At 44.1% G+C, this 1,153,433-nt stretch overlaps 9 protein-coding genes and 3 long non-coding RNA genes across 53 annotated transcripts in view; 8 read left to right on the top strand and 4 right to left on the bottom strand.

The window, feature by feature from the left end:
* The window catches only part of SLC12A8 (solute carrier family 12 member 8), a 143,634-nt gene extending 134,120 nt beyond the window's left edge, over positions 1-9,514 (top strand). For all 7 annotated transcript variants that reach the window (XM_055568471.1, XM_055568474.1, XM_055568468.1 and 4 more), the window contains 2 exons: positions 5,258-5,318; positions 8,430-9,514. In XM_055568471.1, the coding sequence (XP_055424446.1) occupies positions 5,258-5,318; positions 8,430-8,592 (224 nt within the window). In that variant the 3' untranslated portion in view covers positions 8,593-9,514. The remainder of the gene's footprint in view (positions 1-5,257; positions 5,319-8,429) is intronic.
* Positions 9,515-28,697: 19,183 nt separating this feature from the next.
* On the top strand, positions 28,698-112,446 carry HEG1 (heart development protein with EGF like domains 1). 7 transcript variants are annotated; one of them, XM_055568449.1, is made up of 18 exons: positions 28,698-29,119; positions 50,444-50,731; positions 52,428-52,727; positions 58,347-58,700; positions 59,641-59,988; positions 63,858-64,154; positions 65,033-66,394; positions 68,361-68,480; positions 69,106-69,225; positions 74,283-74,386; positions 77,560-77,618; positions 77,940-78,100; positions 82,757-82,891; positions 89,187-89,229; positions 89,364-89,401; positions 99,905-99,992; positions 103,921-104,095; positions 107,504-112,446. In XM_055568449.1, exons 1-18 carry the CDS (start codon positions 28,849-28,851, stop codon positions 107,651-107,653), a joined length of 4,413 nt encoding a protein of 1,470 aa, XP_055424424.1. In that variant the 5' UTR covers positions 28,698-28,848; the 3' UTR covers positions 107,654-112,446. The 7 variants fall into 7 exon arrangements, with proteins under 7 accessions (XP_055424424.1, XP_055424426.1, XP_055424430.1 ...); XM_055568453.1 differs by lacking the exon at positions 28,698-29,119 and adding an exon at positions 44,444-44,569; XM_055568450.1 differs by lacking the exon at positions 28,698-29,119 and adding an exon at positions 44,589-45,301.
* Positions 112,447-123,530: 11,084 nt separating this feature from the next.
* On the top strand, positions 123,531-124,569 carry LOC129643641 (60S ribosomal protein L13a-like). The gene has a single exon (XM_055568466.1). The coding sequence runs from the start codon at positions 123,569-123,571 to the stop codon at positions 124,085-124,087; it is 519 nt and encodes a 172-aa protein (XP_055424441.1). The 5' UTR covers positions 123,531-123,568; the 3' UTR covers positions 124,088-124,569.
* Positions 124,570-180,080: 55,511 nt separating this feature from the next.
* Positions 180,081-199,641, top strand: MUC13 (mucin 13, cell surface associated). The gene is made up of 9 exons (XM_055570089.1): positions 180,081-180,167; positions 185,395-185,450; positions 189,008-189,171; positions 191,742-191,867; positions 192,183-192,312; positions 192,957-192,994; positions 194,621-194,705; positions 197,285-197,486; positions 199,515-199,641. The coding sequence occupies exons 1-8, from the start codon at positions 180,081-180,083 to the stop codon at positions 197,484-197,486; spliced, it is 888 nt and encodes a 295-aa protein (XP_055426064.1). The 3' UTR covers positions 199,515-199,641.
* A 972-nt stretch (positions 199,642-200,613) lies between these two features.
* LOC129643640 (uncharacterized) lies at positions 200,614-219,041 on the bottom strand. 5 transcript variants are annotated; one of them, XM_055568461.1, is made up of 4 exons: positions 217,315-219,041; positions 216,351-216,455; positions 201,206-201,300; positions 200,614-200,748 (listed from the first exon to the last, which is right to left on the bottom strand). In XM_055568461.1, the coding sequence occupies exon 1, from the start codon at positions 218,586-218,588 to the stop codon at positions 217,578-217,580; it is 1,011 nt and encodes a 336-aa protein (XP_055424436.1). In that variant the 5' UTR covers positions 218,589-219,041; the 3' UTR covers positions 200,614-200,748; positions 201,206-201,300; positions 216,351-216,455; positions 217,315-217,577. The 5 variants fall into 5 exon arrangements, with proteins under 5 accessions (XP_055424436.1, XP_055424437.1, XP_055424438.1 ...); XM_055568462.1 differs by lacking the exon at positions 201,206-201,300 and having other exon boundaries at positions 200,625-200,748; XM_055568463.1 differs by lacking the exons at positions 200,614-200,748; positions 201,206-201,300 and adding an exon at positions 212,867-212,954.
* ITGB5 (integrin subunit beta 5) lies at positions 218,506-332,181 on the top strand. The gene is made up of 15 exons (XM_055568456.1): positions 218,506-218,656; positions 228,954-229,039; positions 235,577-235,781; positions 245,634-245,883; positions 257,366-257,534; positions 281,311-281,472; positions 283,243-283,338; positions 285,261-285,350; positions 292,016-292,150; positions 301,368-301,797; positions 322,993-323,215; positions 327,027-327,130; positions 329,432-329,551; positions 330,859-331,025; positions 331,666-332,181. Exons 1-15 carry the CDS (start codon positions 218,587-218,589, stop codon positions 331,759-331,761), a joined length of 2,403 nt encoding a protein of 800 aa, XP_055424431.1. The 5' UTR covers positions 218,506-218,586; the 3' UTR covers positions 331,762-332,181.
* A 19,915-nt stretch (positions 332,182-352,096) lies between these two features.
* On the bottom strand, positions 352,097-404,142 carry UMPS (uridine monophosphate synthetase). 3 transcript variants are annotated; one of them, XM_055568457.1, is made up of 6 exons: positions 403,869-404,141; positions 383,435-383,588; positions 380,929-381,600; positions 379,366-379,541; positions 377,479-377,593; positions 352,097-352,641 (listed from the first exon to the last, which is right to left on the bottom strand). In XM_055568457.1, exons 1-6 carry the CDS (start codon positions 404,022-404,024, stop codon positions 352,472-352,474), a joined length of 1,443 nt encoding a protein of 480 aa, XP_055424432.1. In that variant the 5' UTR covers positions 404,025-404,141; the 3' UTR covers positions 352,097-352,471. The 3 variants fall into 3 exon arrangements, with proteins under 3 accessions (XP_055424432.1, XP_055424434.1, XP_055424435.1); XM_055568459.1 differs by lacking the exon at positions 352,097-352,641 and adding an exon at positions 362,812-365,897 and having other exon boundaries at positions 403,869-404,142; XM_055568460.1 differs by lacking the exon at positions 352,097-352,641 and adding an exon at positions 369,904-370,556 and having other exon boundaries at positions 403,869-404,142.
* Positions 404,143-404,263: 121 nt separating this feature from the next.
* LOC129643642 (uncharacterized) lies at positions 404,264-404,769 on the top strand. The gene is made up of 2 exons (XR_008710415.1): positions 404,264-404,502; positions 404,656-404,769. It is a non-coding gene; the product is annotated as an uncharacterized LOC129643642 (long non-coding RNA).
* A 949-nt stretch (positions 404,770-405,718) lies between these two features.
* On the bottom strand, positions 405,719-1,111,554 carry KALRN (kalirin RhoGEF kinase). Of its 21 annotated transcripts, none has more exons than XM_055568444.1 (60): positions 1,101,470-1,101,913; positions 897,050-897,124; positions 889,692-889,806; positions 860,651-860,843; positions 856,226-856,738; positions 829,701-829,823; positions 801,794-801,985; positions 798,103-798,234; positions 794,713-794,943; positions 776,085-776,207; positions 738,323-738,514; positions 725,510-725,718; positions 722,013-722,187; positions 704,701-704,896; positions 695,490-695,656; positions 687,541-687,660; positions 682,420-682,638; positions 679,020-679,169; positions 676,576-676,690; positions 672,111-672,226; positions 671,526-671,648; positions 657,689-657,871; positions 656,334-656,452; positions 653,489-653,555; positions 652,818-652,927; positions 636,917-636,986; positions 634,232-634,321; positions 629,783-629,875; positions 624,496-624,607; positions 622,511-622,701; positions 621,980-622,081; positions 620,231-620,373; positions 617,158-617,260; positions 547,450-547,696; positions 489,244-489,527; positions 487,717-487,821; positions 484,343-484,438; positions 474,510-474,640; positions 469,746-469,812; positions 467,703-467,806; positions 467,457-467,526; positions 467,050-467,136; positions 466,103-466,195; positions 465,293-465,343; positions 464,346-464,423; positions 460,734-460,919; positions 460,197-460,368; positions 456,360-456,598; positions 454,353-454,606; positions 450,654-450,777; positions 449,515-449,574; positions 434,302-434,329; positions 433,502-433,673; positions 432,038-432,159; positions 431,247-431,378; positions 429,576-429,740; positions 427,425-427,503; positions 418,819-419,019; positions 412,961-413,099; positions 405,719-412,415 (listed from the first exon to the last, which is right to left on the bottom strand). In XM_055568444.1, exons 1-60 carry the CDS (start codon positions 1,101,540-1,101,542, stop codon positions 411,870-411,872), a joined length of 8,967 nt encoding a protein of 2,988 aa, XP_055424419.1. In that variant the 5' UTR covers positions 1,101,543-1,101,913; the 3' UTR covers positions 405,719-411,869. The 21 variants fall into 21 exon arrangements, with proteins under 21 accessions (XP_055424419.1, XP_055424418.1, XP_055424420.1 ...); XM_055568443.1 differs by having other exon boundaries at positions 487,717-487,818; XM_055568424.1 differs by lacking the exons at positions 405,719-412,415; positions 412,961-413,099; positions 418,819-419,019; ... (6 more) ...; positions 449,515-449,574; positions 450,654-450,777 and adding exons at positions 453,505-454,055; positions 1,111,511-1,111,554 and having other exon boundaries at positions 1,101,470-1,101,668.
* Positions 535,721-547,590, top strand: LOC129643634 (uncharacterized). Of its 3 annotated transcripts, none has more exons than XR_008710411.1 (3): positions 535,721-535,941; positions 536,943-537,136; positions 547,460-547,590. It is a non-coding gene; the product is annotated as an uncharacterized LOC129643634 (long non-coding RNA). The 3 variants fall into 3 exon arrangements; XR_008710413.1 differs by lacking the exon at positions 547,460-547,590 and adding an exon at positions 545,823-545,955; XR_008710412.1 differs by lacking the exon at positions 547,460-547,590 and adding an exon at positions 542,513-542,648.
* LOC129643635 (uncharacterized) lies at positions 678,352-692,254 on the top strand. Its single transcript, XR_008710414.1, has 3 exons — positions 678,352-678,455; positions 679,291-679,379; positions 692,100-692,254. It is a non-coding gene; the product is annotated as an uncharacterized LOC129643635 (long non-coding RNA).
* LOC129643633 (melanoma antigen preferentially expressed in tumors-like) lies at positions 741,716-743,966 on the bottom strand. Of its 2 annotated transcripts, none has more exons than XM_055568448.1 (2): positions 743,424-743,966; positions 741,716-742,761 (listed from the first exon to the last, which is right to left on the bottom strand). In XM_055568448.1, exons 1-2 carry the CDS (start codon positions 743,862-743,864, stop codon positions 742,753-742,755), a joined length of 450 nt encoding a protein of 149 aa, XP_055424423.1. In that variant the 5' UTR covers positions 743,865-743,966; the 3' UTR covers positions 741,716-742,752. The 2 variants fall into 2 exon arrangements, with proteins under 2 accessions (XP_055424423.1, XP_055424421.1); XM_055568446.1 differs by having other exon boundaries at positions 741,717-742,819.
* Positions 1,111,555-1,153,433: the final 41,879 nt, after the last annotated feature.

Genomic DNA, 1,153,433 nt, shown 5'->3' with positions numbered 1-1,153,433 from the left:
AATATACAACCTTGATGTATCCTTTTCCTATTTGGAACCAGTCTGTTGTTCCATGTCCAGTTCTAACTGTTGCTTCCTGACCTGCATACAGATTTCTCAAGAGGCAGATCAGGTGGTCTGGTATTCCCATCTCTTTCAGAATTTCCACAGTTTATTGTGATCCACACAGTCAAAGGCTTTGGCATAGTCAATAAAGCAGAAATAGATGTTTTTCTGGAACTCCCTTGCTTTTTCCATGATCCAGCGGATGTTGGCAATTTGATCTCTGGTTCCTCTGTCTTTTCTAAAACCAGTTTGAACATCAGGAAGTTCATGGTTCATGTATTGCTGAAGCCTGGCTTGGAGAATTTTGAGCATTACTTTACTAGTGTGTGAGATGAGTGCAGTTGTGCGGTAGTTTGAGCATTCTTTGGCATTGCCTTTCTTTGGGATTGGAATGAAAACTGACTTTTCCAGTCCTGTGGCCCCTGCTGAGTTTTCCAAATTTGCTGGCATATTGAGTGCAGCACTTTCACAGCATCATCTTTCAGGATTTGAAATAGCTCAACTGGAATGCCATCACCTCCACTAGCTTTGTTCATAGTGATGCTTTCTAAGGCCCACTTGACTTCACATTCCAGGATGTCTGGCTCTAGGTCAGTGATCACACCATTGTGATTATCTGGGTCATGACGATCTTTTTTTGTACAGTTCTTCTGTGTCTTCTTGCCACCTCTTCTTAATATCTTCTGCTTCTGTTAAGTCCATACCATTTCTGTCCTTTATCAAGCCCATCTTTGCATGAAATGTTCCCTTGGTATCTCTAATTTTCTTGAAGAGATCTCTAGTCTTTCCCATTCTGTTGTTTTCCTCTATTTCTTTGCATTGATCACTGAAGAAGTCTTTCTTATCTCTTCTTGCTATTCTTTGGAACTCTGCATTCAGATGCTTATATCTTTCCTTTTCTCCTTTGCTTTTCGCTTCTCTTCTTTTCACAGCTATTTGTAAGGCCTCCCCAGACAGCCATTTTGCTTTTTTGCATTTCTTTTCCATGGGGATGGTCTTGATCCCTGTCTCCTGTACAATGTCACGAACCTCATTCCATAGTTCCTCAGGCACTCTATCTATCAGATCTAGGCCCTGGAAGTAGAATCATAAGGGATTTTATTTAGGTCATACCTGAATGGCCTAGTGGTTTTCCGTACTTTCTTCAGTTTAAGTCTGTTGCAATAAGGAGTTCATATCTGAGCCACAGTCAGTTCCTGGTCATGTTTTTGCTGACTGTATATATATTCTCCATCTCTGGCTACAAAGAATCAATCTTATTCTTAAATACACGTAGTTTATTCTAAAAATGTACCTGAAAGTGAAAGTGAAGTCGCTCAGTCGTGTCCGACTCTTTGTGACCCCATGGACTGTACCCTACCAGGCTCCTCTGTCCATGGGATTTTCCAGGCAATAGTCCTGAAGTGGATTGCCATTTCCTTCTCCAGGGGATCTTCTCAACCCAGGGATCGAACCCGGGTCTCCTGCATTGTAGACAGACGGTTTACCATTTGAGCCACCATGTACCTGGGACTTGTTTTAATCAGATAGAATAAGACACAGACACAGAAATGAAGAAACAAGTTTATACTCACAGACCCCTAGGAACAGAAGGGCCATGTAGGGCCACAGGGGAAGGACCAGAGTTGGTCATGAGGCAAAAGAGGTCAAGGGGAGAGCATGGCCCCTTATGACCACCAGATATCAAAAGTGTGCTCTTAGGGGAAAGAATGGGCAAGGCAGGTAAATAGTTGAGTGAGTTTAGGATTGGATAGTTTGAATAATTGCGGGGGCTCGGGGCTGTAGGGGTCATCTCCAGTTGTCTAGTATTTGGCCCTGGGGCGAGTTAAGGCAGGGGGATATTGGCTTGATGTATAACAGCTTGATAAAATAAGTGGTTGGGAGTGTGGGCTCTGGATTAATTGGTTTGGGTATCAAAGGTGGGGCTTCCCTGGTGGCTCAGTTCAGTTCAGTCACTCAGTCGTGTCTGACTCTTTGTGACCCCATGGACTACAGCACACCAGACCTCGCTGTCCATCACCAACTCCCGGAGTTCACTCAAACTCATGTCCATCGAGTCAGTGATGCCATCCAGCCATCTCATCCTCTGTCGTCCCCTTCTCCTCCTGCCCTCAATCCCTCCCAGCATCAGGGTCTTTTCCAGTGAGTCAACTCTTTGCATGAGGTGGCCAAAGTACTGGAGTTTCAGCTTTAGCATCAGTCCTTCCAATGAACACCCAGAACTGATTTCCTTTAGGATGGACTGGTTGGATGTCCTTGCAGTCCAAGGGACTCTCAAGAGTCTTCTCCAACACCACAGTTCAAAAGCATCAATTCTTCAGTTCTCAGCTGTCTTTACAGACCAACTCTCACATCCAAACATGACTACGGGAAAAACTATAGCCTTGACTAGACAGACCTTTGTTGGCAAAGTAATGTTGGCTCAGTGGTAAAGAAACTTCCTGCCAATGCAGGAGATGTAGGTTCAATCCCTGGGTGGGGAAGATCCCCTGAAGAAGGAAATGGCAGCCCACTCTAGTTCTCTTGCCTGGGAAATCCCATGGACAGAGGAGGCTGGGTGGGCTACAGTACATGGAGTTGCAAGAGTCAGATATGACTTAGCAACTAAACCACCACCATATATCAAAAGTGTGCTCATAGGGGAGTTGTTTGTTCTTTCTAGAAGTCAAGACCCCCAAGTGCCAGAGCACAAAGAATAAAAAAAGGAAGAAAATATTCTCAATACTTTGTGTATTGTGTGTTATTTATTCCTCAATAATAAAGCTGTTTGGAAGATACATTCTAGAGACCTTTTCATCAAAATTCTAGTGTCTCAATTTTTAAAATAAATAATGTAGTTTTAAGTCCTAACTAAATCAGAAGGACCGTAACAATCCAGGCCAACTGAAAAAGAAATTCTTTGAAATTAGAGTAGTTTGATATATATTTTTGAAAGAAATGCACTTCAAACACTTGAATCATGTATACATTAAAAATAATGTTTTAGAAAAAGACATGCTAAATGTCCTTATATCAGCTAATTTAACGGATGCATGCATTGCATGCTAAGTTGCTTCAGTCATGTCCAATTGTCGGTAACCCTATGCACTGTAGCCTACCAGGCTTCCCTGTCCATGGGATTCTCCAGGCAAGAATACTGTAGTGGGTTGACATTTCCTTCTCCAGGGGGGTCTTCCTAACTCAGGGATTAAACCGTGGCCCCTTAAATCTCCTGCAGTGGCAGGTGGGTTCTTTACCACTAGCGCCACTCAGGAAGCCGAATTTAATGGATAGATATATTTTAATTAACATTGTGATTACATCAGTGATTGCTCCTGAATTTCTTAGAAGTTAGTTAAATCCAAGAAATTTAAATATTTCGCAGAAATTTGTTAACAGGAAAGTATGAAATCAAATTTCAGGCAAACCTACATCTAAAATGTAGATAATTTAGAATTAAAATGGTCATATATCAGATCAGATCAGTCGCTCAGTCGTGTCCGACTCTTTGCGACCCCATGAATTGCAGCATGCCAGGTCTCCCTGTTCATCACCAACTCCCGGAGTTTACCCAAACTCATGTCCATTGAGTCAGTGATGCCATCCAACCATCCCATCCTCTGTCGTTTATCTCATTTACTCATGTAATATTTTCGTTTTACTGTTATAGGCACATTTTTTTAGCATTTATAAGCTTTGCCTAAGACTCCTTTTTTTAAAAAAACTTTTTGTTTTGTGTTGGGGTATAGCCATTTAACCGGAGAAGGCAATGGCACCCCACTCCAGTACTCTTGCCTGGAAAATCCCATGGATGGAGGAACCTGGTAGGCTGCAGTCCATGGGGTCGCAAAAAGTCGGACACAACTGAGCAACTTCACTTTCACTTTTCACTTTCCTGCATTGGAGAAGGAAATGGCAACCCACTCCAGTTTTCTTGCCTGGAGAATCCCAGGGACGGGGGAGCCTGGTGGGCTGCCGTCTATGGGGTCGCACAGAGTCGGACACGACTGAAGTGACTTAGTAGTAGTAGTAGTAATAGTAGTATAGCCATTTAACAAACAATGTTGTGATAGTTTCAGGTGAACAGCGGAGGCATTCAGCCACATGTATACATGTATCCATCCCTCTCCCAAACCCCTCCTTTCCAGGCTGCCACAGAGTAGAGTTCCCTATGCCATACAGCAGGTCCTTGGGTATCTGTTTTAAATATAGTAGTATGTATGGGCCCATCCCAGACTCTCTAACTATCCCTTCCTCCCATCCTTCCCACCCGCAACCATAAGCTCATTCTCAAAGTCAGTGAGTCTGTTTCTGTTTTGTAAGTAAGTTCATTTGTATCATTTCTTTTTAGATTCCACACTTAAGGGCTGTCATAGGATATTTCTCCTTCTCTGTCTGACTTACTTCATTGAGTATGACACTCTCTAGATCTATCCATGTTGCTGCAAATGGCATTATTTTGTTCTTTTTTATGTCTGAATAATATATCTGGTGGAGTGAATATGTGTAAATGTGTAATTTGGAAAAGTATTTTATAAAATTACATTTCATTCGGTTTCCTAAAGTTATATATAATTCATTTTGTGTGATCACACAAAAGGAGAAATGGATTAAAAAAAAACTTTTTAAAAAATTTGATAAACCCTATTCTAAATAGTGTATCTGATGGCAGGCTATTTGGTCAGTATCAACAACAATCTCATCTTGAACTTCAGCTCTAACATTTCTACCTGTGGAGCTATTCGAGTCACTTAGCACCTGTAGGAAACTTCCTAAGGGCCAGATGCTGTGACTGTTGTACTGTGAGTCTTACTGGGTGAAAAAGATGTGCTTCTTGTCCTCACGGAGGGTATGGTCTAGTGGCGGATTTTATAGCATGTATTTAACAGATATCAGTTTGAATCTAAAAATAAAATTATCAAAATTTTAAAAAATTAATAATTCCTAAGACTGAAATTAGCAAGTCATCTGCTTCTTTCTCTCTAACACATTCATTTTCTTTCTTGGGATTTTGGAGTTTAGAAATAAACTTTTGGAAACTACTTATAAGTATGAAGTCCTTAGCTGGTTACTGTCAGAGAGTATTATAATGAAAGTAGTTTGATTAGACTGAAAAAGAGGGGAAAATTGTGCTCTTCCTTGTATCAGGGGATGTATTTACCCCGTTAAAACCTGGGATTGTAGATGCTTCCTAGAGTCTTCATAAAGTTTTATGTCTGTGTCTTCCTTGCAGGTTTAGCCTCCAACTTCAGCCTTTTAAGATGGATGAGATCCCTTCTGATCCCCTCCTACAGGTCTGTGCCAACCTGGGGCCAGGATGAGGGCAGATGCATGGTCTGGGAGGTGCTAAAGGTGCTTCATGGGCTTGGGTGAATTGTGGTGTGAATACCTGACATTTGAGAACCTCAAGGAAACTCAGACTGCTCCTCACTGCCCTCCACCACCCAGCCTCTCTGCCTCAGCTCATCAGAAGCTTCCTCTGGCCCCATCTTCTCTTCTTATCCTCAGGAATCAAGAACAGAGGCTTTCTTTACAATCTGGTTGCTGAGAGATCTAAGTCAAGAGAGTTACTTTTAGTGAGTTCACAATCTAAGACACATTAGCATCAGTACTGATTCACACACACACTCAAGGCCCAGAACTTGCATTCTTCCATCTCAAGTCAGGGGTAGTTGACATGACTGCGTTGGTGAAAGTGCAGAGACCACGTACAGAAACAGAGTAGTGACCATGCAGGATTTCTGTGGGACTTCAGTGTTCAAATACCCAAGGAGAGGGAAGAACAAACTTTCCTGAGAAACAGCAGAATGCCTTTCAGGGAAGGTAAGATTTCATGAGTGCCCCAGTTTCTTTCCTCCTCCTCTATGCTTCCAGTGCCAATGCTTGCTCACCTTTGGAAGCCTCAAGACTCTGGGAATTTTTATTTATTTATATTGTTTTCGGCAGTACTGGGTCTTTGTTGCTGCACGTGGCTTTCTCTACTTCTGGCAAGCGGAGGTTGCTCTCTAGCTGCGGTGCGCAGGCTTCTCATTGCGGCAGCTTCTCTTGTTGCTGAGCATGGGCTCCAGATATGCCAGCTTCAGTAGCCGCAGCGTGGGCACTCAGTGGCTACAGTTCCTGAGCTCTAGAGAACAGGCATAGTAGTTGAGGTTCATGGGCTTAGCTGCCCCACAGCGTGTGGAACCTCCCTGGACTGGAAATTAAGCCTGTGTTCCCTGCATCAGCAGGCAGATTCTCAACCACTGGACTACCAGGGAAGTGCCCAAGAATTTAAGACAATATAAGCACTGCCAGTCTATTCCAGTCAGCCCAAGAATGACCTGGATGCTAAACCAGGATGCTAAACCCTGGATGCTAGAGATATGATGATGACAGGAGCAGGGGTCATGGAAACCAACAGGGAGGGGGCTGGCAGGGAGAGTGGTGTGGAGAGGGGCAGTTCCCTGCCATCTGCTTGGAAGCTGAACTGAATGTCCTGTGTGAAGCTGTAGGAGGCGTGGGGCCACTCTCTGCCTCTCTTTCAGGCTGAGGCACCAGCTTGGTGACTCAGGTCACAATACACCTGCACTGATCCTAGTCCTGAGGCAAGTAGAGGTTAAGCAGAAATAGATTCTGTGTGGAAGCTGCCTTCAGATTCTGGAGCTGCAACTGGTGTGTGGCTGAGTGTCTTTGGCCTTATCCAATTTACATGAATATTTTTAGATATTGTAGGTTTGAAAGCCTACAAATGACTATGGGAGGTCAGCATTCCTTTTTGATCTCTGAATTTCTGGGATTTCACCTCAGAGGTCACTGTTGTGCTATGTAGAAAGAAGAATGCGTTAGGAGGAGATTATTCTTAGAAAATGACAGTGCTTTGTTTGGAAGAGAACCTAGTTCACACTATCCATATCTCCGTGGACTTGTCGAGTGGGTGGTAGAGGCCTCAGCTAAGAGTCAGCATCAAGCTTACTGGCCTCCTCATGGCTACTGAGTGATATCTTGGGGTGACTGTTCAGGGGAAAGGACCTAGAAATCGTGACCATTTAAAAGTAGGAATTGGTTGCTGTGTTTTCTTTTTTGTAATTTTGAATTTTTTTCACAACTGTCACCCCAGATGCTCTTCAAAACCAAAGAAGAAGAATACTGTAGGGTGTTTTGGGCAAAGAAGTTTGGGTATATTACTTCCTGTTACACCTACAATTCCCAGAATTATGTAAAATTAAGCCTGACCTTAGAGAAGCTTTCTTTCCTGAAGTCTCAGCAACTGCCCAGGTGAGAACTCTTAGGCCGTTCTAGACTAGAAAGTGAAGTGTATTATTTCCCTGAACTCAGAAAAATATTATGGTTTGACCTTAAACACATGTTGACTGGTATGGCATTTCTGTCACTTCCTAACCTTACTTCTTGCACATTCAACCTTTATAGAAGTTAGTTCATTTCTCAGAAAGCCCAACCCGTCTAATTTAGATATGTTCTCATCAAGTGGCTGCAAAGCCTTAGTCATGTGATCTGAACTCCTATAACAGCATGTTTTTCTAGTCAGTGAAGCTTTCTGCTTAAGTTCCACAGATTTATAACAAGGTTTCTACCATTTTTTAAAAACAACTATCAAATATACTCCCTATTTAGACAATTCAACATAACTACCCACAAAGTAAAGATTTAAGAGGAAATCTATGCCTAAGGTGATTTCAGGACCTGACATACTGCAGCAGCTAGAAGAGGGTTGAGAAGGTGAGGAAATAGAAGCGGAAGGAGGTGAGGAGGTTCGCCTGAGGCCGCCAGGCTAGCTGGTGACAGAGCTGTGACTGTCTTCTTTGGATATCCTGTCTGCCAGGCTCGTCTTTCTGCTGCCAGCACTTTCCTCACGTATTCCTAACATTTTTCTCTACCAGTTTCTCCCAACTCCAACTCTATGTGGACCTTTCTGTGACACTGGAGCTCACTTTTTGCCTGCAGGCCAGCTTGGTGCCAAAGCTTTTACGCTTTACCGCGTAACTGCTTACTCTGTAAACCTTGGCTGTTCCTCATTCATCTTTCTTTCCGGTGAACTAAAGAGAAGGTTTTTCTTTTTATTCGCTTCCACTCTCCAGCCTCTCCATTCCATTATTTCGTTCGACAAAAAGGCAAAGTACAGCTATAGAGCCCCAACACCACAACATTTGGAAGATTATTTTTATAGTTTTATACATTTCTGCTAAGGAAGGTAAATATCATTCTTTATTTGATACTTATTTCTAATACTTTGGATTCAAGAAGCGTTGTACATAGAGCTTTCAACAGTTCTGTTGTTTAATACATATTAAGTAATAGGCACAATGGTGTTTTTGCAAATCCTTTCTCTCTCCTAGCGAAGACTGACTGCCAGCGGTTAGTACTATGGTCTTTCCTTCTGACTGCCCTCCATGTTTCTCTTACCAAAGGAGCTTGCGATCCCCCCAAGAGCAGATCATTTTGGCACCGTCCCTGACTAGGGTTGACATGGAGATGACTCAGCTCACCCAGGAGAACGCAGACTTCGCCACTCGGGATCGCTACCACCACTCCTCCCTAGTGAGCCGGGAAGAGCTGATGCCTCAGTACTAGGCACCAAGTCCTCAGTACTAGGCACCGAGTCCTCAGTACTAGGCAGCCCAGAACCCTCCCTTTTGGAGCTGTCCAGGGTGCAGTGGACCCAAATCCCAGAACCTCTGTGGAGCTGGTTCTCCTCGGTAAGAAACTCAAAGACCTGTCCTCCCCCTGCCGTTTTGGACAATGGAAATGAGCATTCTGGTCTGGAGCACCACGTCGACCAGGTACCCACTGCAGTGGCCGTGGCCCCTGCAACATGCGTCCAGTCTGAAGAGCGCCACATGGACACCAAGACTTGCAGGTGTGGAGAACCAGGCCAGATTGCTTGTTCTAAGGGCCACAATAAATGATTATTTTAAGCTTTATTATTTATTCCTTGAATAAATGATATGTTTACATGGTTCCAAACCCCAAAGTGAAATCATATATACAGTGAAAAGTCTCCCTCCCATTCTTGTTTCTCATCTGCTCAGTTCCCAACTCCTGCATTAGAGATAACCACTGTTCTCAGGTACACGACCTGCGTTTCGTTATGAAGAGAGAAGCAAATAGGAGTGTGGCGTTTTATTGCTCCCTTTTCATCCACAAAAGGTAGCATATTATACATGTGCTCTGCACCTTGCCTTTCCCCTAACAATCTATCTTGGAGACATTTCCATATCAATACACACGCAGTTTCCTCATTATTTTTCATTGTATGAATGTGCTATAATTTGTTTCATCAGTTCTACAGTGATGGCATTTGGATTGTTTCCAGTCTTTTGCTGTTACAGTCAGTTCTGCAGGGAATAATCGTGTTCATATGTACAAGCATAATGAATATCTGTAGGATAAACTCCCAAAAGTGGAATTGCAAGATCAAAGGGGATATGCATTTGTAAGCTATTATTGTTTAGTGAAGGTCTTTTTAATTAAAAAGTTAAATTACCAAGAATTACTTAATGGTGATTCACGTTCTCAAAAGCATGTGTGGCGCCCCACACTCCAGACACCTCTGCAGCTGTTTTGCAGGATGAACACACGAGGGGACAGGACTATTTTGGTTCCTTAGTGTGGCATTCCTGGTGGCTCAGATGATAAAGAATCTGCCTGCAATGCAGGAGACCCGGGTTTGATCCCTGGGTTGGGAAGATCCCCTGGAGAAGGAAATGGCTACCCATTCTGGTATTCTTGCCTGGAGAATTCTATGGCCAGAGGAGCTTGGTGGGCTACAGCCCATGAAGTTGCAAAGAGTCGGACACGACTGAGTGACTAATGCTTTCACAACTCACTTTTTCTAGTGTGGCGTTCATCAGAGGCATCCAGTCTAGGGGCCCTGGCAGGGGCTGTTCCTGCATGAAGTCAGTCCTGGCCCAGAATTGGTGGTGTCACCACTGAGCTATGAAGGGATGTACTGTTGGGTCATTCTGACTTCTTTCTTCTGTAGTGCGTGCATGGGTGCTAAGTCACTTCAATTGTGTCCAACTCTTTGCGACCTCATGGACTGTAGCCCACCAGGCTCCTCTGTCCATGGGATTCTCCAGGCAAGATTACTGGAGTGGGTTGCCATACAATCCTCCAGGGGATCTTCCCAACCCAGGGATTGAACCTGTATCTCTTAGGTCTCCTGCATTGGCTGGTAGGTTCTTTATCATTAGCACCACCTGGGAAGCCCTTCTTCTGTAGTAGAGTTTCTCGAAGTCAGTGCACTAAGAAACCAGGGAGGTTTGTTAAAAGTGCAGATTTCTGCAGCTCAGTCCTAGAGGTGAGCTTTGGGGTCAGTACTGGACTTTATATTTTTAATGAGTGCCTCAGGTGATTCAACGCAGGTGACCCTTGGACCCCATTTTGAGAAACACTGACCAGTTGGATGAAATAGGCTTAAAGCAAGTGAGAGCAGGGATGTCATGATGAGGGGCCGTTAGGTCTCAACATTCTCCCCTAAAAAGTGAGGTCTAGTTTATGGTAACTTCACAGTGACATCTAGTTTATAATTACCGTTTTTGCACCTTTGGGGTTAAATACCAGACTTCCAAACATCATTAGAAACAATGGAAAGAAAATAAATGCTGAGTTGACTGAGTGACTGAACTGAACTGAACTGAACTGTAGGTATATGGGAAAGCATGGAAGACAATGTATTCATAAAGGGCTGAATTGGTGTCTCTGAGGGCCCTTTTAAAGATGAAGCTGCACTAGATTCCTATGGCTGCTGTAACAAATTACACAAACTGAGTTGCTTAAATCAACAGAAATATATTCTGTCCCTGTTCTGGAGACCAGATGTCCCAAATCAGCATTGCTGAGCTGAAAACAGGGCAGCCGCAAGACTGCGCTCCCCCAGAGGCTCTCAGGGAGAGTCTGGTCCCGGCCCATCCAGCTTCTGGAGGCCGCTGGCATTCTTTGACTCATGGTCACATCATTCCCATGTTTAAGACAGTATCTTCTAATCTCTTTCCATGTGACCACTTTGCCTTCCCCTGTGTGCACACAACTTGGGCTTCTGCCTCCCTCTTATAAGGAAACACGTGATTGCATTTAGTGGGTTGATCTCCTCATCTCGAGCCTTAACTTCATCACGCCTGCAAAGGCCTTGGCAAATGAGGACACAGTCACAGTAACAGGGGTGGGGATGGGGGTGCCCACTTTGGGGGCACTGTTTTTCAGCCGGTCACAGAAGGCTTTAGTGATTCTGCCCTTGGCTTTTTTGAATTCTGCATTAACAAGCCAGAAGAGTATCCCCTCTGATAGAGATGGTCCTGGGTTTGGAAACCATACACAGCAGAAGATTCAGGTATCCAAGATGAGAACTTCCCCAGATGATTGATTTTATGGAAAAGAGTGAAAGAAGAATGGGTGTGCTAGAGAATTCCAGCATTCTGCTCAGTGTTGGGGTTACTGAAAGGAGTCGCTCACACAGTCTAGTATGGGAGTCAGACACTCAACACTGGAATCTCTAATTAGATCCAGATATCTTGTATTTAAACAAAACTATATTGTATAAATAGTAATCAGTAAAGCAGTAATGGAGTGATGGATTCTTAGGCTGAACTCCCCAGAAAGCAGAACTCTATGTGTTATTGCTTTATTGGCGGGGGTGGGGGTGGGGGTGAGGGGTACATCCAGGGAAGGAATGAGAGAAAAGAGGGTGGACCAGGTGAGAAGACATGACGTTGGGTCATGTGCTAAAGGGCCACTAATGCAACGTCTTGCCTTCTCACCAGGTCCACCCTCTTCTTTTCTCTCATTCCTTCAGCATCATGTGCCAGAGAAGGCAATGGCACCCCACTCGAGTACTCTTGCTTGGAAAATCCCATGGATGGAGGAGCCTGGTGGGCTTCAGTCCATGGGGTCACTGAGAGTCGGACGCAACTGAGCGACTTCACTTTCACCTTTCACTTTCATGCATTGGAGAAGGAAATGGCAACCCACTCCAGTGTTCTTGCCTGGAGAATCCCAGGGACGGGGGAGCCTGGTGGGCTTCCGTCTATGGGGTCGCACAGAGTCGGACATGACTGAAGCAACTTAGCAGCAGCAGCAGCATCATGTGCAGTGGAGCACTTAGTCTCTGAGGACTCTTCTGAGAGACGGTAGGAACACCTGTCTTGTGACCACCTTGCAGAGGGAGGAAAGGATGAGAATTTCCACTGGTTCCTGTTCCCCACAAAGGGTAGCTGGGAGGGGCATTAACCCCGCCTCCTGCACTTGTGATTTCAACTTGTGTGAGTATCTAGTTTCTGCAGCAAGAGGCTACCCCATGGGCATGAGGCGCTGTTGGGTTTGTGCACACGAACTTGACTGGAGTCCAGCATAACTTCTTGCTGTGGCGGTGGCTAAGATGGACCAGCTGCAGCCCCAGAATCAGGTGGGGCAGAGAGAATCTGAGGTGGCATATAAGAGGTACCATGTACTATCTGTGTATGACAGAGGTCAGCAGTAAGTTCAAGTTGTCAGAGAGGTGAGGCAAATGACATTGGATCCTTTAGAAGAGTTTGCTTGTATAAAGAATGCTAAAAATGGCAGCACAGTCAGGATATATGGCAGTGAGACTAGCAACATTTTCTTAAAAAGGCAAAGGGTCAGATTCCTAGACTCAAGGTCTTAATCAAGGAGTGCCAAGTTGTAGGGGAAAACATCTGAATGAATGAGGATCGTATTAGATCTTCTGGGACCATAAATGCCTCCCTTCAGGCCACACTTTCTTTCAGTTTATTCCTCTAATGATCCATCTATCCACCCATCCATTTAACCATCTACTCATTCATCCACTGATCCCTCCATTCACTCAACCATCCTCCCACCCACTGACCCACCCATTGGTCTACCCATCTACTCACCCCTGCATGACTGAAGCAGTTGTACACATGCCTGAGACCACCTCACCTGAGTTGAGTAACCAATCTTGGAGCTTTATAATGTAAAAATATGATCACAGGCCATTTAGGCAGAAATGAACTAACTCCTCAGTCACCACTGTCAAACTTTCAAGGTGAATACTGCTCAGTTCTAGAAGATTCTTGAACTCAGGACTGGGAACCAGGACAGGGGTCATTTTCTCAGATATCTCTGGGAATCATGCTAATAAGTTCTCTGACTTACATAATCAATAGAGACCATCATGCACGAGTGATTCTAAGTCAGTGCAGAGGTCTGAGGTTCAGGATTTCATCACCCTGCCTTCCCTCCAGGTTTCTGATTGAGGGAGTATATTAAGAATGGAAAACACCGTGCTGGTATGGTGTAGCTGATACCAGAAGGCTGAAGCAAGACCTGTAATGTGTAACTTTCTTCCTCTTGAATCTAAGAATCTGCTTCTCCCAGACCCTTGGATGAGGGGCTGGAATCAAGGCAGAGAATGACCAGCTGGCCCCATTCCCAATAACACATGGACAGAGGTCATAAAGTGATCACCTACTACTTTTCAACTCCAGGGCCTGCCTGCTCATGAACTGTGCCCCAGCTTGGACCAATCAGACTGGTGTTCCCCCTCCCATGGAGAGGAGCTAAGACTGACTGATGGGCTGGTAAGGGGCGAGGGGCAGAGTGTTCCTTCTGCTTCTGCTGGTGGGAGCTTGGCTGGTAGCTTAATCTTCCCCATGGAGAAGGAAAGAGAGGAAAGCTAAAGGGATCCCAGTAGTAGTGAGAGCAGTGATAGAGGCAGAGACAGGATCTGTGAGTAGACCGAGGAGCTCTCAGCCACTCTGACAGTAGTCAGGGAGGTCTCCCTGGAGGAGGAGATATCTGACCTCATTCAAGCACTTCATGGGCAGAGAGGAGGGGCAGGGCATTTTCAAGAGAGAGGTCAGCGTGATCAAAGGCGTATGGGACTGAAGGGTAATTGAGGGCTTCCAGAATGGTGGGGTGAGGCAGTGCACGGCAGGGGGAGTCCTGAAAAGGCAAGCAAAGGCCGGGGCAAGAAGGGGTTTGTACCACTCTTTGCTGAGGAATGAGGAGGGAAGTCTAAGAGTGATGATAAAAATCCACCCTCAGCATTGCTCGGGCTTTTCCAGAAGATCCTTGTGAGAATCCAGTGAGCGTGCTCCAGGCTCTGGAGCCACCTGGCTTCAGACATGGTTTCTGTTTCTGCTCTCCTATGGGGGAGGGAAGAAAGGACCAGTGGGGGGCATCTGCCCTGAGATCAGAGCGTGTGGGAGGAGGGGCTGAGGAACCAGTCCTGAACTTTGCAGGGGCAGGACCGGTCACTGGAGGTTCACGAGCCCCTCACCCCTCCCGCCATGCTGAGGACCCGTTGTCCCAGTGCCTCGTGGGTGTGGGTAGTGGGGGTGGAGGGGCCCAGTGGAGATAGGAGCAAAATGATTAGAGCACTCAGTCCTGATGTGTTACTTTCCTGTTGCCGCTGTAACAAATCACCATGAACAGTGGCTTACTGCAGCACAGAAGGACTCTCCTCAGTTCTAGAGGTCAGAAGTGTGAAATGGGTCCCACGGGCCTCAAATCAAGACATCAGCAGGGCTGGGTTCCTTCTGCAGCATGTAGGGGAGAATTTCTTTCCTCACTTTTTCCAGCCTCTGGAGGCTTCAAAGCCAGCAGTCGGCAAGCCCATTTACCTCCTCCTCTGCTTCTGCCATTACATCTTCTCTAACTCTCCTGCCTGCCTCTTCTGCTTTTAAGGACCCGTTTAATTAGATAGGCCCACCCGGATAATCTAGCATTACCTCCCCATCTCGAGATCATTAATTTAATTGTGTCTATACAGTTCCTTCGGCCATTTGTTGTTGTGATTCAGTTGTTAAGCCATGTCTGACTCTTTGGGACCCTATGGACTGCAGCATGTCAGGCTCCCCAGTCCTTCACTGCCTTCTGGAGTTTGCTCATACCCATGTCCATTGAGTTAGTAATGTTATCTAGGGCTTCCCTGGTGGTTTAGATGGTAAAGAGTCTGCCTGTAGTGCGAAGACCCAGGTTTGAACCCTGGGTTGGGAAGATCCCCTGGAGAAGGAAACAGTAACCCACTCCAGTATTCTTGCCTGGAAAATCCCATGGACAGAGGAGCCTGGCAGGCTACAGTCCATGGGTTCGTAAAGAGTCAGACACAACTGAGCAACTTCACTTTCTTTTCTTTCTAATGCTATCTAACCATCTGCCACGCCTTACTCCTTTTGCTTTCAAGCTTTTGCCTTTGGCCGTATAAGTAACTATTACATAGGATCTGAGGATTAAGACCTGACCCTCTTTGGGAGTCTGGAGAGTGGGGAGATGCTGGAGGGGCGCAGGGAAAGGGCTGGAGTGTAACCTCAACGTGTCCGGCATCCAGTCAAATGACTACTGCAAGTTGAATTCACGAATGCTGAGGAGACACCAAGTGAGGAAGAAACCCAGGTGACTTCTTGAAGGAAGTGGTTGGTCAGAGTATATGGAAAGGCTCATCAGCCAAGGGAATGAGGTGAGTGAAGGCAAATAACACAGAAGGACCAAAACAAGAGAATGTAGATCATCCCTTCTTCCATCCTTTGACCTTTAAGTGGATTCCTTTGAGAGGGAGCTTGGCATAGTTGCCAATTCATGGGATTTGGGGCGAAGATCTCTGCTTATCCTGGCTCCACCATTTACTAGTTCTGTGACCTTGGGTAGGCTCCTTAACCTCTCTGTGCCTTGATTTCCTTCTCTGTAAAGTGGGAATTATAACCCCTGCCTTCCTCCAAGTGCCTTTGTGAGTATCTGGGGAAGAAATCATTGTGGAGGAGGTGTCATAGAAGTGTTCTCCCACCAGTGCTGCTGACTCTGTGTCTGTCACTCACTGTGGGCGATACTGAAAGAAAACAAAGCCACAGGAGCTGCAGTGGTTCTTGGCATCTGCTAGCTCAAAGGCTCAGCTTGAGCTGAGGTGGAGTCCACTTGCTTCAGGAGGCCCTCGCTGTATCTTGTCAGCGGCAGACAAGGTGGGCCCGCTTCTCCAGACACCAGCAGGGGCTCTGTGGCAGGTGCAGTCAGGGTGTGGGGAGGCGGCAGTCACCACTTGCTGATTTCAGTTCTGCCTCCCCTCACCCCCCTCAGCGAATCAGAGTCATCTGGCCATGACCCTATACCACTGCTCTCAGCCTTCCTTCCCTTCCCAGAGCCTTGGGGAATTTTCTTAAACATCAAAATATCTATCCCACTCTCAAGTTAAACAAGGGTTGAGGTAAAGTGGAATTCACTCAGTCGTGTCCAACTCTTTGCAACCTCATGGACTGCAGCCTGCCAGGCTCCTCTGTCCATGGAATTCTCCAGGCAAGAATACTGGAGTGGGTAGCCATTCCCTTCTCCAGGGGATCTTCCCAACCCAAGGATCAAACTCAATTCTCCCGCATTGCAGGCAGATTCTTTACCATCTGAACTACCAGGGAAACCTTCTAGAGCAAATAATCCTTTTCTTGCTATATCTTATCTCCTACATATCCACGTGGATGCCCAGGAAGAGAAGATCAGAAGCAGTGGTTGCATGGGCTTGGTTAGCCCATACTGTATGCACTTCTCTGCAGACAAAAATGCAGAAGTCTGTATTTACCACACACTGTGCAGCATCTCTGCATCTGGGAGGTGTGCCTGGGCTGCTATGAGGAGGCTCACAAGCAGAGATAGAGGTCAGTTTGTCGGTTTGATGGAAGAAGTAGAGGTGTAAGTCCTTGACTCTTGACAAGGCACTCTTCTTAGGTGGTGAGGGGAAGGTCACATTCAAGTAAAGGGGGAAGCAGATGGCAGGAAAGGCCCACCAGCATCATGGGGTCCCCAGTTGGCTCTGCTCCTGGGCATGCAGCCCATCTCACAGCATCAGGGCTGGCGCCCTTACCTGTTCCCTGGGCTGCTGGGCCGGGGTGAATGGAGGGCAGAAGAATAGATGACTGCTCACCACCGTTTATTGACGTGAGGTGGCCACAGCTTCCTACTAAAAGAGGCAGAGCACTTCTCTAATGGGAGTCTCTTAAAACAATGGAGAGCCTGGGGTTTTCTCTTTTTTTAAATTGTTTCTTTTTTTCTCCAAGTTTTATTCCAAGAAAGAAAAAAGTGGGGGGAAAGCGGGTAAATTGTGTTTCTTTGAAAACACACACGTGTGTGTATGTGTGTGTGCACGCCTGTGCACTTTCCTGATTGTTTGTGTCAGTTAGGGATGCCTCTCTGTAAAAAGAAGCTGAACTCACCACATGTGAAGACGGGGTTGAAATATGGGCCATGTGGTCTCTATCAGATTCACTCCGGGCAGCCCTGAGGGTGAGTGGCGTTTCAAAGGATTAGCAATCATCCCCCAGCAGCCAGCAAGAGGGCTCGATGAATGCTGATCTGTGCAATGTGACATACACCATATGTGTTAAGAAGCTAAGGTTCAAATATGAATCCCAAGCTGAAAGTCACAAGGACAGACACAATGGCAGTGTCCATTTTTTTTTGACTAAATTGTTTGGCAAGTGGGCAACTCTGTGTAATTCTGTGTGTCTCTATGGGTCAGGATGGGCTTGCTGCTGCAAGAAACAGCCCTCAAGTCTAAAGATGAGATCCCACTACAACACACTTTGAGGATTGACAGCATCACTGGAATAATTTTATAAGGCCTTTCAAGATGCTGATTTGAAGGAACAGCACGGTTTATTTAGGAAAATTATGTGTGTGTGTGTATGTGTGTAGTGAGCGACTGTAGTTTTGGTTCTGTGCATCTTTTATTCATGATCTGTGTAGCTCTTTTTTTGCTCAACCAGATTGAAAGACCTTCAGTAGTAGAGGTGTGTCTTTAGTTATAAATCATCCCAATTCATGGCTTTAAGTATTTTTTATTTGCCCTGTCAACCCATCCGTCTCATCATGGATTCATTCAGTCACTCACTTAGCAAGTATTTAATGAATGTGTACAAGCCGCTTATTTTGATTCAGAAACTGTGAAGCCAGATGACAGCACTTGCCCCCTCAGTAGCCCGCAGCTTGGTTTGCAGGAGTGCTCTAGGATGAAGAAGCAGGAAAGGGGCGCAGACTTCTGAGCTGGCCAGGAGGAGAGGAAACAGGATTTGGAATAGACTGCTCTTGGATGGTTCAACCAAAAAGTTCTGAGACTCATAATCATTCACCATATTTTCTTGTGGACTGAGGACACAGCATCACCTCTTCTTTCAGTTCAGTTCAGTTCAGTTCAGTCGCTCAGTCATGTCTGACTCTTTATGACGCCATGAATCGCAGCACTCCAGGCCTCCCTGTCCATCACCAACTCCTGGAGTTTACCCAAACTCATGTCCATCAAATTGGTGATGCCATTCAGCCATCTCATCCTCTGTCGTCCCCTTCTCCTCCTGCCAGGAATGTTTTACCATCACCTCTTCTCTTGAGTTGGAGAAGGCAATGGCACCCCACTCCAGTACTCTTGCCTGGAAAATCCCATGGATGGAGGAGCCTGGTAGGCTGCAGTCCATGGGTTCACTAAGAATCGGACACGACTGAGCGACTTCACTTTTACTTTTCACTTTCCTGCATCGGAGAAGGAAATGGCAACCCACTCCAGTGTTCTTGCCTGGAGATTCCCAGGGACGGGGGAGCCTGGTGGGCTGCCGTCTATGGGGTCGCACAGAGTCGGACATGACTGAAGTGACTTAGCAGCTTCTCTTGAGTATTCCTACTGCACTAAGGATAAGGAAGTGGTTATCAACTGTGGCTGTAAATTAGAGTCACCTGGAAAGTGATTCTAAAATTTAAAAATTTTATTTTTTTATTTATTTGGTTGAGCTAGGTCTTAGTTGCAGCATGTGGGATCTAGTTCCCTGACCAGGAGTTGAACCCAGGCCCTCTGCTTTGGGAGCTTGGAGTCTTAGCCATTGGAACACCAGGGAAGTCCCAAAAATCACCTAGAAAACTTAAAAAAAGTATTGATGCCCCACCTAATAGCCAATGGTTCTGATTATGTAGGTGGGTTCCAGGCACCAGCATTTTGTAAAAATTCCCTCAGCAATTCTCATATTCAACCTGGGCTGAGAAACTCTAGGGCAATGCCTGGTTTTTAAGGCTCTCATTCACTTCTCCATCTCCTCAGGAGTTCCTGCTCAGAACCCCTCTTGCACAGTGGCCTCCTTCCCAGACCCCTCTCTTTCATTTGGGCCACAGTTCCCTTCCCCCCCAGACAAGGGCAGGGACCGTGAAGGTTCGCATCCCTGGACAGCAAGCACAGGACAGCCAGCGTTGTGGGAGCTCCCTGCAGGGTGGGGTTCAGCACAGGGTTTGTTTGGGTTGGGCGGGGAGGAAGAACAGGGTGGGATGGCCATGCCTAGCCTGCATTTGCACTAGCGTGTGGACAGCCCCAGTGCCCTCCACTGACAAATGACCCCATGCTGGCCGAGAGCTTGGAGCCTCAGATATGCATGCTCTGCTGGTCAGCAGCCATGCAACCCTGTTTCCAGTCTGGTACTGTTGTCTGAGTCTCTCCTTATGAGGGACCAATACAGGGGATGGGACAGGGCGCTGGTTTGGATCTGAAGATACGTCCAGTCCTGGCCTTCTGTGTGTCCTCTGTGGGCACATTCCTCCTCTTGCGAGTCCTGGGTCCATCCCCCAGGTTCCTACAGCTCAGTCAGTGAGGAGCTTGTCTAGACCTGGGGCCCCATCTACTCAGAGACAAGGCCACTTGAAAGGGATAAGAGACATCACAGGCCACCTGTTCTCAGTCACTCATGTGAAACACTTTTGGAGACAGGATATTTTGAGACATTTATTGTCTTTATTTGTTATCTTTGAGATATGTGTGTATCTTGTATTGCCTACAGTGGGTCACGATTGGGGAGATCTTTTGTCTAAGGCCCCAGGTTCAATTTTGTTTTCTCAAATTTTAAAAACAGGTGAATCAAGATGTAACTATTATTTATTTTTTCCTTAATGTGTTTCATTTTTGTATGACACTTAACCCCTCATATCCATCATCCGTCTTGATTGTGAGGTAGGCATGCCTACCAATGGCAGATATTACTGTCCATCTTTTGCAGATGAGAAAACTGAGATTAATTGATTGGCTCAAAGTTGTAGAAATAGAGAACACAGAGGCCAGAACAAAGGCTCATGTGTTCTTATGTGTTCTACTTCCTACTCCAGAGCCCTTTTCTAAACACATCGCACTGGTCTGCCTCCATCTTTTAAAATGGAAATAGTTTGCTTTTTTCCCCCCTTAGTATAAAAGTAATAGATGCCATCAAAAGACACATGCACAAATGTTAATAACAACATTATTTGTAAGAGCTGCTCATGGAAGCCACTCAAATGCCCATTAACCATAGAAGGGAAAATAAATTGTGGGTTGGCCCCACCTTGGGTGCTGTGAAGCAAGGAGAATGAAAGGTTTATAGCTGCATGTGAGTGAATCGACCATCATATGCTGAGCAATAAAATCCAGGCACAAAAGGGTGCATCCTACAGCACTCCACCGATAGAAAATTTAAAAAACAGGTATTTTGTATTTTATCAAAAGCTACTAATCTGTGCTGAAAGAATTCAGGGTGGTGGTGACGATGTGGGAGGATGGGCAGAGGAGAATGTGACATCTCTGCACGCGGGTGCTCCCTGTGCTTACGCTCTGGTAGTGAGCTCGGAGTGGCACACTCACAGCCACTACATGTGCACTTGTAGAACGCTACACATATTCTGTGTACGTCATATTTTAATAAGAAGTCGTAAATAGTGACTCATGGTCCTGTAAGAAATGCAGATGACACAGAGAAGGACACATATTCAACCAATTTTAAGAATAAAACCCAGAGAATGTAAAGGTTTATTCCACAAATACTTTTTAAATGTATTTAGTTCTGTGTAACAGGAGGCCTGGTGTGCTGCGATTCATAGGGTCACAAAGAGTCGGACACGACTGAGCGACTGAACTGAACTGAACAGTTTGTTAGAGAAAAGAAACAGAAAAAAAGGAGAATTTGATTAGAGGAAAGGTAGGAAAAGAGAGTCTGATGGAGACACAGAGAAATGGACAAACCGGGAGGCACTCAGTGATGCAAAGTGAGACTTGAGGAGTGCCCACGGAGGAGACCCATGGAGGTGAAGCCACAGACTTGCTCCTGATTTCTAACCTGGGCTTTGTGTGGGGAGCAAGTTATTGCTGCTCTTTGAAAGACAGGGATGCTGAGCTGTCACATGAAGATACCACCTTCCCAGTGACAATGGATCAGGGCCTGACACTTGGAGAGTCCTCGTCAACCATGTGTTGACTGGTGAATGAGAGGATGCCTGCAAACGCAGGCCTCTCTGCCCATGGCAGAAATGTCATTCTGGGTTTTCTGCTCCTTCCTTAGGGCCCAGGCCACTCTGCCCTGTGTCCTGGCATCCCAGGAATTTCTCGGCCTGCTCTGGGGAGGATTTTTCATGCTAGAAGGCCTTGCAAAATCAAACCACTTTATCAGAGTCCCATTGCCCTGGAGAATGTTCCTGGCTCCTTGATGTTTCCAGTATGTAACCAATTTTATCGGAGGAATGTTGTTTGGAAAGGAACGGTCCTCTCAGATGGGCAGACAAGAAACGGAAAGTCATTCGAGGACCCGCCCCGAGCTGTCGAAGTTGGAACTCAGGGTTGCTGTACATGATGCTTGGGAGCTGGGCCAAGTCGTGAACAAGCCTTCCTCCCTGGAGGAGGTCCCAGCCCGTTTGCAGTGCGTTTGCCTTGCCGTGTTTACATTCTCACCTTGGCCATCCAAGGCAAATGCCTCTGGAGCCCTGCACCAGCAGGCGGAGAGCAGCCCAGCTTGGCCTGGACAAAACGAAACCATTCCTGACATACCAGAAAAGGACAGTGAGGCATCTCCTGGGGGGTCAAAAATAAGGAGATGTGTTTATTCCTTCAGTTCTTTTGTCAAAATCCCAAGGCATTCTGCTTCCTGGAACTCGAACAAAGTAGTGCAGGTGTAGCAAGTGCTGCCCTGGGGCCTGCATCCTCTCCCTTCTGTTACAGCCCCAGTGCTGTCAGGGCTGGCTCAGCAGCTTCTGTCTGCAGTGGTTCTTGATGCATCACTGGCAGAGGAAAGGATGGGGTGGAAGCAGAGATGAGACGGAGACGGGAGAGGAGGAGGGGTCAAGGGAGGGCAGGAGTATTTGTTCCTGGTGGGAAGGAATCTACCCTGAAATGGGAGAGAGCTGACATGCCCCAGCTCAGGCTAGGGATGCTGGGTGTAGATCAGCAGAGAGGAGCACCCTGGAAAGAGCTGGGAATGCTGGACACTGTCCACTAAGCTCTGGGAGCCCTGAACAGGGTGGGTCTACCGGCAGATTGGTCTCACACTGTACAGCTTTCTAAACTTCTTCATTCTGGTGGGTAGAACTGTGTCTCCAGAAAGATATGTTCAAACCCTAACCACTAGTACTTGTGAATGTGACATTATTTGAAAAGATCTTTGCAGATGTAATCAAGTTAAAATGAGATCAGACTGAATTAGGTTGGGCTGTAAATCCAGTGACTGGTGTCCTTATAAGAAGGCCAGGTGAAGATACAGAAGGAGGAAGGCCATGTGGTGACAGAGGCAGAGACTGGAGTGATATGTCCACAAGCCAAGGAACACCACTGATGGCTGGCAGCCACCAGGAATTAGGAAGTGGCAGGGGAGAATTCTCTTCTGGAACTTTCACAGGGAGCACGGCCCTACTGGCACCTTGACTTTGGACTTGCAGCCTTCGGATCTGTGAGAGGATAAACTGTTGTTTTAAGCCACCGAGTCTGTAGGCACTTTGTTTCACAGCAAGCCTAGGAGATGAATGTATTGATGTTCCCCCAAATTTCAAATTCAGAGGCCCCACCCCTTCAGTCCCCCAACTCTTAACAAATAGCCTTGTATTTGCTATTTTACAAAAAAATTTCAAGTCCTCAGAGAGAAATCCAAACCCCATCAGCCCTCTCCTCTCTCCCTTCTCCCAAGGCTGGTCCTTCCACCTGTGCTGTGGATTCTCTTTTCCTGCTTCTCAGAAGCCCTATTCTGTCAACTCATCTTTTTTCTTTTTTAACCTTCAATTTTTCTGCCTAGCAGACCCTTTCTATGACCACATTCTCCCACTAAAATCAAAAAAACTCACGGCCCCCTCCACTCCCCTGTAGTCACTCTCCTAATACACTTTTCCCTTCAAAGCCAAGCTCCTTTTTTAAAAAAAAAAAGATTTATTTATTTATTTATTTTGGCTGTGCTGGGTCTTCGTTGCTGCATGTGGGCTTTTTCTAGTTGCGGCGAGCAGGGGCTACTTGTTGCCGTGTGTGGGCTTCCTATTGCGGTGCCTTCTCTTGTGGAGCAGGAGTTCTTGAAGAGTGGGCTTCAGAAATTGTGGCACATGGGCTCTAGAGCACTGGTTCAGTAGTTGTGGCCCACAGGCTCAGTTCTTCCCAGGCATGTGGCATCTTTCTGGACAGAGATCGAACCCGTGTCCCCTGCATTGACAGGCGAATTCTTAACTACTCGACCACCAGGGAAGCCCAAAGCCAAACTCTTGAAGTTATATCGACCAGCTTGGTTTCATCACTCCCATCCTTCCCGACTCGCTCCACTGTCCCTTCAGCTCCCTTGATACCTTTCTTACTATGGTCGCTGGTTACTTCCATGTTGGTAGAACCAGTGGATTTTCAGGTCTTTACCTTACTTGACCGTTCAGCGGAGTTACATGCTGTTGACCATGATCTCCTTCCCTTGCTCCAGTGACACAGCTTTTCCTGGGTTTCCTCCCACATCTCCATGGCTCCTTCCCAGTCTCCTTTCTGGCACAGTCCCTCTCCCCAGCCATTTCATGATGTGTCCTCTGGGCTCATTTTTAGGCTTCCTTCACTTACTACAGCCCTCTCCAGATGATCTCATTCCCTGTTACGCAGATCTAGACCTCAAACTTGGACCTCTCCTCTCAGTTCCAGGTCTGCAGAAGCACACTTGGCATGGCCACGTGGGCATCTCAAAAGCTTCCCAAGTCCAAGACAAACTTAATGATCTTGACCGCAGTGATCTGGTTCTCACCCACTGTTCCCCTTCTTTGTGCGATACCACTATCCATCCAATCATGAAAACCAGAAACTCGGGAAATCTTTGACCTCTTTTCCTTACCCTCTGTATCTATCTGTGTATCTCATGGATTTTACCTCCTGCAGTCTCAAGTCTGTTTTCTCCTCTGAACCCATTTCTATCATCCTTGTCCAAGAATTTTCATTTCTCACATGGGCTCCAAGAGTTCAGGCATCAGCGCTTGTCTCTTTCTAAATCATTCCCCTTGTCACAGCTGAAATGATACTTTCCATCTCCACCTCACTAACCTAAAACCTTAAAATGACTTCTCTAAATTATTAAGATAAAGCAAAAAATCTTAAAAATGGGCTGTCAGGATCTGCTCTGAAAGTCTCCAGCCCCACTTCCCTACATGTTCTTCCTCACTCTCTGTGTTCTAACCAGGTTGGCTTGCTTTGGTCCTTTCCATTTATCTCAATCCTTCCTGCCTCAGGGCTTTTGCTCCTCATTCTCCTTTGCCTGATTAGGAGCCTACATGTTAATTGCTTCCAGAGTTCCAGATAGTAGCTCAGTATCACGTTCACAGGGAAACCTCACACCATGTCTCTTCCTCCAGGGCACTTTCCGCAATGACAAGTTTACATTGCACTCTTTTGATTGCTATCTGTCTTCTCCAAACCTTTAAGCTCTGTGAGGTCTGAGAGACTCACCCAACAGATAGTGCCAGGCACAGTGCCAGCACAACACAGCACCCAGCATAGCGCCAGGCACGGAGGAGTTACTTAGTAAATATTTGTTGAATGGCTAAATGAAAGAAAGAAGGCACTATGCTGGGTTCAGGACTTCCCAGAAAGCAATTCACAGATGAGGGGCGGAAGGGACAAGCAGATGAGAGGATGAGTAAACACTCCCAGGGTGTAAAAATGTGATGAACACACAGCAGAGGAGCAGGCCAGAGGAGACAGTGAGGACCAGGCCCAGTATCCCACCCCCAGATGAAGCTCAATCCACGAGTCTGTTGACTGGCTTCTCAGCCCTCAGGGTCTCTCGTGCCCTGATGTTACTGATATGCAGTCACCACTGTGTCTACCGCCACAGACCCTACCGGGGCACTATCCTCAGGAACGGGCACACTCTGGGCCGGTTCTGAAGGCAGTGTTATTAAAGGCTCTGGTTAAAATCAGAGCATCATGTGCAGCACTTTAAGTCCAATGGGCTCCTGATGCCTTCCGGACAGTGATCTCATCATATCCTCAGATCAACCCCAAGAGGCAGCAAAGGGTAATGATTTTTTTCTCCCCACTGTACAGTTGGGGAGACTGAGGTCAGTAGAGATCACTTTTCTTGGCCAAGGAGTGAGAACAGTATCAGGAACAGAACTTGGAGAGAACCCAAGGCCCTCTCTGCAGGGTCCACCCTCCAGATGATTGGCAGAGGAGGAGTCCACAGGCCGCACACAGGCTGCCGCAGGAGCCTGCAGGCTTGTTTACTTTGGTGCAGAAGGACATTTCATCACCTCTTGGAACCACAGAATGTTAAAACAGATGGGCCCTGACAGATCATCTGATTCAACACCCTTGTTTTATGAAGGAGGAAACTGAGGCCAGAGATATGAATCTCCTTTCTCCTCCCTTTCCTTTCCCTGCCCTACTGATAGCAAGTGGTAGGGTAGAGACTGCCAGCTGTTTACCCAAATCCCTTCTCCCCTTCTAGCCTGTATGGCTAGACTATATTTTCCAGACTCCTTTGCAGTTTGGTGAGCCATGTGATTATGTTCTCTCTAGTGGGATATAAGAGGAAGTGAAGCCTGGCGCATCCAAACCTCCCATCCTCACATCTTCATGTTCTTTTTCACCTCTGGCTGATTGGGATGTCAATTCCAAGGGCAACTTTGGAAGCTATGCATTAGAGAATGGCAGAGATGCCATAGTGTGGAGCCCGAAAAACAAGTGGAGGAGAGCCACCCCTCTGACCTGAACATCAGTGCTTCAGTCTGTTAAGTGAACAGGGAAAAGCTGCTGCCTTTGGGGAACCTATCTGTTACTGCAGCCTAGCCAAAAGCTAATCCAACTCCTACAAGTAGAGCAGGAAAACCCCTACAAAAGCTCTGACTATATACAGTACTGGAGATGCCAGGCTCACTGCTGATTTCACAGTCAACCACTCTGGAGTGGCCCCACTCCCACCCTTAGAGAGGTTAGGAATGTCTGACTCTTAACCTACTCAGTCCAGGAGTTTGGTCTGAATGGGTTTCCAACCTGTTTAATTCTAGATCTGGAATGGACCTAGGAATGTCATCTGATTTATTTCCTTGGCTCTGGACAGGCCTCTTCTAAGCCATCTGAGATGACCAAAAATCTTGTCTGGATTTTTATATCCCTAGGAAGGAAACACTCCAAATTCCTTAGACACCTGTTTTATACTTCCTTGCTACTGTGTCAGAGGTTTTTTTGTTTTTGTTTTTTTTTTTACTGAACACTAAAATAGCAGAGCAGGAGTAGTCTTAGCAATCATCTGGACAATCTTTGTTTCACAGATGAGGAAACAGGCCCAGATCATACAAACAGTGGTGAAGTCAGGACGGAAGGCAAGGGCCCTAAAACCAATATGATTACTCTCTCCAGGGTTCTCTTTGCCTCCATCTCTCTCTTGCTTTTTTCTCTTGTTCTGTCCTGGGAGGAGAAGAAATAATGCTGGGATCCATCTTCATTGTGATCAGTCTTTCCAGGTTCTCCTGTGTTTCCCACCCTGCCCCTCACCCACAGTTTAAGCCTTACCCAGCTGACCTGAAATAGGTCCTTCTCCTAGAAAGTGGAGAGAAGATCAGAGATGGTGAATCTGTGCCTAAAGAGGAGGCATGTGTGACAGGAGCATGTTTGGTCCCCAGGCCTTGATGGCGAAGACCTCTCTGAATCCACACCAGAAGCCTGAGAGTCATTAAGTCCTTACATGTCACTGGTGGCCCAGGAGGGCAACTGGGTTATGTGGAATGTTCTCTGAGGAAAGAAGGGAATGGCAGCCCAGAACCTCTGAACCTCACAGTGTCTCGGCTTGTTGGGGTTTGTCTGGCTGCCTCTGGGCAACTGGTTATATCAGAACTCTGGGCAGCCTGTTACTATGAGAGCAGGATCCAAGAAGTTGAACTGGGGCCAGGAGGGCAAACCAAGTTTCCTACAGGGGTGTGATGGTATGACACTTTCTTGGAAAGGCCTGGTAATTCCACACGAGAGCCCTGGAAAGCTGGGTTTGTTTTGTGGTTCTTTAAAAACAAAATAAAACCAAGTCGTTAACTTCTCACTCCACAGTTTAAGGTGAGCTTGTATATACAGAGCATCCTTTATATTTTCTACCAAGTGACTCACTTTGACTGAATCACCAGAGAGTGGGTCTGGGTTCCTCTGTAGCTGTCCTGGACACCATGATCTGCTCATTACCCTCAAGGTGGGTCATGGGGCTCAGAGACGGCCACTGAGAGGAGCAGAGAATCAGGGCGGAGACAGGCCTGAAAGGGAAGTCCACCCTCATAGCTTCCCAAGCATCTGGTGGTCAGACAGGGTCCCCAGTAGAACTGACGAGCCTCCCAAGGAGCGCCAGCATTCATTTCAGTTGAGACATTGTCTGGATTATTGCAAATTCAAAATTGTGGGACCAGAATTAATGATGCCACATGGTCATTCACAGATAAATCACTTCATCTTTGGGTCTAGCTTCAGAATTTTGAGCAAATTATTCTCTTATTTTGAGCCTTTCTTTCTTCACCTAGAAATACAGAGGCTTAGTCTTACAATTTTACAGACATTTTATCCTTTATTTACCAAGAAAGTCTGTTTACATGAAATCTTTGACTCTTTCCCCTGAAGGTATCCATTTAAAATTTAGGGATCCCTGTGCATTATTCTGTTTAATATGCGATCTACATCCCTTTTCCGGATAGAGTTTGCCCTAGGCCTGTCTGAATTCACGGTTTTCTTTTCCCTGCAGCCTGTTTGGGTGTCCTGACCATGACATTTCTGCAGAACTCTGATGTGAGCCAAAGGCAGTGGTGGGGTGGAGATGGAATCCAGGCTTGAGAGGGCGCGGGGAGCTGGGTAGGATGACTCTCCAGTTGGCTGAAGGGTGAGGTGTTAAGGCTTGGCCACCGCCAACTCAGCCCCAGCCCTGGGGGCCTGGAGGAGAAATGGTGGTGGGTGGTGGGGACACTTCAGATTAATAAGGGTGGGAACAGGGCCACAGGTTCCACTGCTTTGCATATCAAAGCACTTTGTAGGATCTAGTTAGTGCTAATCACAGTACCCAGTACCTGCTTCTCACCGATCGTGCATTTAAGGAGTTGGGAAATTCTGGTTCCGGATTTGGAAGACTCGGGTTTTCTAAATTTTCTGCACATGGCAAGGCAATTCTAATTGGGAAGGGAGGGCGTGTGTGCATGTGTGTGTCTGTGTGTGCGTGTCCGTGTCCGTGTGTGTACGCGCGCCCAAGGTTGCCCTCTCCGAGGACCTCCCCCCGTGGTCCCAGGCCGGCGCTCGCGGCCCGGCCCCCGCCCCCTTCCTGCCCTCTCCCCGCCCCGGCCGGCCCGGCCGCGCTCGGTCGGTGATGTCAACCCGAGGAGGAGCCGCCCGCCCCGCGACCCGCCCGGGCTAATCAGCATGGAGCGGCGCCGAGGCCGCCTCCGCCGCGCCCGCCCGGCCCCCGGCCTCCCTCCCCCGGCTCCCCACAACTTTTGAGGCGGGGACCGCGCTCGCAGCCTCACTTCGCTCACTTCCCCGGCCCCGCGCGGCACCCGCCGCCCGCGTCCCTCGCACCCGCGGCCGCCCCGCGCCCGCCCCGCGCGCCGGGCATGTGAGCGCGGGCGGGCGCCGCCACCATGGCCTCGCCGCCGCTCCTGCTACTGCTGCTGCCGCTGCTGCTGCCGCCGCCGGCCGCCCCCGGGACGCGGGGCCAGCCGCCCTCCCCGGCAGGCGCGGGGCCGGCGTGGCCGACCGAGTCCAGCCCGGGTCGCAAGCTGCCGCCGTCGCCCACGCCGCCCCCGGAGCGCCGCGGGCCCGCATCCCCAGGCCACCGCCAGACCGCCCCTGCGCCGGGCGCCGCGAGGCGGCCGGGACCCTGGAGCCGGGACCCCCGAGGCGGGAGCGCGGGTGAGTGAGAGCAGGGGACGGGCGCCGCGCGAGCCTCGGGCTGGGGGCGTGGGCGCGCCCGGGGCCGCATCCCGCCGCCCTAGGCCCGGGCGACGCTCACCCCCGTGGGGGCTCCGCTTGGCCGGGCGCGCCGGGACTCTGCGGGTGGACCCGGAGGGAGGGCAGCGAGCCAGGAAGAGTGGTTTCCTAGACGCTTTCGCGGGAGGCTGGTCTGGGGGGTGTGGCCATCCTGTTGTCCCCCCACCTCCTTGGAGGAAAACTTATCTCCCATGGTGGACCCCGGATCCTGTATACACCCACCTTAAAAATAAAAGGAAAAACCCAAACCTCACAAAAAGCACTTCTCCCACTTCGGAGGTGGTAACATCCGGCCAGCCCATTCCCCAATTCCATTTTTTTTCCTATGGATGCAGAAATAGGCCTCTCTCGGTACAGAGCCTGACTTTCAAAATTAAATAACTGATTTTTTTTAAGGGTTCTAGCCCTAAGGATATTTGTAAAAGACAAAGGATGTAGTTGGAAACCAAACACTCCACTGGCAGAGAGATCCAGGGACTGTGTGGAGGTGGGGAGGTTCCAGGGTGAAGCCCTGTACGGCAGACCCAAACACAGGACTGTCCCCCAGCCTTTCCTCCCTTTTCTTTTCCTGATGAGCTGCGGCTCCATACACAGCCACCGCCGGTCCACTCAGAGAGGGATCTGCCTGCTCTCCTCCAGACCTTTGTATCCAGTTCCTTCTTTGGGTCTGGAAGAAATGCTAAGGACCAAGTGGAATTCCAACCATAATACCATTGTGACCCCGGGAATGTCACCTCTTTTGATCCCGGTCTCTCCATCTGTGAAATGAAAGTTATGACCCTCGCTCTTCCCAGCCTCCTGGTGATGATGGGACAAAATGAAAGTAAAAATAAGTGGAAAGTTCTTTGAACAAAGTCAGCAATGCGGTGGTGTTAAAGCACTGCCTTCCCATGAGTGACACAAGGCATCTGTTCTCCTGGGTTACCCAGAGAAGCCAGGTCACTTGGAGCACTAGGTATTGTCTTAGAGTTTAGGTGAAGGCTGAAGACAGGTTTCATCTTCCTAGTGGATACTTCATTTAAGTCTCTCATATCACACAGACTTCCTGGGATAGGACTTAGCTTATTTCATTGCACCTAGGGATGCTTCCTCTAATTAAATAAGCAAAAAGCTTTAAAAAAAAAATCAGATCCTCAAGTAAAAACTCAATTTCACATTCATTAGTACTCTCATCATTTCAAATGCCTTGCCCTTGTGAACTTCTCCATCACGGGCACAAGATTGGGAAACTGAGAATCTGTAAAGGAAAGAGAGAGGGGAAAGAAGCTTCCAGAGACCCAAGAGACACACTCACCGGGACCCCAACTCTAGGTGACTTACAGCGCACATTGTTTTAAGTTCCACAGAAAGGAATCAAGAACATAAAAGAGAACATTTCCTGCTTTTCTCACACAAGGAAAGTAACCAAGAATACTGTGCAGAAACATATCAGTCTTCTAAATCAAAGTGGAGTACAGGAACTGAAAAGCAGCTTTCTATGGCTGGAAGTCAGGCTTTCTTGGCTATAGGGTCCCGTCTTGTTCATGGATGGGTGGGAGGGATGCTGATTTGCCAGGGAACTGAATGGATGAGACTGGTATAGAAGTCTCCTTCCTTCTCTTGTGGCTGAGAATCCTCACATATCACATAGCGCTCAGTGTTACAGGAGAGGGACAGTGGAGGCAGCTGGCTTAGGGGACTCAGCAGATGAGAGCTGGGGCTGATCTCCCTTGCTGGTCAGGGACCCCTGGCACCATAGATGATCCACGCTTCCTCACAGGCGTGGCGGGTAACTCTGCTAGTCTTGACTTTGCAACCTTTCCAGTTGCAAAGATTCCTTTGGGGAGGTGAGAGCAAAGGAGGTTTCAGGTGTGTGGTGGCTCTAGAGGCACGCACATGAGAGCCACAGAGAGCAGCTAGGCAGGAGCTGGGGGCATCCCAAACTTCTCTGACCTGAGAGGATCTCCCCTGTTCCTCCCACCCCTCCACAGAGACTACCCGAGGAATGTCTGTACTTCAGTTGAGCTCAGGCTGGCTCTCAGGTGGAATGTAAGGAAGGTGAAAGTAGAAGAGAGGAAATTAATTACCTATTGAAAACTAATAGAAGCTACTGATACAGCTGAGGATTCAGGCGGGACTTGTACTTCTTTTCTGGTGGTGGCTCAGACAATGTCACTTAGAGGGGAAAAAGAAACAATGAACAAGAAACTTGCATCAAGTGATGTTCAGTGAGTTTGAGTTTCCTAGTAACCTCTGAGATTTTCTTTGGACCTTTTTTGATCGGCCACTGTGTATCACAAGGTACAATCAGTTATTTCCAAGGCAGGCAAGTCTCAACCCTGGAAGGGCCTCTGGAGGCCCTGTGGTCCACACAGTATCCCATTTGGATGTCTGCCCTCTCTGCACCCCTGACAGATGGACAGCCAGTATCTGCACCAGTGCTCTTGTGTTTGGGGAGATGCTTGCTGCTGCTGGTTATGAGCCCTGAGTCTTACAAATAAGGTGCTTCATTGGATTGTTGGGGAAACTGCCTGCAGCCCCTTGTGTTGTGGGGATGTTGGTGGTCAGTGCCTGGTCCTTGTGGCCTGGGCTTCCAAATACGGTGTCAACAGAGGGACCAGAGATGTCCTTTTCTTCTCCGGGGCCATTTCTAGCCCCTTTCCTCTTGGCAGAGTTCAAGGTTCTCACTGTTGAGTGATTGGGCTTGCATTCTGTGGGTTGTTAGCCTGCCTTAGACCACAAGTCCCTGGCCGGCAGCTCTGCCCTGCTTCCCGTTTGTGTGGCCTTTGTTAAACTTTGCGCCCACCTGTCACCCGCAGGCTGTTCAGCTCAACTTGTTGCTGGTGTTTCATGCCGCGGAGATAGGATGCCAAGTCCTCGAGGTTTCCTTTCTCTTGCTTTTCTTTTCTTTTTTTTTTTTTTTAACAACTTGGGGTTTCCAAGCCACAGTTTTAAGCAGAGTGCTTAAGTTTATACACTGACTTTTGCAGTCCGTATGCCAGACTTTAATTGTGAGATCCGCAAATGAGAGTGGGGGTTGGGAGAGGAGGCTTAAGTCATAATGAAAATCAATGCAGAAGGAAAGAACTTTCCCACCCAAAGGGGAAATGACGCTGAGGAGCTGAGCAGCCAGCCCAAGGAATAATAATCGTAGAAAAATGCAGTTCCCTAGAGTAAAGGAAGCACAGTGAGCCCAGCCCCTTCTGGGCTGTTAACATAGCTGTCCCCTGAGTGGCTGTAACTTTGCAGGCCAGCTGGTCATTCAGCTTTAGCTGGGGGGAACCCTTACACAGTGCAGTGAAGACCCAAGCTGGGCAGGAGGCAGCCCCCAGGGAAGAGAGAGTGGCTTCCCTTCAGAACCGTCCTGGCTGGGATGGGTGGTGGTGGTGGGGATTCCTGAGCAGCCCTACTGCTTTGATGGGGAGTACCCCAAATAGGAGAGGTGTGGGGAAAGGGACTCACCCTGGCCCGCGTGTGTTTAAAAGCCACATCCTTTTAACCTCATGCGTGCAAACGCTAAACTGCTGTTTCCTGCCCCAGTGGTGTGGGCAGGGTGAGAATGAGAGGTGTTTGCTGCCCAGCTGGGCAGTTACTGCACCCCTGGTCCTGGAGCGGGGGCGGGGAGGAGCCTGTGCCCTCCCAGTGATTCCCCTCTGCCTACCAGCAGCCCTGCCCAGCTGGCTGAAAACGGCCTTCTCGGAACTGGCGTGTTGTCTCAGCCGCTCAGAAGGAAAGCAAAGCCCCTATGGCAGTTGCAGTTTCTGAGTCCTTGGTGTCTCCTTCAGCGGCTGCCCTCTGCCCCACCCACTTTTGTGTGAACAGAGGTTTCAGCTGCAGTAAATGTCCCTCCTTTCAAGAATCCTGGGGAAGGAAGCAACAGGAAAGACCGTTTCACTCCCTCTTTGACTTCTAGTCTTTGAGCACCTGTGTGGTGGGAACTTTCGCATTCATCATCCCATTTAATTCTCAAAATAACCCCCACGAGGGATATTATTGCCCTTTTACAGTTGTGGAAACTGAAACCTGGTGATGTTAGATAAGACATATAAAGGGAGGAGGAAGAATTGAAATCGATTTGACCAGATCCATTTGCTCTTTCCACAATTATCATGTAGCCTGAGTTTTCTCATCAGTAAAATGGGGTGAGAGTTGTCGCGATCACTAAGATCCTCTCCAGCGTATCATCCTTCTTCCTTGGTCCTTTGCTCTCACCCTTTTTTAGAGAATAGGGAGTAGGATTGGGATGAGGAGATGGCAGGGGTAATGGGGACAACCTGCAGAGTAGAGATTCTAATGAAAGAAGGTGGGATCATGAGCCTTTCTACACATATAAGATGGTATTTTATATACAGATTGTGAGTTACACCCTGCTTATATGCCAGTCCATAGGTTATTGGTGCTAGAGGTAGCTACATTCGATAGCAACCAAACTGAAATGAATTGGTGATGTTCTTAACGGGCTCTCCAGGAACAAGGCTGCTACTCTGAGGCCGTGTTATGAATACCCATTCAGTAGGAGGAGACATCAAATGGTACCCCATTCAGAGGCTATAGAATTGTTTCTTTTTTCACATCTGTGCCCTCTTCTACCCACTTACCATACATCTTGCTTAGACCAAAACAAAGATGTTTCTGTCCTATCTTCTCCCTCTTCTTTTGTTGGAGTGTGGTATGTGACTGTGTGCGTCACATTGGATTGATCTGTAGATCAGAAAATATGTACAGAGCCCTTTCTCTGTTTGAGGAGCTGCGGCAGGTTATAGGGAGGGTGTGAGCACCTGGGGTACATGCAGTCTTGCTGGAGTGCAAATACCAATGTCTAAAAAGCAAAATGATGGTGCAAGAGTGATTCATCGCTGACGCAGTGTCACGGGGCAGTCATACTGACCCTTAGGTATGCTGTGGATGGAGACAGCCTGCAACGTGCAGAGGTGGAGGGACAGCTGATGCGGGCAGTCCAGGGGGACACGATCGAGAGGAGGAAGGAGTTGCCTGAATATGGATAGACAGACGGGGAGGCTATTGACATCAGCAAAATCCCAAATACTGAAACCCTGAAGATTTTTTTTTTTTTAATGCAGCTTCTTAACAGCCAAGAAGATGGGAGAGAGGACCTGGGGAGACTAGTTAGACTCTAGTATAACTGGAGTCATTGAAGACAGGACTGGAAAGGAGGACTGGGTCATGTTGGGAAGGCTTTTGAGGCCTCTTGAAGGCGTCTGTGTTTGTCTCATCCACAGTGAGGAGCCCCCTGAGGGCTTGCGAGGAAGGAGCAGTATTGTTTTCTTGATGAGTGTTCACACATGCTTGGTGCTGGGGCCCATGAGTGAATCACATACACATCTGCCCATACTACAGCCCGGCAGTCATGTCAGAGATACTGGAATGTTGATGGGCAGTATATCACAGATGCTGGGAGGAAAAGGCTGAGCAGGGCTAGAATGGAGTGAGCGGAAATTGAAAGGGAGCGATGCAAGAACCCACGCAGGAGAAGGTGGTGACCACCTGCCTGCAGGGATGATGGGCGCACAGTGGACAGAGGAGCTGGTTTCCATCAGCTGAAGTGCCTTTGCTGTAAAGACTGTAGCCTGCCCCAGTGGGTGTCTTCCGCGGACAGCTGAGAATGCAGAACTGAGCTCAGATGAGTTCAGGGCTGATTCAGCCTGGCGGGTGAGCCTGAGCAGCAGTGAACACCCCGGAAGAAGAGAAAGCCAGCTCTGACCTGATGGAGAACGTCCAGCGTAGATGGCGAGAAAACAGCAGCGCCTGGCAAGGGGCCAGGCAGGCCTGAGGGCAGCATGAGAGCTGAGCAGCTTGGGGCTGGCTGTGGAAGGGCAGGTGATTTGAGTCAGTGCCCACTGTGGGCATACAAAGCTGTGAAGGAACACGTAAGCTGACATTAGTTGCTGAGTCTTGTCTCATCTGTACACTGTCTCAGTTGGAAGGAAAGGGGGGATGGGGAGAATGAGGCCTGAAGGAAGAAGGCAGATGTTGGCCTCCCTGGGCAAAGTTCAACAGGGACGTCAAAGAGGAAGGTCAGAGACCTGGGGCCTTTGATTCCCACCCCAAATCATCATTGACTGCCCCATCCTCCCGAGGCAGGAGTTGGTGATACCGTCCACCTAGTTACTTAAAGGAGAAGCTGAGAAGCTACCCTCCATCCTCTTTGTCCTGACCCTCTACATTTTGGTGTGCGTGTGCAGTGATGGGGGGCAACTCCAGTTGCTTTTGTTTCAGAACTAAATCCCAAAACCGCCTTCTTCATCTCTGCTGTTCTTTTGTCCTCCCTGTATCTACTCAGGCTCTCCCTCTACTCTGTGCTCCCGGGAGCCAGTGATTTTCTTAAATGTACTTCTGGTAACCTCACTCTTGGGCTGAACCCCTCACTCTCAACCCTCCATGGGCTTTCTGTTGTGCTGAGAATAAATCTACTCCCCCTGGTAGAACCCAAGATCCGCAGGTCTGACCCCACCAGCTCTCCGGCTTCTTCTCACACCACTCCCCATCCTAACCCCCAGATCACTGTTTGTACACACCCAGCCCTGTCCTGTCCTGGAGACGAGGCGCAGGTGTCTCCAGCTGTAATGGCGCTCACCTTGCAGGCAGAGGGAGCAGCCTGTGCGAAGGCCCCAAGGCCAGAAGGAGCTTGCTGCCCGTTTCAGGATGGAGAGACGGGAGGCCACAGCGGCCCGGGTCACATGGGGCCATGGGAGGGTGGTGAGGAGGGCAGACTGTCTTCTAGGCGCCAGGAGGGGTGTTAAGCAGGGGAGTGATGTGGAGAATAGACTGCGGGGAGCCAGTGGCTCTGAATGCGCACTTGTGAGCCCACGTGAGCTACTGCTCTGTGGGAGGAAGTGCAGATTTTATTCATGTTTGTTCCCTAGTGCCCAGCGTGGGCCCTGGCATAGGGAGCATCTGCCTGGCCTCAGGCCACCCTCTGCCCCAGTGCCACCGCGGCAGCACCCGCACCACCGCATGCTCTAGGGCTGCTCTTGTAAGATCTCTTCAGGAGCCGGCAGGTCCCCAGAGGCTGCTCAAGAGGGACATGCGCCTTTGAGCTGTATTTTGGTTTGGGGTACTTGAATGTCATGTTGTTATTGTGTCACATAAGCGTGTCTGAGGAAAGCTTAAGGTCAGATGGTGTAGGCAGCAGGTAAGGCTCTGTGTTCTCAGTTCCTGGGGTTGTTGGGGGTGGGGGCTGGAGAGGAGGCTCTGAATTCATTGGAAACCCTGAATAAGAGCCACCCCCAGTCTCTGGGCAGGGAAGGAGCTGGGCTGCTGGAGGCAAGGAGATGGATTTGTTAAGTTTGACAAGTTTCTGCTTAATGTCTTTGATAAGTTGGGAGATGAAGACCAGGGAGGAAGATGGGTGACGAGAGGAGGGCAGAGGCCGAGGTCAAGCTCTCCAGCTGGCCCTGCGCCATCCTGGGCGTCTGAACAGAGGCTCACACAGGAGGAAGGAGCAGCAAGAATCTGGAGGAGAGACACCCAGTTGTAATCTGGTGGGATGTTGTTCTTTGGGTGAGGTCCTGACTCGTGATTACCGAGTGTCAGGCCAGTATTGACAACCACTGTTTCCCGTCCCCAGCTTCAACGTGGGAATGAGTTTTTACTTCTGGCCTCTGGGGCCACCGTTCCCTCCGGGTGAGACTTTTTCTGGGATCATCTTTTGCCAGGGTGTGGATGAGAGCCTTGCCGGCTTTGCAGTCCTGGACCTGGGGAGGTCCTGGCTTGGAGGTCAGACAGACTCATTCCAAACCCTAACAGCACATCTGGCCAGCTGTGCAGCCTTGCTGTGGTATTCAGCCTCTGTGTGCCTTCAGCTTCTCATCTGTCAGAGGGGCTATTAATAGGCCCTTGCTCAGGGAATAGAGTGTCATGATCCCCTAGAGGGCAGATGCGAGTGCCTGGGCAGGAGAGCTCTATAAATATCGGCCATGATGACACTCCCTAACCCAGGCCTGTTCACACTGGCCGTTGTAACGGTGGCAAGGCCACCTTCACCTCCAGGTTCAAGGTACCTTCCAAGAACCCCTATTACCTGATTCTCTCTCACCCTGGACCCCTGCCACTCTTACCTGTGGTCTTCTAGAACTCTCTCTCTCCATCCTTAGCTTCAGATGCAGAGAGGAAAGAGCAGGATTTGAAGTTGGAAAAACTCAGTGTGACAGTCCTTGCTTACAGTCATCTGAGGAGACCAGGTTAACACACATGAAGCGATTAGGATTCAACAAAAACAGCATGTAAGGTGTACGTGACCCCAAAACATTAGGCCTTTGAAAGTCAGTCGTAGTTGGGCCTCTGTGGCCAATGAGCGTTCTTCTTCAGGTCAGAACCTTTGGACGTTACTGACACACACCTCCAAAGTGTTTGAAGGAGTTGGGAGCCACTTCAGAGCTGGTTTGCGGGGCGCAAGCAACTGGCTGCTGGTTTTATTTTTGCAGTTATACCTTCTCCCAGATCCAAAATGGGTTCAACTTATCTCCATCTCTTATATTAGAATGGGCCTTGAATTTGTGTCTGTTTCCAAAATAATCCAACCCCTTTATCAAGGGATGAAAAATTGCTGTTATCTAGGAAACGCCAGAGAATATTCTGCAGGCTCTGTTGAAAATTAGGGAATTTTAGAAAAGAGCTCGAGCCGTGACAGCACTGTTGAAGCAAGTGTGGTCTCGATGGGACCTCCTTGAAGGGGATCCGCCTCTGGGGAGGTGAATTCTTGTGGTTTGCTAGGAATTATTTATAGTATCGTCACGCCTTGCGGTGATAGAGTGCCGCTGTCTCTAGCCGCTGGGAGGGCTGGAAAGACAGATACCAGGGGTCGCTCAAGTGCTCTGACAGGGTCAGAGAACTTCTGCTCTTAACCCCTTCACTTTCTAGGTCTTTCTAGGTATGGGGCACTGGGCAGACACCTAATGTCTCTGCGTCTTACTGTCCTTAGGTTAAAAATGAAGATCATAATGTCTATTAATGCTTCCCTAACAAGGCTTTTGAGGAGAAGCAAATATAATTATGACTGTGAAAGCATGTTTAAATGTAGACATATCAAGTAATGAGTCATAATATAATGAACTGATGGGAACCTTGGGCAAGGCTTTTTGTCTCTGAGCCGGTGTCCGTATCTGTAAAACAGAGGTGATAACACCAGTTGTGTCTGCCGCACAGTGTGGTTGTAGGGGGTGAAGTGGATCCATGCACATGGATGAGCTTTGTAAATGTGTGTGCTGCGTGTGAGTTAGTCATTGATGCTTCAGGGGAACACATCGGACGTTGTTACTACTCTTAAGTGAGGTGGGGCTCCATGGAGAAGGTAGATGTGGGAGGATAAGGGAAAGGTGGAGAGTAGGTAGAGGAAGGAAGAACATTCTAGAAAATCTTGGTGGCCTTTTTCAAGCCTCTGTCTATCCTCTAAGCTAGCACTGGCTGAATAGCTTCTCCCCGTCTCTGCCTCTCTCACCAAATGGGATATCCCTCACAGCCCCACTCTCGGCCTTTTCCCTCCAACTCAGTGCAGTGAACGTTTATCGAGCATCTCCTGTGAGCCACAGTCTCTCACAGGGGACACAGAAATGGGATCATGTAAGTTATAATTGTGTAAAAGAGTAAAACAGTAGTGTTGAGGGAGAGAGTTGTCTCTGGGAAGGTTGTCTCTGGGAAGGCTTCCTGGAGGTAGCAGTCTCTGGGCTGGGCATGAGAAATGAGTCAGATTTTGCCAGAAAGCCAAGGGCAAGAGAGCAGGGTATTCTAGGTAGGAGGATGGCAGGAAGGAAGGCTTGGAGAGGAGATAGCAGGGCTTCACCTATTTTCACTGAGGGGGTGGTTCCCATACAACCTGTCTTCTCTGCAGAAACCCAGTTCCATGCCTTCAGCCAGCAGTCAGATATTCACACATTCATACACATTTATCCTGCTTCACTTCCAACACCTCAGATAGCAGTCATAAACGCAGACAGGTCGCCCTTTCGCTCCCCTAGACCTGGCCTCCCTTCGCCTGATAATGGTCCTGTTAATCTCTCCAGTGCACGTTGAAAACCCCCGTCATCTTTGTTTCGCTGCCTTTTCTCACTCACGGGTAATCATTGTGGACTCTTCCCTCCCTTCTTTCCTCCCATCCTCCCTTCCTCCCTTTCTTCCTTCCTCCTCCTGAATCCCATCACTTGTTAATCAGATGGAATTAAGTTCACATAACTCCATTCTGATGGTGGGTGACCCGAGCTGTCGTGGTGTGTCATCCCACTTGGGCAGTGAAGCTGCAGTGTGGAGCCCCGGTCCCTTGGAGGGCGTCCTGGAAGCAGGAGGTCTGCCTCAGCCCTTTCCGGCTTTCCCATTCACAGGTGTCTTTGTTTCGCTTCTTCCTTTTCTAACCTTCATTCTTTATTTCCATCGTTTTGATCAGTCTTTCTTTGGAGTTGGACAGACCTGGGTTGATGTCCAGGGCTTCTACTTGCCATGAACCTTAGCCAGTTTACTTATCTCACTGCACCTCAGTGTCTTTATCAGAAAACAGGGATATTAACGGTGCCTACCTCCCAGGGCTGCCGAGAGGATTAACTGGGACGGTCCCTGTGAAGTGCTGGCACGTGCTTGCTGGAAGCCGGCGCTCCCCTCATCTGGGCTGCTGTAATAATAACCAATAATTACCCTACTCCGGTGGGCTTCTTTAAAAAAAATTCTCCCTAGCTTTATCTCTCCCTCCCTCTGTAAGTTTCTCCCCTTTGTCTTATTTCTCTTTTCAGCCCCATTCCTTTCTTCTCCCTCTATTTTCTTTTGTTTTTCACTGGCTATGGCAGATGATTTTTCAAGTGTTGGTTATATTTGAACCGAGTGTCAGGTTTCTCAATCTTAATTTTAAAAGGCTGCTAGTAAACTTTTAATTTATCTCCCAAAATAGATTTTCCTTTGCCCCTGCGGGCTCCCAGCGGGCCCACGGTGAGCCCCCTACCCTGGTCCCATGAGAGGCAGTGACCACGGCGACCACTTCTTCTCTTCTGCAGTCCAGGCCTCAACGTGGGTCTGATGTGTACATTTTCTAACCTGTAAACTTTCCAGACAAATGATGCTTCTCTGGTTTCCTTGGAGGCCTGACCACCTCTCGTAGGCCGGTGGAGTAACGGGACTGTAGACTGTGTAAAGGCACCGGCGTCTGGTTCAGTCCGCCCGCCGCCCCGGTAGCGCCCAGGCTTCCTGCCCCCTCCCCATGCCTCTCCCCCTTCCTCCTCGGAACCAGGATGTTTTCCTTGCCTCTTTATTGTTTCGCTAACCTGGCAGGCCTCCTTTGGTGGAGCTCTGCCACCAGGCTTCCTCTCTGGGTGTGAGCGAATGTCAGAGTGAACACGCGGGAGGCAAGGAGGCCGGCTCCCCACCCCGAACCTTCACCTCCAGGCGCCGCTTGCTTATCCCTCTTTCTCAAAACGGCATCTTTGCTAAGGAGCCTCCATTTCAGCTCCTCTGTGCATGTTTATTTTTCAGAGGGTGAAGCGGGACAAAGAACACCAAGGCACAAGGTATACAGGCTCCCTGCAGAGAGCCTTTTGTTTACTTATATAATCAATGGGAATCTTCTGACCTTTGTCCTTCTAAAGGTCTTGTTCCCCCCTCAAACCTATAGAATTATTTTTAAAGCAAGAGCATGAGGTCACACCAAGGTCCTTCATCTTTCATTCCTGTCTGGATAGGCAGCCTCTTTCCTTAGCACCCCCGAGGCCACCTCAGGGGCGATTCCCTCTCTGGAATCCTGATCCCAGTCCCGGGTGGGCTCCAAGTCAGGCGGACTCCCAGTCAGTCCCACAGGCCTGCCTTTGTCCCCGGAGGATGGTCAGCTGGACAAAAGCCGACTCTTTCACTGGGAGGGGAGGATAATGTGCCTTGTAAAGTTCATGCTTCTCATGACAGGAGGCCTTTCCAGGGGAATCTTTTTAAAAAATCACATCATCGGATCTTGAGTCCAAACACTTCTCAATGTGTATGGTTTTTCTTGGGACTGCTCCTTTCAGGGTAAGAACAAGGAAGGAAACGAAACTCCCCGAGAGCCCTGGACAGTCCAGATTGAGAGCTGAGTCTTTTGTTCACACAAACTCATTTGGCTCCTAAACGTCCTCCACCCAGAATCATTACATCCGCAGCAGCATTTCAAAACACTGCCCAGAGTGGCCCAGCTGAGCAGGCGGCTGCCTTGCTGGTGAGATTGCAGCCACCCTCCCCCCATGCCCCCAAGGTTCCTGCCGGCTCCAGAGTATCCCGCCACTGGCCATCCGGCCTGAAATCCCCCTCATCTGGATGATTCCTGGGGTGCAGGCCATGAGGCCACCAGGGCCCTGCTGTGGAAGGCCTGGGATTGGAGGAGGGGGCAGCAGCCAGGGAGGGAGGGTGGGGTTCTGGCCTTAGCTCCACACCTTCCAAACTCCCCCAGCACCCGCTCTGCCTCACTGGGCCACCATCTCAGCAGCACCAGAGGGATTTATTTCCATGGTTCAGCTTTCTTGAAGCTCCTTGACGCAAGATTCCAGTGTCTTGTGTGTGATTGACGCTCAGTAAACATATGTACTTTTTTATTGTGAAAAAATATGTCATGTGACTTCCCAGTGGCTCAGTGGTAAAGAATTCACCTGCCAGTGCAGGAGACGCAGGAGACGTGGGTTCGATCCCTAGGCCAGGAAGATCCCCTGGAAGAAGAAATGGCTCCTCACTCCAGCATTCTTGCCTGGAGAATCCCATGGACAGAGGAGCCTGGTGGGCTACAGTCCATGGGGTTGCAGAGTTGGACACGACTGAGTGAGCACGCGCACCATATGTAGTATAAAATTTAGCATGTTAAGTGTACCATTCGTTGGCATTCATCACATTCACAGTGGTATACAACCATCACCACCACTCATTCCCAGAACTTTTTCATTTTCTAAACAGAAACTCATCCTATTCCTCCCTCCCTCCAGCCCCTACTAACCTCTATTCTGCTTTCTGTCTGTATGACTTTATCTGTTCTAGGTACCACAAAGAAGCAGAATTATGTAGTATTTGTCATTTTGAGTTTGGCTCATTTCATTTACCATAATGTTTTCAGGTTTCACCACAGTGTACCGTGTGTCAGAGTTTCCGTCCCTTGTGAGGCTGAGTAATATACTATCGTATGCATGCACCACATTCGTTTATCCATCTACCTGATGATGGGCACTTGGTCTGCTTCCACATTCTGGCTACTGTGAATAACGCTGCTGGGAACATGGGTGTACACGTATCTGGCATCTTGATTCCCTGCTTTCCGTTCTTTTGTATAGGTGCCTAGCAGTAGAATTGCTGGATCGTATGATAATTATATGTCTCTGTTTTTGAGGAATCACCAAACCATTTTCCACAGTAGCTACACCCTTTTCTAGTCCCTCCAGCAAAGCACCAAGGGTCCCAGTGTCTCCATATCCTTGCTAACACTTCTTGTTTTTCATTTTGTTTGGATAATCTCTATCCTATTGAGTGTGAAAGTAAACATATTTTTAAAACTCATAAATGCCACTGAGTGAATTGTGGATTTGGAACTGTCAAATCCCGTCATGTGAGGGCCAGAGTAGTTGGTTGCTGGGGTCCCTGAGGACAGAGATCACCTCTGAAGAGGGATGAGGGCACCAAAGACCACACAGCCAAATTTCCAACTTCCCAGAACAACTAACAGCCCTTGGGTGCTAGCTAGGGAAACAGGTCACGCACCATACATTACATAATCTGGGAAGAGCTGGCTGAGCTTCTCTCAGTCCTGACTGGTGTTCATGTAGGTGCGTTCATTAGGAAAGACGCTGGAATGAAAGAGCTGGCCTCTAGTCTCCACTCTGCCACTTATTGTCTGGGTTATTCTGGGCAAGTGACCCCAATACTGAGCCTCAGTCTTTTCTTCTGTAAAATGGGGTAAGAATTCCTATGCTACTGCACTCTGAGTGTCGGGATCTAATAGGATAATTTAGCCCCCTCCCGCAAAGTTATCCCATAAAAAGTACTTTGCAGATTGTGAATGTGTGAGATTTCTTGATAACATCTCTGAGAATAGGAGCCTAGTTTCCTTCCCCCTTAAAGTTCTTGTGAACAATGTCCTCCTCCTCTTGTGGTTTCCAGCCCAAGGAATTAAAAAGAGAAGGGGCTCACAGTCTCTCTCTTTTAAAGTCTCATTTCTTCCCTCCCTGTGTGAGCAATTGAGTTTTAGGAAAGTCTTTGAAAATTACAAAGAAACTGCTGTCAGAGTTTTAAGAAGCCACGTCGGCACATACGACCGTGCAGATCCAGGCACCCAGCTCCGCAGCGCTCTGAAGAGCGTTCCCCAGGTTGAGGATCCCAGAAAAGGGGCAGGAACGGGGAATCCCACAGCTGACTGTGGTCAGGGCTCAGTGTCTTATTGACCTCCCAGAGCCTCTCCCTGGGGAGCTTTAACCCCTAGCCATCTGACCTTCACCTTCCATCTTCCAAGCATCACTCAGCAAAGTCCTGGGAACTTCGGTTTACTCTCGCTGGGCTTTGTGCAGCCCTGCTGACTGTGGCCTCTGTCTGCTGTATCTCTGCACACACTGCCTTCCTGACTCCTGCTTTCAATGTCATCCTGTCCTTCCCTTGTCATCTGTGTCTCTTTCACTGGCTCTTCTCCTCCCACCCAGTTCTAGTTCTCCCCTCAGTTCAGTCCTTGCCCTGCCTTCCCCTTCACCTGCCGCCCCTCTGCCCTTCCTCCTGATCGCCCATCCCACATCTTAACTGCCTGTCATACTTTTCCACCTGGAAGTCATAACATCATCCCAGACTTCATATTTTGAAAAAGGGCTTTTCTTCTCCCATAAATTCATCCTCCATCTCACCACTACTCCTTCTGTGTTACCATCCTTTTCATTACCCATGAAGTTCATCTCTGAGTTAGAAGCTAATTTAGATGTCCTCTTGTTCAGTCTTCCAGCTAATAACACGCAGCTGCTGCCAGGCCAAGTCTGTCGGATGCCAGAGCCCACGTGATAGGCACTGTCTTGCTGCTCTTAGAAGCAGGGAGTGCAGCTGGGCTTAAGGCTACAGGTTGGAGGCCGGTGAGACTTCCTCTGGCCCTGCTCGTTGGTTAGTGCCTCGAAGGCCCAGTGTCACCAAATAGGCTGAGGTGTGATGGAAGGAGACCTGCGTTGACTGTTTTCTCTCTGCTGTTGAGCTGTGACCGTGGACAGTCAATCTTTACCCCTTAGTCTCCCCATGTGCCATGACACCCGCTTGACCAGCTGTCATGTGTGTTGAGTGAGATAACACAGGTGAAAACACTTAGCACCGTGGCATGAGATCTGAATCTAAATGGTGGGAAACGAACATAAAGCACTTGTGCTTCAACTCTGTGCCCCAGAAGCAGAGGGTGTAGCTGGCAACACTTGACTTGGGGCAGCCGCAGCGGTAGGTGGTGCCTCGGGGGCGGGGGTGGCCGGGCTGCCTGGAGGAAATTGCCTCTGTGGATGACACGGCAGGCTCTCCACACACACCCACTCTACTGCTCAGGAACAGTGCGAGCCAAAAACCCTCAAATCAGGGGGCTGGGGGGCGAGGAGTTGACTCTGTAGCAGCTGCTAATTAGGAAATGCTACTCCCAGGCAGTGCTAGCACCCCTGATGATCCTGGTTCACAAACAGATGTTTTGGAACATTAAGACATTACAGAAGTGGAAGTTGTCAACTTGGAAAAAAATAAAACAGGCAAAGCAGTAAAGCTCTCTTGTTAATGTAATCTCCATTCATGGTACAAGGGAAAGTGATGGCCCGACACCAGGAGCTGAGCACAGAGGGAAGGATGCTAATTTCCAGTTCCAGAGACAGCTGGGAAATGGCCATCTAAACTCTTCTATGAGGCTGGTCATGTGGCTCAGTTGCCACAGGATGTGAGTGGGGTTTGAGTAATCACCTCTGACCCCGCCATGGAGAGGGATGGGTAAGGTGAGGAGTGCCAGCCTCCTGCGCCTCGGGACACCCCTTCCCACCCGGAGGCTGCGCCCGTGCATCTGGTGGGGCAAGCCTCTTCTGCTCACTGTCTGGCTGGCCCAGGCTCCGTGGCCTGAGGCATACCTTCTTTCTTTCTCGGATTCCTCTTCTCCACCAAGAAGAGCAGCTTTCCGGATACCTGCCCCTGCCTGTGGTGGGTTCCTGTAGAGTCCTGTTCACTTTACTCTGAATCGCTCTCCCACTGAGGTTTTTACACCTGCGCTAAATAAGGAGCACACCTCAGGCAAAATTTAGCCACAGGAACCCTGAACAACCCAGGGCTTCTGTAAGGAGTTGTCCTTGGACTTCAGTAAATATTTTAGCACTTGACTCATTACTTTTCCTGAGATAGAGCCTGGAATGGTGCAAAGCACTTAACGATCACAATCAAGACCTTGAATAGCAGAGAGGGCAGGCTGGGCTCTGCCTGCCCCCACCACGTGGTTAGTGAATCCCTTTTCTGAGAAATAGTTCATCTGCAATAACAGGAGTAGAGATACCTCCAGAGTTAAGCGGGGGGCAGTGGGATACTGTTCTTTGGGAATCCCAGGCCAGGGACATCAGGGGCTTGTTTTATAAAATTTTATTTTTATTTTTATCAAACTTCTGCGTGGTTTAAAGATTGAGTATGTTTTATATGGCTATTATAAAAAACACTGACCACTCCTACCATTATCATTTTCTGCTTCCCACTTTCAGCCCTTTTAACTGATTTTTTAAGGAATGATGTCCATATCTCTAAGTAGCATGCTTATGTCCCTGTTTATTGATTTTTTTTTTTTTTTTTTGGTTTTGGTTTTAGGCTACAATCATTGATTTCTCTTGGTGGAAATTTTATATCATTCCAAGCTCTACCAGTTTTACTCTTTAGGGTCAGCTTTAAAATGCATTTTGACACAACTTAGTTACCTTTCTCCTGCACAACATGATTCTGATCGTCCCCCCTGACTTACGTTATGTTTACTCTGTCTTGTCTTCTTAATCCGACAAATGAGAAATTGCTGTTTTATAAATTCAGTGCTTCATAGGTTTTACGCACATATTTACCATTTGCTTTGCTCATTATTTCTTCTTGCATCTTATAGCTTTCACCTAAAATTGCTTTTTTTGCTACTTGAAATAAATTCTCCATCATTTCGTTTAGTGGACGTAGTTGATTAACCCAAATCTGACTGAAAATGTTTCTGTTTTGAAAGATAGTTTCAAGACAGTTTTCAAATATAATGCTGTCGAGTATACAATTCTAGTTTTTTCTCTCTCAGCACGTTAAAAATATTTATCCACAATGGCTTCCATTGTTGCTACTGAGAAATCAACTATTATTTGAATTATCATCTTCTGTAGCTGCTTTGTCATTTTTTCCTCCTGGTTGTTTTTAAGACCTAGTGTTTGTGATTTTTCTGCCCTTTCTCTGTGATATGGGCTTATATTTCTTTTTATTTAGCTTCCTAAGGATTCGTTTGACTTCCTTAGTCTGAAGACATATACTTTTTATCAGTTCTGGAAAATTCTTGGCCATTACCTTTTTGAATATTACTATTTTTCTTTTTTCTCATTTCCCCTCCTAGAACTCCAGTTAGATATATGTTGTACTTTCTCACTGTATCTTCTTGTTTCTTCATCTCTTTTTCATATTTTCTGTCTCTTCATGTCATCTCAGCATTCTCTTGTCATCTGTCTTGTAATTCTTAATTCTCTTTTCAGCTGTATCTAATCTGCTGTTGAGTTTCCTAATTTTAATTATTATTTTTTCATTTCTAGAGTTTCCATGCAGATGTCTTTCAATTTTAAGCCATTATTTATAGTCTTTTTCTCTCATTTTCAATTTTTTCTTATTTATCTTCATGGAGTTTTATATACTTACATTCTTTGTCTGATAATTCCAGTAGTTGAAGTCTTTCTTGTCTAGTTTGCTGACTTTTGCCCACAAATGCCTTTTTCTTGTTTATTTTGTGATTTTTTTTTTTACTGTGATTTCTTATTCCTTAGGATTTTATCCAATTTTATATAATAGGATTTTATCCAATTTTATATAATAGGATTTTATCCAATTTTAAATAATAAAAATAAGGGGAAGGTATGTTCACCTAAAGATCATTCACATTTGTTCCTCCCAGGTACTCAGAGACACTGTGTATCAGCACCACTTTTTTCTCCCCATTAACAGTGTGTGTGTGTGTGTGTGGTTTGTGATATAATTTACATACCATAGAATTCAGCATTTTAAAGTACAGGCATACCTCCGAGATATTGTGGGTTTAATTCCAGACCACTGCAATAAAGTGAATATCACAATAAAGCAAGTCACATGGAATTTTTGGTTTCCCAGTGAATTTAAAAGTTGTGTTTAAAATATACTGTAGTCTGTTAAGTGTACATTAGCATTATGTCTAAAAAGCACAATGTACATATTTTAGTTAAAAATAATGCTTTTGGTACCAATAGACTTGATTGACACAGGATTACCACAGACTTTGAATTTGTAAAAAAATGCAGTATCTGTGAGTTACAATAAAATGAGGTATGCCTATATATAATTCAGTGGTTTCTAGTATATTCATAAGGTTCAGGACCACTTTTAAAAACATATTTGTAATAATTTTCTTTGGTGTATAGTTGATTTACAATGTTGTTAGTTTCAGGTATAGAGCAAAGTGATTCAGTTACGCAAATATTCATTCTTTATTGGATTATTTTCTCCTATAGGTTATCACAGAATATTGAGTTCCCTGTACTATACAATGTGTTCTTGTCAGTTGCCTGTCTTATTTGTAGTAGTGTAATTTATCCCTTCCCACTATATTTCCCCTTTGGTAACTGTAAGTTTGCTTCTGATATCTGTAAGGCTGTTTTGTGAATAAGTTCATTTGTATCATTTTTAAAAATTGGAATTCAGAGAGGTGAGCTAACTCCAAAGCTGGCAGCTGCTCTGGGGCACCTGCTCATCATTTGTGACCTTGAACTTCTGTCCTGATGGCCACAGGGATGCAGGAGATAGGAGGGAGCCTGAGAGAAAACTCAGGCTATGAGTGATATCATATGATATTTGTCTTTCTCTGCCTGACTTACTTCACTTAGCATCATAATCTCTGTAGGATCACTTTTAAGTATACCCGTGGCTTGAGGTTTAGAGCACACAGGTGTTGTATGTGCTGCACACCCACATAAGGGCTAGCTTTATGGTTATCAATTCTTGGGTGAGTTGTTGTTTTTCTTTCACCTGAAACCAAGATTGAGGGGCCAGATTTAGTGCTGTCCTCTTCGGCAGGGCAGGTTTGTTTCTACTTGCCTTACACCCAAGGTATAGCCCTGGTCCCGACTTCATATAGGAGTTTTCTCTCAGGCTCCCTCCGATCTCCTGCATCCCTGTGGCCGCCAGGACAGAAGATCAAGGTCACAAATGATGAGCAGGTGCCCCAGAGCAGCTGCCAGCTTTGGAGTTTAGCTCACCTCTCTGAATTTCAGCTCTCGGTTCATTTTTGACCGCACTAGATTTGCTTGCTAACTCAGCAATGCATTTATAAGTATTCTTTAAAAAACATTTTATTCAGCGTTTTTAGTTGTTGTTAGTGGCAGGGTTATTCAGGATACTGCAGGACAACAGTCTACCTTTTAGTTTTGTTTATAGTGTGCATTTTTCCTGCCTTCTGTTTTTAGTCAACCCTCCAGGGAGACAGCATGGTTCAGTGATAGCCATGTCCTGTCTTCATATGGCCATTCTTTTCCATTTGAAGACTGGAATTCCTTGAGCTGATTGGATCTTAGGGCACCCATCTCTTGCTCCCTAAAGGAGACGTTGCTGCTTCCAGAGGCTCAGCCATTCTGACCATTGGCCAAGCCTCACATTCATCTTCAGGCTGTAAATAGAACTAACTTCATTTCCTTCTCTTTGCTCATGGCTTACCAGTTTTGGAGCAGGGGTTTTAAAGTCCCTTCTGTCCTGACAATCACTTTTTTCTGGCTTCTTTTGAGAATAACTTATCTCATTGTGCCAAGTTGACCAAGAGGGTAGGGAAGGCATCTTCAGATCCTTTCCGTCCTCTTGGGAGGTCAGCTGGCCTTTGCAGCTCAGAGAGGAAGAACAAAGGTTACATGCTGTGTGGGTTGCTCACTGCTGTCCATAACCCAAGGGTCCCATGTTGAACTTATGTACTTGGCGGCTGCCCTGGAAACACCACTCCACATCCCATTTCTAGCTGAGTGTGGACCTTGACTGTCTGGGGCTGGGCCCCAGGGGAGCTCAGATGCCTAGGAAACGCCCTCGTCCTTAGGAAGCTTCTGTTAATTATCACTTACAGGAAACAGAATAGGAAGCATGGAAAAAGTAATTCTCAAGGGGGTTGGGGAGGAAATGATTCCCTTGGGAAAGGTCATCAGAATCTCTTTATGGAAGGATTTATAGTCAGCACCCTCCAGCTCCAGTCTGTGCATCATTGCTTCAGGTGGGAGTGGATCAGAGTGGGGACAATGCCGAAAACCTCTGCTCTAGAATTGCACTGTCTATATGGCCTCATGTGGCTATTGTGCCCTAGAAGTGTGTCTGGCAAATTACTCTCTGGACTTTAAAGATTTAATTCCAAAAAAAGAATGCAAAATATCTCAATAGTTTTATATCAGTTACGTATTGAAGTATTATTTTGAATATGTTGGAGTAAATAAAATATTTGTTAAAATTATTTTCACCCATTTCTTTTAAAAATGTGGCTACTATAAGTTTTAAAGTTATTTATGTGGCTTGCATTTGTGGCTTACTTTATATACCTCTTGGACAGGGCTGATCTAGAAGATGACTTGCTCCTTTGGGGGTGTGTGTGTGTGTGATATTTTGAGTTGAACTGTAGGTTCTGCGGTTCTGCCTGCAACATTTGCTGGTCCAGTGGTTGGCCCTTTTTGTCTGACTCATATGGATAGAAGTGACTTCATTCATCCCTGCAAAGCTTTCTCAACACCAACCTCAATCCTAAGCAGAAAGAAAAATATCATTCCCAAATGGGAACATAAAAATGGGTTTTTCAAGGAGCCATGTGGTCAGCAATAACTTCAAATTGGTCTCTTTCTATCGATTTTCATCACTTATTCTGCTTATTGTAAAATTTAATCCTGTATAATATTGTTGCTTTCTAATTTCTTCCCCTGGATTGCAAGAATAATTACTGTTGGAGAAAAAGAAAGGTGAAGTTATTCTCCTTGAACCCACTTCTCCATTGATGTATGTGCTTACGTATGTTTTCTGAAGGTTTAGTGCTCTTTTTAGAAGGCAATAAGCTCTCACTGATTTGTTTTCCTCTTGTTTCAGCTGTTGTAAAAAACCACTGGCTAGAAAGCAGCACTGAACCCCAAATAGAAAACATCACCTTTGATCAGAATCAAGTGGACTTTTCAACAGTGGTCTCCAAAGAGGGCGTCATGGTGCAGACCCCCAGGAAGAGCCATCCTTCTTTGGATGCTCCAGAAAACATCACCTTACAAACTGAAACAGCAGCTGCTAGAGGAATAAATGACTCTTCAGGGAGAACAGATTTCACCATTCCCCACTATGGGCCTGAAAGAACAACGACTCTGACTTCTCAGAGCAGCACCTTAGGTGAGTTTATGCTAATGACACTATTTCGTGCATGAATATCCAGTCCTGGGAAACCAAATCTCTGATGGTCTCTGCCTTCCCCCATCCTGAGTCATGATGCTCAGCCAAGGGTCCTGGGACAGAGAGGACCACACTGTTCCTTAGGCTCCACCTGTGGCTCACTGTGGTTAATTGAGTTGTAAGTATAGACCAGGGGAGGGTGCAGATTTGCTGAGTGGCCTGACCAATCCTGTGGAATCTACATTCCACGGCCATACCAAATCCACACCACGTTGGCGGTCCTGTCACGCTCAGCCGTCTCCTAGGTACCAGGTCTGGTAGACTGCTGGGCTGTGTTGTTTGTGTTGACGTAGCTCAGATGGTTGTTCTTGTGCCAGTCTGCACAGCACAAACTGTTTTGCCATTTTTAGCAAAGGATTTCAATAAGGGGCTCAGGCTGGATGAGCAAGATTTGTTTGAAGAAGCGAAGACAAAGAAAGCTAGCACCGAGTAGATACCCACTCAGCACCAACATATCTCATCTCTCTATTCTCACAGCAAGTGATAAGGTCACATTGCTCTCATTTTAGGAATTTGGAAACTGAAGCTAGAGAAATCCATCAGTCCAATGTGTGCAGGTCAGACAGTTAACGGGTTTCAGAGCTGAGATTTGAGCCTAAGCCTGTGTATCTGAGCAAGGTGGGAGGGGTGGCTGAGGAGTGCAATGCCCGGATCATGTGAGCGAAGATACAGAGGAAGGAAGAGAATGTGGCCTCTTTGTGGATGGGGAGGATGTAAGTCACACACACAGGAGAGGAGCAGCGGGTAGGACAGTCATGTGGGTGGGGTTAGGCACAATTAGCCAACACTTTGAAAACCAAGCAGTTTTGATTTGGCGTGATGGGGAATGTCACTGAAGATTTTTGAACAAGGCAGTCACATGATTAAAGTGAATTTGGGCAGGTGCATCTGGCAGATGGGTAGACGATGTCTGGGGTGGGAGATGGAGCAGAAGTAACCTGGAGTCCCGGAGAGCACCCAAGCAGACACAGAAAGCCAGATACCAGGTGCTAACGTATAGCCTGGTGTTAACGTATGGTCTGGTGGCTTTGGGGATGGAGAGGAAAGAATCAGTAAAGACTCTTCACAAAGGAAAACTGATACACTTTGGTGATGACCTAAAGGAAGAGGCTGAAACCATCAAAGGTGACCCCATTCCACCCCAGTGATGGGAGGTCTGGTTGGGGGACTCAATTCTGTAAAGGGTATGTAGGGCAGAATTCTACATTCCATTTGTGAATGGTGGATATAGAGCTTAGAAACTGTATGTGATGCTGCCTGGGTTTGTTGGTCATTCAGATCGTGGAAATTTTATGTTAAATTTAAGTAAATTCTGGGACCAGCTTTGTGGAATGTGAGTGATGTGTCATGATCCAAAACCGACCCTGGTTCCACGTCGTCTGATATTTAGCTTCTTTGTGCTCCTTTGTTGATAATTTTACCATAAAATGCAGAGTCTTTGTTTGCGAGATCTGAAAACAGCCTTTGTGTGAGTCTGTGGTCTCTGCTTCAGGAGGAAATTTTTCAAAGAATGAACAGTTGCTCCTAATTTCTTCTCATGTCTGTTTTATAGAGGTCAGAGGTGAGCTCATTCAAAGATGGTTCAGACATTTGGAAGTCTGCTGGTGGAATGTTAATTGTCTCTGTCTACTTTCAGCCTTGGGAAAGCGTCACCCGCCATCCAGCAGTTCAGGGTCAGAAGCAAGAACTGCCCCTCTTTACCTGGAGAGTGGAACATCCTGGGGTTCCCCGGCAGGGGCACAGGGGCTCCCCGAAGAAGTGACTGTGCACACCCAAATGGCTGCCACTTCGGTTTTGAGCCAGTCCTCTCTCCCTGCTGTGGAGCGGGGAGAAGAGACCGCACTCCCCGGGCAGAGAAATTCCTCGGGACCAGAGCCCTCCTGGCTGCCTCTCTCCAGGACATCGGCTTACTCCCCTCCTTCTGACCACCCCTCATGTGAGTGCTTCTGTCCCAGCTTCACCCTCTGAAGTAATGCAGAATAGAAATAAATGGCCCTGAATGTCCAGCCAGTTACATACTCATCACAGGGGCTAAGGAAAAAGACTTTAAGCACCAGGGCAAAGTATTGGGGGTTAAAAGTACAACCTGCACAATTTATCTCAGTGCTGAAGTTCATATTTAAAATGTGTTTTCTTTACTTGTATAAGGAAGAAAATAATAGTTGGTCCGGTAGCTGCTCTAGACCTTTCTTTCCACCAGGCCCTGCTTTTTCCCCTTTCCCCCACATACACACATACACACACAACCAAGACTGAGTGTGGCGGTGTGTGTTCTTGCCTAAGAGACCAGTTCCAGGGTGAATAAAATGGTGCACATTGTGCCATTCGATAGAGAGTTATATTTGTATTTCCTCATTATTGCAAAAATGTTTCTTTCAATGGCAAAGATAACAGACAGTTTTCTCTGGGCATCATTTCAAGAAAACCCATACAGGCAGGTGTTTGCAAGGTTGCAGTGGTGGATCCCTGGGCCCTTTGTGTTCCAACCCCTGGCCATCAGTTAAGTCTCCATGTAGGTGTCCCACCTCCACTGAGCCTTTCATGAACCCTCTGAGCCATGCACCAGGTCACACTAGCTTATCCTTATCCATCTTCACCTTCTACCTAGCTGCATTGTAATCCCCTGAGGACACAGATTGTGTCTGTTACTTCTCTTAGGTTCCTCTGCCCCACAGCGAGGCGCAGTTGACGAGGAAGGGGATGAGCATGTGCCAAATGTTACAGGGTTCATCCGGCCACAGGCCAGTGCTGGAAACTTTGCCCAGCGTTTCTCTTCTGCGAGGTTTCATTCGGAGCCTGTGTGCACTACGTGTGTTTCCATCTGTGTGCTGTGGGGAGCAGGGCCGAGAGGGCGGGAAGTATCCTTGGGAGCTTCAGAAGTTGCCATTTCAGAGGATATTAGAAATACTTTACAGGACTAGGGATTCCGGTTTATGTGATCAAAGTGAAAACAGAGATCCTCTCTGGAATACCTATTGAAAGCAGCCCATTCCCATTTCATATACTCTATATAGTTTCCTGCCAACTGGGTATGTGTATAATTTATGATTCATATTTTTAGGGGATTGCTTTTAAAATTATTCTTAAACGTTGGTTAGATTGGATAAAAGCTACGATCCTTTCCAGCTTCAAAGTCCTGTGGTTCGGTGGTTTAAGAACCACTTTACGAAATGATGGAAAGGAAGCATTTTCTAGGAGGCTAAACTTGACTCTGGTCAGGGTCATTTAATATTTATACTTTAAATCCAACCCACTGCTGTGGTATATTTATTGTGGTATATTTGAAAGTCAGTCTATGTTTCCAACAACTGGCTTTGACTGTAATCATCTATACTTTCAGAAAAATATTTAGCCCTCCAATTCCTTCATCCTTTTAGAACCTTATACTTTTGATTTTTGAAGTGGTCTACCATATCGTTCCTTTTCCTTAAATCCTTTGCTGAGCATTGCTCTTCCTTCTTAGTGAACCAGTTGTTCTGTGCCAGGTAGAATCCCACCTCGCTCTTAGATACTGGAGGGAACTTGGGGTGCTGTTCAATGCAGGGAGACCCAGGCGTTCAGGATGTGACTGCCAGCCATCTGGATCTAGCCTGCTAGCCCCATCCTGCTGCAGGGATGTACAGGGGACATGAACAAGGGCCTGAAGCCATGTGGAGATGAAACTCTGCTGTATTATTTTTGTTTATTTTGTGTTTTGGCTGTGCTGGGTCTGCATTGTAGTGTGTGGGCTTCTCTAGTTGTGGCACATGGGCTTAGTTGCCCCTCGGCATGTGGGATCTCTGTGCCCTGACCAGGGACTGAACCTGCGTCCCCTGCGTTGCAAGGCAGACTCCTAACCACTGGACTACCAGGGAAGTCTCAAAGCTCTGCTTTATTCTGAGTGCTGGGCTGGTCCCTGCTAACCTGCTAACCAGAGCTCTAGTGTATCTTCTGCCTCCCCTGAAACCTGAATTTTGAGATGTAGATTTCCTGACTGTGGGATCCAGGAGTTCTAGGCATGCAGGCAAGAGTGCTGAGAAAGCCAGCAGGACTTGGCAGACACAGACTGGGAGTCACCCAACCCAGCTGGCCTCTCCGAGGGGAATCGAAGCCAAGAGGGAGTGTGGCGGGGGCGTGTACTTTGTGACACTTGGCTGCTTTGTCACTAGTGAATGTGACCCTGTGAAAGTCCTGGCACTTGGATCAGTCAGAGGACTGATGCTGCTCACTAGGTGAGCGCTAGGATGGCCAGCCAGTAACAGGGCTTGGGGAGGATGGGGTCCTTATTCGAAACATGAAGGGATTAGACCAGCTGATCCTGAAGATCCTTCTAGTTCCAGCATCTGTTATTCCAGACACATCAGCCTTTGTATTCTGTGACTCCTTCACTTCTCATTCTGCTGCACACAGATGTACACACAACATAGCCTTTCTGAGTCTTGGGTAGCCAGGAGCTGCCTGCTTCCAAAAATAAATTACATGTAATAAATATATGCATTAAATCAAGTATAGGCCTAGACAGCTAACTCAGATTTTAAAAAAAGAGATCGGAAGCCATTTGAAATTTTTTGCTTCCTGCTTTTTTTTTCCTTCTCTACTTTTTATATTTTCTCGAATGACCATGTGCTATTTGATAATTAGGGGGAAGAGTAAGCAAAGCAACTAATAGGGAAAAAAGTTCTCTTTTAAAGGTGAAAAGAGATATGTGTATGTTGAACTATGTGAGAGTGGCTACAGTTGAGCACTAAATTTAGTACTGAGCTTCCTGGAAACCAGGGCACAGAGGGAAACTGGGTTGGGTATGATATATTGTCAGATAAAGTGAGTAATACAATTTCATCCATAGGCTTCAGTGTTTTGGGGGCAGTACCTTCTAAGAGGAATTTTATGTAACGAATATTGAGGATCATAGTAGAAAATGCCTTCAATTGCTGTTTTGTGGAAATTGTGCTAATGTTCTTTAAAAGGTGATGTTTTCTATATATACTCAATAGGAGCGGAGGGTGTAGTAATGGATCTCAACTCATGAAAGGTTTCTGTGGGCAGCTGAGCTGATATGGTCCAGGTAAATTGCTCTGTGGTGATTTCACTTTGTAGAGGAAGAGAATATAAATAACTCAGAAGGTTGTAGATTTAGCAATACCTTTCCCAAATATCAGCTGCTTCAGTAAGATTTTTGGCAAGTTCTGGGTCACAGCCAAGTCGAGGGCAAGCATCGTAACATGTGCCCGAGGCTCCAGCATGCTGTGTTGTAATGGGAGAGGGACCCGTGTTCTTTCCCCAGAAGAGCAGGCGTTCTTTTCACCCCTTATCATAAATATTAGGGAATTTAGCTTGTTTCTGCTCCCAAATGGATGGTCTTCTCATTTTTGAATGGCTGCTTCAAGGGTAGAAAATGAGCAAGGAAGGGCAATTATTAAATAATCAGCAGTGCTGGTCTGCTGATTAGAAACGTGGTACATTTCCCCCTAGATGTATTCAGCAGGTGCTCATCGGTAACATAAGTGGTGATCGTAGGTTAGTTTGACCAAGCCTTTTCTCCTTTTATTAAGAAGCACCAACTCTGCAGAAGTATTCACACTGCTTAGTAGCTTTACTGTGAGGACTGAATGGGATTATACAAATAAAGTCTTAGGTAGCACAATCTGTGGAGGTCTACGTAAAGTAGTGGCACATTGTTATTGGTTGAAAAGGCAGCTTGTAATACTGATGATAATGAAATGGTGGAACAGCGTTCCATGGAGCCTCAGGGTCAGGGAAAACCTAGCCATTTTCCTTTTGTGACTTTCTGTGGTTGTGATGTTTATGGTTGTATTTCTGAGGCCATTTGCCTTGCTGGACAGGTATTCAGGCTGAGTCCAATAAAACCATCACTGTGCACTGAGTCGATGAAATAATGCAATTTACTGGGAGTAAAAGTGTTTTGAAAGAGCACTCAACAGTCCGATGGGGCTGTAATTGGTGGATATGGATGGTGACTCTAATGAAGTTAGGCCCAAGAAGCGAAGTCCGTGAGTGAGGATTTGGGACATGTCTGTGTTGTGCCTTTTTTTTTAAATACTGAAGCTTTTTTGTTAGTTTGTAGCAGAGAAGGGCTTATTTTAGGGTTAAGCAAGGAGACTGGATGGCTTGTGCTCAAAAACCCCAGGTCCATTTGTTTTTGGTCTTAAGTAGGGATGGCTATAGGCTGCAACGGTTTTGTTTCCAGGTCTCTCTATTGCTTTGATTTAGCTACTGGTTTTATGGATTGCCTGCGTCTTCCTTGTCTCCCTGAAGGTCCAGCGGCCAGAGCCACAGCCTGTGTTCTAGGTATACCTGGTTCTGTGTTTTGGTACGCAAGTAGAAGGAGCCTTTTTGTTTCCTGTGCTCGCTCTCTATGTGTATGTTTAACTTTTATCTGGGCTTTTGTTAGGACTGCATATTGGACTGGTCTTCAAAGAAACGTTTATAATGAGGACTTTATTTTTTCCTTTCCTGGGTCATAATTAACAATTTGAAGCCTTTCATTTTATAGGTATAGAGAGTACTTTTTAAAAAATTTGGCTTAAAAAGAGAAAAAACATGCTCTTCCTTCTTGCCTCTGGGTCTTCTTGCCCACTCACCAAGCTTCCCTGCAGTTTATTCCTGTTTGGCATGAGGCTTTCAGTGCACCCTTCTGGAGGTCATTTCTCAGGGTGTCCTTTGGAAAGTTCTTTGTGGAAGGGAACCACCAGCAAGCCACTGTACTTCTGTAGAGCAGACTGTCCACTTTGACCAATGGTGTGTTATTCAGCTCTTGAGGCTCTTGACAACGGATCCAGTGTCTGCCATCCATTTCATCAGAAACACTGTTCCCAACCTGGAGTCCTTGGGACCCGCTGGAGTCCTGTGTGAGCCAGTCTCCAGAGCTTCATGAGGCTAACTCCAGGGATGGAGCCTGTTGCTTTTGGGTGGAATTAAATCAAATCAGTGGGGTAATGATGAGTATCTCCTGCTGATTGGAAGCTCTGCTACTTAATAAATGCAGCTTGGTTAATAGTCTTTTGAAATGTCAGTTTTACAATGGCCCTGAGCTGGCAAGTAATAAAGAACTGTCGCTGGCGGCAAGGCTGGGAATGACTGTTCTAGGCCACCATTGTCCCGACTGTGGATGCAAAGCCCAAGGCCTCCTTGCTGGGGACAGGGTCCCCTGTAATGCACCCACTTTTATGCATTTTTAGGTATAGGCTTTAATCTATAATAGCATTTGAACAAAAGGCTTACGTGGCTAAAACAAAACAAAACACAGACTGTGTGACAGTGGTCTGTCCTATATAGGTTATAAGGTGGACTCAAGAACAGAAGTTTTTAGCTTCTTCTATATAGACTGACCAAATCGGGTCTAGAGGCTTTCTGCTGTCTTCTTCTTAGCTTGATCTGAAGCTTTCTCTGTGCTCAGTGAAGGATCTCATGCTTCTCCACTTAGCTCTGTGAAAAGAGGGAGAATGAGTTAGGTGTGTTTATCTATTAGATCCACATTACATATATTCACCTACCAAAATGTAATTACCATCATTTGTATCCGGCTAGTCTTAAAGCATATTTTCTTCCGTTCTAGCTTCTGGAAGTACAGAGGATTTAAACAACTCTACTGCTGTCCACAGCTCCTCGGTGAGTGGGACAAAAAGTGTCCATGTTGCCACCACGTTCCCCAACAGTGTCCAAAGGACGCCCCAGTCTTCAGCCACCAGTCTGCGACCTCTGAATGAGACAGAACATTTCCCCGAGGACTCTGAAATTGCCATAACTTCATCATCAGTCCATTCTTCCCCCTCGGAAGCAGAGTTGAGAAGAAGCAATGGAGTATTCGGGAGCCCAGGGGATGGGGCATTCACAGAGCTGTCCACAGAAATTGCATTTGGTCCTACATCTTCCAACGTCTCAAGGGAATTTTGGCAAAATGATTCTCCAAGTAAGTCTTCAATCTCTATTTGATCTATTATGGACATTTAAAAATTGTTGAATTTTCTCAAGGGGTCACTTCAAGACCATTTGTAATCTTTAAAAAAAAAAAAGAAAAGAAAACAGCTGTGTTCTTGGATAACACTATCTCCTTTATCTGGTAGACCACATTATCACATTTTGATTTTCAGCCTCATGACAATGTTGTGAAATTAGTCAAACAGGCATCATTCCTCCTGCTTTCTTGTAGGTGAGGAAACTGAGGCTCAGCTGGTTTAAGTAGTGAGTGCGTGATCTTTATCTCACTCACCGCAGAGCTGAGACTCCCACCTCCGAGCTCCCGGTGCTGATGCATCTTGTGGCTCTGCAGCTTCAACTTCAGACTGAGAGCTGGCCGCTCTTTAAAGCCAGCTTCAGTTATCTTATGTACAGATCATCTTCACAAATAAATGTGCAGAGTATGTAAATATACTCCTCAAGTTCATGGTTTTAGTGAGCCCCCATAGTTGATTTTTTTTTTTTTTTTTTTGCTGCTGTATTTCAGAATTAGAATAACCTTTATTAATAATAGAACTGCCTTAGGAAAATACTGACTAAGCATAATATTTGGGCACATTGTATTTGATGGACGTAGCAGCATACTCACTGGCTCATACTACCCCATGTTTTAGGGGAAAGAATAAAACACTCAGGCCTGTAAGTTACTCTGAGACTTTGCACATACTGTTTAAAAGCTACGCTTTTCATCAGTTTTGGTATTGCTCTCTTATTGACACTGAATAGTTTTGAAATAATTGTTTAGAACATGAAAGTGTACGTCAGGTCACATATAGTAAACACTGTACAAGGTCCTTGCAGAGGGCACCCTTCTCTTAGGGAGCTCATGTCTTGGTTGTGGAGGGATCTCTCTTACATCCACTTAATGGCCTTTTGTGTCTGACACCTTTCAGCCTCCGGAGGACCCCAGCTGGCCAGTGGCTCTGGCGCAGGGAATGGCAGCCCTGTGCCTCAGACAGAAACCTCCTCTCGGTCCATCCCGCCAGTCAGAGGTGAAGAGAGCACCGCTCTCTGGTTTTCCACCGGCAGCGAGCCCTTTGCAGGTGCAGCAGGAAGCTCCACTTCCCATCCTGAGGTTGTGAATGCTTCGGTTCTGACCCGCTTCTCAGCCTCCGCCCCACAGTCTCGAGGAAGTGACCCAGCGCTATATGAAATGAGCTACTCTGAGCTGGCCACCGAGTCCTTGTCTTCATCCTCCTCAGAAAGTCTGGGCTTCTTGGCACCTCGCGGGGAACGCTCGAGTGAGTCTCCATCCACGGAACCGCACCCCCGAGGAGGGTGGGGGGCTGCCTGAGCTTGATCTTCAGCGATAATGAAATAGTTCTGCAGGCCTCTCAATATCTCCAGGCCATCCTTCTAGCTGGTTGATACCCATATACCTGTATATCCCCCAATTCTTCTGTAATGTCTCCAAGATGCTGCTGCTATCACTTGCCACACACAGCTCGGGGACTTCTCTGCAGTGTCCTTCCAGCCCTTAGAGCTCACCCCACACCCCCATGCCGCCGCCATCACACAGCTTCTGGAAGGTGAGAGTATCACCTCCTCGTGAGTGGTTGTTCACGCCAGATCTGGGCTTTCATCAAGAGACATTCTCCTTTTCCCCTTTTAAACAGCCTTATTGTACTGTATTTCACATTCTGTGCAGTCCGCCCATTTACAGTGTACAGTTCCGTGGGTTTTAGCCACAGAGTCGGGCCACCATCACCACCGTCTGATTCCAGAACGTTTCCATCATCCCAAAAAGAAACTGTGCTCATTGTGCTCTCTTCTCCATTCTCTGCTCTTCTGGGCCTCTGACAGCCGTGAATTTACTTTCTGCCTCTATAGAGTTGCCTACTCGAGACATTGCTTATAAAGGGAACCATAAAACGTGTGGTCTTTTGTGTTTTTCACCTAGCATCAGGTTTTCAAGGCTCATCCGTGTTGTGGCATGTGTCCGTGCTTCATCCCTTGGTACTGCCAAATACTGTTCCACTGTATGGATGTGCCACATTGTAATGTATACCTGTATCAGTTATTGGATATGTGGGTTGTTCCCACCTTTTGGTTATTATGAATAGTACTCTTGTGAACATTCAAGTACATGTTTTTGTGCGCACATATGTTTTCTTGGAATTGCCTTGGAATTGCCAGGTTAGATGGTAGCTCCGTTTCTGACCTTTAAGGAACTACCAAACTGTTTTCCAGAGTGGCTGCACCATTTTGTATTCCCACCAGCAAAGTAGGAGGCTTTTAGTTTCTTAGCACCTTTAACACCGTTTGTTGTTGTCGAGCTCTTTTGATTAGTGAGCTGACTCATTGGAAAAGACCCTGATGCTGGGAAAGATTGAGGGCAGAAGAAGAAGGGGGCAGCAGACGATGAGGTGGTTAGATGACATCACCGACTCGATGGGTGTGAATTTGAGGAAACTCCAGGAAGCAGTGAAGCACAAGGGTACCTGGTATGCTGCAGTTCGTGGGGTCGCAAAGAGTTGAACATGACTTAGCAGTGGAGCAACAATAACAGCAATCCTAGTGGAGGTTAGGTGGTGTCTTAAATGGTATTGGATTGCAGTTTTCCCAGCTGACTAGTGACGGTGAGCATCTTTTCATGTGCTCATTGACCATTTGTATATATTCTTCAGAAACGTCTGTTTAGATCTTTTGACCCTTTTTAAATCGGTTGTTTATCTTTCTTTAATTGAGTTGTCAGAGTTCTTTATATATTCTGGATACTTGTCCTTCATTGGAAAGATGATTTGCAGTCATTTTCTCTTATTCTGTGGGTTGTCTTTTAACTTTCTTGCTGTTATCCCATGAACAGCACGAATTTTTTAATTTTGATGAATTCTAGTCTGTCGCTTTGAGAAAACTTTTCCTTTGATGTTCCTTTTTAAGAATGTTTTGGGAAAATATTATGAAAACAATTCTTATCAGCCTTATCAATGTAAATTGTATGTTGATAAGCCAAAAATGCAGTAACTTATCATTTAAGCTTATAATAGGTTTGAATTCTTACCTCTCTACCACTAACAGTGGAAGCTCTTTTCCCTGCTATTGAGTTCTCTAATTAATGAGGAAAATTAGCATTTATTATTTACTACTGGTGTGATATGGAAAAGCATATGCTTTCTTGTAAAGAATACCACACGTGTGGGTGGAGACTGTTTGTGCTGTTCTATGTCCAGGCATGGAAAACACACTCTTTCTGTCACTTAAACACAAGGTATCCTTTTCTGCCCTGCCCTGGTGGTCTCAGAAGTTTCGCCTTCGCAGTTCTGGAGTTTACATCCCATAGAATTTCCCTCTTCCATCTCTTCAGTACCCTACACTCTGCAGTCAGGGTGCAACTGGTGTGTGTGGACAATGTGACCTCAGTGTGAGTGGCACGTGGGGTTCTGAGGCACCAGATAAGGAAGAGCCATGATCCTGAAACCACCTGCTCTGGGTTAATGTTAACGCTTTCTCTTTTCTCCTTGGAATCACCCACAGCTCACAGCTTCTGCCATACAGCTTTCAGATTTCTTCATCCCTTCCTCTGAGTTCAGATGCAGCCCCTCTGTTTCAGGGCATGACTTCCCCCTGTGTTAAGTCTATCAGCCTGAGAGGGGTGGTTGGCCTGCATTTTGTGTAACATCATCGCAGGCCTGTCCTCCTTGTCCAGGAAATTGTGGTCAGGTACGCTCAGCTCTCCAGCTTCTCTTGGTGGACTTTGCATGGGTCTCTTTTAAGTCCCCCCGTGAGGGTCAGATCACATCTGCAACCAGGTCCTGGCTTTCCTGGTGCTGCCCCAGCTCCCTGTGTGTGCCTGTGCCGTGTTCATCCCTGCCGATCAGTTCACACAAACCTGTCATGAAGTGAGGGCTTCCCAGGTGGCACTAGTGGTAAAGAACCCACCTACCTTTGCAGGAGGTGTAAGAGATGTGGATTCAATCTCTGGGTTGGAAAGAGCCCCTGGAGGAGGGCACTGCAACCCACTCCAGTATTCTTGCCTAGAGAATCCCATGGACAGAGGAGCCTGGGGGGGCCACAGTCCATGGGGTTGCAAAGAGTTGGATATGACCGAAGCCACTTAACCCTAAGCATCATGAAGTGAACTGACCTTATACTCAGCTTTACATCCATTTTCCACCAAGGTAGGTCTCTCAAGGACTAGACTGACTTAGGAATTGGAATAAGAATCAGAAAAGAGCCGTTTTTCTCATTAGATCCAGATTATGAAGCAGTTAGGCCAAGAAGAATTGGTCCTCATTTCCCTCATTTCTGAAAAGAAGGATTTATTTGATAATAATCTAAGGTTTTTAAAGTTTATAGCATAAAATATATACCCAAGAAAAAAGGAAAAGGATATTTATTCATGTGTCACCTATTCCTATTCAGTCCCACCAAGGAAAAAAAAAAAAAAACCAAGCCCACCTGTAACCTCTAACCATGATGCCATTTCTCACTGAGGTGCTAGGGTGAGGAGCTGCACTGTAGAATGACGACACCATAGCGTCCATCAGCTATCACTGGTCCCACCGGGAGGTAGAAGCCTTGAGGGTAGTACCAGCCTCCCTCCCCAGTCTTGTCAGGTGGGAAGCTCCAGCAGGGTTAGTTTTTTGACCACTTAGGTCTTCACTGGTGGCTCAGCTGGTAAAGAATCTGCCTGCAATATGGGAGACTTGGGTTCTATCCCTGGGTTGGGAAGATCCCCTGGAGAAGGGAAAGGCTACCCACTCCAGTATTTTGGCCTGGAGAAGTCCGTAGACCGTGTCGTCCATGGGGTCGCAAAGGGTCGGACATGGCTGAGCGACTTTCACTGTCACTTCCCCCCCACCACTGCCACCAATTTCCCTGACATAAACACTATTTATTATGTATCACCAAGAAGAAATATTGTATCGACCCTGTTCACTGGAGTAACGAGACTTATCGTAAATCCAAGTCCCCTGAACAGCAGCGCTGATCCCGTACTGCCTCCGGAGGTTTCAGTCACTGCTATGTTAGCAGGAAAAACACACAAGTTGGGTTTTCACCTTGTCAGTTTCAGACAAAGACCCTGAGAAGGCGGAGGACAGCGTTGTGGCTCACACAGCCCCGCTGTACACCACGCTGACCAGCCCTCCCCTTTCCTGTCCTCTTGTAGCCACTGAAGACAGTCCTGAGCTGGGTGTTGGTACCAAAGCTGAGGAGGGGGCTTCCTGGGGAGTGCCTGGAGTCCGCACCCACAGCCCGCACACTTTGGCTACGTTCGCTGGAGTTGGGGAGCGCACACTGCGATCTCTCACCAACCGTAGCACAACTCCCGGGGATGTGGAGCGATTGACGGCAACAACTGGAGAAATGGAGAGTGCCACACAGCAGGGAAACACGACGGTGACTGGGGATGCCCGCCCGGTCTCGGGTTCACTGGCGGCCACAAGGACCTTCGGAGGGCATGGAGGTGATGGGCAGGATCTCTTTGCATGTTACCTCAGCATATCTGTCAATTTGCTTGTGGTGCTAGGATGATTTTGGCTTACCCGGGTGGCTCAGATGGTAAAGAATCTGCCTGCAATGCAGGAGGCCTGGGTTCCATCCCTGGGTTGGGAAGATCCCTGGGAGAAGGAAATGGCAACCCACTCTAGTATTCTTGCCTGGAGAATTCCACGGACAGAGGAGCCCAGTGGGCTATAGTTCATGGAGTGACAAAGTGTCAGACATGACTGAGTGACTTGTCTGACATGACATTTTCACCTTCACTTTCTAGAATGAGTTTGCTGTCAACCCGGAAAGTGTCTTACCAGCTCCCTGTGAAGAGCACTGTCTGGGTTCTCCCACCTCCCCCACCCCTCTCCTCCCCCACGCTTACCCGAGACATTGGCACTGTTTGTCCGCCAGGATGCTTGCAATCAAGGAGCCCGGCCGGGTTGTGGCTGAGGCCAATCTCCTGGGAAAGAAATATCTCATTATACAGAATGGAAAGTTGGGAGGGTTTTCCTTTTTCCATTTAGGCACAACAATTGTTCTATTTGGGGTCTTAAGAGCTTTTCAGATACTAATTTGCTTTTATCAAAAAAAAAGGTCTGTGGAAGGAATTTGGACCTGTTCCCTATTATTTGGGGCCCCACTTCTCTTTTATTACCGTTTCCAATGCTGCCACTATGCTCTTCACAGGAGGGCAGGTCCATTCAGACCCTGGCTGCCTCCCTGTACAGTGTCTCCAGAGAAAGTGTCTCTCCTCCGGGGGGCAGTTCACGGGCCGGACACTGAAAATCTGTCTCAGAGTGCAGGTTCACAGATGCCTGTCTGATTGGCCTAACTGCAGTTTTCCCTTGGCAGTTACTGGGATTAACTACGATGGAGCGAGCAGCACAGATCCTGATTGCGGGACCTCCAGTGAACACACGAACTACACCTGTGCTTCATCTCCTTTCACCAAAGGGGAACGGACACTACTGTCCATTACAGACAACAGTTCATCCTCGGATGGAAGGGAGACTTCCACCTCTTCCGTTAAGATCTCCAGCTCTTTGAGTTCAGACTCTTCTCCCTCTTCTCAGGCTCAGACCGAGAGGAGTAACGTCTCATCCCACCAAGGAGAACATGCTCAGCCTTCCACTGGGGCGCTGGTTCTGTCCACGGCCAGCTCTCCGTCTCACACACCCACCCTTAATACGCTGACCACTCTGGTTCCTCGGGACACCGATGCTAAATCTGTTGGTGGTGCATTATCATCTTCTTCCTCGGAGCCACCCTTGCCCCTGCCCTCAGTGTCGCAGTCCTACCAGTTCTCATCAACCTTGCCATCTGCTGGGGCCTCCACTCACCCCCTGCAGTCCAGCCCTGATGCACCCACTCCTTTGTCCTCCTCGCCTCCACCCTTGTCAGTGTCCCCGACAGCGTCTGCCCCTGCTTCGCTGTCTGACTCACAGACAGCCCTCCCACATGCACCTTTTACCCCAGTCCTGCCCAGGACAAGGGATGCTCCCGTGACTTCAGTTCGCATGTCAGCAGTCGCATCGTCTATTCCTAGCAGTCAAACAGCAGATCCTCCTAAGAACCAGAGTAGCCCATACCTCGAGAACACCGTTACAGAATCGAAGCCACCAAGCCTGCAGACTCTGCCTGCAGAGGCCACGAAAGCTGTAACAGTGATGTCTACTCTGGGGATCCCTTCACCCCGGGCCTTCACAGACTACTCCACTTCTACAGACACTGAGCAAGCCCTTCCAGCCACGAGCACCGACTTAGCCCACACGTCTCCAGCTTTGGCAGCCACCACTCCTGAGACCTCTCATTTTCCCATGGCCAGCCCTGGCCTCCCGTCAAGCACAGCAGCTCTGACGGGTGGCCCCACCACAGGACAGACAGTGGCCGGAGAAACAGAACAAACAGTGGTTCAGCTCTCGCCAACCAGTCCTGAAATTCTCGTGGTCCAAGTCACAACAGGAGGTGCTGTTGCCACAGAAGAGAGCCCAGTGGATAGAGATGCTGCCACCAGATTGTTCCCCCTGACCAAAGAATCAACAACAGGGCCTGGCCCTGCAGAAGACGACAGCCTGGCTTCACCTTTCCTCAAAACATCTCCTTCCCCCAGAACCACGCCTGTCTCTACAGCTAAGGTGTTAACTCCTCCATCGACCACCTCCACTGTGCGGAGCAGCACCCTGTCACCCACAGCACCGTCGTCTCCCGCTGCAGGTAGGGCACGGCTGTGGACATGCCAAGGACTGCACCTGTGCTCTCAGTGCTCTCTGTTGAATCACTCAAAGCAGGAAAGAATGCCCCAGTGACCATTTTCTCACCCTTTTCTCACCCCTGAGTGACAGAGGGCAGACAGGAGAAGATGCCGTTGGCTGTGTTGACACCAGTAGTGAGTAGCTTGTAATGCCCTGTAATTGCATGACCTTTTCAAGCATGCCTTTACCAAGGCCAGAGTGGGCTAGTGAAGTGAGATTGAAGGGTGGGAAACTGGAGTCAAGAAGCTTTATGTGACCTGTCTGAGACACAGAGCGAGCAAGTGCCTGCTTCCAGATCAGAATCCCAAGCTTCTGGGTTAGTCAGCTGGTGCCCCAGTCACCAGGGAAGCATCTCTGGATCCCCTGAGATTTCCCTAAGACTATGGCGCTGGCTGATAAATGCGGGTGAAGGGACATGTTCAATGAGAAGACGATGAACTGACCTTTCCCATAGTGACTGTGTGACACTGTGCTTGAGGTTATGTATCTCTCTATCCATGTTCAAGTTGCTGGGACAAGAGAAGTAAAACCATCCACGTGATTCTTTGTCACTTAAGGACAGGGAGTAGGGAGTAGGAAGGTACCTCCTTTGATATCAGGGCCAAAATTTGCTGGATATTTAGTTTGTCTAGACTCAGGCAAGGAAAACTCTATTGATAAAAATGTGAAATGGAGACTGAAGGAAAGAGGGAAGAAGGGGAGGGCATTGGAGGCAGGTCCAACTAGGCAGCCGTCGTCCAGCTTGTGGTCCAGCCATAGAGCCCACGCAGCCCCGAGAGCCCTGACGCATCAGTGCCCGCTTCATGCCGGTGGTCTGAGTGCCGCTAGGAGATGAAGCGGGCTGCTGCTTCTGGCAAGTTTGCAGTCCTGCTTCAGGACTCACAGGCTTCATTTCCAGATGCCAAGTATATTCCAATATTAGATAGAACATAATTCACAGGTGTCCCTTAAAGCCGATTACAGCCCCTGCAGTGATAACTGTAGACCAGTAGGAGGAGGATTGATACTGGCTGTTGCTATGTCTTTTGTGACAGAGCCCGTGGGCGCAGCGTTTGGATATAGAGGTGCTGTGCACACGTTTAGGTATATCTGACGTAGCCATGAGGAGCAAGGACACCATCCTCAGGTTTGGCCTATTTGTCTTCAGGGAAATTCTGGAGCTAGAACTCTTGATTTTTGTCTTCTTTTTCTCACTCTACCACGGACTTTTCTCCTTGGAGATGACTTTTCTCCTGTTATGAGTTTGGATTTTTCTCAGTGTGTGTCAGAAACCTTTATTAGGCACTTATGGTATAACTGGCGTGTGACAAGGCCAGTTATAGAGACCAAAACAGAGAGTGTGGTCACTGCCCCAGGAGCCGGCAGTCCAAGAGGACAGTGGGGCCTGGGCCTCGCCAGGGCCTATTGGAGTCAGATGGGCTCATGGTCACACCGTGTGAAGAGAGTGCTCATTTGCAGGCTTTTTTCTGAATGACTACACAGTTATTTGGAGACCCATTTACAGTGTGAGATCTTTGGAAAAGAGAAAACTTGGAGCAGGGAGGATAGTTGATCAGGTGTTATTTCCCCCTTCACGTGTGTTTTAACTAGGCATTGTTTCAAGTAGAATTTAAGTATCCCAAGGCAATGTCATCGTTTCCAGGCTCAGGAATCTGTAAGCAGCATTAGGATTTGAACCAGCGCCTGTATTCAGGGATCCAGCTGTTTAATATGCCTGTGTGTACACAGCCAGTGCTGGCAGCCAGTCCCCACGCTTCTCTTCTGCACCTCCGGGAACCCATTCTATTTCGTAGTACGGCCTTTTCAGGGCAAGTACACAGAAATAAGCAAGAATCAAATATTAGCTGGGAGAGTTAAATATTTACCTAGAGCTGCCTTTTTACCTTTGCTGTGTGATTAACTGCTCTATTCTGGAAATGTGTTTTCAGTTAACAGCTGCACCACTCACCCTTGTCTTCATGATGGGAAGTGCGTTGTGGATCCCAGCACACATCCTGGGTACCGATGTGTGTGCTCACCTGCCTGGCAAGGGGACAACTGCAGTGTGGGTAAGAAGAAAAGTCACCCGTGATGGTCTATACTGTCGTGCCACACTGAGCCAGGCAGTAGGCTCCTTTTTCCTCCAAACATAGGGCAGTGAGACTTTTAAATTCATGCCGTGCTTACTTGAGGGTTAGCATGCTTATGCATTGTCTGCAGAGTAATGTCAGACAGTGACACGGACAGGCCGCCACGATCCGGCTGCCTTCTGTGGACTTGGCATTCCTGGACCACCCACGGCTCCCTGAAAACTCCCACGATTTACTGCTCTGACCTTCGCTGTGCTGGTGCTTCAGCCTAGAATCCCCCTACCCACATCTGCTTATTAAAGTCCTTCCAGTCTTTGTCCAGATGTTATCTGAAACAGTCCTTAATTCTCTCTCCCATCAAAATAATTACCTTCTTTACCTTCTCTGTACTTTCAAATCCTGCCTTATATTTATATTTATTTGTACCCCTGGCTGCCCCCACCCTCAGTAGACTGGTAGCCCCTTGAGAACAGTGTGGTGTCCACTTGTTTCTGGTCCTCTCCACACCCGGTGCCGTTTGGCCCTTAGAAGTGCTCCTTATACCAGATTATGAGTGTGCTGCCTGCTGCAGATTCACTGTGGTCCTGTGTTCCCTCCTCCACAGATGTGAACGAATGCCTCTCAAACCCCTGCCCACCCCTAGCCACGTGCAACAATACTCAGGGATCCTTCACCTGCAGATGCCCAGTGGGGTACCAGCTGGAAAAGGGGATATGCAATTTGGGTGAGAGAGCTCGTCTTCGAATTTTCTCTGCACTACAATGTATTTTGCGAAATAACATTTACTGTTTTTCTCCCTAATCAAAATCAATATTTGCCCAAGGTATAAACTGAAGGAATATAGGAGTAGAAGATACTATTATTCCACCACTCAGAGACGTAGCACTCTGTTTGCAGTCTTTTTTTAGTGTACATTATATTTCTATACAGTTGGAAGTCATATGGTATTTGTACAAACTTTATGTCTTAAACATTTTTCATGTTATTAAAAATATTATACAGACTTTGTAGTGACTGCATAAATATGCCATCATTTATGCAAACACTATTTGCTTAATGTTCTTACCCTACAGTTAGGGGGAAAAAAAGATCAAAAGGATAGTTCAACCAAAGAGTAAAAAAAAAAAGAAAAAAATTAGGGAGAGGAAAAAAGAGAATAAAACCCTGATTATCCTACCATATTCGCACATACTTTTCATTTTTAAAAACTATCTTCATGTTCTTGTCCACAGGTAGATAACATTTTTACAAAGCTACTGCCAAAATTGTATCATCCAATTTGCCACATTTTGACCTTGAATTTAATAGAGTCCAGGAAGCTGGTTGGTTTTAGATATAATCTCCATTTTACAGGTTAAAAAGGAAACAACCCAAGTGAAAACTAAGGCCCTGCAAAGTAACCAGTGGCCCAGCTTCTATAACTGCTTTGTGAGAGGTCAGGTTTGCAGCCCACAGTTCTTGCGTCACACAAGGCTGTGTTTGTCCTAAGAACTTTCTTGCACCCAGGGTGTGTAACCTGCGTTAGAATGCCAAGTTCAGTGAAGAACTAGAAGAAATTAGAAGTGAGGAAGGGGTTATCTAAGATGGATAAGGGAACTGTCAGGTACAGTGACACAACTTGGAATCATCTTAAATCTCTTACTGTTGTATTTAACACAGAAAAAGTTCTTAGTAAATGCTTTTTTGAGAGAACAAATATCTGTATCCTTTGAAATTGTTATTTGCGTGATTTCTACTGCCCATGAGCTGAGGAGGATCATCAAGACTTTTTAAGAAGGTGGTGTCAAATGACAAAACTAAAACAATTTGGTAACGAGTTTGATGTCCTTTATTAAAGGGAAAGTAATTCATGGACTAGGGAAGTACAGGGCCTCACAAACCATGTGAGGAACACTCTTTCGGAGCCATTTTGGGCAAGAGTGAGTTTTACTGAGTGTTAAAGTGCTGCACTCAATATGCCAGCAAATTTGGAAAACTCAGCAGTGGCCACAGGACTGGAAAAGGTCAGTTTTCATTCCAGTCCCAAAGAAAGGCAATGCCAAAGAATGCTCAAACTACCGCACAATTGCACTCATCTCACACGCTAGTAAAGTAATGCTCAAAATTCTCCAAGCCAGGCTTCAACAGTACATGAACCATGAACTTCCAGATTTTCAAGCTGGATTTAGAAAAGGCAGCGAAACCAGAGATCAAATTGCCAACATCCGTTGGATCATTGAAAAAGGAAGAGAGTTCCAGAAAAACATCTTCTGCTTTATTGACTACGCTAAAGCCTTTTACTGTGTGGATCACAACAAACTGTGGAAAATTCTGAAAGAGATAGGAATACCAGACCACCTTACCTGCCTCCTAAGAAATCTGTATGCAGGTCAAGAAGTAACAGTTAGAACTGGACATGGAACAACAGACTGGTTTCAAATAGGAAAAGGAGTACATCAAGGCTGTATATTGTCACTCTGCTTATTTAATTTATATGCAGAGTACATCATGGGAAATGCTGGGCTGGATGAAGCACAAGCTGGAATCAAGATTGCTGGGAGAAATATCAATAACCTCACATATGCAGATGGCACCACCCTTATGGCAGAAAGTGAAGAGGAACCAAAAAGCCTCTTGATGAAAGTGAAAGAGGAGAGTGAAAAAGTTGGCTTAAAGTTCAACATTCAGAAAACTAAGATCATGGCATCTGGTCCCATCAGTTCATGGCATAAGTAGATAGGGAAAAAATGGAAACAATGACAGACTTTATTTTTCTGGGCTCCAAAATCACTGTAGATGGTGATTGCAGCCATGAAATTAAAAGATGGCTTGCTCCTTGGAAGGAAAGTTATGACCAACCTAGACAGCATATTAAAAAGCAGAGACATTACTTTGCTAACCAAGGTCCATCTAGTCAAAGCTATGGTTTTTCCAGTAGTCATGTATGGATGTGAGAATTGGACCAAAAGAAAGCTGAGTGCCGAAGAATTGATGTTTTTGAACTGTGGTGTTGGAGAAGACTCTTGAGTGTCCCTTGGACTGCAAGGAGATCCAACCAGTCAATCCTAAAGAAATCAGTCATGAATATTCTTTGGAAGGACTGATGCTGAAGCTGAAGCTCCAGTACTTTGGCCACCTGATGTGAAGAGCTGACTCATTTGAAAAGACCCTGATGCTGAGAAAGATTGAAGGCAGGAGGAGAAGACGATGACGAAGGATGAGATGGCTGGATGGCATTACCTACTCAATGGACATGAGTTTGAGCAAGCTCCGGGAGTTGGTGATGGACAGGGAAGCCTGTGATGCTGCAGTCCATGGGGTTGCAAAGAGTTGGACATGACTGAGCAACTGAACTGAACTGAGTTTTATAGAACATAGAAGCAGCAATGAGGAAACAGGGCATGATTGTCTGGGGTTGCATATCTGACCTTATTTAGAAAGAAGTATAGAGCCCAGAGTTGGCTTCACTATTGATGATGGGCTGACTGATGCGCTGCGTTACTAATCAAGGGGAGCATTTTAGGAACTTGAAAGTTGGACTTGCTGATGTGGCACCCCAGGCAGGTATAGCTCCATCTTGGGGCTAGAAATGTATTTCAATAACTTGTACCCTACTAAAATAAGGGTCGAATTTGAAAATTGTTTAAAATACAGGGATCAAGTCAAAGTGTTATTTTTTAAGGAAGAAAATTCTGAGAATGTAGACATCAGTCAAAGTCAAGACATGCTCGTAACCTATTCCTAGCTGCACCCTGTAAGAAATAAGCGAGGAGTTTTCCGTTTAAGAATGGAGACGGAAATGATTTTATTTTGAAACAGTATGGAAAAGTATACTTGCCCAGAGACTCAAATGCCAGGTTTCCAGTTCCAGGGTCAGCATGTACAGCACAATGACTCCCTGAGCCTCAATTTCCTCATCTGTAAAATCAGATTACCACCTGCTCTGCTTCCCACTCAAGGATATTATGAAGATCAAATAAAATAATGTGTTTGAGCAAGCTTGGAAAGTGGTAGGATTCTTCAGATGGGAGGTATCCTTTGACATTAGGTTTCTAATCTCTTGGACCAGAACTGAAAGCAATGAAAGTGATAAACTACTCTGAATACAGAGCAATAATTGTGGATCTTTTAAGAGTAAATCACCAGTGAAAAAATTGCCCTAGAGCCAGATGATGTAACTGCAGTGTGAAGATGTGACTATGCCTGGGGGACACTGTGGACCCTTATTCACATTCACACAGATGCAGAGGCCATGTTTACTGTGCTGATTCAGAAGAGATCTGTACTTGCCGGCTACCACATGTGTGTTTCTGCACAGAGTCTGGGTGCAGACCTAGACCTGAGGATGGAGTGGGGGGACTGTTCTGGAAGCCTGTGTGTGGAGTGTCCCACAGGCACCGTGGATCAGGAGGAGAGCCGCTTACTGTGTTAACAATCATCTTTCCCTTTTCAAGTCATTTAGCTTCATTGTTCATAAACATCAGAGGAACATGCAAATTAGAGTGTGCTGAAACGCTTTCATTTGGCCAAGAATGTTTTCAAAGAGCTCCCTGCTGCTCAGAAAGAGTCCTAAGCAGCTGGCTTCACTGAACTGTAGAACAAGCAAAAAGATGTTAAATAAGGATTAAGGGCTTTAGACAGTAAGTATACGATGTTAAATGTTTTCCCTGGCTCATTTGTGGGCCTTTTTCTTAATTCAGCAGGCAAGCTTTCTGTGAAAGAGCAGCTTCATGGGTTTCTGTGTTGAGATTTTTTTTTTTCTTGTCCAGAGGGAGAGATAAGAATTTAATCTAAAGGAAGATAAGAACCAGATATAAGGCAGGCTACCCTAATTTTTGATTGCCTATCCATCTGTAAGTTCCATTCCCCTCAGGCCCAATCAGCACAAATTGATGTTAACTAGAATTTTATTTTAGGAGTGAAATGGACCTTGGAAAATGGGGCTACATGCTTTTGTGTCTGAACCCAACGGTATCTTGAATATGGGTTGCTTCCATATACAGCTTATCATCATGGAGTCTGACAGCTCCCTGGAATGGGGTCCTTCTGCAGATGTTTGACACCTTTCTCTGCAGCCACTTAGTTGCCCTTAGACTGTCAGATTCCTCAGGGGTCTGCGGGTTTAGGGGGTAGAAGACCTTGGAACATGGACGCATGAAATGATATGATGTTAAATGTTAATTTTGGCCCTTGGGAGCTGGGTGATCCTGGGAAGTAACCCAGCTTCTGGAAGCCTCTTTTATCAATGATAGAACAGACATTTCCTCTGAGCAAGAGGAATAGGGATTGGATAGAGGTGACTAATGAGAAGAGGAAATCAGAGCACACCCTTGAAGTTAGGGCTTGCTAACTAACTTGATAAAAGACCTAGAAAGTAAGAACTTTCCTTCATCCAAAGCTTTATAGATGTTGACAAGTCTTTCCAGCCCCAGGTCTCCCTCCCCTCCTCCTTGAACTGTGTCCTTAGCTCACCTCTCTTCTCTGTCGCAGCTTCACTGAGCATCCAAGATGTGAGAGCCCATTGGAGAGGTGAGGAAGGCTCATGCTCACATAGGCTAAAGGCTTCTTGGAGCCTCTCACCCAAAGGTCTGCTCAGTCTGAGCCTTCAGCTCAACTGAGTAGGTGCTCACGTTGCTAGAGGAGCCCTGAGGAGGGAGAGGTGGTCTCCACCCTCCAGGAGAAAGAAATGTTTAGAGAGCATCCTGGGAGGTGGAGGAAAGCTGGGTGCCCTGAGATTTATAGATGCTCACACTTGTGCAGGTTGACCTTGTGAGGTCTGACAGGTTATGTTTTCATTTTCAGTTAGAACCTTCGTGACAGAGTTTAAACTAAAGAAAACATTTCTTAATACCACTGTGGAAAAACATTCAGACCTCCATGAAGTTGAAAATGAGATCACCAAAATGGTAAGTTTCCCAAGAGGCATCTCCCTGTTACTCTTTTGTTTTCTAGAACAGATTTTATTCAGAGTAGGAACTTCCTGAGGATCACCTGTATCTTCATTTCTATCATACTTGAAAGGCAAATATCAGGGTAAAATTAAAGGCCTCTCAGAAATAGTAGGGAGGTGTTGAGAACTAGTGATTTTGGTAGAAGCATTTCTTCTAATGTGTCTTCCTGAACTGCTTTTATCAATGCCTTGGCATTTATTTCTTTTCCATGTCACACACTTAGATGACATGCACTAGTAAGAGCTGTTGGTAAAGAGGAAAGACCTAGAGAATCCTGCCATCCCATCTGCTGTTGACCTGCTATGTGACTTTTTTGTGTGTGTCTCAGAACTTGGGGCGGAGAAGGCAATGGCACCCCACTCCAGTACTCATGCCTGGAAAATCCCATGGATGGAGGAGCCTGGTAGGCTGCAGTCCATGGGGTCGCTAAGGGTTGAACACGACCAAGCGACTTCACTTTCACTTTTCACTTTCATGCATTGGAGAAGGAAATGGCGTCCCACTCCAGTGTTCATGACTGGAGAATCCCAGGGACAGGGGAGCCTGGTGGGCTGCCATCTATGGGATCGCACAGAGTCGGACACAACTGAAGCGACTTAGCAGCAGCAGCAGAACTTGGGGAGAATGATGCTTTTTTCTCAAGGGAATGAAAAAGGTGGACGTTAATCCCATTATCCAGGGTTGAGAATTCACTGAATGGATTATCTGGGGGCCTTTGATTCTTCTACTTTCCTTCCTCTCCTCCTTTTTGTCAGGAAAAAAGTAAAAATGGAGAGGAAGGAAGAAGAGTCAGAAATGAAGCTCAGACAGTATTTTGCTTCTCAGCTGCTACCAGAGTCTAAGAGTTAATGCTCAGAAACTTGAAATTTGCCATTAAAATAAGTTTTAGAGATTGATTTCTGATTTTAATTTTACTTGTTCTTTATGGGTAAGAGAATATTAGCCAAAACCTATAAGATTTTAGAAGACCATGGGTTTGATTTGTGTAAAAATTAGATTCCAGTTGCCTTTCTGTATGAGCATCTACTCTGTAGCAGGCACTTTGCCTCCTGTAAGAGGTATTGCCAACACCTTTACAGATGAAAACCTGGAGGGCTCTGGAAGTTAATGACATTGTCTGAGATTACGCAGAGCAGGTACAAAGTTAGGACACAATCCGCTAGACCACTGTCACTTCTGATACCAATTGTGAGTTCAGGAATCTCCAAGAGACAGTTTTGATAATGCACTAGAAGTACTCAGAAATCTCACTGAAAGTTGTTAAATTCAAGATTAGGGTTTATTACAGTGGAAAGAGCCAGGTAACAGCCAAGGGAAGAGATGCATGGGGCAGAGTCCAGAAGGGTTTCAAATTCATTCCAGTCATCCTCTCTCTGTGAGGTCATACACAGGGTTAACTCCTCTCGGCAATGATGTATACAGTATTCATAGAGCATCGCCAACCAGGCAGACTCACCGAGCCTTGGTGTCTGAAGCCAAAACACAGATAGTTGCCTGTAATCCTGACCTGAGTCTCTAGCCCCTCTGGAGGTCCAGCTGGTACCTTGTAACTCAAAACCCCCAGCATAAATCATACTATTAGACTATCTGGAATGGCCAGGGCTTCCAGGTCTACGAAGGCAGGACATTCCAAAGGATTAGAGATTACCTTCCAGGAGTCAAGGGCTGGACCTCTCTTTGGTTAAGGTCAAATTCTTTACTAAATGGCAGGGTTTTATGTCTACTAACCCTATAGTGAGTGTTCTTGGCACCCCACTGCAGCTGCCTCTTTGCTGGGCTGTAGGTCAGTATTTCCTTCTAAGATAGTATAGGGGCTGAGAACCTCCTGCAGAGATATAGTCCTTCCCATTACACAGTCCTCAATGACCCATCTGCTTTGCTCAATTTTACCCAATATCAACCGGCTTCCCTGGTGGCTCAGTGGTGAAGAATCCGCCTGTCAATGCAGGAGATGCAGGAGACACAGATTTGATTCCTGGGCAACCCAGGCATGGCAACCCACTCCAGTATTCTTGCCTGGAAAATCCCACGGGCAGAGGAACCTGATGGGCTGCATGCAGTCCATAGGGTCACAAAGAGTGGGACATGACTGAAGCAACACACTCACACACACCCAGTATCAACATATAATTTATTAGTGATGTGACATCCCTACCCCCAAGAAATAGCAAAGATTTAGGGAATGACTAGAGAGGATTTAGGCTGTGACTCAAATGGCCTTTCCCAAGATGCTGCTCTGTTCTGAAATATGCTATTTCTGTTTTTTCCTGGGGAAAAAGAAAATTTAATAATAATACATCATTGCCTTATGAATATGAAGCAATGTTAATACAAAGACAAAAAGGGTTTGATAGCATCCTGTGTCTGAATCCATCTTGTGAAGGATGAGATATGTCTGACACACGCTTTGAAGACAGGTAGACTGCATTGGTCAAGGTATTGAGACCCTCAGCTGCCTGGAAGGGAGCCCCAAGCCCCAGTTCATGCTATGGGCAGAGTGGGGAGGCAGGCATGGTACATCATGCCCCACAGGGGTTTTCTGCTCTTTCCAAGGGCACAAGGCAAACACAGGGAGTCACTCTTAATTTGCTCTCAACAAAAGGGCTCTTGACCCATGTAATGTAATTTCCCACGGAGAGCCTTTTTGAAGAGGATCTATCTGTGAGTTAGGTCAACTCATTGTAGATTACGAAGGGTCTATGTAAGGCCTGCCAGACCTGAGGGAGCTGAAAGGAACCCAGCCTTTTCAGGAAGTCTTGTTCACTGTGCAAAGTCCAAATAAACAGTTGCCTCTGAGGTTTTTTGAAACCCTGGGTCTTAGATGAGATCTGCTCGTTTGAAGATGTTTTGCATCCAAGGGTGCTATTCTGAACATCATTTCCTGCCAAGATTTTCCCTCACTGATTTACTATCTGCCTCTCTCCCTTTGTGCTCATGGAACAACAGAATAAGAGCAGAAAGGCATTTAAGAAAGGAACAAAAAAAAGGACACCACTCCTGTGTGAGGCTGCCTGCTGATAACTCCATGACTGGAAAATGCCTGTTTGATCTTGAAAATAGGAAATTGGTTCTAGGTTCAAGGCTTTTTTTGTCTGACTCACAGTTGATGATAAACTTCTTCCTTTCAGTTAAATGTGTGTTTCTCAACATTACCTGGTTATACCGGATCCACAGCTCATGTTTCTAGGTAAGTAGCAGGATTATATGTACTTGTTTGTGGACCAGTCCTATAGAAAGGGGAGGGTATTCTAACAAGTGTGATGGCAACAAAACTGGCCCCTGTGTTGACTGTAATGTAATTTCTCATGGAGAACCTTTTGGAAGAGGACCTATCTGTGAGTTAGGTCAGTTCATTGTAGACTACGAGGGGTGATCCCAGGCCAAGGTCACAGAACCTTCATGCTCTGCCAGGCCCTCACTGGAGAATGGGGAGGACACTCATTTTCCAAAAATCCTGGGACCCATATATCAGTTTAGGACGATTAAAACATGCATACTTTGCCTGTAGGGAGTCCAGTGTTGTGGTGATGTCACTGCAAGCCACCTTTTCCCTGGCCTCCAACGTGACGCTGTTCGACCTGGCCGACAGGATGCAGAAATGCGTCAACTCCTGCTGGGCCTCTGCGGAGGTCTGCCAGCTTTTGGGGTCTCAGAGGCGGATCTTTAGAGGTAAGAGAGGGGCCCTCTGGGAGGACCCCCCATCCAGTTAGGCACAGACCTAGGGTAGAAGTGTAAGGCCTTCTGGGTGCAGGTCCAAGAAACTTGTCATAGAGCTGGCCTGTCTTTGAAATGGGCATCAAGCACAAGGGCTTTGTGTGTGTATATCTTTGTGTAATATGTGCCCCCCCCCTCCACACACACACACACACAATCCTGTACACACAGCCTTGAAGTCTCCCAGTCCTTGGCATGCTGTTTCTGTTTCTCCTCTACAGCGTTGGTATTGGAAGGGATATAGGAGCAGATGTAATGAAGCAGAAATCACTCTTCTTTCCCTTGAAAGGCTCCCTCCCTCTGGGGAGGTAGAATTCACACACAGAATGTACAACACTTGTCAATGGCCCGAAACCGTCATCATGACCTGCCGTTAGGTAAATACAGCACGTGCAGTGTCTCCCATCCTCCTGTGTATTTGTTTGCAGATTCTAAATGCACAGACACAAGATGAAGATTAGAGGCCAGACAGCTCATGGTGCTGTCCGAGATTTCTCTTTTCTTGTTCTTTATCTGTTAGCTTCTACAGAGCATCTGGTGTGAAACAGATGAATAAAGGGATTAGGAACAAGTTTGGAAGGCAAATTTGGGTCTTGGAAGGGAGGTTTTGCCTCTGGGATGGGAAAATTCTGCTGGAATCAAAAGTGCTTCCTCATGCAGGGGGGCCTGCCCCCGCTGCGTCTTGTAAGTGGTCTGAGCTGGCTCTGGTTGGCTCATTTTACTACACACAGGACTGGTGAGGGACGCAGAGTCAGAGTCAGCCTCCCCATCTGGTGCCCAGATGCTCAACTGTAGGTAGCAGGTTTGGCGCTCTGTCTGTGAGCAGATCCCAGACCTTCCCGGTGGGCCAGAGCTTTGTAAGAGCTGGTCCTAAAAGCCCTCCTTGTGGACTGCGCTCTGTAGAGCTGGGAGCTCACCTTTTGTTCTGGGATAAATGCTAGAGCTTTGGCCCATTTCAGGGCTAGTTATTCACTTGAAGGAAAAAGGAAAGAGCCCAACATTCTGGAGTTGAAGTTGCTATCATTCAGCTTCATTGGGGAATTAGCTAAAAAGTTCCTGCCCTCTCATACTGTGCTCTACCTTTTGAGGCAGGAACTCTTTGATTGGGCTTTCTTTTTTTTGCCAGTGATGCAAAGGTCCTGCTTTTTCCTTCCCAGAAAGGGGAAAGGGCACCTTTCAGTTCATAAAACACATATGCTGTGTGTTCTGCATGGTCAACATTGTATCAGGTTACTGCTTTGTCCTTAGTGAACACATTTCATGTCTTGCCAATCAAGTGGCCAGATATTTGGGTTTGTAAGGCCTTGCCGGTGGCTGCCCTGCTCATGCTGTGGCCCTCCTTCTTCCAGCTGCTCATGGGAAAGCTCCTGTCTTCCCTTGCTTCCTTGCCAAAGTCCCATGCTTTTTATTTTTTAAAGACTTTAAAAAAATATTTAGAGCAGTGTTAGTTTCATAGAAAAATTGAGAGGAAGATATAGAGATTTCCCATATATTTCTGCCCACACAGGGGCTGGTGCCTGTTCTTTGACTCTGCTTTCCGAGCCCCTGAGATCAAAGACAGCCGTGCCTCCTGGCTGAACCCGGCCTCCCTTCTCTGTTTGCCCTCCCAGGGCTTCTCCAGGTTTTGCCAGCCTGTGTTTGGTGTCTCATTCACCTCTCTGAGTGCTAGAGAGTCGGGCTGGATGAGCAGAAGCAGTCAGGTTTTGACATCTGGTTGTTCCCAGCATATGAGAGGCCGTGGGCTACCCTGGATGCTGCCATTGGACGGGTGGGATTTTCCCTTTCAATTCACAAAACATCTACTTCCTCGCCTTTCAAAGAACTGTAGCTCTCATCTCTCCAGAGGTTTCGAGTCCTTGGAAACCCCCCAGAGGAGTGCCCCAGCCTTAGATTTACATCAGTTCTCATTGTCTGTCTGGCGGATGTTATGCCCAGGAAGGACCATGGGAATTGTGGATGCAGAAAAATCACATCGCCAGGCTTAAAATGAAAACTTCATTATATGTGGTTCTATTTGATGGATTGATGACAAAATATTAAAAATCTGGAGGACAGCAACCCCTCTGTCACAAAGCCAGGGCCAGCTTCCCCTGCCTTCGAGGGAATCTGCTTCGATTGAGGGCAGAGTCGCTTCAGCAAGGCAAGTGGTATTTGCCTGCAGGCGGGCTTTGCGGGCAGGGCAGAGGGAAAACATGACATTGGCTTCCAGAAAATATCTAATCAGCCCAGGCAGCTCAGACTGGCTGCTGCACAAACTAGTACCGGCCTGGACGGCCTTTTGTGCTGGAGGTATTTCTTTATGTTAAGACTTCAAAAAGTTTAGATGAGAGATTGTGGCCTTTTCGTACGCCCTCTGTGCCAGCTTCACAGTTTGCTTGGTGAGATTTTCCATTTTTCATTTTTCTGCCTTAAATACAAACCTTTTACAATAAACAAAGGAAATTCTATCACACACACAAATAGGGTTCTGATTTAGCACACCAGCTTCCACTGATAAAGACAGGAAATTCAGCACCGAGAGCTGAAGCTGTGTCCTAAGCTAACCTCCCTGTGAGCAAGCCACCCATAGGCCCCCAGCTCTCAGGACTCAGACAAGGGGGTGGATGCCGGGGTCCCTGGGGGGTGTCCAGGGTCACACGAGCCTGCCTGAGGTTGGGAGGGGGCGCAGTTTTGCCGCATGAAGAGCAGGCACCTGGTTTGGGTTTTTGCATCAGGTGGTGGTGTCCTTCAGGTGGGAGAAGGGGACCCAAACCTCACTGCCCGGTGTGCACCCGTGGCCCTTGCTCAGCTCTGTCCCCACCCTGAACTTGTTCACACCCACCAAAAATGGCGGTGTACGTCAGTCTGTAAATGGTGTAAATAAGATACTCTCCACTATCCCTTGATTTATGTTTCTGTTCTGTTGTCTGTAAATCCCAATTATGTGTGTTTTTTTGTTCAGACCTATCTTAGATGGTAAAAGCACCCTCACTGTGTCCACTGTGTACAACCTCAGAAAGGGCCTGCTGGTTAGTGCCTCGTGAGGGCCTGCTGTATACAACCCATTCAACCCGAGAGAGGGTTCACTGTGCACAGCCTCACAGAGGGCCTGCTGTGTACAGCCTCTCAGAGGGCCTGCTGTGTACAGCCTCTGAGAGGGCCTGCTGTTTACACCTCTGAGAGGGCCTGCTGTGTACAGCCTCTGAGAGGGCCTGCTGTGTACAGCCTCTGGGAGGGCCTGCTGTATACAGCCTCACAGAGGGCCTGCTGTTTACAGCCTCTGAGAGGGCCTGCTGTTTACAGCCTCACAGAGGGCCTGCTGTTTATAGCCTCTGAGAGGGTCTGATGTTTACAGCCTCTGAGAGGGCCTGCTGTATACAGCCTCTGAGAGGGCCTGCTGTTTACAGCCTCACAGAGGGCCTGCTGTATACAGCCTCACAGAGGGCCTGCTGTTTACACCTCTGAGAGGGCCTGCTGTATACAGCCTCACAGAGGGCCTGCTATTTACAGCCTCTGAGAGGGCCTGCTGTATACAGCCTCTGAGAGGGCCTGCTGTTTACACCTCTGAGAGAGCCTGCTGTTTACAACCTCTGAGAGGGCCTGCTGTATACAGCCTCACAGAGGGCCTGCTGTTTACACCTCTGAGAGGGCCTGCTGTTTACAGCCTCACAGAGAGCTTGCTGTTTACAGCCTCACAGAGGGCCTGCTGTATACAGCCTCTGAGAGGGCCTGCTGTTTACAGCCTCACAGAGGGCCTGCTGTTTACACCTCTGAGAGGGCCTGCTGTTTACAGCCTCACAGAGAGCTTGCTGTTTACAGCCTCATAGAGGGCCTGCCATATACAGCCCAAGCGAGGATTCACTGTGTGCAATCTCAGAGGGCCACACGCGCCTCAGTGAATGCTCTTTGATGATCATGAAAGAGTTCTTTGTCATCCTTGAAATGAGCATGGCCCACATGCCCAGGGCTGGACAAAGCCAGGTGGATATGCACACATGGAAGAACTGAGGCTGAAGTGAGGGAGGCAGAGCAGGGAAGGGTGAGCGCCCTCTCGGCCCGGTAACCGGTTGTCGAGTGCCACCTTCAGCATGTGTGTGTCAAGCCTGAGTGTGGACCAGTCCCACCAGGCGCTGGCCACCCAGAGCCAAGCCAGCCCCAGGCACAGGGGAGGCGGACAGTGACGGAGCACAGATACCCAGATTACATTCCACTCCTCTTCTCGAGTCTGCTCGGCAGCAGTGGGCTGAGACAGGTCTTCTTCCCTGAGAGGACAGGGGCATGCTTTCTGGGTTTGGGTTGGTTCTCCAGTGCAGCCCTTGAGTGAGAAGGTGCAGAGGACCCCACCTTTTGGGGGCTGTGTTTGCAGGGGACGCTGGAGTTGGGGATGCCACCCCCTTTCTTCTGGGTTTGCTTTCTCCCTGTGGCATGCTGTGTAAACTTTTAGTAACAGGCTGGGCCAGCCTCGGGGAAGGAGTGGAAGAAGTGCAGAAGGGCCCCCTGAGAGGAGTGCACTTCACGCAGGCTCTTTTGGAAACTGTTCTCTGAGCCTCTTGAAATAGAAAGTTCATGCATCTAAGTGTTTGACATGGAGGAGGTTTTGTTTTGCTTCACTGTCTTGTTTTTCCATTTCAGCGGGCAGCTTGTGCAAGCGGAAGACTCCAGAGTGTGACAAGGAGACCTCCATCTGCACCGATTTGGACGGGGTCGCACTGTGCCAGTGCAAGTCTGGTTACTTCCAGTTCAACAAGATGGACCACTCCTGTCGAGGTAGCGGCAGGTCTGGGGCCCTGGGGCCCGAGGGATGGTGGGGAGGGGCTTCTCTCTGCTCTGGGGGTGACTGTTCTAATCTGGGGGTAACTGGTCCTGGTTGTTTGGCTCCCAGCAAGGTTGAATTTGTTATCTCCTTGGAATAATAGCATTATCTCTGACTGGTGCGCACTAGTCTGGCCAATCAGATTCAAAGGAAAAGAAAAGAGAATGGAATGCCTGGGGTGGCCAGGCCTTTTCTTTTTTTTCCTACTTAAAGGAAGTTAGAAAAATTACTGTTTTAATTCCTAAAGCTTTATTCTATTGTCTGCTAATCTTTTAAAATGGAAATACCAGCATGAAGGCAGGGGTGTACCCTTTAGCAGTAGCTGGCAGCTTGGGAGACCTGAGTCAGAACCCTCTTCTGCCTGCCCGTCCTCTCTTGGGCAAGTCACTTTGCTTCGCTGAGCCCGAGTTCCCTCTTCTGTGCAGTGGGTGCAGTGAGACTTCATCAGATATTCTAGGAACTGAAAAGGCAGTGGTTATGGAAGTACTTTGTAAGCCATCAGCATTTGCTCTTGTGTTTTACCCAGGTTATTATTGAACCAGTGGGTTCTGGTTTAAAAGATTTTATGTCAGAAACCTGATTCTGCTAACCTTTGGGTGAGGATTAAATTCATCCAGTTTCATACATGGGCTGTTCAGTGAATACAGTGCACGAATACTGCTTTAAAATAAAATGAATTAAAATCCAGAGCACTGGATACTCTGACTTATAAAAGCCTGCTGCAGTTCACAGTCACAGGAAGACTGGCAACATAAAGGTGTCATGTAGCCTTGGGCCTCGCATCACATGAGAACGTGTGTGGCCCAGTTTTCCTGCTCAGTCAACACCTGCCAGTGACAGATGTACTGGAATCTGAGTGAAAACGGTGTCCTAGGGAAAGGTGGCATGCCACTTTTTTCCGTCAGGACCTCCTGTTAGAGGAGAGGATAAAAATGCATCTCAGGGCAGTGCTGCATCCTGAGCTTCGGACCCTCTGACTTAGGCACTTGAAAAGTGCAGCTTCTCGGCTCTGCATGCAGCCCTGAGCGGGGTTCGGAGAGGGGGCCCACGCTGGGGCAGCGGGCCTGATGCTGCCGCTCACGGCACTGCTCAGCACCCCGCCAGTCTACCACTCTGATGTGGAGATGCTGCTTCCTAGTTCCTTCTTACCTGGTTTCATGCAGAGTGCTCCTGGCCTGTCTTAACTGGGGCACTGAGCCCACTTCGGGCGGGCAGGGGACCTCTGCGGACATCCACGTGTGCTGGGGCCGAGGAGTGGTGGCTTCTGTACACAGGGCCTGTGCAATTTCAGGTGGTCTCAAGAGTAGCCCCGCCACCTCTGCTTCTGACTGGCCTAAGTGATTTATCTCTCTTGGCAAGTCCACAATTTCCTAATTGTGTCGCTTACAGACTAGCGTTAGCAATAGCAGAGCTGCCGAAGATTTACCATTCGCAGGGACACAGGCACCAGCAACATTATGTGTATTAAGTAGTGACCCAAGAATCGGAATAAGGAAGCCGTGGTTAACTTTTGGGCTTACGGCCAAGGCCCTACTTAGCCTGGTTTCTGCGGCATCCTGTTGGTTAGATTTTCATTCGTGACAATCAGGGCTCCATGAATGGATCCTGGAGCTCCTTGGGCCGCAGACCTGTGGCTGGGTTCTGAGGGGTTACAGTGACATCTTCTGGCCACTGGTGCTGGAGCACAGGGATGGTTAAAAGGAGTACTCGTTAGGACACCTCAAATGTGGGTAAATCCCTGGTGTAAACTGAGGATAAAGGCATGTGGGTGTGTGTTTTCTAAATCTCTACAATTAACAGTTGCATATTAGCAACTGCATATTGTTTTTTGTTGTACACACACACACACACTTCCTACTATCTCACATAAAATGTCTTTACCAGACTTTCAAAGCCTCATGTAAAATTAAAGTAGGTGTCCTTCCGATAGATGTCTTGTAGCTTCCTTCCATCATGCAGACGTCCTGATGGATCCCAACCACCCATTAGCAAGTCTCTTCCTCTGACTAGACTGCAGATACTTGGACAGAGGAGCCTGGCAGGCTACAGTCCATGGGGTCCCAAAGAGTCGAACACTGCTAAGTGACTGATACTTCACAGTGAGGTCTAGGCTGATGTGTGAAGTTCACAGCGCTGCTCAGCACGCCTCCATGGGATTCTCCAGGCAAGAATACTGGAGTGAGCAGCCTTTCCCTTCTCCAGGGGATCTTCCCAACCCAGGGATCGAACCCAGATCTCTTGCATTGCAGACAGATTCATTCCTGTCTGAGCCACCAAGGAAGTGGGTGGCTGTCTGTAGAATGTGTTTGTACATTGTGGGGTTCCACAAACATCTGTTGAAGAAACAAATGGATGATAGGCAGCAAATACGATAGGACAAGGTTGGCAGGTCTTGATTTGGTTTCCTGCAAGGGAGCAAAAGAGCCTAAAGACTCTACCATGTACTGATTTTATGTTAAAAGGCCAGAAGGCCTGAATGTGCTTATGTTCATATCAATAGGGGGAGCCCACTTCGGGCATATATGAATACTGCCACATTGATTTCATCTTCAGTGCTGTGTGGGTCAGGGTCACTCTAGGGTATGGAGATGAGGAGCTGGGTCCTCAGGCCCATCGGAGTGCCCTGTGACAAGGCTTCCCTCCCAGAGCCTGAGAGCAGCCCATGGTAACCCATGGTACCAGGCCCATGGTAGCAGTCGGTCTTTGATGAATGACTGAATGGGCCCATCTGAACTAAGGAAATATCATTATACCAGGAAGCCAGGCCACTTCTGAAGCTATGTGAAAACAGCCCAGCCCATCAGCTCACAGACAGGACAACACAAGGCCCTTACATCTGGGTGGATGACAGCCACGGTGTGGAAAGCTCCTACCCAGCAAATGAGGGTTGGGTGGGTAGAGCTGATGTAAAAACTTTTCCAGGAAGAAATGTTCAGAACAGAACAAACTAGTGTGACATCAACCTGCCTTGGGGCTGAGATGGGTGGGGATGAGTCACGGGCACCTCCAGTCCCTGTGTGGCTGCCCTGCAGTCAGAGCCAAGGGTCACCCAAGGGCAGCTTTCCCTGCTCCCATGACCCAGCTGTAGTGTGGGGACTGCCAGGCACGGCACTTCCACTCCAGGGAGACAGGAGTGCTCTGCTTGTTCCTTAGAGAAGGTCCACCTGAGTAAGGGCTTCCCTGGTGGCTCAGATGGTAAAGAATCTGCCTGAAATCCAGAAGACATAAGAGACTCGGGTTTGATCCCTGGGTGGGGAAGATGCTCTAGAAAAGAGAATGGCTGCCCACTCCAGTATTCCTGCCTGAAGAATTCCTTGGACTGAGGAGTCTGGTGGGCTGTAGTCTATGGGGTTGCAAAGAGTCAGACACAACTGAGCAACACACCCGCAGCCACACCCACCCACCCCTACGTGAGGCCTACTCAAAGTCATCAAAGATTTGGGAGCGGGGCCTGGTTCCTCCTTCCTGAAATGGGGTATGATCATACCCTGCTGCTGCTGCTGCTAAGTCACTTCAGTCGTGTCTAACTCTGTGTGACCCCACAGACAGCAGCCCACCAGGCTCCCCGTCCCTGGGACCTCCAGGCAAGAACACTGGAGTGGGTTGCCATTTCCTTCTCCAATGTAGGAAAGTGAAAAGTGAAAGGGAAGTCGCTCAGTCATGTCCGACCCTCAGCGACCCCATGGACTGCAGCCTACCAGGCTCCTCCATCCATGGGATTTTCCAGGCAAGAGCATTGGAGTGGGGTGCCATTGCCTTCTCCAATGATCATACTCTACCTTGTTGCAAAAATGATTTGAAGCACCTAATGAAAATTCACTGTAATAAAATGAGATTAATTTAAAAGGTATATAAGGTTGAAGGAGAAATATAATGACTACTTTGTTGAGGCTAGAAGGAACGTGAACATACAAAAAGATATACCCTAAGTTCTCACTTGTTTGGTGAAGATAGGCACTCACTCAAGTTCTGAGCATCCAGGACGCTAAGGCAAAGAGAGAAACATGATTTGGGGGGGGGAGGGCAGGGCGGGAAATAGTAACCATAAAATAAAGAATAGTTCTTTAGGACCATCCCCATTTTTCTAGATCCTGGGACCCAAGAGAAGTTTCTATGGAAGTCCACATCACGAGGTTACTGAGTGGTATTGTGGCAATATGATCCATGATAGCCTGTGATAAATACCCTAGGCCATGCCTGGGGCTGCTGCTACTAATAGATTGCCTTTAATAAAGCAAGTGTAGCTCAGGAGAAGTGAATCCAGGGGAGCTGAAACAGTGCAGTGCAGGCTCACAGCTCTCATGATCTGCTGTGAGAGAATTTAGGTTATTTAGAACAATATTTCCCACACCATTCTGTAAGACTCTAGTGATATGTCAATAGTCTATGACAATAAAATAGATGCTAGAATCATTTAGTGGAGAACACAATGGCACCCCACTCCAGTACACTTGCCTGGAAAATCCCATGGATGGAGGAGCCTGGTAGGCTGCAGTCCATGGGGTCGCTAAGAGTCGGACACGACTGAGCAACTTCACTTTCACTTTTCACTTCATGCATTGGAGAAGGAAATGGCAACCCACTCCAGTGTTCTTGCCTGGAGAATCCCAGGGATGGGGGAGCCTGGTGGGCTGCCGTCTCTGGGGTTGCACAGAGTCGGACATGACTGACGCGACTTAGCAGCAGCAGCAGCAGAATCATTTAGTGTCTAACAGTGAAAAATAGAACAACATCAAGCACGTCTACATGTGTGCGTGCCAAGTCGCTTCAGTCGTGTCCGACTCTTTGGGACCCTGTGGACTGTAGCCCCACCAAGCTCCTCTGTCCATGGGATTCTCCAGGCAAGAATACTGGAGTGGGTTGCCTTGTGCTTCTCCAGGGGATCTTCCCGATCCAGGAGTCGAACCCTAGTCTCTTCTGTCTCCTGCATTGGCAGGCAGGTTCTTTACCACTAGCACCACCTGGGAAGCCCACGTAGTTAAATGTTAGGATGCACCGATTCTTGAAGGGAAGTCTGTGAGCGATCTCGCAATCTGTGGGGCCTGCAGCCTTTGAGCCATGTGCTGCTGGCACTCAGACGTTGCCATCAGTGTGTGCGCTGTCTGTCTAGAGATTACTGCTCTGTGCTATGCACCTTTACTTAACTGTGATTCTTGTGTGCAGCGTATATCATACATCAACCATGAGTCAAATTCTGTCATTCCTTGCAGCAGTGAATTTATCTGAGATGCTATTTTTTATTATCTACTTTCATCCAAGCACACGTTACAGCTCGTGATGTTCTATCAGCTTATTGTAGTGCTGAAAATGTTCCGTGATCAGATCAGTGCAGGAACTGCTGATGCAGGGGAATGGCTAGCCCACAGCCTTCAGTGAAGCAGTGGTCTATAAGCCGCAGTGCCAGAGGGTTCAAAGCTATAGTCTTGTGTGATGTGCTGATTAGGGCTCAGCTAGGTATGTCCAGAATCCACTACACAGACCACAGGGTGAGCATTCTCTTAGGAAACTGACAATGGACCATGGCTTTCTCACTTCCTGATGGAAGGGCGCTAACGGAGCCAACGGCAGGTTAAAGGAGGTTTGACTTAAAGACGGTGAGGCATTTATCTTTGTGTTTATGGAAGGAAGTTACTCAGGGACCACAGAGAACTTCCAAAAATAATTGCAATGTTAGATAATAATTACAATTACAGTTAGTGGTTACTGCATGCTAGGTCCTGTGGTAAGTCATTTGCATGCCTTATTTTCCTTAACCCCTCCAAGACACTATAAAAAAATTATTATTATCCCTTTTTTTTTATAGCTGAGAAGCTAGAATCACTAAGAGGTTAAGTTTTGGGGGTCTTTTTGATGAAATTAAAGATTGAGCTGGCAACAGTATTTAGGCCAGGTTTTAGATAATTCTAAAGTTATTTGTGGGCTTCCCAGGTGGCTGTGTGGTGAAGAATCCACCTGCCAATGCAGGAGACACAGGTTCAGTCCCTGGGTCAGGAAGATCCTCTGGATAAGGAAATGGCAACCCACTCCAGTATTATTGCCTGTGAAAATCTCATGGACAGAGGAGCCTGGCATACAGTCCATAGGGTTGTAGTCAGACATGACTCAGCAACTAAATAACCTACAACAAAGCTATTTTGTAGCCTTTTGGTTCTAGAATATTCTTGTGAACTTTAGGGTGGCTGGTTTTATTAACCATTAGTTGGGCCAAGATAAGCAGACACGATCATGGATTTTCGTTTTCTATTTCAGCCTGTGAAGATGGATATAGGCTTGAAAATGAAACCTGTATGAGGTAGGCAGCATGTTCATTTATTCTGACGAATTTGTTCCAAACCTTATTTAGAAGTTATGTAGGTAAATTGCCTCAGTAATTTCTTCTGATATTTGAAACTAATTCTTGTTCTTTTTTTTCCTGTCAACTCGCAGTTGCCCATTCGGCCTTGGTGGTCTCAACTGTGGAAACCGTAAGTATGCGGGCGTCCCGAGCTCCATGTGGGCAGGGCTGGTGACATATGTCTGTCCCCTGCCCTCACCCTGGAGAGCAGAGTGCTCACCAGGGTGGGGGTTTGTAGGGGAGGTAAACATTTATTTATTTACCTAGATAAATTTCCTAGATAGCCGGACAGAGGAGTATCAGTCAATAAATGAGGCTGGGAGGGAGGGACCACCCCCAGGAGAATAGAAGAGCCTCCTGGGTACTTCTTAGAGGGGCTGGAACTGGAAGAAGCCCGGCAGTGACTGGTATGGAGGGAGAAGGAATCCAGGCAGAGGGGACAACCTGAACAAAGGTCTCAGGCCAGCCTGGGCCTGTGATTCTGGGGCGCAGTGTGTAAGTAGCTGTGGCTGGGACAGAGGAAGGTAGAGAGTGAAGGATTAGGTTGGCAGAGTATGTGAGGATCAGATTCTTGGGGGTTTTGATAGAGCCTGAGAATTTAGACTCTAGTCAGTAGCCTCTGTAGAACTAGCAAGTCTTAGAGCAGGAAGGCATTTTTGATCAAGAAACTCAAGTCGGGAGACAGTGAGGACAGAGAGCGTGGGGCCATTTAGACCAGTGTCGTCAGGACGGGGGTCATGGCTGGACGCAGACTGGGGAGGCCCCTGATCTTAGCTGACGTCTGTGCCCCTGGAGTACAATGGTCGAGGGGCACTGACCATGCATGTGGCATGTTTTACACTCAATTTACTTCTCTAAGAAGAGCAGTCGGGATTCATTTCAGATCGCTTTCACTGACATTTTCTTATCCTGAGACCTAAGAAGTTAAAGTGACCCTCAAAACTACTGAAAGAAATTCTAGGATATAGGATGAAGAAGGAATGATAACAGTCAGCATTTTAGGATAGCTTTGTCCCTCATTCTATAGAATCTTCCAGCAGTCCATAGTCTTAAGTTTACTCTCCCACAAGTAGACATGACTTTATTTAACAAGAGATGCTACTCTTACCCCATCAGTCATAAATTCCGAGTGTTTTTAAAGCTCTCATGCAAGAAACAGGGGAGGAGGGTGAAGACTAGGCAGATCTTTCTTATAGCTCGATATCATAGGCCTACTCAGTTTAATAAGAGTGTGAGTGAGACACGACCATGCATGGGGAGATGTAGCCAGCTGGGGCTGAGCCAGGAGCAGGAACCCCCTGCCTGTCCTCCTGGGGCTCCTCAGCCCCTCGTAGGATAAGCCAGTACTTCTCACTCGCTTGTAGTCAAACAGCTCCCTGACTACGTTTCACTAGAAAATGCTTCCTATTTCTCTGTGACTGGAAGAGCAAAAATGGATCAGTGAAAAACCCTCAAAAGCGTTGAAAGAGAAGGGAGCAGCGTGTTGCTCTTGATGGCAGTTAGTGATTTGCTCTTCAGAGATCATTAAACACCACGTATGTGGAGATGATGTACGCTACATCCACTGACCGTTCTGTGAGTTCCTATGTCTCTGCATGATGTGGGTGGGGTCTTGGAAGTAGCAGGATCTCTCTGTTCCTGAGATTTCCTTTTCCTCCCTTTTATCCGAGTCATCACAGTCATTTCCAGCAGAGGGCAGACTCTGGCCTGGATGGCTAGCTCTCTGCCACGTTTTGTCGGAGACTCTGGTAAACTCTGATGGCGTGAATACCACTTTATGACTTTGACATCTATTTGCATGTCAGTGTCACAAAGCAATTAATAGTCACTGATAATAAATGGCACATGCCATCTCCGATCAGCCCTGGTGTGGGTTAAGGAATCGGAGCACCTGAATTTCATCCCCACCTATGCTGATAGCTAATGCCTTGTGAGGTCTGTGACTTGTCACCTGATGTTTTGTGCCAAATAGCAGAGATAACCACCCACCCCTGTCACTTCTGCTGTCACCACCAAAGACAGTTTAAATGCCTTCTTGGCGGTCTGACTCAGGCTGGACCTTTTGTAGAAAAGAAACGCTGCTCTCTGCAGCCTTCTGGGGACACGTGCTCTGCTGCCCAAGCCCTGTGAGATAGGGCGCCCTGCTCTGTCCAACCACGCAGATGGCCCTGTGGCTCCCTCACACCTCGTTCCTGGGAATCACCCAGCTCTACTGTATTCTGGCTTTAGGCATAGCCTCTGACCTGCCTTTCTGCAGCCTATTAGCTTTCTAGTTGCGCCCAGATTTCACTTGTCGCTCCTCATAGAGAACGTCCTTCAGACCGGAGAGGGCAGAGCAAGCTCTCCTCTCACATCCCTTAGTCCCTGTGTGCACCTGCCCGGTGCAGCAAGGCCTCCCGCGCCAGGCAGGGCAGGGCTGCACCTGTCTAATCACTGCTCACCTTTTAGTTTCCTTTCCATATAAAGTATGTGTTTCTACCACAGATCCCAGCAATTCTGTTTTCTTGAACCGCTGTTCTGTGGCTCTAGAATTCTTACAGAGCTGTTATCAGAGTGTCCTCACTTCCCCTTGTCCCCCTCCCAGCCTTTCTCAGGCACGCACATTTCCTTCTTTGCATGAATTTTATAGAGGCTCCTCTCACAATTTTATTCTCTCTCTCATGACCACATAGTTTGCTTCACCTGTTTTTCTCTTTTTAAAGTAGGTGAATTTTTTATTTTCATAACATAAAAAAAATACTTGTACATTAATTTTCCTTCTGTAATCCAAATTAATTAGCAGACAGATACAAGGGAAGAAGAAAACTAAAGTCTCATCACCGATTAAACCTCACTGCTAATACCCGGCTGTATATCCCTGCTATGACGAGTGGTGGATAGGACCACCAACAGCACCCAGGACCTTGTTAGAAATGCAGGATTTCAAACCTCTTCACTTTGGACCTACTGAATTAGAATCAGAATTTTAACCAGACTCCTGGATTCAGTGAATAGGCAGATTTGCATACATCTCACAGTTTAGGAAGCAGTATACCAGAGGTTTGTATGTGTGTCTTTTTAACAGAGATTGGATCTCACAGAAAATACTGTTTTGTAACCTGCCTTTGAACTTAGTAAACTGTGCAGTGTTTTCCTTGGCATAAATGTATAAGGTGACTTTAGATAGTTCTGTTAAATTCTACTCTGTATATATCATAATTTACTTAACCATCCCCTCTTATTTTCAACTTAAAATCTTTTTTTTTCTCTGTATTGCCATTCTTCTGTTTGTGGTCTCTGTCACTTGGTAAGGATAGAACATCATCAGATAATTTTCCTAGATTACCTTTTTCTGGCTGCAGACATTTTAATCCATCCCTCCTCCTTATCTGCGACACATCCTTTCGTAAGGCACCCTTTCCATTCCAATACCCCTCATCTCTCCAGTGGAGACTCCTTCCCTGCCAGGCTCCCTGAGCAGCCAGGAGGATGTGGAGTCTGTTTCCCACATGTCTTGGCATCTTCTTCCTCTTCCATTGAAACCAAACATTCAGCTTAAAGATCTTTCTGCCTTGTCTTTCCACCTCAACCCACGGTCTGGTGGCAGGTGTATGAAGTCTTCACCTTGTAGTTACATTGGGCTCAGAGCTCAAACCAGTGGAAACACTACGTGTCAGCAGGAGTCACTTGTAACACACTGCTCAGAAGGAGGAAGAGCTCATTAGTTATCCAGCAGGCAGCTGGAAGTCTCATGCGGCTAACAGTAAACCTCTCACTTGGTGTCAGAGCTGCAAGGAAGCAGCCCTGGAAGAGGGGATTGCAACTCTCCCGACTCTTGTGTGTTATGGCCACACTTACAGTCTGCAGATGCGAGAAAGGGAAATTTCAAAAGGAAAAAAAAAAGAACATTGTGAATAGAGTTCTAAAGGAGAGATGGTGTAAGAGGAGTGGAAAGATTTAAATGGCAGAACTCTAACCACACATCACTAATGAACACAGTGGGGGGGCAAGTGGGAGAACTAAATGAATTTTAAGATGAAACGAATGTGGCCGCCTAGAAAGGTCTGTAATGAAGCCTAATTTTAAAGGAAGGCATATAGGTTGGTACAGTTCTGACATCAATTCAGATGTATTTTTTTCCACATCACTAAGCCAGTTATCTCAGTTCTGACACTGTTTCCAGGTACGTCCCACAGCTTAAGGGCTGGGTATGCTGACTTTCCCACCCCACGCCCCTCCCCAGCAGACCCCAGTCCCTCATCCAGGTTGTCACCTGTGCTTCTGACCAACTGGCTGTAGATCAGAGGTTCCAGTGACCTCCTCCCTAGGGCCCATTGATTTTCTGTACTGGCTCACAGAACTCAGGAAACATTTTACTAGATGCCAGCTTATTAAGAGATGCACGAGACTTCAAGCTTTCTGCTGGATAACTAATGATCTCTTCCTCCTCCTGAGCAGTGTGTTATGAGTGACTCCTGCCACACGTAGCATTTCCACTGGTTTGAGTTCTGAGCTGTTGGCTTCCCTGATAGCTCAGTTGGTAAAGAAGCCGGCTGCAATGCAGGAGACCCCAGTTCGATTCCCGGGTTGGGAAGATCTGCTGGAGAAGCGATAGGCTCCCCACTCAAGTATTCTTGGGCTTCCCTTGCGGCTCAGCTGGTAAAAAATCCACCTGCAATGTAGGAGACCTGGGTTCGATCCCTGGGTTGGGAAGATTCCCCTAGAAAAAGGAAAGGCTACCCACTCCAGTATTCTGGCAAATACCGGAGAATTCCATGGACAGTCCATGGGGTCGCAAAGAGTCAGACATGACTGAGTGACTTTCACTTTTCAGCTTATTATAAAAGGAGAGAATTCCTGAACAGCTGGATGGAAGAGATGTACAGGGCCAAGTTAGAGGAAGGGCCGGGAATGTTGTGCCCTCTCCCGGCCCTCCCATCCTCCCCTCATTTCCCAACCTTCACCAACCTGAAGTTCTCTGAACCCTGTCCTTTTGGGATTTTATGGGAGGCTTCATTACACAGACACAGTTGATTAAATCACTGGCCATTAGTGACTGAATTCAGTCTCTAGCCCCTCTTCCTTCCCAGGAGTTTGGGGGTAGGATTGAAAGTTCTAATGGGCTAATCACAAATTGGTTTCCCTGGCAGCAAACATCCATCCAAGGGTTACCTAAGGGCTATCCAGATGTCACTAATGTAAGAAAAGACACCACTGCTCTGCAAGCTTAGGAAATTCCTAGAGTTTTAGGAGCTATGCCTGGAACAAGGATGGGGAACAGATAAAAATTATTTCTTATAAATCAGTATCACAATTGACTAAGATTCTTCTGGGGTAAATAAATGTAGCTAGCTTGAACAATGAAGATGGATTATTGGAAATCATGAAATTCCAGCTTCAGGAGTGGCAAGAATCAGGAAGTTGTGGGGAGTCTCAGCAGAGGAGGTTGGCACCTTCTTTCCAGAGCACATGTTAACATGGAGCCACCTTCATCTCTGTCTTGGCTCTTACTGTGGGTCTGTGCACAAACTTGCTGCCTCACGATGGAAAATAGCTCAGCAGACAGCTTCAAGTGTGTGTCAGTACCTTGGTCATTTTTAAATAAAAGGTTCTGTCTTCCAAAATGAGATTCCTGGGAGGAACTAATTGATCCAGTTGGGATCTTGTGTTTACTCCCAGACCAAACTTTTGTGGCTTGGGATGGTGTTAAAGTACAAGCATGACCACCCCACTGAACCCTGCATGTGGAAGGGAGTAGATAGTTCCCAGTAGGGGGTTGGCTAAGCAGGCAGTCCCATAGATTCCAAATAACCATATAAGCAAGGACAAATATGGCTTATAGGAAAGACTAAGGCCCAGAGTGGGTTGGTTTAATGAAAAATGGCAACAGCAATGACAAAAACAGCAACCTATGATCAAGCCATAAGAAGAATAAAGAAATGTCAACAAATGTGGAAGACAAAGGAAAACAAAGAATTCCAGGGTCATCATTCTGCAGGATCTCTTCAAAGGAGGAAGGATAGAACAGACCACCCTAAGACAATACCCATGACCTTCACTCTGATCTGAACATTCAGGGAACCTACAGGATTAGTGAACATTATAGTAGGCATTGATATAAATCCCATGCACTGTAATCATTGTGTGACCTCATCGTAAATCTAAATCAGTCCTTAAATGTGAAAGATAAGTTGTAGTTCATGAGCTGACTTGACTGCAGGTATGAGAAAAAAGTACTAGAGAAGATTCTTGAGAGTTCCTTGGACAGCAAGGAGATCAAACTAGTCAATCCTAAAGGAAACAAACCCTAAATATTAATTGGAAGGACTGATGCTGAAGCTCCAATACTTTGGCCACCTGATGTGAAGAGCCGACTCATTAGAAAAGACCCTGATGCTGGTGAAAATTGAAGGCAAAAAGAAGAGGGCAGCAAAGGATGAGATGGCTAGATAGCGTCACCAACTCAATAGACATGAGTTTGAGTAAGCTCCGGGAGATAGTGGATGGAGGACAGGGAAGCCTGGCATGCTGCAGTCCATGGGGTCACAAAGAATTGGACATGACTTAGCGACCGAACAACAGCAACATGAGAAAAAAGATCTGTGACTACATTGTCTACAAGCTTATTACAAGCTTCCAGCGAAATAGCTGCCAGAGAACATCAAATGACTTTTTAAAAAATGTATAAAGTAAATTATATATGTACACATATACACATATAATTTCTAGATTTAGAGAAGGTTGTGTGTGTCTACATGTATATATAAAGACATGAATAAAGTTTGGGAAGCAGAAAAACATGAAGGAAGTACCAGTCCATCAGTACCCAAGGTGGCACTGATGTCTGAACATTTTTGTGAGTCCTCCCAGATGCTTTCTCTGAGCTCGCATGCACAGAGGTCTTCTGGCTTTCAGTCCTGTGTTCTTTCCTCTCCTGCATAATTTAAGCCAGTGCCACCCAAGGTCTGGCCTGCAGGTTGATGGCATCTCCATCCCCAAGAAGCTTACCAGAGATACAACTTCTTGGACCTTGCCCAGACCTGCTGAATCCAATCTCTTGGGGTGGGGACCAGGCATCTGAGATTTAACATATCCTCTGGGTGATTCAGATGGACAGGAAGAGTTAGAGAAGCACTGGCCTATAGCATACAGGATAATGTTTCTTAGTCAATAAGGAAATAACAGTCCAAACTAATGACATATTTATTAATTACACTGTTGTTCCAGGAAAGGGGAGATGAAAGGAGTAAAGTCTAAATTTAACTGCGGTTTCCTTTCAACAAGTGGGTTCTCAGGAGAGACGGTTCAGCTATCTCCAGTTGTCAGCACAAAAGCCAGAGTTCTTGTTTCCAGAGCAGATTTCTAGGGAACCAAGACACTTGTGTTGACAAGCAAGATGATCTTCATGGGACTAAACTGCTGCACGACTTCCAGCATTGCTGGTAGAAGAGTCTCCTTTACCTTGGGAGGTGGGAGGAACTGGTGTCCCAGGGTCTTCAGAAAGCTGTTTAGATCAGCAAGGGATAGCCTCCTCCAGACTGGATGCTCTTAGAGAGTCCTCACAAACTCTTGAGTGTGTAGAATTTATGTTCCCTCACTCGTGGTGCTCCTTCATAGGTTCCTATTGATAAGCTCCCAGCTGTGCCATTAAGTGCTGTGGGCAGCCATAGATGTGGGTGATGACATCCTGAAGCATGTTTTCACTTTTATAGCAAAACAATAACTTCATTCTTTTGTTGTTTTGTTTTGGCATGCTGCATGCCTTGCAGGGTCTTAGTTCCCCAACCAGAGATTGAACTTGGGCCCTGGCAGTCAGAGCACAGAGTGCTAACCACTGGACCTCCAGGGAGCTCCCCAATAGCTTCATTCTTAAAAGCAACTTCATTTTTGTCACAATCAAGGGGACCTGAAGTCATATAAAACCACCTCATAACACAGCACCCCTCAACGTGTGGGGGGCTGTGAATGGAGACAAGACAGTAACATGACGGTACAGAAACAGAAAGTAAGCACTTAGAATCCTTTACAGGAGCGTGGCTGTGACACCCAAGCATGGGATCCTTTGTAAAGTGAAGAGCCTCGTTGTATTTTAGTATTGGTCTGCAGGAGAAGGAGATGGCACCCCACTCCAGCACTCTTGCCTGGAAAATCCCATGGACGGAGGAGCCTGGTAGGCTGCAGTCCATGGGGTCACTAAGAGTCAGACACGACTGAGCGACTTCACTTTCACTCTTCACTTTCATGCATTGGAGAAGGAAATGGCAACCCACTCCAGTGTTCTTGCCTGGAGAATCCCAGGGATGGCAGGGCCTGGTGGGCTGCCGTCTATGGGGTCGCACAGAGTCGGACACAACTGAAGTGACTTAGCAGCAGCAGCAGCAGCAGACTCTTTAAAAAAAAAAAAGGAGAGAAAGAAGTTCATGATAGCCGGTGCCCAGGGGAAAAGACAAAGGAACAAATGAGACTTTATTTTCTTCATTTAAAAATAATATCCAAAAGCATGAGCCAAAAAAACTGGCCCTTGACCATGGATGGTTTGGGAAGCACTGGTCTCCACTGTCTTTGTCTCTTTTCAGACACAAAGGGGGCTTTTAGGGTGCTTGTTTCAGAGGGGAACCTGCCACAATCGCAGCCACCTGCAAGGGTCACTGCCAAGACAAATGCGTGTTTGTTTTGCCGGAAGTGAGAAAACATGAACTTGGTGTGGAGGGATAAGCAGAGCAGGAACTAGCCTTGGGTCTCTGCTTGGAAACAAAGAGTGCCACTCTAGGTGTTTTGAGGCGGGGAAATGCCGTGGTTAGGTTTGGTTTTTTACTTGAGTGGGCAACACTGGGCACAGAAACATGAGTTGGGAGGTGTTTACATTTGTCTGGTCAAGGGCCAGGGGGGCCTAGGCTTGTGTTGGTGGGGATAAAGAGAAGTCGACACATGCGTGAGGTTTGTCTTTTGTCCTCACTTTTAAAAAATGAAGCTTGACTACATGTGTCAGGAGGTGAGGGAGAGAATTAACTCATTTCTTGGTTTGACTTTGTTTCCTGGGTATCTTAATACTGATGATTTTTCATAGTAATCAGGTTTCTGTGCTAGTTATTTCAGGAAAAGACAGGTGAATGGTTGGGGGTATTTGTGTTGCTCTTGTATTTGCTCCTCTCTCACAATCTGCCCATTGTCACCTCTATGCATTATCCTTTGACTTTAGGTATTACCTAAATACCTAGAGAGCATGGTTTCATCCTAATTTACTATAGAAAATCTGGTTATTGGCTCTTTTTTTTCATACTGGACCTTACAGCCTGAAAGCACAATTATATTTCCACAGCAAAAAAAACCTGAATATTTAATAGATTATATTGAAAATATTATTTTCCCAGAAATACACAGGTATGAAATTAATTAAAATTTATATTGTTTATTATACATGATAAGTGCTTATTTATATGACTGCTAATTTCTGATAATTAAATTCAGTGTGTGTGTGTGCATATGTGTGTGTTGAGACTATCTAGTTCCTATCCAGGGTTATGCAGTAATGCTTATAAAATTGTGGAATCAAAAAAATTGTCTTCTTTTTATTTTACCAAGTAAGAACCTAAAACCGTATTTAAAATTTTTTATATCACCATCAATTCAAAACTTCAAAAAACTCCAAAGAATGGGAAGTAACCAAGAAAATATTATCTTTTTTCCCCAATTACTTTTTAGAAACCAGCTTTACTGGAGGCATAATTTACACATTAAAAAATGCATCTAAATTAAGTGAGGGAAAAAAGTAAGAAGGACCAAATTTTAGGAAGTATTAAAACTAAGAAAAAAACCCAAACAAGTTTAGGTTTTGAAAAATACATGCATACATCTCTAATTTTTCTCATCTGATTGTGGATTGGTAATAATGTCATCAGGCTGGTCTGCAGGTAGAATCTGGGAGCCCCTGTTCTAGGAGGGGCTAAGAATGGGGAACTCTTCTCAAAATAGTTTAGGGGAGGAAAAGTCATTTTCCCTCTACCCTTCCAGATTCTTGGCTGAGACATCCCTACCCCCATTAAAAGCCAGAGTAACAGGAGAAAAAACTATTTTAATTCTGTGAATACACATGGGGATCCCACAAAGATGTGAAACTCAAAAGGCAACCAGATGATTGAGGCTCACATACCCTCCTGAGCTGAAGAAAAGGCCAGGTGTCTAGGGTTTCAAAGGGGAAAGTGCAGTTTATAGGAAAGTGAGAAGAGGAAATGTTTGGGAAACAAAGGTTGTTTGTCAAGCAGATAAGTCACTCAGGTGAAAAAGTTCTCTCTGATACTAGCTTTCTTCCTGGTACAAGTCTCTTTCTAATGTACATTTCCCTTACAAAAGGGTAACTATTAATAATACTCAGTTTTAGACCTTCTCCAGTGCTGCAGTTTCTCAAAAATATCAGCTCAAAATAATAAATATACCAAAGAGACATATTTTGGGTTGGCTCATTCTGCTCCCTCTTCGATGGAGAAATTGCAGAACTGGCCCAAGTAGGTTTTGCTGGGGGCCCAGAAAATGAAAAATGGTCACCAGCTGAGGCATGGGGTAGCCGTGGGGTGGGGAACGGGACCATTTGGGGGCATTCCTTTGTTCATTCTTTGTCTGCTCCCAATCCACTTTTCTCCTTTTTAAACCTGTTTAGCCTATCAGCTTATCACTGTGGTGATTGCGGCTGCAGGAGGTGGGCTTCTACTCATCCTGGGCATCGCACTGATTGTTACCTGTTGCAGGTGAGTGCCAAGAGTCCACAGTCTAATTCTCTTTGCCTGTGCTAAGCCAGGGTCAATTTTTTACCCTTTTAAAAGAATGTGTGGGGTGGTTTACAGTATTAAATCCTATTGTGTGACTGAACCATTAAAAAAAGGGAAAAGGGAAACTCATGATAGATAGTGCCACTGGGGAAAGAAAAGGACAGCAAATGGGATTTTCGCTTAAAAAAAAAAAAGAATATTCTAAAGCACAAGCAAAAGAAGAAAAGGGATTGGACTTCATCAAAATTAAAACTTCTTCGCTTCAAAGAACACTGTTAAGAAAGTGAAAAAAGACAACATACAGAAGAGGAGAAAATATTTGCAAATCATATGCCTAATAAAAGACTTGTATCTAGAATATATAAGGAATCCTTACAACGGTAATAAAAAGATGGAACCACAGAACACATTTTGGGACTCAGTAGAGTGTAGGTTCTTCTGTCTTGGTGCAGAAAGAATTCAGCAAAGTGATGGATGAAAAGTGATTTATGAGAACAGGATGCTTTTGAGGTTTACAAGCAGGTGGGCAGGAGGGTGCTGCACTAAGAACTTAGTGGGCCATAGTTTTATAATCAAAAGAAGAATGGGGCAGGGGAGACAGCCATTGTTGAGCAGATGTCAAGCTTCCATCATCAGCTCCTTCTCCCTGTCACGCGGGCAGTTTTCTTATTCCTGCTTGATCAAGCCAGGACTATCATGGCACTGTTTAAGTTAGCAGAAGGGTGGTAACCTCTGCTAAAAATGGTAAACCATCTCAGGTTTGAGCATAATGTTTTCTTTTCCCTGTATTTTTGTTTTTAGTGTGCACAGGGGAACACGTCTTGGGAATCATTAACTTACTGACCTTACTGGGCAGGATGTGGGTCTTGTTTTACCATTGTTTTATTGTTTTGGGGCATGTCTTGTGCTTGTGTGGCATGGTTTTGTTTCAAAGCAAGGCAGCTTGGTTTTGTGGTTAAGCAAACCTGCTTTCTGGAGTGATCATTAACTTATAGGGGGTCTCCCATACTTTTTTCTTTACTCATGATCCCTTAGTGGGATTAACTATTTCATCACCTATTTTGTTCCTTTACTCTGTCCCTATCAAAGGCAACCAAGTTAAAAATGGGCAGAGAACTTGAATTGTCATTTCTGTAAAGAAGATATGCAAATACCCAATAAACCTACGGAAGCATGCTCAATGTCTTTAGCAGGGAAATGCAATCAAAACCGACGGCATCAGATACCACTTCACAAACACTGAGATGGTTACTAAAACAAACAGAAACCAGAAAATAACAAGTGTTGGTGAGAACGTGGGGAAAGTAGAACACTCATACACCTCTGGTGAAAACGTACAGTGGTGTAGCCGCTTTGAAAAAGTCGCAGTTCCTCAGAACGTCAAGCAGAGTTGTCGTTCCACCCAGCATGTCCACTCTTGTATCAAAAGAGATAAAAACAGGTATTCACACAGAAACGTGTGCATAAGTTTTCATAGCGGAGTTGTTCATGATAGCCAAAAGGTGAAAGTAACCCAGTGTCTATCTATCTGATGGATAGATAAACGTGATATATCCATACATTGGAGTGTTGTTTGCCATAAAAAGGAATGAAATACTGAATCACACTAGAACACGGATAAACCTTGAGAATAGTGTGCTGTGTGAATTAAGCCAGTCACAAAAGACCACACCTGTATGATTCCATTTATTTGAATGTCCAGAATAGGCAAATCCAAGAGAGGCAAAGTAGAGTGGCAGTTGCCTAGGGCTGGATGGGCAGGGGAAGAATTGGGGAGGAACGGCTTAAGAGTGTGGGGTATATTTCTGGGGTGATGAAATTGTTCTAAACTTGCACAACCGATGGCTGCGTAACCCTGAGGATACCAACAGCTATTGACTTTTACACTTTAAGTGGGAAAATTAAGAAGCGAACAAAGATGAAAGGGGTTGCCTGAATATTTAGCAATGGAGAAGTGGCAGGCATGTAGATAAGCAGACAGTAGTAAGCTTGACTCTAGGCTTCGTGGATAGCAGTGGGACTGGGTTTTGAATGGAAAAGGAAGAAAAAGGAGTCAGTTCCCTTCTCTGTGGTTATTCATTTAAAGGAAAACTCAAATCTTTGGTTTAGATGGTAATAAATGGCAGGAATTACCCTGACATGTCTGATGGAGGGGACCTACAAAAGTAGCAAATTATCTTTTTGACCATTGACCCAAAGGGCATTTTAAGATAATCTCTATCTCCAGGAAGGCTGCAGAGGGCCAACTGCTCCCATCCAGGGACGCAGGCTTCAGGGTTCAGTCTTGACCTATCGTTTACAAAGTTGCCATCAAAGCATCCAAGAGAAACCGCATGAGTAGAAATAAAGTTCTGGGTGTGAGACTAGGAGATAGAGAGACAGACCTTGAGTTCTGCAGGGCATAGAAGCCACCTGTCTACTAAGCACCCTGTCAGGTAATACAGCCATCTGGGGAAAGTTTGTGACTGTTGGTCCCTGGGAGAAGGTCGTTGTGAATCATTGAGGCATTGTTTGAGACCGGATGCTCCACCCCTCAGGGAGCAGCACAAAGGCACATCAGTTCTCAGCTTGTAAAAAGAGACAGCACCTAAGGCCCATGCTGGACATTTTAAGATTCTGAATGATGTGGTGTCTTCCCTAGAAAGTTCGTTTACAGCAAAGTGAGGTGGAGGGAGGAAACTCCAGGTTATCTTACTGTCTGATCTGAGGCCCGTTACAGAAGGTGAATAATACATTCTCCAACAGTTTGCAGTCAGAGGACTGTCAATGGTAGGAACTTGTGCTAGGGTTTCTCTGCCCTGCTGACATGAGGATTTATATGGGTATATATATAGGCGGGCATTTCTGCCAACAAAACATACTATTTTCATGGTTTGTGAAGTAGCTCTATTGTAGGAAGGGAGACCCCTTCCAGGGCTTGAGAGTGGGCTCTTGCTAACATGTGGAAATGAACTGTCTGAGGAGACATACATGCTGATAAAGCAAGAGACTTTTTTGGGAAGGGGTGCCCGGGCAGAGAAGGGCAGGGTAAGGGAACCCAGGAGAACGGCTCTACCACGTGGCTCGAGTCTCAGATTTTATGGTGATGGGTTAGTTTCCGGGTTGTCTCTGGCCAGTCATTCTGACTCAGTGTCCTTCCTGGTGGTGCACACATTACTCAACCAAGATGGACTCCAGCAAGGAGGATTCTGGGAGGTCGGTAGGACATACGGACTGGGGTCTCCTCTCTCCTTTTGACCTCTCCCAAGTTCTTCCGGTTGGGTAGCTCATTAGTTCTGAGTTCCTTACCAGGACCTCCTGTTGTAAGGTAGCTCACGCAAATGGCTACTATTTTGCCTGGCCAGGTGGCGGTTTCTGTCATTGTTTCCCCTAACAGCTTCATAAAGTGGAAGAGCACTGGCCAAGGAGTTGGGAGGCCTGAATTCTAGTCCCAGCTTTGCTAGAGGCAAACTGTTATCCCAAGAGAAGTCATATCCTTCACAAAGCCCCATCCCCAGAGCCCCTGGAGCAGGTTGGGAACCCCTGGACTAAAGAACCATCAAGCCCTTCTAGCTCCAACACCTTGTGAATTTATGACTCTTGTTTCCCTGGCCACCCCAACAGTACAGTGATCTCTGTCCCCCAGTAGCGTCTAAATCTGCTCCACTGCAGCTATCTTTGTCCTCTCTCCCCCCAGTAACCTGACCATTTGGGTTGGAAGCTTTTTGCATATAATATATTTACATCCAGTTGCATTTTTATAGGTAAATACTAAAAATAAGAACAATAACAACATTTCTCAGTGGGCAATTACAAAAAAAATACAGTGGTATCTTTAGGTCTGTTTTTCCTTGTTGAAAAGCTAGATGGTATTTTCACAAATATCATTTCCTCACAGAACTTTCGATTCTTTTTTTTTACCATGCAGAAAGAATAAAAATGACATAAGCAAACTTATCTTCAAAAGTGGGGATTTCCAGATGTCCCCATATGCTGAGTACCCCAAGAACCCTCGCTCACAAGAATGGGGCCGAGAAGCTATTGAAATGCATGAGAATGGAAGTACCAAAAACCTCCTCCAGATGACAGACGTGTATTACTCGGTGTGTATTCCCATGCCCAAGTGACCTCCCAGCTCCAACTTCCTTGGAGAATTAAAGGGATTCTGTTTTTTTGTTTTGGGATTTTTCTCTTTGTTTTGGTTTGGTTTTTTGGTCACTACGCACAACTTGCAGGATCTTAGTTTCCAACCTCCAGAATCTTAGTTTCCTGACCAGGGATTAAATGTGAGCCCTGGAAGTGAAAGCGCTGAGTCCTGACCAGCAGGCTACCAGGGAACTCCCAAGGGATTCTGTTTTGTTGTAGTAAAAACACTCCAGCTTATTAAGGGTAAAAGAGAATGGTGGCCTATACCTTTGTCTCATACAATTTAATATTCAATTTACTTACTATCTCTTTGCATAGTATTTATTAGTTTCGACATTGAGATATGATGAGTACTTCTAAAGAGCACAGTATGTACTTTATGAGGTTGTAGCAATAAACGTCTTGTCACTGAACTTGCTTTTAAGTTATAGAACTGGAAGTTAAAAGATAGAGAAAGAATCTAATGGTATTTGGTCTTTGACCCTTTCATTTTTGTCTCTTGTGTGCCATGCTTTATGTCATGTGGTTCGGTAGTTGAAACTGAGGGACTGGGAAAAAGTGTAAAGAGAATAATTCAATGTCATCCTCAACCAGCACTTGTCAAAAGGTTTAGAAGATTCAATAGGTTTTTAATAATTTGCTATGTCTGGCCCTGGACTGGGTCGTTTGGAAAGATGGGAGACCACCTTGAACCCTTGCTTCTTCTGTCCCACATTGAATAACCCATGTCATATTCCCATGCCTGCTCGGTTCTTTTGTGTTACGCTGCATCAGCCATAAAGCAAACACAGGCAGGGATACCTGAGCTGGAAAATAAACAGTCATCAGGTGATGCAAAGCTGTGCAAAGCTGTTAGAGGTACAGCAATGAAACCTTGCCTGTGAGGACTTAATCACTTTAGGCGATCCTGTTAAAAGCACAGCCCCTCTGGTTGCTATAGAGACTAACCTGTGGGTTTAGACTTTGGATGGGAGAGGCGGTTCAAGCTAAGGAAGCTGTAGTTTCAACAGACTGTGAAAATTTTGAACCTGGCGTAGAAGAAAAACAAAAAGAACTAAGGGGAAAGATAACTGTAGTTACGAAGATGGACCTAGTTCAGATGTTCCTGTTGGAATCTCCCCATAGTGTTAGTCGCTCAGTTGTGTCCGACTCTTTGCGACCCCATGGACTGTGTCCCGGCAGGCTCCTCTGTCTGTGAAATTCTCCAGGCAAGAATATCAGAGTGGGTTGCCATTTCCCTTCTCTAGGGGATCTTCCAGACCCAGGGATTGAACCCTGGGTCTCCTGCATTGTGGGCAAATTCTTTACCATCTGAGCCACCAGGGAAGCCCTATTTCCACATAAGGGCTTTGCTTTCCCTTTGGCTTGTCAGGCAAGTTCTTTTCCTCTGATAACTGCAGCTAAAACTAAGCCTGTATCTCTGCTGGATTGCCCGCATCCTCACACCCTCCTCTAGAGGCTCCTCAGAGCAGCGCCAGGACAGAGCAGCTGACAGGCCTGCAGCGTCACAAGACCCACCTTTGCTGCATGTTCCCAGGCCATTAGCTAAAGAGTTGTCTTACAGAGATGCAGTCATGAACTTAAATGAGCCCCGTCTTCATTTCAGACAGTAGGCTGAGCAGTCTGTAGAGGCAGAGTCTAAGTTTAGGGGCTCCTTTTGCGTTAGGTAGGTAGTCACGACCCACTAAGCTGGGATTTGATCAGAGAGACACCTGAGAATCAGCTCACCTCCTGCTTTGGGGTCCTAACTCCCTCTGATGGGTGGCCAGACAACCTTGCAAAGGCCAGGCCCCTCTCTCAGCTGGGATGGTAATGTACCACTAAATGCCATAGAGGATCTAAAGCCATTGTGTTGGGGCTTCCCTGGTGGCTCAGTGGTAAAGAATCCACCTGCCAATGCAGGAGACTTGGGTTCAATCCCTGACCAGGGAAAATCCCACAAGCTGAGAAACAGCTAAGCTTGCAGGCCGCAACTGTTCAGCCTGTTGTGCTCTAGAGCCTGGGAGTTGCAACTCCTGAAGCCCAAGTGCCCCAGAGCCTGTGCTCTTCAATAAGATAAGCTACGGTAATAAGAAGCCTGCACAGCAACGAAGACCTCAGTACAGCCATAAATAAATAAAGAAAATTACTTTAAAAAAGTAAAGCCTTTGAGCTCCAGAGAGAAACGCCTTTTTGAAAGTCAAAATAGTAATCAGATAATTGTTACTTTTGATAATAATCAAGAGAACAATTAACCCAGGTCTGGGTCACTGGGCTGCTCTTGATTGTATAATGTTTCTAAAACTCTGCCCTTAAAATATGGGCAAAGGGTCCCAGGTTCCATAAAGAGACAATCTGGGAGGTCCTGACTTGTAGGTGAGACCTTGCTCTGCAAAGTATCAGTTCAGTTCAGTTCAGTCCAGTCGCTCAGTCGTGTCCAACTCTTTGTGACCCCATGAATTGCAGCATGCTAGGCCTCCCTGTCCATCACCAACTCCAGGAGTTCCCTCAAACTCATGTCCATCGAGTCAGTGATGCCATCCAGCCATCTTATCCTCTGTCGTCCCCTTCTCCTCCTGCCCCCAATCCCTCCCAGGATCAGGGTCTTTTCCAATGAGTCAACTCTTCGCATGAGGTGGCCAAAGTATTGGAGTTTCAGCTTCAGCATCAGTCCTTCCAAAGAACACCCAGGACTGATCTCCTTTAGGATGGACTGGTTGGATGTCCTTGCAGCCCAAGGGACTCTCAAGAGTCTTCTCCAACACCACACTTCAAAAGCATCAATTCTTTGGCGCTCAGCCTTCTTCACAGTCCAACTCTCACATCCATACATGACCACAGGAAAAACCATAGCCTTGACTAGGCAGACCTTTGTTGGCAAAAGTAATGTCCCTGCCTTTGAATATGCTATCTAGGTTGGTCATAACTTTCCTTCCAAGGAGTAAGTGTCTTTTAATTTCATGGCTGCAGTCACCATCTGCAGTGATTTTGGAGCCCAAAAAAACAAAGGCTGACACTGTTTCCAGTGTTTCCCATCTATTTGCCATGAAGTGATGGGACCAGATGCCATGATCTTAGTTTTCTGAATGTTGAGCTTTAAGCCAACTTTTTCACTCTCCTCTTTCACTTTCATCAAGAGGCTTTTTAGTTCCTCTTCACTTTCTGCCATAAGGGTGGTGTCATCTGCATATCTGAGGTTATTGATATTTCTCCCGGCAATCTTGATTCCAGCTTGTGCTTCTTCCAGCCCAGCGTTTCTATACTAAGTATAGCTGCCTCCATTTTAAATTCATCAAAATGTAGCATTCGTTGTTTCTTTTTTTGTTATCTATTAGATTTAAACCTAAGATTAAATTGATTTTTCTTCTTTTCTCTTTGGCCACCAGCCCTCAAGTGTAAGGAATCCTGAACTTGAACGAAATGGACTCTACCCGGCCTACACTGGATTGCCAGGATCACGGCACTCTTGCATTTTCCCCGGACAGTATAACCCATCTTTCATCAGTGATGAGAGCAGGAGAAGAGACTACTTCTAAATGCAGAAGAGAGAGGGGCCCCTTGCTCTGACTGCACCAGGGGAGCACTGTGCTGGGGCCGCTCCCAGGACTAGTGGAGCCAGCCCTGAGCAGCCAGCAGAAAGGGGATGGGCAGGGGGGACGTGACCACAGTGGGGGGGACAGCTGGAGCCCCTGGATGTGGAACTGCAGGCTGCTCACCCGGCACCTTCATTGCTACTGTGAACGTGAACACGGGCCAATCCAGTCAAGTCCCCGTGTGACCGCAGCATGGCCACAGCTCTGGAGTGGCTCTTAGTTAGGGCTGATCACTAGGCATCCGTGCAGGAACCCAGGTTTTCCTCAGTTTGCACTTTAGTAAATGCAGAAGGAGGGAGGGAGGCCTCCTTTCGGATTCTTTCCAAGACTGCTCTAGAAAGAAGGCCTCTTCTCCTCAGACACTTCCATAGGACTCTAGTCGGTGGTTCATTTACAGTGAAATGCTCTTTCGTTGTCTTCCTGCCCAGTAGCTACATGCTGAACAGTAGATGCTGAAGGACATGCCACTAGTGTTTGGAATTGCTGCAGGTTAACATGCATGCAGCATTTTCACACGCTCCCAAGTCTTCTTGTGCAACGTTCTCCAAACAACCCCTAGAGGGAGGAACTGAAACTTGTGAGGCGTAGCACACAGCTCCAGTTTGTTTTCTTCAGTCAAAGGGACACATTTATCTAGGATTATTCCTTTGCGGTTACTTCTCATGTTACCATTCATGTCTGGATCAGAGCAAAACAAGTTTCGTTTGATTCTAGTTTGAGGCATCCAGCCGCCCCATGGTGAGCCCTTTGGGCACTGGGCAAGGACCCTGGGGGAAGGTGCTGGCCCTAAGGGCACTGCACGGGGTGTGGGCTCAGACCTCCACCCTTGAGGCCAAGGCCGCTGTGTGTGGAGCAGAAGTCTGAATGCAGGTTGGGTCCAAGCTGGTAGGTACTTCACCACTAATGGAAAAGCAGCTGAATGTGCTTCAGGAAATGGGCTGAACAGGTGTGTCCATTTTCTGAGACGCCAGTGCTTTGGGAAGCCAGGTATGCGATTCCCAAGGAAGAAAGGGGAGCTGGGCTGGAACCACATGTGCGTCTGTTTATCCACCAGTGCGGCATCTTTGCTAGGAGCCCTGATCTCGTCCACAAACTCAGTGTTGGTTGGTTGGTTCAGCCAACCACTCAAAGCTATTTATTCATTGAAGAAATAACTTATTTTCTCTCAAACAGTAATTTGTAACTCTCTCTACTACTACAGAGTTCCCTCCTGAAACAGGGGTGTAATTCAAGTTAGCATCTGAGAACTAAAGACTGCTGGCTGTTTAGGGAATGGAGCATCTGCTTGCGGGGAGGCGGCTCCACACATTTGTATGAGGCTGTGGCGTGGGTCCTGCCAGGAGGGCATATCCAATGCTGTGCCTTTTGCTGCTGTGGACCCATGATCTTTGTCATCTGCTTTTGAACATCCTGGTTTGGGATGAAGTGAACACAGAAGTAAAATAACTTCTCACCCTAAAGCTTGGAGTGCAGTGACACCCACACTTCTGGAAATGGTGCAGCCTTTGGAGACCGTTCTAGCCCAGGCATGGTTGTTCCTTCAGGGTTCTCTAATCTCTTCACAATGAATCTAATCCTAGTGTAATCCTCGTCCTAACGGCTTTGAGTGCAAATTCCTGAGTCCCGTGGTCTGCACAAGTCACCGTCGCCCCACCGCAGCCAGGTTACTCTTCAGGTGTGATCACTTAGTGCTTAAATTGCATTCATCTCATGAGACACATGGAAAGAACCCTGCTTTTTGTCAGTGGGTGCGAACTTAACATAGCATCACCTGTTAGAGATCTTGGGTCTTGCCTCTCTCCGTGCAACCAGACATGCCTTTCTGTGCCTCGTGGGTTCTCATCTAACTGGAGAGCTTGAGCTCCTAGCCTCAGCTCACCTGAGCCAGCAAGCCGGGCCGCGAGGAGGCTGCTGCTTCTGGGCTCCTGCTGCAGAGCCTTGCTGGCCCCCGGGACCCAGGGCCGCAGTGGGGGCCGTCCCCAGGCATACAAGCCCACCACCTGCAGCTGACATCACAGCTGGCAGGTCATCTCCTGTGCCCGGGGCCAGAAGCTATACTCTTCACCGAATGAAGCGTTCTGTCCCCAGAGTGTTGTGGAGCAGAATCCCAACATCCAGGACAGAGTGTGCTGTGAGTTTCAAAGAGGCTTTCCTGGGAGTGGTTTTGTGCATGTGAAGTGGATTGAGAGTGTTGTTTTTTCTTTTACTGTGAAAAACGGAGGCCCCCTGCAAGGCTGAGGTCACATCACATATGCAATTCCTAGGCGGCTTGCGGGGCTGGGGGCTTAGGGTGCCAGTGCTGGTGCCTACCTGGGTGAGGAAGGGAGAGGCCGGCTTCATTCCTGATTGGGGTTAAAATACTTTCAGAAGGGTCCTCCCTGAGCTGAGAAACAGCTGGTGGGGCAACAGCCCCGGGACTGAGGGGACAGGCTAGATGCTCCCCTGGTGACCAGAAGCCCAGGCACAGGTTCAGGTTAGTCCACGCACCTGGAGTGATTCCTGCTCACAGAAATGCCATGGTCCTGTGTGGGGCCCCACTTGAGGAAGCTGCCCATAAGATGCTCAGACCTCAGTAGGAAAGTGTGGGGCTACATGGAGCCACCGTGTCATGCAGCATGCCAGAGCGTGGTGACTCTCAGAGCAGGGCAGTGCTCACTGGGGCCTACCATCATCTGTGGAGTCTGCCGAAGCTCCAGAGGGTCTGAAATCTGGTGTCTTTTATTTTTTGCCCCATGACCCAGCCTTGCTAAAGACATTTTAGAAAGCCTAAATAGTCCCAATGAGCATCTCACGTGTTCCCAGCAGAGCCAGGCTCTGTGCAGAGTACTTGGCCTCACCACACCCTTGTGAGGTGGGCATGAGAGGGCCCATTTCTCGGACAAGGGAACGTTCAGAGGGGATCAATACCTTGGCTTAGAGAGCCAGGACCCATACCTTCTGCCTGGCTCCCTCTTCCCACTGTACCTCTTGCCTCACCTCCCTGGCAGATGCCTCACCATCCAGTATCAAAGAGAGCTTGAGAGAGTGGTCGTAAAAGTTGTGTTTAATATTGGTAAGCATTAGCTAAACTAATGCCATAAAGTACAAAAACAAAATGTTGAAAAGTCCTTTCAGGTCCTTACATGTATTGCTTGGATGCTTGTGGTCATTGTTAATAGTGGCTGGCTCATGCTTATTAGCAAGGAGCATATTGGTACGTGGCTTTGGATGAAGGAAGTGTATGGTGATGACCTGGGTTTTTGACAGACGTGGCCAGACTTAGTCATCCTTCTGAGTGCTGCCTTGCCCTGTTCCTGTGGTGAGGCTGTGTTTCCCACATATTGGAAGCATGTTTCTGTGAACATTATCAGAGTCTGGAACCTATTCAGTTGAATGTCTTAGATGCTGACAAATCTTCCTCCTTTGACAAAAATTTGTTTTCAGAAGCAGCTGAGTCATTTAGAGCCTAAATTGCTGAGTGGAGACTGTAATCAAGCTGGGTTATCAGCATTTGAGGTCAAGAACTAAGATGTAACTGTTAAGTTCTTGAAGAGGTCGTTCTTAATGTTGGCCCAAATGAGAGGGCAGCGTCTTTGCAAAGATAAGACGGGACGGCTGCCCATGAAAATGTCTTTGAAGGATGATGTTCATTCAGATATATAAGTTCCCAGAGTAGACACATCAGGGTCAGTCCTCACAGGTGACTTTTTGGAGCCCCCATTAAGCCATCTTGCCCACTGTCGGGGCATCCTGTTGCTGTAACTGTGAGTGCTGCTGGCAGAAGCGAGAGTGGTGTCCAGGCCAACTGTTCCTGGCTTAGTTTAGTTGAAGGAAAAAAAGTGAAGTGAAATACACCCCAAATTAGGGTTTTGACCCATGGTTCTAAGATACACTGATTTCAAAACTAGAGCACTTCTTTAGAGAGAGGAAGAATGCAAAGTTCAGTATCTAAGTATTTTGTATCTTATTGAACACCACCCTTAATATCAGAGAGATTATTTTCTGTCTGAAACTGTGGGGATTAGAAGGGACATTCCATTCCTTCCTTCTTGACAAAGCGTCATTCAGAGGTTCTCCTGTGCATTCTTGGAAACAGATACAGTTTTGTAGAGTTGGCTGTTGAGTATGTATTCTTTTTCTTTTCTTGAATCCCCAGAGAAAGGAACTGCTTAAACTACTAGAAAGATTAAGGTATTAAATGTCAGTTAATTTGTTGTGCTAAAGTATCTTTTCAAGTGTGTTATAATCCATCCTATTTGGTTTAAAGTGCTCACAGAAAACCCTGTGCAACTCAAGGGGACAATTGAGGTCTAAAAAGAGACATATCTTGTACTGGCTGTGTCTTCTGGGCATTGTAAAGAGCACATTTAAAAGGGATCGTATGTTAGATTCTGGCTTTATCCTTTTTCTCTCTCTTGGATACATAATAGTGCACTTCAGGTGCAGAGTTTGTGGGTAGGAAGGATGGGACTAGACAGGGATGGCATGGAACCAGTCTACCTGGGAAACTAACCCAGGTTTCTGTATTATTTTGCCTGTTTCTTAAAAGACCTCTCATCAGGGGTTGCTGTGAGTTTTGTTAACATTTGTGTTGTTGGATTTTTGGTTAAATGAAGCCTGTAGCTGGAAAATTAACTTTTTGAGTTTTCACATTGTCCCAAATTTCTCTTTGCAGACCTTTAAACCTTAGCCCCTGGTTGATTGTGTTAAATCCATTATAAGAATGTTATTTAAAGTTGTATTATAATTGCAACCTTCACTAATTATTCAGTACTGTAGCAGCAAAATATTATTTGTAAGAATTCGATTATTTTTATACTTATACCCACTATTAAGTCTGGCGTTCTAGTCAGTAAAATAATGCAATAAAATCAATATCATTTTCACTGTGTTTTTCTGGTGATAATGAACACACCACCTCAGAGTACAACAGGTTCGTTTTCATGAGGGCATCATTTAAATGCTGGAGCTGCACCATGAACTCTAATGGCAGAGCAGGGGTTGAGCCATTTCATATGCTCAGTGCTATGGGTGAGGAAATATGCTCTTGATGATGGATGGATGGGCAGATGGATTGACCTAAATGATGAAAAGCCTACTTCAGGATAACACCTGCTTTGCTTGCTGTTCTTTCTGTGTGTTGGAGAGAGCCGGTAACCAATCTTCAGACACAGAAAATTTCCTCCTGAATGCCTCCCACCACCGGGTGCCCACTCTTCAGGTTTCAGAGGAGAAGGTAAAGTAAGCGTATCTGTGGTCTGTGGTGGAGAGACGTTGGAGCTTGAAGATGATGCGCTGTGGGCCTCATATTTACATGGCCAATGAGTGTGGCAGCTTGGCTGATCGTTTGTTCATTAATTACTTAGGGCCTTTCATGACAGGGATGGATGAGCCTTTCAGATGCTTTGTGACAGTAACCTTGGCATTAGGAGACACCAGTAATAGCAGCTTGGGACGTGAAGGTGACCTTTTGGCAGATTAGATCAGGGTTGCAGCCCACCAAATATCTCTGAATGGAAATGAGCAGCACACTGCTTTCTGTCCCATCATTTAATCCCCCATGAGACCTTGGCAGAATCTGCTGCCTCTGACCCTGTTTACGTTCCAGACCGGCTCAGCCAGACTGTAAACATCACAGCATGTCCACACCCACTCTCCCCTGGGAGCTGTTTAGGTGCTGTCCACCCTCACGCTAGCCTGAGTGCTTGTCCTACCTATACCTCTGACCTGGCCATGTTGAGCCTTCACCTCAGGACTTGATTTGCCAGTAAGTAACAATCTAGAAAATATTTTTAGACCCTTGGACCTAAATGACTCCAGCAGGGCACACTCATTTCCCAATTGTTTGGGAGGTAATGAAAGGTAAGGGGCATATATAGAGATTATATAGGCCAGAGTCCTCCTGTCTTGATATCAGCCAGGACAACTTTTAAACTCTCATAACTGAATGGTGTTGACCTGAAGCCACCTGACAAAACAAACATGAACTTCAGGTTAGATACAAGAGAGATGCCAGGAAAAAGAAATGCAGGTAGATATTTATAGACCTCATAAAAACTTACAGCATCATCAGAAGGCCCAGGCTCTAACAAGCTGGTGTGAGACACTCCCTAATAGTTTCCTGGATGTTTTTTTCCAGATCGTGATGTCAGGCCTAAGAGTCTGCTCATTTCTCTGAGCCTCAATTACCTGACCTGATCAAGGAAGTGGGGATAATAAGTATTGCCTCTCCCAGAGTTGTTGTGAGGATGAAAAGGGAGAATTCGTATGAAAACACTGTAAACTACAAAGAAATATACACAGATGGGTTCTCTTCAGTAGGGCCATCTTGTCACCAAAAGACAGACAATTACAAGATTAATGTGTCATTTCAAACTGCCTAGTAACTAGACCCAAAGACCTTGGACTTGCCATCAAAGAGTTCTTGTCATTTCCCCTTCCCTCCTCCAGCCTGCTTCACCTATCATGAAGGGATTAATGGGCTAAAAAGTGTAAGTTCTATACAAGTAGGAACCCAGACTGACCTTTCCACATGATACGCTCAATGCCTGGCACCTAGCAGATATTCAGTTAAACAAAGAACAGGTGAGTGGGTGGATGAATCATCCAATAGAAGACGTATATGGAAGTTAAAGTTCCTGGAGACCTACCCCGTCTAGTAGCTGCAGGTTGATGACCAGCTGATGTTAGGTAAATACGCCGCCATTACATGTAACTGAACAGGAACTTGTAACAAAAATCTCTGGTAGCAAACAAGGCCCAAGCAGGCATTTGTGGACTAAACACTAAAGATCTGCTAGAAAGCCCTTCACCTGATGAATTATGGAACAACTGGACAATGAAATGTCACTTGCCAAATAGAAGGAACAAACTACCTCAACAGGCAGCACCACGGATGGGTCTCACAAATATCCTGCTGAGCGAAAAGAGCCAGCTGTAAATGGCTACCCACTGTATGCTTCCATTTATGTTCCATTCTGGAAAAAGACAAGATCAAAGGGGCTGAAAACAGGTGAGTGGTTCCCTAGAGGTCAGAAGGGGCTTTCCGCTGTTCACCAGATACTTCCCCTTTCTTCCTTCCAGGAACATGGTAACTGTACTTTCCCACCCGCTTTGAAATATGGCTGTGTGACTGGTTTTGGCCAAAGAAATGTGAAGGGAAGTGACATGTGTCACTTCTGGGAAAACACTTTAAGAGCTGGTGTGGTGTTCATTTCTCTAGCCTCAGCAGTCATGGAAATAACGTGTTGTGATGCAGCCAGCCACTATTGGCCTGGGACCCTGAGTGACTAAGAGGAACATAGCCTCTTGCTTACTGGGCTTGGACATTAATGAGGATGAAAGGAACACTAGTTTCTACCCTTCGTGTGAATTCCTTGAGTCTTTGTTCAATGCCATGGAACATTTATATCATTACAGTTCTTCAACTAAGTTGTTTTAGGTTTGTTTTATAAAAATTCAAATCAGAAACACTTACTGAGTGGCTCATATTTTCCAAGTCCGTCAATTGAGACTTTGTGATATGAGTGAGATTTTGAACCAGAATAACCTAGATTTGAAACTCATCACTACTGCTTATTAGCTGTGTGCCCTTGATGGATTTCCTAACTAATCTGATTCTGAGTTTACTCCTCTATAAATAGCAATAGAGATCATTCCAAATTCAGAGGTGTGTTGAGAGATTAAATGGTAGGATATCTCCAAAGTGTATCTCCGTGATGGGATACATCATTTAGCTCTGACCGTGGGATTAAGCAGGCATTGATGTGTGTTATGGGCATGATGGGCATGCTTGAAGCATGTGTCTGTGATGGGCATGCTTGAAGCAGGTGTCTTGTTCAGATGTGTTGTGCTGTGCTAAGGCGCTTCAGTCGTGTTCAACTCTTTGCGATACTATGGACTGTAGCCCGCCAGGTTCCTCTGGACATGGGATTCTCCAGGCAAGAATACTGGAGTGGATTGCCATTCCCTTCTCCAGGAAATTTTCCCCACCCAGGGATCGAACCCAAGGTTATGTTTCCTGCATTGGCAGGCCGGTTCTTTACCCCTAGTGCCACCTGGGAAACCCTATTGTTCACATAGAACTAGAATATTTATTCCTCCGCCCTTTCCTCCTGCATACTTCACAGTAGTTGTTAAATTTTATTGTAAGTCATTATCATAGTGATATTAGTACCATCAAGAAGACAAAACTTGTTTGGGGAAATAAGCTACAGTTTTAGAATCTGCGTAGAACCTGATCTATATTTAGCTCAGTGATAACGAGATTAACTGAGGAACAAGGTTCAGCTTTCCTGACTCTCCATACCCGTCACCCTCACTGTGGACGATCTTGTCTCTCACTTCCTCATCAATTGTCCCCGTTTCACAATGAGGTTGATTCCTTTCTAAAGACCAAGGAACTGGGATATAGTCATCCTACCTGGGGAAATAAGGACAGTATTCACTGGTTCTCATAGTATCATAGGGGCTTCCCAGGTGACTCAAGTGGTAAAGAATCCACCTGCCAATGCAGGAGACACAAGTTTGGTCCAGGGTCATCGGGAAGATCCCCTGGAGGAGGAAATGGCAACCCACTCCAGTATTCTTACCTGGAAAATTCCATGGACAGAGGAGCCCAGTGGGCTGCAGTCCATGTGTTGTAAAGAGTCAGACACAACTGAGCAGCTGAGTGCACATACATAGTATCATAGACTGTGAGGCCTGGGAAACTTGTCAGTGGCTTCATCTTGGCAGTGGTTTACAAATCCTGTTCATGGAGGGATGGTGGGGTTTTTTTTTGTTTTTTGTTTTTTTTCCATTTTTAAGACCAGATTAATGTTTGGTATGTAAAGGAAGTCTTCTTCAAAAGGGTTGAATCTGACTGGTTCCACACTTCTTCACAGTAACACAAAACTTGAAGGCATGAAGCAGTATCTACAAGTTTATCCTCTTAATAATGAAAGCAACAGAGATCATCCAAAAGGAAAGATTTCAGGGAACCCAGCGCCCAAGAAAAAGCACTCCATAGTGAAGTGCTGCTAACCAAGTGAGAAACCAAAACACTGAATTTGGAAATGGATCAACTATGAGGGATACATACTGGATCTGGTTAGAGAATAAAGACATGGAATTAAGAAAATGAAAGAATGGGCGGAGGAGCCTGGTAGGCTGCAGTCCATGGGGTCGCTAAGAGTCGGACACGACTGAGCGACTTCCCTTTCACTTTTCACTTTCATGCATTGGAGAAGGAAATGGCAACCCACTCCAGTGTTCTTGCCTGGAGAATCCCAGGAATGGGGGAGCCTGGTAGGCTGCTGTCTATGGGGTCTCACAGAGTCGGACACGACTAAAGCGACTTAGCAGTAGCAGCATAAAGGTTACAGAAAGTAAAAATAATGGAAATAACAAAAACAGGAGGTATAGGAGAATAAGATGCTCTTTTCCTTATTTTTCATAGCAGATAGATCAAAAACTATTTAAAGTTAAATAAGTTTATAAAATAGCATATCTAATTATGAGTTTTCATGATTTTTTTCCCTAATCTTGGAGGAGTATCCTTGGAACTAATATTGCTTATGGTAAAGACACATTTTTTTCTAAGTTGAATAATTATTTCATTTTCACATCCGCTGGTTCTTCTGTTAATTCAAATAAAAAACTAAATGTCTTGTTCCAATTGAAAAAAGAGTTTCTATGTTATAACGTCATGCTTATAAAATTATACCTACTCAACTATCTATCTCCAGCTATTCTCTCTTCCCCACTATCAGTCTCCATGCACAGAGAGAGGTGTCTCACATGTTGTCCTCTAAATATTAATGCTGGTTATGGATCATCTTCTTTATACTTTTCCATGTTGCTTGAATTTATCTTAACAAACATGAGTCATTTTAATAAGAAAATAAAATTATTCATTTAAAAAGGAAAATGAGGGGCTTTCCTGGGAACTCAGTGGTAAGAATCCACCTACCAATGCAGGAGACACAGGTTCGATTCCTAATCTGGGAAGATCCCACGTGCCGTGGAACAACTAAGCCTTGCACCACAACTACTGAGCCTGTGCTCTAGAGCCCAGAGCCTCTACTGTGGGAGCTTCTGCATCATAGCCACAGCAGTGAGAAGCCTGCGCACTGCAGCTAGAGAGTGGCACCTGCTCACCGCATCTAGGGAAAAGCCCATGCAGCAACAAAGGCCCAGCACAGCCAAAAATAAATCAAATTATTATAAAAGGAAAATGAGACAAGAATATGTAACTTTTAGAACTATCAAAAAAATGTATATGTGTGTATGTATAAGTGTGGATCTAAATATAGCTATCCTAACAGTTCCTGGCATATTGTAGACACTCAGTATGTGCCAGGTACTATTATTATTGTTTTCTTGGGAAGAGAAAAACCTTAAATCCTGACTGTAGTAATTTTCAGTGTTAGTTGGGGTTCTTGGTTGCAGAGATGAGCATTCACTCCGTTTGGGTTTATTAAAGAACTTTAGGTGTCTCTCAGAATCTCCAGGAGGCCCTTGGAAGAACAGTAGCAGATCATGCTGCAGGAGTGAGAACTCCAGCAGAGACAACCCCCTGCCGCCACTGCTCCATCCAGAGCCACAGCTTACATCACCGCCCCCTGGTAGAGTGCTGGTGCCTCAGGTTTCTGCCTCCATCTGGTGCTGGTACCTTTTATTTCCTCTTCTAAATATATGTCATGTGAGGAAGCCTCTGATTTGTGGTGCTAAGTCATAGGCCTGCACCCCAAAGACAAGAAAGGCTCTGAAAGTGAGATCTTGGCATCTATCTTGGAGCAGCAAGACTTGATAGAGGAGATCTGCAAATACAGGCAGTGGGGATCAAAGATGCTGAACAGCTTCAGATAGAGTAAATTCTATCAACGATACCTCCCAAGTACCCCTTATGAAGCTTGGCGAGCCAAAGACTAAAAGGATTCCAAGAGCACTTGAAAATTATTGTATATTCCTTACTTGTTCAAAGGTTCTGCTAATGTACTAAAATATATGTATGTACAGTAGCCCCTCCATATCCATAGGTTTCATATCCAGAAATTAAACCAACCATGGACTGAAATTTTATTTTTTATTTCCAGAAAGTTCCAAAGAGCAAAACTTGAATTTGCTGTTCACTGACAAATGTGTGTATGTGTGTATGCATGAAGGAGTATGCTATTCACAGCTATTTTCATAGCATTTACATTGTATTAGGTATTATAAGTAATCTAGACATGATTTGAAGTATATGAGAGGGGGAAATTCACTGACGGTCCAGAGATTTGGACTTGGTGCATTTACTGTTAGGGACCTTGGTTCATTCCCTGGTTGGAGAATTAAGATCTCACAAGCCATGCAGTGCAGCCAAAAGAAAAAAAAAAAATTAAGTATATGGGAGGGTGCTTATAGGTTACATGAAAATTCTGTTATATAAGAAACTTGAGCATTCTCAGATTTTGGTATCTGTAGAGGGTAGGGTCTTTAAAACAATCCCCTACAGATACCAAGAGACCACTCTAAAATTCTAAAACCTCAGAGAAGGCTCCCCTTATGCAATGTAAACAGTGTTATCAGAGACCTCTCAGTTCTTAGCTGAAAAAGGAATAGAGTTTTTTCTTTTTTTTCGTGGGGGGCAAGGGTTGCTTTCTGGAACTCTCTTGCTTTTTTGATGTTCCAGTGGATGTTGGCAATTTGATCTCTGGTTCCTCTACCTTTTCTAAAACCAGCTTGAACATCTGGAAGTTCATGGTTCATGTATTGCTGAAGCCTGGCTTGGAGAATTTTGAGCATTACTTTACTAGTGTGTGAGATGAGTGCAATTGTGCGGTAGTTTGAGCATGATTTGCATTGCCTTTCTTTGGGATTGGAATGAAAACTGCCCTTTTCCAGTCCTGTGGCCACTGCTGAGTTTTCCAAATTTGCTGGCATATTGAGTGCAGCACTTTCACAGCATCAGCTTTCAGGATTTGGAATAGCTCAACTGGAATTCCATCACCTCCACTAGCTTTGTTCATAGTGATGCTTTCTAAGGCCCACTTGACTTCACATTCCAGGATGTCTGGCTCTAGGTGAGTGATCACACCGTTGTGATTATCTGGGTTGTGAAGATTTTTCTTGTATAGTTCTTCTGTGTATTCTTGCCACCTCTTCTTAATAGAAAAACATCTATTTCTGCTTTATTGACTATGCCAAAGCCTTTGACTGTGTGGATCACAATAAACTGTGGAAAATTCTGAAAGAGATGGGAATACCAGACCACCTGACCTGCCTCTTGAGAAACCTGTATGCAGGTCAGGAAGCAATAGTTAGAACTGGACATGGAACAACAGACTGGTTCCAAATAGGAAAAGGAGTATGTCAAGGCTGTATATTGTCACCCTGCTTATTTAACATTTGCAGAGTACATCATCAGAAACGCTGGGCTGGAAGAAGCACAAGCTGGAATCAAAATTGCTGGGAGAAATACCAATCACCTCAGATATGCAGATGACACCACCCTTATGGTAGAAAATGAAGAGGAACTAAAAAAGCCTCTTGATGAAAGTGAAAGAGGAGAGTGAAAAAGTTGGCTTAAAGCTCAACATTCAGAACACTAAGATCATGGCATCTGGTTTCATCACTTCATGGGAAACAGTGGAAACAGTGTCAGACTTTATTTTTCTGGGCTCCAAAATCACTGCAGATGGTGACTGCAGCCATGAAATTCAAAGACGCTTACTCCTTGGAAGGAAAGTTATGACCAACCTGGATAGCATATTCAAAAGCAGAGACATTACTTTGCCAACAAAGGTCCGTCTAGTCAAGGCTATATTTTTTCCAGTGGTCATGTATGGATGTGAGAGTTGGACTGTGAAGAAAGCTGAGCACTGAAGAATTGATGCTTTTGAAGTGTGGTGTTGGAGAAGACTCTTGAGAGTCCCTTGGACTGCAAGGACATCCAACCAGTCCATTCTAAAGGAGATCAGTCCTGGGTGTTCATTGGAAGGACTGATGCTGAAGCTGAAACTCCAGTACTTTGGCCACCTCATGCGAAGAGTTGACTCATTGGAAAAGACCCTGATGCTGGGAGGGATTGGGGGCAGGAGGAGAAGGGGACGACAGAGGATGAGATGGCTGGATGGCATCACTGACTCTATGGACATGAGTTTGGGTAAACTCTGGGAGTTTGGTGATGGACAGGGAGGCCTGGTGTGCTGCGGTTCATGGGGTCGCCAAGAGTCAGACACGACTGAGTGACTGAACTGAACTGAAGGCTTGCTTTGGGTCTTCATTGCAGTGTACAGACCTCTCATTGCAGTGGCTTCTCTTGTTGCGAAGCACCGGCAGACTTTTTATAAAAAATATAAACTGTTGGACTTCCCTAGTGGTCCAGTGATTCAGAATCCACGTGGCAGGGGGCTTTCCTGGTGGTTCAGTGGTAAAGAATCTGCCTGCCAATGCAGGAGACACAGGTTTGATCCCTAGTCTGTGAATATCCCACATGCTGCAAAGAAGCTAAGCCCGAGTGCCACAACTCCTGAAGCCCAGTTACCTAGAGCCTGAGCTCTGCAACAAGAGAAGCCATTACAGTGAAAAGCCCATGCACCACAACTAGAGAATAGCCCCCACTCACCACTACTAGAGAAGTCCTAGCAAAGACCCAATACAGTCAAAAATAAATTAATTAATTAATTTAAAATATACAAACTGCATATAATGAAAAATATTAAAAGCCAAATAATGATTTACAGCACATCTAACAGAAGGGGTTAATACATCTTGATATTCCAACACTCATACAAATTAATTTAAAAAAGAAACCACTAAGAACCCAAGAGATACATGGGCAAGGACATGCACAGATGATTGACAAAAGAGAAAGTACAAGACACATGCTATGAAAAATATTAGCACTCACTTGTAACAGGAGAGGAAGGGAAACTACTCCTGCCTAGGCACCAAGCATTTCACTAGCATTTTTATTTCGTCCTCACAATCATGGTCATGTTAGATGCCATAATTCCCTTTTTATTAATGAAGAAACTTGAGGTTCAGAAGGGTTGGGTAGCTTGTTGACCAATATCAACTGGCAAAGCTGATACTGACCCTGTGACGACTGTCAGGCTCCAAAGACCAGGGTCTTTCCACTAACCAAGCTGCCTCTTTAGTGACTGTTATGAATCTGAGAGACTCTTTTCAATTATTAAGTTATCAAAACCCAATGTTGATGAGAGTAATGAAAGTTGCTTGGTTGCTAAGCTGTGTCCAACTCTTTGGTGAATCCATAGACTCTAGTCTGCCAGGCTCTTCTGTCCATGGGATTCTCCAGGCAAGAACACTGGAGTGGGTTGCCATTTCCTACTCCAGGGGATCTTCCCGACCCAGGAACTGAACCCACATCTCTTATGCCCCCTGCATTGGCAGGTGGATTCTTTAGCACTAGTGCCACCTGGGAAGCCCTATGATAGTCCTTCTCATAAAAGATTATGGGACTGGAAAAGGTCAGTTTTTATTCCAATCCCAAAGGAAGGCAATGTCAAAGAATGCTCAAACTACCGCACAATTGCACTCATCTCACACGCTAGTAAAGTAATGCTCAAAATTCTCCAAGCCAGGCTTCAGCAATACGTGAACCGTGAACTTCCAGTTGTTCAAGCTGGTTTTAGAAAAGGCAGAGGAACCAGAGATCAAATTGCCAACATCTGCTGGATCATGGAAAACGCAAGAGAGTTCCAGAAAAACATCTATTTCTGCTTTATTGACTATGCCAAAGCCTTTGACTGTGTGGATCACAATAAACTGGAAAATTCTGAAAGAGATGGAAATACCAGACCACCTGACCTGCCTCTTGAGAAACCTGTATGCAGGTCAGGAAGCAACAGTTAGAACTGGACATGGAACAACAGACTGGTTCCAAATAGGAAAAGGAATACGTCAAGGCTGTATATTGTTACACTGCTTATTTAACTTCTATGCAGAGTACATCATGAGAAATGCTGGGCTGGAGGAAGCACAAGCTGGAATCAAGATTGCCGGGAGAAATATCAATAACCTCAGATATGCAGATGACACCACCTTATAGCAGAAAGTGAAGAGGAACTAAAAAGCCTCTTGATGAAGGTGAAAGACGAGAGTGAAAAAGTTGGCTTAAAACTGAACATTGAGAAAACAAAGATCATGGCATCTGGTCCCATCACCTCTTGGGAAATAGATGGGGAAACAGTGGAAACAGTGTCAGACTTAATTTTTTGGGGCTCCAAAATCACTGCAGATGGTGACTGCAGCCATGAAATTCAAAGACGCTTACTCCTTGGAAGGAAAGTTATGACCAACCTAGATAACATATTAAAAAGCAGAGACATTACTTTGTCAACAAAGGTCCATCTAGTCAAGGCTATGGTTTTTCCAGTGGTCATGTATGGTTGTGAGAGTTGGACTGTGAAGAAAGCTGAGTGATGAAGAATTGATGCTTTTGAAGTGTGGTGTTGGAGAAGACTCTTGAGAGTCCCTTGGACTGCAAGGAGATCCAACCAGTCCATTCTGAAGATCAGCCCTGGAATTTCTTTGGAAGGAATGATGCTAAAGCTGAAACTCCAGTACTTTGGCCACCTCATGGGAAGAGTTGACTCATTGGAAAAGACTCTGATGCTGGGAGGGATTGGGAGCAGGAGGAGAAGGGGACGACAGAGGATAAGATGGCTGGATGGCATCACTGACTCAATGGACGTGAGTCTGAGTGAACTCCGGGAGTTGGTGATGGACAGGGAGGCCTGGCGTGCTGCGATTCATGGGGTCACAAAGAGTCGGACACGACTGAGCAACTGAACTGAACTGAGCAAATTTAAAACACCTTTTGAAATTTATCAAGACTTACTAAGGCTTTCCCAGGCGGCTGCCGAAGATGGCAGAGGGGCAGGCCGGATGGTTGTGGTCGTGCGCTGTGAGGGCATCAACATTTCTGGCAATTTCTACAGAAATAAGTTGAAATACCTGGATTTTCTCCGCAAGCGGATGAACACCAACCCCTCCCCTGGCCCCTACCACTTCCGAGCCCCCAGCCGCATCTTCTGGCGGACAGTGCGAGGCATGCTGCCCCACAAGACCAAGCGGGGCCAAGCTGCTCTGGAGCGCCTCAAGGTGTTTGATGGGATCCCACCACCCTATGACAAGAAAAAGCGAATGGTGGTTCCTGCTGCCCTCAAGGTTGTGCGTCTGAAGCCTACTCGCAAGTTTGCCTACTTAGGGCGCCTGGCTCATGAGGTTGGCTGGAAGTACCAGGCAGTAACAGCCACCCTGGAGGAGAAGAGAAAGGAGAAGGCCAAGATCCACTACCGGAAAAAGCAGCAGCTCATGAGGCTATGGAAGCAGGCTGAAAAGAACATCGAGAAGAAAATTGGCAAATTCACAGAGGTCCTCAAGACTCACGGATTCCTAGTCTGAGCCAAATAAAATTGACTGTTTATTCTTCATGCTTGGCCTGGCCGCCCATCCTCCATCGCCACCCTAGGATGTGGGGGCCCCCAGGGGCTGCCATGCAGGTGCCACAGGCAGATGGGGTATAGCCGAGGGGCATTAGTCAGTGCAGGCGGGTCCAGGGGCTGTGCAGGCATCGTTGGTCTGCAGCCTGTTTGTTTGTGAGACCTTTAAGACATGAACAGTTGGAACAACCAGTCCAGTTGCAATATTGGCAGAAGTGAGCTGGAAGACTATTGGAAGGGATTCGCATGACTTAAAGGGAGTCTGTTCATGCTTCCCATGTGGTCAGATACTATACTCTGCAGCTGTTAGGATGTGAGAGAATGCCCAAAAAGTGTCTCTGGAAGAGAAGTTTCAGCCAAGGGGTCACAGGCATTGCCCTCGTGTCTTCCCTATATTTTGTGATCCAAAACCAATAAATTATTTAAAAAAAAAAAAAAAAAAAAGACTTACTAAGAGCCATAAAAATGTTGATTTCCATTGACCCAGCCATTCTACTTTGAGGGAATCTTCTCTTAGGAAATAATTCAATATGTGAAAAGAGTTATGGGCAAAAGGATGTTCATTGTGGATCTGTAAGAGTTAACAATTCAAAGCAACCTAAATGTCCAGAATTGTTTAAATAAATTGAAAAACGTTTACTTTCCACTTAATAGAATATTCAGTTCAGTTCAGTCGCTCAGTCATGTCCGACTCTTTGTGACCCCATGAATCGCAGCACGCCAGGCCTCCCTGTCCATCACCAACTCCCGGAGTTCACTCAGACTCACGTCCATTGAGTCTGTGATGTCATCCAGCCATCTCATCCTCTGTTGTCCCCTTCTCCTCCTGCCCCCAATCCCTCCCAGCATCAGAGTCTTTTCTAATGAGTCAACTCTTCGCATGAGGTGGCCAAAATACTGGAGTTTCAGCTTTAGCATTATTTCTTCCAAAGAAATCCCAGGGTTGATGTCCTTTAGAATGGACTGGTTGGATCTCCTTGCAGTCTAATTAGTGTCCTATAATTTTCTGTATACAGTTCTTTTGTCTCCTTAGGTAAGGTTATTCCTAGATATTTAATTATTTTTGTTACAATGGTGAATGGGATTGATTCCTTAATTTCTCTTTCTGATTTTTCATTGTTAGTATATAGAAATGCAAGTGATTTCTGTGTATTGATTTTGTATCCTAAAACTTTGATAAATTCACTGATTAGCTCTAGTAATTTTCTGATAGCATCTTTAGGGTTTTCTAAATACAGTATCATGTCATCTGGAAACAGTGAGAGCTTTACTTCTTCTCTTCTGATCTGGATTCGTTGTATGTTAAGAGCCATGTTAGGCATTACTGACAAAATGGAGGCATGGCCCCAGACCCCTCTCCTCATTCTGTAGGCACAGCCCCGGGATGAAGGAGTTCGGCCTTGTAATTCTGACTTGTCTTTTCCTCTGCTCGGCTGAGTTGACTGAAAAGGAATATTAAGGTGCTTATTGTTCTTGAGAGGAGCATGAGAAGGCACAAAGCCTTCTGCAGCTGTGCTCAGAAAATAATTCATAAAGTTAATCATTGACATTAGTTCAAGGACTTTTACAAAAGAGTGTTCCAGGATGAGCACATAGGCCATAGCTTGAGGCCATGGGAGGGATTGCTATCTGAAGCCTATTTGTGAGGAGAATGTTTATGGCAAAGGAGTTTACTGAATTTAGGGCTTAGAAATAATTTAAACAGAAGTTAAAGATTTAAGGAATGCTGTAAAGTTAGCATATTTTACTATAGCTTATAGAAGTTTGGAATTTTTAGAGACACTATAGCTAGAAGCCTTTTTAAGAGATAGTGAGCTCAGGACGTTAGGGGCAAACAGGATTTAGGAAGATAAGTAGTAAACTGAGGAATGTAGCATGAGTTACAGTGTAATCACAGGTTAACTATCAGTTCAGTTCAGTTCAGTCGCTCAGTCATGTCCGACTCTTTACGACCCCATGAATCGCAGCATGCCAGGCCTCCCTGTCCATCACCAGCTCCCGGAGTTCACTCAGACTCACATCCATCGAGTCTGTGATGCCATCCAGCCATCTCATCCTCTGTCGTCCCCTTCTCCTCCTGCCCCCAATCCCTCCCAGCATCAGAGTCTTTTCCAATGAGTCAACTCTTCCCATGAGGTGGCCAAAGTACTGGAGTTTCAGCTTTAGCATCATTCTTTCCAAAGAAATCCCAGGGCTGATCTCCTTCAGAGAGAGGAGGAGCAACCCCACGCCCAAGACCAGGGGCGGCAGCCGGGAGGACCAACCCCACATCCAAGGAGCGGTGGCTGCGTGGGCACAGGAGGGCCTGGAGGAGCTATCCCATGTTGAAGGTCAAGAAGGGTGGCAGTGAGGAGATACCCCTTGTCCAAGGTAAGGAGCAATAGCTGCACTTTGCTGGAGCAGCTGTGAAGAGATACCCCACGCCTAAGGTAAGAGAAACCCAAGTAAGACGGTAGGTGTTGCAAGAGGGCATCAGAGGGCAGACACACTGAAACCATACTCACAGAAAACTAGTCAATCTAATCACACTAGGACCATAGCCTTGTCTAACTCAATGAAACTAAGCCATGCCTGTGGGGCAACCCAAGACAGGAGGGTCATGGTGGAGAGATCTGACAGAATGTGGTCCACTGGAGAAGGGAATGGCAAACCACTTCAGTATTCTTGCCTTGAGAACCCCATGAACAGTATGAAAAGGCAAAATGATAGGATACTGAAAGAGGAACTCCCCAGGTCAGTAGGTGCCCAATATGCTGCTGGAGATCAGTGGAGAAATAACTCCAGAAAGAATGAAGGGATGGAACCAAAGCAAAAACAATACCCAGCTGTGGATGTGACTGGTGATAGAAGCAAGATCTGATGCTGTAAAGAGCAATATTGCATAGGAACCTGGAAGGTCAGGTCCATGAATCAAGGCAAATTGGAAGTGGTCAAACAAGAGATGGCAAGAGTGAATGTCAACATTCTAGGAATCAGCGAACTAAAATGGACTGGAATGAGTGAATTTAACTCAGATGACCATTATATCTACTACTGCGGGCAGGAATCCCTCAGAAGAAATGGAGTAGCCATCATGGTCAACAAAAGAGTCCAAATTCCAGTACTTGGATGCAATCTCAAAAACGACAGAATGATCTCTGTTCGTTTCCAAGGCAAACCATTCAATATCACAGTAATCCAAGTCTATGCCCCAACCAGTAACGCTGAAGAAGCTGAAGTTGAATGGTTCTATGAAGACCTACAAGACCTTTTAGAACTAACACCCAAAAAAGATGTCCTTTTCATTATAGGGGACTGGAATGCAAAAGTAGGAAGTCAAGAAACACCTGGAGTAACAGGCAAATTTGGCCTTGGAATACGGAATAAAGCAGGGCAAAGACTAATAGAGTTTTGCCAAGAAAATGCACTGGTCATAGCAAACACCCTCTTCCAACAACACAAGAGAAGACTCTATACATGGACATCACCAGATGGTCAACACCGAAATCAGGTTGATTATATTCTTTGCAGCCAAAGATGGAGAAGCTCTATACAGTCAGCAAAAACAAGACCAGGAGTTGACTGTGGCTCAGATCATGAACTCCTTATTGCCAAATTCAGACTTAAATTGAAGAAAGTAGGGAAAACCACTAGACCATTCAGGTATGACCTAAATCAAATCCCTTATGATTATACAGTGGAAGTGAGAAATAGATTTAAGGGCCTAGATCTGATAGATAGAATGCCTAATGAACTATGGAATGAGGTTCGTGACATTGTACAGGAGACAGGGATCAAGACCATCCCCATGGAAAAGAAATGCAAAAAAGCAAAATGGCTGTCTGGGGAGGCCTTACAAATAGCTGTGAAAAGAAGAGAAGTGAAAAGCAAAGGAGAAAAGGAAAGATATAAGCATCTGAATGCAGAGTTCCGAAGAATAGCTAGGAGAGATAAGAAAGCCTTGCTCAGCGATCAATGCAAAGAAATAGAGGAAAACAACAGAATGGGAAAGACTAGAGATCTCTTCAAGAAAATTAGAGATACCAAGGGAACATTTCATGCAAATATGGGCTCAATAAAGGACAGAAATGGTATGGACCTAACAGAAGCAGAAGATATTAAGAAGAGGTGGCAAGAATACATAGAAGAACTGTACAAAAAAGATCTTCATGACCAAGATAATCACGATGGTGTGATCACTGACCTAGAGCCAGACATCCTGGAATGTGAAGTCAAGTGGGCCTTAGAAAGCATCACTATGAACAAAGCTAGTGGAGATGATGGAATTCCAGTTGAGGTATTTCAAATCCTGAAAGCTGATACTGTGAAAGTGCTGCACTCAATATGCCAGCAAATTTGGAAAACTCAGCAGTGGCCACAGGACTGGAAAAGGTCAGTTTTCGTTCCAATCCCAAAGAAAGGCAATGCAAAGGATGCTCAAACTACCACACAATTGCACTCATCTCACACGCTAGAAAAGTAATGCTCAAAATTCTCCAAGCCAGGCTTCAGCAATATGTGAACTGTAAACTTACTGATGTTCAAGCTGGTTTTAGAAAAGGCAGAGGGACCAGAGATCAAATTGCCAACATCCACTGGATCATGGAAAAAGCAAGAGAGTTCCAGAAAAACATCTATTTCTGTTTTATTGACTATGCCAAACCCTTTGACTGTGTGGATCACAATAAACTGTGGAAAATTCTAAAAGAGATGGGAATACCAGACCACCTGACCTGCCTCTTGAGAAATCTGTATGCAGGTCAGGAAGCAACAGTTAGAACTGGACACGGAACAACAGACTGGTTCCAAATAGGAAAAGGAGTACGTCAGGGCTGTATACTGTTTCTCTGCTTATTTAACTTCTATGCAGAGTACATCATGAGAAACTCTGGACTGGAAGAAACACAAGCTGGAATCAAGATTGCTGGGAGAAATATCAATAACCTCAGATATGCAGATGACACCACCCTTATGGCAGAAAGTGAAGTGGAACTAAAAAGCCTCTTGATGAAAGTGAAAGAGGAGAGTGAAAAAGTTGGCTTAAAGCTCAACATTCAGAAAATGAAGATCATGGCATCCGGTCCCACCACTTCATGGCAAATAGATGGGGAAACAGTGTCAGACTTTATTTTTGGGGGCTCCAAAATCACTGCAGATGGTGACTGCAGCCATGAAATTCAAAGATGCTTACTCCTTGGAAGTAAAGTTATGTCCAACCTAGATAGCATATTCAAAAGCAGAGACATTACTTTGCCAACAAAGGTCCATCTAGTCATGGCTATGGTTTTTCCAGTAGTCATATATGGATGTGAGAGTTGGACTGTGAAGAAAGCTGAGCGCGGAAGAATTGATGCTTTTGAACTGTGGTATTGGAGAAGACTTATTGGAAAAGACTCTGCCAAAGATTGATGGCAGGAGTAAAAGGGGATGACAGAGGATGAGATGGTTGGATGGCATCACCAGCTTGATGGACATGAGTTTGAGTAAGCTCCGGGAGTTGGTGATGGACAGGGAAGCCTGGCGTGCTGCAGTCCATGGGGTCGCAAAGAGTCGGACATGACTGAGCGACTGAACTGAAAATTAAGCCTTTACCTGTATGAGTCCTGTCTTTGTGGGCCTTCAATCTGCCCTCAGGACCTATGTCAATTGAAGCCCTGGACCTAAAGGAAGACCTTGAATGATGAAGATCTATGAATTCAGTTTCTTAGAAATCAGTGGCATTCAGTGTCTGAGGCAGAGCTATCAACAGTTGGTATTAACCTGGACATAATAAGAAAAATATGTCCAAAATGAGCCTTAACCTGAAAGGAATTGGGTTCAGGGTTTTTGAAGAGGGTGGTTATGGGAGAAGGTAGATGTAGAGACCCCTCTCCAAGTGAAGTGGATGTGTCTTTGGGATAAGCATCAGTATTAAAAGTAGAAATAATAAAGTTGGAGAAGAGAGATGGTTCAGGACATCAGAGTGGAGACCCTTTGCTTTAGTAAATATTAAAGACAAATTAAAACAGTGCTAGAAAACATAAAATATAGATACCCAGAATCTCAGGTTTGGAAATGATTTTTAGCCATTGTTTATTACAACTACTCTTAAAAAAAAAAATAACAAAACTTCAATTCGTCTCATCTGAGTGAAGTGAAGTTGCTCAGTCATGTCCGACTCTTTGTGACCCCATGGACTGTAGCCTACCAGGTTCCTCCATCCATGGGATTTTCCAGACAAGAATACTGGAGTGGGTTGCCAGTTCCTTCTCCAGGAGATCTTCCCAACCCAGGGATTGAACCCAGGTCTCCCGCATTGTAGGCAGACACTTCACCGTCTGAGCCACCAGGGAAGTCCTACTCATCTGATTACATGTCCCAGAAACAGGGAGCTCATTTGCTTAGAGGAAGCCCCCTGCATATCTCAATAACTCCAGTTGCTAGAAAGTTCCTCCCTATTTTCAACCCAGTTATTTCATTCTTCTTGGATAAGAATCATTTTGGGAGTGGCAAAGAATTTGGAGGGTGGAGAAACTGGATTTAGGTTAGGGCTGTATAGGGATAGATTTGAGCAGAGCTAAGCAGGAGAGATGAGGGGTTGAGGCTAAGGAGGAAGGTCTGCATGAAGGCAGGGTGGACTTCAGGTACAGAGAGACACCAGTGACTGGGGACACAGGGTCCTCTGCTCTGGGTGAGACACAACCAACCTCCCAGGAGTTTTTGGGAAAAATGTGAGGAGAAAGAGGTTCTTGCTCGTCTCTGCAAATTTTTCTCCAGCCATCCTTGCAGATGTGGAGGGGAAGGGAAAAGGTTGACAAGATGGTAAGACAGGGGAGATGACCCTGGCCACTCATGCAGACTTCCTGGGGTCATACCCTCACTTACTTGCTCTATGACCCTGGACATATTATTGTTATTTAAAAAAATTTTTTTTGGAGTATAGTTGATTTACAATGTTAGTTTCAGTTATATAGCAAAGTGAATCTGTTAAACATATACATATATCCATATTTTTTTTTAGAATCTTTTCCCATATAGACCATTACGGAGTATTGAGTAGAGTTTCCTGTGCTGTTTAATAGGTCTTTATTAGTTGTCTATTTTATATATAGTAGTGTGTATATATCAATCCCAGTTTTCCAATTTACCCCTCGCTCTCTTCCCCCTTGGTAACCATAAGTTTATTTTCTACATCTGTAACTCTATTTCTATTTTGTAGATAAGTTCATTTGTACCATTTTTTTAAATTCCACATGCAAGCAATATATGATATTCATCTTCATCTGACTTACTTCACTCACTGTGACAATCTCTAAGCTCATGTTATTGCAAATGGCATTATTTCATTCTTTTTTCTAATTGAGAAATATCCCATGTATATATGTACCATATCTTCTTTATCCATTGATCTATTGATGGACATTTAAGTTGCTTCCATGTCCTAGCTATTATAAACAGTGCTGCAATGAACATTGGGGTGCCTGTATCTTTTCAAATTATGGCTTTCTCTGGATATATGCCCAAGAGTAGGATTGCTGGATCATATGGTAGTTCTATTTTTAGTTTTTTAAGGAACTTCCATACTATTCTCCATAGTAGCTGTACTAATTTACATTCCCACCAACGAACGGTGTAGGAGGATTCCCTTTTCTCTACACCCTCTCCAGCATCTATTGTTTGTAGATTTTTTTGATGGTGGTCATTCTGACCTATAGTAATTTCATTGTAGTTTTGATTTGCATTTCTCTAATAATGAGTGATTATTATTAATAATCTAATAATGGCTGAGCACCAAAGAATTAATGCTTTTGAACTGTGGTGTTGGAGAAGACTCTTGAGAGTCCCTTGGACTGCAAGGAGATCCAGCCAGTCCATCCTAAAGGAGATCAGTCCTGGGTGTTCATTGGAAGGACTGATGCTGAAGCTGAAACTCCAATACTTTGGCCACCTCATGCGGAGAGTTGACTCATTGGAAAAAACCCTGATGCTGGGAGGGATTGAGGGCGGGAGGAGAAGGGGACGACAGAGGATGAGATGGCTGGATGGCATCACTGACTCAATGGACATGAGTTTGAGTAAACTCTGGGAGTTGGTGATGGACAGGGAGGCCTGGCATGCTGCAATTCATGGGGTCGCAAAGAGTCGGACATGACTGAGCGACTGAACTGAATAATGAGTGATGTTGAGCATCCTTTCATATGCTTTTTGGCCACCCATATGTCTTCTTTGGAGAAATGTCTATTTTGATCTTTCACTCATTTTTTGATTGGGTTGTTTGGTGTTTTTTTGCAAATATTTTCTCCCAGACAACCCTCCCTGAGATTGTCGTCATTTTGTTTATGGTTTCCTTTGCTATGAAAAGCTTTAAATTAAGTCCCATTTATTTATTTTTTTATTTTCATTACTCTAGGAGGTGATTGGGAAAAGATCTTGCTGCAATTTATGTTCTTATTATTTTTTAACTGAAGGATAGTTGATTTACAATGTGTTAGTTTCAGGTCCTGGGCAAGTTATTTTTAATCATTCTGTGCCTTAGCTCCTCAGGTAAAATCATAATGGAATCTACCCCTTAGAGTTGTCTTAAGGATGAAATGGGTCATTATCTATAAAACATTTACACCAGTATTTTATGTGTAGTAAGTCTTATATGTTTGTTAAACATAATACATTTCGGAGTTCAAACTGGAGAACAAATTTATGGAACTATGACTTGGATTTCATGATGTATATAGCTGATTTCATACACTGCCAGGTCACTTTTTTATTACTATATTCCTGAAAACCTCCTAAACAGTGAAACTAGTTGAGAATCACATTATAATGAGAGAGGTTTTCTAACAAAAGTTGCTAAGAGAGCAAGTTCAAGTTCTCACTGCAAGAAAAATAATTATTTTGTAATTATGTGTGGTGATGGGTGTTAACTAAATTTATCGTACCAGTCATTTCACAGTCTAAACGTATGTCAAATCATTATATTGTACACCTAAAACAAATACAGTGTTATTTGTCAATTATGTCTTGGTTGGAAAGAAAACCAGGTCTTCTCCTGAAAGAGAACGAAAGTGTGTGATGGGAATTGAAAAACCATCTGAAGTGGCTGCTTGGGAAATGATAGGAAGATGATTCAGGACATGGGGTAACAGAGAGGCAGAACAGGAAGCCTGTGGTAGTAGCAGCCCTGACAATGCTTTTTCTCTAGCAGAACTCAGCAATAGGTATTAGAGCAGAGAAGGGGCCAACGAGTGGACCCAGAATTGAGGTTTGGGCAGGTGGCACCAGATGAGATAATATCGGCTGGAGGACTTTACCGCAAACGATGCCTGTGGGTCTGGACTTAGAAGAAGGAAGGACTGGGTGAAAATGAAGGGCTGATAACAGTTTATATCTTTAATCCACAAAAATATGTAAAAAAACTCATACATTTTCATTAGAACATTATGAATAACCCTCCCCCTGAAACAACAGACAAAAATTATAGACAGGAACTACACATAACCTAACAAACATATGGAGAATGTTCAATGTCATTAGTGGTCAAAGAAATGAGAATTTAAATGCTGAGATAGCATTTCTCACCTACCATGGTAGGACTAAAGCCTACTTTTTACTAGTGAAAATACTTGTGCTCTTGGGTGAAAAGAAAACTACTGGGCAGTAAATTAATATGAATCTTTAAGAACATAATTTGGCCAATGATTTCAAGAAGCCTTAACATTTTTACTCTTAAATTAGTAATTTTATTCTTTGTAATTTATACCAAGAAAACAATACAATACAAAGACAAAACAGGAGAAAGGCACATCCTTCTTGCTCCCTTGTCACACCTTAGTTCTTGTATCCAAAGAACTAAGCTAGTTAACCTTCAGGAAAAGTGGAAGTTTGAGGCCATTAATGTCCTGTCCCCTGAAGCTCTCTGTCCTTTGATTAATAGGTATCACAATAAAGGAAGTTTTCTCAGCCCACTTCTCTATAGAGGCAGGCGGATCAAAGTCCCCCTGACTTCATTGCCATCGATTTCTACATTTCTATTAGCCTAAGTTTCTATTACTTAGCACTTCAATTATCACCTGCTGGACTGTGAACTCCTCAAGGGCAGGAACTTCAGATTTACTTATCTCTGTTTTACATCCTCCTGTATTCCATATGGCGAACACTCACACAGTAGACGCCTCATAGATATTTATAAAATTGGCTGTCATTTCAGCCGCTTCCCACTCCATAATGCCCCATTCTCTACCCTCTTCAGTCTGTGCATTTGGCCGAAGTTGGTGTCTCTGTTCAGTTGATTTATGCATAGATATCCTTGTGTATGTGCCAACCAGTCTGAATTTCAGGAGTGCTATGTTTATTAAAGGACTCTCGTGTCATGTACCTTAAAGCAAGGTTCAGGGTCCATGCCTCTCTGGGCCTGTCAACAGTAATTGCTTTCCGTAACTATTACTAACAGAGGGATGTGGTAGTATGTGGGTAATAAAACATGATGGAAAGCCAGTTGACTCATAGAAAGTTAAAACTGGAAAGGAGCTCAGAAAATGGTGGTATCACTCATGCTCCACTCTGATTTTACATCCAAGGTCTAGGCAGCCAGCTCATTAAGATTTCCAGGGCACTTGTCTTCAAAAGTATGTGTCAGCAGAGCATGTGAACTGCAGAAGTGTATGGGGGACAGAGAGGACAGTGAGCCCAGCCATGGTGACTGACAAGGCAGAGCTCCACAGTGGTGGCAGAGGCAGCAGGGATTCTGTGAGATGGCCTAGATGGCAGCATGGGTGGGTGAGGGGGGAAGGCCTGGATAAATATCTAGATGAAATAAAAACAGTGTGGTAAGGTGAGTTGAGCATGACCTTTAAACCTTGGAATTCAATCTCTGGACTGCCAAATATCCCTTTGTTATGTAACCTCTCTAAGATCCAAGTGTTTGGTCTGTAGAAACTTGCCCACAGATTTGACTTCACAGAATCAAATTAAGAGAGCCAGTGGAGGTAATTTCAGCTCAGCACCAGGAAAGAGCCCCGGAAGATGGTGGTTGGTGCCCTCCTCATCAGGGTCAGGTCTCATGGTCCTTCCAGGAGGTGGAAAGTGAGCTCTTGTCCCTCTGTCTGTCCTCAGAATGCTTTTGGATATGTCATGCTCCTACCTTGTGAGGGAGGACCTGTTCCCAGTGGGCTGACTGCACTCATGAGCATGGGTTGGCCAACTACAGCCCTAGGCTGAAGTCTGTCAGCTGCCTATTTTGTAGGACCTACAAGCTAAAAGGGATTTTTACATTTTTTTTTAAACTGGAAAAAATTAAAAGAAGAATCATATTTTGTGAAATGTAGAGTATGTGGGATCCAAATTTCAGTGTCACAGGGCCTTATTGGAACAGAGCCACCTTCATCTGTTTGTATGTTGTCTATAGCTGCTTACATATAGTTGCAGGGTCATTTACTCATAAGAGGTTATGGTGACATGACGACACCTGATCACTTCACACTGCTACTCAGCACACTAAACACCATAGTGATACAGGTATAACCCAGTAGTATTTCAGATGCCATATGTAGTAATACTATGGCATTTTGTGAAATATAATTGATGTACAACCTTATGTTAGTTTCAGGTGTACCTCATAATGATTTGACATTTGCATTCCCCAGTGGCTCTGCAGTAAAGAATCTGCCTGCAATGCAGGATTCACAGACAATGTGGGTTTGATCCCTGGGTTGGAAAGATCCCCTGGAGGAGGGCATGGCAACCCATTTCAATATTCTTGCCTGGAGAATCCCATGGACAGAGGAGCCTGGCAAGCTACAGTCCATGGGGTTGCAAACAGTCAGACACAGCTGAAATGACTTAGCTGCTGCTGTTGCTAAGTTGCTTCAGTCGTGTCCGACTCTGTGCGACCCCATAGACAGCAGCCCACCAGGCTCCCCCTTCCCTGGGATTCTCCAGGCAAGAACACTGGAGTGGGTTGCCATTTCCTCCTCCAATGCATGAAAGTGAAAAGTCAAAGTGAAGTTGCTTAGTCATGTCCGACTCTTAGCGACCCCATGGACTGCAGCCTACCAGGCTCCTCCATCCATGGGATTTTCCAGGCAAGAGTACTGGAGTGGGGTGACATTGCCTTCTCCAATGACTTAGCTAAGTCATGGTAAAATGATAACCATAAGTCTAGCAATCATTTGTCCTCACACAAAGTTATTAATACAATGTTATTAACCATATTCCTTATGCTGTATGTTATATCCTTGTGACTTACTTATTTTGTTACTTATGTGACTGGAGTTTTGCAACTCTTAATCCCTTTTACTTGTATCCTTCATCTTCCACCCTATTCCTTTCTGTCAACCACCTATTCAGCCTCTGTATCTATGAGTCTCTTTTCATTTTGTTTTATTTGTGTGATTGCTTTTTTGATTCCATATATAAGTGAGATGATGTGATATTTGTCTTTGTATTGCTTATTTCACTTAGCATAATTGCTAAGATCCATCCATGTTGTCACAAATGTCAACATTTCTTTTTTATGGCTGAATAATAATACACTGTATATGTACACCACATCTTTATCTATTCATATATAAATTGGACACTTAAGTTACTTCCATATTTTCTCTATTGTAAATAATGCTGCAAACAGCATAGCATTTCCATACCCACTCACCCCTGGGCACTGTTTAGGACTGAAAGTGGCAGGACTTTCTGCTGTCCACCTACAAGCTGGCCTGAGTGCTTGTCCTACCTGAATGCTGGTCATTGCAACAACCAATGCAAGATTGGTCATCCAAGAATCTTGAACCTCCATATCAGAACTTGATTTGCCATTAGTAAAAATCTAAAAAATAATTTTAGACCCTTAGACTTAAAGAACTCCAACAAGACATGCTCATTTTCCAATTGTTTGAGAAGTAATGAAAGTTAAGGGGCACAATATAGAGATTACATTAGCCAGAGTCCTCCTGTCTTGGCTATTGCTCAGTCAGGACAGTTTTAAACCCTCAAAATCGAATGACATGAAGTCACCTGGTGCAGCACATATGAACTTTAGATCAGAAAGATACAAGAGAGAGATACCAAGAGAAAGAAATGCAGGTGGATATTTACTGACCTCATAAAAACTTACAGCATTATCAGAAGGCTTAGGCTCTAACCAGCTGGTACGAGACACTCCCTCATAGTTTCCTGGCTGTTTTTCCCAGGTTGTGGTGTCAGGCCTAAGAGTCTGCTCATCTCCCTGAGCCTCAGTGTCCTGACGTGATCAGGGAAGTGGGGATTATTATCCCCACTTGTGTTGCCTCCCAGAGTTGTTGTGAGGAGGAAAAGGGTGAATTCATATGAAAACACTCTGTAAACTACAAAGAAACATAACACAGGTTCCCTTCAGCAGGGCCATCCTGTCCCCAGAAGAAAGACAAGCAATTACAGGATTAAGGTATCACTTCAAAGCTGACTCACTAGTAACTTGGACTTGCCATCAGAGCACTGCTGTGATTTCTCCTTCACTCCTTCTCCCACCTGCTCCCCCTATCATAAAGGGATTAATTGGCTAAAAAGTGTAAGCTCTGTAAGGTAGGAATTAGTGCCTGGCATCTAGTAGGCATTCACTAAACAAAGAATTGGTAAGTGGGTGGATGAATCATCCAGTAGAAGAAGTATATGGAAGTTAAAATTCCTGGAGACCTACTCCCTCTGGTAGCAGCAGGCTGATGACTGGCTGATGATAGAAAAATATATAGCTATGACATGTAACTGAATAGGAACTCAGCAAAGATCTCTTGTAGCAAACAAGGCTCAAGCAGGCATTTGTGGACCCCCAAAATTGAAAGATATTCTAGAAATCCCTTCACCTGATGAATTACGGAACAACTATACAGTGAAATATCACTCAACAAATAAAAGGAAGAAAGATAATAGATATCTGTGTATTAATTCTGTATCCTGAAACTTGGTGAATTTTTTAGTTCTAATAGTTTTTTGATAACATCTTTAAGATTTTCTATGTATTATGTCATCTGCAAACAGTGACAGTTTTACTTGTCCCTTCCAAATTGAATTCCTCTTATTTTTCTTGTCTGCTGCTGTGGCTAAAATTTTCACTATTACGTTGAATAAAGATGGCAAAAGTGCATATCTTTGTATTGTTTCTGATTTAGTGGAAAGGCTTTCAGCTTTTCACCGCTGAGTATGATGCTGGCTCTAGGGTGTCATACAGGATTTATTATGTTGAGGTATGTTCCCTCTATACCCACTTGATTGAGAGTTTTTATCATAAAAGGATGTTGAATTTTGTCAAAAAGTTTTTCTGTATCTATTGAGATGATCATATTATTCTTCAGTTTGTTAATATAGTATATCACATTGATTTAAAGATATTGAACCATCCTTGCCTCCCTGGGAAAATCCCACTTAATCACGGTATATGTCTTTTAATGTATTATTGAATTGTTTTTGCTAATATTCCATTGAAGACTTTTGCATTGATGTTCATCAGTGATATTTGCCTGCAATTTTCTTTTTTTGTGTGGTACCTTTGTCTGATTTTATTATCAAGGCAATGCTAGCCTCGTAGAACGTTTGGAAGCATTCCTTCCATTTCAAAACTTTTAGAATAGTTTGAGAGGGATGGGTGTCAGTTCTTCTCTAAATATGTCATAGAATTTACCTGTGAAGTCACCTGATATTGGACATTTGTTTGTTGGGCTTTTTAAAAAAATTACTGATTCTATTTTATGACTGGTAATTGATTGGTTCATATTTTCTATTTCTTCCTTTGAGAGTGTACATTTCCAGGAATTTCTCCATTTCTTCTAGGTTGTCACTTTATTGTCATAGAGTGTTCATAATAAATCTCTGCATTTCTGCAGTGTCAGTTGTAACTTCTTTTTCATATCAAATTTTATTGATTTGGGCCTTTTTTTGCCTCATGAGTCTGTCTAAATGTTTATCAATTTTTGTTTTCAAAGAACCAGCTCTTCATTTCAATGAGCTTTTCTATTGTCTCTTTAGTATCTATTTTATTTATTTCTGTTTGATATTTATTGTTCCTTTCCTTCTATAAAACTTGAGTTTTGTTTCTTCTTTTTCTAGTTACTTTAGATATAAGGTTAGGTTGCTTGAGATTTTTGCTTGTTTCTTGAGGTAGGCTTGTATCACTATTAACTTCCCCCTTAGAACCGGTTTCTCTGCATTCCACAAGTTTTGGATCATTGTGTTTCATTTTAATTTGTCTCCATATGTTTATTGATTTCCTCATTTCTTCAGTGACCCAATCATTGTTTAATAGCATCTTGTTTAAGCACCGTGTGTTTATGTTCTTTTGGAGTTTTTTCCTGTAGTTGATTTCTAATCTCATACTGTTGTGGTTGGAAAAGATGTTTCTTATGATTTCAGTCTTCTTAAATTTATCGGCACTTGTTTTGTAGCCTAGCAAATAACCTATCCTAGAGAATATTCTATATACACTTGAGAAAAATGTGTTATTCTGTTCCTTTCATTTTTGTTTTTGTTGAAGTATAGTTGATTTACAATATTGAGCTAGTTTCTGTTGTACAGCAAAGTGATTCAGTTACATATTTTTTTTCTACCTCTACTATATATATATATATATATATATATATATATATATATATATTCTGTTTCATAGACTTTTCCCTTATGGTTTATTACAGGATATTGAATATAGTTCCTTGTGTTATACAGTATGTTATACTTGTTGTTTATCTATTTTATATATAGTAGTTTGCATATGCTAATCCCAAACTCCCCCACTCCTTTCCCCTTTGGTAACCATAAGTTTGTTTTCTATGTCTGTGGGTCTATTTCTATTTCATAAATAAGTTATTTTGTATTATCTTTTATATTTCACGTATAAGTGATATCACATGATATTTGTATTTCTCTTTCTGACTTAGTTCATGTAATGTGATAATCTCTAGATCCATTTATGTTGTTGCAAATGTCATTATTTCATTCTTTTTTATGACTGAATACTATTCCATTGTGTACATATACCACATCTTCTTTTTCCATTCATCTGTTGACGGACAGTTAAGTTGCATCCATGTCTTGGCAATTGTAAATAGTGCTGCTATGAACATTGGGGTGCACATATCTTTTCAAATTGGGGTTTTATCCATATATATGCCCAGGAATGGGATTCCTGGATCATATGAAACTCTCTTTTTAGTTTTTTGAGGACCCTCCATACTGTTTTCCATAGTGGCTGCACAAATTTATATTCTCATCAACAGTGTAGAAAGGTTCCCTTTTCTCCACACTCTCCCCAACATTTGTTATTTGTACATTTTTTAATGATGACCAGTTTGACTGATGTGAAGTGGTACCTTATTGTAGTTCTCATTTGCATTTCTCTAATAATTGGCAATGTTGAACATCTATTCATGTGCCTATCAGCCTTTTTATTTTCTTGGTGAGCCTGGCCAGAATTTTGTCAATTTTGTTTACCCTTTCAAAGAAACAGCTCTTCATTTTATTGAAATTTTTTCTATTTTTAAAATCTCTATTTTATTTCCTTTCTTATCTTTATTATTTCCTTCCCTCTGCTGACTTTAGGCCTTGTTCTTTTCTTTCTAATTCTTTTTAGCGATAGGTTATGTTGTTTATTTGAGATTTTTCTTGTTTTTTGAGGAAAGCCTGCATTGCTATGAACTTACCTCTAAAAATTGGTTTTGCTGCATCCTACAACTTTTGTGTGGTTATGTTTTTATTGTCATTTGTCTCAAGGTATTTTTATTTCCTCTTTGATTTTATTATTGATCCATTAGCTTTGTAATACCATGTTGTTTAGTCTCTATGTAATAATCTTTTCTTTTTCTGTGACTGATTTATAGTTTCATGCCATCAGGAAAGATGCTTGAAATAATTTCTATCCTCTTAAATGTGTTGATGCTTGTTTTTTGTCCTGGTATGTAGTCAATCCTTGAAAATGCTCTATGTGCACTTGCAAAGGATCACATTCTGGGTTTTTTGGATGTAATACACTGAAAATATCGAGTCTAACTGTTCTGTTGTATTATTAGGATCTCTGTTGCCTGATTGATTTTCCCTCTGAAAGATCTGTCTATTGATGTGAGTGGGCTGTTATAGTCTCTTACTATTATTGTATTCTCATCAATTTCTCCCTTTATGTTTGTCAGTATTTTTTTGTGTATTTAGGTACTCCTATATTGGGTGCATATATGTCAATGAGTTTAATATCCTCTTCTTGTGTTGATCCTCTTATCATTATATAATGTCCTTCTTTACCTTTATAGCTTTTCTTTTAAAGTCTGTTTTATCTAACATGAGTATTACTAATTATTTCTTGTCATTTCCATTTGCACGAAATATCTTTTTCCATCCCTTCACTTTCAATCTATGTGTATCCTTTGCCCTAAAGTGGGTTTCTTGTAGGCAGCTTATTGTAGGCTCTTCTTAAAATATTTAATCTGCCACTCTATTTTTTTGATTGGAACATTTAGTTCGTTGACATTTAAGGTAATTGATAGGTATTGATAGATATGTATTTATTGCCACTTTAAACCTTGTTTTCCAGTTGCTTTTATATTTCTTCTTTGTACTTTCCTTTTTCTTTTTCATTTTGTAGTTTGAGGTTTTTCTATTATGCTATGGTCTGTCTTTTTTGGTTTTGCGAATCTGTTGGCCACCTGATGCAAAAAACTGACTCATTCAAAAAGACCTTGATGCTGGGAAAGATTGAAGGCGGGAGGAGAAGGGGATGACAGAGGATGAGATGGTTGGATGGCATCATCAACCTGATGGACATGAGTTTGAGTAAGCTCAAACAGGAATCCTGGTGTGCTTCCTGTCTATGAGGTCACAAAGAGTTGGACACGACTGAGTGACTGAACTGAACTGTGTGTTTTTTATTTTTTGTTACCCTGTTTTTCAAGTATGTTAAGGCATTGCCGTATCTATTTGCTTTAGACTGGTAATCATATAGGCTCAAACACATTCTTTTAAAAAAAATCTATATTTTCTTACTTTCCCCACAACATTTTATGATTTTTATGTCTTATTTTACATCTTCATGTTTATCCTTTTGCTGTTCATTGTAATTATCATTGCTTTTATAAGTTTTTTAAAAATCTGTGTACTGGCTAATTTAAATTATCTACTTTCCAATTATGATATTCTCTTTCCTATAAATTCTTGCTTCTCTGTTTAGAAAAGAACTTTCAATATTTCTTTTATTTTAAAAGAATAAACTAAAAGGTTTAGTCTTGCTGTATTCTTTAGTTTTTGGTTATCTGAGAAATTCTTTATCACTACTTCTATTTTAAATGATAATCTTGCTGGGTAGATTAAGTTGCAAGCTTTTCCATTTCAGGACTTCAAATACATCTTGTTACTTCCTTCTGGCTTGCAAGGTTTTTAGAGAGCAATCAACTTATGGAGGTTTCCTTGTAATTAACTTTGTTTTTCTCTTGTTGCCTTTAGAATCCTCTCTTCATCCTTAACTTTTGCCATTTTAGTTATTATATGTCTTGGTATAGATCTTCTTGGGTTCACCTTGTTGGGGACCCTCTGTTCCTCCTATACATGGTTATTTGTTTTCTTCTTTAGGTTTGGGAAATTTTCAGCCATAATTTTTAAAAATACATTTTTGACCCCCTTTTCTCTTTCTTCTCCTTTTGGAATCCCTATTGTTCATAGATTGGGATGCTTTATATTCCCATAGGTCTCATATATTGGTTTCATTTTGTGTGTGTGTCTTTGTCCACTCTTTTGATAGAGTGATTTCCATTATTCTACCTTCCAGCTCACTTATTCACTATTCTGCATTACCCAGTTTGCTATTTACTGCCTTTAGCTCAGCATTTGTCTCAGTGGGTGATTTTTCCACTGAGTATAAGAACATTACATGAACCGAGAACTTCCAGATGTTCAAGCTGAATTTAGAAAAGGCAGAGGAACCAGAGATCAAATTGTCAACATCCATTGTGTCATCAAAAAAGCAAGAGAGTTCTACTTCTGCTTTATTGACTACGCTAAAATATTTGACTGTGTGGATCACCACAAACTGTGGAAAATTCTTCAAGAGATGGGAATTCCAAACCACCTTACCTGCCTCCTGAGAAATCTGTATGCATGTCAGGAAGCAACAGGTAGAACTGGACATGGAACAACAGACTGATTCCAAATTGGGAAAGGAGTGCATCAAGGCTATATATTGTCACCATGCTTATTTAACTTTTATGCAGATTACATTATTAGAAATGCTGGGCTGGATGAAGCACAAGCTGGAATCAAGATTGCCAGGAGAAATATCAATAACTTCAGATATGCAGATGACAGCACCCGTATGGCAGAAAGTGAGGAAGAACTAAAGAGCCTCTTGATTAAAGTGAAAGAGGAGAGTGAAAAAGCTGGCTTAAAGCTCAACGTTAAGAAAACTAAGATCATGGCATCTGGTTCCATCACTTCATGGCAAATAGATGGGGAAACAATGGAATCAGTGTCAGACTTTATTTTCTTGGGCTCCAAAATGACTGCAGATGGTGACTGCAGCTATGAAATTAAAAGACGCCTGCTCCTTGGAAGAAAAGCTATGACCAACCTGGAGAGCATATTAAAAAGCAGAGACATTACTTTGCCAACAAAAGTCCATCTAGTCAAAGCTATGGTTTTTCCAGTAGTCATGTATGGATGTGAGAGTTGGACCATAATGAAAGCTGAGCGCCAAAGAATTGATGTTTTTGAACCGCGGTGTTGGAGAAGACTCTTGAGAGTCCCTTGGACTGCAAGGAGATCCAACCAGTCCATCCTAAAGGAAATCAGTTCTGAATATTCATTGGAAGGACTGATGCTGAAGCTGGAACTCCAATACTTTGGCCATCTGATGTGAAGAACTGACTCATTGGAAAAGACCATGATGGTGGGAAAGATTGAAGACAGGAGGAGAAGGGGATGACAGAGGGTGAGATGGCTGGATGGCATTACTGACTCGATGGACATGAGTTTGAGCAAGATCTGGGGATTGGCGATGGACAGGTAAGGCTGGCATGCTACAGTCCATGGGGTCACAATGAGTCAAACACGACAGAGTGAGCGACTAAAGCGAATTGAATTGTGTCCTCTTTATAATGAAGGGATGGAGCCAAAGGAAAAAGAATACCCAGCTGTGGATGTGACTGGTGATAGAAGCAAGGTCCAATGCTGTAAAGAGCAATATTGCATAGGAACCTGGAATGTTAGGTCCATAAATCAAGGCAAATTGGAAGTGGTCAAACAAGAGATGGCAAGAGTGAATGTCGACATTCTAGGAATCAGCGAACTGAAATGGACTGGAATGGGTGAATTTAACTCAGATGACCATTATATCTACTACTGCAGGCAGGAATCCCTCAGAAGAAATGGAGTAGCCATCATGGTCAACAAAAGAGTCCAAAATGCAGTACTTGGATGCAATCTCAAAAACGACAGAATGATCTCTGTTCGTTTCCAAGGCAAACCATTCAATATCACAGTAATCCAAGTCTATGCCCCAACCAGTAACGCTGAAGAAGCTGAAGTTGAATGGTTCTATGAAGACCTACAAGACCTTTTAGAACTAACACCCAAAAAAGATGTCCTTTTCATTATAGGGGACTGGAATGCAAAAGTAGGAAGTCAAGAAACACCTGGAGTAACAGGCAAATTTGGCCTTGGAACACGGAATGAAGCAGGGCAAAGACTAATAGAGTTTTGCCAAGAAAATGCACTGGTCATAGCAAACACCCTCTTCCAACAACACAAGAGAAGACTCTATACATGGACATCACCAGATGGTCAACACTGAAATCAGATTGATTATATTCTTTGCAGCCAAAGATGGAAAAGCTCTATACAGTCAGCAAAAACAAGACCAGGAGCTGACTGTGGCTCAGACCATGAACTCCTTATTGCCAAATTCAGACTGAAATTGAAGAAAGTAGGGAAAACCACTAGACCATTCAGGTATGACCTAAATCAAATCCCTTATGATTATACAGTGGAAGTGAGAAATAGATTTAAGGGCCTAGATCTGATAGATAGAGTGCCTGATGAACTATGGAATGAGGTTCATGACATTGTACAGGAGACAGGGATCAAGACCATCTCCAAGAAAAAGAAATGCAAAAAAGCAAAATGGCTGTCTGGGGAGGCCTTACAAATAGCTGTGAAAAGAAGAGAAGCAAAAAGCAAAGCAGAAAAGGAAAGATATAAGCATCTGAATGCAGAGTTCCAAAGAATAGCAAGAAGAGATAAGAAAGCCTTCTTCAGCGATCAATAGAGGCAAAGAAATAGAGGGAAAACAACAGAATGGGAAAGACTAGGGATCTCTTCAAGAAAATGAGAGATACCAAAGGAACATTTCATGCAAAGATGAGCTCGATAAAGGACAGAAATGGTATGGACCTAACAGAAGCAGAAGATATTAAGAAGAGATGGCAAGAATATACAGAAGAACTGTACAAAAAAGATCTTCACGACCCAGATAATCACAATGGTGTGATCACTGACCTAGAGCCAGACATCCTGGAATGTGAAGTCAAGTGGGCCTTAGAAAGCATCACTACGAACAAAGCTAGTGGAGGTGATGGAATTCCAGTTGAGCTATTCCAAATCCTGAAAGCTGATGCTGTGAAAGTGCTGCACTCAATATGCCAGCAAATTTGGAAAACTCAGCAGTGGCCACAGGACTGGAAAAGGTCAGTTTTCATTCCAATCCCAAAGAAAGGCAATGCCAAAAAATTGCTCAAACTACTGCACAATTGTACTCATCTCACATGCTAGTAAAGTAATGCTCAAAATTCTCCAAGCCAGGCTTCAGCAATATGTGAACCGTGAACTTCCTGATGTTCAAGCTGGTTTTAGAAAAGGCAGAGGAACCAGAGATCAAATTGCCAACATCTGCTGGATCATGGAAAAAGCAAGAGAGTTCCAGAAAAACATCTATTTCTGCTTTATTGACTATGCCAAAGCCTTTGACTGTGTGGATCACAATAAACTGTGGAAAATTCTGAAAGAGATGGAAATACCAGACCACCTGACCTGCCTCTTGAGAAACCTGTATGCAGGTCAGGAAGCAACAGTTAGAACTGGACATGGAACAACAGACTGGTTCCAAATAGGAAAAGGAATACGTCAAGGCTGTATATTGTTACACTGCTTATTTAACTTCTATGCAGAGTACATCATGAGAAATGCTGGGCTGGAGGAAGCACAAGCTGGAATCAAGATTGCCGGGAGAAATATCAATAACCTCAGATATGCAGATAACACCACCCTTATGGCAGAAAGTGAAGAGGAACTAAAAAGCCTCTTGATGAAAGTGAGAGGAGAGTGAAAAAGTTGGCTTAAAGCTCAACATTCAGAACACTAAGATCATGGCATCTGGTCCCATCACTTCATGGCAGATAGATGGGGAAACAGTGTCAGACTTTATTTTTGGGGGCTCCAAAATCACTGCAGATGGTGACTGCAGCCATGAAATTAAAAGACACTTACTCCTTGGAAGAAAAGTTATGACCAACCTAGATAGCATATTGAAAAGCAGAGACATTACTTTGCCAACAAAGGTCCATCTAGTCATGGCTATGGTTTTTCCAATGGTCATGTATGGATGTGAGAGTTGGACTGTGAAGAAAGCTGAGCACCGAAGAATTGATGCTTTTGAACTGTTGTGGTGGAGAAGACTCTTGAGAGTCCCTTGGACTGCAAGGACATCCAACCAGTCCATCCTAAAGGTGATCAGTCCTGGGTGTTCATTGGAAGGACTGATGCTAAAGCTGAAACTCCAATACTTTGGCCACCTCATGCAAAGAGTTGACTCATTGGAAAAGACTCTGATGCTGGGAGGGATTGGGGGCGGGAGGAGAAGGGGACAACAGAGGATGAGATGGCTTGATGGTGTCACTGACTCGAAGGACATGAGTTTGGGTGAACTCCGGGAGTTGGTGATGGACAGGGAGGCCTGGCGTGCTGCAATTCATGGGGTCGCAAAGAGTAGAACACGACTGAGTGACTGGCCTGAACTGATAGTAGACTGGAGAGTTCTGTTTCATTGTTCTTTCAGGGAAGTTCTCCTGATCTTTTAATTGGGAGTGGTTCCTCTGCTTCTTCATTTTACTCATACTTCTCTGGCTTTATGAGTTTTGGAGAAACAGTTATCTACTGTGGTCCTGAAGGTTTTTTAATTTGGGAATGTTCCTGTGTGGCATCCGTGAGTCTTATGTTTTTTTGTGTGAGGGCTGTTTGTAGTATGGATGCCTGCCACATCTTTCCTCGGTGTATGTTGGCCATTATCCCCCTGACAGGAGAGTGTGATTTTGTGGTGACCAGAACCTGCACTGAATGTTGAATGGGACCTCCTCTGTGGTTGTCACAGCCCTATTGGGGCAGGATCTGCTCCCCAGTTGTTGGAGTAGACATCCCCCAGATCTGTTTCTGAACTGCAGTGTGCAGTAGGCAGGACTGGAGCACTCCCACTGAGAGACGAGCCACTGTGGATTCCTCTGTAGAAACTACATTCTGGAAAGTGCTCTCCATGGTGTCTCCTATCACCCCTTGTGCAGGCTCACAAAATACAGTTTGGGGCGCTGCCCTCAGCCCCACTTCAACCATGGAAATTCAGGTGGTTGGCCTGGGTGTCCCTTAGGCACTGAGCTCACAAAGCCATTAGCGCGGACCCACTGGTTCAGAACCACTGAGGTCAGGCACCAGAATTGCTGTAGTCATACATCTGGACTCGCCACGGGAGCTATTGAGTTAGCCCAGACCTCAGCCCTACCTCTACATGTTCCCACAGAGCCTTCAGCCGCTATTGCTGAACCCACCTACCCACCGGAGCTCCAGTAATCTGATTGGATATCCCCCAGGCACTAAGTTTACAAAGCTGCCAGTGGCACATAAATCTGCAGATTGCACAGCTGCTGGGACACAGCTCAGATTTTAGCCCTGCTTTTGAAGTCACGTGGCCCTTGAGGATCAGCTTGGATTTTAGCCCTGGCTACATGTGTGGACAACCTGCCAATGCTTGCATGCTTTCAGAGCTTGTAAAGGTGGAGCTGTACCCACCATAAGAATGAGGCTGCTCTCATGGGCCCTGCCTCTCCCTTCAAGTATGCACATTAACAATGGGGCTTCAATGGCAGACACAAGCTCCTTCCTGTGTACATCCCCAGTTGCTGCTTGGACCGCATTCCAGACTTTTCAGGCTATCTCTGTATAGCCAACCCCAGTGCTCTTCCCAGGTCTGTCCTTTGAAACCCAAGTTTTAGCACCCAGCCCCTACACACAGTAGCAGATTTATTTCTTGGGCTGGGGAGTGCAGGGAGGTGACAAGGATCCCCTATACTGGTCTCTCTCTGTTTGCCTGCCATAAGCTGACTGCTGTGCTCTTCTCTGAGCCTCTGAAGTTCCATTTCTGTCCCAGCTGATCTCGCAGTTGTTGAAGGAGGTTTCTAGGATGAAGGAACCTTTCCTCTTTCACAGCTCCCTTCCAGGGTTGCTGGTCTCATCCCATTTTTTTTTTTCCTTTATTTCATCCTTCTTGGTTACATGGTGATCTTTCTTGTGATTTTGGTTTCATGAGATCGTCTGCCAGCATTCAGCAGTTATTCTGTGAGAATTGTTCCCACATGCAGTTGTATTTTTGATGTATTTGTGGGAGGAGGTGAGCTCCAAATCTTTCTATTTCACCATCTTGATCCAGCCCCCCTCAACTCTTTCCTATTCTGTTTCTTTTGGATGGAAATAACTAAACAACAACAATATATAAAATCCATCTGGTCTAATGTGCCATTTAAGGCCAGTTTCCTTAATGATTTTCTGTCTGGATGATCTGCCCGTTGATGTAAGTGGGATGTTAAAAGTTCACTATTATTACTGTGCTACTGCCAGTTTTTCCCTTTGGGTTTACTAATATTTGTTGTATGTCTTTTAGGTGCTCTTTTGTTGGGTCATATATATTTATAATTATTATACCTTCTTGTTGGATCGGTCCCTTTGTCTTATGTATTGTCCTTTGTCACTTGTTACAGTCTTTGTTTAAAAGCCTATTTTGACTGACAGAAATATAGCTACCAGCTTAATTTTGGTTTCCATTTGCATAGAATACCTTTTTTGTCCCCTCACTCTGTTTGTCTTTAGATCGAAGTAAATCTCTTGCAGACAACAAATAAATGGTTCTTCTTTCCCATCCTTTCAACTACTCTATGTCGTTTGGCGCATTTAGTCTATTTACATTAAAATAATCATTGATGGGTATGTACTTATTGCCATTTTGTTCATTTGTTTTTTTTTTTATTTTTGTAGTTTTTTGTTCCTTTCTTGTTTTGCTCTTTTCCCTTGTGACTTGATGACTATCTTTAGTGTTATGTTTGGATTCCTTTCTCTTGTGTGTGTGTGTATCTATTATATATTTTTGATTAGCAGTTGCCATAAGGTTATATATAACAACATATTTTTTTAAGTTGATGATCTCTTAGGTTCAAATACATTCTAACAACCCTGCATTTTCACTCCTTCCCCACAACATTGAACAGTTTGGTGTCATACTTAACATTTTTTATTTTGTATATCCCTTTACTATGTATTGGTATATAAATGATCTTACTACTTTTGTCTTTTAATCTTCCTACTAGCTTTATGAGTGGTTGGTTTACTACCTTTACTCTATGTTTGTCTTTACCAATGAGATTTCTTCCCTTTGTAATTTTTAAATTTCTGGTTGTGGTCTTTTCTACTTAGAGAAGTCCCTTTAACTTTTCCTGCAAAGCCAGCTTAATGGCAATGAACTCTTTTAGGGTTTGCTTATCTGTAAAACTCTTTGTCAATCCTTCAAATTTGAATAATAACCCTGCCAGCTAGAATATTCTTGGTTATAGGTGTTTTCCTTTCATCACTTTAAATATACTGTGCCACTTCCTTCTGGCCTGCAAAGTTTCTGCTGAAAAGTCAAGCTTATTGTTGTAGGAGAGTTCCCTTATGCATAAGTAGTTGCTTTCCTTTTGCTGCTTTTGTTATTCTATCTACGTCTTTAATTTTTGCCATTTTAATTATAGTATGTGTTGGTGTAGGCCAATTTGGATTCATCTTTTTGAGGACTCGCTGTGCTTGTTAGACCTGAATTTTGTTTTTCCTTTCCCAGGTTAGGGAAGTTTTCAGTTATTATTTCTTCAGATAAGTTCTCTGTCCCCTTCTGTCTCTTTTCTCCTTCTGGGACCTCTACAATACAAATTTTAGTATGCTTTATGTTGTCCCAGAGATTTCTTAAACATCCCTCATTTTTAAAAAATGTTTGTTTTTCTTTTTGGCTGTGCTATGCACGGGCTTTTCTCTAGTTGCAGCAAGTGGGGGCTGCTCTCTAGTTGCGGTGCACAAGCTTCTCATTGATGTGGCTTCTCTCGTTGCAGAGCACAGGCTCTAGGGGCTTTCAGTGGTTTAGGCTCCTGGGCTCTAGAGGGTCAGTTCAGTAGTTGTGGCACTTGGGCTTAGTTGCCCCTTGGTATGTGGGATCTTCCCAGATCAGGGGTCAAACCCATGTTTCCTGCTTTGACAGGCAGATTCTTTACCACAGAGCCACCGGAGAAGTCCACACTCCTCATTTTTTAAGAATTCTTTTTTGATTTCCACTACTGTCTTCCACTGATCTGTTCCTCTGTAGCATCTTATCTACTGTTGATTCCTTCTAGTATGTTTTTTATTTCGGTTATTGTATTCTTCAGCTCTGTTTCTACTTTGTGTCTTCTAACTGTTGAAATCTCACTGTATTCATCCATTATTCTCCTGAGTTCACTGAACATCTTTATGATCATTAGATTGAATTCTTTATCAGGTAGATTGCATATCTCCTCTTAGTTCTTTTACTGAGGTTTTGTCTTGTTTTGTTTTTTTTTTTTTCTCATTTGCAACATATTCCTCTGTCTCCTCATTTTGCCTAATTCTCTGTTTATTTGTGTGTATTAGACTGGTCACTTCTCAGTCTTGGAGAAGTGACCTTATGTAGGAGACATCCTATGGGGCCCAGCAAGACATTTCCCTCTGATCATTAGAGTTATATGTGCTAGCAGTGCCTTATATGTGGGCTCTTCTGTTGTAGAGAGGCCAACTGCTATGGGCACATGGTAGGCAAGCCTGGCCCTTAGCCTGGTTGGCTGCCAGGCCTTGCCTCATGCAGAGGCTGCTGGCCCATTGGTGAGTGAGACTGATTCCTGGGGCTGCTGACTACAGGGTCCAGGGAGTTCCAAGGGTGGTTCTGGCCAGCTGATGGGCAGGGCTGGGTCCTGGGGCTGTGTCTGTCCACTGGTAGGCAGGTAAAGCTGTGATGCTAATAAGCTAGAGAAAGGACACCAATATGGCACTCACCAGCACCAGTGTCCTCCTGGTAGAAGGAGTTCCCCCAAATGGCTTCTGCCTGCATCTGTGTCCCCAGAGCATTTCCCCTTTGCTTTCTGCCTCTCTGGGAGGTACTGTAAGATCAACAAGTGTGTCTGACCCAGGTCCCTTTCAATGTATTGCCTCTGTACTGGGACTTGGAGCATGTGAGATTTTGTGTGAGACCTTTAAAAGTGGAATTTCTGTTTCTTTGAGCCCTCCAGCTCTCCTAAACTTAAGCTCTGCTGGTCTTCAAAGCCAGACATTCTGGGAATTCATCTTCCCAGTGCCAGACCCCTAGGCTGGGGAACCCGGTACAGGGCTTAGACTCCTTGCTCCTTGGGAAGAATCTTGAAGATTGTGTTTATCCTCCTGTTTGTGGGTTGTCTCTCCAGGCAAGTGAATCTTGAGTATACTGCATCCCTGCCCCTCCTACCTATCTCATTTTGGTTTCTTCTTTATATCTTTAATTATAGAAAATCATTTCTGCTGGGTTTCAAATTATTCTAATCAATAGTTGCTTTGCAAATAGTAAGTTTGATGTGTCCATGGGAGGAAATGAGGTCAGGCTTTTCCTACTCCCCCCTGTTGGCTTCACCTAATAGCAGACTTTGTATTAGCAATGGGAAATGAGTTCTGTGTCCCCTCTGGTCCCTAAGGACATGCCAATGCTTCAACATTTTCATTTTAAAATCACCAAAGCATATTCATCATGTCAAAAAAAAAAGGGGGGGGGGGAGAAAAGTTGATGCCAAATGCCATACTTTAAAATCCCAGTATGGATTATTCTGGAGTATGGATTATGGATTATTTTGTTATCAAATTCTATGACAAGGCATTACTTATTATACAGTGACACTATTGGTGGGCTAAAATAACAGATTGTGTTAATTTACCAGACTAAGGGTGTATCCTAGTATTCCCAACTCACAGGAAAGCAACCATCAGGAAAAATAGAAAATTTTAAATGAATTATCTCATTATGGAAAAATTTCTTCATGAAATTAAATAATGAAAATGAGTCTGCAATCAAAGCAAGTTTGCAAGTGGCTCATGTGTTAGCCAGGCAAGGAAAACCATTTAGGGATGAGTTAATTAAGTTGTGTTTGATTGTAGCAGCCAGAGAAATGTGCTCAGATGAAAGAAGCTTATTTAAGACTGTTTTAGCCAGAACAGTTGTTCAGAGAGTTGAGAACATTGGGAACAATGTCATAGTCAATTAATAAGCAAGGCAAATAATTTTGAGTGTTTTCTCTTGAATCTTGATGAGTTGATGGATGTTACCAATACTGCTTAGTTGTGGTTTATTCAAGAAGTCAGTTACAAGGTTGAAATGACTGAATAATTAGCCTCTATGAATAGCTTCTATGGCAAAACCTGCAAGAAATAATATTTTCAAAATTAAATTATACACTTCAAATGGGTGAATTATATGATAGAAAAGTTGAATCTCAATAAAGCTGTTTTGTAAAAAAATTTTCAAGGTAATTGTGAAAAACAGTATGAACCAAATAAGAATCTCCTCAGGTATGTTATTGCTCTTTACAGCACTGGACTTTACTTCTATCACCAGTCACATCCACAACTGGGTGGTGGTTTGCTTTGGCTCTGTCTCTTCAGTTTTTCTGGAGTTATTTCTCCATTGATCTCTAGTAGCATATTGGGCACTTACTGACCTGGGGAGTTCATCTTTCAGTGTCCTATCTTTTTGCCTTTTCATACTGTTCATGGGGTTCTCAAGACAAGAATACTGAAGTGGTTTGCCATTCCCTTCTCCAGTGGACCATGTTTTGTCAGAACTCTCCACCATGACCCATCCATCTTGGGTGGCCCTACACAGCATGGCTCATAGTTTCATTGAGTTAGACAAGGCTGTGGTCCATGTGATCAGATTGGTTAGTTTTCTGTGACTGTGGTTTTCATTTTGTCTGCCCTCTGATGGAGAAGGATAAGAGGCTTATGAAAACTTCCTGATGGGAGAGACTGACTGAGGGGGAAACAGGGTCTTGTTCTGATGGGCAGGGCCATGCTCAGTGAATCTTTAAACCAATTTTATGTTGATGGGTGGAGCAATAATGGATGCTGTAAAGAGCAATATTGTATAGGAACCTGGAATGTTAGGTCCATGAAGTAAGGCAAATTGGAAATGGTCAAACAGGAGATGGCAAGAGTGAATGTTGACATTCTAGGAATCAGCAAACTAAAATGGACTGGAATGGGTGAATTTAACTCAGATGACCATTACTTCTATGACTGTGGGCAAGAATCCTTTAGAAGCAATGGAGTAGCCATCATAGTCAACTAAAGAGTCTGAAGTGCAGTACTTGGATGCAATCTCAAAAACAACAGAATGATCTTTGTTCATTTCCAAGGCAAACCATTTAATATCAAATTAATCCAAGTCTATGCCCCAACCACTAATGCTGAAGAAGCTGAAGTTGAACGGTTCTATGAAGACCTACAAGACCTTTTAGAACTAACACCCAAAAAAGATGTCCTTTTCATTATAGGGGACTGGAATGCAAAAGTAGGAAGTCAAGAAACACCTGGAGTAACAGGCAAATTTGGCCTTGGAATACGGAATGAAGCAGGGCAAAGACTAATAGAGTTTTGCCAAGAAAATGCACTGGTCATAACAAACACCCTCTTCCAACAACACAAGAGAAGACTCTACACATGGACATCACCAGAGGGTCAACACTGAAATCAAGATTGATTATATTCTTTGCAGCCAAAGATGGAGAAGCTCTATACAGTCAGCAAAAACAAGACCAGGAGCTGACTGTGGCTCAGATCATGAACTGTTTAATGCCAAATTCAGACTTAAATTGAGGAAAGTAGGGAAAACCACTAGACCATTCAGATATGGCTTAAATCAAATCCCTTATGATTATACAGTGAAAGTGAGAAATAGATTTAAGGGCCTAGATCTGATAGATAGAGTGCCTGATGTACTATGAACGGAGGTTCGTGACATTGTACAGGAGACAGGGATCAAGACCATCCCCAAGAAGAAGAAATACAAAAAGGCAAAATGGTTGTCTGAGGAGGCCTTACAAATAGCTGTGAAAAGAAGAGAAGCAAAAAGCAAAGGAGAAAAGGAAGGATATATTCATTTGAATGCAGAGTTCCAAAAAATAGCTAGGAGAGATAAGAAAGCCTTCCTCAGTGTTCAGTGCAAAGAAATAGAGGAAAACAACAGAATGGGAAAGACTAGAGATCTCTTCAAGAAAATTAGAGACACCAAGGGAACATTTCATGCAAAGATGGGCACAATAAAGGACAGAAATTGTATGGATCTAACAGAAGCAGAAGATATTAAGAAGAGGTGGCAAGAATACACAGAAGAACTATACAAAAAAGATCTTCATGGCCCAGATAATCATGATGATATGATCACTCACCTAGAGCCAGACATCCTGGAATGTGAAGTCAAGTGGGCCTTAGGAAGCATCACTATGAACAAAGCTAGTGGAGGTGATGGAACTCCAGTTGAGCTATTTCAAATCTTAAAAGATGATGCTGTGAAAGTGCTGCACTCAATATGCCAACAAATTTGGAAAACTCAGCAGTGGCCACAGGACTGGCAAAGGTCAGTTTTCATTCCAATCCCAAAGAAAAGCAATGCCAAAGAATCCTTAAACTCCTGCACAATTGCAGTCATCTCACATGTTAGTAAAGTAATGCTCAAAATTCTTCAAGCCAGGCTTCAGCAATACATGAACTGTGAACTTCCAGATGTTCAAGCTGGATTTAGAAAAGGCAGAGGAACCAGAGATCAAATTGCCAACATCTCTTGGATCATCAGAAAAGCAAGAGATTTCCAGAAAAATATCTGCTTCTGGTTTACTGACTATGCCAAAACTTTTGACTGTGTGGATCACCACAAACTGTGGAAAATTCTTAAAGAGATAGGAATACCAGATGACCTTACCTGCCTTTTGAGAAATCTGTATGCAGGTCAGAAAGCAACAGTTCGAATTGGGCATGGAACAACAGACTGGTTCCAAACAGGGAAAGGACTATGTCAAGACTGTATATTGTCACCCTGCTTATTTAACTTCTATGCAGAGTGCATCATGCAAAATGCCAGGCTGGATGAAGCACAGGCTGGAATCAAGATTGCCAGGAGAAATATCAATAACCTCAGATATACAGATGACACCACCGTTACAGCAGAAATCAAAGAAGAACTAAAGGGCCTCTTGATAAAAGTGGAAGAGGAGAGTGAAAGTTGGCTTAAAACTCAACATTCAGAAAACTAAGATCATGGCATCTTGTCCCATCACTTCATGGCAGATAGATGGGGAAACAGTGGAAACAGTGACAGCCTTTATTTTCTTGGGCTCCAAAATCACTGCAGATGGTGACTGCAGCCATGAAATTAAAAGACACTTGCTCCTTGGAAGAAAAGTTATGACCAACCTAGACAGCATATTAAAAAGCAGAGACGTCACTTTGCCAACAAAGGTCCATCTAGTCAAAGCTATGGTTTTTCCAGTAGTCATTTATGGGTGTGAGAGTTGGACCATAAAGAAAGCTGAGCACTGAAGAATTGATGCTTTTGAACTGTGGTGCTGGAGAAGACTCTTGAGAGTCCCTTGGACAGCAAGGAGGTCCAACCAGTCCATGCTAAAGGAAATCAGTCCTGAATGTTCATTGGAAGGACTGATGCTGAAGCTGAAGCTCCAATACTTTGGCCACCTGATGCGAAGAACTGACTCACTGAAAAAGACCCTGATGCTGGGAAGATTGAAGGCAGGAGGAGAAGGGGATGACAGAGGATGAGATGGTTGAATAGCATCACTGACTCAATGGATGCGAGTTTGAGTAAACTCCAGGAGTTGGTGACAGACAGGGAAGCCTGGTGTGCTGCAGTCCATGGGGTTGTGAAGAGTCAAACACAACTGAACGACTGAACTGAACCAAACTGAACAGGTATGTTATAACTGAAGGTGGTAGAAATATGTGTGGAGCAGAAAAAGCTATAGTTGGATTAATTTGCAAAGCTTATGAAAATGTTGCACATTTAAAGCCTATGTCAAAGATAAGGTGTCCATAGGTGCATGGATTTCTCTCTGGGCTTTCTATTTTGTTCCATTGATCTATATTTCTGTCTTTGTGCCAGTACCATATGTCTTGATGATTATAGCTTTGTAGTATAGTCTGAAGTCAAGCAGGTTGATTCCTCCAGTACCATTCTTCTTTCTTAAGTTTGCTTTGGCTATTCGAGGTTTTTTGTATTTCCATACAAATTGTGAAAGTATTTGCTTGATAGGTATTGCATTGACTCTATAGATTGCTTTGGGTAGTATACTCATTTTCACTATATTGATTCTTCCAATCCAGGAACATGGTATATTTCTCCATCTATTTGTGTCATCTTTGATTTCTTTCATCAGTGTTTTATAGTTTTCTATATATAGATCTTTTGTTTCTTTAGGTTGATTTATTCCTAAGTATCTTATTATTTTTGTTGCAATGATGAATGGAATTGTTTCCTGTTTTCTCATTGTTAGTGTATAGGGATGCAAGGGATTTCTGTGTGTTAACTTTGTATCCTGCAACTTTACTATATTCATTGATTAGCTCTAGTAATTTTCTGGTGGAATCTTTAGGGTTTTCTATGTAGAGGATCAAATCATCTGCAAACAGTGAGAGTTTTACTTCTTCTTTTCCAATCTGGATTCCTTTTATTTCGTTTTCTTCTCTGATTGCTGTGGCTAAAACTTCCAAATTCAAGTACTATGTTGAGTAGTAGTGGTCAACCACTTGTCAAAGAATGAAACTAAAACACTTTCCAACACCATACACAAAAATAAACTCAAAATAGATTAAAGATCTAAATGTAAGACCAGAAACTATAAAACTCCTAGAGGAAAACATAGGCAAAACACTCTCTGACATAAATCACAGAAGGATCCTCTGTGACCCACCTCCTAGAGTAATGAAATAAAAGCAGAAATAAACAAATGGGACCTAATTAAACTTATAAGCTTTTGCACAACAAAGGAAGCTATAAGCTATAAGGTGAAAAGACAGCCTTCAGAATGGGAGAAAATAATAGCAAACGAAGCAACTGACAAAAAATTAATCTCAAAACTATACAAGCAGCTCCTGCAGCTCAATTCCAGAAAAATAAATGGCCCAATCAAAAAATCGGCCAAAGAACTAAACAGACATTTCTTCAAAGAAGACATACAGATGGTTAACAGACACATGCTCAACATCACTCAAAGACTTGGTAATGCTTCTTAATGAATTCAATTTACAATAACAAGGTAAAACAGCAAATTTTATACTACATTTAAGTCATCTTAACAGCAATTTAATAGTGTTGTATAATTTACAAGTGTTGTCAAACTAGTTTCTATATGACCCATGTAGCCAAAATTTAAAATGAGAAGCAAGACCTTCCTATCTGGCCCATTACTGAAAAACTTGGCTGACCCAGATCCAAGTCACAGTCCTAACTGCGCTTCAGAGTCCTAGCTATAATATATGTATTATAATGGTAAATCTTCTTCATGATTTTGAGTAAATTAGTGTGAAGTAAATTGTGTAGAATAGTGGCACATGGTAAGTGCTTTTAAAGTTTAAGTTGTTCTTAATAACTATATTTCTATAGCTCTTCTGAACTATACAGAGTTGTGGTCATTATAAAAGATTATCTGTAGGCAGAGGGAGGTCTTTGGTGAATAGAAATTTCCTTTAAAAGACAATCCTCTTTAAAATTACTGGAGGAATTTCTACCTTGTCCATCCCTTGCTTTTTTATGTTTTAGTAGCAGCTTTATTGAGATATAATTCACATACCAGATAATTCACTGATTTAAATTCAATGCATCATCACAACCAATTTTAGAACATTTACATCATCCCAGAAAGAAACCCATACTTCTTAACCATCATCCCCTAATCCTATTTGCCTATTTTGGACATTTAATATAAATGGAATTATACTGGGCTTCTCTGGTGGCTCAGATGGTAAAGAATCTGCCTGCAATCCAGGAGACCTGGGTTCGATCTCAGGGTTGGGAAGATTCCCTGGAGAAAGGAATGGCTACCCACTCCAGTATTCTTGCCTGGAAAATCCCATGTTTGGCAGGCAACAGTCCACGGGTTTGCAAAGAGTCAGACATGACTGAATGATAACAATTTCGCTTTCATATGAGATGAGGTCTTTTGTGACTGGTTTGTTTCGTTTAGCATATTATTTTCAAGTTTTAAACATATTGTACTTTATTCCTTTTTATGGAGGAATAATGTTCCATTTATGAATATACCACATTCTGTTAAACCATTCATCAGATGATGGAGTTCGGTTGTTTCTGTCTTTTGGCTATTGTGAATAATGAACGAACTATCATGTACAAATTTTTATGTGGACATTTTTTTCATTTCTCCTAGGAATGTATCTGGAAGTAAAATTGCTGCATGAAATGGGAACTCAGCATGAAACAGGACCATATTTTTGTCCAAAGTGGCTATACCATTTTACATCCCTGCCAGCAGTATATGAGGATTCCAGTTCCCCCATATCCTCACCAACTCTTGCAATTACCTGTCTTCTTTATTATAACCATCTTAGTGATGATAAAGTGATATCTGGCTCACTTTTAATTCTCTGGGATGACATATTGGGGAAAACTACTCTTCTCACCACTCCACGCTGGGTTCACGAGGGGACAACACCCTGAGGGCCCAGCCCTGCAAGAGCATGAGGATATTTCCACTAAAACTCAAGTTTTTCTCAGAAGAGAAAAGATTCCCAGAGATTGTGCTCAACTGGTAATTAGTTTTCAATTCACAGACTCACACATTCATACCACCCTCAGAGGGGGCATTATTGAAAAATGAGGAAATATTTTTCAAGGTATGGCCAAAGAGTTACAGGGCATGTATGCTCAGTCACTTCAGTCATGTCCAACTCTTTGTGACCCTATGGACTGTAGCCCGCCAGGCTCCTCTGTCCATGGGATTCTCTAGGTGAGAATACTGGAGTGGTTGCCATGCCCTCCTCCTCCAGGGGATCTTCCTGACCCAGGGATCGAACCCAAGTCTCTTATGTCTCCTACACTGGCAGGCGGGTTCTTTACCACTAGTGCCACCTGAGAAGCCCAAGTTACAGGGCAGATGATCACAAAGCATCTTGACTCAGCAGAAGCCAGGACAAGCTAGCTTCCAGAGAGAAGTTCTATGGACATTGCTGCCCAGCCCCACCTCCTACCATCTGCTCCTCATCTCTGCAATTTCCGGAGACACAAAGGAGCCTTCTGGGGAGAAGGATCAGGGCTACTGGGAGATAGTTACCATAAAGGAAAGAGGAGTCTCCCTAAAGAGGCAGACCCTGCATCACAGCAGGACATCAGAAGGTGCCGGGGTCCAGCCCCAGCAGGATCCAGGGGTACCCTCAGGATGACGGCCTAGGCGAAAGGATAGCAAAGCAGAGAGAGAGGCTTGATCTTCCTTGATTAACACAGAAAGCCAATAAAGCTCCTGTGTTCCAAGGAGTCATCCTGAAAGAAGAACAGAGAGAGAAAAGGAGAGAAAAGGAAAAAAGAATGACACGGAGAGACCAAGCTTCGGTGAGCGAGGCCCATGACTATTTTCAAAAGGAACTTTTATACTTTGACTTGTACATAGAGGGAAATGAAAGATGCAAAGTCATACAGAGTCAGCCCAAACATTACATCTGTTTTGTCTTTATCAAAACCAGGATTTTTTCTGCACATCTTTCCCATAAACAATGTTGTGTACAGTATCTTCTGGCCTTGGAGGCCTGTGGACATTTTATGACCCTTTTTTGATAAAGGCTACTCAACCAGAAAACCTGTTTTCCCTTAAGGTGTTTCTTCTTTATTTCTCCCAGCCTCAGAAAGTACTAAACAGAGTTACATTCTCACGGAGCAAAGGTGCAGTGGGTCACAACAAAGAACCAATTAGCTCAAAGGTCTGATGTGGTTAATTCCAAGGCTGCAACTTGTTTTTCTTACATTCCAACTATGTTAACTAATGCACTCCCAGGTGCACAATGGATAAGGCATATGGGCATCTGGCAGCAAGCATTGGCCCAATAATGAAGCCCTTTACCAGTACTATCTATTCTAATAATTTTTCATCCCTTAAAGGACTCTATGCTCATTAGGACTTTTAGAATGTTTTGGCTTCCCGTGTCTTTCAAGGTTGGGGAGTTGTGAACCATCATGTGTGTTAATTGCAAGGGTATGGATAAACCTGTCAGGCAAGCTAGAATGCCAACAGAGGGGCTTGAATTGAAACAGTCCTATCATGCCCATTAACTAAAGCCCTAAGTTTATTTTTTCCAGAGAAAGGTGGTCAGGGATAGCCCCCTGTTAATGTCAGAAGAGTTGGTGAAAGGCACAAAATAGTAAGACAGATTTTGGTTTTGGGGTGGATGCTCGAGCAGATTCAGGGGGTCCCTTGAGGCCTGATCCAACTTTGCCTGTCAGGTCTCTTCCGCATGATCTTTGTCATGGGTGGAATCTCCTGTGGTGGCTCCCGGCAACAGGGGAGGGTGGTTTCTGGTCCTGCCCTGTATGGCGACTGCTGCCCAGGGTGGAGAGATTTGCCCCCAGAGGAAGTCTGCCAATTGGTGGCTGTTTACTGCATGCCTGCATGCACTGGCCTCTGCTGGGTGTTGTGCTTACTGGGTGCACTTTGCAGAAAGTGTTTCAGGGTAAGGTTTCCTCTTTACGTGCTCCCACCACCCCCCAAGTGTGTCCTGTGTAGCACTTTCACAGTTACCGCAGAAATGTAAATTTCAGTTCATTGCTCTGTTCTCTAGAGTCAGAAATAACACCTGACATTTGTAGATGCTCTAAAGTATTTGCTGAATGAGGATAAAAACTGAAGTCGACACTGGCTCATTGAACCCAAGCATAGTACCTCACTGTATATATTGTTTTGTAGTTTATTTATGCCTAGTAAATATAGTATTGTTGAAAATTTCCTTTGTCCTAGTGACTATGTAGTATTCTTCTCACAAACTCCCCAAATTTGTCTTGACCAGGCTCTAGGTTTTGGACATTTACATAGTTGAAAATTTGTAAGCACAGGCTGTAGGTGAGCAGGCTTCAGTAGTTGCAGCACATGGGCTCGGTAGTTGCTACTTGTGGGCTCTAGAACATTCAGGCTTCAGTAGTTGTGGTGCATGGGATTGGTTGCTCTTTGGCACATGGAATCTTCCTGTACCAAGGATTGAACCCATGTCTCCCTCGTTGGAAGGTGGATCCTTAACCAGGGAAGTCCCAATATTATTATTGAGCACAAGTCTCACTGTTTCTTAGGATAAATTCTTAGAATGGAATGGAACATTGCTGGGTGGAATGATAGGTCTGTTGTTAAAGGTCTGCAATGCATATTGCCAAATTTCCCTTCCCCCAAAGACTCTGTGTGAAACCTATTTCTCACACACATTGTCCTTGGCAAGTGCCGTCATTCTCTTCATCTTTTCAGTGAACTAGGCCCACAGAGTATCTCATTGATTCCTGAAGCTATGCAGCCTCTCAGGAGATTGCTTATGAATGCCTTCCCAAGTTTTATTTAAAATTTGTCATAAAGAAAACTGTTCCCGAGAAAGCCAGATCAAAGATTCCTTCTTGAAAGAGACATTTTATAGGTGACGAAGAAAAACAGCAACCAAAATGAATGTCTGGTGAAAGATCACTGGGAAAGTTGAAGGTCAAGTTTGAGCCTTGAATGTCAGGTTAAATGTCATTACATTCTCCCTAGACTGACAGTCAGCTGGGGGGCAACTTCCCTGGAACAGGTGCTTATCTGAAAATAACTCAGTTATCAGAAAGGAACTCAGAGTCCAGCTCCAATGCAGGCTTGGTGCAGTCTTCTCTTTTACTACTTTCATGTGACATTTGCCATGTTATTGATATTTCCTATTTCTTTTTCAGTTCATTTACCTGTTTGCTTCCCCCACTACCCTACTTTTAAAGACCATTTTCCTCTACATGCATGCAGTGATGTGTCCTAGCGTTGTGTGGGTTCTTGACAAACCATATATCATCTCTACTTTTGTCTTCCATAATCTGTCTTCTTGAAACTGACTTATTTTTTTTCAAGACCTAAATAAATTTAGTTCTAAAATAAACTTTACATCACCTGAAATAAAAAAAAAACTAGTTTCGTTTTCCATGAATAGAAAGTCCCCATAAAATAAATACAATTAAAGTGTGATTGGATTCTGGGTGGGTATCTATGATTGTCAAAGGCTCTTTGAGCAATTCTCTTCCTTGTAATGGGAAACAATGCAAGAAAGAGATATGCTAGCAATAGATGAGATTTCACAATCAGAATGACTGAAATAAATTTGAGAATGCAGTTACCTCTCCCCTCTAAGTAAGCCAATGTTCTCCAGTACTGTGTCCACAGATGACTTAAAATCATCTGTTTACCTTGGGCACAGTGGCTGTCACACCCGAGCATGCATCAGCGTTTCCTGGAGTCTTGTTAAAACACAGATCACTGATTCATTAAGTCTGGGCTAGCACTTGAAATGTGCATTTTTAAAAAGATCCAAGCCATGCTGGTGCTGCAGGTCCAGATCACAGACTCCAAGAAGCACAGGCCTCACTGCATCACCTCTCACTTTAGGAAAAACTGGCTGGAGAGAGCCAGCAGGTGCAAACCTACTCCATTCATTGTGACTATTTTCCTCTCAAAGTGCAACAAGCCCAGGTCCAGCTATAGCATCCAGAGAGCAGTGCTATAGTCTCTCTAGAACCACTCACTTCCTCTAGAAGGAAAACTGAATTACAGTGTGTGACCAGAAGAGAGATTTATGGCCTTCATAAAACCTCCCCACAATCAAGGAGCAGAGGAGGAAGTAGGTGAGAAGCCTTCCTTGGGAAAGCCCCTCTCTATGACTTCTCCCAGAGCTGAATTTCCTGAAGACTGATAATCAAATGGAATTAAGGAGTTCACAAAATTTGACTCTCCATGATGCAAAAAAAATTGTTTTTGAGAACTGACTAAACTCAGTGAGATGAGTAGATAAGTGATTGTGGAATTTTACAAGCCAACCTTCTAAAGTTAATGCCTCCCTCTTTTGAAGGCCAAGGTGTTTGAAACTTAGCTCCAGTGATAGAATGCCCATGTGTCAGCATTGGAATCTTCCTCTGAGCCCTTGACATCAACTGTGTGTGAGAATAGAAAATCTCAAGAGAGCTCAACCATAATACTGCCTCCCAACAATTCAAAGCACGTTAATTGGTCCATGTTTCCCTCTAGGGTTGGCCCTGCTGCTGCTAAGTTGCTTCAGTCGTGTCCGACTCTGTGCGACTCCATAGACGGCAGCCCAAAGTCTCCCCTATCCCTGGGATTCTCCAGGCAAGAACACTGGAGTGGGTTGCCATTGCCTTCTCCAGGGTTGGCCCTAGAGGGGACCATTTAAAGAAGTTTACTGAAGTACATGAAGCAGAGTTGATTTACAATGTTGTGTTAATTTCTGGTGTATCACAGAGTTATTCAGTTTTATGTGTATTTATATATTTTCCATATTCTTTTCTATTACGGTTTATTATAGGATATTGAATATATTTCCCTGTGCTATACAGCAAAACCTTGTTGTTTATCTAATTTATATACAGTAGTTTATTAACCCCAAACTCCTAATATATCCCTCTCCACCCCTTTCTCCTTTGGTAACCATAAGTTTGTTCTCTATGTCTGTGAGTCTGTTTCTATTTTGTAAATAAGTTCATTTGTGTCACATTCTAGATTCCACATGTATGTGATATCATATTTGTCTTTCTCTGACTTATTTCACTTAGTACAATAATATCTAGGTTCATCCATGTCACTGCAAATTACATTATTTCACTTTATGGCTGAGTAATATTCCATTGTCTATGTATACCACATCTTCTTTATCCATTCATCTGTTGATGGACATCTAGGCTGCTTCCATGTCTTAATTATTATAAAGAGTGCTGCTAATGAACATTGGAGGTGCATGAATCTTTTGGAATCTGTTTTCTCCAGACATATGCCCACGAGTGGGATTAGTTGGGTCATATGGAAATTCTATTTCTGTTTTTTAAGGAACCTCCATATTGTTCTCCATAATGGCTTGACCAATTTACATTACCACCAACAGTGTAGGAAGGAGAACCCTGTTTTTTTTCCACACACTGTCACAGTAGAAGAAATGCTCTCCTTTACTGCTGTATCTAGGCTTCCCTTATGCCATGTATCATTCGCTGCATCAAGGATAGTCACCACAGTTATTGCTCTGTTCTTTGATTTATTTGACTGGAATGGGTCTTAGTTGCAGCACTCAGGATCTTTGTTGCATCCCGTGGGCTCTTTCACTGGGGGCACACGGCCTGTCTAGTTACAGCTCACAGACTCTGGAGCAGGCAAACTCAGCAGTTGTGGGGTGTGGGCTTTCGTTGCTCCAAGATACGTATGGGATTCCCTGACCAGGGATTGAACCGGCATCCCTGCATTGCAAAGCAGATTCTTAACCATTGGACCACTGGGAAAGTCCGTATTCCTCTGGTCTTGACTATGAAATGTTCCTTTTAATTTTTTATAATAAACATAATAGTGTAACAAATGTATTTGCACATATAATTTTCCCTTCAGTTGAAAATATTTCCTTAGGATACATGCCTAGAAGTGGATTTCTCAGTCAAAAGCTAAGGATATTTTGAGGGCTCTTAATATTTGAGGCTAAATTGCTTTTGGGTATGGACCTAACAGAAGCAGAAGATATGAAGAAGAGGTGGCAAGATTACACAGAAGAACTATACAAAAAAGATCTTCACAACCCAGATAATCATGATGATATGATCACTCACCTAGAGCCAGACATCCTGGAATGTGAAGTCAAGTGGGCCTTAGGAAGCATCACTATGAACAAAGCTAGTGGAGGTGATGGAATTCCAGTTGAGGTATTTCAAATCCTGAAAGATGATGCTGTGAAAGTGCTGCACTCAATATGCCAGCAAATTTGGAAAACTCAGCAGTGGCCACAGGACTGGCAAAGGTCAGTTTTCATTCCAATCCCAAAGAAAAGCAATGCCAAAGAATCCTTAAACTCCCGCACAATTGCAGTCATCTCACATGTTAGTAAAGTAATGCTCAAAATTCTTCAAGCCAGGCTTCAGCAATACATGAACTGTGAACTTCCAGATGTTCAAGCTGGATTTAGAAAAGGCAGAGGAACCAGAGATCAAATTGCCAACATCTCTTGGATCATCAGAAAAGCAAGAGATTTCCAGAAAAATATCTACTTCTGGTTTACTGACTACGCCAAAACTTTTGACTGTGTGGATCACAACAAACTGTGGAAAATTCTTAAAGAGATAGGAATACCAGATGACCTTACCTGCCTTTTGAGAAATCTGTATGCAGGTCAGAAAGCAACAGTTCGAATTGGGCATGGAACAACAGACTGGTTCCAAACAGGGAAAGGACTACATCAAGACTGTATATTGTCACCCTGCTTATTTAACTTCTATGCAGAGTGCATCATGCGAAATGCCAGGCTGGATGAAGCACAGGCTGGAATCAAGATTGCCAGGAGAAATATCAATAACCTCAGATATGCAGATGACACCACCCTTATGGCAGAAATCGAAGAAGAACTAAAGAGCCTCGTGATGAAAGTGAAACAGTTGGCTTAAAACTCAACATTCCGAAAACTAAGATCATGGCATCTGGTCCCATCACTTCATGGGAAATAGATGGGGAAACAGTGACAGCCTTTATTTTCTTGGCCTCCAAAATCAGTGCAGATGGTGACTGCAGCCATGAAATTAAAAGACACTTGTTCCTTGGAAGAAAAGCTATGACAAACCATATTAGACAGCATATTAAAAAGCAGAGACATCACTTTGCCAATAAAGGTCTGTCCAGTCAAAGCTCTTGTTTTTCCAGTAGTCATGTATGGATGTGAGAGTTGGACCATAAAGAAAGCTGAGCGCTGAAGAATTGATGGTTTTGAACTGTGGTGCTGGAGAAGACTCTTGAGAGTCTCTTGGACTGCAAGGAGATCCAACCAGTCCATCCTAAAGGAGATCAGTCGTGAATATTCATTGGAAGGACTGATGCTGAAGCTGAAGCTCCAATACTTTGGCCACCTGATGCGAAGAACTGACTCACTGAAAAAGACCCTGATGCTGGGAAAGATTGAAGGGGGGAAGAGAAGGGGACAACAGAGGATGAGATGGTTGAATGGCATCACTGACTCTATGGACATGAGTTTGAGTAAACTCTGGGAGTTGGTGATGGACAGGGAAGCTTGGCGTGCTGCAGTCCATGGGGTCACAAAGAGTTGGACACGACTGAGCGACTGAACTGAACTGAATATTGGCTGCTGAATTGCCTTTGGGGGAGGGGGGATGTAGAACTGGCCAGCATGTTAAATTACATATACCCTCACCAGAAATGATTATTATCAATGTGAATATTTTAAACAGATGCATGTCATTTCATTTCTGTTCTGGTTAGCAGCATGTCTTTAAAATGAGTGTAAAGTTGAGTACTTTTCCCACATTTCTTAATGAATTTTATTTTCCCTTTCTGAATAATTTGATTATGTCAGCCAACTTTTGGAAAATAAATTATGATGAGTCTGAAGACCCAGAACAGTGTCTTATTTACTTGCATTCTGTGCTCCCTGAACCTTCAACAAACTGGATGACATTAGTCCATTCTTTCCTTTAATCCATAAATATTTACTGAGCACCGGCTGTGTGCCAGTGTTCTGGCTGCTGGAGACGGAGGAGTGAATGAGGCAGGGAAGCTCTTGTGGGCAACAGACACTCAAACCAACAGAGACAAAGTCATTTCATACATGGTGAGAACATGGAGGAAATGAGCTGCAGATGGATAGTCAGGTGGCTCTCTTAGAGGAGACCACAGAGAACCCCCCTGTCATTCACCTCTTTAAAAAAAAAAAAAAAACCATCTCTACGGCTTCCTGTTTTGCACTCCCTGCAGAATCAGTCCTCAGTCTGCCTCTCTGACATCACCTCCTTCCAATCTCCTCCTAAACAACAGTGCTCCTCAAACACCAGACTCGTTCTCATTGCTCCTTCTGCCTTCAAAGTTCTCCAATGTTTGAATGGCAGCCTCTTTCTTAATATCAAGTCTGAGTTCAGATATCAACTCCCATGAGAAGATTCTGCTTACTGTCCTATATAAAGAAGTACCTTCTAACCCACCAGTCACCATCCTGTTGTGTTTTATTTTCTTCATAGCATTTATTAATTGCTCTGAAATTAATTGTTTGCTGCCCAGCCCTTTGCCTCTATAAACTCCAGGCGCATAGGAACCATTGCCCTCTTGTCCACTGCTTCAGTGATGTGTCTGATAAATACACAGAACTGCCCCAGACATCTGATATCAATCCCTGACTTTATTCCTGTAAAGTATCCATTAGGTGAAAAGTTAATTTCAGTAGATAAGAATGCCAGGATTGGCAATGGTTTTTGTCAAAATATCACCAGTTAAACACTTGAGTTGGGAATATTGCTTTTCCACAAGGCATTTCTCTGGGGATGGTTTACTAAAATAGGAAAATAACTGATAACTTTATTTATTATCCAAATAGGATATTAATAGTATTAGTGAATCTGAGAAGACTATATATCAAGGGACTAGAATTAGTGAGAAGTAGTTAAGGGCAGTTAAAATTTCTTGCAACATTTGATCCTGTAGGCAAAAAATTCTGTGGGCCAGTTATTTAATCCTGATAGAGATTTTTGGTTTCTAATGATTCCCCAAAGCCTTGGAGTGTTGATGCTGTGGAATCAAAGTAGCTGAAGAGGGGCTCTTGACGAATCAGATTCAAATCCTAAATGTCTTTGACTCAGCACTCTTCTGTTTGCCCTATGTCTGAATATTCAGATATAATTTTAAATTAACACATCCTGTCCATCTCTATAGATAATAGATCATTGATAAGGCCTCTGCTGAAGTATAGTTCTGTGGTAACCAAGTAATTACAGGTAAACTTAGCTCTTTTTAGCTGTTTCTGCGACATCACCTACATATCACATTGTTTTTATGGGAAAGTGGCATCTGTGTTTTTGACTTATAGGTAAATACAAAAAATATAGCTGGTGTGGTGCTAATATCACCCCTTTTCCTTGCCCAGGAATCATGTGAAAAATGAGACAGAATATGGCAAATGGAGACAAATATCACTTGCAATAGGAGCTTATTTTGGAGACTTTGATTTGGGGGCCTCCTTATTTAAAATATTTACTTATTTATGACCGTGTTGAGTCTTGGTTGCATCGGGTGGCCTCTTTGTTGCAGTGCTTGGGCTTCTCTCTAGTTGTGGCCTGCAGGCTCCAGAGCACATAAACTATGTAGTTTGCAGCACGTGGGCTCTCTAGTTGAGGCATGTGAACTCAGTAGTTCTGGCCCATGGGCTTAGTTACTCCATAGCATGTGGGATCTCTGTTCCCTGATCAGAGATCAAACCCTGCCCCCTGCATTGCAAGGCAGATTCTTAACCACTGGACCACCAGGTAAGTCCCTGATTTAGGGCTAATACTGAATCCTGACCCTCTCTGTTACAACAGTCCTGAGTGGGGCTCTGGGAGAGTCCAGGTGCTCTCCCAGAAGGGAAAGGCAGGATCAGAGGTTAGTATTCCTGGTTTATTCTTCTGAGATAGGTCAGTACACCTCACTTGGGACAGAGTGAATAAGGGCTCTGAGAGGCCAGGAGCATGGCACTTATTGAGCTGCTCCCCATGGAAGGAAATATCAGCAATGAGCAAGAAGAATTTCCCCTCCTGAGAAGGTCTAATGGATTTGTCTCTGTAGTCCTAGAGTGTTGCCGGCTGGTGTGGCCTGGGTTCAAAAAGGCCTAAGAAAGGATGACTGTGGATTCATGCTTTCAGGACTGCCTGACCTTCTTGTTGCTCACGTTTTGCCAGGGAAGAGTCAGGAAGGCAGATGCCTAGCAGATCTGCATTTCTTCCTGGTCACACTTTCTTGTGTCCTCAGTAGGGAATTGGAGTAGAAAGCCACGGCAGATACTGACACTGTTGTAGTAGAGTTTCATTAGCAGACATTGGCAGTAGGAATCAGTGTACAGTACTCTCTTGATGTCTTGAACCCAGGAAAAGGTAGAGTAGTGGGCTCTTCCTGTTTATGAAACAGGATTTGAGACGCAGCAGCTAATTATGTGACCTCAGGCTACTTTCTTAATTTTCTTAAAATCCTGGTTAGCCTTTTGTAAAGTGAATGTATTATGTAGAAATGCCATGTAAAAATGGTGGAAAGGGAGAACATATTTGTGAGACATATATAAAGAACACTGACAACTCAAAAATAAGGAGACAAACTGGTCCACTAAAAATGGACAAATGATTGATTTGGAGCAAATATTTTTAAGAGACATGAGTAGCTAATAAGCACATGATAAAAGGCTCCATATCATTTGTCATCAGGAAATGCAAATTAAAACCTAAGTGAGATACCACTACATACCCTTTAGAATGGCTAATATTATAAAAACTGGTAATAACCAAGTGTTGGCAAGGCTGGAAGCAACTGGAACTTCTATGTTACTGATGGGAATGTAAAATGGAACAACTCTGGAAAACAATTTAGGATTTATTATAAGTTAAAAACATACCTATCATATGATGTGGCCTTTCCACACCTAAGTATTTACCCAAGAGAAATGAAAGCATATGACCACACAGAAACTTGTGTTTAAATACTCATAACATCTTTATTTGTAATAGTCAAAACCTGGAAACAACATAAACGTCCATCAACAGGTGAAGAGATAAACCATGGTATGTCCAGCATATCTACACAATGGAATATTGTTCAGAAGTAGAAAAAAACCGAACTATGAAATATATACAATAATATGGATGAATCTCAAAATAATCATGCCGCGTCAAAGAAGCCAGATCAAAAAATAAACCCCTCCAAACCCAGTACTTTGGCACCAACATTTTGGCCACCTGGTGCAAAGAGCTGACTCATTGGAAAAGACCCTGATGCTGGGAGGGATTGATGGCAAAAGGAGAAGGGGGCAACAGAGGATGAGATGGTTAGATAGAGTCAGTGACTCAATGGACATGAATTTGAGCAAACTCCAGGAGATAGTGAAGGACAGGGGAGCCTGGTGCGTGCTGCAGTCCAGGGGGTCACAAAGAGCTGGACACAACTTGGCGGCTGAACAACAGCAACAAACCCAGTACATCTGTATGACTCCTTTGTATAAAATTCTAGAAAAGACAAATTCATCTGTAGTGACAGAAAGCAGATCAGTGGTTACGTTAGACTGCAGGTATGGGAAAGGTTGAACACAAGAAAACTTTTGGGAATTATAAGAACATTTGATATCTTGATTGTGCTGATGGTTTCATGGGTGTGTGTACATGTCAAAAGGCTTCCCAGGTGGCTCTAGTGGTAAAGAACCTGGCTGCCAGTGCAGGAGATGTAAGAGACATGAGTTTAGTCCCTGGGTCGGAAAGAGCCCCTGGAGGAGGTCATGGCAACCCACTCCAGTGTTCTTGCCTGGAGAAGCCCATGAATACAGGAGCCTGGCGGGCTACAGTCCACAGTGTCGCCAAGAGTTGGACAGGACTGAAACAAGTTAACATATACACGCACACATGTCTAAGCTTTAAACATGTTCCATTTACATAAAGTATACCTCAATAAAATTGTAAAAGAAAGCAAAAACAAGTAGGGAAGGAAGAAGAACTGATACACAGTAATAAGGAAGAATTTCACAAACAGTGTGCTGAGGGGGAGAAGCCAGACACTAAAATAGCACATATCGTACGACTCCATTTATATACAATTCCAGAAAAACCAAACTAATCTCCAGTGACAGAAAGCAGGTCTGTACTTGCCTGGGTTAGAGGGTGGAGGAAAGAATGGACTGCAAAAGGGCAAGAGGAAACTTTTGGATGTGATAGAAAAGTTCTGTATCTTGATTGTAATAGTGGTTTCACATGAATATACATCTATCAAAGCTCATTGAGTTTTATACTTTAAATGGATTCATGTATTGAAGTAAATTATATCTACCTCAATAAAGTGAGTTTAAAAAGAATTTTAAAATGCCTTTGTTTAACTCTCGCTTCCAGGAATCATTCAAGCTGAGAATAACACAAAACATATGGGCCTGAGAGGTATCTTTGCTTGGGAAAAATACTTAAACAGGCCTCTCTGCTATGTAAGAGTTAATCCCAAATCCTATTCCTGAATGAAGACTTTGGGGACAACAGGGAACTCACCTGCTGTGTAATAACATAAAAATTTTTGCTTTCACTAAGGTTAGAATTAACATTCTGGCTAATATTCACGAGGTGTTACTGGCTTCATTCCTCTGCCTAGGGCCAAATTGCAAAGGGAGTTGGGGTCCTGGATTTTTAAAGAGGGAGGATTGGATTAAAAAGACCCTCATCCAGTACTTCCCTGGTGGTCCAGGGGCTAAGACTCTGTGCTTCCAATGCAGGGGGCACAGGTTCGATCCCTGGTCAGGGAACTAGATCCCACATGCCGCAACTGAGTTTGAAACCCACAACTAAAGATCCCCCATGCCACATCCCAAGTGTCACAACTAAGACCCAGCACAGCCAAGTATATATATATATATATATATATATATATATATATATATGTTTTTTTAAGAGTTAGCAAAGTTTAAAAAAAAAAAAAAAGACTCTCATCCAAGAGATAAACTGGTTCCTGAAACGTGAGAGGTCAGGGGCTAAGGAGCAAGAGGTGAGTAGGGGACCTTCGAGGGGGGACGTGGCTTGTGAACAAGCAGGAGTCACGATACCAAGTAACCTGTTTTGAGTTGTTCTCTTCCTTTCCCTCCTTGACCTGCCACCCACAAGCTCTCAGTAAAGTTAAATGCTACAACCTTATATTAACTGCTTTTGACAACATTAGTGGGGGGCCATGTCCAGTTACAGTGATATGTGGGGAGCCAGGGAAACTTGGAGACATGAATACACAGTTGTTGGAAGTGGTCATCAAAGAGACCCACAGTAGTGATCCACAGCAAAAGGTGATAAAAGCTCAGCAACAAACAGTCAGGGGAAAGACATGAGGACACCTCAGGGATTCTCAGAACTACAGCTGGAGGAAACTGGATTTCCTGCACTCCATCGCAGCACGAGGGGCCCAGACTCTATTACTGGGTGTTTAGACGAATGTGACCTCCTAAAATGTGATAACTTGGGGATGTTTGGGATATAAAGACATTAACATTCCCCCCTCCACCCCATAATCTCCCAAGGACGTTTGGATGGACTGTCCTGAGTTATTTTGGACTATGAGACAGAAAAAAATAATCCGTAAGGTCTGGTTCACCTCTTTGTTCTCAAAAGCTCGAGAGAGACCTATGTTATACGACCAAACCCTAGCTAGTAATTGCCTCTGTTGGGTTTGACGTCAGTTGATGACTGGACTTTGAACCCGAGAGAGAGTTTAAAAGAAAGGTAGCTGGAGGCAAATCATTTCCTTCCTGGATTACCTAGCAAGAACATCCAAAATGAAAGTCTTCGCTCACCTCGCTCTTCTTGCCCTCCTTTTTCCAGCCTTAGGTAAGGAACCCTTAAAATTTTTTCATTCCTTTAATCCTGTTTGTTGTCTCTGAGATAGAATCAGCAGGTTTAAGCTACTAATCCCCACCGCCCCATTAGGTGCACTGTGTTGTGGATGAAGTTTCCTAGGGGCTCAAAGGCACAAGGCATTTCAGTCTGTGACGAAGGCAGATAGAACAGTAGTGAAAAGAAATTTCTGGACTAGGATTTGGGGTTCAGAGAGCCTGGGATTTGCCCTTGAAAGTCCTGAGGCTAAGTAGTTCCAAGAGCTCAGTGCCCTAGAATCTCCTTCTGTTTAACCCCCAAATGTCATTTGGGTCCTAATGCAGAGCATGGACCTGGTTTAATCCCTGAATGTGGCATCAAGAGTTTTCTGCCCCTTATACTTGGGAATTAGCATTTATCTCTAGGCAAATCCCTTAATCCTCTGAGTATTGGTGGCACTTCTGTCAAATGTTGATGCTCATATCTGTTCCACAGACACAGCTGGGCACAGGTAAGCCCTTGATAAGTGGGAGTAGCAGCAGGAGCAGGGTAGCAGCAGTCAAAATGGCCAGCTGGTCAACTGTCCTCTTGTTCCTGGAAGGACACTTGCCTATGACTGACTGGTTAAACCAGGCCTTGTTCAAGGTGAAGAGCCAGATTCTACCATCCAGGGGTGTCCAGACCCAAGGGGAAATCTGGTAGCATCTTCAGCAGTTTTCTATATCCAAAGGTCTAGGAATAGCTTCCTCACTAAAACTTTTCTTTTAATTATTTCTTTTAAACGGACCATCATTCTCAGAGCTCTTGGAGACAATTAAGGGTTCTAGAAAAATGATTATGGGATTACTAAGAGTTTACTACTTCATGTGTCCAGGGGTTCCTAAGAGTGGAAAAAAGATGACTTTGATGATTACCATAGCCTTTAGGGCAAAGATCATCTCTGTTCATCTTACTCTTTAAAAAGTTCCTGTGTTTAGAATTAAGAATTGGGTACACATCACTAGAAAACATCTTGAAAGAAGTTTGATACATTAAATACCTTAATGGGGGTATTTTTCATCATTGTTTAAACATACCCCCTTCTCTACCATCCCTCAACTAGTATGTCCTGTAATGGAAAATTAGGGTAATTGCCATGAACTGTAAGGACAAAAAGGAAGCCACTTACAGGTGGTAAACAGTGTCCCCTGGTGGCATTTTCAATTGTCCTCACTGAGAACTACTCTGAGGAATATTAAACTCAGATTGATAGTTCTGCAACTAACAGACATAAATGCTATTACATCTCATAATAATATATGTTGATATTAACGTATAATTATATTTCAAATTGTAATAAATTATAATTAATAGCAATTAATACAATAAATGATATTAACTTCATATTTTTCTAACCAGCTGAGCTAACAGGCCAACTGCCGTCATCGTACTTTTCAGTAACTTTTTTTTTTTTTTTGCCATGATGCACAGCTTGTAGGATCTCAGTTCCATGATGAGGAATGGAACCCCGGCCACGGCAGTGAAAGCCCGGAATCCTAACCACTAGGCCACCCACCAGAGAACTCCCCAGTAACATTTTTCCAGTTTTATCTGTTCAATATTTAATTTCATTTATGTTGGGTTTTTTTAGAAGTAGTCATGTATTTTTATTTTTAATATAGTCCACTGCATTTATTTTTCAGGAAAAAATGGATTAGGTACTAATTAGTATTAAATAATAGCAACTGCCATTATATGTTCAGTGTTTTGTTTTCTGAAACTTGATATCTTTATTCTTCCAGCCGCGAACCAAGACAATACAACCTCAAATGCCCCTTCAACCACAAATATTACAGCTACTACCGTCACAAGTATACCTATTTCTGACACACCTACCATCACAAGTCCAACTACCACAGAGACTACAACCTCTACTACCACAAACACAACTGCTACCACAGAGACTACAACCTCTACTGCCACAAACACAACTGCTACCACAGAGACTACAGCCTCTACTACCACAAACACAACTGCTACCACAGATACTACAACCTCTACTGCCACAAACACAACTGCTACCACAGAGACTACAACCTCTACTGCCACAAACACAACTGCTACCACAGAGACTACAACCTCTACTGCCACAAACACAACTGCTACCACAGAGACTACAACCTCTACTGCCACAAACACAACTGCTACCACAGAGACTACAGCCTCTACTGCCACAAACACAACTGCTACCACAGAGACTACAGCCTCTACTGCCACAAACACAACTGCTACCACAGATACTACAACCTCTACTGCCACAAACACAACTGCTACCACAGAGACTACAGCCTCTACTACCACAAACACAACTGCTACCACAGAGACTACAGCCTCTACTACCACAAACACAACTGCTACCACAGATACTACAACCTCTACTGCCACAAACACAACTGCTACCACAGAGACTACAACCTCTACTGCCACAAACACAACTGCTACCACAGAGACTACAACCTCTACTGCCACAAACACAACTGCTACCACAGAGACTACAACCTCTACTACCACAAACACAACTGCTACCACAGAGACTACAGCCTCTACTACCACAAACACAACTGCTACCACAGAGACTACAGCCTCTACTGCCACAAACACAACTGCTACCACAGATACTACAACCTCTACTGCCACAAACACAACTGCTACCACAGAGACTACAACCTCTACTGCCACAAACACAACTGCTACCACAGAGACTACAACCTCTACTGCCACAAACACAACTGCTACCACAGATACTACAACCTCTACTGCCACAAACACAACTGCTACCATAGAGAGTACAACTCCTAACACTGCTACAAGTACACCTACTTCTCCTGCTGGTGGTACAATTCCTGCTCCCTCCTTGAATTTGTCTGCTTCTACCATACGTACTCCAGGTAAGAGCAAGTCCCTCAAATCTCCTCACTAAGGAGTCACAGTATTGTGAAGGATGGTAAGTATGTGTGTTCTGCCAGAGAAGGGAAGTGTGTATAAAGAAACCCAAGGTGTCCTTGGATATAAAACCCTGGAATTAAAAAGTCTGGGTCACACAGGCTAATAGTGATGGCAGAGATGCTAAAAGATTACCTGCAGTTCCATTCTATTCTTTCCTCAAGCTACTTGCCAGATGTGGAAAATTTTTTAAACTTGGACTTTGTGAAAGCTACTTTTGCAGCTTCCCTCTCCCTAGGAGATTTTTAGAAATAGTTTCTTTTCTCTGAGGTCAGGTGCTAATAAGCATTGATGAGATCTCTAGCCCCACTACTAGATCCTCGGTCTACTGAAGAAAGGAGCCAATTCTACCCTGATTCTTCATCAAACGTTATTGAAAACATGTGACATTACCAGAGTCATGATCCAAAGGACAGATGTTTAGGGATACTGTCTAAGAGATGAAGATTGACCTCTGGCCTAAGTTATTGAGACAGGAAACACTTGCTTCTTTTCCCAAAGTTTGGTACAGAATAGAGGTCAGTAATGGAGAAGGAAATGGCAACCCACTCCAGCGTTCTTGCCTGGAGAATCCCAGGGACGGGGGAGCCTGGTGGGCTGGCGTCTCTGGGGTCGCACAGAGTCAGACATGACTGAAGCGACTTAGCAGCGGAGGTCAGTAAACTTTATCAGTGAAGGCAAACTAATAAATATTTTAGGTTTTGTGGGCCATAATAAGATCTGTTAAACAACTACCCCACTCAGCCATATTAACATCAAAGTAGCCATGGACAATATATACACGAATGTGCTGATTGTGTACTGATAAAACTTAGTTTACAAAAACAGAGGAGGACTGGCAGGAATTGGCTTATGACATAGTTTTCCAACCCCTGGTCTAAAAGAGTTCTCAAACCTATGTTTAAAGGATCTAGATAAACCCTGTTATTCTCAGTTAGGGAGACTGATGCTCAGTGAGGGCAGCCACTTGCCCAGGGTCAAAGAGCAAGTTGATGTCTTCCTATACATTCTTCTTTTGGCTTCCTCAGTAATCTTTGGTAGATCTAAGAAATAAATGATTAAGGAAATGGAGCCAGAGGGTGCACTGAAACCTGCTTCCCAATCTTCTTTCATGTTTGGAACAGCTATACAATCAGTTCTCCTGTAGTCAGGAAAGGGAGCTTTTCCATGCCATTTCTGCTTCCCTAGACCCTCTGTCAGAGTAAGGCAGCCTTCTTGTGTTCTGGCCCTATACTAACTGTGAGGCATGGGCCAAACCAATTCTCTTTTGGCTTCAACATACTCATCTGTAATAAGAGATGATTGAACTAAATAGCCACAAAATCCTTTTCCCACTGTAACATCCTGTGACTTTATTCCTGGCACACAGAAATGCTACCGAGTCTGTCATTTATTGCCAAGGAGAAAGCACACTGGGAGTTATCTGACCAGTATATCCAAAATGGTGCTGCACTCGACTTCTTCCCTAGGCTTTTCCAAATCATCCTTGCAATGTGGTTAAGTCTTTGTTAAAAAGCCATTTACTTTACTTAGAATATTGGTTAACACCCTGTTAGAGAGCTGGCCCTTATTGTTGTTTGTGAGATACTGCATGCACTATGCCTCCTATGTCCAGGTAGCCTGTTTTGTTTTTTTATTTTACTCTTAAAAATATTCTTTTTAGATAGAATTTATTTTTTAGAGAAGTTTTAGATTCACAGCAAAATTGAGACAGAGGTAGAGAGATTTCCCATAGTTCCCTGCCCCCATACCTGCACGGCCTCCCTTATTATCAACATTCCTCATCAGAGGGTACATTTGTGACAACTGATGAATCTACACTGACACATCATAGTCCAGTTTACTGAGGGTTTACTCTTGGTGTTGTATATTCTATAGGTTTGGACAAATGTGGAATGATATGTATCCATCATGAAGACCATTTTCACCTTCCTAACAATCTGCTGTGCTAGGCCTATTCACCCCTCTTTCCCTGCTAACCCTTGGCAACTGCTGATCTTTTGTTGCCAGAGTTTTGCCTTTTTTAGAATGTCATGTTGTTGGAATCACACAGTATGTAGCCTTTTCAGATAGGCTGCTTTCATTTAGTAATATGCATTTAAGATTCCGCCATGTTGATTGTCAAGGCTTGAACATGAATAATATTCCATTGTCTGGCTGTACAAGTTTGTTTATTCACTTACCTACTGAAGGACATCTTGATTGCCTCCAAGTTTTGGCAATTATGAGTAAAACTGCTCTAAGTATTCATTTGCAGGGTTTTGAGTGGAAAAAGGTTGGTAAATACTAAGTGAATACTTAGCATTTATATTGGGTAAATACTAAAGCTTGCACTTGCTGGGTCATATATTTAGTTTTGTAAGAAACTGCCAACCTGTCTTCTGAAATGGCTATGCTGTATATTTATATTCCCACCAGTATGAGAATTCCTCACTAGCACTATTTTATTTTTTAGTAAAAGTGAATTAGGCCCATAGTTATGGAAAAAATAGCTTAAATGGGGTAAAAGTTTATGCTGCTGCTGCTGCTGCTAAATCACTTCAGTCGTGTCCAACTCTGTGCGACCCCATAGACGGCAGCCCACCAGGCTCCCCCGTCCCTGGGATTCTCCAGGCAAGAACGCTGGAGTGGGTTGCCATTTCCTTCTCCAATGCATGAAAGTGAAAAGTGAAAGTGAAGTCGCTCAGTCACGTCTGACTCTTCGCAACCCCATGGACTGCAGCCCACCAGGCTCCCCCGTCCCTGGGATTCTCCAGGCAAGAACGCTGGAGTGGGTTGCCATTTCCTTCTCCAATGCATGAAAGTGAAAAGTGAAAGTGAAGTCGCTCAGTCACGTCTGACTCTTCGCGACCCCATGGACTGTAGCCTACCAGGCCCCTCCGTCCATGGGAGTTTCCAGGCAAGAGTACTGGAGTGGGGTGCCATCGCCTTCTCCGAACCACCAAAGGGGAGGGGGACAAATTAGGAATATGGGATTAACAGATTCAAACTACTATGTATAAAAGAGATAGGCAACAAGGATATATTATATAGCACAGAGAATTATAGCCATTATTTTGTAATAACTTCTAATGTAGTATAATCTGCAAAAATACTGAATCACTATACTGTACACTTGAAACTAACATTGTAGATCAACTATACTTCAATAAAAAAGAGACCATGTTATATACATTGTACCTTATATGTAGTTTTATTTTTTTTTAAGCAACGATTTCCACCTATGGAACCATAAGAATTTTAAGACAGCTCTGAAGGTTGTCAGTCATTCAACCTATTCTGAAATCAAAGCTCAGAATCATTTCATTTGACAGAGGGAAATGGCTAGCCAAGATCGCCATTTGGCTAACTGGTGATTTCTCTTCTCAGATCCCGTCAGTTTTCCAAAGATAGGAAAGGTGCTGCACACTGTCTGATCTAGGAATCCTCGCCAGTGGTGTAGAAACCATAGTAATATTCTTCTCACCATTTATTCAGTCATCCACTCAGAAAGCCAGAAAGTAGAGTGGCCCTTCATCACTTCCTCTTAGAATTTTCACTGAGTTAATCCACGTTGTTCCCTTCCCCTTCCTCATAGGTCTGTATACCATGTGTGTTAACCAGAGTATAATATCTAGTTTTGGGTGGGGGTTAGTTTTTTGCCTGGTCCTCCCTATAAGTCAGTCATTCATATCTTCTGAAAAAAATATGGTGCTTTTTCTAAAATGATTTTGGAGCACCCCACCTAGTATTAGAGGAGCGGACATCAAAGTTCTGGGGGATCTGTGAAATCCAAACTATTTCCTTACTCCTTGGAATTAGAACACTGGGATCTCTTTCTGAGCAGACTGTTACTCACCAACCTCTGACCTTTACTATTGACAAGTGCTTGGCTCTAGAATTTTAGCAACAATCTTCCTAGAGACATAAGAAAATATGTGTTTGTTTCTAGATGTTCTAAGGGTATACCATGGCGTAACACAGCCAAGTAATAGAAAGTGCCCAGGAGGGAGACATGAAGATTTAAAAGTGTATTTCCAGGTGTTATTTGTTGTCACTTGTGGATTTTTAATCTCTTTCTACTGTATCTCAGGTCCCAGCACACCTTGCAAAGAGGATTCATGTAAGGATGGTTCTTTGTGTGTTAATCTGCTTAATGATTATTTCTGCCTGTGTTCACAAGGATATTACTATAATTCTTCCACATGCAATAGAGGTGAGTTACAAAGGATGAACAATGGAAATGTGCATCTCAGGCCTAAAGGGAATAGAAAACTTAAAATAATGATGAAAAGAGCTTCTGGAATATTAAAAGGAGAAGAAAATGTGGAGGCAACAAAGGCCAGCCAAGCAGAAAAAGAGTTTGTCTTTATCTCAGTGGAACCTAGTGGGAGAGGAAATGGATCAATTCAGATATGTGAACTAGTTCTAGAGGCGCGGGAGGGAATGGGTCCCTTCACTTTATCTGGTTGAAGGATCAGTGCCATGGGGTCAAAATGAAAATGATAGGTGTAGAAAGGTAGGTGTGTAAAATGATAGATGTGGGTGTGTAAAACTACAAAGACTGCATAAATACAAAGCAGTGCTGTTACATGGGGACACTGATGCAAAATAAGGTGATTTCCTAAAACTACAGAGTCAGACAAGCCAGGAACCTGGTCTCTGACTTTGGCTTAGTTTTTTTTGTCATAGAATTTTCTTGTACCATAACACCAAATCTTAGTTTTGGAGACTTAAGAACTCAGCTCTGGAAATGGACTTTAAGAGCAAATTGACACTACACTTTTTTGGTTAGATCAGCTGGGTGCTATAAAAGTCCAAGGCTGTTTCCTGAGCTATATGTTTTTGTCTGTTTTATGAAAAAGAAATATCCCTTCTTGCCAACTGCACTGGAAATGAATGTATCGTGTTGGCACAGGGATTAGAGATATCCCCAAGGCCAAATGGCTGTTCCTGTTGTTAGCATGAGTAATCTCATTTTGGGGATCCACTGCAGCCTACCAGGCTCCTCTGTCCATAGGATTTTCCAGGCAAGAGTACTGGAGTGGGTTGCCATTGCCTTCTCCGCCACTGTAAGTGAATGACCCCAAATATAGAAAAGTTTTGTGCATTGAGATGTTTGTGCAAACTTTTTTTCCTTTTGAATAATTAAAAGCATTGAAAACAAAGAGTGACTCCATCAATGAAGGAAAGATGTGTTTCATAGATTATTATATAGCATTTAAGATGATAATTATGAAGACTGAGTAATGATTTGGAAAAATGTTTACTATTAAGAGTCAGTAAAGAAGACTCATGATATAAACTTGCAATTATAACGATACAAACTAGACACATACACACACACAAAAGAGCTGGGAGAAATATACCAAAATGAGAATAATTGTGATAGGTTAGGTTGGGTTTGGGATAATGTTTTTCATATTTCCAGAATTACTGTAGTATCATCATATGTTTAGAATTTAAAAATAATCTATGCTTTAAGCAAAATGGACCTTGTTTACATTGAATATCACAGAGGATTCTGCTTAAATTTCAGGAAAGATATTCCCTGGTACAATTAAGGTCAAAATATCATACACACCTGAACTTGAAAATAAAACTTCTGAGGCATATCGGAATTTATACTTTCAAGTTACTACATTTGTAAGTATTTTCCAAACATCCTTCCTCTATAAATATTCTTTATTCTAACACTGACTTGTATAGACTGGCATTTGGGTGGTACAGGCTGGTACAGCTATCCCAGTGTTTCAAACAGTGAAATGTACCCTTATTGGTCTGTAAACAGTAGCTGTTCCAAATTCCCAGTGCCACTGCTTCCTTGGTGCCTGGGCTCTTCCTCTAGGACCTGGGGGCCTCCCTGTGATCCCGCAACCAGAGGTAATACAAGGCACGGCCGAGGGCCTTCAAAGCCACTTCTAGCCATGCCATACTCTTTCTTACAGAGGCTGATTAAATGGGCAGATAAATGTAATGCTCTTTTAAAATAAATTATTTCCATAGAATTAAAGAGAAAAAAATTGAAAAATTGTATTTTTTCCTTTTGCATACATTAGCATACATAGTCTGGCTTCTTTAATGTCCGGAAGAGGAAGTCCATCTGAATTAATAAACATTACTTCTTTATCCCATTGTCAAAAAGGTCAAAGTGAACAACAGTTTCATTTCATGTTGATTACTGTGAGTGAGTGTGTCGACATGGAGGAAATGGAGATCTCTATTCTGGAACCACATATGTCAGGAAGGTCTGGAAGGTCTCAGAGAGGGTGTCCAGCCAGTGTTTCTCAAAATTTAGTTTTGAAAGGAAAAATATTAGGTTGGAAATATATCTCAGAACTCTAGGTGGAGAAAGACTTTAAAAAACTAATGTCTTAATGGGGGCCCACGAACCATGGTGGCATGAAAATGGACCACAAAGTACAGAATAACAGCATCTAGCGACAGATTAAAAATTATGTAAAGAGGATAAACACACCTCTTTTAAGTCAAAAATCAAAAGATGTCAAAGATCCTTGGAGTACGGCATGAGGATGAATGTGAGGTTTGTCAGAGTTGTGTGTTTTATTAGTTGTGTGTGCTTTTGGCATGACGCTTTAACTCTTAATCTTGTCTTCTCAGTTTTCAAATGAAATTTGATTAGATTAGAGGCTCTACAGTAGAAGCTACCATGCTTTATGGTTTTTGTGTTTTTAAAGAAACCAATAAAGCATCTTATACAAATTTGAAAAAAAAAAAGTAACGTTTTACTCTATGACAGTGTGTTTATATTTGAAATTACATAATTATAAGAGAGTTTTGTTATTAGAATTGTTAAAACATAAAAAAATATTATCCAAATGATCTTACAGATAGTCCAGGGAGAGCATGTGCTCATGACCAAACAGCTGGTGCCTGGCACTGCTGTGATAAAAGCTGTGTCTGCTGTATCCCAGGCTTGCCTGAGCCCCTTTGCCTTACCTCTTGGGCATGAGTGGCCTGCTGGCCGTGACTTAGCTTCTTACCCTGGATCTATAGTCCAATTTCCTGCTCAGATGATATTTGGCACATTGAGGATAAGCAACACCAGTGTTTCCATTTCTAGGAAATCCTTCAGCTGTCTCATGTGGCTTTACTGAGCACTGGCCACTGTGGCCACTGCATTTCCCAACATGATTTGGGTATATGAGTGTCCAGAAGCCTTTTCCTGCTACAGATCTAGGCCCCTGGTCTTCAGAGACTAGTGACTTGTTCAGTCAGATCTTGATGGTCCCAGAGGTGCCAGGGAGGGGATAGAGCACTTTATAATATCCAAGAAACTTTTAATCTGAAAGGGATACACCAGAACTCCTTTGCAACTCCTGGAGATAGGATAAGAAAGACAGTTTACATTCTTTAATGTCCTCTTAGCAGACCATGTTGCCAGGGCAGTGCCAGCTCAGGCCCTGAGAAGCCTCTCAGGGTCTATTTTGTCCCCAGCTAGATCCAAGTGGACAGGCTGCATAGGGATTTGAAGTTTCCCTGTTATGCTGTACCTGGCATTTTATGTATATTTCTAATTCGCAAAGTAGCCACATGGGGAAGATGGTACTATGATACTGTTTAGCAGATGAGGTAGGTAGTCAAGGATCAGGAAGGCTAAGTAAACTGGCTGAAGGTCACCCAGCTGGTGAGTGAGGACGAGGAATTTGAACCCAGTCCTGCCTGACCCTCAGGGCTGCTGCTTCTCCCCTGCTGGCTCTGTTGTGCAGTGGGGGCCTGGCAGGCCTGTTTGCATAATTCCTGCCCCCATGCCCAGCCTTTTGGCCTTTCAGATCAATAAGTGTATATCCTCAAATCCTCGAAGGATGACCTGGAAGAAGGAAAAAAGAAAAGGAAAGACTTTTTCCTATGCCAGATGCTAATTTTGCAATCTTTTTTTTTTTTTTTTTTTTTTGAGATTTAAGAAATTTGAATGGCCAATGGTCAATAGTGGAGCTGGATAGAACCTTGGAGGTCATCCAATGAACTTGATCCTACGTAGACTCCCAGTGCTCTGATGGTTTACAGAAATACTAGCTCTTTCTGATATTTAAAAGGAATAGAGACATATTCTGGATACAAGGCTGCTCAGCCTTAACTAGAGTATCAAATTTATTTGAATTGGACTAGAATAAGAGAAATGTTTTAATATCTCTTAAAATTACACTGGTTGCCATGATCTTTTAAAGTGTGGGGGAAAATAATCAAATTCTTGAATTACAAAAAGTTGCACCAACCCAGTTCAACTTTCATGTAATAAATATCAAGACTGGGGTCCAAAGAGAGGAAGACATGTCCAAGGTTATGATTTCACATTTAATTTCATCAATCATCAGTCAGCTTGTGTTTGTTGAGTGTTTCCTGGAGATGGCCCTATGCTGAGTGCTATGGGATGGAAGTTGGGGATGGGCAGGAATGGGTGGTATCATAAGAGGAAATGAACCCATTCTTGGCATCAAATAACTTACCTTTCTAGCTGGGACCTCCAGCCTACCTCCACCTCACCCCTGCCAGAGGTCCCAGCTTCATCTCTGGCCGCTTGTTTACAAGTATCTGGAGTTGTCTGCTCTTAGAACACAACTCAGGCCTAATAAGATCTACCAGTGCTGGAGCCCTTCCAGCTCACAAAGCTATGTATCATGTATTCTGTCTCATTTTCTACACATTAGAGCCCTATTCGGTGGGAATTACTGCTGTCTCAAATTTCCCAGTGAGAAAGTGAGGTTCAAAGAAGTTAAAATTTGCAAATGCTGACAAATGGAGAAACTTGACCCTTCAGCTGTCTTCTGAGCCACACTGCTCCCAAGCATTGGTGTGAGCTATTCCTTCCTCTGCCTACTCCCTGGACCCGCGCCACCTACTGAAATGCTTTACGGCCCATTTCCTTTATGAAGCCCTGTCTTGCGCTCTGAGACTGGAAGAGCATTTCTTTGAACTTCCATGGAAGATTGTATTATCTCTGGCACTTACCTCTGTCAGCTTCATGGTGTAATCTGAGGTTACATGGTGTAACTTGATCATAGGCTGGGTCTGCCCATCTTGGTAATCTATGTCTCTGGCATAATGCCTTGGGAAGGTAAGCATTTAAGTCTTCCTTGGGTAAATTGATGAGTGTATGAAGTATGCCTATAGGTAAGTCTAACAAAGATGCAAAACTTCACATGACTTTGAAAAGAGAAAACAAGTCAGTCACGCTATATTTAAGAGTATTGATTTGACTGAGCGCTTCAGGTTTCCATCTTTTTCCTGGGTAGCTCTGACTTATAGCAGAATCATCCTATTTTAGAGCAGAAATTACTGAAAGGTGTTAGAGCACATGTAAAGAATAAATTTGCTGTGTTACACAAATGAGTTTAGAAATGGGTTTATATTAAAAATCTAGATATGCTATTACTTTTCCCCGTTGCTGTAGTTGTTATTAAATCTGTTCTTCTTCTCCACAGTTTAAAGATACATTTAACAATTCTGAATACGGACAGACTGTAATTGTTAAAGTAAGGTAAGTTTGCTGTGGACGGAGTACTTTGGAAGCAGGCTGTGTTCCCTAACTTTTAGTCTCCTCTTGCATTCCCCATATGGCACTGAAGTCCTAGGGTGGCCAGTCACAAGTCAAGAAGAGGTGGTCAGTCTGAGTACCACAAAGGGCCCTGACTCAGATGTGTATTGACCCTGGCCTGGGTGGGCAGAGTGTAGCCTGGGGATAGCAAGATGTTCCCTGTGATTGGCTACTTAGCAACTTGCTCACATGGTCCAGGACATCACCTGAATCTGTTTGATCCCTTGAATACAAACCACACCTGGCCATTCCCTGGAATGTGCATCCCAGGGGGCCTGGAGGAGAATGAATGGTTCATGGCCATCTCTTCCTTCAAAGGGGGAAATGAGGCAGACAGGAAGACCCCAGTCACACGACTGGTCACTGAAGGGCCTGTCATGAGCTCTTTCTACAGTAAGAACAGGCATGCAGTGAGCGTATCAGCATGTGGTGACCAGGGCTGTGTGCTATTTGGAAACCCAAAGAGGTAGAAGAGTCTCAAGAAATTAGTGATTCCATCTTGGCCTTCTCTGAAGCATATCGATACACAAGTGCTGCAGGCTGAGGAAAGAACTCTCTAAGGTAAACAGAATCGTGCAGAACAAGCAGCTCTAATGTATTTATATTTCTGTGGTTTTATTATCACATCTATCTTCATAAATGTTGTCAAATCCTTTGTGGAAAAAGATGAATTAAGAGAAGACCCCCTAAAAGTCGTGAGTTTTGATCTTGGCGATGAGCAAGGGGCACGTGTGACTGGTAGCCAGGAGGCAGTCTGATGGGAGGCATGGCACAGGCAGCAGGCAGAGAGGCTGGGCCCCAACACTGGCTGGAAGCTGGAGACACAGCAGACAATACTGAAGGCTATACATCACTGAAGGGTGTTAGGCTTGCTTTAGGGGACAACAGGGAGTTCATGCATCAGGATGACTGGATAAAAGCAGGAACAGTGAGGCATGACAGTAGTAGGTAGTAGGCAAACCTCTTCTTGAATCCCAGCCTTGGCACCTTATTGCTGTGTGACTGGGTGGGTGTTTTAACCTCTCTGAACTTTTGTTACCTAATCTGTATATCTGGTTTACTCTGATCAACTTTCCCAGAACCCTGTGGGGAGCAAATAAGACACAGTTGGAAAGCTTCCCCGTGCAAAGTACCCGGCATGTAGTCAGTTTCAACATGTGTTAGTTCCCATCTGTTTGCCTTCCAGAATAGGGGACCCTGCAAGTGTGATGGAGAGCTGGTCCCACGGAATCATTAGGTGGGCAGTGGTTCCCTGAAACTGTGGCACTCCTTCCATTTTTAGGGAGTTACTGAAAGGGAGCCAGGGGGAGTTTGGTGACAACACCTTACCTGTGAACTCAGTGTCCTGAGAGGAGCAACTCCCCCAGCTTGGGGGCAGTGGTGGGCAGATGGACCTCAGTCTCACTTCAGAGGGCATTTCTTAGGCTCCAGACCACTGCTCTCTCCCCGGAATCCCCAAGCTCTTTATTTACTGCCCGAATGTTAGAATTGGAAGGATCCTCAGAATTCCTCCTACACTCCAATCTCTCTTTGGACAGAGGAGGACACTCAGGCTGAGGGAAGTTAGGACTGGTCTTGGGCCACAGAAGATGGTGGCTCCCCTGGGTCTAGATCTCTAGGTTCTTAACTTGGAAGCTAGCGCCCTGGTTCTGTATGCTGCTGCTGCTAAGTCGCTTCTGTCATGTCCGACTCTGTGCGACCCCATAGACGGCAGCCCACCAGGCTCCGCCATCCCTGGGATTCTCCAGGCAAAAACACTGGAGTGGGTTGCCATTTCCTTCTCCAATGCATGAAAGTGAAAAGTGAAAGGGAAGTCGCTCAGTCGTATCTGACTCTTAGTGACCCCATGGACTGCAGCCCACCAGGCTCCTCCATCCATGGGAGTTTCCACGCAAGAGTACTGGAGTGGGGTGCCATTGCCTTCTCCCCTGGTTCTGTATACGACAACCTTTTGTCACTTGAGTACATGGCCACTCCATCCTTTCCTTGAACTCGTCCATGAGTAATGTCTTGCCTCCTGAACTGTATGCTAGTAGGTTCTTCAGATGATGAATGAATTATGGATGGCATGTCTTTCCTAGCCCCACAGCAAAATTATACCATAGATCTCTGGTCGTCTTTCAACTGACAAAGACGAGTTTGTACCAGGTACCCCTTTCTCACTGCCTGGTACCTTCCTTTGTTACTTCTGAGTTCTACCATGAACAAATCATAAAACTTTAAGATTCTAAAGCCCACTTTGCTTTTTGGACTCCTTTTTTTGAGGTGATCATTCCTAAAAACAGAATTTGGTTCATGTTTTGGATTTTCTGGATTGTTCCACAGAACCCATATAGCTGCAAACATTATCTAAGTAGGGTTGGCTGTGTTTTCAAACTTCTGTATTTATTCAAAAGTCAGAATGGAGTATAGGAAAACAATAGGACTGCAAAAATATATCCTGAGTCTTAAAAATACATGGCCACAAGTCAGAGAGGGAAGAAGTCTTTTAAAGTCCTTTTTTTCTTTTTTTCTCTCTCAGTGGTTTTATCACTTGATTTTTTCTTGGATAAATGAAAGAATTAGAACTTGGCACAGCCGATCTCAGGACCCCAACTGTAGTGCTAGTTAGAGAGAGGGAAAGACCCTTAGGATGGCTTGCAGCAAGGTGATGTGATTTGGTATTACATTCTGATGCTTCCTGGGCTTCCCAAGTGGTGCTAGTGGTAAAGAACCCACCTGGCCAATGCAGGAGACCTAAAGAGATGCTGTTTCCATCCCTGGGGTGGAAAGATTCCCCTGGAGAAGGGAATGGCAACCCACTCCAAAATTCTTGCCTGGAGAATCCCATGGACAGAGGAGCCTGGTGGGCTATAGTACACAGGATCACAAAGAGTTGTACACAACTGAAGCAACTTAGCATGCGTGCACGTCTGATGCTTCCCACGGCCCCTCCTTTTTTGGGATCAGTTCTCCTCTGGGTCAGGTGTGCCCAGGCCTAGTCACACACACACACTTTGAAGCTGCCTGCTGGCTTTCTGGGCCCTTTCTGGGAATGATCCAGACTCAATATGGTTGATTACTGCTCTCTCTGTGTGCAGAAAAGAATACATATCCCTTTGTCTCTCTCAAGGCACAAATCTGAGATTTTGCAGCTTATCAGGAGATCTACTCTTGATTTTCTACAGAAAATGACAGCTTACTGTTTCACATGTCACTGATTCTACTTCTGGTTCAATCCAGGCACCTAGTAATGATTGTCCACAATTTTTCTAAGTGCCTTCCACTAGGACCTTACTATAGTCCTAGATTTCCTCTGAATGCATATTGATTAGAGATCTCTAAGTCTATAAATGGCCATCTTATAGCAACCCCAGGCCTCCCTCTTTAAGCCTCAACTGTGGATATAAAACAATGGGTTGGGACTAACTCTGGGAGATTTGAGAGTCTGGGAGGTCTGAAGACCAATTTGGTGATGCTTTAGTTCAATTCATCAAGTGATGGATTCATTTCATTTTTAGCGCATCCACTTCAGCAAGATCTGAAATGCGTGCTGGTAACCAGGGTGTTGACGTAGAAGTAGTAAACATTTTTACAGAAAGTACAAAGGAAAATGAGACAACCATATCAAATGCCATTACAAAGGCGATTGATGCACAGTCATGGAACTTTTCAGGATATGACCGTAAGTATTAAATAATTTTTATTCAACATTTACCTAAAGACCTATCTATATTTTCTATTATAAATAAATAGAAGTAAATTTTTTACTTTCCTTGTGAAGGGGGCCAGAAGAACTGGATAATTGAATCCACAGACATCTCTGAGTTTTCTTTGAACTGTCCTTTCTTGCTCCCTCCCTTTCCCCAGTCACTTGACTTCTGCTCATTTATAACCATCCCCTAAGTCATCAAACTGACTAGTTTCTTCCTCTTCTTTGAAGGTAGCCTTGGATAAATAGCCTCTGGACTGGGAAAGATGAAGAAAGGCAGAAACAGGAGTGCTCTATACCAAGTTACAGCTTTCCAAATGCTTAAAGAAAATCTTAGTTCCACGGTTTCCCCTTTAGGCGGATGCACATGCCCACAGCAGAGCCGCAACAGTTCACTTTAGCTGTTTTACAAACACGCCAACCAGGCCTGGCCTTTCCATGAGCCCTTGTGACGTGGAAAACACGCACGCTCTTTATTTGCTCATTTTTTATTTTTAACCCTTTGCTCTTTGTAATTGGATTTTTTGTTGTTGTTGTTTTGGGTTTTGCTTGTAACAAGCCTGAACTCATTTGGGACTCTGGACTGTCATACTTCTAATTTTCCACCTTTGGTTTCAGGACTTTCTTTTTATATTTTGTGTATGTCTCTCCTCTGAGAACTTCCTGTGCAAACCATGCCAGTTTCTTTAAATTACCTGGCCTTCTCCCACTATTTTTTTTTTTTTATAGCTCATTGGGGGTCATTTGCAGCTGCACAGTTAGGATTACATTTTCAAAGCTTCTTACTTTTCTGAACTGTTTTCATCTTCCAGAGTCTCATACCATGGAACTACACCTTAGCGTTTCTGAACATTACAACATTTACTCTCTCAAAGTCATACTCCTGTTTCTGGCTATCACTTGGTCCTTGTCTTCCAAGGAGCCAGTCACTTCCACCTGCCAATAAACTTCTCCTTGGGGGTCAGAATTTGGTCCAGAGTAGCAATTCATGTAGTCAGAATAGCTATACCCGCCTGGAAGATGAAATTGTCAGCAGGGCAAGACAAAACCTTACTATACACCCTGCTTTTGGCTAGATGAGATTTCTAGCAAGTGTGAGGAAGTTGAGAGTCCCGATCAGCTTGGGGATGGACCACTCATAATGGTCATCAAATGAATATATCCAGTGCATTCTTCAAGATAAAGTTAGGGTTCCCTTTGCAGTTCTCCCATTTGGCTCTACTTGAACTGCCTTAGCTCTGAGCCTGGCCGACTTGAAACCATTTGGCCTCAGCTCTAAGAACTGCTCTTTTTGACAACTCCTCTCAGCATCTCTCCACTCTGAGACCAGGCATGTGCTCTTAGATACATTAACAGAATCTCAAATGATCCCAGCTGGAGATGGCCACAGGAGCACGAACTGCCCAGCATGTGGAAGGGAGAGCTCAAAACTTATAGAGAAAAGTTGCTGCTCTCTCATTTCAGCTGCAAAGACAGGGTCTGTCTTCTATGTCAACAGTTGTAAAATCTCTTTCTCTGAGTTTTTATTTAGAGGCATTTTCAAACAGCAGGTGGTAAAGGAAGGTTAGTTACAGGCTTGGGATGTTTGGAAGAGAGTAACCACATCTTTTCTACCTGCTCCTATTCTCTCCCCCCAATCTATTTCAGATTCATCTTTTTGTCCTTAATGCCTTCCAGTCTTTTTCTAGACTAACATTCTTAAAAGGTGGTTTTCTCAGGGCCATGCTTCTGCTTAGAATCTACAATGGATTCTCAGACTTGTAGGATAAAAGTCAGTGGCCTTAACCTAGCCTTCTAACCCTGCTATACCAATGAATGAACAAAGGGATGATTATTTGTTGAGTCTCCTATAGTAGACACTTGCATTTGCCCCATTTCACAGGTGGAAGACACCTTGAACCCACCAAAACTCAAATGATTGAACAAAAAGCCTCCAGACAATCAACTGAAGAGCCAAGAATTCTATTTTCTTCCACCTCACCTCCCTGCCTCTCCCCTGCCCAAGTACAGTCCCATCACTCCCAGACAACAATCCTTTCCTTCTTTTCCTCCCTTGTTTACTGCACTTAGACTTTGCCTCGGACTATTAAAATCTTTCCTCTCTTTCAAGACTTAGCCCAATTTCCACCTTCTCCATGTTATCTTTAGCTATCTGAGCCCCTGAATTCCCATTGTACTTAAAGTCTATGTTACAAGTTGCTGGTTGCAACTTCCTATGGGTACAAACAAGTAACTCTTCGAAGATGGGGTCCAAAACTTATGCAGCTACTGTGTCCTTTGTGGAACCCAGCAAAGAGCTAGGTACAAAAGAGAATTTGAACATAATTCTATTGCACGGGATTGAATTATTTTTAATTATATAAGGAAATATTTACAGAAGAGACCCACTGGGGAGCTGAATTTCAGAATCTTGGATTTTCATTGGTTGAATCCCAAAATGTGTTAAAAGGCAGTGATGAGCACAATGGAATGGGGTGTTTTCACAAGTTAGCTTATCCATATTGACTTGCTAAATATGTCTTTGAATTATTTGTGCCTCTCAGAGCAAGATCGGTGTGATTACTATGGTTGTAAAAAACCGAATGACCAAAATGGCTGTGACGATGGTTTACTATGTGAGTGCAAAGACGGGCTGGTGAGACCAAACCCACAGGCGCCTGTGTGTGTTGGTAAGTGTTCCACCTGCTTCAAATGGTTCACCTCTTTCCCCTTTCCTTCTGCATTCTCACAAAGTACACGCTTTCCTGCTCAAGCCTCCATGTGCATTTCAGAGTCTGAGGGATGTGAATTTTGGCTTTCATCCTACGGGCCTGGAGGGGGCCTTGGGTAAGAGCTGGTGAGGAGGTCCACGTACCACTTCACAGCCACTGAGCACCTAGTTTCACCCAGAAAAAGCAATGTGAAAAATTGTAGTCTGTGATGTGTCGCTTTGGGGTTGAAGAGGTTGTTTCTGAAAATTACCCAGAAATCACTCTCTTTTGAAGCTTTGGGTGCAACGTGTTCCGATACCTGCAATGCACAGAGCAAGAAGCAATGCCTAGTGACGAACAGCATGGATGCTCGCTGCGTATGCCTGCCAGGCTACAAGGAAGATAGTCAAGGAAAGTGTCAAGAGTAAGAGAAATCACCCCTTTTTCATCTTTTCATAGCTAAGGCTAGGTGAAAAGGACAGAGCTTGTAATGTACGTATGAGTTTAGGTTTGGGAAGTTGGTTCACTGGCAGAAGGTTCAGAGCAGCACCACCACCACCAATTTTTGAACGTTTATCTGTGTGCTGGGAACTACAGTAGGTAATGCTTCTCAAATAACAACTTCAGGAATGTATTCATTCCCCCATTTTCAAGTGATAAAACTAAAGCTCAGAGAATATGAATGGCAAGTCCCTGCTCACAGGGCAGCAAATAAGTAATAGAGTGAGCCATGTGGTCTCCCAGCTTGAGGGGTCCCACTAAGTGCTAGGCCTCTGGGACTCATCTTCACCCAAACCGATGAATCCTCCCAGTGCTCTGAAGATGGAGCATTCAGCTGGTAGCCAATGGAACCACACAGCATTGTATGCCTCCTCAATCTTCCCGAGAGCCATGAAAGGTACTTACCTGGAAGATCGGGGTGCATAAGGAAGAAAAGAGAAAGAGGAGACAGAACAGGGAGAAGACAATGAAAGAAGGATGCACAGAAGACATGGAGGTTGGGTAGGAACTCTGACCTGCTTTCATAAGGTTCTTTACCACAGTTTCCTATTCCTTCTTGTATTTTAGGTGTCCATTTGGCTACAGTGGAATCAATTGTAAAGACTGTGAGTAGAAAAGTCTAGCTTTGTTATTAAGCTTCTGAGAAACAGACATTGAGCACATTCAAAATTCTGTCCAGTCCCCCAAAGTCTCTGACATGAAGAGAAAGAAAATCTGCCTGGAGTTTGTCTTCTGGGTCAGGCCAGTCCATGCCCACCCTTAGGTCATAGGTAGAGCCTCTTGGCTATGGGAAACAATAGAACTCAGCCCAAGAGATGGGCTGGAACACCTGGACTTGTCCCAGGCCAAAGAAGGTTGTCCCAACATTGTATTCATTTCCTGCATTAGATTAAATATTCATCGTCTGCTACTAGAAAGGATAAAGACCAGTATATTCCAAAAATGTTTACATTCATAGTGGAGCAAAACTAGAAACCAGACATTTAAATACTCAAATCATCTTTTTGTTTTACTAGTGTTTTTTAACAATTTTTTTCCTTTTTCCAAGTTTGGGATATGTTGTTGTAAATTCAGTTGCCTTGTTCCCTCCCATGCCCTACCCTCACCAGACTGGGACAATACTAACTGTATTATATTTAAAATTTTATATAATGAACTAAAGATCAATGACCCAAGGTGAAGGAAATATTTCTGTTAGTTTCCCAGCCAGCCACAAAGTTAGTGATTAGAAATGCTTTTCTTTTCTACTGTATTTTGTTGTGAACCTGGGTTTGATAAGTCATTTCTTCCTTCTGGGCTTTCAGTGTCTCCACCTATAACATGAGAAGTTTGGCTCAGATGACCTTTGAGGCTTTTTTCCAGACTTAGTGATCAATGGCCCCAGGCATCCTGGTTAGTTAAGAGGTGGCATAAAGGGGAGTCATGGAGCAGGAAGAATCAAAGGGATCTAGAGCAGCACTGACCAATAAAAATACAACATGAACTTCAGACTTAATTTCAGATTTTAAAAATTCTACGTAAAATTTTAAAAGTAAAGAGAAATAGGTGAAATTGATTTTTAATAAAATTTTATTTCACTCACTATCTGGAAAATAGTATCATTTTAGCAGGCAATCAATATAAGAATTATCAGAGATATTTTACTTTTTTTTCACACCATGTGTTAGAAATCCACTGTGTATGTTACACTGACATGCCACATCGGGACGACATTTGAAGTGCTCAGGAACACTAAACAGAGCAGATCTAGAGACTGAGTGGGAATGAACCTCCAGACTCTTCCCTCACCAATCCCATCCAGCCTTTACCTGGCTCCTCTATTAGTGACAAATTTAACTCCAACACAGTTCCCCTAAGTTTATCAGCAAAATCAGTTATGGCGGCAGGCAAAGGCAGCAGAGGTAAGGAGGTAGAGTGGACTTCAGGTGAGATCCCACTCCCTAGAAGCCCAGGAAGGCCTGCCACCATGGCCTCCTTTGGGTTTATGGCCTTCTTTCTTCTGGCAAGTTTGTCTCTTCTGACTGAGTTCTGAAGACACAGTTGGGGGTGACGGTGGACACAGGGTTAAAGGAAGTGAGCCACCCACTCATCCTGGCCCTGGAAGGGGGGTCACAGACCACAGCCCCATTGTGTTCTTGGCCAGAAACCACTGGGAATACCCGTACCTGTGCAGTTGACAGGGGGGGTCTGCTTGGGGGAAGCTGTTCCTACTCTTCTCTTTTCCCTTTCAGCATTTCAGCTGATCCTCACGATCGTGGGCACCATTGCTGGCATCGTCATTCTTGGCATGGTGATTGCACTCATCGTCTCAATGAGGTATGGGACAAAGCGTCCCTTTCTTGGGTCACAACGCCGTCAGCGCTACACTCTGGTTTCCAAACACCCCCAGCCTTTCCCAGGCAATAGAAGGAAAATAAGGCGAGACCTCTCTAATACCATTGACCTTTTATCATCAGAACTTTCTTCTGATTCTATGAGCTACACATGATTCACTGAAGAAAATAGAACATGTGTAAGGGAGCAGAATAAAAAAATCACCCACAAAACCAACTACCCTGAAACAACCAACATTTTGGCATACATCTTTCTAGGTTTTGGGCTACTGTTTAAAATGAATTTTGTATCTTTTGTGCTTTTAAATTTTTTGTTGAGATCTGTTTTTGCTTAATACTATAAAGTGACATCAGTGTTAGTTGCTCAGTAGTGTCTGACTCTTTGTGACCCCATGGATTGTAGCCCACCAGGCTCCTCTGTCCATGGGATTCTCCAGGAAAGAATAATGGAGTGGGTAGCCATTCCCTTCTCCAGCGGATCTTCCCAAGCCTGGGACTGAACCCAGGTCTCCTGCATTGTAGGCAGATTCTTCACCATCTGAGCCACCAGGGAAGCCTATAAAGTGACATAGCAACCATTTTCTGATGTCATTAAAAACGCTTTGGGTAGTTTGGGTTTTTTTGAGCATGAGCCACTCATTCTCCTTATTTGCCCTACAATAAACCTTTATTTGCTCAAAAAAAAAAATCAAACAAAAAACTATTTTGTTAGCAATATTTAACTCCATTGATATTGTCAAATATAATTTTCATCAAGTCACCCCTGCCCAGAATCTCACTGCAAATAGCCTAACATCCCTGGTGGCTCAGATGATGAAGAATATGCCTACAATGCAGGAGACCTGGGCTTGATCCCTGGGTCAGGAAGATCCCCTGGAGAAGGTCATGGCAACCCACTCCAGTATTCTTGTCTGGAGAATCCTATGGACAGAGGAGCCTGGCAGGCTGCAGTCCATGGGGTCACAGAGTTGAACGTGATGGAGTAACTAACACTAGGACAAGGACACCTCAGCTGAGCCTCCTAGGTTTTAAGTAGAAACATTATCTCTGCATGGTGTTTTTTCAGTTTGGTGCCTTAAGTGCCCTTTTTAAAAACTTAAGTAGGATCCATTCATTCACTCTACATTTAGATAAAGTTCCCTCCATTAACAGGGATGGAATGCTATCATCTATTCCATTCTAGATGCGCCAAGTGAGGAGCCACTCTGATTTAAAAAAAAATGAAAAGCTACTTTTTAAAAGCAGCATTTGGCTCATAGCTTATATTTTGGCAAATAGTTTTCTTGCGCTGTAATGTGAGAGGACAAATAGTTTTCATTCCTAAAATATTTTGTTTCTTCTTTTTTTTTTCCCCCTTTTCACTCCATTTTGTTATTAACTCTTCCCCAGAGACTTGATTGCAAGGATGCCAAGCTGGGAACTGGGAACATGGCCTTCCCTTTCCCAGGGGGAGGGGGGCCAGGACATTCAGCTCCGGAGCAAGGCTGCCTCCTCCACGGTGGACCAGCTCACCACCATGGTCTCCAGGGCCCTCAGGGGCTGCAATAGAGCTATGTCCCGGAACAGCCTTGGTTCTCAGTTCCCTCTTCCTGCTGCAGAGCCTGGTTTTGCTCTTAGCTCAGCCTTGGATTCATTTCTCCCGAAGCCCTCCAAGAATTAGAATTTCTTGCCCACTCCCAAGGGAAGGGAGCCTCTTCTCAGCCACCTTAGACAGGAGTGTTGTCACAGGGAAGAACTCTGTGCTGGCTATCAGGGTCAGCAGGTGAAGGGGTCTTCCTTTACAACACCCCAGTGTCTGAGAGTCACCCTTGGACTGCCCTGCCGCCTTTACAGATGCCTCTGGCCCTACCACCCACTCTAACAGAGCAGCACTGTGGGTGACTGTGGGCCAGAAGGAAAGAAGGGTCATGATCAGAGTAACTGGCAGGGAGGCAAGTGCCTCCCTCACCTCAAATCCTTCCACTTGGCACTGAATGCTTACATTTGAGGTCCTTGAGGGCTCGCAGCAGATCCTGGGAAACTTCTATTTCTCCTTAAGACCTTTATGCCTTGAACTCATCCTATTCATTGAGGTGCTTCTATAGAATTGACTTTGCTTGAATGAAAAACTGTATCACAAATCATCCTTTTTCTTTAACGTTTACTATCATTTCCATAAGTAATTCAAAGGCACACTGAAGAAAACTAACATTATTAGCAAAATGTAATATGACAGGCAGAATTATTAATAGATGGTAATGTTGGATCGGGATAATGTTCTGGTTTTGATGGTTACATGGAGCTTATGCGGAGAGTCAGGGAATCTACACTGAATGAAGTACTGAAGTATTACCAGTAATGGACATCAGGTCTGTAGCTTATTCTTAAATGGTTCAGGAATGTTAACAGTTGAGGACTCTGGGTGATAGATGTATGGGAGCTTTGTGTATTTTTCTTTTTTGGTAACTTAGGATGTAAATTTGAAATTATTAAAAAAATTTAAATATTGAAAAAAGAATATTAACATTTGCTTCAAGGAACTTGCCGCCATTGTGAGATCCTAATTTCTGTTACCAATTACAGGTTAAAGAACAAAGGCATGAATGTGGAAGAAGAGACCTTGATTGAGAAGGACTCGAGAAATCTGAGACTCAAGGAGACTGGGTTTAGCAATCTAGGAGCAGAGGGGAGCATCTTCCCTAAGATCAAGGTGAACCTGCCCAGAGACAACCAGCCAGAGAACCCCTACACAAGGCATGGTATTCTACCCCTACCAGACTATTAGGTATTATATGCTTTCTATTTGCCTTTGTTAAGTGAAATGCCCCAGGGCAGACTTGGGACCTGGCTACTATATCAGCAGCAGCCCTGGCTGCCCCGCAGACCTTTTTTATTTTTCATCAGGAAGCTATTATAATTAGCCACCAGTTGGTCCCTAACACTGACCATCTATGTGACTTTAGTTCAGTTCAGTCGCTCAGTCGTGTCCGACTCTTTGCGGCCCCATAGACTGTAGCCTACCAGTCTCCTCTGTCCATGGGATTTTCCAGGCAATAGTACTGGAGTGGATTGCCATTTCCTTCTCCAGGGGATCTTCCCAACCCACGGCTCGAACCTGGGTCTCCCGCATTGTAGACAAATGCTTTACCGTCTGAGCCACCAGGCAAGTCCTATATGTGACTTTAGACACACCACTTAATTTCTCTTACCATCTATTTCCTCAGCTGTAAAAAGGGAAGCTTAATTCAGATGCCCTTAAGGTCTCTTTATACATTTCTTGGGCTATAACTCCAGTGGTTGTGATGATAATTCCTAGACTGCTGAAGGCCCTAGGACCCAATGTAGGTCTGGCCTGGGAAGGACTATTGGTTGTAAGCATGGTTCTGTTTACATGGGTCCTTTCCAGCCAGCCCACATAAAGGCAAATCTCTCTTCTCCTCCCCACCCAGACCACAAGGCAACCTGGTCAATTTCTAAAGTAACAAGTGAGGCTGGAAATATTTTCTTTCCCTTGGGAGGACTTTCAAGCTGAATAGCTTGTTCTCCTGAGATTTGTATTACAGAATTGTAGCTGGCATTGCTCACTGTGACCAAATGAAATACTGAAAGGAGAAAGCCTGTCAGAGGAGACTCCTGCAAGGAGGAGTGACAAGACAGAAGGCAAAGGAGAAGGGGCTGGAGACGAGGAGGGGGAAACCAAAGAGGCAAGGAGAAAAAAGACTTGTTTAAAAGAGGAAGAGTGTGGAGAAAGAGGAAGCAGGAGGGGTGAGGCATCGCAGGAGAGAAGAAAAAGAGGCTGAGGAGAAGGAGGGCCTAGGAGGTTGGGAGAAGGGCTGGGGAAGGGGTCACAGCATCCCCGCTTCCCAGGTTTGAGCTCAGCTTCTGTGGGTGGCCCGGGTGAGTGCGCCATCCTTTGAGAGTCTCAACGCACTTTGAATATTCTGGGAAAATCTGAGTCGTTTTATTTTAAAATCTCATGGTTGATTTTCCTTTAGTCATGGACTCTAAGTGTTTCACGTGTGCATGAAGGGGTGATTTGCACAAAGTGTGCCATGTGGGGTTGGACACAGGGTCTAGTCAGCAGTAGTTGAGAATGGATGTCTCATGGACGCCTGTTGGTCCTACCTGGGGTGAACCTTCCATTGAACTCACTTCAAGCCTCCCTTTCTCCACACTGGTGGAATGCTTACTTCAAGTATTGCCTCTGAAGAAAGGCCTTTAGTGGCTCAGTTTCGGAGAAGGCAATGGCAACCCACTCCAGTACTCTTGCCTGGCAAATCCCATGGATGGAGGGGCCTGGTGGGCTGCAGTCCATGGGGTCGCTAGGAGTCGGACATGACTGAGCGACTTCACTTTATTTTTTCACTTTCATGCATTGGAGAAGGAATGTCAACCCACTCCAGTGTTCTTGCCTGGAGAATCCCAGGGACGGGGGAGGCTGGTGGGCTGCCGTCTATGGGGTCGCACAGAGTCAGACACGACTGAAGCAACTTAGCAGTAGCAGCGCGCATGGGATTTAGAATCTGACAGACCTGGTTCACAGTCTGGCCCTTCCTGCTCTGAGCTGTGTGATCTCTGACAGGTTATTTGACTTCTCTGGGTTAGTTTACTCATCTGTGAAATGAACTAAATGAAGCCTACTTCAGAGGATAAAGATCAAATAAGCCAAAGTGCATAAAGAGCTATTTGAAGAATATTATTCAAATAATATTTTAAAACAATGTTAATCACTTATGAAACTAAATTTTCTTATGCATTTATGTCGGAATACTTCTTTTCTAAGAGTTCCCCTCCCCTTTCTCATTTTGTCTAGAATTTTGTAAGAATTTGGATCCATCTATAGTCCCTCAACCTAATATATGAGCTTTTATTTTGAATGTTCAAAAGACTGATGGAGAAGGGAGCAGCCTTGAAGATCTGGCCTTTGGTACTTCTCTTCCATCCAACATCTAGCCTCTCCGAATGGAAGTTATGACTATTTACAATGAATACAGCTTGTTTGCCAACTAAGTACCTATGAAATTAAATGCATATAGATACTGTGAGCATTTGCAAGATAGTTGATTTGCTCCAGTCAGGACAGTGGTTAGTTTTTCTTCCTGGTGGGGCAACAATAACAATTTCCTATCTAGAAGGAAGCTCCTTGGGATTATTCACTCCTGGAAGAGTCTAGAAGAATGTTGCTTGGAGTTGATACACTGCAGATAAGTGGCCTAATTTTGGAAGACTCTTACACACCAGCTATGGAGGTCCCAGGCAATGGGAGGAGATACCATCCTTCAAGGTGCTCAAGTTCATCCTCTAGCAAGTTAAAACAGAGATGCTATTTCTGTTCCTCAAATATAGGGATTTCATTTCCCTGCTGGGAGTTTGTGACCTGGCCTCACATCCAGGGGACAGAAAAAGAGACATGTCTCTTAGTTTTTGAGGAGCAGTTACTGGCAATGCAGGACCTTCTTAATGTCAACTAGAAGGCCTGGACTGGAAATGTCCCTCGAGCCTTGTGATACAGATTCCAGAGGTACTTCACCAAAGCATCAGCCTTCCCTCAGAGGCTCAGCAGCGGCCACCAACATACACACAGCCAAGAATGGGGGCAGTCACCTCGAGCACAGTCTTTCTTTAATGTTAACAGTATCCTTGCTTATGTCTATTGTCCTGTCTCTGTGCAAGTTATTTTTAATTATTATTATTTTTTCTTGACTGTTAAATATAAAAGATAACAAATACAGTGTCTTTAATAGATGGTGTCCTTCCTTGTGTTTGGGACTTGGGGTGATGCAAATGGTGGTTAAGTTTTACTTTTAATAGCAAACCTGACATGTGGTAAACCAAACTGATTAACATCAGGTCATTAGGCGCAGTTGGATTACCCACGGTAATTTAAAAATAAAACATTTGGCTGCACTGGATCTTCATTGTGGTACGTGGGCTTCTCTTGTGGAACGCAGGCTCTAGAGCATGTGGGCTCAGTAGTTGCGGTGCGCTGGCTTAGTTTCACTGTGGTATGTGGGATTCAATTCCCCGGCCAGTCGAACCTTCATCCCCTGCATTGGAAGGCAGATTCTTAATCACTGAACCACCAGAGAAGTCCCTACCCAAGGTAATTTTTTTTTTTTATCATAGAGTAGACATTTCTGGCTTCTTCCCCTGCATATCCCACTACTCTTCCATTATGAAGCAACCAAGCATTTTGAATGGGACTGATCCAACCACCCGACCCTCAGCTTCAAATGTAGGCCTTGGTTGGCCCAAGCCTTTCAGGGGAATCCCATGCCCCCTTGCCACAGTGATCGACTTAGTGAATGTCGATTGTATGGCCTAAATGCATACAATTAGAATAAAGCTTAAATGTTGGTAGGAGACTTGTGGGAGGAGAGAGTTCTGGAGACGGGGGTTGAAGTATGAGGCCTTGAACTGCTTCGGTTTTGCTGAACTGACACATAGAGGGCAAAACCGAGAGAATCATGGGAAAATGGAGCTGGTGCTCTGATCAGACCATACCTGAAGGCTTTAGATTTTACTTAGAGGCCAGTTTTTGCAGGTGAAAGCAGCCTCACCGATACAGCTTGTGTTTACTCTTGTGTTCTCAAGGCTAACTGGTAAACAGAATAAAAGAAACACACTCATGTGAGCTATTAATGCCCACAGTAAAGACATCTGTTATCAATCAATGAGTTTTGACTGACCACTGTAACTTGTCAAACTACTGTACAATTGCGCTCATTTCACATACTAGCAAGGTAATGCTCAAAATCCTTTAAGCTAGGCTTCAACAGTACATGAAGAGAGAACTTCCAGATGTTCAAGCTGGATTTAGAAAAGGCAGAGGAACCAGAGATCAAATTGCCAACATTCTCTGGATCATAGGAAAAAGCAAGAGAATTCCAGAAAAGCATCTGCTTCATGACTACACTAAAACCTTTGTGTGGATCACAACAAATTGGGGAAAATTCTTAAAGAGATGGGAATACCAGACCATCTTACCTGCCTCCTGAGAAATCTGTATGCAAGTCAAGAAGCAACAGTTAGAACTGGACTTGGAACAGCAGACTGGTTCCAAATTGGGAAAGGAGTACATCAAGGCTGTATATTATCACCCTGTTTATTTCACTTATATGCAGAATGCTGCTGCTGCTAAGTCGCTTCAGTTGTGTCCGACTCTGTGCGACCCCATGGACTGCAGCCTACCAGGCTCCTCCATCCATGGGATTTTCCAGGCAACAGTACTGGAGTGGGGTGCCATTGTCTTCTCCCTATATGCAGAATACATTATGCAAAATGCCAGGCTGGATGAATCAATAGAGGGAATCAAGATTGCCGGGAGAAATATCAACAACCTCAGATATGCAGATAATACCACCCTAATGGCAGAATGCGAAAAGGAACTAAAGAACCTCTTGATGAAGGTGAAAGAGAAGAGTGAAAAAGCTGGCTTAAAACTCAACATTCAACAAACGAAGATCATGGCATCCGTTCCCATCACGTCATGGTAAATAGATGGGGAAGAAATGAAAAAAGTGACAGACTTTATTTTCCTGGGCTCCAAAATTACTACAGATGGTGATTGCAGCCATGAAACTAAAAGACGCTTGCTACTTAGAAGAAAAACTATGACAAACCTAGACAGGATATTAAAAAGCAGAGACGTCACTTTGCCAACAAAGGTGTGTATAGTCAAAACTATGGTTTTTCCAGTAGTACAGATGTGAGAGTTGGACCATAAAGAAGGCTGAGCACCGAAGAGTTGATGTTTTTGAACTGTGGTGCTGGAGAAGACTCTTTAGAGTTCCTTGGATAGCAAGGGGATCAAACCAGTCAATTCTGAAGGAAATCAACCCTGAATATTCATTAGAAGCACTGATGCTGAAGCTGAAGCTCTAATACTTTGGCCACCCGATGTGAAGAACCAACTCATTGGATATGACCCTGATGCTGGGAAAGATTGAGGGCAAGAGGAGAAGAGGGCAACAGAGGATGAGATGGTTGGATATCATCATTGACTCAATGGACATGAGTTTGAGCAATCTCTGGGAGATAGTGAAGGACAGGGAAGCCTACTGTGCTGCAGTCCATTGAGTTGCTGAGAATCAGACACGACTTAGCGACTGAACAACTGTAACTTGTGTTCACAGACTCTAGTTCTGACATGCATGTTACCTCCTTTACATTTGAAGATGATTCTGGATTTAGTGCTAAAAGTAGGCTATTTGAACTTCTTCTCTAAGAGTCTCACCTGTCTCATACTCCTCTTCACTACACTACGTCCGTTTCCATCACTTCTCAAAGGTCCTGGGTCATTCAAAACTCTGGGCTTCATGGAGCAGAGTACATTCATTCTTGGGAGACTTTCACTGCTATTGTGTGAATAAAAATAATGCTCTAAATATATATGTGTGTATAATGTTTATGAAAATGGCTCTTGCCTCCAAAGTTGCTTTTGATTCTTATATAATATGCTGTAATTCATTTGCTTCTGCTCACTGGGACTTCTGCAAAGGTCTTCTAACTGACTGTCCTGCAACACTAGAGGGCTGTCAGAAAGAACTTTCTAAGATGTGAGTCTGATCATGGCACTTCCTTGCTTAGGGCTCTCAGGGGCTCTGCACTGAGAGAATCAAGCTCAGAGAATCCAGTCAGACTCCTTGTGGCTCCTTTCATCACTCCTGCTATGGCACCAAGAGCTCCAGCTTTGCCACTTCTTCCCACCCCATGCCTCTCCCCCTCCCCAGCAGTGTACTAACACTGGTACACCAGCTGCTCCCTAAACATGCCACCTCTTTCTGCCTCTGCTTTTGGCCTATGCTGTGTCCTATGCTTGACACACCCCTTTCCTTCAACTGCCTAACATACACTTCCATCTGTCTAGAACAGCTAAACCACCATCTCCTCTGACCAACTTTCTCTAATCCTCCTCTTCTCTACACAGCCCTCTTAAGCAAAAGTATCACCTCCCTCGTGTCAGCTGAGACCTGGAACTCGCTTCCCCAGGAAAGAGGTCCTGCACTAGGTAAGTCTGTGTTTCTTTCTCACCCAGAACAATGCCTGGCATAGAAGATTAAATAGTTATGAAACAGTATAAAGCAGGAGTCTCTCAGTTCAGCCTTGAGGAGTATGTTCATTATCTTGATGGTGGTGAAGGTTGCACAGATATTTGTTGTTGTTCAGTAGCTCAGTCATGGCCAAAGTATTGGAGCTTCAGCTTCAGTATCAGTCCTTCCAATGAATATTCAGGGTTGATTTCCTTTAGGACTGACTCGTTTGATCTTCCACTCTCAAGAGTCTTCTCCAACACCACAGTTTAAAAGCAGCAATTCTTCGGTCCTCAGCCTTCTTTATGGTCCAACTGTCACACCCATACATGGCTACTGGAAAAACCATAGCTTTGACTGTATGGATACACTGTCTAGGTTTGTCATAGCTATGACAAACAGCAAAGCTATGGCAAACTTATACAGTGTATTAAAAAGTAGTCCCATCCATACATGACTATTCATGGGTATCAGTTCAGTTCAGTCGCTCAGTCGTGTCTGACTCTTTGCAACCCCATGAATTGCAGCACACCAGGCCTCCCTGTCCATCACCAGCTCCTGGAGTTCCCTCAAACTCATGTCCATCGAGTCGGTGATGCCATCCAGCCATCTCATCCTCTGTTGTCCCCTTCTTCTCCTGCCCCCAATCCCTCCCAGCATCAGAGTCTTTTCCAATGAGTCAACTCTTCACATGAGGTGGCCAAAGTATTGGAGTTTCAGCTTTAGCATCAGTCCTTCCAAAGAGCACCCAGGACTGATCTCCTTTAGGATGGACTGGTTGGATCCCCTTGCAGTCCAAGGGACTCTCAAGAGTCTTCTCCAACACCACACTTCAAAAGCATCAATTCTTCAGCACTCAGCTTTCTTCACAGTCCAACTCTCACATCCATACATGACCACTGGAAAAACCATAGCCTTGACTAGACGGACCTTTGTTGGCAAAGTAATGTCTCTGCTTTTGAATATACTATCTAGGTTGGTCATAACTTTCCTTCTAAGGAGTAAGCATCTTTTAATTTCATGGCTGCACTCACCATCTGCAGTGATTTTGGAGCCCAGAAAAATAAAGTCTGACACTGTTTCCACTGTTTCCCCATCTATTTCCCATGAAGTGATGGGACCAGATTATAGCAAACCTTAAATTATAACCTGTGTATATGAAATTTATTAGACCTCAATAGACCTGTTTTTTAAAAATGGGATGTAGATGCTCACGTGGGAGCCTCTCTGAGCCCGAGGAAGGCATCCTCTGGTCGCAGCCCCGGGACAGCACAGGAGTACACACATGTAATTCTGCTGATCTCTGCTTCAGCCTGAAGGCCGAGATGAGCGTTGAGCAAAACTAGCTGGGGATGGGCCGCTGCCCCAACGGGAGCAGGTCTCGGCTGTACATTGGAGTCCTTGAGAAGATCTAAAAGTCACTGATACCTGGGTCCCACCCAAGAGTGCTTCACTGGTCCAGATCAGGCCTGTGCATCCTGCTTGTTGAAGCTTTGCAGGTGATTCAAATGTGTTGGGGAGTTTGAGAACCATTGCTCTAGACCAGCGGCTTGGCTCCTTGCAGTCAAAACCCAGATCATATCATTTTTCCATTCCTTCTCCAGAGATTCTAGAGATCAGGAGTTTTTTATGAATAAGAAATCTTCAGTGGGCTCTGAGCCTCTTTATGGAGAAGGGACTTACCATCCAGGTGGCATCAACACCAAAACAGCTGGAAACTTAAATCTTTGGGGCAGTTTTACCCCTGAATTAATCACCACCCTCTTTCCCCTTCTTAAGTGAAAGTGAAGTTGCTCAGTTGTGTCCGACTCTTTGCGACCCCGTGGACTGTAGCCTACCAGGCTCCTCCATCCATGGGATTCTCCAGGTGAGAGTACTGGAGTGGGTTGCCATTTCCAACCCCCGGGCAAATTACGTGGCCAGTAGGTGGTGCTGTCTCCTGTGGCTTGCAAAAAGCAACTTTGGGTGAGATAGTTCTTTTAAAAGCCTTGTTTGAAATTGCTCACTTTTAATGCAACAATTCTAAATAATTCCCCCTTGACTTTTTCTTGGTCTCTTCATTTCTTCCTCTTGTGCCAGGTAAACATGAATATTATCAGGTCACTCTTGTTACAATATTTGAGTAATTTTGACTGGATCATTAGAGATCATACATTGTTTCTAGTGGGCCTATAATACCTTTAGAATTGAAGTAATGTCAGTGTCATCTTAATGATGCATAAAATTTGCATCATTATCCAGATAATCAATGTTTTATTTAATGGCTTTCCAAAATAAAAAAAAGGAGAAAAATCCATTTCCACTGAAAAATTCATCATTTTGTGTTAAAAAAGAAATGCCACGAGAGGAGGGTTTCTGTCTTTCATCAGCTTTTATGAGGTGAACAAGGTCTGGTTGGATTCCTGGGGCACAGTATGGGAATCTTCTCTTCAACCTCCAGGTTGTAACATGTACATACTTTTATTCAAAAATGAAGCTTGGGGCAAACCATCAAAAGTTTCATTATTCATACAGTCTCAGTTAACATCTTCTGAGCCAACAATCATGACATGTGGTCTAATAAAAGAACTCTCCTGCTTCCAGATGACAGTCAGTTTGAAAAAACAATAAAAATAGTAAATATATTAGGGAGTATTTAATATATACCAGGCACAATTCTTAAATTCTCACAATAACTGTGAAGTCATGCTGTCATTACTCTTGTTCACTAATTGGGGAAATAGAGGCCAGAAACGTGCCCAAAGCTGTACAGGTAGTAATTAGCGCTGTGTTAGCACTGCTGTGCTGTGTGTAGTCACTCAGTTGTGTCTGACTCTTTGCAACCCCATGGACTACATGGAGCCCGCCAGGCTCCTCTGTCCATGGGGATTCTCCAGGAGAGAATACTGGAATGGGTTGCCATGCCCTCCCCCAGGGGACCTTCCCAACCGAGGGATCAAACCCAGGTCTGTGTGACCTCATGGATTGTAGCCTGCCAGGCTCTTCTGTCCAAGAGGATTCTCCAGGCAAGAGTACTGGAGTGGATTGCCATGCCCTCCTGCAGGGGATCTTCTCAACCCAGGGATCAAACCCAGGTATCCCTCATTGCAGGTGGATTCTTTACCACCTGAGCCACCAAGGAAACTCAAGAATACTGGAGTGGGTAGCCTATCCCTTCTCCAGCGGATCTTCCTGACCCAGAAATTGAACCAGGGTCTCCTGCATTGCAAGTGGATTCTTTACCACTTGAGTGGTGGTAAAGAATCCACTTGGTGGTTCTTTACCACTTTACCTGGTGAGCTACCAGGAAAGCCCAGATGGGTTCAAATCCCAGGTAATCTGACTCCAGAGTCTACCTTTCTGTCATTAATGCCAGAATATTAACATAGGAGCTTCCCAGGTGTAGCTGGTGGTAAAGAACCTGTCTGCCACTGCAGGAGACTTACAAGACATGGGTTCAGTTCCTGGGTCAGCAAGATCCCCTGGAGGAGGAAATGGCAACCTATTCCAGTATTCTTGCTGGGAAATTCCATGGACAGAGGAGCCTGGTGGGCTATTGTCCAGGGGGTCGCAGAATTGGACACGACTGAAGCAACTTAGCATGCATGCAATATTAACATATGTAGGCTGTTTCGATGATTCATACACATAGTATTTGAAACTGAGAGTGTCCTATATTTACTAGGCCTGGTGCCAGATACAAACAGGACTTCCTGGAGCATATGGGTTAATGGGCCTTTATTATAAAAAATGAAAATTTTATCCTTATGCAATTGTTCAGATTTCAGAAACTATTCTCTCCATTAATGTAATTCATCTAAAACCACATATAAAATGCCTGCTGTGGATTACTGATGACCCCAGCTGTGGCTGTGGCCTTACACTCTGGGCACAGGGGCTCCAGTTTCTCTCCAATGAAAACTCTGTGCGCTCTCTGCCCACCTGTGGTATCCTGCCCATCTGTGGTGACGCAGGAGTCTTTTGAGGCTTCTTTCCTTATGCTGGAAACAATAACCTCTTGACGGGGTCCCAGCCCCCACTGGGTTGACACTGAACACCACTATCCCCACCCGCCCCTTAGTACCACCTTTATCAGCCAGTCCTTCTTTGCTCCTGAGCTTCTGGGGAAAAACCCTCTGTCTTGTTTCTCTGGTGTGTAGAAGGTCCTCAATAAAACTCACTGAGTGAAAGAATGAAGTCCCTATTTCAGTGAACTAACATCCTAGAGAAAAGAATATACTGGACTATGGAAGCAAAGAATAGAATTAGGGAAAAACATCAGGAGAAGTCTCTGGATTATAATAGGGTTGATTGTCCAAATGTCTGTTTGTAATGACACTTTCGAGGTATTTGATTTTTTTTTTTTAAAAAAAGCTTAGGCCATAACAGAAAGCCTCTCTTAACCAGCCCTAACTAACCAGCTTTAACATTTTCTTGAGAATTAACTTATACAATACCCTCTAAATGGTACATAATTCTCATTCCACAATAGAACATCTATCATTTTAAACTAATGCTTTAAAATTTTCTATTGTTATTAAGTCTCATGTTTTTAAAAAAACACACCTTAAAAGGGTCAACACAAATAGACTCTTGGACAGTGAACTGCCTGATAGCCCAGAGGCATCTATTTTTGCTCCTGGGGCTCCTGTGAGCCCTCTCTACTCTCCTCTAAGTGGTGATCCAGGCTCCTTCCTGCTATGGCTCATTTTGAATGTTTCTCAAGGTCACACCATACTCATCTGCATCAATGTACTGGAAAGGGAAAGAGTGTGAAGGATCATGCAACAGAGATTTTCATGGGTCGGGTCTGGTGTTAATACCTTTCATTTCTTCCCACATCACACTGGCTTAGAACCCAGTCATATAACTACACTCAACACACCAACGGAGACAGAGGAACATAGCAGAGCTACACAGGCAAGAAGACCAGGAAATGGGTGCTTTGTGAACAGCTAGCCTGCCTCTGTTCCTCTCCCTCCCTTTTACCGTACATTTTCTCACCCTTCAGGATTCTTCATAAATATCGCCATTTCATCCTTAACCTAGAACAATATCTGGCACAAAGTATACACTCAATAAATATTTGTTAAATTAATGAGTCATTCCACAAATAATTTTTTACATTTTATTAAATTATAGTGGATTTACAGTGTTGTGTTAGTTTCTGCTGTACGGCAAAGTGATTTTCTTTTACACATTCTTTTCCATTATGGTTTAGTACAGGATATTGAATATAGTTCCCTATGCTCTTCACCTTGTTTTTTATCCCACAAATACATTTTAAGTGCCTACTCTTAATTCTCAGTTAAGGCAGAGAGTCAGTCATGCCGTAAGCAAACATTTCAAATTCAACTCATCTGATGAAGCAAGGACCAAGCCCTTTGAGAATATGGAGGAAAACATTTTTACAAACATCAGTTCTGGGAGGCTTGAACTGGGTATGGAAAGATGAGTCGGGTTTATTAGTTGGGAAGATCAAGGATATAGCCTTCTAGGAGAAGAAGCCTGATGTGCGAAGGTGAGAATGTGCTTATGAGGGCGAGTGTCAGGGCCAGGTTATGACGGGTCTTCTTTGTGCTGTTTAATCATCGATTCCTGGTGTGATGACCTTTCAGTTACACCAACTATGTACCCTGCCTGCTTTTCTTGAAGTGAAGGCTGAACGGCAATACCTACTAAAGCGTTCACTCAAGTCCTTCTTGTGTGGAGATACGTAAGAGCCTTCTTGTGTGGAGTCGCTTACAATGCCCTCCCTGGTCCCTCTGGAAGGAGGGAGCCCAGCCAGCTCAAGTTATAGCTCGTGGGTTTCCTGCTTTGAGTCTCGTTGGCTTTGTCCTTCAGCTACACTTGGGAAACATGGTTTGGGTGGCCTAGTCTGGGAGACACAGATCTCCACAGCTAACTACACTGCAGCCTATTGACCTATGGGCAGAAGACCCTGTGCTCGCTGTTGTTGTTTGGGGATGAATGTTATTAGGGTAGTTATAAAGTATGGAGCTCCATGTAATGAAAAGTTTGCTGTGACCCTGGATAGCCACCCTGTATAACATGACTCAGAAGACTAGTGGGTCAAAACTGTGGGGACTTAATTTAGGAAGCACAAGGCAGATTCAATGAACATTTACTGAAAGCCCGCTGTGTGCCAGGTGTTTTCAGATGTATTTGCTAATTTAACCTGCATGTAAATACTTCCTGAAATGATCACAAATAAGACCAATTATGAGATAACATTGGGCTTCCATGGTGGCTCAGATGGTAAAGAATCCACCTGCAATGCAGGAGACCTGGGTTTGATCCCTGGAAGGAAGAGGGCATGGCAACCCACTCCAGTATTCTTACCTGGAGAGTCCCCATGGACAGAGGAGCCTGGCAGGCTACAGTCGATGGAGTTGCAAAGAGTCAGACATGACTGAGTGACTAAGCACATGAAATTACATTGCACTTCAGAAAACATTAAGATATATTTCTTTTAAGTACACTCAAATTAAGACTAGGCCATCGTCATAGTGAAGATCAGAGTTTCATTCAAATGAGGCAGCTGTGATAGAATAGAAGGAACTATGGCCCTTGGAGTAAGGCGATCTTGGCTCTATCACTTATCATTACTTTTCCAAAGCCCCAGTGTCCAAATGGGGGAGAATGAGGTATGTTTTACAACATTGATTTGTTCTATAAATACCTAACTTAACTATAAATACTTGACTGGGAGCCATTCTTCGGGCCTCTCTGAATGTGGTGACTTTTTGAATTGTGCTTGTCTTTGGGAGGAACCTAGAAACTATTCTCCTGGAATTACTACAAAATATAATGTCTTCTAAGCTGGGGAGGCACCTACATCTGTGCAACCACGCTCTTCTCTCCTGCACCCGAGATGAGTGCTATGTTAGACTGAGGGCTGAGTTCCCATGAGATGAACCCTTGATGCTGTCAGGCTGGCTAGCTCTTCCCTACATCTTCTTGACTAAAGCCACATGTGGCCTCCAGAAGGCTTGTGAGTCTGAATATTGAGTTGACCCTTGGAGGAACCTCTGGTGGGTACTGCAGGCATTGTGTTTTATTGTATGGTCTCTGAAATGTTGGAGCAGATAGTGACCAATCTCTAGCGAGGCTAGGGAAGAAACTACCAAAGAAGGAACTTGGGTTACATGGCACGAAGAATGTGCTGTGATTGATGATTAAATAACCAGAGTATATTAGCCAGGGAGCTGGTAGGGGGCTATCCCTTAAAGAGGTAAAGTGGTCCTTTTCAGAGTGCACTCTCAAGATAGGTCCTCACGATCTTCCCATGTAAAGAATGTGTTCAACCGGGTCCTGCATCCTGTTAAAGGGCAGTGGTTTTTCCGCAGGACAATTTTTAGTTGGTAGAACAGGTTATGTAAACCAGAGCCTGCTGCCAAGTGCCAAACACATGTGAGTTCACAAGCAGTAATTATAGAGCCAGCGCTGGCATGGATCAGATCCTTTGCTTTCCAAGTGAGCAAACTGAAGTCCAGGGAGGGGCAGGTGATCGCACGGTTGCCCAGCTAGTTGATGGCACTGAGGATTGGAACTGAATCCTTATAAGTTCAGATTTATAGTTTTGCTCCACTAGCAATTAAATATGAAGAGCTATAGTCTACCAAAGGGGCAGTAGCCCCGTACATGGTCAAAGCTCGGTCCTGGGCTGGAGGCTTCTTGCAGGGCTGCTGGCTGTTGACTTCTGCAGACCCGGTCGTTGAGTAGCAGTGCAGCCTCCACTCACCATCATACCCTTGAACTTGGTCCCCAGAAAGGGGTAGAGGTCAGAAGTCCTACCTTTTAAAAAGTGGCTGAATTCCTAGCTCCAGCATTGCCTGAAGGACCACTGATAGAGCTAAAACAAGGCAGAAGAGAAAGGCAAGATGGAAGCGGGGGATGGCAAGGATGGGATTGTAGGAGAAAAGGAGGATTAAAAAAAAAGGTGGTCCTCTACTGGCCAAGGCAGAAAGCTGGATGGGCTTCCAAGAGCGTTCCCAAGTTCACTTGGGAACGTATTGGTGTTCACTACCCTCTATCCTATACCCTCATTTTGTCACATTTCTTCCCAGGCCACATCTGTATGAACCATTACCTGTTCTGTGCCCCTTCCCAATTCCTTACTCACTCCTTTTTTCCTGGCATTTATACTAGAAGTCTCTAGATATGACTAATTAAAAAGGAGTTTGTGTGTGTGTGTGTGTGTGTGTGTGTGTTTGTCTTTATTCATTGTAGTTTTAAGTAACTGGAAAAGCATCTGTGCCCTTTAGGTGGTGTGAGATAACGTCTAGGAAAACAGAAATAAATTGTAATGGCTTTGCTAGAATGGAAAAGGGGCATTTATAGAAAGACTCCAGCAGTCTCCTCTGGGTCTAAGCTCTACAACAGACATGTCAAAATTCATTGAAAAATATCACAACTTTTACTGTAACTAAACTAATGGATATTGTTTTCAAATATCTCAGTTCATGAAAGCTGGAAAACATACATTCCCTCTGGAATATATAATCTTAAAAATATTTTCAAAACTAACCTTCAAAAAAATGCTCACAGAAAGATATAATAATTCATGAGCATTTTCAGAATTGATAATTCCATGAACAGAGAGGTTGAAAAAACATGACTTATGTATCAAGGGTGTGCTATATTCTCCTTAAATAAGTTTAAAATAAGTTTCTTAACGGATTCCGAGAATTTGATGTTTCTATGCCTTACAACTATATTTGTACATTAAAAGCAACAAGAAACAGAAACTTAGCTCACTGCTGAAATTTCCATCAAGACTGTTTTGTTTTCTGTCTCTCAATATGAAATTCCACCCATCTGAGCCTTGGCATAACCACAATATGTGTCCTTAACCTCAAAATAAACAAACAAAAATTACCGAGATCAACTACATGCCAATTAACATAATAGGCTATTTTCACCAAAATGGAACTTGCTGTGCGTCTCATGGCCTGTCATTTGCCCATCTCCTTTGTTCATTTATTACCTGGACGGTGCCTTTAGGTCTGTCCTTGGCAGTCCTGTATGCGCTGCCATGGGGAGTGCTTTTGCCTAACCAGGATCATGTCACATAGAAGTAGAAAAATCTATAAAGAACATTTTCTTATATAAAGGCATATAATTTTATATTTTTAAAACAAAAAGTTAGGGAATTCCATGGTAATCTAGCTATTAGGATTCCAGCCTTTCACTGCCATGGCCCAGTTCAATCCCTGGTCAGGAAACCGAGATCCCACAAGCTGTGCAGCATGGACCAGGAAAAAAAAAAAAAACCAGTTAATTATTAGGTTGATGCAAAGTAACTGTGGTTTTGCATTGTTGAATTTTGCTGTTTGATATTGGAATACATTCTTAAATGCAGTCATGTCATACATCATTTTAATGCACATTTCTTGTGCTTTATTTTTTTACTAATGACTTACTACTTGCTGTTTATTTTATATTTATTTTAGACTAGGGAAATAATGTTAGAAGAAAGCAAATTTAAGCAATCTTTTTATTTGAGTTCAAAATGGGTCGTAAGGCTGCGGAGACAACTTGCAATATCAACAACGCGTTTGGCCCAGGAACTACTAATGCACGTACAGTGTAGTAGCGGTTCACGAAGTTTTGCAAAGGAGACAAAAAGAGCCTTGAAGATGAGGAGGACAGTGGCCGACAGAGGCCGGCCATCAGAAGTTGATAACGACCAACTGAGAGCCATCGTCAAAGCTGATCCTCTTACAACTACATGAGAAGTTGGCGAAGAACTCAACACTGACCACTATGAGGTCATTCAGCATTGGAAGCAAATTGGAAAAGTGAAAAAGCTTGATAAGTGGGTGCCTCATGAGCTGACTGCAAATTCAAAAAAATTGTTTTGAAGTTTTGTCTTCTCTTATTCTATAGAACAACAATGAACCATTTCTCGACTGGATTGTGGCATGCAATGAAAAAGTGGATTTTATACAGTAACCTGTGACGACCAGCTCAGGTTGGACCAAGAAGAAGCTCCAAAGCACTTCCTAAAGCCAAACTTGCACCAAAAAAAAGGGTCATGGGTCACTGTTTGTTGGTTTGCTGCTGGTCTGAGCCACTACAGTTTTCTGAATCCTGGCAAAATCATTATACCTGAGAAGTATGTTCAGCAAATTGATGAGATGCATTGAAAACTGCAATGTCTGCAGTGGTCAACAGAACGGACCCAATTCTTCTCTCCCACAATGCCCGACTGCACATCACAATCAATGCTTCAGAAGTTGAATGAATTGGGCTATAAAGTTTTGCCTTATCTGCCATATTCACCTGACCTCTCGCCAACCAACTACTACTTCTTCAAGCATCCTGACAACTTTTTGCAGGGAAAATGCTTCCACAACCAGCAGGAAGCACAAAATACTTTCCAAGAGTTTGTCAAATCCTGAAGCATGGATTTTTATGCTACAGGTATAAACAAACTTATTTCTCATTGGCAAAAATGTGTCGATTGTAATGGTTCCTATTTTGATTAATAAAGATATGTTTGACCCTAGTTACAATGATTTAAAATTCATGGTCTGAAAGCACAATGACCTTTTCACCAACCTAATATTAACATTAAAGAAAATTTTATACATGTTTCATACTCCTATCAATTGCTGCAAAAGAATTTGATAACATTCTGTCATCAAGGTCATTCATTTCTAGCACTGTGACAAGCCCCAGACATGACTATTATAAAAGCAGAGTAAATTAAGCATATTATCTAAAGTAAGGTGAAAACTGTAGGGTTGTTCTTTTCCCCCTTGGACTTCTTTTCCCTGCATATTACAATGTATCTATTTATCAGTGAAATATTTTTGACCTGGATTATAGATTGAATTATACAATAGGACAATTTACCCATGGGAGTGAGTTAGCATGGAAATCTGAATTTCAAAATACAAAATTTTCTTTTTAATGAATTAATTTTATTTTTTACAATGCTGGGTCTTCATTGCTGTGAGGGCTTTTCTCTAGTTATGGCGAGTAGGCTTCTCATTGCAGTGGCTTCTCTTGTTGCAGAGCGTGCGCTCAACAGTTGCAGCTCCTGGGCTCACAGGCTCAATAGTTGTGGTGCACAGGCTTAGTTGCTCCATGGCCATGTGGGATTTTCCTAGACCAGAGATCAACCTTGCATCTCCTGAATTGGCAGGCAGACTCTTTCAGGGAAGCCCCAAAAGTCTTAATTGATTTCAAGTTTTTTAAAAAAATTATTATAAGATATAGATAACACAAAAGTTGTTGTTCCGTTGCTCAGTCATGTCCGACTCTTTGCAGCCGTGTGGACTGCAGCACGCCAGGCTTCCCTGTCCTTCACTATCTCCCGGAGCTTGCTCAAACTTGAGTCTATTGAATTGAATTGGTGATGCCATCCAGCCATCTCCTTCTCTGTCGTCCCGCCCCCTCTCCTCCTGCCTTCAATCTTTCCCAGCATCAGGGTCTTTTCTAATGAGTCAGCTCTTCCAATCAGATGGCCAAAGTATTGGAGGTTCAGCTTCAGCATTAGTCTTTCCAATGAATATTCAGGGTTGATTTCCTTTAGGATTGACTGGTTTAAGTGGACAGCTCAGTAGTAGTAAACATTCTCATGTTGTGCAACCATCACCATGATCCATTTTCAGAACTTTCCCATCGTACAAACTGAAATTCTGTACCATTAATAACTTCCAATTCACCCCTCTCTCCAGCTTCTGGTAACCTCTATTATCCTTTCTGAAGCTATGAATTTACTTATTCTAGGTCTCTTATATAACTAGAATTCTACATTTGTCCTTTTGTGTCTTGTTTATTTCACTTACCACAATGTTTTCAGGGTTCATCTGTGTATAATGTGTCAGTATTTAATTCCTTTTTAAGACTGAATATTTCATTGTATGTAGATATATTTTATTTATCCATTCATCTCTTAACAGATATTCAAATTATCTCCACCTTCCTGCGATTGTGGATATTGCTGCTATGAATGTGGGTGTATAACTATCTGTTTGAGGCCTTGCTTTCAATTCATTTGGGAGTTGGAGTTGCTGGATAATATGGTAATTCTATTTTTAACTTTTTGAGGATTTAATCTTATTTTAAAACTAATAAGAAACATAAAATTCCTCTGGGTTATCTATGTTCAAACTTTGAGACTCAAACTCAATCCACCCAGCAGCCTCCTTTGGATCTGGAAGCTCAGCAATGATTAGAAATGGGATGTTGTGGAGGCAGCCACAACAAGAACTATTAATATTCCAGTGGCTGGGGGAAGCACAGCCTTGTCTCCTGCCTGAGAGGCACCATCAGTGCACGCTGACTTTGTTTGTCAGAGGAAGTCAAAGCATTTGAAGGGCACTTCCACTCTCTCTGATGCCTCAGATGGTAAAGAATCTGCCCAGGTTCAACCCCTGGGTCGGGAAGATTCCCTGGAGAAGGAAATGGCAACCCACTCCAGTATTCTTGCCTGGAAAATCCCATGGACAGAAGAGCCTGGCAGGCTATAGTCCATGGGGGAGCAAAGAGTCAGACATGACTACAACTGAGAGACTAGCTTTACTTCTCCACTCTAGCTAATAAAAAGAATGAAGGGTGACTGGACAAGAAAAAGCCACACAACAGAAAACAAAAGCTTGGGAGGAATTAGAAGAGGCATCTACCTCCAAACTAGTTCTGAGATAATGGAACATGGAAGAATGTTGTCATCACTTGGGATTCAGTGGTTTATGGCAGGTCGGGGCAGGTTGGAAACCACCAGGGTGGAACTGGAGGAGAGCAGATTTGGTTGCAGTTTTTTCCAGGTGCAGTCCAGGTAAACAGGGGTGTGTGTTGGGACTGAACAGTGAAGGGCCATGCTGGGGTGGGGGAGGTGGTGCACATACCAGACACCACAGGGTATAAACTTAGAGGATGCTTGATAAATGCAAGTTTTTAATTGTACTTATCAATGCAATACTTATTCAATTTCTGCAACTTTCCTTCCATCTAATCTATCCATCACATCCTTACCAGACAAATCTTTGAAAATCACCACTTGGCACTGACACCTCTCAGTTCAAATTCTTTTACTGGCTGCCCATTAATTATAATCATTGCCTCTCAAGCTTGGTTAAGAGTAGTCCCAAGGTCATTCAGCTGAGGCAGAAAGACCTAAGATAAACCCGGAGAAGCTCTGGCAGCACCAATTTTACTGGAAGAAGTGTAAGGACAAGCATGACTCTTACATCAGAATAAACACTGGGAATATTTAGAGTACAGTGATGTTTACATGCAACTTATGGATGAAACCCTCTTTCAAGTGGAACTTGGAGCTTGGCCTCTATGCACACTGTACCACAAGAATAAATTGACTTCCTCTGGCATCAGGCCACCACCTTGGTAGAATGTGGGGTGGGAGGGCACAATTAAACTCCAAACTCCCTAATCTGGTTAGTTAGAACTGCTCCCCCTCCCCCTCCCTCCCCAGAGCCATCTGTCCGACTGGTTCCTGACCTGCAAAGGTCAAATCACTTTGCTTTTTGTTTTGCTGCTTCTGCTTCTAGTCAAAGGCACTCTGAACTTTTGGACAAGGCATCCAGCTCTGTCGCTTTTGGCACGTTAATCCCTTTGCCTCAGTTTTCTCACCTGGTTAACAGTAGGGTTGTGGGAGAGGATTTCAAGAGTTAACAGGGTATTTACATTTCAGTGTCGGCCTAGCTACGGGCTCTTTCTGCTCTACGTGTTAGGCTGCTCTACTGTTATCTCCTTCTACGTGAACACCGCCTCTTCTTCTCTGGCCTACAAACCATTCCGGTCTTAACCCCCTCAACGTGGCGCAGCTCAAGCCCACCTGGTCCTTTGCACATGCTGTTAAGAGAAGCTCCCCACCCCATCCCTTACAGTCAATTTTAGAACCAGCTCTCAGATATAAAGAATAAGGTGAAAGGCTGAGCATCTGTTTTTAATTTGTTTCGCTTTACGGAAACCGCCAGTGTATCGAGATAAGAAAAACGCATAATAGCGACATATTGACCAATTTCAAATCCGCGTAAGGGGCAAAACTTTAAAGAGAGGACAGTGTGTTTCAGGTGTGCTTCCACGCCCCCACGTTCCCCATGGAGCGACTCTCCTCCCGTTAACACGCACGGTGCCTTGGTCTCTCGGGCGAGCGCTGCTTTGGGAAGGTAGACCAGACTGCCGCTGCACGATTCCCCCCGCCCTCTTAAATTCAGCAATCCCAAGTAATCTCTGCTCTCGGATGGAGCGTGCCCTGCCGCCTTCCCGCAGGTCCACGCTGCTAGGAAAGCCCGGCAGACCCCACCCCGGGATTTAGACCCCCGCTCCGGCCTCCAGGTGCGCCGGAAGCGACTTCCACCTGGATACCCCCGGCCTCCCGTTTCGGGCCGGTCCCCGCGAGGGGCGGAGCTCGGCCCGCCCCGCCTTGCCGTCAGCGGACCGTGTGGCAGCCGGGCGGGGGCCGGGAAGGGGAGAGAAGGGGAGGAGTGAGGAGAGGAGGAAAGTGGAGCCCGGCGGGCCGGAGCGAGGAAAGGAAGGGAAGGGGTGGAGGCGACTGGCAAGAGTTTGCCGGCGCGCGGGGGAGCCTCCGCCCAGGACGCGTCCCGGAGCCAGAGTCGCGGCCGCAGCGCGGAGCTTGCTGTCCCGCCTCTGACCAGACCGTCCGCCGGGGCCGTCCCGAGCGGCGACACCCCGGGCGTCCCGGCCGGCGAGCCGGCGCAGCGGCGGCCCCGGGACTCGGCGGCGAGCGCTGCGGGAGGGATGGTGGCGGCGGGGCGCGGGCCAGAGCAGCCGCCCCCGCCTCCCGTCCGGCCGAGGCCCCCGGCCCTCCGCCCCCGCTCCCCGGCCGCACGCCCCCGCCGAGTCCGCCGCCCGCGCAGCCGCTGAGCCGGGTGCCCCACCATGCCGCGGGCCCCCGCGCTCCTGTTCTCCTGCCTCCTCGGGCTTTGCGCGCTCGTGCCCCGGCTCCCAGGTAAGCCACGCCGCCCGCTGTGCAGAAAGAAACTTCGTGGAGCCCTGAGCCGCCCGCCGGCGTCTTGGAGGGGCAGGGGCCAGGGCAGTTGTTTGAAGGTGGGAGGCGTCCTCGGGGACACTCCCAGGTGGAGAGCCGCCGGGGACGACCGGGTAGGGGGCTTTCAGACTGCGTGCGCCACCCCGCGCGCGGCCCGCCGCAGCCCCACTGGGCTGTCGTCGGCCCCTGGTCCCCTCCCGGGCGAGGAGGAGCCTTCCTGTGTAAACAGCCCTGCCCGTCTTCTGACCTAGCCCGCGAGCGCCCGCGCCCAGTGCGCGGGGAGGGCCGCCGCCAGCCCCGCGTCGGGATCCGGGCTCTGCAACTCCCGGCACAAAGCGGCCCTTGTGGCCGGCCCGGGGCGGCCGGGCTGCTGGGAGGCACCGGGTGATGCAGCCGGTGCCCCGAGCGCGGGGAGCGAAGGGTAACTGGAGGCGCGTGACCCGAAGCCAAAGCGTGAGGTTCACGGCTACTTTCGAGGGCTAGACTCTTGCAAGCGTGGATGCCCAGGGTCTCCTGGCGAATCCTATAGTTTCACCCCACCTAGGCCAGCCGCCTTTCTTTAAAGATGTAAACACCCCTTCCTCCCCCAAGCTCCCGCATACCCGAGGGGAGACCCGCGTCCGAAACCACAGCCCCACCTGGGAACCAAGCCCCACCTGGGATCTCGCAATCTACTTCCTTCTGCCTGGCTTTATGTCGGAGTTTACAAACACCCCTGCAGCGTACTCCCCCTGATTCTGAAGGATTCTGGAGCAGGGGATGTGCAATTGCACTCGCGCCATCCTGCTCTGGGCTGGCGTCTGTGTGAGGACCCTCAGTTACCTGCTTTAAGTTTTCAGAGTTGGGAGACTGCTGAGGAAGGATGTTCTGTTGCCGCTGGGGTTGCCAGGCAGAAGGATCTACCCCCACCCCGTCCCCTCTAAAAGCAGGAAGCTTCAGACTTTCTCTTTTCCGGTAGGAGATAATTGTGTTGAGGTTCTCCGCTCACTTTCAAGCCTAAAATTCTTGATTGCTGTTCCGAACCCTGTGTCTGGCCAAGAGGGAGGGGAGGACGGTCCCCTGCAGAGTTTCATTTACATGAAGGCAGTGAAGGTTGCTGTCTGAGAGAGAGGAGAGGTCTAGACAGACAAAAACTTTTTTAGGCGATATTTCAGACTTATTAGTGTAACAGGTTTCTTTCATCAGTCCAGAGCTTGGAGTGGATCACTGGTTTCCAAACACCCATCTGGCAACCAGTGCCCATTGCTCATGGGTCCCCAGGGAAGGACAAAGAGAGGGATATAGCCTGTGTCATACACAGGAATATATTATTGCCAACAGCTCCCTGCTTCACAAGGACTGTCCTTTAATTCGAAATTCTTTTATATTTTTAGGAAAACTTTTTTTTAAATAATTTGTAGTGATAAATCCCATGGATGGAGGGGCCTGGAAGGCTGCAGTCCATGGGGTCACTGAGGGTCGGATAGGACTGAGCGTCTTCACTTTCACTTTTCACTTTCATGCATTGGAGAAGGAAATGGCAACCCACTCCAGTGTTCTCGCCTGGAGAATCCCAGGGATGGGGGAGCCTGGTGGGCTGCCGTCTATGGGGTCACACAGAGTCGGACACGACTGAAGTGACTTAGCAGCATCAGCAGCAGCAGTGATAACAGGGTGGTTTTTCGTTTTGAGCAAACAAAAAAATCGGCAATCCTATATAAATTTTACCTTCTCTTTTTGTTTTCTTTTTAAATCATAATCTGTGCAATACAAAAGTTTAGAAACTGCTGAAGGAGATGTTTTTTTAGTTTCCTTACAGGTTGACATCCTGGTTCTGATAAAAACTTAAATACTTCCAGTGGCGAATAATTCTTTCAATCCATTATTTTCCATTTGCATTGTGATTTCTGCTTTTCAAAGTTCATATATTTCTTCTTAATGATCTCCATTTTGGGGGTTGGCCCAGGATAGTGAAGTGATTTGCCCACTATCCTTGTCCATAGGCCTCATAACTTTTTGGTTTAGGGCCCTTTGTCCTGCATGACACGATTTAGGTAGGGAAAAAAGCTTTGAGCCCACAGAGGTTTATTTCCAGTGCTGTCTCTTCTTCTGCAGTTGCCTTAGAGCTCAGCCATCCCTCCATGGATCAGCAGAGCAGTGAGAGAGCAAGCCCATCACTGGCTTCCAGACCTGGCCACCTCCCTCTTAATGCCCTGGAGCTTCTCAAGGTTACCAGGGACTGACACATATCTGTGTGACTTCTCCTAGTTTGCCAGTGTTGCTGAGCCAACTGGAAGCTTTCAAACTGCAAATCTGAAACAGCTTTTCTTTTCTCTTCCTTCCCTTGTCTTCTCTTTTTCTTGAAGCACTACAGGTACTTTATCCAATTTGTGTTTTGCTACTAGGACAGAATTTGACAGAAAAACCTTCATTACCCACTAAGAGAAAAAGGTGATCCGCAGGGTCCTGCCTGCCTGGGTGTCCCTGGATCAATGGTTAAGTTACTAGTCTATTGCTTTGCACTACTTTCATCTGTGTGTTTAATCCAGCAGGAAACAGACTTTTAATTTAAGAGGGCTCACTTCAAACAAGTCCCCAGCAGGCGGACAATCCCCCGTCCCAGAGTTCTCTGCTCTCCTTATTAGCAAAGACCTGCAGACAGGACCTGAGGAAGGGTTTCTCTTCGGGGGGGCTCTTGCTCTCTACTAAGGAGGGAGGGGTATGGCATTGACTGGGCTGCAGAACTGGAGTCATGTTTGCCATCATAGTTTATTAAAAGGAAAAAAAAAAAAAATCAAATGTTCTTTTAGTGAATGCCCTGCACATTAGAATGCTCTAAATCCTAGGCGAGCCCTTTATCCTATTTACTGGACTCCTGTTGGCAGCACTCCCCCACCACCACGATTTCCGATTTCCATGGTCTGTGATGGGGCTGTTGGAATTTGGCCTTGGGTTTGCAGCTCTCAGGTAACCAGGCAAAGGTTTAGAAATGCAAACCAGGGAGCTTGGTGGGTCGGCTGCTGTTTACCCTAGGTATTTACACTTTAGCGCCATCATCCTTGAATTAGGGGGACTTTTAATAAAGGAGATTGAGGCAAAAGAGGGCAGGGTCTAATTAGCTCTAATTAGTATTCCTCTCCTGCTTGTTCTCCATGCTTATTTAGCTACTGAGGCAACAGAGAATGAATATATCTAAGTAGTTGGCGAAAGGCCCTTTGTGCCTGCCTACCCTGGTAACTAGTTTTTCTTCTCCAGCCAGCTCACGGAAATATTCTGAAGTTTTAATGTAATGTGGGGTGATTACCTAGTGCTTAAATGATAATACCCCGCTCACGTGGCAGTGAGCAGCTGGGTTAATGGTGGTGGGGTCGCATCGCAGGTATTTTCAATACACTGGGACTGAGGGCTGTAGTGTGTTTCTTCTTTCAAGCTGAAATGAGATTAATGGCCTTTATGAATGTAAAGGAACACTTTATAGGCACCCATTTGTTTGTGAGGCTGCTGCTTCTATTGATTGCTGGGTTTGATTCCTGGGCCACATGGTGAAAAGTTTGCTTCCAGGGAAGGCCGGGACACCTTCCCTGTGGTTGATGCTAGTTCCCGCCCCCACCAGTTTTTCAAAAACAGTTGCTTGTCTCTTGTAGAGTTAAACTCAACTCTTACTCAGAATGATCCTTTCAAAACTCAACTTAGATTGTGTTACTCTGCCTAAAGTCCTCCACTGGCTTCCAGAAGTCCTGCCAGGGTCCTGCCAGGCTCTGCATGAACACCCCCTGACCGCCCCCTCCCCCGCCCCACCTAATACCTCTCACTGCTCCCCCTCCCCCACTTCAGTCCCATCACTGTTCTTCGGGCTGGATCACAGGCCTTCCCTCTGCCTGGAATGTTCGCCCTGCCGATCTCTGCACAGCAGGCCTCCACAGCCTTTTCTCAGCGTGTCATACTCAGGCAAACTGCAACCTCCTGCCTCACGTTCTTCCCATCTCCTTGCCTTCCTTGATTTTTTTCCTGAGCACTTACCACCATCTAGTGTACTTGCTTATCTGGTTTATTGTTCATCTTCTCCTCTGAGCATTCAACCCCCAATCAGGACATAAGGTCCATGAAAGCAGGGAGTTTTGTTGGTTTTATTTGTCCTTGTATTCATCTGTGCTTAGAACAGTGCCTGACTAATACTTGTTGAATGAATGGATGGATCCAAGTTTTGGTACTCTGTATGTGTGTGTGTGTTGGAGGCAGAGTGACCCATCCTCACTTCCTTGCCACCTTCTACAACTAGCTTTGAGGTCAGAGACTATGCATGTAGCTTGTTAGGAAGAAACAGTTGCATGCGAGAGAACTCATTTGAGTCTGTCAAGATTTTTTTGAACTGGCACCTATGATACAGCTCGTTTTCATCACCCCTGAATTGTTTGCAGGGGGATGCTAAGGCCAGGAAAAGTGACTTGCCCAAGGTCATGTAGCCAATAAGTGACAGAACAAGCTCTTGGGTCTTTCATGCCAGGGTGTCCTCTCCTTATCACACGACTCCAGCCCAAATGTTCTGTCTTCTGTGAAGCCTGGTCTGCATCCCTTGGGTGGAGCAGAGTGGGCCCCTCCTTCCCTCCCTCTCATTGCATATTCTGTCTTTTAGAGGAGGCTGGAAGTTGGAGGGGATCTGCCTCACCTGCTATAAGGTGAATTGCCTGGCTCTCACAAAACAACAGCAAAAACAACACTTACCTTTAGGTCCCTGATATGGACAGAATGATTGGTACTGGGTTGATTCCTACCCCCCTCCCCACTCCCACCATGATTTCAATGATCTTTAAAACAAACCACAAAACCCTCAACTTTTTAAATATGTAAAACAGTTTTAGACTTACGGGAAAACTGAGACGTTAGTTTGGGAGTTCTCATGTGCCCCAGTTCCAGCTTTGCCTGTGGTTTGCATGTTGCATTCATATGGCGTATTTGTTACAATTCATGAACCACATCAGTAAGTTATTATTAACTAAAGCCATACATAGATTTTCTTAGTTTAAGTCTGATGTTCTTTTTCAGTCCTAGGAGCCCTTGCAGGACACCGTATTACATTGAGTTGTCATGTCTCCATAGGCTCCTCTTGGTTGTGACAGTTTTTCTATCTTTTAATGACCTTGACATTTTTGAGGAGGTATTTTGTAGATAGTCCCTCCACTGGGATTTGTCTGTTTTTTTTTTTTTTTTTAATGATTAGACTGGAGTTATGAATTTTTAGAGGAAGATCACATAAGTAGTCAGTTGTCTTTTTAAAAATAAATTTTAAATAGGTAATAGATTCATGTACTTTTTAAAAGCATATCCAGTGTAGGGTGAGAGATTGCTCTTTCATTCTTGTTGCTGGTTAGTCTGGGACATTACCCGGACCTGCTTCCCTGCTTAGACCATCCCTGCCAGTTTCTTATTGGGTCCATCGTGTTTTTTATATGTTTACTACAAATCTCCCTCCCCCAGTTTTATTGAAAGGCAGCACTAAACACACTGTTCTGCACCTTGCCTTTTATGTTAACTTGGTGATAACTATCTCAGAGTGAGCATCATACCAGTATGCAGGCAAGAGAGCATGCACATTCTTTTTTAAAGCTGCATAGTATCCTATATATGAACTGAGGTTTTTCAAACAACAAGTCATGTCTGTAAACGTGATGATGTTGAATGTTCTGCAGATGTCTGGTGTTCAGAAAAGCAGTAAAGATACAAATGAGACAGATCCTTTCTAGGGTGTATTTATACTTTGTGGTAACATCTTTAGACCGATGACTATTTAATTGCTAGATTCAGCACTGGAAAGACTTTGTCTATCATGTGACACATGAGTGGCTGTGGTTCAGGGCATGGGGAGAAGCACTCCAGTGCCTTACCATTTTTTTCCCCCCAAACAACAATGATGAGATGTTTTTATTTTCTGTTGTCTTGAAAACAATGAGTAAAATGTAATTCAGGATTGTGTTTCTCTCGCTGGCTTCTCAGTTGTATCTTGAAGGTGGTTGCACAGACATTAACGGCAGGGTCTGTTCTCGTCTGCGTGCTTTCCAGGGTGAGTGCACACCCTACTTGCTCGCTGTGTGTTTCCCACTATTCCCAGTGAGTGGTGTCGTGTCTCCTCTCTCCCTGCCATTAGGGCTGCTCCGTCTTGGGACTCACCTCTATTATCCCATGGAGTGTTTTAGATCAGGAAATTCCAACTGCTGGAGGTGTGCATCAGTGGGTGCTGTGTGACCTTGGCCACGTCGGGTAGATAGACAGAGGTTTGGAGAAGCTGAGTGGAGGGAGACCAGCCAGGAGGTGACCACAGAAACCTGCGGAGGGCCTGGCTTGGGCTGTGTGGGGCTGGAGGAGGGTGCAGGCAGGAAGGTTGGATTAGGAGAAACATTTCATGCATCTTGAAGGAAAGATCGGCCTGGATAAGACTGATAACAGGGAGGGATGAGTCATTGAGTTTCGGAAGGAGAGCGTATTTTCAGATGATGGTTTGCAGTAAACCCCTGGCTTCAGAGACATTAAGGGCTGCAGGCAATTGACACTGAGCTGGGAGTGGTCACCGTGCAAACAGTAACCAAGAAAAGTTGTGGCACTGTCTGGGCCTCTAGCACCTATTACTATGACCTAGACACAACACTCTGACATTTGTGAACTGCAGCTGTTTAAGGTTTTATTCATTACTTCCTTCCTTTCAGAGTGCTGTTGGTGCCGAATGACTCATCCGGCCAAATCCAAACTCACTGCAATATTAATAGGTGGAGGGAGGGGAGATGCCAGAGGAGTAGCACTGGCACTGGGGCACATGTCGGCACACGGTCTATGCTTTTGGTTCCCAGAGTGCCTGGCGGGACTGGCATGACCTGTCCCTGGCAGTTGTGAGCTCCCAGGGAGCACAGCCTGGGTCATTCATCTCTGTGTCTCTAGCATCCCCTAGTCCAGTACTTGGCATTTAGGACTTGCATAGAGCAGGGTTTCTTGAATTTGAATTTGTCTCAACAGCAACCTAATTTTATTTTTATATTTTAAAATTATTTTTTATATGGTTTTTAAAGGTTACTTTCCATTTCGTTATTACAAAATATAGCAACCTGATTTTAGTGGAATCACTGTCGGTGCAGTGAGACCACTATTGCATGTGAATATGTAAGAAGTAACAGAAACAACTAAGAATGGAGTATGACAGATATTTTACAGTTGTTCAATATGTTTTCGTACTGGGTGCTTGTCACATCTGTGGAGCCTCTTCAGGATTTTGTCCAAGGTCTTTTAGGCTAACAAAGCAGAAGACCAGAGACCAGTGTGATATGGGTCAGAGAGGAGGAGCCCTTAATGCTCTGAACCCGAGATCTCTGATCCAAGGTCCCAGAGCTCACTGATGAGGCCCTGGTAATTAGAAAGTGGTGTTTGTGAATTAATGTGAGCTGGGGTAGAGACGTAAATGAGACATCCAACCTCAAATTCCTTTCTGACTGAGGGCCTGTTGAACATCTCCTTCAGAGGACCCGGGAATTCACTGGTCACATGGCCCGTGTCTGGGGGGCACAGAGACCCCATATGGGTACTTGTGTGCTGGTTCCCCTTCTGACCTCTTACTGGAAGACTGGGCTCCTTGTTATTTTTTTCAAGTTATTGTTGTTTTCTCAGGTTTTCAGCTGTAAAATGAGATGACTTAGTGAGCTGATCCTAAAGCATTTCTAGCGCCAAGGTTCTGCACTTCCATGATTTTATAGAAATGATTTATAGGGATGATTTTATGCATTCTTTATAGAAATTATTTTATATGTCAAAGCAGATGACATGCCACAAGAGCCTGAATGTATTTGATAAGGTGGAAGAGAACAGGAGAAAAGTCACTTTCATTCTATGTTTGATTCTGTCCCCTGTGCAGCTAGAAGTTTCTGTCAGATAAGGAGTTTTTTTTTTTTTTTTTTTTTAATTTTAGTTGTCCACGTCTGTTTATTTTTCTAAGTTTGTTTATTTTTGGCTGCGCTGGGTCTTTGTTGCTGCTTACAGGCTCTCTCTAGTTACAGCGAGTAGGGACCGCTCTCCGATTGCCATGTGAGGGCTTCTCATTGTGGTGGCTTTTCTTGTTGCAGAGCAGGGGCTCTAGGGTGCACGGCATCAGTAGTTGTGGCTCCTGGGCTCAGTCGTCGTTGTGGCTCACGGGCTTAGTTGCTCCACAGCATGTGGGATCCTCTTGGATCCAACTCATGTCCCCTGCATTGGCAGGTGGACTCTTAACCACTGGACTGCCAAGGAAGTTCCCATATCTATTTATTTAATGTCAACTTTCAGCTAAATATTCTGGGAAATATTTTTTTTTAATTGAAGTATAGTTGGTTTACAGTGTTATGTTAATTTCTGCTGTACAGCAAAGTGATTCAGGTAAGGAGATTTAACCAAACAATGAAACTGACAGTTTGAAACTTTTCCTGCAATCATTTCTCTTTTTTTTAATAGGCTCAGATACCTATTTGAAAGTCTCCAAGTGAGTGGATTCATTTTAAAGTGAGAAAGGAGGTTGTTAGTGTAAGCAGGTGGACGGCAAGCCCAACTTCCCTGTGGGCTGAATTCTAATACCTTCTTGGTGAATGTTTGGACCTGCGAAGGACTCTTCCTCCTGAAGTGAGGCATGCAGGGTGATTGGTACTGGCTTTGTTTCGCCTATAAAATGCATTCCGAGTCCAGCGTTGTACCCAGGAGGTCCCACTGCAGGCCTGGCAGTGACATTGGGGTCCCCAGCTCTGGTGGTATGAGGTGGAGTCCCAACAGGGTGGCAGTTGGTGGAGATGAAGTGCCGAGGGTTCCATGTTGGGGTCTCTGGCTGGGGAAAACCATCATTCTCACCCTCTGTGGGCTCCCAGAGTCACCTTTCTTTCTTCCCAGCCCCTCAGCTCCTGCCAGTTTCTCCCACTTTCATTGCCTGAAAATGGGAATAAGCTGCCATTCTCATCCCAAATGGTTTTCCCTCTAGTGCCTCAATGCAGTGACTCAGTGCAGCCTCCTGCGTCACCCGATTTCTGTTGGTTTTTTTCTGCTAGTGACAAAGAAGAATCAAGGAGTTAAAATGACCAAATTAGAGAAATGTTATAGTTTTAAGATGTCTTACAACCAATATTGTTATGTTGTTTGGCGAAGCTGGGGAAGAGACTCAACCTCCCAATTTTCTCCTCCACACTCTCTTGTTAATCTTATTGCCTCTGTTTTTCCCCATTATGATCTGAGCCCTTCTTCCTAGGGCTGGTGGCCCTGGGTTTTTCTTTTTCCCATTTATCCAGTGAGCCTCTAGGCAATGACCAGAAGAGACCAGTGGGTCTGTTAGTGCTGTGAGGACCAAATAAAGTTACATCTGTTTAGAGAGAAGCCAGTAAGTATTGCTCTTGGTCAAAAGAAATCTGTCCCAGAAGGAAAAGACTTGGGTGATGATAAATTTCACCAAGGATGCCTTTGCTGTTGGGGATGGTAGTGGGAGGGGCATACAGTGGAGAAAGGAGATGGGGGAGGAGGGGGACAATGGATTTAACCTGAATACCACACTTGAGTTTGCTTCAGGAGACCCCTCCACAGATTAATGGGATGGGGACAGAGGGTGGAGAGTAAATAATTTTTACAAGGACGTTTCCTTCTAGTCTTCGTTTCTGATCTTTTTTTTGAACATCAGGGATAGACTTTGAATGGGTGGTTTTTTAATGTGATCAAATACCTTTTTATTATCTCCCCAGATGATATGTATTTTCTTGATCTATTAGTAACTATATTGAATTAATAGATACCCTGTATCTTAAGCTGGCATTGTAGTCCTCGGCCACATTCTTCTTTAAGGACTTTGCTGCTGTCTTTCGGTACACTATGTATTTGGTGTGACAGTACCTGATTTAGGATTTTCTTACGTCTGAAGAAGATCAATCAGTTCTTTTTTTAATTTGCTTTTTGTGCTATTTATGATATTTTGTCTGGACTGAGCATAGAGGGGCCTTGTTCTCGACGAGCCAGGACCTGCTGTGTCAGGAAGAAGGCAGCGGGACCCCTGGTAGGCACAGTAGAAACGAAGGGACTTGCTGACCCAAGTGTGCACGCGGTGGGTGCTTCAGAAACCGTCAGTGTTTAGCTTCTGCCAGTGAGCAGAGGCCTGCGATCAGCACAGGGCCTGCACCCTTCAGCTTCAGGGAGGCCCCCTGTTAGAGACGGAAGTGACTCCTCCTCCCGCCCATTCAAAAGCCCATTAATGGAGTTTATGGCTGGAAGCTAATGGCTGCATCTTCATCTTTCTTTGAAGGTCTCAACATATGCACCAGTGGAAGTGCCACCTCATGTGAAGAATGCCTGCTAATCCACCCAAAATGTGCCTGGTGCTTCAAAGAGGTGCGTAGGTGGGGGAGGGGAGGAGTGCTCGGAGGGGCGGGTGGGGGAGGGGTGGGCTTCACCTCGGCATCCAAGTTGACCAAGCAGAAAAAGTGTGTGCAGGTTCTGTGAGCTGCCTCTTCCTTTCTCCCAGGGCGGAGACAAAAGAAAAGCTGCATTTTTAGGTGTTAATCCTGTTGTAGGGAAACAAGATCCTCTTTCCCTTTTGTAGGGGAATCAGTTATGATTCTTGTACAGTTTTCTGCTATTTGATAAAAGACCTGAGCTTGTGAAGTGAGTCTTTTGCCTAACGATATAAAACATGCCTGGGTGGGTGGCCTGTTGGCGGATGCCGGTCATTGTTCAGTGGCTTATCTGAGGATGAATATTATGAATTGGCCTTTATGGAATGGTTTTACTTGAAAAGAATAGCTGCTGTTTCTTTAGACCCTGTAGGAAGGGATGTAAGTTTGGGATGGTGATAGGCATATTGCTCTCGTAAAGCAATACAAATATCAGTGCTTGGTTGGCTAATCAGGAATATTCAGTTTCTAAACCTACACTGCCTCTTCCAAGTGACTGTTCTAGATTTTTTTTTCTCCTAGTAAAGAGTAAGATTACTAAACAAGCTACTTTGAAAGAGGACTCTTCCCAACATATGAACCCCTCATTGTATTTGGGGCTTAATGGTACTGTTTTGTTATCAACTTTAAAACCTTTCACGGATTCCTTACAACCTGCATGACAAATCCAAGTTCCATGGCCCCTGCCTGTTTCCCTACCTTCGTCTCTTGCTTGCCTTCAACACTTTAGCTCCAGGGGATGACCCGAGCGAGGGTCCCCAGAGAGCCCTGACTGGTGAACACCCTCATGGTTTTCTCTTTGCTGCTTCTCCTGAAGAGCTTCCCAGATTTCCCCTCCTTTTCCTGACCAACGCCTTTTCTTCAGTTTTTAAGAGATTAGTTCAAGACTCATCTACTCCATGAAGACTTTGATGGTTTTCCCCAGACACATCTGTCTGTCCACCCAACCATGTTTCCGTCATCTATCCATCTATCTGCAATAAGAACGTCAGCTTCCCCCACCAGAAATTTAGGGCAGGGGTTTTATCTGTTTTCTTCACTGTTGAACCTCCCATACCCAGAGTAGTGCCTGGCTCATAGTATTAATAGCTGCTCAGTAAGATTGATGAAGGATTTCACTGGGTGGCTGTTTATTACATGTCTGCATGTACAGCCCATGACCGACCACCTTTCTGTCTCCCTGTAGTTAGTCCTCCAGCAATAGCACTTGTAACCTCTTACTCGGTGCATTTGTTTTCATGCTTGTTTCCAATTAAATCATTATTTCCTCGAGAATCTGTGTCTTCCTCATCTTCAAAATTGGCCAAGAATCTGTCAGGAATTCATATTTGATAAAAGAGGCCAGCTAAAAAGACACCTTGTTTAGAAAACCAAAGTTGAAATCTCAGTTTCACCATAATTTACTGTTTCTTGGCATGTAAAATGAAGATGACAATTCCCACCCTCCAGTACTTTGGAAGTACAAAACAAGGTCAATTCATGAGAGGGCTTGTGGATGGAACTGCTAATTAACTGAGCCTCCTGTACCTTATAGATATTTTCTAGTGGAATGTGAGCCATGGTTTCTGGAAGTTGGGCTGGATTGTCAACTTTAGGTCTCTTCCTTTCCCCAAGTCTGATGTCCTGATACTGGTAGTATCTGATGACACTTTTTTATGTTTTTGTTTCTGGCTGAGAAGCACAACATATCTTAGTTCCCCAGCCTGTTCAAGTCCATGTCCCCTGCGTTGGAAGCGTAGAGTCAACCACTGGACCACCAGGGAAATCCCGACTGATATCTCCAGGAGTAAATCATTGACCTGCTCCACACCTGGGTCCCCTCTGTAGCTTACTGGGCTCTGTCTGTGCTTATGGCCTCAGTCTTGGCTAATGAACCTCCGGTGATACCTGCGTGGGAATGCAGCTTCCCATCCCCTGTGGGGGTGAACTTTCTCCAGGGCCTGAGTAGTCTCAAAGCTGAGTTTGGGGCTTTCTAGACTGCCCCTTAACAGGGTGAGTGTGGCTGAGTGCCATAATCATGAATCCTGGGACATCATCAAAGAGGTGAGGTTATCTGCAGAGCACATGATGTGGAGGGGCTGGTACCCAGTAGGGGGCTGGGTCCCTAACCAGTGTGTTCTTGTGGACTCCGGGCTGCATACCACCGCAGATTAACCCCCAAACACATTCCACTGAGCGCCTCTGCTTCAGATCCTACAATGGCTTTCTTGTTTACCTGGGGTGGGGGTGGGGACGCCTTACTCTGCATTTAACAAACTTGTAACCTAATTCCATCTCCCAGGTCCCCCTCCCATTACTCTGTTCTCCCACAGGTGTGGCATTTGAGTCACCCAGTGCCCTTGCCACCCTTCCCCGCCCCCACTTCATGCTACTCTGTCTGCCTGGTTCTGCTGCTTGGCTGGCCCTGTTAACCTGGCTCTCCTGGCTCTCCTTCATCTTTCAACTGTGGCTTCATTTTCTCTGGTAGCTACAGATCTTACCCTCTGGCTCTAAGGTCAGAGTCTCCAGACTCTCCCCTACCCTAGTTGAGGATATGGCATGGGGCAGGGAGACTGCCGGTCCTTATCACACAACTCAACCCCTGTCCCTTGCCCTTTGTCAGAGCCCGGGGCTGTGCTCCGCCAGCTTGAACTCTCCCAGTGCTGTTTGTGCTGCACGGCCTAAGACATACAACAGACTCCGGTGGCTTATTACCTATTTTTCTATTTTGTCCTTCACGTTTCTGAAGTAGACATTTGCCTCTGCTCTAAGAGAGTAAGTTTCACAACCCAGCTGTCTGTGAAGGGGTGTGTGCGGGTAAGAATGTGCGCGGGTGCTTTTATGGCAAGGCCTCGGGGCAGCCCACGTGATTTCCACTCACATTTTCTCATCTAAAACCAGTCACAGCACTCAGCCTAAGTACATAGGGAGCTGGGAGACTTCATGTAGCTGTGTGCCCGGGAAAAAGGGAGAAGGGGCTTTGTGGATCAGCAGCCTGTGCCAGAAGCAGGGAGGCCAGCGTACTGGACAGAGGACGGTGTTTGGGGAGAAGTGGGCAGGGCTGAAGCAGCGGTGCTCCCCCAGGACAGAAAGCAGGGTTACGGGAGCTGGAGAGGAGACAGGCAGGCTAGGCGATGGTGCTGAGGGCTGTGGGGAGACGGGAGGCTGTTGGGATGTGAAGGTGAGACATCCTCAGGAGATGTAGCTGGGAGTAGTTCAGACTGACCTGAAACCAGAGGGAGAAGGACCCAGAATGCCAAGGCCGCTGGAAGGAATCCCGCCGGGACAAGAACAGGGAGGCCTGGGGCACATCGATGGTGGCTGTAGGGGCAGAGGTGGGAGAAGGCTGGGGCACCTGGGCTGTGGGGACCAGTCTTTGCCTTGGAGGTGGACATGGAGAGAAGGAATGAAGGGGTCAGTAGGACTGGAGGCGGGAACGTGAGGAAGGAGACAGATTAGAGGCTGGGAAACAAGACCAGCTGACTGGATCTTCTGGGAGATTACCGTGCTGGGGAAAGTAGAGCGGAGGGGTCATGACCTGTATTCTCCTTTGAGCTGGGAAGGAGTGAAAAACATGAGTGTCTGCTCCAGTTCACAATGAAACACAGATCTGTGGAGAACACCGCTGTGTGGTCGCGAAAGGGAAGCGTCTCAGCCCATTGTGCGTGCCCCATGAACAGCCATCCAGCGCGTAGAGTGAGCCCAGCAGCCCTGACGGGACTCACCCGTCTCCCAGCAGCCGGGCCCCGCGGTGGTGTGCTGACGCTCCCAGCAGCCGGGCTGCGCGGTGGTGTGCTGATGGGGCACAGATTCTAGTTTGTCATCACTCACCTTCGGCCTCCCCTCCCCTCCCCCAGATCCATGAGGGCTCCGATGGAGCCAGGGCCGCAGCCACAGAGGGCCCCAGCTTCCTGCCCCTGCCCAAGTCTCTGCCAGGCCCTCTCCCTGTTCGCCAGTTTGCATTTGCTTCCGCCTCTTACCAGGATCAGGGCGTCTGCCCACGGTCTGCACCCTGCCACCCCGCCCTGTTCCTGCTTGGGTTCCTCTTTCCCCAGGTCTGCAGTTTCTCAGCTCCTCACCCTGCTGTTTCAGGAACAAACCAAAACCCATCTTTTCACCCTGAATACCACCCACATCTTTTTTGAGTTTTGGCTTTCCGCAGCAGGCAGTGAGGCGCAGAGGATGTGATGGCCGGAGTGCTGCAGGCGGACGAGCCGAGTGCCCTGGCCGCTGTGCCCCACCGCCGAGAGCCTGCTGAGCGCTGGTCTTGGCTGCAGGAGGGGCTTTTGATTAACAAAATGTATGAGAGTTAAGTACTATTTCGGTGAGCAGTAGACCTCATTATATCCTCCATGTGACAGGTGACAGAGGCAGCGCAGACGGTCAGCTTGTAACAACTCTGCGCACCAGTGTTAGAACAAAGCAAAAGTCATCTAGGTTTGGTATGCCTGCTTCTTATGTTTTTCTCTCTTATGTAATTACTGTTTAGTGACTAAAAGCCATGAAAGATATTTCGAGTTCCAGTGTGCCTTCTGTTGCTTCTCTTAGTGGGTTGCCTGTCATACAGTTACCTTCCCTGAGCCCTTTGGAGGGTTGGAGACAGTGTTTCTGGAGACTGTGTGGACAGATGCTTCCTTCGTGAACTGAAACTTCTTCCACCACAGAGCTGTGGCGCTAGTGATAAAGAACCCGCCTGCCAGTGCAGGAGACTTAAGAGACACTGGTTCGATCCCTAGGTCGGGAAGATCCCCTGGAGGAGAGCATGGCCACCCACTCCAGTATTATTGCCTGGAGAATCCCATGGACAGAAGACCCTGGCAGGCTATATAGTCCATGGGGTCGCAAAGACTTGGACATGAACTCAAGCAGCTGAGCATGAGAGACCATTCTGAAACTAGTTTCCTTTTTTCCATGTTGAGATGAAGTCTCATGCCTGTTTTTCTGCATCAAGTGGATAGTTATCCTCCAAGTTTGATAGGTGGCAGAAGAGTTCTGCACCTGGAGCAGCTAAATTCAGGGGGATGGAGTCTGGGGTCACAGAGTTAGTTTCCTGCTCTGGAATTCAGCAGTGACCTTGACCGAGAAGGGCGGCAGATGATGCAAGGAACACTGAGCTTGTGTTCACAAAGCTGAGGCTGGAGAAACTTAAACTCCTCAGGTGAACATAGGCATGAACTTAGGTATGTGGACCTCAGACTCATCATCTGTAGAAGCAAGGGGCTGGACCAGGTGATGCATCCGAGGTCCCTTCTCCCTGGAAATTGTTTTGTTCTGACACCTGGCAGAGGCTCTTGGCACATCAGACTTCAGGATGTCACTCATGTGAGGAGGATTTTTTAACCATGAGTCTTCCTTTCCTTCACGAGTTTATAATTTGGGGCATCTGCATTCATTGAATTTAAAGCTTAGGAATGGAGATATTGAGACATTGTCTTTATAACATTTGTGCCACCTGGAAAGGTCATAGCTCTCATAATATATGCCCTGGTCTTTGTGATTTTGGTTTCTTCTCTTTTAATGTGCATCTGCCCTTATTCAAAATTAAAATATCGAGTGAGGATCTCAGGGGAAGAGAGCGGAAGCTTGTGGAGGGTTTGTCACTCGCTGCTGGGTCTGCAGTGCTGTCTGTCCCTTTCTTGGGCAGCAGGAGCCTATGCTAGAAATCAGGCATGGCTATCTTCAGATTCCATGCCAGAGAGAACTTCAGCTATTGTGGGCATCCTTGATAGACTGTTTGTTTTTTTAAACTGCTTCATCAGAATCGCTTTATCAGAGCCCAGCTTGACTGTACAGAACCCAGCTTTGGACTCTTGTAATTTCTAGAATAATCATTTTTCTCAGCTTGTTCCACAAGTGTTTTTGGAGACATTTATATGTATATTTATTGTGGCATCCCTGAGGTTGTTGACAGGTAAGATCTCCTGTTATGTCAAGAGTTCAATATACAAAATTTAAAAAAAAAAACAGTTATAAACAAACAAAATCACAGAAGCTCAGAACAACACATCTGGTTTCACTTACTTAAAAATACTTCAAAGTCTCCTTGACTTCCTGGTCTTGACTCTTGCAGAGGCCCTACTGGGCACCTACTGGCCTTGGGATATTGTCTGAGTGACGGCTACTCGGCCACTTGTATCTTTCAAAATTTTTAGTTATGCAACTTTTGACCATATCAGTTGTTTTCTTCTGCTTATCAGGTAGACAGGCACATTTTTTTAAAGAAGCATTTTGACCATTAAAATAACAGTGCAGCCAAATGTTTTACTGTGTGTGTTTACAACTTATAAAATGCCTCCGTGTCCAGCACCTCAGTTCATTATTTAATTCTCATAATACTCTGTGAGGCATTTGGGGTGGGGGTGACCATCTTGTCCACTTTTGGGAAATGGACTGTAGAGGGTCCGAGGTCGAGGGGTGATGATGAATCCACAGCCTGAGATGCTCTGGAGCCATCCTGACTGCCCCCTGCCCTCTTCCCCTGTTTCCGTGCCTCCAGGACTTCGGCAGCCTGCGGTCGGTCACCTCCCGGTGCGACTTGAAGGCGAACCTGATCAGGAATGGCTGTGGTGGCGAGTTCGAGAGCCCGGCCAGCAGCACCCAGGTTCTGCGGAACCTGCCGCTCAGCAGCAAGGGCTCCAGCCCAGCGGGGTCCGATGTCATCCAGCTGACACCGCAGGAGGTCACGGTGACCCTGAGGCCCGGTGAGTGCCCTGGGGTGGGCCAGTTCAGGATGGTGGGAAGAGAAGCCTGGCAGGGGAGGGCGATGGGAGGCAAGGCCCAGACCCCGGGAAGGGAGGGCCAAGGCCTTTGGGATAATAAGAGTATCTTTGCTATTTTAAAAATTGTGAAATATACATACCATAAAATTTGCCATTTTAACCATTTCTAAGTGTGTAGGTCAGTGCCATTAATTGTACTCCCAGTGTTGTCTAACCATCACCACTGTCCATTTCCAGAACTTTTTTCTTATCCCAGACTGAAACTCTGAACCCATTAAATGCTAACCCCTCAGTCCCTCTCCCCCTCCTCACTGCCCCCCAGTCCCTGGTAGCCACCATTCTACTTTCTGTGTTTGTGAATTTGACTACTCCACATACCTCATACAAGTGGACTCCAATACATTTGTCTGTTTGTGACTGGAGCATTTCACTTAGTGTAACACCCTCCAGGTTCATCCATGAGGTAGCATGTGTCTATTTCCTCCATTTTCAAGCTGAATAGTCCTCCATTGGCTGTGTAGACACAGTTGTTTATCCATCCACCCATGGATGGGCTCTTGGGTTGTTTCCACATCTTGATTGTTGTGAATAATGTTCTTATTTTCAATGGGAGGATGCTGGTACGTTTACTCCTTAGTCCATGCAAGTTTCTAAGGGAACGTGCTACCTCCAGGAGAAAGTACTTTTTCCCGTCAGCAAATTTGAATCGGTGGCATTCTGAAGTGGCAAACTTGCAGAGTAGAGATATTTTTTTCTTTATGACCTTGGAACCTCTGCCTTGGAGTTGATTGTGGTATAAGGGGACTAACAGTTTTTGCACACATACTATGTGCTAATTACTTGACCTACCCAAAGGTAGCAGACATAATTTTACACCCGAGGAGCTGTGTGCTCAAGGGCTCGCAGGCAGAGCAGTGAACCTCGTTCAGTGTTGGGTCTTTGTGGTTGCACAGCTCATGGCTTCTTGCTCACCACTTTTCTCGCCTCATATTCCACACATGAGGTTCCTTGTGATGTCAAGGGAGGATGTGAACATGGCCAAATTAGAGAGTATCACTTGTTGAGAGAAGGCAGCCTTTTCCCCCCGAATCCTGTTGACTTTTAGCCTCTTCTCCTTTCTTATTGTCTAGGAAGCCACTCGCAATAACCATTTCCAGATGGTTCGTTGAGACTTCGGCGTGGCTGGGGCTGTGGGAAGATGAGGGATCTGGTTGGCTGTCTGGGCTTGGGTTCTGGCTCTGTTTCTAGCTCGGGACCCTGGGCAAGCGGCCCCACTCCTTAGCATCTCAGGGTCTTTGTCACCTTCATTCCTCACAGCCCTATTCAGAGGCTTAAATGAGACTTTGTTTAAATACACTTTAAGAACTTGAAATTACTGTTTTCAAAGAGTCATGGCCAAAGATGCAGATTTTGGAGACAGCCACATCTCTATTTGGATAGAGATTCTCATATCTCAGAAACAATCTAGCGTGGCCCTGCACATCGTAAGTGTTCAGTCACGCTTCTTCTAGTTGTTGTTAGAAAGGACTCTGAGTCACCGTGCATTTGAGAACTGTCTAATTTCACCTACTGACTTGTCTTGGAAATAAGAAACAAAAGAAGGTATCAGTGGCCCTGCTGGACATAGAGCAGTGCGAACTGCTGTACAGCCCAGGGCTTAGTGCTGGGATTAGCTCAAATACTGTTCTTACAAGTCATCTGACTAGAAGGGACACTCGGAACCTTTAATGAGGTTCCAAGCTGAGAGAGAGAAGGGAGCCCTTCCAGAACTGTGTGAGTGGGTAGAAAAGAGGAAGCCGAGTGGGCAGATGTTTGATGGTGTCCTCTGGGGAAAGACGAATGCCTCTCCTCACGTTAATCTTTGATTCCGACTCAAGGTCAAGGGCTCTGACCTAGAAGGGGACATAGGCATCCTTGTAGATTAGTAAGTTATCAGAGCACAACGTATGATAAAAATGGTTATTGGCTAACATAAGTGGTGTATTTTCCTTTTTATCTTAAAAACTGTGTAACAGGCACTTCAAGAAAAGCCTTGAAAAATCATCCGTTTTAACACTGTTTTCATTTTTGCTAGGTTTTCTGTCTTGATTCATGTATTCGTGTTCATATGTTTATGATGATATATTACTGTGTACCGTTTTCAGTCAGTTTTTGAAAACAAAGACCAAAATTAACACCTCTAAAAGAGTTTGAGGGTCATCACTGAGGGACGTTTTTATTTTGGGAACTCCTCATCTAGAATTGCTCTGAGCCTGTGCCGCTGTCTCCAAGAAATATTCTTCATGGGGGTGAATCCTTATTCTTGAGGGTAGATTTAATTTAGGGAGAAGCTGGAGGTCACACAAAGCCAAAGATTTCACAGTTTCAATTCCAGTTTTTAAAATGAGAATTAAGGTGTGGCTCTAAGGCAGAGAGACTGTTGTTTGGTTTGAGTTATCAATTCTTTTGAAGCAGCCACCAAAGAAATGACTTGAATAAGGGGATCCTCCTTGTGCAAAGTCCTCATAACGTTCAGTTTATGCGCAATGCTTATTTATGCACGAAGCTCAACATACACTCAGTTAAAGAATGAAAGCAGTCTTATTTGGTATAGTTACATCTCTCACTAAGCATTGTGATTCAGTTTCCAATATTGAAAATAAAAATACATGATTCTGTGTTTATACAATATCATGATGTAAGGACTGTGTGCAGCTCTGTTCCTACAGAAGGTGCAATAACGGAGAGCCCATTTCAGCCTATAGAGATGAAGATAGAGAATTGGAGAAGAAAATTAGTGAAAAGTGAGGAGACCTGATGAAAATCTGAATTCCTAGAGGCCTAGAACTTCATGAGCACGTTTCTTTCTCAAATATAGAAACATGTGATGCCAATGATGCCTCTTAAAATTTTGAAAATTTCAGTATTAATAAAGAGAAATACAGGCAAACCCCAGATATTTATTTGTTTGGGGGAAGAGAAGAATAGTGTGTTGTAATTAGCAACATTTTCAGTTTACCAAGTGCATACTTATTTCAAGGTAATGCCCCTCTGATTCTGGGGAAGGCATTCAGGTATGCAGCGATTGGTTTCTCCATTGTGTAATTTCAGAAATGCTTTTGTGTCTCCTTTGCCCAGCTCCCCCAGACCTCATGATAGGTGTTTGTTGAGTGAAATGTGTAGCACTTTATTAGGTTTATGCCAGACTAGTCAAGGACAAGCTTCAGCACTATATATGAGGCACTTCACCCAGGCAAGGTTATTATTCCAGAATAAGCCTGGAAGAAAAAGAATAATTTTCCCTTTTTTTAAGTAGAATTTAAAAATTTTTATTTTGTTTTTTAATTGAGACATAACTCACATACTGTATAACTTACCATTTTAAAGTATACAATTCAGTGGTGTGTAGTGTATTTGCAAAGTGGTACAGCATCACCACTATATGATTCCAGGACATTTTCACCACTACAACAAGAAAGCCCGGTAGCCCATAATACTCCTTATTCTCTCCCTCCCCACCACATGCATTCAGCCCCTGACAACCACTAATCTGTTTTCAGTCTCTGGGGTTTTGCTTACTTTTCATTTCATTTAAATCACATAATATGTGATCTTTTATGTCTGGCTTCTTTCACTTAAGCAAAATATTTTCAAGATTCATGGATGCTGCAGCATGTATCAGGACTTCATTCCTTTTTATGGCCAAATAATGTTCCACTGTATATGTATAGATATACCACATTTTAGTCGATGAATATTTGGGGCTGTTTTCACTTTGGGACAATTATGACTAATGCTGCTGTGAACATTTATGTACACATTTTTGTATGGACATATGTTTTCAATAATCTTGAGTGTATAGCTAGGAGTGGAATTGCTGGGTCATATGGTAATTCTGTGTTTAACTTTTTGAGGGACTGCCAAACTTCAAGCAAGATTTTGTATAAACACAAGATCATGTTTTCCATTCTGTTTCCAATCCTGGAAACTGTATGTCAGGATAACAATCTTAAAAAAACCTTAATGAAGAACATAAAATCCCTAAGAAAGAACATAAACTTGAGAATAAAGCATACTGAAATGGTGAAAAGCTAGGGGTGGAGCAATTAGAAAGGGTTTACTTAAGTCTTGATTTGCCTCAGTCCATTAGTCTCTTAAAAAATGACCTCTGATTGGCAGCTTTAAAGCATTTTTTTTTAATGTTTTATTTTGAAGTAATTTTAGAGTCACGAGAAGTTGCAAAAATAATAGAGAGTCCCTGTGTACCCATCTCAGCTTTCCCCAAGGATAACTTGTTACATAACTGGAGCACATTATCAGAGCCAGGAAACTGCCCTGGGACTGTACTGTTAACTGCAGAGGATGGGTTGCTTTTGAGATGGGCTTCTTTCCATCCCTGTGTATACTGCCTTTCTCCCGTCTCTCACATTCTGATTGGAGATGGCACGTGCCTGACTTGGGTATTGGGTCTGCTCCCCAGACTGACAATGCACACACTTAAAAACACTTGATAATGGGTGGATAGTGCTTCGCTGTGGGCTGAATGTTTGTATCTCCAACATTCATATGTTGAAATCCTAACCCTCTAATGTGATAGTATTAAGAAGTGAAGTGGGGCCTTTAAGAGGTGATTGGGTAATGGGCTGGAACCCTCATGAATGAGATTAGTAGTATAAAAACAAACCCCCCAAACCCCAGAGGGTTCTTCTGCTTGCTTCGGCAGGAAGTCTGTAGTCTGAAACCCAGAAGAGGGCTCTCATCAGAACCCAACCACACTGGCCTAGTCTTGGTCTTACACTGTTGTTAACTGTGAGAAATAAATTTATGTTGTTTATAAGCCACTTGGTCCATGGTACTTGTTATAGCAGCCCAAACTAAGATTATTTTCAAGGAAACTAAAAATGCTGAGCCCTAATTGCTTGGCGTCAGGTACTGTAAAGGTCAGTAACGTCTTCTGATGGTTCCATCTGTCGAGTCAGAATTCTGAGGAGGGGGAGTAGCGTTTGGTGCAGCACCCAGACTTGTTCTGGGCCAGGGAGGCGATTCTTCATTATGGGTCTGGATTTAATTCTGAGTCTTAATTGCCTTCTGCTTCAGTGAGCAGAGAGCTGGGTGATAGTCTTAGAAGTTATGTGCTGGGGCCCTAATTCCCTGTTCAGCTGTGGTCCATTTATAATGTAGCTGATTTTAACGTTTCTTTCAATTTCTAGCACAGAAGTATAATTCTAAGGAATCAAAAACTACTTGCAATGGGGATAGTGAGAGTGTTTATCTGTTAGATGCTACTTTGTCTAAAATATTTGAACACAAATCAGTTTTAGGAAAACCAAAAGTTGTTGTTAGAATTCTCTACGTTCATTTTCTGGGAATGTTTGTCATCTGGTATATGTTCCCAGGAAACATAACTTCTCACTTTTTGTTGGAGGGAAGACAGAAGAAAGCTTTAAAAATACATTTCAGAGGCAGTGCTGGTAGATACTTGATTATGGACGGAGAATCTACACTGAGGAGCCAAGCAGTGGCGTGAGTTCTGTGCAGAAACAGCTGAGGCTGGCTGAACTGGAAACTGGAGGAACCAGAGGGGCTGCAGGAGTAGCCGTGTCCTCACAGGTGTGAGGTGATCAGCTTTACTTTGGTGTTTGTTTTATCCTATTTCTCTGATTCTGCTGCTGGGCCCAAGGCGGGGATTTTGTGGACTGGCCCCAGAGAAGAGGGTGACAGCCACACAGGGAGAAGAACCTGTAGGGGTCTTACGTGGAGAGGGAGGAGGGGGACGTGTGGGCTGGGCTGGTGTCACCAGAGACAGGTACAGACTGAGCGTCCACAGTGGAGGTGAGCCTGGCTCTCATCCTCCTGGACTCACAAGAGGTGGCGACTGGTTTAACGTCTCAGGTGGTGCCAAACTGGGCGGCTGGATGTATTTTTGAGTGTGTCTAAGTGGCTCAGATGGTAAAGTGTCTGCTTGCAATGCGGGAGACCAGAGTTCGATCCCTGGGTTGGGAAGATCCCTTGGAGAAGGAAATGGCAACCCACTCTGGTATTTTTGCCTGAAAAATCCCAGGAACAGAGGAGCCTGGTAGGCTCCATTTCATGGGGTCGCAAAGAGCTGGTCATGACTGAGTGACTTCACTTTCCTTTTCAAGTGTACTTGGTTCCAGAAGTGTACTCAAAGATGGAGAAGGTGCCCCAGACCCTCTCCTGGCAGGAGGTGCCTCTGGCCTGCAGCAGAGCTTCACCTTCAGTCAGCTAACCCTGGGGGCTCCCTCATCAGGGAGTTGGGACACTGTAGCTTAACTCCCACACTTAGCACCCATGCTGAGAACTGGTCCAGAAGTGTCAGTCCCTCCAAAATCTGCTGTTAATTGAGTCCAAGCTTATATTGCTTGCTGTGTAACAGGCCAGTAAATCACGAGACAAGTTGTTGGGACAAGAAATAATGGCTTTACTCAAAAAGCCAGCAGAGCAAGGAGATGGTGGACTAGTGTCCCAGAGAAGCGTCTTCCCTGAGTTAGAATTCAGGCTTCGTCCCTAATGGCTCAGCTGGTAAAGAATCCGCCTGCAATGCAGGAGACCTAGGTTTGATGCCTGGGTTGGGAAGAGCCCCTGGAGAAGGGAAAGGCTATCCACTCCAGCATTCTGGCCTGGATAATTCCATGGACTGTATAGTCCATGGCATCGCAAAGAGTTGGACACTACTGAGCGACCTTTGCTTTCACTTTTATACTAAAAGGAGAGGAGGCAAAGTCTTGGTTCCCAGCAGGCTTCAAAGGAGATGTTTTAATTCCTTCCTTCCTGCAGCCATTCACAGGTAAGCCTGGTTGGGATGTTTCTTTCGAGCAGATAAACAATGGTATCTGGGAGGCAGTGTTCCCTGAGATGGGCCAGTATGTATAATTTAAGTTTATAGACAACATCCCTTTTAATTTGTGACAAAGGTTCTTCCTTGATTACATTTACAGAAATTCCATTATTGTCAAGGACTACTGAGGAGTTTGTAGCATTTAAAATCCAGCATAGATAAGATAGCCGTAAACCCTTATTTTGAACATTAATGATTTAACCCTTTTTCATACATTCCTCCATTTTTGGAAAACTTGGAGAGAAATTTTTTGTTTTTGTTTTTAGCATTTGCAGTCTCCCTTTGGGGAGGGGTGTGTGTGTGTGTGTGTTTTAATGATCAGCTTCTCTTAGAATTTACTGGCAATAGATTTCTTAATTCACAATAGAGAACCTTTTGCATACAGAGCGACCTATGTATCACATCTCGTTTCTCTGTTTGCCTTCATGTCTGGAAAATTTGGAGTTAAGTATAATACCGAAGGCTGTTAGCCATTTACACAAGTTTTTGGCAGAATGTTCTGTCTCTCTTTTTAGCCCCACAGGAAATTGCTTTAATAATTGACTTTCAGGGGACCTGGGGTTGAAGTTTTTCTTGCATAGAAGCATTTGTACAGTGTTTATATATATGTGTATATATATATAGAGAGAGAGAGTGTCCTCCACACCCACAGTAATGAACATCTTCCCCATTTTACTGATCTAGAAACTGGGCAGCAAGTTTAAAGGAGCCTGAGGTCTGGAATCCTTGGTGACAAGGTCTGGATTCCAACCTGGCTCTTGCTCTCCAAGGCTAGTGTCTACTTCCCTCCCGTGGATGCCTCCCAGCCTCCATGAATCCAAGCTGGTTCCCTGTTTCCTGGTCCTAAAGTGCTCATCTGTTAACTGGTCATAATCCCCCCAAAGGTGGAAGCAGCTTCTGGATTAAAGAAGGTGTAGCTGGGACCTTGGGACAAGGGCACAGGTCAGAAAACCACAGAAGACCCTGCAAAGAGGTCATAGGCTTGAATAAAGGGGACATGTTTGCAGGCCGCCGCCCCTCCCCTACTGTGGTGTGGCATCCAGGGATGGGAGGGGCCCTGTGCTGAGAACTGCTCTCTCTGCCTCATGGGAACCAGAGACAGATACTGTAGCAGTCCGGAATTCATTCTGGAAGAAATCTCGAACATTCCTCTGAGTCAGACTCCAGTGGTTTTTAAAAATAGACTCATACCAACAGGCAGCCCAAACTACATCAATCTCCAGGTGGCTTGAGCAGCACATGCAAGGACAAGTCAGGGGAAGCAGGCTGGGCTCCGCCACTCAGGCTACAGTGGTAATTATAGTAATCATTCTGCATTTGGGCAGGCCTTCACTGCTTACAAGACTCCTTCTCACACGAGTGCTTCATAGACTTAATGCTGGGTGCTGTTATTGCCATTTTACAGTTAAGGAAATGGAGATTTGGGTGGCATCCCTAGTTGAGGGGCAAAGCTGGAATTTGGACTAAAATCTTTGGGTCCTTAGATTCTTCACGGTCTAATTAATGAAGTATGCCTCGTCTGGGATGGGAGGAGGGGAGGGAGAACAGACCGCTGGGTCTCCTTTCCTGCAAGTTCAAGAAGGCTTCAACCCACTGGTTGTCAGCTAGAGGTGAAGGATTGGTTCCTCTGAAATGTCTCTGTAGGCATATGAGGTGTGGACCCTCATGTGGGAGCAAAGTCACCTTCGACATTGCACCTCTGAACACAAGAGAGTACATCCACATTTCAAACGTGTGTGGGCAGTTCTACGCAAAGAGTTCAAAGACATCTCTTGGTGTCTCTCGGGGGCTAATAACTGTGATGGCAGATAGAATCACCTGGTAGGATTTACTTCTTGAAATTATGTCTGAACAGTGTGTTTTTAGAGGTTATGAAATGATGAAGAATCATTGTCCTGGCATGCATCCCCCAGTTACTGCGCTGACTTGGGCCTTTCTGCACAGCCCGTGGGGCAAGCTTGCAGAGGCCACGCCTCCCAGACACTGCCTTTTTCTCTTTGTTCTTTTCCTCTGAATCAATTTCTTTTTCCTTTGTTTGTTGACTGTCTTATTATAGAACCAAAAACTGTTTTCTCTCTTGTAGCTGTAGATAAATCTAATAGTGTTTTTTTTTTTTTCCCTTTTCTTTTTGATGGTGCTAAAATTTGTAATACTCTCCTATTTATAGATAATTTATGATAATGATTTGTGTCTGCAATGTCAAATATGCCCTAGAACTAAATACTATTGTTTGATAAATGGCTAGAGAGGTAGAAATAGGTAACACAATATAAGCATAAACATTTTTGCCCTTGTGGGGGTATTTTAAGTAACCACCTTTGTTTTCCCCCTTTCTCTTGCCTTCTCCTCTCCCTTCCCACCTCAGTTCTTATATCTGTACCCTTCTTTTGTTCATTTCTTCCCTGTTTTCTGTTTCACACACACCTTTATAGTCTCCTGGCCATACTCACATCTTGGTCAGTCACCCAGTTTGTGTCCATGGAATTGTCTGGTTCACTATCCACCAATTACCTAAAGTCATTTTTGCTGAGAAAACAGAACACTGCTAAGGAGACTCAGTCTTAAAGAGTTTCCTTAAAAATTGCTGAGCCCTGTGTGTGAAAGGAGTGGCTTCCCTAGTGGTTTAGATGGTAAAGCATCTGCCCACAATGTGGGAGACCTGGGTTCGATGCCTGGGTGGGAAAGATCCCCTGGAGAAGGAAATGGCAATTCATCCCAGTACTCTTGCCTGGAAAATGCCATGGATGGAGGAACCTGGTAGGCTGTGGTCCGTGGGGTCACAAAGACCCCATGTGTGTGAAAGAACCTAGAGATGCATCCTTAGCACCTGTATTCCATCAGTCACTCTGCTTCCAGGAAAAAGATGTCTTCCAAGAGGCACATGGTCACTAAAGAAAAGTCGCAGGTGGACCAGCTTTGAAATCAAAACCCATCCCTTCCGCCCCAGCAAACTGGATGACCTACCTCTAACACGCATGGTCTCTCGGTTGGCACAGGTGACAAGACTACGTTCCAGCTGCAGGTTCGACAGGTGGAGGATTATCCCGTGGACTTGTACTACCTGATGGACCTCTCTCTGTCCATGAAGGATGACCTGGAAAACATCCGGAGCCTGGGCACCAAGCTAGCTGAGGAGATGAGGAAGCTCACCAGCAACTTCCGGTTGGGGTTTGGGTCTTTTGTAGACAAGAACATCTCTCCTTTCTCCTACACGGCGCCGAGGTACCAGACCAACCCATGCATTGGGTGAGTGACAACCGCCTTTCTGTTGGGTATTTAAGGATGGAGGAATGGTTCAGCAGGAAGACTGACCCTAAAGAAAGGCCTAGGGAGGTCATATTTGGGTGGGGGAGGGAACCTGGCTTAGGTGTTAAATTTGCTGAAGGATGTTCTGGCTCTGTTCTCCCTCTGCTTGAGAAGAAAGAAGTTGTTATAAGGTTGTGTAACGCTACAGTGATGATAGCTCTTTTGTTTTCCTGCCTGCCCGACACAGCAGTGTTTTCTACATTTTTCTACAATTTCTACATAGATTTTAGAGAGTGTTCTCAGGAAGTGATGGACACCGATAATCGGGAGCAGGCAGAATAATTTAAACTTTCCCCTTGTTTAGAGTAACTCAGGTGTTTGGAATAAGTGAATTCAAAGTCTATTCCTGTTGTTTATATAAATAACTATAACTTACCTTGACAAAACAAAATGAAAACCCTGCCCTTTATAAGTGTGGTTTTTTTTTCTAACATAAGTACTTGAATAAAAAAGATTCGACACATTATTAGAGAATGGCAGTTTCTAACTACTGCAATGAACAAATCTAAAAAATTATGTAGTGACTCAAGCTTGATGGAAGTTTATTTTCTGAACTCATCTAAGGGCAAATGGGTCTCCTGATCAGTGGGTACCTGTCCTCTAAGCAGTGACTTGGGGCCCAGGCTCCATTGCTTCATGTGTGGCTTGTAAGGTCATCATGCCTCAAGGATTGCTCCTAGGAGGATACTGTGGACCAGAAGAGAGTGGCCTTTGCTCCTACATTCGGTTCTGTAGTACTGGGTTCTACAGGGAGGCTGGGAGCTAGGTTAGCCGTGCACAGTAGAGGAGATAAATGAGTTGATGAATAGGTTTCTGCCCTGGTACATTTGTGTATTGGAGGTGGAGGATCTCTTCCTCCAACTCCCCAAACACAACCTCTGTGAGGTGGGTTTGTTCAGATGGCAAGACTATGTGGTGTGACAACAATGATAACCTTCAACTTTTTCTTATCTCTTCTCCATATTCAGCTTTAGTTAGGCTTTGGCATATGAGGCCCCAAAACAGTTACTAGATGAGGAATAGGTAAGACTTAAGTTCTTACTAAGTGTCAGGCACCCACTGCACTTCATACCTTATATGGATTGTCTCACTTAAATTTCCTAGCAATCTTTTGAGGTTTCTAAAGTAGAAGTGAGCTGTAGTTTTAAGATAAGGAAAATGGGGCTTAAAAATAATAAATAACTTGCCCAAGATTATACAAATAGTAAGGGGCTTCCCTGGTGGCTCAACCAGTAAAGAATCTTCCTGCAGTGTGGGAGACCTGGGTTCAATCCCTAGGTCAGGAAGATCCCCTGGAGAAGCGAATGGCAACCCACTCCAGTATTCTTGCTGGAGAATCCCATGGACAGAGGAGCCTGGTAGGCTACAGTCCATGGGGTTGCACAGTCGGACATGACTGAGGGACTAGCACTATCTATCCACACTTGGAATATGAATCAAGATGAACTACTTCCAGAGTCTGTTTCCATTAATGCTTATTTTTACCCCGTCCAAATCACACTGCCACACAGTTGCTTTACTTGTGTTTCAGTAATAATACGGTGAAGATCGCTCAGTCATGTCCAACTCTGCGACCCCATGGACTGTAGCCTCCCAGGCTCCTCTGTCCATGGGATTTTCCAGGCAATAGTACTGGAGTGGATTGCCATTTCCTTCTCTAGGGAACTTCGGGACCCAGGGATCGAACCCGGGTCTCCCACATTGTTGACAGACACTTAACCGTCTGAGCCACCAGGGAAGTCCAATACCCATTCCCAGACCACCCAGCCTTCAGGGCACTTGCATAAGGGTCATGTTACCTATGCTACAGTAATAAGCAATCAATCCCCAAATCTCAGTGGCTCAACACAATGAAAGTTTATTTCTTGCTTGTACAGAATCTTGGGAGAGCTGCTTTTTGTTGCAGCTCTTCTTCAAGGGGTGACTCAGGGATTCAGGCATCTTGTGATGTCATTTTTGATTCTTTGTTTCCTTGACTTTCCCTGAAGGGAAGGGGCTGTTCTTAAGTCCCTGAGCCTGTCTGTCCTCTTGGCTCCCGTTCGGCAGCCTCAACAGTTTTCAGGTCTGGTTTGGGCTGGGTGGGGGAAGGGGCGAGGTGATAGTTATGCTGGTATTGTGTGTTCTGAAACCTTCTTCATCCCTCTGTACATTCTTCTGGAAGTTAGCTTCCAGATCTTCTTAGATCTCCTCCGGGGATTGCAATAACACAGTGGTGGAGAAAACAAGAACAAATTTTAGATACAGATGAGATTCTGAGCGCCTTAACCATGAAGAGGTATTAGGGGTCCTCATTGCGGGCTTTGGCTTCCTCCTGGCCACTGTTGGCTGTGGTGTTGTTACTTTGGTCCTCTCCCGAGTCCCCTGCACCACATCTTTTTGTTGGAGTTCTGTTACTTGCCAGGAGCAACAGCATCTTAACCAAAAGTTTTTTCAGTTCATCCAGAATGGTGATTCTTTCTGTTGCTTTTCCTCTCTGCCTTCCGGTTGGGCCCTGTCTCCAGACAGGCAGGGTGTGTCTGTACTTCGATTCTTCTGGGGACCATCGGCGAACTGTCAGATGCTAGATTGGAAGCTGGCAGAGGATGAAGGGCTGGCTCAGGGCCCTCAGCATTGAGTGTTCAAGGTTATTACACTCTCATTCAGAGCTGCTTCTCCAAGCCCTAGAAGGCAGAACCAACTGCAGACAGTAGAAGTTTTGACAGTGAGTACAAGGCACACTGACAGGCTGCTTGGGAGACAGGAAATCCGATGAAAGAATGGGGGTTTGAAAGGAAACATCAGGTCTGAGCTATGCAGATCCCTCCTGCCTAAGCTGGGCAGCACTTGAGGGAGTTGCTCCCTGAATCAGTGAGCAGGCTGAGATAGATGTCCTGCGTCCAGGCAGTGGACTCTGCTGTCGCCTGGGTGTCCTCGGAGATCTCCCACCACCTCTGGGGGAGAACAGAGCAAGAAGATGTAGGCAGCTGTTTCTGCCCTTGATCCGGCCTGTACATGGGCTTTGTTTGCTTTCCTAAGTAAGTGTTAATGGCACTGTGAATTAGTTACCAACAGTTAAGATAAAAGATTTAACAAAGAATGGCCAGGATTTCTAGGTTTTCTCCAAAAAGTAGGAGGTCTGGTAAAGCAGGCTGGTTTCACATGTTATTGGCTGCCACAGTCCCTACCACTCCCTCTTGTCTCCCAGCTGGTCTCATTCACTGGTTCTGTTACTGGGCCCTCTCTAGATTCTTGGATAGCAATGCCATAGAAACAAATGTTGCTCCCATAAGACTCTTAGACAAGCAGAGCTTTTTATTGAAAGGATAGCTTATGCATAAGAGAGAAGGTGGAAAAGAATGTCAGTTCCCCAAAGACTGTCTGATAAGGGGTTTTAAAGGCAGTGTGAGGGAAGAGGGGCAGTGGTTTGCCTGATGAGCTTGTACTCAGTTCTTAGATTGGTTGGCATCAGGGTGAAGTTTTGAGCATCATCACCCTCTGTGTGCCTGCAGTCAGCAGTTTTCAGCTTGTGGAGGAGGCGGGGCGGGCCTGCTTCCTGCAAAAACAACTTAGGAATGTGTGTCAAGGTTTTATCTATATCTTTTGGGGAACTGGGAGTTTGGCAGTTCTGCTAGGTGGTGGTTTTATGGTTCCACTTTTGTGTTTTGGAAGCCATGTACAGACAATCTCATGTACAGAGATGGAGCTCATCTTTTATGCCTGTGGGTCTTTAGTTGTTGTCTCAGAAGCCCAAGCTTTTAGGCGCTGTTCTTCTGGCTTGTGAAGCCCACTTGCTCAAGGCCTTTCGCTCAGTTCTGTTCCAGAATGGCTGTATTCTTGTCTCCCTGTCTCATCTTGAGTTCTGTGCTTGGCTCTGTAGATGCTATCCGGGATCCTTGTCTGTTCTTTTCCTTCCACTCACGTGGAAAGAAGATCACAGCATTCTCCCCCAGTGGTACGTTCTGTAAGTTTTTCTCCCTGTGATGCTGGAAGCAGCGGTAGTAGCCCCTGGGAAGTTCTGGGGAGATGGGGGTCAGGAGGAACGATCTGACCACCTGTGCAGGACATCTCAGAAGAGAACCAGTTTCTCATGGGGCTTTCCTAAGATGTATCCCTCCTCCTGCTCCAGATGTTTCTGCCAAAGGATGAAAATCCTAGACTTATCTTCTCCCATCTTAGAATGAACCAGAAATGCCAGAACTGAAGTCAGTAGTACTAGGGCTGCCATAAGAAGAAAAAACAAAAAATAGTTTAATCATCAGATTAAAGAACTGTTTAATTCTTTAATCAGAGTTGCTGAATTTAATCAGCAGCTCTGGGTATTAGCAATACTGTGTTCCTATTCTATTTTGGGTAATAGGAATAGTGTCCTTGGGAAGAGTCACATCATATTCACTGATACAGGATTTGACAGATTAATCCAGCCTGGTATTTCTGGTTCTGAACCTTTTTCTTTTGTTAGAGGTATAGAAGCAGCTCACAGAAACAGACTATAGAGTGGCGGTTGCCAGAGGCTGGGGAGTTGGGGGTGGGGGAAAGGGGGAGAAGTTGGTCAAAGGGTGCAGACTTCCAGTTATAAGGTGAATACGTTCTGGAACTTTAATATACAGTGTGGTGGCGGTAGTCAACAATACTGTATTTGAAATATACAATTGTATACTTGAAAGTTGTGAAAGAGTTGTTAAATGTTCTCACGCCCACGCACAAGAAGTGGAAGTACATATCTAAAAATCTTTGCAAATGAGATAAGACATTTTGTCTTTCATTGTTTATATTTTTTCCTTAACCCTTTGTATTTCGTCCAAGAGTGGTACTCCTTTACCACCTCAAAGGTATTATTTCATTGTCTTCTGGCATGTTCTGTGGCTGGTGAGAAGTCTGCTGTCCATCTGATGGTTTTCCTTCTCTCTGGTAACTTTTAATATTTCCCTGTTTTTTCATGTCCTGTACTGATAGGCACTCCAGTGTGACTAGGTTGGATTTAGTACTTTTATTTGCGTTGTACAGAGCTTGCTCTGCTTGTTTAATTCGAGAATACAGCTCTATTCTTGAAAATTTTCGGACATCTGATTGCCTTCTCTGATTCTCTTCGTTTTCCTTCTGACACTGCTAGGTGTGTGTTGGAGCCTCTCATTCTAAACATCATGTTTCTTAATTTTTCTTCCATAATTTCTCTTTCTTTCCTTTAGCTGCATAATAGAAAATGTCTTCCAGTTTATCATTTTGTTCTTCAATTTAAAAAAAATCTTTATTTTATATTGGAGGATAGTTGAGTAACAGTGCTGTGTTAGTTTCAGGTGTACAGAATAGTGCTTCAGTTATATCTATACACGCATCTCTTCTTTTTCAAATCCTTTCCCATTTAGGTTATTATAGAATATTGAGCAGCTTTCCCTGTGCTATACAGTAGGTCCTTGTTGGTTATCTATTTTAAATATAGCGGTGTGTACATGTCAGCCCCAAACTCCCAATCTATCTTTTGCCCCTCCCCCCTTCCCTGGAACCATGAGCTCCTACTCTTAAGTCTGTGTGAGTCTGTTTCTGTTCTCTAAGTAAGTTCATTCATATGTATTTTTTTTTAGATTCCACATATGTGCCATGCTGCTGCTGCTGCATATGCAATTTGTCTTTCTCTGTCTTACTTCACTTCGTGTGATAATCTCCAGGTTCATCCATATGGCTGCAAATAGCATTATCCCATCTTTTTAATAGCTGAGTAATATTCCATTATATATATATGCACCACATATCTCTTGATGGACGTGTGGGTTGCTTCCATGCCTTGTCTATTGCAAACAGCGCTGCAGTGCACATTGGGGTGCCTTCATCCTTTCAAACCATGTTTTTCTCTGGATTATGCATAGGAGTGGGAATCCTGGGATATAGGGCACAGCAGCCCTCTCCAGTATTCTTGCCTGGAGAATCCCCATAGACAGGGGATCCTGGTGGGCTACAGTTCATGGGGTCGAAAAGAGCGGGATACGACTGAGTGACTAAGCACAGCACAGCACATAGTGTTTCTATTTTTCGTTTCTTAGGGAACCTCCATACCATTCTCCATAGTGGCTGTACCAATTTGTATTCCCATCAATAGTGTAGGGGGGTTCCCTTTTCTCCACATCCTCTCCAGCATTTATTGTTTGTAGATTTTTTGATGATGGCCATTCTGACTGGTGTGAGGTGATATCTCATTGTAGTTTTGATTTGCATTTCTCTAATAATTGGTGATGTTGAGCATCTTTTCATGTGCTATCTCTTGGCCATCTGTATGTCTTCTTTGGAGATACGTCTGTTTAGGTCTTCTCTCTTTTTTTTTTTCCTTAATTTATTGGCTATGCTGGGTCTTCGTTGCTACTTCGGCTTTTCTCTAGTTGCGGTGTCCAGGCTTCTTTTACCGTGGAATGTGGGCTTCAGCAGTAGCGGCACTTGGGCTTGGTAGTTTTGGTTCCCAGGCTGTAAAGCACGGGCTCAGTAGTTGTGGCATAGAGGCTTAGTTTTTCCAAGGCATGTGGGATCTTCCAGCCTTCTGCATTGGCAGGCAGATTCTTTACCACCAAGCCACCAGGGAAGCCCCAAAGTCTTCTCATTTTTTGATTGAACTGTTTGTTGTCTTATATTGAGCCACATGAGCTGTTTGTACATTTTGAGACTAATCCCTTGTTGGTCACATCATTTGCAAATATTTTCTCCCAATCCATGGGCTAACTTTTCATTTTCTTTATGGTTTCCTTTGCTGTGCAAAAAAAGCTTTTGAGTTTAATTAGGTCCCATTTGTTTATTTTTGTTTTTATTTCCATTAATCTGGGAGACAGCTCAAAAAAGATATTGCTGCAGTTTTATGTCAAAGAGTGTTCTGCCTATGTTTTCCTGTAAGAATTTTATGGTGTCTGGTCTTATATTTAGGACTTTAATCCATTTTGAGTTTATTTTTGTGTGTGGAGTTAAAGAATGTTCTAATTTCATTTTTTTACATGTTGCTGTCCGGATTTCCCAGCACCGTTTATTGAAGAGAGTGTCTTTTCTTCATTGTATAGTCTTGCCTCTTATGTTGTAGATTAATTGACCATAGGTGCATGGGCTTATTTCTGCGCTTTTTATGCTGTTCTATTGATTTATATTTCTGTTTTTGTGCCAGTGCCTTGTTCTTTAGTTTTTAAATCCATGCACCGAAGTTTCATTTTTGAATTTGAGTGACAATATTTTTTATTTATTTTTTTCAGACTTTTGCTTTTTTATAATATTTTTTCATAACCTTCTGATTGTTTTTTCTCCCAATACTATCCCATTGTAGTCTTTGGTATTTATTCCTTCTTCTCCTCAGTGTTTTAAATATGTTTGTTTTAAAGTGCTTTAGATCATTGTGCTATCTGTTTCTTGAAGATCCTTCAGTTGGTTGCATTTGCTGACATTCCTCCATGGTGGTTCGTTTCTCATAGGGTCTGTAATGTTTTCCTTAGCTCCTCTTCAGAAGAGGTTGTTTCCATCAGGGGATGCTGTGTCCCAGGTATGCTGACTTCCCTGCAGGGTGGTTTTTTGTTCCCTGCTTCCAGGATCCTCCAAGTCTCACAGTGGGACTAGTTCTCCTGTTTTGTTTCTCAGCAGGGGGGTTCCTTCCTTGTACAAGTAATGAATTCTGACTTGTTTAGGCCTGGGGTTAAAATCTTTGTGGGTGATTCATCCCACCCTGGCCCTGGAGTGCATCTTCCTTGCTTATTTCCCAAGCCAGGGGCTGGAATTTTTCTGGTTTTAATTTTAGTGACAGGGCAACTCTTCGTGGCCCACAACTTTATGCAGAGAACCCTGTTCTGGTGCTTGACCCTGCGTGGCTGAAGTCCATCATCCCTGATAGAACCTGGCCCCAAGCCCCAGATTCTCATATTGAAAACATTGAGGAGAAGAAGGAAGAAATACCAAAGACTAGAATGGGATATTATTAGGGAGAAAAAACAATCAGAAGGTTATGAAAAAATATTATAAAAAAGCAACCCAGTGTAACCAACCAGGGTTCTTGGCCTCCTTAAGCAATAAAAATTAATCAGAGGCCAGACGAGAAATTCAGGCACGGCTTTATTGAGGTCTCTGCTGCAGCAGGGGCGAGTAAGAACGATCAACAGGTTCTCTTGCTTGCTTGCTTCCCGTCCCCCCACACCACCCCCCGCCCCGTTGGAGCCCGGAGTGGTGGTGAGGTTGTTCCTTATATGGGCTGAGGGTAGGGGAGCATCCAGGGGTCGGGCTGGAGGGGAGCTTAGGTGATCTGCCCACCCCTTCAGTGGTATTGCGTGCAAGGGGGCCTGTGCAGCTCCCTGCTTTTGCTCCTGACCCTCTGCTTTTTCACTCCAGGCTCTTCAAAAGTGGCAGATGGGTTTTTTGGACTCTTGTATCTTTTGTCCAGAGTCTGCCCCAGCTGCACATGTGCTCGGTCTTGCACAGTTTCTTTGTGTTTTGTTGCTTGAGGAGAGATGTGTCCAGGTGCAAGCATTGCAGCGCGACAGCAAAGGGGCCCAGGTCCCAGCCTGCCTGACAACATGCCATGGTGGGCGGCAGAGGGCCCCTTTGCCCCGAGATCCCTGCTCACTGCTTTTCCTGCTCACTACTTCCCACCTACTCTTAAGTCCATTCATTTGTGCAGTGCTTTCTTCTCCGTTCCTGGCACCTGGGATTTCCCTGCGAAGCTTCCAGTCTTGGCTACATATTAACATTTTTCAAGATTAGATTTTTACACAGTTCTCTTTGTTTAGAAGAAGAGGGGAGGTCTTTCTCTGTCAGCTCCACGGTCCACAGTATTATTGTTCTGAAGCGTTAGACTGTTTTCTGAATTTGCCTAGATTTAATGTCTTCAAATGGGATTCACTTTTTATACACACATGCACCCCCAGACTCTTTAAGCATATATATTTTATTCATCTTCTTGGTTCATCATCCTTAATTTAGTAACGATTTAGTAGGCCCTAAACTGGGGTCCTACAGCACAGACACAGGTTGGGGGGTGGGCGGGCTTCCTGACACAAGACCATCGAACACCCAGATCTTCAGGTCCCTCAGTCAGCTCTCCCAGGAGGAAAATAACTAGTCACAGGTGACATTATTCTCCAGTGACTGCAGAGACATTCAACAGAGCCTATGTGACAACACTGTTTTCCTCTCTAAGAGGCGCCTCTGATTTGGTTGTAATAAAGTTCTCTGCAGTGAAGACTTCTCTCTGGTAAAGGCATTCTCTAGTTCCTGATTATTAATAGTAATTCTCTGCAGTAAAAATGTATCTATTTAACTGTCCTTTGCAGGAAGGAAGGGAAAGGTGAAAAATGCTGATTTAGCTGAGCTTTTCTGGTTTTCTCATTGAACAGCAGTTGCTGTTCTGTTCTCCTCCCTTCCTCAACCAACCCCATCAGCCATAGCAGTAAATACCCGTAGTCCGCAACCATGGGCCAGCACAGCACAGGGTGAAGTTGCTCCAAGGGCGAAGAGGCGGTGTACATTTCTTCCCTCCTGGGTCCCTCTATTTGCCAGATCACCACAGTGGGACTCACTTCCTATTTCTCAGCTCACTTCCTATTTCCAGCTGGGAATGCAATTTCCGTGACCTTTCTCTTTATGGCCAGCTGAGAATGGGAATAGAAAGTTTGGACGGCCTGGAGTCATGGGTTATAGACAAGCTTGATCTGTGCAAGCACAAGGGGTGGGGAAAGATGTAGGTGGAAGAAAGAGGGAGGAAAACAAAGGAGAGGCAAACAGGGACAGCCTCTGATGGTTCTCCTCGTGCGGGAGGCACCACAGCCATTACGGCAGTGGGGTTGACCAGCCACAGCTGGCTTGCAGCCAGTGACTGATGGAGCAGGTACTGAAGGATCTGAGAGGAATGGGTCCTCTTAGAAAGCCCAGGGTTGCCTCTTGTGGAGGAGGGGAGCCTCTCACACCTGCCCTGGCTGCCCTTCAAGGTGCAATTAGGCAGGAGCTGCTAGGTCCTAAGCCGGCTTCCCTTCCCATGCACATGGCTTGGATTGGGTTATGAAGCCATTCCCTTGTGCCTGTCTGTTAAGTTTGGTTTTCATCTTTGTTCTGAAAGAGAGGCTTCCTTAGCATGGCCACAGACCTGCACAGTCTGTCCAGCTGGCCGCCCAGCTGCCTCACTGCCCATCTTTGCTCTTACTCCCAGCCCTACGGTCTCGCTGGCCGCCCTCCGCCCTTGGGCTCACCTCTGCCGCAGGGCCTTGTATTTACTCTTCCCTCTCCCCCTGTACCTAGTGGACCTTCCTGGAAGAGGTGTCAGGCCTCTCACCCTATTCTGTTGGCTGTATGCCCAACTGACACTCCTGCAGCTATGGTTGGGATCTAACTTCCTCCAGGAAGGGGGCCACTTGGGATCTCTACTGTGGACTGAAGATGAGAACACCCAACAGTCAGGAGAGTTGTTTTTTGTTATTGTTCAGTAACTAAGTTGTGTCTGACTTTTTGCAATCCTGTGGACTGCAGGACGCCAGGCTTCCCTGTCCTTCACCATCTCCTGGAATTGGCTCAAACTCATGTCCATTGAGTCAGTGATGCCATCCAGCCGTCTCATCCTCTGTTGCCCCTTTCTCCTTCTGCTCTCTATCTTTCCCAGCATCAGGGTCCTTTCCCATAAGAGGGCTCTTCCCATCAGGTGGCCAAAGTATTGGAGCTTCAGCATCAGTCCTTCCAATGAATATTCAGGAGAGAGATATGGCATTAGCCTTCTATTGAGATGTGATACTTCCCTCTTTCCAAATTTCCAGATAGAATATTCCATTTGAAGATGATTTGCTCCTAAATGATTTCTCTTTGCATGCATCTGGGAGAGCTGATAGTTTATCATTCCAATATTTATAAATGAATGAGGAGGCAGGAAGGACATTTTCATTCCTATTGCATTTAGTGTTTGCTCATGTGCCAGCATGTCCTGGTTGTCTCTGAGTGGGTTGACAGGAGAGGTTATGTGATCTTTTATCATGTGACAGCAGCAAAGTGGATGTGAGAAGCTGGTTTTGTAAAGTCACTCTGCCATCCCTTGACACTGCCCGCCTTCGCCAGCCCCAAAGCACCCCCACCCCCTTCCTCAGGCACTGCTGAGGCTATGATGCCCGTGCTCCAGGCCCTTGCCTCTTCAAGGCGCATGTCAGGGCTCCTCTATGGCATCTTCCTCAGACTGCAGAAGCCCATCGTTACCTCTGCTTCTTTTGACCTGTTTGTCCATTTCATGCACTTACAGCCTAATGTATGCTGTCTTTCCTGCCGATTAGGACTTGTGTTTGGGAGGTAGGAACTGTTATTGCTCTGTTGTCCCCCGTGTACCTGTCCCAGGGACACATGGTAGGTGGCTGAGTATTCGTTGGTGCCACTCAGGGCACTCAGTAAAGGCACAGAGTATGTTGTTGTTTAAGATTTTTTAAGATAATGAAGGAAACGTGACTCTTGTCCTCTTTCTCTCTAGTTACAAGCTGTTCCCAAACTGTGTCCCCTCCTTTGGGTTCCGCCACTTGCTGCCTCTCACGGACAGAGTGGACAGCTTCAATGAGGAAGTTCGGAAGCAGAGGGTGTCCCGGAACCGTGATGCCCCAGAGGGTGGCTTTGACGCAGTGCTCCAGGCGGCCGTCTGCAAGGTAACCTTCCCTTCTGTCCCGTCCCCACATGGGAGGTCAACAAAGAGGCATCAGTGTGCATGTTGGCATTGCCTGCGTATTTTAAGCCACCCCAGCCCATGGGCTCCTGTCCGCTGTTGCTCAGTGGGCCCCTGGGGAAATCTGCAGCCATCAAACCAGCTGGAGTGCAGGGATAACTGGGGGCTGGTGTGTGTCTGTGTCAGGGTGTGGCTGTGTACAGTGGGAAGCCGTCTTTGCCAGCAGACAGCTGTTCTGTGTTTCTGCATTTGACTCTCTCGTCTCTTTTTTGGGGGTGTGGGGAGGGAAGGGGTGGAGTCAAGCCGTACGCATAGAACCTTTAGTGCTTTATGACCCAATTTTCGTAAATACTAAAGATTGCTCTCTTGAGGAAATACAGTGAAAAAAGAAATTGCTTGTCATCTTTGGTTTTGTTTGTTTGTTTGTTTGTCTTTCTCCTGTTTCTCTATAATATATGAATCCAGAGGGAGGACACAGACTTAGGTCAGAAATGAACTCAGGCTTTGAGAGGTTCCAATCTCAGCAAAATATATAAATGGAATGTTGGTAATAATTTATTCTTAAAATAATTTTCTACTGTCAAAACAACCCAATAACATCAACAAAAGATAAAAATAAATGTCACTCTTGAATTTTGCTATCCCAACACATACTTCAGAATTTTTTCCAGAGTGGTCATCACAGACTATGCATAATTGGTAGCACTTTTTTGAACATTTCAGTGGGCTCAGCAGCAGGGCGGTGGTCAGGACACCCATGTCTGGGGGAGGAGAGCTGGGTAGGGAGGTTAGCATTCAGTTTGGGGAGGCCGCATAACTGATCTCAGAGAGCCTGTGTCTAGTGCTTCAGAGACTCACTTCTCCTCTCAATCCTTTACAAAATGATAAGAGAGCCATGGTTGTCCTTCCTGAAATATTAATAAAACCCCAAATGGTAGACAGGGGGGATAAGGGAAAAGGAAAATGTGAAGGAAGCACAGCCTTCTCAGTCCTCTTCTTGGTCCCACTGGCATTCTGCCCATCCCTGTTCCTTGGGGCCGCCCTGGAGAGGAAGGTCTCACAGTGGCCCCTGCCCAGCTGCTGGCCAGAGGTGAATGGTTTGATTCAGAGGCCCCTGATGCTTCATAGCAGCCCAAGAAAGGCAGACAGGACCCAGCTAGATTAAGCTCTGAATCTTTCAAGTAAGTCACAAAGTAGTTCATGGATTTGCCTCAGGAAGAAAAATTATGACTCTCATTCAGGTTTTGACTCTCATTCAGATACTGACTGTATGGGGTGCTATCTTTAGAGATGTTCTGCCAAATCCACCGCTTGGCTGAAAAAAACAGTGCAGGGAGAACACAGGATCCCTCTCATCGCCCCATCCTGGGAATATTGTGGGTTTTCTTTTTGAGGGGGAAAGTCATCTTTAAAGCTTAGGGGGAAGAACCCAGTAACAGGCCTGTACACTGTCCAGTTATATTAATTGTTTGATTAGATGAATCAGAATGGCGTGATGGAATGCTGGAGGTTTGGTGGTCTGTGGGAAGCTGTTTGATTTGCTCTTTGCCCAACAGTACCTTCCCTTATTGTCCCAGACCCATGACAATATCCTTCCCTTTGAAAACGCAGTATTTTAAGACTTGGGTATTGAGTGGAGATGCTAACAGATTTCTTAAACTCAGTGCCTGCACCTGGTTGTGAATTGTTGGCTAAGAGGCATTTTAGCGTGTGTTTCGGTTTCATATCTTTTGGCGTTTTTTCTTTATTCCCCACCCTGCCCTTTGCTGTGGGGAGTCTCTGGAAAGTTACTTAATTGCTTGGAATTAGGCAGCTTGATGAGACCCCAGCTTTTCTCTTCGCCATTCCTTCTCCGTTGTGCTGTGTCACTCTTTGAGTACCAATCAAGCAGTTTCTTTCTCAGTTGAAATCACCTGTTTATAACATGTCATCTTTCCTGGTTGACCACAGGCTTATTTATAGTAGCTGAATATTGGAAATAGATTATGACCTGTCTATTGATGAAAGGCTGTAACAATCAAACCCTATAAGAATATTTGAGCACTTGAATAATTCTTAAGATAAATTAAGAGAAGAAAGAAAAGCAAATGATAAAACAGTGTAGAGGTATGACTGTATTGTGCAAACAAAAAAGAAAAATAACAGAAAAGATTGGAAATAAGTAGACCAAAGTGTTAACAGCAGTTGACTTCTAGTGATAGGATTATGTGTGGCTTTTTTTCTCTGTGTTTTTTTAATTTCCTATTTTACTTAAATTTTCACAATAACTAACATGTGATTTTTAAACTTTGTAATGGAACATTTCAAACATGTGAGAGTAAAGAGTGAAATAAAACCCCATGTACCCATGGTCCATTCTTAGGCAGTTACCAATCTGTAGCCAGTCTTGTTTCATTTGTATTCCTAACCACTTTATTTTCATTATTTGATGTAAATCCTAGATATCATTTGTTTCAGTGATATTTAGATTTTTAATGTTAATTAGATTTCAGTGATAATGAGATTTTTAAAGTTCTTTTAAAAGCCCTAAGCACGCCTTATCTTGTTGACTGTATTTTCTGCCTCCTCCTGATTTGCCCAGATTAAAGGCCCTTCCTCTTAATCCTACAACCCGAATGTGAGAGCACCAGCAGGCCTGTGATCTCTGCAGTTGGAGAGAGGCTCCTGCAGGCTGGAGCTTACTGGGCAGCCCCAGCACTGTCTTCCTCTGACCCCATGCCCTGGAGATGGAGCTGATAACAGGCCTAGTCCCAGCCCACAGGGGCGGGTGCTTTGTTCTGATTTCATTCTCACTCTGGCTTCCCTAGGACGGACTGTTAGTTACCAACTAGAGAGACTTAGGGGTGTGGAATGCTCACAAGACTGGTCTTAAATCCCACCCTGACCACCGACTTTACATTTCTTGGGAAGCTGCTCTTTGCAAAAAGAAGGAAACAAGTCTGTTTCTACTTAGGATTGTATTTGGGTTAAGTAGAATTCTGCTTTTATGAGTGGACATTCTGAGTTGCCATCTCTCCCCGCTGCAGGTCACATTGTTAGGAGAGGCCATGGACCCGCAGCCACAGCTAAGGAGCCCCTCTGTCACCAATGCAGGTGTTTTTCCCGAGGCTCTACTGGCCTGGGCTGGAACGAGGGAGGGCCACTACCCCCAATTTCTTATCTTTACCTAGAGACCTGTTATTAAACTTGTTATGCTTTTTCTTGGTCTGAATAATGGTTTCACCCTTTACTGCTTCTGTTGCTCTCCTGGGACTTCCTAGAAGTTGACTGTAAGTTGTTTATTCTGAAATTGAGTAGGTGGAAGTGTGATGAGTGGTTCAGATTGGAACCATGGCTGCTTTCGTGCTCTCCCCAAATAGGGAGAGCTGGTGCCCCGGGAAACAAAGGGTGGAGGGGGGTGCCCAGGCCCTCCGAGTTGTCAGTCTCAGCTTTGCTGTTCTCTGTGACTCTCAAGTCAAACCAGTTCCCTGCAAAGTTATGCCTGGCTGGGTGTGTCCCAGCTATGTGGATTCTGTGGGCTGCTTTCTCTCCCGTCAGACAGAAAAATCAGATCTCTGCAACCCAGCCTGTTTCCCTTTGGCCTCACCTTCTAGCCCCCTAACATTTATCCATCTTACCCTTTAGACAGATTTTCTGTTCTAATCTCAATTACCTAATTTTGCATTATTATTTTTTTAAGCATTGTATGCCTTCTCAGAAATAGGTTAATAAGTGTGTCTCAAAGCAAACAAAGTAAGTTTGCATGTAAACAGTCTTGGTGTGGTGTGGATCCTTTATCCCTTGACTAGTGAGAGCATCCTAATGTAAAGTGGGGACCACAGCCGCAGAGAGGCTGGAGGGACAGCTTCCCGCGATAAGACTTCCTGCAGGAATGCAGATTCTGTGGGCCTCTGGAAGCAAAACAACGGCTGCCCTTGCCCCACTCTCATCCTTGCCCCAGGTGTTTAGTACGCATTAGCTCTGATTCTCACAGCAGTCCTGTAGTGTATGGGTGGTGTTGGTGCACACTCTGGGGGCTCAGTGGTAAAGAATCTGCCTGCCAGTGCAGGAGATGCCAGAGGCACGAGTTCAGTCCCCGGGGGCAGAAAGATCCCCTGGAGGAGGAAACGTAACCCACTCCAGGATTCTTGCCTGGAGAATCCCCATGGACAGAGGAGCCTGGCGGGCTACAGTCCTAGGGTTGCAAAGAGTCGGACACAACTGAGCACGCATGCCGTAGTGCCCAGTTTACAAGTGAGGAAACTGAGTATCCCGAGGTTCATTATACTGACTGTTGGTGACAGGTAGAGCCAGGTTTGAACCAGTTCCAGTTCCTCCTAAAGCCCAAGCCCTGTCTATTTCCTGGTACTAGGCACTTTGGGAAGTATCGATAGTGCCATGCAGAGCAGAGAGGACTTGATTTAGAGTCCTCTTGTCCCGATTCAAGCTGTGTCTCTTTTGCTGCTAATGGCTCCATGGTGGTCTGGGTGCTCGGCTGGAGGGGAGGAAGTCCAGGGTGCCCTCCAGCTGTGCTGTCAGCGCCCCTTCTCACAAAGGCCATGTCATAGCCTTGTTTGTGCCCCTTTGCCCAGAGCCCTTGATTTTGCTTTTTGTCTCTCCTGGTTCAGTTTTGAGCCCAGGCCAGGCAGTGGCTGCTGTGGATACAGCAGAGGGTGGAGAATTCCCCAGTCCTGGAGGCAGGCTCGGCTCCGAGAGGTTTTCACTCTGCCCAACCTCCCCTGGAGTTGATTTGGCTTCTTTTGACTGTTGTGTGATTTCTTTTAGACCGGAGACTTGTCATTCTTCCAAGTGCGAACTGAGAAATGAGACAATTGCCTTTCTTTCTGAGTTATCTGTCTCGGCGTGTGTGAGCCATTTCTGCTAGCAGATCACACAGTGGTTTCTGGGGCCTAGCACAACCCGCCCTGCTTGCTCTTCCCCTGGTCTTTGTGAAGCCCGGGAAAGTATTGGATTTCCCTGTGGTCCATGGAGGCTATGGGGCTGTGTGGGCAGGCACATGGGCCCTCTGTCCATGCTCATAGGTGTTTTTGTCAGAGGTGGTAAAGGTTCTCCTTGGCTTTCTGTTTTGTAGATGGTTGTGGTTTAATGTGGGACTTCCCTGGTGGCTCATACGATAAAGAATCCACCTGCAGTATGGGAGACCCAGGTTCGATCCCTGGGTTGAGACGATCTCCTGGAGGAGGGAACACCAACCCACTCCAGTATTCTTGCATGGAGAATCCTATGGACAGAAGAACCTAGCGGGCTGCAGTCCATTGGGTCTCAAAGGCGGGGGGGTGCGGGGCACGACTGAGCGACTAAGCACGCATACGTGGTTTAATGTGAACTTTTGAATCACTCAACTGTCTTGGCCCCTCGAGTGATATGTCCTTGTTCTGCCTCCTGTCTGTGAGCTGTGCTGTAGGCCTCGCTGTCCTGCTCACAGCTGCTAGTTCTACACGAGGGGTAGGAACAGACAGAGTTACAACTCAGAGTTATCAACAGGGCACAAGTGAAGTGTTTGTGTCTCACTTTTAAAAATAATTAATTAGTTAATGGTGGCTCTGGGTCTTCACCGTTGCATGGGCTTTTCTCCAGTTGTGGTGAGCAGGTGCTACTCTGTAGTTGCAGCGTGTGGCACACACACTCATTGCAGAGGCTTCTCTAGTTGTGGAGCACAGGCTGTAGGCGAGTGGGCTTCAGTAGTTGTGGCTCATGGGCTTAGTCGTCCTGTAGCATGTGGGATGCCCCCAGACCCAGGGATCCCCCCAGGGATCAAGCCCGTGTCCCCTGTGTTGGTAGGCAGTTTCTTTACCACTGAGCCACCAGGGAGGCCCATGTCTCAGTTGCCTGCATGGCTGTCCCCACACCTTGGCTCCCTTGGCTGACGAAGGCAGGGAGGACTCAAGCTGGGAAAAGTTAGAAGGCCCCTTCAGTGAATGCCTGGTATTGTTTCAGATGATGGGCTCATTTTTGCTCTATTTGAGGAAAAGGGGGAAAGTGACAAGGGTTTATTCTTGGGCTATCCTGACACTACTCTTCCTAGCCTCCATCCTGGCCTCTGCATTCCAGTCACAGTGACCTTCAGTCCATTACTCTGACTCATGGGAGGCCCTTTGCACCTGCTGTTTCCTCTGCTTGGAATACTCCTCCCCTGTATTCTTGCATTTCTTTCAAAAATTAAAAAAAATTAATAGACTATATTTTCTAAGAGCAGTTCTCTGTTCATAGTGAAATTGAACAGGAAGTACACAGAGTTCCCATATACCCTCCTCCCGTACGCAGCCTTCCCCAGCAGAATGACACATCACTATCTCTCAAGGCCTGTAGTTGATGCAAGGTTTTTCTTGGTGGTTCTATGGGTTTGGACAGATATAACGACATGTGTCCCCCAGTGTCATATCATGCAGAGTATTCCAGTGCCTATGCATCCCTCCCTCCTCCGCCCATGAACCCTCTTTTAGTGTTTGTTCTCTGCCTACTTGGGACCTCTGCTTGCTTGCCTTAGGTCAAGGAAGCCTTCCCTGATCCTCCTGGAGAGGTTGGAGTCGCTGTGCACCAGGCCCTTGGTCATGTCAATGACAGTTATTTTTATTTGAGCTGCTCCTTGAGTGATGTCTGCCTCCCCTGTGAGACTGGAAGCTTCCTAAAGGCAAGGAACCATGTCTGTTTTCACACGCCTGGTTCGGCAGCACCAAGCTCATTGGTTGCACACAGCAGTTTCTTCTTGAGCATTTGGCAAATAAGGAGATGCTTTGTCCTCACTGGTTCCTTTATGCTTCTGAAGTTTAGGATGCCCAAGTCTGCCTGGCTCCCGAGTGCTCCATGTCATTCACACATACTTCACACGTCCTCTAAAGCAGAGCCAGAAGTACTATTACTGGACCATGCTTTCCAACTTAGAAATGTTTATTCTGTGCTCAGTAAGTGCTCAGTGACAGGTATGGTGAAGAAAATTAAAGAAAGATGAGAAAAAGTCCTCATTCTCCGAGATTTGATCTGAGCTTGCAGATCCACTCAAAGGAAATAGAACAACCTATTTGTAAACATTAAATATGCTATGCTAAGTCACTTCAGTCGTGTCCAACTCTGTGCGACCCCATAGACGGCAGCCCATCAGGCTCCCCCGTCCCTGGGATTCTCCAGGCAAGAACACTGGAGTGGATTGCCATTTCCTTCTCCAATGCATGAAAGTGAAAAGTGAAAGTGAAGTTGCTCAGTCGTGTCCAACCCTCAGAGACTCCATGGGCTGCAGCCTTCCAGGCTCCTCTGTCCATGGGATTTTCCAGGCAAGAGTACTGGAGTGGGGGCCATTGCCTTCTCCATAGAACCATGTAAAATCATGGACATTTTACTGTCAATGAAATTTGATATTTGACTATTGATAGTTTCTCCTACAAAAATTGAAAATGCATATAGTGCAGCTTCATATACTACAAATGTTGTCTTTAGTTGAGGTTGGACTCAACATAAGAGTCTACATTATACATGTTCCACTGCAAGTTGTTAGGGCTTGGGCTGCAGATGAATGTCTAAATCCTGAGTCATGGGCTGAGATTTCCTTTCCCTGAGGAATGAAATGAAACATTTTTACCTGTAAGTTGAACCACAGACAGATTTTTTGAAAAGATTTTTCATTGCAAAGCATGGACGGAAACAGGAGGAACAAACATCAGTAGCATCAGTAGGAATGCCACTCATGAGAGCATGTTTACTGTTACAAAGTGATGGAAGTAGGCTTGAATGTCCACATGATTGGGGAAGTGAATCAGGGAGAATCCAGCCTTGATTTTCCTCATGTGCATCGTTGGAATTGAGACTCCTTGGTCCCCAAGCTCAGCCCTGCTATGGGTTCTGCGCCTTGGCTGGTCAGGTCTGCCTTCTTCCCATCCTTATTTCCTCCCTCAAACCTATTCTCTCTCTGTGCTTGCCTGAAAGGTCAACACACAGAGTGTTTCAGTTGTGACTTTGAAAATTTGTTGGGCACTTACTTGTCTGCAGGATGCCCCATTAGCTGCTGTGAGAGATACACAGATGATGAAGCCACAGCTCCCGCCCTGGGGAGCATCTCTCCAGTTGGACGACAGATGCCTATATGACAGTCTAAAGTACTGGCAGAATGCACAGACTCTGTCGAAGGTCTGGCTTGGGGGACCCAGTGGTTAACTAAGTGTTCTTTCCCTTTAAGGGATCACCTTTGTCTCTTTGCCTCCCTGTGTTGGCCCTGAGGCTGTGATGCTGATGATGCTATTGATTACCATTGGCTGAGAGCCAGGCTTCTATGCCAAGTACTTCATTGGGCTTGTTTTACCTAATCCATTGAAAAGAAAGTGAAAGTGAAGTCCCTCAAGTCATGTCCGACCCCATGGGCTATAGCCTACGAGACTCCTCCATCCATGGAATTTTCCAGGCAAGAGAACTGGAGTGGGTTGCCATTTCCTTCTCCAGGGGATCTTCCCGACCCAGGGATTGAACTCATGTCTCCCGCATTGCAAGCAGATGCTTTTATCACCTGAGCCACCAGGGAAGCTATATTATATCGTCCCATTTTGATGATCAAAACAAGCCTGGAAAGGTTGAGTAGCATTAGAAGGTCTTACAACTGGAAATGACAGAGCCAGAGATGGAACTGTACCCACTCTCCCAGCTCCAGAGACAGAGTTCTTAACCTTGACCTTAGAGAGCCTGCCGCTTTTTGTGGCCACACAGGAGCAGAAAGGTGGGAGGGGTATGCTTCCAAAGGGGGCGGGTCCTGGTCTCAGGAAGCATTTTGGTTTCCTGTGTGACTCAGTTCACCAGCAGAAGAGCCAGGACCAAGTCTGTCCCTGGGGAGACAGCTGCACATGCTGCTGCCCTCTGGAGCGCAGAGCTTCCTGTTTACCAGAAACAGTTATAAGGAGGCTCCAGCAGCCTCTGGGTTTGCTAGGGAAACCTCAAGTACCATGCCAAGGTCCGTGCGCTGCCGGAGCCCAGCCCTTGGAGTGATGCACATCTTTGCCCTTGGCTTCCCCATCTGTGAGATGGGAACTCTGAATCCCCTTTTGCATTTATAATTTCCAGCATCTGGGAACCGTGGCTCTGCTGTTTGGCTCTCCCACATAGCACTATGGAGATACTTTCTCAGATGGTACGTCCTTCCCAGCAGTGAGGGAGTGTGTTCCATGACAACTGAGGCCCATGGCTGTGTCGACACCTGGCTGGAGGCCCCAGGTGTTTGAGTGACCATTGCTTTTACTTAGATAGGCTTATGTTGAGAACAGAGAACCCCATGATTAAAGCTGGTGTTTCTGTCCTTGCAGAAACTGCTAGCTACATGGCATCCTGACCTAAGGCCTCCCCTGTATTGAACTGTGTCTACCCAGAGAGAGTACTGTGGGCCTTGTCTCCGAATAGGAACAAGCTGAGTTGAACAAGGCAGCCTGCCTTTGGGTGGCCCAACCCATGTCCTCTAAGGCTGTTGGGTGGGGTGTCAGCTTTTCTCATGTTCCTAGAGATCGATGTGCCAGGCCCTCCCCCACCCTCCCACAGGTCATATCTGAGACTCCCTTTCACACTTGCCATGCTCTGATGTGGTCCCTGCATGTGAGACGGTCATTGGGATGTGAGCATCAGGACCCACAGGCTTCTGTGAGCCTGTCAGAAGACCCAGCCCCTTGCAGTCCCAGCCCCTCCTTCCTCTGCAGCCAGGCTACATCCCAGGACCTGCATGTGCCTCTGGGGCTGTGTTTAAGACCGACATTGATCCTGGAGAACAGAGAGGGTGAGTGGATGGTGCTGGGGTTGGAAACCACACCCATGAGGAGTGGTTAAAGGTTAACTAGGAGGAGAGACACCACCGGAAGAAGTGTGTTTCCCGACCTCAGATGTCACTACGGAGGAGGGCTGTTCCAGGGAACATACCTGGGTGGCCACAGAGAAACAGGTTCGTGTTCAAGGCAGGGGAGAATTGTCTAATAAAGATCTCTGGCGTGGAACAGGCTGCCAGATGTGACAGTGGGTCTGTATGGGGACCCCAGGCCCATATGCTTGGGGTGCCATTCAAAAGGTCCCTGCCCGGGGCAGAGCATGGTTGAGCCAACCTCTAGGGTCCTTCCAGCTCCAGGTGCTGGGTATTTCCTCTGAAGTGGCTTTTCTGCCCAGTAACCCGCCGGTGCTTCTGTTCCGTAGTGACCTCTTCTAGCCTGTTTCCTTTGGGCCTCACTGCTCCCTTTTAAGCCACATTTGTATTCAGTCACTGTGACTATGAACTCTGCCTGCACACTCGTTTTGTGTGCCAGGCACAGCTAGCCTGAAGCTAATGCCCGGAAAAGCTTTCCGCTCCCGATGGCTTCCCCATGGAGCCACCTTGCCCAGTGGGCAAAAGTCCAGGTGACGTGGGCAGCTGATCAAGGGGACCCAGGGACAGTCTGGAAGTGGACAGGGAGGATGGAAGCCTGTTCTTGGTCCTTTGAGTGACCTTTCTCCTTTGTTAGACCTCGTAGCCCCTTGCGTGTGACTTGTTCCAACCCCAGAAACCAAAACCTCACAGGCCAGAGCTTCTTATCATCAAATAGAGAAACTACACCCTTACTCCCTAGCCCTTATTTTTCCCCCAGTCCAACCCTGGAGCCAGATGTTGGAGGTGAACAAGCCTGCAAGTTTGTCTTCACTCCTGGGAGGATCCAGTTTCTATTTATTTTCTCAAAGTCTGTAAGACCGGGTATTCTGTCTCCAGTCTGCTTCCCCTTTAATGAACTGCTGCTCCCTCTTCACCATTTCAAGGTCCCAGGGCCCCCCATTCCAGGCCTGGCTGCCCGGGGCTTCCAATAACGATCCCACTGCCACCCACCCACCCTCCCCTCTCCTGCAGCTTGTACTGGGGGGTCCCCTGGCCCTGCAGCCACTTTTTCTGCAATCCCCATTAGTTTTCTCAGATCCCAGTGTATAACAGGTGATTGGATGCAACATTTTTCAGTTAAATTAGCCCCTTAATGCTTCCCATATTTATATGATTAAAAGAAGATGTTTGTTGGATTCCAAAGCATATTAAATAGTTGGTGGAATAGGGAGTGACGTGAGTGAACACTTCTAGACATTGTGAGGGAGGTTTCTTGTTGCACAGCCCCAAGCTTATTCATGTGTCCCCTTACGACTCATTCCTCACTGGGCACAAAATGTGTGCCAGGCGCAATGCCCTTTGTTGTTTTGGGCCCCACGGCCCTTTCTCTCTTCTCTCAGCTCTAGATTGCTACTGCTTTTTAAGGACAGAGCAGAGTGTTGGTAAGTTCTCTACTGAGCTTCCAACTGGTAAAGTCATCTCCAGCCCCAGCACAGAGTAGACTGTTCAGTACCCAGAAAACCGGAGGGTTTGCCTCCTGCGACCTGGACAGAGTCAGAGATTCTGGGCTTGGTGACAGGTTCCCCCAACTCATGTGTCTGGAGTCTGTGGATTGCTGCTTTTCACATAGCGTGGTCTCCTATGCACATGTGTGCCTCACCTGGAACAGCTGGAGTAAATGTGAGTCACAGAATGCGTCACCCTCTGGTGGCAGGATGCAAGCTGGTGGCCTGGAGAGGGGTGGGCCTGGGACCTTGGCTGCTCACACAGAGTGGGCTTAGGAAAAGGAAGGTGAGACATGCTGCACTACCCAGAGGCTCTGGCTCAACACAGGTCATGGGAATGGATTATAAGACAGAATGGACAGTTCGGGACTGGACAGGTGCTGTTGGGGGACCTGGAAGGTTGGATGAAAGAGACACCTCTAAGTTTTCTAGATAAGACATTTGATGGTCCTTTGTCAGAAATGGGGAAGAAGGTGCCTCAACTTTGGAGAAGTTGAGTTTTAGGTGATGGCAGACACATCTGGCTTTTGATGAAGACCCAGCACTAAAACTCCAGAAGGAGGTCGTTGGGGGAGGGGGGGCGGGGGGAGCAGGGATGTAATTGTGTGCTATTCAAGCAGATGTACGGAACTTGGGTAAATCTCCTCAGAGGACAGTCTTACCTTTGACCTCATCCAGTGCCTGGAGAGGAAGTGGAATCTGCAAGCAGCGGAGCGGAATGGGGCACTGGACAGTGTAATGTCCAGGACACCCAGGGCAGGAGAGCTCGAGGGAGGCCCTGGTTGGCAGCAGAGAGGCGGGAGAACAAGATGAGAGGATCGCTGTGGGGTTGGCGACAGGACCTCAGCATGGGGTTCTCCACCTTGGCTGCACTGGAGTCTCACCTGGGAGCTGGAACCTGGTGGCTGGCCTACAGGTCACAGGAGAGCCACTGGGCAGTAGCATCATTAGAGTACCCTCAAGTGCAGCCAGGGCAGAGAACCACTGTGGGGAGCAGCTAGAACTATCTGTGAAAGAGGGAGTGGGGGCATGTGAGGAGACGGGGGTATACAGAATTGGGGAGAGAAAGTGGAGGCAACCTGTCTGCTAGTCTTAGAGACAGGTGATGAGAGATGCTGGGTCAAAAGCAGGGTATTTATTTTAAGTGGGTCATGAGCATATTTTTAGGCACGAGGAAGGAAGCAAAGGAAATTGACTAATGGAACAGTGCCGAGAGAGGGTGGAATTTGGGAGCTGTGTTTCCTAGGGGAGGGAGAGCACTCCTACCTTTAGGGCAGCCAGACCAGAAAAGAAATCAGGAGGATGCGCCATTTATTTATGATGGAGAGAGATCCTTGAGCTGTGGAAGCAGACTCTGAGCGCCTGGAGTAGACGAGTCCTGTTCCGTCTTCCCTGGATGCTCCTCCTGAGTGCGTGGGAACTGGGAGTTGGGAGGATAGAACAGACCTTATGTGGCTTTGATGCAGACTTGACCAAAGAGAAGGCAAGTGAACTGCAGTCTTGGCCAGATATTGGGTTTCTGACTTCTGAGTCCAGTGCATTTCCGTCCCGCCCACCCCTGACATTTTCATCTGAGGGCAGACCTCTATCATGTTGGAGGAGATTGGCTTTTAAAAATCTTGTTTTTACCCAGAGACTTGGAGAAAAGTTTAGCTAAACAAATAAATCTTTTTTTTTCCCTCTTAAAATAGTTTTGTATAAAAAACAGAATATATTCAATTTAAAAATTTAGAAAATGCAGAGAGCCAAAAGGAGATAAACATCACATCCCTACAATCCAAAACCAAGATTGTGCATTTCTGGATTTCAGTCACAGATTTTCAGCCTCATGGAAATACCAAGGACAGTCACTGTCAGTTCTTCTCTATTTACATCATGCAGGTACTGAACTGATTGCTCCTTGTGTGTGGATTTTGTTTTAATCCTCTCAACAGCCCTATTCTATCAATACTATTATTATCTCCATCTTATAGCTGAGAAGCTGGGACTGGGAAAGATAAAGGAACTTGCCCAAGATCACAAAGAAAAGCTGAGGGAAGGTGTGGGCATGAACCAAGATTTGCCACTCATCCATTCATTGGAGCCCACGCACCTAGCTGCTTCTGTGGACACTGCCACCAGACAAAGGAATACTCAAAACTGGTGTTCCCAGCGCAGTACTGACGTCAAGTCTGGTCATCTAAATTTCTGTATTTGAATGAATTTCTGAGCAAACTAAGCCCTCTTTTTCAAAAAAGAAAAACTTTATTGAGGTATAATGGATGTATGCGCTTCCCAGGTGGCTCATCCACCAATGCAGAAGACACATGAGATGTGAGTTCGATCTCTGGGTCAGGAAGATCCCCTGGAGGAGGAAATGGCAACCCACTCCAGTGTTCTTGCTTGAAAAATCCCATGGACAGAGGAGCCTGGTGGGCTACAGTCCACAGGCTCAAAAGAGTTGGGCACAATTGAGCTTGCACACTTAAGTTTATTATATATCCATCGGGTACATGCTCAGTCGTGTCTGACTCTTTGTAACCTCATGGACTGTAGTCTGCCAGGCTTCTCTGTCCATGGGATTTTTCCAGGCAAGAATAATGGAGTGGGTTGCCAGTCCCTCCTCCAGGGGATCTTCCTGACCCAGGGATTGAACTCATGTCTCCTGTGTCTTCTGCATTGGCAGGCGGATTCTTTACCACTGAGCCACCTGGGAAGCCCCTAGTATAATAAATTACATGTATTGAAAGTGTACAATTTGACAAATTTTGACCTTTATACGTACCCATGAGATATATATGCACTGCAATCAAGACGACGAACACACATCCTTCTCCCCACAACGAGTGCTTTTGCTCTTTTGTCATTTCTCCCTCCTGCATCTCCTGCCCTCTTTTCCCAGGCCCTCACTACTTTGCTTTCTATCACTACATTTGACTTTGCATTTGTTAAAACTTTATGAATCCAGTATATATTCTCTTTTTTTTTGCCCTGGTTTATTTCAGAACCATTGTTTTGAGATTCATCTGTGCTGTTGAGTGTCTCCATCCCTTCCTTTTGTTACAGAGTAGTATTCTATTGTATAGATCCACCACAGTTTGTCCATCCACCATTGGATTGTTTGGATATTTGGTAGTTTTTGCCTATTATAAATGGAGCAGCTATAATGTAAATGTGTTTAAGTCTGTGTGGACCTATAGCCACGCTGGTATGATCACTCACTTAGAGCCAGACATCCTGGAATGCAAAGTCAAGTGGGCCTTAGGAAGCATCACTATGAACAAAGCTGGTGGAGGTGGTGGAATTCCAGTTGAGCTATTTCAAATCCTAAAAGATGATGCTGTGAAAGTACTGCACTCAATATGCCAGCAAATTTGGAAAACTCAGCAGTGGCCACAGGACTGGAAAAGGTCAGTTTTCATTCCAATCCCAAAGAAAGGCAATGCCAAAGAATGCTCAAACTACCGCACAATTGCACTCATCTCACACCCTAACAAAGTAATGCTCAAAATTCTCCAAGCCAGTCTTTAACAGTACGTGAACTGTGAACTTCCAGATGTTCAAACTGGATTTGGAAAAGGCAGAGGAACCAGATATCAAATATCCAACATCTGTTGGATCGTCGAAAAAGCAAGACAGTTCGAGAAAAACATCTACTTCTGCTTTATTGATTATGCCAAAGCCTTTGACTGTGTGGATCACAATTAACTGTGGAAAATTCTGAAAGAGATGGGAATACCAGACCACCTGACCTGCCTCCTGAGCAATCTGTATGCAGGTCAAGAAGCAACAGTTAGAACTGGACATGGAACAACAGACTGGTTCCAGATAAGGAAAGGAGTATGTCAAGGTTGTATATTGTCACCCTGCTTATTTAACTTCTGTGCAGAGTACATCATGGGAAATGCTGGGCTGGATGAAGCATAAGCTGGAATCAAGATTGTGGGGAGAAATATTAATCATCTCAGATATGCAGATGACACCACCTTTATGGCAGAAAGTGAAGAAGAACTAAAGAGCCTCTCGATGAAAGTGAAAAAGTTGGCTTAAAACTCAACGTTCAGAAAACTAAGATCATGGCATCTCGTCCCATCACTTCATGACAAATAGATGGGGAAACAATGGAAACAGTGACAGACTTTATTTTGGGGGGCTCCAAAACCACTGCAGATGGTAACTACAGCCATAAAATTAAAAGACACTTGCTCCTTGGAAGGAAAGTTATGATCAACCTAGACAGCATATTGAAAAGCAGAGACATTACTTTGGCAACAAAGTTCTGTCTAGTCAAAGCTATGGTTTTTCCAGTAGTCATGTATGGATGTGAGAGTTGGACTGTGAAGGCTGAGTGCCAAAGAACTGATGCTTTTGAATTGTGGTGTTGGAGAAGACTCTTGAGAGTCCCTTGGACTGCAAGGAGATCCAGCCAGTCCGTCCTAAAGGAGATCAGTCCTTAATATTCATTGGAAGGACTGATGCTGAAGCTGAAACTCCAATACTTTGGCCACCTGATGCGAAGAGCTGACTCATTTGAAAAGACCCTGATGCTGGGAAAGACTGGGGGCAGGAGGAGAAGGGGACAACAGAGGATGACATGGCTGGATGGCATCACTGACGTGAGTTTGAGTGAACTCCGGGTGTTGGTTTTGGACAGGGAGGCCTGGCGTGCTGCAGTCCATGGGGTCACAAAGAGTCGGACACGACTGAGCAACTGAACTGATGCTTTTATTTCTCATGGGTCAGTCCTTTGGAGTGAAATGGCTGGGTCATATGGAAGATGTTTAACTATTTAAGAAACTATCAAACTGTTTTCCAGTGTACATGTATCACTTGACATCCCTTTCAGCACTGTATGTTGGTTACATTTTCTCCCTCAGCATTTGATATGGCCAGTCTTTTTAATATTTAGCCATTAGGCGTGTGGTAGGATATCAGTGGTTTTAATTAACAGAAGGCTTTTAAACTTCCTGGTTTGCAGTTCTTCACTGTCCCTGTGGCAACTGTGGAGCCTCATACATTAGGCAGTAAAAGGAGAAGATGTAAAAGTTATTGCTAGTCTGAGAGTCTAATAACCATAGATCCTTTTTTAAGTCCATCATATGTACTAAATACTTGTTAACCTAGCAACCGCCCTGCAAAATAGGATTATTTTCATTTTACAGATGGAGAAACTGAGGCTTAGAGAGACGACATGACTGACTTAGTGTCTCAAAAAGCAAAGACTTGAACTCAGCCTTGCCTCTGCCGACACTCGCATACACTGGCCCCCACGCCACACTCCATTTGGTATTATAGTTATTCCCTTAAAAAAATCCACTTTCCCAATACTGCTCTCTGTCCTAAATGTGGATACAAAGCTGAAGCCTTCAAAATAGTCCAGGCAGACAGTGGGAAAATTATTTCTGTTGTAAATTCTCGTTGGAGTCGGTGCTTATATAATCTCCCAGCCCCAAAGCCTGGGTGGATGAATAAGCATGTCCCTCTCCACAGCCCGACCTCTTGGCCAAGTTTGTTAACATCACTTACACAGTAAGAGTCCACTTCAGAGAAGACAGAATTAATATTATTATGCTACACTACTCTTCATTTGTGGAACTATTTCTGTTTCAGATGCAATTTTCCAATTCACCAAACCTTTATCTTGGACCCAGCAGTCATTAATTGAGAGCCTGCCATGCACTTTGAATTATTGCAGTTATCACACACCCTCCCCTCTCCCTATGTGAGTGGATAGTTCAGCTTTCTGTGTAGAGGCAGATCATCTGAATCTGACTTCTGTGGTCCTTACTGGTTCAGTGACCTTGGGTTGGTTTCTTAATGTCTGAACACCAGTGTCCTTATCTGCAAGATGACAGTATGTTACCTCCTTCATAAAGTTTGCAGTGAAGATGGAATGGAACAGTGGAGGTGATCAATAAACTTTTAAGTATTATTATTCCTTCTTACTAACATGAAAAAACATAGAGGGTTAAATAATGTGGTCAGATCTACACAGGTAATTGCTGATGGCATAAACCTCCCATGCCCACCTTCAAGCTCCCAAGTTTCACATTATTCTGACTGCTTGTTGTCACTCTCCTGTAGGTTTCTGCATGCCACTTGAGAAGCTGGTGTGGAAGGAAAGGAGGCCAATGACAGAGCCAACATTCAAGTCTTCTAAAGTTGCACTTGGATATTAAAGATAGTTTGAGGGAAAAAAGGGGAAGATTATTGCCTCTAATCTCAACCCCAGTGATATTCTGGTGTATTTTGTTTCAAACTCTTCTCCTTTTAATAGAAAGTGATGCTTGTTTCTTACTTGGTTTGTTCAGTTCAGCTGCTCAGTCGTGTCCGAGTCTTTGCAACCCGATGAATCACAGCACGCCAGGCCTCCCTGTCCATCACCAACTCCCAGAGTTCACTCAGACTCACGTCCATCGAGTCGGTGATGCCATCCAGCCATCTCATCCTCTGCCGTCCCCTTCTCCTCCTGTCCCCAATCTTTCCCAGCATCAGGGTCTTTTCCAATGAGTCAGCTCTTTGCATCAGGTGGCCAAAGTATTGGAGTTTCAGCTTCAACATCAGTCCTTCCAGTGAGCACCCAGGACTGATCTCCTTTTGGATGACTGGTTGGATCTCCTTGCAGTCCAAGGGACTTTCAAGAGTCTTCTCCAACACCACACTTCAAAAGCATCAATTCTTCGGCACTCACCTTTCTTTATAGTCTAACTCTCACATCCATACATGACCACTAGAAAAACCATAGCCTTGACTAGACGGACCTTTGTTGGCAAAGTAATGTCTCTGCTTTTTAATATGCTGTCTAGGTTGGTCATAACTTTCCTTCCAAGGAGTAAGCGTCTTTTAATTTCATGGCTGCAGTCACCATCTGCAGTGATTTTGGAGCCCAGAAAAATAAAGTCACCCACTGTTTCTACTGTCTCCCCATCTATTTCCCATGAAGTGACGGGACCAGATGCCATGATCTTCGTTTTCTGAATGTTGAGCTTTAAGCTAACTTTTTCACTCTCCATTTTCACTTTTATCAAGAGGCTCTTTAGTTCTTCACTTTCTGCCATAAGGGTGGTGTCATTTGCATATCTGAAGTTATTGATAGTTCTCCTGGCAATCTTGATTCCAGCTTGTGCTTCTTCCAGCCCAGCGTTTCTCATGATGTACTCTGCCTAGAAGTTAAATAAGCAGGGTGACAGAATATAGCCTTGACGTATTCCTTTTCCTATTTATAACCAGTCTTTTGTTCCATGTCCAGTTCTAACTGTTGCTTCCTAACCTGCGTACAGGTTTCTCAAGAGGCAGGTCAGGTGGTCCAGTATTCCCATCTCTTTCAGAATTTTCCACAGTTAATTGTGATCCACACAGTCAAAGGCTTTGGCATAGTCAATAAAGCAGAAATAGATATTTTTCTGGAACTCCTCTTGCTTTTTCAATGATCCAGCGGATGTTGCCAAAGAAAGCAATGGCAACCCACTCCAGTACTCTTGCCTGGAAAATCCCATGGACGGAGGAGCCTGGTAGGCTGCAGTCCATGGGGTCGCGAAGAGTCAGACATGACCGAGCGTCTTCACTTTCACTTTTCACTTTCATGCACTGGAGAAGAAAATGGCAACCCACCCCAGTGTTCTTGCCTGGAGAATCCCAGGGACGGGGGAGCCTGGTGGGCTGCCGTCTATGGGGATGCATAGAGTCTGACACAACTGAAGTGACTTAGCAGCAGCAGCAGCAGCGGATGTTGGCAATTTGATCTCTGCTTCCTCTGCCTTTTCTGTAACCAGCTTGAACATCTGAAAAGTTCACAGTTCACATATTGCTGAAGCCTGGCTTGGAGAATTTTAAGCATCACTTGACTAGCGTGTGAGATGAGTGCGATTGTGCGGTAGTTTGCGCATTCTTTGCATTGCCTTTCTTTGGGATTGGAATGAAAACTGACCTTTTCCAGTCCTGTGGCCACGGCTGAGTTTTCCAAATTTGCTGGCATATTGAGTGCAGCACTTTCATAGCATCATCTTTCAGGATTTGAAGTAGCTCAACTGGAATTCCATCACCTCCACTAGCTTTGTTCGTAGTGATGCTTCCTAAGGCCCACTTGACTTCACATTCCAGGATGTCTGGCTCTAGGTGAGGGATCACACCATCATGATTATCTTGGTCGTGAAGATCTTTTTTGTACAGTTCTTCTGTGTATTCTTGCCACCTCTTCTTAATATCTTCTGCTTCTGTTAGGTCCCTACCATTTCTGTCCTTGAGTGTGCCCATCTTTGCACGAAATGTTCCCTTGGTATCTCTAAATTATTGAAGAGCTCTCTAGTCTTTCCCATTCTGTTGTTTTCCTCTGTTGTTTTGCACTGAACGCTGAGGAAGGCTTTCTTATCTCTTCTTGCTATTCTTTGGAACTCTGCATTCAAATGGGTATATCTTTCCTTTTCTCCTTTGCTTTTCACTTCCCTTTTTTCCACAGCTATTTGTCAGGCCTCCTCAGACAGCCGTTTTGCTTTTTTGCATTTCTTTTTCTTGGAGATGGTCTTGATCCCTGTCTCCTGTACAGCGTCAAAAACCTCCGTCCATAGTTCATCAGGCACTCTGTCTATCAGATCTAGTCCCTTAAATCTATTTCCCACTTCCACTGTATAGTCATAAGGGATTTGATTTAGGTCATACCTGAATGGTCTAGTGGTTTTCTCCACTTTCTTCAATTTCCGTCTGAATTTGGCAATAAGAAGTTCATGATCTGAGCCACAGTCAGCTCCCAGTCTTGTTTTTGCTCACTGTATAGAGCTTCTCCATCTTTGGCTACAAGGAATATAATCAGTCTGATTTCGATGTCGACTATCTGGTGATGTCCACATGTAGAGTCTTCTCCTGTGTTGTTGGAAGAGGGTGTTTGCTCTGACCAGTGCGTTACCTTGGCAGAACGCCATTAGCCTTTGCCCTGCTTCATTCTGTACTCCAAGGCCAAATTTAATCACACTCTAATTACAGTACTGTATTCTTTTCCACTGTTATAAATGTTTACAATAATTTCATACTTTTTATGAACACAATTTCTAATGGCAGTGAGGAGAGATCTCAGTTGACTTAACTGTTCCCGAGTAGTAGGGTATTCATCTGTTCCCTGTTTTGTCACTATTAGTAAGAACACTGCTGTGTGTGTTTCAGAATACTTCTTGCAGATAGTCTCCTGAAGGAGAGAGTCATTGAGTCAAAAGATGTGTACTTCTTCAAGGGCTTTTTTCAAGTCAGGTGTACTGAGGGATAATTTACATAGAGTAAAATTCACTCTTTTATATATGTAAAGTCTTAAAGCCACCCCCAGAATTAAGATATAAATGAAGAAAAAAATTGATGAAAAAAGAGATGTAGATGATTTCTTTCGCCTGAGGAAGTTTTCTGGTGTTGTCTCTTGTTGACTCCTCTCTTTGCCCTCAGCCTTTGGCCATCACCGATCTGTTTTCTATCCCTATATATTTGTCTTTCCATGAATGTCTTCTGAATGAAGTTAGGCTCAAGTTTCCCCTTGAGGGTTTTTTTTAGGCTTTTTCCACTTAAATCTGGAGCTTTGGAGATTCATCTGAGCTGTGTGCATCTGCAGTTTGTTCCTTTTTATTGCTGAATAGTATTCCATCTAGAGATGTATGACAGTATGTCTATGTACTCACCACTTGATGGACATCTGGATTGTTTCTAAATTTTGGTGATCATGAATAGCTGCTATATAAATATTTGCATAGTAGTATTTATGTGAGCAAGTTTTCATTTCTCTTGGATAAATACCAAAGGGTGAGATTGCTGAGTTGATGGTCAGTGTATATTTAACTTTATAGGAATATGCCAAACTATTTTCCAAAGTTGCCAAAACATTTTGTATTCTCGCTAGCAATTTATGAGAGTTCTGGTTGTTCCACATTCTTTCCAGCACTTGGTATTTTCAGGGCTCTTTTTTTTTTGGCATAGCTATCCAGTGGCATCTCCTTGCGAGTTTAATATGCACTTCCTTAATGACTAAGGATGTTGGGGATCTTTTTGTGTGCTTATTTCCATCCATATCTCTTCTTTGGTAAAATGTCTGTTCAAGTTTCTGTTTTTAAAAATTCAGTTGTTTGTGTTGTTACCAACCTACGAGAGTGCTTGCTACATTCTGAGTACAAGTCCTTTATCAGATTTTTATTTTTTGCCAAACATTTTCTCCCAATCATGCCTTGTCATTTAATTTTCTCAATGAGAAACCATTGAGAGAGAGAAGATGGTTTTAATTTTGGTGAAGTCCTGCTTATACCAAGATTACAAACCAAGATTATAAAGCTTTTTCTCCTTTCTTTCCTTTGGACATATTATAGTTTTAGGTCTGTGGTCCTATTTGAGTTCATTTTTGTACATAGTGAGAGGTGTGGGTTAAGCTTCATTTTTTTTCAAATAGATGTCTGATTATTCCATTAAGCTGACCTCGTGTGTGGGTCTATTTCTGGTCTCTGTTGTGTCCCACTGGCCTGAGTGTCTTTCCTTTTGTCAGCAGCACGCTGTCTCAATTACTGTAGCTTTTTAGTAAGTCTTGGCCTTATTGAATGAATTCCACAACTTTGTTGTTGTTTTTCAAAATTGTTTTGAGTTTTCATTGTTGAGTTCTCATATATGCCAGTTATTAGCCCTCCTAACATATTCTCAGTCTTGCCACCAAGGGGACCCACTCCTCTCCACTTCTATCCCTTAAATTAGATTTGTCACAACTTAGGATTTCATGGCTGTAAGGGACTTTCTAGGTTTCTTCCTCAGGGTTTTGAAAATGTGCCCGGCCTCCTCATCGTGCCTTTACTGGGCTTCCTTGTGGCTCAGACGGTTAAGAATCGGCCTGCAAGGCAGGAGACCTGGGTTCAATCCCTGGGTTGGGAAGATTCCCTAGAGAAAGGAATGGCAACCCACTCCATTATTCTTGCCTGACCATTATTCCATGGACAGAGGAGATTCTGTCCTCTGTACCTGGCCTTCTTACTGAGCCTTACTAGTGCCTAGGACACCTCCCATCCCCAGCTTCTGCCTTCCCCCTCGTGTCTTCTTCCAGCTTCCTGGAAGGGTCCTCCTGACCTTTAGCTCAGTTTGTGTTTCCTCTGCCCTGGGAAGACTTTCTCGCTTCCTCCCCCAGTTTCTGTTGAGAGTGTATTTACCTTTTTTAGCACACTTATCCTAATATGTTGAAGTTGTATTTCTGCTTGACTGCAAGCTTTTTGAGGTCCGGAACAGATGATTTCATAGACCCAGTGCCTTCCATGGAGCCTGCGCGAGGTCAGAGGTCAGTAATTGTTTGTTGGCTGAATGTTGAGCATCTGGGAAACGGATTCCCCAGAGGTAGATTCCTTGCTCACAGCTGGTATCCTGGCTTTCAGTCCTTGCTGGCTTCCTTTCAAACCACCTTTTCTTCCTTGTGTTACTCTTTTTGTGACTTATTTCCATGCTGCTTTTCGAGTGAATAAGAAAATGTCATAGCTCTTAAAGGCTATTTTGTCCATCATTTTGGTGATAAGAAAGGATGATACCTTCATCCCCTCATCTGCCATAAGGTGATAGCTTTTAACTTGTGAAGTCTATGAATCCGGTCTCCTATTTCAGTGTCAAGTGTTTGTGTGCAGATAACTCAGCAGTGTTTAAACCCTTCCTATGTTCGTCCTGCTACCCATGTATTTTCTTTCACTACTGGTATGAAAACACCCCAATCCCAGATTTTGTTGCTCTGTATCAGGATCTAGCTGCTCCTAATGGTAATGATTAGGAGTGCTTTGTGTAATATCAGGGCCACAGTGGTTAAAGATTTAAAATAGAGTCCTTCCCTGACACTATAGCCTGTATTGAGCCATGCTGCTGTCTGAAGCGTGGACATATTCCATACAGGGAAGCAGTTAAAGGGAGAAGAGAGGTTATCTGACTGACCTTAATCACTGGAGTAGTTCAATTAATGATTGAAGTGGTTTGCATCTACCAGAAAGATGGTAGATTTTACCAAATTCTCCAAAGACAAATCCATCTGTTGGTCATTTGGGTGCTCTGTTCTGAGTGATTTGTGTCTTAATTGGGGGACTGAAGTGGTCACTTACTGGTCACCTTGGACTGTGGCAGCCAGCCGAGTGTGTTGGAGTGTGGGGAAGTTGGGGTGGGCTAAAGGCTGTTCTGTGGAAGGAATACTAGGGGAGACTCAAAGGGGAGGCCTCCAGGAGGAGTGGCTATCAGGTAGAGAGTGGGAGCAGCAAGGGCAGGGTGGCCTGCAGCGAGGGGTTCCAGGCACAGGTGGGCCCCGCGGTGGAGATTCACCTCTGCCCTTTGGCTTCCCCCGTCAGCTGGCTCTCTGTGATCCCACAGTGCTTGTAGAGTGATCCCCCAGCTGTGCACGCAGAGGATCACCTGTGATCCGCACTACAACCCCTGGTAAGGGCCAGTGCCCCGTCTGATGCCCCAGGGCAGCCAGAAGGCCTTTAAACCCGTCAACCTCTGTCCCTCAGGAGAAGATCGGCTGGCGAAAGGATGCGCTGCACTTGCTGGTGTTCACCACGGACGACGTGCCCCACATCGCGCTGGACGGAAAGCTGGGGGGCCTGGTGCAGCCGCACGATGGCCAGTGCCACCTGAACGAGGCCAACGAGTACACGGCGTCCAACCAGATGGTGAGGGTCAGACCCCCGGCACCGCCCTTGCGACCCTGCCTGTGGTCTGAGGCCTCACCCAGCCTTGACCACCTTCCTGTGGACTTCTGCTCACTGACTTCCCCATCCTTTCTTGGGACTGGGTTTCTATTCCATCTCCTCCAACTGGGCTTCCAGAACTCCTGCTCATCATTACCTTAGAGCATTTCTCAAGGATTTCTGTAGCTGGTTCAGCTTTCTGCTGTTGTGCATCCACATGAGGAATGTTTAGTTGAAGGAAGAGGTGGGTGAGACAGGATAGATGTCAAAGGGAAGAGGCGATTTTACACGAGAGAGAGGACTGTTCCACAGAGGAAAAAAACTGGGACAGAAGTTATGAGGCAAGACCAGCAAAGATGAGACTTCCTGGTTTCTAGAATGGGTTTCCTGAGGCCCTGCGTTCCATCAGTGTTGGGGGCAGGCGGCAGGTGTCCTGTACTGGCTGAGAAGCCCCAAGGACTTGCCACTCTCAGTAGTCTGTCACTGTGGGTGTGCAGTTAAATAGAATTCATGCAGAATTTCAAACATACAATAGGCCAGTAAATGAACTTCTACCTACCTGTCACCCAGACCGAACGATTAAGATTTTTTTCACACTTGCTATACAAAGTTTGTTTTTTTCCCCCAAATATCCTCTTCCTTCCCAAATGTGCTTTCCAGAGTGCATTTGGTAGAGTAGCTGACTAGAGAGAAATTCTTTCTAAATCTTGCTGGACTAACCCATTTTCTCCAGTTTTAAGAGGTGGTCAAGAATAATGGAGTCCAGAGAAAGAACTCCTAACTATACTACCTGATAACTGTAGAACCTCACTGATGAGCAGTCCTAGACCCATTCAGTTCAGTTCAGTTCAGTCTCTCAGTCGTGTCCAACTCTTTGTGACCCCATGAATCGCAGCATGCCAGGCCTCCCTGTCCATCACCAACTCCTGGAGTTCACTCAAACTCACGTCCATCGAGTCAGTGATGCCATCCAGCCATCTCATCCTCTGTCGTCCCCTTCTCCTCCTGCCCCCAATCCCTCCCAGCATCAGAGACTTTTCCAGTGAGTCAACTCTTTGCATGAGGTGGCCAAAGTACTGGAGTTTCAGCTTTAGCATCATTCCTTCCAAACCCATTACCAGCCCTTAAAATCCTTCAGGACTTTGTTAAGCTGCCTTGCAGCATCCTTCAGGGAGCATTCTCCCTCCCTCCCTCCTCTGTACCCCTTCCCACGCCACAGCCCAACTTGTCCAAATGTCAGCAGCCTTTTCTGCCCATTCTGGGCCGTGAGAGGCCTGAGCAGAACCTGTGCAGGACATTGGCAGGCCCAACACTGGGCATGGGAAAAGGAAAATAGGGCAAGGAGATCAGGAAGAAAGTCTTAGGGGAGAGAGGACAGATAAACAGGTGCTGATGGCAGGAAGTGGTCGCTGCTGTCTTGCTGGCTTCCCCACTCTGCCGCATTCCTGCGGAAGGGATGGAAACATGGACCAAGTGTGGGAGACCTCCACTCATCACTTCTCCATTCTGGGTTGAGAGGGGCAGGAGGAGTGAGTCTGGTTTGGTGGGTGCCAGAGGGTCCTTTCCTGGAGAATCTTCCCTACGTAGTTTCTCAGTAAGGAGCTGCCCAAGGGGCTTAGCTGTTAAGGGGCTGCTAGGGGAAGATGCTTATTGTCTGCACAGGTGATGAGTTACTGAGTGCACATTGGAGCCAGGTGCTAGTGTCTCTACTTGCACGAAATGTTACAGCCTTGACTTTTGCCTTGGCCCTAGGACTATCCATCCCTTGCCTTGCTCGGAGAGAAATTGGCAGAGAACAACATCAACCTCATCTTTGCAGTGACGAAAAACCACTATATGCTCTATAAGGTACACCTGGAAGGGAGCAAGGAAGGCTGGTGGCCTGAACCTGGGGGCCCTGCTGACTCTGAGATGATTGGGAGAACGGAATGTGGGGCCAGGCGAAGTGTGGGGCGGCCTCATGAGGAGTGTTAACAGCCCTGCTCTGTGTGGGCAGAGATCCAAAGGAGCGTGGAGTATAGTCCTGTCTTGATCTAGTGGAAAATGATGGTATTGAGGAAGCTCTTTAGCATTCACATAGCAGAGCATACCAAGCGAGTTAAACATATGGTTTCTAATTTGATAATGAGGGAAACAGTATCAATTCCTGTTTTTCAGATGATGAAATGGAAACACCCAGGGAATAGGGAAGGAAGATATAAAAGGAAGATGTGCAGAGAGAACACTAGGCACACATGGAGACAGGCTGCATGCAGAGTCTGTGTGCCTTCCCGCAGGGTGTGGGAGACCAGTGGGTTAGTCTGGGGCAGGAATTTCCAAAGAAAACAGTACGTGTCTTGAGTGCACAGAGCGGTCTGTATGAGTCTGTTACAAGACTTTCCCCAGCCATCCCACGGGCCACCGCTCTACTCTCCCCTCATGAATGTGCTTCTCCCCCACAATCATGGGCAAATCGACTTTCACTAGAACTCTCCTGTGAGCTGCTCCCGGAGTGTTCGTGTCAGTTGGTGTGAAGCCCAGCTCACCTCTGACATCCTTTGAAATGAGAGGTCATGAGAAGTTCATCCCCACCTCTAGAACAGTCAACCCCAGTCCCCTCTCTCTGCTGCTCTTAAATATCCGCAAGAGAACCTTTATCTGAAGGCGTGTTTCTACTGTACCTGCCTGAGATGATCATTGATAAAATGCCACTTATATCTTCTTAAGTTCTTACCTTCTTTTAGTCTGAATCAATTTTAGATGAAAACAAGAGAAAGAGTTTTTTTTTTTTTTTTTGTCTTTGTTTAGTGAAGATAGCAGGATAGGACATGGCCATTTACAGGGATCAGTTTTGGAGAGGTGGTTGCACGGGCTGTACTCCAGATGCTTCAGGAGGGAAGAGACACACCTTGGCTTAAGCCAGCCTTGCTCAGAACCAAGTACACCTCACTCAGGGAGGAAGCATGTCCAGTCCAAGGCAGGCTGAGGGTGGTGGCTATTTCTAGATGTTTCTGTCACTTTAGTAAGTGACATACACAGGCCTTGGTACCAGTGAAAGAAGAAAGGCAGCCACGTCAAGGCCGCCTGCTTTGTCAAGGACTTCACCCAGAGATACCAGACCTCCTTGGAAGCACCATTCCCATTCCGTTCCCTGCTAAGGAAAGAGACTGTCTTGGAGACCACTGGCAGAGTTTCCTCTTTCACTCTTCCTGGACAGATTGAGGGCATCTTTGAACGGAAACTGGGAATACCTACATAGTCTAGAAGAGAGGACAAGAACATTGAGAATATATTGATTCTGGTGGTGGTGGTGGTTTAGTCACTAAGTCGCGTCCAACTCTTGCAGACCCATGGACTGTAGCCTGCCAGGCTCTTCTGGCAGACGAGAATCCTGCCAGAGATCAAACCTGCATCTCTTGCATTGCAGGAGGATTCTTTACCATTGAGCCACCACGGCTCCCTATATTGACACTAGAGGATGGAATTTCAGAGCGTTTTCCAGTACATGCCAGAGAGGAGGGGTCTCCAGGAAGAAGCCTGATGTTGTACTTTAGAAACACATCTTGTCAGACCCTTCTCACTCAGACCTTGCAGAACCGAGATTCCACAGCCTACTGCAACAGCTCCATTCCCTTGTGCTTGGTGTGGCATCTCTGAGTTCTGGTGCCAGTGAGTGGCAGAAGCAATGCGGAGGGCCCTGACCATTCTAGCTCAGTAGGGCATGTTCACTGTTGGACAGGATGGAAAGGCAGAGTGGGCTCATTTATTTTCTTTTGTTTTTTTCTCGCAAGAATTTTACAGCCCTGATACCTGGAACAACAGTGGAGATTTTACATGGAGACTCCAAAAATATTCTTCAACTGATTATCAATGCGTACAATGTAAGTCACCGATTTCTTCTCCCACCTTCACCCCCACCCTCTACCCCTGGGGCTCCAGGAGCTGGTGCAGACTCAGGTTGGAAGGGCGCCATTGTGCTGGGGTGCTTGGTTCCATGTCTTGCCTCCTGCCTCTTGAGTTTGGCACCTTCCTCCTCCATTTGGATTCGGGGTAGAGAAGGCATCCTGCCTGTGCATCGGTCTCCCCTCACCCCTGCCACACCTTGACTCACATTGTAAGCGGATCCCAATGAAGCAGCAAATGGCTCAGTCAGTCTCTGGCTGGTGGCCCTGGGATGTGCTTGGGTTCTGACTTTGTGGTAACCCTGGTCCCCATTAGGGCACCACGCTTGGGTGGTGGGTACTGCTCTTCAGCCATCCAGGTGCCTGGGCCATCCTGCCACTGTGTTCCCTGTGGCAAGAAGTGAGAAGCACGCTCACTGCTCGCCTCCCAGCAGAACTGAAATTCCCCAGGCTCCTGGAGCTCCACATTGAGCCACAGACTAAAATGGGTCAGAAGAATCCAACAAGAGTCAACAATAGTTCTTTTGCCTACTTGTGTAGGCTCTAATTGTGTTCAGGTCCTTTTCAAGGGAGCCTGCGGGGCTGTTAAATACTGCGCTATTGTAGCTCCATTAGCCTGACTCTGTTGTAGTAATAAGTACAGTGCTTAAGGACATGATTTAGGGGGTCACTGCTGCATCCCAAGCCAGTCATCTGCGATTCCCAAATCCCTCTCCATCCCACCCCCTTCCCTCCATTCCTAACACCCAAAAAGTGCTTGACACAGACCTCTTCTCCTCGGGGAAATGACGAGCCCCAATTCTTGTGCTGGCACGTATGTGCCCCTCCCTGTGAAGCCTCCAGTGCCCACCCAGCCCCTCATGAGGCCTGGTGGTTCCCGAGTTGGAATTCAGAGTGCATCTGCCTGTTAAAAACAAAGTTCTACATAGAGTAAATGTAGTTTAGCTGGCTCTATTATGTAGAATAGACCCGTGGGCTAACCTAGGAATATAATCAACTGCACTGGCATCACACGGTATTAGAAAAACCATCTTACTTTCCCATGAATGATTTACAAATGCACATTTGGAGCTCTATCTTTCCAGCTGAATTTGTTTCCTACTGTGGTAGCTTTATTTTGGGTCACAAAATGCTGCTGTGCTAGACCAGGGGCTGTAGGTAATACCCTTCTTATGGAGGACCTGGAGCATAGGGTGCCAGCCCTCTCCTGGTCCTGAAGGCAGTGAGTGGGTGGCAGTAAGGAGTTGGGGCAGGTTTTCCCTCCTGCCCGTACCTGTCCCCCGATTCTGTGCAGCTAAGGCTCCTCTTTCTCTCATACATACTCTGATCCTCATTCTTGAAACTTCCTGTTGAGAGAAACTGGATTTCCTTCTCCTTCCTAACTCACTCCTCTCACACTAACATCCTCTTTTCTGATCTCTGACCTTTAATCTTCATCGTGTCCAGCACAGAGCCCAGTGAGACCAGGTTTCCAGGTTAGCTACGCTTTGTGGTTTTCAGATTCCTGCAGTGCGTGGAGGCGTAATGTAGTGAGGGAGTCTGAGCAGAGTGTGTGTGAGGGAGGGCCCAGGCCTACCCCATGTCACCACTGTCCCAAGGGCCCCCCTCACCATGATACCCAGGGTCTCAAGCTCTGGATACGAACAGGGTGGTCAGAACGAGAGCCAGAGGCCTGCCCTGGACTGATTGCCCCATCCTGCTGGAGTCCTAGGGCTTGAAGACCCCTGGGTTAGCAGGGGGACTGTTGCTGACCGGCTCTCAACTGTGGAGTGACCACTGCTTACCTCTTGCCAGGCCAGAGCCTTTGGGGAAGAAATGGCTGAAGGGTGACTATGTCCTGAACTCCAGCATGGGGTGCAGGTTTCTCCTGGGCTTCTGGGGAGGAGCCGTCTCCCAGCATCTCCATCCTCAGTCAGCTCCTGAGTTCTGACATCCTGGGTAGCTGGCAGCCAGCTGCTCTCCCTCTGAGGCACGGTGCAATGACCTGAGCAGGACTCACGACAGATGAATTCGCTTTCTTAATGGAAACCCAGGGGCCTGGGTTAGGCAGAGTTCTGGAGGGGATCAGGGAGCCCTCTCTGTGGCTGAGGATTCAGGAACAGGCAGAGTAGAGAGAAGATCTATTCCAGGCAGGGGCTACATTTGGAACCAGGAGTGAGCCCCCAAGGACCTCTATGGGTCCAGTACTATAGCTGCTCCCTGAGTTAGATTGGTGTGTCTGAAAGGAAACATGTCAGGAAACCAGACTCTATGACTCCAGAGTGAGTGTATGAAACCTGCCCTTTAAAATGGGCTTTTCTGGAATATGATCCAAAGTAGCTATTCAAATTCAGTGGAAAACGAAAACAGCTTTCTTGAGAAGTAATTAACAAACTGTAATTTGTAATGCACTGTACAGATTTAAAGTGCATGCTTTGATAAGTTTTTGACAGTTGTACACACCTGTAAAATCATCACCGCAGTGAACGTGTCAATTACCCTGATAAGTTGGGACCCTTGGTCGCTCCCTACTTCTGCTCTTTCTTTCAGTGGAAATGTTAAAGAAATACATTAACTATAGAAATGTGAAACAGCAAGGTGTTCAGAGCCAAGTCTAGTTGGTGGAAGCTGTGTTGGGGGGCACGTTGGTGTTCTGTGTTCATTAGCACCTGATTCATTGGCTGCGGTCCTCTCTGGTAAGGACTGGCCTCGGCCGCCCACATGTCTCCTGGATTTGAGCCTGCACGGGTCCATGTGTATGTGTGTCCTTTGGCCTGTGGTGGGGGCTCTGGTTATCCTTTCACCTGCTCCTCTGCCCGGTCAGGGTCAGGGCATGGCTCTAACTGGACTGTTTGCGTTTCTCGGCGTCACCTTCCCGCCTCCGCACTTGGTGGTGGATTTCCTGTGAGTCACACAAGGCATGACTAAGTGTGGTGTGGATGCCTGCCTCCCCCAGCGCTGGCACACCATCTGTGGGGACATCCTGAAGGGACTGCAACACAGCACACGTAGCAGACGAGGTGGTGTGACTGGAGGCTGGGGAGGGAGCGCAGCAGGAAGGGTGTGTCTAATGTATCATCTCGCAGAATCGAGTCTGTTGTTCTCAGCTTTCATGGTGGGACATCTGTACCGCTGGGCTCTGATTGCTACATTTTTTCTCGCTATGCCAGATTCTTCATTGTAAGGGATCCCCGGTGTGGAGCTTTGCGCTACCGTGGGTGCTGGTGGGAGGTTCCCTTCCAGAGCTCGGAGGTGGGGCACTAGGTGCACGCATGTGCGTACACACGACACCAGCATTGTGTCACATAGACAAAGGGAGGGTCGAACTCGGGGAGAAATTCTGGGGGTCCCTTTTCAGGATGAGCAAGAACAGGGTGTGCTGGACGCCCCTAGAGCTGCACGTGGGGGGTGACGTCAGAGGCCTCCTCACCCAGCACATGGTTTTCTTTTCGCTGTTGCCATACAGTCTGCTCTTCCCGCTCCACAGCTGGCCTGCCTTAAAATGATGGCAGATGTCACCTAGCCTGGGTATTTAACAGCCTTTAAACTTCTTGACATTGTCTACTCGTTCTAGGCTGTGAGGAATAAGGAATCATATTCAGAAACAAATTTGGGAGGAGTTCATTGAATTTCAGGAGTGACAAATAATGTTTTCATACATCACAACTGCATTGGCTGTGGCTTTGCTTTTCTACTGTATCCTGTATCCCAGCCACTTCTTCCTTCCTTCCTTCATTCAGCAAACAGAGACAGCTTAACGTGTGGCAGGCATCATGCTACCTCCTGGGGATAAAACTGAACAGAACACAGTGCTACCCTCCAGAAACTCATAATCTTTGAGGGGAGACTGATTCAACCAGGATATGTCCTAAGCATCCACAATCCCCAAGGTCAGAGCCAGTTTCCAGTTAAGAAGTGTATAACTGCAGAGAGCACTGCAGGGGGACCCAGAAGGCCCGGTTCTGATCCTGCCTGCCCCTGCCAGCTAAGTGGCCTCAGTTCCCACTTCCATAAAATGGGAAGTTTGAACTGAATAATCTCCACAGTTCCTACCCTTGCTAACATCTTAAAGCGTTTCTCATTCCAGAGACTGCATGGGGATCAAGAATAATACACACTGTGGATCTGAACACAAAGCTTAGGGGTCTCATGGCCAGAGTAGGACATAAGATTCCATGTCCATCTGCTACAGTTACCCATGCATCGACTAGGAGTTCAGTCCTCAGAGTCCCCTTCCTCCGCCAGATTCCCCGTTAATTCTTCCAGGCGGTAGCTTCAGCAGATCTTGATGGCAAGTAATGATGCTTCTTCCCAATGTCTTGTTTGTGAGCCATGGGGCCTTCGCATTTCATGAGACTGAGCCTAAGAAATTTAAATAGCTCCAGTCTACCTAGCCCTTTAATGATAAACTGCTTTGCCTCATCCTCACACTTACTCACGATTAAAATATACAATTTTAATTTACCTCATCTTCCAAAAATTTTCTTCCGCTAAGCCCGAGCTGCCTAGCATAGCTGTTGTTAAAAATATCCATCTTTCCCTTCATCCATCCATTCAATAAAAGTTTATATTCAGTCCTAGAGAGAAATATGCTATGGTCCTTGGAATTCACAGCTCAGTGGGGAGAACAGATTTGTAAAAAAAACTGACCACATTTAGCAGGGCTTCCCTGGTGGCTCAGCAATAAAGAATCCACGTGCAATGCAGGAGATGCAGGTTCGATCCCTGGGTTGGGGAAGATTCCCTGGAGAAGGAAATGGCAAGCCACTCCAGCATTCTTGCCTGGGAAATCCCATGGACAGAGGAGGCTGACAGGCTACACTCCATGGGGTTGCAGAGGGTAGGACACGGCTGAGCAACTCAACAGCAACAAATCGCGTTCAGCAGAGCTGTGTGTGCTGAGTGGCACTCTCGCAGTCCTCCGCCAGTGAAGGCTGGCACTACCAAGAGAAGAGGAAGTGGATTTAAGAGAGAATATTTTTAGAGTTGTAGAAGCACTTAGATAATTTGTGGCAAAGGGAGAGACTATTTTTTGCAGAGAGTGTTTTCAATAAGCTGTTAATGTGTTGGGAAAACTGCATATTTAACTAATGCAGGTTTAACACTTCATGCTCAGCAGGAAAAAAAAAAAAAAGATAAGCAGCCCTAGGAGAGCAGGAAGCACTTCTGCCTTCCTCTGCCCAAAGCCTTGTTGCTGGAGTGCACCCGAGGAGGGAGGTAGGGGCTGAAGGGCCGTCAACTGATCTGGGGAGGGAGATCCATGTGTCTCTTGGAGTTTGTGTGCAACCTGCTATTCTGAGTGTATTTAGTGTATAAAAAGTCATTTTTGTAAGATGTACCTTAATTACAAGTTAGTTATTTCATTTGGCCTCTGTCTCCAAAGTATATCCTCCTTAGAGATTTTCAGTGGCGATTTTTAAAACTTGGAGATGTACAGATGATTGTGTAGACTTTTTACAAACTAAATACACCCCTAGTATTGAGCCACCCAGGCCAAAATGGAATTTTACTATTATTGACTCCAGAACTCCTATGTCTTCTTCTATTACTGTCCCCCAGGGGATAGTATAAATAAGCAGAATCATAGATTGTATGCTGTGCACATCTGGTTTCTTTTGGACTGTGTGATATTTATGAGATTCATCTGTGTGGCAACAGGCAGTCATGTTTCACTCATTCTTGTACTGTATGGTATTCTACATGAGCACACCATAATTTGGAACAAAAATTCTATTCTATCGATAAGCATTTGGCTAGTTCCAGTTTCTAGCTGTTACAGACAGTGTTGCTGTGAGCATTATTGTATGTGTCTGCTGGTCAGTACACATCTCTGTTGGATATGATTCTGATGTGAATTGCTTGTCTAAGGTTGACCTAAGCATTAGTAGGTACCAGCTGATGTTTTTCTTGAGGGTTGTACCAGTGCACACTCCCACCAGCAGGGTTTGAGAGCCCCAGTTGCCCCAACTCCTTTCCAACATTTGGTGTTTTTAGTCTTTTATCTTTTCTATTCTGATGGATAATTTTAACTTGATTTTGGTTTCATCTATTGTCTTGAGGACATATCCACACATAAGATGTTACGTTCTCTCAGAAAGGAGTTGAGAGCTCGTGAATGTGGACCTCATCTGATGGGAGATGGATGTGATGGTGAGCAGTGGAGGGTGGGTTCCAGGAGAAAGTGCCTGCTGAGCTGATGGGAAAGGATGATAAGGAGCTGGTCAGGGGAGGAGAGAGAGGAGCAGTTGAGCAAAGGACCGTTACCCCAGGCATGTGCAAGGCCCATAGTCTAGGGAGCACATGGCAAGATATGAAGAGCTCCATGTCTAAAGCTGAGGGTGGGGATGAGAGATGGCTCTGCAGAGATGAGCAGGGACAGCTCATCACCCTTGGAAGCAGATGAGGTCATCATGCGGCAGGTGGACCACTAGCCACTTCTCTGAGCTCCCAGAGGGAGACCTCAGGCCCAGCCTAGTAAGATGGTGTGTGGGTGTGGAGAGGAGGAAAGGGATGAGGGAGGAGCAGCGAACCTAGCTCACTGGCTCTCACCTTGGCTTGAGACCCCAGAGTCAGAGGAAGCCATGTGGGCATCAGAGAACCGGTGTGGAGAGCATCTCAGCTGTAGCCTTGACTGAGTGGTTCCGGCTTCTTCTCTCTCTGTTCAGAGCATCCGGTCTAAAGTGGAGCTGTCTGTCTGGGATCAGCCTGAGGATCTTAATCTCTTCTTCACTGCTACCTGCCAGGATGGAGTATCCTACCCTGGTCAGAGGAAGTGCGAGGGCCTGAAGATCGGGGACACGGTAAGTTCTCACCTCCTCATATGCTTAGACTTGTTAACATTGGCCATCGTGCTTTGGCTTCTGATAACTTTTGTGACTTACTAGAGGCCTTTGGGAGTTTGTATTCTGTCTTCCAGCTCAGCCGTCTCTGTGCTGTGCCTTCAAGATGCAGGTGGACTTGTTAAAAACTCCAGTCAGTACACAGCCCTCAGTATATTGGCGCCCTCAAGTTGACATGGTACCTTTGGTGCCTTTAACTTATTATTATTACCTTTGTTTGACAAGGATTAAATTGGGTTGGGGGAGTGTAAGTGGAAACCTAAAAGCCCCTGCCTTCATTCCTCGTCTCCTGGAGCTTGCTCTGTGCCTTGGGTAGTCTGATCTTCACTTTCCCCTTCTATAAAATATGAAGAAAACCTTTCACCTCTTCTGATCTGATCAGATGGAATGGATAACTCTGTCACAATGGAGGGAGCATGGATTGCCTTGTCTGAATTTAAGTGGATATAATCAAACGGTGGGGAAGAAATATCGCATATGAAGATACAGTCCAAGCTAAGGACTTGAGGGAGGGAGGAGTATGTACAAGTGATGAGAACAAAGGTGAAACACTGGCTCAGAGGCAGGCAGAGTGGTGATGGAGAGCCAGCCGCACTTCTAGAGATTTCTGCCACCAGAAGCACCAGACAGACTGTGAGATGCATTCTTTGCTTTATTGTCACTGTCAGTGCTCAGAAAATGGGAAGGCAGTGAGGGTAAGTTCTCCTCTGTAATGAAAGAATCTGATTGGAGCTGGAAAAATTAGAGGGATCTTAAAGATCCATGACTGTATCTTCTGGGCTTTCATAAGCACTAATGAAGGCCAAGGTGGAGGTTAGCAGACATACCCTGGACTCCAGGGAAACGGCTCAGAAAGACATGGGTGGGGTCACACAGTTGCTTACACCGCAGTCTGGTCTTTTGGAGTTTCCTCATGTTCTGTAATTGATTCTGTCCCTCCTTCACCTTCCCAACTGCTCTTCACCCACTTTATGACCCACAAGCATACATCTCACCCATTCTAAATCTTATAGGGGTGCCTTACCCCAGCAAAGGGACAATTCAGAATGTGGTATGAAAGTTCAGAAAGTGAAGGACTCTAATAACCAGATAACAAATCTTTTTCTCACTCAGGTTTTTTTTCCAAGTGTCTTTTTGATCTTAAAAAAAGGAGAGGGGGAGATTGAGCTAATCAAGTTGTCAGATAATGAATTATTAAAATTTAAAAATGCTTATTTATGGCCTTTAGCTCAGAAGATATTCATAGAATAAGGTGATGTTGCTGTAACAGACTCCTATTCCCATCTTCCTATTGACGTGAATAAATTTTGGAGAGAGTGGTTTAGTCTATACAAATAAAATATAGGAGTAGAATTGATGCTAATCCCTGTCTTACTTATTAATAAGTCAAATTTTTAATATACATGGACTATTTGGGTAGAGAAAGCCCCATCTCATTAAAGTTGTACACCCAATAAAATTTTATTTTTTAATACTTGTCATATTTTGTAATATATTTATGTTGTTTTGATCAGTTGCAGTGATTAGTCAAATCCAGATGGTGTTTTTAAAAACATAAAAGCCTTACAGTCACCGAGTTTAAAGAGGCAATTATGAAATGTAGGATGAGTCAGAACTAACCAGAAAAAATACATGTAAGTGGGTTCTGTAGATCTGTGGTGCAAGGGGTGTTTAGTGCAGTGTGTCAGGAAAGCCAACGAAGGATGCGTGAGAAACACCCAAGGAACCCTTTGCTTGGAGAAATAGGTACCGTGAAACTGAGGAGGCAAGGATGTACAGCACACACCAGATGCCTGGGTGTCAAGATGTCTCTTGACAAATTCTAATGACATCCTAATCCAAAGGTAACATGGGTTGGCAATAGCGTAGCTGGGCAGACGCATAGCTGAGTGAATCTGCTTGCTAGGAGTGTTGATGACATCAGCTGGAGGAAGGCTTGACTGAGGTTCCTACTGTCTCCTGTTCGTGTTTACTACTGGCTTGAGGTTAACTCGTGGCAGAACTGCTTATCAAAGGTGGGAAGGTCACAAAGCTGGAGAAAATAGATTACTTACAAAGCAGGAAAGCCAATATTTAAGAACATTTTTCAAAATGAAGTGGAGTTGAAATCATTAGGATTAGTATCTTGCATTTAGTCCAGAATATTAATAAAATACAGGGAACTTGGTTTGATAGTAGCTTTTAAGTAAAGGATCTGGTAGATTCTAATTCTCAAAGACTCCACGTGAATAACTAGTGTTGCTTTAAAAAAAATATAATGCCAACTGAGGCTGCATTAATGGAACCCCGAGATAATGGTTTCACTTTTCTCTGTGCAGGTCAGACCGCATCTGGAGTTCTTTGTTCAGGGAAAGTTCTTTGACAGGGAAAGCAACTGTCACGATGAGGTATCTAGAAACCAGGAAGGTCAAAAGAGCTAGTTTGTTGATAATAAAGTTGAAATAGTGGATGCAAGAAACTGAAGCCAGTTCAAGAAAGGGAAATTTATTGTAAGAATATTGGGTTCCTGATGGCCCATGCAGGAAGGGGACCATGCAGTTAGTCTTGGAAAGGACTGAGAAGTGACTGGACAGAGTTAGCTCCATGTTCCTCACTGGGTTCCCTGTAAGGAAGGTAGTTATTCACGTTGACAGATGAGAAAAGCTGAAGCACAGAGTTCAGTCACTTGCTCAGGTAAGCAGCCAGTAAGTAGCAGGGCAGAAGTTCAAGGCTCAGACCTTCTGGCTCTGGCACCGGTACCAGTGCTCCTCCCTACCCCCCACCACCTTCCCTTGGCACTCGCTGCCCATCACTGTGTTCCATCACACCTGTTGCACCTATCCAGAGGGCTCGCCTCAGAGTATGATCTCAAGGGCCAGCCTCTAGCAAGGGAGTACCTCCCCATGTGCTCTGCACACCCCCTGTGGCTAGGTGCTGCCAGGCACCCTGAGATGTGAGATCACCCACAGACGGGCAGTGGACTTGCAACACTCTCCTAACTGAGTCCCCTCACTGCTCATAGCATCCTGACCGTGGGAATAGTGACGTGAGCTACCGTTTCCTGGGAATTTATAATGCACTCCATGCTGTGCTAGGGGTTTGCTGCCAGGTCTCTGCTGCTTGCAGCACCTGGGTCAGGTAGACATTACTTCTCCATTTTATGTGAGAAAGACAGAGACTCCAGGGTGGGGTTGTGGGGTGGCGCTGAGGGACTTGCTGGAAGTCTGACTGCTGGTGAGCACGCACGCTAGGAGACAGCTGCAGCCACTGATGCCATAGTCCAGGTTTTTCCCCTTAAACCTTGTGCACTTTGGAAAGTTTCAGAGAAGCGAAAGGTGTTATCATCACCACTTTCATGTGGTCACTCTAGTGTGCAGATCTTGTTTTTGCTAGGATATGTCAGCAAGATAGGAACATTGTCCAGAAGACAGGACAGGATTCCAAGCGGCATTTTTCTCACAAACGTGAACAATCTCAGATGTATTTGGATGGTTTCAGGAGCATTTGAAGCAGAAGAAGGAAGGGTGCTTCTCCTATGCTCTCCATAGCATTTCTATCCCAGCAGGTGAGCTGGAGCCTCCCCTGGGCTCCGAGGGGCCTTGACCCTATTGAGACAGCGGCCCAAAGACAGGCCTCCCATACTGGCTCCCTGTTTCCTCTCTCTGTCCAAGAGGCTACAGTCATGTGGCCCCTGGCTCTGCTGCCAGGGCTGTTAAGTTTTGTCTTCTGTGGAAGGAGACAGGCTGGCACAGAGCAGCAGCCACTCACCCATCATAACCGGACCAAGTGGTGCTGGCCAGGCCACCAGAGGTGAGCTCCTTGAGGGCCCTGGAGGCAGCAGAGGACAGAACCCAGGGCAAAATGGAAAGGTGGGGTCCTTGTTCAGAAATAACTTCAGATAGCAGAGTATTACACCTAAGCATGGGTCATTCTGAGTGTGGGGTCCACCATGCTGGTGTGGCATGGAAACTGGGGGCCTCCCCTCAGCCCCCTTTTTGCTGATGGAGCCCCAAGGAAGAAAGGCCCCTCATCACAGGGGCAGCTATTTCAGCTGAGGCTTAGAGTTTTCCAGACATAGAAGATTTAGAGAATTGAAAGAGAAATGTGTACCCCAATGTTCATTGCAGCACTGTTTATAATAGCCGGGACATGGAAGCAACCTAGATGTCCATCAGCAGATGAATGGATAAGAAAGCTGTGATACAGATACACAATGGAGTATTACTCAGCCATTAAGAAGAATACATTTGAGTCAGTTCTAATGAGGTGGATGAAACTGGAGCCTATTATACAGAGTGAAGTAAGCCAGAAAGAAAAACACCAATACAGTATACTAATGCATATATATGGAATTTAGAAAGATGGTAACAATAACCCTGTATACGAGACAGCAAAAGAGACACTGATGTATAGAACAGTCTTTTGGACTCTGTGGGAGAGGGAGAGGGTGGGATGATTTGGGAGAATGGCATTGAAATACGTATAATATCATATATGGAATGAGTCGCCAGTCCAGGTTTGATGCATGATACTGGATGCTTGGGGCTGGTGCACTGGGACGACCCAGAGGGATGGTATGGGGAGGGAGGAGGGAGGAGGGTTCAGGATGGGGAACGCATGTATACCTGTGGCAGATTCATTTCGATATTTGGCAAAACCAATACAATATTGTGAAGTTTAAAAATAAAAAATAAAAAAAAGAAGGTTTAGGAGACCCCATTAGTGGTGAGTCCATGAGGGTATTGCCCTTTTGCAGGTGGGAAGCAGCTGAGGGGAGTGGGCTGGGGACGGAGGGGAGAGTGGCAGGGACAGAGGCAGGATCGGGCTGACTGGTAGGGCCCACGTTCCAGTACGGTGTCTGGCTGTTATTCGGCAGGTGTTTCCTGTTCCTTAGCACCACAAGTTGGGAGGGCTGCGGGCAAGTCAGGAAACGGCGAGGAGGTAGGCAGGGGCACAGGGCACAGCGGAGAGGCGCTGGGTCTCAACCGGAGAAGAGGAATTAGGGAGCGCAGACGGGCTATCACTACCATCAAGTGTGTCTCGGGGCCTGGCCTGTGGATAAGGACATGGCCCATGGGTTGTGGGGAGCCATGAGACAGCTGAGTTCAAGTGGCTTCCGTGTGGGTCTCGCCTCTGTAACCAGAATTTCCTGCAGGGTTCGGGGTGGTCAGGCAGCAGCTCCGTGGTTCCTTCCAACCAGAGGTTGTGGTTCCCTGACTGTCCTGTGTTCTCTGGGTAAGGGGTCTATTCAGAAAAGAAGCAGGTGGTAGGGTTGCTGTTATTCAGTTGCTAAGTTGTGTCCGACTCTTTGCCACCCCATGGACTGCAGCTCACCAGGCTTCCCTGTCCTTCACTGTCTCCCGGAGTTTGCTCAAACTCATGTCCATTGAGTAGATGGTGCTGTCCAACCATCTCATCTTCTGTCGCTGCCTTCTCCTCCTGCCCCCAATCTTTCCTAGCATTGGGGTCTTTTCCAGTGAGACGGCTCTCTGCATCAGGTGGCCAAAGTATTGGAGCTTCAGCATCCGTCTTTCCAATGAATAATCAGGGTTGATTTCCTCTAGGAGGTGTAGGGGGTAAGGGACAAAGGTGGTCCTCAGAGAAATAATTCTTAAATGAAATCTTGAAGTCCTGAATCTAGTGATTTCCATTTTTCTTCCCAACATCAACCAAGGCTTACTGAGTGGGCCTGGCTGCTGGAAGTTGGTTTTCTCGTGAACTGGCTTTGACACATCAGTATGCAAGTGGCCTGCTGAGTGGCCAGCACTAACGCCTGGTACAAAGGACTCTGTGAGCCCGTCATAGGCTTCCCACGGCGTCCCCTCTACTGTCCCCTCCCCTGGGGCTCTCCACCTCGTGTCCGGACCCATTGTCTCAGTGAGCTCCTAGGAGCCTTGGCATCTGCACAGCCTGGATTTGGTGGACCCGAGTGGGGATTGGGCAGCCCCTGGGAAAGGATGAATCAGGCCAGCAGCCCCAAGGCGGGAACCAGGAGCATCTCAATGAGGTTCAGATAACAAGGCTGGGCAGAGGAAGGGCTGCTGTGCCCGTGACCATCCTCTGGAACCTTAGAATGGGAAGCAGAGAATCTCCAGAACTGGGGGCCTTCACCGTCAGTCCACAGTGGTCGCAGAAGAGGAGCCTCATTCCAGCCACCTGACAGGCTCGCTGGATTCTTTCCTGATCCCTCAGGGAAATGGACTCTGAGGGGAGGGGTGGCAGAACAGATTGACTCTCTGTTCCCAGCGTGCTTTTTATAGCATTCCTGTGCCCAGCAGGACCTGAAGCTTGGCTGAAACTGAGCCATTCCCTGGTTATCAGGTGGCCAGGCAGACATTAGGCCGCATGGGGCCCGACATTGAGGGCCTTGATTGGACCAGAGCTTGGCTGGGGAAGGCCAGCGGGACCTGCTGAGAAGACAGGCCTTCCTGCTCCTCCAGCCGGGCAGCCTGGGCAGACAGCAGGTGAGCATTTCTGAATCCTGGGTGGTTGGCTGCCAGCACTCATTGAAGGGCTTCACCTTTCCACTTACTCCTGGTAAGTCCCAGGAGATTAATCCCCCTCTTGCTGCTTAATTCCATGATGCAGGCAAGTTTTCCTGGGGGAAGGTTATGCTCACAGATGGACACTACCCACAGTCTTGCAATAATTAAATGCCTTGGACTCTTGGTCCAGGCTGTTTCTTTGTAACTTTTTTCATTTCTGACCCCCAGCTGCCTTTGCAGGGAGCAGAGCTTTCCATTTACTAAGTCCAGCAAAGTTGTTCCCCTGGGAAGCACTAGGCTTCTCTCTGAGCCTCAGAGGGAGAGATGTTCACCTCCACATTCTTGATGCCCTTGGCGCCTTGGTCAGGTGCGGCCTCCTTGTCCTTCCATTTGCACCCAGTTTACCTCCAGCCCAAGGCTGGAAGATTTAAAGAAACCTCTGGTCACCACTTGGGGGGTCCCCGCCTATGGTCCCTGTGTGAGCTGGGCCTCTCCCTCTGAACCCAGCTCTGGACACTGGACGCCTGCCTCATTCTCTCCTTCTAGGAGGTGATGTGCCAAGGTGAGCACAGGCCTAGCCCCACCCCTCCCCAGCTGTGTGAGCATCACTAAGCCCCCTGAGCCCACCAACCAACCCCGCTTTCTCTCTGGTAAATGAGGATGTGTCCTCCTAGGGCGTGTAAATGAGATGCTCACGGAAATACCAAGCACGGTGCCTGGTGCGTGTAGTACGCAGCAGCTGGTAACTGTTAGGCAGACTGCAGTATCCTGGGTGGGTCCCCATCTTACTTCCTTACCTGGAGAGCCCCGCTGTACCCGAGGGCCTTGGAACTTACTCTTGAATTTGCTTTCGTCAGTCTTTCCCTTTGTCCCTCCCACTGCCCACGTGGAAGTGGGGCTGGGCCAGTCCCAACTATCTGCAGCTGGCTTGGTCCTCCCAGCTTCCTGACCCTGGCTCGTGGCCATTGTCCTCAATTCACTTGTCCGACAGCATGTCCTGTGACACCCCTTTCCTAGTGCTGACTTCTGCTGTTTTGTTGCCAGCAGGACCCTCTCCAGGGCCTGGGGAGCTGGGTTTCCTGCTCAGTCTCACACTCTCCCCCTCCCACCCTGGGGGGGTCCCTGGGTGTCACGGAATCTGAGGGGAGGCCTTTTAGAATTAGTAATGATCCCAAAGTAAAAGGGATCTATAGAACGTTTAGAAAAAGATATTTTGAGAGTTTTCCGAAAATATACCTAAAGAGTACCCAGTAAAGCAGGTTATTGATGACTTTTTAAAGAAATCAGTTCTTTTCCAACCCAGATAGTAGAATTAACAACAACAGTAGCTAAAAGTGGATCCTAACTTGTTTTGAGCTTCCAGAATGTTCTGAGGAGCCTTTTGAAAAAGAAAGACATCTGGGCCAGGCAGTGGGTCAGTTTCTGGAGTGGGTCCAGGCCTCTGTCCATTTGAGGGAGAAGGACTCAGGGTATTGTCTGGCCAGGTGTGCCAGCTACCTGTCTGGAGATTTCTGCAGCGCCACGCAGGGAGGGCAGTGCTAGATGGTTCTCACCACACAGCGTGAGGGGGGAAGTGGTGTCATGCTTGACTTCGTGGGAGAATCACAGCGAGCAGTGTCTTTCCTTTCCTCACATCCCAGCCATGTGGGCAGCTAACAGGCGCCTTTCCTCCATTGTGATCTGCCATCGAGGTCCACCTTCCTACCTGTTTCCATGGCAACTCATAAGCAGCTCAGGAGTTGGCAACATGCTTTGCATGCTTTGTTTAATAAGAAAAAGTCTGTCCACATGTATCCCTGGTGACTCAGATGGTAAAGAATCTGCCTGCAGTGCAGGAGACCTGATTTTGATCCCTGGGTCAGAAAGATCCCCTGGAGAAAGGAATGGCTACCCACTCCAGTATTCTTGCCTGGAGAATCTCTGTGGACAGTGGAGCCTGGTGGGCTACAGTCCATGGGGTCACAAAGAGTTGGATATGACTGAGCGACTAACCCTCTCACTTTTTCTTTCACTTCTAAATACAACCTCATGGCCGTGGGCTGATTGTGAAAGACGGTTGTGGGCACCACGCAGAGAGAAACTGGGACGAAGGGAGGCTCAGGTGTGTCTGTGAGGAGACGGCTAAGCTGGAAGGGACCCAGAGGTCCTCTGTCCCTTCTCCAGCAGGGGAGGAGGCACCTCTGCGGGAGAGTAGGCAGCTGCCAGGGCTGCTGGGCCCCAGGGCCCCACGTGCTCAGGGAGCATGTCTAGCTTGGCCCAGACGAGGTGCCTGGTAAATTGTTGAATATTTTGTTGACTTTCAAGATGGAGATGAGGAGAGGATAGGTTAGAAGTGAAAAAAGAGGGGAGAAAGAGAACCATGTAACCTTGAGTGAATCTTTCTACCTTCCTATGGAAGCCTTTTTCCTCCAGGGTGTGAGGATTCAAAGAGATAATGAACATTAACGAACCAAGCACGATACCTGTCAGATGATGGTGCCTGAACATGCCCTTCCTGGGTAAAGGGAAGGGCTTGCTGACTTGGGGCCTCATCCTCCTCGGGTGGCTGGAGTGGCCTCCCTGCATGTGGGCAGGGGCCAGCTTTGATCCCAGCTCTGCACTGAGGGCCTTGGAGGAACTGTGCTCGGGCCCCTGGGTGATAGGGAAGCCAGTACAGGGAGCGGGAGGCCCAGTCGCGCCACGGCCACAACATCCCCTCTCTTTCTCCTGCCCAGGCGTCCTTTGAGGTATCGGTGGAGGCCCGGAGCTGCCCCAGCAAGCACGTGCAGCACACGTTCACCCTGCGGCCCGTGGGCTTCCGGGACAGCCTGGAGGTGGGGGTCACCTACAACTGCAGGTGCGGCTGCAGCGCGGGGCTGGAACCCGACAGCGCCAGGTGCAGCAGCAACGGGACTTATGTCTGCGGCCTGTGTGAGTGCAACCCCGGCTACCTGGGTACCAGGTGCGAGTGCCAGGAAGGGGAGAGCCAGAGCGGGTACCAGAACCTGTGCCGGGAGGCGGAGGGCAAGCCACTGTGCAGCGGGCGCGGGCAGTGCAGCTGCAACCAGTGCTCCTGCTTTGAGAGCGAGTTTGGCAAGATCTACGGGTCCTTCTGCGAGTGCGACAACTTCTCCTGCGCCAGGAACAAAGGTGTCCTCTGCTCAGGTAGGTGCCCCCGCAAGCACTGTTGCTCTGAGCCAAAGCATGCCTTTTACTGATTGCCATGGTTCTGCTGGGAGCAAGCGAGGGCCAGCCTTGGGGGTGGCACCAGCATGTTGAATACAAAAACAAGAGACAGCGCTGCTGCGTGGTCTGAGGGACTCTCAGGGTTGGCGGGGTCTGCTGTGCGTCCTTCAGGACTCACCCACACAGCATTCCTGACTCGTAGATGATCAGCCTCTTCTTGATCGCCCTGGGGACAAGGAGCTCCCCAGGGATGGTAGTGATTATTCCTTTATTAGACATCCATTCATCGTCTATGGGCTTCCCTGGTGGCTCAGCTGGTAAAGAATCTGCCTGCAATGTGGGAGACCTGGGTTCAATCCCTGGGTTGGGAAGATCCCCTGGAGAAGGGAACAGCTACCCACTCCAGTGTTCTGGCCTGGAGAATTCCATGAACTATACAGTCCATGAGGTCGCGAAGAGTCAGACACGAGTGAGCAACTTTCACTTATCTCCTATGGCTGCTCTAACAAGTTTCCATAGACTTAGTGGCTTAAAACAATCCAAGTTTATTCCATTCCTGTTCTGGATGTCAAAAGTCTGAAGTGGGTGTTATTTGGCTAAAATCCAGGTGTCGTCAGGGCTGTGTTCCTTCTTGAAGTTCTAAGGGAGAATCTGTTCCTTGGCCCTCTCCAACTTCCAGAAACCCATCTGCATTCCTTGGCTTGCAGCACCTTCCTCTGTTTTCTCAGCCAGCAGTGTAACATCCTCACATCTCTCTCTGACCTCTGTTTTGCTCTGATGCTCTTTGCCTCCCCCTTATAAGGAGCCTTGCAGCTGCATTGGACCCACCAGATAGTCCAGACCAGTCTCCTCATCTCAGGATCCTTGACTTAATCACATCTGCAGGGTCCCTTCTACCCTGTAAAGCAGCACTGATACAAGTTCCAGGGGTTAGGCTCTGCATATCTTTGAGGGCCATCCTTCTGCTTCCCACAGGTATGATTTGAAAGTTTTCTTTTATATCCAACAGAAAATTGTTTCTCAGTCACTTCCACTGGTGGGTCACATTTTAGGCTTCCCTTTTCCGTATGGCAACCTGCTAAAACATCTGAGAACTAATTTGTGTTTCTCTGTTCTCTTTTTTTTTTTAATTTTCAAAATATTAAATTTTTTTGTTCTCTTTTCTTAACCCAAACTAGATACCAGGTCTCTTCCTGCTTTGAGGCTCTGTCATTTTGTTCAGCATGCTTCTCAGAATCAGGCAGGTTACTTGTCATCTGGGTAACAGGGGCTCAGCCCCAGGTCCAACTAACATTTGCTTCCTGTGACCTGAACATTCCACTTCCATAAACACCTCCTAACAACACTCACCTTTTCTTTTCTATTAAACAATCACATTGTACGGTTGAACTTGATTTTAACTTGACTACCAAAAGTTGAAGATTAATATTTGAATGAACTGTAACAAAGCCAAGTTTCTGTTGTGTCACATCTGAGCACTTAAGTGTTTGAATCTAAGCATAGGACTTTACATGGATACAGTTAAGTGGAAGTTTGGCAGTTCCCATTCTGGGAGTGGCACTCTGGTGAAACACTGTGTCCTTTAACACGTCTCTTAAAGGTCAGTCTGTCCAACACCATGCCACCTGCAGATCGAGTGAACAGAACAGTTTTGGGCAAGATTATAGTTTCTTCTACTATCTCTTATTCTCTTATATGTTCTGTTGCTTCCAGGATCCCTTCTTTGTGAATGGTCTCCTGGTGGTGAAGTGTTGATTTAGAAGGAACATGGAGTGTGGCAGGGAAGATGAAGCACAAACGTGTGAAGCGAATCAGATCATAGAAATCATCTGTCCCTGTGGCAGGAGTAACCCCCCTTCTGTCCACAGGAGAAACAAGTGCAGATGGTAGCACAGGGGAGGATAAGCCAGTGAGGTCTCCAGGGGCAGACCACACTGTGAGACACATACATGGGTGTGGCATGCTCAGAATTGGAAATGTTCTAGAAAGCGTAGGATGTATAGTGTCGTAGAAGAGTCAGCTAGCTGATAGGGTCTGGATTTGATGTGCTGAACAGGCAACAGGGATCCGCTCTTCCTGAGGGGTTGGATGGTTCCCCTGGATCAGCAGAAAAGTGCTTAGGATCAGGCAGGCCTGGGCCTGAATCCAGCACCACCATGGGCTGCTTGTGTCCCTCTGGGCACAGGACTTTAGTGAGCAGTAAGAGAACGTGTCTAAGCACCTAGCACATTGCCTTGCTGACCGCCAGCTCCTTTAAGAATCAGGGCCACACGCTCCTGGGAGCTGTAGCCACTCCCAGTGTGCCCGCGGGGCCGCCTTCCCCATGAGTCCCGCATGGTGGGATGGACAGACTGCTGCCACAAACACTCTAAGATACCTGACTGTGTCTGTAATTGGCTTTCAGCAGTTTTTTTTTTTTTTTTTTTTAAATTAGCAAGTATTATTGTGGAATGCTGTCCTTTCCCTTCAAGTGCCAAAAATGCACTGGTGGGAGACTCTCACATGTCCCTGAGTGAGGAAACGGGAGGTTAGAGATGCTTTGGGGCTCCTGCCTGTGTGGTATGTTGAGTCACTAACTCCTTTGGGTTGCTGAGCTAGATGTCTTCTGTTCCCTCATAGGAAAATTTGAAAAATACAGGGGAGTTGATGGATGTGTGGTCAGTCTGAGCTGTCTGTCTCCTTCTTGGTGACCAGGATTAATTTGGACCATCTGGTGAAGCAGACAAGAAACTTCTTTTACCCTCTGTGTCCTCAGTCAAGAGAATGATTCCAGCTAGCTGGAGGATTATTCTTAGGTCTAGAATATTCTGAAGGGAAAGAAAGAAGTTGTTCATTATTCCAGCATTCTTACTTTAAGACGTCTCCCGTCTAAATTTTTTTCTAAATGTGTATGTGTATGCAATTTTGTATCTTGCTTTTTTTTCTTATGATATTATATCCTAAGAAGCACCTGAAGTTGAATTACTTGAACACAGCAATGATTAGAAGAACATTTGGCTGTCTTTCCACTGCATCCCCAATTAGCCGCCTCCACCCCTTCACTTCCTGGCTCAGACAGTAAAGAATCCCCCTGCAATGCAGGAGATGTGGGTTCAATTCCTGGGTCAGGAAGATCCCCTGGAGAAGGAAATGGCAACCTAGTCCAGTATTCTTGCCTGGGAAATCCCACAGACAGAAGAGCCTAGCGGGCTACAATTTATGGGGTTGCAAGAGTTGGACCGACTTAGCAACTAAAACACCACCCCTTCACTTTGAAAGCAGCAGCTAGTTGAAGCTATCCAAGTCTTCCTGGAGACAGTAGTTTGTAGGTCAGGAGGTGTGGGTGATGTGAGGTCATCCAGGAAGGATGCCCAGCTCCAGGCAGGACCCATCCGCATGCATGCAACCCTGCCTGCCCATCCATGTTGCTTGTCTCACAAGCACTCCAGCTTGTTCAGGAGGCAGCAGCGAGTGGGTGAGGGGTCCACCCCCAGTTCTTGTTCCAGAGGTCAGCTTGGGGCTCCTGCTCTGAAATTGAGTTCTTTGGTTTCAAGCTCTCAGATCACTGTTATGTTGGGGTTTTGTGGGGGAGAAGTCTTATTTCTCAACAGCCGTTCTGGTCTTGAAGATGCTGACTCAGAGACTCACAAGCAGCTGACTTCAGCATTCTCTCAGCCCTTCCCCCTGCAGCCAGGCCTGCGGGGGCTGTGAGGTTGTGATCCACCTTCAGACAGGGCCTGAGGCAGAAACAGGCCAGAGCTGATGGGGACGTCTTGGAGAAGTTCTTCCACTTCTCCCAGGTATTTTCACCTGTAAGAGGCTTCTGGTCCTTTACCCCCAACCAAGACACAGGACCGAGGGTCAGGCAAGAAGTTACAGGTTTGAGACGTGTTATACGTCACAAAAGTTAGTAGTGAAGGAAACCCGACTAAGGTCTGGAAGCAGTTGAACATCTTGGTTATTACTTTTGTGGCACACTGTCATGGGAATGTGTGTGGATCCAGGGCTGCTGTTCCTCCCTCTGGTTTCTAGAGGCAAAATAACTCAGAGTGGTTCTGTCCACAGACCAATCCTGTGAGTACAGATAGAGCCACAGGGCCATTGTGAGGGTTTCTGTTCCTTTGAGTCTCCTTAAGTGTTGACCCTTCAGAATCGCTCTGTTAATAGAACATGTGGACATGGTCTGTTTAGTTGTTTTCAGTATAATTAGAGGTTATTGTGCAAACTTTGTTATTCTTTGCTGGTTTCTGTACCCAAACAGTGCATTTCCTGGGATTTGAGTTACTCTGCTATGGTAAGCTGTTGAAATCATCCCAACCCTAGTGCTTTCAGCAATCTCTGTTCTTAAAATGCCTGCACTGCTGAGTCGCTCAGTAGTGTCCGACTCTTTGAGACCCCATTGACTGTAGCCCGCCAGTCCATGGGATTCTGCAGGCAAGAAGACTGGAACGGGTTGCCATGCCCTCCTGCAGGGGATCTTCCCAACCCAGGGATCGAACCTAGGTCTCCCACGTTGTAGATGGATTCTTTACTTGTCTGAGCCACCAGGGAAGCCTGCACTGGGATATGTGGAATAATTTACTGAAAGCTTACTTCTTGGGTTTCATATACTGAGAAAATTTATATCAAATAGGATATAGAATTTTGAACAGAATGCTTTTGGTCTTGTGATTGTGAGATCCTAGAAGTATATCTAAGTATTTTACTTCATATTTTACTTCATCTAATAGGTTATTTGGGCATTCATCTAATAGGTTATTTGGGCAATTAAGGCAAGTAGAGGTCAAGGGGCAATTGCATTATTCTTCCAGATGTAAGAAAATGGAGAGTTGCATCATTCTGAGTGGCCAGAGCCAGCATCCAAACAGAGATTCCTGGTCTGGGCTGCTGGTTTCCAGAAGGTTTCACAAGGTTGTATTAAACCCTTCCTGTTAAAAGCACCTCTGACATTATGGCCTGCTTCTAGACTTATTGATTCTTGCCAAATGAAACACCTCCCATGGCAACAGTTATCTGGATATGTTTACAAAGTGCTTCTCACTCTGTTTATACTATTTTCTTTAGAAATATAATTTTCACACTCAGAGTAAGTGTCCTAGTGGCCATCTCTGGAGCTGTGGTCCCATCTCTACCTTCTGTCACTGCATTGCAATTTCACGTTCCATAAATGACTTATAGGATCTTCTGGAATGTAGGTCCATGACAGAGGCCTCAAAAAGTACCTTTTGAATGAACCCAGATTTGACATATTTAATTTCTCAAGAAGAAAGGGGCTCTTGGTGGGATTACTACCACTGCGTGCCTCAGGTGGGAGAGCCTAGAAAATTCTTCACATCTTTTCATGTGTATTAGCCTCTATTCAGTTTCTTGATGCTTACCTGGATGCTTTTTGCAAATGCAAGGAGGCACTATATATGAGTGTAAAAATTCCGTCCTTATCTTGCTCAAGTTCATTTGAAAAAACAGCAAAATGTAGGGCTCAGTCAGTCATATAAGCAAATGATGTATCTTTCAGACTGGCCAGGTGAAGCAGATGAGCTGGACTGCTCAGCTCTGGAGTCATCCAGCATCTTGCAGCCTGAGGCTGGAGAAAGCTCTTTCAAAAACTGTGGTGTAGAAGTATCCGATCTTAGTGCAGCTGCAGACACTGAGGCGGTGATCTCTCACTGAGGTCATTTCATTTTGGGTAGAGTGCTGCATTCATCCCATTGAGGAGCTCACTGAGCATTCCTCATGTGCCAGGTTTTTACTGGGTGCCAGGGGTACAGAGTTGGAATTGCTCACAGTACTGAATTAATTTTTAAATGTGTGTTGTCACTAGAATTTTCCACCCCTCAGAAATTTTCTGGGTTAGAGGAGTGAGGATATGAACCTCTTAAGCTTCTACCTTCACCGTCCAGACTTGTGTGAGATGTTGAAAATTAAGCATGTCGGCAAGCCGTGTGGAGAACCTGCCTTGTTCCAACTCTGGGAATTGAGTTTTCTTACGGCTCTTCTCACTGCTCAGTTCAGTTCAGTTGCTCAGTCGTGTCCAACTCTGCGACCTCATGAATCGCAGCACGCCAGGCCTCCCTGTCCATCACCAACTCCCGGAGTTCACTCAAACTCATGTCCATTGAGTCAGTGACGCCATCCAGCTATCTTATCCTCTGTCGTCCCCTTCTCCTCCTGCCCCCAATCCCTCCCAGCATCAGAGTCTTTTCCAATGAGTCAACTCTTCGCATGAGGTGGCCAAAGTACTGGAGTTTCAGCTTTAGCATCATTCCTTCCAAAGAACACCAGGGCTGATCTCCTTTAGGATGGACTGGTTGGATCTCCTTGCAGTCCAGGGGACTCTCAAGAGTCTTCTCCAACACCACAGTTCAAAAGCATCAATTCTTCGGCGCTCAGCTTTCTTCACAGTCCAACTCTCATATCCATACATGACCACTGGAAAAACCATAGCCTTGACTAGACGGACCTTTGTTGGAAAACTAATGTCTCTGCTTTTGAATATGCTATCTAGGTTGGTCATAACTTTCCTTCCAAGGAGTAAGCGTCTTTTAATTTCATGGCTGCAGTCACCATCTGCAGTGATTTTGGAGCCCCCCAAAATAAAGTCTGACACTGTTTCCACTGTTTCCCCATCTGTTTGCCATGAAGTGATGGGACCAGATGCCATGATCTTAGTTTTCTGAATGTTGAGCTTTAAGCCAACTTTTTCACTCTCCACTTTCACTTTCATCAAGAGGCTTTTTAGTTCCTCTTCACTTTCTGCCATACGGGTGGTATCATCTGCATATCTGAGGTTATTGATATTTCTCCTGGCAATCTTGATTGCAGCTTGTGCTTCATCCAGCCCAGCGTTTCTCATGATGTACTCTGCATAGAAGTTAAATAAGCAGGGTGACAATATACAGCCTTGATGCACTCCTTTTCCTCGTTGGAACCAGTCTGTTGTTCCATGTCCAGTTCTAACTGTTGCTTCCTGACCTGCGTACAGGTTTCTCACTGCTCAGATCCCAGAAGTATCTGAAGCAGCAATTTACCAGTGACTGTGAAAACTGGAGTAATCTGGACATTGGACCTCACCTTACTACCCTTGTTTCTCTACTTAGAAAGGGAACCTGTGACGCGGACTCTGCTCATGCTTTTGAACTTCAGGCCTAATCCAAGGTCATGGAATTTGGCTTGTGAAGGAAATAATGAAACTTTAAAAACAAAGGAAAAGCCTAAGAAAGCCATGAAAATGCCAAAGATAAAATCTTAATCATGTATAGAATTGGGTGGCATTAACTTTTTGATATTATGGAATAACACATTAGGAAATTTTCCATTCTTAGTTAAGTTGAAAACACTGAGAGACCTCTGGTGACTAAAATAGTTATTCTTAGAGCTACTTTGGTTCCCTTTCTTCAGTGTTGAGCTGTCACTTTTGAGTTTAGTCTTGATTTTGGAAACTGTTATATAACTGATGGTAAGTCTCTGCTGCTCAGTGCTTTGGGTGGGGTGTGGCAGGATTGGATGGAGCCCTGTTTTCCTTTGGGGTAAGTGTTCTTGACTGTCAAACACTGACCTAAGAACTCCACCCAGATCCAAACTCTCCCTGCTGTCTGGAAGTTGCTCTGAGTGAGTTCAGCCTCCTGAAATTTTGTGTCTTGTTAATGAAAGGTACCAGGGTCTGTTAGCCTGACTTCCATCAAAGCCATTCGACTGACACTGTGTTGTGGTGAAGGAAAGCACAGTGTTTATTGCAGGTGCCAGGCAAGGAGACTAGGCAGCTCATGCTGGAAAGACCCTTAACTCCCCAAGGACCGTCACAGAAGAGTCTTTAAAGGCCAGGTTAGGGGTGATGGTTGCAGGGAGCCTGACCAGCTTGTGAACATTCTCCTGATTAGCTTATGGTGAAGTAGTAGCATGAATTTTTTTTTTTGAATTTCAGCTGGTCTGGGGTCTACCATCATCATGCAGTCAACTTTCTCTACTTGGTGGGGGCTTTAGTTTCTGCAAAACAACTCAGGGATATGACTCAGGATGTCAGTAGCCCTTGAGGAGGAGCTAAGGGTCCTTGACCTGGTTTTATGCCTAAGCTGTTATTTTGCTTTTCTTGACTGCATTTTTTTATTTCTGCATTTTCTCACTTCTCTGATTAAATTTCCTCTTTGGAACTTGGGGGAGGCCTCGGAGGAGGCTAAAGCTTTTCTACAAACAAGAGTCAGAGGACACAGGGCAGGAGGAAGGTCTATCCCTGGAAGGCCCCTAGGACTTGTTGTCTTCTGGACATCTTCCTGAGCCCTTGCCTATTGCCCTCTGACCCAGAGGATGGGACCTCCTATCACCCCAGTCCACAAACCCCAGCCCCAAAGTCTTGATCAGGTGACCCATCATCCTTAAGCTAAAGGAATATACTTCTCAGGTTGCTATTTTATGTTGTTTGACATTGCAGTATTGGCCTTTAGGCAAACATTGTAACAATGCAAGGAGAATCTACTTTAACACACTTTTTAGTATCTTGAGGTGTTTTCCTTGGGAACACACTGAGGCTAATTTGTACTCTCCATAAGCAAGCATGAAATAGTAGGATTATTTGCGTCTCCTGCATTTCCTGCCACCACCAGACACACACACCCACACAGCTGCCTGTTACCTGCACTGACCGTTTGCATTGTGGGAAACTGAGGCCCAGAACCTGGACTAAATCACTTTATGATTCTTGGTTATAGATTCAGACTTGGGGAACCTTGCAAGTAAATAGTTAACCTTGTTTCTACTGAATTTTGCTCATTTTGACTAGCTTGAGACCCTCCCCAAATCTCTCTATTACCAGGTTCAGCCCTTCCTGCCACTACTCAAGCATGTAGCCCACAATTTTCCAAGTCTTCCCTAATAAGTGCGCTTTATTTTGGTCAAAATTTTAGGAAACATTTAGTCTCTGTTTTGCTCAGTGAGTTTTCTCTGGGTTGCATAAGGAGAGCACACACCAGGCTGAAGAACACACGTGGACCAGGAGGCCAGCTGAGGCGCCCGGTTTAAGACTGTTACTTGAGAGGCACAGACTGTTCCTCTTAGTAGCCATTGAGTGTCTGGCTGTTGTTATTGATTAGACTGGACCCACTTTTCCTTAAATGAGCCTTTGTTAGCCTGTTATGATTTATAAAATGCTCTTGATGTGAATGATCTCATTTGGTTGTTTTCCTCTACCGGGAGTTGGAGGTGGCTGTTACTGATCAGGCCCGTGGGGGAGACTGTGGCCGAGAAGATTGGCATGTTGGCCACACTCCCCACTGGTGGTGGTTGGCCCAGAGCCTTGACCTAAGAAAAGCGCACCTACCCTGACCCTCAGGGGATTCTCTTCTCTTGGCAGCTGCTTCCTGCCATCTCATGGCTTGGCTGGGCTTCTGGCAGCCAGGCTTCAGCGTGGCCCACTCTTGTCACATGCCACACCGACTCTGTCCATCAAGAGTGCTGCTCCAGGCTCTGAGCAGTGGCCAGCTGAGGATGGAATATGGCACCTGTTCACCAGCCACAACAACGTGACAGCTTTCCAGGTTGAAAATAGTCACCCTCTCATCCTGTCACAGTGACCAGAGGAAAGGGGAGAGAATTCACGTCTCCCCAGATGCGGTTGGCATTTCCCCACAGTGCCTGCCAGGCAGATCGGGCAGATTAAGCCACTTGAGAAGTTGATCTGGGGCACCTCTGTTTCTTTTGGCCGCAGGCCTTCTGTTTTTCTTTCTGAGTCAGCATTCTTGGGGGCCTGTGAGGACTCTGGTTCATTGCATTCAGCTGATTACATACTCCTTTGAAACTGGAAAGGTGAGTTCATTAAGGAACTCGGGATTTTGCATCTTCTCTCCATGGCCTGAATCTCCCTGTAATCGATAGAGTTGGGTCAGACACCAAGGCCTTTCCTTGGTGCCCTCGTGTGAAATGCAGCAGTAATAAGAGGGACTTGGCAGCTGGGCACCAGCATGGAGAAGTCAGATGCTAGGACCAGAAAGGCAACGATGTCCTTTGAGAAGGCTCTGCTGCCTTTGACAGTGGAGTCTTGACTTTCTAGCCAGTGAAAGCGAAAGTCGCTCAGTCATGTCTGACTCTCTGCAACCCCGTGGACTATACAGTCCATGGACTTCTCCAGGCCAGAATACTGCAGTGGGTAGCCTTTCCCTTCTCCAGGGGATCTTCCTAACCCAGGGATCAAACCCAGGTCTCTCACATTGTGAGCACATTCTTTACTGGCTGAGCCACAAGAGGAGCCCAAGAATACTGGAGTAGGTAGCCTATCCCTTCTCCAGAGGATCTTCCTGAGCCAGGAATCAAACCAGGGTCTCCTGCATCTCAGGCAGATTCTTTACCAACTGAGCTATGAGGGAAGCCCTGTCCAGCCTGAGCTATCATCTTCAAGTAATCTTGAGGTTTGGGAAAGCTTAGCTTGAAGCAGCAGCGCCTTGCTTGCTTAGTGGTGCTTGCATTCACTGCTCATATGCAGAATGCAGCATGCAGTCCAGCAGATGCGGGCAAAGGGTGAGGGGCTTATCAGGGCCTCGCCTATTGGGAAGCAGCGTCAGCTGAGCTTGTCAGGGCTGGTTCATTGACACTAAGCCAAGGACAGAGGAGCAGCCGATCCCGGGACTGAGGATGCATCATTGTTCACATCTCCGAAGAACCTTTTGCTGGAGAAATCTGAACAATGCGCAGGCACGGTAGTGAGTGCAAAGCCTGTGACTTCTGCTTGACCACAGCCATGTGTTGCCACAGGAAAGAGTTTCTAATTTTTATTTCTTGTGTCATCCTGAAGTCTCTGTTTTTCTTGGGCATTTGTTGAGAATTTGAAATATCTCAAGAGTCATGTTTAAACATCAGTAATACTCCTTTTCCTTTTCTAATTTCTAGTATCAGATATCTTCTCCAGGGTTTCAGGCTTGTCCTGATGGCGTTCACAGCCTCCAAGAGCCACAACATATTCTGAGCATCTACTGTGTACCTGACACCATGCTAGGCATTGGGCAAGCAAAAATAAAACACTGCCTTTGATTTTGTATGGGTTTGCAGGCTAATGAGATGCGTCACATGGGGAAACAAATGTATCTGTGTGATAAGTGATGTGTACTATACTCTCCCTGTTAACTATTCTAGATGACTTAAGAACATGCTCAGGACTCTAAAGAAAAAAAAAAGAATAGAGAAAGAGAAACCCTTAACCCCCGACCCCCCTCACTGTGAGCTCCTCTCCTCCATACTCACAGCCGTATTCCTCAGAACATTTGTCTGCACCCACCGACTACATGAACTACCTCCCAGGCAGCCCTCACCTCAGTCCAGTTCGGATTCAGCCCCACGATTCCACCAGAGCAGGTCTTCCAGGCCCCATATGGCTGTGTCCTGCTACGCCTAAGGCTTATCAGCCCTCCTCTTGACCTGAGTGTTGAATAGCAGCTGACCGCCTTTCAGTGCTGGGATTGTCTGCGGCATGGCTTAGCCATCTGCTCCTCTGGAGTGTCCCTCGGGCATTTCGCTGTGCCCACACCTTCAGTCACCCTTAAGTTGCTCGGTTGCTCAGACCTGCTTCCAAGCTCCCTTCAGCTTTGTATGTCTTAAATGCACCTCAATCTCAGGACGTTTCAGACTGATTTTATGATCATCTTCCCAGCCGTGGTTCTCTCCTGATTTTCCTTATCTCCCCCTTTCATCCACCTGTACAAGCCAGAAACCTGGAAATCATCCTTTTTCCTACCATCTCCTCAACTCCGCATTCCTTCTACTACCAAGTCTTGTGCACTCCCCTCTTCTGTCTGAAATCCATCTCCTCCCCATCTGTGCTGCCACTCTCCTAGTCTGTCTACTCCCCATACTGCGGCCAGAGTAGTTGTTTAAAAACAAATATATGCTGCAGATATATAAAAAAACAAATATATACTGCAGCCAAAGTAATTGTTTCAAAACAAAGATACGCTAAAGTTCAGCATGTTTCAGAAGCTTGGAGTGGTTTGGAATGGCCAGAACTTGGGGTGCCTGGGGGCACAGGGGCAGCTGAACAGACTCGAGAGGTAGGCCTCGAACAGCCCCGTATGTTGGGGACAACAGTTTAAATGTGGAAGTTGTGCTTTCAGTGGTGAGGAGCTGTTGAGTTTTAAGCGAAAGGGTGTCATGACATAGTTGACAATTTAGGGAAGTGATGGAGGAGGCCACATGGACACTGACCTGGGAAAAGGGCAGACCGTAGTGTGAGGACTCAACCAGGGGAGCGTCGCAGTGTCCAGCTGAGGCACTCAGCCTCCCTTTCGGGAAGGGAGTTTATTGTCCAGCCATCTGGGGGCTATGGAATAAATTCACGCTCCTCAGTCTAGCCCTCAGGCCCTCCTTCCTCCATAGTCGGCCTCCTGCCCTCTTTCCCTTCCTTCCCTTCTGTCAGTTTCTATACACACTTGCCTGCAAACACGTACGCCTACAAACACACATGCAGACAAACAGACCCATGTCTAGCCCCTGGGTGGCCATTCTCATCCACCTCTCCTTTTCAAATACTTCCCCTCCAGGCTGCCCACTCTCTCTATTCATCCTCACAAAGGAATGCATCCCATTTTTTGCACCCCAAATGCCTTCTGTCCTCTACTATTCCAAAACCTGTAGCTTAGCCTAGAGCCTGTCCCAGTCTCTCGCTGCTCTGACCTGGAATAGCAAGTGCCAGTGTGGAGGGATGGGAGAGCCCACCTAGTTACCGCCCTTGCTATTCACATAGGAAAATAGAGGCCAAGAGTGATTTAATGATCAGTGATTAAAAGGGCCAGCCTTGGGCATGGGTCGGTTGCACATTTTTAAGCTATAAAATACCCTGGGTCACCTTGAACATTTATCCTGTGTGTGGTTTTAATTGTTCTGACTTAGTCATGACTAAGTCACGACTGGGCTGGAGAGGCAGTACATGTAGTGGTTAGGCTCCAGAGTTAAACAAACGTGGTTCCAATCCCAGCCCTGACTCCTACCTGCTTTGTGACTTTGGATAAATTACGTGGCTTCTCTAGGCCTCATTTTCCATACTTGCAAAAATTAGGGTAATAATTATATCACTGGGACTATTAATGAGAACATTCAGATTAAGTGCTTAGAACAATGCCCGTCCTGTTGTAAGTACCCCAAAAAGTTTCTCTATTAAGAGATTTTAATGACTTGATGTCTCAGTGAAATTAGACATTCCTTAAAGGCAGTACCTGAAACAGTTCCTGTAGTGCACATTAACAGAGAATTCCCCCAGTCCTGTGAGATAGACAAGCCACTGCGCCTTTTTTTATTGATGAAGAAGCTGGACCGCTGCCAGAGCCAGCAGGTGGCTGGGAGAGGTTGCACGGTAGGTAGCTCTGTCCAGAAGAGGTGCCCCCAGCTGAGGGGTTCCAAGTCGAGTGGCAAGGTAGGGCCGAGTGGGTCTGAGGAGAGTCTCTGTAGAGCTGGCGTCGGGGTTGGTGTGGAGCAAGGAGCGCTGTGCTCTCTTTGGGAGGGGCAGCCCTTAGTTGGCAAGTTCTCCAGTCAGTAACTCATCCTTGGCAAGAGCAGGCTGTGTTTACAGGCTCGGGAAGCCCGTGGTGAGAAGGACACAACCCTTCAAGAGCAACTTCTCTCCTGCCCTTGGAGATTTATTTAGTTTCCGCTGAGGTGTCCGGAGCCAGGCCGAGATCGCTCACATGGGAACTGAGGAGATGTCCTGTGCATTTCCCTGTTCTCTGTTTTTTCCAGCACCAAAAGCCAGTGCATGGAAGGGAACACTGAGACAGGGAGGGGCCCTTCCCATGGGGACCAGACTCACGACACGAGAACACTCGGCTGTTATGTAATCCTAACCTGCTCCTGGGCCAGGCGCCAGGAAGAGTGTCTCTCAGGAGGGTTTTCCCCTTCCCAGCCCCGGACACAGACACGGACCCTTTAGAAGCCTGTGTGTGTGTTTGGCCACAAGGAGGGCAGCCCAGATCTGGCTGTGGTTCACCATGGAGACTGTGTGAGTGCCAGGATGTCTGTGACCATGCCCTTCTGTCTGCTGTTGTGTCCACAGGCTCAGAGAGCAGCTCTGAACACTGGCTGATGCTAAGGAGGGCAGGGCTGTGCACTGTCTGCCTCAGCAGTGGCTTGGGATCCCCGAGTCACACAGACACCGGGGGACTGGAGGCACACAAAGCTCTGAGTTGGTTTTCCTGCTTTTTTTAAAGACGGCTGTTAGAGAGTTCTAGAGGCTGTGCCCCGGGTGTCACCCAGAGGTGTCCACACCGCAGACAAGGCCTGACTTCTGTGGCAGGGAAATCACCCAGATGAGCGGAGGTTTTCCAGCCCACATCCCTTCTTTTTCTTTTCTCTCTTAACCACTTCCTGTTTACATGCTGCCCGTCCTGGGAAGAGTGGGAGAGAGAGGAGGGGGAGATGACGGGCAGACAGAGGGCTGTGGGAGGAGAAGTGTTGGGGGCTGTGAGGGAGGCAGAAGCTGGAGTATACACTTGAATGAGAGAGGGATGCTGCCAGTGGGAGAGGAAGAGACGGGAGTGAGGGACGCAGCCCTCCACTCCTCAGCCTGGAGAGGAAGGGCTGCAAGCTGATCAGTGAAGGAAGTAGCAGTGCATTCCCAAGCTGGATGGAAACTATTTTTGGACCTGCTATGGAGAGAGATGATTTGTACCCGAAGCATCTGACGTCTGTGGTAACCCTTGTTCCTGGGCTGGGCCAAGATGGGGAGAAGACACCCACTTCTGTTTCTGCCCCGTCCCAGGCTGGCTCGCTCCTTCTTCCAGCCCCAGGGCTCTCACGCAAGTTCCCTGAAGTCACCCCAGGGCCCTCTTGGGTCTCTGCAGACCGGCGTCCAGCTGGGAGCCGAGGGCCACATATGCTCTGCCTCAGACGTCCTGCTCTCCCTGCTGAGGCTGGAACCCCGCCCCCCACACCCCCCTCCTCCAACACACACACAAAACAGGGCCTCCGGCACCACTGGGTGTCAGCCTCCACAGCAAAGCTCTGGGGTCCAGTGAGCGGTCCCACCAAACCCTGAGTGTTCTCTCTTTGGGCTGGATGTGGATTAAGTCACTTTCCGGGAGCTTGTAACTCTGGAAGTCTGTTTTTTTTTTTTCTTTGGCTGTACCATGCAGCTAACCAGATCTTAGCTCCCCAACCAGAGATTGAACCTGGGTCCCGGCGGTGAAAGCGCTGAGTCCTAACCAGTGAGCCTCCAAGGAATTCCCTAACCTTGGAAGTCTTTGATCCAAGCTCCCAGAAAGTGTTTCCTCTCCGAACTCTGAGATCATCTGCTCCAGGCTTCCCTTCCCTCACCCCCCCTCTATTGTGACGGCGACAAGGATGGAGCTAGCTAGCGTTAACTCAGCACTTCTGTCATTTAGTTGCTAAGTTGTGTCTGACACTTTTGTGACCCCCATGGACTTTAGTCCACCAGGCTCCCCTGTCCATGGGATTTCCCAGGCAAGAATACTGGAGTGGGTTTCCATTTCCTTCTCCAGGGATCTTCCCAACCCAGGATAGAACCTGAGTCTCTTGCTTGGCAGGCAGAGTCTTTACCACTGAGCCACCAGGGAAGCCCATATGTCAAACACAAGTGCTTTATACAGGTTAAGTGATTGAACTCATAACAGCAAGCCCACAAGGGAGGCATCGTTATTGGCCCTATTTTATTTTTTTATAGAGTGTTCTAGATTTTATTTAAAGTTACAGTTTACTGAATTTTTATTTTTTGGCTATGCTGCATGGCATAAATGCAGGACCTTAGTTTTCCAACCAAGGATGGAAGCCATTCCCCCTGCAGTGGAAGCACGGAGTTTTAACCACCGGACTGTCAGGGAAGCCCCTATTGGCTCTCTTTTAAAGTGAAGAAACTAACATACAGAGGGGTTAAACATCAGTTACTTCTGGCAAATAGCAGAATCAGGAGGCAACCCAGGCTCCCTGATTTCAGAAGCCACGTGTGAGCCGCCACTCTACCGCCTCGGTTCCTCAGTGTTTCCTGTATCCCTGCTCTGTTGCCTATCACCCATGTTCCGTGGTGTGTTTACTCCCCGTCACCCTTTGCCTCATGCAGGAATGTCCACCCCTCCTTTTCCTGAGGACAGGGGGCCTGGCTGTCTCCTATCTGAGTCAGTCACCCCTTGCCTGGCAGATCCTTGCTTTCCACTCCCTTGAACTCCCCCCCTTTGAAGTTGTGTCCTTCCACGGAACAGTCCCATACTTTTTCTCATCCCTGTCTTCTGATCACCCCGGAACAGTGCTGTGACCACTGTCCAGAGCACTGATCCTTGCTTGTTCCTCTCCAAGGGCAGTCCTGTGTCAGCTGCTGCACTAGGGGCTTGATTTGCAGTAACATCAGTATTTCTGAAGACACTCCCATGAGGAAGGCATTGTTCTCATGGACAGATAAGGACGTGATCATCAGTCAGGTTTAGAGATTTGCCCAAGGTGACATAGCCAGTGGTGCAGGATACACTTGAACATGGTTCACACACTTGAACAAGTATGCACAGCCCCAGCCCTTCACGCAGCTGATCAGGGTTATCCTGAGCTCCTCCGGCCACAGCCCTCACCCCAAGCCGTTCAGTCTCCCTTCACCACTCCCCACCACTTCCTCCCCACCTCAGTCTCTTTCTGCTGTGATCTCTTTAGAGTTTGTTCTTCCCTTGATCCCTCCACTTGCCACCAGATTTTCTCTTTTCTGTATCTTTCTCTTTAATCAGAAGGATGCTTAAATATCCCCTCTTTAAAATCCCCAGCCTCCTTCCTCCCCATCTCTTCCTTTCCCTGAACAACCAGATTCCTTGTGGGAGCTGCCATGCTGTTTGTGGCCACTGCCTCACCACTTTGTCACTGGATTCCACCCTCACATACCACTGCACTATAGAATTTGCCCTTGTTGGCCTCTGCAGAGCACTGGTTCTGGCTGGGGCTTCTTCACAGGCCCCCCATCCCTCCTCTCCAGCAGCTCCTTCCTGCCGGCTTCCACGGCACCCCTGCCTCTGAATAGCCCGTATTCTACTTTATCAAGGGAGGCAGGGGGCTGCATCTTGGCCCGTGGCCCACACAAGCACCGTTTTGCTGATGGAAAGCTGTTGAATTCTGTAGAGCTGAAATTCTGTATAAATAGACACATTTACAACTTCCTGTCCATTTAACTATCAATCATTCCAACAAAGATACTAATAATAACTTGCACATGTAGCAATTCACAGCTTACAAAGTGCTTTCACATGCCCTTCAGTATCCCTATCTGTATGTAATGAAAAAATTTTTTACGTCTGCAGAGTATTAAACAGGCATCATGAAATTCAGCACACTCTGCCAAGGTGCTGGGGAAGCATTATAAATGAGCTCTGTTATGATAAGGACTCCTTGCTTCGGCCCTCTGGGTGTTCCTGTTCCCCGTGCAGCTCTCCTGGTAATAGATGGGTTATTGAGCCTGGGGATGGGACCCAAGTGGCCCTTGTCATTTTAATAACACATGGTCCTCCTAGGGCATTAGGAGAGGCCAAGGGCTGACCAGAGGATGTGGAAATCTGCCTGTGTGGGTCGAGGGAAAGGCAGGTTGAGGCCCAACTGCAGGGTCTGAGATGTTTGGGTTAGCATACATTGTGACCAGATTTACATGCTTTGTGACACTCTGTACAGGTCACGCTTTCTGGAGGAGACGTGGAAGCTTTAGGCTGAGATGGCGTGTGGCTGTGCCTTGTTGCCAGCTCCTCTGGTTGGGAGACCGTCCTTGGAGGACGGTGTTGAGGGTGATTCTGAGGCTAATCCCAGGCTCCCTGGCAGAGACTCCCCTGATTAGACGGTAGGATCTGCCGTGGGAGTGAAGGAGGGCAAAGTGCGTGCGCCCCTCTCTGCTGGAGCTTCTTTACACTGTCTTGGGAGGCAATGGACCACCTGACGGACAAACTGGGGCCATCTAGGGAGTCCCTGAGGACAGCCCTTAGGCGGATTCAGCCATTCCACCAAGTGTGGCTTCTCTCTAGTGTGACTTGCTGGGACTTTGCATTGGAACTGGCAACTGTTAGAAGCCAAAAAGCCCCATGGATGAGGACTTTCCAGGGTCCTGTGGCCTCTGTGCCTCCCACCTGCTGCCCCCACTAATGGCACAGCTCTTGTGTCCTCACTCACAGGCTCTTTGCACAGCGTTTCCTTCTCTCCATGTCCTCGCTGCTCAGGTGCTGGGGGCGTGGCTTCCAGGGATGGCTTACGTCTCTGGCCATGAGTCCTGCCCCTCACCACGGAGCCACAGTGGTGACCACCGACTCCTAGTATCTCCTGCCTGTGGCTCCTAACTCTGCTCACACCCCAGATCCAGGACACATTCAACTGCTTTGACCTTGGGCTGGGTTTTGGAGCTCTTGGGTTCTCATGGGTCATATGTGCCCGAGGCAGCTGGGTTTACTTGCCAGTCAACAATCATGGGGGAAAGTACGAGCAGTTGGCAACTTTGCTATCTTCTCATTGAGCAGATCTTTTCACGTGAGATGCTCAGTCACAATGGGGAGCAAGTTCTTCTTTCAACATACACATACCCACACTTCACCACAAAAAATAATAAACTACCTCTTCTCCAAACCACTGACAGTTTGGAATAGTTGTCAGGTTACATCTGGTTCATTGTACATTGCTGCCAAATACAGAGTAAGAGGGAAAACAACACTCATCCAGGTCAAACAAGCAGTCTCTCTGGCCTGAGTAGTGTCTTTGCTGCATGTAAATATGGCACCAGCCATGCCTCTTCTGATATTTTTGCTTTATGAGATGCTGCTATGTACAAGCCATTGGAGAGGCCAGAGCTAATGAAAAACCTACCCCTGAAGTGCACTCACTTTGAGATGCGTTTAAAAATGATGGATGGAAGGAGGGAGGGATGTGTGATGGAGCAGGTAACACGCTGGCGGTGGAAGAGCTGGTAAACAGGCGGATGTTCACACCACAGTCTTTTCATCTTGGCTGCAGGTTTGGAATTTTCATAATAAAATGTTGGGGGGGGGGGCAGAAATTACCCTGACAGTGAACCATTTTAATTTAAAACAGGCTCCTGACCAATGTGGTCCCGAGGTCGAGAGTGAGGGAGCTAGCTATGTGGATTGGATCCATTTCATTTGGGAAGACTTCCCTGTGGAGGGTGATTTCCTGCCTGCCATGGCTGTTCGAGGACTGGTGGAGAGGAGGGGTGTGCAGGCCTCCCTCCCTGGAGTGGCTGTGTGCTCTGCTCCCCCCCTAACCGTAACCCTTGAGCCAGGGATGCTGCTCTCTCCTGTGGCCCACAGACCGCACGCCAGCTTCCAGGCAGTTAAACTGCATTCCGCAGCCTCCTCCTGGCTGGGCCTGGCTTTCCTCACCTCTCCCAGAGGGCTGCCATATGCCTCCACGCTGCCTGTGAAGTGTGTGTGTGTGGGGGGGGCTGTTGCCCAGTGCAGTGTCTGCCGGGGCTCTGCGTCCCTGGGCTGTGGTCCATGTGTGGGGGGTTTGGTGGGGGAGGCTTGTTGGCTCCAGATGGCCACCCTTGCGTCCCGCAGGTCCCAGGCACTACAGTGAGGACTGGGCAGAGAGGGGGACAAGAAGGAAGTAGGGGTGAAGCAGCGCTCTGAAGTTAGGTCCTGACCTGAACTGTGGATCACACTCGCTGGGGGCCCTCACAGAAGGTGCTGAGACCCAACTACCAGGACAGCTGACTCAGGAGTGGGAGTAGAATGCAAGCCCTCCCCCGACATCTGACGCCATCCCCTGTCTGTCTGGTCTCCTGCTAGTGTGTCTGTGGGTTCTCAGTAAATACAAATTCTTGGTCCTTTTGGTATCAGTCTTAGAAGAATGGCATGAGAAAGGAAAGTATGCTACAATAGTAGTGTAAGGAAGACTTTTTAAAAAACTGCCATTTGTAGCACTGCTTTCTGCTGTATTAGCACAGAGAACAGGAGATCCATGAACAGTCAGGCCCCCTGGAAGTTTGCACTCCCCATGCACCTCACTGCCCAACAGGTGCACGCATGTGCCTGGCGCACACACAGTCCTCTGAGCCCAGCAGCCCCCCTTCCCTTGATGCCTGCAGAGCTTGGAGGGGATGCCCGACCCCTCTTCCCTTGGAGGCTGTGGAGCGAATGGGTCCCTCCTGCACGGGGGAGCCGGGGGACCCTCAGCTGGTTCTCCTCGTGATTAGGGCCTACTCTGTCTCCTGAGAGGCTGCAGGTCCTCAAGTTCAGTGGGTCCTTGAGCCATGCTCCGGGTTTGGGTCCTGGCGCTGTGGCCACCCTCAAGCTGCTCCGTCCTTCCGTGTGTCGTTTTCATCACTTGTGAGCAGGAGATAGCTGTAAGAGTTCCGTGAGCCCACGCTGTAAAGCCTGACGCATTCATAGTGAGTTCAGTGTTAGCTGCTGGCGCCCTTGGCCCCTGCTCCTAAATCGTCCCGCTCTGGCCACAGCTCCGGAGTGAGCATCCCACTGAGACTCGGGACAGCGCCTGTGTGCATTTCCGTTGCGGCTGTGGCAGGTTACCACAAATCGGTGACTGAAGACGACTCCAGTGTGTCCTATTACAGCTCTGGAGGTCAGAGTCTGCCATGGTTCTCCCTGACTACAGTGTCGGTACCAGGAGGGCCACAGCCCCTGCAAGGCTCCAGGGAGGGTCCTTCCCTCACCTTTCCCATCTTACAGAGCTGTGCTCCTTGCGCTCCTGGCTCCTTGAGGCTGCTGCCTCTCTTCAGAGCTGGCAGCACAGCATCTTGCTTCTCTTGGCCGTGGCCACCACCTTCTGCAGTCAGATCTCCCTTTGCCTTACTCCTACACGGAACCCTTGTGATGGCACTTAGGGTCCCAGGATAATCTGGGAGAATCTCCCCTGTCTCAAAATCCTTCACTTCACCACGTTGCAAAGTCTCCTTTGCTATAGGGGGTCACATCCACAAGCCCTGGGGCTGTTAGTCACATAACCGGGGAGACAGGAAGAAGTCCTCTGGGGTCCTGGGTCCAGGGCACAACTTGGCCAAGTTCTGGACAAACTTGGAGCAGCATCCAGCCCCGGCAGACGACATGCACCGCCTGGGCGCCTGGGTGTCACCTCGTGGTGGCACCAGGCCCTCTTTGTCTGCCCGGTCAGAGTCTGAGGGCACAGTCTGTGTCTCATTGTTACATCCCCAGGGCCCAGCACGTGGCAGGCACCAGCTTGGTTGTGTGTTCGTGCAAGCAGGCTGGCACTGATGTGTGGTGTGTGTCCTTCTAGGCCATGGCGAGTGTCACTGCGGAGAATGCAAGTGCCATGCAGGTTATATTGGGGACAACTGTAACTGCTCGACAGACATCAGCACATGCCAGGCCAGGGATGGCCACATCTGCAGCGACCGTGGGCACTGCGTCTGCGGGCAGTGCCAGTGCACAGAGCCAGGGGCCTTTGGGGAGACATGTGAGAAGTGCCCAACCTGCCCCGATGCCTGCAGCACAAAGAGGTAAAGCCCCCATCCCAGCTTCTCCCCCAGACCATCCTGCCATCTGGCCAGTCAGCCTCCAGGGCCGCCAGGCTCTCACTGCCCATTTCCCACACCTTGCCCATGCAACCTTGTAGGGGAATGAAACTCTTACTCGCATGAACTAGAATAGGGCCTTTGAAGCTCTGGTTCCATGGAGATTTTGTAAAAACAAAACAAAAGCAAAACAGAACAACAAAAAGCAAGACTGTTATTCAAGTTTAGAAATTACCAGATTACTAGGTTAAATGAAATTGAATTGATTTTGGTACCAAAATAGCATCTTCTTGAGCCCTTACTCTGTCACTGAGTATTTCAAAAGGACATTCAGCATGCATGTTTTTTCCAAATGAATTTAACCCTCCCCATTAACATCTCCCAGTGTTTCACAGGCCACCTTCCCTGTATAGAAAATACTGCTTTAAACAAAACATCATCAGAAGGTAGATTGGACAGGAGGGCATCCGACCTAGATAAGGCATGCCAGGAACAAACTGCAGTGGCTTTTGAATTTTCTGCTCCATTTGCACAGATAATGGAGCGGGTCTCTGTGTTGCTGCTGAATGCAGAGATTGTCCAGATACAGGCTCCAGGCCTCCACTGACCCAGCCACAGGGTCGCGTTCCCCAGTTGACCTCGCAGCTCTGCCTCCACATTCTGACAGAGCACGAATGAGAGGGAATGAAGGAGAGCAGGGAGTTACGGCGTCGGGAGAGCAAGAGTGACAGCTTGCCTTGCTTTTGCTAGAGAAGCAGCTGTGCCATCGTCGTCCTTGTGCTGAGGGGCCAGGAGGGAGGGGCACAGATAATCAGAAACAAGTAATAATACAGACGTTGTTTCCTTTTGGCTGGGAAATGCAACTGTGCAATTTTTTTTGGCAGATATCCCTTCCAAATGCCTGGCCCAGGCTCCTAATGAGAGGAGGTCATGCTCCCCGAGTGGCTGGGGCTGCCGGTCAGTCTGAACTCAGAAACGTTCTGGGTGGCAGAGCCCCTGTCTGGACGTTTGCCACAAATAATCCAGGCGTGGGTAATTGAAAGCTGGCCGCAGATGGAGAGACAAGATAGACAGGGCCAGATTTTATTTTGTGTAATTAGAGGGAAGCCAGGCAGAGTAAGGGAAAAGAAACACAGATCCACTGTAGACCTGCTAAGAGCGGAGAAACAGCAGAAATGCAAATGGAAACGTCCCAGGGGAGGAGGTTAGGACCCTGGGTCTGGAGCCCAAATAGCTGTGGCCATCTGAGCCTGGACTCTCAGCCATTATCAACATGTAATGCCTGAGGGAGGCACCCTCCCCCCAGCTCCCACCAGCAAAGCCCTTTGGAGTCTGTGCTCCCAGACCTTGGGGCATGTGAGGCTGTTGGGAGGTGGGGATGAAGCTGGGACAATACGCGTGGAACAATAAAAGCTGATAAGACCTGTTTCTTTGCCTTCCTCTGGAGCAGCAAGGCAATAAAGGGTTGGCTTAGGTCAGTTAAAAGGCCGCTTGGGAAGACAGCCTTAGCTTTAAATGTTTAAAGCATTCATTTCCAAGAAGACATGGATTTTTTTTTTTCATCCATTAAGCAACACCAAAGGAGCAAGGAGAGCAAAGAGATGCCATCAAGGAACCTCACTATTCCTTCTTACTTGTCTCTGGGCCACACTGACACTGCCTCTTTCACAGCCTACTTGTAACTTTAAAAAAACAACAACAACAAAAAAATGAAGTCCTTTTGATAGTGCCTCATTTCAGGCTGTTTTTCTGCTCACCGCTTTGCTGAGAACCACCAGATTTCCAATGCCTTATGTCCTTTTTTTTCCCCTCTGGTACTTCAGAGCAGGCAATCTCCACTTTCTAGAACTAACCAAACACACCCTTCACCTTGGGTGAGTTCATATTCAGCCTCAGCTGATTTCAATTAACAGACTCCCTGAGCAGAGTCTGTCTCAGCAGCTTGTTTGTTTAAAGGCCAGACTTATGTTAATACGTGACTATAATAAATCACAAGTTTCAACCCAGTTCGAGGAGCACGTGGGTTAAACTGATTTGCCAGTGTGGATGATGAGGGAATGTTCCCTGGAAGCAGGCCTGTCCTTTCCTGACTGCAGGGCCTGCAGGTGGAGGCCTCCGTGGTGAATCCTAGTGGAGACCAGAACCAGACACCTTTCTTTGCAGTGTGTTGTGGGGAGGGGGGAGGGCAGCGGCATTAGTGTGAAGGACCAGAGGAGGAGCCACCCCTTCCTGGTGCCCAGCCAAGTCTCAGTACCCGCCCACTGGGCTCTGGCCTCAGGGGAAATGCAGCAATTCCGACTTGTTTAACTCCAGAATGTTTCCATGAAGTCATTCCGGGAGAGAGGAATTTGGTGGCCCATCCTGGAATGGTTGAATTCTTCAAACTATTAGAACCCTAGTAAGAAAGTCTTATCTGCTTTCTCTCCATGATCTACTCACTCGCGCAGTCCTCCTCAATGTTCAGAAAGCAGAGGAAGGACTTGGGAAGGGACTTGACGGAGTGGCGGGGGTCCTGGGTGCTGAGCCCTGCTGCCTTTGAGTCCGCATTTCCCTCGCCTGTAAAATAGAGCGACTTAATGAAACGCTCCCAGCTCCCTTCAGGCCTGGCATCTACTGCACATCTACTGCACAGGTTTTGTCCTGGAAATGTACTAACTAGTTCCTCCATCCCAAGGAATTTAAAAATGAAAATGAGAAACCTAATGCATGGCAGTTATATTTCCTGCCATATTTTTCCCAGACAGCCTTCCGGACACACAGCCCTGTTGGTCCCCATAGGCCTGTGGGGTATGGACTGCTGTTCTCTGTGTCACTGAGGCTCTGTAAGCTTCCCCTCACCCCTGCCACACTCTGGTCCCAGGACACAGCTGCAAGGAGGCAGTGGCCCGCCCCACATGCTTAACTCCGGAGTCCTCACCCCATTTCCTGGAGAAGCCCCTGTTTGGGGGATCTCTTTCCTCCCTGCAGGTCACCGAGCACCATCAGCTGCAAGTGGACAGTCAGCTGGCAGTTTTGTTGCAACCCACTTCTCCCTGGAGTTGAGTTCTTGCCACCCCATTTATGCACCTCCCCACAGTCCCCCAGAGGGGTTAGGGACCCTCTCTCCCCTCCACAACAATCTCAATGAACCGTTAGAGCTTGGCTCCCATGCCACGTGGGCTGTCTGGGAGGGAGAAGGGGGAAGGGCCGAGTCTCCAGGACAGTGGTCCTCAGTCCTCACCTTTTTGCTCAATCCCTGGAAGATCAGGCTCCAGCCCTAGAGATCCAGATTCTGTGGGTGTGGCTGGGCCCCGGCAGTGATGTCCTAAAAGCCCACCCAGAGAGGTTAATGTGCAGGAGGGCTGAGAGCCCTGCCTGCGTGATGGTCTCCTGGTGGGGATCTTGGGAGTTGGGCCACGGGGGTGTGAGAACCCCTCCTCAAGGCCAGGAATATTTTTTTTTTTAATCATCAGAAGCTCCCTGTGTTGGGCAGACTCCTCAGGGAGGCATTTGACGCAGCGGAGTGCAGGTGGATGTGGCTCCTGGTGTCAGAATTTGAAAGGCCTCCAGCCTGCAACTTGACATGGGGACCAGACACGTCTCTAAACTCACCTAGGCTCCTCCAAGGACCTTCAGGCTTCCCTGCATGAGGGCAACGGGGGGGACAGTAGGGCTAAGCAACTGAAGATGGCAGAAGTTAAAGCTTCAGGGGCCTAAAGGAGGGCTGGGATCTGCACTCTTGGGGCATGTACTCGGTTACATGTGTGGAGCTGATCCACAGCATTTAACACCCACATTTATCGCCTCTCTTCCAAAGAGACTGTGTCGAGTGCTTGCTGCTTCACTCAGGGAGCTCAGCTGACAACCAGACCTGCCAAAACCTGTGCAAGGACGAGGTGATCACACGGGTGGACACCATCGGTGAGTATGCCGAGTGGCCTGGGCAGCCGGCCCCTTTTGGATCCTGGCAGTAGATGTAGAGACGTAGAGACTCTATCCTGTGGGGGTCTTCAGGGCTGCCTGGCAGACAGGATGCTAGTTTTAGCCTTGAGTTAGAAAGTAGCCTCAGGTCCTTGGCCAGTCCTTGCTGGCTCCCCAAGAGGACTTGGGGTACCTGGGCTAGGGCACAGGTTCCAGGCTCTCCCTGTTTATCGGTGTCTATCCTGTCCCTGGGCCCAGTCCCTTCCTAGACACATCTTCTCCCAGGCTTCCTGAGAAGTTGGTGTATTAGTTAGAATAAGTACTGTTAGCTGCCACAACAAACAGGCCCCACACCTCAGTGACTTAACAAAACAGAAGTTGGTTTGTCACTCACTGAAAGTGAAGATGTTCCTGGTTGACAAAGCCTCCATTGGTCCTTCATGAGCCCAGATACCCTCTCAGTTTTGGTTCCACCCTCCCCCATGCCCTCAGAAGCCTCTCCATTGAGTCTACAAATGGGGAGGACAGAGGGAAGGATTGGATGGGAGGTTTACATGGGCTGGACCTGGAAGGGTACATGTAACTTCCCCCCAGAATTCAGTCACCTGGCCACATTTACTGCAGGAATGGTGGGAAATGCCATCCAGGTGCGCCCAGGAAGCTGGGAAACCACGTTTGGTGACCAGCTAGCCAGTCTCTGCCCCATTTAGCCTCAGCCCAGCACAGCTCTCTTGATGCTGCTGGCATCAGACAAGGCAGAGCTTGCATTCTGTCCAGGTGAACCCAGGATAGAATTCCTGCAGGTCTCTCTGCTCCCTGTTCCTGCCTCCCTGGTCTTGATTGATGCTCTGGCCAAATCATGGCAACCAAGTCATGAATGCCATCAGCGCATAGTCACTGAGCACCTACTGTGTGCCAGGGCTTGTACGGCACCTGGGAGCCAATGGGGAGCCCCCCACCCACCCAGTCTGGCCTCTCATGCCAGTTTTCCTGCCCTGCTTCTGTCTTGTGACTTGAGACCTGGCTCCCACAGCAAGTTCTACCTGCAGACCTGGGCCATTGCCTCATGACTGGACACCCACAGAAAGACAGGGCAATGCCTCTCCTGACCCACTGACTACTCCATCACTCTGGAGCAAATGTTGCTGTTCATGCACAGCTGTGACCTGAATCAGCTGCTTCACAGAGAAAGTTTCTGTTCGAATTCAGCAGTTACCCTTCCTTCCTTCCCCCAGGCTTTCACACACACACACACACACACACACACGCTCACACGCGCTCACACTCAGCCAGACTGGGCTTTACGGTTGGGGTTTGAGAGGAAAAGCCCAGTTTCTATTCAAATTCAGCAGTTATCCTTCCTTCCTTCCCCCAGGCTTTCACACACACACACACACACACACACACACACACACACTTGCTCACACTCAGCCAGACTGGGCTTACGGTTGGGGTTTGAGAGGAAAAGCCCGGGGCTCTGCATCTGATAACCACTCAAAACTGTCTGGTCCCAGGTAGAGCCTCCTTTGAGCCACAGGCTTACAGAGGGTGGAGCTGGAAGGCGTTCCATGTCACAACATAACCTGCAGTTGTTACTCAGGACCCGTGGGTCATTCTCTTATCACCCGCCTCCCTCTTACTTCACACTCTTCCCGGCTTCCTTCCCCCCTAGAAATCAGTCTAACCCCCACCCAGGGAAGCCTTGGACTGTGGATAATGCCTCGGGGGTGGGGGCTGGAGGGGGTGGGGACGGTGGCACCGTCACCTCAGGTGACAGCCATGTGGGGACAGCAGGTGTGAGGCAGTGTGAGGAAAGGAGCTTCTTCGCACGGGGAGCAAGGCAAGCAGTGTGCACCATGCTGGGGGCTGGGAGTCTCTCTCTCGCCTCGTGGCCTCGTGGCACGCTTGTTTCACATCTCAGGACGGCACTGCCAGCTCTCGGCCTCTGTGGCTGGCTCTCAGCAGGGGGCTCGAGTGCAAGCTCTCACTCAGGCCTCCGCAGGCAGCCGGACAGCCGCTTCTTTCTCCAGTTCCATTGTCCTGCCCGCCTGGCCACAGTGCGTCCTTTCCTCCCACATCCCCACAGTGAGTGCTACAGAGGTTCCCTCACGTGGAGGGGAGTTGGCATCCCTGGGGCAGTTTAACTCAGTGCTGGGCCTGCATTCTTGATATGAGAGTCTCCCAGTCGGCCCCTCTGCACCCCTTTTCTTTGGGGGCAGGATTTGGCTCTTCACCCATCCCTTGGTGGCTCCGAGTTACTCAGAGAGATACTCAAGACATCTCTGCTTGGTTTTCTTCCAGTGAAAGATGACCAGGAGGCTGTGCTTTGTTTCTACAAAACCGCCAAGGATTGTGTGATGATGTTCACCTACTCAGAGCTCCCCAGTGGGAAGTCCAACCTCACGGTCCTCAGGGAGCCAGGTGGGTGAGGCCTGGCCCCGTCTGCTCCCCCGGGCCACTTGGTTTCTGACTTATCACCCATCCTCTTCTCGCCATCCTTTCCAAACTCCAGAGAGGGGAGGGACACAGTTCCCTGTGAAGATCAGGATCTAAGGCCTCCTCTACCTGACTGCTGTAGTTCAGAAGAAAGATGATTGTTCATCTGGGGACCATCGCTGGGGCGGAGCTGGGGGGCTGTGACTGGAGGGAATGGGAGTTATAGGAGGATAGGGCCCTGCCCTGGGGGAGTGTCTCATCTCAAAGGAAGGCGTACAGGGGTGACAGTAAGCACAAAACACACTTAACCTACATGGCTAATGGCAGTGTGAATGTGCAAGGCAGGGCCGGACCATCAGGGCTAGGCATCAGGGAGCTCTGGGTACATGCATGGCCCTGGCTGGGCTGCCGCTTCCTGGAGTGGAGTCCAGGAAGGGTAGAGTGCTGGGTTAACATTCCCACAAGTGCTGTGCCCAGCCGCTGAGGACGGCACGCTCTGACCCAACATGGACATTTCTGCCTCCTGCTCTGGGCCCAGGGACCAGTTCCTTTTCCTTGGGATAATTAGGGTTTCTGGTATGACCCCTTTTATTCTTTGCAGGAGGTTGGAGCGGGGGTGAGGGTGCAGGAAAAGATCTGCTCTCTTGAGTTCGCAGCATTGCAAACTGCTTCCACATGAGGCCAGACCACATAACATGCCTTCCCGAGGCAGAGGCAGAGGGAAGGGTTGTGGTCTCAGCCCAGGATGCACGCCTGAAGAATGAGGCTTTGTTTCCAAGCGCTGTCTTTGTGGTTCTTTGAAAATAAGCACATTTGCTCCAAAGGCTGCACACTAAGGGCTTACAAATGTTGGCTGGCCCCCAGCCCAGCCCTTGTGGAACGGCTTCGTGAAACCTCCTGCCGCCTGGTCTACTCCCGAAACCATTTACGTGAAAGTTGAGACGTGGTCCAGCATCCTGTGTGGGAGGCGGGGCCGGGCTGGAGCATGGGTGCTTCGAGTTGGGGGTTGCAGCCGTGCGGAGGGTGTGTGGGAAAAAAGTGGAGCAGCCTCCAAGTTCTCCTGGACTTTGCCCTCGATTTGCTGTGTGGCCTTGGGACAATCACCAGCCTTCTTTGAATCTTTTACTTCATGTGCATTGGAGAAACCCGCCTGCCACCCACACCTCCCAGAAGCCATGTGAGGGTCTTATGAAGCACAGGAGGACCTCTGGGGAGAGCTGGTGGGCCTGAGGTTGGAGGGGGGGCATAGTGATGCTGGCGGCTTGCTCACCGTGCCCTGGTCCTCCATCCAGAGTGTGGGACCGCCCCCAGTGCCATGACCATCCTCCTGGCTGTGGTCGGCAGCATCCTCCTGACTGGGTTTGCACTTCTGGTCATCTGGAAGCTGCTCGTCACCATCCACGACCGGAGAGAGTTCGCCAAGTTCCAGAGTGAGCGATCCAGGGCCCGCTACGAAATGGTACGCCAATGGGAAGCTGGAAGTGGGAAACATGTCAAGCTTAGGGGTCCAGTTGAGTTCAGGCAAAGGCCCCCTCACACCAGAGGGCTCCTGGGAGCATTCAGAACAAAGAAGCGAAGCCTGAGGGGTGGTGTGTACCCAGTTCTGAACACCCTGCACAGAGCCCCACACCACGTCCAGGTCAGGAGACTCATGAGCAGAGGTGCTGGGCACAGCCTGAGCAGGGGGAGTCTGGACGGTCTGGACACAGCCCAGGAGGGGACCCCCTTACCCACAGTCTATCGCAATGTCTGTGTGTGCCTTGCTTCCCCAAGCAGACTGCATGTCACCCAAGGACAGAGCACAGTGAGTGCCCCCTGAAGTCCTAGTTAGTTTCTGTTAAAACTGGAAGGGACTTTAGAGACCATCTGATGGACAAGGTCCCTCATTTCAGAGACGGAGAGAGAAAGTTCAGGGGAGGGCGGGGCCCTTCCAGGCCAGTGGGTTGGAGGAACAAGTCTTGCAGCACAAGGCAGGCACCTCCACCTGCACGCTGAGCCCGCTGCCCTCCTGGTGACTGACCCTGGAAGGGCCTCCAACCCTGTGTGTTCGAATGAGTGAATGAACTAACACGTGTCCTTTTACCCTCCGTGTTCTCTAGGCTTCAAACCCTCTGTACAGAAAGCCCATCTCCACGCACACTGTGGATTTCACCTTCAACAAGTTCAACAAATCCTACAATGGCACAGTGGACTGACAGCTCCTTCCCCTCAGAGGGCTGGAGGGGGCGAGCTGTCAAGCCAGAGACTGACACGCTCTGGACAGCTGCTCGGCTTGATCGCTGCTCCCTGCTCCACCGAGCGCAGAGACCTTCCAGCAAGCCCGGGCAGGGAGCCTGTGCAGGAAGGCGCCCGGCTGTGCCGGCTGGCCACCCCTCCAAGCCTGGCCGCGGTACTCTCGGCTCTCCTCAGCACGTCCAGCTTGTCGTCTCAATGAACTACTGAGACGCGGGCCGCGTCCTCCTTCCGGGAGGGCTGGGCCTCAGATCTGGCCCCACGAGAGGGCTCTTGGGAGTGTCAAGAGTGTGTAAAATCCACAGTCTGGCTTCGCTCATGTTGATCATGTTTGTATGAAATAAAATGATCGTGCATTTATGTATAGTTCTGATTCCCGAGAATTACCTGCCTGTTGTCTCTGCCTCGCACGTGGGTGTTGGTGACGGGATCGAGACGCCTGTTGGAGGCATGTAGTTTGCAGAGGTCAGCTTTCTTCTGTCCACGTTCATCTAGTACTTTTGTAATGAAAAGGAAAGAGATTGTTTGGGATTGAAAGTAAAGATTAAAACCAAAAGATTTTGTGTCTGACACTCTTCATGACATGCACTTACCTTTCTGAAGTCCCCAGCAGGGACACCACACAAGCCAGTCCAATACTCCAGACCAGGGCTCGTCACACAGAGCTCCATGCAGTACTCAGGGGGCATTTGGCAGGGGCAGGGAGGCACTCCAGGGAGGGCTGAGCAGATGTCTTTGGACACTCCCAGCTTTTACTTAGGTTTGAAACTGTGACGATCACCCCTTTGGCTTCTTTCCCATGTCCCAGGTGTTAGGCTGCGAATTGTGCAGGTGAAGAAGGGTCAAGATGTGGCTTCCACATAAAGTGACTTCTTGCACATTATAACAAGTTTCCTGTCAGCTGTCCTTCCTGCAGGGCCCTTTAAGGCCTCTCTCTATCCATATCTGAGTCAAATCTGATCCTATCCCCTGTTTATAGACAAGGAAAATCACTGGAGGAAGGGATGGGGCTTTCCTAGGTGTCATTAAGTGTAACTAAGGACAAGCTGGTACAAAGAGCAGGCCTCACAAGCAAAGGTACCTGCTCCTTTTTGCAACATCTCTTTCACTAATCACTTAGCTGCTGCTGGCATCACTTCAAGGCTATTGGGCTTTCATTCCAGATTCATCTGTTCTCAGCCTTGGACCAAATTCCCTTTACTTGATTTCGGCAAACGCTAAGACAAATGTCTATTAATAAACAGCCATATTTATTACCTGGGGCAAATATGAACAGATCCGTGTTTCCTTTGTCCTGTGTAATTAGGATGAAACAGAGACCTTGCGGCTTGGTGAAACTGCCTTAAATCCTTTTTGGAATAAAGCCAAATGTAGGTAAATATACAAAATAGACACAGGGTGGTCTTGTGACTTTTCGAAACTGAGAAAAATATGATTTCAGAAGAAACGTTGGATTTCTCTTTTGATTGTGGGTTTCCTGACGACACGGTTAACTTGTTCAAAGTCTGATTTTCTACCAGGTGGCTCTGTAAGGGCACAGCATTCTTGAGCCAGGGACAGAAAGGTTGACTTGCTCCAGGCTACCACCTGATGTGGAAGTTCGGGCTATTTCCTCGGTGACACCAGATGGCTGTTGCTCACAGTGCCCTGCTGCCCCCTGCTGGAGGCTCTGGGGACAGCTGTTCAGAGACCTGACGAGATTCTGACCCAGTGTGTGCTTCCCTTCCTTTCTTTTGGTGATTTGGCCAGGTCCTCACTGCCTTCTGTTAACGCAGATAATGGAGCAGGAGCTGAGGGTGCTCTGGACCTTTGCTCTGCCAAGCTCTCTCAAACCGAGGGCCCATTGTTTCTGGGCTGTGGAAGCACTCAGGTGAGAGTGAGCTGCAAAAGGACCTGCCGCTGTGTGGCCGCTGGAGCACCTGCAAGGAGCACATGCCTGGTGGCCTCTGGAAATCTCTTTACTGTTATCTGTTTGGACAGGTAATTAGTAACGTGTTTGTTGGAAAGGAAGAGTGGAGGTGGCGATTTACCTTTGTAATCAATCTTTGTTGACTTAATACAGATTTCCAAATGGTACTTTATTCATTTTTAACAGGTTTTCTAATTGCAAAAGTGGCACATGGGAAAAATGAAAAAGAGATCAGAAGGAAAGTAAAAATCTTTTACCATCACAGCACACAGAGGCAACAACTCTTATCCTTTTTGTGGACGACGTCTCAGTCTTTTCTCCCGTGCGTGTATGTGTGATTTTAACCAAATCTGAATTATGCTGTCACTTTTCAAGAGGACTGGGGATTCTCATTCCACTTGGTTGACTAGTACTTAATCAAATTAAAGTAACTAACAGCTGCCTCTTCTGAGGTGATATTTTTTTAAACTTGCTTAATCAGGTTCAAAGCTGGCGGTGATCATTGTGAAACTCGTGGGATGAATTTCAGGTAACAGCAAACAGATGGGGAGATCAGAGGGGCGGAGAGATGGCCCCTTTTTCTGTTCACGTGACATCTCTTAATTGAATAGCTCCTCCCTCTCTGGAGGGCTCTCGTCGTGTGGGGCTCCTGTTGCTTCTGAGAAGGGCAGCCTGGCGAGCTCAGCTTCCACGGGACTTTGTGACTGGCTGGGATGGGGCAGTGGAGTGGAGGACACTCAGGAGGAGGTAAGAGCCTCTGCAGCATCCTTGTGGATGTGTGGGGCCTGTGTGAGGCTTGGTGAGGTCTCTCCTGAGCTGACTTCTGTTTGCACCCAGCTCAGGGGCTCCAGGCTTCCCAGGAAGGACGTAGTTCCATTCTGATCCTCACAGAAGGATGTAAGTGAAGGCAGGACAATGAGGGAGACAGTTGAGCAGGTGGTGGTGCTGGGAAGGGAGAACTCGTCTTTCTCAGCCCCCAGGGCTCCTCCCGCCTGAGCTTGTGGCTTTAGGGATGGTCACTGCCCAGCCGGCCCCAGCTGACAGCGCCGCCTCCAGGGCAGGCTGGTGATGTGTCAGTGAGACAGAGGGTCTTCGCATCCAGTTTGTGTCTCTCGAGTTCAGTGCCGGGACATTCGGAGCCTCCTTTTGTCATACCATGGGAATGTATAATCTAGCTTCGGTGTCTGGAATTTTTGCTTTTGGTTGTAATCGGTATCTTGAGCATCAAGAAGCTGGGAACTAAATGCCAGGAAGTGGAACCTACCTCCAGTTCTTACTGAAATCCCTGTCTTCTCCAATGAACCCCACCCCCTCCACGACCCCCTCAATCCTTGCCTGTCTCCCCTCCCACACACGCTTTCTGATCCTTCCGATGTCCTGCTCTGTAGTGCTTCGTTTTAAGTGGCCTTGAATTCTTGTTGCAAACAGGCAAGCTGTAACCTGTAGGTAACCATAGGGCTGTGTGCTGCGGTGACCTTCTAGGAGAGGAGTTCTTGGTCATATTGTGTTGGGGACACTTTTGGTGTTCTAGTGAACCTTTATTAGAATAAGGCTAATACATGCGTAAACAGGGGTCATACTAAAAAGCCTGGACCCGTTTATCAGGGCAGCTGGTTACTATTTACCAGCTTAGCTTGACTTCAGAAACCCCTTGGAATACTCGTCAATTACAGCCTCATTGGTTCTACCTGCATCGCATATCAAATGCCTGCAGCGAAAAGCAGCCTCTCTTCACGTGACCCTCAAGTAGTCGCACCTGGTGTTCAGGGAAGGTATTTCCTGTCTTCCTAAGGAGTTGAGACCAGTCACTCTGGGAGAGGGTTGGCACGTGAGACTCCGCCTCTATATTCGATGCTTTCTCCTCTGTGTTCACCTTCTGGGAAAGCAGGGCTGTCAGTTCTTAGAACTCTGCCATGTGACCAGAAGGCGCACATATCTACTGAAATTGAGTGAGTGTGGATGAAGAGATTATGTCCCTTCCCCTCCCTCTTGCGTCTTTTTCTCCCATCTCCATCTCATCAGCAATCTCTGGTACATGTGTGTTCACTGGAAATCGAGGTGCTTTTACTATTTAAAACTTGAGGGAAGATGAACTGACACACGTTTCATGGTTCCCGGCACCAAAGTTCAGCAGTTTAAAGACTTTTCCGTGGAGGTGACCATAGGTTGGTGCAGACACTGGTTCAGGGCTCACCTCCCTGCTGGTTCAGCCAGCCCGATGGGAATAGACTATTTGTATGAGTGGTTGTGTGTGCTGGTTGACAGTCACATCCTCGCCTGTGTCCATACAACAGTATTTCTAAGAAGCCTACAGTAAACGGAACACACCGTCAACTGAGGGTTGTGGGTGGCACCCCATGTGAGGATCCCACATGGGCAGCAGAGCTAGGCAGAGGTCCCAGGAGAGGCGGGGAAGCCAGGGCTGCCTGACTGCCTGCCTGCCAAATGTCCCTGAGGGCTTGTTCCTGCTCAAGCCTCGGGGATTGTAGGCTTGAGGTGGGAGACATCCCCTATCTGACGGACCCAGAGAAGAAGGCAACAGGGAGGGAGGGAGAGGGGAACACTCCGGCCCAAAAGGAAACCACAGGGGCTTGGGGAAGTCAGGGCAGCAGGATGTTGAGGGTGAGAGTGGAAGAGGAAGTTGTAAAGGAGGAGGGAGAGCAGAGACTGACGAGGCTGTTTTTCCCTGAGCTAGTTCTTTTTGTTTGTTTGTTTTTTGGCTGCACTGGGCCTTCGTGGCTGTGTGGGCTTTTCTCGAGCTGCTGCGATCGGGGGCGGCTGTCTAGTGTGGCGCACGGGCTTCTCCTGGCAGGGGCTTCTCTTGTTGCGGAGCACAGGCTCGCGGGCGCACAGGCTCCGGTAGTTGAGGTACACGGTCTCAGCAGGTGTGGCTCGTAGGCTCTAGAGCGTGGGCTTAGCAGTGGTGCACGTGGGCTTCATTCCTCCGCTGTGTGTGGAGTCTTCCTGGACCAGGGGTTGAACCTGCACTGGCCCGTGGATTCTACCCACTGTATCACCAGGGAAGTCCTCCCTGAACAAATTCCATGAGATCATCATTGAAGTGTGCAAAAAACATTATTTTTTAAAAAACTTATCACCTCTACTTCAAGTGTCTGTTCAAGTGATGGGAGAAAACAAAGCCACTAAGTAAAGAGAGACAGTGTCTTGTTAAGCACAGTCGTTCCAGGGTCTCCCGAGCCCCAGCCTGGAGGCTCAGTGCAGCATCATGACGTTGGAGGCAGGTCCACAGAGCTGTCTGCGCACATGATGCCTGCTAAGAGGTCACTGCCCTCATCAGGACCACGTTCCTGCATGGTGGTCGAGAGAGCCTTCAGGTCCACCAGTCCTGTTTCTCAGTTAACTTCCAGGCCCTTTTCAGGGAAATGCGGCTTCTCCCTCACGTTATCTGGAGCCACAGGCCACCTCAGGCTCTGCCCCAGCCACACCTGGCCTCCAGGTCCACTGCCCTGCTCCGTGCCGGGGTCTCTGGCATCGCTGCTCTCCTGGGCCCCTCCTGAAAAGCGAGGCCCAGAGCTCCTCTGCTGGCTGCGTGTCGATTTCCCTCTCTCCCTCCCTGCCTGGAGTGGGGTGCCTGTGCCACAGCCTCCCCCAGGATCTGACTGTGCCCACCCCTGCACCTTCTTTTCCTCTCCCCAGGTCAGAACACTCCTCCCCGCTCCCTTGATGGGAAGGGGAGAGGCAAACGTTCTTCCAGACCAGTCCTTCTGCCAAGACCTTGAACTTTAAAAGTTAAAAAAATACTCTAATTGTTTTGTTTCTCTTTGTATTTCCATTGTGGCATTACTTTCCTGTGGCTCAGAGGCCAAGTGTGGGCTTGGAAGGGCTGTGGAGAAAACAGACTGCGGAGCAAAAAAAACAAAATCACTTGATAATTCATACAAGGCCGGATTATGAACTTTAAATGCCCTAAGCCCTAAAAAAGATATGGCACCTCATGTTCTATAATCTAAAATAAAAGCAGCATTTAACAAGACAGCAGCTACTATTAAATAAAGAACCGCAAGGAGTCCTGATTTGCACCCCCCCCCTTTTTAAAAAATACCAGATTCCTTCAAAAAACGTGTTTCAGTATCCTTGCTCCCTGGGCCTCTTAGCCCATGCCTCAGTCAGGTGATGGTGTGCCCTAGCGCTGATGGCACGTATCACATCCATCTGCTAAGGGGTGGAGGAAGCAGATGGCAGAGCCCCTGGGTGACACACCGATTGACGCTGGCTTCTCTGCTGAAGCGCAGCAGTCACGCGAGAGCCAAGTGGCTGTTTGTTTTGGAGAGGTCACTGACTGCAGCCAAAGGTGAAGGCTGAAGGCAGGCAGGAAGCCTGAGTCTTGGTGGAATCAAGCTTTTGTCTTGCTGGTGACCGGGGCTAGATGTGGGGGAGCTGCAGGACACCGTTGAATGTGTTAGTCAGCTGTTGCTGCACAACCAGCTCCGAGCCCCCAATTCCATGGCATACAAGGATGTGCATTTACTACATGCTCACAGGCTTGCGGACCACGTGAGGCCCCTGTGCATCGGGCCGTGGAAGGCTGGTTTGGGCTCTGCTCCGTTTTTATTCTCCTGGGATGTGTGGGCTACTCGGAGCGTGTTCTTCTCATGGTGGTGGCAGACATGAAGGGTGAGCGGAAATACAAGTCTAGGCTCAGAACTGGGACCCTGCCCCCTTCCCCCACATTCCACTGGTCAGAGAAGGTTACACAGCTGAGCCCTCCAGTGGGGTGTGGAAATACTCTCCACCTCAAATGGGAGGAACTGATGAGTCATAAGGGAAGGTGTGTGGATTCAGGGAGGAAGGAAGGATGGGAGTATCAGTAGCACTGTCCCTTGTCTTGGCACTTACTGTTGAATCTTGGTAGCAGTGAAACATGAGTCTCCGAGTTGTGACTGATGGTGTTACCGACCAGGGTTGTTTGGCTTCCTTAATCAATAGAAGGTGATCAGAGGCGAGACAAGAAATTCAGGCAAGGCTTTATTGGGGGCCTCTGCTGTAGCGGAGGGGAGCAAGAACAAACAACTGGGGAGTGAGCTTGTTCCTTATATGGGATGAAGGTAGGGGTGTGTCCAGGGGGTTGGGTCAGAGAGCTGCTGTTGTTCAGTCACTCAGTTGTGTGTGACTTTTTGTGACTCCATGGAATGCAGCCACACCAGGCTTCCCTATCCTTCACCATCTCCTGGAGTTTACTCAAACTCATGTCCATTGAGTCAGTGATGCCATCCAATCATCTTTTCCTCTACCACCCCCTTTTCCTCCTGCCTTTGATCTTTCCTAGCATCAGAGTCTTTTCCAATGAGTTGGCTCTTTGCATCAGGTGACCAAAGTATTAGAGGTTCAGCATCAGTCCTTCCAGTGAATATTCAGGGTTGATTTCCTTTAGGATTGATTGGTTTGATCTCCTTGCTGTCCAAGGGACTTTTAAGAGTCTTCTCCAGCACCACATTTCAAAAGCATCAATTCTTCGGTGTTCAGCCTTCTTTATGGTACAACTCTCACACCCACATATGACTACTGGAAAAACCATACCTTTGACTAGATGGACCTTTGTTGGCAAAGTGATGTCCCTGCTTTTTAATATGCTGTCTAGGTTTGTCATAGCTTTTCTTCCAAAGAGGAAGCATCTTTTAAGAATACACAGAAAAACTGTACAAAAAAATATCTTACTGACCCAGATAACCACAATGGTGTAGTTACTCACCTAGAGCCAGACATCCTGGAGTGTGAAGTCAAGTGGGCCTTAGGAAGCATTACTATGAACAAAGCTAGTGGAAGTGGTGGAATTCCAGCTGAGCTATTTCAAGTCCTAAAAGATGATGCTGTTAAAGTGCTGCACTCAATATGCCAGCAAATTTGGAAAACTCAGCAATGGTTTTATATTGGAAACCATTTTTATAATGGTTTTATAATGGAAAAGGTCAATTTTCATTCCAGTTCCAAAAGCCCACCCCTTTTGGGGGTCATGTGCAGCAGGGCATGCATAGTACCCTGCTTTTGAGCTTCTGTTTTTGCTCTAGGCTCTTCAAAAGTGGAAGTTGGTTTTTTGGAGTCTCTCTGTATCTTTTGTCCATAATTTTGCCCCAGCTACACATTTGTTGTGCTTAGTCATTCAGTCAGATCTGACTCTTTACGACCCCATGGACTGTAGCCCACCAGGCTCCTCTGTCCATGGGAACTCTCCAGGCAAGAATACTGGAATGGGTTGCCATGCCCTCCTCCAGGGGATCTTCCCCACCCAGAGACTGAATCCAGGTCTCCCACGTTGCAGGCGGATTCTTTACTGTCTGAGCCACCAGGGAAGCCCCATGCATGCAGTTATTTTTAGTCCCATATGGTTTCTTTGTATTTTGTTGCTCAGGGATAAGTGTGTCCAGGTGCAAGCATTGCAGCCCTGCAGCAAAGGGTCCCAGGTCTGTCTCATTCCCGCCTGAGAGGCTCCACACACTTATTCTTAGGGGCTAAGGAGCTGAAGGTCTCTTCTGAAACTTCTTCCTGCTGGACAGAGGCTGCAGTCCCTAGCCTGCCCTAGAGGTGTAGAAGTCCCTCACTTAACTGTTCCAGGGACCTCTAGGGAACTGAATCGTTTTCTTCTTGTAATGGACTGAATTCCTTAAGCCATCATGGTCCTTACTTCAAACTACTGGAACCTGAAAGATGCAAACTTAACCAAAAGGTTAAACAAGGGCTAAAAAGAACAACAACAATAGCTATTAAAGAGCCTAGAAAGGGAAGGAGCCAGGTGAATTTTGGACTTCCTTAGCTGTTGACCAGACAAAGCTATTAATAAAATTGCCAAAATTATGAAGCCACTCTGTCTGAGCATATATTTCCTTAACATTAACTTTCATCTGTCCTGTCCCATTGATCCAAATGCAGCAGGAAGTAATAGTTATTGTGCAAACTCTGCTTTGTTCTGCCAGAAGGCAGTCAAGGGCAGGATGATTGTCAAGAACCACATCATCCAAGGAAACGAGAGGTCCCAAGTCCCATTAAGGCTTCAACTAGGAGCCAGCCTGCTACATCATTTTACTTATGTGTTGTTGGTGCCTGCCTTTTGAACAGGTGTCTCAGGTCTTTCACTGGCTCACAGGTATACTGTTCTTCTGTTGTGATTCAAGGGGTTTCTGGATGGAAAAGCTTTAGTCTGGACAAATGTGCACAGCTAGATACCCCTTGCGGAGAAGGGCATGGAAACCCACTCCAGTATTCTTGCCTAGAGAATCCCATGGATGGGGGGGCCTGATGGGCTGCTGTCCATGGCGTCGCACAGAGTCGGCCACGACTGAAGCAACTTAGCAGCAGCAGCAGCAGCAGATATCCCTTGCAGTTTAACAGCAGTGGGGGTGGTTAAAAGTACTTTATAGGGACCTTCCACTTTGGCAATAGCTAATCTTCAGGAGACCCCTCTTTCTAGGTTTAAAGAACTTGGTCCCTGGGTTTATCTGTGCAGAAACTCCTCCTTCTCTGTAGTTTAGTGGGAGCTGGAAGTGTTTTGTGGGCATAGTCCTGGACTGCCTTCTGAACTTGTCCTAGATTAATAATATATCTCAGGGCCCGATTCACATCCTCATCCAGTAGAATGGCAGTAGTAAGACAAGGTCTCAGACCACTCCTGGGGGTGACATGGACCCTGAGGAGTGCAGTAGGAAGTAAGTTGGTCCAGGGTCCATGAGTTTCTTGGCAGAGGTTTGCTAAGGTTTTCTTTAAAGTACGGTTCATTTTCTCTCTTTTCCATGAGGACTAGAGATGTCAAGAGGTTTGTGGCTCATAGTCTATCCCTAGGACTGTTGTGAGCCCCCGTGTGATTTTTGCTGTAAGAGAAGACCCGCTATCACTCTGCAGGGACTTTGGAAGTCCAAACTGAGGAACTATTATCTTTTAAAAGGGATTTGCCAGGGCTTTTCTGGTGGCTCAGTGGTAAAGAATCCACCTGCCAATGCAGGAGACACAGCTTCAATCCCTGATCTGGGAACATCCCACATGCCTTGGAGAAACTAAGCCTGTACACCACAACTATTGAGCCTGTGCTCTAGAGCTCGGGAGCCACAGCTGCTGAAGCCTGTGTGCCTAGAGCCTGTGCTCCGCAACGAGAAAAGCCGCCACCATGAGAAGGCTGCCCGCCACCACTGGGGCAGTCCTCGCTCTCCACAACTAAAGTCCACACAGCAACGAAGACCCAGCACCGCCAAAAATGAAAGAATAATTTTTTTTTTTAAAGGGACGTACTGACTTCCATAGCCTTTTCAAGTGAGGTGGGGAAGGCTTCAACCTATTCTGTGAAAGTATCAACAAACATCAGAAGATATCTGTATACGGGTTGTGGGGGCATGTGAATGAAACCTAACTGCCAGTCTTCCCCTAGATATGTCCCTTGGCATTGAATTGCCCTGACTTACAAAGAGCAGATTGGATAGGTCTGTGGGTTATTACAGGCACATAAACCATAGGAAGCATTACTTGTTTTACTGTTCTTTTAAGCCCTTTCCCTTCTCTTCCCTTAAGCTTTTTGCATCAAGTTCCATAGTGCGTCCCTCCCATAGTGGCTGGCATCATGTAAGCTCTTAGTGAATTTCCATTGTTGAGTTTCAGGGATTAGAACCTTATCCTTCTTTTTATACCAACCTGTGCTTCTCTTCTCATAACCCCATTTTTACCATTTTCTTTTTACTGTGGGAAATACTAGGGAAGGCCAGGGAGTTCAGGGGGACCAGTCACTAGAGCTATAACTTTTTCAGGTTCCTGCAAATTGCCTGTTTTGCGATTTGATCACCTTTGCTCTTCTCTTGGCTCACAAAAGATCCATCCCTCTGATACATCCCACTGTAAGGTTGCAGAAGCTACACTGCCTCTAAAACAGCCAGATCCAAATCTTTGTGTTTCATGGGGGAATTTCTAGCAGTTAACATTCCTCTTTATTTCCAAATGGCAGCATGAATCTGTAACACGTGATAGAGTCAGTAAAAATATTTAGAGTCACGTTTAGAGTCAGTAAAAATATTTAATTTCTTATCTTTCCCCAATGGAAAATTCCCATTAGTGCCTTCAGTTCAGCCTTCTGGGCTGATGTCTAGGTTGGCAGACCCTTGGCTTCTATGACTTCATCTAGTCTAACTATGGCATACTCTTGCCCTTTGGGTTCCCATTTCTACAAAACTGCACCCATCATTAAATGATTTGACCTCAAGGCTGTCAAGAGGCTCATCTAGAAGATCAGACTTGCTGGAGTAAGTTTGTTCTAGGGTCTCCATACCAGTCTCCTCTCTTGACTGCTGGAAGCAGAGCTGCTGGGTTAGGATCTTGCACACTTTGCAGGTAATGTTGGGGGTGTCCATCAGGAAGGCCTGATATCTTATTAACCTTCTTCCAGTCAACCAATGATGTCCTTTAACTTCCAGCCCAGATTGTACCTGATTAGGGGTTAGCACACCTGAGTGTTGTCCCAGGGTGAGTGTGGAAGCCTCATTAACCAACAGGGTCGTGGCTGCTATTACACACAAGCAGCTTGGCCAGCGCAGGGCCACTGAGTCCAGTTGTTGCAAAAAGTAAGGCCAGTGGCCACTGTCTGGTCCCAGCTTTGGGGCCAGGACTCCTAGTGCTATCCCTGTCCTTTTGTGAATGTGTCGCATCAAGGGCTTGTCCAGATTTGGAAGCCCCAGTGCTGGTGCTCTACTCAGCTCGGTCTTTAGTCTCAAAGGCCCGCTGGTGATCTTCATTCCATCAAAGTTGTTCATTTCTCCTCCTCTTAAAGCCTCATATGGGTTTTGCTCTAAGGCCATAATTTGGAATCCAGATAAAACAGCCAGCCTTCCCAAGAAAGTCTCGGAGTTGCCTCTTTGTGGTTGGAAATGGTAATGCACTAATTGCTATTTTTTGATCAATGGCCAGGGCTCGTGCTTCTGGGATCAAAACAAATCCTAAGTGTTGAACCCCCTGCTGTGAGATCTGAGCCTTGGTTTGAGAGACTTTATATTCCCTTTTATACCAGAAAATTTAGGACCCTAAGAGTATTTTGACCTAAATCTTGTTTGGTCTCACTGCTAAGTCACTTCAGTCATGTCCGACTCTGTGGGACCCCATACACGGCAGCCCACCAGGCTCCCCCGTCCCTGGGAAACTACTTATCAATAAATCTCAATAGATTGTAGCAGAGTTCCCTTGTTAATGCATTTCCAGAAACATGGGAACTGTCTCGAAAACCTTCTGGAATCACTGTCCAGTATATTGGATAGCCTCCAGGGTGTCAGGGTCCCTCCATTCAAAGGCAAAAAGGTAGTGAGAGTCTGAGTGCAGGGGAATACAGAAAAATGCATCTTTGAGGACCAAAACAGAAATACTGGGCGCTCCCTGGCACTTGGATGAGGAGGGTGAATGGGTCTGGCACCTGTGGCTCATTCACTGCTTGTAAGTCTTGCACAAACTGATACTCCTATTAGGCTTGTAAACAGGGAGGATGGTGTAACAAGGGCAGGATGCAATGACTCTGTGTTTTAGGAATTTGCTGAATGGCATTTGGACTCCCCTCAGGGCCTTAGGCTTTTAAAGGGCATTTTCTGTTCCAGGGGTATTTTTCCTGAGGCCCTAACCTTATTTTTATTAGGGGAACTTATCTTGCCCTTCCTGGCACCAAAGTATCCCAAACTGCAGGGTCTACTTGTTCTCTGATTTCCTGGAGAATATTTTGATACCCAATAGTAGGTCATCTGGGGTTACTAATAGATGCGTTCTCAGTTCAGATACTTTACCCCTTGGACTTGACCCTGCCCTAAGAATATACTAGTTCCTGACTTATCTAGCAGACCTCTCCCGAGGAGGGGCACAGGGCATTCCGGCATATACAAAAAGGCACGAGTAATAATAATGGACCCAACTCCTCAGGCAAGGAAGAGGAGATGTAAATCACCCTCCCTTTGGCTGCCTGTCAACTCCTGCCACAGTACAGTCCACGGATGGAGAGGGGGCTGGCTGGTCAAGTCAGAACAGAGCAAGCACCTCCAGTGTCTACAGGAAATTCAGTTCTTCTGCCTGCCACATCGAGGGTGACTTGAACCCCCCCTGGGATAATGAGGATGGATCGAGTGGAATCTGGAGCTGGTGCCACTTGGGCCCTATCAGTTGGTGTTTGAGAATCCGTCATCCAAGGGATTCACAAGGAATTGGGGCCAGTCAGGGTTGCCCCTTGGGCATCCCACAGGAGGGAGCTCAGGCCATTCCCCTTCCAGTGGCCCCCTTTCTGAGAAAGATGCACAATGGTTCGGGCCCCGGCAGCTCCTTGGTGGTCTGTCCAGCCAACTCAGCCCCCCAGGGTGCTGCTCTCGAGGTGGTGGGTGAATCAGAGCAGCCAGAAACTGTTTCATTAGCCTCTTATTCTTACTGTCCATTAAGTCTTGGTTGTTGCAGACTTTGAAGACCTCCTCTACCAAGGCTGACAGTGGGGTTTCAGGTCCCATTGAGGCCCCTCAAGCTTCTGTAATTTTCTCCGGATACCTGGAGGAGCTCGGTGGTAAAATGCATGGCCAGTAGTGTCCTCCCTGTGGCAGACTCGGGGTCTGTATTGGTGTATGTCCTGACTGCCTCTCTCACCCGGCTGAGGAAGACTGCCAGGCTTTCACCTTCTTCCTGTGTAACCTCTCAGACCTCATCATAGTTTACCGGCTTCGCCATGTGCCTTTTCATTCCTTCTGATAGACAAGTCATGTCTCACCCTAGTCTGGCCTTACACAGTCCTCTGGTCCCAGTGTGAGTCATGTTCTGGGATTGCATCCCCACCTGCCTGATGAGTTGGGTGGTGTGGGTTGGTGGCCAGGAGGCCATCTGTTCCCTGGCCTTTGAGTACACTCTCCTCTTCATCCCTGGTGCAACAATGGGCCAGAATAACCATGATGTCCTGCCAGGTGAGAGAGAATGCCAACCCCAGCCTGACAAATTCATCCCTAAACTTGTCAGGGTTCTCTGAGAACCTCGCAAACCTCTCCTTACAGATGAATCCAGTTAAGTTTAAGATCTCTCTTTGGGGTGTTCAAGGGGCTGCTTGAAGCACCCCAAAGTTAACTGCAAGTCAAGAGAATTTCAATTAGATTTAAAAAAAAAAATTCCACACAGTGATTTTATTTTTTATTATCTTTTAAAATAGTGCCGGTTCTTAGTTGCAGCACACAGGATCTTCAGTCTTTATTGCAACATGCAGGATCTTTAGTTGCGGCTGACCAGAGACTGAAACTGGGTCCCGGCGTTGGGAGTGCAGAATCTTAGCCACTGGACCACCAGGGAAGTCCTTCAATTAGAATGTGATATTTGGGAAGTCTGTCAAAACTGTTTAAAAGTTTCAAAACACCTGATCAGGTAGGAATTAGGTTTCTTTGAAACAATACTTATTCACTGAGCTAAGGTGGGGGGAAAAAACAAAAGTAAATATAGTTCACTTAAAGGCACAGAAACTCAAACAATCTGTTATCAAAAGCAGCATTCCAGGACAATGCTGTTCTCTTATGAGAGAAACCAAATCCAGTCTTGCGTCAGCCTACTCATAATAAAATCCATTTACCTAATTAAATTTAATCCAACCTTTGAAAATTCTGACCACATACAAAATTCTTTTCTCAATGTTCCTCTTCTGCAAACCCGCAACTTTCTATAGCCATACTTCGTCCCTTTTCTTTCCCTGTTCAGAATAGCCAGCTCTAGGACAAAATCACCCTTTTCCCTTTCAACAAAATATATTTGCATTCCTCATACCTTCTTTTCTGGAAACACACCCTACTTTCCTAAATCAACCATGAACTGTCCTCTGTATTAGCATACATCTCACGGTGGCACCAGCGTTAGTTTCTCTCTCTCTCAGGAAGACAAAGTAGGTAAATTTAGAATAGACCTGCTTAGCAATTAATGTTCCAATATTTTATCTGAAATGATCTGGATATTCAGTGAATTCCTGTCATTTATTTTTAAATTTATCAAAATTTGGACTGTTTTACATGGGTGTTTCCAAGACATAATTATTCCTGTACAGTTTTCCAAATCCAATACGTGGGACTCTCACCCATAAGTACATCAGTATATGGAAATCTGCTGCTTCAGCCCGTTCCCAGGGGACTTTTCTTGGTGGAAGGAAAATACAGGCGAGAATATTGGGGAGAATCAGATTTCGAGCCACTACACGATATGAGGTTTAAACCTCTATCACTCTCATAAATCTTTGGTCAGGGAGAGCCCGCTGGACCAAGGTCTACACGGTGTGAAGCGCGCCTCTTCCACCTCTGCTTGTCACCATCAAGGGCGCCATTACTGCAGAGAGAGCTGAGAGGAGCGATGCTGAGAGGAGCGGTGCTGAGAGGAGCAGTGCTGAGAGGAGCGATGCTGAGAGGAGCGATGCTGTAGCTGCCGACGTCTCAGAAGCATGGGACAGAGGGAGGAGAGGACAGAGAGGACACAGAAGTAGAGAGATTTCAGGAGAGGGAAAGGGAAAAAGGACAAAGGGAGGGGGGAAGTGCTGCTTGGATGAGGGCAGGAGGCCAGACTTACCGAACATGTTGACACTGAAAGATTCAATTGGTCACTTGTCACCCATGGAGAAGCTGTGCTCAGTATTCCCAGAGGTGCCCAGATCCTCTCCCCAGAAGGGGACAAGCCCCACGTTGGGCACCACAAAGTATGTTACCAGCTAGGGTTCTTGACCTCCTGAATCAATAGAAATTAATCAGAGGCCAGACAAGAAATTCAGGCAAGGCTTTATTGAGGTCCCTGCTGCAGCAGGGGCAAGGGAGAACAATCAACAGGTTCTCTTGCTCGCTTCTGGGTGGAGTGGGGATGGGGGTGAGCTCGTTCCTTATATGGGATGAGGGTAGGCGTGTGTCCAGGGGTTGGGCTGGAGGGGTGGTTTGCCCACCCCTTAGGTGGTATTGTGTGCAGGGGCCATGCGCAGCTCCCTGCTTTTGCTTCTGACCCCCTGCTTTTTTGCTCCAGGCTTTTCAAAAGTGGCAGCTGGGTTTTTGGTCCCTTTGTATCTTTTGTCCAGAATTTGCCCCAACTGCACATGCGCTCAGCCCCATACAGTTTCTTTGTGTTTTGCGGTCTGAGGAGAGATGTGTCTGGGTGCTGATATTGTAGCACTGCAGCAAAGGGGCCCAGGTCTCAGCAGTGGAAGGAAAGACTAGCTGTGTGTCTCAGGATGGTATGGAAGTACCTTTGAACCTTTAGTAAGTTCCTTAATAACTGGGATGATGTATATTGGGTTCATTCCGTGTTCAATAAATTGACTCTTTTCGACCCCATGGACTATACAGTCTATAGAATTCTCCAGATCAGAATACTGGAGTGGGTAGCCTTTCCCTTCTCCAGGGGATCTTCCCAACCCAGGGATTGAACCCAGGTCTCCTACTCTTGCCTGGAGAATCCCATGGACAGAGGAGCCTGGTAGGCTACAGTCCATGGGGTCGCTAAGAGTCTGACATGACTGAGCGACTTCACTTTCACTTTTCACTTTCATGCATTGGAGAAAGAAATGGCAACCCACTCCAGTATTCTTGCCTGGAGAATCCCAGGGACAGATGAGCCTGTTGGGCTACTGTCTATGGGGTCGCACAGAGTCGGACACGACTGACGTGACTTAGCAGCAGCTCCCACATTGCAGGTGGATTCTTTACCAGCTGAGCCACAAGGGAAGCCCAGGTTAAATGATGGAAGAATCTTATAGGATGTATCTGCATGTTGACAGAAAAGGGAGGAAAGTTGAATATTATCTACTTTACAGAAAGTGTGAGAACAAAATTACCAACTGGAGGGTAAGGACAGGGATTCTAATTCTTACTCTGCCTGTAATTGGCTCTTCTGCAACCTTGGAGTGGGTACCATTCCTTCTCCGGGGGATCTTCCCAACCTAGGGATTGAACCCAGGTCTCCTGCATTGCAGGCGGATTCTTTAACTTCTGAGTTACCAGGGAAGCCCAGTCATTTTCCAGTGGGCTTCAATTTTATCTGTGAAATGGGGTTATCAGATTAGATGACCTCTAGAGAGCTTTCACGGAGAAGGCAATGGCACCCCACTCCAGTACTCTTGCCTGGAAAATCCCATGGATGGAGGAGCCTGGTAGGCTCCAGTCCATGGGGTCGCTAAGAGTCGGGCACGACTGAGCGACTTCACTTTCACTTTTCACTTTCATGCATTGGAGAAGGAAATGGCAACCCACTCCAGTGTTCTTCCCTGAAGAATCCCAGGGACGGGGGAGCCTAGTGGGCTGCCCTCTATGGGGTCGCACAGAGTCGGACACGACTGAGGCGACTTAGCAGCAGCAGTAGCAGAGAGCTTTCAAACTCAAGTTTCCTAAGATTCTGGGATATGTAAGTCACTACATCAGTGGGTGACTGGTCCCAATATTGCCAGATTCCTCCCCTGCACCCCCCCACCCCACCCCCACCCACCTGTGCACTCCCAGCCTCCCCCAGTGAGCCTTTTCATGAATCGGAGCACTGAGGTGCACCATGAATGCTCACAGCCAGGCTGCCACAGCTGGATGGATCATGTGGCTGGGCTCAGGATTCCTGGTTGTGATGGGCCTTTCTCAAGCCCAGTTGATTCCCTCCCTTTGCAAGGGATTATTCCTCGAGATGCTTATACATTTTCCATCCTTGAAATTCAGTCATATTGACAGATGTGTCCAGGTATACACCTTTGTCCATAACACCCGCCTAGAACTTAGTGGGCCCTTTGCTTCTGCAGACGCAAGTATTTTTTCATGACTGTGGAAACTTTCCTCAATTATGATTACTTCCTGTCCTTACATTGTCTTTTCCTCTTTATATTCATGAATCTGTTCTCTAAGCCTCTCATCTACTCCCTCATTATTTCCATTTCTTTGTCCCTTTGTTTTGAATTTTGGTATGTTTTCCACTTGACCTTCCCGCCCACAGATGTAGTTCTCAATATTATACCATCTTGAAATGTTTCCACCTAATTTTCACATTCAAATCATGGCAGAAATCTTCATTTCAGCGACCCCCACCCTGTGCCGGGGCCCCCCAACACACACAAACTGCCATCCTCCTCTTGTTATCCTGCAGTGGGTCTGCTTCCTGTGGCTGCCCCCCTTCCCCAGAAGGCCCTACGCTCACTTTCATTCAGAAGCACTTGCTGGGCCTGCTCCAGCTCCTGCACTGAGCAGGTGAAATCCCTGCGCTCTTAGAGCTTATACCTATCACAGGCGGTTCTCTTTGCTTTCCTCCCCTGGTTGCTGGATTTCCTCAGGTACTTTCTTTCGTCCCTTTCACCACCCCAACCCCCACGCCCCAGCTAGCACTTGACCCTCATGTAGCAGCAGACCTATCGTTGGTAGGAGGCCCACGGACTGCATCTATGGGTCAGCACTGCGGTCACCAGAACGGGCTGTCGGAAACCTCAGCTCCTCCCAAGCAAGGGCCATCCAGTTGGTGCTCTGACACCCACACACACGAGCGTGCATCCTAGCCCTGAGCCTCCCCACTCTTGCTCCTGTGTCCACCCACCTCACAGGATCACGGGGGTGCTTCTGGGCCTTGCCTGCACGAACCCAGCAGCATTAGGTTCAGAAGTAGGTGAGTGCGAGCTGTGTCCTCAGGCTGCCATCCGCACCCTCCGGTGCCCGTTTTCCAGAGGCTGGTGGCGGTCCACATCAGCATGGGCGCAAGTGAGCTGGTTCTGAGCCCTGGGCCTGTGTTGCTCACAAGCTGGTTGTGAACAGTGTCTGTACGCCTGTAGCTCTAAACTGAGGAGAGGACCAGGGTTCTGAGGCTCGTGTAGCACTACACATCCGCTGCCCTTTGCTGTACTAAAGACCTGGAGTGGAGGAGAGGCCAGTGTTCATATCGCCCACTCCCACTGCTCTCAGATGTTGTTTTGGGTGTCCTGTGAGGGCTGTCCCCACATTCTTCACTACGTCGGGTGTTTTCAATACTCCTTGACCACAAAAGGGCTAAACTATCAAAAATGCCTCTAAAATAGGTCTAGGCTGAATAGCCCCCTCACAGCTCCTGGACAGCCAAATTCTTCTTTGTCTTGTCTTAGTCAATTTGTGCTTCAAAGTTTCATGATTCCAGAATGTCTGCGCTGGGCTTAGTCTTGAAAAACATCAAAATCACCTGAAGTACCTGTTACAAATGCAGATTTCCAGGCTTCATCGCCTGTCTGCTAAACCAATCTCTGATGGTGGGGCCCGGGTAGTTCTTTGATGCTCCTGAATTCCCTTCATTACCCCTGAGAAGGGGCCTGAGTGAACCTCAGTACCAGAACTGCTTACGGCAGGAGTGGGTTTCTCAGCAGGAGGTGGAGACCCCACGACCGCCTTATTGCAGAAGAAAAATGTGACGAAGCAGGGCGGTGATGCTCCAAGTGTGGTGCCTGCACCAGAATTAGCATCGCCTGAGAACTTGTTAGAAATGCAAACTTTCATGTCCTGTCCTAGAACTACCCAGAGGCAGAAACACTGGAGCTGGGCCAGCATCTGACTGACTGAGATTCTACGTGATTCTGATGCATGCTGAAGTGCAAGAATCTCAGCACATTACTGCAAAGGTCTCTCAGCCTTGAGGTCACCAAGACTTTGAAGACAATTTCTAACTTTCAGCTCCTCCAGAGTAGCCCCAAGGTCACACCTCTTCCATTTCCTTCCAACCTTATTCTGTGATCATTTCCCTTTCCCAGAGGGGACTTCTCTGGAGCTGCAGCACTGGGACCCGAAGCTGAACTGGACTTTGGGGCAGAGGTGATTAAGTGTAGACTCTAAGATAAGCCTTAAATGGGGCCATTTCAAAATGATCATCTGAGCCCATATCCTTCACTCCCCTCTAAGATGCTTCCTGAACAGACCAATTTCTTTGGAGAACAGGGATCATCCAGAAACTGAGAACTTCTAGGAAAAAGTGCAGTTGTGGCCAGAATAAGAGGGCTGTCTAACTGCCGCATGTGTGAGGAAAGGTGGATGTGCCCAGCGCCTCCACTGTGGAAACCCGGATGGTTGTCACTACCAACTTCAACCCTCTGTTGCTGGGCTCCTTTCTATTTCTGAATCTGAAGGCTGACATCTCTCTAGCGATGCCCTTTGGGACAATCATGTGGGATCCCCTGACAAACTTCCAAGTGAAACCTCAGACCTCTTGACACTGTTGTCTTTTTAAATAAATGAAAGAGCAGCTGCTCCATGTGTAACAGAGAAGCCCTCTCCATGTTGCAATGAAAGCCAGACACAGGCTTCAGGGGCTCATCTCCTGCTTCCCCAGCAGGCCCTCTCCCGTGAGTGAGTGGTTAGCAGTGCTGGGAGCTAGCACCATGTACACACCTGGTCTATTACTTTTAGGCAGAATGGCTAATATTTAAGTATTATTAGGGTACCACATTAGAGAATAAAGGACCCAGAAATGTTGTACTGGTTTTAAGCTCCTTATGACTTAAAATTTCTGTATCACGGCAGTTAAAAGAATCAAAAGGTCTGATCTGGAGATGGTGGGGGGGGGAGGGGGGCACAGTCCTCAAATGTGACATTCTGACAGAATGGGGTTTGACTGCCTAACTAGCATCAGTCTCAGTAACGAAATCTTGAACTGATGACAGTGACAGCGTAGTGATCACAAGTCATTCGATATTTCCTGTCGACCGTGGTAACTCCAGTTCCACACAGGACCCATGGACAAATCCAAGCAGGATTAAAGGCTGCTTATTGTTTCAAGCCAGTGGCATCTCAGGAGTCCATGTATCTATCTCCTGGGCCATCCCAAAAGCACATCCAAGAGGCTCAAACAGCAAGTCTACTCAAGTAAGCTTCCCAAGCAGCTTTTCTGTACATCTCGGCTGCTTCCAGCGGATTAGCTGATGCTATTATGCCCCGGCCCACAATGATGATATCAGAGCCTCGTTTGCCGATGACTTCTTGTGGGCTGTGGTACTGCTGGCCGAGATTATCACCTACAAACACAAAGAAGTCTGTTTAATACAGAAAATGAAAAAAACCTGAAACGTCACCTTTCTGAGAAGTATCGAACCTGATTTAAATAAGAATATGCTCTTGTTCACCATGCCCCTTCTACACAGCAACTGAATAAAGGCAGGTGAAGAGACTCTTAAACTGGCCAGAGATCTCCACAATGGAAACAGATGCTCACCAATTCCTTTTTGATGTCTAATTTTAGAGCATTTACACTTTAACAGTATAAAAAAAAATTTATTTTGCCCTAAAAGGTTCAATACTAAATATAATGCAATAAAATTACCTCACAATTCAAGACTATTTAGTATACATTTTAGAATCACTGTGCCACGCTGTTGGAAAAGTCCTCATAAGGCATCTGCCCTGACCACAACCACATGTTTGAAGCTTTCCCTGCAACTCTACCAAATGCTTCGATTATGTACAGATCCTAATTCTTAATTCTGGCTTTTTTTTTTTTTTTTTTCTTTAAGAATTCTTTTTTACTGAAGTGTAACTGACACATGACATTAGTTTCAGGTGTACATCATGACTCAGTATTTGGACACATTATACATTATGAATGTATTTGGAAACAGTATTTGGATACATCATCACAGTAAGTCTAGTCAACACCTGGAAAGGTCTGACAGAATGTGGTCCACTGGAGAAGGGAATGGCAAACCACTTCAGTATTCTTGCCTTGAGAACCCCATGAACAGTATGAAAAGGCAAAATGATAGGATACTGAAAGAGGAACTCCCCAGGTCAGTAGGTGCCCAATATGCTACTGGAGATCAGTGGAGAAACAACTCCAGAAAAAATGAAGGGATGGAGCCAAAGCACGGGTGATAGAAGCAAGGTCCGATGCTGTAAAGAGCAATATTGCATAGGAACCTGGAATGTTAGGTCCATGCTGCCGCTGCTGCTAAGTCGCTTCAGTTGTGTCCGACTCTGTGTGACCCCATAGACGGAAGCCCACCAGGCTCCCCCGTCCCTGGGATTCTCCAGGCAAGAACACTGGAGTGGGTTGCCATTTCCTTCTCCAATGCATGAAAGTGAAAGTGAAAGTGAAGTCGCTCAGTCGTGTCCAACTCCTAGAGACCCCATGGACTGCAGCCTACCAGGCTCCTCTGTCCATGGGATTTGCCAGGCAAGGAATCAAGGCAAATTGGAAGTGGTCAAACAGGAGATGGCAAGAGTGAACATCGACATTCTAGGAATCGGCAAACTAAAATGGACTAGAATGGGTGAATTTAACTCAGATGACCATTATATCTCCTACTGCGGGCAGGAATCCCTTAGAAGAAATGGAATAGCCATCATAATCAACAAAAGAGTCCGAAATGCAGTACTTGGATGCAATCTAAAAAACAACAGAATGATCTCTCTGTTTGTTCCCAAAGCAAACCATTCAACATCACAGTAATCCAAGTCTATGCCCAAACCAGTAATGCTGAAGAAGCTGAAGTTGAACAGTTCTATGAAGACCTACAAGACCTTTTAGAACTAACACCCAAAAGAGATGTCCTTTTCATTACAGGGGACTGGAATGCAAAAGTAGGAAGTCAAGAAACACCTGGAGTAACAGGCAGATTTGGCCTTGGAATACGGAATGAAGCAGGGCAAAGGCTAATAGAATTTTGCCAAGAGAACACACTGGTCATAGCAAACACCCTTTTCCAACAACACAAGAGAAGACTCTACACATGGACATCACCAGATGGTCAACACTGAAATCAGATGGATTATATTCTTTGTAGCCAAAGATGGAGAAGCTCTATACAGTCAGCAAAAACAAGACCAGGAGCTGACTGTGGCTCAGATCATGAGCTCCTTATTGCCAAATTCAGACTTAAATTGAAGAAAGTAGGGAAAACCACTAGACCATTCAGGTATGACCTAAATCAAATCCCTTATGATTATACAGTGGAAGTGAGAAATAGATTTAAGGGCCTAGATCTGATAGATAGAGTGCCTGATGAACTACGGATGGAGGTTCGTGACATTGTACAGGAGACAGGGATCAAGACCATCCCCATGGAAAAGAAATGCAAAAAAGCAAAATGGCTGTCTGAGGAGGCCTTACAAATAGCTGTGAAAAGAAGAGAAGTGAAAAGCAAAGGAGAAAAGGAAAGATATAAGCATCTGAATGCAGAGTTCCAAAGAATAGCTAGGAGAGATAAGAAAGCCTTGCTCAGCGATCAACGCAAAGAAATAGAGGAAAACAACAGAATGGGAAAGACTAGAGATCTCTTCAAGAAAATTAGAGATACCAAGGGAACATGCAAAGATGGGCTCGATAAAGGACAGAAAGGGTATGGACCTAACAGAAGCAGAAGATATTAAGAAAAGGTGGCAAGAATACACAGAAGAACTGTATGAAAAAGATCTTCATGACCAAGATAATCACGATGGTGTGATCACTCACCTAGAGCCAGACATCCTGGAATGTTAAGTCAAGTGGGCCTTAGGAAACATCACTATGAACAAAGCTAGTGGAGGTGATGGAATTCCAGTTGCACTATTTCAAATCCTCAAAGATGATGCTGTGAAAGTGCTGCACTCAATATGCCAGCAAATTTGGAAAACTCAGCAGTGGCCACAGGACTGGGAAAGGTCAGTTTTCATTCCAATCCCAAAGAAAGGCAATGCCAAAAAATGCTCAAACTACCGCACAATTGCACTCATCTCACACACTAGTAAAGTAATGCTCAAAATTCTCCAAGCCAGGCTTCAGCAATACCTGAACCGTGAACTTCCTGATGTTCAAGCTGGTTTTAGAAAAGGCAGAAGAACCAGAGATCAAATGGCCAACATCTGCTGAATCATGGAAAAAGCAAGAGAGTTCCAGAAAAACATTTATTTCTGCTTTATTGATTATGCCAAAGCCTTTGACTGTGTGGGTCACAATAAACTGTGGAAAATTCTGAAAGAGATGGGAATACCTGACCACCTGACCTGCCTCTTGAGAAACCTATATGCAGGTCAGGAAGCAACAGTTAGAACTGGACATGGAACAACAGACTGGTTCCAAAGAGGAAAAGGAGTACGTCAAGGCTGTATATTGTCACCCTGCTTATTTAATTTCTATGCAGAGTACATCATGAGAAACGCTGGGCTGGAGGAAGCACAAGCTGGAATCAAGATTGCCGGGAGAAATTTCGATAACCTCAGATATGCAGATGACACCACCCTTATGGCAGAAAGTGAAGAGGAACTAAAAAGCCTCTTCATGAGAGTGAAAGAGGAGAGTGAAAAAGTTGGCTTTAAAGCTCAACATTCAGAAAAGAAGATCATGGCATCTGGTCCCATCACTTCATGGCAAACAGTGGAAACAGTATCAGACTTTATTTTGGGGGGCTCCAAAATCACTGCAGATGGTGAGTGACTGCAGCCATGAAATTAAAAAATGCTTACTCCTTGGAAGGAAAGTTATAACCAACCTAGATAGCATATTGAAAAGCAGAGACATTAGTTTGCCAACAAAGGTCCGTCTGGTCAAGGCTATGGTTTTTCCAGTGGTCATGTATGGATATGAGAGTTGGGCTGTGAAGAAAGCTGAGCACCAAAGAATTGATGCTTTTGAACTGTGGTGTTGGAGAAGCCTCTTGAGAGTCCCTTGGACTGCAAGGAGATCCAACCAGTCCATTCTGAAGGAGATCAGCCCTGGGTGTTCTTTGGAAGGAATGATGCTAAACCCGAAACTCCAGTACTTTGGCCACCTGATGCAAAAAGTTGACTCATTGGAAAAGACTCTGATGCTGGGAGGGATTGGGGGCAGGAGAAGGGGATGACAGAGGATGAGATGGCTGGATGGCATCATCAACTCGATGGACGTGAGTTTGAGTGAACTCCGGGAGATGGTGATGGACAGGGAGCCCTGGCGTGCTGCAGTTCATGGGGTTGCAAAGAATCGGACATGACTGAGCAACTGAACTGACTGACCTTATATAACCACAGAATTTTTTTTCTCTTGTGATAAGAACTTTTAAGATTTACAACTTTCAAACAGCAACAAATTTGGCATGTTGTACATTACATCCTCATGACTTACTCTGTAACTTCAAGTCTCTACCCTTTGACCCCCTTCGTCCATTCCATCTATCCCATCCATCCCACCCTAAAACTCTGGGAGCAAGCAATCTGTTTTGTCTATGAGCTTGTTCTTTTGGTTTTTAGCTTACATATATAAGCGATCATATAGTATTTGTCTTTCTCTGACTTATTTCACTTAGCATAGTACCCTCAAGGGTATCCATCCCTATTGTCACAAATCCTAAGGTTTCTTTTTTTAATAGCTGAGTGATACTCCATTGTGTGCATACACAGCATCTTCTCTGCTCACCCATCAGTGGGCACTTAGCTTGTTTCCGTATCTTGGCTGTGGTAAATACTGCTGTGAACATGGGGGTGCAGATATTTCTCCGAGTTTTTGTTTTCTTTGGATAAATACCCAGAAGTGGAGCTGCTGGATCATATGGTAGTTCTATTTTTAATTTTTGGGGGAACATCCATACTGTTCCCCATAGGAGCTGCACCAATTTACATTCTCACATACAGTGTGCAAGAGGCCCTTTTCTCCAGATCCTCACCAGCACATGTTATTTCTTGTGATAGTGGGCATCCTTGTTGTTTCTGATCATAGAGAAAAAGCTTTGACAGTAGTCATTCTAACATGTGGGAGGTGGTATCTCATTGTGTTTGTTTTGCATTTTCCTGATGATAAGTGATGCTGAGCATCTTTTCATGCATTTTTTGGCCATTTGTATTCTTTTTGAAAACTGTCTATTCAGATCCTTTACCAATTTAAAAAATATTTACTTACTATTTATTTTTATTTATTTGGCTGTGCTGGGTCTTGGTTGGGGCATGTGGGATCTTTAGTTGGGGCATGTGGGATCTAGTTCCCTGACCAGGGATCAAACCTGGGTCCCCTGCTTTGGGAGCATGCAGTCTTGGCCACTGGACCACCAGGGAAGTCCCCTTTGCCAATTTTTTAATCTGATTGTTCTGTTGTTCTTATTGAGCTGTATGAGTTCTTTACATTTGTACACTAGCCCCTAATCAGACACATGATTTGGAAATATGTTCTATCATTCCGCAAGTGAAAGTGTTAGTTGCTCAGTCGTATCCAACTCTTTGTGAACCCAAGGACTATAGCCTGCCAGGCTCCTCTGTCCATGGGGTTCTCCAGGCTAGAATACAGAGTGGATTGCCATTTCCTTCTCCAGAGGATCTTCCCAACCTAGGGATCAAACCCAGGTCTCTTGCACTGCAGGCAAACTCTTTACTGTCTGAGCCACCAAGGAAACAATCATTCAATAAGTTGCCTTTTTATTTTGCTGGTTTCCTTTGCTGTGTGGAAGCTTTTAAGTTTGATGAAGTCCCACTTGTTCATTTCTGCTTCTGTTGTTTTGGAGTCAGATTTTTAAAAAATCATTGAGAAGACTGATGTAGCAATGATTACCACATATGTTTTATTCTAGTAACTTTACGGTTTCAGATTTTACATTCATGGCTTTAATCCATTTTGAACTAAGCTTTGTGTATGGTATAAGATAGTGGTCCAGTTTCATTCTTTTGCATGTGGCTAACCAGTCTTCCCAACACCACTTTATTGAAGAGGCCATCCTATCCCCATTGTATATTCTTGGCTCTTTTCAAAAACTAATTGACCGTATACGTGTGGGTTAATTTCTGGGCTATTTTGTTCCATTGATCTAGGTGTCTGTTTTTAAGTTTTGTAATTTGAAATCAGGGAGTGTGATGCCTCCAGTTTCATTATTCTTTCTCCAGACTGCTTTGGCTATTTGATGCCTTTTGTGATTCCAAAGAAATTTTAGGACTCTGTTCCATTTCTGTGAAAAGTGCTATTAGACTGTTAGTAGGGATTACACTGAATCTGTAGTTTGCTTTGGGTAATTCAGACATCTTTACAAGATTCTTCGGGTAGATGAGCATGAAATATCTTTCCATTTCTTTGTGTGCTCATTGTCATTCAAAAATGATTCTGTCTTTATGGTTTTTAGTGTACAGGCCTTTCACCTCCTTGGTTAAATTTACTTGTAGGTATTTTTTTCTGATGCAATTGTAAATGGGATTGTTTTCTTAATTTCTGATTGTTAGTGTATAAAAATGCAACAGATTTTTGACCTTGTATCTTGTAACTTAACTGAATTTGTGTATTAGTTCTAACAGTCTTTTTGAGTCTGTAGGGTTTCCTATATATAGTAATATGTCTTCTACAAATAGTGACAGTTTTACAATTCAGATACTTTCTGTTATACTTTTTCTTGATTAATTTCTCTGGCTAGGATCTCCAAAACTATCTTGAATAAAAGTGGCAAAAGTGGGCACTGCTGTTGTGTTTTTGATTTTAGAGGAAAACCTTTCACCTTTTTTGGTATGATGTTGGCTGTGGCCTTAATTATGTTGAGGTAAGTTCTCTCTATAGCCACTTTGTTAAGAGTCTTTCTCAAATGGATGTTGAATTTTGTCAAATATGTTTTCTGCATCTATTGAGTCTCTCTTCTTCCTTCTGTTGGTTTCTTCCACTGCATATGAGTCTCTTTATTGGTATGCTTAGATTCCTTTCTCTTCATCTTCTGCTTATCTGCTATAGGATTGTGCTTTCCATGTGGTTTATTATATATTCTATTTTCAGTTGATAACTTAAGTTTGACTGCATTCTAAATCTCTACATGTTCATTCCCTCCACAAAGTTTTGTTTTCGATGCCACATTTTACATCTTTTTGTCTTATATTTTAATTAATTCTATAGTTGTAATTATTTTCACTACTTTTGCCTCAACCTTTTAAGTGGTTGATCCACTGCTGCTGCTAAGTCACTTCAGTCGTGTCCGACTCTGTGCAGCCCCATAGACGGCAGCCCACCAGGCTCCCCCGTCCCTGGGATTCTCCAGGCAAGAACACTGGAGTGGGTTGCCATTTCCTTCTCCAGTGCATGAAAGTAAAAAGTGAAAGTGAAGTCGCTCAGTCGTGTCTGACTCTTAGCGACCCCATGGACTGCAAGCCTACCAGGCTCCTCCGTCCACGGGATTTTCCAGGCAAGAGTACTGGAGTGGGGTGCCATCGCCTTCTCCGGGTTGGTCCACTCACTACCTTGACTATATATTTGCTTTTTCAGGGAAACTTACTCTTTCCTAAGTTTTCTTGTTACTAATTAGCACCCTTTCTTTTCAGCCTGAAGAAGTCCTTTTAACATTTCTTGTAAAGCCAGTGTAGCAATGCTTGACCTCATTTAGACTTGCTAATCTGGAAAACTCTTCAATTCTGAATAACTCTGCTGGGTAGAGTTCTTTGTTACAAGGTTTTGTTTTTTTTTTTTTTCACACTTCCGCTATATTATGCCACTGCTTTCTGATCTGCAAAGTTTCTGCTGAAAATTCTGCTGATAGTCTCATGGGGGGTCAGTTGTATATAAGAAGTTTTTCTCTTGCTGCTTTAAGATTCTCTTATCTTTAGCTTTTGGTGCTTTTAATTATAACGTGTCTCGATGTGGGTCTCTTTGGGCTTATCTCGTCTGAACACTGGGCTTTCTGCGTCTGGATGTCCATTTCCTTCCCTCCAGTAGGGAAGTTTTCAGCCATTATTTCATCAAGTAAGTTTCTAGCCTTTTCTCTATCTTTTCTTCTTGGGACTCCTATAACGAGAATGTCAGTCTGCTTGATGCATCCCATGAGTCTTTTAAGCTATCTTTAGTTTTTTATTTTTTTGGTTTTTGTCCCGATTGGGTAAGTTCCACTGCCTTTTCCTCAAGTTCCTTTGCTTCACCCGGTCTACTAGTGAACCACTCTACTGTATTTTCAGTTATGTTATTGTATTCCTCAGCTCTGTGACTAGTATTTTCCACCTCTCTTGAAGTTGAGTTTGGGGAGCATCTTTATGACCATTACTTTGAACTCATTATTAGGTAAATTACTTATCTCCATTTCATTAAGGTTTTTTCCCTGAGGCTTGTATCTTGTTCTTTCATTTGGAATACACGCCTCTGTTTCTTCATTCTGCTTTTCTCTGGGTTGGTTTCTATGCATTAGATGAAGCAAGTGTCTCCCCAGTCTTGAAGGAACAGCCTCATGTATGAGATGCACCTTGTCATTCAACCCTTCCCTAGCTCCTGGTTGTTTCTCCAATCTTCTGATTGTCAAAGCAGCCTATGATATTTGTAATAGCTCCCAGTAACTGAGGGTGCCAAGACCTACCAGTGTCCCAGAGAGAAGGGGGTCTCAGTTAAGCATCTAGATTCATTCTCTGGTTGCCATGGCTAGGACTTTCAAATCTATGTTGAAGAAAATTGACAAGAGTGGACATCCTTGCCTTGTTCCTGATCTTAGAGGAAATGCTTTCAGCTTTTCACCGCTGTGATTTTGTCATATATGGCCTTTAATATGTTGAAGCAGCTTCCCTCTATGCCCACTTTCTAGAGTCTTCATCATAAATGGGTGTTGAATTTTGTCAAAAGCTTTTTCTGCATCGATTGAGATGATCATATGGTTTTTATTCTCAATTTGTTGATGTGTTATATTACACTGATTGATTTGTGGATACTGAAAAACCCTTGCATCCCTGGAATAAATCCCACTTGGTCGTGGTGTATGATCCTGTTAATGTATGGTTGGGTTCAGTTTGCTAGTATTTTGTTAAAGATTTTTGTGCCTATATTCATCTGGATACTGGCCTGTAATTTTATTTTTTTTGTGGTATCTTTGTCTGATTTTGGTATCAGGGTGATTGGCAGCCTCTTAGAATGAATTTGGGAGTGTTCCTTCCTCTGCAGTTTTTGGGAATAGTTTCAGAAGGACAGGTAACTTTTTCTAAATTTGATAGAACTATGAAGCCAAGCCATCTGGTCATGGATTTTTGTTGGGAGTTTTTTTTTACTCAGTTTTAATTTTAGTACTTGTGATTGGTCTTTCATATTTTCTATTTCTTACTTGTTCCGTCCTGGGGGCTTGTATCTTTCTAAAAATTTGTCCATTTCTTCTAGAGTGTCCATTTCATTGGCGTATAATTGCTTGTAGTAGTCTCTCATGAGCCTTTGAATTTCTGTGGTGTCTGTGGTAACTTCTATTTTCTTTTGTATCCATTCAAGCAGTCTGTTTTCTGGTTGGAGCATTTAATCCATTACACTTTAATTATTGATATGTATGTTCATACTGCCATTTTGTTAATTGCTTTGGATTTGTTTTTGTTCATAGACCTTCTCTTGTTCTCTTGTGATTTGATGACTATCTTTAGTGTTGTGTTTGGATTCCTTTTTTTGTGTGTGTACTACTGTAGATTTTCGGTTTGCCATTAACATGAGGTTTTATATAGCTCGCTCGCGCTCTCTCTCTCTCTCTACACATACACACACAAAATTGTTTTAAGTTGTTAGCCTCAATTTCAAATGCATTTCTAATATCTTACATTTGTACTCTTTTCATGATTTCTGGTTTTGATATCAGATTTGTATGTGGATGATTTCCTATCTTTATGTATGCCTTTATTGGTGAGTTTTCCCACTCATAATATTCTTGTTTCTACCTGGGGCCTTTTCTTTTCCATCTAGAGAAGTTCCTTTAGCATTTTTTTTTTTTCCTTTAGCATTTTTTGTAAAGCGGTTTTGATGGTGCTAAATACTGTAAAGCTTTTGATTTCTCTAATGTGAATAAGTGCCTTTCTGTGTAGAGTATTCTTGGTTGTAGGTTTTTAATCCTTCATCATTTTAAATGTATCATACCACTCCCTTCTGGCCTGCAGAACTTCTGCTGAAAAATCAGTTGATAACCTTATGGGGATTCCCTTTTATGCTATTTGTTGCTTTTAATATTTTCTCTTAGTTTGATTAATGCCTCTCAGTGTGTTCCTCCTTGGGTTTATCCTGTATGGGACTCGGTGCTTCCTGGACTTGAGTATCTCCTTTCCCTTTTGGGGAAAGTTTTTGGATATTCTCTCTTAAAACGTTTTCTAAGGTCCTTTCTCTTTCTCCCTCTGGGACCACTATAATGTGAATGTTGGTGCATTTCATGTTGTTCCAGAGGTCTCTGTCCTCATATCTTTTCATTTTTCTTTCTTCTCTTCCACAGCAATGATTTCCACTAACTTGTTTTTCAGTTTGTTCATCTGTTCTACTGCCTCATTTATCTGCTACTGATTTCTATGTATTTTTCATCTGTTTGTTCTCAAAAGCTTCTTTTTTTTTTCTTTTTGGCTATACCATGCATCTTAATTCCCCAACCAGGGATCGAACCCATGACCCCTGCACTGGAAGCACAGAATCTAAATCACTGGACCACGAGGGAAGTCTCCTAGCTCTTTAATAAACATGTCTTGTATCAGTTTGTGCCTCCATTCTTTTTGAGGTATTGGATCATCTTTACTTTGATACCATTACTCTGAATTCTTTTTCTAGTAGACTGCCTATCTTCACTCAGTTGTTGTTCTTAGGTTTTGTTCCTTCGTCTGGAATGTATTTCTTAGCCATCTGATTTTGTCTGATTTTCTGTGTTTGCGGTCTGTTTTCTTCAGACTGCAGGACTGTAGCTCTTGCTTCTGGTGTCCATACTGTGGTAGGTGAGGTTGCTCCAGGGGTCGTGCAGATTTTCTCGTGGGAGGGATGGGTGCCTGACCACTGGTGGGTGGAGCTGGGTCTTATGTCTGGTGAGCAAGGCTATCTCGAGAAGTACGTTTACAGGCAGCTGTGGAGTCAGGAGGACTTTAGGCAGCCTGTTTGCTTAGGGCTGAGTCTGTGTCTCTACCCTGCAGGTTGCTTGGCCTGAGGTGTCCCAGCACTGGAGCCTACAGGCTGTTTTTGGGGCCAGGCCTTGCCAAAATGGTGACCTCTGGGAGAGCTCACACTGATGAATACTTCCTGGAAACTCGGCCACCAGTTAACTTGCCCCCACAGTGAGCCACAGCCAACCTGCACCTTCTCCCAGGGACCCTCCACATTGCTTTCCTCTGGGTCCAAGTGCATGTGAAACCTTGTGTGTGCCCCCCAAGAGTGGAGTTTCTGTTTCCCCAGTCCTATGGAGCTGCTGCACTCAAGCCCACTGACTCCTGCAGTGGAAGTTCAGAGTCGAAACCACTGGACCACCAGGGAAGTCCTCCAGCTCTTGAATACATTTCTTGCATCAGTTTGCACCTCCATTCATAGACAAGTACTCTGGGGCTCCTTGTCTAGCGTCAGGAAAAGGAGGCTGGGGAGCCTCATGTGGGGCTCAGAACTCACTCCTATGGGAAAACCTCTGCAATATAATTCTTTTTCAATCTGTGGGTCACCCACCTGGCAGGTATGAGATTTAATTATAAGGTATAAGCACCCCCTCCTACCATCTATTTGTGGCTCCTTCTTTATCGTCGGGTGTAGAATATCTTTTTTGGTAGGTTCATGTCTCTGTTGTTGACGGCTGTTCAGCAGTTGTGATTCTGGTGTTTTCATGAGAGGTGAGCTTAACTCCTTCTACTTGACCACTTTGTCTCCACCCCTGGCAAAATCTTTTGAAGTTTGCAAATACATAGTCCTGCAGGACTGCAAGCATTACGTCCTGCTGGCCCCCAGATACGTTCTTTACTAGGTGATAACAGCGGCAATGACGCACAAGCGGAGCACAACGATGGCGCCCACCAGACTATGCTCTCCTGAAAACACCCTCTTTAACAAAAGGCTGAGCTCCTGGGTCTGCTGCCTCCTGCTGTGCCCTGGGGGTGGTGGCTATTTAAGAACTCCCTCTCTGTTGATGATAGTTCAGTGAAACCTCAAGTGTAACCCTCACTGGTCACAAGAAACAGCCTATGCAAATATATCCCTCAATGGAAGCTGTAAAAACCAGGGTCCCAATCAGGGATGTAAGTTCCTTTTTGGGAGATAACAGTGAGCTGGAATGTGGAGAGAGACAGCACAATGATTGTGTCCACAGCCTCTTTTCCCTGAGAGGACTTCCACGGGGCCACTAGGTATCTGCCCCACAGGCCTCTTTCACACACCCTCTTTGTGGGTGCTATCTGTGCAGTGTTGGGGGATGCCAAGTACTGTCTCTACAGCTCTTATTATCATGGGACCAAACATAAGCTCTCCTGACCTTCAGAGCCCAGTAATCAAGGGGTGTTCCTTGGGCAGCAGCTGCAAATATCAGGGGACATTGTAAACGCTCCTTGTTCAGCAGTTCAGCAAAGGGAAAGTGTGAAGATGGTGCCCACTGGTCTCCATCCCTGGAGGAAATTCCCACAAGCTCTTCAAGGTATGTGTTAAATTAGATGCCTACCCCTTAGATCAACTCTTAAACATTAGCAATGAGCCTTTACTTCAAGTCTGAGGATGGGCTGCCTCTGAGTTGGGCCCTGAGCCAGGTGAGTCTCAGATCACTAGTCTTGTGAGTCTTGTGAACATGAGCCCAATGGTGTTTCAGAGCTAGATGTTTTTGGGGCTCATCTCTCAGGTTCAAGTTTTTAAAAAGTTGGGATGCCTGATGTGGAGTTCAAACCCTTTGCTCCTCAGAAAAAGCTCTGGGTTTTGAGCTTCACTTTGCATCTGGGTCTCCATACCAGGGGCGAAGACCCAATATCAAGATGGTTTTTCTCGTTTGCTTGCTGTACTGTGCTCAGCCAGCTCTTAGGTTTTATCCAGAGGAAACTGTTACACAGGTAGTTACAGACTCAGCGTATCTGGGAGAAGGCTGGCTCAGGATTAGCCTACGTTGCCATCTTGAACCCCATTTTTCCCTTCCTTTTAAATTCTGCTGTTCCAGAAGACTTCTGATAAGTGGCATATCATTATCTTTCAAATCCAAGATGCTTTAAAAATCCCAGATCCTAACTGTACTATCTACTTGAAAAACTATGGCAGCTTCCAATAAATATTACTAATTAACAAGCCGAGTACTCTATGCCAAGACATTGTGCTAAGTGCTTTGCACACATTATCTTTTAAGCCTCTCAACAACTCTGAGGTTCAGAGTTGTTATTCACATTTTACAGATCAAGAAAATGAGACCGAAACAAGGGAAGTGATTTGTCTAAAGATACTGTAAGGGCTAGGAATCCAAATCCAACCAACTCATAAAATGTTTAGCACAAATATAGGGTTTAAAATAAAAATTGTCAAGTACTTTCTTATTTAGTTGCTAAGTTGTATCTACCTCTTCTGCCACTGGATGGACTGCAGTCCTCCAGGCTCCTCTGTCCATGGGATTTCCCAGGCAAGAATACTGGTGCAGGTGAACATTTCCTTCTCCAGGGGAATCTTCCTGACCTAGGGGTGGAACGTGCTTGGCAGGTGGGTGGATTCTTTACCACTCACCCACCTGAGAAGTCCATCAAGCTACTAGAGCAACTCTTTAGTCACTCAGTCGTGTCCGACTCTTTGAGACCCCAGGGACTGCAGCATGCGAGGCCTCCCTGTCCGTCACCAACTCTTCGAGTTTACTCACATTCTGTCTATTGAGTAAGTGATGCCATCCAACCATCTCATCGTCTGTTGTCCCCTTCTCCTCCGCCTTCAATCTTTCCCAATGAGTCAGTTCTTTGCATCAGGTGGCCAAAGTTTGGAGTTTTACTTCAGCATCAGTCCTTCCAATGAATATTCAGGACTGATCTCCTTTAGGATGGACTGCTTGGATCTCCTTGCAGCAAAGGGACTCTCAAGAGTCCTTTCCAAGCCCACAGTTCAAAGCATAAATTCTTCATTGCTCAGCTTTCTTTATGGTCCAACTCTCACATCCATACATGACTACTGGAAAAGCCACAGCTTTGACTAGACAGACCTTTGCTGGTGAAGTAATGTCTCTGCTTTTTAATATGCTGTCTCGGTTGGTCATAACTTTTCTTCCAAGGAACAAGAGTCTTAATTTCATGGCTGCAGTCACTATGGGGGGGGGGGGGGGGGGGCTCCGAAATTACTGCAGATAAAGTCTCTCACTGTTTCCCCATCTATTTGCCATGAAGTGATGGGACTGGATGCCATGATCTTAGTTTTCTGAAATGTTGAGCTTTAAGCCAACTTTTTCACTCTCCTCTTTCACTTTCATCAAGAGACACTTTAGTTCTTCTTTGCTTTCTTCCATAAGGGTGATATCATCTGCATATCTGAGGTTATTGATATTTCTCCTGGCAATCTTGATTCCAGCTTGTGCTTCCTCCAGCCCAGTGTTTCTCATGATGTATTCTGCATAGAAGTAAGTTAAATAAGCAGGGTGACAATATACAGCCTTGACAAACTCCTTTTCCTATTTGGAACCAGTCTGTCGTTCCATGTCCAGTTCTAACTGTTGCTTCCTGACCTGCATACAGGTTTCTCAAGAGGCAGGTCAGGTGGTCTGGTAGTCCCATCTCTTTCGGAATTTTCCACAGTTTATTGTGATCCACACAGTCAAAGGCTTTGGCATAGTCAATAAAGCAGAAGTAGATGTCTTTCTGGAACTCTCTTCCTTTTTCCATGATCCAGCAGATGTTGGCAATTTGATCTCTGGTTCCTCTGCCTTTTCTAAAACCAGCTTGAACATCAGGAAGTTCATGGTTCACGTATTGCTGAAGTCTGGCTTGGAGAATTTTGAGTATCACTTTAGTAGCGTGTGAGATGAGTGCAATTGTGCAGTAGTTTGAGCATTCTTTGGCATTGCCTTTCTTTGGGACTGGAATGAAAACTGCCCTTTTCCAGTCCTGCGGCCACTGCTGAGTTTTCCAAATTTGCTGGCATATTGAGTGCAGCACTTTCACAGCATCAGCTTTCAGGATTTGAAATAGCTCAACTGGAATTCCATCACCTCCACTAGCATTGTTCGTAGTGATGCTTCCTAAGGCCCACTTGACTTCACATTCCAGGATGTCTGGCTCTAGGTGAGTGAGCACACCATCGTGATTATCTGGGTCATGAAGATCTTTTTTGTACAGTTCTTCTGTGTATTCTTGTCACCTCTTAATATCTTCTGCTTCTGCTAGGTCCATACTGTTTCTGTCCTTTATTGTGCCCATCTTTGCATGAAATTTCCCTTGGTATCTCTAATTTTCTTGAAGAGAACTCTAGTCTTTCCCATTCTGTTGTTTTCCTCTGAAGAAGGCTTTCTTATCTCTCCTTGCTATTCTTTGGAACTCTGCATTCAAATGGGTATATCTTTCCTTTTCACCTTTCGCTTCTATTGTTTTCACAGCTGTTTCCCCAGCAAGACGGTAGGAGGGGCGAAATCGCATTTACAATCAAACCCCATACCCGCCAGAGATGCTCAGAGGGCTCAAACATACCTTGTGCACACCAGGACCCAGAACTATATTTGAGTGTCTCCTGAGGAGGTAACGGGTCAGCAGTGGACTGCCACAGGGGCTCTGGGTACAGAAGCTTTGGGTATGGCATAAGCCCTCCTAAAGGAGGTAGCCATTAACTCCACCATAGAGCCACCAGAACTTACACAGGACTGGGAAGCAAACTCTTGGCGGGCACAAACAGAACCTTGTGTGCACCAGGAAAAGGGAGCAGTGACTCCACAAGAGACTGACCCAGACTTGCCCGTAAGTGTCTGGGAGTCTCCGGTGGTGGCACCGAATGTAGCAGTGCCATGGAACCTTTTGAAGAAGGTCACTATTATCTTCATTACCTCCACCATAATTTGGCCCTGGGTCAAATAACAGGGAGGGAACATGGCCCTGTCCAATTTCCCCCTCAGTCAGTCTCTCCCATCAGGAAGCTTCTGTAAGCCTCTTATCCTTCTCCATCAGAGGGAAGACAGACTGAAAACCACAATCACAGAAAACTAACCAATCTGATCACAGGGACCACAGCCTTGTCTAACTCAATGAAACTATGAGCCATGCCGTGTGGGGCCACCCAAGATGGACGGGTCATGGTAGAGAGTTCTGATAAAACGTGGTCCACTGGAGAAGGGAATGGCAAACCACTTCATCTTTCAGCATTATATCTCTCTGCCTTTTCATACTGTTCATGGGGTTCTCAAGGCAAGAATACTGAACTCCCCAGGTCAGTAGGTGCCTAATATGCTACTGATATCAGTGGAGAAATAACTCCAGAAAGAGTGAAGGGACAGAGCAAAGCAAAAACAACACCCAGTTGTGGATGTGACTGGTGACAGAAGCAAGGTCCGATGCTGCAAAGAGCAATATTGCATAGGAACCTGGAATATCAGGTCCATGAATCAAGGCAAATTGGAAGACGTCAAACAGAAGCTGGCAAGAGTGAATGCTAACATTATAGGAATCAGTGAACTAAAATAGACTGGAATGGGTGAATTTAACTCAGATGACCATCATATCTACTACTGTGGTCAAGAATCCCTTAGGAGAAATGGAGTAGCCATCACAGTCAACAAAAGAGTCCAAAATGCAGTACTTGGGTACAATCTCAAAAATGACAGAATGATCTCTGTTTGTTTTCAAGGCAAATCATTCAATATCAAGTAATCCTAGTCTATGCCCTGACCAGTAACGCTGAAGAAGCTCAAGTTGAATGGTCTTCTATGAAGACCTATAAGACCTTCTAGAACTAAAACCCAAAAAAGATGTCCTTTTCATTATAGGGGACTGGAATGTAAAAGTAGGAAGTCAAGAAGTACCTGGAGTAACAGGCAAATTTGGCATTGGACTATAGACTGAAGCAGGGCAAAGACTAATAGAGTTCTGCCAAGAGAACGCACTGGTCATAGCAAACACCCTCTTCGAACAACACAAGAGAAGACTCTACACATGGACATCACCAGATGGTCAACACCGAAATCAGATGGATTATATTCTTTGCAGCCAAAGATGGAGAAGCTCTATACAGTCAGCAAAAACAAGACCAGGAGCTGACTGTGGCTCAGATCATGAACTCCTTATTGCCAAATTCAGACTGAAATTGAAGAAAGTAGGGAAAACCACTAGACCATTCCGGTATGACCTAAATCAAGGCAGCTATTATCAAGTCTTAAATAGGTAAGTCATTCTGCTGAGGTCTACTCTGTAGTATATAAAACCTACAATGTGAAACTTGAAAAATAGCAGAGACCTTCAATATTCTCTAGTCCCAGGGGAACATCTACTTTTTTTTGGTTAACCTGCAATGTTTTTTGTTTACTTAATTGAAAGCAAAATCCTGAAAAGGATGTCTTTCGTTTTAAGTGTTATGTTATTTATAAAAAATAATTAGTTCTGTCAAGGTTAATAGGTATCCAACAGTTGAAGTATTTCAGGATTTAAAAGCAACTAAGCTTTACCAAATCTATAATCTCATTCAGTATGTTCTCAGTATTATCATTCCATCCACAGAAACACCAATTCTTGCATCTGCTCCTATACAGTGTATTATCCTTCCCTCAACACTTGTGTATTTATAGAACATTTATGATGCACAGGGGTACTGTGCTAGAGTATATGCATTCTTCAGAAAGAGACCTCATCCTCAAGGGGTTTCTAGCCTAATAAACGTGTTCCAAATACCCTACATGTGCAAAATATATGTACAACAATGTTAAGTTTATAAAAAGTTCAAGTGTATTCACAGTGAAATGACTGAACATATTACAGCCCAATTATAACTAGGATACACTAAGGGGTTGTAAAAAAGGTACCTCTCGATGTGGAAACAACATAGCACATACACAAGTCACTTCAGCCATGTAAGACTCTCATTTAGCCATGGACTGTAGCCGCCAGGCTCCTCTGTCCACGGGATTCTCCAAGCAAGAATACGGGAGTGGGCTGCCATTCCCTTCTCCAGAGGAACCCTCCTGACCCAGGGGTTGAACCCATGTTTCTTATGCTTCCTGCATTGGCAGTGAGTTCTTTACCGCCAGCACCACCTGGGAAGCCCCAACTCTGCACGTGGAAACATTAGCGGCACGTACACAAACATTCTCCATCCTCTATGGAGCACAGCTGTTTTCATCTTAAACAGTTTTGCTGAAAACCAGATGTTCATAGTTCCAATCTTAAGGAAAGAGATAGAAAGTAGAATAGAATAAACTCCCATACTTGTGATAAGCAAGGTTTCTCATACAATAACCAATTCAGGAAAAATATTTCCAGATCACCATTTCTTCCCCATTCAAAACAGTTATCCAGATGGAAGAATGTGAAGTTCGCCTCCTCCCACAAATACATCAAAAAATACATCTACACATGGAACAAGTCTCGCAGAAGACATCACACTTCTGAAAGGACAAAAAGAATCTCCATATAACCAGGTAGGACCAAAAAAAAGAAAGGAATCTGGGCAGGACCTGCACCCCTTGGAGGGAACTGTGAAAGACCAAAGGCTCCCACACCCTCCTGGTGGGAAGAAAAGGGGACTGAAAATATATTTTAAAAAGTATTTCTGAAAACTCCCCAAACTAAAGAAGGAAATATATCCAGGTATAGGAAGCACAGAGGGCCCCAAACAGAGCTACACCAAGACATAATTAAAATGGCAAAAGTTACCATTTTAAAGGCAGTAAGAGAAAAACAATCAGCTGATTTCTCTACAGAAACGTTGCAGGCCAGAAGGGAGTAGCAACATATACATATTCAAAGTCCTGAAAGAGAAAAATCTATAACCTAGAATACTCTAGTCAACAGCATTATCATTTAGATAGAAGCAGCGATAAAGAATTTCTCAGACAAGCAAAAAGTGGAAGACTACAGTAATACTAAACCTATTATGAAAGAAATACTGCAAGGTCTTCCCCAAATAGAAAAGCTATATTAAAAGAAAATTAGTCAAAAAGTAAATCACTTAAAGCTGGTATACAGATTAAAAAAAAAAAAATCCTGTGTGAACGTTACAATAACCACAATGAACAGCAAAAGGATAAATATGAAGATGTAAAAGAGGACATCAAAATCATAAAACGAAGGAGATTAAAATGTAGATTTTTTTTTCAGAATGTGTTTGAGTCTATGATTACCAGTTTAAAGTAAGTAGATATATGAAGGGGTTAACATAGTTGAAAAACAGGGTAAGCACAATTCAACAAAATACATTCACAAAAGAGAACACAAGCATAAAATAAAAGGAAATCACCAAACTGCAAAAGGAAAAAGGGAGAAAAGCAAATACAGAATCAACTAGAAAGCAAGGTTTAAAATGGCAATAAATACACCTATGAATAGTGACCTTGCTTCTGTGATGATCGAGAGGGGTGGGAGGGATATGTATACATATGGCTGATTCACACTGATGTACAGCAGAAACTAACACTGTAAAGAACTTATATCCCAGTAAAAAAAAGTTATTACCTTAAATGTCAATGGGGTAACTGCTCTAATCAAAAGATGCAGAGTGGCAAACTGGATAAAAAAACAGCAGACAATATGTTGCCTACGAGAGACCCGCTTTAGGGCAAAAGACACGCATAGACTGAGTAGGAAAAGATATTTCCTGAAAATGGCAATGACAATAAAGCACAGTACCTGTGTCAGACAAAACAAACTTTACACCAAAGGCTGTAAAGGAAGATACAGGACACTATATAATGATAAGCACTACAAGAAGAAGATATTTACTCTTGTCAACGAATATGCATGCACCTAATAATAGGGACATCACTACAAACAAAGCGAGCGGAGGTGATGGAATTCCAGTTGAGCTCTTTCAAATCCTCAAAGATGATGCTGTCAAAATGCTGCACTCAATATGCCAGCAACTTTGGAAAACTCAGCAGTGGCCACGGGACTGGGAAAGGTCAGTTTTCATTCCAATCCCAAAGAAAGGCAATGCCAAAGAATGCTCAAACTACCGCACAATTGCACTCATCTCACACGCTAGCAAAGTAATGCTCAAAATTCTCCAAGCCAGGCTTCAGCAATACCTGAACCGTGAACTTCCTGATGTTCAAGCTGATTTTAGAAAAGGCAGAAGAACCAGAGATCAATTGCCAACATCTGCTGGATCATGGAAAAAGCAAGTGAGTTCCAGAAAAACATCTACTTCTGCTTTATTGACTATGCCAAAGCCTTTGACTGTGTGGATCACAATAAACTATGGAAAATTCTGAAAGAGATGGGAATACCAGACCACCTGACCTGCCTCTTGAGAAACCTGCATGCAGGTCAGGAAGCAACAGTTAGAACTGGACACAGAACAACAGACTGGTTCCAAATAGGAAAAGGAGTACGTCAAGGCTATATATTGTCACCCTGCTTATTTAACTTATTTGCAGAGTACATCATGAGAAACGCTGGGCTGGAGGAAGCACAAGTTGGAATCAAGATTGCAGGGAGAAATATCAATAACCTCAGATATGCAGATGACACCACCCTTATGGCAGAAAGTGAAGAGGAACTCAAAAGCCTCTTGGTGAAAGTGAAAGTGGAGAGTGAAAAAGTTGGCTTAAAGCTCAACATTCAGAAAACTAAGATCATGGCATCCAGTCCCATCACTTCATGGCAAATGGTTGGGGAAACAGTGGCTGACTTTATTTTTCTGGGCTCCAAAATCACTGCAGATGGTGACTGCAGCCATGAAATTAAAAGACACTTACTCCTTGGAAGGAAAGTTATGACCAACCTAGACAGCATATTAAAAAGTACACATTACTTTGTCAACAAAGGTCCGTCTAGTCAAGGCTATGGTTTTTCCAGTAGTCATGTATGGATGTGAGAGTTAGATTATAAAGAAAGCTGAGCTCCAAAGAATTGATGCTTTTGAACCGTGGTGTTGGAGAAGACTCTTGAGTCCCTTGCAGTGCAAGGGACTCAAGAGTCCTGTGTGTTCACTGGAAGGACTGATGTTGAAGCTGAAACTCCAATACTTGGGCCACCTGATGCGAAGAGCTGACTCATTTGAAAAGACCCTGATGCTGGGAAAGATTGAGGGCAGGAGGAGAAGGGGACGACAGAGGATGAGATGGTTGGATGGCATCACCAACTCAATGAGCGTGAGTTTGGGTAAACTCCGGGAGTTGGTGATGGACAGGGAGGCCTGGCATGCTGCAGTTCATGGGGTCACAAAGAGTTGGACACGACTGAGTGACTGAACTGAACTGAATATAGGCGCACCTAAATACATAAATACTAACAGGAGACTTTAACACGAAACTCTCAACAATGGACAGATCCTCTAGACAGAAAGTCAGTAAGGCAATAGAGATCCTAAATGATACAATAGGAGAGTTAGCCTTAACTGACATTTTCAGAACACTGCACATTCTTTTCAGGTGCACATGCAACGTTTTCTAGGCTTGACCACATACCAGGGCACGCACACACACAAAGCCAGAACAAATTTAAGTGGGTAAAGAGGGTAGAAATTATTTCAAGAATCTTTCTGACTACACAGCATGAAACAAAAATCAACCACAGAAGAAATGAGAAAAAAACAGTTACATGGACTTTACACACAATCATTCAAAATCGGTGGGATTTGCAAAAGGGGTTGTTAGAGGGAAGTTCATAGCAATATAAGCCTTCCTCAAAAAAACAAGAAAAATCTCAAACAGCAGAACCTACTACCTAGAAGAATTAGAAAAAAGAACAAACAAAGCCTAAGTCAGCAGAAGGAAATAATCAAGATCTGAGAGGAAAAATATGAAATAGATTAAAAAAACAATAGATAAAATCAATGAAACCAAGACTTGGTTAAACAAAATTGACAAACCTCTGGCCTGGATTATTAAGAAGGAAAGAGCGCAAATATGAAATAAAAAAGGAGAAATAACAACCAATACTGCAGAAATACAAATGCCGTAGGACAATATTATAAACAGCTCCATGCTAACAAATTTGCCAGCCCAGAAGAGATGAAAATATACAGCTCTCCAAAACTGAAGTAAGAAGAAACAGATAATGTGAACAGAAACTAGAAGTGAAACAAAATCTGTAATTAAAAAAAAAACAACAAGCTCCCAACAAACAAAACTTAAGGACCATGTGGTTTTACAGGTGAATTCAACCAAACATATAAAGGAAAACTAACACATTTGAGGATCCTTCTCAAATTCTTCCAAAAGGCTGAAGAGGAGGGAACACTCAAAGATGTTTTATGAAGCCACCATCACACTGATACCAAAACCAGACAAGTAAACCACCACAAAAGAAAATTACAGGTCAATACCTTTGATGAATATAGATGCAAAATTTCTAAACAAAGTATTAGCAGACCCAATCCAACAAACATAAAACAGATCATACACCATGGCCAAGTTAGATTCACTTCAAGATCACAAGGATGGTACAATATACGAAATCAATATAATACACCACATTAACAAAGAAAAGTCACATGATCATCTCAATAGATATAGAAAAAAAGCAATGGTGGCAAGCTGAAAGCCTTCCTGCTAAAATCTGGAACAAGACAAGGATGCCAACTCTCATCACTTCTATTCAACATAGTATTGGAAATCAGACAAGAAAAAGAAAAGGTATCCAAATTGGCAGGGAAGAGGTAAAGCTGTCATTTTATGCACATGCACGCTAAGTCGCTCAGTCGTGTCTGACACTTTGCGACCCCATGGACTGTAGCCACGAGGCTCCTCTGTCCATGGGATTCTCCAGGCAAGAATGCTGGAGTGGGTTGCCATGCCCTCCTCCAGGGGATCTTCCTGACCCAGGGATCAAACCTGAGTCTCTTACATCTCCTGCACTGGGAGGCAGGTTCTTTACAGCACTACCTGAGAGGCCCTTTATGCAGATGACATGATACTATATGTAGAAAACCCTAAAGAACTGATCAGTTCAGCAGGGTAATGGGATACAAGATTAACATTGAGAAGCTGGTTTCATTTCTTTAACAATATCAGAAAGGGAATGTAAAACAAAAAACTAAAAAACTTTTAAAATCACACAAAATAAACCCAAAATACTTAGAAATAAACCTGACCAAGGAGGTGAAAGACTTATAAGCTGAGAACTATAAAACGTTAATAGAGAAAACTGAAGATGATTCAAAGAAATGAAGAGATATCCCATGTTTTAGGGTCAGAAGAATTAAGATGGCCATACTACCCAAAGCAATCTTCAGATTGCACCCTCACCATACACAAAAATAAAATCAAAATGGGTTAAAGACCTGAAGACGTGACATAATAAAACTCTGAGAACACAGGCAAAACATTCTCTGACATGAATCGTACCAGTGTCTCAAAGCAACAGAAACAAAAGCAAAAATAAACAAATGGGAACTTACCAAACTTACAAGCTTTTGCACAGCAAGAAACCATAAACAAAACAAAAATACAATCTATGGATGGGGAGAAATATTTATTCGCACACGTGACTGACAAGGGCTTGATTTCTAAAATGTACAAACAGCTCATGCAGTTCAACAACAACAACAAAACCCAATCATGGGCAGAAGACCTAAATTCTCCAAAGAAGACATACAGATGGCCAACAGGCACATGAAAAGGGAGGTTCAACATCGCTGATCAGTAGACAGGTGCAAATCAAAACGAACAACGTGGTCCCTGATGATAGCGAATGCTGGAGAGAGTGGGGAAAAGGGACCCTCCCTCAATGTTGGCGGGATGTACACTGGTACAGTCGCTAAAGACCAGTAAGGAAGTTCCTCAGAAAGCTACAAGTAAAGTTGCCACATGATGCAGGAATCCCATTCAAAAGACACATACGCTCCTGTGTTCACAGCAGCACTATTCACAACAGCTAAGACATGGAAACAATCTCAACATTCAATGAGTAAAGAAGATGGGTGACACAAACATGCTCATGCATGCACGCATGCACACGCACACACACACACACATACAGGGATACTACTCAGCCATAAAGAGAACGAAATAATGCCATCTGTCCAACATGGATGGACCTACACAGTCTCGTACTAAGGAAGAAAGACAAATACCCTATGATACCACTGATACGTGGAATCTAAAATATGACACAAATGAGCACATCACCAAGACAGAAACAGACTCCCAAAGAGAACAGACTTGTGCTCGCCAACTGGGAGGGAGAGTGGGAAAGCGATGGGGTGGGAATCTGGGGTTAGCAGATAGATTCTATTATATATAGAATGGATAAAGAACGAGGTCCTATTGTATATAGCACAGGGAACTACATTTAATATTCTGTGATAAACTATCATGGAAAAGAATATTTTTTAATGTGTATATAGGACTTCCTGGTAACGCAGTGGGTAAGAATCCACCTGACAATGCAGGAGACACGGCTTCGATCCTTGGTCGGGAAGATCCCACATGCCGCAGAGCAGCTAAGCCCTGATCACAACTACTGAGCCTGTGCTCTAGAGCCCACAGGCCACAACGAGCAACTTGGGCACCACAATGAAGGAGAGCCCTGGCTCACCCCGACAGGAGAAGGCCCACGCACGGCAACAAATAAAATATATATATACACACACACACGTAACTTAATCACTTTTCTGTACAGCAGAAATTAACACAACATTGTAAATCAACTATATCTCAATAAAAAGGTAACACAAAAAAGCAGCCTTATGGAGTTCCACAGGACATCAGCCTAGACCATCCCTTTGTTAACTCAAGACCACCAGTGGGCAGTTCGCAGCTTTGAGCCACTGCAGCTGTGTTTCTAAGACTGCTAAAAGTGCTCTGTGTTCAGATAAGTTTGGAAGACATGACAGAACCCTGTATTCCACACTGAAAAGTCACAAACATGAGCACAACAAAGATTCCGCAAAGTCCTAAACAAATGTCTGATTCTGTTTCGAGGATTCCTCCTTGAGCATAGAACACCTGTTTTTTGGCAGTATCTTCAAAATATCAGTTGGGAAACAATGATCAGTTTCTAGGCATATTTCAATAAAAAGTAACCTTCCGGATTTTCATCCTAAAATTAGACTGCAAGCTATTTTTACACATCTAGGTTTTATTTTGCTGACTTGGAAAAAGCAGCATTTTAGAGGAATCATTACCAATCAATAGGCTTACCTCCTGCTTCTAACTGAACTCCTGGAGTCAAGTGAAGAAATTCTGGTTTCATGCTTACTCGGGAGCCAGAAATAAAACCAATCACAAATTTAGAATGTTCTTCAGCCATTTTCACCTGAATGGAATGTAATAAACAGATGACAGGACAGCAGTTAACCACACCAAATGTAAGAAACTTTGCTATCTTATAGACATATTTTCTCACATCACATTAAACTCATATTTAAACAGGTAATCTTAGATATGAAACTACACACTTGCTCCACTAAGACCCTAAAATAACTCCTATCCCCTTCTCCCATAAGCAAACACAAAAACACTAAAAATCCTATACTATTTGCATCGAAAATCTAGATGCTCCATTATTACCTATTTTTAATAATGTTTAGGGACCTACCTACTTCCAAAAAGGATATAAATCATACCCTAGAATACATTTATAATGATCTAAAGCTACACTGAAGTCTTACTGCCCATCGACACAGATATCCAATGACAGCCACCACATAAAAACAGCTGTGCTGTAAAGAGCTAGCTGAAGAAATCTTACCTCCACAGCTTTCCCTATACTTTAACACTGCCTCCACAATTTCTCTTCCATTACGTCACATCTTTAGAAGACTCCCTAGGTCTGCCTAACTTTTTTTCCGCCCCCTGCCTACCTTTCTAATTTGGTTCTTCCCTGAGGCCCAGACTGTTTCATTCTTGCTACTAAGTACTACCACCTACCAATAATCAATGTATTTCCTTGAGCCAGATCCAGAATGACAAGTATTAACACTGACTCGTGGACCCTCTGTAAGTCAGCTGGGAAATCACAGATACTTATGGTCAAATCAAGGGTAGGGTTAATGCCTGGCCCCAGGGCCATGAGTTTTTCACAGTTCCACAACCTTTGAAATATGAAAAATAAAATTTTAATTTTTACATGGGAATTTATTAAAATAAAAGCTCCTACTACTTTAAAAAGTAGTCTTTAAAATGTATGCAAAGGTAATCCATCTCATCTTTCTAGGTGACTATCCAACTATGAAACTTGCCCAGAGGACAATGTGAAGAGGAACTTTATAACCAGATGATTATCCATCTCTTATTTTGTTCTGGTGTGCAGCGGGTGGGAGCTGGGTATGGTACATTAGAACATGTATGGTGCTATAAGAACTTCCCTGGTGGCTCAGTCGGTAAAGAAACCACCTGCAATGTGGGAGACCTGGGTTCGATCCCTGGGTTGGGAAGATCCCCTGGAGAAGGGAATGGCAACCCACTCCAGTATTCTTGCCTGAGAATCCCCATGAACATAGGAACCTGGCGGGCTGCGGTCCATGGGGTCGCAAAGAGTTGAACACAACTGAGCGACTAAGCACACACATAAGAATTTTTAATAATGGGGAGTTACTAGAGGAAATAACGTGTCTGGACTCTAATTAAGAGCTCTCCTATAGAACCCCAATCAATATCAAAGACTGAAAAAGATAACCCACTTCGTGGGCTGCTGTCATGAGAATGTGCATCTTTGTGACTCAGGAAGATTCCAAGAAACTGGAAAAAAGCTCTTCAATTTCAACTCATGGTGAGATGGGAAAAACTCTATCTTAAAGGCCAGGTACATACAGACACATATGCTTATTTGACCCAATATCTGTGTTTCAATGTTTCTCTTGTAGTACCATTCAAATCTCTTTAGTGTCTGCTATAAGACATAAAAGGCTACTAACCATCAGTGCATTCTAGCCAACTAGTATTACTATACTGTCCCAGTAACAGCAGCTGATTTGTTGTTTTGGGCGGCAATTTCACAGACCCCAAATGCAGGTATTTTCTCTCCCTGTAACATCCAGTGTCACGGTCCTGCCTTCCTTGCCCCAGTCCCTCTCCTCTATCACTTACTGCTGCCTCAGTGTAGCTCCCAGTAGCCAAGGTGCCAGCAGAGCTCATTTCTGCAACAAGGAGGCATGCCCGGTGCAGCGGCAGGCCGACTTCTTCCAGGCCTTTCACAACTCCTGAGCCGGGCACGGCGTGAGCATTTACAAGATCTGCCCAGGAAGCTATTTTAAAGACCCCACCTCAGAAAGGGAAAGAAAGATCTTTGTCAATTTTCAAACAAAAACCTTTAACTTTTAACTCAACCAGCCATCTACAATATGGAAATAATCTAGTAACATGCTAATGAAACAGTGAAGCACTTCAAGAATTTTAGTAACTATCAGTGGACCTACTTGTGAAAAATGAATCTTTCCATCTGCTTAGCTAGTTGAGAAATAACAAGGAGAAAAAAATCTTGTAAGCTCCATACTTAGTTTATTAGCAAAACTGGTAAGGGTGTTTTTCTTTGCAGGCTGATGTTTGTGACCACCAGTAAGATTTATGCAACTGGAAAGGGACTCCAGTGAACACAGGTGTATTGAGGTCAAAGATAGCAAACTGAAATTCCCCTGAAGATGACAGATTTTCACTCTGTAGGGATATCTCAGGAACTTACCATCTCTTAAATCTTCTTCCTGTTCCTTAGGTTTCACTAGCTCTTCAAATTTCAATAAAGGAATCGTATTCATTTTAAAAGCAGAACAATAACTCAAGTAGATTTTTGAAAAAACTATATGCAAACTTGTAGAAAGCTTGTATAACTTTTTCAACAGTCAATATCTTAAGCATATGAAGTCATTACAAACAAATCTATTCTTAAAGAAGTAGCTTAAGAATATGCATGTATTACTTTAAGAAAAAATTATCTTAAAAGATGCTTATTAAAGAACATAAAATGTCTGTTGTAAGGTTAAGTGAAAACAAAAAAGCATTACATAAATAAGACAGAAATTTGCATAGATGAATGGGTAAAAGAAGCATTTTTACTATGTATGCTCTACTCTGAGTTCCTATTTAACACTTTTAAAAAAGGATGCGTATCAACAGATCTTTTTCTGCTAAAAATAAATCTTACCACTTTACACTCTTTTCCCTTATTTCCTGTATCTGCAATTTTCATTCTCCAAAGATGCAGAACTGTGTTTTGTTCTGCCAGGGCCAACACCTGTCATTTCTGCCTGCCTAAAACCCATGTCCCTTTCTTCTGGCATCAGCACAGCCATTTTCTTTAGGAGAATTAACCCTGTACTCGAGTTTCAAGAAGTTTACGTAAAGCTAATAGCCTCAGATCACCAGGAGCAGGGTCTATTACCCAAGTGAGTTAATAAAGGTATTCTATACCCAGGCCTGAGTGATTGGCTTGGGGCAGGCATGAGCAATGCGCCTACCTGAGAAAGAAGAGAGAAGAAAGCAGAGCTGAGACTTGAGAAAGTAAGCCCGAAAGATATCGCTTGAGCTCCTAGATCCAACCACGCTTGACAGGCTGTTCTACTGCTGCACTTGTCACGTGAGCCAATACATTTCCTTTTGTTCTTCAGCCAGTTTAGGCTGGATTTTGATTCTTGTTGGTTCCCGAATAATGCTTACCTTCATACTGCTTTTTTACTGTGTTTCCTATATCTGCAAATTTCCGGTCTTCAAAAATTAGAAACTCATGGCGTTTTGCCAGAGTGGTTAACTCCTTCATCACATCCAGAGTAAAATCATTCAAAATATCTACGTGAATCTTAAGCAAGCAGATTCTGGATCCCAAAGCATCTGCTAGCTGCAGCAGCTCTCTGGACTCTGAAACATCAGCAGACAGACACAGATTGGTCTCCTTCTTTTGCATAAGCCTGAGCAGCTTCGCTGCAACCGGGTGGGTCCCAGGCAGCTCTGCACGTGCACCAAAACTTAGTTCTTTGGGTTCTTTCTTCACAGAAGGGAGAGAATCATTAGGATTAGCTACCACAAGAACATTCTCCTGAATGAATCTCTTCACTCTCTCCACCATCTCAGCACTGATTTTCTTCTGTTGCTCAAGAATATGCAGTATTGTGGACAAGGTGCACACTGAGTGGAGACGAATCCCACGGGCCTGCAGATTGTCCTTGCCCCCCTGCTCTCTGTCCACCAGCACTATGGCGTCGGTGACCTTCAAGCCTTCTTTCTGAAGAACCTCAGCAGTTTCCCAAACACTAGATCCGCTGCTGACAACATCTTCAATGATCAAGCAGGTGTCTCCTGGATTAACAACCCCTTCTATAAGCTGTTTAGTACCTGGGAAAGAAAAAATTATGTTGATTCCATTTTAAAATTATGTATTTCAACCAACTCAAGATGTATCTATAGTATAAATTCGGCATGTATTTATGAAAAGGTGGGTAGTCTAAATTATACTTTCTGATAATCCACTTTGGAAATATATTTTTTAAATTTCTGATGAATCTTCAATGTGCTATGATTTATTGTTCTGTTAAATGTCTCTATTTCAAAACTGTCAAAGTTACATATACAGAATATTTACAGTAAAACTAGCAAATTATTTAACTTTGTAAAACATCACAATGTGTTTATGATCAAAATTTCAAATATGGGGTTTCTTTAGGCAAGATCACCTGGACTGATGAAAGTTATTAAAGAATAGCACAATATCATCAATGAAATCATTCCTTTTTCCATTAACAATTTCTTTATTCAAGATCAGCAAAACAACTGGCCTTTGAGTATACAAATTGAAGGGGGGAAATATTCAACAACCATTTAGATGAATCACTACATCCTTACGAATTATATAATGTAATGTGACTAAATATACTGGCCCACTCCAGTGGGCCTACCACAGACTATTTTCAGATAACCTACACATTGTAAATAATTCATGCTGGAGACTACAAAGACCTGTGTTTTCAGAGACGCATTTTTGTGTTTTCCACCACCAAATTTGCCTTATTTTGATGCAGAATATATTTAGTGGGTGTTTTGCCCACTTTTAACTTTCCCACATGTACTATCTTTGTCTTTTTCCTAACTCCTTTTCTTCCTCAAAGAACTGGAAAGTTTAACTTAGATGAGAACATAAGACTGTATTTATAGGTATGTTTTAAAATGAATGATCATATGCTAAGAAATATTTTTGAAGATACATAATAAGGAAATAGAAATAATAGTTTCTTTATGGGAGAGATTCATATAGATAAAACACTGTGCCACTAAATACCAAAAATATTATTCTAGCTTTTTATAATGTTGAATAAACTAAAACTAGACAAGAGTATAACAAATCTCCACAAATACAGAAACTTGCCACCTAATAACTCATGGGCGATCTTGTTTCAGCTATAATTCCAATCCCACCCTCCCCCCAATAATTTTTAGAAGCAAATCTCAGACATCATATGATTTCATCATAAAAATTTTTAGAACACATTGGTAAAAAAGGACTCATCAAAAAAAGCAACAAAACAGAAATAATACCAAAACACATTAATTCTTAATGTAATAAAATATGAAGTCAGTCCCAATACTTTTAGACTGATGTAGCTTTAAAACATGTTTGAAATACCCACCTGATAACCTACTGCCATGAACCCATTAAAAAAAAATAAATCTCTATTTAGAATTCCATGCGGCATTTACATTGCCCCCCCCTTTTTTTGCCATGCTTCATGGCTTGTAGGATCTTACTTCCCCAACCAGGCCTCCTGCAGTGGAAATGCAGAGTCCTAACCACTGGGCCACCAAGGAATTCCTTTACCTCGCTTTAAGGGAATGGTTTTATCCATGTAATTTGAACATGGTACCCTGGGGAAGTATATGCTCTAAAAGCATTCCGCTGATGAGGAAAGTCCTGGTAAAAATGTTGGGTTTCATAAATTTGGTGCACAAAGCACTTTTTTTTTTTTACTGCCTAATTAAAATAAAGCATTTTATCCCCAGACTCTAAAGGAAAGGGAGTTGCTTTATAACAACAGTTAACACACTCCAAGGCCATAACAACTTAAAGGACTTATGAGGAATATTCAAGGTGACTACCAACCTCAGTACCTAGAAGAACAAATTCTAAAAGTGCCAGGTTATGAATCAACTTAATGCTATACTACTTTTACTTTACCATAATCCTTTTTCTCCTTCCTTCTGATAAGCATCGGAATTTGGTGGGTTGAACAGACAACCGCAGCCAATGGTAAAGCTGTATAAGGTACTCCACACACAGTGTCAAACTTGATCTCTGCATTTTGGGCAGTTTGAAATAACATTTCTGCAACCTGTTAAAGAAAAAGAACATATGAATGACCTATTATTACTATTTTTAAAGCTGTATATAAATCATGTAACAATGTGACAGTAAGAACCTAGCAAAGGAAAGTCTCAAACTTGGGCCAGAAAAATATAAATGCCTTGTTAAATTATTCTCTCCACAAATCCCAGTTTACAAAACAAATATAAAAACACAAGAATTAATCTACTTGGCTAGACTCAGGACTGCTTCAAGGACAACATGGAATGTGTCAGGAAAGGCTATGATATTGACCCTGAGACTGAGCATTACACTTAGGCTTCACAGTTGTTCTCAGTAAATTCATTATGCTTTGAGTATCTAAACCCATCAGTTTTATTTTCCCAACACAAGTTTTCAATTAAGAAGTTTTACAAGAGAAATAAAGAAAACAATCGCATCAGGACTTGTCTGGTGAATGAGTGGCTAAGACTTGGTGCTCCCAACACAGGGGACCCAGGTTCTATCCCTGGTTGGGGAAGTAGATCCCACATGCCACAACTAAAGATCCTGCATGCTGTATCTAAAGATTCCACATTCTACATTCCACATATCTAAAGATTCCGCAACAAAGGTCAAAGGTCCCATGTGCCACAATTGAGACCCAGTGCAGTCGAATAAATAAATACAAATATTTAAAAAGAAAACAGTTGCATTATGAAGAATAAAACACCTACAAATAAATTTAACCAAGGAAGTGAAAGACTTGCACATTAAAAATATTAGATTTAAAAAAAAACTGAAGGTGGCATAAGCAAATGGAAGAATATTCCAGGCTCATGGATCAGAAGAATTAAAATGTTAAAATGTCCATGTTATCCAAAGCAATAAACAAACTCAATACAATTTCTATATAGTTACAAAGGCACTTTTCACAGAAATGGAACAATCCTAAAATTCGTACGGAACTACAAAAGACCCAGGATACCCAAAACAATCTTGAAAAAGAACAAAACTAGAGGCATCATGCTCCTTGATTTCAGACTATATTACAAAGTAATAGTAATCAAAACAATATGGCATTGGCATAAAACCAGACACACAGGTCAACAGAATGGAAAGCCCAGAAATAAAGCTACACATATATGTTCAAACAATACACATTAAAGGAGCCAAGGATATAAAAAGGGAAAAGGATAGTCTCTTCAACAAACAGGTTTGGGGCACATTAGACTACTGTCTTACACCATACATAAAAATTAACTCAGAATCATTTTGATATTTGGCAAAACTAATACAATTATGTAAAGTTTAAAAATAAAATAAAATTTAAAAAATAAATAAATAAAATAAAGAGAAAAAATAAATAAATAAATAAATAAAATCTCTCTTGGTAAATGTCAAAAAAAAAAATTAACTCAGAATGGATTAAAGACAGGAAATCATAAAATTCCTAGAAAAACACAAGTGGTAAGTTCCTTGACATTGGTCTTAGCAATGATATTTTTGGATTTGACACCAAAAGCAAAGGCAACAAAACCAAAAATAAACAAGTGGGAAAGTGGTTCAAGACTGCAGAGTAAGAACATCCTGAACTCACCTCCTCTCATTGACACAACAATTCTATAACTCACTGTGAACAATTCCCTCTAAAGGAACCTGAGAACCAGCAGAACAGCTCCATCACAACAAAGGATAAAAAGGCCTATTGAGATATGTAGAAGTTAGACACAGTCTCCTCAAAACTCCATCCCCACTTCAGCAACCCATAAGCAACACGGAGCTCACAAAAACCGAACTTCCCCCTGACACCCTACATCAGTCGCCCTAACCTGCGAACCCGCACCAGACAGTTAAGTACTCAAAACACTTGGCTTTGAACACCAACAGAGTTTAGATCCAGGAAAATCAGATGGATGCAGGGAATGGAGATTTTCTCTTAAATGGATTGTGAGCAGACTCACTCACCCTGGGACCCAGCTAAAGGGCAGCAACTTGAAAAGAGCCCAGATCATATATCAAGGAAATCCATCTGGTAATCTTAAAAACTGCCGGAATGTCACTGCTGGAGCTCTCTCCAGGTATGGAAGCACTGCTGCTGCTGAGTCGCTTCAGTCGTGTCCGACTCTGTGCGACCCCATAGACGGCAGCCCACCAGGCTCCCCCGTCCCTGGGATCCTCCAGGCAAGAACACTGGAGTGGGTTGCCATTTCCTTCTTCAAGGCATGAAAGGGAAAAGGGAAAGTGAAGTCGCTCAGTCATGTCCGACTCTTAGCGACTCCATGGGCTGCAGCCTACCAGACTCCTCCATCCATGGATTTTCCAGGCAAGAGTACTGGAGTGGGGTGCCGTTGCCTTCTCCAATGGAAGCACCAGCAGGCACCATTTTTACATTCTCTAACTTGCCAGTGCCTTCCCCACACGCCTCTGCCCAGCACCCCCAGAGGCAGCAGGGGAATGCACCATTTCCCCATGCTTCTGCAACAGCATAACAGCATGCTCCCCATCCCCTCCAGTCCTGCAGCCACAGCAGCAGTGTGGATACGCACCAAAGCCAGCAGGCATGTGCAACCCAAACAGGGGACACCACTGGAGTGTGTACTCTGGTTGCAAAGGGGGATTTCATTTCTGGGCTCCACAGGTGTGAAACAGTAGAATACACAGTTTGAGAAATAACCAAGAATTACGCAAGGTTAAAGGTTAAGTAAGCTTCATTTCCAACGTGGGGCCACCCCATCAAGACTGGAAGAAATACTGTTTTACCTAACACATGGAAACAAACACAGAGTCAAGCAAATTGAAGAAACAGAGATATATGTTCCAAATAACAAAAAAAGATAAAGCTCCTAGAAAAAATCTTAATGAAAAAGGTAAGTAATTTACCTGATAAAGCATTTAAAGTAATGGTCATAAAGATGCTCACCAAAATAGGAAAAAGAATAGATGAACTTGAAAAAAGAGAAAATGCAAAAATATACCAAAGAGAAATCAGAGAGCTGAAGAATATAACAACTTATCTGAAAAACACACTAAAGGGGTTCAAAAACAGACTAGATAAAGCAGAAAGATTGGTAATCTGGAAGACAGGGCAGTGGAACTCATCCAAACAGGGCAGCAATAAACAAAACCCCAGAATTTTAAAAAGCAGAAACAGTCTAGGAGACCAAGGGGATAATACTGAGAATAATGGCTTCCAGTTTAAGATAGTGGAGTAGAAGATGTGCACTCATCTCCTGTGAGAACACCCGAATGGTAACTAGCTGTTGAACAATCATTGACAGGACACTGGAACCCACCAAAGAAAGATACCCCACGTCCAAAGACAAAGAAGAAGCTGCAGTAAGACAGCAGGAGAGGCACAATCACAATAAAATCAAATCCCATACCCACCAGGTGGGTGATCCACAGACTACAATACAATAATGCCAAAAAGTTATCCCACTGTTATGAAGCTTCCGAATACCACTTCAGGCTTCCCAGCCTGGGGATCTGACAAAGGGACTAGAAATCCCCAGGGACTCTGGCCTCAAAGGCCAGTGGGGTTTGATTACAGGACTTCCACAGGACTAGGGGAAACATGGACTCCAGTCTTAGAGGGCACAAACAAAATCTTGCATGAACAAAGACCCAGAAGAGGAAGAGTGATCCCACTGGAGACTGAACCAAACTACCTGATAGTGTTGGAAAGCCTCCTGTGGAGTCAGCAGGGGCTCACCACAGGGACAGGGGCACCAGTCTGGGAAGGTCCCCCTTGGTGGTTGCCATTAACCATGCCAGCTGAGCTATTTGAAATCCTAAAAGAAGATGCTGTTAAAGTGCTGCACTCAATATGCCAGCAAATTTGGAAAACTCAGCAGTGGCCACAGGACTGGAAATGGTCAGTTTTCATTCCAATCCCAAAGAAGGGCAATGACAAAGAATCTTAAACTACCGCACAATTGCACTCATCTCACATGCTAGTAATGCTCAAAATTCTCCAAGCTAGATTTCAACGCTACATGAACCGAGAACTTCTAGATGGTTAAGCTGGATTTAGAAAAGGCAGAGGAACCAGAGATCAAATAGCCAACATCCGCTGGAACACCAAAAAAGCAAGACAATTCCAGAAAAACATCTACTTCTCCTTCATTGACTACACTGAAGCCTTTGACCGTGTGGATCATGACAAACTGGGGAAAACTCTCAAAGAGATGGGGATACCCGCCTCCTGTGAAACCTGTATGCAGGTCAAGAAACAACAGTTAGAACTGGACATGGAACAACAGACTGGTTCCAAATAGGGAAAGGAGAATGTCAAAGCTGTATATTGTCATCCTGCTTATTTAACTTACACACAGAGTACATCATACGAAATGCCAGGCTGGATGAAGCACAAGCTGGAATCAAGATTGCCGGGAGAAATATCAATAACCTCAGATATGCAGATAACACCAGCCTTATGGCAGAAAGCAAAGAACTAAAGAGCCTCTTGATGAAGGTGAAAGAAAAGAGTGAAAAAGTTGGCTTAAAAGTCAACATTCAAAAAACTAAGGTCATGGCATCTGGTCCCATCACTTCATGTCAAATAGATGGAGAAACAATGGAAACAGTGACAGACTTAATTTTGTTGGGCTCCAAAATCACTGCAGATGGTGACTGCAGCAATGAAATTAAAAGACGCTCGCTTGTTGGAAGAAAAGCTATGAGCAACCTAGACAGCATATTAAAAAGCAGACGTTACTTTGCTGACAAAGGTCCGTATAGTTAAAGCTATGGTTTTTCCAGGAGTCATGGATGGATGTGAGAGTTGGACCATACAGAAGGCTGAGCACCGAAGAATTGATGCTTTTGGACTGTGGTGCTGGAGAAGGCTCTTGAGAGTCCCTTGGACTGCAAGGAGATCCAACCAGTCAATCCTAAAGGAGATCAGTCCTGAATATTCATTGGAAGGACTGATGCTGAAGCTGAAGCTCCAATACTTTGGCCATGTGATTCAAAGAGCCAACTCATTGGAAAAAACCCTAATGCTGGGCAAGACTGAAGGCAGGAGAAGGGGATGACAGAGGATGAGATGGTTAGATGGCATCACTGACTCAATGGACATGAGTTTGAGCAAGCTCCGGGAAATGGTGAAGGACAGGGAAGCCTGACGTGCTGCAGTCCATGGGGTCGCAAAGAGTCAGACATGACTGAGCAACTAAACACCAGTGGGCAGACAGAAGAAGCAAGAAGCAGCACAGTCCCAGAGTGGCTAAAGGAAAAAACATATTACAGAGAGTTAATCACGATGAAAAAGTAAAAAGTTATGTCCCAGATGAAGGGACAAGATAAAACCCCAGAAAAACAACTAAATGAAGTGGAGATAGGCAACCTTCCAGAAAAAAAATTCAGAATAATGATAGTGAAGATGATCCAGGATCTCTGGAAAACAATGGAGAAAATGCAAGAATACCAAAGATCTACTAGAACTAAAGAACAAACAAACAGATGAAAAATACACTAGAAGGAATCAGCAGCAGAATAAGGCAGAAGAATGAATAAATGATCTGGAGGACAGAATAGTGGAAATCACTGCTGTAGAACAGAATATAGAAAAAAGAATGAAAAGAAATGAAGACACTGTAAGAGACCTCTGGGATAACATTAAACCACCAACATTTGCATTATAGGGGTCCTAGAAGGAGAAGAGAGAAAGGACCTAAGAAATATCTGGAGAGATAATAGCTGAAAACTTCCCTAAATTGTGAAAGGAAATAGTCAACCAAGTCCAAGAAGCAGAGAATCCCAGGCAGGATAAACCCAGGGAGGAACACTCCAAGACACATAGTAATCAAACTGACAAAAATTAAAGACAAAGATAAAACATTAAAAGCAACAAGGAAAAAACAACAAATAACATACAAGGGAACTCCTAACAGGCTATCAGCTGATTTTTCAACAGAAACTCTACAAGCCAGAAAGGAATGTCACAGTATATTTAAAGTGATGAAAGGAAGAACCTACAACCAAGAATACTCTACCCACCAAGTCTCATTCAGATTTGATGGAGAAACCAAAAGCTTTCCAGACAAGCAAAAGTTAACAGAATTCAGGACCACCAAACCAGCTTTACAACAAACATTAAAGGAACTTCTCTAGGCAGCAAACACAAGAGAAGGGAAAGATCTACAGAACATAAACCCAAGATAATTAAGAAAATGGTAATATGATCATATACATCGATTAATTACCTTAAATGTAAACGGGTTAAGTGCACCAACCAAAGACACAGACTGGCTGCGCTGATGAAAACAAATGCATGTATGTACTTCCACTTCCATATCACTCTGCCGGACCCCCAAATTGTATCTAATTATTTTATATTGCTAAGTTAATCATGTTCCCGTGTAATTATCTTCTATTTTTGGTCTGGCTATTGATTATGAAAACTGATAAAACATCTTTTACTATTATGATCATGTAATTATTACTTAATATCACTGGATCACAATTGGTCAGCAGAAAAAAATAATAGAACTCTATATCACCAAAACTACAATAGAGAAACCTATAATCACTTTTCAAAATCCAGATGCATATCAGAATTATCTTGAAACTTTTTGAAAAATACAAATGCCCAGGTATTGCTTTTTTTTCTCCAGAGCTCCAGGTATGTTAAAAAAAAAAGTTCTGTCCCCTTTCCCAGGATATCAGCTCATTCAAGTCTCATCTTTGGTAATTAAGAGTAGGCAGGGACTTTCCCTGGCAGTCCAGTGGCTAAGACTCTACCTTCCAACGCAAAGGGTGCAGGTTCAATTCCTGGCGGGCGAGTTAATAATCCCACCACCAAAAATCCAAAACATAAAACAGAAACAATATTGTAACAAATTCAAGAGACTTTATCCCTCTCTTATGGAGGACTTCATGCATGAAAGTGAAACAACTGTCAACGGTTAGGGGATTCTTTTATCTCTTTGTATACACATGGAATTTGCTCACATGATATTTTAAAATTCTGTTTCAGTCCCACACCCCATTATTCAGAATGCCCATCATACTAAAAAAGCTGAAAGAATTCCAAAGGACATATAACTTTAGGTGGGAAAAAACTGTAACACTTATTTTAATACCAATGATCATTTTTTAAACATCAAGACCTTCTAACAGATTCTAACTCCAAGGAGTCCCAAGCTCCCTAGAAGTCCTCCTGCCTCCTGTCTTGGCTGTCTTAATTAACAAAGTCCTGTCCTACCCAGAGGCTTGGATGCACAAGGATTTCCTTTTCTCCCTGCTCTCAGCCCAGGGCCTCTGCCAGGGAGTTTTCACCACTTGTGCCTCAAAGGGTGAGCCCAGGTGCTTCTTGTTTAGAGCTCTTCCTTTGCCCTTCTTGGATGTGACTAAGGGAAAAAAGCTAGGGAGGAGACATCCCAGCGAGTGGATGCTTCTCATTTAGATCGAAAAAAATCTCCAACCCAATAAACAAGCCCTTCACAAACTACCAACCAGAAAAACTGCTAGCCATTGCCAAGCACATAGTAGGCACCTGTTCAATACTGAAGAAATGAATGAATGAATCTAAAGAAAAAAATACTGAGAACATTCACATTGTACACTATATATATAACAACTGTAAATACATATGTACCCAACACAGGAGCACCTCAATATATGAGGCAAATATTAACAGCCGTAAAAGGAGAAATCAACAGCTACACAATAATAGTGGGGGACTTTAACACCCCATTTACATCAACAGAGATGGTCCAGACAGAAAATCAATAAGGAAACACATGCCTTAAATGACACATTGGACCAGACTGATTTAATTGATATTTATAAGAACATCCCATCCAAAATACACATTCTCAAGTGCACAGAGAACATTCTCCAGGATTTATCACATGCTGGACCACAAAGCAAGCCACGGTAAGTTTAAGAAAACTGAAATCATATCAAGCATATTTTCCCATCACAACACTATGAGATTAGAAATACACTAAGACAAAAAACTGTAAAAAACACAAACATGTGGAAGCTGAACAACATGTTACTAAACAACTCACTGAAGAAATCAAAGAATAAATGACTAGAGACAAGAGAAAACAAAAACACAGACTTCCCTGGTGTTCTAACGGTTAAGAATCCGCCCGCCAGTGCAGGGTCATGTGTTGACCCCTGGTCTGGGGGCATCCCACATACAGTGGAGCAGCCAACCCAGTGTGCCACACTGCTGAAGCCCGCGCACCTAGGGCCTGAGCTCCACCAGAGAAACTGCTGCAACGAGAAGCCCGGGCAGCTCGGAGAGCAGCCCCCACTCGCCAAAACTAGAGAAAGCCCATGGACAGCAATGGAGACTTGGTGCAGCCTAAAAATGTACACATTAAAAAAAAAGATTCAAATTCTATGGGACGCAGCAAAAGCAGTTCTAAGAGGGGAAGTTATAGCAATACCATCTTACCTCAGGAAACAAGAAAAGTCTCAATGAATTGACCTAACTTTACACATAAAGCAAACTAGAGGAAGAAAAACAAACAAAACCCAAAGTTAGTAGAAAGAAATCATAAAGATCAGAGCAGAAATAAATGAAATAGAGATGAAGACTACCATAGAAAAGACCAATGAAACTAAAAGCTGGTTGTTTGAAAAGGTAAACAAAATTGACACACCTTTAGCCAGACTCATCCAGGAAACAGGGGAAAGGGCTCAAATCAATAAAATTAGAAATGAAAACGAAGTTACAGTGGACACCAAGGAAATACAAAGGATCGTGAGAGTACTATAAGTAACTATAAGTTAATAAAATGGACCATCTAGAAGAAATGGACAATTCTTAGACAGGTTTCCCAAGACTGAATGAGGAAGATATAGAAAGCATGAACAGACCAATCACAAGTATTGAAATTGAAACTGTGAGTAAAAAACTAACAAACAAAAGTCCATGACTAGATGACTTCACAGGCCAATTCTTATCGAATTTAGAGAAGAGTTAACACCTATCCTTCTCAAACTGTTCCAAAAAATGGCAGAGGAAGGAATACTCCCAAACCAGACTCATTCAATGTGGCCACCATCACCCTGATACCAAAATCAGAGAACAATAACAGACACAAAAATAAAATTACAGGCCAACACCACTGATGAACATAGATGTAAAAATCCTCAACAAAATACTAGAAAAGCAAATCCAGCAATACATTAAAAGGATCATACACCATGATGAACTGGGATTTATCCCAGTGATGGAAGGATTTTTGAATATCTGCAAATCAATCAGTATGATACATCACACCAACAAATTGAAGAATACAAATTATATGATCATCTCAGTAGATGCAGAAAAACCTGACAAAATCCAAAACGTATTTATTTTAAAAACTCTCCACAAAATGAGAATAAAGAGAATATACCTCAACATAATAAAGACCATATATGACAAAGCTAACATAATAGTCAACAGTTAAAAGCTGAAAGCATCTTTCTAAGATCAGGAACAAGACTAGGATGCCCACTCTCACCACCTTTATTCAGCAGTTTTGGAAGTCCTAGCCATAGCAATCACAGAAGAAAAAGAAATAAATAGAATCGAAATTGGAAAACTGGTAAAACTGTCACTGATCTCAGATGACATATTCTACATAGAAAACTCTAAAGATGCCACCAGAAAACTACTAGAGCACATCAGTGAATTTGGTAAAGTTTGGAGAATACAAAATTAATACACAGAAATCTCTTGCATTTTTACATACCTAACAACAGGAGGTGGTGACCAAAACCACTCCCAAGAAGAAGAAATGCAACAAGGCAATGGTTGTCTGAGGCCGCCTTACAAACAGCTGAGAAAAGAAGATAAGTGAAAGGCAAAGGAGAAAAGGGAAGATACACCCATCTGAATGCAGACTTCCAAAGAACAGCAAGGAGAGAGAAGAAAGCCTTAAGCGAAAAAAATGAAGATCATGGCATCTGGTCCCATCACTTCATGGCAAATAGATGGGGAAACAATGGAAACAGTGACAGACTTTATTTTCTTGGGCTCCAAAGTCACTGTGGACAGTGACTGCAGCCATGAAATTAAAAGACACTTGCTCCTTGGAAGAAAAGCTGTGACAAACCTAGACAGTGTATTAAAATGCAGAGACATCACTTTACTGACAAAGGTCCATCTAGTCAAAGCTATGGTTTTTCCAGTAGTCATGTACAGATGTGAGAATTGGACCATAAAGAAGGCTGAGCATCGAAGAATTGATGCTCCTAAACTGTGGTGCTGGAGAAGACTCTTGAGAGTCCCTTGGACTGCAAGGAGATCAAACCAGTCAATCCTAAAGGAAATCAACCCTGAACATTCATTGGAAGGACTGATGTTGAAGCTAAAGCTCCAATACTCTGGCCACCTGATGCAAAGAGTCAACTCACTGGAGGAAACTCTGATGCTGGGAAAGATTGAGGGCAGGAGGAGAAGGGGTGACAGAGGAGAAAATGGCTGGATGGCATTATTGACTCAATGGACATGAGTTTGAGCAAACTCCAGGACTTAGTCAAGGGAAGCCTGGCATGCTGCAGTCCATGGGGTTGCAAAGACTCAGACATGACTGAGCAAATGAACAACAAAAAATCAGGAAGAGAAATTTAAAAAACAATTCCATTTACCATCACATCAGAAAGAGTAAAATACCAGGACTTTTTTGGTGGTCCAGTGGTTAAGATTCATACTTACAATGCAAGGGACACAGGTTCAATTCCTAGTCAGGGAACTAAGATCCCACATGCCAGCCGGTGTGGCCAAATATATATGTGTGTGTGTGTGTGTGTGTGTGTGTGTATGTGTGTGTGTATGTATATATATAGTCTTGGAGAAGGCAATTGCACCCCACTCCAGTACTCTTGCCTGGAAAATCCCATGGACGGAGGAGCCTGGTAGGCTGCAGTCCATGGGATCGCAAAGAGTTGGACACGACTGAGTGACTTCACTTTCACTCTTCACTTTCACGCATTGGAGAAGGAAATGGCGACCCACTCCAGTGTTCTTGCCTGGAGAATCCCAGGGATGGGGCAACCTGGTGGGCTGCCGTCTATGGGGTCGCACAGAGTCGGACACGACTGAAGTGACTTAGCAGCAGTAGCATATATAGTCTTATTTTTGCTTAAAAATAAAAAGAATAAAATACCTAGGAACAAACCTAAGGAGACAAAAATCTCAACTCTGAAAACTAAGATGGTGATGAAAGAAATCAGAGATGACACAAACAGATGGAAAGGTGTACCATGCTCTTGGACAACTGTCAAAATGACTATACTACCCAAGGCAATCTACAGACACAGTGCAATCCCTACCAAACTACTGATGGCATTTTTCACAGAACTAGAACAAAAAAAATTTTAATTTCTGTGAAGACACAAAAGACCCCAAATAGCCAAAGCAACCACAAGTACAAAAAGCAATGATGGAAAAATCAGGCTCCCTGACCTTAGACTATACTACAAAACTGCAGTATGACACTGTCACAAAAATATAGATCAATGAAACAGGACACAAAATCCAGAAATAAACACATGCATTTATGGTAAATTAATCTTTGAGAAAGGAGGCAAGACTATATATGTAACGGAGAAAGGACAGTCTCTTCAATAAGTGGTCCTGGGCAAATTGGACAGCCATATGTAAAGCGATGAAATTGGCACACTCTTTAATACCATATACAAATATAAACTCAAAATGTATTAAAGACTTAAATATAAGACTGGATACTATAAAATTCTGACAGGAAAACATATGTGCAATGCTCTTTGACACACATTGCAGCAGTATCTTTTCCAATCCATTTCCTAAAGTAATGGAAATAAAACAAAAATTAAATAAATGTGACCTAATTAAACTCAGAAGTTTGTGCACAACAAAGGAAATAACAAACAAAATGAAAAGACAGCCCATAGGATGGGAGACCATATTTGCAAACCATGAAACTGGCAAGGAATTAATCTCCAAAATTTACAAACACCTCATGCAACTCAGTATCAAAGAAACAAACAACTCAATCAAATGGGCAGAAGACCTAAACAGACATTTCTCCCAAGAAGCCAGGCTTATGGCCAAGAGGTACATAAAAAGATGCTCAACACCGCTAATTATTAGGGAAATGCAAATCAAAACTACAATGAGATATCACCTCACACCAGTCAGAATAGAATGGCTATCATCAAAAAGGTTACAAACAATAAATACTAGAGAGGGCTTGGAGAAAGGGAACCCTCCTATGCTTTTGGTGGGAATGGATATTGGTACAGCCACTATAGAAGACAGTATGGACATTCCTTAAAAAACTAAAAATATATATAGCTATGACATTATCCAGCAATCCCACTCCTGAGCATAGATCCAGAGAAAACCATGGTTCAAAAGGATCCATGCACCCTAATATTCACCGCTGTGTTATTCACAATATCCAAGAAACGGGAGTAACCTAAGTGTCCATCAACAGATAAATGGATAGAGATGGGGTACATATATACAATGGAATATTACTCAGCAATTAAAAAGAATGAAATAATGCCATTTGCAGTAATATGGATGGACCTGGAGATTATCATACCAAGTGAATTAAGTTAGACAGAAAAAGACAATGAACATATTTACAAAACATAGACTCACAGACTACAAAACAAACATATGATTATCAAAGGGAAAGATGAGGGGAGGGATAAACTGGGAGTCTGGAATATATACACACTGCCATATTTAAAATAGATAACCAGCAAGAACCTACTGTATAGCACAGGCAACTCTGCTCAATATTCTATAATAATCTAAATGGGAGAAGAATCTGAAAAAGAACAGATACATGTGTACATATATAACTGAATCACTTTGCTGTACGCCTGAAACTAACAACACTGTTAATCAACTCTGCTACCAATATAAAATAAAAACATTAAAAACAAAAAGAAAGAAAGAATGACTGAAAGCTTACTTAACTCGGGGATGGAAGCAGACATCCAGAATTAGGAGTGTTTGAAAGAAGATGAACCCCAAAAAACCTGAACATAATTAAAATGTCGAAAGTTAAAGACAAGGGAAGAATCTTAAAGGAGCAAGAGAAAAACAACTTGTTATGCAAGAGAACAACCCCCCTACCCCATTAGGACTATCAGCAGATTTCTCAGCAAAAACGTTGCAGCCCAGAAGCAGGTGGCATGATATAGTCCGAGTGCTCAAAGGAAAACACTTTCTACCAAGAATACTCCAGACCCTATGGACGACATTCCATCCCAAAGCAGCAGAATACACATTGTTTAAGTGTACCTGCAAGATTCTCAAGGATAGCTCATGTTAGACCACAAAACAATTCCCAAGGAATTTAAGAAGACTGAAATCATATCAAGTATCTTTCTGACCACAATGGCATGAAACTGGAACTCAGTTACATGAAGAAAACAAGAAAAATCTCAAATATATAAAGATTAAACAATATGCTATGGAACAACCAGTGGGTCAATGAAGAAATCAAAGGACAATTAAAAAAAAAACAACCCTTAATTCAAATGAAAATTAAAAGAAAACATACAAAGTCTATAAGATTCAGCAAAAGCAGTTTTAAGAGCAAAGTTTATAATGATACAGGCCCACCTCAAGAAATAAGAAAAATTTCAAATAAACAACCTAACTTTATGCCTAAACAAAGCAGAAAAAGAACAAATGAAGCCCAAAGGTAGCAGAAAGAAGGAAATAAAGATCACAGTGGAAATAAATGGAGACCAAAAAGACAATTTAAATAAATGAACTAATAGCTGGTTCTTTAAAAAGATAACCAAAATTGATAAACCTTTAGCTAAAGCACCAGGAAAAAAGAGAACTCAAATCAATAAAATCAGAAATCAAAGAGTATACACACCTGATACCAAAGAAATAAAAGGCTCCTAAGAGGTAACTATGAACAACTGTAAGTCAACAAATACCCTGGGAAATGGATCAATTCCTAGAAACAGTCTTCCAAGACTGAACCATAATTAGAAATAATGAATAAATAGGAGAAATATTAAGAATTAATCAATAATAAACAAACAGACAACTCACAACAAACGAAAGTTTAAGACCCTATGCCCTCATCACTGAATTTTACTATTCAAAAAAGATTTAATTCCTATCCTCCTCCAATTCTTCCAAAACATTAAAAAGAGGAGGGAATGTCCCCAAACTCCTTTTACAAGGCCAGCATTACACTGATACCAAAACCAGACAAGGACACATACAAAAAAAGTACAGGTCAATATTGATAATGAATTTAGATGTACAAACCTTCAACAAAATATTAGCAAACCAAACTCAACAATGCATAAAGAAGATAATCAGCTATGATCAAGTGGGATTTATCTCAGGGATACAAGGATGATTCAACATTACAAATCAATGTGACACATCACATTAACAAAATGAAGGATAAAAATCATATGGTCATCTCAATAGGTACAGAAAAAGCACTTGATAAAATTCAACCACGATTGATAAAGACTGAACAATGGGTAGAGATGGACTAATAAAGGCCATATGATAGGCCCACAGCTAATCACACTCAATGGTGAAAAGCTGAAAGCTATTTCCTTAGGATCAGAAACATGACAAAGATGCTCATTCTTGCCACTTTTTACTCAGCATAGTACTGGAAGCTCTAGTCAGAGCAATTAGGCAGGAAAAAAGAAATAAAAGGTATGCATATTGGAAAGGGAGGAGGAACTAAGCGCTGGTGGTGGCTTAGTCACTAAGTCGATTCCAACTCTTGCGATGCCATGGACTGTGGCCTGCCAGTGGACTCTGTCCATGGGATTCTCCAAACGAGAATACTGGAGTGGCCTGCCATTTCCTTCTCCAAACTAAGTGGATGACATGATTTTATATTTAGAAAACCATAAAGATGGCACAAAAAATTGTTAGAATAAACGAACTCAGTAAAGTTGGAAGGTACAAAATCAATATACAAAAATCTGTTGTGTTTTTACAGAATAACAACAAACTATCAGAGAAATTAAGAAGACAATGCCATATACAATTGCCTCAAAAAGAACAAAGTACCTAAGAATAAATTCAACCAAGGAGGTAAAAGACCTGTACACTAAAAGGACACTAATGAACAAAATTGAACATGACACAAATTAAGATATTCCATGCTCATATTTGGAAGAATTAATATTGTAAAAATGTCCACATTACCCAAAGCAATCTGCAGATTCAATGCCATCCCTTTCAAAAATCCAATAGTACTTTTCACAGAAATAGAACAATCCTAAAATTTCTTTGGAACCATCAGTTCAGTTCAGTCGCTCAGTCGTGTCCGACTCTTTGCAACCCCATGAATCGCAGCACGCCAGGCCTCCCTGTCCATCACCAATTCCCGGAGTTCACTCAGACTCACGTCCATCGAGTCAGTGATGCCATCCAGCCATCTCATCCTCTGTCGTCCCCTTCTCCTCCTGCCCCCAATCCCTCCCAGCATCAGAGTCTTTTCCAATGAGTCAACTCTTTGCATCAGGTGGCCAAAGTACTGGAGTTTCAGCTTTAGCATCATTCCTTCCAAAGAAATCCCAAGGCTGATCTCCTTTCAAATGGACTGGTTGGATCTCCTTGCAGTCCAAGGGACTCTCAAGAGTCTTCTCCAACACCACACTTCAAAAGCATCACTTCTTCGGCGCTCAGCTTTCTTCACAGTCCAGCTCTCACATCCATACATGACCACTGGAAAAACCATAGCCTTGACCAGACGGACCTTTGTTGGCAAAGAAATGTCTCTGCTTTCCAATATGCTGTCTAGGTTGGTCATAACTTTCCTTCCAATGAGTAAGTGTCTTTTAATTTCATGGCTGCAGTCACCATCTGCAGTGATTTGGGAGCCCAAAAAAATAAAGTCTGACACTGTTTCCCCATCTATTTGCCATGAAGTGATGGGACTGGATGCCATGATCTTAGTTTTCTGAATGTTGAGCTTTAAGCCAACTTTTTCACTCTCCTCTTTCACTTTCATCAAGAGGCTTTTTAGTTCCTCCTCACTTTATGCCACCCAAATGGCCAAAGCAACCTTGAGAAAGAAAAATAAAGGTGGAGACTTCACACTCGTTTATTTCAAACTATATTAATAAAGCTATCGTGGTCAAAACTAATTGGCATAAAAACAAACAAACAGATCAACAGAACAGAATAGAGAGCCTAAAAATAAACCCAAGCACATATTTCAATTAACTTATGAGAAAGGAGCCAAGAACGCACAATGGGCAAGGACACTCTCTTTAATGACACACTGCTGGTAAAACAGGACAGCCACACGCAAAAGAATGAAAGTGGACCGCTATAATCCACCATACATAAACATTAACTCAAAATGGATTAAACCTGAATGTAAGACCTGACAACATAAAACTCCTAGAATAACACACAGCTGGTAAGCTCCCTGACATCACTCTTGGTGACATTTCTTTGGATTTCACTTCAAAGGCAAAGACAACAAAAGTAAAAATAAACAAATGGGACTATATCAAACTAAAGAGCTTCCACAGAACAAAGGGAGCCATCAGCAACACCCCCTCCCCCCAAAAAAGTAGCCTTCTGAACTGCAGAAGATATTTGCAAATTATATTCCCGAAAAGGGATTAGTATCTAAAATATATAAAGAATTCATAGAGCTCAATAATAAAAAACAATCTGATCAAAAAAATGAGCAGAGGATCTGAACGGACATTTTTTCCAAACAAGACATACAAATAGCCCAGAAGCATATGCAAAGATGCTCAAAATCACCAATAATCAGGGAAATGCAAATCAAAACCACAATGAGATATCAAATGGCTATTACCAAAAGAACAAGAAATAATAAGTTTTGGTGAGGATGCAAAGGAAATGGAACCCTTCTGCACTTATGGTGGGAATGATACTTGGTGCAGCCACTGTGGAAAGTAATATGGAGGTTCCTCAAAAAGTTAAAAACAGAACTCCCATGTCATCCAGCAAGTCCACTTCTGGATATTTACCTAAGGGAAATGAAAACACTACCTTAAAAAGATATCTGCACCCTCACGTTCACTGGAGCATTATTTACAATAACCAAGATGTGGAAACAACCTAATTTGCAAAACAACCATCAATGAACAAATGGATAAAGAGAATGTGGTCTGTACATATACACACACACACACACACACACACACACACACACAGCGGAGTATTATTCAGCCACAACAAAGGTAATACATTCCCACTGGCTCAACACTTAAGGGCATTAAGGGACTTTAAGGGCATTATGCTAAGCGAAATAGATGGAGAAAGGCAAATACCTCACGATCTTATTTATATGTGGAGTCTTATCAACACAAAGATAAATCGTAGATATAAAGAACTGATTGGTGGCTGCCAGAGGCAGAGTAGGGGAGAGGCAAAATGGGTGAAGGAATTCAAAAGGTACAAACTTCCAATTATAAAATAAATAAGTCATGGAAATGTATTACAACACACAGCATAGTGACCAGAGTTCATAATACTGTTTTGCATGTTTGGAGGTTGCTGAGAGATCTTGAAAGTTCCCAGCACAAGAAAAAGATTGCAATTATGTTAACTACACTTACTGCGGCAATGATTATGCAATATACACAGTCATTACGTACACCTGAAACAAATTTAAAGTTATCTGTCAACTGTATCTCAATTTTTAAAAAATCAACAAAAGACTATACACCAAAGTGTTTTTGAAAGTTCTCATAAATACAGAGCCACTAGTTGATAATATCTTTTCCCACAAAAATCATCACACTGTAACACTACAATGCATACTCCCACCCAACACCATCTTATTTTAAGAAAAGCGAAGAATTACTAAGTGACCTATATCAGAGGTGTTCAAATTTTTTTGTTCCTGTATTTCTAAAGATTTGAAAAATTTATGAATATTTTTAAGTGGCAAAAAATGTAACTTCTGGAGTCCTGAAAAAATTAACATGTTATTCTAGGACTGTTACATCATTCTTTTAAGTCCAAATGCCTTATTGATTTGATACGCAACATCTGCTTTAAAAAAAAAAAAGAGAGAGAGACTTCCCTATTGGTCCAGTGGCTAAGACTGCATTCCCAATGTGGGGAAAGTGGGATGGGGTTGGGAACTAGATTCCACGTAAGGCAACTAAAGATCCTGGATACCACTACTAAGACTTCAGGGAGCCAGAAACAAAACAAACTACAACATGAAAATGCTTAACTATGAAACCTGGAAAAATTTACACTTTTTTGAACTCATATTCTCATTTCATTATCTCCAGAGAATTTTATTCTAATGCAATATACATTTATGCTTGAAAAACTTCTACTGACCGTTCTATGATACTTCTCCAAAAATGTATGTAAACTGAAATTTTAAATTGTTTAAATTTAAAATTTTTTCCCATGACCTTAAGTCTCTAACTGTTAAAACTTCTATGTTATTACAATTGTTATGATCATAAAATGAATTAAAACATAATCTGCAAATTTTGATAGAAGCATAAAACATATTATTTTGAAAATGCATTGCTTAGTAACAGGAATAGTAGTACCTGATCCTGGCAATTTGGAAAAGGCAATGGCACCCCACTCCAGTACTCTTGCCTGGAAAGTCCCATGGACGGAGGAGCCTGGTAGGCTGCAGTCCATGAGATCACTAAGAGTCAGACACAACCGAGCAACTTCACTTTCACTTTCATGCCTTGGAGAAGGAAATGGCAACCCACTCCAGTGTTCTTGCCTGGAGAATCCCAGGGATGGGGCAACCTGGTGGGCTGCCATCTATGGGGTCGCACAGAGTCGGACACGACTGGAGCGACTTAGCAGCAGCAGCAGATCCTGGCAATTAATTTATGTATCTAGTATAACTATTACTTACTATTAGGAAGTCAGAGTTCAGTGTAAATTCTATTGTGTCTCAGGGTGTGCAAATAATAAGAAACCCTATTTACATACATAAGCAGACATGAAAGAGTTCTGTTATAGCCAGACCTCTCAGTGTTTTGAGCTCCTTCTGAGTTAACTACCCAAAATAACACACACATACACACAAACCTCAACATCTAGTATCAAAAGATAATTTTTAGTCATCTGTAAACTGATGACTTCTTCAAAAATAAACCAATTTTTCAAAATAAGATTCCTAATCATTCACTTTCTCAGCACTGATGAGATGCACCATAGCAAGATTCTGGATTCTAACCCACTTCAACTAGAGCTTCAGATCTTTTTGTAATAACCTCATAGAGTGGGGTTCACAAGGGGTGAACATAAACCCTTAGTGGTGGAGAAAGCTTTACACGTCTTCCAGACAGAACTTCTGTGACAATGGCAAGGTTCTGTATCTTCACTGTTTAAAAAGGTAGGCACTAGTCGCATGTGACTAAATTTAAAAATTCCCGGGACTTTTAAGTTAAGAATCCGCCTGCCTATGCACGGGACAGGAGTTCAACGCCCGGTCAGGGAAGATCATACATGCCCCGGAGCAACTAAGCCCACGTGCCACAACTTCTGAGGTCAGAGTGCTTAGAGTCTGAGCTCCACAAGAGAATCCACAGCAACGAGAAGCCCAGGCACAGAAGAGTAGTCCCCGGTGACCACAACTAGACAAAGACCATGGGCAGCAAGGAAGACCTAGCGCAACCAAAACAACAACAACAACAACAACCCATAGGAAACCCTATTAAACAGCACATTTAGACCCTTCTACTTACACTGTGATCTGCAGCTTTGGTCGGCAGCTTGTGAGGAAAGCACAACCTCCTATCCTGCCTCAGATGTACTCAGTCGATCAGATAACCCATTTTAACAAAATTCCAGGTGATTCATATGAGTTTGAGAAGCATTGTGCTAGAAATCTCTTAACTTCTACACAGCTTTTCCCTTTTATTCACCAAAGAACTGCCTCCATGAAATGTCCACCCTCTGGCCTTAATTCTTGCTCCTGGCCACAAAGTCCAAAATCGAATCCCCTTGTCCTAGCAAGAGCCTTTCCAAGTATTTAAGCAGCTACTAAATTCTTCCCTCACTCACCTTTTCCTCCCCGTCCCATTTTCACGAAGTTGAATACGCAGAACTTCAACTACTTCTGTGAGAGCCAAGGCCCCAAACTGGGTTCCTTGACTCGGCTGCAAAGCACGTGTCAAAGCCAAGCGAGTCTACGAGCACGCTGCCCTCTAGATCCTAAAGAGCCTAACAGTTCCTGGTCTCTGGGTTTCGCAAACCAACTCCCCCAAGCCGAAGCAGGGTCGGCCCTCCTGCTTGGCTCTTTTGATCTCACCCAGAGCCCAGCTTCCGTCACTCCACTCCACTCCTCCTGGTCCCCATTCACGCCACGAAACACTCTTCTTTCCTTTCCCCGGTAGGTACCTGATTCAGAATACTCGGTCGAGACACGATACCCCGCAGATCGATGTACACGGGGGAAGAGAGCCGACTCTTCAGCACGAAGTTCCCAAACTTAAAAGCCTGCACGTCGTACAGACCCGTTACCAATGACCCCAAAAGGGCATCAGCCGCCGCCATGGTCCCGCTCTCCCAGTTCACTCCAAACTCCAAACCTCAGCTTGCCGCGGCGCCCGATGACGCCACCTGAGAAGTCCCGCCTCTTCCGGCCCCTTTTCCGGCGGCTGGGCGGGGTAGCTGGCTGCGCGCGGCTCCGGGTCCCAAGTAACGAGGAAGATGAATTTATACTTTGGTATCAAGGTTATCCAGGAGGAATATCATGCCAGCCAGTCTGAAAATCTAAGCATATTTTGTATTCACAAATCAGTTCCTTAGAGGAAATTCCCTTTATGGGTAGATGGCAATACTTTAAAGATAATTACCGTTAAAAACCATAAGGCTTATAATTGTTACTCATCAAATTGATTCTGACTCATTTGAAGAACTGACTTATTGGAAAAGATCCTGATGCTGGGAAGGATTGAAGTCGGGAGGAGAAGGGGATGACAGAGGATGAGATGGTTGGATGGCATCACCGACTCGATGGACATGAGTTTGAGTAAGCTCTGGGAGTTGGTGATGGACAGGGAGGCCTGGCGTGCTGCAGTCCATGGGATTGCAGAGTCGGACACGACTGAGCGACTGAACTGAACTGAAATTGATTGTTATTTCTGTTTTATTTTCTTTATGTATGTCTGTGTTTTCTGTGAAGACAAGATGACCAGCCAGCGTGAAGGAGCCCATGCTTTTGACAGTTCTCGTTTCAAATAAATGCAATAAAATCTTGATGAAATAGAAACCAAACTTTAAGATATTTTTATTCTTGTTTGCAAAATAAACTAATCATAATACTTCAATCCCTAATACTTGTCAACCTAAAGAATAAAATGGCCAGTTACTGTACCAGCAAGATGAGTTTTATTTGGGAATGGCAGAGGAATTGTATTATCAGCATGGAAACTGTGGCAAACCATAAGCAATCCTGGAGAACAAAGGAGAGGAATGCTACTTTATGAAGACACCCCGGAAATTGGGAGGGTTTTCTTCGAAGGAAAGTTCTTTGGAGTAAATCAAGAGTTCAGGGTGGTGACAGTTTCTTATGGGCTGACAGTTTCTTGGTTGCTTTTCATTGGCTGCATTGTTGGTGGGCAAGGAAAAAAATCTTCCATCCTCATGCTAAGGAAGTTAAGTAAACCTCTTCCTACCCAGGGATGTAAAATAAGGTGCACAGGGTGGTATGTGCTTTTGTGTGCAACACAGCTCCTCCTTCAGGGCTTCCTCCCTCCACTTTAAATGAGATTTTTCCTTTACAAAGTATAAATTTTAACACACTCTAGTTAATTGACAATATACTATGAATTAGTTTCATTTGCATTTGGGTGGCACATACAGACTCTTTCAAAGCCTGATTACGTCTGCACAGTCTAATCCAGACTCCTGGAGTCCACAATATATTGTGTAAACTTCTGAGATCCATCCCCTATGGCCTAACAATTTTCTAACTAAGTTGCCAAATGTAACACCATAATGAAGTTAACAACACACATTGAGGCTTCTTTGGCATTTTTAGATAGAGAAATGCCTTAGAGTATTTCTTCAGGCTACAAAATTATTCTTTTCTTTCCAAAATGCTGGGCAAAATGTGTTTTAATAAAAGTGCAATATTTGCATCTTGTCAAAGGCTTTCATATATTTGGAGGAAGAACAAAAAAAATTACTCTTTTCTTTTACTGGACATTTTAATTTGAAAGAAAACAAAAGACCACCAGAAATAATCTTTAATATAGTATATTTATAGGAATGCATAACTTGAGATGTACAGTTTGAAGCTTCATCCATAACTTAGAACATTTACTGTAATGATAATAACAAGACAGCAAGTCATCACTTTACAACATTACACATGAGTGATTTTGACTTACAAATAAAATATTTACAACCTACCTTTACAAAACGACATTGTGTGCATACAAAATGAACAACTGCAGAAAAATTTAATAATGAGACAACCAAAAACCCAGAAGATACACTTAAGGCAGACCAGCAAGACACTGAAATAATTAAGGCTGTGGAATTCTTCTGCACCTTGAAAATATAGAGCTATTTATCAATACTGTGGAGTGATTTTAAATCAATTGTTACAAGCCTGATGGAAGTATGTACTTATATGTATATGTGTAATGGTCCCTATGGGGAAACCTGTCCACTTATGGATAAGGCCCTTTATCTGAATGGCCAGAGAAGCCCACCCCCAAACTCTCAAAAGATCTGGTGGGGAGGAATCACTCAAAACCAAGAGGTGCCAGTAAAATTTGCAAACCAACTGTTAAATATTCAAATATAAAGATTCTTCTGACTCCAGGCAAACAATAACCTAAATGATGGTCCCATTATGTTTCAAGCTTTGTTCGTTTGGCTTTGTAGCTTCAAAAGACAGCAAATAAATCCCCAGTGAGTAGACTCTAACTCTACCCATCAGCCCTAATGGTTTTGAATGGCCCTAAATGGTTTTCTACTAGAAAACTGATCCACCTGGGCTGTCTTCAAATGGATAGATTTCTGCATATGAGCAATAACATATACATACATATTATACACTATATACATGTACAGATGTACATATATCCAGATTTTCCAACAGTTTGCACTTTGATCACTACTGTGCTCTGACTAGGATCTCGTTCTGAAGAACACGTTTAGTTTTTTCAGTCTTCACATTTGTCCTAACTACTAGTTTTACTCACTCACCTTCCCCATAGAGTAGGCCAAAGTTTGGCAGAAACAGAAGTAAAAGCACCGGGGTCAAAAAAAATCAATCATAGAGATGACGTATATGGCTTAAGTTAGTAAGAGAAGACGTATGTTTTGTTACCTTCAAATTCATAACCACAGTCTTTGAGATCATAGTAACAGTCCCCATAATACTCCAAGATGTGGCTTCATTTCTTGATGGAAGTCGGGCACTCTTACACTAGCTATTCCTCAGCTAGTAAATTCATTTGCACTCTTTTCCATTTCTTCAGCCATCCTCATTATCCAAAATAACAGTTATCTGAATAAGCAGTTAATCTTGTTCATCTGAATAAAAACAGAATCTGACCACAATTTAGAATCTCCCAGCAAACAGGCTAACAGGAAACACAATAGCCCATGAGTATTAATTTCAATCTTTTCATAAATGTCCCTTAAAGATGAAAATTTGTCTGAGAGTAATTGTTTTTTCCTCTCTTCTAACTTCTACATGTATTGAAAATGAGGAAGAAATGTCTTTCATAGAAAATATGGCCTGTGTTCTACTATTTTTATGTATATTTCTCACATGAATAATATTCTCTATTAAAGATATCTAATGCTATGGATAAATTTCAGCTGTTTTTAACCCTCTAGAATTAATGAAACAAAGAACCTTTTAGTTTTTAGAAAATGTATATTAACATAGTAGTTCCCCTTTTCTTAGTAGAGAATGGGTAAATCTTATCTTTTCTAACCCTACCTTGGGTTTAGTTATTCATTTCCAAATGATCCCTAGATTTTAAATAGTTAAGAAAACTGTAATGCTAATAAACCCACTGAAAGCTCACATTCTGTGGTTGCCTAACCCAGACTCCACGGAGATGCTACACAGGAGGGAAATAAATAAGCCCCACATTTCTCAAAACTGAACAAGGATGTGGTGAGTTTGCACTTTTCCCCTCCTCTATCAAATTTACGGGACAAAGTTTTACTTAATATTCAGAAATAACCAGCATCTAGTTTATAACATATTTGCCCCTTTGTAGTCTCACAAATCTAAATGTCCATGCTCTTCCACAAGGCAAGAAAAAAGTAACAACTAACTCACCAGCACTAAATCATGGAGACTATGGAAAAACAAATATGCTACTTCCAGAACATCTAGTTATCTTAAAAAAAAAAGAAAAAGATCCCAAGTTTTCCCTCCAAAAACAGTTCATTTCTACACCTGTGCATTTAATTTGCCTCTTATTATAGAAACCTGTGAGATTCTAAAGAAATGAGTTGTGATATCAGAAAATATTTTATTCTCATCTCTGCCCTCCCAGTGAGGAAAGTGGCTGTTTGGGCTTTTCTCTGTCAATTTTTCTAGAGCATAAAGCTTGAGAAGAGAGTCGTGGTTGCTTTGGAGGGCATCTTACTCTGTGCTTCTGCCATAAGACATTCTCGAGAAAACAGTTTATTGACAAACACTTCATCAGCTCTCCTAACCTTTTTCTGTAAATAAGCTTTTAAATGATTGAAATTACAGGCTAAGATCAAATAACATTCAGACAAAGAGCACCTAGTACTTCCAATTAAAATCAATTTACAGAATTTAATCTCATAAGTTTGTAAATGGTATCTAAAGTCATGAATATTGAAATCTTGGAATGTTCAAAGTTACCATCAATAAAATTCTTAGCACTGGCAGTGTGTAGCACTTTTTAAAAAATCAAAGTATTTTCTAGACATCCCAACTAAGGTATTTTCCCCACATTCCTATAAGATTAATTCCTCCCTCCTTCCCCCAACTCCCATTTTCACAATGGGGATATTTGGGGAAGAAAAAAACAAAGACTTTCTGTAAGAAAGGACGAATCAGGAACAGCTGAGGTTGAAACTCAAGAATTCCTGGGCTCACCCTATGTTCAGATGGTTTAATTTAAAAGATATTTTAAGGAAAAAATGCTGCAATATCAGTCAATCTAAATACAATGAACTTCTTTATCTCCCATCCTCCCCTCTGAAAGGCACTACTATTTATAAAGACTTAAGCGGTACAGCCAGCTTTTCCTCTGCTTCCTCTGTTCCCCCCAAGAGTGTTTATGGCTGTGAGAGACCTGAAGGACACCTCCAACGTTACAATTTTTTTTCTTAAAAATTTTCTCACATTCAGCTGTAAGTGGATACAAATCTGTTTAATTTGAAACCAATGTAAAAGATGTAGTAAATTACTATATATACCTTTAAAAAATTATTGTGGGTTGTCCCTGATCTTTTCCTTCTTTCTGCATCCCATCCTTATACAACAAAAAAACCCAAAACCCTATACAATGGATATAAGCCAAGCAAGAAACTTGTGACTTTAACCAATATTTATTTTTCCCATTTCAACTGGAAGTTCATTCTTACTGATTCCTAGTTAAGTTTTGATTGCAAAAATTACCATAATTAGAAGGGGACTATTTTCTCATCTCTCCCCTCTTCTCTACCACAAAGTAATAAATCTCTCTGCCAAAATAGGTACAAGAAAGTGGTTCCTAATCCTTCATCCCTCACCACAGTTGCCCACAGAGCAGCTAGAGTATATTTCCCAGCCCCATCTTCTGGGATTCCTTGTTATTTCCAACTTGCTAAAGAGAATTCCTGAACCAGGAACACAATCAACTTATCCTCATTGGGAAGGACCAGGAGCTTTGAAGATAGGATGTCTCCCTGTTGGCTTTCTTCAGTTATCAAACCATATAAAATATATACCCTTTCTCTTGGGGCCACTATTAAATTCATTCTATTCTAATGATTGTTCTTTGGCTCCAGTTAACAAAATCATACTTGCCTTCCATCTGGACCATTCCAACTCTGATGTGAAAGCTGTTATAAATGCTTTGGCTCTAACATTCTTGCCCTCCCAACAGCACAATTTCATTAATGCTCTCCTGTGCAGTCTGGACACCATTATCCTTCTCAAGCAAAAACTCAGCTTGTCTCCTACATGGTCATAAAAACTCATAAAGATTCATCAGGGGGCTTTTTAGTTATCATCCACAGTGGATGGAAAATAACTTGCCAAGCCATACTGTACAGATATTCAGAATCCTCAGTGCCTGTATCTATCCCATGATGAGCCCGAGGGACCAGGCTTTCTTCTTTTATGTTATATCTTATAACAAAGACATGTTTACTAAAAGAGTTTTTAGTAAACTTGTTTTAAATTTCAAAATATTGTATCATATAGTATTGGTATAGAACTATGGGTTTAAATGAAGAATATGAAGGGTTAGAGAGCTCTGAGAAAGTAGCCTTGGTGGCCCAGGGCCATTCGAAAACTAGGAAACAAATACAGTCAGAATCAGTTTCCACTTATTTGGTTAATCCTGAAAATACATAAGTGCTATCTAGTCTTATTGCTTGTACTTTCTACTAATTTATTAGTCTATAATCTTAGATGGGATGAGGTGGAGCATGGATGAAGAAGTTGACTTTGAAGTCAATGGAAAAGAATGATGAGTATTTTTAATTCTACATTTCCACTGCAGGAATAAGTATTTTATATATTAAAGTTCAGGCTTAGTTTCCATCATTCTTCTTCATTAAGATAGGTTTATAGTTCTATTTATCCTTCATAAACTCTCTGCTTGCACTTCTGTGCTGCATGATTTTAATTTTCTCAGTCTTTTTATAAGAGAGAAGCAATGCCATTAAACCTGATTTGAACAAACACTTAAGTTATATTTTTTAAAATAGCATTTGCATAAGAGTAATTTAAAAAACACATTCTAGGAAACAAAAGATGGCTCATGTACAAAACTCAAAAACAAATCTCCCAAAAACCGAGGAAAAAGAAAGAAAGAAAGAGACTATGAAATGCCCAGGTTTAATTTTTTTTCCACCAGTGGAAAAAAAGGCAGTTCATAACCATCTTGTATGGAGAATATATACCAGAAAGCAGCGTCGGCCTCAAAATGCAATTAGTCCTTTTAGTCCAGGGAAATATTGGTGGCTGAGCAGTGATAGATATTGCAATTGCAGTTAAAACTCAATGCTCTGTTAGGATGACGTATCAGATTTTATTCCATGGCTTCAAAAAGGACTTGGGACCAGGCCTTTGAAAGGCCTGTATGGCTGCTTCCTTTTGGTAAGCACCCCTTCATTTCTCTAAGGGGTTAGAAATAAAGCAGGCTAGCTTTCTGAGGACTGCATTCTACAGCTGCAGAAGACATCAGAAAGTGTGGGTACGTTCTTCACAGGAACTGCAGGAAAGGTTTCTATTTGCACTTTTGTATGAACCTGTTTTACTCGTTACCTATTTCAAATCAAGTGTAGACATAAAAAATAGCCCCACAACTCATGCTATATTTGGACTTATTCCCTGGCAGGCTTTCCTGCCAGATGAACTCTGAGCTGCCAGTGAATCCGGGGATAGCATTTCATAAACAGAACCTAAGTTAGTCAAATACCTGTGACCGAGAGAAAAATCTTCTCACTCACAGATTGCAAAAGGGTAACATTGCTTTCTTTTAATGCACAGGTTCTGGTAAAAGAGTTCTATACAAGATTTATAAAAGGCTTTAGAAAAAAAAAAACAAAACCTGTCATCTAATTGTGCTTAGTCAAAACAATGTAATGCTTCGGTACATAAGTTACTGTCTTAACTGGAGCACTCAAAGTTACTTAAGATTGATTTCATATATATCTCTATATTATAAAACTCTGAAAGTTGAATGCGATATATTTTTACTGTATGTGTACATGTATCCTATTAAGAAACTATATGTAAGTAATCTAAACCGGTACAGTTGACATACATGACATCTCTGTTAAATAGAACTTCTTGCTTAAAATTTCAGCAAAGGCAGGAACCTTTATACTTTCTTCAGTGATCTTATGTTTTGCCAAGTTAACCACTCATTTTGGAACACAGTTAAAATGTCATAACAGCTGCTATTCTTGTTATCTCTGCCTCTTTTCTGAATACTTTCCGTGACTCTACATCTGTATCTCTTCTGAACGACCTTCTGGAAAGTCCCTGGATTTAGGGTGATTTCACTGCTGCTCAGACCTTGACAAACCACTGAGGAGGCTTAAGAGGTACATCTCTCAATCCAGAGAACCACATGGAGTGAATGATGGACAGAATTATTTACAGACACATTCAGTCTTGCTTTGGTTCACACTGCACTTCCATGTGAAACCACGAGGGCTGGGAGATGGCTACGTGCCTTGGTTTAGCCGATTGACAATGTAGCTTTTGACGTTGGGAATGGGGCGCACATCATTCTGATGCTTGCGGCGCTCGATGAAGCACGCCAAGCGGGAGGTGTCCAGGGGGATCTTGGAGTAGCTGCCATTGTGGGGCTGCAGCCACGGATGCTGCAGGCAGGTGGCTGCCGTGGGCCGCCTCCGAAAGTCTTCCTGTAGGATCACATTGATGAAATCTCTGGCAGCATTGCTCACACCACAGAAGTACTCATGGGGAAAGCTGAAGTCCACCCTGCACACATTGATACATGTCTCCTCCTTGCTCTCATCCAAGAAGGGGGAGACCCCACTCAGCATGACGTATGTCAAAACCCCGATGCTCCAGATGTCGGTGCCCAGGGATACAGGGATGCCCTGGATCACTTCTGGGGCAGCAAACTCGGGGTTCCCCAGCAGGTGGTGGATATGGAAGTGACCTGAGATCTGGACAGCATCCTCCAAGTCAATGAGCTTCACTCGAGGCACTGGAATCCGTAGGTCAATGAGCAGGTTTTCAGGCTGCAGAGATCCAAGGAGGTGGGGAGGAAAGAAGGCAAGTTCAGCTCTGTTTTGACTTTCTGTAGGACTCCAGCCACTCCAACACGGTTCTGCTATTCTTTGATAAAGCCTCTAGTGTGTGGGATGTTCCCTATGCTTCAAACTGAACTGAACTCTTGAGGCTGGATGGTACTTCAGAGAAGTTGGTTGACACTAAAAATCCTGTCTTTTTAACTAGCCCTTCTGCACTGAAAGAGTAAATTATTTATTTGGGGGGGAACAGGGGCTTCTTTAGAAAAAGACAGCAACATTTAGTGATTCCTTCTGTAAAGTTAGACAAAGTGGTTAAAGCCTACCTACCTTCTCTTAGCCCAGATATTATGTGACTCTGATGTGTTCTCATTAATTTAATAATAACACACAAATTGTGTGATGATCCATTTTGTGTTTAATATTCACAGGGATTCTAATGCAAGAAAATAAAATGAGAATTTACATTCCTCAAGGGCAATGACTGGCAGGTTGAACTTAACCATTTCTCTGCTAGGGTTGCTGTTTATTATTACCTTTATGTCCAAATGTGCAACTCTGCAGTTATGAAGGTACTGCAGGGCTTCCATGATGTCTCGAATGTAGAAAGCTACTTTTTCTTCCATCAGCTCATCATGATTCATAAGGTAGTCTAAGAGTCGGCCATCATCCATCCTGAAAAAAGGGAGGAAAAGGCCAAGGAAATATGTTTGCAAAGAAAACAAAAAAATAGCACACATATAAATCTGTAACATTGCTAATATTTCTCCTATTTCTTATTATAAATGAAGATCAGTGTTGCAAGACACGCGCATTTTAGTTAGAGTCCAAAGTTAGTACAATGTTCAGAACTTACATTAAAAAGATAGATAGATAGGTAAATAGATATGGAGGAGATAGAAAGAGATAGAAATAGATGGGTAGATAAGAGAGAGACGCATGCTTCAGAGAATAAATCTGTATAATCTTAAGAAACATTGTGAATGCCTGCTAAGTCGCTTCAGTTGTGTCCAACTCTGCAAGGCTATGGACTGTAGCCCGGCAGACTGTGTCCATTGAAATTGCTCACAAGGAAAGTCTGACATCCCTTTAAGAGAGGTTGCTGCTGCTACTGCTGCTAAGTCGCTTCAGTCGTGTCCGACTCTGTGCGACCCCATAGACGGCAGCCCACCAGGCTTCCCCGTCCCTGGGATTCTCAAGGCAAGAACACTGGAGTGGGTTGCCATTTCCTTCTCCAATGCAGGAAAAGTGAAAAGTGAAAGTGAAGTCACTCAGTTGTGCCCGACTCTTAGTGACCCCATGGACTGCAGCCTACCAGGCTCCTTCATCCATGGGATTTTCCAGGCAAGAGTACTGGAGTGGGGTGCCATTGCCTTCTCCGTTAAGAGAGGTTAGATTGCAAAATAGAGAAAGGGAGGAGACAGAGACAGATCTTGCAACTATCTGAATAACTGGAATCTGGTGGCTTCAAGGAGCCTCACGTGTTTTGCAAATTGCTTTTCCTTTGTCAGCTTTTAGTTGGGGAAAAGTAGCAAGTAGGCAAAATTTGACCTTGACATTCACGGTCCCTTCTTGAATCCTATTCCTCCTGGAAACTATCCAACTTTAAAAACTATGTCTGAGAGCCTGCTACGAGGAGCCAGCCAAACCTAGACTTGAATCCTGGTTCTGCCACAAACAGGCTGGGGTCTTGGAACAAGTCATTTAAACTCTCTGTGTTTTGCTTTCTTCATCTTTAAAGTGAGAGTAACAACAACAACAGTAACAATCCCTATTTCATCTATGAGGACTCTTGATGGATCAAGTGAGACAATGAGGCATTAAAGCATAACTGGTAGCAATAGTAAGTGTGCAAGGAATGGCAACTATCTTTAGGTGCCCTGTGCCCTCTTTAGCAGGGAGTGACCAGATGTCAGGCGGCTGTTCTCTAATGTGCGCTGGGCCATTGAGGACCATCCCCAGGAGAGGCCCAGGCAGAGGAACCTGAGCCAGAATCAGAAGCTACTTTTGAGCACAGCTGATATCCTCCCACCAAGTTCCCATTCTCTTCTCTAGCTTGTTCCTTCCCACCAGCTTGTTTTCTTCTCCTGCTTTCCTTGACAGGCTCAGAGGCCTAAATCACAGTTGAAAGCTGTAAATGGAGGTGCTTCTTTACTGAACAGAGGTACATGTGGAGCCATACACAGTACTGGTCTCCAGTATAAATGTCTGTCTTCTCTCCAGACCCAGGGCCTCATCACACCAACCAGACAACATTTCTATGAGGGATCCATACTTCTGAAAAGACTGTCCTCTTGGGCCTCTGTAAGATTTCTCTAAACTACAGGGCATGATCTCTGTTCTTAGCTTGGGGAAGGAGTGGGAAGGATGTGACCTTATTGCTCTCTTCTGGGACCCAGTATACAGGGATACATACTGGAATGAGTGGAAGTTTTTGAAGATCTGGAATGAGAGGAACTCTGGAATGAGTGGGAGGTTTTGAAAGTAAGATTCTACCCTGAAAGTACTTTCTTGGGGGTAGACTGGAGATGCTATAGCAGTAGATGAGAGGAGCAACCCCACATCCAAGGAGTGGCAGCTGTGCAGGTGCAGGAGGACCGAGAGGAGCTACTCCACGTTCAAGGTCAGGAGGGGCAGCCCTGAGGAGATACCCCGCGTCCAAGGTAAGGAGCAGGGCTGTGCTTTGCTGGAGCAGCCGTGAAGAGATACCCCACGACCAAGGTAAGAGAAACCCAAGTAAGACGGTAGGTGTTGCGAGAAGGCATCAGAGGGCAGATACACTGAAACCACACTCACAGAAAACTAGCCAATCTGATCACATGGACCATAGCCTTGTCTAACTCAATGAAACTAAACCATGCTGTGTGGGGCCACCCAGGACGGGCAGGTCATGGTGGAGAGGTCTGACAGAATGTGGTCCACTGGAGAAGGGAACGGCAAACCATTTCAGTATTCTTGCCTTGAGAACCCCATGAACAGTATGAAAAGGCAAAAGATAGGATACTGAAAGAGGAACTCCCCAGGTCAGTAGGTGCCCAGTATGCTACTGGAGATCAGTGGAGAAATAACTCCAGAAAGAATGAAGGGATGGGGCCAAAGCAAAAACAATACCCAGCTGTGGATGTGACTGGTGACAGAAGCAAGGTCCGATGCTGTTAAGAGCAATATTGCATAGGAACCTGGAATGTTAGATCCATGAATCAAGGCCAATTGGAAGTGGTCAAACAGGAGATGGCAAGAGTGAACATTGACATTCTAGGAATCAGTGAACTAAAATGGACTGGAATGGGTGGATTTAACTCAGATGACCATTATATCTACTACTGCGGGCAGGAATCCCTCAGAAGAAATGGAGTAGCCATCATGGTCAACAAAAGAGTCCGAAATGCAGTACTTGGATGCAATCTCAAAAACGACAGAATGATCTCTGTTCGCTTCCGAGGCAAACCATTCAATATCACAGTAATCCAAGTCTATGCCCCAACCAGTAATGCTGAAGAAGCTGAAGTTGAACAGTTCTATGAAGACATACAAGACCTTTTAGAACTAACACTCAAAAAAGATGTCCTTTTCATTATAGAGGACTGGAATGCAAAAGTAGGAAGTCAAGAAACACCTGGGGTAATAGGCAAATTTGGCCTTGGAGTACAGAATGCAGCAGGGCAAAGACTAATAGAGTTTTGCCAAGCGAACGCACTGGTCATAGCAAACACCCTCTTCCAACAACACAAGAGAAGACTCTACACGTGGACATCACCAGAGGGTCAATACTGAAATCAGATTGATTATATTCTTTGCAGTCAAAGATGGAGAAGCTCTATAGAATCAGCAAGAACAAGACCGGGAGCTGACTGTGGCTCAGATCATGAGCTCTTTATTGCCAAATTCAGACTGAAATTGAAGAAAGTAGGGAAAACCACTAGACCATTCAGGTATGACCTAAATCAAATCCCTTATGATTATACAGTGGAAGTAAGAAATAGATTTAAGGGACTAGATCTGATAGAGTGCCTGATGAACTATGGAATGAGGTTCGTGACATTGTACAGGAGACAGGGATCAAGACCATCCCCATGGAAAAGAAATGCAAAAAAGCAAAATGGCTGTCTAAGGAGGCCTTACAAATAGCTGTGAAAAGAAGAGAAGTGAAAAGCAAAGGAGAAAAGGAAAGATAGAAGCATCTGAATGCAGAGTTCCAAAGAATAGCAAGAAGAGATAAGAAAGCCTTCCTCAGTGATCAATGCAAAGAAATAGAGGAAAACAAGAGAATGGGAAAGACTAGAGATCTCTTCAAGAAAATTAGAGATACAAAAGGAACATTTCATGCAAAGATGGGCTCGATAAAGGGCAGAAATGGTATGGACCTAACAGAAGCAGAAGATATTAAGAAGAGGTGGCAAGAATACAGAGAAGAACTGTACAAAAAAGATCTTCACGACCCAGATAATCATGATGGTGTGATCACTGACCTACAGCCAGACATCCTGGAATGTGAAGTCAAGTGGGCCTTAGGAAGCATCACTACGAACAAAGCTAGTGGAGGTGATGGAATTCCAGTTGAGCTATTTCAAATCCTCATAGATGATGCTGTGAAAGTGCTGCACTCAATATGCCAGCAAATTTGGAAAACTCAGCAGTGGCCACAGGACTGGAAAAGGTCAGTTTTCATTCCAATCCCAAAGAAAGGCAATGCCAAAGAATGCTCAAACTATTGCACAATTGCACTTATCTCACATGCTAGTAAAGTAATGCTCAAAATTCTCCAAGCCAGGCTTCAGCAATACCTGAACCGTGAACTTCCAGATGTTCAAGCTGGTTTTAGAAAAGGCAGAGGAACCAGAGATCAAATGGCCAACATCCGCTGGATCATGGAAAAAGCAAGAGAGTTCCAGAAAAACATCTATTTCTGCTTTATTGACTATGCCAAAGCCTTTAACTGTGTGGATCACAATAAACTGTGGGAAATTCTTCAAGAGATGGGAATACCTGACCACCTGACCTGCCTTTTGAGAAACCTGTATGCAGGTCAGGAAGCAACAGACCTGGACATGAAACAACAGACTGGTTCCAAATAGGCAAAGCAGTATGTCAAGGCTGCTTATGTATGTCAAGGAGTATGTCACCCTGCTTATTTAACTTATATGCAGAATAGATCATGAGAAATGCTGGGCTGGAAGAAGCACAAGCTGGAATCAAGATTGCCAGGAGAAATATCAATCACCTCAGATATGCAGATGACACCACCCTTATGGCAGAAAGTGAAGAGGAACTAAAAAGCCTCTTGATAAGAGTGAAAGAAGAGAGTGAAAAAGTTGGCTTAAAGCTCAACATTCAGAAAAGAAGATCATGGCATCTGGTCCCATCACTTCATGGGAAACAGTGGAAACAGTTATCAGACTTGATTTTTTTGGGCTCCAAAATCACTGCAGATGGTGACTGCAGCCATGAAATTCAAAGACACTTACTCCTTGGAAGGAAAGTTATGCCCAACCTAGATAGCATATTGAAAAGCAGAGACATTAGTTTGCCAACAAAGGTCCGTCTGGTCAAGGCTATGGTTTTTCCAGTGATCACGTATGGATGTGAGAGTTGGACCGTGAAGAAGGCTGAGTGCCGAAGAATTGATGCTTTTGAACTGTGGTGTTGGAGAAGACTCTTGAGAGTCCCTTGGACTGCAAGGAGATCCAACCAATCCACTCTAAGGGAGGTCAGTCCTGGGCGTTCACTGGAAGGACTGATGCTAAAGCTGAAACTCCAGTACTTTGGCCACCTCATGTGAAGAGTTGACTCATTGGAAAAGACTCTGATGCTGGGAGGGATTGGGGCAGGAGGAGAAGGGGACGACAGAGGATGAGATGGCTGGGTGGCATCACCGGCTCGATGGACGTGAGTCTGAGTGAACTCCGGGAGATGGTGATGGACAGGGAGGCCTGGCGTGCTGCAATTCATGGGGTCGCAAAGAGTCAGATACGACTGAGGGACTGAACTGAACTGAACTGATAGCAGTAGATAGATGCACAAACTCCTCTCTTTCATTTCATTTTCACCCCTTCCAGTGAGCCCATTCCCAATAAGCTTTTCCTAAACTCCTGCCCAGCCCAAGAGCCCATAAGAGAAAGAAGATGAAAACTGGAGTGAGACAGATGTGGGTTCAAGTCCCAGCTTCTCCATTTCCTAGTTTTAAGGAGCTACTTTTAATGAACTTCCTTATCTCTGATCTTCTGATCTATTAAATGGGAATCACATTTTTATACAGTGGAGGGGAGAGTGCATGTCGCATACAACACTTTGTAAGCTAGAGGCATTGTATGAAATGTAACTGCCATTTGCATTGGGAGCAAGAAAGAAGCCAAGCGGCTGGGGACCGCGCTCGAGAGGCGACACTGGTACTTACAGCTCCAGAATGAGGATGTAGGACGTGGGGGACTCATAGGTGTCGTGCAGCGTGACGTACTGGGGGTGCTGCAGGTGCTGAAGCAGGGCAGCCTCGTGCGCAGCCTGCTCTTTTCTCTTCATTTTTTTGCTAACAAATTTCACAGCAACATCTTTGCGAGTAGCTTTGTGAATGCACTTCTTTACTATGGAGAACCGGCCTCTGGAAAACAAAAGGGAGAAAGTGTTTTGCCAAGAGTCCTCAATCAACTAGGTACCATTTTATTCAAGGATGTGAGAAGTTTTATCTGAAGTGCTTAGACAGTAACATTTTATTATTATAGAAATCTACTTTTTTTTGCATTTTTAACTATAACATTATCATTCAGAATTGTTAACTATAATATTATCTTTCCTTTCTTAGCATTTGAGGGTTCTCCAAGATGCAAAAAACTAAATCACATTTTTAGTCAATGAACATCAACTACAAGTTCAGTTTCCTGAACAGAGTATATTTCTATAGAATACAACAGTAATAATATCAAAGAAGGAGGAATTCTGCTCTATGATAATTTCAAAACATTTTCTAAAGAGGCAATTTTTTTCATCTTATTTTATATTTCTTATCCTTTTGTTACAGAAAATTTCCTATATACACAAAAGTAGAGAGAAGAGTATAACAGATCTTCTATGTACCCAGCAGCTGGTATCAACAATTATCAACATTTTGCCAAACTCTCATCTACCCTTTACCTATCTCCTGCCCATTTTTTTTTGTTTTTCTGCAGTGTTTTAAGTGCATGTTATTTCTAGAATAAATATTAAGTTTGCATCTCTAATTTGACAAGGACATTTAAAAATATATCACCACCACTCCATTTTCACTTCTAACAAAATTAACTACACCTAAATTAGACAGACTGTTCCCAGACTCACCTAGAGGCCTATGGAAGGTAGTAAGAAAGTAATACAGGAGGAGAAACTGGTTGGCAGAGAAGGAGAGGGAGGGAGGGCTGAAGAGGTGACAAGGAAGCAACATACAGAATCTGTCCATGAGGGGCCCTAACCCAAGAGTAGGGGAGTGAGAAGTCCTAGGGCAGTCCACTTATCTAGCAGAATGAATGCATCAGATATCATGGGTACCACTAAGGTTGTCCAGTTGACTCCTTGACCTGGCTCTGTGTTCCCTAAGCAACTTCCTGATAGTAACTTTTTTCACTATAAATTTTCCCCAAATAGGAGAAGGCCCTAATTAACAAAGCAAGTATTAGACAAATATTAATTGAATGCCTATTACATGCCAGACATCAATCTTGGCATAGTGAACAAGTATTTGGCCAAACTGGCAGTTCTATTTTACACTATCAAGTAATAAGTTGCCATCCTGGGTTTTAACAGCACTCTCTCATTTGTTTCCTATAGGTCACTCCTTCCAGAGGACTTTAAATGCAGGAAAACAACTGATTGCTGAAGAGAGATCTGAATTGGTGGTTATGTCACAGTATTGCCACCTTAATTTTTAAAATATATTTTGTGTTTATCAATGTTATGCATCCTTATGGTTTAAAAAGTCATTAGCTTTAGCAAAGTTTGTCATCAAAAGCAGTAATGTCTCATTCTCCATTCATCACCATTTTTCTTCCCGTAGAAGCAGTTTAATGTATTTTGCTGATTTTTCAGATATTTTCTTCTATCGCAGTAAGTATAGTATGTTTTGTATGATTACTTCTTGATTTTTCAGTTTTAGTTATTATCTGTTGACATCCCGCTATGGAAGATGAGATTTTAGCCTCTTTCCTTCCTTTGTCTCTACTGCATAACCACTTTTCCCATTCCCTGTCCTTCCAAGAGAATTATATTGTAATCAATATTCAGTTTTTCCATTATTGCAACTATGTGAAGTGCTGGTCACAGTTGAACCTCTAGTAAAGTAAGACAATTTTTCATGTTTATAGTAAAATGCATTCTTTAATAATTTCTGACAAAGAGTGCATGGGAAATAAGTTGTTTGATATTTACATATCTAAAATGCTTATTCTACATTTATAATTGTTAGGTTAGCTCGGTATAATTCTAGGTTGAAAAAATTTGAAGGAGTTATTCTGTTGCCTTCTAACTTCTAGTGTGAATGATGATGTTAACTGTTAATGCCCATAGCATTATTATTCCTAACCCTTTGCATATGATTCTTATAAAAATATTTAATTCTCTTTTCATTGAGATTTCTCTTACATTCTTTAGCTCAAAGACCCTTTCTATAGTTCTGCTGGCCAGAAATATTGGATTCCATCAGAATTTTAGCCTCTGCATCATCATATACTTTCACATGAATACCCTTGGGGGTAAAGGAGTAAAAGAAAGAAGAAAAAGGTGAAAATAGGGATCTCATTGCTCTCTTCCTGTTTTTTGGCCATAAAGACGGATTTCTCTCAGAGAGTTTGCTCTCTGGGGATGCGGGACAGTTCCCTTATTTGGCCCACCCTTGGGTCAAAGCTAGGAGATCAAAGAGAGAAAAAAACCTCAAAGCCCAGAAAACTCACTGCCACTGTCCATGTCTTTTTCAGGTGTTACCCTCCCTCCCCAATCTCCCTGTTGTTAACTTTTCAGGAAGCTCAGACAGTTGCTGTTTGTATTTCATCCAGAGATGCTGGTGTAGTCAGAGAGAGAACAGGCCACAATGCGCTTACTCCACTTGGCCATCATGAATTGGTTCATGTTAACAACTGGGGACTAGGAAGTTGTTTGGAAGCTCTGAGTTTGTGGATGGAGTCTGTCAACTTGACTCTCACTGTATGGTGAACTGCATGGACTGTGTTGGGGGAAACTTCAAAGTCAGTATCTTTAAATCTTTCCTCTTGAGTTGGTCAAATTTTGCAGAGAAAGATCCTCCAACTTTCTGGCAAGAATGTGAAGCCTTGCTTTTCCACCTCTGGAAGCCTGTTTGGTAAGAGAACAGGGGTCCTCGGTATCTAGCATTTATATATTCTCATAAGGGTCCTGTGTCGGTGATGCCATCCAACCATCTCATCCTCTGTCATCCCCTTCTCCTCCCACCTTCAATCTTTCCCAGCATCAGGGTCTTTTCAAATGAGTCAGTTCTTCGCATCAGGTGGCCAAAGTATTGGAGTTTCAGCTTCAGCATCAGTCCTTCCAATGAATATTCAGGACTGATCTCTTTTAGGATGGACTGGTTTGATCTCCTTGCAGTCCAAGGGACTCTCAAGAGTCCTTTCCAACAGCACAGTTCAAAAGCATCAATTCTTTGGTACTCAGCTTTCTTTATAGTCCAACTCTATGGCTATACTGCTGCCTTTTTGGATCCTGTAACCAAGTAGCATTCCCAGGGGATAACTCTTCAGCTTCTTTAAGCTGCAATGGTGCCTGTATAGTTTATTTCTGGTTAAGTATGCTATGCTCAAGTGCTCTTTGCTTCTATGAATGAGCTACAGGAGTGAAGATATTTCTTTTTTGTAATAATTACTGAAGAGCCATTTCTAACAAGATAGCCATATAGACCCAGAATTCTAGGTTTGTGTGTGATGGAGAAAGCTGACTCACATATATAACCCTGGCACAGTGGCACAGATATATTTTGTGTCTCATGTAAGTATCTACATGTCTTATTTCCATTCTGTTAACATAACAGCATTTTAAAGGATCTTCTAAAAATATGAAGACTATCTTGGGAGAGAGGAAAATCTTCTGGTTATTGGAGATAAAAAACGTGCCTTAGCCTATGACTATCAACAGCAAACACAGGCTTCGGGGAGGACTTAACTGGTACATCCAGGGGACTGAGCCAGTTTCATTTAGAACCAGATGGGGATTTGATCTGCTTATTATTGGGGCTCACAGTGTGGTAGTGTTTTAGTCACTAAGTCGTGTCTGACTCTTGCGACCCCATGGACTGTAGCCCACTGGGCTCCTCTGTCCATGGGATTCTCCAGGCAAGAATACTGGAGTGGGTTGCCATTTCCTTCTCCAGGGGATCTTCCCAACCCAGGGATTGAACCTGGTTCTCCTGCATTGCAGGCAGATTCTTTACTGCTGATTCACCATGAAGCCCTGGGGGTCATATATAGCTTCACAAACTTCAGTATCATGGAGCAAACTAGATTTCAATTACCAAAATTTATTTTTGACAAAAATTGCTGTGATGAGAAACAACATATATTAGTAAAAAAAAACACAGGCTTAAAGTCAGGTACACAAGGTTTGAATCCTGGCTGTATACTTACTAGTTGTGGGATCTTGAAAAAGTTACTTAACCTTCTGAGCCTGAGTTTCTTTTATTGGAAATCTACTCAAACACTACCACATGGTGTTGTAAGGATTAGATTAAATAACTTTTGTATAATATCTACATAGTATCCAGAGGACTATATTACTCAATAAGCATCATCATCATTCATTACCATGTAGATTTCCACTGGCTGTCCCCCGTTTTTCTGTTTGGCTACCTACATGAAGAAGATCAGGAAGTAGAGCTAAAGCTGGGTTTTGATGAAAGGAGCTGTAACAAAAGGCAGTGAATTACACTGTGACTCCTGCCTAGGAAAATGAGAATAATGAACATTTTTGCTCTCTCCACAACCTCTGTCACAACCACTTAGGAAATTTTATGCTTCCTTGAGAAATGTCAATTAGAGATGGAGATGATACCAATGGCCCATTGCTAGTGGGTGCTCTCTTATTTACACATCACAGGAGGTGGGTGACTTGCAAGACCTACTCACATTCTCTCACTTAGACCACCTGGAGACCAATGTATCACAAGCATGAACCCCTTTTTTTCCTTATCATCAACTATTTTGTGAGACATGTGATACACTATTTTTCACTATTCTGTTAAAAGTCATATTTTTATCCTTTTCATTTTTGAGAACACATTTTTCTAACTAAAGGGGAGAGAGAAAAAGAGAGAGACACTTGAACCCAACAATTAGTGATTATACATTCTTCTAAGGAAGACATGGAACTTCTTATGAAAATTGACCATATACTACTCATAAAGCAAGTCCCAACAAAAATCAGGGAATCAGTATCACATAGACCAAATTCTCTAACTACATGGTAATTAAATTAGAAATCAGTAGTAAGAAGATAATTTTTTAAATGGACAGATTTTTAGAAAAGTTCCATCTTCCAAGACTGAACCAGAAAGATATAGAAATTATGAACAACACAATTACAAGCACTGAAATTGAAACTGTGATTAAAAATCTCCCCAAAAACAAAAGCCCAGGACCAGATAGCTTCACAAGGGAATTCCATCAAACATGTAGAGAACAGCTAATGCCTATCCTTTGAAAACTCTTTCAAAAAATTGCAGAGGAAGGAACACTTCCAAACTCATTTGATGAGGCCATCACCATGATACCAAAACCAGACAAAACAACACAAAAAAAGAAAACTACAGGGCAATATCACTGATGAATATAGATGCAAAAATCTTCAACAGCATTTTAGCAAACAGAATTCAGCAACACATCAAAAACCTCATACACTATGATCAAGTTGGGTTTATTCCAGGAATGCAAGGATTTTTCAATATACACAAATCAATCAATGTGATACACCATATTAACAAACTGAAAGACAAAAATCTCTTATTGAGACGATAATCTCAATAAATGCAGAAAAAGCCTTTGACAAAATTCAGCACCCATTTATTCTTAAAACTCTTCAAAATATGGGCATAGAAGGAACCTACCTCAACATAGAAAAGGCCATATATGATAAGCCTACAGCAAACATTATTCTCAATGGTCAAAAACTGAAAGCATTCCCCCTAAGATCAGGAACAAGACAAGGGTGTCCACTTTCACCACTATTATTCAACATAGTTGCGGAAGTCCTAGCTAGAGCAATCAGAGAAAAAAAGAAATAAAAGGAATCCAGATCGGAAAAGAAGAAGTAAAGCTCTCACTGTTTGCAGATGACATGATACTGTATATAGAAAACCCTAAAGACAGTATCAGAAAATTACTAGAACTAATCAGTGAATTTAGCAAAGTTGTAGGATACAAAATCAATACACAGAAATCACTTGCATTTATATACATTAACAATGAAAATTCAGAAAGAGAAATTAAGGAATCAATCCCATTCACCACTGCAACAAAAAGAATTAAATATCTAGGAATAAACCTACATAAGGAGACAAAAGAACTGTACACAGAAAATTATAAGACACTAATGAAAAACATAAACAGATGGGGAGATATTCCATGTTCCTGGGTAGGGAGAATCAATATTGTGAAAATGACTATACTACCTAATGCAATCTACAGATTCAATGCGATCCCTATCAAATTACCAATGGCATTTTTCACAGAACTAAAACAAAAAATTTCACAATTCATATGGAAACACAAAAGACCCAAAATGGCCAAAACAGTCTTGAGAAAGAAGAATGGAGCTGGAGGAATCAACCTTCCTGACTTCAGATTATACTACAAAGCTACAGACATCAAGACAGTATGATACAGGCACAAAAACAGAAATATAGACCAATGGAACAAGATAGAAAACCCAGAAACAAACCCATGCACCTATGGGGATCTTATTTTTGACAAAGGAGGCAAGAATATACAGTGGGTCAAAGACAGCCTCTTCAATAAATGGTGCTGGGAAAACTGGACAGCTACATGTAAAAGAATGAAATTAGAACACTTCCTAACACCATACACAAAGACAAACTCAAAATGGATTAAAGACCTAAATGTAAGACCAGAAACTATAAAACTCTTAGAGGAAAACATAGGCAGAATACTTGATAACATAAATCAAAGCAAGATCCTCTATGACCCACCTCCTAGAGTAATGGAAATAAAAACAAAAGTAAACAAGTAGGATGTTCAGTTCAGTTCAGTTCAGTCGCTCAGTCATGTCTGACTCTTTGCGACCCCATGAATCACAGCACGCCAGGCTTCCCTGTCCATCACCAACTCCCGGAGTTCACTCAGACTCACGTCCATCGAGTCAGTGATGCCATCCAGCCATCTCATCCTCTGTCGTCCCCTTCTCCTCCTGCCCCCAATCCCTCCCAGCATCAGAGTCTTTTCCAATGAGTCAACTCTTTGCATGAGGTGGCCAAAGTACTGGAGTTTCAGCTTTAGCATCATTCCTTCCAAAGACATCCCAGGGCTGATCTCCTAGGATGGGATTAAACTTAAAAGCTTTTATGCAGCAAAGGAAACTATAAGCAAGGTGAAAAGACAACCCTCAGAATGGGGGGAAATAATAGCAAATGAAACAACTGACAAAGGATTAATTTCCAAAATATACAAGTAGCTCATACAACTCAATGCCAGAAAAACAAACAACCCAATCAAAAAGTGGGAAAAAGACCTCAACAGACATTTCTCCAAAGAAGACATACAGGTGGCTAACAAACACATGAAAAGATGCTCAACATCATTCATTATTAGAGAAATGCAAATCAAAACTACAATGAGATATCACCTCACACCGATCAGAATGGCCCTCATCAAACAACCTACAAACAATGCTGGAGATGTAAATTGATACAGCCACTACGGAAGATGGTATGGAGATTCCTTAAAAAACTGGGAATAAAATCACCGTATGACCCAGAAATGCTACTCCTAGGCATATACCTTGAGGAAACCAAAAAGGTACATGTGTCCCATCGTGCACTGCAGCACTATTTACAGTAGCTGGAACATGGAAGCAACCTGGAGGTCCATCGACAGATGAATGGATACAGAAGTAGTGGTACATATGCACAGTGGAATATTACTCAGCCATGAAAAGGAATGCATTTGAGTCAGTTCTGATGAGGTGGATGAACCTAGAGCCTATTATACAGACTGAAGTGAGTCAGAAAGAGAAAGATAAATATTGTATTCTAACACATATATACCAAATCTAAAAGAATGGTACTGAAGAATTTATTTACAGGGCAGCAGTGGAGAAATAGACATAGAGAATAGACTTACAGACATGGGGAGAGGGGAGGAGAGGGTGAGATGTATGGAGAGAGTAACATGGAAACTTATATTACCATATGTAAAAAGATAGCCAACGGGAATTTGCTGTATGGCTCAGGAAACTCAAACAGGGGCTCTGTATCAACCTAGAAGGGTGGGATGGGGAGGGAGATGGGAGGGAGTTTCAAAAGGGAGGGGGTATATGTATACCTATGGCTGATTCATGTTGAGGTTTGACAGAAAACAACAAAATTCTGTAAAGCAATTACCCTTCAATAAAAATAAAAAGAAAAAAGATAATAAAAAAATCTCACACATTTGGACATTTTAAAAACATTTCTACAGTTGGGCCAAAGAGAAGAATCATAGTTGAAGGATAAAGTACTTAGAGCTGAACAATGAAAATGCCACAATCAGAACTCTGGATGTAGCTAAATTGTACCCTGAAGAGAAGACTGAGCCTTAAATTCTTATATTAGAAAAGCAGAAAGGCTGAGAACTTCAACTTAAGTTAGAAAAAGAACCATATAAAAGACACATAAATAGTCTAGTTTTTTCTTAGTATGGAGAAAATGCACTTAGTGAAAGAAACAAAAAACAAGAAAAAAGTCATTTTCATGATGTGATGTTGTTAAGTGTTCATAAACGAAGGAACAGAAAACTGAGTCATTACCTTCCAATTTCATTCAGCTCAGTATAAGCTGAATCAAAATTTTCCTTCCAAGAAATGGTGGCACCATCGGCAGCAGCGTCTTTGGAAGAGAAAGGATCCATTTATCATATTGAGGAAGTCATACAAGAGGAACGAAAAGGTTAACAGAAAAGCTCCAACATCACCCCCAAAGCAATTCTCATGACTAAATATGGGATCTAACTCAGTGGGAAAATACCACAATTCTCTGAAATGTTATCTAAAAAAATACTAGCCAAGGGGAAACTGATATGACAGAGTCAGACTCCCCGTACTACCTCCATAAATGAAGGGAAAACTTGGAACAATCAGAAATGTAACTTCTGGATGTTTTCAAATAGAAATCTGGTAGCAAAAATTAAAAGGGAGGAAAAAAAAAAACAAAACGCTTTGAAAGGCCTGGAAAAGCCAGTGAGAATCAGGGCTGTAGGAAGGATGCAGCAGAGAGGAAAGGGGAAGAGTTATAAAGCCAAGAAGAAAAGGAACATGCACAGAGCAGGCTAAAACCTGCTCATTCTCACCCCTTTATTCTCTGCATTAACGAGCCTATCTGGTGTACTTAATGATTTAGCTTTACCCCAAATATATTAATACACCTGGCATAATCTTTGGCGGCACTACCTTGTTTGATACGTTAAACAATCATTCCCTGGCAATGATTTATATACACACACAGGCACGCACGCACACACACACACACAAACATGCAAAACAACATTTGTGTTGTCTGCTGGGGAGCAAGGCTCGCAACAGGAAGCAAAACAGAAGCAGTGGTCATCCCAGGTGGGACTCAGGGGGCAGCTGAGAATAGCAGTCAAGCTGCAGCACATCTCTTTTGACCCTGGTCATCTCAGTCTGCCCACAGCACAGCTGGGCTGATGCTGGACTTGGTTTACCCACGTAGAGTTTTGAGGAAATAAAGAACCAGGACCAAGGTTTCCCAGTGAGTCACAGGCCCCTCAGGAGCAGAGCTGAGCCTGACTGGCAGTGGGGAGGGCCTGGGGAGCATTTCCAGAGTTAACCGTGGGGGTGGGGGGCGCTGCAACCAGAGGGCCCTAGAGGTCCACAGCCCCTCTGGAGACTCCGGGATGCCCTTGACCCAAAGACACAAGTTCACTGTCTTTTAATTTCAGTGACTTCCTCTCCCTACTCCATACAGTCCATTGTCCTGCACTGTCCCAAACTTCACTATTGGGAGATTTCTTACAAAATGTCCCAGGGACCAAGGTGGCTTGGTGAATTCACGAATGCTGCTGCTGCTGCTGCTAAGTTGCTTCAGTCGTGTCCGACTCTGTGCAACCCCATAGACGGCAGCCCACCAGGCTCTGCCGTCCCTGGGATTCTCCAGGCAAGAACACTGGAGTGGGTTGCCATTTCCTTCTCCAATGCATGAAAGTGAAAAGTGAAAGTGAAGTCGCTCAGTGAAGTTGCTCAGTTGTGTCCGACTGTTCGCAACCCCATGGACTGCAGCCTACCAGGCTCCTCCGTCCATGGGACTTTCCAGGCAAGAGTACTGGAGTGGGGTGCCATAGAGGGGCAAAAAAAGAACCAGGTTCGTAAAATACTCAAATGCAGCTAGTTAAATGCATATCTTGGTCATTCAATGTATCTACACAAAAATGTATCCACCCTGAAAAAAGACATTCTGGGAGGGCTGGGGGTGGAGAAATGATACTCATTTTAACTCCAACCTTGGAGCAGGTGGCTTTCCTCTCCCCGTTTTAAATTGGTGAGTGGGGCTGTCACTAATTCTGTGAGGCGCACTTAGGCTGGCAGGGGTTCCCTGGGAAGAGGAGGCTTGGTGTTTCCATCAAAGAAGAGGGACAAGAAGTACCCACGGGGCTCATGGCTCCTGCCTGCCCCTCTAGGTGCCTGGCAGCACACACAGATGCCCAGGACCTGGTAGGCCTCGGGCAGACACGGGTGGCCGATCTAACTTGAGCCCCATACTTTATGGAAACACTCATCATCAGGCCTCTGAAATGCTACTTGACAGAAGCCGACGAGCAAATCCAGGTCACCCCTAGCTCAATGGCCCAGCAGGCCAGTGGGCTGCCAGGGCCAGTGAGTGTATGACAGGTAGCCAGTTATCTTATATCCACCACCAGGGTGCTGGGTGTGGCTGGGACTCACCGTACTCTGGAAGTCGCACGAATTCTGAGGGCTCGCTGGGCAGGCTGATCCCCCAGGGGTTACTGGCACTGACTCTGAACTGATAAGGACTCCCAGGACTGAGGTCTTCAATGACAAGGTAGGTGTCCAAGGTCGACGCTACTGACTGCTGCCAGGCCTGGGAACCTAGGGCACAATTTTCGAGGAGTGGGAAAGACAAAAGGCCAGAGGGACATTGTTTCAAAGACCTTCAGCAAACAATGAAAGGAAAAATGACACATTCCACTCAAGGGACAGTTGTGGTCACTGCCTCGGGCCCTGAAAGCCTGTTGGCTAACTGTGGCAGGTCTGGGTTCGACTTCTTGACAGCCTGAATACATCATGAGTGGTGGTAAGGCAGCTGGCCTGTAGAGTCTGTTCATTTCCATATGGGCACGTGAGAGAGTGAAAGAGTGTGACGAATTCACAGAGGAACACACAGCACATTTTCAACAAGGCCAGAAAAATATATGGCACATTAATAACAAAGGGAGAGAAAACAGGCATTTCAAAATGGAAACAGAATGGAAATGAACATGTACTGAGCACCATGTACCATGTGGAAGCACCATGTGGAAGGAGTCTACCCGTAATCCTCTCCTTCCACGTTGTCACTTAAATCCACAGAAGCCCTGTGAGATCGGGAGCATTCGTCTCACTTTACACATAAAGTAACCGAGGCTCAGAAAGATTAGATAACTTTCCCAAGAGAACTTAGTTCATAAGATGAACTATGACCTGAAGAATGCCAAGGGAAATACAAACTTGGAAAGACTTCTCTCGGCTCAGCATCAATGCCATTGTGCTGAGTTGAGAGATAGAGTGAAAAGCTAAACAAAGAGGTGGACAAATATTTTTATAACTGCAGAGGGTCTCTTTAAGAGAAGAAAGAAGGGTGAAAATAAGAAGAGTAGCAGAGAGCAGAGCAAACAAAGGATTCTGGTTCCAGGTGAAAACCGTTGCTTTCAATTCAGGTGTGTGATTCATCACCTGGTTCAGAGAGTGCTATTAACAATTAGAGCTACCTGGCAGCTTCTCATTTCAATGAATTCTTCTTGATAATAGTTGTTCCTAACTACTAAGGATATGTATGCACTCTTAGTGTGTAAATGTAACAAAGTTAAAAACAGAACAATTTAAAAAGTGATGTCTAAATGTATACAGTGATCTCTAAGTTTCCTCCTGGGTAAAGATGAGGGGGAGAGGTGGGGTGGAGCATTGCTTTTGCTCTCCTAGTTACTACTCTGGAAGAAAGATCACAGATTAGCAAACTATTAATAGAGAGCTGGGTTCTCATGCCAGCTCTGCCTCTTATGAACCCCAGCTTCATGCTTCTTAACTTTCTTTCAGCTTTAGCCTCCTCATCTGTAAAATGGGCCTGACTGTCCCTGTCCGGCTGATCAGGCTTGTTAGGCAGGTAAGAGCAGGTGAAGGTACTTTGCCACCTGCCATGAGTCATTATCATTTTGGCAAAAAATCGTGCTCGGGGTTTGAGATCAAAGGCAGCTGAAGCCTGGCCTGAGGCCTTGGTGCTGAGTTGGAAGATATGAGAAGGGACAGCTGATGAAAGGCATGGAAGCAGACAGTGTTAGGACTCCGAAGGACCTCCTTGAGAGAGAGAAGATAGAAGCGGAGGCAGGGGAGGCGGCACACCTTCCTCTCTGTACTCCACGGTGTAACCGGAAATGGTGCAGTTTCCCGTGCTGGATGGGGGCAGCCAGCGGAGGATCACGGAAGTGCAGCTTCTCTCTTGGGCAATGGGGCGGTTAGGGGCTGCTGGAACACCTGCGGGACAGAAATTAGGGTCAAATGCCATTTCTGCAGAACTCGGCATTTATGCCAAGGCTGAAAGTCACCTAGGGCATGTGACCTAACCTTTACCTCATATGTTTCCTGTGACCTTGCCCACCAAGTGGTACACCTTCCCTAGGCTAAAGGAGACTTGGGAGACACACCTTGCTGCCGAAATTCTTCTTGGATTAAACGCTGCATACTGGACAGAAAGCTCAGTGAGAGAACCGTGCTGTGGGAGGCATACAGTAGGGCCTGGACAGCTCTTATCAAAGATTCATTCTGTTCCCATTTGCTGCAACCTTGTTTTGGAACTTTCACAATGCCCCTCTTCTTCCCCAGGTCTCAGGGAGCCCTTATAATGTCCAGTTAAAATGTTTGACTAACACAAACTCATAGAAAGTAGAATGGTGGTTGTCAGGGGCTGAGGGGAGTGAGGGGAAGTGGACATACTTTGTTTCAAGGGTGCAGAGTTTCAGCTTTATAACATGAAGAGAGTTCTGGAGATGGGTTACACAACAGTGTGCGTGTACTTCACACTACTGAACAGCGCACTTGAAATTGGTGAAGATGGTACATTTTATGTGTATTTTACCGTAATTAAAAATGAATATTAAAACACGAGAAATGTTTGACTAACAAAGAAACTGTACCTTGCACTTTAACAGTAGCAGATGTTGACGCAGTACCATGGTCGTTTGCTGCTATGCAGGTATAGATACCGCTGTCTTGGGGCATCAGATTGCAGATTTTCAGGGTGATTTCCCCAGAGTCACTAGGGACATGAAAAGGATGTCCTTCAAACACCAGTAATGAGACAGTCAACTCGTAAGGGTACAAGGTGTGCTGAGCGGAGTCCTTTGGACCAAGGTCTAGTCCGTTTGTTATCTTGGCTGAGCACCTTGCCCTCTATTTCCCCAATTCCATACAGAGGAAGAAAATTCTTGGCATGCCTATCTCTCAAGTTGGTTGTAAATGAGGGATAGTAAAGAAGTAAAATAAGATAAGAATTAGAACACGGTTTGAAATAAAGTCCTATACAAATACTGATCCCCAATATTATTACTACCTAAAATATTTGGTCCTAAAATACTTTCAGTCCATAAGCAATAACAAGTGGTACAAAAAATGGAAAGACTAAAGAATGAAAATGTGCAAGTAGTTCACATTCTACATGTGGCACCCTCGAAATAATTGAGTGACTTAAGGCAAATTCCTTCACTGAATAACTTTCCCAGTAGTTCCAGCCTGGGGTTCAAGACATTAAAGACCTACTCTGAAAAGGTTAAACCCAGCGGTCACAGTCAGTCCCACTCCCTCCTCACTGGTTGTAACATAATGTGGTAATCTTCCTGACCCTTGCCACGCACTGACTCTCATCCTAAGCTCCCTGGGTCCACTGATATTTTAGGATCAGGCCATGGAGTCTCTGATAGGAATATCATTTCACACACAAAAACATTAAGCTAAAGGATGAAGTGTCTTGATCCCAGCTGTTTCTTCCATAAATGTTTTTTAAGCATCTAGGGCTTGTTACTGCTTGTCCTATGTAAGCAGCATTGTGCAAGAAAGATCTTAATTAGCGGGGCTTCCCTGGTGACTGAGAAGTAAAGAATCTGCCTGCAATGCAGGAGAACCAGGTTCAACCCCTGAACCAGGAAGATCCCCTGGAGAAGGGCATGGCAACCCACTCCAGTATTCTTGCCTGGAGAATCCCATGGACAGAGGAGCCTGGTAGGCTACATACACTCCATGGGGTTGCAAAGAGTTGGACACGACTGAGCGCCTAACACTTTCACTTTTGGTTCAACCAAGTTTGATTTTATAGTCTTTGCGTGGAAGCATACTTGTGGCTGGATTTTCTGTTTTCTATTGTACACTTTGGAGTAAGTCATTCTTTTTTTCCTTCTAAGAAAATTGTTCTTAATGGAGGAATTGAGTATATCACTGTTTCACAGGATCCCAAGGGCCACAAAGGGTCTGTGCTAGAACAGGTTCCAGGGCAGCCCTTCTCTGAGAGACTAAGTACCCTGCACAGGAAATGCATCCCAGACTTAGCTTCTGGGTACTGCCCGAGGCGTGGGGAGGTGCGGTGCTGATGTGGGGCTGCTGCTTACCAGGAGGAGACGGTGTATGTAGCTGAGCTGTTGTCAGTGTCAAGGACGTTCTGGTCTGGACCCTTCCAAGTGATGGTGGGCTTTGGCCGCCCACAGACTTTGCACTGCAGAGTCACCGTGTCCCCAAGCAAGCAGGTCACATCCACTAAGGGCACGAGGAATTCTGGCGCCACTGTGGTCAAATCAACATGACATACATTTGCATTATTCAGAAGAAACTGAACAAAACAATTATTCTATAATACAACCCTCTCATTCCCCACCCATGCTGTGTAATGATTCGAATAATCTTCAGCTTAACAGCGCAGAGTCACTTGTGTCCTGTGAAAAAGTATTTTTAAAGTGCCAGGCCATGTTAAGTCGCTTCAGTTGTGTCCGACTCTCTGTGTGACCCTATGGACTGTAGCCCACCAGGCTCTTCTGTCCATAGGATTCTCCAGGCAAGAATACTGGAATGGGTTTCCATTAATAAATGTTTAGTTTTAGAAAAATTAGGAAATATAGATTTAAAAAAAGAGAAGACAGTCTCCATGATGTCATCACTCAGAGGTTTCTGTGAACAGTCTGGTATATATCCTTTTAGATTTTATAGAAATATATCTTTTCTTACAAAAAGTGGATCCCATTATACACATTGCAAGTTGTGGTCTTTTTTACCCCACTGTTTATCCTAAACATTTTCCCTGTCCATAAGTACAGGACTACATGACCATTGTTTAAAGATGCTACCTCAGTGCTGGATTTGCCATACTTTATTTAGCCAATCCCTGTGTAGTCAATTCTGGCACTTTTTAACTCACCTTCTTGGATGAAATTTGGATTTAAGATCTGAAAAACACAAAGAAACAGAAAATTGCTTAAATCCTAAGCTACTTAAAGAGAACAGGAGACTCATCATAGTGACCAAAATGGAAGTACGATTTGGGGCAAGAAGCCTTGAGCCCAGCCCCTATAGTTTGTGACCGTAGCACTAGGGCAGTAACAACAAGGGCACCTGATTTACTTTCCCCTCTGCCTGTTCACACTCCCTCTGGGCAGCTGGGGCCCCAGGCAGGGGTACTGTAACTGCAGAGCTGGCCTTGCTGTCCTCCGGCTCTTGCTTTCCTCCCTATTGTATGCATGCAAACCCATTCTCCTCCACCTTGACATTCACTCAAGCATCACGGCACTGATTCTTCCCAGCATTGGGAATATTCAAAAATAGAGGAACTGACATCTGTTAAAGTAGAAGGGTGCTGGACAAGAATCCAGTCATTTCCTCCCAGCAGCTAAATGCACAGTTTGACTGGTTGAGGGGAAAGGAAAGTTCCACTTCTTCATCCTGCCCTCCCAGAACTTCTCCTATGGCCCAAGTCTCCATGCTGCTGCTGCTAAGTCGCTTCAGTCGTGTCCGACTCTGTGCGACCCCATAGACAGCAGCCCACTAGGCTCCTCTGTCCCTGGGATTCTCCAGGCAAGAATACTGGAGTGGGTTGCCATTTCCTTCTCCAATGCATGAAAGTGAAAAGTGAAAGTGAAGTCGCTCAGTCGGGCCCGACTCTTAGTGACCCCATGGACTGCAGCCTACCAGGCTCCTCCGTCCATGGGAATCTCCAGGCAAGAGCACTGGGGTGGGGTGCCATTGCCTTCTCCCAAGTCTCCATAGGCAGCTTGAAAACCACAGAACTGCCCTCCTGGCTGCCTGGGTGAGGAAACGGAGACTTGGGCTGCCCTAGTGAACTGTCTGGTCATATGGCTGGTTGGTGGAGGCCCTGCTGGTGCCCTTTGTACATATCAAGCTGTCTGCCATGTGACAACATGGAGCTCACAGAAGGGACAACCTTCCAGTCCACTGGCCGTTACCCCTTCTTGAGAAGATGATTGCTTGATTTCTCTCCCATCTTTTGTCTGACCTCTAACCCTATAGTCTAGGTCACAAAGCTGGGTGGGGTGAACAAAACCTGGGCTACAGAGCAGAAGAGGCTGGGGCTCACTTCTTTCGTTTTATGTGGTTTTATCCTAGTCATTTAAACTTTACTACCATTACTTTCCTTCATTATAAACTGGGGATAAATAATACCTAGTACAAAGTGTTATCATGAAGATTAAATGACACCATGTATATTGCACAATGCTTGACAAGTATTCAATGACTATTTAAAGATGATCTAATTCTAATCATCTCCCTTCTGCTAAGAGGCCTATTGTTGCAGTGGCTTCTAACAGTTGATCTTGCAAAATTCTTTACTTCACAATGAAGGCAGGAAGCTTGTGTGCCTGGCAAACCGCCCACTGGGGCAGTCACACTTATCTCCCTGATTCACCCAAGTCCCAGGTCAACTCGGTTTCTGTGGGGTTTTGCCTTATACAGGCATCCATCAAGCCCTTTGGAAAAAGATATTCCTCCTCTGAGTTCCTGTCTGCAAACCTTTTGCCTGCGTCTATCACTCAGGCTTTTCATGAAACAGGCTGCAGAAAACTGCTGTAATGCTTTGTCCTGGAGCTGAGTGTCTCAGGATTCTGACCACCACAGGGCTCTCTGCTAGTCTCCAAGGCTGCTCACACCACTGCCCTGCCCGCTTTTAAACCGGTGGTTCTCACTCCTTGACCCAGGTGGCTTTAAAAACACACAAAAACCCAATGCCTGGGCCTTACGCCTAGAAATTCTCTTTTAATTGGTTGGGATCAGCAGTTTTAAAACACAGGTGAATCAACATGCAGCCCGTTGAGGAAGGCTGCTAAAAGTTACCCTCAATCCAAGGAAACCAATCTCGGATAGACCAGTTTCCTGCCCCAGAGGTTTTTCTGGGTGGGGTGGGGGATGCATGGGGCATATGGTAAAGGGACTGCTTTTCCCACACTTTTGAAACCCCATCTACGTGAGGAGACCCCAGAGCACGGTAGGAGAAGTGTGAAGAGTTGCCCCCGTTGACAAGGCAACTAAGCCACCGGTGCCCTCGATGGGCAGCACAGCATCACGTGCAGGGGCTGCTGAGGGAGCCAGGAGTCGATCCGCCTGGCTTAGGCGGAGTGGGAGGACGACATGGAATCAGGCATTTCACAGTCAAGGAAAACTAGGAATATTTCCTAAACGTTAACAGTGGTTTTCTCAGGGTGATGAGATGGCGGGTGGCTGTCCCCCTACTCAAAAAATACTGCTTGCTTCTCTCAGTTCAGTCACTCAGTTGTGTCCGACTCTTTGTGACCCCATAGACTGGAGCACACTGGATGGTGTAAGATTTTGTGGATACAGAGATACTAAGACATAGGCTCTGACCTCAGAATTTATAAAACATCGGAACACTGGGTGGTTTTTTTTTTTTCTTACACGGGCTTTCCAAATATTCTGCAGTCATTATGTTTCACTTTTGTAATAAATTTTTAAAGGAAAAAATGGTTCGGTCAGAGGTATTAGACTGTACGTTCTTAAAAAACAGGAACCATGTTATTCATCTTTGCACCTCAGGCCTCTAGCCCCCAGTGTGCCATGTAATGGGCATTTAATACATGTTGGTTGAATGAATATTTGATCTATGTCACATTGCAGTTCTCCCATGAATTTAGGACTGATTTATACATAAAATCTGGAAACAGGACCAAAAGATCTATAACATAATTACTCCTGTGTATAATCCTAATAATATTTGACTGGAGTCAGCTTTTAAACACAATAGAATGCAAACTTTTTTTAAAAAAAAAGATTAAAAACAATAAAATCCATGGCCTCTGAGAGAGTAGGGTCTTTAGGAATATGGGATGCATGAGGGATTATAAACTCTAGGAGCAGACAGAGCATGTAGTATCCAGACTCTAAGCCAGACACACTCTCTTGACTTGAACAACATTCCCAAGCAACTGAAGCCTCGGTTTTATCTGTAAACTGGGGATCATAATGCCCACTTGGAAAGTTGTTTGACTGAAGACCTCAACCTATTTGATGATGATTTACTGAGCTTACCATTGGTTAAGTGGTGGTGGCCAGCAGGCGGCGAGGCAGAATGCCCACTACCCTCCTTGAGCCAATGGTCTACTGGGAAAGATGGAATTAAATGACAGGCAGTGTTGAGGACGGTGCTTGGCTGGTGTCAATAACCAGCCTTCAAGGAACACAAAGCACTGCCCTCTCCCTCCTCCTACCCCAAGTCAATCAGAAGGATTTGACTCTAGGGTCAAAAAGATTTGGGAATGCTGCCAGCTTTGTTCCATGGCCTGTATTTCCCATCTTGATGGGAATCCACAAGGGAGCAAGACACCAAGTCCACGCCAGGAGTCTCAGAGAGCTCTCCAATGGCAGTTTCCTATGTTACAAACATTTGAGTGGGGTTTCATAAACCTATACTGTGGCAGTGCTTTATAAACATCCCACACTGCTGCTTAGAGAGTTTACCTTATTCCCCTTTCTTGTCACAACCCCAACTGTGTTAAGTATATTATTAAACACAGCAAGCATTGTTTAAAAAGAAAATCCTCCTAGCTTTGGTATAGACCTTAGCAGGGACTTTGGAGAGAAAGGCTGCCAGTACGGCTTAACTGCAGGTTCTTTATCTGGAGGCAGCTTGTGGAAGGCATCTCTTTTCATGCCGCTGCCCTTTGGCCGGCCCAGGTGTTGCTGATAATGGTAATACCATCAGCAACATTGGTTTAGCCTTTCATAGTTGGCACAAACTACTCAAGACTCCTTCATTTGCTTCTCCAAAGCCCTGGGAGAAACTGCTGAGCAGTTACTTATTCCCGTTTCCAGTGGAGACAGGGAAGTTAAGTGTAACAGCACAGAGACAGTGATGGGGAAATGGCTCCCAGAGCTTTTTCCACCTTGGTGTTCAGTGCAGAGGCAAGGTCTTGGGAAAAGCATTGGGAGACTTTGTTATCAATGTCAAAGGACTGCCTGCTGACCTTTGCTCTGTGTCCCATCTCTACCCAGTTCTCCTCTACAAACTTGTCCAGCAAGAATAAAGAGCCCGGAAAAAAAAAAATCCATCCTAATGTTTTTCTGTGACTCTGGATTATGCCCATAGGGGATTCCTTCCTTGTTTTCTTTTATTTTGAAGCAAATCAGAGTATTGACTGGAGGAGGGTCATGACAACCTTTCATCCCATAGCTTCATATTTATCTGTGGTTCCCTATGGACCACCAGGCCCGTGTGGGTGAGGGCCATGTTTCATTCATTCACTGCCATTGCCTCAGAGCCTAGCACGATACCTGACACACAGCGTTCCATTGCTGTCTGTCAAATCAATGAAGAACTGAAATGATAGGGAGGAGAGTTGAGAAAAATGCCTTGCCATGAACTCGGAGTGTTTTTCTATTTCCGTTTATCCGGAACATGGCTTGTTCTGAAATCTCATCAGCCAGGCACGATCGGAGATTTAGCCGACAGTGATCTTCCCCTCTTCTCTGCTCTTCCAGAGGTCGGTCCCTTTGGCTCTGATTGTGTTCTGCCATCTGTCGTCACATCTCCCCTGCACGTTAAGAGCCCCACCAGACTTGTGAACCCTTTTGAAGCCATAACCTGTTCATGTATTTTATGTACTCTTTGTCATGTTGCTTGACATAGCAGAACAAGTAGAATTTGTTAAATTAACTGAGGTCACCCAGTTTAGACTAGAACTTAGGTTTCCTTTCCATTAGACACTACCTCGTCTAATGATCACAGGTGGTGTGGGACAGGACCTGAGGTATCAGACTGGGACTCAAAGGGTTAATTATAAGGGGCACACATTTCTTGAAACCTAATGTTTTCCTTCCTCAGAAACAGTCTGGGAGCCCATGTAAAGTGGTGGCGGGGCAGGGGGAGAGATCTGGATTCCAAAATGGAAGCCGAGGTGGAGGGAAGATGATGTTGTTTATATGAAATGCATGTTCTCTCTCTGAGAGACCAAACTTCAGGAGGAGGAGGCTGGTATAAACCATGTGGGAAAGGGCTGGTTAGGAATCCGGTTGTGTATAAACAGCAGAGGGCAGCAGGTGGTAGTGGGTCCTCCTAGAACCACCACAATCCGGTTCATCAGCAACTCAGTTTCTTCCTTCTGGAGAGAATTCCAATTGTTTTCTTGATTTTACTTTAAAATGGGAGGGTAGTGAGGTAACAGGGAAGAATTATAGGTGAAATCAACCAGCAATGAATAATAAGCTGAGCTTTGAGCAAATCTGGAGTTTATTTTTCTTGCCAGTCAGTGTCCAAGGTTCTGACTCCAAGACCTGAGTGTGAGGATGAAATCCCATCTGTCTAGAAGACCAGGTGTCAAACGACTCCAGAAGAAAAATACATCTTTCTTTTAAATCCCTCATCACCTCTCATAAAACACAGTTCAGAACTATACATCTAGAATGCCGATGGAGTCAAAATAGTCAAACAAAACTCTAACCAAAGGTCCTAAACTCAACTCAGAGCTACCTTGAGTGAAATAAAATTCCATTCTCTGCCTCCTCTTTCTCTTAGTGCTTGTGTCAAGCGACTCTGTGTTCCAACAAGGAAAGAAAGGGATTTTTAGATGATGAATAAAATGGACAGATAACAGAAAAACAATGTCTAAAAGTTGAGGTATGATTTCTGGTTTGGAGGTTTAGCCCTTCATGTTTCCAGTCTGGTGAAACCAGACACAATATTCTATTTTTTTAGTAAACATTTCTCTAAATATTTAGAAAATATTCCTATTTCTTCTCATTTCTAAGAGGACATAAGCTGGAATTTAAAAAATACATAAATGCAACACAATCCCAGACAACAGAATTCTCTTTGAACTATCCTTACCTCCCCGATATTTTCATTATCATTTGGTTCTAAGTACTTTTCTTTCAACCTTGATTTTTTCCTTTGACCCAATTTTAATAGAAATGCTTTTAAATTTACAAATATATGAAATTAAAAAAAATTATCTTCTTGTTCCTGGTTTCTACAGGACTGATTCCTTGATTTTCACTGGGATTTGCTTTATGGGTAGTACATGGTTGATTTTCACAAAAAGTTCCATGTGTTCCTGAGAACATATTAAGCACTAACTACTGGGTAGAGTTATGAGTGTCTATGTGTGGAGCATGTTGTTTCATGGGGACTTCTAGTCCAAAGTGAAAGTGAAAGTCAAATCAGAAATCATACCTCAGTCTTGTCTGACTTTTTGCGACACCATGGACCATACAGTCCATGGAATTCTCCAGGCCAGAATACTGGAGTGGGTAGCCTTTCCCTTCTCCAGGGGATCTTCCCAACCCAGGGATCGAACCCAGGTCTCCTGCATTGCAGGTGGATTCTTTACCAGCTGAGCCACAAGGGAAGCCCAAGAATACTGGAGTGGGTAGCCTACCCCTTCTCCAGGAGATCTTCCTGACCTAGGAATCGAACTGGGATCTCCTGCATTGCAGGAGGATTCTTTACCAACTGAGCCATGAGGGAAGCCCCTTCTAGTCCAAATCCCTCTCCTATTCTTCAAGCTTTGCTTTAAGAAGATTGTGTTCTCAAAAATAAAAGGGATAAAAATATGACTTCCACAGAATAATGAAAAAAGATCTATCTTCTATCTCACAAAACAGTAGAGGAGAAAGGAACTAAAAAGTGGTATATGGAGTGCACATACTGGTCTCTGGTTTCGTGAGGATGGGGCTGGGGTTCCAGTGGTGGTGGTATCCTTTCCCTTCTGTAACTCACGTTTCCAACGTGGAATCTACAGTCTTGACTGTGAATATTCAAAATCTCTATGCATGAGTGTCCTGAGGTCTCATCCCTTAATGATTTGACCTTGATCATATCCTGATCCCCCAAAACCTCTTTTACTGGGGAAACAACCTCCCAGAATCTGTGGACCCACAATAGGTTACGATGTGCTCTGAGGACAAGGGCCAGAGGAAGACTGACTTGTGGATTCCCACCCAGGTGCTTCTTCCCTGAGGTCCCTGAGCTGAACACACAGTTGCTGTCATTCCCTGCCTTTCACCAGCGCTCTTCCTCTCCCTGTCCTGCCCCTTAGGGCTGGGTATTTGCCACCTTCCACTTTAGTCTACTACAACAGCCCTCCAATGGGCCTGCCTGTCCCCACTGTGTTCAGTTAGGTGCCAGTTACTTCCTAAAGCCCAGAATGAATTATCCGGACTCTGCCCAACAACCTTCAACTGCTCCTCATTGTCTGCTCGATCAAGTCCAGGCTTCCTGGCAAATCCCCCAAAGCCTTCAGAATCTGGTTAAAACTCACCTGCCAGGCTTTATTTCCTACCACTCTTCTCACATACCTAAACCCCAGGTATCCAGATAGCAGTCTCTTTTCAATATGTGCTAGGCACTCTCAAGCCCCTTCCTCACCCTTCACACTTCTCCAAGACTCTTTACATCCTATCAGTCCCTCCAACCCAGCCCCTGACATTGTGTGAAGCCAATGACCATGCACACAGGCATCCTGGGAGACAGGTTGTGAATGCACAACCTTGGGGCAGTTACTTAACCTCTCTGCTCTCTCACCTGTAAAGCAAAAACAACGTGAACAGTACCTATGTCATGGTATATGGAGCTGGATGCACAGGAAAGGCTGATAAACAGGAGCTACTGTTATTAGCCCAGCCCTGCTGCTGCTGCCGATAAGTCGCTTCAGTTGTGTCCAACTCTGTGCGACCCCATAGACGGCAGCCCACCAGGCTCCCCCATCCCTGGGATTCTCCAGGCAAGAACACTGGAGTGGGTTGCCATTTCCTTCTCCAATGCATGAAAGTGAAAAGTGAAAGTGAAGTCACTCAGTCCTGTCTGACTCTTAGCAACCTCATGGACTGCCGCCTACCAGGCTCCTCCGTCCATAGAATTTTCCAGGCAAGAGTACTGGAGTGGGTTGCCATTGCCTTCTCCTAGCCCAGCCCTGAATGGCTGTTAAATATTCACCGAATGAGTACTTGAATGGCTCTATGACCCCAAAAGAGCAGATTTCAAAGTTCCCTATATAACAGGCATTTAATCAAAGCCATCTCCCTCCACGTGGCAGCACAGGGAGGAACCTAAATTACATAATTTGTTGGCCCTCTATAGTACTCACTGCGATGCCTTGTATCAACCAACTTGTGTTAAACTCAATTGACTAGGAAATCATGTTGAGCGGGCCTGTAGGTGGATCTTGACAGCACAGGGTGTGGGCAAGGGAGGTGGTGGCCTCTGCTCCTCTAATAGCTGGCTCTTAGAGCAACTTCTCCTGGGTCAATAGCACCTCATAATCTCATCAGTGTATGATACAAATGAGATGGGCCAGGCTTCCAGATGAGGGTGAGGGTGTGCTGGGTGACTATTCTGAACTGAAAAAACAATTCAGACGTTTCCGGCTCTTGAAACTAGACCTCTTTCCTGGCATTTATGGCTGGACTCCTGAGTCACTGGGAACGGGTGTGGTGAGGCCAAATAATTACCCCAACTGTCAAGGGATTTAAAAAGTTGTTGAGGAAGAAATTCTCCTCCAGCAAGCAAATGTGCACCAGGGGACGGCCTGAAACTGATCTTCCTTTAGGAACTGAGCCTCACTTGGGGAGCAGACTTCTCTATCACATGCCAAGTCTGTCCTCTCAAAGCACCACAATTAAGACCTGCTGTTTCTATCGGTTGTGTGACCATGATCTTTCTGAACCTGTTTCTTCTAGGAGGGTAAGAAAACCCCATATTCACCAAACGGTTGGAAGGAGCAGAAAGCACAGTAGACATGACGGTGCTGTGGAAGATCTTGTAGTGAATCCTCTTGGGAGAAACACTAGCTCCAGCCAGCTAAGTGCGCTTCTCCCAGTGGCAAAATATAAATCAATGTGCATGTAGAGTTAGAGCTAAGCTAGGCAAGAGGAGTGAATCTCTGGGCCCAACCCATCAGATCTATTACAAAGAAAATATTTTGTAAAAAATAAAATGAGAGGAATGTGATGTTTCACTTTCTTTTCTCCAAAGAGTTCTTTTCATTTAAAAAAAAAAAAAATTCTTTTTATAAAATGCAGAAACAGGCACCAGTGGAAATCCACTGGCGATGCCGGGAGGTCAGTCACCCGACCAGGGGTGTAAAAGTTTCCTTGAATCTGTCTGGCCAGGTTATTTTGAAGCTCTGAATCTGGGACAAGGCGCCGAGGCAGCTAAGGTGGGAGCAGCAGGCTAGCTCTTTGAAGACGTGAAAGCCAGGGCTAGGGAACTGTGGGTCTGGGCGAGAAAGAAAGGTCAATTCTGGCCACTCAAACTCTTCCCAGAGCTGGAAGTGGACGCTCCAGCTGGGGCTCGGGAGGAAATGTACCCAGGCCATTCCTGCCACAGCCCCTGCAGAACAAGTTTCAGGGGCAAAGCACAAACTCTTCTACTTTCTCTTCTGTTGGGGCCTCATTGTTCTCAGAGTCAGAAGTTCAAGAGAGCAAGGTCTTTCAATACTACACCTTAGACCAGCATGAGGCTCAAAGGGTTCAACATTTCTTAGATAAACACCCGTGCTCCTGGAGCTCTGTGACCTCCCACAGAGAAACCCCCTCAGGCTCAGAAAGGCTGACCTGCCTGAGGACTTACAGTTGACAGTCCCTACACTGGAGTCCAGGTTTCCTGGCTCCTGTGCCAGTGTTCTTTCCATATGACACTGCCTTTGTGTGATTTTTATTTAAGTCCTGCTTCAGCCTTGCAGGGCCGGGATGGGTGGAAAAGATATTCTTCTTTGTTGAGCTGGAAAACTGAATAACAAATGAACAGAGGAAAACTGGCACTGGAAGGCATGTCCTCTTGTCTGCCAGAATCTGTGTTTTAGATTAAAAACAACCTGAAGATGGGGGTGGGCATGAGAGGGTAACAGGCAGGAAGGCCAGGGGTCTCCAAATGGAAGAAATAGCTGGCAAGTGTCAGACATTTTTATCTCTCTTAAGCGGCAGGAGGAAACAAACTAGCAATATTTTTTTCCTTCTCTATACAAATTTATTATTTTTTTTAAATTTTATTTTATTTTTAAACTCTATACAAATTTAAAGAGAGGTTTCTCTTAAAATACTGTGTTGCCATAATGACACCTGGTTTCGCCTGAAGTTAGCTATTCTTGAGCCTAAAGATAACCAATGCCTTTTTCTTATGGAAATGTTTGTCTTAAGCTATGCTAATGTACTACGCCTTTACCCCAAACTCTGTCTCCAAGTCGGTGCCGCCTCTTGGCCCAAAACCTACTTGACAAACCAGTATGTTATACTCAGATATTGTTCCCCTAATCTATGCAAATGAAACTATTTGTATGGTGGTCTGCCCTTCTTTAAGATTCAAGTTAATTATTTTATGGCCCAGGATAAACCATTTGGTACCATTCTGAATTATAAGACATTCCTTTCTTTCATTAACAGACTGCTAGTGACTACATAACATCCAGCTGAAGACTAACAAGGGGGTTCTCTTTCTGCCCCCTTCTGATGCCTATGTCAGAAGCTTTCTCTATCTCCTTTATACTTTAATAAAACTTTATTACACAAAAGCTCTGAGCGATCAAGCCTCGTCTCTGGCCCCGGATTGAATTCTTCTCCTCCGGGGGCCAAGAATCCCAGTGTATTCGCGTGAATCAACAACAACCTTTCAGGCAGCTCCAAGCGGGGAGCAGGATAGTGTGGGTGGGGGAACAAGGGCCAGGGAAAACCAGAAACAGGCTTCAGGGCACCTGCTCATTTTGTGAACAGAAAGCCACAACTTCCTCTGCCTTGGTTTCCTCTTCTAAAAGTCTTGGAAGGGGCTGGAGAGACGGCGAGTGGAGTGGAGTTATTGTTCAGCAGGTAAAGTTTCAGTTTGGGATGATTAAACAGTTGTGGAAATGAATAATGGTGACGGCTGCACAACACTGTGAAAGCACTTAATGCCACTTAAAACAGGTAAAACGGTAAATTTTACATCATGTATGTTTCAGCACGATAAAAAACAAACAAATGAAGGGGATAGTGTTAACTAAAGGTTTCCAAGATTCCATCAACTCTGAAAGTCCATGATTCTTACCCTAGTTGGAAATTTCTTTTCAAATTAGCTTCATCTTCTCACATGCTTTCTCTCCCACAGGTTCCCAACCCAGTTCTTACACAGCAAGCACCAATACCCACCCCCTGGAGTTAAATGCCTCATGGTTGGCATTATGACTGCATGTAGCCTGTGTTGTGGCTGAGAACGGCCCTGTGTCAAACGGCTAGCTAAGGCAGAGATGTGACCTTTTTAGAATCATGACAACCTCTTACTCTGATGGACTGACCATCTCTGTTAAAAGTGGTATTGGCATTAAAAAATATTAAGATGCATTTAATTAACTGGACTTGACATAAATGCTAGCCTGAAGACTGAGACCCAAGTCTGGGAGGTTGGGTCAGGCCTTTCTACGCCAACATCCGCTGCAGGCAAGCGGCGATGCTGAGGTTGGAGGAGGAGTGCCAAAGCCCAAGCATTGAGTCTTCAGACAACTTTTCAAAGGTGGCAGGGATGTGGGAACCCGTGTAGCCTGGGTCCTGGGAGAAATCCAATACAGTTCAGAAAAACCCAGACTCTTCAGGGATGGGTGTGTTAGCTGAGAGGGCGGAGGCTGAGCCTCAAGCCTTCAGCCCTGCCTCCCGCCTGGGTGTCAGTGCAGACACGGGGCAGGACAGGGTGAGGAGCTGGCAGGTGGGCATGTGGTGCCTAGCCCACCATCACACCTGCCTGCCTTGTCAATAAAAGACAACTGGCAGTCTAAGCTCTACTGGGAAAAATGAATTAACATTCACTTGTAGTGAATGTTCCCAAGCCTCGTGTTTGATTTTCAGCCTGATTTGACTCTTCTTCCACGTACAGACATTTCTCTCATTTATAATATCCCCCTCCATTGCCACTCCCAAAGTGTAATCAGTGCAGGGTAAAGAACAAGACTAAACTATGGACAGATCTAGTCATTTTTAGAATGGCCCCTCTGAGATGTGCTCATGGATCAGCAGGAGACAAGGGGGCTGTGAGCTGTGAGGCGATCGCAGAGACCCAGAGCCAGTTCAGCAGGGGCTGGTGGTGTGGCTTGCAGTCCTGGGAGTGGGAGGGGAGGTTATGCTTGAGAACACTCATAAGCATGTCTCTACAGGGGAAGAAAAAGGATGTACACATCAGAGCAGAACTGCCTCCCTTTACAAATCTGGGTGTTCTCAGAAAGCTTTGAAAATCAGATTCCTAGGATTCAAGGTGCTGTATTTTCCTCTTACTAGCTTTCAGGGATGTGCCTATATGTCTCCCTAAAACTGTATGTTAGGACATATGCCTGCCATGAGGGTAGCAATCAGCTAACGTGTAAGCAGAGACCCCAGAAAACTGCCCCTTGAAGGAAACCTTCAACCCAGTAATTGAGAATAAATAAAGAATGCTCTGGAAATTATATTCATGCAGAGGCAGGAGATAAGAGCCTATACATGACTAGGCTTGGAATCAACATGCTGGCATCAGGTCAAGGGTGGGCAGTCAGCAGGGCAGGACTTAGCATTCAGAGATCTAGCATTGAGCAGTGCACAGGGTGTGTGGAGTGGGTGTCAGCTGGGGGGCTCAGGCCCAGGGGATCTTAGCAGAGGTCATAGGAATTGCAGCTCAGCTCAGCTCAGCTCAGCTCAGCGGGGCACAGGGACACACTCCCAGTGAGACCACACCTATTACAGTCATCAGGTACAAAAAGCCTGGGGCCAGACTGGGCCTGGAAATGATGCCCAAAGCTCTCAATTTAACAGCAAGAGTCCTTTATGAGGTGGACGGCCCACATATTTCTCAAACCGGGTCTTTAACATATAGCTCTTTTCAGTAGGCACCCCCAAGCCATTTTCTTCTGCAAGGGACATTGCAATAAAGTGCTACCTATACCTATCCCTTGAGAAAATTCTCAACTCAAATTGAATAGGTTAACTTTGTATATCTTATTTGTCATCTGTGTCTGAAAACGCTAGCAGTGCCATGATGCCTGCTTTCCCTCAGCACCTGCTTCTGTGCTCAGAGTTAATTTCAACATAGCAACACAGTTTAGAAGAGCCCGATAATTCCTACAAGGATGCATAGGAATGTTCAAGGGCTGCAGGCACTTCTACTACAGAAAACTCGATTAACCAAAATATTTGCAGCTTCCAACTCTTTCAAGAGTTCCAGTTCTGCCTCAACTGTTACATCTGAAAACTTTTCATACATGCATCACACAATTTTTGGCTTTCTTTATATCAGCATTGACATCCTAACATCTTTCCTTATGCAACCACAGCACCTCCCTGTGCTCAAGCTCATGTGAAGCCTTGGATGAACAAGAACCCAAGAAATGTGTGCAATTCACAAAGCAGGGCTACAACACGCACACTTGCAAGCTTTTGCTCATCTAAACGCAGAACAGAGTATTAATTACACCAGTCAACCTTCTCAGTGTTGACCCATGAGAAGATCACCTGGTCCCACACCTCCCTGTGCTCAATCCTTCCTCTAAAGAGCAGAGAAGGAAAGTCATTCTTCTCCCCCTAGTCCACCAGAGCTGAGAAACGTCCCAAATTGCCTTGTAGAATGCAGATACCTGGCTCTCCCCCCTCCCTCCAGGTATTTGCAGATGACATTTTCAGGACATGCCAGCAACACTGAGGTCTGGAGATACAGGTGCCATAAGGCATATCGCCAAGCTAACAGGTGTGGGCGTCCCAGGAGTTGGTGCTTGTCCTGTGAAATGCAAGGAAAGCAGAGCCAGAAATTTCTCCCACCTTCCTCACTCTCTAAGATACATTTAGACTACGAAGGCCATATCTACTTCCTCCCACAGGGGCGCACCGGACTGGCCCACACCTGCCAGATTTAGCTCCGTGGCAACACCTGCAGCCACAGGGGACTATTTTCTCCAGATCTCTCACTTTCAACCACTAGTCTCTGGCTTGGCTCAAGTCAGCTGGCATCTTCCACCACCGACTTATCCCTCAGAGTCATTTGGTTTTCCTTGGCTTTTGTGCTGGTTGTCATAATATAGTGGTGGCTTTCTTTGGGATTAGGTCAAATTAGAATAATAAAGGTCCATTTAGTTAAGTGAAAAACATAGGGCTATAAAAAGGAAGAGTTTTTAAAAATACATTCTACATTTTATGCACAGAAGAACTCTCAAACTTTTATCCATTATCAGGGATGTGGGCACAGATTTGGAGAAAAACATTTCAATTTACTGGGAAAGACAAAATGGCAGGAAAGCCATTTGCTCCAATTCTCTAGGGTTTGTAAATTTATGATGCTTGTCAGTGGTGAGCCATGTGAAAGTCCTAATTCTATAATCCCAAAGAGTTCCTGGCCTAGGAGGAGTTGAAGTTGATTGGATGTCCTTGGTGGTGAAGATGTTGGTTTCTCTTCCACATTCCTGTAACCCTGTGGTATGAGAAAGGCCCCTGAGCTGGGTTTCAGCGTCCTTATCTCTGGAAAGGACTCAGCAAGGCCTACAGGAGGCAGGCTGTTCCCAAGGCTCTTTTCCTTCATGATGGGTGCAGCTACTGCCCAGGAGCCCTGGGGGCTGGGGAAGAGCAGGTTCTGGAGTTGCTGCGGTCACTCCTCATTTGCTATCCGCCAGCTATACCCAGTGACCAGGGCTCAGGTCAGCCCACAAACCACACCTAATCCCTGATTTTACTGGTGCCTTCAGGGAGGAATTAGTCCCAGAAGAAAAAGAACATAAAGGGGAAAGGGAAAAGGGAGGAAGGAGAACTAAAAAAAATGGGTTCTTCTCTTTGAGAGCCAGTCACTATTTATAATGCTATTTTCCATGAAAAAATGTTTTCCAAGTCTCCCATTATGAAGCTGGAGATTTTCTACACAAAGCCAGATCGTCCAAAGAAGAAAATAATAAGCAAGTATTCAAGAGAACCAGAAGTTTTTAAAAAGGCATCTAGGAAGAATTTGTTGTTTTTTTTTTTTTAAATCAAAATTAAACTGAATTCAGTTTTGTTTTGCTTTTTGTAAGTTGGATGGGACACCCAGAAATGCCCTAATATCACCACGTATCCTTGACTGGCTGGTCACTTGAGCAAGGTCACTGTTACAGAACACATCGAAACAGACAATCATTGTAGTAAAGAGGACAATAGCTGCTTCTACCTCCATGCTAGTATTAGGGTCAAGATCATCACACTCTGACTCCTCGGAACTGTTCGTCTCCTTGATGGGCAGCATGAGGTGGGGGAAGAAAGAGAACACAGTTAGAACACAGGCAGCTTTGGCTAGAGAGTGGGGAGAACTTAAGAGAAGCATGAACAATGGGAAACCGGGCAGAGAGAAGCCAGGTGCTGTGAGGTGGGTGCGGGCCCCCTGGGGCGGCATGCTCTTTCCAGGGAGAGCCGCTCATCTCCCAGGAAATAGCAACGGAAGCAGCCAAATGAAGCACGAGCGCTGTCAAATCTCAGCTGTTGTCTTCTGTGAGGCTGGACTTTTCCGGCGAGGGTGAGGGAGACAGTATAATTTCTTTTCCCCAAGAAGGACATTAGAACGGGTTTTGACTGTTCCTATTTTTCTCAGGAAGACTCAGGTAGATAATACACATTATAACAATATTACACATCAGCAATCTAATTTCCATTGTCCAGAGGCAGATCTTTTCCTCTGAGGGCCCAAAACAAAGAAAACAGATCACATCATTTCAAGATGGGGTACAACAAGGATCTGCCGAAGCTTAGAATCAGGGAGTTCATTATCATAGTTGGGTTATTATAGAGCAATAGCTTGGATTTCATCAACATGCTTCCCTTCTCTGCCCAGGCACAGGCCTGAAGGTGATGTCTGAATTCTGGGGAAAAGAAATGAAACTTTACCAAGGACACAGTAGCCCTTACATTCCAAACCTCAGACTTCAAAGGGTTGGAGGTTTGGAAAACAGCTCTAATCTCTTTACCTTGCATGTATTTTTAAACCCAAGACACTGAATGGGTGACTTTGAGAACTTTACTATGAATCAAGCATCTTGCATTTCTAAGAGAATAAATAATACTGCAGATAATTTTGCTATAAAACATCTGCATAGTATAAGAAGGAAGGTATAAAAGAAAAAAAAAAAGAGATACTTACTTATTTGAATCGAAGTTGCCAGGAGAAATAAAAAATAAAAAATAAATTGATCTCGCATGCAAAATCCTACTAAACTACTTCCCCTCTGGTCCCCATCCACCCAAGTCTCCTTGTGAGAATGCTGCAGGGTGGGGGTAGATGAGAGGTTGGACACAGTTCCGGAATACCTTACTCACTTTAACAGAGACTTTGTTGCCCAGAATATCCTTGGGTTTACGAGGCCCTGTGGCTTCATTTTTACCCGTGTTCTCCACTTCTGCCCGCTTTCTCATGCGTAGAGTATGCCATGAACATGACTTCCTGTTGTACCAAAAAATGCACCAATCAAAATGGTAGGTCAAGGCAGAGTGAGGCGGTGGGTGGGACTGCCACCCTCTGGTGAGTCCGCAAGTGAGGCACTCCAGGGAAGCCCTGGCTGCGGAGGCCCCAAACCTGCACACCAGCTCCTGTGGTGGAGGCTGGCAGCGGGTCTTACTTCCAACAGGAAGTGAGTGAGGATGAACTTTGACCCCTCCCAACAGGCGTGCGAGGTTGGTTGCAGCATTGGAGGGAAGAATGAGAATGGAGTTATTAATACTCTAGTGAGGGAAGTTTTTATATCATACTGATGAGGGCTTAGAGGACTCAGGAATTCCCTTCCTGAAGGGTATGGTGGATGGGAGAAGACTAGGGGTGGGGAGTCAAATAGGAAATATAAGGGAGGTATATTCTATAGTGTGTAAGGTACTTTCCCAGGATCAGACACAAAGACCCAAAAGGATGATAATGAGGTTTCCATCTCATTATTTGTATTTGGGCTGTGGCCAGTCTCAAACGCTGTGTAGTACAGATAGAAGTTTTAGGGCATTGACTTAATAGACTGGTGAGTACCACTCAGTTATCTGGAGGAGTTAGGATGAAGGGTTGGTGTTCTCCACATTATCCCATGTCTGTGAATACAGGGCTCTATCAACCACTGAGAGGTCCTAGAATTTTCCTGTTGGGCGAAGACTCAACATGTGCTCTCAGGAGGTGAGAGTAGCAATGCCCTTTCACACTATCCTAACTTCTTTCTTCTCCCTAGGGGGTTTGGAGCTATTTCTTCATAGACCTGTAAAGAGAGGCTGGTGCAGAGCTCTTGAGTTCCACATATGTCACAACTCAAAGACAAAGACATCATAAGTCAAGCCACAAACAGCATCGGGGACCTGGGCGAGCATCGTCAGTTTCAGATGTGGTCACAGAGTTTGGATGACATTCTATTACGTCTGGAGTAAATGAGGCTGGCTCCTCTCCAGTGTCTCCTTATCAAATTTAGGCCTATACAGACAAAGCTCAATTAACAGAGCCTTCATTAAGGGAGACAGGGGAGAGAGAGAGAGACCTATGAGATTCAGGAGGAAGGAGGATGCTCCAAAATACATAGCATCTCCTCCAGAAAACTCCACAAATGTCAGGGATTTTAGGATGTTTTGGGGAAGATGTGCTCAAAATATTTATTACAAACATGGAGGTTTAGCAATCTACTTTCTGAGTAAGAAACAGTGATAATAGTCATGTCCTCATTTTTTTTTTTTTTTTTTTGGAAAGTAGCTCCTACAAAAGGCAAGAAAGAATCTCCTGGCCAGACCTCTTGTATCTTCTAAATTGGCAGGCTCCCTGGGATCCCTTGCATACCAGCTGTTCACTCCAACAGTTGTTTCTGAGTGAGAACTGGTTACAGAAACTAACTTCAGGTAATATCATCTTAACTCCAGACTTTAATCCCCTATCTTTACCCCCAAAGCAAAGTCCCTGCTCATTCTGAGAACATCTTGAGTCAGGGAGGTCCCTGCTGAAAAGACTCCTAGAGCAGCCAACACAGTGTGTGTGTGTGTGTGTGTGTGAGCACGGGGGTGCGTTCCTATGTTTATCACAACCCAACTAGAAATGCTACAAGTAATGTTGAGAAGCAGACACGAAATAGTACAAGAGGCAGAACGCATTTAATTTCACTATTCCTTTTCTTAGAAGAAGGCGTCATCATGGTTTGGGATCTTCCATCTCTTGGCCACAAGCCCGGGGATTGATGTGGAAACAGAGACATTTCAGTGACATTTATCCTGTAGCAACACAACCAACTTGACACTTGTGGTCACAGCAGCCCTTGGGAGGGTGCAATGAGTGTCCTTCACTGATAAATAGTGACAACCACTTTCAGTCCACTGCTCTGTTCCACTCCCACTAACCCTTGTGCAAGAATTGCTGATAAGGAATCAAATGAGCAATTGGTATTCGAATCTGCTCTCTTTTGCCTGGTTTGACACCCTTCCTACCAGTCTTCCCGTGGAAGGTGTGAAACGTGAACAAAAGATGTGAAGGTGAGAAGGGAGAAGTGCTGAGCGCCTGGATAATTAGATCACAACTAACTGGCTAGCACTGTAAGTCATTGATTAATAAGAACCTGAATGCTTTGAGGGCCTTTATTTCCAAGGCTTCTGAAACCAAATATGTAAAGGATAAGATGAATGGGGTCTATTGCCCTTTAGGGGCTGCTGCTGATTTCCAGCTGGGGCTATGGTTTCCTGGAAAGGCCAGGGTCGGGTCAGCAACCTGTCTCCTGAGCCAGAGAAAGCACCAAGGAGGTGCAGCTCTGCTGGTGTTGCTGCTCAAGTATCCTATGGGAGTTCCTCTTCCCTGGGCACCGGTGACCACTCAGTGTGGAGCACAGTGGGGGCTGCGAGCCACCCCACCGCCTTCTACACTAGCCATTGATCTACAGCAGCACCACCAGGTCACCCAGTTGGACAGCATCTGATCTGCATCATTCCTCATCTCAGAGGTTAGAGACAACCCATGGGGCTGTTTAGAAGGGAAGGCTAGGGCTGGAGCTTTGGTGGCAAAGGCACTTTTTGTTTAGGAAAAAATTGCCAATGCATTCAACCAACTTTTAAAGGAAAAAAAAAAAAAAAGAAGAGGAAGAAGAAGAATCATTTGTACATTTAAAAGTTCCAGAACAGTGCAATGAGGAAAAAGGGTCCACTAGTCTTTAACCTCATAAAGACATGCTCATGGTAAAAATTTATTTTACATATTTAAAATAATACATTTAAAATTATTAGTTACATTACAGGTACAATGATGAACATTGTGACTCTCCATTATATTGCACAGCCTGACTTCATTCATATGGGTTTCTTTAAATAGTGCAAAATACTTTATACAGGAATGTGTTTGGAAGGGCCTTCGCAACCAAAATGCAGAAAAGAAATATCTTACAAATGACCATGAACATATATTAAAGAGACAGGGGAGGGGGAAAATTAGAAAAAAAAGTTACAATCTGTACACAGGAATTTCCATAGACAACCAAAAAGTTCCCTCTCTCCTGGGAGAAGCAGCAGGCCTCTGACCTATGCAGGTCTGGCATTTGTGCTAAGGTAATTTTTTGGAGTCAATCAAAAAATAATATATATATATATGTGTGTGTGTGTGTGTGTGTATATATATATCAGTAACTTAATACAATATAAATAGAAGTCCAGTCCAGTGGATCCTGTGGTGGGTCAAATGGAGCAACAGGAGGCATGCCTTTTGTCACCTAGGGTTTCAGTAGGGTTCTTTTCTTAACAAGGGGGTGGTGGGGAGAAAAGAAAAAAAAAAAAAAACAGAAAATTATAAATGAAAAGGAAAGAAAACCACCACTGTTACCACCACCACCAAAGAAAGAACTGAACAATCCAGCCCGGATGCCCCCTGCTGCGTGTGGTCCAGCACTCAGACCTCGGCTCCGCTGGCGCTGTGGAGAATAAGCAGCAGTAACTCCCTACCATGCGTTTGCATTTTTGTGTTCTTTGTTTTGAAATTTTTTTTAGATCCACATACTCCTCTCCCGGGGACGCCAACGAGGCACTTACTTGATGCTCCCGTCACTATTTTCTGTGGCTGCCGTGGCTTTGGTGAGGGGCGCCAGGATGCTGCCAGGGACCCAGCCCTCAGCGGCAGGGGAGTGGTCGCTAGCGGGCTGGTACACCAGGCACATGTTCTGCTGGTTGACGGCGAGGACCTGGACCACCTCACCTTGGCTCACACAGATTTCATTCTCCTTCAGTGCATAATAATCTTTGATCACAGCCATGGATGAGGCCCCATTGCAGCCTCCCAGGTCACTCTGCGAGGAGACAAAGGTGAAAGGGACACAGATACAGGAAGGCTGGTTCACACATGCTTGCTCTGCACTCTTGTGTGGTTAAAAGCCAATCTTCCTACTAGCAAGGTAAATAGCAGGCAGAAATTATCCTGAGAAATGAAACTATATTCATAAATGGGATCTGAGAATATATTTTATGGCAATGTTTCATTAATATTATAATTGAGGGTGTAAAGGTAGAGATACTGCTCAGCCATAGGGTAAGGTATGAACACGCCTTCCGCATGGAAATCCCTCCTTAGCACGCACCTTCCTGCCAGCATCCTCCAGCTCATGGGAGGAAGAGTGTGGCAAAGGTATGGCATATGTAAACACCTGGGCAAAGGTCAGGTCAGCAGTCACAACCTCCCAGTGAAAAGAACACAGGCTCTTTGATATATTTTTTTTCTTCCTTTTGAAAAAGCACTGGTCTTACTCTACATTCTGACCCTCTTTGAGACAGAAGTAACAATGAGACATTTGCCCAGTTCAAAGGCCAGGCCATGACTTATCCTGACCCAACCACTATGGGAACAGAACTCCTCCAGACCCCCAGCTCCACCCCCCAGCCGGTACTCATTAATATGAAGGATCCTGCCCCCCTGACTTTTTCACGTGACTCTGCACCGGGAAGCTACTTCAAGACAGACCTGCAACTCCCATGGATGCCTGGTTGCCTCACAGCATGGTGAGAGCCAGAAATTCTTCAGTAAATTAATGTGACTTCAACTTACTCACAGGGCAAGGGATTTTAAGATGAAAAAAATCACTTCCAGGTGATAAAATAGGTCAGTATAGTTACTCTAACACAGAATTGAACTTGGTCATTAATAGTTAAAAAAAGAAAAAGGGAATTCCTTGGTGCTTTCACTGCCGAGGGTCTGGGTTCAATCCCTGGTTGGGATCTAAGATCCCACAAGCTGTGCAGTGTGGTTGGAAAAAAAAAAAAAATCAGTATCATCTAATAATTTGGGTAAGAAAAATAAAACTATAAGGTAAAAACATATAGGTCAAAAATGTAGACATTCCTATCCATAGACCCATTGATTTCTAGAGGAAGTGGAGGCCTGATGAGATTAAGTAACCCACTGAGGTTCTAATGCAAGACACAAAGTTCTGAGCTGCAGAATTTGGAATGGAAACCAGATAGCCTAACTCCTGACCTAGCACTTTTCCCATTCGTTCTCATTTCTACTACTTTGTGGGGTCAAAACAGCTGTGTACATTGATGACAATCCTCATGACAATGTTTGAATTGTGGATTATCTGTGATAAATGTCTAATCCAAGGCTAGCTTCCGCAGTTACACATCAATGGGCAGCACCCCCTTGCTGCATCAGCCTCTGGGTGGTGAAGAGCTGTGGGCTCGCTTCAGGAGCTCATCTTTAGAAAGGGCAATCTCTTTAAGCTGTCAAACCCTAGAGCTTCGACTTTTAGGTGATCCACCTCACAACTCCTCTATTTGCTGCAAATCATAATTGCTACCACACTATTACCTACAGCGTTTCTGCAGATGGCAACAATAGCCCTTCAACACAGAGTGTCTGAACCGGGGGGAAACTGGCCTTACTCACTCAGTTTTTCAGAGAAGGAAGAGACATAATTGAGACTAGAAGGCATTTAGTGGATTCTTCCTGCTAAAACAATCAGCATAAAAAGATGCTACTTTATGAAGAAAGAACAGAGGTTGTGCCCTCAAAGAGGGTGAGGGTGGAGGTGATGGGCCATCACTTACCTTGCTGGCCTCAAACTTGTCCCCAGCCTGGTGGTAGTCAAACCCTGGACTGCCATTGGAGGTAGATATCTTCAGGGGTGGCAGAGGCGGGTTATAGCTGGAGCCCTTTGGGGGCTTCTCGGAGCCCACGGGGATGGAGGAGTAGGGCCTGGGGCTGGCTTGGGGAACCCTAGCAGGCTGGGACCTCATCACGGCTGTGCTCCTTTCTTTCCGCTGATACTCAATGGGCGACTGTAGGGCTGCAGGGAAAGAGCAGACTGTTACTCTCAGCTTTGGAAATCCCACGAGGACTTGGAGGCTCATGAGGTGAAGGCTTTGTGAGAGAAAGAGTGGGGATACTCTGTATCCCCAGTATCATGAGGAAGATGCTGCCCTGTTTTTAATGAATGTATAAGCTACTGAGAACTATTCTTAGTGTTGTCTGAATGATGAAAATGCAAAACCAAAATGGTACAAAAGGAGGGAGAGAAGGCTCTGTAGTATGTGTACGTGTGCATGGACACAGGGGTGAGTGGGGGTGGCGACAGAGAGCTTCAGAAACTGCCGGCCCTCAGCCACCATGCAGGCTCTGCAGGGTGGGAACAAATGGGAGGTGGGTCTCAGGAACAGAATGGAGTCAGATTCCCTGGTGCACAGGGCCATGGCTCTCCGTGGAGGAAAAGGAGATGAGACGGGTAAGGGAGGTTCAAGTTGCCATGCTGTAAAAGATCTAGAAAGTCAGGTGACTGAGTCTGGATTTAATTCTGAAGATCACGAAAAGTGACTGAATTCAGTGAACTTGCATGTTTTAAATGCAGGTGCTGGCACCAAGACCTTGCAGCAGGTTGGGGGAGGGATAGGCCAGGCTGATCAGGAGCCCTGAGATGGTGACAGGGCAGAGGCGGGACCTGAGCAGAGCCGTGGGAACAAGGAAGGGGTGCGGCAGGTGCTCCAGCGGGAGGCGAGGCTGACACAGCCTAGACGGGAAAAGATGGCAAGAAGCCAGGGTCCCTCGAGTTTGGGGGCTGGGAGAATGGTGGTTAGCGGAACTCAGGAGACAGGGGAAAGCCGTCTTGAAGGGAAAGGGATGAACTTTGTTTTCCTGAGTTGATGATAAAGTTCCAAGGTCTGAGTAGTAAAGAGGTATAGCAGGTAAAAACCACACAGGTCAAATTCTCTAACAGTGACTTCAAGGCTGGCCTGATTATGCTGTTTCTATCAGTGTTCACTGTAACAAATATTTAATTGGGTTAATGGCTGAGGCCCAGAGAACTTTCCATGACGAGGACATTTCTACAGTAATAGGTATATACTTTAACAGGACTCAACATACAGTCCAAATTTCCTTTCCATCTGAGGCCTCAGGACGGGAAGGCTGACTCTGAGGTGCCTGCACACGTGTCTATAAGTAAAAGCCTGGCCCCAGTCCATCGTCACGTCCTTTGTCTTCTGAGTGTGCAAGTGCAGCACGGGCTGCTACCAGACCTCGACCTTTCTCCTTGGAGAACGGTAAATATTTAAGCATTGAGAACTGAGTTCAGTAATAGCTTCATAACTCACTATAATTAGGGAAAAGTTTTCTTGGAACCAGGTATCAATACAAGTCTGGATAAGTGACTACGGTCAAAGAAGTACCATTCCAAATCTGAAGCAGATTGCAAGACAGCTGTGAAGCAGACTGTAGCAAACTGATTTGATGAATCAATATCTGTCTCATGGAGCTGGGGTTTTACTTTGATTATATACAATAATTATGCTAAAGTGTTTGAAAATGGCATATCTTCTTAAATAAGCTCCACAGAGAGACTGTCTTCTTCTACCAGCCTCAATCTGCCTAACTTAGGTCTTAGGATTAGGAAAGCTGTACATCTCTGGATTGGGTTTGTATCTGGCTGACAGATACAGTGTCTTATACCCGATCCTGTTTTTTTGTTTTGTTTGCTGGGGAGTTCATAGACAAATGTATGCCCTACCACTAGCAACTATACTGCAGTTTTAGGGTTAAGAACCTGATTTTAAGTTACACAGCTCTTAGTTCAAGTTCTTATTCTAGCACCTACTGGTTTTCTGACTTGGGACCAGTTTATTTACCTCTCTGAGCTTCCTCTTCCTCATTTGAAAAATACAGTGTGATAATATGTGAAATGCTCAGCACCGTGTCTCACACAGAGAAAGGACTCAATATATGGGTGGGAGCCATTACTGGTACTCAGTTATCTACAGTTTCAATTTATTGTCCTACCTTATTGTTCTTTCGTCCTGAATTGATGAACTTAACAACTTCATTTTCAACTTAGACTCTGTCAGAAATTCCTAACAGAATGCAATTTAATGAATGTTTTTTATATTTCACACATTTTTGCTTACTTTATCCACATAAGCATTAAATCAAAGTTGTGTATTCAAAAGCTGTGAACAATATACAGCTTTCATTACTATCCCTCAGGGCTGGGCTGGTGTTTAATTTTAGATTCTTTAGAATTAGAAAGAACCCTAGAGATCACATAGTTTAGTGTTGTTGTTGTTGTTGTTTTAACCAAATTGTTCTACAGTTGGGAGACAAGAGGCATGGCCCAAACTCTCTGTGTAATTGCTTTAAAGTCTCATGTTGTTGTTTTACTTGCTAAGTCATGTCCAACTCTTTGCAACCCCATGGACTGTAGTCTGTCAGGCTCCTCTTTTGCGACCCCATGGACTTTAGTCTGTCAGGCTCCTCTGTCCATGGAATTCTCCAGGCAAGAATACCAAAGTGAGTTGCCATTTCCTTCTTCAGGGGATCTTCTGACCCAGGGATTGAACCCATATCTCCTGCGTTGCAGGAGAATTCTTTACCACTGAGCCACCTGGGAAGCCTTGAAGTCTCATGTTCTATCTTAAAAAATCAAGGCATTCTACTATATAATCTCATGTTATTTGTTTTAAAATAGGTACAATGTGCTAAATCCCTTACCGTGGAGTACAATTGATACCTGATGATCTCACAGGCTCTGTGGAGTTATCTGGAGACAACAGGGGCTACACAGAGACTGACGCTATCTATGGGAGGTGTGCTGTGTTTTCCTGCTTCCAAAGCTGCAGAGTAGATCGTTCACGAGAGCCAACGGAGGCCCAGTGACACGTCATGACTTGACCAAGGTTCACCACCTCTAGTCTCTCCCCACAGTATTCAGTCCATGCTAGACACCCAGCAACTGCTCTATGTGCATCATTTCAAAGAGACCAGATTCTAGACTAGAAAAAGTGATATGCCTAAGGGTTGGACGTGTGTGTGTAAACAAGGGAACACATATGGCCATACAGTACTCCTGTAAGTCTATAGAGAATGCCATTCTCTGTGTAAGTGACGATTTGTTCTGGGAAGCTTCTTGGTATTCCTGAAATTTAGAGTTAGCAATCACCTCTGTTGGGAGCAAAGAGGGATTTGAGCTGATCTGCCAAACTCCCAGTTATCTCTAGATAACACTAGAGAACCTCTGAGATTACCAGCCATTAACTGCCCAATGGAAAAATGTACATCACCGATAGCTGGCCCCTGAGACAAAGAGAATGTGCTCATTTCAGATTTCGGCCCCAGTTATTACCAGCTGGTAATGGTGGCCACAAGGCACAACTTCTGTGCCAAGGCTGTAAGAGATTCTCTCTTCTTTTGGAAACATGGCCTTCTTTATCATGCCCTATCTGCCCACTTGTATATTTGGGTTCAGAAAAATTCTACACAGTGTTTCTGAAAACTACAAGGTTGGAATGCACGTAAATGTGATCGAGGCTCATAACTCACCAACAGTCCAGACCCAAAGGGGCTTAGGGGTGTGAGGTTCCCTGAAAATGGCCTGCCTAGAAGCCAGACCCAGTACCTACCATTTAAGAAGTCTCGCTGTGTTTCTAAGACTTGGTTGATGTCCTGCACCCAGGCCTGCTGGATGTCAGCATTGGCGGCTTGCAGAATGACCCTCTCTGAAGTCTCCCTGTTCAGAAGCGCAAACTTGCAGGGGTCATTGTCCACGTTCTCCTCCAGGACCAAGTAGTTCATCTGGAAGAAACCAAGGGGATCGTTTACATATCTAAGTGGCTTAAAAATATCAACAATATATTACAGTTCCTTCAAGCTTTTATTTCATATGTTTCCAAAAATGTGCCCTGGCTCTAACAGCTTAAATACTTTGGTTTCTGCTTTTGAGCGAACAACTCGATCTTGGAGAACCCGCACGATCACCTTGGAGACTGGTGCCAAGCTGTCACTTTTCTCACGATAATCGACCTTCAAGCCTGAAGGCTACACACTTAAAAGAGCTTCACTGTTCTGGATCCTCACTCATGCCAGTGCCTTGTCTTTGGAAAGCAGCTCCCCCAGTGTGGCTCTTCCTTGCCCGTCCTCATCCTCGCCTGGATCCTCACCTTGATGCTCCTTTTGAACATGTAGCCTGGGGTGAGGGAGCCCTTCCTGAGCAGTTCACTGAAGATGACGATTTGCTCAAAGAGGAACACACGCCTCTCCTTGGTCCGCGACTGCATGCCAGCGTCCAGCTCAATCACGTAGAATGTGTCCTGCTGCAGCAGCTTGCCCTGAGCAGTCAGGGTCCCCTGATGGGAAGAAGGGTTGGAATGCAGTAAGTGAAGCACAGGGAGTTGACCCTAGCCCTCTGGGTAACAGAACCTCCCCTCTGGGGACATGGACAACAGACAGCAAAAGCCTCAGGTTCTAGTAAGAGACTGAATCAGGGCCCATCTAGGGTAGACTGTGGCCACCTTCCTTCTCATAGGGCCCCAGACGGAAGGGAAAGATGGCTACAGAACCACGAAGAAGCAGTTCGGGGAAAATGCCAGAAAGAAGATAAAATTATTACCTACAAAGATGTTCAGGAATTGTCCTAGCCTTATTTTTTTTTAGTAAAAGCAAAACAGAAAGTAGGTGATGCTGGAGCTGGAAGCGGCCTTGCTGTCCTTCGAGAAAATGTGCCACTGAGAGGTATGCCTGCCTGGCCCTTGGGAGAAGACCGGGGGTACTCTCAAAGCCATGGACCTAGAACCAGTCTAGGGCCAGGGAAATGATGGAGGCAGGACCACACACACACACACCAGATGAGCTGGGACCCTCTCTTCTATTATTTCAGGCTGGTGAAATTGAGACCTTCATCTCCTGCTACAGATCAGCAGGTACAGCTGAGATACTATCAATAGGTACGCTTATTTTATAAGCTGATGGATATTTTTTGGGGGTCCTGGAATCCTTCTTATAATGTCTCCAGTTGCCAGATCACTTGACACCCAGTCTAGGAAGTAGAGTACATTTGGTTTACCAGTTCTAACCAGATTTTCAGAATACTGTCACATCTTTCAAGGGAATCTAGCCAAGCCAGCAAGTCTTCATAGATGCTACTGGAGAGCCTTGCTTTTTCTACTGTTCTGCAACAAGAAGATGCTGCCATCTGAGACAGTGACCAGAGCACTGCCTCTAAACTGTATTCTCAGCTGAAAACTTTTGTCCTTTAATGCAAATGTGGGCTATTCTCTGCACATGATGCCTTTTTCCAAACATTACCTAACACATGAGCTATTTTCCTTTCATGTTCCTGAGAAATGCCTGCCCTTTGCTTGGATCATGGTCCTTACTGTCAAGGTCAGCAGCCAAACAGGCTTATCTCTACCCTGGTCCAAAGTTAATATTAAGCCAGTGACCAGCTCTAAAAGCTCTATTAATATTACATAAGAGCCTGACCCAAGAGTTATAGCCCTGCCAACACTGAAGGGAAAGCTAAAGGATGTAAAAGGGAGGGAATCTAAGTGAAGGGGTTAACTTCTCCCTGCCCCAGAGCCATGGACTTCAGAAGGAATGGTCCTTCCCAGTTAGCAGAAGGAATGCAAAGCAGATTCTCTAGGACTTGATGAAAAAAGGAGATGGTGGTGGTTGATTTAAAAAAGAAAATAATTCTACCCTCCTATATACGTCCTTCTGTGGACACATGAACATGTATAATATGGTTCCTGTGAAGTCTGAGTGGGTCAGAAGGCACATCAGATGCTCCTCCTGTCAGAGTTCAGTTCCTCCAGAGACCAAGAGAAATTCAAGTCAGACTCTTGCTCAGAAAAACACAGGGAACATCAAGGATGAAGGGCAAAAGGAATTTCTTGGCTTCTTCAGAACAGCCTCAGACCTGGCATAATTCCAAGCAAACAAGTGTAAAATGTCATCTAGTGTGACTTAAGAAACACTATGTGAAAACTTGAGATGGATTTCTGATGCACGGCCCTTCTTCTCAAAGACCTCAGGTCTACTGTGGAGAACCGGAACCTGTGAAAAACATTAAGAGCAAAAAGACACTCCACATAGTTCCTGATCACAACAAAGTGATGAAAATCAGAAAGGGAGAGCAGGATGGGCTGTAAGGGCAGAAAGGACAAAAGAATTTGGCTCAAAACCATCATGAATCAGACTCATTAACCCAAACCTGAATATAGCACTTCCTAACCTTACATATATACCAGTCTACCTTATGTCTATTTTATTCTAGTTTAGCCAGAAAGAAAAGCCCCGTTTCCAAAATGAAAAATGCAATGTTACAAGATTACTGGGAAACAGGATTAGAAGATCCACATCTTTCTCTAAGGGGCTCAACAACAACTATAAGCACTGTCAATAATTGTGTTAGTTCCAGTTTTATCATATTAGTATTTAAAATAGACTGTGTTCAGCTTAAATCAGGAAAGCTAATTTGCTCTTCTGAGATTCATTGTTTTGGGTTGAACTGAATCCCTTCTCCAAGTTGCATGTTAAAGTCTTAACCCCCAGTACCTCAGAATGCAACCTTATTCAAAGACAGAGTCTTTACAAAGGGAAACAAGTTGAAGTGAGGTCATTACAGTGAGCCCTAATCAAATGATTGATGTGTTTATAAAAAGGGGAAATTTCCACAGAGGTATGTACAGAAGGAAGATGATATGAAGGCACAGCAAGAATGCCATGTGAACATGAAGATGGCCATCTACAAGCCAAGGAGGGAGGCCTGAACAGACCCTTTCCTCACAGCGCTCAGAAGAAACCACCCTTGCCTACAACTTGATCTGATTTCCAGCTTGTGGAAACATGAGATGATGTATTTCTGTTGTTGAAGTCCACAGTACTCTGGTTATGACCACCCTAGCACGCTAACTCTGGTTATGGCAGCCCTAGCACACTGCTGCTGCTGCTGCTGCTAAGTCGCTTCAGTCATGTCCGACTCTGTGCGACCCCAGAGACGGCAGCCCACCAGGCTCCCCCGTCCCTGGGATTCTCCAGGCAAGAACACTGGAGTGGGTTGCCATTTCCTTCTCCAATGCATTTAAGTGAAAAGTGAAAATGAAGTCGCTCAGTCGTGTCCGACCTTCAGCGACCCCATGGACTGCAGCCTTCCAGGCTCCTTCGTCCATGGGATTTTCCAGGCAAGAGTACTGGAGTGGGGTGCCATTGCCTTCTTCTCCCTAGCACACTAGCATATTCAATTGAAACCCAAATCCTGGGTACATCCAGCTGTTTCTCCCAAGGCTTGACTCTTCTTGTCAAAGAATAGAAATGTGCACTGTGAGGTTTTAGAGCTTTAAACATCCACTTAACTAAAAAGCCAGTCACTATGTATACCTGTTTATTAGAACCACCCTCTCAGAAGGAAAAAAAAAAGTGTGTTCCATTTCTCCCTAGTTCTACTCCTATCACACAGTCCTGCACTCCCTCACATTCCTAGCATTTCTTAAGTAAGAAAAAGGGAAGAGGTCATTGGCAGGTCCACGGCTATAAAGAATCTTGGGTCTTTCCAACCCCCTTGGAATTCTGACTGCAACCTGGTTGACCTATGACTGCTCTATTGCTGGAAATCCTAAATAGGTGCATCTTCTAGGCCCGTGAACCAGAGGGGCCCAGGCACAATGGCGTAGACAGCAAGAGAGACAGAGAGGGTGGGCACAAGGCTTCAAAGGGAAGCCTGGGCTCCTGCTGCTCCAAAGAGAGAGGGCTAAGAAGCCTTCCTGAGAGCTCACCTCAAAGCCCTGCAGGCGTCCCAGGTTCATCATGTCATTGCAGCGTTTTGGAACAAGGCACATTAACTCCACTGCTTTCTGTGGGGAAGAAAAGCAGTAGTCATAGCCAGGAGCAGCACTTGGGTAGGGGGCTCAGGACAATTCCATACTGGAAGACTGAGGCCTCCTGGTGGCTTCTTGATCCTAGGAAAGGACACTGGTCCCTACTGTCCACTTCAGAAGAGAATGGATTTCCTGTTCTAGGTTGCGGGGTGTTGGTCATCCATGCAGAGGCTCCACACGAATCAGTGACCACATCAGGAAGGAGGCTACCCAGTCCATCCTTTTTCTACCTTCCCGCTTTTGTTTATCCATTTGCTTTCCTTCTCACATTTTCTTTCTTCTCTTTGTTGCTTTCTGGCTGCCCAAGCAACAGCTTAGCCTTGTTTGTGAAACACTAGAGGTTTTAACCTAAAATAACCTGCCAGAATGGTCTGTAACCACTCTGGCTTAAAATAATCCCCATGGTGACGTTGTCTCAAAGGACTTCACTTAGAGAGTAATCCTCGGGGCCCAGGGAGGGAGTGAAAATGGAATAATTTATATGTCAGCTTCAAACAGCACCTGGATTCATGGATAAAGCTGTACACTGAAACACTCAATCTCTGCAGGATGTTAGAGAGCTCAAATGCCACCCTTTCACACCACATGTCACTGGGAGCCACAAAGAGAATATCAGTGGAGCTAAGCTCTGCTCTGGCTCAAGTTTGGATTCTTGTGTTCTTGATAAACCCTCAGTGTGCTCCTCAGTGCTTGGCATTCCTCATCCTGCTGGGCAGCTGTCTGTAAGGGGCTCTGCTGTCTGAGTTGGCCTGGATCCTCTATTCTCCAGTCAATACTTCCCCTCTAGAGGGAGACATTCAGTACTGACCCATGACAACCACCAGCATTACAAGCAGAAAACTCACCTCAATATCTGAACACTCCAAACCAGCCTTCTCGCTGTATCTCAGGAAGTCCTAGCAAGTGGGGAGGCAGGGAAGGGTGAGGGGAGGGTAAAACCAGTTAGGAAAATACAGCACTATTAAAAAAAAAGGAAGCATCATAAAAACCAAGATGACACCCAGAAGACTCCTCCCCAGCAGAGATGGCAATGCTTTGTAGTAGCTGAGATATGAAGTTACGAGTCACGGTAGACACGGAGAAAACATTCAAAGATTCAAAACTATGGGTAGAGGGGAGGGGCGAAGAGGAGAGAGTGAGTGAACAGGGACAAAAGGGGAATGATGACAAGAATGAATGAGAAGGAATGGGAGACAAGACAGTTAGATATCTCTTCTATTTGCCTTATATTTCTGTAAGACAACTCAAATTAAACAACTTTAAAAAGTAAAAAATGATCAAATTTTAGGTTTAACTCTTCTGAGATTTCTAGGTTTTTTTGCATTTTCTTTCTCGGTGAATTCTTCTCTGATTTTATGCTCTTATAATTTTTTAGTTTTTAAAGGTACCAAGTTAGTCGGTGACTGCAACAATGTAAGAAAGTGATTTGGAACAAAGAAAATCAAATAATGACCAAACTTAAAGACAGGAACAACAGGCATGCAATTTATTTGGGGGCAAAGGTGATGCAAATAACCAGCGGGTAAGGTAAAACCCACATAGGCCTCCCATAGGAAAAGTGTGGTGGAGACGGAACCTCGAGCTGACCTGCTCCCTAACTCAGAGCCTGACTAAGACCCTGCTCTGGCCCTGAGCAGAGCTCACAGCCCTCTTACCTTGAGGAGCAATTGATATTTTGTTATTCTCTGAATGGGCTTGATAAGGAAGTCGCTAAGCGTCAGCCTTTGATTTATCTCTTGTTTCACCTCCTGGAACACAAGGGAGCTGTATTACGCAAAAAGGAACCAAAGGATTGGGGTGCTCTGGTTACGGGTTCAAAGGAAAGGAAGGCAGGTCTTCATGTTTGCCAGTAAAGGTTTAGAATCTCCAAGGCACACAATGGGTAGAACTGCCTACACAATGGTTCATTGGTTATTAACACATAGCACACCTCATTATCACCTTCTTACCTATCAAGCTCTGTCTCCCTGTGTCCTTACCCCTGTCCTGGGGACAAGCTGGAATGGGTGTTCCTTTCTCTCTTCCCCTTCAGGGTCAAGTCAGAAATGAAGGGATTTCCCTGGGACACAGAGGCCTAGGGGCTGGACCCTGAACTCAGATCTGCAAACAATTAGTTGCGGGCTCTTTCCTAGACAAGGTGCTGCCTCTCCTCCAGCAAAATAAACACTTCCAGGTTGGGACAGAACAGACACTTTGAGGTGCTTGCTGGATCTCTGGGAACAGGAGCAGAGGCTATGTACAAGGTGCCTATGAGCGCCCCCGGGGAGGAGGAGGGCCCTCAGCAGTCTCCAGTGCCTGGTGACAAAGACTGGGGGCACAGTGGGCTCCGGGGCCATGGGAGGAGGACCGGAATTCTGCAGCAGTCTTCGAATTACAGAGTCATTCTATCAGCAGGGACTCCAGTCCACTCACTGGGCTGCTTCCGCTCCTCTCCAGCAAAGGGACTCATGAGAACTTAGCCAAGAAGCTAATTAATGACTCTGAGGAGGTGGCTATCTCTGTCCTGAGGGATGGGCAGTGCTGGGTGGGGGTTCCTGAATGGGTTGATCTTGGCCTGAGTTTCTTGCCCCAACCCTGGTTCAGCCAAAATCGAGCAGCTTACTTCAAAGTAGGCGTCGTACTCGGCAACGATGTACTCGGAGCGTGGCTTGTTCTGGCAGTACCACACGTAGATGTGCAGCTTCCGCTCCTGCAAGGAGGGAAGAGGGAAAAGCGCTCAGGCACCTGAGCTGCGCAGTCAACCTGAGAGCACTAAGCTGGTCTAAGCGTGGAGAAGAGGACACAGATCTGGTTCACGCTCTGGGGATGCACCAGTGCGGCTGAACAACAGGGACAGAAGAGTAAACACAGTGGGCAAGAACCCATCTTCCAAACTGCCAAGGAAGGCAGGAAAAAACCCCAACAGCTCAGAAAGGGGTGAGGAGGAAGAGGAGAGAAGGGAAGGGATTGTAAAATGCATGCAATGAGCCTGCTGTGAGGGGGAGGGGTGGGGCGTGGGGCAACACTCACATATTTAATAAAGAGCTGTGCCAATCTGTCTTGCTCCTGGATACATTTTTCCAGTTCACCCAGGAAAACACTAACGGAGGATGGAGAAGAGAAGAAAGCCACATTCTTCAGAACTGTATTACTTTTCAATGAGGAGATAAATGACAGAAGACTCCCCCCAGACTCTACCCCTAAGGTCAGATGCGGGAGGCTGGGAGAGCCCCAGGTTCCAGGACACCCTGATCCTCAGGGCAATGCAGCACTTACTCCTTATGCCAATCATAAATCTGGTGAATATTTCCAAACACGATTTTATCCTTTCCTCGCATGTCCTCGGGGACACCCTTTTCTTCTATTCTCTTCATGAAACCCTGCAGGGCAGAGGCAATGGTGAGTACAGCATTTCAGAGAATATTTCTAGACCAAGGCCCACCCAGAAGCCTGGAGGAAGCCCACTCTCTGTGTGAGGAGAAGCCCTTAAGGGCTTCTATGGTTTCTCACCACTCAACCAGGACTTCACCCTTATGCAGAGTGACAGACAGAGCTTTCTGAAGTTCTGGGTCCCTTTCTTTGTCTCCAGCCCCCTTAAGAAAGTAGGGACAAAGAAGATATAGCTGGCTGTTCCTCTCCTGTCTCCCAATCCAAGTTATGTCTTTGAAGGCTTAAAACTAGATGTGTCTGACTTAGAAATAAGTCTTAATATGTGAATACTTCAGCTTCTGTAACTGGAGAAGGACATGGCAACCCACTCCAGTATTCTTGCCTGGAGAATCCCATGGACAGAGGAGGCTGGCAAGCTACAGTTCATGGGGTCACAAAGAGTTGGACATGACTGAGTGACTAAGCACAGCACAGCTTCTGTAAAGTGCTAGCAAATATAATCTCATTTCAGCTTTAAGTTCTGATGTTGTTATCAGCAGCATTTGTCCCATTCAAAAGATGAGAAAGCCAATGCACAGGGGATTATGTGATATGTCTAAGTCATACCACTGATATGACTAATCCCTGGACCTCAGGCTCCAGACTCCTAAGCCCACCACACTCCCAGGCTGGACTGCCTCTGGTAGCTGCTACACCTTTAGCTGTCCCCATCTCACCCTGGAGAAGAGGATAACTTTCCTAAGTTAGAATTCAGGTCCTCTGTATGCCAGGTTAGTCTGTTTATCCAAGGTTCGGGATAGGCAAATGTGTGTGTGTGCATGTGTGTGCGTGTGTGTGTGTATTAGTTGCTCAGTTGTGCCCGACTCTTTGCAACCCCATGGACTGTATGAACCCCTAAATCAGAAGACTGCCTAGGACTGGGACTTATAGACCCAATGCAAGGAAGCAGCAAGTGATTTAGATATCAGGCATTCACGTTGTTAGACTTCACATCTTTTCGTTTAAGATGATTAACCACAGGGCTCTAAGCCATCTAAATTATCCATTTACTTTCTTATACCTTCTCATCCATGTGTCTAAATCCCTCTAAAGTAAACCCCTATGGAGAGAGAATTGTTTTATTTACTATCAAGTTGACTCAACTGTGGATCTGCCAATCTTGCTTTATTGGTGGTTTTTAGTTTGTCTGTCGGCTTGGTAGCAATATGCTGTCCTTAAAAATCTAGGGAAACACAGAAGCCCCGAGGTTTCACTAAGAGTGACCTGCTTGACCTGCTGAGTGCTCATGGTGGCTCATAGCCTTGAGGAATATATGTCCATATATTTCTTATATACACACACACACACACAAATATGGGCTTCCCGGGTGGCGCTACTGATAAAGAACCCACCTGACAATGCAGGAGATGTAAGAGATATGGGTTCGATCCCTGGGTCGGGAAGATCCTCTGGAGGAGCGCATGGCAACCCACTCCAGTATTCCTGCCTGGAGAATCCCATGGACAGAGGATCCTGGCAGGCTACGGTCCATAGGGCCGCAAAGAGTCGGACATGACTAAAGTGACTTAGCACACATGCACACATATATATAACTAATATATACGTTGGTTAAATACCAATGCAAAGCTTTGGAGACAATGGCTTGGTTACCTAAAACAAGGTGGAATGGATTCAGGTCTAACCAAGAGGCTGCAACATTTGAGGCCCTGCATCCCCCTAAATCTCCTATAGTATTTCAAGGGGAAAAGGTAAAAAAAAAAAAAAAAAAGTGTAAAAAAAAAAAAAAATCACATATTGTATTCGATCTACTACCATTTTTAGTTTCATCTCTGTAAACACCCAGGGAGAGGAAAATACCCTGGGGCCCAGGTAGGGTCCAATATCCCCCTGGCTGGGTGACCACAGACGTGTCCTGAGCCAGGTACTCACCTCCACCACAATTCCCAGGTCCTTGACATAGTCCTTCTCTGTCTGTACCAGTTCATTCAGGACAAACCTGAGCAAGAGATTAAGAACAATGATGGCTCCTCTTCACTGTGAAGCAAGAAATCCTCACATCAAAGTTCACAATAAAGTCACTTTGGTGCCTCTATGACAAGACCACCCAAACCCACACTGAGCACTCTGGCGGAGGTGCTGGCTGATGCCCCCTGGATGAGAGGCCCCCACTGGTGAGAAGCTGAGGGCATCCAGGCTGAGAGGGCTTTCCCAGACGGCAGCAATGCCAAAAGAACAACACTTACAGCCAAGCGTTTGTCTTCCCATTGTTTACAATTCCTCCTCCCTCACCTATAACTGAATAATTGTACAACACAAGGCAGAAGGAATAACAGCCACTTGGGCAAACCTGAGTTATGAAAGCTTTGATCAGCATGAGACTTTTTCTCCTTCAGGTCAACTCTGTTCTTTGCTTAACCAGAACAGAAAGACATTTGTTTGATAAGCAACCTTTGGGCCTCAGAGACACTCATCAAGTGAAGTGTTTGAGATACAGAAGCTACAATTATTCAGATAGGTGTCCATGGTAACCAGCCTGCAAAATCCCCAGTCAAGGTCAGAAAGACTGACTGAAGCCATTCCCTAATCACCACTTTCAGTGTGGCCACCTCCCCAGCCCCACCAGAGGTGGGATTTAATCACTACAAGGATATTTACTTTCTTGGTTTCTTTCTTGTTAATGATTTCTTCTTCTTAGAGCATTTACTTTGTGCTTATGAGAGGGTAAGTGCTGTAAGCCCTAGTTTATGCAGATGTTGAGACTGGCAGTATTGCCAGAAATGACAATGTGAGAGGCAGAGCTGGGATCTGAACCCAGCTGTACGAGAGTTCAGAGACCATTCTTTCACTGCTGCCTGCAGCCTGGCTAAACTACTCAGACTGGCTCTCTGGAGTCCCTGAGGCATCAAACCCAAACATTTCTTTCTGTCCAGACAGTAAAGAGCTGGACATAAAGCAAGTATGGCTGTGTACAGAGGCAGGGTAGCTGTATGCAGCCTACTGGAGTCTGACTTGTATCCAAGTTTGCAAGAGTTCTGCCTAGAGCCGCACAGCTGCATTTTTGGTCTGAGTGGGAGAAGGAATCAAGTTCTAGGACATCAAAGAGGGGCTGCAGCACAAGGGTGGTAGCTGTTCTAAGCCTTGGAAGCAATTCATCTGAAATTTTTGTCCAATACAGCGCAGAGAAGCCACAAATCCCTGGGCCTGGAGCCCCAGGGTGATGGGGTGGAGGCAAGGGAAACACACACTTCTTTATCAGTGTGCCCAGCACTTCCAACCAGCTCCCTCTCTCTGATACACACAATTACGTGTTTCAGGCCACAGGAAGGAACTGGCAAGGCCAAATAAAAGCATTTAAATATACTGGAGCACAGACTGAGTTACCGCTTAGAAGAAAGTGGTAAAAAGAAAAACCACAGGAAAGTTAGAGTGGGAATTTGGGGCTGGAAGGGCTCTCTGGGGAGGAAGTCTGGCTCTCCGCCTCTGGATGGTATTTCTATCCTGCTGACACTGAAGGGTATCCTAGCTTTCCAGCCTCTAGGAAAGGGGATTGGACTAGGTGCTGCTAGTGGACCTAGCATCTCCTCCCTCCAAGAGCTGATGAAACACTTGAAGAGATAAGGACACATGGAAAGACATCTGAAAGGGACGTAAAAGATTTATGCTGCCTGAAACTCAAGGCAGTGCACAATCAATTGCCAAATAAATTGAACTGATAATAAAACAATTTTTCCATGTTCAGTTCTTCTGATTAAAAGTTATTTATCATTTATTAATTATTATTTGTTATTTATTATTTATTTATTAATGGGCTTCCTTTATAGCTCAGTTGGTAGAGAGTCCACCTACAATGCAGGAGACCCCAGTTCAATTCCTGGGTTAGGAAGATCCACTGGAGAAGGGATAGACTATCCACTTCAGTATTCTTGGGCTTCCCTGGTGGCTCAACTGGTAAAGAATCCGCCTGCAATGCAGGAGACCTGGTTTTGATCCCTGGGTTGGGAAGATCCCCTGGAGAAGGGAAAGGCTATCCACTCCAGTATTCTGGCCTGGAGTATTCTCCAGGACTATACAGTCCATGGGGTTGCAAAGAGTAATACAAAGTAAATGTTATTTTCTGGTCCAACTAACTACTTCCAGATACAGGTAAGATCCACATCTGACCCTCTATCCTTCACAGTAGTAGGGAATGGCTGGTTTTCCCCAGAAAATCTCTTAGAGCCTCTGCACTGGCTGTTCCCTGTGCTGAGAATACTTTTCCGCAACGGTTCAACCTCCTTCTGGTCTTCATGCAGAACACTTCAGTCAGAACCATTTAGAGCTGCAGCATGGCCCCATCCATGCTCCCAATCGCCCTTACTATTTTTTTTTTCCAGCTTCTAACATACTACATGATTTACTTTAAATTTTATTGTATGATTTCTCACATTAAAATGTGAACTTGCCATGAGAGCATGGACTTTTCTTTTGTTGTTATTGTTTGTTTTATTCACTGATATATGCCAAGCAGTTGGTACAACAGATATTCAACAAATATCTGTTGAATAAATGAGTGGCTAAAACTTGAAGACAATTACATCGATTCTTGACTTTTTTCTTCTCCTGGACAGATAACTGTCTGTTTTCATCTTTTTTCCATGGAGCTCCCATTTAATACTCTGAGGTCTTACTGGATTGAGTCTCAGTTCTCTATTCCCCTCAGCCTCCAGCCTCATGTGGGGTTTACAATTAAACACCCACACATCATCTCTTTCACTGTGGCCATAAATTATAGCAGAATAAGGGCAATATACAGCAAAAGGAATGAGTCATTCTAACAGCTGGCTTTTTGGGACAGCACAGGATGTGGAGAGATACAGAGCTGAGCGAGGGAGAGAGGGGGAAGAAATGAGCGAAATGGGTAAAAGAGGCAACAAACTTTTGCCTCTCGGATCGAAATTAGACAAAGTCACGTCTGGAAGCAAGATAATGACTGGAAGCTTCAATGACTGTTCACAGGCTCTTACGTAGAGACAGGCTTTGCCAAGGAGCACCTGTCATCTCAAAGGTCACCACCCTGATATAAGCGTTCATCTTCCTGACGAAAGTTTTGCTTTGGCTTGACAAGACTGGAACATCAGCTTCGACCCTGTCTCATTTATGTAAAAACAACCTGGAAAGCTAAGAGAATTAGCTTTGTCCAAATCCTAAGAAATTTCCCTTTGGGGATGGTATTTCTTTACCTCTATTCTATTCTTGGGGTTCCCCTGAGCACCATAAAGTTAAGGTGGTAAATACAGAACCAGAGTGCTTACATGCCCCCTGCTCATTTCCCCTAGGTGACAGCCCTGCCCTGGCTATGATGTTTCCTAGGAAATAGTCACAAATGGTCATTTGCCTATTTCCCGGCAACAGGAGGGACTGGCCTCATTTATTTCTGCTCATCTTCAGGTCTATGACCAGGCTCAAGGAGTTACGAGTTTGAGGGATTAGGAACAGGGAGGGGCCTTCCCCAACCGCCTGGCCTGTTCTCAGTGTGCTCACCATCACTCCCACGTCAGGCTACGTGCAGACTCATCAGCAGCTCTGCTGCCAACACTCAGTCAAACCCTGAACAAGAAAACTGAAGTTCCAGAGGGACTGTGGTTTTACATTAATGGTGTCGCCATCTTCTTGATCAAACCAAGGAACAGAAGAGTGCCTTCACATCAGGGAGGATAACCCAAACCTTACACAACACCTGGGTCCTTGTGAGATGGACTGCAATGTGAACTGTATTTACCCCTAAACATTCAAATAGCAAAGAGTTTCTCTTGGAACTCAGACCACAGTGAAATAAGTCAGACAGAGAAAGACAAATACTGTATGATATTACTTATGTGTGGAATCCAAAAAAGTAAAACAAACTATGAACATAGCAAAAAGGAAACAGACTCACAGATATACGGGACAAACTGGTTACCAGTGGGGAGGAGGAAGTGGGCAGGGGCAAGATAGGAGTAGAGGAGTAAGAAGTAGAAACTATTTTAGAAACTAGGAGTGAGAACTATAAAATAAACAAGCCAGGGTGTACTGTACAGCACAGGGAAATATACCAGTATTTTATAATAACTATACATGGAATATAACCTGTAAAGTTGCGTGAATCACTATGCTGTAAACCTGTAGCTTAAGTAATATTGTACATCAGCTATAATTCAATCTTTAAAACATTTTTAAAATAACCAAAAAAGAAATATTACTATATAAAAAATGTTTTTTAAATAGACAAAACCTTTGAGAAGCGGTGGAGCTAGACCCTAGCCCGGTAGCCCAACAGCTCCCTTTTCCTATATGTTACTTTCCTACATCTGGGGAAGCGTTTCCTCAGATAAAATTCCATCAGACTTTCTACCAAGGATTCTTTGATATGGGGTCACAGAAATGGTCCCAAAGTTTCCTAATCTTTGTTTTCTTTTTATCATCATGTTTTAAATTTCTAACAGACCTTGGTTATAACCACACTTTGTCAGTAATATTTCAGCTGAAAATCAGAGCCAAACATCTCCTTATTGATCAACACCACACTGTATAGACCGACGGTCACCTTTACTTAGAATGAATGATATCAATGGAAACAGTGCGGGGAATCCCTAATTCTCCCTAAACTTCCCAGGACCCCTGACCCTTGCCCACTGCACACATGCGCAGGAGGCTGGAGTCTGGGGAAGTACTTACATCCTGCCTCTCAGGGCCTTGGCTTTCTGTTCTTCTTCCAGATTTCTGGGAGGTGTGGGTGGGGTCATGCCTTCATTCAGGCAGCCTGTGGGGTCTTTCAAGCTCCCTCGGTAAGAGCCTCCTTCCAGACTCTGAAAAGAGAAGAATAAACAATCCTAAAGAAGCGCACGTGAGAGAGCAGTCTGGAAGTCCTCGCGTCCCCCCAGCCTGGCCACAGCCATCTTGGCAGATCAGTAACCAAGGCTGTTCGCCCTGAACCTCAGGGAAGTACCAGGAGGCCAGACTCCCATCTTCCTGCAGCAGGGCACCCAGAGCTGCCGCCTTCTCAGGCAATCAGGATGTGCTTGGCGTCAGGGGCTGCCAATTTCCCAGACATAATGGACACTGTCAAAGTGACTGATCTCTGGGTAAGAGCTCCAGAGGTAAAGCTAATTACTGCAATTCTACAAACAAGCAGCAAGGAAAGAAAGTCAGTTGTAGGACCACCAAGTGCAAGTTAACAAGGGGAGGGTGGTGATGGGAGAGTTCTTTCAGTAAAATCATGTTTGTTAAATCAGCTACAATTTTCTTTGAAGAGACTAATGAGATGCAGACAAGAAGAGGTAAACTGATTTAGCATTTTCTAAAAACATCTTTGCTAAGGTTATTTACCAAGGGCTTTCTTTCATTTATTAATCCCTTTAATCTCTTTTAATTAAGGTACTGCAGGACTGAGAAACAAGTTAAAGAGCTTAATAAACATGTTACTCTAGAAAGAGCTAAGGGTAAAGGATTCTAATCCCAGACTTGCCAGTCCCTGGACAATTTTAAGACAGCTAAAATCATTCCAAATTGATTTCTTCTCAATTTTTAAATTGGGTTTCTCCTTTTTTAACAGATTTTTAAGGAACAGTCAGAGACAGTAGGCGCATAACCCCTTGAAAAATTTAAAATGCTCTAAAACAGTGAGCTTCCCCAACTACCCCCATGGATGGAACTAACCAGGATGCTAAAAAAAAAATGGGGTCAATCTTAACATTTTTATAAGCACTGTAGGAAAAACAGCACAGAATGACATGTCATTTCATTGTGCAAACTGGCAGAAACCATGTGGATAAACAGTAAGCTGGAGACCAAGGTTATGGTGGGCAACTGTAAAACAAATACGAGAGCGTAATCCAGACTATCCACACAAAACGACTGTCTAGGACAGCCACTGTGTAGGAAAAGGGAAGGCTTTACTTCAGCAGTCTTTGAAAGAAGTGCCCCTAAAGGTAGTAGGAACAAAAGGCTTAAGCGTTGTCTTAAACAACCTGCACCCGGAGCGTCTATCGTGAACTGGCTTAGCTGCAGTATTTCAACACAGGCTGAACAGAGGTAGGAAAAGTCCAGGCAAATGAAACAGAAAGTGAATGAGGTGGCATTATATGAGAACAGGTGGGGGATATCAGAATTGGAGGCAGAAAAACTTAAAGCTGAGAAGAGATGTCAACCTTTTTTTCCTCTATTTCACCCTTAAATCAAGAACCTGCGGCATAGCCTAACATGAATTTGTTATTAACACTAGACCTCAGCATTAAGAGGACAGGGTCTTCAAACTTGAGAGAGAGAATTTCTTTTAACTTGACATAAAGGTATTTCACAGAACAAGTAACCAACCATGGAAGCTGTCATCCGGGGAAGAAGCCTAGGCTAAATATGTAGAAAGGTCAAGAAAAGTTTAGCTAAATTTGCAGATTCAGGATCTGTAACCAGTGATTAAGGAAATGAGTATCTGATGCTGAGGCTTGACAAGCCACCAGACAGACATGCTTTCCAACGACATGTGACATGTCCCTTGGTGCCATCACCAGAGAAAGGCTCCCCAGGCAGATGAACCCAGTTGGTGATTGATCTGATTACACGCCTTTTACTTCCCCTCCCCTTGCCCACATTGTTTCATTTCAGCCTTTGTTCTATAGCTTGTTGGCTGGCAGGATGCTGGCTGCAAGGCCTGGGAAATAATATGCTTACATCTCTGCTACAAGGCTCTCCCATGGACCATCCATCTTGGCGTGGTCCACTCTCAACTCTTGTACAGAATGAAGGACATCTGAGGAGTCCAAAGTGTTACACAGGGAAATATGTTCTGTCTCTTCGTGCCTGACCTGTTATATGAGCAAAGAGCCAGGTTATCTCTGTGCAAGGACTCTCAGGCATGGAGTTGAGGAAGGCAGAGGCAGTGAGAGTAGGAGAAGAGAGAAATTTAGGGTTTGGCTAAAGTGTGTGCTGTTTCGATCTCTGGGTTGGAAAAATTCCCCAGAGAAGGAAATGGCAACCCACTCCAGTATTCTTGCTCGGAGAATCCCATAGACAGAGGAGCTTGGTGGGCTACAGTCCACGGGGTTGCAAAGAGTCGGACACGGCTTAGCAACTAAAACAACAACAACATGCTGGGTCATCCGTCTCAAATAATGGCATTGGCTAGAAATACCGTAACTAATGCAAGAGTGATTCCCTTTGAGGATCTGGCTACCTGTGCTAGAGTTGGGATATGGGGTCCAGCCAAGGACCACTATAGGTGATCTTCAATTGTCTGTCTGTGCTGCTCCTTGGGGGACATGCGCAGTGATGGCTGGTTGATGAGTGGTAGACTGTGCAGCCACAGTGGGGACTTCTGCCCTGTCTGGGGCTCAGGACCACAATAGTCTTAACAGACAAAGGAAAAGGTGTGCCAAGGAGGAAGCAACAAATGCTACAAACGGGGTGCTCCTATTGTTGGTGCCAGGTCAGGGAACAGAAATGCAAATACAATTCAAAAAAGTGGATTAAGAATGAAGGAAGACTATTGCCACAATGGAAATGAACACATTTCCTGTCAGCTTGATCTTGGACCACATATCCATAAAAAGCCCTTCCCTCTGGACTCCTATAAGCACCCTTTACATACCTTCTGAACAGTATTTATCACAGTGTTGTGACTGATTTGTTTATACTTAAGCAAATATTTATTGTACTTCTACTATGTGCTGAATATTTGCAAAGTGCTAGAGAAATGAAGACAGATAACATACGGTTCCCTGCCCACCAAAATCTAAGCTACAATGGGCATTCTTCTAGACAGGAGGGTACCACGGGGAAGATGAGAAAAAAGATCAGGCAGCTCTACAGTGGGGTAGGGAAGGAAGGGAATGGCTCAGTGGAAGAGGAAACGCTTGAACTGAGTAATGAGAAATAGAAAAGATTTCACTGGATACACCAATGGGAGGATGATCCAGGCAGGAGGAGCACAGTGAGGAAAGGATCGACTTGAGCCACTGCCTGGGGCAGCCCGGGAAGCTGAAAGCCACCCGGTGTACGTAGGACAGTCTGTAAAGGGGGGAGAAGGGGAATTAGCAAGTGACTGTGTGTTATGTGAGTTGGGGGGAGTAGGAACTAGGGAAAGAAGAAATAGGAAGTGAAATGGACAACCCTGGAGAAGGATGCAGAGATCAGATTACAAGAAGTCTTATGTGTAGCAAAAAATCCAAACCACTATGCTGAACACCTGAAATTAATACAAGACTGTAAATCAACTATACTTCAATTTTAAAAAAGAGTACCAACTTCCATGACCAATGAGAGGAGAATTTTATGCAGGGAAGTAATGTGATTGGATTAAGTTTAAGAAAGATTTGTCTTAATACTCCTAAGAGCTCTTCATGACTTGGGAAAATATATCTGATGTCAGTAAAGGAAAACAGGACTTATGATTTATATACTCTATGATTAACTACATTATTTTTTAAATATCTGAATTTCAACACTATGTTTAGATGATGATATCATGAGATATAATTGTGCTTAAAATCTTGTCATTTTTCCAATTTTTCTTGAATGAGCATATAATGCTTTTGTTAATCAGAAAAGAACTATTAGGTTTTTTTAAAAGGAAAAATGAAAGAAAAGTAAGATTCCCCCCATCAGTCATGCAAAGAGATGTCAGACTGAAATTAAGGAGGAAATGGTTGCAACTGCCCAGGTGGGAGAGGATTTCTGAGCATCAACCCTAGACTGTGAGCTCCATTAAGGAAGGCTCTATGCTGGCAGGAGAGGGCACAGAGTAGGACTCCAAGAATTTACTGAATGAAACTCTTGGGTAGAGGTCAAAGTTCATCTGAAAGAACAACAGACAAGGGTGCTGATCCAGCATCACCCACCACAACCAACCTTTTAGCTGTCCTACCCTTTCATACAAATAAGTATGAAATACCTTGACAAAAAATATTACGATCTTAGTCATTCCCAGGCAAACTGGGGGCAGCGGTAGGGAAGACATTTTAAAGCAGAAACACTGAAGTCTGGATTTTCCAGGCAAATGACATTACACGTTTGAGACTTCAGATTAAATTTTTTTGGTGGAAATCTAAACTATTCTATTTTAACAAGCTCAGGAATCTTTTCCACAGAAGGATGCCAGAGGAACTCAGTTCTTGAAAGCACACATTTTCACAATGGATATGATGAGGCCATTATTTCCTCCCATCTGGACTGTTAACTCTACTGTACCTTTGACAAAGCAAGCTGATTTATCTAAAAGAGAGCAAAGCATACACACAAATGCAGCCTGGCCCTGGCTACGTTCTGTGACCCACAGACTGACCTAGGGAGGTGAATACTATCAAAGTAGAACCAGAGGGAAGTCTTGCTGAAGCAGATAGGGCCAATTCTCAGGGTGTCAGGCCACCAGGTAGACCAAACAAGAGCTCACTCCTGGCCAGCCTCTTCCCTAAAGATGGAGGATTTTCAGTCAAGGGTCCACCTGTGCCACCATGAGCCCAGTGAACTACTGTGACGTGCCACCTGAGGATAGGAATTCAGTGAGGAGGCTTTCCTTCTTGAGGCCTAGTCCCTGGTGGGTCAGACGGTAAAGAATCTGCCTGCAACGTGGGAGACCCAGGTTCTATCCCTGGGTGGGGAAGATCCCCTGGAGAAGTAAATGGCAACCCACTTCAGTATTCTTGCCTGGGAAATCCTATGGACAGAGGAGCCTGGTGGGCTACAGTCCATGGAGTAGCAAACAGTCAGACACGATTGAGTGACTAACAGTTCACTCTTTCATCTAAGGTAGGTGGTAGAATCCTGGGCTGTTTACAAACACAGTAGATTCCCACAAAGCCAGGAAGCCCTTGCTCCTCAAACTTGAGGCATGCTAAGTCGCTTCACTATGGACTGTAGTGTTAGTCGCTGAGTTGTGTCCGACTCTTTGCAACCCCCTGCCAGGTTCATCTGTCCATGGGGTTCTCCAGGCAAGAATACTGGAGTGGGTTGCCATGCCCTCCTTCAGCGGATGTTCCCAACCCAGGAATCAAGCCCGAGTCTCCTGCACTGCAGGTGGATTCTTTATTGTCTGAGCCGCCAGGGAAGACCTTCAAATTTGAGGAATAAAACCAAATCACATAGACTGCTAAGATACTACCCTGCATGCAACATTCACCCAACCACCGATCTATTGCTACTGCTGCTGCTAAGTCGCTTCAGTCGTGTCTGACTCTGTGCGACCCCAAAGACAGCAGCCTACCAGGCTCCCCTGTCCCTGGGATTCTCAAGGCAAGAACACTGGAGTGGGTTGCCATTTCCTTCTCCAATGCATGAAAGTGAAGTTGCTCAGTTGTGTCCGACTCTTAGCAACCACTGATCTACTAACTGACAAATACTGTGTCCCTGTGTTCCGGATGAAGATAAAGTATGACTGACTCCCTTTCCCTGCCCTTCACAATGCAAATAAGGTGGTTAAGAGCTAACATTTGTGGGATGCTCAACTAATCAGTTTACAAAGCACATTCATACCTTACTCAGCCCTCAGTGTAACTCTCTTGAGATTAGATTCAGGTAGACAGAATTATCACTGTTGATAGGCAAGATAAAAGAGAGGCCTCCAAGTAGACTAAATAACTTGCCCAAAGCTACACAATAAGTAGCAGAGGCAAGATTAACATTGTCTTCTGATTCCTTATGTACTTAGTACAACCACAGCCTGTCCCTACATCTAGGAAAAACTTTATTAAAAATCACACAGAAAAACAAGAGAGTCCTTAGTCCTGGCTTAAAGACCATACCTTAATACAAAACCCAGAAAAAGTATTTGAGCTCTCTTTGGGGGGAGATGTGTGGGCATGCTCTCCTGATAAACAAAATCACTGATTAAAGACCAAATTGGGCAGGTGAGATCTCAGGAGCTTTAATTAATGTCCAGAGACTCACCAAAGGAGTTTTTGGGGTTTTATCTGCACTGCAGGTGAGTGGAACCCCGGTCCTAGTTCCCTAATGGCACCTCTCCAGCAGCAGAGATCACAACTTCTGGAGGCTGTAGCCCCGAATGTCATAGACACGTGACCATAACACACCAAGGGCAGCTTTCAGACAAAGGGACATGAGGGATCTCATGGCTTTTGGGTGGAGCTTGGGGCCAAATGATTTCTAACTACAGCATCTAGTACCATCTCCTGAGCAACCCAAAAAGAACGCAGAAAGAATCTAAGCCCTGGATATAAAAGTCCAAGCACGCCAGATGCTCCTGTAATATTTCCAGTTCTGTACATTTGGAAGGACCTTATTAGTTCTCCTTATACTGAATGAATTTCCACTCACAGGTTCTGCCCTCTGGAGCAGCCAAGAGTGAGACCAGTTCTTCTTTCCCACAGCAGAACTCAATTACTAAAAGACAGCTCTCATGTGCCTTTTCTCTCCTAACTTCTCCCCATACTTACCTTCTGCAACTCTACTTCAAATGACATGCACTGCATGGTGTTGGTACTTCCTCCAGGGCCCTTCCACTGAGTTCAAGAACATTTTAGAATGCTGCATTCAGAACCTGAGACATGACTCATACACAGCTCATGACAGGTGTGGTCTGAGGAGCTTTGAGTACAATGGGGCCATTACGCCCCTGGATCTGTATGCTGTACTTTCATTAACCCAGTCTATGACCACGCTGGTTATTTTGGCAGCTGACATACTATTGTACTTACAGTCAAATAAAAACTCCAGAACTTTTTTTTTATAGGCTCTAGATCTTATCCTCCTCTAAGCTAGACAGCTCATGAGCAATACGCATACCAGTGTTGGAGGTGAAGATGCAACTCCATATTTTCAAATAGGGCCGAAGAAACAACCACCTACAGGTGCTCTGTTGCTACCCCATAGGAAGAAAGAGAAAGTAGAGGAAAGGAGAAAGGATGGAATTTTGGTTAGAAGATTCTGAGAAATCAAACCACTGCTCTTGCCTTCCTTTCCATGACACAGGCTTGGTTTTATATGTTTGGTCAAAGAAATTGCTGTAATTCTGGGTTTACTGCAGGTCCCCAAGAAGTGGCTATTGGCAGGAGAAGAAGTTAAAGTCCTTATTATGGTAAAGTCACCACTGAAAGGCCATTCATTCAACTGCCATTTTTAGACAATTTGTTATAGGCCTGAACAACTCTAGCATTATCCTACACTTCCCCTCTACTCTGGGACATTTGCTCTAATGGGACTTCTCAATATCTGTACTCACAGGGAAAACACGTGACCCATGGACCACACAAACTAGAGGCCTGTAGAGGCTCACGACAGTAGCAGTAGGTGAACAGGATCAGTAAGAAAATGGTAATCCAAAATGTGAAAAATACAGACTTTGGAAACAAGTGTTTACTGATGTAAGTATAAAAGACTAGGACACACTAACACAAGGAGGAGAAAATAATGTCCCAAATGACTAATAATGTAGCTGTGGAGGTAAGCTGCAAAGGAAAAGATGAAGATATTTTAACAAGTAACATAAAGGGATTATTAAGAGCTGTCCCAGGGAGCATGTGGTTTGCACAGAAACTGTTCTGGGACTTCTTCTGCAAGAAGAAACCTAGCCTGCGCTGGCCAGGGAGGCCCTTGTGGAGAGATGAGATTTGAGTGGGACCTTGAGGGGCTGCTATACTTTAGATAAACAAAAATAGGGAGAACATTCCAGAGCAGTCGGGGTGGTATGAACAGAAACTTGGGGAGAGGAAGCCAAATGCATGTTTAGGGACAGTGAAGAAAACAATTTGGTTGGAGCCAAGTTCATTGACCAGAATAATACATGGATGTTGGAAAGGGAGGTTGGAGAACAGGCCACAGGACATTAGACTATTGGGTAAGTTTGGGCTTCATCTGTGGGCCAGGGATTTCCAAACTTTGATTATATACTTCAATTAGTGAACACGATTACAGTCATGCACTCCCAAAACAAGTAACTTATTTATAAATTATGTTTCTGTACTCCTGTATTACCTTTAAGTACATAATAAAACATACACAAAACCATTTTAAAAGGATGAGTTAAAGAGATTCTAATATTTTCTTTCAGTACCTCAAAAAACCATCCTGTATACCTGGAGGCACCCCCACATTAGAGACCACTGCCATGAGGGTAGAGGGAGGCAGGGAGCCCTCATCAAGTAGGGAGACAATGTGGTGGGGGGGGTGGCTGGTGAGGCTGGGAGGCAGATGATGGGGAGGAGGATTAAGAAGGCTTCTCTGGGCATGAGGTCAGGCCCATGCTCAGGTGGTAGAAGAGAAAATGCAAAAAAAGGGGCAAAAGAGAAAAGGCAAAAAGAGGGATGATTTTTTAAGGAAAAAAAATTTAATGGTTATTTGGAGAATGAAGAGGGTCTATGGATTAGTGTAGAGAGGAGAGGAAGTGAGGAGTGGTCAGGGAGACGGGCTTTGAGAAGTCAGTGCCGTGCCCATGAGAGCTCTCAGCTCCCCTTGGCTCCCTGCCCCCACCACAGCATTGACAGAGATGGCAGGAAAAGGGACAACCTTCAGCATTTGATACTAGCACTAAAAACACCAGCTAATCTTTTTTTTTTAATTAGTAAGGAAAATTAGAAAGAAAAGAAGGTACTATATGTTAAATTTCAATGGTCCTCTATAAGCTGGGGTATTTGAAAAGGGAGTTACTATAATCAAAATTATATTCAGGCAGCTTTCCCTAGAGAGCATCCATCCTTTTCCAAGTGGAGAAGGGTTTAAACGGTGCTGATTGACAGGACTGCTCCACAGAAGTTTGGCAGAAGCACAGACATTTATCCTAATGAGAGCTGTAGGAAAAACCAAATGAATGATGTGAATAGGAGCAAAGGAAAGAAAGGTGCTTCAAGTTGTCATCCTGTAGTGATACACTCAAACGTAAAGATATGGGAGGAGAGGAATAGCCCTATTCAAATGAGTTATCCAAAAAGGGGCTCTTTCATGCCAAAACCCTGAGCTCAGACTCATAACCCTTCCCTCTAATGGTCTGTTTAGTCTTTGAGACAGTCACAAGCTAGACCAGTTTTCAGTGGTGTACATTCACGATGGGATACACACCGTCTCCCTTAATTTCTTGTGATGAGGTGTCCACATACTTTTGCCCACTCCCCTTTATCATCAGCAACCTCCTTTTGTAAGACTTTGTAAGCCAGAAGACTCTGACATCCCCAGATAAAATTACCCGGTGCTTTCCAAGACCCAAGCCATGTTCTGTGTCTCAGGAGCAAAGTTAGTTTCAGGGCTACCCAGACACACACCAGTTACCAGTGGGAGGCCACTTCCCTACAGGCCAGTGGACCAGACTTACAGAAGGCTACTTTGTCCTTGATACTTTACACCTTTCATCAATGTCACAATCCCAAAAGGACCTGTTAATTGCCCAGGCTCATTCTCAAAAAAAGCCAAAAGGACTTTGGGGTGCAGTTTTTAAGAAATCATCACTGGCTAGAAACAATCCTACAGGAGGAATGAGGACAGGTGCAAAGGAGAACACAGCAAACAGAAGTCAGGCCTGGGAGCCGCATGGAGGTGAAACATGCAGAACTGCCTCCAGGACCCCCACTTACCAGCTTGCTTTTGACCAACTGTTCTATCGCACTGACAAGGTCTGCAGCAGTAGGTACTTCGGTGGAAGCCTGCCGGGCTGCTAGCAAAGAGGAGGACTGCAAGACATTGAGCAGCAAGGGAAAAGCAGATTAGCGAGGAATGAGGAATAGCAATTAGGAAGAAACACAGCAAGTACAAAGCTCAAAGCAGGCAAGGGAAGCAAAGCTCTATGTTTAGAGGGAAGAGATGACAGAGGGAGATAGGGGTAGAGCGGGAGTGGGGCAGGCCTGCCGGACCCCTCGTCAGGAGCTCTGGCCAGCAGCGAAGCAGGGCCAGATGAGGCTCTGTTTAGGCAGGCCTCCAGAGGAGCTGGGGGGAGGGTCACTGAGTTCCCAGGAGGCCAACAGGGAAGGGCTGCGCCCACTGACAGCAACAGGGGAGGGGGTGGACAGGACTTTGGTCACTACAGGGCTGCCCACTGCTATTCCAGGAAATGAGGGGTCAATAAACCTAGCCTCAAGTGCGTCCAAAGAGAAACTGTCCTTGCTTTGCTGAGATTTAGATCTTTAGCACAGTCAATTTGTGTCAAGCAGAAATGCTAGGGGCAGGGCACTTGGGAGACCAGAAACCGCCTCCTACTCTCTCTCTCTCACACACACACACTCTCTCCTCCACAAACACAACTGTTTCTGGTAAGGCCCAGGACTGCGTAAGCAGGCCTCGTGCCTCTCATGCTGGAGCACACACGGACGACCCTGTTCACAGTGAAAGGAGGCTCAAGCCAGGGCCTTCCTCCTCCCTTCACATTAGCAATGAGGACTGGGCCATGGGACTGTTGGTCAACGTCCCTGCTCCCCGAGGGACAGTGCTTTTGCTTTTGTTTTCTTCCTTTTCCTACTGGAGAAGAAACTGGGAGAGAAATGGTTAACCCTACATGCATGTGTAAACTTTAACCCACCCCGCACTTCCAAGAAGAGGGCAATGGTGTTCGCAGGGCCCAGGACAAACGGCCATAGCGACTGTGGGAGTAGAAAGTTGAACTCCCCAGCTGGGCTCTGGATTCAAGCTTGTTCCTTAAGTTAGGGGGAGGAGTTTCAAAAGGGAAATTTTTTGTTGTCTCATCTAAGACTGACTTGAGGTTTTTGCTTCTGAGATGGGGTAATAATATCAAATGAATGTAATTAAGAGAGCAACAGTCTTTTTCCTTTCCTGGAAAGCAGGAAAACAGCTTACGATTCTTTGGAAATCCAAGTTAGCTACTTCTCAATCTAGTCATCCTACCCCCTGGGAACTGATTCCAAGGAAGGAAGTCAAAAGAAAAAATGCTCTATGTACCAAGTGATCTGCAGCAGTATTACCAAGAGCAGCAAAAACTGGAAACAACCCAGGATATCCCCAAACAGGCTGGTCAAGTGAATTATGATACATAAGTGTAATACTCCTCAACTATTAAAATTACAGTTATGAAGGTAAAATTAATAAGATTTTAGGAAATATTAAACATTGTTTATATTTAATTTTATAGGTATTAAAAATATAAAACAGCGAACACATCATATGCCTATTTAGAATTATAGAAATAAAACATACACGCATATGAACAAATGGAAGGAAACAAGCAGAATTAAAGTAACCGCAGAACTAGAATGGGTGAACTTCTTAAAACTCCTTTTATGCTGATTTAAAACTTATTTTAATAATTCCAATTCCATTTGCTAGAAAATTCTGAAGCTCGTCCCACTCCCAAATATTCCAGGAAAACAGAAGTTCAGAAATAAAAAACAGGACTGAGGAGGTTCACTTGTCTTAAAAGGGGCTAATGCCATCTGCCGTAATCCTGTGTCTGGGGTGAGGCTGCATTCACAGTTAAAGATTATCCAGAAACAACACAACATCCTTTCCCCAAAACAAACCGTGTTTGAGGGATTTCGAGGGGGAGGGTTCATGACCTTTCCTTGTAAGTTGGCACCTCCATGTGGAGGGCAGTGTGGGATGGTAGATACGTGACCTGACCACCCTGCTCCCCACACACATTCTCACTGCTTCTAGAACCTTTCACAATAGGCCTCTGGGAACACAGCAGGTTAGTTCTCGTTCCCATCTCGAGGCGAAGGTATTTCTGTCTCTAGGAATCCAGGATGGGTATCATGCCATGCTTCCTCTCCTCTTTCCAACAGTCCAGGGTCAGAGCATCACCTTAGGAGGGACTGTAACTGTGTGCTTCTCATGGGTGAGTCACCGAGGGGGGCAGTACTCACACTGCAGTCACTGGCCTGTCCGTGGAAAATGTCCCTCTAGCTTAGCACTGAGAAAGAGTGCAAGTAACGTCTGGGGACAACTGATCCAAACGCAAAGCAGAGAGAATGCGAGTGAGATCTGGGATCTCCCGGGAACTCTGAAGCAACTGTACCCAGTACTTCCTGAATTGTACCCTGGGTGGCACTGTGAAGGTCAGCTCCCTGCCCGTGCAACTTGGGCCCACCACCTCTGAGGGGTGGGACAGAGCTGTGCGGGACAGAGCATGAGAGAGCCAGGGAGACCCTGGGGGGATGGCTAACCACCACCAACAGTACCATAAAACAACACTGAAGTCACCACCTCCGCCTCCAGTCCTCTAGGACAGAAACGCTGAGAGAAGAAGCAAGAGAAACACGATGAAGTGAGAGGACTTCAGTGGTAAGGAAGGGTGGTGACAGATTACACTACGAAAGGAGGGACCTGCCTGAGCCCCAGCTCGGTACCAGGAAGCAAACCCAGCCTGAGCTCTGCTCCAGAACAGCTGGGATGACCAGCTGTGCTCAGAGACACAGGGACACACACATTCCCAACACCAGCGAGCCTCTGCATGCCACTGAGCCAGGGGGTTTTGCAAACCAAAGAACTGGGCCAACCTGGCATATTGGGTCTGTCCATCTATGACAAAACCTCCCCTTAGCAGCATCTCCATCCCTTATGCTGTTCGCACCAGGCTTGACTGGAAGTTACTGTGATTTGGAGTTTAGAGTTAAGGATGAGAAAAACCATCAGCTAAAACATTGGTTGAACAGTTATGTACAACAGAACGATCACTACCTAGAGCCATCTCAGCTTCCTCTTTGAGACAAGTAGTTTCTTTTGGGATCTGCTGTTTCCGAAGAGAGAGACATTATCCTTCATCAGCAGGACCTGGTACTAGGCAGATTCTCACTTTGAGAATTCTCGCTTTGAGAACCCACCCCTACACTGACCAGAATGAAGTTAGTCCCCATAACCCAATACAGACGGAATCTGCATCATCTGGGAGTCATGAGGCATAAGAGACAACAAGGGAGAGAGAGCATTACTACCCTCACACCACACACTAAACAAAATCACTTTTCACACATGGCTCTTTCAAGTGTGAAAAAGATCCTACCATTTCGTCCTGCGTGGGGTCGTTGTCAAAGATCTTCATAGGCGGGGGGAGGGGTGTGTGTGACTCTTCATCTGCCTCATCTTCACCCCAACCTTTCTTGCTCTTCTAGAACAAAAGAGCAGCATTAGTCACTGTTTCCTACAGTTAGAGATGTCAGTTGGTTCAGGACTTGGGATTTCTTAAAAAACAACATATGATAACCTCCTCTCTCAACACACTCCTATTTTTCCCTGTGTGGAATGGGCACCCTTGTTTATCTCAAAGGACAGGGAGGACCAAATGGGGAAAACACACACACACACACACATGAAAGACATCTACTTTACCGGTTAGCCAGGAAAAGAAAGGCTGAGACAGTGGTCAGAGAGAAACCAGCATTTTAAGTTTATGAACAACGATTAAACCACAGTCTAAATGTCACCAGGCTCTACTGTCATTCTCAGAGGAAGAAAAAGCAGATAGCATAAAACTACAAAAAGAGTCTGGTTTCATATCAAGAAGAATCCCTTAGCCATGTCAAGTGACTAGAGTAGGTTAGTTTGCCAGGTAAAAGAGTTATCTCATTCCATAACCAAATACCCTGTATGTTTTGACCACAGAATCCCAGCTTTGGAAGGGATATAAGAGATCATTGGCCAGTCTGACCATCAGGTCAACATGGGTCTCTCCGACTGTTATGTGAGGTCATATGCTCTCCCAGACCTTTCCGATATGGATGTCCATTTGTTTTCATGAAGGCCCATTTCATTACTAGTTGAGCTTATTAAAGGCTGAAACCTTGCCTACTGTAAAGCTTCACCTGTTAAGTGTAATACTCCCCTCTGGAGCAACCAGGAGTTGTATACTCCCTCTCATATATGGCTCTGCTCAACATACTCGAAAAGTCATAATCTCAAAAGACAGTCCTCTTGTTTTCCAACTGAAATGACCTCCATCCTTTTATTCTTATTCTAAACAGGCCTAGCAGGAACTTGCGGGGAAGTCCAGCGGCTAAGACTCCATGCTCCCACCGCAGGGGGCCAGCGTTCAGTCTGTGCTCAGGGAACCAGATCCCACGTGCCACAACTAAGCATCCGTGGGTCACAACTAAAGACCTTGCCTGCGGCAACTAAGGCCCTAAGCAACCAACCAAACATTGTAAAAATCAGTAAATAAAAGTCCTAGCAGGTTTTATGCTGTCTTTAGTAGAGACTGGGGACTTGGTGACCACTGACTGGCTCCCTGTGGGCCTAGACCGCCATCTCCAGAGGGTGGGTGGAGGAGGAAGAGGGATAGACTGGGAGTTTGGCGTTGGCAGATGCAAACTATTACATTTAGAATGGATAAACAACAAGGCCCTACTGTATAGTCAGGGAACTACATTCAAACTAGGGATCTGGAAAATACCTAGGCCCAACAAGACCAACTATGGGGAGTTAGAATCCGGCTAGTTCACAAACCTTGGTGAAGGACACCTCTTGAGGCTCCAGGAATGAGGCATGTCAGAAGCCCCTCCTGATGGAAGGCTCCGAGGCCTCATGTAATTACCTCATCAGCGCTGTCTCCCTGAGGGGTCGTCTCATCCCCAGGCTTGGGAGATCCCAGGTCAAAGCTCTTCCGACCATCTCGTACTTTCTTCTGCTTCTTGATGTTTCCGTCTGCTTTCCCACTGTTAAGCCGGCGCACGGGACTCGTCAGCCACTTCTTCAGGGTGTTGGTGGAACGCTTGGGCCCAGGGGAGCTGTGGATGGAGTTCAGGGATGGTTGGGCCTGCAGGTTGGCCACCGACTCGGACTTGCCTCCGTTTTCACTTGAAGAATGAGAGTACGCATCTGAGGAGGAAGAACAGATAGCCATAGCTGTGTCAGGACACTTCAGGTAGGCTGCCAGCCTGGGAATAAGAGTGCTCGGCCTCAGGAAGCAGGGCACGAGGCCGAATGCAGATCCTGGTCAAGGAAACCCCCTTATTATCAGATGGCAATAGCTAACACTCAATCCACAGGTGCTGTGGATACAGTAGTAGTAGAAGACAAAGACCCCTGCTGCTGCTGCTGCTGCTGCTAAGTTGCTTCAGTCGTGTCCGACTCTGTGCGACCCCAGAGACGGCAGCCCACCAGGCTCCCACATCCCTGGGATTCTCCAGGCAAGAACACTGGAGTGGGTTGCCATTTCCTTCTCCAATGCATGAAAGTGAAAGTGAAGTCGCTCAGTCGTCTTCGACCCTCAGTGACCCCATGGACTGCAGCCTTCCAGGCTCCTCCGTCCATGGGATTTTCCAGGCAAGAGTACTGGAGTGGGGTGCCATTGCCTTCTCCGAAAGACCCCCGCCTTCATGGAAAAAAAAAAAAAATCAAGCCTCTAAGTGAGATTCATCAACTGAAACCAATGTCATAAAAGCACTGATGAGTATTCTAAAGTTGTATAAGACAGATTTTATTTTCAAACCCCTTATTTAGTTACATACACAGAGAGAGACAGAGAGACAGAGAGAACGAGAAAGACAAGAGCCAAAGAGCAAGACAGGACACGCAAAATAAAGATAAATGCACAAAGCAGTATATGATTAATTGCCAAAGGGCTGGCATGGACTCTAGACGATAAAGAAACAGAGTTCAGAGGAGGGTCAGATCAGTGTAGGCAGCAAGACTGGTCTGAAAAGCTTTAATGGAAAAGATGTGTCTGAATAGAAGAGAAGGAATTCCAAAAGGGGGAGATGGCAGGAACAGAGGCAGGAAAATGGAAAAATAAGTTAACACAGCCCTTAAATAGATCCTTTAAATGAAATACAGATTAACAGAAGGAAAACTGGACAGAAAGAAGAGTGAAAACATTTAATAATAAACTAGAGGAGTATGAACTTTATTATGAGACTCTACTGGGAAATGGGGTGATAGAAAGGGCTTTTGTTTTTTAATTAATTTGGTAACTACATGTAACATAGCCCTGGGAAGAAGACTGAATCCAGAAGGCCACACTAGGACACAGCGAGGACAAAAGAAGGAATGTGAGGCATTTCAAAGCAAGATGTGATAGGGCTAGTAACTGGATGACACACCAAGGGTGAGCTGTCTCTTGTGCTGCTGCTTCTCAATGGCGAAAGGTCTTGGCAGAATACCTGACCAGTTTCACCTCACCCCTGATGGGCCTTCTTACCCCGGTACCAGTTTACATGCTGGTATTTAAACAGAGTATTGCTGTGACTTTTCATACCCAGTTGTCTCAAAGACCAAATCATCTTTTCCTATAATGACTTTATCTGAGACCCAGACTAGAGGTCTAACCTGGCCTTGGAGGCCCTACAGCCTAGACCTGCCCAACACATTCAGTATAAAGCCTTAAAGTGAATCAGTGTTTTTGCCAATAGAGAGCTGCCTCCAGCTTTTATACTGGTGGATCTCATAGGCACCAAGCTCAGGCTCTTGACCCTGTGGGAACTTCCTTAGCTATGGTCAGAGTTCTGTGCATACTCTGGAAAACAACGGCAGAATATCTGCATGTAGAAGCATTAAAAATTGAGCTCCTAAAGCCCCTTGGTATGAAGGAACACTCAGAGGGCTGCTCAGCTCAGGGACTATGTGGGGATCGACTGGCCTGGTTGACGTCTCTTTAAGGACAAAGCTGTAATCTTATCTCAAGAGAATTCTGTGTTGGCTGTGGTCTTGGTTGTGTTGACATTATTTCTCAAGTGTTTGGTATGGATCAAACTCTTGTTCTCAGGAGCCTGGGTGATAAACATCTCAGAGGCACTGGTAGTGGGCCTCTTATCTTTCTGTTGATAACCTGCAGAGGCTTTCCATTCACCATACCCATGTGATATCACAAAGTTCTATTAAATCCAAGCCTTCAAAACTTAGATATCAGCATATGTTATGTCAGCAGAGCTAGAGGCCCAGCTACATTAACTGCGCCTGGTACTACTGCACAGACAGATGACTGAATACATTTTCTGTTCCATGGCAAACCATAGGCTGGCTTTGAGATTCAAGAATGCAAATTTTGACTGACCATTCTTCTTGTCTCTCTGTCATCTGGTTCTGCTTTGGTGCATTCTGCACAGATTAGTGGCAAGTGGACAGATTACAAAGTACAAATAAAAATCAAGAGTATTCTCACTTTTGTTTGAAGTTTATTCTGTGAAAAACAATTAGGGCCATTCAACCACAGCCCACATAAAAGAGAATTCAAGAATTGGAAGCAATCTCTAATTTGTCATTTACACTTAGGGTCCTGTATTGAGGCAGGGCTGCCTCTAAATCACTTTGAATGCAAAAGAATATGGCATCATTTAGTCTCAAATTTATACTTAGTTTATTGCTACTTCAAAGAATAATTGGCACGTGATCCTCATCCTATCTTTGAAAAATGGATGCAATGAGCTGTTTGAAAATTTATTCTAGTACCTTTCCAGGCACAACTGTTAACTGACTGATTTGTAACAACTACAACAGTAATACTGTTATTTCATCAAATCTTCCCAAGCTGAGATAGGCACTATTTAGTAGGATTGTCATTTTAGGAAATAGAGTGTTCCAAGAAACCAAGGGTCAGTGTTGGTAAGTGGCAGAGAAGCAAAATTTATACCTAGATCTGACTCCACTACACATCTATTTAATCTTAGTCCAACATCTGTGTTTATACCATGTATTCTTTTAGCCTCTATAATTATTGTAAAAAGGACCATCAAGTTGCTAGTCTATGCAACATTAATATAATATAAATATACATTTATATATAATTTATATGTCACAACATTTCAATGATGAAAACATTCTCAGTCTCACTAATTTTACAGATAAGGCAAGGAAAGCTTATATTTGGGAAATCCATGGTCATAGATCAGTTAGTCATAAAGCTAGGACCAGAATCCAGGCACCTCTACATTTCTCCAGGGTTCTGAACTAATGCTTCATCTTTAACCTTGAGGCATTAAAAACTGCCTCATAAGGTTGGTATCTGGCTTTAAGTCACTGAGAAGACAGGTAATGTGCAGGTAATAAAGTTCCTTGGTATGTCCATCCTTTCTAGATCAGGAAAAAAAATATTCTGAGGTTGATTTTACTATGAGATATTTTTAAGACAGAGAAAAATATATAGAAAAAAATTAACATCCAGGTACCTACCACCTAGGTAGGTAGACAATTTTTTTTTGCCATATTTGCTTGTTTTAAATCTTTCTTTTAATTGAACTATAATTGATTTACAAAGTTATGTTGGTTTTAGGTGTATAGCAAAGTGATTGTTATACATATGTATGTGTACATATATACATATTTTTTCAGATTCTTCACTATTATATGTTATTATAAGATGTTGAATATAGTTACCTGTGCTGTACAGTAAATCCTTGTTTATCTAATTTATATACGGTAGTGAGTGAAAGTCGCTCAGCCATGTCCAATTCTTTGTGACCCATGGACTGTACACTCCATGGGATTCTCCAGGCCAGAATGCTGAAATGGGTAGCCTTTCCCTTTTCCAGGGGAATCTTCTCAATCAGGGATCGAACCCAGGTCTCCTGCATTGCAGGCAGATTCTTTACCAACTGAGACACAAGGGAAGCCCATGTAGCCCATATACAGTAGTGTGTATATGTTAACCCCAAAGTCCTAATTTATCCTCCCCCTTCTTTCCCCTTTGGTAATCATAAACTTGTTTTCTATGTCTGGAGTCTGTTTCCATTTTGTAAATAAGTTCATTTATATAATTTAAGATTTCATATGTAAGTGATACACTATGGTATTTCGACTTCACTTAAAATGATAATCTCAAGGTCTATCCATGTTGCTGCAAATGGCATTATGTCATTCTTTTTTATGGATTAGTAATATTCCATTATATGTATAATATGTGTGTGTATATATACACACACACACACTACATCTTCCTTATTGATTCATTTGTTGATGGATATTTAGGTTGCTCCCATGTCTTAGCTATTAAAAATAGTGCTGCTATAAACATTGGGGAGCAGGTATCTTTTCAAATGAGAGTTTTCCTTGGATATCTGCCTAGGAATGAGATCACTGGATCATATGATAATTCTATTTTTAGTTTTTTAAGGCATCTCCATATTGTTCTCCATAGGAGCTGCACCAATGTATATTTCCAACAACAGTGTAGAGGGTTCCTTCTTCTCCACATCTTCTCTAGCACATGTGATTTCTAGACTCTTTGATGATCGCCATTCTGATCAGTGTGAAGTGATACCTCATTGTAGTTTTAATCTGCATTTCTCAAATAAGTAGCAATATTGAACACCTCTTCATGTGGCTGGCTGTGGGCCATCTGTATGTCTTTGGAGAAATGTCTATTTAGGTCTTCTGGCCATTTTTTGATTGGGTTGTTTGTTGTTTTTTTTTAATATTAAGCTGTATGAGCTGTTTGTATATTTTGGAGATTAATCCCTTGTTGGTAGCATTGTTCATAAGTATTTTCTCCCAATTCATAGTTGTCTTTTCTGTTTATGGTTTCCTTTGTTGTGTCAAAGCTTTTAAGTTTAATAAGGTTCCATTTGTTTATTTTTGCTTTTGTTTCTGTTACTCTAGGGTAGAGAGCCAAAAAAAATATTGCTGTGATTTATGTCCAAGAGTAGTATGCACCTACATCTTCTTCTAGGAGTTTTACAGTACTGTATTTGGTCTTATGCTTAGGTCTTTCATTCATTTTGAGTTTATTTTTGTATATAGATAATGTTCTAATTTAATTCCCTCGCCACCTCTCTAAACTGCCCAATTTCTTCCTTAATATCTAAGAAAAGTAGACATGATGCATGGTCACAGAACACATTCCAAAGCTTCACTGATGACTCGAGAATTCTTGACACCAACATTCATCTCTTAATGATATTTTGTTCAAGCAGATTAAAAAAGAAAACTTCTTACAGTATAACTGGCATAATTTCCCTGCCTTGATTATATGATTCAAGAATAATCTACTGGTGCCTACTTAATGGATGGCAACAGAGAGATGGCAGCACTGGACAGACATTCAGGCCTCTGTTTCTTCATCCATAAAATGGTCAGATTAGACACAATGCATTCAAAGTCTTGCCCTACCACTGCATAGCTCTGTGACTCTGGGCCAATTACTTGATCTCTGTCTATCTCAGTTTTCTCATCAGTAAATGAAGATAACATTAGTATCAACCCTATAGGGCTGTTATTAGGATTAAGGAATAAATATTTGTGAAGCGCTTATAACAAATGTTATACTTCCACTGGAAGTACCATATAAGTTACATAAAAAGTAATAAAACCATAACTATCTCCCCTAGTTCCATGTCTGTGATTCTACTCTGTATCTTCCTTCACTACATCTGTATGTTCTTCTAAAGGCTAGACTAGATAACATAAGGCCATTTTTAACCTCAAAGTGCTCTGCCTCATGAAAACAAAGAAAAACTTAGGTCTACCAGTTGCTATTCTGTGCTATTCTCCCTTCCAACATAGAATAACTTACAATCAATGCCTAAAATCTCACTGGAGTATAAGGAGTCACATCCTTGGGCTACCAGGTCATTGCTGTCCGCCCTCCCACGATTAAGAAGTTTAAGCAGTACAGGTTACTCCCTGGAGATGACACATGCCTTTTTATCTACAGGGTATCCCTAGGAACAGGAGCTTCTGATGGGCTTGATGACCAGGCAACTGAATGGCTGTGAATATTTAGTTCAGTCGCTCAGTCGTGTCCAACTCTCTGCAACCCCATGAATCGCAGCACGCCAGGCCTCCCTGTCCATCCCCAACTCCCGGAGTTCACCCAAACTCATGTCCATTGAGTCAGTGATGCCATCCAGCCATCTCATCCTCTGTCGTCCCCTTCTCCTCTTGCCCCCAGTCCCTCCCAGCATCAGTCTTTTCCAATGAGTCAACTCTTCACGTGAGGTGGCCAAAGTATTGGAGCTTCAGCCTCAGCATCAGTGCTTCCAAAGAACACCCAGGACTCATCTCCCTTAGAATGGACTGGTTGGATCTCCTTGCAGTCCAAGGGACTCTTAAGAGTCTTCTCCAACACCACAGTTCAAAAGCATCAATTCTTCGGCGCTCAGCTTTCTTCACAGTCCAACTCTCACATCCATATATGACCACTGGAAAAACCATAGCCTTGACCAGACGGACCTTTGTTGGCAAAGTAATGTCTCTGCTTTTGAATATGCTATCTATGTTGGTCGTAACTTTCCTTCCAAGGAGTAAGCATCTTCATGGCTGCAATCACCATCTGCAGTGATTTTGGAGCCCAGAAAAATAAAGTCTGACACTGTTTCCACTGTTTCCCCATCTATTTCCCATGAAGTGATGGGACCAGATGCCATGATCTTAGTTTTCTGAATGTTGAGCTTTAAGCCAACTTTTTCACTCTCCTCTTTCACCTTCATCAAGAGGTTTTTTAGTTCCTCTTCATTTTCTGCCATAAGGGTGGTGTCATCTGCATATCTGAGGTGATTGATATCAATCTTGATTCCAGCTTGTGCTTCTTCCAGCCCAGCGTTTCTCATGATGTACTCTGCATAGAAGTTAAATAAGCAGGGTGACAATATACAGCCTTGATGTACTCCTTTTCCTATTTGGGACCAGTCTGTTGTTTCATGGCCAGTTCTAACTGTTGCTTCCTGACCTGAATACAGGTTTCTCAAGAGGCAGGTCAGGTGGTCTGGTATTCCCATCTCTTGAAGAATTTTCCAGTTTATTGTGATCCACACAGTCAAAGGCTTTGGCATAGTCAATAAAGCAGAAGTAGATGTTTTTCTGGAACTCTTGCTTTTTCGATGATCCGGCAGATGTTGGCCATTTGATCTCTGGTTTCTCTGCCTTTTCTAAAACCAGTTTGAACATGGTTCAGGTATTGCTGAAGCCTGGCTTGGAGAATTTTGAGCATTACTTTACTAGCGTGTGAGATGAGTGCAATTGTGCGGTAGTTTGAACATTCTTTGGCATTGCCTTTCTTTGGGATTGGAATGAACACTGACCTTTTCCAGTCCTGTGGCCACTGCTGAGTTTTCCAAATTTGCTGGCATATTGAGTGCAGCACTTTCACAGCATCATCTTTCAGGATTTGAAATAGCTCAACTGCAATTCCATCACCTCCACTAGCTTTGTTCGTAGTGATGCTTTCAAAGGCCCACTTGACTTCACATTCCAGGATATCTGGCTCTAGGTGAGTGATCACACCATTGTGATTATCTGGGTCGTGAAGATCTTTTTTGTACAGTTCTTCTGTGTATTCTTGCCACCTCTTCTTAATATCTTCTGCTTCTGTTAGGTCCATACCATTTCTGTCCTTTATTGAGCCCATCTTTGCATGAAATGTTCCCTTGCTGTGAATATTAGGGTCTCAGATAACATCATGGGGTTGGAATAAACATATCAACATTATTGGTCTAAACCTTGAGAGAAAGGTTCCATAATTTTAGGTATTCAAGAATCATGTTTCTAAGCACCACAGGAGATGAGAGCTGTCTGCTTGACATAAAGATGAAAATTGGAATAAAACCCATGAGAGTTTACATACTTGAACACATCCTAATAAGTCCACTGTTTACGTTGTATATTCTTTTAGTTGGGTAACCTTTCATTATTAACCAAAATATAAGATATTTGTATACAACAGGGGTAGTGACTGAATATCCTAGAAATTTTGTTCATTTATAAATTAAATTTTCTTCCTGAAATGTTTTGCCTCATATTTATTTCACTTTTAATGTTACACCTAAAAAAGAAAAGGTTCTACTCTTTTTTTGCTCTAGTGTAAATTTTGCAAAACTATTCCTAAAGAATACATTGTGTACAAGTCACCAAAGAATGCAAATTTAGGATACGGCTGCATCCACAGATCTGTCATCTGCCAGTTTTCTAATCACAAAATACAGGTTCAGCTTTCTTTTCACTGATCTCAAAGTGAGTTGAAAGTGAAGGACCACAACTCCTAGACAAAAAAGAGGCAGTTCTATTAGTTTTGTGTGTTAAATAGCCCCAAAGACCAGGAATGGTGTCCTCAGAAGGGCTAGGCTGGGACCCCAGAGTACACACATGTACAGATGGCACCTAAGGTTTTGGTGGGTTACGAGTGCCCCAGATGCATAACTCACTAAGCTGGCCCACCATTTTATACATTGACTCCACGGGCACAACTCAAGAAGGAAAACTCATTTCAATCCAGTCTTCTGCAGTTCAGTGATGGTATTCAATCACATCCCAAAGGCAGATGTGATTCATAGTACATATACACAGTATGTAATTCACACGCTGTATTATGTAATTGCTAAAAGATTTGGGGTCTAGCTGTTCTTTATTAGTCATACCTCATCACCCGCCCTCTAGATGGACAATAGGTCTATAAAATTCTTGCTGGTATTCATCATAATATTGTTTTGGAAGTTTTGACTCCAGTAGCTGAAATCAGAAGAAATCACAAAGATTTCTACAATCATTAGATATTTACAAAAAAGTCCTTTAAACTCCTGTTATTGTGTTTTGCTTCAGCTCCAATGATCCAAGAATAATTGTAAACTCATTCTTATTGCTCTCAATGTCTTAAGTTATATGTAATGTGAATGCATTCAAATACATCTGCCTATAGAGATTATCTATGCCCAAACATTTCTGTTTTCTTTGGCTTTCTATAAATAATTTACTTAATATAAAAATCAGAAGTATCATACCCTTTTTTTTTTTTCACACTGGAAACTGCACATCTAGAGAAGGGTGTATGATGGGAAGGAAGGTCAAGGGTGCAATTCTCTGGGTAATAAACCCATAAGTTCAATTGTTTATAAGCATGGAGAGCACAAAACCTACAGTATTAGTGTATCCTTCATGATACAACAGAAGGGCCCTGGCAGGTCTTTTCACAGAGTGTTTAGCAAAAATGGTCTCCTGGTTGCACTTGCCAATGAGGTCCTGAGGCAAGGCATCACCAGTTCCTGGCATGGTTGACTTCCCTGAGAACCACCTGGCTGACTGTCTTGGTGTCTGGGCCACGTGGCAGCAGAGGAAAGCTGCTACGGTGACAGCAGCAGGGCATGTGGGAGGGTCAGCCTGGTCCAAACCAGGAAACTTGCTGCCCTTGCGATTGCTCCTACCACAACCTTAGACTAAAGCTGGCAAACAGCCTGGCTCAGGACATTCCCTCCCTCACCTCTTAGCCTGATCCAAGTCCCAAATGCATAGTGCAAACCCTGCTTCCTGCTTATTAAGTCATAGCTTTTACACACTTAGTTCAGGAATTTCTTCTCCAGTAAGTCCCTTGCCAACTTATCATTCTTCACCACTCTACTCAGGCTATTTTTATGCTTTTTAAAATATATTTTTAACATTCAGATCTCTATGATTTATAATATGTCTTATTTTTCTCATTAAATTAAAAATATAAAATGAAGGTCCACGCTGAGCCTCAAAAGCACATGGCTTTGGGCTCTAGGTTTTTACAAATTTTTAAAAAATTTTATATTGGAGTATAGTTGACTGTACTAGCTTCCCAGGTGGCACTAGTGGTAAAGAACCTGCCTTCCAGTGCAGGAGACATAAGAGACACGGGTTCGATCCTTGGGCTGGGAAGATCCTCTGAAGAAGGGAATGGCAACCCACTCCAGTATTCTTGCCTGGAGAACCCCATGGACAGAGAAGTCTTGTGGGCTGCAGTCCCTGGGGTCACAGAGTCAGAAGTGACTTAGCACACATGATTGACTAACGACATTGTGTTAAGTTCCTGAGCTCTCTCTTATTTACTTTCTACGTATTGGTCCCCTTCTCTTCCCTGCTGGTCCTATCCTGGAGCATGTGCACAGAGATCTGAACCACAGGGACAATTCCAAATCCCAGTGGCATCCATATAGGGCAGGAATCCTTTTCATCTTCAAAGCCCACTGGGACGTTAGCTCTTCATATTGGGATCTTCTCCAACAGACAAAGCGATCTCCACAAGAGTTAAAAGTCAGCACCCCTGGCTCTAATATAGATGAATTCTTTGGAATTCTGTTCTAATTCAGTCCAGATCTCCATTGACTACTGCTGGTTGCTTCAGTGCCTTCGACTTCTGGCAGGATGCCACTGGATACAGAGTAAAATAAAATTTCCAACTGCTCATTGTCAGGTTTCCTTGGCCTCAGTTTCACCTGTGTAATCTTCTCTCTGAGCCAGAGGCAGAGGGAGGAGAGACATCAAAGGGCACTGAGTCCATCCCCTCCCTGATCCCAGACAAGCATCTGCTGCTGCTTTATTGCCTATACCAAAGCCTTGACTGTGTGGATCACAACAAACTGTGGAAAATTCTTAAAGAAATGGAATACCAGACTACCTTAACTACCTCCTGAGAAATCTGTATGCAGGTCAAGAAGCAACAGTTAGAATTGGACATGGAACAACGGACTGGTTCCAAATTGGGAAAGGAGTACATCAAGGCTGTATATTGTCACCCTGCTTATTTAACCTCTATGCAGAATACATCATGCAAAATGCCAGGTTGGATGAAGCACAAGCTACAATCAAGATTGCCAGGAGAAATATCAATAACCTCAGATATGCAGATGACACCGCTCTTACGGCAGAAAGTAAAGAGGCACTAAAGAGCCTCTTGATGAAAGTGAAAGAGGAGAGTGAAAAAGCTGGCTAACAACTGAACATTCAAAAACTAAGATCATGGCATCTGTTCCCATCACTTCACGGAAAACAGATGAAGAAAACAATGGAAACAGTGACAGACTTTATTTTCTTGGGCTCAAAAATCACTGCAGATGGTGACTACAGACACAAAATTAAAAGACACTTGCTCCTTGGAAGAAAAGCTATGACAAACCTAGACAGCATATTAAAAAGCAGAGACATTATTTTGCCAACAAAGGTCCATCTAGTCAAAGCTATGGTTTTTCCAGTAGTCATATATGGATGTGAGAGTTGGATCAGAAAGAAAGCTGAGCACCAAAGAATTGATGCTTTTGAACTGTGGTGTTGGAGAAGACTCTTGAGAGTCCCTTGGACTGCAAGGAGATCCAACCAGTCAATCCTAAAGGAAATTAGTCCTGAATATTCATTGGAAGGACTGATGCTGAAGCTGCAGCTCCAAAAGTTTGGCTGCCTGATGCAAAGAACTGATTCATTGGAAAAGACCCTGATGCTGGGAAAGATTGAAGGCAGGAGAAGTGGATGACAGAGGATGAGACAGTTGGATGGCACCACCGACTCAACTGGACAAGAGTCTGAGCAAGCTCCAGGAGCTGGTGATGGACAGGGAAGCCTGGCGTACTGCAGTCCATGGAGTCACAAAGAATCGGACATGACTGAGTGACTGAACTGAACTGAAACATGCTACATCATGGCTGTCACAGGCTATCACACTGGCTCATATGATAAACTATTCCCCCTAGTTGGCTCTGGAAGTTAAGGGCCAAGAATTCTGAAGCTTGACACATCAGATTAGGCAAAAGTCAGTGAACAGAGCTCTACTTCTCTTCCAAGAGCAAATATTCTAAATATTAGTTTCATTGATAGTGTTTTATCTCTGAGACTTGTCCACAGTCTCTGGAGAGGAATGCACATTTTTTTTTTCCCCCTAAACTGTGGAATAGGAAACTCTCCTAAAAGGCTTCTGAACAGTTCAAAACATCACCACCAAAAGACTGTGGTAAAACTTCCCTAAACTGAGACTGAATAAAGGATAAAACCTAAATACAGAATTACTAGTATGAAACCTATTAGTGTTAAACTACATATCAGTCTAAAACATAAATACAGAATTTTTGTTTAAGTAATCATTTCTAGTTGTAATAGGGCAACAAGAATCAGCATCAGTAGGAACCGAGGTCACCTGGGATCTGTTTTCTTCTATAAACATATCATGAGCACAAGGAAGTCTTCTAGTTATGACACAAGCACCTGTCAGGTCCCAAGGCTGGGGAAGGCATCTTCTTCTCATTGGCCATGCTTCCAAGTGCCATGCCTGGCAAGGAAGCCAAACTCTCCTGGCAAAGAAGGGCCACTCCTGAGTCCAGGATGTATCCACACCACTGCTTTCTCCTAAGCCTTCAAATAAGCTCACAGGTGGGCTTCCCTGGTGGCTCAGATGTTAAAGAATCTGTCTGCAATGCGGAGACCTGGGTTCGATCCCTGGGTTGGGAAGATCCCCTGGAGGAGGGCATGGCAACCCACTCCAGTATTCTTGCCTGGAGAATCTCCATGGACAGAGGAGCCTGGTGGGCTACAGTCCATGGGGTCGCAAAGATCGGACACAACTGAGTGACTAAGCACACAGCACACACAGGTTAAATGTAAGCTCTCTAAAATAGCCTTATCCTATTACCTAACATGGTAACATTTCCCACTTTTCAGAATGTGTGAACATAAACAAGTTCAGCTCCAGTAATACACACAAAGCCTCAAAATGACATTATGTAAGTTACTGTATTTAACTGAAGACTCTCAGAGAATGACCAAGACTATCTCTCAGTTTTTCTGTCCTGCAAGCAGATTCTTCATTCACAATGGTTTCTGCAAGGATATGTCTCTTCCCATTCCTGCTTCCACTGCCCTCATTCAGAGACTTTAAAGCCTCTTGTTTTAACTATGTGTTAACAACAACCTCCAAACTGGTCTCTCTGAAGCTACTCTTTTTGTCTTATCTATTCGATGTCTCTCTACTACGAGAACAATTCTATCACTTTGGTCAAGTCCCCATTTAAAACTTGACTAACAAAGTCTAACTTAGCCTGCCATTTAAGGTACTCCATGGTCAGGCCCGAGCTCACATTTCCAGCTCTCTGAGCTTCCACTCTTTGATAATCTAAGGTTCTCAAACTGTGGTCCCCAGAGCAACAAGATAACCATCATCTGGGTACTTGTTAGAAATGCAAAATCTTGGGTCCCGCTCTACCAGATGAGAAATTAAGAGGGTGGCTCAGCACTCTTGTGTTCTAAACAAGCCCTGCAAGTAATTTTGATGTATGTTAAGGTTTAGAAACAACTATCCTATATGAGCCATCTGCTTTCAGCTAATTATTCAGTTCACTGCATTTCTCTTTGCTCAAACCATTTCTGCAGCCTCTCGGCTTGTCTAAAGCCTACCTAGGAGTTCTTAGGTGACTAAGCCCAGCATAATCCTCCTGTTTTTCTGGGAGTATCTCTCATGCGATTCATTTGGCACTGATAAATGCTTGTTTATGTCCTTTACCTCCCTAACTCTATCTAAGGAATGTCCTTGAGGACAGAGATGTCCTCCGTCTTTATATCCCCAGCAGAAGCCCTTTGGTTACAGAGGCGCTCATTAAATAGCTGGTGATGAATAGCTAAGGACAAAGCAAAAGAATTCATTGGAGTCTGATTATTTTCAGACCCAGAGACCTCTAAGAAAAGGTTGTTGAGACCTCTAAGACCTCTAAGAAATTTTGTTGAGGTGCTCATCTCTTAAACTTAGCAATTTGACTATCCATGTAGGCTAGTGCTTCCTGTTCTTTATGGTGTTCAAAGTGTCACCCAATCAATTAAGATGGGTTAAAGAAACTACCTGTTTCCTTTCTGCAGGACTTCTAGGAAACTTTAATATACTAATTAATATGCTCATGTAGATTACTCTTCAAAGGGAATATTTACCAAAATTCTATTAATATGTTATAGAAAGCAGGGTTGTTAGCATCCATCTTGGCTATTATTCCATCTCAGACTGGAATACAAAAGGTGAATTGGATTCCTGAGGATGGTATCCTGAAAACAGGGTTGACAGTCAAACTCAAAACCTTCTATGAACACCAAAGCAAGAGATAAGTTACAGTCCAGACCAGTTATTTTTGGCTATGTGCTATCATATCAGAGTCTACGCAGGAGCCAATGGGAAGCCTGACCTGAATTCAACTTATAATGTGCCCTTCAGTAGTAACCTTAACCAAAGGTAACCATGCCAGGCTTAATTACAGAGGGGGATGGAAAGAGCTAAGCAGGGTGCTGCTGGAACATTAAGACTTTAATTATGTGCTACTTAACTGAAAATGTCACAGTGGAAATTCTCCTAGGGAACCTGAGGTGAGGCAAGACAAAAGAGGAGGGAACTACATATCTGGAGGAAGTAACAGGTAGTCAATGATTGGGTTTTCAGGGTCCTTTTTTTGGAAACTACATTTGTGTGTGTGTGTGTGTGGGGGTGGGGGGAGTGTAGGAAATAAACTGTTAAGATTTAGGGTTTCCAGGAATTAATACAACTTGAGACCCTGCAGTCTTAGCCTGGCCCTGTCTTTCCTAAGGACCTGTCCCAAGGGAGTTTTCTTCTAGGGCCTTGCTACCTGGCTTGGAAAAAAGCAGCAGGCAAATAAGACTGTGTTCAGTCTGGGCCTCCCAACCAAGCCCAGCCTCTCCGTCTACATTCTCCCCTCTGCTCTTCATTCAGCAGCGCCCTCACAGTCCTGCCTGGCCTCTCTGGGCCCAAAGCACCCATGTACTCTAAGGGTACACTAAGGGAATGCATCCTCAGGTTGTTAAGTTCACGAATATCAACCTGGGGTTGAGTTCACGAGTATGATCCCACTGGTGTCATTTCTTAAAAAAATTACTTAAACATAATTTCAGATTTAGAGAAAAGTGCCAAGATCTTGTACAAAGTATTCTTATATCTCCTTCACCCAGATTTCCCAACTAATAACTCTCTACCACTTGCTTTTTCTTTTCTTCCTCTTTCCAAACTGTTGAGAATAAGTTACAGAGAAGATTCCCCTATATCCCTAAATACTTCAGTGTTGTTAGTTGCTCAGTTGTATCTGACTCTTTGGACTGTACTACCCGTGGACTGTACCCCACCAGGCTACTCTGTCCATGGAATTCTCTAGGCAAGAATACTGGAGTGGGTTGCCATGCTCTCCTCCAGGGGACCTTCCCCATCCAGGGATCGAACCCAGGTCTCCTGTACTGCAGGCAGATTCTTTACTGTCTGAGCCACCAGGGAATATAGATACTCTATTTTGCTTAAATGTTGCCAATCATTCCTATAACACGTTTTATGGAAAAAGGTCTTATCTTTCATGACTTGGACATTTTTGATGAGTATAGGGTAGTTATTTTGTAGAATATTCCCTCAAATGGGGTTTGCTGGATGTTTCCTTAATGTTAGAGTCAGCATTTTTGCAGGAACAGCCCTGAATGTGATGCATCCTTATCAGGAGGTGCACAATATCTATTAGATCCAATTCTCATGATGTTAACTCTGATCTCTTAGTTATGGTGAGATCTGTTCCTGGCACAATTTTCTAATCCATCAGGTTAAACTGCAGATACGCTTAGTCCTGGTGTTTTCAAAGTCTGGTATAAACCAACTATAAATGATATTTGAACATAATTCCTAGGTAAAATACTCAATTCCACTCATGAAACAATTTCCTGATCACAAATGTTGTTGTTGTTCAGTTGCTAAGTCATGTCTGACTCTTTACAACTCGATGGACTGTTGCATGCCAGGCTCCTCTGTCCTCTATTATCTCCCAGAGTTTGCTCAAACTCCTGTTCATTGAGTCAGTGATGCTATCTAACATCTCATCCTCAAGAACCCCATGTATGTATGATGACAAGAATCCCATGTCATGTATGATGACAAGAGCCCCATGTCATGTATGATGACAAATATGAGAGAATAATTTTCTGTTCCACTGAAAACAGATTGAACAATGTATAATGAAAATAGTGATTTTTGCTAAAGGCTAGAACTAGATTTTGTTAAAATTTTGTTAAGTTGTGCTTTGACATGCTATTTAAAATTGATTTTAGCCTTGTGGGTATATAAAACCAGTCAAGCTGAAGTTTCCACATGAAACTCACATTCCTAAATGGGACCAGGAGTTCCTTTTGTGGCTGCTGCTGCTAAGTCGCTTCAGTCGTGTCCGACTCTGTGCGACCCCATGGACAGCAGCCCACCAGGCTTCTCTGTCCACAGGATTCTCCAGGCAAGAATACTGGAGTGGGTTGCCATTTCCTTCTCCAGGAGTGCCTTCTATAGATCTTGAAGTTGGCCCTGAAAATGACATTGGGGGTTTTGTGAAGAGGCAAAAAAATTCTGACTAGTTCTGTTGATTATTTACAATATTTTACTAATAAGTACAGAAATATCACGACAAAGAGCACTGGTTGCTCTAGTCTTGAGTGTGTGAGCTGACCAGCTGAGAAAGCCAGAGACTAAAGAATGGAAACACAATTCTAAGATACTGGTAGACAGCAAGCCATTTCTGTCTTCACAAGTCAGACTTAAAGAGTGTTAACCGGTGGGACAAATGGCAAGTGAGTGATGAGAGAATGATCACTGAGAACCTTAGCTGGCCCCAGGGGCGCAGGTTAAAGCTAGGTAGGGGCTATGTTGGGAACATACAATGGGAACCCTGGAAGGGTCACTTCCTAATTATACCACATAGATTATTTGCATAACTGGGTCAAGGAACTTTAATAGGCATTCCCTGCCTTTCGGGCAGGTGAGACAAGCTGACACCTTGTCCTCTAGCCACGAGCTGGTTCTTGAGACTTACCAGTAGTATTTCAACTTCCCTTCTATCAGCAAAAACATCCAAAGTGCCCACTGGGCTGCTAGAGAACAGAGCGCTTACTCATACAGGGCAGGGGCCAAAGCTCAGATGTCCTTGGGGATTAATAGGAAAGATAAACACGAGAAGAATTCAGATATCAGACAATCAAGAGAGGCATGGAATGGCAACATGGAGAGTGCAAATCTGCTAGGGACATTCATATTCATGTTTTAAGAAAGAATCCAAACACTGCTGCCAAATAACCACATACCTGGGACCAAAGGCCCAAAGGCTGCTACTCTGCCATGCCCACCCAGTGGTGACAAAGCCATCTCCTCATTACTACAGCTGGAACCCCCAGCTTCTTGATCATTAATGACTGGGGTGGGGTATCATCCAGTGCCCCTGATATCCTGGAGATAGCCTCTGCAGGAAAAATTACAATTGCACTATTTCCCTAAGAATGTCTCTTTGCTAGAAGACTACCTAGATGCTGCCCTACTATGAGGACTCTTTTATTCCTTAAGAACCCTGGGTCCTGTAGGCTCAATTTTTATTTGAAGATAAGGTTTTATTATTATTTCATTCAACAAATGTCTACTGAGTGCTGTCTATATGCCCAGCACAGTTCTTGATTCTGCGCAACACAAAGCCCCTGACATTAGGAAGTTGATTCTAGTTGGGGATGGCGGTGGGGTCAGAAAATAAACTAAGAAATTAATTAGAAAAATTTCCAATACTCTTGAGCAGCATTTAGAGAACTAAACTGGCTAATGGGTTGGAGAGGGCCTGCATAACTTTTTCAGAGTGAACAGCTGGTGACAGTCTGAGAAGTAAGCACAGACCTGAATGATAAGATGGAACCAGTCATGTAAAGATGAGGAGAAGACCTTCTGTCAAGGGTGCAGCCGGTGCAGGAATTCTAAGGCAGAAAGAAGTTTGGGATGCTCAAGATACCTGCAGGAAGTTCATGTAGCTGGAACAGGGTTGGTGGGTGATCCTCATCCATGGGATTTCCCAGGCAAGTACACTGGAGAGGGTTGTCATTTCCCTTCTCCAGGAGATCTTCCTGACCCAGGGTCAAACCTGCATCTCCTGCATTGCAGGCAAATTCTTTACCACTAAGCCACCTGGGAAGCCCCACTTTTAAGAGTACAAACATAAACACATGTACATGAAATTTCAAATGGTACCATAGAAGATTATAGGGTAAAATATCCTCCATTCCTAATTCCATTCCTACCCCCCCTTCCCCCAAATCTACTCTTCTACGTTTTTAGCAACCATAGTGTGTATAGTGTGTATAATCTCTCAGACTAATATCCATGTATACAGACAAAAGCACAAAGTAGTTCATATTATACAGCTGACTATTTCTATACATTTTTTAAATTGTGGGAGATCTTTCCATGTTTGTGTTTTCTTTTTTGTTTTAGTGGTTGCTAAACAGTATTCCACAGTAAAACTGTACCACAACCAATCCCCTGTTGAAAACCATGCTGCTGTCTTTTTGTTGGTTATTACCAAAAACTGCCACTGAGCATCCTGGGACAAATGGAAAACTTCTTTATGGTATACTCCTATTAGTCAGTTCAGTTCAGTCGCTCAGTCGTGTCCAACTCTTTTCGACCCCATGAATCGCAGCACACCAGGCTTCCCTGTCCATCACCAACTCCCAGAGTTCACCCAAACTCATGTCCATCGAGTCGGTGATGCCATCCAGCCATCTCATCCTCTGTCGTCCCCTTCTCCTCCTGCCCCCAATCCCTCCCAGCATCAGGGTCTTTTCTAATGCGTCAACTCTTCGCATGAGGTGACCAAAGTATTGGAGTTTCAGCTTCAACATCAGTCCTTCCAATGAACACCCAGGACTGATCTCCTTTAGGATGGACTGGTTGGATCTCCTTGCAGTCCAAGGGACTCTAAGAGTCTTTTCCAACACCACAGTTGAAAAGCATCAGTTCTTCGGCACTCAGCTTTTTTCACAGCCCAACTCTCACATCCATACATGACCACTGGAAAAACCACAGCCTTGAATAGACAGACCTTTGTGGGCAAAGTAATGTCTCTGCTTTTTAATGTGCTGTCTAGGTTGGTCATAACTTTCCTTCCAAGGAGTAAGCATCTTTTAATTTCATGGCTGCAATCACTATCTGCAGTGATTTTGGAGCCCCAAAATATAAAGTCTGATAATGTTTCCACTGTCTCCCCATCTATTTCCCATGAAATGATGGGACCAGATGCCATGATCTTCGTTTTCTGAATGTTGAGCTTTAAGTCAACTTTTTCACTCTCCTCTTTCACCTTCATCAAGAGGCTCTTTAGTTCTTCCTCACTTTCTGCCATAAGGGTGGTGTCATCTGTATATCTGAGGTTATTGAAATTTCTCCCGGCAATCTTGATTCCAGCTTATGCTTCTTCCAGCCCAGCGTTTCTCATGATGTACTCTGCATATAAGTTAAAAAAGCAGGGTGACAACATACAGCCTTGATGTACTCCTTTTCCTATTTGGGACCAGTCTGTTGTTCCATGTCCAGTTCTAACTGTTGCTTCCTGACCTGCATATAGGTTTCTCAAGAGGCAGGTCAGGTGGTCAGGTATTCCCATCTCTTTCAGAATTTTCCACAGTTTATTGTGATCCACACAGTCAAAGGCTTTGGCATAGTCAATAAAGCAGAAATAGATGTTTTTCTGGAATTCTCTTGCTTTTTCAATGATCCAGCTGATGTTGGCAATTTGATTTCTGGTTCCTCTGCCTTTTCTAAAACCAGCTTGAACATCTGGAAGTTCATGGTTCAGGTATTGCCGAAGCCTGGCTTGGAGAATTTTGAGCATTACTTTACTAGCGTGTGAGATGAGTGCAATTGTGCAGTAGTTTGAGCATTCTTTTGCATTGCCTTTCTTTGGGATTGGAATGAAAACTGACCTTTTCCAGTCCTGTGGCCACTGCTGAATTTTCCAAATTTGCTGGCATACTCCTATAAGTAGGTTAATAAAGACATATACATGTTAAGTGTTTAAAGATGCTGTGAAATGGCTCTCTAGAAAGACTGCTGCCGCTGCTGGTAAGTCGCTTCAGTTGTGTCCGACTCTGTGCGACCCTATGGACAGCAGCCCACCAGGCTCCTCTGTCCACGGGATTCTCTAGGCAAGAATATTGGAGAGGGTTGCCATTTCCTTCTCCTCAGAAAGACTATATCAATTTATATTCTTACCAGTGTATGACTATTTCCCCCATTCTTACCATTAATTTTGTTCACCTGAAGGGTTAAAATTTCTTATTTTATTTGTATTTCTCTTATTTCTACTGTTACTATCTTTTCCAAAAGCTTACTTTTTTTAGTTCTCCTTTTTACTTTGGCCCATTTTCCTATTGGGTTGTTGCCTTTTCTCTTATTGATTTCTAAGAACTCTTTATATATTCTAGATATTAATCTTTTGTCTAATATGTAGATTGCAAGTATTTTCTCTCAGCCTATTGCTTAACTTCCTTTAGAGTGTCTATTAAATTCCCCTGAAATCTATCTGGAATTAATTTTTATGTAGAATGTTATTTGAAAACATAATTTACCTTACTATTAAAAAAAATTTTTTTTTGGCCATGCTGAGCAGCATGCGAGATCTTAGGTTCTTGACCAGAGATCAAACCAGTTCTCCATGCAATGGACTGTGCAGTCTTAACCACTGGGTTGCCAGGAAGTCCCCTTACCTAGTCTAGCATCAGGAAAAATATTTTAAACTTCAAAAGAACCAGTTTTCTATTTATCTCATAAGCTTCCATATTTTATAAATCAAAATCATGGACTTTTTTTTAGCAGATAGGATTCTGAGAAAAGATTAAGCAGCAGTCTTACCCCACATCTCACAGCCTGAGTATCTTCATGCCCCATGCATGCCCCACCCTGTGCAGGCACCAAGCTTGCCAGACTCGTGAGAAGCAAAGCTCAGGCTCTGGCTCTTGGGGCCGTTTCCATGCTCCTCTGGGTCACATGTCAACAGTAAGTTTCCCTATCGAAGAGACAATGCAGTCCAGTCTAAGTATCGCAGAAGGCCCAAGTTTAAGGACCTAGGAATGCCCATATGAAGACATTACAGTCACTACTCCAAATCACAATTTCCCCCATGCAAACACTCCAATAAATGTGATTTTATTTATCTGTTTTAAGTTTTAATATATTTAGGTTCAATAAGTAGTTACAATGAATGCATGAACATAATAAGTTGAATGTTTAAATTATTTGTGATGGTGATAGTATGAGTCAGCAGGGTACTGAGGTGATAAAGAGGGTTAAAGTCAACAAGAAGTAGATTTTCCAGTAAAGCCTCATGAGAGATGCTAGAAGCTGTAGCAAGAATAACATGCTGAGGGGGTGTGTTTAGGGGAGGAGGGAATCCCAGTCATGTGTGATGGAGAGCTGGGGTGGAGAGTAGGGAGTGGTGGAAGTGGGGCCAATGCCACTCTGCTCTTGGATGTTCTGATATATCATGCTGTCATGGGTGAAGCACAGAGGCTGAAAAACACCTGTGAGTGAATACGCATCTACTAAATATATGAACCAAAAAAACCCTAAGCTACTGAAACTCTATAACTGGAGTCAAAAATTGATGCAGCACCTGTGGTCACTGAAGCTCAATGGGGTGGGTCACAAAGAGCCATCTGCACTGTCCCATCCAACCCCCCAATGACTGTGGCCACGCATATGGTAGACAGAGGACTAGGTTAGAGGTCAGGTAGGGCCAGGACAAGGAGCAGCTGCACTTGCCACCCTGCCCCCATCAACCCCAAGAACCACAAGGCCAGGTGGAAAAAAGAGTCTAGGGACCTGCTCAACATAAAATCTACCATTTTAACCATGTAAGTGTACAATGTTGTGCAACATCACCATCATTCACCTTTACATTCTGTATGTTCTCTACTGAGAGCTTACAACATGATAAACACTCTAATCGTTTTATTTCCACTCTTGTGTAAGGCTTGCAACACTGCCCATGTATAGGTGCTATTATGATGCCCATTTGACACCAAGGATGTGGCATAGAGAGGTTAAATCCTTTCTGGCAGGTTGCAGAGGTGCTAAGTGACAGAGCCAGTATTTAGGGTAGGTATGCAGGACTCTAAAATCTATACTCTTATGGTTTTGAGCCTCATTTGGATGAAGGACCACATTATAAATGAGAGTGAAAATGTCTTAATGCACCTATTATCTGCACACACAAAAATGAATCTTAAAATTTCTAGTTCAAATTGCAAATGAGGAAAATCTGAACTATTTATAAACCCAAAGAATGGAAATTGCACAGTACTCATTCTATTTAGTAGGATAATGTAAGGATCATAAAAATATTTATAGGGCTTTCATAAGCTCATTTGCAAACTACATCTCCCAAACCTATTTTCTACCATTAAGCACCTCACCTTTCAATTCTACTATCACAGGGTTGTGCAGAAACAACTTCTGTGGTTCAGGACAAGCAATAGAGCCCAACAGTAGCACCAGGAGTGGCTTGCCACAGCCCAGTGGGTGACCCCCATGCTCCCACTCTGGAGCACACACTGTTCAAAGCACAGAGAAAGCCTGGAAAATGGAAAAGCAATCTTGATAAGACTATTTTTTTTGTCCTTACCATGAGTTTTTTGTGTTTGCCACCCATGCGTCTCTTGATTGTTTCAGAAAAGGGATCTCTTAGTAGTAGGATCCCAGTCCAGAGCACACCACCCAGAACCACACATGTGAGTTGAAGTTGTTCATCTGCCTTCTCCTGGTGATGCTGTGAGAAAGACCTGCTCAAAGACCGTTGGGTCCCATCTGAGAGCAGGTTTTCCTAGTTTGGTATGATGTATTATTCCAGGGGATGGGACAGGGTTAGGAGGGGGGTGATCCATAGGTAGAAACCATGAGGTAAAAAAAACAAACAAGAACAACCTTTATTTCCCTCTAACTCTCGTCAAGTTCAAAGTCAAATAAGGCAACTTTTACTTTAAAGCAAAGGAATCTGACAGGCTAGCAGAGGGGAATACTGACTTTCTTTGAGACAGAATCCCACAGTCAGGATGCACACTTTCAATATCTATGCCAAGTAACAGCAGAGATGGATATTCCATTCCAAAAACTGGGTGGGTTGGGACTTTCCTGGTAGTCCAGTGGTTAAGAATCCTCCTTGCAATGTAGAGGATGTGGGTTTGATCCCTGGCCAGGGAACTATGATCCCACATACTGTGGAGTTACTGAGTCCATACACCCCAACGAAGATCCAACTAAGACCCAATGCAATCAAATTAAAAGAAAAAACTTGGCTGGGTCCACCCCACAGGTCAGACACAGGTGGGCCTGTAGGCAGCTCTCCTGTGGGGGAGGCGACCCCTGCACAGTCCAGGGCCCGTGGGCAGAGAAAGGCACAGGAAGGAAGAAGGGATGATGGACATTGCAGGGAAAGCTACACTTTCAGTTACTCAGGTTAACAGGGGGCTCTGGAGGTGAAATCTAGTGGTCTCACTAGGAGAGGTCTGTGAACCCTATGGAAGAATTCAGGAGTGTCAACACAAGGGAGCAGGAAATTAATCACAGTCAATCACAGGCTGCCCTCCTACCAGGAGAAGGCAGGTGGAACACACAGGGTTCTGGGAGGGCTGTGATGACTAGAAACAGCCTCCCTGAGAGAGTTGATACTATTTTAAGAGACAAACAAGAGTGACTGTGGTTAAAGATAATCACAGTCAGATGTTGGCAAAAGTAGACAAACATTCTAGGCCTCTGCTATTTAGGGTATAACAGTGTGTGCACGTGTGCATGTGTGTGTGTGTAGGCAATACTTAGGTTAAGAGCTTTGGCAGCACAGGGTTTATATATGCAAATAAAAGTAATATCCTGCAAGAAAAAGCTGCTTCTGGAACGACAAACCTATCCCATAGTTTCAGAATACACTATGGAACTGTACCAAATTCCAGCACAGTAATAAAAAATATAGAACTTGATGCAAGGATCAGAATCAAGCTGGGCAGGCAGCAGGGTAAGTGGGAGACAGAGTAGAAAAATGAGAAGAAACCAGGACTCAATTTATTCACCACATGCTGTTGGGAAAATGGTTTCATCTGTCTGAGCCCCAGTCTTCTCAGATGTGAAATGGGTAGGCTGACTCCCCAGAGAACACCGAAGGGGAGGCTGTAGTGGCACCTGGTAAATCATTTCCAGACACTCCCTTTCATGCCCGGACCCCACCTCTTTCCCCACGCTATTTCCTTTGCCCAGCTACCTGGATGAAGATGATCTCTCCTGACCCTTCAAGACCCACTCCCCATGTTACCTCTTCACAAGGCCTTCCCTGCACCCAACCTTACTTCTCCAGAAGAGCTGCTGGTGCTGTCCTCTGAGCATGCCCAACAGAGGAGGCAGAGGGACTTGACTTGTCCTTAAACTCACTGCACTTTCTCATTAGACCAAGGGGCCTATAGGTCAACAGAGAAGATATCTGCTAGCTGTCTCCCCAGCACCCACTTCTTTCTTTCCCCTTCACAGGAGCACCTCAGACTTTCCAGCTTTGTGAGTTGAAACCCTGTCCCTGCTCAATCTCCAGCCCCGCCCATATCTCAGGGGTAGGTCCTAAAATAACTGGAATATTTTATTCTCTGGGCCATGGGGATTAAGTCAAGGATGATCACATGCCTGACTCCACATAGGCCCAAAGAAAATCAATTTTAGAGACTTTTTACTTCCTCTTTCTCACTGAACACGAAGGTCTGTGAGTTTCATTATTGGTAAAAGTAATCTAAATCTAACCAATACTACATTTATTTAATAACCGAAATGTCAAGTTTCTTTGTTTAAAAGTGATAAATGCGATTTCTGAATACAAGAAGCTCTGACTGGCTGCTGATGACAGGGAGGACATTTCTGAGCCATAAATGGAAGATCAGATATGTACCAGAGCACAGCAGATAACTGCAGTAATTAAAGGAACACATCCAAGTTGATCAACTTTGGACATGAATACAGGATAATGGCACAGACTAAACAAATAAATATAAAAGTTGTTAGAGATAACCTGCTGAGAAAGTGCTTAAGAACCCAACACACTGGCCTCCAGGTGTAGGGAGGAGACCTTTATACCTCTTAAGAAAAATTGGCACCCTGAACCAGCCCTAGGACCCACCAGTTCAGCAACTTATTTTTAAAAATGGACACTCCCACAGATCAAAAATTGGGCAAAAAGGCCATTAATTGGAGGTCTAATAAGTTTCAGGTCTGCTTTCTTGGAAAGCTTTGAAAAATGTTCACTAATCCTCCAACCCACTTAATGGTCCATCTCAAATTACTGCCTTATAAGACAGAGAAATATCTGATAATGAGAAAGAATATGATTATTCATAAGCTAGCATTTACAGAGTGCAGTCTATGCGCCAGAAAGCAAAGACTATATTAGGAGATACACTCCAGTAAATACCTATTTTCCCAAGTATAAAGATGAAAAAATTAGCATAAAGAAGTAACTAGACTAATGCAGTTTAGTAAATTCTAATGACAGGATGGAAACTCAGTCTGACCCCTCTAACTCACACTTCCCTTAGAGACCTGAGCTCAAAAGAGAATTGCCCTCAAAATCCTTCTTGTTACTTACAGAAAATGACAGATGAGCACAAGATAGCTAAATGGCCCATGTTCCCTTCTGAGTCAAGTCCCTGTTTGTAAGACTAACTGGACATTGTTACAAAGTGCTAGAATCACAGCTCTAGAAGCTTTGTGATCTGGTTCTCCTCGCAAGTACAAACTGGGGCGTTTCAGAAAGACACACTCCATATAGCCTCTCCAAACCTGCCTCTGTTTGTTAGAGATCAAACAGAAAAATAAGATTGCCTATCTGAGTCACAATCTGATACCATTCTAAAAATGTCACATATGTATGTATAAATTTTATGGTGTAGGCTGCTAATCATGACTATAAACACAAATTGGTGGTATGACTAAATTATAATAAGAAATATTTTACAAACTAAACCAGTTTCAATCCTTTGCATTTATACATTTTTAGTATAAAAATGTGCAAAGCTATTCCAGTATTATGGACAATGTCTCTGTCCTGTCTCTGAGATATGTACATGTCGATACATAAAAAGACACAAACCCAACAAAAATACACTCCAGACAACCAAACCAGGGTGGCAGAAACTAGAGCCGGGGCAGGGGTGGGGAAGCCCAAGGTGGGTGGGTACTGGTGAGTGGGAATTTAGCCCTTTTGTACCTTCATAGTACCTCATGAACCTGGGATTGGTGATTTTGGAATAAGAGGCAACAGTGAACACACAACTGTGGCATAATGCTTGGCAGGAAGCCATGGTAAGTACAAATCCAGGTGAGTTATGTTGCTGATTCTTTGCAATGGGAGGAAACCAAGAGGGTGGAGAATTTAGCTGACTTTCTCCAGGGACCCAGCCAAGCCTGGATAAACTCCAATTGTCGCTTGGGATGACTATACTTCTCCCTACCCTGAAGTCCTCCTCTTCTCCCCACAAGGCTGCTCTGGCCTTTGGAGGAGCCTCGCACACACCCTTGAGGACAGATCGGGTCTGTTTTGCTCTTGCAGCCCGAGCTTGCATATGCTGGCAGAAGGTCACAGTTAAATTTAGACCTGACCACCTCACTGGGAAGGAGCTGGGAAGCTGGCTGTTTGAGGAGATCCACAGACACTCTGGGAGAGGTGGCTGATTATACTCCAAGTGGAAGCACTATTTGGTGGTCAAAACATAAGTTAAATTGGGAAGGGGGTATAATTTTCAAACCAAAGCATAAAGAAACAGGGACTTAAAAATTAGAAAGACGGGAAAAAACTCAAAAGGTTACTGAGGTCTTCTCTGTTTTCACACAGAATCCAAGTAAATAAATAGAATTGTCTTTTTTAAACCCTTTTGTGGAATGGGAACTGGAAAGAGTCTCAGAAGCCATCGAGTACAATGTCCTACATGTTGTCAAGTCAAGTCTGCAATACTATCGAAGACGATCACTTCAACTAGGCTGAAAACTGTCCTCACGCATGAGGGGGGTGTATCCCTACAAGAGGTGGCAGCTGTGGATGGTAACGCCCCAGAGCAGAAACTAGAGCCAGGGGCAGGGGTGGGGAAGCCCAAGGTGGGTGGGTACTGGTGAGTGGGAATTTAGCCCTTTTCTCTGGATCCCAGTTTCAAAGTATGGAGGAATATGACAGCTCCCGAGGACTCAGGTCATGAACTAGAAAGTGAGGACCTCACCAGTGATCCTTTGTGGACACTGTACAGGTTCCCCAGGTACTTGTGGATCACAGAAAGGTACATAAGCTCTTGAAGCAAGCCAGTGTCAAGTAAGGGAACCTCCAAAAACTATCTAGCTTTATGCCTCTTTTACTTTACGTCCCTGTGTTTATTTTCCCATGATAGTGAGCAAAACTTTTGCAAAAGACTCTTTTAAATGAGGCTCAGAATGCAAATGATACACACTTAGGGACCGGAAGAATGGCAGTAACAAAACTTTTGGTACTTATGTCAGTTTCTCCTACAAGTTCCCTATTGCCCTAGTGTAAATTCTACCTCCTTCTCTCTCCCTCCAACAGATACTCTCATAGCATCCATTGAGAACACTTACAGAGATCTGTGTGTGTGAGAGATCTGCTGCCCTCTCTAAACTGTAAATTTATAAGGGCAACGCTATGTCCACTTTGTTCACTGGCTGTGATCTCCAATTATCCTCCAGTTCTGGAGGAGTCAGAGATGACCAGTCCAGGAAACTTTAAGTAAGGTCCCCAGAATACCGTGGCAGCCACAGACCTCCCTGGGTTGTTTGGGAGGGCTTCATGAGACCCTGATTAGATAGGAGCAGGCTACCCAGGCCTGGCTTTGGATCAACCTTGACCTTCCATCAGGCCTAAAAGGTAATAGGAAGGCCCCATGATATGTCTAAAGAAGGTCCCCAGTATCGCCTGGCCTCACCTAGAGACCCCAGGCCAGTGGAACAGATCCTGACTTGGTCAGGACGAGTGGAACCTAAATCTCAGCTCCAGCATCTGGGAATTCAGCTGTGACTTCATAGTTGTAAAGTTCCCCCAGGATCCCTCTAGACATTTAGAAACACTGGATGCAAGTGGCCACGGCAGGCCAGATTCCAATGGGAGCAAATCTAGAGCAGGTGGCATGGACATAGTTTCAGGAACCAGAGAGTGACTTCTCATTCACTGGGACCCTTGCCCCCCTAGATTCCTTCCAAAGAGCTGGATCTCCTAGAAGACTTGATTCAGTGCTTCTACCCTCCCCATTCCCCCCAAAACAGAAGAGCAGGACTATTCTACATTTGGGCTTCCCTAGTGGCTCAGACAGTAAAGAATTCGCCTGTAATGCAGGAGATCTGGGTTTGATCCCTGCGTCAGGAAGATGCCTGAAGAAGGGAATGGCAACCAACTCCAGTATTCTTGCCTAGAGAATTTCATGGACAGAGGAGCCTGGCAGTTCAAGGGGTCGAAAAGAGTCGGATATGACTGAGCGGCTAACATTCACTTTTTCATTCTACATTTCACTGTCTTTTCTACACTTGGTCTTAGCCAAAAGGCCGAGAAGCAATTCCACTATCTTTTCTGTAAAAGTGTAAGCAGTATACTTGATATTATTTTACTCAGTACCAGCTAAGACTTCAGGCAAGCCCTTTATCTTTTCCAAAGTGCTCTTCTCAAGGATAAAACTGAGATCTTTTGTTCTGTGATGCGGTAACATTCTAGCAATCTATGACACCATACAAACAAGGCAAGCTATATACACACTTTCCCTACACAAATAGGGAGATGGTCCCAATATCTGTACAACGCTGCACTCTGTCAAGCACTCAGTGAAGCTTTGAAAGGACAAAAATGGAATGAAAAATGATGCTCAGAATGAATCAAACATCGAACGTCATTCAGCTCAATGGCAAAATGAAACTTGCCTGAGTTCAACCAAGAGCTGACTTGGTGGGACTGACAGATTTAAAAGATTTACTTCAAAAAATGTAAAATAGTTCAGTAATCTTTTTATAGATTACATATTGAAATGACCGTGTTTTGGACATATTGGGTTAAATATGTTTTTTTTTTTGTTTTGTTTTTACTTTTTTTGTTTTTACTTTTTACTGTGACTACTAGAAGATTTTAAATGATGTAAAATTTAAAATCTGGGATCTCCTCTGGATCTCAGTCCCAAGTCAGAGCAGTGAGGCTACCCTCACCCTGCCACACAGCCCCATCGTATCCCTCAGATCCTCAGGAGAGGCCAGCCATGCTTATGTCACGTGAGGAGGCAGGACTGGAGTGAAGTCAATCAGTTGAGGGTTAGAGAGTTGGGAGCTGGTAGCACATTGTCACTCTTCCTGTTCACTGTTCTTTTTAAGACTTTCCCTCATTTTGTTCCCAAAAGGTGGCTAATCTGAGCTCTCTGAGGAGAACTTGGATTTCAGTCTTGTTTCCTCACAAACTATGTTGGCTCAGAAAGGAAAATGTATAACCGCTTTTCTTGAAGGTTTCAGTGGAGAAAGCCTGTGGGCATCTTCAAGCATCAGAGAGACTGCTATCCTCCTGGAATTACGGAGAGGACTGAGGGAATGGGCTGGGATTAGCCCTGGAGTGGGACTACAGTTTCTAATTTTATATCCTTTCTACTCTGGCACATCAATGTATCATGGACTATAAGATGCAGGAAAGCTCCATCCAAGGGAAATATAATGCAAGCCACAAATATGAGCCATGTATTTTATATTACACAAAAAATAAACTGCATAATTTTACATCATTTAAAATCTTCTAGTAGTCACAGTAAAAAGTAAAAACAAACAGATACAATTAATTTTCATATATCATATTAACCCAATATGTCCAAAACACGATCATTTCAATATGTAATCTATAAAAAGATCACTGAACTATTTTACACTTTTTGAAGTAAATCTTTTAAATCTGGCATGTAATTTACACTTCAGTACAGCTCCACTTGGACCAGGGTTCATCTCAAGTCCTCGACAGCCACATATGGCCCGTGGCTACAGAATTAGCATAGCTTGAGAAGGCGGGTCTAACCTTTCCTCTATGGTCTACTGCATTTCCCTGCTGGCTTTAAGCACACTATATACTCAGCCCTTTAAAAACCCCTGTAGGGGGCTTCCCTGGTGGTTCAGTGGAGAATCTGCCTGCCAACGCAAGAGACACAGGTTCCATTCCTGATCAGGGAAGATTCCACATGCCATGTGGCAACTAAGCCCATGTCCCACAACTGTTGAGCCTGTGCTCTAGAGCCCGGGAACTACTGGGCCCATAACTACAAAAGCCAGTGTGCCCAAGAGCCTACGCTCTGCAACAAGAGAAACCCATGAGAAGTCCGTGAACCATAACTAGAGAGAAGCCTGTAACAAAGACTCAGCACAGCCACAATAAATAAATAAAATAATTTTTAAAAACCTGTAAGGCCCAGAGAGAACCCTAAATCTCCTGATAAGCCCTCTCAGATCCCCAGGCCACTGTGCTCCCATCAGCCTCTGCATAATTATTTTAGTAAGAAACCAGGCAGATCCTTGAAGCATCTTTCCTCTTATTGTCTTCAGCAACTATTTTCCTTGTTTTTTTGGAGGGGTCATTATTTACTGTTTCATACTTATCAAGCACCCCCAAGTTGAACTAAAAGATCCTCAGGGGCATAGAAACATCTTAAACTCTCTATGGTTGCTAGTCTAATATCTGCCACATGGTACTCAAATATTTGAGGACTAAGCATACAAAATACACTGAGCTCGATTTCTCATAGGATTAAGGAACTGATGAAATCATTTGAAGGCGACAGCACAGTGCCACAGAGACGTCCATACACTCACTAATGTAACAATAATGCAGCACTTACATCCACTCCCCACGGGCCAGTTCTAGGTGACTGACGTATGTCAACCCATCTAAGCCTTGTAAGATCTCCATGACTAGGTTTCATGATCATCAAATTTCACTAGATGTCCATCTTTCAGATCAGGAAACTGAGGCAGAGTTTATGTAACCTGCACAAAGTCACATAGGTAAATGGTAGAACTGGGATTCAAATCCATTCCGGCTCCAGAGTCCAAGCTCTTAATCATTATGATATATTGCCTCTCAATCCATTACCATCACAAAGTGTATTTTTTTACACCATACCTATGAGAACATAGCTTAAGAAACAAAGGCTCTCAGCCAACATATCTTTATAAAAAAAGAATTAAGTTAATTCAGAAAATGTAAACAGAAGTAAACAACAGGAGAGACATGAAATTCCTGGTCCCAGAGGATGTTTCTCATTAATCCTCTTTAAACAAAGAACAGTATACTCTTGCTTTCAAAGAGTATAGAATTGAGGGTAACTGGCAACTAAGTCTTGAAATTTGGGATGTCATTTCTTTCAGGACCTCCACTTTACAGGATTTATCCTAAGGAAGTAATTACAGGTTTGTGTCAAGACTTAACTATAAGAATGGTCATTATAATATTGTTGATAATAGCAAAATTAGAAACAACCAAAAATAGGTTGAAAATAAAAACAAACCTTATTTACACATGATAAAATGAGCATCTAGTGCTATACTATTAAAACAGGTTTCTGAATAAAACAAAAAACCTTGATTTGTGGTGTCTAGTGACGGCATCCCACTCCAGTACTCTTGCCTGGAAAATCCCATGGGTGGAGGAGACTGGTAGGCTGCAATCCATGGGGTCGCTACGAGTTGGACACAGCTGAGCGACTTCACTTTCACTTTTCACTTTCATGCATGGGAGAAGGAAATGGCAACCCACTCCAGTGTTCCTGCCTGGAGAATCCCAGGGACAGAGAAGCCTGGTGCGCTGCCGTCTATGGGGTCACACAGAGTCGGACATGACTGAAGTGACTTAGCAGCAGCAGCAGCAGGTGACCCTCTTGGTATAAATACTCCCACTATGGCTGATCTCAAGCTTAACCATCCACTCTCAAAATCCTGAATATTTAACAATCCCAATCTGAACTGAGCTGGTATATCACTGGATGCATTCACAAAAATGTCATGAAAATTGTTTAATATGTTACGTGAAAAAAGTTTATAACACTACTATATCATATTTCTGGAAAAAATATACACATGAAAAAAGATAAAAAGGATATATTCAACATGTTAACATGGCTCTCTCTAAGTAATGGGATTTTATCATCATTTATCTGTATTTTCAAATGCTTTCCCAAGGCAGAAAAAAGTAAATCAAGACTCTCTTTCCCAATAACAATAATTTTGAAATGACCTATCTCTTTGGAGGCATGTCTCAAAAAGAGAAAGAGAAAAATCTCTGGACCTGCTGGTGAAAGCAACTACACAGTTAGAAGCCTCAGGATTGAGGAGATTCCTAACACCAAGTAAGCAAGAAAAGGCTGAGTGGGTAAAATCTGCAGCTCTAGCCCTGTGCATACTGGTCTCATGGGGGAAGGAGGTAGGTTGTACTCCTTGGAAAGGAAAGGTGCGACGTAGGGAGTGGAGATATGTAAATGCCACAAGAATCTGTCTGAACAACCTGATTCTGGAAGGATCTATTTCTTAACCCAAAGCTCTTCCTCATCCCTTCCCACCAAATTTTAGCCATTGTATTAAATCAGTCCTGACAATTGTCAAGTTCAAGTCTTGCCTATGGCAAAACTCTCTGTAGCCACTAAAGATATCCTGGAAATACATCTATTTGGGAAGACATTTCAAAGATTAAGCAAAATCTTGTTTAAAAACAGAATATATAATATGAAGCCATTTATTTTAAAAGGGAGCAAACACATAGAAAAGAATGTATTAAATGGCTAAGTAGTTGTTTCTAGGTAATTAGGATTATGTTATCAAAGTTTTATTTTTATGGCCTTTTGGTTTGCCTAACTTTTGATTTTTTTCTTAACTAAGCATAGTTACCATTAAGAGTCTGAGGGAAATGATCACAAAAGTGAAGGAGTCTTAAATGGGAAGAAGGATGCCGTAACTACCCTTCCTCGCCCCTGGGGGCTAATGGGCTGAGAAGATGTGCATGAGTCTTAATGCCAACCCCTCCTCCCATCCCATCCCCCTCAAGTAACAGTGAGTGGGAAGGACCCCCCTCCCCACTTCTCAATCCCCAGGAAGCAAAATCCCTAGGAAGCAGGTCACAGATGCCCTTGCCGGAGCTGGGCGAAGGGAGGAGGAAGGTAGGAGAGGGTGGAGAGGAAAGAACAAACCAAAAATATGAAGCCCTCTGGAGAGCTTGTTAAAACGCAGACCGCTGGGTTGTAGTCAATGGAATTTGAATCAGTAGGGCCAAGAATCTGTATTTCTAATATGTTCTCCAGTGGTAACCACTCTTGGAGCCCTTCTCCTTTAAGGTGAGGAGAGGAGGTGGCACCACACAGGTATGAGGCTGAGATTCAAAATCTGCACAAAGTGGCGTGTTTGTGATTCTTTTGAACAGTTAGGCTTGGTTCATTTTTGGATGGGGAAGGGTAATATCCCTTTCTCCCTGGGAGCAATAATGGATATGCTAATGGAGGAAGGGAAGAAACTGGGACTTCCTGATCAGTCCTGAGCCTGTACATACAAGGTACCCTAAGAGACCAAACACAGGCCTACAACTAATCCTGCCTCAAGGAGAGCAGGATCTTGGATACAGAGATGTTTTATGAGGTACTGTTTCAACCAAGCAGCAGAAGGGGGTTTCCCTTCCTTTCAATTTGTGGTCTCCAGGAAAGTAAGAAAAATGTGAAAGGACTTGTTCTGTAACTCTGATCTTTGCTTTTTATCTGGCAAAAGTCAACCTGGCAGCCTCTTGGCTGCCTCACAGGTGTTTAACCAGGGCTCCCCTCCTTCCAGGAAGTATAACACAGAAGGTTCTGTCAACCTCAAGAGAGGAGCTCCATTAGTCACTGAAGAGACCAAGCTACCCATGTCTCCCATCCACAAGGAATATACAAGATACTGGCCAAACCTCAGACAAATGTCTAGAACCTCAAGGGCTGTGGTGAGCAGGTCATGATTTTTACCTAGGCAAAAACAGCCTGAAGAGGACCTGCAAATCTTTGCAAATGAAGGATGTGCAACAAATGCTGGCTGATGGGATCAGAAAAATGTTTCACTGGATTGTTAGCCAAAGTCAAGGGGCTGGCAGGACACGACATCTTTTTACTTAACATAGGTTCTCAGGACCTAAACTTCAATGCTGGTGTAATTATGATCCAATTCTTACACACTGTGTTCCCCCTCAGAGAAGAATAACTCAAGGATGCTTATGGTATCTTGCCAGTACCTACTCTCAAGCGTTCTTTTATGTAACCAGTGATTATAATACTAGAAGTGTCATGTTTTTTAAAGTTTTAATTGGTTTAATTTAAAAAAGAAGGAAATCCCTATCGTCCTTATAGATACAGGCCTTCTTTCCCCACAGTGGCAGCTCTACAGCAGTGAGGCACAGTTGACAACGGTTTGAACCAAGACCATCAAGTTCCCTAGGAAGGTATATTTGCAGCATTTTCACCCAGAAGACCCCACATATTTAGCTGGGACTCCCCTGGGTATGCATTCTACATCTAATATTATAATTACAATTACTGTTACCATCAGTAGCTAACCTTTTTAAAGCACTTTATATACCTGGTGGTAAGCTAAGTCCTTTACATACATTCTGTTAACTAATCCTCATAACAGCCCAATGGGGTCAGCACCATTATGATTCCCATCCATTATCCCCCAGTATCCAGGGCAGGGCTGGCAGGCAGTCAACATGTAAACATGTGTCAAATGAATTAAAATACTGTGTGTTACATAAAAACCAGTGATGTTTAAAAATGGAATGATAGGAATGCATTTCATTGCTTCATTTTTACCCGAAAGCATACACTTCATGGAAGAAGACAAGAAAAATGGGGGGGAAGGACCCTTGGAATTAAATTGAACCAGAGGGAAAAACATGGACAAATATTTACTAAGAACAATGTGCAGAAACTGTTCTGGGAGAGCCAGAGATGCTCAGCCTTCTGTGGTCCTGGGATAGAACAGCCGCTCAAAAGAGACCAGGCAGGTCCAGATCCCAGTGACTCCAGTCACCCCGCAGGAACCACAGATCATTCCACAGTCAACACCCAAGTTCCAGCCTGGGGTCAGCCTCTACCCTTCTCAATTGGGTAAGCCAACTGAGAAGGGTAGAGGCTGACCCCAGATGTCTTTGTCCAGAGTAAGAGAAATTGATTGCATGGGCAGGAAGAGGAAAACGCAGTTGCGGAAAGAGTGCTGGGAAAGGGCTATAGGTCTGACCTTGCTACTAAATGGCTGAATTGGTTTCTTCTTGTAGAAAAAAAAAAAAAGATCTATTAAATAGCTCTGAAGTTACTTCTAATTCTAATGTCCCATGAATAGCTAGCCCCTTCCGTTTGAGAAGCCCTTCTCAGAGTTCAGATCCATGCTCTTTCAAGGGCAGGGAAAATCTGGGATTTGGTCTGAAGGAGAGGGCAGGTCATGCAGCCACTTACACTCACTGAAGAGCAGCAGCATTAAAAGGATGGGGAGTGTTTTTAGGGCACAAGAGAAGCATCAAGATTCAAGAAGAACTTCGCTAAGTAGAAACAAAAGCACTACTCCAGAATAAGGCAGGCCTACAACATTGTTTGGACTCAGAAGTGAACTTCCTTCACGCACACATTGCATAAAAATACAAGAGTCTGAGCTGTTATCTTTTTATCTCAGGTTCAGTTCAGTCGCTCAGTCATGTCTGACTCTTTGCGACCCCGTGAACTGCAGCACGCCAGGCTAGGACTTACCAACTTGCGGCACATGGAACCACTGTGGTGACAGACCTACAGCATGATCAGTGATTACTGGACTTATAGTGGTACCAAAGGAAGGATATTTGGCTTCCATTTCCGATTTCCCCCACCCCAACCAATTCCATATATTCCTATTTCTACTAGGCTACATTATGACTGGAAAACAGGAATAATTGATATCCCTATTACTATTAACTAGTTAGAGAATCAAACATTCAGAAAACTAAGATCATGGCAACCAGTCCCATCACTTCATGGCAAATAGATGGGGAAACAATGGAAACAGTGACAGACTTTATTTTTGGGGGCTCCAAAATCACTGCAGATGGTGATTGCAGCCACGAAATTAAAAGACGCTTGCTCCTTGGAAGAAAAGCTGTGACCAACCTAGACAGCATATTAAAAAGCAGAGACATTACGTTAGCAACAAAGGTCCATCTAGGCAAAGCTATGGTGTTTCCAGTAGTCTTGTATGGATGTGAGAGTTGGACTATAAAGAAAGCTGAGTGCCGAAGAATTGATGCTTTTGAACTGTGGTGTTGGAGAAGACTCTTGAGAGTCCCTTGGACTGCAAGGGGATCCAACCAGTCCATCCTAAAGGAAATCAGTCCTGAATATTCATTGGAAGGACTGAAGCTGAAGCTGAAACTCCAATATTTTGGCCACCTGATGCAAAGAACTGACTCACTGGAAAAGACCCTGATGCTGGGAAAGATTGAAGGAGGGAGAAGGGCACGATAGAGGATGAGATGGTTGAATGGCATCATTGACACAATGGAAATGACTTTGAATAGGCTCCAGAAGTTGGTGATGGACAGGGCAGCCTGGCATGCTGCAGTCCATGGGGTCGCAAAGAGTCAGACACGACTGAGCAACTGAAATGAACTGAGTCAGAGGATCAGAGATGGGAAGAGAAGCATAAGACCTAAGTTGGGGACAGTATGTATGTTTGGAAATTCTCCCCAGATTAAGGTATATTCCTGGGAGGCAGAGAAAACCAAGAGGTGTATTGGGAAAACATACATGTTAAATGGTCAATTCAATTTTCATAGTGATAAAGGCACTTGCTGGAACATAAAGAAAATGGTATGTATTCCTCAATGTCCTAAGGCTTCTCTGTCCTTTGGGAGGTGAACTAAAGTAAACCAAAGTGAAGGTCACTTCTGTTCCTCTCTGAGGTTACCAACACCTTTCTAAAGAAACTTGCTGTCATGGTTTCACACATTAAATTCAGTTTATAAAATGAGCCAGGGAAGGGACACTCAGGGTTTTGAATAAGGTTCCTACTCAGTTATTCTGGGAAAATGTAGGGAGGAGAAAGAAATTATAGATGAAAATGGCTTGCAAACGCCATTTTCATCGGCTTGCAAACGCCCTGTAAACCCCCATAACCTTTGCCCAGACCCACCCACCCCTGTGATGAGAGAGCCATGGGAATGTGATCCCAGCAGCTCTCCTGTGAGCTGACTCAGCCTGGGTAAGTCACCACTGCTTCCTCTTTTCACCTCTGAGACAGTCTCCTGAAGCAGTCACTGTTCACTGTCTAAATGGGGAGCCGTGTCGGCACATGGGCTTCAGCTGCAAGGACAATGATACAACAGTAAGCAAGTATGAATAAAGGCCATGAACCCTGTGGAGAAACAGAGGAGGCCAGTAGTCAGGAAACGTTTTCAAGAAGGGACAGTTGTCCATAGATCCAAGGTTAATTACAAGTTGACTAGAAAATTAAAGCCTCTAAAACTGACTGCCACCCACTCAGGTCTAAAAAATCTCCAGGCTCTGTGATCTAAGAGGTCACAATTTTCAGTCTACAGCATAGGACTTAGCAACCCTCCAGGTGACTTGAAATCCTTTTCATCACTTGGAAACAAGTTGCTTTTTAAAATCTTAAGATCATTAAAGAACAATCCAGAATGGACTCACTTCTTCAGGTGTAGAGGAAAGTGTAACTAGCCAAACCAATCCTGAAACTTTCCACAGAGCGCAGCATCAATGATTGATCACCCTTCACACACACACACACACACCATTATTTCATGTTTGGCTATTTTTCACTTCCAATAAGACAGTTATAAATGTTATTTGCTCTCTTCCTTCCTTCTCACCCATCTCTATTTCCATTCTGCCAATGATTCTCAGTTTTCCTGCTCTTTAACACTAATTTCAAGGTAGGGAAGGAACATCATCTTTCATCAAACCTCTCTGTCACACTCATACTCAACAGAAACAAAAACTGGAACAGAAGAACACCAGACAGCTGCCTTCCTCACTTTCCCAAACCCAAAGCCAAGCTCCACTAACTTCGTCTATATTTTTCCCAAATATGATTTAAAGGCCACATAGGTATATCACTAAATCCTTAACTCTTACTCCAGTGTTAGGATTCACCACAGCAAGTCCAGGACAGCTTAGGTTTGTGTCAAAAATAACCAAAACATTCCACTTCCTCTTGGTTCCTTTTTTCCCAGCCTTTAGGAGGTATCCTTTAAATGCAGGACTGGAAGCCAGTCACCATCAGCCAGGACCCCTTGACTTAGGAACCATAGTATGGGTTCTGACAGCTTCACAGTCATCTTTACAACCAGAGAAACTGGTTTAACGGAAAAGGGAGGCCAGGCAGGTCCCTGGCGATGCCATCAGCCCCTTGGACACTCTCCTGAATCCTTCTCTGTGTTGCAGCTTGGGCATAGAGTTCTGGGGCTCTGGACAATGCATTCAAGCTCAGTACAAGACCTTATATTTTCAGTCGGCTTCCAGATAGATGTCTATAGGCTGGGTGGGGACTCAGAGCTCTCTTTTCTGTTAGAGCAGATGCAGAAAGCCTCAAGCAGTACCCAACACCTCAGACACTGTCACCCTGCCCAGTGGCGCCAGGAGCTCTTTGAAGGCTGGCTAAGTCACGTCCACCACCATCCTCCTCAGATTTGAGCCTCACTTTCCCATCTTCACATCTTTTAGATTTAGGAAAGAGTAAGGGTTAAAGTTGGAGAAGGCAATGGCACCCCACACCAGTACTCTTGCCTGGAAAATCCCATGGATGGAGGAGCCTGGTGGGCTGCAGTCCATGGGGTCGCTAAGAGTCGGACACGACTGAGCGACTTCACTTTCACTTTTCACTTTCATCCATCGGAGAAGGAAATGGCAACCCACTCCAGTGTTCTTGCCTGGAGAATCCCAGGGATCGGGGAGCCTGGTAGGCTGCCCTCTATGGGGTCGCACAGAGTCGGACACAACTGAAGCGACTTAGCAGTAGCAGCAGCAAGGGGTAAAGTGGGAGAAGGGGAGAGGCACCTACCTTTGTTATCCTCCTTTTCCCTTTTAAGCTGCTTTCACTGCTCGGGACTTTTGCTTCCCTCAGTCTTCAGCTGAGACAATCTCCTCCACTCAGGCTGCAGCAACACTCCCTTCTCCAAGCCACAGAGCCCGCAGCCACTGCTTTCCCAGTCCTGCAGGCAGGAGGTGACCCAGCAGGCGCCCCAAGTGAGCTCCCAGCCCCCTCCTTGCACCACAACACCGAGGGCCAGCCAGGGCAATTCACAAACAAATTGAAGGCTGAAAGACCCCTGGAGAATTACTCTGTCAGGAAGCTTGGGCTGCCACATATTTGGACTCAAGGAGGCAGCTGCAGGGCCTTTAGATAAGCACCGCCCAAGTTCCCAAATTTTGCCTTTGGACAGGAAATGGACTCCCTAGAAATCCTACTTGGAAACTCTGCACCAGGACAGCAGCCTAGCCTTCATCGAAAACCCACCCACTCAGATTCCCTTTGGCCATTTCCGGCTTTCTCTCCCTTTTAATACCTGCTTCTTGCAATTCCCAGCCACGGTTTTATATGGTTCTGAACCAGGCTTGGATTTTTGTGAGGGTCCCTGGCCTCCTAAAATTCTTTCTCCCTCTGAATTTTGATTTTTAGAGTTAGCTACTACACAGTTCTGTTTTAATTAAATGCAGAGACTGAGAGAATCTAACACTGAGAGTATGAACCTTAATGACTTGGGGAAAGGTCCTTCAGATTTAATTAGTTTTTGTGGCCTTATATCTGCTTAGGATGGAGAATTTGTCAGAGCTGTGTGTAGGGTGGGCACATAGGATGGTGGTCACTTGGATAAAGTTTATTTACCAGTAAGTCCCAGAGAGTTCCATGGAGACCTTATCAGGTTAAGATGGGCATGGAGACTGAAACATCACAACAGGGGTGGAGGCGAGACACCATCAGGTAAAATTTTTAAAAGACCGATGTCAAGTGAGAGCCTATCTTCTCACTTCTAATTACACAGAAACAGACCCTCTGAGCTGAGGTGTTAAAGAGACATGAAATGTGTTGGGAACATCTACTAACTGGCTAGGAAGGGCTCCATTCTTTTTCAGCATGGGCTCTGCACACTGATAGCCTTCCTTCTGTCATCCTTCTCACCATCTTGTTTTGCAGGCTGATTTTGGGGAAATGAGTTGCTTCCTGCGAAGCTGCTCGACAACATTAAAATTAGCATAATAATTAAATACAGTCCTAATTGGGTACATAGAGAGTTCTTGGTTAATTAATGAGCCAAGCTCTGGCCCAGAGCTGCAAACCCACACTAGCCTGCCAAAGCCCAGGCACAGAAAAGCCGACTCCAGTCCCCAAATAAAGTTGTCACTTGGCAAAAATAGTTCCTGGTGTAGAGAGTGTCAAATACATTCCTATAGCTAAGAGTCATCTGTTAACCCGCGTCTGAGGTCCATATGTAAATGAGAGCAGGAAAGTGTGACTCTGCCACTACGGGGAGCACAGAGCTCCCAGTGCCCTCTCCCCATCCTCCGCATCCGCGCCCCACCCCCCTGCAGACTGGCGCCCAACAACCAAAGTCGCTGATAAGTAACTTGAGTTCACAAACTGGAGCTCCGCATCCAAGTCTGAAGCTCTATGAGACAGAGAGCGAGAGAACCGCGTAGTGCCGCAGAAACTGCAAAGAACACAACTGGGAGCAAACTGTCCATCTGCCGTGCTCCACTCCCCAGACCCGTTTTCCCCCATCCCACATCCCGCCTCGCCCCCTCCCCCCGCCCCAATTCAGCCGGTCCAGTCTTTGCCTAAAAAGAAGGTGCCAATGCCGACAGTCACTCACCTCTGCACGGAAAGCAACAGCAGCACTTCGCAAAGAGCCACCCCAAAGAGGGACCTCGGGTGTACGCGCGGTCGCCGCCCTTCATGCTGCCGGTGGCCCCAGCGCTCCGGCATGGCCCGGGGCACCAGCACCTGTGGGAGCGCAGCCGGCACAGCCGGCAGGGCACCTCGGCGGGCGCCGCGGCCCCGGAGGCAGCTCGCAACCTCAGCCCTCCTTCCCGGCCGTCCCGCACCGCGCGAGGCAGCCACTGCGACTTTCTGGGAGCCGGAGCCACCTTGGGGAGGAGAGGAGGGGCCGGCGGGGAGGGCGGGGCTGGGGGCGGAGTTCCAAAGTCCAGCTGTTTGCCCTAGTCCTGCAGGCAGCGTGGCCCAGAGCCTTATGCAACGCTGCTCTGACCCAGGGCACAGAGCATGTAAGGAGACGAGTGTACACAACCCACAGCACACACACAGGTGCTTTTCCTTCAGTGTAACTTCCTCTCCTCAAAGGCCGCCACAGTCAGCTCCGGCTTAAAATATACAACCTGATGAAGCTAGAAAGAAGCAAATTTAGAAGGTTCCAGACTCCATAGTGCTTTTTCTCTAACAGGTTTCCCTCTTCCTTCTCCTCAACCTCCGAACATGGACAGCCCCCTCTGTGTTGAAAATACCTTCACCTATCCTTTTCTTTCCTTCTTTTAAATATTTAAGGTTAAGTAATAATAGTGCCTCCTCTTGTTATCGGCTCCAGGGCGGCAATGTTGTTACTGGAAACTGTAAGACCGAAGTTCAAAGCTTTGTCCCCTACTAGCTGTCTGACCTTAGGCAAGTCATTTCACTTTTTTAATCTTCAGTTTCTTCATTTAAAAATTATAGGAGGGAAAAATAATCCCCATATTACAGGGTTGCTAAGAGAATTTTAAAAGACATATCCATGAAGTTAAGAGATTTGAGTGAGTGCCTACAGAGAAACTGCAGACACCTTACTTGTGGTGGAAGATGTCCATTTATTCCCCTAACCACACCCAGTGGGTCTATCATTCCTTTACCTAAATCTCTAGATGTTTCCTTTTTTAAGTCTTCTCATATTTCAAGATCAAGCTCATATCCACCATACCTCCCTGCCCCCCAGAAGCCCACATGGACCACACCAACTGGACCTTCCCATGAACCACTGAGTTTTATCACTCACAAAACATCTCTCCCATTCCTTTGTGTCCAGATTTAGGAGAAGGGATTTCTGGAAACATACAGCACCCAGAAGGTAGCAATAGCCCAATCATCAGATTTAAAAAAAAAAAAAAAAAGGAAGCTTGTGAGAAGCAGCAGAAGCTTGATGAAACAGAAGCTTGATCACTGAATTCCCACCTGGAAGAAAGACAGCCACAGGACAAGACTTTGCCTTCTATACATTAACTCATCGATCACACCAAAAAACCTTATAAGGTAAGAGTCCTCTTTTAAATCGAAAGAAACTTAATGTATGAATGGTTATGAGGCTCTGATGATTTAACTCTAAAGAGAGATTCTAAAAATCTTCACCCCATAGGAAGAACAGAACCCAAAGTCAAAATCTACCTTCAAGGTCTACCACTGCCACCTCCTTGATGGCTTCTCCTGGCAAGTTTTTAAATAATAATCTCACTGTTAAGCAGGAAGTGTGCCCCAGGTGCTCCAGATATGAAACACAGAAATGAAAGTTCAAATTGCTCATGCAGCCCAAACCCCAGATTCCTGAATTCAGTGATCATTCTATTGGTCAGTCTCATCTTGACCCTTCAGCCCATCTAAAAATGAACCTTGTTTCACTCTGATCCACTGCCTGGGTGCTATGATATGAATCAACATTTGGTCTACCCACCCAATACTGGGGCATTCTGATAGGAATTCAAAGATGATTCAAATTGCTTGATGAGTAACCTCTTTTACTTTAAACCTTCCTCTGGGCCTTTGCATTTAAAAACTGAAACTGTTAGTTGCTCAGTTGTGTCTGACTTTGTGCAACCCCATGAACTGTAGCCCACCAGGCTCCTCTGTTCATGGAATTTTCCAGGCAAGAATACTGGAGTGGGTTGCCAGCCCTTCTCCAGGAAAATCTTCCCGACTCAGGGATCAAACCTGGGTCTCCTGCATGGCAGGTGGATTCTTTACCTGTGTTCAGGTGACACTGGATTATCTTTCCATCAAAATCTTTTGCAAGAGGCTAATGATGTCATCTTGTAGAAGCTGGCTTGAATTAGATGTCTGAGAAAGACTCCACCCTTGCTTCAGAAATAAAAGTACCAGAAACTAATAGGTAAAAAATAAGCTATAAGGGTATATCGTACAACACAGAGAATATAGTGAATATTTTATAACAACTATAAATAGAGTATTTTAAAATGGTTAAATAGCTTTTTAAACTTATCACTACACTGTACACCTGTAACAGAATGTTGTACAGTGAAATGAAAGTGTTAGTTGCTCAGTCATGTCCAACTCTTTGCGACCCTATGGACTGTAGCCTGCTAGGCTCCTCTATGGAATCCTCCAGGCAAGAATACTAGAGTGGGTTGTCATTCCCTTCTCCAGGGGGTCTTCCTAACCCAGGGATCGACCTCTATAAATATACTTCAAAAAGAATCTGAGTACAAGTAGACCCTTAAAGTAGTCTTAGTCTCCATGTAAAGGCTTCATTAGGCATGTTTCCACTTGTCCTTATTAACCAGGAATCCACTCACTATCAATTTAAAGGACATTAAAATAAAGCCATTAGGGACATCTTAAGTTGATATGATCAGCACATTTTGGGCCATTCTGAAGACTGGTTAGGCATCAACAACCCAAGAGTCCCATTGCCATCCTTGTGTGCCTTCCAGAATGAGACCAGTGATGTCTAAAACCCAGAAAGGAAGTCTTGAACACTACTGAAGACACTGACCAATTTCAGGCTGATTCATTGACTCAGCAAACACCTACTGAGTGCCTACTATGTGCCAGGCTCTGTTTAAGGCACTGGGTCTACATTCTCAAACAGAAACAATCCCAGTCATTGTGGAATTAGCTGCTACAACAGACTCAACATGAACATGAAAGAAAAGGGAATCAATGTCAATCATTTGACCAAGTTTTGAGTTTAGGGATTTAAGAAAATAGGTGCCTGAATCCTCTAACCTACATCTAGATGTTTTAAGTGTCCTCAGGACAAGTTGGAGGGATGGTAGGGCAATGGTTTTTAAACACAGATGCTTATTAGAATCATCAGGGAAGTTTTTCTATTAATAAATTCTAGGCCTTAGTATTTTTTTTAAGTTTCTCCAGGTGATTTCAGGGTAGAACTAAGTTTAAGAACCACTGATGCCTGGGTCTTCCTCCCCTATCCCTCTCAAGATTCAGATTAATTCACTTATTTAAACATAAGCAGGTGAGGCTGTATTAGTATTTTTCCAGGTTCCCCAGGTGTTCTGTAAGATGCAGCATAGTTTGAGAGCCACCGCTGTAACGTGCTGGTTCTCAAACTTGAGTGTGCATCAGAATCACTTGGAGAGGAAGCTACAGCACAGATTACCGGGCCCCACTCCCCACTCTGATTCAGCAGATCTGGGGTGGGGCCTAAGGATTTCACTTCTGCAAGTTCCAGGATGATGTTCATGTTGTTGGTAGAAGGACCACACATTGAGGACCAATTCAGTTCAGCTCAGTTCAGTCACTCAGTCGTGTCCGACTCTTTGGGACCCCATGCACTGCAGCACGCCAGGCTTCCCTGAGCCTGCCAACTCCTGGAGCTTGCTCAAACTCATGTCCATCGAGTCGGTGATGCCATCCAACCATCTCATCCTCTGTCGTCCCCTTCTCCTCCTGCCTTCAATCTTTCCCAGCATTAGGGTCTTTTCCAATGAGTCAGTTCTTTGCATCAGGTGGCCGAAGTATTGGAGTTTCAGCTTCAGCATCAGTCCTTCCAATGAATATTCAGGACTGATTTCCTTTAGGATTGACTGGTTTGATCTTGCAGTCCAAGGGACTCTAGGTTGCAATTTACACCCTCTTCTTTTTGTAACAGCACTTTGATTTTTCTTTGAGAAACCGGCTCTCCTCCATTCTTAGACCATGTTTTTGGATGTAGCTGACACCCTCTCTGTGTCCATGCTCCACTCTAAGGATAGGCCTATGACCTGGGCTTAGCCAGCCAGCCAAGGGGACTGGTTCAGATTTAGCACGTGACCCAATTTCAGCCAATGATCATAAACTAGAGACCATAGCAAGAACTACTGTGAAAGTAGTAATCCCTTCTCAGAAGATTTCTACATTGATAGAATGTTAACCTAAAACAGCGGGAGGCCATCTTGCCAGAAAGCCAACACAGAGGAAAGAGATGAAACGCGAGAGAGGTAGGGGTGTGTGTGTGAGAGGTTCGATGACATCACCTAAATACACTTCTTCCCCAAAGTTTTATTTATCCCTGGACCTTATCTGAGCCCTACTCCAAATAAACACCATTTTGCATGAGATAGTGGAATGTCTATAATCTCAAGGTTTTCAAACTCCACCCCACCCACTCCCAAAGTTCAGGCTAAGAACCACTGAGCTATAGCAGTATCTCTGTTGCTGCTGCTGCTAAGTCGCTTCAGTCATGTCCGACTCTGTGCGACCCCATGGCAACCCACCAGGCTCCTCTGTCCCTGGGATTCTCCAGGCAAGAACACCGGAGTGGGTTGCCATTTCCTTCTCCAGCACTATCTCTGGAGTGTTCCTAATTTCCAAACAGATGGTTGACTTTTATTCCTATTTTTGGCGGAATTTGTCTTCAGTGATGTTTCCAAGTCTATCTTGCATGAATTAGGCTATCCCCTGTCTGTGTGTCCATTTTACCTCACCTCCATTTCCCACAACAGTGAACCCCAAAGAATTCCTGCTGGTCTCAGCCTGCAGAGGTACTGGGCCTAGTACACCACAACGCTGGGCTTGGTACCAGTGACTACTGACCTCTCGCCCAAAGTTAGCCACAGGCTTCAGGAACACTGGACCATGATTTTAGGCATCTGCCCTTTTCACTGACAGGTGTGTCCAATTTTATCCTTGAGACTTATTCTCCTCAGATCTATAGGAACAGAGTTTTTAAAAATCACAGCATTTATCCAGGCTTCTTAATGAGAGCTCAGCCTAGAGATGGAAGGAATAGCAACTGTATTATGCCCCTACTCTGGTCTAGAGATTCCTGTGAGAACTTTCTTACAGTGAAAAGCACAGTGCACGCCTTCTACACAATATGCCCAGAGAGGACTGTGGCATGGTTTCTGGAGACTATGGGCAGGCCTGCCTTCCTCAGTCCCACCCCAACCAGTCACTTACCTGCCTTTTCCTCCAGCAGTAAATCTCAGCTCCAGTATGCACTCTCAGGTTCTGATCCAGATTCCTATCTAGAGTTTTTTAAAGCTCTGCAGGTGATTTCAATATGAAGTCAGGGCTAAGGACCATGGGCCTTGGGACTCTGTGATTACTTCCTGCATAGTATAGAGTTTAGGAAGCACCCCAATTCAAATATTTTCACTTTCTCAAACTCTGACAGCTGGTCCTTTGACTCATTCTCCCACCACCTGCTACGCTCTCCAGCTACTAACCACATGCTCCTTAATCCCCATCTTCCTGCGTAGATTTCTGGTCTGTAAACTGCCTAATGGCTGACACCGGAATGGTTCTTAATTTCCCCCAAAGTATCCTGTCCTGGCCTCCATTTGCGACTGTGGCTTAAAACACCAAGGTTCTTGCCAAGTACTGATCATTTATTCAACAAAGAGTTGTTTTTTTAATATCTGCTATCTATGATTCACTAAGCTAACCTATATATGGGAATTTATATGGGAATCTTGTATGAGAAACACAAACTGAATATGATGTGTTCCCTGAGCAAAGACAAAGAGGAAAAAGGTGAGTTCCAGGAAAGCAGTTGGTTCCATGTTTTTGTAGCACAAAAAGGAAATTGACGGCAAACCAAGACCAGACATAAAGTACAGGTTTCATCTTTATGTGAAGAATAATAATTATCAGTGACCAGAAACACTTAAGATTAAAATAAAGGAGATGCAATGTGTACATTGTTTCTGTATTTAATTTGAACTCCAAACATGTCTTTCAAAATTGTATAATGTCTATGTAGATAGCTAGCCTCAGGTTATATGTGTTATTTTAATAGTAATGTCTATAGAAAAAGCATTATTGCTAGCAGTATGCATAGTAATCTCCTCCAGTTATATCTGTTTAGTGGTCTAACCACTGAACCACTGCTGGCCCCATGGGTGTCTGCATTAACCTAGCGACAGCTTCTAGACTCCAAGGACTAAACCACCATTGAGCTTGTTCTTTCTGTTTTCAACTATGCCATGTAAATGTGTCCTCGTGTCCCTCTCTGCCTACCTAGCTGACACCTTTCTGCCTCCTTCTGGCTCAAACAGTTAAGCCTGGCTTGCCCTGCCAACACTGCTTTTCAGGAAGGAAGGATCACTGATCACCCTCTGGTTTGAATCAAGCCCCAGGTAAGGGTAGCCAGGTGATGATGAGAAGGCCGTGGTGTTTCACAAAGGACCTTGGGATCTCACCAGAACAGCCAGTGCCCATGCTCTTCTGGGGGACAGTGAGATAAAGCTACAGCCAGGATGGGTTCCTGGAGGTCCAAGCTCAGGAGGAGACAAGCTGTTTATCAAAGTGAGAGATGACTGCAGCTGGAGTTGCTAAAAACAAACCACTCCAGGTTTTATCTACTTCCCAAAAGGTTCACTTCTAAGTAGGTCAAAGTGTTCCCGAAGTAGGGCAGTAAGAAGTGCCCGTCTATCACTCTGACGGAGTTCCAATTTGGGAAGGCTCACCATTACCAAGTGTCCACTATGAGGGATGGTATTTTCACTCTGTCAATGCCCACTTCCCTCCCACAGGCAGAAATAGCAGCTGCAGCAGCATGTGGATTCCTGGGTGTGATGAAGAGGTTTCTGATACATTAAATGCAGTGTGGATTTTGCCTTCATGTAACTCAAGTCAGTTTATGGAGGAGTTCATGAATAGGAGGGATATGGAAGATGCTGCCCATCCTTATATTTCTGAATTTTTAACCATTCCAGATGCATGAGAGGTAAGCTTAGCCCATGTGTCCCAGAGGAGATTTCCCAGGAAGCCAGCTTGCAAAGATTTTCTCAGTTAGAACAGGCCTCATAATATTATTCCTACCACATCCTCAGGCCCCCCCTGATAAAGTTAGCCAGTTTCCCCTGCAGTCCTCGGGGGATGGAGGACACTGAGCCTGCTCGTCACAGATGAACTCTCTCAGGAGTCCCTGACACACGGTCCTTTCTCCTTCCTCCCCTCCCTCCTCTCTTCCTCTCTTCTCTTTTCCTCCCTCCTTCCTTCTCTCCCTCCCTCCATCCTTCCTTTCCTTCCTCCCTTTCTTCCTTCCCATAAATATTTACCGAGACCTTCTTACATGTCAGCTACTGTTCAGGCTACCTGGGATAGAGTAAAGAACAAAATAAACAGAACCTCTTCACTTGTACAGGGAATCTGGGAAGCAGTTGGGGAGGGGGATAAACAATAAACACTGGTAAACAAGCCAGGTAGTGACATCATTGCTATGAGGAAAAGTAAAACAGCAAAGGGGTATCCAGGGTGATGGTAGAGGGTGGGAGTGAGGGAAAGTCTCTCTAATCAGGTGATGTTTAAGCAGAGACGTGAAGGAAGTGTGGTGACAAGTCGTCTGGGTACCTGAGGACCTGGGGTGTTCCAGAAGGTGTGCGTGCTGGGAAGGAGAATGCATCACTCAGTTGTGGAAGAGTTCGGTCAGACAGGCTGGTCAGGAGTTGGTAGGATGTGGTAGGAAGAATACGCCCCTCCCTGCAAGGATGTCCACACACAATCCTTAGACACTGCAAATGCAGTATCTTACAGAGCAAAAGGGACTCTGCAGACATGATTAGGGACCTTGGGATGGGGAGCACACACTTGATTATTCAGGTTAGCACAGTGTAATCATGTGAGTCCTTAAGAGCAGAGAACCTTTCCCACTGTGGTCACAGGGAGATGTGACTTTGGAAGAAGGACCAGAGAGATGCAACATCACTTGCTCTCAAGATGGAGGAAGGGACCACAAGCCAAGGAATGCAGGTGGCCTCTCACTAGAAGCTGGAAAAGGTGAGGAAACAACCTCTTGTCTAGGGCTTCTAGAAGGAAGGCTGTCCTGCCACTTCTTGATTTTAGTCCAATGACAATCACATTGGACTTATAACCTAAAGAACTGTAAGAGAATAAATATGGTGTTGTTTGTAGCCACTAAGTCTGTGGTAATTTGTTAGAGCAGCAGGAGGGAACTAAGAGGAGATGAAGTCAGAGAACAGGCTCTGGGGCAGGTTTTGCAGGAGCCTCCCTGCAGCCACACAAGGGCCTCTTGTTATCACTGGAAGTGAGACAGGAGCCATGGACTGTTTTGAGCTGAGCCCAGCCCTCCTCCCTGTAGCCTGGAGCCCAGCAACGGTAATTATCCACATGCCCTCCTGTGTACAAAGGTAGGCACCCACACCCCCTGTAGCATACAGGCCTTGTGGAGAGTAAGGCAAATGGACATAATATCAGAATTGGTGTTCCTAGCTGGGGCTGGGGGACAGTGCTGGGGAAACCAGGCCGCCTAGTCTTTTCCCAAAGGTAAGGACAAGAAAAGAGGCAGGCTGGTCCGTGAGTGGATGGCCTCTCTGCTCCAGAGAATGGGGAGCTGGTATTAAACATGGCAAGACTTGCAAACTGAAAGATTCCTCACCCATGTTGTAGAGTTTGAGCTCAGACTGCAGGTTCAGTGCTACGGGGGTCCTAGACGAGGGATGGTTGCTTTCAAAGTTTGACTGACACAGGGGAAGGCATTGAGGTGATGGGAAGAGGGTCCTCAACACTCTCTTCAGCATGAGTCCCACTGCTGAAAGCTCCTCAGGCCGAGGGCTGCAAGGCTTGCTCCTCATGACCGACTGTTTATGATCCTCTCGTCTCTGGCCTTCCCTGAGCAGGTCCGGTGGGCTTCCCCCCAGCCTTTAGACCTCTGTCGCTCCTTCTCTGCCTCCCAAGCTACAATCTGTGCATGTCATTTCTACATTCCCTGCCCTTTCGTGGGGAAAGTGGTTTTAGCTGGGGTAGCTCTAGTAAAAGAAAACGGCATCATCTTCTCTTTGGGAAACATTCTGTTTTTGATTTCTCCTCTCTATCATTTATCTCCCATTCCTTCTCAGCAAGCACACACTGTGGTAGCCTCTCCTCTCTTGGTCTGAATCTGAGGCTCTCGTTTTAGCTCTGAGCACTACCAGCTCTGAGCTGGTTCATGAGGCTCCAAGGAGCGAAGTTGCTATTCACGTCTCACCCTCCTGGGAATAATAAGAGGCATCATTCTCATGTATATTTCACAGATTTACAGTGGGCACCAGGAGGCATGAAAATATGCTGTCAAGACAGGCGTTTGGCATAAGCTAAGTGTCAGCAGGCTGGTTACACAAAGGAGAGGGGCAGGATCTCTGCAGAGGGTCCCCAGAGGCATCAGTCGTTTCCCTGGATAGTGCAGCGTCTCCTCCTGCGTCACTTCTTCTTGGAGCAGCACCACACTGGGGCGTACTGAAAGGAGGATGTGGCCTGGCCTGACATTTTTCTATTTGAGGCCTCCATTCCAAGCCCTTTGATGTCCTAAATAATATCAGACAATGGTGGCCGGTCCCAGGCAGGACATCTCACCCAGAACAAAGTAGGCTCGGGGCAAGTTCTAACTGTCTTTGCTGATCCCTTATCCTTAAAAGAAAAATAAAATAAAAAGGAGGGTAAGGTGTGAACTAGATGGCACCTACATCTCCCTCTTCCTGAAATTGTCCTGGGAGGGCTCCCATTTGGTCAGTAACTATTGAGTCATTTCTGGCCCATCCTAACACAGACAGGAAAGTGAAAGAAATTCAGTTGAAAGTAAAATAAGGCAGTTTTTACAAAATTGGTCTTTGTCCTTCTCTTCTTTGAATCGGGGAAGGACACATTCATGCCCACCCAGCAACACTCAACATCTCAGCACCACCCTCCATCACGTAGGGTCAGCCCAGCTCTAGGGTATGATTCAAATGTTACCTTCAATGACCAGAGTTAATCAATGAAAGAACAGGGCATCAAGAGGCACAAGCCAGGGAATAATTTGAATTTTCAGTTCAAATATATCATATATAAACTCTACCCTCTAAGTGGAGGCAAAAGAAAATGAGAAGAAAGGAGTTCACCATTATTTCTTAAGAAATCAGAGTCAGCTGGATCTGCTGTTGGTAGTGCAGAAAGGGCTCAGGGTAGGCCAGGAGTGGAAACTGAGGGCAGGGAGAGGGTGCAGAGTAGAGAGAATGGTGGGCCTTCGCAAGGCCTGCGGATGGAACTAGAAACAGCACCTTGACCCTGTGAGCAGCCGTGGGGAAGATTCACGCTGGAGACACCCTAGACGCATCCCTCTAGAGGCATCAGAAGTGGGACAAAGGACAGGGAAATGAACGTTAGTTGACTGTGTGGTACTCACAGGTCAGAAGTCTGACTCAAGGCAAGTGGGCACTATTGCCTGTTTTATAGATTTTAAGTATTTCGTCCAAGATCATCATCTTATCAGTGACTGGGCAAGGATTCAGATGCCCCCAGATCTTTCATCTCAAGACTCTTATTCCACACCTCTCATCATGCCATCCATGTCCTTCTACATGTCACTCTAAAACCTCACGCATAGCAGGGTCACTTGTGTTTTTTTCTAAGCAATCTATGCATATAACAAAGAGAACTACTTCACAGCGTAAAAGCATTTCTACTTAACTTTGCAACCTCTGAGGCTCCCAGCAACTGTGAGAGATGAGTATGTTTATCTGCTTCCCCTACAGTCGCAGAAACCAATATTCAGTGACTTTCTACTTGTTTCATATTCTGTCCTCCTCCTGATCCATCTGACTCCCTGAGTACCAAGCCCTCCCCAGTTTTCTCAAAGATTTGCAAGTATGCTTCTATGAAAAAGATAGGCTGGTTATAACATATCAGATTGAACCATTTAAAATTTCTGATTTTCAACCAGTTTTGACTACGAGCCTGGTGGGCTGCCGTCTGTGGGGTTGCACAGAGTCAGACACGACTGAAGTGACTTAGCAGCAGCAGCAGCAGCATGGCTATTTCATGTGGTTCAACCTAATAAATTGGACCTCAAAATGAAGGTCCAATATATGCTATGCTTGGATGGATTAAACACAGGACACTTAGACTGTTATCTCTCTAGGTTACTTACAGTACTTGCCAGATGTGGAGAGAAAAATGCAGATGTTTTTAGAAGAGGATGGGATCGTAGAGGTAAATCAGGAAGATATGGATGGAAGGTGATACAAATGCTATTTTAGAACATGTGACAGTATGAGTAACTGTACAGAAAAAAAAAAAAAGACCAGCCCATAGAGAGCCTCAGAGTGGAAGGCAGTCACTATTAAGTCCTGAGAGAGACTGGCAGTGGACTCTCCAGCCAGTAGGCAGGAGGAGACTCTAAGTGTCTGGATTTGACAGCAGAGGAGATAGTAAAGGTGCATTTTCGCTTCTGAAGCAGAAAGTGCAGGGAATTCCCACCCCACAGTGAATCTGCTAGACCAGATGGACCAGCTCCAGCGGGTATCCGGCCCCCAGCAGAGCTGGACCCCATTTAGCCCACTAGCCAGACTGCTGCTCAGAGCCATTCTGCTCCAGCCAGGCTCTTTCTAACGGGCAAAGCACGCCCAGGACAAGTCTGTCTGCCGCTACCGCCCATAGGGAAGGGAGCCCAGGAGACCAGAGGGAGAGGGAGTGGGAGGCATCATGTGTACAGGGCTGTGCTCTCTCAACCTTCACCCAGCTAGACTGGGTAAATCCAAGGGCACTGAGTCAGAGAGAAGGACAACAAAGTAAAATAGCTCTCTGCAGTACCTCCAGCCTTGGGAGGTGGTGGAGCACGATGGGAAAGAGTGAAACCTTGGGAAATAGACGTGCGTTGAAATCTAGATTCGCCACTAGCAAGCTATGTGACTTTGGGCAAGTTACCTGATCTAAGACCCAGTTTTCAGTCTGTCAAGTGAGGAAAATAATGAAGCATGAACACAGAATCTGGCGCTAGGTGAGGCCCAATAAATGCCAGGTACTTTTACGAGCTGATGACACGCTTAATACAGGTGGGCAGTATCACGACTTGTGCGGCATCTTCAGCTGTGGCGGCACACCCCTCCAGAGCCCACTGTCCTCCACTCCTCTGTGCCGTCACACCTTCCCCAGCCTGGGTAAGCCGTTCCCGAGGCCAGCGAGGTGATAAACGGAGAACTCATCAGGAGACCCCATAAGAGAGGACTCCCTGTAAACAAGCCAGGCCACCACAGGCACGGCCTCTTTCCTCCAGCACAGCAGCTCCAGGGCTCACCAGGCCCTGTTTAGTTTGGCTAAGCAAACAGGCATTTCCCTAGGGCTTCTTCAGGTGCTCAGCTGGAACCAGGGCAAAAATCATACAGGAAAAGAAAAGGAACACAGGTATCCTACAGAGCTGGGTGGAGAAGAACCTGGACTGTGTTTCTGGACCCTGTGCTTCTTTGAAAGACTGCTTTTAAGTATACAGTTCAGCAGCAGTAAGTACATCTCCAATGTTGTTTAACCATCACCGTCATCTACCTCCAATTTTTTTTTTATCTTGCAGAAGTGAAACCCTGTACCTGTTAAACACTAACGCCATAATTCCTCTTCTTTCCCCAGTCCTTGGCAACCACCATTCTGCTTTCTGTCTATGACTCTGACTGCGGTAGTGACCTCACATCGTGGAATCATACAGTATTAGTCCTCTTTTGTCTGGCTTATTTCACCTGGCACAATGTCTTCAAAGTTCATCCACACTGTAGCATGTGTCAGAGTTTCCTTCTTTTTTTAAGTCTAAATAATATTTCATTGTATGTATATCCTACCTTCTGTTTACCCGCACATCTGCTAATGGACACTTGGGGTGCTTCCATCTTTGCTATGAACTTAACTGTACAAACACCTCTTTGAGTCCCTGCTTTCAAGTCTCTCTGGGGTATGCATCCAGAAGTGGAACTTCTGGATCATATAGTAATTCTATGTTTAATTTTTTTGAGCATTCCCATACTGTTTTTCATAGCAATTCACCATTTAACTTTCCCACCAGCAGGGTAAAGGTTTCCAATTTTTCCACAGCCTCACAAACACCTGTTGTTTTCTATGGTTTGTGAAAAAAATAATAGCTTTCCTGATGAACCACTATGAATTGCTTTCTCATTGCAGTATTGACGCGCAGCTCCCTCACGATCAGTGATGTTGCCCATCTTTTTATGGCTGCAAAGTTGCTTCAGTCTTGTCCGACTCTGTGCAACCCCATAGACGGTGGCCTGCCAGGCTCCCCCATCCCTGGGATTCTCCAGGCAAGAACATTGGAGTGGGTTGCCATTTCCTTCTCCAATGCAGGAAAGTGAAAACTGAAAGTGAAGTCGCTCAGTCGTGTCCGACCCTTAGCGACCCCATGGACTGCAGCCTACCAGGCTCCTCCGTCCATGGGATTTTCCAGGCAAGAGTACTGGAGTGGGGTGCCAATGCCTTCTTCGTCTTTTTAGGACTTATGACCATTCGTATACCTTCTTTTGAGAAATGTCTATACAAGTCTTTTGTTCATTTTAAAATTGAATTGGTTCTTTGTTGTTGAGTTGTTACATAACTGCATATTAACCTCTACCAATGGACTTCTAAGTCCTTCCTATGCCTGACACTCAGGCAGCACCAAACCCCTAAAGCAGTCACTCTGGACCCATTAGAATTACCAAGGAACTTAAAAAATACTAATGCCCAGGTCCTTGGTGGCTCTGAATTAACTGGTCTGGGTTGGGGCACGAAGCATCAGTACTTTTTAGTCTCCTCCAGGTGGTTCTAAGATGCCCCAGAATTGAAACCACTACTGCAAAGTCTTTGTCCCTTGGAAGGTACTGCCTTCGCCAGTCACTGCTGAGAAAGTCAGAGGGGATTAGGAAGAGGAACGACTAGGTCCACAGGCCCCAACACCAGGGAGAAGCTCTAGGATGTCAGGGGGGCTGTAACAGGAAAGGCAGGCCCCTCTGCTTTGTCACACAGCCCCACCAGCGGTCCTGCCACAAAGATATCAAGAGGAAACAAGCAAGCACTGACTCCTAAGTAGCCTCAGGAAGGAAAGACTGGAGAAAGGCCCTGGAGCCTCTTGGAAGCCCAGCAGGCAGAGTGTGGTACAGAGGTTCAGCGAGGAGGTAGGAGCCCTGGTCTCTTCCAGCTCTGCCACCAACTCCCTCTGTGGCTTTGAGAGGTCACCCTGCTTTCCGGAGCCCAAGAGAGCCCCTACAAGAGAGGAGGCTGGCCAGTGCAGTGATTCTCAACCTTTCTGTCCCTTGGATTCACCTGAGGAGGGCTTGAAAAACACTGACGCTTAGGTCTACTCCGGGAATTCCGACACCTCTTGCTCTAGGTGGGGCCTGGATCTTGTCGTTTGATAAAGCGTCCAGGTGACCCCAGGCAGCTGGAGTTGAGAGCCCTGCTCTAGTAGTTCTCCAAGCTCCCTCCTCAGCGCTGACATCCAGGGCTCTTTTGTGTCCATTTCTGGGGATGGCAGTCGTGCCTGAGTACCCACGCAGCACATGATTTTCTACCCCTTAAGATTTGTAGGAGCACTAGCCTGATGCTCTCTCAAAGGTTAAGACGACCAGTTGCCTTCTGAGCATTGACAAAGAAATGAATTCTAACCTCTGGTGACACTGGAGGATGCCCTAGCCTATTCCACAACCCCCAGAAGATCATTTCAGCCTCAGTTCCATTGGGCATAACTCAGGAGGTGGAGTGCCCACTGGAGACAAGTCACTTGGAGAGGAGAGAAAGCCAGGTGTCCCACAGGCAGCCTGCTGGATGGGAAAAGGAATAGCTTATCGAATTTCTGCTAAGAGGCTGAGACTCCAGACAGGTCCTAGAGAGAGACAGAGGGGCTTTTCCAAGATGTGGCGTGTGCTTGAGTGTACATACTTGCAGCTGAGGCCTTGTTAGGGCTGTGAGGATGCTCTGAGAAGAGAGACTTAAACCTGACTGCTGGGAGTCAGGCACCTGGAGGAGGGGCGTGGATCCTGAATCCTCGGGGTGAGAAGCCAGTGAGAGCTCACAGGCTGCCATGTGAAACCCCGCCTAACTGGCTTATGCTGAGAGAGAGCAAGCAGGCTGCCAACAGGACGAGCCAAGGAAATGGTGATAGGCACTACGGGTGGTGCTCATAAGAAGTCATGATGGCAGCAGAGTTAGCTGGAAAGTTCTGTGCCAGGGTCCTGACTTTCTTGCCTCTATTTTGCATCCCCCATGCTCAGCTCCCATTTTTCAATTTACTCTCCACCAACTGTATGCCCCTCTGGACACCTCCACCTCCCCCCTTGGGCCAGGGCAGGGAGGGGCTGCAACCAGCCAGGAACCAGGGAAGCCAGGCCTAGGGCAAGAAGCCCAGGTCCTCCCTGGAAGTCAAGTCTTTTCAGATGGACCACCCCACACTGGGAGATGAGTGACCAGTTAAGTTTCCCTGCAAATGAATGGCTGTCCTGGCTTTGTCTCTGGAGATGGGAGTTTTCAGTCATTTTGCTGAATAATCTGTGGAAGTGATATACTAAGTTATAATAACTATAACTTATCCTGACAGCTAACATGTACTGAGTGCCAGACACTGTTCTAAGTGTTTTGCACATATTACTTCATTTCACCCGCACAATTCTAACCGCTTTGTGTTCCAGGTTCCGCCATGGTGAGATTTCAGGTAGAACCTGAGATCCCCTGCTTGTCCCTTCCCCAAAACCACCAGATTCTCTAGTGACCACTTCAGAGGACCGAGGAGCTACACCTGCAATTACAGATGCACACAACTTCCTGATACAGAGCCAAGAGGGAAACGCGGGTGATGGCTGCACTGGCGGAGGGGAGCACAGGGGTGTGCGTGTGGAGTGAGGTGAATTAGCTTTTAGCAGCCATTCTCCAGATGGAAACCACCCCTACCCGCTCCAGGCCCTTGGAAGAACCAGGCAGCACCAATAATGCAGCCTGCTATCGCCACCTTGTGGACGAGAGGAGGAAGTCAGGTTTTAGAGGTGGACCCGATGGAATTCCAGAAATGAAAACATCACAATTTCATTAGTCAGTAGCATCCACAGCTCTCCGTGGCGACCCTTACCCCTGCCTCCTGACAGAATCAGGTCCTTCCCTCTTCCCACTCCATAAATACCTAGCACAGGGTTGCACGGAAACTCTGAGGTAGATGTCTGACCTGTGACAAAAAGAAGCTCAGAGTTTTCTGGGCCTCAGTGTCCTCAATGTAAAACGAGTGACTTCCAGGCCCTGACAGCCTTGACTTCTGAAGTCAGAGACGCTGGTACTTGAGTGTGCGTCGGTGTCCCCAGGGACTTACTAACATGCAGACGGCGGCCCCGTGCCAGCATTTCTGGCCCAGAAGGTCTGCAGTGGGGTCTGAGAATTTGCATTCCTAAAAGTTCTCAGGAGATGAAGATGCTGCCAGTCCAGCGACACCCCTTGCCTGGAGAATCACTGTTTCCAGGGGCTCAGTCTCCCTGGTGTGAGACAGTGAATAAACAAGCAAGTGGGAAGAACACAGAGCTTATACAAAACAGAAGCCAAGGCTCCAGTAATTTGTACGTCAGAGGCACATAAATGAATGTCTCAGACCCTGGCAGGGCCGAGGGGAAGGTCAAACTCAGCTGGCTTGTGCTGTGTGTTACCCCCAGGTTTGCTCAGGCTTCTGGGAACCGTGAGTGCCTGGGGAGGGGACGGGCCCAGGGAGCTGACAGCAGCTGTGGAGGGGAGGCTTAGTGGAGAAGGGAATCTAGGTATTGGGCTGTGGGTGGAAGATAACTTTTTTGGATGACCGGTGATACAATGGAAGAGTTAGAAGAGATCTTGGTGGTTTAGTCGCTAAAAGGCGTGTCTGACTCTTGCGACTCCATGGACTGTAGCCTGCCACGCTCCTGGGTCCATGGGATTCTCCAGGCAAGAATACTGGTTGTCATTTCCTTCTCTGGGGGATTTTCCCAACCCAGAGATCAAACATGGGTCTCCTGCATTGCAGGCGCATTGTTTACCGACTGAGCTACCATGGATCTTAAGGGTCATCTAAGTCAGCCTTCATTTTTAAGATGAAAATGATTCAGAAAGATTAAGTGATTCTTTCCCAAAGTTACATGGTTGTTCCATAGCTCTTTCTTTTTAAGCTCCCAATGCACTCCCTTCACAAGTAATCCCACAGGTCAAAACAGGTTCCTGAGACAAGCGAGTGCCATGATGCTCTTCTAACAAGTGGGCCACATCTCCAGCAGCCTCTGGTCCTCATCCCTTCCCCTCCTTTCTCCCTACCTTTCACCAGGGGGAAGAAGCAGTCCATCTCCACGCTGCTTCGGGAGTGGGAGATGCACAGGGCGCTGCTGGGGACCAGGCCCTCCTGGGGGGGGCTCCGCTCCGTGGTTCGGACCAGACACCAGCCCGGCCGCTCGCCCGGCCGCTCTAGCAGCTCCACCGTCTGTCCCACCTGGATGCTCAGCTCGCTGCTGTGGCCTGCGTTGAAGTCCTGGAGCACCACGGTCAACTCACAGCCGCCAGAGAGCTTTTGGGGGTGAGGTGGGGGTGGAGTAAAACACGAGGGCATGGGGGAAGGAGATGGGTAGGTGGGTGGGTGGGGAAGGGGACAAAGTATGCATGAGAGCAGAGGAGAGGGGGAAGGGAAATAGAAAAGATGAGATTCAGGGTGGAGAAAAGGTAGAAGATGGGAAAGGGAGTCGGGAAAAGGAAAGGAAATAAGGAAAAAGAAAACAAAAAATAAGAAATTAACACAGTGTTATTCAATTACTGTCGTTCACTCTAGCTGCAGAGACAGTCTGGAGCCTACCCAGATCTGGGCTTGCTCCTAATCCCTTCCTGTAGCATGGGAGTTAGTTCTTTTCATCATTTCTTTACAAGCTTCCAGCCAACAGTGCCCTCCAACCCTGGCCCTAGGGTGCCCCTTTTCTTCTTCCAAGGGCTCCTCTGCCCCACGCCTGGCTATACTCCTGGCCCTCCCACTCTTCTGGCATCATTTTTAACTCACTCACTCTCACTTGATTCTAACTGATGTTGGGAATAAGGGAGATGACCTCCCTTCCTTCTCATTCCTGCCACCTTCCTCATCCCCACCCCATGCTGCAGCCATTAGCATAGAATGTAGGCACTAGAGATACAAAAGAGAACAGACCGTCAACTCCATGGCAGACACAGGAGACTGTTCGCCTGGAACAGAATCATCTTCTGCTTGCTCAGCCACTGGGGAGCAGGGGGAAGATGGGCAGAGAAGAACGGGCGCATCTCCCTTAGGAACCAGCCTAGTGCTCCAGCCTTCTTCCTTCTAGGCCTGCCACCATTCCTGGGGCAGAATCAGTAAAACTGGGGAGAGAGACCCCGCGACAGGAACACCCTCTGCTAGTTGAACACTGAGACTTATCACTCTCACCGAGAGAAACCGTTCGTTATTCATTTGTCTTCTGGAACTCAGCACACAGCCTGCCTCTTAGAAGAGCTGCTGCACTTAGGGGTAGGGTACGAAGGGGGCGAAGGGAAGGAACAGGAGACCCAGGGGCCCAGCTCAGCAGCCTGTTCTCTGAGATTCAGGGGGAAGCTCCCTGTTATCTCCAGGGACCTCGCCTTCAGTGTGCACATCTTTGCTTTAAGCCTCCAGGGCCTGCACTGCCAGTGCCAGCAGCGGTAGCTGTGAATTTTACACACATCCAGAGAGGCTTCTGCTGAACGGTAAGCACAGTGAGTAGGGAGTCAGCAGTGCCCCAGGGTCAAAAGCTTGGGCTGGGAGAATTTTCTATTAAAGGAACTTGAATGTTACAGTGGGTTCGAAAAGGTTAACATGACATATCAGACTCATAGCTGCAATATGCATCATTACCAATCACAAAGCATGGAGTCCACTCTAAACACATTTCCATGGATGGGCGTGGTTCTGCCGTCAGGGTTAGGTCAAGAAGAGAAAGTGTAGGACAAGAGGTGGGAGGTGGAAAGAGACAAGAAGAAAGAAACATGGTTTTGGTTCATGTTTTCCATTTGACTCCACAGACCCCACCACCCACTCAGCTGGTGTTATCCTTCTCCAAAATAGAGAAGGATGTTGTGGAATGGAAATACCTCAAGTCTGAAGAGTGCTCTTACAGTGTGTAAAGTACCTTCACATATATTATCCACTCCATTGTCATTTCTTACATCAAGAAATTTAAGCTCAGAAATGTCAAGATCAGTGGTTGGAACAGTGAGTGTGCATGGAAATCACCTAGGGAGGTTATTGAAAATGTAGATGCCCTAGCTGTTCCCTCCCTTGCTCCTGGATTAGGACCCAGAAATGCATATTTTTAACAAGGAAACCTCCAGGCCTCCTCCTGAAACTCAGGATTCTGGAAAGGGGACTCCCTGGTCTACTATTTGAGAAACACTGCTAGGTGGTTTCCCATAGTCAGCCAGCTGGGCTTGAACCCAGACCTCGACTACAAACCCCTTGCTCCTTAAACCACATCCCACAGGGCAAGTCACACATTTTCAGGCATGTCTGTGGTTGCAGAGGGTGGGAGGCAGATAGGGAGAATATGCCCATGGCCTGAGCTCCTGGGTCTCTCAGTGTGCCTGCCCTACATCAGGTCTCTTAAGCTTTTTGGATTGAAATTCTTGACCAGTTTATACTACATATGAATAACTGTATCACTGACACACAAATTTTACTCTGATATTCTATTTAATTTTTTCCCTCTCAGTTGCTTGTGGCATCCCACTAGGTCGATTACACTTTCTACAAATGGACCATCTGTAGGACTCTGGGCTAGGTGACCACAACATTTCCTTAACTCTAAGAAGTTCTGTCACTGAGTTTCTATGCCTCTGTGGCGTTCTCCTCTGCGCCACCCTCAGGAACTCAGGTTCTTTCCTGGGGCCAAGGGTGCACAGGGCCTGATGTAACCTGCAACCTTTTCAGGGCTGGGTGTGGCCTCTGCAGACTGCTGAGGGAACGCAGAGGGGGCCTGAAGTTCTGGCTGCAAACAGCTCAGTAGGGCACCAGACACAAGGCCCATTGCCCCTGAGGGCGAGTTACAGCCAGACCCACCCACCAGCAGGTAGAGGACCGGGGTTGGGTAAGAGCATGGAGCCACGCTGTGCGCTTCCACAATTCAAAACCCAGACCTAGTAGAGAAGCCTGGAAACACCACAGGTGGTGCTGTTTGCCCCTTCAGGCTGACAGTCCAGAAATGAGGGCGGGGAAGATGAAGGAGAGGCATTTCTGTGACACTCATGCTCTAGATCCAGCCAAACCCACTTGAGTCAAATATAGGGTTGATAACCTGGCTCCTCTCACCTCAATGGCTTAGTCAAAGAGATTACTACACAGGGTCCCCATCCCCATGGCAATAAGGGAATTCCAAAAAGTGGCAATGGAGGGAATTAGGAGAAATGGATGAGGCAGTGGTTAGGCATGGCTGCCCCCCAAACAATCCCTTGTCCTCTTCCCAGAGCCACGGGGAAATTTTAGGGTGCACAGATTTGGGGTTCATAATTGAGAAACACTGCTTCAGAAAACCCATAGTGGAATTAGTACTGAAAAGTTCTAAGAGCCCCTGTTGATATGGGGAAGGTCAAGGGCAGAGGGCCCAAGAGATCTCTGAGGAAGCTTTGCACATTTAAGGTGCTTCCTTGCAATTCTTAACGTAATTCATTCAGGCTTTGGGCCTTACGCTTTCTGGACCGTGATGCTTCTCACCACCATCTGAACATTAATTACACAGAGTGTGTGTGCGTGCTCCATCACTTCAATCATGTCTGACTCTTTGCAATCTTATGAACTTTAGCCCTCCAGGCTCCTCTGTCCATGCGATTTCCCAGGCAAGAATACTGGAGTGGGTGGCCATGCCTTCCTCCAGGGGATCTTCCCAACCTAGGGATCGAATGCTTGACTCCTCCATCTCTTACACTGCAGGCACATTCTTTACCTCTGAGCCACCCGGGAAGCCCCTACACAGAGGGCTTATTAACCAATAAGCCCAAATCCCTCACAAATACTAAATTATCAGTTCCATAGAAAAGTTCATGTGTATATATTTCTTTCCGACCAGTTCTGGTGTCTCCTAACTCACAGAGTCCCATGACCATTATTTTCTCTTCCTCCACCTCCCATTTCCCAAGGACCAGTGGCGTGTTCCCAAGGACCAGTGGCGTGTCCCCATCCTCATGTTTCTTATTGCCTTTGCAGCGAGTGGCACATTTGGGAAGTTCCCACCTCTCTGCCTTAGCTAAATCTCCAGTCCCAGAAACTTAAACAGCTTTGTCTAATAGCCTGTTACAGAAAATGCTACAAAGAACAATTCCTGTTTTCACTTAGTTTCTTCACAGGCAATTAAGAACTTTTTTTGGTCTTCCTTTGCAAATCTTTAGATTTTTATTTTATATTTCTCAGCATGTTTGTTTTCTAACTTTCCTTTTAGGCTTGCAGATTATTTTTCTCATCTGGCTTCATTTCCAACACTCCTTTGTCCGAGATGACCCCTTTGTGCTTTCCCAACACAAAGCTGCCACATACAGCCAATCTTCCAGCTGTTCTCCTGCTTGACTGACTAGCCATGGAGACATGCACAGAGCTGGAAAACCACTGCCCATTTACCCTCCTTGCCTCCACTCTGGGCTTGTCTTTTGGCCTCTTGACTCCTCCTCAAGGAGGGCCATTCACAGAGAAGGCAGCTGTCTGGACACACTCTCTCTCTTCCTCAGTATCTGCATCTCCCAGAACTGACTTATTTTAAAGATGACTTTGCTTTTAATGATCAGTTCCTTGAACAACCTCTCCTTCCTGAGTATGCAAGCCTTCCACCTAAGCAGCTCTCATTCTTACTTCTCTGATGCATCTATCCCTCCCCTTGGCCCATCCTCCCATTTCATGGCTCTAGACTTGGATTACTTTCATAATTTCTTCAGCGTCCCGGGCCCTCTTTGCCTCCTTTAATTACCTGCTCTCTCCCACTGCCTGTCCATGAACACTTATCTGGGCATCACCCTCTTACACCTGCAGCTTCACTCTGAAGTTGCCCCATGGAGATCTGCCATCAGGCAGCTCACGGACTTTCCCAGCACTTCAGATGTACTACTCTCCACTGAGCTGAGCTATGCTTATCCTCAAAAAAAATAAAGCTATGATCAGGTCCTTTCTTTAGTTCCCAAGGGTAAAGCAGGCCTTGTGTTCTAGACCCTTTTTACTGATCAAAATGTAAAAACTTGACTTTTTTCTCTATTAGCGGAGTCCCTGATTTCTCTAAGATGACCATCACTCCCCCCACAGTAGCTTGTTCTTTTCATGATGTACGTTTGAGTCTCTTCTACCAGCCTGTTGCTTATTCCCTCTATGAACAACATTCCTATTTGATGGGTGTCCTTAGACCTGTCTCTCACACCACAGAGGTCACAGGTGATTTGATGGGCACCAGGAAGGGCTGTCATGTCCTGTCCAAAACTTTGAGGCTGCATTGAAGTTTTATTGCATATTTTTAAACTATGTGAAATGGTTGCTTAACTTTCAAACTATCAGTTCAATCCTACTCCAGATTCTAAGACCAGACTTATTCCTGCTAGAAGAAATGTCATGAGTCTTGACCTGAGAGCACAGTCTGAGCATGAAGCTGGGTGTGGTGGAGTCTTCTCTGACCTTGCGCCCCTGTTTCTGTAATCTCCCATCTTTCTCACTTCACAGTGACCCCCCGACTTAGCGGTGTGTCGCTATCTGGCCTGGGCGTGAGCCTTTGGTGAGGCCTGTTAAACCCCTTCGATGCTAATTACCACTTGTGTCTGCTCCCATTGCCCCTGAGTCATCAGCTGATTCTTTGGCTTCCTTTCCTAGTCTCTCTCCTTTTCGGGTCCAGCCTTTCTTGGTGGAGCCTGTTACCCTCTTGCCCAGTCTCTGGGTGGACTTCACCCTCCACCCTCTGTGATGCTTCCCAGAGGGCAAAAGGAGCACCTCACTTCCCCCTGCTCCTTGGTGACAGCGCACGCTGCTATACACCAGGGAAGACTTCATAACCACCCCTGGCTCTTGCGCATATTCACCAGAAACTGCTGCCTTCATGCAGGCCATTTTTGCTTGGTTACTATTTGGAGATTAATGGAATCTCCTTCTTGTACAAACAGTGTGAACTAGATTACCCCTGTGAGCTTCCCCATGTTACAGAAAAAGAACATGAATATTCCCTGTGGGGTTTCCGGTAATATTCAGAAATGTAGGACTATACCCCTCCCTTCTATTGTGATTTCAGAGCCTCAGCTTCTGTGTGCTCTAATCAGATTCTCCCCAGGCAGCACAGACTAGTGGTGAGGCAGGGACTCTGGAGCCCTTTATCAGTTGTGTGACCAGGGACAAGATATTTAACATCTTGGTCTCAGTTTGCTCATCTGTAGAATGGGGATATGTCACAGTACCTACTTTGTAGGTTGTTATAAGATTAACTGAGATAACACTTGTAAGTATTAAATAAGCTAATACTTTTAAATATTTTTAAAGCACTTAGTGCCTTGAAAAGAATTAGCTCTCTAAGTGTTAAAAATGAATGCCAGAGGTATTAATTTATTATTATTTAAATTTGAAGGGAAAGTTAGGAATAGAGAAAAATGGAAAAGAGAAATCAATTTGATGGTGCATTTATCTGGGAATAGATTGTGCCAGATGTATCTATATATAGGTATGTAAATGATTATATAATGATTATGCCATGAATTAATGTGTAAATGAATACTTTTTTTTTCTTTTTAAACATCTTAATGGAGTCTTGTCCTAAACCCAGACAACTAGAAGAACTGGCCCTTGCTGTCTAGGGAACGTTATGTGGACACCTTTAAAGATTTCGCACGTCAGCACGCCAGTTCCCTCCAATTAGCCCTGCTTGATCCTCAGAAAGCCTCAGGAACTGGAAGCACCAGGCAACAAGGAGGGCAGGAGTTCAGGTGGGGCTGAAGGGGTAAGATGGGCTGAAAGTCTGTAAAGGAAACAGATCCCTAGTTCCCCCTCTACCCAATGCACACTTTCCTGAAAAATTGAAATTCACTGAATATCTACACACAGAGTAAGGAGATGACCACATCCTTGTCCCTCTTGGCTCCCAGAATACTGGCAATCAAATAAACATCTGAGGCTCTTTCATTGGGGAAACCAAAAAGGTGTAGGGAAACTGACAGCTGGGAACCCCTCCCCAGAAAGCCGCAGTGCCCTGCCCAATCACCAACAGGGAATCCTTCCAGTCAATAAGTGCCTTCCTTTTATGCAGAATATGTGGTCAGCTTTCTTGGTGCCTCAAGACTCAGCTAAGAATTACCAGACTTTTCAGAAAAGTCTCCCTGACAGAGACCAAACTAGGCAAACACAGAGGACCAGGAACTCAGAGGGAACAAAACGCAGGCAGGACGAACTTCAGCAACACTATAATGTCCTCAGAGAGATAAGAGGATATTTTATCCATGGAAAAAAGAGCAGGCTGCTACAGAAAGGAGAAAACTTACAGGATGAGAAAGCGCTCTTAGAAACTAAAATTATGGTTGAAAAGAGACATTTCATATATGGGTTGGTCTCCCGCATTGCAGGCGGATTCTTTACCAGCTGAGCCACCAGGAAAGTCCATGTGGATTGGAGATATATTCAAATTTTCCAAAAAGTAGAATAAGAACACCAGTAGAGGAAAATAAGAGGAAAATAAGACAATTAAAGACTCAATCCAACAAGTTTTAGATAAAGTAGAAAGGAATAAATTGTAAAGAAAAATTCCCAGGACTGAGGGCATGAATTGCCAAATTGATACAGTGTTGTAAGTGCCTGCTGTAATTATTATTATTTTTTTTAAAAGACCTACTCTAAAGCACAGCTCTGGAACATATCAGTAAAAGGGCACCCTAAAAGCTTTCAGAGAGGAGGAAAAAGTCAGGTAAAACTCCAAAAATCAAGAATCATAACGATAGCAGATTTTAACAACATTGAACATAAAAGAAAATGGAACAATTACTTTAAAATTCTGAGGGAGAATGACTTCCAATCTAGAATTCTATGCCCAAACCATCATTAAGACGAGGGTACACTACAAACATATTCAGACTTTAAAGACTAAAAAGTTTGCCTCAACAAGCATTCAATGAGTATTATGATTACCATTTGTTTTCCCAGTTTTCCTTAATTTCTCTTTACTTTCTTTGTTTCTCTTAATGTGATATGCCTTTGATACATACCAAATAAAATTAATTCCTTCATTCCCTTTATAAAAAAAAATGAACTGCCTGAACCCACAAAATGGTTTTTGATTTTAGCAAAGCATTCATCAGAATCTTATGTGATAGACTTTTAGTTAAAAGAGTGAAATGTGGACTGAGATGATGCTGGAACTGTTGGGTGGATTTATGGCCTGTTGGAGGTGAAAGGAATCTGGAGGCTCATCTGATCCAATCCTCTCATTTTACAGATGAGAAAAATAATTCCCCAAGAAAGAAAGGAACTTAACTAAGGAAAATAGTGTTTGGAAGACAGTAGATACTAAATAAACATTTGTTGCTTGAAAGGATACGTTAGTAAGCAAGCAAATGAGTTAAGTCAGATATCATTCAGCCTCCTTTTTTTTTAGATAAATAAATAATTAATTCATGACTGTGCTGGCTCTGGCTGCTCTGCATGGGTTTTCTCTAGCTGTGGTGAGCAGGGGCTGGCCTCTCTAGTTGTGGCGGGCAGGCTTCTCATTGCAGTGTTTTTTTCTTGCTGCAGAGCACAGGCTCTAGGGTGTGCAGGCTTCAGTAGTTGCTGCACGCAGGCCTAGCTGCCCCGTGACATGTGGGATCTTCCTGGACCCTGCACTGGCAGGTGGATTCCTAACCACTGAACCACAAGGGAAGTCCTGTCCAACCCTTTTAACTCACACAGGGAAAAGCTGAGGATCGCAACCTAGTTGGTAGTTGGGCCAAGACCAGACTCGGGTTTTCAAATTTAGGCTCAATACACTTTCACCAAACTTTGCTAGATTAATGATGTCATTGCTCTAAAAGAATAACACAAGGCTCTCAGTCCACTTTCCCACCGACTGCCTCGATATATGGAATGATGTCAGTGTGGGAGGAGGGCTTTCAGATCCACGCTGCAGAGGTTGCAGAGCTGGGAGAGGCAGCTAGGATGACAGATCACAGGAGCCAAGTGCCTTCATGGGTTTCTCTCTGGCCTCCTACTCAAGGCTGGATTCTTTTAAAGATACCTGGCTGTCTGCTTTATGATACTGTTCCCTGCTGGTGAAGAGCTGCGGTTTTAAGAACATTTTCCTTGTTTTTAATTTTCATTCATGGTTCTCAGTCTGCATTCCAGGGGAGTACAGAGGATTTAATTCTTCCTTTTTTTAAACATTCCTTCTAATGGCTCTAGAACATGTAGTTTCCAATATTTTCCTCATATGCTTCTGGATAAACTTCAGTATGTTACTGTCCCTCTTAATAGTGTGGTCCCTATTAGGACTGAACCTATTTCCTTAGATGGAGTCTTCCAGCACGGACCAAGGCACATACTAACTTCCCGGGAGTGACCGCTATACTTCCATGTGGTTCGAGAGTCTCTTGTTAAGTCAAACTGTTGATGCCTTTGCAGAATCTACTGCAAACCCCAATCTGAATTGCAGGGTCTTCTCAAGCCTGCAGCTGCCCTTTCTCTACTTGGAGCTCTGAGACTTTTAACTCAGAGAATTTTCTTTTTATCTTCATTAAATGAGGGGTGACCTGTTGACCCCATGATAGAGGGGCTAGTCTCAGCCCTTGCTGAGAACGTAAGAGATAGCCAGCCAGCTGCTGGCAAGCTGGCGGGTAGGGGGTGAATTACAAATTCACATTCAGAAGAAGTACATTCTCAGTGCTTTGACTCAGAAAGCAAACACCCATAGTGACATAGGCCAAAAGAGATGCCAGGAGGCATCCTGTTAATTTCTCATTTTTGGGCTGAATAAGATGATAATTCGCATCTGAATGGCCCTTTATAGAGTACAAAACTCTTGCACAGACATTATCTGACTCTCATGGATCCCTGATTTTACAGATGAGGAAACTGAGGCTCAACGAGCGGGGAATGACAGGCTCAGGGTCACAGACAGCAAATCACAAAGGCAGGACTCCAAGTCTTAGAAGTGCAGTTATCTCATCCACACTCATTCGCTTGCTCCACAGCCAGCCACTGAGCTGGGCACAGGGCACAGAGCAGCGAGGCAGATGGTTGTGATAACCTGCCCTCACCAGGCTTACTAGCTGTTGGGGAACACACATATGAGCACCCAAGTTCGACAAGGGAAATGCAAGGTACTGGTCCAGGGATGAGGAACAATGTCCCTTACTACTGCCCCATGGGTACTGCCATGATTGTGTCTGTTATTAGCTTCAGCCCCTCCCTGGGCTGGGACAGTGGATAACAACTTCACTCCTGCTTACTCACAAGCCACGGGAACCCTAGAGAACCTGCCTCTCTCTGATGCCGGCCCACTCAGCTCTGTCACCACTGGGCCATCTCCAGTTATGCAGAAGCCCCCTCTGCAGATGAATGATCTGGAACAAATGCCAAGTGAAGAGAGAGAGCAGCAGCAACAGAAAGGTTCCCAGAGTCTCATCACAGCTTCCCTAAAAGTTGTGGTCTTTGCCATCAGTGAATCACTGTTAGGATTTCCTCTTACCCCTGGTCCTACCCTCCCCTTTTCAGTGTAAGTTTGGAGTTTGGGTCTTGGTCTGTGACCGCATACTCCCTATTTGCCAGGCTCACCCACTACTGGGTGAGTCCTAACGGAACTTTCTGCTTCTATCTGCTGCTGTTGGCTGGTTTTGCTCTGGGACTGACTGCCAACCACGTCTCATGTCTGGTTCCTGACATTGTGTCTTCCTCGCCACTGCCTCCCAGCCTGGTTACCAACTATCAGGATGCCCCTGCTGGACACTGCTTACTACCTGTTCGTGATCTGTGATCTAGTTTCATCTTCACTTTTTAACTTGCGTTTTTTGTAATTTTATCAACAAAATCTTTTTTTTTTTAAAAAAAGATGTGCCTTGCTCCATTAGGAGTTAATGTGTTCTCTGCTCCTGACTTTCAATTCAGGTCAGGGCTCCAGGAACAGAGGAGCAAAAAAAATGTTAGTCACTCAGTTGTGTCTGAGTCTTTGTGATTCCATAGACTGTAGCCCACCAGGTTCCTCTGTCCTTGGGATTCTCCAGGCAAGAATACTGGAGTGGGTAGCCATTCCCTTCTCCAGGGGATCTTCCCAGCCCAGGGACTGAACCCAGGTCTCCTACATTGCAGGCAGGTTCTTCACTCTCTGAGCCACCAGGGATAACAAAAACTTTTCTTTCTTTCGTTTTTTAAAGATGTGCTTTGGTCCATGAAACATTAACGTGTTCTCTGTTCCTGACTTTCAATTTAGATCAGGGCTGCAGTAACAGAGGAGAAAAAGAACAGTGCTAATGGCGCACTGTGGCCACTAGAGGGAAGCAAAAGCTAGGACTTACTAAAGGCAAGAGCCACACTTGGGTTGCTTGACTAGAAGACTGGATTCTACCCTGCTTAGGGCACATGTGGGAAATATGAGACAGCTGGTTGCATAGTGCCTGCACACAGTAGATGCTCAATAAATGTTTGCTGGATTAAATTCCTAATTTTGGATATAAGAAAGCACAGACCAGGGCAAGTTACATGACGTGATCACAAAATCAGTGTCAGGGCCCAGTCTTCTTGGCTCTCAGGCCAGTGTGCCTTTCCATCACATGGTACACCAGTCCCCCTCCGCCTCCTTTTCTGCTCCTTTCTCTACCAGATCCAGATTTCTCGACCTGTCCATCCAGATTCCAAAACTTCCTCGGACAAAACTGTAGTCATTTTGTGGCCCTTTCCTGCATCCCTTGTATCTAATCTGAAACCTGGCCCCGTCAGGCTATAGAAACCTCTTTGTTGTCTTTTGGACAGCTCCTCACTAATCCAGGCCTGCACCACCCACCTCTGAGTTTCTGTGGGTGTCTCCTCATATCTACTCTTCCATGCTCCGGCATCATCATAAATCTATTATTTTAGATACACATCAACTCTACTGTGTCTGTCCCTTCAAATTCTACCAGCTTCATCCTAGCTTCACAGCCCCTGTAATCATCCCATTCACTTGTCTACCCCAACTTCTACCACTTGTCCAGAGACGTTCTCCGCTTGGTCTGTTCCCAGACAGGTACAGGTCGTTTCTGCCTGTGGACAGCTGTTGATGGGGTGGGTGAACGTCCCACTGAAAGTTCCCTCTTCCTCTGCAGACCCTGTCTTCCCCACAGCTCTTGATTCCCTGCATCTCACGTCTTCCACATTCTTTGGCAGTCGTCTGCACAGCACGCTTTCCCCTTCCTGGGACTAATGTGTCCTGACCAACGTGTTTGATACTGAAGCAGTCAGAAGGATTTACTCTGTCTCTTGCCTTTTTGGTTTAGTTACTGAATTTGTGGAGTGCCTTCTTAGCTTCACCAGTTTTCTGCACTCTATGGCACTGCGTCAACAACGGGCCTGGCAGAGCTCTGGGTTTGGTAATAGCCAAGATGACTGTGACTGTTGCAGTCTCGCAGCTTTTTTCCTCACAACTTTTTAGCTTTTCGGTTTTTCCTACCGAGATATGTCAACATCTGTAGCCCAGACACTGTGTTTCAGTTGGTAGTGGTGGCAACGGAGTGGCGGGGCAGGGGGTGAGGGAACCAGTAAGACTAAGACTTCCCTGGAGGACAGCATGGTGGTTTGTAGGCTGGATTTTGAACTCAGCAGTCTGAACGTGAGTCCAAGTTCTACCACTGAGTAGCTATGTTACCTTGGAAATGGAAGACACAAGGTCTCTTTAAGTTCCTCATCAGAAATACTGAGGTACTGAAGTTAACAGAGTTGCCATTTTGGTTAAAGATAATGCATGTGAAGCACTTGATATCCAGTTAATGGCTATTATTCTTGTGATTTTTACTATTGCCATTATTATTTGGTGTGGTTGGTTGATCTATTGAGTGTAGATGCAACAGTTCCTTTTCTTTAGGGAGAGAAATCATTCATTTTATTTTAAAACTCTTAAATGCTATACATAGAGTGCATCTCTCAGCTCAATGAATTTTCTCAAACTGAACACATCTGTGTGATCAGCACCCAGACCCCGGAAAAGAACATGAGGAGCAGCCCTGAAGCCTTACTCACACTCACTTCCTGGTGCCCCCCCACAACCTTTTTTTGTGTGTGTGTGGTGAGAATCAGTTCAGTTCAGTTCAGTCGCTCAGTCATGTCCAACTCTTTGCGACCCCATGAATCGCAGCACGCCAGGCCTCCCTGTCCATCACCAACTCCCGGAGTTCACCCAGACTCATGTCTATCAAGTCAGTGATGCCATCCAACCATCTCATCCTCTGTCGTCCCCTTCTCCTCCTGCCCTCAATCCCTCCCAGCATCAGAGTCTTTTCCAATGAGTCAACTCTTCGCATGAGGTGGCCAAAGTACTGGAGTTTCAGCTTCAGCGTCATTCCCTCCAAAGAAATCCCAGGGCTGATCTCCTTCAGAATGGACTGGTTGGATCTCCTTGCAGTCCAAGGGACTCTCAAGAGTCTATTTACTATGAAATCTGTCCTCAACACATTCTTAAGTGCACAGTGCTCAAAGCTGTACTGTTGGCTACAGGCACAATGGTGTACAGCAGATCTCTACATTCCCTTCTGTGCTGTCCTGCCGTGTGACTCTGAGCAGTGAGGGTTTAACAGAGTCAGAATATTTCAACTTCTTTCTGATAGTTGCAGAAGCTGGGGTCAAATATTAAGGAAGAGTACTAAACTGCAAGTCTGGTTAGAATATCTGGGCTAGACTAAGATTTAATAGCTAACGGCAGAATGCAAAGTCAAGATCATAGACCCTCTAAGAACTGGGGTGAGATGGGAACTCTATTTTCCTTTACATATAAATCAACTATACCAAATATGGGTTGAGAGCAGACATCCATCGTTTCAGAGAAGGCAGAGGAAAAAACAGTTTAGATATCTTTTAAAATTTTAGAATTTTTTCTTCACTGTGCCCCTTTCCTTGTGATTAGGAGTTTAGTAGCTAGAAGGGCAGAGAAGGCAATGGCACCCCACTCCAGTACTCTTGCCTGGAATATCCCATGGGTGGAGGAGCCTGGTAGGCTGCAGTCCATGGGGTCACTGAGGGTCGGACACGACTGAGCGACTTCACTTTTCACTTTCATGCACTGGAGAAGGAAATGGCAACCCATTCCAGTGTTCTGTTCTTGCCTGGAGAATCCCAGGGACGGGGGAGCCTGGTGGGCTGCCGTCTATGGGGTTGCACAGAGTCGGACATGACTGAAGTGACTCAGCAGCAGCTAGAAGGGGCTGGCTTGATCTGAGATACATCTTGGACAGAATAATCAAGGAAGTGAGGGGCAGACTCGGTGAGGAAACTGATGGCCCATAGGAGCGCACACCACCTTAGCTAAGAGTTCCTAGTGGCAGCACTTGGATGGAGAGCAGATTTCTTTATATCCTGAGGAGAAGATGGAAATTGGTGTGGTACTTGGGCAAGTTACAGAAAACTAGGCAGTGTGCCTGTGGGAGGGCCCCTGGGCCCCAAATGTTAGCACACAGGGAGGAGAATGAGCTCTTAAGCAAAGCAATGGTTAGTAGTGTCAGCCTCGGGATGTATTTGGTATACATCAGACCAAAGAGCTTCCCTGGTGGCTCAGATGATAAAGAATCTGCCTGCAATGCAGGAGACCCAGGTTTGAACCCTGGGTCAGGAAGATCCCCTGGAGAAGGGAATGGATACTCACTCCAGTATTCTTGCCAGGCTAATCCCATGGACAGAGGAGCCTGGTGGGCTACAGTCCATGGGGTCACAAAGATTCATACACGACTGAGTGACTAACACTTTTCAGACCGAAAAAGAGAATACTCTACTGGAGCTAAACACTCTGGTATACAAGGAAGACAGCACACACATACTCAGCATCACAACAGGGGAGCCCCCCCCCCCCCCCTCACCACCATAAATACTCCCTACTTTTCTGGGTCTTCAGCTGTTGGCAATGCACTGGATTCTAATAGAGAAACAGTCACCTCTTCCCCCAAGTACAAAGAGGTACTTCTCTCTCAATGTTTTGACTTCTGGAAAGTCTTGGTCAACTTCAAACCAACTTGGTTCCTGCAGGGAAGAAACTGCTTAGATAGTCTAAGGTAGATTAAAGGTAGAAATTCTTCTCCTTTTAGGTTGACCTCGAGTTACTCATTCATTCAACACATATATATGAAGTACTCCTGCCTCTGGATTTACAGTTAGGTTAGCATGCAGTCCTCAAATGCCTGCCCCAAGCCCCCACATACATCCTCCCAGCACACATGGGCAAGGATGTACTCCACATTCTCACAGCTCCATCCCACTGCTAAGACCTTCCTTAACTGTTTCCACCAGTCTCCTCCACCTGCTTCCTATCTCTCCAGGAAAGCCTTCATTAGGCCTGAGACCTCCAAGGGATTCTTTGAGATGCTCCCTCCCACCTGTCAGCTGTGTCTAACATGGATCCAGACTGGGCACTTTGGGCTCTAGGACCATCCCCCATATCACAAGGATGCAAGGTTTCTTTTGGGGAGGAGATGTTCTGATTGTGTATTTTCCCAGAGGCACTCACCCTCCACACTTACACCACAACAACCCTCGTTGATACTGAGGTCCAGGTAAAGTCACTGCTTAAAATCACCACTGCCAGGCAACTGCTAGGCACTTTGACAAGGTAACACTGAGTTGTCAGTGAGAACAACAAGGGTGGTGTTTGCTTCTTTTGAAAATGGCTTTAGATCTTAACTATCTTAGGACTTTTTTTTTTTTTTAATGAAATTCAATTAGTGGCTGATGAGAGCTCTCTGGGTTGCCTGCCCTTTTTGATGACAAAGCACACTCTCCAGTCTTTCCATTGCCTCTTCTGTTTGACTGAAGGAAAATCTGAGACAAAGGAGACACTTTAGGACAAAAACTCTCCTGTGCTCAGTCTTTGCCTTCTTGATTGTGAAGTCAGCTGTGGGCAGGGCTGTGTTCTGACCTTGGGGTGAGAGGAGACTTCACAGAGTTAAGATGGAGTTGCCTTCTTTATCTAAAATCATGTTCCTTTAGAGAGGGCTGGACTCTCTGGGCCTCAGAGAAGCTCCATCAGGGTGGGGTGTGGCACAGACCCCCACCTGCCTTAACAATGAAGGCTGAACAGAGATTAATGACACATCCATGACCAGGTGGCAGTCTCCTCATGGCAGTGGTACCGGCAGAGGACACTGGGAACCTCACCCTGGGGGGGCTGCTCCTTTTCTGGCAAAGTGCAGGAAACAGTGGTCCTCACCCACTGGGCTTCCAGGAACAGCTCTGTGTCTCTGTGTGAGGCTCCCACACTTCAACACAGCTGCTGCTGGCAGCTGCAAGGGGGATTTTTTAAAAATCTTAGCATATGAGGTTTTGAGAAAAGAAAGGCTCCCTACACATCAGGGAAGCTGAAAATTAGAGGAAGAAATTCATGATTCATTCTCTAGGCATAAAGCCACTGTCACATACGCCACAAATGTCACCGGATTTCCCAGGTCTAGTGTGGACCTCAGGCTCACTGGCAAAGGATGGAGAACATAAAAGACTCCAATATACACAGAGCTTCACCCTTCATATACCAGAAAGGGAAAATGAAGAAGGAAGTGCTTGTTGCTAAAGTAAGAGTCAGAATTATTGGTCATTATGCAGCAAGTAAAATGTTAGATAATACAGGAAATGTATATTCTTAAATACAGCCAGACCATTGAGAAAGAGTACAGACATCACCTCTGGCCATAAAACTGAAGCAAATCCCCTTTGTGCATGAGAAAATCCTAATCGCTTCACAACATCCTTTAGCACACACCTCTTCAGCCTTCCCGTCTGCCACAGCAGTCTACAATCCACAGGTCCAGCTATGTGGATGGCTGGTCCTGAACACCTATCTGAGGGTGTCTGTTCAGCTTTCCCCTCTGCCTGGAACACCTTGCCCCCCAGTGCCCACCTGCCACGTTCTCCTGCTCCTGTATGGTTGAGCTCAATTTCCTTATGTCCTGATTAATTATCGAATTGATTCATTCAACAAAAATGTATACTGAGTGCTTAGAATGTGCCAGGTATTGCTTTAGAGACTGTATTCAGCATGAAAAAAAATAAATACTTCTGACCTCATGGAGTTTGCATTCTTGTAGGGGAGGCAGGCAGTAAACAAGATAAATAGGTAAGACAAGCAGCATGTTAGAATGCTAGTGATTAAGTGCTAAAGAGCAAAAGAGAGCAAGGAAAAGGTATGGAGAGTCTGGTGCGTGGGTGTGTAGGTCTGGTGTGTGGTGTGTGTGGGGAGTCTGTGTGGGGGGGTGCAAACCCCTTGTGGTTGCATATCTTCTGCAAGAATTTCCAAAACCCCACCATCTCATAATTGCTTTTTTCTTACATGTTGCCAGTACACAGTATATGCACCTCAATTATGTATTTAACATCCTTATATTTTTATATAGGGGCTATTTATACACATGGGTCATGCTCTGCAACTGGAATCCAGGTCCCGACAGCTTTGTGTCTTCAGACTCCAGCCCTGGACATACTTTATGCAGTCTCTGTTCACACAGGGTTTCACGAATTAAGACAGAACTCTGCCCATGAAGTCAGAATCTAATGTGCCCTTGCTTCTGGTTTTTCCCCTCCAATGTTCTTTCTCCTATATCTTTTCCTCTTTATTTTTCTTTCTTGCTTGCAACAGAGGGTTTCTTAATACTTTCCTGAGAAGGTATCCTCATCAATTAATCTCTCCTTCAGTAATGAATGAGACTAACCTCTCATCAAGTAACGGGGAGGCAGGGGGAACGGTAGGTAGTGGGAGCTGATCTCTTACGGAAACTCATTTGCAGAGAAACTAATATATTAAACCTTCTGTGGTGTTTAAAAAATACGCCCACAAATTCTTTGATATTCCTCCCTTCAGTGGTTGGTGGAGCTTAGTTCCTTCCACCTGAGTGCTCGCTGGACTTAGAGGCTTGCTTCTAGTGAACAGAATATGGTGGAAGTGTTGAAGTTGACTACTGAAGCCAGGAGAAAAAAAACACAGTAGTTTCCTCCTTGCGCTCTCTTGGATCACTGGCTTTGAGGGAAAGCCAGCCATCATGTCATGAGGACACTGAGAGAGAGGACCATATGGTGAGGCACTGAGGCCTCTGGCCAACAGCCATGTGAGGCAGCTCTCTTGGAAGCAGGTCTTCTAGCCCCAGTCAGACTTTTAGAGACTAAAGCTTTGCTCACATCTTGACTGCAACCGCTGGAGAAACCCTGAGCCTGAACTACCCATTTTGAAGTCACCCTTGGATTCCAGACTGCAGAAATGCTTAGATAATGAATATTTGTTGTTTTAAGTAGCTAAGCTTTGAGGTAATTTGTTATATGGCAATAGAAATTGAGTGAGTTCTTGTTCTACAACTGACATTGAGAAAGTCAATGAACCTCTCTAAGCTTTAGTCCTTCAATTGTGGATAAAGGAGATTTGGGTCAGAAGACCAAGGGGTGCCAGGCCTCAAATCCTATGTTCTCTGAACGGAACACTCTAGGAATTATGTAGTATATGTCAGTTCAGTTCAGTTCAGTTGCTCAGTTGTGTCTGACTCTTTGTGACCTCATGGACTGCAGAACGCTAGGCCTCCCTATCCATCGCCAACTCCCGGTAGTATATGTCAGCTATGTATAAAAGGTATCAATAACAATCTTGATCTCTCTGAGCTATTTCTGCAGATTTAGATAGCAAAGGGATCATTGTTTGAACCCAAAGGTGCAATTTATGTTCTGAGAAGTGATATTCATCTTAGAAAGAGATACACACAAAAAATCCCACCAACAGGAGATTTTGTGCTTAGGAGGAGCCTAGAGGGGTAATATCCTTTACATGGGTATGGTGCTTCACAACTGACTATGTGCTTTCATGCATGCTTCATTTAGTCCTCACAAATCTCCATTTTATAAATGGGGTTGAGGCTCAGACAGTTTTGGTAACTTGCTTAACATCATGCAGTTATTATGTTCTAGAGTTTGAAACCTGAACCACAAATTCTTTGTTACTAAATTCTACTTTCCCTTACTCTCAGCTGCTTCCCTGATGAAATGGCAACCCACTCCAGTACTCTTGCCTGGAAAATCCTATGGATGGGGGAGCTTGTTCGGCTACCGTCCACAGGGTCGCAAAGAGTCAGACACGATCAAGCGACTTCACTTCATTTCACTTCATTCTATTAAGCAGATTAAGAACATTCCTAGCATGACACAACACCTCCTACAAGAAACTTCTGTGGAGAGCTGCTGATAGGAGAGGTCTTACACAGCAACATCTTCTATCACAAAACTGCATTCCATCCTGCATCCAAGTGACTGGACCAGAGTGGTCATCTGCCCGTGGACAGTGAATAGCTGACCAGGAATAAAGGACATGGCCTGGCATGAAAAGATGAACAGGGCCAACTAGATTCTATCTTTTAAAAAATGTGAGCTAGGAAATGGCAAGAGAATGACACACTTACCTGAGGGCAGTACATGTAATTATGAGGAGAAGAAAGGTCAGAGGGGTTACAATGGGCCACAGGCAAGTCAAGGTTATGTGGGAACAGAAAATGGAGTAGGTAGAGGTGATAAGGTGAAGACAGATGTATAGCTCTATCTGTCCATCTATCTGTCTGTGTCTGTCGTCTACTTATCTACCTATCCACCTAGCTTCCTATCTGCTTATCTCTTGAGAAAAGAGAGACTGGGACAGAATAAGCCAGACAGGAGGAGAGGAACTTAAACTGGGACCACAAGTGAGGTCCCTATAACCATCTTGGATTTAGGACCATCCTACAGACCCAGGCTCACAAGGTCTGAATCTACTGTGGCCACTAGGATATGGTTCCTATGAGAGTCCATCTCTCTCATTGATCCCTGGTGAAACTAACCCCCTTTGCTGAGTTCTCTTGAGAGAGCTGTTTACCTTATAACTAAACAAATGTAACTAGAGCTGGCATGGCTAATATGAAATTTAATAAAAAAACTGTGTGAGTATAAACTTCCAAGAATCATGAGGGTTTTCTAAATCAAAATATGCATACACAAAGAGCTCCATGGATTCTGACAGTTAAATAAAAAAAACCACTTGTGATACCAAAACCGCTTGTACTTTATGATACCCAAGACATAGGACATGAACTCTACTCCTGTGATTATGAAATAACCAATGGTTTTTTAATTTTAAGAAACTGATCCTAACTGTGCAAAAGAGTCCAGAGCAATGCAAAGACCAGCTAAGACATCTGTGTGTCCTAAGCTCTATTGTAGGGCTGTGACTGGCAAACAGGGAAGAGCCTTGTGAAGCTCTAAAGGTCACTTGGGATGGACATACACCAGTACCTCATCAGGGCTGAATTTTGTTAACTGGTGTAACTGAGCAGCCTCTGACCACCCAGAATATTGGCCTTGCCACCATCCAGACTCAGTATAGGGAGTTCTGGACTAGAAAGATCCTGGATATGACTCTCAGCTCTGTCACTTAGCAGCCATATGGGTTGGACAAGCAACTTCACCTTTCTAAGCCAGTTATCCCATTTCTACAACAAAATGCATGGACTTAATAAAAAATCATCAAGGTCCATTCCAGCTTTAAAACTGTATGAGTGTAATTCAAAGATTCTCAACTATTCGTGCACAGCTAGCTGCTCACCATACACACATGGTAACCGCATTACCGTAGTATGTCTATAAACTCCAAACAAACAAAAAACCCGGACACATGATCTAGCCACGGGACAGATTCTTTAAAATTGGAATTGTTCCATAAACTGCTTAGTAGATAGACCTGGGCCCATGGCTCCCCAGTTGGTCCATATTGCTCTTCAAGGGGGGCTTGAATGGGTGACTGGAGTGGGTTGCCATTTCCCCCTCCAGGGGATCTTCCTGACCCAGGGATTGAACCTGGGTCTCCCAGATTGCAGGCAGATGCTTTACTGTCTGAGCCACCAAGAATCTTGGAAATCTAAGGCGTATCTAGCTTCTTTCTTTCAGTTTTCTTATAAAACACCAGCAGTCACACCCACTTCTTTTTTCAGACCTCACTAACCCCCTGGGCAGAGTATTTACATCTCCTCCAATTCTGCTTTGCACTAAACCCTAAAGCATGCTGCTGGGGGATGCGGTGTACCAGGCTGCAGCTGGTCCAAGCCTCAATGAGATGGATGGGGGCTGGTGGAAAAGTGGTTGAGATGACTATGTCTCTCTCTCTCTAAATGATGATGACTCATCATTTAGTGGAACAAGGGTCAGTGTTTTTTAAAGCTTCCTGTCTTTCCCCTCTCCACTGGGAGAGGATTTGGAACTTTGTAGGCTATTTCCCTCGGAGGATCAATGCGTTTTAGAAAGATCTATCAGTTCCCCAAAGGCACAGAAAGCCTAAATGCAGAAGAGCAGTCTGCACTGCATTTTAATATCCCTGAAACATGGTAGTAAGTAGATTTGTTCCCTAATACCCTCTAAGACCATTTGAGGATATTTCCCGAAATCCCCATCTGAGAGCTTCCCTCGGCTCCTCTTCATCCGCTGGCCACAGATCACTCCCCCAAGCTGCCTCTTCCTCTGGGAGTGACGCACCCAGGCTTCGGGGTCTGCACAGATACACTCAGGGTGGACTGCCCGGCCCTCCGGACGCCTGTGACAGCACAGCGGAGGTGGTGCGGGAGCGCTGGGCCCCGAGACGGAGATCTGGACAGCCATCTTGTTCTGACCCTAAGAGGACGGTGATCTTGGTCAAGTCAGTGGATCTTGCTGGGTCTGTTTACTCATCTCTAAATGAGCACCGGGTACACGAAACAGAAAAGCATCCCTGAGCTCTCCCTCTGGGTTCTGATTCACAGCTTGCCCTTCTTTGAATCTCCGGGTGGAGATGCTGAGGATTCGGAGTGCGGGCGGCTTCTCCGTCCACTCTGAGCTCTTGGCCATCTGCTGGACACACTCATCTTTGACATTTTGTATTTTACAGAGCCTTTCTGAAAGAATTGAGGGGAAAGTCTGTCTCCCTCCTACTCCAGAGAAAACACTGTTTAGTTCCTGTTTAAATTTCTCTTATTAAAAGTTCTTTTATGGAAAATTCTCTCTTCTTGTTTTACTGTTACCATGCCCTAGAATATCCAGCATTGCTTTAAGAATATTCCAAATGTCAGCCAGATTTTCTGCAACAAGAACACATAACTTATTCCTCTGACCACAAATTTCTACCCTTAACAACTCAACCAAGAGTAACAAATACCACTCCTGTCTCTGTCTCTTGCTCTGAGTCTCTCTCTCTCACACATATACACACACACACTCTTTCTCTCTCCAGCAATTCAATGTCATCTTCCTTGAGTCCTGCATCAAAGGCCCTCACAATCATCCCATTGTGTTGAAAGAAGGCCTTGTTGAGAGATCTTTAAATGTTAATCCATACAGTTTAAGAAAACACACCACAGTATACTTGTACTTGTCAAAAATCAAAATGTTACTTAACCTAACATGTTTGCCTTTTTGCTCTTGCTGTCAAAATCTGAAGACAAATTGACTCTATGGGGACTTTTAAATTGTCAAAACTCCTTGTTCATTTCTTTTTTGATTTTTCATATTATCCTCTCTTAAATCTTTTATATTCTTTTTAAGCTAACAAACTGCTCATCAACAATAGATAGTCTTGCTCACTACTCACTGAGAAAATAGAGGTCCTAAAAGGTGAACATGTTCAATTTCCTTCTCCTGCTATTCCTCTCCAGCTTAGAGAACCAGTCCAAATCCTTGAGCACATAATTTAAGGCCTCTCAGATCCAACCTCTCAATCTTTCCAACTCATCTGCTACCAAGACGGACCCTGGGTTCCAAGTCACAGCTGTACTTGCTGATTCCTGGACGTATCCAATAATTTCCCATTTCCCTGGCTTTTTATTTATGATGTTTTCTCAGTACAGAATAGTCCTACCTTCCCCTCCCAAACCACACCCCTCTCATCTTCTGGAAATCCTTTCCCACCTTCAAGCCCAGCTCAAAGGCAGCCTCATCGACAAAGCTGTCCACAAGCAGCTCCCATCCAAGCCACCACCACTGGCAGTTCCAAATAATCTCTTCCCTTCCTTTCTAGCAGAATGCTATTTGTGCCTCTATTATAGCGCACCTTTGCCTTGGATATTTGTTCCCACCCCTGTGTCTTTTGTTGGCTTGAAAGTGCCTTAACAGTAGAGCCTATGTGGTTTAAAATTTTTTCTTTTACAGAAAGTATTTTGCTGAAGTAGATGGAAAGAGTTGTACCTTGCTTCATCACATTTTTAGAACTTCTACCTCTTTGCTTCCTTCATATGAACTCTCATGTTTAATTTTAAAATCTTACATTCTTTTTAGTGTTTTTAGTAAAACAAGTTTTTTCTGGAAATAGGGAGGATATACATTTTAAATGTTTTTACTGGCTTATGATTTTGGAATTTTCATTGGACCATCATCAATTTTTAGGAAATTCTTCATAATTCTTTAAAAATTAATCAATTTCAAAATGTTTAAATATTAAGAGGGAAAAATAAAACTATTCTTTATGAGATATGGAAGGACTTAGGAGTCATGAGTCTCAAGGATACTTCTGCTACACAGTAATATTCTTTGGTACAAGATAAGCACAAAATGTGGAAGAGGGAATTAGAGAGGTGTATAATGGATTGTCACTTGTCACTTTTCTGATAGTAAGAGAGACTATGGCAAAGACTTCTAGGATCCCCCAAAAGTCCATTCTGCCCTTATTTCTTAGTAATAAAGACTCATTTTTTTTTTTGAGGGGGAGGGTGTACATTGCTGCCCAGAAAAAGACTATACTCCTTGGGCCCCCCCTGCAACCATAGTAGTCTTATTATCAAGTTTGGCCAAGGAGATGTAAGCCTGAGTGTAAGCTGCAAGCTCCTTAACATGAGAGGGATGGCTCTTCTCTTTTGCCTAATATCCTCTTTGGAACACTGGCCATCTTGGAGTATGAATTAGATCAAACCCTGCAAATGGTGGAGGAATAAGCTAGAAGGAGACTGGGTACCAAATGCATTTGTGGATCTTCTCCAGCAGTCCTAGACTGCTTACACTCAGGTGTCTATTGTGTGAGATAAACTTCACCCTGATTTAAGTCAGTCTTTGGGAGCTTTTATATGTAGCTGAATCTTCTAATCCTAACTATATAGATGACAGGATCTTATAAAGGTAGGAGGGGGAAGTTTAGAAATAGATTTCTTAAATCTCCATGTTTTTCTTTTCTGACCAGGAGAGAAAAGTAAATTCAAAAGCAGGTTGGCTCAAAGAACCATATCTCTTTGACGAAAGAAGACGGCGAGTGAGGGGAATGCTGCAGGACTGATGAGGAAAGCCAGCTGACAGCAACGCCTGTGACACCCGAGAGACCAGGACGGACCGGGAGAGACTGCAGGGGCAAGGTTCACAGAGGCTTTCCCGCAGCATTCTTAGAAACCCAACCACCTAGCAGAAGCAGAGCCCCCAAAATCTCTGCCTTAAAGAAAAGATGAAAAACGAGCTGCAAGTCAGTGCAAGGAGTAAACACAGGGCGACCGAGGGTGACTGACAATGAGGTTTCGTGAGAACATCCGTATATAAAACACGTTCAAGTCTCCTTCATTGTATATATCTTAGTTTTCACAAGTTTAAAATTTACAAGAGTATTTACAAGTTTATAGTGTTAAAAATCTTCTTTATATGAAATCTCTCTCTACCTGCCCAATTGACTAATACAATCACGTACTGATTTTTAAGTTGCATTCCTGGGGAGATTCTTTTTGATGATTTTTCACTTGTTAAAAGACCCATAGTCTGCTTGCAGGAGCTACAAAAATTGCAGGAAAAGTGCCAGTGATGGGATAATTAGTCTCTATAGGACTTTCCTTGAATTTCTAAACTTATTAAATAGTGATAAATATCAACCAACTCAGGTTTAACTCAAAAAAGGTAGTCTAGTACTTTTACCAGTCGTCAGCTTTACTAGCCTTTCTTTGTACTGAAGGAAACCACTTCTTTCCATGTTTCTCCAAGCCCAAAACTTCTAGATTTCTGTCCCCTAAAGTTCACAAAGCCACCAATAAAATCTTGAACCCAATGTTACTTTTATGTATTGAGTTGGCCAATAAGTTAATTTGAGTTTTTCTGTAAGTTGTTTTGGAAAAAGCTGAACAAAGTTTTGGTCAACCTCATACTATTATATCTTTGTTTTTATCAGCAAAATAAGGTTACTGTGTTGCTGTGTGATAAAGTGTAGTCATGCAGGCTATGATCCCCTGGCCACCTGTGTGAATGCAGTCCTGGAAACAGCCTCTTATGGATGTCTCAGTCCTCAGAGCCTCTTCTGCGTGGTACCTGTAAGTCTCAACATCCCTCCCAGCCTGATTTCATCTGACCAGCCTCACTGTTCATTCCTGCAACTCCAACCACGGGAGCCATTTCACTGTTTATTTCTTTGGGTTGTGCTGCTTCTGCATCTGAACCTGAGTGCAGGCCATTCTAGAGGCATGAAAAATACTTCCCCTCATTTACTCTATACAAGTTCATCCTCTCTGGACTGTCCACAGTGATTGGAGGATAACTTCCCTACTGCTGCTTTGGCTGTGAGTGCCATTTTAGAAATGGTATGGTTTATAGGCATAAATTACAAAATGCTAGGGCACTTGCCTTGTGGGCTAGTGATTAAGAATCCACCTGTCAGTGCAAGAGACACAGGTTAGATCCCTGCTCTGGGAAGATTCCACATGCGGTGGGGCAACTAAGTCTGTGCACCACACCACTGAGCCCATGCTCTAGAGCCCGTGCTCTGCAACAAAAGAAGCCACCTCAACGAGAAGCCTGTGTACTGCAACTAGACTGTAGCCCCCAGACACCACAACTAGAGAAAGCATGCACAGCAAGGAAGACCCAGAACAGCCAAAAATAAAAAAGCTAGGGTTTGAATGGAACTTAGAGATTATGTGTTTACATGTTTATTTATCATTTAATACTTTGCTATTTCCCAAAAAGCATCTGAAGAGGCTACATAAAATGTATATACATGAAAATATTTAAAATACAAAGAGACTATCAAAAGCTATATAGAGATGGAGAATTCATAACTCCCTTATTTATATATGGGCTTTCCTGTGGCTCAGCTGGTAAAGAATCTACCTGCAATGAGGGAGACCTGGGTTTGATCCCTGCATTGGGAAGATCTCTTGGAGTATGGAAAGGCTACCCACTCCAGTATTCTGGTCTAGAGAATTCCAAGGACTGTATAGTCCATGGGGTCGCAAACAGTCAGACACAACTGAGTGACTTTCACACTATTTATATACAAGGAAACAGAGGCTCAGAAAGATGAAGTGATTTGCAAAGATTACAAAGTTGGGACTAGAAGCTCTTCCTTTATTGGTGACTTTGGTTCCAGGCTGATGGTTTTCCTTTCTACTCCAAGTTTCATCATCATGTCTGACTTCTCTCCCTGTGGGCAGTCTCTCTAGCACTCTGGCCTTGTTTCTCTGACCTCAGTTCCCCTGAGCTCCTCTTTTACTTCACTTCAGCAGCTCTTCCCCAAGGTCACACCATGATCACTATTTCTGAATGCTCTGACTCCCATAATCACTAAAGTATATATCTTCCTTTCTTTAATGGCATTCTACAAATTTTGATATGTTGTATTTTTATTTTCATTCAGTTCAACTAATTTCTCTTTTGGCTTCGAATTTGATCTGTGGGCTATTTAGAAGTATGTTATTTAGTTCCCAAATACCTGAAAAATTTCCAGAAAGGGCACCAGAGCTCATATTAACATAGGGGAAAGGCCATTTGGGGACACAGGAAGAAGGCAAAACCACAAGCTGGGAAAAGGGTCCTCACCAGAAACAGAATTTGCCCGCACCTTGATCATGGATTCTAGCCTCCAGAACTGTGAGAAAAATCAATGTGTTGTTTATGCTGTAACACTTTGTTATGTAAGCCCAAGCAGATGAAGACAGCTTATTGGCTGTAACTCTTTGTTCTGTTACTTTGGTTTCATGTTAGGATTCTGATATACATTTTTAACTGAGCACAGTCTACTTTCAAGTGAAATCACAACACTTCTTGATCATATAAGAACCTTAAACAGTCATTCCATTTCCCCCTTCCTGGCCTTTATGCTATTATTGATACAGAGATTATATTTACATGTTATGGGTCACAGACACCACTGTTACTGCTTTTCTTGAAATGATTCAATTATTTCCATTTAAAAAAATCCTGGACTCTTCATCTTAATGTGCTTATTCATTAGATATATGAGCTGACTTCCAAATTATTGTTAGTGACAGTTTTCCAAATGTTTCACCACTTTACAATGTGGGTTTCCATTTTTCTAGCTTCCAATAACACTCTCTTTCAACTTCAGCTTTCTTCCAAAGCCTATACCACACATTTTCTTTTTTTGTTGCTCTTTTCTTTCTTTACAAATTTTTGGTCTGGTAGCACTCCAATTTCAGGTAGACATTTCTGAATTAGCTTGCTGGAGTGATAAATATACTAAACATAATAAGAATTTAAAGAACTAGAGAACTTAAATGATTGAATTTTATCTGATAATAAAATTTCTATACCAGATTTCTATTAGCTAACATTTGCTTGGTGTATCTTTTTCCATCTTTATTTTCTATATCATTGCTTTTAGACTTCCATCTCTCTTACACAGTGTATATCTGAGTTTTGATTAATAGGTTCAATTGGAAAGTATCTGTATTATAATTACTGTATTAAATTCATTTGCATTGATAGTGATTAACATTATACGTGGGCTTCTTTCTGACTTTTTTATTTATATTTTTCAATTAGCCATGAATTTTCTCAGCTTCTTTTTTTCCTTCTATCAGAATGATTAAAATTGCTTGATTCTCTGTACTTTACCCTACCAGTATTTAAATTATATATTCTATTTCTTTCCTCCCAGTGGCTATCTTATACTACCCTTGAAAGAGTATATATTTCTAACAAAGCCTAAGTGAATTCCCACTTCTATCTGTTTCTTAAGTCAGAAAAGATCTGAGCTTGCTTTATCCTCCCTCAGAATACTTCATTTTGTTTCAAATGTTTATTATTCTTTTTATTCTTATTATTTGTGCTTAAAATTAAATTATATTTGTGTGCTTAGTTGCTCAGTCATGTCTGACTCTTTTGCAATCCTTTGGACTGTAGGCTTCCAGGCTCCTCCATCTATGGGATTTTTCAGGCAAGAATACTGGAGTGGGTTGCCATTTCCTTTTCCAGGAGATCTTCCCAACCCAGGGATTGAACCCAGGTCTCCTGTGTCTCCTGCAATGCAGGTGGATTCTTAACCAACTGAGTCATGGGGGAAGACCGAATTTACCATAGTATTTTAGTGTCTCTTTTACTTTTATTTTCTTTGTGTATCTAGTACTCCCTCCTGGGTTCATTTTCCTTTTTGCAAAAGAGTGAGGATTTATGAGTGATACAATGTCTAAGTTATTGTATATTAAAAACATGCTTATCTCACCCTTACTCTTATAGTTTTACTAGTCATAGAATTCTAGGTAGCAAAGATTTTCCACTAGAACACTGATGCTTTTACCCATTTCCCTGTAGTCTCTGTGATGAGAAGCTTGTTATCACGCTGAATGTCATTCCTTTTTGGGTAACTACTTTCTCTCTCACAACATTTTTTTTCTTTTTTTGATGTTCTCTACTTTCACTAAAATGTTTCTATATTTCCTGAGATCTGGAAAATTCTTTTACTATATGTTTGAAAAATGTCTTTTGCCATCCTCCCCACTGTATTCCAGAATTATTATTAAAATTATTTGTCATCCCCTCTCTTTTATCGCTCTGGTTGTGCTCTAAGACATTCCTTCACTTCTATTTTCTAAATCAGTAATACTCTCATCAGTGTGCATTCTTATTTTGTGGTCACTTGTTTCTGTTTCATATACAGTATTCTTCCTTTACTTCACTGAGGAATTTTTAACATCCTTGTTTAAAGGCTCTTTCATACTGCTCTTTATCTATCAGTGTTTATATTAACCATGTATTTGCCATTTCTAGCACTTTTCATTTCTTTGTGCAGATTTGTTTTTCCTTGTGGTATCATTTCCTTCTACCTAAAGGACTCCCTTTAACATTTCCTATAGTGTAGATCTGCTGGTGAGGAATTTGGAATTTTTTTCCAGCTTTTATATGTCAGGGAAAAAATATTTTGCTTTCATTATTAAGAGTTATCTTTACTAGATATAGAAGTCTTGGTTGATAGTTTTCCTTTTACTTTCGTTATTACACTCCGAGGTGCCACTGTCTCTTTGCTTACCTTGTCTTCAATGAGAAATATGCTGTCGTTTTTATCTTTGTTCATTTGCATATAGCATGTATTGACTGCGTTTCAGTTCAGTTCAGTTCAGTTCAGTTCAGTCACTCAGTCATGTCCTAATCTTTGCGACCCTATGAACCACAGCATGCCAGGCCTCCCTGTCCAACACCAACTCCTGGAGCCTACCCAAACTCATGTCCATTGTGTCGGTGATGCCATCCAACTATCTCATCCTCTGTCGTCCCCTTCTCCTCCCGCCCCCAATCCCTCCCAGCATCAGGGTCTTTCCAATGAGTCAACTCTTCACATGAGGTGGCCAAAGTATTGGAGTTTCAGCTTTAGCATCCGTCCTTCCAATGAACACCCAGGACTGATCTCCTTTAGGATGGACCGGTTGGATCTCCTTGCAGTCCAAGGGACTCTCACGAGTCTTCTCCAACACCACAGTTCAAAAACATCAATTCTTTGGCTCTCAGCTTTCTTTATAGTCCAACTCTCACATCCATACATGACCACTGGAAAAACCATAGCCTTGACTAGACGGACCTTTGTTGACAAAGTAATGTCTCTGCTTTGTAATATGCTGTCTAAGTTGGTCAGAACTTTCCTTCCAAGGAATAAGCGTCTTTTAATTTCATGACTGCAATCACCATCTGCAGTGATTTTGGAGCCCCAAAAGATAAAGTCTGACACTGTTTCCACTGTTTCCCCATCTATTTTCCATGAAGTGATGGGACCAGATGCCATGATCTTCGTTTTCTGAATGTTGAGCTTTAAGCCAACTTTTTCACTCTCCTCTTTCACTTTCATCAAGAGGCTTTTGAGTTCCTCTTCACTTTCTGCCATAAGGGTGGTGTCATCTGCATATCTGAGGTGATTGATATTTTTCCCGGCAATCTTGATTCCAGCTTGTGCTTCCTCCAGCCCAGTGTTTCTCATGATGTACTCTGCATAGAAGTTAAATAAGCATGGTGACAATATACAGCCTTGATGTACTCCTTTTCCTAACTGGAACCAGTCTGTTGTTTCATGTCCAGTTCTAACTGTTGCTTCCTGACCTGCATACAGGTTTCTCAAGAGGCAGGTCAGGTGGTCTGGTATTCCCATCTCTTTCAGAATTTTCCAGTTTATTGTGATCCACACAGTCAAAGGCTTTGGCATAGTCAATAAAGCAGAAGTAGATGTTTTTCTGGAACTCTTGCTTTTTCGATGATCCAGCGGATGTTGGCAGTTTGGTCTCTGGTTCCTCTGCCTTTTCTACAACCAGCTTGAACATCTGGAAGTTCACGGTTCACATATTGCTGAAGCCTGGCTTGGAAAATTTTGAGAATTACTTTACTAGCGTGTGAGATGAGAGCAATTGTGCAGTAGTTTGAGCATTCTTTGGCATTGCCTTTCTTTGGGATTGGAATGAACACTGACCTTTTCCGGTCCTGTGGCCACTGCTGAGTTTTCCAAATTTGCTGGCATATTGAGTGCAGCACTTTCACAGCATCAGCTTTCAGGATTTGAAATAGCTCAACTGAAATTCCATCACCTCCACTAGCTTTGTTCGTAGTGATGCTTTCTAAGGCCCACTTGACTTCACATTCCAGGATGTCTGGCTCTACGTCAGTGATCACACCATTGTGATTATCTGGGTTGTGAAGCTCTTTTTTGTACAGTTCTTCTGTGTATTCTTGCCACCTCTTCTTAATATCCTCTGCTTCTGTTAGGTCGATACCGTTTCTGTTCTTTATTGTGCCCATCTTTGCATGAAATGTTCCCTTGGTATCTCTAATTTTCTTGAAGAGATCTCTAGTCTTTCCCATTCTATTGTTTTCCTCTATTTCTTTGCACTGATCACTGAGGAAGGCTTTCTTATCTCTCCTTGCTATTCTTTGGAACTCTACATTCAAATGGGTATATCTTTCCTTTTACCCTTTGCTTTTCACTTCCCTTCTTTTCACAGCTATTTGTAAGGCCTCCTCAGACAGCCATTTTGCTTTTTTGCATTTCTTTTCCGTGGGGATGGTCTTGATCCCTGTCTCCTGTACAATGTCACGAACCTCCCTCCACAGTCCATCAGGCACTCTGTCTATCAGATCGAGTCCCTTAAATCTATTTCTCACTTCCACTGTATAGTCATAAGGGATTTGATTTAGGTCAGACCTGAATGATCTAGTGGTTTTCTCCACTTTCTTCAATTTCAGTCTGAATTTGGCAATAAGGAGTTCATGATCTGAGGCCCACTCAGCTCCCAGTCTTGTTTTTGCTCACTGTATAGAGCTTCTCCATCTTTGGCTGCAAAGAATAGAATCTGATTTTGGTATCGACCATTTGGTGATGTCCATGTGTACAGTCTTCTCTTGTGTTGCTGGAAGAGGGTGTTTTCTACGACCAGTGCGTTCTCTTGGTAGAACTCTATTAGCCTTGACTAGATGGACTTTTGTTTTTAGGGTTTTCTATTTTATCACTCATTTTGAGCAATTTAATTATGTTATGCCTTGCTTTTGTTTTCTTCTTAGTTATTGTGTGTGGGATTTACTGGGATTCTTGGATCTATCAATTTATAGCCTTTATCAAATTTGAAACCTTTTCAGCCATTATTGGGCTTCCCTGGTGGCTCAGATGGTAAAGAATTTGCCTAAAATGCAGGAGACCTGGTTTAATCTCTGGGTTGGGCCAATCCCCTGGAGAAGGGAATGGCTACCCACTCCAAGTATTCTTGCCTGGAGAATCCCATGGACAGATAGTCTGGTGGCTACAGTCCTTGGGGTTGCAAAGAATGATATGACTGAGTGATTAATACTTTCTACTTTCTTTCTCAGTCATTATTGTTTTAAATATTTTTATGCCCCCCTTTCCATTTTGGGAACTCCAATTACATGAATATTAGGATGCTTGAGGTTGTTCCATGGATCAACAATGATGATGCTTTGTACTTCTAAAAAAGTTATTATTTTTTCAATGTTTCCCTTTGTATAGTTTCTATTACGATGCTTTCAAGTATGCTTATATTTTCTCCTGGAATGTCTAATCTACTGTGAATCTTATTCAGGTAGTTTTTAGTTCTGACATTATAGTTTTCACCTGTAGAAGTTCAACATGGGTTTGTCCTTATGTTTCCCGTATCTCTCCTTAATTTTTTGAATGTATGAAACACTTAATAATAACTGTTTTTATGTCCATGTCTGCTACTGCCAACATGTGTGTCAGTGTTGGTTAAGTGTCAATGGATTTTTATCCCTCATTATGGGTCATATTTTCCTGCTTCTTTGCATGCCCAGTAATTTTTGATTGGATACCAGATATTGTGAATTTTACCTTTTCTTGGGCGCTCAACAATTATATTCATATATTCCTATAACTACTCTTGAGCTTTTCCTGGCATGCAGTTACTTTGAAACAGTCTTATTCTATTAAGATTTGTTAGGCAGAATCAGAGCCTAGTTCTTCTAGGGCTTATTCTAAGTATTTAACCTGATGTCCTGAGAATTTGAGGTTTCCTAGTCTGCCTGGTGGGAACAGGCATTACTGTAGGCTCTTTGGGGAACAATGAGTACCCTTCCTCTAATTAATTCAGGTGATTCTTCCCCATCCTGGGGGAGTTTCCATTTATGCATGTGCTGATCAATAATTTGATGAATACTCGCAGGAAACCCTCTGAATATCTCCAGAGTTCTCTTTCTGTGCAGCTTTCTTCTCTCTACTACTCTATCCTGTGGAATCTAGATGCCTTGATATCACTGGATTTCCAGCTCCATATTCTCTAGTTAAATTAAGAAGATGAGACTGAAAGTCCACTGGTTTACCTCTCCCTGCACTGAAACCTGGAAACTCAGAGCAGTAAGCAAGGGTATTCACAGGGCTCACTTTGTTTGTTTCCTGTCTCTTGGGGATCACACTGTCCTTTGTTGTCTGATGTCCAGTGTCTTGAAAATAGTTTCTTATTTTTTGTCTGGTTTTTGGTTGCCTCAAGTAGGGGAGTATATCTGGCCCTTGTTTCTCTATTTTGGTTGCACAGATAAGTCTCACATCCTCTTTCCTGACCACAACTTACCCTCCTTAGTTATTCTTACTATGACCTTTCCTTAATTCCCCTGGGGCCTCTAGCACATGGAGCCCTCTACTGACTCCCATAGAAAAGCTATGACAAACCTAGACAGCGTACTAAAAAGCAGAGACATTACTTTGCTGACAAAGGTCTATATAGTCAAAGCTATGGTTTTTCCAGTAGTCATGTATGGATGTGAGAGTTGGACTATACAGAAAGCTGAGTGCCAGAGAATTGATGCATTTGAACTGTGGTGTTGGAGACGACTCTTGAGAGTCCCATGGACTGCAAAGAGATCAAACCAGTCAATCCTAAAGGAAATCAACCCTGAATATTTATTGGAAGGACTGATGCTGAAGTTGAAGCTCCCACACTTTGGCCACCTGATACAAAGAACTGACTCACCAGAAAAGACCCTGATGCTGGGAAAGATTGAGGGCAGGAGGAGAAGGGGACGACAGAGGATGAGATGGTTGGATGGCATCACTGACTCAATGGACATGAGTCTGAGCAAGTTCCAGGAGATGGTGAAGGACAGGAAAGCCTGGCTTGCTGCAGTCCATGGGGTCAGAAAGAGTCGGACATGACCGAGAAACTGAACAAAATCTCCCAAATCTGTCAAGACTCTCCCTTCATTACTTTCCTTCCTATGCAGCTTGTATTCCATGATCCATTATTTCAGTAATGTTCTTGTCAAGGTCCTCAATTCCCATTCTACCCCTAGGCTCATTTAACCTAGCTAATTACATGGTACAGGTTCAATATATTTTTAAAAAATAATCGGATACATAAATGAGAAATGAAATATATATGTTAATTTCTGAAAAACTCTTTGCCTGTATTTAAAAACTAAGCATTAAAAAATTACTAATTTTTAATACATCTCTTTTATCAACACAGATAATAATTATGTATAAAATTAGGTTATCCTTTATATACAAATAACATTTTCCCAATTCTACATTACTTAGGATGAATGCTTGTGATTTTCCCTAGACCTCTGTGATTTTCATAGACCTCTGGGGTAAAACTAAGTCAATAATAGAAAAACAGAATGTTTAAGTACAAACGAAATTTAGAGATAAGTTTCTATTACTCTTCAATTTTATAGATGTGGAAATTGAGATATTTAGAAGACAAATGATTGGCTAAAATGTTTTTCAAAGCTCATACAGCTGGTCAATAGCAGAATGAGGAGCAAAATCAACTTTCCTAACTCCAAACCAGGGTTCCTTCCTTCTCATTGCAGTGCTATCTTTTCTTGCCCAGGTCTACTTGTATTCAATACCCTGTGTTTGCAGAAATTTGAATGTGGTTTACAGTAGAGCTTGCTCTGGCTTCCCAGTGAAATCAGCTGCTTAATGATGGAGTAACCATGTGATTTCTAGAACAAGGTTATGCAATCTTATAGCACTGCTTATAATAGGACTAAAGTAGCACATGGGTCTTGTTCTCATACTTAGGTAAAACATTCTTTGAACCATTAGTCACTGACTCTGCCAGAGGATTCAATAAGTTCACATTCCTACTGTGTAAAACTTACTGTGTAGAGGCTGATGCCATATACTAATAGAGAACTTGGTGGGTTAGCATATAAATAATGTAATAAATTAAGATATGAAAGGGCTCAAGTCCCTCTATATTCATCAGGACATTGTGCCCTTAAAAAAATGGTTCCCTAAGTCTGGAAAAAGTTTTAAGAACAAGAAGCCTTCCAATCTTTATATTCCAATTAGACATTGACACATTGACTCAATAAATTCAGAGCCTAATAGTCAGGGATGAGGCCTAGTGAAAATTAGGCAGTGGGAATAACAGAAAACAATGACTCAAACATGAATAACACTATTTCAATGTATATGTTTGAAATTCACAAACACACACATGCACACACACATACATACACATACTTGTTGAGCAGATGCAATATTTGAAATCTGAGTTAGAGACAAAATGTAAATTATATGCAAATATGACTTGAGGTTACTGCTAATGTAGTCATTCTGATGTTCACTAAACATTTTTAGCTTTTTGCCTTCTGGACACATAACTTGTTTGGTTTGCTGGCTCCTATTGGTTTTGTAGGGCCACATGACTAGTCCTGGCCATTGAAGTTGAGTCATTTCCAGGCCGGATCATTTAATTTTGGGCTAAAATCCTTTAAAATTCTGTTTCTGTCTGGGATGGTAATCAGCAACTTTACAAGATGATACATCAGCTAGGGTCCCTGATTTTCTGTGACAAATAGAGCCCCATGCCAACCCATTATGAATATGTAGTGTTAGCAAGAAATAAATCTTTGCTTATTTAGCCACCAGTATTTTTAAAGTCGTTTGTTACCAGAGCACAACCTAGCTTGTCCTGACAGATATATCTGCTTTCATTCTCTTCCCTGGATGGGAAAGATACTGACTTAGGGATAGATACTAGTAGGACCTCAGGAATATTGGGAGAGTGGTAAGAAAGATGAAGTTAAGGAAGGGAGAGATATGTAAAGGGGATATTCTAAGACAAACATAAACATATACACATTAAATGCAATTTGGGAAGACTGCTGGGCTGGAGGAAGCACAAGCTGGAATCAAGATTGCCAGGAGAAATATCAATAACCTCAGATATGCAGATGACACCACCCTTATGGCAGAAAGTGAAGAAGAACTAAAGAGCCTCTTGATGAAAGTGAAAGAGGACTGTGAAAAAGATGGCTTAAAGCTCAACATTCAGAAAATGAAGATTATGGCATCCAGTCCCATCACTTCATGGGAAATAGATGGGGAAACAGTGGAAACAGTGTCAGACTTTATTTTTCTGGGCTCCAAAATCACTGCAGATGGTGATTGCAGTCATGAAATTAAAAGACGCTTACTCCTTGGAAGGAAAGTTATGACCAACCTAGATAGCATATTAAAAAGCAGAGACATTACTCTGTCAACAAAGGTCTGTCTAGTCAAGGCTATGGTTTTTCCAGTGGTCATGTATGGATGTGAGAGTTGGACTATAAAGAAAGCTGAGAGCTGAAGAATTGATGCTTTTGAACTGTGGTGTTGGAGAAGACTCTTGAGAATCCCTTGGACTGCAAGGAGATTCAACCCATCCATCCTAAAGGAGATCTGTCCTGGGTGTTCATGGGAAGGACTGATGTTGAAGCTGAAACTCCAATACTTTGGCTACCTGATGCGAAGAGCTGACTCATTGGAAAAGACCCTGATGCTGGGAAAGATTGAGGGTAGGAGGAGAAGGGGACGACAGAGGATGAGATGGCTGGATTGCATCACCGACTCAATGGACATGGGTTTGGGTAGACTCTGGGAGCTGGTGTTGGACAGGGAGGCCTGGCATGCTGCGGTTCATGGGGTCGCAAAGAGTTGGACACGACTGAGTGACTGAACTGTACTGAACTGAACTAGATTTTATTATTGTTGTTGTTACTATTACTACCATGATTATTATTATATTTTTTTTTTTAAACAATCTGAAGATTATGGCTATTACATGCTATGACTCATCCTTGTTGTTTGATAGAAAGAGGAAGGAGAAATAATTCTAGCTTTTGGAATCTCTTAGATTAATGCAATAGCTATGCTTCCGACATAGTGTGAATTTTGTTCTTTGAGTATATTTTTTTCTATCCCAGTTGGACTATACAATTCTTGCAGTTAAGGACTATATTTTATTTTCCTCGTGTGTACTTTGGAAACAGTCCTAAAGCTCAATAAAATCAAGCTGAAGGCCAGCTGCACTTGTTATCAGGGAATTGGCATCACATTCCATTGTTGAGCATCTCTTGGACTGACTCGAACAGATGCATCAATTCTCACATTTTCATTTCCTGGAGCTTCAGGAATATGTAATGAGAATCATGAACATGGTGATAGGACAGGGCAGTGAGGAAAAGTGCATTTGCAATCAACACTGTCTTTGGAATTGTAGTCCTTTTCACTGGTGACCAACTCAGTGAAGCATTTTTCAAATTTGACTTTTCATAGCAACTGTTTCAATTTTTTAGACATGTGTGCTTTTGGGTTTATTCTCCTTTTTATTGCTCCTGGCCCTTGGTGCTTTTCCTTTTTCAATTGTCCCATTTGCCATTCTTAATTAAAAATAAGCTACAGAGCCCCAAAAGTCAAATGATATATTTAAAAACTCATGGGTGTATAATACAATAAAACTGTTGCGGGAAGAGTCGGCATTTATCAGAATCCTTTGCACTGTCAGTGTCTAAACCACACAGCATTTTCCCACACATAGCTGGCACCTGGGCTTCTGCTCGCCTATTTGATCACGGCCTTGGAGCTTCCTTGCTAACTTTCCAATTGCTTTCCTTGTTTATCAGTTCTTGTCCTTGATCTCAGGTTTTATCTTTGCCTATCACACACAAACCTGTCTTCTACTCTTGCATTACCTGGAACTCAAGCAACAGGCTCCTTGTTTTTGCCAAGAGTGACATTATTCTTCCGAACTCCTTCCTACTCCCCAGTGGTGTAATGGAAGTATTCACCATCAATACAACCAGTCGGGTTGTATTAAAGATGGGAAATATTTCTGTTTTCTGCATATTAAAAAATATGCAATTGCACTTACAGTGCCTACTCTGTGTCTGGCGCTAACACAGGCAGTGGGGGTACTGCAGTGAAAAAAGCAGACAAGAATTGCGGCCCTCGTGGGACTTATTTTATAGCAATGACAGATCCAGTTACTAGTAAGATCTGACATGGATCCTATAAAGCTGTAGTGGTTCTTTATTCAGCTAATGATCTACATCTACATGTAAGGTATAATGTTTTTGCATTCTATAGTTTTAGTTAAAAATTAAATTTTTATCAGGATAGGCCAAAAGATAGTTGACCCATACGAGGTATGATCAGAAGCCCCCTCCTCAGCACACATGTTGGTCCCCACTCTCACCCTGGGATCCTTTAACCCTGATTGATGCCATAGCAGAAACCCAGAAAAATCTAAAAAATCAATACAGCCAAATCTAAAAATTCCACATAATATTTGGGTGTAAGGCCCATTAAAAGGTCACCATTGCCAGGCAACAGTATCCCTGGACAGCGTAACAAGTAGAACAATGCTTCTTAATCCACTATCCCAGAAACTCAAAGGCATATACGTCGAGACCCCCTCCTCCCATCACTGCTATTTCTTCCTGTGGCTACCACCATCCATGACCAGACCCACCCACAGCGGGCCTGGCTAGACGGTCAAGCCACTAGCACCCTTGATGGTCACTGGTAAGGCTCGATGCATCATCTATGCTGTGAAAACTCCCTCCCAGGCCAGAAGAGGCTTGCAGAACTGGCAGAAATTGGATTCCTACGACAGATCCGAGAGCCAGCTGGACATCTGCCCTGAACCCCTGTGTTGTGATTCTGCTATTCACAAAACCCAACCTAAAGCAGACTGGAGTCAGAGCCTGAGCAGCTCCTTTGAATAGAGGGAGTAAGGGCTGCTGTACCAACAGGTGACCCAACACAAACAGAAGGAAGGTATGTGAGTGGTATTCCTTGAGCTACTTGGGTCATCAGAACTACAATCTAATCCTTGTCTTCTGACTTCATTTTGGTTTTCTAAACTTGCCTTCCTTTTTGGATTATGTATTTGCAATTTATTTAACAGGCTCACAAAATTCTTTTTGCTGGGCTTCAGCACCCTTCCTGTGCATATGTATTTGTGCACACATGTATTGTTGAAGTACAGTCTGCCTTTCTTCTCATGGTGTCTCTAACACTGACCTGATTAACTGAATCCTCTGCACGCCACCTCATCTCCTCCAACCCACCTTGTTTGCTTATATGCTCAGTCTTTGTGTTGCAGTGGACATGAACTATTTGTTTTTAAGGAGTAGTCATGTTCATAGCACAATTTGGAGTCTAAAGCTCAGGAAAAACACATTCACATAGTATCTTTCATAAATATGGAAATTCTAATCATCCAAGTTTTATGATCTTCATATTTTCAATTTACCATGGTCCACATGTGGAATAACTGTGACAGATGTTAGATCCTATGCCACCTCCTTGTTACCAAGCTTTTGGGTTTCTGATGCACATCTCAGTGTGTGCTCAGAGCTACAGAGTAGAGTTTCTTCCTTACCCCACTCTTTTCTTCCCCAGGCATTTCTTTCCCAATGATACCTATTTTATGTTGAAGCTAAAATAACTCATTAATTAGCTTTCTTTGAGCATATAGTGAGTACAGAGAATTAAAATGGGGAGATGCTCACATGGGTTTATTATCTACATCTAGAATATACTTCAACTTGACTATTCCATGTGATTTATAAAATGATTCTAATATATGCCATGTATTTGAGTATAAGATTATTCCTAACTCATTTTCATAGCCTATTCAGTGGCTCTTACAGTGTCTGGTGCAGAGTAAGTGCTTATTGAATAAATGAGTGGTCCCAATGGTGGTACAGGAAGAAAATGTTAGAATATTGAAGAGTTGAGAGACAGATGAGGACCGTTTTAGAAATGAAGCATCTAAAACCTTTGGCTCTTGGATGGTTAAAACACATATGGGAGCTGAAGAGAAACAGCTCCTTGTAACTCTTGGGTCCTTGTCTGTGAAATTCAGTGAGACCTTAGTTTCTCACTGTGAGGAATCAGTGCACAACTGGAGAAAATAACAAAAAGAAAGGCAAGTACTGGAAAACAGGATTTTCTCTTTCATGTCTATGATTTTCTTGGGTATATTTAAATACCTGGGAATGTGATTCACCAGTCATTGGATTTAATAAAATCCACCCTCATTTCCCCATATGCTTAAGTGATACAGGAAACTTTCAATTATCACAACTAATAGAATGGAAGCAAAAGTACACATAATCAAATACCATTTCTATTTGCCTTTGTAAAGTATTATGTCTGCTTTCCCCCCAGCAGGTTTGCTTTTACGATGATTAGTTCTAGCTTGGGCTAATATTAAAATGAGTTTGCATTTTCTCTGTACAATACCTGGCCGTACAAGAGAAATGTGTTTATGGCAGAGGAAACTTATGCAGGGCTTAGAATTTGTCACAGTTAATCACCCACATGGATAATCTACATGCAGCAAGTGGGATTTTGAACAGACTAAAAGGCAAAGAGCAACTACACGTCCTGCATTTTAGTGGCCCGGGGTAGATACGCCAGGGGAAAGCTATAGCTCATGTTATGAAGAGTGTGAGTAGAAAAAGAACACTGAACTAGGAGGAAGGCAACTGGTGTGCTCATCCTTGATGCCCAAGGGAGGCCATATAACCTCTTTGTGTTTCAGTTTATTTATCTAGAAAATGTAATAAGGACATCTGTAACTATTTACCTAACAGATTAACTGCCAAAAAAGAGTAGTGAATAAAAGTGTTTGTAAAAGTATTAAATGCTAGGAAAACACAAAGTATTGATAGACAAACAGTGAAATACTGTCACCAGCTTTTGACAACCTGTCCTTTGCCCTAACTCCTCACTTGGAGTCTTGGAGTGTGGCTTCTGAAACTTAACCCAGTTTTTTAAAAAGTCACATTTCTTAAGGATTCTGATCTTCCAGGAAGAGCTACTTTGATAATGTCCGTGGATCCTAATGAATAGTTACATCCTTTATCAGGATTTTAACAGAGATCTTTCAGCTATAATAATTAATCTTGTTGTTGTTGTTTAATCATTGTGTCTGACTCTTTGTGACCCCATGGACTCCACTATCCATGGATATTCCAATAGAATACTGGAGTGGGCTGCCATTTCCTTCTCCAATAATACTTAACCTAGTGGCTCTCAAAGTGAGATCCCTGGACCACCTGCAGCAGCAGCATCTGGGGATACAAATTCTTGCACCCACCCCGACCTAGTGAATCACAAGCTCTGGGAGTGGAGCCCAGCAATCTGTGTTTTAACAAGTGCTCCAGATGATTCTGGTGTACACTCACGTTTGAGAAAGTGAGTGAAGTCGCTCAGTCGTGTCCAACTCTTTGTGACCTCATGGACTGTAGCCTACCAGGCTCCTCCATCCCTGAGATTTTCCAGGCGAGAGTACTGGAGTGGGTTGCCATTCCTTCTCCAAGTTTGAGAACCACTGCCTTAAGTCAAAGGGAAAAAGGGAAACCCAGAAATTGGGCTCTGAGACATGCTACTGAAAGACCTTTATTTCTCTGAAGGAGGTAGGATAAGGCTTATGGGACATTTCAAATCATACTGCACAGCTGTGTGTGTGTGTAAGTAAAATGATAGCCAAGAACATAATTTTCTCTGGGAGGTTTTTTTCCCAACCATCCCACCTAAAAATGTATCTCCACCTTCCTTAGCAGTCCCCACTTGCCTTTCTTGATCTACTTTTCCTTGTAGCATTCCTTGGAGAAGGAAATGGCAACCCACTCCAGTGTTCTTGCCTGGAGAATCCCAGGGATGGGGGAGCCTGGTGGGCTGCCGTCTATGGGGTCGCACAGAGTCAGACACGACTGAAGCGACTTAGCAGTAGCAATATGCTGTTATTTACTTATTTCAGTTATTGTCTGTCTCCCCCAGCTGGAATGTTCACTCCATAAGGGCAAGCTGTTTTGTTCACTGCTGTGTCCCTAGTTCTGAGAACTGTGCATGGTTCCTAGTCAGTACTCTGAACTAACAAGTGAATGAACAACTGCTGACATTGAGAGATAAGAAAATACTGGGTCAGATCAAAACACCTGCAAGAACCCTTCTTATAGCACAGGACTTGCCTCTCTGTTCCTGCTTTGGGCTCTGAAATAAGTCTGCAAACAAGGCTTGAGTAACTGCCATCTTCAGGGGTTTAATTCACTATGCTGTTTGATTTTCATTACAAAAAATGTGCTATCTGGTTTTTCCTAGGCTGGGGATAGTGTACTGATTGATCAATGCATTCACAGGGCTGGCTATGGGTGTGCAAGAGACCTGAGTGTGACACAATAGGGAAAAGGCCCTCTAGGAACAGAAATCTACTGAATTCTCATTCTTATGCTGCCCCTAACTTGCTATATTGTCCTAACCAAACTGCTTAGCATTTCTGGGTCTTGTTTCATCTGTGGATCTCAACGATCTCCAAGGTCCCTTTCAATTATATTAATAATTACATATCCATTCAAATATTACTTGATTAATGCCTCTCTCCTCCACTAGCAAGCTCTGTGAGAACAGGGGCTGAGTCTGTATTTGCCCACCTAGTTCATAATGCCCAGCACATGGGGGCACTCAAATATTTGCTGAGTGAGCAAATTCCTGTGAAAACCAAATAGGAATCTCAGCCTCATCAGCTTGTGCTCTATACAGCTAAGTTCAAGGTATGTGGATGTAGGTTTCAAAACTCTGGCCTGGAAGAGATCTCCAATCAACAGGAAGAGCAGGATGCCGTGCCTTCCTCCACCAACCCCCAGAGCACACAGAGGTTGCAAAATTCATTAAATGTATTCATGGCAAGGTTTAGCCCTGTGGTCTGAAGAAGCAAGGGTTTGGGGATCAGAAACCTGAATCACAGATCTGTTATTCTCTAGCTTTATGACTTTGTGCAAATTATTTACTTCTCTCAGCTTCAGCCTTTTTATCTGGAAGATGAAGTACTGCCTGCCTCTCAGGATGGCTCTGAAGATAAGAGGAGTTGATATGTATCAAGTGCTTTCCCAATAATCTGGTGTGAGGAGAGTGCTCAGTGTATGGAAGCCTCTTTGTCTGGTCCTGCCTTTTCTGCCCCTTACAAGGTTTCTAACAAAGCTTCCTGTTCCAAAAAATTGACCCAAGTTGGTTATGGCTAATGGGAGTGCCCTGGCCAGCCTGGCTTAAGGGGAGATAGAGATCAGAGTCAAAAGTGCTTCTCAAAATATTTACTTTGGAAATACATACTTTCTCCATTTGCTTCTAGTTTGCTTAATGACATTTTGAGATTGGAACTTGCTCTAACTTGATATCAAAAAGTACAATTTTGTAAATAAATCTTAACTGATAATCACTTGAATGCACTCTTATCAGCGAACAGGATGAGTTGGAACTTAACTTCTCTATTTGGCTGCCTTTGTCTCTCCTGCTTTGCTCTTTGAGGGAATTATCCTCCTGGTCCTGCCTTGCCCCCTCCACCTTCCCCCACCACACTCATCCACTTCACATGACCATCTTTATCCTGGAAAACAAATTCTGCTGCTAGGCAACCAGAAAACAAAATCCACAGTGGGCGACATGATTTGCATTGTGATGGCGATCGCAGTGGCGCCACCAGCAGGCCAGCGTACACCCATTGCTTCTGTCCTCAGCAGACCTTTCCAGAAAGGGGGACGGGGTGCATTCTTAGTAGAAAATTAAGGGCCTCAGTACTCAACGGAAAGTATTTATAAATCACTGTATATCAACAGCCTGCTTTAGAATAATTTTATTAGAACACATTCAAGAAAGTGACATATGGAAAAAGACAGCAGCAATTCTTAGTCATGCAAATGCCCATGTTAAGGTTCTCCATTGGATTTAAATTCAAGTACAAAGACAGTCCTTTCCTGAGCCAGGTGCAATTCCAGAGCATGACACTTTGAGTCGAGAGCATGTTTCCTCTGCAAAGTTCAGAACACTGAACAAGTCCCACCCTCACAATAAGATTGTGAGATACATGGAAGTGTAAACTTTCAGGATTTTAAGGAACCCTTTACCCAAGCCCTCCCCCATAACCCAGCTGGGGGAAGTAAACCCAACTTTGGGACCTCTTATAAATAGATTTAGTCTATTGAAAATAAAGCAGTGGGCCTTAAAAAAAAATAGAAAATGAATATATACATACATATATATATAATGGAATGGAATCACCTTTGCCTTTTGCCTTGGTGTGGGATTTCCATGAAACTCTGTGTTAGGGGTGGGGGCTCTCAAGTGTTTTGGGAGTTGGAGGACTTTTTTTCTTTTTTAACTTTTTATTAAGAAAAACTGCGAACATATACAAAAGGGATAGAATGATATGACGAACACCACGTGCCCATCATCTAGTCTCAACAATTATCAACATGTGGCCAGTTTGTTTATTTCTTCTCCCACCTCCCACCCACCCCTGCCAACAGGATAATTTGGAAGCCAAGGAAGGCTGGTAGGGAGATCTTCGAACCAGACACCTCAGCAGTGAGTAAGGTTAGGGAGAAGCTAGAAAACAGTGGCAAAACCTGGGTAGGTTGAAGATTATGGAACATTTGTTGGGAGAACTAGTTCCTGCCAGTGTTTGGGATCAGTTGGAGTTGACCCTCACCTTCCATAAACCATAACCATAAGAGGTCCCTTTTTCCCTCTCCCTCCCATTCATGATATAGGGGAGGCAGGCTAGATTAAAATGATGGTTTTTTTCCAGATTGGGGCCACTGATAAAAGAAACATTCAACCTGGAGAAAAACTCCAGGAAAACTCTAATGAATCCCCCACCAGGGCCGGGGGCCTGATGTTCAGACTGGGAGCTGGGGGAGTGTGTTGGGCCATGGGGCCTCTCACAGGTCCCTACTGCCCCCCGCCCCCCATTTTAGACTTTGGAGAGAAGCTCGGCAACCTTGAATTGCACCCAGTAGAGAAAGAAGCAAGGGGCCCCGAGGAGTGAGCCCATGGCCCGGGGGGCAGATTTTGCATGGAACATGTTGCCCTCTGAGCAAAGGCTGCACCCCACACCAGCCCTGCCAGAGCAGTCTCAAGAGAGGCGGGTGATGGGAGTCCAGGTGGGAGGTCCCAACGGCGGCACGGCTACCCCGGTGAGCTGCGTGCTAAACGTAAGTGGAGAAAGGATCTCCAGGTCCCAGGTACCACCGAGGAGCAAGGTTGCCATCCTGTTAAGAAAAGGGCCGGGGCTCTGTGATTTGCATATAACTTTGCAAAAATTTTCATGAGATCCTGTAGCCCTTTATAGAAAACAGAGTGAAACCATCATTGTGACCTAGTGTATTTCTAGTGATCCAATGCACACAGTGCAACCTGGCAAATACACAGTCATTATTTTAGAGGAAATGGAGGAAGCAGAGTGCTGTGTAGGACAGTGCTTGGTCTGAAGGTTCAGAAGTCAACCAGTCTAGCATCCAGAGGAGGATCACTGAGTGGCCACTTTTAACTGTGAAATACTGTCAAGAGCGCAAACCTGCACACTGTTCTTAGCATTAGTTCCCTGTAGAGCAATCCTGCTGTGACTTTCCAACTTCCCAGACAGACAAGGAGAGGTGGAGCCAGGAATAATATAGAGATACATTAAATAAGAGGTCCAGTGGCAGTGATCATTAGTGTTTATTTCATACCCTTCCTGTTTTTTTTGTTTTATTTTCTTGTTTCAATTCTTTTAGGGTCTCTGTGCCCTACCAAGTCTTACCATGACATTCAGCTAGAGAAAGAAACTGAGAAAAGGTTACCCATTTATGCAGCAGATCTTTAGTAGTAACTGACTTAACACTCTTGATTTCAAGTGTTTCCAGGGCCTATAACGTGGTAATCTGGAACTTTACTAAGGCACAAAGCTGGTTCATGCACACTGCAAGGCTGGCTAAGAGAATGGATTACTGAGTGAGGGAGTGATGGAGCCATGCCAGAGACCCCATATTCCAGTGTGGTTCTACCATCTCTATTGGGCCACTGGAGGCAATGGAATCATCCATTCTTTAGGAACGATGGTCCCTCAAAGAGAACCAACTTCTTTTTTTTCTTTTTTTGAGAACCAACTTCTAGTGCTATTGGAAGAGTGAAATATTTCAAAAAGCAATGGCTCTTATCCAGGAGAAAAGTTTAAGAGGAATGAAAGAGTCTGACCTCCGGTTTGACTGTGGTTCAGCTCACGGTGTCAAAGGCTACCTTATGGAAATGAGAAAACCAGTATGAGACTCTTTTAGTAAGAGCTCCAGCCAGGCAAAGTCTGTTCATTAAGGGCAGAAAAAGCCTCAGCATGGAGTTCAAATGGCAGTTACTCTGAACTGTGGAGAAGGTCGGGGCTGCTAAGGATTCAGAAGAGAGATGAGATTCTAAAGAAAGTCTGGGACAGGATGCATGTATTTGTGAAAGGGCAAAGTACTGGTGCCCACTGAGCTTACCTTTTCCAGGGCAAAAGGGTCTCAAAAAATTTAAATCATATTTTCCTTTGTATAATGTTACATTAATGGGCTGAGGGTAGGGATGTGGCATCAACTGTCCTGATTAGCTAGTCCCCCACATCATAATTCACTGTCAGTACCAGTTTATAGATGTGCTATTACCTCTGCAGAACTTACTTTAGTGGCAGAATTTAATAGTTTTACAAGTGCTGAATTTGACATTTGGCTCTGTATACAATGGTTAAAATTATAAGGGAGGAGAACAGTTAAAATATATATTTTTAGTGTCATCATTATTAATAGCTAATTTATTTGTCATTTTTATTATCACTATTATTAATGGATACTATTTGTTGCATGTTTACCACATGCCAGGCAAAGTGCTGAGTATCTGGCATACATTATTTCACGACATTTGGAATGGGTAATACCATTACTCCCATTTTGCAGACTGAGGCATTAAGGTCCTGCCCAGGATCATACAACTGGTAAGTGGAGGGGCTGAATCTGAACTGAGGTTGGTTTGACTCCAAAGTGGTCCTAACTGCTGTGGTAGGTTGCCTTGTGTAAAGGAGAATTCATCTGCTAAATGATATTTGTATGTGTGTATGTTTGTGGATTCCAAAGGTCTTAGAAAGCATCCCTCACATATTTTGAGGATCCATGTTATCCTTGAAGACGTAACTAGAAGTGGTTTGGGTCACTTCAGTATGTGTATTTATTAGATTTTGCACAAAAATTTTTATCTCCTTTTAAACCTCAAGATGTGATGGTCTCTGTGTACCTGCAAATCTGATGATGGTTTGTTATGTGAGACATATAAGAAATTCAGGCATGTAGGCAAACTTAACACTTGTTCTCCAAAACTGAGAAAATACATGCACGTTTACATAGGAAGTCATTATATTATATGGCCCAGTTGGTGCCTTGGAAGAGTAGTTAACATCCATACATCAACATTAAAAAGCGACGGCCATTTATGATCTCATTGAGATGATTTTCTGAAAATCTAGCCTACGGCCGAGACTAGTGGGAAAAATTTAAGTGGAAATGTGCTTTAAAAAAATGCCATTACATTTCTTTGAAATGTCAACGATCTCTATTATTTAGACAATAACTCTCAGCTTAGAATTCACAGATATCCCATATCCAATCGCCCTCTACCTTTGGCATTCTGATTCAGCAGGCCAGTGAGGAGCCTGGGATGAGTTTTTTGAAATGTTTCCTTCGTAATTCTAGGGGTCACTTGGTTTAAAGTCATTAGGGCACAGGACTTGTCTATGTACCAGACAATACATGGTTGGAAAACCTGAGTTGTGCAGCATTTCAACTGCATTTTCACATCTGCCAGTATACACTGTCCAGAAGCACCTGGGCATTTTCCATGAGGAGCAAGAATCAGTGAGACCCATTTTGATAGGAGAGCAGCTTTTATTAACCAGACCTTCCAGAATTCTTTTTTTTGGGGAGGGGGCATATATTGAGATTCCTCCCATCTCCTGTTCAGTTATGTGCATGTGCTAAGTTGCTTCAGTTGTGTCTGACTCTGTGATGCTATGGACTGTAGCCTGCCAGGCTCCTCTGTCCACGGGATTCAGCAGGCAAGAATACTGGAGTGGGTTGCCACTTTCTCCTCCAGGGGATCTTCCCAACCCAGAGACTGAACCCACGTCTCTTACATCTCCTGTACTGGCAGGCAGGTTCTTTACCACTAGCGCTACCTGGGGAGCCCAGGTATAGACTCCTTCATAGAAACCCTTTACTTATTTATTAATATACTGCAGGTCTCACTCTAATATTAGACACTCATAATATGAGTTTTCTGAGTTATAAAGAGAGGTTCTACAGTCTCTGGGTAGAACATCCAGTGGTATAAAAATAGCCACAAATGGGGAACATATTTGTTATATTATAGATTTATATCCTTTCTTGTTCTACAAAGAATCTGAGGCAGCTGTTTTACAATATGTTTTTAAATGCATCTTCAGTTGACTATATGTTCTAGATGTTTCTGTCTGATAGATTTGGAGGCCACTGAGGCAGGTATGTGCCTGAGTTACTAGTTCTGTGGCAGACATAATAAACTGTCTCTTCTAAATTCCTGAGTCACGTCATGTTGTTAGGCACAGCAGACAGTGAGCAGTTGACATGTATAATACATGGAACATGGTACGTTCCTGGTTTTTTATTTTTTCCCCTTGCCCTTGGTATTTTCAATCAGGTGCATTTCATTCAGTTGATCAGGAGGGAGAAATGATATGACTTAACAGCATCTGGAGAAGGAAATGGCAACCCACTCCAGTATTATTGCCTGGAGAATCCCAGGGACAGGAGCCTGGTGGGCTGCTGTCTATGGGGTTGCACAGAGTTGGACACAACTGACGTGACTTAGCAGCAGCAACAGTATCTGGGCCAAAATGTTGCTTTGTATGTTTCTGCCTGAATCATCCAAATGTTTTGGTTCATGGACTTGGCCAGAAGAAGGCAGTGTACACAGCAGACATGAGAAAGACCTGGGTTCAAATCTCAGCTCTGCCACTTTCTGGATGTATGACCTTGGGCAGGTTATTTAACTTCTACATTTTCCTCATCTGCAAAAATGAGGATAATGATACTTACCTTGAAGAATTGTGAGGATTGAGTAAGAAATTACATAAAAAATGCCAGGCTCATAGTAATGCGGTCAGGAAGAAAGACACTTGTTACTCTCAGTTGTCTATGTTCTGGACGCTTCCTTATAGTAGCCTTCATGCTTTCCTTGGCCTGTTCGGTTATAGCAGGGGCTTCTAAGGGAAAGGACTGTGTGCCTCTCATTAGATGGGCAGATTTGTCCTTGGGGGCACTTCACTGCTCTGTGTTCTTCTGTTACACACATGGAACTGCAAAGCCCATATTAAATGGTTTAAAAGAGCCTTTCTCCACGTCCAGTTTCAAACTAGAGCCCAGACTGGAGATATTCCTTCACCAGAACGGGAAACTGAGGTACATAATAGTACAAATGTTGAATCGTGCAGACAGACATCATGAATTATGGTTTCAGTGTAGCTCTTTTTCAAAACTGATTTTTGTGACTTTCTTAGTTTTTTTCATGTTTCCTACTCTACTTTTGGCTTCTGGCCATGTGTGTGTGCTGCTCATACTGACTCCAGGGCTCCTCATCTGGAATTTGGTGAGGAGGTTACTGGCAAGGAGTGGTTAGCCAAGCATCTCGGTGAAGAACAAAGAGGCTTCGGGGCGGTGCAGAGACAGGCTCTGCTGTGTCCCCTCCTGAGTGACAGATTGAAGTCCCCACTTGCAGAACACTATCCCAAAGGAAAGAAACCAGCCTCAGCAAGGAAGAGTCACTCCCTCTGTTTTTCATCTCTCCATTTTGCCTTCTGCTTTTGGACAGAACTGTGAGACTAGGCCAGGTGGGAGGAGCATCCTTGACAATGTTTGTTTTATGTAACTTTTTTGTTCCAAGTTCAGAAAAGTTAGAAACTTTCTCTACCGAAAATTATCAGAAACTTTGCTCTGTCCTTTGAGAGCAGGAGAGGAGGGAGAAGGAGGTAGGGGAGGGAGTGGGGGAGCTGTGTGTTGACCTGATGATGAACCCGCTGTTAGGAACCTTGCTGCCCATGCAGGGGTGACCCATCCTCCCTACCCGGGGACCCAGTGTCCCCACACTGATCACGCGGGGAACCCTTCCATCTGGAATCATAGGGGGTTAAAACCGAACTTGAGCATGCCTGCCTTTTCTCCATCCCACTGTATATCTCTTCGTGAAATCTCTTCATGAATTTGAGCGTATATTTCAAGCTTTTCCTCTCACCTTTTCTATACTTTACTAAACAGCTGAGTTTGGGGGAAAACCCTGATAAACTAACCCACTATTCACCTTCCCTATTTCCCCGCCTGAATTTTCCTCCTCTTCCCTTTCGCTATCCAAGGCTCCTGACCTTCAAAAACCAAACAAAGTTGCCAGTTCCTCAACTAACAACCTTCAGTAACCTTGGCCCATCCTGCAAATCGGCCCAAATTCACTGTCTGGTCACTTTCTCTCATCTTGAGATGTTGAGGGGAAGTTCATCCTTCTGTTACCTACTAGTCACCTGCTCATCCCTTTGTCTTTGGTTCACACAGAGGTTTGATCCAGAAACCAACTAATAATCATGACCCTTCCTGTCCTTAAAAATAACATCTACTCTTTTTTTGATTAATAAAAGTAATCTGACTTATCGTGGAGAATTTGGAAAAAGCCACCATCCAGAAATAACCATTACTTACATTTTGGTGTATTTCCTTCATATATACATACATGCATACATATATGTATATATAAGTATATGTATATATGCATACAGAAGCACAAACACACACATATATACACATCCACATTCCTTTTAGTGTTTAACAGAAGAGTTAGTCTTTCATATTTAGAGGGAAAAGGAAGATCCCAGGTAGGTGGAGAAGAAAAATAACCCCAGGCTGCAGCTCAGGTAGGCTCTTCACCTGTGTCAGCTGTAGCCATAAGCTTTTGGAGCACATGGCTCATTGGTTTGTAATGTCATGGACTTGAAGGCCAGGAGAAATGTCCAAGCTATCCCTGCCTCCCAAATCACGTGGGTGAATCCTTCTTAGAGAGCAACACGGGAAACACAGTCAGAGACACACCAAAATTCATAGATACACACAAACAGAAATTATACATGTAAAAACATATTCAAACAAGTCTTTTCTGAGGCCTCTCTGTGAATGCCCACTCTATTTCAATGCATTGCTGATAATACAGTGTATCACATGTAAGCCTTGTTTTTAATGGGTCTCAGGGTTCACCTGCTGAGATGAAAACTAACCCATGGGAAACAATAGCAAACTGGAAGAAGATGCTTTCTCATAAAGTGCTGATGGAAGGGGCTCCAGAGAGTCATTCTAATATCATTCTAATATGATGAAGATGCATTCCAGCAACATTCTTCCTGAGGTCAGAAACATCTTTTAGGACAGAGAGATAAGTTTAGAGACACAGTGATGCAGTATGTGTTAGACATATACTAACTAAGGTGATTATGATTTGAAGGATCATTATATTTTAGTGAAAATATAATCACACATATCTACCAGAAAATGTGAGAAGAGTAATCTGCAGACAGCAAGGGAGGAGCAGGACCAAGGGGAAGGGGCCAGTTTATCAGGACGCTCTAGGTCCTAGAGAACGTTGCTGTGGTTTGGGAGACATTCTTCCTCTCTTGAAGCTCTCAGGGATAAACTTGATACATTATATAAAAGTCTAAAGGCAGGCTAAGAAAAATGCAGCCACTGTGATGATCCTGTGGAATGTTATTTCAGGAGGAGGACAGAGAATGAAGAAGAGCTAAGATGGCTTAGAGACCAAGCTGTGGATGGGGATCTAGACCAGGAGCAGATCTGGGAGGTGGCATATGAGTTTAGTTTCAGTTCTGTTGAGTAGACTACAGTGAGTCATTCAAGAGCAGTTATGTCATAGACAATTGAAAATATGCTGCTGGATCCTAGGGTGAAAAGTAAGGGCTAGAAACAGACATCTTTCAATTCATTGTTAAAGTGCCACTGTATGCAAAGTATAATATATATGCTTTGGCTGTTAAAGAATAACATTTGACTGTGGGAGACCAATATTGGTGGCTCAGAGGTGGTAGCAGAGGATTAATGTGGAGAAATAGTGAGCATTTCCATGAAGGAGGCATGAGTCAGGCTAGAAGTGAGTGGTGGGTAGGATGTGATTAGAAGTCAGTGGGCATTACGGGAAATGGAAGCAGCAGGAGCAGATCATGACATGAGTGGAGGCAGCTGACTGCCACTGATGCACCAGATGCTGTAGTAGACAGTAAAGATAGAAGCATCATTAAAACCAAGCCATGATCATCAGGCAACTCACAATGTAACATGGGAAAGAGACATACAGGTAACCAATTATTTGGTAAGTGCAATTAGGTTGCAACCTACAAATTGCTAATATTTGATCAACCATTTTGGATCCAATCCACAAAAATGGCAGTTTCACATGATTCAATCTAATCTAAGTGTATTTTAGTGTATATAACAGATAAGGATCATTTATAGGGAGGAAAAATTATATAAATGTCTTTGGAGATGGGACTGTACTTTATTCTAAGTATACGCTACAGAAGGCTTTTAACAGACAAGTGAGACGCTGAAAGAAATGTTTTAGGAAGATGAATTTGGTATCAGTAGAAAAGATATAATGCAGGGCCAACATCCCAGAAAGCAGTGGGGGGCAGAATTTAGGAGGCTACTTAAAGAATTTAAATAAAGGGTAAGCAGCGCCTGACCAGGGTGATGTGATAGATATTTTGAGGGAATCATGAATCATCCTTAGTACTTGGCTGTGGACCGGCTGGCTATCAGGGGATATTGCCCAAAATGGATCGACATATATATACCTGGGTGTCTGGAAAATTCTGCTTCTGTCCCATACAGGGCAGTCAAGCCAGGTTTGCTGGTTTGAGAGAAAAAAGAAGGTTTTCTGACGCCGAGACTGAAGGAAGTTGGCATCAAACTATAAAGACCAACAGTGACGGTGTTCACTGTGTCACCACCTGGTCTCGGGTTTGCTTGTTAGTTTCCTGGTTCCACAGGAGAACTGAGAGTTCATACGGTTGGGGACTGGCCTGTTTGGGGTCACTGCTGCATCTCCAGTCTGCAATACCGCCTTGCACATAGGAGGTGTGCAAAAATGTGCTGAGTAAATAGTGAATATGAAACTGTCATGAGGAGTAAGTCACTGCAGAGATATCATCTTGGAATTTGTCATGGACATCAGAATGGAAGCAAAAACTATTATTGAAGGTGGGGGAAGACCTAGAGAAGGAAAAATCAAAAGAAGTTCCAGTTCAGTGAGCATGAAGCAGCAAAGAGGTGTGAAATGGCAAAAGGAAAGGAGGTACCTGACAATATGAGGGAGAGGAGATGATGAATGTACCAGATGGAAGTGGGCACAAAACATGCGACTTAGAACCTGTGGACAGGTTACCCTTAGACTCACTCTGAGTTGAGAGAAAGATGAGAGCATATACAGAATTACACATAAAGGTGAAGATATGAGTAATTCTGTAACCATCATGCTAAAAACAACTCTCAGTATTTCTTAGGTGCTCCCAACAAAGTCCACATTCCTTTGAATGGTGTCCAGTGTCTGCCATGATTTGACCCAACCAATCAGTTCAGCCTTGTTTCCCACATCTCACCTCACAAAGTCCATACTGCATCAGGCATACTTACTCTGCATGTCCCAAATGTACCCTATATATTCCTTTCTCCCTTTCCCTGTTCTAGATGTTTGATCCATTTAGAATGACATTCCTCCCCACTCCCAATACCAGTCCTGCTGAGATAAACTCTACCCACTTGGTAAAGTTTAATGCTAACCTTTTCTAATCTTCCCAGACTAGGTAAGTTTGATTTTATTTTTCATTTAAAAATATTTTGCTATTTTATTTTTTTAAGAGGTTTAATTATTTTTGGCTGTGCAGCACATGGGATCTTAGTTTCCCCATCCAGGATTCGAACCTATGCCTCCTGCATTGGAAGTGTAGCATTTTAACTACTGGACCACCCAGGAAGTCTTCTGATTTTCTTCATATCTGTTCCGTATTTCTAGATCTCTTTCTTACCCGTAATGCCCAACACATTACCTTGTGTTTATTGGGTCTTCATTCATTGATTTAATAAACAGTGACAGAGTCCCTTCTGTGAATCAATATTTTGTTGGATTTGGTAATGCAATAGGGGTGATGCAGTAAGTCTATGATGCCTTCATGGACTTAACATCTGGTGGAGGAAGCAACTGAGTAACCAAACAAATGCTGAGATAGTCAATAATGGTGACAGGTTCTAAGAAATAATAATACAGAAGACTGTGGGAGATGTGACTTGGGGAGAGGAGTTAGTCAGAGGGTCAGGACGGGCTAAGAAGAGAGAGCAAACGGGGCAGACTGTGGCATGAGAGGACTAAGAATTTTCTAGGCAAAAGAAACAAAGGACCTGAGATGGCAAGAAACCTGACACATTTCTGGAAGGCCAGGAAGATTACGGGGCAGGAAACAAGAGGAAAGTGGCTGCAGTGAGGAGAAGAGGGCCAAGGTCCAGGTCATGCAGCCCTCATAGGGCATCCTGAGGATTTTGGCATTCATCCTAAGAGCAAACAGACACTTTCAAAGGGGCTGAAGCCATAGATGTGAAGAGCTTACACTTTAAAAAGATCACATTGGCCTCAGAATGGAGAAGAGATTAGAGGAAGGTCAGAGTGAATGCCTGGGCACCAATTAGGAGGCTTCTTTCATAGGCCATGTGTGATAGTACAGTAATGTGGACTAGAGTGGATTATACAGACCGTCAATAAATGCCAAAAGAGGGCAGAAGCAGTCTTTTGGAGTCAATAACTAGGATTGAGAAAAATTGAGTTTCACCTTTACAAATCTCTCCACTAATGTAAATCACAGTCAACAGCACTTCAGCTCTCCAGACCCCTTTGGGAAATGCGCCCTCAGGATAATCAAGTGTTCTCGATGACAAAAGGTAAACAGCAACACCAACTTTTTCTTCCCGTTTAAATCTTTTGATGAATAGCCTTACATCTTTGACTTCTTAAAAAGAAAAATAAACTGAACATAATTTCCCCTTCTGTTGACAATTCCAACAGAGTAATAGTTACGGCATAGGACAAAATATGAAGGATGTGCCAGGTTATATACCTTCAGTAAATAGGACCCAACTGCTGGAGTTTTGCTTCCTCTGTCAGCTTTTGCTTTCATAGCTTTTCTGCTTCCTCTTTTGCTATCAGTAGCTCAGCTTTTGTGGCTACTAGGTCTACATAGAAGTAACTTTCTCTTATGGGCTAAGTAACTAGATGAAAATGGTAAGAATTACATATAAAATTAGGATTTGAGAGGCTCTCCTGTGAGCATAGATGCTTAGTTTTGCTATGTAAAGATTTCCTACCTGGGTCTTAGATCTGTTTGTCGAACAACTGAGTTCCAAATGCAATGGACTTATCATCTTTTTTCTTAATACATTTCATTGCTTTAACTGTATTGCCTGTTACATAATATATAAAATGCAACAGATATATTTTAAAATGTCAAAGTCTTTGTTCTTATTCTTTTAGTAAAACAGAGGTAAATGTAGGGATTGACAAAAGCCCACATTATGTATAAAGTTTCCATATTGGTATTCTCCACTATTCAGTGGAGAATAAAATGATGAACTCTATTTTAAAGGACTAAATGTAAGAAATGTCTCATTATATCCCATCATATGAGCCTTTAACTTACAAATGTGTTGCCTTCAAAATGTCAAATTAGATTTAGATGCTTTTTAAGACACAATAGAGTGAAAAGACTACCCACAGAATGAAAGAAGATATTTACAACATGTATAACCAACAAAGGATTCATATCTAGAATATATAAAGGCCCAAAAATGCATAAGAAAAAAACAAACAAACAGGCAGCTCACTAAAAAACTAGGCATCATGCCCTTGCGATGAACAGGGGCATTGCAAAGGAGAAAATCTAAAGGCCCACTAAGATATGGAAAGATCTTCAACTTCATTAATAATGAGGGGACTGCAGATTAAAACCATAAGCAAATATTACTACATACCCATCAGATCTGGCTCTCTCAAGTATACATGATGATGTGGAGCAACAGAAAATCTCACATATACTTATAGGTAGGAGTGGAAAGCTGGTGTCAGCAGTTAATAGTAAAAAGGAAGATACACTTACACACTATCACCTAGCAATTTCTTTCTCTTTTTGCACCTAGCAATTTCATTCCTAGCTTTATACCCTAGAGAAACTCAAGTACATGTCTTCTGCAAGGATACACATACAAGAGTATTCATAGCAGCATTGTTCATAATAGTCCCAAACATCCCATGTGCAAAATGGATAAATAAGTTGTGGTATATTCATACAACGGAATACTATACAACAATGAAAACGAATGAACAACTCCACATGTCAGAAAGAATGAATTCCATAAAAATAAGTGTTGAGCAAGAGAGGACACACACACGGAGAATGGTTCTAGCCATATAAAACTTTACAACAGTCACACTGAAATAATATTCTTTAGGTATATATACATGATGATGATATACATGATGAAGATGATCAAAGTAGCTCAGTCGTGTCCAGCTCTTTGCGACCCCATGGACTATATAGTCCATGGAATTCTCCAGGCCAGAATACTGGAGTGGGTAGCCTTTCCCTTCTCCAGGGGATCTTCCCAACCCAGGGATCGAACCCAGGTCTCCCACATTGCAGGTGGATTGTTTACCAGCTGAGCCACAAGGGAAGCCCATAGAAGGTACAATAATAAAGAAAATAAGGACATTATTATTATGAATGTCAGAAGAATGGTTACCTTTAGGGAAGAGGACAGGGTTGTGACCAGAGAGGGGCACACATGGAGCTTATGGAAATCTGGCCATGTCCTGCTCTTATGAACTGCATGGTTATTACATGTATGTTCACTTTATAATTATCTATTCAAATGTTTAGTAATTTTTATGCATTTTTAGTATACCTATTTTACATTAATAAATTTAAGAAAAGGTTTAATGTATACCAGATGTATCTGATTAGGAATGCATTTTATCCATAGTAACCACTAATCAGACAAATCTGTAAGTCTCATTCAGTAATAGTGTAAGTCCAATACTGCACATTTCAATAAAAATAACAGAAAATAAGACAGTTGCAATATTATCAGTTAAACAAAATATATACAAGAGAAATATTGAATAAGGATTATTTTAAAGTATCTAATATCAGATTGGAAAAGATAAAAACTATTGAAGATACATTAGGTGGCAAGACTGCAGAAACTGACACACATACTCAGCTGGAGAGAGTATAGATTGGTCCAACTTCTATAAGGGGTGGTCTAACAACATCTATCAAAAATTTTAAACACATATTCTACTTCTAAGAAGTTACGCTAGTAATAAACTCATAATTCACAAGCGTGAAAAACTACATTTGTATAAGGATTACAGCCCTGTTTGTAGTGGTAAAAGACTGGAACATCCCAGGCACCCATCAATAGAACACCAGTTAAATAAATTATGGTCCTCTTAAGCAATGGAATACTGTGTAGCCATAAAAGAGAATGACCCAGCTCTACATGTCCTGCTATGAAATTACCCAGATTTGTTACAAGAAAAAAGTATAAAACAGTACTTATTGTTTGTTTACTTGTTTAGACATTTTCAAAAAAGAATAAATGTGAGCTTTTATATTTTAAAATAGTATCTCAAGAAAAACACCTAAATTTTAAATCATGTGCATGTATTATTGCTTCAAAAGTTCCTTTAAAAAATGTTGAGTACATCTGCTTAAGGAAAAACAGATTTAATTAGATTATAATGAGGAAGTATAAGAAACTTTTGGGAAAAATTCTGAGGGAACTTTTTAATAGTTCCCATCAGAACTAACAGGTCATTAAAAAAAGCCTAATTCCACATCAAAACAAAATACTTCTTTTGATACAGATGTATCAGTTGCACTGCTCTTTTACAATCTCTCCATGATTAGAATAATTATTCTAGAGTTAAAACTGATACAAAAGAGGAGCAATAGAAGGAAGATAAACTTCAAGGTCAAGCTCAAATTTCTCTTCTGGTGTAAAAGCCGTCCTTGGTTCCTAGGCTGTTGTTCAAAGTGCCTATACTTGTTAAAAAAAAATGTAGCATATTGTGTGATAAGTATATATCTCACCTAACATTCATTGTCCTACTTTCTCTGATGCTAAGCACAAAAACTGGAACCAAAGAAGTGCTAAATACAATTGTGTCCTTCCATAAATACAAATAACATGTATATAGCCACTGTATGTGGCATCATATATAAGACACTTGTGGGTGTGAACTCAGGAAACTCTGGGACAAGGTCAGAGGTTGTTCTTATATATCCTGAATCTCCATGGTAAATGGTCATCAGTGAACACTCAATAAAATTCTGTTGAATAAAATTCAGTGTACCTAAATATTTGAAATAATTTTCCATTTTTGTCTCTAGCTAATTTCATTCTTCTCTGTTAACAGAGTTTCCTGCTTGATCAGGAGTTAATGGTGGTGCCTACTTCAGTCAGTTCAGTTCAGTTGCTCAGTCGTGTCCGACTCTTTGAGACCCCATGGACTGCAGCATGCCAGGCTATTTATTTGCCTCCTTAATGCATAACCAATCCAGTGGTTTGGACTTTATATGCCCCCGTTGGAAGTACTGTTTTAAATCTAATGTTAGAGAACATATGCCTAAAATATTTTTCTTTGAGCGGTTTTCAATACATTTTCATGGGTTCAATAAAGGTGCTTGCTTAATATCTTGTGTGTAATAGAAACTATGACTGTTCTTGTTTTGGGGGGTGCAGGGTGATGGGGAGATGAGTTAGACGCTGTATTACAGATTTCAGATTCTACAATTTGAAATAAGTTCCTTGAATAAACTCTTCCCCACTTCTCATCCCCTCGTATCCTTCCTCATTATCACCATCATCACCTGTGATTATGACAGTTTCCCCTTTTTTTAAATAACAGTTTTCCTTTGATATTCTTGTTTTATGAGATAGAAGTAATGTTTGGGCGCTATGTGACTACTTCCTGATCTTTTCTCTTTGTCTGGAATGTCTACCAGCCAGGAAAGCTGCTGCTGCTGCTAAGTCGCTTCAGTTGTGTCCGACTCTGTGTGACCCCATAGACAGCAGCCCACGAGGCTCCCCCGTCCCTGGGATTCTCCAGGCAAGAACACTGGAGTGGGTTGCCATTTCCTTCTCCAATGCATGAAAGTGAAAAGTGAAAGTGAAGTCGCTCCGTCGTGTCCGACTCTTCGCGACCCCATGGACTACAGCCCACCAGGCCCTCCGTCCGTGGGATTTTCCAGGCAAGAGTACTGGAGTGGGGTGCCATTGACCTTCCCTAACTGAAAGTCTACTGACTGCAACTACAGCTCAAAGGTGATAGTGGTGGAAATTCTAACATTCTGGTTTGAAATCATTATGAATCAAGAAGTTAAAAACTGGGGGACTACCTTCAAGAACTCCCATGTTATGTTTTTAAAAGATTTGCTGAATTCTTTTAAAATAAAAGCTGCAATAGTGTCAATCACAGATGCACACACAAAAAATAGATGTAAGTTGCAACGCATTCCAAATATCTTCATTTTGAGTATATTTAGGTTCACATCAACACAAAAGAGAAAGGTTTAAGCAGGCCACCTAGGTGCTTTGTCTGTTTTGTTCACTGCCATAACCTCTTTGTCTAGAATAGCACCTACCAAACAGTAGGAGCTCAATAAATGCTTGATAAGTTAATCAATGAGATTAAAAGATAGCATGCATCAAGGTAATGAGGAAAAGAAAAGGTAATGAACTTTTAACATCCTCTAGTGCTCACCAAGTCAGACTATCGTCCATGTGTAAGTGACTAACAGCAGAGTCTTGAATGAAACTTTCTAAATCCCATTCCTGCAAGTGAAAGAAAACCAGCTAGCAGGAGACAGGAAAGGGACAGAAAAACACAGAGCCTGTTTTTTTTTTCTTCATAATCTTCAGAGTGGAGTACAACCCCTTGCATATGACACAGAGAGCAATGCATATGGGAGCATTCAGTAAACGCCCCATAACCAGCATCAGCAGGGGCCATGCAGATTTAGAATTGCTCTTCTGAACTTCTAATCAATGTCTATATGTTGCTGCAATTAGCAGCTTCAAGTAGAACCAATTAGAGCATTAATGATGATGATAATAATAATAACAATAATGACTGGAGACGAACATTCTGAACTTAGAAAACGCAACTCTAATAGGGGGAGGCTGAAAACTTGACTATCAACTTTGAATAAGGCAGTGACTACTCCAGCACAAGCAGGGCCAGATCCGAGTGGAACATGGCAGCAGAAGATCAGAAAGACTGATGAGCAGAAGGAAGAGTCTGGGTGAAACTACGGAGTGGACATGTGGAATGCGTCTAGTCTTTATAGATCTGCATCTTCCAGCACTTCTCTCAATAGGAAGAGCTATCAGGGCAGAAGTAGGCTGCTCCTCTCAGCAGGCATTTGCTATTTGTTGCTCTGGGCCAAAGTCCCATCCTTGGAGTTTTTTTCCTAGTGGCAAGCCACCACAGAGGACAGGCAATCTTGTTTCTCTTGACAAGGCTCTGCTTTCTGGCAATAGGATCATATCATCTCACCCCAATGCCACAGAAGCATAGATCTTCCCATGGCCATCCTGTGTGCACTATATCCCACTAGTCATGACAGATAGGTGGGCAGTAGCCATTAGCAGTAGGGCAGTGAAGCTAAGCTTCCAGGAAGGTAAAACCCACACAAGCATTTGCAATCTACAGTCAAGATCACAAAAAAACGGTAATATTTATCCACTTATCTACCAAGACTCCCATGTTATGGGAGAAAACATGTCATGTTTGACAGCACAGCACAAATGGGGAAAGGAAGCTCAGCTAAAGCACAACCACCACCTCAAAGCCTCGTTCACCCACCCCATCCACTCTAATCTCACTGCTTTGGCTCTAGATGTTCATATCCTGAAATTCCTAAGAGTTCACTTTCACCCCTACCAGGAGAGCTTGCCTCCAGATACCAGAACTCCTCGTGTCATCACCCCCTAGTCATCCAGGAGCACAACATTTAAAAAAACAATATTTCCCAAAGCCTGTTTCAATCTTACCAGTAGCTTTAAGAAGGTAAATTCAGTCATCTTGTTCTGCACTAAAAGAACTTTTTTAACTCAGAAGGAAAAAGGGCAAATGATATGCCAAGAGGTCTGTGCAGAACAGCCCGGTAAAACCCTCGCCCTGAGAGCTGCCACTTCTCTCTGCCTCCAACCTCCAAGCTGGCCCTGCCCTCGACCTGTGCCATCTCCCAGTCCTGTGTCCCTTCTCCCCAGTGTGTCCGACCGGCAGTGTACTCACTTGAGGCTTGTTTGCCTTGGACTGTTGCCAGCTAATCCACTTGAACATCTTGGCTTGATCTCAAATTTGCTTTCTGCTTCCACCAAACTTTTTACAAATAGAATTTAAGTTTGTGCTGGGTGGCAGTAGGGTTGAACTTGTTCTGAAGACTCACGCTCCCACAGCGCTTGGAGACAGGGATCAGCCTCACCACAGTGCTTTCTGCCCAAGCTCTCAGAATCCGAAAGGGAATTTGCCTACAGTGGCTTGAAGACTCGGGCAGAATCGCACTCCCACCAAGGCCACTACATGAGTCACAAGTACTTAGTATCGAACAGTGTGTGGTAGGCATTAACACTTGATAAGTTATCTTTCTCCTTTGCAGTCTGGAGACAACTTAAAGAACCACTTTGTAGTTTACTTTGGGTTGCTGTAGATTTGCTGGGACTGGGCAGGGAGGTATAGAGGCAGCTGGAAAAGAAGCCAGTACCAATAGTGTTTGTTTTTGCTACAAAGTTTTAGAAGCTGAACTATCAGTTACTACAAAAGTAATATGCTTTTGATTCCATTTAACAGGCAGGAGAGTGACTTGGGCTTCAATCTGAGGTCTGCCATGAACTGGCTTTGTGATTCTGTGCAAATCACCTTGTTCCCTTTAAACAGGATGGAAACAGAGGGCAAGAGGCTATCTTGGGCTCCATTCTTCCCTGAGTGTCTGTTTTCAAACTCCAGACTTACCTGGAGTCATATCTGGCCTCTGGACAGCCCTATAGCTATCACACAGAGATCTAATCTACTGACAAATCACCTTTTGCAATTTCCTTATTTCTGGATCATATATTTGCAAATACCACCACTGGAAACCAAGAAATTTGTGGGCTCAGTGCTCTGTGATCTGCCTGTGTACTGCAAACTGCTTCTCACCCGGGTGGGTTATGAAGATTATTTGCTTTCTAGATGATTGATTGGTAACATTTATGAAGTCTAAGTTTAGGTTTCAGATGTATCCACCTCAGAGGAGGAGTACAACTGTATATCTTTTAAAGGTATTTGTTTAAGAGTTAGAAAATGCTCTGTTACTAGATGGGAGGCAACACAAACCTCTCCCTCTAAAGAAACAGTTTCGGGCCCTGAGATAAAGGGCAGAGTAACAGAAGTGGTGAGGACTCTCCTGGAGACCCATTACATTTTTTCTTTCTAGCTTTTAGCATTGTGCATTTAATAGGCTAGACCTCCAGAAGGTGGATCACCTGCTCAGGCCCCAGGGCTAAATGTCACACATTGTCACAATCTCATTCTGGAGACTCAAACTTGGGTGGACCATCTTGATGGTTTTCGTTTTTGTTTTGTTTCTTAATGATGATCAATAACTTTATTTTTGTATTTTTATTATTTCATACATTTATTTTTTAAGATCAAGTACTTCCTTAGGTATGCATTGAGTTGACCATTAAATTCTTTTGAATACATTTTTAGTAGACCTGTATTACACTGTCTTATTTAGATATATCTGAAAGAAAATTCAAACAAAACCAACCAACCGACCAGCTAAAAAAACATATGAAACAAAAACTCTGGCCTTTCTCCAACTAGAAAATGTACCAGTGGCCTCTCTGTGTTCTCTCAAATACCAAACCATATGTTGTAATGTATTTTATAATATCTCTATTTGCTATTGCTTTGGGTTATTTACACCTTCTATATTAACGCAGATAAAGGAGTTTTAAAAAGTATGTCTTCTCTTATAATTTTATTTAATTTAATATAACTAAAAGAGTAGCAACTCTTTTACAGGTCATTGACCCAAATATATCATAAAATTGTGTATATTATACACAAACAAAAAATCTAGGGATATGGCTCATAATGCATTATTCCCTTTATAACAAGTTATATCCTGCTGGTGTAGTGCAGCATCTTGATTTTTTTTTTTTTTAAAGAATCTGCTAAGTGAAAAATATTACAATGTGTGAACTGATAGGATTTTTATTAGTCTTGACACTGTTGAGTCTCCACATTTCCAGATATTTGGTTTTTATCCTTAGTGGCAAAAGCCAGTGATCTGCAGGCCCTTAAAACTCAAGTCACCACAGTCATCTGGACAGTCTCCTCTGCTTCACACCCTCTTTTGTACAGGATCTTGGCTAGTCCTTCAGAATCCCAGGAAGCTGAAATCACTGCCTTCACTGTACAGACTTGGAGACGGAGGCATGGGATGATTAAGTGACCCGTTCAAGGTCCTGCCACTGTAAGCAGCCAGGGACTGAATGCGTGCCTGATTCCCCAAGCCATCTCCTCTGTGCAGCTGACGCCTTCGCAGTCCACTCAGACTCTCTTTCCTGCTGGGGCTGCCATGCCCCAGCTCTTTGCATGTTGGCTGCTAATAGCTCACAGCTGCCACAAAAGACCAGCCCTTTGCCTCAAGGTAGGACAGATTTTGGGTGCCATTCACACTCCAGCTCCAGGAGGGATCGGGCTGAGCTGGACTCCAGCTGAAGCCATGTGCACATTTGCCTTAGCTCCTTCTACAATGGGCCCTGTTTCCTGCCCCTTTCCCTGAAGGGGCACCAATAAACTCCATGCACAGGAATCCCGGTCTCAGACTTTGCTTCTAGGGAACTGGAACCAGTATGCTCTCCTTCCTCCCAAGAAGCCCTATATCCAGCCTTATTCTCTGGAGAATTTTTCTACTTAGGAGCCCATTTCTTTATTTTTAAAGATATTAGTTTATTTTATTTGGCTGGGATCTTTCTTTAGTTGTGGCATGTGGGAGCTTCTTCCGCAACCAGGGATCAAACCTTGGCCCCCTCCATTTTAAGAGCACAGAATCTTAGCCACTGGGCCACCAGGGAAGTTTCCCTATGAGCCCATTTAAATGGAGAGTCTATTTTTCTCTCCCCCTATCAACAATAATCCCTACAAGGAAACTAACTTCTTACATTTAAGGCAAGTTCTTCCAATTGCAGCATTAGCCCACTTTTTCTTACAAGAAAAACCTAGGAGCCTTTTTTATCTCTTGTTAATAGCAGAAGACTAGAATGCCATCCTTTCTCTTTCTGGTTATTTACCTTTCCTCCTTATATAGGAAAGCAAGCCAAAGGAGGGCTTGTTCATTCATTGCTGCCCTCTCAGCATGGAGAGCCGCACCTGCTATGCAGCAGAGCATGAACGGAGAGCACAGCAGAGCATAACAGAGCATGAGTGGAGAGAGATGAAATAGGCCAGTGCACGGGCGGGGCCCTCACCAATATACCAATGCGGGCGCCAGACCCTCTCTGACTACATCCCTTACACCTAGTGGCCTGTTCTGTGCTCCCAGAGTACATGTGTCAGGATCACCAGGGTCTGATAAACCAGGTGGGGCTCTTTAGTAAAGAAGTTCTTTCCCAGAAGGCTTCTGCAGCCAGGCTGCCCTGCTCCTTGTTAGTGATATTGTGTTACCGCAGTGAGTGACCTTGTAGGAATCCTTTGTCCCCTTAGTCTGGCCCTTGCCATCTCTAAACAGAATATTTCCTCCCAAACAGTAGAACAAAGTTTGGATCATAACTCATTACACTGATTTGACAGTTGAGAGTTTAAACACTTCTGAGTTGTATTCTGAAATCTCCAGGCTTCTCTAGGCATTTCCCTGTCCCCCTTCAGCACGTTGTCATTATCAGCCCACCTTGTAACTTAGATCACATTTGCTTGTTTTTGAAATCCCTCATTCAAGTCACAGTCAGCACTGGGATGTTTCAGCAGTATTCTTCTGTTACAATTTTTGCAGAGAATAGCACTTGCAGCTCAATTTCCTGTCTCCAGCCAGCCTGAACATGTCTAGAAATTCATAGCGTATTTTGGATGGAGAGCACCCTTCCTAGGAGGGGTTTGTAATGTTCAATTCAATAAGCACTTACTGAGCACCTCTGGCATGCCTAGTCTAAACAACATATACATGCATAGAGACTGTCACTGCCTAGCTGGCTACTTCTGTACCATTAGTTGGTAATTATTTGGCAGATACCCATCTTGTTCAATGACAAGACACTTCTTCACTACTACCTTATTACTCAGCCTTGCTTGACTAGAATTCTATGATTCTGGATTTCTCTGAAATATGGTTGCAAACTTCCACCACCTAATACATGTATAAGCAAGAGGGTCTTATAGTCATGTCCAGAGTACCATGAGCATAATCTGGACAGAATAGGAAGGGGCTCAGATCCAGAGCTCTATGGACAAAGTAAGGACATCCATTTGCCTTCAGGGAAATGACACTTTTACACGGGACAAGGATAAAGTAGAACCTAATTATGCAGACCCATTTGAGAGCTGAACAAAAAAAACTTTGGGGAAAGCTATTCATATCATTTACTGAGGCACCCATGTTGGCTTTGTCAGAATTTAACGCAGAATTAAGAATACTAGACTGATTCCTCATTAAGGGAGGACATACCACAAGCAATTCCAGCTTCTCTGTTATAGAGGAAAATGGGGGCGTTCCCTTTCCTAAAAGGAAGAGTCAGACAAGGATAGACCCAAGTTTCAAAACCTGAGTGGGAAATGAGGAAGGGCCAGATGTTCGTCGTTTGTTGGTCTTCTGTTCTCAATCTTGTCTTCATAGTCAGAATTTGGATGAAGTCACAAAAAGTATGTTTAGCCAATAATGCAGGGGAATGCATCTGATACACTGGACAGAATAATTCTGTATTCAAAACATGCTGGAATATGGATGGAATTAAACAAGGGAACATCTAATAGATATTAAATAGTCCAACACTCAGGTTACTAAGTCACCTGCCCAACTAAGAGCGGGCCACAAAAACAGGCAAGGAGATTCCATAAGTCAGCATTGTACATCCTACTATACAGGGTAAAACATCTTAGGGAGGAGGGCAGGCATTGTCGCTCTAGAACAAGAAGCTGAATTTGCATTGGTTAGTTCACATCTAATGTACTATATGTCACTCTGCAAGCCCCATTTTATATAGATCATTATATACTAGAGTAAATCTGAGGAAAGCAACCAGGATATGGAAAGGTCTGAAAATATATTAATACAAAGAATAGCTGGAGAAACTGAGAACTTCTAAAAAAGAAGATTAAAAAATAGATAAGACAAGTCAACTGTCTTCAAATATCTAAAGCTTTAGGCGTTACCACTGGCCAAAGGTGATACAATTTGAGGATTAAAATGAAATACCTGAGAATAATGGATCATAACCCATTAGATAACAAAATAAACCAAGAGCCAATGCTAACAACAAATAGCTACATTTTAGATTCTAAGGCTTAGCAAATGGAAAGTGGAGTAAAGTTGTTCTATTTATAGACAAGCAAACTGAAGCTATGTCCCTTTAGGTCTAATATAGAAAAAACTTTTTGACATTTAATGAACCATGGACCTGGAGGGCAGAACTCTATTCAAGAACTTCCAAAGATCTTTAATCTGCTAAATAATCAAGTACTCTTATTCAGTCTCTAGATTTCTATTTCCTTTCTAATAAAGACAGAAAGTTAACCTTTACTGAGTGTCTAATAGGTAACAACTAAACATATTTTACTTAACCTTCCCAAAGACTCAGTGAGATGGGTATTATCTTTGTTTTATAGATTGGGAGATTAAGGTGCAATAACTCGTGCAACGTGACACAAAGGGCAAGTGCCAGAGCTGGAATTTGAACCCAGGTGTGTCCACACTCCTTCCACCCTACCCCACACACAGAGGACACATTAAGTGATTGCAGAGGTGTCTTAGGATCCCACAGGTCCCGAAGGCCATCCGTCCTGGCCCTTTGATGGTTATGTTCACCATCTATCCAGCCCACAGTTCTACTATTCTCATTCCTCTGGATTAGAAGAAAAAGACTGGGGCTTTTCTAGAAACTCACTGTTAAAATAACCCTGATTTCTGTGAGGTATCTCTGCCCCGTCCCTTCCCCACAGTCTCCCTGTCTGCCCTCCTGCTGAATATGACTCAGCCTACCCGAATTAACCCATTTTCTCTTTCTCTTCTTCAGAGTCTATTCAGCTGACTCCTTGGAAACCAGTGAAGACTAGTTTCCAGGTCTTGTGGTATAGTTAGGGGGAAATTTTTAACACTGTTGATAACATTTTTAAATTCAAAGATACCAATCAACAGTTTCTCTGATGAAGGGCAGTGCAGGTCAAGGGGACACATGGTTGTCCCATTCTCACTGCTTAGTGTTAGAAGAGTAAGAACATTCTAATCACAGTGCATGGTTGCAGACAGGCCCTCCCTTTATTTGACTGTTTCTAAGTGATTTTCCAGGTTTCCTGTCAGAACACAGAATCTCTCTTCATCTTCCAACCTACTGTTCATATTTCCCAAAGGCTGAGAAGGTAATTGGGAATTGACCAGTCCTCCAGCTGATCAAAGCTTTTTGCTTGAAGTAAGGAAACTTCCAGGTTTCTTTAGCATATTTATAAATACACTATTTGTATGTTTGGCTGCTTTCAGACCACCTGTTTTAGCTTCTTCTTCATTCTAGAGTTCCCTGCCTGCTCTGTTCATTCCCCAAGTACTTCCTGAGCATCCCTGTGTGCTATGTGCCGAGGGGACAGCCGTGAAACAGACAGACATAACCCCTGCCCTCATCAGGGCTTAAGAGCCTGGCTATAGAGACATACATGAAACGAAAATTACACAAATAAGAATTCACACTCAACAAAGAGTCCACATGTCTCTACAGTATCCAGCACAGAGCTTGGCACGTGGTGGGTGCTTTTTCACGAGTATGTGCCTGGAAGTTTTGTGGAATGTGAAGCAGGACCTACTAGCTGAGCTCATCTTAGCACTGGGAGCTCAAAGCTTTGACTTTTAGAGTGAGGAGAAAACATGACAGTGAATCAGGGAGACATGGGTTCTAGTTTCTGCTTTTCTACTCGCTGCTAGGGTTTTCTTAGGTGAGTCACTCAGACTTTCTGGCATCAGTTTCCTCACTTGTGAATAACGTGTAACTACCAGGGTTCCTCATTAATAAAGAAGTGGCTGCTGTCAGAAGTGATCTACTCTAACTGCAATCACCCTGCTAGAAGACAAGGAAAGGCTGGAGTGGAGGCTTCCTAAGACAACTCTTTGGCTGAGGTGTCTAACGGCCCTGGGGAAGACAAAGTAGCAGCCGGAAGGGAAGCATCCCCTGGACGACCACCATGCAACTAATAGGCTCCTAGGCTGAACATGGGAAGCATGATCACTTACCACCACTGACTGCTTAAAAAAAAACACTTTCATTCATAGGATACTCTAGGTTATATTTCTAAACAACCAACAGGAGGAGAAAGGAAGTACAGAAATAGTTTTGTTTGTATGTTTAACAAGTAGAAAAATCCAATTTTCCATCTACTCTGATAGTCAAAAATGAAAGCAGGATGTCAAATAGAATTGATTACCCTGCATGTCCTTGAACACTAGTCTAGAGAATGATTTTGCACCATGATCTTAGGAAGTTTCCAGTAAGAAAGAAAAAATTTGGAAAAATTCTAATAAATGCAGATTATCCTAAAAAGAGTGTCCCTAATTTAGAAAACTAAAATGAAGTCAGGACACAGCATGTTGCCTGAGGCTGGAGGACTAAGGCCAAAATACTCAGTCTAGAAACTAGGATCAATTAGCCTTTGAAAACCCCTACCTTTATTAATAAAATCCCTAGTATTCAGAAAAGGATCATCTCACACTCTTCTGACCTTCAGGTAAACAGATGAGAGGAGGGTCAGAGACAGAACCTTCCCCCGCTCCTGATGCACATTCAGACCGCTGAACTCCTCCCGTGGCTTGAGCAAACACTCCAAGTCTCTGCTACAGTCTCCTTTCTTTGGCTCCTCATCAGAGCTCCTCTTACTCACTTGCTCCAAAATGTAAGAGAGCAAGTGACCAGGTTTTCTCCTGAGACAACTACATCCCTCCACATTTTTTCAAACATCACTTCCTGGTCCTCTGTCCCTCAGGAACTGGGCCCCAGTACTCTGGCCAGAGAAAGGCATCATTTTCACCAGAGTGCCTTCGGACAGGAGGCCCCTTCCAACTGGCATCTCTGTGGCCATTTCCAAAGTCACTGGTCTTGGTCTAACTTCGGGATGAGCCAGTCACAGCCACTAAGGTCTCTGGAAACTATCCCAGTCTCAGCTTCCTGAGTTCCAGTCTCCCAGAAAGCACAGCCTAATAAGTGCCCCTGGGGCATCTCAGGAGAGGAAACCCAGACTCACTCTTCACTCTCCCCAGTACTGCTAAGCTTTGATGGCATGAGAGGGCTGGCTGGCCCCTCAATCTTCTGTCCCCTCAGACAAAATCTCCACGCTGTAGCATATCTGCTCCAGCCCTCCAGCTCTTTCCCCTCTGGCCGCCACAAAGGCCACTGGCTACTGAGGTCAGGCTCCACCATGGGAGACATTCCCCCATGGGTGGCCCTCTAGGAGTGGTTAAGCCAGTAGGAAGTCTTGGGGAGGAAGGTTGGCTATAGCATATCTCCTCCAGCCCTCCAGCTCTTTCTCCTCTGGCCGCCACAAAGACCACTGGCTACTGAGGTCAGGCTCCACCATGGGAGACATTCCTCCATGGGTGGCCTTCCAGGAGTGGTTCAGCCAGTAGGAAGTCTTGGGGAGGAAGGTTGGGGCACTGGCCTACCTTGTCACTGTCCGCTGTGTTCTGGGAGGTCCTAGAGGCAATGGAGATGGTGTCTGGCTGGCTGCTCCCATCCCCCTGGCTGTCAACATCCTCCACTCCATCCCTGCAGGAAGAAGAGAAAAACAGCAGGGGTGGGGGTGGGGGGAACAACTGTGGGTTTAGAGCACACAAGGATTTCCAGCTGGTCTGGCAGAGCAGAGCCTTAGCACTTTTTAGCAGGGATTTGTCTAAAATTATCCCACTAAAGGAAGCAGTCCCATGTGATTTTCAATGATGTCACTTCTTGCGCTTAGCAAATACATAATCACTATGTTGATAACTGAATACAAAATGACTCTCTATAACTCTTCTGGCCCATGGTACAGAGGGGGCAGCTATTTATTTTCACTAGGAATGGGTCTATAATAGCCAGTAGGGAGAAGCACCTGCTTCTTAGCACCTGCTTAGAACCTAGGCTTCTCTCCAACTGTCTGGGTCATCTGCAACAATCCCAGAGCTCAGGGCATTCAAACAGATTTTGTGCGTGCTGTAACAGGATGGGGGTGGTTTATAGCTGGCTTATAAAGAGAACAGAGCTGAGAAGAATTTTTTTTGACCTGTGATTCTCTTGCTTAAGAAAATTGGGTGGGATATTTTCTCCAGGGGAGATGATCCTTGGGAGGGTCCTTATGTTGGACCCTCAACTCCTGCGTCTGGAGGAAGAGTTTATTGCCTTCATTTTGGTGGGTCTTACTGATCGCATGCTTATTTATGATGACTTCTTATTAACATAGAAAGCCAAGGCATCTTCTCAAAGATAAGAGGACAGTCACAGATTCCACAGCAGCTCTGGAGCCAGCTGTGCTCCTGAGGGTCTGACAGGACAGTCTCCCAAGTGTACTCCTGGCCTTTGGACCGTTCCTAGGCCCCTGGACCATTTCATTCACATGCTCCCTCAACTCTGCTGCTTTACAACTGGGTCCCAATCCCATACTGAACACAAAGGCTGGGCCAAGGGGCATTAGCGGTCTGGCAACTGGTGAAAGCCAAAGGGTCCGTGTCAGGAAAAACTGGAGGTGTGGGCCAGGGGTTGGATAAATCAGCACAGGAAATGACAGCACTTCCTATGGGGGGTCTGTGTGAAAGTCATACCCCTGCTGCTACTTTAGAAAAATATGGCCTTAGGGGAAATGGGAACTCACTGCCCGAGAGTGTTACTCCATGGGCAACATTTATTGAAGCTGTCTCATCAAAGTCTACACCATTACAATCTACAGTGTGGGAGAACATGGACATGTGTGTGCATGTGTGCATACATGTGATGCATATGTACATACACAGAGAGTGCTAATCATAAGAAGTTTCTCCCACTCAGAATAATTCTAAGTCGACTGTTTTCTCAACACCACTTGTGGGCTTGGGAAATGCCAACTTATTTTAATAATATAAGCCACATGTTCGTAGGAAGGAAAATCTGCTGTAAAAAAAAATTATGTGATGCATTTCAAAACCAAAAATAAAGGACATTTAGATCATCTGTTATTTTAGATATCTGGAACACTGCTCCCCACCATTTGTAGATAGTTCCAAGCTGGCTGTACTTCCTGCTTCCTACTATTCTGGCCCATTGCAGGACCTTCTGGTCCACTCCAGATGAAGCTAGTTCTGGGGAAGGTGAGGAGCCTAGCCAGGAGGGTAGGAAGTATTCCCCAAGCCAACCACTTCCTCTGTAAACTCTGTCCCCATATATAGGGAGCCAAGCTAATGAAATAACACAATGCCTGGCTGTTCTCTGCAGAGTCCACCAAGGTTTCTCACTCTCTCATCACCTGACAACGACCAAGGCAAGGCATGAGGCATTTCCAAGGTATGTCCATCCCATGTTCTAGAAATGCTCAAATTCTACTAGAGGAGAAAGGGGCTCTTTCCCTGGACAGCCTCGCCTGAATATCCTTTCTCATCAAGGTTCTGGACCTTGAGTTCCTTATAACTGTTTTTCATTCTCTCTTTTATTGAAGTAAAGACTCGCTACAGAAGGATCCATCTCTAGCACTAAACTAATTGTGCCCCTTACCCTGACACAGGTAACTGAAAATAACCCCTCCCCAGCACAGTCATAACTGTTCTTTCAGCACCTAGCAGGGGCCTTATCCTGGCCATGCATGTCCTGGGGCTCCTGCCCCTGGGGGAATCTCTCTCTACCTTAGCCACACCCTTCTTTTGACTACCACCTCTCCTGGTGGCTCCCTGGCTTGTGTATGCTGGCTGGTACCAAAGGGTCAACTAAATCTTCTGAATTTATTCCATTCATGAATAGGAGAGAAGACAGCCTGTTATCACCAACATCCATAACCTCCAAAACTCTGTTTTTACTTTTTTTTTTTTTCGAGTTTTCCAAAATTGACATGAAGTTTTTCTATTCTTTCTTTTAAAGTGCCCTCCAAAGAGTCATTGAAGGTGACTGTCACAAGGAGACTTGAGAAAGAAATACTTAAGCAGTCACCCACTGGTATAGGGAAAACTGGGATTCAGAAGGACCCAGAGAGATGAAGATATTTTAAGAAAAGTCATCTTCTGCCCAATCACAAGGCTTGCCTCAAATGAAAGAAGATGAGGGCTTGGCAGGGGTGGGGGTGTAGAGTAAGAGCCGCAGTGACGCCATACCCCTGCCCGTCACAGCCCTTCGCTGTCAAGCCGGTCCAGAGAGCCCTCCCCTCAGCCACCTCCCTCCCAAAGCCTTCCCCATACACTTCACTCTAGTGCCCATCACAAGTCCTCTCTCCGTGATGCCTACAGCATTTCCCGTCCCTACCGGTGGCCCTAGCTCTTCTTGTTTAATTATCCCACGTGTGAGACATGCCTGTCAGATGATTCTTGAGCGAATGGACTCCCTTTTATATTCCTGGGGTACCCAACACACTCAGGTGCTCACTGAAGCTCTGCTGAGTATAACTGACAGTGATGGGTGAGGTGCTTAAGAGGAGGTGACTCCTCTTAGGTAGAATTCAGTGGGGTGCCACAGAGAGGGGTGCACCACCCCCACAGAAGCAAAGGTTTACCCCACCCCTGTGCTAGGGGCAGAGACCCTGGTTACCTCTTACTATTGTTCCTCTGTTTGGCTGGTGTTTTGGGGAGCTGAATTGGCTCCTTCAAAGCTCCTTTCAGGTGAATGATCCTTTCTTGAATCACCTCTCGAATGTTCTTGATCCACTCCTGCTTGGTTTCTATGTTGGAGGCCTGCAGTGCCACAGGGAGAGACAGTAAGAACCTCATTTCCCTTCAATCCACCGCAACAGTTCTCAACCCTTCTCTTGCAGGCTTAATCCATCATTGGTCAAGGATACCAAATGTTGGAGGGGTTTATTTCTCTGGGTTTTTTTTTTTTTTAATTTTTTTATTATTGTTATTATTATTTTTTTTACTTTACAATAATGTATTGGTTTTGCCATACATCAACATGCATCCGCCACGGGTGTACATGTGTTCCCCATCCTGAACCCCCCTCCCACCTCCCTCCCCATACCATCCCTCTGGGTCATCCCAGTGCACCAGCCCCAAGCTTCCTGTATCCTGCATCGAACCTGGACTGGCAATTCGTTTCTTATATGATATTATACATGTTTTAGTGCCATTCTCCCAAATCATCTCCCCACCCTCCCTCCCGGTTTTATACTTGTGACTTCAATCCCACGGACATGCTTTTCCAACTCCTTGAACAGGGCTCTGACCTCAAGACTCAATGAAAACTTCAACAGGGTCATTTTCAAAGTTTTAATAACTTTGGAGGCACTGACCAACAATGAAATCTGCCCCTGCTGGACCAAGGATTAACACTTCAGTTACTGGATTCTGGGGAGGTCTGGAGAATACAGGAGGGGCAACAAGGGGGTGTTTGGAGGCAGCAGCCACTTACCAAATGGATATATAGACCTGGATATACTGGTCTAACTCGGATATACTTATATCGAACCTGGATGTAAGTCCAACGCCCATATGACTACATAGGCTTGTACTGACTGAGTCGGTCCCAGGTTTTTAGCCTAGTAAACCTGTTAATTGAAGGCACTGCTATCACTCCATGAATACCCTATTTGTCTTCATGGAAGTCTGTTCAGGTACTTCTTCCTCATGCCGGGCAGCAGCCATGCTGACAACACAGAGTGAACAAGTGTGAAGCTTGCTTAGGGCTGGCCCATTTCTTCCTTGGTGATGAGCACTTCCCTGAGAAGCACACAGCTGACGGGTGCGCCACATGCAGGATCTGTCCTCGGTTTCACTAGCGTGACCACAAGTGCTCACTCAGCTCCCCGGTGACGTGTACTCTGGGGAGCTGAGGGGACTCCTTAGGGACCCTTCTCAACACTCCTCTCAATCGGCCTAGTTCCCATGCTCGCTCGTATGATTCACTCAAGTTTCTAGAATGTAAGGGTCTATATCTCACACACAGCCTCCACTGAGCAGAATACCTTATATGCGGAAGGTGTTCAGGAAAGAAATGTAGAATGAATGTAGAGCAAAATAAGGTGACTTTTGCCAAAGGTCAGTTGTCATCCTTGACACTTGAAGTGGCCACATGGGCAGAACATATTTAAGTGGGCCCCACTAAGGCCATTCCCTGCCTTCTTCCTTCCACACGCCAACAAGTACCTGGACTTAGAGACCAGTAGTCTGAGATTTCAGGCTACTTTCATGATAGAATTTGTGTCTGAACACCCATGTGGGGCTGCCCTCCTGAGGGAAGCCCAGAGGCCCCAGCTTTCAGGCATATCCTGCCCACATCCCTCTAAGCCCCCTTTGGTTACACCCAACCCTGGTCTTGTGCCCAGAAGAGAGCAATACTTACTTTCAGCACTGTTTTATTGTCTGAGGATGGGGTGCGCCCAGACCACAAGGCGAATTTGCAGGGATCGCCCTCTACGTGTTCGGTCACACCCAGCTCTGAGGTCTGTAGACAGGAAATGCCTGTGAGAGGCGGGGAAGGGGAGGGCGGTGGGGAGACTTAGGGCTGGGGTGGGAAGGGAAAGGCAACAGAGAGGAGAGGACCGAGGGAGGGGCTCTGTCAATCAAACTTAAACAGACCAGATGTTCTGTTCTTCTACCCAGGATGAAAGGACCTACAGGCACGTGCCTGATGAGCAGGTAGCAGGGAGGGAGGGTGAAGAGGGAGGCGCCCACGCCAACAGGAAGAAGAAAGGTGAGCTCTAAGATGCGGAAGTGGGCTGAGGGGGCACTTTCCAACTAGGATGCCTTTCACTTGTCCAGGATGGTGTTGGTGTGGCACCAGGGGAGAGACGAGCAGAGTGTACAAGATCCCTTCCTGCCCAAGGGAGCTAGCAAATGGGGAGACTCGTCTGATCCCACCTGCCCCACCTACCAGTAGCTTGTTCTTGTAAACATATTTCGTGTGTCCTGAAGAGTCTTTGATCTCCTTGCTGAAAACCAAGGAGATCTCAAAGAGGAATAGGTGTCGCTCCCGCCCTTTCCGGATCAGCGATTTGGGGTCCCACACTTGAAAGGCATCTTGTAAAATCAGCTCCCCCTGCACGTCCAGGTTCTCGTCGAACCCTGAAAAAAACCCGTTTCCAGTCTGTGTGATTTCTCCACCACATGTGGGCCCCTTGCTCCAGTCCCCTCTTGGAGGCAGGCTTCCTGACAGGGACCCCTCAGCTCCCACACTTTTCTCTCAGGCTGATTCCTGTGGCTTCTGCACACCTCAGAGGACAGCTCTATGGCATTGGGATCAGACCCCCTTTCTGCCTCAGGTCTCCTCTACGGAACCAATATCAGGGGAATCTCATGCAGAGTTCCAGAGCAGTCTCCCCCAGCCCTCTGCCAGCCGGGGAGCGCCGGCAAGGGCAAACGCCATCTCTCCTTCTCCCTCCACAGCTCCCGCTGTAGCTGACCTGGAGCCCAGAATGGGGCTGACGACACACACTGCCTGCCTGAGTGCCTCCGACTCCACTCCATTTGTTGTCACTTCATTTCCTCATTTCTAATGCTCCATTCCTAGGACTTCCCTTTGATAGCTCCTGTACTATGCGGTGCACAAGCCTTCAGCAATTTATATTCGTATCATTTTAACGGAGGTTCTGAAACTTTATTGTGTATAAGAATCACCTAAATTGATTATGAAAACACATAATCAATTCTTCAATCCCTAAAAGGCTGGGATTCAGTAGGAGTGGGGTGGAGCCCATGAATTTGCACTTTTAAACAAGTTCTCAGGTGCTGCTGCTGTTGGTCCATAGAGCATACCTGAAGTACCTGGATCCAGAATACAGGTCAGGGACAGGCTGGAGGAGAAGGTGCTCAGAGAGGCAGACATGGGGGAGGGGGTGGGGAGCAGGTGTGAACAGAAGAGTAGGAGGTGGAGAAGGTGAGATACTAGGAATAGATTCAGATAGTCAGTGCTCAGTCTGGAGAAGGTAATCATGGCTCCTCTGCATGAAGAAGTGGGCTTCTTGTGTTAAGGGTGGCCAGGATATACTGAAACCAGACTAAGTCTTTGGCAGTGTTGGGGTAAGGGGCAGGGAAGGAAAAGTGGTCTCGAAGAGAGGAATACCCCACAGGGTTACTATGTACAACAAAGAAGACTTGCCTCCCTTATCTCACCTGTTTGCCAGCCCAGGTTGGGATATGGAATATTAACTCATCTAACAGTTTTGACCATGGCTGCTCTGCCCTCATCTGCTGGGTTTTGTGGTGTTGGGAGTGCTTTACTGTCTCACTCTGCCAGGTTTCTGGGTCCCTAGAACATGGTTCCAGTGGACTGAAGGAGCTTTGACAGAGTCCCTTCAGTTTTATCTCGCTGGACTTGACTCACGTGCTGCGAATGGGTGAGGGTAGCTGCACACTGACGTGAATGTACTTGATGCCACTGGACTGTACATTTAAAAATGGTTCGGATGGTAACCTTTATGTTATATGGATTTTAAAAGAATAAACAAGAGAGAAGGACAAGGCTAAATACAGCGTGTGTGTGTATGTGCCGGATTTCTGCTTATTATGATGACAAGTGCGATGCAGATGCTATGCAGATGAACAGGATGGCTATGGGTCAGGGTTTTCACACCTTTCCAGTAAGGATGGTGATGGCTTGTCCTACTCTGGCTCTCAGGCAGCAGGTTGTCCACATATCTGATGCGACACAGGCCTGGGGCTACCTGGAGGCAGGTGATAGCTGAGCTGGCCCCTGTGGATCTCCTCTCACACTTCCCCAGGACCTATGGAACAACTTGCCATTTCTCCTGTCTTCCAGCCTGGCACTCTGCATGACTTCACACCACTTCCCCCCCATGACGCCAGTTCCACAGCTTTAGGAAAGGAGGAGGCTCCCCGGGAGGCTGAGCGCACAGCTACCTTCCAGCATGCTGACGTGCATGGCGTCGTTGGCTCTCTTTGGAACACTAAGCATCACCTCCAGGCCTTCCTTGAGCTCCCCTTTTCCTTCTTCACAGCAAGTTAAAAGTTCCTGTGAAAAGATCCAGACACAGTTAGAACAGTTTCCCCCAGCTTCCCCAGCCTCCCACTACCTAACCCCTCAAGGCAATTATATACCAGTTCCTCAAGGAATTATGTGCTGTGTGCTTAGTCACTCAGTTCTGTCCATCTCCTTGCAACCCCATGGACTGTAGCCCACCAGGCTCCTCTGTCCATGGGGATTCTCTGGGCAAGAATGCTGGAGTGGGTTGTCACGCCCTCCTCCAGGGGATCTTCCCAACCCAGGGATTGAACACAGGTCTCCCACAATGCATGTGGATTCTTTACTGTCTGAGCCACCAGGGAAGCTAGCTTCATTGTCTGTAATGGTCCCCTCTGGGAACCCCTCTGGGGTGGAGAGGTTATCACCAAAGAATTCAACCACCATGCTTTTCCCAGACTGAGTTTCCTCAGCTCAATCTAATCCAACTAACTCAACCCAACTCCCAAGTGGCTGGCACTAGAAGTGAGCAACTAGGGTATTCTCTGTCACTCAACTAACCTGGAGGTCAGGGAATACCCCTGGCAAAACATACAAACAGAGGTGCAGTACTATGCGATCATAAAGAGGACACATCACTGCACGCCAACCTCCAGCACCACTTTTATTGACACACCTCTACCGCCTGAATGACTTCTTCCACACTGGGAACAACTAGGGATTATGGAAAGTATAGGTTTATAGCTTTTCAGAGTCCTAAAAGATTTTTAGATTATATGTATTAGATGTCGGCCCAGGGCTAACAGATAGGATCATGGACTAGTCCCTGGATTGTCAAATGAGGACACTGTGCTCAAGAGGGACATGGGTTTTGCCCAGGTTATAGAACTCATTGGAGGCCATGTAGAGGCTTGAATCCAGGTCTCTTGAATCCAAATCCAGTACTCCATCCACCAGGCCAACCTGCCTTCCCCCTGTCCTCCTGGACCATGCTCTCTCTTTAACGTCTCCATTGGAGACTAGGTTTTTACCCTTTCCATAAAAGATATATAATATCTGGTTATGGAGAAAAGATAATTTCCAACTATGTTAGTAACCATAAAGACCATTCAAAATGATTTCACTCAAACCAGAGGAATGCTGGGTTTCGCTTTTCCTATCAGGGTTATCGTATCTTGCTCACTTTGACACTGGAAAGGAAGAAGTTAAGCAACAGATCTACAAACCATACTTCCCCCTTCTGGGGAGGGGGAAGGGAGGAAATGGGTGGATGGGTGGGGATGCACTTCCAGGAAAGAAAGAAAGTTGACAAGACCAAACCTTATAAACACATCAATGACAGACCTCCTGACAAACTAATGGTACCTGCCAGCAGGAGACTCTTTATTTATGGTGCGTTTTAGTAGGATCTGTCTGGCCTGTCTATGACTTCTTATGGTAGACAAACCTACAATCAATGGCTCCCTGGAAAGTATCAAATAAGTTACATAACTAAGTAAAAAGTGATTACATTTCATGATGAAATGGCTCTCTTCAGGGTAAGTGATAGGATGCAACATGCATTATTTAGAAACTTTGCATGCCAATCAAGATCTCAGCATATCCTGATGTTGTAAGAAAGATCGTGGAGCTTTTGGTGGTCCTGGACTTCTGTGTTTTATCTCTGTCTTGGATTATCTGTATCTTTGAAATTATTAGTAAAGTAAAATATCTGATTAGTGATCATCTGATATGAAAATCCAGGCCTTTGTGTTATCTTCCCACATGAAGAAGGGAGCTCTGAGTGTCCAAAGAAGAGATACACCACCTAGAGCAGACGCTTGGGAGGTAGACAAGATCATTTCTCAGCTCTGTCTTTGGTTCCAGTCAGTGTAACAGCATCATTGTTCAGAAAGCTGCATTTACTTCTGCCAACCTTAAGTTCTCTTCCCTTACCTAATTTTAACCCTTCCAACCTGTTCTCATATATCATCAAAGGAATTTCTAGGCAGAAACATAAGAGGGAAATAAGAAATAGGCTACAGTTTGTAACAGAAAACACCAATTACTTTAACCTCCCAAAGCAATTTGGCATGTCCACCAACCAACCAGCAAAACCAATGAGTTCTCCTCAGATCTCTGCTATAGTTTATGAAACGGAGAAAGCTCCACATTTAATTTAGACTGAAAAGGACAGCTGTAGCAGATTTACACAGAGAATATTGAACACTCTGACTTTCACTTTTATGCAACACCTAAAGGGAGGAACTCAGAGGATACTGATAATTAAATATCAATTTACTTGGAATAAAGCTGACTTTAATGAGAAAATAAATCCCATATTATTTATTTATAGTAAAAGCTCAGCAAACTATTTTTCTTTTACTCAGCAAGCACTCGGCTACAAGCACATTTGAAAGAGGTCAAAATTATCTTACTAAGTCTTTTCTCCCCCAAAAAACTTTAAAACATTTCTACAGCAAATTCCCCCTACTTTACTGTCTTCTCTCTCAGTTACCTGCATAGTCTTCTCTTTCTAAAACAGCTAATCACAGAGTTAAAGCCCAGAGCCCACCCTTCCATCTGCTTAAAGCAAAGCACAGGGCAGCCTATCCATTGTCCACATCTCTCCCTTGCCCAAGGCACAAAATTCATCCTAGGAACTTCAGCCTTAGGTATTAACAAGGAGGGGTGAAACCTATATTTCTCTTAGAACTGAGGCCTAATTGACTGGAGACCCTGGCAGTGTGGATGGGTGAGTCAGTTTTATTTTATTTTTAAAAAATTCACAACCCTACCAATTCCTGAAAGAGCTTTGGAAATACTTAAGTTTGAAAACCACACCCACAAAAATCTTCTTGTATAATAATAATCATTTAGAAGGGTCATACATCATGTGGTCTAGGGAAGGAGAGGATAATTATATACAGTTATTATTGTTGCTATTTAGTTGCTAAGTCGTGTCTGACTCTTTTGTGACCCCACGGACTGTAGCCCACCAGGTTCCTCTGTCCATGGGATTTCCCAGGCAAGAATAATGGAGTGGGTTGTCATTTCTTCCTCCAGGGGATCTTCTCGACCTAGGGATCAAACCTGGGTCTCCTACATTGACAGGCGGATTCTTTACCACGGAGCCACCAGGGAAGCCCAACAGTACAATACTTTTCATTTAAATCTATAACCCTGCTCCATCCAACTGCCCATTCATTATGCTTACTCAAATGTTTTGTCAGAATCCAGGATAGAAGATTGTTCCCCACCTCTGGGGTAAGGAGAAACTCCTGTAAGTAACCATAAAACTAGACACTATCTGACAGTCAAAGGCAAAGAAGGACCTCAAGTTCTTGTGATTTAAGAGCAGAGACATTACTTTGCCAAACAAGGTCCGTCTAGTCAAAGCTATGGTTTTTCCAGTAGTCATGTATGGATGTGTGAGTTGGCCTATAAAGAAAGCTGAGCACCAAAGAATTGATGTTTTTGAACTTTGGTGTTGGAGAAGACTCTTGAGAGTCCCTTGGACAGCAAGGAGATCCAATCAGTCCATCCTAAAGGAGATCAGTCCTGGGTGTTCATTGGAAGGACTGATGCTGAAGCTCCAATACTTTGGCCACATGATGCAAAGAACTGACTCATTGGAAAAGACTCTGATGCTGGGAAAGACTGAAGGCACGAGGAGAAGGGGACAACTGAGGATGAGATAGTTAGATGGCATCACCAACTCATGGACATGAGTTTGAGTAAACTCCAGGGGTTGGTGACGGACAGGGAAGCCTGGCGTGATGCAGTCCATGGGGTCACAAAGAGTCGGACACGATGGAGCGACTGAACTGACTGACTGTCTGGCACACCAATTTTTCAGGAAAGAATACCCATGCCCTATGCTGAGATCTTAGGAGAATTTTTGTGAGTCTTTATATAAGAAACTTCAAAAACAGAATGGCATCTTCAAAGTTCTACCCGAACAGCTGTGATGGTCTGCACATAGTTATTTCTGACACTAGTCCTCAATAAAGGCCAAAGGCATGGATGCCCTGTGGTGATTCTCTAAGTCATTTTCTGCAGGGTTGGAAGACTGGAGTGCCTGGAAGTGAAGTCCTGAAGTTGAGGAAGGTGAAGGTTTGAAGGACGGGGCTGAAAAATAAGGATGAGGTAAGACCCGCTCCTAACCCAGAAGAGAGAAGAGAGGTTGGGGCGTAGCTCACTGCTGCCCCCACTCTTCTCATCTTGGAACTACAAGTGCTAAGTCAGTAGGACCCCACAAACAGGAAAGGCGGGCGCACTTCAACATGACTAGAATCTAGATTTGAAACAAGACTGATTTTCAGGTTTACTGAAGCAGCTAGGAAATGTGAGGTTCAGCAAGCATCTCATAGACCTGAATTTCATCAGAGTTTCTCTAGAACTATACTACTTACGACATGCTTCTCACAATCCTTTTTTTGCATTTGAGAAGTGACCAGAAATATAGTCAAACTTAGGGAAAACTCCACCCTTACACATTAAGAGTTAATGTAGATACAGTTATATAACTGCCTAAGATATAGACTTCCCAGGCTTTCTTTGAGAAGTATCACATTTTCAGACTGTTAGTGTATTCTTCTTTGAGAAGAATCAGCCCAAATCACATCGTATTTTATATAATTTGATGATTTGACTCTTAAAGAAAAGGGTTGGGAGAAAAAACATATCTCCTGGTTGGCTCTAGAAGAACCCGTAACACGTAGGAGCCTACAGATACAGAGTTGTCACTGTGTCTTTGTATGTACTTTCAAACTATTTCCTCTTTAAAATCTACTAGTCTAGACAAACAGAGATTAAGGCAATGATAGGTGCTGCCCTGGGCCTCCACTGCCCATGCTGGCACTGACCCTAAGACCTTGATCCTGGATCCTACCAAGCAAGGGCCACCAGGAGGAATCTGCCCAGAAGGGAAGGACGGGAGAGTCTCTGTGTACCCACCACTGTCTGGGGTGGCAGTCACTAGGATCTGTGCAGTGGTGGATATGAAAACAATCACAATCCATCCCTGCTTCCATTTCTCCTCTTTCCCCCAAAATAAGCATGGGAGATTTCACAGGATAGAACATGCAGTCTGGAGCCAGCAATGGCAGCGTGGGCTCATTGCTGAAGTTCTGCTCTAGGCAGATGAAAGGTCTTCAGGTAGAAGCTTTCCCATGCCTGGGCAAAGCTAGGATTCCTTGGACCTGGTTGGCAGTGTGGTCAGGGTGACATAGAGGGGGGAGGTACCTTCAGGAGCAGCTGGTACTTGGTAATCCTCTGGACAGGCTTAATTAGGTAGGAAGAAATGGAGTTGGCCAGACCATGCCGCTGCTGTATCTCCTACAGGGATGAAAATGGACACTGTTAGACACGGTGGGACATGTGCACGTATGTGTTCTGGGAGGAGGTGGGCAGGGTTAAGGAGAGAGGAGAAAAGAAAAAGGTACAAAATGAATAGAAACTATTCTTGGAAGGGGAAAAAAGGGAAAATGTATAAACCAAAACACATAGGAAATCATCACTGTGTCTTTAGAGGATAATGAGTGCCTGAGCAGTAGAGAGGCTCACACCTAGATTCTGGAACAAGTGAAAATACAGTTAGATAAGCGAGACGTACATGGGTCATTGATGGCGTAGAGCTAAAAGGATGAATTAGGGTATGATGGTGAGTTTTTCAAGGGTCAAGTTTCGCAGATCTTATATAGAAGAAAAACATGGTGAAAACAATGTTTCAGAAAGACTCATATAAGCCTAATAGCAACACAGAGAGTAGAGATTGGGAAATAGACAGAGAGACCAGTCCAGAGATTATTGCAGAAGTCTAAGTGTGTAAAAATTGAATTACCATCAATCCAACAATTCCATTCCTGGGTACATACCCAAGGGAAATCAAAACATATGCCCACAAAAAACTGCTGCAAAATATTCATAGTAGTATTATTTTATTAAAAGTAGTGAAAAGGTGGGCATAACCCAAATGTCCATCAACTGATGAGTGAAAAAACAAAATGTATTATAGTCATACAACAGAGTATTTTTTTGGCTATAAAACAGAATGAAATACTGAGACATGCTACAACATAGATGAACCTTGAAAGCCTTATGCTAAGTGAAAGAAGTCAGTCACAAAAGAACACCTATCATTCCATTTTTAAAAGAAATGTCCAGAAGAGGAAATCTATGGAGATGGAAAATAGATTGTCAGTTGCTCAGAGCTGGGGGTATAGGGAGGATAAGGTGGACTGTGTGGGGTTGCCTTATGAGGTGATGAACATGCTCTAAAATTGACTGTGAGGATGGCTGCACGTGTCTGCGAAGGTACTAAAACAAACTGTACCCTCTACATACGTCTATATCTGCAGGTGTGTAATGTGGGGGCTTGCCATAAATGAAGGTTAGTGAGCACAAAGCATCAGGAGAATTACAAGAAACATTTTAAACCTAGATAAAGTAGGACTTGTTACGGGCCATGAAGGAAGGTGAAGCAAAGGGAATAATAATAATAATAAATCATTCCATTTTCCTCCAGCTATCCCAGAAGGTGGCAATTTTCTCACTCATTTGCCTCTTCCCTAAAGTTGTGTGTTTATATCAGGACTTGTTCAAGGAAAATGGGCAAAACAGCTGGCAGCCTGACCCTATTTGGGCAAATTAACATTTTGAGCTTATCTGGGGCTTTGGCAGGAGAGCTCAGGCAATAAGGCACTTTGACTGGCTTCCCTCTCTGACAAGATGCCGAGTTCTGGGAAGGCTTCATGTGGAAAGTAAGGAAGGGGTGGTGTCCAGTGGCTGGGTCAGCCAACCAAGCTTAGTAATCAACAGGGTACCAGTCATCACCGCCTCACAGCTCCTACGTCTGATGTAGAAAATGCTGGATCATGTCAATGTGTGGGCCTTTCTGGTGCTTGAATTTTCTGTGCTCTCTTTACAGTAATGGATAACAGGGCTGTCTTTATTGGGGGTTTAATCTCTGATAGAAAGAGGGCCTAAAGTAGATGGTCTCTAAGTATAGCATTTAGGGAAACTCTTCTGATGGGAGTGAAAAAGCTACAAAGATGATGCTTTCTAGAACGTTTAGGGAACCATCAGGAGAGTTTGCTGTCCTCCCTCCCCACCTCTAGGCCAAGCTCCAGGAACTCCTACTGGACTGGTTTTCTGTCTTGCATTGGCCTCCCCAACTAATGTACAGGCTCATTAGGCATGATATTAGAAACGGGGGGTAGGGTGTAAAATTTGGGGTATGTCCAACTTATAAATCAAAGCCTAGAAATTGGCTAGAAACAGGAATATGAGGAATGTAGGATGAGAGGAAAATGCAGATTAGCACCAGACACTGTAACATGTAAAAAATGAACCAGGCAAACCATGAGTCAACCTTCTGAGGAGCTCACAAAAGGCATAGTATGGCATTTGTAACCTTCAAAAGGCAGATGGTTACAAATGCCATAAAGAGACAAAGTATACTGCACATAAAGAGAAAGGCAAGGATTCACATAGGAAGCAACACATGACTGACCGTTTAAGGACAGGAAGACTTCTAAGGGTGTCTATGTGTGCCTGTGTGCAGTGTGTGCAAAGGGCTCACGGTCTATCTTAGGCAGTGAGAATAGTGTGTGCAAAGATAAGGAGGCAGATGAGTCTGCAGCCTACTCAGAGCACAGGATATATATGTGAAGTGGAAGACAGGACACAGTGCATATAAAACTTCAAAAAGACTCTTCTAGATACTATTGATAAAAACCCAGAAATATATTAAGAGAAATACATTATTAAGGAGAGAGAATAGGAGTAAAGGGCATCTAAAATGATACCCAGTAACTTCTGATACCAAGTCAGAGAAGTACTTTTCTTGAGTTTTCAGTTTAAACAAAACCTCACAAATTTCACTTTGGGACCATTTCCATAGTAATACTCCAACTTTAAAAATCATGTCTGTTTTTTCTTGTCTGGTTTTCACCCATTCAAGTATCATTCCTTCACTGAGCAACAAGACACTTGTAGAATCATTTCTGTTACAGCAGGTCAGGCTAGAAAGATGCTCAGAGAAGGATTATTTTGTAAACTTGAGTTTGGGAACCATGTTTGAATGTCTGAGACCCCATGGGACCTGGCACATTATCTTACTTACAGTAGACATTCAAATATTTAGAGAAGGAATGAGTAGGCAGAAAGTTAGACTTACAGACATTTAAAGTTTTCTGAATTTCAAGTGTTTGTCACTTCTGCTCTGACTGTCAGAATGGCCATCACTGCTATCACCTCTCATCGAACGCCACTTTTTTATTCTCATTTCTTTCTTCCCCCTTGTTCTTTCCATGCATCCTACAGTGATCCATTTGATTCTGTTCATGTTATAGCCAATAAGTCACTCTCTGGGGACCAGTATCATATACACATCATTTGCCAACAGGACTGTGTGCTCACCCAAAACCAGAGGCCCTGACAAGGCACATCAGCTCTGAATCTCCTCTTGGCTTCCACTACAGAACAAGTGCTCGACCCTGGCTGCACGTTACTCTCACCTGGAAATGTTTAAAAATCTCAATGCCCAGGCCAAATCCAGGCTGATCATAACACAATCAGGGCTGGGACTGGAACCAGTATTTTTTATAGCTCTAAGGTGATTCCAAGGTGCAGTCAAGGTTGAAACAATTGTATTAGAGTAGTTAGTGATTCTCAAACCTGAGTGGGCATCAGAGTCACCTGAAGGGCTCCTTAAAACTCAAGATTGTTTCATTCCAGCCCTGGGGATTCTGATTCAATAGATCTGGAGCAGTGTCCAAAAATAGGCATTTCTAATAAGTTCTCAGGTGGTAACAATGTAGCTGAGCTGAGACCACACTTTGAGAAGTCCTGCATTTGAGGAGCTATAGAGGTGGTTCAGATGGTAAAGAATCTGCCTGCAATGCGGGAGACCTGGGTTCGATCCCCAGGAGGGGAAGATCCCCTGGAGGAGGGCACAGCAACCCACTCCAGTATTCTTGTCTGGAGAATCCCATGGAGAGAAACAGGAGGGCTACTGTCCATGGGGTCACAAAGAGTTGGACATGACTGAGCGACTAAGCACGCGCGCACACACGCACACACACACACACACACACGCTGTAGAAGTGGAACATCTTAACTGGCACCTGCATCCCAGTACACCTCTTCTACACATGAGATTTATGGCTAGCTAGATTTGGTGTTGTGTGCTTAGCTGCTCACTTATGTCCGACTCTTTGCAACTCCATGATGTTGAGATATGCAGGCAAATGTGCCTTATCAGAAACCACAGCACTTGAGATAGGATGAAATAAAACACAACATTGTTGTTTTGTTATTTATAAGTCGTGTCCAACTCTTTTGCAACCCCATGAACTGTAGCCCGCCAGGTTCCTCTGTCCATGGGATTTCCCAGGCAAGAATACTAGAGTGAGTTACCATTTTCTTCTCTAGGGGATCTTCCTGACTCAGGGATCAAACCTGTGTCTTCTGCTTGGCACATGGGTTCTTTACCATTGAGCCACCAGGGAAACCCAAAACAAAAGATAAACAGTGGTTTTGTTTTTTTCCATGTTTTATCCACAAGAGAGAGGATTGGGGGGACAATAAAGAAAAATGAGGAACAAAGGATAGTTAGAAACCCATAACCTCAAAGTAGAGAAGCATTCCATCTGCTTATCAGTGGCTCAAGAATGGAAATTCACAGCTTACATCAAAGAAGGTGCCTGCATGCTCCAGGATCAGCTGGTTGGAATCAGGCTTGTTTTTACAGTAGGTGACGTACATCTGAAATTTGTCTGCCTAAAAAAACAAAGATAATAATAGATCAGCATCCATTAGTTGCTCCCTTCTGTTGACTGTGCCATCAAGTGCTGTGCAGTTAAGCACTTAGATATTGCCTGGCACAGACAATCCTGTGGCAAATGCCCTGGGCTCATTAGGCCTGTGCTACCCTAATAAACTTGGGGATACTTTTTTCTTATCAGCAGGGGAAGAGAGCTCACTGAAAGAGAGTTCATTTAAAAACTAGTGTGTACTAGATAGAATTAGAGAAATCAATTTACAAATCATAATATGTTCTGAAGCTGGACAGAATTTATTGAGAGAGTATCCCCCATTTAGCGTTACCTATAATTTGCTTCCCATCTTGAAAAATGATAGCATTTGCTTTAAAAACGAAAAGTCAAAGAATGAAAATGAAGTGTAATCTCAGCGGGAGATCTGCGTGCACTCTAAATGTCCCCATGGGGGCAGTTTCTAGGGCATGTCAAGCAACTATGCCACCATCCCACACGTGCCAGAAGCAATGATGGGGGAAAACGAAAGCAGGGTGACCCTTAGGGGGTCCTAAGTGAATCCTAAACAGTGAATCCCAAACAGATTGCTACTTCAAGTCAAGAATCCTATGGCTTGGTAAAAATTCATTTCTTATGTCTTTGACATCTCCTGGGTTAGTGCTTCACAGCCTTTCCACTGGGAAAGTCACGTGTACTTTGCCCACCAAGCACTTTTCCCAAATGTGAAGTACTCCCCATCCCAATGCCTGCATAACATTGGGGGTGTCCTCTTCTAAAAAAGAAGCCTAAGTGCTAATTATAGCAGGTTTCACTTATGCCAGCACTTCCTTTCCCAAGTACTCTATACATATTAACTCATTTGATCCTTATGAGAACCCTATGTGATGAGTTCTTTTATTATCAACCCACTTAACAGGTATGAAAATAGTGGCATGAGGTTGGTTGCTGTTGTTTAGTCGCTAAGTCATGTTTGACTTTTGTGACCCCATGGACTCTAGCCTGCCAGGCTCCTCTATCCATGGGATTTTCCAGGCAAGAATATTGAAGTGGGTTGCCATTTCTTTTTCTCCAGGGCATCTTCCTGACCCAGGGACCGAACCTGTGTCTCCTGCATTGGCAGGCAGATTCTTTACCATTGAGCCACATGAGAAGTCCACAATGTAGGTTAGGTCACTTTAAATTCAGAAAGCAGTGGAGCCCAGGCAAGTTGACTTGAGGCTTCTTGGTCATAACTCTTGCCGTTCAATACGTGGCAACTCTTTCTACCCTTCACTCCTGCATTATAGTCATACATTAAGGTGATAAGACTTAAGAAATCACTTTGAGATAATTCTTGGCAAAATGAGCATATTGCATACTAAAGGTTTTCTGAAACCGATTTTATGTACTATTTAGGAGGCATTCATCATCCCTAAGAGATGCTAATAAATCATACTTATGGTTGATTGAAAGGCAAATCCACAAAATGTATGAAACAAGATACCAAAAAAAAAAATCCTTTCACTTAATGGTCAGTTTCATTTTTCCTCTACATTGGCTGTGCAAGGGATCATACACTATTATTAGCAATAATGTGAACTGTGCATGGGCTCATGTATTTAGAGGTGGAAAATGTATTAGCACAAAATAAAATGGCAGTCTGAGATTTCCTTAAGAGAGCAGGCCAGGAAGTAAATGTTACAGTTTCAGAAAAAGGAGGCAACTCAGGTCTAGAGTTGCAGGATAAACTGTGGTATTAATTATAGGTCAATGGACTATTCAACATCCCAGGTCCTCTGAGATCTTTCCATCTATAAAATATAAAACATAACCACAGCCCTGCCTATTCCATAGGGCTGTTAAGAGCGCAAACTCTCTGAATTGTGAAGACACTGGAAAAGTAATTAGCCTGTTTTGAGTAGTAGTTCTAATTAGTTAATTGTTGAATATTTAGAACTCCTGGCCCTGGGGAAAGATTTCTGTGTTTAGTTGCACTTATTGTACTAGGTGGGCTTCCCTGGAGGTGTTGGTACACATATCATGAGCCTGAACTCAGGATAATGGGGCGTGGAGATACTAACAGAGACTAGTGTTTCCATTTATATAATTAAAATCTGGTACATTCAGCCCATTTACTTGGCCCATGACAACAGCTCCAAGAAAGAGAATGACTACGTATACATCCTGTAGGTCAGAATTGGGATGGATAACCAAGGAGTCTGTTCTCTTACTAAGGAAGAAAATGTGAACAATGGCTTGGTGGATTTCTAAAGTTCTAATTCCCTCATCCTGTTAAAAATAACTCGTGGATGGAGCTGGAACAGTTCTTCTACCAGGGGTGGTGGTCTTATTTCAATCTCCTGACATTTCAGTTTTTGAAAGTTTTTTAAGGTAGATATCAGACACAACATCTAAGGACCTTTCCCAAGGAGGGCTCTGGTGCTCAGTGATAGACTGCTTTCTTTCAGATCTACTCATGGATCTTCTCTACAGCCCCTGGTCCTGTGTTAGAATGTCAGTGACACCAATCATCAGTCAGGCACTGAACAGTGATGCCATCTGGTATCACCTGTACCCCTGAAAAACATGGGATTGTAGGAGGAGAAGTTCAGTAGGTTACCCAAGTAACAAAGCAGTGTCCCACATCCTCAGGCAGCTGCTCATACTTCTCCAGTTCTTTGAGGAAGATGCTGCAAGGAGGGAGAAAGGCTGAAATCAGACATTTCTGTACTGTTGGACCCCTCCCCACCAGAGGCTCATGCTGAGGCCAACCCAATCTAATCAACTCCACTTTCTAAGTGCATTCTCCACTTTCTAAGTGATATGCGGTAAGGAGCAATTTAAAATATGTTGGAACTAATTTCATTACATTTTTAATTAATTGATTAATTAGTGCTACTTAATTGTTTCCCTTAAAGGTTTACACTTCTCAGGCTGAAAATAATGGAATATGATACTTGTGTTGGGCATTTCAATGGTAACTATGACTCTATTTTTTAATACAAGTAGTCTGAGCATGTTGCAACACTTGAAAATATATAGATATAGGTATCAAAAGACCAAAATAATACTATCTACGATCCCAGAGGTAAGGTGGAAAAATTCTGAATCCTATACTGACTTCTTTCCAATTTTTCACTTTCTTCCATCAGTACCCAGTTTGTGCTAAAAACTGAGTTAATGCTTCCTATTGCTGACACTGTTAGGGAAGAAAATTTAATGGGGAAAATGTCATAATACATTTCAAAGCTGAATTGAATTACTACCGAATTTTCTGCCATTGTGAATATCTACGGTATGGCTCCTTTTTATGTTAATAAATAATAAAGAGCTGACCACACCAACTTCAAATTCATACATTAAACAGTTGGTTTGAGCTCAGAGAATACAAGCTCAAATAAGCCAGAATCATTGGAATGGCATTTTCTTTTTAAAAACCAGACAAAGTGTTACAAATAATTATGAGGTTGTAGGGAAACATTCTGCCAATGATGGAAGATGGTATAATCTTTACAGGTCAATTCGACAATACCTATCAAAGTAAAAAAGTACCTCTCTTTGCCGCCGCAATTTTAATTTTGGAAAATGGGCTATAGTTGTAGTCACACACATGCAAAATGAAGTATATACATATGCATATTCTCCGTGGCACTCTTCATAATAGCAAAAGGCAGTGTATAGAGGACAAAGTAAACCATAGTACACCCATAGAACCATATACTATATGGCTATAGAAAATGGCAAAACTTCGTAGGTTTTTACATGGAAGAGCTCCAGGGCAAGCTGTTAAGTACAAAAGGCAAGGTGTAGAAGAATATACCTAATATTCTGCCTTTTGTCTAAGTAGGGGATATATATACTGTTATTTCCAATCCAAGAAACTAATGGTTAAAGTGTATAATTTTAGTTTTGCAAGATTAATTCTGGAGATCTACTATATAGCATAATATCAATAGCTAAGATTATTGCATCACATACTTAAAATTTGCAAAGAAGATGGATCTTTTGTTAAGTGTTCTTATACAACAATAGAAAAGAAAACTTTGGGAGGTGATAAATATGTCTATGGCCTTGATGGTGGTGATAGTTTCATGGGTATATAATTATCCCCAAATGCATCAGTGTTTTTGTGATATTAAATATGTACAACTTCTTACACCAATTGTACTTCAATAAAGTGGTTAAAAAGAAAGTCTTCCCAAAACAAAAAGTCAACCTACTAAACGGGAGAAAACACTTGCAAATGATGTAACCAATACAAGGTTACTATTCAACATATATAAATAGCTCATACAACTGCAAATGAAGCAACTGACAAAGGATTAATTCCAAAATATATAAGCAGCTCATATAGCTCAAGATCAGAAAACCTAACAATGCGATCAAACAATGGGCAGAAGATCTAAACAGGCATTTCTCCAAAGACATACAGATGGCCAATAAACACATGAAAAGACATTCAACATCACTCATTATTAGAGAAATGCAAATCAAAGGTACACTGAGGTATCACCTCACACCAATCAGAATGACCAAAATACTACAAACAATAAATGCTGGAGAGGATGTGAAGAAAAGGGAAACCTACTGCACTGTTGCTGGGAATGTAAATTGCTACAGCCACTATGGAGAACATTACGGCGATTTCTTAACAAACTAGGAATAAAACTACCATATCACCCAGCAATCTAATTACTGGGCAGATTCATTTTGATATTTGGCAAAACTAATACAATTATGTAAAGTTTAAAAATAAAATAAAATTAAAAAAAAAAAAGAAAACCACAATTCTAAAAGATACATGCACTCCAATATTCATTGCAGCACTATTTACAATAGCCAGGACATGGAAGCAACCTAGATGTCCATCGACAGATGAATGGATAAAGAAGCTGTGGTGCATAGATACAATGGAATATTACTCAGCCATAAAAAGGAACACATTTGAGTCAGTTGTAGTGACGTGGATAAACCTAGAGCCTGTTATACTGAGTGAAGAAGTCAGAAAGAGAAAGAAATATGGTGTATTAATGCATATAAATGGGATCTAGAAAATAGTACTGACGAACCTATTTACAGAGAAGAAATGGAGACAGAGAAAATGGTCTTGTGGACACAGTGGGGGAAGGAGAGGGTGGGACAAGCTGAGAGAGCAGCATTGACACATATGCACCATTGTGTCTAAAACAGACAGCTAGCGGGAAGCTGCTGTGTAGTACAGGGAGCCCAGCTGCGTGCTCTGTGACGACCGAGAGGGCTGGGATGAGGAGGGGAGGGTGGCTTAAGAGGGAGCAGATATATAATATAATCATGACTGATTTGCACTGATGTATGGCAGAGACCACCACAATATTGTAAAGCATTATCCTCCAATAAAAAAACAAAAAAAACAACGCGATTTAAAAATGGGCAGAAGACCTGAATGGACTTTTTCTCCCAGGAAGACATACAGATGGCTAACAGGCACATGATAAGATGTTTCAACATCATTAATCATCGTTAATCATCAGAGAAATGCAAATTAAAACCACAATGAAGCATCATCTCACACTAGTCAGAATGGCTATCACCAAAAGGAACACAAATAACAAATGTTGGCAAGGATGTGGAGAAAAGGAGCCATCCTACACACACACACACACACACACACACACACACACACACACACGCACACACACGAATTTACTCAGCCATAAAAAGAGGAGAGGGGCAAGAAAGGGTTGGGGGATTAAGAGGCACAGAGAAACAACCTACAAGCATACACTGTACAGTGTGGGGAGTATAGCCAATATTTTATAATAATTATAAATGGAGTATAATCTTTAGAGACTGTGGCTCACTATGTTGTACACCTGAAACTTATATAATATTGTACATCAAGTATACCGCAATAAAAAAAAAAAAGAAAGAGAAGAGCAACAGACTTTCACACGTGAAATAACACAAAAAGAAGAGCATTCACTGCAGTACTGTTTGAAATAAAACTGGGTTGGAAACAATGCAAATATATTTTTAACTCATTACCACAGGAAACCACATGAAAAAACATGGTGGATAAAGATAAAACATGGGTCAAATACTGCCACCAACTATCACAGGCTGTTATCTAATGCAGTAGGAAAAGAGGACAGTTTAGGAACTGAAAGGCCTTGGGTTAAAATCCTTATTTTGTTAGGTTAGGTGGCTCTGGGCAACTTACCATGAATCATAGCACCCATATTAAGTGACATTGTAATTATTATAAATGAGACAAGAAAAAGTTTTTAAAGTAAATTAAAAGAAATAAATGAAACAGTATAAAATGCAAAAACAGGATAGAGGTGGGTGGGGCTTCTTAATCTATACTTTTCTATTTAATTTTGATTTAAAAGTTGATTCAAAAATTAAAAGATATAAAGTAGGTCTGAATTATTCCATTTCTTACTTCTACCATTGGAACAAATAAATTTTATTGATTTGACTTACACTACCTGATTTCTCTTGTCCAAGCATTTTGGAAGCATCTTATAATTACAATTGGTTATGGTGACCGCAGCCATGAAATTAAAAGACGCTTACTCCTTGAAAGTAAAGTTTATAATGAACCTAGATAGCATATTGAAAAGCAGAGACATTATTTTGCCAACAAAGGTTCGTCTAGTCAAGGCTATGGTTTTTCCTGTGGTCATGTATGGATGTGAGAGTTGGACTATAAAGAAAGCTGAGCGCCGAAGAATTGATGCTTTTGAACTGTGGTGTTGGAGAAGACTCTTGAGAGTCCCTTGGACTGCAAGGAGATCCAACCAGTCCATTCTGAAGGAGATCAGCCCTGGTATTCTTTGGAGGGAATGATGCTGAAGTTGAAACTCCAGTACTTTGGCCACCTCATGTGAAGAGTTGACTCACTGGAAAAGACTCTGATGCTAGGAGGGATTGGCGGCAGGAGGAGAAGGGGACGACAGAGGATGAGATGGCTGGATGGCATCACCGACTCGATGGATGTGAGTCTGAGTGAACTCCGGGAGTTGGTGATGGACAGGGAGGCCTGGCATGCTGCGATTCATGGGGTTGCAAAGAGTCGGACACGACTGAGCGACTGAACTGAACTGAACTGATATATACACACACACACACACACACACCTGTTATCTGTGTTCTGTTTTCAATGACATAGAATGATTTGGTTTTGGTTTAAAGAAATATATATGTGCAATTAAAAAATGTTTGGCAAGCCATATTTGTAAGGCCAAAATGCCAATGATTTATAGAATCATGCTGCTAAGTCACTTCAGTCGTGTCCAACTCTGTGTGACCCCATAGATGGCAGCCCACCAGGCTCCCCCGTCCCTGGGATTCTTCAGGGAAGAACACTGGAGTGGGTTGCCATTTCCTTCTCCAATGCATGAAAGTGAAAAGTGAAAGTGAAGTCGCTCAGTCGTGTCCGACTCTTAGCGACCCCATGGACTGCAGCCTACCAGGCTCCTCTGTCCATGGGATTTTCCAGGCCAGAGTACTGGAGTGGGGTGCCACTGCCTTCTCTGTTTATAGAATCATAGATGATATTTTTTGTCCATCTGCCATTGAAATTTTCTACTACAAATAAGTATTACTTCAGTAGTAAGTCAGTTGAAAATGTTTGAAGACTCCTAGCAGTATCCATTTAATGATAATCATCTTTCGCCTGAATTCTGGAGTATCCTGATTTGAATCACTGAACAGCAGTGATTACAATGCAATTTGGGCTTACAAAATGCAAATATGCAGTGCTCAAAAATCAATAAAGTATCATATTTACTGCTACTTTTAGAAGAACTGTAGGTGACCCACATGTATTTAATATGAATTCTAAATTAGAAATAGAAAAATATTATATAATGCTGCAAGTGAGGATCAAACTTTTTTTACAAGGACAAGAAGAAAACATGTTTTTTTTGTTGTTGTTGCAAAGAGAAGAAATCTGGATCATCACCACATACATAACATAACATATTAAAACATTCATCTATTTTTAATATACTATAATTTTTATTTCTGGAACTAAATTCTAAAAGACATGTATTGTGTGGGTGTTTTCCATGAGAACACTGAACAACATAAGGTACAAAATCTTCACAGGTATTTTTTCAGGTGTTGAGATAGTCTTTATGGCTATTTCTCATCTTGGCCTTCAGGATAATCTCAGTGAAGACAATGGATAGAGATTCAGCTCTGAGATGTGATGGGCTGAACAGGACCTGGGAGTTAGGGCTGGAATGGCTTGGTGAGTCGGGGAAGAGCTACTCTAGGACAAGGACTGGTGAAAGGAAATGAACCGCTTTAAAGAGAAGAGGAATAAGCACAGAAGAGCACTCGGAACAAAAGAGAAGGAGGAGAACCTGGAGCCCCAGGCGCCTAGGATAAATAAATGCTCCTGGGTGTAGGAAACTTCCACTTGCCCACTTTTGGGCTCTCACTCCAGTCCCCTCACTCTGACCACTATGGTATACAGGTTCTACTCTATTAAGAGTGACCAAGGAAATGATACGATAGCCTGGATCATGACATTCCATAGAAGATATAAAATTGTATCCTTGTTTTAGAAGTTGCAAGGATCCTGTGACGACTCAGGGAGAGCTTCCCTCTTTCCTTAACTTATGACCAAAGGTCAGTGACTTGGTCACTTAAGGTTAATTTTAAGTAAAAAACGGTAATTATGCCCACAGAGTTGATAATTGATCTAGAGGCTGAAGAGAGTAATAGCAATTTTTGGTGACAGTAGCTGCCTATGGGAGGATACTCCAAAAATTCTCAAGAAATGAAAGCGCTTTAAAATGAGTTAAGTACATAGCATATCATTTCTAGAATTAATGCCTTTCTGGAAAATGAAGGTTTTAACAGCAACTGCCACTAGCCCACTCTTCTACTAATCCAAGGCCTCACTCCCCTTTCCTCCCCAAACCAAGCTCAAATGAAAGAGCCAGAGCTCACATCTAGTCACAGCTGTCGGTAGGGGTCTTACAGAGTGCCATTTTTCTCAGTTTTGAACAACCTCGTGTTGTGAGGATTTAATAAACTCATGTAGGTAAAAAACCCAAAGCAATACCTGGTGTACAGTAGGCACTAAATTGGTTTTTCAGGATCAGTGCCTCCCAATTTTAATAAGCTCCACTCCTGGAGATTTATCCCCAGGGAGCTTTTCCCACCCTGCCCCTGGTAAAAATCTATAGTAGATTGTCTTCTCTGAAAACCATATCCTGGGAAAAATCTTGATTGGGGTTATGTAAAAATTGGATTTCAAGGTCACATATCATTTAAGCTTGGAAATTCTGGGTTAAATTGGTTTGTTTATGAAGGGACTTTCAAAATCCTATAATATGATGAGGTACATTATATCTCGGAAATAAGTCGAGTATGCAATGCTTCCCAAACTTCTTTGCAAGTGGAACACTTTTGGGGAAAGTATCAGACTTTGTCTCAAGGAACACTTAGTGATCCCTGCTCCTGCCTGTGCACTGTCCTCTGGGTTAGGATCTGAGCATCTGTATCATTTAGCAAAACTCCTTGGGTGATTTTAATGCATCCAGTCCATAGATCAGCTTTTGAAAGCAATTTTTTGGGGCTCCAAAATCACTGCAGATGGTGACTGCAGCCATGAAATTAAAAGATGCTTGCTACTTGGAAGAAAAGCTATGACCAACCTACACAGCATATTAAAAAGCAGAGACATTACTTTGTTAACAAATGTCCATCTAGTCAAAGCTATGGTTTTTCCAGTAGTCATGTATGGATGTGAGAGTTAGACTATAAAGAAGGCTGAATGCTGAAGAATTGATGCTTTTGAACTGTGGTGTTGGAGAAGACTCTTGAGAGTCCCTTGGACTGCAAGGAGATCCAACCAGCCATCCTAAAGGAAATCAGTCCCGAATATTCATTGGAAGGACTGCTGCTGAAGCTGAAACTCCAACACTTTGGCCACCTGATGCGAAGAGCTGACTCATTGGAAAAGACCCTCATGCTGGGAAAGATTGAAGGCAGGAGAAGGGGACGACAGAGGATGAAATGATTGGATGGCATCACCTACTCTATGAACATGAGTGTGAGTAAGCTCTGGGAGGTGGTGATGGACAGGGAGGCCTGGCGTGCTGCAGTCCATGGGGTCACAAAGAGTCGGACACCGCTGAGCGACTGAACTGACTGCCCTTTCCAGTGTGCTTCCAGCTGGCAGATCCTACATCCACTCTATATGGTTTAATTTTTAAATAAAAAAGGTAGGAATTAAACAAGCTATCCTGTGATGGGCATATCGATTCATAACTTTGAGTAAGTTGTGCACTACCATCTCAAGTAATTGTTGAAGACCAGTAGCAGTATTAAACTCTATTTTGCTTTTTAATTTGAAACTTATGAAGACGACAGGTTATGTACACTTGATCAGTATAATTCTACCTACTTCAAATAGACATGATGAGTTTAAATTAAAGCACAAGAAGTCACAACACTTTTCACAAATGATGGGACATTCCTCCTCAGCTGTTCTATAGCAACATCTTGGTCTTTACCACTTCAATAATTATGTGTAATAAATCATGGGAGAATGAGCAAAGCAAGAAGTTTAGGTGCTTGTGTGAATATCTGGGATTCTTTCAGAAATAAGTAAAACTTTTAAAGAAATGTCAAGATTCAAATACTGTATGATATCACTTTTTTGCAGAATTTAAAAAATACAACAGACTTATGAATATAACAAAAAAGAAGCACGCTCACAGATACAGAGAACAAACTAATGGTTACCAGAAGGGCGAGAGAAGTGGGAGGGGCAATACAGGGGTAGGGGATTAAAAGTTACAACTATCAGGTATAAAATAAAATAAGCTACAAGGATATACTGTATAACACAAGGGATACAGTCAGTATCTTAAATGGAATATAACCTTTAAAATTGTGAATTACTCTATTGTACACCTGTATTGTACATAGTGGGGCTTCCCTGGTGGCTCAAATGGTAAAGAATCCACCTGCAATGTGGGAGACCTGGGTTCAGTACCTAGGTTGGGAAGATCCCCTGGAGGAGGGCATGGAGACCCACTTCAGTATTCTTGCCTGGAGAATCCCCATGGACAGAGGAGCCTGGCGGGCTACAGTCCATGGAGTCGCAGAGTCGGACACGACTGAGTGACTAAGCACAGCACATCATACTTAGTGTACAACAACTACACTTCAATAAAAAAGAAATGTCAAGATCTAAGCAATGCTATTACTCTATCAAATTATTGTGATGCAATACATTATGCAGTTACTTTATGAAGAAAATGCTTCCCTCCGGCTTTGGATGGGATCCTGGGAAATAAAGCCACTAGCATTATTGACAGAAAAACTTTGTGAGCTTTGTCATTGCTGCTGCTGCTAAGTCACTTCAGTCGTGTCTGACTCTGTGCGACCCCATAGACGGCAGCCCACCAGGCTCCCCTGTCCCTGGGATTCTCCAGGCAAGAACACTGGAGTGGGTTGCCATTTCCTTCTCCCATGCATGAAAGTGAAAAGTGAAAGTGAAGTCGCTCAGTCGTGTCCGACCCTCAGAGACCCCATGGACTGCAGCCCACCAGGCTCCTCCGTCCATGGGATTTTCCAGGCAAGAGTACTGGAGTGGGGTGCCATAAGCACTATGAAAACAGTACCATTCCAAAGGCACCCTGGGCCATTCTGAAACTGTTATTTTTGCCAAAGGTAAATTTGGTCTATAGTCTTACTGCTTCTAGAGGAGTGTGTCCTTCACTGAGGACCTTCATATCAAGGGTACAGCTTGAATTTAAAGGGGAATACATGTGATGGCCTTGTTTGTGCATGCTCTCAGGCATGGGCATATACACTTGTTGGTGAGAAGGGGAATGAAGCAGGGTCACAGTGGTAACAAGAGAAAAGTAGAACAACAAGGAGACATAAACAAATAAAACTGGAGGCAGGCTGGGGAGAGAGGATCAGGCTTATTTGCAGGCAGCCCAGGACACTGCCCCTTATGCTTCTGCATACAAGAGGAGCTAGAGATCATTTCTAAGGGACCCATTAGTGACCAGATAGACCCAGAGCCCAGCATGGAAGAGGTTCTGGACTGCAGGCCAGGACAGCTGGTTAGCACACTAAGCAGCTGTTAAACTACTGGAGGGTTGTGTGCACCCCAGGGAAGGTGCCAGATGGCTCATAGAAGTCTTTGCTCAGCACAGTTTGATCATCTGGGCTGAGCCATGACAATCACCAGGCTCTGTCTCTTTATTTCACAGCAGAAACTTCTGCTGAGGTTAGAGGTGGAGAGGAAAGGTGCACACGGCTGGACTCTTACTCAGTATACCCCCCACCCTCACCTTAAACCTCAAGCAGCAGCTTACCTCACTGCAGTGCTACCTGTTGAATGTGTTTTGCTTATATTTCCTAAATTTAACTTTTGTGATTAGATGAATCAAACAGTACTGCACAAACATAAGTTTAATGTTAAAGTAAAATATAAACAACTAATCTTGCATTTAATGTTATTCATAGGCCATTGACAGACAGGCTGTTTAGTAGCTAGGCATGGACACCAAGAAGTTAGTGTGTACAACTGAAATGAACATGACTTTGACACACCAAAATGAATGTTTAGACTTTTTCTTTGGGTACTCCCCCATATTTATAAAACTAGCACTGGAAAAAAAAAAAACAGCAACAAAATCGCAGCTATAATTTTTTAAGGCCCTACTGATAAGTGTGTAAGGCTCACAGTTATCTCTCAGAGTATAAATTTAGGGCCCAAGAAAAAACACACTAGGATGTCCCTCTCTGCTAGACATTTGAATATTAAGAAAATGACAGTGTGAAAATAGGGAGTCATGAAGACGTGGATTCTTTGGCTGTGTTACTCAGTTTGAGCAGGTCACAAACCTTTGTAAGTTCCAGTTTCTATGAAACAAGAGAGTAGAAAAGAACGAGATTTTACTGGTGTGGGAACGAAGCACAGAAAGCAGAGAATACAAACAAGGTGCGTGAGTACAGGAGGGAGAAGGAGAGGCCAAGCAGGGAAAGCAGCTGCAGCCTGGCAGAGGGGCCTTCAGATGAGGCTGTGGCCTGCACACCCCTTCTCTCTCCACTTGGGGGAGCCAGCGCCTCACCTTGTAGCTACAGATCCACCCTCTGCATTCCAAGGGGTTGTAGAATCAATTTAGAGGGTGGAAACCAGCGTTAAAGAGGAAAGAGAACAGAACCTAATCCAAAATATCAGAGCTCATCACACATGGTGAGGGTATCATTTTGCAGGATTTAATTTTCCTATTATATATAATATATAAAGCATGTGCATATCAGGACAGGATATATAATTTTTCTTTGGCTCATAATACAAAATGTTTGAAAAACACTTAACTGACTTTCCTGCCTACCATGGGAGACAGGGAGGGCTAGCTCTTTTTCATCCATCTCTCCCCTTCCATCTCACTCTCCCCCTCTCTATACTGCCTCCTCTAGTACTGCCCACTCTCCCTCCCTCTCTCCCTTCTTCTCCCCATCTCTTCTTTCCCTTGATATCCACTGTCCTCACTTCTCCTCTATCCAGGTGTTCTATCCCACTTTCCCACTCACTCTGTCTCTCCTCCCTTCCTCCACACTCCGGTCGCCACCGTTCCTGCCTTGCACCCCCTCCACCCACCACCTCGCCCCTCTTGTGCCTCAGTCTCACAGGAGCGGACGTGACAAGACACAGTCCACCTGGGAGTGTGACGGCTTCACCTTCCCCTACCCTTGACCCAGGATGGAGACTCACTCCCAGACTTCTTCATTTCAGGCCATTATTGTAAGGGTGTGTGACCTGGATGACATACCTATGGAAGAAATGGGTTGAAGTGTTCCTGAGATTTGAGGATGCACGTTGAAGCTGGTTAGATATGAACCAAAACAACCAGACTTGGCAGTGCCAGCCATGGTCTGTGGAGAGGAGAAAGGGACCGCCCCAGCCCCTGGAATCTATGCCTAATTGTTCAATGGGGAGATGTCACAAAGTGTGCAAGTCACTGGGCCCTCTCTGGGTCTCAGGGCCCTTATCTGTCAGTGGAGACGATTATGCTTGATGCTCAGGAAGACCTTCTGATCCCTGACAACAGAGATTTTATAAAAATGTTATTGCCCAGACTCACATATGGCCATATGTCCAAAAACTGAAAGGGAAAAATTAAGTTCAGATTTAACCAAAGGGGATGAGCATTTTAAACAAACTGCTGTCCTTACTGAAGCTGAAAATCAAATACAAGGCAAACTGAAAATGAATGATTTTCCCACATTACAAGCTGTAGGCCAGTCAAAGTGGGGAGAGAGCATTAATAAAACCATCACCATTGGGGAGACCTATGTATGGCATTTATTACCTTTCCTGAGTACTCCCAGAATGCTTAACAAAATGCAAAAAATATATCTAGGTTTTGAATAGATAAGTGCCATGATCTTTGTATTTAGTTCCACAGATATGAGATGCAGAATCAACATAGGGAGAGCAGAGGGTAAAAACCAAGTATCACTCCACTTAAACCTCCAATTTGTGTTAACATCACTACTTGTAACTATTAAATTCTACATATATGAATTGTTCTTCTTTACAAAAATTTTGGTACTTGGGAACTTCCCCATTCAATACCTACAGAGACAAAGCTCCTACAGGAAGGTCACACACACACAAAACCAATCTTGACTGTCATTTTTCAAAGTGACATCATTTAGAAGGATCGATATTAACTAGCCGAGTTATTTAACATATTCACCTTTGGTCTAGATACTAATTTCCTAGTGCCTCAGCTGATGTGGTTACGCAGGCAGTGTCCATCTCAGTCCCTCTGCCTCTCAGTCTCTGTCTCCAGTCTTCCTCCCTCCCAATCTCTTTCCCTCATTCTCTCTCTAGAGAAGACGCACAGAACCTGAGCTATGCACTAGAAATCAGAGGAGTCTGTTTCTCTGTCAGATAGCACTTAATTATAAATTTGAAAAGATGCAAGCAACTGGGGTTCAAAAGAACCTTTTGATATGTTTAGGTTAAAAAGTGACCATTTCAGAAAAGTATTCCTGAAGAGCAAACTAGAGTTTGGATAATTGCCTGGTCTTCCCAATAAGAAGTACCCAGGAAACTCTTTCATTTAGACATGCAAATGTTTTGCTTGTCTAGAAGGTTCTGACAGTGGTGAAGAAAAATAATGATTTTCCGTATCTTGAGATTTTCATAAACAAAAGAGAGAATTATGACTTGAATGGCATTAGCCATAAGTCTGCAAATTTTAATTCTATTTTTAGCCCATCCATACATTCATCCACCCAACAAACACTAACTTAATGTTTACTGTGTGCCAGGTATTGGGGTTATGCAGTGAAAGATATGACCTCTTATGGAGTTCACAATTCCTGCATTTTCAAAGTTGGCTTAATTGCCATTTTTAATACTACTCGTTAGAGATTTTAGAGGGTTATACTTTCTACATTAGTCAAATTTTGTATGACATGAGAAGAAAGCACATATTATGAGTAGAGTAAATAAAGCCTTAAGTCCTCTAGATCCTACTGGGAATTAATAAACAGCTTCATTTTTTTGCATATTCCCCTAAATTGTGGACTATTTAAAATATCTTTGGTGGATAGCTTTCTAAATGCATTACAAGTTCCTTACTTTTTCATGCAGGATATGCCAATGATTCATTATTAGCTATTACTAATATAATAATATATTATTACGCTGTATCATAATACAGTGGTTCTGTTGGGCTCTATATTGGGTTATATTGGGACATAGGATCATCAGTACCAATGGAGAATAGCTCTTGACCACCTTGATCTTTTGGGTTCTTTTGACTCTTTTTTGGAAGTTTCTCTTTCTTTCCTGTCACATACTGATACCAAGCTACTTGCTCAAATTCTTGATTCTTATTTGATGCTTCTAAATTGCTATGGGCTTGGAAACAATCTAACCAAGAAATAGAGAGGTTTTATGGGAGACAAGAAGGAGTTCCTCTGGAAAGGTAAGAACTTTATGCTATTTCTTTTGGTTGGTCAGAGGCTGGTTTTTATTTTCTTCTTGTTTCTTATAATGTTATAAATAGGTAACATTTTTGGGGTAGCTGTGTTCTTAATCACTGAATTTATTCCTCTACAAAATGCAATATTCCTATGGCTTAATTTGACTTTTTATTTTATGGAGTTCTTAGAACTCTATTTTGTAACTGTTAGGTAGATCTTCAGCTACTTTTTAAATAGACTATCAAACAGCTTGCCTTGATTTACTGGATTGATACCTTTAAACCACAATAAGGCAAGGTTCTGCTAGATAGTCTGTTGTTATTTAGTTGTTAAATTGTGCCCAACTCTTTATGACCCCATGGACCATAGCTCACAAGGCTTATCTGTCCATGGGATTTCCCAGGCAAGAATGGGGAACATGGAGTGTTCCAAACATGGAGTGGGTTGCCATGTCCTTCTCCAGGGGATCTTTCCAACCCAGGGATTGAACCCATGTCTCCTGTATGGCAAGTGGATCCTTTCAACGCTGAGCCATCAGGGAAGCCCAGATATTTTGTTACAATTGGTCAATTTTGAAATGCAGAGTCTTTCCCCTTATATACTGATTTGGCAAAAACAAGGCTCACAGGAAGTGCGTATAGTGATCTCTGTATTCCTATACCTTGCCAATTTGGTAAGAATGTGAGCAAAGTGAGACTTCTGACTAAATCCCAGAGATCATAAATCAGATAAGAAAAGTAACATGACTTACTGCTTTCTAGGCTGATATCTTCCCAAATATCTAGGGAGATGGGATAATACTCAACTGAGCTCAGATGATGGAATGTGAGGTCAGTGGTCAAGAATGGCTTTATTAGGATCTTATTAAATAGACATGAAGAGAAAATATTGCTGTCGCTGGAGATTTCCAGACAAAAAATATAGAGTATAAAAATTTGGATTAAAAAAAGACTAGAAACTTTTATCAAGTACTCCAGAGAGTCAGAAGGTATTTTCACCCTGGAGCTTACTGCTTTCATAATCGGACAGGGGAGCTACATATTTTATGTTTCCTTTAAACTAATGCCATTTGATGACTTTACAGGGATTAATCATCACGTGTTGATGAGAGGAGTGCCTCTTCACCTGCTTTTTAGACCTTTTAGAGCTCAGCATCCTTTAAATCCAACTATTACTTGCCAGGTGGCTCAGTAAGAATCCGCCTGCAGTGCAGGAGATGCGTGTTTGATCCTTGGGTTGGGAAGATCCCCTGGAGGAGGAAATGGCAACCCACTCCAGTATTCTTGCCTGGAAAATTCCATGGACAGAGGAGCCTGGTGGGCTATAGTCCATGGAGTTGCAAAGAGTCAGACACTGCTGAGCAACTGAACACACACACTTGCCTTTGGTCATTCTTAGCAAAGAATGAGGTCTCATTCTCTAGAGCTGGGCCATGCCATAGAGTAGCCCCTTGTCACCTATATTTATTAAACAAAGTTGAAAACTCAGCTCTCAGTAGCATAATCACACATCATGTGTTCACTAAGCACACATAACCAGTGGCTTTGGTATTGGACATCACAGACACAAAACATTCCCACCCTACTGACGGCTCGATGGCACAGTGCTGCTCTGGAGTCTTGGCTCAGGGACTGCCACCCTGGTGCCCTGGCAGTTTCATCTGCAGCATGACAACTTCATTGAGTCAAAGCCTTGACTAGCCCGACCCTAGGACTTCCTCTACACTGTATCCTACAACTCTGAACCTCTACGTTAGCCCTCCTTTGCAACAGGGTCCTGAGAGAGCTCTAGGACTTTTTGTCAACATTATTTCTCAAGGTTCCCTCCATTTGTACATTGGAAACTGAGTTATTTCCATAGCTGGATATATCATCTAACCAACCAGTGTTCTTGCTGACCCTTTGTTAACAACTGAATATGTTTAGTATGCTATGGAAAAGATGTTTAAATCAGATTGGGAGCTGGAAGAAGTGAGTTGTGAAGTTTTAGGACTCTATGATTCTACTTATTTCAACAAAACATAGAGGGTTGATTGATGTTCTCCCCTATAAACTGTCAAGAAATATATTCCATTAGATAATTTGATTAGGTATCTATCAATCTGTCTATTGTTTTGGTTGAGGGTGGGGATGATGAGGTAGTTAGGGATGAAAGGAATATTTAGGTCAAAAGAAAACATCAGAGGAACTTGAAACCTAAGGCCTGCAAGGTAGGATGGTTAACCTGAGATGAATCCTAATGTCAGGATTACCCAGAGTTTTAATAAAGAGAAGCTACTTTTACTTCCTCAAGCCCGCCTATTATTTTGATTCGGTCTGAGGATACTGCTGAACATTTGACTTCACCCTCCTTTAGGAGTTTTGGACCACTGTGGAGAAAGAGGGATGAGTGAGAAAGAAGTCTGACAGCCATTGACTTAGAGATTTAACAGGCACTACTTTACTGGGAGAGAATTCCCAGTCAACTTTGGTCCACTTGTTGGGAAGCCGTGCTGTTGGGTATTTATGGTCCTAAGTGTACTCCACTGAAACCCTCCACCACCAACCTACTTGTTATGAAAATCGTAGATCTCCTGGATGTTGCCAAAGATGATATGCTCCTTATTAAGGATCCCAGGGGGGATCTCCTCCACACCACTGGTCATTTCCCACAGGTAGGTCTGTAAGACAGCAACAGCTCCATCATTGGCAAGCACTGCCATGTGAAATACATACAAAATAGGCCTTAAAAACTTGTGGGGTAAGGGTCAGATTAGGGATGCATGTAGAGCTTAAAAAGTGAGATGGTAAATAAGCAGAATGAAAAGAAAGAAAACCTGAATGTTCTATTATCTTGATCTGCTGTTAAGGAAATTCATCCCAGCAACAGCACAAACTCCATACTTTTATTTATTAAACATGCTTTGAGTTTGATTGTGCATCGGGGGGAGATGTAGATTTCAGACTTAAGTTCATTGACTGTGTCATGGATTTTATTTTGAATTCATTTTCCTTACATGCTTTCTCTTGCTGGGTCTAGTTACAATCTGAGAAAAGTTTGTTTTCCAAAGCACTTTTAATTCTCATGCAATTATTACTGACTTGGGGAAAGACGTCCTCTGGCTGGTTTTTCATTCTTCAAGCTCTGGGATAAGACAGAGTACTGAGCTCCTCTCCAGTACCAGATGTGGCAAGGACATCATTTTCTAACACAGCTGAGAACTGATGACCACAAGACTTACCTCTAAGCACTCATGTAAGTCCCTCACATAAGCCTTCTCTGTCTGGAGCAATTCTGCCATAATGAATCTAGAAGGAAACAAACGGGCTTTTAGTTGGTTAGAGAGGGAATGCATCCCTTCTTTCAAACTTCACTGCCCCCACCCCAAGCATTTATCACAGTCTTGAATGTCCTTTATTTCTACTTGACTAACATAAACCCCTCCCTCTGAGGCCCTCTCACTCTGAGCGTTGTGTCCCTTCAGTACGCTTGTGCTCAGCAAGTTCCATACTTACTCCCCTCCTTTCTGCCCCAGGCCTACCGTGTTGTGATTCTGTGCTGATATTTGTGCGCTCTCAGTTGCACGTGTGTGTGGGCACAAGCATGCAGCACCGCTCACACTCATTCTCACCAACTAGACACCAACTCAGCTTCCTACATTTCTCTTACTGTAGCTCCCAGAATGCTGATTCCTGCTCAGTAGAATTGCTGACTTACACCAAAATGGTTCACAGTTCCACAGGTTAAACCAGGTTTAAAAGTCAGAAAGGTTAGCAAACTGTTTTCTGTAATGAACCAGAGAGTAACCACTTGTGGGTCACTCAGTCTCTGTCACAAGCACTCAGCTCTGTTGTTGGACATGAAAGAAGCCACAGACATATGTTAAAAAGAAATAAGTCTGGCTGTGTTCCAATACAATTATTTATGAACAGAAAATAATTTCATCTAATTTTTATGTAACAAAATATTCTTGTTTTGATAGTTGTCACCATTTAAAAATGTAGAAAATAATTTTTAGTTTATAGCCTATATAAAACAGGTGGTGGGCCAGGGGTGGCCTGTAGGCCACAGTATGCTGACCTCTGGCCTCCAAAGGGACTATTTTACATTGCAAACTACTGTGCCTGAGGCTGAGTGGGTGATCCCACCCACAGGACAAGCTAACAATGTTAAGTGACTGCTCTTCACTCTCCCGAAAAGAGAAGCCTGTGCCACACATTTGCAAGGGCAGGGCTCCTTTCTCCCCGACTCTTAAACAACACAGTGCACCGGGGCAGACATTAAACTTAAAGACGTGGGGCTTCACTGTAGTGTACCCACGTCTTTCACAAATTTGTATTATAAATGGTCCTTCATAGCTGGCATGTGATGAGCAATAATATCTAATTTAGCACAAAGTATATTTTTATACATTTATTTTAGATTTTCTATGTCACTGTTTTCATGGTACTTTATAATGAAAATTCCTATTTATAACGTGTCACATCAGATAAAAACTTAGAGATAGATTATCCACAGAGTGTTCCCTATTGGGAATTTCACAAGAAATGTCAAAATAAGAGGCATCTTCTCCTGGACCTTTATCTTCATGGTATTTTTGCTTTTTTAAAGCAATACACTGTTCTAGCAGTGGCCTTTCCATTAAAGTATAAAAATTCCCTTTTGTAGGAGTTAATAAGCCACATTCTTACTATTCTTGCTCTATTGGTAGATGGAAAGTCCATGAACTTTGAAGTCAGACAAACATGAACTGAATCATGACTGCTGTTTCCTAGAGGCAGCTCTTGCTTCTCCAAGCCCCAGACTACTCAACTGTAACACAGCTGATCACACAGGGCCGCTGCAAGGATTAAACAAGCTCACGTGAGCACAGTTCCCAGAACACTGTCAGTGCTTGGTGAAAAAGCAAAGAAGGAAGATCAGAAGGAACGTAACCCCACATGCTTTGAAAAGCTGTCTTTGATTTTACTGCCTTGGATTCTGGCAAGCTTCTATCTTCCCCTTTTTTCTCCTTCTACTTCCTGCAGTTTTTCCTGTTTTTCTTCATAATATAGCTCCACTACCCTCTACCCCATTTTCTTTTACTATCCATTCACCTTTACCATCCTCTGGCGATTTGGAGTCCCAGAGAGAGCCCAGCAGGAAGATATGTCCTCACACTCTCTCCTCATTTTCCTCCCTGTTATGGGTTGAATTGTGTCTCCCCTAAAATGCATATGTTGTGTCCCAACTCCCGGTACCTTAGGATGTGGCACTTATTTAGAAATAGAGTCATTGCAGATGCAGTTAGTTAAGATGAGGTCATACTGGCATAGGCTGGGCTCCCATTCCAAAATGATTAGTATCCCTAAAAGTGGGGGGGTAGAATCTGGACACAGGCCTGTGTTCAGGGAGGATGCCAAGTGCACATGAAGACAGCCATCAATATGGCAGGAGAATGGCCTGGAGCAGAGGCTTCCCTCTCAGCCCGCAGAAGGAACCAACCCAGACAACACTGTACTTTCAGACTTCTCACCTCCAGAACTGTGAGATGATACATTCCTGTTGTTAAAAGCATCTACTTCATCATACTTTGTTACAGCAGCCCAAACAAACTACTACACTCCCAGATGAAACACAAGCTCTGACTTCACAGACCACCTTGAATTTCTTCAGCTCTAAGGGACCTGTGGTCCTAGTTTATTTTGATAAAATCAACTACAGAAGACTTCTTAATCTTAGCACACACTTTTTTCCAGCATTACCTGAAAGGACTCTGTCAAAATGCTCTTCATAAAGTGTGTGCATATCTCTGGCTGTATGTAACTGTGTAACACTGATGTAAAGGAAGCAGAGTGGCAAGATTTGGTTTGTAAAGTTGACTTGGTTCATTGCTTCTTCTCTCCAGTGCCCTACAGTTCTTGGTTAGTGTGAAATGTGGGTGGAAGCATCCCGTCTGTCCATCCCAACCTCTGTAGGTGGTCATGAGGATACATCAGCTAGTCTAAAGTGATGGGTGGCGGTGAAAACCAAGCACGGCCATGAGGAACCTGCCAGTCAAGCAGAAACTGCCCCCAACCCCTGCCCACACGCACACATAAACATACTCTTTTTTCCTGGCTGATTTCCGCTTCTCTTCATTAACCTCGTGGTTGGCATCCCGGAGCTTGACCTCACGATCTGAAAGGCTTGCTGGGATGATGTCCAGCTCCAGGTCCTTGTTATCCTACACACACACAGATCACAGAGGTCACCTTGGAGATGTTCTGGGAAAGCAACTCAACAGAGTTAGGGGAGGCAGGGGACAGGAAAAACAAAGAAAGATGTAATGGAGAAGGATAAGAAGATGGGGAATCCCACCAACTACCACCCATAAGCACTCTTCTTCATAATTCTTCAAAAATGTTTTCATAATGTTTTTTCAAATAAGAAAATATAAAATGTCCAAGTCAAATGTTCAGGACTAATATCTACAACAAAGGAAAAGAATGACCACACTTGATAACTAGTGTCATATTTCTCCAAGGACTTTGGCTCTGTTTGGATCTACACACACACACTGGTCCAAGGTTGACTATTAACCATTAAAACAGATGTGAAACAGAAATGCATAAATACAGAAGAAAACTTCCATTTGTCAAGGGAAAGTAAAAAAAGTAAATATTTTTATTTAAACAAACAACTTCTCTGGAAATAGAAAGCTAAATGATAGAACGATTACTGAATTTTCTAATTTCCCATTCCTGCTTACTTCAACCACTGTCTGGTATTTATATAGGATGAAAACCTCTAGGGAAAAAAGCTCATAGGTTAAAGTCTGGGGGAGATGTTAACTCCCCCAACTTTAGTGGTTTGACCACTTTATTCTCTGTTTCAGAGTATGAGCTTATTTAAAGATTTAAGAATTAGAAATCCTAGGATTAAATTGCTACCCTGTATTTAGCTCTTAATTCATGGGTATCTGACCCCTATTATAAAGAAGAGATTAAAAAGTCAGTCTTCTTTGCTTCCTGGCAAAGAGTGTCTCTTTTCAGTTGAAATGTCAAATAGACTTTATACATACTGCATCCCTTATTCTTAAAAGAACACTATTATACATACTGAGGACTCTAATCATTTGCTGGTCAACATAATTGGGTGGAAGACAGTACTGATGAAGCCAAGATAAGAAGTTTAATCCTCAAAGTCAACAGTTAACTCTACACGTAGAAAAACTGTTCTGTAGCCATAGGCCCCACCCCTGGCCAGCCAATTTTACAACATACACAGCACCAGTTGTGGGGAGTTGGAAGTTCCAGAAAGATCCAGCCCATCCAGGAGAAAAACCACACAAGGCAAGTGCTCTAGGTGTCAACAGCTCAGAAAGAGTCCTCTGCAATCCCAGCTTCCTTCCACAGTGAGGAGCAGCAGTCCTGAGGGAGAGGGAAAGGAAGATGCCCCACCTGGGAACCCCCACACCTACCTCCGTGTTGACTCCTAGGGCTTTCTCCAGGGAGTACCGGTATTTTCCCATCCTCAGTGAGAAGTCTCTGTAATGCTTGTCCACTGTGGTCACCCATTTCCTGATCTCTGTGGCATGAATGTGACCTTTTTCCACAAAGCTATCAGCCAGCTGAATCAGAAGCTTCACCTTCTCCTTTGTTTGCTGCCCCAAAAGATGGTCATAAGTTACTAGCTGACCTTCACTCTCATAACCCATCACCCCATCCATCTTTCCTTCTTCACAGCAGCCAGAGAGACCTCAGAGCCAGACTGCCGGGATCTGTACCCCAGTGCTGTCACTTATAGACGGGAGGTCCTGGGCAAGCTACTGAAACCCTCTGTGTCTCAGTCCCTTCATCTGCAAAATAGGGGTCATAACAGTGTTCACATCATAACACTGCTGTGAGCATTACATGAGTTGACAATGCAGGATGGGTCTGAACACAATGCTCAAAATAAGAGCTCAGTAAGCAATATATGTTAGCCAGTATGATTACTGATGTAAGAATCTCTTATGTTAATATAGTACTTTATTGGTTTACAGAGTATGCTAATATCACATCAGAGGCTTGTTGGAGTCTTAAAGCATCCCTAGAAGGCTGGTGGAGGGATGCGGTGTAGGTCTTATTGAGTCACATATGAAAAAAGCTGAGGCTTTGAGAGGCTTAGGGCTTGTCCAAGTTCATATAACCTGTAAGTGGTTGAGTGTATTTGCCTCTTGTCTGTAGTTTCTAGTTCTCTCCCTTCATTGCACTGGCTTGAAGAAGGCTTTCTAAACCTCAAATGTGTTGGTACAGCCAGAATCTGAAGAAATCTAACTAGCAGATTTAAGAGTAAACTCTGTCTCTTTCACCACCAGGATCTTATCTTTAGTTTTCTTTAGAGAGAGGAGTGAACAAAGCTAGTTTCCATCACAGGGCTAAGTGAGGTGGAGCCATGGCATATATTGGGTTAATTTCATTCCTAACAAGAGTGTGTTCAACACCTACTCTAACCACACCAATGTGCAGAGGGGTGTGGGAACTGACTTGGGGGGTAGACAAGAGAAGAAAAAGAGATACTCATTTCCTCCCAACAGTCTTTATTCCTAGAGGGACAAGACTTTCACCCAGAGTAGTTAAACAACTCAGGGCATTGTATAACTGAATGCCAAAATGTAAAGTATGTATAGTTAATACTGCAGTGATTTTAAAAAAGGAAAAAAATAAAGGTGGGCTGGCAGAGGCAGGACAGGTCTCATGGGGGAGGTGGGGTCTATGTGCGTCAAGATATAGAAATGGAAGGGCTGTCCAAACAAGCAAACGCTTGCTCATCTTTTATCCTAAGTTTGGGTTTTGAAACTCTAAAGTCTATTAGGAAAGCCTGATAGATTTTAAGAGAAAAGAAGAGTATTTAAATACAATTCTGAAAAAATAATCTTTTTTCTTTCAAACAGGGGGAAAGTAGGTCCAAAATTTGGACCATGCTATAATCCAGATAACTGAGGGAAGCAGGCAGAAAATCACTGGAGCAACAGTGGAACAGACAGAAGAGCCTTTCATTCCTTATGCCACCACCATCACCCTGGCCTCTCCAGGCTCATCTACAGCCCCTCCTCCCATGAGAGACTGATCCTTTCAAGAAATGCCCGAGGTCTGGTGGGAAAGGCAAGAAGAGAACTTGGCCACCACACAGCCAGGGCTTCTGCTCTCCAGCAACTCACTGAACACGCCTGAGCCTCTCCTATCTCAGTGCAGTGGGCTGGTCCCTGGGGCTGGGAGACAAGCAGCCAGAAGAGCTTTAGTGTGAAGGAGATAAGGTGGGTATGAGGACAGGAGAAACACCTCTTTAACCATGAAAAGGCAAACAGCAGCAGCACTGAGAATCAGTCAATAAAAGATACCTGGTATTCCAAGAACTTTTAAAAAACTTTATTTATTTAGCTGCACTGGGTCTTAGTTGTAGCATGTGGGATCTAGTTCCCTGACCAGGGACCAAACCGTGCACTGGGAGCACAGAGTCTTAGCCACTGGACCACCAGGGAAGTTCCCCAAGGACATACATATCATTGCATTTGGGGTTTTCCCCCTGGAAAACAATTTTTCTTAGGCTTTTTTTTATAACTTTAAACATTAATTTTGTAGCTATAATCAGGAAATCTATCTTTATATAAAAGTCTTGGAAATATATATCTATTCTCTGCTATTGGTATGGAGACTTGCGTATGAGATGGGGGTTTATGCCTATTGGTAGCAACAGTCCTACCAGAGCAGCTAAAGCAGAGGAAATTATATCCTGAAACATCAAAACTGATTTCAGCATCAATAAGGAGAATGGCATGTGAGCAAGAGCATTCCAGGTACATGTGGAACCCGGGGAAGCAAACAGACAGTGAAATGAGCAGCACAGAAAGGCCTTCCTCACGTGGCCTCACCTGCCTGTGTGACCACAGCTCTCCGTGGCTCCTAAACTCCAGCCATGTTGAGCTCCGCCTGCCCCTCCTGCAGTCAGTGGCTCTTCTTCACCTCTGTTTTTATCTAAATGTCCCTCCTCCCCTCCCAAGAAGCTGAAGGGGGATTGCCCTTCCCAGTCTTCACACAGTACCACACACATGCTGCTACTTCAGTGTGTATCATCCTGAGTTATTTATGTGTCTCCTTCATTAGACCATATGTTTCTAAGAGATAAATGTGATATCTTACTCATTTGTATCAGCAATGTTTAGTAGGTATAACATAAATGTTGGGAAAATGGATGAGTGGGCAAATATTGTGCTGAAAGGTGAGCAGAGCTAGACCAGCACGAGTTGAAGGCTTACATGGGGAAGAATTGTTGTTCAGTCAATCAGTTGTGTCCAACTCTTTGTGACTCCATGGACTGCAGCACCTCAGGCTTCCCTGTTCTTCACCATCTACTGGAGCTTGCTCAAACTCATGTCCACTGAGTCAGTGATGCCACCCAATCATCTTGTCCTCTATCATCCCCTTCTCCTCCTACCCTCAATCTTTCCCAGCATCAGGGTCTTTTCTAATGAGCTGGCTCTTCACATCAGGTGGCCAAAGTATAGGAGCTTCAGCTTCAGCATCAGTCCTTCCAATGAATATTCAGGACTGATTTCCTTTAGGGTTGACTGGTTTGATCTTCTTGCAGTCTAAGGGACTCTCAAGAGTCTCCTCCAATAACACAGTTCAAAAGCGTCAATTCTTCAGTGCTCAGACTTCTTTATGGTCCAACTCTCACACCCACACATGACTACTGGAAAAACCATAGCTTTGATTATATGGACCTTTGTTGGTAAAGTAATGTCTCTGCTTTTTCATATGTTGTCTAGGTTTGTCATAGCTTTTCTCCCAAAGAGCAAGCGTCTTTTAATTTCACAGCTGCAGTCACAGTCTACAGTGATTTTGGAGGCCAAGAAAATAGTCTTTCACTGTTTCCATCATTTCCCCATCTATTTGCCATGAAGTGATGGGACCAGATGCCATGATCTTTGCTTTTTGAGTGTTGCATTTTAAGCAAGCTTTTTCATTGTCTCTTTCACCTTCATCAAGAGGCTCTTTAGTTCCTCTTCACTTTCTGCCATAAGGGGGTGGTGTCATCTGCTTATCTGAGGTTATTGATATTTCTCCCAGCAATCTTTTTTTTTTTATTGTTATGTCACAATTTATTCAATTGATTCCAGTTTGTGATTCATCCAGACCAGCATTTTGCATGATGTACTCTACATATAAGTTAAATAAGCAGGGTGACAATGTACAGGCTTGATGTTCTCTTTTCCCAACTTGGAACCAGTTCATTGTTCCATGTGAGGTTCTAACTGCTGCTTCTTAACCTGCATACAGGTTTCTCAGGAGGCACGTAAGGTGGTCGGTCTGGTATTCCCAACTCTTGAAGAATTTCCCACAGTTTACTGTGATCCCTTCAGTCAAAGGCTTTAGCATAGTCAATGAAGCAGAAACAGATGTTTTTTTGGAATTCTCTTGCTTTTTCTATGATCCAACGGATGTTGGCAATTTGATCTCTGGTTCCTCTGCCTTTTCTAAATCCAGTTTGTACATCTGGAAGTTCTTGGTTCGTGTACTGTTGAAGCTGAGCTTGGATGATTTTGAGCATGATCTTGCTAGCATGTGAAACGAGTGCCATTGTGTGGTAGTTTGAACATTCTTTGGCATTATGTTCTTTGGGAATGGAATGAAAACTGATGAACAGATTTGAGTCATGAAACGGACCCAACCCCTCCTGAGAGCAGTCTGAACTGATTTCTAGTAGGTGACTATGGTGGCACCATGTGACCTGCTGCAAGTCTGGGCACTGCTGATGAGATCAGAGGTAAAACCTGCCCCATGAGAGCAGCCCATCAATATTCAGCCAGTGACTTCCAAGGTGTCCTGGTCTAGGAGCTCTTACTGAACAGGAACAGGGGCAACATGCTGGGTGGATTTTCTGGGAACGTGGACCATAGAGACAGGGTTCTGGGTAGCTTGTTGCAGAGCAGAAGTGAAAGCAGAGAGCAGACAGGAGGAGAGAAGGGAAGTGAGTCACAGTGGTGGTGATGTTGGCCTGTGATGAGCTGACCAGGTAACACGGCTGCTGGAACTGTCCTTGTCTCAGGTGACATCCCAATTTTCATCTCCAGAGGTGAGACTATGCTATATGTCTTGTTCTTCCCATTGGGTTGAGTCACTCAGCTTTTCCTGGGCTCCTGGGAAGTCCAGCTACATAGCTTCTGTCTTTATTTCCATATCCTGCCATACAATAATCTTTTCCTCTTTGTAACTTAAGCCAGTTTGAAACTCAAATCTTACCACCAAGAAGAGTAACTTATATAGACTGACAAAGTGGGGGTCAGATTGTAGAGGTGCTTGCATGTTAGGTTCAGAAGTAAAGACATGATCCTGTGGACAAAGGGAGACTTTGGGGAATATAATTTACTTGGGATTGGAAATTTGGGACTGACATCTCACTTATCTTGGGCTTCTTATGCCCCCTATTATATGTTTTGCTCTTTCATTTTGAATTCTAATTGTTATTGCTGGAAAAAACAGAAGTTAAAACAAATAAGAATTCAGTGGTTCTATTTTTCTTTTTTCTTTCTTTCTTTCTCTTCCTTCCTTTGATCAGTTAATATTATACCATCTTCCCTAAGCACAGTGCCTTACTCTGAATATAGTTTGTTAAAAACCCCTTTGGTGTCTTTAGCACATTTGACAAGTCTTTAAAATTTAGCCTTCTTGATATATTCTTATCAACTCATTATAAACTTCCAATTGGCCTTTCATTGCTAATCTATCTTGTACTTATTGCTACATTCTTTGTAGGTATGGAATTATCGAGTTCCCTGTATAGGAAAACAGTTTCTTGAGGTATATCTTCATGTTCATTTCATGGGAGAGAGAAATTGCCATTAAACATGAAAAACTAAACTTTTCAAAAATGTCTGTCACATGTGAGCTATATTCATTCCTCTTAAGAAAGAAAAATGAAGTCGCTCAGTTGTGTCCAACTCTTTGTGACCCCATGGACTGTAGCCTACCAGGTTCCTCTGTCCATGGGATTTTCCAGGCAAGAGTACTGGAGTGGGTTGCCATTTCCTTCTCCACAGGATCTTCCCAATCCAGGGATTGAACCTGGGTCTCCCAGGCTGTAGGCAGACACTTTGCCATCTGAGCCACCAGGGAAGACCCATTCCTCTTAAGAGTTTCAAAAACAGAAATATGCTCATCTTTTATCTGCTGCTTAGATTCTACTTTTCTCATAGAAAGTGCCCGACAAGTTCAGTGTTCCCTTTCCTGGCTATCTGAATTCCAAGACATAATTTAGTTCAACTAAAGCTCCAGTTACTTTCATTATCACTTAATTCTCTTTGTTAAGAAGAATTTAGCCAAGTTTATCTCATAGCTTCTTTCACTTTCAGAGATGAAATTATCAGTTTAAAAAACTACTTTCTCAGCAATTAAGGAATCAATTCCAATCACCATTGCAACAAAAAGAATTAAATATCTAGGAATAAACTTACCTAAGGAGATGAAAGAACTGTACACAGAAAATTATAAGACACTAATGAAAGAAATCAAAAGTGACATAAATAGATGGAGGGATATTCCATGTTCCTGGATAGAAGAATCAATATTGTGAAAATGACTATACTACCAAATGCAATCTACAGATTCAATGCGATCCCTATCAAATTACCAATGGGATTTTTCACAGAACTAGAACAAAAAATTTCACAATTCATATGGAAATACAAAAGATCCCAAATAGCCAAAGCAGTCTAGAGAAAGAAGAATGGAGTGGAGGAATCAACCTTCCTGACTTCACGTTACACTACAAAGCTACAGTCATCAAGATAGTCTGGCACTGGCACAAAAACAGAAGTGTAGACCAATGGGACAAGATAGAAAGCCCAGAGATAAACCCATGCACCAAGGGGTACCTTATTTTTGACAAAGGAGGCAAGAATATACCATGGGGCAAAGACAGCTTCTTCAATAAATGGTGCTGGGAAAACTGGACAGCTACATGTAAAAGAATGAAATTAGAACACTTGCTAAACACCATACACAAAGATAAACTCAAAATGGATAAAGACGTAAATGTAAGACCAGAAACTATAAAACTCTTAGAGGAAAACATAGGCAGAACACTCGATGACATAAATTAAAGCAAGATCCTCTATGACCCACCTCCTAGATTAATGGAAATAAAAACTAAAGTAAATAAGTGGAACCTGATTAAACTTAAAAACTTTTGCACAGCAAAAGAAACTAGAAGCAAGGTGAAAAGACAACTCTCAGAATGGGAGAAAATAATAGTAAATGAAGCAACTGACAAAGGATTAATTTCCAAAATATATAAGCAGCTCAAACAACTCAATACCAGAAAAACAAACAACCCAATCAAAAAGTGGGAAAAAGACCTAAACAGACATTTCTCCAAAGAAGACATACAGATGGCTAACAAACACATGAAAAGATGCTCAATATCGCTCATTATTAGAGAAATGCAAATCAAAAACTACAATGAGATATCACCTCACACCTGTCAGAATGGCCCTCATCAAAAAGCTTACAAACAATAAATGCTGGAGAGGGTGTGGAGAAAAGGGAACACTCTTGCACTGTTGTTAGGAATGTAAATTGATACAGCCACTATGGAAGACTGTACGGAGATTCCTTAAAAAACTAGGAATAAAACCACCATATGACCCAGCAATTCCACTCCTAGGCATATACCCTGAGGAAACCAAAATTGAAAGAGACACATGTATCCCACTGTTCATTGCAGCACTATTTACAATAGCTAGAACATGGAAGCAAGCAACCTAGATGTCCATCAACAGATGAATGGATAAAGAAGTTGTGGTATATATGTATGTATGTGTGTGTGTGTGTGTGTGTGTGTATATATATATATGGAATATTACTCAGCCATAAAAAGCATTTGAGTCAGTTCTGATGAGGTGGATGAACCTAGAATCTATTATACAGAGTGAAGTGAGTCAGAAAGAGAAAGATAAATACCATATTCTAACACATATATATGGAATCTAGAAAAATGGTACTGAATAATTTATTTACAGGGCAACAGTGGAGAAACAGACATAGAGAATAGACTTAGGACATGTGGAGAGGGGAGGAGAGGGTGAGATGTATGGAAAGAGTAACATGGAAACTTACATTATCATATGAAAAATAGATATCAAACGGGAATTTGCTGTATGTCTCAGGAAACTCAAACAGGGGCTCTGTATCAACCTAGAGGGGTGGGTTGGGGAGGGAGATGGGATGGAGTTTCAAAAAGGAGGGGATATATGTATACCTATGGCTTGATTCATGTTGAGGTTTGACAGAAAACAGCAAAATTCTGTAAAGCAATTTTATCCTTCAATAAAAAATAAATTAATTAAAAAAATACTTTCTCAACATCATTACTCATTGAGAAATATAAATAAAAACCACAATGAAATGCCACTTCATACCCTCTAGTATGGCTATATAAAGAATACAGATGATAACCAGTGTTGGAGAGGATATGGAGAAGTCAGAACTCATATACACTGCTGGTGGGAATGGAAAATGGTGTTCACACTTTTGGAAACAGTTTGGCATTTCCTCAAAAAGTTAAATATAGAGTCATCATGTGACCCAGACATCTACTTTCAGGTATATACCTAAGAGAATTGAAAACAAATGTTCACACCAACACCCGTACACAAGGGTCACAGCAACATCATTCACAGTAGTCAAAAACTGGAAACAATTCAAATGTCTATCAACTGATGAATGGATAAACAAATGTGGTATATATCCATACAATGGAGTATTATCCAGTCACAAAAATGGAGTTCCAATGAAGACCTGCTGCAAAATGGATGAATCTTGAAAATATGTTAAGTAAAAGAAGCCAGACACTAAAGGCCACATATTATATGATTCCATGATTCCAAGTTGCATCACGAAGTGTCTGGAACAGGCAGATTCATAGAGATAGAAAGCAGATTAGAGGTTGTCAGGGACTTAGGGGAGGAAAAGACGCGAGTAACTATTGATGGGTATGGGGTTTATTCTGGAAGTGATGAAATATTCTGGAACTAGATGGTGGCAACCGTTGCACAACCCTGTCAATGTACGGAAAACCACTAAATTGTAAAAAATGGAAAACAGAAGAATCTAAAGAGTTTTGCTATTAGAAAAACTGAGTTCTTCCAGATGTCAAGATGATTAAGCTTTAATTATCACCATATACCTTGGCCCTTTATAAATTTTGAGATCCACAACTGGAATATATCACTTGGACTCTTCTAACTGGCTTGACTACAATATAGCACAACAAGAAAATTTTGTTTTCCCCTTATCCTCACACAAATTCTCTTTATCTTATTTTTATTCTCACATTTTTGTATTGCTAAATAGAAAGTACGTTTTGATATGCAGTGTTTCTTCTACTTGATCTGTTTCTTTGGAATAGAGTATCTAATTTGATAGACTCAATATATTCTATACTTCCCTGCTGGCTCAGACAGTAAAGTGTGTGTCTACAATGCAGGAGACCTGGGTTCGATCCCTGGGTTGGGAAGATCCCCTGGAGAAGGAAATAGCAATCCACTCCAGGACTATTGCCTGGAAAATCCCATGGACAGAGGAGCCTGGTAGGCTACAGTCCACGGGGTTGCAAAGAGTCGGACATGACTAGTATATTCTATTGCTCAATTCAATCCTGTGGTCCATCATACTTTCTGTCTTGTGGTTTAAGGCCAATTTGGTTTCTATTTCAAATTCACTTTACTGGTTATAAAGATTAAAACCAAAGATGGGTGGTTAAAAGAGGTTTGCTTCTGGTAAGTAGGAATAGGGTAGGGCAGGAGGCTATTGCCTTTCATCAGAAGATCCCCAGGTAGATTTGTTAACTTGTAGATATTCTCATACCGAATAGTCCTGACAGTTGGGAATGATAAATGGGAGGATGAAATCCCATTAACAGAAATAGTTAACAGTAAGAACAGAGAGAGAGCCAAAGTAAAAAAAATCATATTAAATAGAAATTTGAGGAGGAAGGGTTCTTGAAATCTACCCAGACTTTTTTTTCTCTTATGTTCTCAAATATTTGTAGCCTCTCTTCAATGTATAAGATACAGTTCAGTTCAGTTGCTCAGTCGTGTCCAACTATTTGCGACCCCATGAACCGCAGCATGCCAGGCCTCCTTGTCCATCACCAACTCCCAGAGTCTACCCAAACCCATGTCCATCAAGTCGGTGATGCCATCCACCATCTCATCCTCTGTTGTCCCCTTCTCCTCCTGCCCTCAATCTTTCCCAGAATCAGGGTCTTTTCCAATGAGTCAGCTCTTTGCATCAGGTGGCCAAAGTACTGGAGTTTCAGCTTCAACATCAGACCTTCCAATGAACACCCAGGACTGATCTCCTTTAGAATGGACAGGTTGGATCTCCTTGCATTCCAAGGGACTCTCAAGAGTCTTTTACAACACCATCATTCCAAAGCATCAATTCTTCGATGCTCAGCTTTTTTCACAGTCCAACTCTCACATCCATACATGACTACTGGAAAAACCATAGCCTTGACTAGACGGAGCTTCATTGGCAAAGTAATGTCTCTGCTTTTTAATATGTTATCTAGGTTGGTCATAACTTTCCTTCCAAGGAGTAGGCATCTTTTAATTTCATGGCTGCAATCACCATCTGCAGTGATTTTGGAGCCCCAAAAAATAAAGTCAGCCACTGTTTCTACTGTTTCCCCATCTATCTGCTATGAAGTGATGGGACCGGATGCCATGATCTTCGGTTTCTGAATGTTGAGCTTTAAGCCAACTTTTTCACTCTCCACTTTCACTTTCATCAAGAGGCTCTTTAGTTCTTCTTCACTTTCTGCCATAAGGGTGGTGTCATCTGCATATCTGAGGTTATTGATAGTTCTCCCGGCAATCTTGATTCTAGCTTGTGCTTCCTCCAGCCCAGTGTTTCTCATGATGTACTCTGCATAGAAGTTAAATAAGCAGGGTGACAATATATATATAGCCTTGACTACTCCTTTTCCTATTTGGAACCAGTCTGTTGTTCCATGTCCAGTTCTAACTGTTGCTTCCTGACCTGCATACAGGTTTCTCAAGAGGCAGGTCAGGTGGTCTGGTATTCCCATCTCTTTCAGAATTTTCCACAGTTTAGTGTGATCCACACAGTCAAAGGCTTTGGCATAGTCAATAAAGCAGAAATGTTTTTCTGGAGCTCTCTTGCTTTTTCAATGATCCAGCAGATGTTGGCAATTTGTTCTCCGGTTCCTCTGCCTTTTCTAAAACCAGCTTGAACATCTGGAAGTTCATGGTTCATGTATTGCTGAAGCCTGGCTTGGAGAATTTTAAGCATTACTTTACTAGCGTGTGAGATGAGTGCAATTGTGCGGTAGTTTGAGCATTCTTTGGCATTGCCTTTCTTTGGGACTGGAATGAAAACTGGCCTTTTCCAGTCCTGTGGCCACTGCTGAGTCTTCCAAATTTGCTGGCATATTGAGTGCAGCACTTTCACAGCATCATCTTTCAGGATTTGAAATAGCTCAACTGGAATTCCATCACCTTCACTACCTTTGTATGTAGTGATGCTTCCTAAGGCCACTTCACTTCACATTTCAGGATGTCTGGCTCTAGGTGAGTGATCCCACATTCGTAATTATCTGGGTCATGAAGATCTTTTTTGTACAGTTCTTCTGTGTATTCTTGCCACCACTTCTTAATATCTTCTGCTTCTTCTAGGTCCCTACCATTTCTCTCCTTTATTGAGCTCATCTTTGCATGAAATGGTCCCTTGGTATCTCTAATTTTCTTGAAGAGATCTCTAGTCTTTCCCATTCTATTGTTTTCCTCTATTTCATTGCATTGATCGCTGAGGAAGGCTTTCTTATCTCTCCTTGCTATTCTTTGGAACTCTGCATTCACATGGGTATATCTTTCCTTTCGTCCTTTGCTTTTCGTTTCTCTTCTTTTCACAGCTATTTGTAAGGCCTCCTCAGAAGGCCATTTTTTTTTTTTTTTTTTTGCATTTCTTTTTCTTGGGGATCGTCTTGATTCCTGTCTCCTGTACAATGTCACGTACCTCCACCCATAGTTCATCACGCACTTTATCAGATCTAGTCCCTTAAATATATTTCTCACTTCCACTGTATAGTCATAAGGGATTTGATTTGTCATACCTGAATGATCTAGTGGTTTTCTCCACTTTCTTCAATTTCAGTCTGAATTTGGCAATAAGGAGTTCATGATCTGAGCCACAGTCAGCTCCTGGTCTTGTTTTTGCTAACTGTATAGCGCTTCTCCATCTTTGGCTGCAAAGAATATAATCAGTCTGATTTTGGCGTGAGTGTCTGGTGCTGCGCGCCTGTGCCGCGGCAGCTGCCGCACTCGTGCGCCATCACAGCCGCCATGAGATATAGTTAGGAAAGTGAATAAAGCATTGTTCTTGTCCTTTCGGATCTTGCAGGCTCATACAGGAGCCAACACTGCATACACATTACTGGGAGAACAGGATGGTCCATGACAGGTGCCTTAAGGGCTACACAGACAATGGCTGCAGTCCAAGGATGGGCCGGATTGTATTCTGGCAGGTAGGCAGGATCACGGAGGAGGAGGCACTGAAGTGGAAAGGTGGCATCTTTTTAAAAAGTACAAACTAGAGGGAAGAGAAGGCTAATCTAAGGAGAAAATTAGTATAGAAAAGATACAGAGGCATGAAAATAAATGATGTATTTCTTGGAGGGTAAGAAAATATATCCATTCAGCTGGAGTGTAAAATTTGCATAAATGGGTAAGTGAAGATACAGTTGGGGTGGTAAGGTGACCCAGATGTAGACGTTGTTGAGTGTTAGCCTGAAGGCACTGGAGAGTTATAAAAGCTCTCAAGCTGGTTGGTAATATGACCAAAGTAGTGTTTTAGAGAGGAACACCAGTGAAGGACAGGATGGACTGGAAGGAAGGAAAGGCTGAAAGCAAAGAACCCAATTAGGGTGACAACAATGTGAGCAGAAAGGAGAAAGACAGGAAGATTGTAAAAGAAGAATAAAATTAATTGACTAAATGATTCTCCACATTTCTACTTGTGTGATGGGCAGATTCTGATCCTAGGAAGTTCTGGGTATCTGCTGTGATCCATCCTATGTGAATAGGATCACCATGGATCTGATACTATTTAGACTACTAATGATTCATTGTTGACACTATCTGGAGAGGGGCAGATGGATGCAAAGTGGGTAATTCAAAACTATTTTCATTTGGAATTTAAAAGGGTTCTGTGCATCTGCCACATCCCTAGTGCTGTTTGTTCTAGCTGGTGTTGAAATGAATTTCTTATCTGATTGACAGCTTTTCATATTGAGTGACAAGGCCCAAAAGCTCACAAGCGTGCAGAGGAAAACTCCCTGCTATCAAGAGTTCGGGGTGTAGGATTCACAAAGTGTAAAACCACTTCTGAAATATCTCAGGAATGAGGCTAAGAGTCTAATTTTGTTACAGCAAATTAGAGGGAGATTTGCCATAGTGTCAGAGGGATCTCTGGGTAAGGTAGGCATTAATATGTTCCTCCCTTGACTGCCACAAAAGCAGTTCTCATCCTGGAAGAGCATCTGCCATGTCTGGAAGTGATGCCAAAGGTGGTCCTCCATGGCAGGGAGCCCAGGGTGAGGGACAAGGAAGCTACAAAGAGGGAACTGAGATAGATTTCCTTCAAGCCCAAGGTCCTCAGATCAAATCCTGGCTAGGAAAACATGAAAACAAGATTTCCTTCTATTATAGCATTCTCCACTCAGTGTAAATGGGGGTGTGAGGATGTGGGTACATACACCAGAGTGTGTTTTGCTCCCCAGGGACCCCAGCCCAGCTCATTTCCTGGGCAAGGCCAGATGGAAATAGTTCTGGAATCTGCTTTGTGAAGCCACCCATAACCACTGGCCCTTCTCAAAAGATGGACTTCCCAAGCCATTCAGATTTCAAGAGTATGTGGCTGATATTCATACACACAATGTGCATTTCACATAAATACATTCCTTTGCTGTATTTGGTCTAAAGGAACACAGCAGATTCCAGAACCTGGAGCACAAAGATGAGGTCCATTCAGAAGCACAGCATATAGGAGTTGAGACCCTGTATACAGAGCTCTACCCAGCAGCTGCATCTCTTTGAATGTTCAGATTTCAAAGGAGATGATTCTACCTACATGTCCCCCATTGGCTCTGTGGTCAAGCATTTCTGTACAGAGGCTGTTCTCTCACTCACAGTGTGAAAATGGCCAGAATGGGATGTGCTGGGTGGAAGGGGAGGGCTCCAGGATGCTTCCTACCTTGGCAGGCACTCTGAACTCCCCATATTCTTTCAGCAGTTCCTGAGTCTCCTCTGTGGTCTCCCCGGTGGAGGTATGTGTTGAGAGGTAATATTCACCTGTTTCTTGGATCCAGTCTAGTGCCTGTGGGAGGAAACAACCCACTAAGTTCTCCCAAAAGCCAGCTGTTAGTAGGAAAACATGCCATGGTCTGATGTGAACATTTGTGGTTTGGAACAATATGATGGACCCAGGAAACCCTGGCATGATTTAATCAGTACGTAGCTTGGAAGTTGGTTTATGAAAGTGCCCTTCTCTGTTATACCTGGAAAAACCCACCAGCAAAGACAGTGTCTTGTCCATTATCATCCATGAGTCAGGGCGATCTGCCCCCAGCATCTCCTCCCAACTCCTGTCATCAAACTCTGAGCAGAGTGCTTGGTGAAGGTCAAACTGCTGTCAGTGAAAGCATTCCTCTTCTCACCCCCATCTCCCATCTCTATTCTGTCGGTGTGATGACCCTCTTTGGAACTTCCCAAGTCTTGGTCATCTGGGCCTCTGTACGGTCCTTGTCCAAGACAACTCCAGGGAAAGCGCTGAACATACCTGCTTGGCACTTCGCTCAAACACCACGTATTGCTGACACTGGTCTAACCGCCGCTTCTTCAATGTCCAGAAGTGCAGGACACGGTTCTCCCTCTGTAAGAGCTCACTCAGGATGGCTGCAGGGCAGAGAGCAGGTGCTGGTCTCAGGAAGGCCCTGATCAAATCTGACCAGCCACTCGGGCCCCCCATCCCAGATAACTGTGCCCTTCGACTCTCCCCATAGGACTAATTCAACACCAGAAGCAAGGGGTCAAAGTTTGGTTCAGAGAGAATTTCCCAGAGGACAGCAATACTGGGGAGACTGGGGGAGGGCTTACTGATGAAGTTGCATCAATAAAGTGGGGGAGAGGATGTCCCCAGGGTGACTTAAAAGTGACCCTGATTTTCTTCACACCAAAGCTTGTCCTTGATGATAGGAGACCTTGGGAAGTATTGGTGCTGAAAATAATAATTCAACCAGACACTTAGAGCCTGTAGAGAGTGAATGGACTTGGCAGGGATCCCAGCCACTCTTGGAGGTTCTAGGGGAGGGCCAGAGGTGAACAGGCAGGAGGACTGGGGTAACTGCATGGACAACCACGTCACTTGCCATGTACTCTGCTTATACAAAGGGCTGTGCTCTTAGTACTTTAACAGCATAGCCTCAGTTTAAAAACCTCTAAATCGTGGGCATAGGGAAGTTTCATTGGAATCATGTCTCTAAGCCCAAACTCCCCTGGTGGTTGGGACCGATCATAAGAAAAGCTAAAGCTATTCTCAATCATCTCTAATGATGGTAGGTGTGAGGATGGGCATGAGGCCATGAAGCACAGCAGAGGCTGTGGGAGGCATTTGTCCATGTCAGCTCCCTCCCTCTTCCTACTTCTCCTGTTGTTTCAGAAGCAGCTGGCTATGTGGATAGATTTCCAGTGTTTAATAGTATGTTCTAAGCTTGAAGCATCAAATCTATTTTGTACTATTTGCCTCTGACTCCCCACTAACTACATTAGATACTAATAAGATATATAAGAACGATGCTATGAAAAGTTGACACTTATTCAGTGCTCACTATATGGCAGACACGTATTTTCAGAGTACCTCATTATGCATGGACCATTATTATCTCCACTTTACAGATGAAGAAACTGAGGTTTAGAGAGGGTAGGCAACTGGCCCAAGGTCATTCTTATGGAAAAGGGTAGAACTTTATGACTTCTTAGCCACCATGGGCTCTCAGGTTATTGGGGCTGTAAAGCACAAGTTATGTTGCAGGGAAAAGCCAATTCTGACTGCATGTTGGAACTGTTTCTTTGACTTGCTTTTTGTTTTGTTACTATAATCCATAATGGATTATAATAATAATCCATAACCACCCATAATGGTCTGCCTCAGAGAATCCTGCCCCTCTGCCTGACTGTTAAACTAAAGTGCCTTTGCTCAGAATCCTGCCCACTTGTGGATGGCAGAAAGGAAGAAATCAACACATTTCCTGGCTGAGGCTTGTCATTATAGGAGATATTTGCAAGATTAATGGCCCTTATACTTTGTTTCCTCACCTCCTCTCATCTCTGATCTATAAAAGAACCTAGTATTAATACCCCAATAAGACTGTTATTTTGAGACATTAGTCTGCCATCTTCTAGGTCTACTGGCTCATGGGGCAAGCAGAGCAAGCCTGGACTCGGTAACAGCGTGCTCTACACAGAGGGCACAGCCCAAATTGTAGTGCTTGTTGATTTTTGTGAACTTTTAATGCACTATGGAAGTTTAACTCTTGAAGGATAGAACCTGTCTTTTCTCCCTTAGGCTGAGAACTTATATGGGTCCCTATTATTGATCTCTCTCTATACCTATGCTCTTATTATGTAGCTTTTTAGTTCCTCCCCCAAAGAGACTAAGTGTACTTCCTCACCTGTGACGTCACACTTGGTCATGTGACTTGTTTTGGCAAATGGGTCGTTGATAGGACATAAGTAGGGGCTTGGAGTGTGCTTGTGCACTCGACCTTGCCCCTTTGATCTCTGCTATTACCTCCCTAAGAAGTTCTCCTGGGTGACCACTGCCCCTTCAACAAGGTCCCAGAATTAATCCACATGGAGCAGACAAGAATCCATCCTGTAGTGAAGGGGCCAAGCCAGCCAGACCTGCAGTCTCAAGGAGTGCATTGTTGAGCCCAGCCAAGGCAGCTGGTCTCCAGGCAATGCAGTCAATGAACAATAAATGCTTACTGTTGTGGGCCACTGTATTTCAGGGGTTGTTATATAGTAATAATTGTTCCTATAAGAAAAACTTAAAATAAGAGGTACTGGCTTTGGGCCCAGGCAGCAGGTGGAAAGGAAATGGATACAGAAGAGGTTATAGGTCTCTGCTAAGGTGAAAGCTACAACTGGGCAAAGACAGTGAGAACCTGTGTTACCTTTAGTCTGTCTGTCTCTAAGTTAGAGCTTTGTTCACTGAGGTCCCTCCGTGGTGGCTGAGGGAATTAGCCCAGCTTAGGTGAATGTCCTAATGAGTTTCAGGTTTCATTTTTGCCCCTCCTGTAAGCTTTCCTGAGGGCATACCCTGTGCTGGCCCCCACCAAGATGCAGCACAACCTGCTCTCCCTGGGAGGCTGCCACTCTTGGCACACTGGGGCGGAGGTGGGGCACGCTTGCTCTCAGCAGGTAGCTGGCCTCTCTCAAGTCACATTTAGACATCAGAACACAGACCTTGAAAAATCTGCAGGAAGGGAAAGGTGACATAATGCCAGCCACCCACAGGGCCCCTCAGCTGCAAACAGATAGCACATCTGGAAAAGGAACCCTCTTCCTTCTTCTCTGTAGGGAACTTTGATTCCTAAGTTTTAATTCTTCCTGGTGTCCTCTGATCTTGCCACCTCCCGAGCTCCTTAAGCAGAAAAGATGCCCTTCCTAAAAGAGGTCCAAGCTTCCCACTGTCCCCTTAGCAGCTTGCCAAGCCTGTATCACTTCCCTCCCTAGCGCTGGTCTCCAGGGTTGTATTGCTCTGCTGTGTCAAGATGACATTTGTTAAATTCTTCACCCACTCAAAGGCTAATTTCTGTAAGGTCCAGAGTAAGTGATTCCACCAATTATAATTTAAGCTTAATGTTGGTCAGCAAATGAACAATTTTAAAGGTTACTGATTTTTGTCCATAGAACTGTAGACTTTACAGAAATCAGATAAATATTGAAGATTATCTAGACCAGTACTTATCTAAATTTTACATGCACAAAAATCACCTGGTTCTGGTGGGATGGAGGAACTCTTGCCAAAAAGGAGGTTCTGATTCTGTAAGTTTAAGTGGGGCATGAGATAATGTTTTTTATAAGCTCCCAAGTGTTGTCAATGCTACTGGTCTGGGGCCCATATTTTGAGCAGCAAGAATTTACACATCCTTCTTCATTTTTCAATAAGAAAACTGAAATTTCTAAAGCTTAAGCAGTAAGTAATAAAACTAGGTGGCTCAGTGGTAAAAAAAAAAAAACCCCGCCTGCCAATGCAGGTAACTCAGGAGACTTGGGTTTGATTCCTGGGTTGGAAAGATCCCCTGGAGGAGGAAATGGCAACTCACTTCAGGATTCTTATCTGGAAAATCCTAGGGACAGAGGAGCTGGTAGGCTACAGTCCATGGGGTTGCAAAGAGTCAGACACGACTGAGCATGCAGCACATTGTACATTGCAATAAAACCAGGATTAGAATGTGGTTTTATGAATCTCAGTCCATGTCTCGTTCTCAGGCTGTAAGGTAACTCAATCTTGTGCCATTCGATATGGTAGCCATGTTTGGCTATGACACTTAAAGTAATTAATAGTCAGTGGGGTACCTAGGCACATTTCAACTGCTCAGAAGTCACATGTGACCAGTGACTATGAACTGCACAGTGTAGATATGTACAGATTATCTGTTATTTCTCTTAGCATTGTTATAAACTCTAAGAGAGTCCCTTGGACTGCAAGGAGATCCAACCAGTCCATCCTAAAGGAGATCAGTTCTGAGTGTTCATTGGAAGGACTGATGTTGAAGCTGAAATTCCAATACTTTGGCCATCTGATGTGAAGAGCTGACTCATTTGAAAAGACCCTGATGCTGGGAAAGATTGAAGGCAGGAGGAGAAGGTGATGACAGAGGATGAGATGGTTGGATGGCATGACTGACTCAATGGACAGGAGTTTGGGTAAACTCTGGGAGCTGGTGATGGACAGGGAGGCCTGGCATGCTGCAGTCCATGGGGTCGCAAAGAGTTGGACATGACTGAACTGAACTGAAACTCTAAGATAAAACAAAATATATTTGGAGAAATTTTATAGTCATTTTTCCATTCAAAATTTTGATGCATGATGAATTGCCACTGTCCATACCATCCCACATCACACTTTTTCTTATCTAAGGAGAAGAACCAGGAAATTTGAGGTCACATGAAGACCAGGTACCAAGCTCTGGTCCATGTGGCTGGAGTGGCTTCAGGTCGGCAGGGCTCACACTGACCTTTCACTTGCTGTTCGGGTCCTCGGGTGTGGCTGGCAGCACTGGGCATGCTGACGTTGTTCCTATGGATGTACTTGAGAAAGACCTCAGCATTCCGCCGTGCCAGGGTGCAGGCCTGAGAGAGACAAAGTGTGAAGTCCCAGTCCAGAGGTGCACATGATCTAAGGCACCAGAGAAGGGATGCTGGTGATGAGGCTTTTGGGTCTCTGGGTGAGCAGAGTCCTGGAGGCCAACTGGAGCAACATGGATGTTCCAGTTCTAATGGAAGAGGTTCACTTATTCTTTTAAGTGAAAAGCTTAAAAAAAAAAGCTCCCTTGTTCCTCTCTCCTTTCCATCACAAGCGAAAAAAGAAATCAGCTACTCCTTGACTACTACATGTATTGATTCAGCATGACCACCATCACCTTTCAGGCTAATTTCCCTCTGCCACATATAAGAGTGCCTCATATATGACCTTGGTGTAAGTCGCTTTAACATTAGCTTAATTTAGACTCGAGAAAGCAAATTTAGTAATCAAACTTATTAACCACACGTTCCAAATATAAATGGAAATTACCCACATTTTAGAAACATGTTTGTCTATAAAACCCAACTCCACCTCAGTAAGATTAATAAGCATCCTATTGCTGGGCACAATATATCATGTAAAAGAGTAAGAGCCATTGTACCATCCCCTTAAGGCTCACAGAGCAGTGGGTGGCAGAGAGGACAGGTTTGTCCCATGCTGCTGTACTGGAAGGAGGCTGGGGCCCAGCAAGGGCAGGAGTCATGAGCAAGTCAGGACTAGAACCTAGGTCTACTGATAGAGTGCTTCTAGTTTCTCTCAAGACCAGAGATTTTCTGAAATTTCTTTACAAAGCCGTAGTTCTCCTGTTGGTAGAAGTAATACATGTTATTCCATTAATTTTCAGTCCACAGCTTTCAGAACTAAATTATCTCTAAACAAAATTGTTAACTTCTAAACTTTTTCCTACTTAGCATCTGATTCTACAAATTATATGGTCAAAACTAAGCTTTTTTATATTTAGCATCTGATTCTACAAATCACATGGTAAAAAATTATTTTAAATGTTGCTTTCACAGTAACGGTTTCTGGGAGCTCTGGTAAGATTGTTCATGGTTCTACCACCCTAAGGCCCATGAATTTAACAGCTGGATAGTGGTCCAAAACTAAAGAATCCAAAATACATCAACTAATGTATACAGAGAGCTTGATCTTCTGTCCATTTGGCTTGTAATTTCCACAACAACAGTTTCTCAACTATGGTTTTAGGCACATATGGAAAACCTCAGAACATTTTTTTCCCTTCTTCAAAAAAAACATTTAATTTTATGAAGAAATACCTTTATACCTCTATTTAAAAACTTTGACATGCTCTACTTAAATTGTTTCATTTTAAACTTTATCAGAGGGAAGACTTTTAAAATCATCTTAAGCCTTATATGGAAGGATTTCTATTTAATCTTATTAGTAAGAGCTGATTACTAAGGGTTCTGATCAAATGCAGGTGCAGATACTAGATAGATGGGAGGAGAGCAGCAGGAGGTCATCTTTAAAAAAGAATAAAAATAAAACTTAAAGAAGTGGTCAAGTAGAGAAAATCCCTAATGAAAGAAAAGCAGTTAATTACAGAATTGTAGAAAATCAGGGGCAACATGTTAAGGTATAAAAATTCTCTAGTGTGCTTTCAGAAACCTGAAAGGAAGCAGAACATAAAAGCAAGGAATTTGAGAGTAAATGGATCCTTTGAAAAAGTTTTCACACTGAAGGCTCTGTCAGAGAGAAGATCAAAGGCAGAAGGAAAGAGGCTTAGGAGGTCTTCCCACACCAGCTGAAAGCTGTTCAGAGCTGGACTGTGTTTCCCCCCTGGGAAGCTAGGTATTTCTGTCTTCATACACAGAATAAACAGTGTCACATTTATTGGTAATCGGTAATTGTTAGATTGATAAATAAATGTCTAAACATATTTTTTTAAACTCTTGCTCTAAATTTTGTGTCATCCAGTTATAAAAGATGTATTTTATTAGTTTTCTATCTAGGCTTATATATTTAAATTAAAATACTTTTATAGATAAAACATAACTAAGTGAAAGTGTGTATTTTCCTCAGTAAACATCAATGGGTATCAGGATATTTATACATAGCACCAGCAGAAACGGAGCATTCTAATTACCTAATTATACAAAAAGTGTGGAGAGAAATAATGTTTGAAGTGTAACTTTTCAACCTTTCAAATGTACTCTCTACAAATGCCTCCCTTTAGATAAGAAACTAGAAAATACAGGGGTATGGGAAGCCCATATGAAGCAGTGAGAGAGAGAGAGAGAAAGAAAGAGACTGAGACAGAGAGGAGGAGGAAGAAGAGGAGGAGACTGAGAGAGGGAGACGGTAGATGAAAAACAAGGCTAAAGTCCCAGAACTTGGATGACAATGTGCTCTGACCTTAAGAAAGGCTTCCTTTTGTTCCAAATGTTTACTGATGAGTGGAATGACGTGGTCGATCTCTGCTGCTGGCCCCAATTTATCTCGTCCACCACACCAGTCCTCATCTCTTCGGTATTCTTGCTCTAAGCTCTCCAGGACACTACAGACCTAATGAATCATGAATGAAAAGACTCAGTAATTGTTTAAGAAGTGTTTTATAAGGACCATTAGTTTAGAGACCCCTATTGTAAGTGACATTTTTCATTCAAAATCCAATTTGTGGCCTTAGGTGTGCAGTACCCCTGAGATGTCTAAGAAAAAGTCCAGGAGGCAGTGAGAATCCAGTGTCTGGAGCTTGGAAGACAGATTACAACTGAGGTATGGACTTTGGAATCATTTTCTGACAGCTGATGGTTGAAGGCTACAGGGATTGATGACATCACCTAGAGATAGTGTACACAGCAAGAAAGGAGGAAGGACTAGTAATTTGGGGAGTTTCAAAGTGTTTTATATATTAAATTGCTATAATCTTATGATAACCTATGAATTAAGTAGAACAGGAAAAGGAGGTTTGGGGAAGATATTTGGGTTGCCCAGCCATCTGTACTTGTCCTACAGGAAGTAGCTTCAAGTAGAGGTAAAAGAGGAAGTTGCCTATGTTGTGTGATTTATGGACCATAAGTGAATGCTATCTTTCCCCTTGCTGGGAAAAATATTCCAGCAAAAATGTTTCAAGGTGCTACCATAAGGCAATGACATCTCCAGGCCTGCTATTGCAAAATGTACATTTCCTTCAGAGGAATAACAAATTTGAGTTAACTTAAAAGATAGTTAAGATGGTTTTTCAGTTCTAAAAAGTCTGGGAGGCCATGCTCTAATTGACCTTAGAGACAAATTGGGTGCATCAGTAGGAGACACAGTGCAGCCTAGTGTCAGGGATTAAGGAAGGATGCAGAAAACAAAAACCATTTCTATACTTTCCTTCAACAATCTATGGTTACTTGCCTGGCTAGGGCAGCAGGGGAAAGTGGTTCTAACTATCCTTGACCTCCTCTATCTGAGAAAGTCATCTCTTTTGGTAAATGACATGGCATTGGATAGGATGCTTTATGAGTTATGAACTGAACTGAAAAATAAGCTGAAAGATGTCCAAAGCAGAACACTCCCATTGCCAACATGCTTCCCATGTCATGAGAAGGCCTATCCCTGAACTCTAGCTAATTTCTTTAGCACCACACATCTCTCTTGAGACAAGGCCTCAAAGCAAGCAGGAGGCTCACATCTTGAGAGAAAACAGATTATACACATGCAACAACTTTAAGAAAACAAGTGCTTAACACTTGTCCCAAGGTAGTATTAGTTTTAAAACCAATCAATTTGGGAGCTAGAAGAAATGGAAAGATTACCCAGTGTAAGTCATTTAATTTAATAGATGAAGAATCAAAAATCTAGAGAGAGAAAGTGACCTTTGGTAAGGTCAGTTCAGGGTCAAATTTCCTGACTCTTAATCTAGTGTTTTGTCCCTTTCAGCATCTTGCTGCTGCTGCTGCTGCTGCTGCTGCTGCTGCTAAGTCGCTTCAGTCGTGTCCGACTCTGTGCGACCCCATAGATGGCAGCCCACCAGGCTCCCCCGTCCCTGGGATTCTCCAAGCAAGAACACTGGAGTGGGTTGCCATTTCCTTCTCCAATGCACGAAAGTGAAAAGTGAAAGTGAAGTTGTTCAGTCGTGTCCGATTCTTCACGACCTCATGGACTGCAGCCTACCAGGCTCCTCTGCCCATGGGATTTTGCAGGCAAGAGTACTGGAGTGGGGTGTCATTGCCTTCTCCTCAGCATCTTGAGCCATCTCAAATTAAAAACTATATATGATATTACAAAGGGATTAAGCCTCATTTTTTTCATATGGATAGTCAGTTGTCCGGCACCATTTTTTAAAAAACTTTACTTGTTGAATTGCTTTTTCAGGAATCAATTGACTGTATATATGTGGGTCTATTTCTGCAACCTCTACTCTGTTCCATTGTGTCTGTTCTCACACCAATACCATCTTGTCTTGATCCCTACAGCTTTAGTCTTAAAGTCAGGTGGTATAAAGCCTCCAGTGTTCTTTGTCAAGATTGCTTTTGGCTATTCTAGGTTCTTCACATATCCGTGTAAATCTTAGAATTAGCATATCGATTTCTATTTTTAAAAAAAGCTTGCTGAGGTGTGACTGGGCTGTGCTTAATTTATAAATCAACTGGAGAAGCTCTTTATTATGTTAGTCTGCTGCTCTCACTTCTGAGGCCATGTAAGACGCCACCTCTCTGAAATGCTTGAAAGGAGAACTGAGAGAAGGTGTAAAGATGAATGCTGGCTGCAGGGCCCACTGACAGGTTACATCTCATTCATGGGATTCCCGGTGTAGTACAGGAAACACGGCTCTCTGTCATCAGAGAACTGTGAGCCTAACTAGTGTTCCAGAGAAGGCAATGGCACCCCACTCCAGTACTTTTGCCTGGAAAATCCCATGGATGGAGGAGCCTGGAAGGCTGCAGTCCATGGGGTAGCTAAAGTCGGACACGACTGAGCGACTTCCCTTTCACTTTTAACTTTCATGCACTGGAGAAGGAAATGGCAACCCACTCCAGTGTTCTTGCCTGGAGAATCCCAGGGACGGGGGAGCCTTGGTGGGCTGCTGTCTATGGGGTCGCACAGAGTCGGACACGACTGAAGCGACTTAGCAGCAGCAGCAGCAGCAGCAAACTGTGTTCAGTAACTCATCACTCTCTTTTCACAATCCTCACAGGAGGCATACTTCACTGATGTTGGCTTGGACACATGACTTGTTTTGGCCGAAAGGATGTTACAGCATGTGACACAGGCAAACTTGAAATGCACTTGCACAGTAGATTTTGGGCTCTTGCACCCCTGCCTTTCACCATAAATGTGGCTCAAATACCTGCCAGTCAAGAAGGAAGAGAAATACAGGAACAGATCTAGATCCAACCTGTAGCTTGGAGCCTAGTTTTACTATGCTCAGCCAAGATCAGCTGAATACTAGATACCTAAGCAAAAATAGTTGTTCATTGTTTTACACCACTGGGATTGGGGGTGATTTGTTATACAGCATTATTGTGGCCAGAGCTAACTGGTACATCACTGAAACCTAGCATTCAGCATATACCCAACCAATTTCTACTTCAACACCTACATCTAGTGAGTTTGAGAAATTTATAAGAAACAAATTACGTGGTCCACTCCTTTAATGGAAATAATCATACGGAAGCAAACCATGGTGTTTCCACAAATCATTCTTGTACTCTCAGGCTAGTGCTGAGAGGATTGGCTTCTTGCTAAGGTAGATCCTACAGATTTGCCATGTGTGGCAGAAAACTGCCCTCCATTGGTCTCAGGCCCACACAGCCCTCTCCCTCACCTGCTCAGAAGTTTTATAAAAGGCCACTGAGGCATTGACCAGTTTCAGTCGGTCTTCCATCTTGAGCATGAGTTGCTGCCAGTGGAGGGCCACCTTCTCAGCACATTCCCGGATGGCATCTGCATCATAGTGACCAGCCTGGAGCAGCGCCTCAGCTTTCTGCTGAACCTGCAGGGCGCTCTGGTGTGTCTTCTGCAAGGAAGTGGCATGAAAGAGGGACTGGGCACAAGGGGAGGAGAGAGAGGTCCGTGGGAACAACCCAGGCGTGGTATGGGAAGGGGTGGAGTGAGGCGTGAGTGGAAAGATGCAGAAAAGTTAAAGAGCTTTAAATGACTGATTCAAACATGTTGTCATCACTGTTTTAAAAGCATATTTAAAAAATGAATATCAAACATTTTCATTAACTAACTGCTCAGGTCCCTAACTCCTGTCCCTACCCCTTTCTCATTTATTTGCATCACTCTTCGTTTTAAAGACATTTTAGTTTCTGTGCTAGAGAAACACAGTTGTGTATAAATCTGCTTCCTGGTTGACTCAAACATTAATTAAATCTCCTTTTCCAATCTAATCATAAAAGTATTCATCATCAGTTTTCAGAGGAGGCTATTGCTATAGTCCCACTCTGCAGATCAAATAAATAGTACATAAAATAGTACATAAAAAAATCCCCATGTAATACAAGTCTCAACCAACAATGCAATCATTTTAAACATGAATGATCATTTTTAAAAGGGTTCTAGTAGAAGGAAGACATTTGACAGGTTAGTAAAGCAGGAGAGTAGAATCTCACACCATCTCTTAGTTGTCAAGGGAACAGAACAGTACAGAAGATAATTCAGTTTAACATATAATCCCACATTACCACATCATTTACGTTTGCCTTTAGGATAATCTATACTGCAGAAGGTTTGTTTTCTTATTCAGGTAAGTGTGGTTTGCATCCTGAGTTCACTTTAACTGAAGGAGGTGGGGAGAATAGGTTGGAGAACTGGGTGGCAGGAAGACAGCCAAATAAATACAATTTATTAAAATAAGAGACTGATGTGGATGAGCCATATGACTTCAACCAGCTAATATTATCCCAGCTTCAGCTACTGGGATCATTTCAAGCCAATGGCATAGTATGAATTTGGCCTTTGCACTTTCAGGAAAGGATAGCTTAGCTGACAGTGGGGAAGAACAGCTGGAAGCCCAGCGCCTCACTCCTGAATGATTTCTGCTCGTTTTGGGCTGCACTGCAGGGACAGTTCCCCAGAGCAAACCCATTCAAGCACTGCCTGTGTGTGAATACAACCTCCCCTCTTCTCACCTCTACCTCCCGCTTACCTTCATTCCAAACTGCAGTCTACACAGCCTATCAACTACCTTCTGGCTGCCCTTTCCCCTCTGCTGAATCTGTCCTCAGCATGAGCTATGTTAGCATGACCTCCTACAGCACCTAGACTCCTTTATTCCCTTACTTTGCCACTGATTTAGCCTTCAGTCCTGATGAGCACATTCTTATCATGTAGCAATCTTCCTAATTGCTACATGAAGTTAGAAAAAATTAACAAGTAGAAATAATCCATTACAAATCTTTGGTTTCTTTCTCTATTTTTCTTATTGGTACCATTTTCTTTTCCTGTCTCCTAAATGTAGAAGTACCCTCAGGTCCATTCTTTTGGTTCACTTCTGTAGAGTTCTCATCTATTCCCTTGGACACTCAGCTCAGCTCTGACCGCCTTCAAAGATCTTTCTGGATAGCCTGAGACTTACTATAAACTACCCTCTTCTGAATGCCTATACCACTTGGCTGATTTTCCTTACTTAATGAAACTCTTAAGGCAAGAGCTGTTTTAAAAAATCTCTTTAAAAGCCATTTAGTCATGTGTATTTTCTGTGCTAGGCACTGTACTTATGAATTTTTCTAGTTCTTATGATACTTCTACAGGTGGATATTCTTATTTCCACTTTATAGATTAAGAAACTGAGGCTCAGGCTGATCAAGGTACTTGCCCCAAAACGTACATACAAGGAAGTGATGAAATCAGATTCAGGTTTGACCTATTTCCAAATTTATGTCCTTTCCACCATATCACATCACATCACTTCATATTTAGCAATTAGAATGGTATATACAGTTTCTCATTTAGAGGAAGGGCTCACTAAGTAGAATTAGTGATTCTGATAATTATCTTGTCTCTCCTCAATATATAAAACCAGCATATAATTGTCATCATAAACCTTTATTGTACCTTTTTCTCAGAGTAGAGGAGTAACTTTAATTTTCTTACAATTTATGCTATGTAACAAATCCTCTTCCTTATTCTGAAACTCATTAATATCTAATAGTCCTGGGAGCCTCTTCTTCCCTTTCATTTCCTAAATAATAAACTCTTATGCATATGACATAATCTCTGCTTCGCTAAGCTTGAGTCATTATTTTGCATTTATTTCTACTATTATCTAATCTTATTAAGTGCTGTCTTTGAGACATGGATTTTCAAGGATGTTCATATTTAGTAGGGGGACATGGAAGAAAACCAAACCAAATCAACTGAATTTATTATCCAGTTTTAACTACTGTCATAGTGCTTATGCTTAGAATGCATAAGAGGATTTCAAATAAAAATGGATTTTAAAAAGCAGGTTATAAAAACAAGGGTGCCTCTATGATGTTCACAGTTCTTGAAGACACATCAGCCACAACATTTGGATACTAAAAAATGCGAATCTGTAAAGCTGTATTTCTGGAGAGCTGTCTACTGCTCTGCATTCTGAATGGCTCTGGGGAAGTTTTTCTGTAACCAAGTATACTTCAGGTAAACATTCTGACCTTCTTTAAGGAGACCAAAACCTTCAGACAGATGAGGCCAATCAAGCTAGGGGGAGCAAACATCTCAGTTTTCCCATGAGAGTTCTAGTCCATGCTGATTTTTCTGGATTAGTTATTATTAATTCCCACTTTTTCTCTTAAAAGAGTCTTAGTTCTAACAATAAATTATATAATTGTCTTACATAGAGCTATTTTATTTTCCCTTCTAGAGGCCAGGATTCTTTCTTAGGGCCCAAGAAATCAAATTATGTTCCCTATCACTGTAAGGACCTCCAGTAACACTATCAAAATGGGTTAAATAAAACCAGACTAGTAAAATCTCCTATCAAATTGCTCACACCCTTCCTGGCATATGTTCCCCCAGTGCAGAACCTGGTCTAAATTGACATATTTAGAGAGAATCATAATGCCACCTGGAGAAGGAGCATATGTTGAAATTCTATTTCCTACTCTTTCCCCATACTGTTCTAGAGCAATCAGCTCAAGTCTCTTTGGGAAGGAAATGTTCCAGTACAAATTCTGGCTCTGTTCTTGTCATTATTCTAGCCAAGCTGCAGACCCTGCCCACCTTCCATTCCCAAGATCTACCAGAAATCCTGTTTGTTTTGTCACGTCCTCTTGAGTCCACAGACAAACTCTACAGGCATTTATATCTCAACATATATCCTAGGAATATTTGATCAAGTTGCATCCATGAAATTTAGAGACACAGATGCTTAGTAAGCCTCTATTCTGTAAGGATGCAACATCATCTAATACAAATTTGTGTATACTGCATAAGCAAGTCAGATAGAATTTAGCTATTTCAGTAACATTACTAATGGATTTACCCACTATTTTCTACTAGCTCATTGAGACGCTCAAGTGTGTCACAACACTTGGTTTTACTATTACTAGCCCAACATCTAATTAAGGGACTGAAAATTGAATTACCTGACAGGGCAGGTAAACGTCCACATTCGAGGTAAGTAAGGAGGAGGCATGGCCAACAGCTGTCCTTTCTTCGCCTAGCGTCCCTCACAGATTCACGTCAAGCCTTGAATGTGACTGCCCGACTTTCATTTTCTTCACGGCTGCCTCTCAATGGGGCTTTGACCACTGTGGGCCTAATTTTTTTTATTATAATCTCAATCTTGATTTTTCCTTCACAATGAATAGATCCCAACACCCTAATATTTGGATGTGCCAGTAAAACACAATATTTCCTAAGAAGTTATCAAACGTCTTAGAGAAGTATGACATTCATGTTAATGCTACATTTTCACATATAAGAAAGCTTTTCGAAAATTAAATGGCTGAAATCCATCAATACTAGTTTAAAAATGGCTAGCAATCAGTTGGACCACTGTATTAAAGATAAACTTCATAACACAGACAGTTAAGATTTTATCACTGTTGTGCTTCTTTAGTAGAAGATAATACCTTTGCACTTCTTACACATTCAAAACTGGGTTAACTTCTATACTGAACCACAAGTGATGCAGGTCTTTGAGGTTTTCTCTCTTTATCTCTTTTCCCATTGGAACTGAACTTATTTTTAGCATAGTTCCCATGTCCTATTTCCTACTCTTTCCCCATACTGTTCTAGAGCAATCAGCTCAAGTCTCTTTGGGAAGGAAATGTTCCAGTACAAAGGATAATTAAAGATATTATTTAAAGCAAGACAAAACTCACATTAGACTATCACAAGTGGAATTTTATTTTAAAATAGCCTTGGTTGGTAAATTTCTGATTTTAGTTTATTCTTTAAATATGACTTCCACCCGCATTATTGAACAACTACTTTCAGTGAAACAAACTATCTAGTGTAGTCTGCTCCTGTGCTCACTGCTCTTGTTAAAAGGCAGATTTGACAATGAAATCTAAATGTTACATGTAAATCAAATGTTTAAAAATGGAATCCTAATTTACTACTGACTTCTACAGTTGTTTATCCTCAATTCTGAGTGAGCTTCAACTGGAAGTGACTTCTAACTTTTTAGCTTTATATTTTTCACATGATGCATAGATCATAATGTATTAAAAGACTCAATGGACCAAGGGCCTTGAAGGTTAAAGGTACTAATAAAAAAGACCACATTTGGAGTGTGCATATTTGTCTTCTAATACCAGGCTTCCTTGGGGTGATGAAGCCTTGGATTTGCTTCTCCAATTCCTGGGTGATAAGGAAGCTACCTGGCCCATTTCACAAGAAAGAGTAATGGCTTCACCACATAAAGGAAAACCCACATCTTAAGGAATCATCCTGCCTAAGTTACAGAGCAGAGAAGGGAAGGGAGGACAGTGCAGTCAGATCTGGGTGTTACCTCGATGGCGAGTTGGAACTGCTCGTGCTCCCGCTGTAGCTGCTCTGCTTCAGACAAAGAGCTGGCGTTGACCAGGCTGGCATTGAGCATTGACTCCCCATTGCGGATCCATCCTAGGACCTAGGGAGTTGAGACAAGAGCACAGGTGAATGGCCTTCAGTCGGATAGCTCACTATCTCCTACCCGCAATGAAGAGAAGATAGGAAGGATCTGGATAAGTAAATCTCTCCAAATTTATCTGGAACCCTGTGCCATAAGATATTTATTATAAGTACCAATCTTATTCCCAGCTTCACATTTTCTTTCCTACCCTTATCACTCTTCAATCCCAGTCTCCTCAGCTACTTAATTTAAACATTACTTTATCTGATTGCACTGTAGGTATGTTTCTGAAGTTCCTTCTGGAACACAGTATGGTAAAAATAAATAAATTCCATATGTATGGAATATCGGTATGGTATCCTTTTCTTTTTTAAGGCTAACAACTGCTTGAAATCTTCTATATCTCATCACACCTATTAGAAACAATTTATTCATCATCTAGTGAAACCAGACCATTCTGTGGCACTCACGGAAGTCTGCCTTATTTGGTTATTTTGACCTATGTTTCATCTCCCCTCGTTAGAATGTAAACTTCTGGGAGACTTGATTAATACATGAGTCATATCATAATCTCACCCAATGCCTAGCATAGTGCTTTTCATATGACAGGTATGCAGTAACATTTTTGAAAGAGTGAAAATATCCAAGTCACTGTGGAAAATATCCAAGTCACACCTGAAAAGTGGGTCCAACCTCCTATGGTTTGCAAAATAGCCAAGAGTAGACAAGTCTCAGCCTTGATTGGTTAAACAACCCAAAAGGAGGAAAAAGAAAACAAGCAAAATAGTATGAATCACCCATACACTGGATCATTAGAAAACAAAAGAGTATGTTATAACTGATTTATTTAGAGGTTATGACTAGGCTGAGTAAGATTTCTAGGTGACCTTAACTTAATACTGGGGGAAAGAAAATTCAGCTAGAGAATATTAGAATAGAGGGAGAAACAGCTGATACTGTCTAGATAGTCCTAGCTGAAATGGAAATGTGGCAATTACCCAGCTAATAGAGTCTGGTGCAAATAATCAAACTGGAAGTATTAGGCCTTGAAAATCTACCTTGTGTCTGGTCATCAGAAAATTGCCAAATATTTGCTTTATTAAAGAGTCTGAGAGTTTGCTTGGAGAGGAAATAAAAGTTCTTCTGAAATTTCAAGATCAGTAAATATCATCCATCTGTTCCCTCAAGGCAAAGCAGAAGACATCACAATCTGTTTCAGAGGTTTTGAGATTTTTTTTTTCTTCTCTCAACTTCTTTATGTTAAACAATTAGAAAAATACTAATCCTAGTCTCCTTTTCCATAACCCTCACTGGCATTTCTCAAATGTCCTCCTTGGGCAGACAATGACTGATGCCATATTGTGCATGGATAACATTGGGACGTAAATCCCATTGAAGCTGGGCTATTTGGATTGAGATGTTAATTCATGGGCAGTCTGGCAGATTGCGGATGAGACGCCAATCTGTAAAGCAATTAGTAGCAGGAAATAACAGTTCAGAGTGTATGTGTGAAAGCTCTGATGCCACTGGTGCACTGTAGTTGGCTGACTAGAGGCACTTATGATTTCTAAAAGCTGGCTGTAAGTTTGGGTACATGCATACACAGATTGCACGCCCAAATGCTTCACTCCTTTGGAAAATGGAGCTCATAATTTATATTTCTGAACTATGTAAGTCCTTCTGCCATGATTCATCACATCTTGCTTGGTTCAAGATTCATTTGAGGGTGTCAGAGAAACATTTTCTCAATGTGCATCACAAATCAACACTTGGGGGGTGGGGCAATCTGACTCCCTCTGGGCCTCTTGAGTTCTTGCTGGAATATTTTTCTCTCTATTCTGAGCCAACTGAAAGCATCAATTATAGCTATAATTGTGGGATCTCCATCTACCAGATTCTCCATTTAGAAATATGATAGGTTTTAGTCTCTGCATCTTACATTAAATCATGCCATATCCTTGATATCCTTGTTCATTTTTATTTCCCAAATGTTGTTTATAAAGGCATTCCAGGACTTTAAATAGGAAATTTGATTTTAGGAAGACAAAAATGCATGGCAGTTTAATCAATGGTTTAGTTCAAGGGTGGGACAGATGCCAATGATTAAACTACAAGCATTTTTATCTTCTTAGAATCAAATCCCCCATGTTGAAGTCCTGGACTCAGTCCTAGAAGCAGAACTGAGACCATGTTGAAAGAACACAAAATCTCAAGTCAAAACACCTGGCTTTGTTTCTACTTGATAAAGCCACTTAACTCCCCTGAGCCACAGCTTTTTCATCTGTAAAGGTAGGATATCTTTCCTTCCTGTATCAGGGTTGATGTAGCATACTGTTAAAGGCAAAGCCTGATGATGGTGGTGATTTTTAGTTTCGAGACAAACCTAACTATGATTCTACAATTATACCTCTCACAATGAGAAGAAAAAGAGTTTAGGAATACCAACTTATATTCTAGTATTTGCGGAGTTCATTTGTATATTATGATGAGATATAGATACCTTAGCTGTTTTCTTATCATCAGTCTTTGCACTCTGATCAATAACTCTTGTTGGTATAATTTTCCATTACTGTCATCCTTTATCTTCCTGGTTCATAAAATTGGCTATTTATTCTCTGTGAGCATCCAAATGAGAGAAAGGTAGTAGAAGAAATTTTGTAACAAACATGAGAAATATTGGCCTACTAATCTTGAGCTATTTGACTTTCGAAACATCATTTAATCTCCCTGAGGCTCAGTTTTCTTATCTGTAAAATGGTAAGTCACAAGGTACAGTTGAAATGAAATAATTACTGTAAAAGTATTTTGTAAACTATAAGATGTAATCCTATAAACGCACATTTTACATAGATCATTCATCTTGGATCATAGTTTACCAATAGGTTAGATGGTCTTTAAAGGTCACTTGGAGCCATAATATTCCATACTCCTTTCAAAATTCAGAGACTGTCCCTATAACCACAGGATAACAGAGAAACATAGCCCTGCAGAAATGAGGGTTGGGAAGAGTATTGCTGCTTGGGGGCTTGGGAGTTAAGTCACCAATTCAGCTCAGTCAGGCTGAGGGGGCACTGAACACAGAGATCTGCTTCGTTAGGCCACGGAATCTCAGATAACCGAGTTGGGAGAAGGGTGGATTTGGTTAACTAGATGTGAATGTCCAAAATGATGATGCCACCTACGCTGGGCAAGCTGGACCCTGTGCCCACGTAGGTTGGGGAAGTTGCTTGGCTATGACTGTGTTCTCTAGGTCACACTGACAGGAAACCTATGAGGCTCCTGCTACTGCAGATGATTTATCACAAGGCACAGTCATTTCTGAAACTCTAACCACAGGAAAATCGTCAGCCTCTCAGGTGGTTAAATGGGAGCCTGTTGTATTTCTAGTATTTCTTAGTTAAAAAAATTCACAATTTATGAGTTATATAAGTTTATCTTTCATGGTTTTATAGACTCTGACTGTGTGTCTTCTTAATTATCTCCATTTTGAAACAAATGGATGATACTTGTCCCTATGGCTGCCCATCTTTCGGTACTACTCCAACTCCTTTTAATTTTTTGTACAGTGAACAGAATTAAGTGGTATTTTCTATATGAATATGAGGATAAGGTAATATTTTCTCCTTTGTTTTAAATTCCTATCTTGATCATATGAAAATATTGGCCAGTATTTAGTCCACAGGGATAATTTAAGTCAATGTCTTTAGTAGACAAATAAGTACAATTTATTTTCCCATAGCTCAGAGCTCCAACATCCTACAAATCCATTTTGGCCTATTTTCTGCTAAATGCATTGCTCTGCAGGAATACATATGGGCATTCATTTAGTTTTATGCCAACTAAATAGGTTTTTCAAATCTCCCTCAATTATCTAATAAGTGTAAGGTCATCCTTACCAGTGTAGCAATTTTCCTGGAAACAATCAGAGCATTCTGTGGGGTCTGGAGAATAATCTGAACAATTTTTCTAGAAGAAAGTGGGTATCTGGGTGGTCTAGGGCCCTGGACCATGGGAATTAGGGGAGTGGTTTCCTTCAAGACTCAGCATTTCTCTGGAGATGCTGGGGCCATTTATCTTAGACACAAAGTCCTAAGCAATCCCTCAGAAAGCAAATCAGTTGCACTAATCAGTTTCATTTGTTCTAAATACTTGAAAATTATTTTTAGTCAACATCTGTGATATCACAGCTCCTCAGAGCTCCAGTTTAATATAACTGTGGTATAACTTCACATAGGTTATGAAGGCCTAATCTAAACCTTTAACCTCTGCGCTCTAATGACAGAGACATAACACAGTGTTGTCCTCTCCCTTTCTGTCTCTATTAATGGCACTTCAATTAAGGTGTCTTTTTTTTTTTTTTTTTTGAGAGTACATTCCAAAGAGAAACTCTCAAGCTGGGGTCTAAATTTAGCCCACATGATCAATACTGACATCTAAATTAACTCCCTCTTTCCAAGTGTCAACAGCTTCCAAGTCAATATTTCCTGCTCCACCAACTTCCATCAAATCCTGAATGCCTTCTCTGAAACTGGATTCGATGACTCCCTAAAGAAAGAGCCCACGCTGACAAGGAGAACAAGTCTGTTTAATGAGGCATAATGGCTTAACGGAACAGCAGCCCCTCGGCACCTGCAAGGGCTGATAGCCGCTGCCAAGGCCTTCGTGGTTTCCTAAAGGCTGATCTCAGCCATCCAGGACCATTTTGAACTACAATCCCCCATGTGTCTTTCTTGCCATGGTGAAGAGAAGAAGGAATTTTCTCATTCCAGAATTTTCTCTTCTGGTTTTTGAAATTCCAGAAGAACTTTTTTTTGCTCTATAATTCATGAAATACTGAATGGGAATGTATGCAATTAGTCAAGCCTGGATGATCCATATTTGGTTAATCTACTTCCCCACTTGACAAACTACCTATCATCCTTTAGCTCCCCATCCTATACAGAATGTATACTTGGAAAGTTAAAAATTCATTTCATTTCCATTTTCATCACAGTCAAGAAAAACATAATTAGAAAGTTGGCTCTACTATGAATTCTGTAACAAAAATAAATAAAAAACAAAGAATGCAAACAAAATTATATGATGTTGTTCTTTCGCTAAGTCATGTCCACCTCTTTGCGTACCATGCACTGCAGCACGCCAGGCTTCCCTGTCTTTCACTCTCTCCCAGAGCTGGCTCAAATTCATGTCCATTGAGTTGGTGATTCTATCTAACCATCTTATCCTCTGTCACCTCTTTCTCCTCTTGCTCTCAATCTTTCCCAGCAACAAGCTCTTTTCCAATTAGTTGGCTCTTCGATTCAGGTGGCCAAAATATTGGAGCTTCAGCTTCAGCATTAGTCCTTCCAATGAATATTCAGGGTTTATTTCCTTTAGGGTTGACTGGTTTGATCTCCATGAAGTCCAAGGGACTCTCTAGAGTCTATTCTAGCACCACAATTCGAAAGCATCAACTGTTCAACACTCAGCCTTCTTTATGGTCCAACTCTCACATCCATACATGACTACTGGAAAAACCATAGCTTTGACTATATGGACCTTTGCTGGCAAAGTGATGTGTCTGCTTTTTAATATGCTGTCTAGGTTTGTCATAACTTTCTTTCCAAGGAGCAAGAGTCTTTTAATTTCATAGCCACAGTTACCATCCACAGTGATTTTGGAGCCCAAGGAAAGAAAATCTGTCATCATTTCCACTTTTTTCCTGGCTATTTGCCATGAAGTGATGGGACCAGATGTCATGATCTTAGTTTTTTGAATGCTGAATTTTAAGCCAGCTTTTTCACTCTCTTCTTTCACCTTCATCAAGAGGCTCTTTAGTTCCTCTTCATTTCCTGCCATTAGAGTGGTATCATTTGCATATCTGAAGTTGTTGATATTTCTCTTAGCAGTCTTGATTCCAGCTTGTGATTCATCCAGCCCAGCATTTCACATGATGTACTCTGCATAATATAAGTTAAATAAGCAAGGTACTGATATACGGCCTTGTTGTACTCCTTTCCCAATTTTGAACCAGTCCGTTGTTCCATGTCTGGTTCTAACTGTTGCTTCTTGACCTGCATGCAGGTTTTTCAGGAGACAGGTAAGGTGGTCTGGTACTTCCACCTCAAAAATTCAATTAGGAATAATTTTCCTGTTATCCAGTTTATTGAGATGACCATGAACAAACAGCAGAGGAGAAGTCCCAGGTCTGGATTTAGGAGGCCTGGGCTCAAGTTTCAGCTAAGCAGCCACAAGGCCCTGGGAACACTCATCTTATGGTACCTCAGTTCCTCATTTATAAAGTAAACGTACACCACTCTCTCTCATGGACTTTTTCTCCTAAATTGAGATCACAAATGAGAAAGTACTTCTCATAAGAAAAAATTACTATCATTGCTGCCAAGAGATTCAGAATTTGAATACTCATCCCTACTCTGGGCCTGCTAGGATTTCTACCATGTCACCATGAGTAACATGTCTCTCCAGACAATTAGGTGTGACCCCAGGATAATTAAACTGAAAAAAACCTGGATGGCAGTGCTGTGACCTGGCTTTGCTTAGGGCTCAGTGATGTCACCGGTGCTCAAGATGAATCTTTAGCACAGAATGTGAGGACTCAGCACTGATTGGAAAAGAAGGGGAGCAGAGAAAGTAATTTTGCACATTATAATAAATAATATATAATAACTATATAAGCATAGGCATTAACAAGGACTACCCTGAATAAAAGGGACCAAGAAATAATTATAAAATATATTTTTTTTCCCTGTGCTAAATTGATAGACTTAAATCTAAAAGTTCTAGTGGTTACTGAACATGATATTTTGGGCGGGGCTCTGCCTAGAGGAAGCGGGGGAAACGGGTTGATTGGGAGAGTCTGGAGCAAAAGAAGCAAACAGTGAAGTGCTGTGGGGTCTACCCCACCAGCAAGTCCTCCTGGACATGGGGAAGGTGATGGCGAGTTCTTTCTTCAGTGTGACCTTTGTCTGGTGACCTTGCTAAGCTTCAGTGACTTCCTCTGAAAGGAGAGTAATGTTTGTTTCAGAGAATGGTTGTGAGGACTGATCAAGAGATAGGTATAAAAGGTCTATGACACTCAATAAGTGGAACTATAATTATATTCGGATTTCTTCAGTCCCACTTTGTCTAAATAGGAAGTCACCAATCATTACGCTGAAAATTCCCATTTAGTCTGTTTATAATATAAATATGCAGTATTTTAAAAATGTATCATTGGTCATTGTGTGTATGTTCCTATAAATCCCTAGGAACGGTACAGGAATATCCTTTAGAACAATAGATAGTATCATGTCTCATAGAGGTAAGAACTCTTTAAAGTTGGCTTTAATGTGGCGAGAACATTTTCTTACAAAACCACAAACATACGGAAAAGAATAATGGGAAGTGAATGATGGCTACCACTTATTATCAAGAATATGTTAGGTCCTTACTAGACACATAGGTGCCCCCAAATTAATCAGTCTGGCTCTAAAGCCTGAATATGTCTATTGATAAAGGCTTTGCCTTTCCCATGAACTCTATGCAGGATTGAGGACAGAAAGGAAGAGAATGGATTCAGTGATTGAGGACAACTTGGAAAAGCCCTGAGAAGATGTTCTCCTTAGATTGTTATATGCCAGAGAAATCATGAATTTGTAAGTCTGAGCCACTGGACCATTAGATCTATCTGTTAGAGTCAATAGACAGCAGACTAGCTTTCAGAAGCTAATACGACCGTTCCTTAACTTACCTATTCCTAAGTTCTGGTCACACCTGAGGCTCTGTATGCCTTACCCCATACCAGGAGCAGGCCCAGACCAGACTCAGCCACTGGAAAGCCCAGGCTGAAGGTGGAGGGCCAGGCTCACCTGTTTGACCTCGGCCTGGAGGTGCCGTAGTTGGAGGCACTGCTCAAGTCGCTTGTGGGTCTGCTCTGCGTTGAGCTCCAACTCATGCTGTTTCTCATGGAGAAACTCTAATAGCTCTTGTACCTGGGCTGCCAGATCAATGTCTTTTTCACAGATTAACTCAATCCCTGATTAAAACAAAATGTAAACAATTAAAAACCAGGTAGTACAGTAAAGACTACATTTCCTTCAGCATGCATATGAAAGCTGGAATTCGAAAAGACAACACCAGTACCCTCCCAACCTCTGCATATCACTCTGTGAAAAGGGATAAATCACCATATGGGCCTTTGAGATGCTCAAAGCATACCATCTCTATTGAATTAACTGATCCTTTGCCAGGGAACAACTCTTTAACAGATGATCAGCTCCTTACCAACTGGAGTCAAAGAGGTGGCTTACTGGAGGCCACCCCCAGACAAGACCACATATAGCAGTCCTTACTGGGTGGTTTGCCAACACCCAGAATGTTCACAACCAAGCCTTTGGATTACATTGGGAAATACAAAACAAAGCCCAAAAGACGCTGTCTCAGGAACTTCTGCCAAAGGCACACTCTCTTTCAGCTGGTCAGATGTAATTCACGATTAGAAGCTAAATGCATTCCGAAGAGAATAGTTGGCCAGTGGTAATTTTATTAGTCAACTACTTAGGTTCCCTAAAAAAGCACTCTTAGAAATACCTGCTAGCTCTATTGTTTATCAAATACAGGCAAACACGCCTGATAACCATACCCCAGCAATATCACAGGGGTACTGAGTACTTGGCCTTCTCAGGTGGTTCAGCAGTAAAGAATCCACTTGCCAATGCAAGAGACATGGGTTCAATCCCTGGGTGGGGAAGATCTCCTGGAGAAGGAAACGGCAATCCACTCCAGTATTCTTGCCTGGAGAATCCCATGGAAAAAGGAGCCTGGTGGGCTACAGTCTATGGGGTTGTAGAGTCGGACACGACTGAAGCGACTTAGCACACACTGAATTCTTTATCCGTTTAGAAAAATCATCACACTAAAATTGTGCCCACAGGAGAGTTTGCTCATCCTTCTACTGATTCAAAGCATTAGTAAGCCCCACCAGTCACCAACAAGGGCTCCCAAAGTTTATTAATAAGCTGCCAATCACCTGACTTTGATGGGAGACGAATCAACACCCACCAGGCAGAAGCTGTGGCTCCACTCCTTGTGTAAAACCCCTCACCTCCCTGTCTTATTTTTTTGGAGTACCTCTCCCAGCACACAGGCATGTGTGCGTGCGTGCGTGCACACACACACACACACACACACACACACACACACACACACACTTTCTCTCTTCTCCAAACCAGAGCTCCTATTCACACATTATCACCAACAAGCCTAAAGTAGCCTTTCTCCAACAGATTTCCGCTTCAGCAAGGGTCACTAAGGAACTCTAAGATGGAGCAAAGGCACTGCCTAGTTATCAAGGTCCTTCTGTCCTCTAGTGACTTGACTGTGATTCCTTACTTGCTGTGATAGAGCACACGGAACGCGTGAAGCCTGTCCCAAATCAGAATCCTGATCTTGGCAAGTTACCTAAGCTTTCAGAAACTTCACTTTCCTTATATGTACAATGGGATTTTACACAGCCACCTATCTCAGGAGCTGGTTGGGAGGATTCAATGAGATAATATATAATATATATATAAGTATCTAACATATGATAACAATAAACATGCTTTGCTCCTCAGTCCCACGGCTTTCCTGGTTCCTGACTTAAACTTTCTATCTTCTGACATTCATGTCTTCTTGGCTCCTATCTCCATCTTCATGCAAGTTGTATTATTTCTTGATTCTTACTGTCCAGCTATTTCTGATTCAGCCCTGCTCAGGTCCTTGGCTTTGGGAAAATCCTAACTCTGGATTGCTTGCCTCCTTCTGATCCCTGACTCCACCTGGCTCCTCAGATTCTTAATTTTGTCCAGATCCTTTCCCTGAGCCCGTACCCTAGAATCTATGACCTGGTGCAGTTGTGGTCCTGATACTGACAAACAGAATCCCAACTACCATGAAGCTCAGGGTGCCAAAGTATAGTTACTTCCATGGAGATCACACTCAGAGAGGCCCCCAAATCTCAGTGTACAGCCACATTAAAAAAAACCGCTCTTTTGAGACTCCCCCCTCACTCTGACTGACAACATCAGAAATTCATCATTGCCATCACCAACACAGTGGCCTGATGCAGTGGGAATGTATAAGGAAAGTCTATACATGTGAAGGGAAATTCAGTTCTAGAGCCAAAAATAGTGTTTTATATAAGACAATATGGGAGAGTGGGAGATTTTTTTCTGGTGTTACATGTAGTAATTTCAGTATCTTTCCATGTTTATTTTTTCTGTTGGTTTCATAATTCTAAGTCCCAGGTCCTGAAAATCTGTATCTGTGGGAGACAGAGAAGGGAATGGCTTGTTCTTTTGGCAGTCAACTCCCTCCACTTACTATTTTCAATTACCAAGAGGATGTGGTAGAGCATCACTTTGACTGAAATAAAAAAAGATAAAAGGAAAATTTCTACCTTTGCATTGCTAGGCATCATGGGATGACCCTTGACTTCCACGTTTACTTCCTAAAAATGTAATATAAGATTCACCTGCAGAAGTAGATCCTTGCTTCCAGCCACAATGCAGATTTTTTTCCATTTCATTTTCATTCTGCATGCATCTCTGGTGTTTAGTATGCTGGGCTTGGGCTAAGTGTCTTTCTATGGGAAGCTCATGGCTCACATCTGCCACATCACATGCAAATGGGCTATCTAAGCCTCGTACCTCATCAAAGGGGCCAGCCACCTGCTTAGAACACCATCTAGAACCTGCCTGCCCTGAGACTCCCTGCCTGCCCTGAGACTCCAGTCCTTCATTTTCATTAATTTCACTTGATTTTTTTTTAATGAGATGAACAGGAAATAAAATGGGTGAAGACAATGCCTATTGCATTTCTACACTCAACAACCCATCACATACATGAATGAAGTGAATGGGAGGAACATGCAGAGTTACTCCAGCAATACCTAGAAGAACAGAAACTCATGCCTCTTTCCTGGTGCCCACAAGCACACTGACATGAGTCTCAGCTAATACCCATCAACTGGTAAGCAGCATCAATCAATAGCAAAGAGTATTTTCGTGTACTGACATTACTCCTTTCAGTCTAATCTGAGGCCTAACTGTCTTCCTTAGGGGCTCTCCAGAGATGCAATAAGATGTTTGTCTTTTCCATCAAGTAATGAAATATATTCATCCTGAAATAGTTTGTCAGCCTCTCTAGAGAAAGCTGTATTGAAATTTCTTTCTGATATACCTCCACAATGTCCTGCAAATATCCTTGTGTCAGAACACTTCCATTGAGGTCAGTTCCTTACTAACTTGTCTGTGTCCTCACAGTAATGTAGGTTCCCTGGGGCCAGGGCCATTTCTATTTCATGTATCTCAGCTTCTTTAGGACCTAGCACAGTGCTTGACCCGTAATACTCCTAAAATACCTGTTTAGTGAGCACAGGGGCCTCTTTAAGGATGAACTCGGGTAACCTGAGATCTCTGGGAACAAAGTTAGGTTGGAATGCAGGCTCTGCAACCTATTAACAGTGAGGCTCTGGGTTCCAAATCCCCTCTGAGCCTGCGTAAGATGGGAATCTGAACATTGAGTCCTCGGGACTGTTATGAGGACTAAGAGAGATAAGGTAGATACAGGGCCTGGCATTTAGTAGGCTCAAAAACACCCATATCCCCACTTTTTCCTTTCCCTTGGGGGAAATTATATTCTGTGTTGATTACTGATGGGACTATTGAATGACTTATATAAAATGTAAATAGAAAATCTTACCATCAGATGTTTATGAGCTTGTTCAAAATATATCATTAGAAATGATGATTTGGATGCTACTAGACTAGGCTCTCAACCTTGGCTCACACAAGATTCATCTGGAGAACTTTAAAAGTCACCATGTCCTGGCCACAGCCCAGACCAATAACATCAAAATCTCTATGGGTAGGAACCAGGCAACAGGAATTCCCACCTTAAAGTTCTCAGGGTGATTCCAACATGCAATGAAGATTGGGATCCACTGGATAAGATGGAACAATGGTCAGCGATCCAGGGACAGAGACATTCCTCAGGGTACACTCAGTTACCAGAACGTTCAGCATAGCAATTACTTAGGGCTCAAGGCCACAGTTAGTAATAAAATGTTATTTTGTTTTCCTTTGCTGCCAGATTGAGAGTATCACTTTAATTTCCTCATGGAGAGAGGAGGCTGTGGTCTAGGGTAGAGTTAGGTATTTCTGGATATGCTGCCCATACTTGTAACATGTTTTTCAACTGTTTGTATGTTCTTTAAATATCTGTGTCTGCCTCAGATAGAGAACATCTTCTTTTCTCTTTTCTCCTCCCCCCACTCCTCTTTCTGTGTCACTACCTCAATTAACACCCAGTTCTGAAATTACAAAGTCCTTTAATCAGGTTTTTAGATGAGTATTTTCAACCCTGGCTATATATTAGAATCACCTGGGAAGTTTAAAAAATATGGGCTCACTCCAGACCAATTAACTAAGAATCCCTGAGGAACGGGATCCAGACACTGGTATTTTTAAGAAGCTCTTCAGGTGATTCCAAAATATGTAGTCAGGCTGAGAACCATCATTTTACATCAGCTTCTCTTCCCTTCCTCTCAGAGCCTCATTCCTTCACCCCAGAGTAGCTTACATTTTGGAAGAACACAGGCCTTTTCTTTCCTTTTACAACATAAGTACAATTATTTGTGGTCCATTATTTAAGTGAACTCCGGGAGTTGGTGATGGACAGGGAGGCCTGCCGTGCTGCGATTCATGGGGTCGCAAAGAGTCGGACACGACTGAGCGACTGAACTGAACTGAACTGATTTTTATGTATATTGGTTTCTCCCAGACTGATGTTCACTTGATTAATTCAACAAATGTCAATATAGAGAATTTGCTATGAGCGAGACATAACCACTCTGGATGCTGGAAACATAAAGAGAAGGAAGGAAATGACCTGCCCTCACGCTGCTGGAGAAGCTACAGGAACACAAATAACCCCAATAGAATTCAGTGTGAGCTACAGTATCAGTACAATGTACAACAGTTATCAAGCTTTACTGAACTCATACCAGGCTCATGTTTCACCCCCCTGCATGCTCACAGTGACTTCATATGGTTAGGATTCCTATAATTGCTATTTTTAGAGGAAGGTGAGGCTTGGAGAGATTGGATAACATGCTCAGGGAACCCATGCAGTGGGAGGTATGATGCAGATTCCAACCCAGAAATCTCTGTCTCTCCTGGCTGTACAATTAACCTCTATGTTCAAAGAGACGAGTGATCCTCACAACCTACTTTAAGAATTAATTTAAGTGCTGGGGCTGGGTTCTTCCCAAGCACAGTAAATTTTAAGCACCATTGCCACACACTCCAAAGAGTTTTCACTTAAAGACCTTCCATAAAGAGAGAACTTGATGCTTTGATTAAACCACGAAAGGAACATATGCACAAGATACACAGCTCTTGTCTTATTTCTAAGGTCACATGTAACAGTCGCATGGTCAGATAACATTAGGGAGACGAGCTGGGGCATAACCAGTGGGGGCAATGAGGCTAAATCATGGCAAGTGAGAACTGAAGGGAAGTTTAAGAATGAAGGCCCACCTTCCATGCTAGACAGAAGAAGAAACTAAGGTCTACAGAGAAAGAATGGTGACTTCCAAAGTCAGACTGCTTGTTGGTGGTGCAGCTGGACCTTGAATTCTAAATTCTGCCAGTGTGTTTGACCCAGCATGACTCTTTCCAGAAAAACCTGCCACTTCCTAAGTTGAGGCCAGTAGATAACCCTAAATAATGTGCAGGTAAAGAAAATGTTCCTATTTTGCCAACTAATTTTAAGGCTGATGTTGATTTAAGCAGAGGCTTTTGCTTTGGTTTGGGCTCTTAGCAAATCAGGCGGATTTAGTACAACCTGGCTGAATGTTACAAAGTTCACACCTAAAAGTTGGTGTAAGGAAATTCCCTACTTCCATTTATTCCTATAAAAATCAAAGCATAAGCCCTTAATTAATTCAGCTTGGAAGGCTACATAGCAACCAAATTCTTCATTTTTCCAATTGTTCTTTTTCTGAGACAGCAGTTTGTTTTTTTTTTACCTCTAGTTCAAATATAATTCATTAGACATACAAGGCAAATGCCCAACCCATTTGTTCCCTGAGTCCTGTGTCTCTGAAGTTCTGCATTCTTCAGCCACCCAGGTTCTTGGCAAGGCCCACTCTCAGTCCACCTCCAACTTCCACTCCCAGTCCCAGCTCCGGTGTGATGCTGCCCTCCCTCCAAGCCAGAGAGGAGACAGACACCTCCTCCTCTGCAGGACAGGCACATGGCAGCAGACAGAGGAAGCTTCCCTGAGAGCCCTGGAACTACTCCACTGGAGCTCTCGTGGGCTATGCCAGACTGAACAGCTAGCCAAGGAGGAGCAGGGAACAGCCGTCCCAGCAGAGAGGGCTGAAGAGGCCAATCAAGGCTCTTTTGACAAAGCTCATTTCTAGAACAGGATATGTGGGGGTGGGCAGCCCATCTGCCTGGGGTGTTTCACCCACTCAGCCCTCATGGTTAAGGTGGCCGCCAAGCACAGTCAGTCTACAGGGACTGCTAGCTCCTGGCAGTCTTTCTGTTACCAAGGATATCTGGCTCTTGGACAGAGGTGCACTTGCCCAGGATCATACCAGCACCTTGCTCCTAAGTGCTGCAAGTGTTCAGGCAGATGAGGCTCTCCACCTGCGAGACACATCAGTACTGAGGGATGAAGGGATAAGCATACCTGCAGAATTTCTCTGCACAGCCTCCTTCCTAGGTACTGTGTCTGCATTCTCTCATGTTTCCCTATCTTAGTTGGATAGCCAGCTATCTCGAGGATCATGAGGACAAGCTGTAGGGTGAAACCTTGAGTCCAGACAAGGTTCTCCATCAGTTTTCCCCTTCTGTAATAAGGCCTTGAAAAGGTACAGCTGTGGCCAAGAATACTGCTTCTCAAACTTTAAAGTGCACATAATTTACCTGAAGATAAAATGAGGTTCAGATTCCTAAGTCTGGGATTCTGTCTTTCCAATCAGCTCTTGAGCGATGCTGGTGCTGCTGGCCCAGAGCCCACACTTAGAGCAGGTCCTAGATCAGCAGTCTTAGATTAATGCATCAGAATCACCTGGAGGGCTTACTGTTGGGCCTCATGCCTGAGAGATTATGACGTGGCAGGTTCTGGGGATGGGCACCTGAATTTGCATTTCTAACAAGTACTCAGGTAATGCTGATGCTGCTGATCTGGGGACCACGATTGGAAGTTGCTGTCCTAAGGTACACCAGAGATATCGGCTGCTGTGATTTAACCTTCACAATAAAAAGCAGTGATTCTCAGCCCTGGCCGCACGGTGGCATCATCTGAGAAGGTTTTGCCAAGGCCCAAGTCCCATTCAGAGGTGCTAAATCAGAGTATCTGGGTATTGTCATTTTTAAAATAATCCCCAGATATACCACAAAGTGAATAAGGGCTCCTCCTGGAGCTGTGTGGAGCATGATCTGCACCCTGAAAACAGTGTCTCACAGACAGCTGCAGCCTGTTCACAACACAAATGAACATTCAAGGAAAGATAATGCTGATCAGAGTAAACAGAATTTACTAGATTGTCTCTCTTCCAGTTAGGAGTGAAGTTCCTTTGAATGCTTGTATGTCCCCTTTCAGGTCATTAAAAGAAGCACAGTACCCTAAAGTCAAGTTTGATTGCTAAGGTCTGTCTGACAATCTCATGATTCTGAATCAACAGAGACATGGACCAACCGTGTTTCAGAGAGTTGATGGCCTGAGCTCCTGCCTGACTCTTCCTGGAGGACCTGGGGTGGTGAGGGTGAGGAGACCTGGGCTCTGGCAGTCCACTAGTTTTAGGCCCAGACCAATAACTTCTTCCTTCTGGACTAGGGAACCACTATGGCTCTCTCCAGCTCTGAGCTCAAAGGCTGTTCGGCTAAGTGGCAGCTGAAACTTAAGAGTCCATGCATTTGTTGGATAAACAATGAATAAATTCTAAATAGAAAAAGAAGTCTAGTCTGAGTAACAGCCATGTGTTTTTTGAGAAGTTATAAAATTATATGACCTTGCCATAAATTTTGTCTGTACTTTTTACACTCACACACAGACCAGTGATAAGAAAAAAGAGGACTCTGGGAGGGCTTCCCTGGTGGCTCAATTGGTAAAGAATCTGCCTGCAACGTGGGAGACCTGGGTTCAATCCCTGGGTTGGGAAGATCCCTGGAGAAGGCCATGACAACCCATTCCAGTATTCTTGCCTGGAGAACTCCATGGACAGAGGAGCCTGGTGAGCTACAGTCCATGGGATTGCAAGGAGTTGTAACACTGAGAGGCATGGACTGGAGATGAGGAGTCAGCCCTGAGGGTGGAGGACAGGGCAGGAGAGTATGTGCAGGGGATAGGGGTGGAACAGCAATATGAATACATTTGAATACAAATCACAAGGATGGCTGATGGCATTTGGAGCCCACCTGGTTTATTTCTCTAGAGCACCATGTTTGTAACTCTGTGCTAATTTCCATCATTGGTTTTTCCCATTCTCCCCACAGCACCACGGAGAAGGCAATGGCAACCCACTCCAGTACTCTTGCCTGGAAAATCCCATGGACAGAGGAGCCTGGTAGGCTGCAGTCCATGGGGTAGTGAAGAGTCGGACAAGACTGAGCGACTTCACTTTCACTTTTCACTTACATGCATTGGGGAAGGAAATGGCAACCTGCTCCAGTGTTCTTGCCTGGAGAATCCCAGGGACAGGGGGATCCTGGTGGGCTGCCGTCTATGGGGTCACACAGAGTTGGACGCAACTGAAGCGACTTAGCAGCAGCAGCCACAGCACCAGAAGAACCTGGTCCTATTCCTGTCTTTATGATAGCTAACTGGGCAACCTCAGACAAACAATTTCAGCTCTCATGCTTCAGTTTCTTTTTTTTGTTTTTAAATGGTACAAAACTCTCTGTTCCTTGTACCTGTGGGAAGAGAATGAATGAGTGGAGTGGAAATGGCCCTTGGAGTTAAGCTGATTGATGTTCTTGTTTTCATCATCTCCCTGCTGGACGCATAAGCACAGGACAGGTCTCCTACCTGAGGCCTGGACCTCCATGATGTACTGGTGCAGATCCTGGCCCTGCTGGATGACCTCAAAGGTCATGTTGTTCATGGCTAGCTTCCGCTCTGTGTGGCGCTGCAGCCGCTGTTCCGCCAGTGTTAGATCCTCCGTGTTGAAGTCATTCATCTGCCGAAGCAAATCCTCATTCCAAGCGTCGAGCTCTGCTGTCACCTGTAAGGGAACCACCGTCAGTGCAGCTTCACTGGTTCACAAGAGACAGCTATGTAGAAGCTCACTGATTCTGAGCCTTATTAACTAATCTAGGTCAGATCTGACTCTGCTTTGCATCTCTTTCCTGACCCCTAGACTACGTTTAAGCAATGATGCCAGGCACCCATGTATGCATGCCTTTAATAGGGTTCTCCCTGTGTTTCAATGTCTACAACACCTACTTTGCTGTACACCTGGAACCAGCTATGCTCCAATATAAAATTAAAATGTTAAAAAAATTGTTCTCCCTGTGCTTTAGTGTCTACAGCAGCAGCAAATACTTAAATGATGACTTACGGTTTAGAAAGGTTTTGCATGCTCCATCTCATTCCACCCACAATAACCTGAGACACAGGCAGGGTGGAGATCTCTAGGTCCATCTCACAGAGAAAGCAGCCGATACTCACTCACACAGATGGAATGGTTTGCCCAGAGTTTACCCTACTCATGAGGGACATGATCAGAGGACATAACTCAGTTTCTCTCCTTACTGCAAACACTTGGTCCACCATACCGTAACTGTTGTTCTAAAGATCTCATCATTGGAGAAGGCCTCAGAAATTATGTACTGAATCTAACTTCAAGAAACAAACAGAAGGCTGGAGAAGCCCAGGCAATGACCGAAGGTCAGGTAATTGTTTAGAGCTGGTATACACTAAACCCAGGGATCCTGATCTGGTTCCTTTGTTCTGGGTATAGGATTCTATTACTCACAGAGGGTGATGCCTGGTAATAGTGACTAAACAAGGTGTAAATGTATAGCTTACCAGTAGAAATCCAAGAAGATTACACACTATTGAAAGGCACACATGATTCTAATGAAGACTGAAGCATAGAATGAAGGGAAACTGCCCTAACATGGATTTGCTAATTGGTTATTGCTCTACAGTTTCAGTCATGTGATGTGCCCTCATTTACTCAAATAAGTGCCTGCACACGGAGACTGAATCCTACACTTCCTTACGATTGCTGCAATCAAACACACAGGAACAACTCAGAAGTACTTAACTGGATAATAATTCCACATGATACATAAATCAAACAAAACCTTTTCCAAAGTGGGTTTCAGGTGTGTTATCTCATGAAGTACCTGTGAATGGCACACGTAGTGTCACTCTCTTTTCTGGGAAGAGGCAATGGAAGCCTCACCCCAGATCACACAGTGCAGTTTGGTCCAGGCACCCTAAGCACACAGCCCAGAGACCAGCTTAGTGATTTTCATCATGCTGGGAGGCATCCCAGCTGACATGTGGCAAAACCTTCCCAGTTACCAAACACTGCTATCCAGGAACATCAGGAGACAAAGAGAAGGAAAGACCAGTCTGATGCAGCCTATTCACAACGGGAGATGGCGCTGTACCATGCTGTGCCAGGGCCACACAGACCCAGATGGGAAAGGCAAGCAGTCCCTCATGAGAGGCACAGGATTCCCATTCTTCGTCTAACAGTAAGACTTTCCTCCATTGAAAGTGCAATTACTCTCTTCGAAGCAGAAATGGGGCAACTAAAAATATTACCTTCACAAGTCAGACAGAGGAAGACAAATATCATATGATATTACTTATATGTGGAATCTTAAAAAAAAGGGTACAAATGAACTTATCTACAAAACAGAAATAGAGCTACAGATGTAGAAAACAAACTCACAGTTACCAGGGGGTAAAGGCGGGGAGGCAGAATACATTGGAAGACTGAGATTGACACATACACACTACTGTGTATAAAATAGATAACTAATAAGAACCTACTGTATAGCACAGAGAACTCAGCTCAATACTCTGTAATGGCCTATATGGGAAACAAATCTAAAAAAGAGTGGATATTTGTATAACTGATTCACTTTGCTGTACATCTGAAGCTAACACAACATTGTAAATCAACTATAGTACAATAAATTTTTTTTTTTTAAACCCTTCAGTGTCATGGGTTCTCACTTTATGCCCCTACCTCTTTGCAGGTCAACTAAGGGATCCACTGAGTTCAGCCCAAAACCTGGTATCAATTTATTGTGGGGAGTTCTTGGTGATTTGGGAATCAGGAGGTTGGCAGGCACACAGGTTTTTGTTATATCCTATCTTTGAAAAGCACTTCATTCTGTAACTAGAGAAGGGAGTTAAAATGAGAAAAACAAGAGAGCAAACTTATAATTGTGGGCTTCCTTGATGGCTCAGTTGGTAAAGAGTCCTGCCTGCAATGCAGGAGACCCATGTTCAGTCCCTGGGTGGGGAAGATCCCCTGGAGAAGGAAACAGCAACTCACTCCAGTATTCTTGCCTGGAGAATCCCATGGACAGAGGAGCCTGGTGGGCTACAGTCCATGGGGTTGCAAAGAGTCAGACACAACTTAGCAACTAAACCACCACCAACTTATAATTTATAAGAGATAATTTATAGAATGAATAGGACTTTGTAGGCTAGGCCTATAAATGTTTTTCCTTCTTGTATTATAAAATTTAAGTAAAATTTGCATACAATAAGATACACAAATATTCAGTTCTGTGAGTTTTGACAACTTTAGATACCAGTGTAACCGTCACCAAAAACAAAATACAGGACCTTTCCATCACCCTAGGGACTCACCCCTTCCAGTCAGTTCCTGCCCACTGCCTTCAGGTACTACTTTCTGATTTCTATCATCACAGATTCTTAGATTCCATATAAATGAAATCATACAATATGGACTCTCATGTCTGGCTTCTTGTGTTCAACACACTGTATTTAAGATTCAGTTGTGCTGTATCCGTTCATTCCTTGCTGCTGCTGAGTACTGTTCCACGGTGTAGAGACCCCGTGATTTGTTTACCAGCCCTCAAGTTGATGAACTCCTAGGTTGTTTTCAGTATTTCGCTATTATGAGTAAGGCTGATGTGAAAGACTTACACAAGTCTTTTGTGGACATGGCTTTTCATTTCTCTTGAGAGTCACTTAGGAGTGTGATTGTAGGGTCATAGGCTAAGTGTATGCTTAACATTCCCAAGAGGAATTTCACATTCCCTGTGAAAGTTTCAGTTGTTCACCATCATTTGGTACTATCAGTCTATTTAATTTTAGCCATGCTAGTGGGTGTGAAGTGATATCTTATGACTTTAGGTTGTATTTTCCTGATGACTCATCATGGTGAGCACATTTTCATATGCTTATTGACTGCTGGAATCGACTTTTAGAAAGTGTCAATTTTTTTTCTCATTTTTCAGAACCTAGGTTATCTTTTGATTATAGATTTGTTAGAGTTCTTAATACATGCTGGATATAAGTCATTTATCAGATAATATATGGGAAAGAGCCCAAACAAAATTTTTAGTCCATTTCCTTGCCTACAAACTTAAGGGAAGTAAGAATAAGACAAGCATGAAAGAAAGAGTCTTTTTCTTTACATTTCTTTTTCTTAACATTTTAGCTTTTGCTTTGTTTTCATGAAACTGAGTCAATGAAGAAGCTGTTTGTTGCAGGAAGACCCTAGAGAGGTCCCGAGCCATGAGTCTGTGGAGTGGAAAGGCAAGTGCCAAGAGGCCTGATCAGAGCAGAGCAATGATGAGGTGCTTTAGCTGTGAGAATAAAGCTCAGAGGTCTGGTATCTTGAGAATCTGAATCCAAACCAAATGTGAAATATACCCAGGATTCTATATCTGGTGTTTCTATATTCCTTCCTTCCCCTTCTCTACCTACACTACCCAACCCCATTAAGCTGAGGGGCCCACGTCTGAAAGGAAGCCTGAAGAATGAGAATTTCAAGAAGCTACTCAATGCAACAGCCTGACTTCCAAGCTTTGCTCCTTGGGTCTACACATTCTTTACTATCTCTGTGGCTGACCTTTCCCAACTTCCAAGAACTGAAGCCCAGAGCCTTGAAATAGTCTGATTTATGTATTTCAAATGATGGCTAGAGTTTAATTATTTTCTTTCCTGAGTATTTTCTGTTTCCTCAAGGAATATTCTGTTATTGGCTTCCCCCTCTCGACGTTCTTTCTAGGGCACAAGGCTGGCACAGAGCAGGGGTTCATTTTTTAAGGGAAAAAAATTTGTTTTCAAACCTGAAGTTCACTTTACTGCTAATGAACAAACATAGCATTCTAGCCCCATCTCATGCTGTCCTGTTATGTGAACTAGGCATGTGGCTTACTCTCTGGTGTGAGAAGTTGCTCTGCCCTCTCCAGCCACCTTCTCTGGTCCGGCAGCCCTGAGACATCCTTGCTCCTCCTCCCAGTCTGCTCAAGTCCTCACCACCCTTCAGAGTCAACTCTGGCATGGAGTTTCATGACAACCCCCAGAACCTGATGTTTTTCTCTGGCTTATCTCATTACACGGGACAAGGGTTAATTTGCTAGTACAGAAACAAAACCACAAAAAGAAAAACCTGTCTGGTGGACTAATCCGGTGATCTAACTCCATTTGGAAAGGAAACCTGGAAGAATTTGTTCTGGGCAGAAACTAAGGCCTGAACCAAATGAGTGAAAGATGGAACATAAGGTACCCACAGGACATTCAGCTTTCAATCAACCTATTTTTCTTTCTCCTTCCACTCAATTAGCTCCATCTCAGCTCCTGGCTCACTCAGTTCCTCTCTTGGCTCCGATGGCCACTCTCTGCCTCGTTCTTCTGAATTAATTGAAGTGTTAGGATATGATGACCTCTTTGAGAGATACATTGGCAGTGTTTTCTATTCTAACAATTATCTACTCCAGAGTCACAGCCATAAGGGAAATCAGAGGAAAGAGCTAAACAGGAATTTAGATAGGATAAGAGGCAGTAGGAAATGGGAATGCACTTCAAAAAGAAGCCCAAAGCTTTCCTGCCAGATGAGATTCACTGAATCCAGTATTCTGCAGCCCAAAATTGACTCCAGGGACTTGGTTTAGCAGTGGCCTTGGGCTCTGTTCTCAGAAAGCCCTCTTCTTTGGCTCCTCTCATTTTTTGGGTCCTTCCCAGTAGTTATGTGTAGAGGATACTTTCTCCCCTCACCCCCAAGTGTCTTAAAGAAGATATTTTACCCTGAACTGTGTATTCATTATGGGATAGACAGTATTTTACCACTACCTTCCCAGGTGGCACTAGTGGTAAAGAACCCACCTGCCAATGCAGGAGATGCCTGAGACAAGGGTTTGATTCCTGGGTGGGAAAGATCCCTTGGAGGAGGGCATGGCAACCCACTCCAGTATTCTTGCCTGGAGAATGAATCCCTATGGACAGAGAAGCCTGGCAGGCTACAGTCCATAGCATCGCAAAGAGTTGGACATGACTGAAGCAACTGAAGAATCCCAGGGACGGGGGAGCCTGGTGGGCTGCCGTCTATGGGGTCGCACAGAGTCAGACACGACTGAAGTAACTTAGCAGCAGCGGCAGCAGCAGAAGCGACTGAGCACACAGTGTTAAGCATTTGATTCTCTTTTCTTTCATTCTCATAGCAGCTCCTCACAGCAACAACATGAGAAAACCAAGGCACAGAGAAGTCGCATCATTTGCCTCAGGGCCTCAGAGCTGGTGGAGGCGGGACTGAGCACTCAACTCCAAGGCCAAGGGCTCTTAACCACGGTGTCATATCCATAGAGCTGGTATAAGAACCATCTTCAGGGCGTACTTTTAAATTTTTCTCACTTCAGAGAAGTGCCTGTTTAACCTTTCCTCTGTTTTCTTCTCTAAAAAAACCTTCACAAATTCATTGTAACTCCATTTTCTTCACTTCACATGAACTTTTAAAATTAATCATGTGCTTTGAACAGATCAATAAATTGTATGTTTGTGGCTTTATATAATGCCAGGAATAACTTACCCTTTCAAAAAACACACAACCTTCCCCTAGTAAGATATTTGTGTTGAAGAGTTTGGTAAATTTTAAAAATTGATTCTGAGAACTTATATACTTAAAAATATAGTTTATATATTTAAAGTATACTGAGTACTTATACTCAATATAAAGGTCATATTAATCTAACTGGAATTCTTTGGTCCCTCAGAAGCATTTGGGGCTTCCCTGTGGCTCAGACAGTAATGAATCTGCAATGCAGGGGACCTGGGTTTGATCCCTGGGTTGGGAAGATTCTCTGGAGAAGGGCATGGCAACCCACTCCAGTATTCTAGCCTGGTGGGCTACAGTCTATGAGGTTGCAAAAGGTTGGACAGGACTGAGCAACTAACACTTTCACTTTTATTTTCAGGAGCCTTTGCCATGAACAGGATAAACATCTGCAATCTGGCATTGGGGTGTGAACACTGGGACAAAAGTTGTGGCAAAGAGAAGTGTAATCTGCCCTCTGCATGGGCACATTCTCTTTATGGCAACAGCAAACGCCTGTGTCTCTCACAGCAGTTACATGAACACTCAGGGATCACCTAACAGATCAGATCAGATCAGTCGCTCAGTCGTGTCCAACTCTTTGCGACCCATGAATCGCAGCACGTCAGGCCTCCCTGTCCATCACCAACTCCCGGAGTTCATTCAGACTCACGTCCATTGAGTCAGTGATGCCATCCAGCCATTTCATCCTCTGTCGTCCCCTTCTCCTCCTGCCCCCAATCCCTCCCAGCATCAGAGTCTTTTCCAATGAGTCAACTCTTCGCATGAGGTGGCCAACGTACTGGAGTTTCAGCTTCAGCATCATTCCTTCCAAAGAAATCCCAGGGCTGATCTCCTTCACAATGGACTGGTTGGATCTCCTTGCAGTCCAAGGGACTCTCAAGAGTCTTCTCCAACACCACAGTTCAAAAGCATCAATTCTTCAGTGCTCAGCCTTCTTCACAGTCCAACTCTCACATCCATACATGACCACAGGAAAAACCATAGTCTTGACTAGACAGACCTTTGTTGGCAAAGTAATGTCTCTGCTTTTGAATATGCTATCTAGGTTGGTCATAACTTTCCTTCCAAGGAGTAAGCGTCTTTTAATTTCATGGCTGCAGTCACCATCTGTAGTGATTTTGGAGCCCAGAAAAATAAAGTCTGACACTGTTTCCACTGTTTCCCCATCTATTTCCCATGAAGTGATGGGACCAGATGCCACGATCTTCATTTTCTGAATGTTGAGCTTTAAGCCAACTTTTTCAGTCTCCACTTTCATCAAGAGGCTTTTTACTTGCTCTTCACTTTCTGCCATAAGGGTGGTGTCATCTGCATATCTGAGGTTATTGATATTTCTCCTGGCAATCTTGATTCCAGCTTGTGATTCTTCCAGTCCAGCGTTTCTCATGATGTACTCTGCATATAAGTTAAATAAACAGGGTGACAATATACAGCCTTGACGAACTCCTTTTCCTATTTGGAACCAGTCTGTTGTTCCATGTCCAGTTCTAACTGTTGCTTCCTGACCTGTATACAGATTTCTCAAGAGGCAGATCAGGTGGTCTGGTATTTCCATCTCTTTCAGAATTTTCCACAGTTTAGTGTGATCCACACAAAGGCTTTGGCATAGTCAATAAAGCAGAAATAGATGTTTTTCTGGAACTCTCTTGCTTTTTCCATGATCCAGCAGATGTTGGCAATTTGATCTCTGGTTCCTCTGCCTTTTCTAAAACCAGCTTGAACATCAGGAAGTTCACGGTTCACATATTGCTGAAGCCTGGCTTGGAGAATTTTGAGCATTACTTTACTAGCATGTGAGATGAGTGCAATTGTGCGGTAGTTTGAGTATTCTTTGGCATTGCCTTTCTTTGGGATTGGAAGGAAAACTGACCTTTTCCAGTCCTGTGGCCACTGCTGAGTTTTCCAAATTTGTTGGCATATTGAGTGCAGCACTTTCACGGCATCATCTTTCAGGATTTGGAATAGCTCAACTGGAATTCCATCACCTCCACTAGCTTTGTTCGTGGTGATGTTTTCTAAGGCCCACTTGACTTCACATTCCAGGATGTCTGGCTCTAGGTCAGTGATCACATCATCGTGATTATCTGGGTCATGAAGATCTTTTTTGTACAGTTCTTCTGTGTATTCTTGCCATCTCTTCTTAATATCTTCTGTTTCTGTTAGGTCCATACCATTTCTGTCCTTTATCGAGCCCATCTTTGCATGAAATGTTCCCTTGGTATCTCTGATTTTCTTGAGGAGATCCCTAGTCTTTCCCATTCTGTTGTTTTCCTCTATTTCTTTGCATTGATCACTGAAGAAGGCTTTCTTATCTCTTCTTGCTATTCTTTGGAACTCTGCATTCAGATGTTTATATCTTTCCTTTTCTCCTTTGCTTTTTGCTTCTCTTCTTTTCACAGCTATTTGTAAGGCCTCCCCAGACAGCCATTTTGCTTTTTTGCATTTCTTTTGCATGGGGATGGTCTTGATCCCTGTCTCCTGTACAATGTCATGAACCTCATTCCATAGTTCATTAGGCACTCTATCTATCAGATCTAGGCCCTTAAATCTATTTCTCACTTCCACTGTATAATCATAAGGGATTTGATTTAGGTCATACCTGAATGGTCTAGTGGTTTTCCCTACTTTCTTCAATTTCAGTCTGAATTTGGCAATAAGGAGTTCATGGTCTGAGCCACAGTCAGCTCCTGGTCTTGTTTTTGCTGACTGTATAGAGCTTCTCCATCTTTGGCTACAAAGAATATAATCAATCTGATTTCGGTATTGACCATCTGGTGATGTCCATGTATAGAGTCTTCTCTTGTGTTGTTGGAAGAGGTTGTTTGCTATGACCAGTGCATTTTCTTGGCAAAATCTATTAGTCTTCACCCTGCTTCATTCCGTATTCCAAGGCCAAATTTGCCTGTTATTCCAGGTGTTTCTTGACTTCCTACTTTTGCATTCCACTCCCCTATAATGAAAAGGACATCTTTTTTGGGTGTTAGTTCTAAAAGGTCTTGTAGGTCTTCACAGAACCGTTCAACTTCAGCTTCTTCAGCGTTACTGGTTGGGGCATAGACTTGGATTACTGTGATATTGAATGGTTTGCCTTGGAAACGAACAGAGATCATTCTGTCGTTTTTGAGATTGCATCCAAGTACTGCATTTCGGACTCTTTTGTTGACCGTGATGGCCACTCCATTTCTTCTGAGGGATTCCTGCCCGCAGTAGTAGATATAATGGTCATCTGAGTTAAATTCACCCATTCCAGTCCATTTCAGTTTGCTGATTCCTAGAATGTCACCTAACAGAACTGGGTAATAAATTCAGAGAGAATATGACGGGATGTTTGCTTAAAATGTGTATGCAAATACATATGCATATGTGTGTGTGTGTATATATATATCAAATTTGTATATATTATTTAGGTAGTTTATTAATAATAACAATGTTAACTACAATGTATTACAGTGTTAAGTGCTAGGTACTTGAGTTCTATGTGTTAACTCATTAAATCCTTAATAACTCTATGGACTGGGAATTATTATTCTCATACCTATTTCTCAGATGAGGAAACCAAGGGAGTAACTTGCATAAAATCATACAATTAGTGAAGCTGGTGAGACAGGTTTCAAACCCAGGCCCTGTAACTCATACTGCATACTCAGTGACTATACTACACTGCCATTCAGCAAAGAGTGGCTGTGTGTGTGCATGCATATGTGTGTGTGTATATCAACACTACACATGTTATGCACATTAAGGCCCAATCCCATTCCAACTAATAATGAGGAGGAAGGGTGTAAGGCATTTCACTGTGGTAAGATGCTCTGAAATACATGAGCATGCTCTGTCAATACATGCTCTGTCAATGCAAATGAACATCTTTCTGTTCTATAATGTCATTATTTATATTAAAATGAGAAAAAGTGAAAGTGAAGTCGCTCAGTCATGTCCGACTCTTTGTGACCCCGTGGACTGTAGCCCACCAGGCTCCTCTGTCCATGGGATTCTCCAAGCAAGGATACTGGAGTGGGTTGCCATTTCCTTCTCCATACTGGAGTGGGTTGCCATTTCCTTCTCCAGGGGATCTTCCCGACCCAGGGATTGAAGCCGGGTCTCCTGCATTGCAGGCAGACGCTTTACCCTCTGAGCCACCAGGGAACTGAAGGCTAAATATTCTTCACTGACCTACAAGTGCTGGCTGGTAGGAGAAGAGCTATTGCAGCTAAATAGAATTTCATTGCTTTGGGAAGGGCTATTTCATCTACAATGGGTATGTATATTTACATGTTCTTTGGACTGAAAGGAGATCCAGTCAGTCAATCCTAAAGAAAATCAGCCCTGAATATTCACTGGAAGGGCTGATGCTGAAGCTCCAATACTTAGACCACCTGATATGAAGACCCAACTCACTGGAAAAGACCCTGATACTGGGAAAGATGAAGGCAAAAGGAGAAGGGGGCCTCAGAGGATGAGGTGGTTAGATAGCATCACTGACTCAATGGATATGAATCTGAGCAAAGTCTGGGAGATAGTGAAGGACAGGGGAGCCTGGTGTGCTGCAGTCCATGGGATTGCAGAGTCAGACATGACTTAGCGACTGAACAACAACATATTTATGTGTATTACCACTGTGAAACTAAACTAAATTACCATAGCCATTTGTTCTTCCTGTAGTCTAGTATTAGGCTCTTTTCTGTTAATCAATTAAATTGATAAGATTAGTGAATTCTAATACAGATTATTTTAAAAATATATCATGGAATTTCACTGTGTTTTAGAAATACATACAATCTGTCCAGAGTTAAAATACTGATGTATGTAGCTATAAGGAAACCTTTGAGGATACTGAAAGAAGCAGTATGGAAAAGCAGGACTTAGCAATAAAGAAATCCATGCAGTTATTTTTTTTATTTTTGTGAAAAAAAGTAAGAACATATCATAACACTCTAACTGATGAGTTCCAATGTTTGGTTACCTAATTTCTATTCCAACTGGATAATTTAGATACTGGAACACAGTTTTTATGACCAAGTTCATGTTCTTTTTTTCATCATCATCATGATTAAAATTGAGATCTTTTAAAATCATGACTGATACTGAGGGGATCTTGAGTCTTTATTTTGCCCATATCTTTGCCTCTTAATCAGTTTGAGACTCATAGAAATCTATTGTTTTCAAAAAATCTCCCATCTGTTGAAGAGCTCCCATGATATATATTGGTCACCCATTCTAGAACTTATCAATGCTTGAGTTTCAGAATGGATTTTCTTCCACAAAGGCTAAACACCCCATGCTGGAGTTTACGTTATTTCCTTCTACTGAGTTACTTGCATCTTTACCAGAAAGGAGAAGTGGGCAGCACTTGAACCTTCATAATGTCACCTGACTTCAGGTCCACAGCCCCTTACCCACCCCATTACAGAATGATCTGAAAGCTTCCATTAGGGATCTTTGATAATTTAACAAAACAGGTGACATTCTAGAATACTAAAGCTATGTAAGTAATTTTTTTTTTTTAAATGGAAGATGTGAGGGGAAACTGCCAATGATTCTGAAATCAATTTGACAAAAGTCTAGAAGAAACGATCAAATAAATATTTTGCAAGAATTTTGGTTTACTTTATTGCACTTATTCTGTATTTCCTTTGCAAAAGAACTGGAGTACATTTAGAAAAGGATATAGGGATCCCAAGGGAACCTACAAAGATTGATCCCAAACAAATCTTATTTTTTTTCTTGATATAGTTACTATGTTGGTGGGTTTGAGGCACATTATAACCAGGAGAACAGCAAGGCTTTGCAGAGTCTAACACTATCTATGGAGGAAAGGGCTGTGAAATCGGACTAGATGATGTGGCCCTTTAAGGAATGACTGTGTGGGCTGATGGCTCTGTGTCACTGAAGGAAAACGTCCAGTGAAGCACCACAGAGCCCTGCCTGACCTGGCCAATATTTCAAATTGTTGAAACACTGATAGCAATAATAAATTAAATATATTTTGATAGGCTGAAGAACTGTGCCAGAAAAAGGAGAATAAAATTTGAGAAGAAAAATACATAAAACACTTTCATTTAAATTTTTTACAAAGTCAGTGTACTGCCAACATGTACCCAGAAAAAACAGCCAGGGGCTTTTGGGGGAGCAGAAGCGTCAACAGGACAGGTGATAAGTCATAGAAATGTCTCTTGGGCTGAGTGTATAGAACACCAGCGTCTTGGACACACAGCTGCCCCAGGGTTGGTGGGGCCGGGGGTATAAGCCACCGTGGATAACTAGAGTCCAGCCACCAGGAGGCAATGAGGCAACAATGTGGGCCCAGAAAGTGGGGAGAAAGAACACTGGGGTTATATCCCACAGAGAAGGGCTAACAGTGAAGAGAAGTAGTTATTGAAGTTTTAGAGGGGACTGCAGAAATAACTTTCACAATCTCAACACTTTCTGGATACAGGAAAAGAAGCCCATGACGAACATTTTCAAATATGTTAAAGCTTCCAAAAAGCGGGAGAAGATTCGTTTGGTTTCTCCAGAGAGCAGAAGCAGGAGAAAAGGGCAGAAGGAGATCTTGGTTCAACACAATAATGAGATCCTGAGTTCCCTCCTCTCCTGAACTCTGCTTCTGGGCTCTGGAGATATTCTGGTAGAAGCTGGATGGCATTCTTCAGAGATGCCAAACCCTGGCCATCAATTTTGACCTGTCCTCCAGGTGTCATCTTACAGGGAAACCTTCCACGGGCAGCCTGAAAAGCTAAGCGGTCTTGCCTCAGTGTTCTCATCGATCTGTAAGCCTGTCTGTGTCATAAATTATCACTATGGGATGGTTCTGTTTCTTGGGTTCTTCCCATCTAGCCCCCTGATAGCAGGGACAGTTTCATCCTCAGTGCCCAAAATAATTTTTGAGGCATAGTAGGTGCTCACTAGATGCTTACCAAGTTGAATTTGTTAGGTAAAAGACTGACTGAACAATCTCACTGAAGTATAAAACATAAAAGGCCTCTGCATACAACCAATCACAGAGTTGATGCTACCAGTGAATAACAATCAGCTTTCTCTCCTCTAGGAAGAATTTTCCTCCGTGAAGGCCATTTTCCTCTAGCCTCAGCCTGGCCCCAGCCTATCCCAATATGAACCCCATGGATTTAGAGCTGCTATTCCGTTCCTTACTCTGATTAATTGTGCGGATTAATTTTCAAGTACATTGAAAAAACTCTTGTAATTACAGAGTCAGAAATTTAAAAGAAAGATTATAGGTGTGGCCCTTTTTTCATAAAGTCCTTGTATGGGTTTATCTTTCTTGGTGTCATTCCTAGCACTCTCCAGTATGCGTATGCTCATCCCAGGGGGCACCCAAGATTGCCCATTGATAACAAATAGAAAAATTCTAAGTATATAAATAAGCATATGTATGTACATATATATTATACACACACATATTTGATCAAACTACTAAAAAAAAAAAAGATACAACAGTTCCCTGGACTTTCATAGTATACTGACCCCAGACTCTCACTTGTACCACATGGTAGATGGTGTGTTGGGAGGGCTCCTCAGAGGACACAGGAAGTATTTCAATACTTCAGAAGACAGACTTTCTGGCTCATCTGTTCAGCTGCTTTTAGCACATTTCAAATTATTGCTCTTTTCATGTGCCCAGTTAAAGGGACTTATCTAGTTTTAACTAAACTACCCTTCACAAAAGACATGTGGCTTAACAAGGTTCCTCAAAGAAACTACAGTTTGAAGATAATACTGACCATGAAAGCTCAAGAGAACTCAGAACTCTTTGGCAGCCATGTGACGGGGTAAAGAAACAATGACAATCTAATCCGATCTGTCAAGAAGCAGAACCAAAAAATAATTGAAAATTATCAAGAATACTATTTGAAATACAGAACTGCAGCTTCTGATGAAAAAGTCAAGCTTCCTTCACCCTAAGGGCACAGTGAATTTTGAGATTATTAGTGACAGAATACATACATAAGCTAACACAGATGAGCATGTAGAGAGCTGAAAGTTCAAAAACAGTTTATTGAGTGTATATTATCAAAGGAGTTTGGAGACCACTGACCTGTTCCTGTTTCTAAAAATATTTTCTTTCCAATCATTCTAATTAATTGTATAAAAGGTGAAATGCATGGAAGCATCAAAAAGAAGAAGAAATTTTCCATATTCTTACCATCACAAGATAAAGATTATTTGCATTTGGTGAAGTGTCTTTTCTATTACAACTGTTTCTTATAACATGTCTTTCACAGAAGGAGGCTGAAGTTACAGGGAAAAAACTTGATAGAATATCTGTGAGTCATTGCTTCTGGTCTCCAGGGATGTGAAGAAGGCATATCAGGAATGCAGTCTTGGTTTTTTAACTTTTTCCTAATACGTTTGGGATAAGTGTCACTCTTAGCCGGGGACCCTCAACACCACCCCAGGTACTTCGGGAGCCATATAATTACATAAAAGGAGACTAATGCAGCAACTCATGTCTTATCTTAGTTTTAAAACTATTAGCCCATGCTAGCCATCAGTGACATGGTTAAGGAGTCTTAACTTAGACTCCCCAGATGTGGGGGGCAGGCCTGCACTGGTCTTCAGTAATCCCTAGGAATTCTGAGTATGCCCATCAAATGCCTTCCTTTAGGGAAGGAAACCATAGCTGTGGGTCCTGCAGTGACAGGCTCTGCCCTGGCTTATATCAGCTCCACACAGCTCTCATTACAGAAACCACCCTCAGTTTCACACTCTGAATCTTCTCTAGAAGCTTGCCTTTTACCTCCACAGTGAAACACTAGCTGGCATTTGAAATAATCTCATCACCCTCAAATATAACTCTGACAATCTGACTTAAAGCAGAAATTTTCCATAAGTTTGGCAGGATTTTCATTCCTATCTAAGATGAAAAGCAACATTTCCCCAAGTTTGGGGCCACACCTGCAATGGGGAACCAGACCTCTGCTAAAACCTGGGTGTAGAACCAAATTCTTATTCCCCTCATTTGACCTATTCACTATTTTCATCTCCCTCATTTTATTAGACCCTTTACTGCTTCCTTACTTCAGCTTCGCTGCATACCAAGCTGTCCAAGTTGTCAGGGTGGGAGGGGAAACTTATACAACACAAAGGCTGAGAAATGCAAATCCTACAATTTAAATATCAAGCTCTTCTACTGCAACATTTAAATAGGATCAAATTTTAAGCTATTTGATCTATAGCCAACTTTATTATTTTTTTTTTTAAAAAGGCATATTTTTTTTCTGTAGGCTTTGGGCTGGAAATGGATTGTCCCAGAATCGCTGCAGGCAAACACATCCTAATGGTGCCCGCAGCTGATGTCAATGGGTTACAGTCCAAGTGGCGAAGTGAAGCTAACCGACCCACTGTGGAACTAAACCAGCAACCAGACCTCAAAACCACAGCCATCTCACCAAGTAAAGCTTAAACACCCAAACCCTTAGGTTATTTCCTTCCCCTTAAGCATTTTTTGATGTGGACTTGGAAGGATAGGGAAGTAAATAAAGAACACAACAGCCAAATTCCCACACCTGCTAACGTAATTCCCTCGTGGATGTATTCACTCTCAGTGGGTGAAATGGAGTCAAGGACAGATGGTGGGAGTGTCCGTGGCCAAAACTACTGCAACCAAACATCACCTCTGTTTATTTCTCACTCTCAATTATCACTCTTTCTTTTATCACCTTTGTCACCCCATGTTCATGCCTTTCCACACACCAATATCTCTAATTTTCCATTGGCATTTTCATTGTTCTTTCAATATATGTTTAAATACCATTTGCAACCTGAAATCACTATGAGTACCAGTTCAAAATAGGTTATAAATAAAAAGTATAAATAAATTCACTTGAAGTTATGGAATGAGTTGGAAGGATAATCAAGATCTAGATTTAAAGACTTATCTCTTCCTTTATTTCAGAAATTGTCCAGAGAGCACCTTTTAGAACATGACATCTTTAAGTAAAACCTTGCAGTGGCTTCTAGGAAGTTAGGGTAGAGGTAAAGAAGAGAAAGGTCAAAAGAGAGTCAGAGATAGGAAGGATGGCTCTAGGGATTGAAGAAGAGGGCATCTGTTGTCAAAACAGCTTTCTGGCCTATAAGCGGTTGAGAATGACACTGAGACTGGAATATTGGAGCATTCAACATTTGAAGGGTTTCCCTGATGGCTCAGATGGTAAAGAATCTGCCTGAATGTGGGATACACAAGTTCAATCTCTGTGTCTGGAAGATTTCCTAGAGGAGGGAATGCCAACCCACTCTAGTATTCATGCCTGGAGAATTCCTTGGACAGAGGAGCCTGGTGAGCTACAGTCCATGGGATCACAAAGAGTCAGACACAACTGCACGACTAACACTTTAACACTTACGTTCAAAAAAATAATAATTTTCCTTCCCAAACCAGTTCCACAGAAGTTTCCGTAGATATTGTTGGGAAGATCAATCCCAGACCCCCAGAAGCCTCAACTTGGAGGAGATGGCGGAATGCAAAGTAAAGTTTTAATGAACGGTAGAGAGAGAATTGGTTTTCCTTCACAACACACCAGCCAGGAGCAAAGAGAAGACATAGTTTTTAACCATTTGCCATCGCTTAAAAGGACAATACGCCATAGGTGTTGAATGTTTCTCACGGCTCAGAAACCCTACTGACTTGGCTTTAGTCACTGGCTTAAAGCAGAATAATAAAAGGCTGGTATTATGTGGGGCAGACATTATTAGTAGGCATCAAAAGAGGACATAAATATACCAGAACGCCAGATTCTGACCTTCCCAGGATGAGCTGAGGCGCTGATGAGATGAACCAGCAAATGACCTTTGCACACGCTTAGTTTCTTCATAAGCAGAAAGCAAACGAAGGACTGGGCTTTCCTTCCTCTGACTTCCTGGCTGCTGTGTAAGTCCATCCAACCCCTAATCTACAGTCACCAGCTGAGATGACCACCTAATTTTAATACCTTCCTACTCAAGAAGCTATAGGACTTAGCAAATCTACCTCAGTCACCAAACAACCAACTCCGTGGTCTTCCAGGAACCAAAGTGCCAAGCAAGAGTCCAGTGAAAACCAACAAACCCTTCCCAGTGGACTAATCCCAGAGACTGAGGAGAGGGCCTCTGCTTGGCAGTGGGGTGAAAGGGTCTGGAAGGAATCTAACACGGTGATCATGAATTTGCTGATCTCTAAAAATGTATTGTGATACATAATCCCGTCCAGTCCCCTTAGTTTAGCTCTGGGGCAGTACCCTTGGCCGGGAAGCAGCCTGCCCTCCACCTGCCCATACCTCCCCCCCACATCTACCTCAATGGTGTACTGCTCAAAGATGCGCAGCTGCAGGAAGATGTCCAGCTTGATCTTGCGTTCGTGGAACAGCTCCTCCATTTGCACCTGGGCGTCATCCAGCTGCTGCAGAACCGACTCTATGTGGCTGATGGAGCTACTATGGGGCGTCTTGTTGTTGGACACAGCCGAGTCCCTGTGGCACAGTGGGAGAGAGAAAGGAGGGGGCTTGCCATATTAAAAGTGACAGTGGAGAGGGAGGCTTCCTTGTCTCAGCAATAGGGATGGTAATCAACAGAGTCACTCAAGCAATGGGTGTTTATCAGACTCCTATTGTGAGCCTGGCACAGTCTGCCTAATAGGTGAGCCAAAGATACATGTACCCTCTTTGGGGTTCACAGCACTGTAACTCCGAGATTAGCTGCTGTCCTGTTTCTCAGACAGAACTGTGACAGGAATCAAATGAAATAGCACATGCAAAGGGGCTCTATAAACATCAATGAAATGGAATGGTTCCAAACATATATGTAGTCTAATATACACATATTTCCATATACACACACAAATACACATATCACAATACATAAAGGTAGACAAATTAAAAGTATATGGAAAAAATCCTTCCTAGTTTTAACTCACAGGATCATGGTTAAAGTAAAATGAGATCATGGTTGCAAAAACTATTCATCCCCTTTATAATTCTATGCCAAAGTTATGGCTGGTATTATTTAATAGGCTTCAAGCTGTACTTAGGAAAGCTTGAAGCCTGGCTCAAATCCCTGATCTGACATACATGGGCTGGTGACCTTGGGAAATCTCCTCCCTGAGGCTCAGTTGCCTCCTGTAAAGTGGACTTAATAATCCTCACCCTGCTCATGGCATGGTTTGCTGTTAAATAAGATGGCATGTATGACTGTACTCTGTGACCAGGAATGTGCTGTATGAATGACTGTTAATTCTGAAAGATGTGTCAGGTTCTTACTGGGCACAGGTCCAGTTGGGGAAAGTAGAATCTAGGGCACAAGAGGCTGAGCAATGAACAAAGGCTTCAAAGATGATAAGCCCTGATTTGAGTGTTAGAAGAAAAGGATGAACCAAGTAGATGGGAAGGGTGGGCTTTCTGAGCAGAGAAGGTCCATACAAAGGCAGTAAGGGGAGATGACACATCACAAAGGGAATAAAGAGATAAACATTGATCGAGATAAACATTGATCTGCTGAGACAAGCGAGGTGGTAACACCTCCAAAGAGACCGTTACAATAGAAAAACTGGAATTCACTACGTTTAGATTCTATAGGGCCTTGAGTGAGTAAGCTAGAGCCCCTAGCCTTGAAAGAAACAGGCACATTCATTATCTCATGACATCTTGGTTTCTGATACAATCTAAGAAGTCAGAGGGGAAAGTCCTTAGTTTTGAATGCTCTCATCAGCAGCTTTTCTGAAGATCAGGTCCTTTTGGCCTATGTCTGACTCAGAAGCAATGGTATCTGAGCTCACACTGTTACTGGAGGGAGCACAAGGCCAAGAGCCTCCCCTTCTGTCATCTAGAGGACTTACAGTCCCTCTCTTCTCACCTTGGCCTATTTGGGCATGAAAGCCCACCATGCACAGCTTCCCCAACCATGAAAAGAACTCAAGAGGAGTACCGAACACTATACATCGTGCATTTGCTGAGAACAGCACTATTGAGAGGATGTGATTATATTTCTGATGGCTCCCCTCAGTCTTTCTCTATCACTCAGCTTCCAGAATGAAAAGGATGATTTCTGGCCCCTTTGTATAGCACCTCTGTCACTGTCATATACACTAGAATCAAAGACATAATGTAAAAGCACCTTAGGTGCCTCAGTGTGAAGAGTCATGAGGCCTAGGGAAGACGTGTGTGCTGGTGTGTGTGAGGCATCTTGCCAGTGTCTACTAGGGATTGTTTACTTTTTTCTTTGACTGGTCTTGATATCAAGGAAGGGAGCCTAGATGAGTGTCAGACTAGTGGAGGAAGGAACAGTCACTAGTGGTTCTTGTCACATGTCTGTGGTCCTCTCTGAAATCCATAGAACTTAAACTTGTAGGACAGGCATCAGCCATATCATTGTCTCCACCAACACTGAGCAGCCTTCAGCCCTAAGGCATGGTGCAAGGTGGGCAGGGCATCTGCCACAGACTCAGTCCCACAGACAAGCCAGCCAAGCTTGTGGAAAGCATTTGGAAAGAAAACACAAAAGCCATGACATAATTCTAGAGTTGACAAGCTCCTAGAGTAAACTCCTTAAATCACACAGATGAAACAGCTGAGGCCCAGAGAGTTTAAGTCACTGCTCATTATTTGGAATTTTCCTCAGAAGCAAATAACAGTGGAGTTTCCTGGGCAGGCAGACAAAACTGTCATGTATCATACATCCATGAAGATGAACCAGGGGAAGAAAGGAAAGAGGCTGTCTTGTTAGTATGCAATAGGAGGACTCAGAACATGGCCTGTGAATGTTTGGAAAAGAAATGATCGATCCAACAGAAAAACATGCCAGGGCTATCTTAAGGTAAGTTCTTATTGTTTATTTAATTGGACAACTGGTTTGAGTGTGGGGGGTGGGAGGAAGCCCTCTCCAACTGAAGTAATTCCCTCTGGCCTCAGGATTGTCCTGGGTCTTGCTGATGAGATTATTACTATCTGGAGCTGGCAGAGGTCCCAGCACTCAGTGATCTGGGGATAGGAACAAGTCCCCGCATGCAGGCATCATTAGTGCCATCAAATCCTATTTACATATCACCTGGGCACATGGCCGGTTGCTGAGGGCTTGCTCAAGGCCTCATGACACTTCATCTGAGGAACTGATGCCCTTGACAGGGACAGGAAACTAGATATTGATGCAAATGGAAAGGAGGCAATGGGGTGGATTATTAGAAATGAATATAAGGTGTCAGACAGGATTTTCTAAGATTCATTCTTAGCTATATTTGTTTAGGGCAATAGAGAAGGAGTTTTATTTTCTGGGTACCAAGGCATGGTAGAAAGGTCATATGTGGGTAAGCAGAGAGCAGAGTAGGACACATTACACACTCTCTACGTTCGCATGAGGCCAAAGGCAATCATTTGGGGTCACATATTACTGACTGGAGCACTGGAATTCAGAATTAGCCCAAGACCAGATGCAAAATAACACTATGTTCCATAATGGCTATTTCTTCGCATGATCAAATATGCCATCATTCTTAATGAAGATGCTGTTTGTTTTCTATTGAATATTGCTAAATTTTTATTGTATTTATATTACTTATTGATCACTGAATAACATCTTCAATGATATACATAATTCTTTGAAACATAAGAGCTTTTCCACTGACTATTTCATTCTAAATTCAAGTTGGGTATGCTACAGGCATTTTTATATCTGACAGATGGAGAAACTGAAGCTCACACAAGACCACAAAGCTGGCTGCAGCTGAGCCAAGACCAAGGCATGATGACTTATCTCGTGTCTAGTCCAAGGCATTTCCCACTGGAAAGCACCGCCCATGCTGACCTGGCCTCGCTGGGCTCCCCCAGGGAGGGAGGCGCTGACCTGAGTTGCTGGATAAGGTCTTCGCCCTCCTTGATGACATTAAGTGTGGCATCCAGAGTAGCGGTCTGCTGCTGCTGGAACTGCTTGATCAGTTCCTGGACCGCATCCACAGAGTCTGCACAGACATCCTCCAGCATCTCCTTCTGAAGGTCTTCCATCCATGTCCATAGCTGTAGGGGATAGAGAGAGCAGAGTCTACTCAGGGCACATGGGAGTGGAGGGCTGGGGTTAAGGGCAAGAGTGTGGAACTCAGGTTATCCAACCTATTCTCAACTACTCAGTCAATATCAGACTGTCCTTCTAATCAGCACCCTAAGGGTCAGTTTACATCTCTGTATTTATATTCACTATCCATCTCTGCTAAGTTTACTCCATTAGTACAGGCATTCCCTAAGGACAGGAATTACCCTCTGCTTTACTTTCTAGTGGTTCTGGAAAAATGGTCTTAGAGCAGGAAGCTCACTCATTTTTGAGAGAGTGGGAAGAACAGGAAACTGATGGACAAATTCTATTTCATCTTTCATAAAGGAGGACTCTGCACAGTTCCTGCATATAGCTAGAGGCTGATTCCCAGAAATGTATCATGATTTTACAAATATGCAAGAAAGAATGGGATGTTCACTAAGAACCAAGTGAAGATTAATTAAGAAAATATGTGTTAGGCTAAACTATTTTTTTCTTCTCAGGACTGCTTTGTTGGTTAGAAAGTTGACTACTAAAGAGGTATAGCTTATCTTAATTTCAATATAAGACATTTCCCTCGTGATATTCAAGATGATGAAATGCAGTCAGGATGATATTACTGGTCAGACAACTTTAAAAGAGCTAGTTCAGTTCAGTTCAGTCACTCAGTCATGTCTGACTCTTTGCGACCCCATTAATCACAGCATGCCAGGCCTCCCTGTCCATCACCAACTCCCAGAGTTCAACCAGACTCACGTCCATCGAGTCAGTGATGCCATCCAGCCATCTCATCCTCTGTCGTCCCCTTCTCTTCCTGCCCCCAATCCCTCCCCCAGCATCAGAGTCTTTTCCAATGAGTCAACTCTTTGCATGAGGTAGCCAAAGTACTGGAGTTTCAGCTTTAGCACCATTCCTTCCAAAGAAATCCCAGGGCTGATCTCCTTCAGAATGGATTGGTTGGATCTCCTTGCAGTCCAAGGGACTCTCAAGAGTCTTCTCCAACACCACAGTTCAAAAGCATCAATTCTTCAGTGCTCAGCCTTCTTCACAGTCCAACTCTCACATCCATACATGACCACAGGAAAAACCATAGCCTTGACCAGACGGACCTTTGTTGGCAAAGTAATGTCTCTGCTTTTGAATATGCTATCTAGGTTGGTCATAACTTTCCTTCCAAGGAGTAAGCTTCTTTTAATTTCATGGCTGCAGTCACCATCTGCAGTGATTTTGCAGCCCCCCAAAATAAAGTCTGACACTGTTTCCACTATTTCCCCATCTATCTGTCATGAAGTGATGGGACCAGATGCCATGATCTTCATTTTCTGAATGTTGAGCTTTTAGCCAACTTTTTCACTCTCCTCTTTCACTTTCATCAAGAGGCTTTTTAGTTCCTCTTCACTTTCTGCCATAAGGGTGGTGTCATCTGCACATCTAAGGTTATTGATATTTCTCCCAGCAATCTTGATTCCAGCTTGTGCTTCTTCCAGTCCAGCGTTTCTCATGATGTACTCTGCATATAAGTTAAATAAGCAGGATGACAATATACAGCCTTGACGAACTCCTTTTCCTATTTGGAACCAGTCTGTTGTTCCATGTCCAGTTCTAACTGTTGTTTCCTGACCTGCATACAGGTTTCTCAAGAGGCAGATCAGGTGGTCTGGTATTCCCATCTCTTTCAGAATTTTCCACAGTTTATTGTGATCCACACAGTCAAAGGCTTTGGCATAGTCAATAAAGCAGAAATAGATGCTTTTCTGGAACTCTCTTGCTTTTTCCATGATCCAGTGGATGTTGGCAATTTGATCTCTGATTCCTCTGCCTTTTCTAAAACCAGCTTGACCATCAGGAAGTTCACAGTTCACATATTGCTGAAGCCTGGCTTGGAGAATTTTGAGCATTACTTTACTAGCATGTCAGATGAGGGCAATTGTGTGGTAGTTTGAGCATTCTTTGGCATTGCCTTTCTTTGGGATTGGAAGGAAAACTGACCTTTTCCAGTCCTGTGGCCACTGCTGAGTTTTCCAAATTTGCTGGCATATTGAATGCAGCACTTTCACAGCATCATCTTTCAGGATTTGAAATAGCTCAACTGCAATCCCATCACCTCCACTAGCTTTGTTCGTAGTGATGCTTTCTAAGGCCCACTTGACTTCACATTCCAGGATGTCTGGCTCTAGGTCAGTGATCACACCATTGTGATTATCTGGGTCGTGAAGATCTTTTTTGTACAGTTCTTCTGTGTATTTTTGCCACCTCTTCTTAATATCTTCTGCTTCTGTTAGGTCCCTACCATTTCTGTCCTTTATCGAGCCCATCTTTTCATAAAATGTTCCCTTAGTATCTCTAATTTTCTTGATGAGATCTCTAGTCTTTCCCATTCTGCTGTTTTCCTCTATTTCTTTGCATTGATCGCTGAGGAAGGCTTTCTTATCTCTTCTTGCTATTCTTTGGAACTCTGTGTTCAGATGCTTGTATCTTTCCTTTTCTCCTTTGCTTTTCGCTTCTCTTCTTTTCACAGCTATTTGTAAGGCCTCCCCAGACAGCCAAGTGTAGTTATTTGAATGGAATAAGTACTGGAAATGATGAGGAGTAGAACTGAATTGGTAAATTAATGGATTGATAGCTCTTCCTCATAGTGAAAACAGGTGGCCTTCCATGGTGCTCCACTTCTAAATGCTCTCAGCGAGCATTTTCATGAATGGTGGAGGGAAAGACATGTCTGATGTTTGCTTAGAAACAAGGAATCTTCCCCTGGTTAGCAGAAAAGATAAGCTCATGACTCTACCAGGAGAAAAGCCAGTAGAGAGAAAAAATTGATAGAAGGAGCCAGAAGATGCAGACTGTGACTGCTGTTCTTCCCATAACCTGTGGTGCCTTTGAGTATATCACCTTTGCTTGTCAGACTTCACGTGTAACATAGGCTGAGGAGAGCATAATATAAAAGTTAACTTACAGTTCTAACATTCTGTAAGTTTTCCATGTCAAAAACATGGATAAATATCCATCTTAAGAATATTATTTCATCTTGCTGGTATCAGTATGGTAAATCATGGTGTGGCCTTTATAACAAGGGGTTAGAAAAGAGACAATAAAGAGAGACAAAAATAATCTTCAGACTTTTGACAAGTTATTCTTGTCCTTAGGAGAGTAAAGGCCTTAAGTGTGACAGAAGAGGTTGAGTTCATAAGACTAAGAAGCCCTGGAGGTAACAAATAAAGGGAGGTGTTCTTTTTGGACAAGTAAGAACTTCTCTGAGCTTCCGTTTCCTAATCTACAAAATGGAAAGAAAAAGATTTGACCTGCTCACTTCAAAGATTATGAAAAATGAATTATTTACTTATTATCAATGCTTTAAATAAACAGATAGCATTATTAATAAGCCTATTGCAAATTATTATTCAGTGTTTCTGTCATTTAGCAGCTTGTGTCTGGTTTAGTTCAATTTACTTATTTATTTTTTACAAATAAGCTTTCTGTTGTAAAACACACGTTTTCCAGACTATTTAAGCTGAGGCACATTTTCCTACAGGTATGAATGTATCTATTTCAAATCAGTATGAAATCAGAAAGTTCAGGATATTGGTCACTATAACTTAAAGTTACTTCAGACTTTGTGGCTGCTGTTTTTCCTGGAGCAAAACCATTTTCCAACTATGCTGAAGTCCTTGGGTATAAGACAATGGAATCTCTGAAAAACTGCTATATAGAGAGGCAATATAGCACAGCAGTTAAGAACTTCTAAATCAACAATACATTAATTTTAAAAATTAAATAATAAAGGAAGGAAGAAAGAAAGAAAGAAAGAGAGGGAGAGAGAGAGAGAAAGAAAAAAAAAACAACAAAAGGTAAGAAAGAAAGAACCCCCGGTTCTACCACATATTAACTCTATAACCTTGGGTAAGTAATGTAATAGTAATAGTTGTTATCCCTACAGAGTTGTAAAGATTATTAATAAATTGATATATCTGTGTGTTTTATGTCTTTATGTATACACACACAAATAAATGAGATACATGTGTGTATGTATATATACCAGAGAAGGCAATGGCACCCCACTCCAGTACTCTTGCCTGGAAAATCCCATGGACGGAGGAGCCTGGTGGGCTGCAATCCATGGGGTCGCTAAGAGTCAGACACGACTTCACTTTCACTTTTCACTTTCATGCATTGGAGAAGGAAATGGCAACCCACTCCAGTGTTCTTGCCTGGAGAATCCCAGGGATAGGGGAGCCTGTTGGGCTGCCATCTATGGGGTCGCACAGAGTCGGACACGACTGAAGTGACTTAATACATACACTCTACATTTATATAAATTTTATATATAAATATATACATATGATATAATATGCATATCACTTAGAAACAGTGCCTGGCATATAGTAAGTGCTAGATATTATTATATTTAAAAGATATTTTTATGCAAGTCACCTCCAGTTCCCACTAGAAGACAGAGGAAAAGTTTGAACTATTCCATTTTTAAATTGGTAAAAGATCGATACTGGATTTGATCTTTCAATATGCTAACATGAGTTGGGCCCCTCTTTTCTGTTTTTTGCAACTTTTTCCTGGGATACGTAAAGAAAACCTAGAGATTGAAAAGTCCAGAAATTTCCTTTTTAAAAAAAGCGAGAAAAGACAAGACTATGTGAAGAGAGAGAGATTAAAATTGTGGATAGGAAACAGGTCACTTAAGAAAAACAAATTTAGTGTGTCCAGGTAGAAAAGGCACTGGATGGAAGACTGCTCAGGATGAGGTTGGTATTCCTATTACAAGAATGAGAGAGCTCAGAAGCTTATAGATATCTTAAGGAATTTATTTTATTCAAGATAATTTTGTTCTCAGTACCATCCTTAAGCTATTTTAATGGCTTCATAGCTTGGAGTTTCTTTTTTTTCTCCTCTTCAGTAAGAAACTTGAACATTTCTGGTGTAGGTCTAGGGAAGAAAGTCAGCATTATTCTGTTCTGAGGAAATCCACCATGACTCATGACACTCCGTCCACCTGATAGCCATGTAGCTAAATTGTAGGGACCAAAGATCAAACTTGCCAAAGACGAGATGCCAGTGTAACAACAAAAAGACTAGAGAAAGATTAGGTGTGTCTGAGGAAACACACCAACCTCGGGAGTCAATATCATTTTAATAAAAATGTGTCCTACTCCTGTATATTCTCTGATTAATGAGTTTAAGTTGATTTTTCACATTATCAGGTCATATATTCTACTTTATTATAAAGAAAATCTTGTCTGCTGCTGTTGCTGCTAAGTCGCTTCAGTCGTGTCTGACTCTGTGCAACTGCAGAGACGGCAGCCCACCAGGCTCCCCCGTCCCTGGGATTCTCCAGGCAAGAACACTGGAGTGGGTTGCCATTTCCTTCTCCAAAATCTTGTCTAAGGTAGTTTAAAACCTACCACTAAGGAAAATCGACTAAGAAATCAATGATGTACAACATAGATGCCACTCAGCCCAGTGGTCAGCAGCCTGCTGAGGAAAGGAAAGGGCCGGTCTACCTTCAAGAGGATAAAATGTCAAGTAAAATTGCTATGGAATTTGACTCAGAGATAGGGAAGCACCAGAGACAAAGGGTTAGTGATAACATTTCTTCATTTTTCCTTCTGTAAAAACAAAACCAAAACAAAACCCAGAGGGAAAGAAGTTCTTGGATGGAATTGGTATGTACTGGGGATAATTCTCGATCTTGCCATTGTCCTAGCTCTATGATCATGGGAAAACTACTTCAAGTATTTCATACTTAAAGTACATGTGCATAAGTGTGTGTGTGCAGGTGGGTTCTCCAGAAGCTGAAGTAAAGAAGAGAGTTGTAATCAAAATGCCTCTCTAAATTGAAAAAAACTGCAGTCACATCTTTGACACCAAGACACCCAAAGTCCAGAGAGTTTAGCAACACTTTGAAGATAATTGTACTACCAAGTTAAGATACTATTTAGTATCTGGAAGGCTTGAGTGGAGAACCACAGGAAATCATGCACAGTCGCCCCCTGGTGTCAGCAAGCTTAAATTGCAGGCTCATAATTCTGAAAAAGCACCTCCGAGGGATAAACATTAACATCAGCGTGACTAACCTATGAGTAAGGGCCCATATTCCATTCCTTAGGCTGCAAGTTTTCTACTGTCTGAATTTCCTGCAGGTCTCTGTCTGTCTATGTGTCCATCTGACTTATTCTTGAAGAGCATGCCTAGACTGAAAAGAATCCAAATCAGAGAGTCACTTCTATTATTAATTAATTCATTATCAGGGAGCCAACGAGACTGAGTCAGAATTATCTTGTAGTTCAAGTTATCACAAGCCACTGCCAGAATTGAGGTGAAATCATGGAGTGAGTGAGGCAGCTCAGGAGCAGCCACCACATGTTTCTTCCTGCTGTCCTCCATTTCCATTTCTCTCCCCTACAATAATCTTCCTAACCCTCTGGTTATCTACAGTCTAAAACATTAATTAGCACTGTGCCTCTGCCACCAACCCACCTGCTCCTGAGAAAAAATCTCCTGTTTCAGCCATTTCCAGACCCTCTGTTCTTGATCAAACACACCTGTGCAAAGACCATTATTTCAGGGTTCTGCTCTCTGCTTGGCAAAAATTATTTGGGCCCTGCTTCCCAGGTGGGAGCCTGGTGGGCTACCATTCATGGGTTTGCAGAGTCAGATGCAACTGAACACGCATGATACATACACTTAGGTCTCTTTATGTGTTCTCTCAGAGAACACATGTAATTATGGCCCAAAATACCTATATCCAAAAGAATGAACTGATTTGAGACTCTCTGAACTTTAGTAGAGGGGGAGTTAAGGCAGCCTTTCAATGAGCTACATAAAGTTTGCTCTAAGACTGAAACCAGTGAGTTCAGGAAGGGCCAGCGCATGGACCCCATTCTGCTTACGTAGAGGGGCAGCCTGAGAAAAGGGCAACTGAAAAGGGCAGGAAGGGAGGGACAGGAAGGAAGAAACTAGGTCTGTAGAAATGATGAGGTTTATGGATGAGAGGTTAAGGAAAGAGGTAATTTTACTCTGTTGCTTTCTCCTGTTGATTGGCTGTACCATTTGGACAGTTCTGGTAGCCATTGTGCTGATACAACTGATTGACTCCTGGAGATGCAAAAGGAACACCAATTTCATGGGATGAATCACCCCTCCCTCATTTTGAAGGCATCATTTGCCTTTGGCATTGACTACCAGTTTTTATCTCTTAAATAAATACCATACCAGCCTAACAACTGACATGGAAGAAGTTGTTTTGTTCTTAAGGCCAATAATCCCTTTTGAAAACTGATTTAGTTTTGGTTCTATAGTGGGCAGATAAAGGAATATGTGTGTATGTGTGTATCTACGGCATTTGTGTTATACGTACCTATTTGAGCAGGAAATAGCATGAAAGAATGATTTCACAGGGTTATAAACAATTGGAAATGGCATTTAATTAAACATTTAACAAAGAGCTGAGGTTGATTATCTTGGACACATTCCTTAGTTAATTTGACTCTCATATTATGACTACAAAAATATCTAAAAACAGTTATTTTGAAAACCCAGCAATTGCAGCATTTCCATGGAAACACAGCAAAGAGAGAGAATTCTGCCTGGACAATCTCTGTGGAGCAGATGACACTTGCCACAAATGCCTTTTTTTTCCCCTGGACAAAGAAAATGAGGACTTGAGTAAATACTTCTCCCTACTTTCTCCCTGAGGTTTCCAGACCAGCAAACAGCCAGCTGGCCTCTTGTCCCCAGGCAAAAGGAAGATATTTGAAAGTTCAATTTCTATTCACAATTTCTATTAATAGCTGAGGTTCTGGATGCATAAGAAAGTTCCAAGCACATGTTTGTCACCTCTCTTTATTATGTAGCTCTTCTCTCAAAGTAGAGATGGAAAGTTTTGTTTTTATAAAATAACATTTATTGGGATTGTTCCTTTCAATTGAAAATATTAAAGAAAACTTATAAAACAAATAAAATATTCAAAGGAAAATTAAATCATTCATAACATTCTTAACTTCTTTGTATACTTTCTTCTAGTCTTTATGCTAAGTGCATAATCAAAATTGTGGTTATGATGGATATACAGCTTTTTATATATTATACCACAAGCTCTTTCTCATGCCATTAATGATCTTTGACACTGTGATTTATAACTGGATAATATTTCACTCTATAGATTCATTATGATTTAATGAATCACTTAACATGGAATATTTAGATGGTTTCTAATTATTCAAGGTTATTAATAACGCTGCAATTAAATAATTAGAAGCCTTTAACCCTCCGGACGCCTTTAGTCACGAAGAATTCACAAAGCCAGCAAACAGAATCAAGCAGACTCTTGAATCTGCAGAAGAAACGAGCCTGGGGGACATCTTCTTCATATCTTCCTTCTGTTTCCCCTCTGATCCTAATTAAAGTACATCTTTGATACAGCTGAGTAGAAAATTATTCTTCCATTCACTCTATTTACTGTAAGAGAGAAAACATCCATAGCAACTCAAAATTCCCTAACAGACTTGTGGACTAGTAAACTTGGCTACTAACCTTGCCATGAGTAAAAATCAGAACTTTGCCTACAGAGTAAAGAGGATGGAGTCAAGAGTTAATTGACCAGGATCAGCCAGGATCCACACTTAGCAAGGTCTGAGAGGCGGTGTGTCTTGAAAGGCATTAAACAGAATAGGGAAAGAGCAAACCACAGGTGTTCCTTCATTAGCCCATTCAAGGATCCTCACTTCTGACTACCCAATAATCCATTTCTGCCTGTTATACAGGCTGTAGAGGAAAGCTCCCACAGGCAACTCAGATTTCCCCACCTGCCTTTTTGTTTACACTGTCCGTAGAGTTCAAATCAAAGAACTGGAGTAGTTGAATGATGCAATTGAATGGGCTTTCCTCCGCCTTTTTATTTTTTCTATTTTCTTTTTTTTAGGAGAAATGACTAGCTTCGCATTGTCAAATAAGCCTGTTTAATATTTATTCAGCGTCACTAAGTATCAGACACAGCAGCAGAAATATTAGAATCTATGTTTACACATCTAAACCCACATGTGTACTCTACATATGAGTACCCCCAATTTAACGAGGGACAGTCAATAATCTCACTGAGATCCCAGCATTGTTGATGAGGTACAAACACAGTGCTCCTATCCTGTCTGGGTGGGAAGCTGGAAGCCCCAGGGAAGAATTTCAAGGAAAAATGATGCCTCTGAGCTGAGTCCTCAAGTTCTTTACAACCTACTTTAGAGATGATGTAAGGATAAATCTGCGAGGGAGTCTCCACTAGGAAAGAGTGGGTATTAGAATTGGAAGACTCCAATTTGTAACAGTCACCATCACAATTATCACAAAATAACAGAGACTAAGTGATACCCCAAAGACACACAGCCATGCCCGGTGAAGATCTAGATCTGGAAATCTGGCATCTAGGATCTTGCTGCATCTAATGTGTGTGTATAACACATATGCATAAGTGTGTACTCACATACACAGGTCGTATTCTCTACTCTGTATAAAAGTGGCCTCAGACAGACTAGTTTGGGGGTAGGAAGGTAACTGAGAGGAAACAGGCAGATAAAAAGTCCTAAAGGATGCTCCCCCATGAGGAGCCCCACTATGATAGCCACTCAAAATGATACTTTTCTTTCCCTCCTGGAAAAAAGTTAGAATGTATATGAATGTATATGAAGAGTTGTAGATCTCTTGAACAGAAAAGGCCTCACAATCACACACCCCTTTGCATCCCGGCAGGACTGCTCCTAATTTCTCTCCTATTTTGGGCTCCCAAAGAAAGAGACTATGCTACTTGCCGACAGCCTCAAATAAATTCCTGGGTTTAGAAAACTCTTCCAAGTCTGTTTCCTGGCTGTTATATGAAAGGCCAATGAGAAACAGCAGGGGCTTTGGAGTCAGAAAGATCTAGTTCAATCCTTACATTTACCACATCCTCACTACAAGACCTTGGGCAAATTATTAATTTCTCTGATACATAAAATTAGAATTAAAAATGACAATTCTCATTGCTATTGACTAGACAGAGGAATAGTTAGGCACATAGTAGGGAAAATTCATTTTCGTTCCCTCTCCCTTTCTCCATCTGTCCCAGTATCATCCCACTTCCTTTGGTACTATTTCATACGAATGTGGTTGCATAAACTGAGCCATGGTGGGAAAACAAGTCTCAGATTCAAACAGGACCAAACTTAGCAAGGTTTGAGAGCTATCTTGGAAGACAGTGGTTAATAACTGCATCCCTGACTATTCTTTCACTTTCTTCATCTAAGAGCTACCCTACCTCTGTCTTGGGGTTTGGAAAGGTAAAAAGATGAGTAAGGAGAAGGAAGAAGAGCAGAGGAGACGAGAGAGGGAGTAGGAGGAGGACAGAATGCATGGTAGCAGGTAAGAACACGAGCACAGAATTTAGGAAGACAGGTCAAGACCCTGCTGCACTGAGCAGCTCTGTAACTTCAGACAGGTTCTTTTCTGGGCCTTAGCGTCTTCATTTGAATATGTGTTTAATAAAGTCTGTATCATAAGATTCTCATGAGGATTACATGAGATGATGTATGTGTCTAGCAAGTAGTCAATATTCAATTAGAAAAGGATACTACCTAATATACACTGAGTGCTTGCAACAGACCAAATCTTAGGCTAGATAAATCACATATATCACACCAGGCTTAATTACTATTATTAATTATGATTATGGACATCAAATAAAGAAGAAGAGGAGGAAAAAAAATCTTGAAATCACATTAGAACCATAAAGGGCCTTAGGGACATTGAGTCTAACTGTGCAACTTTATAAATGCGGCAACCTAAGGCCATTGGAAAAGACTCTGATGCTGGGAGGGATTGGGGGCAGGAGGAAAAGGGGATGACAGAGGATGAGATGGCTGGATGGCATCACCGATTTGATGGACGTGAGTCTGAGTGAACTCTGGGAGATGGTGATGGACAGGGAGGCCTGGCGTGCTGCGATTCATGGGGTCGCAAAGAGTCATACACGACTGAGCGACTGAACTGAAGGCCAGAGACACCGTGATTAGCACAAACACACAGGGTTTTATAGCAGCAGGCTCTGGACTAGAATCCCACCCTCCTAGCTCCATGTCCAGAAGGCTGAAGATGCAGCTGGAGAGCTTTCCTGGGAGCTTCAGTTTCCTTTTCAGGAGCAGCACTTCCCTGGAAACTAACCTGGTCCACACCTCCTTTGGCAGCCTACAGCCCCACAGTCCTCAAAAGCAACGTGGCTCTTGTTCATTCATGCTCTTTTCTCTCACCCACAGCCTCATAATTAAAAGAGAATACACATGCCTTTGGTTTCTGAGACCTTATTAAGAATCGAGTAAGCCACAGCAAGCAGACAACCAGGCAAGAAAACTTGGATTAAAGCTAATCGCCCCCACACCCCCCTTGCTTTACAGACTCTCATCAGAGGGTGGTTGTAGGTCCCAATGGAGAAGCAGCAGAGCCAGCTTCACAGTGCTCCCCAGCCCTTCATCTGCCTGGGGAATCTCAGTTTAGAAAACATCTTTTCATGGTTTAATTCTGATAGACACTGCAATGATCTGCATTCATTCCCACAAAGAGTCAGAAAAGCCTGTGAAGGAGGAACAACCAGGATTCTTAAGGCATTTCAAATATCAAAAATCAACTTAAGTAAGGTTAATTTTTCTTCCTGAGCAGCAATCCAACTTTAAATAATACTTCATAAAAAAATTAATTCCTGGGGGAATACAAGCATGTATACACCTAATGAGTTCATCTGTCAAGGGTGTTATTACAGAAGATGTTAAATGTGCCTCCTCACTGGCCACTTAGACTGCCCCGCATTAATAGGAGCCAAAAATCAACCATAGGTCTGCAACTCTCCTGCTCTCTGTGGGCTCTTTGATCCTGCCAACAATGTAACATGATCCATCCTCCTCTACCCTGTCTCCACTCTGTGAATGATTCAGGGGCCAGATTTAAGCCCAGCCTCCTGCATGGACGGCACCCCAGTTTCCCTCCCTTCACTGGCTTTTGCTCCACAATGAGAAAGGTTAGGACACTCTCACTTTATTAGCACACTGTGGCAGACTTCATTAGATGATTTAATCCTCTGTTTAAAAAAAATAAAATAAAAACTTTGAACAGATTTGCGAACTCTGTATATTCCCTGCTGGTAGGAAAGATGATTTAAGTTCTGCAGGACTCTGATTTCTGATGGGAAACATCAACCAAGAGAAACTGGGTGTTGCGTGGGAAAGAAATCTCTGATCCTCTATTATTGCCTCTTAAGGTGACTATTTCTATACTAGGAATTTCCAAATTTCTCCAGTTGTAGACTGAATGCTCTAACAGACCCCCCCAAACCATCTGCCTCCCCAGCCCTCTCCTCACTAGAAATAATGAGGAAATTTTGCCCCATATTGGTTGAGACCTCAGTGTAAATTATCAGGAGCAAGTTGTTAATAACATCAACCTCAGGAGGCTAGTAACTTCCAGACCACCCAGGACACCAGGCAGACCTCGGGGAGCTAGGAGATCGACCTGACTGTTGCCAGAAAAAAGCAGCCCAGCCCACTGCCCCTCCTTGCTAACTGCCCATACCTCTTTGGTGTGAGTATGGAAGGAGACAGACATGTCCAGCAGAAGCTTCCGCTGCTCCACCCTGCGCACGAAGTCTTGGATGCGCACCTCCAGGTGTCTAGCTGCCTTGTAGATCTCCTCCGGGTCACATTCCCCCGTCTGAGCCAGCTGCTCTGCCGCTTCTAGGAGCTTGTCCGCATTGGTGTATGTATTCTGCCAGCAACGACAGTGAGGAAAAGTCAACTTGCAGTCACGAATGGAGCTTCACGTCTTCCCCCAGCCCACCAGGGCTGCCCAGAGCTGGAGCGCAGTGCGTGGGCACTGAGCCCAGAGCTCCCTAATCTGGCACGGAAGAGCTGAGCGCCCAGCTCACCCACCACCTCCCAGCAAGCCAGCAGCCTGCCTAGCAGCTCAGCACAAGCGGGTACTAGCTCAGTGCCTCCTCTGTGCCTGGGATTTCTCCCAGGTGGGGTGCCCTGGAAAGAAGTGAGCAGACATGCTAGAATCTCCATTCCTCAGCCTCGCCTGGATCCCCTACCCTTAGGGAGATCCATCACTGCCCTCACCGCTCAGGCTGTAACTGCCAGAGTTGAAAATACCTCATCCACAAAGATCAGCTGTGTTTCTATATGAGAACACCAGAGAAATAATAACTGGGAAACTTGCATGACTTTTCCCCCAAGTCCCTTATAACTACTGGTGTTTATCTTTTGGAACAGAGCTATCTCTTTGGAGGGGAAAGGGTCAGAACTCAGGGAATTGACAGAAGGAAGCAGCCACAGCCAGAGTGAGGAGATGCAGGCAATTCCCTGTGTGCCCAGCAAAGGCTTAAAGCTTGCAGGAAGGTTGGGGAGGTGTCTGGTGATTTTGTTTATCTTACGCTACCGCATGCACGCACACATGAACACACTCATTCTTACACACACACTCTCCTCCAAACCCCTGTCTATGTTCTCCAGAGCATTTTGAAAAGCAACCAACTTGTAATTATTGCTCATCAGGATGGAGTCACTGCCTCTGCAATACATGTATGTCAGTTAGTACATATATGCCATGGATACAATTTTTCCTGGGTAGGCTTCCTGTAAAAGAGAGTTCCAGACAGACCCTTAATTAGAGCTGGCGGCTCAGATGTACATTATATTTCTCAACACCCTTATAATGACACAAGGCGCAACAGAGTGATGAACAAGTGAACTGGTGATGATATGAAACTGGCAGCAGAAATAGTCAGGATCAAGTGCAAAGTGAGTGGAGAAGTGGAATGGATTTTGTAGCAATGACTGTGCGTGGTGCTTTACTTTGCCTATATCTGAATGGTCTCCGGTCCCCGGAGAGTTCACTCACCTGAAGACCTGGGTGTTAAAGGTTGAATTGTGTCCCCTCTAAATTTGCATGTTGAAGCTCTCAGCCCCAGGACCTCAGAATGGGGCCCTTATTTGGAGACAGAGTAATGGCAGAGGTAATTAAGATCAAGTCATAGTGAAGTAGGATTCCTACTTCAATATGACTGCTGTCTTTACAAAAATAACACCATGTAAAGAGAGGTACCTCCCTTGTGGTCTGTGCTTAAAGATAGGTCCCATGTGTCACTCATTGTGGGTTCTTCACGCCAGACACCATGGCTGGTAGACAATAGGCACTTACTAAATATCTACTGAACAAACAAGACTCAGAGCTTGAATGAGCATGTCATGTCTGGGTAAGTTGAGCTAACCTCATTAAAATTGGAGAGTAGAAGGAAATCATATTTATAAGGCAGGGAAGGGCCAGATAATAGATTTTACAGTGAGAGGGACAGGAGAGCCAGTGGGAGGGCAACAGGGTCAGCACTAGAAGCAGGGCTCCCTTCTTTACCTGTTTCCCAGCCCTCCTCCCCATCATGACTGGAAAGAGCCTCTAAAATTCAGACCCAGTCATAGCTCTCTTCCACGTAAAACTGTCCAGTGGCTTTCCACTGCCTCTGGGGTAAAACCCCTCAGGGTGCCATGCAAGGCCCCTCTTTACCTGACACTTGTTTTTTCCCTTCAGCCTCAACTGCCCTAAAACAGCCTGTGAAATAAATTGCTTATACTTCTGGAAACTCATAGCACTGGGTCTTCCCCTGTGCTTCTGCCTAGGTTATCCTTCCCCTACTTTTTTTTCCATGACCAACTCTTACTCACCCTGTAAGACCCAGCCCAGGTGTCACTTCCTCAAGGAAGTCCACCCTGAGATCCACTTCCCTCCCAAAGTTGGCCTATATGAGCCCCTCTGAGCTCTCAGAGTGATCTGTGCCAAACCTCTTCTTGGTTCCTGCCATATTCTAATGCCAGTGTTTGCCTTTCTCATCCACTTAGGGGCAGGTAGTCTTTCACTTCTTTCCCTTGGTGCCTGGTACCAAGTAAGTGCTCTATAAAAATTTAATGAATTAATTAATAAATTAAAGAATACATCAATCCCCACCAATCCTAATGTTCAATCCTTGGCCCCATCAACTACTTGGTACAAGATCTTATATGCTAGAATTTATGTTCAATGTTTAATCTCATTTGGTTTATCCTATTTCCTGGCAGAATCGTGAAATAAGAATGTGCTTATAGAATATCAATTAAAGTGTTAATGGAGCAATTCACTGACACCTGTCATTGCCCCAGTTGGGCAATCCTTGTCCCACTGGGGCAAGGATCACAATTGGGAGGGCAACAGGGTCAGCACTAAAAGTTGGGCTCCCTTCTTTACCTGTTTCCCAGCCCTCCTCCCCATTATGACTAGAAAGAGCCTCTAAAATTCAGACTCAGTCATAGCTCTCTTCCACGTAAAACTGTCCAGTGGCTTTCCACTGCCTCTGGGGTAAACCTTCTCACCTTCTGACCAAGCCAACAAGAGTTTCTACCCCAGGGCCAGAATCCAACTCACTATGAGTACAGTTCCTAGGCATTCTTTGGCTCCTCAGTCTCCTATCCTCTGCCTTGGGTTTGATCCCTTGATGACATTTCCTAATTGGCATTGCAAAAATAGGTTATGAGTAGGGGGACATCAATTCCTCAGCCCCTGGGGCTTTTAGGCAGGGCCTGTGGTAACTGGAGCCCTGAGTCAGAGATTTAGGCCATATGGATGGCTGCATTTCCTGTTCTTTCCTCCCTCCATGCCTGTGTCTACCAGGTAAAAGGTTCTAGATAATTCAGCCCTTATGTTGATGGGCATGAATCTCATCTTCACCTCATTGTGCTTTGCAGATCCTGCTTTTTGTTTTACAAACTGAAGGTCTGTGGCAATCCTGTGTTAAGCAAGTCTATCAGCATTGTTTTTCCAACAACATCAGCTCACTTCATGTCTCTATGTCACATTTTGGTAATACTTGCAATATTTTAAATTCTTTCATTATCATTATCTTTGTTGATTTTTGATCATTGATCTTTGATGTTACTACTAGGACTTACTGAAGGCTCAGATGATGGCTAGCATTTTCTAGTAATAAAGCATTTTTCAATATCATGGAGGGCATTTATTCATTTACATTGAAGGTCTCTTTATATCTGATCATCTCTACAGCTGTGCATACACAAATAACTCAAACATGAATCCTCCAGAAATTTAGGTTCATATTTGACTTTAAAAACACATCTCTAAAAGTCCCAAACTGAATCCTCCAGGAATTTAGGTTCATATTTGACTCTATAAACACATCTCTGACAGTACCATCAACTCCCCAAGTCAACATATCTTTCTGGAATCCTGCACCCCTACTGGATCACATTTACTTTTCTCAATCACACTGAGCTGATAACAGAAACCAGGGATGTGTTTTCCCTTCGTAATGTACCTATGTCCTAGATTTCAGTTTCCAAGTGTCCTGAAGAAAGCTTCTGATAGAAGCAACAACTAGGCAGGGTGTTACAGCATTATGTATCGGAACTCAGGTGATCACACATGTCACCATCACAGTGAGGACAGGGGCTGGGACTAACCCAAATCTTCCTGGGACATCCTAAGTCTGTAAGAATCTCCCAAAGTTCAGCCTGTAGCTGGGCAAGTCTCTCCTGATGAAGAATACCCAGAGTGCTGTAACTCTCCCGAGGGACAGGATAAAGCTCTAGACTTAAATCAGGAAGCCTATCAGTATGATGCAGGAGACTCTCTAGGATGGCCATGGAGATGAGATTTCCACACACGTTGATGACCCTGAGCTGGGAGCAGTGGCTCAGGGCAGGCAGAATGGCCGTGAGATGGGAGTCCATGATTCCATACAGGTTTAAGTCCAGTTCTTTCAGAGAGCCTACAACTTTCTCCAGCAGCACTTGGAGGAGCTCAGGACTAAAGCTGGTCAGGATAACACCACTCAGATTCAGGCCCTTTAGCTGATAGATGTTCAGTCACTGGAACAGATTGGTCAAGTCAGATTCTCTAGACAGGCAGTTGGTTATTGAGAAGTTGTCCAAGGCGGGTCTTCAGGCATCTGAGTATCTGGCTCAGATGGCCTTCCAAGAAAGATGGAGATTCCATTAGGAGATACTGGAGGTACTGCAGCCTGAGGATCTGAGAAGTAAATTGCAGAAGATGCTGATTGTCCTGCTCCTCAACAGCAGACACATGAATGGGGCAGAGAAGGAGTTTCTGAACATTGCTCATCTTGCCCAGCTGATCCTCAGCTGACCAGAGTGGACAGCTTCTGAGTGAAACTCAAATCCACCTCCTGTACACAGTCCAGCTTCACTAAACTGTTGCTAAGTCTGCTAAGTCACTTCAGTCGTGTCCGACTCTGTGCAACCCCAGAGACGGCAGCCCACCAGGCTCCCCGTCCCTGGGATTCTCCAGGCAAGAACACTGGAGTGGGTTGCCATTTCCTTCTCCAGTGCATGAAAGTGAAAAGTGAAAGTGAAGTTGCTCAGTCATGTCCGACTCCTAGCGACCCCATGGACCTCCGTCCATGGGATTTTCCAGGCAAGAGTACTGGAGTGGGGTGCCATCGCCTTTTCTGTCACTAAACTGAGAACTCTCTTAATATCTTCCGTAGCCACTGAAATAATCTTCATCTTCTTACAGCATAGTTGTATAGAGCCTTTTCTCTGTCCCACCCACATGAAGAGGTAAGTGAGGAATTTACCCAGGCCTCTTTCTTGAGACAAAGTTCTATGATTACCTCCAAGGGAGCCAAGGGATGCTTTGTCCTTGACATGTCCTCAGCCACTGGTGCCATCAGTGAGCTTGAGGGTACATAGTCCATGTCTCCAGACCACGTCCTCCAGAAGTCCCAGCCAGTATTCCTCAAGTCCAGCACCTGAAATTTGTACTTCCTGGGGTGAAACTTCTGGGCCAGCAGGATATCAAGGCCATCCAGCACTGCTTGTAAGGTTCCCTTGTGAGGCTGCTGCATCAGGCCCTCCAGAGGCAGGTGGGCAAAGGGCCAGGCTTGCACCATGGCCTTCAGGGTCTCACTGTGCCTGCCAGAGAAGGTGACCATGAATAATGGTGGATAGAGCTCAGTAGGCAGATACTCCAAAGAGGTGATGGCTGAGGCTTCGTCTCTCATCAGGCTTACTGCTGCTAAGTTCACAAATCTGGGTGGGTTGTGAACACTCATCCTGACTCTTCTCTGAATTGAATCCAGCTCTGATCTGTTTGGTGGGCTGCTCAGACCTCAGACTTGGTGGAGAACACAGGCAGTGACTCCAGAGTGAGAAGCTTCTGCATCTCTTCTTTGATGATTGATGCTTTTATAGAACTTTTCTAACCACATCTGCCCTCCTTCCAACCACTAACTTCCAATCAGAAGGCACTTCCTGATAAGATTCCACAGTGTCCCTCAGGTTAACCCTGACTGGGTTACTGTCAATCTCCACATGAATTGATTGAGTCAGACCTTCATTAACAAAAGAGAAAGAACAGGGGGAGAGGTGGTGGCATCAAGGACTTATTCATTGATTTACCTCAAAAAATTGGATTGAGTTTTGCTAAAATGGACAGTTGTATCCCTGGATGTGAGAAAGGGAAAGGATTATGGGTTTCTGACATTACACAAAAAGCTAAGTCAAAAACAATGTCTTCAACATATCATTGTTGGGAGATCTTCGGCAAAATCAAAGTTGTTAAATGTCCCAGAATTAAAACAGCTTCATAAAGGCAGTGGTTTCATTTCCAAAGGAAACAAAATAAACTCCTATTTCTTTCAAGTTGTCACTTAAGTGTTATATGAGGAAGATAGCAAATTATGAGTGTATTCAGAGAGTTAAGGGATGTGCAATTGGAGATGTGGTTGGACCTCCAGATTCAAGTTCTGACTTCTTTAAAGGACATCTAGTCAAAATCCTAATGAGAATTAAGGGTGGGTGCTGGGCAGTGTGGTGGTGGCCATTCCTAAAGGGACCCTGTGAATGACTCAAACAGCATCATATATGTTGTTTTTTTGTTTGCTTTTCTCTTGGGAAAGAGGGACATTAAAGACTTTTCTTTGGGTGATATTTAGAAATTAAACAGGAGAGGCTAAGAGGAGACAGTGCCATCTTTGAGGGTGTTTCCTCCTAGAATGTTGCGATCAGGACAGCAAATTGACATGAAAAGACTAAATCTGAAAATGTGAGCAAAGGGAGACATGACCAGCTCTGCACAGGAGGACATTTTCATGTCTGGGAGTCAATGATGGTGGTCATTGTGGGCTCTTTGGGAACTTGGAGCAGGGGGTGAAACCAATGTGGATCAGTCAGACCTAACCTTGTTCTCAACATGGCCACTGCTACCAGTAAACATTGTCTTTTAGGTTCTTCACACAGGGGATGAGCCGAGATGGCAACTGACCGCAGGCATATTCTACGGACATCACCAGATGGTCAACACCAAAATCAGATTGGTTATATTCTTTGCAGCTGAAGATGCAGAAGCTCTATACAGTCAGCAAAAACAAGAACAGGAGCTGACTGTAGCTCAGATCATGAACCTCTTGTTGCAAAATTCAGACTTAAATTGAAGAAAGTAGGGAAAACCATTAGGCCATTTGGGTATGACCTAAATCAAATACCTTATGTTTATACAGTGGAAGTGACAAACAGATTCAAGGGATTAGATCTGGTAGACAGAGAGCCTGAAGAACTGTGAACGGAGGCTCGTGACATTGTACAGGCGGCAGTGATCAAGACCATCCCCAAGAAAAAGAAATGCAAAAAGGCAAAATGCTTGTTTGAGGAGGCTTTACAAAATTTCTGAGAAGAGAAGAGAAGTGAAAGGCAAAGGAGAAAAAAAGAAAGATATACTCATTTAAATGCCGAGTTCCAAAAAAAAAATAAATAAATAAATAAATAAATGCCGAGTTCCAAAGAACAGTAAGGAGAGATAAGAAAGTCTTTTTAAGTGAACAATGCAAAGAAATAGAGGAAAACAACAGAATAGGAAAGACTAGAGATCTCTTCAGGAGAATTAGAACTACCAAGGGAACATTTCATGTAAAGATGGGCACAATAAAGAACAGAAACGGTATGGACCTAACAGAAGCAGAAGATATTAAGAGGTGGCAAGAATACAAAGAAGAACTATACAAAAAAGATCTTCATGACCCAGATAACCACAATGGTGTGGTCACTCACCTACAACCAGACATCCTGGAGTGTGAAGTCAAGTGGGCCTTAGGAAGCATCACTACAAACAAAGCTAATGGAGGTGATGGAATTCCAGCTGAGCTTTTTTCAAATCCTAAAAGATGATGCTGTTAAAGTGCTGCACTCAATATGCCAGCAAATTTGGAAAACTCAACAGTGGCCACAGGACTGGGAAAGGTCAGTTTTAATTCCAATCCCAAAGAAGGGCAATGCCAAAGAATGTCCAAACTACCACACAACTGCACTCATTTCACATGCTAGCAAGGTCATGCTCAAAATTCTCCAAGCTAGGCTTCAATAGTACATGAACTGAGAACTTCCAGATGTTCAAGCTGGATTCAGAAAAGGCAGAGGAACCAGAGATCAAATTGCCAACATCTGCTGGATCATAGAAAAAGCAAGAGAATTCCAGAAAAACATCTGCTTCATTGACTATGCTAAAGCCTTTGTGTGGATCACAACAAACTATGGAAAATTCTTCACGAGATGGGAATACCAGACCATCTTATCTGCCTCCTGAGAAACCTGTATGCAGGTTAAGAAGCAACAGTTAGAACTGAACATGGAACAACATACTGTTTCAAAATTGGGAAAGGAGTGCATCAAAGCTGTATATTGTCACCCTGTTTATTTAACTTACATACAGAGTACATCATGTGAAATGCCGGGCTGGATGAAATACAAGCTGGAATCAAGATTGCCAGGAGAAATATCAGTAACTTAGATATGCAGATGACACCACCCTAATGGCAGATAATGAAGAGGAACTGAAGAGCCTCTTGATGAAGGTGAAAGAGGAGAGTGAAAAAGCTAGCTTAAAACTCAACATTCAAAAACTAAGATCATGGCATCCGGTCCCATCACTTCATGGCAAATAGATGGGGGAAAAAATGGAAACAGTAACAGACTTTATTTTCTCAGGCTCCAAAATCACTGCAGATGGTGACTACAACCATGAAATTAAAAGGCACTTGCTCCTTGGAAGAAAAGTCTAGATTTGTCTGACAAATCTAGACAGCATATTAAAAAGCAGACACATTACTTTGCCACCAAAGGTCCAAACAGTCAAAGCTATGGTTTGTCCAGTAGTCATGGATGCGAGAGTGGACCATAAGGAAGGGTGAGCGCTGAAGAATTGATGCTTCTGAACTGTGATGTTGGAGAAGACTCCTGAGAGTCCCTTGGACTGCAAGATCAAACCAGTCAATCCTAAAAGAAATCAACCCTGAATACTTACTGGAAGGACTGATGCTGAAGCTGAAGCTGAAGCTCCAGTACTTTGTTCACCTGATGCCAAGAGCCGACTCACTGAAAAAGGTCCTGATGCAGGCAAAGATTGAAGGCAGGAGGAGAAGTGGGTGGTAGAGGATGAGATGGTTAGATAGCATCACCGACTCAATGGATATGAATTTGAGCAAACTCCGAGAGATAGTGAAGGACAAGGAAGCCTGGCGTACTGCAGTCCATGGGGTTGCAAAGAGTAGGACAGGACTGAGTGACTGAACAACAATATTCTAGGGACTCTGGGAGCTGAACCATAATCCCTCACATTTGGTTATTCTCACAATATTTTAAATTCTTTCATTATCATTATCTTTGTTGATTTCTGACCAGTGATCTTTGATGTTACTACTATAACTTGCTGAAAGCTCAGATGATGGTTAGTATTTTTTTTAGCATTAAAGCATTTTTTAAAAAGTCATATACTTTGTTTTTTTAGACATAATGCTATGGCATACTTAACAGACAAAACTTTTATATGCACTGGGAAACCAAGATTCATGTGGCTCACTTTGTTTTGGTATTCGGTTTATTGCAGTGGTCTGAAAGTGAACCCACAAGAGCTCTGAGGTATGCCTTCCTTCCATTCCCCCTGCTGCAGCCTCGGCTCAAGACTTTATGCCTTTCCTCAGGGAGGAAATAGAGCATTGCAGGATAACTTGTCTCTAAAAACATTGGCATCCCAGCAATCTAGCTGTGGTTTCAGCCTCCTTAGGCTGAAGCAGAAGGATAAGTAGGCTTTTTAAAGACAGAGTGTGGAAGAGGCGGTGAGTGAAAACACTTGAAGTTAGCACTCTGGGCCCTGTGCTCTGGGGATGAGGATGGATGAGGATGGATAAGGCCAAAGTTCCTCTTATAATTCAAAAGAGGTTAGTGTGGACCGGAGGATGTAACAATCAGAGGACCAGTATAGAACTCTCCCCTCCTGACGATTATTTTTCCAGGCTTGGAAATGGACATTTGCCTTATCTCCTAGTGTAGCTAGTCCTAAGTTTAAGGATAAGTAGTGATCCAAAAGTTCCTTTGTAAGACACTTACTTAGCACTGGGAGTGTATAGTCCATGTAAATGGGAGTTAGATTCCCAGGACAAAATAGAGAAAATCAGTTGAGCACATAGCATTTTTTTTTTTTTTTTTGGCTAAGCTGCATGGCATGTGGGATTTTAGTTACTTAATCAGGGATTAAATCTGAGCCCCCTGCAGTGGAAGAGCAGAGTCTTTACCACTGGGAAGACTCCATAGCATATTTAAACTATAGTACTAGCTTCTCAGGTGGCTCAGTGGTAAAGAATCCACCCGTCCATACAGAAGATACAGGAGACCCGGATTTGATCCCTGAGTTGGGAAGACCTGCTGGAGGAGGAAATGGCAACCCATTCCAGTATTCTTGCCTGAAAAAAAAATCCCATGGACAGAGGAACTTGGGGGTTACAGTCCATGGGATCTCAAAGAGGCAGACATGACTGCGTACGCAAGCTCACTGATATAGCACATCAGTACAGTCAAAATGTATAACTAGGGTGATACAGGAAAATGCTTTTCAGTTTTCATTCCAGGGCATCAGGCACATATTTCTCCATCATCTGTTGGCTCTTGGAGAGGAAGAAGGGATGGACTCTGATGATAGCAAAGTGGTCTTTGGTGGGAAGCAATAGGATAGAAAGGAGGAAACCACTTGGTACCAGTGATGGGTTAACCCACCACATTATGTCTGCTGGAAGGACATCTGCCTACGTATCCTGAATAAAGGAATAAACAGTAGTTGTCTCCATGAGGACGATTTGTGTGTCCAAACAAGGAGTAACTAATGACTACTCCTAATCAGATGCTCCTTCAATTGGAGACTGTCTATACAAATCTGCTACAAGTCTACTAATTGGGACTGATACCAAAAATAACTATTGCACTTGCCAATACTTCCCAACACAAATAGTGTGGGAGCTGAGAGTATCTCTGGGAACCTAAACACTGGCTTTATCACATTTACATATACAATCATCACCCTGTCCCATTCTCATACACATCTCTACTTGCTGGAAAGCATTTTCCTCTGCACGTCTAAAATGTTTCAACACCTCTTCCTATTAACAATAAGTGGTGTATTTTCAGAACTCCACATTTTTAAAGTAAAGTTTTATTTCCTACAGTCTAACTTTTATGTGTTTAAGAACACCTAGACTGAGTAATTCTGAGAAAAGAATAGCAGTTGTTCTTTACCAGGGTGTTCTCCTTTACTGATTTTCTCTTTCCTTCTTATCCTCAGTAACCCTCTTCATTTACAGGCTACGCTTTAACCTTGATGTATTTTCTTTCAGTTGCAGGCCAGAAGCTGAATATCTAGGTATTCTCAGGCAAAACAGCAGAAGAGATAACAAGAATTAACTATTAGCATATTACCTATTTAATATAATGATAAAAAGCAATGCTTTGTTTCTGGACCAAAAGCCAGGGTCAATCCTAGAGGCTGCCAATACTGGTTACAAAACATGATCTGTCAGAAAACATCAGGACCAGCTTGTAAGAAAGGACCAACCAGATTCCAGAAAATGTGGCCACCCCAGGGGACTGAGACACAAAGCAAGGAAGGACTTTCTCCTTGACTCTTCCCACCTACGCCTCCAGGGCAGAGAGAGCAGTGGATGGCAGAGACTGGGCCAGGCCTGATGCTCAGACTGAACAAAAGAAGACGGTATACACAGGAAGGGACCTAGAGGCCAGAGGCTGGCCTAGAGCTGCAGGCTGGGATTAAAAGAAGAGTGAGAAGAGAGAGCCCTAGGGAGCTGAGCAATTAGAAGATCAAAACCAGGAGAGTATCATGCAGACACAAAGCTCTGAAGACTGCTCCTGCTGCTGCTGCTGCTGCTGCTGCTGCTGCTAAGTCGCTTCAGTTGTGTCTGACTCTGTGCGACCCCATAGACGGCAGCCCACCAGGCTCCCCCGTCCCTGAGATTCTCCAGGCAAGGACACTGGATTGGGTTGCCATTTCCTTCTCCAATGCAGGAAAGTGAAAAGTCAAAGTGAAGTTGCTCAGTCGTGTCCGACTCAGAGGGAAGTATTTAATCCTTTTCCCACTAAGCAAGTCCCAGATGCAGCCAGCTGGCAACTATATTGCTGCTGGGAAGCAACCCACCACCCCAGCACTATGGGAATTTGATAACACAGTCTCCACCCTGGCTACCCTTCCCCTCCTTCCTCCTCGTCACTCAGCTCAAATGGGCAAAATAATGGAGGGGAACATGTAACCACAAAAGAAGAATGAGGACAAAAATGTTTTAGAAGTGAAGGAGGCAGACCTAAGTGTTCAGATATGAATTTGTGGCTTGCCCAGTAGCCTGGCCCTATAGAAGTTCATTCTCACGTGGAATTCTTGAAGCCAAAAAAATAGCGGTTGGTGAGACAGGATCTCCATGGAACAGAGATAAGTAGGGCCACCTGCTGCAAGATTTGGCAATTCAAGAGACTGGGGAGGCAGGGAGCTGTACCCAAAATGCTGTTCTCTCTCAAAAGAGTAACTTTGCACTGTTGCTGTTTTTCCTGTTTTCCATATTCTATGTTTGGCTGTTGGTGGGAGGCAGTGGGCGGGAGGAGGGAGAAGGCAGGCCTTTGGAGAAAGACAGTTGGTTTGAAAATACTGCTGAAAGCCTTGGGGCTTGTGGACTTACTTTCTCTTCTGTTCTATCCTGAAAAGGGCAGACAGAAAAAGATGTGCCTGACCCAGGGAAATGGGGGTCAGGTGAAAGGGGGAATGAGCAGAGGGGCTGGTCCACACTTCTGCTTCTGCCCCAGTGGGCACAATGCTTCTCGAGCCCTTTCACCCCCATGTGGTCACATATAGTCCTAAGAGTCCACATTCCGATCTGAAGGGAGCCCACTGCCTATGACCCTCTTTATGAATGGTGTTCCTGCTCATTTTCAACTTCGTGGACCCTGGACCCCTATCTGCCCTGTTCTTATCATAGCTAACCTCCCTGGGTTTCATCCATAGACTCTATGGAACAGGGTCTCTTAACAGCAGCACTGATATCATTTTGGGCTGGATAATTCTATGTTAGGGGGCTGTTATGGGTTGAGTTCTGTTCTTCCAAAAAGGTATGTTGCAACCTTAATGGCCAGTACCTGAGAATGTGACCTTTTTTTTTTTTAAGAAATAGTGTCAGTGAAGGTAGAATTAGTTGAGGTCAGACTGGAGTTGGGTGGGCTGTAATCCACTATGACTTGTGGCCTTATAAAAATATGAGTTCAGGAACATACAGATACAGAGAGGGCACTGTGTGACGCGAAGGCCAAGGCTGGGGTGATACAAAGGAATACCAAAGATTGTCAGCAAACACCAGAAGTCCAGAGAGAGGCTCGGAACAGATTCTCCCTTATGGAAGGAACTAACCTACCAATACCTTGATTTTCGTCTTTGAGCCTCCGGAACTGAGAGACAATACACTTCTGTTGTTTTAAGCCACCCAGTTTGTGGTCCTTTGTTACAGTAGCCCTAGGAAATTAACACAGGGGCTGTTCTCTGTACTGCAGGGTGTTTAGCTGCATCCCTGCCCTCTACCCACAGGATGCCAAAAGCAACGCCTTCCCCAGATGCCAACCCCAAAATTCCTCGGACATTGACAGACATGCCCTGGGTGGGGGTGGGGGATGGGCAAAAATGTCTTCCAGTGGAGAAGTTCTTTTAGATCATAAGACCATCAAGGAAGTCCCAGTGAGGGAGCCCATACAACCTCCTTAGCTTATACTGCTTTTCTGATAGTCCCTCAGATGGCAGAAGCCTTAAGAAATCTAATCCTGTGGTTCGCATAGGACAGGACTGGGCAGTAGACCAAGGAGCCTGGGGGAGAAAAGCAGTGTTCAGGTCCTACCCCAGATTACTCAAATCAGAATGGGAGCTAAGGAGGAGGTGGGGGAGGGGAGTATCCGGCAGCATATGTTTTTAAAAACTTAAACTTATATGCAGAGTACATCATTCTAAACACTAAGTTGGATGAATCACAAGCTGGAATCAAGATTGCCAGGAGAAATATCAATAATCTCATGCAGATGATACCACCCTAATGGCAGAAAGTGAAGAGGAACTGAAGAGCCTCTTGATGAAGGTGAAAGAGGAGAGTGAAAAAGCTAGCGTAAAACTCAACATTCAAAAAATGAAGATCATGGCATCTGGTACCATCACTTCATGGCAAATAGATGGGAAAAAATGGAAAAGTAATAGACTTTTTTCTTGGACTCCAAAATCTGCAGACAGTGACTGCAGCCATGAAATTAAAAAATGCTTGCTCCTTGGAAGAAAAGCTATGACAAACCTAGACAGCATATTAAAAAGCAGACACATCATTTTGCCAACAAAGGTCTGTATAGTCAAAGCTATGATCTTTCCAGTAGTCATGTACAGATGTGAGAGTTGGACCATAAAGAAGGCTAAGCGCTGAAGAATTGATGCTTCTGAACTGTGGTGCTGGAAAAGACTCGTGAGAGTCCCTTGGACTGCAAGGAGATCCAACCAGTCAGTCCTGAAGGAGATCAACCCTAAATATTCATTGGAAGGACTGATGCCAAAGCTGAAGCTCCAATACTTTGGCCACCTGATGGAAAGAGCCGACTCATTGGAAAAGACCCTGATGATGAGAAAGATTGAGGGCATGAGGAGAAGGGGACAAGAGAGGATGAGATGGTTGGATGGCATCACTGACTCAATGGACATGAGTTTGAGCAAACTCTAGGAGATAGTAAAGGACAGGGAAGCCTGGTGTGCTACAGTCCATGGGGTCCCAAAGATTCAGACATGACTGAGCAACTCAACAACAACAAAAGTGTGTTAGTCACTCAGTCATGTCTGACTCTTTTCGACCCCATGGACTGTAGCCCACCAGGCTCTGTCCATGGAATTCTATATGCAAGAGTACTGGAGTGGGTAGCCATTACCTTCTCCAGGGGATCTTCCCGACCCAGGGATCAAACCTAAGTCTCCCACATTGAAGCAGATTCTTTACCATTTGAGCCACCAGGGAAGCCTGTAAAAGCTTCCTAGGTGACTATAATTGCAGTCTCTGCTGCTGCTAAGTCGCTTCAGTCGTGTCTGACTCTGTGCAACCCCTGAGACGGCAGCCCACCAGGCTCCCCTGTCCCTGGGATTCTCCAGGCAAGAACACTGGAGTGGGTTGCCATTTCCTTCTCCAATGCATGAAAGTGAAAAGTGAAAGTGAAGTCGCTCAGTCATGTCCGACTCTTAGCGACCCCATGGACTGCAGCCTACCAGGCTCTTCCGTCCAGGGATTTTCCAGGCAAGAGTACTGGAGTGGGGTGCCAAAAGCACTCTCTAAGCGTAGGGCTCACAGCCTGGGCTGAAATTCTAAGGTGACAGAAACCTCATGTTTTGCCCCAAAAGAGCTACAGGTTTTGAATGAATGGTAATATTATTAATGACCAGAAAAACCTGGAGAATTTAGGACTATAATGAATTCAACAGTTTACCTAGTAGTTTAAATACAGTAACTATGGTTTATAAAAGTAAAAAATAAACATAACCAGAATGTTCAATACTGGGGGGAGGTTACTACACTGTGGGCTTTCCTGGTGGCTCTGCCTACAATGCAGGAGACCGAGGTTCAATCCCTGGGTTGGGAAGATCCCCTGGAGAAGGAAACGGCCACCCACTCCAGTATTCTTGCCTGGAGAATCCCAGGGACAGAGGAGTCTGGCTGGACATGACTGAGACAACACTTTTAATACACTGTGGTACGACCAAATGAGGCAGTCCTCACGATTATGCTTTGAAGACTATCTAGTGATCTGAGGAAGTATCCCTGATGTAAGATCAAATGAAGAAGTCAGCATAAATCAAAGTATGGTTCTGGTCCTAACTACCTACCTATCTACTGGAAAAAACTACTACTGGTGATGGTGGCTGCCAGTTTTGGACCCATCTACAAGTATTACTACAGTGTAAGGTAGCAATGCTATTATGTCATGTTATAGATAAGAAAACCGAGGCTTGGAAAGGTGAAAGAATTTGAAATCTCAAATAAGCTCACATAGCTGCTGAATAGTAGATGTCAAGGTGGAATTCACACTCATTTGACTCTAAGCAAAACATTCTTTGCATTTTTCTGTGCTGACTGGCAACTTGCCAATAAATATTAATAGTTTATATATAACTATCTCTAAGCTATATTAGGGATATGATTTTCCCCACTATTTTCTTGTTTCCAAATGTTCTATGGTCAGCATGTATTAATTTTATAGTCAAAAAAATGGGAAAATCATTTGAAGTAAAAAAATTATATGCAGGGCATTCTTTAGAAATTATTCCAAAAAATAAACCAAATTTTATGTTTACATGTGTTTGCTTCTTTTTGTCTGTGTAAGAAGAAAAACATACAAATTAACTGTGATTGCCTTGGGAGTAAGGGATTAGGAAGTGGGAATGGAGGGATAATTAGCATTTTTATTTACACATATCTTTGCAAGGTTTCGCTTGTTATTGTAACAATTAGGAATCTCTTTCAAACTTTGAAAAATACTAAATAAAAGAAATTTAAAAGGAAAACATGGGGATCTAATATATTTTTGTCAATGGAGTAACATCTAGAAATACAAATAACTTTCATTATAAATGTATTTATGTTAGAGATGGATGCATTTCCTAGTTCTGGGTTCCCGAAGACATTCATGCTTGACCAATCAGTGTGACATATTCTATCATATAAAAACGTACAATCTCTATGTAGCCCCAGTCAGTGATTTCAGCTTTCTCAGTTTGGATTTTATGACACTACTCAGCATAGCTCAGAAGAAACATGATTTTGATATGACATATATATATATATATGCAAAAAAGATCCAGTCAAAAATAATCACCTATGAAATCTTGGAAATTATTTCCCCTGGCACAATGCCAGCATCAACTACCCAGGACCCTGAGCTGTCTCCCACAGCAGGAAAAAAATAAGAGACATGTCAAATTTGAAAATACTTAAAAGTGAGGCTGATTCTCAGACAATACTCCCAAGAGCCTCTGTCTGGAATGCTGCGATAGGCTTTGGTTGAAAGCCTTCTTTATCACCATCACATAAATATCAAAGCCCTCATGCCGATGGCGTGGAGCCGACAGCAGCACAGAGTGACAGGCAAGGGCCAGTCCTTGGGTACTTATGTGTGTGAGACTGACAAGGTGATGTGACTGAAAAGCTTAGGGCCTTTTAAATAAAAGTCAGCAAAATAAAGATGGAGTGATGCAAAGATCAGAGGAATAATAGAAGAATCATTTTCTTCTTCTAGAAGAAGAAAATGATCATTTTCTTCAGATTCTTCTAGAGGAATCATTGTCTCTCTCCCTATCTTGCTGATGCACTCTGGGACTGTGGTTTCAGTGGCTTTAGAAGGTCCAGGTCACTTATATCTCACCTTCCCCAGGTGTGCCACTAAGATCATCATCACCATCATGCAAGAGAAATATGGGTTTTAGCCACAGGACTGCTCCAGGGCCCACAGGAGGTGACACATACTGCTCTAGGGTCTACATTCCCTCACCCAGTCAGGTCTCCCTGAATGCAAGCCAGCCCTAGAAGGTTCTGAAGTGTTGGGAAGGACCCTCAGTAAGGGCAAAGGAAAACCTTGGCCTCTGCTGTGGCCCTGAAGGTCTTTGTACTCATGACTGAAATTAGTGAACATGGCCATGCATCCTGAGGCATCCAAAAAAAAAAAAAAAAGATGAATTATGTTCAGAATGATCTATATATAAACCATAGAAAGTTTAAACTGTATTTCAGAAAGTTTACCATCAATAAAGATGAACTTTGAAAAGTTTCAGCATGAAGTGGTTAAGATTAAATCTTGGTTCTCTATGAAATGACATAGAGCAGTTCATTCTCTAATGATGAGAAGAAAATGAGGTGTGACAGTACAAAGTGAAGATGTGATGCTCGGTGTACACTGGATAACAAATGACTGGGTAAATGTATAGGCCTGGAGAAGGTTTCAAAAACAGGCACGTTTTTGAGTCAACTTCAAAAAGTCTAAAATGTGAAGGCTAAGAGGAGGAATCTACCAGGCAAGAGAATGGCTTGGGCAAAGGTCCAGATTGGAAAGTTGGGAGGATATGAGAGCTCTTGGCAAGGAGCTAAGAGAGGCACAGTCCTGGGGTTTTCCCCTCAAGCCAGGGTTGGTGATGGAAAGCTTGCTGGGGGTAAAAAGAAGAAGTGGCACTTGGTTCTTCAGGAAGAACAGCCACTCTGTTCAGAAAAGCACAGTGTAGGAGTCAGAGAGCCTAGCTCTAGTCCTCACTGTGGAATATGTCCAGAACAGTGGCTGTGTGATATGGAACGGTGGTAGGGAGTGGGCTGAAGGGGGCAAGAGAGACAGAGGAAGGAGACCTACACAAAGAATGGGGCTACCTGCACTCCCTTCTCAAATAGGACCAGACTCAGAGATTTGCTCTAAGACAGAAGAGACACCATATATCCACCAAGGACCGTTGACCACAAACTGTCCCCCAAAACCCAGGGCCCTCTGAAACCTCAGGATCTCCATTTTCAAAGAGTAAACAACATTTTCTCGTTTCCTTAGGTGATCAATTGAAGACACTCACCCACTGGAGCATTTCCTTGGAGCAGAGATGCTGCAGGAGATCAAAGTCTCCCCACATATGGCCTCCAAGGGAAAGGGCAGAATCCGAATAGCTGGAGATCAACTATGAGATAGGGAAGGGTCATAGAGTTCGGGTTCATATCTCATCATTCACCTTATTATCTGGAGTTCTTGAAAGTTCCTAACTTTTACAGACCAAGCAGTATCTTCCATGACCAGACTATACCCATAATGCTCATCATGAGAACCTTGGCATGATCATGAGTAATTAAGTACAACTCCCCTCCCTCAATACAACAAAGGGGAAATTAAGCAATGAGGATTCTTTACTGCTGAGCCACTGGGGAAGCCCAGAGGTTATGTGAACTCAGAAGCAATAAATGGGACAAAGTTGGCTAGGTAGTAAGGTCTGGCAGGGCATGGATACATTGACATAACCCTAAAGAAGGTAGAGGGAAGGGTCACTGTAGGCCCCCAGGGCTTTCTGAAAGCTGTAAGCAAGGCTTCCTTGTTCTCTTTGGGCAGAAGGGCATGTAAGAGAAGTGGCCACCGTGCTCTATGTACAAAGCATCATGATGTTTCCATTTCCAAAATCCACCTCTGACCCCAAACTCTCCCTGATCTACACTTACATAAACATCAGAACAAGGCTCATAAAATCACTAGCTTTAGCTTTAGAATGTGGGAAGTTTCCCGGCTAATCCCTGCTACGCCTGGGAATCTGGCCCTCAAACAGTGTCAGAAGTCTGGGGCGTAAAGAGTTCACTTAAACTCAGAGACTGGTCAGCTCATTCCCTCTCTTGGGAAATAGCCGGTATGGGGCAGCAGCATCAATCTTTTCTGTATCTTTAGCTCCTCTTTCCTGAGCATGTTCCAGACATGATCTCATCCACTGTCATTATATGCCCCGAGTAATAATGATAATTTACATCTGCTTTGTGCTCTAGACTTAAAGCATTTTTAAGTACATTATCTCATTTAATACTTACTTCAGCTATGATGGAATAAACATAATCCCCACTTTGTAGATGTAGAAAGGCTGTTAGGCGACCTGTACACATAGCCAGAGTGGCTCTGGGCTTCCTACCCAGGTGTTCCAATCCCTGTGCCCTTCCTTCTCACTGGGATCTTGTTGCCTCCCACAAGGAAAAAGGGAGGAAGAATCTATAACTCTCATTTTGTTGATGATAAGGTTATGGCTTTAATTATCAAAATGGCCTTTATGTGGGGCACAGGATAAGGAAAGAATCTAGGAAAATAGTGTGTGAAAGTCATCTGGCACCAAGTCATTTGACCCCTGAAGCCATGATGGGATGTAATTCCTTGGAACAAACTTCACACCTTTCTAACTTTATAAACTTGTAAAACTTTTACCAAAGCCACAGCAGGTGGGTCAGACCCAAGTTTTGCATCCAAATAACCCTCTCTTCTGTAGCTGGTCCCCCAGCCCAAGCAAATGAGACTGACCTTATTAAATCCCAAGACACTAAAGAGTCCATGACTTCCCTAGTAGCTCAGATGGTAAAGCGACCGCTTGCAATACAAGAGACCCTGCAGAAGGAAAGATCCTTGGGTCAGGAAGATCCCCTGGAGAAGGAAATGGCAACCCAATCCAGTATTCTTGTCTGGAAAATCCCATGGATGGAGGCCCCTGGTGGGCTACAGTACATGGGGTTGCAGAGAATCAGACATGGCTGAGCAACTTTCACTTTCACTTCACTTCAAACAGTCCATAAATTTAGAGTCCAAGAAGGCTCCTGAAGAAGAAGAAAACTGAAACATGTCTATCACGTGGGTTTGGAGTTCCCTTTTTAGCCTTATTCGCTGCCCCCTTCCCTCAAAGTTATTTTCAAATTCTATGCATGTGATGGACTAAAGTCCACCAGAGCTATTTCAATCCATACTTGGCATTGCTGAGGCTCAGATATATTATACAAAATAGCCCAAAGTGTGAAACACCATGGGGATGTGTAATTACAGCTAAGGTTGCCCATGCTCCTAGAATATAGTAGGACAGCTGTGCTAGTCTCAGAAGGTGAAATTGAGCTGCTCAGTTGTGTTTGACCCTTTGCAACCCCATGGACTGTAGCCTATCAGACTCGTCTGTCCATGGAATTCTCCAGGCAAGAATACTGGAGTGCGTTCAGTTCAGTTCAGTTCAGTCGCTCAGTCATGTCCGAATCCTTGCGACCCCATGAACTGCAGGATGCCAGGCCTCCCTGTCCATCACTAACTCCTGGAGTTTACTCAAACTCACGTCCATCGAGTCGGTGATGCCATCCAGCCATCTCATCCTCTGTCGTCCCCTCTTCCTCCTGCCCTCAATCCCTGCCAGCATCAGAGTCTTTTCCAATGAGTCAACTCTTTGCATGAGGTGGACAAAGTACTGGAGTTTCAGCTTCAGCATCATTCCTTCCAAACAACACCCCACCCAGGACTGGTCTCCTTTAGGATGGACGGGTTGGATCTCCTTGCAGTCCAAGGGACTCTCAAGAGTCTTCTCCAACACCACAGTTCAAAAGCATCAATTCTTCAGTGCTCAGCTTTCTTCATAGTCCAACTCTCACATCCATACATGACCACGGTAAAAACCACAGCCTTGACTAGACGGACCTTTGTTGGCAAAGTAATGTCTCTGCTTTTGAATATGCTATCTAGGTTGGTCATAACTTTCCTTCCAAGGAGTAAGCATTTTTTAATTTCATGGGTGCAATCACCATCTGCAGTGATTTTGGAGCCCAAAAACATAAAGTCTGACACTGTTTCCACTATTTCCCCATCTATCTGTCATGAAGTGATGGGACCGGATGCCATGATCTTAGTTTTCTGAATGTTGAGCTTTAAGCCAACTTTTTCACTCTCCTCTTTCACTTTCATCAAGAGGCTTTTTAGTTCCTCTTCACTTTCTGCCATAAGGGTGGTGTCATCTGCATATCTGAGGTTATTGATATTTCTCCCGGCAGTCTTGATTCCAGCTTGTGCTTCATCCAGCCCAGCGTTTCTCATGATGTACTCTACATAGAAGTTAAATAAGCAGGGTGACAATATACAGCCTTGACATACTCCTTTTCCTATTTGGAAGCAGTCTGTTGTTCCATGTCCAGTTCTAACTGTTGCTTCCTGACCTGCATACAGGTTTCTCAAGAGACAGGTCAGGTGGTCTGGTATTCCCATCTCTTTCAGAATTTTCCACAGTTTATTGTGATCCACACAGTCAAAGGCTTTGGTACAGTCAATAAAGCAGAAATAGATGTTTTTCTGGAACTCTTTTGCTTTTTCCATGATCCAGTGGATGTTGGCAATTTGATCTCTGATTCCTCTGCCTTTTCTAAAACCAGCTTGAACATGTGGAAGTTCACAATTCACATATTGCTGAAGCCTGGCTCGGAGAATTTTAAGCATTACTTTACTACTGTGTGAGATGAGTGTAATTGTGCGGTGTTTGGAGCATTCTTTGGCATTGCCTGTCTTTGGGATTGGAAGGAAAACTGACCTTTTCCAGTCCTGTCGCCACTGCTGAGTTTTCCAAATTTGTTGGCATATTGAGTGCAGCACTTTCACAGCATCGTCTTTCAGGATTTGGAATAGCTCAACTAGAATTCCATCACCTCCACTAGCATTGTTCGTAGTGATGCTTTCTAAGGCCCACTTGACTTCACATTCCAGGATGTCTGGCTCTAGGTGAGTGATCACACCATCATGATTATCTTGGTTGTGAAGATCTTTTTTGTACAGTTCTTCTGTGTATTTTTGCCACCTCTTGTTAATATCTTCTGCTTCTGTTAGGTCCCTACCATTTCTGTCCTTTATTGAGCCCATCTTTGCATGAAATGTTCCCTTGGTATCTCTAATTTTCTTGAAGAGATCTCTAGTCTTTCCCATTCTGTTGTTTTCCTCTATTTCTTTGCATTGATTGCTGAGGAAGGCTTTCTTATCTTCTTGCTATTCTTTGGAACTCTGCATTCAGATGCTTGTATCTTTCCTTGTCACCTTTGCTTTTCACTTCTCTTCTTTTCACAGCTATGTCAGGCCTCCCCAGACAGCCATTTTGCTTTTTTGCATTTCTTTTCCATGGGGATGGTCTTGATCCCTGTCTCCTGTACAATGTCATGCACCTCAGTCCATAGTTCATCAGGCACTCTGTCTATCAGATCTAGTCCCTTAAATCTATTTCTGACTTCAACTGTATAATCATAAGGGACTTGATTTAGGTTATACCTGTATTAGCCATTCCCTTCTCTAGGGGATCCTTCCAACCCAGGGATTGAACCCGGGTATCCTGCATTGCAGGCAGATTCTTTACTGTCTGAACCATCAGGGAGGCCCATACTAGTCTCTACTGAAACCCAAGAGGCAGTGCCTTGGGCCGGCTGGGCAGCTTCCTTGCATATCCTGAGACAAATAAAGGGATTCTATCCCAATGAGGCTTGGATATCACCTGGTACCACAGGAGGCCACAGGAACTCAGCTCCCTCTGTCCCAAACCTGTTTGCCTATCCATGTGGAATAACCAGATGTAATGCTTTATGCCTGTCAGAACTTGGCAGTGGGCTTTTTTTTCCTATTAAAAAATTATTCCAAACATAATTGGTTCATGAAATATCTCCAGTTGCTCAGCAGAAGAGAAAAAAAACATATCTATTTGGTGGGCTGTCCTTGTTGGTGATGTAAGTTTAGCTTTCAGTTTTCATAATATTTAGCCTGAAACCCTTTCACCTGAAGCCCTTAGGTGCTGGTTCCTGGAACCCTTGTCCCAGAAGCACTCCACTCACAAGTTCTCAAAAGCCTTTACCCTAGATCCCAGAAACTCCTGATTTGCCCATCACAGCTACAGAGGACTCACGTCACACAGCTCTTAGGGGTCCTGGAAAGTACTACCACCTAAAACCACACTTGGATCAGAACCAAGTGCTGCATCCTGGATCCTGGCTAGAACCCTGATTTCAGGAAAGGATCTCCCAAGAGGAGATGGAACAGACAAAAAGGAAAAAAAGAAAAAGGGAGATAGAGAAAAAGGAGAGAGGGAAGAAGGGGGAGGAGGAGAGAGGCTACAACTATTAATGTTTTGAAGAATTCCCCACCCACCCACCACCACCACCTCCACCATCACCGTCTCCACCATCATCTTAGCCAATTTCAGGGGCTCAGAATGTCCTCACATTCCTCTAATATACATGCATTTACAATGGGGAACTGGAAAGTCTTGGGAGGGCATTTGTAAGTAAGTTGCCATTCTCTGAAGCTTTCTCTTGGGAAATGATTCTGAACATTTGGCTTAAACCTAGCCCTCTGTTTTCAATGCTTATTTTGCTTCTCTTTACTAACTTATAACTGTACCTACTTTTAATAGCCTATAATTATAGTTACTAGAATCTGGAAAAGAGTAAAAAGTCTTAATATAAAAGACTCCATCACCAAAAAAATAAAAACAGAACCACTGTAGATATTTATCCATTAACATGGATATATCATTAAGTGAGAAAAGCTGACAACCAACATACATATATGTATAAATAATGGAAGAATAAATATCTGAAAGAATTAACACCAAAGTATTAGCAACTAAGACAGACAACTGAGTGGGTAAAATTTTTTTTGTTCCTTTAGGCTTGTCTGTACTTCTATATTCAAATGGGTATATTTTTCCTTTTACCCTTTGCTTTTTGCTTCCCGTCTTTTCACAGCTATTTGTAAGGCCTCCTCAGACAGCCATTTTGCTTTTTTGCATTTCTTTTTCTTGGGGGTGTTCTTGATTCCTGTCTCCTGTACAATGTCATGAACCTCCATCCATAGTTCATCAGGCACTCTGTCTATCAGATCTAGTCCCTTAAATCTATTTCTCACTTCCACTGTATAGTCATAAGGGATTGGATTTAGGTCATACCTGAATGGTCTAGTGGTTTTCTCCACTTTCAAGTTCAGTCTGAATTTGGCAATAAGGAGTTCATGATCCGAGCCACAGTCAGCTCCTGGTCTTGTTTTTGCTGACTGTATAGAGCTTCTCCATCTTTGTCTGCAAAGAATATAATCAATCTGATTTTGGTGTTGACCATCTGGTGATGTCCACGTATAGAGTCTTCTCTTGTATTGTTGGAAAGGGGGATTTGCTATGACCAGTGCGTTCTCTTGGCAGAACTCTATTAGCCTTTGCCCTGCTTCATTCTGTACTCCAAGACCAAATCTGCCTGTTCCTTCAGGTGTTTCTTGACTTCCTACTTTTGCATTCCAGTCCCCTATAATGAAAAGGACATCTTTTTGGGGTGTTAGTTCTAAAAGGTCTTGTGGGTCTTCTTGTTCAACTTCAGCTTCTTTGGTGTTACTGGTCGGGGCACAGACTTGAATTACCGTGATATTGAATGGTTTGCCTTGGAAATGAACAGAGATCATTCTGCCGTTTTTGAGATTGCATCCAAGTACTGCATTTCAGACTCTTTTGATGACTATGATGGCTACTCCATTTCTTCTAAGGGATTCCTGCCCACAGTAGTAGATATAATGGTCATCTGAGTTAAATTCACCCATTCCAGTCCATTTTAGTTCACTGATTCCTGGAATGTCAATGTTCACTCTTGCCATCTCCTGTTTGACCACTTCCAATATTTCTTGATTCATGGACCTAACATTCCAGGTTCCTATGCAATATTGCTCTTTACACATTGATTTTTGCTTCTATCACCAGTCACATTCACAACTGGGTATTGTTTTTTGTTTGGCTCCATCCCTTCATTCTTTCTGGAGCTATTTCTCCACTGATCTCCAGTAGCATATTGGGCACCTACTGACCTGGGGAGTTCATCTTTCAGTATCCTATCTTTTTGCCTTTTCATACTGTTCATGGGGTTCTCAAGGCAAGAATACTGAAGTGGTTTGCCATTCCCTTCTCCAGTGGACCACATTCTGTCAGAAATCGTCAAGAAAATTAGAGATACCGAGGGAACATTTCATGCAAAGATGGGCTCAATAAAGGACAGAAATGGTAGGGACCTAACAGAAGCAGAAGATATTAACAAGAGGTGGCAGGAATACACAGAAGAACTGTACAAAAAAGATCTTCACGACCAAGATAATCATGATGGTGTGATCACTCACCTAGAGCCAGACATCCTGGAATGGGAAGTCAAGTGGGCCTTAGAAAGCATCACTACGAACAAAGCTAGTGGAGGTGATGGAATTCCAGTGGAGCTATTCCAAATCCTGAAAGATGATGCTGTGAAAGTGCTGCACTCAATATACCAGCAAATATGGAAAACTCAGCAGTGGCCACAGGACTGGAAAAGGTCAGTTTTCATTCCAATCCCAAAGACAGGCAATGCCAAAAAATGCTCCAACCACCGCACAGTTGCACTCATCTCACATGCTAGTAAAGTAATGCTTAAAATTCTCCGAGCCAGGCTTCAGCAATATGTGAATTGTGAACTTCCACATGTTCAAGCTGGTTTTAGACAAGGCAGAGGAACCAGAGATCAAATTGCCAACATCCGCTGGATCATGGAAAAAGCAAGAGAGTTCCAGAAAAACATCTATTTCTGCTTTATTGACTATGCTAAAGCCTTTGACCTTGTGGATCACAATAAACTGTGGAAAATTCTGAAAGAGATGGGCATACAAGACCGCCTGACCTGCCTCTTGAGAAACCTGTATGCAGGTCAAGAAGCAACAGTTAGAACTGGACATGGAACAACAGACTGGTTCCAAACAGGATAAGGAGTTGTCAAAGCTATATATTGTCACACTGCTTATTTAACTTCTACGCAGAGTACATCATGAGAAACGCTGGGCTGGAAGAAGCACAAGCTGGAATCAAGATTGCCAGGAGAAATATCAATAACCTCAGATATGCAGATGACATCTTATGGCAGAAAGTGAAGAAGAACTAAAGAGCCTCTTGATGAAAGTGAAAGAGGAAAGTGAAAAAGTTGGCTTAAAGCTCAACATTCAGAAAACTAAGATCATGGCATCTGGTCCCATCAGTTCATGGCAGATAGATGGGGAAACAGTGGAAACAGTGGCTGACTTTACTTTTCTGGGCTCTAAAATCACTGCAGATGGTGATTGCAGCCATGAAATTAAAAGACACTTACTCCTTGGAAGGAAAGTTATGACCAACCTAGATAGCATATTCAAAAGCAGAGACATTACTTTGCCAACAAAGTTCCATCTAGTCAAGGCTATGGTTTTTCCAGTTGTCATGTATGGATGTGAGAGTTGGACTGTGAAGAAAGCTGAGTGCTGAAGAATTGATGCTTTTGAACTGTGGTGTTGGAGAAGACTCTTGAGAGTCCCTTGGACTGCAAGGAGATCCAACTCATCCATCCTAAAGGAGATCAGTCCTGGATGTTCATTGGAAGGACTGATGTTGAAGCTGAAACTCCAATACATTGGCCACCACATGCGAAGAGTTGACTCATTGGAAAAGACCCTGATGCTGGGAAAGATTGAGGGCAGGAAGAGAAGGGGACTACAGAGGATGAGATGGTTGGATGGCATCATCGACTTGATGGACTTGGGTTTGGTTGGACTCCTGGAGTTGGTGATGGACAGGAAGGCCTGGCGTGCTGTGGTTCATGGGGTCACAAAGAGTCAGACACGATTCGTGACTGAACTGCACTGAACTTCTATATTGAAAATGTGTGGTTTTGTAATTAGAAATTTTTAAAAAATAAAATAGAAGCTTCATTTGGAAAAAATATAAAATGAGAGTGAATAAGCTCAGTTTTTCTCATTACTCTGAATGTACATGAGCTAGAAGCATGGGCTCTGGTATCAGACTGCTTGGGTTCAAAGCTTGTCTCCAACACTTGACTGATCATCTCTAGGCCTGATTTTTTCATCTGGAAATTGAGGACAACATTAAAATCTACTGCACAAAATTGTTTCAAGGATGAAATGAGATATTTCTTATAAAGATATGTATTCAGTAAATGGCAGTTATTTTTATTACCAATTTTTACCTGCTTATAGCCAGGTTTAAAATACTCTCAAAATGTTTTTATCCAGGAGAAATTTTCATTGTATAATTTGCATACATTCCCCCATATGCAAATCCATCACGGTCTCCTTCTGTCTTTCAGCTACCTCAATGCTGGCTTCCAGAGACCTACCCTGTGGGCCTAGTGTCACAGAAATGAAAAAAGGCGGAAGAGAAAGGAAGTCAGTATGGTTTGAAATCAACTGCTGGAAGACATGGTAATCCATGGCTTGCTTTCAGAATCAATACGGGGCAATGAGGAAGCTCTTCTCTGGAACAGCTTTCCTGGTTTCCTTTCTAAACCACATCAGTGCTCTCTGAGGTCAGCAACTTGATTCTTCCCACCAGTGTGTTAGTCTCACTGTGCAAGGTAAATACGTTGTCACCTTGTGGAAGTAGTGCCCACACACTTGGGGCCCCTCTAAGGAAGAGCACTGAGGCAGAGAACCCTTTAGAAGGGAGAGTGCTCTCACTTGGTACCCAGACTCTCTCCCCTTCCTTCCCCTTTGCTGAGGCCCCATGTAGGCTCAGATTCAGTCCCATCACAGAAATCAAATGGAATCACAGGTCTTAGCAACAGGCTAGTCCTCCATATCGGGTCTCACTGGCAGTTAACTCAGCCTTGCCCTGGTGTTCACATTTGGTAATATGGCTTTTACCACTATCCCTGCCTTACCTGGTGCCCTAGCAACCCTGCCTCTGATTTGCAGCCCAGTAACTGAGAGTCCCTTGGACTGCAAGGAGATCCAACCAGTCCATTCTGAAGGAGATCAGCCCTGGGATTTCTTTGGAGGGAATGATGCTGAAGCTGAAACTCCAGTACTTTGGCCACCTCAGGCGAAGAGTTGACTCATTGGAAAAGACTCTGATGCTGGGAGGGATAGGGGACAGGAGGAAAAGGGGACGACAGAGGATGAGATGGCTGGATGGCATCACTAACTCAATAGATGTGAGTTTGAGTGAACTCCAGGAGTTGGTGATGGACAGTGAGGCCTGGTGTGCTGTGATTCATGGGGTCGCAAACAGTCGGACACGACTGAGTAACTGAACTGAACTGAACTGAACCGAACCCTGCTAGCTGTTAAGAGAGCTTGCTATCTCTTAAGAGTCTTCTTAATGCAAACCACCAATCTTCCTCCTCAGATCTCTGAATACACTGACTCCCAGATGCCCAATGCTTGGTACCCCTTATCACCCAAGGCTGAATGTACCATTACTCTATTGCTTTTACATGGTTCTGACTGGTCATATTGGATGGACCCCTCTTCCATATGCTTAACCTGAGGGCCAAGCTTAGTTCCTGTAGCTGATCTTTCCAGTCAGCACCTGACAAATCTCAAAGGACAAGCCTACTTTTTCCAACATAATTAGGCAGACCAGGCAACACCTGGGGCTTCCCAGATGGCACCAGTGGTAAAGAACCTTCCTGCCAATAAAGGAGATGCCTGAGACAAGGGTTTGATCCAGGGAAGATTCCCTGGAGGAAGGCATGGGAATACACTCTAGTATTCTTGCCTATGGACAGAGGAGCCTAGCAGGCTACAGTCCAAAGGGTCACAGTCAGTCAGTTCAGTTGCTCAGTCGTGTCTGACTCTTTGTGACCCCATGAACTGCAGCACGCCAGGCCTCCCTGTCCATCACCAACTCCCGGAGTTCACTCAGATTCACATCCATTGAGTCGGTGATGCCATCCAGCCATCTCATTCTCTGTCGTCCCCTTCTCCTCCTGCCCCCGATCCCTCCCAGCATCAGAGTCTTTTCCAATGAGTCAACTCTTCGCCTGAGGTGGCCAAAGTACTGGAGTTTCAGCTTCAGCATCATTCCTTCCAAAGAACATCCAGGACTGACCTCCTTTAGAATGGACGGGTTGGATCATCTTGCTGTCCGAGGGACTCTCAAGAATCTTCTCCAACACCATAGTTCAAAAGCATCAATTCTTCGGTGCTCAGCTTTCTTCACAGTCCAACTCTCACATCCATACATGACAACTGGAAAAACCATAGCCTTGACTAGATGGACCTTTGTTGGCAAAGTAATGTCTCTGCTTTTGAATATGCTATCTAGGTTGGACATAATTTTCCTTCCAAGGAGTAAGTGTCTCCAATGTCACCAATTTCATGGGTGCAGTCACCATCTGCAGTGATTTTGGAGCCCAAAAAAATAAAGTCTGACACTGTTTCCACTGTTTCCCCATCTATTTCCCATGAAGTGATGGGACCAGATGCCATGTTCTTTGTTTTCTGAATGTTGAGCATTAAGCCAACATTTTTACTCTCCTCTTTCACCTTCATCAAGAGGCTTTTGAGTTCCTCTTCACTTTCTGCCATAAGGGTGGTGTCATCTGCATATCTGAGGTTATTGATATTTCTCCCGGCAATCTCGAGTCGGACACAACTGAAGCAACTTGGCAGAGCACACACAGACCACACCAGGCTGAGTCTTGAAAGGTGACAGTACGGCATGTGACAACCCTTCCTGGCGGGGAGTGAGGCTTGGAAGTATCCCATCACCACCACTACCATGGTCACCACTGCTGCTGCAGAGGCCACCGTTCACCAGGCACCCCCTATGAACCGAATGCTCTATTAGACACATTCCATGTGTTATTTCTGACCCTCAGTCTTCAGGGGAGGTATCACTATCTCCATTTTAGACATGACACTGAGTCTCAGGGAAATTCATTATCACAGGGTCCAAGGCCAACAAAAGGAAAGAAGAGATTGACTGCAAATGCTACACTTTTCTTTACTATATTGTAAAAATTACAACTGAGAGAGATGTCTCAAATAGGCTCATGGAGCTATCAAGGGGGATGTGGTCTGAAAACAAGGAGGTTTTGTTAATGATAGCCTGACTTTAGCATAAGGTAAAAAGAAAGAGACAGAATAATATCCTGGGCTGGGTCAAGTGTAGTCCACTTTTTGCTAGGAAATGGAAATGAAGACTCGGGCCAGATACTGGCAAAGTTAATTGTTAAATAGGCCTAGCTCCAGCAGAGAGCATAGTGAGCTATCACCAACCGTGGGTACATGTGTTTCAGATGAGGCAGAGGACAGGCAGAGAATAGTGAGAGGCCGTCATAGGATTCCACAGCCCTGGGGTCACACAAAACCTTTAGATAAGAAGATGTCATAGAGGGTCATGTAGGTGACCCTGAAATCCAAGGGAATTCTTATACACAAGGCGGGAAAGAGTGTCACTCAGCAGTCCTGTGGCCACAGGCTAACGTGTGGCTGTCTGAGGGGTCACCCAGATCCATACACAAAAAGGACTAGGAACTGGTTCTGGGGTGGAACTTAGCACCCTGCCAGGTCTGATCCCAGAGACATCCAGAGCTTTGTGAATCAAGAGACTCTGCAGCAAAAAGGTTGAGAGCCAGGGGTCTGGAGTCAGACTACTGGGATTTGAATCCCAGTTCCACCCCTTACTAGCTCTGCCAACTCGACCTATTGTTTTACTTCTTTGCCTTAGATTCCTTGTCTGTAAATGGGAATGTCAATACCTAACTCATGGGATGTTACGAGAATGAAATGAACAGGGTCTGGCACATAGAAAGTACTCAGCGTTACTGTTATTATCATTGTTGTTGTTAGTCACTCAGTTGTGTCTGACTCTTTGTGACCCCATGAACTGTAACCCACCAGGCTGCTCTGTCCATGTTATTATCTTTAGTACTGTTGTTATTAGGATCTCCTCAAAAGGGAGAAGGAAGAGGTAAGACTTGATGAGTACTCAAAGATGAACAGAAATTGGTCAGGGTAGTTAAAGAGCCAGGAAGGATTAAAGAGGAGACTGCATTGAGACTTGGGAGCATGACCTGTTCAGTTAAAACCCTGAGATAGCAAAAGTATAGAGTGGGGTAGAAGGAGCACAGAAGGGATAAAAGGTAAAACCAGAGAGGTCAGCAGTCAGGTTCTACTATCAAGAGCTTGAGGGACTTTCTTAGAGTCTAGATGGTAAGAATCTCCCTGTCAATGCAGGGGACATGGCTTCAATCCCTGGTCTGGGAAGACCCCACATGCTGAGGGGCAACTAAGCCTGTGTGCCACAACTACTGAATCTGAGCTCTAGAGCCCGTACTCTGCAACAAGAGAAGCCATTGCAACGAAACGCCTACGCACTGCAACTAGAGAGTAGCCCCTACTTGCCACAACTAGAGAAATTCTGCACAGACAGAAAAATAAGAGCCAAGCTGTCCTTTATTAAAAAAAAAAAGAAGTTTGAACTTAATCCCAATGGGAAGATACCCATGAGTACCATAACAAATGGAGTAACACAATGAGATGTGCATTTTAGGAAAACCACTCTGGTAGCAATTTGTGCATGGATTTAAGGAGACCATGACTAGAGTCAGGGAAGACAGGAGAATACTGAAATAATACAATCAAGAGATAATGAGACTCTGATCTAGGGCAGTGGTAAAGAAGATGGAAGAAAAGGGACATTAAAGATATAGTCAGTAGGATTTTGTGAAGGATTCAGGAGGAGTGAGAGTCAAGAATGACTCCCACATTTCTAGCTCAAGCAGCTGGATGGTTGGTGCTGTTCACTGGCAGAGGGAACACAGGGGTAAGAGTATACCTGGAAGGAGTAGAAGATGATCAAATAAATTTTGGACACATTAGGTTGGAGAATCCTCTGAAAAATTGAAGTGGAAACGTCCAGAAAGCCAGTGGGTTTTCAAACAGGAAGCACAGGGTGAGACCAGAGACAAGACATGGATCTGGAAGCCCTCAGAGCAGGGGGCCAACTGAGAGTGGGAAAGAGTACAAAATCATGCAGGCAGTGTAAAGGGAGAAGAGAAGGTCTGGGGAACAAATCCTGGGGAAAAGGAGAAGAGCCTAAGAAGGACCAGTAAGAAAGTCATGTGGAAACCAAGAGATCCAGATATCATGGAAGGCTGACGACGAGGGAATTTAAAAAGTAGCTGACAGGGTCAAATGCTGCAGGAAGACCTTTATCTAAAGAGTATCCTTTGGATTTAACAAACAAAAAGAAACGTTCAGGTGGAGACTTTGGTAAGATTAACCTCTATTGGTTACAGAGAACAGAAGCCCAATGGCGGAGGTCAAAGGGCATCTAGGAGGTAAGGAAGTAAGTGCCTATGCAACTATAAACTGTTCTCTTAAGACCTTGGGCGTTCAAGGGAAGGAGAAATGGGAAGTAGGGTTTCTTTTTATTCATTTGTTTGTTTTTTTAAGATGGGAAAAACTTGAGGATGTTTAAGGAAAAAAGAGTTGCCTCTAATGTAAAACCTCCCATGATAAGAAGCACACTGCATCACAAGACATTTCATTCTGGCTTTGGATAGTGTATAAAAAAGTAATTGTGGGTTGGAAATGATACATGAGTTAAGCTAAAATTAGCTTCACAATACCTTTCACCCTATCTCTTCTACAGGAAGATTTCAACTGTCAAACCTCCACCCACCCCAACCTTCCATAAAAAAATATTTACTCAAAATAATTGAACATAATTGAACATATAATTGAACATATCCAGTTATTTCAATGTCACTATCTTGGCAGGCTTCCAACAATCACAGCACAGTTTGTCAATAGCCTTTTGAAAATATATTTTCTAGAATTAGGCACAGTATTCTTATATGATCTAAATAGTGCATAAAGAAATTCTTATTTCTCTGGTTGAGAGATTATATTTTAATTTGCATCATCACTCAAATGTCTTTAATATTCCCCTTTAAGAGAAATGTCTAAACTCTTTCATCTAAAGGTCAAGGTTCTTGAGAGTCTTTCAAGCTTTTCTAAAATGATCCTCTCTCTACACTGTATTAATAGAACACTTTGCTCTCATCAACTTAATGTTTTATTTATGGTGTCACAATTTACAGGAGATGCCAGGAAATTTGAGGGCTCTCATAACCACTACAGTTTTCCCTGAGCCAGAACTGAAATCATATCAGACATTCCTATATCCTCCGTCTAACGGAGGAGACTATGGTCCTCTTGAGTCACAAGCAAGGCTTTCTGTTTGCTCTCCTTTAATCTCTATTATTTCTTCATATTGTTTACTACCCTCAGGCTTGTAGATCTCATATAGATAAGAACCTTTCTAATATATCCTTAGCCCTCCTATGAAAAGAGTCTAAACAGAAAACCTTATACAATTGCCATTTTTTACTTATGCTTAATACCCTAAAGTCTCAGGAATATTTACATTTATCTTGTGTTAAAGTCTAAGTACCTTACTTATTACACATGCCTTTTGTTGATATATGGATAAGAGAGACTACAAATATTGTTTACAATCTGTATTTTTGGTATTTTTTCTAACTTAAGTTGACCTATGGGCATTTCCTTCAGAAAATGCTTCTTTCTGTGTCACCTGTGGGCCTCACATATCTGGTTTTGGCTTTACTGGGGTAATTTCTCCTTCCATTTCAAAATTCACTTAAATCCTTCTAGACAGATCAATGTTTCCTGCCAAAGCACATCCTTCTCAATCTTTACAAGATGCACTCTGCCCCTTGCCAGAAGTCCATCATCCTGGCTTTGCAGGATATCGTCCAAAAGACTTTTTAAAACATCATTTACACAGGAAATCATTCTCAGCCTCCCTTCTTTCTCATAGTCACTTCCATCATACAGAACAAGAGATAGAAACACCATTTGTGCTTCTGAATCTTTCAGTGTGCCACCCAGAACTTAGCCATTAAGAATGGACTCCCAATTCTTCTGAGTTTGCTGTCTGTTCCACACAGGAAGCAGCAAAAGTGGTGGCGGGGGCGGTGGGCAATTCACAGTCTTGATAAGAAGTTCTTGGCAGGCTCTATATAATATCTTGGATACTGGCTCCGACCTCCTCTCAATTTTCCACATCAAGTCTATAGAACATGACCTTAAAAACCCTTGTTTGGGAATTATCCACTATATAAAATATCTTTCTTCTTCCTGACAGTGGTCACAAGACCCCTCCCATCAGCTTATGCCAGTAACTTCTCCCTAGTGAGAGAAGGAGAAAGAGGAATGTACTGAGTCCGCCCCAATGGGAAGAGTGCCAGGCAAGCTCCAAAGGGTAAGACTGTCCTTCATTTCTCTGCTGTTTCACATTCTTCCACTTGCCCACTTCATGACATTAATTTATCAGCATTTTCCTGGCTTTCTCACCATTTTTTCCATCCTGCCTAAGAAGCTTTCATCATCTCTAATAAACTGGTGTGTGAAAAAGTATCTACTTAATCTCTCCCCGCTCCTCCTTCTGCTTGCATTTGCAGCTGCTATAATTGGTTGCCATCTCAGGAGTGACAAGCAAGATGGAACTTACTCCAAAGGTCACTATACTACTGCTAGGCAGCCATATTTTTTGGATCATCAAATGAACTAAGGCTTTATCTTGGTTTCACTAGATGTACTCCTTGAAAACCCTAAAAGAGTAAAGATTATGTTCCCTCTTTTACTGCGGGACTTCTTAGAGGGTTAGAATACTCTGGCTGCATGTTTTTCATTAGATTGTGAGTTCCGCAAGACAGAAACTATGCATTTGTTTCATTTTCTACAGGGCCCTACACAGAGACTTGATGGGACATGGAAACTGAGTGTAATTGTCCAATTCTGTGGACATAGGCTATCCATCTCTATGAATTATCCTATTCTCCTCACCCCTACTACTCTGGTAAGTTAGCTGATTATACTTTGAATATCATTTAGGGGCAAGGTCATTAGTAGGTCCACCAAAATGTTTCTCTTCCATTTTTTGCCTATTTTTGACCCTAAGACTCAGAATGAGGTTTTTTAAAAATGTATTCAAGGTTGAGGAAAAGCAAGGATCAGCTAGAGAAATAACTAATCAGAGATTACTGAATGAAGTACCTAATTGTGACTGTGTTTTTAATATTTCTTTAACTCTTTCTTTGAATGGTCTGTTCTTTCAAAAATGTTACACTAGTGCTTAGCTACTTAAATGTGACTTGTGGCTTTGAGATTTTAAAAAATATACATTTGAATGTAAATGCTTGCTAATTTTTGACTAAACCAGCTTACAGAGAGTCTGGCATTTCAGATAATGAAGTCATACAGCAGCCCATTAACAGAGTGGGCACAGCTGCCCTCTGAACCACAAGCATTTGTATACTCCCCTCCTGAGTTACAGAAAATATCTCAGGGCAAAATGGCAACACCATTGCCCATTCCACCTCCTGAGCAGATAGGGACGCATCTGTCCCCGGACAGCTATGCTCTTATGGGCAGCAATTCCATTCCTATGCTTGTTTATACTGCCAGTGACATTTAACATGCAACACACACACACACATTTATACACACACACACACACACACACACACACATATACACACATGTATATAATGTGTGTGTGTATGTATGTAATAAGTGTTTTTTCAAAAATCTGATTTACTCTATCACCTGAGTCATTTGATAAGTTTATAGGCAACTTGAGTCAAGTATCTGTCTGGACCAGAAGGGGTCTCCTGGCGCCCAGCTCTTCTATATTTGAACATGGACAATCTCAGCAGCTTAGACTAGACACCTGCAGAGACACCTGTTGGTGAGTCCCCTGGCCTTGACCCCTCACCATCTGCCTGTCAGGCTGTCATGACTGAGGCTCCCTTACTCACTCACGCAGCTCGGCTTCTACATAGGCTGTTGAAAGAGTGCCATCTGCAGGATGAAGGAGGACTCATAAATACTTAATTCATTTCCTTCAAATGAATTAAAATGTGTTCAAAGGTAATCAACACAAGATTTAAGTTAAAGTTTAATGACAGATAATGAATTGCTACAATCATTCTTCACAGATATAATTTCTTTCTATTTATTTTAATGACTGCCTTAAATATCTTTACCTCAAACAGTAACAAGCAGTGAGAATCAAAGGTGCATCCACTATCCCATGAGCGGAGAACTGTTGGTTTAGGGACTTTGTGCTGCTCTAGACCTGTCCCCGGAGAAGGCAATGGCAGCCCACTCCAGTGTTCTTGCCTGGAGAATCCCAGCGACAGGGGAGCCTGGTGGGCTGCTGTCTATGGGGTCGCACAGAGTTGGACATGACTGAAGCGACTTAGCAGCAGCAGTAGCAGCAGCAGACCTGTCCCCATGGGTAGCCACTTCTCTGCTCTTCCCTGCAGAAGGGCATATTTCCAGGCACTGTGACAGATGAAACAGCTCTTTTCCTGCTTTCATTCAAGACAGTTTTTAAACTTGAATGCAGAAAATGGGAGCTCAGAATTCCCTTGTCATATCAGCCTTGGGTCAAAAGAATCATAAAATCATGAAGCTGAAAGAGGTTTCTGCACTCAGTCATGACCCTCTGTCATGCAGGTTCATGACCCTCTGTAGTGTTGCTGACCAGTGGCTCCCAGCCTCTGACTTCATACCACGTGTGATGCCTTTCGTGACTATCTCATAACCAGCAGCCCATAACAACCAGCACAGGTTTCTAATGCTTTCGCTGATTGACACTGATCTCTAACTCAGGAATTATCTAATTCTGGGTCAAATCCACTTCTCTCCTCCCAGTGGCCCTCACCTAGTTGAAAACAGAAGCAAGAAAGAGAGAGCCCTCTTCTGCCTGGATCACCTCCTTTCTCATCACTTGAGCATGATGGTCACACTGCACAGGACAAAGCAGAGCTGAGGCAGCTGGCTACTGACTGTCCATCCACCTGCCTTCATCATGGTCACGGGTGGTTTTCCTATGTGGACTAACAATTCTAGGATGCTAGGCAGCTCAACTGCCCACTCCCTTCCCCAGAATGGGGACAGGGAACAAGACATGAACAAGGATTCATTTCCAGAATATGAGACCATCTCCAGAGGCCTATTTGCAGGGCAATGATGTGGTGACTGCACCTGCATGTATGTGTTTCCTTTGTGGCCCACATCCACTGCACCCCCTTTCCAGAGGAAACACTCCTAAAAGCAGGAGCCTTTTGGAAGGTACAACACCCTCTTCTCTCATAAAGACACAGTCTAATCAGGAAGCAGAAGCAGGGAGAGGTGGATTTTATCAAGAGATTACTTGTTGGCTGGACAGGGAAAAGTAATGCCCGTGACAGAGGAAGCCTCCCCACTCTATTTTTCTCTCTGACCTGTAATTTACATGAGCAAACTGGCAATGGATTTTACACCCAATTCCTCTACTTCAGTAAGGAGGGACAGCATGGGGTTAGCGTTATCATCCTGTACTGATACCCTTCCCAGCTACCTCTTCCCTGCCTTACTCTTTCTACTGCAACTGTCTGCAGTTGACAAATATTTATTTACCATTCATCTAGTGATCCAAAACAAGGATCTCCTTGCATCAGGCAGGAAGGCAGCCCAGAATGCCCCACCAAACACCAAAGCCACAGCCCTGGTCTCCCTCTCCAGGATCCAAACACATACAACCATTCACAACATCTCACCTGAGCCACCTCTTCAAAGTCATCGTGCCTCTTCTGCAGGGCCCGAGCTCGGTGCAGAGACTTCCCGACCCCTGTGTGCTTGCTGAGAAAGGCCTCGCCGTGGTTTTCAATCCAATCTAACACCTAGTCAGAGAAGGAAGACAGAAACAATGACTTCTTGGCAAAAGGAAAGACATGTGACAACATGTGTGACCGCTAGGCTATCAGAGCCCCATCCCAATTAGAAAGTGGCAGTCCAGGTGGAAATGTTCAATCCATGATAGACACAGGGATTTCATTACTGTCATTGGCAATATAACAATCCCACCCTTAACTAAGTTCAGCTCCTCCTCTTTGATCTCCAGAACATCCTCTCATTACTTGTTCAGTTTTTTCAGCCTTAATAAGCCCATTATTTTAAACAAGCTACATAGACTGCCAGACACAGTTTAACCCTCTCACAACTTTGACTCCAACCATAAAGTCAGACACACTTGCAGGAAATTAGGCAGTAATCCCTGGGCCGGAAAGATCCCCTGGAGTAGGAAATGGTAACCCACTCCAGTATTCTTGCCTGGAAAATTCCATGGACAGAGGTGCCTGCCAGACTACAGTCCATGGGGTCACAAAAGAGTTGGACATGATTGAACCACTGAGCACACACACAGGTGGTGTCAGGTCAGGGCAGTTCCTTGGCTCTCATTCCACCATAAAAATGCTCATGGAAGTGTCACTAAGTCATGGGGACCCTGCCTCATTGCTCTCCTAGGACTCCATCCCTAATTCTGGAGGTAAAGTCTGGAGTAGTCAATCCCCAACTGGAACTGTACTAAAGATAGCCCATCGCCAGGACAATTGTGGTCTCTGGCTTCTTTTCATCTTTCTCCTCCAATCAGCATCAACCAATCAACCAAATAAAGTAAGGTCTTTAGTATCACTGATGCTCTTGGGAAGCAGTAGAGACTCCATGTTCTCCACACTTAAGGTATAGTGATTGGCCTCAAGACATTTTCCCTGGAGTTGAGGGCAGCTGAAAAAGAGGTGACTGAAGCAGTAGAGGGATGGGTGAGGGAATGCTGAGAAGGTGAGGAAATATGTTGTCCTAAGGGGCAGTAAAACCCTTGAAATATAGGCAGGATCAAAGCCTGGAGTCCCTTTTGCATTTGTCCACATCAGTTCAGTTCAGTTCAGTCACTCAGTCATGTCCGCCTCTTTGCGACCCCATGAATCACAGCATGCCAGGCCTCCCTAACAAAAATGTGGGTCTCCCAGGGAGAAGGGAAGCAGTTCATCTGGGCTCTGAGAAGTTGGCACTCAATAAATCAAATGGCCACAATTAAATCAGAATTACAGGACAGACACACCTATTGCAGATCCTGCCAAGATTCAACTAATTTGACTCTACTCCTACTACAGTAAACTTCAACTAAACATTTGATTAATGAGGTACTAGCTTTCTCAGATTTTAGAAGGACTTTTGGGAAAATGATTTAGATGGACTAGGCCTGTTTAAAAGGATACTTTAATTCTGTTTCTTTTACAGATTGTCCTGTGGTAAGCAGAGAGACCAAATCATTGCCTGGATTGCAGGCATGGGAGTTCTGGTTCTACAGAATCTACCCTTTGGTTCACATCCTCTAACATTTGAGATAAATTAATGTCTGCAATTGTACGAAGTATGGAAACTTTCAATATCATAAAGTGGCAATATCATAAAGTCATACCAAGATGGTATTAGAGAAAAGCACATATAAATATAAAAACGAGGTTTAACAAAAGTACATAGTATAAAGCTACTCCAGTATTCTGGCCTGGAGAATTCCATGGACCGTATAGTCCACGGGGTTGCAGAGTCAGACACGACTGGGTGACTTTCTTGTACACTATGATCAAGTTTGGTTTATCCCTGGAATGCAAGGATTCTTCAATATAAGCAAATCAATGTGATACACCATATTAACAAACTGAAAGATAAAAACTATATGATAATCAATAGATGCAGAAAAAGCTTTTAACAAAATTCAGCATCCATTATGATAAAAACTCTTTAAAAAAATGGGCAGAGAAGGAATTTACCTCAACATAATAAAGGCCATATATGATAAATCCAGAGCAAACATTATTCTCAATGGTGAAAAACTGAAAGCATTCCTTCTGAGATCAGGAACAAGACAAGGGTACCCATTCCTGCCACTATTGTTTAACACAGTTTTGGAGGTCCTAGCTATGGCAATCAGAGAAGAAAAAGAAATAAAAGGAATCCACATTGGAAAATAAAAAGTAAAACACACCGTTTGCAGATGACATGATATTATACATAGAAAACCCTAAAGATACTACTAGAGCTAATCAGTGAATACAGTAAAGTCACAGAAATCAAAATCAGTACACAGAAATCACTTGCATCCTATACATTAACACAAAAAATCAGAAAGAGAAATTAAGGACTCTATCCCATTTACTACTGCAACAAAAAGAATAAAATGCCTAGGAATAAAAAAAAAAAAAAGCTAAGTCAGGTAATTATCCATGAAAATGAAGGCGCAAAAAGCCTTTAAAAAATGACTTTATCTAAACACTTAGTGTAAAGAACTTAAACACTTTAGCAAAAAGAATTTATATATAACACAGGGAACTATATTCAATATCTTGTAATAATCAGTAATGGAAATTAATCTGAAAATATATATGTATAAAACGGAATCACTTTGCTGTACACCTGACTCTAACACAATATTGTAAATCAACTATATTTCAATCAAAAAGATTTTAGACACTAACAAAAATCTGACAATACTTTTTAATATTCTGGAGGCATATCTGCAGAAAGAGATTGCAATAGTAAGTGAACTGAATTTTTACCTTTTGCAAACACTGAAAGGCATCACTGAAAGGAACTTTAAATATCCCTTTCTCAGAATAAAGAAGAGCCTACTTTTCTTTTGAGTTACTTATGGTGATATTTCAGCAAAAAAAAATCGGGAGAGTGCATTTTTACTTGACTTACCACAATTTAATCCCACAGTTCTGTACAGTAAAAGGGATGATGGGTATTAGCATGCAAAGCCAAAGATAAACATTTCTAGTCACAAATTTTTCCATATATTGTGTACCATGGATGGTGTAACTTTATAATTTTTATGCATATTTAAACTTTCATTAATCCCCTTTTGAGAATGAACTGAAGCTTGGAGATAATTTTAATATACAAAAGAGCTGTCTTGTAGCTTTTCATGAGTGCTTTGGAATCTATGACGTATTTTCAGATCATAATTTTTTTTAAAAAAAATTCGTTTTGAGTAGTTAAGTGTGATCTACTTCTCTGGCACTTTTTTCATGAATTTTATTTTGTTCCTTTTTATTTTCAATCTCTAAAATTTCAATCTATTTCATTTTCAATAAATATTCTAAATAATATTCTAAAGCAAATTGGTTAGAGAGAAATGTTTTGTATGTACTAGTTCATAAACAGTTAGCTTTTATACTCCCTGGGGGTGTTTTCACAACTTTTAAACATTTTCTTTTAAAAGCAATTTGTTTACTGTTTCAGTTATTTTGGTTTCTTTAAAATGTCAATTTATTTTCCTTTAGTGACACCTAGTTTACTTAATTAGCTCAAATTTAACCACTTAAAAGTCTATTTCATATTTAAGAGGCTTTTACTTAGTTTACACATAACTTTGCTCTGTGATGTTACATTGTCTCCGTTTAGTCTAACTTCTTTCATTAGAACTGGAGCTGTGGGGAAAACAGTGCAACCTCAATGCCAATTCAGGGACTGCAGGGAAATCAACTTAACAAATATAAAAGCAAAAGATTTAGGAAGGGAATAAAATTACTTTAGTAGTACATAGAGACTGAAGAAGTACCTGAGGACAGATAAACGTAATCAATGAATTGTTCAAAACGATAATTTCTGACGATTTTGTTTCAGACAGTTCACAAGCTCTCTTGACCTTTGATTTCATGGTCCCCAACCCTGGGGATACAGGGTTCTATCACGGACTGCATAGCAGAGAAAGGTGCTTGTGAGCAGACACCAGCAGTGCCTGGCAATTAGCGACACGCTGTAAATTAATGTGCGGCATCGGAAGTCTAGTGAGACCCAGAACCTGAATATCACTGGCTGAAGAATAAATTGAGTTTCTAGCCTCACCCTGGACCCTATCAAAGTGTAAGCACCCATCAAGGTACCCCTTATTTGTGCCCCTTTATTTAATTTCTCTCATCTACAAGATCCTATTTAAAATAGTCAATTATTAGTTATAGTTAGGATAGTACAGGATGATAGGTAATGATTCTACTGATGGTTTTGAACTGGTATTTAAGTGTTTCCAACAACAGGAGGTTTTCCTTTTATTTTTTATCTGAAGGAAGGGTCTTCTGGATGCAGAGAAGCATGTGTGGGATATGGCTATTCACATACTCTAATAAATATATATATTGTTAGTCTCATGGTGGCCTAGTGTCAGGCCAGAGGACAGCCCAAGGTGCAGGATTAAACAAAGCAGGGCTGGCCCTGACTCTAGGAACTCAGTCTAGGTGGGTAATGAGCACTAGATATGAAACCACACAATTCATCATTAATTGCGAGGGTGAAAAGCGCCCAAAGTCAGGGAAGCTAACTCTGAAGAAATGAGGTTTAGCTGAGACCTGAGAGACAGTAGGACTTAACCAAGTTAGCAACTGAAAAGATCAGCATGGCTTAAGCAGGCTTTAGTAGGAAATGAGCCCAGAGAAGGCAGGCACCAGATAGAGCTAAGCCTTGGTGGGCTGAGCTCCATTCCAGTGTTTGGCCTAAGAGCCCCTGAAGGGCTAAAGGAGGAGAACGACACCATCAGATTTGATTTAAAAATTATTGCTCTGACTGCTTTGTGGAGAATCGATTGGATGAAGGCAGGAACATGGGTAGGAAAACAGGAAGTTCCTATAGAAATCCTGACAAGAGGCAATAATAGCTCAGATGAGGCCAATGGCAGTGTCTGTGAGGAGGCAGGTTTGAGTAATATTTAGGGGACAGAATGGCTAGGATTTGGTGAGTGGGCATGGGGGTGATGAAGAAGCAGGTGGAAGGTTAATCCCTCTAGGAGAAAGGCTTGAAAAACTGGGTGGAAGAGGAACTTGTCACTGGTGCAGAAGCAAGTGAGTCGCAAGGGATAGCAGATGACAGATTTTTTCATATTTTCTTTCAATTTTCATACTCACATTCTGGTTTTGATAAATGACAGGTGTGTGTCTGAACTTGAGTGGGAAGTAGCACCTAATGATAGTTCTCAATCTGATTCTGGCAAGATGTGCCTTTAATTTCAAAGGAGTAATTTTATACACGAAGGTTTAAAAATAAATTATAAATTATGAATACAGCTGGATCCTAATGATAAAAAAAATTAGGGATATGAAATCCATCTGAAGAATTATAAATTTAGGCTTACATCGAATTAACCCTTGCATTCCTGAGGGCATTTCACTGGGGTATAATTTTTGGTAGTGGTGGTTTAGTTGCTAAGTTGTGTCCAACTCTTGCTATCCCATGGACTGGAGCCCACCAGGCTCCTCTGTCCATTGGATTCTCCAGGCAAGAATACTGGAGTGGGTTGCCATTTCCTTCTCCAGGGGATCTTCCTGACTGAGGAATCTAACCCAGGTCTCCTGCATTGCAGGCAGATGATTTACCAACTGAGCTATGAGGGAAGCGTTAACATGACATGTGAAGTCCTCTGTGACCAGCCCTACCCACCCCAAACTCCACCTCCAGCGAATTCCTGTCCCACCTCTCAATATCCCCAAAACTGCTTGTTACCTTCTGAGTTTTGTTCTTGCTATTTTTCACTTCACATGAAATGTCTCTTTTTTTCTCCCTACATCTACTTCCCAGGCTCCTTCGTATTTATCCTTTAAGCACCATCTCAAAATCTCTAGTTTTGGAAAGTCTTTTCTCTTTAACAGCCCACTCAGGCTGGGGGTGGTATCACTCTTCTCTGCTCTGTTCAAACTACAATTATTGCCCACAGGCTGGTCTCTTCCACTAGACTCTGACCTCTCTGTGATTCCTGGACATAGCATGGTACTTGGCAGAGGGGTTTGCTTAAGACATGCTGAAGTCAACTCAAACTTGTCCTCTCAGCATATGACTTTGAATGTCTCTAGCTCCATACTCCTTAGCTAGGACCCTCCATTTCAGTACCTCTCACAGCCTGCACTCAAAGTTCTCCCTTTGTGTGTATCCTCCCTCTGCACTGCCTCACTTTGCAGGTGGTTCCTGAAGAAGTACGAGGTTTCCACCATTGTATGCTACCCTTTCATCACTTGCCTGCCCCCAGTGTCCCCATCAGCCTTGCACAAGCAGGAGATACTCAATGAATATTTATAGACATGAATTGTCAAGTGCAAGCATGGCTGCCTACTGTCTCGGGGAAAGCTGTGCCAACCCATTCAGCCGGAGGCCTGTTCTTTGCCCTGTCGCTGGGGACAGTAGTCCTGGTCAGCCCAGGACTCCTCACCACAACAGCAGGCAGGTAATCTTGCAAACCACTTGTAAAGTTCTTCCTCCTTTCTCACACCCCAACTTTCCCCAACTTTTTCACCAGAATTAGTCCTTTCCCAGAACAGCCTTTTCCAAGGGAGGCCACTCACATCCTGAACTGGATTTAGGAGCCGATCTAACAGCCATTAAGTATAATTCCCTAATCACCCCCTTTCTTCCTCAGCTAATTGTGTTTATTCCAACCAGTATACAATCAAGACTCTGTTTTTCAGGGGAGGAGACAGTTATTCCTAGCTGCTAAGGAGAACAGAAAAGTCCTTTTGAAGAGAAGTATTGATATTTTCTGAAAGTGGGCATGAATGCAACCAAGTTAATGGGAGAAAATCAAAGGCGTAGCTGCTTTCTGTCCAGGGACTCTGATTTTTTTGATTCTTCTAATATGATAGAATCTTAATTTTGGAGAAGGAGAGAACGACTCTCTCCAGTATCGTTGCCTGGAAAATTGCATGGATGGAGGAGCCTGGCAGGCTATAGTCCATGCGGTCACAAAGAGTCGGACACAGCTGAGTGACTTCACTTTCACTTAACACTGGAGAAGGACTCCAACTTAAAATGCAGGAGGGCCCTGCATTTTAAATGCAGAGTCCTGCATTTTAAGGCAACTACCTTTGAACACAGTTTTAAGTTGATGTCTAAGCTCTGTTTACATGAGTGGTTTAGGTGGCTAAAGCATCATCAAAATGTGTACCATCATAAATTAAGGGCATCATAACTTAGAGGAACCTAGGTTCTTGTCCCTTCTCCCTTGACTCACCGTGGTACTCTGACCATTCTCCTGTTTTCATGAATGCACCTATGCATTCTGGCCCCAAGGACTGTGTAGGTTCCATTTCACATACTTGGAACCTTTTCTTAAACACATTCCATGGCTTATTCATTTAGCTCACTGGCTATCACATAGCACCTATGACATATTTGTTTGTTTGCTGTAGTGTTTTTCTCTACTTCCTAAATATAAGCCCCACATGGGCAGGGGCTTTGTTTGGTTTACTGCTAAGTCCTCAAAGAACATCAGCTGAATAAATGAGTGAATTAACTCAACCAATCTGATGTGAGAACTTTCTGTGTGAAGAAGGGCAAAACCATGAAAAGAAATGAAGATGTTTAGCAAACAGTTGTGAAATCAGAATTCCAACTGATTCCCTCCCTGGCTCTCTCTGATCAATCATCTTATTTGAAATATGTTATTAATTTTGTGTCATAATCTGATCCCTGATAAAATAGGCAAGATGTTTTACATAAAGTGAAGAACTGCCCCACTCAGCTCCTACCTCCCAGCCCCACCCTCAACTCTGTAGAAGCCATTATTCTGAGCTCAGGGAGGAGGGCTGACACGTCATCATGTGTCAACAATACATTTTGTCCTGTTAAAGGCTCCAGTACACATGATGTGTGAGAGTACCCAGGACAGTCCATCAAATCATTATTTCTGCTTCCTTACACAGCACACTGCACATTAGTTCTAAAGGGGAATGGCTCATCCTTTGCCAGCACCACCCTGCTCCCCATTGGCTGTGACTGGAGAGCATGTGGGCAACACTTGAAATGCTCAATTATCAGCAATTATCAGTTATCAGCAATTCATTTTCTGTCTCATCTTTGGAACAAGTATGATCAAAATAAATGTCTTGCTATGGGAGGGAAAGCCGTCACGTTTCCAAGAGGGCTCAGCTGAAACTCATTAGCAGGTGAACAGATTATCTTCCCCTGAGAACCATGGTCCTGTCTCCTGACACATGTGATGCCAGGTGGAAGCCAGCTAGGAGACCAGCAGTCTTCCTCCCCTGGGCTCCTCCACTCCGGCCAGCCCTACAGGCTGGGGTGACTGGAACTCATCTTTGTCCTTGGCAGCTCCCTGAGAGCATCTCCTCACTACAGTGCCTTGATTCCTGTTTATGGTATCACCACACTTTTCATCACTAAGGACTGAATCTCTCAAGTCAGAGGCTCTCAAACTTTAGAATGCTTCAGAATCACCTGGGGTTCTTTCTAAAACACAGGCACCATGTTATCCACAGATTCTGAACTAAATAGTGTGGAACAGGACCAGATAATCTGTTTTTAATAAGCCCCAACTCTGCCCAGATGATCTTAATGCCAGAGATCTGAAACCCTGGCAAGTCCCCCCCTAAACCGAGTTTTTAACTTCTCTATCCAAAACTGTATTCCTTTTATTATCCCACCCCTGTTCCTCTCAGGATTGAAGAACATCAAAGAAAGGGGGGAACTGAAACTGAGTAGGATCTCCGAGGTCCTTTCAGGTGCAAAAGCCTCTCCATGTCCCCTGTTCTTGTTTGGCCTTCCTCAAGTTTCAAAGGGGAGGCTCATGTAGTTAATGATTAGAACAACAGAGCCACAGGACTCCTAGTTCCTCCTGAAGGAATACGGATAACAATCTGGTGTGTATCTTTGAGTTGTTCTGCAGAAACTAAGACCACCCCCACCTCTATCCAGGGGAGAGTGGTAATTACATGCTGACCACAAGCAGTAGACCCCAGACTGGATGGAAATAGAAGGTTGCTAATTAAGATTTTCAAAACATCACCCTGTTACCTCACCACCAACCAATCAGAAGAATGTCCATGAACTGATAACATACCCTGTGTGTGTACCCCTAATGTTGCCTGTAAAAACCCTTCCCTGAAAACTATTAAGGAGTTCAGGTCTTTTGAGCACCAGCTTCCTGTTTTCCTTGCTAGTCACCCTGCAAAAAATACTGTACTTTCCTTCACTAGGACTTGATGTCAGTACATTGGCTTTGCTCTATGTTGGACAAGTGGACCTGAGTTGGGTTCTTTAACTGGTCCAAGAACCACACTTGGAAAAATACACTTCCCTATTCATAACTGACACTTCCTTTGCTTTCTGTAACAAAATGGACAGCAATTTTCAGTGATGCTTTTTCATAAATACTCTCATATCTACCCTCGTTCCCATCACTTCAGTCAATGACTGTGATCCCACAATCTTCCCACTCCAACTCAGTCCTCTACTGGCACAAAATTACCTCGGCCCTTCACTCTGATAACCTGTTTTCCCTGGTCAGAATCTTTTCTAGCTCTCCACTAGTTACAAAGTGTGAATCTTTTATCCTTTAGCCTGGTATTCAAAGCTCCAGACATAGCACGTTGAGGTCAAGGACACGCTGAGTACATGTTTATCAGAAATGTCCTTGGATGGTGACTGTCTGGTTGTTCAGTCACTACGTCCTGTCCGATACTTCGCAATGCCATGGACGGCAGCATGCCAGGCTTCCCTTTCTTTGCTATTTCCCAGAATTTGCTCAAATTCATGTTGAGTTGGTGATGTCATCCAGCCATCTCACCCTCTGTCACCCCCTTCTCCTTCTGCTCTCAGTCTTTCCCAGCATGAAAGACTTTTCCAATGAGTCATCTGTGCACATCAGATGACCAAAATACTGGAGCTTCAGCTTCAGCATCAGTCCTTCCACTGAATATTTAGGATTGATTTCCTTTAGGATTGTCTGGTTTTATCTCCTTGCTGTCCAAGGGACTCTGAAGAGTACCATAATTATGGTATCTCCAGTACCATAATTCGAAAGCATCAATTCTTCAGTGCTCAGCCTTCTCTTGGAGAAGGAAATGGCAATCCACTCCAGTATTCTTGCCTGGAGAGTCCCACGGACCAAGGAACCTGGCAGGCTACAGTCTGTGGGGTTGCAAGAGTCAGACACGACTTAGCGACTAAACTGCTGCCTCTGCTGCTGCTGCTAAGTCGCTTCAGTCGTGTTCGACTCTGTGCAACCCCATAGACGGCAGCCCACCAGGCTCCCCCGTCCCTGGGATTCTCCAGGCAAGAACACTGAAGTGGGTTGCCATTTCCTTCTCCAATGCATGAGAGTGAAAAGTGAAAGTGAAGTCGCTCAGTCGTGTCCGACTCCCAGCGACCCCAGCGACTGCAGCCTACCAGGCTCCTCCGTCCCTGGGATTCTCCAGGCAAGAGTACTGGAGTGGGGTGCCCTTGCCTTCTCCGAGTGACTAAACTACTACTAGTAAAATTAGCATTGGAAAAGGAAATGGCAACCCACTCCAGTATTCTCTCCTGGAGAACTCCATGGACAGAGGAGCCTGGCAGGCTGCAGTCCATGGAGTCACAGAGAGTCGGACACGACTGAGTGACCAACACACACACACACACACACACACACACACCTTTCTTTATGGTTCAACTCTCACACCTGTACATGACTACTGGAAAAACCATAGCATTGACTATATGGACCTTTGTCGGTAAAGTGATGTCTCTGTTTTTTAATAAGCTGTCCAGGTTTGTCATAGCTTTTCTTCCAAGGAGCAAGTGTCTTAACTTCATGGCTGCAGTTACTGCCCATCCACAGTGATTTTGGAGCCCAAGAAAATAAAATCTGCCACTGTTTCCACTTGTTCCCCACATATTTGCCATGAAGTGATAGAACTAGATGTCATGGTCTTAGTTTTTTGAATGTTGTTTAGTCACTTGTTAACAATAAAAGAGAAAATGAGGACATTAAAGGTGTTTAAAATTACGGTGGCTCAAGAAAGCCCCGAGAAATGAGTAACTTTTGGGGAGGGACTTCTCACTGCTTCTCAGGACCCACCAGCTTCCCAAGCCTGCCAGAGGGAGGGACCCAAATCCTTCCTTGGAAGGTGCTCATCACAAAATGACCACTGTTCAGTCAGAACAGAGTCTGCAATCAGAAAATCAAAGTAAGCACCAAGGGAGAAGACCATGACAGGGAAGGGAACAGAAGGTGGAAAGCAGGGCAGAGAGGAAGGCGGGTGAGGTGTAGAGTGTGAGGGGTACTAAGGGTCCATGAAATTCCAGGCAGGAGGGTCTGAGCACATCAGAGGCAGGCCTCCAAGGCCCACTCCCCAGCCCTGCTAATTCTAGCTGGAGAGTACATGGAGAAGACTGGAACATACACTTTGGTGCCAGCCTCCTCCCACAGGGAGAGGGATAGAGTGCCCCCTCCAAGATCAGTGACACCGAAGAGTCAGATGAGAAAGCTTCCTCATCCCCACTCCAATCAGAAAGCAACCCTGACTGGCAGAGCCCTCTGCTTCTCCCCTCTCTACTTCCCCCAGTTCAGCCAAGCCCAAACCTAGTCACTTTCTGGACACCCGCCCTGCCCAAAGAATCATCTGTTGTCTACTTGAACATATTTGAATGACTGGATTATCAACATCAAAATTTAATTGAGTTTTAATACTGCTAAATACTACCATGGGCAAATGGAAATTATTCAAGATACTCAAAACCACCAACAAAGAAAACCACCAACAATGTTGAGGTAATGTAATTATGGTTGTGAAAAACAAGTGAGAATGGGTAGGGCTTGTTTTAGGGGCATTGTGTTAGAGATAAATAACCATAGCGGGCCATTTTCTAATGATGGAGCGGGTGGAGAAGAGCATATGAGTGCGAGTGTGATTGCCTGTGTGGGTCTTACTGCACAGTTTGGGAATGAATCTCATCTGTCAGCAGTTATGCAACCTTGGGCAAGTCTCAGCCTTTGGGACCAAGTAATCTATCTGGGCCCTTGGAGCAATGACATTCCAGCACTAACTTATAAACCCCTCGAGGGCAGGGGCTGTGTCTCTCTGCATCCCCATCATCCAGCATAGATAGCCCAGGGCATAGCAGAGAGGCTAAGAGCATGGACTTAGAAATTCAGTGGAAGTGGGTTTAAATCCTTCCTCTGCCTCTAGCTATGTGACCTTGTACAAGTTTACTTAACCTTTCTAAGCCTCAATTTCCTTATCAGTAAGATGAAGACCAAACTACCACCTGCTTTATAGTGTTGGAAGATTACATAAGATAAGTGAAGTGATTAGATATTCAATTGCTCATAAAGATGAATCATGAGCTATGAATAATAAAACGTTTATAGACACATTTAATCTCAGGAAAAAAAAAAAATCTCAGGGCTGGAATCCAATCATACCTCTGATGTTTGAATCTCCTCCCTGACATACCCACCAGCTACCACCAGTTGGCATTTCAGATTTTTGAGAATGATTCCTGCTGTGTGTGTTCCCCCGTCTCCCTGGGACTATGTATGCCCTGGGTGAGCATTTTCCTTCTCAGATGCTTTAATCCTTCCTTTTTATAAGAAGAGTTCATTTCTAGACCCATCATCATTCCAGTCATTTTTTTCCTAAGCATGCAATTTGTAACCTAAAGTGCTCACCTTTTATTATGCAAAGCTGTTAACTGGATTATACAATGCCCAAACTGGTTTAGTATGATTAAGGGGCTTTAGTCACTATAGCTAGTAAAAGATCCACTATCTGGAGTTTTAAAAAATTACCCTCAAATCCTTTTTACACATTGTTTGGCAGGCAAGAGCTGACACAGTAAAAGCTATAGCTTTCCATATAAGGCTTCAGTAAAAACTGAGAGAAACAGGTGAGATTCATTTGTAGTACAGAACTACGGATTTTAATATTAATGCATTCATTCAGAATGGAAAGTCACTGAGCCAGAAAATACTGTCATCATTGCCCCTCCCTAGCTCACTTTTGTTCCACTTAAAAGCAAAACACATTGTTCTTAAGGGAGGGCACTGGAACCTCAAACAGGTCATGTCCCCCCGGAGACCACTCCTAACCCTTCCAGCCTGACCTCCTGCTATCACTGCCAAGAGCAGGCACTCAGTTAGATTTCCTCTTCCCTGTCCCCTGGCTGTAACTTAGCTCTCCGCTTCCTGGCTATCCCCAGGAATACCATCCCCAGATCCTCTGCCTGAGCGCCAAGGACCAGTGCAAATGCCATTCCAACCATGGGAAATTCTTCTGCTCTGACTCCACCAGCCCATTGTTGTCTTGCTTCTCTGGCCCTAAACACAGATAGACACATGCCACTGACACATCCTCAGGTACATACGGCTTCTCTCAGGCCAGGGACCCCCAACTCCTAGCACAGGGCCTTGCACACAGGTGTTTCAAAACACTTCACCAATTTATTCTTGCACCACAAGCAAGGGGAAGAAGAAAAGGAGGTACAATAAGACAGCTTACAGAGATACTCATGACAGTTTCTCTGTCTGTGAAAAAATGGGATGGAATTTGCATCTGTCAGAAAGATCAAGACTAGCTACTCCTTGTTCTTCTCAACAAAATTAGGTCTATCTGGGCTCGGAAGGAGCCCATGGTGGAAAGATAAGTTGGCTGATATTGTTGTGAAATGCTCTTTTGGCTATTGCTTAGTAGGGAATGGCAACCCACTCCAGCATTCTTGCCTGGGAAATCCCATGGACAGAGGATGGGGTTGCAGAGTCAGACACAACTGAGGACTGACACTTTCACTTTCACTTTTAGAACTGTTCTACTCTACGCTGGAAAAACAATAGCACTGAAAATTATTCCACTAGCAATACTATGGCAGGTGTGCCCTATCCATGCATTTCTGCATCTTAATGAACCCAAGTTCCAGTTTGATCCTCAGAGACTTATTTTCACTGCCTCCAAGCCCAGAGGGGAAGAGAATGGTAAAAGGACACCTGTTGGGACCCAAAGAAGAGCTAGCACAGAGATAATGTGTCAGGCCGATTCTGGCTACATAATGTCTAAATCTTGTTTTCACTGGTGTCTATCTCGATTTCAACCTCTCTGCTTTACTCCATGCTTTGGACAAGGTAATCCTGCTTGGGAAAAGACCACCCCCAGAAATGGCAATGAGATAAGGAGTCAGGCACAGGGAGAGGTTGGCTGGCTCTCCCTCCTCTCTCCACAAGCAGGAGTCCCTGTCTCTTTCTCTTCTGTCTCTGCCCCACCTTCCTCTTTCTCTTTCTCCTCCCAGCCCATGTATGTCTGTTTCTCTGATCTCTGTTTTTAAATCTATCCTTTTCTTTCCCATCCCCCACAGTCCCTGTCTCTCCTTTCTCTCCCTATTCCAGGGTGTGTGTATGTGCATGTCTGTCTTTCCTCTCTCTCTGTTAGGTTGTATGTATCCCTCCTGTCTCTCTTCTGTTCTCCTTCTCTGTCTGCCAGGCTCCTTTCTCGTGTGACTTTTCTGTAGGATACCTGGACTGGGAGCCAGAAGACTTAGTTTCTGGTCCTGGAACTACCATTAACTAGCTGTATGGTTATGACTCAATTTCCTTGACCTATAGTAGGTGAGACTGGGTGCTCTTCCAGTCCCTAGAAGTTCTGAGATTTTTATCACTGAATGAAATGAAACTCAACAGATCCACGAAGCAGTTGCTATTGTAGAAACAAAGGAATCAAGCTGGGGGTTCCCAACAGCACAAGCATCAGGGCACACCCGAGTACTACTCAAAGAAGATGTGACTAAACCCAGGCCATACTGCTGGAGGATCTACTACATGCTAGGCAGGCACTGTGCTTGCACCTCATTCAGTCCAAAAAGACAGGTATGTGATGTTTCCTATTTTAGGGGTGAGGAACTTGAAGCACCAGGAGTGAAGTCACTTGCCCAAGGTCCCATGGCCAAGACTTGTCAGGGCAGGGTTTAAACTCAGGCTCTCTGGCTCCAGAGCCCATGCTTTTTATCCACAACGCTATATTGCCCCAGCCACTGATGCTCATTCACAAGCTTCCCACTTAGGCTGTAGAGTAAACATCTCTCAACCCCAAATGTGCTCAGGAATCTTGGATCCAGACTATATGGTTAATCAATTGTCTCCTCTTTCAGGATACCAACTCTGACTTCTTGTGCCTCGGCCTGTCCCATTAATACATGATTGCTATGCACCTGCCTGGCATGCTCAGGTAGCATGGAACTTTCTACTTTCAAGTGTGCATCTTTTGTTGCCTTTCTATCTAAGCAGGCATCTTACCAGAACCTAGCGCAGTGCTGGGCTCCCTGCCCAGGCCCACACTTGCTGAATAGCTGATGGGCACCAAGATGCTTTGTAGCGCTAATGTTATGTGCCTGAGTCCCCTGCCTGGGGCTGTAAGTAAATACCTGGGACCCTGCAGCCTTCCACGATTCCTGCACGCAGACCCCCGCTACTCCCTGGCAACTACTAAAGGGGCTGGAAGGGAGGGTTAGCTGGTACTCAAGTCATAGAGGCAGAAACTGGGGTCCTCCAGGGGTCATTTCAGCTCAAGTCAGCAAATATAGAAAGAACTCCAGCTTTATGCCAGACAGCTAAGAGGTATAAGGGGCACAGAGAAGCAGCAGTCATGCCTTCTGCTCTCAAGGAGATACTGGAACACAAGAGTTAGAAAAATGCAAAATAAAAAAAAATGATAAATATATAAAATTTCAATAGCTTGTGTTAAATTATTTTTTATGTATGTGGATGCATGCATGCATGTCAAGTTGCTTCAGTCATGTCTGACACTCTGCGACCCTATGGAATGTAGCCCACCAGGTTCCTCTGTCCATGGTATTCTCCAGGCAAGAATACTGGAGTGGGTTGCCATGCCCCCTCCTCCAGGGATCTTCCTGACCCAGGGATCAAACTCAAGTCTTTTTGTTTTTCCTGGAGTTGCAGGTGGGTTCTTTACCACTAGTGCCACCTGGGAAGTATGTGTATATGTGTGTGTGTATATGTGTGTGTGTGTGTGTGTATATATATATATATATAATTAAATATAATTATATAATTGTGTCGGAGAAGGCAATGGCACCCCACTCCAGTACTCTTGCCTGGAAAATCCCATGGACGGAGGAGCCTGGTAGGCTGCAGTCCATGAGGTCGCTAAGAGTTGGACACGACTGAGCGGCTTCACTTTCACTTTTCACTTTCATGCACTGGAGAAGGAAATGGCAACCCACTCCAGTGTTCTTGCCTGGAGAATCCCAGGGATGGAGAAGCCTGGTGGGCGGCACAGAGTCAGACATGACTGAAGCGACTTAGCAGCAGCGTATAATTGTGGGAGCACAGAGAAAGGAAACTACTTGTCCCAATCTCATTGTAAAAACTAGGACAGGCTCCTGCATGGCTTGGAGTTTGGAGACCAAAATTCGAGTTTGTCACTGGAACCACTGAGTTCATCATGTCCAGTGACCTCTGAAGCACCAGCTCAGACACTGATCAGATGCTGATGGTTGCTGGGTGTCAGGAAGCATCTGAGACCCATCACAAATTAGTAGCCCTTGTTTATCACATTCGTCTTTGCATATGTGTCCCAGAGTCAGATATTTGGTGAGTGAGAGTGAGTGGGCCAATGGCTGAATGATATCATGTCTTCAGAAGTCACATTCACATGTCCAGAAAAGAACAATGGAATGAACCACCCTGGGGGATTCAGTCCTCATGGAAAATCCAAACCCCTTTACTTCTACCTCATAATCTTATTGTTTTGTTGAGTGCCAACAATGTGATTCACTGATAGAGGTGAACTGATAGGGTCTGCATTCCTGAAATGCTCTCGTTTCTAAGAACAGTCACCAGTGTAGCTTTGTTATGCTTTCCCTCAGCTGTAGTGTAGATGTCAGGATGGCCATGGAAAAGTCTGATAACCGCGATTTCCAGAGAGTCTGTGTCTAGATGCCGCCCTCCTAACGGGGATGTCTTTCCCCACCCCCCTCACAGCCCTCTGCCCCTCTCCAGCATCAACCCTACACCATCCAACAGCCATGAAAACAGCAGGAAGGCAATGAGCACACCAAGGAAGCTGCATAATCCATGGTACAGAAATCTCCAAAGTCACTCAAAGTTCACCAAAACAGTAACGTCCCCTCTGTGTGCCTCTGGAGGCTGGCACCTCACTCTGTCTCATTCACAGACCAACCCTGCGGTCTCCTGTGCTCAGAGATGATGATACACTGATCTGAACAATTCCAGACAGCAGGAACAGACAACTAAAGCATTTGCTTCTCCATTCCCAGCAAACACCACAAGGGTTTCAGAGCCTGGGCCAGCACATCAGCAGTTCCCATCTCTCCTGAGACTAACATGTCACCTCTGAAGTCTCCTCACTGCCCTAGCTGGGGGGCGGGGGCTACAAAGAAGTTAGGGCAGCCCAAGAATATGGGACACTTCTGGAGGCCTGTCTACTCCTGGGACTGACTGCATGGCGGTAACCCAACACACAGAGGGTGTCACAGCCCCTGATAGGATGCCCTGCTCTCCCTCCAAACCTATCTCCTTCTCAGGGTACCCAGTGTAAGGTCTCCCTAACGACAGCTGTAAGGGGAACCAACATTCCAAAGATACATCCAGTTAGCTTTCCATTTTCCATTTATGTTTCGATATACTTTTTGACTACACTTGGTCAATATCACAGGAGGTGTGGAAGGAGAGTGAAACACTATTTTATGTATATAATCCTGAAATTATGAGGTGGCCACAGAAAAAGTTTGAGAACATGAGTGCTCCCACCCCTGCCTCTTGCAGTGAACCAGCAGGGAAATGATACTAAATCTTAACTCTCATCTCTAGTTCCCAACCACCCCCTGCTCCAGCTATTAGTCCTCAGAGAAAAGCTCCTAGGGGTCCCCAAAGAGACAGACAAAGGAAGTATGAGGAGAAAAGAATGGGTCATTTCATCCAAAAGGGTATTTGTGGCAAGGCTATCCTTTTATAGTTAGAAAATAACCATTTCTTTACTCTTTGTGGTAAAGAATAAAAGCTATGACTATTATAATAATGCAAGAAACAGATTAAGCCAGAAGTAACCTCTAATTACAGAACATACAATTATCAACAGCCCATCTTTTAAATCTGATTTCCGAATCAAGCTTGCCAAAGAATCCCCTAAGACTCTGTATCCCACCACCCCCCAGCTCCAGCAGGCCACCTGCATCCCTGGTTGAGAAGAGAGCTGGCTGGGGGTCCAGCCCTGACAGTGCTCAGATACCCACCACCCCAGACCCAGAGCTGTCCAGAAAGCTCATGCCTGGGGGACGGTCAAGCTTTCCCCAAAGAAAACAAAGTCATGATTGCAAAGAATTGCTCTTTCTCAGATTGAGCCTCCCTTCCCAACCCCAGGCCAGGTCTGTAAAGCTGCTTAAGTGAGAAGCATCAGTGAACAAGTCTGGATGGTATAGGAGAGGGTGGGGGCTGCTGGGGGCTGGATTGCCCTCTTCCATCCATAAATCAGGCATCCTCAGGCCTGATCACCTCGGTGAGGGACTCAGGCATGCCTGCCTGGTCTGTGACAGATGCCGGAAGGGGGGGCAGTGTGTTACCTGCTGGACGTCCTGCTGGAAGACGCAGAGCTGCAGGCGCTGGTGGAGCCGCACCTTGCGGTGCTGCCAGATGCTCTCGAGCCGCCGCTGGTGGTGCAGCACTTCGTGCACCACATCCAGCACCTGGTGCACCGCCTTGGAGTAGTTGGCTGTGGCTGTGAGGGACTCGGAGTTCCCGGGACTCAGGGGCCGCTGCAGCACATCCAGCAGTGCTTTGCCGTCCTGGCTGACCTGTAAGACAAGAAAAGTCAAGTCAAAGGAGAAGGGGGAGGCAGGGTGAGGCACAGAGAGGCAAGGCAAGCTGCCGGGGCCCCTGGTTGGAACTGAGATTCCTACCCAGATTCATGACAACCGAGGAGTGTGCCACCAGAGCTGACCCAGTGTTCGGCCTGCAGCCTGGGGAGGTGCTGGTGCTGCAGCCATGGTCTTCAAGACCCTGAATCAGTGTCTCTCTCCGAATTTCAGCTTTTTCAGGGCAAGTACTCTGCCTTGTTTATCTCTCTCCATGCCTAGAACAGTGCCTGACACTCGGTACTTGGTAAATATCTTAGCTGACTCTCTAACTAGGTTAGGCAACAGAGCTCCACTTTGGGAAAAAAAACCTGAACAAACGTTGTCACCATAAACCCCTCTGCCTCTTCCTTCCTCACCTTCCTCTGCCTAGCTCTGAACTTCTAGGTGTGCGACTAGAGGCAAGTTACTTAACCTCTTTGGGCCTCAGCTTCCTTGTGTGTGAGGCAGGGATAGTAATGGCACATACCTCAAAGAGTTGTGGTAAGGATTAAATGAATTAACACAAGCAGAGTACTTAGTTAGAACAGAACCCAGTGCGTAGTACTGGCTACCAAATTCTATCTTTATCATCATCATCATTTCTCTATCTTGCCTTCTTTATTTCCTTGTCATTTTCTTTCTTTTATATTTATCCTTCTTTCACTCTCCTTTTATTCACCCCCCCCTTTTTTTTATTCTGAAAGTGGTAACATCCCTGTCTTTTCAGAACATGCAGAATAAGGGAGGGACCCTTAGATTGTAGACACAATATCCATGCTCCTGGGTTCCCCAAAACTCACCCTCAGTGCTAAAACCAGTGGGGGTGACATTCCCTGTCAATCCTCACCAGATTCCTGGCAATATTTCTAGAAAGTGGTGTCATCTGATTGACACTTGTGGCTCTCCAGTGCTTGGCAGAGTATCCAAGGAGCATGTGTCTTTCTAATTTAAAACAGTGATGACTAGGGAACTGATAGGAATTTTAAGACCCCAAATTAATCTGGTTAACAATGAAGTCAAAGTTAATGTAGAGTTAAGTCAGTCTTTTCCTTCCAAAAACGTGGCAGAGGAGGAGTGCTTCCACTTCTGGCCTTATGATGATGAATAGGGAGCCATTTGCTGGGCTTGCAGCTTCCCCTCCCCTACCTGCACATCTTGATAATAGCTTGGCTGGGGGTTCAGAAGTACAGAGCCTGCATTACTCCCCTGTTGATGGAGCCACAAAAGTGCATGGGGGACTGTGGCATGATTAAGAAAGGAGAACACATGATTAAGGTGGAGAACACAGCTGAGACAGGAGAGAGAGCCTGGCTGGAGGAAAATGACCAATTTTGATGACCAACTCTATCCACCCCATTCTACCGTGCTGCCTCCTACGATGTATTGCCAGGAGAGGGAGAGGGGAAGTACCTCATCAATAAGAGACATGAGTAAGATACACATTCCGTGGCCATACCCGGGAGACCTCTCTTCAGGGAATTCTGAGCAATGCTGCCTTTGGGCACTGTGCTCTGTCCAGGGCTGGGTGGTTCCAGTTGGAGGGCCAAGTCCTGAAACTCAAGTCAATCCAAGTCCCAGTCCTCGGCCTCAGCCCACATGTGCAGGACGCAGGGGCATTCCACTGCCCTCTAAAGTGGGCTTGAAGGGAGCATCTCCATCCCACAGTGCTAGGGCCCGAGAATTAATTGAGAGAAATGCTGTGTGTCTCTCTATATATTATAATCACACTCCATGAGTGTGTGAGTATAATATTACTCTCATTTATATGCTCTATTTTTATATTTTATAACGAGTAAATTTAGAGATTCTTGACACATGGGCAGAGGCACAGTTCTGTCCTGAGAGAAAGCCTTCGGCTGTGAGCATTGGAACTGGTGAGATCAAATTTGGCTCACTAGTTCTCCTCTCTCTGCCTCTTAAATGATGAAACCTGTTACCTTTTCAGTACTTATTACTGTCAGGCACTGGGCCAAGTGGATTACACAAATTACCTTTACAACTCTTAAAACTACAGGCATTTGTTATTACTTTCATTTCACAGAGGAATAAAATGAGGCTTTGGGTGGTTAAGTAACTTGTTTGAGGTCACACGGGTAAGAGAAGGAACCAGGATTCAAATTTCCATTTTGACTGTGGCAAAAACTCTTATTTTCACTCAGTTGAAATTAGTTAGTTCTTTGACTTCAACAAGCACCAAACTTACTTGGGTTGATATTTATTGAAATGGAGGTTCCAGGTTCTACTACTTGAGTCAGATTCAGCCTGGGATGGAACCCAGGAATCTACACCTTTAACAAGCACCTCAGGTGAGTCTGAGGCAGCTGGTCCCAGGACACACTTTGAGAAACAGTGCCTTAGCTGACCTTTCCCCCAAGAAAATCCATGGGCCAGATGTGAAGACTCTTCCCTCTTCTCATCCAGCTTTCCTGATCAGCCCATCTCTTCACATCCCTCAGCCACTCCCTCAGAGTTCACATCACTTGACAAACTTATTGGGCTGGGTGTATTCACACACATGCACCTATATACTTATTTTCTTTTACTTTAAAACGAAGTGTTTCCCCCTTAACTTTTACCATGTTCCCAGTCTTTGATTTTCTAGCAGAAGAGCTGTTTAGTTGGACTTTCACTTCCGCAGCAGCTTCTCACTCCTACAAACACTTATCTCCACCCCATGGTGAGTTGTCCTCTGGACCTGCCGGTGAGGAAATTAGTACTTTTTTTGATGAGCTGCTTCATAAAAGTGGTGACAAGGCTAGTGTGTACATGCCTGTTCACCATCCAGAAAGCTCCAGAGGAGCACAGCCTTGCTTTCTTACAGTCTTTCCTCTGACAGTCCAGTCTTCACACACAGGGTGAGGTAGGGACATGTGTGTGTGTGTGTGTGCGCACACACATGTACACCAATGTGGTACCTGCTGATGGCTGCATTTTTCTGCTTCCTGGGCAGAGACCATCATTCACAGATCAAAGATCTTAAAGATGTCTCCGAAAGGAGAAAAATGGCCTCTTTTCTTCTTAGTCCAACCCAAGCTATTTCACAGCTCACAGGCTGGCGCTCTTGCCACCCACGCCCATACATAGCCAGGACCCTTGGGTGTCCTGCTTGGTTCTCACCTCTGTGTAGGCCTGGGTCACCTGCTCATACAAAGACTGGTGGTGGTGGATCGCCAGCTCCAGGTCCTGCATCTCAGAGGGCAGGCCACCTTCACTGCACATCTTGCACCAGGCATCCACTCCCGACAAGAACTGGAAGGAGATGCCAGCTAGGTCAGTGTGGGAGCACTGGGGGCGGGCAGTGACAGGCACGGACAGATACCTTTAAGAAGCATCAGGACCTCTGGAAGCTTTCAGAGACCACTGCAGAAGGTGGAGTTTTTTCTTTAATTCTATAAACACCAACCTCAGGAAACAAAGTCAGACCCAAATACCTATTTAGAAAGTGTAGTTTACACAAAGAAAGATGACTACTATGAAACTGCTGGGGATGGAGTTGTCTTCATGTTCAGTGGGCTATATCCACTATAAAATACACGTGTGAAAACAGCTCACTAAATTATATGTGTACATGAGAGATGCTTATCCTGTGCATGCTCACACATGAGAGGCAACATATAACAAAATGGGATATTTACACATACGTGCTTTACAATGTGGATATCTAGCTGTGAAGATGAGCAAAGAATGCCTCATAAAGGCCCATCCGGCACCCCAGGGAACTTGGAAAGACCATTCCTACAGGGGATGGAGATTAACACTCAATAAGATTCCTGCTGTTGGGTCAGAACCCCAAGGGGCTGGCAGGGGGAGGGGAGATTAAGGACAGACTGCACTGTGTCTAGAGTGACTCCTGTGATGTGATATATAGATATAGATCTTGACAGAAATCAAATTATTTAAAAATTAAAATTAACAACTGTGGAAGACTATGGGTCTCCATGCACAAAGGGTGAGCTAACTGAAATCACTCAGATTTATTGGGTGGAAAATACACCTCTAAAATGCAGATAATTCTTCACCCAGTAGTCTGGAATGGTTCTGTCTGTGATTCTTCTTGCCTGAGTGCACAGCTCCATTTAAATTAATTGCCTAAATACCTTTTTATCTCATTGCCTAGAATAGCCCATCTGAGGACAATAAAGAGCTGCCTAAATAAATGCATTGAAAAAATAGCCTTGAATCCATTGTTTGGTGTGTGCCTGTGTGTGTGTATGTTTTCCAGCTAAAAATAAACATGGTTTATGAGTTTCCCTGAAGGACTGGCAATCTTGAGAAACTGCATTAAAAAAATTGATACAAATAAAATTTCTTCTCATCCAAAGTAATCCAAGTCAGGAAACAGCAAATAAAAGTTGATTCCTCCAGTTACTCTCAATTTGGGTATGTGCTTCTACAACTGCTTGAGTCCTCCTCTTGGTATTATGTCAGCTTTCAGTCCTTAGCCAGTTGGCTGTGGCGGTTGATTTTTCATTCTGTATGTTTATATTGCATTAAGCCACCTCCTAACAATTCTGGAAGAGTGCTGGGTATGACCCAGTATCAGTCTGCACGTGTTTTCTAATACCTCAGAAGCTGCTTTGCTCCATCAACAACCATTTTACCAAGGAACCCGAAAGTAACTTGACGGTTATATGTCAATCATGGGGGTGGGACCGCTTCAAGGCCTTTGGGATTTCTTGGTAATACTCTAACCAGAATCCTATATCAGACCGCACACAATGGTCATCTCAAGGAGAGAAAGAGAGGCAGAGAGGGAGGCATTGAATCTCCATTGCCAATCTGGAGAAATCTTGAACAACATTTGAAGTAATAGGGTTGAAGAGAGAATAGGAGATTAGTTGTGAATATTTGCTACTACCACCATTATCATAAAAAATAATAATAAAAGGTTAGATTCCTCTCAATGTGTAGGGCTGCTCTTAACTTATAACACAGAATTTCAGTTTCTGGGAAAGGCTCAGATAGAATCAGACACAGGGTGGAGGAAATACAAATATACCAGGCTAGTATGTTGAACATATACCCACAGTAGTAATGTTTACCATTTAAGAAACACACTAAGCACCTAATGTTCCATTTCTAATTCTTATAACAGTGCTGTGAGATTTATGATCATCCCCACATTAGAGATGAGCAAACAAGCTCAGAATTTTGAGGTGACTTGCCTAAGAGTTAATGATCAGAACCTACATATGTCTGGCATCAAAACCCAGACTCTTTCAATTATTCCATGCTGACTTCCATGTTAGGTGGGTAACAGAGGAAGAGATTTAAGGAATGACCTTGTGTCTGACTCTACATTACCTATGAGCTAACCAAATGTCATACAAAGAAAGAAATTTAGATAAGACCATAGCTTTAATGTTAGACACACTTGATCCCAGACACCTATGGATTGATTTTCACAATGGTGTATTAATAAACTTTTAAGAACCAGCATATATTTGTGTGTGCACACACATGGTATGTTATAAATTTTACTGCTTATAAAAGATGTGTAGCACATACATAATTTACAAAGAAACTGTAAATTTAGAAGCATATAGAATGCTTGTGATAAATTCCATGTAACAAATTAATTCTCACAGATGCTTCTATTTGTAAATGAAAAACTTTTATAGTTACGACACAAAGCTGGTTGGTATTTTAACTTTCGTTAAGGTATAAGACAAAAGTGAAAAACACCTGGAGACTTATGTCAGAATGTTACTCATTCATCAGTGATTTTAAGTGGCTTTTTTGCCTGAATGAAATTATATTTTTGAATATCAGAAGAATATTTCCTTAATTTTGTGTTCTATTCACAGTGTAACAGCTCTACACAGGGCACATTTTTATACTAAATCTAAATTTTAAAATATTTTTTCTCTCATTTTCTTTTAAAGATTCTATACAATCAATAAAACAACAAATCAAGCACCGGTTTGTAACACTTGATGATTTGCATGGTGTAAAACATCTGTCTTGGTCTGTTTCAGGCTACCAGTGTGACATCACCAGCTGTGGAGCTGGGAGGAGGTGGTCAGCAGCACACAATTGTACACTTTTTCCACCACAGACATAAATATTAGAAATTATCTCAAGGACATAGAAAATAACAAGACCTATTGAAATAACTGAAAATGATGAATTTTGAGTACTAATTACCTTTGTTTTTAATATGATATATTTAAACTTATACAGTTTGAAGTAATGGCTATGCTTAACAACCAGTTCATTTTTTAAATTTGTGAAAATTTAGCCGTTGGCTCTTCCTAAGCTGGTTAGAGTCAGCTCCTACACTGGATCTTAGGCAGGTCACTTAATCTCTCTGAGCTTCCCTGCTCCTCTCCATAAAATGGGTTAATAATGTCACTGGCCAATGCCAGTAAGTAAATGGCAACAAATAATAATTATTTCTGTCCACTGTATTATTATTATCCACAGCAAATGCTTCATGTAAAATTAGTTTTTCCCTGATAAAACTCAATGATCAGTTTAGTTTCACTCCTTGGTCTATGTTCATGGAATGCAAACTAAGCAGTCAACACACACACACCAATAAACTAGTAAGCAGAATGTAAACAGGGTCTGGGTTCCTTCCTGTTTGAATGTAAGCAAAGCCATTAAGAGTTATCAATGTCTCTCTGTGTACACAGGGGCCACGACCATGGTAGAACATGGGTTTTGTCACAACTACCCAACAAGGTCTTCAGTGTTTCAAAAAGAGAGGAGGGGCTCTCCTCACCTCAGTGTATGTCTCTCCCAGCCTGCCCTGTCTCTGCCCCTCCCCACCACCAGCAGCTGCAGCAGTTCCCCCTGGCCTCACCTGCTCAGCCTTCTGATGGAACACAGCAGACATGGCGAGGATGGTGCTGCGTTCATCCAGGGCAGCTGCGAAACTCTTCCACTCCTGGTCTAGCTGCGTGGAGATCTGCTTGATTTGCTGTGAAGCATAGTGGCCAGCCTCTGAGAGGCGGGAAGCCACAGACATGATGCGGTTGATGTTGACATAGGCATTCTGGGAAGCAAGGGAGAGTGGTGCTTAGTGGGGCAGGCTGAAAGGGCACCCACAGAGCACTCTGGGGTGGGGAAGGACATAGTGAAGGAGGCCACCCAAACTGAAAAGCTTGAGAGAGGCTCTATCAGCCATATTAGCATACCCATTTTAGGCCCAAAGGAGGCCTTTGTTTACATATTAAAATTTCAGCAGCTGGCAGATACAGAAACTGAGCTTTTCCATTCTGGGGACCAACACAGTTTCTGTGGTTCAGACACTAAAGAATCTGCCTGTAATGCAGGAGACCCAGCTTTGATCCCTGGGTTGGGAAGATCCTCTGAGAAGGGAATGGCTACCTACTCCAGTATTCTTGCCTAGAGAATCCCATGGACAGAGGAGCCTGGCAGGCTACAGTCCATAGGGTTGCAAAGTGTTGGACACGACTGAAGGGACTTAAAGCGGCACATGGCACATTAATACCCATGAATACAGTCACTTTACATGGACGACCTTAATAATCCTCACAATCACCTTATGAGGTCATGCATGGGGACAACATGGTACTTCCAAGAGTTTCTCGCTAGAAGCAATGGCTCAGACCAAGGCAAAAGCAAGAGGAGGAAAAGGCACCTCTCTCAACTCAGGAGATGGCTGTACCCAGGACATTACCACAGTAGGGCAGCAATGCTCAGAGAGCAAAGTACACAGGTCACAGGATAACCACACATCTTCCTACCACCAAGTGAATACTTTACTGTCCCCTGTTCCTACCCCCACCAAGGAAGCAGGTGAATAAATAAAGATAGCATGTGCTGTGCTTAGTTGCTCAGTTGTGTCTGACTCTTTGCAACCCCATGGACTGTACCCTGCCAGGCTCTTCTGTCCATGGGGATTCTCCAGGCAAGAATACCGGAGTAGGTTGTCATGCCCTCCTCCAGGAAAGATAGCATATGAAGCCACAATATCCACACTAAAAATAAGACCCGTGGAGCCCTTTCTTATCCCTATATGATTTAGGAACATTTCCCCACCTGACCTCAAAAAGGCATCTGTGAGGTTCTCCTGGCCCTGCTGACTCCGCTCACCCTGTGTTTTGTTTACATCCATTCTCGTCTTTGATTGCCAATTAAAAATTCATGACCATGTGTGTCATTCCTTACTAAGCCGGCAGAAAACTCTCCAGGAAGAAACAAGACAATAGAAAACCCACAGAAACAAAGACAGTAGTGAGCATGGTTATTTTTAACTGCTGTCTCCTATTAATTGTCTGAGGTGTCAAAACAATCAAGCAATATTGTGGCACCTGCAAGGAGCTTTTCTGACTCACACAATGTCTGTCTGAAGAAGGACTAGGGTGGCAGGTTGCTTGCACACCTTTGTTCTTTGTTACAAATCTTCTCATATGATAATACATATTCTTTAGCAACGGCATTTTCTCTTGGCTCTATTAGCTCAGCGGTAGTTCATTAATAGTGGGTAAGTTTAATGAAGGTTCTTTATTTTCTTTTCCCTCTTCCTTCATGGTCCCCACTCATCTTCATTGTCCCTGACCTCAAGCATTCTGTCCCAAATCTGAGACAGGTTTATAAAGTGGCTCTTCATTTAAAAGGTCTCTGTGAAGGTTTAAAGGGTTAAGTGAAGCACTTAAGCACAAATCCATCCTGATGTCTATGCGCAATTTCTTCCTTTAGACTGGCCTGAGACCTTTCTGATATAGCATGCTTCCTTAATAGAACTAGAATATTATTAACTATTATTATTTGAAATAACTATCCTTCAAAGATTTAGGAATCGTTATCGGTCCTGTTTTCTGAGTTAGGACATAGATTCTTCTTAAAATTAAATTCTATTTATAGAACTGACAAGAAAGACCAACTCTGAATTAGAAGGAAAGAAATGGGGAAGATGGGCATACACTCAGTTTAATAGTTCTGTCTTCTAAGGGACTAACATCTGGATTTCCCCCAAATTTCCTGGATTTGGGGCAGATTGTTTATACAGGTATGATTTCAGGAAGCACAATGAGGGAGTGGGCAAGTCAGAGGGAAGGGAGGCAAATGAAGACAGTATGTGTTCATTAATGGGTTACTGTTGTGAGCACCTGGGGGGTCCTCCTTCCTGAAAACTTTTAGAGACTGTATAGAACATACTTCCAAACATCGCAAGGGGAGATGAGGGATCTGGAGTATTAATGCACCAAGTACCATCAGTCATGGTTGAAGTTCCTCCTGGAGTTACTCCCTGGCATTTCCAGCCTGGCCTATACACAAGCCTAGCACACTCCCCAGGCCAGAGAGTGACCATGGGCAGAGAAACGTGGGAAGCTGTAATTGTATATGGGAACCAGATGTCCCTTGGGGCAGACTGAGGGGTATGAGTGGGACATTGACAGAGTCTAATAAAGCTCTCCTTCCAAACTAGGTTCAAGTTCTGCAAACCCTCCCCACCCTCATACATTTATCCAGACCTATCTAGTTTTGCTGGGTTTTCCTGTCCTGGGACAGACCTCCACATCCTCTGGCCAGATGGGAAGCAAGAACAGCAATAAAGAGCAGGGCATGGCCAGTCCCCAGGCTCTCTCGTGTGTGCCGCGTGAATGCCTGGCCCTTTCTCATCAATGCCTGTTTTATGTTCTCTCCCCACAGGAACGGGGAGACATGTTCCTGCTCACTTTCAGGAAGAACTTTCTAGCTATTAGAGATGTCGAATTGTGGCTACCACTGGAGGCTGTTAACACTTTGTCACTCATTCAAATGTTTATGGAGAGTGGGCCAGGCTCTGTGCTGGGGGCTGTGGGACATCAAAGAGGAATGAGACAGGATTTCTGTCCTCAGGGGCTCACAGCTGAGACTTAAGAGAAGTCCTCAAATAACTGTAATTTAAAGCAAAATGAAGTAAGTGTTGCGACAGAGGTAGCAGCAACTCACAGTGGGGATGCAGAGAGAAAGTGTCTGAACCACCAGCCAGGATGTTAGGAAGGGACTTCCTGCACAGAAGGGGGTGGTGAAGCTGGCGGTCCTCCAAGGCCCCCTTCAACCCTTAAGCCTGTGATCATAAATGAAAGCTAAAGACAAACAAATAGAAAAGACCATAGCTTACATTTCACATTCTAGAGACTAGCACAGTAAATGCCTTTTTGTTTCCTTATCAGTGGGCAGGGAAATGTCTTACTTAAGCTAACAAATGATTATGCCTCACACAAGTAGAGGCAGTATTCCTCACAATGGAAGGATAAATATAATGTTGACTCATGAATTTGCTCATTGTTCTTCTCCACAGCCCCTGTGCAGAACAGCAAAACACTGCAGGCAAATCACGTGGCCCAAGCTCATCATCTTCATCTCCCTGGAGCCTAGAACCCAAGACAAGTAGGCAGATAGATTCTAAACTGGAGTCACAAAACAAATGACCAGAGATGAATGGAGGAGGTCTCCCATCACTTAAAAGGACAAAGTAAGGTTAAGAATCCAAATATATAGGGTGCTTAATCGTTAGGCCAGAGAAGGCAATGGCACCCCACTCCAGTACTCTTGCCTGGAAAATCCCATGGATGGAGGAGCCTGGTAGGCTGCAGTCCATGGGGTCGCTAGAGTCGGACATGACTGAGTGACTTCACTTTCCCTTTTCACTTTCATGCATTGGAGAAGGAAATGGCAACCCACTCCAGTGTTCTTGCCTGGAGAATCCCAGGGACGGGGGAGCCTGGTGGGCTGCCGTCTCTGGGGTCGCACAGAGTCGGACACGACTGAAGCGACTTAGCAGCAGCAGCAGTTGTTAGGCACAAATGTCATGGCCTTTGGTCAACCCCTCTGTGTAGTTTTTCTGTGTTACTTGTTTATGCCTCTGTTAAAGAACATATGGGACTCACATTTGTCTTGGGAATATGGCCGGCAAGAATGGGTATTTTGAATCTTTATGGCCTTTCCATTTCCTACCAGCTGCCTCCTCCACTCTCTCTGCATGACTCTGCTGTTCTTCCCTGTCAGCCTTCAATGCCCTTTCAGCTGTAGAGTTGACCACCAGTCAAAGGCATCAAAGTTGTTAGACCAGGAGCCAGGAGTTAGATGTGAGTTCTGGTCCAGCCCTGGCACTCACTTAAGATGTCATGTGCCTCCTCTGTGCCCCAGCTTCCTCATCTGTACTATCAACTGAAGATCTGACATTCCATTTCTGAGTAAGCAGTGTTGGTGCTATATAACCAGGCCTCGAGGTATTCCCTGATTCAAGGAGAGTGTCCAGATTGAAAGTAGAGAGAACCTAGGAGGTCACAGTCTTCTTCTGTCTCATCTCAGTGCCTGGGGGGATACCTGCTAAATCTAGACTCTTTTCTATGGAGGCGGTGAGGCATACATTGAAGCAACAAGAGTAACTCAAAGCTATCAAGTATCCATGCTCAATGGGGCGGTTTTAAACAGAAGAGTAATATCTGGTTTATGCTTTCAACAAACTGCTCTGTTTGCTAAAAGGCTAGCAAGGGGATGCCTGCCTGGAGTGAGACCAAGAAGAGCAGTACAGCTCAGCCTAGGCTGTCTGCATGCCTCAGCCCCTCAGTCCAGCTCTGCTCTCTGCTCCGTCGTGTGAGATCCACGCCTGGAGCTGGGTGACCAAAGACCAGCCTCTTCACCCAAGCTGAGCTACCAAGACTAACCATGTTCTCTGACCAGAAATTTAACAATAGGACTAATAATTCTGGCTTAGTGAGTATCCTATTAAACCCTTATCTCAACACTGCCTTATCAATTTACCCCAGCCCCCACCAAGTGCTGCTATTATTATCATTATCAAAATATCGCACTGTCCAAGGTTTAAGCACCATCTACCCTGCAGAATGCAATCCACCAGCAGCCTGGTCTGCTGCACCATTCACCCCCTGCCGTCTCTCCTCAGAGCCATTCCTCTTATCGTTTTGGTCACAAACAGAAAAAAATAACTAAATTCAGCAAAATCGTGCTAACTTGAAATCCTCTCTCTATATTTACACCTTGCCCCCACTTTTGTTGCCTATAAAATTGTTTTCTCATTTCATTCCTGTAGTCAGTAACTGAAGATCAGAGGATGGACGACTGGACTCTTCTCCTGAGGTCTTGTCTCCTGCTCCGATTAACTTAAATCGATGAAACAAGTCATTCTACTGAAATTTCTATGTGGCAGAATCTTGATGAAAGTTTTCAGCCCTGCCAAAGGCTCTCACTTTGAACCTGGCCCCTGGCTCCTCTGACTGGCTACAAAACATGCAAAGTTGCTTGCAAGATAATGATAACTTTCCACATAAAAACCCAGCTAAATTTTCTCTTTAAATGTAGTCTCTTATGTGGTATACTCTGAAAGAAATACTGGTTCTTTTAGAAATAGTCATTTGATGCAAGCTATCATTTTGGTAACCCTGGGGTCTGTGTCAGGGGCTGATTATAAGAACAGATTGTTTCTGAATTCATATATTATTTGAATCCCATTCATTTCACTCCTAAAATCAGGAGTAAATTTTATATTCCTGTGGTCATAGGTCCCCACCCTGAATCATAAACTCCCTGCTGTGGGCTATATGAGATAACATAAAGCATCCAGTCAGTCTGTGCCTGGCATATAACCGATAACTCAAAGAATATCGTATCTCTTCCCACATCCAAGTGCAGCAGTTTGGGGTTAACTCTCCTCTCCAAATTAAGTGCAACTCAAATCAAAGTATTAGTAAAAAGTAAGACAAAAGAAAAATCTATCAATGATTCCAACTAGAGACAAATATTCCAATAAGCCAGAGTCCCACTGTATTTCATAGAGAGTTTGCCACAAAGTCCCCTACTATTCCTGAGAAAGAGTCCCTTGCACAAGAGCCTGTGAGGGTAAACTTCCCTCGCTGTCTGTCAGGCCACTGCCCTGAAAACCACACTTCCAGTGTTGGCAGAAGCCCTTCCCCTAGGATTCAAGGGTCTGTGGCCCTGAATTATTCATAAGCCTTTCTTTGATTCAGAAAGATTGGAGAAATCAGAGTTGGCTAGTGACTGATTCTGTGAGCCATGCCCTTTCAACCTTAAGCTGGAAAAATAGAGGTTCTTGTCTTTGGGATAGCCTTCTTAAGGTGTCTCCACTACCTTGATATGTGTGAGCCACATCCAGAGCGCCCAGAAGTGGGAATGTCCCATGTTCATACAAGGGGATAGATCCATCTCCTTATCAATGAGCATATTGCAAAAGGTGGCCAAAGCCTCTTCCCCAGCCCAGGCAAGGGAGCCTGTCACTTTGTTGTCCAGGGGCACATTTCTCATCATCACCTCCGAATGGCAGAGGGGATTTACTGAACTGTCTCATCTCTGCAAGGAATAGTCCTGGGCACAAGGCTTTCAATTCCATTCTGCTCAATGGGACTGCAGCTTTTAAACTATCATAGTGAAAATGGAAGTTGTGAACTGACAGGTCATCACAGAAGGTAAGGCCAACTACCACAGAAGGGCCACTTTCCTGAAAGGGGCTCAGTCCTCTAGACAAGCCCTGCAGATCTTGTCTCTCTGAATCCAAAAGTCCAAGGAGGGAGGCCAGGCAAACAATCAGTCAAGAGCCAGGGTACTGGGCAAAATCATTCAGGTCAAATGCAAACTGAATGCTAAATCAGAATGTGAAATACAAAATATATAAACCTCAGCTGATAAAAATATTATGCAAACCAGAGAAGCACACCCAAAGGTTACTGAATGCTATTTTGTACTAGATATGCATGGTGGGTGGGGAGAAACTTTTCTTTAGGGTCTTTTTCTGATCTTATTTCTCCTGTGTATAGAGAAGTTTTTTTTTTGTTTTTTTTTTTAAGTAATTTTGAGTATATATATATATATACAGTAATTGGCGGAAAATATTCTTAAAGCTATATAGAGGAAATATATATTATTTTATCCCCTAGTCCTTTCCCGCCCCAGTGAAGCTAATATTCAAAGCATCAAATGTCTATGAGTGATGGAGCTAAGGGGGAATTTATGTTCAACCTTCTACTTTTATCAAGCTCATTCCTTCTCCTGAGACACAAAGGTTGTTTCTAGTTCAGTATCACTGAACAAAAAGTTCAGTGCTTTTTGATCCCTCTCTATAAATAATGCTGAGGGTTGCAGTGCATTTTTAATTTTAATGCATTTGGTATTTTAAATATTACTTAGTTTTAAAAATTATTTTAATGTACCTTTAATTTTAATAGATTTGATCAAGTTACATTACATGACAGCTCTAATTATTCAAACGTCCTCACAACTTTTTACTTTGGTAAAGCATTTTTTTTGCAAGTAAAGTATAATTTATTTACAAGTAATAGGCAAGTTTTAGTGACCAAATTACACTTTAAGAAGGAAAAGAATATAAATACACTTTATTTAAAAAATTTTAGAAGCCAAGTTCATAAACAATCTAATTTTATAGTTAGAAAAAAATAATAAGACCCAGACATTTCTTGATTCTGCCTAGTAGGTGCTTAAAAATTTGTAAAATCAATTAGGTAGTATGTTCAAAGTCACAAAAAAAGAGAGGCAAATTGGGACTAGATCCAGGTCCCCTAATTCCTAGTCTGCATGACCCCTTTACTTATACTACCCTTTTCTCTTGCCCTACAGATCATTCAAAGTATTGTTTTTGTTTTTTTCACAATACTCTTAAGAGAGCCACGAGGAGATGTATTTGGATATCTTCCCAGGCAGCTTTCAGAGATTTCATGAGTAACATTCAGAATTAGTAAGAAAATAGAGATTGTGCCAAGGCAATGGAAAAAGCTGACCATCACCTCCTTTTTCCCAATTAATAATACCATATGTACTGCTTACATCTTTGCATTACCAAACCCACTTTGGGTCCTGAAACTGTTAAAGCATCAGCTTATGATTAATTACTTGAACATTACCATATAAACCTGCTGATCCCACCTCAGAACATATGGGCATCGGGATAGTTACTTACATCTGGAGTAAGAACTCTCCATGCTTTTGAAACTGTACTGCAATAGCCATGAGATGTGGTGAGCTCTAAATGAAACCTCTAACTTCTGCCTCCCTCAAGCCACAGGGTGCCCTCTAGGGGGCCTAACAGGCAGCTGATGGATGACTATCTGGTCAGGTCTGGCCAAACAGTAGGTCAAACCATGTGGAAGCCATCTGTCTCTGTCGGGCAGAGAAAGGAAAGAAGCTGGAAGAGCCCTGGTGCTCAGCAAAGATAACACTGGCCCGTGAATCCCTCAGTCTCTCTTGCCTGGCTTGCTGTAGCAATGTTTCCTCCAGCAATTGCTTTACAAACCATTAAACAGCCATGAAAACAAGTGCCTGGCCATATGTCTGAGGGCCAAGGAAGCCCAGGAGCAGATTTAAGTAAAAGAGAAAATCTCTCTCTCCTCTTTTAGTTTTGAGTGAAACTTCCTTAAAAGGGTGAGTGTCTTTGCATGAGGCATTTTTTGTGGGATTGAAATGGTAGGGAGGGATGAAATAGCTGGAATCAGATTCAGGGACACCGTAAGTAAAGAGGCTAGAAACAAAATAGCTCTTTTGAGTTGCTGCCGCTGCCAAGTCACTTCAGTTGTGTCCGACTCTGTGCGACCCCATAGATGGCAGCCCACCAGGCTCCCCCATCCCTGGGATTCTCCAGGCAAGAACACCGAAGTGGGTTGCCATTTCCTTCCCTTTTGAGTTAAGACATAGTAATTTCAGGATTCCTTTAAGGTTGGAATCAGAGACTATGAAACGTCACAGAAACACCAGTATTTTATACCCCAGGCCTTTCTCCTATATTTTCTCTTGACTACTCAGAGCTTGGTCTGAGACACCATCACAACCCAGGAACTGGTTAGAAATGCAGAATCTCAGGCCCCTTCCCAATCTTCTGAATAAGACTGCATTTTAACAAGACTGTCCCAAGTGATACGTATACACATTAAAGTTTGAGAAGCTCTGTAGACAGAACTGTGAGGAGCTGTCCTGAACAAAAGGAACTATTTCTTCTGGCACTCCCACCCTAAGAATGATAAGAGCTGAATATGTGCCAAGCATAACATCATGCCAAATGTTGTGCTTAAAATGCATGATCACATTGCATCCTTACAATGTCTGCATTCGTCAAAGGTACTATCACTATTCTCCATTTACAGACGAGGTAGTGAGGTTCTGAGAATAACTTGCCAATGATCTCACAGATAGGAAGGAAGTACAGAGCAATGGTTAGCACCAGGTGCCCGTGCTCTTTTCCACTGTGCTGGTTTACTTTACCACACACCTGAAAGCAGGTGAGCTGGCCAAAGATGTCCCGAGAGAGAGGGGAGAAATGATGAAGAGAAATTGCTCCCAAAGACCCAAAAAACTCAAATTCCAGAAAAACAGGTCTCCTGGAGAGAGAATTCAATAAGTATTTCTACTTCTCTGAAGTCTCCCCACTGGGGCCCTTGACTTGCCCTTGCAATGCCTAGAATAGCTCTGCTCCAGAATGGGCATGAGCCTGGCAGGTGGACTTTTCTTGTCCTTTCCCTCCTTGGAGGAAAAATCACAACCTGTAAATCCAAGACCAGTCACCTTGAGGAATAGGTCCCTGCCTCAACAGGACCATAGTAAAGCTCAGGATTAAGACAATTCTTTGACCCTCGATATCTTGATTTATCATTGGAGACTAAATCTGCTATCCTATTGTTTATTCAACCATTCATCCAACAATGTAAGTGGGGAACAAGACAAGCAAAACTCCTATGTTCGTGGAGCTTACATTTTGGAAGCGCCATTATTACAATAATGTAATATCTATTATATATTACCTATTTAGGTGCTATACAAAATTTAGGTGGGGCTGAGAAGTGCTACTTAAGACAGAGAAGTCAGGGGAAGCTGACCTCTGAAACTGAGGGTAAGACTGGAGCTTAGCCCTGAATGAAGTGAGAGAATGAACAGCCAGAAAGAGGCTGCAGGTAGAGGAAATAGTTGGGGCAAAGACCATGAGGCAGGAGTGACCTTGGAGCGTTCAAGAAACAACAAGTCCAGGGTGGCTGGAGCAGATGAGTAAGTGGTAGAGGATGAGACTGGAGGGGTAATGGGGGTCTAGGCCACAGAGAGCCTTATAAACCACGGTAAGGGACTTCAGCTTTTATCCTGAGAAGGACAAGAAGACATTAAAGCATTTTGAGCACAGGAGTGACATGATGTGAAGTACCTTACTTTTGGCAGGATCACTAGGGCTGTTATGTTGAAAGTGGATTGTAAGGAATCAAAGGTGGAAGCAGGGAGACCAGATAGGAGCTACTACAATAGTCCAGACAGGTAATGGCTATGGAGGTGGTAACAAGTGGCCAGATTCTGGATTATTTTGAGGGTAGAACCAAAAGGACTTGCTGATGGAAATCCTTTATGCTCTTCCTTATTTCTGGGCCTCTGGTTGCGTCACAAAATCTGAGCTCGGTTTTTTTTATTTTTTTAGCACTGCCCTTTTCTCATTTGCCTATTTAACCCAGACCTCTCAGTTCTCAAATATTCTGATTTGTAAACGTTTTGCTTGTATGTCCCTGATCCATCTCTGTCCCTCATCTGGTACTCCTGGTCGGCAACCAGCCATGTCCCAGAAGACAATATGCAGTGCTGCTCCTGCATATTATTATTATTAATACTTCATATTTGTGTCATGCTAACAGTTAAAGCCCTTTGGTGTACATTATCTGATCTGACGTGTGAGGTTTCACAGACCATTTCACGTCTTTCATTTGGCTCCAGGAAACCTCAGAGAAGACGCATGAGTCAGCTTTGGCTGAATTTCAGACAAGTTAACTCCTTGGCAGCTACAGACCTGGCAGAGAGTAGGCACTGGCTGCATGTGAGTATGTCAAAGTGTGTGGGTAAACTGAGCTACAAGGCTCAGGGGGCAAACATCCAGAGGGCAGAGCAAATATCCTGAGGGCAAGGTACATGCTGACAGAGGGCCTCTGAGAGCAGTAGATTGAAGCTAGAAAAGTGGTATCAGGGGTGTTGGGCAGAGAACCAGGAGTGAGGGGGAAGAACAAGGAAAACTGGGCCCTGGAGGGGTGAATGATCAGGAGAGAAGGCTGAACCAGGCCAGTGCCAGCCACAAGTCAGAAATTTGTGTGGTCAGTCAAGCCCTGCAGGTCAGCTGAGAGAAGCCTTCCAGGAAGAGACCCGTGCCAAGTATCTGGGCAGCAGGTGAGGGAAGCCAGCATTGTACACCAGAGTGACACTGAGTAATACAGGGTGGTTCTTTGCCTATGCCAAGGAGCTGCTCTCTGTTTCTGGTTAAAAAGGAGCCAGTCCTTAAAACATGGCTGATCAGTGGGTAAAGGAAAATGGGGCACCTGGAAAGGCTAGAGTAGGGAGCAAAGACAGGAAGCAGACAGATGCTCTTTCTCCCTGGATACTCTTGAACTTGAAGAGAAGTCCTCCTAATCGATACTTTAGAGTCTGACCTCAGGGATAGTGTCAGCTGACTTATTTTCTTAGTCCAAAGCATATTCCTTCTCCTTTGGACAATTCTAATGTCAACAATGTTTCCAAAAGCATGGATCACAAATGGATCTTGAGCACATCAGAAAATAAATCTAATCCTTCTCCTGAGTTGGAAGGAAAGGGTAACTCCATTCACAAGGCTGTTTGTGGAAATACAAACATTGCATGCTGTTCAACTGATTAGTAAGAAAAGGTCTGGTTGGAGATACATGTATTATTTTACAAGCACAGGAATCCTTAGAAGGCCTGCCCTAGGGAATCTCAGTGTTAACAGAAAACACTGGATTATATACATTCTTGCCAAAGAAGGACACATTTTAATGGCTTTACTTCCATCTTTAGGATTAGAACCTCAGAAACCAAGATGCTTGAGGTCAGGTTGAACTTAAAAGATCGAGTCCAATGCTTCCTGAACTTTATTGTGTATCACATGAGGACCCTTAGGCCTACAGGGTATTTTCTAATTTCCCTTTTTATTTTTTGCTTTGATCCATTATATACTAAAGAAAGCATTATTCAATTTCCACATATTTGATAATTCCCCAAATTCCTTCTGTTGCTGATTTTTAATTTCATTCCACTATAGTCTGAGAACATATTTTATGTTATTTTTATCCTTTTTATTTATTAAGATTTGTTTTATGGCCAATATATAGTCTTATTTTGGACATATTTCATGTGCTCTTGAGAAGAATATATAGTCTGCTGTTGTTGGGTGGAGTGTTCTATAGGTCAATTTGGTTTTTTTCTTCACTCAAGTCTACTATTTTCTCACTGATCTTCTGCTTAGTGTTCCAATCATCATTAAAAGTGGGGTATCAAAGTCTCTATTAATTTTAAATTGTATATCACCCATCATTTTTGTCAGTTTTTGCCTCATTTTGGGGTTACATGTTAGGCACATATGCTTTTAATTGTTGTATCTTCCTGATGGAGTAATTCTTTCATCAAATGTTCTGCTTTTTCCCCAGTAACATTTTTGTTTAATTTATTTTAATTGCAGGATTACTGCTTTACAATACTGCGTTGGTTTTGCCATGCATAAACATGAATCAGCTATTAGTATACATAAGTATACACATGTCCCCTCTCTCTTGAACCTCGCTCCAACCCATCCCACCCCTCAAAGTTGTCACACCACCAGGTTGAGCTCCATGAATCGTACAGCAAATTCTCACTGGCTCTCTATTTTACATATGGTGATGTATATGTTTCCATGCTATTCTCTCAATTCTTCCCCTCCTCTCCTTCCCCCACTGGGTCCATAAGTCTGTTCTCTATGTTTGTGTCTCCATTGCTGCTCTGCAAATAGGTTCATCAGTAACATCTTTCTAGATTCTATATAAACACATTAGCATACATTACTTGTTTTTTTCTTTCTGACTTAGTTCACTCTGTATAATAGGCTCTGGGTTCATCCATCTCATTCAGTTCAGTTCAGTTCAGTCGCTCAGTCATGTCCGACTCTTTGCGACCCCATGAACCGCAGCACGCCAGGCCTCCCTGTCCACCACCAACTCCTGGAGTCCACCCAAATTCATGTCCATTGAGTCGGTGATGCCATCCAACCATCTCATCCTCTGTCATCCCCTTCTCCTCCTGCCCTCAATCTTTCCCAGCATCAGGGTCTTTTCCAATGAGTCGGCTCTTTGCATCAGGTGGCCAAAATATTGGAGTTTCAGCTTCAACATCAGACCTTCCAATGAACACCCAGGACTGATCTCCTTTAGAATGGACTGGTTGGATCTCCTTGCAGTCCAAGGGACTTTAAAGAGTCTTCTCCAACACCACAGTTCAAAAGTATCAATTCTTCGGTGGCCAGCTTTCTTTATAGTGCAACTCTCACATCCATACATGACCACTGGAAAAACCATAGCCTTGACTAGATGGAACTTTGTTGGCAAAGTAATGTCTCTGCTTTTGAATATGCTATCTAGGTTGGTCATAATTTTCCTTTCAAGGAGTGTCTTTTAATTTCATGGCTGCAATCACCATCTGCAGTGATTTTGGAGCCCAGAAAAATAAAGTCAGCCACTGTTTCCACTGTTTCCCCATCTATCTGCCATGAAGTGATGGGACCGGATGCCATGATCTTCATTTTCGGAATGTTGAGCTTTAAGCCAACTTTTTCACTCTCCACTTTCATTTTCACAAAGAGGCTTTTTAGTTCCTCTTCACTTTCTGCCATAAGGGTGGTGTCATCTGCATATCTGAGGTGATTGATATATCTCCCGGCAATCTTGATTCCAGCTTGTGCTTCATCCAGCCCAGCTAAAATGCATTCCTTTTTATAGCTGAGTAATATTCCATTGTATATATGTACCACAGCTTCTTTATCTATTTATCTGTCAATGGACATCTAGATTGTTTCCATGTCCTAGTTTTTGTTTTGAAGTCTATTTAAAAGTCTGCTATTAGTATAGCCACTCTGGGTTTTCTTATGATTGCTGTTTTATCATTTTTCCCATTCGTTTACTTTCAATATATTATAATCTTGAATCTAAAGTGTTTGTCCTATAAACAGTATATAGTTGGATCTCATTTTTTAAAAATCCATTCTGAAAATCTCTGCCTCAGATTAGATTGTTTAACCCTTTCACATTAATGTCATTATTGATACAGTTGGATTTATGTCTGCCATTTAACTGTTTCTATATGTCACAAGTTTGCCTTTATAATTCTGTTCTTTCTAGAGTGCTTTATGTATTGTATTTTATAATGTAGCACTTTATTATTTTGCTAACTTTTGTTCACTACATATTTTTTGTTATTTTCTTAGCTGTTGTTCTAGGGTTTACTATGAATATCTTAACTCATGAGAATCAGCTTCAGATGTATACTAACTCAATTCCAGTGAGATATTAAAATGTCACTCCTGTGTAGGTTCATTCTCTTTCCCCAGTGTTTTGTGACGTTGTTATTATACATATTACATCTCTCAGTGTTATAAACCCAACATTAGATTGTATCACTTTTTATAATTTATGTCTTTTGAAGCTGAGACAAGAAAGTACAGTAAATATAAGTCTACGGTTCTTATTATATCAACTTCCTTATTTATCATTTCTAGATCTTCCCTTTTACCCCGAGCCCATCCTTTATGCTGTCACTGGAAAATATGTTACATTTCTGTATGTTCTATGCTCAGTAGTACATTACACACATATTATTTTATATAATGGATTTTTAAATCAGTGAAGAGAAGAAAGAAGAAAAAATTTGCAAGTATACTGTCTTTTATAGTTATATAATTACCTTTCCTAGTGGTTTTTGTCTTTTTGTATGGATTCAGATTACTGTCTGGGTCACCTGCTTTCACTGTAAAGAACTTCCTTTATTTCTCATAAAGTAAGTCTGCTAGCAAAAAATTTCCTCAGTATTTGTTTATGAGGAAATATCTTTATTTTATTTTCATTTTTGAAAGATATCTTTGCTGAATACAGGATTCTTGGTTGACAGTTTTTTTTTCCTTTAAGCACTTTGAATATATTATTCTATGTCTTTCTGGGCATGATTGTTTCTGATGAGAAATCATCTATTATTCTTATTGAGATGTCCTTGTGACAATTCATTTTTCTCTTGCTGCTTTCAAAATTTTTCTGTCTTTGGCTTCAGTATTTTCACTATGATGAATCTGTTTGTGGATCCCTTTCCTTTATCTTACGTGGAGTTCCTTGAACTTCCTGGCTGTGTAGATTGCTTTTCAATATTTGGGAGGATTTCCACCATGATTTTTTTTAACTGCAAAATGTTTACTTTAATTTTTAACTTTTTGTCTTATATTAGAGTATAGTTGATTAAAAATGTTGTGCTAGTTTCAAGTACACAGCAAAGCAATTCAGTTATACATATACATGGATCTATTCTTTTTCAAAGTCTTTTCCCATTTAAGTTGTTACATAATACTAAGCAGACTTCCTTGTGCTATATAATAGGTCCTTGTTGGTTATCCATTTTAAATATACCAGTGTTGTACATGTCAATCCCAAACTATCCCTTCTTCCAACTCTTTCTCTCTGGTAACTATAAGTTCATTCTCTAAGTCTGAATCTGTTTCTGTTTTGCATCATTTGTATCATTTCTTTTTAGATTCCACATATAAGTAATTTGTTGTTCAATCGCTAAGTCATGTCCAACTCTTTGTGAACCCATAAACTGCAGCATATCAGGCTACCTTGTCCTTCACTATCTCCCAGAGTTTGCTCACACTCATATCCATTGAGTAGGTGATGCCATCCAACCATCTCATCCTCTGTCTCCTCCTTCTCCTCATGCCCTCAATCTTTCCCAGTATCAGGGTATCTTCCAATAAGTCAGATTTTTGCATCTGATGGCCAATGTATTGGAGCTTCAGCTACAGCATCAGTCCTTCCAATGAACATTCAGGGTTGATTTCTCTTGGGATTTACAGGTTTGATCTCTTTGCTGGTCCAAGGGACTCTCAAGAGTTCTCCAGTACCATAATTCAAAGGCATCAATTCTTTGGCAATCAGCCTTCTTTATGGTTCAACTCTCACACCAGTACATGACTACAGGAAAAGCCATAGTTTTGACTATACAGACCTTTGTTGGCAAAGTGATGTCTCTACTTTTTAAAATGCTGTCTAGGTTTGTTACAGTTTTTCTTCCAAGGAGCATAGTCACCATCTGCAGTGATTTTGGAGCCCAAGAAAATAAAATCTGTCACTGTTTCCACTTTCCCTCCTTCTTTTGTCATGAAGAGATAGGACTGGATGCCATCATCTTAGTTTTGTGAATGCTGAGTTTCAAGCCAGCTTTTTCACTCTCCTCTTTCATTCTAATCAAGAGACTCTTTAGTTCCTCTTCACTTTCTGCCATTAGAGTGATATCATTTGCATATCTGAGGTTGTTGATATCTCCCCCGACAATCGTATGTAAGCAATATCGTACAATTTTTCTCTTTTCTGAGTTCACTCACTATGACATTCGCTACATGCATCCATGTTGCTGCAAATGGCATTATTTCATTCTTTTTAATGGCTGAGTAATATTCCATTGTACATATGTACCACACCTTCTTTTTCCATTCCTCTGTTGATGGACATTTAGGTTGCTCTCATGTCTTGGCTATTGTAAACACTGCTGCAATCAACATTGGTGTATATGAGCCCTTTCATACCATGTTTTTCTCCAGGTATATGCCAAGGAGTGGGATTGCAGGATCATATAGTAGCTCCATTTTTTTTTTAAGGAACTTCCATCTGTTCTTCACAGGGATTCTACCAATTTACATTCCCATCAACAGTGTAGGAGGGTTCTCTTCTCTCCACACACTATCCAGCATTTATTGTTTGTGGATTTTATGATGGTGGCCATTTTGACTGGTGTGAGGTGATATCTCATTGTAGTTTTGATTTGTACTTCTGCAAATCAAATAATTAGTGATGTCAAACATCTTTTCATGTGCCTCTTGGCCATCTGTATGTCTTCTTTGGAGAAAGGTCTATTTAGATCTTCTGTCCATATTTTGATTGGGTTGGTTGTTTTGATATTAAGTCACATGAGCTGTTTGTATTAATAAATTTTAGAGACTAATCCCTTGTTGGTTACATCATTTGCAAATATTTTTTCCCATTCTTTGGGTTGTCTTTTCATTTTGTTTATGGTTTTCTTTGCTGTGCAAAATCTTTTGAGTTTAACCATGTTCCATTTGTTTATTTTTATTTCCATTAACCTCAGAGATGGAATGAAAAACATATTGCTGCAACTTATGTCAGAGAGTGTTCTGCCTATGTTTTCCTCTAAGAGTTTTATAGTGTCCAGTCTCACATTCAGATGAGACCTAAATGGAGATTAAACAATATGTTATTAAACAACCAATGGATCACTGAAGAAGTCAGATAGGAAATTAAAAAATACCTAGAGACAAATGAAAACAAAACACAAGGATCCAAAATCTACGGGGTACAGTGAAAGCAGTTCTAAGAGGGAAATTTATAGTAATACAATCTTACCTAAGCAAACAAGAAAAATCTCAAATAATCTAACCTTACACCTAAAGTCACTAGAGAAAGAAAGAACAAAGCAGCTCAATTCCAGAAAAATAAATGACCCAATCAAAAAATGGGCCAAAGAACTAAATAGACATTTCTCCAAAGAAGACATACAGATGGCTAACAAACACATGAAAAGATGCTCAACATCACTCATTATCAGAGAAATGCAAATCAAAACCACTATGAGGTACCATTTCACGCCAGTCAGAATGGCTGCGATCCAAAAGTCTACAAGTAATAAATGCTGGAGAGGGTGTGGAGAAAAGGGAACCCTCTTACACTGTTGGTGGGAATGCAAACTAGTACAACCACTATGGAGAACAGTGTGGAGATTCCTTAAAAAACTGGAAATAGAACCGCCTTATGATCCAGCAATCCCACTGCTGGGCATACACACTGAGGAAACCAGAAGGGAAAGAGACACGTGTACCCCAATGTTCATCGCAGCACTGTTTATAATAGCCAGGACATGGAAGCAACCTAGATGTCCATCAGCAGACGAATGGATAAGAAAGCTGTGGTACATATACACAATGGAGTATTACTCAGCCATTAAAAAGAATACATTTGAGTCAGTTCTAATGAGGTGGATGAAACTGGAGCCTATTATACAGAGTGAAGTAAGCCAGAAAGAAAAACACCAATACAGTATACTAACGCATATATATGGAATTTAGAAAGATGGTAACAATAACCCTGTATACGAGATGGCAAAAGAGACACTGATGTATAGAACAGTCTTTTGGACTCTGTGGGAGAGGGAGAGGGTGGGATGATTTGGGAGAATGGTATTGAAACATGTATATCATATATGAAATGAGTCACCAGTCCAGGTTCGATGCATGATACTGGATGCTTGGGGCTGGTGCACTGGGACGACCCAGAGGGATGGTATGGGGAGGGAGGAGGGTTCAGGATGGGGAGCACATGTATACCTGTGGCGGATTCATTTTGATATATGGCAAAACCAATACAATATTATAAATTTAAAAAATAAAATAAAATAAAAAGAAAACCCAAAGTTAATAAAAAGAAAGAAATCATAAAGATCAGGGCAGAAATAAAATGAAATAGAGACCAAAAAACAATAGCAAAGATTAATGAAACTAAAAGCTGGTTCTTTGAAAAAATAAAATGAATAAACCTTTAGACAAACTCATCAAGAAAAAAAAGGAGTGGGTTCAAATCAATAAAATTAGAAATTAAATAGGAGAAGTTACAATTGACACCACAGTAATATAAAGGATCATAAGAAGCTACTACAAACAATTATATGCCAATAAAATGGACAACCTAGAAGAAATGGAAAAATTCTTAGAAAGGTACAACCTTCCAAGACTGAACCTTGAAGAAATACAAAATATGAACAGATCAATTACATGTACTAATATCAAATTTGTGATTAAAAAAACTCCCAACAGACAAAAGCCTAGGATCAGAAGGCTCCACAGGTGAATTCTCCCAAAGATTTAGAGAAGAGTTAACACTTATCATTCTGAAACTATTCTAAAAAATTGCAGATGAAGGAACATTTACAAACTCACTCAATGAGGCCACTACCACTGTGATACCACAGCCATACAAAGATACTACAAAAAAGAAAATTTCAGGCCACTATCCCTGATGAACATAGACACAAAAATCCTCAAGAAAATACTAGCAAGCAGAATCCAACAAAACATTAAAAGGATCAAACACCACGACCAAGTGGGATTTATTTCAGGGAGGCAAGGATTTTTCAAACTCCACGAAGCAATCAGCATGATACAGGACAATAACAAACTGAAAAATAAAAACCATATGATCATCTCAATAGATGCATAAAAATGTTTTGACAAAATTCAACACCCATTTATGATAAAAACTTTCTAGAAAGTGGGCACAGAGCGAACATATCTCAACTTAATAAAGACCATATATGACAAACTTACAGCTAACATCACACTCTACAGTGAATAGATGAAAGCATTTCCTCTAAGATAAGGAACAAGACAAGGGTGTCCACTCTTGCCACTGTCATTCAACATAGTTCTGGAAGTTGTAGCTACAGCAATCAGAGGAGAAAAAGAAAAAAGAATCCAAATTGGAAAAGAATAAGTTAAACTCTCACTGTTTGCAGATGACTTGATACTATACATAGAAAATCCTAAAGATGCTACCAGAAAACTACTGTTGCTGCTGCTGCTGCTGCTAAGTCGCTTAAGTCATGTCCGACTCTATGAGACCCCATAGACAGCAGCCCACCAGGCTCCCCTATCCCTGGGATTCTCCAGGCAAGAATACTGGAGTGGGTTGCCATTTCCTTCTCCAATGCATAAAGGTGAAAAGTGAAAGTGAAGTCATTCAGTCGTGTCCGACTCTGAGCGACCCCATGGATTGCAGCCTACAGGGCTCCTCCATCCATGGGATTTTCCAGGCAAGAGTACTGGAGTAGGGTGCCATTGCCTTCTCCGAGAAAACTACTAGAACTTATCAACAAATTTGGTAAAGAAAAAATTGGTTACAAAATTAATACATAGAAATCGGTTGCATTTCTATACACTAACAACAAAAGATCAGAAGGAGAAATTCAAGGAACAATCAAATTTACCATTGCATCAAAAAGAATAAGATACCTAGGAATAAACCTACCCAAGGAGACAAAAGACTTGTACTCCAAAACTATAAGACACAGATGAAAAAAATCAAAGATAACATAAACAGACAGAAAGATAAACCATGTTCTTGGATTAGAAGAATCAATATTGTTAAAATGACTATACTACGCAAGGCAAGCTATAGCTTCAACACAACTGCTACGAAATTACCAATGGCATTTCCACAGAACTTGAACAAAAAAAATCTTAAAATTTATATAACAGAGACACAAAAGACCTTGAATGAGCAAAGCAATCTTGGGAAAGAAAAATGGAGCTGAGGAATCAGACTCCCTGATCTCAGACTATACTACAAAGCTATAGTAATCAAGACAGTAGAGACATAGATCATTGGAACAAGATAGAAACCCCAGAAATTAGTCCATGCATCTATGGTTAATTAGTCTATGACAAAGGAGGCAAAACTACACTTAAAAAAAAAACATATTTATAATGGCTACTTTGAATCTTTGTTAAATTTGGTGTCTGGTGACTATCGGAGGCATTTTCTGTTTCTTGCTTTTTCCAGCAAGTGCTTTTTATCTGTTTGTCCCCTCACCCACCACTTCCATTCACACATTTGTTTCTTTGCATAACTTATAATTTTTTGTTAGAACCTGGACATTTTAGATAATATATTGCAGCATCTCTGGGTACTGATTCCTCCACTTCTGGGGCTTGTTATTGTAATTTGTTTACTTATTTGTTTAGTGACTGGCTGGATTATCTTAGTGGGAAAACTCTGATGTTGTTCCTCATGGGGTGCAGCATTGGGTATGCCCACAGTCACCCTGGGGTGACACTGGTCTTCGTAATCATCTCTTTAACTTTCTCTTTCCCTGACCACATCAAGCTGTTAAATTTCACTAATTTCCAGATCACTATTGTATTGTTTCCCATAATGTCCTGGGGGTATCAATTGCTCCACAGATCTGTCCAATCAAATCCAAGCTCCTTTGAAGGGATAGTTCCTGAGGCCAGTATTTCAGATTTGTTCTGACCCCAGGAGGTCTTTTTCTCTCTGGCAAACTAACCTGCCTACTATTCATCCTGTATCTTCAAATTCTCTAGCAATCTTCTCTGAGTTATCTCTCACCTTAACTTCCCTAAGGGCATTTTTGAGAGTGCTACTGGCTTGAACTTCTCCACCCTCTGTTGAAAATAAAATCAGTTGCTTTGGGAAAAGATTTGGGGCTCTCTGCTTTATATTTTGCTTCTACTCCAAGGCAGTGCTATGCCCATGATATAGCAGCAGCTCCATGAGTGGGGGCTAGGCAGAAGAAGATGCTCCACCTCTTGGCCACACTCACCTAAAACTTAACTTCAGCATCCGGTAGCTTGGAGCAGGATAGGAATTGTTCTATCCAAGAAGAGAGCCCTTCAATTGGGAACTAGGGAGAAAGGGGATCCTGTGTTCCTGGTTGCACTAGTCTCGAGCAGAATTTCCATCTCACTGAGGTGGAAATGGGGAGAAAAGAGGGTCCTCGTTCAAATACCACAGATTCACTGTTCTTAGCAAGTTTTAGTAAATTTTCTTGAATAAATGTTTCTTCATTTGTTGTATGCACTTAGGAAAATTTTTAGAGACTTTTTGTTTAAAATATGTCTGCCAACCTGCTGTATAGCACAGGGAACTCTACTCTGTAATGGCCTATGTGGGAAAAGAATCTTAAAAAAAAAATACTTTCACTAGAGAGGAAGTCTGCATAGCTCCTCACCATTCTATCACACTATCATACTGGAAGTGGACTTTCTTTCAGAACACATAATGCTACATTTTAGGGCATGACTATTTTATACATATACATGTCCACAGAACAATAGTTTGCTAACTCTAATATGTACATAAAATCACCAGTGAAACTTGTTAAAAATGGAGGTTTGGGGGTCTCATCCCCCAGAGATTAGAATTTTCTAGGATTTTCTAGTCTTCCAGGAGTAGAGGCCAAAAAGAAATCTGCACTTTTAGCAAGTGCACTAATGATTCTTTGGGGAAAAAAAATTGCACTAAAAGACTAAAGCATACCAGCAAAGATGTCTCTTCTCTTTTTCAGCAGGTTTTGTGTCTTGCAGCTATGGCAGGGTCAAACCCTATTAAACATTACTATAGTGTGCGTGCAAGTGTGTGTGTGTTTTCACCAAAACCTAGAAATACTGTCATTATAGGAAGTGCTGCTGCCTGTTTGCGGGTCGGGAAGTGCTTGCAGAGTCACAGTTTGGGCCTGCTGAGAATCAAAGGTGACAGAAGACCCCAGAGCGAGGCTTCTCAAATTGGGGTCAGGAAAGCTGCTCAGAACCTTTCTCTCTCTTGCACCAGGTTTGATTTCTCTCTGGTGTTACTATTTGTAACTTTCCCTCAAAACAAAGAGAGTGCCACAGGCTTTGTTGCAATTGGTCTGATTTGCACACCACCTAAGAGTCGGACACGACTGAGTGACTTCACCTTCACTTTTCACTTTCATGCATTGGAGAAGGAAATGGCAACCCACTCCAGTGTTCTTGCCTGGAGAATCCCAGGGACGGGGGAGCCTGGTGGGCTGCCATCTATGGGGTCGCATAGAGTCGGACACGACTGAAGTGATTTAGCAGCAGCCGCAGCAATTGACAGTTAGTGCCTCTGGTGAGCAAATTAATAGCATTAAAGCAGCTATCAACATGCTGCTGCAGAAATGCTTCCTACTGCCCAGCTGCACATAGCTATCACCAACATGAGTCCTCACAGTCATAATCATAGAAAATGAATATCATTTCATATTTTAAAACTCTAGACAGAAACCATTAGCAATTTATTTTTTCCCAAAGAACCAGCTAATTAAAATTGTAAATAACACTGTTATGCTTGTATGTACTTCTGTGAGTGTCTCTTTCATGAGTGACTGGAGCATAGATAGCTACATAATGGTTCTATTACACATTACAACCCAAACTCTACTTCCATTTGCCCACACTCCCATCAGAGGAGGAGGCCACACTCAGGGCAAGGAGAATTTGTAAGAAAGGCTTTCACAACAGAAGACATATCAGGAAAAAGGAGGGCCCCAGAGAGCTCAGGAAATCTGGCTTTATGAGGCACTATAAGAAGCCAGAGGATATTTATCTACTGGGTTTAGTAGGTAGGTTATTATTGTTATTATTGGAGATGAAAAAAGTATAATAGGATTCCCCAGTTGAAATTGCAAAAAAAAAAAAATTCTTGCTATAACAAAAAGGCAAAGATAAAGCATTTTTAACCATTTTCTTTCAGAGTTGCTCACAGACCATTCTCAGTGGGGCATTACTCCCACGCTCTCCACATGTTAATAACTGATAGCCTTTACTAGTACCAATTCATAGATAAAATCTAGGATATTTCTGATCTTTTTCCATAATTTGCTGATACGCAATTATTTCTCAATAATGGTCATCTCAGCTGGAGTTGGGTATTTAACTGGTATATAAAACTAGACATGAAAACAAGACTTAAAAAATACACAAATTATAACTAGATCATTTTCATTTACCAAATGATATACATAGGGCTTCCTTAAATTATAAAGAAGAATTGGTACTTTACAGAGTTAATTCATGGGTTTCCCTGGTGGCTTAGATGGTAATGAATCTGCCTCCAATGCAGGAGACCCGGGTTCAATCCCTGGATGGGGAAGATCCCCTGGAGGAGGGAATGGCAATCCATGCCAGTATTCTTGCCTGGAGAATCCCATGGACAGAGAAGCCTGATGGACTCCAGTCCATAGGGTCACACAGAGTCAGGCACAACTGAAGCAAGTTAGCACAGCACAGCAGTTAATTCACAGACCAATAATTACTATCAATTAATGAACAATAAGTCAATACTAATTATTACTTGAAAATGTACCTGACCTCTCATCATTTAAATGGAGCCTCTTTTGTTATTCTCCATCATAGCAGCCCTACTCTTCCAACACAAGACTTATTGATTTATGATTATATATTTACTTATGAGATTATATAATATAATCCATCTCCCCATTGGAACCTCAGTTGGAGAGACCATCTCTCTTTTATTCACCACGATATGCTCAACATCCAGCACAACGTCCGATCCTTAATTATTTCTGGAATGAATGAAGAAAGAAGTCATGAGGTTCTCGGGATCTTAAATTGGGGAGGATGATCAATAGGCTTTAGGATTCCCTCGAATCCCCTGAAAATATTAATATCTTTAAAACATTGTCTACATACATTTCTCTGCAGAGAAGACTCACAATTTTCATTAGATTTCAAAGGGGCTTGTGACTGTGCAGAAAGGTAAGGGATCACTGGCCTATTTCAGCAGTAAACCCTAAAGCCTATCAATCACCCTCCCCAATTTAAGATCCCAAGAACCTCATGACTTCTTTCTTTACTCATTCCACAAATAATTAAGGATTAGATGTTGTGCTGGATGTTGGGCATATAGTGGTGAACAAAAGAGAGATGGTCTGTCCCACAGAGGTTCCAGTGGAGAGACAGATGACATGATAAGGATTCAGTAGCAAACAACCACCTGTAGCCTGAAACAAAGAATGCTACATGTACCTTTAGGTGGACAAATGTGTGGCATATGTGTAGGTCCTGTTCCAAGAACCAAAATGCAAATGTCTCAGTGAAATTACAGAACAATCTACATTCCCACTTCCCCTGAGTAACTGATCATTCCTACAGTCACTGGGCTCCATCAGTAGCTGCTTAAATTCATCTGTTTCTTGGCAGCAACATCTATCACTCAGGCCAGAGAAAAGGAGTCTGTAATACCCTTCTTTTACCTGCTCGGGATGATGACATCCATTTGGGAGAAGTTCCTTTTAATAACAAACCTGTAAACCTCCCAGTTAACAACGGCACTGGTCTCTGTCTATAATGCACTGGTTTGGGCAATTTGATCAAACAGCACTGGGGTTTCCCTTCCCCTGCCTGCAGCTGGAGAGGAAAGCCGGGATAATCAGGCTAAATGGGCCTTGAGTGCTGCAGGCACTCATGGCAGTGGGAGACTTAGAGATGGGCTGGAACATATTAATTGGCTGTTGTATATTAAAATTCCTCTTCTTCTCTCCCAGCTCCAAAATATGCTTCCCTTCTGTAAAATTCTTCCCTTGTTTTAATTTTTTTGTGTCCTGAAAATGGAAACATCAAAGGTAAATTTGTCAGAGGAAAGAGTTTTTGATGTGTCATTAACTCTCAGTTATCCATCTTAACAGAGAAGAGCAGTGGTGCAGATAATTCAAAGCCAAAGGCTCTTTCTATTTAACTTTGTAGTTCATTGTTTTGAGGGGCTTGGTAGCAGACTTACCTCTCTAATTATGTTTGTCTTTGCTTCTTATTAAAATGAGTTTGTCTGCCTTAGGGCCAGGCAGTTGGGTGACATGAAGATTCTGGTACAGAATTTGTAAAATTCACCAGGGGAAATCTACAAGGCACACAGATAATCAAACCTGACTAGATTTGAGTTCACATTCTTAATCACTTGTGATCAATTGCTTTGCTCCTCTGTGACTAAAGCAAACCTGAGATTAGACATAATTATAGAAGACTAGTTGGAAGGGAATGAGTCTTTACATTTAGATAAGATAAGACTGCTGTGGCCAAAACTGATAACACAGTCAATATTGATGTTTTCCCTGCCTGGTCCCACAGCCTTCTGTTCTGAAGCCAGAAGTACCTTCCCATGCAAATCCCTGTTTTGTACAGATGAACAAATGCTGTTCATCTGTACCTGATTATCCTGAAGTGACTCCCTCTGCTAACCATTAGGGTTATTCACAAGTACCCACTCTCTCTTCCCCAATATGTGGAGGTAAGACCATATATCTCCACACACGAAGTTAGATGTGGCCGTGTGACTGCTGTTAGGTAGTAAAATGTGCCACTTCCAGGTGGAAGCTTTCAGAGCTAACATGTGCCTGGAGGCTTGCTTTGTCTAGTGAGGCACTGGCTGCACCTGAGACAGTGGCTGCTCCCTCAGCCTGGATCCCTGAGTGACTGTGACGAGCAGAAGTCCCACCAGCCAGTGATGGGTACATGGTAGGAACAAGAAGTAAACCCCTACTGCTTTAAATCATTGAGACTGTAAGGTTCTTAGTCACTCAGCATCTCTTGTTGTTTAGTTGCTAAGTCACGTCCAACTCTCTTGCAACATCATGGACTGTAGCCTGCCAGGCTCCTCTGTCCATGGGATTTCCCAGGCAAGAACACTGGAGTGGATTGCCATTTCCTTCTCAGGGGATCTTCCCTACCCAGGAATCAAACCCGTATCGCCTGCATTGGCGGGCAGATTGTTTACCACTGAGCCACCAGGGAAGCCCATACAGCAACTCAATCACAGCACATATCAAACTGCGCCATGACTGTCTGAGTTATCTCCCTTATTAGACACTGAAAACTTGAGGCCAGAATTATTTCTTATTCAATACATTAAGTCCAGTGTATAACATAATTAAAATAACTCCTTAAAAAATGAAATTGTCTTCCTTCCTGGCCTCTGTGATCCTCTGTGTTTATGTTTTTCTAACACTTGCCCTCCTATCATCACCAGTTGAAATGATAAGGTGTCTTTGGCATTCAGATATATGGGGAATGGCAGAGATATTCTTTTGGACCAGCAGTACAAGTAGGAAGAGCTGGCAGAGGGGAGAGAGAAAAAGATGTTGAGGCATACTTAGGCTGCAGGCATTTCAAATACAAAGGGTTCAAGAGGCAGACAAGATTTCAAAGTCTTGGGGTGACCACATGGGAAAATAAGTATCCCAAAGTGTTAGTTTCTCAAGGAATCACAGGTATTATCTAGATTAGACTCTTATATCATCAGCATCATTAATATCACAATACCAATACTTACTGATAATGGACTAAGTACCAGGCACATCTCCAGCCACCTTACAATTAATTCATTAAATCTTCCCAACCACCGTATAAAGTAGCTATTATTATTCTGATTTTACAGATGAAGAAATTGAAGCACAGAAAAGTACATTTCCTATGACCACAATCAGCAAGTATCCCTCTCTGTTTGAATTCAGCATCTGCTTGAACTCTCCCCATCACGGGGGCTCTAACTTCCAATACAAGCCAACTCCCGAGCCACATCCTGCCTCCTGCTCCAACTGTGGTCCCCTGGACAGTTCTGCTTCCTAGACCAACAGGAAACAATTCCACCTCTTCTCTGCAAGGCAGCCCTTCACATGTCTGAAGGCAGCAATTGTAATGCCCTGCCAGGCTCCTCTCCTCTAGTCCAACAACCCAGTTTACTCACTGGTTTCCAGCGTGCCATAGACTGAGGTCCCTCTCCATCAGCTCAGTGACTCATGCGCCAGTCGGTGGGGTCAGTGGAGTAGAAAGGGGCACTCTCCCTTCTAGTACAGCACAGGGCTGATAGCTTCTACAACCGCAGCACATTCCTTTTACCATGTAAAGCAGGGTTCACAGGCTGAAACAGGGCCATAATCTGCTGCAGGAATAGCCGACTCACCGCATGCTCTGCACACGTCCCCATGCTAGCAAACGGAATGCTAAAAGGGGCTTCATGTTCAGAGCTTCTCCTTCCTACTCAGGTTGGAAGTCCGTTTCTACCCTCTGTATCCCAACCCCTTTCCTCCTCATCATTCTCTTGCCCCAAGAAAACAGGTCCTGCACTCACCATGGAGTTCATGGCAAAGTGATTGTGCTGTGTCTGGAGGTCTAGGGCGTGCTGGTAGCTGACTCCAATCTCTGTATGGCTCTGGAGGAATAACTCCTTGTTGTGGCTTATCCAGTCAAACATCTGGAAGGGGAAAAGAAGACACAGATAATGGTTATGAGTTCCACAGCAAGAAATTTTAAGAGCTACTGGAAGAAAACCAGCCCTTCTGCTGGTGGCCAGTGAGGACCAGACATTGTGCTCAGGGTTGGGGTGCCCACAGCCTGGCTTCCCAGGAGAGCCCTCCTTAGAAGAAGGCCCCACCATCAGCCTCGATGCTTCCTTACAAAGTCTAGAGGAAAAAGAGAAAATGAGTAAGAGGATCAGGGAGAGTTAGGAGAAAGCTGTTCACTATCAGGTGCTTCTTTTAAAAACTTTTAGAAACCTTTACTTCCCCTTTTAAAAACTTTTCAAAATCATCAAAAGAACCCCATACATGCTTTAGGGACAGGACAGTTGGGAGGTTTCATGTATTCCCTACTGCACCAGCAGGAGAGACCCTTGTCGGGCCACAGAGCATCCTAATAGACTCCCCTCCCATTTACACTGCCTGACCACACACATCATTGAATTGACTCTGAATGGAATCAACTTTTCTTTTGATCCCACAGCCTCACAATTCCAGGGTTTCTGCTATAAGCCATGAGGAATCAGAAGAGGAGGATTTTAAGGGTAGGGTAAATACTGCCTGGCACAGTGGGCACTGAGCCATTTTCCTTCCCTAGCTCTGTACCTGGTTTTCATTTAGGTTTCTACCTCCTTCCCAGGAGGCCCATTCACTTTTAGGAGAGCTGATCAGAATCTCAGTTCCAAGGAAAAGCCTGGTCACTCTAAAGGTTATCGCTTCTCAGGACACCAGATCTAAGCTAATCAGTGTATGACATTTCCTGACTGATGGGATTATCTTAGAAACATGTCCAACTCTTTGTGACCCCATGGACCGTAGCCCGCCAGGCTTCTCTGTCCATGGAATACTCCAGGCAAGTATACTGTAGTGGGCTGCTGTTTCCTTCTCCAGGGGACCTTCCCAACCCAGGGATCAAACCTAGGTCTCGTGCATTACAGGCAGATTCTTTACTGTCTGAGCCACCAGGGAAACTGGTAAGAAATAGGAATGTTATTCAATTCAGTATAATAATACACAAAGGGAAGTTTGCTGGAAACTTCTGGGAAAACAGAACTGCAGTACTATAGATACAGCTTCTCTTCCTCTGATACTGTCATTGTGACCCTGCACCTCAAATTGCTGAATTGTCACAATTCTGGTGGTAGCTTGAGGGAGAAGTCAATGGGCAGAGAAAGGGTGTAGCCAAAATAATGGAAAGAAACAGGCAGAGTTCTGCTTGAGCCTTGCCTGATCACCACCTTCTCTCTGGACTTCCTTAGTACCTGAGCCAATAAATCCTCTTTATTATTCAAACTGGTTTAAGCTGGATTTTCTGTAATTTTCTGCCTAGAGTAGTCAACTGATATAGCCAGGAAAGATGTTAAACCTTTGGAGAAGAGGACTGCTACACTTGGAACTCAACGCTCAGTAGCTTGGGATGAGCTAAAGACTGTGGCTCAGTTGCAGAGAAGAGCAGGGAAGAACTGAGCAGAGATGCAAGCTGAGATGCTGCAAAATTCACGCCAGCTTTCCTCAAGGCAGAACCACAGCCTCATTCCATTTTCCTCTTTAAACAGACAAATGAATTTACTTTTTCAGTTACATTTAACCAATATTTATCGGACACTCATTATATGCCCGGCACTGTTCAAGGCAAAAATGATTAATATGTGCTTCTTGAGTTTAAGTGGCTTAAAAGCCATTGTGAACAGCAAACATGGACTCAGATACAATGTTAGTATAACTTGGCATATGACAATTAAGATCACAATTTGAAAAGAAATCTATCATGATAAAGGTCAAGATGGTGGATCAAGGTAGCTGCCACTCTTGGTGGTGTGGAGACAGGAAAGAGCACAGAAGGCTTCCCAGAGTTGGGGACACCTGAGTTGACCTTGACTCAGGTAGGAATTAGCCAGGGGAAGATGAATGAGATAATAAGCTCCACACACAGGGGAGATCAAAGGGGCAGAACTCTGGGGCAGCCCAGTGTGCGAAGGGCTCTGAAATCACCACTTTTGTGCTTCTGGACCTGATGTAAGGAGAATATGTGGCTGAGGAGGTAGATGGGACCATGAAGAGCTCTGGACACAGGCTTTAGGAAACCTGGACTATATACTGTGAGCAGCAAGGCATCAGTGGAGGGCCGAGCAGTGAAATTCGATGTGAGCTTTGAGAGCAGTGTGGGATGGGAGACTGGAGGGGAGATATGGAACAGTGAAAATGGTTAGGAGGCTGTTACAGTAATCCTGGGGAGCAAAAGTGATAACCTGGAAACCTGGGTGTAGGGAATGGCAGTGGAGTTTGAGAAGTGGGCAGAGTGAGAGCTACTAGGAGGGGACTGAGGACTCCCAACTGTTTAGGAAGTGGGGGTGAGGGAGAGAAAGGGAGAATAGTCAGGTATCTGGAATAGCACCCTGGGTCCTTGTAAAAGAAGATGCCATGGCACTACCTCAAGAGGAGGGTGAGAAGCTGGGGTGAGGGAGGAGAGATCGTGGTTCCATTTTAGAAACTGAGTTTTAGACGCTTAGGAGAACTTCAAGTGAAGGTGTCCTGTGGGTAGTTAAGAGTTTTGTCTGGAGGTCAGGAGAGAGACATCAAGGCTATGACAACCCACACATAAGCATAAACAAACCACCTTCCCAAGGCAAATGGGCATGCTTTGATTTAGAGAGGATTCTCCCTTCTGAATTACCCAGATCACTCCCTGCTACCTACACAGATAAAGGGCAAAAGTAGCATTCTTCACTTTCGACTGTCCATGGATGTCCCAGGCTAGGGGAGCCTGTGGAGGCTGGTTGGTATTGGTGGTGTGCAACACCCTGGTTCTGCCAGCCATAGCCAATCCCACACCAATGGCATATGGTTGGTGTGGCACATGGTTCTTAAAATTATTATTAAGGACAAGAGTGGAAGAAGACAAGCACCCCTGGAGACTAAAGGAATTTCATTGTGTAATTTTTGTTCTTTAAAATTCTACCTCTCAACCTCATTTTAAAATAATTCTACCTCTTTTTCTTGTCGATGAAAGAATCAATAAAATTAATGAAAATCTGAAATGCTTGAAGTCCTTAGAACTTGGGATGAACTCACTCCTTATATTTTCTTGGCTATCTTAGTGGCCTGGAAGTGACCTTCCCTGTATTTTCTGCTAAATGACTATTTAGATATGCTAATAAACAGAGAGTTATGTGCTAGCATCAGAATTATTAGATTGCCTGGCGCCAGGTCCCTGCTGGACTACAGAGCAAGGAGAGCTGAGCATGGGCCAATTAGGGAGGAAAAGCAGGGACAGCAGTGAGTTAAATGGCAGGTGACAACAGAAAGTGCTGGAGGAAGTGCACATCTCATTGAGTGGACTTATTACATGATCAGGTCTGTGCCCAAGCCATTTTGCCCCATCTGCCTTCCATAGTGGAGCACATGAGCAGTCTCTGGGGGCTGAACTTTTTGGGGAACTGCAGCTATGCTCGGAGAAGGCAATGGCACCCCACTCCAGTACTCTTGCCTGGAAAATCCCATGGATGGAGGAGCCTGGTAGGCTGCAGTCCATGGGGTCGCAAAGAGTCAGACACGACTGAGCGACTTCACTTTCACTTTTCACTTTCATGCATTGGAGAAGGAAATGGCAACCCACTCCAGTGTTCTTGCCTTGAGAATCCCAGGGACGGGGGAGCCTGGTGGGCTGCTGTCTATGGGGTTGCACAGAGTCAGACACGACTGAAGCGACTTAGCAACAGCAGCAGCAGCTATGCTGGAGGCTAGATGCAATGCTCCAAAGATGTGACACTCATCTCGTGCAGCGAGAAAAAGACCTGCTCTAGAGGCCAAATAGTCTACATGATAGCAGGAACCAGGGTTTCTCCAACGTGGCTGTTTTCTAGGGACAGTCTCAAGTCTTCTCTGGGCCTGAATCTGCTAATTATATATAACCCTCACCTTTTTGAACTTGGCTGCCTGCAAGGATCATCAGCATTTCTGCTGCATTCAGTGGAACCAGCAGCAGAGAATGTGTGTGTGTGCATGCATGCTCCCAGGTGAGTGTGCAGTTAAGCAGGATGAGGACAAGACTGGGTCTGGGCCTGGCTCTGTCACTAACTACCCGTGAGACTGTGGGCAAGTCTCTTCATTTCTCTGCTTCTCTTCATTTGCAAGGGATAAGTAGTACCCAGAATGGAAGTAAGCATCCTGGCTCAATTGGGAAACTTATGCAAAGTATTTTTTTCCATTCAAAATAAAAATTAGTCTTATTGAGTCTCCTGGATCAGAATACATATTCATTGTTACAAAGTACACTTCTAACTTTTGATTACAAAGAATGTCTGTGAGAAAACTGGCATTGTTTTGACAGCCAGAGAAAGGCAGCTTCTTAGTCTTAGCCCTGGTATCTGTGTGGAGCTTTAGAGTTCAACATGTCCATTTGCATGTATCATCTCACTGCCTCCATCAGGCCCAATTTACAGATGGCAAACAGGTTCAGAGAAGTGAAGCCCACCCAATGGGCTTTTATTCATTTCACCCAAGGCACATTCACTGAGTGCCTGCTGATCCAGGCTTGAGGGATACTGCCCTGCCTCCTTGACTACAGGACCTCCTCTGCCCAGGCTCCGCAGAGCTGTTGCCCCTCAGAAGGCAGCCACCAGGGCACTATGAGGCTCCAGCTGTGGTAGGCCACTGTCCCTCACAGGCCACGCACTGTCTAGTACCCAGCCCCCTCCTCTCTGCCTCACCTTTGCCCTCTCAGTGCCTGGAGATAGCTGATTCAAACAGCTACACTTCTCTCAATAAATACTTCAGTTCAGTTCAGTTGCTCAGTCGTGTCTGACTCTTCACGACCCCATGAATCGCAGCACGCCAGGCCTCCCTGTCCATCACCAACTCCCGGAGTTCACCCAGACTCACGTCCATCGAGTCAGTGATGCCATCCAGCCATGTCATCCTCTGTCATCCCCTTCTCCTCCTGCCCCCAGTCCCTCCCAGCATCAGAGTCTTTTCCAATGAGTCAACTCTTCACATGAAGTGGCCAAAGTACTGGAGTTTCAGCTTCAGCATCATTCCTTCCAAAGAAATCCCAGGGCTGATCTCCTTCAGAATGGACTGGCTGGATCTCCTTGCAGTCCAAGAAATACTTAGTGAATGAAAGTAATGTGTGAGCAAGCTGGCTATGGGTTCTGGGCTTGCTCATCTCCAGACAAGCTGACCCTTTCTAAATTCCCTTCCAACTAAGACACTGCACTTGATTTGTTTGAACTGGCTTCTCTGGAAGACACTTCAACTAGACACTTGAACAAAACTCTAAAGAAAAAAAAAAATTAAAGGAAATATTTCCACAGTGGCTTCAAATATTTTGAACTCTTCATTGTTGTTGTTGTTACTGTTGTTTATTTTTTTGAGAAGCAGCAAATGGTAGGTTCCACAAAATGTAAAAAGACAACAAAATTCCTCCAGGAGGAAAGTTCATGTCTAAATAATGAAATTTTATCTCTTTGTTTGGAAACCAACATAGTTTCATCTCATTAAGAAGATGGATGTTACATATAAGCTACTTGAGTTTTTTTCTTCATATTTTGCTAAGTAATTTTTTATGCTGGCTAAAACTCAGTGAAAATATAAAAATCTAGTTTTTAATATATAATAAATGATAGAATCTATTTAAATGCAAATTAGGAAACTAAACAGAAACATTTTTATCCTTTTCTTTTAAAGATGGGGGTAGCTAAAAGATTATTATTGTTCTGTTCTGTTTTTAATAAAGCATAAGCTATTTCATAGAGCAAGGATATTAAATAAGGATCCTGGACTTATTTCCTTCATTTGCCACATTTAGCAACAGAATCTGATTTAGAGTTTTAACTTTCAAACCAACTTACCACCTAGTGTTAGAATTTTATGCTACCTGTAATTTAAATTATATCGGTTTTAATTTGCTCATATTCAGGTTTGGTGACTTGATTGAGAGGATAGAAAACAACTAAATGATTTTCTTTTCTAAGTATGCACATTCCCGTATTACCTGTTGTCCCCTGTATCCTGCTTATACACTGCATTAACCCATCCGTGAACGCCTATGCCCTAAAGAACACTAACAACCTCCTTGCCAGAGAAGCTTGCTACATCTGAAAACTTGCTGTGCAGTCAATTCCACAACAAAATGTTATGCGTTTTATAGCGTAAAGAAGAGGTTTCAATTCAGGAGACTTGGGTTTTAGTATAGACCTGCTTTATAAACTTTGACAAGTTAATTAATGGTCTGAACCTCAGTTTCCTTATCGGTGAAATGGGGATAACAATTTACACTATTTCAACCTTATCATAATAGTGAGATTAAAATAAGACTATGAATTTCATGCTTCGGTAATTGCTACATACCAGATAGATTTTTAAATCTATATAGTGAGCATATTCTATTGCACATATTTCCCTAATGTTTGTGTCAGAGCAGGGAACAGATGAAAGGTGTGGATTTAAAATTGCACAACCTTCACCCTACTGCAAAATCACTGTGGGCTCATGGAAATTACACCTGAAGCTCATACACAAACATCCACAGCCCACCCCTGCCGGAGACATGCTCTCAGAGCCACCACAGGGCTCTAGACAGACCAAGGACACCTGTACATCTTCCCTCTGCCCCCACCCTGACATACACTCGGGGTGAGAAAGAGAGGGAGGGAGGGAGGGAGGGAGGGAGAGAGAATGAAAGAAAGAAAGAAAGAAAGCCTTTGCTTACACAGGCCCAAAAGCCCTGCATATTCTCTCAGGGTCATGCCTGAGGGCATTGTCCCCTCCTGGCCTCCCTGTGTAGCCCAAACAGTGGAACAGTGATCTAACCCTCTCCTGCCCTCCCCCTTCCCCATCCTCTCTGCCACATCCCAACCCTTCACTATTACAGACTCAATCCCTTTGACTTTTAACAGTTTTTCACCCAGGAGAGACTCCTATTAAAATGCATCCTTCCTGCAACCCCTCCTGAAATTGGTTTATCCTGGACACAGAAACAGTTCATTAAGAAAGCAAGGCCCTTTGCGAGCATGACTCAGGGATGGGATCCTAAAATGGGGTGGCAGAGGAGCCCTAGACCAAAAGAAACAGGCCCTAAAGTGGGAGTGGGAGAGAACCAAGGGCAAATTTCCCCACTTTACAACTCTGCTTTCACATAACTCTGCCTGACCCTGGGAAAACGTCTTCAGGCAAACAGGGACACACACAGACCCCATGTGTGTGTTCTGACCTAGGACCCTTGTTGTCGTTCTTCAACAGCCCAGTCTTGTCTGACTCTTTGAGACCCCATGGACTGCAACACACCAGGCCTCCCTGTCCCTCACTATCTCCCGGAGTTTGCCCAATTTCGTGTTCATGCTGTCCACCATCTCATTCTCTGATGCCCTCTTCTCCTTCTGCCCTTGATCTTTCCCAGCATCAGGGACTTTTCCAATGAGTCATCTGTGCGCATCAGATGACCAAAATACTGGAGCTTCAGCTTCAGCATCAGTCCTTCCAGTGAATATTCAGGGCTGATCTTCCTTAAGACTGACTGGCTTGATCTCCTTGCTGTCCAAAGGACTTTTAGGAGTCTTTTCCAGCACCACAGTTTGAAAGCATCAATTCTTTGGCATTCTGCCTTCTTTACAGACCAGCCCTCACAACCATATGTGACCACTGGGAAGACCATAGCCTTGACTATACAGACCTTTGTCGGCAGAGTAACGTCTCTGCTTTTCAACACACTGTCTAGGTTTGTCATTGCCTTCCTGCCAAGAAGCAGTCTTCTGATTTCATGGCTGCAGTCACCGCCCACAATGATTTTTGAGCCCAAGAAGAGGAAATCTGTCACTACTTCCACCTTTTCCCCTTCTATTTGCCATGAAGTAATGGGGCCAGATGCCATGATTTTACTTTTTTTTAATATTCAGTCTTAAGCCAGCTCTTTCATTCTCCTCCTTCACCCTCATTAAGAGGCTCTTTAGTTCCTCTACACTTTCTGCCATTACAGGGGTATCATCTGCATATCTGAGGTTGTTGATGTTTCTCCCACTTATCTTGTTTTCTGGCTTGTAACTCATCCAGCCTGCATTTCTCATGATGTGCTCAGTCTATAGGTTAAACAAACAGGGTGACAGCAGACAGCCCTGTCGTACTCCTTTCTCGATCTTGAACCAGTCAGTTGTTCCATACAGGGCTCTCACTGTTGCTTCTTGACTCACATACAGGTTTCTCGGGGGACAGGTGAGATGGTCTGGTGTGCTTTCCACAGTGTGTCATGATCCACACAGTCAAAGGCTTTAAGTGTAGTAGATGAAACAGAGATAGATGTTTTTCTGAAACTCTCTTGCTTTCTCTATAATTCAGCAAATGTTGGCAATTTGATCTCTAGTTCCTTTTCCTTTTCCTTTTTTAAACCCAGCTTGGCCATCTGGAAGTTCTTGGTTCGCATAATGCTGAAGCCTAGCATGCAAGATTTTAAGCATGACCTTTCTAGCATGGGAGACGAGTACAACTGATGGTTAGCACATTCTTTGGTACTGTCCTTCTTGGGAATTGGGATGAGGACTGACCTTTCTCTTGTGGCCACTGCTGGGCCTTTCAGATTTGCTGACATAATGAATGCAAAATTTTGATGGCATCTTCCTTGAGGGACCCTTAAGACCTTTCAGTCTTTGTTTTCAATTATCTGCTCATCTAGGATTGAGCTTTCCTGCTTTTCCAAAGCAGGATAGAGAAAGAAAAAGTAAAGGACCCCAAGATGTGGACCTAGTTTGCAGTTCCCCAGAATTCCTTACTGAAGGGAGTTTGATACCTTGCCTCTTCTGTATCCTGCAGGCCTGCAGACCATAAGGAGCTCAAGGTTCTGGGAGATAGTCTTTACACTTGTGTCTATAGACAGGGAGGCAGTTGGGACTTGTGCCTGACAGACAGTTAATAAATACCTACTGAAGGGGAGAAGGTGTTCTGGGCCCTGTCTGTTCTTCTTTAGGCTTTTGGAATGACAGCAGGCATAGCTGTATATAAGGTACAAGAAAGAAGTCATTTTTATCTATCACCATAAATCCAGCTCTTCTCAGAGGATGGCTCAGCCTGGTTACCTGGGAGACCCCAGCACTGGCCTCAGGAATCAGTCAGGGCATCAAACAATATCACAGGCCAGGCTGTATCTCTGACCTGCAGACATGCTATTGCTGCTCTAGCATATTTCTTACCCACTCTGACCCGCAATTCCCTAATTCCCAGATCTCAGATCTAACATCCTAACTAACATCATGATACTCACATCTAGAACTGCCCAGTTTCTCTATAAAACAGATAAATGTCCCTGTTTGCTCCTATTGTGAGCAAGGAGTTAATAAAACCCTCTCCCCTTGCGCATGCTAATCTGACCTTCAGTTTAACACCATAGTTCTGTTTCCCTGGAAACAGATAAAGACAGTATGTGCCAACATGTTACTAAATCATGTTGCCTATGGTTAAAAAAAAAAAACAACTCTCCCGACTGGTAAACTGAATCTGGATTGGAAAGACTATCAATGAACTATAAATAACTGGTGGGGATAATGTTCCTTAATCTTCCCTGAAGGGGGTGACTCTTGTAACTGGTGTGTCCATTGCCAGAACCCTGGAAGCTGTGTCAATAGAGTTGCTATAAGAGACACTGGCTCATGTGAGACATGGGTTATTGAGCCGTGAGAGCTTCTGCAGTTGCCCACCATGGATCTTGTCTCCTTACACCTGAGCTGGCCTGCTGCAAGGGCTGTACGGCAAGGAAACCACAGCTCCCATCTTATACTGTCCCGAGTGGATCAGCACCAAAGGTGGCCCATAGCAGTCTTTGAGTCTGAATGCTCAGTGGAGTCTAAGGAGACTCCTTAGTATGTGTGGTATCTATATTGCAGAGCCAAATCCTGTGTGCATAGACTCTGTCTTCCCTTTCCCCAGGCTCCTTTCTCACCTTCAACTTCTCTCAATAACAGCAGTAATAATGGTAGCAACAACAATAATAGCAACTAACATTTGCTAAATGCTCATCCTGGGCTTCCCTGGTGGCCCAGTCAGTAAAGAATCTGCCTGCAATGTGGGAGACCTGGGTTTGATCCCTTGGTTGGGAAGATCCCCTGGAGGAGGGCAGGGCAACCCACCCCAGTATTCTTGCCTGGAGAATGTCCCATGGATAGAGGAGCCTGGTGGGCTACAGTCCATGGGGTCGCCAAGAGTCAGACATGACTAAGTGACAAAGCACAGCACAGCACCTTGTGCCAGGCACAGCTCTAAGCATTATTAACATATAACTCATTTATTCCTCTTAATAACATCCTAATTATCTCTCTAATATTAACCCCCAATATTATCATCTCCATTCTACAAATTGAGAGACTAAGGTATAGAGAGGCTAATTAACTTGCCCAAAGTCACAAAGCTAATAAGTGGCAGAGCCAAGATTCAAATTCAGGAGGCCTAATTCCAGTGTTGATATTCTTAACCCTGTTGCTCCACCTTCCAAAATGCTCAAAGCTTCATTTTGGTCTACCCTTCTCTTTTTCACCAAACTTTCAGATGTACATTTGGCCCCTTGGCTGCTTTTGTTTTTCCTCCATCCACTTCCTCTTTAACTTCTTGTACTATCTTCTACCTTTACTGCTTTCCTAAGTCTGCACTCACCAAGAAAACTGACTGCCTCCTCCTTTCTGAGATCTTGACCCTGCCCTTGGTCTTGCATCAGAATCCAGTGCTGTGATTTCTGCTGTCCTTTCGACTGGCTCTGACCCTCTACCAGAGGCAGGCCATCCGGCTGCAGGCATGATCAGCTTTCCCCTCCTGCTTTCACAAGTCTCTACCCAACACAAATTTCTCCCAGGAGAATCAGGACTTCACAGACTCAGGCTCTCTTGACACACCACATCTAGTCTCAGCATGACAAAAACAATAGAACACTCTAATTTCAAAAGCTCACCAATTCTTCAGTTCTACACTGATTTATCTAAACTTGCCTCCTAATTCTCTGCTGCCCCTTTATGGCTGTCCTTCATGTCCTTCACACCCTCACTGGAACCATCTCAACCCTTAGCCCTCTGCCTTTTCTTCATCGGCTTTGTCCATTTGAAAATCCATTCAGGCTCACATTTTCAACAACCCAAATATTATTTCCTGTTTCATGTGCCACATCCTGTGCCAAGTACCTTCACAGACTTTCTTGTGTAGTCTTTATAATAATGCAAAAATAAGGTATTGTTAATTTCGCTTTTGACATAGTGAAAACTCAGTACAAAGAGCTGAAGTAAATTGCCCAAGATTACACAGCTTGTAAGTGATGGAGATAAATCCAGAATCTAGTGTCCATCTGAACCTAATTTCCTCTGTTCTACGGTGCTCTCTAACCTCAACTTCCCTGATAACTGACAAGAAGAAATATGTGGCTCTGCACAATGAGCTTTACACACATTATCTCAAGCCTCAAAACAGCCCTATGAATTAGATACCACCATCACCACCTTTCTCTAGAAGAAACTGTTTGAGAGATCAAATAATTTGGCCAAGGTTGCACAGTCAGGGTGCATATTAAATGAAAGTCTATATGACTTCAAATTCCATGCTTTTAAACTACTATCCAATTGTCTCCCAAATGCACACAATTTTGGATTATTCCTAGTCACCTGGTGCCCATGAATTCAGTATGAATACCCCCTTGCTGTAGCATCAGCATCTCAAACTATTCCGCCTGCTCTGTGAAAACTCTTAGCTTCTCTTGATCCCCCACATCTTCACCCTGCCCCCCTGAAGTCGATTCATTGTCTTTCTTCAAATCATTCTGAAATATATCCTTCACTTTCCACTGCTACGGATACTCACCGCTCAGCCCTCCTGCCAAGATTACTGTAATTACTCCCTTACTGGTGTCCCTGACTCTGTTTTCTTCTTTATACCAAGCAATCTGTTCCACCAGGCTCACTGCTCTGATACACTACTTTTACCCTGTCATTCCCTCAGTCAAAAAAAAAAAAAAAAAATCCCCTACAAAATTATCGTTGCTATCTATTATCTATAATTCAAAATCTAATCTCCTTATTCTGGCATGCAAGTTACCTCCCCCTTCCATGCCCAACTGGTCCATATCTGCCCTTCTGCCTGGTCTTTCACACCACTGTCTTCATCAAGCATCCTTTCCTGTCATATTCTATTCAGCACCAGGCAAATAAATCACACTATGCTCATTGCCACCCCCATATATGTGTTCAAATCTCTCCTTCCATATCCAAAAATCCAGTTTACTTCCACCCTTCAAAATGTACTGGAAGTCTCCTTTCCTCTCAATGATTTCTTTGGCCAACTGAGCCCATACTGATTTCTCTTTCCTCCAAGTTCACTGCCCAAGTATGTACCATAATTCACAAACCTAACCTTCATTCAGAACTACCTAAAGTGTTTTCTTAAAGAAGTATAGCTTCCTAGGCCCTATCCTTGAGATTCTGATTCAGCAGGAACTCTGCAGGTAAATCTGATGCACTTGCATTTTTATCTAAACAGTTCATATAGACTTACAGTCTGTTTTTGATGGGGTAGCTAGTAGGGAACTTAACTCTACCACATGTACACTAGTTAAAAGCATTGGTTAACAACCAACATAAACCACTGATCCTTGATGGAAGGGAAACATACAAGTAAGCCCCAGGCCCACCCTGGCTTTCTCCCTGAGTGTATTTTCCAAACTATGAAGTCAAGAAACAGGAACTGAGCAGAGAGCAGTAGTCTTAATGGCTGTAATACAACAGAGACTAGACTTAGGGGCTGGTAGGGTGGTTGTAATTATGGTGATAGGAAATTAGAGAGGAGGGAGCTAAGAAAACGAGACCTAAAAATCTTCACCAAATTTCCTTTAGGTCCTTGGCCAAATCCTAAGCTGTGCATAGGCAAAGTGAGATTCCAGAAGGTCCAGGAGAGAATAGCTGTGGTATGTGGAAAACTGAAGAGAAACATCAGGGGCTACACTGCTGAGGAAATGTTATGAGTTCTAAATCAAACAGTATGAAGAGACTTTGGTGAACTCTGGACACTCAACTGGGACTCCAAAAAGACAAGACTGGTAAGAGTAAGAACTGCATCCTAAGAATATGGGCTATATCCTAGAATTAAAGAAAAGATGGGAGTAGATATGTCATAGCAAAGCCTAAACCAAGGCTCAACAGGATCACAATCTGTAGTTTAACTGCATCCCAGAACTAAACTTAACAAAATTTAGAGGAGGATAACCTAATCAAGTGGAGAAGGCAATGGCAACCCACTCCAGTACTCTTGCCTGGAAAATCCCATGGGTGGAGGAGGAGCCTGGTAGGCTGCAGTCCATGGGGTCGCTAAGAGTCAGACACGACTGAGCGACTTCACTTTCCCTTTTCACTTTCAAGCATTGGAGAAGGAAATGGCAACCCATTCTACTGTTCTTGCCTGGAGAATCCCAGGGACGGGGGAGCCTGGTGGGCTGCCATCTATGGGGTTGCACAGAGTCGGAAATGACTGAAGTGACTTAGCAGCAGCAACCTAATCAAGAGGCTGTACAATATGTCATCTATAACAACCAGTAGATTATTCAACATATGAAGAAGAGAAAAGTGACTAAGAATAAAAAAAATTAAAGTCAATAGAAACAGAACCTGAGATGATTAGGCTATAATTTAGCAGACAAGACTTTCGAAAGAACCATGATTAACATCTTGAAGAAAATAAGAGGGAAAGGCACAAAATGAATTAAAAGGTGAACATAACAACAGAGTCCAGTCTTCTGTTTCTTGTAGCCAAAAGCATCCCGACATAAACAGTCACATGCTCAGGATGCTTAGCACACTATTTTATTCACTTATTGAGCACCCACTGTATTCCAGATATTGGATTAGAGACTAACGAGAAAAGATCAAGGTCAGAGTCTAGTGAGGGAGGCAAATATATCTGATAGTCTGTCACTTTTAACTGTGAAAAGTACTATGAAAAGTGTATATGCCCTGGAGAAGGAAATGGCAACCCACTCCAGTATTCTTGCCTGGTAAGTCCCATGGACACAGGAGCCTGGCAGGCTACAGTCCATGAGGTTGCAAAGAGCTGAACATGACTTAGCAACTAAACAAGAACAACAAATACATGTATGTATAACTGATTCACTTTGCTGTATACCTGCAATACACCATTGCAAATCAGCTATACTTCAATAAAAATTTAAGAAATTGAAAAAAAAGGCAAAGGTCAAAAGGCAGAAGTAGGTCTTCATTTTGTGGCGGTGAGGAACCACTGAAGGAAACTGATAAGGTTGAATTCACTTCTAACTCTAAATGGGTCTCTGCACTGAAGCCCTCAACACACAGTCATTTATCTCATTGCAAAGAAGAGTCCAAGGCAGCCACCACGATCTCACAAAAAATCAACTAACACATTATAGGTTTCTCCATGACTGAGGGCTCTCCCACACAGGCCCCTGCCTCCTTCCTTCCCCTTCTCCTTTTTCTTAAAAACCCTTCAGCATCTGAGATGAAGAAGATAAATATAAAGGAGGAGATGCAGGTGACATACGGAAGGTGCCTGGCACAGTGCACTGAACACAGTAGATGCTGAACACGTGCTAGTTCCTTCCCACTTTCTTCCCCTCCTTATCCTGCCAGACAGGATAAGCTGCCAGTCACAGGTAGCTGCTTTCTGACTAAAGAAACCCAGGCTACAACTCTCCACGCTCGAGTCACACACTGTCCTAGAAAATCAGCACACTCCTATTAGGCCTGAAAAGGCTACTCTCTTCAGACTTGCCCTCCTCATGCTAAGTGAGGTAATGAAAAGTTTCACCAAGTCAATTATTAATATAAATATTTTCAGAATTTGAATAATGTTTTTATTCTTTGCATTTTATTTCCAGTCTGCTTGCCTGGATGGACTAAATTTCCTGCAGTCCTGGCAACACACACACTACCCCACTGTGGGAAGGAACGGTCACCCAGGAGCCAGCAAGTCAAACAGAGGAGAAACAGGACCAGCCAAGCCAGGAGTCAGCCTGGGTAGCCTTGGGATATTGACTCTGTGTGGCCAAATTCCTTCCATCTGAACCACAGATGATGATAAAATATTTTCAGGAACAGCATGAGGGAATGTTTACTCACTTCCCAAAATGTAAAATTGAAGAGGTCAAACTCAATTTAATTCAAGCTGAGAAAATAGTGCCCAACTTTATCCCAGAGCTAAATTTAGGCATAAACAGAGTTCTGGCCCTGGCGAGTTAATTTATATGAGCTAATGCTTGTTCCTGGCCTATAAGATACACTCAGTAAATGGTAACTATTATTGTTACTGCAAAAATGGAGTGTCTGTTGGATGTTCTCACCCAGTCCTCCCACACATCCTAAAATCAGCTGTGGCAATTACTTGCACATCTGGGAAAAAAATTCCACGTGGACTGAGGAGGAGGTGGCCTCCCCTTCAGGAGTCCCTCTTCGAGAAAGAGAGGCAGGTGCTATGCTGGAAGGGGTCTGGACAGGTGGGCTTGACTCTGAGCAGAGGAAGAAAGCTAGCCCTCTCCTTTTCCCTTCTCCCCTCTTCCTATGGCAACAATGAGGCTGAGAGGTGGGAGACCATGAGGGAGCCAGGCTCAGGTACCTGCTGGAGAAGATGCTCTATCACGCTTCCAGCTTCCAGACCTCACCTAGCAGAATATACTCCATAGGACAGGAAAGACTTAGGAAGGAAGAGCCCAATCTTCAAAACCCTCCATTTCCTTAACAACCTCATTCAGAGGACTAAGGTAAATTCTTGTGTTTAGATAATGCCACTGTCCCTAAGAGTAGAGCAGAAATGCACTAACCAGATAACTCCTGGTAACGTTTTCAATAACCTTCATCACCATTTCTTTGACTTCTCCATGCCTTAAGAGAAACCAACATTTGAAGTAAGTCATTTATCCTCCTTCCAAAGTGCTTTTGGGCTTTCTTTTCACCGCCTTAACACCCTAACATAAAAGTCTGGTGGTTCCCTTAGTTCTCCTTCCTCCTTGACCTCCAACTAATCACCATGTCCTATTTTCTTTCCCTTAGACTATCTCCAGGGCTTGCCCCTCTCCTTTCCTCTCACCCTGTCAACTCATCTGCTCACATTTGGATTAGTATAAAAGGACAAGAATTGGTTTCCCTAACTCCAGCTCTTTCTGTCTATTGCAAGAGGAAACCTGTTAATTCCAATTTTTAAGCAATAGAATTGGAGTCACATCTCTTGAAGCCACTCAGCAGTAGGTGGTGCTCTTGTGCCAACTTAGAGCACTCACAAAAGTTTTGTTCCATCAGGCAGCTTATTGAGTGCCTCTGAGGAACGCAGTTATCTCAGACACTGGCCCTGACCTCTGGGAATGTGTAATATCACTGCATTGGAACAGGGCCAATTTGATAGATAAAGACTATGGAAAGTTGCCCAGAGGAGAGAAAGACCACCTCCATCAGAGGAGAGTGGGGAAAGTAGCTAGTCCTTCAACTAGGATAGGGTTTCAATAGGCAGATAGGAGGGAGGTTGGTATAAACACAGGTGCGAGAGATGGGCCTGTGCAAAGCACAAAAGAGGTTTTCCTAACGTCGGGGCTGAAGGCCCAAGTCCAGTCTCATTCTCCATTCTAGGACCTTCTGGTTTGCACTTCCTTGGACACCTCGGGACAAGGGGTATCCCAGGGAAATCTTTAGAACAGGACACGTGCCTCTCTCAGGTGAGACAAGTCAGTCCACCCATTTGCATGGAAGATACCAACATCCCTTTTTTCTGTATACCAAGAAAGGGCAAGAATGCAGCTTTCCTCCAGTGCCTGGTTACTCAGGGAGTGGTGGGACTAGATTTCTGACCCCCTGTTGTGACCCCAGGTAATCGACATGGCATGGACATCCCTCCCTCCGCTGCCCTCCCCACCGCCTACAGCCCACATCCTCCCCATGCTGACCCTGAGCTGCAGCCACACTGGACAGAACCTACTCTGTGCCTCTGAAGCTGCCATGCCTTTGCTCATGTTCTTCCCTGGCCTGCACCCCAACCCAGGCTGAAGGTTTCCCCTCATGCTCTTCCCACAGCAGTGACAGGTTCTTTGGTCAGCTTTCCCTGTGCAGCAGCTGTTTGCCAGTGCCTCCCCACTCTAGTGTGGTAAATAAAGCCTGACTCCAGTTCATCTTCCAATGGCCTGTTCCCAGTACAGTATCTGGCATTTATTTAATTGGCTTGTCTTCAGCAACAGTGTTTTAGATCCTGCCAAACTTGGCACACACTTCTAATTTCCTTCCTCTAGCTTCCCCAGACTCCAGGGCCCTACCTCACCTCTATGTTTAGCTGCCACATACTGGCCACTGTCTGCTCCAGTACCCATGCTGTGGATGACCCTGTACTCTCTGCCCTTCTTCCCATGCCCTGAAAGAAAGCCCCCCACCCCACAAGCCTTTTCCACTCTTGATGGCCCAGCTGCAATTGGTCTCCATAAACCTACCATCTGCTGAGCACCTACTGGGCTCCTGGCATACTAGATGCTTCAGATACATTTTCCATAATCCATACAACAATCCTAAAGCACGTATTAAAAATCTACGTTTTACAGATAAAGAAACTGCTCAGAGAAGGCAAACTCACCACAGATAGTCAATCAGCTAGCAAGTGGCTAAGCTGCAATTCAAAACCCAAGTCTCTTGTGATTGTAATGCCAGTGCTCCTTCTAGAAGCCTTGGCTGGGTCTTCTGGTGGCCTATGCACGCTGCCCTCCATGGGAGGCCTGAGCCACACAGGGAACCACCCAAGGAAGGAAGCAAGACCACAAAGCAAGACCACAAAAGGGAAGCGAAACAACCAGTTCCGAGAGAATAATGCATCCTAGAAGGCTGGGGTAACAGGCTAGAGGAGGTGCATGGGCACCAAGAAGAGGGCCACCAACAGGAGAGGAAGCAGAAGGGGCGTTTAGGGAGGGCAGAAGGTGAAGGGGAGGGAGGACAGAAGGTGAAGGGAAGGGAGGACAGAAGGTCAAGCGAAGGGAAGAAAGTGGCTTCTTCAAAGTAAAATGCCTGGGAAGAAATCTTGGAAAACAATTTCTGTTTATATCTCTGATGAGTGTCCTTTTCTGCTGCTGCTGCTGCTAAGTCACTTCAGTCGTGTCCGACTCTGTGTGACCCCATAGATGGCAGCCCACGAGGCTCCCCCATCCCTGGGATTCTCCAGGCAAGAACACTGGAGTGGGTTGCCATTTCCTTCTCCAATGCATGAAAGTGAAAAGTCAAAGTGAAGTCTCTCAGTCTTGTCCGACTCTTCGCGACCCCATGGACTGCAGCCAACCAGGCTCCTCTGCAGACAGACTCAGAGTAACAACCCAGATTCTGGAAAGTACTGTTAGCATAGTGTCTCTATTCTCAGTTCTGAAGGGTCATCTTGTGGGGTCCACAGGTAATGGGAGGCCACCTATGACACATATGACAATTCAGGCTACTTCCAGCCCTCATAAGAGACCTGGGAGGGTTGGGGGAGTCAAGCCTGCTGTGCCCAGCGTTCCTGCCACTCCTTGCTCCACTCTGCTTTTCACACCCACTTCCCATGCAGGCCTGGTCACCTCAGTGGCCACTGAGCACACGGTGCACAATGAGCACACGGTGTCCTGAGCATGAAGCAGAGTGAAGGACAGAGTGGGAGAACGGGTGTTAAGGAAGAGAAAAACAGCTTCAGGAGAAAACATGCACACAGGCATTCTGCAAAACACTGTGACGTGGATTATTTTTGGAATCTAATGTTTCTAATGTTCAAGGGGAGGAAATGAAAAAGAGTAAGTAGAGATTCCCAGGACCAACAGGCTGGAAATAATACAGGACACGATGTCCTGTGTTGGGTGGGACACAGACACACTTCCTTGCCCTGAGCCTGAGCCCAGGCAGCGGGAGGGGGGCCGGGCAGTGGAACAGCCTCAGCAGGAGGGAGGGCAGGAGCAAGGGGCACCGGGAACCTTTCTCCAAAAACAGCAGGAAGTTACAAGCCACCCAGTAAAGACTTTATCTCAAAGGTCATAGTTCTTGGAGGCCTCTCTCCCAACACCAAGGGCTCAAGCAAATGAATCACAGAAACTTGTCAACATGCTCCCTAGAGGCCCAACCAGTGCTTGCCCTCTTACCATAGCAGTGGTAAGGTCACAGGTCAGGTGACCACCAGCCTCCACTCCACCCCAGTCTCTCTAGCCACCTCCTAGGTTACTGACCTATGCACTCTTTCTCCTGCAGGGCAAGGGCAAGATTGGTATTGGGGTGCGTGTGTGTGTGTGTGTGTGTGTGTGTGTGTGTTGGGGAGGGGGAGGAAGCCCAGCCACAGAGCAGAGGGCCCACCTTCCCACTGCCTACCTGGCACTATCCCAGGCACACCTCCCACCATTGCCAAATCTCAGCTTTCTCAAGTAAAACGGTGCTCACATTCACACCCCCACCCTCCCCGACAGACAGGAGACCAAATGAGGAGCCACCAACTGCGTGACTCTGGGTGGGTCTCTGCTCTGGGTCAAAGTTTTCTATGTAAAAGGAAGGGCTGGACCAGAAAACCTCTAAGGTCAGGGGTGTGAGAACACTTTAAAAACCGACATTCAAAAAAAGGTTTCATATGATGCCAACAGCAGCACTTGAGTCTGGCGAACGGCAGTGTTGGCTCAAGGCGTGCGGGGGCTGGGGAGGTGGCCAAGAGGCAGGGAGCCAAGTGTGCGGCAGGGAGGACGAGCAGCGCGTTTCTTCCACACTGGCCCCAGCGGTCCTCGTCACCCCAGGCACAGTGAGATTTAGGGTCCTGCTTTGGGCTCTGGAGAGTGAACAGAAGTGTCTGTACCTCAGAGGGAAAGGGCAGGAAACAGCAGTGGATACTCTGTCCAGTGAGTATTAGTGTTGCCCACCGTGATGCTCTTCACCCATCTTCTCAGGGTGACTAACATGAAAGAAACATTATTTTGTTTGCATAGACCTCAGAGAATATAAAAATGCATAGACATTTCTTGGATAAACTGCAGGAAGTTCTGGCTGCAAGACTGTAAGAGAATACGACAAATATGCGCTTTGCTCTAACGCATGGCAGAAGGCGACAAGTGTCTCAGGTGTAGCTCGTGCATGGGGACCGGTGGTCTCCTGCACCTGAGGATACTTGCTTTCCTCTGTGGCTGTTTCAAGGACAGACACTACTTTTCCAGAGACCTTTCCCTTTGGCAGCTCCCCAACCCTGACTCATCAGATATGATCCCAATTTGACCTGGTGCTTCTCTCTTTTGCTTCATCCAGGGGCACCACACAATGCAGTGATCTGGGGGACCCTCATGAACCTATATCATAATTGCCAACTTCTCTCAAAACTCAGTTCTTAACTTCATTCCACTAGGGATCATTGAAAATTATTTGGAGCAAGTTCATTTGAAAGGTAGCATCGATCACACTCTTTGAGGTCTCAGCAGGTGCCTGATGACTAAGAAGTAAACCAGGATTGAAACAGCACAAGGAGAAGGAAGGGAAGCCAAGGTTAAGGGAGCAGTGATCTGGGCTAGTCACAGGGCTGGGGCCTCCACACATATCATCTCATTCAATTTTCCTAGCAACCCTGGGGAGCTTTCTTTTTTTAATCAGGAAAAGAACTCAACAAATCATGATTCTATTTGCTGAGAAAAGCTTCTCTTTCTCATTTTCCATCATCAACCAAAATGATAACCCTAAAGAGAGAAAAGTCAACTGTAGATACACAGGGGAGGATGAATAGTAAAAAGGCAAAAATTACTGTACAACTGTTGAGCTGTGAAGGGGCTTAGACACCATGCAGTGTGGCAAGTCTCAAAGGAGAAGGAACGTTAGCACATTTGGGTTGGGGGGAGAGGGGTCTTTACTCAACCACTCTGGGGATTGTGAAACACCCCCTTTACAAGGCTACTCTTGACCACCACTCTCACTACTGTGACCACACACAGGCCCCGCTGCCCTCTTTATCCCAGTGAAGGTCAGTTTCACAGAGAGGATTGTACATGGATAATATCATGTGGAATCAAGAGAAAAAGTCAAAAGACACTGAGATAGCCCAAATTCTTCATCTCTGTTTTGTTGGGAACATAATTGGGGGTCAGAAGTTAAAGATGCACCTAAGATCTCCTAAGTGCTAAGTGGCACCCCAGGCCACGTCGGAGCCCCCTCTCACAAGACTCTATTTCATCACAGACACGGCACCCATGAGTGTGAATAGAATTTCACCACACAAGGATGAATATGAAGGAACGAATTTAAAATTAGGTTCTCCAAAGGGAGCTTTTCCACAGGTGGCAGCCATTGAGGTCAGGCTCCTCTAAGCAAACGAGAGGTCCTCATCTGGGCAGGTGCCTTGGTCATGGAGGAGGCAGGCACTTAAATATCCTCCCAAGTGTGGTGATAAATACCTTGTCTTGGGTGTGTCCCACATGAAACAAATACAACATGCAGTATAAACTGATAATAAGCACAATTCTAATACTGGAAGTCCACTGGATAGCTCTGTTCATTCCTTGGGGGATACTCTCACAGGAAGTGGAAATATATTCCTTCTTTCCAGAATGGCTTTGAACAAGATTAGAGGGCCTCCTGGATAGACATCGTATAGCCTCCTTTATTCAGAAGCAAAGTAGATAAAGGTTCCTCCATTAATTAAGTCAAGTTATGCCCTAGAGCCCTTCTAAGAGCTTCCCTTTCCCTACAAAGACTGGAAGATTGTAGGGAATCTTCCAGCAGGCATCTGGTACAGCAGCTCCGGTATTTTCTGATAGCTATGATCAGCATCAGCACATATATGGGCAGCAAGAGGTCACAATGGCGTGTGTCAAGATGACAAGGCTGGGTTTCCTATAGTGCACAGAAGGTAAACTCTTGCATCTCAAGGTCTCTTCCAATTCTACCATTCTAAGATGTAGCCTAGGCATCCAGGAAAAGTGGGGAGCTAAGGAAGACACTCCACTGAGCTGTAACTGTACCCACCCTTCTCTTTTCCAAGGAGACATCTACCATGAGTCTACTTAATGACTCTTACAAACTGCCCCCTAATGGGGAAGAGGCCTCCCTTCTCTCCAGTAATGGGATGTGATTGTAGGGCAGATATCTTCATCACACAGGATCCACTGCAGCTAGTGGGGCAAATAGCTGTGAAACAGGGCTGCAAATAGAGTCGTAATCTGTGCCTGGCTAATGAGGAGCGACTGGACCATGCTCTGTGAACACAGTGGAGGACAGGCCCATTAGTTACAGACCAGAGGGCACAGGGCCCAGGCAGTGGTGCTCATCTTCCAACAAGATGCGTTCTGTGTTACTCGAATCACCTCTGAATTACCCAGCCCTCCCACAAATGGCTCATTAAGGCTTTCCTGTCATTTCCGAGCTGCAATATTCCCCTTTTCTAAGAACTCCTTAATCACAGAGGCTGTGCCTAGGACAGTGGGGTCCACACAGCAGACATAAGTAGTAATAAATAGGACTTGATGACAACCTGCTGCTGACAGACAGAAATTCTGGCTCACTCGTCTTTATCCAAGTGCCTTGTTTTGGGCTCATGACAGCTGCTCAGCAGACGTTTATTAAATGAATGGGTGGCCTGCCTTATGAATTATCTGTAAAACAGAGTCCCTCCTCCCTAAATGTTTAATTGGCAGAGAAAATGGCTCCTTCATGGCCACCCCCGAGATGAGGGATGCATGGGGTCATTGCAGAGGTCAGGGGAAGGTGGTGAGGGGTGGTTTCACTTCTCAAGGCCAGCTGGCAAATGGGAAGTGCTGCCATTATTGAAGGCCTGGGAAACAAGCTGTCACCCACAGGGCCAGAGAGGAGACCGCGTCCACCCCTTTATAAAAATAGAAGCTGGGTGATCACCAGACTCCTCCAATTGCCAAGAGCTTCCCAGATCTGGAGTCAGAGGCCTTCAACAAGCCTCCCACCAGAGAGGAGGCTAAGACGTGGCTCATGCAGTAACTATTTCCTCAGGCCCTTGTTTAGATGTGGATCTGCTCACACAACTCTTACCCAAACCACCATCCTCCTCACCCTCTTTCCAAAACACCAAATAAGTCAAGGGCTGAGGCACTTAGTTCTGCACAGATATTTTAAATTAATCTTGAAGCAATTTAAAAGTTTTATTTTTCTCCCCTGCCCCTCACCCAGCACATTTCTGTGGCAGCTAGGTCAAGCCTGAGCAGCATTTCCACCACTGACTCAATATCAAAATATTCCTGGGCTGCCTTCTCCCCATCAGCCTTTCACTCCCTCCGTTGTTTTTTTGATATTCCTCCTCTCCTCCTCTGCATGCACACACACACACACACACACACACACACACACACACACACGTGCACAAATATGCAAGCAAATACACTTCTCTTTAAGGCATGAGCATGGATCCTAACAGAATCCACATACAGAATTCAGGGATCGTAGACTTCAATAGGAAAAAAAATATGTTTTTATTTTTATCCACCATATGCAGATCAGGAAGCAACTGTTAGAACTGGACATGGAACAACAGACTGGTTTCAAATAGGAAAAGGAGTACTTCAAGGCTGTATATTGTCACCCTGCTTATTTACCTTATATGCAGAGTACATCACGAGAAACGCTGGACTGGAAGAAACACAAGCTGGAATCAAGATTGCCTGGAGAAATATCAATAACCTCAGATATGCAGATGACACCACCTTTATGGCAGAGAGTGAAGAGGAACTCAAAAGCCTCTTGATGAAAGTGAAAGTGGAGTGGAAAAGTTGGCTTAAAGCTCAACATTCAGAAATCGAAGATCATGGCATCTGGTCCCATCACTTCATGGGAAATAGATGGGGAAACAGTGGAAACAGTGTCAGACTTTATTTTTCTGGGCTCCAAAACCACTGCAGATGGTGACTGCAGCCATGAAATTAAAAGACGCTTACTCCTTGGAAGGAAAGTTATGACCAACCTAGATAGCATATTCAAAAGCAGAGATATTACTTTGCCAACAAAGGTCCGTCTAGTCAAGGATATGGTTTTTCCTGTGGTCATGTATGGATGTGAGAGTTGGACTGTGAAGAAGGCTGAGCGCTGAAGAATTAATGCTTTTGAACTGTGGTGTTGGAGAAGACTCTCGAGAGTCCCTTGGACTGCAAGGAGATCCAACCAGTCCATTCTGAAGGAGATCAGCCCTGGGTGTTCTTTGGAAGAACTGATGCTAAAGCTGAAACTCCAGTACTTTGGCCACCTCATGTGAAGAGTTGACTCATTGGAAAAGACTCTGATGCTGGGAGGGATTGGGGGCAGGAGCAGAAGGGGACAACAGAGGATGAAATGGCTGGGTGGCATCACCAACTCAATGGATGTGAGTCTGAGTGAACTCCAGGAGTTGGTGATGGACAGGGAGGCCTGGCGTGCTGCGATTCATGGGGTCGCAAAGAGTCGGACACGACTGAGCGACTGAACTGAACTGAACTGAAAGAAGTACCTAAGTTGCTATACTTTAAAAATTTTAATAACTGTATTTCAATAATTATTTTCCAACTGGCAGCGTGATCTTAGGGAAGCCGCTGTACCTCTCTGATCTTCCATTTCCTCCATATGAATTAAGAATAATAATATACCATACAATTCTGTGAGCATGAACTGTGAGGCAGCCTTACTGCTTGGCTGACTGGTACTAGGCTGACTCTAGGTCAGCCTTCTCTACCTGGGGGCTTCTGCGGTAAGGCACGTTATGCTGTTTTGTTTTGTAAATGGGCACTGTCTGGGCCCTTTTAGGCTTTCCATTTCCTGAACGTGAAGGATGCCATGAAGTGCCTCAAACTCAAACACATCTAGGCAGACCCAAGTCCCCTACCTCCCTGAAACAGGCACCCAGGCCAGGATGCAAAGCAGATCTCCTACCCCAGAGCAGAAAAAATCTCAAGTAAAAATGAAATGCTCCAGACCTTTCCAACACTGGTCACAGAGGCCAAAACACATGCCTCTGGCTTTACAGAGTAGCTGGCTCCTGACCTGCTGTCTCTTCTCACTTGGATATGAGCAGGGGGTTCTGCAGTCCATGTGCTCCAAACCTCAGGCCCAGGCCAGGCTAGGGTCAGACTCAGGCTGCCTGGCCACTGGGTCAAGAGTCCTCAGAAAGGCCAGAGGAAACCTGGAAACTCCAAAAGTTGTGCAAGAAACTCCTATCTCTTCCAAACTCTGGATTAAATGATGTTTAAAAGTTCTGTTGTAGAAAGGGGTCATGCACTCTTTTAAAATTATATATATTGATTTTCATCTGATTATAAATTATAAAAGATTGGAAAGCACAGAAAACTTACACAGAGAGATTAAAATTAATCATAATCCTTGCCCCTGGAAATAAAAACTATTAATGGTGAATGTTTTTCCAGCTATACCTATATTGGCACACTTATTATATAAACTAGGATCATAATTATATAGTTTTGTATCTTGATTTCATCACTTAAAATACCTAGAGACATTTTCAGTATAGGCTCTTAAAAGACACAAAACTATTATATCAGACACTGTCTGTTAAGACTCACAGGTTACTGAGAGTCATGGTGTTCCTACTAGTGATATTATGTATTTAAATTTTATTCCCAGAAAATTGATGAGAGCCCCTTTCACTCCTCTTAAAAGTATATGCAACAGTCAACTCTCTTCTTTAGCTCAGAGAGCATCTAGAGAAGATATTTTGCATCCTTAGCAAAGAGGCACTATAGGGTATTTTCCTTTTTCACTTTTCTCTTTTTCACTGATAAGGGGAAAGCTTTGAAAATTTACTGCTGGAAAAAATATCTTGCTTGAGAAAATGTGCAGCAGTGAGGAAAAACCTCCAGAAATAAAGTGGTATGGCAGGAAGAGAGCCCTGGACTTCAAATGGAAGAGAGCTAGATTCCCATGTCAAGCTACCACTGTAGCCCCAAGATCAAAGAACACCCAACATCACCCACTCAAAGGGCCAAAGGACTGTATAGACTAAATGAGACTCTGTATGCAGAAGTGCTTTGTCAATAGTCAAGTATACTGCAGGGCAATAATCACTAAGTCACGTTGCGGCTGGTAATAGCATTGTTACTTCTGTTGCTCGGCGGGCTTGACCCATTCACAGGACGCCCCAAGAGGGGCAGTGTCCAACAGTGCCAAAGTGTGGAGTCTGCAGCCATGCTGCACCTTCTAGTTTGGCCAAGATATTTAGCTTCTCAGTTTCTTCATCTGTAAAATGGGATAATGATAACATACCTACCTCGTAGGACTCTTGACAGATTAAAATGGGTTAATTCACACACGGTGCACAGAACAGTACCTGACACATAATAAACACTACACAAGGGCAGCTTTAAAAAGCTGGACTAGCAGTATCTGTGCGTGCCCCCCACCCCAGCCCCACTCAGGTCTGGCCGGCACTCCCCTACCTTTTCAGCATCCTGCTCGAAGAGCCGCAGCTGGAAGCACTGGTCTAACTTGAGCTTGCGCACATGCCACATCTGGTGCAGGTGCTGCCGGGTGGAGTGCAGCTTGTCCAACAGGCTGGTGATCTTGGGCACCAAGCTCTGGAAGTCGGCACTGCCCGGGATGCAGTTGCGCCCTGAGAAGCCGTCACTGCAGCGGATGCACTGCAGCAGTCGCTGCCCCTCCCGGTCCAGCTCCTCCACAGGCGCCTTCAGCACCTTCTTCTTCAGCTGTGTGTGTTCATCAATTAGCCGCCTCGAGCCCTCCACATCCACGGGGAACTCCTTCCGGGCCAGCATCTCCTGCAGGTCTTCAAGGCGTGAGAGCAGGTGTACGGCGCTGTTGAAGAACTCCTCCAGGGAGAGCCGCAGCTCGATCCACTCCTCGTGGTTGTAGTCCAGGGAGCCATCGAACTCCTCCGTCAGCTGGGAGGGGTCCACCAGCTTCGTGAGGCCCTCCACGGACACCATGCTCGTCTGGGATGGGCAGACACAGAGAGGGAGACTCAGTGATGCATGGGCAAGTCTGGGGAAGACCCCCAGGGGAGCCGTGGTCAGAAAAGAGAAAGTCAAGAGGAAAGGCCAAGATACGTCCAGAAAATGACCAGACCCTGCCTGGAAAAGGGCGAGTGGGAGAATGTGCAGCCTCCTGATCAGATGTCACAATTAGCCAAGGTCAGTAGTTTCAACAGACTAGCTGACTGGTTCAAAACGTCTCTTCATCTGCCACCATTTGCCACTGAAGGAAAGATGTCTTTATGTCCCTACTGCCCTCATTTTCCTCCTCCCAAGTCCACCACACCACAAGCTAGAAGCTGGGGGAATAGACTGAATCTAGTCCCAGGGGCCTAGTTCTCAATAGCTTTAAAACCCAGGATCCTATCCTCATGGGTGGATTAAACAGTGAGGGTCAGTTTTGAGCTGCAAGGGTCTCAGAGTTGATCTTCCTGTATCTGTCCACGAGCAGATGCCCTTCTCTGGTGCAGAAAACAGACAGGGCTTGGGGACAGGAAGTCTGGGCCCCCCATTTTCTCCGAGCCCCCTACAAGCTCTTAGAGAGTAGAATGCAGAAGGTTTGTCTCTGGAACGCAGAGCAGCAAGTGATGGCACAGGAAACCACTCTAATTTACCAAGAAAGATCTTTTCCTTCCTACAGGATTACCTGATTCTGTTTCCTGGAGAAGGAGAGGCAACTAGAGAATATCTAGATCCAAAGTCCAACCCTACAATTAACAATTGTGCAAACTAGGTAAACCAAGTTTGCAAAGCTTCTGTTCCTTCCACTGTATAATGGAGATAATAATGGGCTGTGTGTAAAGTGCCTAGGGCACAGAGTCAGCGCATGCTCAGACCCTGTTAGCGCTCACTGGGATAGCGCTCATCCTTTCTGAAGCCTTTAAATGCACATGCCCTTCTGTCTAGCTGATCTTTGAGCATCTCCTCCTCTTTTCCCTTTTCCCTCTATCTCCTTCCAAAGACACAGAAAGGGGCTCTGAAACTGGACTGCTCATCAGAGCCCCTTGGCAAGTTTACGAAAACACTGATGCTCAAATCCTTGTCCCTAGAAACCCTCATCTACTTGGCCTGGACTGGAACTTGGGCATGGGTAGTTTTAAAAGCTCCTAATGTGCAACCCGGAGAAGGCAATGGCATCCCACTCCAGTACTCTTGCCTGGAAAATCCCATGGACGGAGGAGCCTGGTAGGCTGCAGTCCATGGGGTCGCTAAGAGTCGGACATAACTGAGCGACTTCCCTTTCATTTTTCACTTTCCACTTTCATGCATTGGAGAAGGAAATGGCAACCCACTCCAGTGTTCTTGCCTGGAGAGTCCCAGGGACGGGGGAGCCTGGTGGGCTGCCATCTATGGGGTCGCACAGAGTCGGATACGACTGAAGCGACTTAGCAGCAGCAGCAATGTGCAACCAGTGATATACCTCTGCAGATCCAAATCCCTGCTACTCAAAACGCAGCCCTGGAAGCAGCAGCACTAGCACCACGTGGGAGCTTGTTAGAAATCCAGGATCTCAGGCCCCACCTAAACCTGCTGGGTCAGAATCTGCATCTAAGATCCCTAGGGACTCTGTGCATTAAATCCAAGAAGCCTTCTTTTAGAGCACTTTCCCCCTTTGAATTTGGCCCCAAGTTGACCACTTCTGGGAAGTCTCCCATGATTTCATTCACCAATTTTTCTTTAAGTATCTGCCATTGAAAATGCCAGGACTCTCATCTCTTAGCACTTATTGCCTCAGTCTATACTAAGTACTGGAGAAGGCAATGGCACCCCACTCCAGTACTCTTGCCTGTCAAATTTCATGGACGGAGGAGCCTGGTAGGCTGCAATCCATGAGGTCGCTAAGAGTCGGACACGACTGAGCGACTTCATTTTCACTTTTCACTTTCATGCATTGGAGAAGGAAATGGCAACCCACTCCAGTGTTCTTGCCTGGAGAATCCCAGGGACGGGGGAGCCTGGTGGGCTGCCGTCTCTGGGGTCGCATAGAGTTGGACATGACTGAAGCGACTTAGCAGCAGCAGCAGCAGCATACTAAGCACCTCATCAGCTCTTTGTGAAACACTATAAACATTCTTTCAAGTGGGAAGCTCCCAGCTCTCTCTCCTGTTCTTCATGGTTAAGGAGGTAAAGACCAGCTTTCTCAACTTGGGGTGAAGCGGGTGCAGGGAGATGGAAAATGCTGGGCAGCTGTGCTGAAGCACAAGTTTGAAGACTTGGAAAGATTGTTTCCAGTCATTTCAACTAATAAATTTATAAGCCTGTTGTCACTGCTTCTGTATATAAACAAACCCAAAATACACAAAGCATTTATTTCCCTACAGGACTCCTAGTGCAGGGGAAGATGAGAGTTAACTGTTTTTACACCAAGTCGAATTTCTCATGTTATTTACATAAAGAACTGCCTCTCAGCTGGTTTCATTGCTGTGCTCAAATTGCAGCCTGCTGGGGCCACCCCCACTCCACACACACACACACACACACACACACACACACACACACAGGAGCTCCCGGCCCCTAGGGCCAAGCCTCTGGAATGGGAAGTTACTGATAGATTAAGGGCAGCTCTGCTTTCCAACATGAACACACACTGTACTCAGGGTTCATCCTCTTGCAGATGAGAGCAAAGTTCCCAGAAAGGGGGAACAGCTCGGATTTGGCTGGAACAAAGATTCCTAAATCATTGCTTTAATATGTTGTCATTAAAGGCTCTCAGGGGACTCATATGGCCTCTTGAAAAATCTAGTTAAAAAACAACATGTTTTCTGAGTGTAAAAGTAATACAAAATTCTCAAAAGAAAGTAGAAAAACATGAAAATCAAATCACTCATCCAGCCACCTCAAATAAAGCACTGTTACCATTTTCATGTATTTCTCATGTATTTCTGAGAAATACATATACTATATACATATATAGAAATACATATACTATACACTTAAAAACCAATGGCATTGAAACATGTATAATATCATATATGAAACAAGCCACCAGTCCAGGTTTGATGCACCATACTGGATGCTTAGGGCTGGTGCACTGGGACGACCCAGAGGGATGGTACGGGGAGGGAGGAGGGTTCAGGATGGGGAACACGTGTATACCTGTGGAGGATTCATGCTGATATATGGCAAAACCAATACAATATTGTAAAGTTAAAAAAGAAAAGAAAAGAAAAAGAATTAGATTAGACTATTAGATAATTTAAAAAAAAATAAATTATATTGCTAATACTGTCTTATAACTTGTTTTTAGAAAAACAATATATCATGCACCTTTTTCAGTGACACTATTGTTCTAAATATGATTTTAATGGCCTCATCGTACTTGTGTATTAATGTAGCCAAAATTAATGGATATTTAGGATACAAACTATACATATATGTTTGTATATATATGTATATGTGTAAATATGTGTGTATACATATGTATGTATATTACTGCAAAAAACAATGTGATGAATATCCCTGTAGACATTTGTTTGTTTGTTTATAATTATCATTAGTTATTTACCTTTTTTTTTTTTAATTTTTATATTAAAAACATTTTCCTAGAAGGAGAATTAAAAGATCAGTAGATATCAACTCTTTTTAAGGCATCTGACCCAAATTACAAGGTTGCCCCCAGAAACAATTCCTCTGACTTCCACTCACCAGTAGACACAGGACTGCTTAAAGACTCTGTACCCTTGGGACAATCTCGTGAGCCTCTCCTCCCTTCTGAGAATCTCACTGGAAAGGCCACAGTGACCCAGGAATCCTGAATTATCAGCCAGTCCCTGACATGTTGGGGATTTTAGGGTGGTGGAGAAGGGCAGGTGAGAAATGGGTGGGTGGCAGAAAGGGGAGGAAACAGGAGTTAAGAGAGAGGTCGGGCCTCACCTCAAAGATGAATTTGGAGCTGCCAAAGTTGGTCTTCTGTTTCTGCCAGAAATTGTCGGGTTTGATGATGAGGGCCACATGGATCTCAGCAGGAAAGGCTTCTTGCAGTGTCTTGAGGAGGGGCTTGATGAGGTCCCACTTGGACCCCCGCATGTCGATGATGACAGTGAAGCCACGTTTGCACACGTCCTCGCTGTGGGGAGGTCAGAGGGCAGGCATGGTCATTCTGGGCCGCTGCGACTTTGCAGTACACAGTCAAAAAGCATCTGGAAACCTGCATTCCTCTTAATCTGGACCAACCTTCCAACTTCACACCAGGTCTCCTGGCTGTCTTCCAATGTAACTCAAAATGTACTGCCTCAGAAAACCTTTTGCGATTAACCTCATTTGACCAAGGGCATCTGGCTTCTCCCAGCACTTAGCAAATAACTCAGCCTTCCCTGTAGTCAATTGCACTTGTTGGGACGTTTATGGTTTCAGCATTCACTATTGTGTTAGAGTTTCTTTTAATTCTTGTCTCCCTCTCTTGCTTCTGGGATGAATCATCTTTTCTCCATTTGAATGCTGTACAAGCTCTCTAAAGACAGGGATGCTGCTGCCCTTAGATCTTAAATGGAAAGTCCTCAGCATGAGTGCTATCCTTCCCCAGGCCCACATCAATGGTAGCCACTGGAATGCTTTATCACTGAACCGAACCTGGGCCAAAGAATCTTTTTCAAAAAAAGGGATCTAGGCTGATTCTATCAATTGATTAGAGATGGTACACAAGGTATTGATAACACCACTGTATTTAAGACGTATTACTTGTAGTTCAAATTGTATGTCAATTTTGACAAATTGTTGGGTCATGCCAATTACTCTTAAATGGCCAAGGATGGGACTGATTAGAACAGTGGATGTGGTCCCATTGTCTCACACACTTCCATTACAAGAGTCGGGTATAAAAAGGCACATTTCAGGAAGTTAAGTAGGGGGAACTACTCTTGAAATCAACGCAAGATGAAATGACAGTGACCAACTTGAAAACTGAAAACTAATCAGACTAAGTGAATCAAGATGATGCTACAAACTTATTTAAACACTTGGACTTTATAACACCTAATAATTTAAAGAAAAAAAGAAAGTCGAAACAGTTATAACATCTCAGTTTGGAATAAATTCTATGTTTTTGTAGTTAGGGGGCTTTTCTTGCTTTATTCAATCTATGTATTTATTTTCTAACTCAAAATAGACTTTGGTTAATTCACATGTTTGTATAAATACTGGTGTAACATTTCCTTAGGGTGCTTGTCTTAATTTCCTATTACCCAGACTGTACGCCGGAGAAGGCAATGGCAACCCACTCCAGTACTCTTGCCTGGAAAATCCCATGGACGGAGGGGCCTGGTGGGCTGCAGTCCATGGGGTTGCTAGGAGTCGGACACGACTGAGCGACTTCACTTTATTTTTTCACTTTCATGCATTGGAGAAGGCAATGGCAACCTACTCCAGTGTTCTTGCCTGGAGAATCCCAGGGACGGGGGAGCCTGGTGGGCTGCCGTCTATGAGGTCGCACAGAGTCGGACATGACTGAAGCGACTTAGCAGCAGCAGCAGCAGCAGACTGTACTCGCTTAAAACCCTGTGCATGTTGCATGCTCCACAGTCATGTACCACCAGCTACCAATCACTTATTGCTACTGGAGGTAAGGCTAAAACTGGAGGATTTAGTCTACAAATGGAAACAAAATTCTGTTTCAGGCTTCACTCTCAAATCTCAACCAGTGATAAACTTGTCAGACTTTTGAAGAGACCACAGCTCTTGCAATTGTGTGAATGTCTCAAGCATAAGGCAGCTTATTGGGCCTCCCAGTTATACAGGAAACTCCCCAGGCAGGACAGACACTCTTTCCATTTCTTCTTGTTGACACAAAGGATTAGACTCAGCAAGGAAGAAGGTTGAGCCTTCTGTTTCTCCGCAAATCCTATATCCCAAAGGAAAGCAGTTACCTCTTCTCCTACTCTGACATTTACTGAGTCAGTAAGTGGCCAGCATAATTCTATATTATTGTATGAAAGCAACGTACCTTTTACTTAAATTGCAGGATTTCTTTCCCATTGTAAGAAAACACCTGCTAATCATAGAAAAGTTAAAATATTCAGAGATCTGTATAAGAGATACTAATGATAGGGATGTATAATACTCAGGCCTATTTCCTTCCAGCCTTTTTTGTGCATGTAATTTTCATACCCTATAGTGTTCTACCTTTCACTGTAACATAGAATTTTTCTCATGTCTCAGATTTTTTGAAATGGTTACATTTAATGGCTTCCCTGGTGGCTCAGAGGTTAAAGCGTCTGCCTGCAGTGTGGGAGACCAGGATTCGATCCCTGGGTTGGAAAGATCCCCTGGAGAAGGAAATGGCAACCCACTCCAGTATTCTTGCCTGGAGAATCCCATGGATGGAGGAGCCTGATGGGCTACAGTCCATGCGGTTGCAAAGAGTTGGACATGACTGAGCGACTTCACTTCACTTCACTTCACTTGTAGCTCAGTCAGTAAAGAATCTGCCTGTAGTAAAGGAGACATGGGTTTGATCCCTGGGTTGGGAAGATCCCCTAGAGAAGGAAATGACAACCCACTCCAGTATCCTTGCCTGGAAAATCTCATGGACACAGGAGCCTGGTGGGCTGCAGTCCATGGGGTTGCAAAGAGTTGGGCACAACTGAGTGACTAATACTTACTTAATGACACATAATCCATCTTATAACTACACCATAGTTTATTTAATCATTCTCATTACAGCTTTACAGAAGGGCACATCAATTTACATGTATACCAGCAAAGCATAAGTGTACCCCCTGCCCCGACTACTGTATCCTCATCAGCACTAATTATTGAATTTTTTAAATCTTTGCCAATTTTATAAAAAAAATATTGTATTACATTTATATTTGCATTTCTTTGCTTACTGGCTATAGCTTATTGACCTATAAGAATTTCTTCTGTGACTTACCTGATCATTTCTTTTAACTATTTTTCTATTTCAGTTTAATGGCATTTCTTATTGAGCTTAGTTTCATTTGCAAATGGAAGTCACTTGGTCGTGTCCGACTCTTTGCAACCCCATGGATTATACAGTCCATGGAATTCTCCAGGCAAGAATACTGGAGTGGGTAGCAGTTCCCTTCTCCAGGAGATCTTCCCAACCCAGGAATTGAACCGGGGTCTCCTGCATTGCAGGCAGATTCTTTACCAGCTGAGCTACCAGGGAAGCCCTAGTCTGACTCACATTTGCTGTATGCCCACTTAGGCCAGGCATTGCACAGTAATAGGGGGTCTTCCCTTCTCTTAGAGATGACTGACTTCCTTGTTTACCAGCTCCTCAGGCCCCGTCGCTGTTACCATAATTATGTAGACATGAGAAAACCCCATCCCTAACAACAAAGAGTCAGTGTTGCTACCAAGAGCTGGAGTTTGACTATCCCAGATCTCAATGTGGTCATCAGTAACAGCTCACACACTGTTAACGAATAATTTCTGACAACTAAAAGAGAAATCAGGTACTAATACTCTCTAGGAAGTTCTCACTAGCTCAGGAGATGGAGAAAGAGGCCCAGAGGCTGAATGCTGAGAGATAACCTAATTGGGCTTCCCTGGTGGCTCAGACTGAAAGGAATCTGCCTGCAATGTGGGAGACCTGGGTTCAATCCCTGGGACGGGAAGATCCCCCAGAGAAGGGAATGGCAACCCACTCCAGTATTCTTGCCTGGAGAATCCCACGGACAGAGGAGCCTGGTGGGCTACAGTTCATGGGGTCACAAAGAGTTGGACACGACTGAGCAACTAACACTTTCACTTTCAACCTAATTGGCATCTCTCTGTGAAAATAGCTAATCTACCAAAGTGCTTTCTCTGTGTGATCTGAAGCAAAAAGCATAGCCAGGGGAGGGTAAGGAACTTTTTATTACGTGCTTGTTGTGCCACGGACTGTGGTTAGACACTTAACCCATGTTATTTCATTTTGTCCTCACAATGACCTATAAACTTGGCATGGTTATCATCATATAAGAGATGATGCCACGGAGGCAGAGGATGTGCCTAAGGTTATGTGACTGGTAGGTGCCCAGCACAGAATCCAAACCAGGGCCACTGACTCCAAAGCCCACACTCAGGTTACCACGTCAGATCACACCTACCAGTGCCACTACGTGCGGTGCTTTTGTGACTGGGTGTGGAATGAAGGGTCAGTGATGAGGGGACCAGATTAGGAGACGGGGGAAATTAGGGCAAGGAATCCAAGTGTATGGCTTCATTCTACAGTCTTCAAAAATCACAAAAGCACAGAAGCAAAAGATCATGGCAAATTCAGAAAGTTCAAGTAATTCACTTTGGTTTAGGCACAGGGGTAAGAAACAGCGTGGTGAGACAGTGCGGTCCGAGTGCCTCAGAGAGCCCTATTCAGGCTCTGACCCTCCTTTTCCACACCCTCCCCCCCAGAGAACAAGGAGACTTGCCACAGAGAGTCCAGGCTGCCCCTACCCTTTTCTAGACCAAATTCCTTGTCCCTGACATCCTAAAATTTTCAGCTCAAAGGGCCCTTAACCTACTTCCTGAGCTCATATGTGCCTCTCTCCTAGGTTCCATCCCCAGGGGGTAAAGAACACTACTAGTGTGAGCACCTTGGCCTGAGGGGTGGCAAACAGCTTCTATTTTCAAAGATGTGGCTAAAACGTGGATGTGTCAGCCAGGGCGTCCACATGCATGTAGGGGGCCCTTCCACAATCGAAGACAGACCTAGGAGGTAGGCAGAGAAGGGAGGCAGAGCATGGAACACAGAGGAGTGTAACAAATATGAATCTGAAGTTGGCCTCCTAGGTTGCTATGAAAATATTTTTGTCAAGGTAGAAGGGTAGAACACATTTTTTTCTAACAGTTCATTAACTTGCTATATTAATTTTCAATATTTAGACACAGGGTATGTAGGTTTCCATTTGTACTCCTGCCCCACCTAGCATTGCAATGTTAGAAGCAGGTCTCAAATTCAGAAGCAACTTGTACCACGGCAGGAGTGCTGCATTTATCCCTAAGGGCAATGAGGGACAGAACATGATCAGGTGATTTGGGAAGATTACCCCTCCAGGTGTGCAGAGGGAGAGTAAATCGGGATCAGCCAGACAGAGTAGGAGAACAAAAGCAGCAGAAGCAGAGAGACCACCTCCCTAAGACTAAAATGTGTCCTAAATGAAGCCTTCCTTGGGCTACCTGATTTAAAGCTGCAGCTGTCCCCTACCACTCCCTACTTCCCTTCCCTGATTTATAGTCTCCTTAGTGTTCTTGCCTGGAAAATCGCAGGGGAAAATCACCACGGGGGAGCCTGGTGGGCTGCCATCTATGGGGTCGCACAGAGTCGGACACGACCGAAGCGACTTAGCAGCAGCAGCAGTAGTACTCATTAACCAGTGATTTGCTGGCAAAGACAGTAAAGAATTTGCCTGCAGTGAGGGAGATGCGGGTTCAATCCCTGGGTCAGAAAGATCTCCTGGAGAAGGAAATGGCAACTCACTCTAGTATTCTTGTCTGGAGAATTCCATGGAGGGAGGAATCTGGTTACCATCTGGAGTGTGTATTTTACTTATTCATTTTTACTGTCCATTTTCCCCTCAATGGAAAGTAACCTCAATGAGGGAAGGGCTGTTTGTGTTGACTTCACTGCTAGATTCCCTGTGCCTACAGCACCTGGGGCAGGCTAAGACTCAACATATTGAGGAAGGAGGGTAGCAGGTAAGGGTATGATAGAATCTAGAGCCAACACACCTTGGTCAAAATCCCAGCTCCATCATCTACCTGTTGAGGAAACTTAGGCAAGTACCTTTAAAACTCAACATCTCAGTTCCTTCACTATAAACTGTGAATAATAGTAACTACATTACAGAGTTATTTTAGAGATTAGGTTTGTTAAGATACATAAAGCACTTACGGTGGTGCTGGGCACATATCCCTACTATGCAAGTCTAAGCTGCTGGGGGAGACACTGTTGGTGTCCCACCGAGGGCAATTTTGTTGATCTTTGTGCCCAGTCCCCAGCTCCATAAGTGTTGCGGCGATCAGCTTATGCCTGAAACCATCTCAGGAGATTTGCCTTTGACTGATGGGTGCACTTTTCCAAAAGACATGTGGCAGTTATACCCCTATCCCAATGGGGCCAGTGCTTCTCTTATACAGAGGTGTCTTTCACTCAAGGCAGGGTATCTCTGAAGTGTGACTTATACTCCAGAGCCTTCTATCTCCCCTGAGGGTCTCCACTGGACTTCATCTTTGCTCAGTCCTGCTCCTTCCTACTCTGTACCTCCAACTCCTTTACAATTTTTTCCTGAAGAGAATGCCCTTTAATAAACAATTTCTGTCTGAGTCCCTGTGTCAAGAAACAGTCACACATACATCAATTTCATAAATATATGACATTCTGAAGGCAATCTGAGGTATAGTCTTGAGATTAAAAGAGAAATATGAGTTGCAAATTTTGACTTGGGAGTCATACTATGCCTGGCACATAGTAGGTGTTCAATAACATTTGCTAAATGAATAAATCCACGAACATTGGTAGCAGATATGCACAGAAGTGGGTGACATCACCCAGTGAAGACAAGTAAGATGAAAAAAGGGCTCCCTGATAGCTCAGTTGGTAAAGAATCTGCCCGCAATGCAGGAGGCCCTAGTTAGATTTCTGGGTCGGGAAGATCCGCTGGAGAAGGGATAGGCTACCCACTCTAGTATTCTTAGGCTGCTGCTGCAAAGTCACTTCAGTCGTGTCCGACTCTGTGCAATCCCATAGACGGCAGCCCACCAGGCTCCCCCGGTCCCTGGGATTCTCCAGGCAAGAACACTGGAGCAGGTTGCCATTGCCTTCTCCAATGCATGAAAGTGAAAAGTGAAAGTGAAGTCGCTCAGTCGTGTCCGACTCTTAGCGACCCCATGGACTGCAGCCTACCAGGCTCCTCCATCCATGGGATTTTCCAGGCAAGAGTACTGAAGTGGGGTGCCATTGCCTTCTCTGATTCTTAGGCTACCCACTCCAGTATTCTTGGGCTTCCCTTGTGGCTCAGCTGGTAAAGAATCTGCCTGCAATGTGGAAGACCTGGGTTTGATCCCTGGGTTGGGAAGATCCCCTGGAGAAGGGAAAGGCTATCCATTCCAATATTCTTGAGAATTCCATGGACTGTATAGTATAGTCCATGGGGTCACAAAGAATTGGACACGACTGAGCAACTTTCACTTTTAAGATGAAAAAAACCGGCTTCTGAGTCTAGGATAGAACTGATATGAATATCAATTTTAAGAGATAGGAGAAGAAAACAGCTGAAGAACAAATGCAAAGAGGTAAGATAAAACTGGGAGAGCAATGAAGTCAAAAAAATCAGGGAGGAGAGGACTTCAAGGAGGAACTACAGCATCAAGTGCTCCAGAGAGGTAGGTCTTGGCTGAGATGAGAACTACTGCACTTAGCAGCTACAAGGCCTTAGTCCAGTTGGTCAGCACAATGTCACTGGGCACTGGGGCAGGAACTGGGTGGGGCAGGAAAGCAGCCTTCCTAATTGGTCTCTGAGATGATGGGAGAAAAGGTCAAGGTCATCAGAGACAGGATTCGGTGCACGTACTCCAGAAACCAGCCGAGTTCACACTGCTCTTTGGCTATGCTCAACCCCACAGAGGCCACCAGGCCGCCTCTTCCTCAAGCCTGCATGCCCCCAGACCTCCCTTCCTCTCCCTCAGTGTGCTCACATGGGGAGAGCTGCAGCAAGACAGTTTAGGATATTTACCTTTTCTCTTTTCCCTTTAGGATATTTACCTTTTCAGTGATATTTCTTAGCCCAAACTTCATTTTCAGGGGAAGAATCTGCATTGTGTATGGTGAGGATGGGAGCACAGAAGGTGAAGTTTGGAGCAGTGGGCCTTCAGATCCACTAAGTAGGGGGAAGGAGAGTGAGTGACCCTCCGCATCTCCCATGCCCCCTGCTTTAGAGGCAGAGTGCAGTCACTGCTCTACTCCCCCTGCCCTGCTCATTTCCCATATGGCACTTGAGACCTGGGCCCTGTTGGCCAGCTTCTCATCCTTTGCAATAAATTACAGTTCCTTCCAACTGAGCTGTGAACTGTTTCATGGACTCTCCGGGGCTCTCAGGACATAATGTATACTGAGTGATGGGATGATTGATCAGATAGTTCTTGTACTCAGTTCTACACCATTTACTCTTTTGTTCTTATGTGTCACTGGGGCTGTTTTCACTCAGCAAGCCCATGCTACCTCAAAACAGCATTTGCACCACTTTATGGCAATGCTTTTCAAACTTTACTGACTTTCATCATCACCTAAGACCCTTATTTAGAATGATGATTTCAGGAGCTTCCTTTGTGGTCCAGTGGTTAGGAGTCTGCCTTGCAATGCAGGGGACATCAATTCAATCCTTGGTCCAGGAAGATTCCACATGCACAGGGAGCTAAGCCTGTGAACCACAACTACTGAGCCCATGTGCCACAATTACTGAAGCCAGACTGCCTAGAGTCTGTGCTCTGAAACGAGAAGCCACTTCAGTGAGAAGCCCATGCACCACAACTACAGAGTAGCCCCTGCTTGCTTCAACTACAGAAAGCCCCTGTGCAGCAAGGAGACTCAGTGAAATCAAAATACAAATAATTTTTTTTTAATTTTTAAAAAATAATGATTTCAGTGACCCTTTTCAGATACTTTGATGAAAATCAGTCTGGGATGAGCTCCAGGAATCTCCTAGGTGATCCAAGGACAACACCTAGACTCTCTTAGGTGTGGTTTGTGCGAGTTTAATGATGTGCACTTTGTCTACAATAGATGAGGCCTGGCGTTAATAAACAGGTGACAGAATGCAACGCCACAGTCTGAACATTGTTTGCAGGGAGGATGGACAGCTGTGCTATACAGAAGTTGGTCAAAAATGTTAGTGAGTTTCTCTCTTCATAGCCTTATGCTCTCTTGAAGGGAGTTATTTATTGCAAGCCCAGGGATATATGCCTTCACAATGAGAGACTAGTCATGAAGGGGCTTCATAAATAATACAGTGTCATAAAACTATATTTTTCATTTATTTTTTAATCTAACAAATATTTGTTGAGCACTTACTCTGTGGCTGGCCCAGTGCTAGGCACTAGGGATATAAATGTGGATAAGACAGAAACATGAAGGTTACATTCTGGGGCGAGAGATGGACACAAGACAGTGGCTAGATCAATAGAACAAAAGCAAATTGTGATAAGTCTTAACAACTTATCAGGTGGCCAGAACAGGCCACTATGAGGAGCTGACATTTAAACAGTGGCCAAAACTATAAGAAGGAGATAGTTAAGGGAATGTTGTAAAAAGAATAATGTAGGCAGAGGAAACAGCCTGAGCGAAGGTCCGGAGGTGGAAAAGAGCCTGTGTGCTGGCTGATCCTTCACTATGGGGAGGAAACAGGGGAAGTGAAGTTCATAAGGAAGCTGGAGAGCAGCAGCCAGAACTGGCTGTAAATATTGAGGAGCTCCAAACTCTAACCTGGAGAGAAATATAAACTGAGAGCCAAACTTGGGGCAGCTGTTTTTTTGTTGTTTTTTTTTTTTAAATTAAAGTGGGACAGACACATAGATTGTTAATTATTATTAATCTATGTGTATGTTCATGAGAATCTATGTCTGCTAAGTGTTTTATATGCATTATCTAATTTATTCCTCATGTGAAACTCACAAGTAGCTTCTATTATTATCCCACCCTATAGTTAAAGGAACTAAGGCCCAGAGAGGCTGAGTAACTTGCTAAAGTCACCAGGAAAAAGTAAAATCATATTTGAATCTAGTCTGATTGCAGTATCTGTCGTGCTGCCTTGCCTCAGAGAGAAACAGAACACTTGAACGTGAAGAAACGTTAGTGCTTACCCTGCTGATCCTTCATTTCAGAGCTAAGGGCAGCAAATTCCAGAGGAGGGAAGCGATTTGTCCAGAGTCACACAGTTGGGTGGATGTTTTGTGTATTTAGCTTCCCTGGTGGCTCAGGTGATAAAAGCATCTGCTTGCAATGCAGGAGACACTGGTTCAATCCCTGGGCCAGGAAGATCCCCTGGAGAAGGAAATGGCAACCCACTCCAGTTCTCTTGCCTGAAAAATTCCATGGATGGAGGAATCTCATAGGCTATAGTCCATGGGGTCGCAAAGAGTCAGACACGACTGAGCGATTTCACTTCACTTTGTATATTTGAACCAGACATCCAGTTGTCAATCTGCCCATTTCATGTCTTCTATTAAGCCACAAGAAGTTTGGAACTGAGACATCAAGTAATCTGGTTTGCAGGGCCAGGATATCCTGTTTTGAGCATCAAAGTTCCTTCCCTGGGAGTGAGGACTCTCCTATTTATGGTTCCACTGAGCTCTGGCAGTAGAGAGATAGCCTGATCCCCTGTGCCCCAGCTTCTGTGGTGCCAACTGAGATTTACCCCATATATATGAGTGCCTGACAGATTCTCACTTGGAACAGCTACTGGAATAAATGTAACAATGACCCATCCTGGTGGCAGGTGGGGGAGCAGAGATCAGCAATGAGTACCACTCCAGCGGAACAGGTGAGGAGGCGGCAAGGGCTTCTGCTTAGTGTGTGCTGATGGGAGCTGCTCAGGTGCTGTTAATTGTGGGGTACAGGGTGTGTCTGAATCCTAGTGTGGGGACCTGGGAAGGCCCAGCGCTTGGGCTATGATGGAGCAGAAGTAGATTTCAAATCAGACCTATTCACTGAGTAGTCCAGGGAAGGAGACAAACTGAACACTGGGGTAGAGGGCTGGACTGGCCACTGAGGAGGGAGTGAGGGACAGGACGGCCAAGACAGATGGGAGGACTTCCTGTATCACAGGGCAGCAGGGCCCTACCACACACAGCTCTGGCCCCACAGGAGCAAGCAGGACCCGCAACGCAGGATGATCTGGAGGGATGATGGAGTCTTACCACGGTGCACGGACAGCTCAGTGCGAGCAACAGAAACCAGCCAAGTGTAGAATGAAGGGTAGCCCCAAGAAATCTCCCACTTCACACTTTCCTTAGAACTACACTCTACCCATGTCTCCCTGACATCATTTCAAGCTGAATTTCTCCATTCAGAATTTGAGCATCAAAAAAGGTCCTTGGAGTTCTGAGAAGAAAACCATGCCCTGACCTATTTGTGTCTGAGTTCTCAAGCCATTCCCAGGCCATGGAGAGTCTGTGGCTATGGGATCCCGATTTTGTTTCGCTCATTTTGTCTATCACACTGATCTGTGTTAACCTGTTTTCTGCTCTTTGGTGCTATTCTAATAGCAGCTTTCTGCTGATTGCCCCAAACCACACCACACCCACTTTCTTAAACAACCAGAAGTCAGCAGGTGTTAAAGAGAAGTGTTAAAGACACATTAGCACCTGCTTTAAGCTTTCTAATTGGTATAATCAGAAGTAGTAAAAAAAACATTGGAGGAGGCAGTGCCTTACAGAGCAATGAGCCACTCGAGAAAATATCCTGTAGTGAGTAAGAGATCAGTCACACAGACAGTTCTCAAACTCAACCTGCACAGCATGAAGGTTCCTGTTTGGCTGTATGTGAAAAGAAGAGGAGAAGCTCAGAGAGGTGGGAGGACTCCCGTGCTTGTCCTATACCTCTTGGCAGACTCAGAGGTGTCTGTCCACCATCAGCTGGCTTTCATAAGGCGATTCATCTACCATCAAATCCTTCTCAGGATCCATGTTAATCCATCCAGAGGGTTTTTTTTTTCCTTCTATGTTTGTTTCTTTAAAAAAAAAAATTTATTTATTGTTAGCTGTCCTTGGTCTTCGCTGCTGCACAGCATTTTTTTCTCTCTAGTTGCTGTGACTAGGGGTTACTCTCTAGTTGGTGCGTGGGCTTCTCATTGTGGTGGCTTCTTTTGTTTCAGAGCACAGGCTCTAGGATGTGCAAACTTCAGTAGTTGTGGCACGTGGACTCAGCAGTTGTGGCGCGTGGGCTCAGTAGTTGTGGCATGTGGGCTCAGCAGTTGCAGCCCCAGGCTCTAGAGCACAGGCTCAATAATTGTGGTGCACAGGCTTAGTTGCTCCACAGCATGTGGGATCTTCCCGGATCAGGGATCACACCTATGTCTCCTACATTGGCAGGTGGATTCTTTATGTTTTGTTTCTGTATTTTGTTTTGATTTACTGGAAGACACTCTCTGTCCACTTTTCCAGGGTATGATTATTCCAAACAACTTGTGTCTTTTCTATCCAATTACCAACACATCTTTTGCCTCTGCACCTCTGATCTGTGATGCCAGGACTACAGGGCAAAGCTCAGAGATGATCCTTTATCCTAAAACAAAGTCTCAATCCTTTTTCTGTAAAGTGGGGAGACTGACTAATTGGTCTCGGGTTTCGGCTCAGCAGTGTTTAAAAGTTCCCTGGAGATGTGAACATGCAGCCATGGTTAAGTGCCCCTACAATAAACGTTCTAGAGATTTCTTGCCTGTTTCTGGGTGTAAGAGCTCCCGCTTGCCAGTTCCCCCCCTTGACTACCAGAAGCCAAGCCAACTCTTGCCCAACTCAGCATCCCAGGTAGACCTCACAATGGAGTCCAAATAAAGAAGGGTTATGTTTTCTACTGCTTTAAAGTTTGCTGCCTAATTCCACCCAAATGAAACTGTTTTTATAATAAAAAAAAAATAGAAAAGAAATAAAACATTTTGATTGCAGCTGTGCCAGAGGCAGAGATGTAGCCGATTCTCTTTTCTATCCATGGACAGAGTGTGGTGAAGATTCAGGCCCCAAGATTACTCCCACATCCCCAAGTATGGCCATAAAGTAACAGGTCAATGGCCTAAAAAACACAGCAAGACCTCTGCACCCACAAACTGACTTATTCTCAATGCTGTCTTTAAAAACACTTTCTAAAAATAAAACACCAAAAATGCTCAAAAAGAACAAGATTTTCCAGCCTACAGATAGTCAAAGGAGCATGCCATAGACTGAAAGGAGCTCTCAAGAAGAGTTCCAGAAGTGGCCCAGCTAACAGTAAGATCAAAGTAAAAGGATGCAGCCTTCCAAAGGAAGGTACCTGTGGGGGCCAGCCTGGTTAGAGGCATATAAACCTAGAATGTGTTAACCTACCAGGTTATATTACCTGACAGTCTCACATTCTCTGAAACACAACTTCCATTCACCAAAGAAAGAGACCTGCTTTCTAAGCCAGACTGGTCTGGGGCAGGGCACTTGGAAGGAGCTACTCTCAGCTAGGAGAAAAGGATCTGGGAAACTTGGGAGAAGCACCAGAACCATTGCTCCTAAAAGTTTGAGGCTGGCTGGCTAGAGAGAGCAGGTGGCAGAGGGGCGGGTCCAGGGGGCTGGGATGGAAACTGACATTTCCATTTCCCAATCTCAGCCTCCTGTCCTATTTCCTATTCTCCTTCATAGAGTTGTTCACCCCCTCCTTCTAGGGCATTCAGAATATGAAACAGAAATGAAATGGAAACCAAGGGAAAGAAAGAATGAATGAAAGCCCAAAACAGCAAGCTCTCCACACTGCCCTCCCCCGCTGCTCCCTAGACCATCCCCAAGGCCATGCTCCTCTGGCCTTCACCATCTGCACTTTCCCATAGTCAGGCCAGGTGAAAAATCAGGCATCTTTTTTTTTTAACTTAAAAAAAAAAATACATCATTATAAATTGCTCATACATCTGTGAGTAGTAGGCCAAAGACTGAATCCACATTCCAAAGACTGTAATCTAACCACGGTGTCTCAGTCACCCCAACTATCAGACACAGGGAGCTTTTCCAAAGCCGGGAGACAGAGAAGAGAGTTGACCCAGGAGAGGCTGCAGCAATGTGCCATGTGCCGCCCCACCCACAGAACAGGGACTCCTTGCTCACTGCAATCTCTGTTGCCATCACCACTCTTCCTCCTCCTCTCACTGCACCCCCACCTCTCTCACCCTCTCAAAGGGATCCCCTCCTCTCCAGCTGGGCTCCACTTTCCTAGCAGGGCAGGTGGAATCCTAATTAATAAACCACACACTTCCTCCAGGAAATAATCATTGGTCAAAACTGCCTGCATACGCCTCCTCTCCTCTCTGAGTAACAATCACTTTCTTGAAAGCCCACTGCTATCTCCCTGTACATACAGACAACTGCCCAAATAACCCATCAACATAGACCCCTCAGCTGTCTTTACGGTCACTGTCAGGGCCAGGTCCGCTGGACTTTGCCGAGGCAGGAGCTTCACTTGGCGCAGAGCAGGTGGCCTCACCCAGCTTCTACCTTCTGACACCAGCCAGGGTCTCTGTGATTTCCATAGTGGAAAACCTCGGTAAGGCTCAGGCACAGGTGTAAACCTGAGAGCAGTGAGGGAGGGAGTGGAGACCCAAAGGAGAAAGCCAAGGGAGTGGGACATGTCTGGAATTTAAACTAAATAGGTAGGGCTCCTGCATGCCTTTGCCCTGACCCACAGCTAGCTTAGAGACTGAGAGCTCGTGGGTAAGGGGATAATTCCTCCACACAAGACCCCAGGGAGGCCCCAGTGACTGTCAGGAGGCAGTTCAAGGTTGTAACCACCAGCCCCAGCAACACCACTGGCCAGCTGGCTGACCCTCAGCATCTCGCCACACTCTCTGGATAGCACTCCACCCTTTTAAAGTGAAGGGGTTGGCTTGGCTGACCTCTGCAATCCCTTCCTGCCTCAAATTCCAGGATCCTAATTCATCTACTTCTTTTGAAATTCAGTTCAGATTATACATCCAATAAACTGTCTCTGATGATGTCCACTGAACTGCTATGCTTATTTAACAACTGCCTAGAAAACGTATAGTTTGTTTTCTCCAGTGGGTCCTAGAATCTCTACCAGACTGCAAGCTTTTCCAAGGCCAAGAACTAGGTGCCCTCTCAGTCTGCAAGTTCAGCCTGAAAAAAACCAGAGGATTATTTGAACATCATTTCTAAGTTGTTGTGTATGTAAACTAAACAATTGTCCCAATTAGTCACAGATTTAAATCTGGGCTGATTTGCAGGTGTCCTAATGGAATACTTTATCCCCATCGGGGCTAGGTCAGGGGGGAGGAATGGTTCTTGCCTTCCTCAGGTCCAAAACAGGGAATTTCCTCCTTAGTAAGTAAGTTCTGAAGTCTGAGTTTCCTGCAAAGGAAAGCTGCCTGCAGTCTAGAAATGAGAGGACAGTCTCTTCTGGGACAGGGCATCAGGGTGCAGAGTGTCACAGCTCAGGTGCAAGCCTTGCCTGGAGCACCAGGCCAAGAGGAGTTTCCGTGCAAAACCTGGCACACAAATTGCTAGCATTGTAAACATGAGATTCCAGCTCAGGACTGCATGAAACAGTCTGAGATAAGAGGGAGAAAAATGTATTGGTTTTAGAGTTTTTCAATAGTTCTCAAAACCAAAGCTGGTCCTTGTTTGACCTAGAATAAGATGGGGGTGGGGGTGGGGGCAGAGGAGGGAGGCCCTGAGAGAAGGCGAAAGAGGGAGCAGGACCATCAGAGTGCACACTTGGATGATGTCAGTAAGTGACTTGGAAAAACATTCGTCCTAGCTGAGTCACGGTGGCTCTGACAAAGTGCTTGTGTCTGGGTTCCGGAAGAAAAAGGGCTGGCTGTCACACTTGCTCGATATAGAAACAGGAATACTTCTTGTTGATGAGACAGCGTCCACTCCCGGCTCCCTGGCATGCTCCTCCACACTCTATCCTCTGATAGAAGGCTCTGCAGTGGAGCCAGTCCACCCACCCGGCCCAGGCCCCTCTGTGGGTACAGCCCCTTACAGAGGAAAGAAGACATCCCAAAGGAGCCCTGGGTCTGACTTCAGTGACTTCCTGTCTGGAAAAGAGAGGCTGGCATTGGCTCTGATAGGATGAGAGGATGAGACACTGCCCTTTCCTCTTGGGGCTCTCCCAGTCTAAGGGAATTCAGCCAACTTGCAAGGTGCTGCTCTGTAAACTTCCAGCCAAACAAGACCCACTGACCTGCCCTCAAGCTGTTTTCCATCTATCAGGGAAAAAGCTTTGTGAATAATCAGAATTCATGGAAGACAGGGGACCCATCACCACTACCTGATGGGTTTTCCAGTTTCAAAAGTCTTCTTCAAATTTTTTCAAAGTATTTTGTTCTGCATAGGTGATGCCAGACTTTCAAGACAGAAATTCTTTAAAAGTTGTTTTATCTAAAGCAATCCAAGGAGAGATAAGGTGGAGTAAAACAGGTAAGGGGGACACCTCCTTCTTATAATAAAAGCTACAGTGACAAACTGGCATAGAGATTTCCCACAGTAGTAAGTATATACACCAGGATTATACTCTGCACCAAAAAGCCCTTCATGGTGATTTTTTCTTGTTCTCATTTCCCATGTTTGGAGAGAAAAAATAGAACCTTTAAGGGGAGGTTTGAAAAGACAAATTAAGACGTCAATCTTCAGTGTTTGTGGCTAATGCAAACAGTGAGGGAGACAGTAGAAATTTCAAGAGATAAGTATGCCTGGGGCACTGCAACTTCAAGTCTACCTAAGACTGAAGACAAACCAATAGGAGTGATTTTCTTTTTAAAAAAGGATTTTATTTTATAAAAGGAAGAATTGATATAGAGATTCTACATTATTTAAGCATTTTTACCCAAAATACCATTATTATAAAATTCTCAGTTTCAACTGGAAATTATTACATATTCAAGCTAAAGATTTCTACAAACATTATTTAATATTTCAATGTGAAAGTGTAAGTTGCTCAGCCAGGTCCGACTCTTTGCAACCCCATGGACTATACAGTCCATGGAATTCTCCAGGCCAGAATACTGGAGTAGGGTAGCCTTTCCCTTCTCCAGGGGATCTTCCCAACCCAGGGACTGAACCCAGATCTCCCACATTCTTTACCAGCTGAGCCACAAGGGAAGCCCAAAATTACTGGAGTGGGTAGCCTATCCCTTCTCTAGCAGATCTTCTCAACTCAGGAATTGAACCAGGGTCTCCTGCGTTGTAGGCAGCTTCTTTACCAACTGAGCTATCAGGGAATTTAATATTAAACTCATTCCGTAGTTCAGGAAAAATAATTATCACTTAGTGATTACTTAAGTTTAAATGTTTCAATAAAAATTTAAAAAGTAAAGCCTAGAAAATCTAAGGTCTAAGGAGGAAAGAGCATAATATTTGGAGCCCTTGACAAAATCCACCTGTATCTTCCCTGGAGAAGGAATGGCAACCCACTCCAGTATTCTCGCCTGGAAAATCCCATGGACAGAGGAACAGCTACAGTCTATGGGGTGGCAGGGAGTCACACATGACTTAGCGGCTACACCATACAAACCATCTCCATCTTCCAAGGCAGCTGAGCTAATGTGCTCCACCACCTGGTGGCAGCATACCTAAACTGCCAGAGTGTGTAAAGGGTAAAGGGTTAGCAGCTCAGCTGTGTATGACTCTGCAACCCCATGGAATGTGGCTCGCCAGGCTGCTCTGTCCGTGGAATTCTCCAGGCAAGATTACTGGGGTAGGTTGCCATTTTATACATATATAAGACTTCCCTAATGGCTCAAATAGTAAAGAATCAGTCTGCCATGCAAGAGATCCAGATTTGATGCCTGGGTCAGGAAGATCCCCAGGAGAAAGAAATGACTACCTACTAAAGTATTCTTGCCTAGAGAACTCCATGGACAGAGGAGGCTAACAGGCTACAGTCCAAGGGGTTGCAAAGAGTTGGACACGACTGAGAAACTAAGTTTCACTTTCATACATATATAATAAAGGCAGTCTCAACAAAACTAATGGAGAAGGCAATGGCACCCCACTCCAGTACTCTTGCCTGGAAAATCCCATGGATGGAGGAGCCTGGTAGGCTGTAGTCCATGGGGTCTCGAAGAGTCGGACACGACTGAGCGACTTCACTTTCACTTTCCACTTTCATGCATTGGAGAAGGAAATGGCAACCCACTCCAGTGTTCTTGCCTGGAGAACCCCAGGGATGGGGGAGCCTGGTGGGCTGCCGTCTATGGGGTCACACAGAGTCAGACATGACTAAAGTGACTTAGCAGCAGCAACAAAACTAAAGTGACATAACATGAAGTGTCAGCATCCAATATATTCCTCCCAAACATGCACTCATCTCACATGCTGGCAAAATAATGCGCAAAATTCTCCAAGCTAGGCTTCAACAGTGTGTGAACCTAGAACTTCCTGATGTATAAGCTGGATTCAGAAAATGCAGAGGAACCAGAGACCAAATTGCCAACATCCACTGGCTCATAGAAAAAGCAAGAGAATTCCAAAAAAACATCTACTTCTGCTTCCTTGACTACACTAAACCTTTTGACTGTGTGGATCACAACAAACTGTGGAAAATTCTTCAAGAGATGGGAATACCAGACCACCTTACCTGCCTCCTGAGAAATATGTATGCAGGTCAAGAAGCAACAATTACAACTGGACTTTGAACAAAGGACTGGTTCCAAATTGGGAAAGGAGTACATCAAGGCTGTATATTGTCATCCTGTTTATTAAACTTCTACAGAGAAGGCAATGGCACCCCACTCCAGTATTCTTGCCTGGAAAATCCCATGGATGGAGGAGCCTGGTAGGCTGCAGTCCATGGGGTCGCTAGGAGTCGGATGTGACTGAGCGACTTCACTTTCACTTTTTCCTTTCATGCATTGGAGAAGGAAATGGCAACCCACTCCAGTGTTCTTGCCTGGAGAATCCCAGGGATAGGAGAGCCTGGTGGGCTGCCATCTATGGGGTCGGCACAGAGTCGGACACGACTGAAGCGACTCAGCAGCAGCAGCAGCACGCAGAGTGCATCATGCGAAATGCTGGGCTGGATGAAGCACAAGCTAGAGTCAAAATTGAGAAATAACCTCAGATATGCAGATGACACCACCCTTATGGCAGAAAGCGAAGAGGAACTAAAAGCCTCTTGATGAAAGTGAAAGAGGAGAGGGAAAAAGCTGGCTTAAAACTCAATATTCAAAAAACTAAGATCAAGGCATCTGGTCCCATCACTTCATGGCAAATAGATGGGGGAATAATGGAAACAGTGACAGACTTTATTTTCTTGGGCTCCAAAACCACTGCAGATGGTGACTGCAGCCATGAAATTAAAAGATGCTTGCTCCTTGGAAGAAAAGCTATGACCAGCCTAGACAGCATATTAAAAAGCAGAGACCTTACTTTGCCGATAAAGGTCTGTCTAGCTGAACCTATGGTTTTTTCCAGTGGTCATGTATGGATGTGAGAGTTGCACCATAAAGAAAGCTGAGCACCGAAGAATTGCTTTTGGACTGTGGTGTTGAAGAAGACTCTTTAGAGTCCCTTGGACTGCAAGGATATCCAACCAGTCCATCCTAAAGGAAGTCAGTCATGAATATTCATTGTAAGGACTGATGCTAAAGCTGAAACTCCAATACTCTGGCCACTTGATGCGAATAACTGACTCATTAGAAAAGACTCAGAGGCTGGGAAAGATTAAAGGCAGGAGGAGAAGGGGACAACAGAGGATGAGATGGTTGGATGGCATCACCGACTCGATGGACATGAGTTTGAGCAAGCTCTGGGAGTTGGCGATGGACAGGGAAGCCTGGCATGCTGCAGTCCATGGGGTCGCAAAGAGTTGGACGTGACTGAGTGACTGAACAGAACCGAAACATACACAACCCCAAATACCAGTGAGGGGCATCTGACAGAACCTAACCAATGACAGGTGAAGAGAGAAATAGAAACATGTTGAAAATATTTACATAATGAGAGAGGGAATACGTATGCTTAGTTGTTCAGTCATGTCTGACTCTTTGTGACCCCATGGACTGTAGCCTGCCAGGCTACAGAAAGCTGGGTCCCAGAATCCATAGGATTCTCCAGGCAAGAATATTGGAGTGGGTTGCCATTCCCTTCTCCAGGGGATCTTACTGACTCAGGGATCGAATCTGGGTCTCCTGCAATGCATGCAGATTTTTTACCATCTGAGCCACCAGGAAAGCCCCAAAGTGGGAGGGAGAAACAACCCCAAATCTGGAACCCACAAAGTGAAAAATACATCCTTCTTCCTCAATGCCAAGCTCTCTCTCTGGTATCCATATTTAGGGATCTCCCTCACTTACAACATTCCAGACAAATGAATTTGAATGAAATTTTAATCATCCTGATTCCCCAGCATGAATTCCTGAAAAACCTGAATACTCTGGAACTTATTTCACCTGCAACGCAGAAGTTTACCTAATCTAAGCGGAAACAGCAACATTAGCTTCCTAATCAGCCTGCTGTCATAGATCTCTGAATCCTAAGAGAGCGAGCAAATGACCGCACCTAAGCTTTAAAGGCTCATTCAACATTGCTGCCCAGAAACAAACTCCAAGGAGACCCAACTTTCTCAGCGGAAGGCAGATGAGGACCTCAGCTCAGATGAGAGCAGAGGAGATTAACTACCACTTTGTGCCAAGCCAGGAACTCAGTGCACAACCAGCCAAGGAGATGAAATATACCCAGAGGCAAAACAAAAGATTCACCAAGGGCAAAAGCAATTAAGTCATCATAGATTTCTTATCAGATTTGAACTTTAATGTATGGTCCCCCTTTCAACATTCCTATTAGTTTAGGAAAGTTAAAGGAATCCTCCCCTGGGCGACCCCAAAGGGCAATTCTTTTATTCTTTCAAATCCGGGGATAGGTTTAAGTGCATAACCCTAAATTAGGGTTCTTGATGATGGTAATAACAATGTTTTCACAGGGGGTTCTGGTCAGTGAGGAGTGTAAAAACTTAAATTTGGAGAAACAAAAAGACTTTGAAGTCTATAGCAAGGCATACCGGAACTATAAATTGGGAAATTTGGAAAGAAATGTGGCAATGCAGATCACTAGCCTTAAAAAAATCCAAAATTGCCACGAATCTATCCCCAAGAAACCATTTAAACCATTTAAAATGTAGACAAAGGTTCATACACCAAGAAGTTTACTGAGAGTCATTTATAGCAATGAAGTTTTTAGAAATGACTTGGATATCTAATGATAAGGTTAATTAGAATATGGTGTATCCAAAGATATACTATTATGCATAAAATGTTATGAAAATATTCTTAGGGTATAATAGTAAGTGGGATAAAACATGAAGCAAAATTAAATAAACAATATGATTCAATTCTGCTTTACAAAATCTCCAATAAAAAGAGATAGAAAGAAAAATGTCAATATACTAATTGTTTCTATTTCCAGAGGGTAGAGTTACAAGTGACTTAAAAATTTTTTCTATTTTCTGCATTTATTTTTATAATAAATAAATAGTTTTCTAATTTTAAAATAGGCCAAGACTTTATCACACTATTAGGTACATATATATATATATATATATATATATATCCATTAATTCAGTATTTATTACAGTGATGATATACTCCTAGATGATACTGATCTTATTACTATTACTACTATTCCTTTTAGCTCTTATTCTAACCTTAACCATTATTGTAACATTGACTTTAAGGGACTTCCCCTAATAGCTTGGTTGGTAAAGAATCTGCCTGCAATGCAGGAGACCCTAGTTCGATTCCTGGGTCAGGAAGATCCGCTGGAGAAGGGAAAGGCCACTCCAGTATTCTGGCCTGGAGAATTCCATGGACTGTATAGTCCATGGGGTCACAAAGAGTCAAACACGACAGAGCGACTTTCATGGGACGGGCCCAATTTAAGGACTTTTCTGTAGCTCAAATGGTAAAGAATCCGCCTGCAATGAAGGAAACCAGGGTTCGATCCCTGGGTTGGGAAGTTTCTCTGGAGAGTGAAGTCTCTCAGTCGTGTCCAACTCTTTGCAACCCCATGGACTGTAGCCTATCAGGCTCCTCTGTCCATGGGATTTTCCAGGCAAGAGTGCTGGAGTGGATTGCCATTTCCTTCTCCAGAGGATCTTCCCGACCCAGGAATGGAACCAGGGTCTCCCGCATTGCAGGCAGACGTTTTACTGTCTGAGCCACCAGGGAAGCCAGGGACTGGCAATCCACTCCAGTATTCTCGCCTGGAGAATTCCATGGACAGAGAAGCCTGGCGGGCTACAGTCCATGGGATCACAAAGAGTTGGACATGACTAAGTGATTAAGACACACAAACTTGACTTTGATAAAGTTGTGCTAGACACAGTGAAGGACAAATAACAAAACAAGGTCCCCACTGCCAAGCAAGAAAAGGGAAAGAAATCGGCCATCGGCCCCTGCTGTGTGCCAAGACCTTGGCTAGGTACCTTACATGTGTTCTTACGTGATCCCCACTACCTTTATGTCTGGTGATATCTGTGCCTATTTTATAGGCGAGGAAATCTGTCAGCTACATGTACATTTCTCCTCCCAGAGGGGAAGGTTCAGAGGTTCATTCTTCCTGGGCTGGAACACTCTGCATAATTTCCAGGATCAGTAATTGTCCTTGAGGCCACTCCTTCCTCCTCTACTAGTCCATAGTTCCACTCCCAACAAGTCAGTGGCAATGTCCAAAGTCCCTTCTATGGGTCACGTTGAAGATGCACATGAAGAAAAAACAACACTCCCCTCTCCATCAGGGGTCCTTTTGTCCAGTGCTGGGTCCTTGATTCATCACCTAAAGGCGTTTACTGGAAGCATTTCTGGAATAATGAGAGCAGCTTCTCATAGTTACGTTATGACCACATGGTTTCCGCCTCTGATTGTCCAGGTTATTGTTCTCCAGGGAATCACAAATGCTTGTCTCTGCATTTGAAGCATCACAGTAGGCTCTTCAGGGTTTCCACAAGCCCCCCCTGGGCCCTCTGCCTCAGAATACAGCAGCATAGACAGACACACACCTGCCAAGTCTGGCAGTGGCATGGTCAAGAAAGTGAACTAACTTCAAAATGCCTATTGGCTGACTGCTAAGTAATGCCAGAATCACGCTTCTGATATCAGAGCAATGCAAGATCACTCCAGGCAGGTGACTGAGTGAAACAAACATCTTAGACCCACGGAAACAGAACAGGATGAGCACCCTAGAATACAATGGAGACCACCCCCACCTTTCCAGTTTATATGTTCAGGGTCCCTACTACAGACTTTCACTCATCTCTTTAAACAGTTTCCAAGGTCTTCAGTGCTTTAATTTTTTCACAGCATCCCTCAGTGTAATTCACACTTAAAAACATTTGACTGTTCATCCACAGATGAGCATAAATGAATAGAACTGTGTGTCTAAAACTGAGCACACAGACATGGGAGAGGAAGTTTGAGGCACCAACCCCCACCTCCATCACCCTGCACACCCACAGCCACCATGAGCTGAAACCTGAGCTTCAGACAATCACCACCTGCATTTCCCACCTGCAAAACCTTCATACTTAGAATCTAAAGAGTATCTTGGACAACACAGGTTTGATGGGACACCACTGCCCACCATAATTAGAATCATCCGCCCTTCTTCTCGGAGAAGGCAACGGCATCCCACTCCAGTACTCTTGCCTGGAAAATCCCATGGACAGAGGAGCCTGGTAGGCTGCAGTCCATGGGGTCACGAAGAGTCGGACACGACTGAGCGACTTCACTTTTTCACTTTCATGCATTGGAGAAGGAAATGGCAACCCACTCCAGTGCTGTTGCCTGGAGAATCCCAGGGATGGGGGAGCCTGGTGGGCTGCTGTCTACGGGGTCGCACAGAGTCGGACACGACTGAAGTGACTTAGCAGCAGCAGCAGCATACGTAAGCAATAAAAGAAATTTAAAAGGGATCTGGAAAAGGATAAGATTTAGGCAAATGTCTTCATTGGCTCTATTTTCTGAACTTTACACCACTAGTCTTTGCAGTCTTCTTTAATTGATGGGGCTTCCCTGGTAGCTCAGCTGGTAAAGAATCTTCCTGCAATGCTAGACACCCTGGTTCAATTCCTGGGTTGAAAAGATCTGCTGGAAAAGGGATAGGCTACCCACTCTGGTATTTGTGTGCTTGCCTGGTGGCTTAGCTGGTAAAGAATCTGCCTGGAATGCAGGAAACCTGAGTTCAATCCCTGGGTTGGGAAGATCCCCTGGAAGAGGGAATAGCTACCCACTCTCATATTCTGGCCTGGAGAATTCCATGGACTGTGTAGTCCATGGGGTTGCAAAGAGTCAGACGCAACTGAGCAACTTTCATTTTCACTTTCACTTTCAGATCAAAGGGCAAGATACCACCGGCACATCTCAACAGGCCCTTACAACAGACACATTCAGTGATGATAGATTACATAGCTTGGGTTCTCTCGTGCTGAATACAGTGGGAGGAAATCCTTGTAGCTTTCACCTCTTCATCTTTTAACTTTCTGGCCCTCTCTATTTATTTCTATTTTCTGGTGACACTGCACAAAGACCGTGCTGGCTATAAGCCCAATTTATCTGTTGCTGAAATTGTAGAACAAGAACAAATTATCAGGTAATAAGCTGAATATTGGCACGTTGGTTTGATTGACATTACAGAATATCCCATCATTATTTCTTGTCATTTTTCCTCACCAGTATGATACCTGTATTCCCTGCTAGAACACTCAGCATCTCAGCAGCATTGCTATTAAGTGGCAGATACATCAAGGTGCTAACAATCAGTGCCCAGAGGAGCTGTAGAAAGCTGATCATGACAAAGCAGGATAACAATGAAGAAGAGGAAGAATACAATGCAATAAAAATAACCTGGGATTTCTTTACTAGATACTTAGAAATTTCTACTCCAAGCATATGGTCAACTCCCAATAATCACAGTGGGTAGACTATCCATACTACGGGTAATGCTTGGGCAACTGCTTACTCTCAGCCTAGATTTTGTCTCTCAGTTTCTAGGGACACTCATCCACTGCTTGTTTCTGAGTATTTCTTTTCCACTCCTTTCATGTATGAGTAATTACAAGCAGATATCAGGGCAGAAGGACCAAAAAGTTAGGTAAGTATAGGATGGATGACAGAAAAGATAACACAAGTTTACCAAGATCCCTAACTGTGCCCTGGCTTATGGTAGGCACTCAGTAAATATTTGTTGAATTAAGTGAATGAAGTTATCATAAAGTTGAATTAGAAGACTTTTAAGGCTTTTCTTCCTACCCTAATTTCATCACTCCTCAAAATAAGATGACAGAAATCTCGGAGAAGCCCCAGGAGATAGATGTTCAGACTCATCAGGAGCAAGAAAGGCAAGTTGGAAGGACCCATGTCAGGCTGAGACCGGCTCCAAGAGCAACCGCTGCTGGCGCAGTCACACTCTAGAATCATGTGTAGCCCCACCCAGAATGCAAGGGCGCTGGAAAAGACTTCTCTTAGAATTTAAGATACACACAAGATCTGAAGGGAAATTCCAGGCCTTAAATAATTTAGGGGATTTGAGAAAGAGAGTATGTTTGTGGGGTGGTAATACTGTTTTGAGGTTATAGATGTCTATAATGTGTTTTCCCCCAGTATCATAGAAACACAGAATTCAGGGCAGGAAAGTTTCTTAGAAACGATCTAATCGGCCTCCAACCCAGTGTAGAAGTCTTGGACAGGAAGCTCACTTTCTCCAGAGGCAGCGGCAGTAGTGCTGGACAGCTCCCACCTGGGCAGACTGCTTCTCCATCTCAGAGTCCCCATCTCTCTAACTTCTACCCATTGATGCAACAGAGACCATGCCTGTTCCCGCCTCTTAGGGGCAGCACAGCTCTCCTGATACTTGAAGTCAGGAGTCACTTTTCTTCCATTTTCACCCCCACCAGAAAACATCCTCCAACTGCAGAAACAGTTTGTGGATCCCTTAGTATGCTGGTCTCCTGACAATATTCTAACTGGTCCACAAAGCTCCTAAAAAGGAGCTGGTAAGGTTCAGTGTAGCAGACTGAATGCAGTGGCCCAGACATAACCTGTTGGGACTTTTTCTTCCCATTCATTTCATACAACCATCCTTCTTCCCAGACTCTCTTGGGTTTTTGTTCCCTTTAGCTAGCAGAAACCTTTTCCTTTTAAATTGTTTACAATCTGTTCTGTCCCACTTTTGCTTAACAGGTCAGAAATAAGTTCTTTTAATTGTTCACTTTCTATTTAGAGTATGCAGTAGCTGCATGGATATGATAAACCTACCAGAAAGAAAATCACACCCTTCATATTTATAAAGGGCACACTGTAATAACTCATAAATTATCACAACCCTCTGTTTAATCACCTATTCTATAACAGTGCCCAAAGTGGCCATCGAGCTGATTGGTCCCTTAGATTCTGGGATCCTCTTTCATCACTTACTGGCCCTGTTTGCTTGTCTTCTCCTGCTTCATCCCTATGCTACCAGCACAGTTATATACTGTACTGTCCTTTATGGTCACTGGTTTGGCACTCAGTAGGCAAATACTTAGGTTTTTCCTAACATTCTCAAAATGTCTGTTCCTGCTCACCATGAATCCTAAATCAGCCCGGCTTATAGAGGCTCTAAATATTTGTAAAATAAATAAATGATAAATGCTTGAATAAATGAGTGTCACCCACAGGTGATTACCCCAGTCTGAAGAGCACATTCCACCTGACAGAAGCCTAGCTTTATAGCCTCCTTGGCCATGACCCAGAATAGTCTATTTCTTCTAGTCAGTGTCACCTGACTAAATCTAGCTGTTCATTTTTGCAGATTCCTTTCTTTCCAAAGCCAGGGCTAAGCAGAAGAATGGCAAACACTATCTGGTGTGCTAAGTGCTTCAGTTTCCTCCCCAGACCTCACTGTCATTGGAATAACCCTGTTCAAGGTTTTGTTTCCAACAGTCATCATGTGTGAACTTGTGGCCAACAGAACTAGGAAGCGATGGGTGGGCATGACTAGTTGGTAAGCTCTTCAGCCTGCCAGGTACACACACTCCTGGTAAACATAGGCCCCTTGGGAAGGAGGCAGCAGGCATCCCTGAACAATTTTTCCCACTGAAAGTAGCAACAGCATTTTTGCCTCCCACCTGCCAGAACCTGTGAACCTTTTCTGTTAGCAGGAGCCTAGGATGAAATGCTTAGGACTACCCTCAGGGAAGCAAAAAGCCTGAATCTACTATGCTCTTTCCATGATAACCTATTGTTTATACTTTTTCATGACCTTCCTCCCAGCTCTTCTTGAGTTTTGTTCCCCTTTACCTAGTAGAAATCTTTTCCTTTTTAATTGCTCCCAATCCTTTTTGTCCCAGCTTTGCTTAACAGTCAGAATTAATAAAATGTTCTTCCAATTCTTTCACTTACTATTCTAAAGAAAAGAAGAGTGTGCATTAGCTTCAGGGATGTGATAAACCTATCAGAAACAAAAACATACCCTCAGGATCCCAAATTTCTTTTGACTCTGAAAGAACTAAGAGTCTGTCATGGGTCCCCATGAAAACTCTTCCTGTAAATTGCTTTAGGAAATGCTTGGTTTTATGCCTGTTAGTAGTATACTTGGGAAAGATGCCTTTAAAACTGCTTAGCCCCTCAATGGCTAAATTGCTAAATTACCTACATCAATCATGGGTTATTTAATTCATCTCCTCGCCTCCAAGACAGATGGGAATATTTCTTCTGAATAAAGACCTCCTAAGCGGGGTGGGGGGGGGGGACCTTCTGTTCTATTCTTTATCCAACTCTCTTATACTCATAGTTTAGAAGCTCTTCTTTGGATACAACCTAAGTCCATTTCATTGGAGCTTAAGACTTCTTGCCTTTATTCTGGTTCTCTGTGGATATCATAAAGAAAAAAAAAAGCCACCATTTGACATCTATTTGTTCACAGCCTTCTGCTCAGGGCTCTTCATTCTGTTCAACATCCTTCCAGCATTTGATGACTGCCCTTAAATCCCCTTTACCACCTGCCCACCACCATCCACCAATCCTTGTACATGTGTCTCCCCCATAGCTCTTTCAAATGCAGTGATTGCCTCAATTGACATCTGTTTCAAGAACTTAATCAGCACGTTCAACAATTATCCAAGGTCTCCCCGCAAAGGCAGAGCTCCTCTGTACAATTTACTGCTTCCTCTATAAAATGCAGAGAGACAAGATGAAAGTTCTAAAAGCCCCAGGCACCACTTCTTATTTGCCACAACAAACACTTGACAGACTCCAACCCCACTAAGTCAGAGAACAGAGTTCTCACTGACCGTGAACAAGGATGGGGAGAGCACTAGGGTAGGAGTCAGGAGGGCTCTGAACCAAGCTCTGCCACGGACTACCACCACCCCGTAAGCAACTCCAATCCCACAAAGATGATGTTTCCAAAGTAAAACACGACATCTATTTGCTTGGATTACTTCTCAGGGCTCTTCTGGCTCTCACATTCCATGTTTCTCTAACCATGCAAAGGCCTCTCCTCCATCTTCTTAAAAGATAAATTCCATGTCCCTAGCACGTCTACCTTGCCACCCTCTGAGCACAGCACCACCTAGAAACACTCAGAAACCAGTGTTTCTCAATCATTTTTTAAAATCATCATCCTCCCACAAAAGAGGCTTTTTATACTTTTTTCCTTAATCACCCCCAATGAGATTTTAATACCATGAATATATTGTATATATGTTTATGCACTATATATTTAACTGTGCTTAATACATGAAAGTTTTTTGTGTGTGTGCCGTACACAAGAACCAATTCGCATCCCCCTTGGAGGCAATATTGCCCCCATTGAAAATTCATGACCTAGATCGAGCTGAAGGCTGCCTCTTGAATGATATAAGTGGAGCTATTTGCCCTAAACTCTAAAAGCCACAAACATATTCAAAAGCCAGAGGTTTTAGAAAAAATCCATTACACAAGCCAGAGTGGAATCAGCCAGAATTTCCATTTCCCCAAGGCAAAGAATGGCTTCCCATCCCTGCCCCCACAGGCCACACTGTCACCTGTTCCAGGGCCTGTCCTGGTCCTCTAAGCCTGGAACCTTCACCTCTGCCCATGGTTCCAGCATCCAGCTTCCACTTTGTTCATATGAATCCCAGCAGTAACAATGGGAATGCTGGGAATGAGGTGAACAATAGGTATTGACGTAACAGAAATAATTAGAATCCATTCCAAGGGCAGACAGCTTACTTGCATCAGGCCAGCTTCCCCCTCTCTCCCCTGCAGAACATTCACCTTACCTTGGCACGCTGGCCAGATAGGTCACCAGTTTCCGCAGGTCTTCCTGTCTTATTCTGTCATGATTGCTGCGAGCAGGGAAGGTCAGGATGGGTCCACCTCGCTTATCACGGCCCCCTGCAAAGAAGAAGAGAAGGGTGTTTAAGAAAAACCAGCTAGAAACTGTGCCACAGAGGAAAAAGAATTCTCCTGAGTGCTAGATAAAACAGGCAGAAAGATGGTGCCCAGAGAAATCTGGTCACTGCCTTGGGCAAAGGCAAGGAGTTTAGATTCGTGACCTTGGGCAAGTCTTTTGACATCTCTGTTGCCTCATCTGCAAAATGCAGATGAAAATAATGATGACTACATTACAGGGCTGCTGCAAGACTTGATAAGATGGCACATGGCGAAGCACTTTGAGAAGTACTCTCTACAAATATGAGATGATAATGAAGGCGGTGATAATTGCTCTTACTGAGAAAACAAGCCATTGAAAGTGCTATGGTCTTTGGAAATTCAACCTCCAGTTTACTTCTCTTTGCAGACCTCTATGAGCAGAGTGCTCAGGGTTAACTGAATACCGTGGTGAGAAGCCCCTAAAGCATCCAGCTGGGACATCATTGCTAGGAGGTTTTTAGGTTCATAGAAAAGACCTAAGTGTGGTCTACACAGCCAAGGATCCACCCCTGCCTGCCTGCCTGCCTAAGTGCCACCTGTCACTCCTGCTGGAGGAGCCCATGAATCTTCATTGGAAATAGGATGCTCAAGGTCTTAATCACTGCAAATGCATATGTACACACTATGATTACAAATGTCTTCTAAACATCTGGTTTAAAAAAAAAGTGGGGAGGAGTAACCGCTATGATGATCATTGTTTGCTATCAGGATGCTGGGGTTTTACATGGTTGCTTTTTCTTTCCTCTATTTTCCAAACTTTCTACTCATGATTTATTCTGCGATTAAAAATTTATTCCTTAGTGGATGCTATGATTAGGAAGCAGGACCAAGTTTCTCAAGAAGGTTAAATGAGGACAAAGCTAAGGTGCAGTAACTGTGTCCTACCAGGCACTGGCCATTTCACAAAGAAGACTCTGTCATGATCTCAGGCTGCCACCTGACACCCCCAGAGCAGGTCTACAAAGGGATCTAGTGCAAGAGGGAGGAAGAGCTGGCAAGGCCACCACCAATACTAGAAAACAAGCTTAAAGGTCAGCGCCTTGAAGAAGGGTACTTTCCAAGCCTCCCAGGATCCCACTCAAGTATGAGTTCATGAATATTGTTCCCTCTGATTGTGGAATCCAGAAATCACAAGACAGAGGGAGTCTAAACAAACAAAGTCCAACTCATTGCAGGATACTCCTCAGGAAGAAATAAGAAGGCTGCAAGGAGAAAAAGGTCAAACAAGATCATGGCCACTGAGAGATCTGGCCCTGAAGAAAAAATATTTCACCACCACCATCCCCTCCCTGCAGCCCCGACCCAGCTGTATTTGTGTACACATACCACAGAGTTGGATCCTGACCCCCAACTCCAAACCTTAAAAACCACAGGCTCTCAGCTCTGAATATGGGTGACCAATCTCATCTCATCTACCTTGGAAATGATCTCCATCTCCCAACTGCCTTCACAGGGGGAAAAGGAAGTAAAGGGATCAAGAGGAAAGTTTCCTCAAAGCTAGGAGGCTCTCCCTCACTATCAACCTTCACCTGCAGTGTTGACCTCATTTGAAAGATTTTCACTCTTGGGTGGTTTTAACTGCAGCTATTGCCTTTCTCACAGTCCTTCTTCTGTGAATGGTTTAAGAGAAGTGAACATGGGGAGCCAAGGTTGGTGTGATGGCAAAGACTATCTAAGAGGCTTGGAAGGATGTGGGCATTGTCCCTCCTAAGCAGAAGCCAGTTCTTCCCTGGGAGTCAAGAGTTTCATAATCTTGGCTGCAGAAGGTTCCAGATGGTGGTGAGTGGTGGCGGGGGACATGGGATGGGGAGGGTGGGGGAGAAGACCCAGGGGAGTGGAATCCCTTCCTTCCAGGAAAAATGAATGGATATGGAGTCCAGAGTGGGCAGCAGGACCAAGCCAGATATTTTTCAGAAGGAAGATGAACTTGCAAGATTGTAGGAAGAAAAGGAGGAACAGGCATAAAGGAAGAAAATCTGTGCTGGAAAGAATGGAGACAAGGGATGGATAAAGGCTTCAGGACAGGTACAAGAGGGGGGCCCTGACCTTTTGTCTGTGGTATACTCAAAGAGGAAGGAAAAAACAGACATAAGTTAGAAAGACAAAAAGTTCAGCCTGCCTAGGAGACACTTTCTCTAGGTAAAATAGTGTTGAAGGTCAGAGTAGGCTGAGGTACTGGGGAAAGGGAGGATGGACCATCTTTGGAGAGTGTTCCTAGAGAATGGACAGCTGGACTGGGTATGATGTAGGTTTAAGGGTAGGTGCAGGTATCTGGCTTTAATGAGAGCTCTGTTGAAGGTCTGGCCATGGTATCCATGCTAGCCTGTAACCTGAGCGAAGGCAGAACAGAGCTCATGCATAGATTAAGTGGGGAGGACTTGGGGAGGAAGGAAAATGGCCTGTTTCTTTGTGAGTTCTCAAAGGAGAGGGAACAGCATATGTTTTATTTACCTGATATCCATACTTCCCCAACTGATAGGGGAACACCAGAAGCGGTCATGGGTAAGAAGATAAGGCTACAGACAGACATATCAAGGTCAAGGTCTTGAATGTGCGTGGCTACAGTAAGGAGGTGGAAGACTTCAGTGCCAAGGAGATTGAGAAGCCATGAAGCTGTAGGATTTGACTGATAATTAACATGAGTGCTGAGGTTCCAGAGGGCACTAAGTAGAGATAAATAATAAGAACCCTTTGCTGAAGTCAAGGTGCATTGTGGAGTGGGCCCCAGACAGTGGAGACAAAAAAAGCAAAGTTTTTAAAAGATGATCGAGATGGTGGCAGGATCTTCAGCAGCGCCATCCCCTTACTTATCCAACACCTGCTGTTTGCCAGTTAATTGAGGCTTTGGTGCTGGGAATAGAGGCTGGGAATATAGAGGATAAATAGGGAGGGAGTGGTCTGATGTGCTAGAAAAGGCACTGATCTCCTTCCGCAAAAGCAGGGCAGGACAGGCCTAGGTAGGAGGCAAGTTCAAAGGCAAGGGAAGTTAAGGCTTTGCTGATTGAGGTGGAGGAAGATGGCACTCATATTTTTCAGGGGGAACTAGGCTCCAGTGGGGACAAGTAGATTAGGGTAATTTTGGAGGAGGACAAGAAAAACACCTCTAGGGAATCATACCAAAAGTTTGGCCCATACAACTGTAGTTCTGCAAGATGCTGATGGATACACAGGGTATTTTTAAGAGAATGTGTTATTTGTATTTTGGGAAATGCTTTCATGTTTTGAATGGACAGTCTCCAAGAAGGTGGCTACAATAGGCAGCATTACCCAAGTTTACTTGAGAGTAAGCCCTTTTTTCTTTTTTGAGGATCATCTCATGTACCTGTTGTTCTATGGGACATGCTTTGAGACATGGGTCCAGAGTATAAATGGTGGTGCCACAGCAGTGTGGAGTTCCTCTGAGAACAATGGGCATGATGTTGATGGTTGATAAGGTGGCAAAGAGGGACATCGGGAGGAGCCAGATGAGGGTGTGAGCACACACAGAGAACAGGGTGAAAAGGGTCTGCACAGGGAGGCTGGAGAGAAGGGACAATGGGTGCTGAAAGTGGGAGGCAGAAGCACATGAAGGAAGCTGGAGAGAGAGCAGAGGGAGAGCCAATGCTGAGAACACAGAGCAGGATGGGGCAGGGCTGGAACGATGTAGGCTGCCTGAGCACAGCCACAGATTCCGTTGCACACACGTGCACTTGCCCACACACTGGTGGGCCCTGGATTATTCCAAATGCCCGTTCCCATGGCAGCACAGCTTCCCCTCGCCTTGGCCACACCAGGGCACCAGCAGGGGAGGGGGCTTAACCAGCACTTGGTTTCTCTGCTCAACACTTCCTGCAGGGCTTCTTCTCAGAGAGACATGGATCCGGTACACTGCATTACTTAATTCTGGGTTTCTTTATTTTTATTTTTGTGTTTGGTCTTCTAAAAGCTTAGGATACAAGTGCCTTTTTTGGTTTGTTTTTTGTTTGGGGTTTTTTTTTTAGCTGCAGCCAGTCATCTCTCTGGCACCCTCAGTGTCCTTACCAGGCACAGAAGGACAACACTCCCTAAGCCCCAAAGTTCCTAGCACCACTTGCAAATGAATAAGACTTACCCCACATAGAGAACAGACTTGTGGTTGCCGGGGGAAAGGGTGGCCCACGTGGACATGTGGGCATGAGTTGCCCACTGGCCCCCTTGGTCCCACTCTGGGAAGCAGCTACCTGCCTCTCGCTTGACTGACCATCTTTCTGGCACATTGCTGCTCTGTACACCCCGAGGAAACCTCCTGATGCTTGGAAAGCTCTTTTCTAGGGCTGGCTGGACCCTGCTCCAGGGCTCTAATGGAATTCACTGGGAAAAAATAAGCCACAATCAAGCTAGGGTCCCGATGCCAGACTGTAACATGTCTGCATTCATATGCCCTGAACTGCTGTCCAACAGGATGGTGCTCAGAGGGTATGCATTAAAGCCAGGATGACCTCCAGGAGGAGGCAAAGTGGGAACTGACTTGGGAAGCAGAGGAATGACTCAAAAGTATGGGGAAGGCACTGCAGATAGAGGGAGCCTCAGGCATAAGAGAATGGAAGGATGAGCAGGACACCTGGGCAGAGGTAGGACACCTGGTTAAACAGGCTCAAGGCATTAAAGAAGAGGAAGAGAAACGCTCTGGCTCCCTAGAGATTGTGGGCCATGTCCTGGGAGCCCAGATGATGGACAGCAGTAGAGATCAGAGCCCTGGTGCTACTCAGCAGTCCCAAGACTTCTACACAAGGTCTTCCCAAAATGCTCAGTGAGCACTCAGATCCAAGTCTATGAAGGCTTCGGAGGCTGTCTTCTGTCTCCACCTATACTGAACTCACTGCCACCTGATCGAGTCAAGGATCCAGCCTGAGCTTCAGCTTCTTCAGTGACAGGGGCTCATTACCTAATAAGATATGCTGCTGCTGCTGCTAAGTCACTTCAGTCGTGTCCGACTCAGTGTGACCCCATAGACGGCAGCCCACCAGGCTTCCCGTCCCTGGGATTCTCCAGGCAAGAACACTGGAGTGGGTTGCCATTTCCTTCTCCAATGCATGAAAGTGAAAAGTAAAAGTGAAGTCGCTCAGTCGTGTCTGAATCTAGCGACCCCATGGACTGCAGCCTACCAGGCTCCTCCATCCATGGGATTTTCTAGGCAAAAGTACTGGAGTGGGACCAGTGCCTAATGCTAATGGAGAAGGGGAGCTTCCCAGCCACTCTAACAGCAAAAACAGTAGCAAAACACTATATTATTATTACCACTACACTGCTGTGCTTAGTCGCTCAGTCGTGTCTGACTCTTTGCGACCCCATAGACTGTAACCTGCAGTAGCCTGCCAGGTCCCTCTGCCCAGGCAAGAATACTGGAGTGGGTTGACATGTCCTTCTTCAGCGGATCTTCCTAACCTAGGGATCAAACCCAGGTCTCCCACACTGCAGGCGGATTCCTTACCGTCTAAGCCACCAGGATACCACTACTACTGCTACTACTACTACTAATATAGAATGCACTTAGTACTTACAAAGGCTTGACTACTCCCATCACATACTCCGCCTTCACTTCCCATCCCTACACTCTGAGTTATCAGTCTCCCCTCCGGTCAGGTGGGAGACACCTGCTGCTTGGTTTCTCCTTCCTCAACCTCCCCCCACCCCACTTTCTCCCTTCTCTCCATTTTGGCTGTCACCCATCAGTGTGCCCAGCAGTGCCTATGGAGTGAACCCCTGCACTGAAGGACTCTGCTGGCTCTTTCCCTGTGATTCCATTGTCACTCCTTGTAGATGGCCGGAATCATCCAGAAACAAAAGTTCAATCTATGAAGCTTAAGTACCTGGGTGTATTTTTTTAAAATCTGATCCCTGGCTACTCACACTGCCATTCCCCCAGCCCCTGCTAGAGACTCTGAGCCAGGAGGCCTATATTGATGGCCTAGAACTGGCACCCATAGTGATGCCGGTGCACCTCATAGTTCAGTTGCAATTACATCAGCAGTTAGACTTTTTCTTAAAGGGTCAGATGCCTGTGGTCATCTGGTCTCTGGTAGAACTACTCAACTCTGCTATTACAGCAACAAAGCAGCCATTGGCAACACTGGTAGTAGACTGAATAATGGCCCCCAAGCATATCAAGCCCTAATCTCTGGAACCTGTAAATGTTACCTTATTTGGAAAAAGAGTTTCTATAGATAGTGACTGTTAGGGCTCTAGAGATGGGAAGATTATCCTGGGTGGTCTGAGTGGGCCCCCAAGTGAAGTCACAGGTATCCTTACTGTGAGGCAGAAGGATCTGACATAAACAGAAGAGCAGAAGGTAATACCACCAGGGAGGCAGAGATGGGAGTGACATGGCCACCGGCCAAGGGATGCTGGCAGCCCCCAGAAGCTAAAAGAGGCAAGAATCAAATTCTCCCCCAGAACCTCTAGAGGGAGCACAGCCCTGCTCACATCTTGATTTCAGTCCAGGAAACTGATTTTGGACTTTTGGCCTCCATAACTGTGAGTGAATACATGTCTATTGTTGTAAGCCACCAAGTTTGTGGCAAGAGGAAGCTAATACACTACTAAATGAATGCACATGGGCTATGTTCCAATAAAACTTTATTTGCAAAAAGAAGTGTCTGGCCTGCAGCAAAACACAGGCTATAGTTTGCTGATCCCTGAATTAGACATTAAAAGGACTGGGTGCGCAAGACATGCTATAGAGAAAAGTCAGAAATGAATATTATTCAAAAAAACAAAAAATAGATACAAATACTCACTTGAGTTCCCTTTGCTAGAAGAAGAGATAAGGAAGAGCCAGAAAAAAATTTACATCTCTTGTTCTTGACCCACTCAGAGACGAAACTAAATAAAACCTGTGGGAAGGTGTGAAGGGGACAGACCCTTGCATCTCTCAGAGGGGCCTCAGCAGCTCCCATAAGCCTGAGAGGCCTGGAAGGGTAGGGCAAGGTGAGGTGGATGTGCATGCGTGCATGACGGACCCACCTTTGGTTGTGAATGTCCTCCAGAACACCCAGTGGGGACCAAAGTGCTCCTTTCCCTTTCTGCCCACCTCTGGAGAGAGGAGCAGCTGCTTTGAACATCACCACCACCCCCACCTCTTTCTCAGTAGCACACAAAGAAGTGCATGCCTGCACACATTCCCAACACACACACACACACAGACTTCTCTAGATCTGTAACAGAGGAAACTTGCATAGACACTCACCAGACACGAAGGCCACTTTTTCCTTTAGGATGGGAAGGACATCAGAAGCTTTCAAACCATCATTCCGAAAAGAGCCTGTCAGAGAATAAAACAGAAGGAATCAGAGTGAAAGGGGTCAATAGACTGAATCCCTCGGTTCCCCCTTAGCTTTTGAATCCCCTCATGGGCCAGAAAACAATGCCCTCTTTGGGGCCCACAGCCTAGCCCAAGAGCAGGAGAGGCTCCACAACAGAAAGGACACTTTGACATGATGCCAGTCCACAGGGGTGACCAAGAGTATGCCCCTCTGGGTCCTTTCCAAGAAGAGGACAGTGCAACTCACCCGCCCCCCCAATTATACACAAAGTACCATGTCCTGGAAGCAAAACTACAGCCCCATTGCTGTGCACTTGAAGATGGGGGCTTTTTGGAAATCGTTTTTGTACTTCCAGTGCTAGCACAGTGGCTGGTACATAGTGAATGTTACACACTAGACACTCAGTAAATATCTGTTGAACAAGTCAAGTTAACATCAAGATGGACCACAATGTCCTAAATAATTCCTTTTGCTTTTTCCTCTACGTGGCATAGCAACTGTTAGTCTTCATTTTACAGATGGAAAAAGTGAAAATTCCTGAGAAGCAAACTCGAGCGCCACACCACTTTCCAGCTCTTCTCCCTTCGCTTCAGTGCCACTGTCATCGGTCCACAATGAGCGACTGATGAGCAATGGCGATTCCACGGGAAGCAAATGCACTCCCTTCTTCAGCAACTCACCCTCTGCCTAAATCTCATTTCTCAGGTGGAAAGTCATTTCTGGGGTCCAGCTGAGCTCCTGTTAGGAGGCTGGAGGCAGAGGCCTGGGGCTCACACAGAATAGAAAATAACAATGTGCCTGGAGAAACAGCAGCCTCAGGAAGCAAAGGACAACCCAGGCTGGTGTTAGATGTGTGGGAAGGGAGGACTCAGCTTACACATGCACACATACAAACTCCAGGCCATCTCACCGCCCCTTGTCATTTATCCTGAGTACCCCAGAGGACTCTCAGGGAGAGCCAGCCCACACTCAGAGCCCTGCAAGCTGTAAATGGAATTTCTGCTGTGTACCACCTCCAGGAACATGGCACAGAGGGACCCCAGAAGAAAGGCAGCCCTGTGTGGGCTCAGTGGGACAGAGCTAGAGACCACGGACACCCTTTCAAGTGCCTTTCTCCACTTGGCTTTCTCCCTTGTGCTCCCAACCTGATAATCTACAAAGGGGAGAAACATGCTGAGAAGGATGGTCTTGCTCAAAGCGTCTCAATTCCTAATCACTGACTATTTCAAGCATCCAAAATTGTTGGGAATTTTGGCAACACCCCAGGACTAAGATCACTGCCTAGAGAAGGGAAATAAGACAGTTGCACACTCAACCAAAGAGGAGAAGCAGGCTCAGAATGCCAGTGTCCGTGGTAAGAGGTCATATGCTAGCCCAAGACAAATTTACAAAGGATCTCTGACCCTTCCATCTATTTCTTCATTTTCATTTTTCACTAAATGTAGACAGTGATGCTTTTTGCTCATCCGTTGCTTCTCTTTATAAGCTGACCCAGAGCAGCTGATGCTGAAGTAACCAGCTGCAAGGCTCACTTTGAGAAGACTGTGGGCAATAGAGGAAAAAAAATAACACCATAAAAAGAAAGTTCTAACTATAGAACTTTTTGTACTTTCTATCTTTGTTTCTACTGATCTTTATGCTCTGACTTTATCTTCCAACAAAGGAAAGCTATTAAACCTCACCAGTAGAAAGTAATTAGGATCAATGTGCTGCTGCTGCCGCCAGGTCGCTTCAGTCGTGCCCAACTCTGGGCGACCCCATAGATAGCAGCCCACCAGGCTCCCCGTTCCCTGGGATTCTCCAGGCAAGAACATTGGAGTGGGTTGCCATTTCCTTCTCCAATGCATGAAAATGAAAAGTGAAAGTGAAGTTGCTCAGTCATGTCTGACTCTTCGCGACCCCATGGACTGCAGCCTACCAGGCTCCTCCTTTCATGGGATTTTCCAGGCAAGAACACTGGAGTGGGTTGCCATTGCCTTCTCCAAGGATCAACATAAATTATCATAAAAAATTACAAATAGATACATAGATAATTTTTCACCATGATGCAATAAGAATAAGCTTCAGTTTCCTGGGCAAGGAAGAGTCCTATTAGACTTTACCAGCTAGACAGAGATCATCTTTAACACATGAGTTATGTGCATAGAAATGATATATCTGCATCAAAAGTTTTATTTTCATATATGGAATACATCTTTCTATACATGAGTTTTAAAACACTCTCCTTGACATCACTATATACACTATTAATTTCTAGAGAAAAAAACTTAACAAGTTAAACTTCAGTTCTGTGTCCTTCCAGATTATTTCCAAGTTCAAAAACAGCAAGACCCAAGCTAATGAAATATTACTGTATAACAACAATCCATATAACCCTCTTGTCTCCTAAACTCTTGTCCTATTTTTTTCCACTGTTGTTCCTCTCCTGCTCTACCATGTTAAAGTATACAGAAAGTGAAAGTCGCTGTAGCCTTTTCCTTCTCCAAGGGATCTTTTCAACCCAGGGATCAAACCCAGGTCTCCCGCATTGCAGGCAGATTCTTTACCAGCTGAGCCACAAGGGAAGCCCAGTAAAGTATACAAGATGGCTCTAATTTCCATACAGTTCCCAGACAATTAAGGAAGAAAATGCTATAACAGAAGCAAAAGGTTACCCATCCTGCCACCTACCACCTGTAGAGAGACAGAGAGAGAGCGCTTGGAATGCCATTCTGCAGACCCCACTCATCAAGCCCCACCTCCTCCTCCTCCACTCCAGACTCCAAGGCCTGAGAGAAGAGGAGCAGCTTGTCCAGGCAGCTTGCAGTTACTGCTCCAAGTATACGTCACTATCTTGGGTTGGGCTGGTCTATGATTCCTGGCAGGGGTTGGGGGTCCTTTCTCTTCCCAGGCCGGAGTTTTCCCCATCCAATTCAGACCACAGCTGAGCTATCTCCTAGGTTGTGTGTCCAGCCATAAGAAAACCTAAAGGGTCCAGGTTTACAAAATCCCTAACCAAAGGATAATCATTTCCAACAGCAACAACAATTTTCACATTATAAAAGGATGTGATCCAGGGTCTCTTTAAATAAAAGTTGCCTTAGTGGTTTGAATTAGTTTCCTATTTGCCAGAAATTGAATTACAAATAACTTTTCAACAATGTATTTATTATGTAAAGCCAAGTAAAGCTAAACTAATTAGTCTAGCAGCTCAGAAGTTGGTGACCTTGCATAGAAAACCCATTTGCACCGGCTAAAGATCCTATGTATCAATAACCCCATGGCCCTTGTGAAACCAGTTGTCATACATAATCTGTAAGAAAGGAGAACTTCATTGAACACTAACTCAAACAGAACCAATGAAATAGCAACGTGTTTTCACTACTAGGTACATGTCTGCACAGACTCATAGTAAATGTTCAATAAATATTTGATGACAAAATAAATATATGAATGAAATGTTAACCTTTCCTAAAGTGACTTGCACAAGGTCAGTGGCCTCATCTGTCACACCAAATGCTGGTGATCTGAGTAGATGATCTCCAGAGCACCACTCAGCTCTAGCATTCTGAGACTTTTTAAACCTTTTCCTCATATTTATTGGCCTTTGAGATCCTTAGATTATCAGATCAGTATGCTTTGAAAGAACCAATTTCCTGACATGATTCAGTACACTTCAGGAAGACAGAACAACTCTTCCTTGGACTTCCAGTCCATTCTTCCCCAGGAATCAATTTAGAGATTGGAATACTCAGGGCACATCACACCATTTTGCAGACAGCCAAGTTACCAAAATGAGAGACTAGTGACAGGAGAACTTCCGGGGGCATCACACTTTGAAGGAGGCAGGCCTGAATGGCAAATTCTCTCTCTGATATAAAGGTATATTTGATGGCACTAATAGACTATAAACCCCAGGCCCCTTGCTACCTCTAAAGAAAGCCTGGAAAGAAATAAAAGCCCCTGGGCTCTTGCAGTTACTGCAGGAAAAGAAAGAACCAGGGGGGCTCCCTCATGGACCTGACCCAACATGAATGCTGTGCTTTATCTTAAGGACAAAGACACACTTCGCTGGTGCTCAGTGCTAGTCCCAACTCATTCACGCCCTGCTGCTGTCAGAATTACAAGCCTGCTGTTCTGTTAATTAGCAACGTTCAAATGCTCTGCATCTATTAGGGAAGTAAAAGTTACCACTGCCATCGCCCCAGGATCTCCAGCATGGGTCTTCTCCAAGCCCCACTCTTGCCTACTCCTCACTCCAAATGGGCTATGCTCACATTGCTGCTGCCTGCTCCTCTTCACATTTTCCTAGTCACTGTTCCCATGCAAGAAGATGCCAATCACCCTCATCTGGCTCCCAGCCTCTGTGTGGCTCCCTGAGGCAGGAGCAGGACTGGCCCTCTGTCACAGGCCCTGTCTGTGGTTCCGTAGCTCTGGGATAGCAGGGAGTCTCTCAGGGGAGCTGGGGCATCATGTAGGTAACCTTCTTTAGGAAGCAATCCTGATTTCAACAAAAAACAAATAAGCCACTGTTGAACATTTGGAGGTGAAAGCTGCCAGGGTACCCATGGATTGCTTTTTGTTTCCTTTTGGTTTGCAGTCACTCCCCCTTAATTTGCACTTAGAAGTTACTGTGTTAAGTATTCTAATGTTGCATCAAATAGACCCGAACCCTGTTTAGCTACTGAGACAGCAAATTGCCCAGTGCTCTGGTCTCCATCTCCTCTTTCCACTCCAACCCTGTGTGTCCAGGATGGAAGGCTTGATCATGGTGGCAGTGAAAGACTGACTGATCTGCCACAAAAATGATTTGGCTTAGAGCTAAGAGTTCCAAGAGCTCATTAGGCCAAACCTTAGCTTGGGCACTATTTGGACAATTTCCTATTCCCAGAGTCATTCTTTTATCAATTATTTCTTGAACCCTATTATGTGTGAGGCCTTATGTTAAGCTTTGGTTATACTTTGACAAGTAAGAAATGGATCCTGCTCTCCAGGAGGCTTCCAGGCAGAGGTAAGTGGGCATGCAGACAAGAAAGTGAGCTGTTGTCAGAGACAGGATAACATATGTACAGAATGCAAAGGAGTCCAGGGGAAAGCCTTAAGGAGGAGTCCTAACTGCTTGCTACTTAAAGTAACAAGCATCACCGAGCAGCTAGAATCTTGCTAGAAATGCAGAATCCCAGGCCCTACCCCAGACCTACAGAATCAGAGCCTGTATTTTAACAAGAAGCTCAGGTGAGGAATACACATCATGTTTAGGAAAGTGCTATACTCTAAAGTTTGTCTTTGTATTCCAGAGTTGCCTCAGAAGCAGAGATAGACAAAAGCATCCTTTAGCCCAGTCTAAACTGAACCCCTAAAATCTGATCTAGGGCTTCTGCTCACGGCCAACCCCCTGCACAGGATTCCAGAGATTCAGCCATTACTCTGTGACCCAAAACTCAAATCCAGCTCTGGAATAAAAAGGCTATCCAGGAAGGCTATCCTCCTCCAGGGCACTGAGACTGGACCATGTCATATTTTTTTATGGTAGGAACTTTTATGAATAACCCTTGTTCAAACTGCTCAGAATTTTGGTAGTTTAAACCACTTTCTCATGGACCAGATGCTTTAATTTCACAACAAATCTTCCTCTACACCTGGCCTCAGAGCCTTCTGCCTTCTGGAACTGTTCTCAGTACCACAAGCACTGTCACTGATCATATTTACAGGCTAAGATGCCATCTCTGAGACAGCCCTGGAGGACAGAGCACCCAAGCGGCTTATGCCTGTTTGCCACACCTGCACTCCCACCCACAGTACAAAGCCCTGAACACTGGGCAACACTGGATGAGACACCGAGGAGGAGAGGGGCTGTCACCCCAGGGAGCCTCACATCTATGGAGAGCACAGTGCTCATCCCAGGCAATTTGCTCCTTAGGAGAGGAGACCCAATGTTTGCCCTCTGAGAGTTTTCTGCATAATACCTAATGCCTATTTCCTCTGACACCAGAAAGCTACCAGACACAGTACAAAAAGATAACTTAGATTCTGAGATACTGATAAAGATCCTCCCATCTTGCCTCCAACATGGCTGGCCCACATCCCCTCTACCCTGATTACTGCTGCCATCACCCACTGAGTTACCAAAACAGAAACTTGGAGGCGTATCCCAGACTCCCCTCCATTGCAAATATCGATTCAGTCACTTGATACTGTTGATTCTGCCTCTTCAATCTTTCTCTAATGAATCACTCCTTCTGAGCAGTTTGTTTGACCACCCCCGTCAGGCTGAGCTGTCCCTGACTATACCTTGTACTCTGTTACTCCTAAAAGGCATTTCTGGGTTTTCATTCTGTTCCCCCATTAACTGCCCACCATACCCCAAGGGTGGGGACCATGTCTTACTTGGTGCTCTACCCTAGCACCCAGCACAGTGCCTGTCATGCAAAAAAGGCTAAAGAAATACGGAACTGAGACTGAGCACACACAGGTCCTAAGAAGACAGAGAGTAAGAGCGGTGAGTGGTCAGGATGGTTCCCCCAGGAGGTGATCTTTGAACCAGATTTTGAATAAGGGAGGGGCCAAAGAAGAATGCTCTGATGGGAAGCAGTACATGCCAAGGCAGAGAGAAAGGGGCAAGCAAACTGTGTGCTATAGATGGAGAGATTACTGGCTGAACAGAACAGCAGGGTTAGAAAGGCATGGTGGTAAGGGGTGGGCTGTGTGATCTCACTCTGAACCTGATCATTCTTAACAGGTTGGGCTCCTGAGAAGGCTTCCAGCAAAGATGTGGCTGCAAATGCCTACAGAAGCTCAGAGAGCTGGATTGTGCCACAGTAAGGACCAGAGCTGGTAGAATCTGGCTGGTCCCAAAGGAAGGCTATAGTTCCAGAATGGATTTGGATCCAGCAGGCACTGACTCCAACCTCCATGTCACATCCTGTTCTGTCTTCAGGGAGACAGAGTAGGATGGGACACACAGTGCCTGCTGAGGTGGCTGGTGGGATGGGGTGTGAGGGGCACTAGAGCTTGGCCTCTTTGTATCTTCTCCCTAGGTTCCAAAACAGGCAGGAGGAATGTTTGCTTGCAAGGTATCTCCTGGGAGCCTGCCAGGCTGGAAGTTTGGGGAAGACCCCATGAAGATGCAACATGGAACGATTCATAAAGGGAAGAGACTCAAGGACATGGCTCCTTCTGTGTGGGGACTGGTTGGGGGAAAGCTCTTGGGAGAAGATGCTGTCAGTGCAGCTGGGATGAGAGGGAACCCACTGGTGCAAAGAGGTAGTGGTCTTTATTCCCCTCACTGTCCTTTCTTTCCTTCCTCTTTTCCTATATTAATTCAAGACAAGGATGAGAGGGGAAAGGGTAAGAGAGATAAAGAGCTGGAAACACACACACACACACACACACACACACACGCAGATGGAAGTGATTGTCTTGTCTCGTCTTTACAGACACTAATGAGCTATTGAGGCAACTGCCTGTGGGAAACTCTTTCAGGGACTATAAATATGTTCCTTGGCACTCTCCTTAAAACACCTGCCACTGAGGCAGGAAGTGTGTGCAGAGCTGAACGGAAGGAACAAATCTGGCCGAGAAAGAGAAGGAATAGCTTTGTGCCAGCAACAGACACACAGCACAGTGTGGGGATTCATTGCCTCTGCCCAGTCTGGGGACCCATTGCCTCCAATCAGGCTGACTCCCTGCAGTGTCCTTCACCACTGACACTTGCAAATGTCAGACCAGCCAGCAGCATCCTCCCACCCCACGAGCAGCAGCCACAGAGCAGTGATAGTGTGGCAGGCTCTCACCCCACAGCACCAGGCCATAGCACTTCTGAGAGAAGGATAGTCACAAGCCTCAGCTCACCTGATCTTAATGCAGAAAGGGAGGGGGGGTGGTGGTGGTGCAAAAAAACAAAAGGGCTCCTCTCTCAGTAATTACTAAAATTAAGCTTTTCCAAGCAAACTGATGAGGCGTTATGCCAGAGACTGGCAAGGATGGCCAGACTGAGCCGTCTTTACACGAGGGGATGCAAGGTCTACCTTCTCCGAACCCTGGCATGCATCTGAATGTCACTCCTCACAGTGACCACTTTCTGCCCTTCTTCATCGTGAAGTGTGCCTCTTCCTCACAGTACCTTCCCTAACTCCTTCCTGACCCCAGGCTGGCCCGGCTTCCCTTCTCTCTACATCACATAGCAGGCACCCCACTGCAATGAGGTCTCCACCCCTGAATTGAGATCTTTGTCTAGACTCTTAAGCTCTTGAGGGAAGGAACTGGGTGCTTTTCTCCATATCTCCAGTGCATGGCACACAGCTGGTGCTTAATGAGTGACCTAGGAACTGAATCTTATTCATCCACAGTGCCTTCTACACAAAAGGTGCTTAACAGCAGCTGTGCCTCTTCCTCTCCTGGTCCCACTTTGTGCCTGCTTCCACCCCATCTCCATCTTTCTCTCTCTAATGCTTCACACAAACTCTAACTGTGGCCTACTTGACTGTTAACTTCCTAAAGTCAATATTAGATATAAAGGCCTGGCTAATAGGCTACTTCTGAAGAGCAGAAATGTGTAACACTTACCATTACTAAATTAGCTCCTTTAAAGATCACTAATAATTAGCACTTTAAACATATGGGTAACACCTCTCTGAGCCCAGCTAATGAGCAAACCATTTCTGTTTATTCTTCACAAGCTTTAGCATTAGCTTGAGTTGAGACCTCAGTTGCAATACACAGGTTCACTCACTCTCCCTCCCTTCCCAGAAAAGTTGCCATCATTTAATGTACTCTGGACACAAGAAAATGGCCACTTCAAAAGAAATTATACTGCTCATCACTTTTTTTAACAGTCTTTTCTAACTGATCAGGTTATTTAAAGTGCTCATACCTTACAGATGGTGGTGATGGTGGGAGATTTACTGTCTTTTTGTTACACTGAGCATTACTCTTGGATGGGTCCTCAAAGTAACACAGAACATTAGCCAGAGATGAATATAAATAAGCTGTTGAACATTAGCAGTATATTTGCTTTTATACTATGTTTAGAGAGAGCTATACAGGTACTCAGAGGCAGAGGGTGTGTACTATGGAGGTTTCGACATATAAAAGGTTTACTCCTTGGAACCCTCACTCTCAGTGTCTTTCCTTCTTCCCCAGTGTGCATATCAATAACATTTTAATTAATTTTAATTTAATCAGGATATTATGACTTTAGTTAAAAATGAAACTGTTGACTTGAAGAAAAGTCAGCTTAGGCCTCTGTCATTATAGAAGGCATTCAAGCAGGCATCCAAACATGAAATGGCCCATCGGTGGAAGCAATGCCAGAGGGATATATTGGGCACAGACTGGACACAGGTCCACCACAGATATGGAAAACCTAGGGCCACAGTGAAAAACAGGTTTGCAAAATTGCAAGTGCAGCCTGATAGGTGAGAAAGGCCATACCCAAAGGTCATACTGTTGAATAAACTTTAGCACACTAAAGCCCCTTCTCCCACTTTAAGGACATGCATGCTGCTGTCCTTGGTCCTGAGTTAGTTGTACAGCTGCTACTCAGAGTGGCTGCTGTCCAGCCTGCCTTAGGATATATGAACCAAATGAGAAAGAGTCAGAGATGATAAAGACGTTAAGAGGTATCAGAGAGATAAACAAATACAAAGAAGTATTGAAGGGCACAGACATGGAGACATTACTGTAGCGAATTGAAAGAGTCATTTTGGGATTGTTTTCAAATAATTGCAGTAATGAAGAAAGATCTGCATACATCACACGACACAGACACAGACACACACACACACAGACACACACACACACACACACACACACACACACACACACACATACCTCCCATGGAAATGAGACAGCATGAACTCATGTCCCCCAATATTATGTGTTGGTTTCTGAATAAACTGACATAGATGGGTTGGTCATGGAAAGACTCTTAGAGTTTTAAGGAATTAAAAAATCTCTCCTTAAGTTATTACCTTAAGCTATTATCTAAACACTGTACAATTCAGCTCAGTAAATACTAACTGAGCATCTATATGTGCCAGGTAAAGTCCCAGTCACTATGGGTAAAATGAAAAAAAAAAAATGTAGAGTTTCTGACCTTAAGGGACTTTCAGTTTAGAGGGAGACTCAGACATGTCAACATGTAATTTTATTATCAGGTAGGAAGCATAATGGTAGAGGTACACACAAGGGACAAACATTCAGAAAATCCTAAAGGGCTAATATAACTCAAGGTATAAGCAAGTGTCTGAAAAGTGAAGGGACAGTAACTAGAGAAGAGGCAGAGAGGCAGAGAAGAGGCAAAATAGGTTATGGGTACCTCAGCAAGGTCCAGGACTGGACTGGACAGTAGCGAGTACTGAGGTCTCTCTAGTGGGTTTCAGGGAATAGAGAAGAGTAGCTAAGACATGATGGCTTCCCTCCTACAACCCAGACCCTCTCCACAGTATCAGAGTGATCAGTTAATGTTTGCCAGAGATAAACAACAAAGTTCCCTTACAGACTTAGCATTATGAGGAGCTAACATAAGTTAGGAAATGACCAGGATCAGGAAAAGTCTGACTCATGATGCCTGATATCTCTTTAGAAAGAAGCATAACCATGTCACCAGAGAAGGAATGGCAGCCCACTGCAGTATTCTTGCCTGGTGAATCCCATGGACAGAGGAGCCTGGCATGCTACTCTGTCCAAGGGGTCTGAAGAGTCAGACACAACTTAGCAACTAAACTACTAATTACTACTAACCATGTCATGTGTCAAATTGGAAACCAAAGTAATCCAAATATCTCATGAAGCTATAATTCTTCTCCAGAATATGGAAAACAAGGATCTTGGGGCAGGGGAGGGTATCTGCAAAGGGTTGCCTAAGTAACCTTCAACTCTGCTCACCAGAGGACATACTAAGCTGCACATTCCAGGAGCATCTGGTAGACTGAAACTGGCTTTTTAACCTTGCATCAAAATGTATGTGGTGGGAAAGGCCTTGAAACTCATGAAAATAAATGCAATTTATTGAATATATGTCCATACATGTTGACTTTTCTGAGAATTGTGTAATTCCAGTTTTCATGAGATGTCCAAGGGGTCAATGGCTCCCTAAATGGTAGAGAACCACTGGTCTAAAGCAAAGTCAAATGAGAGCCTACAATCTGTCTTGAGTTCTAATCAGTAAACCCTATCACCCAGCATCTGTCTCACTCATGGCCCACTAACAGGGTTTAGCTGAGACCCAATACAGTTCTTGGGCTTCCCTGGTGGCCCAGATGGTAAAGCATCTGTCTGCAATGCAGGAGACCTGGGTTCAATGGGTTGGGAAGATCCCCTGGAGAAGAAAATGGCAGCCCACACCAGTACTCTTGCCTGGAAAATCCCATGGACAGAGGAGCCTGGTAGGCTACACAGTCCATGGGGTTGCAAAGAGTCGGACATGACTGAGCAACTTCACTTTCACTTTCACTTCAATACAGTTGTTGGGCTAGAAGAGAAAGTAACTAGAGAAGACAAATGATTTAGATTCCTTAGCTTGGATAAGAGGAATCTGAGGCAGATGGTAGGATGTGAAGGCTGAGTGCCAGATCCTGTGTTCCAAAGATAAGCTTCAGAGATGGTTTTCTCTCATTACAGAGTTACTGAAAGCCAGAATGAGTGAGGTTAAACACAAAATGAGTTGTGTAAATGTCTAGGTAGTGCCTTTCCTGGATGCCTTCTTAACTGAAGATTTCCCTGGCTTCTAGCAAAGTGATGACAACTTGACCCAAGACCACTCCTAGAGCATGAGGGGTTATGGTCAGAATTAGAGCTGACAGAAAGAGTCTGCAAATTTATTTAACATGATCCCCCGGAGGCTGCATTGTGGCAAGATGAGAAGGAGGCTCTCAGATGTTCCTAGTAAGGCAGCCACACCAGAACAAGCCTGGCCACTATTTGCTCATCAAATCATCTTGTACCAGATGGTGAGCTCTCTCAGGGCAGCACATCCTGAGAGGCAGCTCACACCCCTGAGTAAAAGCACAGGCTCTGGATTCAGACAGAACTAAGTCTGACTCTCAGCTCCAGCACTTATTAGCTGTGTGCCCTTGGACAGCTTACTTAACATCTCTGGGCCTGTTTCTTCATCAGAGATTTAAAATACCTACCTTACAGGCTGTGGAGATGATTAAAAGAGAAAATCTATTTGAAGGTACCAGACACATAGCTGATGGCAGGTCCCCATGATACTCCTTCCTGTTCATTTTGGCAGTCCCAGCATGGGCCCTAGTACATAATAAGTGTTGACTGTGTCAATAAATGAGTTAATGAATAAGTGAATAGAGTAAATTCAGAAGACAGCAACTAAAAACTGCCTTCCCACCTTTCCACTACATACCTGTAAGCCAAGCTGCTCATACTTAACTGTGTAGTTGCTCTGAATTTTTATCATTTCTTTCCCCTACCTAATATCAGCTATTTGGCAAGCACTCCAACCATTCCTGCTCCCCAAAGCCTGGTTCCTCAGATGCAAAAGAAAAGTATCCCCAATAGGAGAGCAGCTGCTGACTGAGTGCTCACCTTCTCCTTCTGTGTCCAGAGAGCTATGGTCCTGGGCACCCCTTCCACACTAATCTCTATGTGCTGGACCCTGTAGCTAGACAGCCTTGCCTCTTCTTCCCTAGCTCCTCTTCCCCACTGCTCTGGATTCCAGACGAAGGTGTACTAATTCAGATGGCATTTCTGAGAAGTACCCCTACTGAAAACACATCCCAAAAGCAAGGCCACCATCTGAGATGAGATGGGCCTGACATCTACCTGTAGGCAGAATCTTCACAGCCCTGTGAGGAGACACAACAGCTTGTGGGGAGAAACAAGAGGCCGGAGGGGAGTCCCTGCTCTGTGGATCTTTTCCCTTGTTGCCCTTGAGTTGTCAAGCCATTGAGTGGAGAATTCACAGAGGCAGAAAGGGCTAAAGAGGTCAAAGAGCTAGGTTTGGAGGCCAGGGGAGTGGCAAATACAAATCAGGGTGAGTTGAATCTTCAGTCCACCTGCTACATAGGATAAATGGCCCCAAGCTGCTAAAATTCTCTGTTCTGGGTGCTCTGAAAGTCTTTTCTCATTTATTCTCCAATACTTACAATTTTTTTTGCCAGTAATCTAAGCAGAATACCTCTAGGAGGCTGGGAAACCAGACCTTCTTTGCTCTCTTCCAGATTCTTAAAGAAAAGGAACCCTTAACCATGGCCAGGGAGCTGTGAGGCTGCCTTGTCCATGGACAAATGCACACACATACTCAGAAAACAGCTTATATGCTAAGTACTAGAATCATATTAAAGTAGGGAGTAATGACATTCATTATGGCTTCATACTATTGAAAAATTACACAAAACCTAAATGTTGAACCACAGGGGACTGGTAAAACAATCCATGGTCTAACCACTCTATGTAACCATTAAACATGACTGTACAATAATAATTAATGCCACAGGAATTGTCATGGTATAAGGTTAAAGTGGGAAAGCCAGATTATAAAATAGCATGTACAACCTTATTCTAATTGTATATACACTGGTGAAAGTGAAAGTGAAGTCACTCAGTCGTGTCAGACTCCTTGTGACCCTGTGGACTATAGCCTACCAGGCTTCTCCGTCCATGGGATTCTCCAGGCAAGAATACTGGAGTGGGTTACCATTTCCTTCTCCAAATTGTACAACCTTATCCTAATTGTATATACACTGGTACGTGAGTATAAAAACCAGATACACATACACAGACAGTGGTTATCTCTGGAAAATGGGATTATGACTAATTTAATGGTTCTTAACTGTTTTTCACTGTCTAATTTTTCTTATCTATTCTTCAAATAATTGAAAAGAGCAAGTTCCCTCCTTTGTATATTTATCTTTCATTTATAGGATCCTTATATAATAATATTCATGCACTTAAAACATTTAATAATTAGGTTGTGGTTATGACAGCATCTGCACCCAACATTTTAAATCAAACATATTTAAAGTTAAGGATGGCTGTGTTATTCAGCTGTTCACTCTATGATGTGATTCCATGGCAAATTAAAAAGTGGCTACCATTCATCATAGATAAAGTTGTTCCATGACTGAAAAAATGAACTTCAAAGAAGCTGTAAAAAGAAATTTAATTTTTCATTAAATTCCATTCAAAGATTTGCTATATATCCAAATAAAGTTTATCTCAGGAAGGCAAGATATTAAAGATTCAAGTAAAATAAAATGCAAATAAAATCAACTTGGTTTTAGATTAAAAACTAAACATTATATCAGTTGAATAAATTTTTTTTAACATATGCTTAATTATTTTATTGTAATAAAGTCAGGCAGACATGCTAAGGCAAGAAGGAATGAATTTCTAAGTACTTATTATGTGCCAAAGGGATTTTCAACTAGGCTTCTATTTGGAGGAATAAGTGGATAAAAAGGGCTTCCCAGGTGGCTCAGTGGTAAAGAATACACCTGCCAATGCAGAAGATGTGAGTTTGATCCCTGGGTTGGGAAGATCCCCTGAAGGAAGAAATGGCAATCCACTCCAGTATTCTTGCCTGGAGAATCCCATGGACAGAGGAGCCTGGTGGACTACAGCCCATAGGTCGCAAAGAATCAGACACAACTGAGCGACTGAGCATGCATGCACATGGATAAAAATAATTAAATATGTTTTTGAAAAAAGATGAATAATGGGTTGGGTTTGCCCTACTAGATATTAAAATATATATTTTTTAAACTACAATTATTAAAAGGTGGCACAGACACAAGGATTAACATACAAATGAATGGCACCTGATTCATAGACCTAATATAGACCTGACATTTAAGAACCTAATATATGATAAGAGAAGAAACTAAAGCAAAGGAGAAAAGACAAATTATTCAATAAATGGCACTGGAAAAACAGACTAGTTGGAAAAGAAAAATCAAGTTAATTCTCATAACTTCACTCTATACACCACAATAAATTTTAGACAGATTAGAAAACCAAATCTTAAAAATGACGTATACAAAAACACCTTAGGAAAAAACATGGGTGAGTATTTAACTGATCCCTGAATGACAAAGAGCTCTCTAAACATGAAAACACTGAAAAAAATAAAAAAGGAAAATATTTATGATTTTTGTCTATGGAAATTTTTAAACTATATATCAGAGTATAAACAAAACTTAGAATGCAAATGACAAGCTGGAAAACATATTTGCAACAAAACTGACAAAAGATTAATACTATTCCCACCTGAAAAACAGGCAAAGAATATAAATACACATTTCAAAAAGAGAAACAGCAATAAACAAGAAAAAGGGGTTGTGAGGCTTATGATGATATTTCATTTTCTTCTTCATACTGTTCTATAGCTTTCAACATTTCTTCAGTGAACATGTATTATATTAAAACTTTTAAGCTGTATATTTATGTGAAGACCATATGAAGAAACATCCAAAACTCAAATCTGTAACAAACCACCTTTTTCCCCCTTGTCTCGATTTTACAGTTCTCTGCCTCCTTGATCTCTTAATATCCATGCTACTCATCTGTATCTCTCTTTTAATTTATCTGCATGTTCTGTCATTTGTTCTTTGGGGTTAATCCCCAGAAAAAGAAGCAGGGCCCTAGAAAAGGTCTGACCTGTTCTGTCAGTCCCCTTTCCTCCAGGAAGACTTCCCAGACCAGGCATGAGTATCAAGAGACTTCTAATGCCCAGAAGTGGTCCCATGTTTTCCAGTCAGTGAAGTATCACCGAAGAGGAAAGCAGGCAGCCTCCTCATTGGAAATCCTCCCAACTTGTGTCACTGCCAATCCCCTAGAGTTGGGAGTGAGGTTCCTGTCCCTGCTTCATGGTAGGATCACAAAAAAATGTAAAAGATCACCCACAGACTTGGGGAGAGGTAGGCAGCAGCTTCCCTCTGACAGCACAATGGTGAGAATGAGTCCATCACCTGTAGCCTGACGTCTTGTGCTCTCTATTCTTGGCATTTTTGTATGCTAAATGATGAAGACCTTTTGATGACTTGTCCTTTCCCAGAACTTCTTGACTATGCCACTCACAGAGCTCTTAGGCCCCATGGGGTGGCAGAAAGAGCACTGGACTTGGGAGTCAGATGATCTAGGTTCAACTCGATATATCAACTTGGCCACTTTGAGGAGGTTCTTCACCCCTCTAGTGTCTCAGGTGTGAGGACATAACTCTGCTGATTGAACCCTGAACTCTAGGCAGGCACCAGTTTGCAGGGCAAACATGGGGCTAGACACTGGTAAACTGTGTGGCTATGTTCCCAATCCCATTCAGAGAACACGGTTCCCAGTGTAGGGTGAGGACTCTGTCAAAATAACCAAAGTCACATCCTTGAATTCCTACATGTGCTAGGACAAGTGAATGAGTGAAACCTGAGAGTCAGGCTCAGTTCTTCATGAAATGCCAGACCTAGTCATGTCCTGCCACCTCTTCCAACCTCTTTCTCTTCCGACAACTGATGCATCCTTATAACCTCTAGATGCATGAAAAAATGGATCACCATCCCAGGGCCTTCACATCTTCACCAGTCTCCCAGAGTAAAGCATCACTTCGTCTTACCTCCCTCTCCCATGACCCTCATCCAGAAAGAACTCCTAAACGTGCCCAGCAGCTCTACAAACAGGTCCTGGCAGTGGGTTCATCAGAGACAACAACATCCCTTCTCAGAGCACTGGTCTGTGACAAAACATGCCCCGTCCTAGAGCACCCCACTGGGGGGCCAGAACCAGTGGAATGACATATCTAGAAAGCCCTTACAGACTGCCAGTCCTTCATTTACAAGAAAGGGAAGCTGAGACCCAGTGAGAAGAAGGCACTCAAGGCCACACAATGAGTGTAGAAACCCAATTTCAGTCAAGCATTCTCTGTTCCATACCACACAGCCTGAAGAGTATCCCCACTATAGATGCTTAATAGTAGAATGCAAGGATGGGTAGATGATAATTCAGAGCTTTGCTATTCAACCAGCTACATGAGGCTATTTAAATATCAATTGATTAAACAAAATTAAAAATTCAGTCTCTCAGTCACATTTGACGTAGCTAATGGCTGTCATATTAGAGAACATAGAGAATATCTTCATCACTGCAGAAAAGTTTCTACTGACAGTGCCAATCATTTAGATGGAGAGAAGATGGATAGATATCCTACAAGAAGAAAAGCTCCCTGGGGGCAAGGTCTGTGTCAAGTACTCCCTTGAGAGGTACTGAGGCGTGCTCTCCATATCCTATAACCCATGACTCGATGACTGAAGGAACAGCCCCATAATACAATCAACAAGGGCTCAGCCAGTGCAGACCACAAGTCCAAGAGACACAGATCGCCATCCAAGGGAGCTTCCTGGGTCTAAGCACAGGAGTCTATGGAAGAAACAAGTGGCTTCTGTCTCCTCTTTTTTCAAAAAGTATGATTATCAATTTTTTTTTAATTTTATTTTATTTTTAAACTTTACAATATTGTATTGGTTTTGCCAAATATCAAAATGATTATCAATTTTTGAAACTTGATCAAATTTTCCCATAGGTACCAAAGGTCTCAGTTACTAACCACCAAGCCTCACACAGATGCTTCTGAGCCTCGGTCATTTTGGGAGGCAGCTGTGCAGCAGGCAAAAAGAAGCTGAAAGGAGAAGGGAAATCCTCAGGTTCCCTAGTGGGAAAGTCTTCACTAACCTCTCATTTTCAAGAGGCAATTTGAAACCCTGCATGTGTGCTTACTTTGTAGTGTCCAATCACCCTCCATCAAGCCAACAAAAAGCTGACTGGTTATACCAGAAATCAGGCTGTCATGCTATAGAGAAAAGTCAACCTGCCCGATAGCTTTGTAAGCCCACAGTCCAACACGTGACAAGGTGAAAAGTCTCTTAAAAGACTGGGTGAATATTCTGTCAAGAAAAAAGCCCCTTTGCAAACAGGCTTGACTTGTTCTGCTCTATTCAAAATTTGGAGTAAAAGCCTGATTAAGAACACTTGCCAATTAAAAAATTAGCTTTAGAAATTTCAGGATGCTCAGCCTCCAGTAAAGACATCCTTAAAAAGATTTTATTGGAAAAAAATTGCTTTGCAATATCATGCTGGTTTCTGCCCTACATCGACATGAATCAGCCAGATGACCCCTCCCTCTTGAACCTCCCTCCTATCTCCCACCCTATCCCATCCCTCTATGTTGTCACAGAGCATTGGGCTGAGTTCCCTGTGTCACAAAGAAAATTCTTACTACATAAAGTTTCAGTCATTAAAATGAGAGACATCTGCTACTTACAGAGAGCAGAAAAAGACCAGGTCCTCCGGATATTTTTTCTTTTTTTTTAATTGAAGTATAGTTGATTTACCCCTGCATATTTTCAACACCTGAAGGTCCAACTATACATGAGACAAAGAAAAGATCTATTCTGAATTCTACTGGCTCAGTTAAGGCAATAGATACAGTTAATCTTTAGTTTTAATAAGATCTCAATGAACATTCAGTTTCTTTTCTATAGCCAATGAGTATATTTTTATTAGTTCACACTGTAGTGATTAATAATCTACTTTGCTATTTCAATTTTAAGACATATTTTCTTATAACAATAGAATTCTCTTTTGCTTTGGAGTGCCCTAGCTCCATTTTTCCGGAGAAGGCAATGGTAGCCCACTCCAGTACTCTTGCCTGGAAAAGCCCATGGACGGAGGAGCCTGGTAGGCTGCAGTCCATGGGGTCGCTAAGAGTTGGACACGACTGAAGAGACTTAGCAGCAGCAGCTCCATTTTTCAGGAGGAAGATTCATCAGTATTCAACCTCAAAAAAATGTTAGTATCCCTGTGCCTCAGCTGTACCATCAGCAACATGTAAGTAGTACCACCTCATAAATGTTGTGAAAATTAACTGAGATTATGTGCCTGTCTTTTGACTGGTTCTAAGGAGTAAATGCTAGATGATGGAGTGAATGAATGAATGAATGAAGTGTCTGAACTATGTGACTGATTTGTCAATGGACTCAGCTATACAAACCTGGAAGCAGACAAACTGCAGAAATGATTCACAATTTAAGACACAGTCATTCATGTACTGTCGGCTCCTAAAATTGTAGATACAATAAGTGGGAGGAAATAAGCTGCCTACAGAAAGCATGCCTTGCAAATTCAGGCTACTGCAAAGGTAAGAACATTACAGTTTTTCCATGAGAAAAAATCTTCCCTTCCACTCTATAAGTTTTATGATTGTGTATTTGTGCAAATGGGAAGAACAGTTAATCTAATAAGTTTCAGCTTTGGAGTTATAAGATTAAAATCTACCCATCAAAATCCATATGTAGATTTGGATTTGGAAGTGTTCCCCATTTGACTTGGATCCAGGTATGTAAAGAGTAATTGAGTCCTAATTATGTTATTGTTTCATGCTATAATGCTTCTGACATGGAAGGAAACTGGACTGAGAATCTGAAGATCTGAGTTTGCCTGTGGCTTTTTCAAAGTCTCTTCCCCTTTCTGACCTTCATTTTGAACACCAGTAAAATGAACAAGCCAGGCAAGATGATTACTGAGGCCAGTCCTCCCCGAGCTGTCCTGTGCCTAATTCTGTTTGTTGTAGAAGAGATAATGGTGTGCAAGAAGATAGATAAGCAGGCATCCCAGAGGGGAAGTGAGAACGTAAGGGTGAAAATCATGCTAGGAAAGTACCATGTTTAATTAATTATAAAATGCATCATTAGTTTATATACCACTAAGAAAGAAAAGAAGCAAGGTCCGATGCTGTAAAGAGCAATATTGCACAGGAACCTGGAATGTCAGGTCCATGAATCAAGGCAAATTGGAAGTGGTCAAACAGGAGATGGCAAGAGTGAACGTCGACATTCTAGGAATCAGCAAACTAAAATGGACTGGAATGGGTGAATTTAACTCAGATGACCATTATATCTACTACTGCAGGCAGGAATCCCTCAGAAGAAATGGAGTAGCCATCATGGTCAACAAAAGAGTCCAAAATGCAGTACTTGGATGCAATCTCAAAAATGACAGAATGATCTCTGTTCATTTCCAAGGCAAACCATTTAATATCACAGCAATCCAAGTCTATGCCCCAACCAGTAATGCTAAAGAAGCTGAAGTTGAACGGTTCTATGAAGACCTACAAGACCTTTTAGAACTAACACCCAAGAAAGATGTCCTTTTCATTATAGGGGACTGGAATGCAAAAGTAGGAAGTCAAGAAACACCTGGAGTAACAGGCAGATTTGGCCTTGGAATACAGAATGAAGCAGGGCAAAGACTAATAGAGTTTTGCCAAGAAAATGCACTGGTCATAGCAAACACCCTCTTCCAACAACACAAGAGAAGACTCTACACATGGACATCACCAGATGGTCAACACCGAAATCAGACTGATTATGTTCTTTGCAGCCAAAGATGGAGAAGCTCTATACAGTCAACAAAAACAAGACTGGGAGCTGACTGTGGCTCAGACCATGAACTCCTTATTGCCAAATTCAGACTGAAATTGAAGAAAGTAGGGAAAACCACTAGACCATTCAGGTATGACCTAAATCAAATCCCTTATGATTATACAGTGGAAGTGAGAAATAGATTTAAGGGCCTAGATCTGATAGCTAGAGTGCCTGATGAACTATGGAATGAGGTTTGTGACATTGTACAGGAGACAGGGATCAAGACCATCCCCATGGAAAAGAAATGCAGAAAAGCAAAATGGCTGTCTGGGGACGCCTTACAAATAGCTGTGAAAAGAAGAGAAGTGAAAAGCAAAGGAGAAAAGGAAAAATATAAGCATCTGAATGCAGAGTTCCAAAGAATGGCAAGAAGAGATAGCAAAGCCTTCCTCAGTGATCAATGCAAAGAAATAGAGGAAAACAACAGAATGGGAAAGACTAGAGATCTCTTCAAGAAAATTAGAGATACCAAGGGAACATTTCATGAAAAGATGGGCTCAATAAAGGACAGAAATGGTACGGACCTAACAGAAGCAGAAGAGATTAAGAAGAGGTGGCAAGAATACACAGAAGAACTGTACAAAAAAGATCTTCACGACCCAGATAATCACAATGGTGTGATTACTGACCTAGAGCCAGATATCCTGGAATGTGAAGTCCAGTGGGCCTTAGCATCACTACGAACAAAGCTAGTGGAGGTGATGGAATTCCAGTGGAGCTATTTCAAATCCTGAAAGATGATGCTGTGAAAGTGCTGCACTCAATATGCCAGCAAATTTGGAAAACTCAGCAGTGGCCACAGGACTGGAAAAGGTCAGTTTTCATTCCAATCCCCCCAAAAAGTAAATGCCAAAGAATGTTCAAACTACCGCACAATTGCACTCATCTCACACACTAGTAAAGTAATGCTCAAAATTCTCCAAGCCAGGCTTTAGCAATATGTGAACCGTGAACTTCCTGATGTTCAAGCTGGTTTTAGAAAAGGCAGAGGAATCAGAGATCAAATTGCCAACATCCACTGGATCATGGAAAAAGCAAGAGAGTTCCAGAAAAACATCTATTTCTGCTTTATTGACTAAGCCAAAGCCTTTGACTGTGTGGATCACAAGAAACTGTGGAAAATTCTGAAAGAGATGGGAATACCAGACCACCTGATCTGCCTCTTGAGAAACCTGTATGCAGGTCAGGAAGCAACAGTTAGAACTGGACATGGGACAACAGACTGGTTCCAAATAGGAAAAGGAGTACGTCAAGGCTGTATATTGTCACCCTGATTATTTAACTTCTATGCAGAGTACATCATGAGAAATGCTGGACTGGAAGAAGCACAAGCTGGAATCAAGATTGCCGGGAGAAATATCAATAACCTCAGATATGCAGATGACACCACCCTTATGGCAGAAAGTGAAGAGGAACTCAAAAGCCTCTTGATGAAAGTGAAAGTGGAGAGTGAAAAAGTTGGCTTAAAGCTCAACATTCAGAAAACGAAGATCATGGCATCTGGTCCCATCACTTCATGGGAAATAGATGGGGAAACAGTGGAAACAGTGCCAGACTTTATTTTGGGGGGCTCCAAAATCACTGCAGATAGTGATTGCAGCCATGAAATTAAAAGATGCTTACTCCTTGGAAGGAAAGTTATGACCAACCTAGATAGCATATTCAAAAGCAGAGACATGACTTTGCCAACAAAGGTCCGTCTAGTCAAGGCTGTGGTTTTTCCTGTGGTCATGTATGGATGTGAGAGTTGGACTGTGAAGAAGGCTGAGCACCGAAGAATTGATGCTTTTGAACTGTGGTGTTGGAGAAGGCTCTTGAGAGTCCCTTGGACTGCAAGGAGATCCAACCAGTCCATTCTGAAGGAGATCAGCCCTGGGATTTCTTTGGAGGGAATGATGCTGAAGCTGAAACTCCAGTACTTTGGCCACCTCATGCGAAGAGTTGACTCATTGGAAAAGACTCTGATGCTGGGAGGGATTGAGGGCAGGAGGAGAAGGGGACACCAGAGGATGAGATGGCTGGATGGCATCACTGACTCAATGGACTTGAGTCTGAGTGAACTCCGGGAGTTGGTGATGGACAGGGAGGCCTGGCATGCTGCGATTCATGGGGTCGCAAAGATTTGGACACGACTGAGTGACTGAACTCAACTAAACTGAAGAAAGAAAAAACTATTGCAACTACCTCTTAATTTGAGAGATGGCAAAATGTGACAGTAAAGGGGAATCTCATAATGAAACATGGGAAAGTATTTATTACATTACTGGTTACTTATTATACTCTAGGCACTAAGCTAAGTGTTTTAGATATTATCTTTATTTAACTCAAAAACAACCCTACAAGATAGAAATGTATGATCTTATATGAAAGATCAGCATTTTACAGAAGAGATGATTGAGGTACAGAGGGTTTACATCATTTGCTTAAGATCCTCTAACTAGTCCATAAGAAAGGTGAGATATGAACCTATAACTATTTCACTCCAAACTCCATCTTTCTAACCTTTTACTCTTTGAACAAGGCCGGAGCATTTGATGCAAAGTGAAAACGAGTGTCTGATGGAGACAGGGCTGAAACATTGAAACTGTCAGGATACATTAAAGGAACTTATTAGAGTAAAATACTTAGAACTAGAATGGACCTTAAAGACAATGTATCACAAGCATATACTTTACAAAGAATCTAAAGCCCAGAGAGGGAATATGTCATTTGTGCAAGGTTATATAGCCAGTCCTAGTGGCTCAGACCATAAAGAATCTGTCTACAATGTGGGAGACCTGGATTCGATCCCTGGGTCAGAAAGATCCCTTGGAGAGAAGGGAATGGCTACCCACTCCAGTACACTTGCCTGGAGAATTCCATGGACAGAGGAACCTGGTGGGATTCAGTCCACGGGGTTGGCAAGGAGTCCGACACAACTGAGCAATTATCACTTTCACTTCACATACAGCCAATCAGTGTAAAAGCTAGGATTCTAGAATTTTGCCAGGTAATAAAATCAAGCTTGCCAGTCTATAATTGCCTGAATCTGGCAATTCCCATCTTTTTACATCCTAGGCATTTCCCATTTTTATACATTGATTTCTTAGTGATTTGCCTGTAATTACATAGGCAAGTTCCTTCAGTGTTCCAGGATGCAATTTATTCAAGACTGAGATACAGAGCATTCTCAAAGCAGTGTGGGGAGGTGGACAGAGCAGGAGGGCCGGGGGTTCTAATCCCCCTAGCTCTAGAAACCCTGCAAGCTTAATTTCTCTGTCTTGTGGATTCATATGTAAAACGAGGCTAATAACACTAATCTCACACAGAGACAATGTCTACAAAGTCCTGATGGTACATCAATGGCAGATATTTTGGCTAAGATTGTTGCAATAGCTTGGGGTTTGTATTATGCCCTCACCTTTCTTGGCCATCAGTTCTTATGTGGATAATCTGTTGTGCATTTTCCAATCTGAACTATACCTTCTTTGGCTGGATACAGTGGGAGCAGGATGACAGACTTGACCTTTGCCTTCTCCATTTCCCTTTAAGATGATTCAACTTTTCCAAGAAGAAAACCAAAACCCTTCTCTATACTGTTCTCAAGCTTGTCTCCTGCTAGCTTTAATTTTGTTACCTGACTTTACTTTAAATTTTTGTATAAGGCCTTTAAACATCTAGCTCCTCGAAGAAGTCCCTTTCCTTTCATAATTCATGCTGCTCATCTTAAAGTGAAGACCAACCTCTTTCCAAAGTGTGGGCAGTCCTCAAGATTTCATAGTCACTTGAAGCTCAACCATTGGGAATTGAGTGCCAGTACAGGAAAAGCCCCTTCCTACCTTTTCAGGGATCTTTGTTCTTCTAGTTACACATGTGTGAAAAGACAATGTGTGATAATTATGTTGCAGGCTGCCAGGAGCTAGGGCGGACCCTCAAGCTGGGAAGTGGAAACTGCCAAAGAAACTGAGTAGCCAGGATGTGGGCTGACTTAACAGTCCTACTTTCTATTTTAAAGGCACCCAACTAGGGGGAAGCATGTGCCCAGCTCCACAGTCAGCCACTCTATGGAAAGCCCAGATGGTGAAACCAGCGGGCATAACCAAGGCACCTCCACCTCTGTGGTGATAGCCTACCTCACAAAATACATGCTTTGTAAATCAAGCATCACAAGAGCCCAAATTTCAGCTCCCGCTTTTGCAAGTCCTCCTGACTATTCTGTTACTGCTGCTTTTGTGGGACTTGGCAGTAAATGTTTGCTACAAGGATTAAAGGCTGCTGGAGACCTGGGTTCAATCCCTGGGTCAGGAAGATCCCCTGGAGAAGGAAATGGGAACCCACTGCAGTATTCTTGCCTAGGAAATCCCATGGACAGGGGAGCCTGATGGGCTACAGTCCATGGGGTTGCAAAAGAGTCAGACATGACTGAGTGACTAACACACCTACAGGTGGAAGCCCTAAGTGCCTTTCATACCTGATGTGAAGTCTCACACCTACCCTCTGAGATATATATTATTTCTACATTTTATGGATGAAAACTAGAAGTGAGTGAAATCAAATAATTTACCCAAAGTTATAGGACTAGGGCATAGGGAACTCTATTCAATATTCTGTGAATAAAACCTATATGAGAAAAGAATCTGAAAATAATATCTGTGTATGTATAATTGAATCACTTTGCTGTACACCTGAAACACAGCATTGTAAATAAACTATACTCCAATAAATTAAAAAAAAAAACTGAAAAAGCACAAAGTTATAGGGCTAAGAAGGGATGAAGTCACAATTTGAATTCAGGTCTATTCCATTCCAATGACTGTGCACAAAACCTCAAATTATATGGATCTATCTCATCTAGTTCCTGAGCACTCTGGGTCAAGGCACATTCGAAGCATCAGCAGCCTTAGACACACAGTTTGATGTGACTAGGTTGAGCCTCCAGTGCCTCAGTTTCTATAGAGTCAGAAGATAGTCAGACTGCTGAGCCTCTGCCTTGGTTTCCTGCTGAGCACTGCAATTAGTACCCTGCAGCTAGCATTGTGATCTAAAGCTCCACCTGACTAGAGCCTTGCTCATCATTTGCCATGCCCCTCAACTGGAGCACGCCGGAGGGAAATGTCTTAGCCCTGTGCTCCCAAGTCACTGTCTGGGAGCCTGCCAGGAGTGCATAGATTGCCCCACAGGGTAGGACCACAGACTCCCTTGACCCTGAGGGTCTCTCATCACTTGTAGACTCTGGTGACACCCTCTCCCAGGATTACCCTTATCTTCCCCTACCTTGGATGGTGGATGGTGGTGCTGGCCTGAAAGAAACTTTCTTTTGTGATGCTCCACTGGATCCCATGTATTTCACTGCTCAGTTGTGTCCAACTCTTTGCAGCCCCATGAACTATAGCCTTCCAGGATCCTCTGTCCATGGGATTTTTCCAGGCAAGAATACTGGAGCGGGTTGCCATTTCCTTAAGCATCACAAAAGAAAGTTTCTTTCAGGCCAGCACCACCATCTACCATCCAAGGTAGGGGAAGGAGATTAGGGCAATCCTGGGAGGGGGTGTTACCAGAGTCTACAAGTGATGAGAGACCCTCAGGGTCAAGAGGCTAAGCATAAGAAGTCTTCTGCAGTGACCTGGGTTGTCCTAGATCCATGGTGGCAACTATTTCCACCAAGCCCTGTAAGGACAGGCCAGAGACTGGCCAGATGCTCACCAAACCCATTCCCTCTTCTTCTGGAGGACACAGTTCTTATTTTTTCCACTCTCCCTTGCATTTCAGAGCAGTCATGTGACTGAGCTCTAGCCAATGAAATATGGGCAGAAATGTTATGTGCCACTTCCAGGGCTAGCCCATAAAATCGTCCCACACATGTGTCCTCTACTCTCTCTCTCTCCTCTTCTGAAGGCTGAAAGCAGAGTTCCACTAGAGAACTCCAAGGAATGGCAGAGTCACTAAAGAGAAATGGAACATCTGGAATGAACTATGATGTGAGCAAGAAATAAACTTCTATTACACTACCCCTGATACTTGTAGATTATTTTAGTAGGCAACATATGCTGACCAATTAGCAGAGAACACCAACACTGTTGACATAATTTTGGGTGAAACATGGTGATGGTAAACTACACAGGCTGAAGAAATTACTTTCTCCTTTCCAAAATCTCTGTCTAGTGTTAATGTGTAAGGAGTAGACAGGTCTCATTTGGAAGCAATAAGGATATGGCAGTGATGTGGGTACCAAAACTGTGGGAGAACTTCAAAGAGGAGAAAAATAAATATAAAAAAAGGAATAATTTAGGGGGACTTAAAACTACTTCGGAGAAGGCAATGGCACCCCTCTCCAGTACTCTTGCCTGGAAAATCCCACAGAGAGAGGAGCCTGGTAGGCTGCAGTCCATGGGGTCGCTAAGAGTCGGACACGACTGAGCGACTTCACTTTCACTTTTCACTTTCATGCATTGGAGAAGGAAATGGCAACCCACTCCAGTATTCTTGCCTGGAGAATCCCAGGGATGGCAGAGCCTGGTGGGCTGCCGTCTATGGGGTCACACAGTCGGACACGACTGAAGCGACTTAGCTTTGGAACTACTTAGGACTCAGTAGTTAGCTGGGGTCTCTATTCTCCTCTCTGAAAGAGTTGATCCATTCTCATGCCTCTGACAAACACATGTGAAAGTATCAGGTAAATTTCAAAGATAGATATTAACACAAAACACTGTGATGGTTTTTATTCCCAAATCTAAATTCTTGACCTTGTCTCTCACCCAGCCTAGCTCCAGGTGCATGGCCAACCACCAGCAGGTATTTCCATTTGGATGCAAAGTTCAAATCTTCCTCTATTCTCAACTTTGTCCCCATCCTGTCAGAGAGGGGAATCATCACTTGCTTCACACCTAACATGTGCCATATCCATATGTAATAATTATAATATATAATATTACATATACATGATTATAGTAATCACCTAATTAAATTCTCTTATATTCTTTCCTGATATAAATGTCATTATCACATTTTGCAGATGTGGAGACTGAGATTCATAGAAGTTATAAAGTGATTTGGCCAAGGTCACACAATTGGTAACTGCTGCTGCTGCTGCTGCTAAGTCACTTCAGTCGTGTCCGACTCTGTGCGACCCCATAGACTGCAGCCCACCAGGCTCCCCTGTCCCTCAGATTCTCCAGGCAAGAACACTGGAGTGGGTTGCCATTTCCTTCTCCAATGCATGAAAGTGAAAAGTGAAAAGTGAAAGTGAAGTCATTCAGTCGTGTCCGACTCTGAGCGACCCCATGGACTGCAGCCCACCAGGCTCCTCCATCCATGGGATTTTCCAGGCAAGAGTACTGGAGTGGGGTGCCATTGCCTTCTCTGATAACTGATGAGAGTGCTTCCTTAAACAGCTAAATATACCTGGTGGTGTGCTACAGCCTATTGTTCTGGTGCCCAAGAGCCAATGGTAATCATCAGAATTTTTGCCAGCTGGTTGTTAAATAGGTTGGTAGCTTGAAAACTGCCACAGACAGAAGTATTTACACGTTGGAAACTGGCAAATGCTACAAACGCTACAATCAGGACTTTCATTCCTCCATCACTAACAACACCTTTCTATTTGGACCAGTTAGGCAGGCAACACTGTTGTTCTGTTGAGATTTCAGGAATAAGAATTAGAAGGAAAAAGCCTTATGGAAGACTTTGCAAACAAAAAACTAACGAAAGTAAAGGCAAACATTACCAAGATACAAAGAAGTGAGGAAGAAGTATGAGTCCCTCAGCATGGCTCAAGCATCTAACAATTCCATACAAGCTCTCCCAGTAAACTGGTAAGAATTAAAAAGAACAATGCCAGTTTAGGAGGAGAAGCAGTTAAACTGTAGGGCCATGTGAAGAAATGCTATGGAAAGAAAGATCATAGAGATTTAGTTTTGAACTAAGGGATGAGGGAGGTATTACAAGCCCCTTGGGGTCACTTCTGAAATAGGGATTATTAAAAAAAAAATTTTAACCCCCAAATCTGCAGTGAGCACATTAATGCAGCAGCACGGATAATCCAAAGCAGAAGATAAAATCACATGATGCATTCCAAAGCCAAAGATAAATAACTGGAATACTTCCTTTGATCAGCTGCACATGGTTTACCTTCTGTAATCAAAGTGTATCTTAATTAGATGAGCATGTGTATATATACAGTATTTAGGGAAAGGAGGTTAGAAGCTTACAAAGTGGTTAGGGGCAGTCAGCCTGCATTCACTTTTTTTTTTAAGTAAACACTCCCCCTGTGGACAATAATCCCCATGTGAAAAAAAAAAAAAATTGGTGTTTTTATTTGTGGCCTACAGGAGTTATTCCCAAACCTGACTTATCATCAAATTTGGCTGAAAAAAAATTTAAACATAGACTTTGGTATCTATATTTAGATTTAGATTCAAGGAGTATAAGAAACTCAATAATTGAACTGAAAGACTCATAAAAGCATAACACCAAAGCAATAATTTTTGTTAAAGGATTAAAGAATCCTAAGAAGAAACCTAAACAAAGTTGACCAACCAACCCCAGTAAAGCCAGGGAGGGAAAAACACTTAGGGCAGAGGGACTGAGGGAATTCCAGTTTTTGAAGAGGTTACACCAGATGAAGCTGGACTCTAGGAAGGAAGACTAATTGCCACTTTTTAGCTATGTTTGAAAAGCAGAGACATTACTTTGCCAACAAAGGTCCATCTAGTCAAGGCTATGGTTTTTCCAGTAGTCATGTATGGATGTGAGAGTTGGACTGTGAAGAAAGCTGAGGGCCAAAGAATTGATGGTTTTGAACTGTGGTGTTGGAGAAGACTCTTGAGAGTCCCTTGGACTGCAAGGAGATCCAACCAGTCCATTCTGAAGGAGATCAGTCCTGGGTTTTCTTTGGAAGGACTGATGCTAAAGCTGAAACTCCAGTACTTTGGCCACCTCATGAGAAGAGTTGACTCATTGGAAAAGACTCTGATGCTGGGAGGGATTGGGAGCAGGAGGAGAAGGGGACTTCAGAGGATGAGATGGCTGGATGGCATCACTGACTCGATGGACGTGAGTTTGAGTGAACTCTGGGAGTTGGTGATGGACAGGGAGGCCTGGCGTGCTGCAATTCATGAGGTCGCAAAGAGTCGAATGCGACTGAACTGAACTGAGCTATGTTTGGGGAGAAGGCAATGGCACCCCACTCCAGTACTCTTGCCTGGAGAATCCCATGGACAGAGGAGCCTGGTAGGCTGCAGTCCATGGGATCACTAAGAGTCGGACACAACTGAGCGGCTTCACTTTCACTTTTCACTTCCATGCTTTGGAGAAGGAAATGGCAACCCACTCCAGTGTTCTTGTCTGGAGAATCTGAGGGACGGGGGAGCCTGGTGGGCTGCCGTCTATGGGGTCGCACAGAGTCAGACATGACTGAAGCAACTTAGCAGCAGCAGCTATGTTTGGAGGGTGAATAACAATCTCACTGGGCTTCAGAATTCTTATCTATGAGATGAGGAGATTCACACCAAAACTGAGAGGTGCTTTCCATTCTCCAACTGCCTATCACAGTTTCTTGCACAGAGGAGTTCATTGTTAGCTACTGCTCTATTATTATTTTCTCCTTTCACCCTGCTTTGGGAACATTATCCATTTCCAAAGCTATAGAAGCTGTTGCCTGGGTGCTTCCAACCTCCCTCTCCTGCAGCACCCTACAGCAGGCTCAGAGTACAGGATGACAGAAAAGGTTCATCACTGCACCAGGACAAAAATCAAGAGAGCCCCTTTCACGTGGCTCTGCTTTCAATTCTGCACGACCTTGAACAAGGCTGCTTCCCTTGGTCTCAGTTTCTAGTCCTGAAATGAGCACAATAAAAAAGAACCTGTCCTGGCCAGAAAGCTCTAATGAAGAGCCCAGGAGAATGGGTTAACATTAAGCTCCAGGCAGCTCAGGGATAACAACACAGTTTTCACTGTCTCTGGGAGCTCTCCCTCCCTCCTGCGTCAGGGAGATGGTTGGTACTCCCAACCTGCTGCACTGAGCTTCTGCTAATTGGAGACTTGACGACAGATGACACCAAGTTTCTGGGAGACAAAATGATCTCTCCAGCCCCAGAGCTCTGCAGTGAGGAGGAGGGAGGATAGGAAGCTTCCCCTGAGTACTGCAACCAAGGTTCCTGAGGGCAGCACATAAAACATTCATGGAACTCGAGCTACCACTAGAACATGTCAGGGGGTATAGGAAACAAGCAAAGCTAAGAGTGGAGAATGCTTATGGCCTACCCTGCCAGCTGCCACAACCCAATGGGAATCAGCTGGAGCCAGCCAGGAGCAGCAGGACAGTCATAGAGGACCACAGCAGCTTGAGAGCACCAGAGACCCTGGAAGAGTCTCAGGAATTAAGGGAAAGGTACTTTGTTCCCTACCAGAGAGGAAAACAGGCATGTCTTGAAAAAAAAAAGAGGTGATGATGCAAAATTAGGAGGGAAGGACCCTAGTTTGTACCTGTTGTAAGAGATCATCACAGGAGAGATGAACAAAGGCCACGTGTTGGAGAAGGCAGACTTGGGAAGAGGGAAAGGTTGATGAGTCTGTGAGAATGCAACCTGAATAAAAGTGAAGGAGAGAGACAAAGAGGAAGAGAGCGGGTTCCAAAAAATTAGGATACCCAAACTTTATTAAAAGAGTAGGGTGGAGTGGCTGCTACTTATCAACACAGGAAAGAAAATTCTAGATCTTTATGCTGACTTCTTTCTAATTTAAATTTTCTAAGTCACTTCCATGTAAATGAAGTACACCAAACACATGGGATTTCACACTTCCAACTTGAGTTAGCTCTGAAGACACCATATTTTCTCTCCATCCACCCCATCCCCTCATCAAGTGAAGGGAGGTAGGAGGTGGAGAGGGGTGACAGGGTGAGGAGTGACAGAAAATGCCCAGATGGCCCTAGTCTGCTTACTGGGTCATCCTCATTTCCAGCAGCTCCTACTCATAGCTCCAAAGCCCAAGTCTAACTAGAGATGAGGAGATAGCCCAAGTAAAAGCCACTTCTTCCTAAGATGGGAGCCACGTCATTGGAGTAACTCCCATGGCTACGTTTATGGGCTTAATTCATACCAAATTGATTTCAGTTCAGTTCAGTTCAGTCACTCAGTTGTGTCCGACTCTTTGCAACCCCCATGAATTGCAGCATGCCAGGCCTCCCTGTCCATCACCAACTCCCAGAGTTCACTCAAACTCATGTCCATCGAGTCGGTGATGCCATCCAGCCATCTCATCCTCTGTCGTCCCCTTCTCCTCCTGCCCCCAATCCCTCCCAGCATCACAGTCTTTTCCAATGAGTCAACTCTTCTCATGAGGTGGCCAAAGTACTGGAGTTTCAGCTTTAGCATCATTCCTTCCAAAGAAATCCCAGGGCTGATCTCCTTTAGAATGGACTGGTTGGATCTCCTTGCAGTCCAAGGGACTCTCAAGAGTCTTCTCCAACACCACAGTTCAAAACCATCAATTCTTTGGCCCTCAGCTTTCTTCACAGTCCAACTCTCACATCCATACATGACCACTGGAAAAACCATAGCCTTGACTAGATGGACCTTTGTTGGCAAAGTAATGTCTCTGCTTTTGAATACGCTGTCTAGGTTAGTCATGACTTCCCTTCCAAGGAGTAAGCATCCTTTAATTTCATGGCTGCAGTCACCATCTGCAGTGATTTTGGAGCCCCAAAAAATAGTCTGACACTGTTTCCACTGTTTCCCCATCGATTTCCCATGAAGTGATGGGACCGGATGCCATGATCTTTGTTTTCTGAATGTTGAGCTTTAAGCCAACTTTTTCACTCTCTTCTTTCACTTTCACCAAGAGGCTTTTGAGTTCCTCTTCACTTTCTGCCATAAGGGTGGTGTCATCTGCATATCTGAGGTTATTGATATTTTTCCCAGCAATCTTGATTCCAGCTTGTGCTTCTTCCAGTCCAGCATTTCTCATGATGTATTCTGCATAGAAGTTAAATAATCAGGGTGACAATATACAGCCTTGATGTACTCCTTTTCCTATTTGGAAAAGGAGTCTGTTGTTCCATGTCCAGTTCTAAATGTTGCTTCCTGACCTGCATACAGATTTCTCAAGAGGCAAGTCAGGTGGTCTGCTATGCCCATCTCTTTCAGAATTTTCCACAGTTTATTGTGATCCACACAATCAAAGGCTTTGGCATAGTCAAATTAATTTATGTATCCTTAAAAGTTAAACATTCTCCAAAAGTAAAAACATTCCCAAGTCCTCTACTTGTTTATGTTTAATGTTCTCCATAGGATCTGGAGTTGCCAATGGCAGCTCTAGACTTCTCCCTTCCCACCAGGAGCTTTGGGAGAACAGAAATCATACCCATCAAACTGTATAGACCCCAGCAGAGCCACACACCAGGACTTCGTGAATACTTTTTGATGAGGATGGCATTTTAAATCCTTGTTATTCCCTAAGGATTCTCCTCCAGGAAGAGAAAAGTTCTGAGAACTAGCAATGCCTGTTGAAAACACACAAGGTTCCAGTCTTCCATGGGGAGTGCCAAGACCTGGAGTGACCAGGAGCTCAGCCAGCCGGAATCAAGGAAAGCCACTGTTCTTCCACTATGAAGGACGACTTGCACCATGCAATGTCTCCACCACCCTCTGAGCCCCAAATTCAGCTGGGACTTCCCAGACCTCACAATCCTGCATTGGTTAGGATTGTGTTTGGCTGAGAATAACGGAAAACCCCACTTATACAAGTAAGGTGCTTATATGTCTCAAGAAACAAGAAGTCTGGAGCTGGCAATCTGGAGCTGCTTCAATGATGACTATATTCTTGATCCACCATCTTTGCACATGGCTTTTGTCTCTTGGTCACAAGATGGCTGCAACACCTCCTGGCATCTTGGTCCCACTCCAGGAAGGAAGAAGGGTGAAAAGCAAACAGCTTTCTCTTTGGGTGTTTTTATCTTTACTTGGAAGAGAAGGCCTTCCCATTGACTTGTGCCTACATATCAAAAGAATCATGTCATATGGCCTCCCCTAGTGGCAAAGGAAGCTGGAAATGTAAGTATTTCACTCTCCACCCTTCATAATAAACGAAGAAAAGGGAGAAGGTCTTTGGAATAGATGTTAGGTGCACCAGCTGCAGTATTTGTGCCATTCATACAGATTCACAAATCAAAAGGACACACCCTCCTAAAAGGGATGATGTGGGGTGCCTCTTGATTGTCTGTTCTCTCAAATGGGGAAGGCTGTGAAAAAATTTACCCAAGGCTCAGAAAAGCCTCCTGGGCTCCCAAATGCGCCCCCTTCCACTGAACATGCTGAGTCACTTTTACATGTATTGCTCACTACAATTCCCCAGGGCATGGATAACCTATCCCACTTTTAAAGATAAAGAAGGAAAGGCTAATGCCAAATGTCCATGGCTTACAAGAGGGAGAAACAGATTCTGAACCCAGATTTCTAGTCTCAAATCAGTGCTCTTTTCTTTACACCATTGGTCATTCTTATACTGCATGCCTATTTCTGCTACTGCTGTAATCCCTGCACCCTTCCTGTTTATGACGATCCTTTCACCTTTTAAAATGGAGATTAATGCAAAAGGAGAAGACAGGTCATAGAGAATCTGGAAAATACCATAAAAGGTTGGAAAAGATGAGGAACCTCTCACTCTTGCCAACAGAATGTGCATATCACTCTCCCAAAACTCAACCAAAAGAGGTTTTAAAAAACCAAATCCATGAATAGAAGATGTCTTCCAGGGGTCAGCTGCTCCATGGCCCTCACTCCACCCCCCTCAAACTGCAGAGACAGATCTTGGAGTTCCCTGGCATGTCTGCGACTACCCCCCACTGCAGGTTGCTGCACAGGCTCGGCATTGCTCAGGCTAGCCACGTATTCCTCCAGCAGAGCACTTCTATCCCTGCATGGCAATTGCCTGGCCACTGTTTTGACTTCCATACAAGACCCTTCACTTCTCAAGAAAAAAGGGCTGTGTCTAATTCAATATCCTATCTGCAGCATCTAGCATGATGCCTGGTACATGGTAAGGTCTTAATAAAAAATATTCAAATAAATAATGCAAAACATCAATTCTTATTGTAGTATCTGTGTATTTCTTTTTGTCCTCTCCAGAGTGGAAACAGAAAGCAGCTGGTCACTCTGGTGGGAGCTCAAATAGACTCCACAGACTCCAAGGACAGTAGAATTTGAGCCATTCAGCACAAATTTCTTAGGATGTAAGATCCAAGGAGGCTGAAATCTACAGCATTGGAAATGATGTTTCTGCATTTTGGGGTGGGCTGGGGGTGTGAGAAGGAGAAGGAAGTGAGCTCTGAACTTCTAACTCTTGGTGGGACTTATGGTGCAAGAAAAACAGAGAAGAAGGGAAATGGGAAGAAGCACAGCCTGGAAGCAACAAGAGTGAATGCCAGACGCTACCTGAGCTTCCCATTCAGCGAATCGGTGCTTTGCCACACAGGCAGCCTGGACTCGACTTCAAAGTCCCCCTGCCTCTGGCTTCTCAGGCTCTTTTTTAGCTTAAGTCCATCCTACTGCTTTGCCCTGACCCCTGTACCCTGCCCCTGACTCTCTCCTAGCACTGATCCATCACACTTTCATAGACTCCCTGAGTCTAGCTGAGGCCCCAAGATCCATTCCTGCTCTGCCCACTGCAGCCTGATGGAGGAGGAGGATGAAGAAGCGAAAGGTACCTCTTAAGTAGTGGTTCCTAGCCTCCCTGGAGTCAATGACCCCTTTAAGAATCTGAGAAAAGCCACAGACTTTGCCCCTGCTACAACTGCACATATGCATACAACCACAAAATTTTCATGTGATTATAGGAGCTGAACAGGCTTCCCAGGTGGCTCAGTGGTAAAGAATCCAAGGAGCTTGGTGGGCTACAGTCCACAGGGCTGCAAACAGTCAGACATGACTGAGCATGCACGCACATAGGAGCTGGACAGATCTCCAACAAAGCCTACTCATGAACCCAGAATAAGAACTCCAGGTCCAAGGACAGGCACAACTTTTGTCTTAGGGCTGTTGCATTCCCTGGGAGAAGCTCTCAATGGCCTGGGCAGGCCACTCCCAGCTTGTCTCTCCCACATGGAAGCTTTTGAAACAGTGAGAACACAAATTGTCTCTTTGATCCCTCCCACCTGAGAATCCTTTAATGAAAACACTAAGTGCTTACTGTGTGGCAAGCTGTGGAAGTCAAAGGAGTGACACACATCTTCTGGAAATCTAATCTTCACAATGAACTTGTGGAGCAGATATTCTCCCTTTCAGAGGAGGAAATCAGGCTTAAAGAAGTTAAGGAATCAGGTGGTTACACAAATGCATAGTGGGTTATGGAATACAGAATCAGACCCAGGCTTATCAGGGGTCCACGGCTGCTCTTGTGTGCACCACATTCCAGACAGTTCCCAAGCCTAGATTACCTTTGGAAGTAAGCAAAAGAAAGCTCCCCTGGCCACCCAAAATCTAACCCCTCCCTCCATGCCCACAAAAGCCTATAATTCCACAATCAGAAATCTAGCCAAAGAGAGAACTAATGCCTCATGGTTATGAAGCCATTTCTCTGGTTCTATATCAATGTGGTTTTGCTGTTTGGACAGTTCATGGAACTGTCACCTGAGTCACTGAGTGTAAACCAGAAGACAGGGTAGGGAGCACTCCAGCAGTAAATAGTGAAAGCAGCTGAAGGTGAGTTGGAGGACATGCTAGAGAGCATCTTTGAAGATGCAATGAAGAAAACTAGCTGGCAGATGGAGGGAACATTCCCTGATAAACTGTAAAGCAAGAAAAAATAATAAGACAACGCCTGACAAATTCCTTCCTATGAACAACACTGTAGGAGCTTGAGGTCAAAGCAGAGGACAAGCCCTACCTTGTTACATAGCTGTTGGAGGGTTTGGGGCTGGAGATAGCCTTTAGAATGGACTATTTTCACATGCTGAGACTAAGCTGGAGATCAAGCCCAACGGAGATCATTCAGGAAAGATGTCACCTATAGCTGGAAGAATGTCACAGCTTGGGAGGGGTGGGGTGGGGACTAAGTCAGCCTATGATTTGACAGAGTCTGGAATCCAGGAGACAGTGAAAGCAATTTGGGAGCAAATGAGGGGACAGGAAAAGACCTCACTCTGGGTGTCTGTTTATAATCAGCACCTAGGGCTTACTTTTAGAGGCCAGAGGCAAGGGCTTGGTAAGCAAGAGGGCTGGTCTTGACTAAAGCACCTGAAGAAGGTGGGCCCCTTCCCCTAGCATCATGGAAATTCAGGAAATCAAATTAAAAAATTATAACATAGAATGAAAATTAAAAGTTTAACATGCTATAAGTCTACAGAATAGCATGTTCTTCAAACATATTAGAATTGATATAAGGCAAAGCTAGTCAACAATACCATTATGTATGTATGTAAAGATTAAACAAGTGTTTATAATTTTTTGTTAAAATAATCCCAAATGTTCAACAATAAGAGTGCAGTTAAATAAATCACAGCATAATTGTTAGGTATGTAGGGTCTGAAATCAGAATGCTTAAAGTCCTGGCTTTGTCAGTCAAGAATTATGTGCCCTTTTGAAAATTAAGTTCCTTAAGCCTCCATTTCCTCACCTGTAAATGGGTATAATTATAGTAATTGCCTTCTGGTATTATTATTTGGCACAGTGCTTGATATATTCCTAGGTAACTATATAGCAAGAAATTATTCCAGAAAATGTTAGCTGGCAGTTTCGTTGTCATTTTAGAAAGCAGGGAAAACCACCAGGCCATTCAGGTATGACCTAAATCAAATCCCTTGTGATTATACAATGGAAGTGATGAATAGATTCAAGGGATTAGATCTGGTAGACACAGTGCCTGAAGAACTGGGCAGAGGTTTGTAACACTGCAGAGGAGGCAGTGACCAAAAACACTCCAAAGAAATGCAAGGAGGCAAAGTGGTTGTCTGAGGAGGCCTTTCAAATAACTGAGGAAAGAAGAGAAGTGAAAAGCAAGGGGAAAAGGGAAAGATATACCCAATGAATGCAGAGTTCCAGAGAATAGCAAGGAGAGATAAGAAGGTCTTCTTCAAGATAGAACACTATTGAGCCATTAAAAATAATTTATAGAAATATAATATTGGAAGATGTTTACAAATAACTTGTTTGGGGTTTTAAGAAGCAAATTATAAAGCATGCATACTTTATTTTTGTTATTCCTACATTGATATAGTTACATATCTATGTTTTATACATGTATTTTTTTCAATTTAAATATAGTTGATTTACAACATTGTGTTAGTTTCAACGTGTATGTATTTATGTGATTAAAAAGATGAGAAAAAGATTCAGAAAAGACTAGCCAAGGAGAAAAAGAAAGCACTTTTGCACTCAGAAATGAAGACAAGAAAGACCAACTTCAATACAGCCAGAAAAAGCTCTAACGGAGTATGATGCTGAGGAATTTCTTTGATGTGAGCTTATAGAAAATTCCTGGCTGTCACTGCTGCCCCGGACTTCACCCTGCCCTTCTTTTCACTTGTCCTCAGTCCATGAACCAGGATTTGAATCTCTTCAGTCGCAGGAGGGTGGAGAAGAGCTACTCCATGTTCAAGGTCAGGAGGGCCAGCCGTGAGGAGATACCCCTCGTCCAAGGTAAGGAGCAGCGGCTAGGCCTTGCTGGAGCAGCTGTGAAGAGATACCCCACGTCCAGGGTAAGAGAAACCCAAGTAAGATGGTAGGTGTTGCGAGAGGCATCAGAGGGCAGACACACTGAAACCATACTCACAGAAAACTAGCGAATCTGAACACACGGACCACAGCCTTGTCTAACTCAATGAAACTAAACCATGCCATGTGGGGCCACCAAAGATGGGCGGGTCATGGTGGAGAGGTCTGACAGAATGTGGTCCACTGGAGAAGGGAATGGCAAACCACTTCAGTATTCTTGCCTTAACAACCCCATGAGTAGTATGAAAAAGCAAAATGATAGGATACTGAAAGAGGAACTCCCCAGGTCAGTAGGTGCCCAATATGCTACTGGAGATCAGTGGAGAAATAACTCCAGAAAGAATGAAGGGATGGACCCAAAGCAAAAACAATATGAAGTTGTGGATGTGACTGGTGATAGAAGCAAGGTCTGATGTTGTAAAGAGCAATATTGCATAGGAACCTGGAATCTTAGGTCCATGAATCAAGGCAAATTGGAAGTGGTCAAACAGGAGATGGCAAGAGTGAACGTCGACATTCTAGGAATCAGCAAACTAAAATGGACTGGAATGGGTGAATTTAACTCAGATGACCATTATATCTACTACTGTGGGCAGGAATCCCTTAGAAGAAATGGAGTAGCCATCATGGTCAACAAAAGAGTCTGAAATGCAGTACTTGGATGCAATCTCAAAAATGACAGAATGATCTCTGTTCATTTCCAAGGCAAATCATTCAATATCATGGTAATCCAAGCCTATGCCCCAACCAGTAACGCTGAGGAGCTGAAGTTGAACGGTTTTATGAAGACCAACAGACCTTTTAGAACTAACAAACACCCAAAAAAGATGTCCTTTTCATTATAGGGGACTGGAATGCAAAAGTAGAAAGTCAAGAAACACCTGGAATAACAGGAAAATCTGGCCTTGGAATACGGAATGAAGCAGGGCAAAGGTTAATAGAGTTTTGCCAAGAGAACACACTGGTCATACCAAACACCCGCTTCCAACAACACAAGAGAAGACTCTACACATGGACATCACCAGATGGTCAACACCGAAATCAGACTGATTATGTTCTTTGCAGCCAAAGATGGAGAAGCTCTATACAGTCAACAAAAACAAGACTGGGAGCTGACTGTGGCTCAGATCATGAACTCCTTATTGCCAAATTCAGACTGAAATTGAAGAAAGTAGGGAAAACCACTAGACCATTCAGGTATGACCTAAATCAAATCCCTTATGACTATACAGTGGAAGTGAGAAATAGATTTAAGGGACTAGATCTGATAGCTAGAGTGCCTGATGAACTATGGAATGAGGTTTGTGACATTGTACAGGAGACAGGGATCAAGACCATCCCCATGGAAAAGAAATGCAGAAAAGCAAAATGGCTGCCTGGGGAGGCCTTACAAATAGCTGTGAAAAGAAGAGAAGCAAAAAGCAAAGGAGAAAAGGAAAGATAGAAGCATCTGAAGGCAGAGTTCCAAAGAATAGCAAGGAGAGATAAGAAAGCCTTCCTCAGCGATCAATGCAAAGAAATAGAGGAAAACAACAGAATGGGAAAGACTAGAGATCTCTTCAAGAAAATTAGAGATACCAAGGGAACATTTCATGCAAAGGTGGGCTCAATAAAGGACAGGAATGGTATGGACCTAACAGAAGCAGAAGAGATTAAGAAGAGGTGGCAAGAATACACAGAAGAACTGTACAAAAAAGATCACGACCAAGATAATCATGATGGTGTGATCACTCACTTAGAGCCAGACATCCTGGAATGTGAAGTCAAGTGGGCCTTAGAAAGCATCACTACGAACAAAGCTAGTGGAGGTGATGGAATTCCAGTGGAGCTATTTCAAATCCTGAAAGATGATGCTGTGAAAGTGCTGCATTCAATATGCCAGCAAATTTGGAAAACTCAGCAGTGGCCACAGGACTGGAAAAGGTCAGTTTTCATTCCAATCCCCCCAAAAAGTAAATGCCAAAGAATGTTCAAACTACCGCACAATTGCACTCATCTCACACACTAGTAAAGTAATGCTCAAAATTCTCCAAGCCAGGCTTCAGCAATACATGAACCGTGAACTTCCTGATGTTCAAGCTGGTTTTAGAAAAGGCAGAGGAACCAGAGATCAAATTGCCAACATCCGCTGGGTCATGGAAAAAGCAAGAGAGTTCCAGAAAAACATCTATTTCTGCTTTATTGACTATGCCAAAGCCTTTGACTGTGTGGATCACAATAAACTGTGGAAAATTCTGAAAGAGATGGGAATACCAGACCACCTGACCTGCCTCTTGAGAAACCTGTATGCAGGTCAGGAAGCAACAGTTAGAACTGGACATGGGACAACAGACTGGTTCCAAATAGGAAAAGGAGTACGTCAAGGCTGTATATTGTCACCCTGGTTATTTAACTTCTATGCAGAGTACATCATGAGAAACGCTGGACTGGAAGAAGCACAAGCTGGAATCAAGATTGCCGGGAGAAATATCAATAACTTCACATATGCAGATGACACCACCCTTACGGCAGAAAGTGAAGAGGAACTCAAAAGCCTCTTAGTGAAAGTGAAAGAGGAGAGTGAAAAAGTTGGCTTAAAGCTCAACATTCAGAAGACGAAGATCATGGCATCTGGTCCCATCACTTCATGGGAAATAGATGGGGAAACAGTGGAAACAGTGTCAGACTTTATTTTGGGGGGCTCCAAAATCACTGCAGATGGTGATTGCAGCCATGAAATTAAAAGATGCTTACTCCTTGGAAGGAAAGTCTTGACCAACCTAGACAGCATATTCAAAAGCAGAGACATTACTTTGCCAACAACGGTCCGTCTAGTCAAGGCTATGATTTTTCCAGTGGTCATGTATGGATGTGAGAGTTGGACTGTGAAGAAAGCTGAGGGCCAAAGAATTGATGGTTTTGAACTGTGGTGTTGGAGAAGACTCTTGAGAGTCCCTTGGACTGCAAGGAGATCCAACCAGTCCATTCTAAAGGAGATCAGTCCTGGGTTTTCTTTGGAAGGACTGATGCTAAAGCTGAAACTCCAGTACTTTGGCCACTTCATGTGAAGAGTTGACTCATTGGAAAGGACTCTGATGCTGGGGGGGATTGGGGGCAGGAGGAGAAGGGGACAACAGTGGATGAGATGGCTGGATGGAATCACCGACTCAATGGACATGAGTTTGAGTGAACTCCAGGAGTTGGTGATGGATGGGGGGCCTGGTGTGCTGCAATTCATGGTCGCAAAGAGTCGGACACAACTGAGCGACTGAACTGAAGTGAATCTCAGAAACAGGAAACAGAGGCCTCCATTATTATCAGTATGACTAATGATAACAGTAATACCTCTCATGGGAGGAGCACTTCATCTTTTCTATGAGTGCTTCACACACCCAACCAGTCTTTAAAACAACCTTTACCTGAGCATTGACCAAGAGTAGGACCCCATCTGCAGCTCATCCCAGTCTGAAATGCACACCCTCCCCCAGGCCAGGAATTAAATGAGTAAATCAGGGATGCTCGCTCAGGCCACACAAATCAGGAGAGGACCATGTACATCATGCAGATGTCACCAAAGGGCAGTTCTGAGGGTTTTTGGCTAAGACTGTTACCAAAACTCAAGTCCCTGTGCCTGCCACACAGTGAGCCAAATAATACCAAAATGTCTGAGTTTAGAGCGAGAAAGATTTACCGCAGGGTCCCACAAGGATTGAGTGGATTATGCCTTAAAACCCCCAAACCCCTCAAAAGTTTTCAGCAAAGCCCTTTTCTAGGAAGGTGAGAGAAGGTCATGGTTAGTTGTTGCAAACTTCTTGGTGTCTGTTCTTGATGTCAGTCATGGCCAGGTAACGATGTTCCTATAAATCTCTACCAAACAAATGTTATTGTGTTTTTACAAGAAAGGACAAGGTCCCAAGGCTCAACTGTCACTCTCCAAGGTCCAGGTCCTGGCTAAGAGGAGACAGATCTCAGCTGGCTGCTCCTTCAAGGCCAGGTCCCCAAACCCTGCCCAGCTGTCATTGCTGAGGGAGTCAGGTGCCCAGGACCCAGTTGGCCCTCAGACTTCTCATGCAGCCTGTATAGTGGGTGCTAGGTCCCAAGGCAGCCTGCCAGCACTATTAGGCTGCAAGGCAGGGATGGGAGAGAGGTTCAGCACTGCCTCAAGGCCTGGGCTCATGTGCGGCCTTGGCAAGGGCTCTGGAGCCCTGCATGACATAGCCCCCCAGCCTGTTCCCCGCCCACCCCGCCCCCAGCTCACCCACTGGCCTGAGGCCAGGTAAGCTGGATTGCCCTAGGGAGAAGGCCGGGATTCACCTCTTACCTCACTCTCTGCCTGATGACCATCATTCCAGCAACAGTTGGCTGAACAGCCCCATTAACGGTACATCATTGACAGTTGGTTGCTTGGGGGAGGGGCCCACCGCAGTGCAGACCAATGGCTGAGCAGGACCACTAACGGTCACACACGGACAGTTGGTTGCTTGGGGGAGGGGCCCACCGCAGTGCAGACCAATGGCTGAGCAGGACCACTAACGGTCACACACGGACAGTTGGTTGCTTGGGGGAGGGGCCCACCGCAGTGCAGACCAATGGCTGAGCAGGACCACTAACGGTCACACATGGACAGTTGGTTGCTTGGGGGAGGGGCCCACCGCAGTGCAGACCAATGGCTGAGCAGGACCACTAACGGTCACACATGGACAGTTGGTTGCTTGGGGGAGGGGCCCACCGCAGTGCAGACCAATGGCTGAGCAGGACCACTAACGGTCACACACGGACAGTTGGTTGCTTGGGGCAGGGGTCCTTTGCAGTGCTGAACAATGGCTGAGTGACCATTAATGGTCTCATAGTAACCATTGCTTGGTAACAGGGTGAGAGATAACAAGCTGAAGGGGAGCTATGAATAATGACGAATCATATTATGCAATAGAGGAGGGCAATGTGCAACCCTTAGCGTGCAGCAGTTGCTAGGCACCATTACGGTACAAGCCACTATGGTTATAGTTACTGCAAGACCACTACCATGGGATGGTTAGAGTGGCAGCAGTTAGAGCTCCCCTCTCAGTATAAGCAGCCTGAGGAGCCTGAGGGCCAGTAGGGTCCTGGATGCTTGGCTCCTTCAGTGATTACGGATGAGCAGGGCCTGGAGACCTGGCTGAGATCTGTCTCTTCAGAAGGGCCTAGGTACTGGTGGGAGTACTCAGACTGAGTGCTGGACCCAGGCAGGGTAACCAGCTAGAGCAAGGACCCCCTCCTGTTAGCCAGGGCCTGGGCCTTGGAGGGTGAAAGCTGAAACTTGGAAACTTGCCCTTTCTTGTCAGAACAGAGAATAATATTTGTTTGGTGGAGATTTACAGGAACATCGTTACCTGACAGTGGTTTGACCTCAAGAACAAAGGATTTAGCACCAAGAAATCTGCAACAACTAACCACGCCTCTCCCTCACCTTTCCTAGAAAAGGTCTTGCTAAAAGCTTTTAGGGAGTTTGGTCTTTTTAAGGCATGATCCACCCATCTCCTTGTGGGGCCTTCAGTAAACCTTTTTCTGTTGCAAACTCCAACATGTTGGTAATGTTTGGCCTCAGTGTGTGTCAGGTACATAGACTAGCATTTCCGTAACAAGATCAGTGGAGGCATGGAAAACACTCTACCCCATTTCTCATTTATTCCCAGTATTCAGAGTGGGTAGCTGGGGAAGAATTCCATGCCCTGAGGACAAAGCTGGCAATTAAAGAAATGTCCCCAGTTCCCTTCCTCTGGGCTCTGGGGAGCTCTGCCTCCTCCCAATGCAAAAGAGAATTTTGTTGAGAATCAAAACAATTATATGTGTGCATGAGTGCAGGTGAGTTTGATGCAAGTGTCTGAAATTAGGGTTCTGGCAGGTAGGCAGGCTTTTGCAGGCTTCAGCAGCTGTCCTTTTGTGCAGAAGCACGGATAAAGCACCCCATGCTCACTGCTAAACTCGGCTCCTCATTGTTATCCAAACAATGGAGTCAAGAGGTAGATGAGAGTGGAGGCAAAGAGAGGGGCTCTTGTGGAGCCAATTCCGTGCCCAGGAATAAGCATCCAAGGGCAGTGATTCATTGAGGCTTTATATTTTAAGACCTCCTTTTAGGGCAGGTTGGATAAGCCAGGTGGCTCTGTAAGGGCCTTGGGGAGGAGAAAGAAAAGACTGATTCCATCTTCCCACCTTGCCCACACAGGGAGACTCATGAGGAGGTTCTGGAAATGACAACATTCTATTAGGACTCTTAGAAGGTCAGGGTCCACTCGCAAGGAGCTCCCTCTCCATCCTCAACAAAGCACTTCAACATGCACCATCAGTTTGATCCTTACAACAGGGGAATGGACAACCTATTGGTTTATAGCAGGCAGCATCCCAAGGACCACGTCACATAGGAGGTCTTGAGGAAAGTGAGGGACTCTGTGGGGAAGAATGAGGCCCTGTGAGGTCTGGTAAGCAAGGTTTCAGCAGCCTGGCTAAGCTCCAGGAGAGAAGGTAATTAACACAGGGCTACAGGAAAAGTTCTTTCCACCTTCTGAATGTGTGGATGTGGTTTCTTCTAAGTCTTAACCTTCTCACTAATTCTTCCCACATCTCTTCTAGTAGTAATAACCAGTCAACTTTGCAAACAGACTCTAAAGTATTTGTGGTCCACAGACATTTACCCCAATGTGCAGTATTTGCAACAACTACATACACATGTTCTCATTCTGGTGATTCCCCCAACCTTTCGCCTAACCCCCCACCATCAAGATTAGCTTCTCTTCCTAACATTCAGGTCTACCAGCTCAGGGTCCTCGAACACACGGCCTTAGAAAACACACTTTCCCTGATATTCAGCCCTCTTCTTGTGAAGCCATAGATAAGGGCCCATCCAGGAAGGGAAAAGGACCAGGCTGAAATCTGAGAAACCACACTGATCCAGAGGCCCTGGCGGTGCCTAGTATACAAGGAGCACTGGGCAAAGGCTTGGTGCCCTTTGGGTTCAGCTTCATCAGGAGATATATCTCCCAACTCAACTCAGATACTATTGATAATTTGTCCTGCTCTTGTAGGGCGAACCATTTATGCTTTAGTAACATGGAGATGCAGGTTTAACGACAGGTGACAGCCAACAGCAGGTCTTACATGAAGATTATTCACTTCCATGCTCACCTGAAGGTAATGTTCATCCTGGTGGGAATAAGGCTGTCACTCTTTTTGAATACTGCATTTCATTCTAAGAAGTAGGTACTAGTATCATGACCACCAAGAAGCTGGAACCTAGGGAGGCGCCTAACTTGCCTATCATCACACATATAATAGAGATAAGGGAGCCAGGATTAGAATTGGATCTCTCTGAGTCCAACGCCCCAAATCTGCACCCTCCTTGCCCTGGAACTCCTTCCCTCTCCTCCAGACCTATCTGAATCCTGCCATGTGACTCTATACCAATGGCATCACTAGAAGAGACCTGGGGGGATAGTCCCACTTATATTGATCTCTCCTCCCTCTGCTCTTTTATTACACTCACAGTCTGAGGTACTCCACCTAGCATTTGATTTTTTTTTCACTCTATTTCTCTCTGATTGCTTCATATGTGACCTCTTGGCTCCAAATCAGTCCTTGATCCTGGATCATTTTCTCTCACTTCTCCCACTGTGCCATGGGCACTGCAAGCACTAGTGAACAATTAGTTTGAGAGACACAGATTCACACTCTAGTTGGCATCCTCTTTCTGGGGTACAGAATTTCAAAAGTCAGAATTTTTCCTAATTCTACCTTTTTGGCTCCTTTTACAAATTAACAGTTGTGTTTATGAAGAATTCTAAAGAAATGGGAAAATGCTTATGATAAAATGTCAAGCTAAAAGAGAAAGGATGCAAAAATAAATATACCTGAGTTCAACTATGTAAAAAATACATTAAAATGTTGGAGAAAATATATTAAAGAAAAAAAGAAAATAAAGACTGGAAGGAAATATACCAAAGGTTAAAGAGGGCTTATCTCTGGTAGGACTATTAAAGATTGCTATTTTTCCATTTAGTTTTCAGTCTCTCTTTTGGAAATGTCAGAAACTGCACTTAAATTCCAGAATGAAAGTCAAATTGGATTCTATCTGTAGAGGAGTCAATGAGAGTGAATTTGGTGGTGAAAAAGAGTTACATTAGGAAAAAAAAATTCTAAAAATATTTCATTCAGGGTCCAAACAGACAAACAAAAATCACTCTAGGAACTAAAAATGGAGGCAAATTGACTACCCAAACAACGGAAAAGCTAAGAAGCCAAATAGGATGGAGTCAGAGTCACCCATGGAAACTTCCCATTTCCAGGACAGGTGGGCCTAACTTCCTTCACCCAGAAAATGGAGCCATCAGAGAGAGAGGAGAATAATGCCCCATCTCCTTTTTTCCTCCACCCTTCAGTTTCCTGCCAGTGAAATTCAGTTAGAGGCCAGATCTCACGGGGCCTGGGAAACACAGTCTGCAGGGGCTGGCAACCTGCCAAACCCAACAGGGCAGGAGAAGCTGGGAGAGGAGGGGATCCGAAGGGAAACTCTCTCAGGACCAGCATGAAGGGGGTTAAATTAGATCAAATATCAAATAAAATCTAAGTCAGGTCAATACAGAATAAAAGGACACATGTTGACAATTTTCAGGAGCATGTAAGTTTTGCACACATACAATTAGTTCAAGGCAAACACATTCTATTTTAACAGCCTACTCTAAATATCAGTATTTCCCAAACTTTCCTGATAGTAAGAGTCCCCTGGAGTTATTTGTTAAACACACAGTTTCCCAGGCCCCTACCTGAAGATATGAATTTTGATCTGCCCAGACCGTCTATGGTAGATTAAAAGACGGCAACAAATTGTTTGCTGCTGCTGCTGCTGCTAAGTCACTTTAGTCGTGTCCAACTCTGTGCGACCCCATAGACGGCAGCCCACTAGGCTCCCCCGTCCCTGGGATTCTCCAGGCAGGAACACTGGAGTGGGTTGCCATTTCCTTCTCCAATGCATGAAAGTGAAAAGTTAAAGTGAAATCACTCAGTCATGTCCGACTCTTAGTGACCCCATGGACTGCAGCCTACCAGGGTCCTCCATCCATGGGATTTTCCAGGCAAGAGTACTGGAGTGGGGTGCCACTGTCTTCTCCAAATTGTTTGCTAGTCCTCCCATTAAGAGACAGAGTCCATTCCCCTTCCTTTGCATCTGGAATGGTTTTAGTGACTTGCTTGACCAATAGAATGAAATGGAAGGAGCCGTCTAAGGCCTTGGAGCATCTGCTGAGTACCCTTGAAATACTCACAATGAGAAAGCCAACCACGACATAGGAAATCTAACTACCCTGAGACCCCCATCCTATCAGAAAGTCCCAGAGAGCCTTGTGGAAGGACCACACAAAGAGAGGGAAATGGCTGGCCAGCTCAGCTGTTCCCCTTAGCATCAGACATGGTATGAAGAGCTGTCCTAGACATCCCAGCCTCTGCACACACAATGTGAGTGTGAGTGTGAGAGTGTGTGTGTGTGTGTGTGTGTGTGTGTGTGTGTGTGTGTGTGTTGGGGAAGCAAAAGATGGTAGGGAAAGAATCTAGCTACAGCCAATATGGAAGCCTCAAACATAGTAGTAGTGTACCTGTCCCAGCCATCTCTAACCATAAGAGCCACCACTGAGGCCTCAAATGTTATGAAGTAGAGATAAGCCACCCCCACTGTGCCCTGCCTGAATTCTTGACCCACAAAATCACGAGCATAATAAAATGGCTTTTGTTTCAGGCTGTTATGTCTTGGGGTCAGCAACAGATAAAAGGAACACCTTGCCAGGGATTTGAGAGTCTTCAGAAGTGATCTGGTACACCCCCAGCCTCCTCAGGTAGGACTATGTTCCAAGTAACTGACAGATGGATGTCAGTGTTGGTGATGGAGGGAAGGGGACTCATTAGAGTCTTGAAGATAAATGACAGCACTCAGACACATAAACACTAGCGGGAAAGTCAGAGGCCCTGGAAGGATTCAGAGGAGAACTGCTCCCTGGTTTTTGTTTTTTCCAGCTTTGGGGCTTGAAAACAAATTCTTTTCCTCTCCAAATGCTTTCTGCTCCTCATGTCCTATCTATTCTCCATCCCATCCCTTCATCACCTTCCAACTCTGTTCAAAGTTGCTTCCTAGAGTAAGTAAGACCTGACCTGGTTCTAGTTTCATTTTCTACATTTTCTCAATGGCCATGCACAGAAATTGAGGAAAATAATTGTGGAGTAAAATAAGGTAGTTTGGGAAAGTAGTTATGGACTGTAAAGCACTGTATAAATAAATATTTCCCTCGTATGTTTCTTTTTATACAATCTTGTATGTAAGACTTCTCCAGAGACAAGAACTGGGTGGTCACAGGGAGAAGCATTTCTATTCCCTGCTTCCTGTGCCTCTTTCAAAACTCCTGGAATCCCATGCATGCTGTGAGGGTATGCGCTGATATCACATACAGTATCAACACTTGAACAAATATAAGACTTGAAGCCTTATGAGTACTTGGATTACTGTCTCAGGACACATTCCACTCCATCTCCATTCCAAGGTAAACCTGTGTGCTAAGTCTTGTCTATGTGACATATAGTGAGAAGACCAGAACAGTCTTCAGTTCAGTTGCTCAGTCAGGTCCAACTCTTTGCAACCCCATGGGCTGCAGCATGCCAGGCTTCCCTGTCCATCACCAACTCCCAGAGCTTGCTCAAACTCATGTCCATCGAGTCAGTGATGCCATCCAACCATCTCATCCTAAGTCCCCTTCTCCTCCACCTTCTTTCCCAGCATCAGGGTCTTTTCCAATGAGTCAGTTCTTCCCATTAGGTGGCCAAAGTATTGGAGCTTCATCTTCAGCATCAGTCCTTCCAATGAATATTCTAGACTGACTTCCTTCAGTATTGACTGGTTTGATCTCCTTGCAGTCCAAGGGACTCTCAAGAGTCTTCTCCAACACCACAGTTCAAAAGCATCCATTCTTCAGTGTTCAGTTTTCTTTATAGTCCAACTCTCACATCCATACATGACTACTGGAAAAACCATAGCTTTGATAGATGGACCTTTATTGGCAAAGTGATGTCTGCTTTTTAATATGCTGTCTAGATTGGTCATAGCTTTTCTTCCAACGAGCAAGCATCTTTTAATTTCATGGCTGCAGTTACCATCTTCAGTGATTTTGGAGCCCCCCAAAATAAAGTCTGTCACTGTTTCCATTTTTTCCCCATCTATTTGCCACGAAGTGATGGGACCAGATGCCATGATCTTCGTTTTCTGAATGTTGAGCTTTTTCCAATTCCTCTTTCACTTTCATCAAGAGGCTCTTTAGTTCTTTCAGTCTCTTTAGTTCTTTAGGTATTGCACTAGGAGGACAGTCTTAGTGCAATACCTACTCACTGGGAGACTTGAGGTGTCAGGTATTAGACAGTTCTCCATGGTGCCCTGCAATTATGAGCAGAGGTCCTGATAACTTCTGTTTCACACCACCTTTTCCCTCTGAGGCAAAGAGCAGATTTGTTTGCTGGTCAGTGTAATAAAGACATCTCCTTCTGGGACAAAGGCTAGGCAGATTTGCACCTGTTCATGTGCAGCGTCTGTCAGGCCTCCTCTGCATGGCTGCTGTGGGTAAGGGGTAGCCACACAAATATGCTAAAGCTCATGCTACTGGTTTTGCTATGAGTAACGAAGTCCTTTGTCTCTGAGCCAGGCTAACTTGTTAGCTTGCAAATAGGTAATAACTCAGGCCCTTCTGAGTTGGAGTTTTTGGCCACTGGGTACTAGAGTACACACTCCCCCCTCCCCTAAACACCTGCTCCAGTTTCTCCCGTTTTTCCTGTCCAAAGTACTTCCTTCTGTCAAATCCTTGATGACAAACCCACTGCCTGTGTTAGCACAAGACAAGAAAAGCTGAAGGTAAATGTAATTAAGGGACTAATTCAAGCACTAGACACCAATTTCTGTCAGAACCAGCCTTGCTGAGGGGATAATGATACTAAGTAAGGCAGCTTTTGCTCTGAAGAAAAATCTATTCAGAAATTTCGTTTTTCCTACACAGCTTTTCTCCTCAACAATCCCAGTCCCCTCAGGACTGTTTTCTCACTGTCCTAAAAGTCCACATCCTCCACTCCATTGCTGCACTGCAGAATCAGTTTATTTAGGCACCTTGTGAAAACTGCAGATTCCTGTTTCACCCCTGACCTACTGAGTCAGAGTCTTTAGCGGTGGGGTCCTGGAACTTGCATTTGAAACAAATGCCCAGGTGATTGTAAGTATGCCAAAATCTGCTTTAAACACTGTGGGCTCAATCCTGGCTTAACATGAAAATATGATGCCCAGGTTCCAGGCCAGAAAATCTCATTAATTTCTCTGGTGTGGGGCCTTGGTGCAGTTTTTTTTTCTCCTAATGCTTTCTTAGAAGAGTCCATTTGCAGTCAGGATTCAAAACCCCCAGTCTATTTACCCTAATTGGAAATGCATATATTTGGAGTTTTCTCTAATATTCTTCTGCTCCAACATCCCACTGCCCTTCAACAAATGTGTTTAGTTCTTCTCCCTTCGAATATAAATCTTAAGACTTTCCTCCACATGTAACTCTTTAATAAATCACTTACAATAGAAATCTACCCTCACAATGTACAGTTAATTGGCCCATTACCTTTCTTTCACTCCACCTTGGGGCTCCAGTTAATCCATTTATAATTCATGTATCCATTAACCCCCATGAGCCTTGCTAAAGGTATCTCAGCAACCACTGGGTTTCTCCTGGCTTATGACTCTGCCATTCAGAGTCAATTCTCCCTGCCTCCCTCCCTATCCCCTCTCCTCAGCACCCAAATCTTTAGGGGAACAGAAACCCGGGAAGACACCCTTCATACCCGCAGGTCTGGGAACATTTGCTAATAAAGTGGAGTCCGAATGGTTGCTAAAGATCATAGCTTCTCATCCCCCACACACTCCCTCTGTCTGGATGGGTGACCAGGGTGCCACAGAAGCCTCTATTTAAATACTAAATTCAGCAGGTCTGACGCAGAAGGCCTGCTTTCTTCTCACTGTGCTCTCAAGGGTACCACTTAACAGGAGGGTTACTTAGGTACCTCTAAACATAAGACATTGACTTTTTGTTTTTTGGAAATACTTCCCCTTCCATCAACCATATCGATATATTTATATCATAAATTTCAAATGCTCAGTATTGTGTTTGATTTAAAAAATTAATTGTTTTTATTTTTTTTATTGGGGGATAACTGCTTTACTGTTTATGGGGTTCTCAAGGCAAGAATGCTGAAGTGGTTTGCCATTCCCTTCTTAAGTGAACCACGTTTTGTCAGAAGTCTGCACCATGACCCCTACGTCTAGGGTGGCCTACATGGCATAGCTCATAGTTTCATTGAGTTAGGCAAGGTTGTAGTCCAACTCAACGTTCAGAAAACGAAGACCATGGCATCTGGTCCCGTCACTTCATGGCAAATAGATGGGGAAACAATGGAAACAAGGACAGACTACTTTCTTGGGCTCCGAAATCACTGTGGATGGTGACTGCAGCCATGAAATTAAAAGACACTTGCTCCTTGGAAGAAAAGCTATGACAAACCTAAACAGTATATTAAAAAGCAGAGACATCACTTTGCCTACAAAGTTCTGTATAATCAAAGCTATGGTTTTTCCACTAGTCATGTACTGATGTGAGAGGTGGACTATAAAAAAGGCTAAACACCGAAGAATTGAAGCCTTCGAACTGTGGTGCTGGAGAAGACTCTTGAGAGTTTCTTGGACTGCAAGGAGATCAAACCAGTCAATCCTAAAGGAAATCAACCCTGAATATTCATTGGAAGGACTGATGCTGAAGCTCCAATGCTTTGGCCACCTGGTGTGAAGAGCCAACACGTTAGAAAAGACCCTGATGCTGGGAAAGACTGAAGGCAGGAGGAGAAGGGGATGACAGAGGATGAGATGGTTGGATGGCATCACCGACTCAATGGACATGAGTTTGAGCAAACTCCAGGAGATGGTGAAGGACAGGGAAGCCTGGTGTGCTGCAGTCCATGGGGTCACAAAGAGTCAGACATGACTGAGCGACTAAACAACAATTGTTTTACAATATTGTGCCAGTTTCTGCCATGCAACAACTCAAATCAGCTGTAACTATATATATATGTGTGAGTGTGTATATATATATATATATATATATATATATATATCTCCCCTCCCTCTTGAACCTCCCTTCCCCTACCCCCCATTCGACCCGTCTAGGTCATCACAGAGGGCCAGGCTGGACTCCCTGTGTTATATAGCAGCTTCCCACTAGCTATCTATTTTATACATGGTACAAATATAGGCTACTCTCTCAATTCGTCTCACACTCTTCTTCCTCTGCTGTGTCCACAAATCCATTCTCCATGTCTGCATCTTTATTTCTGCCTTGCAAATAGGTTCATTAATATCTATTTTTGTAGATTCCATGCTGCTGCTAAGTCACTTCAGTCATGTCCGACTCTGTGCGACCCCGTAGATGGCAACCCACCAGGCTCCCCTGTCCCTGGGATTCTCCAGGCAAGAACACTGGAGTGGGTTGTCATTTCCTTCTCCAATGCAGGAAAGTGAAAAGCGAAAGTGAAGTCACTCAGTCGTGTCCGACTCTTCGTGACCCCATGGACTGCAGCCTACCAGGCTCCTCTATCCATGGGATTTTCCAGGCAAGAGTACTGGAGTGGGGTGCCATTGCCTTCTCCACCTCTCACAGTTATAAGCCCTCCCTCCTTTCCTTTTTACATGATTTTCACTCTCTTTGCCCTTCTTTCCTTCCCCAATGCTCTCTCTCACATTCATTCACAAACAAATACACCCCCTCCTCCATAATCTCTGCACGCCAGCCTTACAGAACTACACAGAAACGTATGGAGTTTCCCAAACACTCCAAGCTATTCTGCTGCTGCTGCTGCTAAGTCACTTCAGTCGTGTCCAACTCTTATGCAACCCCATAGATGGCAGCCCACCAGGCTCCCCCGATCCTGGGATTCTCCAGGCAAGAACACTGGAGTGGGTTGCCATTTCCTTCTCCAATGCAGGAAAGTGAAAATTGAAAGTGAAGTCACCCAGTCGTGTCCGACTCTTCGCGACCCCATGGACTGCAGCCTACCAGGCTCCTCTGTCCATGGGATTTTCCAGGCAAGAGTACTGGAGTGGGTTGCCACTGCCTTCTCTGTAGATTCCATATATATGTGTTAATATATATTTGTTTTTCTCTTTCTGACTTACTTCACTGTGTATAACAGGCTCTAGACTCATCCACATCAGTTCAACCAATTCACACTTGTTCCTTTTATGGCTGAGTAATATTCCACTATATACAAGACATTGACTTCTTTATGGGGAGGAGAGAGAAGAGTATTACAGAGCCTACATTCCACATGAATTAAAAACAGCAAGATCTATGTGCTCCACGTCTGCCCCACTTGCTGTGCTTTTTAGGAGGCTCTCCCGTACCCCTACCAAGGTGAGCTCTGGAAAGCACTGCCAAGTCATCAAGATCATTGATGTATTAAATCACTAGCCATTTCTGCCAGTATAATTCCCCTCTTCTGCCATACTCCCCTTCCAGAAGAGTAACTAGCCCCACACTCGCACCACAGTCACCTCTGTCAAAACTCCCACTGAGTAGGACTCTGATAAACTCAGGCTTGGAGCACTGATAAGATATGGCCAGGGAAACATCTTATGTCAAAAGAATGAGTCACTTTCATTGTCAAAATGTAGACTGGGCTGAGCTGGAGGGAGAGATCTTCTAAGGGGAAAGTGAGAAGGTTTTTATTCCTAGGATAAAGTAACAAGTTAATTAGCCTCAGCCTCTGCCTAATGAAAATATAAACTGGGGGAAGTAATCAGAGATCTTAGCATTTCATTCAGTAAACAAATGGGCACCTATTTGCAACAGGTTCTGATTGGGCACTGTGTGGATTTAGTAATGGATGAGATATGTCCTTTTCTACCATAAAAAGCAATCACACATGAAGAAGATACTTGGATAAGAATGGTCAATAAACCACAAAAAAATGTTCAATATCACTAATCATTGCTGCTGCTGCTGCGGCTAAGTCGCTTCAGTCGTATCCAACTCTGTGTGACCCCATAGACAGCAGCCCACCAGGCTCCCCCATCCCTGGGATTTTCCAGGCAAGAACACTGGAGTGGGTTGCCATTTCCTTCTCCAACGCATGAAAGTGAAAAATGAAAAGTGAAAGTGAAGTCGCTCAGTCGTGTCTGACTCTTCGCGACCCCATGGACTGCAGCCTACCAGGCTCCTCTCTCTGTGGGATTTTCCAGGCAAGAGTACTGGAGTGGGGTGCCATTGCCTTCTCCCACTAATCATTATGGAAACACAAATCAAAACTACAAAGAGATACCACCTCACACTCATTAGGATGACTACTATAAAAAACAAAACAAAAACAAAATCATGTTTGCAAGGATATGGAGAAATTGAACCCTTTTGCACTGTTGGTGAGAATGTAAAATGGTGTAGCTGCTGTAGTAAATAGTATGGCAATTTTAAAGACAGAATTACCAAATGGTGCAGCAATTCCACTCTTTGGTATATACAAAAAAAAAAAAACCCACCTAAAAGCATGTCTTAATGAGATATTGGTACACCTATGCTCATAACAGCTTTACTGAGAGTAGCTAAAATATGGAAGCAACTCAAGTGTCCATTGACAGATAAATGAATAAACAAAATATGGTATGTATATACTAGTATATTGTCTGGCCCTAAAAAGAAAAGAACTTCTGACACATACTACAACAAGGATGAACCTTGAGGACCTTATGCTAAGTGAAATAAGTCAGCCACAAAGACAAATACGGTACCTTAGACTGGGCAAAATCATTGAGAAAAAGGTAGAATGGTGGTTGCTAGGGGAGGGGACAATGAAGAGTTATCATTGAATGGGTACCTGGATGACACTTTGATTGCAGCCTCATGAGAGGCCATGAGGCAGCAGACCCAGTAAGTTGTGTCTACACTCCTGACCCACAGAAACTGTAAGATGAAAACTGTGTGTTACTGTAAGCCATTAAGTTTCAGAGTAATTTGTTACACAGAAATAGATAACTAACACACTACCTTCAAGTCCTCTCTCTAGCCCCCAAAATGTGCCAGCCTATGGTTTCGATTTCTGACCCATTAATATCTTTCAATACCCACATCTGGGCTCCATTTCCTTAGGATAATTTTATATTCTATATAATTTTCATCAGATTGATATTTCCTATGGCAGAAGGATGCAGTCACTATAAAGGCATTCCTGGGCTCAGAACAGTCAATGTGGAAACATTCAAACTGAGATTGGTAACAGGATTCTCATTCTTGATCTGCACAAGGTCTCTGTAGCCTGTTTCTAACACACGAGGGCACTCACTCTCCCACCTGACTTGGTTTCCCTTTTCTACTGCCTCCTTTCTTTCTTCCCCACCAAAGAGATGCTGTTCTCCTATATTCCTCAGAGGAATCGCTTCCCACTATAAACTGTATTTTCACAGAACATCCTAGGCCTGTCTCTTTTCTTTATTTCCAATTCTCTCCAAACTACCTCAGGAAAAGATCTCCTTCTCCCTCCCTTCTACTTTCTCCTCCCTGCTTTGTTCCATTTTGAGCCAAAAAGTAATCCTAGTCATGACTGAAGTGCAAGATCAGTACCAGGAATTTACACCTGTATCAGGAAAAAGGCAGAACCACATATTTTGAAGTAAATGAGAGCTAATAGCCAAAGCTAACAACTCGAAAGCCCTTGGCAGCACCCCAAATCAACATCCGAGCCTCTACAAAAACTTCAACGCCCACCTCCTCATCATCTAACTTAACCTGCTTCTGATCATAAGCAGCTTGCCAGAAAAAAATGAATAGGACTTTCCTTTGCTGAGGTCTTTACTATCCATACAATTAAAACAATGCGTTCTCTATTTTTTAAAATTGCAAATGCATGATATGTGGCGAGTTATTTTGTATTTAGCCTGAGAGCTAAATACACATTACACATAAATGTGTTTTTTAGAAAATTATAAGGCTAGTTCTGCCATCTGACCTCTCAATGAATTTTGAGACATAGCCCACTTGTAAGTTGGGTCAGAGAACCTGCAGAGTGTGAATGGTGTTGTTCATTAAGGAAGTGAGGTGAGAGACAGGCAGATGTATAAATACAGGCAAGGGGGTGGAGTAGAGTTGAGAGGAAGGAGACCAGGGAATGAAGTGAGCTCTGTGGGAAAGAGGACCAGGGGAGGGGAGTGGAAGGAAGATGCTATTCTCTGAGTAACTCACGTGTGAGGGACACTTAGTAACTAAGTGTGGAATCCTCACTTCCACCCTGTGAGGCAGGGCATCTTCTTCTGCCACTTTTCAGATGAGGAGCCTGGTTCTTAGAACATTTATATGATCTGCTGAAGGTCATGTAGCTCGTAAGCTTTGAGGTCAAGATTTCAACTGGGATCTTTTTGAATAGTCAGCAAGGTCCTTCTGGTACTTCTCTGTGCATCCACCCACTCCCTTCTTTATCTAGGCTCCTAACAGCCAATGTGGAAACGTCTAAACTTTATCTAGGTGGAAAAAAAGGAGGAGGTGGATTGTCCCACTTTTCTTGATGAAAGTTGGGGCAAGGAAATGCTAAAACATAAGAGGAAAGTAGCAGAGAGAGTCTGTGAACCAGAGAGTTTCCATTTCCTAAATCATGGAAAACTGTTTGGCTTTTAAGGTAGGAGCTGGAGGACTGGTGGGCTGGGTCTTGACTGCTCACAAGGAATGAGAAGAGAAGACCCCTTCTCAAAGTCACCACCGTCTCCCTGGGCAGGTGAGAAACAGCAGCCCCAGCAGAACAGGGCCAAGGCAAGGAGAGCAGCCAAGAAGGGCCACAGCAATGAAACCAAGAACAGATAATACCAGTTACCCAGGCACAAACTTGGTCTCATCTTGATCAAAGTATATGCATATGATTATGGTTGGGGGAAAACTGAGGGAGGGGAAGCTATAGCTTAATGAAGAAGATACAGCAATATATCCTGGGCATTTGTTTCATTAAAATGTTTGCTCTGAATTATCTTCCTTTTGCTTGCTTGCTTTGTGCTATTTAAACATCACCCTTTTAATAACAAGGTATGCTGTGGATCCAACAAGAGGGATATAGAAACTGTGTCCAGCTTTTATCTCAAGCAAACATTTGGATGCCACTGCTTGGACCTATACTTTCAGGCAGAGCCCAGGTCTTGCCTTGGGAAAGAGCCCCCCAGGGGATGCAGATGCAAGTGGTCCAAACCCATTTTAGGAAACTGGCTCAGACCGAGTGGCTATGGAAAAGTCCGCCTTTGGCATGGATAACTGATTAGACTGGGACCGCTCTTTAAGACATAGGGCTTAGGAAACTGAGGGGAAACTGTTGCAGGATAAGAAAAACTAGGCTACTGGCCACTAAAATACAATGACCACCAGCATACTCCACCTGCACTCCTCATTGGCACTTCACAACTTCTCACTGACTCCTTATAACCCTCCCGTCCCTAATATTGCTCCCAGTTAACTGCCGATCCTGATATTTTTACTAGACCACAGGCTGAGGTCAAGGTTGCTAGGATACTTATTGTGTTTAAAATGCTGCAGGAAGAGAATAGAGGGGTTTGCCTGAGTCCACACTTGTCCAAGCAACGGCCTTGTCCTGAACACATGGGAGGTGACTGGCTTTCCCCTAGGGAGGCCTCCCCTAGGTCTCCATCTGCACAGGGCAGAGCCCCCAGACTCCTAGGTCCTATGGAAGGCAGGGGGAGAGCAGAGGAAGCCAGTTGGCACATCTGCCCCCATGGTGGTGCCCACCAGGGCATCTGTCCACCTCTAACAGCAGAGACCACCTCCGCCTCTTCTCAGGGAAGGTCAGTGATCTTTACTAAGTGCTCTGAGCCCTTGGGATGTTAGGGGCCTCCCTGCCCCAGGAGTCTGACAGGAAATCAATCTGCTGTCTCCTTTGCTTTCTGAATATTATGAATGTCCATCAGGTAGGAGTCTGACTCAGATGATCTCCAAGGTCCCGCCTAGCACCAACACTCCATAATTCCTTTTAGCCTTTAGGTCTGAGGATGGCTTTTTGGCTTGAGGCAAGGATAAAACTGACATAAAGTTAGCAAATGCAGTCACCTCCCAAAATGCCTTGAAAACAGAGGAGAGTAGTGGCATGAATAATCCAGAATTAGACCTTCTCTTGCATTGGTAGAAACTGAGACCAGATTGGAGGAACTAGTTAAAGATGAGGTGATATGGCTGACTGTTGAACTTGGACGGGGGCCAGGACTCCTGACTTCTAGTGCTTGCCCCTCTCCATTGCTCAGGTCTGCTACGTTTGGCTTGAGAGTGTATGCCCTGACTTTTGGAACCAGCAGCTGCTTTCTGCTCATAGGGATATTTGGTTCCAGCTAACATCCCTAAGAGTCAAAATCTTGAGCACATAGTGGTCAGATGATGAGGACAGGTGCCATGGCCACGTTTGAGGGGCAGACAGAAGCCATCCCAGGTTTTGCAAGTCATCATAAATGTATCACAATGTGGGTGATTCACATAGAGACTGCTGAGTAATAAAAATGATCACTTCACCAAATATTATTAAGGGGTTCCCTCAGGATGGATTCCCTGGTAACTCCAACCATCCCACTTGATGTTTTTATAGATGATTCTGATATGATCCTAAGTGAAGTCTCTGCGAGGAGGTGGAGAGCAACTGAACATATTTACTGTTTCAGGAAGACTGACCCAGGTGACCTACCAAGGAGAAAGGCAGGATGAGACAGGCTGGTGAGGAGGCTTTTGAAGCATCTAGGCATGAGGTTAAAAATGGGGATGAGAGGGAAAAAAATGGAATGCAGGCAAGAGGTTATAAACAGCTACTGGATCTGAAGACTAAGATGAGGCGGCCATTGGAGAAAAGAAATCAAGAAGAAACTCAAGGCTTTAAATCCTGAAAAAGAAAAACCATGTATGTTGGGAAAAGAGGCTGAATTTCACTTTGGACATCTTGAAAAGGGTATTCACATAGAGTTCATACAGAGCAGAGAGAGAGGAGAACCTGAAATCTAAAAGGTATGCGCATGCACATCCATGGTGATCCAGAGAACAGGCCTAGATGCTCAGCAGGGCACATGCCATGCTGGGCGCTCAGGGCCTCCGGATGTGTGTGTCTTACATTCCTAACATTCTGTAAGCATCTTGAGGACGGAGAACTCAGCATGTTGTTATTCCACATTCACCACCATACCCAGTACAGGGCACACGAAGCACAGAACTGAGAAGTCTCTTCTGGCAGCACACATGCGGCCCCATCAGTGGTCTCCCCGGCATGTTAGCCTTCATGTCAACAGAAGTCACGCTGGCCCAGGGCCATAGGGGCCTGCCAGCTGCCCCCTTCTCTTAGAGGACAACACGAGGTTCCCACACAGACTGAAAGGCAGAAAAGGAAGCCCCTCTCTGGATTAAACCCTGCTGTTATTTCCTCAGTTCTAAAGATGATGACCAGCTCATGAAACTCGAGTCATTCTCCAAATATCTTTCCTGCCAAGGATTATAACACTGAAATCAAGAAAGGAAAAAGAGCCCTGACCAACGAGGGAAGTCAAGACTCTCCAGGATCCAGGTCTTGTGGATGAGTCCCTGGCCACAAACCCTTCTACCTGCAGCTGAGGCCACATACACAGGACCCTCCTGGGCCAAAGCCCACCTCCAGTTCCTGACTACATAGCCTTCCTGTCCCTCCCTGGACCCTGGGGCAAAGGTCCACTAGCCACCATTCCACATCTGCCCTGTGATGAGAAGAGCAGGGTTGGGACCTTTTACCCAAGGCACCTGGTGAGGGCTAAACAGACAAGCTGATAGCTACATGTGGATACATTCCTCAAACTGGTGCATCCAATCTCTACAGATTTACTGTCATTGAGGAACCTATTAAAGATAAGGCCTCCCTCTTCCCTTTTGTCTGAGGCAGAAGCCAGAAAAGATGGTTAGGAGTGGAGAATGCCCAAGAAACATAGCGGCCTGCATTTGCCAGAGGTACCATAAAGCTCCACATCATCAGGGGAGATGGGGGCTCTGATGTGGCTCACCCCACCCCTTTTGCATGTGATCAGGGAGCAGAAGCTGAGAGCCCAAGCTTTGCAACAAAGTCCTGAATTCACATCCAAGATTCTGTCTCCAGAGCACACCTCCAGCATGTCTGCAGGCTGCTCCCTCCCCACCTCTTACTGGAAAGCCCTCTTCTGGCTATGCTCTGCCAGCTCAGGCCTGGTCAGTCAGGGCTACTCTAGGAGGTGGGGGATGGGGGGTTAGGTGGAGCTGGCGGAGACCCAGCACTAAGCCACATGCACAAGGGCCCAAAGGGAACCCTGCAACTTGTGCCCTGCTCCAGAGAGAAAGCTGTGATTTCAGACCTCTGGGCACTGTGCCCAACAGCCTGACATCCTAGGAGGGCAGGCAAGGCCCTGCTGGCTCCAAGAAAGGAGCCTGCCATGGAAGTAACTGGTGGAGGGGCTCCATGCAGACAACCCAAATCTGAGGGATGATTGGCAGCGATGAATGAGCAAGGAAGCCTTGTGCCTAAAAGGGGCGAAGTTCCCACCTCACTGCTGCAGAAAATCTGCTGGAACATTAGGGATGCCTAGGCAGTGATGAATGGCAGGGCATTCTGTGCTTCACAGTATCAACAACAAGCTTTATATATATATTTCCCCACAGTTTCTGGAGAATCTTCAGCTCTGCCCAGCTGGGCACTTCGAAGGCTTTGTCCCAGCTTCTCCAGTTGGCCCTGGGGCCACTGAAAATAACAGCAAACCTTGATTCTTTCCCCAGTTATCACAGGGCCTGGAGGCCAAGGCAAAGACAAAGGAGGTAAAGGAAACTTCAGTACAATGGTTTGTGGACCCTACCTCCCCCTCATCTCCCTGCCAAATCTTCAAATCAACCTAAGCACCGCTTCATCCACAAAGTGTAACAGAGGGCTAATGTCTACTCCCAGTTGTGTCTGCCCTTTGCTAACTGCATGCCCTTCCATCCAGTCTGGGACCACCGTGTCCATAATCCAAACAGCAGTTCAGTTCCACTCACTCAGTGGTGTCCAACTCTTGGCGACTCCATGGACTGCAGCATGCCAGGGTTCTCTGTCCTTCACCATCTCCCAGAGCTTGCTCGAACTCACGTCCATTGAGTCGGTGATGTCACCCAACCATCTCATCCTCTGTTGTCCCCTTCTCCTGCCTGCAATCTTTCCAGCATCAAGGTCTTTTCTAATGAGTCTAAACTTAGGCCACAACTAAGGCTCTGTCCTCCCACCCTTTCTCTTTTCAAATTTCTTTTTTCTCTTTATCAAATTTACTTTAGCTATTATAAAAGCAATACATGTTAATAACCCTGGCAAGTTATTTCCCTAATCTCACGAAGCCAGATTTCTGGGCTGGCATGGCTATAGGGGTGGAAGCTGACCGTGGCAGCTCTGACCATTCCTATTACGTCCGCTTTCCAATAAATACTTTCTCTGAGATCAATGATCAGACCCATCAATTAAAAAACAGTTCAATTAATACAACTTCATGTGACACACAGCTTTTTTGAAATGCGGCTATCGTATCCCAGGAGGTAGATCATTTAAGTGTGGAATCATCACTTCCTGTAGATAGCACAGGCCCAGCACGCAGGCAACAGTGAGGTACAGTGTTGACAGAGTCAAGAAGAATCACAAAGCTATCACTTACTGTGCACCTACTACATTCTAGGAACTCTGCTAGGCTCTGGGCAAATGTTTTTCTCCTATTCTCAACAAACTTGCAGAACAAATTCAGATCCCCAGATAAGGGAAGCTAGGCTAAAAGACTTACCCAACACCTCAGATCTGGAAGCCCTGGAGTCCAGTCTTCTGCATCCAAATCCACTCTGTTGTCCTAAGCAGAGACCTGATTCCCTGTGGATCATTTCTGGCTGTTCCCTGCAGTACTCAAGTAGAATTTCTTGCCATCAAGAGCAAGAAATTTCTTTCTGGCTTTCTCAGACTTCCTCCTCTAACTTTCTACAAGGGACTGAGAGGAGTTAGGTGGAGCCATTGTGACCTTCCCAGCCCACAGCAATCAAGACAGAATAAAGCAGGAAGATCTGTGGGAACTCAAGAGCTTCTGGCCATTATGACAAGGTAAGGTAAAGGAGGATGTGGTGGGGGGACCAACATGATTCAGGAGCTCTGAATGAGGAACTTGAATTCATTCTCCCCTTAAAATAGAATCTAATGATTCCTGGAACACCATCACCCTCTGTTGAATGATTTACACCTTATATGAATCACACAAAATAAATACAGTCATATTATGGATGAGGAAAATAAGATTCAGAAAAGTCAACTAATCTATTGAGAGCCACACAGCCAGTTAGTGCAAAGGTGAGCTGGCTAAACCCAGGTCTGTCCAACTCCAAACTCATGCTTTTCCACCCCACCAAGCTGCCCTCCTTACTAAGCATCCAAAACATATTTTGGTAGTGCCAGGTTTAGGGAGCAGACGCTTAGGACACCCATCAGAACTTTTCTCAGAACCCCCAGGAAGATGATTTTATTTAGGGACCTTGATGGTAACTGCTCACAGCTATTAAGCCATCTGCCTGAGAATCCAAATTCTAATTTCTTCTACAGGCAGGAATTCCTCAGGGAACATGTAGTTCAAACTTCAGGAAGAGTCAGAAAAACATAGTCCTTCTGTGGTAGATTGTTTACAAAGCTGGTCACATTGAGTCCTCCCATCCACATGTGCATGCTCCTCTGCAATGTGACTGTCTCTTTGTCCATCATGAGGTGGCATCTATCTCCTTACCCCTCCCCACCCCAAACCTAGACTAGTCTGAGACTTGGTTGAGCCAGCATGTAGCAGAAGAGACACTGTGTGACTTCTGGGTTTTGACTTCAGGAGGTCTTGTATCTTCTGGTCTCATCTTCTTGGAACACTTCTGCCATTATGTAAAGAAACTCAGTCCTGTCTTCTGGTGGATGTGAAGCCATCAGATGAACAGAGAAAGACACCCACTGACAGCCAGCACCACTGCCAGAAGTGAAGCCATCTGAGACCATCCAGCCCCAGTCAAACTGTCAAATGACTGTAGCTACATGACTGACCCCAGCTGATCCCAACCCAAATTGCTGACCAATAGAATTGTAAGCAAATCAGCAGTGTTTTAAGCCACTAAGGTATGGGTATTTTGTTACACAGCAATAGGTAACTGATAGGTAACTGATACAACTTCCTTTTTGCCTCTGGGAACACTTCCCTCACCTACACCTCTCAGCAATACCCACTCACCTATCTAGTGAGGAATCTCTTTTGGTTCTAGGCAACCCCTGCATAGGACTTCTCTCAGAAGTTTCTTGCTGATAATCAATCACTTTCATTCGGCACATTTGATGCAGTGTACCCTACAAGGCCAGCACTGTGCTGGCAGACACAGGATATTCAGGATATTTTCCTCAATCAACTCATGGCATTACAGATGTCAATAACCCAAGCCCCCAAACAGTACTAACATAGATAGAAATGTGGGCTGCACAGCTGAGCTACCAGGTCACCAGAGTATGTGCCTGTGGTGGGCAGAAGTGTAAATATATGAACAATATCGAGAAAAGTCATTTGGGGTCCAATTTCCCAGATCACCTTACAGAAGATTACTCCAGTGCACACATCCATGACTTCTGAGAGCATAAAGGAAGTGGGAACTGAGGAAGACCATAAAGTATATTTCAGGCAAGGCAGCTGACGTGGCTCATGGCCTGAGACTCCACAGGCTCCAAGAAGCCCTGAGACTGGAACCAGAGAGCACATATAGTTTTGACTGCATAAAGAATTGAGCCCAAGGGTTTCACAAGGGCTCATAAAAATGGAAGAGGTTTAGAGACTGCTTTTATTGATGCACAACTCCTCTGTGTGTACTCAAGAGGAAAATGTCTTCTCTCATATATCAAGCTGTTGGTCACAGTCAACAACTCCCTACTGTCTTCTGAAGAATTCCAAACTTCTAATCTGACATGCGGGGCTCTCCATGAGCTGTTGCTAAAGTCGGTTCTGGGATTTGATTCCCAGAACTAACACTACTCACCAGCTGTGTGGCCCTGGACAGGACACTTCACACTTCTGAGTCTCAGTGTCTTAATCTGAAAAACTGGGATTTTACATGCATAGGTAAAAGGCATGCCATGAAAACTAAAATAACATAACAAAGAGCCCAATATTGTCTCTGGCAATGGGTATTGACTAAGTGTACAGTTCCTTCCCAAGAATTCAACATTTTCCATCACAGAGAACAGTTAGTTAGATGCCAGGAAAGAGGTCAGGATTCCTTAGAATAAAGGCCAGAAGCTTGATGTGGTTGGTAAAGGACCAGAGTGATGCACTATGTCTCTGTGTAATTGGTTTTGTTTCTTACTGCTTATCCCAGCTACATCTACACAGCAATCAGGTTTTTTGGCAAGGCTTTGGCAAGGGATCTCTTGAGACAGGCACTCTGAAATGCTCTTGCTTGCACTTTATCTAAGCCAGCTTCCTCTTGCCTTATACCTCATATCCAACAGTGGGCAATAACCTCTTGTACTCAGAACACTGGTCCCATTTGAGGACTGTTCTCACTCCATATCTGGTTTTATAAGTGGAAAAAAGTGGTTCAGATGGTAAAGAATCTGCCTGCAATGCGGAGACCCAGGTTCAATCCCTGGGTCGAGAAGATCCCCTGGAGAAGGGAACAGCTACCCACTCCAGTATTCTTGCCTAGAGAATCTCAAGGACAGAGGAGCCTGGTGGGCTACAGTCCATGGGGTTGCAAAGAGTCGGACACGACTGAGCGACTAACACTTTCAATTTCAATTTCCTTAGTTCCATCTCAGAAAGGCACCACTCCCATATCCAGGCAGACTGAGAGTCCCAGAGAGACTCACCCCTAACTCTTCCCCTTCTGACAGGAAAGTCAGTCCATTGTTGATCATAACTCCTTCCTGCCTCTCTCACACAATGCACACTGATATTCTATAGTAAAATGGGAAACGGAACTAAGAGAAATAAATCTTCATCAGAGACCAATCAATACCATTGACTGGGGAAGCTTTTCACTGAACATGAGGCGCCAGGGAGCTATGGAGATCCTCCCCTCCTTCTCCTAAAACTAAATGTACCACCCCTCTACCAATCCCTGGGATTTCACTGCAGGGAAGTCGTATTGCCCACAAGTATTAACCTCTGCCCAACTAGAGCCTAAGGCTGAGCAAAAGCTACAGCTACTAAAATGTCAACCATTGGCTCAGGACAGAAGAGAAATAGGTTCCTTCACACCTGTGAGCCTTTGTCCTGTGGAAGGGCCTCCCTGGCTCAGTAGCCCACACACACCTCTACCCTGTCATTCAGACAGCCCATAGAGCACACACACTTAGTGAAATGGAGTGGTTCCCAGTCCAAGCATCAATTCCCATGCTCCATCAATCCCATCCAAATCGCAGCACTGACCCCTCATAAGAGAATAGAAATAATTTAAGTGACTCAGTGTGCCAAGCCTTCTGGTCAGTCCTTTATACAAGTCATTATCATTCATTTCTACTACATCCCTCTAAGTAAAGCATTATTATTTCCATTTTACATATGAGTAAACTGAAGTTTATAATAGAGCCTAAAAACATAGTCCATGCATGTGTGCAAGTCACTTCAGTCGTGTCCAACTCTTGTGACCTTATGGACTACAGCCTGCCAGGCTCCTCTGTCCATGGGATTCTCCAGGCAAGACTACTGGAATGGTTTGCCATGCCCTCCTCCAAGGGATCTTCTTGACTCAGGATCAAACACATATCTCTTATCTCCTGCACTTGCAGGTGGGTTATTTACCACTAGTGGGAAGCCCACCTGGGACTATCTACATAGTCCATAGATAGGATTAGAACCAAGGTCCATGTAGCTATAAGTCCATGGATCAAACACACATCTCTTATCTCCTGCACTTGCAGGTGGGTTATTTACCACTAGTGGGAAGCCCACCTGGGACTATCTACATAGTCCATAGATAGGATTAGAACCAAGGTCCATGTAGCTATAAGTCCATGACTTTCTAACCAGGAGTCAACTTGTAGAGTTTCACTCTCTTGGTATGTATTCTGAAAACATCCGCCTGTGTCTGAGTGTCTACACGGGACAGAGTGTGTGCTTCAGTCACTGGTTTTCGGTAGCTGCCAGTACAGTGTCATATTTGAAGGCAGGATTGACAATGGTGACAGAAGGGGTTGTCTTCCAAGTCATTCCCAGAGTCCTCCCCATCAGAGGCCCAGAGACCTAACCCAAACCAGAGGGCATGTAAATGTAGTTGCCAACAGTCATCAAAAATGACCTATTTATTCCAATACTTAGCATACTATGTTGTCATGGCAGGAATTTAGACCATGATGAAAAGACATGAAAAGAAGGAGAGAGATGTGCAGAGAGGGTAGACAGAGTCAGTCACCTTTTCCATGAGCTCACTCTTCACCCAGGGACCTCCCTCTAGTTTTCAAACCTAGCTGAGCCCCTGACCAGGCACAACTTGGGACTCTCACCACCACTCCAGGAGCTCCCTCAAAGTTGAGGCAAACAACTCTCTCAGCAGAAGCCAGCTCTCCTTGCTCTCCCCTGAACCCTCCCCCCATCCTCTCTAACCCAGGTTCCCAGAGCTTAGACCAGGTAGAGAGCCAGTTGCCAATGGCAACCAAACCCGACTGCTTCAATTCCAACTCCACTTTGATTGGTTTGAAGGGATGGAAGTCAAGGAGGGGCCAGGACCGAGTTGCCTTGTGTCTAATGCATTCACTTAACAATCATCATGCCTTGTACTCATGCAACTCTTCAACTTTTCTAAGGGCTTTCCAGTATCATCTCATCATCTCTTAATCTTGCTGCAATCCTTGAGGTGAATAACAATATCCTCAGGCAGACAGGCACTCCTTGCAGTTGCTTTGTCCCTCCCCACCAGGCTTAGCACCTTTGGAGACTAAAAAAAGACTTTCAGCAGAGGAAGAGCAGGAATTTGATCCTCTCAGTACAAAGCCACAGATTCATTCAGCCCTTGAGGTGGATGGAGTCTTAGCAGCTCTTCAACTGAACATGTCTCATCCCTAGCAGGGTTGCCCTCCTAATCAGCACCCTCCAATAGAACTTCCTGTGATGTTGGAAATACACATACCTATTCTGCACTACTGTCCACAGGGGCCACATGGGACTATTGATCACTTCAAATGTAGCAATTTGATGGAGAAGCTGAATTTTTCATTTTATTGTAATTGTAAATAATTTTAATAGCCACATGTGCTAGTGGCTACTGTATAAGACAATAGTGTCCCAATCAGACCTCACTGCGATGGTAACTTACTGCCTCCGTTTGCTGCTGTCCCACAGAACAAAAGGTGTCATGGAATTCGACACTGAGGATACTTTATGTGCCAAAAGAATCACTTGGTGTAAAGGTCAGCTGGATCACTTCTGCCTACAGTTTGGATGTTGAGTGCTTCAATTACAAAATGCTCACAAATGCCTGCAGACTGAGAAGGCTGGAAACAGGAGGCATGGAAGGGCATTGAGCCCAACCCCTTCAGAAAACAGACTAGCTGCCCCTTTCTCCCCAGATCACACCTGACAGATTCATGTTCCCTAGGAAATTCTCTGTTGGTCCAACTTTCTCCCAAAGTTTCTGACTACCTTCCCAATGATTCTCTACCCGTAGGTATCCCAGGGTGAGAGCCAAGCTAGGGAGAAGTTACATCTGCCACCTTGCATCACGTCCTCAAAAATTCCACAAGGGCCCACAGGTCAGCAGTATCCCTCAGGAAAAGAGCTGTAGGAGTGCTGGGCCCAGGCTCCTAGTGCAAGGTCCTCAAGTTCTCTCTAGTTCCTGCCTATCTCCATCTTCACTCATCAGTCACCTATTTGGAAATCTCCAAATTTAGATGTTCAGAAAACCATATTTTCCTCTCAGATTAGCTCAGAGCAGTGGTCACAGTTTAAATTTGGGGCTTCTAGGCAAAATTGCTTCCCAGAGGAACCTCATTCCCTTTGTTACTTTCTGAATGGATCTCTAGAGAGAGGGCGCGCCCACTGGTGTACGCCCTAGAAAAGAAGATTTTGAAGTTGTGGAGAGATGGAATCTAATTTTCTTGTAAGAAGAAAAATATCTGGGGGGAGCCAGATCAAGATGGCAGAATACATCAAAAATACATCTCCATGTGAAACAATTCTCACAAAATATCTGCTGGCAGAAAATCTCATACAACCAAAACTACAAGACAAATATTTACTTTTCCTGTTTTTTAAACCAGAAATTAAGAAGAATGAATATGTAGGACTGCCTAGTGTTTATTAGTATTATTTAGAGATTTCCAGTCACACTGTTGTACCTACAACTCTTCACCCGTCCACCATGTATTGAACATGGTTCATACTCTTTCCAGTCACTATGCTGGCCATAGCATTATCTTATAGAGGAGACAAAGAATACCCAGCCACTCAATATTTATTGAGCCCCTACTAGACGGAGAAGTTCTTATCTTCACAGAACTTATATTTCAGTAATGGAAGGCTTTCAATACTCTGTGTACAAAATAAAAATATCATTTCCGATAGTGTAAGTCCTAAAAGAACATAAAGCAGTAGGACTGGGGAGTGATGGGTAGAGTGGGGGATGTGCAGTTTTAGTTCTAGTGGTCAGGAAAGACCACTTTAAGGAGGTGACATGAGCTAAGGCCTGATCCTTGGAAAGGAAGCAAATGAGAAGGCAAGGGAAGATGCCCCAGGGAGTGGGAAGAACATGCGCAAAGGCCTGAGAGGAGAACAAGCTTGGCAGGTTTTAGGAATAGCAGACTGGCTGCAGTAAAGTGAACATGTGGGAAGTAGTAGGAGAAGGGGTCTGAGAAAGAGGCAGGCTCAGATTACGGAGCTTCTGACAGGCCTCAGTGAGAGGAAGGCACTGGGGGGCAGGGGGTTTAGGCATGAGAGAGACAGGATCAGATTTATGAATACTGAAATGGGTTGCCATTTCCTTTCTTCAGGGGATCTTCCCGACCCAGGGATTAAACCCACATCTCCCGCATTGCAGGCAGATTCTTTACCATCTGAGCCATCAAGGAAGCCCCATGAGTAAAATACATTATTATAAAACATAGGACAGGAAGAATACTGTAAATCATGCCATTACAAAGTATTATAGGAACTATGCTAATAAAGAAACCTACACTGCAGGGAAGAAGCAAAAAATCCACTAGGCTTCTCAGGATGCTGGCATTCCAGGCCATAATGACAGCTGCCAAGGTGTGGAAGTGTGAGACAACACATATAGACATGATGGCACGTTGGAGGGGACATAGGTAGTCAGCATGAAGGGCAAGTGGGTGCATGCACGGGAGGTCTTATATACCAGCCTCAGGAATTGAATTGATTTTACATGTCACTGGTTCTTAAATTGGCTCTTAAAAATACTGGTACCCAGCTCCACACTGGACCGATTCCATCAGAACTTCTGAGGTGGGAAGACAGGCACCAGTACATTTAAAAGCTCTCTAGGTAATGCCAGTGCACAGCCAGGGTTGACAGCCACCACTGCAGGTGATGACTGAGAGAAGCAGTCACAATTATTTATTTTCCATAACAGATTTGTTTGTCTAAAGATTTTATTTTAGAACACAGTATTTTTAAAGTATAATATATTCAGGCGATGAAGACAAATAATTAATAATTACCTACATTTGCATTTTAAAGTTTTGATCAGATCAGATCAGTCGCTCAGTCGTGTCCAACTCTTTGCGACCCCATGAATCGCAGCACGCCAGGCCTCCCTGTCCATTACCAACTCCAGGAGTTCACTGAGACTCACGTCCATCGAGTCAGTGATGCCTATTGCAAATGGAGTCACGAGTTTCCATCCCTACTGAACTCTGGCTCTTCTGACAGTTTATGAGAAATCTAGAAACATCTAAACAGAAGAAACCATCAGCAGTTCACAGTTAACGGACTTTAGAGCCAGAAGGATTTCCCCTGAGAGCCAATTTATTTTATAAATTTGGGGGAAAAAAAAAAAGAGGCCCGGGAGGTGTTATGACAAGGCTAAGGTTATCCAGGATTAGCAGCAAAGGTATAATTGGAACCCAAGCTCTCCACCACACCACGCTGCTGCTTGTTTAATAGAAAAGCCATCCCAATGTCTGGACTCTGCATTTTTCACAATACTAAGTAGATCTTGAAAGTGCACTTAATTTTATAAGAGAAATATGAGAGGAAAAGGACAGAAAATAAAAATCCAAACTAATCAAAGGCAGTTTGGGTCACATAGAACTTTATTTTTCACATTATCTCCTTGGTTTATGACCTTCTGATGCTTTACTTTGATATTTTTGATAGTTTTCTGTAAACAGAATTTGTTTAAAGGAAGACAGGTTTTCTACAGATCAGTAGTTCTTATTCAAGGTGCATATTTCAAGATGTAGACCCACATCTTTTTCCAGAAGATGGGAGAATTTGAAGTGAGTGTCACAGAAGACTGGTCCTCTCCCTGGGCTCCAGGATGCATTTGCAGGACAGAACCCCTGGCTCTATATTAGAATCAAACACCTTAGGATTTTTAAGCCTATACTTGGTAATACCATCCCAACACTGAAGGCTAAAATATGCTGCATATTTTATAGGAGCGCCAGGCAAATGCAGCAGCAGTGCCACCTGCATTTTTACTGCCACCTTTGAGCCCAAGATCCAAGATTCAAGTGGCAGCAGCGGCCAACCATGTGGTTCTTCTCCAACTCTTGATGAAGTCTTTTACTTTACTTTCATCTGGACAGGCTGGAGGAAGCACACTGACATTTTATTTGCCAGCTGAGTTTATCTGAAACAGAGGTAAGGGATGGTTCAGCCAAGGTCACTGTTTAATCCGGATGCAGTGACAGCTATAGAAACTGACTTTGTCCATTTAAGTATGTGAGAAAGACACTGCTTCTTACTCAGAATGACCACAGAAGAGATTGGGTTCAGGCTGGACCGTGTGTAGGCTATGAAAGCTTTGACCATCCCCAGCAGGAACAGATGTTGCAACTGAATCAACAGAAAAACAGTGGCTTGGCCAAGTAAGGCTTGGTCATGCAGAGGAAGCAAATCCTCAGGAATTAAAAAAAAAAAAATCAGTCAGGTGACCCAGGAGAAGACTGTGTGCAGGGAAGCTCAGAAGGACGAGCATAAGCTTAGAAGCTGGCTCAGAGCAAGCCTGCAGGTGAAAAACAGGACCATGGTCAAGAGCCACCCAGCCCAGGGGTGGCCACTTCTGATGTTAAAGGGACAAAGCTCATCAGGACAGTCATCAGTACGTTCTTCAGCCGGAAATCCTCTGAAATTATCTCAGGATCCTCCTAGAGTAGACCAGAACATTACTACTGTCTGGAATAGAGACAAGGGTTTCCAGAACTGGGTTATCTTTCTAAGCTATGAAACTACAACTTATAGTCCTTTAAAATCTTCAGATATTACTTTACTGAATAACTTATTTTTAAACTCCCAAGAGGACATCAATCCTCCACATTATCTAGTATTTTTCTACAGCTTCTCAGTGTCTTTTATAAAATTATCCAATTTTTTTTTCAACCCTTGAGTAACAGTCCCCAAATTCAATGTCCTGTTGTAATATTTATACATCTCTTCTATCTTTCTATCATTTCCTTTTCCTTCTTGCATACCCTCAACTCTCAAACCTATTTCTCTATGCATCTTAGAACCTATTTTCCTCCCCTACCTATTTTCTCGAATGCATCCAGCTTATAAAAATCTATAAAGAACACCAACAAAAAATATTTTTAATGTCAACAGGTTTAGGCTACGGGATGCACACTCTGATGCAGCATCAGATGGAGACATTTTTCTCCAAACTGCTTCCACTTCACTTGCAAGGTGATTTGTCAAAACAAATTACCGCTCTTCTCTGGAGGATTTCATCTACTCCATACATGGTGGTCGCCTTCCATTTTTAATGATTCTGAAAACACAAAAGATGGTTCAAGTGTCCTATGACAGAATCTGAGGTTCCCCCTCTCTGTGCAAATGATCGACCCTCCACTGCAGGAGCTGCTGGCTCTCATGGGTGCTTTCATTCCCCATGGGTTCACAGCCTCACTCTGAAGAGGTTTGCTAACCTGTCGTCTGAACTTGGGGCTAGTGAGCACCTGAAACCTCTAGCTAAGGTCTACTTTCAGGCATTCAAACCAGCATGCCAGAAGAACCCACGCTCTTTTTCTTTCAATCCTTCTCATCTTCAGACATCATCTTACTCATGATGTGTTTTGAATAAGGTGAGGAGGACAGTGGGTGGTCCGCATTTGCTCCCCGTGTGGCCCTGATAAGGACACTGAGGTTCCCCACATGGCAGCCGCAGGGAGGGACTGCAGTGCTAGGAGGAAGGGCCAGCATTGTCTTCATCTTGCACATTCACTTATGGAGAATTTTTTATGCAGCAGACACATCCCACACATGAAGATAATATTCACTTCCTTTAGACACACTCATTTCCTTGGGTGGTTTTGGAGGTCATGCTTCTTTCTCTCCTTTGGAATAACCTGCAGTTAGAAGGGCTTCATGTGCAGGAAGGAAGTTGCATTTTGCTGAGGAGAAAAAGGACAAAACTGCAGTTAGTGCCTCTCTCGTTTCTACATAATTTTCTGTAACGTATAAACTCTGATAACAGCCTCTTCAGAGGGTACTAAACAGTATTCCAGCTCTGAAAGCCCCACCTCAGGAGTAAGATAAGGTATTTGACTTTGCCTCTAAGCATGGCTCCATAAGAATTCAAATATAATTTACATACATTATGGAAATATGCCACTGCAGCTAAAACAGACTGTGATGTTCAGTTTAGATAAATTTAAACTCTTACCTTTCGGTGAGGAGACATCTCTCTTTCCTTTGTGAATCTCAAAGTGAAGCTCCAGGAGCTGGTTTCCAACTTCCTGCCAACTCCTGCACCTTCAGCTGGCTGTGCCCCTGCCTCTCCTGACTGAATGAGGCAGAGTGCTCCTTGTTTCGCAGCCTCCAAGGCTCCAGCGAGCGTCTGGGTCACGTAGACTCTAAAGGCCTAGTTAGGAGGACTGGGACTTGTGCTCCAACCTGTGGAGCAAAATTCAGCAACAGGAGGCCCACCAGGAAGGCACTGATTTTTCCTATCCCAAGCCCCTCTTAGTACATTGGCTGCCGGCCCTGAAGACAGAAACACACGCGACCATTTCATCTGAGAGCCATACCCGGCTCTGTGCGTGACTCAAACCACCTGGCACCATGGGCAGTTATCCACCATACAGTGCTCTGTGTCGTTATCAGAGATGATGTGGAGGAGGCACAAGACAGGTCTGAATACAAAACTTTAAACATTTGATTTTATGCTAAAATGAAACAATTTCTCAATCCAAAAAATGTCCATCTTTCAGAGTTATTTTCTGGGCCTTCAGCCTGTGGGGGTTCCTGAGAAACAGAGAGGCCATTAGGCAGTGCCTGTGGTTCTGATCTTCAGAAGCAGCTCGGGAAAGAAGAAAAATGCTATGAGGCTTTGATGTGGATGCCCACAGGCCTGGAGAATGAAATGTTTTGGGAGGTGTGCAAATAGTTCTCACTTTTCAGAGCAAAGTCCAAGCCAGAAGACCTGGGTTCATTATAGTACAGGACATTTTTGGTGAAGTGCGTGAGGCCACATGACACTCATATATTTCTGTGCTGTAGATGCAGACCTGTGTCCACTCAGTGGAAGAAGGTAAGTGTGGGATGATCTAAGAGAATAGCATTGAAACATGTACATCATCACATGTAAAACAGATGACCAGTGCAAGTTCAATACACGAAGCAGAGAATTCAAAGCCAGTGCTCTGGCACAACCCAGAGGGATAGGATGCGGAGAGAGGTGGGAGGGGAGTTCAAGATGGGGGGACATATGTATACCTGTGGCCAATTCATGTTGATATATGGCAAAAACCATCACAATATTGTTAAGTAATTATCCTCCAATTAAAAAAAAAAAACAACTGTGTCCACCCTAACCTCCTGGAATAAAGAGTACATTGTGAATCAAAGGGAAGGAAGAAAGAGGAAAGCATAGAGTTGGAGAGGGAGCATAACCCTGGGGGCAGAGGCAGAACCGGCGAGATGATCTCAGATCATCTGTTATTAAGCACGGCCTACAGTTCATTTCAATCCCCTCCCAAGGGAACTTACAGAGCCATCCAAAATAAATAATATATTGTGTTAATTTAGTCCCAGTTAACAGGGCCAAGGGCTTCCCTGGTAGCTCAGTGGTAAAGAATCGGCCTGCTGAGCAGGAGACTTGGGTTCGATCCTTGGGTGGGAGGATCCCCTAAAGAAGGAAATGGCAGCCCGCTCTAGTATTCTTGCCTGGGAAATCCCATGTGCAGAGGAGCCTGGTGGGCTACAGTCCATGGGGTCGCAAAATGTTAGACACGACTGAGCGGCTAAACAGCAGCAGCAGCAAACAGGGCTTACGCTTCCCAATGATTGTAAATGGTGAGCATTTACCACAAAGTGCAATAATCAGGGTGTCAAATTTACTTGAATATCAGCTTAGTCCAGTATCTGTATTATTTTGTTTTGGGGGAAAATGCTTGTGATTTTTGTTCATGGGAAAATATACATAACATACAATTGTAGCCATTTTTAAGTGTACAGCTTAGTGGCATTATATATCCACGTTGTTGTACAACCAACACCTTTCAAATGGCATTAAGTATACTCACCTTGTATAGCCATCGCCGCCATCCACCTCCAGAACTTTTTCATCATCCCCAGTTGAAATCCGCATTACTTTTCACACCGTCTATGAGCCACCCCAGAACGTCAAAGGATGAAGCCCCTAACTACTATTCTATGCAGTCCTGGGGAGGACTCTAAGATACAATATTATCTAGCATTTTAAGCTTCACAAAGTTCTTCCCCAATGCGCACACCAACCTCATTTGACTACTGTAAAAGGGAGGAGGCCAAGGCTCTGCGAGGGAGACAGACTTGCTCCAGCAAAACACTGACAACGGTGGGACCAGCTCGGCTTCCAGTGCACATCTCATGACACCTCAGTACATCTAACGCTGACAAGGAGGGCGTGAGGGGCCCTGCACTGGTGCCCAAGCCTATCCTCCAAGGGCTGACCTATCCCTTGCCCCACACTCTGCTTTGTGGGATTCTCACTGCTTTGGGCAGAGCGCCAGAGTTGCCTGGTAGCCCAGAAAAAGAAGACAGCTCTCTCACACAGCACTCACTGCAAAACAAACTTAGTTGTTGGCACTTTTTTTTCCTTTCCATTTTCATTTCCATGAAAACAAACCCACTTCCCATCCGCTTCTTCACAAAATCGCCATAACATACTCCCTACCACGCTTCCCTCAGTGTTCTTCCCAGCAGACAGGAATAGAGGAGGTCTCTATTCCTAATCAAGATCACTGGTTTAGCCAGATTTCATCTGCATAAAAATAGGAGTGCCCAGGAGATCCTGCCTGGTGAGAGTTCTCCTTTCTGTACCTTGTAGGGGTGGCTCTGCCCATGACTTCCCATCAAGCTCAAGATGCCCCCAGTGCTTCTCAGGCCACCTCCGTTCAGGTGACCAGGAGCTTTCAGGAGGAGATTTGCCACCGTGTAGTTCTGGGCAGAATTGCACCACAAATGATAAGTACAGACTTCTTACCACAAACAGAACCACAACACCACAACATTGTCACAGTATTACACACATACACTAGCACCCAAGAATTTGATCCCCTCAATTTCTGATGCATACACCCCAAGTGCATGTTGACCCCACTGTATTCCTTTCTTAGGGCTGCCACAACAAATCACCACAAACTGGATGGCTTAACACAACAGAAATTTATGCTCTCAGAGTTCAACCCCAAAGTCCAAAATCAAGGTGGCAATGCCCGAAGGCTCCAGCCTCGGCTCTTCCTGGCTTCTAATGGCTCCTGAGAATGCTTGTCATTTCTGGGCTTGTAGCTCCACCACTCATCTCTGTTCCTCCTTCACATGGCCCTCTTCTCCATGAATCCTCTGCTCTCCTTACAAGAACACTGAACATGGGATTTAGGATTCACCCTAATCCAGTACAACCCCATTTTACCTGAACTAATTATTATCTGCATAAGTCCTATTTCCAAATAATATCACATTCTGAGATTTTGGGTAGACATGAATTGTTAGACAGCGCTTATCCAACCCATGATAGCCACCTCTAAGATACATTCAATCCAGTGTCTCACTTTGTTTTCTTTGTTTTCGCCTTCTCCGTTTCAATCCTACTTGTGACCGACCACTGCCTTGTTGGAACCATTTCTAAGACATCTGCTTCCATCCTTACAACCCTATTCAAATCTCCAGATGGCACTTTAAATGGGTGCAGACCTCACCAGGTCAAGGAGGAGATGATATTAAGTTGCCCACAGAGGATTCAATACTTCAAATATCCGTCTCTCCCCATTCACCCAAGAAGTTGTGTGCACTCAACTCACATTCAGCATTGCACTGGAGGTTACAGGTTTCCTGCCCTCAGGGAACTTAGTGCACAATAGAAAAATGGACAACTGCATGACCAGATGAGCAAAGCAAGCAAAAGGGTGAGGCAGTGAAGGAAGAAGAGGATATACGCCATGCAGGAGCAAGGACACAGAGACAACCTGGGAAGAGGCAGGAAGACACAAACAAGTCCAGAATTTTCAGATCTCTTCAAGAGACTTAGAGCTACCAAGGGAAATTTTCATGCAAAGATGGGTACAATAAAGAACAGAAATCGTATGGACCTAACAGAAGCAGAAGAGATTAAGAAGAGGTGGCAAGAATACACAGAAGAACTATACAAAAAAGATCTTAATGACCCAGATAACCATGGTGTGATCACTCACCTAGAGCCAGATATCCTAGAGTGTGAAGTCAAGTGGGCCTTAGAAAGCATCACTACGAACAAAGCTAGAGGAGATGATGGAATTCCAGTTGAGCTATTTCAAATCCTAAAAGATGATGCTGTGAAAGTGCTGCACTCAATATGCCAGCAAATTTGGAAAACTCAGCAGTGGCCACAGGACTGGAAAAGGTCAGTTTTCATTCCAGTCCCAAAGAAAGGCAATGCCAAAGAATATTCAAACTACCTCACAATTGCACTCATCTCACACACTAGTAAAGTAATGCTCAAAATTCTCCAAGCCAGGCTTCAACAGTACATGAACTGTGAACTTCCAGATTTTCAAGCTGGTTTTAGAAAAGGTAAAGGAAACAGAGATCAAATTGCCAATATCTGTTGGATCATAAAAAAAGCAAGAAAATTCCAGAAAAACATCTACTTCTGCTTTATTGACTATGCCAAAGCCTTTGACTGTGTGGATCACAACAAACTACGGAAAATTCTTCAAGAGATGGGCATACCAGACCACCTGACCTGCCTCTTGAGAAATCTGTATGCAGGTCAAGAAGCAACAGAACCGGACATGGAACAACAAACTGGTTCCAAACTGGGAAAGGAGTATGTCAAGGCTGTATATTGTCACCCTGCTTATTTAACTTATATGTAGAGTACATCATGCAAAATGCCAGGCTGGATGAAGCAAAAGCTGGAATCAAGATCGCAGGGAGAAATATCATAACCTCAGATACACAGATGACACCATCCTTATGGCAAAAAATGAAGAGGAACTAAAAAGCCTCTTGATGAAAGTGAGAGGAAAGGGAAAAAGCTGGCTTAAAACTCAACATTCAAAAAACAAAGATCATAGTATCCAGTCCCATCACTTCATGACAAATAGATGGGGAAACAATGGAAAGTGACAAACTTTATTTTCTTGTGCTCCAAAATCACTGCAGATGGTGACTGCAGTCACAAAATTAAAAGACGCTTGCCCTTTGGAAGAAAATCTGTGACCAACCTAGACAGCTTATTAAAAAGCAGAAACATTACTTTGCCAACAAAAGTCCTTCTAATCAGAGCTGTGGTTTTTCCAGCAGTCATGTATGGATTGAGAGTTGGACTATAAAGTAAGCTGAGCACCGAAGAACTGATGCTTTTGAACTGTGGTGTTGGAGAAGACTCTTGAGAGTCTCTTGGACTGCAAGGACATCAAACCAGTCCATCCTAAAGGAAGTCAACCCTGAAAATTCATTGGAAGAACTGATGCTGAAGCTGAAGCTCCAATACTTTGGCCACCTGATGCGAAGAACTGACTCATTGGAAAAGACCCTGATGCTGGGAAAGATTGAAGGCAGGAGGAGAAGGGGACAACAGAGGATAACATGGTTGGATGGCATCACCGATTCAATGGACATGAGTTTGAGCAAGCTCTGGAAGTTGATGATGGACAGGGAAGCCTGTTGTGCTACAGTCCATAGGGCTGCAAAGAGTTGGACACGACTGAGCGACTGAACTGAACTCAGAATTTTCAGGGGGCTGTAAGCAGATCCCATCTAGATGGGGTCTAGATGATGGATCTGCTGCAAAGGGTAGGGTCATCAGTGTTAAGGTTGTAAACACATCTGTTTGTAGATGTGTACCTGATCCTGCAGGGCCCTGAGTCCAGGCCAAGAGGACCCATTAAGTTTTTCTAAGCAATTGGGAGGGTTGACTAAGTGATGTTCAGGGAAGCCAGATCTAGTTGGGTGTGCATGACAGACTGGGGGGAGTCACGAGCTGGCAAGGAAACACTGGCTGAGAGCCCAGTTAAGAAGACAGGCTCGAGGGCCAGAGCTTTATTCCTCTGCTATCAGTGAAGACCCATTCACAGCCGAACCTTCCATTAGACTCTGCAGTCAATACAACCATCTGGACATGGTTGGGGGTGGGGTGGGCATCCTGGCTGCCCTCCAGCCCTCCCTTCCCATTAATGTGATGAGTTACAGAGGGCATGTCAGGGAGAGTGTTCAATGAATTCCGAGAATGGAGATCCCCTTTGGACAAAATTCCCCAAAGAGGAGCTCAGGAGTACTTTGCAAATCAACACACGAATGCCTCTTATGGACAAGAGACTGTCCTGAGAGGAGAGCACCACCGTCTCAGTTCAGATCCAGCTTCTTCCCACTGCTGCATTTCCCCAGGACTGGCACTGGCGTCCAGGAGGTAATGAAGCAACCCCCAGCTCAGGCACCGCTTCCCACAAGAGGCAACCAGATGGGTGATTATCATCTCCTCCACGAGACTGGAAACTCCCCACCTCCCATAAGGCTCCATCTGGGTCCCTCTGGTCATGAGACATGAAGCCCAGGGGAGGCTATAAATACAACCCCCTCCCCTGCCCCACCTTCTCTATCTTCTTCATCTGTCCACAAATTCTACTTGGGACCTTAAGGGGCAGAGCGTGGTGTGGAGGTGACATGGATGGAGCAGGAGCAAGCCCAGAATGTGGGGGGACAGAACAGTCTCTGAAGTCTTCAAGGCACATCTCTGAGCCTGTCTTCTTGCCTAAGCCTTTCTGGAGAAATGCAGGCAGAAGGGAGCTCAAAGGAGCAGCAGGATGGTTCATCCCTTCGGTTTCCTTTCTCCTTAAGAAAAGTTTTGTGCACCATCACAGGAAGCCTTCACAGGCCCCACAGTCACAGCCACCCTTGCCCGGCTGGAAACCAGCCTGGAGCAAAAGGCCTCAGGAGACAGCCTGGGGCAGGCACACCCACCGCGGAAAAGGGGTGGGTGTGGAATTTCCTGAGTGCAGATTAGGCAGAGGAGAGAAAAGGCACACTCTCCATGTCCATCTCCATTGGCCTGGAGGCTCAAGCTCTGCTAGTAGACGGGGCACAGGAAACCTGTCCACGAGGAAAAGGACCCTCCTCCAGCTTGTTTTCACTTTTTCAGCAATCAATCTAACTTCAAAGACATAACTTCCACCCCCTTTATTTCTGAAGGGAGATGCAAACGGGTGATCTGTTTGGACTAAAATTAAACTCCCTCTGTGTAACTTCTCAATGGTATTCATTTATTGAATCTGACTCACACTTTTGATGTGGAAAGGTTTTATTAATATAACTACTTATCCCAGCCCACTCCCACTGGGATTCATGGCTCTTGCCCAACGTACATTTTGGCTAGTTCTGTTACCTTAAATTCTACCATGGGTTAATGTTTCATGACAAGCACATTCACAGATTCTGTGAGAAATTCCTCGCTGTCTTTGGGTAACAATTATGAAGCAAAATTGGAAATGGGAAGCAGCCTTGTCTACCCTGGCAAAGACTCCCAGATTAGGGGTCTGGAGGCTCAGGGTCTTATCCTACAACTATCCATGGGATCTAGCCACTGCCTCTTCAGAGTCTTGGGTTCTTCATCTGTAGAATGAGACCGCTGGCCTCACACAGTTCTCAGTTCTCTTTCAGCTCTGACTTCCTGTGATTGTAAAAGACATTTTAAAATATCTCCAGGGAGAGAAATCTCACAATATTATTTAGTCATGAGAAGACTGGACTAATGATATCTAATATCTCTGAGTTCTGAAAGTCTGTTATTCAATTATATACAATGGTTTTTAAATGTGCATAGTAAAACAAAAAACCAAAACTTTAACAAACAGAACAGTCTTCTTTAAATGCCCATTTTAAAAGAACAGAAGTTAAAGAGCCTAAAATAAAACCTCTAGCCATTCTGTATACACACAGAGAAAAAAAGTGGATGAGATTAAAGCTATATAACATCTGGGGCAGCAAACCTTTGGTGACTATGACACTTGGCTGACTGAAATAAGACATAACAATTACCAAAGGGAAGTTATACCACAGTCCTAACTCCACGTCACCACTACATCTTTTGCCATTAGACACAAGTGGAACCCAGAATCCCAAAGTATGGACAGCATTATGCAAAAAAGATTAATTCTCTCTTAGCAAGGGCACTGCTCTCTCCCTCACTCCATGGCAGACCCTAGGGCAGTAGAACAGCATCTCAAGATACTCAAGAACATGGGTAGGACAACTAGAGCTCCAGCAGGTACCACTCTGGATATTACTATGAAAAATCTGACATCAGGTTGAAGTTACAGTCATCCTGGTTAACAGGCCATAGATGAGCTCAGGTCACAATAGAGGTACAAAGAGGGGGTACAATACAGGACAGACGAGTGGCACTCATCACCAAACACTTAGCTACGTCTGGTTACAGCAGGGAACAGTAACAGGCAAGAGTTTTGGTCAAGTGATCAAGGATCAGTAAGGTTTTGTTAGGCCCTAAGTTTAACCAAAAACTATCATTTAACACAGTCAGAAGTCATCTAAGCCCTCAAGGGCTAGGAATAGATTTTGAGTGCTGGCATATAGAAGATTCTCAACTGTATTTCTTGATCAAATGGAAACTTACGAACAAGCTATTGCTCCACTGTTTGCTGAGCAATGTTTCCCATTTATGGCAGCTCAGGCTTCTTAGTCACTCAGGAGAGGGGAATAGGACTGAGAAGTAAGCTTAAAGATGCTTGGACCAGGTCCAAGATCCCTCGGAAGTAGAATTTCACTTCATCGACCAGCCTGTGTGTCACTTATGGAAAGGAGCTGTATTATCGGGATGCACTGATGATCTGACGGTGACCAATACCCTCCATAGATTGAGTTGGGCTGGGCTTTTGGAAAAAGGGTGCTCACTCACCTGAGGAAACACCCCTCAGCAGCACCTGAGACACAGGTGCCCCAGGATCTTAGAAAACTTGAAAGATTTCTGGTTACTTGAGGTAGTCAGACCCTCCACAGAGTCATCAAAATAAACAAGCAATTAGAGGCTTTGGGTACCTAATGCCTCAGCAGGACAATCGGACAGATGTGATGAACCTCAAGAATAAGAACCAGTTAAACCTATTTTGAGTGAAAGTATTCCCTTATTAAGAGAAAAACTGACAGATAAAGTAAGGAACATTGTCAGCTGAATATTGTGAGAAATTGTATTTAACTTGAAAATAAATATTGCATTCCTATCAAATCCATTTCTTATGGTGTATCTATCTTCTAACACAGAGGAAAATCAACTAATAAAAATTGATTTTATTAGAATTATTTTATTTGGAGAAGTATATCTAAGTACAGTCTGTGAGTCAATGGGTTTTATATCTGGGAACTTTCTAGACCTCTGATCTTGTCCTGGCCTCTCTTAGCCATCCATACCTGTGCCAATAATCTCACTAGCCACTTATCCAATAAAATCAAGCTCAAAGTAGTATCAATTACTTGATGGCACCTCCAAATTTTAATGCATGGAAACAGACCCACAAATATATATGTATCCCGTGATTCATGACAAAGGTGACACTACAGAGCAGTAGGGAAAGAACACTCTTTTCAACAAAAGACTAAGTCAACTGGATGGTAAAACAGGAAGAGAAAAAAGAATCTTTCCCTCACTAGACACAAAAAGCACTTCCTTTCTGTGTAAGCACTTTAACTTTTGTGAAAACACTTCCTTTTACATCTAAATGTGAAAAGTAAAATAATAAAGCTTTCAGTAAAAAAAAAAAGAAAAAAAAATTGGGGTAGACAAAGATTTCTTAAACAGGACACAAAGAGCATTAACAGTAAAAGAAAAAACTTGGTAGATTAAAATTTGGACTACATTAAAATACATAACATATTTTATCAAAATACACCATAAAGAGCATGAAGAGCCAAGCTATAGACTGGAAGAAGATATTCACAATGCATATATTCCACAAAGAACTCATATCCAGAACATACAAAGAACTCCTACAACTCAATAAGAAAAAGGAGATCATTCCATAGAAAAGGCTAAGCAAAACAAGTGACGATTCACTTTACAAAAGAGGGCATCCAAATGGCCAATAAACATATACAAAGGTTCTTGGCCCCATTCATCATCAGGGAAACACAAAGTCAAACAAAAAGCAAAGCCACAATGAGGCACTATCACATACCTATCAGAAGAACTAAAACAGAAAAGACAAATAACACTGAGTATTAGCCAAGATGTTGAGTGACTGCAAGTCTCCTACCTCCTGATGGAGATGTGAATTGTTATAACTCTTTAGGAAACTATTTGGCAGTACTTACTACAGCTAAACATAATCATCTTCTAGAGCTTATTAACTACTCCCCCTGGTACATACTCCACAGTACTAGGAACATACACTCTTCAACAGCAGCTTTATTCATCATAGCCCCAAACTGGAAACAACTCATATTCCTTATACAGTAAAATAAACAATTTTTGGTGCTTATAGAATATTATATCACAATGAAAGTGACATACTTGCTACACACAGCATGAATTAATCTCTCACGTATAATGCTGAGAAAAAGAGGACATATACAAAATAGTACATACTTTAAGATTTCATTTATATAAAGTGTCAAAACAGACAAACTAATCTATGGTGCTAGAAGTTACCCTGGATAGTGCTCTTGAGAGGAGAGACTAGTGAAGGAAAGGGGATACTTGGGGGCCAGTGTTCTAGGTGCTTGTAATGTTAGGATTCTTGATTTGTACCCTGCTTTCTCAGGTATGCTCACTGGGAAAAATTCATTGAGCTGTATGCTTAGGATTTGCACACTTTTTCTTTTATATTTCAATACAAAGTTAATAATGAGAAAACACAAACACAAAATAAATTTAAGGCATAAAGTCTATGGCGGAGGGACATAAAAATCTGCCTTCCAAATCCAAACCTATTAAATGACAGTAAAATTGACAGCTTCTAACTGTTTAGATTATTCTGTTCTCAAGTGAAAATTTGACTTTATTTAAGATATAGGCCCCACTTTTCAAACAAAATTGGAAACCACCATCTTATTGAACGAACACACATTAGAGAGTTTTCAGTCTTCATTGGAAACTTTTAGGACATCAAAATTGTTAAACTTTGCTTGTTTTACTTTTACTTTTTTTCCCATGTTAATATTGTTGTTGTTTAGTCGCTAAGTCATGTCCAGCTCTTTTGCAACCCCGGGATTGTAAGCCCAGCAGGCAAGAATACTGGAGTGCCATTTTCTTCTCCACACCATCTCCCCAACCCAGAGATTTAACCCATATCTCCTGCTTGGCAGGCAGATTCTTTACTACTGAGCCACCAGGGAAGCTCTCCATGTTAATATGTGGGTTTTTAAAAATATAATTTCTCTTGGGTAACATTTTCTAATGAAGATTAGCCACCCTAGTACTCATTATAGCCAGCAAGCAAATTAACCTGAACAGAACACAATCTATCCAATCCGAATCTGGGGAAGGTCAGCCAGTGATCATTATTCATATCTAACAGCTTCATACTCATTGGACAGGGAAGACTGGGAGCAATTACCTCAATAATCCAAGGCAGGAAACACAACCACGCTATTCAGGAAAAAGAGGGGGCCACAGGGGCCAAAGTTGCTCCAGTGAAATGGAGCCTGGCTAGCCAGAAAGAGCTCATGTTTTCCATGCGCTGGCTTCCACCCCTTCTGGAGGAAAGCTTTTCCAGGAGATAGGAACATTCTCTTCCATCCCTTAGACCTACATTTGTACAATGCCTATGGTTTACAAAGCTGCCCAGATACTACTATCATCTGAGTCTTTTGCTCACTCTAAAGTAAGATTATTACTACCTCCTTTTTGCTGATGAAAGAACTGAGGCTCAGCAAGCTTAAAAAAAAAAAAAAAAAGAAAGTCGCTAAGTCATGTCTGACTCTTTGCGACCCCATGGACTGTAGCCTACCAGGCTCCTCCATCCATGGGATTTTTCAGGCAAGAGTACTGAAGTGGGTTGCCATAAGGTCCTCCTTAAAGCTGCAGGACTAGAAAGTCACACAGCAAGGACAAGGCACATTCAGGCACAATGCTGTCTCCTCTACGATGAGGTCTCCTGACCTCTCTCCAATCTTGCTTGTGAGACTGAGAATATAATTCCAAGACTTGAAAAGAAATAAGTCTAGGACTCTTAGACATCAGGCAGCAGGCAAGCTGGAAACTGTGCCCCAGCCCAAGAATAGTGTTCATACCTTCACGATCATACTTCCTGGAGGCACTGGGAAGTAGGGGAGAGGACTGGGGCAATTAGCTGTTGAGTGTAGTAATGGTCTGAATGCCCTAGTCCAACTCCACTGCAGAAAGATCATCAGCAACAATGAAACATGTTTCATGAAACATCAGGCAGGCTTTCCTGCAGATGGAACTGACACATGTGGCTTTGAAATACACACCATATAGTTCTGAAATCCACTCACAAACATGGTAAGGTTGATTTCGCTAGAGATGCCATGTCCCCAGTACTAAACAGCATAAAGAGCACTGGCTTTGGAGTCCAACAGACCTGGCTTTGAATCCCAACTCTACTTTGTGAAGACACATCTAGTGAACAAGTTACTCTTCTCAGCTTCAGTTTCCTTGGCCATAAGAAAACAATAATATCTGTCCAGAATCACTGTGAAAATTGATGAAACAACATATGTAAAGTTCCTTTCCCTGCTTCCTACTTTAAACAATAAATAGATGGTAATAAGATTTGGTTTCTTTTTGTGAGTTTTTAAAATATATGATAAGTTTGAGTCTTCCTTGGCAGCTAAAATGAAATAAAAACATAAATCATTTATTTTTTAAATTAAATTTATTTATTTTAATTAGAGGCTAATTACTTTACAATATTGTATTGGTTTTGCCATACATCAACATGAATTCGCCACGGGTGTACACGTGTTTCCAACCCCGAATCCCCCCACCCCACCTCCCTCCCCATACCATCCCTCTGGGTCATCCCAGTGCACCAGCCCCAAGCTTCCTGTATCCTGCATCGAACCTGGACTGGCGATTCATTTCTTATATGATATTATACATGTTTCAATGCCATTCTCCCAAATCATCCCCCCACTCCCTCTCCCACAGAGTCCAAAAGACTGTTCTATACATCTGTGTCTCTTCTGCTGTCTCCCATACAGGTTATCGTTACCATCTTTCTAAATTCCATATATATCCGTTAGTATACTGTATTGGTATTTTTCTTTCTGGCTTACTTCACTCTGTATAATCGGCTCCAGTTTCATCCACCTCATTAAAACTGATTCAAATGTATTCTTTTTAATGGCCGAGTAATATTCCATTGTGTATATGTACCACAGCTTTCTTATCCATTCATCTGCTAATGGACATCTAGGTTGCTTCCATGTCCTGGCTATTACAAACAGTGCTGCAATGAACATTGGGGTACATGTGTCTCTTTCAATTCTGGTTTCCTCGGTGTGTATGCCCAGCAATCGGATTGCTGGGTCATATGGCAGTTCTATTTCCAGGAAATAAAAACATAAATCATTTAAAATATACCTTATAGGATAATCATACATGAATATATAATCACCTTCTCAGATGGCCTAATTTAAGAACCTTGACTTATTTTTTTTTTCCACCTGGAAGTAATCTGATTAACTCAGTGCCTGCTTCGTTTCCTGGAATAGAAATTGCAATAATCTTCTCCCTAATTTCAATAAATGATTAACATGACCAAAACATGTGAGCTGTAGTCAGAATCCAGCTCCTACAATTTCATCTAGAACTGGTGTTACCAAATGCTGCCTAAAAGAAAGATGAGTATCTGATTGTCTGGTTAACTCTAGATGTTGTCTTGGGCATATTCCACAGGTTACCCAAAGAAGCAGAAATAAAGGGTCTTATATTTGGCTGCCTATGACTTTCCTTTTAAAAAGAAAAAAAAAAAAAATCAAAATCTATAGGTGTTCTTCCACGAGAATGTTTTGCTTTCACCTCAACCCCCATGAATACCCTCTACCCATAAACTGGTCTGCCTTCTCAACTGTTCTATTTCTCTCCATGCCTGCACATTCTTAAAACCTTAGAAACAAGGAACTAGAAAGATTTCCGTTAAAGCCATTCGGCCTAATATCAAAAAAACACAGGAATCATTCCTTCTGTATCCCTGACAAACTGCTATTAGCAAAGTACTTCCAGTGTAGGAGAGACAGCTACATACTTCTCTGCTGCACCATTTCCATTCTTGGTCAAATTCTTCTATAAATCCAGCTGGGATGTTTCCCCTTTAGTTCTTCCCCCATTCACTAGTCCTAGCTCTGCTCTCACAAACAATGGGGGACATAGATAAATCTCACCAGTCCTCCTTATCAGAGGCCCAGCAATATGGAAGGCAGTCATTATGTTTATACATACATTTTCTGCTCTGAATCAAACACTCAATTCAAATAACACTTGTTGCGGGTCAACTACGTGCCTTATATTGCTTTAGGGGCTAAGGCAGGAGAGCTACATAACACATGGCACCTATATGTAAGACGCTGACACTAGTCCCCTAAGAACAATCTGGATGTGACCTGTGCTTCCAGACCACCCACCCTCTCCAGGTACACTGTGGCTTGGTGATGCCTCTCTTAAAGCATGGTACTTTGGGGTATTTACCCAAAGAAGTTGAAAAGTTATGTCCACACAAAAACCTGTATACAGATGTTTATAGCAGGTTTATTCTTAACTGCCAAAACTTGGAAGCAACCAAGATGTCCTTCAATAGGTCAATGGATAAACTGTGGTGTATCCAGACAATGGAATATTATTATTCAGGGCTAAAAACAAATGAACTATCAAGCCATGAAAAGACACGGAGGAACCTTAAATGCCCATTACTAAGTGAAAGAAGCCAATCTGAAAGGCTATATACCGTATGGTTCCTACTACATGACGTTCTGGAAAAACTATGGAGACAGTAAAAAGATCAGTGGATGCCAAGTGGGAGGAGGAGGGAGGGATGTACAGGCAGAGCACATGGGATTTTTAGGGCAGTAAAACTTACTATGTATGCACCTATAATGGAAGACACATTATACTTTTGTCTTAACCCATAGAATATACAACACCAAGAGTGAACCTTCATGTAAAATGTGGACTTTGGGTGATTATGACATGTCAGTGTGGGTTCATCAATTGTCACAAATGTACCGCTCTACTGGGGGATGCTGACAATGGGGGAGGGTAAGCATGTCTGCGGGCAGGGTGTAAAAGTGGGAAATCTCTGTATCTCCCTCTCAATTTTTCTGTGAACTGAAATTGCTCTTAAAAAACAAGTCTTTTTAATGGAGAAGGAAACAGCAATCCACTCCAGTCTTCTTGTCTGGAGAATGCCATAGACAGAGGAGCCTGGCGAGCTACAATACACGGGGTCACAGAGAGTCAGACACAACTGAGCGACTAACACTTTCACTTTAACAATGGGCACCTAAACCTCTCCAAGCCTCAATCTCTTCATCCCTGTATGTTTCTTTGCAACTTCCTGTGAATCTACAATTATTTCAAAATTAAAAGTTTAAAAATAAATGGGTAGATGGGATGACACTGGCAAAAGCTGCTGATAAGACAGTTCAGTTCAGTCCAGTCCAGTCACTCAGTCGTGTCCGACTCTTTAAGACAGTTCAGAGTCTAATAAAAGGTCCAAACCAGGGTGGGTCCATCTACTGAAATATCTCTGGAAGTGAGCACCAAGGACTGTCAGATCAACATCTACACCCTGCCTCTCACTAGGAGGTAAGGCATCTTTCTGGAATGGCAGCCCTGAGCCCTGTGTTCTGAAACTACAGGGCCTTCTCCTCATTCCTATTCTGGAACAACTGGATGGGCAGAGTCTGCGTCCTGTGCTCCATGTCACCTGGACGGACTCCGTGAAGAAGGGGAGGGGGTCATGAGCCATCAGGTCCCAGAGTCCAACATGCTTTAACAGGCAGGCCCGCCACTCACCAGCTGTGGTGGCCTCTTGCAGACTCCGCAAGATAGGGGTGGAGACAAGCATGTTATCACACAGGTTGTGAGAGGAGTCAATGAAAGAATTCACACCAAGCACATATAAAGCTCCAGTAGCTACTAGAAATTCAATAAATGTTCATGATCTTAGAGCCTCCTGCATGAGTAAGGTCTAGGTTTTCAGGACACACTCTTACTCCCTTTTCAACATCAGACAGAACACGGTCCTTCCCCACTTGGTACCTTTCAGCTTGCCATGACGTCTCAGATTTCCCACTACTCTAACCAGAGCTTAAACCATCTGCAGTAAAGGACCAGTTTAGCTTGTTTGGCTCATTTTTTTTAATCCAATCTGTCATAGACTGGTACTTTGATAAAATACAATGAAAATGAATTACTTGAGAAAGGCAATTTTAAAAACAAAATATAAGGCCTCGGTCTTTTTTTTCTTTAAATTTTTACATTCAACAGACAAAATTGCCCTGGCAAATTGCTATAAAAGTTTCTAAATGCTTCCTTTCAATTTCTGTACTTCTCATTACTGACTGATAACAGCTGGCAGAGCTGAGCCATGGCTTGCACTTTCAGTCATGCCTCTTTTGTACCTTTTCCTCCAAGTTCCTAATAATCTTACAGTCATAAAATACAACTGGGTAGTTTAAAATCTCTATTTTTTATATTAATTTTATTTTTCCCAAGACAGCATATTTTTTCCGTGCCACAGTCACGTCCATGGTGCCTAGCATAGGGCAGGTGCCTCACAGGGGCTCAAATCCTTGCTAATACTCCAAATATTAAACCGGGATATTACTTTTACTTTTTCACAAAGTGCATTTGTGAAAACCTGCCCAATGAACACATCCTATCTTTGTAGCATCCCTATTATTTGCCTGCCTTCCATCTATTTGTGTTTGTCTTTTTCACCACCTGCTTCATCTCCATTTAACTGAAACACACCAGATATAGTCACTGTTTCTCTTCCACGGAGGGACGAGACAGGACAAATCACTGAAAATCCCATTCATCAGAAAAGCTGGCTCTGGTTCACCAGATAAACATTCAAGGAAATGGAGTGCTTATATTAACACACTTCCAGGAGATACTGTTATTCTGTCTACTGCTGGGCCTGTGATAGCCGCTCGATAAACTTTTATGTGAACTAGCCATGGAGCACTGGCTACATCTCAGGGACTACAACACATATCTTTATCTTGGGTAGACAGACCAAAAGTGGTGATGAGTGCTGTTACAGGAAGGAGCCTCAGGCCATTTAGACCAGTGCTTTTCTACCCTGGCCACATAGCAGAATCACCTGCGGAACTTTCCAAAATCGTACTCATGCCCATCCCACAGACCCAGAGATTTATGAAACTGGAGCCTATTATACAGAGTGAAGTAAGCCAGAAAGAAAAACACCAATACAGTATACTAACGCATATATATGGAATTTAGAAAGATGGTAACAATAACCCTGTGTACAAGACAGCAAAAGAGACACTGATGTATAGAACAGTCTTATGGACTCTGTGGGAGAGGGAGAGGGTGGGAAGATTTGGGAGAATGGCATTGAAACATGTATAATATCATGTATGAAACGAGTTGCCAGTCCAGGTTCGAAGCACGATACTGGATGCTTGGGGCTGGTGCACTGGGACGACGCAGAGGGATGGTATGGGGAGGGAGGAGGGAGGAGGGTTCAGGATGGGGAACACATGTATACCTGTGGCAGATTCATTTTGATATTTGGCAAAACTAATACAATTTTGTAAAGTTTAAAAATAAAATTAAAAAAAAAAATGTGGACATCAGCATTCTTCAGGTTCCATCACTAATTCCAGTGTGCAGCTAAGATGAAAAGCCACTAATTTGGCATACCCTCCCACCCATACTGGTACTTAGCAGGTGTTCCTTAGATGTTTGTTGAGTAGATGAATGACCCATTCAATGAGTGTGGCAAATGTGGAGATGGTCTTGACTCCTGTCTCCTCAGACCCTTCACTTCCAGTGTGCATCTCCTCTCAAGGTCCAGCCTTAAACTCTAGCCAGAAACACCCCCTTTCCATCCTCTTCCTGGTGGGAGGAGGGCTTGTTTCTCCCAGGGATTACTGTCCCTAAAAAAGCACTAACTTAGCTCATCCTTACCTTTGTCAAGCAGGAAAGTCCAGGACTTTCTAGCATACACATCCAGAAGGCCCCCACAAAGAGCTCTGTCCCCACTCACACAGGATGGGAACATGTTATCTCATATATCTTGTGTTTATTTAATGCTTGTTCCCTGATTGTTTTTCTGGCGGTCCATGGGACCATGATGCTATCTCAGACTCCAGACCCCAGAGGACAGAGGCCCGAGAACACTTAGTACCAAGTGACTGATTCGTGAAAGTCTAGTAAATGGACACTGTTGTGCTCCTAAGGCAGGGCCAGAAGGCAGGAAATAGGCAGTGTGAGAGGTGAAGAAGGGCGGGGAGTGAGGCAACATGTGGGCCTGGAGGGGAGATGAGATGCTGGTGCCCACTGTGGGGAGGCACAGGGGACACATGGATCAGGAAGTGTCTGCAAACCCATCCAAGGGCCAGGGAAGAGCTTCACTGAGTTCTGAGTCCTCTGCTGAGAAGTGTGCCTGCAGCTGCCCTGGCTTCTGACCTCAGGCTGTTCCCCGGGCAGCTGCTGCTGCTATTCTTAGCCCAACAGCAGCCCCGCCCCAGCCTCCTCTTCAAACCTCTTTCCATGACCCCAAAGGAGCTGCTGAACTTTCTATCTCCCTCTGGACCCTGAACCTTCCTGTCCTTGACTATGGGGACGTTTGGAAGGAGATGAACACAGGGTAGCTAAAGACAGTTGTGAAATCCAATACATATTTTTTAATATAGAAAGGTAGAAAACAAAAGAAATACATTAGGTCCTTCCTCTTACCCCCCACCAAAAAAGACATTCCCTGGGTCTCCCCTTCCTTGCCCATCCACGTATTGATGACATCTCACTATTAGTAATGGGCATTTTCTGGTATGTTTCTATCTCCCCACTAAACAGGGAAAAGGTAACTCACACTATTTGGGCACCCCTGTTTCCTGGCACTCTGCTGGCCTTTCCAGGTAGTGCTAGTGGTAAAGAACACACCTTGCCAATGCAGGAGACATGAGACATGGGTTTTATCCCTGGGTCAGGAAGATTCCCCTGGAGGAGGGCATAGCAACCCACTCCCATATTCTTGCCTGGAGAATCCCATGGACAGAGGAGCCTGGTGGGCTGCAGTCCATAGGGTCGCAAAGAGTCAGACACCACTGAAGCGATTTAGCACACATGCTGGTCTCTGCTTTTTCTCATACAATTCTTCTAATCCATGAGCTATGTTAAGAGACCCACCAAGGGTCACAGAGTTTGCAGTTGGCACAGCTGGGATTCAAACCTGGTACTTTGTGACTTCAAAGCTGACAGAGCATTGTCCTCTCCTGAATGCAAGTACCATACTTCTGTCACCAAAAAGAATAATCTTCCCTCGGCCCTAATGCAGCTTCTCAAGGCAAGAATCATGAAGCCCCATTAGATTGGTTCCTCCCACTAGGCTCCATAAACCTTGTGGGCTGACTGAACCATCCGCTTCCAGAAAACACAGAGAGGAAAACATATTTGCCATCCACATGCCAGTGAGAAATGAAGAGATATGTGGCTTCTCTTGTTACATCAGATTTTTAGGAGGCTGAAGAAAGGGAGGAGGGAAGCACCCAGCCAACAGAGAGGAATCATTGACCACCCAGGATCCATAATAACATTTCTGAGTCCCAGAAGCACCTCATAACTGTAGGGATTCTGAGAAAGTGATTCATTTATTCACCATCCAGTAGATACTTCCTGAGCACCTACTATGAGCCAACACTGTACTAGGTGCTGGGAGAAGAGGTGAACAAAGCCATCAGCCTCTGTCCTCATAAAGCTAGCAGCTATTGGAGGACATTTGTGGGGTAATAGCATCTCCTGACACACTACCATAAATTTAGAGCTGAGGCACTTTTAAGGGAGTAGGAGGAGGAGGAGGAGTTAAGGAACCCAAACTCGTTGCTATGCAACCGTGATGATTATTCTTAGCCAGGGCAGGCAGCACAGCAGCACCACTCAGGGCGTGGGTGGGGGGAGATGGGAGCGGGGAGGGCGGGGGGTGGGGCAGGGAAGCTGAAGGAGTGGGAGTGGGCCCTCTCCAAGGGCACAAATGGACACTGAACAGAATCACACTCGCCAGAGGCAGACAGAATATGGTGGGGACAGCCCAAGAAACCACAGAGAGGACCTCCTGCCCGGCTATGAAAATCCTTGTTCTTGGGCCTGACCTTCTGTTACTATAATCACATCTGTACTGAATATCAAAAAGGGACAAAGAACAGCACAAATGCTGGCATGTTTCTTGCCTGGGGGAACACGCAGTCCACCAGGGCAGTGAGATCCATAGGCACAGAAACAGTCCATCAACAAGTATTTATTAAGCTTCTCCTCCATGTGCATTCTGCACTGCACAGGATGCTGTGGGGGCGGAGGCAGCCCCGGGGCTGAGGGAGGGCACAGATCGTGTTGGCTGCACAGAGGCCAGCACCATGCTGACCGACACTGCTGGGTCATGGCTCTGAGTGCTAGACCTGGCTCAGTCGCCATGGGCTCCAGGCAGCCTGGAGCTAGTTGTTAGACGTCTCTGAGCCTCAGTCTCCTGATCTTTAAAACAAGACTTACACTAAGCAATCCTTCCAGTTCTGACAAGCCTCTGCCATAATAAACACTACAGGATTTCAGGGGAAACACAACGGAGTATGTAATAAAATACTCAGGAGCTACGTGGAAGAGGGAAGATTTGAAGATGGGGTGGAGAGGTGGGAGACTGATGTTTACTGAGGGCCTATTATGTACCTTTACCTAAGGATGAAGGGTTTTCAGAGTTGAAAAAGCCAAGCCTCAGGAAGGTTGAGTAACATGCTCAAAGCTACATAGCCAGTAAGTAGCAGATCCAAGATTCAAACCCAGATCCACATGGTTCCACAGCCAGTGCACTTGCCACTGGTTCCCACTGCTTCTCTAAGACGGTAGGACATGGATAGGAATGGGGGTGTGGGTAAGCAGCATGGACAAAGACACTGGCAGCTCGAAAGCCTCCAGGATTAACAAGGGAAGACCCCTGGGGGCTGTGTGGGGAAGGAGGATGTGGTGAGCAGAAAGAATGAGAACTGGGCAGTTCTCACTCACAACATTGTGCTTTGTTGTGCTTAGTCACTCAGTTGTGTCCAACTCTTTGCGACCCCATGGACTGCAGCCTGCCAGACTCCTCTGTCCATGAGGATTCTCTAAGCAAGAATACTGGAGTGGGTTGATATGCCCTCCTCCAGGGGATCTTCCCAACCCAGGGATAGAACCCAGGTCTTCCATACTGCAGGTTAATTCTTTACTGTCTAAGCCCCAGCATTGTGCTAAATTCAAATAAAAAGAAAATGTTATATAAAACAGTCTTTACCCTAAATTGGGACTTCCCTGGTAGCTCAGACAGTGAAGAATCTGCCTGCAATGCAGGAGACTCAGGTTCGATCCCTGGGTTGGGAAGATCCCCTGGAGAAGGAAATGGCAACCCACTCCAGTATTCTTGCCTGGAGAGTTCCAAAGACAGAGGAGCCTGGCAGGTTGTATAGAGTCAGACACAACTGAGTAACTAATACTTTCACTTGCACTTTTTGTCCTAAATTAATGTGCAACCAAGGAGATAAAATGTGAAAACCAACAATTAGTGAAATACACCAAAAAGTCCCAAAGAAGGTGTTCAAAAGTACAGTATATCATAGCACAGTGTAAGTGGGGGGACTGCTGCTTCTGATTTGGGTGACCATAGATCTGTGGAGGAAGGGGAGTGGATATGAGCCTTAGAGGATTCCATGGGGCACAGGTCGGGGAAGGGGAGAGAGGTAAGGACATTTGGGACAGGAAAAATCTCATCCTGGGGAGAAAAGTGCAGAAATATGCTCTCTCTGCTTAGAAGACAGAGCCGGTGGGAAACAGCTGGATTGGGAGAGACTAGAGCAGTTTGGCTGATGGAGTGAAGAGTCTGATCCTTAACTAGAAGGCTGTGAGAAGTCACTGAGCACACTTGAACAGGGGAAAGACAGGCTGAAGAGGGATTGATGTAAAGGCAACCAGCAGCACTTAGAGAGCCAGGCTAGGCTGAGCAGGGTCTGAACAAGGGGGTCACCTTGGGATTGGCAGGGAGGACAAGGTCCTCAGTGTTTCAAGATGAATAGGAAAGTCCTGGTGAATGAGGTGCAGGAGACTCTGGGAATCAGAGTCAACCTGAGCTTCAAGAGAATGATAGGGTCATGTTCAGAATCAGAGAAGCCTAGCAAAAAGTAAAATTTGGGGGGAGGATGGTGATGAGGTTGATTAGTTTCATTTTAGACATTCCGTCTAAGGTTCCTTTGGGATATACAAAATCATGAATTATAAACTCAGGGAAAGAAAAGCTTAGGCTGGGGGAGGGAAGGTGGGCTCATCCATTGTCCAGGGTGAGAGGAGATCACCCTCGCTCCTGAAGCCCCCAGGAAAGGCAGGACAACTGCTCTGTGAGTTAGAACTGTATGTCCTGATAAGAGAAAATCACAGGAGAATGGAAACAAAATCTTTGAGCTAACCCATAATTATTCCCATCAATAGACATAGTGAGGCTCTCTGTCAGGGTCAGGCCCAGAAGAATGGAATCCGCTTCCCTCTTCAAGCTGTAATCCCTTCTGGGCTCTTAGGAGAGACTGTCAGCATCTGTCAGGGACAGGGAGTACAGAGGACCACACCCGGCATCTCAGTATGAATACAAGGAATAAGATTTTGGAGTAAAGAGTTCTGGGTAAGAATCACGACAGCTCCATCTTGAGTGTGGGCAAGTTCCCCAACTTCTGTGAAGAGTATAAAAGACAAGCTTCAAGTACCTGACATAGTGCAGGACATACATACAGTGTCAGTTAAATATTAGCTCCCTCCAACCCCACCCCAGAGCAGGCCTTTCTGTTACTGATCAGTTCTTACTGATTCAGTTTTTTTCATTAATATCTACTCAGAAGACCTAGTTATACTCTCTGGGATAACACACAAAAAAGTCAGTTTCCCCTTCTACCTGTCAAATGATATGTTTCCTCTGAAGCTGGATTTGACACATCTTGAACTGAATTTCATCCTCAGGATAAGGTCTGACAGATACAGAGCAGAGAGGGGGTATAACTGTTCTATAAATGCAGCCCAAAGGCCCCAAAATATCATCTCTGCCTGACTGTTAAGGGCATATGAAATTCTACCATTAGATTTATTTCTTTAACCTAACTTGCTTCTTTTAAATGACAAATTCTCCCATGAGGAATACATTGAACTGTTGTTGTTTAGTTAAGTCCTGTCCAGCTCTTTCTGATCCCATAGATTGTATAGCATGCCAGGTTCCCCGGTCCTTTACTATCTCCGAGTTTGCTCAAATTCGTATCCATTGAGTTGGTGATGCTATCTGGCCATCTCATCCTCTGTCATCCCCTTCTCCTTTTGCCTTCAATCTGTCCCAGAGTCTTTTCCAATGAGACAGCTCTTCACATTAGGTGGCCAAAGTATTGGACCTTCAGCTTCCGCATCAGTCCTTCCAATATTCAGGGTTAATTTCTTTTAGGATTGACTGGTTTAATCTCTTTGCTGTCCAAGGGGCTCTCAAGAGTCTCCTCTGGCACCACAATTCAAAAGCATCAATTCTTCAGCACTCAGCCTTCTTGATGATCCAACTCACATCTATACCTGACTACTGGAAAAACCACAGCTTTGACTATACGGACCTGAATGAATATTGAGATCTGAGCAATCAGTGAACTAAAATGGATAGGAAGGAGTGAATTTAATGCAGATCATCATTATATCTATTACTGAGGGCAAGAATCCCTTAGAAGCAACGGAGTAGCCCTCATGGACAACAAGAGTCCGAAATGCAGTACTGGGGTACAATCTCTGACACTGTAGTCAGAGCCACGAGGCACTTCCAAGTGATGCAGAAATTCTCCTTTGTCACCCAGCTAGGCTTTCCTTTGCCCACCACTCTCTGAAACTGTTCCTTCAATAATGACCTATGATATCCTATTTTCCAAATTCCAGGGTTCCACCTCACTCCTCAGCAGATTGGAGGCCAGCATCCACATTTTCCTTGAAACCCACGTGTGAAGACACCCAAGGTATCTCAGAGTTACCACTCTCACGAGACGTTTCACCTGGCCCAGGGCTCTGCCCTTCTCCTCTGCACCAGCCCGTCCCCAACAAGGCAGAGAGACCCCTTCCCCATCCTGCAGGTCTCCGCAGAGCGGGAAGGCTGGTTCCGAAGAGTGGTTCCGAAGAGTCTCTTCCACAGTGGGCCAAGCACACAGCCAGTGCATAATAAATTGCACACAAAGCAAAGGGAGCCATCACATTCAGATGCTGGCCAGAGTGTGGCTCAAGAGGATGGTGCCCCAAGAAGTGAGCCACAGAAGGAAAGGACTTTGCTGTGTCTCCAAGGGAGTTTCCGTTGCTCAACATATGCAACCTGATCCACAAGCACCCATTCAGTGTGTTCTCTCCAGAGAACAACGTAAAGGGAGTGCCCCAGGGCCCTTTGCCTCCTTGCTACTCTGGTCTCCGTGTCCAAGGAAACGTTCTCACAAAGGACCACATCTCCGTAGAAAAAGGTTCCAGCAATGGAACCCTGAGAGGAGAACCCTCCTTGGTCAAAAGGGGCTTTTCTCCTCCAGCCAGCTTCCCCAGTCCCCTGCTGCAGGCCTCCAACATCCTCCCGGGCCCCCACCCTTGCCTGAGCTGCACCAACTTTCTTGGGATGCAGTCTTTCTGTCACCTCACTTCTTCATTATTTGTCCCAGGATACACACAAAGATAAACAATATCCGAGATCACCACACTCCCAACCACTAGGCTACCTCACTCCAAGGTCTTTCCTCTCCTCCCAGCAGAAGTGCCATGGAGAGGAAGACCATGCTCTCCCTTGACAAGTGTGGAGCTCTCTGAGGACCACAGCCATGACCAAGAGTCACATGTCATCCCCAACTGTTCCTCCCTCTGGACCCACTGCTTTTCCTTCTGCTACCAGCAGAATTCTGCCCATACAGGCCACCCCCAGTTCATGCTGGTGACTCAGAGTACACAAGGAAAAACAAGAGGCCCCAGGACAGACAGGGAGATACAGATATGCAAGGAAAGGTGGAAGGAGAGAAGGCAGGAGAGGGTAGGACTGGAGTGAATCCTTTGTGAGCTCAGCCATTTCTTACACCTTATCTTAGTCACCCTTGTCATCTTTGGCCCTGGTCCTGATTCCTGAGATTCACCCTTTGATCTGCTCCTCTGTCTCTGCTCATTGCGTGTGAAATACTGAAATTTGTCAGATATTCTGAGCTCCAGAACCCATGAAGAGAGTTGCCAAGGCAACAGAATACTCCTCTTTGGTTATAATTATTCGTGGGTGATACCACTGGTGGAGTTAGAGCTCAGCTGTCTACCCCACTCCCCCTCCTTAGGCAGGTCTGGCTGGTTTCAGTTGAGGTAGCCCTTAATGGCTTTGACAGGGGGATTGGAATGGAAAAGAGTGCGTCCCTCCAAAGACCGGCTAAGATGCTACCTAATGGGCCACCCAGTAGGGAGACAGGATTTTGCAATGTTGATTAAATGCTCTGCTCCTACTGGGATGGGGTAGGAGGGGGATAGAGAGAAGACTGTCAGAGGGTGGAGTGGCATGAGCTGTGGGAGAGGACTTATGCAACCATGGTGCCAGGCCATGGCACTCAGGACAGGGGCTCGAGATAATACCAGCCTGCTCGGGCTGGGGGGAGGTGTCTGGGGCCTTATGTCCTGTCTAGGTTTGTTCTGACCTCCCTTGTTCTCCACACTTTCACCCCAGACCTTCAGAGACACAGACTGCACAGAACACACTTAGGCTCAAGTGCCCAGGCCCCGGTGCTATTCAGGGAAGACTGTGCTCAGCAGATACTGTTCCATTCAGAGGGCTAGCTCAACCATTTCCTGCATCCAACTCACATCTAAGCCCCATTTCTAGCCCCTACCCTTCCCTGGATCTCAGTCTTACCATCTCTAAAAGGGAAGGGCTTTCCTCTCCTCCTTCTACCACTAATATTTCTGGAAAAGGTAAAAATAATATGAACTTTTGCCTGTGAGGGCTCCTCGGAGAAACTCTTTAAAGAAGCAGTCAGTACCAGCAGCCCCACCACCAAGAGGCAGGGGTCCTCAGGGGTCCTCAGAGACCCAGGCTCTCTTGTTTTGAGGGAGACAGGGCACAATAGTCCAGAACAAGGTCTCTTACACTCAGCCTCCCTCTTCCTCCATATCTTCACCATCATTACCCACATGCACCCACTGCCCTCAGACTGAGCTATTCACACAAGGGGTGCTTCCTCCCCCCACCCTGCTCACACCATGATCACTACACATCTCACACTCACTCCTCCCACCAGGACCAGCAGACTCACCTCCCCAAAGCCTCCCCAGCCACACAGCCCACAGGACTCTTCTCCCCACTCCTAAGACTTTCCACCTGAACCAATCATTTGACACATCCCTCTCTTGTGTTTTTATCAGTCTTGTCTTGAAGGCCTCACAGAGCCTCTAGAACAGTGCTGTGCACATAGTAGGCACTTAAGTTTGTTTGAGGGTGGATTTTTAAAAATTATTCCTTGTTCAGCAAAACCAAGTGACTCAAGTCTCCAGGTATCTGAGCACGTCCTTCCGGAGAATGGGAGCTCCTCACATCCTGCTATACTTCCCAGCACAGCTCTCCTCCTTCTCTCCTAAATACACCATTTCCAGCTGCGCAAACTTTCACAGCCATTCCACCCCATCCACCTTGTCCCCTACTTGTCTGGATGGCTTGGGACCTCACTCCCCTCTGACCTCACTGAGCCATGTTTCCCTCACTAGAGGCCCCTGAATTTCCTGTGGAGCACAAGCTAGGCGTGTAGCTTTAAAGCAACATCACCAGCTTGGTCACAAACACCCTGGGACAATGCACATCCATGACTGTCTTTTCCCAGGTCACACCCAGCACCAGGAGTCTGTCCAGGCTTGGAATTCCAGGATCTCTTTGCTGCCTTGAACCTCTACCCAGAATTTCTGGGCCTCCAACACCTCTGGGTTTCCTGGCAGGAAACTGGTATTGTCTCTCCCTGTGAGGAGACTATAAAGACCAACAAACTCTACCCTCTTCCTGGAGCCTAAGCAGATGTCAGGCCCACCCTACATGCTCCCATAGGCTCCCCAAGAGTAGGCTCAGTGTCATGATGAGAGGGTGGGCTTTGCTACCAGGCAGCCCAGGGTTCAGATCTTTGGGTGATTTGATAATATACCCAAGTCAGTCAGCATCTATTGATGGGCTGCTCTGTTCCAAGGGGTCAGGTGCTCTCAGAGTATGGTCCTCACACAGGCAGCATGAGTAGGATCTGGGGACTTGTTAGACATGCTGTTTTTTCCTGATTTGTGGGCTCAGGAACTGCTCGTTTTAAAAATTTTTATTGGGGTATAGTTGATCTACAACATTGTGTTAGTTTCAAGTTTTCAGTAAAGTGAGTCTGTTATGCATATATCCATTCTTTTTTAGACCCTTTTCCCATATAGGCCACTACAGAGTATTGAGTAGAGTTCCCTGTGCTATACAGTAGGTCCTTATTAGTTATCTATTTTAAACATAACAGTGTGTATGTGTCAATCCCAATCTTCTTTATCCCTTCCCCCTCACCGCCCCCCATAACCATAAGTTTATTTTCTACATCTGCAACCCTAAGAAATGCAAATTCTTGGGCCCACCCCAGACCTGCTAGATCAGAAACTCCAGCAACCTGTTTTAACAAACTCTCCAACTGATTCTGGTGCACATTCAAATTTGAGGACCACTGACTTAGGTCTTGCATGCATGACTCTTTGTGACCCTATGGACTATAGCCTGCCAGGCTCCTCTATCCATAGGATTCTCCAGGCAAGAATACTGGAGTGGGTTGCCATGCCCTCCTCCAGGGGGTCTTCCTGACCGAGGGATCAAACTTGAGTCTCCTGGGGTTCTTGTATTGCAGGTGGAGTCTTTACCCATGATATACAAAAATGAAAAACCTAAAATCTAAACCAGCAGTTCTCAGCCCTAGCCACACATTAAAATCAGCGGGGGAGCTTTTAAAATGACACCAAAGCCCGGCCCCATCCCAGAGTAATTCCATTAGAATTTCTAGGAATGGGTAAATAATCATAATGCAATGTGCTGAGAGCAAAGACTAAACAAGTGTGCAGGCAACTGAGCAGAGAGAAGACGGTGAGGAGATCAGGGCAAGTGGGTTCACTACCTGTGCCTCTGTTTTCTTATCTGTAATATGGGGATTGCAACATCCACCCTACATGAAATGATGCACCTAGATGCCTGCTATACAGCAGATGCTAAGTGTGGGCATCAATCCCTCTGTTCCCCAGACCTGGCTCTTATCCAACTCTGAGCTCAGTAGCTGGACTGATGTATTTAGTATGCCCCACATTAGCTCTTCTCCAAGGACCCCCGCCCCACCGAGGAGAGACCTCCTGGCTGGCCGTAACTGGACAAGATCTCTTCAGCAGCCATTTCAACATTTCCAGTCTTTGGTCACCATCCTGAAAAACAGCCTGAGTCCTTGGGAACCAGACTATTCCCAGAGAGCTGCTCACAGCCCAGACCCCAGCTCTCACATCCCCAATTCTTTCAAAGACCAGCCCTCTAAAACAGTGGACAAAGGCCTCTTGAGAGTTACACAAGGGACACATACATGGTCCTACACCTGCCCCTTCTCACGCTTTTGCCTGTGGCTCCAGGCAGGTCCACTGGCTCAGGGGAAGCTCTCTCCTATCAGGCAGATGCCCTGGTACTGAACCATTCTTATTCCATCTCCCTCCTCAGCAACATCTGAATGCGGGCCTATCGGGGACTTGGCAAAAGTACCAAGCTCATTTCCCCTCCCTCCTCACAAGGCACAGGAGTGGGTCTGCTGTCAAAGACAGCACGCTGGGCCTCCCCCACAATGCTGCCAACCCCCAGACCCACAGGCAACCCTATGGCTCCCAAAAAGAGCAGAGGGCTGCCCTTGTGGCTGCCTCCTTGGGCTCTGTGCTTATCCCAGCAAACGTAAGAACATTTTTGGCCGCTTGAGAACAATCTTCTCTGTCATTTAAAATGTTTTAAAAAGCGAATTGCGTCATCACTTCATAGGCAAACCTAGCTTTTTTTTTTTTAAACTAAAAATGTAATCACTCAGCTTGCCCAGACTTGGTTTCCTCTCCCCTGGATTTCATCAAATGAAGCTGGGCTGTTTCCTAAAATCAAATTAGCATTCAAAGAATAACGTTTTGTCACCACGAAGAATGTGCTGTGCTATGCTTAGTCGTTCAGTCGTGTCCGACTCTTTGCAACCTCATGGACTATAACCCACCAGGCTCCTTTGTCTGTAGGGATTCTCCAGGCAAGAATATTGAAGTGGGTTTCCTTGCTGTCCTCCAGGGGATCTTCCCAACCCAGGGATCAAACCCAGGTCTCCTGCATTGCAGGCAGATTCTTTACTGTCTAAGCCACCAGGGAAGCCCATGAAGAATAGTTTAAAACAAACAAACAAGAAAAGCTCTGCACCACCAGATTGGGAAACAGTCTCCAGAATGCAGACCCCACAGAGTTGAACACAGGTGGCAGCCCTGGCCTCAGTTCCCCTGGAGGAGGTGCCTTGAAAGCAGCAGCCCCTCAGTAGGAAGTGGTCAGTAAAGCATCAGTCATGCCATTATCTATAAGACACCTAGAAACCAAGCCCCCACCCCAAATAAGGGAGTGGGAGGGGGACACACAAACAAGGAGGGATCTGACTTCAGAGAAAAGGGGCTAGATGAACATTTCTCCAGGAAAAAACAGGCCTATCCTCCTAAGAGGCGGGGGCTGCCAGGAAGAAACAGTGTCTTTGGAAGCCAAAGCCTGGCCTCGTTCCCTGCCCCTGACCCACAGAGTCCCCACAGAAGAATTCGGAACATGAGACAAGAAGAGAAATCCCTGCACAAACAGTCTTGGAGGAAGAGGAAAAATAAAGCAGCCACACAGCTTTCCCCCAGCTCCCTGAGTGGTAATGCTAGGGCCGGATTCCTTCCCAGACACCACAAAGTCATCCTCTCCTGGCCCCATCACCCCTCCTCCTTCCCCGAGTCCTGCCACGTGCAAAATAAGACCTCAGCCCAGGCTGGCCAGAGGAGAATGAGATATTTTCTCCTTGGCTCTGCATTTTCATTCAGCCTTAAAAAGCCCAAGCTGGGCAAGAAGCCTGCAAGCGTGTTGTGCTGTGCCTCAATGCTCCCTCCCTAGGGCTGGCTGAAAATCCCTGCGTTTCTCCTTCTTGCTCTGGCATTCTCACTGGCTGGGGTGCCAGTCCCTGGGATCTGGAAGCACTAATGGAATGGCCCTTACAATGCTTAGAAAAGTGTGACCCCAAACTGAGCATTAGCAATGCACAGTTCTGTCCACCAAGACAAGCCAAGCTGGGGCTCCGACAGGTAGAGGGCGGCTGGAGGGACAGGGAAAGGGTGCACTATTGGTGGTATGCAGTCATTGGCACTAATGGTGGAAAGAGATACTGGGTAGCCAAAATGATGGACAGCTGATACTTCAGAATCAGGGGAACTGTTTCTTAGGAGGCAGCATGTTTTTTCACAGCAGAGTTGCAAAGAATCTACTTGTTTAAAAATGAATTTCCATTTCCTGAATATAAAAGACTGGGAAGGACTGGGAAACACATGAAGAGAGGAAGCCAGTTCATGCTTCAAAACTGACCCTATAATAGGCATCTAGAAATAAGCAAGAACTGGCTGTATGGGCAAGATGCATAGGAAGTTAGAGTTGAGAGGGACCTGAGACCACATTTAACCCCTGCTTTGCAGATTAGAGGGGCCTAGAGGTGGTGGCTCTGGAGGAGGAAATGGCAACCCACTCCAGTATTCTTGTCTAGAGAATCCCGTGGACAGAGGGGCCTGGTGGGCTGCTGTCCATAGGGTCACACAAAGTTGGACGTGACTGAAGCAACTTAGCATGCATGCATGCATGCATTGGAGAAGGAAATGGCAACCCACTCCAGTATTCTTGCCTGGAGAATCCCATGGACAGAAGAGCCTGGTGGGCTGCCATCTATGGGGTCTCACAGAGTTGGGCATGACTGAAAGGACTTAGCAGCAGCAGTAGAGGTGGTACCTCAGATGGTAAAGAATCTGCCTGCGATGCAAGAGACCTAGGTTCGACCCCTGGGTTAGGAAGATCCCCTGGAGAAGGGAATGGCAATCCACTCCAGTATTCTTCCCCAGGGAAGTCCCATGGACAGCAGAGCCTGGTGGGCTACACTCCATGGGGTCACAGAGAGTTGGATATGACTGGGCAACTAACACAGATTAGAAAGCTAAGGCCTGGGGAAGTGAAGTGATTGCCTCATATTACAAGGCCACTGGGCAGAAGAACCACAACTAGAGCTGGATGGTCTAAGTAGAGCCCTGTTCACTTGGCTACAATGGTCCAAGAGCTTTTCCCCTTGAAAAGATCCATCATCCCAACCACCTGATACCAGCCAGTGTGTCGCCAGGACCCTGCAAGGCTCTTGGCAGTGGCTGTTTCTGCGATTACCATGTTTCCCTACACACAAGTCACCCTCATGTGCTACTGACTACACTAAACAACCACCAAAATGATTAATAAATTACTGCCCAGTCATTCAAAATCACAGCATGGACTTTGATAGCAGCACCTTATCTGATTCAAACCAGTGAGCTGTGCTCAGTAATGTCCAACTCTTTGTGACCCCATGGACTGTAGCCCACCAGGCCCTTCTGTCCATGGAATTTTCCAGGCAAGAATACTGGAGTGAGTTGCCATTTCCTACTCCAGAGATCTTCCCCACCTAGGGACTGAATTCAAGTCTCTTGCGTCTCCAGCATTAGCAGCAGATTCTTTACCATTACCGCCACCTGGGCAGAGCCCGATTCAAACCAGGAGCTGATATCAATTTCATCAAGTTCTTGTATAATAATATTCTCAGTATTTGGGTGGCCCTTTTGAGTTTTTCCAAAATTCTTTGATATCTTATGTTTAACATTCTGTTCATCAAACCCCAGGGATTAAAGGTAGAGAAGGGGCCGAGACACCTGTTTCACAGACTTTTCCAATGATTATCCATCAGTAAACAGCTGGTGAGTGAGGCCAAGAGACCAGCTGTTGCTGCTGCTAAGTCGCTTCAGTCGTGTCCGACTCTGTGCGACCCCATAGACAGCAGTCCACCAGGCTCTCCCGTCCCTGGGATTCTCCAGGCAAGAACACTGGAGTGGGTTGCCATTTCCTTCTCCAATGCATGAAAGTGAAAAGTGAAAGTGAAGTCGCTCAGTCGTGTCTGACTCTTAGCGACTCCATGGACTGCAGCCTACCAGGCTCCTCCACCCATGGGATTTTCTAGGCAAGAGTACTGGAGTGGGGTGCCATTGCCTTCTCTGAAGAGAGACCAGCAAAGGCCTCTTATTCCCAGAGCCAAGCTCTTTCCTGAGCAAGTTGGGAATAGGAATAAGAAGCTAAACTTTACAAGAAGTTTCAGAAGGAAGAGCCATAAGGATATTGTCTGTTAACCTGCAGGCAAACAGAAGATACAGGAGCCTGGGGGCTAACTACTGAGAATCATACTTCAGTTATACTTCCTTTTTCTTTTTTTTTTTTTATTAAAGTATTAATTGTACACAGTAAAGTGTACAAATCTTAAGGGAAGAGCTAGGTAAATTTTTGCATGTTTATACACTAATGTAACCATCCGACCTTAGAACATATACAACTACCCAGAAGGCCTCCTCATCCCCCTTCTAATTAAAAATAACCACTATTCTGACCTCTATCTCATACAATAGGTTCTTCTTGTTCTTGAACGTCATATAAATAAGAGAATATAATATGTATTCTTTTTTTTTTTTATACTTGGCTTCTTTTACTCAACATTCTGCTTGTAAGATTCTTCTATGCTGTTCGTAAGCCAATGGTGTGATTCTTCTCATTGCTGTGTAACATTTTGTTGCATCAATATACAACAATGCATTTATCTATTCTACTGTTGATAGAAGCACTTTGGTTGCTTCCAGTCTGCGGCTGTCATGAATAAAGTTTTATGAACAGTCGTATAAACGTTTTGATGAATAAAAAACCCTCTTGTCAGTTGGGAATATCCAGGAGCAGAATTGGAGCATCATGGGTGTATACAGAAAGATACTACTGAAAATTTTTCAAAGTGACTGCATCCATCAGCAAAGAGAGTTCCTGGAGCTCCACACTTGGTATTATTGGTAAAGACTTCTTTTTAAAGTATCACTGTGAAACAAGGTACCCCGGTTAGGTTTTTAGACAACCGATTTTAATCTATAAGCAACTTTGCAATTCTAATTTTTAATTCTAAGAATTCTACTTCTTGAACAGAGTTAACCACCTAACCCTTGCAGCCCACACAGAGGTGGGCAGAGAGATGTCTACTCACATATTCAATATCTAGAAATTTCACTGTCTCTTCTTTCATGGGTAGTCATCACTAAAGTATCAGAAGGTCATACAGCTTCTAATCACTCTTCTAGGAAATGTTGAAGATGGCCAAATCAAGAACTTAATTTCCACATAATCGTTAAGCCCATAAGTTCTAGTCTCATTGTGCATGGACATCTTTGCTGCTTTAAGGATATTTCTATGTCCAGAATACTGAAGGTTGCCCCATAAGTGGGCAAGTGAGTTATTACTCATTTCATTTGTTTTCATGCGGCTTGGGAAATGTTAACTCAGTTATCAAATAATCAACACATATTTACAAAGCACATATTTTATGTTACTGAGCTAGACATTCTGGAAGCCACAAAGAAAATCAACATTTCTCTTGAGGAGGCAGGGCCCTAGGGTAAATCATGTGGAATGTTGTCATCTACCTTCCTCTTCTCATTTTAATACAAACTCTTTCATAGATGAAATGGAGTTAAAACAAACATCAATGATGGCCTTGACCTTGGAGAGGAAAGCATGTCTTAAGAGAATGAAAATGGAAGAGGGGAGAACAGGCCTGCCCATAGGGCCATGGTGATGGGGTTAGCAGGCGTTTGGTTCTATCCAAAATGTCCATAAGGCACTTGGTCCCATAAGACATCTGGTCCATGTCGAAAGGCCCTTGAAATTTGGTCCCATCTAAATCATCCATGAATATATTTGGTCCATGCCAAATGGTCTTGGACAGGACCAAATATCAAGGATCTTTTGGCATGGACCAAACAAACTGCAATATGATAGAGTAATTGGAAGATAGAAGGTGATGACTAACCTATAGTCGTCTCTTAGAACAAGATCAAATTCTACCTTATCCCTTCCTCCCCTGACATCTGCCCACCACCACCTTTTTTGTCCCCAGCAACTCTAAGTGTTATTGCCCATACCTCACCACTGGGGAATATGTGCCCAAGACAAGATATATTCCCTGACCTTACCAAACATACCAACATTAAAGAAAATACCTATGGAGACCACCAAATGCAGAGTTGACTCTAAAGAGGAGGCACATACAGGCAAAGAGTAGAAGGGCCTTGAGCTGGTCCTCAGCGCAGGTCAGACAAGGCAGAGCAGTGGAGCAATGGTCGTAAGTGCTCTGCCCTCTAGCAGAGCAAGGAAAAGAGCAAGCATAAACATGGAGCCCTTAGAGTCTGTTAACAGACTGGACAAGCTTTCCACATACTACATCACTATGATGCTAGGGTAGGATTCGGCTACAGCTCCTGAGTACAGCCTGGCTTCTTCACTCAAACAAAAGCTTCCTGAAAACCATGACTGAGAATTTTAGGAATTTTCTTAGAAACATCCTCAGATAAGCAGGTGGAGGTGGCTGTGTACAGTTCTGCTCATTAGCATGCTACAGCCCTCAATTTCTCAATTCAGAGTTTCTGACTTGGATCTCTAGACAAATGTAAATGACTAAGAATAACGCCATGGCTTTTCTGGACTGGAAAGCTGCTTCTGCTCCTATGCAGAGACATAACCAAGTTGATTTGGCAGCTAGAGGAGGGCATGGCAACCCACTCCAGTATTCTTGCCTGGAGGATCCTATGAACAGAAGAGTCTGGCGGGTTACAGTCCATAGGGTCGCACAGAGTTGGACACGACTAAAGCAATGTAGGCATGTACGACATGGCAGCAAATACTGAGGAGTGGGGGAGGGGACCGGGAGCAGGAACGGGAGGGTCAGAGCCATGCTGCTACTGCTGCTGCTGCTAAGTCGCTTCAGTCGTGTCTGACTCTGTGCAACCCTATAGATGGCAGCCCACCAGGCTCTGCCGTCCCGTCCCTGGGATTCTCCAGGCAAGAACACTGGAGTGGGTTGCCATTTCCTTCTCCAATGCATGAAAGTGAAAAGTGAAAGTGAAGTCACTCAGTCGTGTCCGACTCTTAGCGACCCCATGGACTGCAGCCCACCAGGCTCCTCCATCCATGGGATTTTCCAGGCAAGAGTACTAGAGTGGGGGTGCCATTGCCTTCTCTGGTCAGACCCATGAGGTGGCTCTAAACCCCAGAACCCTTCAGGACCAGGTGAAGAAGGCAGAAACAGCATCTGAGTAAGGGCAGAAGGAAAACCTGGCACCACGTCAAAGCCACCCACACGAAGACATGGCTGTTAGATCACAACGCTCCCCTCCATCGAGCTCACGTCTTCTCCAGGTATCTTTTTGAGACAATTCACATTTTGGGTTTTTGCTGTTTGCTTTGTGTTATTCCCAGGAATCTGTAGTCTTATTCTATCTTGAGGGACCATTTACTTCTTACCACTTGGTTTAAACTTTCATTTGGTTTTCCTGCTTCCCTACACTGTCAACTCACAGGAAACACCTCCCCTCTGTCTGGGGCAAAAGTGAAAGTACCACTTTTTAAAATTTTATTTTTAATTGTAAGATAATCGCTTTACAATGTTGTGTTGGCTTCTGCCGCAAAACAGTGAATCAGCACCAAGTACACAATGTCCCCTTCCTCAAACCCCCCTCCCATCCCCCCACCATCCCCTCCCCAGGTTGTCACAGCACCAGGCTGAGCTCCCCGTGTTACACAGCAACTTCCCACCCATCGCCTGTTTTACGTATGGTGATATATGTTTCACCGCTACTCTCTCAGTGCGTGCCACCCTCTCCTTCACTGTGCCCACAAGTCTGTTCTCTATGTCTGCATCTCCATTGCTGCCCTGCAAATAACTTCATCAGTACTATTTTTCTAGATTCCATATGTATGCGTTAATATACAATATTTGTAAAACTACCACTTCTGAATGCCCAAACAGTAAAGAGGGATGGGGCTGACACCTCCATCCTCAGCCCCAAATTTTATTTCATCTCAGGCTTCTGTCTTCATCACTGTTTGTTATCTAAATAACCTCCGCAGGAAATATATCTTTTTCAGGGACAAATGTCTCTTAATATACAAAAAGTAACAGCCATCAGTTAAACAAACATTAGTTGGTAGCATCTATGTCTCAGCACTCCAGGGTTCCATTTTCTTTGATGGCTGATCTGATTCCACTGATAAATTTGATATAGGAATAATAAACAGCTAGAAAAAGTCAGAGCGTGCATATCAGTAAGTGCTTCTTGAGGGCAAGGAGCTGGCCTTATTCGTTGCTGTCTTCCTAACACTTAGCCTAGACAAGCACAAAAGTACTGAATAAATGTTAATTGAGGGAACACATGAATGAAGGAAATAATACAGTAACTTAAAACATACTGTCCACATCAAAGGCATAAATTCTAAAGGGACACATAATTATGGAGAAGTTTAGCCTGTAAGACTGTGGAGTAATAAAGTAAGTGCAGCCTAAGAGAAAGAAAACAAAAATGAAGGAGACACAAGGATCAACCAAAAAGTCTAAAGCATTGCCAAATAAACTGTGGTAATAATAACTGCTGTCCTCAATTATCTGAAGGATTTCAAGTAAAAATGAAATTATATAGCTCCGAGTTCTATAGAGGGCTGAACTCAGATCAATGTGCCTAAATTAGACAAAGTCAGATTTCAATTACATCCAATAGTTGACTAGCAGTTAGCTCTGTCCAACACTAAAGTGGGTTGTCATGTGGCGTCATTAGAGACTTGTCACCGAACCTATAGATCATCACTGCTCAGACATCATCCAGAGGCAATTTCTGCCTCAAGTGGAAGTTAGATTCAGTGGACTCTAAGGTCTCATCCATAACTAAGATTCTATGAATCTATAACTCTGTGATCAAAAGTGAAGAGAGTCAAACAAAGCCAACTTTCTGGAAGAGGACAGTTTGAAGTCAAACTGGAAAGGAGATAACATGGAATTGGCAAATTAGTCTAGTTGCTTCAGTCAGCATTGGAGTATAGGACCCAGAAACCTTACTAAAGTGGGGAGGATGAGAAAATTTACCCTGTATAATTGTATAAGGGACACTTCAAGGTCCATTGTCTTATTCACAGAACCATCTATTTAAAGTAAATTGATCCCTTCCAAAATTGTCAGATAATCCTAATCTAATGAAGTTGAAATGGGGAAATCTTATCAGATATTTAACGAGTTGATGCACAATGGAGAGACCATAGAGCTGGAAATTAAAGGAAGCCAACAAGGCAAGTCTAGTACACAAATCTGTAACCAATTTGAAACTTGTGAATGGTGGTCTCTGAGTGCCACCACAAAAGTGCCTATCCTGGCAGCCTTGGACTCTTGTCATTATCAAATCAGGGGTCATTATTTTATGAATCTTATTCTGTAGCTGAGCCAGACGTACAACAGTACCTTCTTTCATTTCACTTGGATGATGGCCAGACACAAGTCATTTTACTATGACTTAAAGAGTACTGTGCCCATCTGTTCACAATTGATGGGAATAATTGAGGGGTAGAATGTGCCAGGCACTCTTGGACAATCCTGTAGAAATGGGTCAGAAGCTTTCTTGGCCATTCGCCATGTGACAACACTTCCTTCATCTGTGAACATATGGACTTGATGAAACTATCACTTGGAGAGCATGGTGCAACAGGGCTGGGGCCATTCTATTTCCACAAGAAAATCCACCTAAGTTACAGCAAGGGGATAGCTTTTACATCCTATTACGCCTTGAGAAATTCCTGCAAGCATGCGTCCTTGTGTTGTTCCCTCAAGTTAGAAAGGGAGAGTTGTGATTGAATGTCATCCCTGTCCACTGTCTTGAGTTTAAGATAGGGATATAAATCGCCAGAAAGATAAGTGGCCAGATGAAGTCCTGAGACCACAAACTTCTGTTGTCCGTCTCCACTAAGTTGGAGCAGTGGTGGGGAGCAAGAACGTGTTCTCAAATATTTGCCCAGGCTTTTGAAATAGTTCAACAGCTGAAGGAGAGAAAACTCACCATTAATGGCTGGGAAAACAGTTAACAAAACACTGAATTATTTGTAAATGTAATTTTGAGTGGAAAAAAAAAAAAGAGAACTGGCTGAAAAATCTTCCTCATGTCTGTCCGTTCAAGTTCAGAAACTCACTCATGACTTATTTTAAAAAGAGAGAAACAAAGAAAGAAAGAACAGAATCATTAATTTGAGGTGACGAAGTCTCTCCTTATTCTTGGCCAGGAATTCCCCAAACCATGATCCTCTTTAATTCAACTTTTCTACAGTGAACATCAAGGTAAACCATGGAAGCAGAAGAGATGTCCCTTTAGGGCATCCCAGAGGAGGATCTATGTATACCAGGCACTGTGCTAGGTTGTTCTGGCATAAAACAATATAAACAGTCAAAATCTCTGCCTAGTGGTCCCATCTTCTAATCTGTTAATGGAAGCAGTGTTTATAACCCCTGCATCAAATACAGTATTTCACAGAAAATCTATGACTCTCCACTTTACAACATAATTATGCTGTGCTATGTGCTAGAGGTGGAAAAGGCAATGGCACCCCACTCCAGTACTCTCGCCTGGAAAATCTCAAGGATGGAGGAGCCTGGTAGGCTGTAGTCCATGGGGTCGCTAAGAGTCAGACACGACTGAGTGACTTCACTTTCACGCATTGGAAAAGGAAATGGAAACCCACTCCAGTGTTCTTGCCTGGAGAATCCCAGGGATGGCGGAGCCTGGTGGGCTGCTGTCTATGGGGTCGCACAGAGTTGGACATGACTGAAGTGACTTAGCAGCAGCAGCATGTGCTAGAGGAGGGAAGGAGTATTAATAGGTGAGCTGTTGAATTCTGGTTATAAGCTGGTAGAGTCAACTTCTGGAGAAGCCAATGGCACCCCACTCCAGTACTCTTGCCTGGAAAATCCCATGGACAGAGGAGCCTGGTAGGCTGCAGTCCATGGGGTCGCTAAGAGTCAGACACAAGTGAGCAACTTCCCTTTCACTTTTCACTTCATGCATTGGAGAAGGAAATGGCAACCCACTCCAGTGTTCTTGCCTGGAGAATCCCAGGGACGGCGGAGCCTGGTGGGCTGCCGTCTAATGGGGTCGCACAGAGTCGGACACAACTGAACCGACTTAGCAGCAGCAGTAGCAGCAGAGTCGACTTCTTTCCCCCAAACCAAGATGGAGCCTCTAACTCATGAAGCCACCATTGCTCAAGTGGAAACACCTGATTGGTGGAGCCCAGGCCAAATCAACCCGAGGGGCTGATGGCCTAATTGTGTATTATCCAGGTTCTTGACATTACCTCCTCAGTCCTTCCAAGCATTTTCCTGCTTACAGGGGAACCAAGGACGAGGAGTGGAAGAAATTCATTCCAAGGTATTTTGCTGTTTGTGGGCAGTGTGTTGAAAGCATTTCTAGGAAAAGCAGATTATGTTGTACATTAAAAAGAGTGTTTGTATTTCCTCTGATTTTAATTATTCAGGCCCTTGGTGTCCTTGACTCCCCCCAGTCTCCCTGGCATGCCCAAGAAAAAAGAAGAGTGGGCCTAAACAACGATATCTGCCAGCAGTGCCAGGAGCACCACATGCAGCCCTCTGCCCACCATAACCATGGCTTCCTGTCCTTTGCATGACAGCACAAAGTCACCTGCTCCTGGAACTCTTGCTTACACACCATGCCACCTCTAACCTTGTCCCTTCCTCTTTACAATATTAGCATTTTGAGTCAGGTCATGCATATTTTTTGTTCTCATGATTTGGAACTGTCAGTGTGAAAGAACAAAGCAAGAAGCATGTCATCTGAGGCCCTGGCTTCAAGGCATGGCTCCTCCTTGCTAGCTGGGTCACCTTAGGTAACTCTCTTCACCTGTATAAACTACAATCTCCCCATCTAGAAAAAGGTGATATATGTGAAGGGCTTCCCTAGTGGCTCAGATGGTAAAGAACCCACCTGCAAAGTGTGAGACTCAAGTTCAAATCCCTGAGTAGGGAAGATCCCCTGGAGAAGATAATGGCTACCTACTCAGTATTCTTGCCTGGAGAATTCCATGGACAGAGGAGCTTGGCAGGCTACAGCCCATGGGGTCACAAAGAGTCAGACACGACTGAGCCACTAACACTCACTTTCACTTTTCAGTCCATGTGAACCTTTTTGGAAATTGTAAAGCAGCCTGTTTCTATTGGGGGTGATGCATAGACCATGTGTCTTCTTTATACTCCAGAGTCTGAACTAGGGTTATACTCCCCCTCTGCAGGCTCTGCACAGATTTGGCTGAAATGTCACTGAATGCCCCTCTTGTTGCTACAGTGCTAACATGGACTCTGTACATTCAGAAGCCACACATATCATTATAAAGATGCCTACTGAGAAGGATCTTGTAAGCCCACCCTGTGTACCCCAGACAGGAGACAGGAGAGTAGAGCTAGCCCTCAGAGCCTGCTGAAGGAAACAATGGCTATAGCCAGCTGGTGCCAAGACTTCTCCAGCACTGCAGGCCATGCAGGTACATCCAGCCCCATGGCCCAGGAGACAATAATCCTCAACTCCCAGGAACTTGATCTCCTCTTTAGCACCACCACCTGCAGAACGACCTTCACAACCACTGCAGCCAAACTCCCTGGCACCACTCACCTCACCATTTGGCAAGCTAATAGCCAGAATTCTCTCACTAGAACTTTTTTTTTTTTTTAGAGCCATAACTAAAATCTCTGATTGTCCAACAAAAATACCCAGGAGACCAAAGGGAGCAAGATGTTGTATGACCCCCAAAGCCACTAATCGCCCTTCAGTGGTGCACTGCGGTGTCCTGTCTTCTTCCTGAGTGTCTGCTAACAGGCCCACCCGTGATCAGAGGCACTTAGAGTGATACTGACTCACTCTGCATCTTCAATAGCTGACACCAATAAGCAGCTGCTTTGTTTTACAACAAAGCGAATTCAATAATTAATAGTCTTATGGAGAATTTCAATCCACAGCCTTGTTTAATAGAAATGCAAAGGCATCCCCAAACTGTACAAATGCTTCAAGTAGAAATAAATCGCTTTCTTGCACTTCATTGTACAACCAGGTATCACGGGCCCCAGATTCAACCCTTCCCTAATGGTCTGATAAAGGAGGTAAGATGTGGCTGAGTGCTCGTGAATGACTTAGACAATAATTTATAAACATGAAAGAAATCCACATTAGAGTGCTTCAGCGGTAACAAGGATTTTCCCTGAAAAACTTGAAATGTCCTCCCTAGTGCTACCCAAGTTCTATCATGTGAAAAATATCAAGTTGAACTTCTTCCATGAGACTTTCTCTGATCTCTCCAGCCTAGAAAAAGTTCATTCATTCATTCAATATTTATTTATTGGCTATCTATGTATACCAGGCACTGTTCTAGGTTGTTTGGGCATAAAACAACAGTAAACAGTAAAATATAAACAGTAAAAATCTCTGTCTAGTGGTTCCATCTTCTGATCTATTAATAGAAGGAGTGTTTATACCCCCTACATCAAAAATGTCTTTCACAGAAAATCTATCAGCCTCCACTTTACAATATAATTATTTTCCCAAACTCATATTACTCTCCACTTTACAATATAATTATGCTGTGCTATGTGCTAAGTTGCTTCAGTCATGTCCGACTCTTTGCAACCCCATGGACTGTAGCCCACCAGGCTCCTCTGTCCATGGGATTCTCCAGGCAAGAATACTGGAGTGGGTTGCCATGCCTTCTCCAGGGGATCTTCCCAACCCAGGGATCAAGCCCGTGTCTCTTATGTCTCCTGCATTTCCAAGCAGGTTCTTTACCACTAGCAGTACCTGGGAAGTCCCATATAATTATGAACATATCTTTTTAAGCAGCATGGGATCAAAAGCACTTCTGATTATTTTTTTGGTGTGGTAAGAGAAGGTGCTGGAGCTTCCCTGGTGGCTCAGCAGTATTAAGAATCTGCCTGCCAAGAAAGAGACTCGAGTTCGATCCCTGGGTCAGGAAGATGCCCTGGAGAAGGAAATGGCAACCCTCTCCAGTATTCTTGGCTGGGATATCCCACAGAGAGAGAAGCCTGGCGGGCTACAGTCCATGTGGTGGTAGGTGTCAGATACAACTTAGCAAGTAAACCACCACCACCACCAATAGAAGGTGCTAAGTAAATATATGTTGAATGAATAGTTAGCTAATCGTGTGAAATAAATAAACATGTTTTAATTTTCTTCAAATTAATTTTCTTCAATTAGCTTCTCCAAAGACAAGAATTTCTCTGTTAACATTTCTGTATCTTCTACAGCATCCAACCTGGTACCCAGTACCAGGACTGGGTACATGGCTCGTTCCAAATACATTCTTAGTTGAATTTAGTAATTCTCCTTGCAGTGGGGATTTCTCTTCCATGCCAATTCTGTTAATCATACCATAGATTTAGAAAATGGGAAGCCTAAGACCAAGGAAAACAATATAATCAATACTAAGTGACCTACAATCCCCCGACATGCTGACTAAACTATCTCTCAAAGCAGAGCACTGTGTCTGTGAGAGGGGAACAAAGTCATCATTCATCCATGAGGACTGACATAAGCCACCTGTGCATTGCAAGAAGAAAACCAGAATGAAATTGGAGCAGCAAGCCTGACTTTGGACAGGACCACCCATGAAAACATCCATCATGTGACCTACATAGGGTCTGCCTACCAAAAGATGGTGAACCCAGGAGTCAAGGACACCTCCCCATCAGGCATACAGCTGCAGCCAAAACCAGTCCAGAGAGGCCAGAGACCCTGGACACGTACCCTTGCTTTCAGTCTTTTGAGTCTATCTCTTGAAATCCATGGAACAGCTAGCCTTGTCCTTATAATCCTTAAGGGATGCCTCAGATAAAGAAGTCAGTGGTTGGAGCTGACCTCTGTGAGGAGATGAACTGATACCCTTTACTACCCTAGCTGAGATCAGGTGAACTGATGATGCTCTCCCAACCCCCATGGGCATTCGTGAGTCCTGTCACCTAGACCACCAATGAGTATATCATTAGTGTTGGCAGCCTGAGAATGGCATAGGCATCTGTGTGTTACCTATACGGGCTTTAAAGTTCCAAGTTTTGGACATGTTCATAGGATATCACATGATTTACCATCTGAAAATTCAACTCACTTAGAAGCCTATCCTCCCCATTTCCAAAATGAGCAAGTACCCCAGGACCTTCAAAATCAATATTAAATGACCCAAAATTACTTTCCCCTTGCTATCACAGACAATGCCAGACTTGGTTTCAGCCTTCCCAGATGTGAGCAGTCTGATCCCTGCTCATGTTGTGTCAGCCTGAAAGTATTCCTGCCTCCTTCCCCATCCTCTTGATCCAGCAAGGATCCTGAAGCTGCTCTTGGAAGCTAGCAATGGCATTTAGTCATGCAAAGCAGGGAGTTGACTTCATTTTGCTCAATAAATATTTCATTGAGATTTAGAGAAATAAGAGAAACCTTATTCATGAGACGTATGTTTATCTTAATGATTCACCGCATAATTTGTTCCAATTAAATATTTATTTTAGTATCGTCTTAGGTCTGAAAACTTCTACCCATTCATCAGTGAGTCTTCATATCATCACCTCACAGATGTGAAGGTGCAGGGTACAGCCTCATTATCCTCCAAACTGGAAGCTTTTCCTTTCCAGCTCCCTCCTGGTGGGAGCCTGGGTCATGCTTTTGCTGTCTCTGACACATGCCCCAGAGCCCTCCAGTCCATCTCCATTCCCTGCTCCTTCTCATCTTGTATTTCTCAACCCTATATACAATCTTAAAGCTTATCTGGCTCAGATACCTCTCCCAGGCACAGAATCCTGAGAAATTGTATAGAACAGGGGTGAGGCATGTGCTGGGAGTTATGATATGGTCAAAAAGAGACTGGACTTGCAATAAAGACCTCTGAGTTCATGTTCCAGTGTCACAACTTCTGGCAAGTTCCAACTTGTATAATAGGGAAATATGTATTGTTGGAAGAATCAAGTGAGATAATGGAGGTGCTTCATAAACTATAAAGAATTATAGCTCCTTCCCAGGGGTGTGACAATTAAATAAGAAGATATTTTTCCAGTGTTTAGGACAAACCTGGTATGTAATAAATATTCAAATAAGCCATAGTTACTATAAAAATATAGGGCTTCCCATGTGGCACTAGTGGAAAAGAACCCCCCTACCAATGCAGGAGACCTAAGAGACGCAAGTTCGATCCCTGGGTCAGGAAGATCCCCTTGAGGAGGACACAGCAATGCACTCCAGTATTCTTACCTGGAGAATCCCCTGGACAGAAGGGCCTGGCAGGCTACAGTTCATAGGGTCACAAAGCATCAGACATGACTGAAGCGACTTCAGTTCAGTTCAGTTCAGGTCAGTCACTCAGTCGTGTCCAACTCTTTGCAATCCCATGAATCGAAGCACGCCAGGCCTCCCTGTCCATCACCAACTCCTGGAGTTCACTCAGACTCATGTCCATCGAGTTGGTGATGCCATCCAACCATCTCATCCTCTGTCATCCCCTTCTCCTCCTGCCCCCAATCCCTTTACACACTATAAAAATGTTGGGGGTGTGGGGAGAATGAGTAGACTTCCAAGGCAACTTAAAACCAAAGGGATTTTACCTTTTGCATTAACTAAATGTCATTTCTAAAATTTTTAAATCCTTGGCACCATGAGAAAGATTTACTATGCCAAAGCAAAAGGGACTTCTAAAAAGTAATTATAAAGGCTTATATGTTAATAATGGCTTTGTACCTTGTATTACTAGAGCTAATTTCATTATCTGAGAAACTAAAAACTGACGTTCAGTAACCTGGTGAATGCTCCAATGCACGGCTCCTAAAAGAGCTTTGCTACCACAGCATGTTAAGAATCACTTTTTTAAGAAGCCATCCCAAAATATCTCCCACCATGTCTGAGTCATTCTATCCACTCTAGACACCACCCACCCCACTCCACACACACATACACATAGCCTTCATGTTCCTCTACTTCCGGAGCCAAAGAATCTTAAATTAACACCAGAGTGCATTATTTTCCCACTCATAAAAGGATTAGCTGAGTGACATTAGCCCAAAAGAATGAACCACTGGTACCAAGGCACTGCCAGGGTCAAAGAGGTTTTGAGCTGGGAGTACCTACTGAGCTCCCTTCAAATGACATCAATTCTGCCTTCCCTAGAGATAACTCTTAATAAATGTTTTAGTTATTTAAATATCAGACAATTTTCTGATTTTCTTTACCCCATATGCTCAAGGGGAAAACCCCTTATTTTTCTCTTTCATAAATGAAATTCCCAATAGGATCCCCTGTTCAGGGCAGCAGGTCAACAGCATACACTCATCCACACATGCAGCCAGTACCCCCTCCTCTCCCTCAGAGCTGCCGCAGATCAGAATGAAACCTGTAGTGTCTGAAATCTGATCTTGTATCTGCACTTGATCTTCCATCTGTCACTTTTCCAATTCAGCAGAGGACTGGGAGCTAAAAGATAGAGCAAAAGAGGTCTCCAGGAGTCCACTTGGCAATGAGCAGATGTTAACCAAATGGGAGAGATGTAACCCTCCTTCAAAGAAAGAAGAGGCCCAAAATCATGGCCCAGTACACCTTGGTGGCCAGAGGAGATTCCAAGATGTCACTTAATGGTACAACATCTAACTACCCCCAGCTGTCTAGGCTATGGGTATTCTCATCAGTTTTCAGATGGAGAAGTGGAAAAGAATATGAGGTGTAGAATAAGAAAACTTAGGTGAGAATCCTGACTCATCATTATATGAGCTGGATGACTTGGGCAAGGCACATACTTCTTTGAGCTTCAGTATCCTCATCTGTAAAATAGGGACAATACTATTGTGAGGTTTGAGATAAGCACCTAGGACAGTTCCTGGCAAATAAGGAAGTATTTAATCAATATTCCAAAACACTAACACAAATACTATCAACAGGCCATATTCTCTGGATTCCTTTTCCAGTAGAAGGTCTAGATCTCTGTTAACTGTCTATACTATTTTTGCTGGCTCTTGCATGACTAAGAAAAAGCTACTGAGAGACTACCAGCTGGAATGGAAGATGTAGTCTCCAACCACAACCAGAGAGAAATTATCTAACAGATAATTTAGCCACAGAGTTCTCCTCATGAATGTAGTGTCGGGGCCAACAATGTCAACAACACCAGCAGGACATTTTAAAACATCACTATCTCTGGAAGATAAATCTGCACTATCCCCTTCATTTGGATACAGAAGAGAAGTGTTAAGTCATCAAATTTGCTTCTTTGTAGACCATGTCCTAACTTCAATACTTTGGCCACCTGATGTAAAGAAATGACTCATTGGAAAAGACCCTGATGCTGGGAAAGATTGAAGGCAGGAGGAGAAGGAGACAACAGAGGATGAGATGGTTGGATGGCATCGCCAACTCAATGGACATGAGTTTGAGCAAGCTCCGGGAGTTGGTGATGGACAGGGAAGCCTGGCATGCTGCAGTCCATGGGGTCGCAAAGAGTCAGACACGACTGAGCGACTGAACTGAACTGAGACCATGTCCTGGCAATAGATCTTATCTTTAAAAATGCATCCCCATCTTTGTTGACAATCTTGTCTTCTATACTGAGAAACGTTCCTGGAACCAGGGTCTCTTTCTGGAAACCAATTTAAATTTATGAAGCTGCTTGTATTTATGGTAAAATGAAAGTAAATCTGGCTGAAGCCAAGATCTACATTCCCAAGATGACTGACTGTTCATTTATTAGTTACCTCCCCTAGCTAACACGCGAGCCACAGGCTGCCCCTTGCACAGCCTTCCTACAGGAACCTGGTTCATTCAGGAGCACCGGGAAGGAGCTGAAAAAGTAGGGGAAACAAACAGCATTAAATCAAGGGACACACCCTCTACAGCCAAGGTCAACACCCAGGAGGGCAGCAGGGCTTGGACAGTGGCAGAAGGACTCCACCCACACAGCACTTTGAACAGAAGCTCTCTTCCAACTGGAGGCAAAGAGCCGCTAATCTGACGCACGCCCTAAACAGACATGGGTAAAAATAAAATGACGACTGCTCCCCTGTGAGAAAGCCAGGAAGAGAACATATTGAAGCAATCACGGCCTGAAGCCCTGCCCAACACAGTGCTACTACCAAGTGACCTCAGTCAGGGACAGGAAAGGATTGATCAAGTTACTTTCCTTGCTCAAAATCTCCCAATAGCTACCCATAAACTATTGAATAAAATCTGAAATCTCCACAGTGTGGAACATAAAGCAACCTTTCCAGCTTTCTCTCTCATTATCCCAAATCCCTTACCCACATACTCACAATGAGCATACACACTGGACTCCAAGTGAAGACTATCTCCCCAACTCCGAAACTTACCCCCAGCACCTCTCCTCTCTTGCCCTTCTCCATCTCCACAAGTTCAGCTTCTACGCATCCTTCAAGGCCTATCAAGGCCAAGTCCACAGCTGAGATTCTTCTCTCTCTCTTCACTGCTCCCATGGCACTTTCCAAATAAACAATCTTTTCACTTCACTGCAATTTCCATGAAGAAAAAGATAGCTTGCCTTGTTCATTCTCATAATAGTATCTTTGCAGATATTCAATACATATTTGTCAATTTAAGAAGTCTCTCAGTGCCAAGATGTTTGTTCTGTAACTTGAACTTTCTAGTCCTCACCAGACAAGAGAATTCAAATTCCACTGGCTTTGCCCGATTTCCTTTCTCATGTGGCGCATCAGCCTCTGAAAAGTCTCATTGCACTGTGTCCAGGAGGCCCTTTCACATCTTCCCTGTGCTCCCCGGGTGACCCACCTGCATGTCCCTCTCTCCTGCTCTGGCTGCCAGCTGCTGCTGGAGGAGGTCTGAGGTGACCTCTCTGAGGAATCCAGCATCTGACCCAGGGTACTGACTCCAGGGCTCTCCAATCCCCAACGCTCCAAAGGCCAAACAGCCTGAGTTCCCTGGAGTCCGCCTGGCCCCTGGCTCTAACCTCCAGTGGAAGCTTAGTCTCCTTCCCCACTCTGTCCAGGAGATCGGCATCATCTCTCCCCAAGCTTTACACAGAACCCTCCTGAGAGCTGCTCCTCCCATTCTGAGCAGCACACACCCCCCTCTTCAGGGCTCATACCCCAGCCCATGGAATTGGCTAGAGATGGATATCTGGGAAAGAGAGTGTGTGGTCTCTCCAAAACCCATCTTCCTCTTCCTCCCATTCAAACCCCTCGCACAAACCAGGACCACTGGGCTGCTTGCCTCTCTGATGAAGTGGCCAGGACGTGTCCAGGTGGCCACAGTGTGCACTAAGTTACACTTGTCTCCCCCAGTCAGCTGCCTCAGGCCTCATCCCTCATCCCCCTGAAGGAGAAGCACCGACTACAACCACCTTTCCTATTCAAAAGACAAGAAACCCTTCCTCTGACTTCTCCTTTCAGCACCTCTGCCCAGGGCAGACTCTACCTGTCCTGCACCTCCCAGGACGCCCCTGCCTCAGGCCCCTTCCTTTCTTCCTCCAATGGGCCTTCACCACTGCACACAGGTCCTTCTCTCCAGAAGTGATCGATAAGATTGGATTTCAGCAGATACTGCCCAGGGCCTGAAGCTTTATCAGTGCTGAAGCTTTCTATGCCTGCCAATTAGTGTGTCCATTATTCTGGGCTGGGTCATCCAAACCCTTAATCTACTTAATGGAGGAGGAACTCCAGGGAGGCAGGAAGCACCTTGAGCTGAAAGGCTGAACCTGCACAGCAAACTACAGCGGGCAAGGAAGTGCCCTCAAGGGCAGCCCAGCTTGGCCGCCTGGCAAGTCGCCTCAAGGAAAGGAGGCAGGGTCTTCGAAGGAGTCACTGATGGATGACTCCACGCCTGCAGGAGACAACAAGGTGAGGCAGAAGTTTTTCCCCAGGGCCTCCGGCCAAACTTCAAGGCCTGAGGAGGTTGCTCTGCAATTCCATCCCTGACAACAGACCTGACTGCCCTCCCACAGGGCCCGGTACCCAGACTGGCAGCACAGGGTCTCCCTCACCCTTTTAAAACCTGCCCATCAAGCTGTGAGGCCCCAGATCCCCTCCTGACCATTCCACCACGCTTTTCTCATCCAAAAGGTAAACTGTAGGCAATATGGGTTAAGAATTAACAGCTAACATCACTTCATCCACACAGTAACCCTACAAGATAACGACTGATATTGTGAGCATCTTATAAATGAGGAAATGAAGGCCTAGAGCAGCCAAGTGACACAGCAGATACTACGCAGTAGTGAGTGGCAGAGTTGAACCACTTTTGGTTCACACTGAACCATTCAGCATACTGCCTTAAAGGCAAGTCCATCACCAAACTAAGCCAAGCCACTGAGCTTGATGCTTCCAAACTTTATTAAGCTTTAGGTTTTTCTTTGTTTTTTAAAGGAGTCTGGTCGTGCAAATCAATAGCTTTAACCAGCAGAGTTTAAGGATGACAAAAGGGGACAGAACCTACTTCCGACTTTCACCCCACTTGAAAGCACCGACCCCAAACTCAGCTGTCCTCATCTGCCCATGACTAAAATATGCACACATTCAAGCTGCTTGACGCACCTTTTTTGGGTATCTTCTTTGAGGCCCATTGGAGGAAGAAAGGAAGGGGCCTGAGGTAGGGGGTCCTGGGAGGTGCAGGACAGGTAGAGTGCAGGACAGACAGGAGCTAGCAACCTGGAGCAAGTAATGTACTGATAAAGGGAACTTTTAAGATGCAGTCAAGCCACGGACATGGGTTATGGAAAAGAGAGGGAGGGAGATGGATTCTGAGCCTGTGGGAGGCACTGGGTCAGGAACTGGGCCTCCTTTCCTCAAGTGGAAACTACAGAGGGGCCAGACAGGGCAGGGCAGGGCAGGAGGGTAAATGTCCCTCCTTATGGGTCCTCTTGTCCCAAAGAGAGGACATGGAGTCCATCTGATTTCCCAAAGGCAGGGAGCAAGGGGCCTGCCGGAAAAGCTGTCTTTGGAGGCCTCAGACCTCACTTCTGTGCTCCAACCCTGCTCCTAGGGAATGAGGGCAGGTGTATTAGAGCAAGGACAGCCTTCTAGAGAAGTGACGCTCATAGAAGCCCTGCTGGGGAAGTGACGCCCTTGTCCCCAAGGTCTGTGAGTATTCTTAGATCTTAATATGGTCCTTCTTCTGCAAGCTGCACCCCATTTCTGCCAGAAACACCTGGATGGACCCAGCTCACCCACTGGACCCATATAACATGCATTAGATTTTATGCAGTATGAATTTATAAAGGTAATTTGTAGTGTGATTAAATTTTGTGAATAAATTTCCTATAAGGCCATTCTTTCTACCATAGAATTTTGGTTTTGAATATTTTGATTAAACAAAATTATTCTATTGTGATAGCAGGCTATATAAAATTTTTACAGTTTTTAGGTTCCAAAGTGAGTTTTCAAGGAACATGTCCTCAACATTTCTGAATCCTTTCCATTAGGGTGTGGCTTTACATTTTTCTGCAATCATTCCAAGCATGTAGTTCCCCAAATAGGCAAGAAACATGGCTACACTTAATCTTTTTCTCTAGCTGAGCAGAGATTGTGATAGATATAGTTGTTTTCCTGCTCAGTAGCCACTTACCCGCTTCTTCCTGGCTTAGAGGACCCAGACTTCATTCAGGAATCAAGTATCTGTGTGCTTCATGGGAAGCAGAGACACTTTCAGCCCCACAGGGTAAATGCTACTTCTGTTACACTAATCGCGGAACTGGCATCCGCTTTCTGGCCACTTGTCTGGGAATACATGCATGAAAAACAGTCTCTTTGAGTTGCTGCGCATTGCTCATGAGGCATATGAAACGGTGGCAGCCACCCTGGACAGTAAGGAAGAGGACAGTGCGAAGAAACACAGTCCTGGGCCTTCATTTCTTGCAGTGGCTGGTTGGGCAATTAGGACCGACCCTCCCACTGAAGAACATCTCTGGGGTTTTCTCTTAACTTTCTTAAAAGCATTAAAGAGCTAAGTAACTAGGCCAAAGCCTCGAAGAAAGTAAGAATCCAAAGAAGTTGCCTTAAAACACAAAGCTACTTTTTGCCCTGAAAATATCTGGCAACCTGTAAGAAACAGTGGCAAAAGGAAGCTGTGCTTTTGGCAGCCAGGAAGAGAAAAGGGAACAGAAATCAAAGTTCAGAGCCAGCCCAATGAAGGAACTCTGATATATAATACCCCACACTAAGCTGGGTTTTCTCCAGAGGGAGGGTTTCGCTCTCAAGGTAAAGTCAGTCTAGAAGAAACAAGCCAGCTCTTCTGAAAACTTGAAACACAGCTGCCTGTAATCTGGGTCCAAGGAACCTTGAGCATTCAACTTGGGTTAAGGTAGAGTTGGACTAGTGGTACCCCTTGGAGTCTGGCAAAAGAAAACAATCACTGCAAGAGGAAGTCACCATTCTAGGCTTCAAATTATTCTCATACAATCTTTTTCAAAAATAATGACCAAAGAGAACACAAGGAAAAAGATACTTTGAGTAAGAATCATCAGAAACAGCAGACTACAGGAACAGACCCACAAAGACTTCAGATATTGGAATTATAAAATAGAGACTATGAAGCAAATATATCTATTGTGGTCAAAGAAATAAAGGACAAGCTTAAAAGATTTTCTTAAATTAAACTAAAAGCTTTTTTTAAGTGATTTGAAAGAGAATTAAGTCAGGATTCTAGCATTGAAAAATCTAACACTTGAAATTAAGTCAATGAACAAGTTTAATTGCAGATTAGATATAGCTGAATAGAGAATCAAACTAGAAGATAAACAAATATCACATGACACTTCTTATCTTTGGAATCTAAAAAAAAGTTATGCCAATGAACTTATTTACAAAACAAAAATAGACTCACAGACATAGAAAACAAACTTATGGTTACCAAAGGGGAAGGACGGGGGGAGACACAAATTATGAGTTTGGAATTAAAATATACACACTACTGTCTATGGAGTAGATAACCAACAAGGACTTCCTGCACAGGGAACTATACTCAATATCTTATAATAAACTATAATGGAACAGAATCACTTTGCTGTGCACCTAAAACTAACACATTATTGTAAACCAACTGTATTTCAATAAAATTTATTTAAGAAAAAAGAAAAAATTAACTGGAAGAGAAACATCTAGGATGTATTATGGAAAGATAAAATTGTGAAAATATAGAATGATAAGAAATACAGAAGATACGGTGAGAAATTTCAACTTCAATCACTTTCAAAATGAATTCAACTTCAAGGAATTTCCATTTTAATCAACTATATCCCAAAAGTAAGAGAAGGGAGCAGGGTGGCGGCGGTGGGGGGTCGGGGGGGAATGGCAGAGAATTTTCCAAAACTGATGAGTTGCAACCTGTAGACATCAGAAATCTAATAAACCCAAGTAGACTAAATAAGAGAGAATCTGGTTATGATATTGAGCCTCTGATTTAATGGTCTAACTTATGAACTTCTTGTTAAGCACTAAAAGAGGTAGGAAAAGAGGAGAATTATTTATGTCATTTTGAGTTTAGGTTGAGTTACCTGCAGCCACATCCTAAATGATATTCATAGTGAGAATGAAGTATCCACCATTTTTAAATGCCTGCTATGTGGCATGCACAACATATATATTTCAATTTTTCATAATTCCCCACAAGCCTTATAAGGTAATACATATTAGTTAATACAGGCTTGGTATACAGAAAAAATAGATTATTTCTTGCTCATATTATATCTTCAAAATGGTTCAGCAGAGGGCTATGTTCATAGTCACTCAGGGTCCCATGCTGATGGAGGCTTTAAAATCCAACAGAGATCCTGTAATTGATGAAACAGTGGGAGAATAAAGTGAATCATATTTTATTTTTAAAGCTTCCATATGGAAATGAAACACCTAATTCTGCTTACAATTCACTGGCCAAAGTAACTCACACAGCCAAAGATGTAGAAAAGTGGAATCTTACTGTGTGCCTGAAAGATGTAGAGCTGGAAATATTCAGTGATGACCTCTTATGACGACCACAGAGAGACATGACCCTAATTCTTCACATGAGGAAGCTGAGGCTCGGAGAGGTATTTAACACATGTTAGATGAAGGGAGAATGTACTCACATTAATATGTCTTCTAAGGTAATATTATGAACATGACTATTTGCCCTTTGGTGAGGGAGGTCATGAGAAGACAAATGGAGCTGTGGTGTGATCTATAAGGAGACAAGCAAAGTACCAGTTGGGTCTCACTATGCTCTGTCCCAGAATCACCACTGTCAGGGGCAAAGCATGGGTCCAAGGCCACCAGGAGGCAAACACCCTAGTCCTTCCTTTGGTCCTTGTGCTAACCAGAGCCTTTCCTACATGGATAAGATGGGACAAAAATTGGCCAGAGAGAGTTTGTATACATGAACCAAGGGTTCTCACTATCTTACATATTCCAGGTGTTCAAGATGTGGTTAAGAGGGAAAAAACAATCCCACATAATTGAATCGGCCATGCCAAGTTTCCTAACTTTGATCTATGTAGATTCAGAGAGCAGGCCGAGGCAAAGGAGATGCAGAGTGTTCTCAACCCATCATGTTCAAACACAGGAGAAGGGGCCACCTTGTTCTCTTAGATCCTCAAGACCTTCCTATGAGGTGGATTTTCCAACCTGTAATGTGCACAATATCCCCCCCACCCCCCACATACCTATTAATGATACAGGCACCACTTCCTCCCAGGACCCACACCTACTGGCAGGCTCCCTTGGCTGCCACGTGTGTGTCTGCCTCTGCCAGCCCTGTCCAGCCTACTGCGACACAGCAGTATCTGCCTGAGATTCTCTCCCTGTGGCAGAGAAGGACCTGTGGGGTTCTTATTTATTTATGTGTTGGTTTACTCCGTTGCAGGGATGAGGCAGCGGTTAAGAGGAAGGGGAGGGAGGAAGAGGATAGGGGTGGAGGTGGGGGTGGGAAGGGGGCAAGCGGGTAAGGCCCAGAAGAGAAGCTGTGGTGAGCCAGAGATTGGCGGAAGAAATGTCTTTATAATTTCAACTGCTTTTGAACCACACTGTCTCTAGCTGAGCCCCCTGGGGTGAAAGGTAGGTGTATTACTGGGAATAGGAGTCTGTAACCTTAATTATGCCTCAAAGCATTTGGCTGTGTTCTTCCTGAAACTTCCAGAAGGAAAAAAAAAAAAAATGTGGTTTCCATTACAGTGTCACTGAGGGACTTGTACTGGGGTTGGGATCATTAAAATAAAAACACTGATGAGTAAGCCATGGCATTTTTTCCTCCAAGACTTACGTCCTTCCTCCACCCCTAGTCCTGTACTTTATTTTGAGACAAGCTTAAAATAGTCTATAAAATATGGAGCTCATTATATCCCATCTAGCAGATTTCATTTGGCATGAATGTAGATTAAAAGCCCCATGCCAGTTCTTCCTCCTAGCCTGAGTTTATAGGGAAGACACTCCTCTGCTTTTGCTCAGGGCTGAGTTCTTTAGAGTGTGATTCTGCAATAGATCAGGAGAGCCAGGAGGTGCCACTTCCAACTCCACTCAACTTATTTTTCATGATAATAACAAGGGAGGATAGACAAAAAAATACAATTCTGCTTTTGGGGCTTTTTAGAACTTTTCCCAGAGCCTTGAAAAGCTTAATTCAAACTAGGCGCCCTTCAAACCCATGAATTTCTCCAGTCTTCCACATAACAATGACTACCTGGGCTGCTGAGCGCATTAAAAGGGGCAGAACTGAACTGAAACTGCAGGGGAATATAATGAAAAGAGGCCTCAACTAGGAGCTTTTGCATCCTTGCTTCAAAGGTAGGCTCAGCCAACAACTAACTGTATGGCTTTGAGAAGTGAAATCATCTCTTTGGGCTCAGTTTCCTCATCTCTAAAATCAGAGGTCTCTTCCAACTCTGTCTCTTTTTTTCTTTTGCTGAGGGTACAATTATGGAGGCAAAAGGATGAGAAGTGAAACCTTCCTCTTACCACTCATCTTACTTGACCCAATACCATCTCTTGAACTAGTAAATTCCCTTTCTATCTGATAAAGCCCCCGTCTTCTCTGATTATACCTTCCCTCTGAATCACTAGAAAAGGCCCTGCATTTTCTCTTACCTGAATACCCTTTTCCCTTGCTCTACCTACATCCCTAAAAATCCAAATACAAGGACAGTGTGCTTCATAGTAAGTACATGCTGAAGGCTTGATCTATCAGTTTCTAACACAGTTCTTGCACAGGTATCATCTTCTCCCCAAGGGTCTCCCCCAAGGGTGCAGTATAGAGTTTTGTCTCTGAGGCGGGAGTAGGACTCAGTCAACGCTTGATGGCAGCGGAAGGCTCCACTCATTAGCAGTCCGCTCTGAGCTACCCAGTGGCTGAGTACCAAGGTGACAGACCTACTCCTCCCCCCATACTCTCTGGCTGTGGGTCCCTCTGAGTCTCCTCAGCTACCTCACCTATGCAATGAGAATAACACCCCCTACACACAGCCCTGCTGGCAGCTTGAATGAAACAGGTGAGCCTACGCAAAGTCTTGAACTACCTACCTCTTCAGTCACAGCCCATAACAGTGCCTACTCTTTTGCTAAGCGTATTAAGCCCATCCAAACCGCATTTCCTCATTTCTCCTTTTTCCTACTTAAAAATAGCTCTCTAAGCACCCCCTTCTTCCTTCCTTCCAGCAGAGGAAGCATTCTCCCTCCTCCAGTCTTCCACTTCCATCTGCACTCTTCAGTCAACCCAATCCTACCTCCTCCAGGTTGTTGCTGCACTTCACAGTACTTATCACAAGCTTTTTTCAATTCAACTGTCGCCTGGATCATGGATCATCTGCCTCACTCATTAGAATGTAAACTTCATGAAGATTTCATGCCTTATTCATACTGTATCCCCAGCAAATAGCTCGGGGCCTGGAACACTGTCAGTGCTCGATGAATATTTCTTGAATGGATTAATTGATCCATTTCTGTTCATCATTTTCAAACTTCTCTCATCACTGGCTCCCGCCCCCAGCCTCAAACACATTCAAGCCTCCCTTCTTTAACAGAACCATTGCTTGACCCTAATGTCCTATCAACCACCATTCTATTTTTACCTTGCATTTTCTGACATATTTCTCAAACAAACAATATGTGCTTGCTGCTGCCTCATCTTCACCACCTCCTCCCACTGCAATCTGGTTTCTCTTCATCAGGGCTGCTGAAACAATGCTATGAGTCGTCACCAATGCCTTCTGTCACCGAACTCCTCACACTGCCCCACTTCCCTGCAGAGGGGGACCCCTAACTATCCCTTCTTCTCTACCCTCAAGAATATATTGTATCCTGGCTTCTTCCTATCCCTTTGACACTGTCTCCCCACGTCCACACTTTCCAAAACCAATCTATGCCAGTCACCTCTTCCCCTATACTGTCTTTCCTGAGCTAGTATCAACTTCACTATCATTTTGGGGCAAATGACTCAAAACCATGCATCTCCCATCCTAACTCTCTAGAAAGACAGACATACTTGCATTGAATGAAGGAAGTGGGCATTTTGTTATGCTATGTTATACTTCTGTGTATTCTCAGCACCTGGTCTACTGCCTGGTAAATGAAAATTGTTCATTTCATTTTTAAAAAATGAAATGCTCTTGCTCTGCTATTATCTGTCTTTAACCTGATATGGAAACAAGAATCTTCATAGGATGATCCCAACCTACCTTTCCAAACTGAACTCTTACCACACAGAGATGTTCCAGGCAATCTATACTCTACAACTTCCATCCTTGCCATTAAGTACTACTAAAGCTTAAGTCCGTTCTCTCCTCTTTAATTTACCTGCCATTGTATTATTTACCATGGTGTTTGTTAGTGTGTATCTCCCTTGCTAAATCCTAAAGCTTCGTGAAGACCAGAACACTATCTTCTTCAGCATTGTATTTCTAGGCTCTTGAATAGGGCACATACTAGTAGGTGCTCAGAAGATATCTGCTGAAGCAATAATACTGCCTCTTTCCTTCAGACCCAACTACTCCTCCCCCTTGTGAGTGCATAGCACTTGTTTAGCAATTCAACATGAGATACCTTGTGGGATCACACAGATATATTGTAGGCACTGTGGATGCATTATCTACAGGTAATACATGTATTCTCCAGTATTCTTGCCTGGAGAATTGCATGAGCAGGGGAGCCTGGCAGGCTACAGTTCATGGGATTGTGAGAGTCGGACACAACTTAGCACCATCTTTTTATTACAGGTATTATCCACATAGAACCTTGGAACATTAAAGCTGGAAGGGATCCTTTTCATAAGATCCATCACTTGATAGAAGGGCCAACAGGGACTCAGAGAGATTACCATTGGTTCTAGATCTTTCAGGAATTTGAACTTTAAGTTCCTGAGGACAGGAATCCTACCTCCTACTCCTAAACACTCCCTGCTATACCTGGGGCTTAGTAGGTAGTATTACTACTGCCACTAATATTAACAATACTCTTTATTGTTTTGACAGTTTCTTTGGTAACATAGCACCCTCTATCCACAAGGTGAAGAGCAAACCCATCACCTACACTGGGAATCCACAGCTGGCTGTCTGACCATCCAGGGACACAGTTGTCCCACTTCTCCTCAGTTATCATTGAAAATGCCACAACAGAAGAACAAGCACTGGGAGGCCATGTGGGTGCTTAGTCGCTCAGTTGTGTCTGACTCTGTGACCCAATAAGACCGTAGCCCACCAGCCTCCTCTGTCCATGGAATTTTCCCAGCAAGAATACTGGTATGGGTTGCCATTTTCTCCTTCAGGGGATCTTTCCAACCCAGCAATCATGCCCACGTCTCTTGCACCTCCTGCACTGGCAGGTGGGTTCTGTACCACTGTGCCACCTGGGAAGCCCCATGCCACACCCAGAAAGTGCTATTTTACTGTTCTCACATGGCAGTCACCTCCTCCTCACCGGGCAGAAACGCCACACCAAGACCGCACAGCACAGCTATCAGGGTCCTTCCCCTAGGACCTGGCCTAGACGTATCTTGTCTAGTGATCTCACACCACAGAAAAAACATCCCAGTGATACACTCTACTCTCCACTGACAGGGGCAATGGGCACCCCAGTTTAACACGTTTTCCAGAGAGAGAGAAAGATGGGGTCCCCCCACCTGTACAAGAACAGGTAGAAGAGAGAACTCATCCCAGGTGAGAGCTGGGGGTCCTGGATCTTGATTCTTCTCTTAGCATCTCTGTGACTAGAGCAGAGTCTTTTAACTTTATAATCTGATTTCCTATGTGTGAAAGTGGAACTAAATTAACTGCTCTCAGAGAGACATAGTGAGAACCAAGGGGGATAAGATACTGGAACTGTCAAGTCATTACAGTTCTCTACCCACAACCAACAATTCCATGACAATCACCTCTGAGTTCCCTGGAGAGTTTAGATACTCTGTTAGCCTCTTTATTTGGGTTTCTTGATAAGATACAGTTTTAAAGAATCCACCTGCCAATGCAGGAGATGCAGGCTCGATCCCTGGGTCAAGAACATTGCCTGGAGTAGGAAATGGAAACCGACTCCAGTATTCTTACCTGGAAAATTTCATGGACAGAGGAGCCTGGTGGGCTCCAGTCCATGGGGTCGCAAAAAGTCAGACATGACTGTGCGAGCACACTTGCGTGGCAGGATACAACGTTGAACTCGCTGTCCAGGTGAGAACACTCAGGGATGGGGAGACAAGGACCTGCCCTTGGGGACACTACTCACAATGGAAGAGACGGACCCCCGGAAGCAACTAAGCCCCTAAAACAATAGCAGTCTGGGAGTACAGCATGTCTTACTGAGCACTTATTCATACCAGGCCCTGGCCACACATACTAATGCCTTCAAGGCTCACGACCAGCCCACCAGGTGTGTCCTCCTACCACCCACAGGAGTCCATCGTGAATCACAGAACACTGGCCTTGCACCTAAATGCCCACGTGTCTTTGAACAGAACCAGTATGATTAACTGGGGGAACATTTTCTGGAGGACAAGGGGGCTATGTGGTTTGGAAGGGGAAGGATGTGGATTAATTGTGAGAAGGGGAAGCTTCAGATATTTAAAGTGGAAGCACTTGAATCATGAAGGGAAAATATGAAGGTTGCTGGGGTGTGGGGCAATGGGGAATTGTGCTGAGATAGTGTTTCAAGGGGTGCTGAAATCAAACTTTTTACTGAACAATAGGTCCCTTTAAGAAAGTGGTTTTGTGCCAAAAGCCAACTGAATAAGAGACATCTATTAGTGACTTAAAAACCAAGTTAAAGTAACTTCTTTGTGTAGTGTATGAACATTCAACTTCAATGGGAAGCTGATTACAACCTAACCTCCTCTAATTATAAAATTCCCAGCAAAAACTGGTCACCACTTGTAAAAGAATGAAACTAGAACACTTTCTAACACCATACACAAAAATAAACTCAAAATGGATTAAAGATCTAAACATAAGACCAGAAACTATAAAACTCCTAGAGGAGAACATAGGTAAAACACTCTCCGACATACATCACAGCAGGATCCTCTATGACCCACCTCCCAGAATATTGGAAATAAAAGCAAAAACAAACAAATGGGACCTAATTAAACTTAAAAGCTTCTGCACAACAAAGGAAACTATTAGCAAGGTGAAAAGACAGCCTTCAGAATGGGAGAAAATAATAGCAAATGAAGCAACTGACAAACAACTAATCTCAAAAATATACAAGCAACTCCTACACCTCAATTCCAGAAAAATAAATGACCCAATCAAAAAATGGGCCAAAGAACTAAATAGACATTTCTCCAAAGAAGACATACAGATGGCTAACAAACACATGAAAAGATGCTCAACATCACTCATTATCAGAGAAATGCAAATCAAAACCTCTATGAGGTACCATTTCACACCAGTCAGAATGGCTGTGATCCAAAAGTCTACAAGTAATAAATGCTGGAGAGGGTGTGGAGAAAAGGGAACCCTCTTACACTGTTGGTGGGAATGCAAACTAGTACAGCCACTATGGAGAACAGTGTGGAGATTCCTCAAAAAACTGGAAATAGAACTGCCTTATGATCCAGCAATCCCACTGCTGGGCATACACACTGAGGAAACCAGAAGGGAAAGAGACACGTGTACCCCAGTGTTCATCGCAGCACTGTTTATAATAGCCAGGACATGGAAGCAACCTAGATGTCCATCAGCAGATGAATGGATAAGAAAGCTATGGTACATATACACAATGGAGTATTACTAGCCATTAAAAAGAATTCATTTGAATCAGTTCTAATGAGGTGGATGAAACTGGAGCCTATTATACAGAGTGAAGTAAGCCAGAAAGAAAAACACCAATACAGTATACTAACACACATATATGGAATTTAGAAAGATGGTAACAATAACCCTGTGTACGAGACAGCAAAAGAGACACCAATGTATAGAACAGTCTTATGGACTCTGTGGGAGAGGGAGAGGTGGGAAGATTTGGGAGAATGGCATTGAAACATGTATACTATCATGTATGAAACGAGTCGCCAGTCCAGGTTTGATGCACGATACTGGATGCTTGGGGCTGGTGCACTGGGACGACCCAGAGGGATGGTATGGGGAGGGAGGAGGGAGGAGGGTTCAGGATGGTGAACACATGTATACCTGTGGCGGATTCATTTCGATATTTGGCAAAACCAATACAATATTGTAAAGTTTAAAAATAAAATAAAATTTAAAAAAATAAAATAAAATTAGATCAAAAAAAAAAAGAAAAAGTAAATGACCAAGAAGAGCTAAGAAAATTTCACTAAATGAAATACAGTCATCCTGCAATACAGAATTTATCTGCACTAGATAGAAAACCTGTTATAAAGCATATGGAAATGTTGTAAAATGAGCCCCAGGATACAGATCAATGTGCCCCAACAAAGGCTGGTTCAAACCCCTACATACAAAAAGCTGTGTGTATGAGTGGCTGGCTGTTCAAGCGGGACAAGGCTGGACCACTTGGTCCATGGTGGTGGGACAATTGGCTCTCCATGTGTAAAATATTAGGTCCCTATCACATGCCACGCATAAACATAACTTCTAGTTGGATTAAGTATCTAAATGTGAGAAACAAGCATATGTAACTTTAGAAAAAAAATACAGGAGAATATCTTTATGGCTTCAATGTAGGAAAGAATTTCTTGAATTAAGGCAAAAAAGCAAAAGCTAGGAAAAAAGAATGAATCAATTTTATTAAAGGATAAAGTTTTATAACACAAAAGACCCCAGAAGCAAAACCAAAAGACAAGCCATGAACTGATGAAAGGCCAGAAACTAGAATTTTATGCCATACAATGTGATAAGTTTTATGAAAAGTTCAAAAATGCATTATACCATACTGTATGCTCTGTGTGTGCACATGTGTGTAGGAATAGAAATCTACATATTAAACATGTACAGAAACCAGGAAAAGAAAGACCATGACTGTTGGAAGAAGGGAGGGAAATAGGACTGTGGAGATTTCCATTTTATGGGTAATACTTCACCTTTAAGACAAATCTGAAGCCAAAAAACCTTTTTTGTGGAAAAAAAAAAAAAAAGGAAAAGAAAATTCCCAGCAAAGAAAAACCAGCCTACTTGCTTTTCATACACAAGCTGTGATTTCCTTTTCCCCACCAGCCATAGAAAGGAAAGAACAAGTCATAAAGGTTGGCACAAAGAAGCTACATGCCATGCTGGGCACATATATGCAACAGGACAAGCCAAATCAAGGTGGGTCTCCAGCATTCAAGGCAGGCTAGGAACGGGCTAAGCAAGACAACTTATGGTTACCAGGGAGGAAGAGTGGGAGGCAGGGATAGACTGGGAGTTTGGGATTGACACGTACACACTGCTATATTTAAAATAGATAATCAATAAGGACCTGCTGTATAGCATAGGGAACTCTGCTCAATCTTCTGTAATAACCTAAATGGGAAAAGAATTTGAAAAAGAATAGATACTTATATATACGTATAACTGAATCACTTGGCTGTATACCTGAAACTAACACATTGTTAATCAACTATGCTTCAACTTAAAAACTACAAAGAAAAGTTAAAAATCTGTAAAAAAAAAAAAAAAGGTTTAGTCAGTGATAGAAAATGACTGTAGTTGAAATTTCTGAAGAAACTTGCATGAATTATATCCAAAGGATTGTGTTCTTTTAAATGTTGTTCCTTAGTGCATTTCTTTGTTTACCACTCCCATATAGTGACTGATTTCCTCATTTATTTTGCTGAAAAGTCCATTTTACCTATATTCTCTGGCATCCATGTGAAAGCCTGACAATGAGCACTTCTCAACTGTGGCTGTCATTAGAATCACCGGCAGAGCTCCTTAAACATGCTGGTGTCCAACCCCCCTCCCAAGGACTCTCATTTAGCTGGCTGGGGCGGTGGGGGGAGGTCAGGGGGTAGGAAGGGAGGAGCTAGATGTCATGCTTTCTAAGAGCTCCCAGATGATTCCAGCATATATCCAGGAACGAGAACCAGCTGGTTTCTGGCCCAGAATCCAAAGCACTTTGTGGTAGCTACAGGAATGTACATGAAGCACCAAGAAGAAATTGGCGGCCTAAAGCTTATGATGTAAATTCAACATCTCACTTAAGTTTTCCACACACCAGTCATTTCTGTACCTCTGTCATCATTTCACCATATCCACATACCTCCTATAGTTATTTCCCTGATATCATTTTAAATCAACTCCATCTCTTAAATTTGTTTTTCAAAGAAACTCATAGACTGGGGATAATGGCAAAGTGACATAAAAAGGCAGGAGCAAGAGAAAACAAAACGTGGCTCTTGAGAGGAAAAAACACCCAGAAATGAGGGAAGGGCTTCCCTGGTAGCTTAGGTGGTAAAGAATCTGTCTGCAATGTGGGAGACCTGGGTTTGATCCCTGGGTCAGGAAGATTTCCTGGAGGACAGCATGGCAACCCACTCCAATATTCTTGCCTGGAGAATTCCCATGAACAGAGAAGCCTGGCAGGCTACAGTCTACGGGGTCACAAAGAATTGGACACCACTAAGCACAGAAGGGCGGGTCCAGGGCAGGAGACCCAGGATCCATGGGGTCAAGTTGGTCCAGGCACAGCAGTGAGAAGGGATGAAGCCTTGGCTCTGGTTAGAGAATACTAGAGAATGCCACGGAATAGGGTTACATGTGGCCTGGGGTTGTGCCTTTAAAGGGGCTTTAGGGACAGAGAGAGAAGACTGAGGGAACACAGGGGCTAGATGAGGCAGATATCTGGGGCAGAGAGGAAGGCAGGGCAGAGTGTGAGGCCTAGGGAAAGCTGGTGGGGAGGTAAAAGGGAGACTAGGGGCAGGAATAAGGGGAGATCTGAGAGACGGGTGGGGCTCAGGCAGGCCTCGCTGGATAGGGTAAGAGCAGGGGCTGGATAGCACAGCAGAAGCAGACAGTGGACCAAACAGGGTGTCCTCCAGACACTGCCAAGCAGTGACCAGCAAGAAAGTGCACAGGGACACCTGTAAACTGCCTGCAATCATCCCACGAGCTACCAGAGGCGGTCGCTCCCACACACAGAGAAACACTGCCTAATGCGCTACCAATAAAGAGCAGCTAGCTGCCTTTTCACTCTTCCCCTTTTATGACCAAAAAAATTTTTAATTAAATGTAAACAAAGAAATGTAAACCCCCATCTCATTTGTCAGGTCCCCATGGATACACTAAAACTCAACAACAAAATGCAATGTTACTTCTCTTACACACACACTCATGTTTTAGATCTGTATGAACACCCTTCTTTTGATGGACAGATCCCACCATACAAACCATCTCCTTAGTCACCATCTGAAAGCACAGAACATGATCAACAGAGTTGACAAATGCCCAGTAACAAACACTGTAAAAACAGCATCTGATATTAATGAAAGAAATCATCAAAATAATCATGTCTGAGCAACCTGGCAGTTCATTATCTTATAAATCCTCACATACAGTCAAGTCCTAGAAAACAACCCCTTTCATTTTCTTAAATCCTTACCCTTAATGAACAATGATGAGGGAGATGAAAGATTCATTTGCAATCACCAAGTATATGCATTGCCATTTCTTCATAAAGTTTATTTCCGCTCCATGATGTGTTCCAGTATTTTTCTCCCTTTTCCTAGGTGTGTCAAATCACAGATTCATTTATCCCCCAGTCACAGCCAAGAGAATGACTCAGGCTGGCACACAGCTTGTCGATTATTTCATTTTCCTGGGCTAAACTTATCATTTCCCACTTCTTCTTATTGCTTACTTACTCCCTCTTCACTTTCTTGAGGTCTGTTACTTTCAAAATGATATGAGGCATGACAATGATAAGGGTGAAACAACAAAATCCTAAAAAAGATGATGAAGGGAGCTAAATTCGGTTACACTAAAGACAGATCCCAGGGAATTTTGTTCACTGCCCAGAAGGACAGGTTCATCATTCATCCATTCATTCAACAAATATTTATTGAGCATTTCCCATGAGCCAGCTCCGCCTAGCACACCATATTAAAGCTGCTGCAGTCTACATGAAGTTAGCTAACGTTAGTTACTAGAGGAAAGTTGCTACATCTTAAAACTCTGCTTGACCATGGCTGCAGGCATCACACATGTACATGTATAATACTGTGATACTCATTAACCAGAACTGGGCAACATAATCAACACTCACCACCTCCCAAAACCTGGAAATAAGTTTCCCTACACAGTCAGAAGCTGCTAAAGACTCACATTAAAGAAAACCCTGGAGATACTGTTTATGAAAGACCATAAACTTTCCAAATATAGCCACACATGTTGATGAAACATTCATGGAAGAACACGTCTGGCAAACAATGTTTTGGGGAGAGTTTAATTAGTTAATTCATAAATTTACTAACCTGACATTTCTAACAATGCCTGACACTTTTACATGCACTAACACAAAAAATTTCCCCCAAATTCTATAATATAACTATTATTATTAACATTTACCATTTTTCAAATTAGTAAACCAAGGGTCAGTTTGAAGGTAAATCATTTATTCAAGGGCACTTAGAAAGTAATGAAGCCAAAACTTGAACCTAAGTTTGCAACTCATGGATTCAAGCACTTTCTAAAAAATAAAACCAAATTATTATTAATATAGCTTGTATATTAACATCTAGCTTTTTATAATTAGCATCATGTTAGTTTGAATCTTGTTTTAATTTACATAAGTATAAATTATCTCTACACCTCTAACAACTCTTAATTGGACTTTTCTCAACTCCTGGTTATTAGATACCACATGTTCCCGTCTTTCCTAACACATCTGTAAGACAGTAAGAATCAACAGCATTGGTAAAGAAAACTAACACTCAAGGGGCACTTTTCTTCCTGCCAGGCACTGGAATAAGTATTTCACTTGTAGTTTTTCCCTACAGCAACCCTCTGAGTTGGTGCTGTCCTCATTACCATTTTCTTTTACAATGAAGGAGGCACAGAGAGGTTAAGAACTTGCCTAAGGCCACAAGGATAAGGAGGATTCCCACCTGTGGCCTCTCCTTCCTCTGGTCTCTGATCTTCACCAGTAACAAATTCTGGCTCTCTTCCTAACATTCTCATCTCAAGTCTGGGCTCCCACTGGCCTGTTCTCAGAGCTAGTGAGAGGCTGCTTTTCAGATGTGCTGGTTTGGCTTCCTCCATCTTTGATTTCTCCCCGATAAGAGCCCTGGTTCACCTGCTGTGTGCAGCTCTCTGATCCCAGCTGGTACTGGCCTCCTGGCACCCCTAAGACAATCCCCAGTACAGATGACCACACCCTGGGCTGGGCAGCAGAGCCTCCCCTAGGCCACTTTTTCCACCAGGATTTCATCTCAATCTTGCCAAAAATCTCTTAAAGGAGCCAACACTTTTAAAAATAACACTCAACATTGTTTAAAAAAAAAAAAAATCAATTACTCAACCAAATTAACAGTGGCTTTTCCCTACAACAGAATGTCTGGATTTGCATCACATTACCAGGAGATTTAAATAACATGACTATTTGATGGTAAAATGTATTAAGGTCAGATTAACCTGAGGAATAAAATGGACTTTCCCTTCCGTTTCCACTAACTGCAAATTCTGTATGGCTCACCGATAACCCACAAAGGCAGCTGTCCTCCAGACAGATGCCAAGCTCCACGATGCTGAGGGGCCTCGTAAGGAGGAAATGAACACTTACAAAGCACCTACTATGCACCAGACATTATGTCATGTGTTTTACAGGTATGAATGAACTAAGAATTCGGCAACAACCCCAACAGATAGGTCTCACCACGCCCATTTTACAGATGGGAAAACAAGCTCGTAAAGGTCTCATAAATCAGCCTAAGGTCACAGAGCTGGTGGTGGCAGAGCTGAGATGTGAGCCTGCATGTGTTTGCCCCCAGCTTCTTGCTCAGGGACTATTCTTCTTGCTGCACTGCTCAGGGTTCCATCTAGAGTCCTGCAAGATGGAGCTTACCTTTGACTACAGTACTGAGTTTGCCGATCAACCAAACAAGAAATGAGGTCCCAATATACACGTGCTTCCCAAATGGCCCTGGGCTCCTGATTCCCAGCTGGGTCACAAACGTCCCCAGAAAAACAGCTACTTTTTTTTTTACTTTCTATGGGCTGGCTACTCATCTGTTTCATTCCCTCTTCTCTCTCCTTGCTCTCTGCTCCCTCCTCTACTGTGTCTTCCTGTGTGTGTGTGTGTGTGTGTGTGTTTCTGTGTCAGAAAGCTGTGTGTATATGCATGCCTTCTGCTTCTGTCTCTTACACACACACACGCATGCACACACATTCTCATGTCCATTCTCGCCACCCCCCCCCCCCCCCCCCAGGAATACCTCGATCCAGCAGCCGGAGCAAGCGGAGATACCAAAGATACCACTGTTCCCAGAAGCGGTCCGTCATCCCCCCCTGAACTCATCCTTCACAGCCAGTCCCCTCAGCAGAGCCTCGTCCCACCACCGCCAACTTGAGGAGGCCGGAATTTCTTGACGCTGGGCTTGCGCACAGCCTGCTCGAAGCAAATGCCTGCCTGCGAAGACAGCCACCAATCCTCCCACACAGAGGCTGACTGTGCCGGGAGCCTGTTTCACAGCAACAAAGGAACAAGTGCGGAACACTGCCGCCTGGTGCAGACCGAGCCTGCAGGGGCCCAAAGGGAGGTCAAGAGACGCAGGGGAGGGCACCAGGGAGCACCTTCACAAAGAAGGGAGCAGAGAAGTGGTCTTGGGATGAAACTGCACAGTCAAGGTCATATCTTAGATGTCATTCCAGGATCTCCTGCCATCCTGGCTTCCCCTGCCTTCCATGCCAAAGGCCAGTGGCTCTCCTAACAGGAGACAGGGATAGGAAGCCAGGAACTCAGCCATCCTGGACTCTGAGGCCAGGCTACAAGAGCCAGAGCCTCACTGCCTTATTCCGTGGGAACCACAGGCACCCCAGGCCCAAGGCTGCTGGACCCATGTGGTCAGAAAAAGGCCACAGACTCCATCTCCCTTTGTGGATCCTCTGTTAGAGTAGAGAGAGCATGGACTCCAGTCACATGGATATGGGTTCAAATCCTGCTACCACTTAACAGTTGCCTGGCCTTAATCACTTTACTCCAACCCAGCTTCCTCCTCTGGAAACTAGAGAGAAGAGTATTTGCTTCACTGAGCTGTTGTGAGGTTCCCAAGAAAGGAAGGACCTAAAACCTCTGGTCCAGCACGTGGTGAATGGTGGTGCTCAAGGGCTCCTTCCCCCTTCTGCTCCAACCCCTCTTCCTCTAGCCAGATCCTCAGCTCCCATAGCCCTTACATCCCATGCTTTCCCACCTCTGTGCAAATGGCTCCTGATCTTTCTGTCCAGAGCATGGCCATCCTACGGCCAAGTATTCACTGTGGCCAAGTCTTCCTGGTTTTACCAACACGTAGCCACAGAGTCAGGCAGCCTTCCCTGGTCCTCCTTCCCATCTCCTGACTCAGCCAAAAACTCCATGAAGACAGGATCTGCTCTGTGATCATCACTGAACCTTGAAGAGTCTTGAACTTTGCAAGTGCCTAAGTATTTACTAACTGAATGAGTGAAGAGGCAAATGTCTGTGCACACCACATGGTTTTGTTTTTTAAGTTAGGAAAAGGAGTGGATTACAAGGGCCTCGGTCCCTGGGTACCACCTAAAGCCTGTGGAAGAATGACAGGCACCCTGGCCTTGTATTGCTGGGAACCCATTTTACAGGATGCTGGCTGCTGACCCAGTAAGGCTGTGCTCCCAGGTGACCAGAAGTCCTGTTTGCATAAGTGAAGTCAAGAGGACCCCAGGTCCAGAACCACTTTGGACTCCAAGCCTAAAAACTACCCAGCAGCCATGTGCACATGCATCGCTGCTTTCGCCCAGCCCAGGCCATGCCAGCAATGTCTTCTCACTGTTCCAGTAGAAATGCTGGCCTCCCAGGCCTCCTGGTCTCCATCTGGAAGCCGGCAGGAGCAGGCCTCCTCAGCGTCAGCTCTTCCTAGAGGCTCAGGCTTCCAAGATGACACAGGCTGCAGATTCCAACAGAATTCAGACTGAGGAGGAGGCCTGGCCTAGGGCAGGAGCTAGGAGGGAGAGGGAGAAGGCAGCAGAGCCACGTCTCCTCCAGGCTGGCCCTGCCCCTGCTCCACCACGGCATCGTGGCTCTTCATGAAGAGCAGCACTGGGACCGAGCACACCCCGCCACCCAGAAGCTACCTCGCCGGCTCTCCTAGAGTTATTTTACTATTACCTTAAATGGACAAGACTCCAGCCTGTAGTTAACACAAGAATGCACACCCCTCCTCCTCTCTCTCCAGAGAGAAGTGCACTGACCCTTAGCTTCCCCCTCCTTCACGAATAACAGGCTCCATCATTCAGGTGTGGCCGGTACTTTTCAAGCTCACAAAGAACTTTCACATCCATCTTCTCCCTCGGGCCTCTGAGCCACCCTGTGAGGTCTGTAGGATGGGACTCACTTTCCCCAGTGTACATAAGGGAAAACCCACATGCCAAGAGGTTAAATAACTGACTTATGATCAAATACCTAGTTGGTGGCTGGGCTGAAGAAGCGTGTGCCATCTGTCTCTCCCAAAGTGTTTCTGTGGCTCTGGATTGTTCTCTGGGGAAGTGTGATGTCTTCCATAGAGAGGTGGAGGTCCTCACAGTAGGGCAGGACCCTAGGGCAGTGCCGACAGGCCACAAGCACAGGCTCGGGAGAGGGCCTGCGTGTGGCCTCTTACTGAGTGACAGCCTTTCATCTTTTTCTTTGGCTCCGGGCTTCTGGCTGCCGAGGAAGAGCAGTCTCCAAATAAGAATGCCAAAAATGGCTCTGTCTAACCCTACTGGGGAGAAATCCGAGATGGGAGGCATGCACACGTGGCTCCCACCTCGATCTGAGGAGACCCAGACAGAGATAGGCTTTGAAAAGAGCACCTGCCTGTGAGGCAGAAAGTCCCAGTGACCATGTGGGAGCTGTGTGAACTAGAATACTCTGACGGGGCTAATGTTACTCTTCCACGTCCCATTCTCGGGCCTGGAGAAGGCAGCTGGCCCTGTTCCCCTCCTTCCAGTAATCAAGTGCCAAACATTCCACACAGCTTCGTTTTCAAAGACAGAGAGGGAATAAAGATGTTAACAACATGGGTGCAAGTGCTGCCCCCACAAACTGTAAACATAAGAACATAAGCGCCACCTGTGGGGTCAGGCCCAGGATGAACCCATTCAGCCAGCAATTTCACTAAAGATTGGCTTCAGCCCATCATGCTGGGCTCCCGGGAGCTCCTCGGTCCACCACTGCTCATTTCTCCAACTCCCACAGAGCCTCATAAGCCTGCTTTCAATGCAGCCCCTCCAGAAGATGAATACAATGTTCCAAGAGGCTGTCCCAGTTGCCATTTAGCTGCAGTGCAATTAGAATGGACGGGATATTGGCCAGGAAGGGGCCTTATTAGGTTTTGTTGTTGTTGTCGCTTTGTCTTAAACAATACTCCTGCGGCCGCTCCTTCTTTCATCACGGTCGGAGCAAGCATGGTCATTCCTGTTGGCATGATTCCTGCAACCCACCTGGCTGGTGCTACGGGGACCCATTCTCAGAAGCAAGGAGCATCTCCAGGCCAGCAACAACCCATCCACCCCAGAGGGCTGATGCCTGTCTGGATGATCACCAGAACATGGATGTGTTCCCTTCTCTTCCCTGTTCCTTCTTCCTACGTGGCACTGTTCTTTCTCCCGCTCTCCGCCCGCCCCAACATGGAAACACTGTGTTCCCAATCAGACAGAGCCAGCACAAGTGTATGGAGCAGAAGGCAAGCAGCACGGAGGGAGGGGAGAAGCAGTCATGTCCCAGAGCTTTCCCTCTCATCTCCTGGGACGATGACCACTGTTCCCACAGTGGCACTGGCTGGCTTGTCGGACACAAGGGCTAGCTCACCAGGGAAGGTCGTAGTATTGCTAGTCTGCGTAGCAGAGCGAAGACTATCTCTGCCCGAGGAAGTGGGCTCCACCAGGCTGCCATTTTGCCCTGCAAGCTGTACTTCAGTTGCAACATGTATCACACACTCCAGCACACACCATCCTCAGCCACCTCCCACACCACTTCTGTCCCCTTGGCGATGAGCACCCAAGTGGAGAAGTGAAGCCCCGTGACAACACATTCTCGGCAATGCCATCCATGGATGGAACGGACACCGGCCCGTCTCTCCTGTGAGAGCCGGGTGTCCCCAGGTGAGCAGGTTTCCTAGGTCCACACCCGAGGCTGGCACCTAAGACAGGTTACCACCTGTCACACTGAAATTCAAGCCCACTTCTCCCAAGAGGCCTTTTCCAGCTAACCTCGTTCATTCTCTACCTCTGAGGTTCTCAAAGTTTAATGGGCAGCAGAATCACCTTAGAGGGTTGGTTATCCAGGCAGGTAACTTGGTCTCACTCCCCAAGGCCTGCATTTTTAACCAGCTCCCCAGATGAGTCTGAAACTGGGATCTGTCTGCTTCCATCCCTGCTCTCCTCTCTTACTTCACTGAGCTATTCCAATTGAATTCTAGAGTGTACCCTGTTTCCCCACACACCCTCCGAGTGCAGAGTTGAAGAATCTGCTGGAAGGTAAGGGGCCTTCAAGGCCCAGTAGAGGGTCCCAGACTGCAGGGCTGAGGAGCTGCCAGCCAGGAGGCTGAGAATCAGGCTCCTCTCTCCACAGGCTCCAGAGAGCATTCATCTGTACAATGGCTTTAAATGTCACCTCAAATATCAGGCCGGGCGGCAGGAGCGAAAGGCGGAAGCTCATTAGCCTGCCTTGCCCTGCTTTTGTGTGGCTTTCATCCATGTTCACCTCCGACCTCCTCTGGGATCATTAACGCTCCCTCGACTGGGGGAGCCTCAGCTCTTGGAAACGTCACACAGCCCTTCCCCACACTGGGCTCTACACCAAATCGCTAAGTCAGGGAAATGCAGTCCCTCCTGGACACCTCCCCAGAGCACTTATTCCTCCCCCACCAATCGCCAGAACCCCGTGTGGCCCTGACTCTCCTTCCACAGCATGCCACTCCAACACTGCCACCCTGGCCCCAAAAACCAAGCTGTGCCCTCATGCCTTTTCAAAGCTCACCCATCCTGGGCTTGTGAAAAGTATTATGATAAATAATCTCAACCCCTCTAAGGTCTGCACAATGAGAGTTTGGTATTCAGACCCTCAGGGAATATTTACATTTTGGCAAAAGATAATGCCCTAGATCAAAGGAAAGAAAACAAAGAACAAAAACAAACCAAGCTTATAAATAGAACAGATGGATGGTTTGCCAGAGGTGGGCAACAGAGAGTGGGTCAAGTGGGTGAAAAGGTACAAACACCCAGTTATAGTAAAATAAACAAGTCATGGGGATGCAATGCACAGCATGGTGAGGCTATAGTTAATAACACTGTGCTGTATACATGAAAGGTGCTGAGAAAGTAGATCTTAAAAGTTCTCATCTAAGGAAAAAAATCTGTAACTATGTGTGGTGATAGATGCTAACTTGAATTACTGTGGTGATCATTTCACAGCATATACAAATCATTATGTTGCACACCTGAAACTAATATAATGTACTGTTGTATATCAACTATATATCAACTTTTTAAAAAGGGAATTGGGAAAAAATAGTATATTTCTACCATCACCGGGAATGCTGACTTTTTTTTTTGAGGATTTGTGTGTGTGTGTGTGTGTGTGTGTGTGTGTGTGTGTGTGTGTGTGTGTGTGTGTGTGTGTGTGTGTGTGTGTGTGTATATATATATATATATACAGGCTTCCCTGATAGCTCAGTTGGTAAAGAATCCACCTGCAATGCAGGAGACCCTGGTTGGTTCCTGGGTTGGGAAGATCTGCTGGAGAAGGGATAGGCTACCCACTCCAGTACTCGGGCTTCCCTTGTGGCTCAGCAGGTAAAGAATCTGCCTGCAATTTGGGAGACTTGGGAACTAAAAAGCCTCTTGATGAAAGTGAAAGTGGAGAGTGAAAAAGTTGGCTTAAAGCTCAACATTCAGAAAACGAAGATCATGGCATCTGGTCCCACCACTTCATGGGAAATAGATGGGGAAACAGTGGAAACAGTTTCAGACTTGATTTTTCTGGGCTCCAAAATCACTGCAGATGGTGACTGCAGCCATGAAATTAAAAGACGCTTACTCCTTGGAAGGAAAGTTATGACCAACTTAGATAGCATGTTCAAAGGCAGAGATATTACTTTGCCAACAAAGGTTCGTCTAGTCAAGGCTTTGGTTTTTCCTGTGGTCATGTATGGATGTGAGAGTTGGATTGTGAAGAAGGCTGAGCGCTGAAGAATTGATGCTTTTGAACTGTGGTGTTGGAGAAGACTCTTGAGAGTCCCTTGGACTGCAAGGAGATCCAACCAGTCCATTCTGAAGGAGATCAGCCCTGGGATTTCTTTGGAAGGAATGATGCTAAAGCTGAAACTCCAGTACTTTGGCCACCTCATGCGAAGAGTTGACTCATTGGAAAAGACTCTGATGCTGGGATTTATTGGGGGCAGGAGGAGAAGGGGACGATGGAAGATGAGATGGCTGGATGGCATCACTGACTCGATGGATGTGAATCTGGGTGAACTCCGGGAGTTGGTGATGGACAGGGAGGCCTGGCGTGCTGCAATTCATGGGGTCGCAAAGAGTCGGACACGACTGAGCCACTGATCTGATCTGATCTGGGTTCGATGGATGGGTTGGGAAGATCCCCTGGAGAAGGGAAAGGCTTCCCACTCCAGTACTCTAGCCTGGAGAATTCCATAGACTGTATAGCCCATGGATTGCAAAGAGTCGGTATACATATACATACATACATATATATATATATATATATATATATACACACACACACACACACACACACACATACATACATAAAGTCAAAAAGCTTAGTTTGTACAAATTATGATCCAGAATGACAAGTAAATTTATTCAACATTTTTTTTTTTTAAAGGAAGGGGAGTGGAAGTCCAGGCCTTGGATAAGCAGCAGGGGTGGGGTGTGTTGGGGGCAAGGAAGAGGGTCCATGACTCTCTTCCCTAGCTCCATGGGCACGTGCTATTGGGTGACCTGATGAAGGCAACTCAAGGAACCCGGTGCCTCCTTTGCCTCCCTCATTCATCCCATAATCCCCCACTTCCTACCCAGAAAGAACATAGTTGACTGCTCTCTCCAAACCCCTAAATTATAAAGTAGTTCTTCTTGAGGAAAAAAATAAAACAATAAATAGAGAGGACACCTCAGAACCTGATCCCAGAAGCCCAGAAATCCAAGAGTTTATTATTGCCTCCTCTGTTTCCCTCACACCTGGCAGGGGTGCCTCCCTATTCCCTCTACTAACAGCAGCTTCTTCACCCATCAATCAAGGTGGTGTGACTCAGTGACCTAAGGGTCCTTAGGTCTGGGGGCGTTTTGCCCCCCTGACATTTGGTTTCTCTTAACTCTTCCTCCTGCCTCTCAATTGCCACAGTTTATTGACTTAGAAAAACTTAAAGATGTCAGTCACCACAGCTGAAATCGCATGCCTCACTCAACCTGTGGGGAGCCCTTAGTGTCGAGAATCCTCTCCCTTCTCTCTCCATCCCACGCCTGCTCCATCCACCGAGAGCTTTTCCAAACAGACCCCTCAGCATATCTGCCCAGGAAAGTCAGGCACCAGACACGACAACTGTGGTTGATAATCTTGAATATGAAGTTCAACAGGATCAAAAAGAGCCCACTGCATCATCAAACAAATACTAAATTTTGACTAGCATATATCTAGAACTAAACTTTTTTTATATATAATTGTTTGGAAAATGTATAATTTGTGTTTGTTCCATAATGTAATCCACTATTACATCTGAATATTTGACTCACTGGAATGCCCTGACACCCACCCCAAAACACACACACACACACACACACACACACACACAAGCACACTAGCCAATTTGAATTCTCTCTTCCTCGACTCTTATTTTTAAAAAGAAAAGAATCAATTGCCATGATCACTTTACTTTTCATGAAATAAATTCTGCTTATGGTTCTTAAAAATAACCAATTCCCATAAATTCTAGAACTAATCCCTGTATGATCTGTTTATCCAGTTAATATGAAGCCTGCTAAAGTTAGGAAAGGGCCTGAGCTGAATCAGACCAACTGAGTTCAAATCATGTCCTTATCTAACTGACTAGTAACTTGAGGCCGGAGAAGGCAATGGCAACCCACTCCAGTACTCTTGCCTGGAAAATCCCATGGATGGAGGGGCCTGGTGGGCTGCGGTCCATGGGGTCGCTAGGGGTCGGACACGACTGAGCGACTTCACTTTCACTTTTCACTTTCATGCATTGGAGAAGGCAATGGCAACCCACTCCAGTGTTCTTGCCTGGAGAATCCCAGGGACGGGGGAGCCTGGTGGGCTGCCGTCTATGGGGTCGCACAGAGTCGGACACGACTGAAGTGACTTAGCAGCAGCAGCAGTAACTTGAGGCAAATCACTTAACTTCCCTAAATCTCAGTTTCTTCATCTTTTGGATGAAGATAAGGCTGACCTTACAATTTCTGAACAACCTGCACAAGGGAAAAACAAAATAACATGTATAAAATATTAAGTACTGTACCTAACACAGCAGGTGCATTCTCCTACAATAGGCAACAAGCTCGTGCCAGTTGAACTTAGCAATCCATGGGATCCAAATGGACAAATACACCAGTTTATAACAAAAAGGACAATGTCAGTTTTGCCTCTGAGGATAGCTGTAAGCCAAGTGGACCTTGTGAAGTGCTAGGTTAGGGACAAGTTAGGACTCCAAATCCCCCAGCTCTCCACCGGCCCTTCAGGGAGGGACAGTTTCCTACATCTTACTTGCCCAAATGCCCCAGCTCATCTGGCTTCTTCCCTCTGCCCTAACACAGGTTGCAAAGATCCAAGAGACAGTCAATTAGAAAAAGTCCTTTGACTATGTCCACATGAAATATGTGGATGACTCTCAGTACTGAGGAGATGGAAAACTTTTTGGAGTTCCCTGATATAGTTTCCATGTAGTAAATGCCAATGATTTGGCTTCCCTAAAAGTCCATCAAGCCTGACCTCACAGCATGCATATGGGAAAGCCTAGTTAAAGATATCCATGTCAAAAAACAACTACTATAAAACTCCAAGAAGAAAAACGGACAGTCTTAGGGTAGGAAGTTTTTCCTAGGCAAGACACAAAGCTCAACACACATATATGCATTTTTTAATCTCTGAAGGAATACACAAGTCACCTAAGGAGAACAGGGGATGGAGAACAGTATTGAAAGGAATACTTCTCACTGAATATCTTTTTAAACCTTTTGAATTTTGACCCTTGAACTGTACCTAACTTTTTAAAGAACATTTTAAGATAATGGAGTCAAGAATAAATGTAACTGTTCTTGGAGTCTAGCTGCCATGCTGAGAGAAGACCAAGCCACATGGAAAGACCACATGAAGGAGAACCAAGGACCCAGGCTGAGAAGCCCAGCTAGTCAGTCTCAGCCTCACCCATGCCAGCTGCCATCCACAAGTGAGGTCACTTTAGAGCTTCCTGCCTTTCCAGCACCATGACAGACACACGTAGAGCAGAACTGCCTACTCGGTCCTCACAATCAGGGAAATGGTAAATTGTTGGTGTAAGTCACTAAGACTGGGGGTGGTTTGTCACAGTGTAAAGATAAATGAAGGTGGGAGTCATTGGTGATTGGAGACAAGTTAAAGCCCCAAGACTGGCTGAGATCACAAGGGAGTATTAAAAAGGACTGTACCTTATTTCATCTTGAAGACAAAAGCACGTCTAGTCTCAGGACCATACCTATCTGTCTACCTATCTACGTATCTTAGAATTTGAATTCTGAAGGCAGAATTGTCACAGGGATGTCTAATTAACTTGCTTGCTTGCATTTTTAAAAAAAGAGACAGATTTTCTCTACAGGAAGTAAATATATCTGATTTGGCTACTTGTTTTGACAATGAGAGATACCTTTTCCAATTCACTAAATTTGCAGCTCCAAGATTTTTAAGAAAACATATTTAAAGCCTGTTTATAATCTACAATGTGCTAGAAAATATTTTATTTGCAACCACTTAAACTTATGGTTTAAAAAAATGTTTAATGTCAACTTAGATGTATGAGGGGAGTATATGGTTTTCAATATTCTTTTAGGGCATACATAAGCAAAAAAAGTCTAAAGCCTACTGAGGTGTATATCTCGGCAATTGTTAAAAATGATAGTTTTCCACGAATAGATATGAAAAGATCTTCTAAACATACTGTTGGGCTAAAAATGCAAGGTATAGAACAACGAAGCTAGTATTTACTCACTTTCGATAATAAAATGGTATAATAAGTACAGATTCAGATTTGCCTATATTTTCAAAAAGAAGCACTGGAAGGATTCACAAGAAATAACACTGATAGTTACCTACGGAAGGAGTGGATTAGGTAGATAGGCATAAGGTCATATTTGATCTTGTACTGATTTTTGACCAATATGAATGTATTATATTCACAGATTTTTTAAGTCTTCAGGAGGAGAAAGGAATATATAAAATTATAAAAACATGAACAACATTAAAAGATAATCTAGGAGACAAATATATGCTGCATTGCAACAAAACATTACGTAAAAGATTAAGATCTCAAATTTACAAAGAGCTCTCAAAAAAACAGAAAGAAAAAGGTAAACCCAGTATAAAAATGAGTCAAGAACATGAACAGGAAATTTACAAAAGAAGAAACACAAATGATCGATAAAAAGTAAAAAGATGCTAACTTCTACTAATGATCAGGGAAATGCAAATAAAAACATAAAAGCAGGCCATATTTCACCTATCAGATTGGAAAATATATATACATAACATGGCAGGAGTATATTGATATAGTGGTTTTAGAAATTAATTTGGCAGTACCTATCAACATTTATAAAGTGCACAACCTTCAATTCCAGCAATTCTACTTATAAAACTCTCACAATTACAAAAATGCTTCAGTATATTCTGTAAAAACTAGCAAGAAAAAACTGGAGATAACCTAAAAATCCAACAATAAGGAACTAGTAAAATAAATTGATATAATTATTGATACAATCTACATTACGCTTTGAAACCACTATAAAGGACAAGGAGTTTTATGCTGCTGCTGCTGCTAAGTCGCTCCAGTCGTATCCGACTCTGTGCGACCCCATAGACGGCAGCCCACCAGGCTCGCCGTCCCTGGGATTCTCCAGGCAAGAACACTGGAGTGGGTTGCCATTGCCTTCTCCAATGCATGAAAGTGAAAAGTGAAAGGGAAGTCGCTCAGTCGTGTCTGACCCTCAGCGACCCCATGGACTCCAGACTTCCCGGCTCCTCCATCCATGGGATTTTCCAGGCAAGACTACTGGAGTGGGGTGCCATTGCCTTCTCCAAGAAGTTTTATATATAGTGATAATTTAAGGATGTCCATGATATATTGTATGTGTGGGAGAAAAAATTTGCAAGATAATTTGAAATAATTTGTACTAGTCCGTTTTTTTTGTGAGAAAAGATAGAATATAAATACACACATAGACACTATGAGTATGTGCATAGAAAAGGAGTTCTGGTAGGACATTTACCAAACTGCTAACAGTGATTATCCCTAGGAGATGGGAGTAAGTGGTTAGAGAATTATATTTTATGCAATTTTATATCCTTATAACTTTTTACCATAAGCATTCATTACTTTGGTAATTTTGAAAGCATTTAGGCTGACTAAAGTAGCAGCTCAGGCTTTTTATGAAAAATGAGAGCTCCCTCAGGGCCAGGACAGCAAGTTCCTTCTCCACTTCTCACTCACAGGGTCCTGAATGTGAGATGATCCACAGAGAACCCACAGGCCATCGGAACCGAGTCCCTAGACTCATGCACCCATCCCCTGACTGGCAAAGGCAGTTCATCCCACACTTCGCACCACTCCTTGTTCACCACAGGGATGGGCTAGGTGCTTTGTGACCTCAGCCAGCACTCAGCACAACCCACCTCTTCTCAGCCCACTCAGTCATCAGCCACTTAGACATCTTGTGGGACTTTGGTCAGAGATGGCAACTATGTTTCATATCAAGTTCCAGCTCTGGTCAGAGGCAGTAGTTGTCCAAAGCTTGTGTTAAACAGCTACTATCTTCCCCTTGTATCAATACATATCTTTGAGACTATGTAGTTAAAAAAACAAAACAAAAACCACTGAGGCCACAGACAGGATGGATGTGGAAAGAGTGGCACTGCCAATTAGTGATGCTGCCAAGATGAGGCTGGAAGAGCTGTGGCAGGCAGACTGGCAAGTCTGCCATCCTTGCCTTTGAACAGTGGGCTCTGACTCACCAACACGGATACTCTCAAACCACTGTCTCTACTGGGAGGGTTGTCACTTAGGGGGTGAGGACGGAAGGGGGGCTGAGGGTGAAGGGAGGTGACAGCTGACTGTGGCTGTGTCCATCAGAAGACAGGGTGAAAGCAAGGAGAGCCTGAGGAAGGGGAAGGAGTCCCAAACAGCTGCAGATAGAGGCTCCAAACATCCAGGTACAGTGCCAGCCCAGAGACTGAGTTCCATCTGTCAGGTCTTACCAAGTTCCTTGACCCAAGGACACGCAGCTGTGTCCACATAAGAAGATGCCTTCACAATTGTGAACAGTCCAAGTGCCCTGTTTGTTGGGAATTCACTCATCTTCTCTATCCCCACAACCAAAACCAGAAAAACCCAAAGCCAAAAAAATCTCAGAACTTCACGTGTTGTAACTAAAAACACTCAATAAACAAAGCCAGTCTTTGGGCTCCCTCGGGGAGTAATTGTCTAAGAATGCTTCTTTGCTTTTCAGCTGGTGAGAGAGAGACAGACGTGCTAAGGCTGTATGGAGCTCATCTTGAAAGCATTAGTTTTTCCAAGCACCAACGTGCAGTTCCTGTGCTTTTCCTGAGCAAGTGGCAGCAGGCTGTGAGGAGGCTGCAAGGACACCCCTCTGAGCAGGGTCTGCCCCAGCGAGTTTGGAGGAAGGGTCACAACCTGCCACAGGGAGGGGCTGCATAAGGCCTGTGGGGCACTCAGGCTTTGGGGCGGATCACTCAATTCCAAAACGGGAAGAAAGCAAGCAGAAGCAATACCTCCACCTCTTTTCAGGCCCATTCTCTAAGGGCCCAGTGGTGACCAATTAAAATCTTCTTCTTTCTCACCCATCCCTCACCACCTGTAGCCCTGACAGCCACATCCAGTGGCCAAGCACCGGGAGAGGGTATCCAGCTTGTGGGTAGAGGTCTTTATACCAGTTCTCCTTCTTCTCTCCTCCTCTCCCTCATTAGGGATGGGAGTCCACCGTGGAGGCTGCAATCTGGCCATACACCGTTTATTCTTTGTTGGCCCAGGTCCATTCTCCCTAGGAAGCTGAGGACCCTCTGCTCTTCAGTCTGTTCACAGAGGACAAGACACAATGAACCATCTACAGCAACAAAGGGAAGTCTCACTGTCTGCCTGATGGAGGCAGATGTGAGAATTAGGATGTACCAGAAGTCCTGACCATCTTCACTAGACATTCTCCAAGCACAGTGCTATCACAGGGGCTTGTCCATATCCAGCAGCATGCCTGGATTCCCAGTGGGGAGCAGTGACCAACCCCTACCCAAGCTTAAATGCTGTATCACCATCAAGACTTCATACGCCAGCCTACCACTGACTAGCTGTGCGAGGTTGCTCAAGGTACTGCACCTCCAGTACATCTGTTTTCTTATCAGTAGAATGAGGATGATGATAGCATTTAAATAAGTTAACAAATACAAAAGCATTAAAGGAGTACCTGGCACACAGTGAGTACTATATACATGTTCGTGATTAATATTATCATTCTTATGAACTTCCAGCTTCCGCACTCCATCTCAGATAGCTATTTCAGTCCATTGCATGTGCTCTTCCAAGCTTTGGAATATTGTCTCCTATCTGTCATTATCTAAGCTATCTGTGCCAATTCTCTAGTCTCTAGAAGGCCTTCCCTGCCCCATCCAGCTGAGCTGAGTACTCTGTTCTTCCTCAGTGTCATATTAAATCCATTTTACATCATACTGTAATTCAAGTTGTCTGTATGTCTCCTCAACCAGGTCCCGTTCACTTCTGTATCCCTTAGTGCCTGTCACAGAGAAGGCAATTGATAAACATGTGTTCAGCGAATGAATGAATGAGGAATAGAAGAAGGGAAGCTTTCATTTATTCAACAAGCATTAAATAGGTGCCTACTCTATGTCATATGCCTGGAAATACAGGAAGGAGCAGGATACCCAAGGGGCTCCCCAAGAACTCACAGTATGAAAAGCAGAATTTCTACCCTCTAGCAGTAACTCAAGAAAAAAAGAAGGGGTATGTGCAGCCCTGCCCAAGGCAGGAGATCACTAGGTCCCAGAGGGAAGAAGTGGTTCTTGGAGGGAAATATGGTTTGCCCAGAGTGGGTCTGTTTAACTTGAAGCAAACAATGGAAGCCCTGAACATAAGATTCTATTTATTTTCCCTGTATTGGAAGGATAAATGTAGCTTTGCAAGACCTATGAAAAACAAAAGGTAGATTCTTCTTCATGAGGGTGGTTTATTTACCCAGGTACTTTTCATCAAAATCTTCCTAGAGCAACACTGGTCATATCATTGCACCCATGCTGTCTGCAGACTATCTTCACCAGACTGTAGACTCCTATGGGCAGAGACCATAGCTGGTGCATTTTTGTATTTCACCCGACTCCCACCTGCCATTAGCAGCCATGCCAGCACAGTGCCGTGTCCAGGGTAAAGGAACACTGCAGCATGCAAATGAGGAACAGCGCACTCATTTTGTATCATTTCTTCCCTTCTGCACTTCTCACTATGTTTTTACCTTTGTTTTGCTTATCAGCTTAAGGGAAAAGAAACATCAAGAGTAAAAGGAGTGTTTGTTGTTCCTTCTATTTTTCTCTTCTGAACCAGAATTGACACCACCACCATCCCATCCCGCAAATAAAGATGGTTGTGGGATTTTGGAGATCTACTTGGCTGTAACTCTGCCAGAAGCCTCTGACAGCTCAGGCCCACTGACGAAGAAAAGGAAATAGAATTTCTACTTATAGTAAGAAAAAGCCAAAGCAACTTTTTCCTTGGAGATTACATCATAGATACTTGAGGTTATGTTTTCCATACTGGATGCCCTAAAAATGAGCTTCTTTTCCTGAATGAAAAGTCAAAGCCTACCCACAACCAAAAGGGCAACAGAGGTCCCAAACCCCAGCCTGGGGAACAGGGAGCCTCCAAGGACCACCGCCCTGTGGTTGCAGCGAGGTGACTGCACATCAGAGTTGCAATGCCTTCATCACTCGCTCCAGGACTCTGGTCCCACCATCCCTCTTATCTTGAGGACTGCCTGTGGGCATATCATAAACACAAATTTCCAAGCCAGGTAAAAGTGAGTTGGAAATTACCTGCCTCATCATTTCCATCATTCTTACGAATAAGGTAGATTAAGCTAAAAAGGCCTGTAACTCAGACAAGGTCCTTTTACAAGAACTGAACAGAGAAAACACGTGTCCATGGTTGTGTGTCAAGTCCATGCACCTACACCTGTGGATGTGTCCATGTGATTATATCTCTGTATATCTCTGAACAAGACTGGAAATATAACCCGAGGCACTGAGCTGATCACTAAGGCTGCTATGTCTCTGCCACCAGACACAGTCTCCCTGGGAGACCAAAACTGGTTTGGGAACATATATGGAAGAAGGGTAATTTGATAACAGATAGTTTATGTTTTCCTAGTATCTCTGAGATGGAAAGTACTCTTCCACAGAGGTACACACAAACACTGCCCATTAAAGTGTTTCCCGCATATACTTTAAACAACTCTCATCTTGAGCAATGCGTATCATCTTCATTTCCCTCCACGACAGGCCTGTGAGGGTGGGTGGGCAGGAGAACAGCATAAAGTATGTGCCTGGATCTCTGCTAAACCTTTGGCAAATGTCCTCCACAGCAGTCTTATAGATAAGATGGTGAAAAATGAACAGGATAAGAGTAGAGCTGGGTGGGATTACTGCAGATAAATTGCAGAACTCTAAGAGTGTTTATTAGGACAATACAGTGAGCTTTGGGTAGGATACAGGTCTCTGGTGGTAGCCACAAAGCTCTTCCCTTGACTGCTGCATTTTGACTTCAAAAGAAAATAGTTTCTAAGATGACAAGATGAAAGATATGCTTGATGGTATGGACAGATGACACAAAACTGGTATAGTGAGGTTAATACTGTAAGAGATGACCAAAATCAATAAGTAAATTTATCTCAGTAGATTTGAACACTAGGCCAAAATTAACAAGGGCAAGCAAAAGCATGAAATCTACATTTTAAAATTAAAAAATGTACCTATTACTCAGCTTAGCAATTCCAATCCTTTGTATCTACCCTAGAGAAATAATTGCCTATGTACATGCTTGATCATGAATGTCCACTGCAGCACTGTTTATAATGGTAAAAAATTAAAAAAAGAAACAATAGAAGAATTGCTAAGACAACTATGGAATATCTACCATGAAAAATACTATCTGGAAGATTTTCAAGACATGTCATTGCATGAAAAAAAAAATTTGCAAAATGATATAAAAGCCCTATACGTTAACCTCAGCCATATATACACAGAGAGATATTTACAAATTTCCACAGATAGACAGACATATATGTAAATACATGGAAAGGTGTGGAAAGTCCCTGATGTCTGCTACCAGAATCTACCTCCAGGGAGAAATTAAGTTGGTATGAAGTAAAAAGGGCCTTTGACTTTACTTGTAACATCCAAAATTGAGAATGTATTGTGTTAAACTATGTGACTCAGCTTTCATTTTACAGTCAAGTCTTGCTTTTAGCTTTTAAAAAAAAGTTCAAAAATATGGGGAAGGACACAAATTCTTGGGTTTTCCATCACCACAAATGTAAGAGGGGTCAGCACTGTCAGACTGCAGAAAGCTACTTCATACTACCCAGAAGGCATCTGAAGCCTGGTGCCCAGGCAGCCTGCAAGGACCAGGGATCACTCAGCTGATCAAGTCTGCAGCGCTGTGCTGGATCGAAGCCTGGCAGCACAATTAGGCAGGGACACTGACAAAGTAGAAAGCAGCTAAAGGAAAGAAATGCCTATAGGGAGCCTGAAAAGCATGACTTCAGAATAAAGACGGAAGGAACCACAACTGTTTAACCTCAAAACAAGATCATGGGGAGACAGACAGGCTGCTTCCAATATTCGAAGGGTTATAACGCAGATGACAAAGCAAACTTATTTTGGGTTTTTCCAGAGGTAAAAACTAGGATAAATAAAAACAGGTAATTCTACCTATGAAACATGAATAAAAAGGAGAAACACTCTGATGGAATGAATGACAACAGAACAGTCTGTCGAGCAAGATCATGAGCTTCCTGTTATTGGAGGCATTCAAGTAAGAGAGTCTATGTGAAAAGATATTGGATTTCATTAGAAGCAAAACTACGTGATCTATAAGATCCCTAACAACTCTAATACTTTACGATTCTATATTTTGGCTGCAGAATCAGTTTTCAATCAATGTGTACCCCCCGTCAATTTCAAATCCCACAGGTAGTGAATTCTGCCACCAGGTGGCAGTAGACGCCTTGGGCTCTGGGTCCTAAATGTTAGCTGTGGTGAAAAAAAAAGCAGTTTTATGAAATGTTTTTAAATAAAAATGTAAAAAGAACAGATGCAAGCATGAAGTCCCAATGTAGCCCACTTCAAAGGAACATTAAGTGTAATTTATCATTTTTCCGATTATTCTATCACAAGGATTCTTAATCACCTGCTTTCCTCTTGTCATTTCCTTTGTACAGGGTCTACAAAGAGAGCCTTATCTTCTTCTGTGGTCTCCTCTCTCTGGTGTCAGGTTTCCTGACTTGCACCCATTCCAGATCTCTGCGTCTCCTCAATGCAAAAATCTCTGCTTCCTCTGCAGCTGCAGACTGTCTACTACTACAGTCTTTCTTCCCAACCCAAGCAGAAGACCCAACATGAGGGTCAGAGAAACACCCCAGCCATTTCCTGCTTCTAGCTGTCCTGCCTCTGTATCCACACAATTGAAGCCACAAAACAAGCAAGGAACAAACAAAAACAGAATAGACCGAGCCACTGAATCTCCACACCCTGACAGTGTCAAAGTCTGTGATTATCTTTTCCCAATTAGAAGAGAATCATCTCCCACCCAGCTCTTAAAGAAAGGAGAAACTTTGTTCTCTAACACAGCTGTCAGCTTGGGTGTTGCTTAAAATTTGAATACAATCAACAACCCTTGTCCCAGGCCCTAGCAACCTAAAATGCTAACATTGCCTTGGTTACAAATCACTTCAGAAAACCTGGTTCTCAAAAAGTTATCTGTGTAAGAGCTTGTGAGTGAATGAAAACAAAGCAAGGTTTTCTTAAAACTGAGACGTAGAGCCGCTTCATCACAATAAACCACGTACCTGAGTCAAGGTGTCAGGCATCCTTCTGCATCTCAGGTGAAATGGCTCTTCTTCCAGGAAGCCCTCAGGAGACCAGGGCTGTGTTGGCTGCCCCATGCTATGTGCACCAGTAGCATCCTGTGCCTGCCTTGTCACAGCCGGCCTTACCCTGTCACTGTCCTTACCACACTCACTTCAGTGGCCTCTGCACTGGCCCATTTTCTGGTTACACTGCAGGATTCAGGAAGACCCAGACTACATCTGTTTCTTTTACAGCTGAATCCCCTGAACACTGCTGCTGCTGCTGCTGCTGCTACTGCTAAGTCGCTTCAGTCGTGTCCAACTCTGTGCAACCCCATAGACGGCCTCCTACCAGGCTCCCCCGTCCCTGGGATTCTCCAGGCAAGAACACTGGAGTGGGTTGCCATTTCCTTCTCCAATGCATAAAAGTGAAAAGTGAAAGTGAAGTCGCTCAGTCGTGTCCGACTCTTAGCGACCCCATGGACTGCAGCCTACCAGGCTCCTCCGTCCATGGGATTTTCCAGGCAAGAGTACTGGAGTGGGGTACCATTGCCTTCTCCGTCCCTGAACACAGTAGGACTCAATAAATATTCATGAAACTATCATAAATACATAATCAATTAACTAACTGATGTGTAGCCCAAGTGTAGGCAGCTGCTCCACTGAGGATATGATTTATCCATTTCACAAACATTTCCTGAGCATCTCTCGTGCCGCTGTGGTACAGGATGTCTCAAATGCAGCCTCTGCCCTCAAAGAGCATGCAATGCGGGAAGGAAGTCAATGACACGAATACCTACGCTGTGAAGTAGACACACAGTAAAACCAAAACAGGATGGATATTGGAGAACGAGAAAACAACCACGGCACTGGGGTCACCGAGCAGTTCAAAGCGGCAGGAGCTAAGGCTGCGGGACAGGTAATACTGGAACCAGAGTCTGGAGGCCCTTGAATAAAAATTTCAATTAAATAATCAATATGTGGCAGGGTAAGAGCTTTATATTTATGATTTCACTTATTTCTTGAAACAGTTCTATGTAAAACTATCCTATTACAGAGAAGGAAAAGTCTCAGAGGAGTCAAGAAAACTGCCTAAGATGACACAGCCAGTAAATGCCAGAGCTGGGTCCACACCTAGGCCAGACTAATGACAACGACAGGGCTATAGGGCTTTGGAGACTGAGGTGCCAAGTTAAGGAGCTGTTACTTTATCCAGTGGGATGCAGAGCCACTTTGAGTAGGAAAATGCCCCAGTCAAAGACTGAAGATTTATCAGACAGTAATGGAGAATGCGTTAGGAGCAGTCAGGCTTGAAGCCTACTGCAATGGCCCCAACACTATATCACGAAACTCCTGAACAGGGAGAGCAGCAACAGACTGGAAAGGTGGTCCCAAGCCGAGGAATCCAGGAAGAGTGGGGACAGTCTAGTATAATCCCAAGGTATAAACCTGAGTGATAGAGGGCAAGGCTTCGAAAGTGGCATATGCCTGCTTCTCTAGTGCCTCAGCATGTGTGCACGTGTGCCTGGGGGAAAGAAAAGGACAGACTGCAGCCAAGGATACAGCTCCAAAACAGGGGGCAACCTAAATACCCAGCCCCACACCTTACTATGCACTGCTGCTACCTGCAAAATTCCCGGAACTGTGAATTCCCGGAACCATCCCCCGCACTTGGAGCACGTGAGCTCCAGTGACTCACAAAAGCAATAATGTGGCATGAGGCATCCATAGTGTCTCCTCAGGTCTGGTCTCCTCCAACTGGCCTGCCCCAACATAGAGAACGCCTGGCCCCAAATCAGCACCAAGAAGCACAAGACTGCTAGAGAGACTTACACACCCCAGGCAGTAATCCTGACTCCCTGTAATCTTGGGCCAAAAGCTTAACCTCTCTGGATCTGTTTCCTCATCTGTAAGATAAGCAGTTTGGATCACAATCAGATGTTGCACACTGGTGGCCCACAGCCTGAACTCATCCTGCTAATGGACTTTGTTTGACTAACACAAAGTCTTTTAGTTGAATTAGTTTCAACATTTTAAAACAAGGCTATTTCACAAAGAAAATTCATATTTAAATCCTCTCTGAAACAAGATCTGGCAACAAGGAGCTCACATTCCCACATGGCATCAATCAGCTGGAGCTGAGTGGCTGCAGCTCCCCTGAGATGAGGGGCCACTCTCCAGTCTGCCAGAGTCACCACCACTCCCTACTGCTCCCTGACAGTCTCCACTCACCATCTACAATAGGCCTGCTTCAAAAATCTCAGGTTACTGGTCTGGCTCCTTGGGGCACCTGAGTTCACGATTCCTAAGATGATGATGATCTAAAATACCATCATTGTAAGGCTTAGGAACTGGGGACAATAAACAGAAGCACAGAGAAGTTGGCAGTGAACTCCCCACAATGGCGGATACAGGTCTCTCAGAGAGGCAGGGGCTTGCTGCAGCTGAAGAAGGTTTATTAAAATGAGTGTCAGACCTGCCCGCCATACCCACCGCCCCAACCAGGAGGAACTCACAGATGACATCAGCTTTGGACATAGTCAGAGAAACCCCATCATGAAGCAATTTACTTCCCCAGTCTCTTTAATTTAACAACTAGCTTAACAACCCTGGTCAGGCACTTGCTGCTGGAACATAGAAGTGATCCTGACCAGCAGCTTCAGCCTAGAATCTTCACAAGGTCCTTTCCCGCACTGCCCTTGCTTCAGCTGGGTTGGCCTCTCGGCTCACACAGACAGACATTCTCAATATTTTCAAAGAGGTTCCACCTCCTCCTTGAGCCTCCCACTTGAGCTCCTTAGAAATTCTCCCCTGTGTCCAAAATCAATTTCTCCTACTGCACTTTTAGCCCCTTCTCTGTTAGTCTGTCCTGCAGAGATCCAGGCCTCATCACAGGAAGTATGCAGGCAAGAATGCTTTAGCCAATCACTTCTCTGGCTCTTCAGGAGCTGGGGTGTGGGAGGGAAGTCTGAAGACAGTCCATGCTGCAGGAGAGAGGGTACAGTCCCAAGGCTGGAAGCTTTGTACACCCTGGGCACAGATCCTGACTCAGAGAATGAGTCTCAGGAACTGGGCTTGCCCTGACCTGGACAGCAAGCTCAGTTCTCCATCTGCACTGCCAAAGGGCCTCTCAGTACGATGCACAGTGCCTCCCTTGCCCAGCTCATCCTGCTCCTGCCTCCAAGGCCTTTCACAAGGGGTACCTTAAACCCCAAATGCCAGAAAGAGATGCACACACATTGGTAAGGGGAGACTCAAGAGGAGAGCTTATAAAGACACAAGTCCACAGATACCTGCAGGATATTTTGAAAATACAGTATTAGAATTCCCAGGATAGAAGGGGTGAGACTGGGGACCACAATAGCAGACCTCAAAGAGGAAAGCATCACTGTGTGACTAGGGAGAAATTTCAAAGAGGCCATGGAAGGAGAAAAGGCCAGGAACTAAATGACCCAGGAACTTAAATCAAGCCAAAAATAAAACTGAGGAATGCCAGTGTCAAAGCTAATCACAGAGATTATTCTGTTTCACCAGAGAGACACAATGAGATGAAGAATCAGGGGACCTGTTGGTGGTGCTCCTGGTACAAGAAGTATCCTCAAGAAAGGAAGTTCTTCCCAACTTGCCCTCCTCCATTGCCAGGACTGAGGTCAGGGTTGAAAATGCAGTTAAGTGCTCAGGAACCTGACCGACAAACGAGGTGTAAATAAATCACCAGGACCATATGGCGTCCACCTGGCAGTCCTGAAGGAATTCAAGGGTGAAATTGTAGAGCTGCTAACCAAAATGTGTAACCTCTTATTTCAAAGTCACTTGTGCCCTAGAACTGCCAGAGTACTCATGTAGCCTCCATTCATAAGAAAAGACCCAGGGAGAATTCTCATTTTTCAAGCCAGGAAAGCCAGCAAAATATATGTGAACAGGACTACTAAGCATGTAAGCAAGAATGACCTATCAGAAGAAAAAAACAGAACAGTTCTGATAACAGCAAAGCATAAGACTTTTAGAGTAAACATTAATGTGAATTAAAGAGAATCTGTGGGTGTAACTTACATAAATTTCCAAGAAATTATTAGCAAGGGATTATAGTAAAAACACTTTTTTTAACTGACTAATGATGCGACAGGGAAACACTTTTTCAGTATGCTGACTCAGAGACCAGAAACAAGTAAAAAATTAATAAATTGACCATATTCAAATTAAGAAATAAAAAAGTGGAGTTCTTAAGGCATGAAGAGTAGAACTGGTCTTATATAATATTCTTATAAATAATCTGTTGGAGGTATCGGAGAGCTACTCCACAGGTCTACACTCTTCCAGGCAAGAAAGAGAACTACTGATCCAAAGAAATGATAGGAAGGTCTTTTCGGGTTCTAAGAGTTGATGTGAGACAGAAGGCTGAGTTTCAGTGTGATGGGATCTATCTGCCCTGTGACAATTCCTTAGTCTCCTCTCCCTTGATAAAACAAATTCTGGACTCCATTCTCTGAACCTTATGGACATGGGCCCCAAAACCTACATATGCTTAAAAAATAGGAACAGATACAGATTTAACTCACAGAAAATGATTCTGAATAGACTAACAGAGAGACTGTTCACCACATCTGGTTAAACTCTGACCAGTCAGGTTCACCATGGGCTGGCCCTTCTTCCCTCACCTGCAGTGCCCACTCAATACATAGAACTTCAAACTCATAAACCAAAGGCAGACATCCATAGAAAAACCAGTCTGAAGCTATGAACCAAATATTCTAAAACAAACAAGAGTTGACTGGATTGAACTACTCCCTTGAATTAATTTCTGTTAACACATCTTAGGTCGGGCTTATAGCTGGGAGCTAACCAGAGAAATGCAAACCTGAGTGGTTCAGCATCTCTTCCTTGTGATCCACATCTGTCCATCCCACTTCTCTGACTGCTTATAACATGAGTGGCTGCCACATAGTCAGAGGCTGTGTACCACTTTCTCAGCACCATCTCTGCTTATCCAAGTCCATTCATTCCTTCAAAACGAGAAGCAAAACAACTCCTCACCATTAGCATCATGGGAATTTAAAACTTACTCTTTCATTTTGGGGCTTGAAGTTAGTGTTTTGTTGGAGAATGCAGGAAAAAAAAAGAGTTCTATATTGTGTCACCTGCTAAAACTTGTTCTTATGTAATATAGTGGCTATATCAGTTCAGTTCAGTTCAGTCACTCAGTCGTGTCTGACTCTTTGCGTCCCCATCAATCGCAGCACACCAGGCCTCCCTGTCCATCACCAACTCCTGGAGTTCACTCAAACTCACATCCATTGAGTCGGTGATGCCATCCAGCCATCTCATCCTCTGTCGTCCCCTTTTCCTCCCGCCCCCAATCCCTCCCAGATTCAGAGTCTTTTCCAATGAGTCAACTCTTCGCATGAGGTGGCCAAAGTACTGGAGTTTCAGCTTCAGCATCATTCCTTCCAAAGAACACCCAGGGCTGACTGATCTCCTTTAGAATGGACTGGTTGGATCTCCTTGCAGTCCAAGGGACTCTCAAGAGTCTTCTCCAACACCACAGTTCAAAAGCATCAATTCTTTGATGCTCAGCTTTCTTCACAGTCCAACTTTCACATCCATACATGACCACTGGAACATACATAGGTTCAAATCGTGGCGCTGCTAGTCACCAGGTGAGTAAACACAGAGCCCAACACCCTCACTTGTCAAATGGATGGTATAACATTCACCTACTTCAAAGGGCAGTTCTGGGGATCATTTTAGGTCATGTTTAGAGCTTGGTACAGTAGCTGGTGCATAATAAACACTCAACAAAATTCAGCTGGTACTAATAAAGTCTCCTTACCTCTAGATCTAACAAAGTAATTCGTTTCTTGACTTTCTCCTCAAATCTAACTGTAGCTTTTAAGAATTTTTCAAGAGGTAACTGATTATAGCTGCCTCTGATCTACAACCCTTCAGGGCTCAGCTGTTCTTTTACTATCTTCTTGAGCAGTATTTGCTTAGACCTGTCTGTATGTCATTTCATAAACTGTGAAGTCCCTTCCATGTGCCCGTGTCACCACTGCCTGTTCTTGGGTAAAGTTTGCACGCAAACTGGCAGCAAGCCTAGTTTTACCAGTAATGGGCCACTAACTGCTTCCAAGAGAGTCAACATATGAAACTGTTTTTGATGAATCTGTCGAGGTAAAGGGGGTGCACTGTGACACTAGACTCTGTCATCACTTTGAGAGCAGATCTATTGTTGGTGATGTCTCACTAACCAAGCTCACAATGCTGATGCAAGAGTCAGAAGCTCCATTTACAGGATACCAAAAGCAACAGCAAAATACAACTGTTACAGGACCCAGAGAGGTCATGGTCGGTGAGGCTGATGGACTGGGGAAACCAAACCATCATCCAGATGTTGCTTAGAGAGCATATAAAAGCAAGGCTAGAAGAGTCTGCAGAATAATTCATGGCCCAAGGGCAGCGGACCACAATGGGCTGGTGTATATACCCCAAGATTTGAGGTAGACCTTCCAGAGAACCAAAGTTCCCTTGTTTGTAGTCAGAGCCTGAATGGGTACTACCAGCTTCTGCCTCTTTAATAACCTGCCCTTCAGAAGTGTCTCTGCTGACCAGCAACTTCTGTACACAGTCTTTCCCCAGGCTGCACTCAGTACAATTAATTAGGCTTTGGATTATGAAATTACAGTCACATTTCAGCCCAGCATCCCTGAGATTACTCCCAGCTCATGCTAATGGAGTCTTTTCTCTTCTTTCACACATTTGCAGAACATCTCCTGGTTCACAGCTGTAGAGGATGGATCACATCCATGTAGGATGGATGGATGGACAGACCTAATTTAACCCTCAGAGGAAGCTTTACTTCTATTATTTCCAGGTTCCTAGGAGACTTCACTGTTACCTCTATGAAACCTCCATGGGTCAAAACTCCTCCAGGCCAGAATCCTCATCTTTTATTTGATTTCATGGTTCTTTAGTGAGTAGAACAAGAATTCATTAGCAGTAGGCACCTCATCAATGGCATTGATTGACCTGTTAAGTGATGCTGTAGATATTTGCTTTCATTAACAGGAAGAGACCACTTTTCAAGCACTGGTGAGAAAGAGCAGATTTAGGAAGCAGATTGGAACAGAACAAGACCAGGAAGAGGGTACACTGAGCTGCTGTCTGTACAAGGACTTGAAGAAGGAGGTATAACGTGTCCCTGGGTTGTATTTAGAAAATTGATACCCACTACTTAGAAAGAAACAGCTAGTCTTCCATCACATTATCCTGGCCAACATCCTCTTTTCCTTCCCTGGTGTCTTGACAGCCCATGGAAGAACATTCAGCTTTAGTCCTCAGAAGAAAGAAACTTGGAGCCTGGGACATAAATATGTCTTATTCTACAAATCACTGACTTCTTACGCTGGGCAAGATCATCAAGAGGTCTCTGAAGAATCCATCTGGTTCAAGGACTGGTATGCCAGCAGGAAATTCTAATAGAGGAGACACCTTGCCAGTTGAGGGATTCCTGCCTTCCTACGTGGTTGTGGCATGGACATCTGCTCTCTTCTTCTTGGTTTGAGTTGCAAGGCAATGTTGATGAAAAGAGTCCATGTTTGAAGCCAGGCAACCTTGGGTGAGACCCTGGTTTTGACAATTTCTGACAAATCACTTAACCTCTCTGAGCCTGTTCTTTGGTACAGGAGATATACTACCTTTCCGAGTCTGGGGAGGACTAGAGATGACATCTGAAATGTGCCTATTCAATGGTTGTCTTAGGATGGGGGCTTTTTGGCTAGCTTGGCACTTGCAAAGACATCACCATTACAGAAGTCACCACCAAGTAACACCTGACTGGCTCAGAGCACTAGCATCCAAGCACACCTAAACAGGTGGGAACCCCTCACCCCCACACCCCCCAACCAGGTGCAAGGATGCCTCCCTCCCCTTCCTAGTCATCCTTCACATGGACATGCTGCCTTCCTGAGTCCAGAGTTCTAACCATGAATAGAAACACTTCAGTGACAGACATCAGCATATAGCATACAAAGGTAGTATGGAGAGAGCAAGACAGAGCAGAAAACAACCCTAACTAAGACAATTGCAATCACACAATTATATATGTAGAAGGGACCCTGGTAATCATTCAGTACAACCCTCTTATTTTACAGGTGGGACAACTGAGAACTTGAAAGGATAAGGGACAGATCCATATCAATGATAGATCAATATCTAAGTCAACAATAGGTCAGTCCTAGAACCAAGACCTCATGACAGGGTAAGGGCTTTATTCACTATGCTGCACTGCACTGCAGAGACCCACGGAAGCTGACACACAAGGCAAGGTGCCAGAAGAAGAGAATGTCAAACGTGCTTATTTAGCTTCTACTGCATAAACAACACTGGGGTAGGCACTAAGACTTTCAAAAAAGTTCTCAGCTGTCCTCCAGGGGCTTAACATCTGTCATCTGGGGAGAAAACCCCTGACGTGTGCAATAGCAACAATGAAAGAAGGTTTGTGATGACAGGTCCTGGAATGTGTTCAAGGAGATCAGAGATGAGAACAGAGTGATGTCACAGAAGATTTCTTCCCCACCTGGAGTGGAACAACGCTGGAGCCTTATAAAATGGATGGACAATGAATAGACCACTGCTAGGATGGAAAGAACCCTCAAGCAAAGTTTCCAGCAGAAGCAGAGTCTTGGAGTCTAGCCTGACTATGGTATGTTCTCAAGCCAGTAAAGACAGAGCCTCTGGCAACTTCTCCAAGAACCTGGAAACTATTACCTGGCTGCTTCCTTACCATCTCTTACTATCTCTTACCATAGAGCATGGAGCTTGATGCTCAGAGCAGAGACCCTTGAGGATTTCAAACTTCTCAGAAATCACTGTAGCACTGAGGTCTCTCTCACACAGACAAACACACATGCCTGCACACAGGCAGGCATGCACTGGGATGGCGATGGAGTTGGCTGCTCAGATTTCTCTCTTCCTACACACCCCATGGCCCACTCTCATCTGGGTTCCACCAGGCTCTGACCACTCCATCACTGAAGCAGCCTTCATCTCTGCTCCCCACAAAGGCTCGTCTAGGAATCCTCGGTGCTGCCCAAAGGACTGCGGTGTGTGTGTTGCTACTGCCTCTTCAGTCTCTTCCTTTGCTTCATACAGGCTGTCTTTCAGAGCAGTCTCTGTCTGTGAGCTTTTGACAGAATGTCCCCAGAATATCGGGGACAGGTCCAGCTACCTGTGCTAACCTCCTCCTAACGCTGCCTTCCTTTTGCTTTGTTTTCCTTAATTTTCCCTCTGCCATTCTTTCATCACCTCTTTACTTTGTCCTGTTGTAGGGCATACTTTTTATAAGCTGCTATAACCCCTTTTTCAAGCAAAGTGGTATCTAAACATGTGTCTGCTGGTCCAGCATATTTGCACAGCAGCCTGACAAGAGAAGCTCTCCAGTCTTTCCTCCAGTGAAACCTTGGCATCACCATCACGGATTTTCCAAATCCATCCTTCCAGGCCTAAACTGATGTTAGCTTTCCTGCAAACCATTCCCTAGCTTCTCCTGGTAAAGCTCACCTCCTTCCTCTGAGCTCAACCACATGTGGGATTTACCTCTTTATAAAACTTACCCTATTCCACCTTGTAATCCATTCTAAACACGGGTAAAATAGCAACAACAACAATAATAATTTTCTTAAAGAAAAGCAGCTCTATGATGTCATTCCCTCACTCAAAAATACCTAGTGGCTCCCCACAACGAAGGACTCCCTCATTTTACCAGCAGCATACCTCTAGTTTGATTTCCTATTTTCATCCTACATACCTGCTGATCCCAACTGCCTACTGTTCCTTAAGTACACCGTTCTTTGCTACAAGTAAGAGAGGAGCAGGAGATTCTGTGTACTTCTCTCTAGCCCTGTCCCTGGGCTGCACAACAGATACAGGAACATACACATAGACTCAGTTCTGGGAGATTCCCAGTCTCTTAGACAGTCTTTTTAACTTTGTTCCTTGGTATTTCTTTCTCTTCTTCTTTCTCCTAGGTCTCCATGAATTTATTTTCTTCCAAGGTAGTACAAGAGAAAGAACACAGATTATGGAAGTAGACATACAGACTATTTTTTGGCTTGAAGCCTAGCTCTGCCACTTAACAGCTGTGTGATTTTAGGCAAGTCCCTAGCTTCTCTGAGTCTCCATTTCCTTATCTTTAAAATGGGAACCACAAAGATTATTTATTTACTTTTTCATATTCTTTTCTATTATGGTTAATTACAAAGTACTGACCATCAGTCTCTGGTCTCAACAGAGGCACTACTTGGGACTGAGGTCTTTTTCACATCACAAATGGTATTGCTTCCTCGTACATTGAGTAGAAAACACCACATTGTCCCTTCCTCAGGCCACCAGGCAGTGAAAGCTCCTCCCCAGCCCTTACCAACTCCTCTAAGTGCCATAATGTTTTCTTCTTATTGTAGAAATAAGTTTCAAATACCTCTATCAATAAGCATTATTCAACTGTTGGCGGGGAGAAGGTCTATATCAATACATACATAAAATCCACCAGGCTCTCTATCATCTCCAGATGCTGCAGGGTGGGGTTCTGATGTTCAAATGCAAAATGAACTGTTGGTTGTGACGGAGGTAGCCAGAGAATGGGGCTTACTCTAGCTGCCTCATGTCTGTGTCTCTGGATGTCAAGTGTACTTGGTAGGAACAGGGGACAGTACTAGATGGACTCTAACAGCTAAACCTCATTCCATAGCACAGGCAGCAAAAGAGCCTTCCAGAGACTCACCGTGCAGTTTGGGGCTGTCATTGGTGTCATTGAGCCAACTAAACTTTCTGATTTTCATCCTAATTTCACAGAGTGATCTGGATACTTCAGAGCTGTGACCTGGCATGATGTCATTAGGCTGCCACCTGTGGAAAGGCAGGTTACACCAGGTGAGGCTGACCAAGGCCCACGCAAGTGCCCTTGAGTTCCACAGATGGAGATAAGTGATTTCCTTCCTGAAGGAAGACCATGCTCCTTCCCCGACTTCTAGTTGATCCCAGAGTGAGATCTGGTTGAGTTATCCAAACTTTGTCATCCTGCCCCCTTGGTGAAGGGACTGTCAGAACAGTGGCCCACCCAGGGTTAGAGGAGGCCACTGCTTATGAAAGGGAAGCCATGCTTTTCTCCATGCAACACTAGCAGGGCCCTATCATAATCAGACTTGTCGCTGGCCTCCTCAAGGCCACGGTCAAGCAGCTGAGCTAGCAGAGCAGGTCCAGAGAAGATACGTGCGAGATATGAAGCGAGTGGTAAGGAGACCATGGGAGGAGCCTCCTGACTGTGTCGTCATGTGTCATCATTAGCTGGAGATAAAGATCCAATCTGTGCTTTCCCGGTGGCAGCAGTAAAGAATACGCCTGTCAATGCAGGAGACGCAGGTTCAATCTCTGGGTCAGAAAGCCCTGGAGAAGGAAATGGCAACCTGCCCTAGTACTCTTGCTTGGGAAATCCCACAGACAGAGGAACCTTGCAGGCTACAGTCCATGGGGTCATAACGAATCAGACACAACTTAGTGGCTAAACACCACCACCACAATGACCCATTCTGGTATCTATGAGGTTGGGCAATCAGGGGTAATTTCAGTGAAGAAACATTCAACTGAGGGCCCTCTTGCTCTTTTTACCTTTGGAAATTACAGACATGACCTCAGATGCCTTTTTTTTTTTTTTAATCTCCAAAGCCTAGACTCTAAGGTACAAAATATAAACATTGCCTAAATCTATGGAGGGTGTAATGTGTATTTGCTCTGCTATTTAAGAATGTTCAATTATACTCTACAGGGAACAAGAGAAACAAACAAAATGAAGATAGATAAAATTAAGCACAAACGATAAAGAAGCAAGTAGCTCATGAGGCATGTTAGCCATAGATAAATAAGAGCATGCGCGTGTTGAGGAGAAGCTAGGAAGAAGGAAAGGATCAACCAGACACCTAACATTCGTGCTGGACACCAACTGCTCTTTTGTGACACCCATTCAGGTCCCCTAAGTCCTCTGCCCGCACAAGATCCAGAGCTGTTATCAGAACTGCTCTAGTCAGGCTTACCACCCTAGCGTTTCTCAAAAAAAGTATGTGTTGGCCACAGGCACCTTCTGCCTCCTTTCCCCTCTCATTCACCTCTCAGTTCTGGTTTCCATAACCACATCATCAGCGGGAAAGGGTGACCTGGCAGAGACAGACAGGACCTCTGACCCCGTACAACACAGAAGCCAGGGATGTGGTCTTCACACCCACTTGTACCCTATCCTGAGTGTGTAAACTCATCCCATATCTTTGGCTGAGTTTTCAGTTCCGTGACCTCAGGACAGTGTGTGCCAACTATGTGTATAGAGGTCACCATTGCATCAAGGTTATTTCCTTATTGCAAGAGGGCCTGTTGGGGGTGACCTTGAAGAGTCAAGGTCAAGGAATGTAGAAAGAGAGGACAGGGGCCAATTTCAGGTCTAAAGTCAGAGTAGAATTAGGAACTTGAGGATAGATCATTTCACTGAGCGCCAGGATATAAATGTCCTCTCTCTGGTTCTGCCACTAAGAAGCTGTGGACAAATCACTTTGCCTCTCAGAAACCTGGGTTTTTTACCTGTCTGGAATTAGGCAGTTAGGCTGCCATTGTTGTTCAGTCACTAAGTTGCATCTCTTTGCGACCCAGTGGAATGCAGCATGCCAGGCTTCCCTGTCCTTCACTATCTCCCAGAGTTTGCTTAAACTCATGTCCATTGAGTCAGTGATGCTATCCAACCATCTCATCCTCTGTCGTCCCCTTCTCCTCCTGCCTTTAATCTTTCCCACCATCAGGGTCTTTGCCAATGAGTTGGTTCTTCGTATCATCAGGTGACCAAAGTATTGGAGTTTCAGCTTCAGCATCAGTTCTTCCAATGAATATTCAGGGGTGATTTCCTTCAAGATTGACTGTTCTGATCTCCTTGCTGTCCCAGGGACTCTCAAGAGTCTTCTCCAGCACCACAATTAGAAAGCATCAATTCTTTGGTGCTTAGCCTTCTGTATGTTCCAGCTCTCACATCTGTACATGACTACTGGAAAAACAACAGCTTTGACTAGACGGACCTTTGTTGGCAAAGTGATATCTTTGATTTTTAATATGCTGTCTTGGTTTGTCATAGCTTTTCTTCCAAGGAGCTAGCATCTTTTAATTTCATGGCTGCAGTCAGTGTCCACAGTGATTCTGGAGTTAGACTAAATTATCTCTAATATTCCTTCTGGAGCTCCCATTTCGGTATTTAAAGTCTGCTTCCAGCCTGCACACCACAGCCAAAGTGCATCCTTGGAAACTGGTGTTTACATAAAGTTCTTGGTGCTTACACAGTAGAGTACAAGAGATCACCTGGCTCCTCTGCATACTAGCAATGAGGAAGTAACTAAGAGTGAGGTTGGAAAAATAAAGTCTTTTCCTTGAAGTCTCATATTCTCCTAGTGGGTCAGATGAAGATGTCCATATCCACCGTCCCCCACTCTGTACCCTGTTCCAGGTTGGCCTCCATGGTTCTCCAGCCAGCTCTGGGCCTGGGAGTCTGACCTGAGTGTACCACAGCAAGGCTCTCTCACTCTCCTTCATCCTGCTGAGTTCAGCCACTGGAAAGCCCCTAACAGAAGATGAAGAGAAGCACAGAGAATGAGGCCTGGATATCTGCTACCTCTCCACAGCTTCTCTTGAGGTTCTGATGGGCTGCCTGTGTTCCTTAACTGAAAGTCCCAGCTCCTTTCCAGGTGGCCCTCAACACAAACTCTCTGTCCCCAAGTTCCGGAACCACTTCTTCCTCATTCTGTTAGGTCTAGGGACGATAACCTCATCACTAGTCCCTGTCCACACTTACGTAAAGAGTCCCTTCGCTTCCTCAAATGACCCACCAAGGCTGGGCCATCTGTTTCCTGCTGGATTCCTGACTGGTGTTCCTAATGAACCCATTTTCTCTCTATCTCCATCTTTGAATGACTGATTCACCCTGAAAATCTCTGCACTATGCAACACACATTCCAGACTTTCTCTGGCACAGCTGAATTCCCAGACAGGGGCTGAGGTGCCTCTTTTCTCTGTAGCCCTCTACAAGCCTACCTGCAAAATTTCCTGTTCCACTTGAAAAAACATATCACAATGACTAAAAGAACCTCAGTTCTGTGCATGAATGAGCAGCACAACAATCAGCTCACTGTCCACTGAGCTCTTCCACCCAACTTGGTGACTCAACGTCTCTCCTTGGAGATGGCCTTATTGCCCCTCATGTCAATGTTTTCCTATTTATAAGCCTCTCCCTGACAACACCCAGCCCACCCTGCCAGAGAAAACAGTGTCATCAGGGCTGCCCGAGCCCCATCACACCCAGCTCCAACTCTGCCCCCTTGGACTCACCACAAACTGAAGGCGACCCAAACTGAATGCTTTTGTCTGGCCTCTTTTTTTTTTTTTTTTTAATTTCAGCTATATTGATGTATAACTGACATACAAAATTGTAAGATATTTAAAGTGTACATCATGGTGATTTGTTACACATATACATGGTGAAAGGATTCCCCCCATCTAGTGAACATACCCATCACTTCACATATTCATCTGTTTTTATGAGAACATTTAAGTTCTACTCTCTCAGCAAATTTCAATTGCACAATACAGCATTGTTAACAACAGGCACCATGACGTACACTGATCCTCAGACTTTATTCACTGTACAACTGAATCTGTACCAAGATATCCTCCAGCCCCTGGTAACCACTTTCTACTCTCTATTTCTAAGAGTTTAACTTTTTTTTTGTTGTTTTTAAGATTCCACATATAAGCAATACCACGCAGTATTTGTCTTTCTCTAGTTGACTGATTTCACTTAGCCCAATGCCCTCAAGGTCCATTCATGTTGTCACAAGGGGTGGGATTTCCTTTGGCCTCCGGAGAACTTATGTTCTTTCTCAGTTCCAGTCTAAGTTTAACATCTCTACTTGTTGAAATGGTTTCTTTTTAATAATAATAGTAATAATAATGATGAAACAGTGATTGAGCACTTGTGGACCAGACACCAATCCAAGCATTTTGTGTGTTACACAGTTCAGTCTCTACAGCTCTCTGCAGCAGGTACCTTTATCATCCCACTCCACTTTATGAAAGAAATGGCATAGAGGTCAAGCCACATGCTGAAACTCAGGCCCCTCAAGTCTGGCACCAGAGCCTTTACACTTTTTCTTAATGTTTTCTTATGAAATGCTTTAATCATCTCAGAGAATAGAAAGAATAGTAGAATTCATCCCGATATACTCACAACCTAAATTTACCAATTACTAACTTGTTGCCGTATTTGCCTCATAGTTTTTATACAATTATCTCGAAGTGATTTGCAACATCATAACATTTCATCTATAAATACAATATAGATTTTCTCATCCACAATACCACTAATCACATGTAACAAAATTAACAGTAATTCCTTAATATTATCTAATAACCAAATTTAGATATATTCAAATTTCCCCAACTGTCCCCACAAAATGCAGAACTCTTCAAGTTCGCCTGTTGGCCTCACATATGGCCAGTCAGATCGCATCTGAATTATTCCAATTTTAGTTCACATGCTGCACCCACCCCCAGCACCAATATGCTATCTGCTCCTCGCTGTACTTTTCCTACTTATATAGTCTTTTTAAATGAAAAATCTCTCTCACTCTAGTTCTCCTTCTACTCAGTCCTTGTATAAATCTAGTGCAAACCAGTCTTCCCTGGTGGAAAAGACCAATCTCCCCAGTTTAGCGACAGCTGCACCGCAGCCCCGGCTGTGTCGGAGCAGACGCACGCACCGCACTCAGCACTGTTCACGTCACTGGGGGCAGCTCAAGGAAAAGGATTAAGGTGCGGAGGTTCCTGAAGAGATGGTCGGGGGTCTCTCTAGGGGGAATGTTCTTGCCAAGAGGAAGGAAACTGGCAAGTTTTGCTCCAGGTGGTTGCCTCTGTCACTCTTGTCCTGAAAACAATGTGTGCACACCTCAAGTGGTGTCAGGTGGAAAGGGGAGGCCAGGCTGGGTCACTCCAGGCACCGATGGCCACTTCTGAGAGTCCAGATGCCAACCAAAGGCAGTCCTGATAACATACCCCCGTTCTCTTCCTCAGGGCCCAGCCAATCAGCTCCTAATCAGATGCCCTCTCTGGGCACCCTCTCAAAAACCTTTAGGTCTTCTCCCACCCAAGGTGGGCAGTGTGTGGGGAGGGAGGGTTGACAAGGAGAACAGGTCACCATTACTGTTCCTTTTTGTCCTACTTCCAACCTCTCTGATGAAGAAGAAAGATGAGGAAGAGAGAAGCAGAAGAAGAAGAGTTCAGAGAAGAGGGCATCAGCTAAGTCTGGCTGCATACTACTCAGGAGCCGAAGTCCTTAACTCACCTCTAAACACCAAAATGTATATCCTGCCTGTAAAGGGCTGCCAACGGAATCACAGCTTTTTACACACACTGATATTTTTTAAAAAGTCTCTTGCTATCTCTCAGCAGTTTAAACTCCTTCTTGTCCTTTAAGGCTTAATCAAAATCACTCCCTGAGTTTGACATCCTCATCTATGCCTCCTTAGCATCCTGTGATGACCTGACTGCAGGATGTATCATGATGAGCTGTAATTATCTGTTTCCTTGGTTGTCTCCTCTGCTAGACTTCAAGCTCCGGAGGCTAAAACCATGTCTTGTTTATCTCTGTACCCTCAATCCTTAACACAAAGCCTGTCACATATCAGTCATTTAGTAAGTGTTGGTCAAATGAATTCTAGCACTTCTCCCCAAACCGCCTTCTGTGTATTGCTAACGGCATGAGAGTGTTTTTCTTTATTTTTCTTTACTTAAAAAAAATCCCCAGTCGCATCTCAGTAGCTCACCTGATAATCAAAGTAACTGGAAAACACCATGCATCCTGAAAACTGAGTCTGTGTATATAGAGAAGTGAGCCTGCCCCTTCTGAGTGTTCTGTATGCCAATTCTTTTATACCATGACTCCTGAAGGTTTGGCCCAGCTTTTTTCGATCCCTGCCACACCAAAGTCAGTGCTTTACATATGGTACACCTCAAGAAACGCGTGTTGAAATAACCTGATGATGTCCATGACTCAAGCTCCCTAGAGAAGTTGACCATCTGCCAAATATAGCTACAGTGTGTTTGAATTATGTTAAATAGTCAACAAAGTTCCGGCAAGGAAGAAAATTGCCAATCCCTCCTGGAAGTGAGCAGAGAGAAGGACTTTCTTGCTTTCAAAATGTCCAAACATCTTGTTCTAAATACTGACATCTGTTTGCCTCCAGCTTGCTGCTCCCAATGTTTGCCAACTGGCCGAGAATATCTGTGTTTTTACCAACCATTTCCCCCCATCGCATCACTTCCTTCAGGAGCTGGCAATTTCACAGGCACTAGGGTGGAGCACTATGTGGGCACCAAGGGCAGATATTCACCCCCAATGCGGAGGTGATACTACTGCCTCTGCACCCTGGACAAACCCGCTATCAAAGCGTCCCAGTGGCTCATCCCTCTAGGAAGGCGCCGGCAGCGCCATCACCCCAACACAGTCCCCGCTGCCCTCCCCTCCTCTGCTTCTCTTCCCACTGCCCTCTTCAATCATGTACCATCTGGCTGCCAATGACACCTTTAAAGACATCAAACCCTCATTTCAAACACATGAGTCCTCCTGGAGGCAGACTGACCGGCCTCCAGTGTTTGGCGACCACGTCCATGCTCTTCGTTCCTGGGGTTCTCCCCTTGAGCTCTCCTGGCTCTCCTTCTGCCTCTCCCACTCTCTGTGGCTGTCTTTTGGGCTCCTCAGTCCCTCCCAACCCTCTAAATCTGAGCTGTCCTGAAGTTGTCCGTTTAGTTCTTTCCTTGCGCAGCCAGGGACTCCAACTCCTGGGAAGGCTCCCTGCCTTGTGCAGAAACACCTCCTCACACTGAAATGCATGGCAGCCTTTCTCCTTCACATCCCTCAGAATCCCAGTCCTGCATCAGGCACTCCCAAATGCAAAGCTCAACCCTCTTTCTACACATTTAGCCCCACACACCCAATGTGTTCCAGACAACTGCGTTGTCTGGAACCACCTACTGTCTCCACACCTTTGACATCACCCCTCTCCTAATCAGCACCCTTTCCAAACAGCCTCCTTTCTTCCACTGTGCCTCCATTTTCCTAAGGCACCAAGGAAGTGTACAATGTCAAAAAAAAAAAAAAAGAGAGAGAGAGAGAAAATAATGAGAAGCAGCAGAGATTTATCCTTAGAAAGTAACAGGGGAGTATTAGCACCTACACTGGACACAGAGGTTAAAGATACGGATTTCTAGGATCCACTCCCAGATTCCACTTCAGGAAGCCTGGGGCCCAGGAATCTGCATTTTTTTAATTTTTTTTTTTTTTTTTTTTTTTTTTTTTTCTGCACTGGGTCTTATTGTGCAAGGGCTTTCTAGAGCACAGGCTCTAGAGCTTGGGCTTCAACAATGTCCCCAAGTGATTCTGATACAAATAATCATAAGTCACATTCTGGAAAAAAACTGGGTCTCAGCAGCTGGGTACAGGATAAAGATGACAGGGCTAAAAATGTGTAAATGCCCAAAGGTGACTTTAAATAGAAGCAATAAACTGTTACAAGGCTCTGTTGCATAGGGATTTCTACTAAAACCATAGAACCGGGATGCACTGCAGAAATTATCCGGTCTCACCCCTCCATTTAACAAAGAAAAACTGAAGCTCAGAGGAGGTTAATTACCTACCCAAGGCCACACAAGTCTAAGGCAGAATGCTTAACATGACAAAGGCTGTCTTTTCTCCACAGAAGTAAACAAAATTAATATGCCCATGCATGCACACACACACAAGCTTAAAATGGTACTCTCCAGATTTTAACCTGCAAATGAATTACATGAGGCTTTTTTTAATATGCAGAGTCTGATTCAGCAATTCGGGGCAGCAGCGGGGGCGGGGCGGCGGGGCGGGGCGGGTAGCTTGACACCTTGTATTTCTAACCCCAGGTGATGCTGACGCTGCTGATTCACAATCCACCCTTTGAGTAGCAAGGTCTTAGAAAGTGAAATAACTGCCCTTCTGTTCTAAATAAATGGTCTATTTCTCTACAGTGAGCACTTGTGCCACAGAAAGCTGAGCACCTCTGATTTCCTCGGCCACACTGTGCGAAGGGAATGGACTTGCTACATCACTGGTTCCAGATCCAGGCCACTAATCACCTGCTGACAGCCAGCAGGGGTGGAACTCAGACCAAAGCAGGACTCATGAGCCTGCAACTGCAGCCCTGTTACCAAAACATCCATGGTGAAAAATGTAATGAGATGACAAAAAAATTTTTAAGCACTTTAAAAGATTTAGCCGTGCACTTTTCTTGAAATTATAGTTAGAAAATTAGGAGATTATTTCATTTTGAAGAAAACTTCCCAATTAAAAATGAATGTCCTTGTCTGGAAATACACGTAGAACCAAAGGGTTTTGTCTAAATCAGGAAATAAATGCACTTGGGCACCATTACTATGAACAAAACTGAATGACACCCAGAAGAATGGCCTCCTAGCTCAGAGGTGCTGGGTGCTCCTAGCACCACAATGTCTGACCTCACCTCTGGGCTCCATCACTTACATGCCACAGGATGCTGAGCAAGTCACTTAAGCTCAGTCTCCTCATCTGTAAAATGGGATTATGATGAGCATTTCATGAGTTCCTACAGGAAAGTAGGAAAGAAAGGACAAGAAAGCACTTAGCATGATGCCTGAAACGTGATGAGCACTCAGTACAAACTGGCTGTAAATATTTCCAGAGGCGTGAGCACAGCCAAGGAACCACCATTTAGTGAATTCCTCAATCACCAAGGAATTCAGCTTCATCAGTCACAAGGCAGAACTGTCTACTATACCTGCCTCCCCCAGGCTTAGAGGCCTTCTCTGGAGAAAGAGACACACACAAAACTTACTGGCTCAGTCTTTTCCATCCATCTTGGGACATCCCATGTGCAGGCAGCATGCCCTGTGACAGGGGCAAGTGTCATCAGTGGCTGTGTCTGGGTACCCATTACCCACGTAGGAATCCTACCGTCGGCAAAGCCACCTTGGGGGTATGTAGTCACACAGGATCCCACACTGAGAAGGCCCTCTGCTTGGGATTTGATGTTCTGTGGTCACTGTCTCAAAATTCTTAATAATTCAATCTTAGAGTATGTGTTTTGTAAGGGAAAGCTGATGGGAAAAGGGAGAACTCGCTAGGGGGCTGAGGCCCAGGCTTACTCACAGTCTACTTAAGCCACCTTCCAGAGGTGGGTTCTCAGGGTCCCATTCCCCCACCCTCCAGGGCTCCAGGTCTTGTCTGGCCACCCCATCCCTGTCCCATGGCAGAAACCTGGACACAAATAGGCTGGGGGGTGAGGGTCAGGCACACACACCCCCAACATCTCAAGGCAGAACATGGCAGCCATTCCTCCCCTGAACTGGCCACACCACAGCAAGCTCAGAGGGCGACTGGAAGGAGCAAGCCTCTCTTCTAGCTGCAGTCCAGGTAGCCAGCATGCCCCTGTGCTTTCACTACTCTTGGTGGTGGCCCGTCCGCTCTGGGTTGAAGAAGTGGGCCCATGGGAAGGGGAGACGCCTGGCCCAACTTCTCTGCCCCTGGCCAAGGGTCAGTCCCGCAGCTGGCAGAAGGGGGATCCCAGCAGTCCAGAGGCCACATGCACCAAGTTACAGCAGAGGGGTCCCGGCTCCAGTAAGGGTCTGAATGGCCCCCTGAGTATCCCGTGCTAAGGGAGCACATCATTAAATAGAAATTTAAAACATCATGACAGGTGAAGAGAGACACCATGGGAGAAAGGAAAGGCTTTATATTTTAGCAACTACAATAGCACTTTTTCCGTTTTTGAACAAGAGACTTCGAATTTTCATTTTGCACCTTGGCTTGCAAATTATGTACCTGGTCCCGGCCCTCAGCCTCCAGCCCCACCCCAACTCACCTGCTTGGTGCTATTTTCACCTCACCCTCAGCTCACACTGAGGGAGCAAGACCCAGCCCTTCTTGTGAAAGGAATCCCTGCTAGGATAGGTACCAATCAGCCTCAAGAATGGTCAGCAATGCTAATGGAGAATGGAAAAGAAGAGGCCCTGAGAACCAAGGCCACCTAGAAGCAAAGGAATTCCCAGGAGATGATATCTGGCAACCTAGAGAATGACAACGAGGTTGAGGAGATAAAAGGATTAACATCACCCCCAGAAAAGATTTCCCAACATTTATACCATCATCCCCATGGCTCCCAAACTGTGTATCCAAGATACCTTGGGGCACCATAGCAAATTCATAGGTGCTCCATGGGATATTTAATTTTTTGAAGGAAATACATCACTGCTTGACACCCGTCAGATACCACATGAGCAACTAGCACAAGACTGTTCTCAATCACAGCATTAAGTTACACTCCATTCCTTTTGATGACATCGTATCTTTGCAAAACTAGATGTGGGGCAGTTGCTATGAAAAAACCAAGTGCAGTACAAAAATAAATACAGAACAGGAAATGAAGAAAGTAATATCCAAACTGGTTCCAAGTTCTGAGCTGTGCAGTGCCCAAAAGGGACATCCACCTCAGTAATGAGTAATCATGGCTATTTAAGAATGAAATAAAAAAATACTTTCCTTTCCATTTATGTGTATTACTTTTTCAAATGGCTACTATATTGTTAGGACACATACTTATTAAGTTTTTTGGACCTAAATATTTAATAAACAGATCTATGAAGTCCTTGCTTGGCCTAGGGGTGCCATGAAAAAATTAGTGAGATGTTACAGAAGCATGAGCCGAGAAAGTTTGGGAGCCTCTGCACTATACTTTCTTTCACATAGTGAAAGTCTCTGAAAGGAGAGGACAAGGGTGAGGATGATGAGGTGCACATACCCAGTGAAACCAGAGCTAGACTCAGCCAGGTATACACCAACAACTGACCCAGGGACATTTCTCTCATTATGTTTGAAGAGGCTACTACCAAAGTTCCAAAAAAATTGTTTAATATTTATTTATTTATTTATTGGCCATGCTGCACAGGATGTAGGATCTTAGTTCCATGACCAGTGATTGAACCTGAGCCCCCTGCAGTGGAAGCACAGTCAACCACTGGACCACCAAGGAATTCCCCCAAAGTTCAAAATTAAATGTGGATGCTAAAAAATAAAACACAGTCAATCTAGACCCTTTCATCTTCAGCCTGGAGGATGGATAGTCCAATGTGGAAAAGGTTGAAGGAGATGTTAAATCCACAGGTGAAGGATGCAAAGACAGATACCAGAGGAAAGCTCATTGATTTCATTGGGCTGGAACAATTCCAGGAAGAATTCCCAGAGAAACCCAACTGCAGGTCAAGGTTATGAAGCCTGCAGTGCTGAGCCAGGCCACAGATAAGGCTGAAGCTCTCTGGCACCACAGGGAGATGGGTAACTTCAAAACATTCAAGCTTGAGAGGGAAGGAAAAAAAAAAAAAACCTGAGAGAAGAGTCTGGATCAAAAAGCAATCAAGGACTTCTATATTGGCAGAATAAAAGCTTGAAGATAAATGGGACTCTTCAGGTCACAACCTGTTTTATTTGTGGCCAGAAAGAATATCCAGCCCACCTATCGAAATGAGTTAACCTTACCCAAGACTTCAGGAACACAAAGATGTGGCAGCAGCCAAAGAGACAGAAGACATACAGGTAGCTCTGTTACCATGAAATGAAGGAGGAATTTACATATAAAAGACCCTCCAGGGCTAAAGGATAATGTTCTGTGGGGAATTTGGATGCCTTGTGTCTCACTTTCTTAATACTGTAAGATGGCTTGAATCACATAACCCCAGGCTTAGGGAATAAGCCTGGGCACCAGCAGGCTCATTCAATAGAGGGGACATTTGTGAGCCTCACAAACAGCAGAACCTCCTGGGCTGACCTGATGCAGAAAGAGGTATGGGGATGGGAACTGATGACATCAAGAAGTATGTCCCAGCCAAGTGCTCTCAGTGGGCTCCTTCTGCTTGAGAGCTGGTGCCTGCACATCCAGGGGCCAGGGCCAGAGCGCTCAATCAATGAGGACCGCTGCAGTGAGAACGCACATACTCTCTCCTCCGTCCGGCTGCCCCTTCAGCTCCTGCAGGTGCGCTGGAGACTGGTGGGTCTTTCCCTACTCTCCTTGACTAACCTTATTCCATTTCACCTACTTGGCTGTTACCTACCTTCCTTGTCCCCAGCCCTTTGCTGTCCTTGGGGGTGCATTCCAACCTGACCACCCTCTCTTGTCAGTCTATACACTTTGAGAATTTCTTGACCTTTAATCTTAGTGGTTATTTCCCAGTTTCTCATCCTCAGCCCAGTTTCCAGAATATCCATACCATCTGAAGACAGAGAGGCAGAATAGGGAGTGCAATGGGGGCAGCCTAAGAAAAAGAACGGGATACAGGGCTTCCCCGGTGGCTCAGCTGGTAAAGAACTACCTGCCTATGCAAGAGAGGCAAGAGACGTGAATTCAGTCTGAGTCGGGAAGATCTTCTGGAGGAGGAAATGGTAACCTGCTCCAGTATTCTTGCCTGGAAAATTCCACAGACAGAGGAACCTGGCGGGCTACAGTCCATTGGGTCCCAAAGTGTTGGACATGACTGATCTTGCACACACTCATGGTCCTGGAGGCTCGATCTCTGGAGCAAGAAGCACTCTGAGGATGACCTCCCAGCCAACTCTTCACCAAGCCACATGTGATAAAGGATAAATCAGTGGAAGTTACAGCGTTCCCTCTACTAGGGAGGGAAAGGATCTGGCAGGGCCAGCCTAGACACAACTCTCTGGGGAAGAAGATTTGCCAAATATTTAATTTAAAGAAGTTGGAGGCTTTGAAAAAATTCAAAAAAATTTTTTCTCCTTTCAAAAATCCTCTTTACACACTAGGAGAGGAAACAAATCATGTTTTAAGAGTAGTTGTTATATATAGATTATTGGTATCCCAAAATTGTTGACTGCACTTTCTTGGGAGTGTATAAATATTTGGCAGGTCTCATAAAAGTATGAGCTAAGGATACTATAACTGGTTCAGAATTTATCATGTACGGTTTACCCAGAGATTGGCAAGATTGGGAGTTTGTCGTTGCTAAATGTCTAATGGCTGGGGACAGATATCAGCCAATGACAATTTATTCTGAATCTTTTGTGTCACATGTGAAAAAGGGATTTTCTCCCTACTGCACCCTCCCAAGGCAATCTTTAAAGGACTGGCATTTTCTTAGAGCTAAGATAAGCAGAGGAGAAACCTCCCTTAAAGAACATTCTCAAAGAGACCTTCAGTTCAGTTCAGTTCAGTCACTCAGTCGTGTCCGACTCTTTGCGACCCCATGAATTGCAGCACGCCAGGCCTCCCTGTCCACCACAAACTCCCGGAGTTCACTCAGACTCAAGTCCATCAAGTCAGTGATGCCATCCAGCCATCTCATCCTCTGGCGTCCCCTTCTCCTCCTGCCCTCAATCCCTCCCAGCATCAGAGTCTTTTCCAATGAGTCAGCTCTTCGCATGAGGTGGCCAAAGTACTGGAGTTTCAGCTTCAACATCATTCCCTAGACTTTCAAAATGACAATCATCCATTTCAGCACCTTCAGTCTCCAGTGAAGAAACTCAAGCTCAGAGAGGTGAGTGTCCTGCCTGAGATCACAGTGCAGGCCAGCACAGAGCTGAGAGCAACACGCAGCTCTCCCTACCCCAAACAGGGACATGCCTCTCTGTACCACAGTGCGGTCATCACTGTGCCATAAGCCAGCCGGAAGGCTTGTGAAGATTCCTACTGACACCCAAAGCTAGGCCAACTTCCGCTGAGCCACAGTTTGGGGGAGTCCTCCTACCCCTCCCCCCCAAAAAAAAGATGTGTGTCTGCTCAGTCATCTGCCTCTTTGTCACCCCATGGACTCTAGCCCACCAGGCTCCTCTGTCCATGGAATTTTCCAGGAAAGACTACTGGAGCCGATTGCTATTTCCTACTTCAGGAGATCATCCCAACCCAGGGTCTGAATCTGAGTCTCTTGTATCTCCTGTATTGGCAGGCAGATTCTTTACCAACTGTGCCACCTGGGAAACCAGATAATCATATATAGTTTCATTTCAAGGACTGAGCAGTGCCTGGAAAGTGTAGCCTCAACCACACAACACTCATGACATGCAAGGCAAGGGGCTGCAGAAGGTTAAAAGACCCTGAAGTAGAGGATGAAAAACAGAAGGTTAAAAGTCCTGACACTTAAAGAGATAAATTGCCTCCTTTGTTCTTAACCTCCACAAAGGCTCTCCAGGAATTCACAAGACTCTCCCATTTAAGCTGATGTATGGGGAGATCAAACTGAATTCAACAACCCAGAAATGGAAAAGTCCCAGAGAACAAAGCCTCAGTAGTGCATACATTGAGGGTCCAGGAAGGGATGAATAGAGTGTGTACCTGGATGCAGAACCATTTAAGTGTAGAACTGAAAAGTCTTAGCGTGGAAAAAAAGTGATACCCACCAGAGTGCTTGACGGAGTCCTAAAAGGATTGGCCTTCCGCTCTACCGTAAAGAGGTTTAGAGTAGGATTTGATGCCGCCACCCCTGCTGTCAGATCCTGCCAAATCTAGAGTTTAGGACCCAGGACACCTGAGGTAGCACATGATCACACACTTGGCTATGGGTCTGTCAGAGAGGACTGTAGCTGGGAATCTGCCTTGGTCTTTGTCATGAGGACAGTTAAAACCTAAGGAGAAATCACAAACATGCTTATTCAATACCTACTGTGGTGCTAGATGGACTAGTTAGGGAGGTCTGAAAATTATCTCTATGCATAACAAGTTAAATTAAGTCTTCTAAAAAAACTAGGTAGAACTAAACTAACTAGGTAGAACAACTGAATGGCTGTAAGAGCTTAGTAACTGAGCCAAAGCAAAGGGAATAACTTAGATGATCTCCTCTTGGATTCAAGAGACATACTGAGCAGCATCAGGAAAAGGGCAGAAGAAGGTTTTAGCTAACAGCAGCAGACTTCGGTGAACACTGCACCCTTCAGTAGCCCAATGGTCCTGGCTCAAAAATCAGACATTACAGTCACATTCTATGAGAATTTTTGTTTTTGTTTAGTCACTCAGTCATGTCCGACTCTTTTGCAACCCCATGGACTGTAGCCCACCAGGGTCCTCTGTCCATGGGATTCCCCAGGCAAGAATACTGGAGTGGGTTGCCGTCTTCTTCTCCAGGGGATCTTCCCGACCCAAGGACTGAACCCGCCTCTCCTGTACTGCAGACAGATTCTTTACCACTGAGCCACCTTGAAAGCCCATTCAATGAGAATTATAGAGCACTCAGTTGTGTAACCAAGTCTGGAGTGTGCCTCTGCTAGAAGTGAGGCACTGTGGAGTCTGTCAGGAACTGCTAAAACTCATTTCCGTTACCACTTTATACAAAAGCTTTTGGCAAATAAAATTCACATCCCACCACCCTCCCCCAAAAGTAACTGTAATACCAAATAATATAGAAATTTAGCACTTTTACCCTTTGGGATGAGGAATTCATTAGCCGCCTTCTTAAAGTTCCAAAGGTCCTGAGGTTAATGGTTAACTGAATGAGCTAAGATATTTGCCATAACCCCACTAATTAAAGAGCTACAGTCAACTAGACTATAGACAATAGACTCCTAGAGAAACTTTGGCTAGACCTACTGATAATCATAACCCACGAGGTTTATCTTAAAGTTAGTAAGTGCTAAGCAGGACATCCAGAATTCCATATTATAGGAAAAGAATACACATCTATTCTTAGGGAGACTTTATCACATACTCACAAAGCTCATACTGACAAAAAACTAATTAGTTCATCAGTGGACAGTAAATTCTAACCCAGCCTGCTGTTCACAGGTCAGTAAATCAATGGTTCCAACTGTGAGAAAGATAATCTGAAAGTCCCTGGTCTGGTGTCTGGACTCAGTCAGGCACAGTGTGGAAGGCCAGATCTCTGGCACCATGAATCTAGGGGCCACATGTTAGGAAAGTCCTGAGGGGTATTCTGAGGGTTCTCCAAAGCCTGCAGGGAAGCACCAGGACTGGGGCAGAAAAGAAAACCACCCCCAGAGGTCTCTGATGCTTGCATACACTCGGGCAGAGCATGATAGCACATTCTCCATTTGCTTCCAGAGGCTTCTGCAACGTTTTAAATAAAGCAGTAACAGGAAGATGGGGCATAGAAGAGGAAATGCTACCATGGCTGATGCTGAAAAGACTCAAGCCTCTCATAGGCAGCCATCTATACCTAGTCTCCTTTTCTTGTTGCCTAGGAACAGTTGCAAAGCATGCTGGGAAGGGTAGCTTAAGCATCCAGGTGCAGGCTCTATGGGTTCCCTAGACCAATTCTTGACCCAAACCCAACTTTATTCATCTATCAGAGCTTGCATTTGGCTAGAGGCCTGGAGATTTCCCCATTTTGCACATGGCAGACACTCTCCCTAGGAAGGAAAAAAATTAATTTGACACAAGCAATCAATCCCACTGGAATGTTTGCACACACTGAGCCAAGCAGAAATGGATCCTAAAGGGAGTACTTCTGGGAGGTGATGGGAATTTTAATGCTGAAAAATGATACTGTGTCAAGAACCAAGTATGATGGAGGAAGCACACACATTTGTATCCAAAGCATGAGTAACACACACACATGCACGTGGCACATATATACACAGAGGCAGGTACACGCACCATCCTTATGGGGAAACGCATCTGGGTGTATAACTGTCCAGGCTTCCAACACTCTGTTTATTTTCTGTATTCAAAATGTTTTAAGAGATTGAAGAATACAGCAGTGTTAAACCTCTTTAAAGTAGAAAGTTAGAGAAGCTTGTGAAATGTTCCTATGATTCCAGTGTGATTCCTGAGGTGGCAGCCTTGGTGAAAGCACCCACCACCTCTAATTCCCCATGATCCCACAAAACCCTCTGCCTTTGCCAGGAATTCCCTCCCTACCCTGTCAACTCTGGATAATGAGAGCATCTTCCAAATGCATTCAAGCCTCTCCTACTCTATGACCACCACCACCACCACATCTGTCAAAATAGGCTTCACCATGCTCTTGTTTATGTCCCTGAATTCCGCTAGTGTAGTCATATCATATACTTGGGATGTTTCAATGTACTTAAAAAAAAAAAACCTCTAATGTTTCCCTCTATCAAAATGTGAGTTATCTGACAGTCTAAAGAGTGTGAGGGAAAGAAGATGGAGTTCTGGGAAGAAGAAATGTAGAAGAAAGCCAAGACAGTAGTTCAATTACCCAGTGCCTCCTCTTGAGATGATGTGGTTGGGCTGGGTTTGCACATGCCCTGGGGAAATGAAAACTTTGGATTGCTTTCACCGTCTTCTCTAGGTGACTCAAAGGAAAAGTTCAAGGACATGAGCTGGCAGGAATATCATTAAGTCAGTCCTCCTCGTGCCTTGAGAGAGCTGGCAGAGCAGCTCTGAGGGATCCCTGGTAAGGGCATTCTCAAGGGTGCTCATACGCATCCCTAATGACAGACTTGGGGTCCAAAGGAACAGACTGAGAAGTGTAGGCTTTTCAACACAGACCCAGAAGTCCCAGAAACAGGGCTCCTCTTTCAAAAGGTTCTAAAGACCAAAACAGTTTTAAGTTACTGCTGACCATCAGTTGATTCTCAGGGGAATTAGAACCCTTGATCACCAAGCAAGGATGTGGGGTCACCTGTGAGTTCTGGCATCAGGGGTCTGACCAAGCAGTCTAGAGATGCTCAGACAAAAGGCCTCAGAAGGATGGAAAACCTTCAGGGAACCAGGGTATAAAGGTCCTGAGACTACTTACCTCCTGGTTTCCATCCCTGCTGGCTTTACTATGGTCTAGTTAGCTTAGAATGTTTAAGATGGAAGATGCTTTTGAGACTACCTCACTAACCTCCCACATCAGTCTCAGAAAGGGAAAGGAATTTACCACCCTCATCAATCACAACGCTGGGCTCTGGATGCCCAGCCCATCACTCTTTCCACTTAAACCTAAACACCTGACACCACCATTTGCCTGTTTTGTTAGTTTTTCCTGAACTGTCTTGTTTGCCATTCTCCCAGTTTCTGCCACCTTTACCAGGAATAGAGTTCTCATTCACCCTGGTCAAATGAAAAATAATGCTCATAGCTACTAGGGCTACTCAAGCCCCAGAGCCCTGGAGCCAAGAACAGTACATAAAACACTGAAGTCTTCCTATGTTAAAAGAAGCAGAAGAGTTTTGGTTAAAGAAAACAGCCAATAAACAACTCCATGGCAAAAGACTCAGAGCAACAGTCCCAATCTGGACTTCATTTTTCTACCTATTTATGATGTATTTCAGTTAATCTTATTTCTATAGAATACACATTCATGAAAACCTAGGGTGATGTTAAAGGAATTAGCTTTATTTGGAAAAAGCAAAACTGACTGTAACTTGTCATTTTAGGAGGCTGAAGAGACTCAGAAAGCAGATCCTAGCAAGGTAAGAGGGAATCCAGACCCATTAGAGGCCCCTAATTCAAATGTTAGTCATACACACCAGACAGAAATGCAGGCATCAGCAGAGCAGCTCTGTGAGTAATCCATCACCCTCCTAAAGCTGGGAGCCCCTTGAAGATAGAGACTGTGCGATACTCCCCTCTGGACCACAGTGCACGGGATGTAAGAAGTGCTCACTAACTGCTTGCTGGGAGAATCAACAATGCCTCGTTCACATGCTTATGGGCACATACACACATACATGTATGTAGACAGAATCCCAGTGAAGACAGTCTCAGAATTAAGCCCCTTTTCTAAACCTTTTTCCCCCAAAACTATTATTTTAACTAGGGTAACACTGTTCAAAATACAATGTCTTTTTCTCTTTTGCATGTCCTTATGTGTATTTAACCTCCTCCCTACTCTATCAGAAGCATCTACTTGCCTCAGGGAAGTTCAGGACAGTTGTAGCAGCAGGCATAGAGAAAGTGTTCACGTTTAGCTGTTGACATCCTGGGTAGGACTTTTTTTAGTGTTCAGCTTGAATTCTCGACACATTCTTGTGGGAATCAACACATCAAGATCCAAAATGCGTGGACCTGACCATGGAGATCACTTTAAAACAGAGGTAAATAGTACTCAAGATGTCACATTAGGGAGATCCTTGCTACAAGAGAAGGAGAGGAAGCCCTTTTCCTCAAGTATCAGGGGAATGTGTCAAAAATCCAGTCTAGGAGATCAGACACCAGGGTCTCAGCTTCCTCCCATATGCCACTTCAAGGCCCAACCAGAGTTTGGGGGTGAAGGAGGCAGCTTTAGAATATAACACCTCAACAGGTGTGAAGGCACCTGAGAACCCTCAGGCCACTCCTGAAGTGGCTGCAGGCCTCTAGGATAACAGCTGTCATTCAGTCCCGTACCCTGATCCACATGGTGTGATGGCAAGAAACAGCACTGGCCTAGTGGGTATATAGTTAGACAAGCCAGGCATAGAGGTTCTGACTTTTCACAGCTGGCACTGAGTGAGCTGGGGATCTGCATATTTCTTCATTCCCTGATGATGGAACTCAGAGATGCTCAGAGAGCCAGTGACCTGAGCAGGCAGAGCCCTGGGGTCGGGACTAGGAGGCTGCCATGCACAGGGACTTTGACCCCACAAACAGTCAGGACATGATTGCTACTGCTTGGTAGCAATATCAGACAATATCCCAGCAAGAAAACACAAGTACAGGGATCAGATCAGACCAGTCCCGCCCCTATGAGGCAAAGACCAGGGGAATCCAACCATCATACCATGACTCCAAGTACCCCTCTCCCCCTACCCCCGCCACTATCACAAGTTCACAGGGGCACCTCTACAGACCCAGATCAAGAGAAGTGGGAAAATAGGAGAAAACCCAAGTGAATGGGAAATTAACCTGTAAGAAACAGTCGTCTAAAAACACATGACATACTACAAACTAGCCAAGTTGAGGTGGGGGGAGATCAGCTGCACATTAGGAAATTTTAAAGCTACATTTTCTGTGCACATTTGGGTGATAAGGAATGTGCAACTGAGCTGCAGTGTCACCCATCAGAGAAAAGCCCAGTCATTCTGGGCAGTTAGATGAGCCACTCTTCCACTCAGACACACATGTCTCTTTTCCAAAAGCAAATGGAACACATCATGAAACGTTTCACTCCAGCCCTGGTGCAGCCAATTCCCTACCAGACGTGAAAAAATGTACAGTCCTCAGGAGGTACAGCTGTCACTGCCATCCAAGTCCCCTGGCTCAGCTTTCAACCACACTCAAAACCAAGGGAGACCCCAGAGAAAGGCAGCAGAAAAAACCCCTTTTCATTGACTCAGCAATTTCATTTGTCCAGAGTATTTTCCTTCTGTTATCTCGCTTTATCTCATATGCTCCTATGATGTATGGCAGGGCAAGTATGTTTACCTCTCTCTTCAGATGAGGAAAGACAGGTCCCATCTGTAAAAACAGACATTTTAACTGGCTTGGCGAAGTCACAGGGATAATTAGTTGCGGGTAGAATTGGAAACCGAGGTCTCCTGAATCACATCCTTGGATTCTTCTAGCCAAACACAAACTATGGCTTTTGCACACACAACCTAAAGCACTTCCATACCTGTGGTATTGGAATTAACTTTCACTCAAACCCACAAAACACATGTGGCCTTTTTTTTTGGCTAATTGTGACTGCAAATCTGGCTCCTAAGTCACTTAAAGGCATACAGCAAAAGAAGCCAAGAATGGCCTCTACCATTTATTTAAATGTCATTAATAAAAGCGTCAGTGAACACTGCACAGAAAGTTAGCCTCCAGAGAACAGGACTGGCTGCTCTCCCTCCTTCCTGAGAATAAAAGCAGACGAAGCATCCTGATCCTGTGGTTGTCCTGCCGTCACCTCTGAAAGAGATTAAATAATGGGTGATGCTCTTGCTACTCTTTGGACCAAATAATGTTCCAGAACAAACACTCGTCCTCAGAAAAGATGGGTTATAAATGTCCACCATTAAGAGAATGGTTAAACAAAATGGGGCATATCCACACAACAGAATGTGACACAACTCTCCAAACAAACGAGGTAGAACATATGCACTGACATGGAAAAATGTCCACAATTACAAAGTGATAAAAACAAATTGCAGAATAAAAGGGATAGCATAATTCTCTTTTTTGTCAAAATATGAAAGAAAGCTACGCATTTGTGATAAATACATACTTGCATGTGTAACAGGTACCTATGTCAGTCGAATTTATCTTATCATCAGGGGAAAGGAGGGAGAAAGAGCATTCACTTTTAAACATCCTGAAACCATCCTGTACTTTCCTTTTGTGTGACTATTTCTTACAACAGTATCAATGCCTTTACTCCTCCAGACAAGGGACACATCCTCTGTTTTCTTTCATTACCCCATATAAAGAGTATTAGCTTATGAATGTCTCACTTTGCTCAATAGATACATGTATACTGATATATCATACATTTAAACTAACAGGGAAATGGCTTCATTTAGGAAAAAGTCTAAATGTCTAAATAAATGCTCTATGAAAGTATATTGGAAACCAAATCTCTCTAAACAAAACCTTGTTTACCACCTACTTAAATTATCTTTTAACTTATAGACAATAAACACATATGAAATGAATCAACAAATGAGTGAAATTCCCTTTCTAATTGACTACCAATGAGCCATTTTTCCCTGTATCAATCTTCTCCTAACCCCAAAGGACTATAAACTCTTCAGAGACAAGGACCATTTGTTACTCACCTTTAGTAACTCCTTTAGTACCTGGCATAATACTGGGCACATCGTAGACACTCAGTCAATATTGTTTAGTTGATCCATTTGAATGTTTGAACTTCCCTATGTGGATATGAAATTAAAAGAGGGTTGCTCCTTGGAAGAAAAGCTATGATCAACTTAGACAGCATTTTAAAAAGCAGAGATGCTGCTTTGCTGACAAAGGTCCATATAGTCAAAGCTACGGTTTTTCCAGTAGTCACGTATGGATGTGAGTTGGACCATAAAGAAGGCTGAGCTTTTGAACTGTGGTGTTGGAGAAGACTCTTGAGAATCCCCTGGACTGCAAGGAGATCAAACCAGTCAATCCTAAAGGAAATCAACCCTGAATGTTCATTGGAAAGACTGATACTGAAGCTCCAATACTTTGGCTACCTGATATGAAGAGCTGCCTCACTAGAAAAGACCCTCATGCTGGGAAAGATTGAGGGCAGGAGGAGAAGGGGACAACAGAGGATGAGATGGTTGGATGGCATCACCGAGTCAATGGATATGAATTTGAGCAAGCTCCGGGAGATGGTGAAGGACAGGGAAGCCTGGGGTGCTGTAGTCCATGGAGTCACAAAGAGCTGGACATGACTGAGCAACTGAATGACAACAACAATGTGTATTTTTGCAAAAGAAGGGTGCTTCGTTAGTTTTCCAGTGCCTATGGGATATTTGTAAGCAAGCAATAAAAGATCCCCTCTAATTAATCCAGGATAAACAACAAATGTTTGCTATATTTTACAATAAATATTGATTTCATAGGTCTTTTTGTTTAAGGTAGAATTGCCTGTCTACACAAAACAGATTCATTTCCTTAGCACAATGTTTCATTATAAAACTCCCAAATGACCTGCACACCAATAAATAGCTCTTATAAAAAGAAAAAAATTCAAGCCAACAAATACTAATCAAGCAAGTATATGCAAGGCACTATGTTAATGGTGAGAAGAAGACAGACAAGTCCAAAGCAAAAGGTAGAGCCTACTTGGGGAAACCAGACATGACAATTTTCCAAGGTGGGGCTTCCAAAACGTCTTGGAGTCATCGATGTTGAGTAAAGTTCTGGAAAGAAACTAATGTCCAAACAAGTCTAGTGTACAGCTCACCTCCACCTTGGACATCTCATCCAAGTCACCAGATAAGGACTCAAGAATCCCCTGTTTTCACCTCTACTCTAGAGGCTCCAGGGCTGAGCGAGATGCAGGAGTCTGCACACCTAGCTCACTCTGAATTCAACTGGACAGATCATTCTTTAAAGCAATTCTCACCCATTCTCCAGAGAATGGATCCAATCCATCTCCTCTCTTTACGGGATCTCAGCACCCCGCAGTCCTTCAGAGGATCTTGGATTCCATTCACAGAGAACAATGAAGTCAGTCTTCTTAATAGCTTAATAAGGACTTTACCATCTGACCTAAACATCTGACCTGAAAACCTCCTGGTCTTTTCCCCACAGCCACAGAGGAAGAGGTGTCCCTCCATCCCGGAGATAACCTCTTTGCCTGGGAACCTCATCCTTTCCTGACTTCTGAAGAAGGTAGTGCCCACTCTGATACCCTATCCACACACATACCACTTTCTATCACCTTCAGTGTCTACCACTATTTCCTCCCGTGATTTTTTTCTCAAACACTGAAAGATTTTTCTCTCTCTTTAAAGCAAACAAACAAAATTTCACCGAACCTGATAACTTTTTAAAAAACTTACTGAAGCACAATTTGCATGCATAAAATTCCATATATAAGTCTATAACTCACTGAAAGCTCACAAACAGATCACACCATTCCTATGACCAAGAAACAAGACAACCAGTACTCCCTAAATGCCCCTTCAGTTACCATTGCATTATTTTCCTTACTTTTATTAGCAAACCTCTTCAACAGTGGTCTATCTTCATTTTTACCATCTCTTCAGCTATTTCAGAATAAGCATCCCCTGTTCCATGAATCCTCCCCACAGCCATGCAGATGAGGCTGTTGATCCTTCCTCTCTGTTCTCAGTGTACAGCATGCGATCCTTTGTTTATGTGTCAGGCAACTCCACCAGACAGTCACCCTCCATGTCAGAAAGATGATTTCTAACTTGCTGGTATGGCCTCAGCCTGGCACTTAATTAGGTTCATGGCTGGTGTTTGACACTTGAATATGAATGAATGCAAGAATGAATGAAAAGATCCACTCACTGAAATCTAGTGTTTGCTGAAACTGATCAGTCCCCGTCCAGTTCTCATCAAAAGTAATCATGATATTTAGCTGTCAAAATGCAATGGCTAGGATCATGAAGAATGACTAGAAAATTATACCATTCCAATCACTGCTTAAGCATTCTCTTTATATCCAAATATTTGAGCCCATTATGTGCCAATGGCCTGGGGTACAGAGACAACATTTTGCATCCACACTACAAATGGAAGCTGTGACATCACTCCCAATGGCACTCTGTCTTTCCATGGCCATAGACCCAACATGGAGTCCTGCCAATCTTTCCCCTTAACTGCTCCTGAAGATACTCCCCCCTCTTCCCACAATCTCCTTTCCAGGAGAGTTAACAAGTCAGAGACAGGAATCCCCCAGGAGCCCCAGACCCCTCCCCCTAGCCCCCTTTTGTCACATCCAATTAACCATCTGCCATTCTCCTGGGTCTCTCTCTAGGTCCACTGTCCAGCTGCCAACTGAACACTGTGCTTCCCCACCCCCATACCCCATAGATGCCCATTGTCCCTGGGCTGCAGGGCAAGAGTATAGCCACATTCCCAGTCCCTGCCTGCCATGCCCTGGAATAACTAACTGCAAGCTTAAAAATCACGTCCCTACCTATGTGGAAAGAAGGAAGGAAAGGAGAGAAGGAGGGAAGGGGAGAAGGAGACGGGAAAGGAGGGAGCAAAGATGGGAGGGTATCACAGGGGAGGGGAAGGGAGAGGAAGAAGCGACTGCAGCATAATTTGGAAATTCTAACCAGTAATATGATATTATATGCAATATAGTCTTACTAGTAATATATATGGTCATATTCTATTATATATAGTCATATTCTATTACCAGAAGTATGATCCCATTTCTATTACTAATTACAATATGAAGATAACTATCACAATCTATAGCTACAAAATCAAGTGATCCTGATAGGTAAGGTTTGTTTATTTTTTACCCATTTTACACATAAGGAAACTGAATCTCAGGAAGGCTGTACCCTGTACAAGACACACAGTAAGTTCCTGTTCTAAGACTCTGATTCTGAAACTGAGCCACACCTAAGGAAATTTCCACCTCCTCCTACTCCAGGGAATAGAAACCCAGTACCCCAGAGCCCACCTTTTGGTAATAGGATCCACAGGATCCCCTGGATTCCTACTCCGTCCCCTAGAGGGCCACATAACACGCCTCTCTAAACGACAGTTCTTGGGTCTGCCTCCAAATGAGAGCTGAAAGGAGGGCTTTGGGGCCAAAGGAATGGGTGTGCTCACTGGCATTGTCCTCTGGTGTGAAGCGTTCCTCTTCATGGAGAATGGGCAAGAGGCTCCTCCATGACCCCTGTCTGCTTCCTCTTTGTTTGAGAGCCTGAGAAGGCAATGGCGACCCACTCCAGTACTCTTGCCTGGAAAATCGCATGGGCGGAGGAACCTGGTAGGCTGCAGTCCATGGGGTCGCTGAGTCGGACACGACTGAGCGATTTCACTTTCACTTTTCACTTTCATGCACTGGAGAAGGAAATGGCAACCCACTCCAGTACTCTTGCCTGGAGAATCCTAGGGATGGGGGAGCCTGGTGGGCTGCCGTCTATGGGGTCGTGCAGAGTCGGACACGACTGAAGCGACTCAGCAGCAGAGGCATTAAGGAAACGGAAAATTCAGAACAGGTCAGTCCCTGACAGAGAGAGCACCTGATGGCCAGGAATGAGCCCTCCTCAGGAAGCTGCCCCAATAACTTCTTGCCTGATTCCTCCTCTTCTGTCCTCTCCTCATTCATTCTCCACCACCACCCCCCGACACCCCCCCCACTCCCCACTCCCCCGACAACTTCCCTTTCTGACTCACACTCTGTAGGAAGTGATTCTACAGACCCCTCTAGAGCCTGGAGCAGATCCCACCTCAACCTGCAGAAGAAAGCCACAAGTACTTCTAAAAGGATTGCTATTTTGGGACCTCTCTTTCTAACTTCTCTGCCCAAGGAACCTTTTAGAGCCACGCCAACCCAGCTCACCCACTTCACAGCTGCCCTCAGCTTGCACTATCCACCCCAAGCACAGGACCACAAGCCCCTGATCCCCCAAGCCAGGTGATGCTCTCTCTGTTGGGGTTATTGACCAAGCACATGATGCCCTCATCTGAGCTGCTGGCCAGCTGGCTGCTTGACTGAGGTCTGCCTTCCCCCAGTCTCCTCCTCTGGCCCGAGGCTCACCCCCAGCTACCCTGGAGATCCACCCCAACGTGCTCATCCAGGATCTTCTTCCTTCAACTGCTCCTCTTTTCCAAATATTCATTCCCTTCCCCAAGCCTGCCTTCCCCCTCCTCCCCACTCCTAGGTATTCACAGATCTTCTCTACCTAAAAAAAGCCTCCCCTCAACTCTGCTACCCATCTCCAACTACTTTATTATTTTTAACCTTCCCTTCACAGCCAAACTTTTCCAAAGAGTCATCTATATGCACTCCCACCACTTCCTCCCCATCCACTCAACTCCCTATTCCCCTTGAAATTTGAATTCCACCTCCCATACACAAGTGAATGTTATTTCAAAGGTTACCAGTGATCTCCCAGTTTCCAGAACCCAGAAGGTTTGTTCAGTCCCCTCTCCCTCAGCCTCTCTGCAGCACTAGATCCTGTTGATGGCCGGACTGTTTCCAAGCCCTGCTCTTTCCTGGTTCTCCTCCAGCCTTTCACTTGGGTCTACAGCTCTGTCCTTGGCCCTCTGCCCTTAAGTCTGTATACACTTTTCATTTATTATCTCATCTATTCTGATAGCTCCAGCCACAACTTCTTACGGATATCTCCCAAATCTATATTTCCGTCTCTGGCCTCCCTCCAAAGCTCCAGACTCCCTCCGCTATCCGCCTACTGAATCAACACCTCCCTAAGCTATTTCACTGACACCTGAAAAGCAACATGTCCTAAAGAAAGTTCCCAAATCCTCCCTCTCCTCTGCCTCCCCACAGCTGCTCCTCCTCTTCCCGAACTCCTGATTTTCATTTAGGGTACTTCCATCCTCCCCGTTACCCAACTAAGCTTTGAAGTCATCTTTGAGACCTGCCTCTTCCTTAACACCTCTACATCCAAGTTACCAAGTCCTATAGACATTACCTCCATAAGTTTCCTCATAGCCACCCTGCCTCCCCATTTCAACTCTGCCATCTCAAGTTCAGACCCTCCTAACCTTTCACAGTGGTCTCCCAGTCCAGCTGTGGCTACCAGTTCCTCCCCTGTTGCAACTGACCCTCTGCAGGGCAGCCAGATTTATCTTCCTGATGACATCAGCACCCCAGTCAGAAACTTGCAGTGGTTCCTGAAAGCAAACTGAAGAAAGACCATACTCTTTGGCCTGTCACTCAAAGCCCGTGGTTATCTAAGAGTCCAGTAAATGTTTAATAAATGAAGCAATCAATCAACTTGATCCCCATCCCCTTCTAACTTTGCTCTCCCACTGATCCTCCACCTGAATCCTCTGAGTCATATAAACTAGACCACTGACTGTCCCCAGATATGCCATGGATGGTTGCACCTTTTTTTTAACAGTTTGAACACTGTCTTCTCCATCTAAAGTCTACCCATCCTTCAAATCTCAAGAAGTAACTACTTCCTCGAGGACACGGTTCATTTGCCACTTTTCACTTGTTTATCCCTCATATCTGTGTTTTCTAGCTAATATCCAGCTCTCTTCTAATAAAGCCATGGGACAGAAGGGGAGGAGATGAAGCTAATTCTCCAACGGTTTCTTCTTTACTTCTTTGTAATAATTCCTCTGTCCTCCCAGCTAATTCTCTCTGTTCCCTCACTCAACAGCAGACACAATTTCAAGTAGCTCTATTGATCCAACAGCCCTGTGGCTGTCAATCATTTCCTAGTTATTCTGCTGCCAGTCATTCACACTCAAAGGAGTGGCAGGAGGAGTCTGAACAGCATGCAGACAGAGCAGGAGCAGGAACAGACTGCTTCACTGCACCCACCTGAGGCTCAGTGGAAGCAAGACCCCCATTCTTGCTGGGCTTCTCTAGATGGTATGGGGCCATGTGGCCCAAGGCCTGAGGGACTGGCATTTTTATACTTTGGTGGAGGAGAAGAAGTGCCTTGATTTGTTGCAAGGAGGGTGCCCCATCCAGTTCCCATGGGAAACCAAACTGAGAAGGATTGGAAAAGGTCCCGTGGAGGTCAAGTTTAATAAAAGAATACTTGCCAGAAGGGGTACTTAGGGTAATACAATGTTCAATTTGGAAAGAACTACCTACATAAATTTGGAGAGAATTGTACAACTTATAAAGACCTTTCACATACAGTGCCTTATTTGAGTCTTTCAACAACCCTATAAGGGAACTGGAGTGGGGGCAGGCATCATCCTCATCTTACACTCTAGGTGCTACTCGCTCGCCCAAGTCATCCAGATAAGTAGAGAGCAATGGGGAGGGTTCACCTCCTTCTCTCTTAGCTGACCTTCTCAGCCTCTTTCACAGGCTTTTTCTCCCTTTCCCATCCCTTAACTTCAAGTGCTCCCTGAGGGGGGTATTATAATTATATCCATTTTCCTTCCTGCTCTATATTCTTTCTTGCAATGATTTTATACACTCCCAGAGCACAGCACATGGCTGCACTAGGCGCTCGATAAATATTTGTCAAACAAATGATGAAATGAATGAAAGAAAAAGAGCCAAGGCCCAGACTCTAGCCTTCTGATTCCACCCAGGCTCCTGCACACCACTGTGATGCCTCTCCAGCACCCCTTCACTTCATGTCAAAGGCCCTGCGTGGTCCCCCTTCAGGAGAGTCCCTCAGCCTCTGTGCCATCACATTCACTTAATAATGAAAACAACAGCTAAGGACACCTAGGATTTCTTGTGTTCCTAATGTGGGTCAGAAACCACCAGATGCTATTTACATGTTTTTCCTATTTAATTCTCTCAACCTGTGAAATAAGCATTCTTGGTCCCATTTTGCAGAAGACTGAGGATGACATAGATTATTTAATTTATTCAATATTCCACCCCTGATTAGTGCTGAGCCTCTCTGATCCAAAACCCATGATCATCCAGCTTCTTGGCCTTAGCACCACTGACAATTGGAAGCTGGAGAATTTTTTATTGTCCTATGCATTATAAGATGTTCAGCAGTATTCTAGACTTCTACCCAAAAATTCCAGTTGCCACCCCCTCCCTGAGTTATGGCAACCAAAAAACGTCTCCAGACACCGTCAAATATTTCTTGGAGGACAAAACTGCCTCCATTTGAGAGCCACTAAACTAAACCCTACTGCCTACCTCCAAAAGTGAACTACCAAGTTCCAGAACCAGAAAGAACTGGAAAAGTAAAAGCGTTCATTCTTCAACAGCTAAAAAGGACCTCTAGTTCACCTATTCTGGTGTTTTACTGACATTGACAATTGGGAAGATTTGTTTCGCTTCTCAACTAATTTCTTTCTGCAGCTTCAGTTTATTCCAACATTTCTTCCATACCCCAAGGGATTATCAAATACAACTGGATAGAATGTACCAATAATTGAGTTATTGATGATTGCTGGCACAAGGATAAAGCAAAGCCTCCCAAATCTTATGGAAGTGTGCATAGATGTTATATGTCCTAAAATATATTAAAGTAGAAATAACCAATATAAATACAATATTAAAAATATTAACAACATTCCCTTTTCAGAGCAACAAAGTCCTCTCAATACTCCATCAGAAGTTCTTGAGAAATGGCATGATCAAAAGCCCAAATCATGATGGGTGGAAGTGAAGGAGAATCAAGAAGGAATGGTAAATATTAAATTAAGCATCATGTTTACATTCTGCAGCAAACACAACATCAAAAAGGGATGTTTTTCTTTGCTGCAGAAGAGCACTCAGAAGCTAAGAGACTCCACCCCTTGCGGGTGCCTGACTATGCAGAGACAGGATGATGATATTTACCCAAAAAACTGCACACCAACATAGGATGTTATTCCAAAATGTCCCTTGTCTATGATCTGGACCTTACAATGTCCAGTTCTCTAGGTGGCATGGGGTTTTTATTTGAGAGAAAAATTGAAAGAGTAGTCAATAAACACCAATATATCACCACCTTAGATTCAGCAACTGCTTATATTTTGCTGTGTTTGCTTTACCTATATCAGAGGGAGATGGCTTGTTTTGGTTTGGTTTTGGTGACTCATAAACTTTTTAAAAGATCTTTTAAAGAACAAATCATTTAATTACGTGAAAAGGCTAAAAACAATATAATACCTCTGATGAAGTGAGAAAATGAGTATAGACAAGTGAGTGTTGTAGGAATTCCGGGGGGAAGAGTTGCTCCTGTGGGCTGTGAAAGCTTCCAGAAGAATGTGGTGCTCAAGTTTTGAAGAATGAGTTGCATTTGTAGAGCAGGGGTGAGGAAACATGAGTCAAACTGCCCTTGGACACTGAGAAGAGCAGCCTGGCTAAAGCTGAGGTATGAAAGACAAACTTGACCCTAAAGACTGTAGAGGGTCACTGTAGGTTCATAAACCAGGTGTGATGAAAGTACTGCAACCTACTTTAGGAAGTGCAATCTGTCACAGACGCCAATTTGGAGTGGGGGTGAGAGAGCCAATTCCAACGGGCAAGAATAAAGGCTACTGAAAGAGTCCATGGCATCATAATGGGTCTCCTGGCATAGGGCAGAAGCCCTGAGAATGAAGAGCATGGGCTCACTATGAAAGATAATTCAACAGAGATAGTTAGAAGAGAGACTCCTCAGAGACAAGGTGTTAAATATCAACCCTAGGAAAGGGAAAATACCAGTAATAGCAATAAAGAAGACAAGAGGAGAAGCTAGTTTAGGGACTTGGAAAGACAGAGTTGAGTGTGAGGCTGACCGAAGTCCAAGTAATAGCAAACAATCCAATTAAAAATGTCTTGACTCACAAGACCAAAGCTCAACAGAAATATATATTTCCACATCAATTTCATTAAATTTATCCTCTGATTGTTTTTCCTTTGAGTCCTAAAGAAAGACGTTTCTCCTCAGTTCACCAAAGCCAAGATTTTACTTTTACTAGGGAACCTCCTCTGTCTCATCTCTTCAGATATCTAACTCAATCAATCTAGCATCTTCAGTTCTTCCTGCCCAGAAGCTCCCTCCCTTCCACATCTAACGCTGTTCTGACTCTCCAACAAAAAAAATGAAAACTCTTTTTCTTGATGCCTAATATCCTGTCTGACTAGCACCCAAATTCTTTTTGCTTTCACCAGTAAACTCCTACCCACCCCAAATGCCTACCCCGGAATGCCTCTTCTAATACTGTGCTCCCAAGAGCTCACAGTGGCCTTCTTTTTATCACATCCAGTGACACTTACCTGGCATTCCTCTTGTTCAACCTGTCTGCAGCCTGTCATCACATCAGAACCCACGCTGACTCCCTGGGGTCTCTAGGATCAAGTCTCCTTTGCTGCCACTTTCTATACAAGGGTTTCTCCCCCAAATTCTAACTTTAGCCCTCTCCTCTTCCCTCCACCCCCTCCCTCTGAGAGCTGATGCATTCACAAGCCTCAGCTGCAGCAAGCCTCGATGCAGAAGGCTTCCAAGACCAGCCCTAATCTCCTGCCTGTGCCCCTGTCTGGAGTCCCATTTCTCCCACAAACCGATTCCACCTGTATGCTCCTCAATTAACCTGAATTTTCCACACCCAAAGCGAACAGCATTATCTGCCCGGCAAAACCCAGCTCCTGTCCTCAACCAGAGTGCATCAATCAAGACAATGTTGGTCCTCTATCCTTTCAACCCAGTTACTCCCATTTTCTTGCGGACTTAATTTTCTTTCCCTCCTACAACAAGTTTGTCAATAAATTCCCATATTTATGCCTTTGACAATGCCTTTTTCTCCGAGTGGTCCCTGAGTCCCCATTCTTTCTGCCACTAACCCAGCCATGCCCTTCTCCCTCAGTTCTGGGTCACTTTTGCATTTGGATTCTTTCTCTCTCTTATCAACTCTATCTATCATATGACCCCCCAGATAAACCTTTCCAAATATCACCTTCTTCAGGATGTGCCCTTGATCAAGAACCTAAAATGACTCCCTACCAATCTTGAATCAAATCCAATCTCCTCTCTCTTGGGCTTCCAAGACTCTCCCTATCTGGTCTTGTCCTACTTAACAAACTCTGTTTCCCATTCCTCCATTCCCTACACTTTCTGATCCATCTTCCCAGCATCCTCAATGTCAATGCCTCAACCTCCCTGAGATTTTGTCCATGATTCTCCTCCTACCCTCCATCTCTCCTTCATAGGGTACCCTCAGTCCCTCTCCTCTGTAGTTCTGCCAACTTTTTATCTTAGAGCACCATAATGTTCAGCAGTTAATTAATCTCTAATTGAGCAGTAATTGTAATCTTCTTTTAAAAGCTCTTGGAGGAGAGAGACCACGTTGAATGTTTCTATCCCACAGCACCCTGGACAGCAGAAGGTTCCTTAGTAGGAGCTGAAAAGTCCTTGTTGGTTTTCTGTTCCCAATTCTGAGTTTCTATATTTCCCCTCCTCTGCCTCATAACCATGATCAATAAAATTATTGTGACATACTTTCCCAGGCTTGGGTCAAAGAGTTCCCAGAAAGACAGTACAGAATACACCAGTCTGTAAGACTGGGGTGTGGGGTGTGTGTGCTTCTCTCTGTGTGTCTATCTATCCATGTATATGTACGGATATAGGATTTAGAAAATGTAGCTTAATCCATGATCAAAAGAACTTAAGTACCAAAATAATCAGAAGAGGACAAGGAACCAAAATGACAGAATTAGCTGAAACATGCCTAATTAGAGGCAGAGTATGCCAGAATTTTGACAAAGCAATTGCCAGTCTGGTCTTTGTGTGAGCAAAATTTTCCACCAGAAAGTAGGGGGTAACCCTGGCCCCAGGGACTTTGAAAATGTGCTTGAAGCTTTCTCAGTGCTTCGACTAAATAAATTTATAATCTGTCCAACCTACCAGGTGTAGAGCACTATATCCCATAAAGATTAGGGGATCAGAAAGGAGACACTTAAGAAATATGGTCTTTTCCAGGTTTAAGAATCCCCAGGCTAGAGATTGGAAGGGAGTAAGATCAGAAAGCAGAGCACAGAGGGCCACTCAGATGGGTGGTGGTCCTAGACCCTACCACAGATAGCCTGCTTCCCCTCTTACAACTTGTTACACATTGTCAGTCATTTTCAGCCTTATCTGTTGTAGATTTCACCCTTCTCTGATTTGAAGAGCACATCAAACCTAGCCACCAGCGCCCCACCCCCATAAGGCTGCCCAAGGAGGAAAGAGAATACCCCCAGCAGGATTCCACAGGAGACAGCCCCCAGTCAGTTATTTACTCTGTGATTTTAGCCAGAGCTAGACAATGTAAGCCCCATGTTGTATTTTGAAAGGCCCTGGGAAAAGTAACACATTGGACCATTATAGGTCATTAACACCATTAACACTGTGTGAATTCATTTGTCAGAAATTAGCAAGCCTCCAGAAACTGAGATCTGCTCCAAGTGCCTGGGACAGAGAATGGACAGGAACTAGTGTTTGGATGGTAGAAAAAGGGAAGGAGGAATGGGTGCCAAAAGATAAAAGTAGGTCCAGAAAGGGAAGGTAGGAAAGCTCATACTTCAAGAGTTTTCCCCAGAACTAAGGAAAGGCAGACTTTTGTGCCAGATGAGAGGCAGGAGTGGGGCAAGGTGGGGAGTCAGGGAAGACATCCTGGTGAATGTTTCCAGATATGACTTAATCTCTCTCCTAGACTATAAACTAAGGTTATAAACTCAGGTCAGGCACGTTTTTAGAATGTGAGTGTAAGGGGGCTGGGGGAGGCGCTGGGGGGCGGTGTATGTTAGAAACCACGACTGGGTAAAAGGACAAGGAGACAAGGCTGAGCCCTGAGAAGCAGGGTAGGATAACAGGGGCTCTTTCTGTTTTCTCCAGGCTCTGGCATCAGCTCCTGTCCTCCATCTCTTTACTCTTCAGACCAACTAGAAAATGAACATATGGGTCGACCGACTCTTGACTTCTAAAGCCACAGGTCTCCGCAACAAAGCACCCCACCCCTTCCCCTCAGATGACCTCCAGGGCAGGGCAATGAGGTTAGGAAACAGATGGGTGTGCACGGAGCCTCCACAGCTAACCTGCTCCTTGACCCCACCAATTCATGCGCTTTAATCCAATTTACAGAAAGAGGGGGTCCCCATAACTTACTGGACTCTTTGGGACAAAGATTCCATTCAAAATGGTTCCAGATATGGAAGATGGGGAGCTCTACCTACCGAGTTGGTGGAAGCCACAGGTAAAGAGGAGATGGAGAAACCCTGGTTATCAGAGAAACAGGGCCACAGGTGGTGGGAGAGGAGAGTGGTCGGCATCTGCTCTGGGAAAGGGGCTGTGCAGCCAAGGAACCTGCGACTCAGACCCAGGACTGGGTGGTGGCGGGGGCAAAGAACAACCGTGAAAGCAGGTCTGGCGGGGGAGCTCTACATACCACAGGCAAGCAAAGATTCAGTGGGTGTGTATGAGGGGGACGCTAACTCACACGTCCAGAATGAGTGATTTTTATGAAAAGCTCCTGCGTTCCCATCACTGGAGAAGAGGAGAACAAGGACGAGGTCCCAGGCGCCCACCGCCCTCCCAGCCGAGTCCGCCTCTGAAGTCTGAGACGCCCGGCTCCTCACATGCATCAGGCTCCGCGGTCCACCGTCCGCCCCGCTCCTGACTGTCAGGCTGCAGCCTGCGCGACTCCCGATCCCTCTTTGCATATCAGGGCCCGGGGCCCCTGGCCCGGAGCAGGGGTGCGGGCGCGGGGCGGCCAGAGCCAGGCTGACAGGCGCTAGGGGGAGGGGGGAGCGAGGGAGGGGCGAGGGGAGCCGGGAGCGAGAGCGGCGCGCTGCAAAGTGATCCAACCTCGCCCCATCCCCGCGCTCCGGGAGAAGGCGGCCCACCGGGACCGCCTCCCGCCTCCCCACACAGACTCCCGCAAGTGGGGTGAACGCCGAGGGGCGCCAAGCTCCCAGCCCCCACCCCTATCCAAAACGCAACCAGCACTGCCATAACAACAAGAATCTGGGCAACTCCGGCCCGGACGACGAGAGGGACAGCACCCCCAACACGCCCGCCCCAGCAACAGTCTCGTTCCCCAAACTTGTCCGAGAAGCCGCGTCCAGGGCAGCAGCCCCCCACCCGCCCCACCCCCTCAAGCTCCCCGCGCCCTGTCCAGCTTACCTGTCCGGAAAAAGGCGTCCACGTCCGAGTCGGCGGCTCCTCCTTCCTCCGCTGCCCCCTCCGGGGGGTTCATGACTGGGGGAGGGCGTCCACAGGAAGCCGGGGGGCGGCCAAGCCCGGGGCCGAGGGCTGCTCTGTGGGCGGAGGGCGCTGGGCTGCGGACACCGGGCTTCGAGGGCGGCCGGCCGGGGCGGCTGGGCTGGGGCAGAGGACGCCGAGGCTCCCTCAGGCGGAGGCGCACGGCGGGCTGGGGGCGCCTGCCGCGGGCTCCCCCATGGTCCCCCTTCCCCGGGGGGCGCTGGCCGCCTGCGGTCTGCCCGGGCCGGGGTCCGAGCTGCTTGGGCGCCCGCTCTCCCTCAGCAGCGGCAGCTGGCTCTCCTTCTCGCCCGTCTGCCTGTCTCTATTGTTCAGCCCTGCTCGGCTCTCCTCTTTATTTTTCCTCCTCCCTCCCACCCTCCCTGTCTCTCTACCTCCTCCCTCCCTCGCTCTATCGCCCGCACGCTCTCAGCCTCCCTCCCTCGCACGCTCTCTGGCTCCCCCTCTGGCTCCCTCCGCCGCCGCCGCCGCCTCGCAGCTCCTCCCCCGGCTCCCGCTCCTCAGTCCCGGCCAACAATGCCCAGGGCAGCGCCGAGCTCAACTGAAGCTTCGGCCCGGGCCGGGGTTCGCCGCGGGCCCCCGGCGGCGCGGACGCCTCCCTCCCCCCCGCCTCCCCGCGCCGGCCTCTCCAAGGAGCCAAGCCCGGGCCCCGAGCTATTGTTCGCGGCTGTGCTAGGCCGGCTTCCTGAGCCCCGCAGGAAAAGCCCTGGCGAAGGAGGCGGCCGGGGAGGGGGCGGGGCCGCCGGGCGAGTCCGGGGCCGCCGGGCGCACGCCGGGCTTGCCGAGGGGGCTCGGACGCCTGAGCCCCGCGTGCTCAGCCTCGCCCCTATCGCTGTACGTACTCCCGCCCGGCGGCGGCCGCCTCCTCCACCCCACCCCGTTCTCAGGTGTATGAGCCGCGACCCCCCTCAAGCTGCCTGTCCCCCAAGATGGGCTGATCTGTCTCTAGAGGCTGGACTTTCCTCCTCTCTTCTCGACAAGCTCCCTTCTGTCTCCTTGACCTCCTGAGCCTTTCGCATTTTCCTCACCAACTCTTAGTTCCTCTCTCTCTTTTTTTTTTTTTTAAAGCTTTTCTCTTCCTTTCTCCCCTTTTCAGCGCCCCTTTAAACATCTCTGCCTGTCTCAGTAACCCTTTGTCCAGTTCATTTCTCTTGCGATGTGCCCCTGCCTATCGTTCCCTCCGTGACTCTCTTCTGTCTCTCATTTGTCTCTGTCCTGCCTCGGTACTTGGCCAGTGTCTCAACGCTCCTCTTGGACAGCTGTCAAACTCCCTAATCCCCGGGGCCTTCTCTGTTTTGTTCTTCTCCCTCGTGTGAATGGAGAGATCCAGTTGGCCAGGAGAAAGGAGGTGTTACAGCAAGCTGAATTTCAATTAAAGTGGGGAGAGGGACAGGAGAGGAATGGGGAAGACCTCAAAAAAGAAAGCAGATGCTGTATGGGGTAATTAATGCAGTGATTGTATTGTGCCAATTGGTTTTTAAGCAATAATTAAACAATAATTAGCCAGTATTCTGTTTATAGTCCTAGTGACTGCAAAGCTTACAAAACAGAGGCTCTTTAGACCTGAGTACTTAATGTGGTGTGTTGGAGGCTGTTGTTGCTACCTCATCCAGACAGATGGAGAGGCTGTGGCCTGACCTAATGTGTTAAAAACACACCTAATAGGAAAATCAGATAGTATAGTGTAAAACTGATGGACTGCTACCCACCAGCCAGAATCTCCCAGATCTGTCATCACTGGTAACCTACTTGGTTCCATCTCTCTCCAGGTAAAGCACCTGGAACCTCTCCAGATCTACAACCAGCTAACTCTTAACAGCAAATAGATTTAAATGCGTTTTTAGTGAACTCTTTCTGGTTCCCTGTACTCCTTACTTTCCTTACTGAATGACAAAATTATTTTTCAACCATTGAAAAAAAATAAGTACAGTTGCCTGTCTTCAATGTTGGGTACATCTATCAGGCCCCATTTCTTAAAAATTATTAATAGAGACTCTGACATCACAAGTTCATTGCCATGAGATCTAATTCATCTGGTCCAAATAGCTTGAACTGCCTTAAAGCAACCAGATGCCCCTTTACTTACCACCTGCCCTGACAATGAAAGTACTTCTCCTTTGTCTTTTCTAAGTTTTGCCTTCCCTTTTACCCTAAGCTGACACTCTGGCCTGCACTCCCACACATACACATGATGGCAGAGCTGCTGTGAACTGGCACCATTGTGCAGACAGAGAACCAGAGGCCTGGCAAGAGCATTGCATGTGTATAAGTCACTTCAGTTGAGTCCAACTCTCTGTGACCCTATGGACTGTAGCCTGCCAGGCTCCTCTGTCCATGGGATTTTCCTGGCAAGAATACTGGAGTGGGTTGCCATGCCCTCCTCCAGGGGATCTTCCCAACCCAGGGATCAAAGCTGTGTATCTTATGTCCCCTGCATTGGCAGGTGGGTTCTTTACCACTACCACCACCTGGGAAGCCAGGCAAGAGCATTAGCTCATCCCAAATTCAAAGGAAACATGTTTAGAGAAAAGTTCATGTCAAATTTTCAATAGATGTGGACTAGAATGGGGGAAAAACTTATGAAATGACACATATTTTTTTTTAAAGGAAATTTGGCAATTTCTATTAAGGTTTTAAATGTTCATGGCTATATTAATATCAGACAAAGATTTCCTAGCAAAAGCTGTTACTAGGGATAAAAAGGGACATTTCAGTTAATCAACTGCACACACAATCCTAAAATGTTTTGCATCTAAGAAAATTTCAAAATATATGAAGCAAAATTGATAGGACAAAACAGAGAGAAACAGACAAATTCAAAATTATAGTCAGAGATTTTAACCTCTATCTCGCTCAATAATTGATAAGGAAATAGATCATCAATAAGGATATGAAGGACTTGATCAATGCTATCAACCAACATTCTATAAACTGACATTTATAGAATACTCCACTCAATAACAGCAAATATACATTTTTCTTCAAGTACACAGGTATTAAGTACACAAGATAAACTCTATGCTAAGCCATAAAACAAGTTTTGAAAAATGTAAGAAGATTAACATCATGCAGATTACACCTCAGTTGTTTTTTTTTTAAAGCATGTAATATTCTCTGAACACAATGAATTAAGCTAAAAATTAATAACAAATATATGAAAAAAACCACATATATGAAAACTAAATAAATACTTCTAAATAACCCATGATCAACTAATAACTCAGTGGAGATATTAGAAAGAATTTTTAACTGAATAAAGATGAAAAAAATCATATAAAAATCTATGAAACAGAGCTAAAACAGTACACAGAGGGAAATTTGTAGTACTAAAATTCCTATTTTGTAAAGTCTCAAATCATTGATCTCCTCTTCTGCCTTAAGAGCAAAAGAAATCCAAAGCAGAAGAATAGAAAGTTTAAAAGATTAGAGCATTAAAAAATTAAATATATAACAGAAAAACAAGGAGAAAAATCAGTGAAACTAAAAGAAAATTCTTTGAGAATATCAATAAAATTGATAAACCTCTAACCAGACTGCAATAAGGAAACAGATAAGACTCAAATTAGTATTAGCAGACACAAGAGAAGTGATATCACTATAGATTATAGATAGGTAAAAAACAATAAGGGAATATTATGCACAATTTTATGCCAACAAATTTGACAACTTAAAATGGACAAATTCCTTGGAAGACATGAACAAAATTTCATTTATGAATAAGTCAGTTCAGTTCAGTTGCTCAGTTGTGTCCAACTCTTTGCGACCCCATGAATCGCAACATGCCAGGCCTCCCTGTCCATCATGAACTCCCGGAGTTCACTCAGACTCACGTGCATTAAATCAGTGATGCCATCCAGCCATCTCATCCTCTGTCGTTCCCTTCTCCTCCTGCCCCCAATCCCTCCCAGCATCAGAGTCTTTTCCAATGAGTCAGCTCTTTGCATGAGGTGGCCAAAGTACTGGAGTTTCAGCTTCAGCATCATTCCCTCCAAAAAAATCCCAAGGCTGATCTCCTTTAGAATGGACTGGTTGGATCTTCTTGCAGTCCAAGGGACTCTCAAGAGTCTTCTCCAACACCACAGTTCAAAAGCATCAATTCTTCTGCTACCTTTTAGAACTAACACCCAAAAAAGATGTCCTTTTCATTATAGGGGACTGGAATGCAAAAGTAGAAAGTCAAGAAACACCTGGAGTAACAAGCAAATTTGGCCTTGGAATACGGAATGAAGCAGGACAAAGACTAATAGAGTTTTGCCAAGAAAATGCACTGGTCATAGCAAACACCCTCTTCCAACAACACAAGAGAAGAGTCTACACATGGACATCACCAGATGGTCAACACTGAAATCAGATTGATTATATTCTTTGCAGCCAAAGATGGAGAAGCTCTATACAGTCAGCAAAAACAAGACCAGGAGCTGACTGTGGCTCAGATCATGAATTCCTTATGAATAAGTAGATAACTTAAATAGCCTTATATCAAAGAAATTAAATTTGTAGCTTAAAAGTGTCCCACAAAGAAAACTCAAGACCCATATAGCTTGAATGTTGAATTCTATAAAACATTTAAGTAAGAAATAATACCAATTCCATACACACTTCTCCAGAAAATTTTGAAAAAAAGAGAGTATTTCCCAACCAATTCTATCAGACCAGCATTACTGTGATGCCAAAATCAAACAAGGACCATATAAGAGAAAAACAAAACTATAGTTTGCTATCCTGCATGAACACTGATGCAAAATTCTTAATAAAATTTTAGCAAGTCAAATAAAAAATGTTAGTAAATATATAAAAAGAATAATACAACAGGACCAAGAGGGTCAGTTTATACCAAGGAAGCAAGATTTATTTAATATTTGAAAATCTATCAATGTAATTTACCACGTTATGGATTGAATTGTGTCTCCCCCCAAAAAAAAGATATGTTGAAGTGAGAGTGGATACCTAATCTGAGGTATCTGTGAATGTGACCTTATTTTGAAATAAATTCCTTGTAGATGTAATCAGTTTGGATAAGGTCATTAAAGTGGACTCTTATCCATTATAACTGGTATCCTTATAAGAAGAGAAAACCTATGTGAAGACAGGAAAAACACCATGTGACAACAGAGGCAGAGACTGGAATGATGCAGCCGCAAACCAAGGAGCACCGAGAAATGACAGCCACCACCAGAAGGTAGACAGAGGCAAGGAAGGATTCAGGATTCTACCCAGAATCTCAGAGGGAGCATGGCCCTGCTGACACCTTGATTTCAGACTTCTGGCCTGCAGAAGTGGGACAAAAGAAACTTACGTTCTTTTAAGCTACCCAAATTTTGGTACTTTGTTATGGCAGCGCTAGAAAATTCACATACTGTATCTAAAAAGAAAAGCCATATGATAATTTGAATAGATACAGGAAAGGCGTTTGACAGAAAACAACATCTATTTCTGATCAAAACTCTCAGCAAACTAGGAATTGAAAGAACTTCCTCAACTTAATAAATGGCATCTACAAAAAAACCTACAGAAACATTATACTAAATGGCACAAGACTAAATGCTTCCTCCAAAGATCAGAACAAAATAAGCAAGAATATCCACTCTCACTCCTATTCAACATTGTACTGGATGTTCTAACCAGTACAGAAAGTAAGAAAAAGAAATTAAAGGCATCCAAATTGAAGAGGTGAAACTGTCTTTATTCATAGACAACATAATTGCCTATTTAGAAAATCCATGAAATCCATCAAAATGCCACTAGAACTAATAATGTGTTTAACAAGATTCCAGGATGTAAGACCAATATTTAAAAATAAATTGTATTTGTATACACTAGCAATGAGGGTTGTGAACAGAAGTTTAAAAGCATCATTATTTATATTAGCTTGGAAAAATATGAAATATGAAGGCTAAATCTGATAAAAAGATATGTAAGACCCATGTGGTATAAACTACAATATATTCTGAAAGAAACCAAAGAAGACTTAAGTAATAGGAGAGAGATACTGTGTCATGATCAGAAGACTCAAAATGCTTAAGACATCAATTTTCTCCAGATTGATGATCAGATTTGATGCAACCCCAATCAAGTTTCTGGAAGGTTTTTTTGTAGATATTGACAAGCCAATTCAATGTGAAGAAACTAAAAAATCCAAAACAACTAAGAAAAAGAGGGAAAAATTGGAGGACTTACACTACCCAATTTGAAGACATTATAAAGTTACAGTAATTAAGACAATGTAGCACTCGTGTAAAGACAGACAAATCAATGGAAGAGAGCACAGAAACAGACCCACACATGTACTGTCGATTGCTTTGCAACAAAGATCGAAGGGAATTCAGTGTAAAAAGGATAGTCTTTACAAACGGTGCTTGAAAAACTGAAAATAAGTTAGTTTTCTATGACTGCTATAACCAATTGCCACAAACTTAGTGGCTTAAAACAATACAAATTCTATTATCTTACAGTTTTGGAAGTCAAAAGTCTAATATGGGTCTCACTGTGCTAAAATCAAGGTGTTAGTGGGATTGTGTTCTTCCTGGAGGCTCTGGGAGAGAATCTGCCTCCTTGCTTTTTTCAGCTTTTTTCAAAAAGCCAGCTGCATTTTTGGCTTTTGTCCTCCTTCTTCATCTTCAAATCCACCTGTGGGCCTTTCACATTGCCATCTCTCTGGTTCTCTCTTTAGCCTCCCCCTTGCAACTTTTAAGGGCCCTTGTGATTATACTGGGCCCACTCAGAATAATCTAAGATAATCTCCCTACTTTAAGGTTGCTCCCTACTTTTAGAAACCACAATTCCATCTGAAACCTTAACTCCCATGTAATTTGCTACGTAACATAATATAATCACAGGTTCTGAGCCTGGGAGGTAGACATCATTGGGGGAAGTGCCTTATTCTATCACAATATCCATATACCAAAAAAAAAAAAAAAAGATAATTTGGATCAATATTTCAAACTATATACAAAAACTAACTCAAGATGGATCATAGACATTAAAGTGTACCTAAAACTATAAAATTTCTAGTAGACATTGAAGAAAATCTTTGTGATTTTGGTAGTCAGTTTCTTAGCTATGATGCCAAAAGCATAATCCTTAAGAGGAAAAAAATTATAAACTTGACATCATCAAAATTAAGAGGTTCTACTCTTCAAAAGACATTGTTAAGAAAATGAAAAGACAAGCCATCTGGAGAAAATATTTGAGAGTCACATATCTGATGAAGGGCTGTATCCAGATTATATAAAGAATTCTCAAACTCTCAAAACAAGAAAATAAGCAACCCAATTTTGAAAAACTGGGCAGATTTGAATAAACACTCACCTTAGCAGATATATGGATGGCAAATAAGCACTTGAGAAGATATTCAATATCTTTAGTTATTAGGGAAATTAAAATCACAATGAGACACTACAATCTATGAGAATATCTAAAATAAAAAGATGTTCATATCAAGTGTTGCTAAAGATATGAACAAACTGGAACTCCCCTTCACTTCTGGTGGGACTGTTAAACTGTACAACCACTCTAGAAAACAGTTTGGCAGTTCCTTAAATAAACATGCCCCTGTGATATGGCCCAGTTATTCATGGTATTTACACAAGAGAAATAAAAGCATACATCTATATATTATACAGTGGCAGTGAGAAATAGATTTAAGGGACTAGATCTGATAGATAGAGTGCCTGATGAACTATGGACTGAGGTTCATGACATTGTACAGGAGACAGGGATCAAGACCATCCCCATGGAAAAGAAATGCAAAAAAGCAAAATGGCTGTCTGGGGAGGCCTTACAAATAGCTGTGAAAAGAAGAGAAGCAAAAAGCAAAGGAGAAAAGGAAAGATATAAACATCTGAATGCAGAGTTCCAAAGAATAGCAAGAAGAGATAAGAAAGCCTTCCTCAACGAACAATGCAAAGAAATAGAGGAAAACAACAGAATGGGAAAGACTAGAGATCTCAAGAAAATTAGAGATACCAAGGGAACATTTCATGCAAATATGGGCTCGATAAAGGACAGAAATGGTATAGACCTAACAGAAGCAGAAGATATCAAGAGGTGGCAAGAATACACAGAAGAACTGTACAAAAAAGATCTTCATGACCCAGATAATCACGATGGTGTGATCACTCACCTAGAGCCAGACATCCAGGAATGTGAAGTCAAGTGGGCCTTAGAAAGCATCACGACAAACAAAGCTAGTGGAGGTGATGGAATTCCAGTTGAGCTATTCCAAATCCTGAAAGCTGATGCTGTGAAAGTGCTGCACTCAATATGCCAGCCAATTTGGAAAACTCAGCAGTGGCCACAGGACTGGAAAAGGTCAGTTTTCATTCCAATCCCAAAGAAAGGCAATGCCAAAAATGCTCAAACTACCACACAATTGCACTCATCTCACACGCTAGTAAAGTAATGCTCAAAATTCTCCAAGCCAGGCTTCAGCAATACATGAACCGTGAACTTCCTGATGTTCAAGCTGGTTTTAGAAAAGGCAGAGGAACCAGAGACCAAATTGTCAACATCCGCTGGATCATGGAGAAAGCAAGAAAGTTCCAGAAAAACATCTATTTCTGCTTTATTGACTATGCCAAAGCCTTTGACTGTGTGGATCACAATAAACTGTGGAAAATTCTGAAAGAGATGGGAATACCAGACCACCTGACCTGCCTCTTGAGAAACCTGTATGCAGGTCAGGAAGCAACAGTTAGAACTGGACATGGAACAACAGACTGGTTCCAAATAGGCAAAGGAGTACTTCAAGGCTGTATATTGTCACCCTGCTTATTTAACTTATAAGCAGAGTACATCATGAGAAACGCTGGACTGGAAGAAGCACAAGCTGGAATCAAGATTGCCAGGAGAAATATCAATAACCTCAAATATGCAGATGACACCACCCTTATGGCAGAAAGTGAAGAGGCACTAAAAAGCCTCTTGATGAAGGTGAAAGAGGAGAGTGAAAAAGTTGGCTTAAAGCTCAACATTCAGAAAACTAAGATCGTGGCATTCAGTCCCATCACTTCATGGGAAATAGATGGGGAAACAGTGGAAACAGTGTCAGACTTTATTTTTGGGGGCTCCAAAATCACTGCAGATGGTGACTGAAGCCATGAAATTAAAAGACACTTGCTCCTTGGAAGAAAAGCTATGAGCAACCTAGACAGCATATTAAAAGGCAGAGACATTACTTTGCCAATAAAGGTCCGTTTAGTTAAACCTATGGTTTTTTACAGTAGTCATATATGGATGTAAGAGTTGCACCATAAAGAAAGCTGAGCACCAAAGAATTGATGCTTTTGAACTGTGGTGTTGGAGAAGACTCTTGAGAGACCTTGGACTGCAAGGAGATCTAACAAGTCCATCCCAAAGGAAATCAGTCCTGAATATTCATTGGAAGGACTGATGCCAAAGCTGAAACGCCAGTACTCTGGCCACCTGATGAGAAGAACTGACTCATTGGAAAAGACCCTGATGCTGGGAAAGATTGAAGGTGAGAGGGAAGGGGACGATAGAGGATGAGATGGCCTGATGGCAGCACCGACTCAATGGACATGAGTTTGAGTGAGCTCCGGGAGTTGGTGATGAACAGGGAAGCCTGGCGTACTGCAGTCCATGGGGTCATAAAGAGTTGGACACGACTGAGCGACTGAACTGAACTGATAAAATATACATATTTAAAATTTCATAATGTTGATTCTTTACAACGAGGAAAGAGAGAGAATCATGACCTGGGGGAAATTTTTTCACACAGTGCCTAAGAATTCAGGGTGGAGGAAGGAGGAGAAATGTTCAGGTCCAAGTATTTAGAAAAAACTCTCAAATAACTTGACAGACAGCCCCTTGTCTTCACCCCACTTTGAAGATTTAAGGAGGAAGGGGACAGAATGATACAGAAGAACAGATGGAAGAATGGCGAAGAAGTGTAATGTGCCCAGAAGACTCCAGAGTATTACTGACCTGGGTTCTTGGAGTCTTTTATCAACAGAAATTGACAATAGGCCAGCTGAGGAATTCAGGCAAGGCTTTTATTGGGACTCTCCTACAGCACGAGGGAGCAAAAACAGGCAACAGGTGCCCTCGCTTGTTCTCTGAGGGAAAGGCGAGCTGGTTATGAGGTGAGGGTAGGGGTAGTTCAGTGGGTTTGGCAGGAGGGGTGGCTTAGGTGGTCTGCCCACCCCTTGGTGATACTGTATGCAGGCGTCATGTGCAGTTCCCTGTTCCTGACACCTCAGAAGTGGAAGTTGGGTTTTGGCCTTTCTGTATATTATTGTTCATAATTTGCCCCAACTGCGCATGTTTGCAATTAATTTTAGTCCCTTATAGCTTCTATGTCTTTTATCACTCGAGGAGACATTTATTCAGGTGCAGGCACTGTAGCAAAGGATCCCAGGCCCCAGGAACCAGCCTGTCTCAAGAGAGGTTCAGAGTTCATAGAAATAATTGGGGAGGGAGGCAGTAAGCACCTCCAGGAGGGTGTGGCTGTGGGAAGGAAACAAATCTGTGAAAGTCAGCGAGGAGGAAATGCAGCAGCATGTGTTGATGGTTTATATGTGAAGTGGAGCAGGTGTGGACAGGAAAGAGAGACTGGTGGTGAGCTGAAGTTCAAGACTCAGCTGGACACTAGATAACAGAGAATGGTGGCATCACTCACTGAAGAAAAAGTCTAGAGGAGAAACCAATCCAGGGAAAGATGGAAAAGTGAGTTAGTAGGATATTACTTCATCTAACCCTTCACTTCGTCAGAGAAAATTAGAAAGTAAAATGACTTGTCCAAAGTCACACAGCAGACCCTATAAATCATGCCTTCTAGGCCAGTTTTCCATGCTACTTCCCAGTAGCACATTTCCTCCCACCTGGGGATCTGAAGTGATGATGGGCGTCTGGGTGGTCATGTCCAACCAGCAATTAGAACTGTCAGCACAGAGCCCGGGAGGGCTGGGAGCTGGAAATATTGATTAAGGAGCTAGGAGCAGGAGCAAACGAGATAAAAGGTTTTCTATCCATTTCCATTAACTTTCCTCTTTAGACGTATCATCAACTTGTATGTCCTGCTTTCCACCCAAATCAAATTTGCCTTAGGACCTGCACCTCTTCCTGACTTCCCTGACATAGTTATTCCATTCTCAGAGACTAGAAGCTGGGACACTTTCTTGTCTCCTCCACCTCTCCTACTTCCAGCATCCATGCTGTCATTTAGCCTAAGTTTTCCTTTGAAATGTCATCAGTTGCCCCCTTTTCCCTCCAATGCCATCCTAGTCCAGTCTGCAGCTCTGTAATCTTGATTTTCCACAACAACTTGTCAGCTGGCTTCCCCAGGCAAGGTGGGGGGAAGTACAGCCAATGCCTGAAAGAAAAGATAAGCCAGAGAGGCAGAGAAGTCACAGAAACAGGCTGACTGTGGAGACAGGAGAAGAGAGTGTTTCAGGAGGTAGTTCAGTTCAGTTAAGTCTGTCAGTTGTGTCTGAGTCTTTGTGACCCCATGAACCACAGCACGCCAGGCCTCCCTGTCCATCACCAACTCCCCGAGTTCACTCAAACCCATGTCCACCGAGGCGGTGATGACTTCCAACCATCTCATCCTCTGTTGTCCCCTTCTCCTCCTGCCCTCAATCTTTCCCAGCATCAGGGTCTTTTCAAGTGAGTCAGCTCTTTGCATCAGGTGGCCAAAGTATTGGAGTTTCAGCTTCAACATCAGTCCTTCCAATGAACACCCAGGACTGATCTCCTTCAGGATGGACTGGTTGGATCTCCTTGCAGTCCAAGGGACTCTCAAGAGTCTTCTCCAACACCACAGTTAAAAAGCATCAATTCTTCAGCGTTCAGCTTTCTTCACAGTCCAACTCTCACATCCATACATGACCACTGGAAAAACCATAGCCTTGACCAGATGGACCTTTATTGGCAAAGTAATGTCTCTGCTTTTCAATATCCTGTCTAGGTTGGTCATAACTTTCCTTCCAAGGAGTAAGCATCTTTTAATTTCATGGCTGCAGTCACCATCTGCAGTGATTTTGGAGCCCCCAAAAATAAAGTCTGACACTGTTTCCACTGTTTCCCCATCTATTTCCCATGAAGTGATGGGACTGAATGCCACGATCTTAGTTTTCTGAATGTTGAGCTTTAAGCCAACTTTTTCACTCTCCTCTTTCACCTTCATCAAGAGGCTTTTTAGTGCCTCTTCACCTTCTGCCATAAGGCTGGTGTCATCTGCATATTTGAGGTTATTGATATTTCTCCCGGCAATCTTGATTCCAGCTTGTGCTTCTTCCAGTCCAGCGTTTCTCATGGTGTACTCTGCATAGAAGTTAAATAAGCAGGGTGACAACATACAACCTTGACGTACTCCTTTTCCTATCTGGAACCAGTCTGTTGTTCCATGTCCAGTTCTAACTGTTGCTTCCTGACCTGCATATAGGTTTCTCAAGAGGCAGGTCAGGTGGTCTGGTATTCCCATCTGTTTCAGAATTTTCCACAGTTTATTGTGATCCACACAGTCAAAGGCTTTGGTATAGTCAATAAAGCAGAAATAGATGTTTTTCTGGAACTCTCTTGCTTTTTCGAGGTAGACAGGAGGTCAAAAATGGCAGATGCCTCAGATGAGTGAGGGACAACCAAGACTGGATTTGGGTAAGTGGTAGATTTCAGTGCACTTTTGAGAGAGAAAGAAGAGGCTAGAACTAAATTGCAGGAAAAAGTATGTGATGAGGGAGCAAAGTGAAGGGTAGAACCCAACTGTAGACAGGAAGGGAGCCAGCATGTGGAGAGAAAATGGGAGAAACAGAGTCGAATCATCTGTTCATGCAGTTTGGACAGTGACAAAAAGAAAATAAGACCACAGTTAGATAGCTTGATCAAGTGTCCAAACATTCATTTCATTTTGCTTTTCAAAACAGAGCTAGCTGTGCAGAGTTGAAGGACACAGCTGAGAAAAGAAAGTGAAAGTGTTGGTCATTCAGTCTTGTCCGACTCTTGCAACTCCGTGGACTCCTCTGTCCATGGGATTCTCCAGGCAAGAATACTGGAGTGGGTTGCCATTTCTTTCTCCAAGGGATCTTCCCAACCCAGGGATCGAACCCGGGTCTCCTGCATTGCGACCAAATTCTCTACCATCTGAGCCACCTGGGAAGCCCACAGAGAAAGAAGAGAGGGATCAAAAATTCGGAGGCTGGAAAACTATGAGCAGCCTCACAGAAACTGGAAGGGAGGACAGCCTTCTCTCTTATAGGGGTCAGCCACCATCCTGAAAGTTGGTCTGCATAGAGGAAGCTGGTGGGTGATATTTGGGCCTCAAATCTTGATTGCCAGCCCTCTCTCCATACTGCACAGGAAATTTCTAACACAAAGCTGTTTCCTTTGTCACCATTTTCTGTTTAGAGTGAACATAGGAAGTAATTTGTCCTGTTCTTTTAACAATTCCAAGGGAACGTCAGCACATCCCCTGGTCCTCGCCTTGCTTGATATATAGTTATAACAGAACCAAAGTTCATCCTGATCTCTACTCTTAAATCTTTCCTGCTGCAACTGAAACTCATTCCCTCTCATCCTGTCTTTGGGGAAAGCATATGGTGGCCGAAAAGCCTGCTTGCGTGAGCAAAGCTGCGACAGGTAAGGTGATACAGATTTCCTCCAGGCCCTAAGGAAGCTGCCCTCATAGACACCACACACATATTCCTGTCAGCCTTGCCTCTCCTGCATAAAGCGGAGAACTCAAAAAGACAAAAGCACATTCAAATATCCCTCAGGTTCCACTGACATTTTAAGAGGAAGACCCCGTTAGACAGTTCAGAGATTCAAGTCCAAAAGAAGCTACTGCTGCTGCTAAGTCGCTTCAGTCGTGTCTGACTCTGTGTGACCCCATAGACGGAAGCCCACCAGGCTCCCCCATCCCTGGGATTCTCCAGGCAAGAACACTGGAGTGGGTTGCCATTGTCTTCTCCGCCAAAGGAAGCTAGAAGAAATTAAAGAACTAATAAACTAAAGTATATCTGAAGCCACACAGGAAGAGTTACACGGTGCTTAAGAAGCAACCAGACACATAACCCAGTCAGTCCAGGAGCCTCTCTGTGTCACTAAGTGGACTCAGGGGAGAGTAAAGTCTCCTCTCTGATGCCATCTCAGAGGCTAGGAGGACCTGCTAAACATCCCTGGGGATATGTCTCGCAGCAAGTGACAAGAAATGAATCAAGATGAAAAAAAGTGAGTGAGAAACAGAAAGATCAGGATGGAAATGGGATAAAGACAGAGGTGAAAGAAAGATGATGGTAAGAAGACAACAATATAGGATAGAGAGTGCAAGAGAGGTGAGACGAGATACAGAGAAAGGGATATAACGTTTTCCTGCTGTTCACTTAGAGCAAGGTTTTGTAAATAAAGTTTTATTGGAACGCAGCCTTGCCATTCTTTTACTTAGTGTCTATGTCTGCTTTTGTGGTATAAGAGCAGAACTAAGTCGTTGTGACAGAGACCCATGGCCCACAAAGTCAAAAATATTTACTATTTGGCTGACTCCTGAATAATAATAATAATAATATTTGCTGACTCCTGAATAATCTCATAACTTCCTCTAACACTAGTAACGTTTTCCTGATTCTTCAATTATTCTTGATGCTTAAAGTTATCTTCAGAAACAATCATCCTGAAAGAAACCAAGGCTACAGCCAAGAAATGGGAAAATTATTCAGAACTGTAACTTAGAGAGTGACCAAAGCAAGACTGTACCAAGATAGAAAAGAAATCTCAAAGCTGAAGGACAAATCTCTCAAAAAGATGGTTATACATGGAAAAATATGGGTATCTCATGTGAAGAATTGACTCATTGGAAAAGATTCTGATGCTGGGAGGGATTGGGGGCAGGAGGAGAAGGGGACGACAGAGGATGAGATGGCTGGATGGCATCACTGACTCGATGGACGTGAGTCTGAGTGAACTCCGGGAGTTGGTGATGGACAGGGAGGCCTGGTGTGCTGCGATTCATGGGGTTGCAAAGAATCGGACACAGCTGAGCTACTGAACTGAACTGAGCTGATATATATGTGTGTGTGAAATACAAATTTAGTATTGTTAAATGCTAATCAGAAATTATTATAGAAATACATATTTCTGATAAGCATTATGTTTCTGTATTTATATTTTTCCTGATTAACATTTTAGCAATGCTAAAATCACATTTTGTATATTACTAAAATCACAATTGTTTCATGGTGAAAAGGTTGATACATTTTGGTGCTCAAGGGAATTAAAGGAATTGATCCATATAATATATGAATAACAATATAAAATTGAAGTATGGATAACAGGGGAATTTAGAGGAAGAAAATGGTTTAAATATTTTCATTATCTTCTTCTGATATTAACATGAGGGTACAAGTTTGAAAGTGGTATTTTTCAGTATCTCTAGCCAAGGCACTTGATAACATGAGTCTGGAGAGGAAAAAGGCCAGGAGTAAAGGGTGAATTCTATTCCCATGAAACCTGAAACATTTACACTCTTCTGGAGATTCTGCAAACAAATGAAAGAGTCAGGCAAAATAACATGTCTCCTGCATTTTGGCTCATATTTTTCCAATCTTATCTTCTTCAGATTCAGTTCAGTTCAGTTCAGTCGCTCAGTCATACCCGACTCTTTGCGACCCCATGAATCGCAGCACACCAGGCCTCCCTGTCCATCACCAACTCCTGGAGTTCACCCAAACTCATGTCCATCGCGGTGATGCCATCCAGCCATCTCATCCTCTGTCATCCCCTTCTCCTCCTGCCCCCAATACCTCCCAGCATCAGGGTCTTTTCCAATGAGTCAACTCTTCGCATGAGGTGGCCAAAGTATTGGAGTTTCAGCCTCAGCATCAGTCCTTCCAATGAACACCCAGGACTGATCTCCTTTAGGATGGACTGGTTGGATCTCCTTGCAGTCCAAGGGACTCTCAAGAGTCTTCTCCAACACCACAGTTCAAAAGCATCAATTCTTCTGTGCTCAGCTTTCTTCACAGTCCAACTCTCACATCCATACATGACCACTGGAAAAACCATAGCCTTGACTAGACAGACCTTTGTTGGCAGAGTAATGTCTCTGCTTTTTAATATGCTATCTAGATTGGTCATAACTTTCCTTCCAAGGAGTAAGTGTCCTTTAATTTCAGATTACTCCTCCCCAAACTCCATGAAACCAACCCACTCCACTTTGTTCCTTGTGTATGCAGGCACACACACACACTTGCACACACTTAGACACACACACACACACACACACACGATTCCAGGCACAAGGTTCTATTCTTCATCCTCTCAATTATCCAGCAATCCCTGCCCTGTCCCCATTTCCAGGTTCCTGTTCAAAGGCACAAACACTGCTGATTACCTACCCCAAATCCATTCTCTATACTACGACAGTTGCAATATTATCCAGGAGCACAGTGCGTCCAGCTAAAATATGCAGTGTCCCCAACCCCTTTGCAGCTAGGAGTGGCCATGAAACCCATTTCTTGTCTTGAGACATAACTCAGAGAAAATCTGCCAGGGAATTGAGGAAAGTGTTTGCCCTCGTCACACAGGCCCTGCTTTCTCTCCCACGTGCCTTTCTCCTTTGTCCATTTTCCTTTCCTTCCTTCTTTTTCCTGCCTGGCCCACAAATAGAAGGCTTGAGATAGAATAGCCATCTTGGGAGCATGCGACAGCAAAGCCCCAGGCTAAGGATAGGAAGGTTAAAGATGGGAAGGCTAAGGAGCTTGAGACCCTCATGACACCTTGGAGCTGCTGCATCTGCCTTGGACTTCTTGTTAAGTGAGAATAACATGCTGTCATTTATTAATAGGTGAGGTCCTATAGGCAGGCTTCCCAGGTGGTGCTAGTGGTAAAGAATCCACCTGCCAGTGCAGGAGACACAAGAGAGGCTGGTTTGATCCCTGAAGTAGGAAATGGCACCCCCACTCCAGTATTCTTCAACAGAGGAACCTGGTGGGCTACAGTGCATGAGAGTGCAAAGAGTCAGACACGACTAAGCAACCAAGCAACAACAACAAGCAGGTTTAGGTAATGAGTCTTCATGCATGGTAAGTAGCTTCAGTTGTGTTCGACTCTTTGTGACCCTATGGACCGTAGTCCACCAGGCTCCTCTGTCCATGGGATTCTCCAGGCAAGAAAACTGGAGTGGGTTGCCATGCCCTCTTCCAGGGGATCTTCCCACCCCAGGGATCGAACCCTCATCTCTTATGCCTCCTGTGTTAGCAGGCATGTTCTTTACTACTAGCACTACCTGGGAAGCCCAGGTAATGAGTAGCCCAATGCAAGTAATACCCTCCTTTCTACCTGGAGAGTAGCCAATTTTTGAAGACCTATACTTCCTCCAAAACCCACCTTAAATCCCACCTCCTTGAGAAGGCATTTCATAACATCTCAAGGTTAATCTCCTTCTCTCCCTAATACGGTGACATGGGGCACAATTAAAATCATTGAAGTTGCATGCATATATCAAGCGTGCCTCACATGATAAATAATTACAAGTGTTTATTCACACAGACCATCCCACTCCCACATTGAGAGCTGCTAAAGGCAAGGATCTTCCTAACTCATTTTGAATGCCCTGCGGCACCCAGCACCTTGCCCAGAGCAGTCACTCAATGGATTGTTGACTTACTGATTGGAGAACTGCTCCTCCCTTCCCACATGTATATTATGGATCATGTTAAAACACCTGGCCTCTGTGTATATAGGGTGGAAAAGTTACCAAATGGAAAAATGAATTTAGAAATCCTAGCCATGTTTTGACCATAGTTGACAGTTTTGAAACTGTACAGCCTGTTGCTGACTAATGGCCCAGAAATATAGACTAAAGTCAAAGAAGGAACAAAAATGAGATGGTATTTAAAACCCAAGACTGGGCCTATATACCATCAAAATACTGTGCTGGTTTTAACAAACTCAAACTCAAAGCAGTGTCTGTTGAAGGTAGACCCCTATCTATAGCAGTTAATCCAGCTTTTAAATTTATATTGCTTATTTATTTCCTTTGTCAAAAATTTTTAAGTACCTGCTGTATGTATAGGTTTCCCTGATAGCTCAGCTGGTAAAGAATCTGCCTGCAATGAGAGAGACTTGGGTTCAGTCTCTGGATAGGGAATTTTCCCTGAAGGAGGAAATGGCGACCCACTCCAGTATTCTAGCCTGGAGAATTCCATGGACTGTATAGTCCACAGGGTTGCAAAGAGTTGGACACAACTGAGTGACTTTCACTCAATATATGTATAGCCTAGCATGACCAATCATTCCAGTTTGCCTGTGACTGAGGGGCTTTTGAGATGCAGAACGTTTAGTGCTAAAACCAGAGAGCCCCAGGCAAACCAAGATGATTAGTTACCCAAGAAACTCTGTGCTTGATACTGGATATAAAGCAGTAAAAAAGACAAATGTGGCTGCTACTTATATGGAACCCTACAATATAGTCGGCTTTTGGGGGGGCTCCTAGTAATTACAAGTAGATTTGCATCCTTTAACTGTATTTTCAAGTCTTTCAAGTTAGATTTTATTACACAGGAATCAAGTCCTTCCAACACTTCCAGGTGCTAACACCACAAATCTCTCTGCACAGCTGGCTGTCCATGTGGAAGGAAGATGAAGGACTCTGGAATAGGAGAGTAAGCAGAAGTTCAGTTCATGAATGTGGTCATTGTTCTGCCGGCTGTGAGTTCCAACCGGTTTTAATCACAGCCTGAGCCAGTTGTCTGTTGTTCTTGGATCAGCAGGCAGACTCTATCTTCAGGTTCTCAGCCATCTTCATGACACAGATTTTGACCTACTGGGTGGAACAGTGCCATCTTTGGAAAGGGCCAGGAGATGTCAACCTTCCCTGGGGGAGTACAGAGGTAATCTGACTCTGGCATTGCTGATGTGGCCATCGCAGCTAGTGGGGATGTGACTTTTTATCAATCAATGTTCCATATGCATTCCTCCTATGGCTGGATACCAGATTAAAGAGAAAAGCACTCTTGGGTCAAAGGTATATGATGGCTTATTTTCTCTCTCACAGTGTCAACTCTTCTCCCAGGCAGATACAGCTGGCCCTCTATATCCACAGGAAATTCAAGGACAATGTCTATTTTTCAATTTTTAAGGAAATTTTTTAAAAAAGAGCTTACATGACACAAAAGGAGGCAGAGTGGAGTATCTCACAAACACCCCTGTAACAAGGTGTGTCAATATTCTAAGTAAAAGAAATGGTTTTTTTTTAAAAGCCTCAGTCACATTGCAAGGAAATGTTTCTTTATACAGCAGCTCCTCTTTATTGGCAGTTTCTGCATCCATGAATTCATGGATGGACCAAAATATGCAGAAAAGATTTTAGAAAAAAATTCCAAAAAGCAACTTGAGTTTGCCACATGCTGGGAACTACTTACATCACATTTACATTGTATTCACAGTTATTTACATCATATTTACATTGTGTTAGATATCAGAAATGCTCTGCGTGCATGTGCATTCGAAGTGATTTCTGTGATGTCCAACTATTTGTGACCCCATGGACTGTAGCCCGCCAGGCTCCTCTGTCCATAGGATTCTCCAGGCAAGAATACTGGAGGGGGTTGCTATGCCCTCCTTCAGGGGATCTTCCCAACCCAAGGATCCAACCTCCTTCTTCTGTGGCTCCTGCAATGCAGGCGGCTTCTTTACCGCTGAGCCACCGAGGAAGCCCCAGTAATACTCTAGAGATGGCTTAAAATATACAGGAGGATGTGCATAGGTTACATGCAGGTACTATACCATTTTATATAAAGGATTTGAACATTCCCATATTTTGGGGTTTGTGAAGATCCTGGAAACAATAGCCCACAAATACCAATGACAGCTGTAATATGTTCTACTGAGCTTAGTGGTCTGAAGGTCCTTTGGTAGTTATCAATGCAACAAAGGCGGAAGGTCCTGGTTCCTCCATTTTGAGAATTGGTGGAAAACTTCTTAGCCTATGGTGGACTTTTTCTATCTCCAGACTTCATTTCTGAAGATAGAACTCCAGAAGTTTCTATCTGGAAATAGAAACCACTCAAGTGGTTAGACTTGACTAAACACCAACTGGTTTTTTACGATCGGCTAGACACTGTGCTAGGTATTTTTTATATCCATTATCTTATTTAAACTGCACAACTCAAAGTTGATATTGTTGTTCCCATTTCCAGATGAAGAATCCAAGGCACAGAAAGGTTAGGGAACTTTCCCTGTGTCATATGTTACCACAGAGCATAATTTGAATCCCTCTCTCAGACCTTTCTGAGAGTTGGTTTGATGCACTGAAAGAGAACAGACCTTGTGCACTTAATGATGAGTGTGAGAAGGACTTCGACAAGAGAAGAAATTTTCTGTCTGTTTACTCCTAAATTTTGCTTGGGGAGAGGGTGGGTGGGGGGACTCAGAACACTGCAAATCAGGGAGAAAGACTGGACAAAAAGCCTTGGTCTATTTCCCTGCACTAGATCAAATGTTAGCTTCATTTGTAACTATATGTGAGTTTGTGCTTTGAAGCAATAAGGAATTAATTTAAAAACTATCTTAGAGGGTTTTAAGAGCATTTTTTTGACAAACAAAACTAAAATGCTTAATTTTATTTCCATGGAACTTTTCATGGCAAAGATGCTTTAAGTGGTGTAGAATTACCTTCTGCAAAGATACAGACCAGAGAAGCTAGGGACCCCTCCCTTTGTTGTTCCTCCTGGGCAGCTTTATCTCTGAGGCACAGCACTGTGGTCTTCAGAGCCTGACCACGTCACTGCCCATGCCATCCATCAGTACAGTGGTAGGATGCTGCAGGGACCCCAGAATAGCATTTACAAATGAGGCAAGCAAAGCCTAGAGCCATGTGTCCCCAGGGCCTTGCCAACAGCCTGATTTGTAGTCGGTACTCAAAAATTTTATTGAATAAATAAATAAGTGAGCAAATAAAGTGATTTTTTTAAAGAAGGTCACACAGCAGGGACAAAAATCCAGTGTCCTAAATCTTAATTCCATTCTCAATCTAGTTACATCATCCTTTGGGTTAGCCTAGCCAACTTTAAAATGGATATTTGGATGTCAGAATGAATAGGGCTCTGTGCCTGACCTAAGCAATATCAAAAATTTAATTAGAGATGTGGAAAAGATGGAGTTGGTGAAGACCTCCTGTTATCCAGATGCCAAGACCATTCGGTGTGGTAGGTTTGATTTCTAATGAGCATCTGCTTCAATTCACCAAACCCTTTACACTTTCATACAATGCACAGCTAATATTACGAAGTCAAAAATTCTTTATCATCTGCGTGGTCATTCACTCTTTTGTTGTCCTCTCCCTGTAACTGTTTAATCTGGCTTCCCCTACCACATTTCTTGGCTGCTTGCTCCCTCCTGCCTCTGTCAGTCAGGTTGTATTCAGGGAAGGTAAAGGCACAGAGAACATTCCATAGTCAATTATAACTCATTAGGTGTTTATCTATTGCTTTGGATTAGCCCCACGCCCTGTATGAATACACAGCTTTGGCTGGTTGAACAACCATCCGTGGATGAGGGAGGATTCTAAGATTTATTCTCAGCTTTCCATTGTCTGTTCTAAGAGAGGAGGCAAGGAGTGTGAATGCACAGCAGATACATTTTAAAAAATCAAGGTATAATTTACACCCTAAAAAGTCCACATTTTAATGAGTTTTTACAACGTTATATACCTGGGCAACCATTACCGTAATTGAAACAAAGCACATTTCCAACATCACAATACTTCTCTCGTGCCCCATCTCCATCAGCCTTCCCTTACTTTGGCCTCGGGCAACCACCAACCTTCTTCCTGTCACTATAGATTAGATTTGTCCTTTCTAGGGTTTCATGTAAGTGGAATCAGAGAGTAGGTACTAAACAAAAGTTATTTTTACTTGACTTTGGAATAGCTTCTCTGATTTCCTTCCCAGCGATGTCTGATTCAGGCTGTTAAAATAAGTTCATCTTTCCAGCACCCACACTAATTTGACAGGATGGGCATAGCTAGGACTTGGAGGAAACCTGAGAGGTAAGAAGCAGAGGCTGATGAAAATAATTACTGGCAATGAGAAGAATGTTGGCTCTTCCCAGAACTGGTAGACTATGACCAAGAGTGCATGCCCACTTTGTGCCCTGAACCTATTTTCAGTGTCGCTCAATACAGCTTCTCCAAAACCTAACTGCCTGGGAATTTTGCCTGCTTTGCCTTGAATGGGCATTTTATTTGGAAACTTCAGGCTCCAGCCAGCCCCTCTCAGCCACGGAGTCATTGCACCCTCTGGTGTAAACACAGGGATCTGTCACCCCTGTGGCATGAGGCATTCCCACCCCCGCAGCCATCTATTATCCACCATAGCCCTGCCCTGGAGGGTCATCTCCCTCCAGCTGCTGTTAGGTTCATGGGTCAGAGCTGAGCTTGTGAATACATGAACACAGAAGAGTCCCAAGAGTTTAAGCGCTTAAGAGAAGACAGGACCAGAGAGAAGGGAAACCCCAGAGAAGACAGAGAAAACTGGATGTGAAAGATGAAGCGAAGGGCAGAGGCACAGTCCCCCAAAACAAAGCTGGAAGCCATAGAGGGATGGACTTTTTTTCCATCTGAGAGAAATCCTAAAAATTCTCTCCTCTGCCCAAATAAATAGATTCAGACCCAGGCTATGACAGTCCTTGAAAAGTGGTTTTTAACATAGAAATGCTGATAAATCTTTTCGATCTCCTCTATACCTCCAGGTGCCACTGGATCCGCTTAATCCCTTTAAACCTCCAATAACTTCAACTACAGTGTTTAAAGTCTCATAAATCTGTACTAGCTTAAAATAGGGAAATATAAATCATGTTCAGGAGCTTAGGGGTAGGGACAGAAGATGGGCATTCCCATGCCATTGAAAACCACAGCACAGGCTTTTCATCAAATTATTCCAAGAAAAGTTGAAATGGGAAGTGCTCAGATTTCTGAGCTGTGGTTCCATTCGTTCTCAGTTTGTTCTTTTTCAGGGGGCGAGACCAAGTGTTAGGGAGTATCAACGGGATATTCAGTTAGAGAGGAAAAAAATCACAAAGACCTATCACAGTTAGTCTGATTTTTACACAAAATAAAACCAAAATGAAACAATAGTAATTTAAAAAAATCTACTGCCAGAAGTCATTAGAAACAGTTCTGTTTTCAGTAAGCTAACAACATAAATGATGTTTTCTTTTTGTTAAAATATTAACTCATGCTAAAATGTAAATTATGGCTACTATGCTACTAATAATAGTTAACTTTTTTTTTTTATCATTTCTGCTACATGCTAGATACTTCCCCTGTGAAGAACTTTAGGTGCATTAGTTAATTTCACCCTCACAGGAGCCCCAAGAGAATTATTATTCTGTTTTACAGATAAGAAAATTAGGTTCAGATTGTTAACTCATCGAAGTCACACAGCTGGTAAAAGATAGAGCCAAAATCCAAACCCAGTGTTTGTTTTGAAAACCTTGATCTTATCTACTTCTGGGCTGTGATGGAACCAGCCCACAGACCACCTGGAGGAAACCCATATATCATGCTCTGAGAATTGATGTGTTTTCCTCTTACTCTTTCTTGGCCTGGTCCAATGAGCTTTTCCCTAACCCCAAAGTCTTAGAAACGTCTGCTATATTAGTTGAATCTTTACTCAAACTTCAGACAATGTAGAGAAAGTAAGAGTCCTTCGCTTATGCTGCTTGCTTCAAAGTGCAGTTTTCCTGCAAAGATGTACCACCAAGCAGTCCTGAGAAAACCACTGAACTTTAGTTTCCTCACCTATTAAATAAGGATGCATATGACCCACCTTTGGGGTTGTTATGAGGATTAATGTGTGGGAAAGCAGTCTGGAGACTGCAAAGACTAAGCAATTAATTGCTGAGTCTTATAATGATTCAGATCAGATCAGATCAGATCAGTCGCTCAGTCATGTCCGACTCTTTGCGACCCCATGAATAGCAGCACGCCAGGCCTCCCTATCCATCACCAACTCCCGGAGTTCACTGAGACTCATGTCCATCGAGTCAGTGATGCCATCCAGCCATCTTATCCTCTGTCGCCCCCTTCTCCTCTTGCCCCCAATCCCTCCCCGCATCAGAGTCTTTTCCAATGAGTCAACTCTTCGCATGGGTGGCCAAAGTACTGGAGCTTCAGCTTCAACATCAGTCCTTCCAAAGAAGTCCCAGGGCTGATCTCCTTCAGAATGGACTGGTTGGATCTCCTTGCAGTCCAAGGGACTCTCAAGAGTCTTCTCCAACACCACAGTTCAAAAGCATCAATTCTTCAGCGCTCAGCCTTCTTCACAGTCCAAATCTCACATCCATACATGCTGCTGCTGCTGCTAAGTCACCTCAGTCATGTCCGACTCTGTGTGACCCCATAGACGGCAGCCCACCAGGCTGCCCCATCCCTGGGATTCTCCAGGCAAGAACACTGGAGTGGGTTGCCATTTCCTTCTCCAGTGCATGAAAGTGAAAACTGAAAGTGAAGTCGCTCAGTCGTGTCTGACTCTTAGCGGCCCCATGGACTGTAGCCTACCAGGCTCCTCCGTCCATACATGACCACAGGAAAAACCATAGCCTTGACTAGACGAACCTTTGTTGGCAAAGTAATGTCTCTGCTTTTCAATATGCTATCTAGGTTGGTCATACTTTCCTTCCAAGGAGTAAGAGTCTTTTAATTTCATGGCTGCAGTCACCATCCACAGCGATTTTGGAGCCCCCCAAAAATAAAGTCTGACACTGTTTCCACTGTTTCCCCATCTATTTCCCATGAAGTGATGAGACCGGATGCCATGATCTTTGTTTTCTGAATGTTGAGCTTTAAGCCAATTTTTTTACTCTCCACTTTCACTTTCATCAAGAGGCTTTTTAGTTCCTCTTCATTTTCTGCCATAAGGGTGGTGTCATCTGCATATCTGAGGTTATTGATGTTTCTCCTGGCAATCTTGATTCCAGCTTGTGCTTCTTCCAGTCCAGCGTTTCTCATGATGTACTCTGCATAGAAGTTAAATAAACAGGGTGACGATATACAGCCTTGACGTACTCCTTTTCCTATCTGGAACCAGTCTGTTGTTCCATGTCCAGTTCTAACTGTTGCTTCCTGACCTGCATACAAATTTCTCAAGAGGCAGATCAGGTGGTCTGGTATTCCCATCTCTTTCAGAATTTTCCACAGTTTCTTGTGATCCACACAGTCAAAGGCTTTGGTATAGTCAATAAAGCAGAAATAGATGTTTTTCTGGAACTCTCTTGCTTTTTCCATGATCCAGTGGATGTTGGCAATTTGATCTCTGGTTCCTCTGCCTTTTCTAAAACCAGCTTGAACATCAGGAAGTTCACGGTTCACATATTGCTGAAGCCTGGCTTGGAGAATTTTGAGCATTACTTTACTAGCATGTGAGATGAATGCAATTGTGCGGTAGTTTGGGCATTCTTTGGCATTGCCTTTCTTTGGGATTGGAATGAAAACTGACCTTTTCCAGTCCTGTGGCCACTGCTGAGTTTTCCAAATTTGCTGGCATATTGAGTGCAGCACTTTCACAGCATCAGCTTTCAGGATTTGGAATAGCTCAACTGGAATTCCATCACCTCCACTAGCTTTGTTCGTAGTGATGCTTTCTAAGGCCCACTTGACTTCACATTCCAGGATGTCTGGCTCTAGGTGAGTGATCACACCATCATGATTATCTGGGTCATGAAGATCTTTTTTGTACAGTTCTTCTGTGTATTCTTGCCACCTCTTCTTAATATCTTCTGCTTCTGTTAGGTTCATACCATTTTTGTCCTTTATCGAGCCCATCTTTGCATGAAATGTTCCCTTGGTATCTCTAATTTTCTTGAAGAGATCTCTAGTCTTTCCCATTCTGTTGTTTTCCTCTATTTCTTTGCATTGATCACTGAAGAAGGCTTTCTTATCTCTTCTTGCTATTCTTTGGAACTCTGCATTCAGATGTTTATATCTTTCCTTTTCTCCTTTGCTTTTCACTTCTCTTCTTTTCACAGCTATTTGTAAGGCCTCCCCAGGCAGCCATTTTGCTTTTTCTGCATTTCTTTTCCATGGGGATGGTCTTGATCCCTGTCTCCTGTACAATGTCATGAACCTCAGTCCATAGTTCATCAGGCACTCTATCTATCAGATCTAGGCCCTTAAATCTATTTCTCACTTCCACTGTATAATCATAAGGGATTTGATTTAGGTCATACCTGAATGGTCTAGAGGTTTTCCCTACTTTCTTCAATTTCAGTCTAAATTTGGCAATAAGGAGTTCATGGTCTGAGCCACAGTCAGCTCCTGGTCTTGTTTTTGTTGACTGTATAGAGCTTCTCCATCTTTGGCTGCAAAGAACATAATCAGTCTGATTTCGGTGTTGACCATCTGGTGATGTCCGTGTGTAGAGTCTTCTCTTGTGTTGTTGGAAGACGGTGTTTGCTATGACCAGTGCATTTTCTTGGCAAAACTCTATTAGTCTTTGCCCTGCTTCATTCCATATTCCAAGGCCAAATTTGCCTGTTACTCCAGGTGTTTCTTAACTTCCTACTTTTGCATTCCAGTCCCCTATAATGAAAAGGACATCTTTTTTGGGTGTTAGTTCTAAAAGGTCTTGTAGGTCTTCATAGAACCGTTCAACTTCTGCTTCGTCAGCGTTACTGGTTGGGGCATAGACTTGGATTACTGTGATATTGAATGGTTTGCCTTGGAAATGAACAGAGATCATTCTGTCGTTTTTGAGATTGCATCCAAGTACTGCATTTCGGACTCTTTTGTTGACCTTGATGGCTACTCCATTTCTTCTGAGGGATTCCTGCCTGCAGTAGTAGATATAATGGTCATCTGAGTTAAATTCACCCATTCCAGTCCATTTCAGTTTGCTGATTCCTAGAATGTCGACATTCACTCTCGCCATCTCTTGTTTGACCACTTCCAATTTGCCTTGATTCATGGACAGGTTCCTATGCAATATTGCTCTTTACAGCATCAGACCTTGCTTCTATCACCAGTCACATCCACAGCTAGGTATTCTTTTTGCTTTGGCTCCATCCCTTCATTCTTTCTGGAGTTATTTCTCCACTGATCTCCAGTAGCATATTGGGCACCTACTGACCTGGGGAGTTTCTCTTTCAGTATCCTATCATTTTGCCTTTTCATACTGTTCATGGGGTTCTCAAGGCAAGAATACTGAAGTGGTTTGCCATTCCCTTCTCCAGTGGACCACATTCTGTCAGATCTCTCCACCATGACCCGCCCATCTTGGGTTGCCCCGCGGGCATGGCTTAGTTTCACTGAGTTAGACAAGGCTGTGGACCTAGTGTGATTAGATTGACTAGTTTTCTGTGAGTATGGTTTCAGTGTGTTTGCCCTCTGATGCCCTCTTGCAACACCTACCGTCTTACTTGGGTTTCTCTTACCTTGGGAGTGGGGTATCTCTTCATGGCTGCTCCAGCAAAGCACAGCCATTGCTCCTTACCTTGGACAAGGGGTATCTTATAATGATTATGGCACCTTAAATATAATATGGAGGAACAGCCCCTCTTCAACCCCTAGCTTCACAGACATGAGAAAACAGACATTTCAGTCACTCAGATGGAGGCCAGAATTCAATTCAAAGCACTCATGATTGAAAGGCGCGAGAGAGGGAATACATATCTCTCTATCATCACTCCCCCAGCTATCTTCAATGGGGTATTGACATTGAAGACAGTTTGGGAAAATAGTTTGGTTCCTCAAAAAGTCTATGGCCAGAGAGATTTGGAAAACACCATATACATAATACTTCCCTCAGGAAATCACAATGTACTTTGTCTTAAAGATCCTAAGAAGTCTTACCATAACACAGCCTCTGCTTGATCCAGCAGTTTCCGAGCATTTGACCAAAGGAACTTTATTTTGGGGTTTCCATTTATTAAACATCTCCCAGAACACCAGGGAACACAGTGTAGGTGGTACCACTCTTGAAAACCATAGCTTCTCTCACTCACCATCAGCTCAGCTTCTGACCACTCTCTCTCCACTGTGACCCATGTTCCTTCATCAAACACTCACACACAGTGAGGAGACCCCCAACGTCTGTAAACATGTTGTTACAATACCAGGCTGCTCATAGGGGAGGCTCCATATAGCACACCCCACAAATCTCTGGGTTCAAGCCCCAATGCCTCAGATAAAAACAGAGGAATAAGAGGACGGGGTGTCTCTCTCATTTAGTGGCTTTTCAGTAATGTATGTTTAATGATGCTAACTTACACTAGAAAATCCTCTTTGTTTGGGGTCCCTCAGAAATCAACCTTGAAATAAGTATTTGAGAGTAAGTAGTTTATTTGGGACTTGATCCAAGGAAATACCAGCAAGAGAGTGAGGAAGTGAGTCAGGAAGGGGAAGACAGCCAATAAAAAGTGAATTATTAAGCCAACTACACAGTGGACAGCTATAGCTTAAGCCTACAGGGAAACAGTGTAAAACACACACTTCAGAATTATCCCACCCAAGGCATGAGGTTACTGGGATATTTACACATAATCTCCCATCATTCATTGGTTGAAGGAAGCTCAGGGCTGTGGGACAGGGTGGTTAAATTTCTAGAACTGCTGAGCTGCCATGTTATCTTGGACCTAGTGAGCTTCCAGAGCTTCAGATAAAGTCTTCAAGCACCAGCTTGTAGATACTGGCAGTTGGAAGATGTGCGGAGCCCACTGAAAATGATAAAACCTGAGAGATATGGGTATGCCTCACCATGTCTCATACTTTCTTTGTATTTTCAGATGGGAAAACCAAGTTGGAAGAAAGTTAAATGTACCCCTACTTCCTGAACAGCGGTTTCGGGTATTTTTGAGGTGCGAGGTGGGCTGAACATGACCTTAAGTGTATAGCCAGAGGCCAAGAAGATAACTGAGACAAAGAAGCAGGTGACCAGCTCTCTTCTCCCTGAGACAGTGGCTATTGGACTTCTTTCTGGCTCCACATTAGTAATAGTTCTCATCACAAGCAGTGATTCTCAACAGCTGAAGGTAAGGAGAAGCCACATTCCCCTAGAGTTGTGTGTGGAAATCCAGGGGGACAGAGTCTGTTAAAGTATCTGTTTATAACTGCCTCACTCTCACACCCAATGCTAGGTCTCTGTGATAGTGGTGATAGGAACATAGGATGAGCTAATGCCTGATCTAACGAAGCCAGCCAATGTGCCTCTGAAACCAGCAACTATTTCAGCTAAAGCCTTCATGTTTTTCTAACATTTAAGAGAAGTTTCAGTAAGGCAGCAGAGGGAGAAGTTTGCACTGTGAGCCAAGGATGTTTGAGTGTTTCAGGAAGTGGGCGAAAGACCAGAGTTTAGGAGAATGTGCAAGCAAAGTTGTCTGTGACTCAGCTTATGATGGTTCAACTCAAGACCATCATTCAACATCCAGTTAAGTTGAAAGTCAGAGGTTCCCTGTTCTGTTTCAAGGGATTATTACTCTCTGTTCCCTTTTCCCCAAATCTTACCTGCCTACCTTATTCCTTCCCCGAGTTCATCCCTATTAAAAACATTTACATATGTGGCTAAATTGGGAGCAATGTCAGTAATTTGTACCAAAGAGAACTCGGTTACTTTGTCTTCACAGTATTCCAGATTATAAAATCTGACTATATCTATGGTTTGAACCTCTATTTTGTCAGGTTATGGAACATAAGTTAAAGAGAAGTAAAGGTAGCATTTTAGGAAGGGCAAGGTAGAGATTCCTCCACAAAAGCTGTACTTCCTTTACTAACATTACATCATATGATTCCTTGACCCTTAATAGAAGTAATCATTGGTGCCTATAATTTTCACTCAAGTTCCTAAGCATTTTAACTCTATGTGCCTCCTCTCCTGGCTCAAGTCTTTGTTGCTGGATACAGCTTTCAGGGGAAGCAATGAAAATACCGCCTTGCCTTATTCTGACCTCTCCAAGCTGGAACTTCTTTTCACAATTTCTCTGAAAACAGTGGCCTATACACCATTCATGATGCAGGATGGAAGAGTGGCTTTCAGATACAGACCAAGAATCTCCACCCATCTATCCTTTACCCCTGAGAAGAGAAGGAACTCCAGCTATTTTTACTTCTCCCGTGCCCCTCACCTCTATACCTCAAGAAGAAATCATGCCAGTGTGACGGAGAAATCTTAGCACGCTGAGTGGGAGTGGCCAAGTAGAAGATGGTGGCTGCTGTCTGGTACCTCAGGTCTCCTCTTCCCTTTGCGTCGCTCAAAAGTTCATGTGGCTTGCAGTTGTCTTCTCCCACACCTGCTGCAGTATATTCATCTAACTGGGGTTTTGTCCCATGAAGAGGATCTCCAGACTAGGGTTTGTGCTTAGGAGAAGGAGCGGCATAGGTCAGCCTCTGGCCTCTGTCTTGTGCTCTGGGCCTCCTAACAGAGAGAGGAGAATTTAGCTTTCAGACACAAGCTCCCTTGTCACTGCTACCAGTGAGCATATTGTCCTGAAGAACTTTATGGAGAAGAGAAAGAAGACTACATGCCTTGTTTTGGGAACAGGATTTGGCCATTTCCTGAGGGTTCCTGGCCACCTTCCCCCTCCACCTCCATGTTTACCGGGAATGTTTTCATATGTACAGGAAAAATTATCAGAATAAAACAGTGAGTACCGGGCCTATATATACTCCTCCTAACTCACCAACCAGAGAAGGCAATGGGCACCCCACTTCAGTACTCTTGCCTGGAGAATCCCATGGATGGAGGAGCCTGGTAGGCTGCAGTCCATAGGGTCGCGAAGAGTTAGACATGACTGAGTGATTGAACTGAACTGAGCTGAAACTGTCAGTTTATTGCCTGAGCAATAAATTTGTGTTTTGTCAACCTGTAATGGTATTTAGTCCAGAAAGGCAATGGCACCCCACTCCAGTACTCTTGCCTGGAGAATCCCAGGGACGGTGGGGGGGGGAGGGGTGGAGCCTGGTGGGTTGCAGTCTATGGGGTTGCACTGAGTCGGACACGACTGAAGTGACTTAGCAGCAGCAGCAACTCACCAACTGTTAAAGTTTTGCCACATTTGCTTTATCTATATGTATGGTATGCTGCTGCTGCTGAGTTGCTTAAGTCGTGTCTCTTTTTTTTTTTCTTTCTTGTTTTGAACCATTTGAAAATAAGTCATAGGTATCATGAAACTTTATCCTCCACATATGTGAGAATTCATGTCCTAAGAATATGGACATTGTCCTATATAACCATCAGCATACCTAAGAAAATTAATAATAATTCCATAATATCAAATAGCCCCAATTGTTGCAAGAATGTCATCTGTTGTATTTTTATTGTGGTAAAACATCCATCACAGTTACCATTTTAATACTGTTAATTGCACCTTTCAGTGGCACTAAGTACCTTTACATTTTTGTGCAACTATCACCACCATCCATCTTCCCAAAGCAGAACTTTTCCCTTTGGGCAACAGCCCTTCATTCCTCCTCTCCTGAGCTCCTGGCAACCATCATTCTGCTCTGTCTCTACACACTTTGACTATTCTAGGTACCGTATGTAGGTGGAATCATACAATATTTGTCCTTTTGTGTCTGGCTTATTTCACTTACCATAATGTCTTCAAGGTCCATCCACAATGTAGCACATGTAAGAATTTCCTTCCTTTTCAAAGATGAATAAAATTCCATTTAACATATATATCACATTTTGTTTATTCATTCATCCATTGATGTCCACTTGAGTTTCTTTTACCTTTTGACAGCAGTATATTAACTACTGCTGCTATGAATATTGAATACACAAATAAGTGTTCAAGTCCCTGCTTTCAATTCTTTTGGGTATATATCCAGATGTGAGAGTGCTGGATCCTATGGTAATTCTATTTATTTTTTGTGGATTTACCATATTGTTTTCTACAGAGGTTGCACCATTTACATTCTCATCAGCAATAGTTTCCATTTCAATAGTTTCAACTTCTACATATCCTTACCAACACTTTTTATTTCCCATTTTTTAAAATAATAGTCATTGCAATCAGTATGATCTCATTGAAGTTTTTTTTTTTTTTTTCTTTTAAACACCAAAAACATTTTGTACTGGGGTCATTGAAGTTTTGATACGCATTTCCCTAATGATTAGTGATGTATCCATCAGTGATTATCAATCAGTTGTGTATCTTCTCTGAAAAATATATTTTCAAGTTCTTTGTCCACTTTTAGTCTAGTTATATTTTTGTTGTTATTGAGTTGTAGTTCTTTATATATTCTGTATATCAATCCCTTATCAGATATATGATTTGCAAATATTTTCTCCAATCCTGTGGTTGCCTTTTCATTCTGTTGGTTGTATCCTTTGATACATATAAGTTTTAATTAGGCTATAGTCCAATTTATTTTTTTTTATTTTGTTGCCCGTTGGTGGCTACTAGAAAAGTTAAAACTACTTGTGACTCATATTATACTTCTGTTGAATAGTGCTGGCCTGAAAGTTTGATTAGATTCACTTTGGGCAAGAATACATTATATATTCTTGATTATATCATCAGCTATATGGGCTCATGGCCACACAAGCATACAGAAGAAAATTTAGAAATTTCACCGAGTGGTTCTTTCCTACTTAGCTACTGTAATGTATAATATGACTAGCTGTCCCATCTGGAGCCTAAATGAATTTCACATTCCTCTGAAGAAAAGTGGGCAGAAGTGCCAGGAGCTGATTTGGCTAAAGGAAGAGGGAAGGTGTTTTTTCTCAGGCACCTGGAGAAACAGGGAGATCAGAAGAAAGCAAGGTGTCTATCCTGGATATTTATGACGATCCTAGTTCTAGAGATTGAAGCAGAAACTGAAGGATATGATTTCACTATCAATGCTGTGAGGCAGAGGAACACAAACAGAGGTGCTACCTTGGCATCCAGGGAAAAGTGCCCTACCCACATGGTCTTCTCCACCTTACATAGCAGTTCTCACCAGCAGGACTTTAACCTGGGAAGACTGGAAGCATGGGGCATCTTTGGCACCATGGAATTTTCTAGGTCTGGGAGCCCTGAGACATTGGCATAGACCAGTGTGGTCACAGAAAAAAAGAAGTGGCGACAGAGATGAAAACAAAAGAGAGAGGTTCTTGAGTGCATGAGAGACTCCCCTGGGAAGTCTCCAAAACACTGGAGTAAAGGGTTATTGCCAGTAACAAGATGGGAAAGGAGAGCTGGGTAAGCTTTTGGGACAGTTACAATGGAAACGACTGGCTCATTTGAGTGCTACAGGTTACTTAAACAGCCATGAGGAAGGAGGACAGGGAAGGTAAAGCATGGAGTGCTTTCTTCCTGTTGCAGACATGAAGAAGTCAAGGTCTAAAATGGCCAAGAGTTAGCTGAACTGCCCTCCCCAGGAGAGTTATGGATTCAAGATTTGACTCTTTGATGATTATCCTTACTGTTTATCTGTAGATGCTGGTTCCTCTAAGAGGGTTAAGAAGGTTTAATGATAATTTTAAAAGTATTCTGGTGACTTCCCTGGTGGCCCAGTGGTTAAGATTCCACACTCCCATTGCAGAGCCATGGGTTGGATCCCTGATTGGGGAGCTAAGATCTCACATGCTGCATGAAGCAACCAAAACAAAAAAAGGGAAAAGAAATGAAAAAGTATACTGGTAAATAGTATCATCTCACAAATTATTTGTAGCTGCAAAGGAAAAACATATATCTGAAAGTTACCATTTTAACCACATGATCAAATTTAGCATCACCACTAGTCAAATAATCTGATATTATATATCTCCTGCTGAGATACATTATGAAGTACACAGCATCATATATAATGGACTCCAACTAGGTCCTTCTCATTATATATTAGATTCACTTTGGGCAAGAATACATTATATATAAAGGATGCCAGCTAGGTCTTCAGGTTTATTCCCCTTATAGATACAAAGAGATGCTACTGACCCTTCCAGGAAAGAGCCATGAACCCAAGGATCTGAGAGATCAGAGGAGGAAGATTATGCACAAAGATATAAAATCCTAAACCCTACAATTTCTAAAAGAAAACACAGGAGAAAAACTTTGCAATCTCAGGGTATGAAAAGATTTCTTAGTATACACAAAAGATAAAACAGTTAATAGATTGGGATTCATTAAAAATTTTATATGCTGCTCTTTGAGCTGTCTTTAAACTGTTTTTAAACTGATACTGTTTTTAAAAATGAAAAGTTATGCCACAGAATGGGAAAAATATTTGTAGCACACATATATAGCAAACGACTTATACTCAGAATATATAAAGAACATGTACAAATCAATAATAAAAATACAAAGAATGAAATTTTAAAATGGTCAAAAACTGAAGTAGCATTTCATGAGAGAAGATTATGAATGGCCAATAAGCACATAAAAATGCTCCACATCATTAATTGTTGGTAATTAAAATCATGGTATACCATTACACACCCTTTAGAATAGGAACAAATTTAAAAAGACTGACCATATCAACCATTGACAAGGATATGGATTAACTGGAACTCTTCTATAATACTACTGGGGATGTAAAATAGTACAGTCACTTTGAAAAAGAATGTAGTAATTTTTTAAAATGTTAAACATACACCTGTCATTTAGTCAAATCATTGAACTCCTATTTATCCAAGAGAATTAAAGCAAACATGGAAATTTGTACATGAATATTCATAGCAGCTTTAATCATAATAGCCCCAAAGAGAAAGCAACTTAAATGTCTCTCAACAAGGAAACAGATAAAATGTCATGTACTCATACAATGGAATACTATTCAGCAATTTAAAAAGTAAAAATTTTGATATGCCAATAAGATGGATGAATCTCAAAATAGATAATCATAATGAAAAAAGCCAGACACTAAAGAGAATATATTATAAAACTCTATTTATACAGAATTTTGGAAAATGTAAACTTCCCTACAGTGACAGAAAAGAGATCAGTGGTTCCGTGGGGCTATGGACAGAGGGAATGATGTTCTGCAGATATGTCTAAGGAAACTTTTAGGGGAGCCTGGACATGTCCTGGGCTTCCCAGGTGGTGCTAGTGGTAAAGAACCCGCCTGCCAGTGCAGGAGACATAAGAGACACGGGTTTGACCCCTGGATCAGGAAGATCCGCTGGAGGAAGGCGTGGCAAGCCACTCCAGTATTCTTGCTTGGGAAATCCCATGGACAGAGGAGCCTGGTGGGCTACAGTCCATGGGGTCCCAAAAAGAGTCAGACAGGACTGAAGCGACTTAGCATGCACTCATGCAAGCACGGACATGTCCTACAGTTTGATTGTGATCATGGTTTCCCAAGGGTATGCATCTGTCAAAATTCATTAAACTGTATAAATTTTCAAAGTGGCAAAGAGAGAGTTAAGGAAGAGAGGGGAGTTGGAAGCTGAGAGTCTGTCATATCCCCAGGGAAATTCAGAGATCTTTTTCCTTGGGTGGGAAGGGGATGGACTGAGTGCCAGATAACTATAGTCAGAGGAAGAGAGATCATCTCTGCCCTTAAGGATCACTCAACAGTGATCAGTCCGAACCCCTGTGAGCCCTGCACACATCTTTCCTGCCTGGAAGGCTTTCCTCTTTCCAGCCATGTTTATCTCTTCTTCTAAGACTCTCTTCCTCCAAGAATTATTTTCTATATATTCCCAAACATTCTTCATTCATAGCATGATTTCCACTAAATCATCTCTACTTCCTTTCACAGTTAGCTGTTGCCCATAGCTGTATATACTTTTTGAGTCAGATATTACTAAGCATTGGCAAGGAGGTGGGGAAATCAGACCCTCATCCACAGCTGGTATAGCCATTCTGAAGTAGAATTGAGTACCTTAAAATCTACCAAGGGAGAAGGCAATGGCACCCCACTCCAGTACTCTTGCCTGGAGAATCCCATGGACGGAGGAGCCTGGTAGGCTGCAGTCCATGGGGTCGCTAAGAGTTGGACCTGACTGAGCGACTTCACTTTCACTTTTCACTTTCATGCATTGGAGAAGGAAATGGCAACCCACTCCAGTGTTCTTGCCTGGAGAATCCCAGGAATGGGGGAGCCTGGTGGGCTGCTGTCTATGGGGCCGCACAGAGTCGGACAGGACTGAAGTGACTTAGCAGCAGCTAAGCAGCAAAATCTACCAACCCCGCTACTGTGTATACCTGGAGGGAAATTCCTCCTAGGGAACACAAGGAGATGTGTCTAAGGAAGTTCATTGCTTGAATGTTGGGGACCACCTAGATGTCCATCTCTAATGCATGGACAAGTAAAAGTGTATGCATACAGAAGCATAATGAACCAGATATACAGAAACCTGGACTGATCTCAAGAACAGAGTTGAGAGAAAAAAATAAAAATAAGATTTATAGCCCAATTCATTTATGTATCACACACCCACATAAAACAGCCTTGTGTATTTTTGTTAAAGTTGCTCATATATCTAAATAAACATGTGTCAGATGTATTGGAAGGACTATATTAAATATATTAGAGTAGATGCCTATGGGAGGAGGGCAGGGAGATTGGGAATGGTGGGTGAAGGGAAAACACATTAAAATTGATTTTTTTCTTGAAAAGAAAGAGGGCCATTCCATGGATAGATGATGATATTCCATGAACTGAGGATGGGATCAACTCAAGCATGTACACTTGAACCCCAAAGGATATAAGAAAGAAAAAAATAGAGATAGATAGATAGATAATAGGTAGATGGATGATAGACAGACAGGTAGGTAGATAGATAGATGGATAGATTTTGCCATTCACATTAAAAATGAATGAACTAACTGTTCCCTGGTATGGTGTATTAGTTTCCTATTGATGCTGTATGTTGCACAATTTTAGTGGCTTAAAACAACATGAATTATTGTTGCACAGCTCTGCAGGTAAGAAGTCAACCACAGGTCTCACTGGGCAAAAATCAAAGTGTTGTCAGGGCTGCGTTCCTTTCTGGAGGCTCTAAGGAAAACTCGTTCACTTGACTTTTCCAGTGTGTAGGAATCACCCCCATCCCTTGACTCATGGCCCTCTTCCTCCACCTCCAGTAAGGGCAGGCCTAGTTTTTCTTACATGTCCTTCTCTGACCCTGACCTTCTCTTCTGCCAGCCTCTTTCACTTTTCAGAATCATTGTGATTACATGAAGTCCACCTGGATACTCCAGAAATATCTGCCTATCTTAAAGTTGTGTGACTAATCCCTCAATGCCAGGTAAGTTAACACATTCACAGGTTTTAGGGATTCACGGGCTCCATGTGGACATTTTGGGATCCATTATTCTGCCTACCACACCTGAGCATATAGCAAATCATGATACCCATAAAACTACATATCCTTTGTTATTGTAAGTCAGTTACTCAGCTAAACAGCAAAAAAGCAAAACAAAAGTGTGTTGAGTCCTACTATATGCCAGATCCCTGTGGTAGAGCTGAGGCTGGAATAGGGGTCAAGGATTGGAAATTTGATGATTTCTTCCTCCCTTTCAAACAAAATTCCCATCTGGCTTATGTTAGCAAAGAGATAAAGAAGAAGTAATTTGCTTAAACCATTCTCATTACATTGTAAATGACTGGCCTATGGTAACCTGCTAGAAGAGATGTTTGTATTCTTTTTTAAAGGAGAACCCTAACCCAGGGCTTCTTAACCTCTAGTGAGCATACAGATCCACATGGGAATCTTGTCAAATGCAGTTATGATCCAGTAGGTCTGGCATGAGGCCTGAGACTCTGCTTTTTGACAAGCTCCCTCTCAGGCAGTGCTGATGCTGCCTGTCTGAGGTTGGCAGTTGAAGGAGCATAGCCCTAACTCAGATAAAGCTCAGGTTGACTTTGCCACCAGTCTATCCCTATGCAGGGTTTGCCGTAAGGCAAGAGGTTGTGGTAGCCATTCAATTTGCTAAAACATCACACTTTGTCAATGACAAAACACCTATGGCAGAGGGGACACTCTGCCTATTGGTAACAGCCTTGGTTTCCCACCCAGGTTTCTGACCAAGACTCACATTTATCCCCAAATATGGAACATACTATTTACAACTCTTGATATAAGAGTGAGTTGCTTGCCTCCTAGACCAGGACTTCCAATATCCAAGGCTGACATGCCACCCTCCATTTCAGACAGTGACCTAGTGACCCAGTACCTGAATGCATACCTATTGTCAGAATTTTAAAAGATTTGAGCTATTTAAAGATTCCCTAGACAAGGGAATTAAGGCTGATTAAGACTCAAAGTTATCCATTGAATACGACTGAGCTTTTGCATATTACCTCCTTTGGGGACGTGGGGAGAGATGGGCAGGAAGCAACAGAATCTCTACAGATAACTCGGATCATCTTGATAGGGACCTCTGACTAGTGACAGTGAAACAGTGAAACAGTTCAGGGACCAGTGAGAGGACATATGATGGCATCAAGGGAATTGATACTGTAATTTGTTAGGTGAAAGAATACAGCATGTTCCTATATATACCACATGGCTACTCCTGATTTCTGAGCTCAGCAATAGGACTTTAGGGAACACTTCTCAACATTGATGCACTTGGATGTCCTCTGACCTACAATTTTTCCAAATCTTTTTTTTTTTTTTTTTTTGGACCTCAGAAAGAGATCACTTTGGGGAAAAGAAGCAGATCCATACCTGCAGTTCCATTCCTTCCCCTCACAAGACAGCTGGGTCCATCTCATCCTCTGGGCAGAGTGCTGTTGTTTGTCCAAGGCCTGCTTGAGGAGCCTTCATTGTATCTTCTCTCTAGGCCCCCTTCTCACCTTACTCTGGGTGGGTAACTGCTAAAGACTCTCTTGCGATCCACCCTCAGCATTCGTCCAAGTATTAAAACACAGAATTTTACCCCTGGCAGCAGCTTCTAAGACATAGTATAATATCTGTATGGATAAAGAAAAGGAAGTCTGCCGAAGGGAAATAAATAGATCAAGATTGGAGAGGCAGTTCATGACAGAGTCTATATCCAAACCTAGTCACAGAGGTCTGGTGACCTGTTTGAGGTCATATGGCCAGTTGATGACAATGCTGGAATGAGAACCCAACTCCAAGAATTTTTTCCACTACAGCATCCTTCAACACAGCTAGAACACCCTTGCCCATTCCTGATGGGAGGACACCGCATTATTGATTCACTAATGCTTTTGAAGATATTCACCTTGAGGGCTGAGTGTCAAGGTGGGCTTTAGGAAAAAGGGTAAATTGTGCTACCAGGGAATGCTAGTGACCAAGTCTGGTCTTTTATCTCATACCAGCCTTTCCACCTAAATCCACTTTTATGGCTTAAGCTTTTTGATTATTTTCCTACCCAATCCCCCTTTCTGGCCATGTGTGATTATCTTGCTATTTCAAGTTTCTCTCCAGCTGGGTAAGTCTTCACATAGGTTTTTCTCTTTGATTTCATCTCATCTGCCTGGGGGAGGAGGAGAGGAGGGAGCAGCTTACCTTCCCACTGCTCTGTTCACCTCTCACTCATTTCTTCCCAGCTCTCCACTTTTCACCAATTTCTATTTCCCATTCCCTCTCTCCCTTCCATTTCTGTTAAAATAATGGCCCCTGAATTTCTTGCCCCCACCAAAATAGATGGCTTCCCTCTCTCTGCTCAAGGGGTGGGGGCGCACCGTGAAAACCCCAAATGCCATCTTTCATCTTTCTTATTTCCTATTTTCAGCACATATCCTATTTTTAACTCTGCCTCCTTCTTAGCAGATTGACACAGCACTCTGCTTGGTTCCCAGAATAAATGCAGTTCAAGAATGAGCGGCAAGTCCAGCCTCCCAGAATCCTCTGTAGGCAGGCATTTGCTAGGACTGTTGCTGCCAGCCCTGGAGAAGTATCTCTACTGGCATCTGTGTGTCTCAGAGCCCCGTCTTTTGCTCTCCTGGAAACTCCTTCCATACAGGATTTTCTTCCTAGCAGATTCCCCTTCTTGATCATGTAAGCACCAAGCTTACATTAAAGATGTTTTTATTCCCCTAGCATACACTGGCTACACTATGAAGGATACTTAAGAAATACTTGCTGAGTGAATGAATGCTGGCACATTAATAACAGATGATCACTGAGTTTATAGGAAGTCAATTTGGAATTATATGATCCACAAGGTGAACAATACATATTAGAATTCACATTTTAAAAATAAAAACCAATTTCATATTACATCCAATATTGCTGATGTCTCCAAATTATTATAAACCTGAATGAAGGAGCAACATTTACAGAGCAACTTCCACTATCAGGACCTGTACCTTGCTTAAATGATTTCTTTTATTCTACAACCTCTGAAATAGGTACTATTATCCCCATTTGGGGGTAATAAAACCAAGACTCAAGTAGGTGAGCAACTTGGTCTTGATAACAGATAGAGTAAGTGGATTCAACCCAAGTCTAACTGCCTTCAAAACTCACTTTAAAAACTGAGAGAGGACTTGGAGTCTTTGAACACAACATCTGAGGTAGCACGTGCTAATACCTTCTGGTTCAGCCCATGTCCCCTTGTCTATTTCTCTCATGCTTGGCACATAGTAGGTGCTCAAACAAATTATCTGTTGAATTACATTATTGAATGTACCATTCAGACCCAGTTTCCTAACCTGGTATCATTCTAATTTTCTGGGCTTGACATAGACACTTTAGAAGAAACTCAGCATCAAGCTCTGGAGGGTTATCAGATGGGGACGCACAAGCCAATGTTTTCTGTCTTCATAAAGGAAAATGGGTATGGGATGAAAACCTAGCAGGCAGGATTCAGGTTAGAACTAAAGGAAACGCTGAAAGACACTGGACCAGACCGTGAAGACAAAATATTTTGTCTGCAGAACCCCATCTCTCTGGGATGCGTCAGACTCCTGCCTACAGGGAAGGCTCTATTTCTGAGGGTCTACAGAGGCACCAGAAGTTGCTTTTGTGCAAGTGTGGCAACAGTAGGAAGAGCCTGCCACTGAAACTGCCCTCATTCGATGGCACCCTGTTCACAGCAATATGGTGTTGTCAGTTCCCTTGATTGCTCTCTGATGCGTAGCTTTAATTGTATCCTTGCTTTTATGTAGAGAATAGAATCATGTTCCCAAGAGGATAGCTGGGAAAATCCACTGCCAGACTCGAATACAAATGGGAGCCTGCAGAAATTGCTGCTTCATGGGTGGGCATGGGAGAAAGGGGAAGAGGGAGGACACATATCCCTGAAGATTTGGGGTTTATGCAGGAAGGGTCACTGCCCCCCTCTACCTCTCCTAGGAGTACAAACAGCAGAATGTTATTCATAGGAAACTGCCTGGAAATCGCATAGGAAACATCCTATGCATAGGAAATGGCCTGTGAAGGAGGGTTTATGTGTGTTGAAAAGCTGCCATCCTCCCAAAAAGCTGCCCCTCATCCACACTGGAGCTTCTGTGGCCTAATATCACTGTTGACATAATTATCTATTGCCTCCCTCAATGTTATGCGTGTTGCTATGCAATTGAGATCATACCGTACATACAGTTTGCAATCTGCTTTTTTCATTTAATATTGTAGTTAATAAGCCTTGGAGGGTGGGAAAGTTTGGTAAAATCCAGCCATTTTATAGTTGGCAGTGATAACAGGCAAAAACAGCAACAACAACCAGCTCTGCGGTTCAGGTCCTGGGAGCTGGACTAGTCCTGTCCCATCAGTGGAAGGGTTCAGCTGTTTATACAACTTCCTGAGGCAGTAGGCAGTGGTTGGCTTTAGGAGTTGGAATTAAAGGAGTTTTGTTTTGTTTTAATCTGCTCTTATTTTCCCCTCAAATTTCATAATAAACCAGTATCATTTTTATAGTCAGAAAAAATTATTTTAAGTGTTTCTTCGTTGTGCTGCCAAGAAAGCAGCAAGACACTAGAATCTGAATCAGCTACAAAAGAGCAAGCCACCTAGGCTCATGTCACCATGCCTTAGGCTGTTTATCTACAAAGTGGGACAATCACCCTAGACCCTCTCACAGTAGAGACTGTAACACCATTACTTTCATGCAGAAAAGGTATACGGGACAAGGTAAAGAGATTAGCAGCCTGGGTCTGGGAGGTGGCCGAGCCTTGTGGTCCACAGCTGCCCAAGCCTCCACACCCCTTCTCCAGCAAGCCTCTCAGAAGAACACATTCACCTTACTTAGGCTCATAACCTCCCAATGTAGGCATCACTGAGAACAGACTGGAACTCAGTATCTTTAGACCCTGAAATAAGGAATCAAGCTCCTTTCTTGTCCCACTGCTCACTCACAGAGCTGACTAGTTCTTAAGGCCCAGGAGACAAGAACCTAGGGACCAAAAAATGTTTAGGTGTCCACAAAAATATTTTAATATATTACTGTATCTGTCATATGCCAACAGAGCTGTAAACATACTTTTTTTTTTTTTTTAATGGTGGAAGAGGGCCCACAAAAGCAAATTTACCTGAGATTCACAAAAGTCATAATGTGATCCTGCTCAGCCTATATCAGCTTCATTTTTTCTGGGCCCTACTATGAAATTATCAAGGTGGATTGTGGATTAGATTGCTGACCAGTCCTCTCTATTCATCTTCTTTATCTTTCTGGTACAAAGGACACAAAACTTGGGTGTGGATATTTCACATAACAAGTAACTAGAATGATGAGGTTAGACCGAGAACCCCACAGCAGAATTAGGCAGATGGAGACATATTTAGCAGAGAGCAGAAGAAATAGGGCTTTTAATTGCCCACACAAACAACCATTACAACACAGGAAGAACAAGAAACCATAACTCTAGGAAATGACTTGGCATTTTCCCTTTTTTTTAAGAATGATTATCCCTTATTCCTTAGGATAAGGTTTCTGCAAAATGTGAACATACCCTTTAATAACTCTGGTTCTTCTTTTCAAATTAGAGTTATAAACAAATAAGCACACTTTGCGAACCATTTGATTACATCCCTGTACTTTCCCAAGATTCCCTAAGGAGGCACTTACACCAATTTTTGCATCATTAATATTTAAATAAAAATTCGAATTGAATTGTGGGACAAAAAGGCATTTACAAAGCACATGTTTGGGCACAATGCAGCATGGGTTTTAGACTTAGGGAGCCAGTGGAACATTTGGTCCCTGCAAAGCAGCAACAGAATAATGCAGCAAAGAATTTTGAAAGGAGAGAATACTGGTTTCAAGGGAGGAAGCCAGGGCAGAAACTCCAGTTTTACTTGGAGTCTCTTATTCAGCAGCCACAAATACATGGACCACGATCAGGAACCAGGAAGTAAGCAAACAGGGCAGTTGAGCAGGCAACATCAAGTCACAAAGCCCAAGTCATTCTTAAAACATCAAGGAAAAGTTACTCTGCTGAGACTTCCCTGGTGGTCCATCGGCTAAGACTCCATGCTCTCAGTGTATGAGGTCCAGGTTTGATCCTTGATCAGGGAGCTAGATCTCACATGCTGCAACTAAGACCCTATGCAGCCAAATAAAAATTTTTAAAAAGTTTACTGAATTCAAATCACCCCAAATACCTGTGATACCAAAAAAAAAAAAATTTAATTCCAAATGCCTTGTTTAAAAAATGAGATGACTTTTCAATACATCTTGTTGAAAATTTCATTTTGTAATTTTGTTGTAATTTTCATTGGTAAACATTTATAGAGCTCGGCACTATGCCAAGAAGGTGTATACGATTGTTCAATAAGTCAGCCCCCAGGGGATTGTAATGTGTTTGGGAAACATGAGAAATACTAGATGTAAATGCATCACAGCAGTATGGGGCATTCCTGCTGAATGACACTGGAATGGCCCTGCCTCTAAGTTCTGTGCCAAGAGAAAGGCGAATCCTCAAGTGACTAACATGTCATTGAGGATCCAGTGGAAAGCAGATGGCACGCTCAAAGGACTTCACTGAAAGTTTAAGAAAATAATGATTGGAGTATGGGCAGAGTTAAGCCAACTAATCACAGTGGCAAACAGGGCCAGCAGCAGGGAATGCTGGTGCCACTCTTGGCCTGTAGGGGAAAGCAAGGAGCGAGATCGTGGAGCCCCATTGAGCAAGTGCTGGTGCCTGGAAAATGGGAAGCTCCACAGGAGCTGAGAACAGAAGCTCAGGATGGGGGTTGGGGAGTAAATCCCCAGCCTGCTGGTGCCGTCCACAGGCTCAACCAGAAACTGGAGGACAAGGGAGCTAGGAGATGCAGTCATGGGGCACAGATTGGGAGAGACAAAAGTGGAGAATGGACATGGTGACAAATGAAGACTAACCCAGTGCACAGGCTGGGCACCTTACTATGGGCTTTGAGAGAGAGAGAGTTCTTGGCATAGTAATGGAAAGGGAAAGGCATCTTGGACAGAGGAAGACATGCCCATCCAGGAAATGGGAAACAATTTATCTTTCAGCCAAGAAATGTGTGCAAAGTGCATTTTCTTGAGAACAGGCAGGCTGCAACATTCAGGAAGCTTGGAGGTACAGATACACAGAACTCAATCTCAGCACTATGACATCTGAGGTGGATAATTCTTTGTGCCTCGTAGGATATTTAGCAGCATCCTTGGCCTCAGCAGCATTTCACTCTGAGTTGAGATACCCAGAAGTCTTCAGACATGGCCAAATGTCCTCTGCACCCATGCTAAGTCCCTTCAGTCGTGTCAGACTCTTTGTGACCCTATGGACTGTAGCCCACCAGGCTCCTCTGTCCATGGGATTCTCTAGGCAAGAATACTGGAATGGGTAGCCATGCCCCCCTCCAGGGAATCTTCCTGACTCGGGGATCAAACCCGCATTTCCTGTGGCTCCTGCATTGGCAGCAGATTCCTTATTGCTGAGCCACTGGGGAAACCCAAATGTCCTCTAAGCAAATTTCCCCCCAATTGAGAACCACTGGGAAAGGAAAGGAAAGAGACTATAACCAGAAATCTGTTGAAACATGGGATAGACAGGAGATTCTAAAGGCTTAGATCAATACAGAACAGTAAGACAAAGAGAAGGACAAATGACACAGACCCTGAAAAAGAGGAGCAGGTAGGCTGTGTGAGGACAAGGGTGGGTGGTCGTGGGTAGCTTCCAGGCGTGCAGATTGGATAGCAGGTAGGATGACAGACGTCTCCACTGACAGAACTGGGAAGGCCTGAGGATCACCTTACGGAACAAGATGTGTCTTCTGTGAACTTACTTGAAAGGAACCATGGTTTAGATACGGCACTGAGTGGAGAGTGGAGACTAGGACAAGAGGCATAACTTTGAGTCATCCACACAGAGACAGACTTCTACTCTCCTATGGACAGAAGGAAAAGTAGAGAAAACCAAGGTTCTCTTTTCTTTTTTGGGGGGGAGGGATGTTGAGGTGGGACGGCATGGTGTGCCTATTTAGAAGAAACACGTGGGATAGAAACAGAAGGCTCTGCAGATAAGAAAACCAGGGAGTTTTCTGAGGTGGAAAATAGGCTGAAGTCCAGCTCCTGCCCCACTTGTCAGTTCCTTTGTCCTGAGGACTCTGCCTGACACGAGCCTGACACACCTTTTTCTAATGTACAGAGATGCCATGTAGGCTGGGGGTGGTACTGAGGAGACTCAAAGCTCCCACAGCAGTCACGAGTGTCAAGAAGGGAAGTGCCTTGTTGGCCTCACCTCCCCAGTGATGAATGGTCCTCTTTTATTTTTTCTTTTATTCATTCAAATCTGTAAAGAAGTAGAATTTCCTAGGTGATAAGAATGACCATGGTGACTTTTGTTATGTTAATGAAGTGACTTTTGAAAGTCACCAAAGGATGGAGGCTGTTTACCAGAAGAACTAGACATGTCATTAGAGAATTGGAAATTTCAGTCCCACTCCCCAGACCCCTGAGGAGGGGAAAGGGGCTAGAGGTTGAATCACTCACCTGTGGTAGGTAATAATTTTATCAAACATGCCTATGTAATGAACCCTTCATAAAATCCCCAAAGGAGAGAGTTTACAGAGCTTCCAGGCTGATGAACCAAAATGCATCCATATGCCATGGAGCTGGGCACCAGACTGCACAGGGACAGAAGCCCCTTTCTTCTGGGCCTCACTCTATGCATCTCTCATCTGACTGTTGATCTATATCCTTTAATATCCTTTGTAATGATCCTGATTAAGTGAGTAAACTGGTTTCTTGAGTTCTGTGAGCTGCTCTAGCAAATTAATTGAACCCAAGGGGAGGGTTATGGGTCCTGTGATTTATAGATAGTTGGTTAGAAGCACAAGTGACAACCTGAATTTTAGACAAACATCCCAAAGAATGCTCAAACTACCGCACAATTGCATTCATCTCACACGCTAGTAAAGTAATGCTCAAAATTCTCCAAGCCAGACTTCAGCAATATGTGAACCGTGAACTTCCAGATTTTCAAGCTGGTTTTAGAAAAGGCAGAGGAACCAGAGACCAAATTGCCAACATCCGCTGGATCATCAAAAAAGCAAGAGAGTTCCAGAAAAACAACTATTTCTGCTTTATTGACTATGCCAAAGCCTTTGACTGTGTGGATCACAAAAAATTGTGGAAAATTCTGAAAGAGATAGGAATACCAGACCACCTGATCTGGCTCTTGAGAAACCTGTATGCAGGTCAGGAAGCATCAGTTAGAACTGGACATGGAGCAACAGATTGGTTCCAAATAGGAAAAGGAGTACGTCAAGGCTGTATATTGTCACCTTACTTATTTAACTTCTATGCAGAGTACATCATGAGAAACGCTGGGCTGGAAGAAGCACAAGCTAGAATCAAGATTGCCAGAAGAAATATCAATAACCTCAGATATGCAGATGACACCACCCTTATGGCAGAAAATGAAGAGGAACTAAAAAGCCTCTTGATGAAAGTGAAAGAGGAGAATGAAAAAGTTGGCTTAAAACTCAACATTCAGAAAACGAAGCTCATGGCATCTGGTCCCATCACTTCATGGGAAATAGATGGGGAAACAGTGGAAACAGTGTCAGACTTTATTTTTGGGGGCTCCAAAATCACTGCAGATAGTGACTTCAGCCATGAAATTAAAAGACACTTGCTCCTTGGAAGAAAAGTTATGACCAACCTGGATAGCATATTGAAAGGCAGAGACATTACTTTGCCAATCAAGGTCCATCTAGTCAAGGCTATGGGTTTTCCAGTGGTCATGTATGGATGTGAGAGTTGGACTGTAAAGAAAGCTGAGCACCAAAGAATTGAAGCTTTTGAACTGTGGTGTTGGAGAAGACTCTTGAGAGTCTCTTGGACTGCAAGGAGATCCAACCAGTCCATTCTGAAGGAGATCAGCCCTGGGATTCCTTTGGAAAGAATGATGCTAAAGCTGAAACTCCAGTACTTTGGCCACCTCATGCGAAGAGTTGACTCATTGGAAAAGACTCTGATGCTGGGAGGGATTGGGGGTGGGAGGAGAAGGGGACGACAGAGGATGAGATGGCTGGATGGCATTACTGACTCGATGGACGTGAGTCTGAATGAACTCCAGGAGTTGGTGATGGACAGGGAGGCCTGGTGTGCTGCGATTCATGGGGTTGCAAAGAGTTGGACTCGACTGAGCGACTGAACTGACTAACTTGTGGGACTGAGCCCTTACCTGTGCAACCTGATGCTATCTCTGGGTAGACAGCGTCAGAATTGAGTGAAACTGTAGGACACCCTACAAATGTAGATGGTGTCAGAGAACTGCTTGGTGGTGTGGAGGGGAAAACTGCACATATTGGAACTGGATGCAGAATGGTAGGCTACTATAACAATATACCATAGACTGGGTGGCCTAAAAAACAGAAATTTATTTATCCTGTGGGGACAGTGTGTAATTTCCTCAGTTCAGTCTCACTGCAACAAAGATTTGAAACAATGGGCAAGTGTTACAGCTTGCTTACAGCTTAGAGTTTTATTCAGTAAACAGAGGATGGTGGAATAGCATCACTGCCTCAACAGAAATGAATGAGCAAGTTCCGGGAGATGGTGAAGGACAGGGAAGCCTGGAGTGCTCCAGTCCGTGGGGTCACAGAGTCAGACACGACTGAGCGAGTGACTGAACAACAACAACAAACAAAGGATAGTACACCCTCAAGGCTTGAGCATAGGCTCGTTGATAGGAAGGGGGAGTGTTTGTTTCACCTGAGGTTCTCACTCAGGTCTGCGGACTTTTCCTTTGTTTCTTTTTCATGGGCTTCCCCGCTTTGTCTGTTTTTTTAGCCACTGCCAGTTTGAACTCCTTTTTCCTATTCTAACTACCTAACACTCCCAGTTCTGGAGGCTGGGAAGTCTAAGATCAAAGGTCTGGCCGACTCGGTCCCTGTGAGAGCCCAAATCAAGGCTTACACACTGCAACCTTCTTGTTTGCCCTCACACAGCAACGAGTCAAATTCTTTTCTGTATCATTTACCCTGCATGAAAGCAGGAAAGACACATCACACCTTCTTCTCTTGTGCACACACAGAATGGACCCCAGTGACCACAGCATTTTTTTCTCCTGAAAGATGCACCTACAGCCCTCAAATCCCCAGCCTCCCTGTCCAATACCAAGGCATACACTGCTCAGCAGATGCCTTCACCAGAATCTGGTGGTCCCTCCACAGAGGGAGCAGGAAAGCGGGTGATGGCCAGTGATTCTGTATCCTTTATCTCCTATTCTTTCCTGTGGACAAGTGGCCATCCTGAAGTCATCTAGAATTCTCCAGGTGTGCAAGGACCTGTAAGACCCTGACAAATGCCAACAGACTGGACCCTTCACAAACAGATGACAGCAGGCTCTGAAAGCCCTTTGCTTTCAGAGGCTCCAGCTCCCCCACTTGCTCATCCATGCTTGAAATTGCTTTAAGGACAGACAACAGTTTTCACTCACAATTGCAGAAATCTTTGAAGGCCCTAAATGAACTAACTCATTGATTTAGATCAGTGCACTGGTCTGAAAGATTAGATGACACAATGGGCACCTGAAAAATGGGTATGAAATGACAGACAAGGGTTATAGTAGAGAGCAAAATGGCTTTTCTTGCTTCCTTGGGCACCTAAAAAAGAAAAATCTTAAAATCACAAGACCTGGAGTCAAATTTGGTCTCACTGCCAGTGGTCTGACCATAGGCAAGTTACTCAATGTTTTAAGTCTGTCACTTATTCCTAAAATGAAGGTGAATACCTACTTCCAGAGTCACTGTGAGACTTTGAGGCCATTCTAAGCCTGAATATTTTCCTTCTTGCCCTGTTACCTTTAGCACTTCGAGCTCTGTTCCTATCCACACCAGCTCCATCCCCCTCTCTGATCATTACAGAGGTTAAAAGGGAGAAGTCTGGAACACTGAATCTAAGTACAAACCCTAACCCTATCACTTGCTGTGATCTTGGACAAGTTACTTGACTGCTCTGTGCTGTTTTCTCTGTAAAATGAAGATAATAAGGGTATTTGCCTCATGGAGTGACTGTAAGGATTGAGCGACTTAAGACGTTTGAAAAAGGCGGGGGCGGAGGGGGTGGGGCGGTCACTGCAAGAAACGTTTCTGACAATCGTTCCCCAGGGCTTCTCTTCACCTGCTCTCTTTCCATAAGCCAAAGGCAGCACTGAAAGCTCCTCCACTTCCGCTAACATAAAAAAGCCTGCAAAGTGCTACACATTGCCAAGGTTTCTCAAAGCCCCCAGCCTCATCCCTAGTCTGTTCCTAAGCAGATCTAGATCCCTCAGCCTGGCCCCGGCGAAACCTGGGGAACCCAGACTCCTCGGGGGCAGCTGCAGAGGGGGCGGGGCGGGGGCCATGCGGGAGCCGGCGGGGGCAGGGGAGGCTCTGTGAGGTGGTGCCGGCACCCCGCCCCCGCGGTTGCCAGGCAGCGCAGCGGGCGTTGGCGTAGCCCGGCGAAGGCGAAGCGCTAACAAAGCCAGGCCCCACCGCTCCTCTCCTGTGCTCCTGGCTGAGGCAGGTGCCGCCCTACCCCGCTCACATTCGGCTGCTTTCCGCCCGCCGGCCCGCCGAAGGTGCGAGGCGGTGGATCTCTCTCCACACCTCCCGCCTGAAACCAGGCGCCAGGTGTCGCCCGGTGCCGGATAGCCCACTTGGGAGCAAGCCTCAGGTAGCCACCCCGAGGGGAAGTGGAGGGAGGGGAGCACCCTGAACACCCCAACGGTGGCTCAGGTCTGAGGAAGAGTCCTGCCCGATGGGCCCACCTGGATTCAGAACCCTTCCTGTTCACAGAGCCAAAAAAGGGGACTGCGATGTTTAGGAGAAGGTAACCATGGGTGATTATTGCTCTCTACCCAAACTATATGTATATTTTGTATCCAGAACTACCATTTTATGATTTCTTACACGGGGGCAGTGATTTGGAAACACAAAATCTGGGATCAAATCCTCCCATTGACTAACCAAACCCCGGCTTTTTCTTCTCTAACATGGATATAGCAATACCTATGGAGGGAGTAAAACTGTGTCCAAAACAGGTCTGTATAGTCAAAGCTATGGTTGTTCCAGTAGTTATGTACACATGTGAGAGTTGGACCATAAAGAAGGCTGGAGGCCAAAGAATTGATGCCTTCGAATTGTGGTGCTGGAGAAGACTCTTGAGAGTCTCTTGGACTGCAAGGCGATCAAACCAGTCCATCCTAAAGGAAATCAACCCTGAATATTCATTGGAAGGACTGTTGCTGAAGCTGAAGCTCCAATTCTTTGGCCACCTGATGCAAAGAGTTTACTGGAAAAGACCCTGATGCTGGAAAGATTAAAGGTAGAAGGAGAAGAGGGCAACAGAGGATGAGATGGTTGGATGGCATTGCCAACTCAATGGACATGGATTTGAACAAACCCTGGGAGATAATGGAGGAGAGGCAAGCCTGGAATGCTGTGGTCTATGGGGTCACAAAGAGTCAGATATGACTTAGCAACTGAACAACAAAAATGAAGGAGTTGCCATGAGGACCAAAGGACATGACTAATACTTTATATAAACTGCTATCATTCATTCATTTTCCTCATATATATTGAGTAATGTCTGTATTCCAGGCACCGGGTTTGGCATCAGGGATTCTATTGTGAACAGAAAGTGACTATCCCTGCCCTTGAGTTAACAGTCTATTGGGAATAGCAGTTGTTTGTAAAAAAAAAAAAATCACACAAATAATGTAAAATTAGTCAAGTGTTGCCAAGGAGAAGTGAATAAGGGGTGCTCTGAGAGGGTATAAGGTAACAGAGAGAGGTCAGGAAAAACTGAGCTGAGACCTGAAGAACCTATGAAATGATGAGGAGTGTGTCCAGGCAAGGGTAACCATGTGTCTAAAACCCATCATCTATTCCAAACCCAAACAAATACATACAGTTCCTGGTCCTTGGTTCTAAGAGTTGTTCATAGACCCTCCTCCTGAGATTCTGGTGTCTGAAGCCTTTCATTCAGGTAATTGCAGGCTTTTGTTTAAATTTTTGAGGCCCTGTTTAGCCCACGCCAATAAAACCAAATGGGAAATTGCAAAAACAAATATATATTTCATATTCAGTAAGACCTATGTTCTTTAGCATGTATGTGTTGGCCTGCCATTTCACATTGGGAGGTATAAGAGGAAATCTGTTGAATTTTAAGATTTGAGGAGGCAGGGCTGGGATGGATGGATAATTTAGGAAGGCCTTGCATAATGAGAGCTTTAAGAATGGAAAAGAACTTCACAAAGCATTGGAATAATGAAATGTTAAGATAGAATGGATCTTTCCCCATTATTTTTTTATCAGATATGAATAAATGATCCACAGTGCTCAAAAGAAAACATTGGTCTTCAGACTCCGCATGGAAGTCCTGAGAGTCCGATGGGGACATGGGAGAGGACTTTGACCTGTCCCTCCTTCGATGTTCACTATTTCTACTGTGGTGTCACCATCTACCCAGTCATCAATGCTCGAAGGGAGTCACCCTAAACTTTTCTCTCTTCTCATCCATCTCTCCCAGTGGTTACCAAGTCCTGTATCTCCTGTCTCTCGTGTCCCTCCCAGTTGCAATTATTTTTCAAGGCAAGGATGCTCTCCAGAGTTTTCCCCAAAGTGCT

The sequence above is a fragment of the Bubalus kerabau genome, chromosome 2 (assembly GCF_029407905.1).
Source record: "Bubalus kerabau isolate K-KA32 ecotype Philippines breed swamp buffalo chromosome 2, PCC_UOA_SB_1v2, whole genome shotgun sequence".
NCBI classification, from domain to species: Eukaryota; Metazoa; Chordata; class Mammalia; order Artiodactyla; family Bovidae; genus Bubalus; species Bubalus kerabau.
This window is presented reverse-complemented; position numbering and strand designations above follow the sequence as displayed.

What these genes read in the sequence shown, in the direction of transcription:
- LOC129643640 (XM_055568461.1), bottom strand. Translation starts at nt 218,588, where the DNA reads ATGGTGGGGCACCCGGCTCAGCGGCTGCGCGGGCGGCGGACTCGGCGG.
- ITGB5 (XM_055568456.1), top strand. Translation starts at nt 218,587, where the DNA reads ATGCCGCGGGCCCCCGCGCTCCTGTTCTCCTGCCTCCTCGGGCTTTGC. An exon ending in GTGCCTGGTGCTTCAAAGAG is followed by an intron (nt 229,040 to 235,576) that starts GTGCGTAGGTGG and finishes CCGTGCCTCCAG; the next exon opens with GACTTCGGCAGCCTGCGGTC. An exon ending in ACACGGCGTCCAACCAGATG is followed by an intron (nt 281,473 to 283,242) that starts GTGAGGGTCAGA and finishes CCTTGGCCCTAG; the next exon opens with GACTATCCATCCCTTGCCTT.
- HEG1 (XM_055568449.1), top strand. Translation starts at nt 28,849, where the DNA reads ATGGCCTCGCCGCCGCTCCTGCTACTGCTGCTGCCGCTGCTGCTGCCG. An exon ending in TCCACAGCTCATGTTTCTAG is followed by an intron (nt 77,619 to 77,939) that starts GTAAGTAGCAGG and finishes CTTTGCCTGTAG; the next exon opens with GGAGTCCAGTGTTGTGGTGA. An exon ending in CTGATTGTTACCTGTTGCAG is followed by an intron (nt 99,993 to 103,920) that starts GTGAGTGCCAAG and finishes TTTACCATGCAG; the next exon opens with AAAGAATAAAAATGACATAA.
- MUC13 (XM_055570089.1), top strand. Translation starts at nt 180,081, where the DNA reads ATGGTTCTTTGTGTGTTAATCTGCTTAATGATTATTTCTGCCTGTGTT. An exon ending in ACTGTAATTGTTAAAGTAAG is followed by an intron (nt 185,451 to 189,007) that starts GTAAGTTTGCTG and finishes TTTCATTTTTAG; the next exon opens with CGCATCCACTTCAGCAAGAT. An exon ending in TGGAATCAATTGTAAAGACT is followed by an intron (nt 192,995 to 194,620) that starts GTGAGTAGAAAA and finishes TTTCCCTTTCAG; the next exon opens with CATTTCAGCTGATCCTCACG.
- KALRN (XM_055568444.1), bottom strand. Translation starts at nt 1,101,542, where the DNA reads ATGAACCCCCCGGAGGGGGCAGCGGAGGAAGGAGGAGCCGCCGACTCG. An exon ending in CACAGCTCTTTATTAAATAT is followed by an intron (nt 467,137 to 467,456) that starts GTGAGTGTTGCC and finishes CCCTCCTTGCAG; the next exon opens with GAGCGGAAGCTGCACATCTA. An exon ending in TGCTACTGTTAAAGTGCAAG is followed by an intron (nt 431,379 to 432,037) that starts GTACAGTTTCTT and finishes TCTGTCCCGCAG; the next exon opens with GTGTTCCAGCAGCCCCTAAC.
- LOC129643641 (XM_055568466.1), top strand. Translation starts at nt 123,569, where the DNA reads ATGGTTGTGGTCGTGCGCTGTGAGGGCATCAACATTTCTGGCAATTTC.
- LOC129643633 (XM_055568446.1), bottom strand. Translation starts at nt 743,864, where the DNA reads ATGAGTGTTCACAACCCACCCAGATTTGTGAACTTAGCAGCAGTAAGC. An exon ending in ATCCCTTGGCTCCCTTGGAG is followed by an intron (nt 742,820 to 743,423) that starts GTAATCATAGAA and finishes TTTACTTCTCAG; the next exon opens with ATCCTCAGGCTGCAGTACCT.
- UMPS (XM_055568457.1), bottom strand. Translation starts at nt 404,024, where the DNA reads ATGGCGGCGGCTGATGCCCTTTTGGGGTCATTGGTAACGGGTCTGTAC. An exon ending in GACCGAGTATTCTGAATCAG is followed by an intron (nt 383,589 to 403,868) that starts GTACCTACCGGG and finishes TTTCTTTAACAG; the next exon opens with GTTGCAGAAATGTTATTTCA. An exon ending in AGTTCAGTTAGAAGCAGGAG is followed by an intron (nt 352,642 to 377,478) that starts GTAAGCCTATTG and finishes TTGTGTTTGTAG; the next exon opens with GTGATAATCTCGGCCAGCAG.